General features: G+C 40.0%; 1 protein-coding gene, 1 long non-coding RNA gene and 1 other non-coding gene across 3 annotated transcripts; 2 read left to right on the plus strand and 1 right to left on the minus strand.

Annotated features, from left to right (window-relative positions):
* The first annotated feature begins 16,434 nt into the window (after positions 1–16,434).
* LOC140737864 (zeta-sarcoglycan) lies at positions 16,435–936,889 on the plus strand. The gene is made up of 8 exons (XM_073064601.1): positions 16,435–17,100; positions 473,978–474,172; positions 697,339–697,440; positions 755,051–755,138; positions 813,490–813,612; positions 858,998–859,070; positions 925,380–925,503; positions 933,134–936,889. Exons 2-8 carry the CDS (start codon positions 473,978–473,980, stop codon positions 933,326–933,328), a joined length of 900 nt encoding a protein of 299 aa, XP_072920702.1. The 5' UTR covers positions 16,435–17,100; the 3' UTR covers positions 933,329–936,889.
* On the minus strand, positions 819,866–819,972 carry LOC140738170 (U6 spliceosomal RNA). The gene has a single exon (XR_012101332.1). It is a non-coding gene; the product is annotated as a U6 spliceosomal RNA (small nuclear RNA).
* A 28,995-nt stretch (positions 936,890–965,884) lies between the features above and the next one.
* Positions 965,885–1,043,665, plus strand: LOC140737496 (uncharacterized). The gene is made up of 3 exons (XR_012101173.1): positions 965,885–965,966; positions 1,014,564–1,014,691; positions 1,043,553–1,043,665. It is a non-coding gene; the product is annotated as an uncharacterized lncRNA (long non-coding RNA).
* Positions 1,043,666–1,153,433: the final 109,768 nt, after the last annotated feature.

Genomic DNA, 1,153,433 nt, shown 5'->3' on the forward strand with positions numbered 1-1,153,433 from the left:
CTGCCATTCTGAAAAGGTCCCGTTTACTCCCACTCTTTGCTTCCTGTCTGCCAACCAATTCTCTATCCACATCAATACCATACCCCCAATACCATACCCTCTCTTGTCACTGCTGCCATCAGGAAGGTGGTACAGCAGCCTCAAGACTCACACTACAAGGAATAGTTCTTACCCCTGAACTATCAGGCTTTTGAACCAGAGGGGATAGCTCTACTCACCCAATCACTGAACTATTCCCACAACCTATGGTCTGACTTAAGGACTCTTCATCTCATGTTCTTAATATTTATTGTTTTTTCTTTGTTTATATTTGCAGAGATTGTTGTATTTTACACATTGGTTGTTTGTCTGTCCTGTTGGTGCAGTTTTTCATTGATTGTATTCTATTCCTTGTATTTACTGTGATTGCCTGCAAGAAAATGAATCTCAGGGTTGCACATGGTGACAATTATGTACTTTGATAATAAATTTTCTTTGAATTTTAATTGCTTTAAATTCCAACACTCGCATTGGTTCTAGTGGCATCAAGGCATACATTTTTGTAATATGGTTGAGAGGTGATAATATGCTGTAATTTTAAATATGAATTTGCATTACAGTCATATTTTCCAAAAATAAATTGTTTCAGGAAGAGTAATAGATCGATTGTTAAAATCCAGAGAAACTACATAGATTCAGCTAGTGTTTCTGTGCAGCCAATCTCAGAGAAGTTTGCAAGTGAGAACATGCACTGTGGAGGGCAATAGTGTGCTTTTTTTTAAGGCAACCACATTGACATTTGCTGAAGGATCAGCTCATGGGCAAAACAAATAACTGTATAACATATGGAAGACTTGATTTCAATGATTTTGTGTGAGATTTCCCAAAAAATGCTTAAGAGTGGAGAGCATTCTAACTGGTTGCAAAACCATCTGGTATGGAAGGGCCACTGCACTGGAATGGAAAAAGCTGCAGAATCTTGTGAACTCAGCCAGCTCCATTGTGGACACTAATCTCTGAGCATTGAAAGCACTTTCAAAAGGCGATGCCTGAAGAAGGTAGCATTCACTGTTTAGGACTCCCGTCACCCAGGGAATGCCCTCTTCTCATCAAAGAAGATATACAGGAGCCTGAAGACGCACACTCAATGTTTCAGCAACAACTTCTGTTGTGTATTTAATACTGTAATAATATTTGAGTAATCTGTATATAGTTTGATTAAGCATTTTTATTTAAATAATTAATTATGGGTTATATGTAGAAATAGGTGAATTGCATATGTCACCTCACTATCACATGACACGTCCATGCCTCACTTAAAGTAAACACAAAGTTAGACATGCATTCCTGGATTCCCATCTTCCTTTGAATTACTTAATGTTTTGAAGCTACAAAACATAATAACTTCTTCCCCTCAACCATCAGATTTCCAGGAACATGACAGTGTATTTTTCCTCTCTTTTTGCATTACTTGCTTAATTTAATTTTATATATAGCTATGTATATAAGTTGTCTTAAATGTTTATATTTATTGTGTTTTTTTGTTGTGCTGCATCAGACCCAGACTAACAAATATTTTGTTCCCCTTTACATTTGTGTACTGGAAATTCACATTAAAATAATCTTGAATCTAGTGCTGAAAAAATGGACCTTGGCTATTTCTGTACCTACATTGGAGTATGTCTTAAATTTCCAGACAGTTTTGCCAAGTTATAATGCAGTATTTGTAGTTCCATTTAATACCACAGAATGTATACAATATACAACTGAAATTCCTACTCTCCACAGACATCCTCGAAACAAAAGAGAACCCCAAAAGAATGAGTAAGAAAAAGAAGTAAGAACCCTAAAGCCTCGTGGCCCCTTCCCATGCACAAGCTGCAGCAAGCAGCCTCAACTCTTCCCCTCTCCCACTTATTTTAACATAAAGCATCAGCATTTGCCTCCACCCACCATGTAAGCAAAGAGCAAAGCTGCCAAAGAGAGATCATGGTCTACAGAACATCAAGGTAACTATTCACTCCAACATTTTTGATATCCCACAGGCATTCGCTGTTACACACAAGGGAGAGACAGGTATCGCTCTTTCCACAGCGAGAGGGGAGATAACAGTCACGATTTCGATGTTACAGTCAGTCTGAAGCATTGCATTTTATTTCAAGTACCCCGACTGAGAATCAGCAGCAAACTCTCCTTTACAATCGAGAGACAGAGAGTGCAATTGAGCACCAAGTGCAGAGCCCTCTAACAACCACTCTTACTGTTTTTGATAGTCCAGCTCCCACTATGCTTCAGTTCATTACACTGGTGAGAATTCGTGTCTACATGACTGCACAAGGCCCCAAAGTTGCCTGACTTCAGGCTGAACCTGGACATACTGAAATGCAGCCAATCCGTGAGCTCGAAGAACAGGAACATGCTGCCATACAAAACTGCAGCTCTAAGAACTAGTGTAGATCAAAGATCCCAATAGGACCCCAGTAAATGAGAATAGAGATATTACATTTTCCTTTATTGACACTTGGGGATGAAAGACTAAACTGGATTGAAACTAACTCAGATTTTTTTAAAAAATCTACAGCTTTTGGAATATGTAAAATTATAATGTTATAAGACATGTTGTAATATTTTAGTAATAAAAGGATGATGAAAGTAATGCATTGTATTCCATAGCATTGAAAATGTAGTAAACGAGCTGCTCATCAGAAGCATGATCAAATTAATTAAATAAATGTAACCAAAGACTTAATTTTTATCATCATTTAAAGGACTTGAACTGAAATAAATGGGAAAATATGCTTGAAGTTTTATCTTTATAATCTATAGAAATATTTATTCTTGAAAGTTACAGACCTTCATGAAGAATTATTCAGTTCTGTTTGTTAGCTTCAATTAGTATGCTGCCATCTGAGGTAAAATATCAGCCATGAGTGTCTATTCCTATTCTGTGTTATTTCAGATTGCTGAAGGTATAAAATTGTAAATTTTTGGGGGGAGGGGTTAGAAAAATGGCAGATTTCTCATTTGTTTTCATTCTGCTCATTAAAAGTTCTTCTTGATCTTAATACAGGCCACATGCAGTATATGGATAAAAAAGATGTCAGTTACATCAATCCATTCCCATGAGCTGGAAAACAGATAGGAATATTTCTAGAAATAGGTTGAAAACAAATAATGCACAATACATGCACTGTATTCCATCTTGAGTATGTAAAAGTTAAGCATATGCTGAAAGTAACCTTCTTGAGCAAAATGACTGCATTCTACCTATTTTGCCTTGAACATAAACTGCACACAAACCCTATGGGGTCAACTGGAGGAGATGTGTGCATAGATGTTATCAAATTGGCAAACACAAGCTACCATCAATGGCAGTGTGCTGGATATCAGTGACTGGTCTTGAATATCATATGGATCAAAAGTAACTCTACTTAATTACCAGTAGGACACTGGAGTGTGATGTCACTGTTAATGTAATCTTCGAGCTTAACCCTCCTAACTCATCCAATAGTTTCAGTACCCAGAACCACTGAAAACTTCATAATTTAAGGATATCTAACATTACCCATGCATAAGAGCCTCCACAGCATTCCTCATTATTTTAATTTGTGGACAATAGCATAATGGTTAGTATAATGCTTTAATCCGCTGGCTCTAATATCGGAGTTCAATTGCCGCCACTGTCTGGAAGGAGTGTGAATGTTCTCCTTGTGACCGCATGGGCTTCCAGTCTCTCCTCACATTTCAAAGATGTGCACTTTAGTGTTAATAGGTTGTGTGCATCCAATGTTGACACTAGTAGGCTGTCCCCTTGTAGGCTATGTTGGTCATTGATTCAAAACAACACATTTCACTATGTTACAATATACATAGGACAAATAAAGCTCATTTTTAAAGAGCTTTAATTCTTATAAGTTAGTTTGTGCACCAATTTAAATTCTGATATTAAATCTCTTGAAGGCTTGGAAAGCTGAATAGAATCTGTGATGTAACATATGTCGTATTTGGAAGATTCCTGGAATGAATCACCTACAAACTTAAAAGTGTATCTGTAATAACCAAGCCAGGTACATGTGCTTCACGTAGGGAAAAAAAATAATTGAGTTAATGTTTTGTGAACTGTGCACAATGTTTGATTCACAAAAATGAAAGTCACATGACAAGAAATAACTCTCCATCTGGTGCTACTATTGAGCTTAACCTCCACCTGAATTTGACATAATCATTGCTTTTTTACATCAACAATTACATATATAATAAAACAGTCATGTGGCAGAGAGAAAGATAAACATTGAGATAATAACACAGTAGGGTAATGTTGTATTGCTAGGAAATGTGACTTAGAGATTGATTAATGCTTATCTAATCAAAATGGAGTACTGCCTGTTTTTCTTTAGCAATTTGTCTCAAACTTGTATTTTTAGAATTATGTCTCTATGATATACGTCCGTTGTCATGAGTGAAAGTTGATGCAGCCCAAATCATTTAATGAACCACAAAAATATGAGAATATATGAACTTTGACAGATTTTCATCATTACAATCTAGTTTGTATACTAACTTCCAAAACTTAACTCATCTTGAATCCCAATAAAATAATCATTCCTGTGATTATATGCTTTGTTAAATATTTTGAATACTCACACAAGTATTCCATTCTAATCATGTGCTAAACATTTAATATTTGTAATTGAAGATAAATTTTACAAACCATCTACTGGCAAGAAAATAGAATGTTTGAAATAGTTGTACATGTAAAACTTCCAACATTTAAAAACATCTTTGGCATTTGCTGTGCCACAAGACTATTAACCTGGAGCCAGAATATAGACTTAGTCCAGATATAGAGCCGTGAAAAACTATTCAACTATCTTCACATTTCACTGTCTCAGTTTCTAAATGTAAAATATATTGAAGTAGGATTTTTGAGCTAATCTACAAAATATTATACATCATGTCAAATCAAAAGAAAAATTCCAAAACTTGTCAACAATTTATTAAAAATTAAAAACCAAAACTGTGAGGCTGAAGAAGTATTCATCCCCTTTGTAATTACTATGTTAACTTTCCTCAAGTGCAATATACTGAATTATGTTACAAATACACCCAATTTGTTGATGTAAGAAATTGGAGAATCACCTGAATTAGTACCAAACTGCCCCCCACCCCCTTTGTAAGGTCCTGCAGTCTGGTAGATGTTCAACAGAGCAAACCAAAATGAAGACAAAAGAGCATTCAAGACAACTCAGAAAAATGGGGAAGGGCACAAGACCATCTCAAAGGCACTGAATATAACTCTGAGCTCAGTGCAGTTCATTTGTGAAAAAGTAGAAAAAAAAATGAAACCACAACCACACTGCCACAGGCCACCCCTCAGAAAGTAGTTGCCAGAGAAGGAAAGCAGTTGTAAGAGGCTACTGTGATGCCAACAGCCACTCTGAGTGAGTTGTAAAAGTCATTTCCTGCAACTGGAGATGTAATTCTTGGCTCCACAATCTCTAAAGCCTTGAAGGGTATATTTTGAAAGAGTGGCAAGAAGGAAGCTCTGGCTAAAAAGAAAGCATATCTTTGCCTGTAAAAACTTTGCAAAGCATCACTTAGATGATACTGTAAAGACGTGGAATAAGGTCTTGTGGTCAGATGAGACTGTAGTGGCTAAAATCAGTATGCTTGGCTAAAATCTAGTACTACACATTAGCCAGGTAACTCCATCCTACTGTAAAGTATGTTGGACATTGCATCATGTCATGGAGATGCTTTTCAGCAGCAGGGACTGAAATTCTAGTCAGGACTGATAGGAAGATAAATGCTGCTAAGTACAGAGAGCTCCTGGAAACAAACCTGCTAACCTCAGCCAGAAAGCTTGAAGTGGGGAGGAAGTTTGTCTTTCAGCAGTTCAACAACCGAAAGCATACTGCCAGAGCAACCATGGAGTGGTGTCAAATGAAGAAAGTTGATATGCTTGAGTGTCTCAGTCAGAATCCTGACCTTAACCCAGTGAACATTGCTGGCAAGACCTTAAGATTGCTGTCCACTGTCACTCTCCAACTAACCTGGCGCAGCTTGAGCAAATTTGCAAGGAGGAATGGGCAAATCCTACTCCATCACGTTGTGCAATGTTAACAGGGACTTATCCAAAAATTCCACTAGCTGTAATAGCTGCAAGAGGTCTTTCAACTAAGTACAGGGCAAAAGGGGATGAATACTTTTGAACTGCTGACATTCCGTATTTGAAATTTTAGTTCTTTGTGCTTTACAATTTTGCCTGATTTTGGGTTCTACTGTGATATAAAAAAAGGAGCATGTGAACCACAAATAAAAATTCTCAGTTAAATTGATCAAATTCTATGGTTGTCATACTCATTTATGTGAACAAAGGGTTGGGGATTGAATACTTTTACAAGGCACTGTAACTTTATCAGTCAGGATGTACAGAATACTCTTTCTATGACATGAGTGTCTGTGCTATGAATTAGTGACTGTTGGGTAAAGTGAGATTACTTCTGATCTATCTCTTATGTATGGTCAAATGATGCTTTCAGAATGACTATCTGCCAGATTAAATTATTTATGTATTTTTATACATGCATACCACTATAAATTTCTCTGCATGTAACATGAAATTTATCCTTGATAGGGAAAAATTGCTAAGAGGCATGTGACATGGATTGGACATGGAATAAACAATCTTAGATCTAGTTGACAGCCATGAAAATAATGAAAAAACTTGAGGTGTATAAAAAAAAGCTATAAATGAGGGCTGTAGATGAGATGAATGCACCAGCTTTTCTCCCCCGGGAAAGGGTATAAAAACTTGAGGCCATAGATTCAAGATGAATGGGGAAAGATTTAAAAGGGGGTCTAAGGGGTAACTTCTTCCTGCAGAGGGTGGTACGTATATGGAGTAAGCTGCCAGAGGAAGTGGTTAAGGATGTACAATAACAATATATTAAGGACATTTAGGCAGGTACAGAGATAGGAAATGTTTAAGAGATAAGAGTCAAATGGGACTAGCTTAGATGGGCATACTGGATGTGTAGGGGTGAAGGGCCTGCTTCCATGGTAAATTTCTCTATGGTTCTATGAATAATATATCATTAATATAAAGAGAAGGATAGGATGACAACAAGGAAATAAGTTCATGCCTGGTGAATCCCAGGTACCTAAAATACCTAAAAAACACAGTTACACTCTGAAACATGGTGATGATGATACTGGAATACAATCAGCCTCTATAGTGGCTTTGTGTGCTTATTGCAAGACTGTTGCTCACAGCCAGCACGAGATGATTAAGAAGAATAGAGTGGACAGCCTGCACCTCTTCCCCAGGGCACCACTGCTCAATACAAGAGGACATGGCTTTAAGGTAAGGGGTGGGAAGTTCAAGGGGGAATATTAGAGGAAGGTTTTTCACTCAGAGAGTGGTTGGTGCGTGGAATGCACTGCCTGAGTCTGTGGTGGAGGCAGTTACACTAGTGAAATTTACTACTACTACTAGAAAATTTACTAGTAAATTTACTACTACACAGGTATATGGAGGGATTTGAGGTGGGGAGTTATATGGGAGGCAGGGTTTAAGGGTGGGCACAACATTGTGGGCCAAAGGGCCTGTACTGTGCTGTACTATTGTATGATCTATGATTACTTAATCAAATCACTTGCTTGAAGTTGCCCCTGTATTATGGAAAGGGAAAGTTTTATTTCAGGTATTAATAATTACTCCATGTACCAGCTATTATTACTAGCCTCTACTTAATTTTATATAATAGTATACTAAGACTAATGATACTTGTTTGACCTTGATCAAATTAATTACTTTCAATGTGCCTTTGATTATTCAGATTAAGTGTGCCTAGAATTCCTTCCCTGTTTTTTTCTATTTTAAGAATCTCTCAAAGCCCACTTGTTGACCAAGCATTTGTAATCTATCCTAACGTATACGTGCTTCAATGTTAAAATCTGTAAGAGACTTCAGCCAGGTACCTTGGAACATTTAACCACAAGAATGGCATTATAGAAATGCAAATATATGTCATTAAGATTCAAAAGAGAACTATGGTTGTATGCCACAGGTTCTCTTATACTTTTCTATCTATTGTACATTTTGAAAGGAGTTTGCAGAGCTCTGAATGTTACTTACAATCAGATTATAAGAGTTTGAGGGCATCTGGAAGATTTTCAGAATTTTATGTATTTTCATTGAAAGATTATACTCCAGTGTCATGCATTTCTACCCATGAGAATCATTTGATTTGTATGCAAATCCAGAAGGTAGATTAAACTATACAAATTTATACGGTATCAGAATAATTTTGTTGTAAAGCTTGCTGGAATAATATTTTTCAACAAGGCATTTATTTTAAAGTTAATTGTTAGATCTGGGCTGTGCTAAGTTACAAAGGCAGAAAATAACAGATGCTGGATTCAGTCATTCTTTTCATAAATATTTGCCAAGTTCATATCAAAAATAGTGTTAATATAACTAGAACAGGAGGTGATACTTACATCTTCTCGTTAATCCACTCATGTAAGGGTGTAGCATATTAATTTTGCTATCAGAAGGGGTGCTGGCTACATTACACTCAATTATACAGTTGACTGAGCCATGACAATTATGACCAAAAATACACTTGGTTACTATAATAACAGTCAAACTTGAATGACTTGTCTTATGATTATCTAAAGATTAGATCTTTTTTGCTAGTTTCCAATCCAATTTTAATGATCCTAATTCCATTAATTATGGTGGATCACTGAGTATACTGTACATGATTTAGAAAGTTGGACAAGTGCCCTACTTTGAACCAGAATGCAGAAAACATGGGGCCAGATTTTGTACTTGGTGGTGAATGTACTCAGATATTCATTATGCTTTTTCCCCAATAGTCATTCCACATGAAACTAATAATGTACAGTTCTGTAAAATCTAACAATTCCTATGGCAACTGTAAAAGCAGGAAATGCACCATTTCTGCACATGCTAAATGACTTGGATATTTCTAGCTTTTATAATTTTATTTTAGATTACCTATTGTCATGGTATTTTGCTTTTTGATGGTAGTTAAAAGTGAAGAGGAAATTGCCAATGTGCAATTGTAGGAAGTTAAAGCACAATTTCACTTTAATAGTAAGCATTGTTATTTAAGTATTTCCACTCAAAATGTATCCCAAGATGTAGGCAAAACATATGTAACAATATATACAATGAAAATTAAAAATAGTAAGAACAGGTAAGTAGCCTTAAAAATCTTAATTAATATAAAACAAAGCTGATCCCGATACAGGAGTTTGTCAGCAAGTGGGATCGGTTATAAAATGGTGCCTGAAGTATTGCTGAAATATCTAATGATATCAATTGTGCAATATCTGTGTTAAAGTATTTACAAACTGGAAATACATTTTTTGTCAATTATATTGTAAATGACATTGTGCACTCAATGAATCCACATTCCCTTCCTGTGAACAGCTTTCTTATGGATATGATGACAAGTGCCAAGCAGATGGCCCATGTACCTAATAGCCCCTTTTTTTGGTAGATACTGTAGATAAAATGAACTACTATATTATGAAGTTCTTCTGAATCCTTCCAGGTTTTGGGGATAAATCATTATCTTCCTGCAATACCTTTGGTGAGCTGTACACAGAAGAACTAATGTATTTTGATTTCTGGAACATGTCTTGAAAATCATTGCCATGACCTACCAGTGTTATGTTACAAACATGTTTCCAGCACCACCCTGGAAATAATGTGTGAGATGGTTGCATAATTGTTATACACTGTATGATTATAAGTACAGCTATAGCAAGTAGCAGATCTGTGAGAGGATATTCTTGGAGTGGCTTAAGCATTATTTCAACTTCACAAATCAACTTAAGCATTATTTCTCTGGGCATTTAATCTGTATTAATTCAGCAATGAATAGTCAAGTTGGAAGGACCTTATAGTCATATACACTTACACTTCTCCACCTCCTTCCTTTGACTGGAATGTCACTACTTTTCAGGCTGTGCCCTCCTAATCTATCATACCGAAAGCCTAGAGACGTTACCACCAAAGATTCTCAACTTAATGAATTAGTTTAACATTACTCTGACATTGACACTTCGGTAGTTCCCAATAAAAAAAAACTATGAAATGATCCAATGAACTTTCCTTCTATTTTATTAGGGAATTATTGAAAGTTCCTTTGAAAAATGTGGCTAATAGCAGGACCCTAACTTCATTTATTGGCTGCTCTTAATTAGTTAATTAATCAATCAAACATTAAGTAGCAATTTCCAAATATGCCTGTTAAGTAAGACCCATGAAGTCCGACCTCTTTTAAACTCTGTTGACATCCCTGCTCCTGTTCATTGAAACTCACCAGCAAGGTGAGTGTATCTAAGATCATTAACCTAAAGCTTCTTATCTGTTGTTCATTCTACAAATGTTGTTTAGCCAGTTGATTATTCCTGGATTTAGAGTCATAGAAAGCATAGAAACAGGCCCTTCAGCCCATCTGGTTCATGCTGAACCATTTAAACTGCCTACTCCCATTGACCTACACCGGGACACTAGCTCACCATTCACCTACCAAACAGTACCTATCCAAACTTGTCTTAAGTGTTGAAATCGACTCACATGCACCGCTTGAACTAGCAGCTCATTCCACACTTGCACCACACTCTGAGTGAAGAAGTTTCCCCTCATGTTCCCTTTAAGCTTTTCACCTTTCAACCTTAACCCATGACCTCTAGTTGTAATCCCACCCAACCTTAGTGGAAAACGTCTGCTTGCATTTATCCTATTTATACCCCTCATAATTCTGCATACCTCTATGAAATCTCCCCTCAATCTTTTACGTTCCAAGGAATAAAATACTAATCTATTCAATCTTTCCTTATAATTCAGGTCCTCCTGTCCCTGCAACATCCTTGTAAATTTTATTTGTAATTTTTGAACTTTATTTACATCCTTCCTTTTATTAGGCGAAACTGTACACAATACTCCAAATTAGGCCTCATCAGCATCTTGTACAACTTCAAAATAACATCCCATCATTTGTATTTAATACTTTGATTTATGAAAGTCAACATACCATATGCGTTCTTTTCAACCCTATCTAGCTGTGATGCCACTTTCAGTTATGGACCTGTATTCCCAGATCCCTTTGTTCTATAATGCTCCTCAGTACCCTACCGTTTACTGTGTAAGATTTGCTCTGTTTGGTCCTACATAATAATTTCTCCACTATTATTTCAATCTTGGAACATTTTGTTTTATTTTTGTGTGAGATTAGGTGAAATATTCTAAAATTCAGTTCTTTTATTCATAGCAGCAGAGTACTACGCATCTTCAAAGGTATAATACACAAAATGTTGGAGGAACTTAAGGACTGATGAAAGATCTTGGCTCAAAGTGTTGACAGTTGATTGCCCTCCATGGATGCTGCCTGGCCTGCTGAGCTCCTCTTTCATTTTGTGGTGTATTGGTCAAGATTTCTATCATCTGCAAAATCTTTTGTGTTTAATAGTACTATTTGTTTGCACAGACAATATGAGAGTACTGAGATGAATGCACCAATGTGCATTATTTCTGTAGATTTCAACCTCTTTCCACTGGGTCCCTGTGGGTGCGAGCATTGCTTCTCAAGCATCCTTCAGAAGACAGGAAATTGTGAGCTGTTTGAGAACCAACTGTGATGAAAGTCGTTTACTGGCTGGCATCTTCTGTCATAGCACATTCTGTAGAGCAGCCAACCAGACTGAAATACATGTTTAGACACTATTGCAAACAAGGAATGGGAGACAATGGAAGAGAAGATCAATTCCTTGTGACTATTCCTATGTTGCCTCTCTGGTTGTTCAGGTGCCCTTTACATTGTTGGAGAAGGTTATGTTGTTAGCATGGGTGTTCAAATCAGCTCATAAGTTACTATCTCCTAAAAGATGTTTAGTAAGTGCTGTTAGCAACATCCAGGTACTGGGAAGAGAGGTCAAGTAGAAAGTTTCAGATATAATGCATGCTATTGTATTCAGTTGGATGACTTTGTGTTGTTTGTGAGGATGAGATTGATATGGTGATGCTGCAGGTGTTAAATATCAGATTAGTAACCCAGATTTTTGGTCCAGAGAAACACATTCAAGTTCTGCTTGTATGAATCTGAATTTTTATCACAAAACCATCAGTTTGTCATTAACACCCATCTGGGAAAGAATTCTTCTGTCCCAACTGTGCAGGCTGCATGTGGCGCCAGATGTGCAATAATATTATTGACTCCTAAAATGTTTAACAAACCATTCATTTTAATCAAATAACCATGTTCAACTTTGAGGTAAAACCAGATAATAGATCATATGGTACTTACCAAAGCACTAAAAGTAGATAGAACAAATTTACTCTCAGCCCAGTTAATGCTGAAAGTCCATATTTCCTTAAAATATATAAGGTAGCCATTTCAGCATAGTGTCAAAATGGATGTTGTGAATCTTCTAGTGTGGTAGTGCAGTAGCTAGAGCTTGTTGCTCTCACTTTCAGCTTCCACCGCTGGCTAGCAGTCTCGCGAAAAGGAGAGCTGAATGTGCTAGTTTCTCCCTGCCAGTACATAGCCTCTCCAACAGCAAACCTCACGTAGTGCCTCCTTGCTGGTGACACACAGAAACTGAGTCAAAAACTGACTCAAGCTGATCTATACAGGACGGGGAGGACATCTGGCCTCTGCACACGTAGTATGCAGACCCACCGGAGTGCGGACACACCTTGGTGCTCATGAACCAGATCTCTAGTTATGGGTAAATAGCCCCACTATCTTGTAAGCAGTCTCGGGACAGACAAAGAGTATGGGAGTAAACTCAGACAGCAAATTCAGAGTGAAGCCCCTATAAGGTGGCTGGACTTCGCCGAAGATCCTTCCGGCAGCCCCGGAGTCAAGCTGGTACCAAACGTATTGCTTCATAAGCTTTTCTTTGGACTACACTGGTGAGACCGAGAGGGGGAGCTTGACAACTGGGCATCTCAGGATCTCCATACCTTCTACGTAGGCTTGTGATGATTATCGCCCATTGTCCTTTGAGACAGACTAACGCCATCCACCACATTTTAGCATATGGACTGGCGACTGGTGTACAGAAGAATCCTATTTTTCTCCACTAGTTTTCCCTGTATTTTCTGTTTGTTTTCCAATCAACTTATTGCAAACACTCTACCCACAACTTGCCAACAAACTAGAAGCAATTCATAGTGATCAATTAACCTAGCAAACCACCAAGCTAGTACCAAAATTAAGAAAGATATTGTCAGGCAACAACTGGACGTAAACATAGGATCAATGTGTCTGATTTCTTTCAATGTAATCACTATGTATTTCTAGCCCATCAGGATTCACAGTATGTGCATGGGAGTAGTTCTGGGGTTCATCAGTTTTGGTTCCATACATCATGAAGTAAGAAAACCTCAATTAGCACCTTCTGTCAGCTGATGATTTGGTGCTCCTCCATGTTAAACAATATTTGTAAGAAGTGCTTAAAGTTGCAAGGGCACAGAATCTAATTTGAGTCAGGGGGTTGATTTTTAGTGCTGAGAGTAGCTTGTTAGAACCACAGTTGAGGCACATGCCTGGCTGCTACACTGGGTGTGTAGCAGGTAATGAGTAAGCAAATATGATAAGTACTTGACTTTATCCTCATCATTAGGCCTCCAACAGATGCAGCTGGCCAGTACAGCACTGACAGGAGTGTCCACTATACAGATCTTGTGGAAACAAATTCCTTCCACTAGATAGACAATAGACAGTAGGTGCAGAAGTAGGCCATTCGGCCCTTCTAGCCAGCACCGCCATTCACTGTGATCATGGCTGATCATACACAATCAGTACCCCGTTCCTGCCCTCTTCCCATATCCCTTGACCCCACTATCTATAAGAGCTCTATCTAACTCTCTCTTGAATGCATCCAGAGACTTGGCCTCCACTGCCTTCACCAGATCACCCACCATTGGATAGTGCAGTCCTGTTATTGTGTTAAATAGGATAGAGGCAAACAGATCTGGCAGCTCAAATATGGACACTCATGAGGCATCATCATCAGTAGCATAACTGTGTGACAAATGCATGATAAGCCTCAACTCGGATTTCCATGGTCACACAAAATAGCAGAAGACATATCAATTCATTTCACATGATATCAAGAAATAGCTGAGAGTACTGCAAACCACAATGGCAATGGGATCAAGCAACATCCTGGCTGTAGTGCTGAAGACGAATGTTCTAAACCTACCCAAACTCTTCCAACAGAGTTACAACACTGGCCTCTATCGGCAATGTGGAAAATTACCTGGGTATATTGCATCTCTTCCACACAAGTAGGACAATCCAGTCCAGCTAATTATTGTCCAGTCGATGCATTCTCAATTATCAAGAAAAGATGGGGAGTGTTATTGATAGTGCTATCAAGCAGTACTTGCAGTCCAGAAACCTGTTCGCTAATATTCAGTTTACTGGGGCTCCACACTCAAGACCTCATTGCAGTGGGTCAATGAGCTAAATCGCAGAAGTGAGGTGAGAGTGACTTCTCTTGGTATCAAAGCAACACTTAATTACTTCAGATTTACCAAGTCTTCTTAATAACCGGAATCTTAGTTTGCACAGAGGAAGATGATTGTGGTTATTGGAGGAAGTCATCATCTCAGCCCCAGGATAACACTGCAGAGGTCCCTCAGGGAAGCAACCTAGGCTTAACCATCTTCCTTTCATTAATAGCATTAGCAGTGAGAATATTTTCTCAGTGCTCAACTCCATTCACAATTCCCTGACAAATGAAGTAGCCCGTATTCATGCACAGCATGACCTAGCCAACAGCGGAGCGTGAGCTGCTGGGTGACAAGGAATGGTAATGCCAGGTGAGACCATCTGCAATATGGAAGTATCTAGCCATCTACCCTTATGTTTAGTGACATTACTGTTATGAGAATCTCTACAAGCAATATCTTGCAAGTTTTCCATTGACCAGAAATGCAAGTGGACCAGCTGAATATGTATTACAAGTAGCTGTAAGAACATATCAAGGATTGGGCTTCCTGTGGTGAGAGACTCACGTCCTGACACCTCGAAGGCACCATCTACAAAGTGCAAGTCAGCAATATATGGAATGTTCTCCAATCGTCCAAATGAATGTCTCCAATTACAATGGAGTACAGAGCATTCTATTCAGTTTGCACACACTCTGCACTATACCAAACAAGTACAATAAAGTGTGTTCCGCTATCTCAACAGACCTTTCACACCCATGGCATCCATTTTTAGATGATGCTTTATTACTGTCACCTGGAACTCCCTACTCAATAGCATTGCAATATAAATATATTTCAGAGTAAAACGCCCTTCAGCAATTAGCCACCCATTTACACTAATCTAACATGAACCCTATTCTTTATGGGTGTATCTTTACTGAAAGGACTGCAACTGTTTAAGAAGGTGGCACAGCTCCACCTTTCTGATGAGGGTAATTCGTGATGGACAATAAATGTAGTACGTTTGGGAGTTCATGACCGGGTGCAGGTGAATTTAATTATCTGTTTGTTCACTATGTTGATTATTTTGCTCAACCAAGGTAGGAAAAGTCTAACTGGCTGAATTGTTCAAAAAGCTCTGGTGTTCTTGTATTTATTATATATATTTGGATGATATCTTGTGACCACCTTTTTTTCCTCATTGGTAATGATAGATTTAATTCACATTTACTACATACTCAGTGGTATTTCCATTCCCATTATGATTTGTTGCTGATTGGCCAAATCTTATCAGGTGCCAGCGTGAAAACAGCAATATGAACATTTGACACCTCAAAGGCCATGAGCATAACTTGCATGAAAGATTAGATCTTAAATCTGCTCGGTTCGACCATGGTGAAGATGAGTTAATGAACAGATTAAACTCATCTCGTTTAAAATAACATGGAAATTTGATTTTAGCTTAAATCTTCCTTATTTTGAAAAACATTGTAATGAAATCTGGATTTAAAGACTTTATATTTGGCAACATTTGACATGTGTTTGTATTTTGTTATTATTTGTTATCGGCATTAGAGTCTTTTAAACTGAAATCCCAAGCTGAAATCTGTTTTTCCGACTTTTCATTACTTGCGTTTAAATTAATAGGTCTACCAGGACCGTGGTTTTTAAGTTTATTTGGATAAAGCTCAACTTTTCAGTAAATAACCGATTAAATTCACATTGCACCATACGGTACGCGATATTTATGCGATAATGCAAACTCGAGCGTTATGACCAAATGCTACTTCAGCCATTAATTCCTAATTGCCGACACTGAGAATCGACGGGCATTAAGACCAGTCGGAGTACTGACTGCTGAAGGATATTAACGTTGTCGACTTACAAGAAACCCCTCAGTGTCTTAAAAAAAAGACAGGAGTGTAGTCACCTGGTGGTCAAGGGCAGTAAAACACAAGTGAATCAGCCCTTGTCTGTTACAGATGCTTCTTTCTGCCTACGCTTCCTGCTCTATCCGTTTGCTGAGAATGTTAAAATGAGAGCATTTCCTCCGTATCCTTGGTATTATCTTGTGAATATTATCAGCTGTCAGCAGTTTCAGTTCGAAGTCAGCTCTTGGTACTGTTTTTAACCGCAATCGGTGAAATTGATCATGCTAATGGCTTACAGCTGATCAGATATGAAATTAGATACTACATCAGCATAATGGAGAAAGGCTATCTCGAACTACTGCACTCGCCAGTTTAAGTATTTGTGTTCCTGTAAATTGCCGCATGATGCCATACAAGGGAAACGGTTGTTAATGATGCAACGATTTTCTGGCATTTAGTTCTTCACTAGAGAAAACCTTTTTCTTCCCGAAAGGATTTTCCTTTATTAAGTGTACAAGAGGTGATCTGCTGGTTTGGAGAATAATTTGCGTTTGCAAAAGAAATCCCGAGGAGGAAAAGTGGTTTAAAAAAAAAATCACCAGAGGCGTGATCTATGGGAATAAGACTGAGAGAGACCCGAACTCAACGGAGGACGATGCCGAGTTTGAGCTGGGAATTACAAGTCTAGATTTTGCAACTTTCTACTTCTCCCTGCTGCCTCTCCTGCAATTTGTTACAACAGCCGTGGACCCTAAAGAGTTAAAGGTATGTGACATCAGTGACTAGAAAAGACTAGTTACTCTTCATCATCGACTTCTAGGTAGGTTGCGATATTGTGTGGAACTACAATTTATGTTTAAGAAGAATGTGTAAGAGAAGGAAGTTAATGACTACGGGTATATTTGTTGACACTGGAACAAACCATATCCCGCGCAACTAATTTCTGATGCTTCCGATCTTTTACTATCTCACTCTCCGGTGAATGTTTTTTCTCTCTCTCTCGCTCTCTACTGCTCCTCGCTACTCAATGATTCCGTTTCATTTACGAAGCTGAGATTTCTGCTTCCTCGTCATCAACATTTTATGCAATCGCACGCAGTTTTGATCAATGGGAGATTTTTTTAATATTAATGTATAATTAAAGTTATTTTTCCTCCTAGTCTAACCTATCATAACGGTCTCTATACTGGATGTGTTATACCATCTCGAGAAGCTTCTGTATGTGGCTGATGCGTGTCTTATGAGGTTTACAGTAGTTGTGGGAAATACTAGCGGTTAGCAACATGCAGCAGTCTAATGAATTGATTTTTTTTGTTTTAAATGATCAATTTCCGGTTTATATGGGATGATTGAAGGAGTCAATCTCTTCAAGGAATTCAGTACATGAATTTATCATATTGTAGAATCAATCCATCTTTGAAAGAGCACCGGCAAAATTGAAGAGATCAGTAGATGGTGTAAACTGCTTTGTACTGGGTGGCTGGTGAGTGGTGTGATGATAGTTCCTTCTCTTTTCAAGTTCTTCTCCTCTTTTCCCCCACCCCCCACCCCCGGTACGTAATCTCAAAGTTGTGGAAATGCAATGCGATTTTAAACCTGCTTCATTTGATTCTGTGCACGAAGACACGATGAAACCTGTTTGTGCTCTAAGAGTTTATTCCGGGCTTTGACCGGAGCTGCTTTCGTTTTAATGTACTGCATTCCTCTATAAACTGGTAGTACAGTTTTTTTTGGCTCCAAGTTCTTTTTAACTGCAGCCCTTCAGGACTCTATATGCTCTTTATTAGCTACGTAACCGTAGATCTCAATTTTAACCGAATTAGCTTTTTAAAAAAAACATTCGTGGCCTTCATGCACTGGCACAGCCGAACCACAACTTTTGTTTACTTGGCATTGATGAGCTTTATAAAATATGAGAACAAAGGTGAGGCATAAATGAACGTGTTAGAGCTTTTAACAGCGGGCACCATGGATTTAATCCCGATCAGTACTACTGTACTGAATTTCCAAGGCTGATATTTCTTTAGGAACCTCTTAAATTGTTTTGCTTTTTTGGATTTGCTGCTGCAAACATTGTAATTTTATTCAATGTAGCATGTTATTATTGAGTCCATAGCCCAATAAACCATCCAGTATTCTTTGATTGTATTTTAGTTACTGTTATTGGTAGACTTCAGCCCAGTTTAGTTTTGATTTACTATAAATCTGTTATTAAAGTGTTTAACCCTTTGTTTATTATATTCAGCCTCTCAAAGTCTTCCTGAGGATTTCTAAGTCTTGGCAGTTGTAATATAGATTTGGAGAGAGATGACTCAATAAGTCATTAAGTAGGGACAATGTGGTTTTTTGTTGTGTAACAAGCAATATATGTTTAAAACATAAATATAAATAAACATAAATATGTTTATTTCCTATTATATATGTAAAATTAAGTTTTTACATGGCAAGAAGTTTTGATTCATAAGGATGCATTCGAATAGATAAATTATAGTGGTAAACTAAGTTTGACTTTGTGCTACATTCTCACCATAATTAGTCAGTTTAATACTGAAATGAAAAAATGACATAAATGTGAGATTACTGATTCCAGTGCCTGTGCTTCTACTCTAAATTCCCTTTTTCTTTCTTTCCATAATCTCTCCTCTCCCCTTGTTCTTGCTTTTTGTTCATCTTTTTAAACTACTTGTCTTATAAGACAGCTCCTTGGAGCAGGCACTAGAAAATATTTTATGGTATAATCTGTTGCATTTAAAAACATTTTCACATCTTTCTAAGCTTGTGTTTGAAATTTTCCATGGGCTAAGTTCTCATTCATAATCAGAGTTGTGGTAATTCATAGGATGTTCTTCAATTACAACCCTGAGATTCATTTTCTTGTGGACGTACTCAATAAACCCATAATGCAGTCATTGAAAGACCACACCAACTAGAGCGTTCAATCAGTGTGCAAAAAAAAAACAAATGGTAAACCAAATGGCAAATACAAACAGAAAGAAATAATAATAGTAAATGAGTAATAAATATTAAGAATATGATTAAAAAGTCATTGAAAGTGAGTCCATAGGTTGTGGGAACATTTCAATGATGGGGTAAATGAAGTTGAGAGAAATTATCTCTTTTGGTCAAGAGCCTGATGGTTGAGGGGTAATAATTGCTCCTGAACCTGGTGGTATGAGTCCCAGGGCTCCTGTATCTTCTTCCTGAGGGCAGCAACAAGAAGAGAGCATGACCTGGGTGGTGGGGATCCCTGATGATAGATGCTGCTTTCCTACTGCAATGTTTCTTGTAGATGTGCCCAAGAGTAGGGAGGGCATATCCACTACTTTTTCTAGGATTTTTAATTCAAGGGCATTGATGTTTTTATAGCAGGCTGTGATAGAACCACTCAATATACTCTCCATTACTCATTCCATAGAAGTTTGACAAAGTTTTACATCTCATGCCAAATCTTCACAAACTCTTAAGGAGGTAGAGGTACTGCCACTGTTTCTTCATAGTTACCCTTGCATGCTGGTCCCTAAACAGGTCCTCCGAAATGATAACACCAAGGAATTTAAATTTGCTGATCTTCTTCACCTCTGATTGTCCCATAAGGACTGGCTTATGGACCTTCTGGCTTCTTCCTCCTGAAGTCAATAGTCAGCTCCTTTGTCTTCCTGACATTGTGTGAAAGGCTGTTGTTGTGGCACCACTCAATCAGATTTTCAGTCTCCCTCCTATATGCTGATTCATCACCTTTGTTTTGGCCTACAACAGAGATGCCATCAGCAAACTTGAATGATTGCAAATCGTCATATGGCAAACACTGAGTTTGATGCAGTATTGATTGCTTCCAGTAATTAACCTGGTAAATGTTGACTGATTTTATTTGCAGAAACCTATCTGTCAATGCCAGAATGGTAATGACATTTATTTTCTGTTGGTCCTATGTTAATCAATTTTCTTTCAAAGAACACTTTTCCATGCAGAACATCTAAGTCTTTGATCATGCAGTTGTCAAAAGTTTTATACCTTCAATAAAAGTCAAAAGGTTACAGATGCTGGAAATCTAAAGTAATAGCAGGAATTACTGGAAGCTCTTAGTGGGTCAGGTAGCACCTGTGGAAAGAGGAATAAAATTAAAATTTCATGCCAAAGACCCTTCTCTGCTCTGATGCATTAAATCTCTTTCTCCTTTCAATCTGCATCTTGCCCTTCAGAATCAGTACATACTAGAAAAATGAATTGATTTTCAAATCTACTGAATGTAGGTGTTTAACAGATAAGTTGCTTTCTTGTGTAAGTTCTTGAAATCTGGCAGAGTTCAGTAGCTTGAAGGCATTTTGGTGGTCTGTCATTGAAGAAATTATCTTAGGCTTCATGTGTTTACATGTTAGAGATGAATGTAGTAAAAAGGACAAAGTTTACTATTAAATCTTGGGAAATTCAAGAATTTCAAGAATGTTTTAAGAATCTAAAAGCTAGCCATCTTATAATGTTCATTTCATTGTTGCCTTTGCAAGTTATCTATTTGGTCATGGCACTCTGCATGGGGGTGGAAATACTTGTCTATATTTCTTTTATGATGAGTTCAAGAAGCTGGGGTGATGGACTACTTTGTTGGCTAAGGAATGATAATGTAGCTTTGAACGTACTAAATAAAATAGGAGAGAGAAAATAAGGAAGGTAAATAAAATCCTTAATGGATTATTAGGATGAGCAATTAACAGTCTAGCAAGGTAGAGCTGAAATGATGATTTTAGGAAACAATTTACAGAAAGTATTACACTTGGTACAACTTAGAATGCTTTTGGAAGATACTGTGTTTGTACTTTATCTTGAAAATTTTTCAGCATGTTCTCCTGCATTTTGCATGAAGTAATTCTCACTTTATGTTGCTGTGAGTTTTAATATGCCTCTAATATTGAGTCAGCATGTGCATTTGAAATTGTAAAAGTAGGTTTCGTAAGCAATTGTGTCCTGGACATTGATGTATTAATGTAGGTATTCATTGCAAATTATTTCAGCTGTCAGCATTTTGTATATTCAAAACTAGTTTTCTTGCAATGAAGACTGGAATTGGATACAAATTACAAGTAGTTTTAATCACTAATGTTTAGTATTCCTCAGACAATACTGCAAAAAGAAATGTATGGCAAAGTTGCCATTCATTTACAATTTTGCTGATAATTGCAATTTAACATTTGCCAGAAAGTTCCCAGTCAGATTTGGATGTCAGAATGTTTGGTTGTTGGTTAACCTTAAAACAGTCCATTGTTAGAAAGTTGTTTTCCTTTCTATATATCAGAATTGCATATTCCAGTGAGACTTCTAGAATTTACTGTACCTTTTAAAATGTTTTTTAAAAAAAACAATTTCAATAAATTAATAAACTTTGACTAAGTGTCTCTTTTAACTCATGGAAAGAGTAGGTGATTTTTGAAAACTCTGCATGTGAACTTTAGTTTTACTTAGAGATGAGTATCAAATATATATTAAACCTTTGCAAATAATTTTAGGTACCGCAGATTTATTTATCATATGTACAGTACCTCAAGACATTACAGTGAAATGTGGCACTTCCATTAACAACCAATACACCTTGTACTGTGTTGAGGGCAGCCTACAAGCATCACCACAGATTCCAGCACCCACAATGTTCAACCAAACAACAGCAGCAAAACCAGCCACTTCCCTATTTTCCCACACAAATAGGCTACCTCTGATTTCCAGTGCTTGACTCTGGACTCGTAGACTCCTAGAAAGTGAGCCCTTAACCTCCGGACGAACTGATCTGGGGGCTTTGACCTTTGGGCTCTACCCCCCAACTCACTGACTGGTCTTTGACCTTTGACTTCCAGACTTAAGCTACGTTTTTTTTACCAGTAACCAAGATGGCTGCAGATTAGAATGCGATTTTGGTGCTGAGAATGGGGTAATTTAATAGAAATATTGATAATTACCAAGGTTTTGATAGAGAAACTTTTTCTACCAATAGGAGAATTAGTAATTAGATATGAGGTAATTTGCCAGTAGAAGGTAACGGGTGTGATGCAAGGTGGTTTAATATTGTAAGTTACAAGTATCTGGAATGTACCAGCCTTTCAAATAGTCTTCCAAGACATATTGGATTGAACAGACTCTTTCCGCGTTCAATGATGAAAAAGGAAAATATTGTTTTGGTGGCAGGCAACTCAGCAATGCAATGCCTGTTACTTTGACCAGTAACCTGAACACCAAATTCTGGATGAGGTGGTGGAAATGTTGATCTGCATTTCTGGGCAAGAAGTACTTATTGCAGCGATGCAAATTGTATGATGTGCAGAATCTCTAAGTAATTCCAATTTTTTATTAAATAACATGCTGTGTATACTAATATTCTATGTGAAGTAATCTGGAAAAGAGGGTTATTTAAAAAATTTAAACATTCCCAGCTTTAGCCATTTTATTTTTGCCTTTTTTTGGTACAAAATATATGGATGAATTTACTGTCTCCTGTATGGTTTACTGGCTGTCAATTGCATTCCATTGTGCCCGATGCTATAAGTGAGCTTGGACAAGGTCCCACACAGGAGATTAGTGTGCAAACTTAAAGCACACGGTATTGGGGGTATGGTATTGATGTGGATAGAGAATTGGTTGGCAGACAGGAAGCAAAGAGTGGGAGTAAACGGGACCTTTTCAGAATGGCAGGCAGTGACTAGTGAGGTACCGTAAGGCTCAGTGCTGGGACCCCAGTTGTTTACAATATATATTAATGATTTAGACGAGGGAATTAAATGCAGCATTTCCAAGCTTGCGGATGACACAAAGCTAGGCGGCGGTGTTAGCTGTGAAGAGGATGCTAAGAGGATGCAGGGTGACTTGGATAGGTTAGGTGAGTGGGCAAATTCATGGCAGATGCAATTTAATGTGGATAAATGTGAGGTTATGCACTTTGGTTGCAAGAACCGGAAAACAGATTATTATCTGAACGGTGGTGGATTAGGAAAAGGGGAGATGCAACGAGACCTGGGTGTCATTGTACACCAGTCATTGAAGGTGGGCGTGCAGGTACAGCAGGCGGTGAAAAAGGCAAATGGTATGTTGGCATTCATAGCAAAAGGATTTGAGTACAGGAGCAGGGTTCTACTGCAGTTGAACCACAGTTGGCCTTTCTACCAAGGCCTTGGTGAGACCGCACCTAGAGTATTGTGTGCAGTTTTTGTCCCCTAATCTGAGGAAAGACATTCTTGCCATAGAGGGAGTACAAAAAAGGTTCACCAGATTGATTCCTGGGATGGCAGGACTTTCATATGAAGAAAGACTGGATTGACTAGGCTTATACTCACTGGAATTTAGAAGATTGAGGGGGGATCTTATTGAAACGTATAAAATTCTAAAGGGATTTGACAAGCTAGATGCAGGAAGATTGTTTCCGATGTTGGGGAAGTCCAGAACGAGGGGTCGCAGTTTAAGGATAAAGGGGAAGCCTTTTAGGACTGAGATGAGGAAAAACTTCTTCACACAGAGAGTGGTGAATCTGGAATTCTCTGCCACAGGAAACAGTTGAGGCCGGTTCATTGGTTATATTTAAGAGGAAGTTAGATATGGCCCTTGTGGCTAAAGGGATCGGGGGTATGGAGAGAAAGCGGGTGCAGGGTTCTTAGTTGGATGATCAGCCATGATTATACTGAATGGTGGTGCAGGCTTGAAGGGTCGAATGGCCTACTCCTGCACCTATTTTCTATGTTTCTATGTCTATCTGTATGAGAAAACTATTTCAGTATTGACAGTATAACAGCAGGGGCAAATTTTGTTCTTCCTTGTCTCCAAACAAACTGCCTTTAGTGGGAATAAATTGTTGATGGTCTTTGTTGTGTACTATGGTGAATCTTTCCTCTTTCTAGCTCAAAAAGATAATGAAATTAGCTAAGCATCCCAATTGTCAGCATGGCTATGATCAGGAAATTCATTAAGGAACCTGGGTTCTGACAGCCTGTATGATATAGTGCTAAACAGGACCTAGTGCTTTGGAAGAAAATTATTATATATGTATTGTTTCAATAAAAACTGAAAATGAAACATTTTTTAAAGTTAAGCTATAAAATAAGGCATCAAGCCATTCATGAAACTAAACTTCCCTTGAATCATGCTTAATATAAACTGGAATGTAGCTTTTAATATTGATGCAATCAAATGTGCAAAGGCTGATGTTTTGTAGCAGGCTGAACACTTGCATAAAGATCTTTGCCGTTACTTTAGAATATTGACATTGTTGAATAACTGAATGTCATGATTTAGATTGCAGTTGTCAAAGAATGTGGATACAGTGGTGTTAGCAAATTTGAAGTTCAATTATAAGTTATTTCCATGACAGTATGTGGCGCTATAGTATCTCACTTTAAGACTGTAGTTGGCACCGTGCTAATCAGGAGGATTTTTATTTCCACAGCTAATAACATATGTTAATAGGTGATTAGTAAGAAAATCTTTATGAAAGTAAGAGTCAAAGATTCTTGATTGAAAAACTAAGAATATGAAAATCAGTTCATAAATATTATACATTTTTTGCCTTCCAATACAATTTTTCTTTCATCATTCATGATTTAGCAAAAATTTGACTGTATTAGAGTAGTGGTTTATTTCATGATTTGACATTAAAATTCCTTAAGTAACTGGAGATTTAAAAAAAAATACATCTAATCCAGCCTTTTAAAAAAAAAAATGCAGTATTTAATTCTTTCCTATCTACTTAATCACGTGTAGGCTTTTTTCCATTCTGTCTATATGCCTGAGATGAATTCTAGTTTTCTTTTAAACCCTGTGATAATTTATTGGTAATTTATTCAGTGCACATTACCTTCCAATCTGGAAAAAAACTATATTTCTTTGTTATTTCTAATTTTAGATTTTTAAATAATGTTCTCTGCTTGTGAATAACCTTAGTAAGCAGTCTGCATCAACGACATTTTTGCTGTTCTACCTCTAAGCTCTCAACTTTGCTACATTCCAATAGCATTACCTCAAGTGGAAATTTTCCAAAAACGGGAAATGAAACCGAGAGAGATAACTGTACTGGGCAATTTAACAGCAGCTCCAAGCAGTGCTTCCATGGAGGTGTCTTTTCTCAGCTCCAATAAACAATCATTCAGAAGGATTTTTTAATGCACTGTTTAAACAAGCTCTCGGAAGTACAGTGTAGAACAAAATTCCAGTGTTTTAAAGGTTTTGGCATTCATCAAGACTACTTAGTTCTGATTTTAAAACATATTTGTGTTTGCCTCTTAAAGCTGTTTTCAAATATTGCCTACAATGCCATTATTTTGCATGTGGTGTATAATTACAAAGTGTGAGTTTTCTCACCTCAAATGTTAACAAAATGGTAAATTTATTTAAGTTTTTGTAGTATCAATTGTTAAATTTTTGTAGATTTGTCTTGATTTAGATCATTTTATGCTTTAAAGTAAACATTTTATGTTTATTAGTTTAATTCTATTGGCTACAATGTACTAGTCTATTTAAATGTGTGTATTTGTAATCTTTAATGAAGTTTGTTGCAGGGGCAATGTAAGACGAACTAAAAATGTCTGTGGTTTATGTAAGAGTTCATTATAGAGTGTTTTTGCAGCTGTCTATAAATGTTGCAGCCTAGAGAATATGACATTATACTTAAAAGGGGTGACTGTCTTAAGGCAACAGTTATTGTTCACAAGCAATATTACAGTACTACAATTTAAATTGTAAATGGCTCCACAATTCTACTTAACTTAAAAAAAAACTGATAGCAATTTGGACTGGTTGCTACCTAAGTGCCCACGTATGTCTTAAAATGGGAAAAAAACAATAAAAACATGTATAAATTGCAGGGCCTAATGTGATTTCTCTGTTTATACAATCATTTTCACATAATGTTCTGTATGTGTTACCCATTGATTAATAGGAAACACTATCATTTTTGAGCTAGTGTAGGTAGAAGCATTTTAGGCACACAGGCTGAAGTTTGATTGAAGTACAAGAGAGTGCTGCAGTGTCTCATACTCTAGACTGAGATTCAGGCTTTGGAATGAAATTAATGATAAGACCATTTTAGGTCCTTATAATTGTTCTGTGAGATCATGGCTGATGTAGCTGTGTTTTCCCCAAATATCTTAGTACTTTTGGTTATTTGAATTTTATGGCCCAGAAGTTATTCTGTCCTCTGAAAGGTATTTGATATGACTGTTGCATAGCATTAAATTATGAGACAGGGGATGATACCTACCCCTCAATCAGATGATCTGGAAATTTGGCCTAACTCAGAGATTGGGAAAGGGGTGGTTGGGGTAGGTGGGGGTCAGGTTCGTGGTGCTCTGAAGCGTATGAGTCGAGGAACAGGGTTTACTTGAGTGGGGCCTCTATTTTTTGGATATGCTTAATAATAACTCTTTCAGAGCAACATAGTCTATGGCTCCAGGCAAAAGGAGTGATTCCCAAGTAACAATGCCATCCCATTGAAAATGTTGAATCAAATATCTAAAGTCGAACCACTAGTGGATCAAACATAATCTGTGCTGGGTAAAAAAAAAAAATCAGACATAGAACATTGAAAAGAACTCTGCTACCCATCAGAATTTCAAGGCTTAATGATGTTGTGTTTACATTAAAAATTAATGTAATACTTATTGCTGTTTTAGGAAGAGAGAATCAAACTTGCACTAACCTTTACTTGGAAGCATAACTCCTGACTTCCATCCTGCAAGGATTAGCTCTAATTTTTGCACTTTATCACCCCAAGTGTTAGATAATTGCAGTTTCTCTTGGCCCACGTTACCATTTCCCCATAATCTCTTTGAAGTTTCAAAGGAATAATTTAGGGAATACTGCAGTATTTTGTGCCACCTTTTCTCATAATTTAACCCAGTCTAAGTCTCATTCTGTTAAATCTATACTACACTCCATCGAAGGCAAATCTGTCCCAAGGCAATGTTACATTAAAAATTGTCCTTTATCTCTTAATTGTGCATTGTATATTACCTCAAATCAGTTATGGAATAATTTGCAGAGGCCGAGTATAAATCTTTGGCTCTAGTATGCAGTATATATCTGTGCTACAGATAGATTATTATTTTTAAGCATCTTTATTTCCCAAAGGACTTTGCATAGTTGTTATAAAACTTTTACATTTAATCCTGCTCTCCAGTCAACTTATTGATTACTTTCTGCATTCATGGACCTGCAAGACTTTTCGTATATGCACTGCTTAAAGCATTTCTGCCCACTTTAGGCCCAAATTGATTATTGTCACCTCTCAATATTTGTCATAATTTTCCCCATTTGCTTTGCCATAGATTGGTAGTCATGGAGTTGTATAGCACAGAAATGGACCCTGCATCCCATTGCATCCATTTTTGCACACTTACACTACACTAATCACATTTGTCTGATTTAGCTCCATTTCCTTTTATGCCTTGCCTATTTAAATGTCTATAAATATCTATTAAATATAATGATTGCATCTGATTCCACCAACTCCTCTGGTACAGTATAAATTCTAGATATCAATCACTGTTTTAATACAAATAAAAGGGGGAATTTCTTCACTCAGAGGTTGGTGCCTATGGATTCGATTACAATGTAAGAGAATTTTGGATTAATACTTGGATGGGAGAGGTATGGAGGTTATCCAGGTGCAGGTCAGTGGGACTAGGCAGACTACCAGATTGCCACAGACTAGATGGGCTGAGGAGCCCCATCTCATCCCTAATTAATATTCAAAAATGAAGAGTTATAAGCAGATAAAATGACCTTGTATCATCTTCCAAGATACTTGGTAACCGTCGTTGGTCTGATCGTCACTCAGTCCCACTCTGCTTGCTCTTTGACCTACGTGGTCACATCCTTTTGAAAAGTATGAGCCACAAAACATTCAGCCTCACAGACGGAGGACAGTGATATCAGCTATTGCACTGTGAAAACAGAGGCTTGAGGTACTCTAGCCAACAAAACTTTGAACGTTCATGTTTCCACAAGATGTAGGAAACTTCCTAGAATCCCACAATTTTGCATTTCCCACATTTATAACATTGACTTGCACAGCAGAAACGCAAAGAGAACAACACTTCCTCCTCTGAATATACCAAGTTCTCCCATCACCAAAATCCCATGTTTCATATTTTGTGGAAGCAGTTCTCCACCTTCTGTCATTCCTTTAAATAGCTCAGGAAACTGCAGAATCCGTACTCAAATTCTGTGGTTATCAAAAGATGTAGGGTTGAAATGGAACAGGAAAGGATTAGTTTAATTAACTAATGGCGAACAAGCGTTCAGAAATGATGTGGAAGCATATTTCCAAATTTCATAATGGTTTAATGAACAATGTATGTCAATGTCACTTGTAAATCAAATGAAGAGAAAGCAGAACCAGTAATATAATGTGCTCTATAAGATCTTGGTTTCAAATCTTGTGGCTGCGCTTCATGTGGAGCCAGCTGCTATTGGCTAAGTTATGCAGCATACAGGATAACATGATGAATTTTTCCCACTGGTTGGTGTTAATGGCAGGGTGCTCCTGGACGAATCGGCAATGGAATTTTCCGTAACGATTTTGGAGCTGATGGCTCTCATTGTGTCAGAGTTAATTTGCTGTGATTTGAGAATTAGAGGACAGATCTTTACTCATGGGACCCTTCCTTACTGTAAGTACTGGCTTCTGAAAATGCCTACCAACATGGGCTTCCGGAGGAGAAAAGTGACATGTTCTCTCCAGGAGACTTGTCAGTTATCTTGAAGTTCTTATGATAATACACAATCACCTGTACACGAAGGAGTTAGAAACCTTTCCTGTTGATGAAAAGATCTGGGTACTCAATGGGAGTTTCCGCTTACAGAAGTGGGAAGCCAGAGATGGTGGCAAATCCCAGTGTCTAGATTTCACATTTTTGTTGCTGAAATCAGTTTCCTGTGATTGTGGTGCCTGTGTGGTCTCCTTGATTTTGTGATGAACAGCATATTCAGGAGACATGATAGAGATTTGTTGTGGTGGCTTGGAAAGATATCGAGCTGAGAAAGTTGAGAATAAATGTGACATTAACATTCACAAAAAGAGCAAATTATAGAAGAGTGCATGGCCAAAGTCTTCCTGCAGCATTTTATGACATAAAATCTGACCCGTGAATACATTTTCATCTGGAGATGCCCAGGTAGGATGTGGTGCCATTGAAGACTCCTTGTGAATAGGCTGTTTGCTGAAGTCACATTCTAAAATGTGAAAAAGCAACACATCAATATGTGCTTTGGTTTTGTGACTGAGACTGTTGCATTATAGTTGTAAGTTGCAATTTTGAGCTCTAATTTATGACAAAAGTTTGGACATAGGTGTTGCATAAATGGTAACCTCATCATGTGCACTTCTGCTGGCAGAAAGTAGTCAGATGTGCGGATGTAAACCATGTAGTGAGGTACCTTGTCCAACTTTGCCCTGATTGTAATTACGACAAGACTTATTGTATTACAGGTAAATACCATTTATGTTGTATGATTTGTGCTTCAAAATGAGAGGTAATGTTTATACATTTTGGGCTACATTCATTGGCTAACAGATTCATTCATCTGGTTACATCGATTATGTATAGTCATTTTAAGTAAAAGAAATGCAGTGGATTCCAGTTAATTGGGCTATCGTTAATTGGGACAGCCGTTTATTTGGGATATTTCTTAAAGAACAAAAACTGAGAATATAACAGAGACTCCTTTCATGTATTTGGGACACTATGCCACTTAAATGGAGCAGGAGACAGTTGAACAGTTTCTCACTAGTGTCAGTCACACACTTGTTGTGTGGCCATGAGACATGCCATTCTGCTTAGTGAACAGTTCTAAATTGCATCACTTGCATATTTGTGTTCAAAAAGCAGTGATTTTTGTCACTATTAGTTAGTGAGTAATGAACTTTAAGACAATTCAGAACTGTTTTGCTCACTGCAGTTTCAAGCATCCAGGCTTGGAGATGCTAGAAATGGCCGGGACTGAAAATGAAATGATTTCGCTACTTCGTCTGAAACTATGAAGAATCTGATGATATCAACAGTCATCTTGACTGTTACAATTAAAATGAAGATTTGGAGGGTGCAACCATCAAAAGCACTTATTAAGGTAGTCCACTAACTGCACGGAGCGTGTGTGCTGAGTTTGTTCATTTACAGTCAATCAAAAATGAACAATGAATGGATTCCTCCGTTGATAACTATTAGGAATTACAACATAGTTTTGTAGTGAATTTAAAAACGCCAACATGAGGAAATCTGCAGATGCTGGAAATTCAGACAACACACACAAAATGCTGGTGGAACACAGCAAGCCAAGCAGCATCTATTGGAAGAAGTAGAGTCGACGTTTCAAGCCGAGACCCTTTGTCAGTCAGTCAGTAGTACTGTAGTAGTTTTGATAATATTCTAATTCTATATTCGATTTAAAAATACATGTTAATCAGAAAAACAGTGGTTTGATTTTATTTTAATACCTTTTAAACTATTTCCATGGAACTTCAGATAATTGGGGCAGCTATTTAATTGGGCCAAAATGTGCTGGTCCTGATGTGTCTCAATTAACTGGAATCCACTGGAACTAATAATGTCTAATGATTTATTAGACTTACACTATTTAATGAATATATTTCTTGGGAAGATATTTCAGAAAAGTACTATTGTTTTTGTCCATTGTTCAATGGATCTTTTATAGGATAATGATGACAATGGTGTTCCTGGGTGGCAATAAAATCTGTTTTATAATCAGCATTTTCACTTCCAGGTGATTGGGACGTGTATAGAGAGGAAAAAAGGTGTGCCTTTTTTGGGGGGTGGGGCACTGATGACCGAATGCACTTTAGTCATTATTTAGTATATCATTTGCATAGTGCATTAAAGAACAGGAACTAATTTCCTTCTGCATTCAGTCCTAGAGAAGCCTCAGTTAATGCAGAGAGAGCAGGACATGTTTTAATAATTCTTCTGGTGGAATAAATTTGTATATCCGTGACTCATTGGCACTGTAACTATAAATATATTTTAAAATCAGCTGCATATGAAAGAGCTGAAGTTGGGAGAATCATGCTTTTCTCAGTAAAGCTACAATTGCATGCTGGTCCTGATCTTTATTTATTTATATTATTAATTGGACAGTGAAGTAGCAGGAATAAAGAAAGCTGAAAGCTAGATCATATAATTTCTGTTTGAGGTGTTATTTTAATCAAAGTTTTCTCAATGAATATTCTAATATACTCATAGTATTTTCAAATTTTATGTTCAGAATCAAAAAAGGAACATAAGCAATTCACAGAAATGAAAGAGGTTAAAACATACCACATGATACTTTTGTCTTTTATTTCATAGGAAAACTACTTTTTGTTTATACATGGTAGAAAGACGTAAAAATTATAAGAAAAGTTTAAACCCATCATGTACTGCTGAAACAGGGATGGTTTATAAAAGGCTCCTAGTAGGGATATTTTCTAAACAGCAAACTTCAATGAAAGAGATTCTATTGAAGTGATCTACTCAACCATTAGGTTAAAAATTATATGCTTTTTTGTAACAGCTCTTTTGAGATAATTGGTAAAATTTCATAAGAGTAATTGTGTCATGTCATTTGAATTTGACATACCTTTTAGTCAATTTTTAGTAGTCAGTTTCATATTATTAGCTAATATTTATTTATGAAAAGTGCAAAATATCACATAATTTGAAGTTATTTTTTCCTTATGGTGTGAAGTATTATGATGCTAATAAGAGAGACAAGGAGGGGTGGACAAATGCTTGGCCGAAGAATGCTTTTTCTCACAAGATGGGTGAAATGATGGGGTAGTTTGAGGAGGAAATTCTGGAGAACCTGCTCAATTGTGGAAAAAGATTTGGACAAACTCCAAAGGAATTTGGTGTCAAAGGCAAAGAAGTGGGGAAATGATGGGCAGAAATAAAAATGATCTTTAGTGATATAAGAGTGAAGTTAGTGATGGTGGGATGGAGATGGGAAGATGGTTAGTGTTTCTAAGACTGAGGAAATTGCCTTGGATAAGACTTAACTTCACCTTAGTTATAAGCAGGATATCAAGGTGACAACTATCTTGCTCAAGCTATGGAAGTGTATGAATACGTGATTAAACCCAGAAGTGATTGGTCAAGCTTGTGACAGGCACAGAAGACAATTACTTAAGTGTTGCTGAAAATTTGATCGAGTTATCACATTATTGGACGTAGCTCAAGTTTTCAGTAGAGAAGCAAGAACCAGAATATTTAGGATGAGCTGGACCTTCTTGGTCAGTTTTTTAAAAATATATGAGATATACATTTTTCAAAAACTCTGCAAAAATGTTTTAACTTAGTCTATCTGTTGTATAGAGGTAAGGCAGCAATCTGAAGATCTTGAAACTTTGAAGACAATGAATTTATGAAGCCAAAGTGGCTGAAAATTTTGATTAGAACACCAAACTAGTTATAAAACTTTAAATTTGATAGTTGAGAACTGAATGATGCACAAGTTTCTAAGCTTAATTTAAAGCTCTATGCAGTGTCTACAAGTAGACTACACAAACACTGCTCTTCCACTTGAATACTCCTCTATCTATCTATTTGTCCATGAAACATAAATCTTAAAGTTTGTGAATATATAACTAAACATTAAAATTACCTGGATCTCTATAGCTTGTCAATTCTGAAAATTATGTTTTGCAAAGCTCTTATCCTGACTTTAGTTAACGTCTGTGTGTCTGTATTTGTGCATGAATCAATAATTTGGAATAAAAAAATTTCTTGTGTTACTTAAGATAATTGCTTATTAAATTCAAAATTTACATAGTTTGTTCACTCGCACTTTTCCCACCACTGTCAGTTTCAACATGTGCAACATGGAAGATTTAGTTGAATAATGGATGCAGTGAAATTATTACTATCGGTTCCCACCACAAGTTCTATTCCTCCACTACTATCCAGCTTTAACCTTCTTCCTGAAGAAGAATAAGATTATTGATAATCACGATGTTTGGTTTGACTGAATAAAAACTCGTATCACGCTCCTCAAAGTCACCAGGAGCCTACTGCTTCCTCTGTAACATCACTGAATGACACATCTAAACCTTATTACCTCTAGATCAGCATCGCTTTAATATAGCCACATAAACCAAGATAAAGAGAAAAGCTTGTCTTGTATAGTGTTCAAGCAGATCAAATCAATACAGGGTACAGTAAGGCAGAACCAGGTAAAACGATATCAATAACAAAGCAGAGTAAACTGTAAAAGCTACAAAGTGCAGTGCAGGTAAACAACAAAGCATAAAGTCTTAATGAGCTAGACTGAGAGGCCAGGAGTCCATCTTATTATTCAAGAGTCTGATAACAGTGGGATAGAAGGTGTCCTTGAACCTGCTGATGCATGCTTTCAGGATTTTGTGCCTTCTGCCCGAAGAGAGAATATCCAGAGTGGGTGATGTTTCTGATTATGTAATGAGTACAAGCTAGAAAGTGATAGATGAAGTGAGGTGGGTTAGGGAGGGGTGATGAAGTAAGAAGCTGGGAGGTGATGGCTGGAAAAGGTAAAAGACTGGGAAAGAAGGAATCTGATAGGAGAATCTGTAAGTGAAGAATTGAAGAAGATGGAAGAGTGTGGGGGAAAAAAATATGACCAGAAGATGGAGGAATCAATGTTCATGCATTGAGGTTGGAGGCTACGAATATGAGGTTTTGCTCACCCAACCTGAGTCACCACATTGTGGCAGTAGAGGAGGCCATTGATTGTCATGTTGAAATGGGAATGGGGATTGGAATTTAAATGGTTTTATGGTTTTAAAATGGTATGCTCATGGTGACTGTGTGGATCTGTGATTCAAAGTTCCTCTTAGGTCAAATTATCATGGTTGTCAGCAATCTTATTTTTAAGATAATTCACAGCCATTTCAATCCCATATAATCCTATTTACCTGCCCTTGGTTGTACCGTGTTGTGCCTTGGTGACCAGGTTATAGAATTGCACACCATTGAAATGGTCTCTTCAACTTTCATGCTAATATTTTTCTCACCTACAGTAATCCCGGTTATAGATAGATAGATAGATAGATAGATACTTTATTCATCCCCATGGGGAAATTCAACATTTTTTCCAATGTCCCATACACTTGTTGTAGCAAAAACTCATTACATACAATACTTAACTCAGTAATAATATGATATGCATCTAAATCACTAATTCAAAAGCATTAATAATAGCTTTAAAAAGAAAAAAAAGTTCTTAAGTCCTGGCAGTTGAATTGTAAAGCCTAATGGCATTGGGGAGTATTGACCTCTTCATCCTGTCTGAGGAGCATTGCATCGACAGTAACCTGTCGCTGAAACTGCTTCTCTGTCTCTGGATGGTGCTATGTAGAGGATGTTCAGGGTTTTCCATAATTGACCGTAGCCTACTCAGCGCCCTTCGCTCAGCTACCGATGTTAAACTCTCCAGTACTTTGCCCACTACAGAGCCCGCCTTCCTTATCAGCTTATTAAGACGTGAGGCGTCCTTCTTCTTAATGCTTCCTCCCCAACACGCCACCACAAAGAAGAGGGCGCTCTCAACAACTGACCTATAGAACATCATCAGCATCTCACTGCAGACATTGAATGACGCCAACCTTCTAAGGAAGTACAGTCGACTCTGTGCCTTCCTGCACAAGGCATCTGTGTTGGCAGTCCAGTCTAGCTTCTCGTCCAACTGTACTCCCAGATACTTGTAGGTCTTAACCTGCTCCACACATTCTCCATTAATGATCACTGGCTCCATATGAGGCCTAGATCTCCTAAAGTCCACCACCATCTCCTTGGTCTTGGTGACATTGAGACGCAGGTAGTTTGAGTTGCACCATATCACAAAGTCCTGTATCAGTTTCCTATACTCCTCCTCCTGTCCATTCCTGACACTTTGCTTTCTCCACTAAGTGCTCAGACCAATACTTCTACATCACAAGTACCACAGATAAATACTACTCAGACCTCATTTCCTACTTCTCACCTTAAACTCAATACCTCTGAAGTCAACTCATTCCCGGTAGTTTCTCATCATTCTGGTTAAGATGGCTCCAAGCTGTGATGCCCATCAATATCATGGCTCAGACTTACATCAAGGATCAGGTTTATGGGCAGGGATGAGGTGGTGTTGGAGGTCAGGGGTAGTAAATGAGGAGTCTGTCAGGAGTTGGAGACTAGCTGGAATTGTTCCGTGGTTGAATGTCGATGCTTCGAAGGTCAGGTCGACATGCACTGAGGAGACCAGTGATCCCCATGTTGGTGAGTCGTGTGCTGGTGGACCGACCTCCCCCAAGTTACTGGAGTCGGAGTCCATGTGAGTACGGAACTGGAGGGCAAACACAGAGGCCAAAATTCCAACCACAGTGAGTCTGGAGTTAGAAACCTGAGTGTCGAAGGCAGAAGGTAGAGGCCTGAAGGAAGAATGAGGGCCCAGGCTACTGGGTTGGAGGTCTATGTGAGTTCTGAAGCTGAGGCCTGAAAGTCAGGCCCACAATCAGCAAGTCATGGGGTCTAAGCCCAGAAGTCAAACCCAAGTTCGGCTTGTCCTGGGGCAAAGTCCAAAGTTGGAGGCCAGATATCTACGAGTCTGAGAATCTAGGGTGGGATGGGAGGTCAGGACATGGCTTGTCCTGGGGTTTGTTTGTTTGTGTGTGTGTGCGAGAGAGAGAGAAAAAGGGGCTTCTTTTGCTGCTCATTATCTTGTTGCTGCTGCTTCTGTTGTTTTACTGAACATTGCAGCATGCTACATACAGTGGCCACTTTATTAGATACACCTTTACACCTCATTACTGCAAATATCTAATCAGCCAATCATGTGGCCGCAACTCAATACATAAAAGCAGACGTGGTTATACAGCTGTATAACAGCTGTTATACAAACTAAATATCAGAATGGGGAAGAAATGTGAGTTTGACCAAAGTCACAGATGAACCAGTTGGTGCCAGATAGGGTGGTTTGATTATCTCAGAAGCTGCTGATTGTCTGGGATTTTCACACACTACATTCTCCAGAGTTTACAGAGAATGATGGGGAAAAACAAAAAAAAAAACAGCTAGTGCATGGCAGTTCTGTGGGCGACAATGCCATGTTAATGAGAGGGGTTAGAGGAGAATGACAAGACTGGCTCAAGCTGACAGGAAGGTGACCGTAATTCAACTAACTAGGTGTTACAACAGTGGTGTGCAGAAGAGCATAGCGGTTTGTACACCATGTCGAACCTTGAAGTAGATGGGCTACAGCAATAGAAGGTCACTCTATTAAGTACAGGAGATACCTATTAAGTGGCTACTGAGCGTATGTTGATACCAGAATGTGTGATAACACTCATGAGGAAATCTGCAGATGCTGTAAATTCAAACAACAACACATACAAAATGCTGGTGGAACACAGCAGGCCAGGCAGCATCTATGGGAGAAGCACTGTCGATGTTTCGGGCCGAGACCCTTCGTCAGCACTAACCAAAAGGAAAGATAGTAAGAGATTTGAAAGTAGTGGGGGGAGGGGAAAATGCGAAATGATAGGAGAAGACCTGCTGAGTTCCTCCAGCATTGCCATCTCTCTTATTGGGTACTAAGAATGTCGAATCCATGTTTAATGTTAGACATTTTCCATATTCAAACTGCTAATGTATACACCACTGGCAGTGCCTATCCCTAATTGCTTTTGAAAAAGTAGCAGTGAACAATAGTTCATTAAATATTAATTCAAAGACATCTAATTCCAAATTTAAAAATTCGTTTTCAACACTGCGGTCAAATACATTACTTTTATCTAAGTGACAATGTTATTGAAGTATGCTAAATACCAACTTAGTCATTCTCAAATCTGTGCTTGAAGAAGACGGGAGTGATTATGTGTTTATTTCAATCTGCTGAGCCACCAGTTCTTCTTGGACTTCAGTCACTTCTGTGAACTGCTATGGGATTTGCCTGAAGAGACCAGTCTACTTTCTTTGAAGCATTTTATTTCTTTAACAATGTGTGCCTGACTTATCGATGTTTATTAGTGATGCTGGGAATAACACAGATAAATATAGTGAGATAGTGTACATGGGTCCATTGTCTATTCAGAAATCTGGTGGAGAGGGAAAAGCTCTTCATAAAATGCTGAGTGTGTATCTTCACACACCTGTATCGATGGTAGCGATAAGAAGAGGGCATGTCCAGGATGATGAGGGTCCTTAATGATGGATGCTGCCTTTTTATGGTTTTTGAAGGTAATGATCATGATGGAAGTGGCTGAGTTTGGAACTTTCTGCAGCTTTTTTCCATCCTGTCCAGTGGCCCCTGCATAACAGACAGTGATACAACCAGTTAAAGTATTCTGCATGGTACTACTATGACTACGTCGGCTCAGGCCTCGGGGGCAGGCGTCGGACACGATGATGGACTCTCCACTCATCCCTCTCCCTCATCAGTGTGTTCAGTTCATCTACTTTAGTCGCACCGCTATCTTCTAGGAGCGTGTTGACCATAGTCTTAGGAGGGCACCCAGGGTTCATCCTCCCATGCTTGGGCTCCCATGTGAGGACTAGGCTGGCAGGTAGCCCAGGGTGGCGTATACAGTGCCCTGCTAGTTGCAGTCTACTTGCCTCGATTTTAGTAGTGAACATTGGTAGGTCATCATAGAGCTCGACATTCATCATGTGCTGTTGCCAACTCATGTCAAGAGCCATCTGGAGCATTCGTGTATAGCAACCATCTAGTGACTTTCTCATGGTCTTGGTGAGTGTCCACGTGAGAATGGAATCTGACTGCTGTGAAGATCCTCTTTTTGAGCCCTCTGTTCAGGTTCGACCTCCAGATTTCTTTCATGTTGTTCATAGCCCTCCACGCCAGCGCCTTCCGTATCTTTATGTCCTTCTCTGAACTCATCATTCTTAACCCGAGGTACTTGAAGTCTAAGACTTTCTTAATGGTATCATTCTTTATGGTCTTGAGAGTACCTTTGTCGTAGTTGAACGCCATGTACTCTGTCTTTTTAGCGTTTAGGTGAAGTCCAACTTTTTTCATGGTACATCTGTATAAATTTGCAAGTAACATACCAAATCTTCTTAAACACCTAATGAAATATGGTCGCTCTTGTGCTTTCTTTGTAATTGCATCAATATTTTGGGCCCAGGATAGAATTTTTAATAATTTTATGCATAAAACAATTATGTGCGCATTGAACCATCAGAAAGGTAAGCTATCACTACCTTGGTTACTCAGGTGAACAGTCAATGGCTTGTTTGGCATTGCCATCATTCCTGATTCTGAATTTGTGTGTTACCAGTAAGCATTCTTTGCCCTATGCTTGTTCAGCACATAAACATACTGATGGAGCTGTTCGGTGTATTAGATTGTCATCAATGACAATATTGGAAAACTCATCAATGAGTTTCCTTGCTGCTTGGTGATCAACAAATCTTTATCACTGCAAATCTTAAAAAAATTAATGCTATGCCTTTTCTTAAAATTCAAAACCAGTTTGTTGAATGTTCATGATTGCCTTCAATTTTCAGTTTGTCGTAAAAGACCTTGTTTCATGATCAGCACACTGCTAAGTGGCATATGTTCACTCCAGCACTGATGAAGACACTCTTTAAGTGCACAATTGAGAACTTTATTTATTGTTCTTTTCAGTGGTTTACTATTTTTCATTAACTTCTGTTCATTACACATCTGAGGTGACTTAGACCATAAGATATAGGAGCAGAATTAGACCATTTGGCCCATCGAGTCTGCTCTGCTATTCAATCATGGCTGATCCTTTTTTTTTATCCCTCCTCTTCAGCCCCAGTTCTCTACCTTCCCCCTGTAACCTTTGATGCCATGTCCAATCAAGAAACTATCAATTTCTGCCTTAAGTACACCCAACAACCTGGTCTCCATAGCTGCACATGGCAACAAATTCCACAAATTCACCACCCTCTGACTAAAGAAATTTCTTCGCATCTCTGTTTTGAATGGACTCCCCTCTATCATGAGGCTATTACCATTTGTCCTAGACTGTCCCACCATGGGGAAACATCCTTTCCATATCTACTCTGTCTAGTGCTTTCAACCTTCAAAAGGTTTCAATGAGATCCCCCATCATCTTTCTAAGTTTCAGCGAGTACAGACCCAGAGCCATGAGATGTTCCTCGTATGATAACACTTTCATTCCTGGAGTCATAGAAACATAGAAAACCTTCAGCACAATACAGGCCCTTCAGCCCACAAAGCTGTGCCGAACATGTCCTTGCCTTAGAAATCACCTAGGGTTACCCATAGCCTTCTATTTTTCTAAGCACAATGTACCTCTCTAGGAGTCTCTTAAAAGACCCTATCATATCTGGCTCCACCACCGTTGCCAGCAGCCCATTCCACGCACTCACCACTCTCTGCATTTTTTTTTTTAAAAGAAACAACTTACCCCTGACATCTCCTTTGTACCTACTTCCAAGCACCTTAAAACTGTGCCCTCTCATGCTAGTCATTTCAACCCTGGGAAAAAGCCTCTTACTATCCACATGATCAGTGCCTCTCATCATCTTATACACCTCTATCAGGTCACCTCTCATCCTCCATCGCTCCAAGGAGAAAAGCCCGAGTTCACTCAACCTATTGTCATAAAGCATGCTCCCCAATCCAGGCAACATCCTTGTCAATCTCCTCTGCACCCTTTCTATGGCTTCCACATCCTTCCTGAAGTGAGGCAACCAAAACTGAGCACAGTACCGACCAGGGTCCTATATAGCTACAACATTACCTCTCTGCTCCTAAACTCAATTTGCTGATTGAGGAAGGCCAATGCGTCATATGCCTTCTTAACCACAGTCAACCTGCGCAGCAGCTTTGAGTGTCCTATGGACTCGGACCCCAAGATCCCTCTGATCCTCCACAATGCCAAGAGTCTTACCATTAATACTATATTCTCTCATAATATTTGGCCTAACAAAATGATCACCTCACACTTACCTGGGTTGAACTCCATCTGCCACTTCTCAGTCCAGTTTTGCATCCTATCAATGTCCCGCTGTAACCTGTGACAGCTCTTCACACTATCCACAACACCTTTCCCTCCACTTCCTCATCCAGGTCATTTATAAAACTCACAAAGAGTAGGGGTGTCAGAACAGATCCCTGAGGCACCCCATCGGTCACCGACCTCCATGCAGAATATGAGCTGTCTACAACCCCTCTTTGCTTTCTGTGGGCAAGCCAATTCTGTATTGTTACGAAGGTGGAGCAAATCTGATGGGCAGAAGGGTCCCGAATCGCCAATGCCCGCCCCCCCCCCTTCTTTTTGAGAATCGCAAGATTGCTATTATTTCGGGTCTGAGACCCAGGAAATGAGAGAGATACACATCATGAGAGAGAGAGCCGCAGAATACACAAGGTTTGGAATGTCTCCTGACATAAGCGGAATGGAACCACTGATTACTGCGATTGTGTCTTGGAGAAGGAATTGTGTATTGAGTACTGTACCATTCATTAAAACCCCTCGGGGGACAACCAGAGTGGTCTGGTTGAGGGATTGCATCATCCCAACCTGATTGACATCTGGGACCCCGTGAGTGAGGATAAAAGAGGGGTCTGGGGAACAACCCCTTTAGACGCACCAGGAGAAACGCTAGAAATCCCGTGACAACGTTTTATAGCGAAAGCCAGTGGGAGCTTGTGTGCGTCCTCTCTTGCCTGGGTGGCGGGCTCACCACAGAAGAACGGTTTAGCTAAAGGAGAGGTCACAATTGAACGGCCACGACAACGAGACACCTGATGGATCGAAATCATAAAGGAAGGTTGGCAAAACCCGTAGCGGTAGATGTTCCCATTCTCTTTCTCTCTCTCTCTCTCTCTCTCTCTCTCCAACAATTGCAACACAGCGACAACCATAAGACGGCAGCTTGTGTGAACTGCAGCGAACTTTATATTTCCATCGGACAATTCATTATCCCCTAGACAACGACAGAGCTTATTTCTTATTGATTATTATTATACTCTCACTTTTAGGTTTAGTATTGACGACGTATATTATCTGTATATTTGCATTGATATTTTTGTGTATTTTTGCTAATAAATACTGTTAAAAATAGTATCATCAGACTTCAACGGACGTCTCTATCTTTGCTGGTAAGTAACTCAGTTACGGGGTTCGTAACAGTATCCACAAAGCAATGTCCCTTTGGATCCCATGCCTCCTTACTTTCCAAATATGCCTTGCATGGGGTATCTTGTCATGCCTTGCTGAAATCCATATACACTACATCTACTGTTTTACTTTCATCAATGTGTTTAGTCACATCCTCAAAAAATTCAATTAGGCTCATAAGGCACGACCTGTCTTTCACAAACCCATGCTGACTATTCCTAATCATATTATGCCTCTCCAGATGTTCATAAATCCGGCCTCTCAGGATCTTCTCCATCAACTTCCCAACCACTGAAGTAAGTCCCACTGGTAAATAATTTCCTGGGCTATCTCTGCTCACTTTCTTGTATAAGGGAACAATATCCGCAACCCTCCAATCTTCTGGAACCTCTCTCATCCCCATTGATGATGCAAAGATCATCCCCAGAGGATCAGCAATCTCCTCCCTCACCTCCCAAAGTAGACTGGGGTACATCCCGTCCAGTCACAGTGACTTATCCAACTTGATGCTTTCCAAAAACTCTTGCACATCCTCCTCCTTAATATCCACCTGCTCAGGCTTTTCAGTCCACTGCAAGTCATCCCTACAAATCACCAAGATCCTTTTCTGTAGTGAATACTGAATCAAAATATTCATGAAGTATCCCTGCTATCTCCTCCAATTCCATACACAGTTTTTCACTGTCACCCTTGATTGATCCTATTCTCTCACGTCTTACTCTCTTGCTCTTCACATACTTGGAGAATGCCTTAGCGGTTTTCCTTAATCCTGTCTGCCAAGGCCTTCTCATGGTTCCTTCTGGTCTAAATTTCATTCCTAAACTCCTTCCTGCTAGCCATATAATTGTCTAGATCTCTATCATTACCTAGTTTTTTGAACCTTTTGTATGCTCTTCTTCTTGACTAGATTTACAATAGCCTTTGTACACCACGGTTCCTGTACCCTACCATCCTTTCCCTGTTTCATTGGGATGTACCTATGCAGAACTCAATGCAAATATCCCCTGAACATTTGCCACATTTCTTTGGTATGTTTCCCTGAGAACATCTGCTTCTAATTTATGCTTCCAAGTTCCTACCTGATAGCCTCATATTTCCCCTTACTCCAATTAAATGTTATCCTAATTTGTCTGTTCCTATCCCTCTCCAAATTCCTCCCTATCATCCTTGTGAAACTCCTTTGGACCCTCTGCAATGCCAGCACATCTCTTCTTTGATGAGGAGCCCAAAACTGTACACAATACTCAAGGTGAAGCCTCACCAATGCCTTATGAAGCCTCAGCATCACATCCCTGCTCTAGACCTTTTGAAATGAATGCTAACATTGCATTTGCCTTCCTCACCACTGACTCAACCTGCAAGTTAACCTTTAGGGTGTTCTGCACAAGGACTCCCAAGTCCCTCTGCATCTCAGATTTTTGGATTTTCTCCCTGTTTAGAAAATAGTCTGCACATTTATTTCCACTACTAAAGTGTATGACCACGCATTTTCCAACATTATATTTTATTTGCCACTTTCTTGCCCATTCTCCTAATGTGTCTTGGTCCTTCTGCATCCTACCTGTTTTCTCAACACTACTTGCCCCTCCACCAATCTGCAAATGTGGCAACAATGCCATCTATTTCAAGATCTAAGTCATTTATGTACAGCATAAAATCAAGTGGTCCCAACACTGACCCCTGGAAAACACCGCTAGTCACTGGCAGCCAAATAGACAAAGATCATTTTATTCCCACTCACTGCCTTCTTCCAATTAACTAATGCTCTAACCATCTTAGTAACTTTACTATAATACACAGGCTCTTAATTTGGTAAGCAGCTTCATGTGTGGCACCTTGTCAAAGGCCTTCTGAAAGTCCAAACACACAACACCCACTACATCCCCTTTATCTATCCTGCCTGTAATCTCCTCAAATAATTCCAACAGGTTCGTCAGGCAGGACTTTCATTTAAGGAAACCATGTTGACTTTGTAATATCTTGTCCTGTATGACCAAGTACTCCATCACTTTGTCCTGAACAACTGTCTCTAACATCTTCCCAACCACTGAGGTCAGGCTAACTGGTCTATAATTTGCTTTCTGCTACCTTCCTCCTTTCTTAAAGAGTGGAGTGACATTTGCAATTTTCTAGTCCTCTGGCACCATGCCAGAGTCCAATGATTTTTGAAAGATCATTTCTGATGCTGCCACAATCTCTAATGATACCTCTTTCAGAACCCTATGGTGTAGTTCATCTGGTCCGGGTGACTTATGTATTTTTAGGTCTTTTAGCTTTTTGAGCACCTTCTCCCTTGTAATAGTAACTGCACATCAGGCACACTTCTCAGAACTGCCTGCGGTGCCCAGAGACCTGCGCATTACCTGTGAACTTTCCCAGAACGATGCGGAATTTTCCATTTGTGGTGTCATCTCAGCACTCAAAAATAATTTTGGAATTTGGAATTTCAGATAAGGGGTACTCAACCTGTATTTTTAAACATAACCTATATATCTTATCAAACCATAACACTGATATAATTTAGAGTAAAATCTTGTACTTTGAACAATGTGTTCTCTGTTTTAGGATGATGGCTTTAAAAAATCTCATGCAGAGTTGCATATTTTTCCAGACAAAATTATACCATTCTGAAAATTCAATAGATAACTTCCAAATGAAATTGATCTTTTTGTATCTAGCTGCAATATTTATAACAGATCTACACCAAATGTAATTGGTTAGCTGCAGGATTTTCCTTTGAATGCTCTGCAGCATGTAAGGAGAAGTATGCAACATTTATTCATGAAAGCAGCACGAGTTTATACTTGCAGACTCATTAACAAAACAGTGATTGACAAATCTCACATGTAGTGACAATATATTGCAGCCATTAGGAGTACCTAATAGGTACAACGAAGTTCACCTTAATCCACAATCACTCCTCTTTATGTCATGAAACTTCCATTGGACTACTTTGATACTTTGCAACAAAATTAAATCTCATCATATGCAAATACTTTGAAAGTTTATTTTGAAATTTTCTGTGGCTTGGTCCCAATTTCTGAAACTTTACATTAGCCTTTTATTTTGGAAAATCAACGTTAAACATTATCATTTAGAACTTTCTGTGTACTTTGATAATATCAAAGCTAAACTTGTTTGATAATTGCAGTAACAAATACTTTTTTTTAAAAGAAATGCATCTTAATAATTCAAGTCCAACACCAATGATTTACCCAAACTTATTTTGCTGAAAATGCCTATAAAAAAACTTTTTGGACAACTTATTAATTATATTCTTGTATAATCTCTGGTTTCTTCATTTTTTAAACTTGGCTTTTACGGTATGCTTATAACCATATAACCATATAACAATTACAGCACGGAAACAGGCCATCTCGGCCCTTCTAGTCCATGCCGAATGCTTGCTCTCACCTAATCCCACTGACCTGCACTCAGCCCCTAACCCTCCATTCCTTTCCTGTCCATATACCTATCCAAATTTGCTTTAAATGACAATACCGAACCTGCCTCTATCACTTCTACTGGAAGCTCATTCCACACAGCTACCACTCTCTGAGTAAAGAAATTCCCCCTCATGTTACCCTTAAACTTTTACCCCCTAAGTCTCAACTCACGTCCTCTTGTTTGAACCTCCCCTACTCTCAATGGAAAAAGCCTATCCACGTCAACTCTATCTATCCCCCTCATAATTTTAAATACCTCTATCAAGTCCCCGCTCAACCTTCTACACTCCAAAGAATAAAGACCTAACTTGTTCAATCTTTCCCTGTAACTTAGGTGCTGAATCCCAGGTAACATTCTAGTAAATCTTCTCTGTACTCTCTCTATTTTGTTGACATCTTTCCTATAATTCGGTGACCAGAACTGTACACAATACTCCAAATTTGGCCTTACCAATGTAAATGAAAATTTGATTTTCAGAAGACATTTTTAAAAAATGCTGCATTGAAGATTATTGCAGAAAATTTTAAAAGTATGGTGTAGGGGATGATGTTAACATAGAAAAAATGTTGAATAACAAAATGGGCTTTTTTTCTGGTTAGCAAGATGTAATGAGTAATCTGCCACAGATTTTGTTGTGGTACAGTACTGTTCAAAAATATTTTTTGAGCAATCATTTGATTAAGTGGACATTGTGTAGCAGAAGTGATTAATTCAGTTAGGCATTTAATTACCAGCTTAATTAGTTCAGCATATCATAGGCCTAGAGCCCATTCTGTGCTGTATTGTTCTGTGTTCTGTTTTCTAGGGCATAGAACATGAAACAGTGCAGTTAAGGACAAGCTCTTTGGTACACAAAGGCACCTAATTAACCTAAATGTAGTCAATTCTCGTTGGTGCACAGACATTGGGGTTATGTCAGCTTCTTGTTCCCAAACTTAGAACAACTAATGATCAAATGTAGACCATTCTATTTGCCTTGGAAGTCCTTGTCCATGATCCTGACTGCAGTTTACATACCACTAGCAGCTGAGTACAAGCAAGTACTCGCAAAACTGTTTAATATTGTTTGTATGGAAGAAACAGCTCATTCCGACGCATTTCAAGTTATAACTGGTGACTCTGACCAGGCTTGTTTTGAAGAAAGCCCTGCCCGATTATCACCAGAATGTAACCTGTTGCACCCAGAGGTCCCGAGATCAAGACAACCAAGAGGTGGTCGCAGGAGGCAGAGGAAAGGTTACAGGATTGCCTTGAGTCTGTAGACTGGGCCATGTTCAAAAACTCATTTGAGGACCTGAATAACTATGCCATGATTGCTACAGACTTCATTACAACAGCCGTGGATAAGTGTGTCCCCATGGAATCATTCAGGATTTTCCTGAATGAACAATGAAATCTGGAATCTACTGAGAGCCAGATCAGAGGCATTCAAGTCTGGAGATCAATAATGCCACAAGAGTTACAGGTATGATCTCCAGAAAGCCATCTCTCAGGCTAAGTGGAGATTCCGGACTAGGCTGGAATTAACGAGGGATGTTCGACAGCTGTGGTAGGGTTTGAATGCCGTAACCTCCTACAAAGTTAAATCTTGTGACATAGGGGACACCAGAGCTTCGCTTCCAGATGAGGTGATTGCCACCTATGCTTCCTTTGATCACTAGAACAGAGAGGAACCATTGTGCACCCCCATCTCTCCTGATGACCATGTTCTCAGTATCTGAAGATGACATGTAGTCTAGTTTTAAGAGAGTGAATCCAAGGAAACCATCCAGTCCAGACAGAGTACCTGGCTGAGTACTGAAATCCTGTGCTAACCATCTGGCTGGAGTATTCATGGATATCTTTAACTTCTGCAGTGTGTACTACCCACCTGCTTCAAGCAGGCTTCAATCATACCAGTGCCCAAGAATAGGCACTGTCGCCCAATGGCACTTGCATCCACAGTGATGAAGTGTTTTGAGAGGCTGTTGTTGAAGCATATCAGCTCCTGGCTGAATAATGACTTGGATCTGCTCCAATTCACCTACCAAAGCAATAGGTCTACAGCAGAAGCTACCTTGTTGGCTCTTCACACAACTCTGGAACATCTGGATGATAAGGGTGCACACATCAGGATGCTTTTTATTGTTTACACTTGGCATTTAACACCATTATCCCCTCAAAAGTAATCATTGAACTTCAAGACCTAGGCCTCAATACCTCCTTGTGCAAATAGATCATGGATTTCCTCACATGTATAGCCCAGTCAGTTCAGATTAGCTAGAAACATCTCCTCCACTGTCTTCATCAGCACAGGAGCACCATAGGGATGTGTACTTAGCCCCCTGTTCTACTCACTTTACACCTATGACTGTGTGGCTAAATACAGCTCCAACACCATTCATAAGTTTGCTGATGACACCACTGTTGTGGGCTGTACACAGGTGGTGATGAATCAGCATACAGGAGGGAGACTGAAAACTTGGCTGAGTGTAGTAACAACAACAACCTCTCATTCAATGTCAATAAATCTGAGCAACTTACGGGCTTCAGTAGAGGAAAAAACAGGTCCACAATCCACTACTCATCAGAGGTGGAGAGGATCAGTAATTTTAAATTCCTGGGTGTCATTATCTCAGATGACCTATCGTGGAACCATCATATAAATATAATTGAAAAGAAAAACATGACAGTGCCTCTACTTCCTCAGGAGTCTGGGGAGATTCGACATGTTATCCAAGACCTTGGCTAACTTCTATAGGTGTGTGGTGGAAAGTGTACTGACTGGCTACATTTTGTCCTGGTATGGGAACACCAATGCCTTTGAGCAGAAAATCCTACAAAAGATAGTAGATTCAGTCCTGTACATCACAGGTAAAACCCTCCCAACAATTGAGTACATCTACATGAAACATTGCTGTAGAAAAGCAGCATCCATCATCAAGGATCCTCACCACCCAGGCCTTGCTCTTCTCTCATGACTGCCATCAGGTAGAAGGTACAGGTGTCTCAGGACTTGCATCACCAGGTTCAAGAACAATTACTAACCTTCAACCATCAGGCTTTTGAACATAAGGTGTTGTTCCTCCAACCTGAGTGTGGCTTCATCTAGACAGTAGAGGAGGCCATGGGTAGACCTATCAGAATGGGAATGGGATGTGGAATTAAAATGTGTGGCCACTGGGAGATCCTGCTTTCTCTGGCGGACCGAGCGTAGGTGTTCAGCGAAACGGTCTCCCAGTCTGCGTCAGGTCTCACCAATATATAAAGGGCCACACTGGGAGCACCAGACGCAGTATAGCACACCAGCTGACTCACAGGTGAAGTGTTGCCTCACCTGGAAGGACAATTTGGGGCCCTGAATGGTGGTGAGGGAGGCAGTGTAAGGGTAGGTGTAGCACTTATTCCGCTTACAAGGGTAAGTGCCAGGAGGGCGATCGGTGGGAAAGGATGAGGGGACGAATGGACAATGGAGTCGCATAGGGAGCAATCCCTGCGGAAAGCAGAAAGAGGGGAGAGGGAAAGATGTTCTTGGTAGTGGGATCCCATTGGAGGTGGCGGAAGTTACGAAGAATTATATGTTGGTCCCGGAGGCTGGTGGAGTGGTAGGTGAGGACAAGGGGAATCCTATCCCAAGTGGGGTGGCAGGAGGATGGGGTGAGAGCAGATGTGCGGGAAATGGGAGAGATGCGTTTGAGAGCAGAGTTGATGGTGGAGGAAGGGAAGCCCCTTTAAAAAAGGAAGACATCTCCTTCGTCCTGGAATGAAAAGCCTCATCCTGAGAGCAGATGCAGCAGAGATGGAGGAATTGCGAGAAGGGGATGGCATTTTTGCAAGAGACAGGGTGGGAAGAGGAATAGTCCAGGTAGCTGTGAGAGTCAGTAGGCTTACAGTAGATATCCGTAGATAAGCTGTCTCCAGAGATGGAGACAGAAAGATCAAGAAAGGGGAGGGAGGTGTCGGAAATAGACCAGGGAAATTTGAGGGTATGGTGAAATTTGGAGACAAAATTAACAAAGTCATTGGAAAAAATTCAAAGTGTGAGAAATGTCATGAACATAGACGGGAAGAAATTGAACAAGAGGGGATAAGACAGTGTCAAGGTATGCAGAAATGAGTTCGGTGGGGCAGGAGCAAGCTGAGACAATAGGTCTACCTGGACAGGCAGGTTTGTGGATCTTGGGTAGGAGGTAGAAACGGGAAGTGCAGGGTGTGTGAAATATGAGGTTGGTGGCAGTGGATGGGAGATCCTCAGAGCTGATAAGGTTGGTGATGGTGTGAGAGACAGTGACCTGGTTCTCCTTAGTGGGGTCATGATCAAGGGGTAAATAAGAGGAGGTATCAGAGAGTTGTTGCTGTGCCTCAGCAAGGTAGGGGTCAGTACGCCAGACTACAGCAGTGCCCTCCCTTATCAGTGGGTTTTATAGTAAGGTTGGGATTGGTGCGGAGGGAGTGGAGAACAGAGTGTTCGGAAGGAGTGAGGTTGGAATTGGAACAATGTGTGGTAAAGTCGAGACAGTTGATGTCCCATCGGTAGTTAACATCCTGGTGGACCCTCTTTGCACTCTCTTTAAAGCAACCAGTCAAACTTCCTGATGTAGGAGATATCTTTAATATAGATAGAGAGTTTATGCTGATTAGGCATATATATGAATATATAAAAATAATACTAATATAGAGAATTGGCATAATTGAGGCATTTTCTGATTGGTAAGATGTAACAAGTGCCTGGCCCTTCAAGTTTTTAATTTTTTTTAGAAGTAACCATAACTAGAGTGAAGGTTCTTGGGAAACTGAAAGGTCTGAAGGTGGATAAGTCACCTGGACTAGATGGTATATCTCCCAGAGTTCTGAATGAAGTAGCTGAAGAGATTGTGAGGCATTAGTAATGATCTTTCAAGAATCACAAGATCCTGGAATGGTTCCAGAAGACTAGAAAATTGCAAATGTCACTCCACTCTTCAAGAAGATGGAGAGGCAGAAGAAAGGAACCTATAGGCCAGTTAGACTGACTGTAATGGTTGGGAAGATGTTGGAGTTGATCATTAAGGATGAGGTCTCAGGGTGTTTGGAATCACATGGGTGAAGTCAGCATGGTTTCTTCAAAGGAAAGTCTTGCCTGACAAATATGTTAGAATTCTTTGAGGAAATAACAAGCAGGATAGACAATGGATTAGTCGTCGGTGGATGTTGGATCTTCAGGTGGCCTTTGACAAGGTGGCCACACATGAGTCTATTTAACCAGTTAAGTGCCCATGATATTACAGGAAAGACACTAGCATGGATAAAGCTTTGGCTGATTGGCAGGAGGCAAAGATTAGCAATAAAAGGAGCATTTTCTGGTTGGCTGACAGTGACTAATGGTGTTCCAAGGGGATCTGTGATGGGACTGACTCTTTATACGTTATATGTCAATAATTTCTATAATGGAATTGATGGCTTTGTTGCAAAGTTTGCAGATGATATGAAGATAGGTGGAGGTACAGGTAGGTTTCAGGAATTACAGAGGCTACAGAAGGATTTGGACAGATTAGGAGCATGGTCAATGAAATGGCAGATGGTATATGTTGTCAGGAATTGTATGGTCATGAACTTTGGTAGAAGAAGTGAAAGAGTTGACTATTTTCTAAATGGAGAGAATATACAAAAAAACAGGTGCAAAGGGAATTGGGAGTCCTTGTGCATGATTTACTTAAGGTTCATTTGCAGATTAGGTCTGTGGTGAGGAAGACAAATGCGATGTTAGCATTCATTTCAAGGGGAATAGAATATAAAAACAAGGATGTAATGTTGAGACTTTATAAAGCAGTGGTGAGGCCACACTTGGAGTATTGTGAGCAGTTTTGGGCTCCTTATCTTCAAAAGTATGTGCTGAAACTGGAGACGGTTCAAAGGAGGTTCATGAAAATGACTCCAGGATTGAATAGCTTGTCGTAGGAAGAGCGTTTAATCACTCAGTCCTATATTCACTGAAATTCAGAAGAATAAGGTGTGACCTCATTGAATCCTATTGAATGGGGAAAGGCCTTGATAGAATGTTTCCTATGGTGGGAGAGTCTAAAACCAGAGGATAGAAACCTCAGACTAGATGGGTGCCCTTCTAGAACAGACATGGGGAGATATTTCTTCGGACAGAGAATGGTGACTCTGTTGAATTCTTTGCCACAGGCAGCTGTGGAGATCAAGTCTTTATGTATATTTAAGGCAGAGGTTGATAGATTCTTTATTGGTCAGGACATGAAGGGATATGAGGAGAAGGCAGGAAATTGGGGCTGAGAGGAAAGTTGCATCAGCCATGATGAAATGGCAGAGCGGACTCGATTGGCCAAATGGCCTAATTCTGCTCCTATGTCTTATGGTCTAATATGGATAAAGTGACCAAGTGATGTTATGTTGAATTGTTTCAGGTATTGGTGAGACCAAATTTGTAGTATTTTGTGCAGCTCTGTTTACCTGCCTACAGGAAAGATATCAATAAGATTGAAAGAGGACAGAGAAAATTTACAAGAATGTTGCCAGAGCTCTGTAACTTGAGTTACAGAGCAAAGTTGACTAGGTTAGGACTTTATCCCCTGCAGCATAGGAGAATGAGAAGAAATTTGACAGAGGTATGCAAAATTATGAGGGGTATCAATGTTGTTAATGGAAACAGGTTTTTTTCCTCTGAGGTTGGGTGAAACTAGAACTAGGGGTCATAGGTAAAGGGTGAAAATTGAAATATTTAGTATCTTTAATCAGAGGGTGGTGTAAGCGCGGAATGAGCATCCAGCAGAAATTGTTGATGCCGCTTCAATTTCAGCATTTAAGAGAGGTTTGGATGTACATGGTGGCCAGGGGTATGGAGGGCTGAAAGTTCTGGGTTTTAGTGCTGTTTGACTTGCAAATATAATTATGGTATGATTGCAAATGTAATTATGATGTGAATGTAAGTAGGAAAGTAACTTGTGAAGAAGAGATTACAAGACGTATAGTTACTGTAAGTGAAAGCAGGCCTGGTAAATGGAATATGATGTAGCAATATATGAAATAGTCCATATTGGCAGGAAAATTGAAAAATAAATCAAGCTCTTTCTAAGAAATGAGAGATTGCAGAGTCCTGTGATGTAATCAGATCTGGCTGTCCTAGTGCATGATTTGTCCAAAGCAAGGATGCAGGTGTTTCAGATTGGAAATTCTAACAGTGCTTATGATTGATTGCCAAGAACTATGAAAGTAAAAATAAGTGGGTTATGCTACATTTGCAGGACATTGACAGTGTGTACAGTATTAATCTCCTTATTTAAGGAAGCACAATATTGCATCAGAAGCTATTCAACAGATGGTTAACAAAATTATCACCAGGCATTGGCAGGCTTTATTCCCGGTATTAAGATTGAACACGCTTAGTTCATGTCTACTGGAGTTTAGAAGAATGAGAAGGGACTTGATCGAAACCTGTAAGATTCTGAGGCATCTTGACACTGTGGTCATAGCGAAGATGTTTGCTATTTGGGAGAATGTAAAGTAGGGGCTATTGTTTAAAAATAAGGGTTCCCCCATCAAAGACAAAGATTTAACAAATGATCTTCTGTTTGAGTGTCATAAATCCTTGAAGCTCTCTTCCACAAAGGAAAGTGGAGAAGAGACTTTGATAAGATGGAAGTGAATAGATTCTTGATAAATAAAGGGCCAAAGAGTAATTAGGTGTGACAGGATTGTAGTTAATTTGGAATCTAATTAAATAGTGGAGCAGACCTGAACAGTTGTGACCAACTCTTACCAGTAATTTTAATGTTTCTGCTTTCCTTCTGCCTATTCCTGTTTTACAGAAAAAGGATGACAATGTTTTCATCTTATTTCAGTATTCCTAGCTTCCATCGGATGTACGGTATTTTAGCAAATGCAGCACTTGTTTTTGTTTAAGTGTATTGAAATAACTGAACATATTCAGAGAGATTATGTGGTCTGGCTGATTTGAAGTTCTATCAAACAGCTTCCAATCTGTCTCCATGTGTGAATGGAATTCTACACAAATATAATCCTTTATTCTCCACAAAATTTATCCGGTGTTCAGTTTTTCTTGATTTGATGGTTGGTTGATTCTTTCTTGAACCAGCTGTGAGAAACTTGAGTTGTTTGTTATCACTTGGGAGACATCACCATTATGCTCATCATGATCAGATATTAGGTGCTGTGGTGTTGAATTCTGCTCATCTAAAATATTCCTAGTCAGGAATACCACAGTCAGAAACACAGCTGTTTTCAAGGACTACTCTGGGATCAAGTACAAAGAACGGGAATGAATTCATCCTAAACAACTCTTCCATGTACTGTCTCACCTAACGCAGAGTATACAATACCCACAAAGGACTTCAGACTCCACAAAACATGAGTGGAAGCATGCTATCCAAGTGACCGCATAAGAGGAGGAAATTTCCATCTATTCTGCTCTGTTAAAGGATGTTATTCTCAACTTCTAATAAGGTGGGATTTTCTGATGTTTTGTTGCCCATTCTGTGTCCGTGCTGTAAACTCTCTGCAGGAAACTTCCAACTAAATTATAATTGGGGACTGCTTTAAGCTTGGTACTCAAGTCACCAACACGTGGATTGTGATTTAATTTGACCATATCCTTGAACTTCTCATCATGCATTACAACTTTTGTATATCTGTTCCAAAACAACAGCATTAGCAAATTATGTAATTTTTTTCCTCCAGTTAAAGAGAATACATAAATGAAATACGTCGATTTTCAACACAGGATATTTATAGGTAATAGGATGACTAGGTGGACCAAGAGGACCTGCTTTTGTGCAGTGTGATTCTGTAATTCAATGACAAGGAGAAGTAGTCTTTTCCTGGTTATCTGATAATAGGGCTTTGTAAAGATAAACCCATTTGCTAAATCTTTTTTCTGGTCCAGACTTCTCCATTTTCTCGGGTATTTCTTCCTAATTATGATTTCACAGTTCTTTCATTCAAGTAAATTTATGATATGTAATTGCTATTACTTTTCTATCATTTCTATAACAGGATGTGATGGATAGTCATTGTCTGGGGCCAGGGAGCCCTTTTGCCAAGCTCTGCTTTCTAACATAATGGCAGACACTCGTAAAGATCAAAGAGTTGTTTATCAGCAAGTTAAACTTCCAACCTATGTTCTTTCTTCAGCTTCTTGTCGTAAATGGGAACCAATCTTCAGTTCTTAATGTAAATGGCAAGCAACAATCAATCTGAAGTTTTGCAAGCAAGCAGCACTGTCTATAGAATTCAGGATGTTTGCCCACAGAACTTGGCTGATTACTTAAGAGATACAGTGCAAGACAATGGGGTTATGTTGATTAGCTTGTATCAGATCAGATGATACTGGCTAAGTTATTCAAGGAAGTTTGCAGATCACATTAATTCCTTCACTTGGCACATCAGGTAGTTGATCTGCTCAGAGTCAGCTTTTGACAAAGTTGATTCTGTCCCTGGAAACTCTTAGACCACCTGTCTAAAAAGGTATCTGGAAAGAAATGTGTGTGAAGTCACCCAAGTAGCCAAACAAAAAATGAAAGAGAGCAGTCCAGCTTGTTAGAAATTGTCACGAAACAGCAAGAAGAATGACAGAAAGATGGGGCACTAAAATCTATTCCTTTGCCTTCAATTTCTGCTACGGATGATTCATTTGTCTGCAGCTCATTGGTTTGTCTTTTTAGCTTAAAGAAATTGTATCTGTGTTTTGGAAATCCTTGGTATCATAGAAATGGTTTGTAATTTGAAAATCTTTATAAGAGAAATCCTCTTGTGCGTTTTAAATGTGTTTTAAGAATTTTGTTCAAATTTAAATATGTTTCACTAAAAATAAATGAACTGTAATCTACTTTAACTGGAAGCATCTCCCTTTGGTAGGGAATGGGGACATACCACTCATATAGTGGGTAGTGGAAGCTAAACTCACTCTGGAGAATAAACAGGGAAGTGAACTAGTCTTTGAAGAGTAGGTAGCTAGAGTATAACCTTCTCTTTTTGAGTGTACACATAGCTATCAATTATGGATAACTCTGAACATCCTCTACATAGCACCATCCAGAGACAGAGAAGCAGTTTCAGTGACAGGTTACTATCGATGCAATGCTCCTCAGACAGGATGAAGAGGTCAATACTCCCCAATGCCATTAGGCTTTACAATTCTACCGCCAGGACTTAAGAACTTTTTAAAAGCTATTATTAATGCTTTTTGAGATGGTGATTTAGATGCATATCATATTTTTTTACTGAGTTAAGTATTGTATGTAATTAGTTTTGCTACAACAAGTGTATGGGACATTGGAAAAAAAGTTGAATTTCCCCATGGGGATGAATAAAGTATCTATCTATCTATCTATCTATCTATCTCTAACAGATCTTTATTTAACTTTATTTAAGATCTTTATTTAACTTTAGAACCTCACAGTAAGCAAACAGAATACCATCACAAGGATTCACAAAGCTCCACAGAGAACTCCAAATGTGGATTCGTAATGTATACTTACTTAGAAGCAAAGTAATTCATTAAATATTTTATAAAATGGTATATTTGAGCAACAATGGGGTGGGAGCAGTTTTTAATAATAGTTCTTTATCCAGAAATCAATCACTGAAAATGAACAGCAGCCTTTACTGTATATCCTTAGCACAATTCTACTGAGGTAAGAAGGGGAGGAAGGGCATTAACGGAAGTTAGAGAAGTCAATATTCATACAATCAGGTTGGAGGCTACCCAGACAGAATATAAGGTGTTGTTCCTCCAACCTGAGTGTGGCTTCATCTTGCCAGTAGAGGAGACCATGGATAGACATATCAGAATGGGAATGGGATGTGGAATTAAAATTTGTGGCCACTGGGAGGTCCTGCTTTCTCTGGAGGACAGCGTAGGTGTTCAGCAAAACGATCTCTCAGTCTGGCGGAACAACAACTTATATTCTGTCTGGGCAGCCTCCAACCTGATAGCATGAACATTGATTTCTCTAACTTCCGTTAATGCCCCTCCTCCTCTTCTTACCCCATCCCTTATTTATTTATTCCCCCCTTTTTTCTCTCCCTTTTTTTTCTCTCACAATCATTCCTTGCTTTTTCTCCATCTCCCTCTGGTGCTCCCCTCCCCCTTTCTTTCTCCCTAGGCCTCCTGTCCCATGATCCTTCCCCTTCTCCAGCTGTGTATCCGTTTTGCCAATCACCTTTCCAGCTCTTAGCTCTATCCCTTCCCCTCCTGTCTTCTCCTATCATTTTGGATTTCCCCTTCACCCTCCTACTTTCAAATCTCTTACTATCTTTTCTTTCAGTTAGTCCTGACGAAGAGTCTCGGCCCGAAACGTCAACTTTACTTCTTCCTATAGATGCTGCCTGGCCTGCGGCGTTCCACCAGCATTTTGTGGGTGTTGCTACCATGCAGAACCTGGTCAAAGTCCTTGCTAAAGTCCATCCAGACCATATTTACTGCTTTGATCTCATCTTCGTTAGCTCTTCAAAAGTCTCAGTCATATTTGTGAAACATGATTTCCCATGCACAAAGTCACGTTGAATACCCCTTATCAGACCTTGAACATGCAAATAAAATTTGTTTTGCAGAATACCAATAAATGTAAGGCTCACTGGCTTGTAATTCCTTCACTTATTTCTGATGCCTTCTTAAATAAAGGCAAAATATTAGCTATTCTCCAATGATTTGGTACCTTACAGGTGGCTAACAAGGATTCGACAATCTCTGCCAAGGCCCCAGAAGGACAGAGGTCTCAGGTGATCTATGCCTTGGTAGGGATGATGGGCTTAAGCAGAAGAACAAGGACATGTAATTGAGGGAGGTCCAATAACAACATTTAAAATTTTAAAAAAATCAAAACTAAAGTAAATGTTTTATCAAAGTACATACACTCAATGGCCACTTTATTAGGTACCTCCTGTAGTAGTAGTAGTGGCCAGTCAGTATGTTTGTGGTCTTCTGTAATGAGTGGTTGGTTTTGTTACTGTCACCTTCCTGTCACTTGAACCAATCTAGCTATTCTCCTCTGACCTCTCTCATTAGCAAGTCATTTTCAGGAACAGAACTGCCGCTCACTGGACTCTGTAAGCACTGGAGACTGGAGGGGTGTGTGTGTGTGTGTACAAATATATTTATTTATTTATTCCAGGTGTATTGTGAGCAGTTTTGTGCCCCTTATCTAAGAAGAGATGTGCTGGCATTGGAGAAAGTCCAGAGGAGGTTCATGAGAATGATTCCGGGAATGAAATGATTATCATACTGTATGAGGAGTGTTTGATGGCTCTGGGGCTGGTCTCTCTGCAGTCTAAAAGAATGAGGGGGATCGGATTGAAACATATCAAATATTGAAAGGCCTATTGAAGTATAGAATAATATTGAAGTGGATGTGGAGAGGATGTTTCTGATAGTGGGTGAGTCTAGGACAACGGGCACAGACTCAGAATAGAGGGACGTCCATTAGAACAGGGATGAGAAGGAATTCTTTTAGCCAGAGGGTGATGAATCTGGAACTCATTGCCACAGGTGACTGAGGAGGGCAAATCATTGAGTATATTTAAAGCAGAGGTTGATAGGTTCTTGAATAATCAGCATCAAAGAATATGGGGAGAAAGAAGGAGGAAGGGATTTAGAGGGATAATAAATCAGTCAGGATGGAATGGCAGCGCAGATTTCGTAGGCTAAATCTGCTTCCATGTCACAGAAAGCAGAGCAGCGTTTCCAGTTCCAGAGGAGATTGTGGTGAGTGAGGCCCACACCCTCAATTCTAACCAATTTTTATAGGATTACCATTGAGAGTGTCTTGAATGGTACAAGAATTGCAAGGCGTTTGACCACAAGACCCCACAAAGAATTGCAAGGACTGTTGTGAGGGGTCTCTCTTCCACCCATCCAAGATATTGATCAGAAGTGCTACATATTCAGGGCCATTACCTCTTTCATCCTTCCCACAATCTCTTTGATCACCCCCACTACTATCACACAGGAAGTACATTAGGACAAGGACTGTTTGGATGGGAGCAGCTTCTTCGCCCAGGCTGTTAGATGATTGAACACCCTGTCACACCAGGTCTCATCACTCATGATGTGCCAATAGCATTATACTGCTTACTTTTTGGCTTGTTTCATAAATGCACCTTATGCTAAATGTTAAACTTCTGAAATATGTCTTATTGTTTCCTAATTTATTTGGGCCAATATTATCTTGTATGTTGCGTGTGAGTTATATGTACTGTGTTGTGCACTTCAGGAGTATCTAAAGTAGAATTCGATAGGTTCTTGATTAGTAAGAAAATCAAAGGTTACAGGGAGAAGGCAGGGGTTGAGAGGGAAAATACATCAGCTATTATCAAATGGCAGAGCAGATATGATAGGCTGAAATGTTTAATACCACTCCTATGTTTTATGGCCTCATGAAAATTGAATTAATCTATTTGGGAAATTACTTTTCCAGTTAGGAATAATTTGAAATTGCTTTTCAAACCTTGACTTTCTATCCATTGTAGTGTATTCTGTAGGAAAAAAATGTAATGGTGAACAGCAAACATTTACATGCTTTTAAGAAGATTTTGCTTGTGTTATGTCATAATTATTTCAGGGGACCAATAAATATTCTGCAAGTTTTAGACTACCAGTGTATAATGTAAATGGATCTCAGTTGATTATTATCTGTATTTTATGGCATAAAGCCATTGCTCAGTTAGGAAATAATTTTAAAAAAATTAGTAAGCTATGAAATAATCATCAATGTCTCTCAAAACTTAATGAAACTGTTGAAGATAGAAATTAAGTGGTGAGTAACAATAGAGTTGTAAGTTTGGATGTAAGTGAGTACTTTCTCACAATGTCGGTGCTGGGGCAAAACTGAGATGGATTAATGGCATATAGGATTGGATGTTGAAGTATGCACACAAGGCAATGATTGCTGGTAAAGAAATCAGAGTTGTATTCTTACATGGTAGACATTGACAGGTTAAGTCAGAGAGTAAAAATTGTCATGGAGATATTTCAACATGAAGGTGTATGAGTCCGTACATATGAATCAAAAAGGATAAATTAATCAATGTTTCAATTCATGAAAATGTAGGGAATATATAGTAGATCAATAAACTTGTACAACAGAAAAACAGCCTTTTGGCCAAGGTCATCCATTCCAGACAAGATGCCTATCTAATCTAAACTAATCTAATCCCATATCCTTCTAAAACTTTCTTGTCCATGTGCCTGTCCAAATGATTTTTTAAAAATATTGTAATTTTACCTTTTACCACCTCCCCAGATAATTTGTTCCATTTACCCACTATCCTATGTGTAAACAAAAAGAAAAACAATTACCCTTCAGGTTTTCTTTAAACTTATACCATCTCAACATAAACCAATGGCCTCCTGTTCTATGCTGTCCTTTACTGGGAAATGCACTGTGACTATCTGTCCTATCTATTCCTTGTTAAATCCTAAACATTTATAAAGTTATTTCTCAGTCTTCTTCATGTCAGAGAAATTTCAGCTTCTCTGTTTTCTCCTTCTACCTCAAGGCTACCAGTCCAAACAGTATCTTTGTGTAACTTTTTTGCACCCTTTCTGGCTTCATTATATCCTTCATATACCGTGGTGACCAGAACCTCATAGAATGCTACAAGACATTCCAACAATGATGGCAAGTATTTTGTACATCATCTTCACACCTACTCAACCTCTGTTCACACTTTCAGAGAACTACTGCATGTACTTGTACCCATAAGTATTGCTTAACAACAATCCCCAGGACCCTGTCATTCACTGTGTATGCCTTGCCCTGATTTAACTTACACTTGCCCTTTTCTTCACCTCATAATCTGAGAGCTAAAAAGAGTGGAAGCTTTGTGGATGAAGCTGTTGAATAGAAACTGATTTAAATGTATGCTCAGAACTGTGTGAGCTTGATCAAGTTTGAAGTATAATGGACAGTTATGCAATTTCTCTGATTTCCTTCCCCTTCAAAGTTACAGGAGCAGATCACAAGGGGGCCTGAGGAAATTGATTTCTTGATGCTCTTGCCTTCATTCTTTTTCAAGTAGCCCAAATAGAATGTAAAGGAAATAGTCAAATAATTCATTAATCTATCTTAAGTTAACCTTTAGAGTGGTTGCACATTGATACTTAAACAATATCGTGATAGTCACCTTTTGAAGCTATGATGTAGGTTGAGTAAATGGTCCAGTGGTGAATGCATTGGGGTTCAAATGGGGTAATGTTGAAGTTCTGAAGAAAAGACAAGAGGTTTCACTGGAGAGTCTTGGATTCAGATAATATGTGCTTGAGAACTGAGGGCAAAGTATTAGGATTCCTGGGATAAGAGTGGTGGGTGCGATAATCTTTGAGTATAAAAACATAGCAGTCAGTTTTGGGGTGATGAGTTCTATCAATTTTCCATTGACTGAATAATTTGATCAACAGGATTAATGGAATCGTTATTCTAAGATTTTAAGTATAAAACTGCATAATAAGCTAGTTTTGATGAGAATGAATCAGTCAAGTTCTTGGGCAGTTATGTCAATTATAAGATCTGTCTATTGTTTAAACAGTAAATAATAAGTAAAGACTTTCGAATGCTCGTAGGTTTAAGAACACAAATATTGATTGCAGCATATCATCCCTTTGATGCAGGACAACAAATGGGAGTATTTAATAATTTATGAATTGATTCAGAATTATATCATTCTGAATAATGTATAATATAATTATTCATTTATTTGCCAACGTATCCAGTAAATGTTCAAGATTTGCTGAAAATGAAGCATTATATAAGGGCTGAGATTCACTTCATGCTTTAAATAACAATGGATGATTCCCAGTATTACAGAAATAGCTCATGAGCCAAGGACTGGAGTATGATCAGTCATCTCGGAGTTTGGTTGAGGGGAAAATATCCCAAGTAATATTGATGAGGAAGGTTGCAGGATGTGGGAGGGGGAGTATTGTTTGGAAATACCATTAAATTGGGAAGTAGGTAAAACCTTAAGTAGGATACCTTACAGAAATCTGCAGGTATGTGATCAACTTGCTTGTTGGCTGTTTGTTTTAATTTGCAATGCCAGTTATGAATAATTTCTAAAGAGTTTCCTGAAGTTGGTGTTAATCTCTTCTTGCATGAACAATAGCCCAAAGAACCAAATGTCAGTTTCTAGAAAGTTCTTGGTTGGGTCTTGATCGGGTGGGCCCTAATTTTATGTGACATATTTACACATTGGGATACCAAATATTGTTCTTTCCCTCAATTCAGGTTTTGAGCAAATTTCTCAGCTGCAAGATGTATTAAAGGATAGTTTTTCAAATCAAGTTGAATACAGGAATATTAATTTAGATTTTAATTTTAAAATCTAATTGTATCATCATAAACATACTTATCAAGGGTATAAATGTCTTCAAAGTTATCTTTGCATCTGCTAATTTTACATAAATGATTCATATTGTCAAGCAGTATTCCTGCTTTTTATTTGAATTACTACTGAAATTTGTAATAATTCACTTTTAGCATCAATGGTGCTAAAATTGGATGATTGCAATCTAAATAATGAAAAAGTGCAAGACTACGCTGGGAATGAGCAAAGCAGAAATGGGATTATAATTTAAATTGTTGCATGGTGAAGAGAATGCTGGAAACACCATGCTGTAATAATGGGTTTCACAGACATCAAGTGTATTAGTGCCAAGACGAAGAGTAATTGTTGTAATTGGATAGAGTCATACTTGAAGTGATGAATTTTTTAAAACGGAAAACTTTGCAAAATAAGTGAGCATTTAAACATTACCGAATGTTAAACTGAAATATTTGAGATAAGAAATGTCCATCAACCCTTCCACCATTTCATATTCATCCATTGCTCTTCACGTAATGACCATTCTTCTGATTCTTAAAGGCCCAGAATCCCCTTGCTCTCTCACTTTAGTTTAACTTTTCCTGATAGAGCCTTACCAACACTTGGATGATAGTTAATCTTTAATTTATTTATATGATTGAGTTAACTTTTATATACAGCACAGTGATTCAAATTGGTATACCTGGGAATACCTGGACAGCAAATAGTTCCGTTGTGCCAAAAGGATTGTTCTTGAATTGATCACCAGATCAATGAAAGGCTGTTTTCAGGTCAGGAGTGCTTCAGTTCTTTCTTCACATTCCCTTTGCCTACAATGCAAAATGGTAATCATCCCGTGCAGCAAGTATTTATTTTTAATTTAAGTTTTGGGCTGAAAAATAAAATGGAAAACACTGAATGTTTGCAGCAGATCTCTTAGCAATTTAAATGAGAAAAATACTCGGGCTTTATTTATCAGAACGTGCAAGATTCCCAAAACACTTTATCATCTTTTCTCAGATGTTGCTATACCAGTTGTATCTTACTAGTATCCTATTTTTTCCATTATTAAGAATCCATTGCATTTCCTCTGAAGGACAATGGAACATGTTTTTCTTATTCGTAACACATTCCTTTTGTTGAAGCAGCTTGCCTGATTTCATCCACTCGTTTTTGAAATATTCCTGACTTGTTTCATGCATTATGTATTTTAGCTGTTAAAACTGTATGAAAACGAAAGCAAGAAGTACACTGACAAATAGTTATTTCAACACAATGCTTCTATTTTTTTGTTAAGTGAAAAGCAGAATAATTGCCATGTGTGGACAGATACAACATCTTCCAGCTTCCACTTGCCAATTTTGTATGAATCAATAAAAGAGATTATAAGTATATTCTATGTACAAAGATAAAGGATAATTAAAGCAGAGGAGTGGAATAAGAAATGTATAACTGACACATGAGAGCTGAAGGACAAATTAACCAAATAAGTATTCTCTGTAAGGAATCAGAATATGTATAAATATATATTTATTATCACAAAGATGTCATGAAATTAGTTGTTTTCTAGTAGCAGGTTAGTGCAAGACCTATTAATTACAGAAAATTATAAAATAAATAGTGCAAAAGAGGAATACCAAACTATTGTTCTTGGATCGTTCAAGAATCATGGACGGAGAAGCTATTCTTAAATTGTCCATGGGTCTTCAGGCTCCCGTATCTTCCTCCTGATGTTAGTGGGGGTTGGGGAGCCTTGCACACCTCAATCTTCTCAGAAAGTATAGATGCTGTTGTGCCTTCTTGACAGGTGAGGAGGTGTTGTGGGTCCAGGCTAGATCATCTGTTATATACACACTAAGGAACTTCTGTGCTCTTTACTCTCTCATTGGCAGAACCATTGATATTCAATGGAGAGTGGTTGACTTATTCCTTCCTGAAAATCCACAATCATCTCTTTTGACTCGTCCACTTTGAGCTTCAGGTTATTCTTGCACCGTTTGACAAGCCTCCTTTCTGTATGCAGACTCATTGCTGCTGATGAGGCAAATCACTATAGTATCATCAGTGAACTTGTTGATGAGGTTTGAGTTGAATCCGGCAGAGCAGATGTGAGTCAGCAGCGTGATCAGCAATGGACTGAGCACACAGCACTGGGCGGCACTGGTGCTCAGTGTGATGGAGCTTGAGATGATGCTGCCATCTTGCACTGACTGGGGTCTTTCCATCAGCAAGTCCAAGATCCAGATACAGAAAGGGGTGTTGATCCCAATGAGGACAATTTACTCACCAGCCTCTGAGGGGCGATCATTTTAAAACAGTGAGCTAACATCGATGAACTTTATGCAATCCATTTACAGCCACTCTGAGCTCTTCATGATTGTTGAAGTCAGTGCCACGGGGCAGTGATTACTTATACCAGTTACTGTTGCTCTCTTGGGATCTGGAATGATGGAGACGGGCTTGAAGCCTGCAGGGACAGTGGACTGCTTCGGGGGATATTCAAGATTTCGAATACGACCTCGGTTGGCTGGATTGCACAGTCCCTCAGCACCTGACCAGGTATATTGTCCAGCCCTGCAGCTTTGCGTGGGTTTACTTGGTTAAGCTCCTCCTCACCTCAGCTACAGCAGGCAGGGATCCTGTTCCTCAGGAAGAGAAGGGACTTTCCTCAATGTCACATTCAATTCATCAATGCTGCATTGAAAGCATTCAGCCTAACAGAAATAGAGGTGTTGCTGTAGTACAGGGTGGACTTGTAATCTGTTATGGCTTGTATACCTTGCCACGTGTGTGTCACAGAGGTGGCTGTGGATTTTCTGTGAACTTTCTAGTAGAACTTTGGCAGGACTGGCTTTAAATTTAAATCACCAGCAACCATTGGGGTGAGTGGCTTTGAGGTTGCAGAGTATGCCATTCAGCTCCTGCAGTGCTTCCCCAGTACTGGCACAAAAACAACAAATGAGAAGGTCACTTTAGAATTAGTATTGAATAACAAGATTGAGAGCATAATGACAGCAAGGAAGAACATTGCACACTACAGTGAAGTACAAGCCCTATGGCCCACGATATTGTGTGAACCTCGTGAAATTCAAGCAAACTTTTTTCACTGAGGTTGTGTGAGACTAGAATTATAGGCCATGGGTTACAGGTGAAAGACTATCAAAGCTTGCAGCAAGATCTACACCAGCTGGAAAAATGTCAGGTCCAGTTTAATGCAGACAAGTGTGAGGTGTTGCGCTTTTGGAAGACGAACCAGTTGGACTTGCCGAGGGACCAGTAGAGCACTCAGGAATGCAGTAGAACAAAAGGATCTGGGAATAAAGATCTATAGTGCTTTGTAATTGGCACCACAGGCAGATAGCATCATAAAGAAAGCCTTTGGCACAGTTGCCTTCATAAATCAGAGTACTGAGTACAGGAGTTGGGATATTATGTCAAAGTTTTTGAGGCCATATTTGGAGTATTGTGTGTGTATTGGCCACTGAGAAAGTACCAATAAGACTGAAAGAACACAGGAAACAAATACAATGATCCTGCCAGGCCTTTAGGACCTGAGTTGTAGGAGAAGATTGAATGGGTAGGGGCTTTTTTCCTTGGAATGTAGGATATAAGGGGAGACTTGATAGAGTATATGTGGGGTATAGATAGGGTAAATCCAGCAGGCTTTTTCCACTGAGGTTCAGTGAGATTAAAACTAGAGTTTGTAGGTTAAAGGTGAAAGATGAAGTATTTATGGGGCACCTGGGGAGGAAATACTTCACTCAGGGGGTGGAGCAAGTGTGGAACAAGCTGCCAGTGGAAGTTGTGGATGATGTTTGATTGCAACATTTAAGAGAAATTTGGATAAATAATTTGGGAGGAGTATGGAAATGCTATGGTCCAGGTGCATGTTGTTGGGACTAGGTAGTATAACAGTTTGGTATGGACCAGAAGGGTCAAAGGGCCTGTTTCTGTGCTGAAGTACTCAATGACTATAATTCAATTGGTTAAGTCTGCAGTGTATAGACATTTATCTGATACAGTAATGCAACTTGGTTGTCTGTATTTTCTTAAAAACAAAAAAAGGGAAATGACAACTAAAATTCTTGATTCAGAGAGGGTTGACCTCCGTAGGATGAATATAAAATTATCCAAAGTAAGCATGCATATTTGTGAATGGTTGAGTGAAAGTAAGATCATTTAAAGGTACTTAAAATAATTTAATTTGATGCACAGCTAACTATTCTTCCTTACGAAAAAGAGCTCCACTGCCAAAATAAATCAGCCGTGGATGATTAAGGTGGAGACAACATGCAAATGAAAGAAAAAGCATGTAAATGGCGAAAAATAATACCAGTCTTGGTGGTTGAACGAAATACCATGAGTGATAAAAGATGAAAGATAAAAGATTTGGTCATCGAATTACAGGAAGGATATTAATAAAGTTGAAAGAGTGCAGAGAAGGTTTACAAGGATGTTGCCAGGACTTGAGAAACTGAGTTACAGAGAAAGGTTGAATAGGTTAGGACTTTATTCCCTGGAGCATAGAAGAATGAGCGGAGATTTGATAGAGCTATATAAAATTATGATGGGTATAGATAGAGTGAATGCAAGCAGGCTTTTTCCACTGAGGCTAGAGGAGAAAAAAGTCAGAGGACATGGGTTAAGGGTGAAGGGGGAAAAGTTTAAAGGGAACATTGGAGGGGCTTCTTCACACAGAGAGTGGTGGGAGTGTGGAATGAGCTGCCAGATGAAGTTGTAAATGCAGGCTCACTTTTAACATTTAAGAAAAACTTGGACAGGTACATGGATGAGAGGTGTGTGGAAGGATATGGGCTAGGTGCAGATCAGTGGAACTAGGCAGAAAAATGGTTCAGTACAGCCAAGAAGGGCCAAAAGGCTTGTTTCTGTGCTGTAATGTTCTATGACTAAACAAGCTGCAAGATCTGTAAAAAAGGAAAATGACAGGACATTTGTAAGGATCAATATCAAGAAAAAAAAATGGGGGGAACGTGTTATAGAGTTCTACAGCATAGAAACAGACCATTTGGACCAACTCATCCATGCCAACTGTGTTGCCTAATGAGCTAATCCCATTTGTCCTCAGATTTGAAAGTTGATCTTTGATTTGGTCAGACCTCTAAAGCTCTGAGATTGGAAATTTACAATGAAGGAAAGAGCAATAAAGCATGCTATCCATTTCCATCCCAAGGAGACTAACACTGAATCAAGAATAGGGACAGCAGAACATGTGTAAAACATGTGTAATGTAATGAAGAAAATCAGGAACTACAGTTACAAAACCCAGGGAAAGATTGTGTTCATCCTAATAAATTAATGAAAATAGTACAAACTATTACAGATGCCCTAACCACAATCGTTCAAATTTCTCTGGCTTGGTGAGCTTTGCTTAGACTTGGAAGAAAAATCGAGATTGAAACTATCAATCATTTATCCTATGGTGGGATATACAAGAGTCCATAACTGAAGGAGGTGTGAATGACTACATGAAAGAGAGCATAGTTAGTTGACATGTGATAAACATTGAACCTTTTAAGAGGTCTCTAAAGTATTAAAGAGTGGCACACATATAGATGTTCCTTGTGTGGACCTTCGGAAAATTAGAAATTATTAGGTGAAGTGAAAGATTGTGGAATTAAAGGCAAATTTGAGTGGGTGAATAGAAATTAACTGAAATGAAAACACGTGACACTGAAGATACTAAGCTGTTCATGTAACATATGTTGAGCGAGAAACAGTTACTCAGCAGGTACTCATTTGGAAGATTGGCAAGTCTTGACCCAAAGAGATTTGTGCTGACATTGTAACTATGTATTGTATTTGTAAATCTCTGACAGTGTAGGTATTAAATAATAAAGGTATTAATTTTTGATTTGGAATAGTGGATAGTATGTGTGATGAATGAAAAGTTATTCATATTGAGTTGAAAAAGAATAGAACAAGGTACTTACTAATAGCTCAAAGCTAGAAGCAGCAAAGGTGCATTGAAACTCAGAGCTGATGCACATTGATGAATGAAGTGGTGTGGAAAGATGTAGAAGAAACTTGGAGGGTTAATGGATTGCTGTTCTAAATGAATCAATTGTGCATACATCCCCACAATGGAAAATGTAGGACAGAGCTTAGGCTTATGGTGTGAGAAGAACTATTGTGAAGGAATATATCTTTAGGGGCGGATAATTGACATTATGATTTTTTTTAATATATACTTACCCAAGATATTCCCTATGCCACTAACCTACATTAGTTCTTTATTCCCAGAAGTATTTTTTAACCTTGTTTTCAAATTATTCAAAAGCTTCACTTTGTCTCCATCAGGCTTCACTCTGCTTCCATTCTCTTGGGTCATCTGAAACTGGGCTTTTGTGTTCTTCTCCTCTTTTCATCTTTTCAGTCCTGATAAAGCCTTTATATTGCATAATTTTCTGGGAGCCATATCATCAAATATAACTAAGGATTGTCAGAGGATTCATTTCTCTGGCCATTTTTAGTCTTACTTTTTGTTCCCCTCTGTACTTCTGTTTCATTTACCCTACATATTTCACATTGGGTCACCATGCAAATCGGATGCAATGTTTTTGTTTACTGATTAATTAATTTATTTATTTTTTTAAAATTAATTAGTTTTTCAAAACATTTTACAAAATTAAAAGCCCCAAATCCCAGTGGGGAGCATTAATACAGTGCAAGATTAAGCATACAATAACAATATGCTACAAACGAAGAAAATTTAACAAAAAAGCACCTAAATTAAAGACAAGTGAGCTTAGTGTCCTCCCCAATCCCCACAACACAAGAAAAAACAACAACAACTCCAGACCAACCACCACACAATATAGAGAGTATAAGTCAGGACAGTCAAACGCCCAGACTGTGAATACACTTAGTAACAGAGGATAATAATGCCTACTACCAGAAAAAAAAGAAAAAGGGAGCTGAAAGTAAGGGACCGAAAAGAAGGAAAAAAAAAGAAAAAAAAACCCTAGTCAAGAGGAAGGTTATGAAAGTACTCGATAAAAGACTGATTAATTTCTTAGTTCCATGTTAACTGATAGGACTTGATGAGTTTTAAATAGAATGTAAATATGAATTTAGTTAATATGTTCTCAATACGTTAGGAAAATACTAGGCAGTAAATATGCATCATTTTATTAATGTCATACTGAGGTCTTTTCTATAAGTGTATATCTCAGATCAATATTATGTGCAGATTTGTGGCAAATATGACTATATGATATATATGTACAATATCTGAAATACATCTTATGGAAATGTTTGAACTTCAATAAAAAATAAATTACAAAAAAGATCTGTAACACGATGCTTTCTGGGATAAAATAAAATCTGACATGATTAATCTATAATTTAATTTTGCAGTTGTAAAGCACTACCACATGAGCTACATTGGAAGTGCCAGTGAATTGTTGGGATGGACCTTCTGTTAGTCCCAAATAACTGGCCAATTGCCCTGTCTCCTGTTTGTTCCAGAAAAATAAACAGCGCATTTGTTCTGGGAACATGTCTCCTAGCACTTCAGCTTGACCTCACACAGCATATCCACACTCTCAGCACAGGCAGTTGACTGGATTCATAGAACTGTGGTGTGATGAAGAGGCCCCATGCCATTACTCATCTTCTGTGAAAACAGTTGGTATAAAATCAGGGTCAGTGAATGTTTTTAAAAAAATCTTGTTATTTTTATCAGGCTATGAAGCAACAATCAACTAAGCTAATTGAAACAACTAATATAAGGATACATATTTTTAAAAAATATATATATAACCACTTACATTTATCCCAGGAGCCATTACCTCCAATTTATTTGAATGGGAATTCCTTTGTTTGTGACAGCTTTAACTTGACATACTCAAGCAGATTTCCCAGTCTGAGAGCAATGACACCTATGGACAATCACGTTGCCTTGTTGGACTCCATGGTTGCTGGTTGGAAGATTTCACTACTGAAGCCAATGTTGTTGCTGGAAAGCAGAACGTCCAAGTGGATATTTGGCTAGTCTCAGTATTATTATGGTCAATAGGACAGAACATCTCCCCCCTTATCAATACAAGTGCACCACAATTACTGAAAAGGTAGTTTTCCACTGATGAAATGAATGACCATTTTATCTTTTTTATGGACCTGCTTTGAAGGAGAACATCTTCTCAGAAGATTTCAGAAGAACTTTGATTTTCTTAAGATGGTGCCACAGAATCTATTTCATTTCTATTTAAGTGAGTTTTGGGAGCCATTGGTTTGATTTCTTACCTGAAATACAGTACTTACAGAAAACAGCTTCCCTTAATTAAAGAAAATAGTTGTTATTATAGTTCCAGTAATTCAGCAACAGCTCCCACACATTAATTTCAGAGAGAGGTCCTCTAGTTTTAAGCTGACAAAAAAGTGGCATCAAAGTTTTTAAAAAGGTACTGCTGAAGGCAGATGTTTATTTTCTCTTTCAGACATTCACCTAAGTTATTGAATTATGGAAGAAACTAATGTGTCCTATTATGTCTGCGCTGACTTTTGACATGAATCTCCAACTAATTTCATTGGAATACCTAACATGCTTGTCTTCCAAATCTTAGTGTGAAGAATTGGTTTGTGTCTTGTTCTCTGCTTCTGAGTCTGAAAGATTCAAGTGCCATGACTTGAGTACACAATCTTGACTTGTACTTTAGAGTATTGCCATGGGAATCATGAAGAATCCAAGTGCTCTCAAAAAGTTCTGCCTGTTTAGGTTAATGATCTAAAGAAGAAGCAATAGCAAGGGAAAGCTGACATTAAGGACACATGGGTGGTGAAAGGAGAATCTGGGAGGTGGAGACTGTTATTGGATAAAATGAGGAAGGTTCAGATAAGAGGGTGGTAGGATGGATCAAGAATCAACTTTATTCACCAAGTACATTCACATGTATTAGAAATCCCCTGTGTTGTGTTAGTCAGGGTGTGACATGCAACAACAGCAGCAGCATTCAACAATTATAAGGAATAAAGCGTTATATGAAAATGAAGTTAGATGTTAAAGCACATATAGAATAAAATAAGCATAATACATAAATGGCAACATGTATTTACAATGTAAGCAGCATTATAAAAGTGGTTTAAAGTGCTCACAGTGCAGAGCAGTGAGAGCAGTAATAATAATAGATAAATGATGGTGGGGTGTCAAAGTATACATTCTGAAGCTTAGGCAACATTAACTGTAAAGTGGATATGCGTGGAGATTGTAGTAGGGGTTGGTCTGTACTGTCAAAATAACAAACCTGTGCTCTTTCTAGTAGTAGACAAGGTTAGTTTGTTTTCTTTGTCAATTGGGAGAGCAGCCTCTCTGCTCAACTCAGTGACTGATCTATGTTATTTTTGGATATTTTATACATAGATTAATTTTGTATTAGTGACATTAAAACATCACTCATGTCACATCCAGAGCAAAGCAAACTGCCTGATGGGGAACCCATTACTCATGTCCCATCCAGAGCAAAGCAAACTGCCTGATGGGGAACCCACTGAGCACCCAGAAGATTTGCTTCCATCACCATCAACAACCTTTAATTGCAGTGTAACATAAAGTGGTGATCTTAACATGTACTAGAACAGTTTGTTGTGCAATTCTTCAAACTTGCCATCTAGTACATGTAAAATATAACAGCAGGAATTGCATTACATCACCACACGCAGGCCCCTCTTCAAGTCAAAGCTCCTGGTTTGGAATCGTGTTATTGTTCCTTCATTACATTTTAGGTCAAAATCATGAAACTCTTTCCCTAGGCATTTTGTGTTCATAACTTTGTTACATCACTGCTGATCTTCAGGGTAGTTCTCTGTACCTTCCAGAGGGTAATTGGATGGGAATTTGTTGCTGAACTTGTGAGCGATACCCACATAAAATTAATTACTTTGTTAACTTAATTAAAATCTCTGAAAAGGGGAAAACTAACACTAGTAGATCTGAAAACTGAAATTAAAATAAAGCAAAAGATGGCAGATATGTTCAGAAGGTCAGGCAGCATTTATTGTAGGAGAAACAAAGTTATTGATTCAGGCCAATGACTTTTCATCAGAACTGGATGATTAGCTGATCTGGCAGCATTCTGTTTCTGAGTACTTAATCATTGAAATATGCTTCATGTTTCTTGATTTTAAACTAAATGTGTGTTTTTTAATGTTTCAACATTATTTTTTTCATTTCAATCTATTTCCACTCTTTTTACAAGAGACCTTAAGAAATTCTTTTTAAAAAGTCTTTGTCATCTCTGATTTGTGAAAAGACAACTGTGGCAGATCAAGGCTAGATCTCCAACATGCACCACCTGTAGTCAGAAGACGCAAGAGCAGAATTAGGCCATTCGGCCCATTGAGACTGCTCCACCATTCCATGATGGCTAACCTATCCCTCCCAAGCCCATTCTCCTGCCTACTTTCTGTAACCTTTGTTGCCCTGACTAATCAAGAACCTATCAATCTCTGCTTTAAATATACTCAAATACTTGGCTTCCACAGGTATCCATTGCAATGAATTTCACAGATTCACCACCTTTTAGCTATCAAATTCCTCCTCACCTCTGTTCTAAATTGACATCCTTCTATTTTGAGCCCGTGCCCTTGAGTTTTAGATTCACCTACTATAGGAAACATTCTCTCCACATCCACTCTGTCTAGGCCTTTCAATATATGATAGGTTTCAATGAGATTCCCCCCCTCCCCCCATTCTACTAAATTCAGCATATACAGGTCTAGAGCCATCAAACTCTCCTCATATACTAAACTTTTCATTCCTGGAATCGTTCTTATGGACTTCCTCTGGACCCTTTCCAACACCAGCACATCTTTTCTTAGATAAAGGCCCCAAAACTACTCCCAATATTCGAAGTGCAGTTTGGCCCATGTTTTCAGAAGCTACAGCATTAATCCTTGCTTTTATATTCTAGTCCTCCTGAAACTGATGCTAACATTGCATTTGTCATCCTTACCATTGACTCAACCTGGAAGTTAACATTGGGGAATCCTGCACAAGGATTCCTGAGCCCTTTTGCACCTCAGATTTTTTGAATTTTCTCCCTGTCCAGTCTCCTAGTCTGTCTATGACCATCTGCAGGCTCCCTACTTCCTCAGCACTTCTCTCCCCACCAGCAGTCATTGCATCATTCACAAGCTTGGCCACAAATCCAACAATCCTGTCATCTGAATCATTGATATATAACATTAAATGAAGTGCTTCAAATACTAACCCCCTGCGGAACACCACTAGTAACCGTCAGCCCCCTTTATTCTTACTCCATGTCTCCTGCCAGTCAGCCAATCTTCTGTCTTTACTGAAAAAACTTGGGTTTTTACTTTGTTAAATAGACTCGTATATGCCACCATGTCAAAGGTATTCTGAAAAACCAACTAAACAACATCCGCTGATTCTCGTTTTCATCAAACATCTGCTTTTAGCATTTTCCTCTCAAACTGCAAGGTGAATCCTATCACATTATGATAATAAAGGTTCCATTGACTTAAACCACTTAATCAAATCTGGTTCATTACACAGCACCCAATCTAGAATTGTCTTACCCCAACGCGCTCAAGCACAAGCTACTCTAAAAAGCCATCTCATAAGGATTCCACAAATTCCATCTTTGGGATCCAAGATCAACCTAAAATTCACCATTACTATCATAACAATGCCCTGTTGGTGTACCCCACATGCTGGCTACTCTTTAGTGACCTGTATATAACATGCATCGGGGTTTTTTAACCCTTAAATTTTCTTAAATCTATTTACAAGAATTCTACATTTTCTGATCGTTTGTCACTTCTCTCTAAGGACTCAAATTCATTTTTTTAACAAAAAAGGCACCCCATCCCCACTGGCTATCTGCCTGAACTTTCAGTTTAAAAAGCATACTTCTCATAGTTCACAGATCTAACACTTGGATTGGCTCAAAATCCACATATCTAAGGATAAGGAGAAACTGGCTGAGCACAACAGAGAAAGGACTTTTTAAAAAGTGTCATTGAAGAGTGTTGGGGAGGTCATGTGGAGGTTAAACACTGAAATGAATCTGTTAAGCCAAATGATAAGCTTCTGCAGCACTGAATCTGGATACTTGGTTCATTGTTTTCAATGACATCCTTGCTTCCAACTATTTACTCTGCAGTCTTTCTGCCCTGCTCCACCCACTTCATCCCGTCCATATCTCAAGTCAGCTATTTAACTGGCAATCCCTCAATTTATATGTTAAGAATGGAAGTAGAAACAAAACTCCTACCCAGAAGTTTTCTGAAGTATAGCATTCAAATACATCAATATTTAACTTTAGATTCTGTCTGTATGCAAAGCTCATTGTGGAATCCATCAAATGTCTCTGAAAATACTGTAATTGTTATCATCAAAAGTTCACTGCAAACTTGTTTGAAGTATTGAGGGAGAAAGCAGCATTTTACAGGGCAAGAGCCATTTGAAAACAGCAAATATCTTTAGGAATGCGTCACTGTTTGAAGTAGCGAGTGAGAGAGGTGACATCTTGGAGGGCAGGAGCCATTTGAAAACAGTAAACCTCATCGAGAGTGAGTCTTATTTGAGCCAATAAAAAGAAGGGAGGTGTAAGTGGAGAAGCTATTGTTGGATTAGGCCAGTGTTAGATTTTAGCACAACTGTTTCCATGATGACTACATCTACAGGAAGTGCACCCAACTTCAGTTCCTGATTGACAAGGTCAAGAAACTGGAGTTCGAACTGGATGAACTCACGACTATCTGGAGGGGCCAAGATCCTCATAGATGAGATCTTTATTGAGGTGGTCACACCCAGAGTGCAGGCTTCAGATAGTAGATGGGTGACCACCAGGTGTGAAGTAAGGTGAGTAAGCAGTTAGTCAGGGATCACATTAGCCATTCCTCTCAGCAACATATATATCCATTTGGAGAGCGCTGGAGGGATGCCCACAGGGCACAACAGCAGCAACCAGGACAGTGGCACTGTAGCTGGCTCTGAGGCGCAACAGAAAAGGGTAAAATCAGTTCCAGCAATGGTGATAAGAGACTCGAGAGTTAGGGGGATGGACAGGAGATTCTGTGGCTGCAAAATAAAAACAAACACCGAGATAATGTGTTGCCTCCCAGATACGAGGATTAAGGATGTGTTAGAGTGGCTGCAGAAGGGAGGGTGAGCAGCCAGAGGTTGTGCTGCCCATTGGCACCAGTGACATAGGTCGAAAGGGGGAAGAGATACTGCACAGTGAATGAAGGGAGTTGAAGAAGAAGCAGAAGAACAGGATCTCCCAATGCCATGTGCTAGTCAGGGCAGGAATAGGATAATAGTACAGATGAATGAGCAGGCAAGAAACTGGTGCAGATAGCAACGTTTCAGATTTTCAGAAGGTATGCCCTGTACAAAAAGGACATGTTACACCTGAACCCAAGAGGTTCTTTTGGACAGGTTTGCTGGAGCTGTTGGAAAACATTTCAACTGTTTGGAAAGGTGATGGAAACTAGAGTGATAGGGCTGAAGATGGGGCAGTTGTTATGTAAATCAATGCAGTGTGTAGTGAGACTATGAAGAAGGACAGGTCGATGATTGGACAGAATTGCAGTCGGTAGGACAAGTTGAAGTGTAACATGGGAGCAAAATCAAAAAAGGTGATGAATACAGGGCTGAAAGTTTTATATTTGAATGTACACAATATACAGAATAAGTTAGATGCTCTTGTGCAGTTTGGAGATTGGAGTTCAATCCCGGCATCCCCCATAGCAAGCTTAGACATCTTCCCTGTGGAATGTATGGGTTTTCCCCAGGTGCTCCAGTTTCCTCCCAATGTCCAAAGACATACTGTAGGTTAATAGGTTAATTGGTCATTGTAAATTGTCCCGTGATTAGTCTAAGGTTAAATCGGGGTTGCTAGGTGGTGTGGCTCGAATGGCTAGAAGGGCCTACTCCACGTTGTATCTCTAAATAAACAAATATACTAGAAGTGTATACTACACTTTAGTGAGTATGATTATACAGTTCTAATTGCCATATTACGCGAAGGGTACTGGTTAAATTTGCAACAGTGTCACTAAGACTTCAAATATTAGCAATAAATAAAAATTGGATAGACTGGATTGTTATTTTGAAAAAGCAGTTACTAATCGATGACTTGAAGTGAACAAATTTATGATGGGCCCAAATAGGAAAAATAGGGAAGACATATTTCTCTTGGCTCACAATCAAAAATGAAGTTTGGGATGGATGGAGTTCACAAATTTGGATATAAAAGATTTATTACAACTGATGCATTTCCCATAGGTTGATGTATGAATGTTTGTTACCATGAGACCAACCAAGAGCAATAGCTCAGAAATTTGCAAATCAGCCTTTAACATCCCTTCAAGGGAGTAAATCACAATAACAATTTCTGAAATGGGGATATATCAACTTTATTGTTTTATTTGTGATAGTACACATTTTACAATTTTAAAAAATGATGCCCAGACATTGTGCAGTCATTGGACTTGTGGCCATAAGTTCAATATCTGGGTATACATTTTAAATTGTCAAGCTTAATTTCAAAATTTTTCTGTCCCATTGCTTGGGATTCATATAACTGTCAGCCTTGGGAAAGGAAATCAAGTTGTTCAGTTTACCTTCTGGAATTTTTTAATTTTTTGTTCCCATTTGCCTGACCGAATCAGTTCACAACACTTTGTCTTGCATATTTCTATAGATTCTCCCATGGACGTGTTAAAATGATTTAAAATGGATATGAAAATGAGCAGTTTAAACATATAGGTATAATCCCTCATACCTCGAAGGAAATATAGATAATATTGCTAATCTGTTCCAATCATCATTGTCACTGCCCCAAAAGGTGTTAGATAATGAAAGGCTTGAAGATGGTTCCTGAACAATGCCAAGAAGACCTCTGTTCATTTTGAAATTTGCCTCTTACAACCTGTCATGCTTTTGTTCTCTCCAACTGTTGATTTCCTTCCCCTGTCATTGCTGACAAATGAAATAACTGGGCCCAAAACACACAAATGCTTACAACTCAAACCTACTTTATTTTCCTTGTACTCAAGGAGAACAGCATGGCCCCTGTCACAGTACCGTTCTGAAGTCTGAACAGAACAAAAAATGCTATTTTTTATACAGAACTGGCTTATCAGTTATGGATATTGACTATTTGGTAAATTGAGTATGTTGGAACTCCTTGCTTGCATGGTCAATCACCATTAACAACAGAAGTGCTAAACTCAATAGAAACTACAAACTGACAACCGATGATACTTTGAAGTTAGTTGAAGCAATTGTCCCTTTGTTTGTTTTGTGTACTTTGGATTGTTTAGCTCACCTCCAGACCTCTCATATGCAAAGGGAAGCTATGCTATTCAAAGACCTTTCTTGCTTGGGCTGTCTGCACTCCATTTTCATTCTATCCTTGCCTGGATAATAAGTTAACCCTTGCTTTACTGCAACGTGCACACTCCCTTTTTGTCCTATAGAGGACAACACAAATTCTATTGAACTGCAATAGCACAGAGTGTCTGAAACTTTGTGATGGTTTTGTCAGGGACAGTTGGCTGTTTGATCATGATGAAGACAACTGTTCTCTGGGCCGCTGCTCCAGAGAGATCTCAGGCAAGAGAATAAAATGAATATTACAGCTACTAATAAAGAGTGAAATCAACTAAATGGTCCCCATGGTGAAGATGGAAACACATGTAACTCCTGTCCAGTCTTCCTAAACTTAAGAGCTTCCAGCTGGGTATGCACAGCTAAATCAGTAATGTTCTTCAGTGTTTTGGGGATGTACGTGCAACACACTTTTGAATAATGGCCTAAGTACCATCTTTTAGACAACAAAAAGTCTGTTGCTAGTTGATTTTTGTAGGGCCATAGAGCAGATTGCCAACATTTTGACAGTAATATCACTGATGGACTGGCTTACCTCACCTCTGTTCTGCCACTTCAAATGAACTCCAAGTCTCTCCAGCAATAGCCAAGCATTGGCTCACTCCTCACTATCGGGCCTTGGCCCTGACACCTTGATATGGCCTGTACAAGCCATGCCACAACCATCCTGCGTCTTTGAAACTTCAGTTCACTCCGCAAAAATGTCAGGTCATACAGGTGATTCAAAATCTCAACTCCAAAAGGGAAGTTACAGGCTATTAATTGCAGTGATCTTTTTCCAGAAAAAGTGTGATTAATAGCCTAATTAGTAGTCGGTTTCTCCAGTGGTGCTGAGGCCATGTTAATGCTTTCACTAGCCAGCCTGGGAGGTTCCTAGAAGAGAACACTACAATCTTGAAAAGTGCAATCTCTATAGTCCTTTGATAGCAGCCCCATGCAGTAGGATTCAGAGAGAGAGTAAGCAGGTGGTACATCTATGGCCTTACATAGGCCAAATGGGATTTGATCCCATTTTAGAAAGTGTACCCCTGGCAGCCACATACCCCCAGTAAATATTGTTTACAGGATTCAGAGGGTCACCACTGGTATAGGCACTGTACATACTACAGTTACCTAAGTCTGGTCCCATCTCTTGATGGTTACAATAACATACTTCACCCCTATCCTCACAAATCAGCTTCAGAGCAGGGGGATTATGCAATAATTGTAGCTCGGTTGATACCATTCCTCAAAACAGTTGCATTGCCATTTCATTCCTATGGGCAATGCACTTCCCTGCTCCCCTTACAGTTCCGGTTTCATTTTTCAAATTAAAAAAACAAATCAAACTCACCACCTTTCAGGGGTAGAAATGCTTTGGCAAGCCTCCTTCTCTAGGCCCCCTAGGACTCGAAAGGTTAGAACACAACACATATTCATAACTAAAATAAAGTGTTAGGAGTGTTGGTGCCATGAAGTAGTTCTGTACTTAGCCAAAAAGCAGAAGCACCAAATTTCTGAAGCATAATGCATAGTGATCACTTAAGGTCAAAGTAACAATGATCAAATTCAGCTAATTAGTCCCTATCATCAAGGTTGTTTGGGCCACCTGTTCCCTAGTCCGGTAGCATCTCTGGCTTAACAGAGCAATGTGTCTATCTACGATGGCTTTCTTTAGACCTTCAAAGCAGTATATGTGATCAGCAGCACTTGGAATAGACCTTCCCAGTGGGACTCCATGAAATTCTTTTGACCATAGGCTTTTATCAGTGCCTAATCTCCTCGATGGTATGTGTGCACTCTGCAGCCAGCACGATCTTCTGGGCTTCAAGTTTCTGTCCATGGGAACATTTAAGAGCTTGTGTTAGTGTTGTACAGTACTGCAACATGCATTCACTCGTATAGATGTCCAACTGTTTAATTAAAAAGGGGAGTGACTGGTAAATGTACGGGAAGTCCCAAAAACATCGCATGCGGAGATAGATCTGTTATGCAGTTTGGAGGGCAGTGAATTGTTATGAGGGCCAGTGGAAGCACCTCTGGCCACTTCAGCTTGGTTTCATTGCTCAATTTAGCTAACCTGCATTTCAGGGACCCATTCTGTCTTTCAGCTGCTCTGCAAGATTGAGGGTAATAAGGGCAGGTGAAATGGTGTTTACACTGTAAGGCTTTTGCCAACTTTACCTGTAAAGTGAAGCCCGATATCACTGGAGATTTTCTCCAGGATCCTAAACTGAGGAATAAATTTTCATAGTAAAAAAATTATGAAGTTACAGCATCATTTCTCTGAGTTGGATAATCTTTTGCCCATGGAGATAACAAACACAATAACAAATGCATAATCATAACCCATACATCTAGGTAACTGCAGAAAGTCGAATTGGGGATGTAACTACTAGCCTCCTGGCGGAGGGGCCTCAAGGCAGCAGATACCAGCAGTATTCTTTGCTCTGGTGTCTCTAACAAATCATATTGTTCATTGCTACTTTTCGTTCTATGGTCAAGAGCCCGTCATTTTAATTTTATCCATGATCCTTTGTAACCTTGCACAGTGTGTGCTTTAGTCCATAAAGTATTTTCAGCCAGTGGAAATTGTACCAGTTCATCAAAGAATTTGGAAAGTATTGCCAGCCTGATCACACTGGAGTGCTACATGGTCATAAAGTTCTGCTGTTGCTGCCTTAGCAAAGGAGTCAGCTTGTTTGTTTGCCCTAGTTATTTCATCCTTTCCATTACTATGAGTTGTATAGTTTATAACAATTGCAGTAATTGAAAAGCAGAGAAGGTTCATACTTAATTCACCGTAGTTTATTGGAACTCTGAAGAGATGAGAAACCCATGTAGTTTCCATAATAATCCTTTATCATGTGCTGTAACAAGAATCAGTTTATATGTGTTGCTTGGATTTCCAGCATCTGCAGTTTTTCTCTTGTTTGGGAAGGTAGTTGTGCCTCAACTACTAAATGAGTACCACATATTCTGTAGGATGTTTCCCAGTATCTGTTCAGGAGAAAAGGCCAAAGAACATAATGTATAGGCTTACATCAGGTGCCGTGGGCAAAATTAAAATTGTACAAGTTCTTAAGTACACTCTGGGAACGGATTATTTAAAGTAAATTGCGTAATCTATGGCGCTGGTGTTAGTGGAGGTGGAAACTGTTATTAAAGTTGCCTTGGTCTGAGGGCATCTTCAAGCCCAGTGGCCAGGCTGCCCACAAACAAAAACATACCCTTTGTAGATATCCCTATGTTTTATTCTACCGTGTCCACCATCACATTTCCATGTGTTGATGACGTGAATCAAAGAACTATAAAATTGTGCACTTAGAATAGCAGTATCTAAAATGTGTCTATGCTGTTCAAAATAAAACTACCAGTCAGAAGTGGGTCACATGATCCACATGTGTGAAAAGCAGGTCATGGTAAAACCAAAGTTTACAGTGAAATTTTAAGGAGAAGCTAATCTGGTAATGATTAGCCAAAAATAGCCCTTGTCAGTTTGGTTAAATACAAAACGAAGCTATAAGTAAAAATAATATTAAAATTGTTTAGTGCAGATATCCCAATACTTATAGAGCATAGCACAAATTGCCCCCTGTCTATAATTGAGTAGCCTGGGATATCATGTCCTCATTCCCCTTTCATCCTTTTAATCCTTTGATGTTGTAATTGCTTTTGGCAATATTGTAAACTACTCTCAATTTTACTTAACTCTCTCATCTCACAAAAGTAACAGTATGTTTTTGCTTTAACCTAAGTTGCAACTTATTTACAAGAGCATTTATTAAGACATCATTGTTTCTTGTCCAAATGCCAATCAACAGTGCAAGGGAAACATTTTCTGAGAGCCCCTACTAGATCAGTTCAAGGTACATTTAAATCAACATTTCACTCATTCCCTCTGCACTTTCAGCCTCTCATCTCTCGTAGTGTTATTGGGAACCCGCTACCTGTGGCAGGGTGTTAGCTGATGTCGGCCTTACCAAGTACTCAAGAAGCACTACTTGCTGTGGGCTTTTTTGAAGCTGTGTTTGGGGAAGGCAGGGGTACAGCATCTAGTTCATCTTCAGACTTCAGTGCTAATTGTTTCTTTTTAGAAGACAGGTGTAGACACTATTATCCTTTGCTTGTTCTTTGTATCTTGTAAATTTTACACACTTTCTGCTTTTTTTTAAAAGAATTCATCCAACTATTTTTACATTTAACGTCTACATTGAACAATCACAGGCTACCCAACAGTCTTCTCATACTTTCCTTTCTCTAACAATGTCTGCAGGCACTCATGTAGTCAATTACACCCGTACAATATACGTCTCAGCATAGTGTTTTCTAGTGCATAATATAGAAACATGCATGCCACCTCAGAGTTCTTTAGAGGCCTAAGACAGGGGACTTCTATGCTGGGGGTGGAGGAGAGGAGAGAGAGAGAGAGAGAGAGAGAGACTCTCCCCCTCCCTCACTTTTTAATGCTGTAGCTTTCTATGTCTGCAACTAAGGTGTTGGTGAACCTTGACCTCTCTACACAAAAGGACATTTGTGTTCCAGCACCAGACTTGGTCCCCTGCTCAAATATGTGCAGCCTAGGATTTTGGACTGATCAGCTACCAGGGCTGAATTCCTTTCTCCTGTATAATGAAGTGAAGGTTTAGCCATTTTAGTAGAACCTCCAAGTAACTCCAAGACATTTTCAGTCTCTCACTTCTACATTCAGAAGTTTCCACCTGCTTCAAATGGACAAAAATCATACCGGTGCCCAAGAAGAAGAAGGTGGGTGACTGTCGTCCATTAGCACTCACATCTATGGTGATGAAATGCTTTGAGGCTAGAATCAACTCCTGCCTAAGTAAGGACCTAGACCCACTGCAATTTGCCTATCACCACAATAGGTGTACAGCTGATGTGATCTCATTGGCTCTTAACATGGCCTTGGATCATCTGGACATTACCAATATTTGTGCCAGGCTGCCATTCATTAACTACAACTCAGTGTTTAACACAATCATTTCTATGATTCTCATCAAAAAGTTCCAAAACTTGGGCCTCTGTAATGGCTTCTGCATCTGGATCCTCACTGAAAGGCCACAGTCTGTGCAGATTGGAAATAACAACTTCACCTCACTGATAATTAACACTAGCACACCTCAGGGATGTGTGCTTAGCCCTCTGCTCTACTCTCTCTACACCCATAGCTGTGTGGTTAGGCATAGCTCAAATGCCATAAACAAATTTGCTGATGACACAACTGTTATTGATGGCACAAATTGTTGGCAGAATTTCAGATGGTGACGAGAAGGAATACAGGAGAGAGAGAGAGATCTGCTGGTTGAGTGGTGTCACAACACCAACTTTGCTCTCAATGGCAGTAAGACTAATAAATTGATTGTGGAATTCAAGAAGGGTAAGATGAGGGCACACACACACCAGTCCTCATCAAGAGATCAGTAGTGGAAAGAGCGAGGAATTTCATGTTCCTGGGTGTCAGCATCTCTGAGGATCTATCCTGGGCCCAGCAGCTTGATGCAGTTTCAAAGCAGTTATACGTCATTAGGAATTTGTAGAGGTTTGGCATGTCAGCAGTGACACTCTCAAATTTCTACAGGTGTACTGTGGAGGAGCATTCTAACCAGCTGCATCACATTCTGGTGGGAGGGGCACTCCACAGAATTGAAAGTGGTGAACAGAATCAGCTTCATTATGAGCACTAGCCTTCCCAGCGTCCAGTACATCCAGAAGGAGCAGTGCCTCAAAAAGGTGGTATCCATCGTTAAGGATCCCCATTATGCAGGACATGCTCTTTTCTCTTTTCTGCCATCAGTGAGGAGGTACAAGAGCCTGAAGGCACACACTCAATGGTTCTTTACTGATACTTCAATGATAATTTACTGTAAATTACAGTTTTTAAAGTTATTATGTATTGCAATTGTACTGCTGCTCCAAAATGATTTTCACAACATATACTGGTGATATTCAATCTGATTCTGATTCTGAGTCCTGATAATAAAATAAGCTAAATGGACCCAGAACACATGCACATTTACTACTCACACATACTTTACTTTGTGCACAAGGACAGCAATATGGCCTCTGTCTGCACGCTCTTCTGAAGTTTGAACAAAACAACGTGATTATTATCATCAGTAATGATGTTGACCTTTTGGTAAATTTGATATATTTGTATTCCTTATTTGTAAGATAAATCACCATTCACAGAAGTGTTAAAAGTAATGGAAACTGCAAGATGACAATGAATGATGCTTTAAAGTTAGTAAAACAGTTGTCCCTCAGTTGCCTGTGTTTTGGATTGCTGATCTTGTCTTCAGACCATGCAAAGAGAAGCTATACTCTTCAAAGATGTTTCTTGCCTGGGTTGTCTGAACTCAATCTTGGCATATATATTATATTAATCCTTGCCTTAGTGCAACTAACACACCCCATTCCAAATTCACCAGTGATAGTTGCCACTATTAAAATCATCCTTTTCTAATTATACCAATGCAGAGAATCCTATTTAGTTTTAATTTTAATATAGTTAATTTGGACATATTGGGACTAGTACAGTTTGGCCCAATTAAGCAGCTGCCCAATTAGACAAAATTTCATAGAAATAGTTTAAAAGGTATCAAAAAGACAAAACCCCATTTAACTAAGCAACATGTTATGCATTTAAATGAAATATAGAACACATTAGAACACTTCCAATGTTACTAGAGTACCACAAAGCTGTGTATTATTTCCTAATAGTTATTCATGGAAGAATTTGTGCAGTGTATGCTACCAAGTTCTTTTGAATGAACAAAATTAACAAAATCAGCACAGACACTTAGTGCAAATAATGTGCCTTCATACAATGCTTCCATCCTACAAATCTTCATTTTCATTGTAACATTCAAGATGACTGTCAATAGCTTCAAATACTTTGTAATTCTTAAGTTGTTGGAGTAGTGAAATCATTACTCCTAGCTCCTGGTTGTTTCTGCCATCTGCAAGCCTGAATGTTTGAAACCACAGTGAGCAGAAGTTTTAACATTTTCCAATGCTTATTTCTCATCAACTGTCAGTGATAAAAATCAGTTTCTTTGAATGCAAACACACACCTGGCACTATTTTAGTACTGTATTATGTCTAATGGCCACATAAGTCCATATGGCTGATACTAATTAGAAAATGTTCAGCAACAGTCTCTTGTCCTGATTAAGTGGCATAGTGCTCCAAATGAACGAAGAGAATCCTTGCTATATTCTCAATTAGTTTTTGTTCTTTAAGTGTTGTCCCAAATAAAAGGCTGCCCCAATTAACTGCTGAACCAATTAACCAGAATCTTCTGTAATAAATACACACTTGCAATGTGTGTATAGATGCCATCATTTTGAAAAAGAGAGTTAGATATTATGACAAGTTCTACAGCATAAAATAAACAGGAAAAATAACAGATTTAGTATATTTGAGCTACCAAACATTGTTGGGAATCTATATTTTAAAATATTGAATATGGTATTACAGGTGTGCTATGCCACACAGTCATAAACATAGAAACATAGAAAACCTACAGCACAATACAGACCCTTCAGCCCACAAAGCTGTGCCAAACATGACCTTACCTTAGAACTACCTAGGCTTATCCATAACCTTCTATTTTTCTAAGCTCCATGTATCTATCCAGGAGTCTCTTAAAAGACCCTATCATTTCTACCTCCACCACCGCCGCTGGCAGCCCATTCCACACACTCACCACTCTCTGAGCAAAAAACTTACCCCTCACATCTCCTCTGTACCTACTTACAAGCACCTTAAAACTATGCCCTCTCATGCTAGCCATTTCAGCCCCAGGGAAAAAGCTTCTGCCTATCCACACAATCAATGCCTCTCATCATCTTGTACACTTCTATCAGGTCACCTCTCATCCCCTGTCGCTCCAAGGAGGAAAGGCCGAGTTCACTCAACCTATTTTCATAAGGCATGCTTCCTAATCCAGGCAACATCCTTGTAAATCTCCTCTGCACCCTTGCTATGGTTTCCACATCCTTCCTGTAGTGAGGCGACCTGAATTGAGCACAGCACTTCAAGTGGGGTCTGACCAGGGTCCTATATAGCTGCAACCTTATCTCTTAGCTCTTAAACTCAGTCCCATGATTGATGAAGGCCAGTGCACTGTATGTCTTCATAACCACAGAGTCAACCTGCGTAGCAGCTTTGGGTGTCCTATGGACTCTGACCCCAAGATCCCTCTGATCTTCTACACTGCCAAGAATCTTACCATTAATGCTATATTCTGCCATTATATTTGACCTTCCAAAATGAACCACCTCACACTTATCTGGATTGAACTCCATCTGCCACTTCTCAGCCCAGTTTTGCATCCTATCAATGTCCCGTTGTAACCTCTGATAGTCCTCCACACTATCCACAGCACCCCCAACCTTCGTGTCATCAGCATATTTACTAACCCAGCTATCCATTTCCTTACCCAGGTCATTTCTAAAAATCATGAAGAGTAGGGTCCCTACCAGAGGCACACCACTGGTCACTGGCTTCCATGCAGAATATGAGATGTCTGTAACTACTGTTTGCCTTCTGTGGGCAAGCCAGCTCTAGATCCACAAAGCAATGTCCCCTTGGATCCCATGTCTCCTTACTTTCTCGATAAGCCTTGCATGCGGTACCTTATCAAATGCCTTGCTAAAGTCCATATACACTACATCTATGGTTCTACCTTCATCAATGTATCCAGTCACATCCTCAAAGAAATCAATCAAGCTCGTAAGGCAAGACCTGCCTTTGACAAAGCCATGCTGACTATTCCTAATTGTAAGCAAGACTCACTGGTCCATAATTTCCTGGGCTATCCCTACACCCTTTCTTGAATAAGGGAACAACATCCGCAACCCTCCAATCCTCTGGAACCCCTCCGATGCAAAGATCATTGCCGGAGGCTCAGCAATCTCTTCCCTTGCTTTCCACAGTAGCATGGGGTATATCCTGTCCGGTCCCCAAGTATAAAGTAAGGAGAGCAGGGGGCCAAGCACACAGCCTTGTGGTGTGCCTGTACTAATGGAGATGTTGTTGCTAATCTAAACTGACTGGGATCTTCGTGAGGAAGTCGAAGATCCAATTGCACAAGTAGTTATTAAGGCCAAGGTCTCAGAGCTTATTGATTAGTTTTGAGGTGAAGATGGTATTGAATGATGAGCTGTACTTGATAAAGGGCATTCTGATGAATGCATCTTTGCTGACAGGATGCTCCAGGGTTGAGTGAAGAGCCAGTGTGGTGGCATCTGCTGTGAACCTGTTGCTCAGGTAGGCAAATTGGAGTGAATCTAAGTAGCTTCAGAGGCAGCAGTTCAGATGTTTCATCACTAACCTCGCAAAACACTTCAAAGATTCAAAGTACATTTCTTATGCAGTATACAACCCAGAGAGGTTGTATACTGCATAATACCAGGGCAGCTATACAAAGGAAACATTAAATATGCAACTTGCAAAAAAAAAAGGACAGATCATGCAAACAGCAAAAAAACAAGAAATGCAGAATATCCAACATCAAGCAACAGAGTCATTGAAACAATCTGGAAGTGTTCAGTTCAGTTTAGCACTGTATCATTTGTTGATTGCAGGTCGTAGAGCCAGTCCGCTCCAATCAAAATCATATAAAATAGCAATTAAAAAAAGGAGCAACCAGAAACACATAACATGAACTGCGGAGTCCAATCCACAAACTGCGTTGGTTAAGTGTTCCCCAAGACCCAAGACTCTGGCAGCAGCAAGTGTGAGGGAGAGAGAGAGACACCGGTCGAATGCAAGCAGACGGCGCTGGACACCCACTCATCTTCTGCTCTTGTCCTCATTGATTTCAATCTTGCTCAACGTCTTAGTCAGCAAGAAATGGGGTCAATTGTGGCCTTGTGCCTCCAGGCCACACACTCCACTCAAAACCTCACCAACTTCCTCAGAGACAGCAAAATGCCAGATCACTCAATTGGCCTGAAAACACACCATCTAAACGTAAACTGTAAGTTCCAATTGCATACAGATTAGTAGCAGAATCATATTTGAAAGAAGTAGTAGTTCCGTGAACTGACTGAAAGATTTCGTCTTTGGTCGCGATGTTAATCAGCACCATCTTCTTCATAACTAAAGACTTCATCACTATGGATGTAAGTGCAAATGGATGATAGTCATTGTGGCAGGCCTTCACGTTCTTAGCCACCTGTACCTCAGGCTGCTAAAGTGAGAGGCTAAAGATCTCAATGAACACTCCAGCAAGTTGTTCAGCACAGGAGTGGAAAGGAAGGAGGAAGATGCCAAAATAAAAAGGGGAGGGAAGGTGAAGGAGGACTAGATAGGTGATTGGTGAGTGGGAAAGATAGTGGACTGCTGAAGAAGGAACCTAATAGGAGAGGAGGGGAACCAGGAGGTGTTGATAGGCAAGCAGAGTGGGGAACAGAAGAGGGAAGGGGGAGGAAGAAAATAATAATTACCGGAAGGAGAAATTGATGTTCATTCCTTCAGACTGGAGGCTACCTCGGCTATTATTGTTACTTCAAATATATTGGCAATGTTACAAGCCTACATATCCTCTGATTCACCATGAGTGACTTGAAACTGAAATTTCACCGTGCTTTGCATTTTTTCGCTGATGCAAAATTGGCTTTAAAGTAATTAAAGAAGAAAAAGCAGTTATTTCCTTTTAGATTCATCTGATCTTGGCAAAGATCCAATCCATTGAAAGTACCCAATGTGCTTAAAATAATCTCTAATTGATTTTCTAATTTAACAGCATTGATTTTGGGCTGTTACTGTACAAAAATTACACATTGAAATTGAAAAAGATATATCTGTCATGCACAGGTACACCTTGTTATCAGAATACTGCATTATACATTACATAGGGTATATTTGCAAGGATGAAAACACTAAACTATCTGCTGATTATTAGCAACACTTTTTGTGGAATTTTTATTTAATATGTTTGATACCCTTTTTCTGTACACCGAAATGGAATATTGCAATCTAAAATAATACCTGCTATGACATAGTTACTGAAAAGTATTGCTCTTTGTAATGAATGTGCATTGCATTATTTTCTTCTCTTTGTTTCTGGGGCACTGTGGTAGTGTGGCGGTTAGCACAACACTGTTGCAGCTTGGGGCGGTAGAGTTTAAAGTTCAGTTCTGGGGTCCTCTGTAATAAGTGCGTTCTTTGCATGTGCACATCGGTTTCCTATGGCTGCTCCAGTTTCCTCCCACAGTCCAGAGGCCTACCAGCTAGTAGGTTATTTGGTCATTGTATATTGTCCTGTGATTTAAATTGGTGGGTTGCTGGGCAGAGAGGTGGGGAGTGCACCAGAAGGGCCTGTTCTGTGCTGCATCTCTAAAATAAATCTCCCTGTTCATTTAGAAGTACTGCTTCTTTATTGTGAGCTGATTTCTTCAGTCGTGCTTTTTCACTGAAGTTCTGAAAATTGTTATGAAAACTGATGAAAATTGTTACACAGATCTAATTAAACCTTTTTCAAGATGATCTTCCTGGTTAAATAAAATCAAACCACCAGATATATTTCTGTCTTTCATAGTGTTATATACAAGTATACAATAACAATAACATTCAATTCCAGATCAAATAAAACCAAAGCAGTAAAACATTCATTACAGGATCTGAATTGCTAAATACCATCAAAATTGGTGAGCGTTGAGTGGAATGGTGAGGGAGGTTTGTGGATGATGGTAAGTAAATGCAGATTTGAGTTATTAGAGTTTAGTATTGTGATCACAATGTGGCTCCAAGAAACCTACATTTGACTGCAGCAGAGATGTACCTGTGAGCATCTGACTTGACCAAAGTGGACATTAATTTAGATGGCTTAGTGCTTCAAATATCATTCAGTTAGGAGCCTTTGAATTAAATTTAATGTTGTTTTAAATTTATCATCTAACACTGCTTCCTGGAGATTGGGTAGGTGACCAATGAAATGGAGGAAAGATTAAGCTACAATTGTATTGGATGAAGTATATCTCCCTTCTCTGAATTAAAGCACAATTATTCCTGCTGAACTCTTGATTGTTTCTGATAAACATTGATCAAAGCTCTTCTCTTGAAATAGATCTAACTAAACATACATGATCTTTCAGTTGAAAATGTCAGGTTTTGGAAGTACATGGTTCTATGCATTTGACAGAACACCATGAGAGAAACGCCATCCCTGTCAATGATAAGGGCAGGGGTACAAAATAGAGAAGTCTACAGAGAAGGAAAAACTGTAACTGTTTAGATTGTCACCTCTGGTGTTGACAGCCTGATAGGCTAACTACATCTTGCACAAACAATGATTGTGAGAGATCCCCGGCCCTCATCAATTTCCCATACAAGTCCTTTTCCAGCGTGCTACCTGACATCTTCATATCTTCACAAACCACTGAAGTTAAATGCATAATGCGGCAGATTGATAGGTTCTTTGTTGATACTGGATATTACCAAGCTTCACTCATGATGGCAATCACAAGAATGAGTCTGTGTTTATATTCACTTGTCTAACTGGGTGCATTTGAGAGTATGTACGTGTTTTAATCTGAGCATCTCTATATCAGCTTAAAGAGATATTGCTCATTATTGATTCTGTATAACAGTAGAAATAGTTCATGAATATTTGTGAGACATTCCTGGGAACTATTGGGATCATTAAACTCTAGAAAGAAGATCTAAATAGTTCTTGAAAGACTGGATATCAAAATACTTCGCTCATGACATCAGTGAGAAGCTCCATCAATGAGGTCCAGAAGTGCTATAATGTGAGTGACATAATCACCAGGTGTGACTTGGATCAATCTAATAGTATAGTCATATACAGTGATCTGAATAACAATGTACACCAGGACTGCATTCAGGGGGCTGTCAATGGACACTAGACCTGTACTTGATAATGAGCAAACACAGAAAGTGAATGAAAATATGGCATGATTCATATTTCATATTTCAATAATATTTGAATGGTCTTTTGTGTGTGTGTGTGTGTGTGTATATATATATATTTACACACACACATATATATACATACATACACATACATATACAAGGGGTGATTGATAAGTTCGTGGCCTAAGGTAGAAGGAGATGAGTTATTAACTTCAAACTTTCTGCATAATTACTCAAAGAGTTGACCTGCATGTGCATGTAACAAGAGCTGTACAACTCATCTCCTTCTACCATAGGCCACAAAATTATCAATCACCCAGCTGTGGACACTTTCTGGAGTTCCAAGATCCGTATGCTCCACGACTGCTGGACTAAGTGTGTAAATGTAGGAGGGGACTATGTTGAAAAATAAATGTGCTAGGTTTTCTAAAATTGACTCCTTCTACCTTAGGCCATGAACTTATCAATCACCCCTCGTATATATGTGTGTGTATATGTGTGTAAAAATACATTACTTACATATGTCATCACACTATCATGTGATATGTGCACACCTTGTTTAGACTAAAGTCAATCTACACCCATATTTTGGAATCCCCACATCTTTCTTTAATTAGTTTAATATATTGAAGTTATAAGACATGCATTGGCACTGAGTTATTTTTAAAATGAACCGGAGACAGCTGCCAATGTGTTAGAGCATAGTGAGACTTTCAGACTAAAAAATCTTTGTGAGGAATGGCGAAGCAGAGTAGCACATGTTCCTCAGGAGGGAAGACGTGATCGAGTTGGTAAAAAAAATTATGGAAATGGAAGAATTCACTGGTTTAAAAGGAATGAATACTGGGTGATAGTAAAAAAAGCAGAAATGGCTGCCTACAGTGGAAAAATTGATGAGTTGGATTTTGTTACACAATGGCTCATGTATACTGAGCTATTGGAACAGTATTTTGAAGCAAATGAAATAGCCAATGAAAAGCAAGTGCCAGTTTTGCTATATTGATTGAGAATAAAGGCATACAGTTTGTTTCGAAGTTTAACTACTCCAATCAAACCATCAGAAATGAGCTTTGCTGACGAAGTAACTGTGATGCAGGAACATTTAGAATCAGAGCCATTGTTGATTTCAGGACACTTTAGGTTTCACAAGTGAAATAAAAAGATAAGGGGAATCCATTTCAGCGTATGTGGCTGAATTGAAGGTATTATCTGAGCATGGTCAGTTTGGTAATGGACTTAATGATACACTGAAAGAGCATTTAGTTTGTGTAATCTTACGAGAAAGCATTCAAAGAGCAGTTGAAATTGCTGTATCAATGGAAGTAACAGCCAGAGATGCAACTAAGTTGCAATTGGGAATGTAAGTGGACAGGAGCAAAATTGCAACCTCTAAACTGAAACCAGCCTGGTCTCACTATGTAGGATACGAGCAACAAGCATGTTCCAGACAAAAGTAAATGGACAGTACAGGGAAGAGATGAAGATAAAAAGTCAAGTTACAGTTTCAAAAAGAGCACTAATCTGCATGCTATTGATGAGAAATCTGATAATGATGAGAGTGATACAGGATTGTGTAGCCTTGAGAGTTACAGTGTGAAAATTAAAATAGACAAGCAACATGGCTTATGCCAGATGTGAACAGCAACTTAAATAAAATGGAATTGGACACTGGTTCAGCTGTTTCAGTCATTCCACAAAATGATTTTGAATGGCGTTTCAAAGATACTAAACTGAAGCCTGCAGATATCCAACTAAGAACTTATACTGGAGGAAAGAAGGCTCCTGTGGGAATGACATTCGTGATACTGGAATACAACAACCAATAAGCCACATTGAGTTTGTATGTGGTTTAAAAACACAAGGACCTGCACTGTGGGGACGTGATTGGCTGAGACAACTACAACTTAATTGGAGATCCATCCACAATTTGTAGCCACATCTCCTGCAATAAAGTTTACTGAATGTGAATTAAGAAAAGTACTGGATGATGCCACAATTCTCTCCATGCTGAACACATTGAACCATTGCCCAAAAGAGAATAAACGGGTGTTGGTGTCAATATCTGTGCCTCTGGTTGGAAAGCATCATGGACCAAGGAAGGACCATGCTGCTCAAGAGTATTCATGAAAGTGATGGAAGCATTGTTCTGACTACAACTGTGTTTGTAGGCATCGTAGCTGAGAAGCTTCTGATAAGTTGATCAGGCAGTTACTTATAAAATGTGGCTTTGTTTTAAGCTGGAAGAGAGTTCGAGGAGCTTCAGGAAAGTTGAAAGCATTCAGTTTTTGTGAGAATAAAGAACCAGAATCTACTCTGCGTGCATTAAGTTGTTACAGGAACTTTAAGTAAGAGACAAACAGCTACTTGTAAAAGTAGATGCAAAACCAGACCCCAACTGGATGAATGGAAGGCCATAAAGAAGGAATCAATGGAGATACGAAAACAGAGGATTCATCAAATGAGGGTGTGAAAGAGAGAAGGGAGGTGAGAAAAAAAGAGAAGGATCGCAATAGATCCAGAGAGAGAGAAAGAGAAGAAAGGTGTCCGGAGCTGCCAGAGCCACATCCTGCAGTCTCAGAGTCAACTCATTCAGTCACCACAGAGGAGGTCTCAGAACCTGCGATTGTTTCACAGCCACAAGCCTCACCTGCCAAGCAGAGTGATCCCCCTTATCAGGAAGGACGTTATCCCACAAGAGTAAGAAATCCTCCACAGGGATGGAATCTTTCAGCCTGAATGGGACAATTTATAATGTACTATGCTGTGGGTGTCTATATATAGTAGTTGTATTATATGATATATTGTGTTTATACTGTAATTAAGATGCATTCTATATTGAGTTGGAGTTTATAGCTAAGGACAGAGGAGTGTTGCACATTTAACATTTCAATAATATTTTGATAATATTTTATATACATGGTTTGATTAAACATTCTTCATTTAAATGACTAATTATGGGTTATTTGTAAAAATACATGACTTGCATACTTCATCATGCGTCCACGTGATATATGCACGTCTCACTTAAAGCAAACACAGACTACACCCATATTTTGGGCTCCCCGCGTTTTCCTTTAATTAGTTTAATATTTTGAAGTTACAAAATATAACATGGCACTTACAGAGCTGGGATCCTATTGAGTATGTTCTGAGCTTCACAGTGTAAATGATAAGAAATGAAATTCTCTATTCCATCCTTCCTTTACCATCTTTGAGTTATTCATCTATACATACGATTATGGTGTCTGTCATGTATCAGTATTCATTTTGAAGCAAGGGAAAGCTGATGCCTGTTTGGTGGGAAGCAGATGTCGAGGGTTGATGTGCAATAATGGACAAGGTATACAAGTTGTGTTTATCACTATCTTCATACTGCATTTTAAAATAAGAAAACTGAACTACATAACAATTTTGCCAGATACCAGCTAGATAAAGTATGCTTTTTCTCAAATTGTATTCCCTACCATTTCCTCAGTGCATCATTCCTAGCTACAGCAGTGGTGGTGACAGGTTATTCATACCCTTGTTATGTCAAGATTGTTTTGTCTTTTAATTTGAATGCTTTATGGATCAAAGTCTTTTTAACTTGTAGGTTTACGGGAAAGACATAGGCACTTGATTTTCATTGGAACACAATGACTTGGCCAAGAATATAATGAAGTTATAATTCATATGACTGAAAAGACAGTTGTTTGGCTGTGGCATAATTTTTCAAAAAATATAGCTTTGCTTTGACATGAATAAGCTATTCCAGCATTGCAACAATTCAGAAAAGAGTTTTAAGTAGAATAAAAACTAATTCTCCTAGTTATTAATAAAAATTAGGCAAATGTGGCAGTATATGGTAGATGGAGTTGAATGTGATGCAGTAACTAACCAGCTTGCCTATGTAGTGGAAGCAATTTTCGATTGTCACTTGTTTTATCATTGAAAAATGGGTGCAAGCATTAGAAAATTGAGGTGAGAGTACGTGAAATGCCACTGGAATGCTTGTTTCAAGCAAAACTGTAAATGATGCATAGCGAGCCTTTCTAAATTGGGTGGGAGGATACCTACATAGTGGAGTCAAGATACTACGATGGTTGTGAGACCCAATTTTCAGATATAAATAGGAAGAGCAAAAACTGTGTACTTTGAAATACCACATCAGTCATGATATGATGGGGAATCACTTAGCACATTGCAGAGCAATTTATCTTCTTAATATGAGAGTGGTTTTCCTCTGATGCACCAATCACAGAGCTCAGCTAAGCAGAAAATGTAGTTGTAAACTCTCATACAGTGGTAGATATTATTCAAGCTAGTAATTTCAGCAGGCAGCTCTACGGACATCCTCATTAGACAGAGTTAAGGGAGAGATCAAGAGGCCAGATTTTCTCTGTCCACAAGTCTACATCTCTGCCTGACTTAGCCAATATGAACAACTAGGCAGTTGGAGAGAGGGAGAGGTTTTGCTTTAAGTCATTGAGAGAGTTGTGAGCACAGGCTGAATGAGATATTAATATTTATGACTTTTAATAGAAAAAAGTTAGATCAATTATTTCCATAAATTCTCGTTTTTAAGTGTTTACCCCATGTCGGTGTAGTGAGATAATTTATTATCATGTATTTGAATCTTTTTAGAAAACTTTGTATTGACTCACTGAATCAAAATATCAAAAGGGAACTCTCTTGTTCTCTTAGGACTATCTTAACTCATTGCACAAACAGAGCTAAACAATTTTCACCACTTGGGCAATATAAAACAACAGCCCTATCATAACAGCAGTGTTGAATGTATGAAAACATCTCATTATTCAACAGTAAAATTAGATGGAATTCTATGTATGAATTGGTTTCTACTTTGCAGCTCTCATTCAAGAAAGAACATTGCACTGTACTGTTGCCCCAAAATAAGAAATTTCATGTCATATAAAACAGGAACAATAAATCTGATTCTGATTGATAACTGCAGTTTCTTAAAATCTACCCTTGTTATCATGATTGTCAGCTTAACTTAGATGAAGATAATTATAAATTACTGCAGATAATATATAATCAAAAAGGTGTAATATTAACAACAAAATTGTCCAATTAACACTTCCCTTTTTCCAAGCTATATGTGTGTGTCAGTTTGCTTTTTTTTTTATGATTGTCTGGCACTGTATTATAACCAGAGGATGGTAGTATCTCATTTTGAGGTGCATCCTGCTTCAGTACACTAGTTTCAGTCAAATATAAGGACACTTCTGGTTCTGAGAAGTATTCTTTTGGTTTAGCTTCTTCTTGGAATTAAACATGACTTATTCTACTTTAGTTCTTTGAATTCCAAAGTGACCAATAAGATTAATATTTGAAAAAACAACTTTTCCCCAGCCAGGTAGGTGGTAACTGATGGATTGGTAAATGGACTATTGAGATGTTGTGTTCCTCCTACCACTTCTGTGTGATTGATGCATTGACTTAAGGTTCTCGCTGCCATTTTGAGTACTCCTTCCCTTTGAATGGCCATGAGCCTGAAGTCAACGGAGTCAGTGGGAATGTTCCTTGAGCACATCCTTGCTTTTTTTCCCATTTCCTACTAATCTTTACGCGTGACAGAGGTCATAATAGAGCATCTGATGTTGGTTGGGCTTGTGAATGAAATGGACTGCCCAGTAGAGCTAACTGAGTGCTTTGAGGATTTCGGTGCTCACTTGCTTGTTTGGAAGAGGATATTGTTGAATGTTCACTTACACTTCCCATAAATTTGGAGGATTTTAGGGGTAACTTTCAAGTAACCAAACTTCCTGATGTAGATGGCCAAAGAGTCAGAAGTGTACGGGAAAGCTGTGACTACATGTCCTGTAATTGTATATGCTATAAGATATGCAGATTGTGGCCACGTTTAATTTCTTTTCAACTTTGTCTAAAATGCCTCTTTCCATTAAGACCATAAGGTATGAAGTTATGTACAACTGCTTGACTTCCTGTCTTCTGAGATGGAGAGCTATCTAATAAGAGTTGTTTTTATCCATGTAGAATATTTATCCATTATTATTCTTTTTATTAAGAATCATTATTTTACCATAAAATAAACTATAAAATAAGCATGTATTTTCCATCAAGGTTTATTCACCCAAATCAAGGATTGAGAGTTGCTGCTGGTGGATTCTTATGATAATTCTTTCGCAATGCCCTGTTTATACAAAATCACAAAATGAAACTCCTGGCAATTCTTTTAGAATATCTTCTGCTGTTCCTCATGGTGGAAGAAGAACTCTGGATCTTCAAAGAACCACTTTTTCTGGATGCTTAGATTGCACCATCTTTAATAAATTGGTTAAATATCATTTTCACACATCTATGCCTAACGTCTGTGCATTACAGCAGTGATATAGTTGTGGAAAAGCATCAACTGTCCATCAGCTCAGTGCATCTACCTGTTGATCATATCAGTCACACTTCAATTCTGAACTATAATAATTTGCAGATTATGTTAAAGTCCAGCTCTAAGCTATCAGATGTATCCTTTTTGAATTTACAAAAAAAGATACCCAGCAGAGATGTCTGACCTGTGAAAGTTCAGGGAACATTTCATTTTATAGCTAAGCGTTTTTTCCCTAGCTATATGTAACATTGATGGTTCTGGGAACGAGAGCTGGATGCAATTGGCAACTCATCTTCATTCTCTGTGGAGTGTGACAAAACTATATCAATGTCCTACGGTGTTGCATCACAGAAGAACAGCAGTGGGCCTACTAAATCACAGTGAACAAGAACAAGAATCGGCAGAAACTGATTCAATATCCAGAACAAAAGTTATTTTTTCCTTGTCCAGTTCCAGTTTGTGATTCAGCAACTTGTTAGAAGTCCTGGCATAAAATTGACAAGAAAGCTGTGTAATAGCTAGGTTCTGAATTAACTTCAACTCTGTCGGATTGGTCCAACAAAGTTCATTAAACATTACTTGGACCTTGTCCTTACCTGGATTGTCCCAAGGCTTAAATTTAATTGATAAACAATACACTCTGCTTCTGAGGCAGAAAAGGTGCTTGTCTTTCCTTAATCATACTTCACGGAATTTTTGGCGCATACATTCTAAATTTTCCATGTGCTCCTGATCCGTTTTTCCAGATATAAGTGTATCATTGCTGTAGGTTACAACACATGGTTGGCCTTGGAGCAAGCTGTCCTTTGTCCTCTGGAAAATGCTAGCAGCTGTGCTATGCCAAGGATAATTCTGATGTATTGGTGACACCAGAGTATATATTGGTGAATAAACCTTTGTCTGGCTTGATCAATTGTTGAGCAAGAAATATGTGGCCTCTTGCTCGATTATATTTCCTGCAATAATTTTAGTGAAATTGCTGCATTAATGTTAATTTGAATAGTTTATTTTCTACGAAGTATATTAAAGTATAGAAAGGCTCATTTAAATTCCAATAGTGTGAACAGCTTATTTATTCCCGCCTACCTTATTTGTCTGTACAATACTGAACTATTCATCTTTTGAACTAGCATTGTGCTTTTGGCTATTTGAATTTGCCGTGGTCTAGCTTACTTTTCAAGCAAACTATTGACAGGTGTTTCTTTATATCACATTTATGGCAAACAGATTTGTTATGTATGTACTCAATAACTCAGTGTGTGTGCTGTCATTTCCATGTCAAGTTGTGCCTCACTTGTCCCAAAAATGTTGTGGAGCTGCACATTATTGGGTTTGCATTCTAAGCCTTCTCTGGATGGTGAAACGAATCTCATTAGCTGTCTCCTTCACCTGGATGCAGTCTAATGCTTATCCTTGAAATTTAATATTTTCCTTTGAGGATCCCCATTTGGACATGCACAGTGAGGATTCCACTATGAGATTCCACAACATTCACAAATGTGAGTTGAATTGAATTGACTTTATTTCTTACATCTTTCACGTACATGAGAAGTAAAAATCTTTGTTATATCTCTGTCTAAATGTGCAATGTGCAGTCATAGTAATTTATAATAAATAGAACATTCAATATAACATAGAATACACTCAAATCAGCGTGAGTTCATCAGTCTGATGGCCTGGTGGAAGAAGCTGTCCCGGAGCCTGTTGGTCCTGGCTTTTATGCTGCAATATTGTTTCCCAGATGGTAGTAGCTGGAATAGATTGTGGTTGGGGTGACTCGGGTCCTGAATGATCCTTCGGGCCATTTTTACACACCTGTCTTTGTAAATGTCCTGAATCATGGGAAGTTTACATCTACAGATGCGCTGGGCTATCTACACCACTCTCTGCAGAGTCCTGTGATTGAGGAAGTACGGATACCAGGCAGTGATGCAGCCAGTCAGGATGTTCTCAATTGTGCCCCTGTAGAAAGTTCTTAGGATTTGGGAGCCCATACCAAACTTCCTCAACCGTCTGAGGTGAAAGGGGCACTGTTGTGCCTTTTTCACCACACACCTGGTGTGTACAGACTACATGAGGTCCTCGATGATGTGGATGCTAATCCACTGATGTCAATAGAGGTTAGCCCGTCTCCATTCCTCCTGTAATCCACAACCAGCTCCTTTGTTTTTGTGGCATTGAGGGAGAGGTTGTTTTCTTGACACCACTCTGTCAGAGAGATGACTTCTTCCCTGTAGGCCACCTCGTTATTGTTTGAGATAAGGCCAATCAATGTAGTGTCATCAGCAAATTTAATTAGCAGATTAGAGTTGTGGGTGGCGACACAGTGGTGGCTATACAGGGAGTAAAGGAGTGGACAGTACACAGCCCTGAGGGGCTCCTGTGTTGAGAGTCAGAGGAGTGCAGGTGAGAGAGCCCACTCTTACAATCTGCCAGCAACCTGACAGGATGTCCAGGATCCAGCTGCACAAGGCAGGGTCAAGTCCGAGGTCTCTGAGCTTCTTGTTTAGCCTGGATGGAATTATGGTGTTGAGTGCTGAACTGTAGGCCGAGAACAGCATTCTCACATAAGCACCCTTCTTCTCAAGATGTGTAAGGACGGTATGTAGAGCAGTGGATATTGTGTCGTCTGTCAATCGGTTGTGTCCGTAGGCGAATTGTAAGGGGTCCAGTTTGGGGGGTAGCACGCTGCAGATGTAGTTCTTGACCAGCCTCTCAGAGCATTTGCTTATTATTGAGGTGAGTGTGAAGGACGCCAGTCGTTCAGGCATGTTACCTTGTTTTTTTTTGGTACAGGGACAATGGTGGATAATTTGAAGCAGGAGGGCACTCTACATTGGGGGAGAGAGAGATTAAAAATGTCTGTAAACACACCAGCCAGTTGTGCTATGCACATCCTGAGTACTTGCCCTGGGATGCCCTCTGGTCCTGTAGCCTTGCAAACGTCCACTCATTGGAAACATCTGCATACCTCAGCCTCAGAGATGACCAGGTTTCAGGTTGTGGCTGTGGCTTTCCTTGGAGGCTCAGAATTAGCAACATCCAACCGAGCGTAAAAGTGATCGAGCTCATCTGGGAGAGGGGCCCCGATGTTGGCACCATTATGTTTGGCTTTGAAGTCTGCGATGGTATGCAGCCCTCGCCACAAGTCACGTGTGCTGTTTGTGCTAATTGCTGTTTCACCAGGAAAGACCATGAGTCCCTTCAAATGTCCTGTCTCCATGTTTTATTGCAGCTGAAAACTATCAATTTGAAGATCATAATAGCAAAGCAGAGTGCAGAAGAAGGGATAACTTTTTCTGTGATATATTTTGCAGCAAAACATGTTCCCATTCTTTCCACATACTCAGTTGAGGATTTATTATTGGAATGCAAGCAGCTCAATTATGTCATGGTCTAACTGATGCAAGCATAAAAAAACCTAAATCAATGATATCCAACTCCATTTCAGTGAACATTGCTACACCAATTGTTTCAGAGAAATAACCCCAAGAATCACCGAAGTGCGTGTAACGCAATATTCAGTTGAGTCTTTACTCATCCTTGTTGACTTCTATCAAAACAGTACCATTCACATAACATATTGAACCAACACACACAATTCCACAAGAGTAGAGGCCTAGGTAGGAAGCCTTTTTTTTCATTTTATATCACTCATTTACAAACGGATGTTATTATTGACTGGTAAGTTAAATTGATTTATTATTGTCACACATACCAGGGTACAATGCCACCTCCAACGGGATCCCACTACCAAACACATTTTTCCCTCCCCCCCCTTCTGCTTTTCACAGGGATCGCTCCCTACGCGACTCCCTTATCCACTCGTCCCCCCCCATCCCTTCCCACCTATCTCCCTCCTGGCACTTATCCTTGTAAATGGAACAAGTGCTACACCTGCCCTTACACTTCCTCCCTCACCACCATTCAGGGCCCCAGACAGTCCTTCCAGGTGAGGCGACACTTCACCTGTGAGTCGGCTGGTGTGGTATACTGCGTCCGGTGCTCCCGGTGTGGCCTTTTATATATGGGTGAGACCCGACGCAGACTGGGAGACCGTTTCGCTGAACACCTACGCTCGGTCTGCCAGAAAAAGCAGGATCTCCCAGTGGCCACACATTTTAATTCCACGTCCCATTCCCATTCTGATATGTCTATCCATGGCCTCCTCTATTGGCAAAATGAATCCAAACTCAGGTTGGAGGAACAACACCTTATATACCGGCTGGGTAGCCTCCAACCTGATGGCACGAACACTAGCTTCTCTAACTTCCGTTAATGCCCCTCCTCCCCTTCTTACCCCATCCCTGACATATTTAGTTGTTTGCCTGCTCTTCATCTCCCTCTGGTGCTCCCCCCCACTTCTTTCTCCTGAGACCTCCCGTCCCATGATCCTTTCCCTTCTCCAGCTCTGTATCACTTTCGCCAATCACCTTTCCAGCTCTTAGCTTCCCACCCCCTCCGGTCTTCTCCTATCATTTCGCATTTCCCCTCCCCCCACTACTTTCAAATCTCTTACTATCTTTACTTTCGTTTAGTCCTGATGAAGGGTCTCGGCCCAAAATGTCGACAGCGCTTCTCCCTATAGATGCTGCCTGGCCTGCTGTGTTCCACCAGCATTTTGTGTGTGTTGTTTGAATTTCCAGCATCTGCAGATTTCCTTGTGTTTGTACAATGAAAAATGCTGTTTTCCATGCCATTCACACAGCTTGTTTCATTACAACAGTGCATTCAGGAAGGACAAGGGAAAACGGCAGGATGCAGAATAAAGTATTATAGTTACAGAGAAGGTGCAAGGCCTTACCAAGGTAGATGATGAGGTCAAGAATCCATCTTATTGTACAAGGAAACTGTTCAATAGATTTATAAACAGACTTGAACCTGGTTTTAGGCATTTGTATGTTCTGTGAATGGAAAAGGAGAGAAAATAGAATGGGGAATATATGGGTTGTTTGATTACTGACTGCTTTACTGAGGCAGCAAGAAGTATTGACAGAATCCATGGATGGAAAGCAACACAAGTGAATCTGCAGATGCTGGAAATAAATAAAAACACAAAATGCTGGCAGAACTCAGCAGGCCAGACAGCATCTATGAGAGGACGTAGTGATGATGTTTTGGGCCGAAACCCTTCATCATGAGTGCACTCCTGAACAAGACACATTTTTTTAAAAAAAAAAGCTTCACAGAATAAATACAGTTATCATGTTTATTTCAAAAAATCATAAATTACCTGCAACCTGATGATCTTCGTAAGACAAGAAATAGTATGCAGATTTCCTCATATAAGTGATGTGAAATTATGTGGTCGTTGTTTCACCACTGGCTGCTGTGGCCAGTCTAATGTCAAAGCATGTTTTAAATGATAGAGAAAAGGACCTCTCCAAATGATCAGAATTTCTGCAATCACTTAAGTAGAGTTTCTAAATAATGCAGATTGTTATTCTGGCCCTCTTCACAAAACGTTATGTGAATATTTACAGAACTTGCACCATCATTTTTCAGGTGTAGATGTAGTGACTTCTATTACAATTCTATTACAATTAAGTGGAAAACAATTATTACTTTTGAGTCTCAACATTTTACCAACAAAAGTAATACAAGGTGTTCCTGGGGGCAAGTGCAGAGGGCCCCTAGCAGAGACATTTACACCATCCTTAGCGATAGGTAAAGTACCAGAGAATTGAAGGATAGCTATTGTTGTTCTGCTGTTTAAGAAAGACTCTAAAAATACATGAGGAAATTATAGGCCAGTGAGCCTGACATCAGTAGTGGGAAAGTTATTAGAATGTATTCTAAGGGACCCGGATATATGAGTATTTGGAATAAAGTGGACTGATTTGTGATAGTCAGCATGGCTTCATGTGTGGTAGGTCATGGTTAACCAAACTTCAAGTTTTTTGAGTAAGTTAGCAGGAAAGCTGATGAAGGCAAGGCAGTGGCTGTACTCTACCTAGACCTTAGCAAGGCATTTGACAAAGTCCTGCATGGGAAGTTGGTCAAGAAGGTTCATTTGCTAGGCATTCAAGATGAGGTAGTAAATTGAATTCAACATTGGCTTTGTGGGAGAAGCCAGTGAGTCGTAGTGGAAGCTTGCCTCTCTGACTAGAGGCCTGTGACTAGCAGAGTGCCGCGGGGACTGGTGCAGAGTCTATTGTTCTTTATCATCTATTTCAGTAATCTGGATGAACAATTCTGTGATAACACTAGGATTGGGAGTGTAGTGGACTGTGAGGAAGGCTATCAAAACTTGCAGCAGAATCTGGACCAGCTGTAGAAGTGGGTTGAAAAATGACAGTTAGAATTTAATGCCAGACAAGTGCAAGGTGTTGTACTTCAGTAGGACCAACCCACGTAGATCTCGCACACTGAACAGTATGGCAGTGAAGAGTGCTGTAGAACAAAGGGATCTGGTGTCAGAGGTAGAAAGGGTTGTAAAGAAGCTTTTGACACAATGGCCTTCGTAAATCAAAGTAGTGAGTACAGGAGATAGAATGGTGAAGATGTATAAGACATTAATGGGGCCTAATTTAGAGTATTGTGTGCAATTTTGGTCATCTACCTACAGGAAGAATGTAAACAAGGTAGAAAGAGTACAAAGTAAAATTTCTAGGATGTGGCTGGGTCTGGAGGACCTGAGAAATAAAGAAAGATTGAATAGGTTAAAACTGTATACTTTAGAACGTAGAAGATTGAGAGGAGATTTGAGAGACATATACAAAATTATGAGGGAGATAGATAGGGTAAATGCAAGCAGATGTTTTCCACTGAGTCTGGGTGGCTCAATGACTAGAGCTCATTGGTTGAGAGTGAAAGGTGAAAAATTTAAGGGAGACATGAATATTTTTGTATGTATTACATCAAAGTATCCAGTTTGATGTCACTATGTGATGCACCATCAATAATTCTCTGAGACGTGAGGGGAGATATCGGCTTTTATTGACTGGAAGAAAGAACAAGCAGTAATTGAACACCATACTACATCCTGGAGACTGAGAGCCGGGCTCAGGCCTCAATCACCTTTATACCGGGGTCTGTGGGAGGAGCCACGGTCAGTGGGAGGGGCCACAGGAGCAGTCAGCAGGGGGCGTGTCCAGACAGGTATATGTAGTTCACCACACTATGCAAACATGGAAATTGGTAATTCACAATTGTTTTATTATTATCACATGTGCCAAGATGTTAAAAAGTTTTATTTTGCATACCATGCAGATCATAGATCATAGATCATTGCAAGCATAAGTACAAGCCTGTCATGAAGGAGCTGCGTCAAAGCATTGGGAAAGAAGGACCATGTCAAACTGCATGACTGCAATTAATGACTGAGCTTCAGACAAGATTATTTGTGCAACACACTGACAGATTGGGTCCCATTAAAAGAACATCCAACTCAGAGATACATAGTGTGTAATTTTGTCTTTTTCTCTCAATGTATAGTTGAGGGATTACTCAGTTCCAGAAGTAGAGATATCTGTTGAGTTGGCTGAGCGGTCAAATAAGTCTTCATAAAATTTAGAAGCCAATTACTTTTTAAATTGGTATGTAAACACTTAACAGTTTATAACACCCTGTTTGGAACCTGTGATATGTTAGAATTGAAGATGGGTTGCCATAAACTTTTTAAACAAAAAAAAGAAAATTTCATTATCCTAATTTCTATTAAATTTTGAAACAGTTATCAATGCAAATTAGATCTATGCAAATAGAGTTAACATTTTAAGTGAAATAGTGTTTGTTACAGAGCAATTATAACTTAATGCCTCAAAGCTCTCACATCTTATGCAGCATTGAGACATCTTTGAGGCCCTTGATAACAGGAACCACTGATAAGCGTCTTATCGCTGGGCAAGGCTACAAAGGAACAGCTCAGGGAAAAGCAGAATCACTGAGTATATCTGTTGGACTGCAGCATCTAAATGCACACTCTGGAACTTGTTAATAGTTTTACACAATATTGCTGGTAAAAACTAATTGTTTTGCTTTCAGCCATGATGCATGTTGTTACTCAGTCGATGCCTTCTACAATGATAGAGTATCAGTGTGCTTCCAGCGCCTCAGAGAGAGGTAGAGACATTGTTGAAGAACAGAGCTTGCATGACTCATATGGAAGTGGGCCATGAAAATCTTTCAGGACTACATGCCAGGTACTTATGGCAGGCGGTTGCCAGTGAAACCCCTTGAGTATAGATGAGCGCACTTCATCAAAGACAGCATTACAGGCAAATCCCTACCTCTATACTATCGTTAAGTGAGAAAGAGATGAAGTCATCTCTCCTTGATTATGAAATTTGAGTATTAGTCTAATGCAGAGAGCACTGGGCAGTGAGATTTGTCAAAGATTGGGAACAGTATTTTGAAATCATCCTGAGGCTAGGAAGCTAAAAGTGAATGTGACTGGTCCTGATATGAAGCTGTGTTTGAAGTTAGAGGAAGTCATATCTGTTAGTGAAGGCAAAGGAGGCGGTTTTGTCAGTTACTGGGGAAATGGATCCATTAAACCTGATTGATCAGTGATCAGAGCTGCTGTTCTTTATTCAGATCAGTGTGGTGCTTGGTCATACTGAATTCCTATATAAGGCTAATGTTGATATCATTTAAGTGAATTGTATACCTGAGAAATGATTCTGGAACAAATAAATAATTACTGAAAAATCCTGCAACCGTTTTTGAACAGTACCCTTTAGACAATGTTACTCCTTTTCAATATCCTGCCCAAAATGCATCACCTCACATTTCTACTCAGTAGACTGTCCCACACCTGTCTATTCTACTAGTCTATTTGTTTCCTGCTACAATTTATCATTGTACTCTTTATAGTTCATAGTACCATCAAGTATTGTGTCAGCTGCAAATTCAGAAATTGTGGCTTATATCCTGAAATCTAGATCATAATATGGATTTTAAAAATGCAATGGCTTTATTATTGATCTACAGGGAAAGCTTTCATTCACCATCTTCAAGTCTAAAAGCAGCCCTTCACCACAATCCTCGCCTGCTACTTAGCCAATTATCCATGCTATCAATATCCCTTTTATGTTATGTTCTTCATTTTTGCTGATAAGCTACATTTGTCTAAATGCATCTGGAAATCCTTGTGCACCAATTAAATCGCATTACCATCATTAACGCCAAAATGCTGGAGGAACGCAGTAGATTGGTCAGCATCTAAATAAGGAAATGGGCAATCAGTGTTTCAGTCAAGAACCATTGGTGGTTCAGTGATGGAATTCTTTTCTGGCATGAAGGAGACCTGGGCGTGTGCACCACAATAGCTTAGACATTGGTGTGACACTACTACAGCTAGAGACATCAGAATTTGAAGTTCAATTCCAGCGTCCTCTCTAAGAAGTTTGTATGTCCTCACCGTGAGTGCGCATGTTTCTTCCAGGTGCACTGGTTTCCTCTCACAAATCAAAGACGCGCCTGTTAGCAGGTTGATTGCTCATTTTAATTTGTCCTGTGATGAGGCTGAGGTTAAGTAGGTGGGTTGCTGGGTGGTGTGGCTTGCTGCAGTAGATGGACCAATTCCACGCTGTATCTCGAAATAAAATAAACCTTCATTTGAACTTGATGACTGACCTGCCGAGTCCCTTCAGCATTTGGGTACTGCTGCAGGTTCCAGGATCTGTAGTTTCTTGACTCACCCTCATTAACTCTATTGTTACTTCGTCAGAAAATGGTATCAAATTGCATAAACATAATTTTCCCTTGACGAATGTAGGCTGGATTGCCTTAATTCATTTCCCTCCAGGTGACTATGAATTCTGTCCCAGATTAATGTTTCTATATCAGTTGCATCAATGAGATGAAACTGATTGGCTTGTAGTTGCTGAACATGTTCCCATTATTGAACAAGAGCAAACGGTTGCTAGTCTGCTGCCCTCAGTCACCAGCCCTGAATACAAAAAGCTTTGCAAATTTATGGTAAGTGTCCTCACAATTTCCTCCTGTGCTTTTTGAAAAATCCTAGGATGTACCCCATCTGTTCCTGGTGACTTACCTACTTTATATTCAACAACCCTTTTAATGTCCTCCGTACCATCATATTTCAAGTCTCACCGGTTAATACCTGCAACAATATTTTGGAAATCTCCTCCAAAAACAGATACAAACTACTCAGTTGGTATATTGACACTGCCTTAGCAAGTAATTTCCCATTTTTGTCTTAATGCCACCCAACTGTATATATCCATTTCACTCTTTATATACCTATTGAGCATTTGGACTCCCAATTATGTTGGCACCTAATATTGTTCTGCTACAACTTTGCCTGTCAATTTTTAGTTCCAATTTATTTGGGTCTATTTATTCTCACTCATTAAAACTTACTGACTAATTATTTTTCCTTGGAATTACAGCTTTTTTTTCCTAAAACTAGTCTAACTCTAAATGCTATGATCACGAACTTCTAAATTTTCATCTGCTGAAATTTGAGTCATTTGATTCAGTTCATTCCCTAAAAACACATCAAACAATGCCTCTTTCCTTGTTAGACCAGAAACAAAGTCCAACAAATGATGTACATTTTTTATGGACATACTTAAGAAATTCTTCACTCTCTCAGCCCTTTACATTGTTACCATCTCAAATTTCATTGGTACAATTAAGGTCTCCCATTATAATGGCCTTTGTAATATCTTTACATATTTATTCTTCCATCTCCTTCAATTGGAAACCTACAGAATACACCCAACTGTACTGGCTTTAAGCAAAATAGCTGTCATTGTCTTTCTCCCTATTCAGCAACACTCCTCGTTTATTTTGATGTCCCTCCTGATGACTTTATATCCAAGAATGTTTATTGCTCAATCCTGTTCCTATTTGAGCAACGTTTCTACTTTTGCGACTGTAGCATATTTCTTCGTGACCGCATGTGCATATGGTTCATTAACCTTATTTACCACATTCTATATATTGACTTCCTGAGTGGTAAAGCAAACCTGGTTATTTTATTTACAGTTTCACTGACCCCATTAAAATCCTTATAATGACCTAATCAAGTCTGTAATATTTCCTGTTCCTTGTTGCTTTTTGGCCTTCAATGTAATCTGATCAGTTTTCCTGACTCTGACACTATTTGCAGGTTCAGTGATATGGTTTACACTCTGCCCCTTCCCCATCAACTCTGGACATGTATTTGTTTTCCTTTCTGAATACCTCCTTATCTGAATCCTTACCTTTAGTTTCCAGCTCATCTTTTCTCCCTTTGTTTTCTACCTTCAGGCTTCCAACTCTCTTCCAAAACAGAGTATATCTTCTCCTACAGCACCAGCAAACTCCCCTGTGAGCTTATTGGTCCTGTTCCTGTCCTGGAATATCGTTGTGAAGGCAAAATTATGGATGCTTACTTAGCCATTCCTCAGTCTCTCACAAATTGAACGGTGCATCGATGCATCACATAGACATCAATATACAAATTATTTCTAGATGGCAGGATTTCTATATTCAGGCATGAAATTTTGCACTTAAAATAAAACTGTAAATTAAATAATAGTGATTTGTTTTATGTTGTTTGTTGCAATTATGTTTATGGCTAATGATTTGGAAGGACATATTGTTGCAGTTTTACTGTAAGACAATTTGTATTCGTATAAATGGTTGTTGAACTCCCAGCTTGTACTGGTTCTAGACCTGTGAGATTGAATGTGCAGAAACCACTCTGAAACTAGATGTGACAGCCAACCTTTTTGAACCAAATCATATTAAGAGGATGTGTACTGCAACAGTATAATGAGCCAAATTGTGTTGGGCTTGGTCTCCAAGTCACTGTCAGGTCTAGTCCTACACTGACATTTTGTGGCATGAAGAGCAAATAGGTCTTGGGTGTACAGAGCCACAAATGACCCTGTTGGCCTTCTGACAGCTTATGCTATTTTACATTGTTTAAATGAAGATGAATGGAAATTGAAAAATTTTCAAGAATTAAGTATGACTAAAATACTTAAAATATTGTAAACACATGATTAATTATTTAAAATATATATGCTGAAATAAAGTGTAATAAAACAAAAGAAAAACAAAAAAAAGTTTCATTGAGAATGCATATTCAAAGTACTAGATGGAATTAAATAAAACATGCCAATGGAGTACTCCAAAATTAAGCTTAAGTATTCCTTTTCTGTGGGCATTATTACAGTATAACTTACAATTTAGTATCAAGGTATTTGCATTAACAGTTTGCGTGTCACAGGATAATACTTCAGAAATTGAGTCCATTCTACAAGTGCCAGCTGAATAGCAGAGAAGGGCTCAGAAGGCATTTTCTGATTATGCAAGAGAAGTCTGCTCCTTATGACACCGAACCAGCTTGCTGCAGACATCAATAGATCTGCACCAACACCTCGAAGCTGCAAATCGGGAATAATCTCGACTCCTGCACTGAAAATATCCTGGTCCTTATCCCAATGGGTATAAAATTAAACCTTTTGAGAGACTTCAATGACAGGGTGGGAAGCAATGATTGTTAAAGAAAACTAATTCTATTAATCATTTTTTGGATAAAATGTTTGAAATCATCTTGGTAAGGGCAGATAGACATGTTGAAATATACTGCCACTTATCTGTCAAATAGTTTTGTTTGAATGAAAAATATTGTATTTCAAGATCAGGAGCTCAGACCTGGCAAAATATCCACTATTTGCTAAGCAGCAATGATTTCATCCCTCTTGTATGTTTCTGAAACCCAGGCAACAAAAATTAATTAACACATAGAACTTCAAAAACACTACCATAACTGTTCCTACAGAATCCTCCAAATTAACTGGAAGGATAAGTGTGTGAGCTTTAAGGATATATTTGAAAAACATGAGGCCATGCACCTGAGCTTATACAGATCCCTAAGTGAGCAACAGAAGAATCAGACCATCTCACCACTATGAAACATCTGCACATCAGCCTCTCAGGCTCATCTTATTCTCTTCATTAGCCACCCAAATACTCAGAAAATCGGCGTGGAAACAAGATGTTCTCAGTCCTGAGGGACTGCCTGGGAAGGAAAGGGAAAGCTGATCGCAGGCACTTCCCTTTCCCTCATAACCCTGCAACTTATCTTACTTCAGGCATTTAATATAGATACACTACCCTTTGAGGTAGTTCATAGGTAGACAGCAATATCTTGCTTGATTCAAAGATTCAAACCAAGTTATTCTCAAAGACTGTATCAATTATATACCTTGAAATTTGGTCTGCTTGCAGACAGCACAAAGCAAGAAACATGAATAACCTAATTTAAAAGAATGACAGAGCAAAAACCACTGCAGAGAAAGAGAGGGGAGAAAACACACACACCATGCAAACAATAGAAGCAAGCCAAAAGCATTCAGAACCAGGCTGAGTCCCAGATCAACTCTTGAAGCCACCAGAGTAAGCCTCAGTCCTAGTTCATCACACTAGTGGGGCAAAAACTCAGAGCAGCCATATCAGTTCACAGCCTTGGCATCATGAACAATCACATGAGAGTGAGCAAAATCAGCTCGATCCTTGCCTCCGTTCCGAACACTTGGGCTGCCAGGCTATCTGTGCCAGTGTCCAAGCACCAGGTAGTACCTCACTGTTGGACCTGGACCTCAGTGCTACAGTACACTTGGGCCACCCAGCCTGAAGTCATTCTCAATCTCAACATATCACCACAGCATCTGGTATAATCCAACCTTGCACCCAGGTTAGGTGGATGGGCATCAAAACTCTTCCTCATCAACTCCAAATCCCTCAATCCATTTCTAACCGCAATATGAACTCTGTCTTCTACCCTGACTCAAACATGTTGTGCCTCACAATGTCCCAGCACAGGTCATCCTCCGAACTAGCCTCTCTTTTGGCTGTCACCTCATTGTCTGTGGTGATAGTTCACCACATTTTGCTTCAGAAAAGATTTTATAAGTAATGTTTTTAGTCAAATCTCTTGCCTTACGATTTACCAGTAAGCTGTTGCATGCCTTTGGTAGTGCCATCTTAAACTGGAAGAAAAGCAGTCCTTACGTTGTCCTTGGTTTATTTAATCCTTCCCCGGTTATTGATCCTTCTGCTGTTGTGAATAACATTACCTTGCTCACATGTCCAAATCTTCTGCTAGCTTTCACAGATGAGGAAAGCAACCACTGCTATTCTGGCCCTTCTATATAGTCAAAGTACTTCATCCCTTCTACCTTTCTATCGTATTTTTTTGACCTTCTTGTAAACCTTGACATCATCCCTGAAGTCTGATCCCAGGAATTGAATGAAATGGTCCACCTAAGGCCTAAACCTTTGTGGTGAACTACATATTCCTGTCTGGACACTCCCCTCTGCTGACTGCTCCTGTGGTTCCTCCCACAGACCCCTGTATAAAGGCAATTGGAGGCACTGCTCCTCCCTCAGTCTCCAGGATGTTGTGTGGTGGTCTCTTGCAGCTAATAAAAGCCTATTGTTCGCCTCCCGTCTCTGAGAGTTATTGATGGTGCATCAACCTTGTCTTCCAAAATTTTAGCACAGCTCTTTGTTTCTGCATGTTAACAAAGCCAATGAACTGTATTCACTTTTTAGCAGTATTCTCCTCATTTAATTTAGGATCTGTGTACAAACTTGCCTTTTTAAACTGTATTTTTTAGTTTATATTTTCATTTCTCTTTCTTCCTACTAAATGTCTCAATTTTGACTTCTCTGGTAGTTAATCTCTGTGCATTTTCTTTACTTGTCAATAATTCTCTATTATCCTTATTGCAGGTGATACATGAGATGGAGAAATGCAATAAACAAAGTTTAAAATTATGCCCTTTATATCCACATCCATGTCAATAAGTATCAAAGAGAGCACTGGTCCTGCAGGAGAACTGTGAATACCATAATTTATTTCCCCTTCTGTATTGAAATGTAGCAGTTCACCACTCCTGTCTGGATTCCATGACTTCCTTGATTTACAATCTACACTGCCACAGTGTCTATAATGCCTTCTTCACATTTGCTTATGAGCCTATCATTTGATTAAAATAGGTTAATTGATCAGCCCTCGATGAGCTGCAATGAGCAAACTTTTTGTTAACTGTGGAATTTGTTTTAAAAATTTGTCATTTACAACATCATGATCATTGACATGTATCATAGAATTGTTCCTTTATAGGCAACTGCCACATTATTGTTTTTTTTAAATAAGGATTTCATGGAAGATATTTTATTCTACATCTCGTTATTGGGTAGTGATTTGTGAATTCTGTAAGAGCAAGTTTCCATTACCAGAATAGCAATCGTGCATGGGTTCCCTGTACCAATTTTTAGCTACAGAAAATAAAAATTTCTTAAGGAAATTAACAATATTAATAGAATATTAATTCCATTTTATACAATAGTCTTTTTTTATCATTTTATTATCTTCAGAAATTAAAGTTCTATTTGCTGCCTCTGCAGTGCATTAAAGCAGTGGCATTTAGTTCTTTTACTACATACATAATACAGTTTGATTCTGGCTATTACTGGAAACATATTTTCTGATTCACCATGAGTAGCTGCTGTAAACTTGCTAGAATTATGAAATCTGCTAATGACAGCAACTCATGTGGCCCATTTGATACATTTGAGGGATTGATAATATTCTAAGGGACTTGAATCAATTGAAGTAGCAGAGGAAAAAATAATTAATAGAAAGCATTTTTTGCAATTGTTTATGTTTCATATCTATTGAAAATAAACATTACTTTGTGCAAATGTGTGTATTTGTTTTGGCCAATGTTTGAAACTTTTTATTTATTTTATGTCATGAAGTTAGTGTTACAAAAAGGTTTTTTTTCTAATCACCCATTGTGCTTTTTTTTTTGTAAATTTTTGCTTTATCATGCTGTAATTTAGCTATTTTGAATCAGAAGATCCAAGTTGACAACGGGAGTTTTAGAAAAGGAGAATCAAATAATCAAGATATTTTTGCCTTTGTTATTTTCTCATTTTTTTTAGATTTTGTATCAGGGTATGATTACGGAGATGATAGAAATCTTTCAATAAGTTGATTATTTAATTACTAGGCAGCATAACTTGGTCTCCTGACAACAATGCAGGTTTCTGCTGAGCAATTGGATCTCTTCTTTCTGCCTCACTTCACAATTTGAAGGCGTCACGGTAGTGTAGCTGTTGAGAGTAGGGGAGATTCAAACAAGAGGACATGAGTTGAGAGTTAAGGGGCAAAATTTTGGGGGTAACACGAGGGGGAACTTCTTTACTCAGAGTGGTAGCTGTGTGGAACGAGCTTCCAGTGGAAGTGGTAGAGGCAGGTTCGATGTTGTCATTTTAAAAAAAATTGGATAGGTTATATGGACAGGAAAGGAATGGAGGGTTATGGGCTGAGTGCAGGTAGGTGGGACTAGGTGAGAGTAAGCATTCAGCATGGACTAGAAGGGCTGAGATGGCCTGTTTCCATGCTATAATTGTTATATGGTTATATGGTTAGCATGCTGTTACAGCTAAGAGTGTTCCAGAGTTCAGAGTTCGATTCTGGTGCCATTCTGTAAAAAGACTCTACATCCTCGCTGTGGAATGCATGGGTTTTCTCTGCATCCAATCCAAAGACATACCAGGTAGATTAATTGGTAATTACAAACTGTCCCATGATTAGGTTAAGGTTAATTGTGTTTGTCGGGGGGTGAAGGATCAGAAGGCCTACACTGTGCTGCATCATTAATATTTTTTCAATTACGCTAAACCATGTGGACAACTGAACTGGACAGCTAAGACCATCTTGATGGGCAAACATTGACAATTAGGGGTAGAAAATTATCTTGAACTGTCACAAAATGAAGATATTGGCAACTTCGCTAGTATATATCTTTGTCACATATGAAAGAACAGAAATGAGTTGAAATGTATACTTTATTGGAATGACATTTATCGGTATTATCCACATTTTCCTGAGAAATGTCAGCAGTTCCTCGTGGAATTATTGGCATTTCCTCATAAAACCAACTTGAAGATTCTTGCACAGGTATGTGTGTACAGAGAAGTCCTGAAATTCCTAAGAGGTGCTTGGAGCTGATTTCCACACAGAATTGCTGGCCTTTTGACCAACACATTGGTTATGGGTTTATTCAAGTAAAAGCTGCTCCAGGAAAATGCAAGTCCAGTGAGTGACGGAGAGCCATGTCTCTGCAGTTCATTAATCTCAGTAAAATCCATGTCAATATAAAATAGAATATACGAAAAAGCTAGTTTGAGTAGTTTTTGCAGGATTTTCTTAAAGATCGGGAATCATACTGGGATTATTTTGAATTTTTCTTCAAACTGAAATGATGATAAATACCTCCTTTGGAAATTATCTCCCTTTTGTTCCTTCGGACCTTCTGGGAGACTAGTGCAGAAATTACAGGGGCTCCAGCAAAGATATTTAAAATGTCCTTAGCAATGGGTGAGGTGTCAGTAGAAAGGAGGATAGCTAATGTAGTTGTGTTGTTTAAAAAAAGCTCCAAAGATAAGTCGGGAAATTATTGGCCAGTGAGCCCGACGTCAGCAGTGGGTAAGTTATTGCAAGATATTCTAAAGGACTGGATCTGTAAGTATTTGGATAGAAAGGGACTGATTAGAGATCATCTTCAGAGACAGAATACCATTGCAAAAACAAAGTCTATTTTTATTTTAATTGTAGTAATGTAAGCTAACTTGGTATACGTTAAGAATATTTGGTTTCCAAAATAAGTATACTTCTATTCTCAGCCACAAATATAAATTTTGTTCAAGAGAGATTTTTGCTTTAATGTGAATTTTATTGCTTCCATGCTTAATTGTCAGAAAGTTTCTGTTGCATTGGAGTGTTATTTTTAATAGCAGAATGCTAATGTACAATTGAGATTGAAACTGAGTATTCGAGTATATTTCCCAAATTTCGCATGTTTGAGTTGCTCATGTATTTTCTGTAAGTTCCTCTCTGCTTCATAGAGTTACTCAATACTTGCTCCATATTTCTCTGGTTCTTCGTGAGCTCTTTGATGATGCTAGTAAGCACAGCATTTATTGTACATCCCTAATTATTAATTTGGTTTTGATGAGCTAAAATAAAATAATTTTTCTGAACATGGGGAGAGAAAGCAATAATACTACTTGGATCGCAACCATATAGACTCAGTATGTTGAATGGCTTTGACTGTGCTATAACCACTGTCAGTCGGTGATATTGTTATATTATAACTCAATTTATCAATTTCAACTTTTATGAATTGTTCAACATATCCATATAGATTCTTCTGATACTATAGACTGCAAAATTCAGATTGCAAAATTCAATCTGCTTTTCCTGTTCATTATTTCTGACATGAATTGCTGCAGTACATGCATTCCTTTCTTAACCTTCAGACCGACCAGACAATATTCTTTTAGAAAATGCATATTTTTATGGAAATGTATATTTTCCGTCATGTGTGAAACAGAAATCAGAAATTACATTTCTCTTTCTAAACTACTCATGAACAGTAATCGTGAGCAGTAACTACTTGTGAATCCCTTGTGGTATTAAGAAATATAGGAATACACTTAAAAGGAAATTCAAGTGGGCAAAAGAGGATGTGAGATAGCTCTGGCGGATAAGCTAAAGTAGAATCTGAAGAGGTTATGCAAGTATATTAAGAATAAAATGGTAACCAGGGACCCTTAAGAATAAATGTGGTCACTTAGGTTTGGAGCCACGGCAGATAGGTAAGATCTTAAATGAATATGTCTCATCTGTACATACCATAGGGAAGGTCAATGAAACTAAGGAGATAAGAGAACTGAAGTTTTGGATCATTGCCTTGCTGCTGTTTGTATGTGGGGGGAGGCGAGGGGGGTGTTTTGGGGTTCTGACATTTTTACTCTCATTCTTTGGGACACTCTTCTGTTTTGTGGATGTCTGTGAAGAACAAGAATTTCAGATTGTATATTGTAGACATTTCACTGATATCAAATAGAACTATTGAACTATCCACATTACAAAAGCAGAGATGTTGGTGGTCTTAAAGTATATGAAGGTGCATAAATCCCCAGGTTTTGACCAAATACTGTATATCTGAGAATGTGCACATGGGGAAGAAATAGGGCGATTCACAGGAATATTTGGATAAACATTTATCCACAGGTGAAGTGCTGGAAGGCTGGAGGATGGCAATTGGTGTGCCTTTATTTAGAAAGGACAAGCCAGAAAACTACAAGTGAGTAAGCCGGACATCAGTGTTGGGAAGGATGTTGGAGAGGATTCATTGAGACAGGGTCTACCAGCGTTTGAAAGATGGGCACTGATGAAAGATTATCAACATGGCTTTAGAAAAACAGGCACTGATTAGAGAGTCATCATGGCTTTGTGCATGGGAAATTGCACCTCACAAATCTGATTGAGTCTTTTGAAGAGGTGATAAAAAGGATGGATGACAGCAGAGAGGTAGATGTTGTCTATATGGAGTTTGGTGGCCTGTGGCCAGTTGCGTGGCACAGGATTGCTCTCAGTTCACTTTGTCATCTCTGATAACAGTTTGGATGATAATGTAGTTGATAAAGTGAGTAGGTTTGTGGATAACACCGAAGTTGGTGATATACTGCATATTAAGGAGAGTTACCTAAATTACAATGGGATACAGAACAGCTAGGGAAGTGGACCAAAGAATGGCTGATGGAATTTAACTTGGGCAAGTGCAGGGTGTTGAACTCTCAGAAGTTAAACCACGGCAGGACTTGCATTGTTAGTGGTAGGATGCTGGAGATTGTTGTAGGATAAAGGGACCAAAGGTTTCAGGTACATACATCCCTGAAAGTGAAGACATGGGTAGACAGTGTGGTGGAGAAGACATTTATCATGCTTGCTTTCATTGGGCAGCACATTGAGTACAAGTTGGAATGTCATGTTACAAATTTAAAAGTTTTTGGTGACAACACACTTGAAGTATTGTGTTGGCCTCCCAACTATAGGAAGGATGTGATTATGCTAGAAAGAGTGGATGCGGAAAGGATCAACATGGATGTTACTGGGACTGAAGACTGGGATCTTTTCCCCCTGGTGCATAGGAGGGGGAAATACCTTACAGAAGTTGATGGACATAAATAGGTGGATGGTTGCCATCGTTTTCCCACAATATTGGAGCTTAAGATTAGAGGTCATATCTTGAAGGTGTGAAGGGCAACATTTTCACATAGAGGGTGGTAGATACATGGAACCACTTGCCAAAGGTAATTGTAGAAGTCAGTACAATTACAATGTTTAAAAGACAGTTATACTGGTACATGGACTGGAAAGATTTAGAGGGATATGGGTTATATGCTGTAAAAAGGGACTGCCTCAAATAGATGACGTGGTCAACAAGGATGAGTAGGGTTGAAGAGCCTGTTTTTGTATTGTACAATTCTCAGAAAGCTATTTACTTCGTTGCCTCTTGTGTAAGAACTGAGAGGCACCTCTTGAGATGTGGTAAGTGGTCTGTATTTTCCATGATCTCACTATGGACTTCATTGTCAGAGCATGGTGTTGAAGACAAATTGGTCTTTGTTTTGTGAATATGTAGTCTAAGGTCATTTTCTTGACCATTTTATTGAATGAGCCATTGAGATTAGGAATTTGTTTCTAGCTGTGTATATGTGTAGATATCACCTGCATATGCTACAGCTTGAGTTGGAAGTGATCTTGATTCTGAAGTGCAGGAGAAATATGTTGAATGTAATCCTATGTATATATTAACTCTTTTCAACTTGAAGATTATTGACTTTCTGTTCCAGTTTCAGAAAGATTGCCTTGCTGACATTGGGGCAGAAAGGCAGCCTTTCCTGACATTATTCCATACTGACATTGGGTTTGTTGTCATCATGTGGTTGCCGCAAAATTTGATAGCTCTAGGTCTGTTACTCACTGGAAGTTAGAAGGATGGAGGGATCCCATTGAAACATTTTCAGTGTTGAAGGGCCTAGACAGAGTAGATGTGGAAAGGATGTTTCCCATGGTGGGGGAGTCTTGGCCAAGAGGGTAGAGAGGTGTCCATTTAAAACAGATGAGGAGAAATTTCTTTAGCCAGAGAGTGGAGAATTTGTGGAACTTGGTGCCGCATGCAGCTGTGCAGACCAGGTTGTTGGGTGTATTTAAGGCAGAGCTTGGTAGCTACTTGATTAGGACATGACATCAAAGGTTATGGGGAGAAGGCTGAGGAGGGGAGAAAAAGATCAGCCATAATTGAATGGCAGGGCAGATTCGATGGGCTAAATGGCCTAATTCTGCATCTATGTCTCATGGTCAAACAAATTCGACACTCTATAGTCCCCCTTGTAGTACCCTACTGACAGAGATAAAGATTTCTGAAAAGAAGACATTGTATGCTGTGCCTCACCTCCTCCCCTGCCCCCCACCTTGCATTTTCCTTGGAGTAGTTGGACGATAAAGGTTATGTCTATATTGCCTCAAAGCATGGAATCAACTTATTTTTACCATTACAACTGTTGAGAAGAAATCTTGCAATATCATCCGAGGTTTACAGGATCTAGAAAAGGCCATGAGATCATCATCGGTGAGTATGGGGTTTGAGGGCTGGTGTTTGGGTCCTCGTCTAGGGCCCTCATTCACTGTCATTGGTGACTCCTGGGTCAGTACTGAGGATCGAAACCCAAAGTTCGATCGGAAGTCCAGACTGAAGCCCAAATTTCAATTGGAGGTCCAGAAGTTGAAGCCGGATAGATGGAGCCATGAGTCTACAAATCTCTGCGCGTGTGCTGGGAAAGTTGAAGGCCCAAAGTTTGTGAATCTACGAGACTGCTGGAGGCTGAAGAAAGCCTGCCCTGGGGTTCGAGGACTGTGTATCTGCATAAATGGGTAGGTGAGTGGGATGGAGGAACAGGGCTTGTTCTGCTGTTGTTGTGATCTCATGTGGTATATTCTGTTTTGTTGTATTCTGTATTGTTCTGCTGATCATGAACTACGTTGCTGCCAGAATGTGTGGCGACACATGGGCTGTCCCCAGTACATCCTTGGGAGCAAACTATATGCACTTCACTATATATTTCACAGTACTTATGATAAATAGCTCTGAATCTGAAATCTGATGATAGCCCTGCTATCTGCTATTGTCTGTTTAAGGTTTTCTGTTTAGTATGTCTTTAGTCAAGCATGCAAACGATGTGACCAGCTCAACACAGCTGACTGAATTCAACAAGAGACTCACTGCTTGGAGAATTGACCTAGGAGCTGGCACTATTATTATTTTGCTTTTCCTTCAGTAAATATGCAGGGTTGGGGTTCCAGTGCTTTGCGGTAGCTTCTATAAGTACTTCGGGTGTCAGAATCACAGGTTTCAGAAAAACTGAGTTCACAGCTGCCCACTAGAGTATGAGGTTGAAGCCTTTTCTTATTCTCAAACACCCTTTTCTTTGTTTAGCCAGGGACATTTAAAGCTATGGTAAATTTTATCTCTGTCCTTACTGGTGTGTTTCAGCATTGTGGCAAGACAGATGGATTAAACTGTAGAGGCAGTAGCACAGCCTTGTTTGATGCCTGTCTTTGCTGAGATTGGTTCTGTTGTAGATCAGAATAATGATTTGCAAGCTATCAGAAAGCAATTGTAAGACTGTCAGTCTGGCTTCCAGAGGGCTGTAAAACAGAGGCAAGAAAAAATTAAAAGACATTGTGCTATTAAGTTCAATGGACTACAGTATATGGGCAGCTATTATAGTCATAAATGTTGGGAGCAATTATCAGTTCACTTCTATTACTGCCCCTCACAGCACACCCCTTTAAAGCATATAATTCTGCATAATGTAGAAACAGTTGTCATTGTTTGCATAATTTGGTCTCTTGAGAATCCTAAAAGTCAATGAACATATTTTTCTCAGCCATCTCTTGGGAGAGCGTGCATGATTTATATAATTACTCTTCACAATCCAATCCTCCCAGCCCCTTAATTTATTTTGTTGCTTGCTTTTGCGTTCTTTTGCTGTGGTGGAGAGATCTGTGCATATTCAAAAGCAAAATGTAAAAAATGGCCCGACTGTCTTGATGGTTGTGTGCAACATTGATGCTTCAGTACAACTCTGAATTTAATTCCTTTTTCAACTATTATTTAGCATTTCTTTAATGTTTTCAGGACATTTCAATTGGATTATTTATATTTTACTTGGATGTTAACTTCCTTTTTCCATTTAAACATTTGCATCCACTTGTATGTTTTGCTATATACTTAACTTGATCTACAAAATCAACAGAAGGTAACTAAAAAGCCATGGGTGGAATTGAGGGGGAGGGGCTAGAAGGGGAAATATTAAGGTAAGCTAGCCATAATATCAAAGAGGATACCAAAAACTTTTTCAGGTATTTAAAGAGTAAAAGAGAGATGAGACTAGATATTGGACCACCGGAAAATGGTGCTGGAAAGGTAGTATTGCGGGACAAGGAAATGACAGATGAACTGAATATGTATTCTCCATCAGTCTTCACTGTAAAAGACACTAGCAGTATGCTAGATGTTTGAGAGTGTCAGGGGCCAGAAGTGAGTGCAGTTGCCATTACTAGGGAGAATTTGCTTGGGAAGCTGGAAGGTCTGAAGGTAGATAAGTCAGCTGGACCAGACAGACAGGCATACTTTATTGATCCCGAGGCAAACTGGGTTTTGTTACAGCCGCACCAACCAAGAATAGTGAAGAAATATAGCAATATAAAACCATAAATAATTAAATAATAATAAGTTAATCATGCCAAGTGGAAATAAGTCCAGGACCAGCCTATTGGCTCAGGGTGTCTGACACTCCGAGGGAGGAGTTGTAAAGTTTGATGGCCACGGCAGGAGTGACTTCCTATGACGCTCAGTGTTACACCTCGGTGGAATGAGTCTCTGGCTGAATATACTCCTGTGCCTAACCAGTACATTATGGAGTGCATGGGAGTCATTGTCCAAGATGGCATGCAACTTGGACAGCATCCTCTTTTCAGACACCACCGTCAGAGAGATCAGTTTCACCCCCATACCATCACTGGCCTTACAAATGAGTTTGTTGATTCTGTTGGTGTCTGCTACCCTCAGCCTGCTGCCCCAGCACACAACAGCAAACATGATAGCACTGGCCACCACAGACTCATAGAACATCCTCAGCATCGTCCAACAGATGTTAAAGGACCTCAGTCTCCTCAGGAAATAGAGACGGCTCTGACCCTTCTTGTAGACAGCCTCTGTCTTCTCTGGTTCTTTGACCAGTCCAGTTTATTGTCCATTCGTATCCCCAGGTATTTGTAATCCTCCACTATGTCCACACTGACCCCTTGGATGGAAACAGGGGTCACCGGTGCCTTAGCCCTCCTCAGGTCCACCACCAGCTCCTTAGTCTTTTTCACATTAAGCTGCAGGTGATTCTGCTTGCACCATGTGACAAAGTTTCTCACTGTAGCCCTGTATTCAGCCTCATCTCCCTTGCTGATGCATCCAACTATGACAGAGTCATCAGAAAACTTCTGAAGATGGCAAGACTCTGTGCAGTAGTTGAAGTCTGAGGTGTAGATGGTGAAGAGAAAGGGAGACAGGACAGTCCCCTGTGGAGCCCCAGTGCTGCTGGCCACTCTCTCTGTCACACAGTGTTGCAAGCGCATGTACTGTGGTTTGCCAGTCAGGTAATCAATAATCCATGACACCAGGGAAGCATCCACCTGCATCACTGTCAGCTTCTCACCCAGCAGAGCAGGGTGGATGGTGTTGAACGCGCTGGAGAAGTCAAAAAACATGACCAGATGGACTACACCCCAGGGTTCTGACAAAGGTAGCTGAAGAGACTGTGGAGGAATTAGTAATGATCTTTAAAGAATCTCTAGATCTTGGCATGATTCCATAGGACAGAAAAATTGCAAATCTCATTCCACTCTTCAAGAAGGGAGAGTGGCAGATAAAGGAAATTATAGGCCAGTTAGCCTGGCTTTAGTGGTTGGGAAGATGTTGGAGTCAATTGTTAAGGATGTGGTTTCAGGGTAATTGGAGGTACATGATAAAATAGGCAAAAGTCAGCATGTTTTCCTTAAATGAAAATCTTGCCTGAGAAATCATTAGAATTCTTTGAGGAGATATTAAGCAGGATAGATAAAGGAGAATCGGTGGATATTGTGTACTTGGTTTTTCAGAAGGTCTTTGACAAGGTGCCACATATGAGGCTGCTAAACAAGATAAAAGCCTATGATAATTGCATGTATAGAGCATTGGCTGTTTGGCAAGAGACAGAGTTAGGAATAAAGGGAGCCTGACTAATGGTATTCTGGAGCAGTCAATGTTGGGACTGCTTGATGGTTTTGTGGCCAGGTTTGCAGACAATATGAAGATAGGTGGAGGGAACAGTTAGTGTTGAGGAAGCAGTGAGTCTGCATAAGGACTTACATAGGTTAGGAGAATGAGCAAAAGAAATGGCAGATAGAATACAGTGTTAGGAATTCATGCATTTTGTTAGAAGGAATAAAGCATAAATTATTTTCTGAATGGAGAGATAATTCAAAAACTCAAGGTGCAAAGGGACTTAGGAGTCCTCGTGCAGGATTCTCTAAAGGTTAATTTGCAGGGTCATTCAGTGGCGAGGAAGACAAATGCAATGTTAGCATTCATTTCAAGAGGACTAGAATATAAAAGAAAGGATGAAATGCTGAGCCTTTATATGGGACTGGTGAGGCCAAAGGTTTTTGCACAGCGCTGTAGGTTGTTGATTATTCAGGACATAAAAGGTTATGGGGAGAAAGCAGGAGAATGGAGTTGAGGGGGAAATGGGTCAGCCATCATGAAATGGTGGAGCAGACTCAAAGTGCCAAATGGCCTAATTCTGCTCCTATACCTTATGATCTTAAAGCCTTTCTCCCCAATTTCCTAGTGTATTGAAATGCTCACATTCCGCTTTTCATGGTTTGCTGTTCTCTATAGAAGTGTAAAGATCTGAAGACAACATTGATTCAGCTGCTGATCGCACTTCTAATCAAGAACATAAGCTTGAAATTCTCAGTTCAAACATTCTATAAATAAACGCAGAGCATGAGATGTAATCTTTTTTGGTTTTCTTTCTCATTTTTATTGTTTTATATAATTTTATGAAGATAATTTTCCAACCTAGCTGAAAATACTTTTTCTAATTTACAGCTCTCAGAGCAGCCAGGAGAAATCTTAGGCATCAAGAGGCCAATAATGATGCCATTAAAGGCATTACTGCCTAGGCAAGGAAAAACAGCATTGAATGTATCAGTGAGCCTCCTTCCCTGACACTCAAAACAACTTTTATGCGCACTTTGTGGCATGCGACACAATGTCAGCCTGAAATGCTACCTCCCTCCCAGGTGAGCTGCCACTTTGTCTGTAACAGCAGCAGGCATGTGAAGGACTCTGCAGAGAGTCAACCTCCATAAGACAGCCAGGTCAGACAAGATCCCAGGCCAAGCTCTCTGACGTCTTCACGGACATCATCAACACTTCACTCATCCTGGCTGCTGTCCCCACAGGCTTCAAATCAGCCACCATCAACCCTGTACCAAAGAACTCTACACCTTCAAAACTAAACGACTACCACCTGGTGGCACTGATGCCCATCATCATGAGGGGCTTTGAACAGCTGGTAATGACACACATTAAAAACTGCATTCCTGCCACACTGGTCACTGACAAACATGCTTACTGACAGAACCACTCTACAACAGATGCCATAACATTTCTCATGCACCTGGGCCTGACACACTGAGAAAACAAGGACACATATCAGAATGTTGTTTCTGGATTGCACTTCAGCATTCAACATGATTATCCCTGAGACCACTGGTGATCAAACTTCTATTCCTCTGTCCACGTACACAACTGGATGTTGGACTTCCCAGCCAGCAGACCTCAGTAAGTCAAGATGCCCAACTGTGCCTCCCTCGCCATCATCCTCAACATGGGTGTCCTCCAGGGGTGTGTGGTGAACACATTGCTGTACACTTTGCTCACACATGACTGCACAGCCAAATACTTGAGTAATCATATTGTCAAGTTCTCAGCTGACAGGACAATGGTGGGGTCATCACCAACAATGATGAGATGGCCTTCAGGGAGGAGGTGATACAGCTGGAGACCTAATACCAGGCAAATAACCTCTTTGTCAATGTCAACAAGACAAAGCAGATGGTTATCAACTTCATGAGAACTTGCACCACTCACGCCCCTTGTTACATCAATGGCACAGCAGTGGGAACTGCAAACAGTTTCAAGCTCTAGGGAGTGGTCCTCTTGTACAAACTCTCATGGTCTCAGAGCACATCTTACACAATCAGGAAAGCTCACCAATGCCTCTACATTCCGAGGAGGCTGAGGCGAGCTTGACTATCCTCATAGAACTTTGACCAGCGACCAATCCAGACATTGGTAGTTTGAGAGGAGATGATTTCACCCAGGTCCACTGCCTGAGTAGAAAAAGGGAGCTGTTGGACATGACAGTTTAACAGAGCTTTGACCAGTGACCAATCAGGCATGAAGTTGCTCCAGCAGTCAAGGTGAAAGAGAATCCAAGGGACTCTACAGGTATGTAAAGAGCAAAGGGATTGCTAGCGCCAGTATTTGTCCTCTGGAAGACCAGTATGGTAATCCACGTGTGGAGATAAAATAGGTAGGGGTATTGCTAAATGCATTCTTTTTGTCTATATTTGCTCGGGAGACAGATGCAGAGTCTGTAGAAGTGAGGCGAAGTAGCATCAACTTCATAGATCCTGTACAGATTACAGAAGAGCAGGGTTTTGTTACCCTGAAACAAAACAGGATGGATAAATACCCAGGGCCTTACAAGGTACTCCATTGGACCTTATGGGAGGAAAGTGTAGAAATTGACAGGGCCCAAGCAAAGATATTTAAAATATCCTTAGCAACAGGACAGGTACCAGAGGATTGGAGGACGGCCAATGTTGCTCCACTGTTTAAAAAGGCTCTAAACAAAAACCAGGAAATTATAGGTCAGTGAGTCTGACATTAGTTGTGGGAAAGTTGTTGGAAGGTATTCTAAGGGGCCAGATATATAAGTATTTGGACAGGCATGGACTGATTAAGGATAGTCAGCATGGCTTCATGCGTGGTCGATCGTGTCTAACCAATCTTATAGAGTTTTTCAAGGAAGTTACCAGGGAAGTGAATGTTTCCTACATGGACTTTAGCAAGGCACTTGACAAGGTCCCACATGGGAGGCTGGTCAAGAAGGTTCAGTCGCTCAGCATTCAGGATGAGATAGTAAATTGGAATAAACATTAGTTTTGTGTGAGAAACCAGAGAATGGTTACCTGTCTGACTAAAGGCCTGTGACAAGTGGTGTGCTGCGGAGATTGGTGCTGGGTCCTTGGTTGTTTGTCATCTATATCAATGATCTGGATGATAATGTGGTTAACTGGATCAGCAAGTTTGCAGATGGCACTAAGAATGGGGTGTAGTGGACACTGAGGAAGTCTATGATGGCTTGCAGAGGGATCTGCATCAGCTGGAAAAATGGACTGTAAAATGGCAGGTGAAATTTAATGCAGACAAGTACGAGGTTTCGCACTTTGGTAGGACCAGCCAGGGTAGTTCTTGCACAGTGAATGGTAGGGCACTGAGAAGTGTGTTAGAACAAAATGATCTGGGAATTCAGGTACATAGTTCATTGAAAGTGGTGTCACGAGTAGATAGGGTTATAAGGAAAGCTTTTAGCACATTGCCCTTCAGAAATCAATATATTGAGAACAGAAGATAGAATGTATGTTTAAGTTGGAAAATACATTGTTGAAGCCTAATTTTTGGAGTATTGTGTGCAGTTTTGGTCACTGACTTACAGGAAAGATATAAACAAGGTTGAAAGAGTACAGAGAATGTTTACAAGGACACTGGCAGGTCTGGAGGACCTGAGTTATAAGGAAAGATTGAATAGGTTAGGACTGTATTTGTAAGAATATAGAAGATTGAGAGGAGATTTGATAGAGGTATACAAAATTATGAGGGATATAGATAAGATAAATGCAAGCAGGCTTTTTCCACTGAGGTTGGGTGGGTCTGCAACCAGAGGTCATGGCTTAGGGGTGAAAGGTGAAAAGTTTAAGAGGAACATGAAGGGAAACTTCTTCAGTCAGAGGGTGGTGAGAGTGTGGAATAAGCCGCCAACAAAAGTGCTGCATGCCAGTTTGATTTCAATGTTTTAGAGAAGTTTGGATAGGTAATGATATGGAGCGCTGTGGTCCAGGTGCATGTCATTGGGAGCAGGCAGTTTAAATGGTTTTGGCATGGACCAGATGGACCAAAGGGCCAGATTCTGTGCTGTACTTCTCTATGACACTATCTATTCTTATGCCCTTCTACTATTGTGCAGTAGAGAGTATCCAAACAAGGTGCCTCACTGCATGGTATGGAAACTGCACTGTGGCATACAGGAAGGGTCTACAACGGGTAATCACCTGCCTGGTGCCAGCCTACCTGCCATCAAGGACATGTGTACAGAAAGGTGCCAGAAATGGGCCAAGAACATCATGAAACATCCCATCCAAACTGCTCATGAACTATTCCGTAGCTTCCACGCCAGGACCACTAGACTCAAAAACAGTTACTTTTCCCAAGCAGTAAAACTGAACACCTCCACCCACTAACCTACCACCACCATTTTATCATTTCCTGCACCACACCTTATGTACAGACACTCGTGTGCCTAACATAACTTTATGGACATTCAAGCAACCTATGTATATAATCTATCTTATTTATTTATATTTATTATGTTCTTTACCTTATTGTGTTTCATTGTGCCACATCAGATCCAGAGTAACAATTATTCCGACCATTGCAGGATCTGTACTGACAGTGCTACTGAAGGAAGAAAACTGGTGTGATCTTCAATGGCATCATGAATTTGTGTAATGAACACGGGGAAGAACAGTGATAACAATTTAAATACAAATTTCAGGTTGCTCACAACTATATTTTAGCAGGAAAGAAAATATTGCTCATCATGTGGTGAATATATGCCCTTATTCTTAAAGATGGGCTTTCTGTGGTTTCTCATGGACTACACCTTCAGAGATTTTACACTCATTCCTGAACCCAGGAATCATGATTTGTCCTATAAGTAAATTTACACATTACAATTTGCTTTCTTATTAAATATTGAAATATATTTTAATGTAGTGCCTATTAAAAAAAAAAGTACTCACCCCCTTGGAAGTTTTCATGTTTTACAGCATTGAATCACAGTGGACTTAATTTGGCTTTTTTGATGTTGATCAACAGAAAAATACTCTTTCATATCAAAGTGAATACAGATCTCTGCAAAGTGATCTAAATTAATTACAGACACAAAATAATTGATTGCGTAAGTATTCACTCCCTTTAATATGACATACCAAATCATCACTGGTGCAAGCAGTTGATTTTAGAGATCATCTGTGTGCATTCAAAGTGTTTCAATTGATTGTAGTAAAAATACACCTGCATCTGGAAGGTCCAACTGCTGGTGAGTCAGTATCCTGGCAAAAATTACACCATGAAGACAAAAGAAACACTTCAAGCAAGTCTGCAAAAAAGGTTATTGAGAAGCACAAGTCAGGAGATGGATACAAGAAAATTTCCAAGTCACTGAATATATCTTGGAGTACAGCTAAGTCAGTCGTCAATAAATGCCAAGACTATGGCACAGCTGTAAGTCTGCCTAGAGCAGGCCAACCTCAAAAACTGAGTGTCCGTGCAAGAAGGGGACTGCTGAAGGAAGGCACCAAGAGATCTCTGACAACTCTGGAGGAGTTACAAGCATCAGTGGCTGAGATGGGAGAGACTGCGCATTCAGTAACTGTTGCCCGGGTGCTTCACTAGTCACAGCTTTATCAGAGAGTGGCAAAGTGAAAGCTGCTGTTTGAAAAAGAACTCATATGAAATCTCAGCTAGAGATTGCCAGAAGGCATGTGAGAGATTCTGAAACCAGCTGAAAGAAGGTACTCTGGTCCAATGAAACCAAAATTAAGCATTTTGGCCATCAGACTAAATGCAATGTCCACTCATCATGAAAAACACACCATCCCTACCTGCAATGTGGTGATGGCTGCATCGTGCTGTGGGGATGCTTCACTACAGCAGGCCCCTGCAAGGCTTGTGAAGGTGGAGGGTAAAATGAATGTGGCAAAATACAGGGAAATCCTGGAGGAAAACTTGATGCAGTCTGCAAGAGAACTGCAACTTGGGAGAAGGTTTGCTTTCCAGCAAGACAATGACCCGAAGCATAAAGCTAAAGCTACACAGGAATGGCTTAAAAACAACAATGTTAATGTCCTGGAAAGGCTAAGTCAGAGTCCAGAATTCAATCCAGTTGAGAATTTGCGGCTGGATTTGAAAAGACTGTTCACTCACGATCCCCGTGCAATCTGACAGAGCTTGAGCAGTTTTGAAAAGAATGGGGAAAAATTGTGGTGTCCAGATGTGCAAATCTGATAGAGACCTGTCCACACAGACTCAAAGCTGTAATTGCTGCTAAAGGCACATCCAATTATTACTGACTTGAAGGGGATGAGTAATTATGCAATCAATTACATTGTGTTAAATAATTATAATAAATTTAGACCAATTTGTAGAAATTTGTTTTCCCTTTGATATGAAAGAATCTTTTCTGTTTATCAGTGTCAAAAAAGCCAAATTTACAACATTGAATCATAGTGGTTTTAAACAATAAAGCATGAAAACTTAAAAAGTGGGGGGGAGAATATTTTTATAGGTACTGTTCATATAGCAAAGAGAGATAGTAATTTTCTTGTTTCATTTGATGTTGAAAAAGAATTGAATTCACAAGCAGATTTAAAATGAAAAAGAACATGCAATTTCACCTAAATGCTGAATGACAAGGCCAGACATTAGAGAAATGCTGTGTATTTCAATAATTACTCATCTTTCAAAATAAAGTTTGATTTTATTACTGTAGTTTCTTTCCCCCCCTTCTGTATGGTCTTGGCATCATACCATGAAGGTGATAAATTTATTTCTCTGACTCATTGAGTATTTTAAAAACAAACTTCGAAGTGCATGTATGTTACCAGATACTACCTCACGATTCATTTTCTTGCAGGCATTTACAGGAAAAAAGAAATACCAAAGAATTTTAAAGAAAAATATACATAAATAGACAAAGACTAGCAAGCAACCAATGTGTATAAAAACCAAGTTGTACAAATAAAAATAATATTGAGACTATAAATTATAAGATGTCTTTGAAAGTGAGTCTGCAGGTCATAGAATTAGTTCAGAGTCACAGTGAATGAATTTATCTATGACAGTTCAGGAACCTGATGGTGTGGGGACTTAGAGCTATCATACTTCCTGCTTGATGTAGTTAGTGTAATGGCCTGGATTATGATGGAGACTGCTTCCTGTGGCAGCACTCCATGTACATGTACCCTATGGTAGGAAGGGCTTTGCTGTGATGGAGTGGGCTGTAACCACCACTTTCTACTGCCTTTCCATTCCAGGGCATTGGTGTTTTCAATATCAAGTCGTGATGCAATTAGTAAGTATACATTACACTGTGAATCTATAGAAGTTTGCCAAAGTTTTTGGTAACATGACAAATCTATGCAAACTTCTAAGAAGGTAGAGGCAGTGCCACGCCTTTTATGTGATGATGCTAATGTTCTGCTTCCAGGACACACACCCTCTGATATGTTAACACCAAGGAATTTAAAGCTCCTGATCCTTTCCACCTCCATTCTCTTAACGAGGATTGGCTCATGGACCTCCTGTAGTTGATAGTCTGCTGTTTGGTTTTGCTGATGTTGAGTGAGAGGTTATTCTTGTGGCATCACTCAGCTAAGTTTTCAGTCTTCCTCCTATATGCCATTTTAATAGTTCCATTTAATATCAGAGAATGTATACAATATACAACCTGAAATTCTTACTCTCCACAGACATCCTCAAAATAGAAGAAAGACCCCAAAGAATGAACGACAGGAAGAACATAAGAAACCCAGAGCCCCCTGCACCCCCACACAAGCAGCAGCTTCGACCTCCCCCCCACTTATTCTAGCTTAAAGCATCAGCATTCCCACCAGCTACCATGCAAGCAAAAGCAGTCCCCAAAGAGACACCACAGTCTACAGTCCATCAAACACTAACTGTTCACTCCAACATTTCGACATCCTGCATGCTCTCTGTCTCATTGACAAGGGAGAGACAGATACCACTCCTTCCACAGCACCAGGGGAGACAACAATCACTGTTTCGATGTTGCAGTCAGTCTGAAGAATTGCTCTTTTTAATTCAAGTTCCCCGACTCAAAGATTGGCAAATTGATTACTGGGTATAGAGCCCTCCAACAGCCACTCTCACTGTCTTCGATGTTCTAGCTCCAGTATGCGACACCAGTGAAAATTCATGTGCAAGGCCCTGAAGGTATCGACTCCAGGTTGAACCTACACATGCTGAAACGTGGCCTAAGGCGAGCTCCAAGAATGGCAATACACCGTCGTGCAGAACCACACTCTGGGTGCTGCTATGTAGCAAAGATCCTGATCGGACCCAGCAACCCTGAAAGGAAAAGAGAGACATTAGAATGGAAAGAACTTAACTGCTTCACTGATGGCTCGGAGAAGTCAGCCTTTGGCTTCATCTTTAGCTCTGTCCACTTTTGATCAGGTTAACAACAGTCGTGTCATCAACTAAATTAAATATGACATTGGAGCTGTGCTTAGCTGCACAATCATAAGCATAAAGTAAATCGAAGAGGGATTTAAGCATATAGCCCCATGTTTTATCTGTGTTGATGATGAGTGTGGAAGAGAAGTTGTTGCCAATCTGGTCCTAATTGTGATTTGCCAGTGAGGAAATTGAGGATCCAGTTGCACAAGGGGTACTGAGTTTTAAGGGAATGATAGTGTTAAATGCTGAGCTGTAGAAGACCATCCTGACAATGCATCTTCAATGTTCAAGTATTTCAGAGCTGAATGAAGAGCCCTGTTGTGACAGTAGGCAAATTGGAGTGATTCAGGACTCTACTCAGACAGACGTTGATAAGCTTCCTGACTTCAGCTTACGGAGAGAAGCTGAAGCGGCTAACGGACTGGTGCAGAGCCAACAACCTGTCTCTGAATGTGAACTAAACAAAAGGGATGGCTGTTGACTTCAGGAGGGCACGGAGCGACCACTCCCCGCTGAACATCAACGGCTCCTCAGTAGAGATCATTAAGAGCACCAAATTCTTGGTGTTCACCTGGTCGCTCAACACCAGCTCCATAGCAAAGAAAGCCCAGCAGCATCTCTACTTTCTGCGAAGGCTGAGGAAAGTCCATCTCCCACCCCCCATCCTCATCACATTCTACAGGGGTTGTACTGAGAGCATCCTGAGCAGCTGCATCACTGCCTGGTTCGGAAATTGCACCATCTCGGATTGCAAGACCCTGCAGCGGATATTGAGGTCATCTGAGAAGATCATCAAGGATGATCATCATCATCCTTCTGTCTTCCCGCCATCACGGACATTTACACTACATGCTGCATCTGCAAAGCAAACAGCATTATGAAGGACCCCACGCACCCCTCATACAAACTCTTCTCCCTCCTGCTGTTCCAAATTACAACTACCTGAATTTAGTAAATTCAGTCTTCAATCTGGGCCTGAATTGTCTTATTATTCACATAGCCTGTTCCAAGGCTCTTGTATTAAATATTATCCAGCTGCAATTCATTTCATACTAATGGACATCTTGTGGAATGCCAAAAATGTTTTCTATATATTGGCTTATGAGAATGTCGCCTTACCACCATGATCTTCTCCTGTAATCCCAAGAAGCACTTCAGAGAAGAGTTCTATAGTTCTCACCAATATTACTTAACAAAGACATATTATACTGTTGGCAAAACAGGAAAACAGGCCTTTCTAACGTAGAAGCCTTGCTGTTAAGATGGATATGGTCATTCTCAAGATTGCTAACTGATTATAATGTCTAATGCTTTGAAAATACAACAAAAGAAAGAATTTCCATTGTTATGAAAAGTCCAATGTGTTAGGTAATTGTAATGAAAGTGTCAATGAGTATGTGAAAAGACTTGTTTGGCTGATAAGCATGGCTAAAATTTGAAAGATACCAGTCAGATACAGAGTGAATGGACATTACAGGATACAGTTTTCATGGCAAAATAACCCTCAATACTTTGAGCACCTCAAAAAAGTTTCACAGTATTTGCTTAAGCATCTTACTCCTTAAAAATGTTTTTCTTAAACTTGCATTATCTTTGCCCTTTTCATCACCTTTGCACATTCCAAAGGGTAATTCTGTCCATAAAGTGTTCTTGAAGCCAAGCTGCTGTTGTATTAAAAGAAATGTGGCCGTCAATTTGAAAGTTGCAGACCTTTTCATTCTTTGTTCCTTTACTGCAAGTGGCTGTGGTCAGCATTTTCAACATTTAATGTAAATTCCAAACTCTACTTGATAACGTAGTGGTGAGCTATCTTCTTAAGATAGTGCAGTCTGCACAGTCACCAATATCCTTGCAGGAAAGTTTGCTCGTGCTACACAAGAGGGTGTGAACTAATTTGGCAGAGGGTTGGGATTCTGAGCAGAGTAAGTCATGGGATAAAGCAGTGGTGAGCGAGAAGAAATTTAGTAATGGGAGGTGCACAGTAAAGGGAGGGGAAAATAATACTCAGTTAACCTGAACTTAAATTCACTGCACAAGTTTTAATAGATAAGGCAGATGAACTCGGAGTGTAGATTAGATCTGAGAACTGGGCCGTTATAGCCATAAGCTACAGGCATGACACTCATTTTCCCTCTCCCTCCACATTCCGGTTTCTGCAGGGATCACTCCCTATACAACTCCTTCGTCCATTCATCCCTCCCTACTGGCCTTCCTCATTGCAAATGGAACAAATGCCCTACCTATCCTTACATCTTCTCCCTTACTACCATTCAGGGCCTCAAACAGTCCTTCCAGGTGAGGCGACACTTCACCTATGAGTGTGTTGGGGTCATTTACTGTATCCAGTGATACCATTGTGACCTTCTGAGACCCCCCATTGATTGGGAGACCACTTCACCGAGCCCCTATGCTCTGTCCAGCAGAAAAAGTGTGTCTCCCAGTGGCCACCCATTTCAATTCTACTTCCCATTCCTATTCCAACATGTCAGTCCATGGCCTCCTCTACTGCCACAATGAGGCCACATTCAATTTGGAGGAGCATCTATTTCTCAAATTTCCGATAATAATTCCCCCCTTCACATTTCCTATTCCTGTTTCCCTCTCTCGCCTCATATCTCTTTATCTGCCTGTTACCCTTCCCTTTCTTCTATGATCTTGTACCCTCTCCTATCAGATTCCCCCTTCTCCAGCCCTCTATCTCTGTCTCCAATCGACTTCCAGCTCTTTACTTCAACGCTCCAGCTCCCCCAGTTTCACCTTTCACCTTGTACTTCTTCCTCCCCTCCCCCACCTTCTTGCTCTAACTTCTCATTTTTTTAATCAGTGCTGATGAAGGGTCTTGGCTCAAAGCATTGACTGTTTATTTTTCCATAGATGGTGCCTAGCCTGCTGAGTTCCTCCAGCATTTTGTGTGTGTTGCTTGGATTTCCAGCATCTACAGATTTTCTCATCTCCCCTTAGAGATCAGCTGCAGGGGACTGACTGGTGGAATATTTAATGAGAGAAAGCAATCATGGTTGTTTAAGAGGAAAGGGAAACAACTAGATATCTTTGAATGACATTCATGTTACCAGGGAGGAGGTATTTTCTGCTTTTTATTGATTCATCCTGACGAAGTGTAACCACAAACTTTGTGGGAGACTAGAGATTAAAATATTTGAGGATTTTGCCAAGACTAGAGGTGCTGAGTTATTGGAAAGATTGGCCATTCTCTGTGTTTATTCCTTGGGCAGTAGGAGAATGAGGGGAAAACTTGTAAAAATGTTTAAAATTATAAGAGGTATAGATAAGATGGATAATACAGTCTTTTCTCCAGGGTAGAGGAGTCCAAATCAAGGGGTTATAGGTTTAGGACAAAAGGAGGAAACATTTAAAAGGGACCTAAGGGGCAACTTTTTCACATAGAATGTGGTGAGTATTTGGAATGAGCTGCCAGAGGAAATAGTTGAGACAATATAATAATATAATTTAAGATGCACATGGCTGGATAGATGGGGGTGCAGGACTTAGAAGGATATAGGCAAAGTTTAGGAAATTTGGACTAGCTATGTGTGTACCATGGGTGGTGTGACTTGTTTGACCAAAAGGCTTGTATCCATACTTTGTTCTGCTATGACCCCATGAACTTGTGCAGACATTTGGGCGGAGTTCTTCTCAACTGCTGTTAGATTTTAACTTGACATTGAAGTGATGGTGTACTTCCATGTCAGTGTGATCTGTGACTTGAAGAAGAACATGCATGAGGAAAGGTTTACATGAGTCCGCTGCCTTTCTCTAGATGAGAAACTTTGTGTTGTGAGGATCCGTTGGATAAACCATGATAAGTTGCTGTGGTATATAATGAGAGCACATGAGAGGATTTCTCTTGTGATTGGCATTGAGCATTGAAAAGCAGGCATGGTCATTGCTCTAAGGCAGGGGTTCCCAACCTTTTTTTATGCCATGGCCCAATACCATAAAGCAAGTGGACTGTGGACCCCAGGTTGAGAAACCATGTTCTAAAGAAAGAAGGAAAGGGACTGTGCAGTGAAATTGTGCAGTAAAGTGAAATTATCCACTTATTTGTTGATCCTGTGAGCTAATTAATCCACATTGTGCACTGCATCTAGGTACTTCAGAACAAGGAGCTTTTTAAGATGCTGAAAATCTTAATGCTCTGCATTGACAGCACACAAAAAATCTTCTATAAATTGCAAGGAGCACAGCTTCCTACTCTTCTTAGGTTTTCCCTTACAATCAAGGATGAGTTGATTCCACTCTGGTTTTATGGGTTCTCTTCTAACACATCGCATGAATGGACATTGCATGCTCCATTTTTAATGGTCATTGGCCACAAGCTCCCAAGGCAGTTGAGGTGTTGCAATTTTCAAGGAGGCTTTGAGCACATTCTTCAGCCTTTAACTTTGTTATCTGATAATCTCTTTCTATGACAGAGTTCAAATAGAATGTTTTGGTAGTCTGGTGTTTGGTGTATGAATAACATGGCCTGTCTAATAGAACCAACTGAGACTATGCTAATCCACTGCCTAACTATTTGGAGATCCCAATGGTTTAGCATCTGGTTCAGCAAATGCTAATTCCTATGCTACCTCTCATATACAGGTTTCCCCCGCTATCCGAAGGTAGGGAGTTCCTATGAAACCGTTTGTAAGCTGAAATGTCGTAAAGCAAAGAAGCAATTACCATTAATTTATATGGAAACACTTTTGAGCGTTCCCAGACCCAAAAAATAACCTACCGAATCATACCAAGTAACACATAAAACCTTAAATAACACAAACATGTAGAAAAAGCAGGAATGGTATGAAAAATATACAGCCTATATAAAATAGAAATATTATATGTACAGTGTAGTTTTACTTATCAGAATCGGGAAGACAGTGAGCCAAAATCGATTTAGAGGAAAAAAAAATCAGCACGTACACACGTATGTACGTATATGCATGAGCACAACTGCCCGCACAAAGCTTCATGGTCATGGTAGTCTTTCTCAGGGTAAACACATGTATAAAGAGGGTGTCTTTTTCTTTCTTTCGTAAAAGCAAAAATCCTCTTTGGTTAGCAAAAACAGGTACTAATGTAGGCCTTTCTTAACAGCGAGCTGTCGTAAAGTGAATGTTTGAAAAATGGGGGCCGCCTGTACTCTGACCCCAATTTTCAGATGGATTGCTGCGATGCAACTCCCATCCTCCCTTTTACTCTCCCATTCTGGTTCTGTTTCCTCTGCTCCCTTGAAACTTACTTCTGCTGCCCACATTCCCTTGAGAATATTTGCCTCATTTGAAAATATATTATTCCACTGTGTAGCATCTAAATACAAAGTTGCTTCAGGATTATAATGGTGTATTAATAGGAATAACACCCAGTAGTCTTGGAAATCTGATTGACTGGCACCACCAGGACCTTGAGCATTCTGCAGGAATGGAGTGTTACTGTACAACCAGGGCCTTGGCGCTGGAGTTTTTTGCCTGCAAGAGCACCCTGACATTGGTTTATTTAGTATTCAATTGGATTAGAAGAATTTGTCCAGGTGCTACATTTCCAGCTTGGAAATGTATAGAAGTGTGGAAGTGACAGCTCTCTGACGATAATATTTGTGCTAGGTCTGATGTTTTCTGATCTTTGTAATGGCCTGGGTTAATCAGTCCCAACAATTCATGTGTCCACGAGATGTGGCAATAAGCATACAAGCAAACAAAGTAACTTAAGCCTTGTTGTCATAAAATAGAGAGCACAAATAAATCATGACTGTCATCAGAATCAGGTTTAATATAAGTAGTGCAAAAGTAGAAATTAAAAAAAAGTAATGAGATAGTGTTTATAGGTTCAGAGTCCATTCAGAAATCAGGTGGTGGAGGGGAAGAAGCTGTTGCTGAGTATCTGCCTTCATGCTTTTGTACCTCCTTCCTGTTGGTGGCAATAACAACCAGGCATGACCTGCATTGATCAAAGTATTAAGGGCTTTGGAAATGTTCTGTTCAGGGGACCCCCACAATGGCACGTCATCTATATATTGAGCTACTTTAATGCTGGGGTTAGGACACATTGATGCAAATCTGGGACACCACATTATGGAAAATAGTCGGACTATGGCCATATCTCTGTGGAACCTATGTAACAGTGTATTGAAACCTTCTCCATGTGAAAGCAAACTGATCTTGGAACTGCTCAGCAATAGGAATAAAGCAGAAAGCATAAGCCAACACATTATCAGTATAATTACCATCAGTCCCACTAGCAAGTCCTTAGTCAGGGTCACACTGACTGGAGTGGCTGTGGCCAACATAAGGTCAAGCCTGTTGTGTATTTTATATTTCAGCAATATTAGAGAAATCTTGTAAATATATTGCTTGATTAAGCATGTGTTCATATTTTTCTTTATGGTTACAGATTATGTATATATGTCTAAATTGTATATGAGATTATGATACCTTGTGATATGTACAAGCCTTGCTTAAAGAACGAAGTTAGACTCATTTTTTTAATCTTCCTTTGAATTAGTTTAATGTTTTGAAGTTCTGAAACAACAGTGGTGATGAAGTATTATTAAGGATGACCACAGACCTGTTAAAGTGCAGCGAGGTACAGCAATTTAAAAAAAAAACAGCTCATGCAGAGAGAGTTGAGTTTGAAAAATAGCAGTAAACTGAAGAATTCATGGGTTCATAAACAGTGAGTTCCCGGTGACAATAATTACAAATAAAAGGAGCAGAAATGTCTGGCTACTTCAGAAATATTGATATTTGATTACACAATAGATAACTGGCTCATGTATGCTGAGCTAATTGAACAGTATTTTAGAAGGAAATAAAATAACCAGTGAGAAATGAGTACCAATTTTGCTGAGTGTATTTGGCTTAAAGACTTGACTTCTCCAACCAACCCAGCAGAAATGGGCTTTGCTGATATTGTGAAAGTAATGCAGGAATATTTAGAACTGAAGCCTTTGTTGAGTGCAAAATGCTTTAGATTTCATAAGTGGAATGTAAAGGAAGGGTGTCCATTTCAGTATACAAGATTGAATTGAAGAGAATATCTACAGATTGTTAGTTTAGTAATGGGCTTAATAAAGTACTGAGAGATAGCTCAGTTTGTGGAATATTAAAAGAAAGCATTCAAAAATGGCTCCTAACTGAAACAGAACTTAAATTTAAAAGAGCATTGGAAACTGCAGAGTTTGAGTTGCAGTCAGAAATAAAAGTAAACATGAACAAAATTACAATGTCTAAAGAGAAACCATTGTGTCAGGGGGTCACATACAGTAGATCAATAGAGGTTTAAAGGCAAAATTTGCCCAGTGTTACGTAACCCCGTAACCAGGTAACTTACCAGCAAAGATAGATGGATCAGCTGAGTCGGATGCTACTATTTTCAAACTTTTTATTCAAAAAGGGCACAAACGTATGGTTAATACAAAACATTCAGATCATATACATCGTCAAAATGCAATCTAAAACACCGGTGTAACAATAATCAATCAGAAATAAGCTCTATAGTTGTCTAGGGGTAATACTGAGTCCAATTGAAATATAAAGAGTCACTCAGAAGTTCGCAGGCTTTTCCCTTTTGGGAAACGCTGGGGTTTTCACGTTGGAGAGAGAGAGATGGTTTAGAAAAGATAAACACTTGCCCGTTGTCTTTGCAGAGCAAAGCCTTGGAATCAGGGGAGCAGGCTTCCCCGTTGTTAGTTAAAAGCAGTCTTCCATTGGTCCTAGCCACAGATTCAACATTTGGAATCTAACGCACGTGGCTTCCTTCAAAATGGCTTCCCGCTCCCACGGGAATCGGTATCGTGCTTCCTTGGTGCGTCCTGGGTGCGTCTGAGGGTTTCCCCCCCTCAGACCCTCCTTTGTACTTCTTCACGGGATCGCAGGTGTCAATCAGGTTGTAGGTAATGCGATCTCTCTCTCAACCAGCCCACTTTGCCCGAGGGCTTTTCACGTGGTTTCCATGAGACAATAGTCAATGTCGCCTTTATTCTGCTTCTTGGGAGAACGTGGTCTTCCGCACATCTCCCTCTCTCTCTCCCATTTTCCTGTGTCTATTCAGTACGTCTCTTTCTCTCTTGGGTCAGTTGACCCCCCCTCGACTAGGGCTCTTGCGATTCTCACAAAGGAGGGGGCCGAGGGCATAACACCTCCCCCCATAGCAGGTTTTTAACCAGCGGTTAAAAACAGGTTGGTACAGGACTTTTTTTTTGAATCTACATACTACACAAGCTTTTCTCTTCACAGAGTAGTACTGTTATACATTGAAGTCAGTATCTAAACAGGTAACAAGTACAGTGCCCCTTTTCTTTAATACCTTAACCTCACGTGCCATACTAAAGTCTGGTAGCATCAAACTTCAGCTCAATAACCACCTTATTTATTTGCTTTCTTCAGCAACATAACTAAAGAGTTGTGATCTTAGCTTATGTGTGTACTACAAAAGTTCATGCAAAATACTAATTTTTATGTTACTTTCAAACTTAACAGTCAAGCTTCCATGGGTGTTGTCTTTATTATTCACATCTTTGTCAAAATCCCTTAAAACTGGCTTCGGCTATTTAAAAATGGCGTCCCCATTAACCCTCGCCTCTTTTCCGGTTAATTCCCTCGTGGTGATCTTGGGCACCCTGGCGAAATAGGCTTTCGCCCGCTCCTTTCATAGGAGTTATTTTATCAATGTGTTCCAAACTTAGACCATCTTCCGAATTTCCACCCAATTCTTTAATTTTATGCAATTTGTTATTTTTCTCTTCAGGACCCGTCATGCTATTAGTTTTCAGTTCAAGATCTGCAAGCGATCCCGCTTTGTTCAGAAAGCATGTCAAGTGCTGCCTGTTCACACCACACTCTGGAATAACAATAGCGTGTGGGGCCCCTTTACCTTCCAACTCAACCTGTAATTGATTCACAGGCTTTGTGGTACCAAGCCATTGTCTCTGTAGCCTGGTTGCTGCTTCTGATATCAGTCCAGCCTTTAAATTTTCTTCATTCAATTTGGGAACTACACATTTCCCTTTTCCTTCAATAATAATATTCGCCTCACCAACTTGTAACCCACTTTCGAGCACAAACACCTGGGAACTCTTGCTTCCCAAGGTTAACCCTTTTTTTCCCGAACCAAATCTATCTGCTCCAAAAGGACGGCCGTCTCGTCCAGCTGAGTCAAATACCTCCACTTTTTCCTGAGCTCCATGACTAGGTTCAGCACCATGTGCATCCCCATCTTGGACACACTCAAACGGGACATTGGCCTCTTCCAGGCTTTCAACACCCGTACCCTTTTCAAATTCTAACATCCCCCGATCCTTCCAGCTACTCTCTAGGCAGCCCCCCGTTGGGGAAGGCGCAACCCTGCGAGCTGAAACAACCTCCTCGGCCATTTCAGCTGACTTCTCCACAGCAAGGATACCCTTCCTCTCTAAGACTGCCCTCATTTCACTCTCGGGACCATCGAGAACACCTTTAGAACTCTCAACTTCTCCAAACAATTCTGCCAAACCAGACAGATCAACTACGTCCAACTCTGGACGTTTTAACAGCGTTATCCGTTTCTCATCTTGATTTCCTACCTCTAGGACCTTTCTCTTCACTAAGGGGGGGGGCTATCTCCTCACCCCCTTTCCCTTTACTCCTTTCTGTTTTACCACCCTCTGAACCCTCGTGGTATAGGGTCGGTAAAAATGTCTTGGCCAATTCACTACTGGCCCAGTTTAAACTGCTCTGGTTCTCAGCTGCTTTTCTCGACAGGCTGCGAGTGACCGCGCATGCGCGATAGCTTTGGGACTCTAGGGGCGGGGAGACCGTACTCGCCGGTCGGTGGGTCGGCATCCTGGCTGCCGAAATCCTACCTCTGGCTAAATCGTCCCCCTCCCCTCTCTCTCCCCCTTGAGCTCTTCGCTTGTCCAGCTCCAATTCATGGCTCCTTTGTTTCTCTTTCTCTTCTGCTTCTAGCTGCTTTAGCTGGAGATCACGACCAAATTTCATCTCTAATTCCCTTAGTTTGAACACATGCTCTATTTCCGCAGCCTCTTCCCTTGCAGCTCTTTCTGTTGCCCTTTCACTGGCAGCTCTTTCCGCAGCCTTTTCAGCTGCTTCTACTTCTAGCTGCTTTACTTTAAGCTCATGGTCCAACCTTGCTTTCTCCAACTCTACCTGATCTGTCCCACTCGCTAATCTCTTTTCGGGGATATTTTCCAAATCCTCAGCTGCAAACACCTTCTTCCCAACGTAATGCTGTTGTATGACCCTTCGCACTTCCTGCTTTTTCATTGCTGGCTTCACCGCTGTGAGGTCTAACGCCTGCGCCAAATTTACCAAGTCTGATTTTGTAGCCTTCCCTAGCGCCTCTACCGTCGGGTTTCTCATAAATTCATCCACATCCATCTTTGCTGGTTTCCCGTCTGGCTACCTGCGTAACCAGATTTAAGTTTGGACTTACAGCCCGATTCACTGACCCTCCTGTTTGGTTTCAAATCCGGGACGAGAACCCCACTTGTTACGTAACCCCGTAACCAGGTAACTTACCAGCAAAGATAGCGGGATCAGCTGAGTCGGATGCTACTATTTTCAAACGTTTTATTCAAAAAGGGCACAAACGTATGGTTAATACAAAACATTCAGATCATATACATCATCAAAACTCAATCTAAAACACCGGTGTAACAATAATCAATCAGAAATAAGCTCTATAGTTGTCTAGGGATAATACTGAGTCCAATTGAAATATAAAGAGTCACTCAGAAGTTTGCAGGCTTTTCCCTTGTGGGAACCGCTGGGGTTTTCACGTTGGAGAGAGAGAGATGGTTTAGAAAAGATAAACACTTGCCCGTTGTCTTTGCAGAGCAAAACCTTGGAATCAGGGGAGCAGGTTTCCCCGTTGTTAGTTAAAAGCAGTCTTCCATTGGTCCTAGCCACAGATTCAACATTTGGAATCTAACGCACGTGGCTTCCTTCAAAATGGCTTCCCGCTCCCACGGGAATCGGTATCGTGCTTCCTTGGTGCGTCCTGGGTGCGTCTGAGGGCCCCCCCCCCCTCAGACCCTCCTTTGTACTTCTTCACGGGATCGCAGGTGTCAATCAGGTTGTAGGTAATGCGATCTCTCTCTCAACCAGCCCACTTTGCCCGAGGGCTTTTCACGTGGTCTCCATGAGACAATAGTCAATGTCGCCTTTATTCTGCTTCTTGGGAGAACGTGGTCTTCCGCACGTCTCCCTCTCTCTCTCCCATTTTCTTGTGTCTATTCAGCACGTCTCTTTCTCTCTTGGGTCAGTTGACCCCCCCCTCGACTAGGGCTCTTGCGATTCTCACAAAGGAGGGGGCCGAGGGCATAACACCTCCCCCCATAGCAGGTTTTTAACCAGCGGTTAAAAACAGGTTGGTACAGGACTTTTTTTTTTGAATCTACATACTACACAAGCTTTTCTCTTCACAGAGTAGTACTGTTATACATTGAAGTCAGTATCTAAACAGGTAACAAGTACAGTGCCCCTTTTCTTTAATACCTTAACCTCACGTGCCATACTAAAGTCTGGTAGCATCAAACTTCAGCTCAATAACCACCTTATTTATTTGCTTTCTTCAGCAACATAACTAAAGAGTTGTGATCTTAGCTTATGTGTGTACTACAAAAGTTCATGCAAAATACTAATTTTTATGTTACTTTCAAACTTAACAGTCAAGCTTCCATGGGTGTTGTCTTTATTATTCACATCTTTGTCAAAATCCCTTAAAACTGGCTTCGGCTATTTAAAAATGGCGTCCCCATTAACCCTCGCCTCTTTTCCGGTTAATTCCCTCGTGGTGATCTTGGGCACCCTGGCGAAATAGGCTTTCGCCCGCTCCTTTCATAGGAGTTATTTTATCAATGTGTTCCAAACTTAGACCATCTTCCGAATTTCCACCCAATTCTTTAATTTTATGCAATTTGTTATTTTTCTCTTCAGGACCCGTCATGCTATTAGTTTTCAGTTCAAGATCTGCAAGCGATCCCGCTTTGTTCAGAAAGCATGTCAAGTGCTGCCTGTTCACACCACACTCTGGAATAACAATAGCGTGTGGGGCCCCTTTACCTTCCAACTCAACCTGTAATTGATTCACAGGCTTTGTGGTACCAAGCCATTGTCTCTGTAGCCTGGTTGCTGCTTCTGATATCAGTCCAGCCTTTAAATTTTCTTCATTCAATTTGGGAACTACACATTTCCCTTTTCCTTCAATAATAATATTCGCCTCACCAACTTGTAACCCACTTTCGAGCACAAACACCTGGGAACTCTTGCTTCCCAAGGTTAACCCTTTTTTTCCCGAACCAAATCTATCTGCTCCAAAAGGACGGCCGTCTCGTCCAGCTGAGTCAAATACCTCCACTTTTTCCTGAGCTCCGTGACTAGGTTCAGCACCATGTGCATCCCCATCTTGGACACACTCAAACGGGACATTGGCCTCTTCCAGGCTTTCAACACCCGTACCCTTTTCAAATTCTAACGTCCCCCGATCCTTCCAGCTACTCTCTAGGCAGCCCCCCATTGGGGAAGGCGCAACCCTGCGAGCTGAAACAACCTCCTCGGCCATTTCAGCTGACTTCTCCACAGCAAGGATACCCTTCCTCTCTAAGACTGCCCTCATTTCACTCTCGGGACCATCGAGAACACCTTTAGAACTCTCAACTTCTCCAAACAATTCTGCCAAACCAGACAGATCAACTACGTCCAACTCTGGACGTTTTAACAGCGTTATCCGTTTCTCATCTTGATTTCCTACCTCTAGGACCTTTCTCTTCACTAAGGGGGGGGGGGGCTATCTCCTCACCCCCTTTCCCTTTACTCCTTTCTGTTTTACCACCCTCTGAACCCTCGTGGTATAGGGTCGGTAAAAACGTCTTGGCCAATTCACTACTGGCCCGGTTTAAACTGCTCTGGTTCTCAGCTGCTTTTCTCGACAGGCTGCGAGTGACCGCGCATGCGCGATAGCTTTGGGACTCTAGGGGCGGGGAGACCGTACTCGCCGGTCGGTGGGTCGGCATCCTGGCTGCCGAAATCCTACCTCTGGCTAAATCGTCCCCCTCCCCTCTCTCTCCCCCTTGAGCTCTTCGCTTGTCCAGCTCCAATTCATGGCTCCTTTGTTTCTCTTTCTCTTCTGCTTCTAGCTGCTTTAGCTGGAGCTCACGACCCCATTTCATCTCTAATTCCCTTAGTTTGAACACATGCTCTATTTCCGCAGCCTCTTCCCTTGCAGCTCTTTCTGTTGCCCTTTCACTGGCAGCTCTTTCCGCAGCCTTTTCAGCTGCTTCTACTTCTAGCTGCTTTACTTTAAGCTCATGGTCCAACCTTGCTTTCTCCAACTCTACCTGATCTGTCCCACTCGCTAATCTCTTTTCGGGGATATTTTCCAAATCCTCAGCTGCAAACACCTTCTTCCCAACGTAATGCTGTTGTATGACCCTTCGCACTTCCTGCTTTTTCATTGCTGGCTTCACCGCTGTGAGGTCTAACGCCTGCGCCAAATTTACCAAGTCTGATTTTGTAGCCTTCCCTAGCGCCTCTACCGTCGGGTTTCTCATAAATTCATCCACATCCATCTTTGCTGGTTTCCCGTCTGGCTACCTGCGTAACCAGATTTAAGTTTGGACTTACAGCCCGATTCACTGACCCTCCTGTTTGGTTTCAAATCCGGGACGAGAACCCCACTTGTTACGTAACCCCGTAACCAGGTAACTTACCAGCAAAGATAGCGGGATCAGCTGAGTCGGATGCTACTATTTTCAAACGTTTTATTCAAAAAGGGCACAAACGTATGGTTAATACAAAACATTCAGATCATATACATCATCAAAACTCAATCTAAAACACCGGTGTAACAATAATCAATCAGAAATAAGCTCTATAGTTGTCTAGGGGTAATACTGAGTCCAATTGAAATATAAAGAGTCACTCAGAAGTTCGCAGGCTTTTCCCTTTTGGGAACCGCTGGGGTTTTCACGTTGGAGAGAGACAGATGGTTTAGAAAAGATAAACACTTGCCCGTTGTCTTTGCAGAGCAAAGCCTTGGAATCAGGGGAGCAGGTTTCCCCGTTGTTAGTTAAAAGCAGTCTTCCATTGGTCCTAGCCACAGATTCAACATTTGGAATCTAACGCACGTGGCTTCCTTCAAAATGGCTTCCCGCTCCCACGGGAATCGGTATCGTGCTTCCTTGGTGCGTCCTGGGTGCGTCTGAGGGTTCCCCCCCCCCAGACCCTCCTTTGTACTTCTTCATGGGATCGCAGGTGTCAATCAGGTTGTAGGTAATGCGATCTCTCTCTCAACCAGCCCACTTTGCCCGAGGGCTTTTCACGTGGTCTCCATGAGACAATAGTCAATGTCGCCTTTATTCTGCTTCTTGGGAGAACGTGGTCTTCCGCACGTCTCCCTCTCTCTCTCCCATTTTCCTGTGTCTATTCAGCACGTCTCTTTCTCTCTTGGGTCAGTTGACCCCCCCCTCGATAGGGCTCTTGCGATTCTCACAAAGGAGGGGGCCGAGGGCATAACACCAGGAAATGCAACAGAGTAGGACTACAAAGAGCATGTTGGGCAGACAAAAGTAAGTGGACTGCACAGTGAAGAGAAAAAAAAAAGTCCAGATGCAGTTTCAGAAAGATAACTAATCTGCATGCTTTTGAGGAAAAATATGATAACGATGAGAGTGACAAAGGACTGTGTAGCCTTGAGATTTACAATGTGAAAACTAGCAATAGACTAGCAATATGGCTTACACCAGAAGTGAATGGCAAATTAATTTAAATGGAATTGGACACAGGTTCAGCTGTTTCAGTCACTATGCAAATTATTTTGAACAGCATTCAAAGATGGTAAACTGAAGTCTGCAGATATACTGGAGAAAAGATAATTCCTGTGAGAATGACATTCATATCAGTGAAATACAACAACCAATAAGCCACATTGGGCTTATGTGGTAAAACAGGAGGACCAGCATTGTAGGTACATGATTGGCTGAGACAACTGCAATTTGATTGGAGATCCATCCACAATTTGCATGCCATCTCATCTGCAGTGAAACAATCTGAAAGCAAATTAAGAAACGTACTGGATGATGCCAAAACTTTCTCCATGCTAAACACCATGAACCAAGGGTACCAGAAGGTAAGTGGGTGTTGGTTCTAACCTCCGTGCCTCTGGTTGGAAAGCATATTGGACCAAGAAAGGACCTTGCTTCTCAGCAGAAACATGAAAGTGTTGAAAGCAGTGGTCCAGCTACAACAGTTTTTGAGGACAATAAATCTGGGAAAGCTTCCGATATATTAATCGTGCAGTTACTTGTGAAATGTGGCTGGAAGAGAGTTCAAAGCACTTCAGCTTGTAAATGGTAGATGCAAAAACTAAAAGCCCAGCTGGATGAATGAAAGGCCAAATAGAAAGGAGTCAATGGAGATAGAAAAACAGAGAATTCATCAGATGATGTTGTGGATGAGGAAACCAAGAGGAGAGATTAGATTTGTAAAGGGAACAGTGGAAGGATTAGTAAGACAACAGTCCAGTGAACTAAATGGACCTTCCCTAGATCAAGATGCACAAACTAGAATAAAGAAGAGAAGAGATAGAGAGAAATAATATGAACAAAAAGAGAAGAAGAGAATAAACATGAGAAAACAAAAGGAAGGGATTGAAGTAGACCCAGGGAGATAAAAGCTGAGAAAAGAAGAAGGAAGCTGATCAAAGCTGTCAGAACCACTTCCTGCAGTCTCCCAATGCCTCCAGATTCCCGTGTAATAAGGCAATCTCGATCCCATTATCCACCAGAATGATTCATCACTGCTTACTGCCAAAGGGTAAAATCAGCAGGCGATGTCCTACATTTTGGAATTAACACTACATTCCAGTGTAGGGCCTGAAGGGTGACTGGCCCTTTTGTTTGGGCTATATAATGCAACCGAGCTGGGTCACAATGCTCATGGTATAACACATAAAGAATGCCATTAGGTACACCATCAATTTTTTCCTTATTCTGCTCTGCATTCAGCAGAAACAGAAACATTTCTTTTCTACGAAGAAGGGAGGAGGGGTGCTTTCATATCGACTGCTGGGGCACAATATTCAGCTACTTTGGGGCATTCCTAGTTCCATTCATCATGCTCTCAGAGTACCCCTGATGCTGCTGCCAGGATTTGAAAACAGCCTTGACCTGCATCAGTTCCTGATCTACATCTGACCCTTGAAGATGGGCCAATAATAAACTGCTTGTCCCTGCAATCGTCTGACCCTCAGCTGGCCCTAAAGCCGATTGAATGCCCCTGCACCACAGAAGTCCCTATTTCATCAATCAGGTTTGCATACTAAGGGAATGATGGACAGCCTCAGGGCCGTAAAGGTATAGTTACTCTAAATGACAAATCAGGTTGCCATATCATGGAGACATGAAATAGCCTCCAGGGGAGTTTTCCAGGGGTGAGGAGGCATATCCCAATCCAAAGGGGCAGGATAGTGGGAACAGACAGCTTATCTGACCACTGCCCATAGGGAGCATTCAGTTCTGTCAGTCTGACCAGCTAGGACAAATGGATCTGTCATTAATGACTTTATGTATGTTTAATAAAAACAGTCAGGAGACTCCTAAATTATAATGGCACATGAACCAGCTGGACAAGGATTCTGTGGCTGCCTACGCAGCTGCCGAGTTAAATCCTGTAACTTGGTGGTAGTATAGTTAAGACTGCGGTAGTAGGGACAGCCACTGGATCTTGATTTTGTTCATCAGCATTTTGGCATTCCTCTTTGACATTCACAAGACTGAGGGGCCAGCCATGACTTGATTACATTGTTTTCATCCCCATCTCAATCATCTCCAGTAGCAAATATGTGGGTCCAGTCCTCTTGCAGGACCATAGATTGGACCTTTGCAGGACCCACTATCATGCATCTTGCAGCATATGGCACTTTTGCATTATCGTAGCCAATCTACATGCCACGACAATCTGTTGAACTTCAGAGCATTCACCATGTTCCTGTGCTACCTGTGCTGTTTCACTTAAAATAGTGTTCTGAGAACTCAAAGAGGCTAACTCATGCTGCAGTAGCTTATTTTCCTCACAGAGTTCTACTTCTTCAGTAACCAACTGCTGCAATGTAGTCATAAAGTCATAAATTCCGGCCAACCTAATTGAGACAGAGAATCCCACAGAGGGAAAAGCTATCTCCTTAACCCATTGTGATACTGCACGTAGAAGCTTAGCATCAGACAACCGAGCAAATTCTTCCCCATCTACTCAGAACATTAGTGAGCAAACCAAAGTGCTCAGAAATATCCAGCCATCCAAGGACCTGGTAAGTCTTTGGTATGGTATTAGTTGACTTGCTTGGCCACATTTTCCTGAACCCTGCTCACAACACTAAAGTGTAACAGGCTGGGTTAATTTTGCCAACATCTCCAATGCCAGCAGATGTGGTAATACCTGTATAAGCACAACAAAGCCTAACGTAAGCCTAACTTGTTATCATAAGATGGATACCACAAATAAACCACACAAAATACTATATAGCAAGTCACAGAAATTTCTGGACTGGCAATTGTTGCTGTCAGAGCAACTTCAATCTCCAACTGTCTTGTGAAACAACTCCTGGGTCACAGACACCAATTGCGATTTCCAGCCCTGGCTGAAGTCCAAAGAAAAAAATCTGGAAATCACAGGTTAACATATACACAAGCATAGTTATTGACAGACACACAAATGCTTTGATCTTTTGTTTTCGCTCCATGTCCAGGCACAACATTCCTTGGGATTATAGAGTACATTAAAGTTTACACATATAAGCATTAAGACCAAATCCAGACAGACATTAACATTTTAATGTTTTCATCTTGTTATTTCATTCACTCATGTCCAAACACACTGTTCTTTGGGCTTTCAAAGTACACTGACATTTATATATAAAAATGAGCCCAAATTAAGGAAGGATCCAGCTATCGACAGACATTCTACAGACATCAACAGACTTCACATGCTACGAGTTTCAGAAAGAGTTAAGTTGTCATTAACCTGACAGACATTCATTCAATGTTTTACAAAATCTAATAGAAAAACATAGAAACACAGAAAAGCTTCAGCACAATAAGGCCCTTCGGCCCACAAGATTGTGCCAAACATGTCCCTATCCTAGAAATTACTAGGCTTACTTATAGCCCTCTATTTTTCTAAGCTCTATGTACCTATCCAAAAGTCTCTTAAAAGACCCTATCATATCCCCCTCCACCACCTTTGCCAGCAGCCCATTCCACGCACTCACCACTCTCTGAGTAAAAAACTTACCCCTGACATCTCTGTACCTATTCCCCAGCAAACTTAGACCTGTGTCCTCTTGTGGCAACCATTTCAGCCCTGGGAAAAAGCCTCTGACTACCCACACAATCAATGCCTCTCAACATCTGATACACCTCTATCAGGTCATCTCTCATCCTAGCCAAGTTCACTCATCCTATCCTCATAAGACATGCTCCCCAATCCAGGCAACATCCTTGCAAATCTCCTCTGCACCCTTTCTATGGTTTCCACATCCTACCTGTAGTGAGGCGACCAGAACTGAACACAGTACTCCAAGTGGGGTATGACCAGGGTCCTATATAACTGCGACATTACCTCTCAGCTCCTAAATTCAATTCCACGCTTGATGAAGGCCAATACACCATACTCCTTCTTAACCACTGAGTCAACCTGAGCAGCTGCTTTGAGTGTCCCATGGACTCGGACCCCAAGATCCCTCTGATCCTCTACACTGCCAAGAGTCTTACCATTAATACTATATTCTGCCATCATATTTGACCTACCAAAATTAACCATTTCACACTTATTTGGGTTGAACTCCATCTGCCACTTCTCAGCCTAGTTTTGCATCCTATCAATGTCCCGCTGTAACCTCTGACAGCCCTCCACACTATCCACAACACCTCCAACCTTAGTGTCATCAGCAGACTTACTAACCCATTCCTCCACTTCCTCATCCAGGTCATTTATAAAAATCACGAAGAGTAAGGGTCTCAGAACAGATGCCTAAGGCACTCCACTGGTGACTGACCTCCATGCAGAATATGAGATGTCTACAACCACTCTTTGCCTTCTGTGGGCAAGCCAGTTCTGGATCCACAAAGCAATCTCTCCTTGGATTCCATGTCTCCTTACTTTCTCAATAAGCCTTATCAAATGCCTTGCTGAAATCCATATACCCTATATCTACAGCTCTTCCTTCATCAATGTGTTTATGTCATATCCTCAAAAAATTCAATCAGGCTGGTAAGGCACGACCTGCCCTTGACAAAGCCATGCTGACTATTCCTTAGCATATTATACCTCACCAAATGTTCATAAATCCTACCATTCAGGATCTTCTCCATCAATTTACCAACCACTGAGGTAAGACTCACTGCTCCATAATTTCCTGGTCTATCTCTACTCCCTTTCTTGAATAAAGGAACAACATTCGCAACCCTCCAATCTTCTGGAACCTCTCCCGTCCCCATTAATGATGCAAAGATCATTGCCAGAGGTTCAGCAATCTCCTCCCTCGCCTCCCACAGTAGCCTGGGGTACATTTCATCCGGTCCCAGTGACTTACCCAACTTGATACTTTCCAAAAGCTCCAGCACAACCTCTTTCTTAATATCTACGTGCTCAAGCTTTTCAGTCTGCTGCAAGTCATCACTATAATCACCAAGAGCCTTTTCCATAGTGAATACTGAAGTAAAGTATTCATTAAGTATCTCTGCTATTTCCTCCAGTTCCATACACGCTTTCCCACTGTCACATCTGATAGGTCCTATTCTTTCACGTCTTATCCTTCTGCTCTTGACATAGTTTTATAATGCCTTGGGGTTTTCCTTATTCCCGCCCGCCAAGGCCTTCTCATGGCTCCTACTGGCTCTCCTAATTTCTTTCTTTAGCTCCTTCCTGCCAGCCTTGTAATCTTCTAGATCTCTAACACTACCTAGCTCTCTGAACCTTCTGTAAGCTTTTCTTCTTGACCAGATTTATTACAGCCTTTGTACACCAGGGTCCCTGCACCCTACCATAACTTCCCTGTCTCATTGGAACTTACCTATGCAGAACTCCACACAAATATTCCCTGAACATTTGCCATATTTCTTCTGTACTTTTCCCTGAGAACATCTGTTTCCAATTTAGGCTTCCAATTTCCTGCCTGATAGCCTCATAATTCCCCATACTCCAACTAAACGCTTTTCTAACTTGTCTGTTCCTATCTCTTTCTGCATACTGCATACTATAATCTGCATACTATAATCTTCAAACATACTTTTCCAGAATTGATCAGACACTGTGCAGTGTATTATAGGTGATAGTTAGCAAAGTTCACTGATGGATGAAGGACCTAGTGCTTTTCCTGCATATATGACACATACACTCTTCTCAGGTTTCCAGCAGGTCCAGGTGACACCTGGATCCAGCAGGAAGCCAGAGAAAAGTTTATGTATCACTGATGGATGTCTTTGCTGAGAGGTGATTCCTAAGATGGAAGTGATTTGTATTTTTTGGCTCGTTTATTATCAGAGGGACAGTGCTGTAAATGAGGCAGGTTTGCTGAGAACCTTTACCTCATGGTTCTTGAGTGTGAAGTATATCCTGTTGCATTAACAATCAAGTCAGCTATAGGTTGCCCTCCAAATACATCAACATGTAAGCATGGTCTACATGCTGCGACAGAGTACTTCTGTGATCATGAATCAAACCTCAAGGAGCTTTGGTCATCTTCATTCCATATTTTGGAAATGTCAAATTTTTGCTGGCTTGACCACTGCCACTAGAGGAGCTTATGAAAGTTATTTACCTCCTTCAGTGTAAGCCACAGTCAGTTTATATGGCTAATTTTCTGTGATATTCAATCCCACCTCTTAAAATTACAATGCATCTTTTTTTCCTCTTTAGATTTGGTCTAATACAGTCTGGTTTTAATTAGTGCTAGTTACTGACAAACGTTCAGCCCTTCCCTCCCGTCTCCACCCTTCAACCATTCCAGATTCAGGGGTATATTTCAACAGAAGTGCATTATAGCTCAGCTATATTGATCTGCAAGCAGAACAAAGGATTGCACCTTTATTCAAGTTCAGCAGGAGTACCTTGCAGCCAGCTGTGTGCCCATTTTTGCAGTGATGTTCACTAAGTTCCCAGAGTTTATGTTCCCTCTACCTTCCCTCTCCCTCCACCTTTCCCCTCCCTCCCACTTGAGTTTTGACTTCTCTGAAAAACTAAGTTGTGAATTTACCTTGAGGTTGAACTCTGATCCAAATAAGTATAACAGCTTCAATTTATCATGTTTTTCCTCTGCCTGTATGTATTTTTTTTATCTTTGTGAATAGATTGATATGTTTTAAATAAATGAATTTGTCCTGCTATAAAATATACTTCATTGCATTCAAGCTCCTTTGATGACCTGGATGAAGTGAAGCAATGTGTAGAAATGCTCAGCTGCTTACCTGTGAATAAGAAAGTCAATTTCTCTACTTTTTCTACATTAGAGGAAAAAGCATTACTGGCAGCAGACAGTGCATACTACAGATAAATAAACCTGACAAAAATTACAATCAATCTGCCTTCATTATATATTTATTTAGAAATGTTAATAGAATTTGGAGACAAGCATTTGCATTTTTATATTGCCTTTTACAATCCTATCGTATATCATGCAGCTGGCAACATTCTTTTAAACCAGAGTTAATATTTCAGATCAGTGGCCTTAATTCATAACAACTTTTGAAGGAGGTAATTAACTGAGCTGTTAACTGTATTTCTCACTCCATAGATGCCACCTTACTGGCTGAGTTTTTCCAATATTTTTTCTGCTTTTTATTTCAGATTTACAGTATCTGCAGTTTTTGCTTTTTGATAATGCAGTGGTTGCCTGTTTCCAAGGAGACTGAAAGGTATTGAGTTATTTCAGTGGTTCCAAATACTGAAATGCTGTCAAAAGCTCAGTCATAAAAACCTGCTATGAATGACATCACATGACAATTTCAGCTTTTATTGTAATAACGGCCATCTCTGTAAGATAATTATCCAACAAAAGCTTTTGTGAAAGGTTACCCTAAAAGCTTATTCTTGCATATTGGCTGGAAGGCAATTTTCACCAGGGAGTTCAAAATGGCATCATACTTGTTAAAACTGTTTAGTGCATTTTGCTACTTTGATATATAATCCCATGCCTCCAAAATACTTTTAGCATATGCTGCTCAGCCTCATTGTTAAATATCTTTGTTTTTCAGAAAAGCTTCTGTCTAATGTAAATTAGAAATGGAGGATTTGTGTATTGTGTTGCTTTATGCTGTACAGGAATAAAATAACCCCTTAATTAAAGGTGATTCAACATTCTTTTTGTGCTTATTTTAATAAACAACTAGTCGCAATAAAACATACTAGCTGTGCTAGAGAGAAATAATACATTTCTCATTTAGATTTTTTTCACTAGTTAATGTTCTCCATTCTCTCTTTACATGAGTATAATTCCTCAGGGTAACAATCTTGTCATTCTTCATCATAGTGTCAATTCAGCATGTTCATGTAGACAGCGAGCATTGGCAGGTTATTCAGCTGTATAGAGCTTCCCAAAATAGTGGAACACTTGCATGAGAAAGCTTCTGAGTATTTTGTGTTTGTTTGTTACTTGCATCGGAGGTACTGAGATTTTGTATCTACTCTGCCTACGGTGAATGTTAGTGAACCTTATTGTCCCCTGATTATCATTTTGTTGATTTCACAATACCACTAAAGTACTGAAGAAAATAATCCTTCCACTTCGCAACCATTCTGTTGCCACTTGCTGTACACATACTAGAGTAAACCAAACTTTACAAGCTCACAGTATTTATGGATTTTATAATTTCCCCTTGTTTCCTCTCCTTTTTTTGAAGGAACTAGCAACTTGCTGCAATATGACATTTATAGTGCTTGGCTGCTAGTCTGTACGTGAAACCAAACCAAACATCAACAAACTATATGAACATCTTCTCAGCAAGTTCTTTGAGGGCATTTCCCATGTTAATCTCTGCTTCTCACATGTAACTTGATTCTTTTAAAATGTAAGTGAAATAAGATTATCTTAAAAAATGGAAAACAAAGGAAGTCTGTGGAATACAACTGCGGATTTCCAAGCGCTATAGGTCTTTTAACATTGAGATTCCTTGGGTGCAGATGTGACATAGTAATTCAGCTTTCAAACCGGAACACTGTGGAACACTTAATGGTGGTGCAATCATGCCAAAGTCATCAACCATATTGCCAACACGACTGAGTGAAAGCCACTTCCAGTACGTTAAGTAAAGAAGCTTTTCTTTTAACAATCTGAATCCATTATTGAATAGATGATCAGAATAGATCACAGTTGGTTTACAATGTGAAGGAAATGTTTAAACAGTAGATAAAGAGAGAAACTGAAATACATAACCAGAGAGAACATGTTATTATTTTCTGATATATCTAGTCTATAAAAAAGACAAATGCATCTCTGACTAAAGGATAATACAGTAATATATTTCCAATATATTTATATGCAAAAATAATCTAATGGAAGTGTAGAAATTTATATTTCTGTTTTTGTACATTTAGGTGGTTCTCTGTTTCATCAAATATTTTATCAGTCTTCATTCAATGAAACATTCTTTTACTTTTTGTATCAGAAGCCAAACACATGGCCTTCATCTGTGAATTAAGATTTCATTTTCTCTAACAGTTCAGCCAATATTGAAGGATTGCTGCATTGTGGTGAGTGCTGTCTGGAAAATAGATGTTAAAACTGTAGTTACATCTAATCTCTTTAATAGATGTACTGTAAAAGATCTTGTGTACCGTATGATGAAGAGCAGGGGTCTCTCCTGGTATGAGAACCAACAACAGCTTACTTATTAAATATCTTAATATTCACCTGCCTGGATTCCACCCTCACATCACCGGTGGGCTTTTTCCAGACTGGGTTCAGAGAAGCTTGCAAAATTAGCACTGTTGGACTGCCCAAGATAACGAAATGACGGTATATATTCAACAGGTCTCTGAACTCTGGTAACAAACAATGTCCCAATTATAACATTGACATGGCTCTTCACTCAGCAGCAAACTGTTCACATGTAACCTGAAGTTTAGTACAATGCTACTAGCTAGAATCACCGTAGAAAACAAGAACATATCCTTGTCAATAATAGGACAAATAAAATGTGTAGAGCACTGAAATGTGTAAAAGACAGGGCTTCTGATTATTGTGGCTGATTATATCATCAGAGCAATACTTCCAGGGAAAGTCTGGTTGAAAGAAATAGAGAGTGGAAAAAATGTCATCATGGTGTTCAAGTAAGCTTTGAAACAGTATGAAGAAATGGTTAAGGATTCATATAAATGCATCTAGGGACTCAAAATTCAAATCCCCCAAAATATCAAATGCTAGGCCAATCTACAGAAAACTATAGGCAATAGACAGACAAAGCAAATTTGAGTGGCCTTGAGTATTAGTGGAGCCATCACAGAGTGATCGGCGATATCTATAGTTATACTGCCAATAGTTTAGCCCAGTTCTGTGAAGATTATTATAAAGTGAAACTTAAAAGAGAAATAATAATAACTTATTTATAAAGCACATTTCACACAGATAATGTAGTTCAAAATGTTTTACAATGGAATAAAGTGAAAACATAAAAATAAAAGACAATGATGTTGATTGAAAGCAAGGTTAAATAAATAGGTTTTGGGCTGATGTTTAAGAGTTTCAACTCAGTCTGCAGCCCTTATAGTTTTTGGTATTGAGTTCCATAGTTGAGGAGTGTAGTTTAAAAGCAGCTGACATGCCAATTCTCTTGTGAGGGGAATTGTTTATTTTAAGAGACAGGCAGAAGAAGACTGGAGAGCTTCAGCTGGATTATAAAATAAAAATGATTCTAGGATGTATTCCAATCCCAGATCACTGAGAGCTTCAAAAACAAATAAGAGAACTTTAAAATCAATTCTAACAGGTACAGGAAGCCAATGCCAAGTACTTAGGATGGGAATGATATGCTCCCTCATCCTGCTTTTAGTTAAAAGTCTAGTAGTAGCGTTCTGAATGAGTTGACGTTTGTCAATAGATTTGAAATGGATGTCAGAAGATACCCACTGCCCACATCTCATAGCCTGAGATATCAGGAGCAGAAGTTTTTATTAAACTCAGTCTGCCTTCTCTATACACTGATCAATATTGATTAATAGACTGCAGGTCGTTATGGGCAGGTGAAAATTGTATTGGAGGAGTACTGTATTGTGATGGGTGCTACTCATCAGACAAAATAATAAACTCTAGTACATATATATAACCTCTCTAATAGATTTTAGAGACCCAATGTACAATGTGATTGAAGGACTGATGTTTCTCTTAGGATCATTATTAACAACGTATTGATTACTAATGGTTAATACTTGACTAATTTGATATTCACCTGCCTGGGTTCCACCTGCCACATCACTGGACCCATTTCAACAGTGCTTGTGCGAATTATTGATGCCAATAAGATAGGGGAAAAAGGTGAGGTGAATATGGGGAGGCAGAAGTTAAACTGAAAAGCAGGACTTCAAAGATGATAATCACAGGATTACTCCCAATTCCATGTGGTAGCGTAAACAAAAATAGAAGGATCAATAAGATGAATGTGTGGCTCAAAGGGTGGTATAGAGAGATGAGATTTAGATCCTTGAGGATTTGGAGCCAGTCTTGGGGAAGCTGAGACTCATGCCAGCCTGAAGAGTTACTGCTGAACGGGACCTGGAATGATATCTTTGGATATTTGCCAGTGCTGTTGAGAATGGTTTAATTGATTCAGCATTGTGATAGGTATCTGAGCAAGGATAACAAAATAGAAATACAGCAAATTAGAAAGCAATGTTGAAATGTACGGAAAAAAGGGGAAAAGCAGATAGAGCCACAATAAATCCACCAAATGAGGCTAATGTAAGGAAGGATAGTAGGAAGACAAAATTAAGAGAGGAAAATCTAACTGTATATAGTATTCAGAACAAAAGTACTAATAGAGATGAACAAGTATAATCTGAAAACAGTGAGACAAACTGGTTATAAGGGGGTCAAAAATGGTGACTCAATATTCAGGGATATTTGACTTTTAGGAAGGCCACACTGAAGGAAAAGGTAGTCAGAGGTTAAATACCTGTAAGTACTGCTGTGAAAGGTGATACAGGATGAGGCATTGTGAAGTCCATTTGGTTAGAGGTTATTAATGCAGTCAAGCCTTAATAGAAGGGAATACAAGGGAATTGAGACAGTTAGTAGAGTTTAGTCAATATATAGGAGAGACACAGTAGAAAATAAGTATAAATCAAAAGTAATGAGTGAGAGCTTACAGAAGTGAATGAAAGGAAATGGTAATGATGAAAATGTTTCTGATTGTTTTCTTGAGTTATTAGATATCAATAAACTGGCTATTTTGGATCAGATACTGTGGATTGACATAATCTTGGCAAAATCCTATCAGAAACTTTGCAGTTAGCTTAAGAATTAAATAAAAAGCCTTAAACAAATGTGTATTTGCTTCCAGCATATACACATTTTCTCATGCATTCACTTGTGGGCTCAGGTACGGGAGTTGTTGCCCACTTCTTCCTTCTTGGTTTTTCACCCTCCTCTTGCCCACATTCCAAACTACATTGCATTGCTCGTTCGCAGATGCAGTTGGATACTGAGCACCATTTCTATCCTTTGCTCTGGCCACACACCAAATCCTACAGCTTCTGGATGTGGCAGCACATCCAACCATGTTATTAGTTTCTGACACAAGCCACACACCCAATGAAATGGTACACAAAATGCTGGACGAACTCAGCAGATCAGGCAGCATCTGTGCAATGAAATGGAGAAGGTCATATTTTGGACCATACATCTGAACTGAAAGATGGGTATAATATGGCGGAAGGAAGGAATGGAGCAGGAGGTAGCAGGTTAGAGGTAGTTCAATGGGGGTGATGTGATAGGCTGAAGAGGAAGGGAGGAGAGTGTGAATAGTGTCAGAAGCTGGGAGGTGATATGTGGAAGTGACAGAGAGCTAAGGATGATGGAATCTAATAAAAGATGAAGGTAGAATCTTAGAATAAGAGGCACCCTTTGAAAAGGATTGTGCTTTTCTGTAAGTTATTTCCCCGGAAAACCTGTGAAGGTTGAATAATTGAAAATATTCAAAGCAGAAGTAGATTTTTAATCAGTAAGATAATCAAGGGTTATGGGGAGTGTAGGAAAGTGAGTGATCTTATTGCACACTGGATCAGACACAAGGGGCCAAATGACCTAATTCTATTTGTTATGTTCTTTTGAAAACCTAAAGTCACTCCAAGAAGGCAACCCCATGAGTGGTTATTGACCACAAGCAGCTCTTGGCCCTTTTAGGGCTGAAATTTGCATTTTCCAACAATGATGGCCTCATACATGTGGAAATGGATCATAATATTGTCTCTTTACAACTATGTTGAGTACATAACATCCAAGCATTTTTGATGCCTTCTTGAGACTATCCAACGAAGAAGCCACAAAAGGAAATAAATTTGTGCTCTAAGGCAGTGAAAGTAACTAGAGGAAGGAGTAACGTTTAGTAGATTGACGGCTGAAGGCACTAGCCAGAATGAGAACATTCTTTTCCCATGAAGATGATGCAATTTGTAATCATGTGGTGAATTTGAACATATGCTCAATCATTTTTTTTGAAAGACGAGGAATCAGTAAAATCTATTTGTTATTAGTTATAAACAATGTATTTGAAGACTGCAGTTTTAAAGATTGTAGCATGCTTTGTTGAGGTGCTGCATGGTTGCAGAAAATAAAGCGCCTCTGAATCAAGACAATACATTTAGTTTGTATTCCTCAGATCTATATCTGTGCATTCTGCAGTGGAGGTTAAGAAGCCATTGAACTCAAGTACTTTGTCCAAGATTTCATGAGGCCATTAGAGTTCATGGCAACATACTTTACTACTCAAAATTACTGAAGAAGAAATCATTTTAATGGATTGACACATCTTGTTCTATGACATCCTAGTTTGGTTTTATTCTATGAAAATAAGAAAGAAAGTAATAAATGGTGAATGGTACATGACCATAATATATAATCAACCTGCTCAGTACTGTTACTGATTTATTGACTATTATTGCTCCCCCATCATATTTATTACTAGAAAAGAACTCCAGTTAAAATCAGATTAATGCACCACTATTATATATCATAAGGGTTTAAAGGTTTTTATTCTGATTATAAAATAAATGTTTATCTTGTTTTGGCCTTGAATTCCCTTGAAATCTGTGATTAAGATTAGTATCATTTAATTACTTATCAATCAAAATATGTTATTGTCTGTGTATCTATTCATTGAAATAATGAAGCAATTTAATTATTTTACATTTTGTTGGATATGTATATATCCACAAAAAGTACAGGAGTTGCCTACAAAATATACATATTTGCAGTGTATGGATATCTTATGAGGATCAGCATGCGTTGTATTTAAGTTAATTACTGTTAACTGCAAGCAAATTTCTGGTTGTTTCTGCACTAAATTTCTACACTAACAAAAATGTCTTGCTTTGGAACTTTGCCCTTCCAAATGTTGAGTTAATTGAAAAAAATGTTCACATCCTACATACAAACCACAGTTTTTCATTCAAAAATGAGCAATTATAAACATTAGCATTTTACTTGGGCAATGCCTTCTGTTGAATTTAACTTGCTTACATTACCATTCTATACATTTTGAGGTGTGTAGTCATTATTGAACAAGAAAATCGCAAAGAGTAATAAAAAAAAGAAAATTATAAAAATTTTGGCACAGATATTGTCTTCATGCATTTATCGCTGCAATAGATCACACCTTGAACCTCCTGGGCTAATTTCACAGTGGTTGGTAACTGATTTGTAAATTATCTGACTGGCACAAATGGCTTTCTTTTGTGTGTAAATTTAGCATATGTTGTGCCAATATGGTCCTTTCTGAGTCAATTATCAACCATCAGGAAATTGGTCCAAGGGATGTCCAGGTGTTTTTGCTTTAACACGGCGAAGTTTGCCTAATGTTAGACTTACAAATATCAATGGCATCTAGTGCACAGAGATTAATTCTGCTTTTTTTCCTGATATTGATTTGCTATTAGCAGCAGTTTGTGGCTGGTATTTTTACTATAATCGAAACCATGGAGTGAATTCATTGGCTGATTGACAAGTAGATGTGACTTAAAGGTCCCTATTGGTTTTTCTATGTATTGCTTTCGTGCTCATGATCTTATGGTGAGGATTTTATTACCTTATTAATATGTGTGAACCTAATCACTGGATGTGCTGCGGGCGCTAACAAAACATGTGTTTAGTGCACAAAGAAAAGTGAACAATTTCTTGGCATAATTTTAAGTTACAGCACTAGGCAGCATCAAGTTTTTTGTATCAGTCAAGATATATTTTTCTCAGTAGTTTAGCCTTTTGTGTAAAGCAGTTCAATATTTCACCAAGAAGTAGTCCTGAATGTTTGAAGCAAGTTCCCTTATCAGTGTACTCAAGTGGAACTTGGCCACTCATGGAATGGCCATTTTCCACTTGAGTTACACTGATAAGGACACTTTGTTGCTCCCTGATGGAAGCATCATGCACCTATACATTAGGGTAACAAAACCTTTGACCCAATTTGTCCATGCTGACCAAAGTGTCTTCTCGAGCTAGTCCTGTTTGCCTGCATTTGGCCCATATTCCTCCAAATGTTTTCTATCCATGAAGCCATATGTCTTTTAAGTATTGTAATTGTATCTACCTTGAATGCTTCTTCTGGCAACTCATTCTGTGTACCCACCACCTTTTGTGTAGAAAAAAATGTCTCTCAGGTCTCATTTAGATCTTTCTCCTCCATTTTAATTCTATAATCCTCTCTTATTAGACTACTCTAACCCAGAGAAAAGACTGTGACCATCCATCTTATCTTTGCCCCTAATGATTTTATACACCTGTGCAAGGTCACCCCTCAGCCTCTTTTCCTGCAAGGAGAATAGTCCCCCGCCTGTTCACTCTTGCAAGTCTTGGTAACATCCTTGAAAATCATTTCTTCACCCCCCTCTAACTTAATCTAATCCTTTTACTTTCTATTATTTCTTCTTCTCCAACCCATTGGTAAAATGTAAAAATCCATCTCTGTTTGTCACTGAAGATTGATGAGAACCATCTCACTCATGGAATAGCCATGTTCCACTTGAGTTACACCGATAAGGAGACTTTCTTTTGTCAATTCTAGCTCTTGTGATCCATCTTTCTAACAGCTGACATCATTGAGTTAAATGGTGTGGAAAGGTGAGCTTCTGGCCATAGCAAGGAAATTTGATCAGGAAACTCTCTGATCACATTTGCTCGGCATGCTTTGGAGAAGTGGTTTTGTCATAAACTGTTCTTCTGCAACTCTTTTACTCTGAATGCAATACATTTATGCCTAATTGTACATGTTTTGTGTGGTTTTGTATATTTTTACAACTTGCATCAACGTCTTTCACATTTTCAGTTTGCTGCCCAGAAACCCTGCTGAGAGTTATTTTTTTGGAACTGGTGACTTCATGGATGAGTAACCCTCCAATACTTGTGCTGAAATACACTTCAAAGAATACCCATACTAGATGCTAGGGGCAGGTAGCACCTTTCGAACTTTGCAAAATCAGATTTACCCTTTGTGATAAAGAAATAAGAAAAAGAAAAGAAGTACAATATTTGAGCTTGATGCATTCAAAACAGCTGGCACAGATTTACATATAAAATACCAGTTAATTTAGTGCAGAAATAACTATTTTTGGGTAAGTAGTCCATAATATTTGGCAAAGCTGTAAGAAACATTAAATGCATCACAAATTATTGCTCTTTAGCTTTATAAAAATGATAGTTTGCCATCAACATTCAGTAAGTTTTCATGGGTGAATTTCAAGTTGTTGATTTGTATTTGACAATCAAACTTGCAGAGTTAGAGTTGGTCTTCAAGATGAGGACACTTCGAGTGAGTCATACTCTTACTATGTTAGTCAATTTGTTTGACTGTGGAGGAGAAAAAAATAAAGCAGTAAAATATTATTCCTATAAGTTATAAATCACTTGTAGAACTTATTAAAATGCTTTTTCTGTTTTTTTATTTTCTCTGTGCTTTTTTTATTTTCTCTAATTCTTTTCCTGTACCCAGTTTCACACTAACTTATTTTGTTGATTACTGCCCTGCTTCTCTCTCAAGCATTAAACTATACCCTATGTAGAGAGCAATACACAAAAAAGATGGAGGAATTGGAAGGATTTTAAGGGACAGGTTATGTATGTATTTGGATAAATGAAGCCTGAATAGGGATGGTCAACATGGTGTTGTAGATAGTAAGTAATTTATAACCAGTCTTATTGAGTTTTTCAAGGAGATTACCAGGAAAGCTGATGAAGAAAAGAGGGTGGGTATTGTCTTTATGGACTTTAGCAAGGTTTTTGACAAAGTCCTGCATGGGAGGTTGGTCAAGAAGATTCAGTCGCTCGGCATTCAGGAGGAAGTAGTAAATTGGACTCAAGATTAGCTTAGCGGGAGAAGCTAGAGGTGATAGTAGATGGTTGTCTCTCTGACTGGTATCCTTTGACTAGTGGTGTGTTGTATCCATTATTGTTTGTCATCTATATCATTGATCTGGATGATAATGTAAACTGGATCAGCAAAATTGCAGGTGACACTAGGATTGTGTGGTGTAGTGGACAGCAAGGAATGCTATCAAAGCTGTTGCAGTGAGATCTGTACCAGCTAAAAATAGCCGTGGATTAACTTCTAGGCCAGGGACCACTATTTAGGGTACATATCACTTCTTTGTCACCATGCAGCTGCAATGGATATGGTTTACGTGGACTTTAGAAAGGTTTCTGACAAAATCCTAGGCTGTTCCAGAAGGTTAAAGCAATAGGGATCCAAAGTACGTTGCTTAACTGCACACAAAAGCTGCTGTGTATCTGGCAGCAGGGGGTAGATCTGTACTTTTTTTCCAACTGGGAGTCTGGAATAAGTAGTGCACTGCAAGGATTAGTGCTTGAAACTTTGTGGTTTGTAATATATACAAATGAATTAGATGAGAATGTATGTTTAGGAAGTTTGGGGAAGAGCATCAGCACCTGATGAGTCATCTGTAGGATCAGCATGTAGTGATACCTAACAAATGTGGCCAACAGGCTAGAGAAAGATGAAAGGTGCAGTTCCCTGTATGAACCACTTGCTGCAAAAAACCGAATTTCTGCCCTATTTCCCATGGTAGGGGAGTCTAGGACAAGAGGGCACAACTTCAGGATTGAAGGACGTCCTTTTAGAACTGAGATGTGGAGAAATTGCTTTAGTCAGGGGGTGGTAAATCTGTGGAATTTGTTGCCACAAGCGGCTGTGGAGGCCAGGTCATTGGGTGTACTTAAGGCAGAGATAGATAGGTTCTTGATTAGCCAGGGCATCAAAGGGTATGGGGTGAAACCCTGAGTGGGAATGACTGGAAGAATTGGATCAGCCCACGATTGAATGGTGGAACAGACTCGATGTGCCGAATGGCCAACTTCTGCTCCTATGGTCTTATGGTCTATTCTTGTAGCCACAGTACTTATGAAGCTGATCCAGTTGAGTATCTGGTCAATGGTCATCCCAGAAATTCGATTACAGAGAGCTCACAGATGCTAATACCACTGGTGGTTAGATTCTCTCTTGCTGGAAGTGGCCATTACTTGGCACATCTGTAGATGGAAGACCGTCATTGCTGGCCTAAATGCCAGTGGTGTAATGGTCAGTTAATTAATTTTCATGATTAACTGAACTGGGAGTGACTTCATCATGTTCGATTATTATGTCTAGGTTGCTTTTATGCCTTCTCAGTTTAAATGCACTGGTAATTGTATACAGTAGTTGGATAGTTTGCTAAGTGAGTTCAAATTGGACAAGAGTTAAACACATGAGGTGAATTCAAAGTCAGAGGTAGGCCAGAACAGATAAGCATGGCAGATTTCCGCCCCCAAGTGCCTTCACAAACTTAATGTTTTTTCATATATATGATGGTTCTCCAGGGCCATCTTTAAAAGGACATGCGCTTTTTTAAAAATCTTCCCCCAAACACCCTAATTGTTAACTGAATTGAATTTATCCATTTGCTATGGTGGGATTAAAATCTGAGTCTCTGGATTGTTTGTCCAGGTTTCTGGAATGCCGGTCCGGTAATTTAACCTCTGCAGTAACAATTGAACCTAATTCATCCAGACAGATTCATCATGAATGCTAAGTCACGGTGGGTAGTGGAAGTGAAAATGTTCAGGGATCCATCAGAACCTATCCTGGGATATATTTGTTTAAAAAAAACTGAGTAATCTCAGTGTCAGTGGAAAGTAGTCATTGTCAATTTTTTCATCTTCATGTGCTTTCAAAGCTATATTCACTTTCAGCATTTCCGTCATCTGTAAACAATCAGCAACCTCAGTCACATAGTCCCTCACTTATTTTATCCAAATGCAGATGGTCTATACCACCGGCTTGAAGTATCCTGAATTTATCAGTTAGGTCACTGAGCAACACTAGAACTTCAAAAGTACTCAGTAGAGAAGTTGCAACCAAATAATTGCCCCATGGGTGTATTAGAAAATAGGAATTCGGCACCCTACACCACCATTCAATAGAGACATGACTGATCTTTGCCTGTGCTTTACCATTTCCTGACTTTTCACAAATGTATCTAATGATCTAACCTGTACAACCCCCTGAGGCCGAGGATTCCACAGGTTTACCACTTTCTGCAAGAAGAATGTTCTTGACACCTCTGTTTTAAATGACTGCTTCTTATTGTAAATATGTGCCTTCATTCAAGGTTCTCCCAATAGTGAATACATCTTGACCTCTACCCTCTATGGCCCCTCAGGATTTTGTGCTTTTCAATAAGATTACGTCTCATTCTTTTAAGTTCAAAAGAATGTAGATCTATTTTTTACTTTTTATTATAGGAAATGTTGTTTATCTGGACTGCCTCGAAAGCCAGTATATCATTTCTTGAATAAAGCAAAAACTGTGCACAATACCAAAGGTGTAACCTTAACACTATCCCGTACAATTGTAACAAAATTTCCCTATTTCTAAACTCCAACCCTCTTATAATTAAGGCCAATATCCAATATTTCATAACTACGTTGTACTTACCTGTTAACCGCTTGCAGTTTGTGCACCAGAAGGCTTAGACTTCTCTGTATTTTGTTCATCTGCAATCATTCTGCATTTAGATAATAGTTTGCTTTTAAATTTCTGTTATCAAAGTGCATGGCTTCACAGTTTCCAATTTACTAATTTTTTTTGCCCACTCACTTAACATATCTATATCACACTGTAGAATTTAAATATCCTCATCATAACATAAAGCATTTCACTAGCTATCAGCCTGACAAAAAAATGGTTATATCAACTCTGTCTTCTCACCAGTCTTCAATCCGTATTAACATACGACTCCAATGCCACGAGTTTTATCTTATGCATCAGCCTCTCATGTGCGCCTTGACAAACGCCTTCTAAAGATCCAAGTGCACTACATCTACATGAAAACAAACACAGAAAATGGACCTGAAGCAAAAGCATAGACGTGGAAGAGCTCAGTTAGTCCAGCAATTTCTGTGGAAAGAGAAACCAGTTAATGCTTCAGGTCACTTTTGAAGAAGGGTCAGTGACGCACATTGTTAACAATTTCCTTTTCCACTGATGCTACTTAATTGTCTGGCTAAGGTTTTGCAGCGTTTCTCTTTTTGTTACACTTCTGTTTATGGATTCCCCTCTATTAATTGTTCTTGATGTATCTTCAATGAACTTGAGTCAATTATCTTTCATAAATGATGATGATTTAGTTTGATTAAATTTACCTTTTCTAAATGATTAGCTTTTTCTTCCTTGATTATAGAGCCAGCCCAAGCTCTGTCTGCTGTTAAGGCATTAATTGATTCTGAATATTACTAAAAGCACATTTAAATAATTTTAAAAAAAACACATAATAGAATCTGCAGATGCAGGAAATCCCGAGTAAGCCACACAAAATGCTGGAAGAACTCAGCAGGTCAGGTGCATTTGTGGAGAAGAGTATGCTGTCAATATTTCAGGCTGAGACCCTTTATCAGGACAGGATGTAAGTACTAAACATTAAAATGTAACTGCTATAATTACTTTCTACCTGCAGCCCAAAAATCCCCTTTGAAGTAAATTGAAGCTCTAACCCTGAACCAGAGCCTTCCAGTTCAAGTTCTAAGAGCTTATTCTTCACCATAAATCCTGTCAAATCTCAACAAATTGGATTCCATACAGAACCCAGTGAAAGAGCCGACTGAAAAACAATGCCAAAAATCAGTACCTTCAGTTCATCCATTTTTAACTACACGTGCAGGATGGACTTGCTGTCATTTAGAAAGATAAATGCCTACGGTTCTGCTGGTGCTCTCAGCAATTACCAGCAAAATCCTGAACCGCAGGAGCCTGAAAATCTATAAAATGTTTATAGGAACTTGACAATTGTGTAAGCAGGTAATAACTAGGGAGGCATAGTACAAAAAATTATGCCAGAATAGATTTTTAAGCAAAAGGTGGCAGAGTACAAGAGTTTATATCTGGAAAAAGAATGTATTCTCTAAGTATTAATGTTCACAATTATTGAGATGGGATTTTTCTGCTATAAGTGATATTAGATTTTGAAACTTAATGAAAAATAACCACAATTATTCCAAAAATATTGCCCGAGATGGGCTGTGAAGTTTGTGGCATCTGTTGCATAAAATGTGACAGCAGCATTGCTTTTAACATTGATTTTAGTTACACTAATAGTCCAAGAAATTATATTAGTTGTATTTTTGATAAAATATAATCTTATGCTGAAGCAGTTAAAAAGCAGTGTTGGTAATCTGATAAGTAATTTGAAAACCTATGGGTGTCTTTAGTATATTTAGTTCTAAATACTGACCTTTAAAACAGAAAAAGGGTCAGTTGCAAAACATCACAGTTCCTAAAAGGCAGAACTGACCTAATTTACAAAATAACTGGAAATTCCTGTTGTGCTCTCACAAGAGCTGAAAATGATATTAATTCTAAATGACATTGCAAAACTTGCCACCTCTTCTAAGGCTATATTGCTTTATTTATTACAAGATAATAAAATATGTTAATATTTTAAACAATTATGATTGAAGGGAGCTGAAATTGAATGCGTGTTGTAATTTAAAATATCTTTCCATTTCCATTTATTCCATGACCACTTGGTTTTATTGATGCTAACATTGCATGTATTTCTTGGAGAAATTGAACTCATTATTTGCTATTAACTTTATTGAGAATTCATATATATTTGTTGACAAAATCGGATAGTAACATGATTCCTTTTCACAACAGGCAAAGAAGAATACCTAGAAATTGGATTTCATATTTTTTGGTGAGCTAAACATGTACAGCTAAAAGGTTTGTGAAATTGTGTGCAATAGCATTAGTATGGTTTCCACCCAGAAAGATGTATTAAATCGTGACCTGCATTGATACCATTAGAGTACTCCCATTTCATTACAGCTGCCTCCACTTTAGCTGCCTCCACTTTTTTCTTAATAAGCCTTTAAAGACATGCACCCTGTGGCAGCAAATAATCTTCTAATCCTAAATTTATCATCTAAATGATGGTTAACATAGAGGGGAGGGTCTGCTGCTTATTGGGAAGTAGTGGCAATGATGCATATGTGTATGTGTGTGTATAGTGACACATTACAGCTATAATTGTGGTAAAAGGGCATTGAAGTTGCAGCTATGTGCTCGGAGAGGGACATTGAAATGCTAATAAGTGAGACGATCCAGGAGGAAAACTAGTAGGTGATACATGGGCTTGGGAGGTGTGGGGGGGAACGAAAGAGGAAACAGCATGGTGGCACTATATATGTAACAGTGGTCTCCTTAATCATGACACACACCCCCCCCCCCCAGAACAACACCAGGTATAACTCAATATGAGGCATCACCCTGGTGAAGCCACGATGCAGGACTACTTGCATGCCAAACACCATAAGCAACAATTGATTGATAGAGCTCAGTGTTCCCACAACTTATGGATCAGGTCTAAGCTCTGTAGTCCTGCCATATCCAGCCGTGAATGGTGGTGGACAATCAAACAAGTCACTGGAGGAGGAGGCTCCACAAATATTCCCATCCTCAATGGTAGAGGAGACAGTATACCTGTGTAAAAGATAAGACTGAGGCATTTGCAACAATCTTCTGTCAGAAGTGCCGTGTAGATGATTCAGCTTGGCCTCCTCCAGAAGTTCCCAGTATCCCACATGTGAGTATACAGCCAATCCAATTCACTCCACGTGATATGAAGAAATGGCTGAAAGCCCTGGATACTGCAAAGGCTATGGGCAGAGACAAAATCCTGGCATTAGTCCTGAAGACTTGTGCTCCAAAACATGCTGCGCCACTAGCCAAGCTGTCCCAGTACAGCTACAACACCTGTATCTACCTGGCAATGTGGAAAATTGCCCAGGTGTGTCCTGTACACAAGAAACAGGACCAGTCCAACCATGGATAAAAGAGCTAAATAGCAGAGGTGAGGTGAGAGCAATAGCCCTCAGCATCGAGGCAGCATTTGACCGAGTAAGTTATCAAGGTGCCCTAACTAAAATGAATCAATAGGAATTGGGGGACAGCCTTCCGCTGGTTGGGATCACACCTGACACAAAGGAAGGTGGTTGTGGTGGTTGGAGGTCAGTCATCTCATCCTCAGGATATCACTGCAGGAGTTCTTCAGGGAAGTGTCCTAGGACCAACCATCTTCAGCTGCTTTGTTAATGACCTTCCTTCTGTCATAAGGTCAGAAGTGGGGATGTTTGCAGATGACTGCATAATATTCTGCACTATTCGTGACTCATCAGATAGTGAAGCAGTTCATACTCATATGCAGCAGGATCAGGACAATATCCCGACTTGGGCTGACAAGTGGCAGATAACATTCGAGCCACGCAAGTGCCAGGTAATGACCATCTCCAACAAGCGAGACTCTAACCATCATCCCTTGACATTCAGTGGCATCACCATCACTGAATCCCCTACTATCAATGTTGTGGGAGTTACCATTAACAGGAAACTGAACAGTGTGTATTATCTACAAGATGCACTGCAACAACACAGCAAAGTACCGAAGGCAGCACCTTCCAGACACAAGACCACTACCATCTAAAAGGACAAGAACAGCTGATACCTGGGAACACCACCGCTTGGAAATCCTCCTCCAAGACACTCACCATCCTGATTTGGAAACATATCACCGTTCCTTCATTGTTGCTGGGTCAAATTCATGGAATTCCCTCCCTGACGGCACTGTGGGTGTACCTACACCTCAGGGAATGCAGCAGTTCAAGAAGGCCGCCACCACCTTCTCCAGGGCAACTAGGGATGGACAATAAATGCTGGCTTAGTTGGTGATGCTGACATCTCATAAATGAATACATTTTAAAAAATGATCATGACTTCCCAATAACTAGCTGCCCCTCCCCTCTATGTTAACCATCTTTTATATTATAAATTTAGAATTAAAAGATTATTTGCTTCATACCCTTTATTCAGGCAAAATATGCTCAGATTGAAGAGTGGTGCGAAGTAGTGGGCAAACTAGAAAGTAGGTGGACCACTTGGGCACTGAACCTCTAAAGCAAACTACATTCTTCAAGAGTACTGTCTTAGCTGTTCAGGGGGGATGCGAGCACTCTCCAGTGAGTTTAGCAGTTGCCTGGTGTATTGTCTTGTTGCCAAATAAGTGGCCTTTTAATGCATTTAACTATAATTATGAATGCTTTATTAGAGAATGCTAAATGACAGTCATTTTCTTAATCTGGAAACCTTATTATGTTGATAGGACTTTCAACATATGTACGGCACTTAACATCATCACTTGATACTCGGATAATTTGTTAGCCTGGTTGACAACTGTAAATGGCTGGTCTAAATCTGCAATTGTTTCAATTTCACTTGGTACAATTGCCAACACAATTTACTCTGGGGTACATTGACCTTGGCGTGCACGTTTAGCATATGCAATAAAGCTGAGATTCATCTATTTTCTTGGATGCACACAATAGATTCCATGGAATCAATCTTAAACAAACAAGAGAATTCTCCCTGTGTTCAAACCAAAGTCCATTCCTCTGTTAATATCAACTAAGTTGGTTATCTGGTTATTTATGTCTTTACTCTTAGTGCAACCTGACTGTTCATTTGCCTGCATGTTGCTGAAAACTGTAGTAATGATTGAGTTGTATTGTCCCATAGAATGTACAATTACTACTGTTATTGAATGATACCAAGTTTCAGTGCCATGCACTGTGGTCATAAGGCAGGATGAGAATATATATAAAATTGTTTATACAATTGCCATAAATCTGCAATTTTGAGTCTGGCTAAGCTTGATTTTATTTGTTGGCAAATTCACAACACGTTGAAAACTTCATGAATGTAGAGTATTCACCTTCTCTGTATTTTCTATGAGGAAAGTTTAAGGAAAGGTTTCAATGAATAAATACAAAAGATTAAGAAAGCACAGACATAGCAAAAGGTTATAGGATGTTAAATACTTACAGGACCTCAAAATTCTTTGTACTGAAAATGTAACGTTTATACTATTATTTTGTTAGGAGCTTCAGATTATTTTGGGTAATTCAAATGTATGTTAGTTAATATCTGTGGGTGGATATATCTATTATGGTAGGATCCCATGAATTACAATTGTCTCTTTAATGATCTTTAAAACGTCAACTTGATTTGTAACTATGTCATTATTGGATACATAATTTACCTAACAACCAAGAAATTTGTCCTCTTCCCTACCCTCTCTCCCCTCCCTCCCCCTCTCCCAACCCCTACCACTTCCCTTCGCCCTCTCCCACTCCCTTACCCCTCTCCCCTCCACCCATACATCTCCCCTCCATCCATACCTCTCCCCTTCCTTCTCCCCCTCCCCTCTCCTCCTTCCCTGTTAGTTTTTCTTGTTTTCCTAATGTGTGTCCCACACCTGCACTTGTTGCTGTTTAGAAAACTTAACTTTGGTGACATATTATTTTCTTCTATATAATTGCATGCACATAAGCTTGACATGGGTCATTAACATTGAATATAATTTTACCAATGTGTGTTTCTTCTTTCTGGTACTTCTGTCAATTGGATGCCCAGTTTGCTTTAGCCAGGAATACTCAGCTCCAGATCTACTTGACAAAGAAGTCAAGTCAAGTTAGGTTTATTATCATTTGACTACTGTATTACCATATAATGTATACAGAAGCATGGCAGTGTTTCTTCAAACCAGGGTGTAAAGCACAGTAGTACACATAGCATCTGGTATCTTTTGAAGAAGTTAATTCCAGAATTGAGGTGAGAGGGACAGCCCCAAAATTCAGATAGAATTTGATGGAGTATGGCATCAGAGCCCTGTTAAAATTAATGTAAATGAAAATCATCAGAAAGTCTGTGCCAGTTGGAGTTACATCTGGTACAAAGGAAGTCAGTTGCAGTTGTTCAACTCTGGAATGTTTGTTGAGAATTATGTTCAGTTCTATTTACAATGCTTTGGGTATATCTTTAGAGCATTCCGATAAGGGCATTTCAATATCAAATGATATTTCAATTTTAAAGTGCCATGTAATAATAGTTTACGAAACATCACTCCCTCCCCTTAACATTCAGTGATTTTATTCTTGGCAAGACCCCTGCCATCTATTTTCCAAAAGTAAATATTGACCATAATTTCTGAATTTGATGCTGTGTAATGAAGCAAATTTGATTAGGAATTTAAGGTAAAGGAACCCTTAGAAGCAGTGATCATAATATGACACAATTCACCCTGCAGTTAGAGAGGGCGATGATAAAATCAGCTCTATTGTTATTACCATGAAGTAAAGAGAACTACAGAGACATGAAAAGAGGAGCTGGTCAAAGTTGATTGGATGATGGCAGAGCAGCAATGGCTGGAGTTTCTGGAAATAATTCGGAAGATGTGGGATCAGTTCATCCCAAAGTAGAAGCATCCTTAAAGGGAGAATGAGGCAACTGTGACTGACAAGAAATGTCAAAGACTGCATAAAAGCAAAGGAGAGGACATACAATCAAGAAAAGAAGTGGGAAGGCACCAGCACCATACCAGAAATTTGAGAGTGACAGGGGACAGGAGTGGATGTAATTGGTATTGCTAAGGAGGTGTGAAAGCTGGAGGTAGCTGGACCAGGTGGGCCAGATCCCAGTATCTTGAAAGAGGAGCTGAAGAAATGGTGGAGGCTTCAGCAGTGAATTTTTAAGAATCACTAGATTCTGGAATGGTTCTATAGCACCAGAAACTAGAAAACCTCACTCCACTCTTTAAGAAGGGAATGAAGCAAATGACGGGAAATTATAGGCCAGTTAGCCTGACTTCAGTGGTTAGTAAGATGTTAGAATGTATTATTAAGGATGAGATTTTGTGGTGCTTGGAAGCACTTGGAGACAGCATGGTTTCCTTAAGGGGATATCTTGCCTGACAAATCTGTTGGAATCCTTTGAGGAAGTAACAGGCAAGACAGACAAAGGAGAATCAGTGTTTACTAGGACTTCAAGAATTCAGAGTTTGACAAGGTGACAGACATGAGGCTGCTAAACAAGATAAGAGGCCATGATATTACAGGAAAGATACTAACATGGCCAGAAGATTGGCTGACTGACAGGAGGCAAAGACTGGGATCAAAGGGAGTCTATTCTGGCTGGCTGCCAGTGACTAGTAGTGTTCCGCAGGGATCGGTGTTGGGTCTGCTACTTCTCATATTATATGTCAATGAATTGAATGCTATCTGTTGAGATCAAACTTAAGTTTTAGTTGTTTTCTAGAGATTTTTGAGCTTGTGGAGATGTTTTTGAGGATATAAAAGGGAACTTAAGGATAGGGTTTTAGGGACAGGAATGTGGGGGGAATTTTAAAATAGGCTGGAATCTCAAATCTGAGGTCTCCACTTCATGGTTGAAAGGCAGCAACGTGGATTGTGGGACATCTATGTTCTAGACCAGGATGTCAGGCTGGCAGACCAGCATTGATGAAGTCTGGTGACACCCCTAGGATCAGCGAGTTGTCGACGGGTTCTGGAGTCAGAGTTCCATGTGGGTAGGAGGAATGAGGTCCGTTGAGACCAGAGTTTGAGGTCTAGTATTTAGGGTCCCATCATCACTGAGTCCAGAGTTCAAGACCTGATTTCTGTGATCAGCAGGCCCTGTGGTCAAAGCCGAGGGTTAGGGCCTGAGGACCATTGGCCAGAGTCCTGGGTCTCCGAAATGCAGAGAGTCATCCGGAGAAGTAAAATGCCTAATGTTTGTGTGACGGCATCTGAATCCGAGTCCACTGGTGGCCAAAGAATACAGATAGTCCTGAGGATAGAGGAATGTGTATATGTATGCATGTTTGGGATGGCGGAACACGACTTTCTTTGCTGTTGTTGTATTGTTACATGTTGTGTTCTGTTTTTTTCTGTCGAGCATTATGGGCATGCTATGCTGGCACCAGAATGATGGCAACACTTCAGGTTGCAGTCGGCATACTCTTGAATGTGTTCATTGTTAATGCAAATGGTGCATTTCACTGCATGAACTGATATACATATGATAATTGTACAAATCTTGAATTTTGATGGAATTAGTGGCTTTATGGCCAAGATTGTGGATGATTCAAAGATAGATGGATGGGCAGGTAGAGTTAAGGATGTGAGAAGTCCACAGAAGGACTTGGAGAGATTAGGGGAGTGGGAAAAAACGGCAAATAGAATGCTATGTAGGGTAGTGTCTGGTCATGCCTTTTGGTAAAAGGAATAAAACTTTATGCTATTTTCTAACAGGAAGTGAAATCAGAGATTGGAGGTTCAAAGGGAGTTGGGAGTTCTAGTGGATTCGCTAATGGTCAACTTGCAGATTGATTTGGTAGTAAGCAAGGCAAATAAAATGTTAGCATTAATTTCCTCAGGACTAGTATATAAAACCAAGGGTGAAATGCTGAGGCTTTATAAGGCATTGGTCAGATTGCACTTGGAGTATTGTGAGCAGTTTTGGGCCCTATTTCTAAGAGATGTTCAAGCACTGGAGATGGTCCAGAGGTTTACGAGAATAATTCCATGAATATAAAGTTTAAGATACGAGGAGCAATTGTTAGCGCTGGGCCTGTACTCACGGGACTTTGTTAAAATGTGGAGGTGGGATGGTGATCACATTGAATATTTAACTGAGTGGATGTGAAGAGCATGTTTCCTCTCGTGGGAGAGTCTCGGACCAGAAGGTGCAGCTTTGGAATACAAGACAACTCTTTAGAACAGAGATGAGGAGGAATTTCTTTAGCCAGAGAGTCATAAATCTGTGGAATTTTTTTGCCACAGATGGTTATGGACACCAAGCCATTGGGTATATTTAAAGCAGAGGTATGTGGACTTTTTGATAAGTAAGGATGTCAAAGGTTATAGGGAGAAGGCAGAATGGGCTTAAGAGGAAAAATTAAATCTGGTGTGATTGAATGACAAAGCAGACTCAATGTGCCAAATGGATTAATTCTTCTCCTATATCTTATGCCCTTATACCTAATTGAACTTGCCACTCAACTGCAAGAGCAAACTGTAGCTTGAACTAAAAGACTATCTACCACTCATAAGGCCCAAGTCAGAAGTGTTATGGGATTCTCTCAACTTCTCTAAATGAGCAGCTCTCCAATGCACTTATGCAGCGCCAAGTGTTCCAAGTGCATACATTTAATTAATACCCAATCTTCTGTCCAAAATGATCCATTCCGGACACCACTGGCAATATCTACTGCAAGGACTCCATGAATTTTACGCCATTGAAGATCAAGGACAGCTGCTGCATGGGAGCACTGCAAGAGACCTCTGAGTCGCACGTGACCCTGACTTAGAAATACATTGCAATTGGTTTAGTGTTACTGGTCTACATTCTACTCTCCAATGGGTTTATTCAGAGTAAATTATAGTGGCTCATATCAGTCTTTATGAGAACTATTTCAGGCAGGTAAAACATCCTGAGTTTTATAGTAATACTTACATCAAATAATTGAATAAGATAAAACTCCTGCTTGCCAAACTAGGATCTTTATGACCTGTGTGACAGAATTTCTAGGTCAGTATGTCTCATTTAATTCCTTTCAGCTAGCTCCCATTCATCCTAATTTAAAAAGTCATCATTGTAGAAATGTGGTGTTCATCTTCAGCACAAGTAGAAATTCCTTTTGCAATACAAATCAAGATTTCTGATGGATAATTGTATTGATTTTCCAAAATAGCCTAAAACCTAATTACATAGAAGATATGTTGATTAAAATTGAGGAAATTAATCAATTTTCCTTTTCAAGCTTTCCTTTGTTGCAAACCATATTTTGCATGTTTAATTGATGCTGCAATTCCTATATGATATTTCCCACAAAACATGAAAAAGGTATAATATCTGTTTCTTCCAACACCCATGCTTTTTAAATGTAACAAATGACAGTACTTTCATATGCTAATGGACAACAAGGGTAATGGTAGCTATTTAAATATTGACAGCACCAGGCAGAAAATAGAAGACATGGATTTCCATAGTACGGGTATAACACAATATTAAGTGATTACTACTAATGGACCTATAAACGCCAACTGTGCCAATTTTAAAAGACAGGTTCAGCAGTGTTTCCTGAAATTACTGAAGCTATCAGCCATTTGTGGAATATGTTGTAATGAATGATACTTTGGTCTTAGACGATAGGTTTACAATGTAAGTGCCAATACACTTTGTATTTATAACTGTCTGAGTGAGAATTAATAGAAGAGAAAAGGGCCCAGTTCTTGACCCAGTCTGGGAAAGATAATGCTTACATTTTCCTTAATATATCAAATAATTGATTTTTAAAGATACGCAACAAACAAAGTGTTGCTTAACGGTAGCTCCTAAATTTTAATTGAATCTATTGCATTGAGCATAGAAGAACATTGTGAAAAAAAACAGCTTAATCAACATTCTATAGACATTACAAAAATACTCTTGCAGTGATATTATGAAGTAGCTTCTATGTTCTTGAAATCCCTTTTATGCATATCTTGGAAGGGTATATAACGAAAAAATGATGCAAGTTATATTTGTGTTACATTAGCACTTGACAAATCAACAGTTTACACTGCAGCCTTAATAAGGCTCAAGCATAAAAGAAAGAACCATGAAAATACAGGCTAGGTGGAAACTGGCACATTATGCATTTTTCCAGTTTAGTGTTCCATCTGCAGTAGGCACACACTGTCTGGGAGGGAAGGGTTCGACTGATGTCAGAGTAGGTTAAGAGGTCGGCACAACGTAATGGGCTGAAAGGCCTATACTGTGCTGTACTGCTCACTGTTCTACAAACACAACAGCTTTTGCATTTACTATTAAGGAGCAAAGAATGTTTTCTAATATCACATACTCCATTACAGATGAGTTTTGTTTTCCTTACCAGTTAAAAATAGAGTAAAATATTTATTAATCAATCCATCAAACCATCAATATCACTTAACGCAAAGAGAAAACAACTTCTAATCTCCTTCAGTAGATGTAATTCTTCTTTGCTTTAATACACTGCAAATGGATCAACAATATAAGAATATAGAGTGCTCATATATAGTTCCCCAAAGTGTTACCCCTAACCAGACAGCAGTGTGCTAGTACTTGTTCCACTGTCTGTGTAGTCTCAGACATTAATTTCCTGCCTGCTTAAGGTGTTTGGACCCATTCCCATGGTCAGTCTAAGGAAAGCACTACAAGGAACACAACGTGTTAAGGATGGGTGCAAGAGTAAGAAATCAGTAGCTATTGTAAACCATTGCTAAGGCATGAGATGCTCTAAGTAAGTAAAGTTGGAATCAGAGATCTAGGGACTGCTGTTGAACAAAGAATTGTATTAAATTTGCTAGAGGAAAATCTACTTTTGACATCTCTGGAAACCTATATAAGGCACATTTTTTGAAAACTATATACAATTGCTTCAAACGGTACTGGAAAACATAAGTTGTCATAAAAATTCAGTTGAAATTCATCAAATGTAACACAGTTAAGGACTATTTCATTTGTAGTTGGCATGCTGGAAATGTTAGTGTTCCTGATATCTTCTTTCTCAGGCAAACACTGCAATTTTCTATTGCCCTTGCGACAGCTTGGCCCTTGGTTCTTTGACCATTTCCAGGAGCTTTCAGGAAATGTGGAGCAAAGAGGTTGGGCCTCTGGAAAGTATGTGGTAGGAATGTGTAGGTGATGGAGAGGACTGTAATGTGTGGATCTATTTCTTTTAGAGCAGTGACTCCCCCTAGCACTGTGTATGGACTGATAACTTATCTATGCTCATTGACCTGTTATTTATGCATGTGCATTGATCGTTCGCTCACTCTCTCTCTCTCTCGCTCTGCAATGTGAATACACCAGTTAAAGCCATCTCCTGAATACGTAGTTTTATTTCACTGTTACATGGTTGCACAGACACAACAATTCGGTGACAAGTACAAACCTGAATGTCAGAGAATAGCAATGACTGCATTGCAATTATGGGATGAGACAGTGAGAGGAAATTGTTAAACAGTATGGAGAAAGCTGTGACAGTTGCTGGTATAGGGACACATGAGTAACTGCATAGTACACAGTGAAAGACGCACAACTAGCAAAGTTAAAATGAAAATAATATGGTGTTGGCTTTAGTCGGGAAAGTTGATGAATTTAGTGGTACTAATGAAAGCTGGGAGTCGTATATCAAGAGGGTTGAACAGTATTGTAAGGCGAACAACTTGGATGAGGAAAAGAAACTATGCACTGTTCTTAGCTTAATGGGTCCTAGAATGTACAGTCTCTTACTCAACCTAATAACTCTTGAGAAGTCAGCAAGCAGGACTTTCGACAAAATTGTTAACAATTTTACAAAATCACTTGAGCCCTAATTGCTGATAATAGCTGAGAGATTTACATTTTACAAAACAGAACAGTCAAAAGGATGAATGCATTTCTGAATACATTGCAGAGCTGTGCAAACTTTCCCAGTACTGTGACTTCAAAGATAGACTTTCTGATGTTTTAAGGGACAGGCTTATATGTGACATGCATAGTCAAAGCACTCAAAAGAGGTCACTGTCAGAAAGAGACTTAATATTAGAATGGGCATTGACCATTGCAATATCATTAGAGGCTCCAGCAAAGGATGAAGCAGAACTACAGAAAAAAGAGGTTAGAATATGAAATGCATAAAATATCCCTGAATGAAGCAAAAAGCCAAAAATATCATGATGCAGATGACAGGTTGTTCAAAGTAAGAGTTTGCAGAAAGTGTCTTAGACAAGGTCACATAGAGAGAGTGCACAAGGCAGACAAAAAGCACAAGCAAAGAGAGAAAAACAGACCAAGCGAAAAGTTTCAAACACAAAACTAAACAAATGTATAAAGTGATTGAATGTGAAACAGAATCAGATAACACAGAGTCTGACAAAGGAGAGCTGTCATGTCTAGAACTGCATAGTAGCACTGAAGCAGTTCACAAAATTATCTGGATGACAATAGATGTGTTCGGTGTAAGGCTGAAAATGGAGCTGGGTACAGGGTCAGGTTTGTCTATAATAGACTACAACAGACTGTTTTCTAAACTACCATTAGAAAAGACTTAAGTTATGCCAAAGACCTACACATGCGAAAATGTGTCTCCCAAAAGGCAAACTGAAACTGAATATGATGTACGGAGATCAAACACAGCAATTAGAGATTTATGTGTTGAAAAGTGGAGGGCCAGTATTTTCCAGACGTGAATGGTTGAGAAAAATCCAACTAGACTGCTATACGATCAAAGCTCTCAATGTGTCATCAACAGGCAACAGCAGCCCAAATGGAAGCACTAACCAGAGACTGTCACAGCTACCTAATTCTAATGAGATGGTGTTTGAAAAGTGTATTGGTAAACTCAAAGGCATGAGAGCCCAAATTGAGTTGAATGAAGCAGCAACACCAAGATTCCATAAAGTGGGTCCAGTGCCTTACGCGCTGCATCCTAAGATAGAAGCTGAACTTCAGAATTTGGAGGCATCTGGAATTCTCTCCAAGGTTGAGTTGAGTAATTGGGCCACACACATTGTCCCAGTGATCAAGAAAGGGTAGGCCAGAGCCATTCGCATATGTGGAGATTTCAAAGTGAGCATCAACCCCATGCTGCGAACTGTGCAGTATCCCTTGCCACGAAAAGAAGACATTTTTGCTTCTTTGGCAGATTAACTCATCACAAGCCCATCTGCAAATGGAGACCGAGGAGTAAAGCAGAAGTTCCTCACCATTAACAGTCACAAGGGACTGTTCTAGTATAATTGTCTCGCCCTTAGCTTCACATCAACTCCAGCAAGTTGGCAAAAAGTACTGGACCAAGTACTCCAAGATATCCGCGGAACACAATGTTACCCAGATGACATCATCATAACTAACAAGAATGATGAAGAATGCCTCCAGAACTTTGGTAGAGTGCTCACCAGGCTGAGTGAGTATGGTCTGCACACAAGGAGAGAGAAATGTGAGTTTTTCAAGAATGAAATCTCATATTGTGGATATGTCTTTGACAAGCATGGCTTACTTAGGTCACAAGAGAGGACTGAAGCAGTGCTACAGGCACCCAAACTGGAAAATGTGTCGTGGCATAGGTTATACTTCGGCCTTTGTAAACTACTATCATCGGTTTCTCCCAAATGTTGCTACAGTGCTGCATCCATTGAACACACTGTTTCAGACAGGAACAAAGTGAGAATGGTCAGAAAGATTGAAAAAAGCATTCAAGGAAACCAAGAGACTAATAACATCGGATGAACTGCTCACCCATTATGACCCATCCCTGCCCAACAGGCTGGTGTGCAGTGCATTCCCTTATGACATTGGTGCTGTTTTGTCACACATTATGAAAGCTGGTTCTGAACGTCCAATTGTGTTTGCTTCAAGATCACTGAGGAGAATAGAATGCATCTACACCCAGATCAACCGAGAGGCCCTTAGTCTAGTAGGAAGAATTAAGAATTTCCACTACCTTTGTGAACAAATGTTTATGCTAGTAACAGATCACCTCCCCTTGTGTCCATCTTCAATCCCAGGAAGGGAATTCCAGTGATGTCTGCTACCTGGCTACAATGTTGGGTGCTGTTCCTAGGAGCCCACTCTTCTGAAATAGTGCTCAAGGGTACCTAGCAACGCTGATGTCTTATTACGTCTTTCACTGTTAGCAACTGAAGAAGAAAAGTGATGCACCATCAATAACTCTCAGAGACGGGAGGTGAATGATAGGCTTTTATTAGCAGCAAAAGGGAGCACGGCATCTCTGAGACTGAGGGAGGAGCAGTGCCTCCAATCACCTTTATACAGGGGTCTGTGGGAGGAGCCACAGGAGCAGTCCGCAGAGGGGCGTGTCCAGACAGGTATACATAGTTTACCACAAAAAGTCTTCATATAGTGACCCAGCAGATGTGTTTCACACAGTATTGGTGGACCTGTCGCTGCTAACAAATTGTGAAATACAAGGAGAAACAAGGAATGACTCAACATTGTCAAAAGTCTGTGACAGCACTATGCAAGGATGACCAGGTCACTGTAGCCCTTTGTTTCCAGAGTTCTCAGTGCGACGACAGCAACCGTTAGTAGGTTAAAGAATACTGATGTGTGGATCTCATGTTGTGGTTTCCTCTCAGCTGTTGCCTGGGATGTTAGAGAACCTGCATGAAAGGCAGCTGGGTACAGTCAAGATCATGGCCATGAATAGATAGACTGATTGAAGACTTAACAAATAGCTGTTTGGGATGCCAGAAATTTCAAAATGCACCCCTACAGGTACCGATACACCTGAGAGAGTGGCCGTCATCACTATGGCAAAGAGTACATATGGAATTTGCTGGGCTATTCATGGACTCCATGTTTCTGATTGCTGTGGATGCTCATTCGAAGTGGCCAAAGGTCCTACCAATGATGTCAACCACATCAGAAAAGACTATTCCACCCTGAGGACTATCTTCACCAGAGAAGACTTACCGGAACAAATTTTGAGTGACAACAGACCACAATACATGTTAGAAGAATTCAGACTAGTCATGAAGAAAAATAGCATTAGACATTTCAAGTTAGCTCCTCATCTCCCAGCAATGAATGGGTTAGTGGAAAGGTTTATCCAAACATTCAAGAAGTCCATTAAAATTATAGCCAGGTAGGACATTTCTCTACAGCACAAGGTGACAGTTTCCCTTTTGTGTATCGGAAATCTGTTCACGTGACAACAAACCAGACAGCTGCCAAATCTGAAGCCACTCCACTGGTCCGGAAGCAAGATGAGAACATTGTCTTTGACAAGACACCTGCCAAACCTGATGCCACTCCACTGGTCCAGGGATGCTATCCTGAAAGAAACAGAGTGCTCTCCAAAAGACTGAATCTTTAGTGAAGTTATAGACCATTATATTGAAAGCATTTATTCAAATGCGGTTTATGAAAGGGAAATTAAATGTTTTGTACATATATAGTTTTATGCTACAGTGATCTAAAGGGGGAGGAAATGTAATGTATAGATTTATTTCTTTTAGAGCAATGACTCCCTATAGCACTATGTATGGACTGATAACTTACCTACACGGATTGATCTGTTGTTTACGCTTGTGCTTTGATCTCCCTCTCCCATGTGAATACACTGGTTAAAGCCATCTTCCTCATGCATGCTTCTACTTCTTTGATATGTAGTTGCACAGCCACAACAAGGATGTTGATGAATGTTTGAAGTCTGAAGTCAGGAGCCTGGAGAAGAGTTTATATAGATGATCAAAATCTGGTATTGGGCCATGGAAAATGGTCTTATGCAAGGTTTTGCCTGAGCTTTGGGAAAACTTCAGCAAGGATGAAGGGCTAGGGTTAACAGTGGGTTGAAGATTAATCTACATCTGGTTCTTGGTGGATCTGGAATAATCAGAGCTTCAGGATATTGGATGGCCTTGGAGGATTGCGGCTGACCTCAGAGGGCTGAGTTTAAGGACACTGAGTTGATAAGGTGTGGTGAACTACATATACCTGACTGGACACGCCCCCTGCTGACTGCTCCTGTGGCTCCTCCCACAGACCCCTGTATAAAGGTGATGGAGGTCTGAGCCCAGCCTCTCAGTCTCCAGGATGTAGTATGGTGGTCACTCACTGCTTGTTCCTTCTTCCAGTCAATAAAAGCTGATACCTCGCTTTTACATCTCAGAGTGAGTTATGGATGGTGCATCATAAGGGATGGGTGGTTTTGAAAAAATCGGCCTTAAATGCACTTACTTTATAGCATTCCCAATTCACGAATGCATTCGGTAAAGTTAGTTGCTGCAGGACTACTCAATAATGACTGCTCCTGGAACAGTTGGATCCAAGTCCCATAGATCTCATTTGCCTGGAAAATTAGTTCACCCTGTGTGTGAATGTTAAGAAAATCACATCAATTGAGGAGAAGTGGCCCATGCTGGTCAAAAATCATGCTTGCCACAAAATAATCCTGACATAGTCATTATCAGGTTTCACTCTTAAGTCATTTTTGTTGCATAAAATTGAAAACAGGAGAGTTATTAGATTGAATTTCTGGACCAAACTGATTTATAGTTCAGTACACATTCTGTATGGACAGCCTGTAATATCAGGCAGGGATTGGCTGAGTTTCATCTGATATCATTTGCTATTTCCTCTACACTTTATTTCAGGATAATGAGAATTAATTTACTAAAAGCATTGGCTCTGTAGCAGATATATTTATTCATTGTCCTTGAATTGTCAAACTGATTATTACAGTTCCAGTAAATGTCAACCTCTCTTTAGCATTAAAAAAATGTTTTAAACTGAGTGACAAACATGCAAAGGTACTCAAATAAATTTGCTACAAATGGCCTACACATATTTAGTAATGACCAGATTCTAAGTGTTATACAAAAAATATTTAATATCCTTTGATCATTTAATACCTACAGTTTTCAGTTGCCAGTGACTCACTGTTACTGATATAATTACACAGAATTAAAAATTACATTATAGGTATTTCTTTTCACAATTTACTAATGTATAAAAAAGAACATTATGTGGTTTAAAATACATTTCCAAATGTTAATTGGTCCATTTAGCAAATATAAAACCTACTTTAGGAATCTGTCACTGAATAATGAAAGGTAAAGGTTGTTACTGTCACTGCTAATGGTCAATCCAGTTTCCTAGGATATCATACAATTTGACAAAAAGGGGAAGGGAATTGAAGACTGGTTTTCTGTATACTCGCTCATTGACAGGTTAGCTGTGTGTCAGGTGGAAAGGACTACAGTTCCAGGCTATATTGGTAGAACAGTGGTGGTGGGGAGGAGTATATGGAAAGAGAAGAATATCAGACAAATGTACTGGAGGAAATGTCCTTTATTTTCCTTGTCCACCAGGCAATTACCTTATGGATTTCTACTATACTGAATTCACCTCATCATCAAAAATTAAAGGAATAATTTAACTCTATGATAGAATACAAACTAGATTTGTGTTGATAACTATTACTTAAAACCCAGTATTCAATAGACAGAAGAACAAAGAAAGGAATTAAATGAAAAGAGGCAGATATAATCATACCTGGAGCAACAGAGAGGAAAAGAAGTGGGGATATGTCCAAATGGAAAATTGAAGACAAAGATTGAAAATGTTAGCCGACTGAAAGTTCAGGATCACTCTTGCAGTCTAAAATCGAGGTGTTTTTCTAAGTAGTCACACAAGCTGCTTTTGCTTTTTCTGTTGTAGAGAAGACAAAAGGACACTGCATGCTATGCACTGAATTGGAAGTAGTGGAAGTGAATTACTGCTTTATCCAGAAGGACTGTTTGGGAACCTGAATGGTAGGAAAGGAAGAGGTCAAAAAGCAGATGGTACATGTCCTGCAAGGCGAGGACAAAGCGATTCTGGCTAGAAAAGGGGAAAGAATACTTTATTCTCAAATTCCAAGACTCCATTATGGCTATCAAGCTCAAGTATAAGTGCCCAATCAGAAACACAACTAACATAATGCAGGAAAGGAAAGAAAAAGAAAACATCATTGATTTTAGTAAACTTAAGATGTTAGAACCATTCCATATGCAAACATGAAGCCTCTATTGCATTTTAGTTTGTCTGAGCTGTGCAGCACTTACATCAGATATACTTAGCCAAAAGCTTGCAACAAGTTGCTTTCAGAGTTTTCAAATATATCTGAAGAGGATATGCCTAAAATTATCCCTCCACTCATTATCTAGACTCTACGTCATTCCACTTCTCCAACTTATTAGCTAAATTCCCCTTCCTTTTACTTTCTCTCAAAAATGATTCAGCAAGTTAGAGTTGGTACCAACAGCCTGATGTAACTTTCTGAATGCTAACTGGCTATTAGCGCCAAGCCAGGTTTCTAGGAGCGTACACTGAAGTTCAAAGTCAGGACTGCTTTAGGTTTCTGAATCAGCCATATCCTGCATTTGAGAAGGTTGGTCGTGTTATGGATGATGTAAGAGGTTGGCATAGGTTACAGCTGGTAATTGATGGGATGTAGAACTGGGTTGAGAAGGGGCAAATGAAGTTCAATCTGTAAAAATGTGATGTGATATACATGAAGGTAGAGTACAGGGTTATTTTCAGGACTCTTAGAACAGATTGTTAGGGGAGTCTATGTCCATAGATCCCTTAAAGTTGCTGCTTAATAGGGTGGCTAAGAAGGTGTTGGTCTTTTCACCTTCATTAGTCAGGAGAATAAGTTCAAGATCTACAAAATAATGTTGCAACTCTTAAAAAAAACTCTGGTCAGACTACACTGGGAGTACTGTTTTCAGTTCTGGTCACCCCATTATAGGAAGGTTGTGCAAGACAGCATGTCTTCTGAAGAATGGTTGAGGCATGGTTTTTCTCTTTGGAGCAAAGAAGAATGAGAGTTTCAAAGGTTCATTTATCAAAGCATGCATGCAGTATAAAACTCAAAGATTCTTCTTCTCCAGTTAGCCACAAAACAAAGAAAACCAGGGAAATCAGTTCAAAGAGAAACAGCAATCCACTCCCCCACACTCAAAAAAGAGCGACAACGTGATCATCAATCACCCTCCCAATCCCCCTCCACCTGCACAAAAATCAATGAGAAAGTGCAGGTGAGGACACAGAATATAAAAACCATAAGACTGAAAAACTCTTTGAGATGACTTGATAGATATGATAAGATGGTGAGAAGCATTGATAGAGTGCACATTCAGCACTCTTTTCCCAGGGTAGAAATGACTCATACAAGAGGACATCATTTTAATGTGATTGAAGGAAAGTAAGGGGGTATCAAAGGTAGTGGTGGGTGCATGGAACGTGCTGCCAGGGATGGTGGTAGAGGCGATTTAAAAGAGGGTTAAATCGGCAAATGGATGAATGAAAAAAAAGGAGGGAAGCGTTAGATTGATCTTGAAGTAGGTTAAAAGGTCAGCACATCATCATGGGCCAAAGGGCCTGTATTGTGCTGCACTGTTCTATATTCGATTAGTCACACCTGTTGATGTCAGCCCACTGTAAAAGGACTCAGTCCTAGTGGAATAAAATTGTATAACCTAGTTGAAAATAATGCATAAACATATTATTATATTTGTGAAATATCTATGACGGACCCGAATTCTTAACATTTTTACAGAGTTTTATGTACTTATGCAGAAATTGTACCTCAGTCAGCTCCTCCCTCACTGGGTTCATTTTTTGAATTGAGCCTCTTGTATTTGCAGGATATTTAAAAATCAGTTGATCCAAATTTGATTTCAGGCTACTTTGTGGAGATACAGTCACATAAAACTGGTGTTTAGTACTTTGCATGTGTTACTGAGGGATCCAGCATCTGTTATTTAATCTCAGTGCCAAGTCAAGGAATCACAGAGCTGGAGAAAGGTCAGGAATGCTTCTCTGGCATTGTGCCTTCAGCAGTCTTTCCTGCTCCCAAAGCCCTACCTGGCAGCAGCTGCTGATGAAAGCCTTGAGTCGAAGCTGTATTTGTCATTTGGGCAGGCACCTGTTGAGGTTGCACAGTCTCTGCCACTTCACTGCAGCAACGTAGAATATAGGTGAGGACAGATTTGTCACCATTTAATTGTGTTTGGGTAAACCCCAGTTTCTTTTGTCAAGTCTGTAGGACACATAAAGTCCCTAATTTCTGAATAATTGCTAATAATTATTTTAATATTTGTAGCTTCCTCAGCAGTAATTCAAAAGATTGAAGTGATGCGTATATTCAATTGCTTCTTCTTCCCCCTCTCCCTCCAGTATTCCTTATTGCTCCTCTTGCCCCATGCTTTCCTCTAATCACGTGGAGGCATCTGATTGGCTATCTTGATAAATATGAATGTGTTGCACTCATGATTTATGATCTGAACACCTTTATGGAAGCACAGCACCACAGATGGTAATGATAGTGTCAACTTTTGATCTAACGGAGATGATGCAATAACCACAATGAAACATGATCTGTTAGTACGCCTAAGACTCCACTGGCACTCAACATGATTCAGAGAGCAAGATGTATTATGTTTTGTTGTGTTCTGTGTTCTGTCAAGCATTGTGAGCATGTTATATTGGCACTGGAGTATGTGGTGAGACTTGTGGGCTTCCCTCAGCACACCTTTAGGTTGAGTGGGTTGTCAACACAAACAACACATTTCACTGCAGGGTATATCCATAAAATTTGGCATAATTACAGCCTAAGCCTTTACTTTCATGGTATGTTTCAATGTACACTAGATAAATATGTAAATCTGAATCTAATGTACTTGTAGAAGTGCTGTGCAAGAAATTATCCAGAACTGTACTAATTTGAGTGTAACCCATTTTAGCACATTCCTAGCACCATTCTAAGATGTCTTAAATGTCTTTTTGGTTAATTTTAATTTTATCTGCAGGAGATCTGAATCAGCTCTGATGCAAAACACACCAGGAAGGCATCACATTTAGTTTCTAGGTTTATGTTCTTGAATGATTTATTTGAAAGCAGATATATAATACATTGAAAATGTTTGAGATATTTCAACAATAACCAATGGATTGGCTATTTGTTTTTCTTATACACATCATTGAAATGCATTTAGCCATGAAAGCCTTGAGTCGAAGCTGTATTTGTCATTTGGGCAGGCACCTGTTGAGGTTGCACAGTCTCTGCCACTTCACTGCAACAACATAGAATATAGATGAGGACAAATTTTTCATCAAATTTGTTGTTATTAATTACTACTTTATCTGTAATCATCTATTTTAGTAAATGATCAGAGACAAATGAATGGTTTGAGGATATTGAATTATAAGAAGAAATTTTTTGCTGCCAAAGTGAGTATACTTGCTAAGATAAAAATTAAAAAGCGTTCTATTTTGCAATTTAATTCGTTTTAAATCAAAACATGTTATTTGGTTTTGCTTACTTATTATAGTTTTGAAGTCCTTGTCTAGAAATTTGCAGAGTATCACTTCTGTTTATCATTTACAAAATACATTTTGAAAGCAGAAACATCCCTTTCTGCTCCCAAGAGATAAGCTGCTGCAGAGTGTAACTATACAATTTGGCATAATTACAGTCTTAGACTTCAGTGTCATAAAGATGCCAGATGGTGTTTTTAGTAGAACTCTGCAGAATGTTTGCTTTGCTCTGTGCCCCAACAAAGATGGTGCACAGAAAATATTGAATTGCATGGGTTAGGTATATACACAGATTGAATGACTCTACTGGGTCTGCTCCTGCTGAAAAGGAAATTAAAGTATCTGGAAAAGCTGGAACGAGAAGGAAATGGATTAAATCTGAAATATCAGAAGAGGATAGATGAAAAGAAAGAATGGATGTTGGAAATGCTAGGACATACAGGGAGGTAGTTATATACAAGGTGCAGGACACAGATAGCTGGTTGACTGTCAGGAAAAGTGAAAGGGGAGAAGCAGCCAGTGCAAAGAACCCCTGTGGCCGCTCCCATCAACAACAGGTAACACTTTGTATACTGTTGGGGAGTGACGTAGCAGAGGAAAGCCACAGCTCCCGGGTCTCTGGCATTGAGTCTGGATTTGTGGCTCAGAAAGGAGGGGGGAAAAGAGGTGAGCTGTAGTGACAGGGGATTCATTGGTCAGGGAAGCAGAAAGAAGGTTCTGCAAATCAGAATGAGATGATCAGATGGTTTGTTGCCTCCCCGATGCCAGGGTTGGGGACACCTCAGATCAAGTCCACAGTATTCTTAAGTGGCAGGGTAAGTAGCAAGAGGTCGTAGTCCACATCGGTACCAATGACATGGAGAGGAAGGGCGATGAGTTCCTGCAGAGTGAGTTCAGGGGGTTAGGAACTATGTTAAAGGGCAGGGCTTCAGGGTTGTGATCTCAGGTTTGCTACCTGTGCCACGTGCTAGTGAGTCCAGAAATAGAAAGATCATGCAGTTTAAATTGAATCAACGTATGTCTAGCACACATAGAAGAAAAAATAACTAATTGAAAAATGTTTTCCCATTTCTGTAAAGGTAAATAAAGTTGAACTTCCTTCTCCTTTTCATTTTTAATTTTATCAGATATATCTGGCTGTATATTCATAATCATATCATAGATGATTGCAATTAAACCCTTTTGATAGGGGTTTAAGCCTAAAATTTTTTCCATGATATCAGTTGGATATGAAATCGGAAAAGAAGCTAACATTGTATTTTAAAAATCTCTGATCTGTAAGTATCTGAAAAAATGGGATCTGGGCAAATTATATTTATTAGACAATTGTTCAAAAGACATAAAACAGTTATCCAAAAATAAATCACAAAAACATATTATACCCTTTGTTTTCCAAATCAAAAAGGCTTGATCCATGGAGAGGATTGAAAGAAAAAATTAGATATAATAGGACTCGTATGTCTAAAGATAAATTAGCTCATTTTTACTCAATATAAATCCAATATAGATGTCACTCTGAGGTAACCTCTCTGACTCATATGCTTTGGTCTTGTCCTCTTTTGGAAAAATTTTGGAAAGATATTTTTGATACATTCTCTACAGTTTTTCACATTGATTTAGAACCTCACCCTGTCACTGGCTTACCAATGATTGATCTGCCCTCTTCAGCTTGGCAGATGATTGCATTTGCTGCTATAATGGCTAGAAGATCTATTTTATTGAATTGGAAAGAGGTAAATCCTCCAACTACATCTCAATAGTTTTCTCAGACCATATCCTGTTTAAATTTAGAAAAAATTAGAAGTGGTACCTTTGATTCCTCAGTTAAATTTGAAGAAACTTGGAGGCCTTTTATTCAATACTTTCACAGAATGTAATTTGACCTTTTCCAATTCCTTTATATTATTCATTAATTTCAGTAGAGGGGCAGAGTTGATGACACTAATAATTTTTTTAATGTAATACAATAGCCCAGCTTGCTTTTTTTTAGTTTAGGTTTAGTTGTGTTTAGTTTAGTTTATTTTGTCTTTTCAATTTTGGGTTTTTTTCCATCTTTTTATTTTTTTTCTGGTATCCTGTTTATATCCAGGGTTTGGGAGGTCTATTATATGCTGTTATCTATTGTTTTTACTCATGTGTTAACTGCCAACAATGTAATCTCACTCCCTTTGTACTATTATGACTGTTATGTATCTGTTTTTTGAAAAATTCAATAAAAAGATTCAAAAAGAAAGAAAGAAAAATCATGCAGTTTAGCATGTGGCTGAGCGGTTGGTGCAGGAGGGAGTGCTTCAGATTTTTGGATCATTGAGCTCCCTTCCAGGGAAGGTGTGACTTGTATACAAGGGATGGTTTGCACCTAAATTAGAGGGGGACTAATATCCTACTGGGAAGGTTTACTAGTGCTTCATGACGATGGGGGGAGGGTGTTGTTAAACAAGAGTTGCAGGGGGATGGAAACCAGAGTGCCAGAACAGATAATGGAGTAGTTGTGGAGAAGGATGTTGTTAATTACATACGATGTCAGGAATTGGAAGCTTAAGCAAGGTGGGACTAATGTTCTGAAATGCATATATTTCAATGGAAAGAGTACTTACTGTAGGAAAGGCAGTTGACCTTAGGGCATGGATCAGCATGTGGAATTATGGCGTTGTAGCCATTTATGAGACTTGCTTGCAGGAGGGGTAGGGCTGGCAGCTCTATGTTCCAGAGATCTGTTGTTTTAGATGTGACAGAGCAGGAGAGATTAAAGGGAAATGGTAACATTGCTAGTCAGGAAAAATGTCACGGCAGTGCTCAGTCTGGACAGACCGGAGAGCTCATCTAGTGAGGCTTTATGGGTAAAAATGAGGAATAAGAAAAGTTTGACCACATTAATGGGATTATATTGTAGACCTCCTAACAGTTCAATGGATTTAGAGGAGCAAATTTGTAAAGGGATCACAGACTGCTGCAAAAAACATAAGGTTGTGATATTAGGTGACTTTTAACTTTCCACATCTTGTCTGAGACTCCCACACACTAAAACTGCTGGATAGGAAAGTGTTTGTCAAGTGTGTTCAAGAAAGTTTATTTAATCAATACATAGAAGTCCCAGGTCTCCAATTAAGGAATAATTCAGGGCAAATGACAAATACTTGAGCGGGGGAACACTTTGCATCTAGTAATCATAATACCATTAGTTTCAAGGTAATTATGGTCCTTGGGTTGAGGTTCTAAATTGGAGAAATGACAGTTTTGATGGTATCGGAAAGGTTCTTGCAAGCACAGGCTGTTTTCAGGCAAAGGTGTACTTGGTAAGGAGGAGGCCATCAAAAGTGAAATTTTGAGAGGACAGAGTTTGTAGATTCCTGTCAGAATAAAAACCAAGGTTTACAGGTCTATTGAACCTTGGTTTTCGAGAGCTATAAGTCCCTGATTACAAAATGAAGCAAGTACATAACAGCTATAGGTGGCCATGAACAAATGAGGTACTTCAAGAGTATAAGAAATGCAAGAGATCACATTAACAAGAGAACACGGAGGGCTAAAAGAAGGCATGAGGTTGCTCCAGCAGACAAGGGGAAGGAGAATCCCAAGGGCTTCTATAGATATATTAAGAGCAAAAGGATAGCAAGGGACAAAATTGGTCTTCTGAAAAAGGCTCTGAGAATAAGCCAGAAAATTATATGCCAGTCAGCCTGACATCAGTAGTGGGAAAGCTACTGGAAGTTATTCTAAGGGACCAGATGTATAAGTATTTGGATAGACAGAGAGTGATTGCAGATAGTCAACATGGCTTTCTGTGTGTTAAATCATGTCTAAACAACCTTAAAGAGTTTTTGAGGAAATTCCCAGGAAAGTTGATGAAAGCATGGTAGTCGATGTTGTCTACATGGACTTCAGTAAGGCCTTTGACAAAGCCCCACATGGGAGATAGTCAAAACAGTTCAGTCACTTGGCATTCAAGATGAGGTAATAAATTGGATTAGACATTGGCTTCACAGGAGAAGGCAGAGACTGGTTGTAGATGTTTGCTTCTTTGACTAGTAGTGTGCTGCAGGGATCGGTGCTGGGTCCAGTGCTGTTTGTCATCTATGTCAACAATCTGGATGATAATGTGGTAAGCAGATTAGCAAATTTGTAAATGACACCAAGATTGGTTGTGTTGTGGACAGCAAGGAAGACTATTGAAGCTTGCAGCAGGATCTGGACCAGCTAGTCAAATAGGCTGAAAAATGGCAGATGGAATTTAATGCAGACAAGTGTGAGGTGTTGCACTTTGGGAGGACCAACCATGGTAGGATTTACATGGTGAGTGGTAAGGCACTGAGGATTGCAGTAGAAAGTTGTAGAGGTATCTGGTGATACACAGCCATAATTCCATAGAAGTGGTGTCACAGGTAGAATGGGTCAAGAGGAAAGTTTTTGGCACATTGGCATTCTTAAATCAATATATTGAGTACAGGAGTTGGGATGTTATGTTGAAATTGTATAAGACTTTGGTGAGGCCTAATTTGGAGTATAGAGTCCAATTTTGGTCACCTACCTACAGGAAAGAGGTATGTAAGATTGAAAGAGTGCAGAGAAAACTTACAAAGATGTTGCTGTGTCTTAAGGACATGAATTATAGAGAAAGGTTAATTAGGTTAGGACTCTAGAATGTAGAAGATTGAGGGGTGATTTGATAGACGTATATAAATGATGAGGATTATATATAGGGTAAATGCAAACAAGCTTTTTTTCCACTGAGGTTGGGTGAGGCTAGAACTAGAGGTCAGGGGTTGAAGGTGAAAGATGGAATGTTTAAGGGGAATTTGAAGGGGAACTTATTCACTTAGAGAATGGTGAGAGTGTGGAATAAGGTGCCTGAGCAGGTGGTGGATGCAGAGCCAATTTCAACACTTAAGAGAAATTTAGATAGGTATATTAATGTGAGGGGTATGGAGAGCTATGGTCCAGGTGCAGGTTGATGGGACTAGACAGATTAATAGCTCAGAATGGACTAGATTAGCCAAAGGGTCTGTTTCTGCGCTGTACTGTTCAATGATTTTAAGTATTCAATCCTAAAAAGTGTGAAGTAGTTTCCTTAGGAAGGTTGAACGTGAAGACAGGATACAGGGTTATTAACAGTGGGAAGTAGCAGAAGGATCATGGGGTCCAAATCCATAGATCCCTCAAAGCTGCAATGCAAATTGATAGGATGGTTAAGAAGGCATATGGTATCTTGTCCTTAATTAGTTGGGGAATTGAGCTCAAGAGCCACGAGATAATGTTGCAGCTCTGGTCCGCCCTCATTATAGGAAGCATGTGGAAGCTTTAAAGATGATGCAGAGGAAATTCACCAGGATGCTGCCTAGATTGGAAAGCAAGTCATATGATAGGTTGAACGAGCTGGAGTTTTGTGCGAGTTTGATCGGGGTGGACTGATTCTGTGGCCTGCAGTCAACAAATGATACAGCACTGAACTGAACTGACACAGAGTTGAACCGAACTGAACTACACTGAACATTCTCTGTTTCAATAACTTTGTGGTTTTGATGTTTTGGATTCTGTGTTTTTCACCATTTGTGCGATTTGTCCTTTTTTTGTACGTTAGGTGTTTGATGTTTTCTTTTAACAGGTTTCACGGTGTTTCTTTATTTTGTGGTTGCCTGTGGGAAGATGAATCTCAGGGTTGTACACTGCATGTATCATTTGATAATAAATGTACATTGAGAAATCACTTTGTTAATGAGAGAAGTCAGAGGAGAATGACCAGACTGGTTCAAGCTGACAGGAGGGTGACAGTAACTCAAGTAACCACATGGTACAATAGTGGTGTGTGCAGAGGAGCATCTCTGAATGCAAGTGGATGGACTACAGCAGCAGAAGACCATACCGGGTTCCACTGCTGTACCTGATAAGGTGGCCACCGAGTGTATGTTGCTGATACTATAGAGTTCAATGTACAGCCTCATATTAACATATTCAGATTTTGGGGAAAAAAAGGACTTTCTTTCGAAAAATTGTTTTTAATTCAGTTGCTGTATTCGGTTAATTGCAGCAAGTCACCTTCTTCACCAATATATTAAGAAAACTTAATATAATAATAATAATAAGGTAAGGATGGAGCCTGTGCTGAACATGAATCTCCTGGTTACCTGGAATCTTATAATACACCGACATTATGGTGCTTGTTTCAAGTTGTGACTTTACTCCTTGTTGCAGTTTTCCGAACTTTAGTATTGCTTTAACCTGCCTAAACCAACACTGAAGTTACTTTTCAATGCACAACCCTCAACTAAAATCAATGTTGACTTTGATTTTCCCGATGTAACACAATTTCATAGTTGTTGCCAACTACCTTGTTGAATTGTGCTGGTTGGCCCTCAGTGACCCAGGAGCAATGTGATTTATGGATTTAAAGGATCTGTGAGTAGATCAGTTTCTATGTTTCAAGTAAAGCTGCAAGAAATTATTTCAGCTGCTTGCTAGCAGATTTTAAAAGAATTAATTACCTTGGTAAATTAGTAACTGTTACAAGAAACAGAGAAATAAAGTAAAGTAATATTTGGATTGAAGACATTGGAAGGAGCATGCCTTTGGGAATATTTTGGGTCAATTTATTTCTTCTTGAGACCTTGATATAAGGAACAAAATCTCTGTGGTGTAAATATTTGTTGAATAAGCAGAAGTAGGTGAATAGGGGGTAAATCTATGGAGATTAATGTATTATGGCTGGAACAGAATAAAGCAATTTAACATTTGGGTTGCACAGGAGAACTATTATAGTGTGTAGTCCATAGCAAAGCAGTGCAGAGGATGGAGATAGAAACCCTGAGATCAAACAAACTATTCCCCTGGAAGGCAATTACAACTGTTAACACCATTATACAGGTTTTTGAAATATGGGTGTCATCATCATTATGTACCATGTCGTTTGATATGGGTGATCATGGTCTTCCAGCTGGCTTTAATCTGGGAAGTTCTAATAAGCTCTTCAAAACTTTTGCCTGACCATCCCTTGATGAAGCATTGATATAGGTATTTCCCTATGTTGCACTGGCATACACATTACCAAGGATCTTACATGGTCTGAACATATTGTCTGTGTAGTGAAAAAGGCTCAAGAGCGCCTCTTTCACCTCAGACAGATGAAGAAGTTTGGTATGGGCCCAAAAATCCTAAGAACTTTCTACAGGAGCACGATTGAGAGCATCCTGACTGGCTGCATCACTGCCTGGTATGGGAACTGTACTTCCCTCAATCACAGGTCTCTGCAGAGAAGTGGTTCGGACAGCCCAGCGCATCTGTAGATGTGAATTTCCCACTATTCAGGACATTTACAAAGACAAGTATGTAAAAAGGGCCTGATGGATCACTGGGGACCTGACTCACCCCAATCACAAACTGTTCCAGTTGCTACCATCTGGGAAATGGTACCACAACATAAAAACCAGGACCAACAAGCTCCGGGACAGCTTCTTCCACCAGGACATCAGACTGGTTAGTTCATGCTGATACAATTGTACTTTTATGTTATATTGATTGTCCTGTTGTACATACTATTTATTACAAATTACTATAATTGCACATTGCACATTTAGACAGAGACATAACGTAAAGATTTTTACTCATATATGTGAAGGATGTAAATAATAAAATCAATTGAATTCAATTATACCAAAGCTTTTAAAAAGATGAGACATGCAGAGCTTATAAAAGTTCTTCAGCACTTGGGCATTGATGGGAATGATATCAGAATCATCAGAAATTTGGGTGTAGAGAGCAAGAATAAAGTAGTAATGATTACTTAATACAAAGTGTTGGTTAGATCTTAGCTGGGGTATTATTTGGAGCTTTCATTGACTTATATAGAAGAAGTATTAAAGTGACAATGGTCATGTTCAACATATAAAAATGCTAGAGAGACTCAGCAGCTCAGGCAGCACCTATTGTATGGAAATGAATAAACAGTCACCTTCTTAGGCTGAGACGTGTTTGGATTTCCAAAATCTGTAGAATCTCTTGTCTTAATGACCCTGTTCACATTGATTCATCAGAATTAATCTAGGGCAGGGAAACACTAGACTTAAAGAGGAACTAAGAGAGTGTTACCATTTCAACTGAACCAGAGATGGTAAAAAGGAAGCATACCAGAACTATGACGAGTTTTGTTAAGGAAAAAATCTTGTTTTGTCACGGAAATTAAGGTTAATCAGGCAGTCTTAATTTTTCAAGCAAGTTCTGTAATTTTATTATTATTATGAAGTATTGTGTTGGGAGGGAGCGTCATGCATGGAGGATGTTTGGGTTTTGGACGTAGGTAACAGCATTAGTGCTACTGCTTCACAATTTCAGGGACACAGGCTCAGTCCTGACCTTGGATGCTCTCTGTGCAAATTCTCCATGATAGTGTTCACCTACATCTCAAAAGACATACTGGAAGCTTTGTTGGTCACTCTGTAAGTTGCCCTTTAATGCAGATGTAATGCAAAAATTAGGGAAGGCATACTGCAGGGATATAGGTAAATAAGGAGAGGGCAGAGAGAACTGATGGGATTGCTCCTTTGTGAGCTCACCAACCCCTTGACTGAATGCTTTCCTTCTCTGTCATTATGAATATCACTTAGATAACAACTCTTCTGCATCTCCATCATATACTAGTGTTCCTTTGAATAAAATTTAATGTAAAATTGCTACTTATATAAAATTGCTTTCTGTTGTTGTGGTTGTGTGGGTGGTACTGTTGTAGTCCACATATTATAGATACTAGAGGTGATTTTGAGGGTGAACTTCCTCAAGGAAAAAAAAACAAATTAGGTAATGTTTGAATTGTCAACTCCTTACCTGCCATTCAAAATAAAGATTATGTGCAGAGTAAAACACGCTGTTAATGCACCAGCAGCCCTTTTTGCATTACTGTCTTTGCCTGATTTGTCTCCCTGGGTCAAGATATTAATATTTGTTTTACAAGCGTATTCAAAATTATGAACGCTGAAAACATAAAATAGGAAGAGAGAGCTAAATTCAATAGCCTCAAAAGTGGAGATCGCAGTACAGTTTGTGCTTCCTGCTAATTAACATGATTGCAGAGTGCTGACGAGTGCCTGCCTGACTCATCTTAGAGTAGACTGTATTCACTGTAAAACCTGTGTGCATTCATTAAAACCAGACATGTCTCTTCAGTATTGCTCCATTGCCATTTGAGATTTCATTAAAGACATCTTCACATACTGTTCTCCTTCAAAGTTCAGTTTACAGAGCTATTTCTTGGGCAGGTGTGGGGTTTCTGTGAGCTTCTCCTGAATTCCTCCACCTCCTCATACTTGAGGAAAATTTACTAAACTGTGATCCAATATGAAATCATTAGTATTAAATCTACGTTGCACAAGAATTTCAGACTGTAAGCCCCATCCATCTGGACTTAACTGGGCCAATCCTGCTGAATCTTCACATTCAGGCATTGGATGTTGAAATCTGAGCAATACTTTAAGCAGAGCAATTCAGAGTTTCACTCCTCTGAACACTGCACTAACCTTTGATGTGGTAAAGGCAGTATGGAACCTCTCCTTCTGTTGAGGCATGCAGAGCAAGGTTCCACACTTTGATCCCTGTGTACCCAAGAAAGATCACATTATTCCCATTCTTGCTTTTTGTCCAATTGACACTCAACTCAATGTATGTCTGATGCATCAACCCCACTGTACATTATTTATACGTGTTAATGTAGATAAACATTATTTATCAACCCCTGGTTCATAAGGGATCTAACTGAAAGCCCTCCAAAAATCCAAGCATAGCATATCCACTGGTTCCTCATATCCGTTCAACAAGTCACATTCATTTTACATTCTAACAAGTCATCCTTAATTGGTGTTTCCAACAGTTAGCTTACTGGTAACACAGTTTCCTCTCTCCTCTTTTCTTAAACATTTGGGTTACATTGCTGACATCCAGTTTACAAGAAAAGTTTAAGAATCTATAGAAGATAATAACCAGAGTATCCAATATCTCTAACAACTTTTCGTTTAAAATTCTGGAGCTTTCTTTCCTTAGGATTTATCAGCTTTCAAGTTCAATAACTTCTTTACTATAAATTTTTGATTAATACATTTCCTTTGGTTGTTTATTTTCTCTGGATCCTTTGTTGCATTTGTTCTTTGATATTTTTGGAAAGTTTTTTGTGTTTTCTTCCATGAAGAGAGATGCACAGTGGCTTATACAAATTTGATTTGAAACTTTATTAAAAACAGCAAGTGTAGTTCTTTAAATAATAATAGACTTGAAATTCTATCTGCTAAAATGACATAAAATGAACCATAGAACCATAGAACATTACAGCACAGAAACAGGCCTTTTGGCCCTTCTTGGCTGTGCTGAACCATTTTTCTGCCTAGTCCCACTGACCTGCACCTGGGCCATATCCCTCCAAACCCCTCTCATCCATATATCTTTCCAAGTTTTTCTTAAATGTCAAAAGTGAGCCCACATTCACCACTTCATCAAGCAGCTCACTCCACACTCCCACCAGTCTCTGCATGAAGAAGCCCCCCCCCCATGTTCCCTTTAAACTTTTCCCCCTTCACCCTTAACCCATGGCGTCTGTTTTTTTTTTCTCCCTTAGCCTCAGTGGAAAAAGCCTGCTTGCATTCACTCTATCTATACCCATCATAATTTTATACACCTCTATTAAATCACCCCTCATTCACCTACGCTCCAGGGAATAAAGTCCTAACCTATTCAACCTTTCTCTGTAACTCATTTTCTCAAGTCCCGGCAACATCCTTGTAAACCTTCTCTGCACTCTTTTATCCTTATTAATATCCTTCCTGTAATTTGGTGACCAAAACTGCACACAATATTCCAAATTCAGCCTTACCAATGCCTTATACAACCTCACCATTACATTCCAACTCTTATACTTAATACTTTGATTTATAAAGGCCAATGTACCAAAAGCTCTCTTTACAACCCTATCTACTTTTGACGCCACTTTTAGGGAATTACGTATCTGTACTCCCAGATCCCTCTGTTCTACTGCACTCCTCAGTGTCCTACCATTTACCTTGGATGTTCTACCTTGGTTTGACCTTCCGAAGTGCAATACCTCACACTTGTCCGCATTAAACTCCATCTGCCATTTTTCAACCCATTCCTCCAAATGGTCCAAATCCCTCTGCAAGCTTTGAAAACCTTCCTCACTGTCCACTACACCTCCAATCTTTGTATCATTAGCAAATTTGCTGATCCAATTTGCCACATTATCATCCAGATCATTGATATAGATGACAAATAACAATGGACCCAGCACTGATCCCTGTGGCACACCACTAGTCACAGGCCTCCACTCAGAGTAGCAATCCTCCATTAACACTCTCTGGCTTCTCCCATTGAGCCAATGTCTAATCCAATTTACTACCTCTCCATGTATACCTAGTGACTGAATCTTCCTAACTAACCTCCCATGCGGGACCTTGTCAAAGGCCTTACTGAAGTCCATGTATACAACATCCACTGACTTCCCTTCATCCACTTTCCTGGTAACTTCCTCAAAAAACTGTAATGGATTGGTTAAACATGACCTACCATGCACAAAGCCATGCTGACTTTTTCTAATAAATCCCTGTCTATCTAAATGCTTGTAGATCCTATCTCTTAGTATTCCTTCCAATAATTTACCTAAATCAGTCTGCTGCAAGGATTTTTAATTTGAAAATCATAGCAGCAACATCAAATGCATATCAGCAACACTAATAGTAATCAGGCCTGCAGAGACAAACACCTCCCAGTCTCCACCCAGCAAACAGGAGTCACCTGCCACATGTTTTCAACTCATCAACTGCTGCCTATTTAAACTCAGCTCTCAGCCAGAGTCCTTTAATGATTAAATCAAAAGTGAGAGGAAGGCTATATGAATTTTTTCTGTGTTTTTCATTTGGGCAATTAGGTAAGGTATATTTGGGTTTCTATGAGAAACAGAATGGAACCCCACAAGACAGTATTTCTAGTCCTTTATTGTTTAATATCATGATTACTGATATTTTCTTTGAGAAAAGTACTGAGCTGGGTAAATTACTTTTTTGCAGATGATGGACCTTTATAGATTAGAGGCAGAAATTTTAATTTAATTGTATATAGGATACAATTAGTGATGAGTAAGGTTGAGCAGCAGGCAAATAGCTGGGGTCTTAAGCTTTCAGTAGCTTCAGTAGTTGTGTTTTACAAAGGGGATCAATAGACCTGCACTTCATTTGAAATTATATGGTCAAAGCTCTTGAAAATGTGTCAGTGGTAAGATTTCTTGACATATGGTAAGATAAGCTGATGTAGAAACACAATATCAGTAATTTCATTTGATAAATGTAAAGGGGCATTAAATATCCTTGGATGTCTATTTGGGTATTCTTGGGGTGCTACACAAAAATCTCTGACCATTTGTATTTGCTTAATTTGATCTGTACCTGATTATGTCTGTGTGGCTTGTTGATCAACTTGGTCTTCAAATTTAAAATGTCTGGATGTGGTACAGGCACACATTTTAAGAATGTGTTGTGGTGCAGTAATGTTGTCCTCAGTTTCGGCTTCAGTGGATGAAATGGGGCAATTACCCTTTGCGGAGATTGAAGCTAATGTTAACATTCTGGATTAATTTGAGGGGATAGAGAAATGATCGCCCTGTTAAAAGATTGTTAAGAATATCACAAGAAGTGTGTGTTTAATTTTGAGTGGCTGGGTTCTTACAACGCTACGACTATTGGTTTGCTGGATTATGCAGTATGTCCCACTGTAGCTTCCTTGGTAACCCACCTTGGTTTTTTTCAATGACTTTAGTTAATTTTAGGTTACACGATTTAATGAAATCCAAGGATACTGATATGCTTGAGAGTATGTTGGTTCATCAGTATGTTAAGGAAAATTATTGTGATATGTTAACCATTTTTACTGATGGGTCAAAAGATAGTTTAACTGGCGTTGTTGGTATGGCTGTTTTGTGCCTGGGTTATCAGTGCATATATAGCAGAATTTTTGGTCTTACAGTGGGTTGAGGAAATTTGTCCTTGCAAAGTCAGAATCACGTTTATTATCACTGGCATGTGATGTGAAATTTGTTAACTTAGCAGCAGCAGTTCAATGCAATACATAATCTAGCAGAGAGAAAACAATAAAATTAATAATAAATAAATAAGTAAATCGTTACCTATTTTGAATAGATTAAAAAAGAGTATGCGAAAACAGAAATACTATATATTTTAAAAAAGGTAAGTAATGTCCAAAGATTCAATGTCTATTTAGAAATCGGATGGCAGAGGGGAAGAAGCTGTTCCTGAATTGTTGAGTGTGTGCCTTCAGGCTTCTGTACCTCCTTCCTGATGGTAACAGTGAGAAAAGGTCACGCCCCTGGGTGCTGGAGGTCTTTAATAATGGACGCTGCCTTTCTGAGACACCGCTCCCTGAAGATGTCCTGGGTACTTTATAGGCTAGTACCTAAGATGGGGCTGACTAGATTTACAACCTTTTTCAGCTTCTTTCGGTCCTGTGCAGTAGCCCCTCCATACCAGACAGTGATGCAGCCTGTCAGAATGCTCTCCACGGTACAACTATAGAAGTTTTTGAGTGTATTTGTTGACATACCAAATCTCTTCAAACTCCTAATGAAGTATAGCTGCTGTCTTGCCTTCTTTATAACTACATTGATATGTTGGGACCAGGTTAGATCCTCAGAGATCTTGACACCCAGGAACTTGAAGCTGCTCACTCTCTCCACTTCTGATCCCTCTATCAGGATTGGTATGTGTTCCTTCATCTTACCGTTCCTGAGTCATAATTTGTTCAGATTGTTTTTTGGTTTTGATTAGCTTTGAGACAGGTCATTCTAGCAGTAGGTCAGACTTACTGCTGGAAGCTCTTCAAACTTTATTTCATATTCAAAGTATTGGTTTACATTTCTCTTCTTGTGGGTCCCTGCACATAGAGCTGTTGAGGGGAATAAGCAGGTGATTGTTTGCCCAAAAAATAGCTATTAAAAGTTCAACTGTGGATATAGACCTTCCAGTTAACAAATCAGAAGCTAAGGGGTTGGTGGGGCTAAGAATTGGAGAATTATGGCAAGACGTGGGATGATGGGCATAAGGGGAGACACCTTTACAGAATACATAAAACTGTTGGGGTGCTGGGAGAAGGGGTAAAACAAGAAGGGAAGGAATTATGTAGACTCAACTTAGAATTGGGCATACTATGCTTAATTATTCCTTGTATCTTGTAGGAAAAAATCACTCTGGTATGTGTAGGTTTTGTCATTATGAAACAGTTGAACACATTCTATTACAATGTGAAACATACAAGGTTGAACGAAATCAAATGCAGGCTACACTGTCTTTGGGGATTGATGGTTTTTAGTTTATTAAGTTATGGAAGTGACTTTAATTTAATTCACAATATTATCTTTCATTATTTACAATCTATAGGGCTTTTTGGGGTAACTTAGATTTCCTTTGATAAAAAACTAGTCGGGGTTTGTATGTCCCAGTTCTCTACATCACACTCCAGTCCAGTTGCTCCTGTCCTTCAGTTACCTTGTCATCTTGTTGTGTTAAATATCTGTTCTCTCTTGGCTTCTTATTTTGTAGTTCACTTGTAAAATAACACTTACTGCTAAATAACCTCGGCTGCTCTGTTTTTGAGTCAAGCCACCTCTACATTTACTGACAGGATGGGTGAACCCATGATTTACTCAGTGGAGTGCGCTTGCTTGAAGGAAGTCATCGTGAACAGGAGCACACAAAACTGCAGCGCCAGGAAACTATTGACCATCTGCTTGCTACTCTCAACCAACTCTCCGTCTCAATACAGCAACCCCTTGCCAGCGAATTGCCTCCCTTGGAACCCCAGCTTCCCATTCCTGAATACTTTGACAGATCCCAATCCAAAGCTGCAACTTCCTGACCCAGTGCGTCAAGCTCCAGCAATCTCTGTTTTCTACAGAGTGAGTCAAGGCTGTCTTCATCGTCTCTCTCCTGAATGGGTGAGCTCTGACCTGGGCCGTGGCTATCTGGGACAACAAAGCTACTATTTGCAGTAAATGTGAGGAATTCACAGTTGGATGCACCTGGTTTTTAACCATCTGATCCACTACCACTTTTCTACTTCACAGATGGTCAAACACCAGGTGCATCCAACAGTGAATTCCTCACATTTACTGCAAATAGTAGCTTTGTTGTCCCAGATAGCCATAGCCCAGGTCAGAGCTCACCCATTCAGAAGGTTTCCCCAACCTTCATTAATGCAATCCTCTGAGACTTGCCATACAGATGTGTTTGTCTACTTCAGTGACATCCTCATCTTCTCCAAGGACCCCCAAGAACACATCTCTTACATCTGTTCAGTCCTTCAGTGTCTTCTGGAGAATCAGCTGCACAGCAAGTTGGAGAAATACCAGTTCCGTACCCCAGTCATTTCCTTCCTGGGTTATGGCCTTTCACTCCAAGGCATAACCGTGGACCCAGAAAATATTCGCACATTTGTTGAATGTCACCAACAACAGTGCTTCTTGGGCTTCTACACGTTCTCCAGCTATTTCATTAGGAACTACAGCCACATCACTGCTCCTCTCATCTCCCTCACCAAATCACCTACCTCGTGGATAATCTGGTATGCTGCCACAGACCACACTTTCAAGGAGCTCAAGAGGTACACTACCACTGCTTCCATTCTCCACCATATGATCTCCTCTGGACTTGTGGTAGAGGTGGATGCATCTGAAGTGGGCAGCAGGAGCATCCTTTCCCAGAGAGGACTGGACGGGAAGGCACATCCACCTCGTATTAAATGGGACTTGGAGGAATAGATGTATTGTCTAATGGGAAACACCAAGCCTTTCTGATCTAGAATGACCATCAGAACCTCATATCCATTCAACAGATCCACCAACTCAACCCACGTCAGGCTAATTGGGCCCTCTTCGAGCAATTCAAGTTCATTTCCTGTTACGTGGCTCCAAGTACACCATGGCGGATACCCGAACATGACAGTTTGACCCAGTTGAAACGGACATCAGCCCATTAATGCAGCCTTGCAGGTCCTCTCCTTGGCCATCAGGGATCTTGAGAACCTGATTCGCCAGGCCCTACAGAATGAACCTCCTCTGGTTGACACACCTGACAAATGCATGTACGTGCTGGTTCCGAGGCACTTCAGTGGGTCCGTTCCTTAACACCTTTCCAGCCATCCAGGCACATGACTGACTCTAGATTTTCGTCAACGTCGGTTCTGGTGGCCCAACATGATTACTGTCTGCCCTGAATGTGCCCAATCCAATTCCTCCAACTAGTGGTCTTCTGTGCTACCCTGATACCCATGGTCCCACATCACCGTAGATTTCATCACTGATTTACCACTTATCGATGGGGTCACAGTGATTGTGACAGTAGTGGACCCACTTCCTGACGGCCCACTTTACTACTCTTCTCAAATTTCTACAGCTTGTGAGACAGCAGACCTGGTTCTCCAACATGTAAAAGTGTGGAAAAGTGTGTATGGAACCAGAGGAGATAGCAGAGGTACTTAGTGAATACTTTGCTTCAGTATTCACTACAGAAAAGGATTTTGGTGATTGTATGGATGACTTACAGTGGATTGAAAAGCTTAAGCATGTAGATATTAAGAAAGAGGATGTGCTGGAGGATTTGGAAAACATCAAGTTGAATAAGTCACCGGGACTGGGCGAAATGTACCCCAGGCTACTGTGGGAGGCAAGGGAGGAGATTGCTGAGCCTCTGGTGATAACCTTTGCATCATCAATGGGGACGGGACAGGTTTCAGAGGATTGGAGGGTTGTGGATGTTGCTCCCTTATTCAAGAATGGAAGTAGAGATAGCCCAGAAATTAATAAACCAGTGAGTCTTACTTCAGTGGTTGGTAAGTTGATGGAGAAGATCCTGAGAGGCAGGATTTATGAACATTTGGAAAGGAATAATATGATTAGGAATAGTCAGCATGGCTTTGTGAAAGGCAGGTCATGCCTTACAAGCCTGATTGAATTTTTTGAGGATGTGACTAAACACATTAATGAAAGTAGATCAGTAGATGTAGTGTATATGGGTTTCAGCAAGGCGTTTGACAAGGTACCCCATGCAAGGCTTTTTGAGAAAGTAAGGAGGCATGGGATCCAAGGGGACCTTGCTTTGTGGATCGAGAACTGGCTTGCGCACAGAAGACAAAGAGTGATTGTAGACAGGTCATATTCTGCATGGAGGTCGGTGACCAGTGGTGTGCCTCAGGGATCTGTTCTGGGATACCCACACTTTGTGATTTTTATAAATGACCTGGATGAGGAAGTGGAGGGATAGGTTGATAAATTTGCTGATAACACAAAGGTTGGAAGTGTTGTGGATAGTGTGGAGGGCTTACAGAGGTTACAGCGGAACATTGATATGATGCAAAATTGAGCTGAGAAGTGGCAGATGGAGTTCAACCCAGATAAGTGTGAGGTGGTTCATCTTGGTAGGTCAGATATGATGGCAGAATATAATATTAATAGTAAGACTCTTGGCAGTGTGGGGGATCAGAGGGATCTTGGGACCTGAGTACATGGGACACTCAAAGCAGCTGCAGAGGTTGACTCTGTGGTTAAGAAGGCATATGGTGCATTGGCCTTCATCGATCATGGGATTGAGTTTAGGAGCCAAGAGGTAATGTTACAGCTATGTTGGACCCTGTTCAGAGCCTACTTGTAGTGCTGTGATCAGTTCTTGTCACCTCACTACAGGAAGGATGTGGAAACCATAGGAAGGGTGCAGAGGAGATTTACAAGGACGTTGCCTGGATTGGGGAGCATGCCTTATGAGAGTAGGTTGCGTGAACTCGGTCTTGTCTCCTTGGAGAAATGGAAGATGAGAGGTGACCTGATTGGGGTGTACAAGATGATGAGAGGCATTGATTGTGTGGATAGTTAGAGGCTTTTTCCCAGGCTAAAATGGCTAGCACAAGAAGACACCGGTTTAAGGTGCTGGGGAGTAGGTACAGAGGAGATGTCAGGGGTAAGTTTTTTATGCAGAGTGGTGAGTGAATGGAATGGGCTGCCAGTGACGGTGGTGGAGGCAGATACGATAGGGTCTTTTTAGAGACTCCTGGATAGGTACATGGACCTTAGAAAAATAGAAGGCTATGGGTAACCCTGGTAATTTCTAAAGTAAGGACATGTTCGGCACAGCTTTGTGGGCCAAAGGGCTTGTATTGTGCTGTAGGTTTTCTGTTTCTATGTATTTCTCCTCCACAGTTTCCCTCAGGATGCTGTGCCAGACCAGGACCCACAATCCGTCTCCCACCTGGCGATCTTTTTCCTCTCTCCTCTGCTCCTCACTGAGTTTGTTGTCTGGCTGTGGTCCACAGAGCAAAGGACCAGAGCCAATTGCACCACACCTCTAACCCTTCCACATGGAAAAAGTATCTGCTCTGGGCAAAACTGTCCCACAATCTATACACCACTTCTGATACAGGTATCTCTCCCTTTGAAATGCTTTATGGCTACCAACCCTGATGTTCCCCTCGAAGGTTCACTGGTTCACTGATGCCGGAATGCTTAGAGGACGTGGAGTCCATCCTATTTGCTAACTGCACCTACTGCCACCAGACTAACTGCCGTTGGCACCCATCCAGACTATTCCAGACTGGGGAATATGTCTGACTATCCACCCGTGATCAATCCTATGCACCAACTCCCACTCTCGCCCCTGTTCAATGGTCTTTAAGATTACCTGTTGCATCAATCCAGTTACTTAACATCTCCAGCTGCTCCCATCCTTCAGGATTACACCCACCTTTCACACGTCCTGCCTCAAGCCCATTGTTCGTGGACAACTTAATCCACCTGAGCCTGCCCCTCTGGACTCAAGAATGTGGAAGATAGTTCAGTGTACAGTGTTGACCAACTAATAGATTTAAATAGTTGTGGATGGGGTGTGCAGCAGCTGGTAGACTGAGAAGGGTACAACTCAGAGTAGAGGTCTTGGGTATCATCCAGTTTCATCTTGGATCCATTGCTGTTCACAGCATTCCACTGGACCCATCCAGATCATGCTTGGTCATCGAGTGCAGGCAGGCTCCTCCCAATCACCATCCACCTGACAGGAGTCTCCTGCCACTTCCAACTCATCACTTGCAGCCAATTTAAACCCAACTCTCATCCACTATCCTTCATTCACCGATCGAACCAGCCAACCTCATCGAGTTTCTCCTAGCCTTCAGTTATCTTGTTGACTTGTTGTGTTAGGTATCGCTTTTCTCTTGCTTTGTGGCCCCTCATGGCTTATTTTGCAGTTTATTTGTAAAATATCACTGACTGTTAAATCCTCTCTGTTCTTCTTTGGGTTAAGCCTTCTTTACATTTCCTAACAATGGTAATATTTGTAATCGTTCACCCAAAATTTTATTTCTACCCACCTCTTCAAATTGTCACTACCTAGATACCGACGTTCACTCTTTTACACATGCTAAACAATAGTTGAAAATGGAGAGAATATGTTTGATCGCATACATACATACTCTGATGCATGCATATATTGCCCTGAATGGTTGGACATGAGGGTTTTTAATGGTACAAGTGCAGTTCGTTGAAAGCAGCGTCACAAGTTGACAGGGTAGTGAAAAGGGCATTTAGCATAATTGTCTTCATTAGTTAAGACATTGAGTGTAAGATGGTGGACATTATGTTGCATTGCGGAGGCTGCCCCTTGAAGTACTGTTTTGGTTGTCCTGTTATACAAATGATGGGGCTAAACTGGTAAAAGTGCAGAAGAGGCACTTTCAGCCCAATATGCCTGCACTGCCCAATTACACCCATGTGATCATCCTGCAAGATGGTAGTGCAGAGAGACGCAGTGGCTTCTGCAGCTCCCAATAATGGTGCTAGTTTTAAATTCCTGGTGTTTCAAAGTTACTAGTCTGGGATTTCAGTCAACTAAACCTCTATGAATACAACACCATTAAACTCTTAGACAAAATTACTTTTAATCCAGCACCAGCAGATTTAGTTGTGGTGCTCAATGGACTAGTGACTCTACAGACACCAAATGTGGCCATAGCAACCTGGCTAGGTGGCTCACCTGCAGACACAGGTGGGGCAAGAGGAAGCAGAAAAATATCTATGAAGGTTCTCAGTCACCCTGGTCATTGTATATCAAGCAGTAGTAAATCAAAATGGCTTCTAGACAGCACAGCAAGTCCAGTTGCCTTGATTTACTACTGCTTGATATAAGACGCAAAAAAGTGACAAGAGAACGAAGGCACTAGCCAGGCTGAAAACTAACCTGACCAGGCTGGCAACACCATTACTCTTCCAGGCTAACATTTGCAAGCTTGAAAATAAAATGGGCTCACTAAGGCTGAGAATTAACACACAGACAGAGATGAGAAACTGCTGCATTATGGTTTTCATTAAAATAAGGCTAAGCAACAACATGCCCGACTTGCAGTTTCAACTCTGCACTAATAGAAACTCCCTATCGTGGAAATTTAAAGGAGATGGAACCTGTGTAGATATGAACAAAGATATGTACATATTCATCTACAGTAGGCAGTCACTGTTCTGGGGCTATAGAACATCTTACAATTAAATGGCAGCCACATTACCTCCTCAGGGAGTTCACTGTTGTATTCTTCACCGCTGTGTACGTTCCCTCGTGTGTGAACACCAAGGATGCACTGGAGAAGTATACAGTTTCATCACGCTACTACAAAACAAGCACCTGGATGGTGATTTCATAATTGCAGAGCACTTCATGTTTCCCTGCAGGATATTTCCCCAAATTCCGCCAATACAACACCATGGCCACAAGGGGAACAAGCAGTCTGGACCATGTTTATATATACAAATGCAGAACTTGCAATGCGATCTGACATCCTCATCTTGGCATATTGTTAATCGCAGCAGACCGACCACTGCTGACAATAGAGAATCCAGTCGAGAGGATCATAACTGTATGGCTTAATGAGGCAGTCTCTATGCTTTGGGACTGTTTTGTTCAGACTGACTGGCAGATGTTCAAGGAGGCTGTCACAAACGGAGAAGACACGGACCTTGAGTAATATGTCTCATCTGTCACTGGCTACATCAGTAAGTGTATTAATGATGTTGGTATTTCAAGAACTGTCATCTCAGTGCTCATCCAGAAGACCTGGCTGAACGCAGAGGTGCACTCCCCACTAAAAGCCTGGGACGGTGCCACTCACTCACCAATGTGCTTACTGACAGAACCACTCTTCTACAGATGCCATAACATCTGTCATGCACCCTGGAATGCAAGGACCCTTGTGTTTTTCAACTCCAGAAGCTAATCAAAAGGAAAATGCAGGAGCCAGGAAATGCATATCTGCTTGGAGTTTTCCTTAGTGAAAAGCACATGAGAGGTAATGTTGTAATGACGTCTGCTATTCATGTACTTGTAAACTGTATAATACATAATGAATTACGTAAACAAAGTATTTAATCAACAATATATTTACAATGTTCTTCAAATATTAATGAAATACTAGATGCACTACAACTTGTGTCAGAATGCTGTTTTGGGATTTCAGTTTGACATTCAACATTATTGGCCCACAGAACTTGGAGAACAAACTCCTGCTCCTTGGTCTACCCACACTATTGTGCAACTCAGTCTTGGACTTCTTAACAAACAGACTTCAGATAGTCAGAATACACAACTGCTCCTCCTTCCCCATCTTCCTCAAGTAGGGTGCTTTCCCCCCCCTCCCCACTCCCAAGTGTGTACTGAGCCCGTTGCTGTACACTTTGCTCACATAAGACTACATGGCCAAACACCTGAGCAATCACAGTTTGGCAACGACACAGCAGAAGTGGGGTTAATCACTGACAATGATCAGATGGTCTCCACAAAGGAGTTTGAGGCCCGGTGCCAGGCAACTAAACTCTGTCAGTATCAACAAGACAAATGAGATGGTTACCAACTTCAGGAAAATTTGTGCCACTCATGCCTTTCTTTCCATTGGCAGCACAGCAGTGGAAACTGCTGGGGGTTTCAAACTCCTGGATGTGCACACCTACCACAACCTCTCACGGTGCCAGAATACATCCTACACAATCAAGAATGCTCACAAATGCCTCTACTTTGAGGAGGCTGTAGAGAGCTGGACTGTGCACGTCTATGCTCATGTCAATCTACAAATGCATGCAACTGACAACATTTTACATGCTGCGTGGCTGCATGGTGTGGAAACTGCAGTGCATCAGTCAGGAAGGCTCTACAATGGGTAGTCAAAACTGTCTAACATAGCACCGACACCAGCCTACTCACCATCTAGGACATGTATACAGAAAGGTGCTGGAAAGGGGCCAGTAAAATCATGAAGGATCCCACCCGCCCTGCACATGAAGCAAACATTAAACAGTTCACCATTTGAACACTATCTGAGCACTTGTTGGGGTGGTGTTGTGTATGGCGGGGTGGGGGGGGGGGGGTGGACAGGGGAGGTTGTGCCTGCAATCTCCAGTGAGTTTTGGAACTCCCCAATAATGTGCTATTATCAACCAAGTAGTCCTTTCAATGACAATAAAATTAGAATTCGCTGAGTTCTGTTCCCTGTTTCCTTGGCAATTGCCTAAAAACAATTGTGTCTGATCGTAAAGCTCTATTACTGTCAAAAGTTGATTGTACAATTTTTTTTATCATTATTCGCTGTGTGACTGAAACTGGGAAAGCGTCGGATGTAATCGCTGAATTCCAACTGGAATTGAAAGTCAAATTGCAGTTCGTATGATGACATCCAGAAATGATGACCAATGTGAATTGCTTACAGCAGCATCACGCAGCTGGAAAAAGGGAGTGCTATTCCATCCCTTAATCTCCATCAATCTGAGACCTAGACAATTAATTATAAGAGAGAATGCATGGTTCTTTAGGAATTCTTAAGTTCCTAAGCATTCTTGATTCTTCAATTAGTCACTCTTAACACTTCCCTGCCTGATTGCTTATGAAATAATTGGGTGAAAATCAGAGAGTTGAGTAGGGAGTTGGGATTGTGGCTGATTTTCCCACTATTGGAAGGGCTAGGTCAGTGTTAATAAAAGTTCAGCAAAGTGGGTTTCAAAAATGTTTGTCTACTGTCTAGGAGACAACCTAACACCCCCCCCCCAAAAAAAAAAAGTCCTCAGAACTTGATCTTGCAATCCCTCCAATGGAATTCCTTTACTGGAACGTGAATCAAAAGCCAATAGGCATTCCCTCTGAGGCCATTCAGTTGGTCAACTTTTAATAACTGGGATCTACTTCCTTTAACATCCAGTGTTCTGTGAATTCTCTTCCATATTCTGATGTATGGAAGCTCATCAACCCCTAAGTGCCACATCCTGATCTTGTAATTGGAAGGTAACATGAGCTCAAAACTCAGTTGGGTAAGTGAATTCTCTCACTAAAGATCCAATTTATGAATATCAAAGGTTTAAAATATAATCTGGAAAAAAAAACACATCACACTAAACCTGCACTCATTGAGACTGCTACATACTCATTACATGCTTACTCTGCCCACTGCCCACTTACAGTACTGAAACTTCTCTGTTACTAAATTGATGCCAAAATTTCCTCAAAAATTCCTCTTCAAAGTTAACATGAACTGTAACAGATAGCTCCCAGGTAACACAGCTTCCCTTTACGGCCACATCACAGGACACAGACAAGGGATAAACATTTAGTACGTTATTCAGCAAGCTATAGAGGGAGCCATGCTTGAATCTGCACTTTTCAGGTGTTTTTTTAAATGTGAAATTTCAGTCTTTTTTCAGAGTTTTAAAAAATGGAATTAAGGAGAGCTGCAATCTTTTTCCAACCCAAAAGAAACTGTGCATAAGGTTTAATACACCCAGACTACTTTTTTTTTTACCACAAGCCATTGTTCTTTTGAGTGCAATTAAGTTGAAAATTGTTTGTTATGATCTAAATTAATTGGATAGAACTATCTCATCAGTAAACAAAAACAGATAATTTTGGTGAGTTTCGAATTTTGATCCATCTGTATAATAATGGACCTAAACATATAATTTTCTTACAATCAGTTCTTCATAATAGTGAGCTAGATGCAACCTGGAAGCAATGCATTCAGTGTAATTCTAGTCATCCAAGAGATTATTCCTTCAGCCGTGGAAAACCATTTTTATATATCTTTTTATGAAGAGTACATTTGCCTACTTTCTTTAGTATACAATGATACCCTTTATGAGTGTCCAATTTGCACTAGCAATAACAAAGAATGTTTATCTTTCTGTATTGATGAAAGTACAGATAATGCAAACAATTAAACACAGGCATGAGAAAGACACTAACTTAAAACCTATTGGTAGTAATATAATTGGACAATTCAAAGTAGAATATACATCGTTTTAAAGGACAGTAGTAAAACTTCTGATCTTTCCTTCCTTTATCTCAGATATTCAAATTTGGTGGGGAAAAAAAGTACATGGGACATGACTGGTGATCATGGGGGAACAATAAACACAGTACTTTTCTGTCATGCTCCTTATTCTTACAATAAATGCCAAAGGAGGAACAACATTCCAGAATACTCCCAAGTTTAGCTCTAAGCATCAAACTTGTACTGTTTCCAATTCATTAACATAAATAGGTTTTATGCTTTAAAATAAGATGTATATAAAGATGAGTCTTTCTGATCATGTGGTGACCTTTACTTCAGGCTTCTCATGTGGATTTCTTCTGGAATGACAGAAATAATGTGCTTTTGGGGATTTGGGTTAGAATATCCATTTTGTTTACGGAACAGTTTCTTAACAACCTGTTAAAAGAGAAGCCTTTTTGCCTAAGCTAATCGTTGATATAAAAAAGAAGCTGGTAGCTTCTTTGATCTGAGGATAAGACACATAAGCAATATTAGAAATGTAGAAATGCTGTGCGGAACATGTACTTACTTTAGAAATTACCCAGGGTTACCCATAGCCCTTTTTTTAAGCTCCTTGTACCTATCCAGGAGACTCTTAAAAGACCCTATCATATCTGCCTTCACTACCGTTCCACGGACTCACCACTCTCTGCGTCTTTTTTTTAAAAAAAAAATCTTACCCCTGACATCTCCTCTGTACCTACTTCCAAGCACCTTAAAACAGGAAATCAAATGACAATGAATGAAGTAAATATCGAAGTACAAGCCCTGATTCGCTCCTCTGTCACTTTGAATAAAAATGGCAAGTGCATACCAGTGGCTGCCAGTCCTTTTCTTTAGCATGTTATGTAACATGTCGACGATGGCTCATTTTGCTTATAGAAGAGCTTTCAGTTTCTTTCATGAACATCAAGTTGTACATCAGAGACTGTACAACAAATATTTAAAGCAAAGTTTGAAGTTGATCATTGTTTTAAAGTATTAGTATTATCTCACAATGTATGCTTTTATTAGGCAGTGGCTGCCGAGAGCAGATAATTATGAAGTTGTGTCTTTTCATCAAAGCATATCATTTTAATTCCCTGCTTCACATTGTCTGTATGTAGTAGAAAGCTCTGCATAATTTTTCTCCCAAATAACATACATTCACAGGTTCAGCTCTACTTTCTTTTACTGCAATTGATTTAATTTATAAAATGAATATTAAAAGCTGGAAATATTCAACAGAAAAATATAATACTTAGTAAGTGAAAACTGGAATAAATTTGAAATTGAGTTTGTCATAGATCTGGAAAACCAACATTTTAAAATATGGAACAAAAGGGAAAGAAGAGACCACAGATGTTCTGCAGTAGGTCCAATTGCAAGATAAATTTAATTGACAAAACCAAATGGTAGAAGCTAAGCAGAGTGGTAAAACAGGACAAATGAAGAACCAAAAGTTCAGTTTAATGAGGGTGTAAAAGTGAGAAGCAGAATCATTATCTGATCTTAGAAGAAAATACTATAGATGTTAGAAATCTGTAATAAAAATATGAGCTGCTAGAAATGCAGTTTGTTGGAAATCATTGAACTCGGCCTCCAGTCTGAACTACTATAATTAGCTGTTTAAAATATTAGGTGATGTTCTTCAAGTTACTTTGGAACAGTGTAGGATGTAAAGGCCAGAAGTAAGAATAGGAACTGAATTCAGAATTAAGAGGGAAGTGATTGAAAGCTGAGAATCATTCTTGCAAACTGAAACATGGAGGTCTGCATGCTGGTTATAGTTTATGTTTGATATGATACTGCATGTGTGAATAGTAGGTACAGTGTGCCAAAATGGAAAAGCCTGAGTTCACTCTAACTTTGAAACACATTGGAGGAAGTAAAAGGTAATTGAACACTACACTGTATTCTTCAAGATATTGGTGATATTGGAGAAGTGACCAGGGTGTCCCAGAAAAAGATACCCTTCAGATTGGTGATTGTGAGTTAAGAGGAGATAGATATGGTAGTGGCACCATAGTGGAGTTGCTGGAGAAGATAGAATATCATCCAGTGAATGTAATCAACAGTGAGATAAAAGACAGTGACAAGAATAATCCTGTTGAGGCTCTTGGAAGACGTGGGAGAGATGAAAGTAAAAGTATGGGAGCTGGAGTGTTCATGGTCAAAGATCTTCAATTATGGGAAGTAGAGTCAGTGATTGAGGAAGAATTAAAGCACATCTACTCTGCTGGTATGGAAGGTGATATCACCATGCAGGTGACCGAGAAATTGGATGAAAGGATTTGATCTCTTACAGAATTTACAGGGACCATAAGTGTAGTCACCCTACACCACCCTTCCATTTTGATAGACTGATGCCTTCCAGACTCAAATGCGAATTCGCAGTTTCAGATTTTTCAACAGTTTCATCACTTTTACTTCAGAATTTTAGTTACTGAATTCTTTTATTTTTGTGATTTCAAGTGATGATTCTGGTTCTCCCGTTTATACCTGCTCTAGTCTGATCTTTTGTTTCTTTACGCCTCCTATTGTCATTCTCTAGTGTCATCCTTTTTGTCACTTCATACTGTTGTGCTCCAATTTACAGAAGTTAAATCTCATCTTATCGCTAATTAATGCCTTCCCTTTCATTGTGTAGAATTTCAATCAAGCTGGTTTGAACAAGTGTCTGAACAATGACTATCAATATAACATCTGTGGAACCAACACACTCGACCACTGTTATACCACCATCAAGAACACTTCCTCTGCCATCCCATGATAACACATTGGAAAGTCTGATCACCTAGCTGTACTTCTACTTGCAGTGTATAGGCAGAGGATTGTTTTGAGTTGGTGGACTGGACAATATTTAGGAATTCATCTTTGAATTGGGATGAATACACCACAGTTGTCACTGACTTCATCAAGACCTATGTAGATGAGTGTGTGCCAGAGATACCCAAACCAAAAAGTCATGAATGAAACAAGAGGTTCATGGTTGCTGAGAGCTAGGTCAGTGGCATTCAAGACCTGTGATTCAGGACCATACAAGAAGTAAGGATATGACCTACAGAAGGCTATTTTAAGAGCAAAAAAATCCCAATTACAGTTGAAATTGAGACAGAATCGGATACATGTCAATTCTGGTGGGTTTGCAGGCCATTACTTCCTAGAATTCGAAACCTAAAATCATGAATGGCTGTGATGCTTCACTCCCAGATCAGATCAATGGCTTTTTGCACTTTTTGAAGGGGAGAATAAAACTACACTAAGCAAATTCCTGCAATATCTGATGACCCTGTGATCTCTGTCATGGAAGCTGAAGTCAACATATTTCAAGAGGGTGAACCCTCACAAGGCCTTTGGGCCTGGTAGGGCACTGAAAACCTGTACCCACCCCTTGGCAGGAGGATTCAAGGAGGTCTCTCACTGCTGCAGTCAGAAGATCCCACTTGCTTCAAAACGGTGAGGATCATACCAGCACCCAAGAAGAGCAGGGTGAACTTTCTCAATGACTATTGTACAGCTGCACTCAGACTTACTCTGATGAAGTGCTTTGAGAATTTGGTCATGGCAGAATCACCCCTTATCTAAGAAAGGACCTGGGCCCACTGCAATTTGCTTATCACCGCAACAGGTCTGTGGATGCAGTCTTATTGGTCTTGGATCACCTGGACAATAGTAATACTTGCCTCAGGCTTCAGTTTATTAATTGAAGCTCAGCATTCCACAGAATTATACCCTCTGTGCTAATCAACAAGCTCCGAAACCTGGGCCTTGACTTAATCGCTGGGAGACCAGAGTTGGTGTGGATCGGAAATAGCATCTCCTCCTCACTGATAATTAACACCAGCACACCTCAAGGATGAGGGCTTAGCTGCTGCTCTACTCTCTTTGTTCATGATTGTATGGCTAGGCACAGCTCAAATGCCATCTATAAATTTGTCAGTATTGCAACAATTGTTGGCAGAATTTCAGATGATGATGAGGAAGCATACAGGAAAAAGATTGGTCAGCTGACTGAGTGGTGTCACAACAACAACAACCTTGCACTCAATGTTAATAAGACCAAGGAATTCATTGTGGTCTTCAGGAAGGGGAAGTCGAGGGATCAGCAGGGATAGGGTGAGCAGGTTTAAGTTCCTGGATGTCAACATCTCTGAAGATCTATCCTGGGCCCAACATGTGGATGCAATTACAATGAAGATGCAAGGGTGAAAGTGAGCAGCCAGAAGTCTTGGTACAGTTTGGCACCAATGTCATAGATAAGGTGAGGAAGACCTGAAGAGAGAGTTAGGGAGCTCAGTAGAAAGCTGACAAAAGGACCTCTATAGTAGTGATCTCTGAATTACTGCTGTGCCACTTGACAGTGTGGGTAGGAATAAGATGGTTTGGCGGGTGAAAACGTGACTGAGAAATTGATTTAAGAGGCAGGGGTTCAGATTTATGGAGCATTGGGATCATTTCTGGGGAAGGTATGACCTGTGCAAAAGGGACAAGTTACACCTGAACCGGAGTCAGACCAATATTCTTGCAGGCAGGTTGGCTAGAGTTGTTTGGGAGGATTTAAAGTAATTTGTCAGGGGGGTGGGAACCTGACTAATAGTGCTGAAGATGAGATAGCTGGTTTACAAATAGAGGCAATATGTAGGGCGGAGAGGCTGTTGACAGGGAAAAATTGCAGTCAACAGGATGAGTTGCAATATAAAGGTGGACCAAATCAAAAAGGGTGAATACAGGACTTGAAGGTGTTGTATTTGAATGCACACAGTATGCGGAATAAGGTAGATGAACTTGTAGCACAGATACAGATTGGCAAGCATGATGTAGTAGGCATCACTGAATCATGGCTGGGAGCTTAATGTACAAGAATACACATAGTTTCAAAAGGACAGGTAGGAAAGTGGAGGGGTGATATTACTCTGGTAGAACATGAAACCAAACCATTAGAAACCAGTGATATAGGGTCAGAAGGTGTTGAATTATTGCGGATAGAACAAAGAAACTGCAAAGGTAAAAGCACCCTGATGGGAGTTGTGTAGAGGTCTCCAAAGAGTAGTAAAGATGTGGTCTACAAATTACAACAGGAGACAGAAAATGCTTGCCTAAAGGACAATGTTAGAATAGTCATATGGGATTTCAATATGTATGTAGATTGGGGAAATCTGGTTGGTGCTGGATTACCAGAGGGGGAATTTCTAGAATGGCTATGAGGTGGCTTTTTAGAGTAGCTCACAGTTGAGCCCATGAGGGAATCAGGTATTCTGGATTGGGTAGTGTGCAATGAACCAGAATTGATTAGAGAGCTTAAGGTAAAATAACCCTCAGGAGAAAGTGATCACATTTTCAGGAATTCACCTGACTTTACCGGCTCCTTCTCAGATTTTAGAGTGAATTCCTGATAATGGCTGAACAGTGACTGATTGGCAGGAGGCGAAAGAGTGGGAATAAAGGGACCATTTTCTGGTTGGCTGGCAGAGACTATTAGTGTTCCAGAGGGGTCTGTATTGGAACCAATTCTTTTTGTTATATGTCAGTGATTTGGATGATGGCTTTGATCCAAAGTTTGCGGACGATATGCAGATAGGTTGAGGGGCAGGTAGTCTTGAGGAAGTGGAGAGATTGTAGAAGGACTTGGACAGATTTGGGCAAAGGGCAAAGCAGTGGCGGATGAAATAGTGTTGAGAATTGTATGGTAATAGACTTTGGTAGAAGAAATTAGAGTTGACTATTTTCTAAATAGAGATAAAATTTTAAAAAACTGAGGTGCAAAGGACTTGGGAGTCCTTGTGGAGAATTCCCTGAACGTTAATTTGGAGTTGATTCTTTGGTGAGGAAGCCAGCTGCTATGTTAGCATTTTTCAAAAGGACTGGAATATAAAATCAAGGATGAAATGTTGAGATTTTATAAAGCTCTGGAGAGGATCACTTGGAGTTTTGTAAGCAGTTTTGAGCCCCTTATCTTACAAAGCATGTGCTGAAACTGGAAAGCATTCAAAAGAGGTTCATGAAAATGATTCCAGGATGATAGGCTTCTCATATGAAGAGCATTTGATGGCTCTTGGGTCTATATTAACTAGAATTCAGAAGAATGAGGACCTCATTGCAACCTATTGAATGGTGAAAGGGCTTGATAGGCTGGATGTAGAGAGGATGTCTCCTATGGTGAGGGAGTCTATTACCAGAGGACACGGCCTCAGAATAGAACGGCATCCTTTTAGAATAGAGATGAGCAGGAATTTCATTAGCCAATGAGTGGTGAAACTGTGGAATTATTTGCTGCGGGCAGCTGTGGAGACGAGTCTTTATGTATATTTAAGGTAGAGGTTGATAGATTCTTGATTGGTCAGTGCATAAAGGGATATGGCAAGAAGCCATAAGACTGAGGCTGTGAAGGGAATAGGATTAGCCATGATGAAATGGGAGAGCAGACTCAATAGGCCAAATGACCGATTTCTGCTCCTGTATCTTATGGTTTAATATTGAAGTGGTATATCACCAAAGACTTGTAAGTTTATACAGATGTACTGTGGAGAATATTCAAACTGGTTACATCACCATCTGACAGGATTGCACAGGATTGGAAAAGCTACAGTAAGAAAGCTCCATCATGAGCAACAGCCTCCCCAGCATCACAGACACCTTCAAAAGGCAAAGCCTCAAAGACGTCATCTCATCCATCATTAAGGATCCCTATCTCCCAGGGTATGCCCTCTTCACATTGCTACCATCAAGGAAGAGGTACAGGAGCCTAAAGAGGCACACTCACACTTCAGGAACAGCTTCTTCCCCACCACCATCAGATTTGTGAAAGGACAGCAAACTTGTGTACACTACCTCACTATATGTTTTTCTTTTTTTTGCTCTTTTTGCGCTACTTATTTAATTTATATGTGTATGTATATATATAATAGTAATTTATGCATGTTTTTATTGCTGCCACAAAACAACATATGTAAGTGATATTAATTCTAAATCTGGTTCTGATTCATCTTATTAATCTCCAACTTTGGTCAAGTTCTGTGAAAAATCAATACTTGAAATGTGAAGTTTTTCTGTCTTTGCTGCTACTGCCTGACCTGTGAAGCTTTCCAAGCATTTTATGTTCTTATTTTGGATTTACAGTATTTACAGTTTCAAGTGATGTCTATAAATCCAAGTATTATACTTAATTTTGTCACATGCCATCTATCTTTGTATTATTTTACTTGTAAATAACATAAATAAACTTGGTCATCTACTTGTAAATTTGGGCTTTAGTTTTAAGTAGAATGTAGCTGCCTTAGTACAGCACACTTTAGTCCTGTTAATAAGCAAAATGGACCATATAGAAACGGAATAATTGTGTCTGCTCCCCCATTCCATCATAACTGATTTATTATCCCTCTCAATCTTGTTCTCCCACCTTCTCCCTGCAACCTTTTATACTTCCTTTTCAAGAATCTATCAACCTCTTTAAATACACCCAATAACTTGGCCTCCACAGTTGTCTATGGCAATGAATTCCACTGATTCATCACCTCTGGCTAAAGAAATAACTCCTTATCTCTGTTGTAAAGGGATGCTGTTGTGTTCTGAGGCTGTGCCCTCTAATCCTAGACTTCCCTTACTATAGTGGCTAACAGACTGGTGCAGAGCCACAACCTATCTATGAATGTGAGCAAAACAGAAGAAATGGTTGTTGACTTCAGGAGAGCAACACCACTCTCCACTGAACATTGACGGCTCCTCCGTTGAGATCGTTAAGAGCGCCAAATTTCTTGGTGTTCACTTGGCAGAGAATCTCACCTGGCCCCTCAATACCAGCTCCATAGCAAAGAAAGCCCAGCAGCATAACTACTTTCTGCGAAGGCTGAGGAAAGTCCATCTCCCACCCCCCATCCTCACCACTTTCTACAGAGGATGTATCGAGAGCATCCTGAGCAGCTGCATCACTGCCTGGTTCGGGAATTGCACCGTCTCGGAATGCAAGACCCTGCAGCGGATAGTGAGGTCAGCTGAGAAGATCATTAGGGTCTCTCTTCCCGCTATTGCAGACGCTGCACTGGCAAAGCTAACAGTATTATGAAGGACCCTACACACCCTTCATACAAACTCTTCTCCCTCCTGTCATCTGGCAAAAGGTACTGAAGTATTCAGGCTCTCAGGACCAGACTATGTAACAGTTTCTTCCCCCAAGCCATCAGACTCCTCAATACTCAGTCTAGACTGTCATCTACATTATTTATTATTATTATTATTATTATTATTATTATATCATAATTTGTCCTCTACTGCGCCTATTGTCTTGTTTATATAATTATTGTACTGCCCAGCACTGTTTTGTGCTCTTTATGTAGTCCTGTGCAGGTCTGTAGTCTAGTGCAGTTTTTATGTTGTTTTACGTAGTCTAGTGTAGCCTTGTGCTGTCTCACATAGTCTAGTGTAGTTTTGTGTTTCATGTAGCACCAGGATCCTGTTGGAACATTGTTTTGTTTTTACTATGTACTGTACCAGCCGTTTATGGTCGAAATGACAATAGACTTGACTATAGGAAACATCCACTCTGTCACCAGTTGCCCCAAGTGATTCCTGGGACAACATACCCTGGTAAAGGGTAATTGATGTTTCTTGGTATGCTATCCATGCCATTGTAGCCAACAATAGTTCTTGGTTAGCAGTTTACCGATGGAACTGACTTTCTTCTGTCAATGCAAATTAATCGTGCTGTGCATGAAGAATATCAAATGCAACAGCGGGCTGTGATGTGTTTCAACCGATGGCATTTCATAAGCGCATCTGATTTATCTTTGCTGCTCAATCATGCCCAAAGGACAATCTTGTTTTGATAAAAATTATCATGCTTATTGATCATCTTTACTACTTTGTGCATCTTTAAAAATCATGGTTAAAAACATTATTTGGAAACTTTTAATTGCATCTTACATAAAGCAGTTCTCGAATAATTGTATGTAAATTAATTATTTTAAAGTTTTATGGAAATTCTCTTATATACTTGTCTTAATTGTATGCAACAGCAACCAGCTGAGACAATAACTTATTAGAACCATAAAAGCATTGCCTATAATTATCATGATTCTGTCTTTTCAGTGCAATCAGCATGACTTTACCAGGTGCCTGAACACCAGATAACTGCAGTGGCTTGTCAAATTGAATATATTTGCTGCACTTCGCAAATGTTTACAATGAAGCAAGTCCTGAAAACCACATTGCTACTGTTATTTTGGAATTGGAGCTGTCGTTCAGTTAGAAGGGCGATTAGGAACCTGGTCAAACAGAACAAAACACACAATGCTATATAGAAGCCCACGTTTAGATCTAACAAGCAAAACCGCCTAGAAACTCTAGTGAATCCTTAAATGTGCAGTTCTTGAGTGGCAACAATTGTCTTGGATGTTGGGTCTTGAGATAAAATTTCACTCATGTTCAAGGTTTTACATTTTCATAGCTATATCATCCATTGTTTCATTCCCAAGCCTAGGTTCTAGAGGGCATTTGGTTCTGGTGGGGCAGTGGGGGGGGGGGGGGGGAGAGAAGGGAATACATTGGAACACAATATTCAGAATCAGCAGGATACTGTTGGGGTTTTGATTTAAGGGGCAGACTGAATTATAATTTTCCACTTTTCTATTTTGAGTTGAAATGCCAATGGACTTCTCAGCTTAACACACATTTGAAAGCTTTCCAAGTCTCCTAGTACTTTGAATGTCTTCTTTTAGCATAGATTCAACTAAATAATAAAAAAATGTCAATTAAGCAAAAAAAAGTCTGATGATGTGATTACCTTTTGAAATGTCATCCTGTTTATGTAACAGTAAATAACAAAGTCACAGAATATAATAGCAGAATTGGATATAATTAGGACCAGGAAGAAAAACATTTTTTTTGACTCTTACTCTGAGGGAAGTGTGCAGTTTTGCAAAAAGTAGGAGAAACTGTGTCCCAACTTTGCCCACACTTCCTTCTTGCTATATTGCAAGGTAAGTAGATCGTAGAGCAAGTTGAGAAAGAGACCACTCTGTTACTTTATGTACAGACTAGATTGGCTGAAGAACCTGCTTCTGTTCTGTACTTTTCTATGACTCTATGATATTAATTACCTCTCGCAAGACCCCTAGCCTCCTCCTATTTCATTTCTCCATTTACAGGTATTAGCAGAATAGGAATATGCTAGTCACTTTTGTCCTCTGGATACTTGTAGGGCTGGAAAGGCAGTTGCCCAGCCAAATGGAATGCAGATCATGCAGTGTTTAGATAGGGGATTCCTAGGGGTACCCATTGATTAATGTGTGTGGGGGAAAAATATGGATTTAAGCTCTATGACAAATGTGAATCTCAAATGTTGTAATCCACCGATGAATTAACCTAGGAAAATCCTTCCCATCTTTAATGCCTGCAGAATTTTGAAGTCATGGGACTTTCTGACAAGCTATTTTGCCATTATAATTATATGGAAGAAAATATTTTTCACCATTTGATGAACTTCAAAAAGGGTCCTCCTGTGAAAAATTCACTTAGCTGTTCCTCTAATGAGATTATAGTAATGAAACTTCAGGTACTTAAGTCCTTCCATGTGAAATTGTAGTCGATTAAAGTCAGGTTGTTTTGTTTGGTGATGCATGGATCCATATCTTCAATAAAAATGTTCTGTAAATTAGTGCAGATAAAACACTTATCCTATTATCTTCATTTATTCCATTAGCTTGGCATGAAACCTGTTTTTCTCTGTGTTGAATTTAGTGCAAGATCATTAGTCGCCACATACAATAAGTATGATCTAGTTTACTTGTTGATCCAGATTTTGTGGTTAATTTTACTTTAAATGAGAATGTCTGAGCAGTCTATTGTTTTGCTTTTTAATAACTTCAGCTCATGTAGCAACTTGAACATTGGATCTACTACATGGGATTCTTTGTATTGAACTGCAATGGACTATAATGAAAGAATTCTTTTCATTCTAATGTGTGTATTCAGACCATTCTGGCTGTTCAGCAAATGAATGTGGAAGGAAGGTAGATTTCAGTTTAATGCTGACTAACGCTAAACATATTTGCAATTCATATATTTAAGGAGGAGGTTAGCTTTTGGTATAATGTTTCATTAGGTAGTTTACCATATTAAAAGGATAATACAATTATAAATAGAAACAGAAAATGCTAGGTGCAGGATATTTTACTTTTTTCACTTAATAATGTCAAACTATGATCATACAACATCAGAGTCATAGAAAAGTACAGCACAGTAATGGCCCAGGTCTCGGTCTGAAACATTGACTGTTTATTCTTTTCCATAGACGCTGCCTGGCCTGCTGAATTCCTACAGCATTTTCTGTGTGTTCTGTTGGCCCACCTAGTTTGTTTCCAATCATTTAAACAGCCTACTCCCACTGACCTGCACAGGGACCATATCCCTCTGTACCCTTGCCATCCATGTACCTATTCAAATTTCTCTTAAATGTCGAAATTGAGCTTGCATGCCACTTGCGATGGCAGCTTGTTTCATGCTTTCATGATCCCTGAGTGAAAACATTTCCTCTCATGTTCACCTTAAACATTTCACCTTTCACCCTTGATACATGACCTCTAGTTGTAGTCCAACACAACCCCAGTGGAAAAAGCCTGCTTGCATTTAGCCAATCTGCACCCCTCATAAATCAATCTTTTGAGTTCCAAGGAATAAAGTCCTAACCTATTTAATTTTTCCTTTTAATGCAGGTTCTCCAGTCCTGGCAACATCCTTGTAAATTTTCTCTGTACTCTTTCAAACTTATTTACATCTTTCCTGTAGATAGGTGACCAAAACTGCACGCAACACTCCAAGTCTTACAGTCCTGATCAACAGTTACAATATGAATAACTGTCAGGATGTGCCTCGTCACCTCCTCCCTCACTACCATTCAGGGCCCCAAGCAGTCTTTCCAAGTGAGGCGACATTTCACCTGTGAGTCTGTTGGGGTCATCTACTATGTTCAAAACTCATGGCGTGGCCTCCTGTATATTGATGAGACCCAACGTTAGATTGCGAGACCACTTCACTGTGCATCTGTGGTCTGTCTGCCAGAACAAGTGCGATCTCCCAGTGGTCACCCTTTTTAATTCCGCTTCCCACTCCCATTCTGATATCTAGGGTCTTCTCCACTGTCGGAATGAGGTCACTCTTAGGTTGGAGGAACAACACCTTGTATTCTGTTTGGGTAGTCTCCAACCTGAAGGCATGACAATCAATTTCTCAAACTTCCAGTAGTACTAACCCCCACCCCCCACCCTTTACCATTTCCCATCCCCTTGTCCCTCTCTCATGTTATCTCCTTGCCTTCTCCCATCGCCTCCCTCTAGTGCTCCTCACCCCCCTTTTTTCTTTCTATTTCTGTGTCTTTCACCAATAAACTTCCTAGCTCTTTGCTTCATCCCACCCCCTCCAAGTTTCACCTGTTGTCCGGCGTTTCTCCCTCCCCTGCCCCCACCTTTCAAATCTACTCCTCAGCTTTTTCTCACCAGGCCTGCCAAAGGGTTTCGGCCCGAAACATCGACTGTATTTTTTTCCATAGATGCTGCATGGCCTGCTGAATTCCTCCAGCATTTTGTCTGTGTTGCTAAGCTGATTCTAAATTCCTTCTCATTATCAGAAACCTTTAAGCAGAGTAAAACAAATCTTTCGTAGCAGGGATATCGTAGAACATTGAGAGGGAGCTGCGGGCAGAGCCTTAGAATGGCCTGGTTAGAGATGTTGTTGCCTCTTTTAACCCAATTCATTCAAACCAGCCAACTGGAATGGAGCCCTCTATAGAATATCCATGGAGATATATGCTGAAAGGAAGTTTATATCAATTATGTTATATGGTATTTTATGCATCTCAAATTCAATCTCTTAATGTTTCTCCAGCTATCACATGGATATGTGTCAAAGTTTTAATGGTAATGGTCATTTTAAGCATCTAGAAGCCTGTCAGTAAGTAATGTGCGCTGTATAACTACAATTAATATATAATATAATTAGCACTATTTGAATGAGAAATTTGAATACAAATTATTGTTGTCATCATGCCTCTAAGTTGTCACGTTTTATCTTTATTCAAAGCAATGTAATTTTCATTTTCTCTATTACAATATCCTGCTCCTCTGTACAAAATTGAAATATGACCTCCATCATATTTGATACTCTTAAATCACCATGCGCTATATTAATCTACCATGAATGAGGTTCTTTAATCCCTATCAGCAGCTGTAACTGAAAAATGTAGCCCTTAACTCTTCTGAGTTATTACGAACTCCCGGCTGACACTGATACATTCCCATAACTAGGTACTTCTTGCAACTGGAATCAATTTAAAATTCTCCATTCCTTTCTCGCCTCCTTTGATTGTGAAGAATTTGTTTAAGAAGCTTTAAAATAGATTCTCCATTCAGTTTTAAATTGATTAGAAAGTAGAAGACCACAGCAATTGTTTGCTAGCACTGGATGTGCCTGCAGAAATAACCACCTTTCAAAACCGAGTCGTATAACAAAACAGAGGAAGAATGGAAAAGGAAAATATTTTAAAGAAAAGGGGCAAGGGAAATATTTTATCTGATTATTGTGCATTGTGCATAATGAAAGGATAACATTCCTAAGATCAGTCATTTTGTATACTGTACATGAACTCCATCATCTTTGGAGAAATGGATTTCTTTTAATCACACGGAGATTGCTGATGTTATTCGTAAGACTTCTTCAGGTAATCACATTTTGTCCTTTGTAAGCAACCGGCATATAGTTGACAGATCTGTGTTCCATATCTTCTTTTTGAAGCCATTGTAAAGGGCTTTACAATGGTTTCAAAAGTAGCTCTTTAATGTTTGGTCTTTAAAATCTGGTTAGTCAAGGCATTTGGTTAAGTGGTAATCCACATAGTGGGGTAGATTGTGAGAAAGTTTCCATCTTTCACTACAATGTGATTTTAAGTTAAAAGAACCAATTGTAGCAGGAACAAGAATCAATGAGCAGAAAGCCAATTAGTCGATTGTGCTCCTTGGAAGTGTACATTGTTGTTCCACATATCAGCATTAGATCTATGGTTCTGCAGATCACATCCAAGTATTTTTAAATTTGATGTGTCATTCTTTCAAGTAGCAAGTTGCAGACCTTCACCACCCTCAGGGTGAAAATGCTTCCAGTGTATCAGACGCTTAAAAACTAAATCTTCTGAAGAAAATCAGAAATACTCCAGATGCTTGAAATCTAAAATAAAAATAAAACGTACTGGAAATATTCAGTGGAATAGGCCTCATCTGTAGAAAGAAGAAACCGCATTAATTCATTCTGATGAAGGGTCTTTGAAGTGAATCTCTTACCCTAGTTGTAGCCTAACCCTGCTGTATGTTTCAGCATTTTTAAAAATGTTAAGTCCTTGCTGTTCTTGATCCCTTTTCAAAAGCCTTGCTAAAATTCCAGTAGACTATATCAAATACATTCTCCTTGTTGACCCTCTGTTAACTCCTCAACTTAATTAGAAACAACCTTCTTTTAACAAACCCATGCTGACTCTTCACGATTAAGCTATGCAGTCCTAAATTATGTCCAAGTGTCTCAAGTCCGGTTGGTCTTGTAGAAGGAATCAGAATGAAGAATAACACAATTTGTATCCCAATCCTTATTTTTCATTCCAAATCAGGTGAAATGTAAATGGTCTACACATTTTCCATTGTTCATTTTGCACAGATACCAAAGGACATCTTCACACCAATGATGAATAACTCATTTCCATTATGTGATAATGTTAGGTGTGAGAGCTGGATGTTTCAAAATGCAAAACTGCATTTGATGCTATGTCAGTCCTGTGCTGTTTGTCCTCGTGCCTACTGTATGTTCTTATTTTAACATATCCATTAATTTAATACCATTTTGTGAGTAGTAGAGTTTGCACGCTTTGACAGGTAAACCATGTGAGCAAGAACCACTAAAGCAAAGATTGATCCTCGTTATAAATGCACATGATAAATTAAAAAAACAAAAATGTTTAATGAAAGTAAAGAAAAACAATACTAGATATATAAAAGAATATTGATCATTGCTGAAGAGACTATTTTCCAATACAAAAATGGAACATTTAAAATTCAGATGACAGTTACCCTTTCATCTCCATGCTTTATATTATAATATTTTGAATTCCTGAAAAAGATCGATGACAAAGAAACCTTGAAATTTTCAGTGGCCCTATTTAAATAGATTTGGTTCTTTTAATGTTGTAGCGGATTGTTCCCTAGCTGTTTTATAGTTTGATAGATATTTTTTAGTTTGTTTTTGTTTGCAGTGGATTGAAATATATCAAAAGTGAAAGGGCAAATTATCTGACACATTAAAGCTAAATTGTACATTAATTTATTTAATACAGGATTGTTTTCTAATTGGTAATAAAGTAATGCAGAAAATTCTTCTCATGGGGTGCATAATGATTCAAGTTATCACTTTGCAGAATAATAAGCAGATTGGGAAATCTTATTGCTACTGTTCCACAGTACATGATTTAGGGAGGTAAATATAAAGCATAACAGATTCTATGTAGCATTTATGTATGTCACCAAGTATTTTAGCTTTTATGTTGTGCTTTTTGTGGAGTACTACAAATACAAGTTATTATTATTATGTTTAAGTAACTTCAACGCACAATGCATGACATTTTTCAACCCCACTTCAACTGGCAGGAGTGAACCACATCCTCTTCAATCTTGGTGCCTACAGAAAGTAATTTTTTTTGGTATGATCCTAACTAAAGGTTCTAGAATTGAACCATTCTCAGTAAAACAGTGTTAAACAAGGAGTCGGCCCTTTCTTAATCTTCTTGGAACAATATTACTATCCTATAGAAGCAGAATTGATCTTAAGGAACTGATAGGAAACTCCTCGACATACAGTGACAATGCAACACGACAAAGGTCACTGAAAATTTGCCAGCCCAGCTACAATATGTAGACAATGCATGTTTCTGCTAGTACTTCGAGTTCGAGTACAAGTCATTAGGAACTGCCTAAGCAAAAGAAGTAAATGTATCCTCCTATATATTTTTGTAATTTTAATTGATTACATTATTGGACAATGTTAATAACAAGCATTAAAACACACACCACCAAGTTCAAGGGTACCAAAACTCCCACTGTTATCAGGCTCTCAAACTCTTGACTTCACAGTCTACCTTGCATCTTATCGTCTATCTGCATTGTTTTTCCTCCATAAATGTAACCATGGTATTCGATTCTTTATTCTGTTTTGGCTTTTGCCTTTGTATGACTTCAAAGTATTTGTGCTTTGAAATGAACTTTATGGATGGCCTGCAAAACTGTATGTTGGTAAATTGTGCTGTATAATGTGACAGTAATAAACCAATCCCAATACCAGCATGAACAGCTAAAGAATTTCGCAATGGCTAGGCAGGGGATAATACCTGAAATGAAGTGGGAATGAAATCCCTGGAAAGGGATTGTCCAGATCATGCAACTTGTCTTTGACAGCTCCATCCGTCAAACAGGTGTTACATACTAAAATTCAAATCAAAACATTGCAACTTGTATTTCTCCAAAAAATCAAATATAAAAAATGAAATCTGTAAAAATTATTTTACCTTCTGATATCTCTAAAATATAATTTCAAGTGCTTGTGAAAGCACATTCTTTAATCTTGCATATGCAAGAAGTGCTTCATGGGAATACAAGAACGAATGAAAATTGGATCAGGAATAGGCAAACTGGCCCCTTAAGCCTGCCCCATCATTCATTATTATCATGGCAGATCTATCGCGGGCGTTGGCAGCTGCCCAGTATCAAAACTTAATGTACCTCCTCTTCGATATATCCTCAGTTTAACCTTACTCAACACTCAAAGGTTCATTTTATTATCAAAGTATGCATGTACAATAAACTCTGATATTATTTGTCTCTGGATAGGCATGAGATACAGGAAAAATCATGGGATTTGTTGAAAGAAAAGACATCAACCCCTTCCCCATACAAAAGGTAAAAAGAAACAGAACTGGCAAATCCCGCTGGGGCAGAGAATTCCAAAGATTCATCATCCTTTGCAACAAGAAATTCTTAGACATTTCATTTTTAAATGACTACCTTATTTTATAAACACACCCCTTCATTTGTAACTATTCTACTCATAGAATCATGTCAACTTTCATTCCCTCTTGAAATTTTTTCACGATGGAAAGATAATGTTTAGAGAGGTTGACTTAGTGAAATAGACATTTGCTCCACTCATCCAGGAAAGTGAGGTACACTCTATCACCTATCTGAGTTGTGATAGTCCTGCACCACAGGGTATTATCTGTGTGTTGATGTAATGGACTGAGAAATGGCAGATAAAATCTTGATAAATGTATGATGTTGCATTTTTGGAATACCAGTGAGGTGAGGACCCTACAGTATACCTGAGATGCAGTAACTTAATGAATCAGGAGGAAAGCAATTTGCTACAGAATTCCCAGCCTTTAATTTGTGCTGGTCAGTTGAAATAATTAAGTGTCAGTCCTACTATTTACCAGTCTGTAGCTGAATACTGCCCAGATCAAAATGCAAACCAGTGTCAGCTCCTTCATTAACTGCAAAGTCTGAAGGAGAGCAGATATATATGTGTCTGACATGTTCATGAATGAAGGCCACTGTTGAAGGAGAGAGGTAAAACTGGTTGAGTTCCAGATATTTTGACGTTCCCAACAGTACCCCCCCCCCCAAAATGTCATTTTGTTTGATCCAGAAGCTGTTGGTGCCTCAGAAAAGATTATAGGAATCTTGTGTTTGGGTGAAACTTTTTATTGCCTTTAGTTAAAACATTGTTCTCACACTTGTTACTTAAGAGTTCTATTTCTATAATTTAATTAGTGTTTCATAGAACTGAACAAGTTTTATTTTAAAGAGGATAGATATGCTTAACCCGTAGATTTTATTTGACTGGTAAATCCCAGTTGCCTGTTTATTTTTTCAGTTTGATCTGAATGGATAGAAAGACAGTAATGAAATTCTAATACATTGCAGTTTTATCACACAGATATTTTTGTTGTGAAATTAATTCAATGTTTACATGCAAAAACTATCAGCCATACTTCAGCTAGTAGTGACATCCCCTGTGAGTCAGATGACTGTTGGTTCAAGTCCCATTAAACACATTAAACTTCAATGACCTTCCATGGAAATGCTGCATAGTCAGATGTACCAGGAGATATCAAGTCCCATGATAAATATTCATTGCTATTTTTGGGATTTTGCTTCATTTGGAAATTGGGGTGATAAAAAATGTATAAATCATTTTATTCTTTCTTGAATGCAACTTACTACCAACAGGAAAAAAAATGGGAATACATTAAAAAGAATGATTTCAATTTGCTGTAGGTTTATTGGAGAACGCCTAACAGTCGAGAGATGAGAAAGAAACAGATATGTACTAAATAGCAGAGAGATTTAATAACATTGGGTTATAGTACTGAAGAGATTTATCCCAGGAGTTAAGGAAAGCGAATGCTTCGATTTTTTTTCCACTGAGATTTCTTAATTCGTTCCTGGTCACAAATGGTGTACCAGATATCTGGAAGACAGCAAATGTGGTCTCTCTCTTCAAGAAGATTCTGGTAAGTATAGACCTGTGAACTTGATATCAGTAGTTGGAAATTATTTGAGAAAAAAATACCTGAGGGACTGGATTGATGATTACTTGGAGAAACGGAGACTAATCAGAGGTATTCATTATGGTTTTGCCAAGGAAAAATCCTATCCTAATCAATATAATTGACATTTTTGAGAAAGTTCTAATGTGTATTGACAAATATAGTGCAGGAGGTGTGTTTTACAAGGCCTTCAGTAAGTCCTTTGATATGGTCTCACATGAGAGATTGAATCCAAGGCAAGTTGGAAAACCAAATCAAAATTGGTTTGACAATGAGCAAAATATGGTGATCATAGTTGGCTACTTTTGTGATTGGTTGACCATACCCAGTGGAGTTCAATAGAGATCTGTGCTGGGACTCTTGGTGTTATAATGTAGGTAAATCTTGTGGATGTGGTTATAGGAGGTAGCATCATTAATTCAGAGATGAGACAAAAATTGGGAGAATTATTGGTAGACTAGAGGATCATCCTGGGCTATCTGTATGTTGAAGTAATGGACTGACAAATGGCAGTTAGAGTTTAATCCTGATAAATTTAAGATGGTGTATTTTTGGAATACCCATGAGGTGCGGACCTACAGTACACCATAAAAAGTGAGGTTCTAAGGAATATTGAGGAACCTTGCTTTGCAAGTCCAAAGGTTCCTGAAGGTGCCAGCACAGGTGTATAACAAGGTTGAGAAATTTGGGATGGTAGTCTGAGCATGAGTGCCAAGCAGGGCAATTATGCTCTTTGTAAAACATTGGTGAGACAGCTGAAGTAATGCATGAAGTGCTGGTCGCATTAATAAAAGCATTTGGTAAGGATGCAGAAGAGAAACACTGGGGGAAATTGCTTGGGATGATTGCGCATTGTGGTTTCATGAAAGTGCAGTGATTGGCATGGGAAAAAAAATTATTCTGTATATAGTACAGAGGACTCATTTTGGCTACTCTTGTAATACCAGGTCTTTTCTAGAGCAATCCACAATACACTGCCCTCTCCCTATGTTTCAGTGTAATCTTGATCGTTGGGTTACTCTCCATTGTTAACCTTGTGACTGCTTGTATAGGAATGGAAACTCATCTAAAAGAAATGGCTTCTGTTATGCCTCAGAAGCAATAATTCTGGTGTAAGCAAAGCCTGTAATGTTGGATAGTCATGCCACTAACCTACTATTCACCTTTGCATAGCTCATCTAATCCAAACAGAATAGTCAGCTTTGGGAATGAAACATTTCAATGATTGAACAAACACAAGGAAATCTGCAGATGCTGGAAATTCAAACAACACACACAAGCATTTTGTGTGTGTTATTTCAATGATTGTGCATTTTTTGGAGTTGTCGACAATACTGGAAGTGATAAGGAATGCATTCTGCATTGAAAGTAGAGCAGATACAACAGTACCAGCCGTGTAATTCTAGGTATTGATTTGTTTTTAATATTAACACAACACTTGTTTTTGAAAATGATTTTTTCCTTTAGTAAGAAGTCTATATCACAAATGCTGCTCAGTTATTAGTTTCAAAATTCATTAAATCTATTTTTGATTGGATGGTGGCTCAAATATTAAATTGAACCAGATTATTTCTCAATGCCAGAAGTATAATTAACTTTGATAAAATTTGCTCAAGAAATCTTTTGCTAAAACAGTAGGATTGCTAGAAAAAGATATAATTTTGAACTCTTACTAGTACAATTCTTCATGGTTTGCAAACCATGAACTGAGATTACATTTTCCTTTTGACACTCTGCCAATTTCATGCAACTGAATTTTCATTTCACAGTGACCACTACAAAATAAATGCTTACTTGTCAGGATACCTTATACTGCCTTCTTGACAAATTTCTGATGAGGTGAAAAAAGACGTGAACAAGAATCTCTGCATAATTCCAGCCTGGATGCTTCATTTTCAGATACTGCCATAAGGTCATGAAGTGCAAAAGCATTATTACAACTTTCTTCTGTTTACATTTAGTAGCAGAGAAACTACAAGCATTGTCAATATGTCGGTCATACCTAGTCTATTATTCTGTGAATGGCATCACATAACTTGCAAACTAATTGCAGATATATGAATGCTAGAAGATTCCACAAACTGGAATTCCAGATGTACATGGAGGGTTTTTAAATTGGTGAATGTCACTGAGTGCTGTTATTTGTTACCCATTACGAACTAAACCTAAATCACTTCAGAATCCATGTAAGAGTTATCTACATTGCTAAGGGTCCTAAAGCATATAAAGTCAGAGAAGGATAGCAGTTTTCTCACTTTGAAGGACAGTCTGACAATAGCCTCAAGATGCACTAATACTAGCTGTCTCATTTTATTTATTTGAATTTAAATTATCTTACTCTTACAGTGAGATTTTATGTTTATTGGAATCAATAGCCCAGAACTTTGGACTAATCAGGTAGCGTAGCCACTGTGCTGCGGTACGTACTGCATCAAGTATCAGTCAGAATGTTGAACAAAGATCCGTCATACTGATTAAGTAGGATCTAGCAAGGTTGATTGCTGTTTGCAATGAAAGGAATGAACAGGAAGTGGGAGGCTTTTAAGGGTGTGATAGCAAGTGTCCAGGGTACAATGGGAGTGCCAACCTGCATTGATTGGAGCTTTCCCCCCAGCAATAGGGGCTGTATGGTATTGAAGACACTTGAAAATCAAAAAAACATGATCCTCGCAGTGATGCCCTGCTTATCCAAAATGGAGTAGTCTCTGTTCAGCAGGTAGATGACAGCCAAAGGGTAGTGAATCCGTGGAATTCATTACTACAGATGGCTGTGGAGGCCAAGTCATTGGGTTTATTTAAAGCAGAGGTTTATAGGTTCTTGATTAGTCAGGGCATCAAAGATTATGGGGAAAAGGCAGGAGAATGTGGTTGAGAGAGATAATAAATTAGCCATGATGGAACGGTGGAGCAGACTCAATAGCCTAATTCTTCTCCGATGTCTTGAGGTCTATCGGCCAGTTAGTGGTAGGGAAAGTATTGGAGGGCATTCTGGTGGCAGGATCTACTAGCATTTAAATAACGAGGAGCCAGCATGGCTTTGTGTACAGGAAGTCATGCTTGAAGACCATTCTTAGAGTTTTTTCCAAAGTAATTGAAAAATTAAATGAGCTGAGCAGTGGACGTTGTCCATTTGGACTTTAACAAAAACTTCAACATTGTCGGCTCCTCAGGAAGGTTGGGTCCCATTAAGCCTAGAGAGAGCTGTTTAAGTAGATTCAAAATTGGCTTGGAGGTTGGAAGTAAAAGGTGATGTTTGAAAATTGTTCCTTGCAATGGAGGCTACTGACTAATGTTGTGCCGTAGGGGTCAGGAATCTTGATATTTATTATTTATATCAATGATTTGGATGTGAATGCACAAGGTTTCATCAGTATGTCTGTGGATAACACAAACTTAGTAACTGTTGTTGATAGTGAAGAAGGTTAGCATAGCTTACGAGAGAATCTTGATCATTTAGGGAGGTGGGCCAAGAGATGGCAAATCGATTTCAACACAAGTAAGTATGAGGTATGGTATTTTGGAAAGTTAACCACTGGCAGTATGAGTGGGGTGTAATGGAACAGAGAGACTTCGATCGAGGAGTATAGATGTATTGTTCATTGAAAGCAGCATCACAAGTTGCCATAATGATGAAAAAGGGGTTTAGTGTCCTGGCCTTCATCAATCAGGGCACTGTGCAGAGTAGTTGCAACATAATGTTGCATTTGTACAAGTCATTCTTGAAGCCATGACTTGTACAAGAGTGAGTGCAGAAAAGATTTATGAGGATGTTGTCAGGACTAGAGGCCCTGAGTGATAGGAAGAGGTTGGCCAGGCTAGGTTTTTATTCCTTGAAATGTTGCAGAATGAGGAGCGACCTTAAATGCTTAATCATGAAAGCACAGATAAATTGGATGTTACCAGTCTTTTCCCTAGTACAGAGACCAGAACTAGGGGCATAGATTTAGCAAGAGAATGCAAAGATTTAAATGTAACCTGAGTAACAACTTTTTCCTTGCAGAGAATTGTGATTATATGGAATGAGCTGTCAGAAGAAGTGGTTTTGGCAGGCATGATAGTAACATTTAAAAAGTACTTTTGTAGGTAGATGGAGTAGTGGGATTTAGAGTGATATGGCCTAGCTAGATGGGCACTGTGGATGGCATAGACTGTATCCAAGCTGTATTGCTCTATGGTTCAATAACTTTCATGAAGGTATGAGCTTCTATTTTCAAAATTCAGAGAGCCAAAGGCTTAAGGATGAAAAAGTAAATATTTTATTTAAGAAGCATAAATTACAGAAAAGCTTATGTTTCAAATCCAGTACAGAGGTCTGTGTTCTTTTGATTGCTGGAAAGTCTAGATTCCAGACTGTATAAATCATTCTGCTTTAAGTTTAGTATCTATTTGCATGCCTCAGATGTTGAACGGCTATTTCTTCAACAAGCTTCCCCCCCTCTCTCTCTCTCTCTCTCTCTCTCTCTCCCTCTCTCGCAGTTTTATTGTCCCTTTTGCTACACCTCATTTATCACCTGAAAAGGTGACAGTGCAAAACCTATTTGCTGCTCTCTGCCAAAAATGGCTTAATCACTGTGAGCAGCTGACTGGCAATAATTAGGGGGACACTTCCTTCTCCTCGCATTCATTTCCAGTTGTTGAGCTGATCGGTACTTTCACTCGAACACCATGCAAAGAATTTTAGTGAAAAATATGTAAATAAAATTGGCCATGCTAAACAGAAATATTGAAAGTGGCATTATCTTGGACCGCTTTGTGTTTGCAGCCAGGTCTAAACAGGAGTGTATAGATTCATGATTTGTTAGAATTTAAAATCAAGTTTTATTTTTAGCTACTTATTATTGAGGGAGTGGCATGAGGTGCAGGAAGACAATATCAAGTGGTTGCTGAAATGGAAGTCATAGAAAGCAATGCCTTCTGTTCCTTGGAATAATGTGTATGACATTCATCTGCAAGTATAACACTGCTGTCAGATATTTTATCAGTTTCTTTTGTAAATAATCAACAGAAATCCTTAGTATGGAGGCAGGAAATATCCAAATGAATTTCACTGACTATTTTAACAAGGCACCATTTTTACAAATTCTATTTATTTTTACAGAAGAAACTAATGGAAAGTTACATTTTTTTAAGACTGACTCCTTAAGATACTTGGGGCCACTGTAGGTAGACAGTTGACCTAATTACAGTTGGCATCTACTGTTTGTTCGGACGAGAGCACAGCTGGATAATCTATTTTTAAATTGTATTTGACCCTAAGGGAAGTTTTGTTGAGCTGATTGTTACCCATATATTATCATCATTATGTGCCATGTCATATGACGTGCGTGATCATGGTTGTCGTGACTATGATTGTAGTTGGCAAATGTTTCTACAGAAGTGGTTTTTCATTACCTGCTTCTGGGCATGTCTTTACAAAGCGGGTGACCCTAGGCATTATCAATACTCTTCAGGGATTGTCTGCCTCGTGTCAGTGGTCACATAACCAGAACTTGTGATATGGACCAGCTGCTCATATGACCATCGTCATATGACCGGCTCCCATGGCTTCTTGTTACCCTGATTGGTGTGTGGTGGGGGTGGGTAAACATCTACTTTACCTTTCCCAAGGGTGACCTGCAAATGAGCGGCAGGAAGGAGTACCTTGCACCTCCTTTGGTAGAGACATGTCTCCACCCTGCCACCCATATATATAAACAGGATTAAGTTCTAGATTCCATGCCAGTGAGCTATCAACCTGGTGCAGAATTGTTATTGACCTATTGTACATGGCTAAAGTAGGTACATGAAGGGTTACTCTGGCAAATTATGGCAGGTGTATAGGTATGTCAAAATAGGACATACATGGTAAATGGTAAGGCATTGAAGAATGCAGTAGAACAGAGTAATCTAGGAATAATGGTGCATAGTTCCCTGAAGGTGGAATCTCATGTGGATAGGGTGGTGAAGAAAGCTTTTGGTATGCTGGCCTTTATAAATCAGAGCATTGAGTATAGGAGTTGGGATGAAATGTTAAAATTGTACAAGGCATTGGTGAGGCCGAATTTGGAGTATTGTGTACAATTCTGGTCACCGAATTATAGGAAATATCTCAACAAAATAGAAAGAGTACAAAGAAGATTTACTAAAATATTACCTGGGTTTCAGCACCTAAGTTACAGAGGAAGGTTGAGCAAGTTAGGTCTTTATTCTTTGGAGCATAGAAGGTTGAGGGGGGACTTGATAGAGGTATTTAAAATTACGAGGGGAATAGATAGAGTTGACGTGGATAGGCTTTTTCCATTGAGAGAAGGGGAGATTCAAACAAGAGGACGTGAGTTGAGACTTAGGGGGTAAAAGTTTAAGGGTAACATGAGGGGGAACTTCTTTACTCAGAGAGTGGTAGCTGTGTGGAATGAGCTTCCAGTAGAAGTGGTAGAGGCAGGTTCGGTATTGTCATTTAAAGTAAAATTGGATAGGTATATGGATAGGAAAGGAATGGAGGGTTATGGGCTGAGTGCAGGTCGGTGGGACTAGGTGAGAGTAAGCGTTCGGCATGAAGTAGAAGGGCCAAGATGACCTGTTTCCGTGCTGTTATTGTTATGTGGTTATATAAGTGCTTGTTCTGCATTGTATGTGGAGTCTTCAAAGCATTGCAATAGATTGTTCTGTATGAATCCAATGTACATACATAGCCTTGCATAAGGTCTGTTGCATTTACAAAATTCAGACCTCTGTTGCCTCGCTATGAAATATTAAGCAAATAACTGTGACATATTCTTTGCAACATAGGATCAAGCATTTTTTAAAACTATATTACTATCTGACCAATCAAACTGAAGCCAGAGGAACAATATTCTGAGCTTACACAATAAAAATCCAGGCTCTTTTTTTCTAGATTTTGCTGTTAGCCTCCATTGCTGAGTGCATCACATGCTACACTGGATTTACACTTCAGTTTTGGTTCAGTCAAATTTCTAAACCTATAAGCTTTCAGCTAAGGTGATAAGCTATGTAGTGAGACCTTAATGATGCAGTCATACCATTTTTTACCAATACCCTCCAGTGTAGGAGCTCTGAACCTTTTTACAGCCGTGGAGCCTTGTCATTAACCGGGGGGGTCCATGGACTCCTGGTTGGGAACCCTTGTGCCAGTGGAAGAGATTTTTTTTAAATGGCTCACTCTATTTAATTGCTGATTTATGTCAATATAACTATAAGATTTTGGAGTAGAATTAAACCATTTGGCCCATTGAATCTGCTCCGCCATTTCATCATGGCTGATCCATTTTTCCTCTCGACACCACTCTCCTGTCTTCTCTCCGTATCCCTTCATGCTCTGACCAATCAAGAATCTATCATCCTCTGCCACAGGCACCTGTCGAGGCAAAGTCTGTATGTATATTTAAGGCAAAGAATTCCACCTTGGACTCTCCAGTCAAGGAAACATTCTCTCCACATCCACTCTATCAAGGCCTTTCACCATCTGATAGGTTTCAATGAGATCTCTCCTCATTCTTCTGAATTCCAGTGAATACAGGCTTGGACCCATTAAATGTTCTTGTGTTTGAATACTCCATGTTTAAGTAGTGATTATATTGATGGTCATATTTAATATAATACACTGATTTAGAATACACACTGGGTAAGTTTGAGAAATGTATTTTGATTGTCTTAAGCATATGATGGATGTTTATTTTTTTTATTCCTTTATGGCATAAGGAGCTCAACTGAAGGAGCAAATCAGCACCTTTTGGTATAATTGCAACAAATCTGACAATTAGTTTTCTAGCATAATTGTTTAGTTACCACAATTGCTGCAGAAGCCATTGTCAAACAATGATAATCCTAGCCCTTGTTGGTAATATCAACTTTTTTTTCTAATGGCGTCATCTGTTGTACAGCTTTTGTTAAGACTGTAAATGCGAATCTTTTAGAACATGTATAGAGGCAAATGCCTTACACAGACTGAAATATAGCAGGTGTTTTCAGAGAGGGCCATCAACAGCGGCAGAATATAGGTCAACACATTCCTGATCTCTGTGCCTGTGCATTGGAAAGTGTAAGCTAGAAGTACGCACGAATAATCCTGGAACTGAAAGCCTCAATGTATAAATGGCAGCTGACTGCTCTGGCCTGTTCTTAATGGAGCTCAGAATGATGAAGGTGTAAGCGTACTGAATACTGAAACCCCTGGATAGAATACACATGGGGAAGATGTGTCCATCATAAGGAGACTCTACGATCTCAGGGCACAGCCTCAGAATAAAGGGATGTCCCTTTAAAACTGAGGTGAAGAGGTGTTGGAAAGTGGTGACTCTGTTGGAGCTGTTTTCAGGGAGGGCTGTGGAGGCAAAGTCTGTGGGTGTATTTGAGGCAGAGATTGATCAGATCTTGATTGGTTAATGATTACAGGAGGAAAGCAGGAGAATGGTGTTGAATAAGTCATCCATGGTGGAATGGCACAGATGGGCTAAATGCTGCTGTATTTTATGCTCTCACTGGAGATCAAATACTACTGCATTTGACCTCTCACTCCACCACTGCAGTTGGGCCAAAGTCCAGGGGTAGAACTCAATCACATAGAGTGGAGACCTGATATACATTATATCTGGACTGGCATGCAATATGCCTTTCACTTGAATAGAATAATTCTCCTGGATTGAAAAGTAGTACATTTTTCCCCACTATTCCACTTAATTTAAGAGTCCATACTATTACAGGAATGATACTAGCATAGATAGAGGACTGGTGATTGGCTGAAGGCACAGAGTAGGAATAAAGGAGCCCTTTCTGGTTGGCTGGCAGTAATTAGTGGTGTTCCACAGGGGTCTACGTTGAGACCGATTTTTTTAAATATATGTCAATAATTTTTATGGTGCAATTGATGGCTTTGTGGCCAAGTTTGTGGAAGTTACGAAAGTAGGTGAAGGGGCAGGAAGTGTTGAGGAAGCAGGGAGTCTGCAGAAGGACTTACACAGATTAGGAAAACGGGCAAATAAATAGCAGATGGAATACAGTGTCAGGACATATATAGTCATATACATTAGTAACAGGAACAAATGTGTAGATTATTTTCTAAATGGGCAGAAAAATTAAAAAACTGAAGTGCAAAGGTTCTTGGAAGTCCTCTTGTAGGATTCCCTAAAGGTTAACTTGCAGGTTGAATCAGTGGTGAGGAAAGCAAATGCAATGTTAACATTCATTTTGAGAGAACTAGAATATAAAAGTAAGGCTGTAATGCTGAGACTTTGTAGGGCACTGGTAAGGTTTTGCTTGGAGTATTGTGAGCACTTTTAGGAACCTCGTCTACAAAGAATGTGCTTATGTTGGAGAGAGTTCAGAGGAGGCTCACAAGAACGATTCCATGAATGAAAGGAATAAGATATGAGGAGTGCTTGATGGTTCTTGGCTTATACTCACTGGATTTTAGAAGAATGAGGGGATCTCATTGAAACTTTTCAAATGTTGAAAGAACCTAGGATGAGTGGATGGGGCAAGGATGTTTCCTTTGATGGGGGAGTCTAGCACCAGAGGGCTCAGAATCAGAATAGAGGGACGTCCATTTAGAACAGAGATGAAGGTGAATTTCTTCAGCTAGTCTGTGGTGAATCTGTGGAATTCTTTGCCACAGGCAGCTGTGGAAGCTAGGTCATTGGGTATTTTTAAAGCAGGGCTTTTGATAAGTTCTTGATGAGTCAGTGCATGAAAGGTTACAGGGAGAAGGCAGGAGAATGGGATTGAGAAAGAAGATGGATTAGCCATGATGAAATGGTGGAACATACTCGACGGGTCGAATGGCCTAATCCTGCTCCTATATCTTGTGGTCTTAATTTACTAAAATTAATTTCTATCAGTTTTCAGAGTAAATTTATTATTTTAATTTATGAACTTTTAAAACATTTTAATTGTTGAAGACTTTTAAAGCTATTTTGAATAGTCCAAAAGGTGATCAGGATGGACAGGGAGTGGACCTCCAATCCATCGCTATTGACCTTGTCACTGTTCATGAACTACTCTGGTTCATCAGATCACTGTTGTAGTAAGGCCCAATCTGGTCACCACTCTATAGGGAAAAAATGATGATGCTCGAGAGGCTGCAGAGCAGATTGGAGTGTTTTACAAGGAGAGAAAAGAGAGGCTGGGTTATTTGTCTCTGGGAAAGAAAAGGTTAAGAGGAGACAGAATTGATGTATATCAGATTGAGATGTACAGATAGGATGGATTACAGGAAACTTTTCCCCATATCAGAGGAAGATTGAACTATAGGACATAGATTTTGAGTAGGAGGGAAGAGATTGAGTGAATGAGGGGGACTGTTTTCACTCAGAGTTGGTAAGAATCTGGAATAGAGTGAATGAAGTAGAGTCACTGACAACATTTAACAAGTCTCTAGAAGATCATTTGTATTGCATAGGCATAGTAGGCTATGCACTAAGTACCAGGCAAAGACATTAATGTAGAAGGGTGGATGATCTGGGCTCAATGGCTTGTTTCCATGCTGTACGACTGTCCATTTTCCTGACTCTATACAAGGAATGCCCAGGCATATGTGTGAAGAAGCTTGCAGAGTCATTAAATTTGCAAGACATGGATAACCAAATTGGAGTTGTTTGAAGGGGACAAGGAAGTTGTTCAAAACATAGCCCCAGCTTAAAATCTTTAACAAACTTCTATAGATACACAATGGAGAGTATTCTGATTGGTTACTCCCAGGAATGGAAAAGACTACAGAGTGATGAATTCAGTACAGTCCTACAGTTAAAGCCTTCCTCACCACTGAGTACATCACATGGAACACTACCACAAGAAAGCAGCATGCATCATCCTCGACCCCCATCCTCCAGGCCAGGCCCTCTTCTCACTACTAATTTTGGGCAGGCAATTCAGAACCCATAGGTTCCATATCACCAGGTTCGGAACTCGACAACCATCAACCTCCTGAACTGGCGAGGATAACTTCATTCACCAGTACCCTGAATTCATTCTATGGCCTACAGACTGACTTTTAAGAACATTTTACAACTCATGTTCTCAGTATTATTTTTATTGACACAGTTTTGATTGTTTGCCAGTGTCTGACTATCTTTGTAGAGTTTGTCGAATTTCTGTTGTTTTTCTTTTACTTTTCTGTAAATGCCTCCAAGGAAATGAATTTCAGAGTAGTATATGGTAAGATATTCACAATTTGGTAATATATTTACATTGAACTTTGATAGCAGCTACCCATACTCAATCCCCTTTAAAGATAATGTGGGATGAAAGGGACCGTGCAAAAGAAAATTTCAAGTTTAATGTCACCTGACTACACGTATACAACCAAGTGAATCAATGTTCCTGCAGATCATAGTGCACCCACATAATGTGTATCACACACCGCACATAAACAAGTATATTATACTACAATAGGTCAATAAAATATAATTCAAGATACATGGAGTAAAGCACAGCACAGGTAAATACAGTAAACAGCTCACTGTCGTTCTGTGTGGCAGGTACTCATTAATCTCACAGCCTGAGGGAAGAAGCTGTTACCCAGTCTGTTGTTCCTAGTCCTGATATTTCTGTACCCCATTCCAGATGGCAGTGGATCAAAGAGATTGTGGAATGGTGGTATGGATCCTCAGCAATGATTTGGGGGCTTCATCTGCAATACTGCTGGTACATGTCACAGATAGGGAAGATTTGAGACCCTGATGATCTGCTTGATGGTTTTTTTTTCTCTATCCTCTGTAGGGTCTTGTGGTCCAATGCCTTGTGGCTTCTGTACCACACAATGATGCGACCAGATATAACACTCTCGATGATGTGCCTGTAGAAAGTTGTTAGAAAGGGGGCAGGAAGCCTTGTACACCTCAATCTCCTCAGAATGTAAAATTGCTGCTGTACCTTCTTTTCTTTAAGACCTTTGGTAACTGGGCTGCACAGTCCTTCAGCACCAGTATGTTGTCTGGACCTGCAGTGTTGTGTGGGTTTACCCTGGACAGGCTTCTCCTCACCTTGACCTTGGCCAGACAGGTTCCCTGTTCCTCAGGAAGAGAGGGGACTTTCCCACAATATCATATCATTCAATTAGTTAAATTGTACATAGAAAGCATTCAGCTTATCAGGAAGGGAGGCAGTACTGTCATTGACTTGCAGGGTAGACTTGAAATCATTTATGGTTTGTATACCTCGCCACATGTCCCTGGTGTCACAAAGGTGTCTGAGGATTTTCTGTGTATACCCACGCTTTGTCTTCCTGATGACAAGGGAAAGTGTGGCTCTTGCTGACCTTAGAGTTGTCCTGTCTCCTGATCTGAAGGCACTGTCTCAATTCCTAAACCGTTCATGAACTTCTGCAGTCAGCCATGGTTTCTGGTTTGCCCTGGCAGTGTAGTGTTTAATCAGGGTAACATCCTCAAAGCATTTTCCTATGCAGCCAGTCACTGATCCCACATATTCATCAATGTTGACCTGATGATCATAGGTTGCCGACTCCCTGAATATGCTCCAGTCTGTGATTTCCAAGCAGTCCTGCAGCACTCTGATCTCCCTGTAAATTTGTTTGGCTCATTTCACCAGTGATCTGTATGCAGGGGTTAGCAAAATGAGTATGTGGTCTGAATATTGAAGGTGAGGGTAGTGGGTAACCTTGTGGGCTCTGTGAACATTTGTATAAACCAGGTCCGGTATATTCTTTCCTCTGCTTTTGAAGTTGTCATGCTGGTAGAACTTTGGCAGGACTACTTGTAAGTTGGCATGATTGAAGTCACCAGCAAAAATTAAGACAACATTGGCTGAATGACTTTGAGGTTGCAGATTTTGCCATAGAGTTCCTGTAGTGCTTCCCCACTACTAGCTTGGGGGAAACAACAATAATCACAATGGCTATAAACCCTCTCTAACTAGAAGGGTCTGCACTTCACCATTTAAAAATTACCTTCAGTTGCAGTGGGCCATTACTACCAAGGCGTTCATATGCATTCGTATTGATGTAGGCACACAGACCTCCTCCATGGGTCATGCCAAAGGTTGCAGCATTTTTGTCCATCCAACAGGAGAGTAGACCTTCTAACTGGATGGCAGAGTCTGGAATGGTGTATTGAAGCCATGTTTCTATCAGACAGGTGTGCAACAGTCCCTCATCTCCCTCTAGTCCAGACACAGTTTATTTTCCAGCGATTGATGGGAGCACAGACCTGCAGGGATCTGTTTTAAGTCTCACTTTAATACCAGTGTGTTTACTGTGCTTCTGCATTCAAGCACACCACTTCCCGAAGCAGCTGTAGTAGACTGCAGTGCAGAGTGCTCCCTACCTTATCAATAACTACAAAGTCTTTGTATTTCCGCTCACTAGCAAGGTAGACTTACAGATTTTAGTCTTAATGTTCAGCAGTGTTTTTTGGTCATATAAAAGAAGAACGAGAGAAGAAATTTCACTGCTAGTTGGAGTCAGTGGCCACTGCATCCATGCTTGCCACCATTTTGTTGAGAAAAGATTGTAAAGATCAGGAGTAAGAATCATCAAATAAAATGTCAACAGTTAGACTCACTGAATAAACCTAGAAAGCGAACAGGATTAATATTTGTGCAAATGAAGCTTGAATTCTACAGGTGAAGATTTGCAATGAAAGTGTGAATGATGAACACTTAGTTGGCTCTTGTATTGTGCTTCCAAGGCTCCAGTGAAGCCCAATTTGATAAGCTCAGATCCACACAAAAGAGTAGTCTCAGGCGAATTCCCCCATTCCATTTTCTCTTTGACTTTGTTCTATCATTCATCGTTACATTTGCAGTTTAACTACCCTTTGTTTCCCCAGTGAAACTACCAACATTAGCATTTCAACCGGCACTAAATGTAAAGAGACTCTGGTGATTTCTGCTCATTGTTGCACAGCAATGGGGATTTTATTTTGCTCATGACACCATCCTTACTTCTCAAAATTCCAATAATTTAAAATGCTTGGAACTCTTCACTGGAATATCAGACCACATTATTTCCCTAAATATACAGTGGAACTGACAGTGCAAGATCTGAAGAGCCTGCAAACCTGAAAGTGGCTGGATTCATAATCAGAGGATGCTTGTCAGTTCCTCGAGCTTGGACTCCAAGCAGTCCTTTTTTTAAATCTGATCTCCTACCTCAAATTAGCTTCTCTGAACAACACCTTACACATTTCTCAGCTCCAAAAAAGTATCAAGTTCCATCTCCCATGTATATAATGGGTGGTTATTCACAACTTTCCATAGTAGAAAACTCCAAATAACTGAATGAAAGAACTTGTTGTCATGTCATAACGGGTGCCATGTGGGAGACTTTTATTTCTAAATTTCCCAGCCAGATATTACTCTCCCAAGATCTGCCTTCTGAAGTTAGAGTTATACAACATGGAAATAGGTGCTTTCACCCAATTGGTCCATGCAACCCAAGATACATATCCAAGATAGCCCCATTTGGCTACATTAAGCCCATATCCCTGTAGACTTTTTCTATCCAAATACCTTTTCAAATGTACCTGCCTCCATATCTTCTTTTGATAGCTTGTTCTAAATATCATCACCCTTTATATAGAAGAAGTTGCCTCTCGGGTCCCTCACATTTCACTTCTATCATGTCTCATTCTTATAAACTCTGGAAATTATTGGTCACATCTACTCAAAGCCTAATGCAATCCCCGTTTCAGAAACCTTGATTGTACTTCCTCTACGACAAGTATATCATCCTTAAAATTAAGAGGCCAGAACTATACAAAGCATTACAAATAGGATTTCTCACTCCTTAACTACAGTTCCTTTTACAATGAAAGTTAATGTACCATTTATTTTTCCAATTGTTTGTTATGCCTGGAAGGTAATTTTCTGTGATTCATGAACAATGAAATACCCATGTTTATCTAGATTCTCACCTTTACCAATCAATTTTATAAAATCTACTCTGATTGTTTTCCTGTCAAAATGAATGCCTGTACAATCCTTTATGTTATATTCCATCTGCCACATCTTGACTATTCATGAACCAATCCAAAACCCTTTGCAGGACTCTGTACTTTATCATTGGCAAGGCTCCTAACCATCCACCCACTTGAAATTGGCAAACTTGATGCTCTACCCCCTGCTCATCCTGCCAACACCACAAGACAGATGAGTCTGGAACCACCAACCATCTTGGACCTGATCTCCGAGGAGTACCAGGCAACATATTTAACTGCTTAAAAAGTACTCGGGTGCAAATAAAATCTTGAGCCAAGTGGTCATTGGTGCCTCCATTTCTGAAAGGCAGCACTGCCACTTCTCAGCATGTATGTCTTGCTCTATGTTTCAATATGTCCAGTCAATGTATTTCCCTTTAAGCATAGATTCCGAAAATTATTTCTTCCCACTCACATTGAATTCAGTTAAGCTGTTCCATGGCCAAAATAAATATTGAAAGTACAAATTTGACAATCAGAATAGGCAGCTTGCAGCATTTTGAACTTGTAATGTATTGAATTGTCTGGTATTTTAGTGATGTTCTTTCCCAACAATGAGTAACAGGAAGGTTGATGTCAGAGGTGTCAGAAAGGTGACACCACTCCATCTTCAGGTGAAACTTGGATTAAAATTTGAAGCAGGGGAAATGCAAGGCTACTGGCACAGAGCGGTGCAGTGAAATTAGATTTATATTTGTGTGGGATACATCAAGCCCAGTCAGCATGTACTGAATTTAATAATTGTTAACTTTTACCTTTCTTTCAACGTAGTGACCAATATTTAACTTGCTAGTCTGGTGCACCTCTTACCAAACAGTTTAATTAACTTAGTTTTGTCAACTTTTCAGGTCATTTTGACCTTCACCTCAAATAAGGAAATTGCCTTTTTAAGTATTGAGGAAATAAAATAAATGCCATTAATCTGCTTTAAAAACATAATCATGCCTTTGACATTTGCAAACGGTTTTTGAATGAGATTGCAAGGATGGAGGAAGTAGACATGGACTTCTAGGAATGATTTTTAGCGTTATAGGTGTTTTAAAACTGACAAAACTTTCCAACAGGAAGCTTCTTCTGTCTCAGACAAGAAAATACAGAGCTCTGTGTTTTGAGAATCGTGTGCAGATTTGCAATCACCTTCTGAATTCTGTACCATGCTTGTTACTATAAAATTACAAGTTCAGTTTCTGGTTGCATTTTGAGGTAATGTAAGCCAGATTCTGTTATACAGAGGTCATCAGTCACCGGGCCACGAGGAAACGATATGATTTGTCGATATGAAAGGATATGAGTCAGCTGCACTTTTCCTCATTCCCTGTCACGCCCACTGTTGACCTTGAACACATGCAAGGTCATTGTGCACGTGAAGTCATTACCCACGTGAGGTCATCAGTCGCCTTAACGCAGTGACACCCTTGCGCCAGGGATCACTGGTTGGCCTTGGGTAACTGGCCGCCTCGTGCGGCCGGTGAGAAGTACCAATGTTACTGGCCTGGAGTGTGGACAGACGGGCGCCGCCTCTGAACCTGTTTAGCACACCAAATGTTCGTGGGGAATCCAGTGCTAAAATATTCGCAGGTGACCTCATTTGGGCTCAGGGTTTCGTAAGTAGCAGAGCAGCTACCTCGCTGTGATCTACTGTAGGTGATCCCTCGAGCGAAGCTTTTGTTGGTCGATAGATCCTACCGGCCTACAAGGGGGCGGGCGCGCACCCTGTTGCACTCCTCGTTCGGTCGGTCGATCGCTCTCTCTGGACTGCGACCGCTGTGGCCCCGGTACGGGGACCTCCGTCCCTTACCTTGTCCTCTCACTGGTGTGTTGCAATGATTTTATATGTTCATACAAGGAAAATATGCGCTGTGTATTTAATATCCAAATGTTACTTAAAATGTTATGATGCTATTGACTTATAAGTGAGTTATAATTGACTTATCACTATGTTCATGTGAGGAAAATATACGCTGTGTGTTTAATATTAAATTCGTTTGATACACTCAATTTCATTTCTAAATGGGTTTATTAGCCATTTATAAGTGACTTATACTTGACTTAACACCTATATTCCGGTTGTGATTAACACCCACATGGTCCCCCCCCACCCCCCGTCGGCTGATCCACAAAAATATTGTCGATATTAAACCGGTCCGTGGTGCAAAAAGGGTTGGCGACCCCTGCTGTTATATGTTAAAATAAAATTATGATTTGGGATGTTAGCAGATAGTCAATGCACCTCAATAACTGGAAGAATTATAGTGTAGATCATAGATGTGGGATGAGGTGTAGCAGTGGGAGGGTGGAAGTGGTAACATGAACCGATGTTTCACCTCAGCTGTCAGTCAATATTGTGTAATGACTGATCTATGTATAACAGATCAATATATCACCTTTATTACAAAACTGAATGTACATGTTCTCAAAAAGTAACTGTACTTTTCAAACCTGGAGGAAAAACTCAAAAATGTAATGTTTCTTCCAATTCTGTTTCTAAAAATTGTTGTGTTTAAAATTACTCTCGAGAGATTTGAAAACAAAAGAATTAATGCTATACACGTTCTTAGTTATTTTCAGTTTAGCTAAGGTCAAGTCATATAGAGAATAATGGATGCTTGAAGTACCTTATAATGACTGTTTTGAATATGTCAATTTTATAATGAAAAGAATTATGTTTATTTTTTTCTGAGCAAATGCCTTGGCAGATATTTATACGATTAGGGTGGCACATCAATCATTTATGCAAATACTCTTCTAAAATATTAATGACTTCAAAGTAATTACTATACATTTGTTAAGATGATTTGGAATGACCAGAAACATGATTGATTTATATCATAGCAGTGCAGGGTTCTTCAGCTTATGGGGTACTGGTCTACTTATTTTATGGAGATTGGGCCCTTAAGTGTACAATGGGAATAGATCTAGACTAATATTACCATAGCAGGATATGAAGATAGACTTAATAAATTGTATACATTCCAGTTAAGCAAATAGCTATCAAAATTGTAGAACTGTTGCAAGAACTCTGCTGTTTCAGTGATAACAATAGAACCATGCTACTAACAAACCTGAATGCTTTTGCTCTTGATTATAGTGCAAAAATGAGCCAGTCCTCTCAAATATATGTATATATATTTTTTTGCTCAAATCCCTTCCATTTTCCTTTATTTATTTAGAGATGCAGCACAGTAATAGGGTCTTCCAGCCCAATAAGCATGCAATGTCCAATTACACCCGTGACCAATTAACCTAATAATTTGTGCATCTTTGGAATGTGGAAGAAACTGGAACACCCATTGGAAATCCACACTGACGTTGGGAGAACATTCAAAGCCTTAATAGGCAGTGGCACTGGTGCTGTTACAACGCTGCGCAAACTGTTATGCTACTACATCATCACACTTTTTACTTTACTGAAATCAACGATTCAAATCTTCATCTGATTCCCTTTTGAAACATTCTCATTCTAACCCACCTTTTAGCAAAGATATATTTAAATTTGTGTTAATTAATAAATGAATAGTATTTATGTCTGTAAGTTTGGATTCTTCCACAGGTGATAATCCTTAAAGATTTCAAAGGTACACTTAATGTCAGAGAAATGTGTACAATATACATCCTGAAATCTTTTTTGCATGTTTATTCAGTTCACCTGTTCACAGTGGTAAGAATCTTTTTTATGTCAGTTCTAAATTTTACCTTTTCTGACCTTTCAGTATTTTCTGAGTTGTAGTCCAATCTTTGAAAATCCAAAAAGTAACCTTGAAATTAATTTTACGTTGAGCAGAAATATCAATAATGTGTATATGAAAATGTGCCTTTCCTAATGTTTAGATACTGATTTAAAGAGTCAGCTCAGAACAGGTTTTTTGAGTGTTATGGCTGGTGCCTTAGAGTGATACAGCACGGAATCACCATATCCATGCCAATCATTACATTCATACTAATCCCATTTACCTGATGACTGTTGTGATCAAGGCTACATGCCCATGCCACACTTCAGCTGCTGGAACTAAGATATAGAAAGCTTTCTTCAAGATATTTGAATCATTTAGTGGAAAAGATGATGCAATCAATTGCTGAATTTCAGTTCAAGACATTTTACTTGCTTCTAGTGGCTCAACAAACTAATCCCGTTAGAGGCTTGGATCGGGAATATCCATCATCTGTTTCTAAGTATCTGCTCAGTTATTTGACTTAAAGTATCTAAATCAGGCTTAAGTTATGGAGTAAAAAGAATACGTGGTGTTATTACTCATGCCTAACCAATCAACAAAGCCTATAGGTGAAAGCATCTATGTGAATGTTTGGAAAGCTCTGAATCAGGCTTGGCATTGAGTACCACCATTCTCTGTTAAGGTACACTACAGAACGATGGTTAGTATTCACATCTAAGGCACAAGATGCAAATCTGCTTAATTAGCCAAGAGAGTGGGTTGAGGCAAATCAAAATACTCTGATGACCATTACCTTCTAAGTGGTATTCATTTAATGATATTAATAAAATTGCAGAAGAATAGATTGCAAATTAAAAAACAATTACTTCTACCAAGTGTTTTCTGCTAAGTGCTTACTGGTATTGCGCAGACATGACTTGGAGACTTTGTGTACTACCAACATTTTTTGTGAAACATTAAATTATATTTTTCGTTTTACTGACAAAAATACTTTTGTACTTAGAGACTTGGATGTCAGTACACATACTTAAAATCATCACCAAATATGTAGCTCCAATTTCTACTTACTGGATTATTGGAGTAGTAAAGACCTACATTTTCACAATAATTTTTTTGAATATTTCTATGAAATTAATTTTAGTAAAAATAGATTTATTGGGATTAATGACAGAATCAAATATAATTAGATACTTAGAGTTTTAATTGTCTAATTTAATGCATCAAATAACTGAAAATGTTTCCATTGGTGATTAAGATTAACAGCAGACGTGCCAATTAATGTACATATACTATCACTCTGAATTCACTTATTCCTCATTGAATCTCAATGACCCCAAGTTATATTCAATGTAAATATAATATACAGTTAATTGGTTTTTCAAGTCTTTACAATGATGCTGCATAATCAAAGCTGGAATTTTCTTATCTGTATGCTTAGATGTGAAAATAAGTAACCATGCCAGTTCTTTAGCTTCGCCAGCTGCATTTGTGACATGATCTCACAAATATCTATTAGTTTGGCGGAGCTGTCTTTATTTCAGAGCTTGATCAATTTTCATTTTGATTCTGGTTCCAGGAGAAAAATTGCGCATTGTTACAGATACTGAAATACTGCTCAATATTTCAGTATTACCCTTGCAATAGAACTGACCAATTCTGTTATGAAGAGGAAAAAAAATTGCCCGAAGTTGTTGAATTTCTGATTGAATCTGTATGGCTGCTACATGCCTAGACAGAAGATGATATGCTGTTCATCAAGGCTACTTTGTGCCATGTTATAACCGTGCATGAGGTCAGAGAGTGAGAATGGGAGAGGGTGAAAGACAGCAGTAGGCAACCAGAAGCCCTGGGCTATCTCTGTAGTTTGAATGGAGAAACTCCAGAAAGTGGTTAACTAATCTATATTTGGTTTCTTCATTACAGACGAGCTCTGTCATGAGGACCAAGTGCAAAACACTAAATTGAAGGATGGAGAAATAAGCTGCTTGCTTCACTTGAAAAGAGTATTTGGGGTGCCAGATGGAGGGAAGGAGGCGGAAGGTCAGGTGTTGAATTATAATATGCCGTGTTACAGGGAGTGGAGTGTTGATAATATTAGAAGAGTGAAGTAGAACTTTGCAGAAGGAATGTGCCTTCAGAATACTGAAAGGGGAAGGAAGGGTATTACTATGAAGCCTTTTGAAATTATGCAGTTAAATCTGGAGGCTAGTGAAGACAGTGGTGAAAACAGGGGACAGCCTATCTATATCCTGAGTGAGAGGTGAGTGTGGTAGATCATCAGAAGAGCAGGAGATGAACCAGAGCTGTTTCAGAGCCGTGTCACTATGATAGTGGAATCCATTGAATAAAGGAAGGCAGCAATAGACGTGATGTGTAAGTGGTGTCACAGGAGACTGCAGTTGCAGAATCTGAAGCACAAAATAACTGCTGGAGGATCTCAGTTGGCTGAGCAACATCTGTGAGGGATAATTAAATTAATGATGTTTTGGATTGAGACCCTGCACCAGGAAATGGTGTTCATCATATAAACCTAATCCATCTTGATGAACTAAGGTTTTTACAGCTGCTAATGTGTCCATTGTGTAGCACCCAATTGCATCCCTTTTGTATATGTGGCAATTGCATCCTGTACAAACTGTTTTTACTGCATGCCCCTGTTGGAGTGAGTGACTGATTGTTCATGGGTCTCCTATCAGAAGGTTGTTTTGTCCAATATGGTGCTGAGTTTCTTGAGTGTCGGGAAAGCTGCATGCATCCAGACGAGCAGCGAGCATTCTGTCAGATGTCTGACTTGACTCTTGTAAGTGATGGGCTGGCTTCAGGGAGCTGGCGGGTAAGTTATTCACCACAAGATTCTTATCCCCTAACCTGTTCTCGCAGCCACATTATCTATATCAGTTCAGTTTCTGGTTTCAGAGCTAGCTTTCTTTCAGAATTGTTTTAGCTCTACGCAGTTGCATCTTCCTTTTTATTATAACTATTTTTATTCAACTGTGTTGCTGCTGAAAATCTTCAGCAGATTAGACAGCATCAGTGGAAAGTGAATCAGAGGGGGAAAAAAGTTCAGTGATCTTTCCTAGCATTTTCACTGCTGCTGCTACATCTGATCAAACCCTGTCTGTATCTCGTTCATTTCCTGTGGAAAGAATTCTCCTATGTATTCCATTCAAAATAGCTTATTTTGAAACTTCGTTTTAAAATAAGGTTGATTTCTTGACTTAATATTTAATTTAATTGTGGACTCATTGTACATCTGGCACCAACATTAAGTGGTTTATAGACAAAATCACTATGTTAATAACAAAGACATTTGGACAGCTGACTGTTAATGGAAATACAATTACTGTGGATTCCAGTTAATTGAGACGCACCGAGATGAGGGCATTCTGACCCAATCAAGTGGCTGCCCCAGTTAGTCAAAGTTTCATGGAAATAGTAAAAAAGATACAGAAAAGGCACACTATGATTTAACTGAATAAAAATGTATTTAAATGAAATAGAACAAATTAGAACAGTACCCAATACTACTACAGTAGCATAAAACTGTATTAGTTCCTGGTGTTGGCGGAGGAATTGATACAGTGTACACTGCCATGTTCTTTTGACTGTAATCAAATTAAATCAGCACAGACTCTAGTACAGATAATGAGCTGCCTTCATACAATGCTATTGACGATTGCTATCTCCAAATCTTCATTTTCATTGTAACATTCAAAATTACTGTTAATGCCTTCAAATTCTTGTAGTTCCTGTCTTGTTTAAGTAGTAAAATAGTTTAATTTTCACTCCCAACTATTTCCAGGATCTCTTATTGCTTGAAACCACAGTCAGCAAAACACTTCTGAATTCTTATTGCTTATTTTTTGCCAGCTATCAATGACAAAATTCACGGATTTTTGGAACTCAAACATATGGAACTGATGCTATTTAAAAACAGTTTGCTCAAACACAGTGTAGTGTCCAAAGGCCACAGAAGAACACCTGACTGCCACTAGTTTAAAAAAATGTTCATCAACAATCTCATGTTCTAATTAAGCAGTATAGTGACCTAAATAAATAAAATGAATCCTGGCTTTTTTCTCAATTGTTTTTTCTTCTTTAAGAGTTGTCACAAATAAGTGGCTCTCCTAATTAGCCCATGGCCCAATTAACAGGAAATCCACTGTAGCTGGAATTGAAGAAGGATAGTAGAACAGAAGGATTGTAGGATTGGAGTTAGCAGATGGGAGGAATAAGGCAAGAGAATGTTTTGCAAACAAATATAAAAATTTTATTATGATGCACTGTTAGTCCGAAGTCCAACATGTGTGATTGGATAAAAGGACATGAGGTGAATAGAGTGAGTTCAGATAACCAGCAGAGTTTCTAACGGCTCAGGAATGGAGAAGACTACAGAAAGTGGTGGATATAACCCAATCCATCACAGGAAAAGCACTCCCCACCATTGAACCATTTACATAGAACACTGCCACAAGAAAGAAGCATCAATCATCAAGCACCTCCACCATCCAGGCCATGCTCTCGTCTCACTACTACTGTCAGACAGGAGGTGAGGAAGCCATAGGTTCCATACCACCATGTTCAGGAACAGTCGTTACCCTACAAACATCAGGCTCCTGAATTTGCATGGATAGCTTCACTCGCCATATCTCTGAACTGATTTTATGATCCTATAGACTGACTTTCAAGCACCCTTTACAATTTGTTCTCAAGAATTATTTTTTATTTGCAGTTTGTCTACTAATGCACAGTTTTGTTTGTTTTTCAATTATTATTTGTTCATGGCTTTTCATAAGTTTTATTGTATTTCTTTGAGTAAATGCCTGAAAGAAAATTAATCTCAAAGTAGTATATAGTAATATTTATGTATGTACTTTGTTAATCAGTTTACTTGGAAATTTGAACTTTGAACATGTTCAGGTTGAAGGCAGCCTAGTCAAGAGTAATCATGTCCTGAGTAACTAAGGCTAGGATAAGGTTTTCATTAACAGATTGAAGCCAAAATGTGGTCTGAAATGCATCTTGGGACCAATTCTGACAGGAGGGTTATGAATAGTTTGGTTTGCAGCTAGATTCAAACTGATTATACTGGTAATTTCATATGTTATGAACAACTCTCTGCCATAAAAGATAACACAGGCCATAACATATCTTTATTCTATCATTAATCATCTTCTTAAAACTCTGCCCCTGCCACCACTGTTTTTAAAGGCAGTAAGCTCAGGATTTTGTCATCCAGACAGAAAACGCACATTTGGCTGCTTTTGCTGCGAATCTGTATTCTGCCTTTGCCAAACAAGTCAAACATCCTCAGTTCACTGAATGCTTGACATCACTATTTTCTTTCTTATCTCATCCCATGTATATTGTCATCTATGACATCTTCCTGATGATCTCTCAGTCTTGCTCCCTAAGTGCACACCACTTAGCCACATTTCATGGTGCCATGTAGGCTGACTTTGTCCTTTCCAAACAGCTGACAGCACTTTGTTATAGAAACTTTCCTTTGATTTCCTGTGGTCCTGAATTAACGACTGATCTTAAAAGCCCTTTTCTTCCTCAAGGTGCTTAACTGTTACCTCCTTGATTCATAACTAACTTTCCCAAGCTGATTGGCTTGAATCCCTCCCACCAAATCAGCAAAAAAGACCATGTTTTTGCTGAGCTAGCATCTTTTGTCTAATAATTGACCAAAGGAAAGGGATATTTTTAGGAGCCATTTTCACACTCAAGTTACTGCCAGGTACACAAGTTCATGTATGCACAGGGGAAACAAAAAACCATATTTGCAGCAGCATCACCAGCAGAGTATTATATAAGCAGCTTTCACAAGAATTAGACATAAATTATGTACAGGTTTTAGAAGAAAACACAAATAGAACAAGAATAGAATGTCCATTTTAGGACAAAGTGATTAAAGTGGTCACGTTGCTAAACTGTAATGATTTGTGCTTTGCTGGTTGGTTCAAGACTCAAATGGTTGAAGGAAGGTACCTGTTCTTGAACCTGGTGTTGTGGCACTTCAAGCTTCTCTACTTCCTGCCCATCCTATGCTCTATGTGATGCAAATCCCTGTCACCAACCTTGGTTTAGTTTTGTGGTCAATTGGCAGTCTTGAGATAGAGTGAATGTGTTATTCATCTTCTAGTTTCAAATGAGATAGCAGGAAAAAATGTCTTCCAAAGTGCCACTTGTGGAAATAAACAGTGGAAGATCATTGCTTGCAAGAACCAGAAAGTACCAACACTCCTGAGCCAGTAGATATTTATTAGCAGCAAAAATAAAACAACATAATTTTTACTAAAACAACCTGATGAGTGTTCATTTCTCATGCAATATCATCACAATGTAAAACAATATGTCATTGTTTGAGAAATCTAATCAAGTTATAGTCTTATCAGTGATCACCAAAAGCACACTTATTTTCTCAGTAAGTACATCTGCGGTGAATGCAGTTAAATAAATCAAGAAAGTTAGCTGGGACTTCGTCCTTGAGTTCTCTTTGGTGCTTTCTATTGACTGACTTGAGGACCATTGAGATGCCATTTAAATCCACATTGTGTTTCACATCTGAAAGGCTAGAATGGCCCTCTCCCCTCCAGTGTAAGTCTTGTTTCATCAGTATATTTGTGTTTCTTTGCTGTTTTTCTTAACATTATAAGGGTTAGCATGCTTTTTAACATTATAAGTGGGTTTGGGGGTCAATGTTTTTGTTTTGTGTGGGAGTGGGGTGGATTGGGGTCAACATTCTTGTTGAGTTTTGTGTGGAAATGGGGTAGCTTGGGGCTTGATGATTGCGATGCCGTTCTTTTTTGTGCAGGGTGTGGGTTTGATGTTTCTCTCTGAGCATGTTCTTTATTTTGTGGCTAACTGGAGAAGATGAATCTCAGAGATGCATATGGAAACATACTTTGATAATAAGTGAACCTTTCAACTTTTGAACTTTATGTTGTTAATTTAATCAGGTAATTCCATCCTCTCTCATTGTTCTCCTGACAATCTACATGAATGCATTGATTAAAAGAAGTTGCACCAAGTCTGCAGAATGGCAAGAGAGATGTTTTCAAGTCCCACAATATTCGGTCTCCATATGGTTATTTCCTTTCTCTCTAAATATGCTGCAAAACTTGTACACCAGTACACTTCCAAAAAATTAAACAGAGACACTCAACCTCATCCATTGAACCATAGAACATTACCGCACAGAAGCAGGCCTTTTGGCCCTTCTTGGCTGTGCCCAACCATTTTTCTGCCTAGTCCCAACAGACCTGCCCCTGGCCCATATCCCTCCATATACCTCTCATCCATGTACCTGTCCAAGTTTTTCTTAAATGTCAAAAGTGAGCCCGCATTTACCACTTCATCTGGCAGCTCATTCCACACTCCCACCACTCTCTGTGTGAAGAAGCCCACCCCCATGTTTCCTTTAAACTTTTCCCCCTTCACCCTTAACCCATTGGAGGAATTTCTGTGTGAAATGTCCATGTGCTTAATTCTTGAAATACTGTAACCCAATTCTGTATAAATGTGATAAGGAACAATTCTCATTCAGATGGACATGGCACATTGACAAGAATCTATAAAGGCATAGTTTGCTTGTAGTTCTCCCCGAAGAGAGGTATGGAAATAGGAAAGTAATTTGGATTGTTGTGGTAGCTCTGATAAAAGCAGAATATACACCGTGAATTTTTATTCATGAATATTTTGTAAGCCAGCAAGTTTTTTGATTGCTCTCCGTTCCAGTTGAAGAAATTCCAAGGATATGCAGTAGTTAGTTGAAATGTTATTGTAAAACTACTGGAATCTATAGTAAGGGCAGTATAATCCTTCATTTAGAGCGGCGGAGATAAATCAGGAGTGCCACCAGCATTGATTTGTTGAGGGAATCACTTGTGTTCAAAATATAGTTTAAATCTTTGAAGAAATAACAAATCAGAGTCAGTAAAGTTAGTGCATTTGATGTAGACTTCATGGATTTTGGATGAACTTTTGACCAGTTCCCACAGAGCAGGTCGGTCAAAAAAAAAGAAAACTGATGGCATCCAAGGGAGAAGGACAAATTGGATCCAAAGTTGATTCTGTGGCAGAAAGCAAAGAGTAATGATTGGTGTACTTTTGTGTCTGGAAGGCTGTTACCAGCATAGTTCCACAGTGCTCATTACTCTATCCTGTGCTTATCACAATGGAACCTAATGACTGAAGCCTTTATACAGGGTCCATGATAAAGAAATATGCAGTGGTTTCAAATATTACATGTGCAGTGGACAAAGAGGTGAATATACTTCACATTCAGCATTTTAAAGGAGACCATTCATAAATTTCTAATGGTCCCTTCGTTTTGCCATTGATGAAAAAATAGCATTGCTGCAACTTTTCCTGGAAAAATATAATAAAGTATGTAATCTTTGATTTGTATTTCTTTAGCTATTTGAATCTTCCTTGAAGAGTGCAGACGTGTATAATAAAAGTAGTCAATGTTTTGGGCTGAAACACTTCAGCAGGGTTTCGGTATGAAACATCGACTGTACTCTTTTCCTAGATGCAACCTGGCTTGCTGAGTTCCTCCAGAATTGTGTGTGTGTGTTGCTCAGATTTCCAGAATCTGCAGATTTTCTCTTGTTTGTGTATAATAAAAGCTATCACTTCAGTCTGTAAAAAGCATCATCAGTTCTTTCACTTTCCACTGCTTAATCTTTGGCCTTTCCTTCAAGGTCAGAAATTGCAGATTTTATAATGTTTTGTTGTATTTTAACTAATCTCATATTGATGTAACACTTACTCAACAGGTTGGTATATGTCTAGGGGAAAAGGAGATCCAGCCACTCACCAACCCCACCTCCATACACGCAGGTGCTGTGAGAATCAAGTTTATGCCGTGCGTACACACACAATATCAAACTCACACCAGATACCGTTATGGAATACACTTTAAAGATTTTACTAAAACTAAAAGAGTATTATGCAATACAGTATATATGAAGGAAAAGAAAATAAAGCAAAAGGCGCCAACTTATCAAAGTTCAGTCAGTTTAGTGCACATCGTTGGAGCTCAACCATCGAACCATTCGACCCCTCGTCACTTTCCTCCGACCTCCATGTCCTCCCACTTGGGACCACCCCCGGTGGTCAACCGAGCAGTGCAGCGCACGTCCACCTTCCTCGGCATCTCCTTCCCGCCTCCCCTGAAAAGACCGCGAAACCCCCAAGCTCCCAGCCTCACAAGACAAAATAACATTCCCCATTGGTTAAAAAAATGAATACAATCCCCATATCAGCAAGTCCAAAGCTAAACAACTGCGAGAGAAAACACTTATCAAACATAAAAGCATTCCTACTCTAGCAAACCAAAGAAGCCATTTTGATTAACATACACAGTACATTGTACATTGATATGATACATTCTTAATGCAACTCAATTATCCAATCTTATACTTTTTATAAATCCTTGAAAATGACCATCTACTTAAATATCAGATGTGGAGTGCAGGTATCATTGAGCTTGAATACAATCACTTCTAAAATTGATTTAGCAGAGTAATTTCAAATAGTAATTCAGGTTTTGGGTACATCTGATTCTTTAAAAATATATCTACAATTTTGACATCCTTTTGAGTAGATTCAACACACACTTCACTTTTTTTGACCCACCTTTAGCAGAGTGATAACTGCGTCTTCATGAGCTTTAATACAATGCAGATATACTGTTCACTTACTGACAAAAAGCTGTTCTAGGGTTGAGGGTCAGGGGCAAAAAGGTGAGTAGAGCACCACAGAAAACATCAATCTACCTAAATAACTTCCCTTGCGATTACTGGATAGTGATGAGAGGCAAGGCCACGATCTCTAAGTGTGGCTGTTCCATTTCTAGGGGCACATGTTTTCACCTACTCGTCCCTAATTTGAAGAAATTAACTTGGTAAAGAATAAGCATAAAGTAGTGGAATCCAAACTGAGACTTTGGTACTATATTTCATTAACATGACACTTGGAAACATACATACTGTGCCACCAAGTCTAGCTACTTGCTGTAAATGAATTCTTCATTCATGTGATGTATTATTATGGAATAAATAAAATAAATTGTGCTATAAATGGCACTAGTCATATAAATTAGAAATCTCCAGGAAGAAACTATCCAACACATAGACCTAGTAATTGCTCCATTTTGCTTTATTGGCATTGAAATAACACTTGTAAGTCATTACGCTGTTTGTGAAAGTCATAAACAGAGTGTGATTTTTCAGTTGAGAAATTCATAGAACAGTGTTGTCAAACTTATTTGAGCGTTCTGTGCTGAAACTGATGTCAGTTTTATATTAATGACCTGGAGAATCAGGCAGAGTCTGACTTTGCCAGGAAAACACAGAGAAGGGAAGAGAGTGTGGTGATGAGTATTCTTGGAATAAGTAAGCTGACTCCCAACTACACTCTACCCTCTGCTCCAGATTCTAGCATCTGCTGTTTCCTGTGCCATCTTTCTTTATGGCTACTTCTAGCCTGTTTTCCCCAAAGTTTTAATCCTGCATTGTATTTCAAATTCATAACTGAGTAATACTGAGTCAGAAATTCAGTCAGAAAACAATTTTTAGTTATGTTCCAGGTAACTCAGTAATGTAATTTTGGGTGCAATGTGCCTTTTGGAATATTATGCAAGAAACTGATTCACACTGTTGTGCAGGTGTCCATTAATTCATGATCAGTGATTACTCTCAGAAAATCATGCTTTATAAATTTTTATGTCATGTAGGGAAATCTCAAGTTTATGTTTCTTTTCATATTTACATCCAACTTTTCATGGATCTGAGGTGTTATTAATCCCACCCCCTGCCCAACAACTTTGTTGTGACAAACTGCCCCCCCCAACCCCCATCCAGATTCCACACTAATGTCCAAACTCCGCTGACTACCAGCCACACTTCCTAACTCCTCCAATATCCTATCCTGAATACCCAATCCTCCATTCCCAAGATACTAATTGTAACCTTTCATTCTTTGATTAATCGTCCCTGTCCCCGGCTCGCAATCTCACCATTTGAAGTCTCCATTGCTCATGCTAATCCATCCACAACCCTGGCCAAACATCACCAAACAATTTCTGCCTAGCTACTCTTCGATGCCTTCCAGGGTTGCTGACTGGCATGCTAAGCTGTCCTTTACCGATACTGATATCCTTGGCAGCTCATTTCATGTTCTCCACTATCCAGACCTACAAAGTTTCCGGTGAAAAGCTGAACATAAACAAATTTGCACTTTCTCTTTGCTCTGTAGTATGCTCAGAACATCAAATTATTTTGGGCAGTTTAGCGTGTTTCCACAATATGATAAAGTGTCCAATGTGCTTTACAGTTCATTAAGTTTGAACTAACCATTAGTTTGAAAGAATCATTCGAGAGTTTGTGAATACTAAATAGTGGAGAGGTTTATGCACATCATTGCACCACTTCATATACATCTTTCAAGGAATGATTAACCTTCACCTTCAAATGTATTTCCTTTAGAAATAGATGAGCAGAAATGTTCTTGCAAGGATGCAAATTGATGTTGTAGTTAACCAAGGTTACAACAAAATATTTGACCAGTTACTGATGAATAACACCAGATACTTAAATTATGTACCTAAGTTAATAGAAAGATAAGAATCATTAATTTCATTAAACCCTATTAGCAGTTGTTACCATTAAGTGTATTTCCTTTTAGTGGAAATGTGGAGGAGATGGCAAAGGGTATAGTTCACACTTGTGAACTATAGATGATGGAAAATGCAGATGTGGATTCAGTAGCCTAAACTGTGCTGCAGTGGCGTAATTATTACTGGTTGGAACTGTTCATTCAGTAAGAGGCTTATAATTGTTAGAGTTAGTGGTCTATGTTGTCCTGAGCCTGCCTTTAGGCAAATGTCAGATGTCTGCTTGATGCCTGAGAGATGCAGAATAGAGGTTCTGAATTAATACAGAGCCAGTGAGGTGTATTTAATGTAGGATTCACTAGATGTTTCCAATTTACTTCTTCACTGGAATGAATACAAAGGGATAGCTTTTCATCTTCACCGCCAGAGAGATAATCTGGGGAAGCAAATTGCCTGCTCTTCATAAAGTCCATTTTATTTACATTCTATTGAAATAATTCAGATTCTGTAATAAGCAGGAAACACCTTTGTGTGATGAAGACAAATATCTACACCAATATTGTCATGTTTCTGCCTAAGTAATGGGCTTTTCATTAGTTTTGCCAATGAGGTTTGGAAGAAAATGCGTGTTTTGTTTTAATAGGATTAATCAAACCAAGGGATAGCAATTGAACAAAGACAAATACATATCGTGTACAACAGTGAAAATGCACATTCCTATTTCCAGTCAGTGCAATTTTATTAGACTTGTGCTCTCTTTCTGAAGACCTCATCACTGAACATGAGAGACAAAATTTCTACATCAATTATTTTCCCCTAACCAAATTCTTTCATCTCTTGGTGAGACTCTCGAAGTAGTAATTGCTTGTTATTGACTCCACAGTCAGAGTAATTCCAATTAATCTACTCACCCCACCAAACCTGCATTGTGTTAGAAGTGAAAGCATCATTAATTATAAATTTAACCACCTTCTCCCCCTCCCCCATTAGAAATAATACCAGTTTTTCATGCGGTATGTTTCTCATCTGCGGCATCATATTGGGAATCAACATTCCACGCTTGCTCCATATGGCTTAAATATACTTTGGATATGACTTCACTCTTGAATTTTTTCCCTGATTTATAATCTAAAATGTCATTGACCTATTTTGGAGTTCTCTGCCTGCATTTTGCACTTAAGGAAAATGTCAAATTGGACTGCAGTGATTCATCTGGTGCCTGGTGTGAGCAGCACAGGGAAACATGGCATTTAGAAGTAGAGCAAACTTGCTCTACCACTACCCCAAGCAACCTGGACTAAATAAAAGTATTCTCTGTAATTTAGAAGTGTTTTGATAGACTGAGGTTAAAAAGAAAAGTGAAATTTAAATTCCCTGAAGGGAACTGCAAACATTCATTTGCCTAAGGAGGCCTGTGGTTAAGGTAAGGTTGCATTCTCTGATTATACACATAGCCGTATGTTTGCTGGCAGAAAGTCATTGGTAGGCTTTTTTCTGAGATTGCTAAGTGCTTAATGTGAAGGGAGGACTGAAGAGATAGGCAACCTGTCAGAAGTGATGGGAAGAACAGGAAAGAAAGCTTCTAGCCAGAGCCACATACTTAACAAGGGAGTCAGGGAACAGTTTTCATATCAGAACCCAACTGAAGAGCAGGGCTTCTGGAGACTTCACTTACCCAAGGAAGTGGTGATTATGATTTGCTAATTCTGTAACAATGCATGCTGTGACAGAGCCTCCTGTGGGCTGTAAAGCAGGCAATTACTGTCAGTTTTATTTTATCCTAAGGTTCAAATATACAAGTGTTTGCCCTCTCTCTCTCTCTCTCTCTCTCTCTCTCTCTCTCTCTCTCTCTCTCTCTCTCTCTCTCTCTCTCTCTCTCTCTCTCTCTCTCTCTCTCTCCTCTCTCTCTCTCTCTCTCTCTCTCTCTCTCTCTCTCTCTCTCTCTCACGTCTCTCTCTCTCTCGTCTCTCTCTCTCTCTCTACTCTCTCTCTCTCTCTCTCTCTTCTCTCTCTCTCTCTCTCTCTCTTATATGTGTGTGTGTATATATATAATATAAATATAAACAAAACTGAAAACAACTTTGCTAGTTAGGTGCAACACTTACAACGATTCTCTAATTTGCATTGCTTTCTAAAATTAATCAGCAGTCAGTTGTTGGTTTAAAAATTCCAATGTCTATTTCAACACAAGTTTGTCATTAATAAGTACATACAGGGTTTCTCTTGATTAAATATGGATTTGATGAGTTTGCAAGGAATTGATGGTATACTGTACTATATGTACTGGTTTATAGTGTATCAATTCATCATTCCTGTTTTCAAACAAAGTAGTAACTTTGATCATATGTCTGAATGCAAAATTTACACATTTTAAGAGTGGAAAGTTGTGTACTCTGTTCTATTTCATCGTCCTTCATCCACTGATGAGCAAATTGGTTTTCTGGTTCATATTCCACTTGGTCCCTTCTGCTTCAAGGCATCAGAATCAAAATGTTAACAAACTGTTTATATAATATTTTAGAGCATTTACAAGGAGGTTGTGAAATTGATAACCTGATTCATAAGGAAAGATTGAATAGATAGTACTTTGTTCCCTAAAATGTTGGAGAATGAGTCAAGATCAAGGTAGAAAGTGATGAGATGGGGTAAATACATGCCTGTTTTTTTTTGCCCTGCAGTTGCAGGTGACCAGAAATAGAAGTTATGGGTTGAGCGCAAAAGGTGAAATACTTAAGGGGAAGGTAAGGGGAAATTGTTCATGCAGGGCGATGTAAGTGTGGAACAAGCTGCTAGCTGAAATGGTGGTTGCAGGTTCAAATTGGGATAGGTACATGGGCGGGAGGAGTATACAGCACTATGGTAGAGGAGCAGGTAGATAGAACGAGGCATTAAAACATGTTAATGCAGATAAGATGGACTGAAGGTCCTGGTTTCTATGCTTTAGTGCTTTATGACTCCATTTAGCTCATTTAGATGGCACCATTCAGCCATGGGCAATTCTATCTTTAGCTATTTGATTTTATATTTCATTATTAAAGTCTGTTTGATTGCCTTCTGAATTTCTGCCAGCAGTTTCTCATTTCCCCTTTTGCCTTGTCTTAACTATTCACCTCAACTTGACACTTTATACATTTTTAATAGTTGTATTCAGAACTGCAAATGCTGATTTTACAAAATTCCTGTCTTTTAATGTCTCAGTTAATCCCTCTGGTTATCAATAGGTTTCTCAATGTTGCTCAATCAACCTATTTGTTATCTTGTATCCAGTTTGGTTAAACCACATGATTGATGATAGTTCAGTTGTTAATAGTTAGTAAAACATTCCTGCCCATTGTGGGTTTTTTTTGCTTTGTGGCACAGGATTTTATGATTACATTTCCCGATCTTTGATGAATAGCATCTGTTATTAGTACAGTTGCAAAATGGAGATCTTTTCTTCTTTGAATATTATTTATGAACTCACATTTTTATGATGGCATTTTCAATAATTTGTTAAGAGGAAAATAATGAATGAATCTGAAATAAGAAAACAATTTCTTAACTGTTATGGAATATGCACCAACAGTTTCTTGATATTCACTCCCAACAGGTAAGATGTCCAGGGAGATTCTTCCATAAAGTAATTCTCCAATGTTTTTTTTTAGTTCAGTTGATGCAGAATAAACAAATTTTACCTTGGGGCAGAACTTCTTGCTGATAGCAAGGACCCTTTGCTTACAGGTAATGTATCACTAAAGTATGGACTTTAATGTGTGCATTCCTCCAGTGTCAATCACTGATAAGTTCTCCTCCTGATCTAAGTGGTAAGTTCACAAAGAGCTGCTCCTCAATAGGACTAAGTAGAAGATGGAGAAATTCCAATGACAAATAAGAGAGGATGATTTTAATCTGATTGGTCTAATCAAAATGGCACAGGTACTATGGAAGAGCAATTTGTGGAGAGTGTCAAGTATTCTTCCTTAGAGCAATATATTACAGAACCTACCAGGAGCAATCTGCTTTAGACTTGATTGTGTGTAATGAGAAAGGATTAAAAAGAGGATGTTGTAATTAAGGATTCCTTTGGAAGCAGAGATCACAATATGGCAGGACTCTAGATAAAGCTTGAGGGTAAACACGGGTTTCAGAACCATTTTTCTCAATTTAAGTAAGGGCAATTACAATATTGGTAGATTAGTCCTGAGTGGATGAGGTAACTAGGTCAGGTCAGTGAATGAGCAATGGCTGTTATTCAAACAGATAGTTCATTGTGTTTAAAATAAATTTACCCCAATAAAAAAGACACCAGGGAAAAAATAAACATCAGTGGTTTAAAAAAAGACCAAGGAAAATATTAAGTTATTCAATCCTGGTGCCCAATTATCTATATGAATGACCTTGAGGAGGGGTCAGAATGTAACGTTACCAGTGATAGGTGAAAGGAAATGTAGCAATGAGGATATATGGACTCTGAAATAGGATATACATGTTTTGAGTGACAAGGCAAACCTAGTAAGTGGAATTTAATTTGGGAAAGTGTGAAGTCCTACTCAGCAACAAGAAGAATTTAAAAGTGAACTATTATCAAAATAGACCTTTGTTTCGGGACTTGCAAGTGCATGAAATGAAAAAAAAATTGGCATCTAGTTAGGAAAGTAAATGGCATTTTTCCCTTTATTATATGAGGTTTGAAGCTTTGACAAAGAGAAATATGATTCCAATTGAACAGAGTACTGGCCAGCCTATTTTAAGAAATGATACAATGACATTGGAGCAGTTCAAACATGATTCACTGTGCTAATTTTTGAAAGACTCTGTCTTATCATGAGCAGCTAAAGAAATTATGCTGCTTGGAGTTGAAAAGAATGAGGCATTTTACTAGAGAAACATACGACAGAGGAGGCATGGCGCAAAAGTTTCAACTAGAGTTTTGAATGAGGAAGCATGGTTGGGAGATTGGGGGCTGCCATTTAAAACTGAGCTGAATAGAATTTTTTGGCAGATTTCTCTGCTTCAAGAGGTCAGTTATGGCCATATTGGGTACCCTACTTCTGTTCTTATTATGTCCTAAATTACTTAACAATAATCAAATAAAAGGATTAAAGTAAACATATATAGTTTATAAACAATCACAAGACCTTCTGCATTTATCCCTTTGTGATGGTATTGGGTTTGCTGATCATGAAGTTCTAAACTCCAACAAAGACTTTGGGCCCTAACTGATGTAAATAGCCTATCACCTAAGGTTTCATAATCCCAAAATATGGTTCTTGATCGCACATATGGAGCAAGGTGGCTTTGAACACCTTAAGAGAAATCCTCAGGGTTGTTGGCTCTATTTCACCGCTTGTTTCTGGCCAGTGCTGTATCACTGTACGACCTGTTTTCCATAGATCTGTGAAGAAAGTTGAGAGGGTGGACTTGACTTATCAACTATTAAATTTCATGAACTTTCTGCAAGTCAAGGGGAACTGTTGGGCACCCTGGCTGCTGGTTTATGCATCCCAGTAATGTCTGTTTGGTAAAGTCAGATGCGATTGCTGAGTTTCAGACATACTGTGATGACAAGTGCTCACTTTGTGTTCCAGAGACTCATCCTTTTTTATTTCTTGGAAGTGCCTGCTCCACTAACGGTTGGTGAGCTCTCATGCCTCAAGGTACGTTGCCACTTACCCACCCCCAAGAATCTTGAACACCCCCTCCCTGACAACTTCTATTTCCCCTAATGACCCCTTAGGACACATATCACCCCTGCTGGGAATCACTGCTGTAAGCTAAAAAGACACATCCACGAGCTGCAGATGAATCGGTTATCTATTACAGAAACCAAAGGTAGAGGAATTGATTCAAGTTCACCCATGTTTATTTCATTCTTGATGTTCTCAGACCATATCAAATAAGTATAAATTGTTGCCTAAATTTATACTATTTCTGTGCCACTTGGGTGACTTCACACACATGTGATTTATTTTCAGATACCTTTTAACACACTATGTCTAAAAGCTTCTGGAGACAGAGTTCACAGGCACCTACAGTTAATGCTGTGAAGCTGATTCCATGAGTTTGCAAACCTTCTAACTTATTAATAGGTCAGCTATTGATATGCTGAGTGATATTATACATCTGGTCTGCAAGCTTCCTTGAACTAAGTAGCTTAGCCAGTGTTGTCTAGTTTGGAACAAGCCAAATAAATAACCCAAGAGATTCTGCAGGTGCTGGAAATCCAGAGCCACACACACACAATGCTGGAGGAACTCAGCAGGTCAGACAGCATATATGGAAATGAATAAACAGGTGGCATTTTGGACTGATACACTTCAAAATTAAATAACCTATTGTCTTGTACTGCACCTCTTCTGCAGTTAGTCTAGCAGTCTGTTCTATAAAGAGTGTTTGTTTGCAAAGCTGCTTTATACATAGTACTTTGTTTTAACTTCAGAATGATTACTGCTTTCATTTACATTAAGAACTGAGTGCTAGCTCCTGTTTATTGACCACCAGCTTAAAAACAATATTGGTTGGGTACTTACTCAAAATCAACTGTGCAATCTTTACAAGTGGCACCTGCTGTGATTAGAAAGCTGAGCTTGGCAAAAAAAAAAAGACTCCCTGGACCAGAGACAGTGAATATCCATCACATTTTGCAGACTTCCCTGTTAATTTAAATTAATTGAATTGCATTCCCATACTTGCTGCCGATTCAGGTATGAAGCCCCCTAAAATAAGTACAGGGTAACTCGGTTGATTTGAAACTCTGCATCTGCATTCCATGTGGAGCATATAATTTGATGACCCACAGCAACTGCAGGAGCTGCTGCTTGCCCAGTAAGTGCAGGATTATGCATTCATGTGTGTATGTCCAAACACCACAGTTTTGGTTAGCTGCTGGGGCATGCCTGTGGTAGTGTATTCACCCATGAACAGTAACCAGACAAGGCTACCTCCATGTTATATTTACATATTTCTTTAAACCATAGAAGGAACCAATTCTGTCCCTTGAGCCCATGCCAGCTCATAGAGGCATCCAATACAACCACTAATTTTCCCTTTAATTTGTTTTCAGTACCAGGGTATATTTTATATATGCCCAAGAGTCAGTGTAACTCTGTCACTAATGTGCTTTCATTTTAGCCTAGGCTTTGTTTTAGCTAATACAATAGCACTGGAAAAAATAAGAGGTATTGATTAATGAATGTGGATTTTTTATAGTAGCATTCTGAAAAGATATAATTTTTGTATTATGCAAAGGAAAATGTTTCAGTCAACACTATAATTGTACAAATGCATAAAGGACTTTGCTTCCCCCCTGCTACTTTGATGAAAGTTCTAAGTATAAAATGAATAACTTATGCTGTGATTAAAGTTGATTAAAGCAACATGAAAATGATATTGTATCTGTCAGTCATTCTTACCCTTTGAGTTAAATACCAGTATAAACCCACGTGAAATGACATTTTTTCCCAGGAATCTTGGTTTTTAAAAAAAAACCTACAGAGACTGACGTAAAATGATTTCAGATGCTCCTAAGTGTGCAAATGCATTTCAAATCTATAACAATACTTGGGATTCTAAAGCATTCCAATAGGCAAAGTAATCTTAATGTTGAAACTTCGATATCCTTTTGAGCTTATGTTGTTAACCCAACTATAAATAAATATTTTCTCTTTCAATATTTTTATTAGTTTCTACATAGAGGAATACAGAGTGCAAGAAGATATATAAATCAAAAGAAAAAATAAAATAGTACCAAATATGTTGTGATAAAAATACAGTTACAATCACAAAACCTTGTATACATACAAATTAAATTTAATCATAATATTGTAATATAATAATTTTGTTATACAGAAAAATGTCTAAACCCACTACCAAAATCAGAGCTGTTAGGAAAAGCAAGAAAAAAGGGGGAAAACCCTTATCATATAATAAAATATATTATTAGCACCATCTGTACTTTTACAGCAAATCAAAGGTTTTGAAAATAAAAAGTGGTCTCCGCAATGTATAAAAGTCTTGGCTAGATTCAAAAGCTGAACATCGGATCTTCTCTAAATTTAAGCATGGCATAACATCCCATAACCATTGAGCATGAGTAGGCAGAACAGCATCCTTTCATTTAAGCAAGAGTGCCCTCCTAGCTATAAGAGAAGTAAAAGCCAAAATATGCAAATCAGGTGTCTCCAAAATAAAGTCTTTTCCTCCAACAATATCAAATAATGCGGTCAAAGGATTAGGCTTAAAATTTACCCTGAAAAGTACAGAGAAAGTTTGGAATACTTCCTTCCAGTATCTTTCAAGGCTTGGACATGTTCAAAACATGTGAATTAATGAAGCTTCTCCATTATTACATCTATCACAGAAAGAAGATAAATCCAAATAAAAACAAGTTATCTTTAGACATGTGAGCCCTATGAACCGCTTTAAATTATAAGAGGGAATGACGGGCACATAACAATGAAGTGTTAACCAATTTAAAATTTCATTCCAAGTTTCCTCAGAAATTGAAGTCTGTAAACTTTGTTCCCAAAGCCTTTTAATTTTGTCTATAGGAGTGTTTCTCATTCCTAGCAACATACCATAAATATTGGATATTGAACCATTATAAAAAGGTTTCAAATTAAAAATTTAATCTAAGAATTCCTTAATCAGAATTTATAGGAAATGTATATGATTGAGAATGTAGAAAGTCTCTCATTTTTTGTTATTTACAAATTAGTTTGGGTAAACTATAGTTAGCTGATATTTGCTCAAACGAAAGAAGACTTCCTCCAACGAACAAATCCTGGAAGCATTTAATACCCAATCTATCCCATTCTTTAAAAACTGAATCGGTCATCGAAGGTTTAAAAAAATAGTTAAAACAAATGGGACAAACTAGACAAAGAACATCTCAATAGACCAAAGAATTTCCTAAATTGTACCCAGATCCTCAAAGTATGTTTAACTACCAAATTTCCAGTTAGTTTACTAAAAGATAAAGGAAGTGAGGACCTGAGAAGAGAAATAATAGACAATTTATTAACAGAGTTAGTTTCTAAAGAAACCCATACCAGACAGTCTACATGATTAATATAATATGTCCAAAATGTAAGATTGTGTATATTGACTGCCCAATATTAAAACCTAAAATTTGGCAAAGCAATATTTTCTAAATATATTTAATTATTTAACAATGAGCCAGAACTTCCTGGTAGCTAATTAACAGGCCAGCATAAAAATCAGTAATGTCTACTGATGGATTCAACTATTGACCTGATAATCATTCATGAAACTGATGAACATAACACAGCTGAATCTCCAGTCATGCCAGTTTTCAAGGAATAAATTATCTGGAGATGGATTGACTAGAAATTAGAGTACATCAGTTCAAGAATGGAAAGTTCCTTACTCAATACAAACCCCAGTGCTTCCTACAGGTGGTTATTTTGCTCTTGATCTTACTGTTTGCTTCAGAAACTTTCTGTGTTAGGGTTAGAGAGATATATAGTACAGTATTAGGCCTGTCAGCTCACTAAGTTTTCATTGATTTTCAACCATCCATTTACACCAATCCTACATTAATCCCATTTTATATTCTCTACACATTTATTATGTACAGTAGCCAGTTAACCTACTATGTATTTGGGATATAGAGAGAAACTGGAACATGTTCAAACAAAGGAAGAATGTTCAGACTCCACACAGACAGTATGTAAAATCAGAATTTTGCCTTGGTCTTTGGCACTGTGAGACAGCAGCTCCACTAACTGGTCTGCTGTAGCATCTCAAAGTTACTGAGCCAAACAGCCAGATATACTTTATGTCTGGCTTTTAAGTTTTGCACATCCAGTTATCTAAACAGAGTTGTGAGCCTTCCTATAGAACATAGAACAATACAGCACAGTACAGGCCCTTCAGCCCACAATGTTGTGCTGACCCTTAAACCCTGCCTCCCATATAAACCCCAACCTTAAATTCCTCCATATACCTGTCCATAGTCTCTTAAATTTCACTAATTTATCTGCCTCCACCACTGACTCAGGCAGTGCATTCCACGCGCCAACCACTCTCTGAGTAAAAAAACCTTTATCTAATACCCCCTTGAAATTTCCTCCCCTTACCTTAAAGCCATGTCCTCTTGTATTGAGCAGTGGTGCCCTGGTGAAGAGGCGCTGACTGTCCACTCTATCTATTCTTCTTAATATCTTGTATACCTCTATCATGTCTCCTCTCATCCTCCTTCTCTCCAGAGAGTAAAGCCCTAGCTCCCTTAATCTTTGATCATAATGCATACTCTAAAAGCCAGGCAGCATCCTGGTAAATCTCCTCTGTACCATTTCCAATGCTTGCACATCCTTCCTATAGTGAGGAGGCCAGAACTGGACACAGTACTCCAAGTGTGGCCTAACCAGAGTTTTATAGAGCTACATCATTACCCTGCAACTCTTAAACTCTGTCCCTCGACTTATGAAAGCTAACACTCCATAAGCTTTCTTAACTACCCTATCTACCTGTGAGGCAACTTTCAGGGATCTGTGGACCTGTACCCCCAGATCCCTCTGCTCCTCCACACTACCAAGTATCCTGCCGCTTACTTTGTACTCTGCCTTGGAGTTTGTCCCTCCAAAGTGTACCACCTCATACTTTTCCGGGTTGAACTCCATCTGCCACTTCTCAGCCCACTTCTGTATCCTATCAATGTCTCTCTGCAATCTATGACAATCCTCTACACTATCCACAACACCACCAACCTTTGTGTTGTCTGCAAACTTGCCAACCCACCCTTCTACCCCCACATCCAGGTTGTTAATAAAAATCACGAAAAGTAGAGGTCCCAGAACAGATCCTTGTGGGACACCACTAGTCACAACCTTCCAATCTGAATGTACTCCCTCCACCACGACCCTCTGCTTTCTGCAGTCAAGCCAATTCTGAATCCACCTGGCCAATCTTCCCTGGATCCCATGCCTTCTGACTTTCTGAATAAGCCTACTGTGTGGAACCTTGTCAAATGCCTTACTAAAATCCATGTAGATCACATCCACAACACTACCCTGATCTATATGCCTGGTCACCTCCTCAGAGAACTCTATCAGGCTTGTTAGACATGAACTGCCCTTCAGAAAGCAATGCTGACTGTCCTTGATCAGACCATGATTCTCTAAATGCCCATAGATTCTATCTCTAAGAATCTTTTCCAACAGCTTTCCCACCACAGACGTAAGGCTCACTGGTCTATAACTACCTGGACTATCCCTACTAACTTTTTTGAACAAGGGGACAACATTCACCTCCCTCCAATCCTCCGGTACCATTTGCGTGGACAACGAGGACATAAAGATCCTAGCCAGAGGCTCAGCGATCTCTTCCCTCGCCTCATGGAGCAGCCTGGGGAATATTCCATCATAACATAAAATAGAATGGCACAGAAAGAGGCCCTCAACACGTGAAGTTGTGCTGATGTAATTAAGTCATGCTACTAAGTAATTTGTTTCCATTGCAGAGCTAGTGCCAGCAGTATCTAAGTCACTGGGCAAGATTAGCACTATCTGACCTAATCATTATATTTCAGGTTTTTAACCTGTGAAAATCATAGTCCATAATAAAAAAAAATATTATTTAAGACCAGTGAGCAGGATGAGCAGTGATCGTGACTTTGGAAATGCAACAAAAATGGATATGTCTCGTGCAGTAAGGTTTGATATTTTACATCAAGATTAATTATAAATACAGTTTACTAGCTTCTGCTTGAAGTACGTACGTAACATTGCAAAATGGACTGCTTATGAAGGAACAGGGAATTTCTGCGAGCCACTATAGGATTTTTGTAAACTACATATACACATGACTGGCATAAAGTTCAGAGATAAGATTTTAAATATATTTGGTATTTTAACTCAGTATAGTCAGTTACACCATCTGGTCCATGACTGTGTCAGGTGATGGAGTGGGAGGACAGTTAGGCAAAACATAGAGACACTCTTAGTGGTCATGTATAAATGGGCAGGGAACTCCTGCCCATATTAGAGCAGGATCTGTAATAATTTATTAGTTCTTCTAAAAGAAGATTGTGAACTGCTTCCAACTGAAAACATCACATTAGAATAACAATTTTGATCTTTGGGATAAAAGTCCAGTTGTATCACTGCAGGAACCAGCATGTTGTTAAAGATCACAATTATACAAAGTTCTAAAAGAGGAACATTACTTAAAAAGTTGTCCATGAACTTTATACTGGATCTCCACCAAACACAGCTGCTTTAAACTATTGAAAGCCTCAATTAGAGAAGAGATCAAACTGCAGAGATTCATTAAGGTAGTAAAGAGAAGATAACATTTGTCGGAATACTCTGTTGGAATAAATCACTTCAATAATTTGGAGCTGCACTAATGATTCTGTAAAAGAATCCTGCATCATAATGCCAAGTTTCAGGACAGCAAGTTAATCTGAGAAAGAAAGTTTAAATCTTTTAAAGAAAGGAATGAACATAATTACCTTTTTGCAAAATGTGTTTGTTTTAAACATTTTACTAAAGTTAATATATGTAATTAATTTTCTACATTAACATAAACTCATTTTAGTATCATTGGGCTCTGTTAGGCTGCTAACTGAGGAACATATATCGCCAATACAGCAGCATGCATTAATTATAATTCTGTGTGCATTTCCACTTCACTTGAGGTTTTCATATAAACACAAGCAAAAGATTAGGTCAGGAATCATCAGAGCAAAGTTAGAATTAGAGAACTAAATATGATAGCATCCAAAAATTATTTGATCATTGAGCAAAAACAAAATTCTGCCTGTTGATTGATTACATGCAGGCAACTTGTCATCTTGTGAGAAGCACAAAAGATATACAAGAGATACAATGTAATTTGGATGGGAATCTTCAATGCCTATCAACATGAGTGACATAATAGAGTAGGGTAATGTAATTGGTGGAAATGTACAAAATTCAAAGTCACCAACATTGAGTTAGGGTTCACTTTAAGAGGTGGTTCTTACATGATGACCTAATTTCATAAAGTACATTTACTGCACTTTTGCGTTCAGTGTTTGGAGTACAATAAATGGGTTGTTATGGTTTTTCTTAAACATGAAATATCTCCGCCGTTTGTATTTGTGTAAATCTACTTTGGTGATCCCAATGCTCTTGAACAATTCCAGAGTTATTGAATGTGTCAGCCCATACAGTTGTTTTGAAACTGCCATAGTTTTGGGAGCAAAATGTTGTTACTTGGTTTGTACAAGCCGAGGCCTAGTTCGTGCTGTGAGAAATCACCACCAACAACACCTAATATATCTATGTGATAGTGTCATTCACCAACTCCACGACTATGACACTAATGAGTCTACTAGAACTCCCACCTGAACACGATTGCTGAAAACTCACCTTTTCCAGAATTTTGGACTATCGGGGTCTGAGCACCAAACAGTTGTTCTCCTTACCCAGATGTAAGGAGAAATAGATCTTCTTTCTGCTTACCTGGATGACAGCCGCTCAACTTCTTCAGTCAGCAGCTCCGTCCCCCGAAAGGAAGTACAGTGTGTTTGACTGTGAGCTTCGTGGTCTCTATCTAGCTATCTCCAATTTTCATTTTCTTCTAGAGGGTCTATATTTCACAATGTTTGTTGACCACAAACCCCTTGTGCACACAACACCTAAAATATCTAACCCCTGGTCCGCATGGCAGCAACACCTAGTGGCCTACATATGATATGCACAAATGATATACAATATATCAAGCAGAAAAATAATGCCATAGTTGATTGCTTCTCACAGCCAGCCAGCCATTGAAGCCATACAGACAGAGGGCGATTATTCTGGCATGGCAGCTGGCCAAGGTACTGAGCCAGAGCTCCAGACTTAGTGAAGAGCAGTCAAGGGCCTGTGGTTGGCTGGCATTAAGTTCAGGAAAGCTGGATTTTTTCTCTTGTGCGCTGTCTCAACCTGTCCCTCTCGCCCTATCATGCCAGCAAAATGGAGTTGGACTGTTTCTGACTCCACACATGGCATCTCGCTTCCAGGCCGGAAGCCTCACAGAAACTGGCTGCACTGAAGTTTGTATGGCACTGGCTTAGAAAGGACGTGCGTGATTCGACTGCAGCATGTTTGGAGTGCCAGTGGGCAAAGATTAACCATCACATCCTGGCACCATTGGCACCTCCTAAGATCCCTCAGAGATGGTTTGACCACATCAATGTGGAACTTGTTGGTCCTTCTCCACCGCGGTTTCATGCAGCTTCTTACCATAGTGGGCCATACCACCAGGTGGCCAGAGCTCATCCCTCTGGCATAATTGACGGCTGCGGACGTGGCGCGGGCGTTCATCAGCACCTGCATTGTCCGGCTTGGCTCCCTGTCTGATGTTTCTTCTGACTGTAGTCCCCAATCATATCAGATCTCTGAGCTGTGATGGTACAGATCTTTGGTATTAGGCTACATCATACCGAGACGTATCGTCAACCACAGTTCAGTGGCCTATGCGAGTGGTTTCACTGCTCCTTAAAGGCTGCTCTGAGGGCTGCTTCCTTGATGGATGAGTGTTGGCATGATTGTCTCCCGTGGGCCCTACTGGGTCTCGGAACAGCTCCAAAAGAGGAACTACAGTCATCCATGGCTGAGCTGGTATGTGAGCGACCATCACGAGTGCCAAGCAATTTTATTCCTGATACCACAACTGTCTGGTTGGCCTCTCAACAGCATTCCATCCTCCTCAGTAAATTCAATTCCTTTGCATGTACTCCAACCTCTCATCATGATATACAACTCTCTTTTTTCCTGTTGACCTACATTCCACCTTGTTTGCTTTCATCCCCTTAGGCTCCCTTACGTTGGCCTGTTGCGCATTTTGGAATGGAGAGTAAAGTAGTTTATCATAGATAAGAGGGGTAAACCTAAATGTATTTTGGTAGATCACCTTAAACTGACCCACCAAGATTTGGAGGATTGCACTACCATGCCCCTAGTGTCATGACATGATCGTGAGTGTGTCAACACACCTCTGGATGAGCCTGAGGCCTTTACTGTTTCTCCACCCATGGAACATAGGCCCTGATCCGGGCGGCTCATCCGAGCTCTGGCCAGGCTCACAATGCTGACTTTAGTGAATTCTGGGGGGCCTGTGTAGGGTAATGCAATTGGTGGAAACATACATAATACAGAGCCACTGACATTGAGTCGGTGTTCATTTTAAGAGGCTGGTCTCACGTGATAACGTAAAGTATTTTTACCATGCTTTTGTGTTCAGTGTTTGGAGTACAATAAATGAGTTGATTCAGCTTTTCTTAAACATAAAATGTCTCTGCCATTTTTATTTGGAAAAATCTAAAATAGCAGCATCACTGTGTTGAGAAATGAGTCTAGCAAGTGCTAAAGACAAGGTTGAAAAACATTTGCAAATGTGTTTAACCAGAAGTATGAAGCAGATGTCCTATCTTGATTTCCTGCCTGCCATCAAAGCAACTTGTCCTCAGCCAATTCGATTTTCTTTGCATGCAATCAAGTAATGGCTGTGTCCATTGGATTTAGTGAACTTTACAGGATTAGGTAACGTACAGGTTGCAGTACTGATGAACTGTGCTCTCGAACCTGCCTCTAGCCAAGCTCTTTCAATGACAGCATGGCAATCTATTTGACAATGTGGAAAACTGCCCAGATATGTCCTGTTCATGGCATGGAAGTTAAATCCGATTTGGCTAATTTGTTACCCAGTCAATCTATTCTTAATCATCAGTTAAGAAATGAAAGATGTCATTGACAATGCCGTTAAGTTACCCATCCTCATAAATAACTTGCTCTGTAATGCCAGGCTGGAGTTTGTCAGGAATTTGTGGCTTTCCTCCTCAACTTTCCTCAGTTCAAACATAGAGCATTCCAACAGCAAGAGTGGCATCAAGGAGTTTTTGTAAAAACTGGCCGGTAGACAGCAAGGGAAAAGACTCCAGTGATTGGAGACGTACTTTGCACAAAGATGATGGTTTTTGATGGCTCCTGGACGTCTCCACAGAGATTTCTCAGGGCAGTGTCCTGGGTCTAAAATACTCCAAGCATTTATCAATGATCTTCCCTCCATTATAAAGTTTGAAGTAGGGATGTCTGTTGATGATTGATTTTATCTACATTTGCAAATCCTCAGCGAATGGATTAGTGAATGTCTGCATGCAGCAAGAATACAGCAATGGTCTGTGGTGTCACCATTGCTGAAACCTTCTCCATCAACATCCGTTGACCAGAGGCTCCACCAGACCAGCTGCATAAATATTGTGGCCTCCACATCAGGTCAGAATCTGGAGGTTCTGCAGTGAGTGACTCATCTCCCGATAACGCAAAGCCTTCAATCCATCGACAGATCAGGTGCACACTCTGTCCAGTTGCATTATAGGTGTATCTTCATCAGAACATCTGCAGCAGTTTGAGAAGTTTTCTTACCAATAGCTTCCCAAGAAGTAAAGATGGGGAATTAATGCAAAAAAAAAACTGTGTTGTTCTGCAATTATCTGCATGAAACCAAACTCTGAGCTACAATATATATTGATCTAAATTATTTCAGCATCCTGGCAGAACTAACTGCAATGTTAATTGCTGAATGTAAAAACGGGTCCAATGTCATGCATAGTTAGCACTAGTTAAAGATAAACCATGCTGCTTAAAAGGAAGATGGAATGTGGCTGAATGAGATAGTTGGTGGTGCTAATATAATCGAAAATCATCTGGGGAATGTAAAGGTATGGCAGAATGTGAATGCTAGCAGGCTGTGAGGTTTTTGGATGCTGCCCTGGAACCTTTTGTGGAGAAGATGCAAAGTAGGAAAGATATGCTGTAAACACTGGGAGGGCAAGGAAGCCCTCTAGTCACATGCTCAAAAGACAGTTGAAGCAAATAACCATGAAGTTTGATGCTGAGATTTAGGCCCTATGGTCCTAGATGCAGTTATGCAAGAAGATCAATCATCTCACATGAGTGGTCAAGGTCAGTGAATGCATCTTCAAATGCCATGTCACATCAACTGCACCACTAGCCGCAAACATTGCTCAAATTCACCATGTTCCCATCACTCACCTTCCAACAGTCTGTCAGGATTCATACCGACTACTTATATACCCTCACACTCCCTCATAAGCTCAGTGCCGTTGTAAGTTTCTCATGCATCTCTCAGCTTGCAGACATTGCCAGCAATTAACCTTAAAAGGCCCATCGTCCAAGAGGTATGTGCTGCGTTCATCTCTACTTTAGCCGAACAGGGTGGTGTACAGCCAAAAAATAGAAAAAACCGGCGCGTGCGGAAAACAATGCTTTTTAAACCCCTCTGCTGGAGATAGTTCTGGTCTGTTTAGGGATGGCCATTGTTAAGGTCAAGCATGACAAATGGACTGAAAGAATCTATGTTAATTATCCTCACAATCCTTTCTATGGTACAACTGCAATCCAATGCTCACATCTGATATACAAGCTGAAAATGGTGTAAGTGTGTACTTTCTACTTTATATGCGTCCCCACACCACAACTACTTGCTTCGGCTTTACCTCAATACCCACAAACCGGCCACACCAAGAGAAAAACAGATCAACATCTCTACCCAGCGATTCCTCAGTATTAAGTCAGACTTGTTTCCGCTCCCTTCATGGCTTCTGTGGTAGCTGATGAGGCCAATGTGGACCTACAGATCATGCGTCAGCTGAGGTAGGAGGTGCTCAGTGGGCTAGGTGGATAATCCTGCCACTTGCCCTAGGGATTTGAACTTATTAATCAAGTCACACATTTTCCTTCCTTATTTTAATCAGTCATGGTACTGGAATACCCTTGAGGTAGTGGGAATGTTAGACTTCTTCAAGCAATCTTTGAGTACATCATTGAAACATTTTGGCTGTTCACTGGTTAATCTGTGCCATAATGGAGTTAAGTATTCAGTGCCTCTTTCAGGATGTGCAAGTTTTATACTTTATACGTATATGAATATCTGTAAGGCTAAGCATAGCTCTAATACCATATTTACGTTTGCGGATGACACCACTGTCACTCTTCAAATCAAAGGTGGTGACAAATCAGCACAAAGGAGGGAGATTGAAAATCCGGCTCACTCAATGTCAGTAGGATCAAGGCGCTGATTATTGACTTAAGGAGGAGGAAATTGGGAGTCCATGAACCAGTCCTCATTGGGGGATCAGAATTGGAGAGGGTCAGCAACATAAATTCCTCAGAGGATCATTACACACAAAGCACAGCAGCACCTCTACTTCCTTAGATATTTGCAAAGATGCGGCATTTCATCTAAAACTTCAACAAACTTCTATAGAAGTGCAGTGGAGTGTATATTCACCAGTTGGATCATGGCCTGGTATGGAAACACCAATGCCCTTGAACAGAAAAGCCTACTTAAAACCCTCACCACTACTGAGCATATCTACATGGAGTGCTGTTGCAGGAAAGAAGCATCCATCATCAGAGACCGCACCATCCTGACCATACTCTCTTCTTGCTTCTTTCATAAGGAAGGAGGTGCAGGAGCCTCAGGACCCACACTACCAGGTTCAGGAACATTTATTAACTCTCAGCCATCAGGCTCTTGAACCAGAGGGGATAACTTTACTCAACTTTACTCACTGAACTCACCCAACACTGAACTGCTTCTTACTTCTTGATGGGATTGAATAGAGCTTTGATCACTGGCCAATCCAGACATCAGAAGTTTGGAGAGAAGGGGACTTCAAATGGGTCCACTACCTGAGGATGAAAGGCAGGAGTGGTTTGTAGCAGTGCACTAGAGCTCTGACCAGTGGCCGATCAACATTTGGGATTGATTAGTAAGAGCAAATTAAAGGAAGGTGGAGACAAGCACAGTGGCCATCATTGGAGTGGACATAGTCAGAGTGGTGACCTTAACACTTTAGCTCTTCGAGACTTCTGCAAAGAGAGGCTTCACTTAGAGAAAACAACAGAAAGAAAAGCTCAAGTTTTTTTCTTCTCTTTATATCTGCTCAGCTAGGTAGAGATGACAATCAGAATAGTTCAATGCTTCTCTTGCAGGATGTGGGAAGACAGGGAGACCTCCAGTTGATTACAAATGTGAGAAGTGCATCTATCTGCAGCTTCTAACAAATCATGTTAAGGAATTGGAGCTGGAGGTGAATGAAATCCAGATTATTCAGGAGGCTGAAGGGGTGATAAATAGGACATATAGAGAGGTAGTTACATCAAAGGTGCAGGACCTAGGAGACTGGGTGACAGTCAGGAAGGGAAATGGGTTAAGGAGCCAGTGCAGAGTACCCCTGTGGCCATTCCCCTCAACAACAGGTATATCACTTTGTATACTGTTGATCTAATAGAGGAAAGTCACAGTGGTTTGGTCTCTGGCAGTAAGTCTGCCTCTTTGACTTAAAAGGAAGAGGCATGCTATGGTGATAGGGGATCGTTAGTTAGGGGAATGAATATGAGGTTCTGTGGACAAGAACGAGATTCCCGGATGGTATGTTATCTTCTGGGAGCCAGAGTCTGGGATATCTCAATTGAGTCCTCAGCATTCCTAAGTGAGAGGGTGAACAGCCAGAAGTCATGGTCCATGTAAGTACCAACAACATGGGTAGGATGGGTGATGAGATTCTGCATTAGGAGTTCAGGGAGTTAATCCGTTAGTCTCGTGAGACCATGGATTTGCACCTTGGAAGGTTTCCAGGATGCAGGCCTAGGCAGGGTTGTATGGGAGACCGGCAGTTCTCCTAACCTGCAAACCTTCCCCTCTCCACACCACCAATGTTGTCCAAGGGAAGGGCACTAGCATCCAAGCAGCTTGGCACTGGTGTCGTCGCAGAGCAATGTGTTGTTAAGTGCATTGCTCAAGGACACAACACACTGCCTCGGCTGAGGCTCGAACCAGTGACCTTCAGATCACTAGACTGATGCCTTATCCATGTGCCATGTGCTAGATGCTAAGTTAAATGCAGGAACTCCAGGGTTGTGATCTCAGGATTGCTACCATACCATGTGCTAGTGAGACTAGAACTAGAAACATTATACAGTTTAATACATGGTTAATATGTTGGTGTAGGAGGGAGGGCATAAGGTTTTTAGATCATTGAGCTCACTTCTAGGGAAGGTGGGATCTGTATAGCAGAGACAGTTTGTGCCTGAACTGGAGGGGAACTAATGTCCAAGCTGGAAGGTTTATTTATGCTGCATGGTGGGGTTAAAGCTAGAGTTGCAGGGGGATGGGAACAAGCGTGCCAGAACAGTTAGTAGAGAAGTTGTGGAGACAGATGTTGGTAAGACTTCAGATAAAATTAAGAATCAATAGGTTGAGCATGGTGTGACAAAATCAAAAGGGTGAATACAGGACTGAAGGTGTTGTAGCTGAATGCGCACAGTATACAGAATAAGGTAGATGAACTTCCAGAACAGTGGCAGATTGGCAGGTATAATGTTGCAGGTATCACAAAATCATAGCTGAAAGGTTATAGCTGGGAGCTTAATGTCCAAGAATACACATTGTGCCAAAAGGATAGGCTGGAAGGCAGAGGGGGTGGTGTTGCTCTGTTGGTAAAAAATAAAATCAAATAATTGGAAAGAGGTGACGTAGACTCAGAAGGTGTTGAATCATTATGGATTGAGCTAAATGCTAAAAAGACCCTGAAGGGAGTTGTATACAGACCCCCAAACACAGTAAGGATATGGTCCACAAATTACAGTGGGAGATAGAAAATGCATACCAATAGGACAATACTAGAACAGGTCATGGGGGACTTCAGTAAGCAGGGAGATTGGGAAAATCAGGTTGGTGCTGGAATCCAAGAGGGGAAATTCCTAGAGTGACTATGAAATGGCTCTTTTGAGCAGCTTGCATTTGAGCCCACTAGAGGATAATCTATTCTCAATTGGGGTGTTGTGCAATGAACCTGAATTTATTAGAAAGCTTAAGGTAAAAAAAACCCTTAAGGGAAATTATCATAATATGATTGTATTCACCCAGAAATATGAGAAGGAGAAACTAAAGTCAGATGTATCAGAATTACAGTGAAGTAAATGGAATTCCAGAGGCATGAGAGATGAGGTGACTGGAATTAATTGGAAAAGAACAATGGCAGGAATGATGGAGAGCAGCAATGGCTGGAATTTCTGGAAACAATTCGTAAGATACAGGACATATACATTCAAAAGAGGAAGAAGTATTTGAAAGGAAAGGTGACACAACCATGGCTGACAAGAGAAGTTAAAACCAACATAAAAGCTAAAGAGAGTGCTTATAATAAATCAAAAATTAGTGGGAAAATAGAGAATTGGGAAGGTTTTAAAAACCATCAGAAGGCAATTAAAAAGTCATTAAGAAGGTAAAGATGGGACAGAGAAATGAGTTCGCCAATAATACTAAAGAGGATAGCAAGCATTTTTTCAAATACGTAAAAGAGAGTTGAGTCAACAGGAAAGCGATGCTGGAGAAGTCATAATGGGAGACAAGGAAATGGTGAACAAACTGAATAAGTACTTACTATCAGTCTTCACTGTGGAAGAGCCCTGGAAGTATAGTGGAAGTTCACCATGTCAGAAGGCATGATGTGTGTGAAGTTACTGTAACTATAGAGAAGCTTCTTGGGAAACTGAAAGGTCTGAAGGTAGACAACTCGCCTGAACCAGTTGGTGTACAGTCCAGAGTTCTGGAAGAGGTGGCTGAAGAAGTCATGGAGTAACGATCTTTCAACAATTACTAGATTCTGTAATGGCTCTGGAAGGCTGGAAAAATGCAAATGTCACTCCACTCTTGAAGAAGGGAAAGAGGCAGAAGAAAGAAAACTATAGACCAGTTAGCCTGACCTCAGAGGTTGCAAAGATGTTGCCGTTGATTATTAAGAAAGAGGTCTCAGGGTACTTGGAGGCACATAATAAAATAGACCATAGTCAGCATGGTTTCCTCAAGGGAAAATCTTGCCTGAAAATCTGTTCAAATCCTTTGAAGAAATAACAAGCAATATAGAAATAAAATGAGAATTGGTTGAAGTTGTGTACTTGGATTTTCAGAGGTCTTTGACAAGGTGCCACACATGAGGCTGCTAACAAGCTATGAGCCCATGGTATTACAGGAAAGATACAAGCATAGATAAATCAGTGACTAATAGGCAGGAGGCAAAGAGTGGGAATAGAGAAAGCCTTTACTGGCCGGTAGCCAATGACTAGTGGTGTTCCACAGGGGACTGTGTTGGGACTGATTATTTTTACGTTACATGTCAATGATTTTGAATATGGAATTAATGGCTTTATTGCAAAGTTTGCAGATGATATGAAGATAGGTGGAGGGACAGGTAATTTTGAGGAAGTAGAGAGGCTACAGAAGGTCTTAGATTCAGAGAATAGGCAAATAAATGGCAGATGGAATACAGTGTTGGAAAATGTATGGTCATGCACTTTGGTAGAAATAATGGAAGGATTGACTATTTTCTAAATGGAGATAAAATACAAATACGGAGGTGCAAAGAGACTTGAGAGTCCTTGTATAGGATTCCTTAAAGGTTAATTTGCAGATTGAGTCTTTGGAGAGGAAGGCAAATGCAATGTTAGCATTCATTTCAAGAGGACTAGAATATAAAAGCAAGGATGTAACGTTGAAATTTTATAAAGCACTTGTGAGACCTCACATGGAGTATTTGTGAGCAGATTTGACCTGCTTATCTTAGAAAGGATGTGCTGAAACTGGATAGGGTTCAAAGGAGAATCACAAAGATGATTCCAGGATTGAATGGCTTGTCATGTGAAGAGCGTTTGATGGCTCTGGGCCTGCATTCACTAGAATTCAGAAGAATGAGGGGTGATCTCATTGAAAAATATCAAATGGTGAAAGGCCTTGACAGAGTGGATGTGGAGAGGGTGTTTCCTATGGTGTGAGATTCTAACACCAGAAGTCACAGCCTCAGAATAAAACAGCATCCTTTTAGAATGGAAATGATGAGGAATTTCTTTAGCTAGAAAGTGGTGAATCTGTGAAAAAATTGCCACAGACATCTGTGGAGGCCAAGTCTTTATGTATGTTTAAGGTAGAGGTTGATAGATTCTTGTTTGGTCAGTCAAGGCATGAAGGATATGGGGAGAAGGCATAAGATTAGCGCTGAGAGGAAAATTGGATTCAGCCGTGATGAAATAGTGGAGCAGATGCGATGGACCAAATGGCTTACTAGTGCTCCTATATCTTATAGTCTTATGGTCCTTGCAATACCACTCCTACATTAGTTTTTTCTATAACATTTTTTTCCAATTACCTTACCACTCACATCCACTAGGAATACCTTACAGTGGCAGATTAGCCCACTAACAAGACTTCAAGATGTGGGGAGCCCAGACTACATGGAGGAAACACACACATTCACAGGGAGGATGTGCAAACTCCACACACAGGCAGCATCAGTGGTCAAGATTGAACCAAGTCACTAGAGACCTGAGAACAACACTGAGTTTTACTGTAGTCATGAATTAAAAACATTAAAATTGACAAATATTAAGAGGAAAAAATAAATCATTAACCAGTACTTCTCTTTCCATTCCAGGTTAGCAACCACTTTCAAATCAATAGGCACATGCTACATATTCCAGCCGAGGGTGGTGGACAGCTCAAAGACTGGGTATGATGAATATTTGACCCTACAGCTCAGCAAATCTAACTCTGCCTCTGAACCTCAGCAGAAGTGCTGGACATCAGGCACCATGAATACCAATTTCCTCATTACTGTGTGCAGGCACAGGAGTCAGGGGCAACACACATGGAATGCTGGAGAGCCAGGCTGCATCTATGGAAGTGAATGAACAGCCATTGTTTCAGCCCGAGACCCTTTATTAGGACTGGAAAGGAAGAGGGTAGATGCCAGTATAAGAAGGTGGGGAAGGTGAAGGAGTACAAGGTGATAGGTGAAGCTGTGTGGGTGATAAGTGACAAATGAGGTTTATTGTCATTTAACTACATATAGGTTTACAATAAGTATAATGTATGTAGAAATGAGACAAAGTTTCTTTGAACCAGGGCATAAAACACATAACACACGATAACTTATGAAGTTAAGGATAAAATCTACAGATGACTCACACATAAATAACAAACTAAAGTGCATTAATATTAAATATCTAAGGTACAGAACAGATTAACCAGTGACACTTCAAATACAATGCGACTGGGAGATCAGAAGCCTAATGGCCTGCAGGAAGAAACTCTTTCTCATCCTGACCACTCTTGTTTTTATGCATCGTAGTCTCCTGTCTGATGGTAGAAAGTCAGGGAAGATGCTGGATGGATGGGTGGGATCCTTAATAATACTAAGGGCTCTGTGTATGCAGCACTCTTGTTAAATATCCCTGATGGATGGTAGGGAGACCCCGATGATCCTCTCAGCTATAATCACAGTCCTTTGCAGAGACGCGAGGTCCGATACTCGACATACAAGATGGAGATGCAACTTGTCAGGATGCTTTCAATGGTGATCCCGGAAAATGCAGTGGAAAGGGGTGGGGGGGTAGGATCCTTGCTTGCCTCAGTCTTCTTAGGAATTGGAGGCACTGCAGTGCCTCCTTGTTCAGGGAGGTGATATTAAGGGACCAGGTGAGGTGATCTGTGAAGTGAACTCCCAGGAACTTGGTGCACTTAACTCTCTCCATGGAGGAGCCATATACTCACAGAGGAGGATGGTTTATCTGCACCTTCCTGAAGTTCACAATGGGAGTGGGGATGAAATATGAAGCTGGGCGGTGATAGGTGGAAAAGGTACAGGGCTGGAGAAGAAACAGTCTGATAGGAGAGAAGAGCAGACCATGTCATCCTGTGCACCATTAAATTAACAGTAATTTCTTTTGGGATATCAGCAAACTTACATGGCCGCTATAGAGGATCAAAGTAATTCCCAGCTAAATTCTAAGCCATAGTAACATTACTGAAGTGAGAACTTTATCTTGCCACAAACTTATTGTATCTGTTGGTAGAATGTAATGTTAGCACCAAGTACAATGCAATCCTTTATCCAGAAATTGGTAATTCTCACTTTGATGAACAGACAAAATCAGGGGAAAAAATAGGTTTTTCAATAGAATAGAACCGATAATCCTGGCCAGATGCTATTTTTCATCAGCTGATAGATTTCATGATTTGGAACATTGGATATGAGTGATCTAAAATATTATTAACAACTTCTGGAGAGCAGCAGATAATCTTTCTGAAGTCTTGAAATTTTGAAATTGAGTTACGTGATGCTTTCAATGTTCTGCTAGTTCATTTTTTCATGCTTAAAATATCTCACAAAATAACCCTAATGCCTTATGTTTTGCATTTACCATCTGATGCTCTCTGTATATCAATGAAATATATCATGCATTTGAGGGAATATTTTGAAAATAACTAAAGAATAATTAAGCCATTCAGTTTTGCACTTAGAATCAAACTGTTTCTATTGTTTATCTTCATGTTCAAATTGTAATGAGCCTACTTTGGAGGGAATACATAATATTGTTAGCTGCATTGGCAACCAAGACACTCAAGTTCAAATTCCATGTTGTGAGATTGGGAATTTAAATTCAGTTAATTAAATAATCTAGAAAGAAAACTGGTGTTAATAATAAAAACTAACTGACCGTTTTCCATGTGGATGATCTGTTCATTTTTTGTGCGAGGGAGGGGTGGGGTTTCTTTTCAGGGTTTGCGAGTTTTGTTTCTTTTTCTTTTTCATGCTGTGGGGTAGGGGTGGAGTTGAAGCCTTTTCATTCAACAATGCAAATGGATTTTCTGTATTTCATGGCTATCTGGAGAAGACGACTATCAGAGTTGTACATGCATAGTTTAACAATAAAATGAACCCTTCGATCTTTGATTCTTTTAGTGAAACACAAGGGTTGTTAGAAAAAAAATGCCAAGTTTATTACGCTCTAATATTCTAAATGGGGGATCTCACCTGATTTTACCATTGTTAATGTCTTAATGACTATCGCCTGGTAGCAAGCACATCTACAGTGATGACACACACAAAATGCTGGTAGAACACAGCAGGCTAGGCAGCATCTATAGGGAGAAGCGCTGTCGACGTTTCAGGCCGAGACCCTTCGTCAGGACTAACCGAAAGGAAAGATAGTAAGAGATTTGAAAGTAGAGGGGGGAGGGGGAAATGCAAAATGATAGGAGTAGACCAGAGGGGGTGGGATGAAGCTAAGAGCTGGTAAGGTGATTGGCGAAAGTGATACAGTGCTGGAGAAGGGAAAGGATCATGGGACGGGAGGCCTCAGGAGAAAGAAAAGGAGGGGGGAGCACCAGAGGGAGATGGAGAACAGGCAAACAAATAAATATGTCAGGGATGGGGTAAGAAGGGGAGGAGGGGCAGCGACAGGTTACTGTCGATGCAATGCTCCTCAGACAGGATGAAGAGGTCAATACTCCCCAATGCCATTAGGCTTTACAATTCAACTGCCAGGACTTAAGAACTTTTTTTTAAAGCTATTATTAATGCTTTTTGAGTTAGTGATTTAGATGCATATCATATTATTACTGAGTTAAGTATTGTATGTAATGAGTTTTTGCTACAACAAGTGTATGGGACATTGGAAAAAATGTTGAATTTCCCCATGGGGATGAATAAAGTATCTATCTATCTATCTATCTATCTATCTATCTATCTAACGGAAGTTAGAGAAGTCAATGTTCATGCCATCAGGTTGGAGGCTACCCAGCCGGTATATAAGGTGTTGTTCCTCCAACCTGAGTTTGGATTCATTTTGACAATAGAGGAGGCCATGGATAGATATATCAGAATGGGAATGGGACGTGGAACTAAAATGTGTTGCCACTGGGAGATCCTGCTTTTTCTGGCGGACCAAGCGTAGATGTTCAGCGAAACGGTCTCCCAGTCTGCGTCAGGTCTCACCAATATATAAAAGGCCACACCGGGAGCACCGGATGCAGTATACTACACCAGCCGACTCACAGGTGAAATGTCGCCTCACCTGGAAGGACTGTCTGGGGCCCTGAATGGTGGTGAGGGAGGAGGTGTAAGGGCAGGTGTAGCACTTGTTCCATTTACAAGGATAAGTGCCAGGAGGGAGATCGGTGGGAAGGGATGGGGGGGGGGGACGAGTGGACAAGGAAGTTGCATACTGCTTTTTGCAGGGATCGCTCCCTACGCGACTCCCTTGTCCACTCATCCCCCCCATGTGCTGCCGAAGCGAGCACCTACCATTAGTATTTAAATTAAAATTGATGGACTTAAAGAAATTACAAGAACATATAACATTGAGCAGTACAGCACAATCTAGCCCTTTTCCCCACAATTTAGAAGATTGAGGGGGGATCTTATTGAAACGTATAAAATTCTAAAGGGATTGGACAGGCTAGATGTAGGAAGATAGTTTCCGATGTTGGGGAAGTCCAGAACGAGGGGTCACAGTTTAAGGATAAAGGGGAAGCCTTTTAGGACAAGATGAGGAAAAACTTCTTCACACAGAGAGTGGTGAATCTGTGGAATTCTCTGCCACAGGAAACAGTTGAGGCTGGTTCATTGGCTATATTTAAGAGGAAGTTAGATATGGCCCTTGTGGCTAAAGGGATCAGTGGGTATGGAGAGAAAGCAGGTACAGGGTTCTGAGTTGGATGATCAGCCATGATCATACTGAATGGCAGTGCAGGCTCGAAGGGCTGAATGGCCTACTCCTGCACCTATTTTCTATGTTTCTATGTTTCTACAATGTTTTGCTGACCTATATAAATGCCTTCCATAATCAATCTAACCCTTCCCACCTACTCAACATGTAGCCCTCCATTTTTCTTTCATGTGTGTGTCTATTGAAGAGTCTCTGTTGTAGCAGCATCTACTACCATCCTCAGCAATGCATTCCAGGTCTCCACCAGTCTGTGTAAAGATGACCCTTCCTCTGACATGTTCCATTAACTTGCCTCCTCTCATCTTAAGGATATGTCCTCTGGTACTCTGTACTGTGGCACAATATTGTCATGCTCTATTTCATTAAGAGTAAAGGAATCAGATTTTAGATGTATGGTACAATGTGCAATTGTCTTGCAATTAGGAAAAGTAAGTGAGAATAAATTGCTGTTCCAGTCTATTTTGTAACTACCCTGACAGGATGAAATAATGCCAGACAACTCCCCAAAGCTATTTGTATGGAACAGATCAGGTTCATTTTATATACAGCATGATATTTTCCATTTCTGAACTGTTACACAAATATTGCTAATGGCCACAAATTCCTCAAACACTCCCAATTTAGAATTGTGCTCCTTAGGTAAAGCTGCACCTCCTTGAGCATTGAATGTGTTCTATAGGTTTGCTATATATTCACAAGAGATTCTGCAAGTGCTGGAATTCTTGAATGACACACACAAAATGGTGGAGGAGCTCAGCAAGTCATCTATGGAAGGAAATAAACAGTTGACCTTTCGGGCCTAGACTGAAATGGAAGAAGACAAAAGCCAGAATAACAATAATTTTGTTCTCCTTTACACTTGTATACTGACAATTACATTAATTAAAGACTCCTGAACCTCTGGAATTTATTGAATAAATAAACTTGAATCTTGAATCCTCCAACTTTGGTGTCAACAGTAAGTCGTGAAATTTTACCTGCATAGGCATATCCAAGGCAATAGCATCAATCAGTGAAGGTTGTGCTCCCAGAATTCTGTCTTAAATCAGTGACTTCTTATTTTCAAACAGCTGTCCCAAGTCTGGATTCTCCCACAAGAAGAAACATTCTCTTCATGTTCACCCTGTCATACCCTTCAGGTCTCCACATATTTAATCACAAACCAAGCATCCTTTTTCTTCTAAACTTCAGTGTTTACTTGGCCAGATTGTCCAACCAGTCCACAAAAGACAACTTGTCCTTTCTAGATATCAATTCTGTAAGCTTTCTCTGCATCTGAAACTAAACTGCATCTAATGCATTGACATTCTGCCTTAAGTGAAAAGACTTCTTTCTACACTCTATTCTAGATGTGGACTCACCAAATCCCTATATAACTGTAACATATCTTTCCAAGTTTTGTAGTCAATTGCATTTACAATAAACAGCTTACTAGATTGGATTCGTAACCTTTATTTAATGAATCATGCACCAGGACACCAAGTTCCTTCTGTATTTCAAAGCACTGCCGTCTCTTATCATTTTGATAATGTGCTTCTTTTCTTCTTTTTTTTCCTGCCAAATATTATTCTCCCACAATTAATATTTGCAAATGTAATTGAACGCAACAATCAGCAGCAAACATCCCCAATTCTAAGCCAGTGGTAGAAGATGGGTCATTGATGAAGGAGTTAATGATGGATGGACTTTGAACATTACCCGGAGGAACACCACAGTAATGTCCTGAGGCTGGATTGATGGACTCAAAAACACACAACCACCTTCCTTCGTAAAAATTAGGACTGTGACAATTGGAGTGCTTCCCTCTTGATGCTTTTTGATTTCAGCTATATAAGGGCTCATTGATGTAACAATCAATCAAATGCTACTTTGATGTCAAGACTTGGTACTAGTGCCAGGATATTGCCTGGACCCGTCATCCTTGCTGTCTCCAGTACTGTCAGCTGCTTATTGATATGAAGTGGAATGAATTGAATTAAGTAACTTCGCTGATGGAGAGGATCTCAGGAGGAAATCAAGATCAAATATTGTTGTCCTTAGCATGATGACACAAGTATGTCATTGTTGATGGTGGGTTTGTTCTCAGAGCCTCTTCCTCCCTTCAACTGTTTTATTAACCATACAAGATGCTGGAGGTTGCAGGATTGCAGGGGTATCGATCTGATCATTTGCTTGTAAGGTCACAAAAGCCTTTGTCTCCATCAGTCATGAGGGAACTGTGGAAGACCCGTCTCAATCTGAGCTGCCTACAGAAATGTATTAGTATTTATGCTTGCTTCACAAAGGCATACAAACTGTGATACTAACCAATCTCTGTGACGGCTTTTGTCAAAAAAGGCAGCATTATTATCCCAGTGCCTTTCTCCAGCTGTCTTGTTGCAATGTTGCAATCTCACTAATGCTGCCCCTCTTCAGAATTAAGAGAATCAGCAACCATATTCCAGACCAAAGGTCACTGAACAGAGAGAAACAGGTTTTATGTGTTATGGGAAGACTACAGCACAAACTTGTGTACCCCTTTATCACAAACTATAGGAAGAAAATGATTCATTGTCAAAGTGTCACAACCACAGGTTCGGCAGCGCAGTAGATACGGCAATTGCGCTTGTGAATTTGCACGTGTCAGCTAATTATTATTTAATTGTGATAGTATTTAATTCCATACTTGTTGAGACTTGGACAGAGCACAGCAATGCTTCACTGCCTGTTTGCATTCAGCCTTCCCTGAGAAATTGGACTTTTGAGTCACCTGACTCTGAAGACTAGCAGTATTCGTTGAATGTTTAGATTTTATTTTCAGCCGCAGTGTAGGCTTCATTTCCCATTTGAGAGTTTTAGTTAATGGCCCTATTTGGCCTAGTGTTTGTTGTTTATTTTCTCTTTAACACTATTCATATTAAAGTTTGTGAACTATCGACCTGCTTCAGTGTCTCTCACTCCGCATTTGGGCCATATCTGAACCTGGTAACACAAAGTCCAATCTTGAAGGAAAGATGTAACAGGAAGTTTAAAAATAATAGTATCTGCTTTATACAAAATCTAAAATACTCTTGAAGTTGATTAAATAAACTTCAATTATATTATCAAAATCAGATTTATTATCAAGGACATATATGTCATAAAATTTCTTGTTTTGCGGCAGCAGTGCAGTGCAAAGATGTAAAATTACTGTAAATTACAAAAAAAGTGGGAAAAAGAAATAATGTGGTAGTGTTCATGGACCATTCAGAAATACCATGGAGTAGAAGTTGATCCTGACTTACGGAGTGTGAGACTTCAAGCTCCTGACCTCTTCTCCAGTGGCAGAAATGAAAGGGGACTTGTCCCAGATGGTGAGTCTCCTTTGCGATAGATGCCACCTTCTTGAATTGCCACCTTTTGAAAATGTCGTCAGTGATAGGGAGGGTTGTATCTGTGATAGAGCTAGCTGAGTTTATAACCTTCTGTACCCTCCAGCGATCCTGTGCATTGGAGCTGCCATACCAGGCTGCAATGCAGCCAGTCGGAATGCTCTGCACCGTACCTCTATAGACATTTACAAGAGTCTTTGCTGACAATGCATATCCTCTCAAACACCGAACAGTGAACAGCCTCTGTCACTTCCTTCTTTGTAATAGAATGAACATATTGAACCCAGAGTGGGTCCCCTAATATTCTGACACGAAGGAACTTGAAGCTGCTTACTCAAATAACCCGTACTTTCAAGCAAATGAAGTGGGCTGCTAGATTTTAAGGACTGCTGACCAGGAGTGGTGCATAATCTGAAAAATGAAATTCAGCAGGAACATTTCAGGTGACTCTCAGTTCACTAAAGACACAATGGAATCCTACCTTTTGTCATTATTGATGCAAGTGGAATCCATAGTATTTAGATAGTTACTTCCCTTACTTGCGGGAGGTATTTCAAAGTACAGTTTTAAGCTGCATTTCATTTAAACATGAAGTTGTTATTGCTGAAGGTGGTAGTGGGAAGTTCCCACTAGCTATTTAATGCTCCCAATGGCATGCATCTCAATAGCCTCTGGCAACCAAGTCTAGCTCCTGGCTTTCACGTGTGGCTTAGCTACAATGTCGGTGAACTGTTTCTACTGAGAAGAGAAGAAGCAAAGGTGGGTTACTGGTGTCTTAAATCCTCTCACTTTGGGCAGATGGGGCTCATTGGCCATGGTTAGCAGCTTACATAGGAGAAGGAAAACTCTGAACTCAAACCTGAAATTCTGCTCTAAATGTTCCTATACATCTATAGTTAATGTATTTTTCTATTTAATTTTGAGGAGCAGGAGCAGTTACTTGCAGCAAGAAGCAGCAGATTTAAAAAGTGGAGCTTGTCAGGACTTTCTGTTTCGTTTTAAATCAATGGGTTAATCAGGCAAATGGCAGAGGTTTAAGTGGAGCGCATTTTGTGGGAGTGGACAGGTTTAGAGTGGGAAACTGAGCCTTTTGTTCAAGAGGCTTAGGCAAGAGGAGGCAGAGGCTAGGCTAAGATTTCTGACAAGTTACTCTTTCTTTCTATCTATCAGATATGCTGAGCAGCGAGAATGGATACCAGGTCAGTGGTGTGTTCCTCTTGCACAGTATGGGAATTCTGGGAAGAACACAAGGGTCTCTAATGATTACCCCTGCAAGAAATGCATCTGGCTGCAAATCCTTATAGACTGTGTCATGGAACTGGAGCTGGATGATCTATGGATTATTCCGGAAAATGAAGATAGATAGGACCTACAGCGAGTAAATCAGACCTAAGTTGTAGGAAGCTGGTTGACTGTCAGGAGAAGGAAAGACAATGAAGAGTACTATGTGGCTGTTTCCCATAAAAATACTTCGGATGTTGCTGGGGGGGCAGGGGGATGACCAACTGGGGGAAGTAACAGCAACATGGTGTCTCTACTGGGTATGGCTCTGTGGCTTTGAAGGGCAGGGGGAGAGAGGAGAATGGGACTGATAGGATATTCAATAGTTAGGGAAATAGATTCTGTGAATCTGAAAGAGCCCAAGGATGTTATGTTACCTCAAAGTGTCAGGATCAGGGACATCTCAGATCATTCTTAATGGGGAGGCTGAGTAGCCAGAAGCTGAAAAAGGGGATGATGTCCTGAGAGTGAATATAGGGAGCTAGGTAGCAAGCAAAAAGGCGAGACTTCAAGGGCAGTAATATCTGGAATGCTGCCTGTGCCACGCACCGGTGAGGGTAAGAATAGGAAGAATTTTGCAGATAAATGTGAATGTGTGGATGAAGTTTTGGTGCAGGGTTTCAGATTTCTGGATCTTCGGGATCTTTTCTGGGGAAGGTATGACCTGTACAAAAGCAACTAATTTGATTGGGACCAATTTCCTTGTGGGCAGTTTTCTAGACCTGTTGTGGAGGGTTTAAAGTAGTTTGGCAAGGGGATAGGAATCTGTGATAGGCCAAATGATGGAACAGTTAGTGTAAAGTTGGGCCAAAGGGCCTGTATTGTGCTGTAGGTTTTCTATGTTTCTAAGGTAGATCCAACATGCAAAGGGTCTCTGAGGGAGGATAGGCAATTACGTGATTAGAAGATTAGGAAAAGACAGGAAATTCACTGGGATGATGAATGGTTTAGAGAGTGCGTCTTAAGAGGAAAGCTTAAGTGAGCTAGGGTATTTCTCTTTGGAGGGAAGGAGGATGAGAGGTGATTTGGTAGAGATGTATAACGTAATAAGAGGCATAGAAAGAGTGGATAGCCAGAGACTTCCTCCCAGCATGGCAATGGGTAATACAAAAGGACATAATTTTATGGTGAGTGGAGCAAAGGAAAGGGTGGAGTGAAAGGTGGGAATTTACCATAGACGTTGATTGGTAGGTGCATGGAGCACACTGTTAGGGGTATGGTAAAGGTAAGTACAATTGGGACATTTGACTCTTAAATAGAGAGGGACGAGTTAGATTGTTCTTGGGGTAGGTTAAAAAGTAGCTACAATATGGTGAGTTGAAGGGCCTGTACTGTTTTATGTTCTAGGTTCTATGTATCATCAAACCTTATGAATGAATTGCTGCCTTACTATATTGTGCTGTATATTGAAAAAGAATCCTAATATGAACATCCAAAAATTATGTCCAATTCCATTTGTTTCTGAAATATGTCACAGGAATTGGGTGCTCTAATGCATTTCACATTCCACTTGAATTCTTTGCCCAAATTTTAATTCTCGGTTTCATGGTCTTTGAACCATCAGCTAACAGGAAGAGCTTCATGCCATCCACAATATCTAATCTATCATGATCTATCAAATTCCCACTCAGTCATGAAAATGACATAAAAACATCAGAAAATGCTGGAACGGGCAGCAAGTAAGGCTGCATCAGTGGAAGGAGGATCAGAGGTAACGTTCATTCACTTGACCTGAATTGTCAATTCTTTCTATAAAAGCTGCCTTAAATGCTCAGTGCTTCCAGCACATTGTTTTTTTGTTTTTTTATTTTCTCAAGTATTTGTCATTCTCTTCCTTACAAAAATGTTGTGACCAGAATTACATGCAGTATTCAGTTGTGGCCTAATGAGTGTTTGCTGCAGGTTTGATATATCTTCCCTTACGTTATTCTGTGTTATTGTTTATGATCCCCTGGATCCCATATGATACCACTTCTTTCAGCTTTCTGCCTTTAAGCCATTTTGTTCTTCCTTCCGCCATTAATAATTAATTATTTGACCTGCTGATACCTTTTACCAAATGTTTTTTTCTCCAGTGGCCCACTTTCCAAATGACATATTGTCCATTTGGCCCACCTCATTCACTTGAAACTGATCCTGCAAGATCTCCTTTTTTGTTTGACCAGAAACACATCTCAGGAAGTCCTCACAATTGTTGTCCTCTATTACAGCATTCTTTCATTCAACATTAAGGTAACGGCAATTTCTCTAATCACCACGTTCTTCCAGTGGATTGGCCCTTCAATCAAGCTCCTTCCTCACTTTTTCTCATCTACAGGATAGCACAAGTAGTTCTTTCTTGCTCTATAACTCTAGCTAAAGTAATGTACAGCCTTGCAAGTACACTTTTTATCGCCCCAGCAGATGAATATTTTAACCAGAATGATCACCCCCATTGCTCCCCATTCCTAACTTTTTTCAACACCAGAGCATTTTAAATTCAGAATATTAAGTTTTAGTTATCACATCATAATGGAAAAGTTGGTTCCAGGCCAAACTGGGACACTAGCCAGAGAGCACATCGAAGTGGTGAGGCCAGGGTCCAAGAGCAAGGAATGACCTGAGGTTTGAATGATTTAAGCGCTGGGCCAGATTGAAAAAGGTCAGGATATCCGGGACAGAGGCAAGATACGGTCCTGTTCAATCACTGCTCCATGAGTTTTACTCGACTTTGCACTGAACTTCAGCGCACTGCTCTGCGAGGTTTACTGATCTCCGCACAGAACTGTGGCCTGCAACTATCATAGTGCGGAATCACTTCTGTGAACTTCAATTCTGAAAGCTATGGGCATACTTTAATTGTTTACGTGGTTTGTTTCCGTACATTGAGTGTTTGAAGGTCTTTTTTTTAATGGGTCCTATTGGGTTTCTTTGTACAAACAAGCTGGAGTAACTCAGCAGGTCGGGCAGCATCTGTTGAAACGAGCAGTCAACGTTTCAGGCCAAGACTCTTCATCAGGACCCTTCATCCTGATGAAGGGTCTCGGCCTGAAATGTAGACTGCTCATTTCGATGGATGCTGCCCGACCTGCTGAGTTCCTCCAGCTTGTTTGTACGTGTTGATTTGACCAAAGCATCTGCAGTGTACTTTGTGTTTCTTTGTAGTTGCCTGTAAGAAAACAAATCTCAAGGTTGTATAAAGCATACACACTTTGATAATAAATGTACTTTGAAGTTGAATTTTGATCATCTGAATGGCTATTTAAAGCAGACCCAACAATTTATCCACTGAAGTATTACATTTCCAGTTCCCTTGCGAGTATGTAAGATTTCCAACTGTATTTTGTGACAAGTTATTCTGAATTCATGATTTGGATGAAAATATAGGTGGTCAAATTAGTAATTCCATAAGACCATAAGATATAGGAGCAGAAGTAGGCTGTTCAGCCCATCGAGTCTGCTCTGCCATTTAGTCATGGGCTGATTTAATTCTTCCAGTCATCCCCACTTCCCTGCCTTCTTCCCATACCCTTTGATGACCTGGCTAATCAAGAACCTATGTATCTCTACCTTAAATACACCCAATGACTTGGGTTTCACAGCCGCTCGTGGCAACATATTCCACAGATTTACCACCCTATGACTAGAGTAATTTCTCTGTATCTCTTTTCTAAACGAATGTCCTTCAATCCTGAAGTCTTGTCCTAGACTCCCCTACCAATAACTTTGCCATATCTAATCTGTTCAGGCCTTTTAACATTCAGAACATTTCATGAGATTCCCCACCCACCCCTCATGCTCCTGAACTCCAGGGAATACAGCCCAAGAGCTGCCAGACGCTTCTCTTACGGTAATCCTTTCATTCCTGGAATCATTCTCATGAATCTTCTCTCAACTCTCTCCAATGTCAGTATATCCTTTCATAAATAAGGAGCCCAAAACTGCACACAACACTCCAAATTTGGACTCACAAGTGCCTTATACAGCCTCAACATCACATCCCTGCTCTTATATTCTAAGTGTGTACACCACAGGAAAATTGATGGAGTTATGGATTATGAGGAATATTCTGAAATTTGGATGGAGAAATGACAGGTGAAGTTTATTCTGGCCAAGTGTGAGCTGATGCATCTTGGGAGATCAAATGTGAAAAAAGGAAGAGTATAGTAAAAGGCACTACAGTACCTTTTGGAATATCGATGCAAAAGGGAACTTTGAAGTGTAAGTCCACAGCTCCCAGAAAGTAGCAACACAAGTGGATAGGGTGGTGAAGAAGGCATACAACATGCTTGCCTTCATGAGTCAGGGCATTGATATAAGGGCTTACAAGTTGTGTTACAGCTGTATAAAATGTTGATTGGACCATATGTGGATTATTGCAAGCTGTTCTGGTTGACATGTTATAAGACCATAAGTTCATGAGACATAGGAGCAGAATTAAGCCATTCAGCCCATCAAGTCTGCTCCCCCATTCCATCATGGCTGATGCCACTCAACCCCATACATCTGCCTTCTTGCCATATCCTTCGATGCACTAAATGATCAGGAAATGATTAACTTCCACCTTAAATATATACACGGACTTGCCCTCCACCACAGTCTGTGGCAGAACATCCCACAGATTTACTACAATTTGACTAAAGAAATTCCTCTGTACCCCTGTTCTAAAGGGTTGCCTCTCCGCATCCACCCTATCTAGTCCTTTCAACATTTTGTAGGTTTCAATGAGATTCGCACCCCCCCCCCCCACATTCATCTAAATTCCAGTGGGTACAGACATAAAGCTACCAAACGCTCCTCATATGTTAACCCCTTCATTCCTAGAATCATCCTCGTGAACCTCCTCTGGACTCTCTCCAATAACAGAACATCCTTTCTGAGATATGGGGCCCAAAACTCTTGACAGTACTCGAAGTTTGGTCTGACTAGCGCCTTAAAAAGGCTCAACATTATCTCCTTGCTTTTATATTGTATTCCCCTTGAAATAAATGCCAACATTGCATTTGCCTTCTTTAGCACAGACTCAACCTTTAAATTGACCTTCTGGATGTCTTCCACAAGGATTCCTAAGTCCATCTGCTCCTCTGATATTTGAACCTTCTCCCTATTTAGTTAATAGTCTGCACTATTGTTCCTTTTATCAACATGCATTATCATACATTTCCCAACACTGTGTTTCATCTTCCACTTATTTGCCTATTCCAATTTGTGTAAGTTCTGCTGCAATCACATTGCTTCCCCTCCACAACACAACATACCCCTCCACCTATCTTCGTACAGACAGAAAACTTTGCCACCAAGCCATTAATTTAATTACCTAAATCAATGACAAATAATGTGGAAGGTAGCGGTCCCAATAGTGACCCCTGAGGAACACCATTAGTCACTGGCAGCCAACTAGAAAAGGCCCCTTTTATTCCTACTCTCTGCCTCCTGCCTGCCAGCCATTCCGCTATCCAAGCCAGTATCTTTCCTGTAACACCACAGGATTTTATCTTGTTAAGCAGCCTCATGTGTGGCATCTTATCAAACACCTTCTGAAAATCCAAGTAAATGACATCCAGTGCTTCCCTTTTGTCCACCCTGCTTGTTACTAACTTGAAAAACTCTTATGGATTTGTCAGGCAAGATTTCCTTTTATAGAAACCATTGCTGACTTTGACTTACTTTATCATTAGTCTCCAAGTACTTTGAAACCTCATCCTTAATAATATATTAACAATATCACTTCCCCAACCACTGAGATTAGGCTAATTAGCATACAATTTCCTTTCTTTTTCCTTCCTCTCTTCTTAAAGAGCGGAGTGACGTTTGCAATCCTCCCATCCTCCACAACCATGCAAGGGTCAAAGGATTCTTGAAAGAGCATGACCAATGCATGCCTTCATCTTCTGCAACCTCTCTCAGGACTCTGGGATGTAGTCCAACCGGTCCAGGTGACTTATCCACCTTAAGACCTTTGAGTTTGCCAAGCACTTTTTCCTTTGCAATAGTAATGGCACTCACTCCTGCTCCCTGACATTCACGGACCTCCGGCACACTGCTAGTATCTTCCACATTGAAGACAGATGCAAAGTACCCATTAAGTTCATCTGCCATTTCTTTACCCTCCATGGCTACTTCACCAGCATCATTTTCAGTGGTCCAATGTCAACTCTCAACTCTCTTTAACTCCTTATATAACTAAAAAAAACTCTTGGTATCCTGCTTTATATTATTAGCTAGTCTGTCCTCATAGTTCATCTTTTCCCTTCTTACAGCTTCTTTAGTTTCCGTTTGTTGGATTTTAAAAGCTTTCCAATCATTCAACTTCCCACTCACTTTTGCTACCTTCTATGCCCTTTCCTTGACTTTTATGCAGTCCTTAACTTCCTTTGTCAGCAATGGTTGCCTACCCTGCCATTAGAGAACTTCTTTCTCTGTGGGAAATATCTATCCTGCACCTAGTGAACTATTTCGAAAACTTCAGCCTGAATTGGAGTGTGTTCCCTCTAAGGAAATGGTGAGTAAACTTGGATTGCATTCTCTGGAATGTCAAAGGCTGAGGAGTGATTTGATAGAAGTATACAAAATTATGAGAAGCATAAATAGGTTAGGTAGTGAGAGACGTTTTCCATGGTTGAAATGTCATTTATTTAATGGCATATATTTAATATAAGAGGAAGAGAGCTTAAAGGATTTATGTAAACATGCTATTTTACACAGGAATTAGTGGGTGCTTGGAAGTGGTGGTAGAAGCAGATACGATAGAAATGTTTGAGGGATTTAGACAGATATATAAACAGGCAGGGAATGGAGGGATTTCCAGACAGGTGGGGTTTGTTAGATTGGCATGGTGGTCGGCACAGTTCCTGAGCTGTACTGCACAGTTCATCCAATTCAGGATATTTTGACTGAGGTAGCATTGAAATTTTCTTCTACTGGAGTCTGTGTTTCATCTGATATTTTAACATTTATTATGTGTAGACGTAAAGAGGCCACTGCTGAAATGATGAAGGGAATGATAAGTCATTTTTGCCAGTTCTATGATTTCTCTGGGACCATTAAATGGAAATGTGCACTTTTCTTGAATGAAGTCACTTATCAAATTGATAAGGAATATTACACAGTGAATATGCAGGTAGTGGGTAATAGTATAAATCAAAAATTTCAATATCTGATGTCTATTACTTTGAGGAATAATTTGACCAAATGCATTTGATCAATTATAGGATTGTAATGGCATTCAGAACATCTATTGCATTAAAAAGAATGCTCTGAAGCACCGGCATACAATGTTTGGTCCTTATGTTTGTATCACATTATTTTCTTTTGTGTATCTAAAAGGTAGGCCATCTTTTTGTAGGCAGCAAGATAAATAATACATACATGAGATGACTGAAAAACCATACAAAGCAACACTGATCTTGCAAGGTTACATTGGCTCTGCCAAATTCATTTGTAGAATTGCTGTTGCATGGGAAAGGTAAAATACTGTGAGTGTTGAAAATCTGAATTAAAAAAAAGAAATCATTGTAAATAATTGGAGGTTCAGGCACCATCTCGGAAGAGAGCTATAGGGTTAATGACAACCTTTCATTAGAACTGGATAAAGTTCAACATAAAAAGGGTTTTTTCAGATGCAGAAACAATGATCTGGATAATAGTGGTGTTGAAAATTAACTTATAATAGGATGATTCTTCAAAACAACAGAAGGTGGTAATGGGACGCAAAGAAAGAAAGAAATTGAGCTGAGAGGATATGAAAATAAGAGCATCATAATCACTGCAACAGGACTTACAATTAACAGAGACCTTACACACACTCATACACCAATCATACATATCAATACTCATACATCAATGATCTTAATTGATGAGATCATACCAATGGGAGTGTATGGAGGAAACCAGGTCAGATCTCTTTCAAGGAAGCCTCCACTTTTCGGGAGTTCAAGATAAAAAAGAAATACTCTCAATGGTTTCCAGAGCAAGCCCAATTCACCAAAAACTGAGAAATAAAATTGTTAGCTGGCTAATGCAAAATAAGAGTCCAAGAAAAAAGGTCAAAATGTAGGTGGTGGAGTGGATTAAGTGGCAGGTAACCAGAAGTTAGGGGAAAAGATCTGCAGTGTTTTTGTATTTTGGAAGTTGCTGGCTTGACATTAGAAAGATATTAATGGATATTGTAGTAATTTTTTTTTAACCAGTATACAAAGAAAACTAGGCTGTTGGATAAATCTGTGGAACATTTTTTTTCAATGCATACCTTATTTTGGATGTACCTTATGCTGGTATCATTGCATGCTGAGAAAGGATGAAAGTTTAAAGTTGCCACTATGGATTAGGAAGGTCTGAATAGCATGCTAGATTGATGATGGGCAAGCAGCTGGGAAAGATAAATGAGAGTACGATACTGAGGTATTTTGGTTGATAGGCAGTCTGAATGTAACACTGCTCACTGTAATAAGTGTCAATTTCTTGTCCTATTCTTCAAACTTACGTGACATTTCTATTAGAGAACATAAACCAAGCGCAACACATACTAATGAGATCTATATTCTTCAAAAAAATGTCCCTGTCCCCATTATCAGTCTCCTAGACCACAGATGTAATATATTCTATCTCAAGATCTATCTTGTGTAGTAAGATACAATAGAATTGAGAGGGTAAATAGAGACTGACTTTATAAACATCTTAACAGGTAAACAAAAGGCTACCTGTTGGAAGTGCACTTTCAAAACTACATATCTGTGATTCCAGCCACAAGAAAAGGAGAAAAAAATTTGAAAGAAATTGGACCAGGTTTTTAAGCTATTGATCCTATTCTGGCAGGCATTAAGACCGTAAGACCTTAAGCTGTAGGAGCAGAACTAGGCCAATCAGCCATTGAGATGGCTCCGCCTTTCCATCATGGCTGATCCCAGATCCCACTCAACTCCATACTCCTGCCTTCTCGCCATATCCTTTGATACCCTGACCGATAAACTTCCACCTTAAATATACGCATAGGCTTGGCCTTCACCGCAGTCCGTGACAGAGCATTCCACAGACTTACTACTCTCTGGCTAAAAGCATTCCTCCTTACCTCTGCTCTAAAGGGTCACCCCTCAAGTTCGAGGCTGTGCCCTTAGTTCTGGACATCACGACTATAGGAAACGTCCTTTCTACATCCACCCTATCTAGCCCTTTCAACATTCGATAGGTTTCAATGAAATCCCCATGCAGTCTTTTAAATTCTGGTGAGTACTGGCCCAAAGCTGCCAAATGCTCCTCATATGTTAACCCCATCATTCCCAAAATCATCCTCATGAACCTCCTCTGGAAGCTCCCCAATGACAACACATTCTTTCTGAGATATGGGGCACAAAAGTGTTGACAATACTCCAAGTGTGGCTTGACTAGTGTTTTCTAAAGGCGCAGCATTATCTCCTTACTTTTATATTCCATTCCCCTTGAAATAAATGCCAACATTGCAGTTGCCTTCTTTACCACAAACTCAACCTGTAAATTAACCTTCTAGGAATCCAAGTCCCTTTGCTCCCCTGATGTTTGAGCCTTCTCCCCATTTAGATAATAGTCTGCACTATTGTTCCTTTTACCAAAATGCATTATCACACATTTCCTAACACTGTATTCCATCTGCCACTTTTCTACCAATTTTTCCAATTTGTCTAAGTCCTGCTACAATCGCATTGTTTCCTCAGCACTACCTACCCCTCCACCTATCTTTGTATCATCTGAAAACTTTGTCACAAAGCCATCAATTTCATTTTCTAAATCATTGACAAACAATTTGAAAAGTAGTGGTCCCAATACTGACCCCTGAGGAACACCACCAGCAGTCAACCAGAAAATGCCCCTTTTAGATTAGATTAAATTAGATTCAACTTTATTGTCATTGTGCCGAGTACAGATACAAAGCCAAATGAAATGCAGTTAGCATCTAATGAGAAATGCAAAGAATGGTGTTATTTACAAAATAACTGTGAATAAAAAGTAAGTGCTACAGCACACAAATATAAAAGTACTGAGACAGTACAATATGGGTGCAATACTGCTCAGTGCTGTGATGTGAGGTTCAGCAGGGTCACACCCTCAGGGAAGAAGCTCTTCCTGTGCCTGCTGGTGCGGGAGCAGAGGCTCCTGTAGTGCCTACTGGATGGGAGGAGAGTAAAAAGTCCATGATTAGGGTGAGATGCATCCTTGATAATGCTTTTTGCCCTGCCCAGGCAGCATTTATGGTAGATGTTCTCAATGGTGGACAATTGGATGCCGATAATCCGCTGGGCAGTTTTCACGCTGGAGTGCTTTGTGGTCCAATACAGGACAATTGCCATACCACACTGAGATGCAGTTGGTGAGTATGCTCTCAATGGTACAGCAGTAAAAGTCCGTCAGTATCCTGGGACAGAGGTGAGCTTTCTTGATACTCCTCAGGAAATAAAGGTGCTGTTGCACCTTTTTGATCAGGATGGAGGAGTTCAGGGACCAGGTGAGATCCTTGGAAATGTGGACACCAAGGAATTTGAAGCTTGATACACGCTCCACTACAGCTCCATTGATGTAGATGGGGACATGAGTGTGGCTCCTAGCATGCCTGAAGTCCACAATGATCTCCTTGGTCTTCTGAGTGTTAAGGGCCAGGTTGTTGTCGGCACACCACGCGGCCTGGTGCTAGACCTCATCCCTGTAGGCCATCTCGTCATCCCCTCTGATCAGGCCAATCACCATAGTGTCGCCTGCAAACTTGATTATGGAGCTAGAACCATGTACAGGAATGCAGTCATAGTTGAAAAGGGAGTACAGAAGAGGTCTCTGCACAGAGCCTTGAGGCACGCCAGTGTTCAGGGTGAGAGTGGAGGAGGAGAGGTTGTCTCACTTAACGGATTGGGGTTTGTTAATCAGAAAGTGCAAGGTCCAATTGCAGAGGAATGAGCTGATACCAAGCTGGTGAAGTTTGGTCACATTATTGAATGCTGAACTGAAGTCAATGAACAGCATTCTGGTGTAAGAGTTGGGGCTGTCCAGGTGGGTCAGGGCAGAGCGAAGTGCCATGGAGATGGCGTCCTCTGTTGACCTGTTGGCGTTGACCTGTTCTCACTGTCAGCCATTCATCTATGCCAGTATCTTTCCTATAATACCATAGGATTTTATCTTGTTAAGCAACCTCATGTGCGGCACCTTATCAAACACCTTCTGAAAATCCAAGTAAATGACATCTACCACCTCTCCTTTGCCCACCCTGCCTGTTGCTTCCTCGAAGAACTCTAACAGATTTGTCAGGCAAGAAGGTCTCGGCTAATCTGTGACATGCCTCCACATACCTCATACCTTCATACGTCTGACTAACTGAATTTATTAGTTCCAAATTTAAAATTAAAAATTGAAACGTGAGGAAGTTTTTGACAAGGACAGTTTTTTCAACCCAACAAGGCTTATCAAATTCCTATTCACATAGCGTGTTGAAATAACTATCGAGTTTAGGTTTGAAAGTCTCTAAGGTACTATTCTCAACTACACAATTAGGTAGTTTGTTCCATGTGTCCACAACTCACTCTGTATAGTTATGCTTCCTGATGTTCATCTGAAATCTCCTCTTAACCAGTCTCCACCTATGGCCCCGGGTCCTTGATGATGGATTCATTCTGAAGTAGCTGCTGGCATCTACTTTACTTGTCAGGGGTGATTGATAAGTCTGTGGCCTAAGGTGGATGGAGTGAATTTTAGAAAACAGCACATTTATTTTTCAACATTGTCCCCTCCTACATTTACACACTTAGCCCAGTAGTCGTGGAGCATACAGATCTTGGTCCTCCAGAAAGTGTCCACAGCAGGGGATAAGTTTGTGGCCTAAGGTAGAAGAAGATAAGTTACTAACTTCAAACTTTCTGCATAATCACTCAAAGAGTTACCTGCATGTGCATGTAACGAGAGCTGTATAACTCATCGCCTTCTGCCTTAGGTCACGAACTTATCAATCACCCTTCTGTGGACACTTTCTGGAGGTCCAAGATCTGTATGCTCCATGACCACTGGTCTATGTGTGTAAATGTAGAAAGGGACTATGCTGAAAAATAAATGAGCTAGGTTTTCTAAAATTGACTCCTTCTACCTCAGGCCACAAACTAATCAACCACCCCTCGTATACCCTTAATTATTTGGAGAACTTCTATCAAGTTTGTTCTCATTCTGCATCTACTTATGCTAAAAAGATTAAATTCTTTAAATCTTTCTTCATAGCTCATATCTTACAGACTTGGAACAAGTCTAGTCACCATTCTCTGGACTCTTTCCAATACCTTTACATCCCTCACATAATATGGAGTCCACTATATTCAAGGTGTGGTCTCACACGCACATTATACTGTTTAAGGAGAACACCACTGAGTGTATTATATAGCCCAACATTCTATTATCCTTCCTAATCTCTTCTGTGAATTGTCCAGACATTGATAGTGATGAATCTACTAGGATGCCCAAATCCTTCTCATACAGTGCAATTTCTAACTCATGACCCCCAAATGCATATTTCTATCTACTATTTCTACTCCTTGTATGTAATACTTTATATTTACTTAAATTTCATCTGCCATTTATCTGCCCAAATTTGGATGTTGTTTAGATTTAACTGTATTGATTCTGCAGTCTGAATGTTATCAGCCTGTCCCCCTAATTTTGTATCATCAGCAAACTTTACTAATTTATTTGTTATGTGCTTATACAAATCACTAATGTAAATTGAATATAGCAGTGGCCCCAAAACCGATTCCTGCGGAACCCTGCTTTTAACATCTTCTAGGTGTGAAAATGATCCTCTCACCATAACTCAAAATGCTGGCAGAACTCAGCAGGCCAGACAGCATCTATGGGAGGAGATGGATGCTGTCTGGCCTGCTGAGTTCTGCCAGCATTTTGTGTTTTTTATTTATTTCCAGCATCTGCAGATTCACTCGTGTTGCCACTCACCATAACTCATTGTTTTCTGTTTTTGAACCAATTCTGTACTCATTCACACACCTTACCCTGACCCTCTACTTCCTGTAATTTGATTATTAACCTCTTGTGGGGTACCTTGTCAAAAGCCTTCTGAAAGTCCAAGTAAATGATATCAACCACTCTATTGGTATCATAACTTTTGGTTGTCTGTTCAGAGAACTCCAGCAGATTAGTAAAACATGTTTTCCCCTTTTTGAACCCATGCTAACATGCCTGTTTTTATCAGCTGCTTTTCCATCTCATTTTTTAATTGTTTCCATTATCTTGCCTCTGATACACATTAAGCTTACTGGTCTATAGTTACCAGGCTCAGTGCGGTCACCTTTCTTTGATACAGGGACAACATTAGCCCATTTTCAGTCGTTAGGGATTTTGCCAGTCTTCAATAACTTCTGAAAAATACATACAAGGGTTTTGCATATATAATCACAGACCACTTTAAGTATCCTTGAATATATGTTATATGGCCTGGAGATTTATTATTTTAGCCTATTTAGACCTCACTTTCTAAGATCTCTAAGTCAGTTAACACAACTTTATTTTTCTCTACACTTATTGGCATTTTGCTATCATCTTCGCAGGTGAATACTTGAGCAATCTATGTGTTAAGAGTACCCACTAGGTCCTTCTCAGCATAATTTAACTCCCTGCTATTATATTCCTAATACACTTAATTATTGAAGAAAACATAGCTATATTAGGAATACAGAAAAAAAGAGTAATGATATTATCTGTAGGGCAGATGAAAATATGAGAGCTATAGTCAAGAGTGGAATTTGGCCAAAGGCAGGTTGAGAAGGATATTGATGATAATGCCAAGATTGACCCTAAGAGATTTTTTAAATACTTTAGTAATGAAAGATACATATTGAGCCACCAGTTTCCAGCTGGCCAATGCCTATTCTCCCATCAAACCCAAACAGTTGATTGCAACTCCAAACACACAAAATATATGCCTATCCTCCCATTAGACACACAAAAAATACTGATTTATGTAGATGCAGTGAAAGTGGTGCATGCAAGCTCAATTTTAATGTTTAAGAGAAGTTTGGATAGATAAATGAAAGGTAGAGGTGTGGAGGACTATGGTACCGGCTGAAGGTTGATAGGAGTCAACAATTTAAATGGTTTAGCATGGGCTAACTGGGCCAAAGGTCCTGTTTCTATGCTATACTTTTCTATGACTCTATGACTTTTATTGCATTAGGACATGAAATTCACTATATTAATTAGTTAATTTTCAAGGATTTATAATTCATTAAAAGTGAATTTTAAAATATTTTATCTTAGTCTTTTAAAATATTGAATACAAATTATTTTAAAATGTTTGATCTTTACCTGAAAGTGGTTTAAAATGTTGCTTCACTGGGTGGTGATACTGACAGTAGATTGAAATAGATTTTCAACATATGAGAAGACAATTTGAGGAAAACATAATGCTTCACATTAATGCATAATGTTTTTTTCATAAATACAGAAAACCCAATGAATGAACCCATCAAATATTGTTTTTGACAAAGGGCATTATTATTGGCCAACAGGTCCATTATGTAGCACTCTGGTCAAGGATAAAATAGAAATTGTTCCTGGAAATTTAATGCTTGAACTCGAGTGTAGAGTACTCATTGATAATGGAGGTGGTTAGAACAGTTTTTATTCTCAAGTTTCAACTGTTCATAGAAATTGAAGTCTATTTCTTTGAGACTTCACTGATCTGGAGATGTTACTGTTTGGCTCAGAAAGAAATGACTGGCTCAGCAAAGTGGGGAGTTGCAGAGTCAGCAAGCAGGGATATATCCCTTGCCAGTGTAGTGAACTGAGGGGAGGCTCAGTCAAAAGTGTTCTTGAGTCAAATCAAAATGCTGGAAGAACACAAACTCTAAATGCTGAGACATCTTTTGGTGTCAAAGTTGAAGGCACTATGAAGGAATGTTTACTGTCACTTGGAACAGCTTCCATACTGTCATAATGGAGATAATTGTTGGTTCTAGAGTAGAGTTAATGAGACTTCAGAGAATCTTACTTTGCTTCAATGTAAGATCAGAATTTGATATTGGCTTTGAGTTGCAGTACTGACATTTCAGCAGTATAGCTGGTTTACAATCAAATTTTTAATTATAAAATGAACCATATGTTTCTTAGTAACAGTAACAATCAATAAAATGATTCAGTTATTTTCAGGTTGTGAGCATAGTTAATATGGTATTTAATCGATTCTGTAAGCCATAGAAAATTAATATACTGAACCAAAAGCATAAAATGCAAGTACTCATGATATCAAGCAATAGTCATAACTATTGAGTATTTCCATCATTTATTTTCTTTATTTTAAATTTCAAGCATATGCCCTTCTTTCTTTTTCTTTTCAATTTTTCTGGACCAGATGATAATTTTGCTATTTTATGTTTTCAGATTTAGTTAGATTAGATTAGATTCAACTTTATTGTCATTGTGCCAAGTACAGATACAAAGCCAATGAAATGCAGTTAGCATCTAACCAGAAATGCAAAGAATAATGTTATGTACAAAATAACTGCAAATAAGAAGTAACTGTTACAGCACACAAATATAAAAGTACTGAGACTGTACAATATGGGTACAATACTGCCTAGCACTGTGATGTGAGGTTCAGCAGGGTCACAGCCTCAGGGAAGAAGCTCTTCCTGTGCCTGCTGGTGCGGGGGCGGAGGCTCCTGTAGTGCCTACTGGATGGGAGGAGAGTAAAAAGTCCATGGTTAGGATGAGATGCATCCTTGATAATGCTTTCTGCTCTGCCCAGGCAGCAGCGTTTATGGTAGGTGTTCTCAATGGTGGGCAATTGGGTGCCGATAATCTGCTGGGCAGTTTTCACCACACGCTGGAGTGTGATTAACATGGTAATTTTAACATGGTATTATTTAACATGGTAGAATTTAACATTCTTAACATGGTAATTAATATGTTCTGTAGGGAAGTCACAGTAAATTCACATCCTTAACCAGACTGATGATAATTTCACATCCTTAACTTCAGGAAAGTGAGTGTATGGTTTAGTGTCCTTTTCATCACCACCTCCATCCAAACATGTAACACTATTATCTCTGCTAAAGCTCATTTGTCACTGAAACCTTCACATACATCTTTGTCAATTTGTTTGATTACTCCAGTACCCTCTAAGTCAACCTTCATCATTCAGTTCCATCAACTCAAGCTCATTTAAAACTGATTCTCTTTTTCCACGGCTGGGTATATTTTCACAATTGTCCTCCGATACATGATATAAACCATGATATTAACTATAAGAAGATTATGATAAAATGGGTATGGTCTCACTTGAATCCTCATTCTAGCAAATGCATTTTGGCCTAGAAATTTAGCTGCTTGCAAGAACATGTACTAAAGGAGCACTATGCAGGGTGGATAGTTTAGGCGAGGATCCCAGGCCAGGATATTCAACTGTGTACAAAGCCCAAGATATTGTGCATTTTGGAATAGAGATTACATATGCAAGCAAACACAAGAGACTTTTCTTAGCCATTTCTGTGGTTGTAGAAAGTGAACTTCTCCCGGTATGGATCTTAGAAAGTAAACAGTGGTGGAGGCAGGGTAGTATATGGTGGTAAAGACTAAAAGAGTGAGAGAAAGAGGCTCCAAGTGAGAAAGATCATCGGTGTTAGACTATAAGACTTAGGAGCAGAATTAGGCCATTCAGCCCATTGAGTCTGCTTGGCCATTCCATCATGGCTACTTTATTATCCCTCTCCACTCCATTCTCCTGCCTTCTCCCTGTAAGCTTTGGCACCCTGGCTAGTCAACAGCCTATCAACCTCCACTTAAAATACACTCAATGACTTGGCCTCCTTTTCTGTCTGTGGTAATGAATTCTACAGATTCACTACCCTCTGACTAAAGAAATTCCTCTCATCTCTGTTCCAAATGGATGGCCCTATATTCTGAGGATATGCCCTCTGGTTCTAGACTCAGCCACTGTCAGAAGTATCCTCCCCACATCCACACTTACCAGGCCTTTCAATCAAAAATGGACTCTACATTTTCCTAACCACTAAAGTCAGGTTAACTGGCCTATAATTTCCTTTCTTCTGCCTCCCTCCCTTAAAGAGTGAAGTGACATTTGTAACTTCCCTGTTCTTTTGAAACATTCCAGAATCTAGTGATTCTTGAAGGATCATTGCTAATGCTTCCACAATTTCTTCAACTACCTCTTTCAGAATACCAGGGTGTAATCCATCTGGTTTAGGTGATTTATCTACCTTCAGACCTTTAGCTTCACAAGCACCTTCTCCTTAGGAATAGCAACTGCACTCACTTCTGCTCCCTGATACTCTTGAATTTCTGGTATACTGCAAGTCTTCCACTGTGAACACTGGCACAATATACTTGTAAAGTTCATCTGCCATTTCTTTGTCCCCCATTGCTACCTTTCCGGAGTCATTTTCCAACAGTCTGATATCTACTCTCACCTCTCATTTACTCTTTACATATTTCAATAAAACTTTTGTATCCTCATTTATATTATTGACTATCTTACTTTCATATTTCATATTTTCTCTCCTTATGGCTTTTATAGTTGCCTTCTAATGGTTTTTAAAAGCTTCCCAATCCTCTAACTTCCCACTGACTTTTGCTATATTTTATGCCCTTTCTTTTCCTTTTAAACTGTCTTTGACTTCCCATATCAGACATGGTTGCATCATCCTCCCTTTAGAATACTTCCTCATCTTTGGGATGTATCTATCCTATGCCTTCCATATTGCCTCCAGAAACTCCAGCAATTAGGACTGCTGTTTTGCCATCAACCCTGCTAATGTCCCCCACCAATCAACTTTGATCAGCTCCTCTCTCATACCTTAGTAATTTCCTTTAATGCTATAATACTGATACATCCAGTCTGAGCTTCCCCCTCTCAAACTGCAGGGTGAATTCTATCATATTATGATCATTGCATCCTAAGTCTTCCCTTACTATTATCTCTCTAATCAAATTTGGTTCATTACACAACAGCCAATCCAGAATTTCCTTTCCCCAAGTGGGCTCAACCACAAGCTGTTCTAGAAAGCCATCTCATAGGCATTCTAGAAATTCCTTCTCTTGGGATCCAGCACCAAGCTGATTTTCCCAATCTACCTGAATTTTGAAATCCCACATCACTGTTGTAGCTTTGTCCTTTTTACATGCCGTTTTTTGTTAAATCTCCCTCTGTAATTTGTATCCCTTATCCTGGCTACTATTTGGAAGTATGTATATAAAACCCATCAGGGTCTTTTTATCCTTGCAGTTTCTTAACTCTACCCACAAGGATTCTACTTCTTCTGATCTTATGCCACCACTTTCTCAGGATTTGTTTTCATTTTTTAGCAACAGAACCACCCCACCCTCTACCTCCCTGCCTGCTCTTTAGAATCAATATGTATCCTTGGATGTTAAGCTCCCAACAATGATCTTCTTTCAGCTGCAGCTCAGTGATGGTTACAATGTCAAATCTTCCAATTTCACTGCACTGCAAGATCATCTACCTTGTTCCGTATACTGTGTGCATTCAACTATAACACCTTCAGTCCTGTATTCATCACCCTTTTTTATTTTGCCCCCATGTTACACTTCAACTCATCCCACTGACTGCAATTTTGCCCTGTCTTCAGCTCTCTGTTGGGGAGAGCATTGACTAGGAAGGTGATTGTGACTGATGTTTTGATCAAGAATGTGGGGATATGTTGAAGAGAAATCAGGAGCCTGGCAGGTAAAGGAATTATGGGGAATATCACCAACAATGAAAAGTCAAAGAATAAGAACAGCTGGAGGAAAATTTGTGTCATAGATGCCTTGTCAGTGGTCAAGAAAGGATCATGCCTTTTAATTAACCGTGAATTAGAGCTCAAACCTTCTTCAGTCTGTGTCTCTCACATACTTTGTATGCATGACATGACTGATATCAATCAAGTCTTCTATACCACAGTTTATTCTCAGCAGCCCCTATGCTTCTGTGTAACAATTGCACAAAGGACCCAGATCAATATTCTCAATAGGTGTCTTTTATAAAGCTACTTACATATTACAGTCATCAGAGACCATACCTTTTCCCTAACGCTCTCTCCCCACACCCATCACTTGTAAAAAAGCTATTCCCTTCTCTCAGTGCATGTCTGTGGTGAACTACATATACCTGTCCGGACACGCCCCCACCTGCTGACTGCTCCTGTGGCTCCTCCCACGGACCCCGGTATAAAAGTGATTGGAGACTCCGCCCCGGCCTCAGTCTCCAGGATGCAGTGTGGTGGTCAATTGCTGCTTGTTCTTTCTTCCAGCCAATAAAAGCCTATATCTCGCCTCACGTCTCCGAGAGTTATTGATGGTGCATCAATGTCTCCACCACAGATGTTTTCAGGATGTTTTCCATTCTAGAACATCTGAGATGTCCTCCTTTATCAAACAGCTGGATTTCCCTTCCACCACCATGAATGCCACCCTCACCTGCAATTCTTCCATTTCCCATGCTTCTTGCATTACTCCATTCACCTACCATGATAACTGGGTTAGGATTCCCCTTATCCTTACCTACCAGCCCACAAGCCTCAGTATCTAGCACATCATTCTCCGTAACCTTCGTCACTTCCTTTTGGATTCAACCACAAGGCACATCTTTCCATCCCCACCCCTTGCCTCTCCATTCTCTACATGAATCCTTGTCAACTTGTTCCCTCCCGACACATATCCCTGTAAGTGTTTGTTCTGCCTGCAGCAAAAGGGATGATTTCCCAGTGGCTACCCATTTCAATTCATCTTCCATTTCGCTTTGTGATATGACTGTTTATAGCTTCCTCTATTGCTGTGATGAGACCAAACTCAAGATAGAGGTGCAACAATTCATTTTCCATCTGGTTTGTCTCCAACCTGATGGCAGGAACATTGATTTCTCGAACTTTTGGTACTTTTTGAACCCTCCTTCCTTCTCTGTTTTTCCATTCCTTTCTCAGCCCTTTCCTTCCCCTCACCTGACCATCACCTCCCTCTGGATTCCCTGCCTCCTCCCTTTTTTCCATGGTGCATGGTTCTCTCATATCAGATTCTTTCTTCTTCAGCCCTTTATCTCTCCATCTATCCCCTCCCATTTTCTTACTTCATCTCCCTCCCCCACTCCACCACCCATCCACCTAACCCTATCACCTGGTCTCACCTATCACCTATCAGCTTGTATTCTTTCCCCAACTCCACCCTGTCCAGCACTGATGAAGAGTTTTGGCCCAAATTCTCAACTGTTTATTTCCCTTCCATAGATACTGCCTGACCTGTCGAGTTCCTCCAGCATCTTGTGTGTGTTACCCAGAAATGACCAAAAGTCTGCTACAGTTATACAATGTATCTGATCACAATTTGTGATCAGTTTTGATGAAGTTCATTCGCATAGGCCATAAAAATGATCTTAACTGAACAGAATTTCAAGACAATAGAATTGCAGTTAGAAAGACACCAAGACCATTTTAGCTTTCCTCGTACATTTTTAATGTTGTTGTCCAATTAAAAGCTTCCAGTTATGCAAATAGCATTACACATAATTTGATGTTATATATTGTGCGATGGAACGCTGAAGGGAAAATATCATTGTGTTTACAAAGTTTATGGCTTTTGTCTTCTTGTTATTTTGATTAGAAATCTTTTTAATATATTTAAAATTTTATTACCATAATGCAATTGAACATGTTTGGAGGGCTTTATCATTTATCTAGATTAAAATATCTTGAAATAATCTCACATTACTATTTTCCCAGACATTGAAAATTAAACTTCATTGAATCAGAATGTATGATAAAACAGATACAGAACATGAAATTTCCTTCAAATATTATTACAGGAGCTCAACATGCCACCAGCAATTTAGTAATAAGCTACAGAGGTGTGTTATAGACAGTTAGCGGATGTAAACTTTATGAAGGTGCATAAATAACTTGGATGTGCATCGACAAACTGGGTCTATAACAATATCACAAAGCAGACAATAATGACACAGTTGCTTTGATTTTACTGAGCGGCTAACTTAACAGCACCTTATCTCTCAGCTAGGCAAATTACAGTTTTCCAGACCCTGAACTAAATTCAATCATTTTAGATAATGATTTTGTTATTCCCATTTACACCCATTTTAGACCCATCTATTGCTTTTTTTTTTCCCGCACTGTTGTCAATTTTGTAATTTAATCTGTCATGCTTTCTGTCATACACCATCCAATTTGTTCTTTACTCTATCTCCCCCTCCCTAGGTTTTTGCCATAACTTAAAACTTATAAAACATCATTACCCTGCCATTAACTCTGTTTCTCTTTCCAATTGACTGACCAGCTCTTAGTTCTTCTAGCATTTCTTTTTTATTTCTGAAACTGAGGTATGTTTTCTACCCCACAACAAACTGGGTGAATATAAATGGGCTGCTGTTTTATACCACTGTCAAACACTAATTGCACACACAGTCTTTCTTTGTAAGCCTTTTCCAAAATGCTGTGCTGTTAATTTAATCATGCATGATTGATCACACAAAACTTTGGCATCTTTGGATCTGCAGAAGTATTGTGCTAAATCCGATACTAAGCATTGTCACTTGTTTCCTATTGCTAAATATCAGCCCAGGAACCCAAATCTTATGATGCTCAAAATCATACTTGCTGAACTGATCAAGCCTCCCGTTCACAGAAAATTAATACACAGATATTGTTCTTTCTAATTATGCATGATCAGTTGCTGGGGCTAGGGCGATAGTGGCTGAGTTGTGATCATATGAGGGAAGATTTCCTTAAGGTTAGAATTACGATTAGTCAGGGTGGTTGAGAGAGCCTTGGCAAAGAGAACTTTTCCAAGTCAAGGGCCAATGATGCACAGCTGTTTTCCAGCATCGGATTCCGTACGCTAGGGCTACCTTAGATTCCCTTTAAGATTTATCATTGACTTCTTCTGGATGAATGGATCCTGTCATTCACAGCAATATTTCTGAATAAATTTTTCAGAAGTACCCAGAACCAGATCAAAGTCACATTCCAAGGTGAAAAGTCTTTAAAACTTTTGTTTTCTGAACAGACAATATTAGCTATTGTGCTATATGACAGCATTTCTAAATTGTTGTATTTGTTTTGCATTACAGCAGCTGAGTTGGTTGTATGGGTCCACCCCAGATTATGTGAGGGTTTGTACCAAGACAGTTCACAATTTGTACATGCAGCAATGAACCAAGTTCCCAGACAGCAGAATTACAGTCAGCTGATTTCCCAAATGCTTGTTTGCATGTATGGGCTTTACATAAGTTCATGTAAAAGAGGAGGGGCTGTATAATTAGCTGTCAAGAACTTTGGCACTCCTGAAAAGGGTATGAAAAATCTATAAATTAAAACACGTTTTTCTTTTTTACAAAGCACATGTCATGTGTTCTGGTCAGTGTTTTCCTTTTACCTGTTCTAATCCTGTGCTTAACATCTTGGCCAGTTCACCGATGTTGAAGTGTGATTAACATTAGAATGCGGTGTCCAGCAGTTACTGTCCAACAACAAAATCTGCAGGGGTGAAATTTCCATCATGGTTCTCCTGATCAACCATCAAAACACTATTTATGGGAATTTTGCAGATAATGTATGCTGACATAATTCATCTTTGAATCTGGATGAGTTTGGTGCATTTGTTACCAACTTCATTAAAACCTGGATGGGCGAGTGTGTGCCTACGAAGATTTGCTGTACATTCCCAAACCAAAATCTGTGGATTTGAATTTGACTTTATTTAAATCTTACATCCATCCCAAAATGTGAGGGAGCAAAAATCTTTGTGTTATGACTCCGTCATAATGTATAGCCATATGAATTATTAAGTCTAATGGCTTGGAGAAAGAAGCTCTACTGTAGCTTGTTGGTCTTGTCCTTAATGCTGTGGTACCATTTGCCAGACGGAAGGAGCTAGAACAGTTTATGGTTGGGGTGACTGGTGTCCCTGATGATCTTCCAGGCCTTCTTTCAGCACCTGCTGCTATAGAAGTCTCAATAGAGGGCAGATTATATGCACAGGTGGGCTGGGCTGTCCGTACCACTTTCTGCAGTGCCCAGCAATTCAGGTTGGTGCAGTTCCTGTACCAGGAGGTGATACAGCCAATCAGGATGCTTTCAATAGTGCCCCTATAGAAGGTCTGGAGGATTTGGGGGCTGATGCTGAACTTCTTCAGTTGCCTGAGGTGGAAGAGATGCTGTTATGCTTTTTTTTTTGCCGCACAGCCGGTGTGTGCAGTCCATGTGAGATCTTCGGTGATGTGTATACCGAGGACTTGAAACTACTCACCCTCTCAACTGCAGACCCATTGATGTTGACTGGGGCGAGCCTTCCTCCGTTCTACCTGTTATCCATGATCTGTGGTATTCAAGTCTGGTGACCCAGGTCTGCACAAGAAAACCAGGTATGTCTTGCAAAGAGCAAGAGCGAAGAGATAATTCTGAGTGAGGCTGGGGATAACATCAGATGCACATCAACTTTGGCAAGGTTTGCAAGGGAATACTTCCTACAGTGTGAAACACAATAGTATGAATGGCAAAGATGCTTCACTACTAGGCGATCTGAATGCCTTCAATGCCCGCTTTGAAGAGAATATAACGACAGCTGTATTTTGCTGCACCCAGCGACCCTTTGATCTCGATCTTGGAGGCTAATGTTAGACTGTCTTTAAGGAAGGTGAACCCTTGCAAGGCAGCAGGCCCTGATAAAATACCTGGTAAGGCTCTAAAAACCTGTGCCAAACAACTGGCAGGAGTATTCAAGGACATTATCAACCACTCACTGCTACAGTCAGAAATTCCTAACTGCTTCAGAAAGGCAACAATTATACAGTGCCTAAGAAGTGTAGTGAGAGCCGCCTTAGTAACTTACATGCAGAGGTATTCCCATCTATGATGAAGAATTGCTTTGAGAGGATGATCATGGTTAGAATAACCTCCTGCCTCAGGAAGGACCTGGACCCATTGCAACTTGCCTATCGCCACAATAGGTGTAGAGCAAACGCAATCTCAATGGCTTTTCACATGACCTTTGATCGCCTGTACAATACAAACACCTCTGTCAGGATGCTGTTTATTGCCATTGTTGTTATAGCTCAGTGTTTAACAGTATCATTCCCATAATCCTGATTGGAAAGCAGCAGAACCTGGGCCTCTGTACCTCCCTCTGCAATTGAATCCTCGACTTTCTAATCAGAAAGCCACAATCTATGCAGAGTGGTGATAATATCTCCTCCTCGCTGACGATCAACACTGGTGCACCTCAGGGGTGTATGCTCAGCCCACTGATCTACTCCTGTAGCCACTACTGTGTGGCTAGGTATACCTCAAAAGCTATATCTATAAATTTGCTGATTATACAACCTTTGTTAGTAGTATCTCAAATGAAGATGAGACGGTGTATAGGAGTGATAAAAATTAGCTAGTTCAGTGGTGTAGTAACAACAACCTTGCACTTAATGTCAGGAAGAGTTAAAGGTTTGAAGAGATTTGGTTTGTCAATTAAAACACTTGAAAACTTCAATAGATGCACCATGGAGGGCACTCTAACAGACTACATGACTGTCTGGTTTGGGGGTGGAGGGCTATTGGATAGGATCAAAAGAAGCTACAGAAGGTTAGCTCCAGCTTGGGCACTAGCCTCTGTGGTACCCAAGATATTTTCAAGGCGATCTCCATTATTAAGGACACCCCATCATCCAGGGCATGCCCTCTTCTCATTATTACCCTAAGGAAGGAAGTACAGAATCATGAAAGCACACAATCAGCAATTCAGGAACAGCTTCTTCCTCTCTGCCTTATGGTTCCTAAACGGAGATTGAACTCATGAACACTACCTCACTTTTTTAATATACAGTATGTCTGGTTTTGCACTACTGTATTTTTAATCTATTCAATATACATATATATACTTACTGTAATTGATTACATGTTTATTTTTCTTTCTATATTATCATGTATTGCATTGTACTGCTGCTGCTAATTTTTTTAAAAAATCACAACACATGCTGGTGATAATAAACCTGATTCTGATATGTAATCAAATGACCCTTTACAGAAATTATGGGCTCAGTATGTTGTGATTTTGTGATTTTCTTTGACTTTTTGGGGGGAATAATCTGAAGTAGAACAAGTTAAAAGGACTGTTAGGAAGTGAAGGAAACTTTAAATAAACATCTTCTGCCCGTTTGGTGTACTTTGAGACAAAGTTAATCAGCACAACTGTTGAGGAAAATTTTGTGAGACTTTTTAGAATATGCAATCCCACCCTTGCCTAAAATACTGTTTTATTTTGTGGCCATGGATTTAGTCCATTACATTTGCAATTTCCAAAATACTTTAATAACTATAAGGTTTTTTTGGAATGTGTTGGGTTCAGGAAAGGCATAATATAAATGTAGTCTTAATAATGTTAAATGTTTAAATGAAGTCCAATCTTCTTGATGTGTTGCAAACAATGAGGAGACAATGCACAGAGGTATGCTGCTAGCTACCTTATTGTGTCAGGTTACTGTACTTTTGTATGTAAAACCTTGGTAGAAGCGAATGAGCTAAATCAGCCATTATAAATGATTCATCAGCATACGTAATCAAAGAAAAAGCTATTATACTGTGTGAAGTTAGGTCATCTGCTAGCAGAAAATGTGAAATTGATCTCCTATGTAACTGCTGTTGTAAATTAATGGGTTTTGTGGTTCATAAATGAAACTAAAGCAGAAAAAAATTGGAAACGCTCAGCTAGTCAAACAGCATCAGTGAAGAGAGAAAGTTATCATTCAATAATTTTTCATAAGATTTCAGGTCAATGATGTTAAGTCAGTCAGAAGAAGTTTTCATCAGAACTGCATCCAACTGAAGGTCATCAACCTGAAGCACTTTGATGCAAGATCATTGACTTGAAATTTTCTGAGAGAAGGCCAGCAACCTGAAATGTAAAATTTATATCTTCCTCTCTCCAACAGCATTGTTTCATCTATCATTTGTTAACAGCATAGTGCATTTATTTCATGTTCTCAGTATCAACAGTGTTTTGCTTTGTGTGAATGGATCTGTAAAATTGGAAGCAACACACACAAAATGCTGGAGGAACTCAGCAGGTCAGACAACATCCGTGAAAATCAATAAGCAATCGATATTTCAGGCCGAGACCTGTCTTCAGGTCCGAAAGGAAAGGGGGAAGACTGCAAAATAAAAAGTGGGGTGGGTAAAGGGGGGGATGGAAGGAGAATATAGGTGAACCTAGGTGGGTTGGAAAGATAAAATGCTGGAGAAGAAATAACCTGGTAGAGAGGAGAGTAAACCATTAGAGAAAGGAATGGAGGAGGGGACCCAGCGGGATGTGATAGGCAGGTGAGAAGAGTTAAGAGGCCAGAGTAGGGAATAGAAGAAGAGGGGTGGGGGAGGGAATAATACTTTTATTGGAAGGTGAAATCAATATTCATGCCTTCAGATAGGAGGCTACCCAGATGGAATATAAGGTATTGCTCCTCCACCCAGAGGGTGGCTGATGCACCATCAATAACTCACGCCGAGACTTAGGAAGTGAGATATCGGCTTTTATTGACTGAAGAACAACACTACATCCTGGGGAAAATGAGGGAGAGCAGCAGGCCACAGTCGCCTTTATACAGGGGTCTGTGGGAGGAGCCACAGGGGCAGTCAGCAGGGTCTTGGGAGGAGCCACAGGAGCAGTCAGACAGGTATATCTAGTTCACCACAGTGGCCTCCTCTTGGCACAAAAGGAGGCCATGGAGCAATACATCAGAACAAGAATGGGAATCGGAATTGAAATATTTGGCCAACAGGAAGTCCTGCTTTTGGTGATGATGCGAAAGTGCTTGACAAAGTCCTCCAATTTATGACAGGTCTCACCAATGTAGGGAAGGCTGCATTTGTAAAATTGGGTTATCTTGGATGTTTGTAAAGTGTGACTATTTACCATATATCTCTCCCCCCTCTCCCACTTCCTGCATATGTCACATGGGTGGTCATGCTGAGTTGCCATTTTGCTAGGTTAGGAGTTATCCCTGAAAATAACAGCCTTAGTCTTAGCTAACTCATACAGCAACACATGTACTTTGCAAGGAATTAGCTCATGGTTTTGTTTTGAGTGATGTACCATTTCCCCTCCAGCCCACAAACTATATTTACAGTGCCATTATTATGCTAGACATTCATTTGGCAGTCATTACTTAGTAGATAAAAGAAACTTTGTCAGGGTTTAATCTCTTGAAAAATATTTACTCTTCCCAAAGATTAATATAATTTTCTCTTGTATTCCCTCAGTTTGATTTGCCGGGTATATTTAGACCTAGAAATTTTATTGTGCGATGGAGTGCTTTGCAATAGAGTGAATTGGAAATCTAATTACTAAACACATTTGTGCACCCTGTGCTTGCAAAGTGCACTTATATAAATTGTAGTATGATGGTCCCTGTATTTGCATAGAGGTCACTGAACATGCTCATGAATGACATCATTCAACAGACATTGCAGGATTAAAGGTCCTTGTTTATTTTTTCCCCAGACAAATGGTACATGCCTTAAATGCAGAATAGAAGTTATCCACAGGATAAAGGTTTGCTTCTGCATTATACATTGGCTATCATTCTTCCTTAGGATAAATTCTAATTTTAATTTATCATCCTCTGTTACACTTGAACTGACACTCAGTGGCCATATTATTAGAAAAAGGAGTGGAACCCATTGTGGTCCTCTGCTGTTCTGACCCATCCACTTCATGGTTTGACGTGTTGTGCATTTGCAGATGCTCTTCTGCACATTACTGTTGTAATGTGTTTGAATTATTCACCTTCCTGTCAACTTGAACCAGTCTGGCCATTGTCCTCTGATGTCTGATTGTTGAGGCCCTAGCAGAGATATTTAAAATCATCCTTTGTGACAGGTTAGATACTGGAGGATTGGACAATTGCCAGTGCTGTTCCGCTGTTCAAAAATGGCTCTGAAAATAAACCAGGAAATTTTAGGCCAGAGTGCCTGGCATCAGTAGTGGGAAAGTTTTTAGAAGGTATTACAAGGGACCGGATATATGTGTAATTGGATTGACATGTACTGATTAGAAGTAGTCAACATGACTTCATACACAGTAGGTCATGTCTAACCAATCTTATACAGTTTTTAAGGAAATTACCAGGATAGTTAATGAAGGCAAGGCAATGGATGTTGTCTATATGGACTTTAGCAAACATTTGACAAGGTCCTGCATGAGAGGTTGGTCAAGAAGGTTCAATCACTTGGTATTGAGATGAACTAGTAAATTAGATTAGACATTGGCTTTGTGAGAGAAGCCAGACAGTGGTAGCAGATGGTTACCTCCTTGACTGGAAGCCTGTGACTTGCGTTGTGCAGCAGAGGTCAGTGCTGGGTCCTTGGTTGTTTGCCATCTATATCTATGAACTGGATGATAATGTGGTTAACTGGATCAGCAAATTTGAAGATGATACCAAGATTGAAGGTGTAGTGGACAGCGAGGAAAACTGTCAGAGCTTGCAGCAGGATCTGGACCAGCTTGAAAAATGGCAGATGGAATTTAATGCAGACAAGTGTGAGGTGTTGCACTTCAGTAGGACCAACCAGGGCAGGTCTTGCACAGTGAAAGGTCGGGCATTGAGCAGTGCTGTAGAACAAAGGGTTACAGGAATACAGATCCATAATTCATCAAAAATGGGGTCACAGGTAGAGAAAGTTGTAAACAAAACTTTTGGCACATGACCCTTCATAAATCAAACTATTGAGTACAGGTGATGGGATGTTATGTTGAAGTTGTACAAGGTGATGGTGAGATCTAATTTGCAATATTGTGTGTAGTTTTGGTCACCTACCTACAGGAAAGATGTAAATAAGTATAAAAAATTCAGAGAAAATTTACAAGGATGTTGCCAGGACTGGAGGACCTGAGTTACAAGGGAAGATTAAATAGGTTAGGACTTTATTCCTTGGAATGTAGAAGACTGAGAGATTTGATAGACCTGATCATAATTATGAGGGGTATAGATAGGGTAAATGCAAGCAAGCTTTTTCCACTGAGGTTAGGTGGGACTGCAACTAGAGGTGATGTGTTAATGGTGAAAGGTGAAATATTTAACAGGTACAAGAGGAGAAACTTCTTCACTCAGAGGGTTGTTAGAGCGTGTAAAGAGCTGCAAGTGCAAGTGGTGCATGCGAGCTTGATTTCCATGTGTAAGAGAAGTTTATAGGGACATGGGTGGTAGTGGTATGGAGGGCTTTGGTCCCAGTGCATGTCAATGGGAGTAGGCAGTTTAAATGGCTCAGCAAGGACTAGATGGGGTGAAGGGCCTGTTTCTGTGTTGTACTTTTCTATGACTCCTCAACTCTCTCATTAACAAGGCATTTTCTCCCTTTGGACTCATTGTATGTTTTAAGTTTTTTTGCACCTTTTTCTGAACCAGAAGGGATAACTTCAATGGCCCATCACTGAACTACTCCCACAACCTATTCTCACGTTCAAGGACTCTTCTTCTCATGTCCCCAGTATTTGTTGGTTACTTATTATTATTATTGTTTTTATTTTTTCTGGGTTCAAGTTGGTAAAAGATAAGGACGTAGGCAAGCACACTCATTTCTCAATTGCTAGGAACTTCCTGTCTATTCTAGTGGTGTTTAGTATTGTGCCTTTCTGAAGATTTACATAAATATTTCTGTGTGGGGCTAATTGTTTCATGCTATTGTGCAGTGCCTTTGTGATAATACCAGTTGTAGATACTAAAGGGGCAATGTATATCCTGTTCATGGGCCATAGTCCTTCAATTTCCTCTTTTAATTTAGCATATTTCTGGTAATTTTCACATTGATTTCTGTATGCTGTGTGGTGCTTGGAATGGCTATATCTGTTATGAAAGTTGTTCTTGCTTGTTCATCCTGTACTATTATATCCAGACTGTTATTATGGATTGACCTATCTGTAATAACTGATCGGTCATACTATAATTTGTGATTCTAAAACTGGATCGAGCTTGTATATATAGTAAGGTATGGTGTCTTTTATAAGTTTGTATGTTAAAGCAAGACTTTGGCAAATGATGATTACCACTTGGTTGTGCCTGTGTAAGTAATCAGATTGTGTTAAACTGCAGCAGGATCCTGTAATGTGTTTGAATTTTTGTTTATCTTAGCATTTTCTTCATTTATCATCTAGAATTTGTTGGTCTTTAATGATATATTTTTGATTATTTTTGTGTTAACCACCTGGTCCAGTGTTGCCACAAGGACCCCCTGTATTTCTGGGAAGAGGTGTGAGTCAGGCATTTGACACTTTCTTGTCGACATCTATTCTGCTCAGATCATGGGGATGTCTTCCGTGGAGGGTCGTGCTCTTCCAGTGGTTAACTTTTCCTTCTGTAGTGATAATTTCTTAATCTTTTTTAGGTTGTGCTTTCATTTCAGTTTAGTGGTGTGTACTTCTTATCAGAATGGCATATGCTCGCGTGGAGTGCTGAATCCTGTTGTTGTTGAGGAAAATATATCCTTAGAAGTTTTATCTGGTTGTTGTGTAAGTTATTTTATGTCTGTTATTTCTTCTCCTCTTTCTGTCCTTTGTAGTGTTAATCTAAGCGTATTCAAGTGTACAGCGATTTCTAAAGTTTGTTATTTCAGTTCTTATTTTTCTTTGTCAGTTTTCCAGATCAGTGTCGGACCAAGGTAACAAAAGGATCAAAAGAACGCACTAGTATTCTGAGTATAGCAAAAGCATTTATTACCTTTTACATATTGTTACAATTGGGCTCTGTTTGCAGATTTTCTTAAACCTTGAAGTAAATTCTGTTGAAAGTTTTCTCTTTATTGCAACTATGATTTATTTTCTTTGCTTGTTGGTATCCCAGATACTGATATATTTCACATTCATCCATTGCTTGTGTTGTATCCTGCTGCTCTGTTTTATGTTGTACTAGCTCTCTTGTACTTTTCTTTATGTTTATTGCTATAGACTAATCTAGTCCAAATTATTATTTTAATTACTCTTTACTATATTCTTTTTCACAAATTTAAGTGGTTGTTGTCGTTTCCATATTGGTTGTTTGTCTGCCCTGTTTGTCCTTCATTGATGCTACTGTGTTGCTTGGATTTTCTGAGCATGCCCACAAGAAAATGAATCTCAGGTTTGTATATGGTGACATATGTACTTTGATAATAAATTTATTTTGAACTTTGAAATCCTGTAAATTCTAGAGACTGTTATGCATGAAAATCCCAGGAAATCAGCAGTTTCTGACATACTTAAACCATCCATCTGGCACAAACAATCATTCCATGGTCAAAGTCACTTAGATTACATTTCTTTCCCATTCTGATGTTTGGTTTGAACAACACCTGAACTTCAAGTTAAGTCGCTTTATTGTCATTTCAACCATAACTGCTGGTACAGTACACAATAAAAATGAATCAACGTTCTCCAGGACCAAGGTGCTACCTGAAACAACACAAAACTACATTAGATTTCAGACCTACACAGGACTACATTATGTGCACTAAACAGTGCAAGACAGTACAATAATTAATAAACAAGATAATAGACACAGTAAAGGGCAAATTACAATATAATAATAAATGAAGTATATGTAAATGTAAACAATGTTTTAGCAGGAATTGAGGAAGAAATGAGCAAAATTTGCAAAGGGAGTGGAGGTGTGTGTGTGTGTGTGTGTGTGTGTGTGTGTGTGTGTGTGTGTGTGTGTGTGTGTGTGTGTGTGTGTGTGTGTGTGTGTGTGTGTGTGTGTGTGTGTGTGTGTGTGTGTGTGGCTTAGGGGAAGAAACTGTTGCACAGTCTGGCTGTGAGAGCCCGAATGCTTCGGTACCTTTTGCCAGATGGCAGGAGGGAGAAGAGTTTGTATGAGGGTGCGTGGGGTCCTTCACAGTGCTGTTAGCTTTGAAGATGCAGCGTGTGGTGTAAATGTCCATAATGGTGGGAAGAGAAACCCCAATGATGCCTTCAGCTGACCTCACTATCCGCTGCAGCGACTTACGATCCGAGACGTTGCAATTTCCGAACCAGGTAGTAATGCAGCTGCTCAGGATGCTCTCGATACATCCTCTGTAGAATGTGGTGAGGATGGCGGGAGTGGGGGTGGGAGATGGACTTTTCTCAACCTTCACAGAAAGTAGAGACCAGGTGACCAGGTCTTGACTTCTTGACCAGGTCTGCATTAAGTTCCTGTCAAATGAACATATGCAGTGCCAGCAGAGATAAGCGATTTATGAACATAAGAAAGTCTGCGGATGCTGTAAATCCAAAGCAACGCACACAAAATGCTGGAGGAGCTAGGCAGCTCAGGCAGCATCTGTGGAGATGAATAAACAGTAGACATTTCTGCCGAATTTCTTCTTCGGAACGGGAAAGGTAGGGGGGATACGCTGAAATACAAAGGTGGGGGCAGGGGAAGGATGACAGCTAGAAGGAGATAGGTGAAGCCAGTGGGTTGGAAAGGGCTGGAGAGGAAGGAATCTGATAGGAGAGAAGAGTGGAACAGAGAAAGGGAAGGAGGAGTGGACCCGGGGGAAGTGATAGGCAAATGAGATTAGGTAAAAGGCCAGAGTGAGGAATAGAAGAAAAAGGAAGGGCAAGGCAATTTTTTTTTACCAGAAGGAGAAATTGATATTCATACCATCAGGTTGGAGGCTATCCAGACAGAATATAAGGTGTTGCCCCATCACCTTGAGGGTAGCCTCATCTTGGAGCAAGAGGAGCCCATGGGCTGACATATCAGAACAAGAACGGGAATCAGAATTAAAATATTTGGCCACTGGAAAATGTCGCTTTTGGCAGATAGACCAGGGGTACTCGATGAAGCAGACCCCAGTTTGAGACCCCACAAATATAGAGGAGGCTGCATTGGGAGCACCGGATACAATAGACATCCCCAACAGATTCACAGTTGAAGTTTTTGCCTCACCCAGAAGAACTGTTTGGGGCCCTGAATGGAGGTGAGGGAGGAGGTGACTGGGCAGGTGTTCCACTTTGACCGCTTGCAGGGATAAGTGCTGGGAGGGAGATTAGTGAGGAGGGATGAATGGGCAAGGGAATCACCCAGGGAGTGATCCTTGGGGAAAATGGAGAGAGAAGGGTGAGGTAAAGATACGCTCAGTGTGAGATGTCTTTGGAGATGGCAGAGGTTGCAGAGGATAGTGTATTAGATGCAGGAGCTGATGGGGTGGTAGGTAAGGACTACAGGAACTCAGTCACTGTTAAGGCAGCAGGAAGATGTGGTGAACATGGATATGTGGGAGATGGAGGAAATGTGGGTGAGGGTAGCAACAATAGTGGAGGAAGTGAAACATTTTTGTTTGAAGAAGGAGAACATCTCTAATGTCCTAGAGAGGAAAGCCACATGTTGGGAACAGATGTGCCGGGGACAAAGGAACTGAGGAAAGTGAATAACATTTTTACAGGAGACAGGGTAAGAAGAGATATAGTCAAGATAACCATGGGAATTGGTAGGTTTATAAATGATGTCAGTTGACAATTTGTCTCCAGAGATGGAGACAGAGAGATAGAGAAAGGAGAGGGAAGCGTCAGAAATGGACCAAGTAAATTTAAGGGTAGTTTGGATGTTAGTTGACTTAATCGTTTCTTAATTTTAAAAATATGAATGCTGCCTTTTAGATAACATCTGTAAAAATTAGGTCAGAATTCAGCAGGATTTCAACCCACCAAGGTAGATTTTAAGCCTGTCTCCCATGTGTGAAACTAATGTTGTGCTCCAGCTTTCACTACCAAAGAAACCATGTGATTCTGATCTCCACTGAAGTAACAGAGAAAAGTAAAATGCAGCAGTTCATGGCAATCTGAAGTAAAAATGTAAAATGCTGCAAGTACTTAATGGGCCAGGTATAACATAGGAGAAAGAAACAGGATTAATATTTCTAGTCAATTTCTTTATTCAGTACCATAAAATATTAGAATTTGGTTCTAAATTTTAAAGAAAATGAAGGAGGGACAAAACAGAAGGAATCAGAAAGTCCATAATTGGACTATTACCAGAGGAGATGGAGAAACACAGACGCAGTGTGCCAACTTGAAGACATGAAGGAGGAAACAGAAATGAGATCTGAAATACCTAAGATAAAGGAGTCAAAAAATAAGAATATTGAAAATGCAGGGCTGCAGACCAAGTGCCGGTAAACAGGATTAGTTCAGGCAGCATGTGGTGGGATGAAGGGCTCATTTCTGTGCTTTATGGCTGTAGGCCAGTTTGAACTACAAGACAAATGGCTGGGTACTTTGAATTGTTGAATTCATCATTAAGTCTCCAAAGCTGTCATTTGGAAGATTGTCTGCTCTTCCTGAGCTTTGTAAGTCAAGGATAGAGATCTCTTGTGTGGGATGGAGAATTGCTTTAACCTGTATCTAGAAATACTCTTGAAGAGAGATGTTCTGTATAACCATCAATTATAGGTGTACTTGATATTTATTTATGAGGCATTCAAATGCACTTGTTCCACGTTAGCATTTCTGCTCCTGCTCCTCTTCTCCCTTATATAGAATGGGAGGATATCCTTGTTCTAATCCTTCATGCCATGAGCCTCCACACTGAGCAAATCATTGTCCATAATTCCTGCCACATCTAACACAATTTACTACTGTACACATCTTCCTCTCTCCTCCATTTTAAAAATTCAAGAAGTGCTGTAATCTCTGCTATATTTTGCAATTATTCTGCCGTCTCTATCGGTGCATATTCTCATTTTCACAGCATCTTCCCATGGAACACCTGACCTTTTTTCCCTTCCCTTCCGCCATTCAAGGGCTTAGTTTTTACAGGTGAAACACCAATCTACTGCACATTTCTCAGTTTAGTGTATTACATTCTTTGTTTATGATTCAATCTCTCCAAAGTTAGGGAAATGAAATGCATTTCAGTGTCAGAAACAGGATCTTATTTATTATTTCTGACTTAAAGTATATGTTATGAAATCTGCTACTTTGCAGCAACAGTACATAGTAAAGACTTCAGATGACAATCTTTAGAATTTTGCCATTTATCTCAGATTTCCAGTATCTGGGTTTTCTCTCCTTCCCTTCTTTTTGTTCTGCAGATTTGCTACTTCTCCAGTCCTGCGTGTGACACCTTCTCTTTGCCTGCACAGCCATTGCTGCTGTCATTCTGTGTCTCCTGTCCTCTCCACTGCTGCAAAACTCCCCTTTTATTCTCTTCAAACTTCCCTCTGCTTAGAACTTATTTCAATTCTTACTTTCTTGTCTTCTCAATATTTATTGACTCAAGTATTTGTTCACGTGTTTTTCCTGCATCGAAGGTGCCTAACCCATTGAGTATATATGGAATGCTCTGTTTTTAAAATAAATGAAATGACCATCTAGTGATACCCATTGCTACTATGAGTCGACAAAACATGTTCTATATTTACTGATCTATTCAAAAGTCTAACAATGGAGAAAGCCTGTTGAAAAAAATATTAAGATGAGAAAATAATGTCAATCTTACATTGTAATGATACAGACATTGGCCACTGATAATAAAATAACAGACATTTATCCTTTCCCTCAAACTCACTAGAGGCAAAAAATAAATACCCTCTGGTTTTGTACCTCGGACAGTGTTCATCCGGGGTCAAGGTACAAAACACAGTACCAACAGTCGTACACAGCACAAGGCACAAATAGCACATTTGAATAGCAATAAATGTACATCACACAAAAAATGAGTGAAATGTCCTGAGAATTGATGGTGCATGGATGTTGTCAGCAAGAACAAGCAGTTGTTAGCAGTCTGCAGATGAATACATACACGCACCCATGCATGCAATCCAGCTTGTCTTCCGCTGAGCAAACACTAATGGATAAAAACTATGAATGAGGGGATATCTAAGCTGATGAAATCTTGGATCCATATTTTGATTTATTCGGCAATTGTACATCAAAACAGTGAAATGCATCATTTGCACTAACAACCAACACACTTCTTTTGGATTCCAGACCTAACCAGTTCCCCTCTACCACCACTCTCCTCCGTCTAGCGGAATTAGTCTTTATTCTTAATGATTTCTCCATTGGCTCCTCCCACTTCCTCCAAACTAAAGGTGTAGCTATGGACACACGTATGGGTCCCAGTTATGCCTGCCTTTTTGTTGGCTTTGTGGAACAGTCCACGTTCCAAGCCTATACAGGTATCCATCCCCTACATTTCCTTTGCTACTTTGACGCTGCCTCCTGCACGCATGCTGAGCTCGTTGACATCATTTACTTTGCCTCCAACTTTCACCCTGCCCTCAAATTTACCTGGTTCATTTCCGACACCTCCCTCCCCTTTCTTGATCTTTCTGTCTCTATCTCTGAAGACAGCGTATCTACTGATATTTACTATAAGCCTACAGACTCTCACAGCTACCTGAACTATTCCTCTTCCCACCCTGTCTCTTGCAAAACTGCCATCCCCTTCTCGCAATTCCTCCATCTCCACTGCATCTGCTCTCAGGATGAGGCTTTTCATTCCAGGACAAAGGAGATGTCTTCCTTTTTTAAACAAAGGGGCTTCCCTTCTTCCACCATCAACTCTGCTCTCAAATGCATCTCTCCCATTTCACGTACATCTGCTCTCACCCCATTCTCTCGCCACCCCAGTCGGGATAGGGTTCCCCTTCTCCTCACCTACCACCCCACCAGCCCCGGGTCCATCATATAATTCTCCGTAACTTCCGCTACCTCCAACGGGATCCCACTACCAAGCAAGTTTCCCTCACCCCCTTTTCCTTTCCGCAGGGATTGTTCCCTATGCAACTCCCTTGTCCATTTGTTCCCCCCCCCCCCCATCCCTTCCCACAGATCTTCCTCCTGGCACTTATCAATGTAAGCAGAACAAGTGCTACACCTGCTCACCTGCCCTGACATTTCCTCCCTCACCACCATTCAGGGCCCCAGACAGACCTTCCAGGTGAGGCGATACTTCACCTGTGAGTCGGCCGGTGTGACACTGCGTCCGGTGCTCCTGGTGTGGCCTTCTATATATTGGTGAGACCTGACGCAGACTGGGAGACCGTTTCGCTGAACACCTAAGCTCTGTCTGCCAGAGAAAGCAGGATCACCCAGTGGCCACACATTTTAATTCCACATCCCATTCCCATTCTGATATGTCAATCCATGGCCTCTTATACTGTCAAGATGAAGCCACGCTCAAGTTGAAGGAACAACACCTTGTATTCCGGCTGGGTAGCCTCCAACCTGATGGCATGAACATTGATTTCTCTAACTTCCATTAATGCCCCTCCTCCCCCTTTTTACCCCACCCCTTAGCTATCTATTTATTTATTATTTTTCCCCTTTTTTTTCTCTCTCTGCCCCTCTCACAATAACTCCTTGCCTGTTCTCCATCTTCCTCTGGTGCTTCCCTCCCCCTTTCTTTCTCTCTAGACCTCGTGTCCCATGATCCTCTCCCTTCTCCAGCTCTGTATCCCTTTTACCAATCAACTTTACAGCTCTTAGCTTCATCCCTCCCCCTCCTGTCTTCTCCTATCATTTTGGATCATCCCCTCCCCCTCCCACTTTCAAATCTCTTACTATCTCTTCTCTCAGTTAGTCCTGACGAAGGATCTCGGCTCAAAATGTCAACTGTACTTCTTCCTATAGATGCTGCCTGGCCTGCTGCGTTCCACCGGCATCTTGTGTGTGTTGCTTAAACAGATGTTATTTGGATATTGCAAGTCTTTTTTCTTGCAGCTCTGCAGATCTCTTGTTCAAATAGCATGCGCAATGCATTGATCTCAACCTTGAATGTACTTAGGGTTTGGGGTTTGTCTTTTTCTTTGATTCCAGTTGTTTTTGAGGGAGTATTTTATTAATGCTTAGCAAAATCAATTAAGATCAGTTATTGAAAACGGCTATAGATAAGATGTGCATCAACTTTCAGACTCTATGAATACATGTACTGAGAATGCTTCCAAGCAGTGATATCAGGGAGAAGGAAATGCAAAATTAGAAAACAGCGTACTCTTATTTTTATTCTCATTATGAATAAGATGCTTACAGTTCAATTGTCATTTATCTTAAGCCTTCCAAGAAGAGTATTTCTTTTATTACTATCCATGCTAGGAATACATCACTATTTATTTAAAAAATACAGTATCTGCCAAATACTTAGTGTAAAACCAAGGGAGAGATTATGCTGTGGTGCTCCTTTGTGTAACAGTTTCGAAGGTTTCACTCAGTGTATTTCCCAACTGCATTACTGCTCAAACTTATGAATTATATCTATCCATTTTAGTAACAGCTTCTGCAGTACTCTGCACACTGCCTCAGAAGTTGAGAATGTATTTTCTAATTTTATGTGTTGATACACTGTAGATTTGTTCTAAAACCTGACAGGCCATTTTATTACAAAAGCTGCAACTGCAGAATTTATAACAGGTCAGGATTTCCCTTAGTTGTTTCTTGGGCAAAATATTGTTTTCATACAGTATAGTTGCACATGATCTGTTTTTGTTTCTTTCCTCATTTCCACCCACTTTTCTACCACCATCAGTTCACTGACTAGTCCATTCTACAAATAAGTACAATTGGTAAGCAGTCTGTATGTACATTCTGAAAGATGCATACAGCAATTTCAAAGTAAAGTATAAATTCTGCTCCATTGACATTTATTGCTTTATCGGTATATGTATGCTTCCCAAGTAGGCCTTTGGGGGCTTTTTGTTGGTTAAACCTAAAATCTCAAGCATTAAGTATACTTAACAACTATATATCCACATCAGTCCAAGGCAGGGCATTTTGATCTGAGTGAAAACGTACCTACTTATCTCAAACTCAGCTGCAATAAATTAATCCTATAATTATACTCCTTATTTGTTGATTCTCCAGCAAAGATAAATAAACTTTCAGTGTCTAACCTGTCAAGCCTTCCTAGATCTCAGAACCTTTTTTATATGTTATAAAGAGTTCTTCTTCTAAGCTCCAATGAGTATCAGCCTATCATACTGAATCTTTCATCGGGGATTACAATCTCATGCCCAGAAATCAATAGTGGCTATATCTCATTCTCATCTCTGATGGATTTAATCAGAGTCTAATGACAATTATTTATCAGTTGATTTACATGACAGAAATTCATGTTGTCTGCATCTGGAGTGACATTCATATGTCTGTAATGATGTTAACATTTGATAACTGAGGATCCATTTATTGTCTGTTGTGTCCACTTAGCATCAATCATTTAAATGCTGCTTTTTACTTAAAAAATCAAATTTGATGTTCTTACATTATGTTGGCTATGGATAATTTGGTTGATTTAAATTATCACGAGGCCTCCAACAATTAGATCTATCACCAAATCCATTCGTCATCTCAGAAGATGTACTCTCTTTGTATGTTTTTTTTTCCAACCAGAACCACTTCAGTATGAAGTATAAACTGCTAATTTTGATGATTAATCTAAAGACTTGAGTGGACTTTTGTATTGTCAATGTGAAACAGTGGAGTTTTAGCTGCCTCCATATCGATAAGACCTATCAGGCAAGCACAATGATGTCAAAAGCCATACGTTGCACACCTTAGCATCACGTGTGCAAGAGACCTATATGCATTTAAGGTCCGTGAATAGTATTGGCCAGCCACACCAAGATAGGAGTAACCGGAGAGTTGAGACCAGCTTCGGTTTGACAAGTTTACCTGTTTTACTGCCTGAAGTCCAACATGTCTGCCATTTTGCAGGTAAATGAGTTATTTAATTGCACCTACAATTTTTTCTCATTCATTATCACTCATAAGTAGCATTCCTTGGCACCTGATCATGTTGTACTACTCAACCAACAGCTGATTTCAACTCTAACTTCACATACACCTGCACACATAGATGAAATGCATAGTAGTGTGTATAGAATATAGTATATCCATGGTATACCATATATATGCCATATAATATAGTATCAATATGTTATATACTTACAGTGGCATGCAAAAGTTTGGGCACCCCTGGTCAAAACTTCTGTTACTGTGAATAGCTAAATGAGTAAAAGATTACCTGATTTCCAAAAGGCACAAATTTAAAGGTGACACGTTTCTTTAATATTTTAAGCAAGATTACTTGTTTATTTCCATCTTTTACAGTTTCAATATAACAGAAAAGGAAAAGGCCCGAAGCAAAAGTTTGGGCACCCTGCATGGTCAATACTTAGTAACACCCCCTTTGGCAAGTACCACAGCTTGTAAATGCTTTCTGTAGCCAGCTAAAAGTCTTTCAGTTCTTGTTCGGGGGATTTTCGCCCATTCTTCCTTGCAAAAAGCTTCTAGTTCTGTGAGATTCTTGTGCTGTCTGGCATGCACTGCTCTTTTGAGGTCTATCCACAGATTTTCGATGATGTTTAGGTCGGGGGACTGTGAGGGCCATGGCTTGCGCCTCTTGAGTTAGTCCATTGTGGATTTTAAGGTGTGTTTGGGATCATTATCCTGTTGTAGAAGCCATCCTCTTTTCATCTTCAACTTTTTTATAGATGGTGTGATGTTTGCTTCCAGAATTTGCTGGTATTTAATTGAATTCATTCTTCCTTCTACAGTGAAATGTTCCCCGTGCCACTGGCTGCAACACAAGCCCAAACCATGATCGATCCACCCCTGTGCTTAACAGTTGGAGAGGTGTTCTTTTCATGAAATCCTGCACCCTTTTTTCTTCAAACATAGCTTTGCTCATTGCGGCCAAAAAGTTCTATTTTAACTTCATCAGTCGACAGGACTTGTTTCCAAAATGCATCAGGCCTGTTTACGTGTTCCTTTGCAGACTTTTGATGCTGAATTTTGTGGAGAGGACGTAAGAAAGATTTTCTTCTGATAACTCTTCCATGAAGGTCATATTTGTGCAGGTGTCGCTGCACAGTAGAACTGTGCACCACCACTCCAGAGTCTGCTAAATCTTCCTGAAGGTCTTTTGCAGTCAAACGGGGGTTTTGATTTGCCTTTCTAGCAATCCTACAAACAGTTCTCTCAGAAAGTTTTCTTGGTCTTCCTGACATCAAATTGACCTCCACCATTCCTGTTAACTGCCATTTCTTAATTACATTACGAACTGAGGAAACGGCTACCTGAAAACACTTTGCCATCTTCTTATAGCCTTCTCCTACTTTGCGGGCATCACTTATTTTAATTTTCAGAGTGCTAGGCAGCTGCTTAGAGGAGCCCATGGCTGCTGATTGTTGGGACAAGGTTTGAAATTTGCATCACCTGTCCTTTCCTAATGATGATTATGAACAAGCCATAGCCATAACAAACTAATTAAGGTCTGAGACTTTGGTAAAAGTTATCTGAGAGCTCAAATCTCTTGGGGTGCCCAGACTTTTGCATGGTGCTCCTTTCCTTTATTTCATTCTAAAATTGTACAAAACAAAAATAATACACTAATCTTGCTTAAAATGTTGAAAAGAATGTTTCATCTTTAACTTTATGACTTTTGGAGATCAGTTCATCTCCTACTCACTTAACTATTCACAGTAACAGAAATTTTGACCAGGGGTGCCCAAGCCTTTGCATGCCACTGTGTATTATGGCAATATATAGCAGTACAGTGCACACATAGCTGCAATAGATATGTAATCTTCCAGTGGCTTCCCGTCAAGGTAGCGCTGAGCTGCAATGTCTGTCAATGTCATGGCTCAGATTTAGTTGTTTTTTCAGGTTCGTAGGGATGGTTTTGGAGACAGTGCGGGGAGTTAGGGGTCCGGTTAGGGTTTAGGGAGAGGGATGACGGAGAGGTAGAAATCAGGGGCAGTAAATGAAGAGACAGGGTAGGAGTGAGTGTTTGGGGATCAGGTCAGAGTGCTCTGCAGTCGAAGGCCAGATATCCCAAAGGTCGGGTTGGCAGACACTGAGGAGACCAATGATCCCCAACAAATCCCTGGTTGGAAGTCATAAGGGCCAGTGACCCCATCTTCCCAAATCTATGAGAGTCTGGAAGTCAAGGTCCAAAGGTCAAGCCCATACTGGTGAGCCCTAGGGTCAATACCCAGATATTAGCAATGTACAGAGGTAGAAGCACAAAGGTTGAAGACTGAAATCAGCCAGTCCGCAAGTATAGGCCCGGAGGTCAAAGACCAAAGTTGTCAAGCCCAAAGGTCGAATCCTCTCATTTTGCTTATCCTTGGGTCAGAGACCTGATGGCTCAAAGTCTGCAAGACCAGGCCTGGGACTCATTGGAGGCCCATTACTATGACCGATACAGTTTGGTACTAATGACATCACAGAAGTTGCCAGTCAGAGTTGAACTCAGCATAGGACTGCCTTACGGACTCCAGCTCTGGATTTTTCCTTGGGATTTACTCCCGAAGCCTTCCCCTTAAGTGGGTATAGCAACTAGGCAGTGGAGGATTGAGATCAGTTTTCCTTCCTCTAGGTGAACAGCCAACTATGGCTGAGGAACCCCATATGTCCGAAGTGACTGGTCCTAAGGTGCCAGTAACCTTTGCTCCTTCTCCTTTCAATGGAAATGGTTCCACTGGGCCTAGTAGCTGAGCCCACCACGCAAAAGCCAGGAGGCAGACTAGTCAGATGCTATTTGAGATGCATGCCATTTGGAACATTTAATAGGTAGTGGGAGCTAATCTCTACTAGCACCCCTAGCTATAACAACCTTAAGGAATTTAATTTCTACTTACTTTTCACAAATATAAGGAAAGACAAAAACAACAGCAAATGTCTTCTCTACTGAATAGTACCTTAAAGAAGTAAATGCCATTGGTTTGAACCACTCTTATGACTAGAAATTATACTCTTAACACTTGCTTTCCACACATAAAAAACATCTAATGCAGCATTTCAAGGGACTGGAATCAAGAAATAGAGGAGATAAGTTTAAGGTAAGAAGGCAGAGATTTAAAAGGGACCTAAAGGGCAACTATTCCACACAAAGTGTTCTATGCATGTGGAATGGAATACCAGTGCATATTGTTGAGGCAGGTACTTTAACACATTTTAAAAAGACCATTAGACAAGTGCGTGGACAGGGAAGTTTTAAAAGTTTATGTGCCAAATGCTGGAAACCAGGATTAGCTTGGATGGGGCATCTTTGTCAGCATGGACCAATTGAGCCAACAAGCCTGTTTCTGTGTAGTATAAATCTATAAATTCTATACAATAAGGGAGGTCTTTGGTATGCTCGGTAGAAGCTGTGTACTTGTCTCATGCTTTCATTTTAATTCTTGAGCTGCAAATGTTATGGAACGTATATGGTGGTGGTGCCAGTAAGATGTGACGCACTCGCACACAGTATCCGCTCTGGGTCCAATCAGAGGTACAGTTGTTCATCGTTAATGTCTTTCTCATGACTGAAAGACACTGATGGATACTGACTACATCAAGTACTGCAGGTCTACCCCATCAGCGAGTCGCTTAATAGTGATGGAGCTGAACTTATTGCATACCGCTGTTGTGTTTTCAGCTAGACTTGTTGCGTACCATTGTTGAGCCAAAGCAATGCACGGTGATTGTCTCGGACATTTTTCCTGTGACCCTGTTAGACATTGATCATGTAGAATACAGCAAGACTGATTCACTGTACGTTGGCGAAACTGATGGTGGGGGAGCCGCATTGTCTTAGTTTAGGCAGGGGGTTGCCCGTTGCAGTGTCCCCATGAAGGAGGTGGTGCAGGAGAGAGCAGGGGCCTTGGTGAGTGCACTGGAAACTAAACTGAGTTGGGAGGCTGGCCTCTCCTATCAATGATGCTCTCTAGTGTTCACTCAGTGCTGCCCTCAGATGTTCACTTGGTAGAAGAACAAGGTGGACCAAGACAACATCCCATGTACCATCAATCTACAGGCCATGCCACCCTGGGTCTTGGATTATGACTTCATGTTTTCTGCTATCATAACTATATGTGCTGTGTGCTATGTGATGTTGATAATGTGCTTTGCATCCTGGGCCCATAGGAATGCTTTTTCCATTTGTTATCTTCACCTACAATTGAATGATAATTAATCTTGAACTTGAACTTGAGGGTAGGGTATGAGATGAGGGAGAGATGTGTGGTTTCCAGTATCACCTCTCATACTCATCAGATTGGTTTGTGACTCTGCTTATCATCTTCCGGTCTCTGTCTGCACCTCTTCACCCCCTCATCACCTCTCCCACCCCATCACTCCAACTACATTTCATTTCCTTGTTTACCCACCTGCCTCTGTCTGCCAACTCCACACCTATCCCCTCCTCTGTCTCCTTCTGCCCAGCATCCTTTGCCCCTCCAATTCATTTATCACCTACCACCTCCTCTCACCCCTCCACCTCTCCTCTTTATACTGGCTACGTTCCCTCTCCACTTTCAGTCTTGATGCAAGATCTCAACCTGAAGCAGCAACAGCTCCCTCCCCCCAGAGATGCTGCTTGACTTGCTGAGTTCTCTGTAGTCTTGTTTTGCTCCAGATTCCAGCATCTGCAGTGTCTTGTGTTTCCCACTGAATCATTTGGATAGCTTTTACAAAGAGCTGGGACATGGCTTGATACGAGCAATTCTGAAACATGACTTCTTGGAAGTTGTTTCTTCACAATTTCCTTGCTGTCCTGCTTGGTAATTGGAGCAATTGTACATTGTGAAAAGGCAAGGTCTCTCAAGGAACTGCACGTATTTATAATCTCTTAGTTGCTCCATAATCTTTGAGTGATGTTGCTTTTAAAAAATGTGCAGAGGACAGACTCTATTAACATTACACTCTTTCTTGTGTTTTGTAATGTTGCTCTTTTATAATGATTTGGATTAACACTTTTAAGAGTTACTAATGTTCTTATTTCAGAGACAGTGCAGTATGTCTTTTCACAAGATCAGTTCTAATGACTTCAATATGCATACCCCAGACACAGTTACCATCTACTTCTGACTTAAGCTGTCAACAGTAATGAAATTTATTAACCAGAGAGAATGTGTGGTTGACCTTTCTAATAGAATATTTGACATTCACTTGTAAATGTCATATACTATTATGTTTATGATTTGGAAGCCCTTCCAGAATTACTTTTGGCTTGTACACTATATTAAATATAAAAATCTTGAAAGTTAATTAACAAAGTTAACATTTGGAAAACTGCCATTTATTATGTCATTCTCGGAAGTCAAAAAATCATTTGAATGTGCAATATAACAGTCCCAGATAGTGTAACATTAAAATAGTTCCTGAACAGGAGAACTAGATTAAATGACAACAGCCAATATATCAGTTACCAGCCATGTACTCTGATGTCACTCTCATTTGGTATTTGTCAGAGTGAGATTGTTGATCTTACATTGATGCAGAACTGAAAGAACTAAAATGCAAGAAATATGAGATTGAAATGATATTGTGAATTTATACACTATGTTAATCACCATTCAGTATCGGTGGAAATTTACCCTTGACACAGTTTACTTCTCCCTTTGGGATGCTGATTGTTTTACATTGTAGTGGAAATGTAAAGTATTCCAGGGGAAAAAAATCTATTCATTTGGCCCAGCAGTCTATTGCCATTGAGAGTACCTTTTTTGGGTTGGATTCAAGATTGTTCTCAATTCCTATTTCCTGCCTGAGAAACTAATTCACTTAGGGGTTTTGTATGTGGTCCTAGCAGTGTACTGGTGATGAAATAAAAAGTTACTGCAGAGCCAGTCGATTCATCTTCTTTGGCTTCTCAAATCCTGCGCAGTCATTCCAGGCTTCATCCTTCCTTTGCCAAGTAGTTTTTTATTTCTGAACTGCAAGTCAGCTGTGCTGCTGGCCGATTCAGCTTCATGTATTACATAATGAAAATAGTTTAAAAAGGGCCACACAAACAAGAAAGTAATGTGTTTTACAAGACTGGGGAATACAGTCCGGGGTAATCTTGATTGGCCCTGAATGCAATAGACCTTGAACACACACCAAGGCAGCACTTGAAGCATAAATATTGGGCAACATGCCAAACTGAGTGTTATTGGACACATTTAAAGTTCCTGTCTCAGAGGGGATGTCTTTTGTGCAATAAAGTATGCAGCCTGTACAATTTGTAGGTCCGTGTATATCATACCTGCCTGTTGTTCATCTGTCAACCAGCTCCAGGGTATACTTTTGACTACTTATTGAGCAGCAACCATAAACACAGTTTTGATCCAGGCTCTGCCACCATCTCAGTCATATTGTGCTACCTGTTGCTGATGAATGTCTTCTCAAAATGTATATCATAAAACAATAGTTGGCATCACTTGTTTCTTGTACCATCAAATAACAGTATAGTGTACAGCAATTAGAAAGCCTCACTTCATATACCAATTAATAATTGTTACAAGGACCACTTCATTAATATGGAAAATAACTATCTGATCCTAGCCCCTTATTTATCAGACAGTTTGAATTGTCCAAATGAAGACTCTTAATCTGAAATGTCGCTTGTTTATTCTTCTCCAAGGATGGCACCTGATCTGCTGAGTTCCTCCAGCATTTTGTGAGTGTTTTCATAATAATGTATCCTGTTTGGGAATCTTCTTCAGTCATATGCCCTAAGGTTATAGCTTGATTTAATTCCATCCCATCAATTTATTCTTCTGCCATTATCCTTCGGAAGTCTCTTTTAGTTGGAATCTTTTAAAATTCTTTTGAAACAACTTTATGACCATATGTTTGAAATCATGCTTTTCATTAACTCAGTTTCTTGTCCAATCTACACATCGGTAAGCAGCTTAGGATGGCACAGAGATGCCATTGGTACAGCAGCTGCCTCACATTGCCAGCGACCCGGTTTCATTTCTACCCTCAGGTGCTGCCAGTGTGGAGATTTCCTGTGACTGCATAGGTTTCCTCCACGAGTTAATTAGACACTGTAAATGACCCCATAGTGCATAGGCAAGTGGTAGAACCTGGGGGAATTAATGGAAATATAAAAAGAATGAAGAAAAATGGGTTTTATGCAGGATTAGTGTAAATGGATGGTTGATATTCCCATGCCGGATGTCTCTATGACACCTTGGTTAATTAAGTGTTGTGAAGTTAGCTTAGAAATTAATTTACAATTGATATCACTAAACGTGCTAAGGTAGTGTCAGCATATTTCACACTAGCTTCAAAATGCATGCCATTGACCTAAGTAGAATGAATCTTAGTGGGGAAAGGTAATGTGTTGAATCACCGGCATAGCATGCTTAGCACTGTGAACCAGGGTTAACATTTTCCTGTCCAATTTACTCGAACAGTTTAAAACAAGTCAAAAGCAAAGGCAGCTTCTATTTGTATAGCACCTTTAACGTGGTAAAATTATGCCCAGACACACTGTCAGCCTGGAAAAAAAAACTGACCCTGAGTCACATAATAAAATATCAATAAAGATGTCCAGGAGCACAGTCTGAGAGAGGTTTCTGAGACTTCATAACAGAAACCCATCCTATAATGATTAGATTCAGCGGAGCACAAAAGCCAAGAATTTCTAAAGCAAAAGGAACTCTTCTGGGCTGGAGAAAGTAAAAGAATCAAGGAAGGGTTTGAAATCCAGAGAGATTGGAATTAGGTTATTACTTTACATTATAGGTTAATAAGCAGACAGGGTTATGTGATCTGAGATTGGTGTGAATTAGGACATAGGCATTAGAGGTTTTAATGACCTCAGGCATTCAATGATTAAACTGAAGCAGACTAGTCAGGAGTGCATGGGCACAGCCAATTGCTGCTATGGTAAAGTTGAAAACTTGGACTTCAAGTCCAGGACAAAAGCATTTTGGATTAAATTGCACTGCATTGCAATTTAATCCAATATAATAAAATCTAAATAAAACAATCTAATATAAGGCAACATAGGATCTGTCTCACCATGAATAACCATGATGAAGTATCAGGGCTGCAGGTTATGCCACAAACGCAAGATCTGGGCAGGGTTGAAATAGACGGAACATGAACAAGGCCAGCATCAATTACATGATGCTCAGAAGAAGGTCGGACTTGCTAAAGCTTGCATCCCAACTTCACAATGCAACCAAATTTCCTTTGCATTTCTTTCCACAGGGGACAGCAGCATCACATGCCCTCAGTTCACCTTCCTCCTCTCATTTTGGGTGTTTTGGTAGTCGAGCAGCGCGATGGTATTACAGCTTGAGGTGTTAGAGTTTAGAGTTCAATTCTGGCATCCTCTGCAGGAAGTTTGTATGTCATTCCCGTAAGCATGTGGGTTTCCTCCGGGAGCTCTAGTTTCCTCCCGCAGTCCAAAAGTTTACAGGTTAGTAGGTTAATTGATCATTGTAAATTGTCCTGTGATTAGGCTGGGATTAAATAGGTCGATTTCTGGCTGGTGTGGCTTGTTAGGTCAGAAGGGTCTGTTCTAACTCTTATCTCTTAATAGAATAAACAAAATAAAATTAGAATTAAACCTTTCTGAACTGATTTATTGATTAAATCTGGTGCCTTATGATGTGGGTGACTTGGGTTTCATTTAATGCTGGAAACATTGTATGATCAATAGTTACAACCTGAATGGAAGAAGAAGTAAAGACACTGAGAGGTTGCAGTAAAAGACATCTGTCATTGCAAAATAAATCAATTTAGGTCATAAATCAATGTTAAAATTGAAGACAAAGAAATGAAATATAATAATTTGATAAGTGATTAAGAAGATAATTTATACCTTAGCCTAGAAAAGGAATAGTTCAATTTTTCATAAAAAAGGGCTACAGTGTACAAAGCGATTATGACTGCATGATAGAAAAAAGAGATCAATCAGAAATTAGATGAAAGGAGGGAATTGACCAGAGGCTAGCCATTGAGCCAAATATGAAATATATTATCAGAAAAGAGACATTAGGAATCACACGGCAGTAGTGTGATACATCAGGAGAGTTTGTTCAAGCGATTTTGATCACAGGAGTAAGAATGCAAAGAAAGCAGGAGTTTGAGCAAGGGGAATTAATAACACTTTGACAGGTCGCCACATTAAACTTTCAAGACATTGGAAGGTTGGCGGCACTCTAATTAAATGCAGGAAATAGATCAAAAACTCTACATACTGCAAAGTTATAGATCCAAAGGATATTTCAGCCAAAGTCACTGGCATTACTAAATGGTAGAACACTTTCTAAATGCATATACAGCTTTGAAGAATTAGGTCAGTCAGAGGTAGGAATCAGGCAGATGGAAGAAGTTAGCCATTTTGTCTCTGTGGTGTCTGATTTGCTTGAATCATGAGTCTGCTTTAACATGAGTACAGTAGAATTGACAAGATAAGACATGGACTATTGCTGAAACTTCTTCTTGTGAAATGGCTTTCCTTGGATATCATTTGAAGATCTAACAACTCCCCACAACCCACTCCCTCTCAACAGAGCAGCAACGATTAAATTTATGACCTCTGAATGAGGATGGCATTTTTGTAGGTTCCTTCTGGATTCTGGATGTAGTCTAATACAGAATGCACATATGAAGTCTTGGCTGTTGGTAAATCAGGCCTTAGGGAAAAAAAATTATTTTGGCCAAATCACTATCATATACTTTCTGCAACAATTAACCCCACAGTTGTTATATTGGTGTAAAGCTAAAATTACTGTGTAGTGAAATTATACAGTATATGTTGTGATTATGTGAAATAGCAATAGTAGCATGAAGAAAGACAGCACTGGAGCTAAATACATTTTTGAAATGGATATTCCCTGGCTCTGGGCCCATGCTTGCTGGAGTTTAGAAGAGTGTGGGGGGGATCTGATTGAAATCAATCAAATATTAATAGGCCGAGAGAGAGCCGACATGGAGAGGATGTTTCCTATAGAGGCGGAGTCTAGAACCAGAGGGCACAGCCTCAGAATAGAAGGACATCCCTTTAGAGCAGAGATGAGGAGGAATTTCTTTAGGCAGAGCATGGTGAATCTGTGGAATGCATTGCTCCAGACAGTCGTGGATGCCAAGTTACTGAGTATATTTAAAGCCGAGCTTGATATATTCTTAGTTTGAAATGGTATCAAAGGCGATGGGGAGAAGGCAGGAGAATGAGTTGAAAGGAATAATAGATCAGGCAAGGTGGAATGGCAGAGCAGGCTCAATGGGCCAATAGCCAAATTCTGCTTCTAAGTCTTATGGTCTTACGCTGGGACTGAACACCAGACATCGACTAGACCAGTGATTCCCAATCTTCTTTATGCCATTAAGTATGGTGTCTGTAGACCCCGGGTTGGGAACTACTGAAATAGGCAAAACTCAAAATATGAAATAAAAACAGATATTGTTGGACAACTATGCAGGTCAAGCAGCATCTATCAAGAGAGAAAGAGGATTAATGTTTCATATTAATAATCTTTCTTGAAGCTGGTTCTGATTCAAATATTTTCCATTTCATTCTATAGAGGAGGTCTGATCTTAGTATTATTGCTCTACTCTTGCAATGTTTTCAACCACTTTATGTTTGGAAACTCCTTGTTACCACTCCTTGGCTACCTTCCATACTCTGTGACCTTCTCATATTATCCTGCTTCCATCAGTTAATTATTTTCTCTACAGAAGGTGACTGACTACTAGGTGATGACATTACAGCGATATAGTTGATAACTGACTATGCTTCCAACTTTTCATCTCTGTTATTTTTTTTCTCTCCGTTAACTTGCAGGGGGAAAAACATTTAGGGCAGGTGATAAAACAGACTGATGGAAACCAAATCAGTATGAAATTTAACCGACCCCATTGACTCAAATTTAACTCCTTAAAAAAGTAATTTAATATCTCAAACAAAGAGAATATCTGCAGATGCAGAGCAACGCACACAACTAGGTATTTGTTAATATCCCTTTGCTGTTGCATAGGTAAACATTTTACTTAGAAAATAAGAAATGAAACTATTAGCAATTGTTAGCATTTTGATCTTGATAGAAATAGCATTGCATAGAAACAACAGAATATTCTAGAATGTTGGGAGAGAGAATAGCACCATAACCAACTGATTTACTTAATAATTTTGGATCATGAGCTTAACTTCGTTTAAGTTATTTTTAATATAGACTTCAGTAAAAATAGTAAACAAAAATTTAGGTATGCTTCATTTTTAATGGATAGGAAAGGTTTTGATAAATATGAGTAAAATGCAGGTAAATGTGAGCTGCTCAGCAGGGCAGCTTTGTTGACATGGGCCTATTTCTTTGCTGCTTTGATTAAAATCAAGCATTGTATTTGTAATTATATTATTATTTACTTAGCAACATGAAAAGAAATTACTTTAGAACAGGAAAGAGGCTCTAATCTTAAATCAGTGCAGTATAAAATTAATGCACCGAATTTATGGTGATTGTGTTACTGTTTCTATGAATGCACATGTGTTTGATAACATGAATACAAAGTAACCCGGCATCCAGTGTGGTCTCCCCTGCATTTTATCCTGGATATTTTATCACACTCATGTTATTTGTTGCTGTTATTTTCTTATTTTTGTCCTATTAAGGACCCAGTATCCAAAATATTTCAATAATTACAGAGCTGATTTTTCTGAGACATTGTGATTTAAAAGAAAAAACTCATTCTGCTAGTGACCTTGTAAAAGTTTTGTACCCTGAGGTGTAGCAAGTATTTCATAATATGACTAGAATGAGCATTAATTTATTATTATGCTTCTTCTCACAGCTGTATAGCCTTCAGATATGCAATGAATCCTTGATAGGACCTTGCTTCCATAAAAAGAACATCTATAAAGCCTATATTTTCCGTACGCAGTGCTGCATGACTGAATGGTGACCCACTGGCCTATTTAAAACTAAGAGTTTTTTTAAGCCCAAAAAAATCAACCAAAAATGTGCCAGACTTGTATTACAATTGAGATGACATGGGGAATTTAGATGTTTAAGGTTGCTATGTGAGAAGGATTTGGGATATGTCTTGTATTGCTGTGTGCACACTGATGGTATGACACGCAAGAGTTCTGAATCTAATTAAGCGACTGAAATTAAAAGTTGCACATTTGCTATAAATGTTTGACCATGTGTCAATCAGTGTGATTGTTCATCATGGGAAGAGAAGTATAAGGAGAGAATTAATAAAGCATTAAATTTTTTGAAGTATTTTGACACCTAAAGAATGCAGACTCAAAATTCAGAAGAAGATGAACAATTTATTTCAGCAAAGAATATTGTTAAAATCGGATGTCTACTTCTTAAAAGAGTAATTTAACAATACACTTGAAAAGCAAATGGATATAAACTTGAAGAATTGGAAAGCAACACTTTATGGTACCAGTGGATATTATTATCAAAGAGCTAGTTCATTATTGATGGACACACACACACACACACACACACACACACACACACACACACACACACACACACACACACACACACACACACACACACACACACACACACACACACACACACACACACACACACACACACACACACACACACACACTCTTCTCCATTCAGATGAGTATATTTGTGGCACCAGGAAGATACCCAGTGGAAGTATTCACATTAGGAAGTGTTTAAATTTAGTTAGCATGGACTGCTGATTTCATTGAAGTGCTGTTTTTGGAGCTCGATGGTAATAACCTCACACATCAGAATAAGCATACTGCAGCAGCAAGGATACCCCATTAGCACAATTCATGGGAATTAACAGCTACTTGAGTGTTAATTACTGATTTTTTTCTGCAGTGTGTTGCTTCTTTGGTACAATCATTTCTCACTTGGTATTTTTAAAATGGTTAACTCCTGGGGAATGGTGATATGGTAGTGGAGATGGTTGTCCTGTCATAAATGCTTTTGCACACACTATTATATAGGTATAGTCGTAGTGATTCTGCTTGGAATGGATATAACTGGTAGAATTAACAAAGGGCGTTTTTGGTAAACTGCTGAAAGAAGGAGGGAGGAGTGGGGAATAAAGTGTTTCGGATGGGAAGCCCAGCTCTCTTTGGGTGTTGAGGAAACAATTTTCCTAATGCAGGAGGCAGTGAGTGAACTGTCTGTTACTCAGTAAGGATATATCCTCAGCAATCCACCTTTTGGTCTTGGAGTCTGAACAACATTACGAGATGAAGGGCCTGTACTGTGCTGCACAGTTTAACATTCTATGTGCTTGCTACAAATCAACCACAGTGCAGGACAAGAACCACATTGCCAGTGACTATCAGAACTTTGTATTAGTGTTTGTTCATTTAGTTGCCTCCATGCAGCAGAGGTAGCCATTCCAAATGTAACTATGCCATGTTACTGTGCATTACAAAAAGATTACTCATTTGATACCTGCTTATTTTCAGAGAGCCCCCCGCATTTTATTCACATTTGACAGAGAGCAGCAGACCTGAGGGATCCAGGCTTTGCTGTTATGTAAGGCATGTTGATTTATGGGCTTTGTTGTCAGCTCTGTCCATACTAGGAATGAAAACTGTTCTATTCCCTCAATGTCCAGTTTGTTTCTGACTACAGGCAGGGAGTTAAGCCAAGTTAATGCTTGGTTACATCCAGAAAGCTTTCATTCTAAGACAGAGCCTTATTCCTGCTGCTTTTGAACCACCACACAAGATACAGGAGTGACCACTGGATTATCTCTGATGATACAACAGCTGAATTTGAACAAACCAAGTTCATGCATAAACTAAAACTGGTGCTGCCACATAGAATATAAAGGAGCTGACAGACTGCTTGCTGCCTTGCTCTGGTTTGGAAGTGCCATGCTGTGCTCCAGAAAGCAACTGTCAAGACTTGATTTGATGCACATAGGATAATGTCATCATCCTGGGGATGTGGCACTCACCTTCAGGCATTGCAAAGAGCAGCTGGATGAGGACCGAGCAAAGAGCAACCTCTTCTATCCAACATTTCGCTTGAAGTTCAAAGTAAAACTTACTAACAGACCATATATACCTGTACATGTCACCACTACAACCCTGAGATTCTTTTTCTGTGGACATACTTAGCAAATCTATCGAACAGATACTATAAACCGTAAACATCAGGAACTATAAACAGCAAACAAACTGTGCAAATGCAGAGATAAATAAATAGCAATAAATAACGAGCATGAAGTAACAATATAACAGAGTCCTTAAATGAATGTAGCTATCCCCTTTTGTTCAAGAGATTGATGGTTGAGGGGTAGTAATTGTTCTTGAACCTGGTGGTACGAGTTCTGAGGCTCCTGTACCTTCTACCTGATGGCAGCAGCAAGATAAGTGCATAGCCTGGGTGGTGAGGATCTTTCATGATTAATGCTGCTTTTGTATAGCATTGTTTCATTTAGATGTGCTCAATGGTTGGGAGGGTTTTACCCATGGTGTACTGGGCCAAATCCGCTATTTTTGTTGTATTTTCTACTGAAAGTCATTAGTGTTCCCATGCACTAATGCAACCAGTCAGCACACTTTCTAACACATCAAAAGAAGTTTGTCAAGATTTTTGATGACATGCCAAACCTCTGCATACTCCTGAGAAAGAAGAGGTGCTGTTGTGCTTTCCAGGACAGGTCCTCTGAGATGGTGACAGCCAGGAATTTAAAGTTGCTGACCCTCTTTATCTCTGTCTCCGATGATTACTGGATTGTGGACCTTTGGTTTCCTTCTCCTGAAGTCTACAATCAGTTCCTTGGTCTTATTGATATTGAGTGAGAGGTTGTTGTTATTACACTACTCAGCCGAGTTTTTAAACTCCCTCCTGCATGCTGATTCATCACCCCTTTTGATACAGCTCACAGTGGTGCCATCAGCAAACTTATATTTGGTGTTGGAGCTGTACTTAGCCACACAGTCATCGGTGTAAAGTAAGTAGACGGGGTCTCAGTACACATCCCCACAGTGCTCCTGTGCTGATGGAGTTTGTGGAAGAGATGTATTTGCCAATCCGAACTGACTGGGTTCTACAAATGAGGAAATCCAGGATCCAATTCCATAAGTGGGTATTAAGGCCCAGGTTTTGGAGTTTTCTAATGAGCTTTGAGGGGATGATAGCATTAAACACCAAGCAGTAATTGATAGAGCATCCTGATGTAAGCATCTTTGCTGTGAGTTTACTAGACTCAGTCGCAATTCCCAAATTCACCAACGATCCCAAATCCTACCTTCTGTCTGTAGCTGGTAGTAACAATGTTGGCTTGGCCACAACTGGAGGATGAAGGAGAGCACAAAATGGAAATGTCAAAACCAATGTACACCAAAAAAAAAATTCAAATATCAAATCATCAAAATGTTATCCTCTGTAAGTGTCTCACCTTCATCCCCCTGCACCTACACCTCAGCGAGTTCCATGCCCACCATGACACTGAGCTTTTCTTCCACCACCTCCATTTCCGGGCTTACTTTTCAGGCAAGGACTTTTCACCCCACACCAATGACCTCTTCTTCCATCATCAACCCCACTCCTCATCCTGTTCTCTCTGCCCTGGTCTTCTGCCTGCTGTGGACCTTTTCATTGCCAACTGCTGACAGCACTTGACTTCTACACTCCTCTCTCCAATTCCAACTTCACCCCTCCCAAATGTTCTGCTCTCCATTCCCTATGCACTATTCCTAACTTCACCTTCAAACCCAGAGATAAAGGGGTGCTGTGGTAGTCCGGAGGAGTGGAGTGACCTCTAGCTTGCTGAGGCCCAGCGACAATCCTCAGACACCCCCTTTTACTTACCCCTCGAACAGAATCCAACTGAGAAGCACCAGGCCATTGTCTCCCATACCATCACTGACCTTATTAGCTCTGAGGATCTCCCATTCACTGCCACCAACTTTATAGTTCTCACACCCTGAACCTCTCGTTTCTACCTCCTACCCAAGATCCATAAACCCGCTTGTCCAGGTAGACCCATTATTTCAGCTTGTTCCTGCCCAACTGAACTCATATCTACATGCCTCAGCTCCTAGTTTTATCCCTCCTAGTTCAGTCCCTTCCTACCTACATCTGTGACATTTCACACGCTCTGGATCTTCTCAATGATTTCAAGTTTCCTCACCCCCATCACCTTATTTTCACTATCAATATCCAGTCCCTATACACCTCCATCCCCTACCAGGAAGGTCTCAAAGCTCTCAGTTTCTTTCTGGACAACATACCAAACCAGTTCCCTTCCATTATCACACTCCTCCATCTAGCGGAACTCATCCTTACTCTTAATGATTTCTCCTTTCGCTCCTCCCACTTCTCCTTTGGCCCCTCCCTCACTACCATTCAGGGCCCCAAACAGTCCTTCCAGGTGAGGTGACACTGTTGTCTGTTGGGATCAAATACTGTGTCTGGTGATTCCAGTGTGGCCTCCTGTATATCGGTGAGACCCAATGTAAATTGGGAGACCGCTTTGCTGGGCACTTATGCTCCGTCTACCAGAAGAAGCGGGATCTCTTAGTGGCCACCCATTTTATTTCCACTTCCCATTATCATTCTGAAAGAAAAATAGAGGGTTACAGGGTAGTGTGGGTTTAGTACTTTTTTTTAAGGAATATATGGGTCGGCACGACATCGAGGACCGAAGAGCCTGTACTGTGCTGTAGTGTTCTAGTGTCTAGTGTCTAGTGATATGTCAATCCATGGCCTCCTCCACTCCCGTGATGAGGCCACACTTAGGTTGGAGGAACAACACCTTTTATTCCCTCTAAGTAGCCTCCAACCTGATGGCATGAACATCAATTTCTTGAACTTTTGCTAATGTCCCCCCATTCATCATTCCCCATCCTCTTTTCCCTCTCTCACCTTAACTCCTTGCCTGCCCATCACCTCCCTCTGGTGCTCCTCCAAACTTTTCTTCCTTCTATGGTCTTCTGTCCTCTTCTATTAGATTCCCCCTTCTACAGCCCTGTATCTCTTTCATCAATCAACTTCCCGGCCCTTTACTTCATCCCTCCCTGTCCTGGTTTCACCTATCACCTTTTGTTTCTCTCTTCCCTCTGCCCACCTTTTAAACCTACTTGACTCTTTTCCTCTATTCCTGCTGAAGGGTCTGGGGTGAAACGTCGACTGTACTTTTTCCACCAATGCTGCCTGGCCTGCTGAGTTCCTCCAGCTTTTTGTGTTTGTTGCTTGGATTTCCAGCATTTGCAGATTTTCCCTTGTTTGTGATCAAATCAGTACCCTTGTTTATTTCTATAGTGCTGTCTTCCATATTTCTGTCTTTTAACAAAGTTCATCATAGAATTGAGAAATTCCTCAGATGCTGGAAATCCAAAGCAACATGCACAAAATGGTGGAGGATCTCAGCAGTTTAGGCAGCGTCCATGGAACTGAATAAACAGTTGATGTTTTAGGCCAAGATCCTTATTCAGGACTGAAAAGGAAGGGGGAAGATGCCAGAGTAAAAAGGTGAGGAAAGAGAAGGAGTATCGCAAGAAGGTGATTGGTGAAACCAAGAGGATAGGAAAGGGAAAGGGCTGGAGAGGAAGGAATCTGATAGGAGAGGAGAGTGAACCATAGAAGAAAGGGAAGGACAAGGGGTCTCAAAGGGAGGTGATAGGCAGATGAGAAGAGGTAAGAGGCCAGAGTGAGGAATAGGAGGGGGAGAATTTTTTTAACTAGAAGGAGAAATCGATGTTCATGCCTTCAGGTTGGAGGCTGCCCAGATGGAATATAAAGTATGCTCCTGCACCTCGAGGGTGACCTCATCATGGCATAAGAGGAGGCCAAGGACCAACATGTCAGAACACGAATGGGCAATGGAATTCAAATATTTAGTCACCGGGAAGTTCTGTTTTTCGCAGATGGAGCAGAGGTGCTCGACGAAGAGGTCCCCCTATATACAACTGGTCTCACCAGACTCAAAAGACGACCCCAGCAAGTTCCTTACCTTACCTCGAAGGATGGTTTGGGCCCTTAATAGAGGTGAGGGAGGAGCTGAATGGACAGGTGTAGTGGCTACGCCGCTTGAAGGGTTAAGTCCATCGAGGGTGATTAGTAGGGAGGGATGAATGTACGAGGGAATCTCAGGTGGAGTGATCCCAGCTGAAAGCATAGAGAGGCAGGGAGGTAAAGATATGTTTGGTGGTAGGATCCTTTTGGATATGGTAGAAGTTGCGGAGATTGATGGGTTTGATGTGGAGGTTTATGGGGTGGTAGGCAAAGACAAGAGGAACTCTATCACTGTTAACAAGATGGGAAGATGAGGTGACTGCAGATATTTGGGAGATGGAGGAGATGTGGGTGAGGGCAGCATCAATGGTGGAGGAAGGGAAACCTCATCTTTGAAGGAGGAGGACATCTCTGATGTCCTGGAAAGAAAAACCTGTATCCTGGGAACAGATGCAGTGGAGATGAAGGAACTGAAAAGAGGGATTAGCACTTTTACAGGAGGTAGGGTGGCTTGAGGTATTTTCAAGATACTGTAGGAATTGGTATGTTTATGAAAGCTGTTGGTCAACAGTCTGTTTCCACAGATGGAGACAGAGGGATCAAAAAAGGGGAGGGGGTGCCAGAAATGGACCAAGTGCATTAAGGGCAGGGTGGAAGTTAAAGACAAAGATTATTGAAATTAGTGTTGAAATTGCAGGGGCCCTGGCATAGTGTTGAAATTAAAATGTCAGTATCGACGGGTGAGGAAATTATAGACCAGTAAGTTTGACGTCATTAGTAGGTAAGTTATTGGAAGGAATACAAAGAGATAGAATCTACAAGTATTTAGATAGACAGGGACTTATTAGGGAGAGTCAACATGGCTTTGTGTGTGGTAGGTCATGTTTAACAAATCTATTCGAGACTTTTGAAGAGGTTACAAGGAAAGTGGATGAAGGGAAGGCAGTGGATATTGTCTACATGGACTTCAGTAAGGTCTTTGACAAGGTCCTGCATAGAAGGCTTGTTAAGAAGATTCTGTCGCTAGGTATACATGGTGAGGTAGTAAATTGGATCAGATATTGGCTCAATGGAGAAGCCAGAGAGTGGTAATGGAGGATTGCTTCTCTGAGTGGAGGCCTGTGGCTGGTGGTGTACCACAGGGATCAGTACTAGGTCCATTGTTATTTGTCATCTCTATCAATGATCTGGATGATAATGTGGTAAACTGGATCAGCAAATTTGCTGATGATACAAAGATTGGAAGTGTAGTGGACAGTGAGGAAGGTTTTCAAAGCTTGCAGAGGGATCTGAACCAGCTGGGAAAAATGGGCTGAAAAATGGCAGATGGATTTTAATACGGACAAGTGTGAGATATTGTACTTTGGAAGGAAAAACCAAGGTAGAACACACAAGATAAATGGTAGGTCACTGAGGAGTGCAGAAGAACAGAGGGATCTAGGAATACAGATACAAAATTCCCTAAAAGTGGCGTCACAGATAGATAGGGTAGGAAAGAGAGCTTTTGGTACATTGGCCTTTATAAATCAAAATATTGAGTATAAGAGCTGGAATGTTATGGTGAGGTTGTATAAGGCATTGGTGAGGCTGAATTTGGAGTATTGTGTGCAGTTTTAGTCACCGAATTACAGGAAGGATATTAATAAGAGTAAAAGAGTGCAGAGAAGGTTTACAAGGATGTTACCGGGACTTGAAAAACTGAGTTACAGAGAAAGGTTGAATAGGTTAGGACTTTATTCCCTGGAACATAGCAGACTGAGGGGAGACTTGATAGGGGTATATAAAATTATGATGGGTATAGATAGAGTGAATGCAAGCAGGCTTTTTCCACTGAGGCTAGGGGAGAAAAAAAAACAGAGGACATGGGTTAAGGGTGAAGGGGGAAAAGTTTAAAGGGAACATTAGGGGGGCTTCTTCACACAGAGAGTGGTGGGAGTGTGGAATGAGCTGCCAGATGAAGTGGTAAATGCGGGCTCACTTTTAACATTTAAGAAAAACTTGGACAGGTACATGGATGAGAGGGGTATGGAGGGATATGGTCCAGGTGCAGGTCAGTGGGACTAGGCAGAAGAATGGTTCGGCACAGCCAAGAAGGGCCATAAGGACTATTTCTGTGCTGTAATGTTCTGTGGTTCTATGATGAAATTGACAAGCTCAGCATGGGTGCATAAAGCAGCATCAATGCAGTCATCAACGTAGCGATGGAAGAGTTGAGGAGTTTTACCAGGAAAGGTTTGGAACATGGACTGTTCTACACAGTCAATAAAAAGACAGGCATAGCTGGGCCCACGGCAACCTCTCAATTCTGGAGAAAATGAGAGGAGCGAAAAGGCAAATTGCTGAGGGTAAGGACCAGTTCTGCCAGACTGGTAGTATATTTTATTGAGAAAGAAGCAGAGAGTTTGAAAGCTTCCTTGGTGGGGGATACAAGTATATAGAGACTGGACATCAGTGGTCACTGCTGACCCAAAAGCTGCTGTATGTTTGAGGAATGGCTGCTATTATTTCAGTGAAGAGACTGCAGAGAGCTTTGGAGCACATTCCTTCTTAGCTTAGAGCATTTCTCAGTGTGGGTACCTGGAGAAGGAATGAGCAGGTTGTAGTTATTTTGTTTACTTTACAGGACTAGTCATCCAGAGGTTAGTGATCCAATTGTGAGATCAAATTACAGTATCTGAGAAGTTTAATTAAATAATTTGGATTAAAAATAAAAACTAGTGTCAGCAATACTGATCATCAGAACAATGGATTACTCACACCTGATTAATTTGGTTTCTTCAGGAAAAGAAATCTGCCGTCCTTTCCTGGTCTGGTTTGCGTGTTTTTTTACGATTTCATACCAAACAGGTTAACTGCTAACAGATCTTTCATTAAGCTATTTGTATCAAAACTGCTGCTTTGAAATGTAGTAAGAATAAAATTTTTAATGAGTTTTTTTGTCACTACATAATCCTTTCATAAGGTTCCATACCTTTGGTAAAGTTCCATGCGGTAAGCTGCTCTGCATGGAATCCAAAGAGACTTGGCCTTCTGGGTACAGAATTGGCTTGATGGTAAGTAAAGGGTAAAGATGGATGGTTATTTTATGGACCTGAGACCATAACTAGAGATGTACGTCAGGGGTCAGTGCTGGGCCACTGTTGTTTGTGATTTATATCAATGACTTGTTTGAGAATGTATAAGACACAGTTAGTAAGTTTGCATGTGACACTAACATAGGTGGTATCATAGACAGTGACAGGTTATCAAGATTAAAATGAGATCTTGATCATCTGGGAAAGTAAGCTGATGAATAGTAAACGGAGCTAAATTTAGATGTGTGAATTGTTGCACGTTGGGAACCAAAACAGGGTAGACCTTTCAAACTTCAAAGATCAAAGCGCAAAGTAAAATTTATTATCAGAGTACATACATGTCACCACATACAACCCTGAGATTCTTTTTCTGCAGACATACTGAGCAAATCTATAGAACAGTAACTGTAAACATCAGGGACTATAAACTGCAAACTGTGCAAACGCAGATAAAAATAAATAGCATTAAATAACAACGTAACAGAGTCCTTAAATGAGTCCTTAAAGGTAGCTTTTTTTTATTAAACAAAATATACTTTATTCAAAAATAAAACTATATATAATAATGGATGGATGTTGCTTTTCTACAGCAACATTTCATGTAGATATGCTCAATGGTTGGGATGGTTTTACCTGTGATGCACTGGGCCAAATCCATTACCTTTTGTCAGATTTTCCACTCAGTAGCATTGGTGTTCCTATACCAAATTCAAAGCACATCTGTAATCAAAGAATATATAAATTACGCACCTTGAAAATTTTCTGCTTACGGGTAGCCACAAAGCAAGAAATCATAATAACACCATAAAAACACCCAAAAACCACAATGCAGAGAAAGAGAAAAAAAATGCTTCAGTAAAGATGTTATAAGTAATGTTTTTAGTTGAATCTCTTGCCTTATAATTTACCAGAAAGCTGTCGCACATTTCTGTTGTCACCCTCTTAAACCAAAAGTTTCCTTTCTTTACTAGGCTGTAATGCATCCAGTCAGCACACTTTCCAATACACATCTATAGAAGTTTGCCAAAGTTTTCGATGACAAGCTGAATCACCGCGGACTCTGAAGGAAGCAGAGGCGCTATCATTCTTTCTTCACAACTACATTTATATGATAGGTCCAGGACACATCCTCTGAGATAGTGACATCCAGGAATTTAATGTTACTAATCCTCTCCATTTCCGATCATCTGGTGATTACTAGCTCATGAACCTCTGGTTTCCCTCTCCTGATGTCTACAATCAGTTCATTGGTCTTACTTACACTGAGTGAGAGGTTGTTGTTATTGCACCACTCAGCCAAGTTTTCAATCTCATAGAAACATAGAAAACCTACAGCACAATACAGGCCCTTTGGCCCACAATGCTCTGCCGAACATGTCCTTACTTTAGAAATTACCTATGGTTACCCATAGCCATCTATTTTTCTAAGCTCCATTTACCCATCCCGGAGTCTCTTAAAAGACCCTATTGTATCTGCCTCCATCACCGTCGCCAGCAGCCCATTCCACACACTCACCACTCTCTGCGTAAAAAACATTACACCTGACATCTGTACCTCTTCCAAGCACCTTAAAGCTGTGCCCTCTCATGTTAGCCATTTCAGCCCTGGGAAAAAGCCTCTGACTATCCATGTGATCAATGACTCTCATCATCTTGTACACCTCTAGCAGGTCACCTCTCATTCTCCGTCGCTCCAAGGAGGAAAGGCCGAGTTCACTCAACCTATTCTCATAAGGCATGCTCCCCAATCCAGGCAACATCCTTGTAAATCTCCTCTGCACCCTTTCTATGGTTTCCACATCCTTCCTGTAGTGAGGCAACCAGAACTGAGCACAGTACTCTAAGTGGGGTCTGACCAGGGTCCTATATAGCTGCAACATTACCTGTCAGCTCCGAAACTCAATCCCATAGTTGATGAAGGCCAATACACCGTATGCCTTCTTAACCACAGAGTCAACATGTGTAGCAGCTTTGAGTGTCCTATGGATTCGGACCCCGAGATCCCTCTGATCCTCCACACTGCCAAGAGTCTTACTATTAATACTATATTCTGCCATCATATTTGACCTGCCACCTCACACTTATCTGGGTTGAACTCCATCTGCCACTTCTCAGCCCAGTTTTGCATTCTATCAAAGTCCCGCTGTAACCTCTGATAGACCTCTACACCATCCACAACACCTCCAACCTTTGTGTCATCAGCAAATTTACTAACCCATCCCTCTTTATAAAAATCACGAAGAGTAGGGGTCCCAAAACAGATCCCTGAGGCACACCAATGGTCACCGACCTCCATGCAGAATATGACCCATCTACAACCACTCTTTGCCTTCTGTGGGCAAACCAATCCACAAGCAATGTCCCCTTGGATGCCATACCTCCTTACTTTCTCAATAAACCTTGCAAGGGGTACCTGATCAAATGCCTTGCTGAAATCCATATACACTATGTCTATTGCTCTACCTTCATCAATGTGTTTAGTCACCTCCTCAAAAAATTCAATCAGGCTCGTAAGGCACGACCTGCCTTTCACAAAGCCTTGCTGACTATTCCTAATCATATTATATCTCTCTAAATGTTCATAAATCCTACCTCTCAGGATCTTCTCCATCAACTTACCAACTACTGAAGTAAGACTCACTGGTCTATAATTTCCTGGGCTATCTCTACTCCCTTTCTTGAATAAGGGAACAACATCCACAGCCCTCCAATCCTCTGGAACCTCTCCCATCCGCATTGATAATGCAAAGATCATCGCTAGAGGCTCAGCAATCTCCTCCCTCACTTCCCACTGTAGCCTGGGGTACATCTCGTTCAGTCCCAATGACTTATCCAACTTGATGCTTTTCGGTCGCTGTAAGTCATCCCTACAATCAGCAAGTTCCTTTTCCTTAGTGAATACTGAAGCAAAGTATTCATTAAGTACCTCTGCTATCTCCTCCAGTTCCATAAACACTTTTCCATGGTCACACTTGATTAGTCCTATTCTCTCACGTCTTATCCTCTTGCTCTTCACATAATTGTAGACTCCCTTGGGGTTTTCCTTAATCCTGCTTGTCAAGGCCTTCTTATGGCTTCTTCTGGCTTTCCTAATTTCATTCTTAAGCTTCTTCCTGTTAGCCTTATAATCTTCTCGATCACTGTCATTATTCAGTTTTTTTATTAACCTTTCATCAGCTTTTCTTCTTGACTAGATTTACAACAGCCTTTGTACACCACAGTTCCTGTACCCTACCAAACTTTCCTTGTCTCATTGAACATACCTCTGTAAAACTCCATGCAAGTATCCCCTGAACATTTGCCACGTTTCTACCGTACATTTCCCTGAGAACATCTGTTCCTAATTTATGCTTCTATGCAGGTTAAGACCTACAAGTATCTGGGAGTACAGTTAGACGAGAAGCTAGACTGGACTGCCAACACAGATGCCTTGTGCAGGAAGGCACAGAGTCGACTGTACTTCCTTAGAAGGTTGGCGTCATTCAATGTCTGTAGTGAGATGCTGAAGATGTTCTATAGGTCAGTTGTGGAGAGCGCCCTCTTCTTTGTGGTGGCGTGTTGGGGAGGAAGCATTAAGAAGAGGGACGCCTCACGTCTTAATAAGCTGGTAAGGAAGGCGGGCTCTGTCGTGGGCAAAGTACTGGAGAGTTTAACATCGGTAGCTGAGCGAAGGGTGCTGAGTAGGCTACGGTCAATTATGGAAAACTCTGAACATCCTCTACATAGCACCATCCAGAGACAGAGAAGCAGTTTCAGCGACAGGTTACTATCGATGCAATGCTCCTCAGACAGGATGAAGAGGTCAATACTCCCCAATGCTATTAGGCTTTACAATTCAACCGCCAGGACTTAAGAACTTTTTAAAAGCTATTATTAATGCTTTTTGAGATAGTGATTTAGATGCATATCATATTTTTTTACTGAGTTAAGTATTGTATGTAATTAGTTTTGCTACAACAAGTGTATGGGACATAGGAAAATTTGAATTTCCCCATGGGGATGAATAAAGTATCTATCTATCTATCTATCTCTATCTTCTAAGTTCCTGCTTGATAGCCTCATATTTCTCCTTACTCCAATGAAACACTTTCCTAACTTGTCTGTTCCTATCCCTGTCCAATGCTGTGGTAAAGGAGATAGAATTGTGATCACTATCTCCAAAATGCTCTCCCACTGAGAGATCTGACACCTGACCAGGTTCATTTCCCAATACCAAATCAAGTACAGCCTCTTCTCTTGTTGGATTATCTACATATTGTGTCAGGAAACCTTCCTGAACACACCTAACAAACTCCACCCCATCTAACCCCTTGCTTTAGGGAGATGCCAATCAATATTTGGAAAATTAAAATCTCCTGTCACGACAGCCCTGTTATTATTAGACCTCCTGTATGATGAATGGTAAGGTCACTGTGGAGTGTTGCTTTTAGTATGCTGGGTTTTATCAGTCAGGGCACTGAGTATAGAATTTTTTTATGTTATTTTGCATTTTCACAAGATGTTGTTGAAGCTGCATTGGAGTATGGTGTTCAGTTTTGGTCACCCTGCTACAGAAAAGATGCCAGTAAGATAGAAAGAGTGCAGAAAAGATCTACAAGGATGTTGTGAGGACTCAAATTGTACTACTGCCGCAAAGAAAACAAATTACATAACGTAGGCTGGTGATGTTAAACCTGATTCTGATTCTGATTCTGAAGCATTGGGTTGTAGGGAGAGATTGAGCAGATTCATTCTTTATTCTTTGGAGAGTAGGAGACAGAGGTGTGACATTTTAGAGGTGCTAAGAATAATGTGGTCAAATACACAGGATGAATGGTTCAGTAAGATTTGGAGGGATCTGGTCAAATACGATTGGCATGGATGAGATGGGCCAAAGAGTCTGTTTTTGTGTTGTATGACTATGATTTTAAAACCCTACGATTCATACCTTGTGAATGATTTCAAACACAGTTCACAGGCCAGCTTACTTTGCAAAGTTCACATTAATATTTGAAACTGAGTGTGCAATTGGGGTAAACTGTCCCAAAGAGTGATGTAGTTGCTTTCATGTTTTCATACCTAATATTGAGCGTGCCAAACTATCTATCACAATCTCAAGGTGCATTCCACAATATCTACAGGTTGGATCCAGTACAGGTATTGGCACTCTGCACAAGGAATGGCTTTGGGTATCAACGTTGATATTGAGCCAAGAATTATCATTGTATCTGGTCAAACATGGGTTAGATGAAGGTTGTGTAATCCTGGAAAAAACACTGAAATTTGCAATGGCATTGAACTTTGTCTGAAATGAAGCTTCAACTTCATGAGTGAATATACACAAAGCATGGATCAATTTGATGTAACCCAAACAACCTCCCTATTGTAAATGTAAGTGTGCATGAGAGCATTAGTAGGACTGATCAGTCACATCACAGATAGCAATTTCTTTAAACACAAAACATTCTGCATCATTTTGTGTGACATTGTCATTGTGCAGAGGTTCGAAACAAACCGACCTCCATCTCAAAACCAGGCATCCATGAGGGCCTCTGTCCCCTCAGCAGCAGAAGTGTTCCACCATAACAGATGACATATCACCATTCTGTTATTACTCGTATGTTTCAGTGATCACTCTTCAAAAAGTACTTTGTTGGATGGAGCCTACTTTGGGGTGTTTTAGAAGGAAATGCTATGTAAATTATAAGTCTTACCTTTGTCTTCAGCCACAACCCCTGCCTTTCACATTCAAAATTGCATTAACTACCAAGAGTTCTCCCTGCTGGGTACCCCAGGGAAAGTCGCTGCAATGATCCTGCTCAGCCACTGCTCACCATGGCCGAAGAGTTGCTCTCTAATTACCATGTGAAATTTGTCCAACCAGAGACACAGTGGGCCTGACTTCCACCACGTAACTTTCAAAGAGAAACATGGGGAGAAGCAACAGCTTCTGTACCTAGCTATCACTGATGTTTGCAGGAAATCATTAAGTCTGTCAATCCAGAACAGGGGTTCCCAATCTGGGGCCAACTGACCCTTCGGTTAATGGTAAGGGTCCATGGGATAAAAGGAGTCGGGGAGCCCTGATGTGGAGATTCTGTAGCAAATCCTTCTCAAATTTGGCTGCCCTTAGAAATTCATATCCACGCCATGTCTTCTAAATAACATGCAAGTCATGATGTTAACTAATGTGTCCACTAATAGTGCTACGAAATAGAGATGAGTAAGGCTGCCATGTTCCTCACTACAATAATATATTCCATATCCACCAAACTGTTCAGAAGGCCTTAAATGACAGTTCCATGAAATAAAAGTCTTCTAACAAACTGCCACCACAGCAGAACATTGTACACCAGTGATAAAGCTCTGTGGAAGACTTTGTTCACATAGCATACCCTCTCAATTCCTTCTCTCATCAAGGCCAGTCATCAATTATGAAATTCACCACCACCTCCAGTGTGCCAACATTGATCCTAGCTGCATAGGAAAGAGTACTCAAAGGTAAGACCTCAATCCCAGTTCACAACTCATGGTCCATCAAGCACCAGTGAATCCTGGCTTGTGGTCAGAGATCTGAACTACCTACAGCACACACTTCTAAAACTGGAGGGTTGTGACTGATATATAATATCTGACCAATCCTCAAAATCCGGAGTAAGGATTTAGGACAAATATCTGACTTCCCCAGGCCAACACCCCCAGCACTGAAACTCCAATTACACCAACCATTTCCAATGGGCTGGTGGCATAATTCGTGTGCCAATACCAGACGAATGGAACAATCACATCCAGCCTCTGACATGGCAAGAGAATATCAGAAGGCTTGAGGAAACAGCTCCAAGAATATAATTAAAGTCTCCTCCCATCAGAATCCCTCACCTTCGACCAGTTTTGATGGGAAAGAACTATCTTGGATGGCATTGAAAATCTCACCTATCTTCTTCAGGAACATCCAACTAAAATGGTGGAAGGAGCACACCAATCTCTGGTACCCCCTGGTCCACTTGTGGCCAAGCTAGTGGGATCATCAGCCACCTTGATACAAATAGAACTAGGATGGAAGCAAGTCATCCTCCAACAAAAGAGAATGCCAAGAAGGAAGAGGAAAAATGCTTTTGAGGTGCAGGTTGACTTCAAGGGAAGTGAACTCCTCACAATATTGGATCTCCTGCTGAGATATGTGATTGCTCAACAGCTGGTACTTGTTACATGCCAAAATTAAATTATTCATTGAATCAACGGATATGCATTATGAACCCCATGTTCTTTTCAGGAATGATCAAATTTGGCTCCATAACTTTATTACTCTCAGGCCCAGCCTAATGTGGATGATTATGAACATTTGGACCACAAAGTTCATGTATCTTCATGGACTACAACTCAGCATTCAATACCATCTTCCCCTCAAAACTAATTAATGAGCTTCAAGACCTAGGCCTTAATACCTCCTTGTGCAACTGGGCCCTCAATGTCCTCATTTTCAGATCGCAGTCAGTCTGTATTGACTACAGCATCTCCTCCACCATCTCCATAAGCACAGGTTTACTACATGGCTGTGTGCTTAGCCCTCTGCTTTACATGCTCTGTGTGGCTAAGCACAGCTCCAATGCCATATTTAAGTTTGTTGATGACACCACTGTCACTGGCTGAATCAAAGGTGAATCAGCATGTAGGAGCAAGATTAAAAATCTGGCTGAGTGGTGTCACAACAACCTCTCGTTCAATGTCAGTAAGACAAATGAACTGGATGTTGACTTCAGGAGGAGAAAACTGAAGGTCCATAAGCCAGTCTTCATCAGGTGATCAGAAGTCAACAACTTTAAATTTGTCAGTGTTATCATTTCAGAGGATCTGTACTGAGTCCAGCAAATAAATGCCATTACAAAGAAAGCATGACAGTGCCTTTATTTCCTTAGAAGTTTGCTTCTGTTACATATCCTCTATAAGTGTAAGCTATTGACGGCCAGGAAGATATTCAGCTCTTCATTCCATCACTTTAATCCAAATCTTTGCATCAAAGATATTTACCTGTGCTTGCTTCTTTGATATTCACCTCAACAAAAAAAATATATAGATATATTGATTTGGGTTTTGACTCAGCATATGTGGGTGGAGATGCCTTAAAGGTTCGTGAGATGTGCTTTTCGCACACAAGCCTTGCCATACTAGAGCCCAGCATTAGTGGCTTCAGGCAGAAATACAAATTTCCACAAGCCTTTGTCTGAAAAAAATCTGAGTTCTCTGCTAATCTATTTAGTTTTAATTTTAGGATCAAATCCCCGGTCCTTTATTTGTGACCAAGGATCAAATAGGATTTCTTCTGTTCCAATCCTATGGAATCTTAATCACTTTAAAGACCTTTCTTCTAGCACAATCTAAACCTCAGGAAATTCACACCAAGTTTATTCAACCTGTCATTTGCATTTAATTTAAGCTCTTGCATAATGCTGGTGAATCATGTTCGCATTTAAATACATTCGTCACAATGCTATAGAATTAAAGCTGAAGATTTGTTTTGCACTGCAGTGTAATGACTATTTCAATTGCTTGTACATATTTCAACTGCAAAAGCTGACCTCCACCCTTCTCTTTAACTCCTGGTTATGATCTGCAATGTTTGCACTAATCAGGTTCAGCCTGGAGCTCTGCATATCAAAGAAAATGGTATTAATAAACAAATTTTGAGCCAATTTTTAGAGAGTAAATACGTTTGGTAGATCATCCTATCACAGTGTGCCAGGTTTATCAGCTCTACTTAATTTAATTTTTGGAAAAGAAAGTCATTGACCAGCTGCTTGGATTATGAAGTCTGCAAGTTTGCTATTAGGTATTTATAGATCTGACATAAAGTTGTTGGACAAATACAGTTTTAGCATTCATTTTGAGAGGACTGGAATATAAAAGCAAGGATGTAATGTTGAAGCTTTATAAAACATTGTTAAGGCCTCACTTGGAGTATTGTGAGCAGTTTTGGGCCCCTTATCTAAGAACGGGTGTGCTGACATTGGAGAGGGTTCAGAGGAGCTTTGCAAGAATGATTCTGTGGATGAAATGGTTACCAAATGAGGACCAATTGCTGACCTGTACTCACTGGAATTCAGAAGAATGGGGTGGGGGAATCTCATTTAAATCTATAAAATGTTGAAAGGCCTCATGAGAGTGGATGTGGGGAGGATGCTTCCTATGGTGGAGCAGTTTAGGACTATTTTGCACAGCCTCAGAATAGAGGGACATCCATTTAGAATGTAGATGAGGAGGAACTTCTTTAGCCAGATAGTAGTGAATTTGTGGAATTCATTGCCACAGGTGGCTGTGGAAGCCAAGTCATTGTAAGGCAAAGTTTGATTATTAAGGGCATGAAGGGATTCAGGTTGAAGGTAGGAGATATGATTTGATAGCCATCAATGTCTAAGGCATATCTGGACACCTTTCTTATGATTATTGATGCAGTCATTTCTGGGTAGTGACAATGAAACATCACCTGACCTACTGAGTTCCTCCAGCGTTTTGTGCATGTTGCCTATATCATCAGCTATTTTACATGGTCTCGTAACAGAAACAAAAATCGCGGAAGATACACCTCATACCTTAAATGAAATTTCTCTATTACATATATGTACATTTTAAATTATATTTGGCACACAAATTTCAATCTTATAAACTTCAAAAGAGGCTTTTCATTATGTGTTATTGACAGTCAATCTCTTATAAAGTGTCAATTAAAAGCAGGAAGATTCAAGCCTTCATTCTGCAGATTGTTGTTGAAATAATTTAAAATACTCTTGTTACAATTTTTTAGCTGTTTTCCTTTTTTCTTCTCTCCTTATTACTCATTTTGTACTTGTTTTGACATTGAATTTGCCTATTTTAGTTTTTGATTTTTATCTCTCAGTTCTTCAGTTTCATTTGGTAAGGAAATGAATTGTGTATTCCATTGTTTAAGGTCCCGACTACCCAATTGTCTTCCTCACATTTTCCAGCAATATTTTAGGCAAAGCTTTTAGAAATTCAAAAACCTTATGTACAAGCTGTATCAGAAGAGTCCCTGCTCCAGCAAAAGGCCCATATTAATCAGCATACATCACAATAAGTCAGAAATGTTTTGAAAATTGCACAGTGTTATTGTTGTTTGAATTACTTACATCTGCTAGTTGCAATTATAGTTCCATTGCAGTACTGGCTATGAATGACTTCTTTATTGAAATTAACCAAATTAAAGTAACAAATGTTCTAAATTATTACGAGAATCAACTAGTTTTCAATTCAAATAAAAAGAAGAAAAACAAAGGCAGACTAGGGATATGTCCCATTAAGCACAGAAATAGCTTTCCAAAGTATTTAGGTTTATTCAAAATGCAGATTTGGTTTCAAAGTTAGGAAATGCGCAATAGTAAAGATCATTTCTGGTAGACTGCTCATTCTGCATTTCTATATGTTGCCAGAGTCCGGAAACATCACTTATTCCTCCCATGTGGCATTTTCCCAATGTATTTTCCAAATATTAAAAGGAATGCAATTCAGCCATGATTTATTTTGAGAACGAAAATGTACAGTCTTAAACAGGTCATAGAAGTGCAGAGAGTCATCACTAAAGCTTTCATTATTGAACATGTCTAACTGCTTATTAATTGAAACATCTGCTTTGAAAGTCTAAGAGCCAACAGTTTGGTGGTAGTACTGTAATCTGAATATGAAGGTCATAAATGCAAATATAATACCAGTGACTTGAACATGCTCTCTGAATTGACATGATTGAGGGAGTGTTACACAACTGAACTTCCATGATGTACTTAAAAGATTCTGTGCTGTTGTTTTTAAGATTAACCTCACAATCAATATCAAACCAATTAAGGTATCTAGTTATTTGCTTCATTCTTGTTTGTGGGATCTTTCCTATAAATTGTCTATAGGTTTCTTGACTTTACAAACAGAACCACACATTAAAAATATATTTAATGCATTGTGAACTCCTTTGGAGTGCTCTTTTAAAGTGAAAGCTGCAATTTCTCTACAAACCCTCTGAAGGTATTTTTGCTACAATTAGTAAGTATTTGCTGACCCAGCCAAGGAAAAAAAGTTGTTAGGGTATTCTATACCAAAGTGAACTCTGTTATTTATCAAAAGGACAAGGCAAGAGAGCCTGAAGGTGGATTTATTAAATTTGGATGAAGTTTGGGTTTTTATAAAGTAATGTGGACTGGCATGACTTTGAGCTAAACTCCATACCCTTTAGTTACAAAACTGACCCATTGAAGCTTCCCACACTGTCTAATGATATTGAAGGTGTCCCAACAATGAAGTATCTTTGAGCAGAGTTATATTTAGAATTTAAACAGAATATTTTTGCAATGCATTTCCTCTTAGTTTATGATGCTCAATTAAAATACAGTTCTAGTGTGAAAAATTAAAAAGAAAACATACGCCAGTGCCAATAAAAAAAAACTTGCCCAAGCCAACAAATTGTAATTCATTGCAAAACTGCTCAGAATAGAAAAGTACCTCAGGCAAGCCGTTTTGATCATGGTGTCAGTAGTACAGTATGTCGCTGCTTCTCACCGAGGGGCTAATTATCACATCAAAAATATAAGAAAAATGCAATGAGAAGCAAAATAAAAATAACACAGTAGCAAACATATTTTACAGAGTTTATTCTGTGTATGAAACAAGCTAAAAATAAACCGATAATTCTAATTGAAGGAAAGCAGCAGTGGTAAAAGCCCAGAAAAACAGTTGGAATAAAAGGACATGCAGCAGTCAGCAAAGCAATGAAAATAGTAAGAGGAAACAACAAATGAATGATGGGAAAATAAAGACGGAAACAACAAATGAATGATGGGAAAATAAAGACGTACACAGTTACTGTTTTTCAAACAAATTGCTTATCGTGTAGAAAGAATCTAAGAATTGTTGTGTATATGGACTGGCAAAAATCACCTGATGAAATGCCAAAAAAAAAACAAATCTCATAAGATTTAGGGTAGAATTGAAACATGAATGTATAGATAGCTAAGGAACAAAAATCATTGATTAGAGCAGAACATGTACCGGTAGTTTGTTTTGAGTGTATTTGTTCTACCTTGGCCTCTAGCATTCTGCTAAATCCATTCAATATATGTTGATGAGTTAGATTTGGGTTCAAAGACGATTTAATTTCAAAGACAAAAGTAACTTTAAAGTCTTCAGGAGGTAAACAAAACTGAAATGTTTTAACTACGAGGAGGATTATAGTTGAGTCGAGGAGGGCTGAGAAAGGCTGATGAAATTCTGGGCACCATATACAAAATGCTGATGGCACGCAGCAGTCTTGACAAAGGGTCTTGGCCCGAAACGTTGACAGTGCTTCTTCCTATAGATGCTGCCTGGCCTGCTGCGTTCCACCAGCATTTTGTGTGTGTTGCTTGAATTTCCAGCATCTGCAGATTTCCTCGTGTTCTGGGCACCATGCTTAGTAAAGATGTAAAAACTGTGGAAAAAAAGGTGCAGAAGAGATTTAATATTTTATTTTAACGAAAGTGTGGCACTTTGATCATGTGTTGAGATGCGTTAAGATACAGGCATTGTTCAACATTGCTTTTGTTATGTCAGGAAATCTAAGCAGAGAATTAATTAAGATGTTTAAGATGACGGAGGTATTGGAAAGAGTAAATAAAAAGAAATTGATTCCAATGACAGGAAGTGTGGTGACCAGGATTACAGATTAGAAAAAACAGCCAGAGGTGAGAAGAGGAAAATATTTTGCTTTGTTCTAGAGAGCACTACTTATGGTGAAATATGTTCAACAATTTTCAGAAGAAAAGACAGAAATATTTGAGCAGAAAAAAATATGCCTAGGAAAAGACACAAAATCAAGACAAATTGGGTAGCTTTACAACAAGCGATCAGGCGCAATGGGATCATCTGGATCATCTTCACAGTGTCTTACCCTCCTCATTTCCTAACTCGCTCTGTGATTTGACTGGATAAAATACTGTTAGTTGAACCATACAATGTGAGCAGCAATTTTACAACAGCTTTAGTATTTTTTCTGCTTCAATACATCTGTTTAAGGTGAGTGGGCAATCATTTAGGGGAGATGTAAATTTTTTTTTACACAGAGAATTGTATGTGCCATTTTGTACCATGGCGTGAAAGAGATTCCCATGATGGAATGATGGCAGTGTTTTGTTTAACAATGATTGTATTTTGCTAACCGTCCTACTATCATCATGTATGACAAGTTGAAAGGCTTGCCTCTATCTTCATACCATGAGACAGGGTATTTTATCGTGGTGTTTAAGCCAAGTTCCAATAATGCAGCACGGAGCCTAACTCAAATATTCATCAAGCTGGTCTGCTAGGCTGACAAGGGTTTGAGTGGTTAGTTAAGAAACGGGAGCTGTTGGATTATACAGGCTAGGAGGAACAAGATGGCTCCCTTCGTGGCTCCTCCAGCAAACATTTTGTTGTGATCTGCTCAATCCAATAAGTCAATGCATTCTGACAGTGATCTTTGCCAGACTTTTGTTTCAGTTCATGATCTTTGTTAAACTTTTTTCTCCCTGGTGATTTTGATCATCTTGACACCTTTTCGTGCACTGTAATCTTTACTCTGATATTCTACAATTTTTGACAATCTTTTTTTTATTCTCTGGTCTTTGTTAATCACATCTGTTGCTTGACTCCTTCACTCTGTGCCCTCAGATCTAGTTTTGTGGTCCACAGTAACTGTAAATTAACTCTACCATTCCCAACAATTCAAATGGGGAAAAAAAAGCTTTTAAAACTGACACAAGGTCCTTCTGTTGGTTTTACACTTCTCTGAGCACATCCATTTCTTTTTCCTATGAGGCTGTCAACGATGAAGCAGTTCTGTTTGTCCATGAAATGTTCTCCCCAATTTATATAAACACTTAGTTGTAAGTCTACTACTGATGAAAGAGATTCATTTGAAATGTCAAAGCAAGCATAGAGGGATGTGAAATATGCACACACATTGCTGAAGGCAACTCCTTCTTGATCCAATTGGGTGACAGATGTTCCAGCATCTTCCTTGTTCTGCTGCAGAACAAGTGGATTCTGCCTAGAAAACATCAATCAATAGTTCAATTGAGGTTCATCCACTGTAACAATAGAAAGAAACTCTAATTATCCAATCAACCAGAGCTAAGTCAGAGTAATTGGTTAAAATTTCACATTGCCCTGGCGTTTGTTGAGTGATACCTGCCTTTAATCATTTGGGTGCCAATCAATTAGATTGGTTTGACATAATTGTCTATGAGTTTTTTCAATGTACTTGCAATGATCCAGATGTGCAGAGAGTTTTTGCATCACGATCTTGACTTGTGCCTTAGAGATTTTAAAAAGATTTTGTGGGCAATCAGAAAATGAATCCTTCGTTGCAGGACACCAAGCCTCTGATCTTCTCACATATTCTAAGTATGTTCTGTTTCCAATCAATAGTGATTCCCAGGATGGTGATTATGGGGGAGGGGGAAATAACTTTGTTAATGCTATTGAATGTTAAGGGTAGGTGGTTTGTCCTTAATGCAACGGAATACCAATGCTTGGCACTTACTGAGGGGGAATATTATTTATAACTTGTTGCCTTGTGTTGGAATATTGTCCAGTTCTTGCTGCATGCATGCATTGCTTCATTTGTTAACATTTGGAAGTAGAATTGAACATTGTGCAACCATCGGTGAACGTTTCAATTTTTGAATAGATGATGGACACAGCTGAAGGCTGTTGGTCAGGTCCAGCCTGAATAGGCTGTTGTTCGTTCACCATGGTGTAGAGTTTATGTAGGCTGTGATTGAGCTCATTTTGGGCTCATATGAGAACTGGATGGGTCAGGTTTTGATAGGCATTGTTTAGTGCAGTTTCTTTTCAGGTTCAGATAGACCATGGGTGGACTGGGCTTGGGCCAATTTTACTTTAACTTCTGAGTAGACCTCTATTTACAGCATCATGTCATAAATTGGGATGATGCTGATAGTTCCATGTAGAATTGTTGGCAACTTCCAGTAGCTTCCTGAATCATTAAGTCTTCAAGGGAGTTTCATCATGGCACTATAATAAGATCAAGCTGAACTGCTGGAAGCCATCATGCGGCTCTTTGATTTCACTTTTACTTTCTAGATAATACCTTTATCATTACCAAAAACTTCCCCCGCTTAGTCTATTCTTAGCTGTCATGGTTTGTGACCCTATCATTATTCTAAAAGTTGTTTTTATCAGCCATGTTTATAGTTGAGGATGAGGTGGCAATCTATCACTGACTAATAGTCACTTAAATAAAGTAAAAAGATAGGCACACTGTGAGATTTCAGGAATCAGTCTTCTACTAATTTTCATTAGACTATCAGAAAGCCATTACAGGATGACAGATCGATTTTTCTCCTTAATTCTGTTGATTTAATGGATATTGGTTGCTGAAATCCAAGGTATTGATGGCACTTATACAATTTAATGCCATAAGTCAAAACATGTGGCTATAAATATTTCCTGCTTAACAACTGTACATAAATGTTATTACAGATGTCTATCGGGTAGGAAACTCACAAATCATAATAACCTGTTAGCTTATAAATCAGAGATAGAAATGTGAGTTGAAAAATATTATGTTGAGTTATTTACTTTTTTCAGCCTAAATTCCATGAAAGCAGATTTTACTCTGTTGCTCAAATTTATCCTTTTCCGAAATTGCTGTAATATGGGGGTTATCAGTATCCGGGACTATTACAGCTTTCTGTCACTGTTTTAAGAATAATTTCAGATACTAATAGAAGGAAGTTGTATGTACAGTATGTTCTTTTAGTTCCTGGACTTTAAGGAGAATCATTTTAATCAATTGAGTGGAATATATTGTGACACAGATCCTTCACTTAAAACACTAGTGTTTGACATGCAACAAACTTATAACATCAGCTATTTTACATGGTCTTGTAACAGAAATAAAAATCACGGAAGTTACACCTCACACCTTAAATGAAATTGCTCTATTACATGTATGTACATTTAAACCTGGAAAGAAAAAAGATCAGACCCACTGGATATCACTGATATTGTTATATGAATTCTTATGAGGTACAATAACATTTTGCTCCTCAGAATATTTCTGAACACAAAACACATTGTGCAACTGTTTGTCTATTTGAGCTAATTTGAAATTGAGTTTTCTTTCTACATCTGTCTACAAAAGTCAGAAAAAGCAACTCAATGCAGTGAAAGAGCAAAGCAAGTTCTTTTCCACAGCGTTAGAATTGTGTATTACAAGTGCTTTACTCAGTTTATACCCATGATTGTGTTGCTTATTTTCAATGTCATATTTAAGTTTGTTGTTTTTGGCTGAATCAAAGATGTGACAAGTTGGCAATAGGAGAGAGTTTGAAGATCTGGTTGAATGGTGCTACAACTACAACACCTCACTCAACATTAGCAAAAACAAAAGGCTGATTTTTGACTACAGGAGAAAGAAGCCAGAGGTCTGATCTGATTCTACAATCTACAAATTTATTTTCAAGGATTCTTTATAATTCATGTTTTCAGTATTTGTTTTGCAGAATTTTGACAAAATTCAAGGTTCAAAGTAAAATTTATTATCAAATTACATATATGTCACCATACGTGCAAAACACAGAAATTCATTTACTTGTGGGCATTCCCAGAAAATACAAGGAACACAACACAATGAGCGACCACACCAACAGGAAAAGACAAACGAAGAAGAAGAAGAAGAAGAAATAATAATAATAATAATAATAATAATAATAAAGAACAGGAGATGAAGTTACCTTGAAAGTAAGTCCATTGCTTGTGAAAAAGCTCAGTGATGGGGTCAGTGAAGTTCAGTAACGTTATTCCCTCTGGTCCAAGACCGTGATGGTTAAGGGGTAATAACTGTTACTGAACCTGGTGGTGTAGGTTCTGAGGCTCCTGTACCCTCTTCTTGACATCAGCAGTGAGAAGAGAGCATGGCCTGCATGGTGGATGTCCTTGATGATGGATGCTTCTTTCCTGGAACAGTACTCCCTGTAAATGTGCTTACTGGTAGGTAGGACTTTACCCATGATGGACTGGGTTGTATCCATTGCTATTTCTACATTTCTAGTCGAGGGCATTGGTGGTTCCATACCAGGCCATGATGCAACCAATCAATATACTCTCCACTGCACATATATAGATGTTTTATCAAAATTTTAGATAACATGTTGAATCTTCGCAAAATTCTAAGCAGGTAGAGATGCTGTCTTTGTAATACCTCTTATGTGCTGGACGCCAAACAGGTCCTCTGAAATGTTATTATCAAGGAAGCTGAAATTGCTGACCCTCTCCACCTTTGACATCCTGATGAGGATTGGCTCGTAGACCTTTGGTTCCCTCCTCCTGAAGTCAATAATCAGCTCAATGGTCTTGCTGACATTGAGTGAGAGGTTGTTGTTGTGGCACCACTCAGCCAGATTTTCAATCTCTCTTCTATAAGCTGATTTGTCACCACCTTTTATTTAGCCAATAACAGTGGTGTCATTGGCATTGGAGATGTTCTTAGCCTCACAGTTGTAAGTCTACAGCAGATAGAGCAGGGGGCTAAGCACACAGCCTTGTGGTGCACCTGTGCTGATGGAGATTGTGAAGGTGTTGTTGCGAATCTGACTGGGGTCTGCAAGTGTGGAAATTGAAGATACAATTGCACAAAGAGGTATTGAGGCCTTGGTCTTGAAGCTTATTGACCATTTTAGAGGGGATAAATGTATCGAATGCTGAGCAATGAAGAGCATCCTAGTGTATATATCTTTGCTGTCCAGATGTTCCAGGATTGAGTGAAGAGCAAATGAAGTGACATCTCTCGCTGATCTGTTGTGCCTGTGGGCAAATTGGAGCAGATCCAAGTCAGTTCACAGGCAGAAGTTTATATGTTTCATCACTAAGCTCTCAAAGCATGTCAACACGGGGGATGTAAGTGCTTCTGGAGAATAGTCATTGAGCAAGGTTAACATATTCTTCTTAGGAACTGGATTAATTGAAGCCTGCTTGAAGCAGGTGGGCACTTCATAATGCTGAAATGAGAGGTTAAAGATATCAGTGAATATTTCAGCCAGTTGAACAGCACAGGTCTTTCCTCCTTGGCCAGTTACCCCCTAGGTTCACCCTTCTGAAGGATGCTCTCACTTCGGCTTCAGAGACTGAAATCACAGGGTCACTGGGGTTCACGGAGATACCTCCATGTTTTCAGCATCAAAATATATGTCTTCTTTTTGCACATTGATTGTTTATCAGTCTTTGTTTATACATAATTTTCATAAATTCTGTTGTATATCTTTATTTTCTAATAAATTATTGCAAGAAAATGGATTGGAAATGGATTGTTTGTATCCAATCAAATCAGTGAAGATTATGCTGGGAAAATGTCACCATGGTTCCAGTGCCAATATAGTATGCTCACAACTAATCCTAACCATATGCCTTTGGAATGTGGGAGGAAACCAGAGCACCAGGAGGGAAATCCCGGAGGTCAAAGGGAGAAGGTACAAACTCCTTGCAGGCAGCGACAGGAATTGTCCCCTATTGTTGATTGCTGGCTAGCACTGTGAAGTAATGTACTAGCATGCCACCCTATATAAATACTTTGATAGGAAATTTACTTACTTACTTAGTTAAAGGTGGTCTTATTTAAACTGCAGTTTGAGAGGGAGAAGCTAAAATCAGATGCATCACTATTACAGTAAAGTAAAGGGAATTATAGAAGCATGTGAGAGGAGCAGGACAAAGTTTATTGGAAAGGACACTAGCAGGGATGATGGCAGAACAGCAATGGCTGCGGTTTCTGGGAGAAATTCAGAAGATTCAGAACAGACAGAAAGAAGAAGAAGTAGTATTCTAAAGATAAGATGACACAACTGTGGCTGACAAGGGAAGTCAAAAAACAAAATAAAAGCAAAAAGAGAGGGCATATAATATTGCAAAGATTAGTTGGAAATTAGAGGAATTGGAACCTTTTAGAAACCACCAGAAAGCTACTAAGAAGCCATAAGAAGAGAAAAGACGAAATTTGAAGATCTAGCCAATATCAAAGAAGATAGCAAAAGTTCTTTCAGATTTATAAACTCTCAGTAAAAAAGAGGTGAAAGTATATATAGAACATGCTGGAAAATAATGCTGGAGAAGTGATAATGTGATGAACTGAGTAAGTATTTTGAATCAGTCTTCACTGTGGAAGATACTAGCAGTATGTCGGAAGTTTGAGAGTGTCAGAGGACAGAAGTGAGTGCAGTTGCTATTTTAAGGAGAATTTGCTTGGGAAGCTGAAAGGTCTGAAGGTAGATAAGTCACCTGGACCAGATGGACTACACCCCAGGGTTATGAAGGAGGTAGATGAGGAAATCGTAGAAGCAGTGATTGTGATCTTTTGAGAATCACAAGATTCTGTAATGTTTCCAGAGAACGGGAAGATTGCTAGTGTCAATGCACTCTTTACAAAGGGAGGGAAGCAGAAACAAGGAAATTATAGACCAGTTAGCCTGACTTCAGTAACTGCGAAGTGTTGGATTCCATTATTCAGGTTGAGGATTCAGGGTATTTGTATGCACGTGATATAATAGGCCAGAGTCAGAATGGTTTCCTTGAGGAAAAATCTTCCCTGACAAATCTGTTGGAATTCTTTGAGGAAATAACAGGCAAGACAGACAAAGGAGAGTCAGTGGATGTTCTTTACTTGGATTTTTCAGAAGCTTTTAACATGGTGCCACACATCAGGCTGCTCAGCAAGGAAATAAGCCATGATATTACAGGAAAGATGCTAGCATAGATAGAAGATTGGCTGACTAGCAGGAGGCAAAGAGTGGGAATAAGGAGGGCTTGTTTTGGTTGGCTGCCAGTGAGTAATGGTGTCCTGCAGGTGTCTGTGTTGGGACCACTACTTTTCACATTATATGTTAATGCTATGGATGATGGATTTATTGGCTTTGAGGCTGACTTTGTGGATGATACAAAGATAGGTGGAGGAGCAGGTAGTTTTGAGGAATTGGGAGTCTGCAGAAGGACTTGGAGAGGTTGGGAGAATGACAAAGAAGTGTCCGATGGATTACAGTGTAGAGAAGTGTATGATCATCCACTTTGGTGGAAGGAATAAAGGGATAGACTTTTTAAAATGGAGAATAAATACAAAAATCAGAGGTGCACTTCCCTCATTTTTCTCAGAAACTTCAGCCATTGCTGCTCTGCTGTCCTTCCTGCTAATGTCCCTTTCCAGTCAACCTTGGCCAGTTCCCTTCTCATGCTATTGTAATTTCCTTTATTCCACTGAAATACTGACACATTGGAATTTAGTCTCTCTCATTTGATCACTGTTCCCCAAGGGTTCCTTAACCTTAAGCTCTCTTTACACCTCCCGATCATTACACAACACCCAATCCAGCACAGCCAATCCCCTAGTGGGCTCAACAACAAGTTGTTCCAAAATGCCATCCCTTAGACATTCTAAAAATTCTCTCTCTTGAGGTCCAGTACTGACCTGGTTTTCCCAATCCACCTTTATGTTCAAATCCCCAACGATTATCATGACATTGCCCTTCTGACACGTCTTTTCTACCTCCTGACGTAATTTGTAATCCACATCCTGGCTGTCTATAAATCTTTTGAAAATGATAACTCAAAATCCTCTTACGAAATGTGTGTAACTAGGCAGTATTTTCACCTTGACTATTCAGAATCTTAAATTTCTAAGTCTGGGATTGAAATTGTTGGCAGATGTTTTACTAAATATATAATATCTTTGGACATAAAATGCGTTTATCTTTTATTAGAAAGCATACATTATTATTTTAACTGTAAGTTGATAATTGGTCATCAAACAGCAGTAGAAAAAGAACCCTATACATCTAAAGAAACTTTGAGGCAATTGTACTTCAACATAAATCTGATCATGAAATATTTGAATATGCATGTCATTTCAGGTTCTTGTGCTGCAGTGCCCTCTAGCTGTGCAAAAATAATAATAACTATAATTAGACATGTTTTCCCCAAAGGAAGGATTGCAGATGTTCTGTAATTGTACTGTTTATAACAATATTGAAATTTCACCATCACAGTAGTGAAGAGAACATTAAGAACAAAAGAAACAGAGGAAGCAGAGATCCATCTGACCATTTTTTCTTCCTTTGTGACTCAGTAAGATTATGGCCAATCTAATTTAGTGACATCATATCTACTTTCCTGTATTCTGTAATATAATTGTTATTCAAAAATCTGTAAATGTTATTGAGTACTTTTAGTATTGAGTCCACAGGATTCTGGTTTAGGAAATTTTCAAAATTCTGTTGTCCCAAATAGCAACCTCTTCTCCCCAGTTTACAGATTCTGCAGATGGGTTGAAGAACCTCACAGCATCCACTCCATGAACTCCTAACAAAATAATGTCTGTCACATTGAAATCACCTCTCAGTCTACTGAATTCCAGTTAGACTAACACACACTTTACGCTATTTGGCCTGACAGAATAAACCCCTTATTTCAAAAAGCAGTTTGCTGACTGCACGGAACAGACTTCAAGGGAAGTATATACTTAACTAGTTATGCGATTTAAAACAATGTTCTCTGTGCTCCAGATCCAAGTGAAATTACAAGAAGTCTTCTTACCCTTGCACTCCAACCCACCTGCAAAAGCAGTCTGCTGCTCTTGCATGATTCTTTTCTGCATTTCATGAACTGACACTTCAAGATTGATCTGAACATCATTTCTCACTATTTAAAATATATTCTGTTTTTCCTGTTCTTTCTACCAAAGTAAATAAATTCACATATTTTACATCTCCATCTGCCACTTTGTTAACCATTGACTTAACCTGTTTGGAATTCAGTGCAGGAAGCACAATCTCAAAATGACACGTACAACAAGCTGGAGGAACTCAGCAGGTCGGGCAGCATCCATGGAAACGAGCAATCAACGTGTCGGGCCGAGACCCTTCGTCAGGACTGAAGAGGGAGGGGGCAGGGGCCCTATAAAGAAGGTGGGGCGAGGGTGGGAAGGAGAAGGCTGGTAGGTGCCAGGTGAAAAACCAATCAGAGGAAAAATCAAGGGTGGGGGAGGGGAAGCAGGGAGGGGATAGGCAGGAAAGGTGAAGAAGGAATGTAAGGGGAAAGCACTATACATAGTAGAAGAAGGCAGAATCATGAGATAGGAGATATGCCGCTGTAAGAGGAGGCAGAGTGAAACTGGGATGGGGTAAGGGAGAAGGAGGGAATTACCGGAAGTTGGAGAATTTGATTTTCATGCCAAGGGGCTGGAGACTACCCAGATGGTATGTGAGGTGTTGCTCCTCCAATCTGAGTTTGGCCTCTTCATGGCAGTAGAGGAGGCCATGTATGGACATATCCGAATGGGAATGTGAAGCAGAGTTGAAGTGGGTGGCAACCGGTAGATCCTGTCTGTTGTGGTGGATGGAGCAGAGGTGCTCGATGAAGCGGTCCCCCAGTCTGTGTTGGGTCTCGCCGATGTATTGCTTTGACCACAGCATCTGCAATGTACTTTGTGTTTACAATCTTAAAATATATTGACACCATATAAAGAGATTTGGTGAACAGCAAATGCCGTTTGTAAAATGGATTGGAAAAATCATGAGATACATCGAAATAACATAAATATGCAAAACTATCCCTGTGAGGAGAGGATTGATCATGCCTGAATAATCAAGGAGAAGTTTGGGAGGAGAGCAGCTGTGCTGGGAAGAAGATTAGAGCTATAGGAATGTGTGATGTAAGGGAGATTATCTGGAGCATGAGGACAAGAATCATGAGCATAGAAACAGGTCTTCCAGCCCATCTAGTTCACGCCACCTCATGTTGTGCTTAGTCCCATGTACCTCAAATTCAAATTCAAGTTCTAGTTTCTTATCATTAATCAGTGTGTGTAGAAATCAATGTTCCTCCACACCAAGGTGCACTACATGGTATGTATAACACACACAGCACATTAAGTAAAAATTACACAAATAAATTAAGAATTTAAAAAAAATCTGGTGCATATTCGTCACAAGTTAAAAAGTTAACAATGTAATGCTGCTGATGCTTCATACTTCAAACAAGAGAAAATGTGCAGGTGCTGGAAATCCAAGCAACACACACAATGCTGGAGGAACTCCACAGACCAGGCAGCATCTATGGTAAAAAAGTACAGCTGACGTTTCGGGCCGAAACCTTTCGGCAAGACCTGACCTGGCCTGGCCTGCTGAGCTCCTCCAGCATTTTGCGTGTGACACTTCATATATTTTGGGACCTGGGTTGTGGCAGGGAGTTCAGTACTCTCATGGCCTGGGAGAAGAAACTATTTCCCATCCTGACAGTCCTTGTCCTAATACTGCAGTACCTCCTGCTTGATGGGAGGGACCATTGATAACACTGGACAGCAAATTTTCTCAAAAGTGTTGTTTACTCAGAATTTTTTGTGGTTATGATAGGTGACTTGAAGGTGAACATAAATAATTTCAGCCTACTTGTATAATGTAAGAATTTGGACAAACAAGGAATTAACATTTATTGAATATAATGTGTTTAATTGCATAATGGTGCTGATGCTTTGCAATAGTTCAACTAAGCTAAAAATATTTTGTTGATGATTTTCATTTTTACTCAGTGTCTGAGGCTTTTTACATATGTATCCAACAATAATCAGCCAGCATGGATGGATTCCAGTTACCCTGATGCTGTTCCTCCATGACATTGAAGTCCTGGTGAAACCTTTCACCATGCTCATCATTGACAGTGCCAAGATTTGTAGGGAAAAAGTCTAAATGGGAATGCAGAAAATAGATCTTTAGTGACATGTTGCAATTCATTGCTTTGTATGCTTGAAGCATATTGTCAACCATCTGCATGTAATTTAATGCTCTGTCGTTGCCAAGAAAATTTTCAACAACATCTTTGAATGCCTCCTATGTGATTTTCTCCGGTCCCACTCGAAGTTCATCAAATTGCCTGTCAGAGATGACCTGTTTTACTTGAGGACCAACAAAAATGCCTTCCTTAATCTTGTCATCAGTTATTTTGGAAAACATCTGACTCTAATATTGAAATCCTTCGCCTTCCTTGTTCATCACTTTCACAATTTTTTTTTTCCCAGTTTTACATGTAGAGGAGGCAAAAAAAAACTTAGTTGGGTCTACACGTGGCTTATGTGCTACACTTTTCTGCCCTGGAGCTAACTGCTTATGGAGTGGCCAGTCCTTTTTAATGTAAGAAGATTCTTTAGCACAGCTGTCCTGTTTGCAAATGGGACAACAGTATTTGGTGTAGCCGAGCTGCAATCCTAGTTTTCTTTCATGCTTACTGCCTAGGCGATTGGTATTGAAGGGTAGACTTTGCCATTGGATAGCAGCACAGCTTTCATTAAAGAATCGGTAAAAAAAAGGGCACCATTGCTGTGGGTCATGCTGGCAATCCAATGCATGCTCAGGCATTCTTGGACGAGGTATATAAAACTTTTCAGTTTGCATTGTGGGGAATATATTAATTGACAAATTATGAATTGAAATAATAAATATAGTCAATTCCAAAGAAAAGTTGCATAAGAGAGAAATTTCATGGTGATTTTCATGATCAGCAGTCCAAAATCCTTAAGGTATGCCCAGAAGTATTCCGGAAGCAAAACCTTTGCTGTCCTGTGTAATGCTAAGGACTCTGCATATACATGCATCTCAGATGGGTGAAAGAGAGACCTTGATGATCCTTCCAGCAGTCCTCACAATCCTCTGTATGATCTTGCAATCAGATGCCCTGAAATTCCCGTTCCAGCCAGCGATGCAGCTCTCAATGTTACTCCTGTAAATGGGTTAAAATGGGTTGGAATGGGGCAATGGTGGGGGGAGGGGATGGTACGGAACCTCGCTCCCCTCCGTTTCCTCAGGAAGTGGAGATGCTGCTGTGCTTTCTTGATTAAAGAAGTGGTGTTGAGGTACCAGGTGAGATTGACGTTATGTGCATTCCCAGAATCTTGGTGCTCATAACCCTCTCCACTGATGAGCCATTTCCTTGCACTGAGGAATGATCAGCCTGCACCTTCCTAAAGTCCATAATCATGTTAGTATTGCCCACATTGAGGCTGAAGTTGTTCTGCTCACACCATTCTACCAGCTGCTTTCTGTATCATTATTGTTGTTGATGAAGCCAACCACTGTTGTGTCATCTGCAAACTCAATAATATTGTTGGAGCTGAATCTAGCAGCGTGAACAGCAGCACACTGAAAATGCAGCTCAGGGTTGGGGGGGGGGGGGGGTTTGCCTGTGTCCAGCAGGATGGAGCTAGGGGTGTTGCAGCCATCGTGGACAGACTATGGTCTTCCTGACAAGATCCAGTTACAGAGAGTAGGGCCGGACTTTAGGCAGGTCTAAGCTGGGCTGCAGCCCAGGGGCCAGAGCTGCAGAGGGGATCAAAATATGAGAGTGGAGCACAGAAACAAAAAAAGAAACAAGAAAAAGAGAATCGTGGGAAAGAAGCATGAAAAAAGGCATTGAAATTGACAGAATTTTTTAAACCTGTTCTGGATGATGCAGCAGTACCATCGCTCTTGTCACAGTCTGAGACCGGTGGACAGATGGTGACTTGTTCAACAGCTAGCACTAGCACCAGCATTAGCACAGGACCACCATCCTTGCCACAGTCAGCAGCTAACGCTGAAGAGGCAGAGAGCATGACTTTGAGATTCCCGACCACAGAGGCCTTCAAAAAATCAAGTTGGGCCGCCATTAATGTTAACGTTACCGCTACTGAGGATCCTTACAGCACTGATCCTGCTCGCTGGGGAAAGGAAACGTTAGACGATTCAGTCCGAGCATACTGGGCTAAGAAAGGGCCAGAGTCCTGCCAGAATGAGGATGTGGATATCAATGCTTCGGAACAAGCATACAAACAGCAGAGACGTTCTTTCTCCAAATTTCACTTCAAACACAAACTTGTAAATGGTGAGTACATATCAGGGCAATGGCTCTTATATTCCCCTCCCACCGGCTGTGTGTTTTGCCGTATCTTCAGTGATGGTAACTGTCAGTCCGTCTTCGAAACCGGCTTTAGAGGCTGGAAACATGCCACTGAGCGGATAGGAGAGCATGAAAATAGTGAGCACCACAGGAAAACGATACTGACCTACGTTACACTAGCGTCTGAAAGCAGAAGAATAGATACAGAACTGCAAAAACAGTTTGAGTCAGAGTGTGTCTACTGGACCGACGTATTGAGAAGCGTGGTGGCGGTTGTGAAGTTTTTGGTCGAGAGGGGACTGGTTATCAGAGGCTCCAGTGACATATTTGACAGGCGCAGGCCTGATGACATTCTAAAGGTATTCTAAAGGTAATAAGTGAGCTTGACCCATTTTTGAAGATGCTGTCCTTCAAGCTAAGAATCTGCGTTACTTTCTGTCCTGCCTCTTAAGGCATGTAAGTGTACAGCCTACGTATTGTACTAAACCAATGTCTTGGTCCACAGCTTTGATATTTAGACCTCTGCTCTTGTTCTTGCCTTTTTTTGCTTGGTACGGCAGCATTTTATGGTGTCGGCGGGGGCCCATCAGGGCCTGCAGCCCAGGGGCCCCGGCCCCACTAAATCCGGCCCTGACAGAGAGAGGTGCTCAGATCCAGTGAGCACGGTTTACCCAGCAGCTTGTGAGAGATTATCATATTTAATGCCAGTCTGAAGTAGATAAACCACATCCTGGCGTATGAGGCACCATTTTCTGGATGGGACGGGACAGAGTGCAGGATAGAGACCATGGCATCATCATTGTGATAAGTGAACTGAAAAGTGTTCAATATAACAGGAAGGTGGGATCTAGTGTGATCCACATCCAGATGCTGAAAGCTTGTAATTATTGCAGAGGTCGGTACTTGCATATTGACCATAGCTCCCCAGACCTCTCTCCTCCATGTACTTATCCAAACTTCCCTTAAATTTTACAATCGAACCCACTTCTATCATTTCAATTGGTAGCTTGTTCCACACTCACGACCTCAGAGTGAAAAAATCCCCCTCAGATGCCCCTTAAATAATTTATCTTTTACCCTAAACTTCTAATTTTAGTCTCACCAGACTTGAGGGAAGAAAAACCTGCATGCGTTCACCTTATATATATCCCCTCATAATTTGATATGCTTCGTTAAGATCTCTCCTCATTCTCTTGCACGCGAGATAGTTTTATATGAAATTTAAGGATTTCATATAAAATGAATATGGATTATTGATAAATGAACTACATTCAGTGGCAACTTTATTGCATATATCTATTCAGCCAATTATGAGGCAACAACTCAATACATAAAAGCATGCAGACATGGTCAAGAAATTCAGTTGTTGTTTAAACCAAACATCAGAATGGGGAAGGAATGTGATCTAAGTGAGTTTGACCTTGGAATGATTGTTGGTGCCGTTTGGGGTGGTTTAAATATCTCAGAGGCTGATGATCTCTTGGGATTTTTGTGCAAAACAGTCTCAGCGTTTACAGAGAATGGCATGAAGAACAAAAAACATCCAGTGAGCATCAGCTCTGTGGGTGAAAATGCCTTGTTAATGAGAGAGGTCAGAGGAGAATGACCAGACTGGTTCAAACTGACAGGAAGGTGACAGTAATTCAAGTAAACATGTGTTAGAACAGTGGTGTGCAGGAGAGCATCTCTGAATGCAGAACACATCAAATCTTGAAGTGGATGAGCTGCAGCAGCAGTAGAACGTGGATATACACTCAATGGCCAATTTATTAGGTACAAGAGGTACTGCAAGTGGCCACTGAATCTGTATGTGCAGCTTGGCATCCAGTAAAAGAAAGGATATTAAAACAATAACGTGTATACAGTATTAATTTACCAGGTTAGGATTAAAAGGTGAAGAACATAATTATGTGAAAAGAGAAACTGCAATAATGTTCGTTAAAGAGGGAAAGAGGAGATCTGTGCTTTTAACTCTGGATCTTTTTGCAATGTATTTGGAATGAGGCAAGAGGGTATATCTTGGACAGATCTGACCTTGCTTTAACATTTGCAATGTAACTGCACCATGTCATATTTTTCATTTTAGGACAAAATTCTCATTCAAGTTGCTTCTAAATTTGCGTGTTATACTTGCAGTGGGCCACAGATGGATCAGACTGATCTTTGTTCTATTAATTCAAGGTCCAAAATACTCTCTATTATGTTTCAGATGGATCTGAGAGAACTATTACAGTTATGGTACAATATGAGGAAGATCAGTGATTTTTTTTTCTGGTGTGCAGGCAAACAATACTATTTCAGCTGAGCGCTTTAACTAGCGTTTCTTTCATTCATTCTCTATCCGTTCTGGATACCATGAATACGATGGTTCTCTTTGTTTCAACTGTACTTCAAATTAATTCATGGCACATTGCTGTGAGATTTTTAAATGACACGATGAGGGTTTTTATTCATTCACTTCTGCAATATTGCAGTAAGCTAAAGAGAATGATTGTTGCCAAACAGGGGTGTTATGGTAACACGCTCATGTCTTATATTCAATTTCACACTTACATAATGGATGCAGTGAACCATCTCAATTGGAAGAGATTTATTTTAGTATTAAAATTTTTACAATCTATGCTCTATAATTAATATATCCTTCTGTTAGCTCTACTATCACCATCATCTTTATTAACTTTGTGGAAACAAGAATATTTCACAACTGTGCAACATTTTGTCAGTTGTAATTGAATTTCAGCAGAAGTTGTGATTCTCTGTAATTAATAGAGTTAATAGCCAAAGACAATTTCATCACAATATTCTTGGAGCTCCAGCACAGTCAAAACTAATAAAGAAGTTAATCATGAAGACAGAAACTTATGGTGGTTCAGCAGGACAGTTGCATTCACTGCACTGAGCAGTTTGGCCTCTCATTGACTGCCTCTGTTTTAATAATTTACACAAATCAAGGCAAGGAATAAGTCATGCCTTGACACTACTTCAAGGTCAGATGGTAAATTCTAATCTCAAACATGTTGCCGTTGGCCCATATCACTGCACACACCTTAAAAATTATTTCCACTTGCTGGAGGGGAAAGGATTCTAGAGTGCTTTGATACAACATTTCAGACAGCCAAAAATGTTGTAAGCAATTCATACTAACTTGAGCACAGGAGGTCCATTGATACCATAAAACATGATATAGAAACAAAAAGAAAGAAGTAAATACATAATCACTTGGGAATTTGTTTTCTAGTTGAGAATGGGTACTGCGGTATGTTTACTTTGTCAGTGGGTGCCAATTGACGCCACATTAGAGCAGGGTTCAGTGAGGTGGGGAATGATGAGGGTGGATGGAAGGTAAAATTGGATAACAATCAGCTTCCATATGGTTATTGTCACTGCTCAGGGGAAAGCTGCTTATTCAATTATGTGCAAGCTTTGAATTTATTCAGTGAGACATAAATCAACGGATTGTTCCTTGGAAGTGGTCAGGCTTCAGAATTATTTTCAAAAGGGAGAATTCTTCCCCAATGTATTGTTTGATATTTGCTTATCTGCTTTTCGTTTAATGTCTTCCTGTTTCAGCATTAGGTTTTTTATTCATCTTTTGGTTGAATAACCTTCTTACATATTTTCACCAATCTTGACTTTTAGTTGTCTTTGAATTCAAATGCTCAGTTATTGTAGTATCTGTATGAATTCAAGGAGGGATGTGACCTAGAATTTAAGCAGCATGGTGCTGTTTCTTTCAGCGCTACAGGATTGAAAAACATTGTTTCTGGAATAGAATATGATTGCAATAATTTCTGCATTGAATCTCTGAAATTTTAGGCATACATATTCTAATGCTTGCGTCTCATGCAGATAGAGTTTCCAATGCAATACAGAGTTTGCCTTGGAAATTGGGTCACATTGATCCACAATAGGCCTATCTGTTCAAAACATCCAGAACAAGCAGAAGTAAGCTTAATCTAATTGAAAGTGGACCTCCCCGAGCAAGTTTTAAGAGAGTTATGGGAATCCAACCTGGATAGATCCCATTCAGTTTAGTAATTTACCATCTTCCCTCACAATACCAGACACACTCCCCTCTCATTTTACTGATCCTTACTACTGTCAACCCAAAGGTGAGAATTTTTGGCCAACAATCCTACCCACTCACTCAGTGCTTCTTTCCCATGGTTTACTGCTTTTCATCAAGTTCCACTCCATGATCCATTTTCTCCTCCCAGGTCCAAAAGGAAACCACTCTCCACAATCCCTGGTCTCAATCAAAATTCTGACCCTCAAAGGCCAACTCATTTCACACTCAAATTGCCAGAAAGAGAAACAGGCCGATAGTTCACAGACTTTAATGTGAACTAGATTTTAAGGAAAAGGAAATCAATAAACAATAGGCCAAACAGGACCATTAAAACTCTCAAATGGAAAACTAGATGCCAACACCATGGCTGAAAAGGAATACCTAAATATAAAGTGAAGACCACTAGGCTTCAGTGTCAGTCGACTCGACAGTCCACTTTCTCAGGCAAGGCCAAATGCAAGCAGGCAGTGTAACATTGCTGTGCTTTGCTCAAGTCTTAACAAGTGCTACAACGAAAAGAAGGGACTTAAATACTGTCATAATGAAATAATAATTGGCTGAAACTTGCATATTCATAAGCATAATTGCCAAATCTGCTGTGCTCTTGAATTAATCAATACACAGGTGCCCCTCAGGGCTGTGAAATAAGCCCCTTCCTTTAGGCTACATCCACACTACACCAGATAAATCCATAACCAAAGCTTTTTCTCTTCGTTTTTACCCTCCGTCCACACTAAAACAGTGTTTTTGTCCCCCGAAAACGGAGCTTTTCAGAAACGCTTTCCAGGGTGGGTTAATTTTGAAAATGCTGCTCGGGCAGAACAGTGTGAACAGCGTAACCGGAGACTTCTGAAAACGCTGTCAGACGGCAGCGCGCTATTTCATTGTTTTCTTGAATGCAACCTAACAATTTCAGAACAGACGGCAAAGAGACTGAAGTTAGAAGAGTTAGAAATGTACTCACCAAATACTTTGACCCATAACTTACTGAGTAAATAAGTATACTGTACTCACATTGCCCTGTTTTCTGTCTTTGCTCGTATGATAGTGGTTTACCTATTTATGCAAGTACTTCTCTGACAATAGATGTGTAACAGCCTAATGTAACATTGTATGGAAATACAGGATAACACTGATGCAGACATGTTTTATACACTTAACAAGGTGCTTTATTAATGCAACAGTTAGTCCAGTTTTTCAATGTTCGTCATCAGCCGGGTCAATCTGTCCGTGAACTCCCTGTCGGTTGCTGCCATACGCTCCAGTATTTGTTTTTTTATAGTTTTAAGTTCTCCTGTGCGAGAGCCAACAACTGTCTGTCGTTTTAAGTTTTTCTAGTCTGTAACTACACAAACGCACACTTTTACGGCAAGATTCGACACCAAACATGTCGCTTGTTTTTGGTAGATGTGTCCTGCGCATGCGCAGGAGGAGGAGATTCGCCGAAATCTCCGTTTCAGTGTGGATAGAGATATTTTCAAAAATGCTGAGTGTGGACACCTATTGTTTTTACTCAAAACCGGCGTTTTCAAAATTATCCAGTCTAGTGTGGATGTAGCCTTACTCTCTGTATACCCATGACTGTGTTGCCACCCACAGCATCAATCTGCTAATTAAGTTTGCTGACGACACTAAAGTGAATGACCTAATCTCAAATAATAATAAGGCAGCCTACAGAGAAGAAATCATCACCCTAACACAGTGGTGTCAAGAAAACAACCTCTCCCACAATCTCGCAAAAACAAAGGAGCTGTTTGTGGACTACAGGAGGAATGGAGGCAGGCTAACTGCTATTGACATCAATGGATCTGGGGTTGAGGGGGTCAACAGCCTTAAGTTCCTCAGCATAAACATCACCAAGAATCTCACATGGTCTGTACATACCGGCTGTGTAGTGAAATAGGCACAACAATGCCCCTTTCATCACAGACAGCTGAAGAAGTTTGGTACGGGCCCCCAAATCCTAAGAGCTTTCTAAAGCGGCATAATTGAGAGCATCCTGACTGGCTGCGTCACTGCCTGGTATGGGAACTGTACTTCCCTCAATCGCAGGACTCTGCAGAGAATGGTGCGGACAGCCCAGCACATCTGTAGATGTGAACTTCCAACTATTCAGGACATTTACAAATACAGGTGTGTAAAAAGGGCCCGAAGGATCATTGAGGACCTGAGACACCCCAACCACAAATTGTTCCAGCTGCTACCATCAGGAAAATGGTACCACAGCATACAAGCCAAGACCAACAGGGTACGGGACAGCTACTTCCACCGGGCCATCAGACTGATTAGCTCGTGCTGACACAACTGTATTTCTATGTTATATTGGCTATCCTGTTGTACGTACTACTTATCATAAATTACTAGAAATTGCACGTTGCACATTTAGACGGAGACGTAACATAAAGATTTTTACTCCTCATGTATATGAAGGATATAAGTAATAAAGTCAATTCAATTCACTGCTTAATTATTTGCTACATACCTCCAAAGGTTATTTTTAATTGTTAGGCTGGTTATCAGGAACAACTTTACCACAAGTGACCATCTATGTTCAATAAGCCCTGTCACATTGCATTATCATAATCAGGTTTATTATCACTGGTATTTGTCATGAAATTCATTAAATTAGCAGCAGCAGTTCTATATAATACATAATCTAGAAGAGAAAATAAATAAATAAACAAATAAATAAATCAATTACACTATGTTTATATTGAATAGACTGATATTGTGCAAAAACAGAAATATATTTTTAAAAATGAGGTGGTGTTCACGGGTTCAATATCCAGTGACTAGTGGGGTACCGCAAGGCTCAGTGCTGGGACCCCAGTTGTTTACAATATATATTAATGATTTAGATGAGGGAATTAAATGCAGCATCTCCAAGTTTGCAGATGACACGAAGCTGGGCGGCGGTGTTAACTGTGAGGAGGATGCTAAGGGGATGCAGGGTGACTTGGATAGGTTAGGTGAGTGGGCAAATTCATGGCAGATGCAATTTAATGTGGATAAATGTGAGGTTATCCACTTTGGTTGCAAGAACAGGAAAACAGATTATTATCTGAATGGTGGCCGATTAGGAAAAGGGGAGGTGCAACGAGATCTGGGTGTCATTGTTCACCAGTCATTGAAGGTGGGCATGCAGGTACAGCAGGTGGTGAAAAAGGCAAATGGTATGTTGGCATTCATAACAAAAGGATTTGAGTACAGGAGCAGGGAGGTTCTACTGCAGTTGTACAAGGCCTTGGCGAGACCGCACCTAGAGTATTGTGTGCAGTTTTGGTCCCCTAATCTGAGGAAAGACATTCTTGCCATAGAGGGTGTACAAAGAAGGTTCACCAGATTGATTCCTGGGATGGCAGGACCTTCATATGAAGAAAGACTGGATCGAGTAGGCTTATACTCACTGGAATTTAGAAGATTGAAGGGGGATCTTATTGAAACGTATAAAATTCTAAAGGGATTGGACAGGCTAGATGCAGGAAGATTGTTTCCGATGTTGGGGAAGTCCAGAACGAGGGGTCACAGTTTAAGGATAAAGGGGAAGCCTTTTAGGACCGAGATGAGAAAAAACTTCTTCACACAGAGAGTGGTGAATCTGCGGAATTCTCTGCCACAGGAAACAGTTGAGACCAGTTCATTGGCTATATTTAAGAAGAAGTTAGATATGGCCCTTGTGGCTAAAGGGATCAGGGGGTATGGAGAGAAAGCAGGTACAGGGTTCTGAGTTGGATGATCAGCCATGATCATACTGAATGGCGGTGCAGGCTCGAAGGGCTGAATGGCCTACTCCTGCACCTATTTTCTATGTTTCTATGTCCATTTAGGAACTGGAAGGCAGAGGGAAGGAAACTGCTACTGAATTGCTGAGTGTGTATCTTCAGGTTTCTGTACCTCCTTCCTGATGGTAACAGTGAGAAAAGAGCATGCCCTGGGTGCTGGGGGTCCTTAATAATGGACACTGCCTTTCTGAGACACTGCACCTTGAAGATGTCCTGGGTACTTTGTAGGCTAGTACCCAAGATGGAGCTGAATAAATTTACAACCCACTGCAGCTTCTTTCAGTCCGTTGCAGTAGTTCCCCCAAACCAGATGTCAGAATGCTCTCCATGGTACAACTGTAGAAGTTTTTGAGTGTTGTTGTTGAAGAATCAAATCTCTTCAAACTCCTAATGAAGTATAGTCGCTGAATTTCCTTCTTTATTGCTGCATTGATATGTTGGGACCAGGTTAGGTCCTCAGAGATCTTGCCACCTAAGAACTTGAAACTGCTCACTCTCTCCACATCTGATCCCTAGATGAGAACTGGTATGTGTTCCTTCATCTTACCCTTCCTGGAGTCCACAAACAGCTCATTTGTTGAGTGTAAGGTTGTTGCTGTGACACCACTCCACAAGTTGGCATATCTCACTCCTGTATGCCCTCTCATCTCCATCTGAGATTCTATAAACAATAGTTGTATCGTCAGCAAATTATAGATGGTATTTGAGCTATGTCTAGCCACATAGTCATGGGTATAGAGAGAGTAGAGCAGTGAGCCAAGCACACACACCTGAGGTGCACCAGTGTTGATCGTCAGCAAGGAGGAGATATTATTACCAATCCACACAGATTGTGGTCTTCCGGTTAGGAAGTTTGAGGATCCAGTTGCAGAGGGAGGTACAAAGGCCTGGGTTCTGTAACTTTTCAATCAGGATTATGGGAATATTGGTATTAAATGCTGAGCTATAGTCGATGAACAGCATCCTGACGTAGGTGTTTGTGTTGTCCAAGTGGTCTAAAGCCGTGTGAAGAGCCATTGAGATTGCGTCTGCTGTTGACCTAATGTGGTGATAGGCAAATTGCAGTGTGTCCAGGTCTTTGCTGAGGCAAGAGTTCAGTCTAGTCACAACCAATCTCTCAAAGCATTTCATCACTGTCGATGTGAGTGCTCCTGGGTGATAGTCATTAAGGCAGCTCACATTATTCTTCTTCGGCACTGGTATAACTGTTGCCTTCTTGAAGCAAGTGGAAACTTCCGCCCGTTGCAGCGAGAGGTTGAAAATGCCCCTGAATACTCCCGCCAGCTGATTGACACAAGTTTTCAGAGCCTTACCAGGTCCATCTTCACAGCAGCAGCGTGGGCATAGAAGATATTGAGTTTCATCTGGTAGTGAAGCATTGCTGCCATTCATGCTATTGGGTTTCGCTTTGTAGGAAGTAATGTCTTACAAACCCTGCCAGAGTCCAACCTCTTTCGAAATTGTCAAAATTGTCCCTTCGCCCTTGAAATAGCCCTCTGCAAGTCGTACCTGGTTTTCTGGTACAGACTTGAGTCACCCGAGTTGAATGCTACAGATCTAGTCTTCAGCAGACATTGTATCTCCTGGTTCATCCGCTGAAATTGTTTTATCATTTTTCTATCTGCACTTCTGATTTGGCTGTCTTAGCCTAGCAATTTTAAACTAACAGGTCAAGTGAGTACTTCTTACATCTCCCAATCTGTATTACTCTGCTTGAATATCCCTTTATGTTGACCAAGTCCCTAATTGCCATGGATAGCAGACACAAGGGTTTCATCCTGAAACCTCTGATGAAGAAAGGTTATCTTAAAGTGGATGATTTGCTATATTATTGACCTATTGCATAAAAGAGTAAAAAAAAATTATACTGAATATTTATCAGACACTGAGTAGGCCTCAAATAGAGGACAATGAAACATGACAAATGAACTCTTCTTGGAGTTCCTGCCGGGTACAAGTATCGATTATAACCAACATTTCGATGACAAACTCCATCTTCTTCTGGGATGATGCCTGGGCAAGTCTAGTCCGGTCATATTTATACCTCTGTATTCCATCTCTCCTGATTGGTTAGTCCTCATTCAATCAGGTTTTTGCTCTCACACCTTGTTTACAGTTGAATTCCAGTTCTTATTTAGAGCAAAACTTTTCGTTTTCTCTAAAATTCTTTTCCTCTAGTTTTATTTCAATAGCTTCCTTTACCAGGTGGTTGCAAAAGCCATTGGCGCAGTACAGTAGTTTTGTGCCGTCAAAGTCATTGCGAATGCGAGGTTCCGCTACCTCTGATTTCTCTTACTAACCCAAATCGATACACTTCCTGGGCTCCTTGATGCAGGTTTCCACCATGCATCCTGTCTCGCTGATATAGACTGCTCCACATTCACAAGGAATCCTGTAAACGCCAGCCTATCTGTGTCCCAGGTCATCTTTGACCCACATAAGCTGTGACGTGAGCTTCCTTGCAGGTTTGTGAATTAATCTGGTATTTTTCCAGGATCCTGGTCATCCTCCCAGAATTAGGATCTACTCATCAACAGTTCCTTTCCTCCCCCGTTTGCCACATTGAGTTCCTCCAGTAGATTGTTTGTTGCTATGGTAGACTATTCCAAATTATTTGATATTTCGGACTTATGCACTTTTAGAAAGAGAGATGTTTTGGGAAGTTGCAAATGGTATTTGTTTAGATGGTACCATGTTGAAGGATTTCACCGGAGTAGCTGCATATATGGTTACTTCGAGGAATAAAGGTTAAGGGGAATTTAGCAAGATGTTCAAAATTCGGCATGGTTTTGATGCAGTAAGTAAGGAGAAAAATAATCCAACTGGAGGTATGTCAGCAATCACAAGACACAGGTTTAAGGAAAATAGCAGCAGAAACATAAATGATTTGAGGAAACATCTCTCTACATGTATGACTGTTGTGATCAGAATTGTACTGCCTGAAAGGCAGGCAAAAACAAATTCAAATAGTAATTGGATACCTGCTGGAAAGAATGAAGTGTGGGAAAGTGTGGAATGGTGAGATTAAATTGATGATTGTAACAATGAGCTGGCAGGAATAAGATGAGATGGCTGGTGTTGTTCTGTGCTGCATAATTCAATGATACTGTGTCATAGTTTTAGTGACAGAACATGAAAGAGGCAAGTCAAGTTAAAGATCAAGTCCTGATTATTACTCCTGCTAAAATACTGTACTTCCAACTGCTGGTTCGCTCATGTGTCAATAACTGTATGGAACTGTCTTCAGCAATTCTATGTTATTTCAAGATTAAAATCAAGATCAAGATTCAAGTTCATTTGTCATGTGTACTTTGAAACATGCAGTGAAGTAGACTGTTGGCATTAACCAGCCCCGAAGTTTCGCCACTCATTCTGGCGCCAACATAACATGCGCCCAATGCTCGGCAAAACAACACAAGACACAGCAAAACAGGACACAACAGGCAGAGTACAATGACAACAAAATAAGCCCCCATTCGGCCCTCTGACGCAGAGTGCTCTCCCCAAAGACAGTCCGTATTATTTAGCCTCCAGCCTCCAGGCAGCTCAGATTCAGACTTGGATTTGCATACAGACATGCAGATATTGGGTCCTTGACTGCACCAGTGGACTTGCAGACTACATTAGCAACAAAAGAATTGATAATAGATCAGCTATAATGAGACCACGAGACAAAGGAGCAGAATTAGACCAATCACCCCATTAATTCTGCTCTGCCATTCCATCATGGGTGATGTTTTTCCTTCTCAATCATATTCTCCAGCTTTCTCCCCATAACCTTTGATACCCTTACTTTGAACACACATCAACCTCCTCTTTAACTGTACCAAGTGGCATGGCCTCCAAGCTATCTGTGGCAATGAATTCCACAGATTTACCACCCTCTAGCTAAAGAAATTCATCCTCATTTCTGTTCTAAAAGAATGCCCTTCCATTCTGAGGCTCTACCTTGTGGTCCTAGACTCTGCCACTGTTGGAAATATTGTCTTCACATCCACTCTATTGAGGCCTTTTATTATTTGGTAGGTTTCAATGACATCCACCTTCATTCTTCTGAAGTCTAGTGAGTACAGGCCCAGAACCATCAAACGCTCCTTGTATTTTGGCCCTTTTATTCCCAGAATCATTACTATAAAGCCTTCTTGACACTCCAATCCTAGCACATCCTTTCTTAGAAATGGGGTCCAGAACTGCTCACAATATACCAAAGTGTCATCTGACCAATGCTTTATTGCACCTCAGTATTATGCCTCAGAATGAATTCTAACATTGCTTTTGCCTTCCTTACTACAACCTCAAATTCAAGTTAACCTTTAGGGATACCTGCATTAGGATTCCCAATTCTCTTTGCACCTCCAATTTCTGAATTTGCTCCTCTTTGTTGGATTCTAATGTTTTAATCCAAGGTTCTTTCAGAAGTCAGAAAAGAAGCACAGAACTTGCTGCTTCATAGTTGCTTAATTAAGTGTTGATAGAACAAAGGAAAATTGAAATGGACAGTGATAGAGATTTGTTAAGAAAAGGGAGATAGAAGCAAAAGATGGTGCTAGCCTAGTCGTCAGCTCTTTTATACTACATAGGCAAGAAAAATTCCATTCAAATAAGAGTCAACAATTAACATACCTCTTATTTGAATAACACAGCACAAAGCACATTTAATTTTATTATCAAAGAACGTATAAATTATACACCTTGAAATTTGTCTACTTATTGGCAGCCACAAAGCAAGAAATTTGAATAACTCAATTTTTAAAAAAAGACCAGAAACCACTGCACAGGGAAAGAGAGAGAAGGTAAAAAATCACCATTGAAAACAATTGAAGCAAGCCGACAGCATCCCAAACTGGACTGAGTCCCAGGCTTCCAGAAGTTTCCAGAAATATACCAATATAACCAGTAGGCAACAATTGGACAATTGTGTGTGTGTATACATATGTATATACTGTGGCCACTAGGAAACATCATAAATTGTTACATGTATGTAAGTACTACAGGTAATCCCCGAGTTACAATCGTCTGACTTAAGGACAATTCATACTTATGAACCGAGGAAGGAGAATGCCATCAGCCATTTTAAGTCAGATTGCAACGTCATCCGCCATTTTAAGTTGTTGCCATTGACACTGTGTTGAGTGTTTAACTTTGTATTTGGCTTATATTTTTCTCAGTAAGATTCACCCTGACCCTGCCCCCCTTTTCTGGTCAGCTGGTGGCGCAGTGAGATCAGCGCCGGGTTCGAGGTTCCCGAGTTCGATTTAGTGACAGACCGCTTCTGTGTCGGGTTGATGTCGATCCAGTGACTCCCGTATCATCTGTGCTGGGTTGATGTCGAGCTCGCAACTATACCTCGTAAAAAAAAACTGCCACCTCCAGTTTAAATTCCCACGTGGAATATTGTGGAGGATCAAATACCCAAACCCAGCACAGCCCACACTTGTCCCATTTAACCTGTTTCAATGTGGTGGAGTTTAGGACTCAGGGAATTCAGAGCGGTGTCCTTAGGACCCAGTGGACCTCAGGAGCCGGCAGAGCTCAGGACCTGCCGCCCTCAGTGTTTCTGTTCCATCGACGGGAAGCAATCGCGATTGAAAATAAAGTGGAAATAATAAAGCATTTGGAAAGAGGGGAAGCCCCATCAGTCATTGGAAAAGGGTTAGGCTACAGTCGGTCAATGATCGGAACAATGTTAAAGTATAACGGATAAAGTGAGAATAATGGAGCATGTGAAAGGCCCTGCCCCAATGAAAGCTACAATTACTACTAAGCAACGCAGTGGTTTAATTATTGGTTTTATATGCATGGAAAGGTAAAATATATACTATATACTAAGACAAACGTTTGACTAACTGACACCAAATAATACCGAATGTACTTGTTCCAACTTACGTACAAATCCGACTTAAAGACGGACTCAGGAACGGAACTCGTACGTAACCAGGGGACTGCCTGTACTTAAAATACAAATAAACAGTTCATTGTTAAACTACAAAGAAAGTAACAATTAAACACTCAGATCTGACACATTTTAGAAAATAGTCTATTCTTTTGCTGTATTCATTCTATCAAAGTGCATAACCTGAATCTTTCCTTCATTTGCTATGTCTTTGTCCTTTCTCCTAATCTGTCAGTCTTTCTGCAGAATCCCTATTTTCTTAACACTATCTGCCCCTCCACCAATCTTTGTGAGACTTAGCTCTATTTCTGTGCAGACTTGGTGGTAGGCTGACTAAAGCACTTTCTTGTCAAATCAGATATAACAAAAAATATTTTAGCTTTCAACGTCACCTTCTATCAATGACGGAGGAAGTACAGAGCTGCTCCACTGTAGATTTACACCTATGATTCGTTTTGTCTGTCACATTTCTCTGTCATTTAATTATTCCTTCTTCCACCAATTTTGTCAGCAGGTTCTACCAGATTTAGATATCATTTCAGCATGTGCATAAACGTCCTGGTCTTTTTGTCATACTATTTTGACAATCCACAAGTAATTGTAACATTTTACTTACACACCTATATCTATATTCATTGTTATTATGCTCCTGCACAGGCCCTATGTTCAGTTGTGAGCTCAGGTACATGGGTGAAACTGTCAGTTTTGCCAGTGCTAAAGGTCAAAGTGGATGAAATGCTCTGAACAGTTTGAGGTGACAGAGGACGCTGGTCAGCAAGTCTCAAAGGCTGTTGCAGATGGGGGTCTGAAGTTTAGTGCTGAGCTTATTAGGTTTACGGGGTTGAAGGTTGAGTGTAGTCAATGAATCCAATCTTGATATTTTTACTGTTGAGCTGATCGAGAGCTATATGCAGTGCAAGAGAAACTGCATCTTCTGAAGATCTATTTTACTTGTATGCCAATCACAGGAGTCTATATTATTTGGGAGACTGGGGCTGATGTGGGACATTACTGATCTCACAAATCTCTTCATTACAATCACTTTAGCTTTCACTGTAAACCTCAGAGCCAAGGGCAAAACTGAGGAGAACATAAAATAGTTCAGCACAGTACAGGCCCTTTGACCCACAATATTGTGCCAACTTTAAAACCTACTCCAAGGTCAACCTAACCTTTCCTCACACTTTTTTTCTTTCATTCATGTACCTGTCTCTTAAATGTCCTAAATGTATCTGAATCTAAAATCACCCCAATCAGTGTGATCCATGCAAAATCAAACTATCTCTGACACCTCCCTATACTTTCCTCAGATCACCTTAAAAGTTTGCCTCCTCAGATTAGCCATTGCATCCTGGGGAAAAGGCACTGATTATCCACTCAATCTATGCCTCTTATCATCTTATATCCCTCTATCACGTCATCAGTCAACCTCCCTCACTCCAAAGAGAAAACCCCTAGCTTCCTCAGCCTTTCCTCATGCTCTTTAATCTAGGTAGCATCCTGGTAAAGGTCCACTACATCCTCACCCTGAGGTGAGAACTGAACATAATACTCCAAGTCTAACCAGAGTTTTATAGAGCTGCAACATTACTTCATAGCTCTTGAACTCAATCTCCCAACTAATGATCGGCAAAACACCATATACCTTCTTGACCACCTTATCAACTTGAACAGTAACTTTAAGGGGTCTATGGGTGTGGGCCCCAAGATTTCTCTGTTTGTCCACATTCCTAAGAATCCTTCCATTAACTTTGTACTTTGCCTTCAACTTTGACCTTCCAAAGTGTATAATATCACAATTTTCTCAGCTGAATTCCATCAGCCACTTCTCAGGCCAGCTCTGCACCATATCAGTGTCCCATCCTAACCAACGACTTTCTATGCTGTTTTCAACACCCGGAAGCCTTCATGTCATCTACAGACTTACTAACTCCCCCTTCCACATGCTCATGTAAGTCATTTAAAAATCACAAAGGTCATGAGTCACAAAATAGATCTTTGCAGAAATCACTAGTTATGGACCTCCAGGGTATCTGCTACCATGCTCTGCCTTTGGTAAGCAAGTCAATTCTAAATCCACGCAGCCAAGTTTCCCTGGATCTTATGCCTCATGACTTTTTTCATGAGCCTACCATGGGGAGCCTTGTGGAATGCCTCACTAAAACCCATATACATCATATCCACTGCTCTATCTTCATCAATTTGCTTTGTCATTACCTCAGAAAAGTTAATCAGGGTCATGGGGCACAATCTGCCCCTTACAAAGCCATGCTGATGATCCCTAATCACACTATGCTTTTCTAAATGCTCATAAATCTAAAATCCCTCTCCACTGACCACTGATGTAACATCGGTCTATAATTCCCAAGGTTATTCCTATTCTATTTCTTGAACAAAAGAATATTTACCATCCGCTATTCATCTGATACTACTCCTATGACCAGTGAAACTACAAAGATCATTGCCAGCAATGCAGCAATCTTTTCCCTCGCTTATTGTAGTAACCAGAAATATATGCCATCCAACCCAGTAACTTATCTGTCCTAATGTTTTTCAAAATTTCCAGCACACCATCTTTCTTGACCTGTTCCTGCAAATTAACCTGTTCTACACTGACCTTGCATTTCATCAATGGCTTCTATCTGGTGAATACTGAAGTAAAGTATTCATAAAGGACCTCCCCTACCTCGTCTTTTTCCAGCCACATGATTGTTTTTTATCTATGGTTGGTCCTACATTCACTCTAGTCATTCTTCTGTTCTTTATGTATATGCAGAATACCTTGGGATATCCTCAAATCTACTTGCCAAGGTTTTCTTGCCCTTCTTATACTCCTTCCTGGCTAATTTATAACTGTCAAGAGCCTGTCTGATCTTTGCTTCCTAAACTTTATGTTTGCTTCCTTCTTCCTCTTGACTAAATGTTCCACTTAACTCATTGAACATGTTTCCTTCATTCCCACCATCCTTTCCCTGCCTTAATGGGACAAACCTATTCAGAACCCTATGCAAGCCCTTCCCCATTTGACTTTCCCATACTGTCTGCACCTATCCTTGACCAAGGCTGTGCTAAATGTCAGGGAGTTGTAAACAATATCTCAGAAATGCTCACCCACCAGGAGATCTGTCACCTGATCAGGTTGATTGCATAGTACTAGATCCAGTATGACCTCTCCTCTTGTCATCTTGCCCATATATTGTGTTTGGAATCCTTCCTGGACACACCTAACAAATTCTTCTCCATCTAAATCTCTTGTACTAAGGAGGTGCCACTCAATATTAGGTAAGTTGAAGTCACCATGACAACAAGCCTGTTATTTTTGCATCTTTCCAAAATCTGCTGACCTATCTGCTCCTCGGTGTCCTGGCTGCTATTGGAATGTAGAATACTCAATAGCCTGACTCCATTGTGTCTCCCTTGGCTCAGTCTTTCCAACTATATCCATGACATTTTACATGCTCTTGATCTCCGCAACAACTTTCAGTTCTCTGGCCCTGATTGCCTCATTTTCATCATGGATGTCCAGGTCCTACACATCCCCCCCCCCCCCCCCATCAAGAATGCCTTAAAGCTCTCCATTTCTTTCTTGACAATAGACCTAACCCGTTCCACTCCAGCGCCACTGTCTTCAGTTTGGTTGATCTGGTACTCCCCCTCAACAATTTCTTTCAACTCCTCCCACATTCTCTAAACTCAGGGTGTAGCCTCGGGTATCCACATGGGCCCCAGCTATGCCTGGCTTTTTCATTGGCACTGTAGGACAGTCCATGTTCCAAGCCTTCCCTGGTAATAGTTCCCAATGCTTTCTACCCTACATTGACGACTATATTGGTGCTGCTTGGTGCTCCCATGCTGAGCACATCAATTTCATCAACTTTGCTTCAGCTTTCACCATGCCCTTAATTTCTCTTGGTCCACTTGTGACATCTGCCTACCCTTTCTCGACCTCCCTGTCTCCATCACTAGACAAACTGTCTACCGACATCTTTGATAAAAACACAGATTCTCACAACTATCTTGATTATACCTCTTTTATACGGTGATGATAGAAAGTTTGTGAACCCTGTAGAATTTTCTCTATTTTTGCATAAATATGACCTAATCATCCCATCTTTCTGCCACCTTAATCGGGATAGAGTTCCTCTTGTTCTCACCTGCTACCCCATGAGCCTCCACATCCAGCACATCATTCTCTACAATTTCTGCCATCTTCAATGGGACCCTACCACCAAATACATCTTTACTTCTCCCTCACTCTTTGCTTTCTTCAGGGGTTGCTCCCTGCGCAACTCCCTTGTGTATTTGTCCATCCACACTAATAGCCCTCATGGCACTTATTCCTGCAAGGGATAGAAGTGCTACGCCTTTCCACTTACCTCCTCCCTCACCTCTTTCAGGGCTCTAAATAGTCCCACCAGGTGAAGCAGCACTTCACATGCAAATCTGTTGGAAGTTGTTTACTCTATCTGGTGATCCCGGTGTAGCCTCCTCTACACTGGTGAGGAAAGGTGTTGATCGTGGGATTGCTTTGTCAAACACCTTAGCTCCATCCACAAAAAAGCCGAATGTCCTGGTGGTCAGCCATTTCATTTCATATCCCCATTCCCATTCCAATATGTTAGTCCGTGGTCATCCTCTTCTTCCACTATGAGACCAATGTCATGCAAGAAGAACAACAGTTCATATTCCATTTGGGTAGCCTCAAACATGTTGGCATGAACATTGATTTCTCCAATTTCTTATTTCCCCTCTCCCTTCCCTCTTGTTTATTTCCCTACTCTGATCTCTAACCTCTTCTCCTCATTTGCCTATCACCTCTCCCCGGTGCCCCTCCTGTTCTTCTTTTTCCCATGATTCACTCTCTTCTAATATCAGATTCCTTCTTCCCCAGCCCTTTGCCTTATCCACTCATCACCTCCACTTCTTAGTCCTTCACCCCTCCCACCCACCCGGCTTCATTCATTACCTTCTAGTTTGTCCTCCTCCCACTCCCCCCACCTTCTTTTCTACCTTCTTCCACCTTCCTTTCTAGTCCTGTTGAAGTGTCTCAGCTCGAAATGTCGACTGTTTTATTCATTTCCATAGATGTTGCCTGACCTGTTGTGTTCCGGCAACATTTCCAGCATCTGCAGAATCTTTTGTGTTTACTCAGTAGATCGATTGGTCCTTTCCTGTTTCTGATATTCGTCCACACTTACTCAGAGGACAGTCCCTCCACAATGTGCTCCCTTCCTGCAGCTGTGATACTATCCCTAACCAGCAATGCCACTCCTCCACCTCTTTTACCTCCTTTTTGTCCTTTTTGAAACATCTAATTTGCTGAACATCCAGTGACCATTCCTGCCCTTGAGATAGCCAAACCTCTTAATGGTCACAATTTTGTAGTTCATTGTACTGATCCGTGCTCTAAGTTCATCACCACTGTTCCTGATACTTGAAATAAAGTAGACATATTTCATGCTATCCATCGGATCTGCAGTTATGCCCTATTCCCTGTCTGTCCTTCCTCATGGTCTCCCTAAATATTGCACCTTCCTTTACACTAACTATTCCATCATCTAACATACCACTATAGTTTCCATACCCCTGTCAACCCATTTTGAGCCCTCTCTAACAACTTTAGCAAACCTGCCCCAAGGACATTGGTCCCCCTCGAGTTCACATGTATTCTTTCCAGAAGAGATGATCCACAATCCACAAATCTAGAACTCTGCCCCCTACACCAAATTTCTAACCACACATTCATCCTATACTTAGCCTCACTGGCGCATGGCACAGGCAGCAATCCCGATATTATTACCCTTGAAGCCCTGCTTTTTAGCTTTGTTCTTAGCTCCTGATCTTTGCTCTTTAGGACCTCAACACTTTCCTTTGATCAGCTGATGGTACCAATATGTGCCATAACTTCTAGCTGTTTACCCTCATCCCTTAAGAATGCTGTGGACTCAAATGTTCTGGGTAGCAACATAATATTTGAGATGTTCTTTCATGACAACAGGATCTCCTGTCTGTTTGCTGAATCCCCTAACTCTATTTTTCTTCCTGTTCTGAGCCACTGAGCCAGTCTCAGTAGCAGAGACCTGGTCACCGAGGTTTCTCTCTTGTAGTTCTTCTGCCCCAGGAATATCCCAAACATTGACTATTTACTCTTTTCCCTAGATGCTGCTTGGCCTGCTGAGCTCCTCTAGCACTTTGTGTGTGTTGCTTTGGATTCACAGCATCTGCAGATCTCCTCGTGTTTGTGGTCCAAAGCAATATACTTTTTATTGAGGGCAAAGGCCACATGGATACTTTGCACTGTCCGCCTGTTCCCTCCCTTGTCACCCAGAATCAGTGCCAGAGACCTGTTAAGTCACCCTGCTACCAGCCTCCTGCAACTCAAGTGTGAATACCTCTTTCAGCTCCTCACGCTGCAGGATAATCCATAGGTCATCCAGCTCCAGCTCCAGCTCCCTAACACATCTGTATGGAGCTGCAGCCAAATGCATTTTTTTTTCAGGTGATTTTTGTAGCCATCACTGTAGATGGTTACAAAACTGTAGGAATCCCTGATTTCCTACATCGTGCAAGAGGATCCATTCTCACTGCTCTACCTATGCAATAATAAATAAAGAAAATCTTGACAGAAACCTCAACCTACCCTTTGCCTCCTCTCACTGATGCCTCCTAAGTGAATGCCTCAATTCCCCACTCTAACCCTGTCCACTAACACTATGGCTGCTCCCTCAGTGGCCACTTTGCTTATATCTAACTTCTTTTACTTGGCTGTTACCAGTTGCCTAGTTACCCGATCAGTTTAAAACTGAATGGAAAGTTCCGACACCCTCTGCTTTTTAAATCTCCCACTCCTTGCAACAAGTAAATGAATACTTCGATGCTTTAAAATATTTGTGTTAAAATACATTCAGGAAGAAACAATTACATCTATTTTGATAAATTCAGTTCACTAATATGAATAAATGAATATATACTATCCTCAGAAAATAATTTTGTTGATTTTTCTATCCTGCTGGAATCAGTAAGAATTGTAAGCCACTTAATGTTGGATTAGAATCATTTGTTATATTCAATATTAAATTATATAAAATACACACTTTCAAAAGTCACTGTATGAGGACAATATATATTTTTAAATCAATCTCTATTTAGTGTCTATCACAAATATTATAAGGACTTTTCCATCATGTTTAAAAACAAAACAGAGATTGATATGTGCTTTGGTATTCTAGTAAGGTTTGAATCCATTTCTTCCTCCAGTCATTCTGAACTATCATGATGTACAGTATTTATGTATGTATTTATATTTATTTATGTATATATATATATATGTGTGTATATATATATATAGCACCATGTGAAATTCCTTTCAAGTGAGGTAATACCATGGGTAATTTTGCTTCCATATTGGTTTACTTTCAAATTCTTATAAGTTTATGCATTGTGTTCATCTGTATCATTTATTTTTTATGCCTTCTTATTCAGTATGCAGCTTTCAAGTTGATGCTAGAATAATGGGTCAGAAAAATCTACTTGCCACAGTGGTCATTCAGTAAAGCATTACAATTAATCTCACCCCCTTGCTGCATTTTCAGGTTCAATCACTTATTCATTTCTCTTTTGATTGTTATTATCAAATCTGCTTCCAGCATTCTTTTGGAAAATACAATACATTCCATATTTCTACAACTTCCTAAACTAATCAATCTCTACTGAGCAAAATGTACTGTATGTTACCTTTACAGATAGAAGAAATCTCTTCTTTCTTTTTCGATATTTTTATTAATTTCTACATAGAAGAATAAACAGCACAAGAAGATATATATAATAAGTCAAAAAAAGATAAAATGATACCAGATACATTATATTTGAATCACGCTTGCAATCTCATTACCCTATATTCATGTAAATTAAATTAAATAATAATATTGAAATGTGATCATTTTATTATACAAAGAAAAAGAATCTAAGCCCACTACCAAGATTGAAGCTGTTTGGTAAAGAAAGAAAAAAGGAGAAAGAATCCTTATCATATAGTGAAATACCGGTATGTTATTGGCCAGCATCTGTACTTTAACAGAAAGAAATCTCTTCTAATATTCTATTATGGATACAACTTAAATGGACTTCCAGAAGCTTTAGGACTAAAATTCGAAATTGTGAGATCTGTGAGAACCTATTAACCCTAGCAGATGAATAGTGCTAAGAGACTGAACAATGGAAAATGATTATGTCTTAGAGATGAAAGAGAGTGGCTAGTTGTACTCTACAGCAACATGGGCTGAGCTTGGCATCTTGTTTTTTTAAATTGCTAACAATATGTGCTCCAGAAAACTGAGCTTTTTTTTTTACTAAGCATTCACTTTGGACCAAAAGAGAATAAATCTCTGTTTTATTCTTAGTGGTAGGTATAGTGAGGGTCCAAGCAGGTGCATTAATCATAGAAGCGAAAAAAGGTTAATTGAACATTAGGTCTTAAGGAATATAACAGGGACAAAATGTTCCTACAATTCCTAGCTGGAGCAAATCTGGAATTGGCTTAAGAAGTTCAGTAAAAATGCTCTAAACTGTGACTTGGATTCCAAGATTTTGGTAATTATGAAATGTTACATTAACTATTTCTTGAAACATGAAAGATGAAAGGATGATTTATTGATTACTTTAGGCTGTTCAGTAGGACTAATCATTTTGATAGAAATAAACTTTTTGCCACAGGATTTGTGCATTTTGAAACCTTAGGCTTTTGAATAGAACAGAAGCCTTTCTTCACATGTATTGGGTCAGTCATCACCACAAGAAGGAATCATACTGGGCAGTCCAACTGGATTGAAAGGCTGAATGGCCTATTCCAGTCCCTATATTTCTTTGAATTTAGCAAAAAAACACCATTTTGAGATCGTTTTACACCATGTCACTCTGTCTTCGCGTCAAATTACTTCACTCATACAGTACCTGGTTAGACGTTCCCCATTGATGGTTGCTCACTTTATTTATTAGTTTTCTCTGTGAAAATAAGACTCCCTGAATTCTCTGATTACTCATACATTATCATATTTTGAATGTTGCCTTGTAGTTTTTGGTGTTCTTTTTTATTTGCTATTTATTGCAATCACTTTATTTTTCTGATTTTTATTCTGTTACAACATCACCATAAAGTGGGAAAAAAAACTTTCCAGCAACATATTGGGCTTGTTAAAGTGCATTTGAAGCACTTGTTTTTGTATTGCACATGAATGGCTTTACATTTGCCTCTGAGAATACAGAAATGTTATGTCTAGCCACAGTGATTCTGAGTACTTGTGTGCTGATTTCGAAATTATCACATTTTTCTTTACAATGATAAGTAGATGGGAAAGAAGCAGAATGTGAAGAATGCAGAATGCTCTGTGATGCTATTGGGTTTGCTGACCACAAACAATGACCTTAAGTTCTATCCGATATAAATAGTCATGGGGACCCTCGCTAAAAGGAAATTATACTGTAACTACTCAATCTTCAAGGATTTGTTCACTTCCCTGTTTATTCTCCATGATGACTTTGGCTTGCTGTACCCATTATTTAAGTGGTGGATCCCTCCTCCCTAAGGAGATACTTCCAGCTAACAAAGTAGTTTAAACACAGTTCATTTATTTTCAGTGATACACTTCTAAATCCAAACAGCATTCTTAAAATACATTTAGCACTCACAGAGGATTTTTGTCTTATAAAGATTTCCAAGTTAAAAGTTATTTCAGGGTTTTCAAAACACAGATACAATTCATATAAGCTAAAAAGACATAGCCATGAGCTGCAGCCGAACCAGTCATCAGTCACAGAAAATGAAGGCAGAGGAACGTGCTCTAGTTTGCCATGTGTTTCTTTCATGTTTCTTGATGTTAGAACATAGAACATAGAAAACCTACAGCACAATACAGGCCCTTTGGCCCACAATGCTGTGTCGAACATGTCCTTACCTTAGAAATTACCTATGGTCACCTATAGCCCTCTATTTTTCTGAGCTCCATGTACCTGTCCAGGAGTCTCTTAAAAGACCCTATTGATTCCGTCTCTACCACCGTCATCAGCAGCCCATTCCACACACTCACCACTCTCTGTGTAAAAAAAAAACTTACCCCTGACATCTCCTCTGTACCTACTTCCAAGCACCTTAAAACTGTGCCCTCTAGTGCTAGCCATTTCAACCCTGTGGAAAAGGCTCTGACTATCCACACAATCAATGCCTCTCATCAACTTGTACACCCCTATCAGGTCACCTCTCACCCTCCGTCTCTCCAAGGTGAAAAGGCCGAGTTCACTCAACCTATTCTCGTAAGGGATGCTCCCCAATCCAGGTAACATCCTTGTAAATCTCCTCTGCACCCTTTCTATGGTTTCCACATCCTTCCTGAGTGAGGTGACCAGAACTGATCACAGCACTCCAAGTGGGGTCTGCACAGGGTTCTATATAGCTGTAACATTACCTTTCGGCTCCTAAACTCAATCCCATGATCGATGAAGGCCAATGTACCATATGCCTTCTTAACCACAGAGTCTTTGCTACTTTGGTGACTTCAAATACATGTGATGTTTTTCTCAAATATGTTTTGAGACAAGAGGTCTAAAAGCTTCTGGAGACAGAGTTCACAGGTACCCACAATTAATGCTGTGAAGCTGACGCTGTGAGTATACAAATCTTCCAACTATTGACACATCAGCTATTGATATGCAAAGTGATATTATCCATCTGGTCTGCAAGCTTCCTTGAACTAAACAATTTAAGCAGAGCTGCCTGCTTTGAAACAAGCCCAATTAAGTAATCCAATCCATTGCCTTATTCTACAACTCATCAGTAGTTAGACCAGGAGCTATGGGGCCATCATATCTGCTATAGACAGTATTCTGTTTTCAAAGTTGTCTTTTTAACTTTAAACTGAATATTATTTTCCATTTACTTTTAGGATTTGAAGACAGGTTTCCATTTATGACCAGAAGCTAAACATAAGTTCAAGTTTAACTTATTCAAAAACAACTGTTTGTTCTTTAGAAGCTTACAGTACGTCCCAATGTAGATGTCTCTCTGCATTTTCTCTTTAGAGTATTCACTTCTTTAATCTCAGCTGCACACATTTTCAAATCCTCAGTGGGTTGTCACCAGTATAATTTCTCATAAACACATGAGAATGACTCATCAATGTCCATATTAGTCCATCTTTAAGTTTTTTTTTCCTCACAAATAGCTCTTGCCATTTCCTTGATGTAAGTTTGGATCACTGTCTTTTCACTGTTAATTCATTGGGTTAGCTGGTACCGTCTTTCACTAAGCTGAAGGCAGTTCATTTTTTCACAGGGGTCCTTTCAAGTAATGGCTCCCCTTAGCACTATATATGGACTGATAACTTACCTATGTACATTGATCTGCTGTCTACACATGCGTAACGATCTGCTCTGTCTCTCGCACGGCAATGTGAATACACCAGTTAAAACCATCTCCCGCATGTGTGCTTTTTTATTTAATTGATATGTAGTTGCACAGACATAAGATCAATCTGATTGGTAATTATCATGCCAAGAAAATTTATTCTGTATGACAGAGTTAAGTTTTTTTAATGTTAACTGCCTCTGTCTGTTAGCATTTTAATGACAGTCTCAATCTGTATTAAAGACTCGTCCAGTATATTGGCTGTGCAGTATGAATTATCAACATAAGCATAAACATTTGATATTCCTTGTAGAATCTGAATGACTCCTGAAAAATTGGCTTGTAGGCTATTCTGAAAAGCTTGTGGGAGTCTGGCAAACTGATATTGTGAGCTATTGGAGCTGTAAAGACTGTGTAATGTCTGTCACTTTCAAGAATTGGGTGTGACCAGAAGCCATTGGCCAGATCTACAGTATGCAAGAATTATAGATTTTACTAGTCAATTCTTGCAGCATTTGTTGTAATGACTGTTGCTAGGCCAAATTAGGTTCTATGTGTTTATTCAGGCAATGCAGTCAATGACCGATCGCCACCATCCACTGTCAGTCTTTGCTATGCCAAACAAGAGTGAGTTAAATCAAGAAGGTTATTTTATCAATCGTTATAAAAGTAACCTAGAGTTGCCTCTAGGGATTGCTTTCTTCTATGGTATGGGAAAGGACTGCAACCTACTTAGTCGATTCAATATCAACTACCTCTCAGTGTTTTGGATGTTGTTGTAAGTGTTACAATATTTGAACAAGGTATGTTTCATTTTCACTGATTGTTTTATCCTGATGATGGTCTAGTTGGTTTTGAATATGTTTGTCTCATTCTTCTGGTGCAGTTGCATCGGTTGTTTGTTTGATTATTGTGCAAATCCAACAGGAAGCCTCTGATGTTCCTACTATAGATGCTAGTTTATTACAGCCTGGGGCAAGCTAGTGTATAAACTTTATGGGTTCTTCTATTGTTCGTATAATCCCATATATCTGTATGGGAACTCTATAAATTGGACACTCGACCTCGTTTCCATGTATGTCTACAATTTCAATTTTCCCTGTAGTTGTAGTTCATCGGCTTGAATATCATCAGAATTTAGCATTGAAATGTCTGCACCTGGATCAAAATGGTGGGGTCATACAGCAGAGTTTAGTCCAATCTGCATCCTTTTCTGTATTCTTTCATTATTCCAGTCTCTGACTTAAAAAAGATTTTATTGTGCTTAATTTGAGGAACAGCTGTGGCTTTATCCCACATTCCTGATATACTATTAACGCATTCATAATATCGACTTGCATTGCCTGCATAACTACTGGAAACTAGGATGTTGATCATTTTACAGTACTAGGTGTGGTGCAGAAGATGACCTAGTTGTTGTTGCAGAAAGCAAGGACAGCAGAATGGATTCTAATTCATCCCATGTTTCTTTCTTGTTTCTTGATATTCCTGGACTATTCCTAAAAAGTCTCAACTGCTTTCTACATTTATACTATATCTGTGCCACTTGGGTGTCTCCATACACATGTGATTTTTTTAAAAAAATAGTCTGAAGGCTTTTGGAGACAGAATTCCCAGTTACCTGCAGTTAATGCAGTGAAACTGACTCCCTGAGCATACAAATCTTCCATCTATGAACACATCAGCTAGTAATGTGCTAAATGATATCATCTATCTGGTCTGCATGCTTTCCTAAACTAAACAACTTAGCCAGCACTTTCTGCTTTTAAGCAAGTGCAATTAAAAGCCCATTGTCTTATACGGCAACTCTTCAGTAGTTGGACCATGTGCTGTGGGGTTAGCAAGTCTGCTACAGACAGTGCTTTGGTTTGCAAAGCTGTCTTTAACTTCAAACTAAATGCTTACTATTTACATTTTAAGAATTGAAGACATTTTCCCATTTTTGTCTTAACTTATGGACTCCTTGTTTAGTTGCCTGTTTTTGAATCAAATTATACATACAAGATATAATTTTTTTAATATTTCCTTTTTGAATTAAAATTTCTATTTCTTTAGATTTCGGCAATAACATTGTTTGACCTAGTTTTTCTCTTATATAAGCCCTTAATTGAAAGTAACAAAATAAAGTGTTATTTGATACTTTATATTTATTCTTTAATTGATCGAATGACATTAATATACCTCCTTCAAAACAATCTCCTATGTATTTAATCCCTTGTTGAAACCAATTATATAAAAGTTGATTGTCCATTGTAAAAGGAATAAGTCTATTTTGAATTAAAGATCTCTTTGCTAATAAAGATTTTTTTGTCTCATCATCAACACTTATCTTATTCCATAAATCAATCAAATGTTTTAATATAGGAGATTCTTTCTTTTCCCGTATCCATTTAGATTCCCATTTATATATAAAATCTTCTGGTACGTTTTCTCCTATTTTGTCTAGTTCTATTCTAATCCATGCCGGTTTATCTTTCTCAAAAAAAGATGCAATAAATCTAAGTTGATTTGCTTTATAATAATTCTTGAAATTTGGAAGTTGTAACCCTCCTAGATCAAATTTCCATGTCAATTTTTCCAACGATATTCTTGACATCTTACCTTTCTTAATGGGAAAGTGATTTGAATATTAAAATTGAAGAAACAAATTGGTCAAGACTGTGTCTTGATAGTATGACAAATACAATAAATGTTCGGTTAAGATTAGTGCAATATAACTTTTTACATCAATTATATATTACACCACAAAAAATAAATAAATTAAATCCAAGTTTATCTGATCAGTGTTTCCGATGTAAACAAGAAACTGGTACATTTTTACATTCTACATGGTCTTGTTCTAAAATTCAACCTTTTTGGACAAATTTAAGACTTTTATTGGAACAAATTACGGGAATAAAACTTCCTCATAATCCAATATTACTTTTACTAGGTGATATTGAAGGGACAAAACCGAAACTCAAACTTAATAAATATCAGAAAGAATTTATAAAAATTGCGCTGGCTGTAGCCAAAAAGGCTATTGCAATTACTTGGAAATCAGATACATATTTAAGTATAGATTGTTGGAAAAAAGAAATCTATGGCTGTATTCCATTAGAAAAAATTACTTATAACTTAAGAGATAAATATGAAACATTTTTGAAAATCTGGGGCCCTTATTTACAAAAGACAGGACTAAATATATAGGTGCTCTGAAGAGAAAATTAATGGTTACTTGGGGAAAGAAATAAATATATATACTAAAGTTATTAAGAACTCCATGGAGCATGTGGAGACCCTCCAACAACCAGGCACTCTTTCTTTCTTTCTTTTCTTTCTTTCTTAATTTTTTTTATATAGGGAAGTTAGGGGGGAGGGATTAAGGGGAGGGGGGAAGGGTCACATATTTTTTTTCTACACTTGTAATCATTTAAAAATGCAATTAAATAAAATTTAAAAAAAAATATTGAAGACAGGCCCCTGTTTATGACTGGAAGCTGAACAAAAGATATTAATTGGAAGATTAACACATACAAGCAGGCTGGATGAACTCAGCAGGTCGGGCAGCATCTGTTGAAAATAGTTGGAAGATTTACTTATTCAAAAACAACATCTGTAGGAGAATGGCCAGACTGCTTCAAGCTGACAGTAAGGTGACAGTAACTCAAATAACCACACACTACAACAGTGGTGCCCAGAAGAGCATCTCTGACTGCACAAGACATCAAACCTTTAAGTGGATGGGCTACAGCAGCAGGAGACCACGAGCAATCACTCTGAAGCCACTTTATCAGGCACAGAAGATACCTAATAAAGTGGCCACTGAGTGCATGTTTTACCATATCATTTAACCATTTACGGACACGTGGCTATATATATCAGATGTTCACTTGTAAATTCTCAGTGAATTTAATGGTTCTACAGGATTAATAAAATTGGAACTTCTGCAATTGTTTTCAAGGCAAAAAAGTTTTTCTTACTGCCATGATGCCCACTTCAGACATCCTTATTTCCAGTGAATTATTTCCTTTCAGGTATATAGTATTTCTGGAAGAGAAATTGTGTTTGACAAACCTACTGGAGTTTATTTCAGATATATCTGAGAAATTGAATCAGGGATAAGTAATGAACTAAAGACAAAATATGGTAATTTTTCAGGTCTTCAACACCCAGCTGATACTGCCTGACGAGCTGTGTGCTTTTCATTTTTATTTCATATTTCCCACATCTAATGACTTTTCTTTTCTTACCAGTAGATATATTATACTTGGATTTTCACAAAGCCTTTGATGAAGTCCCACATAAATGGTTATTGCATATAATTAAAGTACATGCTATTTCAAGCAATGTGTTGCCATGAATTAAAAACTGGTTAACAATTAAGAGGCAGAAGTATAAGAGCAGGAACAAAAGTATGGGCTATTTCTGGAGTTGTAGGCAGGTAGTACTTGTGTGAAGAAACTGAATGTATTAATTGTCCTGAAGTATGTAACACAAAAGTGGGTGGGAATTATGTTGTGGATACAAAGGGGCTTCAGTTGAATTAAAAAGGCAAAGCTAATGCACAAACATGTGGCAGATGGCGTATAACATGCGGTGCAGCAAGCTTTTAGGAAATTAAGTACTGTAGTATGTAGGATATCATACCAAAAGGATTTGAGTTCAGGAATAAAGCTATACTTCTACAAACTTGCTCTTTTGGTCTCCTTGATATGCTTATCATAGAGGAAGAACAAATAGATTTACAGGCAGATTCCTGTCATGACAGGACCATTTTATGAAGTATAATTAACTATTTACTTTAGATTGGAAGAATGAGAAGGGGCCTGACTGAAACTTACAATTTTCTAAAAGGGCTAGATAGACTGAATAAGAAGAGATTGTTATCCCTGGCTGTGATGTCTAATACAAGATATCAAAATCCTCAAGTTATAAAACAAGATTTAGGAATGACCTGATTGCCTGGTGGCATTTCAAAGTTAAAAGTTCAATGTAAATTTTCTATTGATTGACAAACAACCAAAGTGCAAAAGAAGACAAACTGTGCAAATAAAAAATAGTATTGCGAACATGAGCTGTAAAGAGTCCTTGAAAGTAAGTCTGTAGGCCATAGAATCGGTTTAGAGTGTTGGTGTTTGATATTATTCATGCTGGTTCAGAAGTTTGATAGTCGTAGGGTAATAACTGTTCCTACATCTGGTGGTGTGGAACCTAATGCTTCTGTGCCTCCTGTCGGACAGTAGTAGCAAGAAGAGAGCATGGCCTGGATGCTGGGGCCTTTGATGATGGATGCTGCTTTCTTGTGGCTATTGTACCTGCAATTAAATATATACACTACTGCTCGGCAAAGTGGAATCTATCATGCTGCCCTTTGACTTGCTATCTACTGCATGTGTTCACAAGTAGATACAACGTTTAAAAGGGAATTTCACAGAGTCACTGTAACACCACGGAATCCTATAGGGTTTCTTTACATATCGCTGTTACTCTCATTCCACATCCTTTTCGCCTGTAGTGGGAGAATAGGAATGTCAGGAATGAAAATCCAGGATCAAGGAGGCAGTGAAGTTTTGATTGCGTGCTCCTTTATAGTACAGTTACAAAGTTTGTACACAGCCATTAACTGGGATCCTACACTATGCCACCAGTCCTTCCAACTGAGATGATTGCAGACCATTTGTTTATGCGGAGGGTGGTGAGTGCGCGAAATGGGCTGCTGGCGGAGGTGGTGGAGGCGGAAATGATAGGGTCTTTTAAGAGACTCCTGGATAGGTACATGGAGCTTAGAAAAATAGAGGGCTATGGGTAAGCCTAGGTAGTTCTAAGGTAAGGACATATTTGGCACAGCTTTGTGGGCCAAAGGGCCTGTATTGTGCTGTAGGTTTCTATGTTTCTATGTTCTTGTCTTCTAAAATGGGAAGCCCACTCCATTTCTTTGTGTTTCTTTGCCACTGAGCGCATGTTTTCTTACAAGTAGTCTGAGGGCCAAGTTTGAATGCTTCTTCCTGAGAGTAGCATTGTTAAAATGGGAAAAATAAATTTAGAAACTTGATTTGCAGGAAATTGCCAGGGGAAAGTGACTCTGATATCAAATAGTGGATAAGTGCAGCCAGCCAATTTGTAAGGATATTGAATCTGCTGAACACTAAACACTGGAGTGACTCTCACTGTTACAGGACTACACATATAAGAAGATCTTTAGTCAATCACTGTACAATTAGTGGATATTTTTGAAAGATCAGACAATTGCTGAATTTATGTATGTTTGATGTACAACTAGGCCTCCGCACATAATTCATTCTTCATATAATCATATAGACATTTTCATATACATTCAATTATTTTGCAATGAAAACAAACTGAAAGTTTTGTTCCTTTACTTGTCTAACTTTAGCTAATTTCAATTACCATTAATTGCTGCTGGCACCAGTTCTCTTTCCAGGACAATACTGCAATCATTCTCTTTATTGTTACAATTCTGTGTGTTCTCTGCCTTCTTTTATGATCTGATCCCTTTTAGTATTTTCTAACACTTTCTTCCCCACTTGTAGATTTACTTTAAGAGAGCCCTCAATGAATGCATGAGCCGTTGTTTCCCACTTTCTGATAGCTGTTACATTGAGCCAAACATTAACCTATTTGCTTCTACAACTTATAGGCACTATTGGCAGTTTAAGGACAAAGAAGAGAAAATCTGCAAATGCTGGAAATCCAAGCAAGGCACACAAAATGCTGGAGGAACTCAACAGGCCAGGCAGCATCTAGGGAAAGGAGTATGGTCGATGTTATGGACCGAGACCCTTCACCAGGACTGATCAGGACATGACTTCCTCCAGTCCTGATGAAGTGTCTCAGCCTGAAACGTAGACAGCACTTCTTCCTATAGATGCTGCCTGGCCTGCTGCATTCCACCAGCATTTTGTGTGTGTTGCTTGAATTTACAGCATCTGCAGATTTTCTAGTGTTTGCCTGATCAACAAGTTGCTGTCTCACCATTGAATGTGACATCAACCTAAATTTGCCATGGATTTTTCATAGCTGTTGTTTCCTTGGTCACATCATGTGTGAATCTAGAGCCTTGATCTTAGTGGCCATTATGTAACAGCAATAATTTATTTTCTCTAGACAAGATACTGTCTTTAATTTGAATAATTTATTCTTAATTAAAGCTATATTGCTCTTTAATGGTGCCAGCAGCACTTAGTCTTAATTGAAATTCAGTTAAAGCACAGATAAGTGAACAAAAACTGTTTTCAGTTTGTCTTCATTGCAAGGTCATTGAATGGCTTGAGCAGTTATGATAATGTTTATAGAATCCTGTAACTACTGAATTATGGACAGAACTCTAATTGTACATCAACAGCAGTTAAATTCTGTGTTTGTTTCATCTTGAAAAAGTCCATTAATAGTGGATTGATTGTCTATAAATCTCTGAATACATGGATAACTAAATAATCAAAACAAAAATTGAAATCTGTTTTGGTACAATGGCTAATATCTGATTATTAACCACCTGCTGTTGAAAATATGTGTGGTTTGTACAGACCACAGGAAATCTTCAAACTTCTTTTGAATTTTCCTCTGCAGTAAAAGGTAAACAAATTGAATGCTAGTTGCCTTTTAAGACTTACTAGCAAAGAACCATGTTGAAATACTTTATCAGCCTGGGTGGACCTTCAATTAAATATGTCTCATAAATTTGTAGGCCTTATAACTATCTTTCCAGTAGGGCCTTACAAGCTCAATGGACCAAGCATTCAGGTCACTTTTCCAGTTAGTTGCTGCAAATGTCTGTTTCTTCAGAAGTGAGAGAGGAGTCCTATTGATAACAATGAAGTAACCAATTATTCAACAGGAGATGCAAGGCCAATATTGTCAACAGGAATATAAAATAAATGAGATTATTTGGCAGTGCTGTGCCAAGAAATTAAAACAGCTGGATCTCATGTACTACTAATGTAAGAGGGAAATGCTGGGTCCTTAAATTGTTACTGTGTTTTCAATTGTCTCTATAACCTTTTCTCTGCCCTATCTCTTTGATTTTTTCCCCAGGCCTAACACTAATATCTTCAATGCAAACAGCAGCACAGCCTAAATTTTCTATGTTCCTTCATTTAATATTTAACATTGGTGGTTGTATATTCAACAGCCAACGCACCAAGGTGTTCAATTCATTTTCTAAATCTCTGCAGCTATACTTCAGAGATTGCTGTTTTCACTGTTCCTTAAAATCTTCCTCCTTAGTGGCTTCAATGTTGTTTGAAGAAGCTCCATTCTTTGAGCAATAAATGCCTTTCTATAACCCATTGTCTCTTAATGAGCAGAGAATTTTGGGCAAGCCTGCAATGTAGACAAGAGTCCATACAGTCTTTGTTTACTCCTCTGAGCTGAGGCAAAAGCATTTGATGTTTTTGATTCTTGAGTATGGGCCTTGGGTGACCTTTCATGCCTTTGAGCAGAGTGTTTCGCCTGGACTGACTCCGACGTGAACACCCATGGACAGGTAAGTCTTCAACCATGTGACTTTGGACAAGACACTACCTGCTTTCTCCCAGTACGTGGATTGCTACACCAGGGGTAATAGGACTATTGACCCACTGTATGCAAACGTAGAGGAGGCATATAGTGCATCCCCACTGCCTTCATTGGGGAAAGCTGATCACAACCTGGTTTTGTTACAGCCCAGATATAAATCAATTGTGATGAGGCATCCCACTACCACACGCTCTTTTAGGAAGTGGACTCCTGAAGCTGAACAGGCCCTGAGAGACTGCTTCGGTACTACTAACTGGGATGTACTGCAAGGGGGGCTCTGTGGGGGCGTTGAGGAGGTCACTGAATGCACAACGGACTATATTAACTTTTGTGTGGATGCCGTTGTCCCTGTTAGAACTGTTTGCTGCTATCCCAATAATAAGCCCTGGATCACTAGTCACATCAAAGGCCTCCTAAACCAGAAGAAGAGGGCCTTTAAAGATGGTGATCGGTTGGAGCTTAAAAGAGTTCAGAAGGAACTCAGAGTACAGATAAGGGGGGCAACGGAGCAGTATAGGAGGAAGCTAGAACAAAAGCTGCAGAAAAAAAGCATGAAGGAGGTGTGGGATGGGATGAAGATCATCACCGGATGCGGTGCAAAGAGGGGGGCAAACATAAGTGGAGATGTGGAGAAAGCGAACCAGCTGAACAACTTCTTCAATAGGTTCGACAGCACAATCTCATCCTCACCGCAGAAATCCACACCAGGCTTACTTCCCTCACAGGAAAATAGCCACTCACAGGAGACCTTGCCCACGCCCAGGATTACGGCTGCACAGGTGGAAGGTCAACTGAGGAAGATCTGTACCAGCAAGGCGGCGGGACCGGATGGAGTTTCCCCACGATTACTGAGGGCCTGTGCGACTGAGCTGGGAGAACCACTACAGCGCATCTTCAACATGAGCCTGGAGCAGAGAAGAGTACCCAGACAGTGGAAAACATCCTGTATTGTCCCGGTACCGAAGAAACCACAACCAAAGGAGTTGAATGACTTCAGACCTGTTGCCTTGACGTCGCACGTGATGAAGACCATGGAGCGGCTGATAATACAGAATCTGAGGCCACAAACCAGGCACGCCCAGGATCCTCTTCAGTTTGCGTATAAGGAGAAGGTGGGAGTGGAGGATGCTATCACGTATTTGCTGCACAAATCCCTCTCTCACCTAGATGGGGTCAGTGGTGCTGTGAGGATTACATTCCTGGACTTCTCTAGTGCCTTTAACACCATCCAGCCCAAGATCTTAAGGCACAAACTAACGGAGATGGGAGTAGACTCTCACATGGTGGATTGGATAGTGGACTACTTGACAGATAGACCTCAGTATGTGCGGTTGGGAGGCTGTAGGTCTGACACGGTGGTCAGCAGCACAGGAGCGCCGCAGGGGACCGTGCTCTCTCCGGTCCTGTTCACCCTGTACACATCAGACTTCCAATATAACTCGGAGTCCTGCCATGTGCAGAAGTTCGCTGATGACACGGCCATAGTGGGGTGTGTCAGGAATGGACAGGAGGAGGAGTATAGGAAACTGATACAGGACTTTGTGATATGGTGCAACTCAAACTACCTGCGTCTCAATATCACCAAGACCAAGGAGATGGTGGTGGACTTTAGGAGATCTAGGCCTCATATGGAGCCAGTGATCATTAATGGAGAATGTGTGGAGCAGGTTAAGACCTACAAGTATCTGGGAGTACAGTTAGACGAGAAGCTAGACTGGACTGCCAACACAGATGCCTTGTGCAGGAAGGCACAGAGTCGACTGTACTTCCTTAGAAGGTTGGCGTCATTCAATGTCTGTAGTGAGATGCTGAAGATGTTCTATAGGTCAGTTGTGGAGAGCGCCCTCTTCTTTGTGGTGGCGTGTTGGGGAGGAAGCATTAAGAAGAGGGACGCCTCACGTCTTAATAAGCTGGTAAGGAAGGCGGGCTCTGTCGTGGGCAAAGTACTGGAGAGTTTAACATCGGTAGCTGAGCGAAGGGCGCTGAGTAGGCTACGGTCAATTATGGAAAACTCTGAACATCCTCTACATAGCACTATCCAGAGACAGAGAAGCAGTTTCAGCGACAGGTTACTATCGATGCAATGCTCCTCAGACAGGATGAAGAGGTCAATACTCCCCAATGCCATTAGGCTTTACAATTCAACCGCCAGGACTTAAGAACTTTTTAAAGGCTATTATTAATGCTTTTTGAGATAGTGATTTAGATGCATATCATATTTTTTACTGAGTTAAGTATTGTATGTAATTAGTTTTGCTACAACAAGTGTATGGGACATTGGAAAAAAAGTTGAATTTCCCCATGGGGATGAATAAAGTATCTATCTATCTATCTATCTATCTATCTATCTCATATGTGAGCGATCATGTCTGTTCTCAAGATTTTATAATCATTAATCTGCCTTGGGGAGGGCAATCTGCAGGTGGCAGTGTTTGCATTGATGTGGAGGCTGGCAAAATGAATATTCATGTTCAAGTTTGAATTAGCCCCTACTTAAATCACAAAATAAAGAACAAATGCTTATACATGACACAACTGAATATCCTTATTCCCATAAACAGGAAAGGATTAGGCAGAAGAATGTTCATTTTATTGCAAATATGCTTGATACTAACTTTCATACCAATTTATTATGGGTTAACTCAGCAGTCCAGACAATTTAATCACATAAAGCATCCTCTGCAGGTAATAGAAGTGAAAATTGCCCAATTGAATGTGAGATGAATCAATTCCCTATTCAGTCTTACAGTGAGAGGAACTTAGACCCAATTGTTTGGGAAGTGATCAAGTGATCACTACCAAGATAATCACTTTATCAGTGCTGTGCACCACTGGAAATCCATTAGGTTATTTATTATGATCCCCTGAGAGCCATTTCTTCCCAACCACATATCACATCAATCCTCTCCCTGACCCCCAGTTCAGTCCTGATCCCACAAATCTGATAACTTTCAGGGTCCTGATTTGAGCTTCTATGGTCACTATGAAACCCCAACCCTCTGACCTCGTGAGATGGCAATGAAGAATTAGTATTGGAATCGGGTTTAATATCACTGGCATATGTTGTGAAATATGTTCTTTTGTGGCAGCAGTACAGTGCAATACATGTGTGTGGTTAAGGCATTCATCTAGTGATCTGAAGGTCACAAGTTCGAGCCTTGGCTGAGGCTACGAGTGTGTCCTTGAGCAAGGCACTTAACCACACATTGCTCTGCAATGACACCAGTGCCAAGCTGTATGGGTCCTAATGCCCTTCCCTTGGACAATATTGGTGGCGTGGAGAGGGGAGACTTGCAGCTTGGGCAACTGCCAGTCTTCCATAAAAAAACTTTCCAAGGCGCAAATCCATGGTCTATCGAGACTAACGGAGGCCTACTATCATTTTGCATTTCCCCCTGCCCCCCCCCACTACTTTCAAATCTCTTAGTATCTTTCAGTTAGTACTGACGAAGGGTCTCGGCCTGAAACGTTGACAGTGCTTCTCCTTATAGATGCTGCCTGGCCTGCTGTGTTCACCCAGCATTTTGTGTGTGTTGTTTGAATTTCCAGCATCTGCAGATTTCCTCGTGGAGGCCTACCTACCTACCTACATTGCAATACATAATATTAATAAAACTATAAATTACAATAAGAAGTACATACAGTATAAAAATGGAAGTTAAATTAAATAAGTGCTGCAAAAAGAGAGGGAAAAAGTACTGAAGTAGTGTTCATGGTTTCATTGTTCATTCAGGAATCTGCTGGTGGAAGAGAAGAAGCTGTTCCTGAAACATTGAGTGTGTGTCTTCAGGCTTTTGTACTTCCTCCTTGAAGGTAGCAATGAAAAGAGGGCATATTCTTGGTGATTGGAGTGCTTAATGAGGGATACTGCCTTTCTGAGGCATCGCATTTTGAAGGTGGGGAGGCTAGTGCCTATGATAGAGCTGGCAGAGTTTACAACTTTCTACAGCTTTTTCTGAGCCTGTGCAGTGATGCGATCAGTTAGAATACTCTCCACAGGACATCTCAAAATTTGTGAGTGTCTTTGGTAGCATACCAATTTTCCTCAAACTCCTAATGAAATATAGCTGCTGTTGTGCCTTCTTTGCAATTGCATCAATATGTTGGATCCAGGATAGATCCTCAGAGATGTTGATTTCCAGGAAATTGAAACTGCTCACTCTTTCCACTTCTGGATGAGCACTAGTGTGTGTTCCCTCGACTTTCCCTTCCTGAAGTACACATTCAACTCCTTGGTCTTACTGATGTTGAGTGCAAGGTTGTTGCTGTGATTCCATTCAACTAGCTAATCTGTCTTACTCCTGTACTCTTCTTGATCAACATCTGAAACTCTACCAACGATAGTTGTATCTTCGGCAAAGTTACAGATGGCATTTGAGTTGTGCCTAGCCACACAGTCATGGGTGTAGAGAGAGTAGAGCAGTGTTGATTGTCAGCTTGGAGGAGATGTTATTTCTGATTTGCACGGACTGTAAACTCCTGGTGAGGAAGTCAGGATCCATTTACAGTGTGAGATACAGAGGCCCAGGTTTTGGAGCCTGTTGAGTAGAACTGAGGGTATGATTGTGTTGAACGCTGAGCTGTAGTCAATAAACAGCAGCCTGACATAGACATTGCAATTGTCCAGGTGATCCAATGCTGAGTGGTGAGCCAGTGGGAAAGCATACTGTAGACCTTTCGTAGCAATAGGCAAATTGCAACAAACCCTGGTCCTTGCTTAGGCAGGAGTTGATTCTAGTGATGATCAACTTCTCAAAGCACTTCATCACAGTAAATGTGAGTGCTACTCGGTGTTAGACATTGAGGAAGCTCACCTTGCTCTTCTTGGGCACCGGTATGATTGTCTCCCTCCATCAGCTATTTTTCTCTCTATTGACAATGTAATTAACCCAAGCTCTGACCTGGAATTGTCACCTTGTGCCCAATGTGAAGTCATGATCACCTTGATTTTAGCCTCTTCCTTGCCAGCCCACTGCCATCTCAACTTGCATTCACTAGCTACAAGCCCACTTACCCCACCATCAGTCCACTTCACTAGACCTAGCCACGGGGCTGGAAATGAAAACTGAACCCAGAACACAAATGAATATGCAGTTGAAAGCCTACTATCAAAGCAATTGTTAATAGTCCTTTAACTGTCTAACCAGTGCACCTATTCTGTTGCACAATAATTAATTGAGAAATATTTGGTGACTAAAAGGGGATTGCTTTTTCACTGTGACGGCAGAATATACTTAGAAACATAGAAACATAGAAAACTTACAGCATAATACAGGCCCTTCGGCCCACAAAACTGTGCTGAATATGTCCTTACCTGAGAAATTACCTAGGGTTACACATAGCCCTCTATTTTTCTGAGCATAAACCTGTCCAGGAGTCCCTTAAAAGACCCTATCATATCCGCCTCCACCACCATCGCCAGCAGCCCATTCCATGCACACACCACTCTCTGCGTAAAAAACTTACCCCTGATATATCATCTGTACCTATTTCCAAGCACCTTAAAACTGCGCCCATCATGCTAGCCAGTTCCACCCTGGGAAAAAGCCTCTGACTTTCCAAACGATCAATTCTCTCATCATCTTATACACCTCTATCAGGTCACCTCTCATCCTCCATCGCTCTAAGAAAAATAGGCCAAGTTCACTCAACCGATTCTCATAAGGTATGTTCCCCAATCCAGGCAACATCCTTGTAAATCTCCTCTCCACCTTTTCTATGGCTTCCACATCCTTCCTGTAGTGAGGCGACCAGAATTGAGCACAGTACTCCAAATGGGGTCTGACCAGCGTCCTATATAGCTGCAACATTACCTCTCGGCTCCTAAACTCAATCCCACAATTGATGAAGGCCAATATACCATATGCCTTCTTAACCACTGCGTCAATCTGCGCAGCTGCCTTGAGCGTCCTATGGACTCGGACCCCAAGATCTCTCTGATCCTGCACGCTGCCAAGAGTCTTACCATCAATAATATATTCTGTCATCATATTTGACCTACCAAAATGAACCACCTCACATTTATCTGGATTGAACTCCATCTGCCACTTCTCAGCCCAGTTTTCCATCCTACCAATATTCCGCTGTAACCTCTAACAGCCCTCCATACTATCCACAACACCTCCAACCTTTGTGTCATCGGCAAATTTACTAACCCATCCCTCCACTTCTTCATCGAGGTCATTTATAAAAATCAAGAAGAGCAGGGGTCCCAGAACAGATCCCTGTGGCACACCACTGGTGACCAACTTCCATTCAGAATATGACCCATCTACAACCACTCTTTGCCTTCTGTGGGCAAGCCTGTTCTAGATCCACAAAGCAATGGCCCCTTGGATCCCATGCCTCCTTACTTTCTCAATAAGCCTTGCATGGGGAACCTTATCAAATGCCTTGCTGAAATCCATATACACTACATCTACTGCTCTTCCTTCATCAATGTGTTTAGTCACATCCTCAAAAAATTCATTCAGGTTTATAAGGCATGACCTGCCTTTCACAAAGCCATGCTGAATATTCCTATTCATATTATGCCTCTCCAAATGTTCATAAATAATGCCTCTCAGGATCTTCTCCATCAACTTACCAACCACTGAAGTAAGACTCATTGGTCTATAATTTCCTGGGCTACCTCTACTCCCTTTCTTGAATATCAACCACTGCAACCCTCCAAACTTCAGGAACTTCTGCCATCCCCATTGAAGATGCAAAGATCATCGCCAGAGGATCAGCAATCGCCTTCCTTGCCTCCCACTGTAGCCTGGGGTATTCCTCATCTGGTCTCGGCAACTTACCCAACTTGATGCTTTCCAAAAGCTCCAGCACATCCTATATAACCAAGATCCTTTTCTGTGGTGAACACTGAAGCAAAGTACTCATTAAGTACCTCTGCTATCTCCTCCCGTTCCATACACACTTTTCCATTGTCACACTTGATTGGTCCTATTCTCTCATGTCTTATCCTCTTGCTCTTATCATACTTGTAGAATGCCTTGGGGTTTTCCTTAATCCTGTCTGCTAAGGCCTTCTCATGGCCCCTTCTGGCTCTTCTAATTTTTTCCTTGATTTCCTTCCTGCTAGCCTTATAATCTTCTGGCTCTCTATCATTACCTAGCTTTTTGAACCTTTTGTAAGCTCTTCTTTTGTCTTGACCAGATTTACAACAGCCTTTTTTACACCACCGTTCCTGTACCCTACCATCTTTTCCATGTCTCAGAGGAACATATGTATGCAGAACTCCACACAAATATCTACTGAACATTTGCCACTTTTCTTCAGTACATTTCCCTGAGAACATGTGTTTCCAATTTGTGCCTCCAAGTTCCTGCCTGATAGCCTCATATTTCCCCATACTCCAATTAAACACTTTAACCTGTCTGTTCCTATCCCTCTCAATACTAAAGTAAAGGAGATACAGTTGTGATCAGTATCTCCAAAATGCTCTCCCACTGAGAGATCTGACACCTAACCAGGTTCGTTTCCCAATACCAGATCAAGGTCAGCCTCTCCTTTTGTAGGCTTATCTACATATTGTGTCAAGAAGCCTTCTTGCACACAGCTAACAAACTCCACCCCATCTAAACCCCTCACTCTAGGGAGATGCCGATTGATATTTGGGAAATTAAAATCTCCCATCATGACAACCCTGTTATTATTACTCCTTTCCAGGATCTGTCTCCCTATCTGCTCCTCGATGTCCCTGTTACTATTGAGTGGTCTATAAAAAACACCCAGTAGAGTTATTGACCCCTTCCTATTCCTAACTTTCACCCACAGAGACTCCATAAACAACCCCTCCATGTCTTACTCCTTTTCTACAGCCGTGACACTATCTCTGATCAACAGTGCCATGCCCCCACCTCTTTTGCCTCCCTCCCTGTCCTTTCTGAAACATCTAAGGCCTGGCACTCGAAGTAACCATTCCTGCCCCTGAACCATCCAAATCTCTGTAATGGCCGCAACATCATAGCTCCAAGTACTGATCCACGCTCTAAGCTCATCCGCTTTGTTCACAATACTCCTTGTATTAAAATAGACATATCTCAAACCATTGGTCTGAGCGTGTCCCTTCTCGATCACCTGCCTATCTTCCCTCTCGCACTGTCTTCAAGCTTTCTCGATTTGTGAGCCAACTGCCTCTCCCTCCATCTCTTCAGTTTGGTTCCCAACCCCCAGCAATCCTAGTTTAAACTCTCCCCAGTAGCCCTAGCAAACCTCCCTGCCAGGATATTGGTCCCCCTGAGATTCAAGTGCAATGCCTCCTTTTTGTACAGGTCACACCTGCCCCAAAAGAGGTCCCAATGATCCAGAAATCTGAATTCCTGCCCCCTGCTCCAATCCCTCAGCCACGCATTTATCCTCCACCTCACTCTGCTCCTATTCTCACTGTCACGTGGCACAGGGAGTAATCCTGAGATGACTACCTTTGTAGTCCTACTTTGCAACTTCCTTCCTAACTCCTCATTGTCTGCTTTCAAGATCTCCTCCCTTTTCTCACCTATGTGATTGGTACCAATAAGTACCCCGACCTGTGGCTGTTCTCCTTCCCACTTCAGGATATCTTGGACGCGATCAGAAACATCCTGGACCCTGGCAGCTGGGAGGCAAACTACCATCTGAGTTTCTTTCCTGCATCCACAGAATCACCTGTCTGACCCCCTAACTATAGAGTCACCTATCACTACTGCCTTCTTCCTTTCCCTTCCCTTCTGAGCCACAGGGTCAGACTCTGTACCAGAGGCACAGCTACTGTTGCTTCCCCCAGGTAGGCCACCCCCCCCCCACCCAACAGTACTCAGGCAGGAGTACTTATTGTCAAGGGGTACAGCCACTGAGGTGCTCTCTAGCCTCTGACTCCTGCTCTTCCCTCTCCTGACTAGTGAAAGACAGTCAGTAAAAGATATTTAGTGAAAGATATCTCCGTGTCGGTGTGATTCAGCACCAGCTGCAGTACTGTAAATCAATGTATTATTGATGGTGTACTTGAATATCTTCAGTTTGTCCCCGATTGCCTGGTGGATGGTATGGAAGCTCTTAACATGGCTTCATATCCTTTGATGATTGCAGTTATTATATTCTTCTTTAAGCAGGTGATAAGACACCCACCACAAGGAAACAGGGCCAACTGCAGAATTTTGCTACAGCTTGGAAATTTTGGAGAGGGAAGACTGCTAACTCTTCCCTGGGTATCCATCCCAGCTGCAGATAGATCCAGGGTTATCATAGACACTATAAAAGTAAACTATTTTATCATTATATTTTATCTGTTGCCTGTATGATCAGATCACAGGTTCTATTAGCTTGTGCTTTCCTGCGTTAGATTTTCCTAACCAAACTATGATGGTTTCTCAATCTTCATATCTAGACTTAGACCAGCTAAATCCCATTCTCAACCAATAGCACAGACTGCACAGCTCAAGTTGTATATTGGGAGAGCTGATAACTTTCTTTGACTTCTATGCACATAGTTTCAGTTGGGAGGTAAAATCGGAGTTTTCGGCTTATTTTTTTCTACTGAATATACTACACATAAGTAGATTTGCTATGATTGTAAAAGTTATATTATGTAAAGTTCATTGATTGTAATTTGAAAACTTATGCACTTGATGTTGCTTTTAATATAAAGAAATTAGTTTAGCAGTATACTGTTAATATTGCAGGTTTATAAAGAGCTCCTATTGGCCTCTCCTGACAATAAAGCACATTTCTTTTTATTGAATTAATTTCTCAACATTCAAAGTGAATTATTTTCCTTGCGATAAATCATTTTTGTCTGAAAAGTTAACTGCAGTAGGGTAGAAGAACTTCCTTCATATTTGGTGTTAAACATATTAGCACCAATGTAAAGTATTTTTAGACCAGAATACATGTTGAGCCTGGCAATTGAGGATAAATTTGAATGTCCATGCTTTAGATAGTCCAGTAAATTTGGCTGGTTGGTTAATACGCTGTCAGTTGATGTTTATCTTTTTTTAAATTCTATGAATAATTCCTGAGATTATTGATTTACAAATCAATGTGTTTATTCAGCTATAATATTGTGACCATTTAGCCATGGATGTAATGACAATGACTTAATCCTTTTAAGCATTGTTAAATTAAAAAATATTATTAGTAATATCATCAGTTCTTTCCCAATCAACCACCATAGATAGATGAGGAGCAAATAAACTCCGCAGGAAATCATCCAGGTAAATTTAATTTACTTAGTTTAAAACATGCAGGAAATCCAGACATTCAATAGCTGGAACTTGTACTCGTAGAAGCCACTAGGTAAGATCTGAGACACAGATTTTGTAGATTGGATATACAGGAATGTCAATAGTTTTTGGTTGTTTACTAGATGTAAGCACAACACCTTAAGGGATTATATAATTACCTTTACTCATCATTTCCCAAAGCAAGTGAAACCCCTCTTGGCTAAGAAATATTAACTTAATTTGCAAACTCTATGCTGTCAGCTCTTATGAGTACAAGTCAATGAGCTTATTAAAGAAATGTCGATAAGATAAATATCTACTGCTTACCATAAATGCTGTACATGAACCAAACACTGAATAATTTGGTGATTTTATTCATTAAAGTTTAACAGCTGATTCACCATGCATTATTTTCTCTGTGGTCTGAAGAAATGTATTTACCTGAACATAAGGCTAGATCTGCGGCATTCAAGTCCGGCAACCCAGGCCTGCACCAGAAAACCAGGTATGATTTGCGGAGGGCTATTTCAAGGGCAAAGGGACTGTTTTGAACGAGGTTGGAGGCAATATCAGATGCACGCAAGACATTACTTCCTACAAAACAAGACCCAATAGTATGAATGGCAGCGATGCTTCACTACCAGATGAACTCAATGCCTTCTATGCACCCTTTGAAAGGGAGAACACAACTACAGCTGTGAAGATCCCTCCTGCATCTGATGACCCTGTGATCTCTGTCTCAGAGGCAGATGTTAGGCTGTCTTTAAAGAGAGTGAGCCCTCGCAAGGCAGAAGGTCCGGATAGAGTACCTGGTAAGGCTCTGAAAACCTGTGCCAACCAACTAGTGGGAGTATTCAAAGACATTTTCAACCTCTCAGTGCTGTGGGCAGAAGTTCCTACTTGCTTTAAAAAGGCAACAATTATACCAGTGCCAAAGAAGAATAATTGGACTGCCTTAATGACTATCACCTGGTAGCCCTCACATCGAGAGTGATGAAAAGCTTTTAGAGGCTGGTTATGACTAGACTGAACTCCTGCCTCATCAAGGTCCTGGACCCATTGCAGTTTGCCTATTGTCACAATAGGTCAATGGCAGACACAATCTCCATGGCTCTTCACATGGCCTTAGACCACCTAGACAACACAAACACCTACGTCAGGATGCTGTTCATCGACTATAACTCAGCATTCAATACCATCATTCCCACAATCCTAATTGAGAAGTTGCAGAACCTGGGCCCTGTACCTTCCTCTGCAATTGGATCCTCGACTTTCTAACCAGAGGTCCACAATCTGTGCGGATTGGTGGTAACATCTCCTCCTTGCTGACGATCAACACTGGCACACCTCTGGAATGTATGCTTAGCCCACTGTTCTACTCTCTGTATACACATAACTGTGTGGCTAGGCATAGCTCAAATACCATCTACAAATTTGCTGATGATACAACCATTGTTGGTAGAATCTCAGGTGGTGACGGGAGGGCCTACAGGAGTGAGATATGCCAACTAGTGGAATGGTGCTGCAGCAACAACCTGGCACTCAACATCAGTAAGATGAAAGAGTTGATTGTGGACTTCATGAAGGGTAAGAAAAAGGAACACATACCAATCCTCATAGAGAGAACAGTAGTGGAGAGAGTGAGCAGCTTCAAGTTCCTGAGTGTCATGATCTCTGAGGATCTAATCTGGTCCCAGCATATTGATGTAGTCATAAAGAAGGCAAAACAGCGGCTATACCTTATTAGGAGTTTGAAGAGATTTGGCATGTCAACAAATACACTCAAAAATTTCTATATTTGCACCGTGGAGAGCATTCTGACAGGTTGCATCACTGTCTGGTATGGAGGGGCTACTACACAGGACTGAAAGAAGCTGAAAAAGGTTGTAATTCTAGTCAACTCCATCTTGGGTACAAGCCTACAAAGTATCCAGGACATCTTTAAGAAGCAGTGCTCCGAAAGGCAGGGTCCATTATTAAGGACCTCCAGCACCCAGGGCATGCCCTTTTCCCACTGTTACCATCAGGTAGGAGATACAGAAGCCTGAAGACACACACTCAGCGATTCAGGAACAGCTTCTTCCCCTCTGCCATCCAATTCCTGAATGGACTTAGAAGCTTTGGACACTACCTCACTTTTTTAATATACAGTATTTCTGTTTCTGCACATTTTTCCAATAATCTGTTCAATATACTTAATTGTTTTACTTGTTTATTTATTATGTTTTATTTATTATTATTTATTTTTCTCTCTCTTTGCTAGATTATGTATTGCATTGAACTGCTGCAGCTAAGTTAACAAATTTCACGTTACATGCCAGTGATAATAAATCTTATTCTGATTCTGATTCTAAATGTGCTTTAATAAAATGCAAATTTATTTTTAACAGTAGAGATTTGAGTGCCCTAAATTAAAACATGTCACTGTTATGTGTTATGAATTTTTCACAACTGTTTCTGGGAGAAATTTAGGTTGCAACATTTTCCTTAAATCTTTAATTCCCTTCTGGCAATGGCAAGATTCAGGTTCAGGAACAGTTTTACCATACAATCATCAAGCTCCTGAACCAGCCTGGATAACTTCACTCACCTCAACCCCGAACTGATGCCACATCATATGGACTCACTTTCAAGGACTCTAGAACTTGGTTCTCAATATTATTAATTATTTATGTATTTATAATTATTAAGTTATTCTTTTGGTTTTGCACATTGCTTGTTTGCCCATCTTTGTGTTTAGTTTTTTTTTCCATTGTATTTAATTGTATCTATTGTAAATGTCCACAAGAAAACAATCTCAGGGTTGTATATATAGGTACTTTGAGAACAGATTTACTTTGAACTTTGAATTTTAGTGTGCACCATTGCTTGAACTTCAGCAGTACACGTGGTGTGTTGTTGGATTTTTAACAGCACTGACAATATCCTGTTCAGGATGTGGTGTAAATTAGAGATGATGGTATTCCTTTGCTCCTCACTTTGTCCTCCTCGAGACTTAAGAAACTGGGAAGTGCTTTTGAAGACTCATTGTTGAGTTGCAGCAGTGCAACCTGTAGACACTTAACAATGAACCACAGCAAGCTGCTATGTAGAGGCAGCGAATGCTTAAGCCTGTGAGTAGAATATTTCTCAGTTTTCAAAAGCAGGATGAATACTCTTACTCCAAAGCCACAAGTCAAGAATGAACTACCAGTGTAGAACCCTGGAGAGAGTGATGAACATCAATGCCAACGTCTATTTCTCTTATTTTAGATGATTATATGAACCAACAGAAATGAGTCTAATCAAGGTGATTGTGCACATGTGGTATGTTTGCTGTGGCATATGTCTCTTGTGTCCTGTTGTGTGTATATGCCTCCTAATGGTCTTCTTCAAGTTAGAACGTGACATTGACAGATGGATTCAGACCGCTGCAAGGCAATCTCTGTCATGGATATCTTTTCTTGTAGCACTTGCATTTTAATACAGGAACAATTGCTATATTTTATTTGGGATAAAAAGAAGAGGAAAGCGATATCATGGAAAGAAACATCTGCTTTAAAACTTGTCTTATTAAATTTAGTATTACATTTACATTACGGTAAGTTTGTGAGGAACTGTTGATTGATATACAATTTGTTAGTTATACTATACATAGAGTGGAATTGGTTAGAAAGTTGTTTTCTCCAGTGCTGTAGGGAAAACACCTCAAGCTTGTTAAACCTTTCCTTATAGCTTATATGCTCTAATCCAGGCAGAATCCTGAAAATTTTTTTCTGTACCCTGAGCACAGTCTCTACATCCTTCCTGTAATGGTACAATCTGAGGTTTTATATAGTTGCCGCATGATTTCCTTGCTCTTATACTCAACACCCCAACCAAAGAAGACAAGCATGCCATACGCCTTCTTTACTACCTTATCCACTATATAGCCAGTTTGGATGAAGTATGGACCTGTACCCCAAGATTCTTCTGTACCTCAATTCTATTAAGGTGTCTCACGTCAAGTGTATACTTTCTCTTTTCATTTGACTCCTTAAAGTGCAATGCTATATTCTTATCCAGACTAAACTCCATCTACCACTTTTCTGCCCATATCTGTAACTGATCTATATCCTGCTCTATTCTTTGAAAGTCCTTTACACTGACCGCAACTCCACAAATCTTGTTGTCATTTACAAATTTGCTTTTCCACCCATCTAGTTTAATCCAAATTACGTACATACTGAGCTCCCAGCACCAATCCTTCTGGAACATCACTTGTTATGGGCCTCCAGCCAGAATATCAGCCTTCTATCTCTGCACTCTATTTTCTTTGGGTAAGGCAGTTCTGAATTGAAACTTGCAATTCACCCTGAAACTCAGTTATCTTTATCTTCAGAATCAACCTACATGAGGGACCTTGTCAAATGCCTTACCAATGCTCGTGTAATTAGCATCCTCTGTCTTGCCCCCATCAGGCTCCTTTGTCACCTCCTCAGAAAGTTCAATCCAGTTAGTAAGGCATGATATGCCCCGCACAAAGCCACACAAACAGTCCTTAAGAAGTCAAATCTGCATTAGTTCTATGCCTCAGTGCCCTCTCCAGTAGCGTCCCTACCACTGATGTGAGGCTTACTGGTCTTTTCATCAAGGCAATGTCAAAGTCACAGCGAAAGTAAATATATTATCGAAGTACCTATAGATCACCATGTACTACAATACATAAACATAGACTGACCAACAACCAATGTGTAAAAGAAGACAAATTGTGCAAATAATAAAAAATGAGAATAAATAGGTTATTACATAATACTGAGCTGTAGAGTCCCTGAAAGTGAGTCCATTGGTGTGGAGTCTTTTCAGCATTGAATTGAGTGAAGTTATCTACATTTGTTCAGGAGCCTGATGAAGAGTACTAGCTGTTCCTGAACCTGTTGAGTGAGAGCTAAAGTTACTGTATTTCCTGCCTGATGGTAGCAGCGAGAAGAGATCATAGTCTGGCTGATGAGCATCCTTGATGATGGATGCAGGCTTCTTGGGGCAGTGCTTCTTGTAAATATGTTCAATGATGGGGAGAGCTTTGCATGTGATGGACTGAGCTCTGTTTACCACATTTTGTAAACTTTTCCATCTCTGGACATTACTGGGCATGATCGGGTAGATGAAGCTCATCAGCCTGGGAAGGCAGTCCATCTAAAAGAGGGAAAACTCTGATTTCAAACCTCTGCTGCCTTTGCGGCCATGCACACTTATGGGAAAGGCTTTGAGAGTAAACCCGGAGCTGGAGTCCCTAAGGCAGTCCAACGTTGTCTTCAGCCCCGTTCTGGCAACTCCTGCGACAACACTGGTGCCAAGCTGTATCGGCCCTTGCCCTTCCTTTGGACAACATCGGTGGCTTGGAGAGGGGAGACTTGCTGCTTGGGCAACTGCTGGTCTCCCAATTAACCTTGCCCAGGCCTGCACCCTGGAGAAGACTTTCCAGGCACAGATCCATGGTCTCGTGAGACTAACGGATGCTATACATACCAGGCCATGATACAACCTGGCAGGATGTTCTCCACTGTGCATCTATAGAAGTTTGTCAAAGTTTTGGATGACATACCAAATCTATGCTGACCTCTAAGAAAGTTGATTTGCTGTTGTGCCATCTTTGTGATGACACTTACTTGCTGGTCCCAGGACAGATCCCCTGATATGGTAATGCCAAAGAATTTAGAGTTACTGACCATCTCCACCTCTAATCCCCTAATGAGGAATGGCTTTTGGACCTCTAGCTTCTTTCGCCTGTAGTCTTTGTAATCTTTCGCCTGTAGTCAGATCTTTGTTTTTGCTGATGTTGAGCGAGAGGTTGTTGACAACATTCAACCAGGTTTTCAATATTTCTCCTATATGCTGATTCGTCACCACCTTTGATTTGGCCAACAGCAACGGCGTTGTCAGCAAATATAATTATGACATTGAGCACTACTTAGCCATGAAGTGAGTAGAGCAGGGGGCTAAGCACAGCTACGTGGTGCACTTGTGCTGATGGTAATTGTGGAAGCAATCTTGCTGCCAATCTGTACTGACTGCGGTCTGTAAGTGAGGAAATTGACTGTAAGTGAGAGAATCCACTTGCACAAGGAGGTATTGAGGCTTATTTAGGGTCTTGGAGCTTCATGTTTAGTTCTGAAGGGATGATAAGATTGAATGCTGAGCTGTAGCAAATGAAGAGCATCCTGATGTATGTACCTTCATTGTCCAGATATTCCAGAGCTGAGTGAAGAATGAATGAAATGGCACCTGCTTTTGATCTGTTGTGATGGTAGGTAAATTGACATGGAACCACGTCACTCCTCAGGCAGGAGTTCATATGCTTCATGACCAACCTCTCAAAGCATTTCATCACAGTGGGTGTAAGTGTTACTGGACAATAGTAATTGAGGCAGTTTTCCAGGTTCTTCCTGGCAATCAGTATGATTGAAGCCTGCTTGAAGCAGGTGCTGAAGCGAGAGGATAAAGATGTCAATAAACACTCCAACCAGTTGATTAGCACAGGTCTTCCGTACTCACCCGGCAACACCATCTGAGTCAGATATTTTCCATGGGTTCACCCTCCTGAAATGTGCTCTCACATCAGCCTCAGAGACTGAGATCATTCGGCTGTTAGGGGCTGTGTGGGCTTGTGAAGGTGCCTTCATGTTCTGTCAGTCAAAGTGAGCACAAAAGCATTGAGCTTACCTGGCAGCAAAACCTGATTGTCATTCATGTGGTTTGGTTTGTTTTGTAAGAGGTGATGGCATTCAAGCCCTGAAACAGCCATCAAGCATTCTTCTCTGATTCAAGTTTTATCCGGAATTGCCACGGTGCGCTTGAGATGGCTTTCTGGAGGTCATACCTGGACCTCATGTGCTGCCCTGGATTGCCACTCCTGAGTGCCATCGATCTAAGTCTGAATTACCTGGATTAACCCCCTTTCCCTCCATGTAAGTATTACTTTATACCATCTCAAATGCTTGGTGTACACTGAATCCTTTACTTTGTAAGTCGGTGGGACTTTCAGCTGCACCTGTTACTCTTCACTCAGTTTGTTTGTGAGTTTAAAGAGTTTCTTAGCATGCAAATTGTGAATCAGCAGACACTTACCCTGCTGTAAATATTTGAGCATTTGTTTTCCCAAAACTTGAAAATCATCTTATAAAGTCCTTCATAATTATTAGTTTTCTTTAATCAACAAAGGTGATATATTTTTGCTAAGCAGTAGCATCAGTTATAGTTTATTTAGAAAAAATGCAGTCAATTTCATTTTCAAAAATGGATATTATTTTTTGTCATTCATCCCTCACAGAAAACTCAGTTACAAAATTGTCTGGAATTAATTTCATGCTGATCAAATTTCCTCTGTGCAAAAAGTTGATAAATTTAAAACTTTTACCTTTGACCGTATTATTACATTTCTCATTCACAGACTTCAGCATTGCAATTCTTCCAAAACAACACCAGAGTTTCCTGCTTGTCTGTGTTAGCTGGATATCAGAAGAACATAATGGAAAATTTTTCAGTTCTATAACCCGATTTTCCATCTAATTGAATAGTGGAATTTTCTTACACAGCCAGTGCTTCTGTGATGTGCCAGGAATGCAAGAGCAGGAATATATGGGATAATGATGATGAAAACAATGAATAGCTCTGGAAGATCTGAGTTGCTGTGACATAGGTTGGGAAAGGAGACTGATGTTGGAAGATAGATGGGGTTGCTACCAAATCTCCCTTAAGAAACCAAGAATGGTTTGTATTGCAACAGTTTGTGTTCTTCCCTGCAGAGCTTTTAGATGCAGCAAATAAAAACCTTCAAGTTTTGATAAGTACAGTCACCCCTCAGTATCCATGGGGGATTGGATCCAGGACCCCCGCGGATACCAAAATCCGCAGATGCTCAAGTCCCTTGTATAAAATGGCGTAGTATTTGCATATAACCTACGCCCATCCTCCCGTATACTTTGAATCATCTCTATATTACTTATAATACCTAATCCAATGTAAATGCTATGTAAATAGTTGTTATACTGTATTATTTAGGGAATAATGACAAGAAAAAATGTCTGTATGTGTTCAGTACAGACGCAACCATCGTAGCTCTTCTGGGAATACTGATGCTGCCTTGGCATCAGCCGATGTCGATGCTCCCATGATCGTTAAGTTCTTAAGGCTGTAGCGCTTTACATTGCTAGCCAGCCATCCCTTACTAGCCTTAAATTCCTTCCTCTCGCTCACAACATAAGTAGCGAACGAACGAGACGCGAGGCGGACAATGCTCAAACAACGAGTGCTGGAGAGAGACTGAGGACCTGTGAAATGGCAGGAGGCTACAGCAGGATATGCCTACATGTCACATCCTTCACGTGAATTCAGTGTAGTGCTTGGCGCATGACAAATTCAAGTTTTGCTTTTTGGAACTTTCTGGAACTTTTTTTAAAAATGTTTTCAATCCGTGGTAGGTTGACTCCGCGAATGCGGAAACCGCGGATACGGAGGGCCGACTGTACCGTGTTTTATACCATTGTGACATATTCATATCTCATAATTAAAGCACAGATCATCATTGCAGAAATTTCCATTGGAATCACAGTTTTGGAATGGTAGCCTTCTCAAACTCCAAAATTACATATCCACTTCGCCCTGTTTGCATGTCTTCCCATAATGCCTCCGGATTCTGAGATGTCCCTCTTTGAGTTTTTACAACCTAGATCCAAGAAAAAAGAACATAAGTTAGCATTTATATATTCTTTTCTGCTTCTTACAGAAAGATCCAAAGCTATTTGAAGGTGCAGTAACAACAAGAGCTAGTTTGCTCCCAAAAGGCTCGCACAAATCTGTCATGATGTTCCTAGGATATTCTAGAAGCGAATCTGATAAAGGAAGCAGTAAAATGATGCATCACAGGAAAAATCAGCAGTCTAGATTTTTGCAAATTATTTTGGTTGCCTTTCCAAGATGGTGAAGAATATTAGATTGGGCTGGTGTACAAGAACTCAGAAGGTCTTCAGATACCCACTCAGAAGGCAGAAATTACAACTTGGCTCTGCAGTAACCATTGTCATGAATTGTCCATGATTAGTTTTGATAGAAAGGGACTGTTTACATTCCTTCCATCTCCCTCCCCTTTTTAAATCTTCCTTCAACCCGGTCCTCTGTATATGCTGTAGACAGGGTGAGAACGTAACATGAGAAATAGAAACAGGAGTAACCATTCAGCTCTTCATAACTGCTCAACCATTCTTTTGCCACAGCTCTACTTTATTGCATGTTTCTTGATCCCCTTGATATCCTAAATGCAATGGATCACTGTATTGAATGTACCTTGGAAAAGAGCCTCCATCACCCAGGCTGCATTCACAACTTCTGCCGCTACAGGGTGAGCTCTCAGCACAGACAAGAGAAATTCTGCAGATGCTGGAAATCCAAGCATTTGGATGCTGAAACTGCCTGGCCTGCTGAGTTTCTCCAGCATTTTGTGTGTGTTGCTTGGATGAGCTTTCATGATGGTTTTGCAGTACACACCACACCTCCAGGGTAGTACTCTCTGGATTGCTGCCCGTGCCACACAACATTGAGGGTAGTAAGAACAGGATGATATGGGAGATGAATGTGTAGCTGAAGAATTGGTGTAGGGGGCAGGTGTTCAGGTTTCTGGATCTCTTCTGGGTAAGGTACGACCTGTACAAAGAGGACAGGTTACACCTGAACCCAAAGGGGACCGATATCCTTGTGATCAGGATTGCTGGAGCTGTTGGGGAGGGTTTAAACTTTTTGGTGAGGGTGATAGGGCTGAGAATGGGTCAGTTGGTATACAACTAGATATATTATGTGGTGAGACTGTGAGGAAGGACAGATGAAATTGCAGTCAGTGGGACAAGTTACAGTGTAACATGAGGCCAAAATCAAACAGGGTGATGAACACAGGACTGAAGGTGTTATACTTGAATGGCTAGTAGTATGCACAATAAGGTAGATGATCCTGTGGTGTGGACATCGCAGAGTCATGGCTGAAGGAAGGTCATAGTTGGGAACTTAAACATCCAAGGATACATATTGTATTGAGAGGACAAACAGGTAGGCAGAAGTGGGGGGGGGGGGGATGTCTCCGTTGGTAAAAAAAAATTATAGCTAATTCTTAGAAAGAGGTGACATATGACCAGAAGATGTAGAATCTTTGTCAGTAGAGTTAAGAAACTGCAAGGGTGGGTAAATAGTGGGCAGGATGTAGTCTTCAGATTACAAAGGGTGACTGAAATTGCAATAGTTATAGGGGATTTCAATATGTATGTAGATTGGGAAAATTGGGTTGGTGCTGCATGCCAAAAGAGAGAATTTAATAAATGCCTACAATATGGCTTTTTAGAACAGCTAATGGTCGAGCCTATTAGGGAAGTGCCAATTCAAGATTGGATGTTATGTAACAACCCAAATTTGATTTGATTTGGGAGTTTAAGGTAAAGGAACCCTTAGGAGCCAATGATCATAATATGATATAATTTATTCTGCAGTTTGAGAAGGAAAAGCTAAAATCAGGTATATAAATATAATAGTGGAGTACAGGGAATGACAAGGCATGAAAGAGTTGCTGGCCAAAATTGATTGGAAGGGGACAATAGCAGGGTGATACACCTTCAGGGCACAATACAGAAGGTACAGGATAGATATATCCCAATGATGAAGAAGTATTCTAAAGGGAGGATGAGGCAACCATGGCATACAAAAGAAATCAAAGACAGCATAAAAACAAAAGTGAGGGATTATAATACAGAAATTAGTGGGAAGGTAGAGGATTAGAAAGCTTTTACAAATAAACAGAAGGCAACTCTCAAAGCCATAAAGAGAGAAAAGTTGAAATATGAAGGTAAGCTAGCCAATAATATAAAAGAGGATACAATTTTTTTTCAGATATGTAAAGAGCAAAAGAGAGTAGATATCGGACTGCTAGAAAATTACACTGGAGAAATAGTAATGGCAGACAAAGAAATACAGTAGCGGACAAACTTAAGTATCCATTAACATAAGGAATTCTACAGATGCTGGAAACACAAAATATTGGAGGAATCAACAGATAAGGTAGCATCTATGGAAATGAAAAAAACTGTTGTTTCAGGCTGAGACCCTTCTTCAGGACTGGAAAGAAACAGGGAAGATTCCAGAATAAAAAGGTGGGGAGGGGAAAGAAGATAGCTAGAAGGTGATAGGTGAAGCCAGGTGAGTAGGGAAGGACAAGGGTTGGAGAGGCAGGAATCTGATAGGAGAGGAGAGAGGATCATTGGAGAAAGGGAACAGAAGGAAATCCAGGGGGAGGTGATAAGCAGGTGAGAAGAAGTAAAGGGCCAGTGTGGGGAATTGAAGAAGAGTGGTGGGAGAGGGACTTTTTTTTATCGGAAAGAGAAATTGATATTCATGCCATTAGGTTGGAGGCTACCTGGCGGGAATAGCAGGCATTGCTCCTCCACTCTGAGATTGGCCTCATCAAGGCACAAGAGGAAGCCATGGGGCTACATGTCAGAATGGGAATTGGAATTTTGCATCAGTCTTTGCTGTGGAAGCCACTAACAGAATGCCTGATATGCGCCAGTGTCAGGGGAAGAAATGAGTGCTGCTGCAATTACTAAGGAGAAGGTGATTGGGAAGCTGAACGATCTGAAGGCAGATACATCACCTGGTCCAGGTGGACTACACCCATGGGTTCTGAAGGAGATAGCTGAAGAGAACTTGGAGGTATTAGTAACAATAATTCAGGAATCACTAGGTTCTGGAATGGTTCAAGAAGACTGGAAAATTGTAAATGTCACTCCATTCCTAAAGAGGGGTGGGAGGCAAAGGAAAGGAAATTCTAGGCCAGTTACCCTGACTTCAGTTGTTGGAAAAATGTTGAAGGATTATTAAAGATGAGGATTTAGGGTACTTGGAGGCACATGACAAAATATGCCAAAGTCAGTATGGCTTCCTAAGGAAAATATCTTGCCTGACAAACCTGTTGGAATTCTTTGAAGAAATAGCAGGCAGGATAGTCAAAGGAGAGTCAATAGATGTTGTTTAGTTGGATTTTCAGAAGGCCTTTGACAAGGTGCTGCACATGAAGCTGCTTAACAAGATAAGAGCATATGGTAACACAAGAACAATACTAGCGTGGATAGAAAACTGGCTGACTAGCAGGAGGCAGAGAGTAGGAATAAAGGGGGCCTTTTCTGGTTGGCAGCCACTGACTGGTGGTACTCTGAATCTGTGGAATTCATTGCCATGGAAAGCTGTGCAGGCCAAGTCATTGGGTATATTTAAGGCAGTGGTTGATAGGTTCTTGATTAATCAGGGTGTCAAAGGTTACAGGGCAAAGGCAGGGGAATGGGATTGAGAGGAATAATAAATCAGCTATGATGGAATGGCTGGGGAGGCTTGATGGGCCGAATGGACTAATTCTGTTCCTATGTCTTAGGTCTTCTGGTTAATTGGTCACATGGGCATAATTGGGTGACATGGGCTTATTGGGCTGGAAAGACCTTTTACTGTTCTGTACTTCTGAAAAGAAAACAGTAATGAATAGGTTGTGTATGTTATTGACATAATCCCTAATGCAAAAATAAGATGGTGAAAAATACATCAGTATTAGAAGGAATTCTCACAGGAAATGCCCATTCCAATTTATTGATGGGCAGGCCAAGAACTTTTGTGCCATTTATAAACAAAAATCTGGTGTAATTATTTATTCTAATCTATTTTCTGGGCTAGATTTGTAAAATAGTGATTTCCTCTCCATTTTTATTTAAATTTCATTAGTTAAAAGGCAGCTTCCAGAAACAAACTGGTTTTCCAACAATTAAAAACTCCTGTCTTTGTGTGAGTGTGGCTTGAATATCATGTTTAGGATTAGCACACTTCCCAGCTGCATTGTTAGAATTCATTTGGGGTGCCTAGTAGCTCAGATACCTTTTTTTAAAGGAGATTTCTTCAGATTAAAATCTGTGCAGGTGTAATTCAAAATCTTATTTTGGAATATCAAAAGTGGTACAGAGTGAGATTGATACAAGGAGGAAAATGAGGCCATAACTTTGCATACCCAAATTTCATAATGTTTCATTTTCTGGCAATTATAAGCCTATTTAGAAAATAAATACAGCCAAAAAGAATCTCTTATTAAAATAATATTTTTGGCATGTACTAGGTACTTCTTCTGTTTTGATCATGATTTGAATTGGTCAGTGTAGAGTAAGGACTTCTTTTCTCTAATTGTATGTGGCTTAAATAATGATGATAAATTTGAATGTTGTTGCAGAGGTATTGGAGAATGGGATGTTTGCCTATGTCTACAGCTGCTCTGGTTGATCAATAAACCTGTAACAATAACAATGGGAGAGTATCTTGGACTGGACCCCTGGATTTAATTGCTGATTTTCTTTTATTTCCAGCATTGTCTTCAGGGGAAAAGTGGTTTAGTCCAATGTAAAATGGCCTCATTTCAGTATATTGACCCAAAAATAATTGCTGGGTACTTTACATCCAAGTTAAGCAGATGCAGTACATGCTCAGCAATATGAAAATTATAGCACAATGAATAGGGCTGCCCACTTCTTTCTTGCAGAAGGGAGCAATATGGAAGAAGAAGAATCCAACTTTTTCCGTGAGACAACTGCAAATTTAGTGTTGCACATTTGGGTGAAGGTAACTCAAAAGGATGCTGTATTAAATTTATATTTAAATGTCTGAGGCAATTTTTGACTTTCAGTAGCATTGGTTCAGAGGGAGGAAAGTATTTATTTTAACTCTTTAATAATTTATACCATGTCTTGATAAAATATCTGTTTTTATCCTGTTTATCCTGTTTATCCTGTTTATCCTGTTTTTATCCTGTTTATCCTGTTTATCCTGTTTATCCTGTTTTTGAGAATTGCTTTAGTCAATGCAATTATAGACAAATTTGAGTTAATTAATGAAAGTTAACCTTAGCTTTAGTTATTAAAACGTGCTGAAAAATGGCAGAAAAATGTTGATCATTAGACATGTTCTAAATTAATATATTCAGGAACTACAAGGCTTGAAAATTCATATAGATTAACTGAATTTCTGCATTTTATTGAGTTTAGTGAAATCCTCCGGACTATTGAGACTGATGAACTTCATCTACAAAACACTTCACAGTCATCAGAGTACATAAAGAGCTGCCTCTAACAGATAATAGGATCTGTTCACTCAATATTTATGATTTGTCATTAGAATTATTCTTACATCTGTTTTAAATAAAAGTTGGAGAATTTCTTCTATATGTATTCTTAGAATGAAATAATTTGTCATACTTTGGTAATGGTGTTAATTAATACTACACAGAAATGTTTTTGTTTTAAGTAAATTCGGTGTTGATTATAATTGCTCATTTTGTGTCCTGTGGGCTGTATATTTCCTATGTTAACAAAGAAGCCCCATAAAATCAAAAGCAATTTAACTAAGGCTCCATTATGTAAGGGTTAAGGGATGGCATTGAAGCTGCATTGGCTTTATAAAGACTAATTTAACAATGCCACTGAGATTTGTAATGAGCAAGTCTCCTCATGCACATTCACTTTGTAGCATTGTTTTTAGCAGAATAGGAAAATGTAATGTTACAGATGCTCAGGGGAATAGTTTTAATAAGAACTCTTTTGATTCATCAAAAGGGAATTTCAATCAATTCTGAAGAAAAAATGAGTCACATGACAGAATCTTCACAGATATCCATAATAAAATATTCTAAAGATTCACCACACACTGAGTAAAGCGCTACCTCCTATGATCAGTTATAAATGGCCTAACCCTTACTCTGAGTCTGTGGCCCAATTTATAAATGTCACTGTCAGAAAGAACATTGTCCCCAGGCTATCAAGCCCCAGAAGTTTTGAAAGTTCGGATTCATCACAACTTTTAGAATTTGGGTCTTATCTGCTCAATCTCACCTTATATGGCAAACCTGTTGTCCCAGGAACCAATCCAGTATGCATTTTCTGCATCCCTGCATAGTGTACATTTAAATAATACCAAGTTCAACACTACAGCTTAGGTGCTGTTTTACCAAGGCCATGATTAACACTAAGAGTTATATCCAATTCCCTATGAATTAAGAAGAACATGCAATTTGGCCTTCTAGCTGCCTGCTACATGTATGTTCAGTATTTATATAGACTGTAGTCCAGTGCCATGTGTTTGTTTTATGACTAAGAACATAGGATATAAGGACACAAAGGAGTGTCAGTGGATATTCTTTACTTGGATTTTCAGAAGGGCTTTGACAAGGTGCCGCACAGGAGGCTGCTTAACAAGATAAGGGGCCATAGAATAACAGGAAAGAGACTAGCGTAGTTAGAAGATTGCCTGATTGGCAGAGGCAAAGACTGAGAATAAAGGGGCCATTTTCTGGTTGGCTGCCAGTGACTGTTAGCTTTCTGCAGGAATTGGTATTGGGACCACTTCTTTTCATGCAATATAAGACCATAAGATATAGGAGCAGAACTAGGCAATTTTATCTTTCGAGTCTGCTCTCATTTCATCATGGCTGATCCAATTTTCCTCTCAGTTCCAATTTCTTGCCTCCTCCCCGTACCCCTTCATGCCCTGACCAATCAAGAATCTAAACACCTCTGCCTTAAATATACATAAAGACTTGGTCTCCACAACAGCCTGTGGTAAAGAATTCCACAGATTCACTACTCTCTAGCTAAAGAAATTTCTCCTCATCTCCGTTTTAAATGCCCCTCTGTTCTGAGGCTGTGCCTTCTGATCTTAGACTCTTCCACAGTAGGAAATATCCTCTCCAGATCCACTCTATTAAGGTCTTTCATCATTGGTAGGATTCAATGAGATCACCCCTCATTCTTCTAAATTCTAATGAATATAGTCCCAGAGCCATCAAATGTCCCTCATGTGACAAGCCATTCAAACTAAGAATCTTTTTTGTGAACCTCCTTTGAACCCTCTCGAATGTCAGCACATCCTTTCAAAGATGTGCTCAAGCCTGCTCACAATACCCTGCGAGGTCTCACTAATGCTTTATAAAGCCTCAACATAACATCCTTTCTTTTATGTTCTCGTCCCCTTGAAATGAATGCTAACATCACATTTGCCTTCCTCACCACAAACTCAACCTACAAATTCACAAGTCCCTTTGCACCTCAGATTGTTGTAACAGATCTGTCAGGCAAGATTTTCCCTTGATGAAACCATGCTGACTACTGCTTATTTTATCATGTGCCTCCAAGTACACTGAGACTTTATCCTTAATAATCGACTCCAACATCCTCCCCATCACTGGCATTTCTTTTCTTCTACTTCTCTCCCTTCTTGAAGAGTGGAGTGACATTTGCAATTTTCCAGTCTTCCAGAACCATTCCAGAATCCAGTAATTCTTGAAAGACCATTAATAATGTATCCACAATCTCTTCACCCACTTCTTTCAGACCCCTGGCATGTATACTGTCTAGTCCAGGTGACTTATCTACTTTCAAACTTTTCAGTTTCCCACAAACCTCCCTAGTAATGGTAACTTCACACACTACATGACCACTGACACTTGGAACTTCCATGATACTGCTAGTGTCTTCCACAGTGAAACTGATGCGAAATACTTCTTCAGTTCATCTGCCATCTCCTTTTCCCCATTACTACCTTTCCAACATTGTTTTCTAGTGGTCTGATAACCACTCTCACATCTCTTTTATACTTCATTTATCTCAAGTCAAGTCAACTTTTATTGTCATTTCAACCATAACTGCTGGTACAGTGCATAGTAAAAATGAGACAACGTTTTTCAGGACCATGGTTTACATACACAGTACAAAAAACTAGACTGAACTACGTAATAAAAAAAAACACAGAGAAAACTATACTAGACTACAGACCTACACTGGACTGCATAAAGTGCACAAAAACAGTGCCAGCATTAAATAAATAATAAACAGGACAGTAGGGCAAGGTGTCAGTCCAGGCTTTGGGTATTGAGGAGTCTGATAGCTTGGGGGAAGAAACTGTTATATAGTCTGGTCGTAAGAGCCCGAATGCTTCGGAGCCTTTTCCCAGATGGCAGGAGGGAGAAGAGATTGTATGAGGGGTGCATGGGGTCCTTCATAATGCTGTTTCCTTTGCGGATGCAGCGTGTAGTGTAAATGTCTGTGATGGCGGGAAGAGTGACCCCGATGATCTTCTCAGCTGACCTCACTATCTGCTGCAGGGTCTTGCGATCCGAGACGGTGCAATTTCCGAACCAGGCAGTGATGCAGCTGCTCAGGATGCTCTCAATGCAACCCCTGTAGAATGTGATGAGGATGGGGGGGTGGGAGATGGACTTTCCTCAGCCTTCGCAAAAAGTAGAGATGCTGCTGGGCTTTCTTTGCTATGGAGCTGGTGTTTAGGGACCAGGTGAGATTCTCTGCCAGGTGATCACCAAGAAATTTGGTGCTCTTAACGATCTCTACCGAGGAGCCGTCGATGTTCAGCGGGGAGTGGTCACTCCGTCCCCTCCTGAAGTCAACAACCATCTCTTTTGTTTTGTTCACATTCAGAGACAGGTTGTTGGCTCTGCACCAGTCCGTTAGCCGCTGCACCTCCTCTCTGTAAGCTGACTCGTCATTCTTACTGATGAGACCCACCACGGTGGTGTCATCGGCGAACTTGATGATGTGGTTCGAGCTGTGTGTTGCAGCACAGTCGTGGGTCAGCAGAGTGAACAGCAGTGAACTGAGCACGCAACCCTGGGGAGCCCCCGTGTTCAGTGTGATGGTGTTGGAGATGCTGCTCCCGATCCGGACTGACTGAGATCTCCCAGTCAGGAAGTCTAGGATCCAGTTGCAGAGTGAGGTGTTCAGGCCCAATAGGCTCAGCTTTCCAATCAGTTTCTGAGGGATGATTGTGTTGAATGCTGAACTAAAGTCTATGAACAGCATCCGAACATATGTGTCTTTTTTGTCCAGGTGGGTTAAGGCCAGGTGGAGGGTGGTGGCAATGGCGTCATCTGTTGAGTGGTTGGGATGGTACGCAAACTGCAGGGGGTCCAGTGAGGGGGGAGCAGGGTCTTGATATACCTCATGATGAGCCTCTCGAAACACTTCATGATGATGGATGTAAGTGCAACAAGATGGTAGTCATTTAGGCAGGACACTGAAGACTTCTTTGTCACAGGGAAGAAACTTCTAGTATCCTCTTTAATATTATTGACTAGCTTACTTCTTTGTTGCATCTCTACTTTATTAATTACTTTTTTAGTTGCCTTTTGTTTTTAAAAGCTTCCCAGTCCTCTAACATCCCACTAATTTTTGCGCTATCCTATGCCCTCTCATTGGCTTTTATGTTATCTTTGACTTCTTGTTAGCCATGTTTGTGTCATCTTTCCTTTAGAATTCTTCCTCATTGGGATGAATATATCCCGTGCCTTCCAAATTGCTTTGGGAAATTCCAGCCATTGCTGCTCTGCCAGTAGCCCTGGCAGTGTTCTTTGCCAATCAATTCTGGTCTACTCCTCTCTCATGCCTCTGTAATTCCCACTGTAATTCCACTGTGATACTGATACATCTGACTTTCACTTCTCCTTCTCAAATTTCAGGGTGAACTTGATTATATTATGATCACTTGTCCCTACAGAGTCTTTTACCTTAAGCCCTCTAATCAATTCTGCTTCATTACACAACACCCAGTCCAGAAGAACTGATCCTCGAGTGGATTCAATCATGAGCTGCTCTAAAAAGCCATCTTGTCGGCGCACTAGAAGTTCCACATCTTGGAATCCAGCACCATCTGATTTTCCCAATATACCTGCATATTGAAGTCCCCCATGACTATTGTAACATTTGTAGCATTGTGCTACACGCAGCGCTGCAATAACAACACGGAGTCGGTGAGCTGCAGTTACAAAAGAGGTTTATTCAAACTTCGCAGCCTCGCTTTAAAGCCTTCCTGATCCCGCCCTCCCCGGGCGGGAATGCTGTAGGGGGCGTGTATTCGCAGTCCCGTCCCGCGAGTGGGCTTTTCCCCTTGCTGGTGAAGCAGGCTTGGCGCCCTCAATGCCAGCACGCACCGCTTTGTGTGCCGGTTCGAGTGCGCTGGGAAGTGGGTCACCACACATTGACCTTTTGGCATGCATTTTCCATCTCCTTTTGTAATTTGTAGACCACATCCTTACTACTGTTTGGGGGTTCTGTATATAATTCCTGTCAGGGTCTTTTTACCTTTGCAGTTCCCTAGCTCAATCCACAATAAATCAACACCTTTCTAATGATTTGATTTCATTTTTTACCAACAGGGCAAAGCCGCCCCTCTGCCTTTCCTGTCTATCCTTTCAATACAATTTATGTCCTTGGACATTAAGCTCCCAGCTATAATCTTTTTTTCAGCCATGATTCAGTGATGCCTATGGCATCATACCTGCTAATCTGCAACTGTGCTAGAAGTTCATCTACCTTATTCTGTATACTGCACGCGTTCACATATAACACCTTGTCCTGTATTCACCCGTTTACATTGCAACTTATCCTTTAGACTATAATTTGGCCCAATCAACAGCCTCTCGTCTCTACACGTTGTCTCTTTGTAAGCCAGCTACTCACCTTCAGCACCATCCTCTGCCTTGCATGCGATACTTCTTGCATTGATTTACGTACCACTCAAGACACTAGTCGCATGATGTTCAACCTTTTGATTCCTAACTTTGTCTGAAATCTTACCAACATCTGCCTCCACACCTCTCCACTAACTATTTTGGCACTCTGGTTCCCATCCCCTGTAACTCTAGTTTAAAATCCCAACGTGGAGCATTAACAAACCTTCCTGCCAGCATATAGTCCTCCTCCAGTTCTGGTGCAAACCATCCCTTCTGTACAGCTCCCACCTTCCCTGGAAGAGAGCTCAATGATCCAAAACTGTTATGCCCTCTCTCCTACACCAACTCCTTAGCCATGTACTAAAACTGTATAATTTTCCTAGTTCTAACCTCACTTGCACTTGGCACAGGTAGCAACCTTGGAGGTCCTGCCTAACTTAGCCTCTAACTCCCAGAACTCCCTTCGCAGAACCTCATCATTCATCCTATCCGTGTCAATGGTACCTACATGGACCACAACTTCAGGCTGTTCACCCTCTCACTTAAGAACGCTGAAGACTCAATTCTGGACCCTGGCTCCCGGGAGCTAACATACCATCCGTGAATCTCGTTATCACCCACAGAATCTCCTGTCTATTCCTCTAACAAATCCATCATCACCACAGTGTTCCTCTTCTCCCCTCCACCTTCCCTTCTGAGGCACAGAGGCAAACTCAGTGCCAGAAACCTGACAATTGTGACCTTCCTCTGTTAGGTCAACCCCCAACAGTATCCGGCAGTTTACCTGTTGTTGAGGGGGATTGCCACACGGGTACTCTGCACTGGCTGTTTAATCCTGACTGTCACCCAGTTTCCTGTTACCTGTACCTTGGTTGTTGTTACCTTTGTATATGTCCTCTCTATCACACCTCCGAATGATCCGGACTTCATCCATTTCCAGCTTCAGCTCCTGAGGGTGTATTGTTAAAAGCTACAGCTGAAGCCCCGAGGGCTAAAGCCTCAAGATCACCACCCTGACTCTGTCCATTCAGGTGACAGCTGCTGCAATGGTGGCCACTGCACTTGCCCCTGTGTTCCTTTAATTTGCTCTCGCTAATCAATGGCAAATATTGATTAGTTGCTGATCAAATTTCTTTTTCACTGCAGCGATCTGCTGTTGGCTTTTCTACTCAGGGGGTGGACCTAATTGACTCTACCCCCCCCCCCCCCCCCGCAAAGCTTCCAATGTCTGGATTGGTCACTGGTCAAAGCTTTTTTTCAATGCTGTAGTGCCCCTCTACTGCCGTTTCTGCTTCGGCAGTGGACCTGATTAAAATCCCCTCCTCTCAAAACTTCCAATGTCCAGATTGGTCGCAGGTCAAAGCTCTTTGTCAGTGATTTGGATGTTAGAATTGATGGCTTTGTGCTCAAATTTGGGGGTAAAATGAAGATAATTGGAAGGGCAGGCAGTATTGAGGAAGCAGGGAATCTACAGAAGAACTTAGACAGATTGGGAGAATGGGCAAAGTGGCAGATGAAACATAGTGTAGGTGAGTGTATAGTGATGCACTTTCGTAGAAGGAATAAAAAGTATTTTCAAAATGGAGAGAAAACTCAAAAATCATAAGTGCAAAGGGACTTCGGAGTTCTTGTGCAGGATTCCCTAAAGGTTAACTTGCGGGTTGAGCCAGTGGTAAGGAAGGTAAATGCAATGAAAGCATTGTTCTTGGGAGGACTAAAATATAAGAGCAAGGATATAATGCCGAGGCTTTATAAGGCATTGGTCAGAACGCACTTGGAATATTGTGAGTAATTTTGTCCTCTTATCTAAGAAAAAATGTACTGCCATTCGAGAGCATCCAGATGAGGTTCACAAGAATGATTCCAAGAATGGAACAGTTTTATGTATGAGGAGTATTTGACATCTCTGGGCCTGTACTCACTGGGCTTTAGAAGAATTGGGGGGAATCTCATTGAAACCTATTGAAATGCCTAGATAAAGCAGATATGGAGAGGGCGTTTCCTATAGTGGGTGAGTCTAGGACTTGAGGGTGGGGTGTCTGTAGAATTCATTGTTATGGACAGCTGTGGAGGCCAAGTCATTGAGTATATTTAAAGCAGAGGTTGATAGTTTCTTGATGAGTCAGGGCATCAAAGGGTACGTGGAGAAGACAGGAGAATAGGGTTGAGAGTGTTAGTAAATCATCCATGATAGAATGAGTTACCAGATGGGCCCAATGGCCTAACTCTACCCCTATGCCTTATAGTCTTATGGTTTTATATTTTTTGAAAGACGCTGTCCAATGTAAATATGTTTTCAGAAGAAGAAGAGTTTACACAATCTAATCTATCTATATTAGTGTGCATGCATGTGTCATGCTTCTTCCCATCTCATCTAATTCCACAGTATCAACTGGTTATTACCACAATGTGTACCTTCCTTAAGTGTCAGCATAAAAAGAAAGTGCAGAAGCTGTAAATCTAAATAGCAAAAAAAATTAAAAGCAATCTGAACTTTTCTCTCCATATAGATTCCAAGTGAGCTATTGAGTATTTCCAGTGTTTTCATTTCTTTCACTTTTCCAGCTGTTGTAATGACTGTATCTCACAGTTCAAGCATTGATGTCTGTTACTTATAATTCTTACAGGCAAATCAGCCATGGTTAATAACACTTCACCAGCTTCTCCCAGCTAGCACCAGAAGTATTTCTGCCTTTCCATCATTCTTGGTCTCCACACTACGATGATTATTCCCTTTGTTTCCACTATCCCACTACGTTCTCTGTAAATTAAAATTCTAGCTCTACCTTCTTCTGTTGAAAGGTCATCAACTTGAAATTCTAACTCTGTTCCTCTCTCCATAGATTCTGCCTGATTATTGTGTTTTTCTCCTTTAGTCCCCCTATTCCCATGTTGAATATGTACATGTTGCAGTGACAATTAAAGTAACTACATTAAGTTTGTTATTCCAACCCCTGTATGTTTGAGACAAAAAAATGTAAATATCTTGAAATCAACTTTAAGAGAGCTCTTGTTGAAATATGTGATGTGGCCTTTACAATAAACAACAATTTCTATCATAAATAATACATTTAGATTTATAATGCACTTATATTATAAGTACATTATGTCATCGATATAAAGTTTTAAAATTTATATGTCTGGTCCATCAACAACAGGATTATGAGCAAATGTAAAATTGTTTCTGGGCAAAAAAGATAATTACTTCAGATTTCACATTCATTATAAGGAACCAACTGTGAGTTCATAAAATGCACTTGGCTCTCTGTCAAAAAAATCCCTCTGGAAAAAATATAAGAATCAGTCACATCCATTAATTTTTTTTCAGTAGTCTTCAGGGCAGGTGTCCAGTTAGCTTGTGCATTCTACTTATTATTGGCTGAATCAAAGGTGGTGACAAGTTGGCATATAAGAGGGAAATTAAAAATCTAGTTGAGTGGTTCCACAACAACAATCTTTCACACAACGTCAGGAAAACCAGAGATCTGATTATTTATGTTCTATGTTCTGTGCTCCCAGTTACACCACCTCCAGACATGTGTTTTGTTGTTCACCAACCTCTGGTACTCTCTCTTGTGTGCCATCACCTGTCACATTCAATGTCATTGTACTTCCTTACCTTTTGCTCTCTATATCCTTCTTCCACTTTGTGACTTCAAACTACTCTGTAAATAAGAGTGACACAACGGTTGGTGCTGGGCTCACAACTTGTCAAGATGCACATTAATAACTTGGAAGAGGAGACCAAGTGTTCTAAATTCAAGTTAAAAGTTCAAAGTGAATGTATTATTGAAGTGTCTGGTTGTTACCATATTCTACCTTTTGACTCATTTTCTTTTAGCCATTTACAAAAAAGATACAATAAAATTCATGAAAAACTATGCATAAACAAAGAGGAACAATGGTCAATGTGCCAAAGAAGATGAATTATGCAAAAAGAATGTACTGAGAACGTGAGTTGTAAAACAATTGAAAGTGAAGAATCAGTTCAGAGTTGTGGTGAATGAAGTAATCGGTTCAGGAGCCTGATGGCTGGAAGGTAATAACTGTTCTTGAATCTAAGCCTCCTATACAATGGTTGTAGTAAGAAAAGAGCATGGCCTGGATGAAAAAGGCCTTTGATGATGAATGCTACTTAATTGTGGCAGGGCACAGGAGAGTCAGTGGATGTTGTTTACTTGGATTTTCAGAAAGCCTTTGACAAAGTGCCAGCTAAATGAGATAAGAACCCATGAAATATACAGAAGATTGGCTGATAGGCAGAAGGCAGAGAGTGGGAATAAAAGGGGGCATAATTAGGTTGGCTGCCAGTGACTCACAGTATTCTGCAGGGGTCGGTGTTGGTTGTGCTAAGGTTCACATTTTATGTGAATAATGTTTGGGCATGATACAAAGATAGATGGAGGGGCAGGTAGTGTTGAGGAAACAGGGAAGTGTATGGCCATGTATTTTGGGGGGACGAATTAAAGCATATGTATTTTCTAAGTAGGATGAATTCAGAAATCAGAAGTGAAAAGGATCTTGGGAATCCTAGAACAAGATTCCCTAAAGGTTAACTTGCTGGTTGTGTCAGCAGTAAGGAAGGCATATGCAATGTTAGCATTCAATTTGAGAGGACTAAAATATAAAAGCAAGGATATAATGCTGAGGATTTAGAAATCATTAGGTAGACTGTATTTGGAATATTGAGAGAAGTTCAGGGTCCCATATTTAAGAAAGTATGCTCTGGCGTTGGGGAGAGTCCAGAGGTGGTTTACAAAAAATAATCCCGGAAATGAAAGGCTTAATGTAGGAGGAGTGTTTGATGGCTCTGGATCTGTACTCACGGGAGATTAGAAAAATGAGGTGATCTCACTGAAACATACTCGATACTGAAAGGCTTAGATAGAGTGCATTTGTAGAGGGAGGCCTAGGATGTGAGGGCAGAGACTCACAATAGAAGGATGTCCCTTTAGAACATAGATGATGAAGAATTACATTAACTAGAGGATGGTGAATCTGTGGAATTTATTGTTACAGATGACCATGGATGTCTAGTGATTTGGTGAATTTAAAGCAGAACTTGATAGGTTGTTGATTATTAAGGGCATCACTGGTTATGGGGAAAAGGCAGGAAAATGAGGTTGAAATGGAGAATAAATCAACCATGATCGTATAGCAGAGAGACTTGATGGGGCTAATGGCCTAATTCTGATTCTATGTCTTATCTGAGTAATTGCTGCCCGGTGGCATGGTTGATACTCCAAGCAACACACACAAAATGCTTGAGGAACTCAGAGTGCCTCCAGCATTTTGTGTTTGTTGCTTGGATTTCCAGTTTCTGCAGATTTTCTCTTGTTTGTGAACAGTTTATACACCTATCACTTTGTTAATATTTGGGAGTAGGCTGAAAGGATGGTAATTGCTGGATTGAATTTGTCATGCTTCTTTATGGCCAGTTGTATATGTGTAATTTTCAGCTTGTCCCGTAAGTATCAGTTTTGGAGCTCTGCTTGAATAGCTAGTCTGCAGCCACAGCTAATTCTAAAGCACATTCTTCACTGTATTACTGGCAAGATGTTAGAGACCCACTGTGGCCTCTGCCATGCCCTGAAATCACAGAGTGTGAATTGAATTGGCTGGTCAGGAGGACCTGAAGAATTTGCATGGATAGACTATACAGTATATAGTGTATTTCTTTGTGTGAAGATCGTTGCAAATTCTTCAACCCTGTCCTTCTCATTTACATGCTGGGCTTTGCCTTCGTTGAGGCTGGGAATATCTATTGAACGTTCTTAACTGCTGAATTGTCCATCACTGTTTACATCTGCAGAACTTTGTACAGGCCTTATTTATTGTATGAAATAACCTAACATTATTTTTAGAATGCCACCTTTGCTATTCTGTGCACAGATAGTCCTATATTTTAGGCTTATATTACCAGTAAATATTACCCGCAATATTACCAGACCTATATTACTAGGTCAACGCCCCGTTTTCAAATGCCTCAGATGTTGCTCCTGCTCTCCTCATTAAACTAGGTTTTGTCTCTGGTTATTCGATCTTGGTTATGAAACTGACCTACCAAGATTGCATACTGCTACTTAAAGTCAGTGTTGAGCTGCAATAGGTATCACCTAGCATGGTGTGGTTGCAACATAGCAAATTATATTGCAGCTTGAGAATATTCCATCAGTTTCAATGGGCCCAGTTGACTTCAGGTTGGGAGTTAATATGGATGGAAGTGTTTGCACCTCTGGAGAACATGAATGTAGAATTTGTCACTTAATTTCCCAATATGTTCAAATATGTCACACCCTATTTGGAACACAAAAGCTAAGGTTAAAATTGATATTGTATGCTCTTGCTTCCTAGTTTGTACTTTTTCATCACATTTAATGAAATTGAACCTGTTGCACTCTGTTGTAATAATGCAGCTAATGAAGATACTAAGTAAATTATAAAAGTTAAGGTATCCGAATAGTTTTATGGTCAAAGCTTCATTGCACTGTACAGAATGAATAGCCAAGCTTTTTTTTAATCTGGTAAAGTACCTATTTAGTTTATGATCTGTACATGCAACTAATTTTGCGCTGCAATGATTTTATTTGTCCAGCCTCACAGAAGTAGCGTTCAATAAAGTGATTGACATTTAGCCTGATGTTAGCTTTTAACTAAAAAACAGTTATGAAATTAATATTGTTGCAAGTGTTTCATTTTGTCAGCTGCTTGGGAACACACAGCATCAATAAAGCGAGTAGCTTTGCTATTGCTATTTTTGTCATCATAGACCACAAAATTTTTAAATTGTAACAGTAAATAAGACATACAATAAATGTATAAATAATAACTTTAAATTTGATATGTTAGATATTCTTTATGATAGACTTAGTAAAGTTCTTTCAGCCTCATCATTTTCAACAAAAACAATGTTGTTTAGATCCATGGACATTCTACCTTGATCCTTGCTCAATACAAAGAGGAATTTACATAAATTGCGGACTGCATTTTTAATTTTCATCAAATTATGAATATTAATAACCTATTGTAATGTTAAGTAGCTTTTTACTTGACCCCAGAGGAAAGGTCATGCAGTTCTGTCGGCAGAAGTGGTTCTAATCTCATGTACTTTTGTTCGGCACACCAGATGTGCTGCACCATCAATAACTCTCGGAGACGTGAGGCGAGAGATAGGCTTTTATTAGCTGGGAGAAAGCACTGTCAGCAGCAAGAGACCATCACACAACATCCTGGCAACTGGGGGAGGAGCAGTGCCTCCAATCACCTTTATACAGTGGTCTGTGGGAGTAGCCATAGGAGCAGTCAGCAGGGGGTGCGTGTCTAGACAGGTATATGTAGTTCACCACAAGATGACATCAAGAAATGGCTGAGTGCACTGGATAGGGAGAAGAGCTTTAGGAACAGACAATGTCATAGCAGTAGTGCTGAAGACTTGCACTCCAGAACTAACTGCCTCAAGCCAAGTTCTCCCACCATCAACATTAGCCACATTTTCTGAATATAAATATATAAATCCCCCTGCTATTTCAGCAAGAGGACATAGTACTTTTCAAAAAGGTGTCTATAGTTATTCTACCTGTGAATGTACCCAAGATTAGGGAAAGTGTCAGTGATAGAGCAAGATAACAGTGATGAATCCCTCTGATGCTCAGTTTAAAAAGGTGTTGAATATCTAGTTGAATTCTGACTATGTGTTGGTGAGTACTTGTTCCAAATTGGCTCATATGAAACATAGTGCAAAACAAGTGAAGATGGAACACATGCATTTGCTTTGCTAATTACTTGGATCATTTGGGCCGACATTTCAGAAAAAGGTCGAATTTTCTGTTTATATTGTGTCAGGTTGGGTGCTAATCACCCACTCAAAGGCAGAGGTGAAGAGTTGGTTTTAATCCAAGGTGCTTGTGAGAATTGACATGAATCTCCACATAACCGAGAAATTTACCCTTTCTCTGAAACAGGAAATTGGTCTGGTTCAAAACAAACTAGCTTAAATGACATTAAAACTTTTATTTATTGCTCTGCTTGTTTATAGCTTACAAAATTTTGAAATATAATAGTCATAAAATTGTACAACATAGAAATAGACCCTTTTATTTGCCACGTCCATGTAGAGCATTGTATTTGTGTGTATGTGAAAACAAATGCTATGGATACGAGGAATCGGAAGTGAAAGCAGAAAGAGTTGAGAATACACAGAATGTCAGCCAGCACCTTTAGAGAGAACATTAGGATTGACATTCCAAGTTGTTATGTTTTATAACTCTAAAACATGAAATTATTTAAAAGGAAAAGATGTGAGTCTGAAATATGAATCTAATTTAGTTTTACTTTAAACGTGACGCTCACATATCATATGGTTGCATTCTGACATATGCAATTCACGTATTTTTACAATAACCATAATGAATTATATAAGCAACAAAGAATGCTTCAATCAATCAATATATATTTACAACATATATTACTCAAATATTACTGATATATTAAACACACAACACTCCCCCTGCTTAGCTATAAACTCCAACTCAATATATCTCAACTTACACACAATATACTATAGAATGCAGTTACTATACAGACATCCATAGCATACTAAATTTTAAATCATCAATTCAGGCAGGCCTATAGATCTAATTGCTGTAGAGGCTTTCTTACTCTACTTTTTCCTGACAAGGGGGATTACTGGGCTTGGCAGGTGAGAATCGTGGCTGTGATACGATCTCAGGACCTGGAGCTTCCTCCACTGTAGTTGTGGGAGTTGACACCGAGACTGTGGGAAGTGGTTCTGACAATGGTGGCCACTTTTCTTCCTAACACCTGACTCTGCTCTCCTCAGCTGTTTGACGTGTTGTCTCCAGATGAAATCGGATGCAATCTCCTCTGTGTAGGAGACTGGTCCAGTTCTATTCTTAATCTTTTTGAGTACCTACTTTTGATCATCTCTGTAGTCCCACCCCAGAACTGCTTGTCCAGGAGTGAACCATTGAACCTTCTTTTTTAAGAAGATTGAAATGTGAATGCAAGGGATAACCCAGGAACAGCACAGCTGGTGAAGTTGTAATTTGTGCAGTGTGTGTTACATTGCGTTATGTAAAGAGGAAATTGGTGAGCTTCTGATTCAGTGCTAGTGTAGTGTGTTGCTTGGGTTTCCAGCATCTGCATTACTGTGATGATATCAACAAAGCTTATTTCTGCTGGTTTGGTTGAAGCAGTCAAACTCCTAAACAAATTGTATGCCTCAGTAAAACTGGCAGTTGCTTCTCATTGGCTATTTCATTTAATTTAAAATACCCCTCAATCCATTCAGCACACAAAAACCAGTTACCTGTTGTGTAATCCAACACATCAAACTTTCTGATGTAGTCAGCCATTTCTGCTCTTTTCTTTATGATTATTATCACTATTTATGACTCTGTGAATTCTTTAATTTTTGTCCCTTTTTTAACTCGATCGTCTTCTCTTTTATGAAGAAAATGTATTGCTCCAAAGAAAAAAAAGTGCTGCATTTTTTTTAACTTAACCATTTCTTGCTGCACTTTTTTTCACTTGAACATCTCGCTGAACTTCAACAGGTAGTTAGTCATCTTGGATTTGTTTTAAAAATACCTCGTCACCACTGTTATGTTTTATAATGATGCATGAAATTCATGTATTTTTATATATAACCATAATGAATTATATAAACAACAAAGAATACTTAATTAAACAATATATTTACAACATTATTCAATTATTACTGAAATGTTAAATACACCATATACATGGATAACCTTCTGTCGGAAAACATACCCGTAAACAGATTATGAATCATCCAATATATATACCCATTTTCAATCCTCATTTTAAAACTCTGTGTTTACAATAAAAATGTTGCCTTGTAATGAACATCCCTTAAGACAATATTTTATGATCAATGTTTACAATTTAAATTGTAATTACAATTGAAATTCATTGCCTTGGCTTTCTTTGGAAAACCCTGACCTGGAGTTACATGCTTACTTCAGTTCTTTGCGGAAGTGGGACCCGCTCTTGGGATCTCACGGCCGGCCACTTTTTGATATGCCAAGGACACGGCCTGGAAGACTAGTGTGCCTTCAGGGTGCCGGATTTCCGTGGCTCTGGAGGCAGGCGGGCTCGAGGCCAATGCTGCCACCTGGTGTGTCGTGGGAGATGGAAGATTGTAAGCAGCAAGCTGGCTTCTGGCTGTGTGCCCAGAGACCCAAGCTCTTTGGGCACAGATCTTGGAAAAAGTGACACAACAGACTTTTAACACCATAAATTGGTGAGGTGTTTTGTTATGTCTCCCCTCTCACTGTGAAATGGGGACATCCCTTTTTCCTTTATTAGGGAGAGAGAGAAAGGGAGAGCCTGTAGTATGTCGAATTAATGGGTGAACAAGCAGTCTTTGGGGTACTGCAAGTCTGTGTCTTTATTGCTACAAGCTTGAGTGCTCGGTGGGGGGTGCCAATGCTTTTCTGCTGGTGGGGCTGGGGGGTCATTGCTTTGCTGCTGCTTGTGTATGGGAGGGGGAGCTGGGGAGCTTTGACATTCTAGCATTTAACTGTCGTTCATTTTTGGGGCACTCCTCTGTTTACGTGGATGTTTGCGAAGTAAAAGAATTTCAGGATGTATATTGTATACATTTCTCTGACATTAAGTGTACCTATTGAAGTGGAAATTCTAATCAGATATTGCATCTAACTGTCAATGAGTGTGTACAATTAAATATTGGGTGGGTAAAATTGATCTATATTTACAAGAATTTAGAAGAGCAAGAGATTATTGCATTTGATATTATAAGGTTCTGAAAGAGATTGAACGAGTGAATTGTTGTTCAGGTAGAGGCATTTTCAGTGAGGCTGTATCATCTGGCTGGAGATGCTAAAACTCGTGAGACATAGAAGATAGAGCAACGCATCAAAATACAGGGCCTTCAGTTTGCAGTATCTCTGCTGATCATAATTCAAGTCCACACTAATCCCACCTACGCAGTGTGGTCTATATCTCTCCTTTTCTTGTCCAAGTTCCTCCAAAATGTTTCTATCGTATATGCTGTTTCAAGGAGCGAGTTAACCACACTGGAATGAGGTGCTTTATTGTTCAGAGACATAAAATTTTTTGAAATTTTAATTTGGTATGTACAGGCCTGTACATAACCAATATTTGTGTGGATTCAAGACTAAATTTGATCGTTTTCTGAAGTGAATTAGAAAATCTGAGGATCGGGTCAAAGAAAAGTTTTTAGGATTATGATCGTCAGGATGGGAGTAAAGCCATAGGAACCATGTTTCTGGTGTTGTTTTCATTCGTTATATATTTTTTATTTCTTATAAAATACAAAGCACCTATACTTGTGGAACATTTATTTTATGTGATTACACATTGCCCATGGTGCACCTCCTATCGTATGGAATGCAGGATCTAACAAGTGTAAATTTGAAAATCATCCATCTAGCCGCCAACATTTCCACATGAAGAAAGCTGCAAGGTAAATGAAGATGAAGAAGATAGCTCTTCTTCCCAGCAGTGTTCCATCCTTACCTCTTCAAAAAAAACAATCACACTAACTTGTTAACAGTCTTATTGCAAATCAAGTTCAAACAAGGCAGTAGGATTGTTGCTGGAGGCTCCCTGACAGCTCCAGGTATAGGCTGGCGTGTCCTCAGGAGTCCAATGCCACTAGAAGCCATCATGTTGCCCTTAGTTACCACACTCCTTACTTTCTTACTGCAGGCTTATTTGCACCTCTGCTTTGAAAATAAAACCCCATTACTAATATTGAAATGTCATTTTCTTTATGAATAACAATCTGTAATATTATAAATGGGCTATTTTTGAGAATTTGAGAGGTTTGGAACATAAAATAATGTTCCTGACTGAATCCTTTTTTTAAATGTTCAACTTGTCCACAAATTCATGAAAATGGCCCATATAACCATTTTTGCTGGTTGAGCAATTAGTGCTTAAAGCATTGATTACCCAATTCTTGGAAGGAGAGTGGAAGGCAATGATTATAGCTGACAGAAGTGCTTCAGTGCTTTTTACTATGCAAATCTTGAGTTTTTCAATGATGGCTGCATTGTTATGAAAGAAATATGATAGGGATAATGCTGGTCACTCAATGTCACTCAAGGTTGTAAAAGAAGATTCATCATAAGTAAGAGTCCTTACAGTCACTTTCAACTTATTAGAAAATTATAGCTCAAGATACCAAAGCTGTGATTAGAGTAGCAGAACCAAAAGAAGGCACTGAATTTGAAAACACAGGCAAGGATCAAGGCATGTCCACTACGCCAAAGGCTGAACTGCGCCCATATAGCGCAAGAATGTACAGTTCTGTTCAAGTGGCAGTAAATTTGGGTAAGGCTAAAATATTGAATTTGGTTATAATTGTCCCAGGTACTGTGAAACAATGAAAAGCTTGCCTTGCATACAGTTCAGACAGGTCAAATGATTACACAGTACATTGGACTAGAACAAGGTGAAACAACAACAACAGAAAATAACAGCTGCAGAGAGTGTGCAGTGCAGGTAACCAATAAGGTGCTTGATTATATGAAGTAGACTTAACGCACTAGGGAATTATTTAATAGTCTTATGGTAGCAGAGAAGAAGTTGTCCTTCAGCTACATGCTTTTACATTTTCTCCTTGATGGAAGAGGTGAGAAGGTTCAGATTGGGTTAGATCTTTGATTATGCTGACTGCTTTACTGAAGCAGTGCAAATATCGACAGGGTCTGTATGGGGAAGGCTGGTTTCTAGGATGTGCTGAGCTGTGTCCACAATTCTCTGCAGTTTCTTGCAGGAATGTGTAGACCAGTTACCATATCAAACCATCATGCATTCAGATAGGTGTACTGATAAAAATTGGTAAGAGTCAATGGAGATATGCCACACTTCTGTAGCCTCCTGAAGTATTAGAGGCATTGGTGAGCCTTCTCGGTCATGGTGTCCACATGGTTAGACCACAAAAGGGTATTGGTGATATTCACTCCTAGGAACTTGAAGTTCTCAACCTTCTCAATCTCAACACCATTGATGTCAATGACAAGGAATTTTTTTATGCTGACATTGCAGGGAAGATCGTTGTCATGACATCATGTTATTAGCTCTCTATCTGCTTCCTATTCTCCACAACTCATGGAAGTAGCGTTTAATCGGTCCATGCAGTCATGAATGTACAAGGAGTAGAGTAAGAGGTTGAGGATGCAACCTTCAGGAGGCCATCAAAGTTCAGAATAATTATGCCTATCCTTACTGATTGTTTTCTATTGGTCAGTAAATCAATGATCCATTTGCAGAAGGAATGTTGACTCCCAGGTTCAGGAAGTTGGTGATGAATTTGTTTGGAATTATAGTATTGAAGGCAAATTGGAAGAAGTATTGGAATTGTAATATTGAACATGCAGGTTGAGAATGCAATAAGACTGAAAGAATGAAGGATCTTTTTGTGCCTTGCTTTTGAATTATTTTTGGAAAATAAGAAAGAGTATTTGCATTTTGATAATATTGCATTTTATCCATTGATATTTCAAATATTTTGTTTTTAATGAATTCTTTCGGAGAAAGAAAATGAAATAATTGTCAGTGTGTCTTGTCAAAATCAGACTGTTGTGATGTCACATGGGGCAAATATAAGCCGCTTAGCTCCTTGAACCTGATCCATAATCAATAAGGCTGTGGGATTTAACTTTCCGATTGATTCCAATAACTCTTGATTTACCAAGTATTCCAGAATCATGCTATTGCAGCTTTGAGTAGAATTAAAAACTCAACCACCACAGCTTTCTAAATTGGAAACTGACAAATATTCAATATCCTCTGGGAGAAGATATTTCATCCACATTTCTGTCTTAAATGATGTTTCTTTATCCTGAACTTATATCATCTTTGTCTTAATTCGTTCAGCAAAGGAAAAAAGTATTTTTGATCTACCCTATAAAGCTCTCTAGAACCTTGGATAATTCAAGTTATTCAGTAATTTACGGAGAATGAAACATTATTTATGAAGACCAGCACACATATTATAGAAGCACGTAGGACCAATCTATAAATCTTACCTCTAAGAAGGAAACATGAAACTGCAGATGCAAATAAGTCTGGTATATGAATAGAAAACTTTGGAAACCTGAGAAGGTTAGCAACATCTCTTTTGCTCTGTTAGTCTTTTATTGATTGTATTATGGTTACTGGATTTATTGAATATGCCTGCAAGTTGAATCTCAGGGTTATACATAGTGACATATATGTACTTGATAATAAATTTACTTTGAACTCTGAACATCTGTGGAGAGAACAGAACTGAGGAAATAATTTTGACCCGAAAAATGGAATTGGTTTCTCATTCTGCAGATACTGCCGAATTAGTGATTCCACTATTCTTTGATGAACTTAGTTTATTTCATTTGAATATTATATTATATGCAAACAGCAGATATCTTGATTTAACCCAGGACTCCATGTGTGATTAATTTTAAATAGTTAGCATGGTGTGATGTTTCTGTGAGTTAATTACATGACATTCCTTAGGAAATACGATGGATAAACAGTCCACTCTGCTCATTTTATATATTTATTTGTTTGTTTGGTTGGTTGTTTATTTATTTATATTTAGAGATACAGTGCAGAACAAACCCTTCCCGCCCAATGAGCCACACCACCCAGCAAACCATCTATTTGATTCTATCCTAATCACAGGACTGTTTACAGTACAGTGACCAATTACCCTACAAACTGGTACCTCTTTGGGCTGGGAGGAAAACAGAGCACCCAAGGAAAACCCATGCAGTTTATGGGAAGAACTTTACAGACAGTGCTGGAATTGAACTCCATTCTCCAAGCACCCTGAGCTATAATAGCATCGCACTAACTGCTACGCTACTGTGGTGCCCATCTCGATCAAACTATTGTTATGATCCTTTCAAGTGTACTTCCATCTTTTCACATTTAAATCAATCAGTGCAATCCACTGTTCCCTACCTTACATTTTTGTTTAACTACCCCTTCAATGTGAACTCATGTCAACTACTCCCTTTGTGGTAAATCTCAACTCATTCTGGGTAAAGAGATCTCATCTCAGTTCCATGATAATCTTAAAATACATATGTTTAAGATTTCCCTGCAAGCAGAAATATTTTCTCCAAATCCATTCATTCAGAACCTTTTAAAATTTTAAAGACCATATTAGATTATCCTTTTGCCAACTTTTCTGAGGAAAAATGTGACCCAAACTCTTAATACTTTCCAGATATTTATGCCTTCAAGTTATGGTATCAACTTAGTAAATCATCTTAGCCTCTTATCCTGTGCTTGCATATCTTTTTTTATGATATATTGGCCAGAAATACACACTTAAGTACAAACACAAACGATTCTATATGCTGGAAATCCAGAGCAACATACACAAAATGCTGTAGGAACTCAGCAGGTCAGGCAGCATCTATGGAAACCTTTTGAGCTGAGATCCTTCATCATGGCAGAAAGGAAGGGGGAGATACCAGAGTAAAAACGTGGGGGGAGAGGAAGGATAACAAGCTAGAATGTGATCGGTAACACTAGGTGGGTGTGGGCAAGGACAAGAAGTAAGAAGCTGGGAAATGCAAAGGGCTGGAGAAGCTGTTTGGTAGGTGAGGCGAAGTGTAGGCTACAGGCGGAGCTGAGGGACCACAGTGAAACTGGGGATTTTTGCAGACCAATAATTGCAGTTGGAGCAAAGTACTGAGTCTGCTGTTGGGAAGTAAAGGGGGTAGAGATGGCAGGAAGTGATGAAGAAGACAGAGGCAGTGAATGGTTGGGTGGCAGGCATTGTATGGAGGAAGGTGAAGGACAGGGTTTCCAGGAAACAGAAAAATCAGCTGCCAGTGGAGGATTGTAGTGGCTTATCATCCAGTTTAAGGTTTAAGGTTTTGTTGAGCTTTGAACCTGGACCTGTTTCTGATATCAATCCAATTAAACTAACTAAACAAGAGAAAATCCATTGTTCCTGGAAATCCATGCAACACACACAAAATACTGGAGTACTCAGTGAGCCAGGTAGCATCTATGGGAAAGAGTACAGTCAATGTTTTGGGCCAAGACACTTCAACAGTACTGGAGAGAAAAAAAAAAAGATGTGGAGTAGCTTTAAAAGGCCAACATTTAAAATGTTGAATGCACTCTTTTCCATAGATGCTGCCTGACCTGCTGAGTTCCTCCAGCATTTTGTGTGTGTTATAGGGAGTTGAAAAAAGCATTGTGGGCTCAAAACCTTTAAGAGATCGGACACATAGAATTTTGTAAAGGTTGTAAGTAATGTGAGAAAGCTTTGAGGTTACAAGCTGTGCGAAGAAAGAAATGAACACCAAGGAATTATATTAATGGACAGTAACTTTGAGATGTAATCTCTGGAGTGCCTTTATGGACCAAGTTAAAAATAATTCAGTCAAGGGAGTTGTTGTAGACTCTAAAAGTTTAAAAAGGTTTTTGTGGTCGAGTAGATACAGATAGCTTATTGGTGTTGATTAAATTTGTTGGAAATATGTTGTCAAATAGGGTTTATTAATTTATATGAGTTATATGGTTCGAGTCTATGTGGTACCCCCTCTAAAATGTTTTCAATGCCAGAAGTTTGGCTGTGTAGAAGTAAAATGCATAGATGTGGTAGATGTAGTAGAGAACATGATTATGGTAATTGTAGAGAAGGATTTAGGCTAAAATGTAGCAACTGTAAAAGGGAACATAGCTTTCTTATGCAGGGTGTCCTGTCTATAAGAATGCTATGGAAATGCCATGCGTTTGGGTGGAAATGAGCATATCATATGCAAAAGCTCTGTAGAAACTACAGAAGACAATGCCAACGAGACCTATTATTATCCAGAAAGCAAATAGAGGGAAGACAGTGTGTAAAGTGCTTGATTGTATAACAAAGGATTCGTTGATAAACTAAAATTTGTCACTTTCATGGCAGATGTGGTAAATTGTACAGCACAAACTAAAAGTAGGACAGAAAAATTAAGAATATATTAAAAGCTGCAGGAAAAAAAGCAACTAGAGATAAAAGACTTAATTCTAGAATGTATTAATGATGCTTACAAGGAAGAGTAATTAATGTTAAGACTGCAAAGAAGGGTTGTTGATGGAACATCATACAATGAAATGCTAGAAGCCAGTCAAGCATTTAAGAAAATTATCGAAGGTTTACCAGATAAACCTGACGTTATGTGTTCAGGAAACCTTGTTGAAATCTTGTCTAAGTTTTAAGATACAAGGTTATGTTGATATAAGACACGACAGGAAAATAGGCAGTAGAGGAATGGTGGCTATCTTTGTCAGAAATGGGATAGCACAGAGAGTCATGAAAATCGGTTGCTCGTGGGTCAACTGTGGTTGAAATTTGGAGAAAGAATGGTAAAGCACAGACAGTAAATTTTTATAACCCTTAAATGGAAAAAGTAAGTTTATATGGTCTGCAGATTTTAATGCTCATAGTACTCCATGGGATTATCATGACAAATATAAATGTGATGGAGGTGGAAAACTTTCTGGAAGAAAAATGTTTGGTGTACTTGAATGATGGTAGGAGTACAAGGATAAATCTATTTAGCAACATTGTTTCTGTTATAGATCTTATACTGGTAATTGAGAATATAGCAAAGGTGTGTAACTGGGAATTGTATAATAATTCAATAGTGGGGAGTGATTATTTCCGCAATATTTATACCATGGGAATGGTTTGTGTATCAGAGGAAAGGTTCTCATATTCCCAGATGGAATTGAGGATTTCCCTAAAGGCAAATTGGGATGTATTTAATGACTTATGTGAAAATTGATTTCCTGATCATTTGGTTTTGGAGGATGTTGAGTTGAGTAATAATAACTTGCGCTCTGTACTCAACTCAATAGCTAAGGAATCAATTCCCAGACTGTTTGGAGATAATAAAGGGAGAGCTGTTCCCTGGTGGACAGACAAATATAAAAGAGCTGTGACAGAGCAGAGTAAAGCTTTTAGTAAAGTTAGGCAGTGTTACTCCTATTTGTCTTTCATACAATATAAAAGAGCTCAAGCTATAGTTAGAAAAATAGTTAGAAGGGCAAGTAAAATGTATTAGAGAATGTAGTGTGTTAGCATTGGGAAAGAGATCCAGGTAGGTGAGTTTTGGAGTATGATACGGAAATAGGAGGAGTTAGGAAACTTGATGCATTACCAGTTGCATTTACAACTCTGAAAAAGCACAATTATTAGCAAAACTATATGCCAGTTTACATAGTTCAGCCAATTTATGTAAAGAAGAGAGGTCTTATAGAGAAACAGTTTTGGTGAGCAACCCACAGATTCCCACAGAAAAAATGTCCCAATTCCTGCTCAATTATTGAATTTACATTGTCTGAACTTAACAGGGCTATTAATAGTGCTGGTTAGACATCAGCTGGGAAAGACTTCCATTATAATATGTTCAGACAGTTATCAGATGCAAAACTAATGCCACAATATGGGTTGATTAGCAACTTCCTGCTTGCTGGAAATTAGCGGCTATTATTCCAATGTTGAAACTTGTTAAGGATCAATTACATCCTTGTAGTTATAGACCTATTTCTCTAATTCCACATGTATATAAGAAACTGGAATGAATGGTTATAGCACAGCTTTCTTATTTTGTGGAAAGTAGTGGAAAATTAGCTGTACACCAATCTAGATTTCATAAAGGAAGGATTACCATAGGCTTGATGTTAAGTTTGGAATCTGATATTCACAAGGCACACGTTAATAAAAGAATCAGTTGTAGTAGTTTTCTTTGATGTACAGAAAGCTTATGATATGTAATTGCAACAAGGGTTGCTGCTTAAACTAGTAAAGATGGGATAGGTGGTAATTTTTTTTGTGACAGGAAGATACAAGTTATGGTAGGAACAACAGTCTCTAAGGCGTATGAGATAGAGATTTCGGACTCCACAGGGGAGTGTGTATAGCCCACTCCTTTTTAATATTATGCTTAAATGTTTTCTTAAACGTTTGGCCTCTGTACCTCCCTCTGCAATTGGATTCTTGACTTTCTAACCAAAAGACCACAAGCTGTGTAGATTGGTGATAATATCTCCTCCTTGCTGACGATCAACACTGGTGCATCTCAGGGGTGTGTGCTTAGCTCACTGCTCTACTCCTTCTGTACCTTAACCATGTTGCTAGGTATAACTCCAATTCCATCTATAAATATACTCTTGATACAACATTTGTTGGCTGAATCTTCGATGGAGATGACTCGTCATACAGGACCAAGATATACCAGCTAGTTGAGTGGTGTTGCAGCAACAACCTTGCATTAAGTGTTAATAAGACAAAAGAGCTGACTGTGGACTTCAAGAAGATAAGATGAGGGAACATCAATCAGAAGTGGAGAGAGTGAGCAGTTTCAAGTTTCTGTGAGTCATGATCTCTGAGGATCTAAACTGGTCCCAACATATTGATGCAGCTATAAAGAAGGGAAGACAGTGGCTATATTTCATTAGACATTTGAAGAGATTTGGTTTGTGACCTAAAATACTCAAAAACTTCTATAGATGTACCACATAGAGCAATCTGACAGGTTGCAACACCATCTAGTATGGGGGTGGGGGGTTGGGAGGCTATTGCACAGGACTGAAAGAAGCTACAGAAAGTTATAAAATTACTCGGCTCAATTTTGGGTACTAGCTTCTGTAGTATCCAAGATATCTTCAAAGACTGGTGCCTCAGAAAGGTGGGGTCCATTATTAAGGACCTCCAATGCCTTCTTCTCATTGTTACAGAGGTATGGAACTCTGAAGTCCCACACTCTGTGATTCAGGAACAGCTTCTTCCCCTCTGCTATATGATTCGTAAATTGACATTGAACCCATGAACACGATCTCACTATTTTTTAATATGTACCTTTTCTGTTTTGCACTATTTTTAATCTACCTATTTAATATACATATATATACAATCAGTAATAGATCAACTTCTTTTTCTTTTCTATATTATCATACATTGCATCGTACTGCAACTGCCAAGTTAATGAATTTCACGACAAATGCCGGTGATAAAAAACCTCATTCTGATTCAGATTCAGGTTCAGATATTTCCAAATCATTATATACTGGTGATGGCACAGTGTGGGAGAGAGGCAGGAATATAAAATTTATAGTTAGGAAAATGCAGGCAACTATTACTGAACTAGAGGAATGAGGACATCAGTGTGGGTTTAAATTTCCTGTTGCAAAGACTCAAGTTTGAATTTTTCTGAAAGGACCATTACACCCACAATTGATCTCAAGGTACAGTATATGGTAAATCTCTTACACAAGAGTCAGTGATAAAGTTACTAGGTAAGAGGATGGACACAAGGCTAACGTGGAAGATGCATGCGAATGGAATTCTAGAGAGGTGTAAAAAAGCCCATAATGTGCTCGGGTACATAGTTGGGTGCAATTGGGGTGCAAGTAAGAGGTCACTTAAAAATGTATATTGCTTTAATCTGATCAGTCCTTGAATATGAATGTGTTGCTTATCGATCATCCTCTCTAGTGGCTTTACAGCTCCTGGATGAAGTTCAAGCTCAAGCATTGTGATAATGTTATGATGCTATTACATCATCCCCGATTTCAGTATTTCTGGTAGAAATGGTGGAAACACATTTACATCTATTCAGCTTACAGTTACCAGTGGTTTATAGGGTTAACGTATGAAGACATAATGTTGGTCACCCAATATTGGCAACATTAGTAGAGTGCTGCATTTGTAGTCTACAGTTTTGAGTGGATGGGGAATAGACAGGCACACAATCTTGGGTTGTTTAAAGTAGAATATGGTCCCAATGTATCCCTTTCTGTCACTCCTCCATGGTTTTTCCCTTTGCCTGTGGTTGATTTAAGCCTTCAAAAAACGCTCAAGATGAACAATGATTGTCAATTAGTGGCATTGGTAGTTCAACAGTCTATGCAAGGCAGACATAATGATTCTTATGTATCTACACCAATGGTTCAAAAGGTCTAGTGAGAGGTTATACAGGTATTTCTGCTTATGTTCCAAGGTTGCAGGTGAATAATAAGAAAAGATTAACCGATAGTTGCTATTATTTTAGCCTTGGAATGGATTGAAGCAGTATGCCCTGATTTTGTCTGTCTGTGCTTTGATTCTTTCTCAGTTTTGACATCTATTCAAACAAGCGTTTCAAATTGTAGGCCAGACATTCCTCTTGAGATTGGACAACATCTGCTGAGGCTTCAGGGTCTAGGCTTGTGTATCCAATTCTTATGGATCCATGCCCATGTTGTGCTTAAAGGAAACGAGGAGGCAGGCATGCTAGTTAATCAATCACTTAAAATTAAAAATGTAAATGAAAGGGTGCCTTTGCATAAAGAGAAGGTGAAAGCCATAATTAAAAAGTCTATTCAATCACTATGGTAAAAAAGTTGGGACATACATACACACACACACACACACACACCACACACACACTCACACACACACACACACACACACACACACACACACACACACACACACACACACACACACACTCACACACACACACACACACACACACACACACACACACACACTCACACACACAATAATTGAGGATAGTGGGAATTCAACTAGTGTAAAAAGTGGGAAGAAGTTATATTTAAATATTTATGTATTTGGCATACTAGTTTGAATAATTCTTTGTTCAGAATTAATGTACGTGATGTCAACATTTGCTGGAAGTCCACTTATCAAGAAACAATGCAGCTCCTATGAGGTGCAAAGGAAATATGTACTTGCTAAATCTAAATCAAGATCTTTGGGACCGACATAGCTTAGCAAGGAATTTTTTTTTAGGATATCGCTGCCATCATAATGTATATAAGTGCGTATTTGATTTTCTGAAAAGCGTTAAATCTTTTTGATATTATTTGAGGGTTTTTTTGGGGGGGAGGGGTGCAATTTAATCAGTGCACTTCCTGTCTGTTTGTTTCACACTCCAGATCAGTAGGTGGCAGTGATGCATCTTATGCTGGTCTGACAAACACCATTAAACTTTACACGAAGGAGAAGAAGGTGGTAAGAAATCAGAGTGGGATATAGAGAAGGGAAAGAGAAGGGAACTTCTCAAGTACAGTCTAACTGGATCAATAACAACTTACAATGTATTCCCTCTGAACCTTTCCAATGTATGCACTAGCAGCTTGCTCCATATATCTACCACACTCTGTGTAAGAATCTTGCCCCTTAATTCCCTTTAAATCTTTTCCTGTCACCATAAGCTATTCCCTCTAGTTTTGGACCATAACTATTCACCCAATCTGTATGCCCACATGCAGTTGGTTGTAAAGTTAACTTTCAGCTCCTTTGCTCCAGGGGAAATAGTCTCAGACTATCCAATTTCTCAGTAAACTCAAGCCCTCCAATCCATTTCTGCTCCTCTGGAAATAAATACATTCTTCATCGCCCCCATCTTTCTTTGATTTATATTTCAGTTCTTTACTAACTTATATTATTGTATTGAGATTGTCTTGTTCCTCAACTTCACCATAACTCACATTGATCAAGTATTAAGTGGCCTCTATGTTCTCCCTTCCAAAATGTATCACCTTGTACTCTGTGTTGAACCATAATTACTGACTATTTGCCAATTGTGTGAATTTGTTAATGTCCATCTGGAATTTGTTATTGCCCCAGCTGGGCATCATCCACACGTTTAGAAATTTAACATGAAAGGGATTAGGGGTTACTTTTTATATTTGTAACATTTTGAAGGTGTCATACCTTTTGCTTTTATCCCTTTTTAGGTAGGGACACAACATTCTTTTCTGAGGCTTATGATCTGTAGTTGCAGTCCAACATAAACAACATAGGTCTAATATCTTCTGTTACGGGTATAGCTGTCTAAAAACAGCCATTCTGTAGGAAGTCTAATCATATTTATGCACTGAATGTTGTTGATTTAGAGGTGAGAATGGCAAATGAAAACTTGCTTTTAGAATTTACAAGAAACCACAGCAGAATAACAGAAATAAATGAGTATTGTTGTTTTTAAAACTCTTAAAGATTACTGGTTTATATAGCTCTGGCAATTTACTCTTGTGAAATGTCAGGCTTGGACAGTTTTTTAAAATGCACCAGAGTATAAATTACTTTGCTCCTACTGCTGTATTTCCTGAAAGCATTGCCGTACTTGGTCAGGAGATTAACTTCATGTCATGCATTTATTTTTCAACCCACTGTAATTTGGTTCCTATCACTTCACAAATCATCAAACACACATTTCAGATAATGTGAAGTGCAATCGTGTGAACTTTAGAGCCTATTAGTTATTTCACTCCCTACTCCTTATTTAAAAGTCTTAGGCCTCCCTCTTGTAATGCAGCATCTGGTAGTTACTTCTTAAAATTACTAAAACATTATGAAAGAGACCATTTGGGCCATCCTCCTGATACTTGTCAAAAAATAGACAAGTCACATAATCCAATAGTTCTGTAGAATCTTTAACATACATTTTAAATGTGACATGGACCACAAAGTACTGGAGGGATACCATCTAAGATCTCCAAATTCATTGACAGGATAGAGAAATTGATATCCGGTTCTTCCCCCAGGCTTGACACTGACACTGTAATTGCACTCAATCAATTTTTAATGGGTGGGCCTGACACCAAGCTCTGAAAACAGTTGCTGTATTCTGAAGTCTGGCACAGTACGAGTCTGGAAGTGGATAGAAGTAAAGATTCCTGGATGTTTTCAGAGCCGTTTTGGAAAGAAGTGGAATTTCCGGACTATCTTGTCAGAATCTCTGGTTGATGGCAGGACATGGAGAAGAAGCATTTTGGCATGGCAATGTGAGAGTCAATGCCATTTATTGGAAGCTCAGCATAAATACTATGAGTAGTACATCTCCCAAACTAGTCATCGTTCTGTCTGATCAGCTAATATAATTACACAATATGTAAATAATACATTTTGTAAATATTGATTTAAATAATTTAGTACTGAGGTAATATTTTGTACACAGCAAAAACTAAATGAACATTTTATTCAGAGATGTTGCAGTATTAAATAAGCAACACAAATTGGGTATCTCAAATGCATTTACTGAGGATATGAAATACGGGAAAGTGCTTGAAATTTACAGACAGTTAGCCAGCATCTGACCCAGAAAGAGTGCTCTCTACCATTCAATACTATTCAAATAGATTAACAAGCTGTTATGGAATATGAATAATCCAACTACATGTCATTTTGAAATGTGCCTTCTTTCACTGCCTCTTTGTAAATTATATTTCATTGATAAAAATGAACTGCTTTTCAAGACATGCTTGATTTCCTGAGGTGATCAAGCAAGACAGTTGTCCATTGTGCTTGTGTCTCTAGCTGATGATGAGGCCTTTTGATCATGTGGCCAGTGGCCTTTTTAAGGTAGCAGACTGGTCCGGGAGGGTGAATGATGTATTGGCTCTTGCAGTGATTCAGCAGGGAATCAGTCCAGTTCATCAGCACAATATTTTACTGCTTTTTATGAAAGAAAATAAGGACATTCTTGGAAACTATAGACAAGTGAGTCTCATATCAGTGGTTGGGAAGCTATTCTAGGGTATTTGTAGGGTCAGGAATTATGAGCATTTAGGAAGCCATTATGGACAGTCAGCATGGTTTTGTGCAGGGCATGTCAGATTTCACTATTTCAACTGAGTTTGACAAGGAGATAACAAAGGTGATTGATGAAAGTAGAGCAGTGGATGTTGTCCATGTCAATTTTAGTAAGGTTTTTGACAGGGTCCCTCATGGTAGGTTTATTGTACAAAAGAGACAAGTTACAGTTAAACTCGAAAGGCATCAATATCCTCAATGGGGTGATTTTCCAGAGCTGTTGTGGGCAGTTTAGCAGGGGGATGGACACCAGCGTAGATGATGGAGCAGTTGCTGTGTAAGAAAGTACACTGTCTGCAGAACTTGTGGGGAAGGATATGTAGTAGATAGGACAAAATTGCTGTCAATGCGATAGGTTCAAGTGTGTTTACTTTAATGCAAGAAGTATCAGGAATAAGGGTGGTGCTCTATGCTTCAAATTCATCAGGAGCAAGGGTGAGAATTTGGAGCATAGATCAGTTCATGGGGCTACAACATAGTGGCCATTACAGAGACTTGACTATCACAAGGCTGCTGGATGTTCTAAGAATTAGATGGCGAAAAGAGAAAGGGAGAGAGGTAAAGGAAGTGGTGTGGCATTGCTAATCAAGGTTGGTATTATAGCTGAAAGGGAGGACGTCATGAAGGGATTGTCTACTGAGTCAGTGTGATTGGAAGTCAAATACAGGAAGGGAGCAATCACACTCTTTTGGGAGTATTCTATAGCCCTCTCCGCACTATCAACAGGGACACTAAGAAACAGATTAGTAGGTAAAAATAGTAGTGTTGTTGTCATGGGTGACTTCAACTTCCCTAATATTTTTTCGCATCTCCATAGTGCAGGCGGTTTAGATAGGGCAGATTTTGTTAGATATGTCCAAGAAGGATTCTTGATACAATATATGGACAGGCCGACTAGAGGAGAGGACATACTGGATCCAGTGACAGGGAATGAACCTAGACAGCTGACAGATCTCTTAGTTGTTGAGCATTTCAGAGACAGTGACCTCAACACCCTGACCTTTACCATACCGTTGGACAAGGATAGGACCAGATGGTATTGGGAAATATTTAATTGGCAATGGGCTAACTTTGATGATCTTAGGCAGGGACTTGGATGCATAAATTGGGAGCAGATGGACAATGAAAATATAGAGATCTTTAAAGGACCACTTGTATGAAGCTCTGGATTAGTTTGTCCCTTTGAGGCAGAGACAAGATGATAGAGTGATTGAACCATGGTTGGCAAGAGAGGTGAACCATTTAATCAAGAGGAAGAAGGAAGCATAATTAATGTTTTGAAGCAAAGATCAAACAGGATCTTGAGAGTTATAGGATAGCCAGGAAGGAGCTTAAGAATGGACTTAGGAGAGCTAGAAGGAAACATGAGAAGGCCTCGGTAAATAAGATTAAGACAACCTGAAAGGTGTTCTGCATTTACATGAAGAACAAAGGATGACTAGAGTGAAGGTAGTGTTGATCAAGGATAAAGAGGAAATGTGCCTGGAATCTGGGAGGTCCTTTAAAGTGAAAGTGTGGATTAATGTATGTAGATGACAGAAAGATTGATGGACTGTGAAGAAGGTTGTCGTAGGTTACAGTGGAACATTGACAGTATGCAAAGCTGGGCTGAGAAGTTGCAGAAGTTGTATTTCAATCAAGGAAAGTGTGAAATGATACACTTTTGAATGTTGTACCTGAGGGCAGAGTACAAGATTAATGGCACAATTTATAGCAATGTGGAGGCACAAAGGGATCTGGAATTCCAATTCGATTGATCCCTCAGAGTTTTGCACAATTTAATAAGGTGGTTAAGACAGTACAGTATATGATACCTTTGCACTCATTAGTTGGATTGAGTTCAAGAGCATTGAGGTAATATTGCAGCTCTATAAAACTCTAGTTAGACCGGATTTGGATTATTGAATAGTGAATTCTAGTTAACTGGGACACATCAGGACCAGTATATATTAGCCCTATTAAGTGGCTGCCCCAATTAGATGAGGTTTCATGGAAATAGTTAAAACGCATATGAAAAAACAAAGTATCATTTAACTATATTGAAATGAAACACAATTAGAACATTACTAATACTACTGTAGTTCTATAAAACAATATATTAGTTCCTAATATTTATTAATAGTGAAATTGATCCAGTGTACACAGTGTGATCTTTTGATTGTAAATGAACAAAAACAGTGCAAGCACCTAGTGCAGATATTACACTGCCTTCAGACAATGCATCCTCCAAATTTTCATTTTCATTGTAACATTCAAGATGGTTGTTGATACCTTCAAATTCTTCGTGGATTCAAATTTGTTGAAGTAGTAAAATCATTTCATTTTCACTCCAGCCATTTCTGGCATTTCCAAACCTGAATTCTTGAAATCACAGTGGGCAAAAGAGTTCTCAATTGTCTTGTGCCTATTTCTCACAAATTATCAGTGATAAAAATCACTGTGTTCTGAACATAAGACAGATAGGTAGATACTTTATTGATCCCAAAGGAAGTTAATGTCACAGTAGCATTACAAGTGCATGGATATAAATATTAGAAGGGAAGTAAGAAGAATAAAAATGAAGTTACCTTGAACAGTCTAACAGGAGGGAATCATCACTTCCCCAGTTACAGGTTGACTCATTATATAGCCTAATGGCTGAGGGTAAGAGTTACCTTATATAGTGCTCTTTGGAGCAGCGCAGTTGTATTAGTCTATTATGAAATTGCTCATCTGTTCAACCAAGGTGGCATGCAGAGGGTGAGAAACATTGTCCAGAATTGCCAGGATTTTCCATATGGTCCTTTGTTCTACCACAGCCTCCAGTGTGTCCAGTTTGACCCCATAACAAAGCCAGCCTTTCTAATCAGTTTATTGAACCTGTTGGCATCACCTTGTTGATGCCATTGCCCCAGCACACCACCGCATAGAAGACTTTACTGGCAACAACAGATTGCTAGAACATGAGAAGGAGAGGCCTGCATACTCCAAAGGGTCTGTCTCCTCAGGAAGTAGAAGCAGCTCTGACCCTACTTGTACACAGCCTTGGTGTTGGTGCTCCACTGTTATCCACAAATACATACAATCATCATTATTTGAAAACTGTTCATTCTAAGCATGGTATATCTAAGAGAATTGATGCAGTTTTAAAGGCAAAGGGTGTTTAATAGTCACACGTGCAGGCAACAGATGCTAGTTAGAAACTATTCGGCAACAGTCTCCTGCCCCAATTAAACGACATAGTGTCCCAAATAACCATAGGGGATCCTACCTATTTTCTCAATTAGTTTTTGTTCTTTAAATGCTGTCCAAGATAAGCAGCTGCCCCAATTAACTGATGAACCAACTAACCACAATCCACTGTATTCAGTTCTGATCATCTTGTTATAAGAAGGATGTAGAAGCTTATAGAGGATGCCAAGGAGATTTACCAGGATGCTGCCTCGTTTACAGAATATGTCTTATGAGGAATGCTTGGGCATGCTAGGTATTTTTCTCTTTGGAGAGGAGGATGATGAGAAGTTTCTTGACAGAGGTGCTTAAGATAATTGGAGGCATAGCTGGAATAAACATCCAACAGCATTTTCCCATGGCAGCTATTGCTCATAGAGAAGTCATACTTTTAAGGTTATTGGAGGAAATTATAAGGGGTGGGGGCAATGTGAGAGGTAGGATTTTTACAGTGAGAGGTGGAAATGTATGCCGGGGCAGGTGGTAGTGTCAGATACATTAGGCAAATGGGTGAAATTTTTAAAAAGATCTATGTAGGAGGGAAGGGTTAGACTAGTTTTGGAGTAGGTTAAAAGGTCAGCACAACATTGTAGGCCAAAGGGCCTGTATTTGTGCTGCACTATTCTGTATTCTAAGTTTAAGATGCGTGGAATCCACGGTGACTTAGCCATTTACATTCAGAATTGCCTTGCCCATAGAATGCTGAAATTAGTGGTCAATGGGTCTTATTCTTACTGGAATTCTCTGATTAATGGGGTCTTCCGCACAGGTAAAAAAATTCTGCAAAGCAAAGGCACTTTCAAACATAATGGAGATGATAAGTTTCTAAATATCAAAAAAAAGTATAAAGAGCAATAAACAGTCAAAAATCAAATCAAATCAACATGTAATGTGACCACCCTCTGCCTTTAAAAGTGCATCATTTCTCTGAGGTCCACAGCTATGCAGTTTTATAAGAAAATTGGCTGGTAGGTTGTTCTAAGCATCTTGGAGAAATTGCCTCAGTTCTTCTGCAGCTTGCTACTGTCTCTCCAGGTAATCTCAGACAGCCTTGAAGATATTTATATACATTATATACCTTTGTGTTTGCGTGTGTGTGTGTCTATATATAATGTGTGTGTACTTTATTAATAGATGCACTGCGATACTTTGGAAATGCATCTAAAATGGATTTTAAAATGAAACATAACATATAGCCATTACAAAGTTAAACAATTAGAATTGACAACAATCTTCTCAAAATCTTATTATTCAGTTGTGAATTTTGCACTAATATTTAACACTGAAACTGTATATTGTTTGACTGTTTCATTTTTTATATATTGTTTATTACCACATCCATCGCTTCATTTAATTTGATTCCTACAATTTGCTGCTTGTGGCAATTGCAGTTGATACATTCAGCATGATTATTCTATATTGTTAACCATTCTATAAGGGTTGATGTGATTTGGTTTGATAGATGCTCTGAAAGGGTTTATTTTGGTTATCAGAAATCTGAGCTTTCAGCTTTTAAAAAAAGAATGTTCCCACTTTTAATGGTAAATTTAACCTCATTCATCCAGTGGAAAACTAATATGATCAGATTGTTCAATTTTACTTTTCATTGACTGAGTAATTATCCCTGAACTCGGAAGATGTATTGGGATCATGAAGGGAGGACAAAGGTGCAGGCAGCAGTGTGTATGATTTGACAGGAGTTCTGGTTAAAGAGACCTGGAAGAGAACCTGTGGTTATGACACAGGCAGGGAATCAATTATATATGAAAGGCAGTGTGAGAAGGCAATCTGGAGATGTGCCATATGCTCACGTGAAATCTGAAGCCTGGGCTACAAAATGCTCTTGCCGATGCTATCAAGAAAAGATGAAATGCTGTTTAGGGATAATTGAATTCTATGCCTGGGTGGAAAGCATTGTAAGAAGAACCAAATTGAGTGCATAGTAAATTAGGATGAGTTTTTAAAAAGATTTGAAATGATCACAGGAGTGCAATAAATAGACATAGCACTGCTAAAATAAATAAAACCTCAAAATAGAAGAAAAAAGTAAGCCTTTGATGCTTACTATGACTGCTGGTTACACTTAGCTACAGCTAATAAACAATAGGCAATGAGGGAACCTGCTACCTAACTTCCTTTCAGCAGTCCACCTTAAGATGAATGTTTTTGATCATCAGGACTGAAAGACACTGTGCAGTCTTCTTGGAGACCGAGTCTCCTCTTCATGCTTTGGTTAACATGGGGCTCAACCACTCTGCAGGCTAGGACGGATTGGGAAACAATTAACAGCTTTAAAATTGAGAATCTTTGTGGGGAAATTACAGGGCAAATTCCTGGGATTCAAGGGTCTCCAATCCCTAGAGTCATCTAGTTATCAGGCTTCCATCGACTGTTGGGGTAGAGAATTCCAAGGAGATGCTATCCTCTTAGAAAAATACAGTTTTCTGAACTTCAGTTATAAATAACTTCTCCCTTATTTAGTAGATATGTTCACTTGTCTGTGACTCTTCCAGAAGTGAAAGCATCTCACACCAACTCTGCAAAATCCTTTAGGATCTTGTATGTTTTAATAAGATCACTTCTCATTCTACCAAGCTCTGAAGAATACAAGTTCAACCTCTTTTGAGTGAACACCCTTGAATCCCAGGAACTTGCCCTGTAATCCCCTTTGGACTGTGTCCAACGCTACTATCTACTTTCTATGTTAGGGAACTGAACCATGTACAGCATACCAGGTGTGACCTCAGCAATACTGTGTACATCTGTAAAATGTACTGTTACGGATTCAGGCAACAATAAATATATGAGTTAGGCAGGGGTTTTTATAACAAATAACACATTTATTAAACACTGAAAACAAACCCCCCAAAAGTAAACAAAACACTAACGTAACTGGAAATCAGCTGCTGTGTGGCAGCTTAAACAGTTCTTAAAGCAATGAAGCTTAGACAGTTCTTAAAGCGATGTTGCAAAAACAGTTCTTCAAAGTAGTATTGCAAAAGTTCAAAATGCTCACAGTCCATTTAAGGGAGAGACTTTTTAAGACGATTTAAATTCTCTTTTCCGTCGTGTTGCTTCGGTTCCCAAGATCGAACTTTTCCCACGAAGAATTTACGAAACAAAACGACTTAAAGGCACTGACCTTTCCTTCACAACACCATTCTCAATCCTTTCTGGTATTTCCCAGGGATTAACACGAGAACAGTCAACGAAATCCTTCCGAATGAGGATCAAACAAGGTCGAACCTGTTTCACCGTCGAAATTGATTTTCCTCGATCTTTAACTCCCCACTCCGATCTTCACTCTCCACTGATTCTCAACTAGCAGTATTGTAAAGAAACTGCTGGCAATGACCTTTTAAACTTTAGGCATTAGATAGAACTTCATCTTTCAACTAAACTGCGTCATAACATTAAATCACGCAGCGGCATGAAGTCAACATGGCAAATCCAGCCACGAACTGCCCCTCCTCACAGGGAGGGGTCCTCCTTTTATACCCTGTAAAAAAAACCTGTCACATGACTTCTACTGGCGGGAAAATGACGTCACTCCACCATCACAAGACCATTACCTCAAGTCCAGTATAGCTTCAACCCCAGTCACGTGACAATCATGTGTCACGGGTACGTAACAGTACTTAAGTTCCAATTCCCTCCCAGTAATAGCCAATGTTGTTGCTGTTATTCCTTCCCATGCTTTGTGTTTGCTTCAGGTGGCAGCCTTGCTGTTCCTTTGGCATTTTTGTCTGCTGTTTATGAGGCCAAGTTGCTAGCTTGTCTCTCGACCCAGCACAGAGCGAAAGTGTGCAAGGAGCTGGCTGATTCGAATCCGGGACCACTCACCTCGAAGTCCGATATGGTTGCCACAACACCACTGGCCAATTCCTAAAGGCCAATGTACCAATTACCAATTTAATTACTTTTTGGACCTGCCTGTTAACTTTTTATGATCAAGCACTAAACCATTGTTGTGCCGCCCCATCCCTCTAATGGTCACTCATTTGAAGGTATAACCCTCTCAAGTCTGTGTTAACCTTCAATAAGATCATGGTTGATCAGATTGGCATCTTAACCACATTCCTGACTCACCATGATAACCTTTTGTCTCTATTGCTTGTCATCCTCTCCAGATCCAAGCTGTCTCAAATGCTTAGCAACACAAACAAGATGCTGGAGGAACTCAGCAGGCCAGGCAGCATCTAGCAAAAGAGTACAGTTGACGTTTTGAGCCAAAACATTGGCTGTACTTTTTTCCTAGATACTGCCTGACCTGCTGCATTCCTCTAGCATTTTGTGTGTGTTCCTCAGATTTACAGCATCTGTATATTTTCTCTTACTTGCCCTCACAAACTTAAATGTTTTGAAAACAAGATATGTTAGAAATTGATGAGTGGTTGTGTTTAAATACTACCGAGGCAAATGACCAGTACTCACTATTCATGAAGATGCTCGTTAATACACATCACACAAACTTAAGCTGGATTCATATTTGAGATAGTGAAAAAGGATTTGATAAGGATGTGAACTGAGATGTACCAGTGAATTATTCAATCAAGTTTTCTGAAATTATTCCTCATTACTTTTCCATAAATTTGTAAATACTTATCCGTTATTGTGGATTCCCGGGATCAGTTCTAAATTATATGTGTTTTATTCTAATTGTTCTTTAAATTTAGAACATATTGTGCCAAATTATTGATTACTCAAAAATAAATTCCACAATTCTTTTTCTTTGCTTTGAATTTGCAAATCTGCACTCATAGTACATCCTCACTTTAATTAATAACCCCAAAGCTATTTAAAATTCAGCTGTAAATTATCCTGAACCTGACATTGTTATTTAGCAATAATCTGAATTAAAGCCATTGCTAATAAGTAAATAAACATTGGTAAATTTTATTTTATTTTGTTTGCAGATGACAAGGGAACAGTATATCTTGGCAACACAACACAATAACCTGCAGAGACCTGAAAATCAACAAGTCTATCAAGTAGGAATTTATGGATGGCGGAAGCGGTGTCTATACTTTTTTGTGCTTCTTCTGATGGTGACAATGATTGTCAATCTTGCATTGACAATATGGATATTGAAAGTCATGAAATTCTCAGTGGTAAGTTCTTGTCTCACCAAGATTACAGAAATACTTTTATTTTTGGTACACCAGACATTGAAATTGTAACGCATACAGTGAAAAGCTTTCAAGTGCATGCATTGATCTTAAACAGTTTAAGACAATTGAAATTGCTCCTTTGTGTAGATTGCCTCTAACTTAGGAGCATGTAAGAGAAGAAGGTAAAGTTAGTGCTCTTCTTGCTGATTGCCTTTAAACAGCAGACAAAATGATTGGTATACAAAGGTGAGTGTTTCTATAATAATGTATGTTGTGATTTATGTCTTCTGTCTACTGCCTGTCTGATCTTAAAGCAACACCCGAGAAGACCAAACCAATCCCCTGTTTGTGGACCACTTATATGGCCTTCTGATAATTATGTGTGCTGTTGGAGGCCTTGCAGATTATTCTGATGGTCCATGGTGTTTGTAAATAGTTTTATTAGAAGTTAATAATTACATATTTGTATTACATTTTTTAAAAAATTGAGCATTATAAATTTATCAGTAGAATATTTGAAAGCTCATGACACTGTTTAATTACGTGTATTTTAATTAATGTATACAAGATGCAGTGAAATAAAGAGATAAAGCATGTCTTAACCTTCCTTATCAAGGTAATTTGGTGAATAAATGAATGGATGGGAGCTGTGCATGATGCTCCAGCTGTAACTAGTCCAAAGCTTAGGGGCTAGCTGTGAGGTGAATCTGGTACTTTGGTTCAGAAACTGACAGGACACATATGGATTCCATGGTAATACAGGAGCAGAGCTGGAGATCAGATGCATGTAAATCAGATTTTGAATGCATTCGTCCTCCCTCTCTACGTCAGTGGTTTACTATGAACCATTTGTCAGCTCTGGTCCAATATAATTTAGCAGTTCAAATGTTGCCTCGAATCATCTGAGTTACTTCATATACGTCAAAAAGTAGTTAAACAGAATATAAACTGCTAAAAAGTGACCAATACTCTGATCTTATTGGGCCTGGGATCTTTTGCTGCATTCTTGGAGGTGCATGGTGTCAGTGTGCTATAGCAAAAGGATATGAAGAAATTATATGAATTAGAATGGGCCATTTGAAGGCCATTCAGTTTCAGAAGAAGCAATAAGATGTGAAGAAAACAACAGGAATTACAAATGTAAGAAAAAGTGAAAGAAGATAAAAAGATTATTTAAGAACTTGAAGGTTGGATTTACTTAATGTTGCAATAGGATCATAGGATCAACATTATTTTAATTCTTCCAGAGTGGTTGCTAGGCATTGAATTAACAATTAACAAATCATTAAATAAACACACATGATGATAAATGCCAACTCTGAAATTCTGCAGCAATTATGGTCTTGTTTTAATGTGAAAACTGAGTTAATAAAGTAAATATGAAGGTTGGAGGCATGAGTCAGATAGTAGCTCACATTGTTCTTCCTCTCTTCCACTAATCATCACAAAATTACTTGTAATTTAAAGCAAGGTCTTAGCATTCTCAGAATGAAAATTTCATGAATATTTGAAATCCTTCAAAAACCCAAGTATAGACCTAAAGAAAATGTGCTGATGAGGAAATATTAAATAACTTACTTAACAATAAATGCTGCGTGTTGGTGTTCTCTGTAGTGGCAGAGGCAACAGAAAAAAATTATTGGAAATGAATGCACCATTAGCAAGATACTCTTGGAGCAGTGGAGTGATTTCCAGCATTATTTTACTTTATTTATTTTAGAATTCCTGTATCTGCAGATTTAATACTTTCGACTGAAATGTTCTTTCTCAAACATTTTGAATAAAGTTAACAATGCATATGAGTTCCTGGGCTTTGTAAGTCAAATCAAGTTTAGGTTTGTCATAGTCATACATGCATAGGGTATAAATGCTATGAAGATTAGCATTTGCAGCAACAACATTAGTATTTTACAAATATGACAGATATAAATTAACATAAGCTTAAACTTATGTGCATTACATAAACTTTCATGTCCACAAATGTAGCAAAAATAAAAAAGACACTAGTACAAGATTGTGAGAGTGAAAATGAAGTGCAGTCAAAGTGGTTCAGGTAATTTCAAGAACCTGATTGCAGTGGGGAAGAAGCAGTTATTGAACATTAAGGTGTGGACGTTCATGCTCCTGTACCTCATGTCTGATGGCAGCGCTGAGAAGTAGAATCTCCCAGTAGAAGAACATTAAATGTTAAATTGTGGAGAAACTGGGGTTGTCGTCTTCAGAGCAAAGGTTGAAAGGAGACTTGATAGAGGCTATGATAAGTTGAAATATGTAAGCCTTGAGTAAAGCTCTTTCAGTTGGGACAAAAGATATACAGATTTAAAGTGATGTGCGTAAGATACAAGTTTGTAAGGAAATACTTTTATATAGAAAATTGTTGTGATCTGATGTTTAATACATTCAGGCTCTAAAGAAGCAGGCTCAATCATAGTTTAAGGCAGAATTAAACAGACATTTAAGACAAACAATTGTGCATGAAATTAAGAAAGAACGGGGAAAGAGTCTGACAGACCTTTTCTCCAGATAATTGACATGGATTTGGTGGGCTGAATGGCCTTCTATTCATTGTTGCTTCTTGATTCAATGTACCATTTCCTAAATCTTAAACTAAATTTGTCTTAATGAAATTAAATTTATTTTATCTTGAAAATGGGACCAACAATAATCAATTTAGCATGACAGTAGGTTATTAAAGCATCTTGTTAGGTAGATCAATGCCTTTTTTAGAGGTACAAGGTCAATTCATTCTCCTTAGAGCCCTTAAGAAGATGTATCATCACATTCATTAGAGAAAATATAAGGAAGCTATAAAACTTATTCCATCTGTTTTTATGATATTGAGGCATAAATATTCTAAGCACTGAAAGAATTAATAATACTTCCTGTAATGCTCAGTAAGAAAATGCAGTGCACGGTGTTTTTTTGAAGAATGCAGAATCATTTCTCTGCTGCGTAGAAATTCCAGTGACACTTTTCAAGGGGATTTAAAACTAGTTCTCCATGCAGAATGCAGTAATGAAAGAATATGCCAGTTTTGAGACATGTTAAATAATAATTCATTCCCAACTCAAAAATTCAAAGAAAATGGATGAATACTATGGCAACGTAATGATATTATACAGTCATTTTTAACGGAGCTAAAGGCGTTGCTTGATACATTTTTCCATCAGATCATGTAGGAGTTGGCTCATCGTTTACATCCTTACCAGGTAACACAGTGAAATGACACAAACTGAATAACTAAAAAAAGTCTGCATAAAACTGTGGTCAGTCAATTCAAAGGTATAATGCAATTGTGGTATAAAAAAGTTTGAATGAATTAACTGCAGTGTGTTAGGCATGCATTTATTCTGTGAGATATTTGCAGTAATTAATAAAGAAATCTAAATATATAATGGAAATAATTCATGAAAAAAAGCAAATACGTAGGAAATAAAACACATTCTTCAGTTTTCCTCAGGCTGAGCTTAATGCTTTGTAATTTTTGGCTACATCACAGAAATTAAACCCTGGTCTCAAAGGACTGAAGTGACTACAGCAGTGAGAAGGTATTATAGTATTAAAGCTAGTTTGTCATCATGACTACTCACCTCATTGCTGTGTTCAATTACAGTTTGATATTTTCTGCTTGAAAGACAAATAGAGGCTCAGATCTATTCCATATGTTTTGATTGACAATGCTCAATTACCTAACTTTCTTTATAAATTCATCCACCACGTTACCACAGTCTTCAATGCTGCACTATCAGTAAATGAGTAGGACAGTGAAAAACTACTCATTGGGAAAAAAAGATGCAATATGCTTTGTGTCTGATTGATAGTTCTAGGTAGCTGTAGTTAAGTCATTATTTTTCATTCCAAAATGGTCTTTTTATTTTCTTAATTCAATTAATTCATAAGACTGCATTGCCAAAAAATTCATCGATGCTATGCTTGAGGGAGTGAGAGTTTAAAAGAAGCGAAAGGGGATAGCTGGCATATTTCAAGCACCTCTGTCTTAAAGAGACACCAGATTGCTTGGAGGGAAGGAAGAGTTTAAATGAAGTAAGTGCAGTCAGTTGGCGCATTTTAAGCACTGCAGTCTCGAGGAGACATTGGATTGCTCATAATTAGGCACTTGGCAAGGACCAGTTAAAAATACAGTTAGTTTTAAGTAGAGCAGCCATTGTGTGAGTAGGCCAGTATTGGATTGGGGAGCTGAGGATTTGGCAAGGAGAAGCATAGGCCATAAGTAGATTTTTTTTCCATAATTTATTCTTTCTTTATTTCTTATTGCATATTTATGTCAGAGAGGATACCAGAATGGTCCTCTTGCAGGATGTAGGAAGGTAAGGAGACTTCCAGTGTCCCTGATGAGTACACTAGCAAGAAGTGCATTCAGCTGCAGCTCCTATGGGACCATGTTAAGGAGTTGGAGCTGGAACTGGAATAACTCAAGATCATTTGGGATGCTGAGGGGTTAATAGAGAGGACATGCAGTTAATAGAGGTACTTACACCCAAGAGAATTGTAGGAAAGGCAGATGAGTTTAGGGCATGGATCATTGCGTGGAATTATGACATTGTAGCTATTAGTGAGACTTGGTTGCAGGAAGGGCAGGACTGGCAGCTCAGTGTTCTGGGGTTCCAATCTTTTAGACGTGATAGAGAGGGAGAGATTAAAGGGGGAGGGATGGCATTACTAGTCAGGGAAATTATAAATGCCCTTGCTTAGTCTGGACAGTTTGCAGAGTTCATCTAGTGAGGCTCTGTTGGTAGAACTGAGAAATAAGGTATCACCATGTTAATGGGATTATATTATAGATCGCCTAACAGTCCAAGGGATTTAGAGGAAGAAATTTGTGGAGAGATTGTAAACTGTTGAAAGAAACATAAGGTTGTGATAGTAGGTGATTTTTAACTTTATGCATATTGACCATACTGTAAAAGAACTGGATGAGAGAAAGCTTGTCAAATATTTTTCAGGGAAGTTTCCTTAATCAGTACATAGATATTCTAATTAGAGAGAGTGCAATACTAGATCTCCTAAGATGAGAAACATTTGTGTAGGGAAATACTTTTCATCTTGCAATCATTCTTTCTCTTTCCATCTTTTTATTATCATTATTAATAACAACAAAATAAAATTGGTACATAGATAATGGGATTACAAACATACATATTTCAACTAACTATAAAAGATTACAAGAACAATGATTACAGTATAAATGAGTATTCCCACATCGTAAATGATACAATATACAAACAGACAAGGCAAACCTAGGTGTATCATAATATAAAATAAAAAGAAATAAGAAAAAGGAAAAAAGAAAAAAATCATTATGCAAAAAAAACTAATCTAAAAATCTAATAACTAATAGAAGAAAAAAAGAAAAAAGAGAAAAAAAGAAAAAAGAACAAAGAGAAAAAAAAGGGCTGTTTATAATATCTCACAAAAATACAAAATCATCAGTGTCGTCAACTCCGATCCTCTTGACATATATGAAATCAAAACTGGAAAATCAAATAGGCCTGGAACAGGGTCCTATTACATCATATGAAAATATTGAATAAATGGTCTCCATATCGTATCAAATTTAGTAGAAGTGTCAAATACACCACTTCTAATTTTTTCTAAATTTAAACATAACATAGTTTGAGAAAACCAATGAAATACAGTAGGAGGATTAATTTCCTTCCAATTCAACAAAATAGATCTTCTAGCCATTAGTGTAAGAAATGCAATCATTCGACAAGCGGAAGATAAATAAAGTGAGTCCATCATCCGGTAATAAGATGGGGTTGTAAATCAATGTTCAATACCGCAGAGATAATATCAAAAATATCTTTCCAATATTTTTTCAAAAGCGGACACGACCAGAACATATGAGTTAAAGACGCTATTTCAGATTGACATCTATCACAAATAGGATTTATATAGGAATAAAAATGAGCCAATTTATCCTTGGACATATGAGCCCTGTGTACAACCTTAAACTGTATTAATGAATGTTTAGCACATATAGATGATGTATTAACTAATTGAAGAATTTTATCCCAATTCTCAATAGGAATAATAAGGTTGAGCTCTCTTTCCCAATCATTTTTTGTCTTATAAAGGGGCTCTGAACATATCTTCATAATTATATTATAAAGTTTTGATATAAGCCCTTTCTGAAAGGGGTTTAATTCAAACAAATTCTCCAAAATGCCTGAAGACACAAAGTTTGGAAAAGTAGGAAGTACAGTATTTAAAAAATTCCTAATCTGTAAATATCTAAAAAAATGAAATCTAGGCAAATTATATTTATTAGATAATTGCTCAAAAGACATAAAGCAATTATCCAAAAATAAATCAGAAAATCATAGTAATCCTTTAGTCTTCCAAGCCAAATAAGCTTGGCCTGTAATTGAAGGGTGGAAAAAACAATTGGATACAATAGGAAAATTTAAAACAAACTGAGTCAACCCAAAAAATTTCCGAAATTGAAACCATATACGTAGAGTATGTTTAACTATCGGGTTGTCAATTCGTTTTGGCAATTTAGAAAGAGCAAAAGGGAGAGAAGTCCCCAAAATAGAACCCAGTGCAAAACCTGGTACCGATTTAATTTCCAGACTCACCCAATGAGGGCCAGAAGATCCATCCCAATCTTTCAACCAACATATCAAATATCTGATATTAACTGTCCAATAATAAAATCTAAAATTAGGCAATGCTAATCCACCTTCCTTCTTTGCCTTCTGTAAGTATATTTTACCTAACCTAGGATTTTTATTCTGCCAAATATATGAGGAAATTTTTGAATCAACATTAGTAAAAAAAGATTTCGGAATAAAAATTGGTACCGCTTGAAAAATATATAAGAATTTAGGTAAAATAACCATCTTAATAGTGTTAATCTGACCTATCAGAGATAAAGATAATGGTGACCACTTAGTAAACAAGCATTTAATCTGATCAATTAAGAGTACAAAATTAACCTTAAAAAAAATCTTTATGTTTTTTTTGTGATTTTAATCCCTAAGTAAATAAAAGAGTCATTAACTAATTTAAAAGGTAAGTTTCCATAAATTGGGACCTGTCTATTTAAAGGAAACATTTCACTGTTATTAAGATTTAACTTATACCCAGAAAAATCACTAAATTGAGCCAGCAATGATAAAACTACAGGAATGGATTTCTCAGGATTGGAAATAAATAATAATAAATCATCTGCATACAAAGATAACTTATGAATATCTGTCCCACGATTAATACCAAGAATATCCTGTGATTCTCTGATACAAATTGCCAAGGGTTCTAAAGCAATATCAAATAATAGTGGACTAAGAGGACAGCCTTGTCTAGTGCCCCGAAATAAACGAGAAAAGGGAGATCTTTGATTATTAGTAAACACCGAGGCTACTGGGGTATGATAAATCAATTTAATCCAGGAAATGAATGTCGGACTAAAATTAAACTTCTCCAACACATTAAATAAGTATGGCCATTCAACTCTATCAAATGCTTTCTCCGCATCTAATGAAATAACACATTCTGAAATATTATGTGAAGGAGTATACACAATATTCAATAACCTCCTAACATTAAAAAAAGAATAACGATTCTTAATAAAACCGGTTTGATCCTCCGAAATAATTTGGGGTAATACCTTCTCCAACCTGGATGCAAGTAACTTGGAAAAAATCTTGGAATCTACATTCAGTAAGGATATTGGTCTATAGGATGCACAATCAGTAGGGTCTTTATCTTTCTTCAATATTAAAGAAATAGAAGCTCTATAAAAAGATTGTGGCAAATTGCCCAATCTAATTGCTTCTTCAAAAACCCTGTATAACCAAGGAGAGAGAGTAGCGGAAAAACATTTTAAAAATTCTGCTGTATACCCATCCGGACCAGGTGCTTTCCCTGAATTCATGGAGGAAATAACCCCTTTGATTTCTGCATCAGTCATAGGAGTTTCCAATATTGAAAGATCATCTGGTGATAATCTTGGGAAATTCAATTTCCCAAGAAAATCACACATGGTACTACAATCCTGAGGAAATTCAGAATGATACAGGGAAGTATAAAAATCTTGAAATGATTTATTTATCTCATCATGGTTAATTGTCAAATCCCCATTTTGCTGACGGATCTTAGTAATTTGACGTTTAACCAAAGCGTTCTTCAATTGACTAGCTAGCAGTTTACCCGATTTATCACTATGTATATAAAAATCAGATCTGGACTTCATCAGTTGATTTTCAATCAAAGATGTAAGTAATAAGCTATATTCTGTTTGAAGTTCAACCCTTTATTTGTAAAGCTCCTTACTAGGAGTAATCAAATATTTCTTGTCAATCTCTTTAATTTTATCAACCAATAAAAGAGCTTCCTTCTTTATGCGTTTTCTCAGACCAACAGAGTAAGAAATAATCTGTCCACGTATATATGCTTTAAAAGTGTCCCAAAGTGTTCCGTAAGAAATATCTTCCGTGGAGTTGGTTGAGAAGAAGAAATCGATCTGTTCATTCATAAATTTAATAAAGTCCGGATCTTGCAATAAGGTAGAATCAAATCGCCATTGTCTAGCATTAGGAACTGTGTCCGTAAATTTAATAGAAAGTTTTAATGGAGCATAGTCAGAAATAGCTATAATATCATAATAACAACCATTTACCGAAGGAATCAAACAAGAGTCAATACAAAAATAATCAATTCTCGAATAAGAATGATAAACATGTGAGAAAAAAGAAAACTCTTTGTCCTTAGGATGCTGAAATCTCCAAATATCAAAAATTCCATATCAGTCAAGAAAGAGTTGATACAAGTGGCCGACTTATTGGGTACAGTCTGAGTAGATATAGATTTGTCCATCAAAGGATTTAAACAACAATTAAAATCACCACCCATTATTAACTTATATTCATTTAGATTAGGTAAAGAAGTAAATAAGGACTTAAAAAATGCAGGACAATCCACATTTGGAGCATAAACATTTACCATAGCAACCTTTTTATTAAAAAGTAAGCCCGTAATTAACAAAAATCTACCATTCGGATCCGAAAAGATATCATGTTGGACAAATGCAATAGAGGAGTCAATAAACACTGAAACTCCCTTTACTTTGGCATTCGAATTCGAATGATACTGTTGACCCCGCCAAAACCTAAAAAAGCAATATTTGTCCTCCTTCCTCACATGAGTTTCTTGTACAAAAATGATATGAGCATTAAGTCTTTGGAATACTTTGAAAATCTTCTTACATTTAATCGGATGGTTTAAACCATTAGTATTCTAAGAAACAAAATTAATGGTCTGAGCCATATTTCTAAAATCAACCCTTTGGTATAAAAAGGGTTAACCAAATTATAAACTCATGCACCCGGAAGAGGAACAAAAATAAAAAGCGGATCCGGAAGTGACGATATCGCAGACATATTTGTAGTTCAAAATCAGCCCAAATGAAAAAACTAAAAAAAACTGGTAAAAGAAATATAGAATTAGAAAAAAGACCACCCACCTCCCACTCAAGAAAGAGAAAAAAAACCAGAGCCAAAAAAAGGCTGGGAAAAGGAAAGAACGAAACTAACACTACCCCCATATCAGCGGAAGACCACTCTGTATATAAAGGATATATATTAAAAAAATCCACCCAAACTTTAAAAATTATAATCACTATACTAAAACCAAACTTCTTAATATAATTGGTAGTAGAAAAAAAAACGAAGAAAATATAATCACTAAAAACTTATAAATCGTGTTAAAACCCAGACAAACCAAAAAATATTTAAACTGTGATAAGCGATGCATTGTAGGAAGAAGACAAGAGAAAAAAATAGCGCCATCTTAAAAAAACACCAAAAATGTTTTTCAAAAAACCACCATCTTAGTAAAAAAGTATTCACATTCGAAGGGTTAAAAATACACCTTCGAAGGAACAGAAAATAGCCAGTGATACAGTATAATAGTTAAAGTGTGTAAAACAAAACGATTAATATGTCGAAAGAACACTTTAACTTGAATATAAAGTGTAGAGTAAACCTACACCAACAACCAGAAACAAAATCTGGTTTGGAGGATCAAAAACCATCTTATACGATCAAAATCACTCATTCATTCGGCATGAGAGTCCGTCACAGTAGGGAAGTTCTCGTTCAGAAAACTTCTCGCTTCAAACGTAGAAAGAAAAACCCGGCGAGGAGCGTTCGGCGGGGAGATTCTGAGCTTCGCAGGGTATAAGAGCGCTGGTTTTAAATTTTTCTCATAACGTTCAGACATCAGCGGTTTAAAAAGAAGCCTTGCCTTCATTACCTCAGGACTAAAATCTTCTACTAAACGGAAATTGTAATCTTGAAATTTAACCATTCCTGCACGCTGAGCCACACAAATAAGTTGCTCTTTAACATGTACATAATGAAACCAGACAATTACAACCGAGGGTTTAGCTGAAGCACTCGGTGATCGACGCATAATTCTATGAGCGCGATCAAGTAACGGCGGGCTGTCTGGAAAAACAGACGGGAACGCATCCTTTAAAAGTTGAGCAAAATACTTCATGGGGTCGCCTTGTTCGATACCTTCTGGAAGACCAAGTATACGTAGGTTCTGTTTTCTGGACCGATTCTCAAAGTCGACACTCTTGGCTTTAAGTGTTTTCACCAGTTTAGTGGTCGAAAGTAAGTCCTGTTGCAATTTTTCAATTATCAAATCTCGTTTCCGAGTGTCTTCTTGCAGAGATGCGATAAGAACTTGCTGCTGGTTAATTACTGAATCCGTTTTATCCATATAATCTTGAAAAGCCTTTATATCTTGTTTAAAAATTTGTTGTTGTTCATCAATTTTTTTATCCAAAACCTCCAATAACAATTCATAAGTTAATTCAGTGCATTGCGGATGAGCTTGCTTCTTTCCATTACCATTCGGGTTCCGCCTGGGTTCTCGTCCTTTAGATCTAAGAGCCATTTCTGAGTACATATCTTCAAAAATTCACAATAAACTCTTAACGATAAGTCCAAAAAAATAGCAAGAATCTTTTGGTGTAGGTAAAAATAAGTTGAATAAGGGTGATCAAAGGTTAAAAAAAGTAAAGGTTATGGAGCGAATCTAAAACAGTACTCACTCCATGAGCGTCTCCTGCTGACTCCATCTTGCAATCATAATGCCATTACTTTCAAGGTAATTATGGGGAAAAAAAGATAGGTCTGGTCCTTGGGTTGAGATTGTAAATTAGATAAAGGTTAATTTTGATGTTATTGGAATGAATCAGGCAAATGTAGATTGGGATAGGTTGTTTTCTGGTAAAGGTTTAAGTGGGAGACCCTCAAAAATGAAATTTTGAAAGTGCAGAGTTTTTTTTGTTCCTGTCAGAGTAAAGGGCAAAGACAACAGGTTTAGGGAACCTTGGCTTTCAATATTAAGGCCCAGTTTAAGGAAAATAAGGAGGTGCATAGTAGGTAAGCAGGAATAAATGAGGTACTTGAGTAGTATAAGAAATGCAAGAACACACTGAAGGAGGAAAGCTGAAGAAGACATTAGATTGCTCTAGCAGACAAGGTGAAGGAGAATCCTAAGGGCTTCTACACATATATTAAGAGCAAAAGGATAACAAGGGACAAAATTAGTCCTCTGGATTATCAGAATAGTATTCCATACGTGGAGCTGAAAGAGATGGGGGAGGTCTGAAATGGATTTTTTATATCTGTATTTACTCAGGAGATGGACACAGAATCTAGAGAGGCAATGCAGCAGAAAGGTCATGGACACCATACAGATGACAGAGGAAGAATGGCTTGCTCTCTTGGGGTAAATTTGGGTAGATAAATCCCCAGGGCCTGACAGTGTTTTCCTTCAAATGCTGTGGAAGGCAACTGCAGAAATTGCAGATGTCCTATTAGAGATAGTTCAAACATTGTTAGCCATGGGTGAGGTGCCTGAAGATTGAATGTTAGTTAATGTTGTTCATGTCTTTGTGCATGGTAAATCATGTCTAACCAAACTTAGAGTTTTTTGAGAAAGTTACTAGGAAAGTTGATGAAGGCATTGCAGTGGATGTTATCTACATGGACTTTAACAAGACCTTTAACAAGGTCCCACATGGGAGATTGGTCAAAAAGGTTCAAATTCTTGGCATCCAAGATGAGCTATTAAATTAAATCAGACATTGGCTTCACAGAGGAAGCCAGAGAGTAGCTGTTGATGGTTGCATCTCTGACTGGAGACCTGCGACTAGTGGTGTGCCACAGGGATCCATGCTGGGTCCATTGCTGTTTTTTATCTACATCACTAATCTGGATGAGAATATGGTAAACTAAATCAGCAAATTTATGGATGACAGCAAGATTGGGGGTGTAGTAGACAGCAAGGAAGACAATCAAATCTTGCAGTGGGATTTGCACCAGCAGGTGAAATGAACTGAACAATTGAAGATGCAACTTAATGCAGAGAACAGTGAGGTGTTGCACTTTGGGAGGACTAACCAGGGTAGGTCTTACACAATGAGTGGCAGGTTATTAGAGAGTGCTGCAGAACACAGGGATCTGGGAATACAGGTCTATAATTCCTTGAAAGTGGCACCATAGGTAGTAGATAGGGTTGTAAAGAATGTTTTTGGTGCATTGACCTTCATAAATCAATGTATTAGGTACAGGAGTAGGGATATTGTGTCGAAATTTTTTACGATGCTGGTGAAGCCTAATTTATAAAACCACAAGATATAAGAAATGAATTCGGGCATTTGGCCCATTGAGTCTGCTCCACAATTTCATCATGGCTGATCTATTTCCCTCTCAACCCCAATCTCCTGCCTTCTCCCCATATTCCTTAATGTCCTAACTAATCAAGAATCTATCAAACTCTGCTTTAAATATACCCAATGACTTGACCTCCACAGCTGCCTGTGGCAATGAATTCCCCAGACTCACTGCTCTCTGGCTAACAAAATTCCTCTTTATCTCTGTTCAAAAAAGACGTCCCTCTATTCTAAGGTGCTGTCCTCTGGTCCTATACTTCCTCACCATAGGAAACACCCTCTCCATATCTACTCTATTGAGGCCTTTTTTTGGAGTAGTGTGTCCTGTTTTGGTCATCTATCTATGGGAAAGATGTAAATAAGTTTGAACGGGTACAGAGAAAGTTTACAAGGATGTTGCTGGGACTTGAAGACCTGAGTTATAGGGAAAGGTTGAATAGAATATGACTTTATTCCCTAGAATGTAGAATATTAAGGGGAGATTTGATAGAGGTACATAAAATTATGAGGGGTTTAGATAGTATAGGTTATGCTTTGTAATTCCAAAAGCTAATTGAAAGAAAAACACGGGAACCGGGGATACAGGTCTACTTGCTTTCCTTTAAGTGAGATGCTCAGATATGATATGGTGGCATGATGACTTATGCTATTCATGTACTTATTACATATAACCCGTAATGAATTATGTAAACAAACAAAAATGCTTAATCAAACAATATGTTTGCAATTTTACTCAAATTTTAGTGAAATATTAAATACACTGCAGGGTTAATGCAAGCAAGCTTTTTCCACTGAGATTAGGTAAGACTGGAACTACAAATGTAGAAGTCTTGGGTTGAGGGTGAAAGGAAGTAAGTTTAAGGGGAACATGAATGGAGACTCTTCACTCAGAGGGTATGGAGGATGTGAAATGAACTGCCACTGCAAATGGTGGATGCGAGGTCGATTTCACCATTTAAGAGAAATTTCTATCGGTACATGGGTAAAATGGCTACGGTCTGGGGTACAGGTTGATGGGACTCGGCAGATTAAAGGTTTGACATAGATGAGATGGGCTGAAACACCTGTTTCTGTGCTGTACTATTCTATGAGTCTATGACTATTTTATAATTTAACTGAGTGTTTAACTGAATAATGGGAGGGAACTGGCAATTGGTTTCGGGAAGACTAATTGTAAGAGTGGAGGATAATCCAAGGGTAAATCTGGATGCACTTTATCATACAAAGGAGACATGATGTGTCCTCCCTAGATCAATTGGGATTGTCAGAACTGAGGCTGGGATTTTGTCAGATTAGGACATCAAGGGTAACGGAGGATGAATGAACAAAGGGGCTGGAGTATATAGATCAGTCATGATTTGATTGAAATGTAGAAAATACTATTTTGTATTATTCTTGATTCAATTTATGTTGCCACTGTTCTGATATGGGAAACAAATGTTGTATAGGTGTTTATCCTACTTAATAAATTGAAAGGGCATAAAATAGGATAATGAATACCAGTACAATTAACATTATAATCAGCATTTGCAAATTAAAATTGAATTTACTATGCTACGTATAAATAAAAGAAGAATTTTCTTTTAGTAACAGCTTGCACCAGTCTAAACTACATATATGTACAATTGCATTTTACACACTTCAAATGTGTGCATGCACATGTAAGGAAATACAAACATCTAAATCTGCTGAGAGTCATTTCTTCTTAACTCTGAAGAACAATGGTTCCTATCAAAGGCTGTTGGAACTAGACTGCAAAGGTGAAAATTAACATATGGAGAACCAAAGATGGCAGATGGTTGAGTCCAGTGGAAGTGTGATAAGCATTCCAGTGTAACTCCCAGTGAAGCCATTTTTTTTTCATTCACATTGACTCTGCAAAAATCATGGGCCAAAACAGATTTTAGATACTAAATATAATGAAACCATTAATTTCAATCATATTGGTTTTTGTTTAGAATTTGTTATTATAAGTACCTAAACACAATATATTCTTTAATGCTGGAAATCTTGAGAAACAAACACAAAATCCTGGAGGTACTCTATAACTCAAGCAACATCTGTTGAGGGGAATTAACAATCAGTGTTTTGGGCTGAGACTCTTTATTTAAAGTGGAGCCAAGTCTAATTTTAGATTCCCTTGTGCTGGGAAAAAGACAGTGACCATCCATCTTCTCAATGACCCTCATAATTTTATACATCTCTAAGGTTATCCTCAGCCTTTTTGGTAAAATAGTCCCAGCCCGTCCAGGCTCTCCTCTTAAAAAAAGCCCTCCTGTGCCAACAACATCTCAATGAATCTTTTCTGCATCCTCCCAAAGTTAGTCACATTCTTCTTATAAGATGGCAACTAGAAGACAATCAGAGTCAGATTAGCCAATATGAAATTCTAGAAAAAGATTTTTTAAATAATGTGATATGATAATGTAAATTACAAGCAGGATTAAACCAATAAGCTTTGCGACAGACACACAGACATACTTTATTGATCCCGAGGGAAATTGGGTTTCGTTACAGTCGCACCAACCAAGAATAGTGTAGAAATATAGCAATATAAAACCATAAATAATTAAATAATAGTAGGTAAATTGTGCCAAATAGAAATAAGTCCAGGACCAGCCTATTGGCTCAGGGTGTCTGACACTCCGAGGGAAGAGTTGTAAAGTTTGATGGCTACAGGCAGGAATGACTTCCTATGACGCTCAGTGTTGCATCTCGGTGGAATGAGTCTCTGGCTGAATGTACTCCTGTGTCTAACCAGTACATTATGGAGTGGGTGGGGACATTGTCCAAGATGGCATGCAACTTGGACAGCATCCTCTTTTCAGACCCCACCGTCAGAGAGTCCAATTCCACTCCCACAACATCACTGGCCTTACCAATAAGTTTGTTGACTCTGTTGGTGCCTGCTAGCCTCAGCCTGCTGCCCCAGCACACAACAGCAAACATGATAGCACTGGCCACCACAGCCTCGTAGAACATCCTCAGCATCGTCTGGCAGATGTTAAAGGACCTCAGTCTCCTCAGGAAGTAGAGACGGCTCTGACCCTTCTTGTAGACAGCCTCAGTGTTCTTTGACCAGTCTAGTTTATTGTTTATTCATATCCCCAGTTATTTGTAATCCTCCACCATGTCCACACTGACCCTTTGGATGGAAACAGGGGTCACCGGTGCCTTAGCCCTCCTCAGGTCCACCACCAGCTCCTTAGTCTATTTTGCATTAAGCAGCAGATGATTCTGCTCACACCATGTGACAAAGTTTCCCACCATAGCCCTGTACTCCACCTCATCTCCATTACTGATGCATCCAACTATGGCAGAGTCATCAGAAAACTTCTGAAGATGGCAAGACTCTGTGCAGTAGTTGAAGTCCAGGGTGTAGATGGTGAAGAGAAAGGGAGACAGGACAGTTCCCTGTGGAGCCCCAGTGCTGCTGGCCACTCTGTCTGACACACAGTGTTGCAAGCGCATGTACTGTGATCTGCCAGTCAGGTAGCCTGCTCCAGTACCAAGTATGAACAAGCCTGAACTGTTTTTGTAACATCTGATCTGCATTAACATAAACCTAACCTGTTCAGCAGTTGATATTCGCGAGAGTTTGAAAGGGGAAAATGTGAGATTATTGAAGCACTTAACATTTTGAGAGTGCTTGATAGGGTGTATAGAGAGATGATTATCTTTACTGTTATGGGAAAATCTAGAATTAAGGAATCATTAAGATGGAGTCACAAAGATAAGGCAAAAATTGTTCTCAGAGAATCATGAGAATTGCATATGGTAATCTTTCTTAAAGGGTGGTGGAAGCAGAGACTTTAAATATTTTAAGGCAGATATAGATTGATTCCTGATAACTAATGGGGTGAAAAGTTGCCATGGACAGATGGTAATGCAAATTTATTGTTACAAACAGGTCAACCATGATTGTACTAAATGCTGAATAATTGCCTTCAGAGGAAATCCTATTAATTCCATGTTTTAGTTGGGAAAGTAGTCCGTGAGCTGTTTCCAATGCATTAGCATGCTTCATAAGGAGACCAAAATTATATGCAGTACTCCTAATGTGTATTGTGAGTTTCCTTTGTAACCAGATGCATTACTCCCATTAGTATTACATTTAGCTGCTCCAGCATTAAGTAAGATTCCCTCAGCTTTACCAAAGCAAATACGAGGGGCGATTGCAAAAAGTCATTAGCAAATATGAGGGGTGATTGATAAGTTTGTGGCCTAAGGTAGAAGGAGTCAATTTTAGAAAACTTAGCACATTTATTTTTCAACATAGTCCCTTCCTACATATACACACTTAGTCCAGCAGTCATGAAGCATACGGATCCCTTCTTTGTAGAAGTGGTCCATAGCAGGGGTGATTGATAAGTTTGTGACCTAAGGTAAAAGGAGATGAGTTATTAACTTCAAACCTTATGCATTATCACTCAAAGAGTTGAGTTGCATGTGCATGTAACAAGAGCATCTTGGACCTCCAGGTGGTCCACAGCAGGGGTGATTGATAAGTTTGTGTCCTACAGTAGAAGGAGATGAGTTATACAGCTCTCGTTACATGCACGTGCAGTTCAACTCTTTGAGTGATTATGCAGAATGTTTGAAGTTAATAACTCATCTCCTTCTATCACTCCATGCTGTGGACCATTTCTGGAGGTCCAAGATGCTGACTTCTACAAAGAAGGGATCCGTATGCTCCACAATCACTGGACTAAGTGTGTAAATGTAGGAAAAATAAATGTGCTAGGTTTTCTAAAATTGACTTAGGCTACGAACTTATCAATCACCCCTCGTAGTACACTAGAACACTGAGATGTCACAGAGCTCCACAGTACCTCGCCAATTTTCCTGCCATGATAGACAATTTTGTGTTTTCCAACATGATTCTCCATTTGCCCAGTCACTCAATTAACCTACTAAATTTCCTTTGTACCTTCCTTACTTCTTGTGCACAATTTCATACCAAAATCTTTCATAGGAGAGGGACTAGAGAATGAAAGGAAATGGTTGTGCTGTGGCTGCCAGCATAACTTTTATGACACCAAAGACATACAGTCAGTGAAGAAGATAAATAACTAGGTGGATGAGTAATTGGTGTTTGTTGTCTGATGGCATTGCTCTTGGAGAATTGCTGAGCATGCCCACTGAAAATAAGTGACCTGTTAGAACCACTAAACACTTCAGCACAGAAAACAGCCCATTCGGCCCTTCTAGTCTGTGCCAAAACTTTATTTTGCTAGCCCCATTGACCTGCACCCAGTCCATAACCCTCCAGACCTCTCCCATCCATGTATCTATCCAATTTATTCTTAAAACTTAAGAGTGAGCCCGCATTTACCACATCAGATGACAGCTCATTCCACACTGCCACCACTCTCTGAGTGAAGTTCCCCCTAATGTTCCCCCTAAACCTTTCCCCTTTCACCCTAAAGCCATGTCCGCTCGTATTTATCTCTCCTAATCTAAGAAGAAGGAGACTACTCATATTTATTCTGTCTATACCCCTCATAATTTTGTAAACCTCTGTCAAATTCCCCCTCGTTCTTCTACGGTCCAAGGAATAAAGTCCTAACCTGTTCAATCTTTCCCTGTAAATCAACTCCTGAAGACCCGGCAACACCCTGGTAAAACTTCTCTGCACTCTTTCAGTCTTACTCATACCCTTCCTATAGTTAGGTGACCAGAACTGCACACAATTTTGGAGTGTTATTAAGTGTCCGTCATGTTGGTGTAGCCTGGAGCATGTATATTAGCCAGGATGAAAATAAACCAGTTGTATCTTTATAGAAATCTTATACTTAACATTAAAATATTTCTGGATTCATTGAAACTCAAACTCCCATTCTACTTCAAACTCCTTTCTACTCAGGTTCTCCAATTTATTTATTCAGTAAGATAACCATTCAACTCTTAGATCTTGTTAGCTGGTTTCCGCTGCTCCTGTCATCTATTCCATGGAAACTTTCTGGGTGTGGCTGCGGGACCTAGGCCAATCATTAGAAATTAAAGTAGCTTGGCTGCATGGTCCCTTGAGCCAGCTTTGCCATTTAACAAGATCATAGGTGATCTTCCTAAAATGCATATCCCCACCTGTTTCCCTTTTCCCTTGCTTTCCCCAAATTACAAAAATCTATCTAGCTCAATGGTAGAAAAGTAATGAGTACTCTGGCATTCTTCATTTTCTGAGCAATGGCCCAGGCAGTATCTTGATAAGGTTATAAGAGTGTTGATCCTTTCATGATAAATATCCCTGTGTTCATTCAATTCAGCACCCATCAACTTCCTCATAAGTAACCTAGCAAGTAGAAAAGAATAGAATTTTATTGTCATTGCTCAAGACAATGAAATTGTGGTACTGCTCCAGTCCGTGCAAAAGAGATGTGGTACGGCTTAATTAAAAAAATATATCCATTATTTACATGCAACAGGTGACTTCAGTTATCCATAACATTCAAAGGCCATTGGCAAGCCAGGATGTAGCATTATTCAGCTGTACAACAGCCCTCGGGAAGAAGCTGCTTTTCTTACTTACTGCCTTGGCTAAGGTGTTCCTGTATCTCCTACCAGATGGCAGGAGATTGAACAGACAGTGTCCAGGATGGGACAGGTCTTTAATGATGCTATGAGTGTGCTGTAGGCATCGAGAGTTGTAGATTGTTTCCAGGTCCGGTGATGAGCTGTCTTAATCACCCATCGGAGTGCTTTGTGATTTTTCGTGTTGCAGCTCGAGTACGGCACTGTCATTCTGTATGTCAGTATGCTCTCTGTCACACATCAATCAAAGTTGGGCAATAATTTTTGAGGCAGATTAGCTGCCCTTAAGTACCTCAGGTAGTATAGTCACTGTTGTGCTATCCCTGTGATCAAGGTTGTGTTGTTTGAGGCAGACTTCTATAAAGAGAAATGTGTTATTTTTGTTACAGATTTTGCAAACCAAACGCGCCCTGGAGAACATTAGTGAGATTATAGCTGCGCAGTTGCCTCCACTGCTACCAGCACAGGGAAAATCTCACTCATGCCATCATTTACACTTTCCTTCATGACAATGAAATCAGAGTGATCTAGTTAGATAGTGTGGATGAGGAATTGACACTTGAAAGGTCACAGTGTGTGTGTATATATATATATGGAAATTGGTTCTGATTAAGTTGAGAAGAAGTGTCTGAGGTATCAGCCCCATTGCTGGAGAATAAGCTGATGAGATGCTCAGAGTTTCAACGTATGGCATCAGTGATGCCTCAGGCTCGCGGAGTCTTTGAATGTGCACTCCCAATGGAGAAACTTTTGAATTAAAAGTAGATTCACTGCCTTGCTGTGTACATCATCAGAGAGGGTTTTGCATTGCAGGAGTGCTTAGAAAAAATGGCTGCTGAAGGAAGATATGCTAAATCTTCCTCGACTTGTGAGAGATCCATGCAAATCGCTCAGTTGAATGGGCTGACACTCTCCTGCAGTGTTTCTCTTTGTGTGCCTTGCAGTTTGAATCAGGCCATGGGTATCTAGGGTCCTGCCTATCTCAGGAAGCCCAGCCATTCACAAGCAGTAACCAGGAAGTCACAGCTTGCTGATCTCGAGGTGCCTGAGATATCTTAAAGGCAGTTCAAATTATGTGAATAATTTGAAAAAATAATCAAAAGTAAATTAATTTAACTTTTAAAATCAGGTAAAATAAATAAAAGGATACATCCCATTTACTGTGTGTTTAAAAAAAAATCCACCAACTTTGAGAATTTAATGGTTTGGACTAGAAAATCTTCCTGATGCTTGGATGTCTCCCAATAGTATATCAACGATTTATAGATAGTACAAAGTGATATAATAAACTTTGCAGTGAAACTGGTGAGTGTAGAGAAACTGCAGGAAACAAGCTCCAACTGGGATTAAAGTGAGCCCAGTACATCATTTGCCAAATTTTACCTTTTTTAACCAAGGTTGGTGACCCTGTTCATAGACTCATCGTGGCATTAAGCTAAGTGGCAGGCTGGAAAATGTACAACATTGCTGACCTCCAGCCCTGTGGTCTGTGCTGAATGCAGCAATGGAGCAGGAAGTCAGGTTCTTCAACTTATATCCTTGCTATCTTGTTACAATACGTAGAGGCAAATGTCATGAAAAAGCTGTCCACACTTAATGTACCACTAACCTCATGAATCTCAAGGTAGGATATGGTGATATACTGTACCGTACTTGTACTTTGATAATAGGTTTACCTATTTGAACTTTTAACTGGCAAATTAGTGATTGGCATGATCTGGCCTAACAGAAAAAGCTGTTGAATGGAGGGCTATATGTGAATGAAAGCCAACAACGGAGATCATTGTACAGTGTGAAGTATCCATCTTGCTGGTGCAAAAGAATTTCTGGCTGGATCTCTTACTGTTTCTGATTCTATGAGATAGTTTATTTCAATGATCACTTGTAATCAGAATCCTTTTTCCTGTGCCAGTAAAGACCATGATGAGTTCATGGGAATCTGCCTGACTTTGTGGCAGCATCGGTGAGTTCTTCCAGGATCTTTTAATGTAGATGGGCCAGACAGACCAAGAGCCTGCATACCCATTCCAGAATTTGAAGATGCTGCGAGCAGGGCCTTAATCTACCCTATTTAATCTCTTTTAGATACTTAAGAGGATTATAATATTTGGCAACCACCAACTTAATCTCAGACCTTAGGGAGTCTGTGGTCAGAAAGAAGTGCAAAAATAGAGTGAGCAAAAACTGTGCTCGCAGATAATTACAGTGGTATCAAAGCCAAGCAATGTGTATATAATGGTGATTTTTCATGAGGATATTTTCCCTAGTTCTTCACTATGGTAAAAAAAAATAACCAAAGAAGGGCTACTTCTTCTTTAGTTTTTTTTTTACCACAATGGAACACTGGGAAAACATTGATTCTAAGATTCAAGATTGGGGCGTGATTGCTTTCTGTGGGGAGCAATTAATTTGGTAATTCCCTCAATGATCTATTGACAGGGGAGGTCTCCTGGGTGGAGCTAGTCACAGTCTCTCCACAGGTGGAGGATACTGAAATGAATCTGTCTCACAGGTGATGACAGCAATTGGCTGAACTGCCTGCATGTACATGCCAGGTTTGTATCCTTCGTTTCATGTGTGTTTCATTGACAAATTCTCAAAGTGGTGCCATTAATGGCACAGCACTCACTTCCCTCTTAATCATTTATATGAATCCCAGAATAGTATGAAAAAAAAAGAAAAAACTGTGACACTTTATAGTACTCCATAAAATGCTCACCATAAAATGCTCATCACAAACTGATATTTTTGGAAACTTATCTCTGTGTCTCAATACATTTGTGCAATGAGTTCTGTAGAAGCTGTGCTTTGTATTACTTTTGGTGATTTATGCAAAAATCCCAACTACTTTGATTAATTTTACTAATGATTTCCAAGAGTACTTTAGGCTAAAGGATTTTATTCACAAAGTGGGAATAAACAGGAAGTGAAACATCAGCAGTAGAACCCAATAAAGTCCATGAAGAGAAAATGTTGTCAGTTGAAAGAAATATCCATTTGTGGGCACAAAAGTGATGTTATTAGGAATCTGCAATCTGATTAATCTATTTAGCTGAGTGTGTGATGGCTTTGCCAACTGTCAACAAATCAAACATGAGGCATCGAACAGAGGTAATGAGCTACAATACATTGTTGCAAACACTGAAATACATGCTTGAATTTAATAATTCCCTCTCAACTCTAATGTCTCAATTTTGAAATTATATATTGAACAATAGATCAAATAGATCATAAGCTTAGTGGAAATCTATCCAAAAGAAAGTAATTTGTATAGAGCAAAAGATATCATGAATATGAACAAGAACTACAACTGCCCCTGTACCTCCCCCCACACCATCATTCTGGACCCTAAATAGACTTTCCACTCTGACTCAGTTGGGATTGTCTACTGCATCCAGCCCTCCCAGTGTAGCCTCCTCTTCATTGGTGAGACCCGACATAGATTGGGGGATCATTTTGTTGAGCACCTTCGTTCTGTCTGTCACAAAATGAGAGCTTTTCAGGTGGCCATGCATTTTAATTCTATTTCTCATTCCTGTTCTGACTTTCTTTCTGCCTTCTCTACTGCCATGATGAGGCCACTCTCAGGTTGAAGGAGCAACACCTCATATTTCATTAAGGTAGCTTCCAACCTGATGGCATGAACAAAGTTTCTCTAACTTTGATAAATTACACTCCCTCACCCCCTCCCTCTTCTCTCTTTTTCCATTCTTCATTCTGGTTCCCCTTTCACCTCATTCTCTTCTCCTCAGCTGCCCATCACCTCCCTCTCGTGCCCCTCCTCTTTCCCTTTTTCCCATAGTTCATTCTTCTCTCCAATCAGACTCCTCCTTCTTCAGACTTTTACATTTTCCACCTACCACCTCTCAGCTTCTCACTTCATCCCCTCTCCCACACACCTGCATTCCCCCTCACTTGATTTCACCTATCACATGTCAGCTTGCACTCCTTCCCCTCCCCTACCTTCTTATTCTGGCTTCCCCCCACCTTTCTTTCCAGTGCCCATGAAGGATCTCTGCCTGTAATGTTGACTGTTCATTCCTGACCATAGATGCTGTCTGACTTGTTGAGTTCCTCCAGTATGTTGTGTCTGTTGCTCTAGAATCTCAGCATCTGCAGAATCTTTTTCGTTCTTGAAATTGCGAAGAGTTTTCTACTTTTTGTTACATATAGCTGTTATGAAGTGAACAATTTTAATTAATTTCTGAACTTCATAATTATTATATTTTCTCTTTTGCTGCCTATAAGGTGATTGGTACCAATCCAACCTGCACTAATGGGATATAAATGTGTTGTGTGTTTTTTTTTAAGTAATGCCTTTCTAGTCCTTTCCTTGGTAACAGAAATGCAGTGAACACATAGACCAAGAAGTTAGTTTGCACCTCAATTTGGGTGCAACCCTACTGCAGCAATGACAGTCAATGCTGAGGATAATGCATGAAAATTGTGCAGAAGTGATTGTCCTGCTTCATTAGGATATGACCAATCACCCCACAAGAGGCATTAAACTACTGATGAAGAGGAAGAAAGTTTTTAAACTGGTTTCCAGTCAATTTCAGGGGAGAGAAATTCAAAATGGAAATGTGAAATACAGATGCAAACATTGAACAGTAATGGCACACAGCTTCACTCTGAACTGAGAACAAATAACTTTGCATCTCACGTTTCTCATTCAGTTAAATTTATTTTGCCTGCCATCTGGATGATAGTAGAGAGACAAGAAGAGGAAGATGAGGTGATACACAACTATGGTTACCTGACATTTGCACAACTGATGACATTGGCCCTTTACAGATTTGGTTTGAAGCATTTATTTTGTGGGTTTATTAGTTTTTGCAGTGTGGACCAGCTGATGTTATGCTGGTCAGTAACAGTGAGGTGGTGAGGTTTGTATTCGCTGGTGATCGAACAAATTGTCTTGTGGAGATTATGATGAATTAGTGTGAGCTCATCTACGTCTGCCTGGTAGAAAAGGGGTGCTCAGACTCCATCTACCCTTCCTCATTCACCTTCTCTTCCTTCTCCTTCTCTGCTTGTTATATTGTAGGAGACATGGGCTGAGCCTGGGCAGCAACTTACCACCTCACTTGCTTTGCTGTGTATTCCAGACCTTTCCAGCAGAAACCTGGGTGAGAGAAATGCCAGGAGTTTATTTCCGTGTGTTTGGCTGGATGAATTTCATCTTGTACTCATGTATGCACATTGTGAACCAAAGTTTTTGGGTATGTCATTAGAAGATTTCCCTTGTTACCATTTACCACATCAGCTTCCTGCGTGTGGCTGAAATGCCCCTGGCATAGCAGAGTAAAAGCATTATACCAATACCCAGAAATATTGTAAATGACCTGCACAATCCTCTGCCTTGGGTTTGATTCCAGCTAGATATTGTGGCTTAGGTTGAGCAGTGTGCTTGTGGTCAATGTCACCTTGTACCAAAGGGAAATTTCACATTGCTATCTGTTCTTTCTGCCTGGCTGTCTTCCCCAAAGAGTCATAAAGAACTTCGAAGACTATCGGACAATAAAGTCAGGGGAGCAGAATTAAGGCTAGTGATTCCCCACAGGATCAGCTGGATTGGAAGTCCGTGAGATCAGGAGGTAGGAAAGCCAGCGACCCACTAAGTAAGTGAATTAGCAAGCTTGGAGTTCAAAACCTGGAGCTCAGGTTTCTGTCATCGGCAATCCGGAACTCGAGGCCTGGTCCAATCATCGGCATGTCCTGAGGTCAATACTAAAGATCGAAGCCCAAAGGTTAATCAGAAGTCCAGGGGTCGAGCCCTGATAGCCAAAGCCCTACAACTGTAAATCCACTGAGGAAGTTGGAGGTTAGTGCCTGTGAGACCGTGAGTCCAACTGAAGCTAGAGGCCTGGCTTGTCCTGGGCTTAGGGTTGGCTGTCTATGTGTGTGAGTGGGTGAGTGGGTGGAATGGAGGGAGGAATGGTGTTTGTTTTGTCAGTGTTGTTCTGCTGAATATTGTGGACATGCTATGTTGGTGCTAGAATGTATGACAACACTTGGGGGCTGCCCACAGCACATCTGGGGTTGGGTTGGTTGTTAATCCAAATGACAAATTTCACTATATGCTTTCATGTATTTTGGTTAAATAAATGAATCTGAATCTTTTTCATAGATTGTCCTTGTACATTTTAAGATCTTTGCTTAGCACAGAGTAATGATTTTTAAAAAATCATTTGGCATTTGCAGGTGAATTCCACATTTCAATTACAGTACCATGATTCTGAATGCAGATGTCTTTGAACAGAATACTTTCCATATGCAACACTAGACAACTGTCTCTGAAATGTGGTACATACTTACATTTTCAGTAGGAAACAGACGCACAAAAGCTTGTTGTCATGTATATCTTGATATTGACAAGCAACGCATCTCATATTCTAACCTGAGGATAGAGTTGGAAGCAGCAGAAGTTAGCTGATTTTACTGAAGGTACAATCATGGCAGTTTACCTCTCTCACACATTGTTCTTTGCTAAGTTCTAAGTAGTTGCTTTGATACCTTAACACCTAGGTAAATATGTCCTCCCTTCTAGCAGATTTCTCATTTCTACATACAGTTCTAGTCAAACTGTATTGCATTTAGGAAGTTTGAAGTTGTTCAATCCTTGTCTTGCCAGTAGATATCTGCCTCTTATAACAACCTAGTTGCCTACCCTACTCTTTTATAACAAAGGAGCGAAGTGGTGGAGATTTTCTGAAACCAGGTGTGGTATACTATGTACACCTGTCTGGACACGCCCCTCTGCTGACTGCTCCTGTGGCTCCTCCCACAGACCCCTGTATAAAGGCGATTGGGGCACTGTTCCTCCCTCAGTCTTCGAGACGTCGTGCTCCCTTTTTGCTGCTATTAAAAGCCTATCGTTCACTTCCTGTCTCCGAAAGTTATTGATGGTGCATCAATTTTATTAGCAGCAATTTTAAAACATGGAGAGCATTTTACGACCAGAGAGATTGGATCTCGACCCTCAATCCCAGGAAGCCGGCGACGCTTTCGAACTCTGGCTAGCATGCTTCAAATCATACCTGGAGGAGATTCATGTGACCGATCCTGCCACGATATGCAGGGTTCTCCTCTCCAGAATCAGTGCAAGGGTCTACTCCATGATCAGAGACCAAACGGACTACCAGGGTGCGATGGATGCCCTCAAAAGGCAATACCAGCGGCCGGTGAACACCGTCTATGCAAGACATTGTTTAGCGACATGGCAGCAGCGGGCTGGAGAGTCGAGCGCTGAGTTTGTCCGGGCCCTACAGACACTTGTGGGGGCCTGTGACTGCAGGGGACTGACAGCAGAACAGCATGCGGAGCTGCTAGTAAGAGACGCCTTCGTTACGGGGATCAGGTCAGTGTACGTGTGCCAGCGGCTGCTGGAACACACCGATCTTACCTTACATTCGGCGATCGAGCTGGCCGACGCCGCCAACCCGCCAACGAATCGACCTCGGCTGCTGCCAGTCGCGAGTCCATGAAGTCCCCGCAACCCGCCGGCGAGTTGACCTCGGCTGCTGCCAGTCGCAAGTCTGTGCAGTGTTACTTCTGCGGACTCGAAAAGCACCCCCGAAAACGCTGCCCGGCCCGAAAAGTGACCTGCTCCAGCTGCGGGAAGAAGGGCCATTTCACCAAGGTCTGTAAGTCTGAACCATGAGCGGGGTCGAGCAGCGCTGCATGCGAGGCATGAGGTTCACCATCTTGGTTGCCGTCATCTTGCCTGCCCGCCGCGTGCGAGGCATGGGGACGGCCATCTTTGTTGGCGCCACCTCGCTCCGCCTCCGACCCCCGGGTGCTTACCGAGCACCAAGACGGCGATGTAACTCTGGCCTCCGTGACCCTCGACCAAAGCGCTCCACACCAGCTCGCAAGGTCAATGATGGACATCCTGGTGGAGGGGCACAGGACTAGCTGCCTGTTTGACACAGGCAGCACTGAGAGTTTTATCCACGCGGACACAGTGCAACGCTGCGGACTCGTGACACAGCCGGTAAGCCAGAGGGTCACCATGGCTTCTGGGTCGCATTCCACAGACATCCGGGTGGGTTGTGTAGCGACATTGGTGGTGCAGGGCGCAGAATATCGGGACTTTGCGCTACTGGTCATGCCTCAACTGTGTGCCCCTATGCTATTGGGGCTCAACTTCCAGAGCCACCTGAAAAGTGTGACAATGGAGTATGACGGGCCCCTCCCACCAATCACTGTCAGAAATCCTCAGTTCTATGGGACTTCGTCAGATACCCCGCTACTGACCACACACACAAACCGACCCGCACATCCCACCCAACGTCATGCCAACAGCCGCGCTGTTCGCCAACCTGACCCCCGACTGTAAACCTGTGGCAACTAAAAGCAGGAGGTACAGCGCGGGGGACAGGGCCTTCATTCAGTCGGAGGTGCAGCGGCTGCTCAAGGAGGGGATCATTGAGCCAAGCACAAGTCCTTGGAGGGCCCAGGTGGTCATTGTTTGGACCAGGCAGAAAAATATGATGGTTGTGGACTATTGCCAGACCATCAATAGGTTCACGCAGCTTGACGCGTACCCCCTACCCCGCATCGTGGATATGGTCAATCAGATAGCTCAGTACAAGGTGTACTCGATCATAAACCTAAAATCCGCTTACCATCAGCTTCCCATCCGCCCGGAGGACCACCCCTACACCGCCTTCGAGGCAGGCGGCAGGCTCTATCACTTCCTGCGCGTCCCCTTCGGTGTCACGAATGGTGTCTCTGTCTTCCAGAGGGAAATGGACCGGATAGTGGAGCAGTGCCAACTGAAGGCCATGTTCCCATATCTGGATAACATCACCATCTGCGGTCACGACTGGCAGGATCATGACACCAACCTCCAACGATTTTTCCAAGCAGTCAAAGCTCTTAACCTTACCTATAACAGGGACAAGTGTGTGTTCGGAACAACCCGACTTGCTATCCTTGGGTATGTCATGGAGAACGGGGTCTTTGGCCCTGACCCCGACCGTATGCGCCCCCTATTGGAACTCCCTCTTCCCACCACCCTCAGGGCCCTCAAACGGTGCCTGGACTTCTTTTCCTATTACGCCCAATGGGTCCCCCACTATGCAGACAAGGCCCGCCCCCTGGTCAAGTCCAGCACATTTCCCCTCTCAGCCGAGGCCCGCGCGGCCTTCAGCCACATAAAAGGGGACATTGCCAAAGCAATGATGCATGCAGTGGACGAGACCATTCCCTTCCAAGTAGAGAGTGACGCCTCCGACTTTGTGCTGGCTGCTACCCTCAATCAGGCAGGAAGGCCGGTAGCATTCTTCTCTCGTACCCTTCAAGGCCCTGAAATTCGGCACTCCGCGGTGGAGAAAGAAGCCCAGGCCATAGTGGAAGCTATTAGGCACCAGAGGCACTATCTTGCCGGCAAAAGGTTCACCTTGCTGACCGACCAGCGCTCAGTTGCGTTCATGTTCAGAACCAACAGCGGGGCAAAATCAAAAATGATAAAGTTTTGAGGTGGAGAATAGAACTCTCCACCTACAACTATGATATCCTGTACCGGCCTGGAAGGCTCAATGAGCCCCCTGATGCCCTATCCCGGGGAGCGTGTGCCTGCGCACAGCTCGACCGGCTATACACCCTCCATGCAGATCTTTGCCACCCGGGGGTCACCCAGCTTTACCATTTCGTGAAAGCCCAGAACCTGCCTTACTCCCTTGAGGAAATCAGAACGATGACCAGGGACTGCCAAGTCTGCGCTGAGTGCAAACCGCACTTCTACCATCCTGAAAAGGCACAACTTATCAAGGCCACCCACCCCTTTGAGTGACTGAGTGTTGACTTTAAGGGCCCCCTTCCCTCCACCAACTGCAATGTGTACTTCCTTAACATAATCGATGAGTACTTGCAGTTCCCCTTTGCCATCCCCTGCTCTGATACTACTGCCACGTCCGTCATAAAAGCCCTGCACCAGCTCTTCACTCTGTTCGGATATCCCTGCTATATCCACAGTGATAGAGGGTCCTCGTTTATGAGTGACGAGTTGCGCCAGTACCTGTTGGCTAGGGGTATTGCTACTAGTAGGACCACGAGCTATGATCCCCGGGGGAATGGACAGGTGGAGCGGGAGAATGCCACAGTGTGGAAGGCCACACTCTTAGCCCTTAGGTCAAAGGGATTGCCGGTCTCTCGCTGGCAGGAGGTCCTCCCCGAGGCACTCCACTCCATCCGCTCCCTGTTATGTACGTCCACCAATGCCACCCCTCATGAGCGACTCTTTTCTTTTCCCAGGAAGTCTGCCACTGGGACCACCCTACCGGTTTGGATGACATCCCCAGGGCCGGTGCTGCTCCGGAAACATGCGAGGAGCAATAAATACTCCCCGCTGGTCAAGAGGGTTCTCCTACTTCGTGCGAACCCCCAGTATGCCTACGTGGTCTTACCTGATGGGTGGGAGGACACGGTCTCCATCCGCGACCTGGCGCCCGCAGGAGGACCAGACCCCTACCCCGAACACTACACGGTGACTATGAACCCCGTACCCACCGATGTATATACCCACGAGACACCACGCATGCCAAGCCCTGCACAGACTCCTCACGACACTCCCATACCGGGCGCCTCGCACACGCATGAGGGATTACTGATGCCTAACGGACTGGCACCTCAAGTCAGGCCGGAGCCAGCACAACCACCGTCACCGGTGCAATCACCACCGGTGCTATGTAGATCGCAGCGACAGACTCGACCGCCTGATAGACTTAACCTGTAGATATACTTGTAAGAAACTTTGCCCCGTGGGGACTCTCTTTTAAAACAAAGGCGGGGTGAATGTGGTAAACTATGTATACGTGTCTGGACATGCCCCTCTGCTGACTGCTCCTGTGGCTCCTCCCACAGACCCCTGGATAAAAGTGATTGGGGCACTGCTCCTCACTCAATCTCTGAGATGTCGTGCTCCCTTTTTGCTGCTAATAAAAGCCTATCATTCACTTCCTGTCTCCGAAAGTTATTGATGGTGCATCATCAGGGAAAACTGATACTGAACGGAACATCTGTCCGGAGTTTAGCATATCAGCAGATTTTTGTTACTTGTTAATTTTGTTTGTCAGTTGCCTGTAACATAATTGGAATGAATGGTATCCGGGGCTTTCAATGTAAATTCCAATTTTAGTCATGCTGGTAGAGGTTTTAAAATGAATTTTGTCGGAGCCTGGCCAATGCAATTTTGTTGCTTGCGATTTATAATTTCATTGACTATAAAATGCCTGAGCAAGTCAAGTTCAGAAATGACCAACAGGACGCAGCTCCCTCTGCATGGTAGTAAAGCTATGTTACACATCCAATGTAATGTCCAGTGATTAAAAAGGCAGCTGTTAAATTTGGAAGAGAAGAACATCGCCTTGTTGTATTTTTCGGTCTTTTCACCTCCAAGGATTTTGAACTATGAGACTTTCAGTGTGTTGTGAGCCACACATCGTAGTTCAGTTGGACTCCTACCATTTTCAGTTAACTGCACGTCTCAGCTGCTTTGCAACGTTTGACATCTCTGGTGTCGTAGCTTCAGTCTGAAACAGTAAGTTCCAGTGCACATGGCATGTGTTAGTCATTGTTGTTGGTAAAGAAAGCACTGGTGGAACTGATTCTTGCTCATGCGGGACTGGACTGAAGGTATGGGGTTTACATGCATGCATGAACACAAGCCCTGTGTGTGTCCTGTTGGAATTCTAAACGTACCTGCATCCTATTTATAGAGATGTGTCACACCAAAATGGGCCCTTTCATCCACCATGTCCATGCTGAGCTTTCTGTCCATTTATACTCATCCCTTTTGCCTACATTAAGACTGCATATTCCTACGCCTCGCCTATCTGAGAGGCTGAATAAAAGCATTCTAAAATGTCTATCTTAAATATCTCTTAGTGTGTTTGTTATTTCTGGAAACCACTGTTGGGAACAAAAATGCAATTTGATTTACAAGTAATCAGACATCATTGGTAAGTTTAGCGATTAGCCCTAGGGTGAGCATTGGAAAGGCTGGGGTGATCTCAAGGAAATTAGAAAATATTGTTAGTAAAACACTAAATAATCTGTTTCATTTTTACCTCTGCAAATAATCTATTGTTGTTTCCGATGCAGAAATTTAAGACATGCTCAATGAAACCTTCTTCATTTTAAGACCTTGTTTGCCAGTCAGTTGCTAGTTTATTCATGAATACTATTAGATGTGTAGAGTACAATCGGGTTCATTGTGGTTTTCAGTGGCCTCTATGTGTTCCATGCACAGAAGCACATGATTCAATTATTCATTCCGCATTCAACCACATATCCAAAGCCTTTCATCATCATGATTTCATAATACATTCTGAAATTTTCTTTCCAAACCTCTTCAATGTGTTAGAAACCTTTTCAATGTCAAAATGTCTCTTAATATTTTACTCTTTGACTGCTATTGGCTGTGTCCTTTACTTCCCTATCCTGATTGTACAACCCACTCTCAAATTTGCCACAGTTTACGAAAAGGTGGTTTTTAAAAAAGAGAATAAGCTTCTAAAACTCTCTCCATGTAGCTTCCAAACATTGACAACTTTACCTTTCATAGACAATGGCACACTATCATTTATAGTCTCTTCTGCCAAAAGAGAATTTCTCCCTGTGGTGGAGAGTCCTGAATTTGTTATATCATTTGTATTTTACTGGAATAATGTGAATTGCAGTTTAGTCTGAACGTTTTTCTAAAGCTTTATGTCCATGCATTAGGTTTTTTAAAAATATATAAAAGGCCAAAATTAGGGGATCTGAATCGTGGATGCAGCCGATAAACGTGTACAGACCCACGAGTCTTATCTGCAGTCTCCATTACACAATCAGGAAGAGAGTCTCTCATTTGTTTAATGATTACAGAAACAATCAAAGCAAACTTGACTTGCTTGGCATGTGATTGCTCACCTTTCCTCACTGGTTCCTTGCCTTCACCACTGAACATTATTGTTAGATTGGCTTAGCATGCAAAAGCTTATGAAAATGTTACTAGTATTTTCAGTACTTTTTATGAAGTTGTTTATTTAATCATCAATTTATCTTAATACATTAATTAAATTTGCTATATGTCCTGATGTTTGCAATGCAATAGTTTATTCCTGATTACTTCTACACTGCAATCTGGTTGACAGTTAGAATAAGAGGAGGAGCTATGGAATTAAGTTTAATATTCTTTTAATATGCATTCCATTGAAAACAAATAACTTCTGAGAAATCTTTTAACTCAGTAATAAGTTGTTTTCTTTTTTTTACAATGAATAGGTTAAGGCTTTTGTAATAAGCACAGTCCTTCTATTTGATAATTAATGCAACCTTTTAGTTGTAGGAGCTCCCTGGTACATACTGTACACTGAAAAAGGTATGTTTTAAACCATTGCCTTAAATACATGGGTTTGACGTCCTGACGAAGGGTCACAGCCCGAAACGTCGACAGTGCTTCTCCTTATAGATGCTGCTGGCCTGCTGTGTTCCACCAGCATTTTGTGTGTGTTGCTTGAATTTCCGGCATCTTCAGATTTCCTCGTGTTTGGTATTGTATTTAGTTCTGTATTTAACTACACCCCTAAGTCATCATTTTTCAAACTCTAATTGATGTACTCAGCTTCATGAAATCATGCTATACATTTTATACGTAGTATGGAATTGTTTGGAAACTTGCAGTTGTTGAATATAATACTTCAGTATATTTTAATGATTATTTTTTCTCAGTATAGAGCTCGACCAAATTCTGTTCCAGTCAGTAGAATTCACTTACCATTAACTCCCGTACCAACGCTTAGCAATTTCTTTTATTTTGCTTTATTGCCTTGAAATGGATGCTTGATCCATGAATGATCTGTTTTTTTAATAGTGTGTCATTCTTCTAATGTAATTTTGGAAAACAATCTTTGCTTTTTTTCAGCAGTAATCCAGAAAATCTCATTCATTATTTGGTGCTTTAGTAGTTAAAAGCACAGTACTTAAATATGAAGTGCATCAAGAAAATTGCACCACAAGAAGCTTAAGAATAAAAGAAACATCAAAAGGATTTTGAGATGTGAAGCTGAATGAGCATTCTTAGATTCGATTTGACATCTTAAGCACCTTTATTGGACTGACAGTAACTCTTACATTTATTAATCCCTTGCCATCTGCTGATGGTAGTTTAAAAGACTGGTTGATCAAATAAAAGCAGATGGCATTTTAATACAAAAGTGGAGTCAGGTTGGCCTTTTTCATCATAGCTCACTAAAAATAAGGAGATTTTTTGACATTGTGTCAGAATGTGGACACAGAGACAATGAGAAAATTTATTTAGAGTAGTAACCTTAAGATGACCTGTGCAAAATAAAATGTGAGGGAAGAGGAGATTGAAAATACTTAATACAGGAATTTCAGGATCGTAGGATGTCAGGAGACACGGCCCTCTTGGGTTATTCATATTAGTCACAGTTTTCAAAGGACTGAAGGAATTTATAGGTGTAACATTTCTGGATGGATACTGTTCTTCATGTTTCATTGGGGTTAAGATCTTGGCAAATGTTGGGCTTTTGAGAGGGAGACATTTTGGAAGAATCAGACTTGGAGCCCTGATGACAGACTTAGATGTAGGAAGGAGTAATTAAAGTTGAGTGAGGACAAAAAAGGAACTGAAAATGGAGGAAACTTACTTAATGCCAGAATTGAATAACCAAGAGGGTCTGAAACTGGATCCAGCAAAAGTCAAGACAATAACTGAGGTGCCAAATCCAAAGGATGTTGCAAAAATACAAAACTTGTTGGGGTTTATTAATTATCAGTGCAACTTCTTACCTGACTTCTACAGTATGTGTGAAATAGTAGCTTAGTGGTTAGCATGATGCTAGTAAGAGCAGAGAATGCTTGTGAGAGTGAAGGCATACAACTTAGAAATATTAGGTAACAACTGGTTAAAGATGCCAACTCAATTGGTTAAGCTTTTCTACAGGATAAAAGTGACATCAACGATTTTCCCTACGAAAATCTCAACATGCATACATATATTCTAATCCCACAATTACTTGCTAAGATATTGAGGAAGCCACCAGACAATGGGATGTAAACCTTTCCAGAAGTGAAAGGTTCAGAGAAGCTGGATAAAAGATGCCAAATGAAGTTCAGCCTGTTCTTGGACATATCCAACTGGGCAGTTTGAGTGATTCATCTCCAGAACTTTTCCCAAGATATAAACATTTCTTTGTGTTACCATTTCAGTGGACCTGTCTTAGGTCCAGAACTTGCAATCAGGTAGAAAGCATAGCAGCACTTCTATTTCCTAAGAAGTTTGCGAAGATTTGGCATGACATCTAAAACTTTGACAAACTTCAATACATAAGTGGTGGAGAGTGTATTAACTGGTACCATCATGCCCTGCTATGGAAACAATGATGCTCTTGAATAGAAAATCTATAAAAAGTTATGAATACAGCCCAGTCCATCATGGGTAAAGGCCTCCCCACAACTGAGCACATCTACATGGAGCACCTTCACTGGAAAGCAACATCCATCATCAGTGACCCCCAATCCCAGGTCATGCTCTCAGCCCTGCTGCCATCAGAAACCAGGATCAGGAGCCTCAGGATTCACACCACTAGGTTCAGGAATATTTATTACCCCTCATTAATCAAGCTCTTCAATCAGTGGGACAACTTAACATGCCCCATTACTGAACTGTTCCTACAAACCATGGACTCACTTTCAAGGACTCTACATTTCATGGTCTCGATATTTATTGTTTATTTGTTTATTATTATTGTTATTTCTTTTTTCTTACTTTTTGCATTTACAGTTTATTGCTTTTTGCACATTTGTTGCTTGTCCATCATGTTGGCTGTGGTCATGTATGTCATAGAACCATGGAAAAGTAAAGGACAGAAACAGGCCCTTTGACCCATTTAGTCTGTAGCAAACCATTTAAATTATCTAATCCCATTGACCTGCACACGGACTATTGCCCTTCATACCCACCCAAACATTGAAATCAAACTCACATGCATCACTTGCACTGGAAGTTCATTCCTTTCAACTCCAGACCAGCAACATCCTTGTAAATTTTCAAGGTACTCTTTCAACTATATTTACATCCTTCCTGTAGGCCAGTGACCAAAGCTGTACACCACACTCCAATTTAGGCCTCTCCAACATCTTATACAACTTTAAAATAACATCTCATTCACTACACTCATTACTTAGATTTGTGAAGGCCAATGTACCAAAAGCTTTCTTCATGACCTTATCTACCTGTGCCACCACTTTCAATGAATTATAGACCTGTATTCCCAGATCTCTTTGCTCTGCCACACTCATCAGTGCCCTCCCATTCACTGTATAAGACCTGCCCTGGTTGGTCCTACTGAACTTCTACACCTCACACTTGTCTATATTAATATCCATGTACCATTTTTAGCCCACTTTTCCAGCTGGTCCAGACCTTGCTGAAAGCTTTGACTGTCTTCCTTGCTGCCACTACACCCTCAATCTTGGTGTCATTCTCAAATTTGCTGATCCACTTAGCCAAATTATCACGCAGATTATCGATATTTATGACAAACAACAACAGACCATGCACCACACACGAAATGATGGAGGAAGTCAGCAGGCCAGGCAGCATCAATGGAAAAAAGTATAGTCGACATTTCAGGCCGAAAGCCTTCGGCAGGACTGGAGACCAAGCACTGATCCCTACAGCACTCCACTCATCATAGGCCTCCACTCAGCGAGGCAACCATCTCCTACCACTCTCTGGCTTCTTCCATAAAGCCAATGTCTAATCCTATTTACTACCTCATCTTGAATGCCTAGCAAATGAACCTTCATGACCAACCTCCCATACACACTTGACAAACTCTATCCCATCTACTCTATTTACAGTATGGGAGACCCAGTCAATATGTGGAAAGTTAAAAACATTGTGTTTAACAACCTTATATTTCTTGCAACAGTCTGTGATCTCTGAACATATTTGTTCCTTTAAATCCAGCAGACGGTTGGGTGGTCTAAAGTATAGCCCCATTAACTTGCTCACTAGACTTCTCCAGTCTTCCTTTCATTGATTCTATTGAGGTTCTTAGATTCACTGAGTATGCCCACAAGAAAATGAATCTCAGGATTGCATATGGTGAGATATATGTACTTTGACAATAAATTTACTTTGAACTTTGAATTTTGATCTTCGAAAATCCACAATGATCTACCATGTTCTCACCTCATGTATGGAAATTCATGGCTTCCTCTGCAGAGTAAGAGGAACTGTCTATTGGATAAGAGTGAATTGGGGGAGGATTCTGTTCACATATGCAGAAATGGGGTACCTGCAGATCTCAGGATAGGAACCACCTAAAGGCTCGCTTCACTCTTATCAAGTCCCAGACAGGTCAGTGCTAGGTTGGATCGGTTTCAGATTGATGGGAAAATGTATATGGTGTGTTACGAACGTGCCACAACTCTGAGGGGCCGAAGGGTACAAAGTAGCCCCCTCCTTCTTGAGAATCGCAAGATCGCTATTAATTCGGGTCTGGGACCCAGGAAATGAGAGAGAATCCTCAAGGTTTTGGAATGTCCTGGCCCCTCAGCGATACAAAGCCACGGATAACGGCCATTGTCTCTTGGAGACGGAATTGTGTATTGAGTACTGTACTATTCATTGAAGCCCTCAGGGAATGACCAGAGTGGGCTGGTTGAGGGATTGCATCATCCCAACCTGATTGACATCTGAGACCCCGTGAGTAAGGATAAAATAGGGTCTGGGGAACAACCCCTTTAGACGCACCAGGAGAAACGCTAGAAATCCTGTGACAGCGTTTAATAGCGACAGCTGGTGGGGGCCCGCGTGCGTCCTTTTCCATTTGCCTCGGAATTGGCGGGACCGACCACGGAAGAACGGCTTAGCTAAAAAGAAGAGGTCACCAATGAAATTTCGAAGGATTGACATCATAAAAAAGGAAAATCTGGCAAGTTCCAAAATCTCTCTCTCTGTCTCCAACAATTGAAAACCCAGCGGTCCCCAAAGGCGGAAGCCTGCCTGAACTGAATGACTTTTATATTTCCATTGGACAATACATTATCCCCTAGACAACGATAGAACTATTTCTTATTGATTGTTATTATACCCGCGCTTTTAGATTTAGTATTGATGACGTATATTATCTGTATGTTTGCATTGATATTATTTTTGTGTATTTTTATCAATAAATACTGTTAAAAATAGTACCATCAGACTTCAACGGACCTCTCTATCTTTGCTGGTAAGTGACCCAGTTACGGGGTACCTGACAGGTGACAGTTGATTTGATTTCAAACTTCTGACAGATTAGTTTCAGAGAAAACATTTATTCACCACCTTGGAGTCATAAAGCATGAAAGCAGACTTTTTGGTCCAACTCATCCATGCTGACTGTGTTGCCCAGTTAGATAGTGCAATGCATCCATGCTGACTGTGTTGCCCAGTTAGATAGTGCAATGCATCCATGCTGACTGTGTTGCTCTGTGAGACTGTGCTGTCTGTCTATGTTTGGACTAGCTCTCTAAACACTTCCTATTCATCTGCTTATGTTAAATGGGTAGGTGGCCAATCTGCCTGTTGCAATCATTATTGCTGACAGCTCATTCCAAATATACACCACCCTTTGCATGAAGAGGCCGCCCTGATGTCCCTTTTAAAAGTCTCACCTCTGATTTTAAACGTATACCCTATTATTTTTTTAACAGCTCCTCCCTGGGAAAAAGTCTAGGTTCTTTGACCAGAACAGTCTTTTATCATCTGAGGAAAAGGGTGTTTGAAAGACGAAAACCTGGCAAAAAACTCATGACCTACCAGGCAACAGTGAAGCCTGTGCTCCAATTCATGGTGAGGCTTGAACTACCTACAGCAAGCGTCTCAAAACTTTGGAGAGATGCCAGCAATGATTTTTTTAACAGTTGAACTACAATGGCAGGAGAAACTTATCAATACCAATGCCCTTCTCAAAGCAACACCTTCACTTTTGAAATGTTAATTATACCCATTCAATAGGATCCAGTGCTTTTCTGGCATATATGATGAATAAACTGCTCTTGGGCTTCTAACCAGGTACAAGTATTGATTATAACTGGTGTTTTGATGCCAAACTCTGCCATCTTCACCAGGGATGATGCTGGGTCCAGTCTGGTAGTCTTTATGCCCCTTTTGTCCATCGCTGCTGATTGGTTAGTCATCATCCAATGAGGTTTCCATAGTCCCACTTTGCTTATAATCAAATTTCAGTTCTTACATAGAGAAAGACCTTCATTGTTGTTAAAATTCTTTTCCTCTGGTTTTATTTCAATGGCTGCCTTCAGCAGGCAGTCCCAAAAGCCATTGGTGAAGCACAATAGCTTTGTGTGGCAAAGTCAATAATCCTATGGCCATTGCGACAATTGGTGGGACAGCAGAAACTTAATTGGATGGGGACAAACCAATCAGAAGGGATGGATGAAGAGAGTATAAATACCACCAGGCTAGACATGCCCAACCATCATCCCTGATGAAGATGGCAGAGTTTTCATCAAAACGTTGGTTAAAATTAATATCTGATGGAAGCTCGAGAAGAGTTTATTCCTCCAATCAATAGTTCATATGATCAAAACCAAATGACTGAAACAAGCATTCTTTTTGGTGCTCCATTGTGGTGGACAAAAGAATTGGTTAAAGGATATTCTCAAATCCTCGCAGCATCACCACCAGCTCCTGAAGCCCCTCGTCTGTGACTACACAAAATGGAGAAAGGGTTTTTGGGATGAGCTCAAAACCTTGAGTACATGTATCAGGTGCACATAGAACCCATCATAGATGGGTAAAAGAATAACCAAACACTTAACCAATCCACCCAGCCAGTTAGCAACTCCTGCCCCATCAGTGAAATAAGATAAAATGGGCATATTGGCTTGATTAGTTAACTCAGAACACGCACAACTGCTTGCATATTCATACATGTTAATCTCTTACAGCTCCAGGAAAGTATTCATTTAAATTCATTTATAATGCCTTCCCTAATAATTTATTTTGCACTAATAACTTCTAGATTAACTAAAAACATGTGCTTGATATCCCTTCTGGTTTCTACCACTCTTTTTCCATACTTTGGCTCAGTGTTTGATCCTGTCATTTTTGGAGGCAATTATTTCAGATCAATCCAGTGAATTTCCATGCTCTTAAAACCTCCTTGTTATGACTACAGTGTTTTGCTTAGGAGTGAAGACTTCTTTATAACATGAATGACTGGAACCTGGTAGATCTTAAGAAGTTTGCTTCTGAAGACAAATAATATTACTTCTATAGCCAGAACTGTACAGCTTTCCAGATGGGGTCAGAATTATGCTTATGCAGTAACAGTAGAAACTTCATAGGCATAGTTGTTAGATTAGCATTGTTTCCTTCTGCAATAAAATGAACAATATTCTCAATCTTTACTGAAGATTGATATTCTGCTGATGGTTTTGAAGCCGTTCACCTTTCAGTACATTGCGTTACTAATCACAGTCCTTACTTGCCCTCATGTTAATATCTACTTCACATTTCTTCTGTTAGTTATTATCCCAGTTATATTTAAGTTTTCTGAGTTGAATAACCTAAACAGATTGTCATTATTTAAAATTAATTTGTAATGTTTGTTTATCTGTTCTTGACCAAGGCAGCAATATAAAAATAGCCAAGGCCTCAAGAATGACTAGAAGGCTATTTTGCTGCTGTCAATAACCAGGCTCAATAGTTTTGCATTGTTGTTGGTCTAAAATCAATTGTGAGCTGTGAAGCATAGGTCCCATAAGACCATAAAACACATCAGCAGATTTAGGCCATTTGACCCATTGAGTCTGCTCCATCATTCCATCATGGCTGATTACAGATCTCACTCGACCCCATACACCTGCCTTCTTGCCATATCCTTTGATGCCCTGACCTATCAGGAAATGATCAACTTATATGCACATACTTAGTCTCCACTGCAGCCCGTGGCAGAGCATTCCACAAATTCAGTACTCTCTGGCTAAAAAAAATTCCTACTTACCTCTGTCCTAAAAATTCATCCCTCAATTTTGAGGCTGTGCTCCCTGGTTTTGGATATCTCCACCATAGGAAACATCCTCTCCACATTCACCTTACCTAGTCCTTTCAACATTTGGTAGGTTTCAATGAGATTCCCTCCCACCATATTCTTCTAAATTCCACTGAGTACAGGCACAAAGCTGCCAAAATGTTCCTCATATGTTAGCCCCTTCATTTCTGGAATCATCCTCGTGAACCTCCTCTGGACTGTCTCCAATGATAACGCATCCTTTCTGAGATTTGGGGTCTAAAACCACTGACAATACAAGTGTGGCCTGACTAGTGTCTAATAAAGGCTTAGCATTATCTCCTTGCTTTGATAGTCTATTCCCCTTGAAATAAACAGCAACATTGCATTTGCCTTCTTTACCAAAGACTCAACCTGTAAATTACCTTCTGGGAGTCTTGCTCGAGGACTCCTAAGTCCCTCTGCACTTCTGATATTTAAACCTTTTTTCCATTTAGATAGTAGTCTGCACTATTGTTCCTTTTGCTAAAATGTATTATCATACATTTCCCAACACTGTATTCCATATGCCTCTTTTCTACCCAGTCTTCCAATTTGTCTAAGTCCTGTTGCAATCACGTTTCTTCCTCAGCATTACCTACCCCTCCACCTATTTTTCGCAAACTTTGTCACAAATCCAATCATTGAGTTGTCCTTCCTTACATTCATGTTACACCCATCATCTACTTGTAACCTTGTTGGCTCATCCTTGGCTCTATCATATTGCTTCCCTTCCCCCTGCCATATTAGTTTAAACCACTCTCAACAGCTCTAGGAAACCTGCCTACAAGAATATTGATCCCCCTCAGAGTCACGTACAACCTGTCCCTTTTGTACAGGTCCCACCCACCCCAGAAGAGGTCCCAATGATCCAGAAATCTGAATCTCTGCTCCCTGCTCCAGTTCTTCAGCCATGCATTTATCCACCACCTCATTCTATTCCTATCCTCATTGTTGCATGAAAATTACTAACTTTGAGGTCCACTTCTCAGCATTCTACCAAACTCCCTGAATTCTTTTTTCAGGACCTCCTCACTTTTTCTACCTATGTTATTGGTCCCAATATGTACTATGACTTCAGGCTGCTCACCCTCCCATTTAAGAATATTGTGGACACGTTCAGAAACATCACGGACTCTGGCACCTGGGAGCCAAGCTACCCATCCGTGTTTCCTTTTCGTGTCCACAGGTTTGTCTATCTGCCTCCCTAAATGTAGAGTCCCCTATTACTGCTGCCATCTTCTTCAGTTCCCTACCCTTCTGAGCCATAGTGCCAGACTCCGTTCCAGAGGCATAGCTGTTGCTAATTTCCCCAGGTAGATCATTCCCCCCCAGCAGTACACAAAATGGAGTACTTATTGTTGAGTGGGATGGTCACAGGGGTGCTCTCCACTATCTGATGTTCTCCCTTCATTCTCCTGACAGTCAGTCATTTATCCCAAATGCTTCTCACTGCTTCTTTTTAAAGGAGACCACAGTAGATTATTTTGGTAACATGGACAGCAATTGTGTAGTTTTATCACAGTTTTTTGCTACTCAGTGGAAATTTTCTTTGCATAGCGTGACCACTATGTTGCCAACACAACAAAAGTAATTGCACTTCAGTAGTACAGTATAAGCTGAGTAAAAAAAAATAAAATTGCAGGATGTCCTGAGCTTATGAAAGATTTACCGTAAATGTATGCCTTTTTTCTGAAACGTTTTAGTTGGTCTCCAACTCCTTTCTGACTGCTGGGTGCAAGCTGTTCTATTCAAGTAACAAAAGTATTAAACTTTCTTCCTGGTAAATGGGGGAGTGTGTGCAGTTTCCAATAAAATGATAGATGTGCTATTTATGCATCCTTTATTATCTGCTTATTATTTGCCTCCTGCTATGCTGTTTCTGGAATATAAATCTACTTAAGCACTTTTTCATCATCTTCCAAGATAACAGCAGATCTGCAATAACTATTTAATAATGCTATTATTTCTTTGCCCTCTGACAGAAAAGAGTGAGATTTTTTTCAGAATATTTCAGAAAACTAATTTTAGTTTTCATCTTGTAGTCATTGACATTTAAATACCTTGCCATACCTCTGAAAGACAACTTCAAGAAAATCCTCTAACTTAGTTATCATTCTATCATTTCTTCCAATAAATCTAGTAAAATTACCAATTAAGTGATTGGGGTGGAATAATGTTATCTTCACATACAGCTTCAACCCTACACAATTTCTGCCCGAGATTAGTGACTTTTATTCCTTTATACAATTGGGCCTCATAAAAGCTGACTTCTGAAGACGTCATCAGTTACCACAGCAATTCTTTTGATTTTATACAGCCATTTTCAACTCTGCTTTTTCAAGATTTACTTCAGTTTTATTTTGATTGAACTTTAATTAAATAAGGTCGGACTTGTAAATTTATACAAGTTTTATCAATTGCTGACAATATTTGACATGTAGGGCTATATAGTCCAGATTCTACACTATAAAAACTAGGACCTGAATAATGAATAAAAAATTAGTTAACTCCATTTGATATCTTTGTCTGAAAGTTTTTGTTCAGCATTTTGCATTTGAAAATTACTTTATTATTAGAAGTGAAATGCATTTTTGAGAATTTTTGTCTCTGCATTTCAACACTTGTCATCTTTGTAACCTTGACATGATTTCCTCATCAGGAACACCAGGTGATGTTATTCTTTATGCAATAATTATATTTGATTCCAGTGGGGAAATAAAAACAAGCAATGAGTTTGATTTACAAATATAAGAGTAAGATAATGTGGAATTCTTGTATTTTTTTCAATTCATTTTAGAATATGGAGATTGTTAATATGGCCTTTATTGCTCTGAAACCAAATCTTCATAAACATGGCAGTTACGTGGTGAAGATACTCCAAAATTCTCCTCTGAGTTGAATTCCAGAATATTAACTTAGCAGCAATGAGAGGACATCATAGATAAGATAATCCCATCCATCTGTTGCTTTCATTGTTCTTTGTAATAGACTTCATTTGTTGAAAACTCCAATAAACCAAAATGGGCTGCTGCAATGGATCAAACATAATTGTCTTGAAGGAATAGATACCTAGGCCATTGTATTAAATGTTGATCAAGTTGATTGCTTTGTCTGGTTTATGCTTAGTTGCCTGAATGCTTTTTGAGCTACACCATTGTAAAATTGGTGCACAATTATGGAAAGTTATTATTAACACTAATCTTTATATTATACTTCATGAATATGATTATACCCCAATGGAATTGTTGCAGGGAGAAAGCATGTGAAATTGGATTCTCTTTCCCCATAGTGTTTTGCTGTTTCATAATTGAAAATGAAGTTGTCATCAAGTTATGCAGCATACTACAGCAATAATGCAAAACCTTTCTTTTGAATTCACTGTAACTGCATTGTGGAGCGAACGCATTAAACATGGTGCAAGTAGGAGGATAGAAACTCAGAGGCTGAGACAAATTCCAAATACACGAGTCAAATTCAAGTCTTCTTTACTTAACTTGTGAGGAAAAATAAATCTATGAAGTCTTGTCTTCTCAATTGCTTTGTAGATTCCAACTTTTGAGTAGGCTTTGTAAGATGCGAGTTATGTAATCACACAGAATGTTCTCAGGATTGGCTAGACTGCAGTCTTTAGTTAGAAATCCTTGTTTTACTTTTTGGAAGAAGTGTCTTTATCAGGGGGGTATTGACAAAAAGGCAGCATCAAAGAGGCAGGTGAGAACTCAGTGAAAATCCATATGCCAGTCAGTGTACTTCGTCTCACAAGACACATTTTACTCAGGAAAAGTAATTTTTCTTGGTAGAGTCCTCTACTGTGCAGCACAGTATCAGAACTACCTCCAGGTATTTCTTTAAAAATATGAAGTATGTATTCAGGCAAATAACTGGTACTAGTTGAAAAAGAGGTCTGGTGTCACCTTTTTTCTTTAGTTACTAATAAGAATAATAATGGAAGAATCACAGGAGGAGGCTACCTTGCAGACCGTGATCTAAGTAAAATGCATTAATTCAGAAGGTGCAGATATCATTGACAATGCTGGAAGTTGTTGTCCACAGTGCAGGAGAGAAGGGCCTCTATCTTTCCTTGCCTTAATTACATTTTGTTTTCCTTGAGTAAGGCGAGCAGAATTTCACAGAATACTCAAAGTGCAGCCTAACCAGCAGATGACACACTGAGTCTTCCAAACTTCTACGAAAGTAGAGGTGCTGCCATGCTTTCTTTGTAATGGCAGTTAAATGCTTGACCCAGGACTGATCTCCTTAAATGAATTTAAAGTTTCTGAGCCTTTGAGGGCTGACTCATGGACCTCCATATTCCTCCTCCTGTAGTCAATAACCTCCTCATTAGTTTTGCTGACATTGAGTGAGAACTTATTGAATAGTTTTGAGGGTATGATAGTATTGAATGCATGTCAATGAGGGACATCCTGATTTATGCATCATTACTGTCCAGATGTTCCATGGTTGAGTGAAGAGCCAATAAAATGGCATCTGCTATTTACCTGTTGTGTTGGTAGTCAAATTATGTCAATCCAAACCACTCCTCAGGCAGGAGTTGATAAGTTTCATTACCTACCTGTCAAAGCACTTCATCACAATTGATGTAAGTGCTACTGGACGATAGTCATTGAGACAGGTTACCATGTTCTTCTTGAGTATGACTATGCTTGAAGCCTGCATAAAGCAGGTGGGTATCTCAGACTGTCATAATGAGAGGTTAAAGATATAAGTGGACATTCCATCCAGTTGATTAGTACAGATCTTCAGTACTTGGCCAAGTATCCCATCTGGGCCACATGCTTTCTGTGAGCTTATTGTCCTGAAAGATGCTCTTACATTGGCCTTGAATACTGAAGTAACAGAGTCATTGTGGGCTGTCAAATGTAGCTCAAAGCATACAGTGAAATGCGCCATTTGTGTCACATCAAATCAGTGAGGATTATACTGGGCAGCCTGCAGTTTTGCCTCACTTCCAGTGCCAACCTAGCATGCCCACACCCTCTAACCCTAACCTTACTCGTTTGTAATGTAGGAGGAAACCGGAGCACCTGAAGGAAGCCCACACAGCCATAGAGAGAACAAGCAGACTCCTTACGGGCAGCATCGGGAATTGAACCCTGATCATTGATCTCTGGCTGGCCCTGTAAAGCAATGCACTAACCACTATGCTAATGTTCCACCCCAGGTAATGCAATGCTACATTTATACTTTACAGGCTTATCAATAAACACTTCTGGCAGTTCCTCAGAAATTTGTCTTCCTCCTTGTATGTATGCTTAGTGGCCACTTTATTAGGTACCTCCTGTACCTAATAAGCATATATTTAATAGCAGGTAACTGCCATTGCAAAGAAATCACAACAGTATCAATAGTTTCTTAAAAGTTTGCACCAATTCGCCATGCCATCTAAAACTTTGACAGCCTTCTATAGGATGAACGATGGAGATTGGTTGTATCACAGTCTGCACCAATGCCCTTAAGCAGAAAATATCACAAAAAGTAATGGATATAGCCCAGTCCATCATGGGTAAAGTCTTTCCCACTCTCGAACACTTTTACAAGGAGCATTGTTGCAGGAAAGCAGTATCCACAAACAAGAGCCCCACCATTCAGGCCATGCTCTCTTCTCACTGCTGCCTTCAAGAAGGAGGTAAAGGAGCCTCAAGTAATGCAACACCAGGTTCAGGAACATTTAATATCCCTCAACCATCAGGCTCTTAAACCAGAGGGAATAACTTCACTCACACAAGCACTGAATTGATTCCACAACATATGGACATAAGGACTTTACAACTTGTGTTCTCAATAGTTATTGTTTATTTATTTATTATTTTTGTTATTTTTCTGTTTTCTTTTTGTACTTGCACAGTTTGTTCTCTTTTGCACATTGGTTATTTGCCTGTGTCTGTAGTGTGAGAGTTTACATTGATTCTGTTGTGTTTATTTCCATTTACTTTGAATTACCACAAGAAAATGAATCTCAGAGTAGTATATGGTGAAATATATGTACTTTGATAAATTTAGTTTGAAATTTTGACCTTTTGAGTTTATGTTTGTGAGCTTCTGCTGCTGTAGCCCATCCACTTCAAGGTTTGATGTGTTGTGTTCGGAGATGCTCTTTTGCACACCACGGTATTGTAATGCATGGTTGTTGGAGATACTGTCATCTTCCTGTCAGTTTGAACCAGTCTGGGAATTCTGCTCTAACCTCTCTTTTCTTACTGGTAGATTGCAGCTGCATTGTGCAACAGTTGTAGCATTAAGCTTTCTTCAACATTATCTCCCGAACCTGTAGTCTCGGCCTTATAGGTAAACAGGGAAAGAATCAGAATCAGTATCAGGTTTATCATCATCATGTGAAATTTGTTAACTTCGCAGCAGCAGTTCAATGCAATACATAATCTAACAGAGACAGAAAATATAGTAATAATAAATAAAATAGAGTCGCATTTTTACAGCAAACTGAGCAATAAATGCTCTCCTTTGCACTGGTGACCTTATCCAATTAATAAATTAACCATTTATCTCATTGCATATCATCATAGGATCTGATAGATATATTGTTAGGAGTGTGTTATGAAGTATGAAACTGTAGTATTCGGTTTGGAAAATGCATCTCATATGAATTTTTGAAAGAAAGATAATAAGTAATGATGGATTTTTTTCCAAAATCTACTGAAGTATTGTACAGGAAAAGATGAATTTCCATGAGACTACAAGACCATTATCTCTATCATTTAATTGTGGCTGATTTATTTTCCCTCTCAACCCCCTTCTCCAGCATTCTCCTCAGTACATTTGATACCCTTACCAATCAAGAACCAGTCTACCTCTGCTTTAAGTATACCCAGCAACCTGGCCTTCACAGCCGTCTGTGTTGATGTATTGCACTGATTCACCACCCTCTGGTTAAAGTATTCCTCCTCTTATCAGGTCAGAGTTATTTAGTAATTTTCTCACTGCAGGTATATAGCAAGCGGAACATATCAAAGACGACAGCTTTTTCTGTTTGCAGTGAAAATTTATAACACATCATTAGGCAGATGTCGAACATTGTAGTTCAGTTACTTTATTGCTCTTGTACACAGGAAAAAGAGCATGTTCTTCTTTGTCACAAGTTCAGGTAATTTACTCATCAAACCTCAGGTTATTAATCAGGCTGGCTGAGATAACTATGAAAGCAGTGAGTTAGGTTAATATCTGCCTGTAGTATACATTAGCACTATAAACACAACCTGCTGCTTCTGTGTGTGTTACATTAACCAACATGTTATCCCTAAAGCATGTTTGGGTCCATTTTGGCCACCCCATGTTCATCTTTTCAGAATCTGAAGGGAGAACAGGAGGGGATTTAATTTATTTGAATCACGTGGCTGCATCTAATCACTCTCATCTTCAACATGTACATGCCTGTCAGGACCCTTGGAATCTACCTGCCTGGGAAATATTTCAACCTACTTCAGAGCTCCTCTAACATTCTTCATAGAATGAAGGACTAATCTTCAACATTCTTTTTTGAAGCACACTTTTTATCTTGATCAAGAAGTTGATGGCACACTTTCTAATATTGTGCACAAGCTCTTTCTAGCTCTAGGGGAGTAATCACAGTTACAGGGTCCCATCCTTTGTCTTCACTCATTAGTCATCATATGCCTTTAGTGGAACTTCACCCATTTAAAAAAAAGACTATTGCACATCTCTGACACCTATCACAACCTCAAAATGACCCAAAGTGCTATCAGCCAATGAAGAATATCTGAGGTGTAGTGATGCACCATCAATAACTCTCTGAGACGTGAGGCGAGATATCGGCTTTTATTGACTGGAAGAAAGAACAAGCAGCAATTGACCACCATGCTACATCCTGGAGACTGAGGGCAGGGCTCAGGCCTCAATCGCCTTTATACCGGGGTCTGTGGGAGGAGCCACGGTCTGTGGGAGGAACCACAGGAGCAGTCAGCAGGGGGGCGTGTCCAGACAGGTATATGTAGTTCACCACATGTAGTCAATGTTGTATTGTTGGAAATGTGCCAGGCATTTCACACACATTAAGCTTTGACTGACACAATGACCTGATAATATTTTTCATTGTGTTGTTTAAAGATGTTGGACAAAAGGTTGTGAGTAACCCCTTTGCTTTTTAACTTGATCACTGGGATCTTTCTCAACCAATGAAAAAGCAGAGGGAGATTCAGTTTCACAGTTTAGTTGACAAATAATGTACCTGTCAATGAAACATTTCATCAGGATTGCCATTAAGTGTCAACTAAAAGCTTCTGTGCTTGACCTTCTGGAGTAGGACTTGGAAATGCTGAACTATACATGCTGCCCACTTAGACCCAATGATGAAAAGGAAAGTTGAAACCCCAGAAATAGACTTGATCCTAAGTGATCCATTGGTTTCATATTGGTATTTAAAGGATCATGGAATTGAGGTCCATGGAGGACTGGCACAGAAGTTGAGAAGAAGACTGGAGCAGATCAGTCATGATCATATTGAATGGTGGGGCAGGCTTGAGGGACCAAATGGTCTATTCTGGCTCCTATTTTCATATATTTTCAAGTTCTCATTACATCGGAATGCAATCCCTACTTTAGTATTTATATTTCTATTTGATTTGTTCCTCAATATCTTTTTATGATTTTGCTCTCTTTTATATTTTGGTTTAATGAAAAAAATGTGCTTAACAGAGATGATAAAGACTTTGATTTTACAATTTCTGTGCAAATGGGAATTTCCCTGAAGTAAATTTTTTTTTAATATATTCTGGACTTTATAACAGTCTCATTGGCCAAGTACAATTTAAATGTTGAAAGCTGTAGGAGTTGGCACTGGGGTTTAAGGTAATGGGGAGAAGGCAGGAAAACTAAATTTATTTTTATTATACAGTACCAATGCCCAAGAAGAGCATGGTCACTGGCCAGAACAGGTCAATACAGATTCAATTTCTCTTGCTTATCATTTTGTTGTGCACCTTTTTCACAACAGGAGCACATGTCAGGCTGCTGTTTATTGATTACAGCTTGGCATTCAATACAATCATCCCATCCAAATTCATCATCAGGCTTCACAACCTGAGCTTCTGTACCTCCCTCTGCAGTTGGATCCTCAACTTCCTCATTGACAGTCAGTGAGAATTGGTAACAACGTCACCTCCTCGTTGAGGATCAGCACAGGTGCACTTTGAGACTGTGTGTTTAACTCCCTGCTCAGCTCTCTATGCAGACATGACTGTGTGGTTAACTACTGTAATGATGCCATATGCAAATTTCCATTCCTTTACAGTTCTCAGACAAAGCAGGCGTGGTGATGAGTCAGCATACAGGAGGAGCAAGATAGGACACCAGGTTGAATAGTGCAACAAAAATTTCTTGCTCAGCATCAGAGCTGATTGTTGTCTTCAGCAGGGGATGGAGGACAAATATGCAACAGGCTACATTGAGTGATATGTGGTGGGGAAAGATATAAATTCATGGACACTAACCTATCCAGAATTTTGCGGCACAAGTTTCAAGAACAGTTATTTCCTTTCAAGCAACACACACAAAATCCTGGAGGAATGAAGCAGGCCAGGCTTGGATATCCAGCATCTGCAGATTTTCTATTGTTTGTGATTTCCCTTCAAGCATTCAGTTCATGAGCCAACTGGCGAAACCCCAATTGTGAATCTAGCAACGCTATGATCATTTTGATTCCTTTGCACTGGGCTCCATTTTACTTGTGTTCTTTCTTGTACAAACCATGTGTAATTTACATTTAATTTATGTTTTCCTTGTGTGTTCTGTTTATCTAATGCCATGTGCCTATGATACTGCTGCAAATTGGTTTTTCAATGCACATGTGCATATGACAATAAACTTAACTTTTACTTTGACTTTGAAAAACAAATGATCCATAACTAAATGGCGGAGAAGACTTGATGGACCAAATTCCACAATTCTGATCCTATATCTTATGGACTTATTGAGCTTCCTGTCATGTTCCTCATCTCATATTATCTTAACATGAATAGAACAGAAAGGGTAAACTGAAATATAGATCAGTTGGGGAAGAGGGTCAAAGATAACTGATGGAATTTCACTCAGACAAGCACGAGTGGAATTCCACCTGCCACCAACCTGACGTACTTTGTTCAGGCAGGTAAACCAGAGCAGGATTTACACAGTAAATGGTAGGACCCAGGAGAAAGTAGAGATACTGGTAGACATAGTGGTGAAGAATGCACTTGGCATGCTGGTCTTCCTTGATCAGGGCATTAGCTGCATGAATTGGAATATTTTGTGCAATTCTAATTGCCTAGCTATAGGAAGGATATCATTAATCTCTAAAGGGGACAGTAAAGATTCACACAGAAGTTACCAGACTGGAAGGCATGAATTAGAAGTGATTGGCTAGGCTGGGACTGTTTTCCCTGGAGTGTAGGAGTTGTAGGAGACTGAAACGGATCTTAGAAGTTTATAAAACTATGATAGCAAAGATAAGGAGATGGCCACATTTTTTGTTTCTCCAGTGAAGAGAAGTATAAAATTGGAAGGCAACGTTTAAGGTGAAAGGAGACAAATTTAAAGGGAACTTGAGGAACAACTTTTCACAACGTTACAGTATATGTAAAGAGGTATATGTAAGAGGTTCACCTTTCTTTGTTGTGGCACCATTCAACCAGGTGTCCTATCTCACTCCCCTATGCTAATTCATCACCCCTTCTGTAGTTGGACAAACCAGAAGTATACAGCAAATTTGTATATGGCAGCATTGCTGTACTTAGCCACACAGTCATGCGTGTAAAGAGAATAGTTCAGAGGGCTAAGCACATAGTCTTGAAGGGCACATGTGTCGATGCTCAGTGAGGAGGTGATATTGTCACCAATCCTCACTGACTGTGGTCTGCTGATGGAGTTAGCTGTAAAAAGCTGCTGATGGAGTTAGCTGTAAAAAGCTGCTGAAGGTGTCTTTAGAAGTGGATACAATTACAACATTTATAAGGCATTGGAACAGGTATGTGACGAGGGAAGATTTAGGAGGATATGGTTTAAACCAAGGCAAATGGGACTAGTTCAGGTAGGTAACTTGATTAGCTCTATATTAGAAGCTTAAAGTCTTCTAGTTGTGCAAAAGTCACTGCCTAATGACAGTAAGTTGAACTTGCTAATGTGGGATGGTGGTCCAACCTAAAGCCAGCTGGACTCCCCACAAAAAGCATCCTATCAGACGATCTGATGCCTTCCCACCTGGGCAAGGAATTTCCTCTTTCATTGGTTCAATATGTGTTTTTTCATTGCTTGCATAAGTTATTTATTCAGTCATTTTGAGGCTTCTCTTCAATTAGTTAAATTTGCACAATTTGCACAATAAGGTGTTACGCCTGTGCCCCCTCCTTTTTGAGGATCGCAAGATCGCTATTACGTCAGGTCAGGAGACCCAGGAAATGAGAGAGAGACACAGAATCCACAGGGGGTTTGGAATGTCCTGGCCCCTCAATGATACAAAGCTACAGGAAACGGCCATTGTCTCTTGGAGACGGAATTGTGTATTGAGCACTGTGCTATTCATCGACGCCCTCAAGGAATGAGCAACGTGGGCTGATTGGGGGGATGGCATCCTCCCCAACCTGATTGACATCTGAGACCCCGTGAGTAAGGATAAAAGAGGGTCTGGGGAACAACCCCTTTCAGACGCACCAGGAGACATGCTAGAAATCCCGTGACAGCGTAATAGCGGCAGCCGGTGGAAAGCCCACGTGCATCCTTTTCCATTTGCCTCGGAATTGGTGGGACTGACCACGGAAGACGGCTTAGCTAAAAGGAAAAGGACACCGATGACATTTCGAAGGATCGGCATCATAGGAAGGAAAACGGGCAAGTTCTAAACTCCGCCTCTCTCTCCAACCAAAAGCTGCAGCCTGAATGAACTTGAGTGACTTTTATATTTCCATCGGACAATACATTATCCCCTAGACAATGATAGAGTTATTTCTTATTGATTATTATTATACCCGCACTTTTAGATTTAGTATTGATGACGTATATTATCTGTATGTTTGCATTGATATTATTTTTGTGTATTTTTATCAATAAATACTGTTAAAAATAGTCCCATCAGACTTCAATGGACCTCTCTATCTTTGCTGGTAAGTGACCCACTTACGGGGTACGTAACAAAGGCAACGTTAAATGTTATATAAATCAGTGAAAAGAAAAGGATTATTTCACAAATTCTTAAATGACAAAAAAACATTAAATAAAGAGTGAGCCCCATTCAAATTGAAAATCTGAATGGAGGTGAAACATTTCTGGTTCAAAATTAATATTTTGTGTCTGTCTTTATGTGAGAGGAGATGAATCAGACATTGTTATCAATGAGGAAAAATATGGAATATTGGACATAGCTCTGAACTAACATCCATAAAATTAAACAAACTACCAGTTCTGAATAACATGTAGCAGTCTCTTTAAGAAATGAGAGAAAGTAGAAGGCTTGAACTCGATTATCTGCCCTCCCTCCTTGTGTGCAGGCATAGTGTCAAGATTGGAATGGAATAAAGGGTGGAGCACGTTATTGGAGAATATTCTGAGAAGCAGGACAAATCTCATTGAGAGAGTCAGTGGTTAAACCTCAAAACAAGAACTTGATGAAGGAAATTGCGCTGGACTAATTTGATTGGGACTACTGTGCTGACTGAAGTAAACGTTTTTGATCAAGTTGTCAACTATCAACCTGTTAAATTCCTCTGAGCCTTCTATTTCTGCACTTGCTGCCGGATACGGAGGCCTGAGTCTTACTGAGTGACAGACGGCACAGCATCTGTCCCCACTTTCCACCACATGGAGCTCAGAGACGGGACACTGCCCTGCTGACTTCTTCCTGCATGATAATGTGGAAACTCCACACAGATCCCACACCAGGTCATTGTTTTAGTTAAATGGTCTTATCTACTTCAATCACATGCTTTTAACTAATTATGTTTGTTGACCCCAGTTCTGACTGAAAAACAAATAAAATCTTCTGAAATACAAGAGTAACTGGCCAGTTGGATTAACAATTAGTTGGGTGGCCGACAGCAAAGAATATGACTGGCAGGAGTTTAGTGAATGTTTGGTTGCACACAGTTGGGTTCTGATGTGTTCAGATCTTGGGCCTGTGTTTATGTAATATATAAAAACAATATAAATTCATATACTTTGCTGATTGTAGCTTAATTTAATGGACTGATCAGTTAATGGACTGACAAATAACAACTGTAATTCAATTTGGAGATGTGCATAGTGATATATTTCCAGAGGCCAAGCAAGTCATGGGGAAATAATGGAGAATGAACAAAGGGTCATGGTGTATATGTCCAAGGATACTAAAAGAAAACAATTCATAAGACCATGAGACATAGGGGCACAATTAGGCCATTTGGCCCATTGAATCTGTTTCACCATTTCATCATGGCTGATCGTTTTCCCTCTCGACTCCATTCTCTTATCTTCTCCCTGTAACCTTTCATGCCCTGACGAATCAAGAACCTATCAACCTCTGCGTTAAATGCACCCAGTGACCTAGCATCCACAGCCGCCTATGGCAACAGATTTCACAGATTCACCACCATCTGGCTAACGAAATTCCTCCTCTTCTCCGTTCTAAATAGATGTCCCTCAGTTTTGAGGCTGTGCCCTCTGGTCCTGGACACCTGCACCAAAGGAAACTCCCTCATCATATCAACCTTATCTCAGCTTTTAAAACCTCTCTGTGCCTTCAATTTCTGCAGGGGCTGCTAAATACAGAGGTCTGAATCTAATAGTGTTCAAAAAGATAAAAAGTTTAAGAAGGCACTTGGGATACATAATTTTAGTGACAGGCTTACAAAACAAGCACAGTGAGGTCTAGAAACTTGTAGGTTATAAAGCCAGTTAAGCTACCAGTTAAACATAGAGTACTGCATACAGTTCTGATACCTATTCTACTGAAGGATGTGATGCTATGAGAGAAGTGGCAGATGAGATTCTATACTGAGAGATCATGGGAGCTAGATTATGGGAGTCATTTTAAGGTGGAGGGAGGTAGATTTTGAAGGATCATGGAATTGAGGGTTATGTAGAACTGCTAAAGGAGTAGAGGCCTTGGCAATTATGCATGCCTTATTTCTCTGAGATAGGTAACCTACTACTGCATTATTTTTATGTTTTCATGAGGTCGTTGCCAGGATTGGAGAACTTTGGTTATTGATCATCATTTTGTTTTGAACAAAAATGTTGGAGGACCACTTTTGCTGAGGTGCTGAAGATCCTGAGAGGGCTATTTGGAAGGAACAGCTAGGACCTTTTCTTTTAATTAGCTATCGATATCTAGAAGAATGACTTAATTGGTAAAAGGACTTGAGGAGTGTTGAGAAAATGTTTTTCAACCCAACATTGGTAGTAGTCTGAACTCACTGAAAAGCTGATGGAGGCAGAAACTTGCAACACACTTAAGAATAGATAAGTAACTTCAGGAGCCGTTAATTACAAAACAATGGTCCAGGAGGTGGCATTTTTTGGATGTCAGCCTTTATTTTTGACTAGCCTGAGCACATTGGGCCTGACATAAAAATATCAGAGGCAGGAATGGAACAAAATGCTCCTCCAACCTCATTGGATGTTCAGTGTGATAACAGATGATTTGATTATTGGCTTTGCCCCTAATTTCCTGAATTATCTCCTTGTATATCAATTCATGAGTGGTGCAAAATACTATCTCAGCTCCAAATATATTTTACGACTCAGCATTCACAGCTCTCCGGGCAGAGAATTCTAAAGCTTTGTAGCCCTCCACCAGAAGACATTTTTCCTCCTTTTGATCTTAACGGGTTGTAATGAAAATGCATCGACTAGTTCCAGGTTACCCCATCGAGGAAGCATCTTTATCACAATCGTACATGCTTCAGTTTGGTTACCTCTCATTTGCTGCCATCCCTTCTCAGAGTAAATCTCTATGGTTCAGTAATACATTCAAGTGATGAAGGTACAATCTCTGTAAGTAGTGATGATAGGAATCTCATAAGGCACATAGGAGCAGAATTAGACTCATTGAGTCTGCTCCACCATTTCATCATAACTGATCCATTTCCCTCTTAACCCCATTCTTGTGACTTCTTCCCATAGCCTTTCAAACTGTGACTAATCAAGAACCTATAAATCTCTGCCTTAAACACATCCAAAGGCCTGGCCTGCATAGCTGCCTATGGCAATGAATTCTATACATTCCTCAATACTGAGTCTGTGCCCTTTGGTCCTAAACCCTCACACAATGAGAAATATTCATTCCACATCCACTCTATCTAGGGTTTTCAACATTCGATAAGTTTCAATGAACCCCCCACCCCCATTCTACTAAATTCCAGTGAATACAGGCCCAAAGCCATCAAACATTCCTCATATGATAACACTTTCATTCCCAGAATCATTCCTGTGAACTCCTCTGAACCCTCAGCATATCCCTTCTTAGATAAGGGGCCCAAAACTACTCACAATACGCTAGGTGAGGCCTTACCAGTAGTTTATAAAGCTTCGGCATTACATCTTTCTCTCAAAATGAATCGTGGGCAAAGTACTGGAGAGTATAACATCGGTAGCTGAGCGAAGGGCGCTGAGTAGGCTACGGTCAATTATGGAAAACCCTGAACATCCTCTACATAGCACCATCCAGAGACAGAGAAGCAGTTTCAGCGACAGGTTGCTATCGATGCAATGCTCCTCAGACAGGATGAAGAGATCAATACTCCCCAATGCCATTTGGCTTTACAATTCAACCGCCAGGAGTAAGATATGTTAAAGTGCCGGGGTTAGGACTCAATGTATTTAAGTAAACTACTTAAGAACTTTTTAAAAGCTATTATTAATGCTTTTTGAGAGGGTGATTTTAGATGCATATCATATTTTTACTGAGTTAAGTATTGTATGTAATTAGTTTTGCTACAATAAGTGTATGGGACATTGGAAAAAAAGGTCGAATTTCCCCATGGGGATGAATAAAGTATCTATCTATCTATCTATCTATCTATCTATCTATCTATCTATCTATCTATCTATCTATCTATCTATCTATCTATCTATCTATCAGATTGCATTTGCCTTCCACACCACTGACTCAACCTGCAAGTTAACCATTAAGAAATCCTGCACAAGGATTCCTAAGTCCCTTTGTGTCTTGGATTTCTGAATTTTCTCCTTTTTAGAAAATAATGTATACTTTTGTTTCTTCTATTAATCTGTGTTCCATCTGCCATTTCTTTGCCCATTCTCCTAATCTGTCTAAGTCTTCAAGTCAAGTCACTTTTTATTGTCATTTCGACCATGACTGCTGGTACAGTACACAGTAAAAATGAGACAATGTTTTTCAGGACCATGGTGCTACATGAAACAGTACAAAAACTAGACTGAACTACGTGAAAACAACACAGAAAAAAAAAACTACACTAGACTACAGACCTACCCAGGACTACATAAAGTGCACCAAACAGTGCAGGCATTACAATAAATAATAAACATGACAATAGGCACAGTAGAGGGCAGTAAGTTGGTGTCAGTCCAGGCTCTGGGTATTGAGGAGTGGTTTGGGGGAAGAAACTGTGATATAGTCTGGTTGTGAGAGCCCGAATGCTTTGGTGTCTTTTCCCAGATGGCAGGAGGGAGAAGAGTTTGTATGAGGAGTGTGTGGGGTCCTTCATAAAGCTGTTTGGCTTGCGGATACAGTGTGTAGTGTAAATGTCTGTAATGGCGGGAAGAGAGACCCCAATGATCTTCTCAGCTGACCTCACTATCCGCTGCAGGGTCTTGCAATCCGAGATGGTGCAATTTTCGAACCAGGCAGTGATGCAGCTGCTCAGGATGCTCTCAATAGAATGTGATGAAGATGGGGAGTGGGAGATGTGTTTTCCTCAGCCTTCGCAGAAAGTAGTGACGCTGCTGGGCTTTCTTTGCAATGGAGTTGGTTTTGAGGGACCAGGTGAGATTCTCCGCCAGGTGAACACCAAAAAATTTGGTGCTCTTAACAATTTCTACTGAGGAGCCATTGATGTTCAGCAGAAAGTGGTCGTTCCCTGCCCTCCTGAAGTCAACAACCATCTGTTTTGTTTGGTTCACATCAAGAGTCAGGTTGTTGGCTCTGCACCAGTCCGTTAGCCGCTGCACCTCCTCTCTGTATGCTGACTCGTCGTTCTTGCTGATGAGACCCACCACGGTCGTGTCATCGGTGAACTTGATGATATGGTTCGAGCTGTGTGTTGCAGCACAGTCGTGGGTCAGCAGATTGAACAGCAGTGGACTGAGCACACAACCCTGGGGAGCCCCCGTGCTCAGTGTGATGGTGTTGGAGATGCTGCTCCCGATCCGGACTGACTGAGATCTCCCAGTCGGGAAGTCTAGGATCCAGTTGCAGAGGGAGGTGTTCAGGCCCAGTAGGCTCAGCTTTCCAATCAGTTTCTGAGGGATGATTGTGTTGAATGCTGAACTGAAGTCTATGAACAGCATCCGAACGTATGTGTCTTTTTTGTCCAGGTGGGTTAGGGCCAAGTGGAGGGTGATGGCAATGGCGTTGTCCATTGAACGGTTGTGACTGTTTGCAAACTGCAGGGGGTCCAGTGAGGGGGGCAGCAGGGTCTTGATGTGCCTCATGACGAGCCTCTCGAAACACTTCATGATGACGGATGTGAGTGCAACGGGACGGTAGTCATTGAGGCAGGACACTGAAGACTTCTTCGGCACGGGGACGATAGTGGTGGCCTTGAAGCATGTTGGAATGGTGGCGCTGCTCAGAGAGATGTTTAAGATGTCAGTGAGAACATCTACTAGCTGGTCTGCACATCCTCTGAGCACTCTACCAGTGATGTTGTCTGGTCCAGCAGCCTTCTGGTCCTGCACAGGGTTCTTCTCACATCGGCCATGGTGAGACACAGCACCCGGTCATTTGGAGGAGGGGTGGACTTCCTCACCGTCACGTCATTTTCCGGCACAAAACAAGCATAGAAGTTGTTCAGCACATCTGGGAGGGAGGCATCACCTGCACAGTCAGGTGATGATGTCCTGGGTGCCCTTCCACATGCGCCCCATGTCTCCGCTGTCCTGGAAGTGACTGTGGATTCACAGGGCATGTGCACGCTTTGCCCCTCTGATGGCTCGGGACAGTTTGGCCCTTGCTGTTGTTAGGGCTGCCTTGTCGCCTGCTCTGAAGGCGGAGATGTGGGACCTCAGCAGCGCACACACCTCTGCGGTCATCCATGGCTTCTGGTTAGCGCGTATAGTGATGGTCTTGGACAGAGTAACATCATCAGTGCACTTGCTGATGTAGCTGGTCACTGATGCTGTGTACTCCTCTAAGTTGGTAGAGTCGCCATCGGTTGCAGCCTCCCTGAACATGTGCCAGTCAGTGTGCTCAAAGCAGTCTTGAAGAGCAGAGATGGCTCCTGGTGGCCAGCTTCACACCTGCTTCTGAACTGGTCTGGAGCGCCTGACGAGCGGTCTGTATGCTGGGATTAGCATAACAGAAATGTGGTCTGAGTATCCGAGGTGGGGGCGGGGCTCAGCCCAGTACGTGTCAGGGATGTTTGTATAAACCAGGTCCAAAGCATTCTCCCCCCTCGTTGCAAAGTCCACATACTGATGGAATTTGGGGAGCACTGACTTAAGGTTTGCGTGGTTAAAATCTCCGGCGATAATAAACAGTCCATCAGGGTGTGCGTTCTGCAGTTCACTAACAGCCCCTTACAGTTCACAGACGCCTCCTTAGTATTAGTGCTGGGGGGAATGTAGTCACCGACTATGAGGACAGTGGTGAATTCCCGTGGTAAATAAAATGGTATGCATCTAACAGTCACAAACTCCACTAGCGATGAGCAGTTTCTGGAAACGAGCACAGAGTTCTTGCACCATTCTGTATTGATGTAAACACACAAGCCACCACCGTGAGTCTTACTGGAAAGCGCTGCATCCCTGTCCGCTCGAAACAAGGGGAAGAAGAGAGTGCAGTTGCTATTACTAAGGAGAAGGTGTTTGGGAAGCTCAAAGGTCAGGAGGCTTTCTATAGCCTCCCTGCTTTTTCAACACTACTTACCTCTCCATCTGGCTTTGTATTGTCTCCAAACTTGGTGAAAAAACCATTAATTCCATCATCCAGATCATTGACATACAACGTAAGAAGAAGCAGTCACTGAAGTAGAACTCGTCACTGGCTGCCAATCAGAAAAGGGTCCCTTTATTCCCAAACTTTGCCTCCTGCCATCAGCCAATGCTCTATCTATGTTAGTATCTTTCCTATAATACCAATGGGCTCTTATCATGTTAGGCAGCCTCATCTGCAGCACCTTGTCAAAGGTCTTCTGAAAATCCAAGTCCACAATATCCACCAATTCTCCTGTCCACTTTGCTTGTTATTTCCTCAAAGAATATCAACAGATTTGCCAGGCATTATCTTCCCTCAACAAAACCTTACCGACTTTTGCCTATTTTATCATGTGCCTCCAAGTACCCTGAAATCTCAACCTTAACAATCGACTCCAGCATCTTCAGAGGATAAGATAACTGGCCCATAGTTTCCTTTCTTCTGCCTTCCTCCCTTCTTAAAGAGTGGAGTGACATTTGCAATTTTTCCATCCTCTGGAAACATCCCAAAATGTATTGATTTTTGGAAGATTATTACTCCGCAATCTCCTCAGGTACCTTTTCCTGATGGTGCAGTCCATCTGATCCAGGTAACTTATTACCTTCTGACCTTTTAGCTTCCCAAACACCTTCTCCCTAGTAATAGCAACTGCGCTCACTTCTGCCCCTTGACACTCTGAAACTTCTGGCAAACTGTTGGTATCTTCAACAGTGAAGTCAGATGCAAAATACTTATTCAGTTCATCTTCCATTTTCTTGTGCCCCATTACTATCTCTCTAGCATAATTTTCCAGCAGTCTGATATCTACTCTTGCCTCTCTTTTACTCTTTATATATCTGAAAAAAAAACTTTTGGTATTTTCTTTGATATTATTGGCTAATATACCTTCATGTTTCTTTTTTTACTTCCTTTATGGCTTTTTTATTTGTCTTATGTTGGTTTTTAAAAGCTTTCCAACCTCTAACTTCCAACAGAAGTAAGATCATATAATATAAAACTATAGAAGACCATTCAGCTAATCACACTTGCTGCAAGACTAAGCACTATTTTCTAAATGGATGAACCAAGAGATTAGTATTCTAGAACCTGGGTCTTGGTATCTCCCCATACAACTGGATCCTTGATTTCTTCCATGGCAGATCTCCAGTTAGCAGAGATTGGCAACCGCTTGTCTTCCACACTCACCATTAGCATAAGTGCACCACAGATGTATGTGCTTAGCCCTCTACTCTAATCACTATGGCTATAATTGTGTGACCAAGAAAAGCTACAATGCCATATACAAGTTTGCTGATGACACGACTGATGCTGGATGAATTAGAGGTGATGAGTCAGCATATAGGAGGGAGATTGAAAATCTCATTGAGTGGTGCCAAAACAACGACCTCCACTAAAAGTCAGCCAACTCAAAGAACTAATTATCGACCACAGGAGGAAGCTGAGCAGAGGATTAGAGGATCAGAGGTAGGGAGGGTCAGTAACTTTAAATTCCTTGGAGTCAACCTAGCAGCACATAATTGTCATTGCAAATAAGGTACAATAATGCCTCCACTTTCTTAGAAGTTTGCATAGATTTAGCACTGGTTTCATTATGCGTGATAGGGAAATACCAATTCCCAGGGACAATAAAAGCTTCAGAAAATGGGGGATATAGCCCAGTCCATCACAAGAAAAACACTCTCCACCACCACAAGAAAGCAGCATCTATCATTAAAGACCTCCACCATTTAGGCCATGCCTCCTCCTCATTACTGCCATCAGGCAAAAGATACAGAGCCTTGAGTGACACACTGCCAGGTTCACGAACAGTTATCTCCCTACAACATACATGCTTCTGAACTGATGTGGATAACTTTAATCAGCATTCATCTGAACTGATTCAAAAACCTACAGACTCACTTTCAAGGACTCTTTATAACTCATGTTCTCAGTTTTATTTTTATTTGAACAGTTTATCTTCTTTTATAGATTGGCTGTTTGTCAGTCTTTGTTAGTTTTTATTCATAAAATTCTATTTCTTTTAGATAGCCACATGACTGTGCAGAGAACAGAATCCCTCCATTCTCTGTACATTCATGTGGTTATCTTAAGAGCCTTTTATACATTTCTATCTCATTACACCTCTCTCAGGCACTCACTGCTCTCTGTGTAAAATAAAACAACTTGACCTGCACATCTTTTGAACTTACTTGAACAATGTAAGTACAAAACTCATCAGAGCAGTTTTTAACTTTAAGGTACAAAATTTAAAATGATATCATGAACCTGCTGCTGAAATTTATGGGTCTACTTATATGGTATAGGAATGGAAGTTTCCCATTAATCCTCAACCTGATCTATAGATGTTTCCAATTCCAATGTGGATGACGCCCAACTGCCATGCAAGGTGTGAAAAGCAAAATAACTGCAGATGCTGAAAATCCAAAACTAAAACAGAAAATGCTGGAAATATTCATCAGGTTGGGCCATATCTGTGAGAAGGATAGCAGTCAACAGAGCCCTTTCATCAGAGCTGGAAAGGAGATAAAAGGCAGATGAAGAGCTGTGGGGAGGGTGATTCCTATGATAGGATATATCAGGTGTGACCACGGAGATAAATAGTAAGTTATTTTACCTGGTCAGTGGGTGAATGGCAATAGAGTGTGAGAACATAGACAAAAGAAGGTGGGAGTTGCAAAATGCAGAGCAGGAGGATTTGTCCATCTGGTCAGGCTGGGCATATTGTCCACTCTGAAAGAGGGCAAAAGGAAAGGCAAGCAAGCTGAAATCCACCTTGCAGAGGCAAACCAGACACCTCCTTGTAACTCACTTTGGACCATAACTCCACCACTGAACATCAGGTCATAACCATCTTGACTTCATTTCCTCAGATGATCATCCCTCCACCACTTCCAGTCTTATAATAACCCAGCCCCGCAGAACCTGTTCTGCATTTACAACTCCCATTTTCTTTTGTCTCCCAGTGAGTCACTAACCAGACAACCTTGCTTTATAACTCATCCCCATTGTCATCCCAGTTTTACCTGATCTGAGAACCCCCACTGCTTCCTGCTCCTGATTCTGCAGCTTTATACTTCTGTTTGTCTCCTTTAAATTCTGAAACATTAACTCTTTCTCCTCCCATAGATGCAGTCTAACCTGCTGAGTATTTCTAGCATTTTTTGTTTTTGCCCTGTACGTTGATCTAGTCGGCTACTTTAATGCATTAAACTGATATTTATCTTTCAAAGCCATCTTCACAGAGTGAGCAAAGATAAACAACGTGTCTATTTTTCCATTACACCTCTCATCATGAGAAAGTTTTAGAGTGCTTTCTTTTCCCAACATTTATCCTTACCATAATTTTTAGCTTGACTTCCCTTAAGCTGTTGGTTTTGAAACAATTATCCTTCCTTCACACAGAATGCCATTTCATTCACCAATCTGATTGACTCTACTGAAAATGCAATGTGCTTGTTAAAGAAGACAACAAACTTCTCAATTAGATTTGAGCTTTCTTGTTTCCTTTGTGCTTTTTTCAAATCTGATTTATTTGATTCATGGCCAGTGACTGTAAAACCACAGTGTAATGCTGATACCATTTCTCAATACCCCCGGCATGAAAGAAAATGCGTCATTGACCTGTTGAAGTATGTCATCCAGCTCAGTGTCTGCCCAGGAGCATAGCATGAAAAGGTCTTCGAGGATCCCATTCGTGCTGAAAAAAGCATTTCAAGCCTTAAGTAAAGTGATAACCTTGTATGCGCTCACACGGTTTCTGATCGTGCTGTTAGTATAAGTTCCTAGGGAATGCAGCTCCACAATGTTTAACTGCTTTGTCACTTGTAACTGCAGGTTGTCAGTAAAATATCAATCAAAGGGGTCTTGACAATTGACCTTGGTTAAGCTAAAAATACCATAACGGATTTTGGAGATGTGCCGATACTCAGTAATTCTATTTAACCAAGTGCAATCCTGAGAGCATTTTTCCTCAGCATAAGTGCATATCCCTTTTCAGCGATGGCAAACAGCTGGTTACATTTTCAGACTCCATGAAAAACCACACCAAGTAGATTAAAATTACAGATGGTAAGTTTCCAGATGAAGTGAGATATTAAAATTTATTTTGTACCTATTACAGGAGAATTGAAATAAAGTGACATAAAGTACTCGCTTCAGTCATCACATTTAACTCTGGGATCCAATCCAAAGGCTTCAATCCATGATCCAGTGCAGTCTTTACTCATGCAAAGCTAAAAAGTACTTTACATCATTGTAAAGCAATAGTGCAACTGAGGTGTTCTATATGGTACAATGAGATGAGGTGTAGTGTGCACAGATCATTGTACGTACTCTGTAATTGATTAAAACTTGAGCCTTTGGTTTGTGATAAGAAGGAGTAATTAGTTATGTGAGAGTGTGTATCATGCACTGTTGCTGAAGTTAAATTGTATTAACGTGTAGATTGGCTCAGGCCTATGTCATGTTGAAAATGCAGATTACAGTTTACAGTACATATTGTACATGATTAAATAAAGGGCAATGGTTTATCTTGATAAAATTGTTATACTTGAAAAGACTGACATACTATGAAGTGACATTTCTGTATCTTTCATTTCAATGGGTTATTTTCATATCTAGCAAGAAAATATATTAAGCCCTTGAAGTCCTGACGGTTTATAAATTATGCATAATTAGAATGAGAAAAGAGCTTCTAAAGCTCATCTCTTTGAGCATTTACGCTTCTGACATTGCAATTGATTCTAGTTTAAGTAGTCTAAATAGTTCTGTCTCTTTATCATTGCCTATTACATTAGTCCAAACATTAGTCTTTATTTTTAAAATAAAAAAACATGTGTTTCTTTATAAGATTAGTAGGAAGGAGCCCGCTGAGTATACCTAAAGTGGTTGGTGCAATCCTTACTCATCCTGGAGTGTTCTGGTCAGCTTGTAGGGAAAGAATACACTATCCATTCTTGTAATATGATATTGCTATTTTTGGCAATCTGGGTGCAGAATTTCCAAATGTATTCACTATTTTACAAGGGGTGATTGATAAGTTCGTGGCCTAAGATAGACAGAGATGAGTTATTAACTTCAAACTTTCTGCATAATCACACAAAGAGTTGACCTGCATGTGCATGTAACAAGAACTGTATAACTCACCTCCTTCTACCTTACGCCACAAACTTATCAGTCATCTATCTGTGGTCATTTTCTGGTAGCCCAAGATCTGAATGCTCCATGACCGCTGGACTAAGTGTGTAAATGTAAGAGGGGACTACGTTGAAAAATAAAAATGCTAGATTTTCTAAAATTGAATCTTTCCACCTTAGGCCACGAACATATTGATCACCCCTCGTAATGTAGGAAATACATTTCAGATGTGCTCAGATGACTGTAAAACACTTAATGACACCTTGAAAGATATTGGCTGGATAAAAGTCCAATTTATTGCATACCTATTAATGTTGAAGAGTAGAAATTGGATTGAGATAAGGTTCCCAATTCCAATAAGAGTATTAAAGGGTAAATTATATTTGAATTTGGTTTATAATTGGAAAGCACAAATACTTATTAGCATGTGTATATGAAATGGTCGTGGTATCCTGCTTCTCCCACCTCCCTCTATTCTAATTCCTTTGGGTTCTGGCCTAGGAGTGGAGATGTTGCAATGTCCATCTGGGTCTCTGGACTCCACCAAATTCTGCAAGCCAAAAGAGCCTAAACCCAGAGGTGAAGCAAGTACCTAGAAACTGGAAAGCATAGCAACCTTCTTTAATATACAAAATGTACATGGAAGTAATATTTTACTTGTTACAAGATGATGGTACTCCTTTTGCATAGAGGCACATGGCCAACAATCTCTCTGCATGCAAATCCATATTAACACAGCTGATATTTTCCCAACCTCTTTCCCACACATAATGAACTCATCAAAAAACTGCCACATTTATCTCTGCCCTAATGACAGAAATTAATCCTTGAAGTGCACCTCTGCTGATTGTTGGCAAGGAGGACATGTTCTCTACTGTGGTTTCCTGATAAGAAATTTAAGGTCCAGTTGCAGAACAAGGTAGAGGGGCGTTTGTGATTATATATTGTTATTAAACACTGAGCTGTAATCAATAAATAGCAACATGGCATATGGTATGTTGTTGTCTAGTGAAATTGTATCCACTGTAGACCTTTTATGGCTGTAGGAGTATTGCAGCAGGCCAGATCCTCAACCAGCTGGGAGTTAAAGGGAGTTCTAGCCATGAACAACCTTCTGAAGCACTTTATCACTTCATTAGATTTGAAACCCAGCTAATATTTGTGCAAATAAATATTACAAAGTGAATATAACCCACTCAGCACCTCTTTAGCAACAGCATCTAAAGATTGATATGTGCATGAACTTTCTTTCATTGTTTACTACTTGTAAATCCAGTGGTCAACAATTCGTGATCATTAGCCCCTCAGTTATTCTTTTGTTCACTTAACTTCTCCATTATCCTCACCTCTGCTTAGATACTCTGTTCAAATTTATAGTTTATTTTCTCAGTGTCTGCGGGTTCCTTCCCGATTAGCTTAATGCATTCCATGCACGATTTGGACACGAGGAGATTGGTATGTCCCCACCCACCTCGAAAGCCTCCATTTTGTCTCAAACCTCAGTCACCATAGTGAACATAAGATCAGTCTCCCAGAAAGTGAACCCATGGAAAGCATCTGACCTGGATGGTGCCACTGGAGGTGTCCTTAGATCTTGGAGTGGCACAGTAGCCTAGCAGATAGCTAATGCTATTCTAGTGCCAGCAACCTAGATTCACTTCCATGCTGTCTCTAAGGGGTTTGTACATTTTCCTGTGATGATATGGCTTTCCTCCAAGTATTCCTATTTCCTCCCACATTTCAAAGACTTACTGGTTAGATGATTAATTAGTCACATTGGTGTAATTGGGTGGTGCACACTTGTTGGACTGGAAGGACTTGTTACCAGGCTGTATCTCTAAATTAAAAAAAACCAATAAAATAATCAGCTGGCAGCTGTATTTGCAGACATTTTAAACCTCTCCTTCCTTCATTCTGGGGTTCTCACCTACTTGAAGAAGTCTACTATCATCCCAGTACCTAAGAAAAAACAAGTTAACTTGCCTTAATGAGCTACTGCCTAGTGTCTTTTATATCACCCATCATGAAGCACTTAAGAGCCTGGTCATGGCACCTATTAACTCTAACACCCCAGACAACCACAATCCACTGCAATTTACCTACCACCAAAAAGGTTCTATGGCAGATTCCATCTCACTGACCACACACTCATCTCTGGATATCCTGATCTGTACAGTAAAGACACCTATATTAAACTCCTGTTTAGTGACTTCAGATCCACCTTCAATGCTGTAATTCCAAGCAAACGCATCACCAAACTCTGAGACAGGGAAGTCAATAACTCACTCTGCAAATGGATCCTTGACTGCCTGACCAACAGCCTGCAATCAGTAAGGATTGGCAAGAATACCACTACCACACTTATTCTCAATACTAGTTCCTCACAGGCTGTGTCCTCAGTCCCCTACTCTACTCATTATATGCCTATGATTGTGTGACCAGATTCAGTTGTAATCCCATCTACAAATCTGTAGATGATACCATTGTAGTGGGCCGTATGTCAAATAATGATGAGTCCAAGTACAGGAAGGAGATAGAGAGCTTATATGTCCCTCTATTCTTAGGTGGTGCTTTCTTGTCCTGGCCTCAACAACTATCGGAAACATCTTCTCCACATCCACTCTGTCTAGGCCTTTCAATATTAGATAGGTTTCAATGAGATTCCTGCTCATTCTTCTAAACTCCAGCAAGTACATGCCCAGCACCATCAAACAGTCCTCATATAAAAATCCCTTTTGGTCCCAGAATCATTCTTGCGAATCTCTTCTGGACCCTCTTCAACGCCAACACTCCTTTTCTTAGATAAGGGCTCCAAAACTGCTCACAATACTCCAAATGAAGTTTGACCAATGCCGTATAAACCTCAGCATTACATTTTGCTCTTATATTCTCATCCTCTCAAAATGACTGTTAGCTTTGCATTTGCCTTTCTTACTACTGACTCAACCTCCAAGTTGTTCGTTATGGAATCTTGCACAAGTCCCTTTGCATCTCTGATTTTTCTATTTTCTCCCCATTTTGAAAATAGTCTATGTCTTTATTCCTTCTACCACTGTGCATGATCATACACTTCCCTGCACTATAGCCCATAAGAAATTTTGTAAGCTATAGGAGCAGAATTAGGCTATTTGGCCCAACAATTGTGATCTGACATTTCATCGTGGCTGAACCAATTTTCCTCTCAGCCCCAGTCTCCTGCCTTCATCCCATATCCCTTCATGCCCTGATCCATCAAGAATCTAGCAACTTCTGCCTTAAATATGCCTGTGACAAAGAATTCCATGGGTGCATTTCCATCTGCCACTTTGCCCATTCTCCTAATCTGCCTAAGTCCTTCTGTAGGCTCTCTACTTCCTCAACACTACCTGCTCTTCCACCTATCTTTGTATCATCCACAAACCTGGATCCCATCATCCAAATTATGATGGAAGATGTGAGAAAAGCAGTCCCAGGACCAACCCCAGCAGAATGCCACTCATTGACAGCAGCCAACCAGAAAAGGCCTCCTTTATTCCCAATCTTTGCCTCCTGCCGGTCAACTAATCTTCCATCCATGCCGGTATCTTTCCTATAATACTCTTAAGGCTCTTATCTTGAAAAGCAGCCTCGTGTGCAGCAACTTGTTAAATGCCTTCTGAAAGTCCAAGAAACCAACATCCTCAGACTCTCCGTTGTTTATCTTGCTTGTCATTTCTTCAAAGAATTCCTACAGATTTTTTTAGGCAAAATTTCCCCTTAAGGAAACCATGCTGACTCTGGCCTATTTTATCATGTGCCTCAAGTACCCTGAAACCTCATCCTTAATAATGGCCTGTAGCAATATGGGCTCCTAGGTAGCATCCCTCCAAGAATGCTCTAATTGATAAACACCTCTTTTTGAGGGTCTCCCATATAACCATATAACAATTACAGCACGGAAACAGGCCATCTTGGCCCTTCTAGTCTGTGCCAAATGCTTATTCTCACCTAGTCCCACCGACTTGCACTCAGGCCATAACCCTCCATTCCTTTCCTGTCAATATACCTATCCAATTTTTTTTTTAATGACAAAATCGAACCTGCCTCTACCACTTCTACTGGAAGCTCGTTCCACATAGCTACCACTCTCTGAGTAAAGAAATTCCCCCTCATGTTACCCCTAAACTTTTGCTCCTTAACTCTCAACTCGTGTCCTCTTGTTTGAATCTCCCCTACTCTCAATGGGAAAAGTCTATCCATGTCAACTCTATCTATCTCCCCCCCCTCATAATTTTAAATACCTCTATCAAGTCCCCCCTCAACCTTCTACGCTCCGAAGAATAAAGACCTAACTTGTTCAACTTTTCTCTGTAACTTAGGTGCTGAAACCCAGGTAAAATTCTAGTAAATCTCCTCTGTACTCTTTCTATTTTGTTGACATCTTTCTTATAATTCAGTGACCAGAACTGTACACAATACTCCAAATTTGGCCTCACCAATGCCTTGTACAATTGTACAATATATTTTGCCTGGCAGGCATTTTTATGATGCTACCTTAATGTAATTATCATTATTACTTTGAACAACAGTACGCAGTGCACAAGTGTTCCATGTGCCTTAATATAGGCATTTAACAGCTTTATTAGTGAAAACAATGTATGTCGACATACAATCTATCTGGCATACTTCACCTTTCCTTCTCCTATATCAGTTCCCTAATTCGGCTTCACTTGTTTTCCTTCTTCCTCCTTTAACCGTTGCTTTCAATCTGCTTGTTGTACTTCCTTTTGAGGCATATATCTTGGCCTCTCCCAAAACTGGAAGATCCCCAGAATTCATCTGTGCTGAGATTCCATGCACAAGGGAAACCCAAGATCTTCAAGGCTGCCTTGGACTTGGTCTTCCCTTGTCCAACATTCTGAATGAAGTGGTTTAGCCTTAATTTCACATGTCACCTCATTACATTCTTACTATTCTCACTCTGATGTTCCTAAGTCTGACATGTAGGAGTATTCTGTATGTTGGAATCAAAGTTTTTGTTTACTTTAAACATTATTTAATTGCTTTCACTACTCTTTGTCACCAAAGTTGTTTTCATTTTCTATGCAGTTCAATCTCCTGGAGTCCAAGCTGGTTTCAGGCCATATTTGGCATGTTTCTCACCAGCAGTTCTGATTTTTTTTCTTCTAAGATCTAAGCTCATGCATCCATCTGGACATTCTCATACTGGGGCGTTACTCGATCTGTGTCACCTCTGGTGGTGCCTTTGTCAAGAATGCTCCATTAGAACCATGTTCAAACATTGCACTTGGGTCAGAGTGCACTGTTCATTTGTTATTAGCCTCTCAACTCTTGTTGTATCTATGTTTCATTCATGTTTAATGCCCTGTGCTAAATATAGTTAATTATGGACTGACGCATCACTTCCATAATTGTACTCAGTTACAACTTAGCTGTAGTAACTTCATTCTCAAATTTAATAGGAGCAACACTCCAATATTCTTGGCATGCTCAACAGCCAGAAATTCTAATACTCTTGAATATTTTCTTGAGGCAAGCCAAAATAATCTTTGTGCAGTGATTATCATTATTACTTTGAACAACAGTACGCAATGCACAAGTGTTCCATAAGCCTGAAAATAGACATTTAACAGCTTTATTAAAGAAAACAGTGTATGCGGACATACAATCCATTTGGCATATTTCACTTTTCCTTCTCTATCAGTTCCCTTAGCAAACAACACTCTGCAAGCAATCGATTGTCTTCACAGCTTTGCACCTTCATCTATTTCTTTTGGGTTAGTCATACAGATTGAAGCTTATTCTTAAGCAGTTTCTTCACCTCCACTTCCAACTCCAAGGATTTCAGTTTCACTCACTACTATGAAGCATTGCTTTGCTTTTGTAGCACCTCACAATGTGGGAGACTGACTTGAAACCTTCCGCTTAGTTGATGACTGATTCGGTGTCTGACATTGTGAACCAATAAACAAAATGCTGCTATGAATCTGAAAAAAGGAACAAAAATGGCAAAAACAACGAATAGATCAGGCAAAACCTGTGGAAACAGAAACAGAGTTAATGCTTTGGGTTGTAATTATTTTGCAGAATTCAAATCTCTGATCTGCAATAATAACCTTATTTCTCTTTCAGCAGACACAACAATCCTCAGGGTGTCCCTACCCAAAATGCTGACCATTTCTTTACCTTCATAAATGTTGCTTAACCTGCTAAACAAAGAATTTCACTTTTGTTTTACCTGATAGCTTGATGATTTAGTTTGTGTGAGTGCTTTTTATGCTTAAAAGATTTATTTCTTGCAGGTATTAAATTGTTTACCTTATCTCACGTCACCTCTGAAATACATCTTCTTGAGATACAACTTCAACTGACTGTTTACAGCAGCCTCTAACTGTTACCTTCAAGTGTCTGCTAACTTTTGACCACGACACTCCCAAGCACCCAGGGAGTACTTGCTTTTCTTGGCTAGGCCAATGAATCCAGAAATATGAGTAGATTTAACCTCCTTTCACTACTCCAGGCCTTTTGATCCATCTGACCCATGATTCAAAAGGTATCTCCTGAGTAGATGCACAATAGCTGTTCCAATGCAAATGATCGAAATATCCCAAATATAATTTGTTTACAGCCCGCGCATTATTCAATGTGAAAGTCATTCAGTTATTGTGTATCACTTCACCTCTTTCTTCAGACATGCAATAAACACCACTGAGTATTCTGATTTCCACTGTTTTATCTTTGGACCTTACCATATAAATAATGCCTCACTGGATTCATTCCATTGCCTCCTTGTTTCAGGATCTCACAGGAATTAACCTCTGTCAACTTCTAGCTTTTGGAAACTGTTGCACTTTTGTGCAATTTGCTTCAGCCTCTGGCAAATGTAACATCTTGGATGAGCCTTGTGAACCTGGAATTCCTATCTTATTTGATCCATAGCCCTCTCTCCTCTGCCACTTGCCCTGCTGAAGCAACTTGCAGTGTTCATGTGACTTATCTTTGGAGTAGAAGTCCAAGTCACCATTACATTTTGAAAGTTTGCATCCTATCTTTACCTCAAAATCTTGGCTGGAGCATAATTTACAAATAATTTACTCACCAGGGATCGAATATTCACCAAGATTACTCTGATACTAGTCCAGATATACTCGCAGAGTTTACACAGAATATGCTCAATCCAATTTGTAATGTTACGAATGTGGAGCAACTCTGAGGGGCCGAAGGGTGCAAAGTAGCCCCCTCCTTTTTGAGAATCGCAAGATCGCTGTTATTTCGTGTCTGAGACCCAGGAGATGAGAGAGATACACAGCATGTCAGGAAATGAGAGAGAGAGACGCAGAATACACAACCAGGTGGAATGTCTCCTGACATAAGCGGAACAGAACCACTGATTACTGCCATTGTCTCTTGGAGAAGGAATTGTGTATTGAGTACTGTACTATTCATTGAAACCCCTCAGGGGACAACCAGAGTGTTCTGGTTGAGGGATTGCATCATCCCAACCTGATTGACATCTGAGACCCTGTGAGTGAGGATAAAAGAGGGGTCTGGGGAACACCCCTTTAGATGCACCAGGAGAAACGCTAGAAATCCAGTGACAGCGTTTTATAGCGAAAGACGGTGGGAGCTCGTGTGCGTCCTCCCTTGTCTGGGTGGCGGGCTCATCATGGAAGAATGGTTTAGCTAAAGGAGAGGTCACAATTGAACGGCCACGACAACGAGACACCTGACGGATCGAAATCATAAAGGAAAGTTGGCAAGTTTTTCTCTTTCTCTCTCTCTCTCCAACAATTGCAACCCAGTGACACCCAAATGACGGCAGCCTGTATGAACTGAAATGAACTTTAGATTTCCATCGGACAATTCATTATCCCCTAGACAACGATAGAGCTTATTTCTTATTGATTATTATTATACCCGTACTTTTATGTTTAGTATTGATGACGTATATTATCTGTATATTTGCATTGATATTATTTTTGTGTATTTTTACTAATATATACTGTTAAAAATAGTATCACCAGACTCCAACAGATGCCTCTATTTTTGCTGGTAAGTAACCCAGTTACGGGGTTCGTAATAGTATTGTATTCTGCAGCTCAATCCTCAGTTTCATATCGGAATCCAGGTTAGTTTATTCAAATGCCTTTTATGAATTTGCACTGTGCTCAAGGCGCAAAGATGCCGGAATGGTAACTGGTACAATTTCAGTGAATGCTGACTAGACATGACACTAGAGATCAGTACTTGATGATTTGTGTCATGGGATTAGTTACCAAATATCAACCTTATGATTTAGAAAATTAAATCCAGAAGCTGAGATAATTGATTACTAACTAACTCCCAGTCAGTAGCTCAAACACACTGAATAGTAGCTTGCAAAATACTGTTCAAGTGAACAAAACAAAATATATTACTGCAAAATAGGTTTGAGCAAAGCTCTGTATAACTGAAGCATCACTTCCTTGTTTTAAAATTTTGTCCCTATGGAGATAAAGGTTAACGCTATATTGGCTTTTTTGATTACTTTTTGTACCAGTGCACCAGCTTCCAGTGATCTGTGTACGTACTTGGACCAAAATGCCTTTGCTCACTTAATCTGTCACTGTTCTTTTCTGAATTGATGTGTCCATCTGCAGAAATTACTGTTCCTCTTGATTGAACTCTGTAGACTGGGCATCAAATAATGCATGTATTAAAGGGAGCAAACTTTGGAAGAAACCATCTTGAGAATAAGGAACAATAGAGAGAAATTCACTTGTTGCATTCATTCAGTGTGCATTTTATCTGGTACAACTGTTAAGTTGCTTGTTAATGCAAATAGCACATCAGCCAATCATGAAGCAACAACTCAATGCATAAAAGCATGCCGACATGATCAAGAGGCTCATTTGTTGTTCAGGCAAGATATCAGAATGGGGAAGATTTGTGATCTAAGTGAATATGACAGTGGAAAGATTGTTGGTGTCAGATGGGGTGGTTTGAGTATCTCAGAAACTGCTGATATTCTGGGATTTTCGCACACAACTGCCCCAGAATTTACAGAGTATGGTGCAAGAAACAAAAAAAAAATCCAGTGAGTGGCAGTTCTTTGGGCAAAAGTGACCTGTTAATGAGAGAGGACAGAGAATGGCCCGTGTCATTCAAGCTGAGGGAAAGGTGACAGTAACTCAAATAACCACCAGTTACAACAAAAGAGCATCTCTGAACGCACAACACATTGAACCTAGAATTGGATGGGCTACAGCAGCAAAATTCCACAGTGGGTTCCACTCCTGTACCTAATAAAGTGGCCACTGTGTGCATGTCAATATAACCTATCTAATGGGGAAAAATTCAGACAAATACGCAATAAAAAGATAATGATGCCTTTATTATAAAAACAGCTAGCATATTAAGTTGTATTTACTGTAACAACAAATCAAATAAATATGTTTATATATTTTACCAACTTGTATAAATTATTGTAAATGAATTGAGTTATTTTATTCAGCTACAGTTTTTAGTCATTTCATATGAAATCAGTTAACTTCACAGCACATAGCTTTTTAGATATTAGTGGGTACACTAGTACACTGTTTAGCACTACCCTGAAGAGTGCAGACTTATTAGACCACAATTGGTCTTGGACTAGAAACACACAAGGTTATGTACCTCGTACTTAAAAGGAAGATCTGCACAAGCCAACTGATCTGAGTCCAGCCCTCCTGGGAAACCTCGTCACTTGTCTGCGCGAGTGCCAGTGGTGGGTAAGGATTTGAACCAGGCTCCTAATACCAAAGGAACAGCACAATTGGTAAACCAGAGTCTTATATACAGTGCAATGACCGTTTCTTGTTTTGATTGTATTGGTATTCTCATTCCAGCGAATGCGTCCTAATAACTAGGTGAGATACTGGTGTAAACGATTTACTCAGTTCTTCGGTTCTGAAGTGAAGGTTAAGACATAGCAAAACTAAGTGTTTATCTCCACTAAAGTGGAGAAGAAATGAAAAGATTGTTGTATTGACTTTACAATCACAATATTATTACACATTGCTTCACACACAGAATAGTCAGTTTATCAGCAAAGTGCCTGAGTATTCCCAATTTTCTGACTATTAAAATCAATGGCCATAAAATTGAAATTGTGCTTGGTTCAGACTTCTACATGACTGTGACACTCTCATCTGTTCATAAGCTTGAGTATTATCCCAAAAAAATGCCCCCATCTAACAGACTTTAAAAAAATCACAGCAAAAGAATTGTTGAGGTAAAACAAATATATCACCTAGGCCATTGTTTATTTTAAGAATAATATATATTTTGGAATCAATTGAAAGCCAATGCCTATTATTTCCAGATCATTATGTGCTACTCAGAAAATTTGAAAGGGTATTTGTGGTGCAAATCACAAGGTTTCAGCAACATATATATATATTTATATATCAGTGGCATCCCTCCCTTCTCCCTTTTCAGTGCTTTTTGTGTGATATTGCTTGGGAAAAATGTACACTATATTCGATCACTCCTTGGGCAGCATGATGGTGTGCCAGACTGGGAAACAGCCCCATACTAATTTTTTTTATCTTATCCAGTAGTGATTTTACCCATTTTACACCTCCCCCCATGTGTACTTATCTAACCAATCAGTACCAGCAGCAACCTCTGTATGTAAAGGAGACTGCAGCTACGAGAATCTGTGGCAACAAGGTGCTTGAGGAACTCCCAACAGGTCAAACAGCAGCTGTAGAGGGAAGTGGAGTGTTTGCATTTTGGTTTGAGGTCCTTCATCTGGACTAAAAGATAGAGGGAGTTAGCTCATAGAAGCGGGTGAGGTAAAGGGCTGAAGCAAGAGCTGACAGGTAATCCAAGGAGGCAGGGCGATAAGTAGTCTTGAAATAGTGACAGAAATCAGGAGCTGCGATGTGAAAGGTGAAGGCAGCACAGGGCTGATGGTGCTGAGATCTAATAGGAGATGAAGGTGGAGCAAAGTATCGTCAGGGAGGTTGAAAGATTAGATGGGAAAAGTGGTGGGAGATGAGCCAGTGTATGGTTGAAAAATGGATGGAGTGAGAGGTGGAAGACAAAGAAAGGAGGTGATAGGAGGGACCTGGGTGACTGTAGGAAGAACTGGGTGGATTAGGAGGTGAGAGCAAAGGGACAGAGGGGGTCCGCTTGATTGAAATTGGTGAATTCAATGTTCATGCCTTCAGGCTGCAGAACATTCTGGCGGAATATGTGATGCTGTTTTGTAGGTTTTCATTTAACCTTATCTTGGCAGTGGAGGAATCTGAAGATTGACATATTGGAGTTGCACAAAAGAAGAAAATTAAAATGGCTCCCCTTGACATCATTAATGGGGCCAGATTACATCTCATTTTCAAATGGAGAATTGCAGATTTGAGAGCCCTCTGAGGAAAACAGTGCTCCACTGTATCATTTAGTTTCTTTTTTGCCAACAAATTTAAGCACCCTCTGCACAACCTCCATATTTTTCCTGTAATGTATAGTCATTTTTATTACTTTACATTGCACTGCTGTTGCAGAACAACACATTTCACATCATATAAGACAGTGAAAATAGACCTGATTCTGATTCTGAAATGTTTGTAAATACCAGACGTTCAGAAACCTTCAGGCCATTTAATAGATTTGCGTCTGGTTCAGCTGAGATGGGGTGGTCTTCACTGACTGCTGAGCATTTTTGCTCAGTTTAGAATTTACATTCCTGGGGTACCTAGTGTAGGTAAGGGTATATTTAACTGATATATAAGAGGCAAACACAGCTGGTGAGCCAATTCAAGAAAACTCTCACCCAAGGACCATTTTAGTCCCTTCAAATACCATCTGAATATTTCTCGCATTCTCTGTTCCTAAAGTATACAGACTTCATATATTTAGATAGTGGTTTTATGCAGAGGGGTAAATGAGAGTATTAATGACATTTTCTGATACAAATTATCTGTGTGTAAATGCAGCATTGTTGTGGCTTCTTAATAAAAACACACTTATAAGTGGATGGTTAATTTTTAGATCATTAATACTTGGTGGACAATGCTCTATTTCAATTAAGCACTTTTAAAAACCTATTGATTTATTGTATCATTCATTGAAAGCGATGTGTGTGAGCACTAATGGTCCAGCGTAAAGATAGACAAAGTAATTTCCTGTTGTGATGCTCTGCGACACTCTGCAATATAAAAGTGGTGTCTTTTTCAAACAACATAGCGTAAGTTAAAGTACAGTGCAGTAAATTTCAAAGGTTGTAATTGCATTAGTGATATCAGTAGTAAAATAAGTGATGAAAAAGCAGGAAATTCTTTTGTGGAAAATCTCAATGGCGAAATAAAAGAGAGAGGAGTTCAATCCAGTACTAGTACCAACAGTACATTTTTAATTTCCAATTTTGTCGTTTGAAACTGAATGCTGTGTAGAAATTGGTCTTTAACCATTGTCTAGTAGCGCTGCAGACTTGAGGCCTCATTGAAGCATAATTATTGAAATATTTGTTAGATTTACAAAACTGAATATTCAAATTACCTATATTTCTGAACTCTAATGATTTAAAAAAAAATCTGTCATCATAAAGAAGCAGCCCAGTCACAAAGAAATTATTGAGTGATATTATTGCAAAAACAATTCCTTTCTTAGGTACAGAGGAAATGTCAGGGGTAAGCTTTTTACGCTGAGAGTGATGAGTGTGTGGAATGGGCTGCCGGTGACGGTGGTGGAGGTGGATACGATAGGGTCTTTTAGGAGACTCCTGGACAGGTACATGGAGCTCAGAGAAATAGAGAGCTATGGGTAACCATAGGTAATTTATAAGGTAAAGACATGTTCAGCACAACTTTGTGGGCCGAAGGGCTTGTATTGTGCCGTAGGGTTTCCATGTTTCTATGTTTCATTTTTCCCATTATTTCAGTTCAGCATTAATAGCATGGTTCTGAAAGTATTTCATACTCCAAATACTTTTTGAGAGATGTGTGTTTTAGGCCACCTCCACTGGTGAAAGTTCACTTTTATCATCCAAGCTCTGCTATTACCATTCAGCATTTCATAAATTGGTAGTAACCCTTGGATTGAATAGAAAATCTGTTTCAATAAGTCTTAACTATCATATCAGATGGAGTCACATTAACCTTACTTGACTTTTGTAGACAGCAGAACTGACATCTAGAGTGAGATGGAAAAGAATACCTCCTGGTTTTCAAATTTCACGAAAAATCAATACATTTTTGGACTGTTGTATTTCAGTGAATAATAGTCTAGAGTGAGCTCTATCACTGTTTATTTTATGATAAATCTGCACTCATTATTTTCGGCAGTGTATGAAAAATTCAGTCCTGAGATTTTATGTGGATATCCTTAATCTCCCACAGTAACTCTGCCACTTTTCTGGGATTTTTTGCTCATTTCCCACTCAGGAATGGACAGGAGGAGGAGTATAGGAAACTGATACAGGACTTTGTGATATGGTGCAACTCAAACTACCTGCGTCTCAATGTCACCAAGACCAAGGAGATGGTGGTGGACTTTAGGAGATCTAGGCCTCATATGGAGCCAGTGATCATTAATGGAGAATGTGTGGAGCAGGTTAAGACCTACAAGTATCTGGGAGTACAGTTGGACGAGAAGCTAGACTGGACTGCCAACACAGATGCCTCGTGCAGGAAGGCACAGAGTCGACTGTACTTCCTTAGAAGGTTGGCGTCATTCAATGTCTGCAGTGAGATGCTGAAGATGTTCTATAGGTCAGTTGTTGAGAGCGCCCTCTTCTTTGTGGTGGCGTGTTGGGGAGGAAGCATTAAGAAGAAGGACGCCTCACGTCTTAATAAGCTGATAAGGAAGGCGGGCTCTGTCGTGGGCAAAGTACTGGAGAGTTTAACATCGGTAGCTGAGCGAAGGGCGCTGAGTAGGCTACGGTCAATTATGGAAAACCCTGAACATCCTCTACATAGCACCATCCAGAGACAGAGAAGCAGTTTCAGCGACAGGTTACTGTCGATGCAATGCTCCTCAGACAGGATGAAGAGGTCAATACTCCCCAATGCCATTAGGCTTTACAATTCAACTGCCAGGACTTAAGAACTTTTTTTTAAAGCTATTATTAATGCTTTTTGAGTTAGTAATTTAGATGCATATCATATTATTACTGAGTTAAGTATTGTATGTAATGAGTTTTTGCTACAACAAGTGTATGGGACATTGGAAAAAATGTTGAATTTCCCCATGGGGATGAATAAAGTATCTATCTATCTATCTATCTATCTATCTATCTATCTATCTATCTATCAAGTTATGATAGAACGTAGGAGGTCACCTCGGGAATTCCAGTTTCTATTTTAATGAAAGGTCACTGATTTGCAATCAATAATATGTGTGTCCCTCTGCATTGATTTTGGTTGTTCTGGTAAATATTTCAAAGAATTTCTGTTCTTACTTATGCATGAGACTGAAAAGTCAAGTGGGCCAGGCATAATCTGTGGAAAGTGAAACACTTACCGTTTCAGGTTCCTTCATTATAGCTGAGAAAGAGATAAACTAATTAGTCTAGGTAGTAGAGAAGGTGAGACAAAGGTGATACATCAAAAATTTCTCTAAAGAAATTAAAGAAGTTAAATTTCTTTTGTAATGTGTTGCTAATTCCATTAAACAGTGTAGTGTGTGTGTGTGTGTGTGTGTGCGTGCGTGCGTGCGTGCGTGCGTGCGTGTGTGTGTGTGTAGGCTACTTTACTGGGACATGCCCAAGAGGTCAGAATATGCGAAGGAAAGATCTTTTTTTATTAGTTTTTCAAAACATTTTACAAGTTAAAAACCCCAAATCCCAATAAGGAGCATTAATACAGTGCAAAATTAACCATACAATGACAATATGCTACAAAAGGAAGAGAATTTAACAAAAAAAGCACCTAAATTAAAGACAAGTAAGCTTAGTGTCTTCCCCAAGCCCCACAACACAAGAAAAAAAACAACAACAACTCCAGACCGACCACAACACAGTATAAAGAGTATAGGTCAGGACAGTCAAACTCCCAGACTGTGAATACACTTGGCAACAGAGGATAATAATGCCTCCTACCAGAAAAAAAAAGGGAGCTGAAAGCAAGGGACCAAAAAGAAGAAAAAAAAAGAAAAAAAAACCCTAGTCAAGAGGAAGGTTGTGAAAGTACTCGATAAAAGGTCCCCAGACCTTATGGAACTTTAGATCCGAATTAAGAACTGAATAATGAATTTTTTCGAGGTCCAAGCAGGCCATAATGTCATTAAGCCATTGCGCATGGGTGGGCGGGGCAACATCTCTCCATCTAAGGAGGATCAAGCGTCTAGCCAGGAGAGAGGCAAAGGATAGTATTCGGCATTTGGTCGGACCCAGACATAAATCTGTCTCGCCCCAAAAACCGAACAGAGCAATTAAGGGGTTTGGTTCTAGGTGCTGATTCAGAATACCTGATAATGTAGTGAAGACATCTTTCCAGAATTTCTCCAAGCTAGGACAGAGCCAGTACATATGGATGAGAGAGGCCACGCCACTCTTGCATTTATCACAGAGCGGACTAATGCCAGGGTAGAATCGAGATAGTTTAGATTTAGACATATGGGCTCTATGAACAATCTTAAACTGTAAAAGGCAATGGCGAGCACAAAGAGAGGTTGAGTTAACCGATTTGAGAACCGAGTCCCAGCTCTCCTCGGATAAGGAGATATTTAAATCCTGCTCCCAGGCCAATTTAATTTTATCCACAGGGGCCCGTCGTAAGGCTGCTAGACTATCTCGGATAATTGATATTAAACCTTTACCTAGTGGATTAATGGAAAGAAATAGGTCCATAGCATTTTTCGCAGGCATTTCAGGAAAGTTAGGAATTAAAGGAGCAATAAAGTGTCGGATTTGGAGATATCTGAAAAAGTGAGCATTAGGCAGGTTGAACTTAACAGAGAGCTGCTGAAAAGAAGCGAAGCGATTATCAATGAAGAGATCTTCAAAATGTCTAATGCCCTTCCTATACCAAACATGGAATGCTGAATCATACGTAGTAGGTAAAAAAAAAGGTGATTATGTGCGACAGGGCTAGAAACGGAAAACCCCTGGAAACCATAGCATTTCCTGAACTGAGCCCATATACGCAAAGTGTGTCTAACAAGAGGATTAGCTATTGATCTGGGCAGACTACTAGGGAGTGCAAAGCCAAGAAGTGCAGATATAGATAATTCTTTAGTGGAGCTCAACTCCATTGCCACCCAGTTAGGGCACTCGGGTTGGCCGTGGAAGAAAGACCAGAAGGTAGCACAACGTATATTAGCTGCCCAATAATATAAGCGAAAGTTAGGTAAAGCCATGCCACCCTCTTTTTTAGATTTTTGGAGGTGGATTTTATTAATTCTAGAGCGCTTATTCTGCCACAGATATGACAAAATAATAGAGTCTAAGGAATCAAAAAAGGATTTAGGAATAAAAATTGGGATAGATTGAAATAAGTATAAAAATTTGGGGAGAACATACATTTTAACAACATTAATACGACCTACCAAAGACATAGACAGAGGTGACCATTGTACCAGACTCTGTTTTATAGCATATGAAAGATTGACAAAGTTTTCACGAAAGAGATCTTTAAACTTCCTTGTGACTGTAATTCCAAGATAAGTAAATTGATTATGGACTACTTTAAAAGGGAGATCACGAAATATTAGTTCTTGTGCTTCTTTATTAATTGGGAAAAGTTCACTCTTATGTAAATTAAGTTTATAGCCAGAGATCTGGCTAAACTGGTCAAGAAGTGAAAACATTAGAGGTAAGGATGTAGATGGATTTGAGAGAAAGAGTAATAAGTCATCAGCATAGTGAGAAACTTTATGCTCAACACCGCCCCTCCAAATCCCGGTCAATTCAGGACAGTTTTGAAATGCTATCGCCAGAGGTTCTATAGCCAAATCAAAGAGAAAGGGACTTAAGGGGCATCCCAGACGGGTGCCACGTTTGAGATTAAATACTTGGGATTTCTGAAAATTAGTTAAAACAGAAGCAGTAGGACACAGGTACAGCAATTGGATCCAAGAGATGAAACTTTGGCCGAGGTCAAATTTTTCTAAGACTGCAAAAAGGTAGTTCCACTCTATGCGATCAAATGCTTTCTCCGCATCGAGGGAAATAACACATTCAGGGGTCCCAGTTGGAGCTGAGTATAAAATATTAAATAGACGCCGAATGTTAAAAAAAGGGAGACGGTTTTTAATAAAGCCTGTTTGGTCATCAGAGATAATGGAGGGAATAACGGTTTCTAATCTATGAGCCAACACTTTAGCTAAGACCTTTACATCAACATTGAGCAGAGAGATCGGCCTGTACGAGGAACACTCTGTTGGGTCTTTGCCCTTTTTTAAAAGAAGAATAATAGATGCCTCATTGAAAGAGGGTGGCAATTTGCCGTAATTAAACGAGTCAGATAATACTGAAAGTAACTGAGTAGAAAGAAGTGAGGAGAATGATTTATAAAATTCTACAGGGAACCCATCAGGTCCAGGAGATTTCCCTGAGGACAGTGCAGAAATTGCAAAAGATATTTCTTCTGATGATATAGGGGCATTGAGTTTGGCTTTGAAATCAGATGAAAGTGAGGGGATATTCAGATTCTGTAAAAATTGATCAATAGAGATATTGTCATTCAGAGATTCAGAGGAATAAAGCCGAGAATAAAATTTTTTAAATGCGTCATTAATTTCTAAATGATCCGATGTAAAGTCTCCGTTCTCCTTCCGGATCTTTGTAATATGTTGTTTGGCTTTAGAACGCCTCAGCTGATTGGCTAGGAATTTACCAGACTTATCCCCATGAATGTAAAAGCGGCTCTTGCTTTCGAGAAGTTGGCGTTCGATAGGTTGAGTGGACAGAAGATTAAATTTAGTTTGGAGTTCAACGCGCTTCTTGTATAATTCAGGGTTCTTAGTTTGGGCATATATTTGATACAAATCTTTAATCTGGTTAATGAGGTCTGATCGATCTGCACGGGATCTTCTGTTGAGATTTGTTGTGTAAGAGATTATTTGACCCCTCAGATATGCTTTCATGGCATCCCAGACAATCTGCGATGGCACTTCATGTGATGTATTAGTGTTAAAATAGAAGGTTATCTGATCCTTAATAAATTTTACAAAATCGTCATCCGATAATAAAGTTGAATCAAACGCCAGTGTTTATTCCTCTGAGGGAGACCAGGAAAGTTCAGAGAGAGGGTAATTGGGGCATGGTCAGAAATCAGTATACTCTGATAGTCACAAGAGTGGGCAAATGGGATAAGTTGGTTATCGAGTAAGAAATAGTCAATTCTAGTGAAGGTATGGTGAACATGTGAGAAAAAAGAATAATCTCTCTCCGTAGGATGGAGGAAACGCCATATATCAGAGATACCAAAATTAGAGAGAAACGACTGGATAGCTAAGGCAGATTTAGTAGATGATCTGGTAACAGAGGACGATTGATCCAGTTTAGGATCCAACCAACAGTTGAAGTCACCACCCAGTATAAGAGAGTATGAGTTTAAGTCTGGTAGTGAGGAAAAAAACCATTCAAAAAAGTTAACATCATCAAAGTTGGGGGCATACAGGTTTGCTAGTGCAACTTTAGTGTTATATAGTTTACCAGAAACAATAATAAAATGGCCATTTGTATCAGATATTTATTATGGAGTTCAAAAGGAATATTTGAGTTAATAAGGATGGAGACTCCCCTAGCTTTAGCGGCAAAGGATGAATGAAAATGCTGACCAGCCCACTTTGACAGAAGCCGGGAGTTATCAAAACAACAAATGAGTTTCTTAAAGGAAAACAATGTCAGCTTTGAGTTGTTTGATATGTGAGAATACCTTCCTCCTTTTAACAGGGTGATTCAATCCCTTTACATTCCAGCTCACGAATTTAAGTGCACTAGCCATTATCAATTACTAATGCATAAAAGGCAGCAGGCATATAAAAAGTCAAGCAGTACAATAGCAGTCTGGGAGCAGAGATGTAAACATAGATTCGTAAAATCAAAACATATACATGTCCTGAGCAATAAAGACAAACAATAAATACAGTAAGTGATGTTGGAACTGGAAAACCCACCCCAGCCACACAACCCAAAACTAGACGGCTACCGAAACAAGTAGCTAGCTCTACCAAAAAAATTAACCCAAATACAACTTCCAGATCTGTGTCATTAACAACAGTTCCGTAAAAATGCTATAGCAAATGGTAACTAGTTTATGCACTAGAAAACGTAACTACAGATTAGAACACCTTCTGCAGAAATATAAAACTTAATACAGAGAAAATCGGAAGAAAACCAAAACTAACCTACCCGTGAAAAATTGTAGAAGAATAAAGTAAGAGAAAGGGAAAAAAAAGGTAAAAAAAAAGGAGAGGAAGGGGAAAATTATAAATTCAAGACGAGTATTTATCAACCATTTACAGAGAGGAGAGAAAAAAATTCAGAGATTAGAAAAAAAGGGGTGAAGAAAAGAAAAATAAGATAAAATAAATAAATATAAAAAAAGGAAAAATAAATCAGCAATTAAACTGTGAACCAACAAACAGGGAGGCCTTCACTAAAGACTTTGAACCTCCAAAACAAGTTAGAGTCAGTTGTAGAACTCTGTAGATAAAGTTATACAAGAATAAAAATAGATTACACACACACCAAATCCCAGGAGAGATTGTCAACAGCCCTTAGAGTTTCAATGAATAATGTCTGAGTGATTCAAGTGAAGTCTGAGTCCAGAAAAAGTAATTTTACTATGAGGAGTACTTATCCACCATTTTAGGAGGTCCGATCAGATTCCGAAGATGACTGGATAGCCGGAAGACTTGCCACAAACGCTTCAGCTTCCTTCACTGATTTGAACCACTTGTATTTTCCGGTATTAAGCTTGATTCGTAGATCGGCAGGATTGCAAAGAGAGGGTTTAAAACCACGATCAAAAAGCACTTTCATTGCACCTTTAAACTCAGCGCGCATCTTTAAGGTCTGGGGTGCAAAATCTTCCACAAAGCGAATGGTTGTATCCTGGAAAGGAAAAGACCCCCTGCGACGTGCCTCTACAATCAGACTGTGTTTTACCTGGTATTGATGGAAACACAAGATTACTGGTCACGGACGGGAGCCCAGAATTCTGGGGGGAACGTAGACTTTGTGTGCCCGTTCGAGCTCGGGCGGGTTCGGAAGCAAATCTTTCCCGAATATCTCACAGAGAAACTTGGCGAAAAACTTCACGGTTGATCCCTGTTCGGTCGCCTCTGGCAATCCAAGAATTCTGAGATTGCAGCGTCTGCTGCGATTTTCGAGATCCACCATTTTGGAAAGAAGTTTGTTAGATTTTTCCTCTAAGCTGGAACAGAGAGTCTCCAAGTATCGAACACGACTTTCTAAATCTTCAGAAGTCGAATCGATGCGAGATAGGTGTTCGGCATGCTTGTCCACTTTATCGTTGATCCGATCCAGTTTGTCTTCCAACTGTTTGAAAGCGGTTTTAAATTCCTTTAAAATTTCGTCTCGGAGCTTTCCGAGCGCAACCAGGGTCTCGTCTGAGGGAGCGATAGCTTCCTTTCTCCCGGATTTAGAATTCTTGCTAGATATTGTAAGTTAGATATGTTCACAGGCAAGTAAGAGATACCGAAAAATTCCTAACTAAGGTTTAAAAAATGGAGACATTTAGTGCAAAGATAGCGACAATAACGGAACAAAAGTTCGGAGCAGCTAAACAATCGCCATCTTACCGGAAGTTCATGCGAAGGAAAGATAAAGGAATGGCAGGCAATAAAGTCCAACCTAATACAAACATAAAAAGTACTCGAAGTTGGAGAATTCTTCATTGAGTTCTGCAGGCTGTGATGTTCTCAGATAAAAAATGAGATATTGTTCGTGAAGCTTATGTTTGGCCTAGTTGTAACACTGCAAGAGGCCACCAGCAGAGAGACCAAGGTTGGAATGGATTGGTGAATTAAGGTAACAGGCAATTGAAAAGTACAGGACAATCCTGTGTGTGAACTGAGCACAAGTGTTCCGCAAAGTGATCACCCAATCGGAATATGGTTTCTCTAGTGTAGAGGAGATCATGGTGTACACACTCAATACAATAGACTAGATTGGAAAAAGTACAAACACATTTCTCCATCTGGGAGGACTGTTTGGGACCATGGATGGTGAGAAAGGGCCGAATGGCCTACTCCTGCACCTATTTTCTATGTTTCTATGTTTAGGAAGAGGGGAAAGGACAAATATTGTACCTCCTCTAGTTGCATGTGGAAATCAAATCTGATGGGGAGTGTCGGCTACTCCCAGCTCTTCCTCCACTCTCAACTTCCATGGTAGCATTTCAGCCCTTGAGGGAATGCAGCGGCATAGTGATAGAAATATAAATGTTGCAAAATTGTTGAGAAAGATGGTAATCATTAATATTTCTACTTATAGCATATTTAATGTTTGCTTACTGATCATAATAATATGTTAATATTTTAAGTAAAAGGAAGGCAAACCAAATTCCTTTCACACATTTTTAGAGACACTTGATATCATGGTTTCCTTCCCAACAGAATAAAAAGAACCCCATAGGTGGCTTTGTTGTCAGGCTTGCAAATGATATGGAGATTGGTGGAAGGGTAGGCAGTGTTGAGGAAACAGGAGGGCAGCAAAAGGACTCAGACAGATTAGGAAAGTGGGCAAGAAAGTGGCAAATGAAATACAATGTTAGAAAATGCATGGTCTGGTAGAAAAAATAAATGTGTAGACTATTTTCTAAATGGGGAGAAAATCCAAAAATCTGAGATACAAAGGTACTTTGGAGTCCTTGTTCAGAACACCCTAAAGGTTAAATTGTAGGTAGAGTTGGTGGTGAGGAAGGCAAATGCAATGTTAGCATTCATTTCAAAACGTCTAGAATACAAGAGCAGGGATGTGATGCTGAGGCTTTATAAGGCACTGGTGAGAGCTCACCTTGATTATTGTGAACAGTTTTGGGCTCCTCATCTTAGAAAAGATGTGTTGGCATTGGAGAGGGTCCATAGGCAATTCACAAAGATGATTCCAAGAATAAAAAGGGTATCATATGAGGAACATTTGGTGGCTCTGGGTCTGGACTCGCTGGAATTTATAAGTCTGAGAAGGTATCTCATTGAAACCTTTTGGATGTTGAAAGGCCTAGACAGAGTAGATGTGGAAAAGGATGTTTTCCATGGTGGGTGAGACCTTGTTAAAAGGGCATAGCCTTAGGATAGGGGGGTGTCCATTTAAAACAGAGATGCAGAGAAACTTCTTTAGCCAGAGGGTGCTGAATTTGTGGAATTTGTTACCACAGGCAGCTGTGGAGGCCAGGCCGTTGGGTGTATTTAAAACGGAGATCGATAGGTTTTTGATTGGAAGTGGCATCAAAGGTTACGGGATGAAGGCTGGGCAGTGGAGCTGAGGAGGGGATAAAAGGATCAGCCATGATTGAATGGTGGAGCAAACTCAATGGGCCAATGCCCTAATTCTGCTCCTATGTCTAATGGTCTTATGAAGAATAGATTTCATGAAGTAATATAACAACATTAAATAGAATATTGAAAGTATGCTGTTATTATTATTTTTATTTCTAGAAAGATTAATGATTTATATCACTGTAAAGCGTACTTGTTTAAAGAAGCAATAAGGTAAAGCAATATTTACAGTATGTTTGTCTTCAATTATTCAGGTAACAATCAGGGGGCATTAAATTTTGGAGGCAAGCCAGAAGGAAAAGAATAGGCAAACAGATTCCTTACACAGTGTAAAAAATAATTTTGTTATTTTCAAAGTTTCAGTCCTATTTGGCAAAACAGAATTGCTTTTTGTGGAGTGTGGATCTGTTTAGTGCCGATTTGCTTTGTTAAACTGGCATGACATAGCATCATCTCAGTGAAGAATAAACAGATAACATTCTCAGTATTACTGGATCATTAGAAAATCAATTATATCATGGGCAGCCACCTACTATATATAGTTTTTTTTTTGATGGATTGCTATTCTTGGTAAATGGGGAAGCCTTGCACTCAGATTTAACTGTGGAAGGAATTAGTGAAACATCTGAAATAAGTCAGACAAATGAGCAAAGCACGAAGGAGAAAACTAGATTAACCTGAGGAATGAAGTTGAGAATTCACAAGGACCACCTGATTATTAAAGCTGTGAGAAAGAGAATGAAAAATATAATGAAATAGAGGGAAATTGAAAAAGTTGAAGAAATGTTCATTTTGAAATGGTATAGAAGTATCTTTCCTTTGAGTACTGAATCTTTTCTAGATATTATTTAATTCATTAACTATGATCAGCTAATTTTAAATATCACTGGGAAATAAAAATGTAGCAGTTGCAGGTTAAAATCCAACTGGATTTCCCTTCCAATTGAAGTTAGTTTAGCTCAGTTGCAGGACTCTCACATGGTGGATTGGATAGTGGACTACTTGACAGATAGACCTCAGTATGTGCGGTTGGGAGACTGTAGGTCTGACACAGTGGTCAGCAGCACAGGAGCGCCACAGGGAACCGTACTCTCTCCGGTCCTGTTCACCCTGTACACATCTGACTTCCAATATAACTCGGAGTCCTGCCATGTGCAGAAGTTCGCTGATGACACGGCCATAGTGGGGTGTGTCAGGAATGGACAGGAGGAGGAGTATAGGAAACTGATACAGGACTTTGTGATATGGTGCAACTCAAACTACCTGCGTCTCAATGTCACCAAGACCAAGGAGATGGTGGTGGACTTTAGGAGATCTAGGCCTCATATGGAGCCAGTGATCATTAATGGAGAATGTGTGGAGCAGGTTAAGACCTACAAGTATCTGGGAGTACAGTTGGACGAGAAGCTAGACTGGACTGCCAACACAGATGCCTTGTGCAGGAAGGCACAGAGTCGACTGTACTTCCTTAGAAGGTTGGCGTCATTCAATGTCTGCAGTGAGATGCTGAAGATGTTCTATAGGTCAGTTGTTGAGAGCGCCCTCTTCTTTGTGGTGGCGTGTTGGGGAGGAAGCATTAAGAAGAAGGACGCCTCACGTCTTAATAAGCTGATAAGGAAGGCGGGCTCTGTCGTGGGCAAAGTACTGGAGAGTTTAACATCGGTAGCTGAGCGAAGGGCACTGAGTAGGCTACGGTCAATTATGGAAAACCCTGAACATCCTCTACATAGCACCATCCAGAGACAGAGAAGCAGTTTCAGTGACAGGTTACTGTCGATGCAATGCTCCTCAGACAGGATGAAGAGGTCAATACTCCCCAATGCCATTAGGCTTTACAATTCAACTGCCAGGACTTAAGAACTTTTTTTTTTAAAGCTATTATTAATGCTTTTTGAGTTAGTGATTTAGATGCATATCATATTATTACTGAGTTAAGTATTGTATGTAATGAGTTTTTGCTACAACAAGTGTATGGGACATTGGAAAAAATGTTGAATTTCCCCATGGGGATGAATAAAGTATCTATCTATCTATCTATCTATCTATCTACCCTTCCTTTTGTCCCAAAAGATGCACTTCATTTTAAACCTTCCTGCATTGTCATGAATACATTGTTGGAAAAAATAATAGAGAAAGTGTACACAGAATAATGATGATAGAACTGTTAAGATCAAATAATTGGATGAACCAAAAATCTGAAACAGTGTTGAAATATTTGTTCTAACTGAAACAGAAAGTCCACTGAAATTTCACTTCCAAGCTAAATAAAATTTTCTGATTTTGGCCCCAGTCATCAGTAAAGAGAAACCCTGAAAAACATAATATTAAAGCCTACAAAACAGAATAGCAAGTACTAAAAGATGATCATCAGTTTTCACTATTCTCTATTGTAGCAAATTAAAATTTTCAAAACTATTCTCATCTACTGTTTCAACAAAAAAGTTGTAGTTAATCTTATTACCCATGACAAATGCAGGAATTATCCAAAGTGTTATGAAGTTGCAATATGCCCAGGGTATTTGTTCACATCTTCTTTGTTCTTGTTCATCCACAGTGCTATCACACTTCTTTGTAAAATTATTGGACAATTACATCCAAGCAAACATATGGAAGAGTAACTTCAGTCAGTTACCTTTTGAAAAGAAGTAAGATAGAATCAAAATTAGAAGCTGTGGGGTTCTACCTGTCTGCTGCCGAAGTTATAGTGGGAGGCAAGCTGAATACCCATGTCTGCTTCAGTCCAGATTATTTTTATAATTTTGTTTCATACGGATCTGCTCAGTCTGCTTTCAGATGCTCAGTGGCCAACTGTGCATATGGAGCTTGTGCAGGTTCAATAAATATCATGCTGATAAATTCAGTTATTCTTCAAGATGGCAACTTAAACATACTTATTCATAACATTAATGTGTAAAAACAGTGGAACTTCCACCTTGAAGTGAGAGCTATGTTTTGCAAGGATAATTGAAATGATTTTAATTTTAACCGTTCCATCCTTCATCCAGCAGTCTCTCAAAGGCAACCATTCTGGTTAATTCTGTTGATTGATTTGTTCCTTCATCAGTTCTTCCTCCAATTAAATTAAATCTTTTGAGGTGATGAATTCATTGTATAAAATAAGGTTAGTTTAAACTTTCCTTAGATACATTTTCAGTGTTTTAATGAATTGTCACAATGAGTATTTTCTTTTTAATTGGGAAATAAAGAGAAACTACGTGAATCATTAATTCAATTTGAGCTGCATTTATTGATGTTATTTATATCATTAATTCAGTTTTCATAGAACCAAAACTGTAAATTAACTTTATGACCTAGAAAATGGATGGCATGAGGTCACTTATTTCAGAACTGTAAGTCTTAACTTAATGAGAGTTTTGTTTGTAAATGGTGATAATATTCACAGGATGGTTACATTTTGTCCATTGAGTCTTTATCAGCTGTATATTAGATCAATTCAGATAGAATCACCCCAGTCCTCTTTCTGACAGCCCTGCAAATGCATTCTTTTTAACTACATCACCTTGTCTACTTTGATAGCTACATTTACTGCTGCACTTACCGCTACTGCTTTCCTTGTCTGTGTTTCCCTGCTCCTAACCTTTCACCATATAGAAAAGATTTCCCTGTGTCCTTTTTTGATTTTCTGCTCATCACATTCACTCCATCACTCTTCCATCAATGGGAACAGTATTTTTATTTTGCCTACTAGGTCCCCAGCTTCATGATTTTAAATTCAGATTTTTCTTTTATTCTTCATCCAAAGGATGTGAGAGGTTTGGGCCAAGCCAGCAGTTAATTGTCTATTTGTCCTTGAACTGCTGCCTTTCTTGTGGTATGGGCATACCCATAATTCTGTCCGGGAGGGAATTTTGACCCAGTGCTGGGAAAGGAACAGTTGTATGGTGAGCAGCTTCCAGGTGGTGGTGATACTCCTGTGCTTTTGCTGCCCTTGTCCTTTTAGCTGGTAAAGGTTGTGGGTTTCTAGGAGCTGTCTGAGGAGTCTTAATGAGCAGCTACAATAGATAGAATAAACAGTTGCTGTTGCAAATCAGTGGTGCAGTGAATGAATGGTTGTGGATGGGATGTGTATCAAGAGGGCTTCTAAAATAAATTAGTAATTAAATGGCCAACCAAACTAATCCCTTATGCTTGCACAAAGTCCATATCCTTTCATTTGCCTCACATGTGGCAATCTACGCATCTCTTAGAAATCCCTACGATATCTGCCTCTACAAATTGGTAAGGGTGCTGAGGAAGAGGATTTCTTGGAATGTATGCGGGATGGTTTTCTGAACCAACACGTCGAGGAACTAGAGAGCAGGCCACTCTAGACTGGGTATTGAGCAATGAGGAAGGGTTAGTTAGTAATCTTGTCGTGCGAGGCCCCTTGGTTAAGAGTGACCATAATATGGTGGAATTCTTCATCAAGATGGAGAGTGACATAGTTAATTCAGAAACAAAGGTTCTGAACTTAAAGAAGGGTAACTTTGAAGGTATGAGACGTGAATTAACTAAGATAGACTGGTAAATGATACTTAAAGGGTTGACGGTGGATATGCAATGGCAAGCATTTAAAGATCGCATGGATGAACTACAACAATTGTTCATCCCAGTTTGGCAAAAGAATAAACCAGGGAAGGTAGTGCACCCGTGGCTGACAAGGGAAATTAGGGATAGTATCAAGTCCAAAGAAGAAACATACAAATTAGCCAGAAAAAGCAGCATACCTGAGGACTGGGAGAAATTCAGAGTCCAGCAGAGGAGGACAAAGGGCTTAATTAGGAAAGGGAAAAAAGATTATGAGAGAAAGCTGGCAGGGAACATAAAAACTGACTGTAAAAGCTTTTATAGATATGTGAAAAGAAAAAGATTGGTTAAGACAAATGTAAGTCCCTTACATTCAGAAACAGGTGAATTGATCATGGGGAACAAGGACATGGCACCCTGAAAGTGATTACACAGATTGATAAGGTGGTTAAGAAGTCAGATGGCATGCTTGCTTTTTTAGTGGGGACATTGAGATCAAAAGTCAGTAAGTTATGTCACAGCTTTATAAAATTCTAGTTAGGCCGCATCTGGAGTATTGCATAAATTTCTAGTCACAACATTACAGGAAATATGTCGAGGGTTTGGAGAGGGTGTAGAAGAGGTTCATCAGGATTAGAGGGCATGTGTGGAGGTTGGACAACCTTGTGATGTTTTCCAAGGATCCCTCTGCTCATCAGTACTGTTAAGGATCTTGCCCTAAACTGTATACTGTCTCTTTCCATTTGGCATACCAAGATGCAACACTTCACCTTTGGCTGGGTTAATCTCTATCTGCCTTTTCTCCGCCCATATCTGCAACTGATCTATATCCTGCTGTATTCTTTGCCAGTCATCTACACCATCCAAAACACCTCCAATGCATGTGTAATCTGCAAACTTAATAATCCACCCATCTACATTTTCATCAAGGTCATTTAGAGTTACACGTACAGATGTGCCTAAGACTTTTACAGAGTACTGTAGTTTATCTTTCCTTTTATTTAGTGACACACTCATATATGCCATGGTGGAGTAATAACGTATGCCATTCACATACTTCTTATATATAATCTGTAATGAGTTATGTAAACAACCAATGAATGCCTAATTTTTATACTTACAATATTCTTCCAATACTACCATGGATCCCATGCATCTTAATCTTCTGAATGAGTTTTCCATGAGGGGCCTTGTCAAATGTTTTAGTAAAATCCATGTAGACAAATTCACAAGAAGTTACTAAGACAGGGCTTGCCCTGCACAAAGCCATGCGGGCTGTCTTCAGTTAGGCCGAATGTTTACAAATCCCATTACTAAGTATTTTCTCCAGTAACTCATTGGTCTCTAAGTCTAGGATTATCCGTGGTTCCCTTCTTAGTCATTGCACAGTCTGTCAATATCTAGTAATTACTGTCTTCTTTAGAATTAATTTTGCCTCCAAGTTAGACGCCACCTGCAATAAACTCACCTTAAGTTCCTTAGCAAATGAATTGGCTTTGTTCAACATGTAACACACATATACACTAGTACAGAGTCTGATGGATATTCACTTTCCAAGGCTCACTAGGCCTCAGTATTCTAGCATAGCAACATGGTCTTCCAAAAGGTCAGGGTTGCTTGTGACAAAATTAAACTTCAAACAAATATTTCTTGCTCAACTTCAAACAAATATTTCTTGCTCAACTTCATGTTGTGAACAAGGATTTGTACATTAAGTTTTCAATTCTTAATGTAAATTGAAAGCAATAATCTGAAGTTAAAAGAACACCCGAGCTGGCTGCTTAGAGAATTTTGTCATTTTTCTGCAGGTGTACCATGGAGAGCATTCTAGTTGTTTCACTGTCTGCACAGAAGTGGAAAAAGCAACAGAATGTTGCAAACTCAGCCAGCTTCATCATGGGAACTAGCCTCCCCAGCATCGAGGACATCCTCAAAAGGTGTTGCCTCAAAAAAGCCACATCCATTACCCAGGACATGCCCTTTTCTCATTGCTACCTTCAAGCAGGAGGTACAGGAGCCTGAAAGCACATACGCAATGTCTTAGGAACAGCTTCTTTCCCTCCATCATCAAAATTAGGAATGGACAATGAGCCCATGAACTTAGTATTTTTCCCTCTCTTTTTACACTACTTATTTAATTTTTTTTAATATATATTTCTTATTGTCATTTATTGTTTACTTATGTATCACAATGTACAGCTGCCACAATACATAAAATTTCATAATAGATAGATAGATAGATAGATAGATAGATAGATAGATAGATAGATACTTTATTCATCCCCATGGGGAAATTCAACATTTTTTCCAATGTCCCATACACTTGTTGTAGCAAAAACTCATTACATACAATACTTAACTCAGTAATAATATGATATGCATCTAAATCACTAACTCAAAAAGCATTAATAATAGCTTTAAAAAAGTTCTTAAGTCCTGGCAGTTGAATTGTAAAGCCTAATGGCATTGGGGAGTATTGACCTCTTCATCCTGTCTGAGGAGCATTGCATCGACAGTAACCTGTCGCTGAAACTGCTTCTCTGTCTCTGGATGGTGCTATGTAGAGGATGTTCAGGGTTTTCCATAATTGACCGTAGCCTACTCAGCGCCCTTCGCTCAGCTACCGATGTTAAACTCTCCAGTACTTTGCCCACGACAGAGCCCGCCTTCCTTATCAGCTTATTAAGACGTGAGGCGTCCTTCTTCTTAATGCTTCCTCCCCAACACGCCACCACAAAGAAGAGGGCGCTCTCAACAACTGACCTATAGAACATCTTCAGCATCTCACTGCAGACATTGAATGAATGAATATATCAGTGATAAGGCTTAAAATCTTCTTTTGATTTGGTGGAGAGTGAACCCAAGACCATCACAGTAGTAGGGACCTGGTAGCATGACACATCATAAAGAGCTAATTGAATGCTTGCACCGATGGAGGTAATGTGCATGCTCCTACAGCTGTGTCTGAACCATGCATGGCTTGTACAGAAGGAAGAAAAGGGTTATTTAATTGGCTACCTTGAACTGCTACTTATTGTAGGTCGATAAAACAGCATCTAAGAGAGAATGATGATCTTGTGAGAGAATAAGTTACAGGAGCATGAAATTGAGAGGGGTGGGAAATGGGAAGGAGAACTTGCTGCTTTGGGAGCCAACAGACTTAATGGCTGAAAGGCTTCCTTCTTTGTCACAATGACTAAGTAAAAAGAATTTGTTCGTTACTGCTTTTTAAAAGAATCTTTCATTATTTGGTAAACTATTATGTGTGGAGTTGGGTAAAATTCATTATGTTTAAATGGGGTTAAACAATGATTGATCTGTGCTGTAAGCTTATATGGTTCTGTTTCACAAATGTACAGTAGCCTTAGATGTGGTACTACTTGCCTGCAGCTTAGCTGAGAGCAGAAGGAGGTGTACAGAAGCCCAATACATTGCATTCTATTTTTGGAATTTGGTATTACAGGAATGGATGTATCCTGGAGCAAAAATCAAGAAATCAGTCCATTTAGTTAGTAATATGGTACTTGAGTTGGAATTTCCCCCCGTCAATTGTTAATAGTACTTTAATAATATAGAAAATTAAAAGAAATGTTAAGTTACTTTTTAATCATCATAAGGGTGTGAATGTTAATTAACCTGTGGCTAGCAGGCATAGGCTCATGACCTTCTGTTCACCTTTGACTTTCCTTTAGATTCTGTAGAACCGGGTACATCATTCAGTGCAGTAAATAAATACAAATTACCTGCGATTATTCTGAATATTCTCCAGTCAATTGTGAGAAGGATACTGTAGCAGAGATGTAGATAGTTTTTACCACAGAATGGAATTACTAGCTACCATTGATAGGTCAAACTCTAAAGAAGCCCTCATTATTCATTCACCTATTATCTGCGCTAATCTGAAAAACATTTCATTTGACACAAAGTGAACAATATTAGCGCAACAAAAGCCCAGTGCTGCATCTCAAAAGGGCCTGCATTTTAGTTTATACAGATTAAGTGAGCTGTTCTAAACGCTTCCTTCCTACTGTTGTCAGTAACTCTCCACTCTTCCATCACAGCCTTGTGCATAGTATTTCAAATACAGTCTGCAAAATGACAAAGAAGCTATCTCAAAAGAATTGGATTAATTACAACAAATAGCGCATATTTCAGCATTCTTCAGAGATCCAATCCAACAAGTGAACAAAGCAATAACTAATATTCCAACTTAGTTCTTGATTGGAGACCAAGCTTCTAAAATCCAATTTCCTTATCACAACAGGCCCAGTTGCTCAATCTAGATAAAAATGTAGAAATGCTTCACAAAATCTCTTTTTTTTTAATATAGCAACACTAAACAAGTGGTTGGTGGTTTTCTGGATCAATAGTAAGATTTAAATACTGATATCAATTTTACTTTAAATAGGTTTATGTTTTCAATCAAACTGACAGTAAGTTTTATGGTTAATGATTAAGATCCCGCAGATCAATTTTGTGAAAGCTTTTGTAATCGGTTTATTGTTTTCACATGTGCTGACACAGAATGAAAATATTTATTTGCATGCCATCCAGACAGATCATTTCAAAATTTCAGGCAATGCAAAAGCCATAATAGCATTAACACATTGCAGAATATAGTGTTAGAATTTAGAAGAAATACTGCAGTGAAGTTTGGCAGATAAGGTACAAGAGCCATGTCAAGGTAGTCTGAGAAATCAAGAGTTCAATTATCATAAAAGAGTTCTATTCATGGGTTTGTTTTTACAAAAGGTGTACTTGAATATAGTGGTATGAGATTTCAAGGTTAGTTTTCTGCACAGTAATTCTCTAGAAAGCATCAATAAGACAATGAGATTATAAGATTTAGGAGCAAAATTAGGTCATTTGACCCACCAAGTCTGCTTTGTCATTTCATCATGGCTGATCTACTTTTCCTCTCTGCCCCATTCTTCTGACTTCTCCCCACATCACTTCGTGCCCTGACTGATCAAGAATCTATCAACCTCTGCTTTAAATATACATGAGGACATCCTCCCCAGTTGCCTGTGGCAACATATTCTACAGATTCACTACCCTTTAGCTAAAGAAATTCCTCTTCATCTAAAAGGACACCCTTCTATTTTATGGCTGTGTCCTCTGGCCTTGGCCACTTCTGTCATATGAAACATCCTCTCCACATCCACTCTGAAGCCTTTCACCATTCAATAGGTTTCAATTAGATCAGCCCTCATTCTGCTGAACTCCAGTGAATACCGACCTAGAGCCATCAAACACTCTTCATATGACCAACTGTTTAATCCTGAAATCATTTTTGTGAACCTCCTTTGAACCCTCTCCAGTTTCAGAGCATCCTTTCTATGATAAGAGGCTCAAAACAGAAAGTGAGGCCTCGCCAGTGCTTTAAAAAGTCTCAATGTCACCTCCTTGTTTTTATATTCTAGTTCTCTTGAAATGAATGCTAACATTACATTGCATTTGCATTCCTCACCTCAATCTGCAAATAACCTTTAGAGTTCTGCACAAGGACTCTCAAATCCTGTTGTAGTTCAATATTTTGTATTTTCTCTCCATTTAGAAAATAGTCAACCCTTTCATTTCTTCTGACAAAGTACTTGACCATATAATTCCCAACACTATATTCCATCTGCCATTTCTAAACTGTCTCAGTCATTCTGTAGCCTCTCTATTTCCTCAAGACTACCTGCCCCTCCACCTATCTTTGTATCAGCTACAAATTTGCTACAAAATCATCAATTCTATCATCCAAATCGTTGACATATAATGCAAAAGAATTTGTCCTAACACAGACCAATGCGGAACACCACTAGTCACTGGCAGCAACCAGAAGAGGTTCCCTTTATTCCCACTCTTTAACTCCTGCCAATCAGCCACTGCTTTATCCATGCTAGAATCTTTCCTCTAATACCATGGGCTCATAGCTTGTTAAGCACCTTGTCAAAAGCGTTTTGTAAATCCAAGTACACAAATCAACCATTTTTGTCTATCCTGTTTATTATTTCATCAAAGAATTCCAACAGATTTGTCAGGCAAGATTTTCCCTTGAGGAAACCATGCTGACTACAGCCTATTTATCATCTGCCTCCAAGTATCCTGAGACCTTAATGCACCATCAATAACTCTCGGAGACGGGAGTTGAACGATAGGCTTTTATTAGCAGCAAAAGGGAGCATGGCATCTCAGAGACTGAGGGAGGAGCAGTGCCTCCAATCGCCTTTATACAGGGGTCTGTGGGAGGAGCCACAGGAGCAGTCAGCAGAGGGGCGTGTCCAGACAGGTATACATAGATTACCACAGACCTCTTCCTTAACAATCAACTCCAACATCTTCCCAACACTGAGGTTAGACTAACTGGCCTATAGTTCCCTTTCTTCTGCCTCTCTCCTTTCTTGAAGAGTGGAGTGACATTTACAAATTTTGTAGTCTTCTGGAACCATTCTGAAATCTAGTGATTCTTGAAAGATCATTACTAATCCCTTCACAATCTTGTCAACCACCTCACTCAGAACTCTGGGGTGTACAACGTCTGATCCAGGTGATGTACCTACCTTTAGATCTTTCAATTTCCCAAGAACCTTCTCCCTAGTAATAGTAACTTCACACACTTCATAACCCCTGTCTCCTGGAACTTCCACCATATGGCTAGTGTCCTCCACAATGAAGACTGATGCAAAATACTTATTCAGTACATCCGCTATTTTCTTGCCCCCCTTTACTACCTCTCCAACATCAGTTTTCAGTGGTCCGATATCCACTCTTGCCTCTCTTTTACACTTTTTATCTGAAGAAACTTTTGGTATCTTATTTAATACTACTGGCTAGCTTACTTTCATATTCTATCTGCACCTTTTTAATGGTTTTTCAGTTGCTTTCTGTTGGTATTTAACAGCCTCCCAATCCTCTAGATTCCCACTAATTTTTGCTCTATTATATGCCCTCTCTTTTCCTTTTTGTGTTGGCTTTTACTTCCCTTGTTAGCCATGGTTATGTCATCTTAACTTTAGAATACATCTTTCTCTTTGGGGAGTATATATCCTGTGCCTTCTAAATTGCTTCCAGAAATTCCAGCCATTGTGGCACTGTTATCATCCCTGCCAATGCTTTTTTCCAATCATTTCTGGCTAATACCTCTCTCATTGCTCTGTAATTTCCTTTACTCTACTGTAATAATGATACATCTGACTTAAGCTTTTCCTTCTCAAATTTCAAGATGAATTCAATCATATTATGATTACTTTCTTCTAAAGATTCTTTTACCTTAAGCTCTCTAATCAATTCTGGTTCATTGCACAACACCCAATCAAGTATAGCTGATCCCCTAGTGGGCTTGACCATGAGCTGCTCTATAAAGCCATCTTGTAGTCAGTCTAGAAATTTCCCCTGCTGGAATCCCACACCAACCTGATTTTCCCAATCTACCTGCATATTCAAATCCCCCATGACTTTGTAACATTGCCCTTTTGCCATGCATTTTCTGTCTCCCATTATCACTTGTAGACCACATCCTTACTACTTTGGAGGTCTGTATACAATTTCCATCAGGGTGTTTTTACCTTTACAGTTCCTTAACTCTATCCGCGATGACTCAACACCTTCTAACCCTATGTCACCTCTTTCTAATGATTTAATTAATTTTGTTACCAACAGAGTCACGCCACCCCTTCTGCCTTCCTGCCTGTCTTTTCAATACAATGGACATTAAGCTCCCAGCTATAATCTCCTTTCAGTCATGACTTAGTGATGCCTACAACATCATACTTGCCGATCTGTAACTGTGCTGCAAGTTCATTGACCTTATTCCATATAGTGCATGCATTCAAAAATAACACCTTTAGTCCTGTATTCACCCTTTTTGATTTTGTCCATCTTTTGCATTGCAACTCATCCTGTTGACTGTAATTTTGTTTAATCACTAGGCTCTCTTTGCTAGAAGTCTCACTACACATTGCCTCTTTTTGTAACCCAACCACTTCATCTTCAGCACTGTCTTTCTGGTTCCCATCCCCCCTGCCAAATGAGTTTAAACCCACCCGAACAACTCTAACCAACCTGCCCACAAGGATATTGGACCCCCTCCAGTTCAGGTGTAACCCGTCCCTTTTTGTATAGGTCATAACTTCGCAGAAGAGATTCCAATGATCGGTAATTCTGAATCCCTGCCCCTGTAGCAGTTCCTCAGTCATGCATTCACCTGCCAAATCATCTGTTCTTACCCTCACTGTCACATGACATGTGACACTGGCAGCAATCCAGAGATTGCTACCCTATAGGGGTCCTGTTTCTCAGCTTTCTACCTAGCTCCGAAAAATCTTTCTTTAGGGCTTCTTCACCTTTTCTACCTATGTCATTGGTGCCAATATGTTCCAAGATTTTTGCCTGCTCACCTTGCCTTGAGAATCCCATGGACACGATCCAAGATGTCTGTGCTTTTGGCACCAGGGAGGCAACATAGCGTCCGCGAGTCTCTTTTGCACCCACAGAACCTTATCTCTGTTCCTCTGACTAAACAATCTTCTATCAACACTGCAGACCTCTTCACCTCTCTGTTCTTCTGAGCCACAGCACCAGAGTCAGTGCCAAAACCTGGTCACTGGTAGCTCATCGCCCTCAATAATATCTAAAGTTATATACTTATTATTAAGGGGAACGGGCAGAGGTGTGCATTTCCCCTCCTCCTCCTCACAGTCACCCAGTTACCTATCTCCTGTAATAAAGGGGTGACTACCTCCCTGTAGCAACTGTCTATTTTGCCTAAATAATGTTCCTAGCTATGTCCTTTAGATCCTGTACAGATCAGCTGGCAGAGGTAATTGCGGATATTTTTTAACTTCTTTCTTCTTCAGTTGAGATTCCCACCTGCTTTAAGAAGGCTATATACAACACAGTACCTAAGAAGAGCAAGGCAGCATGTGTTAATGATCTCTGCTCAGTGGCTCTGACATGTACTATTGAGAGGCTGGTTATACCATTAACTCCAGCCTCCCAGAAATCCTTGACCACTGCAATTGGCCTACCACTAAAACAGGTCTACAATGGACGTCATCTCCTTGACCCTACATACATCTCTGGAGCATCTGGACAGTTGAGACACTTATACTAGACTGTTGTTTATTGACTACATCACCATCTTCAATACTACAATTCCAAGGCAACTCATCTCCAGACTGCTAGACCTGGATCTAAATACTGGATTCTTGCCTTCCTGACCAGCAGACTATAATCAGTAGGGACAGGCAGCAACACCTTCACCATGATTATTCTCAGCACAGATTTCCACAAGGCTGTGGCCTCAGCCCCCTACTCTGTTCCTATATCCTCACAACTGCATGGCCAGAAACTGCTCCTCATCCATCTACAAGTCTATAAATGATGCTACCATTGTTGGCTGTGTCTCAGGTAATGATGAGTTTGAACACAGGAAAGAGATAAAGAGGAAGCTGGTGCACATTCCCCTGTTTACATCAACAGTGCTGAGGTTGGGAGGATTAAGATTTTCAAGTTCCTTGGCATGAATATCATCAATAGCCTGTCCTAGTCCAACCACATTGACACAACAGCCAATGAAGCTCACCTTCACTTCCTCAGGAGGCTAAAGAAATTTGGTACGTCCCCTTTGACCCTCACTAACTTTGATTTTGCACAGAAAGCATTCTATTTGGATGCATCATGACTTGTTTTAACAACTGCTTTGTGTGTACAACTACCAGGAACTGCAGAGCATTGTGGGCACCTCCCAGAAACAAGCCTCTTCTATGTGGACTCAGTCTGTACTTCTCTCCGCCTCAGTAAAGCAGCCAGCATAATTATAAATCCGAACCACCCCAGACATTCTCTCTTCTACCCCCTCTTATTGGGAAGAAGAGATAAAATCCTGAGAGCAAGTACCACCAGGTTCAAGGACAGCTTCCACCACACTGCTTTTAAGTCTATTGAACAACTCCCCTGTATAACTCAGCCAGTCAGGGAGCATTTATGGAGGGAAATGGACAGTCAATGTGTTGAGACCTCTCATCTGAAAGCTCGAGGGGAAGTCGCCAGAAGAGAAAGGTGGAAGGAAGGGGTGGAGAAAGTGCTAGCGTACAATACATGGGTCTGGATGATGAGGGGTAGTAGTTGTATCGAGAAGGGGAGAGTAGTAATACTGACAGAAGCTGGGATGTGATTGGTGGAGGTGACAAAGAACTGCAGATGATGGAACCTAATAGGAAAAGACGGTGACATACAGAACCGAGTAAAGGAGGCAAGGTTGGTGGATAGTACTAGGAGTGGGAGGGGACCCAGTGACTTTTCATCACACGGTTGCCCAGTCAAATTTTGTGTGAAATTAAATGATTCAGAAATGGTCTTCTTCAAATTTCAATCCTGGTAAGGTCAATTTTGAATTACACCATCAGACAAAAATAGACGTGCAATTGTCTTTCTTGTTCACTCTGTGTTAGTGATACCAGATGAGTCCTACATAACGGCAATTCACCCAAACTGTGCCATAAAATGTTTAAATGGGCCTCAGGAGACAGTCAGTGCCTAGTTATCCATCTCATCTGAAAGACGTTACCTGGATTATATAACAAGCTTTTAGTGAAGTGTCAATGTAGATTACATGCTCAACTCCCTAGAGTGACACATGAACATACACCCTTCATGCTCTCAGGTGAAAATGTTGATATTAATTGATGGACTGTTGATGGATTAGCTAGCCTTAAGAATGTTCATTTCATTCCATTTGCACGAGAGAAGCACAATCCATTTTTATTAGGACAGAAAGAAACTGCAAAGAAAATCTTCCATTATTAACCAGAAGAAAATATATCCTTGGAACATAAGCCCTAAATAAGTGATGAGAATGGTCAAAACAGCCTGTGGTGAGATTGCTTACAATTAGCAGTTTAAAGCTGCAGAAAAAGTGACTATTTCACAGTAATGCTAACAGATTGCAGCATTAGTTTCAAAGCAATAGGTTGCAAAAGCTTGCATTTCGAGTTTTTACAAGATCATTATCCTTTTGCTTTGCCTCAAAATGTTTAGAAAAGCAGATGATGATGTTTAAATGACACATATACTTGAAGCGAACCAATTGCCATTAAGTATGAATCTTTCTCTCCTAGCTCTGAAGATCTGGGAACTAAATATACCCGAGGCATTAATGGCCTAAAAGAGACTTTGGAATACTTTCCACTCCTTTCTCATCGTTGTTCCGGCTGCCATATGAACCTGTAAAAGTATACTGTTATTGGCTGAAAGCCAGGACACCTATCTTGTTTTATTCTCCCTTTTCTGCCTCCTCAGAGCGACCCTTCTACCATTGGTTTCACCGTCAATCCAGATGCAATTCCACCACAAATTGACTGAGATTTTTTTCACTTTTTCCTGCTTCTTATTTTAGATTTTAATCACTTACCAGATTAATTAAAGTATATTATGTGGTAGATATGCATATTGCCCTTTGCCACAGAAATCTAGGATGTCAGTGCTGAGAAATGGAGCCGCACCACATTAAGCTCAAAAAGTCTGCATCAAACACAGCCTGATAACAACAATGAAAGGAGAGTAAATATAAATGGATCAATTAAGACCATAAGACATAAGAGCAGAATTAGGCCACTTGGTCCATCGAGTCTGTGCCAGTATTCCTTCATGGCTGATTTATTATCGCTCTCAACCCTATTCTCCTGCCTTCTCCCAATGAACTTTGATCCCTGACTAACCAACTGACTTAGCCATCCGTGGCAATAAATTCCAATAATTCATCAACCTTTGGCTAAGGAAATTCCTTCTTATTTCTGTTCTGGTTTGGAAATTGCACCATCTCAGATCACAAGACCCTGCAGCGGATAGTGAGGTCAGCTGAGAAGATCATTGGGTTCCCTCTTCCTGCCATTACGGACATTTACACTACACGCTGCATCCACAAAGCAAACAGCATTATGAAGGAACCCACACACCCCTCATACAAACTCTTCTCCCTCCTTGCCATCTGGGAAAGGGCAATGAAGCATTCAGGCTCTTACAACCAGACTATGTAACAGTTTCTTCCCCCAAGCCATCAGACTCCTCAATACCCAGAGTCTGGACTGACACCAACTTACTGCCCTCTACTGTGCCTATTGTCTTGTTTATTATTTATTGTAATGCCTGCACTGTTTTGTGCACTTTATGCAGTCCTGGGTAGGTCTGTAGTCTAGTGTAGTTTTTTTTGGTGTTGTTTTTATGCAGTTCAGTGTAGTTTTTGCATTGTTTCATGTAGCACCATGGTCCTGAAAAACATTGTCTCATTTTTACTGTGTACTGTACCAGCAGTTATGGTCAAAATGATAATAAAAAATGACTTGACTTGACTTCTAAATGAAAGTCCCTTTATTCATAGGCTGTGCGCTCAGGTACTAAACTCACAAACTATAGGAAACATCCACTCTGTTGAGGCCTTTCAGTATTTGATTGGCATCAATGAGATCCCCCCACATTCTCCTGAACTCCAGCAAACACAGGCTTGGAGCTATCAACTGCTTCACATACGTCAACCCTTTCATTCCTGGAGTGATTCATGTGAACCTCCTCTGGACCCTCTGCAATACCAGTACATCTTTTCTTAGGTAAAAGGCCCAAAACAGCTCACGATAGCCCAGGTGCAGTCTAATCAATGCCTTGTAAAGCCTCAGTAACACATCTCTGTGCTTATATTCTAGTCCACTCGAAATGAATGCTAAAGTTGTATTTGCATTCCTTACCACCAACTCAACCTGCAAGTTAACCTTTAGGGAATTCTGCACCCTATTTTATCCCCATTTAGAAAATAGTCTACACTTTTATTTCTTCTACCAAAGTGCATGGCCATACATTTTCCTGCACTATCTTCTATCTGTCACTTCTTTGCCCATTCTCCCAGTCTTTCCAAGTCCTTCTGCAGATTCCCAGCTTCTTCAACACTACCTGCCCCTCTACCTATCTTTGTGTCATCTGCAAACTTGGCCACAAAGCCATCAAATCCGTCATTCAAATCATTGATACATAACATGAAAAGAAGGTGTGCTAATACTGACCCCTGCGGTACAGCACTTATTACATGACAACCTGAATAGGCACCCTTTATTTTGATTATTTTCCTCCTGCCAATGAGCCAAATAGCCAATCGTCTATCTATGCCAGTATCTTTCCTGTAATACCACAGGTTCTTATCTTGTTAAGCAGCCTCATGTGCAGCACCATGTCAAAGACCTTCTGGAAATCCTAGTACACAACATCTACTGACTCTACCTGCCTGCTATTTACTCCAAGAATTCCAACAGATTAGTCTAGCAGGACTTCCCCTTAGGGACACCATGCAAACTGTGCCCTACTTCATCATGCACCTCCAAGTACCCTGAAACGTTATCCTTAATAATGGACTTCAACACCTTTCCAGCCACTGAAGTCAGGCTAACTGGTCTATAATTTCATTTCTTCCACCTTCCTCCCTTTTTAAAGATTGGAGTGACATTTACAATTTTCTAGTTCTCTGGATCCATTCCAAAATCTAGTGAATCTTGAAAGGGTTGGACAGTCGTGTTGGTGACGTGGAATGATTTGAAGAATGTCCAAATAATTAGCAGATAGTATACAGTGCAGGGAAGTAGATGGTCATGAACTTTGGTAGAAAAAATAAAGGTACAGGCTATTTTTTAAACACAAAGTAAATTCAGAAATGGGATATACAAAAGGACTTGTGGGTTCTTGTGAAGGATTCTGTAAAGGTCAACTTGCGGTTTGAATTGGTGGTGAGGAAAGCAAATACAATGTTAACCTTTTTCACATCAGACGAAGTTTAGTATGGGCCCCCAAATACTAAGAACTTTCTAAAGGTGCACAATTGAGAGCATCCTGACTGGCTGAATAACTGCCTGTTATGGAAACTGTACTCTCCTCAATCACTGGTCTCTGCAGAGGGTGGTGCGGACAGCCCAGCACATCTGTGGATGCAAACTTCCCACTATTCAGGACTTTTACAAAGACAGGTGTATAAAAAGGGGTTGAGGTTCATTGGGGACCTGAGTCAACACAACCACAAACTGTTCTACCTGCTACCATCTGGGAAATGGTACTACAGTATAAAAGTCAGGACCAACAGGCTCTGGGACAGCTTCTTCCACCAGGCCATCAGAATGATTGATTCATGCTGATGCAACTGTATTTCTATGTTATATTGATTATCCTGTCATACATACTATTTATTATAAATTACTATAAATTGCACATTGCCCATTTAGTCAAGTCAAGTCAACTTTTATTGTCATTTTGACCATAACTGCTGGTACAGTCCATAGTAAAAATGAGACAATGTTTTTCAGGACCGTGGTTTACATGACACAATATAAAAAACTAGATTGAACTATGTAATAAAAAAAACATAGAGAAAGCTATACTAGACTACAGACCTACACTGGACTGCATAAAGTGCACAAAAACAGTGCAGTCATTACAATAAATAATAAACAGGACAGTAGGGCAAGGTGTCAGTCCAGGATTCAGGTATTGAGGAGATTTATTTGGAGTCGTAACGTAAAGAGTTTTACTCCTCGTGTATATGAAGGATGTACGTAAAAAGTCAATCCCATTCAATTCAATTCATTCCTTTCACAAGGACTAGAATATAAAAGCAATGTTATAATGCTGAAACTTTATTTGGCATTGGTCAAAGCACATTTGGATTATTGTGAACAGTTTAGGCCTCATATCTAAGAAAGGATGTGCTGTCTTTGAGATGATGTAGAGAAGATTTATGTGAATGATAATGAGAATGAAAGAATTAACATTTGAGGAGTGTTTAATGGCACCAGGTTTGTACTTGCTGGAGTTTAGAAAAATGAGGGGAACTCTCATTGAATCATATTGACTATTGATAGTCCTGGATTGAGTAGATGTGGAAGGAATGTCTCCAATAGTGGAAGAATCTAGCACTAGAGGGCACAACCTCAGAATAGAAGGATATCACTTTAGAAAAGAGTTGATGAGGAATTTCTTTAGGTTGCAGGGAGTTAACCTCTGGAACTCAATGCCACGGACAGCTGTGGAGACCGTGTTATTGAGTATATTTAAATTGAATGTTGATAAGTTCTGATTAGTAGGACATCATCAAAGATTATGGGGAGAAGGCAGGAGCATGGGTTGAGATGAAAAAGAAATTAACTATAATTGAATGGCAGAGCAGACATGATGGGTTGAATGGCTTAATTCTGTTCCAAGGTCTAATGGTGTTATGAAATATCTGGTAATGAAGTGTGGTGATTAGAGATTTTACTGAGCTGATATACTTTCCTGCTGTGTATTCAGCACCCTTTCACATATACTAGCGGTGCCTTACAAATCCTATTCCAACATCTACTACTGCTAGCAATAAACAGAATTCCAATACTTGACAGGAACACACAGTCCTTCATTGGGTACTGCTATTAAAATGGCGAATTTTCACTCTCCTTCCCCATCACGAGTGGAAATGGACTGGATTTGAATACTCTGGCATATTTAGACACTGGAGTAAAAACAGTTCTTGCTCCAGAGCTGCTGAACCAGGATTCAAATATTGACTAACCTCCATCCTTTTCTCTTTTTCCATTCCCCATTCTCAGCCCTTCTCTTCTACTCACCTGCCCATCACCTCCAACTGGCTCCTCTCTTCCTTCCTTTTTTCCATGGTCTACTGTCCCCTCCTATCTGGTTCCTTTTTCAGCCCTTTACCTTTTCTATCTACCTCCTCCCAGCTTCTTATTTCAAACTTCTTTCCCTCCCACACACCCTTTATTCCCTACCTTTTCAGTCCGATGAAGAGTCTTGGCCCAATTGTTTACTCCTGACTCCCCTCCCCACCACCACATAGATGACACCTGACTTGCTGAGTGTCGCCGGCATCTTGAGTGTGTTGCTATAATATTGGCTGACTTCTGCATGATATTTTTAAAGCAAAAGTTTCGATGGCAACGGGTACTTGCTGAGGAAAGGACAATCTCATGGAGATTAACAAGAAAAGCACTGAGACATTATTTATTCCTTCCAACTGGTGCTCAGGTTATTTGCAGAATTCCTGAAGATAATTTGAAGAGGATTAAAGAGTGATTAGGAATTTATGCAGCAGCTACTGAAGTCAACAATAACTTTCGGAAGAAAGCAGTTCTTCCTTTGTCCTTGGTTGAAGTAATACAAGCTTTGAGCCAGTTTCAGCATTGAGAAAGCAAAGAATGTGTATTTGATAAGAAGTTTAAGAAGCATAGGATTCCTCAACAAAAAAAAAACATCTGAATATTAAAGTGGACAACATTTTTGTATGTAGTACTTGGCCAAAACAGATATTACAGAACAAATAACTTGCATTAAAAGCTTCAGAACTCTATGAATCATGAGAAAACTACAGCAGTTTGTGAACATCCGGATAACTCTGCTGAGGGAGTAAGTTTAGCCTTTGGATAAAGTAATACATGCAATGTGGCAGCTAAACCAGCTAAAGAATACATGGGAATCAGTCAGTCATCAAGTTAAAATGAAGAAACAATTATGAGAAAACCCAATATGGTTTGCTGAAAGCTATGAGAGGTAGGAAGAAACAAAATACGTGTGACGTTGTGGAATGAAGCATAGAACCTAAGGTTGTCTTAATGTTGAGAAGCAGATATAAAGTCCAAAATGTTAACCTCAATACACATTATATCACAAGTTACATGACAGACAAAATCATCTGTACATTTAGGCAAAGGTAGTAATAGTAGTTAAATAGACAAATTCCTTTGACTAACTATAGCTATTGGTAATTAGTAAAATAATTTTACAAGTTAAGTGAGATACAGAAGTGGAACGAAATGCCATGTTGAAGATGACGAGATGGATCCAAATGCTAGAGGCTAAAATAAAAAGCAGAAAAGACTACAGTACCCAAAACCATTTTTTGACAGGAACATCAGTGTCACTGGGGTCCAGCAGTGATATCTTAAATGTGAAGTTATCAGAGCAGAAGAACATACTAGGTCCACACTGGTACATTGTTTGAATTGGAGGCCAAAAAGGAGAAAATGTGATCCTCCAGGAAATCTCAGTTATCCTGCAATGTGGAATCTTGCCATCTTAAACCCTCAACTATCCTCTGAGTTGGCTTCTGAAATGGGTAAGTACTTAGAGACATAGAGTTACAGAGTCATAGACGACTACAACACAGAAATAGGCCCTTCAGCCCATCTATTTTGTGCAACCTGTGTATGCTGCCTTCTATTGATTGTGAATGAACACTGGATATTCTGTGATAATAAAGATAAATACTGTCTGCCATTTCACGCTTCCATGCATATACATGTGAATCCATTGTTGTTAGTGAACTTTTCAGGTCTAATTATAGGAGTAGACTTACCGATGAAACTAGTGTTATGTGCATAACTCTCTGAACAACCAAATACAAGCTGGATATAAAATATTCTGCATTGTTAGTGCAGCAACAGAAGTCTCATTGTGTGTAAAATTGTGTTTATTTCTTTTACTTGATCTCTTATGAACATGCACCAAAACTTACATTCACATTCTTATGTTATATACTGTATAACATACACCAGTACTACTATTAAGAAATCGTGTTAGTTTTCAGTTGTCCTTTTAAAAGATTAATATTAATGATTTTTGAGCCGGTTTTCTTGAATACTTCATTTATTTCAATTTGTCTCTGTTACACTCTTATTAATAGTGAAACAATGAATACAAGTAAGCAACAGGACTTATCCTTTTTCATTAAAAAAAAAATCCATAATTATTGTACTAATTCATTAATCAATGATAATTTCTACTCAAAATTACCAGGGCACTGAAGAAAATTTTCAGAAGATTATCACTAATTTCAGCACATGCTTTCAAAAGTATTCGCCATTCTTGTGTTCGAGGAAGTTTAGGATTGTCTTTGTGATATATTTTGTGAGAAATTACTTCTGTGCTGAAGTTAAATACATGAAAGAATCAATTACACTCACCACAAAACATTAAGTTCTTTCTGAAACCAACTGTACATTGGTGAACTCAGATACCATGCCCACACCCATTTAGTTCCTATGACCAGCTGTGAATTTCTGACTTTCAATATGGAATACATCTGGATTGCTTGTACGACATGTTGGATGTGGAATTATAAAGCTAGTTAAGGTATTTGTCCATGTACAAACCACACTGCAAAAAGGAGGAAATAAAATTGCTCTTTGACATACTGCTGCTTGAAGACATCATAAAGCAAATAGATGAACTGATGGAGTGGGGAAGTTCATTATTGGTCATTGACAGACTGGTTTGTCTGGCAGAAAAGGCTTACAATTTTGGATTAAAAATAGAGATTGTGATGAATCAGAGCTTTGTTACAGAACAGACAGTGAGATCGGTTACAATCATTACATCTATGACTTGGACATGATTCAGGCAGTGGAAGGTCCTATTTGGAGTTGGAACTGAATCTACCAGATCTTTACTATGTTAAAGAACTGATAAACTGCTGCTGCCATATACAGGGGTGTATTGTATAATCTAGATTACAAGATCATTGACCAGGAAGTCACCTTTGCATCAAGGAACACAATGAAGTATGCATTACTCAATGCTTGGTTTATTTGCATGTTCAAGTGGCTTATTTCATAGAAGAACACAAGATTACTGGTTCCTGGAACAGAAGTTCATTTACCTGGGTGGAGCCGCATTGCTGTTGCAGTGGAAAGGATGGTAGATTTCACATGGTATTGACATGGCTTCATATAGGATTCTCAGTTCACCTTCCTCTGCATTCATCCAAGTGACACCCAACTTGTTTCAAACTGATCCTTATGGCCGTTTGATAACAGAAGGGTTTCTGAGAGCATCCAAAATTCAAGCATTTTTATTTCCTGAATTTAAATGAATCTTGGGAATAAGAATATAGTTCATCAATTGCCCTTGCATATTCTGAATCCAATGCTAAATTAGAACTTGGGCCGATAGAATAACTCACGGCCAGAATAGTTGATCATACAACTCGCCCAGTAACTGCAGAGGACCTCCGGCTCCCTGCATTAATTAGATAGCTGCCAAGTTATGTAAAAGGTAAATTTATGTTGTGTTGGTAAAGATGCGATGGAGAACCAAAGGAAATATAAATAATGACAGTAATGTAGCGGACGTTTGCTTTGTGTTTTTTTAACCTGTCATTTGTCATAAGCTACACTTTTCTATTCTAACTGTAAATTAGTTTAAATAAACCATCTACAAAATGACTCGAGCTGCTGTTGTCCATTAAATAAGATACCTGGGGCAAATTGAACGGGCATGTGCTCTTCCATATCTATGACATATTTAGCTGACTTGGTCTAAATTATATAGAGGTCACTTATTTGCATTACAGAAGCGATTGACATCAGGATTTGTACTATTGTTTGAACTGGAGAAATCGATGATCCTTCCATTGCCACTGTGCAGAAAGAGTCAAATCAAGATTAAGCAATCCACCTAGTCACTCCCTGTGACACTGTTATCAGTGTCAGTTCAAACATTATTTGAACAGATGAATTGCTTTCCATTGATCTTTCTTGATGTGACAGCCAAAATTGATAGAACTTAGGGAAAAGATAATTTAGTGATCAAATAGAATCTTTCTTTTAAGTTCGAATGTGAATGGATATTGTTAATTTACACATATCAATTAGATAAGATAGAATTCCCTGGAAATTACAATACAGAAAGAGGCAATTTACCTGACTAAATGTTGGTGATAATTTTGCACATGAACAGAAGGCCTAATCTTATGCAATGTGTTTTCAAGTCTAATTATCCCTCTTCTTTAATTGTCTATATAACCTACTTGTTAATTTTAAATTGTATCTGTTTAATCATATAGTCTGACTGTGTCATCCATGGTGCCTCAATCTCCTAGATAAATCCTCTGCTTTGCAAATTCCTCATCTTTGCTAAACTTCTTCCAATTAGGGCAGTCACTTTTGAAGCTTGGCAGTGTGTTTCAAAACCAAGCTATTGATTCTGATAGTAGGTGGCTGAGCTAATAATTGCCTTCTCACTGCAGAGTTTGATTTCAGACCTTTCATTTAGTAGTTTCCCATGCTCCTGAAATGTTTTCCTCATTTACTCTGAATTGAGTAGGAAAGACAGATGTCATTTTAACTATTAGTAGTATGGTTCTTTATAAAACACAAACATTTCTTGAATATATTAATTACAGATTTTGAATCAGGTTTATTGTTGCTGTCTTATATGATGTGAAACTTGTTTGGTAGCAGAGACATAAAATTACCATGAATTACAAAATAAATAACTAGAGCCAATGAAAAGAATCGTGAGGTAGTGTTAGTGGGTTCATGGATTGTTCAGAATTCTGCAAATTCTGAAGTTACTCCTGAATCACTGAGTCTTTAGGCCCCTGTACCTTCTTTTTGATGGTAGTAATGAAAATGGGCCATATCCCAGATGGTGAGAGTCCTTAGTGACAGCTGCCAACCTTTCGAGGTACTGCCTCTTGTAGATATCTTGATGGTGGGGAGGATTGTGCCTGTCATGGAGCTGTTTGAGTCTACAACCCTATGTGGCCTCTTGTGATGCTGTCCATTGGAGATTCTATACAAGGCTGTGATGCAACCAGTCAGAAATTCTAGCCTAAACCAGACTCTTGATGTACTTTATTATGGTAAATGTGAGTGCTACTGGGTGATAGACATTGAGGTAGCTCGCTTTGCTCTTCTTGGACGCCTGCATGACTGCAGCCCTTTTGAAGCATGTGGGAGCATCAGACTACAGCAGTAAGTGATTGAAGATGTTCTTGAACACTCTAGCCAGGTACTCTGTAATGGCCTGATGCCTTTCAGGGGTTCACCCCCTCAAAAGATGTTCTGATATCAGCATCTGAGATTCAGATCACAGGGTTGCCTGATGTTGTGGGGATTTACAGATGCGCAGTGTTATTCTCCCTTTCAAAGTGTGCATAAAAGGCATTCAGCTCGTCAGGATGTGAAGCATCACTGCCTTTATCATGTTTCCTTTTAGCCTGAGGAGTCTGGATTATTTCCAAAGCTTAGCCCCCTTACTAGAGGTCATTACAACAGTTCTTTTGGAAAATGGGGTCAAACATGATCCAGTTTGTTGATCCAGCCTATAAAGAAGAAGACCTTTACAACATTTGCAAAAGTCTCTGTTCCTTAAAAAAGACTGGGGACTTTTTGATTGCTGAAAACTCTGGAAGTTCAGTCATGGGGATTGATAGATATAAATAAAGATGACACTTCTAAAGTTTTGCTTTCATACATTGATATCAAGATATCCCTGATAACATCCAAAAACTAATGATGTTTTTAGTTGTTTTGTTTGGTGTTCACTGGCTGGTCTCGTGTAAACTTTGATTGTTCAACAGCCTATGATCCATGTGTATTACTTCCTCATTGTAAAATGGTTCTAGAAATATCAAATAATGGATATTTTAACATAGATGTATTTGGTGTTACCTCCTTTTGTAACCAAAGGTGATGTTAGCAGTAATAAAGAGGATAAATAAAAGTAAACAACAGGCACCACGGCTAAAGCTGTGTTTCATTCTGCAATTTTTTCTCAGCAGAAGATATGAATCTTATAGAAATGTTTGTTTGATGATGAACTTCAATAACAAAAAATACAAAAAAAAGAAATCTCATCACACTGCATCACAGTTTTAGTGGAAGTGGTATCAAACCACCTTGCTTGAAAGAAGTCTAGAGTATCTATCATGTCAGAAGTAATCACGTTATAACCCTCCCACCTCACCCTCAAACATTTTGTGCCAAATAAACTCTCTATGAGTGCCTTTGCAATTGTTGAAAAGAATTTTGTTTTCTTCCTGTTTTCTCATGTTGAATTCAAGGAAAGTGAGAATAGATTGAAATCAATGACGTTAAAACATCTTCATTAACTGTAATCTCATGTTTATCCAATGAATTTTCATGATTAGCTGAAGTAACCTATTATTCTAATATTTTAGTCCATTTGCCTGCTTATATTTTGACATGGACATATCATTTTTCTAAAATCACATTTTTGCTTCATGGCACAATGTTATAACAGGTAGTTGTGTAAGAAATTCGTTTCCATCTGTATGGTTTGGGGAAAGATAAATGCCCATACATGATTTGACAAAAACAGAGGGAGGAATGGTGGTCTTTTTCAATGTGGGAGAGCTTTGATTCAAACCTGAGATCAGATTGAGAGAGAGGTCGAAGACTTCCTACAAAGCTGCAAACATCACATTGGGTTGAATTTAGTGGGGAGGTACAGATGCTTAATTATTATTCTCTTAATAGAGAATAAACTATTGGATTTTCCTCACAGATCCAGAATTACTGTGAAAGTGTACCTCTTATGCAGCAGCGCACTGATAATTTTACAGCCATGCTCTGTTCTTTGACTTCCTAGTTGTTCAACTTTTTGGCAGTTCCCAGCACTGAGAAATTTCTTACTGCAACGTGCACTCAGGGGGACCTGCCACAGGAGGCTGTTCTCAATTTGGTTCAATAAAGATGATTTACTTTAAAGGATTAATGTATGCAAAACATTTTTGTACTTTTTGATTTGGGGGGGCTTCTACACAGGACCAAAAAAAGCTACATAATGTTATAAAATTCGTCAGTTCTATTAGTCAGTACTAGCCACCTCAGTATCCAAGACTTCTTCAAGGAGCAGTACCTCAGAAAGGCGGCATCCATTGTTAAGAAACCCCACTACCCAGGGCAGGCCCTCTTCTCATTGTTACCATCAGGAAGGAGGTACAGAAGCCTGAAGGCACACACTCAGAGATTCAGGAACAGTTTCTTCCCCTCTGCCATCCATTTCCTAAATGGACACTGAACCCGTGAACACTAATTCACTTTTTTTATGTTATTTCTGTTTTGCACTATTTTTAATCTAACTATTTAACATACATATATGCACTTACTGTAACTGATTTACCTTTTTTTCTTTTTATACTATCATGTATTGCACTGTACTGTTGCCGCCGTTAACAAATTTCACGACACATGCTGGTGATAATAAACCTGATTCTGGTTCTGATTCAAGTATATATCAGTATTTTAGAATAAACAGCATAGAATAGTACAGTCTAGGAACAGGCCCTTTAGCCCACAAAACTGGGACAGAATAATTTGGTAATAAAATGGCCAATAAACTAATCCTTTCTTACCACTTTGGCCCTATCGTTCCATTTCCTTCAGATTAATGTGTCTATCTAAATGTCCCTAATGTGTCTGCCTCCACCACCAACTCAGACTGTGCATTCTACATACCCACCACTCTCTGTGTAAAAAAAAATACCTGCCCCACAGATCTCCATTCTTGAATAACAGTAGCTGTTCACCAGAGTACTGGGACTTCACCTAGGGCTAGAGAGGACACAAGGATGTTAGTCAAGTCTCCAGCAATCTTATCTCTTGTCTTGCTCAATAACCATATTCATACACTTGGGATGATGAGAAGTCTTAGCCCAAAACATTGACAGTTTGTTCCTTTCCATAGATGCTCCCTGACCTGCTGAGTTTCTCCAGCATTCTGTATGTGTATGTGTTAAGTGTGAATTTAGCCAAGAGATTTGCAGTGAGTGCAATTGGTTAGTCGTTAACCTCAAAATTCTCGCCAATAAATTAATTTGTTTCAGTCTTAGTAATTTTCAGCCCATGTTACAAAACTAGTCTTGCAAGCAGCAATCACAATGAGTTTCTCACTGGAGTTCTCCCAAATCGCTCACAATTACAATTTCATCAGCGGCTTGGTTGAATCCTCACAGAAAGAGTCTAAACATTCATCCCCTTCCCAAGCTTTTCTGCCAAGATTACTATGGTAATTCGGAAAGCTCCTATAAAAATTACACTTAATTGAACATCACAGTCATGGAAAGTGGCCAATTAAAAAAAACATTGCTTTGACAAAGGCAGGGTGATCTTCCAAAATAGGTATAGAGATTTAATGTTGAGGTATTTTTGTTCCAGGAATTATTTTTGTTTCTAAGTTCATCCTTGGAGAGCAGTGCTCGTGTCACAAGTGACAAGTAAAACTAAATCTAATCCTCAAATCTAGACTTCTCTCATTCAGAATTTCAGAGGCAGAATACAATGAGTTGAGGATCATTTATAGTAAGTTTAGCTCTACTGATTGTGGATGAATTTCTACGCATCAGAATTGTGGTATATAATCTATTATGCTGATGAAGATCAGACAAGTAGTATTTAGCAGAGAAGCAGACTGGAAAGGTTTCATTAATGTCAACAGCAAGGAAAATTTGCTGGAATGCAAAAATGAGTTTCCCATTTTACATGAACACCTGAATGAATTGAGACTTTAAGATTCTGAATTGTCATGAACCCTCTTGTCAGCACCTGCTGTCTCATTTATGGATCAAATTTAGACACAAATACAAAAGGGGACTGTTAAAAATGCTAATGTAAAAGATGTGTGTCACATAAGTGCACAGTATATTTCCCACTTTTTGTGAATGTGTGAGCAACTAGCATTAAAGAACTGCATCCTTACATCATGCTTGCTATATTTAATGGGCCATATGGTCAACACTTCAATGTGGCAAATTTGCATGAGTGTTGCAAAATAACATAAGTATTCTTGTGCACTTAGAATGAGGAAAAAGCTGGCAGTGAACACTCTCTTCTCCTGTTGTGAGGATAAATTCAAGAGTAATCAAGATGTTTTGCTAGCACTATATTAAAATTTTGACTTAGGCTTCCATCTTTAAAATGGCAACGTTATGTAACCCAACAAATCCCTTCTTCCTTTGTATTCAGACCAAGAAAACAAGGTGATTGTATTTATATGTTTTTGCCACCAGCAAGCAGTGAAACACCTTAACTTTGATTAATAGCAACTAGGACATAACTGATAATGAACTATGCATTAAGGTTTCATGCTATCCACTCGACCCATTTAGGCAACAAACAATCTGCTGGAGAAACTTAGTGTTTCGAGCATCATCTGTGAAGGTGGGGATGTTTCAGGTCAAAAACCTGCATCGGGATATTGTTGGCAATATGTTTGAATGCAAGCAAGAACTATATGATTTAGAAGTGTCTCTCTTTAAAAGTCACAGTTTACATTTAACAAACGTCAGTTTATAAAAATGGTATGGAAACTAAATGAACAAGGAGCATGTGTTGGCTATCATGTTTTCCTTTTGGAGTGTCAGGTTTATATTTGATATCATCCATAACAAGGCTTTGTTTTTCATTTTGAATATTAATCTTCTAGAAGTCGGAGGCCATAGGTTAAAGAACTGCCCATCTGCCAGTGAACACAATCTCAATAACTCTACAGCTTGAATTTGAAACAAATTGCTGTCGCTCTTGTGGGATTCCTTGCTTTCATGCATCTACCCATTCTACTATAGTTTTAAGGATTTTCAAACACAATATTTCTATTACCCAATCTCCATTCTCTGATTTTTATCCTCTTTCCTTCTTTTTAATCTTATTTTATGCTGACCAATAGCAAGAAGTCAGCTTGTTTCCATAATTAGGGAGTGTTTATTTCCAGAGGTAGTGCTTAAAGTTGGGGGGAGGGATTTGGAGGGCATATATTGAAGAGCAGCACAAGTTGAGCAGTTCGTAGAGCTGTTACCTGACAATACCAGAGACCTGGGTTCAATATCAACCTCTGGTATTGCCTGTGTGGAGTCTGAGCATTCCCCCTGTGACTGCCTGGATTTCCTCTGGGTGATTAAGTTTCCTTCCATATCTCAAAGTTATGGGTGTTAGGTTGACCAGTGTAAAATTTTCCATAGTGTTTAGTTGAGTGGTAGTATGGGGGTGGAGGTAATTGATCAGAATATGCAGAAAATAAAAATGAGATTAATGTAAGATTAATACAAATGGGTGATTGAAGTTTGGTGCAGACTTGATGGGCCAAATGGCCTGTTCTCTAAATGCCTGAATTTAGAATCACACCTTCCACATAAAAGGGTTGGAGAAATCTGGATCATAACTATTATTACTTCCTCAGGGCACTTGTAATCAAGTTGTGGTCAGTAAATTTTGTCATTGATCTGCCATGTAGAACTCAAAGCACAGAAGTTAAAAATCAATTTGAAGAAACATGAACAAATTAGAAAAGAAAAGACGGGAAGTGTATGGTATATAAGAAGTTGTTTTCAAGAAGGAATCCAGTAGGATAACTCTGTAAAATAATTTCAGACTTTTTCTATGTTCAGATTAGACCGGTCAAGTACTGGAACAGAGCCCAATTATAACAAATCAACTGAAGTAAAAATTTCCAGAAGTTCTTGGGGTTTTTGTCTAAAAACATTTGCCAAGAACACACAGCACAGAACTACTTGTCTGATTGGATTAATCTAAAAGTGTAATAAAGGCAAACATTTTAAGGTAATCAAAAGGAGTAAGTCTTTGTCTCAGAAGGGTGACTTTTTGTATCACCTTTCTCAAATTACAGTGTTTCATAGCATTTTATGGTCTCATACACTGTCAGTAAATGTGGGCAATACAACCTTCCGTGACGTTGAGAGAACATGCTAGTGTCTAAACTTGCTATAAAAAGGAAATTTTATTTGACAAATGGCAAGATGATATTCTATAGAATTGCTAGAAGAATCACCCCCTGTAATAATGATCTGGGAGGCACAGAGAGAATCTGTAATCACTGATACGTACTTCTACTGTCTCAGTGGAAGAACACGTGAACTTACACAACCAAATACCCGTGTGCACTCCCACGAAGTTTCCTCACCTTCCAGCAACAGTCAGAGAACGGAAAATACAATACCAGTTAAAAAGGAGTTTCTGCTGCTGCCCGTAAGTTTGCCATAGTCCTATTTCAAATCTCCATATCTGTAGGGTCCTCCTCATCAACCACAGTTGTTTCTTGGTTGCCGAAGAGTCATTACTGCGTTCCATGCAAAAACCTTTGTTTTTATACTACTTCTTACCAATTCAAATATTGCATTCTAGAGTAATTGGCTATTGGTTGTGTGTCCAACCTTTAACACCTTTCTATTGGCTCTGCACCAGGTCCGCATGCATTTATTGCGCTCTTCCCAGCAAGTAACAATAGGTAATTTATTGCTGTTTGTTCTCAATGAGCGACCAGCTTGAATCATGCAGAACAGATAGAGACCCCAACAGTGACAAACCTGTATGTTATATCTAACCAAAGAACACCTCCCAAATAACTTAGTATTTGGAAATGATCCCCAGTTCAAAAGATTACCCGAGACAACATTGTGCCTACTTTAAAATACTGATGAAACCAAGCAACTTAAACTCACAACATGAAGAATCATAAATGGCAACCTCCATCTCCACCCTCAATGCAAGAAAAAAGGCAATTTGTCTGTCTGCTTCTACTGTCCTTGATCCTTTCAAATTCACTGATTTGTAGTTCTTTCTGGCCAACAGAATTTAATGATCATATTTTTCAAGCCATGGAAAATATTAATATTCATCATAATTTTGCCAAGTAGTGTTTCCTAGCAGCACCTTGCATCCCCACTTCCCTTTATTTTCAGTCTATCACTTTAAATAGAAAATATTTTGTGCCCAAAATCCTGATACATCCTCGAGCAGTTGAGGTTCAGTGTGGAAAATGCAGTTCTGCAAATTTACCTCCAATTGTGCAAGGTCTTCAGAATTATTTGGAGTTCAATCTTCAATATATTGAACCTGTCCTGTGGTCTTCTCATGGATAATAATCAAATTCTGCACCACATCACGGGAGGAAAAATGGAAGTAACAAGCAACATGCATCAAGTAAAGCCTACTGTCAAATTAAGCAGCTTGATATCATTGTGTTTGCTGAAATTGAAAAAATATATATCAAACATAGGCTGTAGGCTGATATTGTTTAAAAATGGCCTTCAATCATAATTATATTTAAAACTGTTAATGGTTAAATTATGAATTACTTGCATAAATTAAATAGATCTTGACATTTTTCTTTCATTTAGCATGTGTGCCCGTTTTTCCTGTTGAGATACATTTTGCATGAGTAAGTAATGTTGCAATATTTCACCAAGGTAACCTTTTGTTCTTCAGTAAATGCAAGTGATCAAGCCAATGACATGCTGAAATTCTGCAATGGTACAACAGTGAAAAATCTAGACTTGAGTGCTGCTAGGATATAAACTTCGGCCTGATGCTGCCATTCCCTCAACACCTCTGCTGGTAATCCAGTAATCATTGCTGGACAATATGTGTAGGGGCCTCTGAGTGATTTTGCTGCTGCAAACCAGAATTGCTAACGCTGTTTATAACAGATTTCCGTCGATAGCTCAATGCTGCCTTTACCTTCTGAATGTAGGGAAGCACAAACTTTAAACTCAACCACAAGGCAGCACGGTATCATAGCAGCACCAGTTGTAAGATTGGGGTTCAATTCCTGCCACTGTCTGTAAAGAGACTACATTCTCCCTGAGACCACGTGGGTTTCCTCCGGGTGCTCAGGTTTCCTCCCACCTTCCAGAAAGACATATGGTTAATGTTAGAGAGTTGTGGACATGCTATGTTGGTGCCAGAAGCGTGGCGACACTAATGGGCTGCCCAGCACAATGCTCACTAATTTGATACAAATAACGCATTTCATCATATGTTTCAGTGTACACCTGACAAATTAAGCTAACTTGTTTTTGTTAGAACTGGAATTCTGATCTTTCAATCCAAAGACCACAGATTAATTTTGACCAACATAATAAGACTTACTGATTATGGTTGATAACCATTTTCACTACTCAAAGATGTGTTAAATTCTCAAATTTGCCTTTTATAAAAAAAAGCTTTAAATTTTGGCAGCTGAGGAGAATCTACAGTGAAGCAGCTGCCATACTTCTAATTTAGTTTGTCAGACATGCAAATGACAATCTCTTACAGAAGGATTTAATTTGCCTGGAAATCCATAGAAAACATCTCTTTTTAAAAGTAGTATTGTCTTAGTGGGATGAGTATTAAACTGAGAAAGAAAAATAATTGAATCGTCGATATATTCTCCATACATCTATGCCCTATTCTTGTAATGATAAGAGACATATTAGATTTATCAATATCTTTAAAATTGAAAATATTTCAAACCAGAGAGGTCTCCATAGCTGATAATTGTTATTGCTTTGGAGCCACTGTAATCTGCCCACATACATTTTGCAGGTCGGAATGAAATTACACTTTGATATGTAAAAGATGTGCTGAAGTTACAATATGGACTGGGAGAAACTGATGGAAATTGTTGTAAAATCTACAATATATTGCAATGCTAATCAACCAAATTAATGAAAGGTAATTAATGCCATTTTTTGCAAATGTTGTAATGTTGCATCCAAGATCAGATGTGAAATTTTATGCATTTGATTAGTTTGGTTGAATTTCCTTATTAATTTCAATTGCAACAAACTTACCTCATATGAAGTTACCATGGTTGCATTACCATTTGCAGGATCTGGAAACAATATACTGGTTGACACTACTGATTGTTAGTGCAAACTTTGCAGATCTGAATGATATACGAGCACATTGGTTTAAAGTGACTCTGTAATTGTTGCTTTATTTCATGCTTACATCTGCCAGTATCTCTTTTGATTCTTCAAAGCACTAAATTACTTGCACATTATACCGTGGAGGCGGCCCGGAAGCTTAACGGTTAGCATTAACGCTATTGCAGTGCCATCGGCTTCGGCTCAATTCCAACTTACTGTCCGTAAGGAGTTTATACGTTCTGCCTGTGTGTACATGTGTTTCTTCCAGGTGCTCTGGTTTCCTCCCACATTCCAAAGATTTACGGGCTCATTAGTCACATGGGTGTAATTGGGCAGCATGGCTCATTGGATACATGGGCCTGGTACTGCACTATATCTTTAAGTGAAAATTAAAAACATAAGATAATCACATGCTGACAATGTGCGACAAATAGTCCAATAGTCTACCAATTGGTGGATCTTTGTTGGCTTATAAATTTTAAGGCTTCTGTTTCAGTTGGTGATTTAAGTTGACCTGATGTGGCAGTAAAGGAGTTGCATTTCATTATGATACCAAAGTTCATGGTTTATTTTTATACACAGTGTGTAAAAGAACCAGGGAATTGATGTCAGGTGCTTCAAATATGGCTCAAGTGTGGAGAGAGAGTGAGAGACACTGAAGCAGGTCAACAGTTCACTGACTTTAATGAGAGCTGTTGCAGAGTTTGAAGGAAAAGAAAAACAATAAATGCTGGGCCAACAGTGCCGTTAACTAAAACTCTCAAACTGAAAGTTAATGCCAATGTGACTGGAAGCAATATCTAAATACTAAATGAATACTGCTCCTTTGTAGCATCAAATGAAACAGTAGCCTTCATTCCTGGACAAGGATGAGGGTAATGCTTTTAGTCAAATCTTGACAAGGCCGGAACAAAAAGGGATTTAAATACTACCAGAATGAAACATTAATTAGTTGGAACATGCATACTCACGAGTGTGATTGTGGAACCTGTTCCACAGCCCAATGCTTAGACCCCATGGCAGAGTCTGTGGTTGTGAAAATTCAGCATTCATTGTATGTACAATAATACAAGACCATCGCAAGGTAATGTTTATTGTCACTCTCAACAGAGAGGCTTCTTGTACTTAAGTACAATAGATCCAGACAAATCTTCTGTGAACTTTAATTCCCCCAAATGATTTATTATGTGAAGATTTGCAGGGAAACTTATTTAATTGAACTTGTATTCTTTTGTTGTTAATTTTACACAACATTACATTTTAGCAGTTGTTGCTTATTCATTAATGCAAAATTCAAATAGAGAGAACAGAAGCATTTCAACTTCATCTTCAATTACAAACACTTAGTGGTATTAATTCTATTTATAAAGGAAGACCTTTTCGGATTTGATCTTATTGAATCCCTCTCCAAACATTGAGCTTGCTCATTCACTTCAGAATTGAAAAGTCATAGTTTCAAGCACCACTTGAGCCAATATCTAGTGGCAGTATAATAGTGACAGAGTGGTTCATTATTGCAGATGTTGACCGTCAGGTGAAACAGTGAAACATGTGAAATTCTCAGAATGCCACATGGAACTGCAGGAGTTTCTCAGTGTGGGCACCAACATATTCAGGGCTCCTGTGCAAATGTGAAAGTAATGTATTTATAAGCTGAGCTCAGCCAAACACTTTCCTAACTTTGTTCTGCCACAGGTCTCAGCATTGTGTCCAATTATAGAGTATTAAATTAGTTGAAATCTTAACATTAAATTGACAAACCTGGCTGTGATCAAACATCACTCAAGATTGGTAAATTTGAATGGAGACTTTAAGGCAATGGGGAAAGTAAGATTATAATGTTCCTTTTAAGTGTGTACTACAATCTGCATTTTAATATATTTTATTGTACTTTAAAAAAAAATTTCTGATCTTTTAAAAAAGTATTTATTTTTATATTTATGATTAACTTGAGCATGTCTAAACCTTATGGCTTTAACAGATGGCAAAGACGGGGCATGGCTTTGCCATGTGTCCAGAGGTTTCCACAAAGGCTTTATGAAAGATGACTGCTCTTGGTGGGCAAGTGACTAAAATATTTGCACAAAGTCTAGCACAGTGCAAGACCTCATTGAATGGGATATTGATATTCTTGACCGGCAAGTTATTTCTCATAGACATAGATAAACTTGGAGAAGTTACACATTTAAGTGCAGTTGTGAATGAAGACAAACTTGCAGCAGGTTGTGGGCCATTAAACAGCAGCCCCAACTTGGGAATGTTAATGTTCTGATCTTACTATTCCGTGAAGGGCATTGAGTCTTACCAGTGCCCTATCCAATATGCATTAATCAACCATCATAGATTAACTGGTCATTAATCTCTTGGTTCTTCGTTGGAAGTCTCTGTGGACATTATAGTTGATGCATTTGTCTACGTAACAAGAATTACCACTGTCAAGGGATTCATCATATGCAAAATCTTTTAAGATGATTCTGGGAATTCTGATTAGAAACATTGCCAATACAAGTCAAATTAAACTCGATGGCTACTTTGGATGCAAAATTAACTGAACAAATGAAAGCATACTATTAATGAGACACATTTCAAATTTATATTTTTCCTCTGCAAGTAACAAGTTCCCACAATTTATTATTAGTATGGGCATTTGCTATTCTTTTTGCTTAGGAATATTAAAAAAAAACTTAAGAAATAGTTTTTAGTGAAGAATATCACCCTTCTTGTGCTAGCATCATTATTCATTAATATCATGTCAGATCTTTTATCTTGAGGCCAATTTATTGCTCGAATTGTGGGGTCCATTAATATCAATAAATCTATTCATTCCCAAAATGTGTATTATGGGCATGGCTAACTGAGATGGAACCATGGATTACCTAGGTCAGCATTCTTCAACAAAGTCATTTTTTAATTGTTTACATATGTTCAGGACAACATACGTCATTAAGAATCTCTCATCTCCTATCACATTATGGATGGCTATCTAGCTTTTAAACTACTTTTCATCTTCAAAAAACATGTTTGCCGAACTGACAGTATGCACTTAACATAATTAAGATGCCTCTGACATAATTTTCAAATTTTATTAGTTTAGATGGCTGACAAGAATTATTCTGGAATAGCAAAACTCACTGCCTCTTTCCTGGATCATGCACATTAGAAATGAAAAAAAAACTATTGAGTTATTTTGCAAATCATAAGCACAAGGGATTCTGCAGATGCTAGCAATCTAGAGCGACATACAGAAAATGTAAGAGAAACCTAGCAAATCAGGCAACATCTACAGATATATCCATTAACATTTCTGGCCACAATGTCATGTTTATTCCACTCCATAGATGCTGCCTGACCTACTAAGTTGCTCCAGCAATATGTATGAGTTGTGTGTAAAGCCTGGATTATTACACCATCTGGCCTTTCATCTATTAAAATAGAATAGAGTAGAACTTCATTGTCATAGCAAAACACATATTTACAATGCATATGGTACAGCTTAAAAAAATCCCATATTTACATGCAACAAGTGACTTTGACAGACCATAACACTCAAAGGCAATTGGTAAACCAGGGTCTAGCGTTATTCAGATGCACAACAAGCCTCAGGAAGAAACTGTTTTATGGTCCTACTATCTTGGCTAAGATATTTCTGTATCTCCTACCAAATGACAGGAGATTGAACAAACAGTGCCCGGGATGGGATGGGTCTTTAATGATGTTATGAGTGTGCTATAGGCATCAGAGTTGTAGATTTTCTCCAGGGCCAGTAGTTGAATCCAATGATGTGCTGATCTGTCCTAATCACCTGTTGGAGTGCCTTGTGATTTGTCTTGTTACAGCTAGAGTATTGCACCGTCAATCTGTATATCAGTATGCTCTCAATCACACATCAATTAAAGTTGACCAACAATTTTTGGTGCAGATTAACACCTCTCCTTAAGCACCTTAAGCATTGTGCCTTCCCTACAATTGAGGTTGTGTCAACAGATCAAGAAAGTTCCTTGGTGATGTTCACCCTCAAAAACTTGAAACTGGAGACACTTTCCACTACCTTGTATGAATAGTGAGGATTGTTCATGATCTGCTGCCTTCCTGAAGTCAACTATCATTTCTTCTGTCATTGAGTGATAAGTGTGGTTCCTGCAACAATTGCACAGATTTAGCACCTCCTCTGCCCACTGAATCCCATTGCCTTAGGAAAGTAGCCAACATAATCGAGGAATCTCTCCCACCCCTGTCATTTTCTTTTCTCTCCTCTTCTATTGAGCAGAAGGTACAAAATCTTGAAAGCATGTACCATTGAATTCAAGGCCAGTTCTATCCCACTGTTATCAGACTCTTCAATGGGAGGACTCTCATTCACTATAGATGAATTCAATCTTACAATCTTATGCATTGAGGATCTTCCTCTTGATCTGTCTACCTGTACTGCACAATCTCTGATCCTGTGGCACTATATTCTGTATTCTGTTTTTCATTTTAATAAATCGGTGTACTTATCTATGGCATGATTTGAGTGGATGGCACGTCAATGAAAGCTTTTTACTGTGACTCAGAAGATATGACTATTATATGCCAATACCAAGATGGCTGTCAATTCATTGTGTCTAGTTTGCACAACTGCCCATTTCATCAATTAGAATATGACACAGTTTCATATATGCCACCTGTATCATTCACAGTGTGGTTTGCTTATCCAGTTCAATCTAAGTTACCAATTGCTGTACCCCATGTTGGGGAGTGATCTTGAAGCTTTTCAACCAGAATGAAAGGAAAAAAATGATGACATATTGGGGAGCTATTAAATTAGATTTGTATGGGGTGGGAACTGAAGTGAAGAGGCAGAGAATGGGGTGTTGTCGCAAAAGTAGAGACAGATTGTAAGGAGTTTGAGAGGAAGGATAGGCAGATGATAGAGCAAAGATGCACTCAGATAATTTGAGATGTGTCTATTTTAAAGCAAGGATATCATGAACAAGGCAGATGGACTTCGAGCGTGGATTAATACGTGGAACTATGGCATTGTGGCCATTACAGAGACTTGGATGTCCAAGGGGCAGGAATGGCTGCTGAGTGTGCTGGGCTTTAGATGTTTCAAAAAGTTCAGGAGAGAGGCAGAAGAGGTGAGGGCTTGGCATTGCTAATCAGTGATAGTATCATGACTGCAGAAAAGGAGGAAGTAATGGAGGGATTTTCTACTGAGTCAGTGTGGGTGGAAGTTAGAAACAAGAAGGGGGCAATCACCCTACTGGGTGTTTTTCTAAAACCCCGAATAGTAACAGAGACATTGACGAACAGATAGGGAGGCAGATTCTGGGATGATGCAATAATGATAGGGTTGTTGTGATGGGTGATTTTAACTTTCCTAACATTTACTGGCATCTCCTAGAGCAAGGGGTTTGGATGAAGTGGAATTTGTTAAGTGTGTTTAGGAAGGTTTCCTAACGCAATATATAGATAAGCCAACTAGAAGAGAGACTGTATTGATCTGGTATTGGGAAATGAACCTGGTCAGGTGTCAGATCTCTTGGTGGGAGAGCATTTTGGGGGAAGTGAACACTACTCTATCTACTTTACTATAGCATTGGAGAGGGATAGGAGCAGAAAATTTGGGAAAAGATTTAATTGGGGTAGGGGGAAATATGATGCTATTAGGCAGTAACTTGGGAGCATAAATTGGGAGCAGATGTTCTCAGGGAATTGCACAGCAAAAATGTGGCAAATGTTCAGGAATTATTTGCATGGAGTTCTGCATAGATATGTTACATTGAGGCAGAGGAGGAATGATAAGGTAAAAGAACTGTGGTGTACAAAGGATATAGAAAATCTATTTAAGAAGAAAAGAAAAGCTTACGACAAGTTCAAGAAACTAGGTACTGTTAGAGCTCTAGAAAATTACAAGGTTGCCAGGAAGGAGCTAGAAGGGGCCATGAGAAAGCCTTGGCGAGTATGGTTAAGGCATTTTACAAGTATGTGAAGAGCAAGAGGATGAGTCATGCGAGAATAGGACCAATCAGGTGTGGTAGTGGAAACGTGCATAAAATCAGAAGAGGCAGTGGAGGTGTTTAATGAATATTTTGTTTCAGTATTCACCAAGGAAAAGGACCTTGGCAGTTGTGGGGATGACTTACAGCAGACTGAAATGCTTGAGAATATAGGCATTAAGAAAGAGGATGTGCTGGAGCTTTAGAAAATCATTAGATAAGATAAGTCGCCAGGTCTGGACAAGATATATACCAAGCCACAGTGGGAAGCAATGGAAGAGGTTGCTGAGCCTCTGGCAAAGTTCTTTGCATCTTCAATAGGGACAGGAGAAGTACCAGATGTTTGGAGCATTGTAAATGTTGTTCCCTTGTTCAAGAAAGGGAGTAGAGATAACCCAGGAAGTTATGGACCAGTGAGTCTTACTTCACTAGTGGGCAAGTTCAGATTCAGATTCAGATTTATTGTCATTTAGAAACCACAATGCAATGCAGTTAAAAAAATGAGACAACATTCCTCCAGAATGATATCACAAAAGCACATGGCAAAACAGACTACACCAGAAAATCCACATAACATTTGGCAATCCCCAATCCAGAGTCCAAAGAGGCTGCCGTGTATTAATATTGTGCTACCATCTTAGCACGTTCCCCAGAAAGGAGCTCCAATTTCACCAGGAAAAACAAGACCAAAAACTAAAGCTACAAGACCTGCACAAAACCACATAGTTACAACATATAGTTACAACAGTGCAAACAATAGCATAATTGATAAAAAAAAAACAGACTATGGGCACAGTAAAAATAGTCCAAATATGTTAAAAGACTATCAGTTCAAACAAAACCACCACACAGTTTCCACAAGTCCTCAGGGTCCCGATAGACTCATCATCCCACGCCGGTGGCAGAAGGGAATACCCCCGCTGTGGACTTCCACAGCGCCGCCTGACTCAGCACACAATGAAAGCTCTGTCAAACCCAGCCTCGCAGACACAGCACACTGTGAAAGCGCTCCGACCGCAGCAGACTCCGAGTCCATCAAACCTCCGAGCCTCTGACCATCCCCTCCGGCACAGCTTCTCTGAGCACCATCCTCTGCCGAGCGTATTAAGATGCCCCCGCCAACGGCCATTGGCAACGTGACCCCGAGGACTGGGGGCCTGTTCTTCCCAGCAGAGACCCGGACCTCACAGCAGCAGCAGCAATGAAGAAGGTCTTCCTGGCGATTTCCAAATGTTCCTCCATGCTCCCACGTCCGTTTTCCATCCGATTATGATTGTGATCACAAATAACATAATCAGCTCTGGAGTGGCCGCTGCAAGCTGCATTATGCCGCCATCTTGGATCTTTTATGATCCAAGTTGTTGGAGAAGCTCCTGAGAGGCATGATTTATGAGAATTTTGAGAGACGTAATCTGATTAGGGATAGTCAGCATGGCCTTGTGTAGGGAAGGCCTGATGAGCCTGATTGAATTCTTTGAGGATGTAACAAAACACATTAATAAAGGTAGAGCAGTGGATGCAGTATATATGGATCTCAGTAAGGCATTTGATAAGGTTCCCCATGTAAGGCTCATTCAGAAAGTGAGGAGGCATGGGATCCAAGGAGACATTGCTTTGTGGATCTAAAATTGGATTTCCCTCAGAAGGCAAAAGTTAGTAGTATTTAGTTTGTATTCTGCATGGAGGTCTTAGTGATTTTTACAAATGACCTGGATGAAGAAGTAGTAGGATGGGTTAGTACATTTGCTGATGACACAAAAGTTGGACGTGTTGTGGATAGTCTGGAGAGTTGTCAGTGGCTACAGTGGGACATCAATAGGATGCAGAACTGTGCTGAGAAGTGGCAGATGAAGATCTACCCAGGTAAGTGTGAAGTGGTTTATTTGGAAGGTCAAATTTTGAAGGCAGAATATAGTATTAATGGTAAGACTCTTGGCAGTGTGGGGGATCAGAGAGATCTTGTCATCCAGGTCCATAGGACACTTAAAGCTGCTGCACAGGGTGACAGTGTTGCTAAGAAGGCATATGGTGTGTTGGCCTTCGCTAACCATAGGTTTGAGTTCATGAGTCATGAAGTAATGTTATAGGTTGAGTTAGCTTGTCCTTTTCTCCTTGGAGTGATGGAGGATGAGAGGTGACCTGGTAGAAGTGTGCAAGATAATGAGAGGCACTGATCGCATGGATAGCCAGAAGCTTTTTCCCAGGGCTGAAATAGCTAACATAAGGGGGCATAGTTTTCAGGTGCTTGGAAATAGGTACCGAGGGGGATTTCAGGGGTAAATTTTTCACGCAGAGAATGGTGTGTGCGTGAAATACACTGCCAGCGATGGTGGAAGAGGCGGATACAATAGGGTCTTTTAAGAGACTCTTAGATCGGTACATGGAGCTTAGTAAATAGAGGGCTATGCAGTAGGGTAACATTAGGCAGTTTCTAGAGTAGGTTACATGGTTGACACAACATTGTGGGCCGAAGGGCCTGTAATGTGCTGTAGATTTCTGTTTTATGTTCTAGCAAATGTTTATCTATCTCCACTTTAAATAATTCTACTCATCTAGCTTTCACCATAGACTGTAGCAAATAATCCCAGAAAATCACCACCCTCTATGAGAAGACATTTCTACATACAGTACATCAGTTTTAAATGACCAGCTCCTTATCTTGTCATTATGCCTCTTGTTTGAGACTCTCCCTCTGCTGAGATGTATGACTTGTGGAGGGCTATTTCAAGGGTGAAGAGTCAATTTTGAATGAGGTTGACGGCGAGATCGGATGTACGAAAACTCTGGCAGGGTTTGCAAGACATTACTTCCTACAAAGTGATGCCTCACTACCAGATGAACTCAACACCTTCTATGCCCACTTTAAAAAGGAGAATATAACTGCAGCTGTGAAGATCCCTGCTGCGCCCAGTGACCCTGTGATCGAAGGCCGATGTTAGGTGTCTTTTAAGAGGGTGAACCCCTGCAAGTCAGAAGGCACCAACGGAGTACCTGGTAAGGTTCTGAAAACTTGTGCCAACCAATTGTTTGGAGTATTAAAGGACATTTTCAAACTCTCAAAAAGGCAACGATTATACCAGTACCTAAGAAGAATAATGGGAGCTGCCTTAATGACTATCGCCCAGTAGCACTCATGTCTACTGTGATGAAATGCTTTGAGAGGTTAGTTGTGACTAAACTGAACTCCTGCTTCTGAAAGGACCAGGACCCATTGCAATTTGCCTGTCACCACAATAGGTCAACGGCAGATGCTCTTCACCTGGCCTGAGACCACTTAGACAACACAAACACCTATGTCGGGATGCTGTTCATCGACTAGCTCAGCATTTAACAACATCATTCCAACAATCCTCTATGAGGATTGGTATGTGTTCCTTCATCTTACCCGTTTCAAAGTCCATAATCAGCTCTTTCGTCTTACTGACAATAAGTGCAAGATTGTTGCTGCACTCCACTAGTTGGCATATCTCACTCCTGTATGCCCTCTGGACTCCATCTGAGATTCTACCAGCATTTGTTGTATCATCACCAAATTTATAGATGGTATTTGAACTATGCCTAGCCACACAGTCATGGGTATAGAGAGCATAGATCTGTGTGCTAAGCAGACCCCCCTGAGATGCACCGCTGAGATAGTCAGCAAGAAGCAGGTATTATCACCAATTCGCACAGATTGTGGTCTTCTGGTTAGGAAGTCGAGGATCCACTTGCAGAGGAAAGTACAGAGGCCCAGGTTCTGCAACTTCTCAATCAGGATTGTGGGAATTGATGGTATTAAATGCTGCATTCTAGTTAATTAACAGCATCCTGATAATAGGTGTTCGTGTTGTTCAGGTGGTCAAATGCGGTGTGAAGAGCCGTTGAGATTGCCTTTGCCATTGACCTATTGTGACAATAGGCAAATTGCAGTGGATCCAGATCCTTCTAGGCACGACCAACCTCTCAAAGCATTTCATCACTGTAGCCATGAATGCTACCGGGCGATAGTCCAGCTCACATTATTCTTCTTAGGCACTGGTATATTTGTTGCCTTTTTGAAGCATGTTGGAACTTCCCCGCTGCACCAGGTTGGCCATTCAGTACAGACATAAGAGAAAATTTCCTCACCCAGAAGGTTCTGAATATTTGGATTCTATGCCCAAGAGAATTGTGAAGGCTCATATACTGAGCTTATACAAGACAGAGGTTGATAGAATTTTGTTTATTGAGAGAGTCAGGGGATTCACAGTTAGTAAAGCAATGACATCTTCTAATTTTGCTAGCTAAAAAATCAGTAGCAAGTTCTTGAATGGTAAACTAGCTGTGAGGGCTGAATAACCTATTCCTACTTCTAATATTTTATTATGTTCTTGTATTGGGCAATTACTGAAAAAAAGCAAATATCTAGTAGCTCCCACCGCTGACTAGACCAACATTCAAGCACCCACTAACCCCACCACCAATTACACTGTAGTAGTTGAAAATGAAGCTGGTTCACTTAGTTTGTAAAATCTAAATTAAACTGGAGAAGCATTTCCCCACCCTAATCCAAATGGTCAGGGGCTGCTTGCTGATTTTCCTTGCCCAAGTCAAAGGACTATAAATGGAATGGTTGACCCACTTCTTCAGGGTCACCTGAAGTCCAACACATCCACATTTACAGACAAACTCTGGAACTTTGAAGACCTCTCTCATCTCAGAAACTTTCTCTTACTCTGTGTATCATTATAATTCAAGTTCAGTTTATTGTCATTCAGCTGTACACAGGTATACAGCCAAATGAAACAAAGTTCCTCCACAAAAAGCACGATTTCCCAGTGGTCAATCATTTCAATTCCTATCCTCATTCCCATTTTGATATGTCAGTCCGTGGCCGCCTCTTCTGTCACAATGTGGACATCCTCAGACTGTAGGAGCAACACTTTATATTCTGTCAAGATAGCCTCCAACCTGATGGTATGAACATCAGTTTCTACTTACAGTAACTTTTCTCCTTGCCCTTCCCAATACTTCGATTCTCCACTCTGTCACCCCTCTTACCTCTTTTCCTCACCTCCCCTTGATGCACCTCCTCCTCTCCCATTATCCCATGGTCCACTCTCCTCTTCCTTTTTCCCATGGTCCACTCTCCTCTTCTATCAGATTTCATCTTCTCCAGTCCTATACCTTTTCCAGCTATCACCTTCAAGCTTCTCATCCTCCCTCCCCTACTTTCTTATTCTGGCATTGCTATCCCTTCCTCTCCAGCCCTGATGAAGGCTCTAAGCCTGAAACATAAACTGTTTATTCATTTCCATGGATGCTGCTTGACCTGCTGATTTCCCACAACATAGTGTAAATGACTTACACACGCAGCACATAGAATAATAATACCACAAATAAATTAGCAAATAATGAGGCGCATTTATGTCACATGTTGAAAAAAGTAAACAGTATAACACAATACGTGGTGAGACCTGGGTAGTGGCAGGATGTTTGGTAGTCTTAGGACTTGGGAGTAGAAGCTACTTCCCTTCCTAACAGTTGTTGTCCTAAATCTATGGTGGTTTGGGGGTCAGAGAGAGTGTTGGATGTATGGAAAGGATAATTGACAATGCTAAGGGCCCCTGTAAATATAACACTCCAGATAATCCCTGATGATCCTCTCAGCTGTTTGCTCAGTCCTTTGTAGGGACTTGTGGTCAGATGCCTTGCAGTTCCCGTACCAGACAGTCACAAAGCTGGTCAGGACACTCTTGATGGGGTGCTCCAATAATAATTGGTTTGAATGAAGGTGGGTGGGGTGGGTGGAGACTCGTTCACCTCAATCTCCCCAGAAAGTGGTGATCCTGCTCTGCTTTCTGGACCACAGAGGTGGTGTTGAGGGAGCAGCTGAGATCATCCGTTAGGTGCACTCCCAGAAACTTGATGCTCCTAACTCTCTCCAGAGAGGAGCCGTTTATGTGCAGTGAAGGCTAGTCACCCTGCACCTTCCTAAAGTCCACAATCATCTCTTTGGTCTCCACTAAGAGCTTAGCTCTTCAATAAATAGTCAGAGGAGTTAAATTAACAAAATTATCTTACATATACAGTGTATTTATAGATAATTTCTACTTGATTAGAAAATGAAGTTAGCTGCCTATTTGGACTAGAAGTTACAGTTATGGAATATTTTTGGCTAAGTGCCTAAAGTGGGATATTTTTAGAGTAAAGAAATGAATGCAGTGTTACACTCTGATAAGCTATCGATTTATTTTGCAGACGTTCACTGCAGACCTCCATATCCACATGCTCACAGCTGAATTTTGCTCATAACCTCTGCAATACCTAATATAGGAAGAGAAACCTCTTCAGTGAAAATGGAAAATCTGTGTATCTTGTGCCTCTACTGTGATCTATTCCTTTTGTTCTGAATTCAATTCGTGATTATATAACAAACCCACATTTTTTGTGAAGGGGATATGCCACTTAAGATCATGTGACATGCCCCTGAAAATCTTACTCAAGCATTTGCCATTTTAACTGCAAACGTGGCCTAAATCTTCTTTATAATGAACATTGTTTACCTAAATTCTGATGGTTCTGCCCATTAAAACTTTTCCCATTTGACGTTACTATATGACTGAATGTAAGGGCTAGTTGCAGATGTTATTCTCTATATTTCTGACTCAGAGATGTGGTCCTTGCATACGATTATAGAGCCATACAGTTATACCACTTCCCTCAAGCTAGTCTATGCCAAACAAGTTGGCTAACTGAACTTGTTCTATTTGACTGCATTTGGCCAATACACTTCTCAAACATTCCTATCCATGAAACTGTCTAAATGCCTTTGAACATTTTATTTTTACCTGCTTTTACCTCAGACAGTTCATTCCATATATACCTCACCATCTGTGTGAAAAATTTGTCCTACCAGTTGCCCTTTAAATTCCTCTCAACTTAAACCTATCTCCTGTAATGTAAGATCCAGAAAAAAAACTGTTACCTTTTCTGTGTCCCTCATGATTTTATAAATCTTTACAGCTCACCCCTCATACTCCTGCACTCCAGAAAAAATCTATCCGTATTCAAGCCCGTTCATGCTGGAAATGTTCTTATATTGATAATCATACTGTGAAAGGTATAAAAGCCTGTTTTTAAAAAATGGTTGCATTGTAGTAAAGAAACATCCAGGTCAGCATTTTCTTCCATGACAGAATAGTGTAAGTTTAGTCCATGAAATCTGATAGTGAGGGAAAAATTTTCAAATGTGATTGAATTCCGAGTCTTGGAGTCCAGCACTCTGTTATCTTTTGTCATTTTGGACACCCAGCAATGATAGCAACAAGTACAAAACCTGTAATCAGTCCAGTACAGGCAGAGCCACTTGCACATTCAGCAGTGGAACATAACTGAGTCTTATCTTCGCTTCTAACCCAAGGGACTGGAAAATGCTGAAGTAAAAATGGTAGAGAGAACTGCTGAGAATGCTGTGTGGAGCAAAGTTGTAAACAATTTTTTTTAACACATTCACAACGTTGCAACAGAGCTCCCCCTATGTGTTGCAGAGATTAGGTTAATTCAATGGTTTGTTATTTCAGACATCAGTTTTAAATGCAGCAAGGATGAAAATCTTTTTAATCCATTGAGGAAGCTTTTATTTGAATTTAGCTTGGATATTGAGTTATCATTACCATGAATTTTGGGGGAAAATTGTATTGGTGCAGATTCAAGGATGTTTATTCAAGGTAATTATTCCAGTATGGTGTTTATTCAAGATGTTTATTTAATGCATTTATTGAGCAGATAGAGGAAGGAATACAATTACACTGAAGCGAAAAGAACTAAATATCAAAAGAGAAGAAGAAGAAGCAGTACTCCAGCTTGTTTTCCCCCTACTTACTCCACAATAGCAGCACCAATGGAAAACCATTTCTAAAGTTGATCACCATTTACTAAGATCTAGAGTTCTGGGACATTTTATTTTCCCTTGATGGAATGGCAGCCATCTGGGGAGACATTAATCTCAGCATAAGAGTTGAGAATAAGTAAGGGTCAGTTTATTTGATCTCAAATGGACTTCTAGGCAAGGAAAGGAGATCTATTTCTCAGCATTATTTCTTGGTATGTATAAATTATTAAAAACATGTAAAATATTCCTTAGAGCATTCCTTTGAGGGACTGTATACAAGTAAATCACAAAACTACATAACTGCGTGTATTTTTATGGGAAAACCATTATGTGCTGTGAAGTGCCTGCAGCAAAAACTGAAGAACTATATAACCAGGATTTAGTTCAGACAGATTTGCTCCAAATTAAATTGTTTCTCTCTGATATGCGCTCTGCAAGATATCATAAGGTGTTTTGTTTCTGCATTGAGGTTTCAAAATTTCATAACTCATTTGAGACTTGAGAATGTGCCTGTTTGCAATGTAGCTTTCAATGTTCATTTGCTTTGAAGCTGGAAGTTTTTGTCAATAAAATTATTAACAGGAATATTAGCTCCTGAGTAGAAAAGTTTAAAGTAAATTTATTATCAAAGTACATATGTCTCCATATACAACCCTTAGATTAATTTTCTTGAGGCCATACATAATAAATCTATTGAATAATAATCATTACAGAATCAATGAAAGACCGACCAATTTGGGTATTCATCCAGAGTACAGAAAACAAGAAATTGTGCAAAAACATAAAAAAGAAATAATAATGGTAAATAAATAAGCAGTAAATATTGGGAACATGTGATGAAGAGTCCTTGAAGGTGAGCCATTGGTTATGGGAACATTTCAATGATGGGCAAATAAAGTTCAGCAAAGATTTCCCCATTGATTCAAGAGCCTGATGGTTGAGGGACAGTTACTGTTCCTGAAACTGGTGGTGTAAGTCCTAAGGCTCCTGCACCACCTTCTTGATGGCAGCAGTGAGAAGAGAACATGTCCTGGGAGGTGGGGGGTCTGTGATGGTGGATGCTGCCTTCTTGTGAAAGCATTTCATGTAGGCGTTTTGAATGAAAAATCTAAATGAGGGATTTACCCATGATTGATTGGGCCATACTATTTGTAAGATTTTCTGTTCAAGGGTAGTGGGGTTTCCATACCAGGCTGTGATGCAGCCAGCTAATATAATCTCCTCTACACATCTATTGAAGTTTTAGATGTCATGCCAAATCTCCATAAACTCCTAAGGAAGTAGAGGCGCTGCTATGTTTTCTTTGTAGTTGTGTTTACGTGCTGGGTCCAGGACAGTTCCTCTGAAGTACGAATAGAAGCAGAAGTAGCAGAGATTGTTTGAAGAGAGTTTATCTGTGTCTTGTTATAGAAGATAATCCTGGTTGATGTTCCAGCAGACTATCATTCAGCCAAATTATTCATGCTATATTATGGGTAGGAAGATGGAAACTTGATTAAAGAACATCATCAAACTTCTCAAACTGCTGGCAGTCCAAAGCATGAGAACTCAGGACATAAAATGGACAGAAGCATTTCTGTCAATGCTCAAGATTTAACTAGTGTTATGTTCCCCGTAACTGGGTCACTTACCAGCAAAGATAGAGAGGTCCGTTGAAGTCTGATGGTACTATTTTTAACAGTATCTATTGATAAAAATACACAAAAATAACATCGATGCAAACATACAGATAATATACGTCGTCAATACTAAATCTAAAAGCGCAGGTATAATAATAATCAATAAGAAATAACTCTATCGTTGTCTAGGGGATAATGTATTGTCCGATGGAAATATAAAAGTCACTCAAGTTCATTCAAGCTGCAGGCTGCAGCCTTTGGTTGGAGTCAAGAGAGAGAGATTAAAACTTGCCCATTCCTTTTATGATGTCAATCCTTCGAGAGTCGTTGGGGCTGATTTCTCCTTTGTGTTAGCTAAAGCCATTCTTCCGTGGCAAGGCCCACCAATTCCGAGGCAAATGGAAAAGGACGCACGTGGACTTTCCACCGGCTTGCGCTATTACGCTGTTACAGGATTTCTTGTGTGTCTTCTGGTGCGTCTCAAGGGGCAGTTCCCCAGACCCTCTTTTATCCCCACTCATGGGGTCTCAGATGTCAATCAGGGTGGAATGATGCCATCCCCCAACCAGCCCACGTTGCCTGAGGGCTTCCACGAAGCACAGTACTCAATACACAGTTCTGTCTCCAAGAGACAATGGCCGCTTCCCGTTGCTTTGTATCGCTGAGGGCCAGGACATTTCAAACCCCTTTGTGGATTCTGCATGTCTCTCTCTCATTTCCTGGGTCTCCTGACCCGAATCAATAGCGATCTTGTGATTCTCACAAAGGAGGGGGCTACTTTCAACCCTTCGGCCCCTCAGAGTTGGGGCGCAGGCGTAACGCTAGCTAACATTTAGATTTAAAATCCTAGTCAAAGTCCCTGTATTTACCTGCTATTCTGACTAATGCTAAGCATTGGAAGATTCCCATGTTAGTCTTTGAGCCAGCCATCTGAGTTAGTCTCTGCTGGAGGTCTGGTTCACTTTAAGACAGGTTAGAAGTAAAATGACCCAGGGCAGCATGCATGCTTCAATATCAGATGAACAATAAACCTCGGAATCAGAAATGTATAGACCTATTGCTGAAAGCCTGGTCATTTAGTACCTTATCTCCATTTATAGACATTATTTCTTACTGTGGCACCTTCTGAAAATCCAAGTAAATTACATCTGTCACCTCTCTTTTGTCCATGCTGCTTGTTATTTCCTTGAACAACTCTAACAGATCTGTCAGGCAAGAAGGTCCAGGCTAATCTCTAACATACCTCCACATGGATTTCAATACTTCATACCTTCAGATGTCTGATTAACTGAATTTATTAGATCCAGATCTAAAATTAAAAATTGACACATTCGAAAGATTTTGGCATGGACAGACTATTGTAAAAACATGATACTTGGCAACAAGGCTTGCCAAATTCCTATTCACATAGTGTGTTTAAGTAACTGTCAAGTTTAGATTTGGAAGTCTAAAGTACTACTCTCAACTACGCAGCTAGGTAGTTTGTTTCATGTGTCCACAACTCGCTGTGTAAAGAAACGCTTCCTGATGTCAGCCTGAAATCTTCCCTTAATCAGTACACACCTATGACCCCGTGTCTTTGTTGATGGATTAATCTTGAAGTAGCAGCTGGCATCCACCAGAATCCATGGGGTGAGTGGCCTAATTCTGCTCCTATGTTTTATGTTCTTATCTCTGGCCCGCAGATGAGTCTCCTGGCAGTTTTACTTGAGATTATAATGAATAAGCCAGGAAAGTGATAAAATCTGATATTAACCCCTTCCCATCTGACTGTTGCCAGAGAAGGGTGAGTGAGGAGAGGCACTGAGAGAGCTACCAGGCTATTCTATAGACTGAAGTATGAGGAGCATAAAAATCGAGCCTTTTTTTTAAATTCAGTAATAGCACAAGAGTATATCCCTGATGGCTGTGATAATCAGAGTTTATATCAAAGCAGAATTTATATTTGCCTCAATCTAAAGGTGATTTGGCACTCTCAGGTTCCAAATGCCCATTGTATATGCATTTTGAAAACCGCTGGGATGGATTTTCCATCTGCTGCAGTGCAAGCTTGGTTGGCAGCCACATTTCTAACTTGCAAACTGTCCAGATAACAAACAATTCATAGAAACGGAACCCTGTTGTGACCTGGAGAGAACCTGTAGCGCCAACACATTAAAGAATGGCTTGTATTTATATTGCACCATTTGTGACCTATGGACATTCCAATGCACTGATGAACTTCAGAATTAAAATCACTAACCTGATGTAGGAAACAGTGCAAATTAGCATAGAGCACATTTCCACAGAAAGCAATATGTTAATGAGTAGATAATCTGCATTAGAAATGTTAATTATGGCATAAACAATGGACAGGTCACCAAGAATAAAGCATCTGATTTTTAAAATTCATCAGTGGGATTTTTTACAACTGAGAGATAAGACAAGCCTCAAATTTAGTGGCACATCTGATGGAACCTTTAATAATCTAGCACTCTTCCTGAACTATGTTAGAGTGTCAGTCTAGATTTCTGTGCTGAAGATTCTTGAGTGCTTATTCAATGCACAGCTTTCGAACTCTGAGGTAAGAGAGCTGCCAACTGGAGCACAGCTGGTCCTTTTGAAAGGGTGCACTCTGCAGCACTAATGCTCTTCAGCTTCAATACACAAATCTAGCTCAGAATGCAATAGAATGAAGAGTATATTTTCTGCCTATGAGCTAAAGCTGTTGAGAAGTTTTATCTTTTATAATTAAAATGACCACATTTTACTATTCACTTATTTTTAGGTTGCATTGACGATTCATTCATGGCACTGATCATCATTATTCTCCATTAACTTAATGGAGAGAATATGATTTTTTTTATTTTCTGCAATTATTGTAAAATTATAATTCTTTGAGGTTAAAATGTTTCAAGGAAGGTTAATTACATGCTGCCAGCTGGATGAAGCAGGAAGCAAAATCAAATGGAGAGGAAGCTGGGAGCTCAAGAGCAATCTCTGCAAGCAGGGCACCTACCCTGCTCAGTAACTATAAAACACAATTATTCATCCTCAAACAGCATGAAGCTAATTACAATGCCTCTTGAACAAACATTTGAAATGGAAAAGGGAAGAAATGGACCACAAAGAACTGACAGTATCACTGTCTTCAAATAACTTAGGGAACACCAGGGTTTATCTAATGTCTGCACCCCTTTTAATCTCTATTAAAGCCTGGCATATTCTTGGCCTATAGCTTATATTACAATAGTTCCATGCAGGAAAATAAATCGATTGCAAAATGAGTGCACAGATTTTAAACAAACACTTTATTACAATAGGTCCATGCAGGAAAATAAATCGATTGCAAAATGAGTGCACAGATTTTAGACAAGTACTTTCAGCCCATTAAAATTCAAATCTTAATATTTCAATCTAGATGTTGGCATAATACTTCAGTAGATTGTTTTTGAGTTCTAAACCTTTCCAATTATGCATTTTATGTTGTTACATCATGCATGTTTGTCTGGGGGAGTATGAGCTCTGAATGATCTTGCAAAATTGCTCATTATCTTGCCATTTGAGGCGAAGGGTTGGTCTCATTCATGAGAGTGTCCAAAATTACTGTATGAATTCAATCTCCAATGCCAGTCTAACAATCAGTTGAACAGTTATTCCTGTTTTGAGCATCATTACTTCTGATGAATGAACTCTTCTTGGGCTTTCAGCTGGATATGGGGATCAATTATATCTGATGTTTTGATGCCAAACTCTGCCATCTTCATCAGGAATTTCTATTTCAACCCAAAATTTGTTCCCTGGTGAAGATGGCAGAGTTTGTCATCGAACTGTCAATTGTAATTGATATCTGTACCCGGCTGAAAGCCCGAGAAGATTTCATTCATCACATACACTGGGAAAGCACTAGACCCTTTATTATCATTACTTCTGTATGATCAATCCTATAGTGAAGATCAGTGGAAGTACAATAATTTTTGTCAGGTGACTTACTGACCGGAGATTTGTGCACACATTTTAGGCCCAAAATGTCATCCTCGTCATAGATACTGCCTGACCTGCTAAGTTCCTCCAGCATTTTGTGCTTGTTCCTCATCTGAGAAGGAATTGGTTATAATTAGTGACAGAGAAAAGCTTTTAGTTTGTTTCCCATTGTAGAATTTACATGATAGTTTTATTTGACTTTCCTTGAGTTTCACATCTTGTTTTTTTGTGCCCTTGCAAAATTTTAATCAATAATAAATACAATATTTCAGAGCTTTGCTTTAAATGTCAGCTTCATTGATTTCTATTTCAACACTAAATTTGTTCCCTTATTAATATTTACCCACTGTTACATTTTGCTTGTAACTTTAGGATATTGTCATCAGTGATGAATACCACTCACAGGCAACACAAACTGAAAAAGAAGTTTTGGACTTCACACTGCTTGGGCTAACTCAATATGTTAGTGCTGCCCCAAAGAAGGGCAAACTTTCGTATAGTATTGTCTTTGCCAGGGCCTACCTGTACTGCTAATGCGTTAAATTGAACCAAAGATCTGTCCTCTCTCCCTTCAGCACAGCTCAACACACAAAACGGTGCATCAAAGCAGCCGGGTGTTGCAAGTGGAAATCTTCAAAGAAAAGGTTTATCTATAAACAGTATACCCACAGAAGAATGCCCTTTATAAGGGTTGTTAGTCGTCTTCAGAGGAGAGATTGACTGTCCAGTTTGCTTCACGGCAGACAAGATGCATGCAGAAGAAGTGTTTGAAGATGCAGGGAAAAGAAGGAATAAGGGTAAAAGTTGTGAAATAAATCTGGGAACAGGTAGGAATAAAAGGGGAAAGAAATGGAGATTTAAAATGAACAGTATGAGCCAATGGGACAGTGAAGCTGTGAAATAATACAGTGCCAGTGTTACCTGATCTTTAGGTGGTGAAATGTGTGAGGAAAGCAGCATGGGAGTTTGAGTGGGAAGTGGAAGTATTAGGTTGATTTGAGAAGGGAGGTGGTAAGGGATGCCCATGCAATGGTGAGAACCAAAGTAAAGCATCACTATGCACTTGTCTTACAACAGTAGAGACATCCTGTGAATCAGGAGTGGTGAATCAATGGAGAAGAGTGTTTCTGCTGTTTTGAGGTGGATTGGGGGTGGTGGGGGGTGTTCTGTTCCAAATTGAGATTTTGCAGATTTTTTCATCAAAAGGAGAAGTAAGGTAATGGAAGTATATCAGGATGCATAATATTTCATTGGAATTTGAAGTGCTCTTAGAATGCATTCTGTTAGATCTGTTTGTTCCTTGATAATTATGTTCTTTGCGGAAGGAATATATGTTGTGAAATCTTTGTTCCATTATACATGAAGGAATGTTTGATATGTCTACAATTGTTTCCACGACCCTCTAACTAGTTGTTTTCACAAAATTCAACATCAAAGGTACTTTTAAATTCTCAGATTTTTGTGCAAAGCTCTTAGTTCCAGAATATTAAATCAACAAATAAAAAAAACTTACTAACTCTGCTGAAGATTAGACCTGAGTTAAAATTCTGATACAAAGAGTTAAATAGCTGTGGGTATCATACAGCTAAAGATATTTGCAAAAATAATCTTTAGAAATCAGGTCAATTAAGCAATGATGCAGGACCAGGTGATGTGCAGTAGTTAGTTTCATGGTGACCATATCTGCAGCCTGTGTTGCTTGCTCGAAGGTTAAAGTTATCTGAGCTACAAACACTGCAATGCAGGAGCGGGAGGGTTACCTAAAAACTGTGTTTCAGAAGGCAGTCATGCACATGAGATTAGCTGCTTCAAATTCTGTCTGTGATCAGAGACAAGCAGGCGTGACTGTGAGTGAGGCAGATAGGGAAAATCCAACAGCTACTGCTGGAGGAGACTTAGTCCTTGTATGGACAAGTTTGGTGTTTATGGAAAAATGAGGAACCTGCCTGTGGCAAGGATCCACTTTTTGACGGGGGGGGGGGGGGGGAACAGAGAATAGAAATGTAATGGAAAGTAGGGATAGAATAGACAACTATAAATATAGACAAATATAGAATGGACAATTCTCTGTTGCAAGATGTGAGAGTTCTAAAGGCGGTAGTGCCTGGGTTTCGGACATCTCATCTAACCTGCAGAGGAATTTCGAGTGGAATGGTGAAGATCCAAGTCTTGTGATCCATGTAGCTATTAACAATATACTGTAGGTAGAAAAAGGAAAAAAGTTCTGCTGAGGGATTTTGAGTACCCACAGACTAAATCAAAAAGCAGAAGCAGAAAGGTGCTAATCTTCAAATTGGTACCTGAGCCATGTGTAAATTGAAGTGGGCTCAATAAGTTTAAAGAGATGAAAATGTGGCTCGAAGATTGTTGTGGGAGAAGTGGGTTTGATTTTCTGGGACATTGGCACCTTCCCTCCACTGGAGAAGGAGAGAGCTGTTCCAAGAGTAAGCATTCACTGAAATCATGCTGAGAACAGGATCCCGGTGAATATCCTGGGCTGTGAATAGGGCTTTAAACTAAATAGTAGGAGGTGGGTTAAACAGCCTGGAAAAATATGAATAAAGCATAAAGGAAGGAAAGTGTGGGAGAGGAGGTTATGGAATTCTCCAGAATAAAGAATGCGGTGGAAAGTTCAGAAATACAGTGGATAAGAATTTAACTTCTGTCAAGATGCAGAAAATTTTCAGAAGTGGGGTGGTGAATCCAAGACTAAGGTTTTATATCTGAATGCACACAGTATACAAAGCAAGGTAAATGAGCATAAAGTGCAGTTAGAAATTGGCAGGTGTAATGTTATGGTTACCACTGAAAAATCACAGCTGGGAATTAAATACTGAAGGATACACAGCCAGGTGGCAGAAACGATGGGGTGCTCCGTGGGTAAAACATATATATATATATATATATATATATCAAATCCTTAGCAAGAAGTAACATAGAATGAGAAGCTGTAGAATATTTGTGGGTAGAGTTAAGAATCTGCAGGGGTACAAAGATACTGATGGAAGTTATATACAGACCTCCTAAAAGTAGCCAGGATGACTACTTACAACGAGATCTAGGTGTTCTTATAACGAGATCTAGGTGTTCTTGTACATCAGTCAATGAAAGCAAGCATGCAGGTACAGCAGGCAGTGAAGAAAGTTAATGGCATGCTGGCCTTTATAACAAGAGGAATTGAGTATAGGAGTAAAGAGGTCCTTCTGCAGCTGTACAGGGCCCTGGTGAGACCCCACCTGGAGTATTGTGTGCAGTTTTGGTCTCCAAATTTAAGGAAGGACATTCTTGCTATTGAGGGAATGCAGCGTAGTTACACAACGTTAGTTCCCGGAATGGCGGGACTGTCATATGTTGAAAGATTGGAGCGACTGGGCTTGTATACACTGGAATTTAGAAGGATGAGAGGGGATCTGATTGAAACATATAAGATTATTAAGGGATTGGACACACTGGAGGCAGGAAGCATGTTCCCGCTGATTGGTGAGTCCAGAACTAGAGGCCACAATTTAAGAATAAGGGGTAGGCCATTTAGAACAGCGATGTGGAAAAACTTTTTCACCCAGAGAGTGGTGGATATGTGGAATGCTCTGCCCCAGAAGGCAGTGGAGGCCAAGTCTCTGGATGCATTCAAGAGAGAGTTAGATAGAGCTCTTATAGATAGCGGGGTCAAGGGATATGGGGAGAGGGCAGGAATGGGGTACTGATTGTGTATGATTAGCCATGATGACAGTGAATGGCGGTGCTGGCTAGAAGGGCCAAATGGCCTACTCCTGCACCTACTGTCTATTGTCTATTGATCTAAAGTACAAGTTACAACTGGACAGAGAAAAGACATATAAGAAGAGAGATGTTAATGGTAAAAAGGACAACAGAAAGGACAAAGGGTGGATGAGGCAACCGTGGCTGACAAGGGAAGTTAAAGACATCATAAAAGCAAAAGTCAGGGCAGACGATATTGCAAAATCTAACTGGAATCTAGGGGATTGGAAAGCTTTTAAAAACCAATACAAAGCAACTTAAAAAGCAATAAAAGGAGAAAAGATGAAATGGGAAGGTAAGCTAGCCGATAATATAAAAGAGGATACCAACAGATTTTCAGACATATATAGAGTAAAAGTGAGGCAAAAGTGGATATCAGACCAGTGGAAAATGACTTTGCAGAGATAATAATGTGGAAAAAAGAAATATCTGAAGAACTGAATGTGTTCTGAATATAAGTCTTTACTGTGGAAGGCACCAGCGACATGCCAGAAATTCGAGAGTGTCAAGGGGCGTAAGTGAGTATAGTCACTTTTACTAAGGAGAAGATGCTTGGGAAGCTGAAAGTTCTGAAGGTCAATAAGAAACCAGGACCAGACGGACTACATCCCATAATTCTGGAAGAGATAGCTGAAGAGATTGTGAAGGCATTTGTTGTGATCTTTTCAGAATCATGGGATTTTGCAATGATTCTAGAATCCTGCAAATCTATTCTTTCTTTAAGAAAGGGAGGGAGACAAGAGCAGGACATCATAGGTCAGTTAGCCTGACTTCAGTGATTGGTAAAATTTTAGAGTCCATTATTAAAGAAGAAGTTTAGGGGTATTTGGGAATACAAAATAGGCTAAAGTCAGCATAGTTTTCTTAAGGGGAGACCTTATCTGAAAATTCTTGGAATTGAATTGGTATATTACTATTGGTTTGCTATACCTCTATGTTGAGATGAGAAGACCCCAACACCTTATTACATGATGGTCCTAGATCTGTATTTCTATCTTCAAATTGTTGCATTGTGACCAAGAACCTAAACAATAATTCCTTTGTCTGGCAGATACATAGAAACATAGAAAACCTACAGCACAATACAGGCCCACAAAGTTGTGTCAAACATGTCCCTACCTTAGAAATTACTAGGCTTACCTATAGCCCTCTATTTTACTAAGCTCTATGTATCTATCCAAAAGCATCTTAAAAGACCCTATCGTATCCGCCTTCACCACCGTTGCTGGCAGCCCATGTCGAGTGAAGGGCCCAGTCTCTCATCCACTTCAGTGAAGTCATCTACTATCACTTGGAGCTAACTCTCTGAGGATATACAAACAAAAATATCATTGGCAAACGCTAGAACAACAATTGAGGTTTGGCTAGCCTTGACTCTGGAGTGTAAGCATCGCAGGTTGAACAGATTCCCATTAGTTCTGAAGAACAGGGCCTCTCTTGCAGGAAGTTGGTTTAAGGTAATATGCAACATTATAGAAAGAAAGAATGAGGAAAGTGTTGGGACAATAATACAGTTCCAGTTTGATAGCCATCTTTACTGAGGGTGATTCTGTGGTTGTAGAACCAATAGAGAGGGTCCATGAAATAATCTGCATAGAAAGTTGATATATTTTCATAGGAAGATTGAGGAATGGTAACACATAAAAGCTAGAAAGTTACCAAAGATGGTGTTGAGCTATGACCTCCACTGAATCGTGGTTCAGATTTAGTAAATTGTTAGTTGTGCTGTATATCAGTAAGGATGGTTTTGTGGACAGAGGAAAGTTTGTGGTTAGATTTAGGGTTTAAGGACAAGGATGTGAGGGGATTAGAAGTCAGGTCGAAGTTTAAACCTTCTCGCAATGTTCAATGGACAGTGACGTGGACATAGGACATCTGTGATCTGATGTGGGAGGCAGAAAGTGGACAAGTGTTCCCCCAGGTCAGTGAGTTGTTGGCAGGTTCTGGAGTTGGAGTTCCACGCATGCAAGAGGAATGAATTCCAATGACTCCCTGGGGTTGTGGATCAACGACACCAGAGATCGAGGCCTAGTATTTGGGGTCTCATCATCAGCGAGTTTGGAGGTTGAGGCCTAGTGTTCAGTAATTGGCATGTCCTGGATTTGATGCCAAGGATTGAGGCCCAAAGGTTGAATCACAAATTGAGGACCATTGGCTGGAGCCGAGACTGCAAGCTCTGCTAGCCTGCTGGGGAAGTTGAAACCCAATGTCTACAAGCCCAGATCTTCTGGAGGCTGGAGACCTGTCCTGAGGTTAAAAGACTGTGTATGTGTGTGGATAGGAGAGAGAAATGGGGTTGTAGTGCAGTTGTTGTTTTGTTGCTTGTTATGTTCTATATTGTTCTGCCAAGCATTGTGGCCATGTTGGCACTAGAATGTGCAACAACATTTGCAGGATGTCTCCAGCACATCCTTGGGTGAGTTGGTTGTAACACAAACTATTCATTTCACTCTTTGTTTTGATATACACATGATAGATGAACTTGAATCTTGACCTTGAACATTTATAAGATATAGGTCTGGCCTCAACTGGAGTATTGGTTTCAACTATTGTCACTTAACTAAGAAAAGATGTGAGGGCATTTGAGAGTATTGAGAAAAGATTTATGAGAATTGTTTCTGGGATCAGGGATTATAATTATAAGGGTAGAAAGCCAGGATTGTGTTTTTTGGAGAGGAGAAGGTTGAGAGGAGATATGATTTTGTGTAAAAGGTTATGAGTGATCTTCCAGGCAGTAGTGAGAGGCTGTATCCATTCATACAGTGGAGTTCATAGATATAATATGAAGAGGAAGAGAATTAAGAGTGACATGAGGAAAATATTCTTTCAAGTAGAATGTGTTTAGAATCTGGAATGTACTATTTATAGATGTGGTGGAAATGAAGTCATGTATGGCCTTCAAAATGGAACTGGATAAATATAACATGGATAAATATTAACACTATTGGTCTAAATACAGGTTGATGGGACTTGATAAGTTAATAGTTCAGCATAGACTAGATGGGGTGAATGGCCTGTTTCTGTGCTCCAGTGTTCTATGATTACAGAATAAAATTTGCAAGGCTATGGAAAAAATGGTTATTGGATGGAAATACTAAGAGACACTTAATACTAAGTTCTGCTTAAGAGACACCATTGACATGAGTGAGATAGATTTCATCGGGCAGCTGAATTTGAGGAGGATGTTGTAGAGTCTCTCTCAGTTGATAAACTCAACCATGCTGATATTGAAGAAGTCTGGTGCTACTTCCTGCCATTTTCCAGCAATATGCTGCATATCTTAGATCTGCGTAGTGAGACTTGGAATTGTGATTGAAGGTTTTAGGTTTGTGGGTTTGCCATCTGCTCCGTAGGCCTCATTATCTGTCAGTCTGTTATGAGACCTTAAGACCATAAGATATAGGAGAGGAACAAGGTAATCTGGTCCACCAAGTCTGCTCTGCCATTTCACTATGGATGATCCAATTTACCTCTCAGCCCCAATCTCCTGATTTCTCCCCGTATCCTTTCATGCCCTGACCAATCAAGAATCTATCAATCTCTGTGTTAAATATACATAAAGATGTGGCCTCCACAGCTGCCTATGGCAAAGAATTCCACAGCCTCACTACTCTCTGACTGAAGAAATTCCTCCTCATTTCCATTGTAAAAAAGATGCTCCTCTGTTCTGTGGCTCTGTTCTCTCAACAGTCACTCTATCAACTCCTTTCACTGTTCAATAGGTGACCAATGGCAAGTGAATGCGTGTGGACTAAATCAGGTTGTATGATCATAGATAGATAGATACTTTATTCATCCCCATGGGGAAATTCAACTTTTTTCCAATGTCCCATACACTTGTTGTAGCAAAACTAATTACATACAATACTTAACTCAGTAAAAAAAAATATGATATGCATCTAAGTCACTATCTCAAAAAGCATTAATAATAGCTTTTAAAAAGTTCTTAAGTCCTGGCGGTAGAATTGTAAAGCCTAATGGCATTGGGGAGTATTGACCTCTTCATCCTGTCTGAGGAGCATTGCATCGATAGTAACCTGTCGCTGAAACTGCTTCTCTGTCTCTGGATGGTGCTATGTAGAGGATGTTCAGAGTTATCCATAATTGACCGTAGCCTACTCAGCGCCCTTCGCTCAGCTACCGATGTTAAACTCTCCAGTACTTTGCCCACGACAGAGCCCGCCTTCCTTACCAGCTTATTAAGACGTGAGGCGTCCCTCTTCTTAATGCTTCCTCCCCAACATGCCACCACAAAGAAGAGGGCGCTCTCCACAACTGACCTATAGAACATCTTCAGCATCTCACTACAGACATTGAATGACGCCAACCTTCTTAGGAAGTACAGTCTACTCTGTGCCTTCCTGCACAAGGCATCTGTGTTGGCAGTCCAGTCTAGCTTCTCGTCTAACTGTACTCCCAGATACTTGTAGGTCTTAACCTGCTCCACACATTCTCCATTGATGATCACTGGCTCCATATGAGGCCTAGATCTCCTAAAGTCCACCACCATCTCCTTGGTCTTGGTGATATTGAGACGCAGGTAGTTTGAGTTGCAGCATATCACAAAGTCCTGTATCAGTTTCCTATACTCCTCCTCCTGTCCATTCCTGACACACCCCACTATGGCCGTGTCATCAGCGAACTTTTGCACATGGCAGGACTCCGAGTTATATTGGAAGTCTGATGTGTACAGGGTGAACAGGACCGGAGAGAGTACGGTTCCCTGCGGCGCCCCTGTGCTGCTTACCACCGTGTCAGACCTACAGTCTCCCAACCGCACATACTGAGGTCTATCTGTCAAGTAGTCCACTATCCAATCCACCATGTGAGAGTCTACTCCCATCTCCGTTAGTTTGTGCCTTAAGATCTTGGGCTGGATGGTGTTAAAGGCACTAGAGAAGTCAAGGAATGTAATCCTCACAGCACAACTGACCCCATCTAGGTGAGAGAGTGATTTGTGCAGCAAATACGTGATAGCATCCTCCACTCCCACCTTCTCCATACCTCACCTCAACTACAATTCTCATGAGTGGGACTGGAAAATGGAGTGGATTTGTTATAAGTGATATTCATCTGTATCAGCACAACATAATGGGATATATTCTCATATCATCTTAAAACACCAAACAATAGCTCTCAATGTTTAATCTATTTATACTTGACATATTTAAGGGATGTAGCAAGGGCTAAACAAAGAAATGAATCATTCACTGCCTGGAGTTAACTAATATACTTTCATATTTAAATAAGTGTACTAGAATAGGGAATTGCACATTTTGTATAATCAAATCCAATTTCTGCAAATAAAGAAGTTGACAGAATGGAAATGATTAAATTTAAATTTTTTGGAAAAATAGTGTTGAAGTCTATATAAGGAAGTTTCTTTTTTATGGAAAAACACTCATTTAGCTGTATTTATCATCCTTATTACAATCAGGGGAATAATGCAAAGACATTTTGTGTCTGTGGTGATATTGTAATGGACTGGTAGTGAGGAACCTGGACTTATCTTGACTTTGCTCAGTAACTGCTGCAAATACCGTGTATTTTTGTTTATCTGGTATTAATTCACTCAAAACTCTCTTGCAGCTGGCAAAAAGTTGTTTTTTTATACATAAAAATAAGCTCATACAGCTTATTTTTAATAATAAAACTTACCCAAAATATGTGTGAAAATGCATTTTTAGTTTATTCGTGGTTTTACACAAGGGCAGTGCAGTTGTAAGCTGATTATCCGCAACATACTCTTTGAAGATTCGGCACTTCATGTAACATTGAGTGCAGTCATTTATATGATATATTTTTTGCTTTTATTTTACATTAATATGTAAAATACAGCAAAAATATAGAAAAGTGTATTAAAGAACTCTTGCTTAAAGTGATAAGCTGATGGCATATAGGTCAATAATTTATTAAAAGTTTGATGCATAGAATACTGGAATGTGATGTACAGTACTATTTTTAGAGCTATTTTCATCCAACCCACCCCTTCCTCACCCCATTCCTCATGCATACCAGATTCCTGAGAAAATAATGTAGCCTTATTTTGTTAATCATTAACAAAGTAGTGCAGGGTGTTATTAAAGGCACTTACTGTTCACGTGTGATCATCTTGGGATTTACCAGGGCCATATTGCTGTGGATCACGTGGCACTCTTGATTGAAATATGGACAGAAGAATTAAATTTTAGAGTGTAGGCAATTGTGATTTTATCTGATATTAAAGTTGAATTTGACTACAAAGACTTACTGTGCATTCCCAAACTAAAAGCTGTAGTTGAACCAGGAGGTACGTCGTCTGCTGAACGCTAGATATGTACCAGAAAGCCTGGTATGATTTGCGGATGGCTATTTCAAGGATGAAGAGATAGTTTCAAATGAGGTTGGAGGCGATTTTGGATGCATGGCAACTCTGGCAGGGTTTGCAAAACATTACTTTCTACAAAGCAAAAGCCAATAGTATGAATGGCAACAATGCTTCACTACCAGATGAACTCAATGCCTTCTATGCACCCTTTGAAAGGGAGAATACAACAACAGCTGTGAAGATCCCTGCTGTACCTGATGACCCTGTGATCTCTGTCTCAGAGGCTGATGTTAGGCCATCTTTAAAGAGAGTAAACCTTCGCAAGGCGGAAGGTCCTGATGGAATACCTGGTAAGGCTCTGAAAACCTGTGCCAACCAACTAGTGAGAGTATTCAAGGACAATTTCAAACTCTCACTGCTATGGGTGGAAGTTCCCACTTGCTTTAAGAGGCAACAATTATACCAGTGCGTAAGAAGAATAATGTGAGCTGCCTTAATGACTGTCGCCCATTAGCACTCACATCGACAATGATGAAATGCTTTGAGGGGTTGGTTACAACTAGACTGAACTCCTGCCTCAGCAAGGACCTGGACCCATTGCAATTTGCCTATCACCACAATAGGTCAATGGCAGACACAATCTCAATGGCTCTCCGCATGGCTTTAGGCCACCTAGACAACACAAACACTTACGCCAGGATGCTGTTCATTGACTATGGCTCAGCATTTAATACCATCATTCCCACAACCCTGATTCAGAAGTTGCAGAACCTGGGCCTCTGTACCTCCCTCTGTAACTGGATCCTCGACTTCCTAACCAGAAGACCACAGTCTGTGCAGATTGGTGATAACATATCCTGCTCACTGACGATCAACTCTGGCGCACCTCAGGGGTGTGTGCTTAGCCCATTGCTCTACTCTTTATACTCACATGACTCAAATACCATCTATAAATTTGCTTAGATACAAAGGTTGGTAGAATCTCAGGTGGTGACAAGAGGATGTACAGGAGTGAGATATGCCATCTAGTGGAATGGTGCCGCAGCAACAACCTGGCTCTCAACGTCAGTAAGACAAAGGAGCTGACTGTGGACTTAAGGAAGGGTAAGACGAGGAACACATACCAATCCTGATAGAGGGATCAGAAGTGGAGAGAGTGAACAGTTTCAAGTTCCTGTTTTTCAAGATCTCTGGGGATCTAACCTGGTCCCAACATTTCAATGTTGTTATAAAGAAGGCAAGACATTGGCTATACTTCATTAGGTGTTTGAAGTGATTTGGCATTTCAACAAATACACTAAAAAACTTTGATAGATGTACCATGGAGAGCATTCTGACCAACTGCATCACTGTCTGGTATGGGAGGGAGGGTGCTACTGCACAGGACCGAAAGAAGCTACAGAGGTTTGTGAATCTATTCAGTTCCATCTTGGGTACTAGCCTACAAAGTACCCAGGACATCTTCAGGGAGCGGTGTCTGAGAAAGGCAACTTCCATTGTTAAGGACCCCCAGCACCCAGGGCATGACCTTTTCTTACTGTTACTGTCAGCTAGGAGATACAGAAGCCTGAAGGAACACACTCAGCGACCCAGGAACAGCTTCTTCCCCCTGCCATCTGATTCCTAAATGGACATTGAAGCATTGGACACTACCTCACTTTTAAAAATATACATTATTTCTGTTTTATACACATTTTTAAATCTATTCAATATACATATACCGTAATTGATTTACTTACTTACTTATAGTTTAGGTTTTTTTTCTCTCTCTCTCTGCTAGATTATGTATTACATTGAACTGCTGCTGCTAAGATAACAAATTTCACGTCACATGCTGGTGATAATAAACCTGATTCTGATTCGGATTGTGTAACCCTACTAAAAGCAAAGCCAAGGAAGAGGTGTGGAAACCACCGCAGCCCCCTCTCCTCCCCAGTTAGAACCAGAAAGATTCCAGAGGAGACTAATCTGCTTCAACCTTTGGAGATCATTACACAATTGTCATCAGTATCTTTTTGTGTATTTAATATTTCAGTAATATTTGAGTCATATTGTAGATACGTTGTTTAAGTATTCTTCGTGTTTACATCATTCATTATGGGTTGTATGTAGAAGTTTGTGAAAGGAGTATTTCATTGTGCCACCTCATCATATGTGATGCCTCGCTTCCTTGCTTTTGTTCAAGTAGTTTTATGTTTTGTAGTTACAAAACTGAACAACCTCCCATCATTAAGTCAAAGGTGTGGATAGTCATTGATGATTGCACAAGGTTCAATTAGAGAGATACGCTGATATGGGTATACCAAATGTCAGACAATGACCATTTCTAACAAAACAAATTTCCTATTCTAGGGATTCAATGGTATTACCATTGACAATTCCCTTACAGACAGACAGACAGACAGACAGACAGACAGACAGACAGACATACTGTGGTGACCCACTTCCCAGCGCACCGGCATTGAGGACGGTCCCAAAGAGGGTGCCAGGCCTTCTTCACCAGCAAGGGGAAAAGCCTGCGCGCGGGACGGGACTGTGAATATGCGCCCCCTACAGCATTCCCGCCCGGGGAGGGCGGGAACAGGAAGGCTTTAAAGCGAGGCCGTGAAGTTTGAATAAACCTCTTTTGCAACTGTAGCTCACCGACTATGTGTCATTATTTCAGTGCTGTGTGTAGCACACCGCTACAATTGGTGACCCCAACAGCCCAAACGATATTTGGACCAGAGATGAACGACGCTGCATCTGTTCCTGCAGTTTCGTTAAAACTGCCAAGCTTCTGGACGCTGCGACCTCACCTATGGTTCCAGCAAGCAGAAGCCCAATTCCATATTCGGCAGATAACCTCAGAGGACACACGTTACTAATACGTGGTGAGCTCCCTCGACCAGGAGATAGCCGCCTAGGTTCAGGAGTTCATACAGTCGCCCCTGGAGGACAGCAAATACACAGAATTCAAAGCCCTGCTCATAAGGACTTTCGGACTCTCACGGCGCGAGCGAGCTGCCCGCTTACTGCACCTGGATGGTTTGGGGGACAGGCTACCGTTGGCTTTGATGAACGAGATGCTGTCCCTGGCCGGAGGACACAAGCCCTGCCTCATGTTCGAGCAGTCATTCTTGGAGCAGCTGCCCGAGGACATACGCTTGTGCTGTCCAACGTGGATTTCAGTGACCCCCGGAAGGTGGCGGCCCGGGCAGACGTGCTGTGGAAAGCCAAGAAGGAGAGTGGGGCGTCTGTCACACAGATCACCAGGCCATGCTCCTAGCAGCAGACCAGACCAGGCCCGGCCACAGAGCCCACTAACCCCAGAGGCAGGGGTGAGGAGACCAACGAAGAATGGTGCTTCTACCACCAGCGGTGGGGCGCAGAAGCCCACCGCTGTAGCCCGCCCTGCAAGTTCCCGGGAAACGTCAGGGCCAGCCGCCGCTGATGGCTACAGCAGCTGGCCATCGAGATAGCCTCCTGTATGTCTGGGACAAGCAGTCGGGATGCCGTTTTTTGGTCGACACCGGAGCCGAGATCAGCGTCTTACCTCCGACGAGTTACGACACCCGCAACAGAGAACCGGGTCCCACCCTGAGGGCTGCGAACAGCAGCACAGTAAGGACCTACGGCACCCGTACGGTGCGTCTACAGTTCGGCTCCAGCCGGTTCACGTGGGACTTCACACTGGCTGCCGTAGCCCAACCGCTCCTGGGAGTGGATTTTTTGCAAGCTCACAGCCTACTGGTCGACCTGCCAAGGAAGAGACTGGTCCACGCCGAGATCTTTCAGACGTTCTTCCTGGGTGAAGCCCAGTTGCCAGCCCCACACCTGGACTCCATCACGCTGTCCGACAACGACTTCACCAGGGTCCTGGTGGATTTCCCATCGGTTCTGGCACTGCAGTTCAAGGCAGCCATGCCCAGCACCACATCCCGGCACAAGGACCACTCCTCCACGCCCGTGCTCGAAGGCTTCCCCTGGACAAGCTCCGACTGGCGAAGGAGGAGTTCAAGAAGATGGAGGATCATATGGCGGTCCGACAGCCCGTGGGCCTCCCCCCTGCACATGGTGCCCAAAGCGACAGGGGGCTGGAGACCATGCGGTGACTACCGCAGGCTGAACGAGGCTACAACACCAGACCGCTACCCTGTGCCGCACATTCAGGACTTTGCAGCAAACCTGCACGGTGCACAGATCTTCTCCAAGGTAGACCTCATCCGGGGATACCGTCAAATCCCGATGCATCCGGACGACGTCCCCAAAACGGCACTCATCACCCCTTTCGGCCTTTTCGAGTTCCTCCGCATGCCATTCGGCCTAAAGAATGCCGCACAGATGTTTCAGCGGTTAATGGACACGGTGGGACGCGACCTGGACTTCGCTTTCATCTATTTGGATGACATCCTCATAGCCAGCAGTAGTCGTCAGGAGCATCTGTCCCACCTCCGTCAACTCTACGCCCGACTGAGTGAATTCGGCCTAACAATCAACCCGGCCAAATGCCAGTTTGGGCTCGACACCATCAACTTCCTGGGCCACAGGATTACTAAAGATGGGGCAACCCCTCTGCCCGCCAAGGTAGACGCGGTCCGCCATTTCCCCCGACCCAACACAATCAAAGGCTTTCAGGAATTTGTGGGTATGGTGAATTTCTACCACCGCTTCCTCCCTTCAGCAGCCCGAATAATGCGCCCTCTGTTTGCCCTGATGTCGGGTAAGGGCAAGGACATTACCTGGGATGAGGAGTCCGCCGCCGCTTTCATTAAACCAAAAGAAGCCTTGGCAAACGCCTCGATGCTAGTGCACCCCAGAATGGACGTCCCTACCGCCCTCACAGTGGACGCATCCAACACAGCAGTCGGTGGAGTGCTGGAACAACTCATCGAGGGTCGCTGGCAACCCCTGGTGTTTTTCAGCAAACACCTACGACCACCCGAGCTCAAATACAGTGCTTTCGACCGGGAACTGTTGGCACTATACCTGGCAATCCGGCATTTCAGGTACTTCTTAGAAGGTAGGCCCTTCACTGCGTTCACGGACCACAAACTGCTTACCTTTGCATTCACGGAAGCATCGGACCCCTGGTCGTCCCGCCAGCAGCGGCATCTGTCCTACATCTCCGAATACACGACGGCTGTCCGGCATGTCTCGGGAAAGGACAATGTCGTGGCGAACGCTCTCTCCAGACCTAACATCCAAGCCCTGTTCCAGGAGGTAGACTATGAAGCGCTGGCAGAGGCGCAGCAGGCAGACGAGGAGATCCCTAGTTACAGAACCGCAGTCTCTGGTTTGCAGCTCCAGGACCTCCCCGTAGGCCCAGGTGAGAGGACCCTACTCTGTGACGTCACCACCGGCCAACCCCGCCCCGTCGTCCCGGCAGCCTGGCGGTGGCGCATTTTCAACTCCATTCATAACTTAGCGCACCCCTCCATCAGGACAACCGTCCAGATGGTAGCCAACAGGTTCGTTTGGCATGGACTCCGCAAGCAGGTCAGTGAATGGGCCAAAACGTGCATGCACTGCCAAACAGCCAAGGTGCAGCGGCACACCAAAGCCCTGCCGCAGCAGTTCCACCCCACCCACCGGCGTTTCGACCACATTCATTTGGATATTGTGGGCCCCCTGCCAGTGTCGCGAGGAGCTCGGCACATCCTGACTATTGTGGACCAGTTCACAAGATGGCCAGAGGTGGTCCCGCTCACCGACACCACCTCCGAATCTTGCGCCCAAGCACCAATTGCAACCTGGGTATCTCGCTTTGGTGTATCGGCCCACATTACCTCCGACAGAGGCGCCCAGTTCACCTCCAGCCTGTGGTCAGCTATGGCCAGCCTTTTGGGGACACAGCTGCACCACACAACTGCCTACCACCCACAGTCGCACGGACTAGTGGAGCGTTTCCACCGACAGCTCTCATGGCCCGCCTCAAAGGGCCTAACTGGGTGGACGAGCTCCCCTGGGTCCTGATCGGAATCTGCACGGTGCCCAAAGAGGATCTGCACACCTCGTCGGCCGAGTTGGTGTACGGCGCACCCCTGGTTGTCCCAGGAGAGTTCATACCAGCCCCAAAGGGGCACGAGGAAGAACCCGCAGCAGTCCTGGGCAGACTACACGAGAGGCTCGGTAACCTGGCCCCCATACCTACTTCGCAGCATGGGCAGAACCCGACCTGCGTACCCAAAGACCTACAGAACTGTAAGTTCATTTTTGTATGGCGGGGTGGACATCGGGCACCGCTACAGCGGCCTTACGAGGGGCCGTTTACAGTGATCAACAACAACGGGTCCATGTACGTTCTGGACATTGGGAGGAAAGAGAAGGTTTTCACAGTGGACTGCCTCAAACCGGCCCATGTGGACTTGGCACAGCCGGTCGAGATTCAGGCACCGTGGCGCAGAGGCAGACCTCCCAAACAGAGTCCAACCCAGACTGAGGACATTTGGGGGTGTATCGCCAGTTCTGGGGGTGGGGGGGGGTTATGTAGCGATCCACTTCCCAGTGCACTGGAACCGGCTCACAAAGTGGCACACGCCGGCATTGAGGCTGGTCCCAAAGAGGGCACCAAGCCTGCTTCACCAGCAAGGGGAAAAGCCCGCTCGCGGGACGGGACTGTGAATAGGTGCCCCCTACAGCATTCCTGCCTGGGGAGGGCGGGAACAGGAAGGCTTTAAAGCGAGGCCGTGAAGTTTGAATGAACCACTTTTGCAACTGCAGCTAACCGACTATGTGTCGTTATTTCAGCGCTGCGTGTAGCCCGCTGCTACAATACTTTATTGATCCCGAGGGAAATTGGGTTTCATTACAGTCACGCCAACCAAGAATAGTGTAGAAATATAGCAATATAAAACCATAAATAATTAAATAATAATATGATAATCACGCCAAGTGGAAATAAGTCCAGGACCAGCCTATTAGCTCAGGGTGTCTGACACTCCGAGGGAGGAGTTGTAAAGTTTGATGGCCACAGGCAGGAATGACTTCCTATGACACTCAGTGTTACATCTCGGTGGAATGAGCCTCTGGCTGAATGTACTCCTGTGCCTAACCAGTACATTATGGAGTGGGTGGGAGACATTGTCCAAGATGGCATGCAACTTGGACAGCATCCTCTTTTCCGACACCACCGTCAGAGAGTCCAGTTCCACCCCCACAACATCACTGGCCTTACGAATGAGTTTGTTGATTCTGTTGCTCACTCAACATTAGTGGTCATTGTTTACCATAAACTCATCCACCCCAGGCAGAGATATTCCGCAGCTACGAGTGCAGTATGGAAGCTTAGTATCCAATGGTAAGTGACTCAACATTTGATTCCCCAGAACCTTTCCACCATCTTATGTCAAGAATGTGATGGAACACTGCTACTTGCCTCGTTGAATGCAGTTCCACTTATTCAAGAAACTTGACACCATACAGCATAAAGCATCCCATTTAACTGGTACCCTGTATGTTCACTGTTTTTATCAGTTATAATGTAACTGTGATGTATATCATCCACAAAGTATACTACAGTTATTTCAATTCAACAGTCTAGCATCAGGGAACCACCAGTTGCCTCTTTGTCTCTGAGCAACACCTGCTCCCATCTCAGAAATAAATCACCACTCTTTCATTGTCACTGCATCAACGTCATGGTACTCACGATCCCAGAATATTTTAAGTGTATTTTCATGACAAACAGTCCATGGGTCATAGATGACAGTGCAACAACACTTTCTCAAGGGTTGAGCAGTAAATTCTGATGAAAGTAATAAATTAGTAGTAAGAAATATGAGCATTTCATATGCGGTACTAACTTAATGTCAACTTTATGAAAAACTATAATTGTTTTTTCTTAAAAACGTTCACCGCTCATCTTGGTTAAATTGATAAATTATGTATCTTACTGTTAAAATATAAAGTATTCTGTTTCTCTGGATTCTTGTTGTAACTCTGAGTATCTGAGGGTGCATGATTGTTAGTGTGGATCAGATGGATTAAAGAGTCTTTTCTGTGCTATTTTGTTCCATCTTAATATCTGCAGGCTAGTATCATTCCATCGCTCTCTCTTTTCTTGCATACTGACTGCAAGTTGTTGGCTGTTTCTTTTAGCCTCTCTCTCTGTCCTGCCTTTATTCAGTTGGTCTTTGAACTGGACATAAAATATTTTCGACCATAAGACTATGATACCATAAGATATAGGAGCCGAAGTAGGCCATTTGGCCCATCGAGTCTGCTCCACCATTTTCTGGAGATTCTTCCTTTGTTCAATAGTATGGAAAAGCCAAAGTGTCCTGGTTGGTTTTCTGTCCTCAGCACATTGATGGTTCTTAGCACTTAGGGATATAAGTATCACAATTGCATCCAGGATGCTGTGGTTGAGTGTCACAACTACAACAGAATTGTTAATTCAACCAGAATATCAGAATACAAGATGACACTTTGTAGTCGTTAATAAGCAGTGCTTGACAAGTTGGAAAATATTTCTGTGCAGTCTCTCCTCTGAACTGGTCCTAAAATTCTAAGGATTTTAGCTCCAGAATTTCACATGAATCTGCTAGTAGTATAATGGATAATTTTTATTATTGTTGTCATGCCTTTATAAAATAAGTAATTCTAGAGTTGGTTCCTCAGTTTGAATGGTTTTCATCTTTGGTGGTTTCAGTAGCAATATTGTTGATTCAGTCTGCTTCAATGAAAAAGGTATCCCATTGCTCTTCTCATACAAGCTTTCAAAACTACATGTTGAGAGATGTAGGAATTCAGACTAAGATATTTCCATGGTTGAATAATCATTGTTAAAGAAAAGTTCAAAGTGCAAAGTAAATTTATTATCAAAGTACACAGCACAGCATCACTAGAATGTAGAACAGGGTTGAAAAGTGGCAGATGGAGTTCAACCCAGATAAGTGTAAAGTGGTTCATTTTGGAAGGTCAAATTTGAATGTTATATTAATGATAAGACTCTTGGCAGTGCAGAGAATCAGCAAGATCTTGAGATCCGTGTCCTTAGGACACTCAAAGCTGCTGCACAGGTTGACGGTGTTGTTAAGAAGACGTATGGTGTGAAGGCCTTCATCAACCATAGGATTGAGTTCATGAGCCGAGGTAATGTTAAAGCTATATAAAACTTTAGTTAGACCCTACTTGGAGTGTTGTGTTCAGTTCTGGTCACCTCACTACAAGAAGGATGTGGATACTATAGAGAGAGTCCAGAGGAGATTTACAAGGATGTTGCCTTGAACAGAGAGCATGCCTAATGAGAATAGGTTATGTGAACTTGGCCTCTTCTCCTTGGAGCGATGGAGGATGAAAGGTGACCATATAGAGGTGTATAAAATGATGAAAGGCATTGATCATGTGGATAGCCAGAGGATTTTTCCCAAGGCTGAAATGGCTAACACAAGGGGGCACAGTTTTAAGTTGCTTAGAAGTAGGTACAAGGGGGATGTCAGAGGTAAGTTTTTTTACACAGAGAGTGATAGGCATGTGGAATGCACTATCAGCAACAGTGCTAGAGACGGATATAATAGGGTCTTTTAAGAGACTCTTAGATAGGTGCATGGAGTTTAAAAAAATAGAGGGCTGTGCAGTAGGGAAATTCTGGGCAGTTTCTAGGGCCTGTAATGTGCTGTAGAACACAGCCCAGTCCACTGACTTGAAGCATTCACATAACTGCACATCTGTCTCCGGCAACCACATCTTTGTTGTCCAAATCTCTGGAGTTTTGCTTTTTAACCTCTACCTGTATGCAGGCTGGAGACAGACAAACAGATGATCCAATTTAGGACAGCCAAGTGTTCACTTATTTTGCAGAATGGATATTTTGAGAGTCAATGAAGAGATTTGATTGGATTACAAATACATGATAGTGACCATGGGGAAGCCCAGCATTAGTCAGCATCTTTGTAAGGGAAAGAAAAGACCAAAGCTGGTATTCCATGTTGGCTTACAATCCTGCACTACCATTAATGAGGGCAACTGATTCAAAGATGCACTGATGTTATGATGAAATATTAAATTTTATTTCATCACCCAGCATCAAAATAGCATTCTTTTTTCTTCCTCTGCACAAGAAATAAAATATTATCCTTCTTGCACTTTAAATATGCAATGAACATTACTTCATTCTACCTGCTGTGCTGTTGATGCGGCACTCTAGATACCAGATCAACCAGATTGTGTAAATGGCCCATTGAATGAAATTTATGTAATTATGCTAGATTAAAGCTCAGATTAGTGTTCTCTGATTATATTTTCTATATTTTAACATCAGCAGTTGTTTATTAACATGGTAGAGATAATGCCATATTTCTTACAAAACATTTCATCTGAACATAGAAGATGTTCATGTGGTGAATATGCAGTTGTTGTGTGATTCACATAAACCACACTAATAATCTCTGATATTTTTAACAGAATATGGAGCCTTGCCCTTAAGAATAATTTAGAGCACAGGAAGTCAGATCATAACTCAAGGACAATTCTGATGCAAAATGCTCTCCTTATTGTAATAAATAATTCATATACCTCTGTCTTTCAGTTGAAGCTTAGAGCATGGTTCCTACTGTTAGAAGGCTGACTCTCTTTTAAAGTCTGCCTTAAAGGCTGAATTTTATAACATAAGATTAATGAGCTGTAAAACACAAAAGCAAATTTTTGCTAGTAACATTTTAATTCAAAATGTAATAGGTACAATATGTGACTAGAACTACTTTGAACATATGGCTGGTTTAGTATTAAAGCTTGACAGTATGTATACACTGGCAGAAAAGCACAGTGACAAGACTGTTACTATTTATGTTTTGCACCAATCAAATGGAGTCTAGAGATAAGGTCTCAATTGGTTTGCCCTCACAAGTATTAAAAACAAATCAGTCAGATTTTCTTTGCAGGGAGAAGGATCACCCTGTCTTAAAAAGGCATTTAACATACATTCATAAACTTTGAAAATCAAGCTACAATATTTAAGTATCCTGAACTCATTTTTTATATGGTAATAGAAAAAGACATTTAGTCCCTTGAGCTCTCAGCACCATTCTGTTCAATTGTAGTTGTCTCATGTCTGCATTTACCTGTCTTTATCTGTTTAATAGTTATCGTGAGCCAGTAACCATTTTATTGGCTGAGTGGAAGTACTGAAACAGATGGGATGAAGAAACATTTAAGATTAGTAAAACTATAGTCATTAACCTGGGATGTTTCAACTTTAACAGTGTATGCTAATTTGTTTAATTCTCCCTTCTGCTCAGTATTTCATCTGCCAGTTTCTTCTGTCTTTCCATCAACACTTATTACTCAAATAAACATATTAAAAATCTATGACAAGGACAAAATAAGCAGTGATAATTATTTGCAACCGTTTGAATAAAGAAAATCTTACCTCAGTAGCAAGTAATCATGTAGCTTGGGAATCATATTTTGTATTTTAATTCTGTTTGTATTTTGACATGATGTTGTATAGTTTGTTATACTTCTGTATTACAGAGGACACATCATGGTCTGGCAACTCAATTTCATTTAGCCATTAAAAAGACTGGTCTATATTTTTTCATTACTGGGATCTAGGACTTGTACAATTGCTGACAGTACTGTGTTTGTTTGCTAGGTTGCAGTGATATAATAGAATGACTACCAGTAGGTGGTCTTTTCTCATTGCATTCCAAGTGCTTAGCTAGATACTCTGGGAGTCATGATACTGAGTGGATTGCTAGCTGTAAGAATTATTTTCTGTAGTGTAATAACAGAAGGCTCTGAATTTTCAAAATTTGATTCTCCCTTGTCAGAAAAAAATCCAGTCTATTCCTCTAATATCAATCAATTGTGTTGTTTCAACAAAATACATATTTTACAAACTTACTGCTTGTAAAATATAATTTCCTCAATTTCTTCTTGCCAATCAGCCACTATCTCCTGACAAAGCAGACTGCAGATATAAGTACTTTCTTCCAAATTTTCAACCCCCCACAGTTCTTGAAACAGCTGGTAAAGGGTAAGTGAATATGACAAAACTTGACTCGTCCTCCAATTTTTCTGCTATGATCTCTGTTGAAGATTTTTCCCATCTGTTTGCTGTTCCCCTTCGTCAATATTTTCTTTGGAATGAGGAGACTAATTGAAAGGCTTTGAGGAGTACACAGCACCAAATGCTGCAAAACACAAGAAAGCAAACAAAATAAATCATGAAGTGCTGACTGAAAGACACCAACCTAGGCTTATAGTAGTTGATAGAACTTAGTAAGAAATGAAGTGATTGTACAAGTTTCAGTAGTTCCACAGAATAAATTTGAATGGATCTCACAACAAAGAAACTTGAGCACAATGAGGATGGATTTAAAGGTCTGCATTTGTCAAGGACTGCATAGATAGAGCATAGAAATATAGAAACAATATAATAGAGAACAGAAACAAGAATCGATCATTTGTTCCTACAAGCCTACTCCATCATTCAATGTGGATAATCATTCGAGTTCAGTATTATGCTCCAGCTTTCTCCCCATATGCCCTGATCCTTCCAGCCCTAAGAACAATGTCTAACTCTTTCCCAAATATATTGAATGATTTGGCTCAGATTTTTTCTGTAATAGAAAATTCCATAGGTTCCCCAATCTGGGATAAGAAATTTCTGCTGATCTCTGTCTTAATTGGTTTACCACACATCCTCAGACTGAGACCCTGGGTGCTGGACTTCCTGCCATAAAGAATGTCCTTCCAGCATCTAATCAGTCCAGTCTATTAGAATCCTGTAAGCTTCAATGGGATGTTCTCTCATTCTTCTAAATTATAGTGAATACAAGGCTAATTGATCCAATCTTCCATTACATGTTAGTCCTGTCAACCCAGGAATTGGCCTGGTGTACCTTTGCTGGAACAAAAATGTCCTTCTTTAGATAGTGAGACCAAAATTGCACACATTTTTGTGTCCTCACCCAATCTTTGTACAACCACAGTGAGACATCCCTGGTCCTATACTTGAAACCTTTTACTATGAAAGCCAGCATACCAATCGTCTAATTTGTCACCTGAGGCATCTGCTTGCTTAGCTTCAGAGACTGGTGCACACCCAGGTCTCATTGGACCTTCCATTTTCCCAATCTATCACTATTCAGATAAAAATTAGATTCTGGATTAGTTCCTGAGGATTGCAGGGTGGCTAATGTAACCCCACTTTTTAAAAAAGGAGGGAGAGAGAAACCGGGGAATTATAGACCGGTTAGTCTGACATCGGTGGTGGGGAAAATGCTAGAGTCGGTTATCAAAGATGTGATAACAGCACATTTGGAAAGAGGTGAAATCATCGGACAAAGTCAGCATGGATTTGTGAAGAATGTGTGGAAAATCATGTCTGACGAATCTTATACAATTTTTTGAAGATGTAACTAGAAGAGTGGATAGGGGAGAGCCAGTGGATGTGGTATATTTAGATTTTCAAAAGACTTTTGACAAGGTCCCACACAGGAGATTAGTGTGCAAACTTAAAGCACACAGTGCTGGGACCCCAGTTGTTTACAATATATATTAATGATTTAGACGAGGGAATTAAATGCAGCATCTCCAAGTTTGCGGATGACACGAAGCTGGGCGGCGGTGTTAGCTGTGAGGAGGATGCTAAGAGGGTGACTTGGATAGGTTAGGTGAGTGGGCAAATTCATGGCAGACACAATTTAATGTGGATAAATGTGAGGTTATCCACTTTGGTTGCAAGAACAGGAAAACAGATTATTATCTGAACGGTGGCCGATTAGGAAAAGGGGAGATGCAACGAGACCTGGGTGTCATTGTACACCAGTCATTGAAGGTGGGCATGCAGGTACAGCAGGTGGTGAAAAAGGCAAATGGTATGTTGGCATTCATAGCAAAAGGATTTGAGTACAGGAGCAGGGAGGTTCTATTGCAGTTGTACAAGGCCTTGGTGAGACTGCACCTAGAATATTGTGTGCAGTTTTGGTCCCCTAATCTGAGGAAAGACATTCTTGCCATAGAGGGAGTACAGAGAAGGTTCACCAGATTGATTCCTGGGATGGCAGGACTTTCATATGAAGAAAGACTGGATCGACTAGGCTTATACTCACTGGAATTTAGAAGATTGAGGGGGGATCTTATTGAAACGTATAAAATTCTAAAGGGATTGGACAGGCTAGATGCAGGAAGATTGTTTCCGATGTTGGGGAAGTCCAGAACGAGGGGTCAAAGTTTAAGGATAAAAGGGAAGCCTTTTAGGACCGAGATGAGGAAAAATTCACACAGAGAGTGGTAAATCTGTGGAATTCTCTGCCACAGGAAACAGTTGAGGCTGGTTCATTGGCTATATTTAAGAGGAAGTTAGATATGGCCCTTGTGGCTAAAGGGATCGGGGGTATAGAGAGAAAGCAGTGACAGGGTTCTGAGTTGGATGATCAGCCATGATCATATTGAATGGCGGTGCAGGCTCGAAGGGCCGAATGACCTACTCCTGCACCTATTTTCTATGTTTCTATGTTTCCTGTTATTCTGAGCAAAGGGACTATTCTCATATTTATCCATATTCCACAGCTTCTGCCATCTATCTGTCCATTCCATCAACCTGTATGAATCAATGTGAAACTCTTGGCATACTTCTCAAGGCTCACCCTCTGAACATATCCAATGTTTCTCGGGCCACTTCCTGTGTATTCTGGGATGCAGAATATTGGACTCTGGAAATTTATTGGCCTTAATTACTTCAGATACGCTCCCACCATTTCCTACTTGTAATCATTTCATTTATCCTTCCATCTGAATAGAACATATGAGGTTATTTGTGTCTTCATTTGTGAAGGCAGAACCAAAGTACGTATTTAATTTATTTGCCGTTTCTTCAGTTCCCCATTATAAATTCCCTTTCTTCCGAATATAAGGAAACTTCACTAATCATTTTTTTGCTCTTCACATTAAAAGCTTTCACACTCATTTTTTGCACTTTCAGCAAAATTGCTCGCATGCTCTGTTTTCCTCTTTGGTATTAATTCCTTGCTTTCATTTATGGAACTGCTTCCAACCTGGTCTTCTGCTCTTTCTAGCCATTTTATATTTATCCTTGGATCTCATACTATCTCTTGAAATCCATAGCTGATTCACCTTTTTCTTTTCCCCTTTGTGCAAGATAGGAATGAATAGTTGTAATTCATCCATCCACTCTTTAAGCTTGTCATTCCCTATCCACTGTCAAACCTTTAAGTAATGTTCTTCAATCTATCATAGACAACTGGTAACTCAGACCTACATAGTTTTTTTTTAATAAAGCTGCAGAACCATTGTCTCAGAAACATCTCCCTCACTCTCTAAGTTAATGAAGAGTACCATTGTGTTAGAATCAGTCTTCCTGTGGGAACATCACAGATTACAAGGAATGGTTGAATAGGTTTGGACTTTATTCCTTTTGGGATGTAAGAAAATGAGGAGGGATCTTATAGAGAGGTAATTATAAATTATGAGAGATAGAGATGTGTTAAATATATGCAAACTTTTTTCCCCTGAGGTTCAGTGAGACTAGAACTTGAGGTCGTAGGTATTGCGTTTGCAGGATTGCAAAGGAATGGCCGGCCCTCTCTGCCACAGTAGTTGCTGGCACCAATCCAACCCTGGTGCAGTGTACGGCAGCCTCGTTCATGGGGAGGGCTGACAACGACTCACCTGCAGGAGTAGAGGACTGCACATTCCCCATGAAAAGATGGAACCAAGAGGTTTGACACAGCAATGCAAACAGAGCATTGGAGGAATGACTGAGCGACACTGCAAGACAAATCATTCTCTCCAACACAATGACTCCGCTAAGGCACTAAACAAGAGTCCTCTAAGAAATCATAGAATGTGGGAAGCAAGTGCCAGTCACAATTAACTTGACAAGAATAACCCAAAAACACAAAGGCTTAGCAGCTCTAGTTAAGATAACAGTTAGCAAGTCGAGGTGCTTGAGAAACATGGAAGGTCAAGTTTCTTGGCAAGCCACAGAGGCTGACAAGGCTTACAACAATAGGTTTCAGGTGAAATATTGACGGGGAAACTGAGAGGGATCTTCTTCACTCAGAGGATGCTATGAGTATGGAATGAGCTGCCAACAGAAATAGTGGATGAAGGTTCAATTGCATCATTTAAGAGAAATTTGGATCAGAACATAGATAAGAGGGGTACAAAGGGTTATAGACCAGGTGTGGGTAGATGGGACTAGGGAGAAAAATAAGTTGTCATAGACTTAATTGGCTGTAGGGTGTGTTTCTATACTGTAGTGCTCTATGACTGTAAAACAAAATCATTTATTATCTCAATTTCATTATGCAGTATTCAATCTAGGATTGGTGATTCACTAGGTATTGGTGCAAAATAAATGCACTCCAGAAATCCCTCCTCTACAGTAACTTTTATGCTCAATCTACATCTAGATGAAATCACCTATAATTGCAGTTGTATAGGTATTTATTTAGTGCCATTCCATGCTTCACTATGACAGTCTGGGTGTCTATTTCAATCATCTAGTAATATCAAGTCAAGTCAACTTTTATTGTCATTTCGACCATAACTGCTGGTACAGTGCATAGTAAAAATGAGACAACTTTTTTCAGGACCATGGTTTTACATGACACAGTACAAAAATCTAGACTGAACTACGTAATAAAAAAAGCACAGAGAAAGCTACACTAGACTACAGACCTACACTAGACTGCATAAAATGCCCAAAAACAGTGCAGGCATTACAATAGATAATAAACAGGACTGTAGGGTAAGGTGTCAGTCCAGGATTCGGGTATTGAGGAGTCTGATAGCTCAATATCCTATTTTCTACCCTTTGTGTTCTTTACTCCACTTCATCATTCCACATGAAATTTCTCAGGGCCTATTCTCACCATTGCTTTCTTCTTTCAGTATTAACATGACTCTAATCGCCTTTCCTCAGGTCTGTGTAACCACAACTATCATACAGCAGTACAACAAAGTTAAGTGGTTGTTTGGCCCGAACAGTGCATATTGACCATATTGCCCATCTGGGTAATCCCAACTTCCTGTGTATGGCTCATATTCCTTCGAGACACATCTCTCTATGTACCTATTCAAGTGCTTCTTAAATTATACCACTGTACCTTCCTTATCGATTGCCTCTGCCAGCTCAGAATCAGAATCATGTTTATTATCACCGACATGTGACGTGAAATTTGTTAACTTAGCAACAGCAGTTCAATGCAATACATAATCTAGCAGAGAGAGAAAAAAACAAGTAAATCAATTACGTATATTAAATAGATTTTTAAAAAAGTGCAAAAACAGAAATACTGTACATTAAAAAAAAGTGAGGTAGTGTCCAGAGATTCAATGTCCATTCAGGAATCAGATGGCAGAGGTGAAGAAGCTATTCCTGAATTGCTCAGTGTGTGCCGTCAGGCTTCTGTACCTCCTACATTCCAGACACTTGACACCCATCTGTTTGTGGAGTTCATTCATCAACTTTAATTTGAATACGTTGTACATTGAGGCTCAGCGCGTTCAGGCTTGCCTCTTTAACATCCCTAGTCATCTTAGCAGAATGTTGCCCTGCTGGGATTTTTCCTCTGTTCTCTCTATCCTCCATCATTGCCCTTGAGTTTACTGTGTTTTGTCTCTATCTTTCCCTCCAGCTCTTCAGTTTGGCTCTAACATATCTACTTCTTTTCTAACTTTCTCGTATTCCTTACTATTAAATAGACTACTTGTCGTTACCAGTAAAATTAGTTCTATGAAACCTATGTTAAAGTTTCCTGATTTAAATCACTGAGCTGAAATGCTGCTGTTCAGTTTCCTGACCTCTAGAATAAACACAAATGTGCTTGATCGTGCTCATTCAGTCTGCAACCTGCTTGGGCACATGACCTCCAGCTCATCTCTGGACCCCAAGTTTCAATGTACAGGCACTAAAGTCTAAGATGAATATTCTCTAAGAAGGACATCACCAGTGGCCAAAAGTAAGTTTTGTTTATCCCTTGTCTTTCCTTGGTCTTAAAAGCTCTCAAAGCAGAAGTTTTCCAGTGCCAGTAGTGACCACATAGAATATCAATGTCTTGGTTCCGAATTCAGAATTAGCGATGTAGTGAATATTAATTTGACTCAGTATTTTGGTAAGGGACATCCTAAACAAATTAAGTACATCACTTCTTGTTTGTGCAATATTGTTCATCAGAATATCTGATTAACTTTATGCCACGAGAGTCCCAAGGTCATTCTTTTTTTACAAATAACTTGTACCAATATTTGATGAGCTAAATAACCCATAGTACTTTTTGAAGAAAAGGAACAGTGATTTGCTTAAGTATCTCAGGTACTTGTTAAACAGTCCATGATACTAATTCAAGAAGATTCATAACTGTTGGTTTAAGTTCCTTCATATCTTTTGAAAAGTTGTTTTGTTCTTTATTGAGAATGTCATTTCCCCATTAATAAATGCAAATATGCCAAATAACCACCATGTTAGCTACAGGAGAATAACAGAGCTTTCAAAATCTTGATCACAATAGATAGAAAACTTTCTCATCTCTACTCAGATGTTCTTTGTACTTTTTATCCTGAAGTTTTAATCTTTAGAAACTAAACAACAACCATTTCACATTGCTTAATATACAAAAGTGTATTTATGAGATTGAAGCCATTATTTTGTTAACGATGCTTTCACAAAGCCTGAGGCTCTTTTTATTTTTCCTGAGCCTTTAAAAATCAAAATCACTTTATTATGCATGACATGTTATTATACATTTAGAATATTACAGGCTAGTAACTGTTTTTTTACATAAAATATACAACAGCATAAATGTTGTGGGAAGAGGGAAAAAAAGGGAAAGGAGCATTAGAATCATCACTTATTGTAGATTTACAGGTACAAATAACTTGCATTATCCGAGAAGCAAATGTGAACAGTAATATCCTGGAAGTGGGGAATACATCAATATCCTGTAATAATGGGACAATATAACAGTATAGGTACTGGCACTCAGGGCTAATGGTCTACCTCGGTGCCATTTTTCTGCACTCTCTCACTTACCCCTTGATTTCCTCAATATCCATCAATCTACTGTTGTGAATTATCTCAATGATTGAATCTTCTCAGCCCCTAGTGGTTGATGATTCCAAAAGAATTTATATCCTTTGAGTAAAGAAATATTTTCTCATCTCACTGCTAAATGCCCTCCCCCAATTTTAAGATTCTGACCTCTGGCTACACAGCACATCTCTTTTCCTAAACTCAGCTCCTTGATAATGGTGCAGATTATAGATCTGCATCTGGAAACTGAGATCAGCAAGGACATGTCACAGAGTAATATTTTCATTTTCCATCTCCTTTACATGAATATGCAGGATCGGGTGAGATACTAAATTGCATGAGTTAGCTGGGAAACTAACTGCCCCAATCTACTATGAAATAAGGTCATAAATAAATTCTGTGATTTAATATACATATATTTCAAACCATTTCTGCTGGAGTTAGCCAATACAGGTAAGTATCGACTACCTTTGGCCATGCAACCACAAGTACAGAATCACAAAAGACAATTGTAGCTTTCATGGAAATTCTTATTTGGAGCTTTTAAAATCTGTGGCATTTTTATATTAAGGGGAATGTCAAATGGGAAGCTGAAATAAAGAAGACCAAGCTTCTCTTATATAGTCATAGTTTTTAATGGCAGTCTTCACCACTGTTAGCACCAATAACATTCTGGTGCAGCAGAGTTAGTACAACAGGCAGAAGTATCAGACAGCTTGAAATGACCTTAATATGTTCGGTCAGTTTAGATGCCAGATGACAGTGCAACTTCCTTAAGATCTGTAGAATTGCCTTCTGCAATGTGCTTGGTAACTCTGTGCTGAGAAGAATGAACAAATGAATGGTGGGGCCCTGGAAAGTGTTGTAGAACCAAGGGGCCTAAAAGTTAAAGTACATGGTTCCATGAAAGTGACCTAGCAGGTGATCAGGATGGTAAAGAAGGCTTTTGGTATACTGGCTTTCATTGAGTATAAAATCTAAGATGTTATATTGTAGTTGTATTAGATGTTGGTGAGGAAAAAAAGAAGGGATTGCTTAGAACACATATAAAAACTTTGGTAACACTATCATTTTAATAGCATTAATTCGACCAATTAATGATAATGTCATAGGAGACCATTTAGAAAGAACTTGTTGCGCGTACTCAATTAATGGAAGAAAGTTATATTTATACAGGTCCTTAAAACTTTTGGTAATTATAATACCAAGATAAGTAAAGTTATTTTTAACAATGCTAAAAGGAATTTGCTCATATTGATCCAAGTAGTTATTAATAGGAAATGACTCACTTTTGTGCAAATTTAATTTATATCCAGAAAAACTACTAAATTCAGAAAATATAGATAACATATAAGGAATAGATTTCTTGGGATCTGAAATATAAACTAACAAGTCATCTGCATACAACAAAACTCTATGCACTTTATCTCCTCTCTTAATACCTTGAACCTTGTTGGAGTCCCAAAGAGCAATAGCAAGAGGTTCTGAAGCCAGATTGAATAACAGCGGACTAAGAGGACAACCCTGCTGGGTACCTCTGTATAACCTAAAATAAGGAGATTTTTGATCAATATAATAGATACTCTTTTTCAGTTTAAACCATTTCAAAAAGGACTGATAGCTATAATTTATAAATGGTTATTGAATTTGCAAATGTTACCTAACAATAAAATTAAAGCTGCGTGAGAATTGGAATTTCGAGAGTCACTCTCAGATAATCAATGGGATAAAATTTTTCATTTGGTAAATACTTCATCTATTTGTGCCCATCATTCCTTGATGCAGTTCAAGGTAGTACATCGGGCGCATATATCAAAAGATAAATTAGCCCGTATCTTTCCCAATATTAATCCTATTTGCGACAGATGTAATATTGAGGTGGCCACTTTAACACATATGTATCAAGATAGATAATTTTTGGAAAGAAGTCTTTAAAACTTTATCAAAAGTCTTGAATTTGGATCTACAACCAAATTTACTTACAGCAATTTTTGTGATCATTCCATCGGAAGCAGGATATATTCCTACTTCCGCTCAACAGGTGATAGCTTTTACAACTTTATTGGCTCGGAGAGCCATTTTGCTTAAATTATTAGGTGGACTTAGGTGGTATTAGGTGGACTCAAATCCACCTACTGTTTTTTATTGGCTTACCTCCATTATTCCTGTTTAAGTTTAGAGAAAATAAAAAGGCGGACATTTGATACATCCTTTAAAGTTGAAGAAACTTAGCGACATTTTATTCAGTATTTTCATATGGTTTGCTTTATGGCTCTTCCAGTTACCTTCTCGAAATGCTGGATTTGATCAGAAAGTTTCTCTTTTTTCTTGCTTTCACTCTCAGTATGAGCTGCCCCGTTCCTTTTCTTCTTTCTTTTTCTTTTTTTTCTGTTTTTTTTTTGTTTAGTGGGTTTATTTTAATGTATATAAAAATTATAGAGGTTTCTTTATCTTTTTTCTTCTTTTAATGGAATGATAAGGAGAGAATCGATTATCTTTTTTTATTATGTACTACTAGATTAATACTATGTATGATCTTGATAATGTTTATTTTACCTTGTATATGAGTTGTTATCGATATAAATATTTGAGATAATTCTCCTCTTGTTTATATATATACTTTTAAAATTAATAATAAGATTGATAAAGAAGATGTTGGTGAGGTGGCACTTGGAATATTGTGTTCACTTTTGGTCACTCCGCTGTAGGACATATGCCATTTAGCAGGAAAGAGTACAGAAGAGGTTTAGGAGGATGTTGCCGTGACTTGAGGGATTGAGTTATGGAGAGAGGTTGAGCAGTTTGGGACTTTTCATTGGCATGTAGGAGAATTGAATGTGATCACATGGAGGTATATAAAAAGTATGAGGGGCATAGGGTGAATGCACACTATCCTTTTACAAGGATTGATGAATCAAGAACTACAGAACATGGGTTTAAAGTGAGAGGAGAAGGTTTAATAGGAACCCAAGAGGCAACTTTTTCAGTATATAGAATAAGCTGCCAGAGCAAGTGGATAAGACAAGTGCTTTAATGATTAGACAGGTACAGGGATTAAAAAAAATTATAGTGATTAGGTCAATCAAGGGCAAATGGGACTAGCTTGGATGGGTCTTGGTCTTGAATCTTGGTCTGCATGAACAAACTGGGATGAAGAACCTGTTACCATGCTAAATACTATAATATAACCATATAACAATTACAGCACGGAAACAGGCCATCTGGGCCCTTCTAGTCCGTGCCGAATGCTTACTCTCACCTAATCCCACTGACCCACACTCAGCCTATAGCCCTGCATTCCTTTCCTGTCCATATACCTATCCAATTTTACTTTAAATGACAATACCGAACCTGTCTCTACCACTTCTACTTGAAGCTCATTCCACACAGCTACCACTCTCTGAGTAAAAAAATTCCCCCTCGTGTTACCCTTAAACTTTTGCCCCCTAACTCTCAACTCATGTCCTCTTGTTTGAATCTCCCCTACTCTCAATGGAAAAAGCCTATCCACGTCAACTCTATCTATCCCCCTCATAATTTTAAATACCTCTATCAAGTCCCCCCTCAACCTTCTACGCTCCAAAGAATAAAGACCTAACTTGTTCAACCTTTCCCTGTAACTTAGGAGCTGAAACCCAGGTAACATTCTAATAAATCTACCCTGTACTCTCTCTATTTTGTTGACATCTTTCCTATAATTCAGTGACCAGAACTGTACACAATACTCCAAATTCAGCCTTACCAATGCCTTGTACAATTTTAACATTACATCCCAACTCCTATACTCAATGCTCTGACTTATAAAGGCCAACATACCAAAAGCTTTCTTCACCACCCTATCCACATGAGATTCTACCTTCAGGGAACTATGCACCATTATTCCTAGATCACTCTGTTCTACTGCATTCTTCAATGCCCCTGCCATTTACCATGTATGTCCTATTTGGATTATTCTTACCAAAGTGTAGCACCTCACACTTATCAGCTTTAAACTCCATCTGCCATCGCTCAGCCCACCTTCTAACTGGCCTAAATCTCTCTGCAAACTTTGAAAACCTACTTCATTATCCACAACGTCACCTACCTTAGTATCATCTGCATACTTACTAATCCAATTTACCACTCCATCATCCAGATCATTAATGTATATGACAAACAACATTGAACCCAGTACAGATCCCTGAGGCATACCACTAGTCACCGGCCTCCAACCTGACAAACAGTTATCCACCACTGCTCTCTGGCATCTCCCATCCAGCCACAGTTGAATCCATTTTAATACTTAAATATTAATACCTAATGATTGAACCTTCCTAACTAACCTTCCGTGCAAAGCCTTGTCAGAGGCCTTACTGAAGTCCATATAGACAACATCCACTGCTTTACCCTCATCAACTTTCCTAGTAACCTCTTCAAAAAATTCAATAAGATTTGTCAAACATGACCTTCCACACACAAATCCATGTTGACTGTTCCTAATCAGACCCTGTCTATCCAGATAATTATATATACCATCTCTAAAAATACTTTACATTAATTTACCCACCACTGACATCAAACTGACAGGCCTATAATTGCTAGGTTTACTCTTAGAACCCTTTTTAAACAATGGAACCACATGAGCAATACGCCAGTCCTCTGGCACCATCCCTGTTTCTAATGACATTTGAAATATTTCTGTCAGAGCCCCTGGGATCAGGGGGTATGGAGAGAAGGCAGGTACAGGGTTCTGAATTGGATGATCAGCCATGATCATACTGAATGGTGGTGCAGGCTCAAAGGGCCAAATGGCCTACTCCTGCACCTATTTTCTATGCTTGTATGTTTCTATGGTTCTATGCTATTTCTACACTAACCTCCATCAAGGTCCTAGGGAATATCCTGTCAGGACCTGGAGATTTATCCACTTTTATATTCCTTAAAAGCTCCAGTACTTCCTCCTCTTTAATTGTCATAGTTTCCATAACTTCCCTACTTGTTTCCCTTACCTTACACAATTCAATATCCTTCTCCTTAGTGAATACCGAAGAAAAGAAATTGTTCAAAATCTCCCCCATCTCTTTTGGCTCCACACATAGCTGTCCACTCTGATTCTCTAAGGGACCAATTTTATCCCTCACTATCCTTTTGCTATTAATATAACTGTAGAAACCCTTTGGATTTATTTTCACCTTACTTGCCAAAGCAACCTCATATCTTCTTTTAGCTTTTCTAATTTCTTTCTTAAGATTCTTCTTACATTCTTTATATTCCTCGAGCACCTCATTTACTCCATGCTGCCTGTACTTATTGTAGATATCTCTCTTTTTCCTAACCAAGTTTCCAATATCCCTTGAAAACCATGGCTCAGTCAAACTTTTAACCTTTCCTTTCAACCTAACAGGAACATAAAGTTTCTGTACCCTCAAAATCTCACCTCTAAATGACCGCCATTTCTCTATTACATCCTTCCCATAAAACAAATTGTCCCAATCTACTCCTTCTAAATCCTTTCACATTGCCTCAAAGTTAACCTTTCTCCAATCAAAAATCTCAAATCTGGGTCCAATCCTATCCTTCTCCATAATTATATTGAAACTAATGGCATTGTGATCACTGGACCTGAAGTGCTCCCCAACACATACCTCCGTCACCTGACCTATTTCATTCCCTAACAGAAGATCCAACACTGCCCCTTTTCTAGTTGGTACCTCTATGTATTGCTGCAAAAAACTATCCTGCACACATTTTACAAACTCCAAACCATCCATCCCTTTTACAGTATGGGCTTCCCAGTCTATGTGTGGAAAATTAAAATCTCCCACAATCACAACCCTGTGCTTACTAAAAATATCTGCTATCTCCTTGCAAATTTGCTCCTCCAATTCTCGCTCCCCATTAGGTGGTCTATAATACACCCCTATAAGTGTTACTACACCTTTTCCATTCCTCAATTCCACCCAAATAGCCTCCCTGGATGAGGTCTCTAATCTATCCTGCCAGAGCACCGCTGTAATATTTTCTCTGACAAGCAATGCAACACCTCCCCCTCTTGTCCCTCTGATTCTACCACACCTGTAGCAACGAAATCCAGGAATATTTAGTTGCCAATCACACCCCTCCTGCAACCATGTTTCACTAATAGCTACAACATCATATTTCCAAGTATCAATCCATGCTCTAAGCTTATTCACCTTTCTTACAATGCTCCTAGCATTAAAATAAATGCATTTAAGAAATTCTCCACCTCTTCCTCTCTGTTTATCTCTAACAGTACAAAGAACTTTACTGTCTTCTTTTTCTTCCTTCTCCCATACATCTGTTCCTACACACTGGTTCCCCTCCCCCCTCATATCTAGTTTAAATCCACTGGAGCCTCTCTAGCAAACCTACCTGTAAGAATATTTGTCCCTCTCCAGTTCAGATGTAAACAATCCCGCTGGAACAGGTCCCACCTTCCCGGGAAAACTGCCTAATTATCTATAAATCTGAAGCCCTCCCTCCTGCACCATGTCTTCAGCCACGTGTTGATCTGCACTATCTTACTATTTCTAAACCCACCTGCACGTGGCACTGGTAGCAATCCTGAGATTGCTATCCTGGAGGTCCTGTCCTTTAACTTGGCACCTAGTTCCCTGAACTCACCTTTCAGGACCTCTTCACTCTTCCTACCCACGTCATTGGTCCCTACATGGACCACGACATCTGGCTGCTCACCCTCCCTCTTGAGAATACTGAGAACTCAATCCGAGATATCGTGGACCCTGGCACCAGGGAGGCAACAGACCATCCGGCATTCTGGATTTCTTCCACAGAACCTCCTATCTGTCCCCCTAACTATCGAATCCCCTATCACTACTGCTCTTCTCTTTTCCCTCCTTCCCTTTTGAACTGAGAGTCCAGTCTTGATGCCAGAGACGCAACCACTGCAACTTGTCCCTGGTAGGTTGTCCCCACCAACAGTATCCCAAATGGTATACTTATTGTTGATGGGAACTGCCACAGGGGTGCTCCGCTCTTCCTGTCTATTCCCCTTCCCTCTCCTGACAGCCACCCAACTACCTGTCTCCTGACTCCTAGGGGTGACTATCTCCCTGAAACTCCTGTCTCTTTCTGCCTCTGCCTCCGAATGATCTGAAGTGCATCCAGCTCCAGCTCCAGTTCCCAAACACAGTTTGTCAGAGGCTGCAGCTGGATGCACCTTTTGCAGGTGTAGTCATCAGGGACAGCTGTGCTCGCCCTGACTTCCCACATACTGCAAACGGAGCACTGGACTGCCCTAACTGCTACCTCCATTACCTACTCCTAAGCTAATTAGATTAATTAAAAGAGCTTACCCGGCCTTACCTCACCTGGAGTGAAGCTCGTACTCAGCCTCAGCTCGCTATTTAAATTCTCCCGCTGATTCAGAGGCCGACTTTCACGCGCTTGCACAGTTGTGCCCCATTCAAACCTCGCTTCTGCCTGTTCTCGCCGAAGCCTGATTGAGCCAAAGCCGAACCACTCTGCCTCAGTCCACTCTGACCATGGCCACTGTATATGGCGGTCTTTCTTTTTAAACCTTTGGCATGCTACGTCACGCACCTGCACAGTCTAGCCTCTTTGCTGCGATCTGTTAAAAAAAAGCTTCTCTCTGAGCTTCTTTTAACTCTTCCCTCTCCGCCTCTTGCTGTGATTTAAATAATGGTCAATATGAGACTATGTTGCTGGCAACTCAAAATAGGGTATTGTGGGTGTGATAAGATAACAACCAATTCAATCATTAAAATCGTTTTAATGAGGTCATTAGCATAAATTTTATGTGTATCCTTCCTAGGGTCAAACAGGTGTGTTTGAATTATGCATCGTGATCTGAGTGCCTTTTCTTCAGCACTATCTAGTTTAGTCCCATTGTACGTGTACATCATCATATAGTGCTACATAACTAGGTTCTACAGTATTTTCTTCTTGCTTCGTAATATCTACAGTTTGATTTGGATCCAATCTGGATGATGGTACACTCGCAGATGTGAAACACCATCGGCCATTGTTGTATCCATATACCTGGTCTGACAGTGGTACTTTTATTAAATGGAATTAGAATTAGTTCATTGTTGTCATGTGTACTGAGATACAGCAAAAAGGTTGCCTTCCATACTGTTCATATGCAATACACAGTGCAATCAAGTAGAACAAGGTAAAGCAACAAAATCCAGAATAATATTCAACAGCTACTAAGAAAGTACAGGTGAATATTAAGGTGCATGGTCACAATAAAATAGCTTGTGATGTCAAGAATCAAGAATCTGCTCTCTTATTATACTAATGCTTCATTCAAAAGTCTTCTAACAGTGGGCTAGAAGCTTGTCTTGATCCTGGTGGTACATGCTTTTGGGCTTTCGGATCTTCTGCCTGATGGAAGAGGATGCTTTTTATGGTGTATTTTTTAAAAAATGGTGAGGCTGGGCAGAGGTATGCCGAAGTTTATCACATCCTGAGGAGGCAAAGGGGCTGGTGTGCTTGCTTGGCCATTGTGTTTACCTAGCTGGAACAGGACAGGATATTATTTGGAACTCGATGCTCTCAGTCCTCTCAAGATAATTTACTATCTTCAAGTTCTAAGTGGTTTTGATAAAGCATTGTTAAATCTTGTTTTCTTCCTTCTAGGATGAACAATTCTAATTCTACACCACTTAGTCCTCAATCGAAGTATCTAAATTATGCCCTTTCCTGGCACCATCTCATGGATTTGAATATCTTTTTGGATGACTTGTTTGTGCACTATAAATGTTATTTGATCAGTGCAAACTTTGAATAAGATTCTTAGTGTTTACTCAGCAAATATACCAATTTTGTTGAGTATTTTGCTTCCTTTAATCAGTAACTAGACATTATTCCAATTCGTTTAGATTTGTGTACATTTTGTGTTCAATGTATCTTAAAAGCTTAGGGCTGCAGTTCATAAATAATGAACAGTTCATTCTTAATTGTACAGCAGTTCCATTATGCAGGTTTTGCCAAAGTACTAATTATATCACAGTATATTGTGTGCAGCCAAGTGGGGAATTCCATTGGGAATCTAATAATGACTAACTTTATTTCATTATACATTATAATACATTTTAAAAGACTAAAATAGAGTTATCTTACTTGGATAATATATCATCTGTGGATTTAAGATTTCCTCTAATTCAGAATAGTCATACCACGAATGATGCTCTTAAATTTTCAGTTAATCAACAACTCTATCTCAGGCCTTGCTTGTGATGTATAATCTATGGCCTGTTTCCGTGCTGTGATTGTTATATGATATCTCCTACCTCAGTTTGAAGGTAGCATTGCTAAGAAGCTGAGATATAATTGAATTTCCAAAAAACGTGAATCAGTTTTTGGGACTAATAGCATGAGGCATCAGAGAAAGGAATGGAGTTTGTGGAATGAAGGCAACTTGAAGGAGAAAGTTACTGGAAGGGAAGCAATCAGTGGAATGTTGAGATGGTGAACGTTACATGAGATTTTTAAATTAATATCTAACAACGTTTCTAAGCACAATATCAAATGCGGATAGCTGATTTAATAGTCTGTTTAATCAAATAAAATTCAACATAATTTGCAATGATTAGAGTGATAGAGGTTCTGTCCTGCTTTTTTCAAAGTCTTGTATTAAATGTACTGCTTAACAGATTGTGGTAAAGTGACAATTGAATGCTGGAATTGGTCAGAATATATGTGGATGAGGAAAGTAACCTTTGTGAATGATATATGACTTTTGCCTACAATATACAGTATTCAACACTTTATACCAAACACATTTATCATAGAAGACCAGGATAAGTACATTCACTTCGGTGGTACAATGCTGAAAATAACTGCAATTGCTATTGTTCTATCAACTTTTACACAAGTAGTCCATAGAAACATACAAAATTCTTTTAGGTTTGTTAACCTGTTGGATGGGGGATCCCTCCTCTGAGAGGTCATTTCGCCCCTGTCTGAGGACTCTACAAGAAAGTTTCCCAGGTAGGATCCCTGACCCAAAGGGTTTACACAGATGCTGCTTGACCTTGTGAGTTCTTACAGCATTTCTGTTTTCTTTCTGGAAGCAAAGGAATGCAGCCTTAGAATAATTGTAGACGACTTAGCTTTGAAATGAGGAGAAAGGTTTTCACTGAGAGGTGTTTAATCTACCTTGGAGTGCTATGGAGACTCAGTGGCTGAGATCATTAAAATTAATGAATAGATTTCAGGATATTAAGGGAATTGTGGGATAATGGAATATACATAGATAGATTGTGCTATGTGCTTTATATATACTGATTGTTTTTTGTGTGTGAGAAGCATTTTTTAATTTTGGTTCTACATTTGCCATTAGAATGAGTTAATTATATATAAAATAAAAACACACAATGAGAATTTAGTCCCAGACTTCCCAAATTTTCTGCTCATGCTGTGTAGTGATACTTTGTCATGATAGTTCTGTTCATTTGGTTACAATGCCTTTAGCTTCATGTATAGGTGAATTTTAGTATGAGACACATGAAAAAAATATGTAGCTTGCCATGAATGGACCACATATATAGGCACATCTCACTTTCTCAGGTCATTGTTTCAAGATGGGATTAAGGTTAAATAGAAAATAAATAGAGGTGCTTGTATTCGTGAGAGATTATGGTGGAATAAATAAGGAAAAATTGTTTTCTCCAATGCCTAGTTTGATAATTGGAGGTACAGATTTGAGATAATTAGCAAAACATCTCGAGGGAAGTTGAACATATTTTCTTATACTTAACACATTTCTATGAGGTGGATCACCCTGTGTAAATAGGCAAGGTGATAGATCATAATAGTATCCATTAAAGGGGGCTGGAAATGGATATCAATAGGAAAAAGCAATTACTGTTTTCTGAAAGAATGGGAAAGTGCAGTTATTGAAAAGTCTTTTCAAAGCGTTAACAGATATTTAAAGGACACCTGTAAGAAAACAGATTGTGTCTTGAAATGAGACTTAGTCCTCTTTGATAGATTTGAATTAAGAGAATTGCTGAGGGCTTTAAGGTACAAGGCGTACTCAGGGTATAGGCCCATGACAAAGTGTTACTCAATAGCACCCCTCCAAAAACAGGGATCATAAGTGATATAATCCACTGAAAATCAAAAGCAAGAAAGCAAATTCTAGATTGGGTATTGAGCAATGAGGAAGGGTTAGTTAGCAATCTTGTCGTGCGAGGCCCCTTGGGTAAGAGTGACCATAGTATGGTGGAATTCTTCATTAAGATGGAGAGTGACATAGTTAATTCAGAAACAAAGGCTCTGAACTTAAAGAAGGGTAACTTTGAAGGTATGAGACGTGAATTAGCTAAGATAGACTGGCAAATGATACTTAAAGGGTTGATGGTGAATATGCAATGACAAGCATTTAAAGATCGCATGGATGAACTACAACAATTGTTCATCCCAGTTTGGCAAAAGAATAAACCAGGGAAGGTAGTGCACCCGTGGCTGACAAGGGAAATTAGGGATAGTATCAAGTCCAAAGAAGAAACATGTAAATTAGCAAAAAAAGCGGCACACCTGAGGACTGGGAGAAATTCAGAGTCCAGCAGAGGAGGACAAAGGGCTTAATTAGGAAAGGGAAAAAAGATTATGAGAGACAGCTGGCAGGGGTCATAAAAACTGACTGTAAAAGCTTTTATAGATATGTGAAATGAAAAAGATTGGTCAAGACAAATGTAGGTCCTTTACAGTCAGAAACAGGTGAATTGATCATAGGGAACAAAGACATGGCAGACCAATTGAATAACTACTTTGGTTCAGTCTTCACTAAGGAGGACATAAATAATCTTCTGGAAATAGTAAGGGACCGAGGGTCTAGTGAGATGGAGGAACTGAGGGAAATACATGTTAGTAGGGAAGTGGTGTTAGGTAAATTGAAGGGATTAAAGGCAGATAAATCCCTAGGGCCAGATGGTCTGCATCCCAGAATGCTTAAGGAAGTAGCCCAAGAAATAGTGGATGCATTAGTGATAATTTTTCAAAACTCCTTAGATTCTGGATTAGTTCCTGAGGATTGGAGAGTGGCTAATGTAACCCCACTTTTTAAAAAAAAGAGGGAGAGAGAACCAGGGAATTATAGACTGGTTAGTCTGACATCGGTGGTGGGGAAAATGCTAGAGTCGGTTATCAAACATTTGGAAAGAGGTGAAATCATCGGACAAAGTCAGCATGGATTTGTGAAAGGAAAATCATGTCTGACGAATCTTATAGAATTTTTTGAAGATGTAACTAGTAGAGTGGATAGGGGAGAGCCAGTGGATGTGGTATATTTAGATTTTCAAAAGGCTTTTGACAAGGTCCCACCCAGGAGATTAGTGTGCAAACTTAAAGCACACGGTATTGGGGGTATGGTATTGATGTGGATAGAGAATTGGTTGGCAGACAGGAAGCAAAGAGTGGGAGTAAATGGGACCTTTTCAGAATGGCAGGCAGTGACTAGTGGGGTACCGCAAGGCTCAGTGCTGGGACCCCAGTTGTTTACAATATATATTCATGATTTAGACGAGGGAATTAAATGCAGCATCTCCAAGTTTGCATGATGACACGAAGCTGGGCAGCGGTGTTAGCTGTGAGGAGGATGCTAAGAGGATGCAGGGTGACTTGGATAGGTTAGGTGAGTGGGCAAATTCATGGCAGATGCAATTTAATGTGGATAAATGTGAGGTTATCCACTTTGGTTGCAAGAACAGGAAAACAGATTATTATCTGAACGGTGGCCAATTAGGAAAAAGGTAGATGCAATGAAACCTGGGTATCATTGTACACCGGTCATTGAAAGTGGGCATGCAGGTACAGCAGGTGGTGAAAAAGGCAAATGGTATGTTGGCATTCATAGCAAAAGGATTTGAGTACAGGAGCAGGGAGGTTCTACTGCAGTTGTACAAGGCCTTGGTGAGACTGCACCTAGAGTATTGTGTGCAGTTTTGGTCCCCTAATCTGAGTAAAGACATTCTTGTCATAGAGGGAGTACAGAGAAGGTTCACCAGATTGATTCCTGGGATGGCAGGACTTTCATATGAAGAAAGACTGGATCGACTAGGCTTATACTCACTGGAATTTAGAAGATTGAAGGGGGATCTTATTGAATCGTATAAAATTCTAAAGGGATTGGACAGGCTAGGTGCAGGAAGATTGTTTCCAATGTTGGGGAAGTCCAGAACGAGGGGTCACCGTTTAAGGATAAAGGGGAAGCCTTTTAGGACCGAGATGAGGAAAAACTTCTTCACACAGAGAGTGGTGAATCTGTGGAATTCTCTGCCACAGGAAACAGTTGAGACCAGTTCATTGGCTATATTTAAGAGGAAGTTAGATATGGCCCTTGTGGCTAAAGGGATCGGGGGTATGGAGAGAAAGCAGGTACAGGGTTCTGAGTTGGATGATCAGCCATGATCATACTGAATGGCGGTGCAGGCTCGAAGGGCCGAATGGCCTACTCCTGCACCTATTTTCTATGTTTCTATGTTTCTAAATTGCAGTCAATCGGCACTTTATTATTTATGCCTGTACATTTGCTCATTAATGCAAGTATCTATTCAGACAATCATGTGGCAGCAACTCAATGCATAAAAGCATGCAGACATAGTAAAGAGGTTCAGTTGTTGTTCAGACCAAACATCAGAATAGGAAAGAAATGTGATCTAAGTGACCTTAACCATGGACTGATTGTTGGTGCCAGACAGAATAGTTCGAGTATCTCCAAAACTGCTGATCTCCTGAGATTTTCACACACAGCAGTGCCTAGAGTTTACAGAAAATGGGTACAAAACACAAAAATCATCCGGTGAGTGGCAGTTCTGTGGGCAAAAATGCATTGTTAATGAGAGGGGTCATAGGAGAAAGGCTAGACTGGTTCAAGCTGACAGGAAGGTGACAGTAACTCAAATAACCACACATTGCAACAGTGGTATGCAGAAGAGCATCTCTGAGTGAACATGTTGGCCCACGGCAGCAGAAGACCATGAACATACACTCAGTGGCCACTTTATTAGATATAGGAGGTAGCAAATAAAGTGCCCACTGAGTGTAAATTTCACATTGGATGAAAGTGAATTACCTCACATTTTTACATTTGATATTTTATCTCAAAGTTCAAAAGTTCAATGTAAATTTATTATCAAAGAGCATATTTCACTGTATGCAACTCTGAGATTCATTTTCATTTTCCAGCAGGCATTTACAGTAAGTAAAAGAAACGCAATAGAATTAATGAAAGCCCTCAACAGGATGGACAGTCAATGTGCAAAAGACAAATAACTATGCAAATACGAAAAGAAATAATAATAAAGTAATACATAAGCAATACATATTGAAAACATGAGATGAAGTGTCCTTGAAGGTGAGTTCATAGTTTGTGGGAACATTTCAGTGATGGGGTGAGTGAATTTATTCCCTCTGGTTCAAGAGCCTGTTGGTTGAAGGGTTATAACTGTTGTGAACTTGGTGCTGTGGGATCTGAGGCTCCTGTACCTTCTTCCTAATGGCAACAATGAGAAGAGAGCTTGGTCTGGATGGTGGAGGTCCTTGATGATAGATGTAGCTCTCCTGCAACAGCATTTCGTACAGAGGCATTCAATGGTGGGGAGAGCTTTACCTGTGATGGACTGGGCCATATCAACTACTTCTTGTAGTTTTTCTTCTGTTCAAGGGCATTGGCGTTTCCATTCCAGGCCATGATGCAACCAGCAAATATACTCTCCACCACATATCTGTAGAAGTTTGACTTCTAAGTCAAAAGTGCTGCTACACTTTCTTCATAATGGCACTTACATGCTGGATGCAGGACAGTTCCTCTGAAATCATAACACTGAGGAAATTAAAGTTGCTGACCCTCTTCACCTCTGACTCCTTGATGAGATCTGGCTCATGGACCTCCAGTTTTGTCTCCTGAAATCAATAATCAGCTCCTTGGTCTTGCTGACATTGAGTGAGAGGTTTTCGTGGCACCACTCAGCCAGATTTCCAATCTCCCATCTATCTTCTCACCACCTTTGATTCAGCCAATAACAGTGGCATTGTCAATAAATTTAAATATCTATCTGCCATGTCTTTAGCCATTCAATTAATTGGGCTATATCTCCTTTTAGCTTCTCTGTGTCTTCCTTTCAATTCACTTTGGGACCCAGCTTTATATCATCAATGAACTTAAATATCTTACACTTAGCACTCTCATTCAAGTTATTGAAATAGATTGTGACTTGGTGAGACCACAACACCTATCATGCAGCACCCACTAGTTACATCTCACACACTGAAAATGACCAGTTTATTTACTGTGTATGCTATGTTTTCTGTTCATTAACCAATTCTCATTCAACACCAGCATATTTCATGTACTCTATATTTCCTTAATAAACTCTGGTGTGCCACCTGATCAACAGCCTTCTGAAAGTCCAAATACATCACATCAACTAGATACCCTTATTTATTTTCAATCTTCCATTTATAAATCCATGTTGACTGCCCAAATCTGTAACAATTTTCTCAGTATTCTGTTACCATATAATGATAGAGTCTAGTATTCTCCTGAATACTGATGGTCTGTAATTCCACACTCTCCGGTGACAACCAGTGAATTCACTTTCTCCAAAGTCAGCTCTAACGAAACCTTGGGATAAAGATTGTATTAGAAAGAATGAGGCAGCAAAACAAAAGGGGTCAATAATAAGAATGAAGGAACTACTAAATGTTCTATCTCATATGAGAAAAGCAACAAAACTGCTACCAAATGATTTTGATTTATTTTTAGGAGTAAGCTTTTCAAGTTGCTGAAGTTGTATTAAATACATAGTATCCTGGTCTAACTATGAGTACCGTACACACTTTTGGTTTCCATATGATAGAAATAAGAAGGAGAAGAGGGCAATATAAGTTCCCAAGGATGGTAACAGTATTGAGCCACTATTGCTACCAGGCAGGTTTTAACTGCTTGAGGCATTTTTAATCATAGAAGTGACATAATAGAGGTCTTTAAAACATTGCATTGCTTGTACAGGATAAACATGGAGGAAAAGTTTCTGCTCATGAGAGAATCCAAAATCAGTGCTCATGAATGTATTAATACAGTAATCCTCTGATAATCCTCTGTTACGTTGTTCAGAAATCCTAATCGTTATGCTTTTGAATTACTAGGTGCTGTTTCCCTCTCTTCCTTTCAAGTCACTGGGGCTCTGTTTCTGAAGCTTCTTCTATACCCACGGGAGTTTGCTTCCTACAGTTTCTTTAAACTCAGTTAACTGGAAAATTTATTACACTGCTGTGCAAGATCTTATAAAATATGAATTAAGATTTGATAGGAGTATCATATGCATAACATTCAATAGTGTGGAAAATCTGCCAATCCAGTATTTCCAGTCTTACCCAATCCTATGAATGCCAGACTATTGGAGTTTTACAGCAAATCAAGAAGCAATTTCTGTTTGCAGAAAGTGTTTAGTTAGGACTCACCATCACATCCAATTCTTGCCAGAGATGAGGGATTGCAGAGTTATACTAGAAGGCTGAGAGAGTTTAAAAAATTGAATTTGTATTAAAACACCAATACAGCTCTGTTCAGCTGATAACTTATTTCTTTGCTCCATGTTCACCAACATTTTATGGTTCAAGAAGCGGACACATTTCTTTTTAAGAATGGTTTATTTATGGGAGCAGCATTCTTTGAGCTTTAGTTATGAGAACAGTAATTGTGGAATTGTAGAATCGTGCAGTGCAGAGGAAAGCTGCAATGTCCATATCTGCTCTCTGAGTAGGATTAGTGCCACATCTCCACTACTTCCTTGTATCCTCACCTTCATGTATTTATCTACAGTGTATCCTTTTTGATGCCTGCTGTTGACCAGTCTATCCTGATTTCCATTCCAAAGTGAAAGTGAACTTATGATCGAAGTATGTATAAGTTATAATATGAGAGCCATTTTCTTGCAGTCATTTACAGGAAAAATTTAAAAAACTGTAAAATTGATGTAAAAAGCATAAACAAACTGCAAAATACTTTTCATAATCAAGCAACAAACAATCTGCTGGAGGATCTCAAAGGGTTGAGCCACACCTGTAGGGTGAATGGGATTGCCAATATTTCAGGTTGAAATCCAGCATCAGGATCTGATTCCAATGCTGATTTTCATCCCTAAACATTGACATTTCCCCAGGTGTTCTTCAATTTGGGGCATTTAGAGGTGTACAAGATGATCCAGTGGATAGCCAGAGACTTTGACCCAGAGTAGAAATTGCTAATGTGAGGGGACATAATTTCAAGGTGATTGGAGAAAAGTGCAAGTGTGATGTCAGAGGTAGTTTGTGTTTACATCGAGAGTGGCAGTGCATGGAGCTTGCTGCCGGGGTTGGTAGAAGAGGAAGATTAATTAGGGAAATTTAAGAAACTCGTAAATAGGCATATGGATGATAGGAAAATGGAGGGCTCTGTGGGAGGAAAGGGTTAGATTGATCTTAGAATAGGTTTAGTTGGTTGAAGGGCATGTACTGCTCTATGTTCTATTAGCTCCTCAGAGTTTTCCTGCTTTAGATGTTATGCAGTTGATGATCAATTTCCCAGTGAACACTTCAAGTTTAGAGTGATCTGGACCCCTCTGTGTCAGAAGGGAGCACACGAAATATCAGGTGGTGAGCCAGGTGCCAAACCATTGGCATTCAGAACACATGGAGTGTGGATTATGAAAGGCTTACTGTAGCTGGTATACGGTAAAACATTGAACCTCAAACTATGGTTTTGTATTCTGATTGAAAATAATATAATGTTATAGTTACACAGAAAATATTAAGGCATTTTATAATAAGTGAAACAAAAGAGCACTGCCTCAAGAAAACATCCATCATTAAGGATCCCCACCATCCAGGCCATACTTTCTTCTCACTGCTGCCATCAGGAAGGAGGTATAGGTCCCACTCTATAGGTTCAGGAACATTTATTACCTTACAACAATCAGGCTCCTGAACCAACACAGATAAGTTCTCTCACATCAACTCTGAAATTATTCCAAAACCTATGGACTTACTTTCAAGGACTCTTCATCTCATGCTCTTGACATTTATTGCTTCTTCTTCTTCTTCTTCTTCTTCTTCTTCTTCTTCTTCTTCTTCTTCTTCTTCTTCTTCTTCTTCTTCTTCTTCTTCTTCTTCTTCTTCTTCTTCTTCTTCTTATTATTATTATTATTATTATTATTATTATTTTATTTTTTAATTTTTTTTCCCACTGTTGTATTTGCACAGTTTGTTGTCTTTTGCATACTGGTTGTTCGTCTACCCTGTTGGTTGCAGTCTTTCATTGATTCTATTATGTTTCTTGGATTTACTGAGCATGCCTGCAAGAAAACAAATCTCAGGGTTGTATATGGTGACATTTATGCACTTTGATAATAAGTTTACTTTGAAATTTGAATATTTCCTCTCCCCTGTGGATGCTATTGTCCCGTCAATTTCCTCAAGTAGGTTATATGCTGTTCCAAATTCTAGCATTTGTAGTCTCTTCTGTCTCTGTTTCTTTCTTAATTTTCCTTTTGTTTATTTTGCAAATCACCTTAAATCTATAAATTCTTGGAATTGACTTATAATCTATCAGAAAGGATGTTTTGTTTACACTGGCAGATATTTCCTCGAAGTGAATATTGCAAAGACCACATCCATCACATACAGTCCATATAACAGATCACAAAAACTAATTTTCTCCAGTCCACTGCAAACTGCGCTCTTTGCAACCTAGGTATTATATTCAGCTCTATTGGTATTTGGACCATATAGCCACTGTAATGATGCTCCTGCCTCTGTGCATCTGCTGCTGAAACTCAGATCTATATCATTGTTATCTCTCACTTGAAATTCCAATAGACTCCTGGATGGCCTCCATAATCACCTGTTCATAATCTTAAAGCCATTCTTTGTCCCATGCCCAACTCACATTGATTCCCTGCATGTATTAACTGGTGTTGGTGCCTGGTTAAGCAAATATTAAAATTTTCAGCAGAAAACAAACTGCTAGAAGAATCAGTGTATCAGGCAGCTTTCATCAATGCAGAAGGGTTCCAGCATTTCAGGTCAATATTCGCACATTACTCTACAATCTCACTCCTCCCTTTTGTAGTAATCTCATAGTATAAAGTTCAAAGTAAATTTATTACCAACATATGTATAGGTCACCGTATACAACAAGTAATAGGACAATATTTTGATGGATCTTTTATGATTTCTACTTTAGGTAAAAGATATTAAAAAAATACCCACAACTGGAGATTTATTTCCTTGTGGGCATTCACAGAAAATACAAGAAACACAATAGAGTCAATGAAAGATCGCTCCCGACAGGACGGGCAAATGGTTAATGTGTAAAGAACAACAAACTGTGCAAATACAAAATAATAATAACAATAGTAATAATAATAATAAGGCACTCATTAATAGAAATTCAAAATGAGTAATGAAATGAGAACACTGAAACGGCAAAGAAATTGAAAAAACATTGAAACTTTAAGAGCAGAAACAGCCTACCTATTGGAGTATATTAAAAAAAACCCAAGCAAGAAAGTTAAGAGAAAAGCTAAGGAAATATAAGGTCCATACAAGATATGACCAGCCTAACAAAAGCACTGTAGAGTTTATAGAAACATTAAAACAGAAGTTTGGTGCACACAAAGCCTGACTAAATAGAGACGTAAAATGTACCTGATCAAGAAAACAGAATTATCAGTTTAGAAACAATGAGAAAGGTTTGTGTAGGAGACTGAAACTAAATCTGATGCACCAAAATGTCACCAACCCTAGCACAGAATTACCAATAGTGAAGTTTTGGTCTAATAACTGGTCAAACAGGGTGACACACAATCAAGCAGCAAGCTGGATTAGGGAGGGAAAAGAACACACATACACATTTGAAGACCCAATGAAGTAACCTGAAGTTACAATGGATATGCTGATAGAGGATTTAAAAATACTTACAACTGGAAATGTACTGGAAGTGATAATATTCATAATTATTGGTACAGTATAACAATTTACTTGCCTTCATCTGTACCTATTAATACATATCAACAATTTTCTTAAAAATCCTGAAAATGTTCTTGAATTTTTGAGAGAGGGTAAAACATATCTTTTACCTAAAGGGAAAAAAACAAAAGATCCATCAAAATATCATCTTGTTTGAAAACTATATATAAAATTGTAAGATCATGTATCTTGCAACAAATCACGATTCACTTTGATAATCACAATATACTTAAAAAGAGAGCAGAAAGGATATGCCATAAGGGTGTGAAAGGACTTTATCCTGCACATAGATAGATAGATAGATACTTTATTCATCCCCATGGGGAAATTCAACATTTTTTTACATTTTAACAGATGGTTAATAGAAGTTCTTAATATGTATAAGCTACACCCAATGCTAGTGAAATTCCTGCAACATCTGATGAAGCATTGGCTTACTGTAATCACCCTTTTAACAGTCAAAAATGAACAACCACTGTTCTCAAAATAAACCGAGACATTTTTCAAGTCCACTATAGTTCTGTCGAGCTCTAATTTACTGAATTGGATGAAAATTGGGTATCAAATCAGAAACAATGAAATGAGCTATACCTTAACATACCCTTTCTACGTGGATGATTTGAAATTATATGCTCCTTCATCAGTTAAGCTAGAGCAATTAATTCAAATAGTAGAACTATTTTTGAAAGATATAAGCATGAATTTTGGATTGGATAAATGCAGAACATTAAACATAAAAAAGGTGCAATAGAGCTAATAGAATACAAAACTGAGAAGCAGAATAGAATACAACTGATGGATGACTATGAAACACATAAGTATCTGGGGTATTAACATGGAAAGAAAATAGATAAATAGAAAATAGAAACATTTTTGACAGAATTTGCTTCAAGGCTTAAGAAAATCTGCCAAACAGAGCTCAACAGTAAAAACATAACAAAGGCAATAAACACTTTCACAATACCTATGTTAATGTATTCTTTCGGCATAATATCTTGGTCTGAAACTAATCTGGAATATTTACAAAGAAAAATAAGAGCTGAAATGACACAGAAAACGTTCTGTACATTTGAATGCGCTTTGATTAACACTACCTAGGACAGAAGGGGGAGAGGAATAACTGACATTAAAGATCTAAACAAGAGTCAGATAAAACTTCTAAGGATATACTTTCATCAACGAAAACAGGAATCAACACTCCAGGCAAGCGTATGCAATTTTGATAAGAAGTAATAAAGAAAAAGTTTGTCAATTAAAGGGCCAGACCCTCCATGGAAGATAGTCCCATGATCTGAGCAGACTAGATATCAACAAGGAAGTGAAAAATCCCTGGCTCAGAGTTGGAGACCTCTTCCCAGAAACAGAGGGACAATAAAGGACCGGGTGATTAACACAAAAAAGTATCAAAAGTACACAATGGAAGACCAACAAATTCAAGATGATAAATGTAGAAAGTGCCAAGAAAAACCAGAAACAATCCAACACATAACAGGATCCTGTAGCAGTTTAACAGTACTTACGCAGGCGCAATCAAGTAGCAAACATCATTCACCAAAATCTTGGTTTAAAATACAAACTCATAAATGGAATCACACGTGACTAGAAATAGAAACCTGATCCAGTTTTAGAGTCAGAATACCATAAATTATGTTATGACAGATCAGTTATTACAGATAAGACCATACATAATCACTGTTTGGATATCATAATACAGGACAAACAAGCAGGAACAGCTTATTTAATACATATAGCCATTCCAAACACACATAACTTACAGAAACCAATAAGTGAAAAATACCAGAAACATGCTAAATTAAAAGAACATGAACAAGGTATACATTGTCCCTATAGTAAATATCTACAACTGATGTCATCTCAAAAGCACTCCACAATAGCATTAAACAATTAGGGCTACACAGTAATATCAGCATAAATCTTCAGAAAACACTATCATAAACACCAGTAGAACAGTCCAAAAGTTCCTAGCAACTGACAAATGAGCGTGCTTGGCTATGCCTGTACCACATTGAGCTGAAAAAAAACCCAATAATAATAATATATGGTTTTGTCTAGTTTTAAACCTGCTCTCCAATTTACTGGATCAAATGAAAATTGGTTAGAAACAACTAAGCGAATTATACCTTGACACATCTTTTGTACACAGACTGTTTCAAATTATACATTCCATCAATAAAGCTAAAACAATTAATTCAAATAGTGGAACTATTTTCTAAAGGGATAAGCATGAACTTTAGACTAGATATGTGCAGAGCATTAAACATAAAGAAAGGTGCAATAGAACTGGTAGAATATAAAAGAGAGCAGCTGGATACAATACATCTGATGGGTGAACATGAAACATAAGTATCTGGGATGTCAAGGAAAGAAAAGAAATCAGAGTGCGACAATGGGAAAACCTTCAACAGAATTACTTCAAAGCTTTAGAAACTCTGCCAAACAGAGCTCAACAGTAAAAATATAACAAAGATAATAAACACTTTTGCTATACCTACATTATCGTGTTTTTTGGCATAATATCTTAGTATGAAACTGATCTTGGAGTATTTACAAAGAAAATTAAGAACTGAAATGAGAAACTTTAGAAAACACTATGTCCATTCTAATGCACTTAGATTTACTCTATCCAGCACAGAAGAAGGAACAGGAATAATAGACATAAAATATTTACACAATAGTCAGATAAAACTTCTAAGAATATATTTTCATCAATGAAAACAGGATTTAGCATGCCATGGAAGCATATGCAATTCTGATAAGAAGTACTCACCACTACATTTAAATTAAAACATAACCTAGAAAATGAAGGAATTAAAACTATAGAGGAAAAAGTTAACCAATGGAAGACATGACTCTCCATGGAAGATATCTCCACATTTTGAGCAGACTAGATGTTGAAAGCATTGAACACCTGGCTCAGAGTTGGAGGCCTCTTCCCAGAAACGGAGGGGTTCCTTGTGGCAATAGAGGACCAGGTGGTTAACACAAAAAAAATCAAAATGATATAATAAAAGACCGTCAAATTCAAGATGATAAATCCCAAGAGAAACCAGAGACAATTCAACACATTACAGAATCCTACAGCAGTTTAACACAATCTGATTACTTACACAGCCATAATCAAGTGGCAAACATCATTCAGCAAAATCTTGTTTTAAAATATAAATTCATTAAATACACCAAACCTTACTGTAAATACAAGTCTGAACCAGTTTTAGAGACAGAGTCCTACAGGTTATCAAATTATATTACAACTGATTGATCAGTACAGATAGGAGAATTCATAATGAGTGTCTGGATATAATATTACAGGATAAATAAGCAAGAACAACTTACTTAATAGATACAGCTGTTCCGAACACACACAGCATATATAAATCAATAAGTGAAAACACCAGGAATGTGCTGAAATAAAAGAAAAAATTGAAAGACTATGCAACTTGAACAGTGCATATATTGTTCCAATAGTAATGTCTACAGCTGGTATCATCCCAAAGTCACCACACTCATAACATCAGACAATTAGGCCTACATGGCAGTAATTATGTAAATCTCCAGAAATTCACAATACAAAACACCACTAGAATAGTCAGAAAGTTCCCAGCAATTAGGAAATGAGTGTGCTTGGCTATGCCCATACCTTAGGTTTTACCACGTTGAATTTAGAAGAAAATAAAAATGCAACAATAATAATAAATAGATAGAAATAAATATTGAAAACTTAAGATGAAAAGTCCTTGCAAGTGAGTCCATAGATTGTGGGAATAGTTCAGTAATGTACTTAACACATTTTTGCTCTAAATTCCCTGTGTTTTGTTTCCTTCACACTCCATACTCTTTTTATCTGTCTTTCCATATCTCAAAAAGTCTCTCACTATCTTACTCACTGCTTACACTTTCAAGTTTCATGCCATATCCTGACTTCAAATTTGTACTCAGCATTTACAGGTGTGTTTTTAGTTTAATGATCCAGTGTTACAATGTGATACCATTGTTCCACAGTGATGGCAACTTTTACTCACTAAATTTTCAGTGACAAATTTCACACTACCAATGGGATTTATGAAGTATTCTCCAGCTAATATTCTAGAGAATAGAAGATTGTTTGCTGGATAATATTTTACAAATAGAAGCATAATAGTCTGTCAATGTTGTGAGATTTTTGATTCATCTTCAGAGTCCTCATTATATTCTTTCCATTCTGAGTTGTCTTTGTAGATTGTTCTTAGTCTTCAGGGAACTCTTTGATCCATATTTTCCTTTGTGTTGGTAGTTGCTATTTGGTGTTCTTGCATTCTTTATAATTTAGTTGAAATAAACTATTAATCTACTCTTGCTTTCCTCTACCTGAGATTCCTAGAGTCCATTTATTGCTATGTGTCAATAACTAACTCATTTAATTTCACATCAAATCCACCAAGATAAATTGTGATTTCTCTGCTTACATTATGAAATATAAATAATTACACATAAATCTATTGATAAATATCATTTGGCATGTAAATAATTTAGCTGTTAATATTTTTACAAAAGTGTACATACTTAAATGACTATTAATGTAATGCTTAATTACTGTACTGTTTTAAATATTTAGTTCTATTAAGCATGCACTCCTAAAAAGAGCTGCAGAGATTGTTGACTTGAAAGTTGTTAAACTATATATTACCAAAGGGTTTAAGCCATTTTTTATTGATCCACCAGGTAAACAACCTTAGTGTACTTTTCACTAAATTGCAAGGAATTGAATAAAACCCAATGGAATAACAAGCTAAGAGGGGAGGAACAGAACAGAGCAGGCCGCTCCGGAACAATTGGTCAAAATCTATCTATGCTGCCCCTTACTTTTATTTATCTGTAAATTACTCTTATTGCATGCTTTTCCATTGTTATTACAAGCCTTTGTTGTATTTGTGATTTAAATTTGGTACTGTTTCAACATAGTTTTAACCTGAAAATCTCATCCAACATGTGCAAGCATATGGCAGAAAATTCTGATGATTATAAGCAATAATCTTTATTTAAAAAATAAGTTTCTAAATTCAAACACTCAATTTTGTTCTTAATCCCCATCTTCTGATATCATTCTAAGAGTCACAGCCAGTTGTGGATTTGTTCTGCCCATCCTTCATCTTGTCTGAAAGAACAATCAAGCTGAAATGTTTGTTCCTGACATTATTTATTCTTTTACTGATTCTGATACTGTTCAGCAATATTGGAATGAAACAGGTGGAAAATGCAAGAATTAATGCTCAAATTAAATGATCCCTTATACAAGGAATTAAATAAACAATAAGCTACCATTTGACTTAACACAGTATCACTGGTATCTGTTGAATAATATTAGCAATCTATTGTAAGGCATTCATTTTGTTAATGTGCCACTCTTAATTCTTCTCTCCCTTTGGATATCAAAGGTTAAAATATCCCAATACTTATCATTTGCTCATTTCTTCCATTACTGGAACACAACTGGAATTAAACTGTGTTTAATATCTCATCCAGGGAGCATACAAGCAGTAAGTCCCATTGCTTTTAAATCACTAACATTTCTGTGTTGCAAAATCTTGCAAAGTGCTGAAATGTACATTTCATTTTCTTTTCAGCATTTTTGTTATGTACTTTGGATTGTGACCAGTGTTTCCTTTAAGTGGGAGCCACGTTTTTTCTTATACATCTCTAACCTTCATCTTAAGTTACAAGCACAATACACATACAAGAGTATAGGCTACCAGTTGGGTTCCAATAATGGAAGAAATGAGCAGACGTGGAAGCTCTGCCATACTCTTGCATGAAATTAGTTCAATAATCAACATTGCATTTCTTTTGTGTTTCCTCTCTACCTCCTGTCTGATCTCTCATCTTTAAAAATAGCATATACTTTATGAACTTCAATGCTTGATAGATGGCTGCCATTCTTTCTTTGTTGCACCCAAATATTTTCCACCGAGGTATCTACCCAGTACTCCTGTTGTAAACCGTTTGTCCCTGGAATTGCTGAGAGTATTGTGACGACCACTTTACCTCTGAGATGATATAGTGCTATATTATTTCATGAAAGGCTGTCACTTCATGAATTTTATTTTCACTCATGAATTGTTATTTTGGCTTCAGCAAACTGCATTTTATTCAGTTCAGATTTACAGTAGAGTTCCTTTGACTCTAGCTCCAGACTGAATCTTTCCACTAAAACTCTTCACTGAGCACCAACACAAGTTGAAAAATTCAACAAATGCCCATGTTCTTTGTAAAATATAGAATGCTTATACATATATATCAAAAAAGTACAACTTCTAAAAGGAATTATTCAGGAAATAAGTAATTGTAAGATTTTTGGGGATAAATGTACTTGACCTTGTCATCTCCAGCTAAAATGTTGAGGATTGATAGAGATCCAATCACAAACAAGAGGAAATCTGCAGAAGCTGGAAATCTAAGCAACACACACAAAGTGCTTGAGGAACTCAGCAGGCTAAGCAGCATTTATGGCAAAGAGTGCAGCCGAGACCCTTCATCAGGACACCATCAGGATTGATAGAGATCTTATAGGAGACTGCAGAGAAGCATGAAGTGATGCATTGTAATGAAAAGGAGGAGAGACAACATAAAGAATGTTAAAGGGAGTGCTGAAGGAGAAAGACATGCACTCATGTTCGCAAATCTTTGAAGGTAGCAGGTTCAGGTTGAGAAATGATGTTAAAAAAAAAGATAAATCATTGTTAGCAGACATGTGTAAAATTAAATTTTCCTTATTCTGAGTGCTAATTGCTTCTGAGATAAACAGAACTGACAGCAGGCTCTTCAAGGCCCTGGAGAAGTGCTATCAATGTTATTCTTGCAAAATTCTCCAAAATCACTTGAAGATGAAACAAAACAACATTAGTGTTCTCTCCCATATCAACCTCTCTAGCTTTGAGATGCTAGTTACCCTTAGGACTGCTACATTGGCCAGGTTGTTTGCACACCAGGCTTCAGACACCTGCAATGGACTGACTGTTGTATTAGACCATAAGGCATAGAGGCAGAATTAGGCCACCTCACCATTTGAGTTTGCTCCGCTGTTCGATCATGTCTCATTTATATTCCCTGTCAACCCCAATGACTTTACTTTGATCAGCCTCTGCTTTAAATATATCCAATGACTTGGCCTCTGCAGCTGTCTCTGAAAACAAATTCCACAGATCGGCCACCCTCTGGCAAAAGAAATTCCTCCTCACCTCTGTCCTAATGTTCTATTCTGAGAGTCTCCCCTATTGGAAACATACTCTCCATGTCCACTTTATCTAGGCTTTTCAATATTCAATAGGTTTCAGACCGAGCTTTGTAATGGGAGGGGGTTGTCTGGCAGACAGAAGTGTGGGTGCAGACCTTGGGAGAAATGTAACATCCTCACTGGGAAAGTCTAGCCCTTCACTGCAAAAATGGAGAAGAACAGGGATAGCAATGCAAGGCCATGCACTGCAAAGACAAAGAAGCCCTACATAAGTGGCAGAATGAGTGTTCCAGCTCACAAATGTAAACATTTACCAAAAAGATTTGGTTAACCAACACAGCATGCTTGCCCTAGATTTCTCTTCCTTTTGAAAATTGTTGGAAGGAGAGTCATGAGATTAATAGGCCACGGCTATGACACTTACACATCAACTCATACAAACCAGTCAGAACTATTAAGACATTCTGTATTAGCCTCAGGTAATTGGGAAGGGTGTGCGGGCAAGAGCGCAGGTCAACAATGTACTTTTTAGTCACCTATAAACGATACGGCTGCTGGATGGTTTAAATGAGCCCCTCAGTGCAGATCTCAACTTTGGTTAATAATGGAAGAAAGACTGCTAAGTTGTCATCCAATTTACATGCAAACACAATTCAATATTTATCCCTTTGAAACAGAATAGCATTTGATTCTAGCAGTATCTTACATCACCTTACTCGTCATTGAAGGTTTTCTGGCTGATTAATTATTTACAGTACCTAAGCAAATAAGCCAGTAGAATGGTTTAATATCAACTACAAATATCCTGTTAAACTACTATGAATGTAGATTTTTTGAAGGAAAATTGGGCTTATAGTAATGAAAAATTCTTAGACATGAAATGAGATTTATTCTGTATTTCATAGTTTTGTCAGACCTGGCTGAACATGATTTAGCAATGCAACAATATCCTTGTTCATTCTTAACAAGCTATTGGTCTTTCAAGTTTTAGACTGCTTTATCCATGTGATCAACATACAGGATTTCCATGCTATTGTTGTGTCGGGAATTGCAGGATTTTAATCTTGCTTGGATGAAGGATTGGCACCATTTTTCCAAGCTAGGATGGTGTGGAACTTGTAGTTTTGAGATTTGCATGAGTCTGCCTTATTTGCTCATTAAAAGGCAAATGTTAAGCATTTGGGAAATGCTGTTCTTCTCCCAGGCTCTGAGACTAATGAATACCCTGCCATCACCGATGTCTCATCACTAGGACAGTGAGCTGTTTACTGTCAAACTGTTTACCTGTGCAGCATGCTTCACATCCATTTTGAATTACATTTTATCAACTCATTTGTGGCAATAATTTGTTTTATGTGCTCTGTGTGATATATATATCGTGGGTGCACTGGGGTCCGGAGGAATGTTGTTTCATTTAGTTGTACATGTATACAGTCAGATGACAATAAACTTGGTCTTGAACCATCTAAGAAGCCTTCAGCATGTAAGTGATCTGCTGGAGGAACTCATCAGCATCCGTGGGAGGAAAGGAATTGTTGACGTTTCAGGTCAAAGGTTCAGGAGCAGGGCTTCAACACAAAACACTGACAATTCCTTGTTGCTTCTGTTGCATCTGAAGTCAAGCCTTCAAAATGTGCCTGTTTTTAGTGCCTAATGCAGCCATGGAGCCTGCTTCTTTCTGAATCATGCTGAGCATCCTGAGTATTCTTGGAGCTTTACTCATAAAGGCAAATTGAATCCTGAATTGTGTCTCATAGATGATGAATAAAATTATTTTTGGGGATTTAGGAGTTGTTTCACTTGCTGACAACTATATTTTCATGTTTGGTCCAGCTGAGTTTCCATTTCCTTAGGGTGTTAAAGTGGAGATTTTGCTGCGATAATGCCAGTGAATATCATGGGTAAGCAGTTCGATTCTCTGTTAGGGGATTATTTGAATTGCATTAGCAGGCAAGATACAGAATATATATGTGCAATATTGGTCCAATGGAAGATAAGTAATTGTTATTACTGCACACAGACAGAATAAAATTCATGTCAAAAGGTTTGTGATCTCTGAGTCAACATTCTATTCTTTTTTTCTGGCAAATGTAATTCAAACTTCGTACTCACAATGTGACTTGCAGTGGAATCACCATTGGAAATGATCCTAAGGATATCTTCAGCATAATCAGAACAATTGTATCTAAAGATGATTGTGAAAGGATACCTTGTTTACTCTTGCATGGAGCAGAATTAATATTTATTTATTTCAGATACTGAAATGTCTTGCTACCTTTACCTACAGTAAAAAAAACAGCAATGTGAAGGTTAAAAGTAAGTTGTATTAAAAATAACCAAGCTGCTATACAAGTAAACATCCCTACATTATAAGTGCCATTTCATCAGAAATAATTTCCATTAATTTACCAACCCACATTTAGCAACTAATTTTATGTTAAGCACTGGTGTCTAACAGGCTGACAGCAGGTGGCATACTTAAAAGTGAATTATAGAATGACAGTGATATGTGCACTTGTACTCTTGCACACTCGTCATTATCTGCAATCTGCTCGAGTTCCAAAATGCATTAAGAATTGATGGTGATGTTGTTAGTTTTGTATGTCTATACTTCAAACTATTCTTGATGCTGTCTTGCCATTTAAAAACAGGAACTCTCATTGGGACTGAGCCATTGAAATAGCGAGTCTTAGAGTGAACATCTCGCAGGGCGAGACCAATTTGAAAACAGCAAGTTTGCCATGAGTGAGTCATTGTTTGAATTAGCGAATGAGGGAATGGTATCTTGCAGGGCAGGAGCCATTTGAAAGCGCAAGTCTAATCAGGAGAAAGTTTTATTTGAACCAATAAAAAGAAAGGAGGAGTAAGTGGAGCGGCCATTGTGTGAGTGGGCCAGTATTAGGTTGTTCAGGCTATGGCTCAACAAGCTTCAGTGAGAATAGGCAGAGGTGAGAGGTGCTGAATCTTTTAGAGTAATTTAGCTGATTGTAGAACTTAAGCAAGAGAGTTAGAGTTGAAGGTATAACAAGTGTCAGCACTATGGTAGTTATGGCAGTGGAATGCTCCTCCTGTGAGATTAATGGAACTTAATGGTCTCCCAGATGACTACATCTACAGGTAGTGCACCCAGATTTAGCTCCTGACTGACAAGGTCAAGAAAATGCAGCTGGAGGTGGATGTATCAGGATGACCTGGGAGGCTGAAAACCGCAGAGATATTTTTAATGAGGTAGTCACATCCAGAGTGCAGGCATCAGACAGTAGATGGGTGACCACCAAGAGCAGTAAGGAAGTAAGCAGTCAATGCATGGATTCCCTTCATCAAAAGTATACCCCTTTGGATACTGCTGGGGTATGGTCTATATGTAGGTAGATTAGGAAAAACAGGTTGGTGCAGGATCCCAAGAGAGGGAAATTGTAGAATGCCTACAAGATGGCTTTTTAGAGCAGTTGTGGTTGAGGCCACTGGGGGAAAGGCAATTATGGATTGGGTGTTGTGTGATGAATCAGATGTGATTAGGAAGCTGAAGGTAAAGGAACGCTTGGGAAGCAGTGATCCCTTGGGAAGAAGATGAGGGAATTAACCCTGAAGTTTGAGAGGGAGAAGGTAAAGTTAGGTGTATCAGTATTACAGTGGAGTAAAAGGAACCACAGATGCATGAGAGAGAAACTGGCCAAAGATGACTGGAAGGAGACACTAGCAGGGATGACAGCAGAAGATCAATGGCTGAAGTTTCTGGGGACAATTTGGAAAGCACAGGATAGATAATCCCAAAGTTGAAAAGCACTCTAAAGGGAGGAAGAGGCAACCCTGGCTGACAAGCGAACTCAAAGACAGCATAAAAGGAAAAAGAGAGCATATAATATAGCAAAAATTAATGGGAAGTTAGAGGATTGGGATGCTTTTAAAATCCAACAGAAGGCAGTGAAAGAAACGGTAAGGGAAGAGATGAAATATGAGGATAAGCTATCCAATGATATCAGAGGGTACCAAAAGTCTTTTCAAATATGTAATGAGTAAAAGAGAGGTGAGAGTGGATATCAGACTGCTGCAAAATGATGTTGGAGAGGTAGTAATGGGGGAGAAATTTAAAAGTATTTTACGTCAGTTTTCATTGTGGAAGACACCAGCACTATGCCAGACATTCAAGTGTGTCACGGGGCAGAAATTAGCGTAGCTGCATTTACTAAGGAGAAGGTGCTTGGGAAACTGAAAGGTATAAAGGTAAATATGTCACATGGACGACACCCCAAATTTCTGAATGAGGTAGCTGAAGGAATTGTGGAGACATTACTAATGATCTTTCAAGAATTACTAGATTCTGGAATGGTTCAGGAAGACTGGAACTATGCAAATGTCACTCCATTCTTTAAGAAGTGAGTGAGGCAGAGAAAGGAAATTATAGGCAGTTAGCCTGACTTCAGTGGTTGCGAAGATGTTGAAGTCCACCATTAGGAATGAGGTTTCGGGCTACTTGGTGGCACATGATAAAATAGTCCAAACTCAACATGGTTTCCTTCAGGGGAAATCTTCCCTGATATATATGACAGAGTTATTTGAGGATATAACAGGCAGGATAGACAAAGCAGAGTCAGTGAATCTTGTATACATACGTTGTCAGACGGATTTTGACAAGATGCTACACATGAGGCTGCTTAACAAGATAAGAGTCCATTGTAGTACTTGACAGATTCTAGCATGGATAGAAGTTTGGCTGACTGGCAGGGAACAACTGGAGCAAAGAGTGGGAATAAAGGGGGCCTATTCTGGTTGGCTGCTCAAGACTAGTGGTGTTCCACAGGGGTTGGTATTGAGACTGCTTCTTTTCATGTTATATGTCAGTAATTTGGATGATAGAATTGATGGCTTTGTGCCCAAGTTTACAGACAATACAAAAATAGGCGGAGGGGCAGGTAGTGTGAGGAAGCAGGGAGTCTGCAGAAGCACTTAGACTGACTGGGAGAATGGGCAAAGTATTGGCAGATGGAATATAATGTAGGGAAGTGTATGTACATGCACTTTTAGATGAAGAAATAAAGGCATAGACTATTTTCTAAATGGAGAGAAAATTCAAGCATCAGAGGTGCAGATGGACTTGGATTCCTTGTGCAGAATTACCTACAGTTTAACTTGTAATTTGAGTCAGTGGTAAGGAAGATAAAAGCAATGATAGCATTCATTTCTAAAGGACCATAAGTACAAGAATATAACTCGGAGACTTTATAAGGCATGGTTTAGACCACTTGGAGTAAGTAGCATCAACAGTTTTTGGCCCTTTATCTATGAACAGGAGTGCTGGCACTGGCGAGGATCCAGAGGAGGTTCATGAGATTGATTGCTGGAGTTGAAGGGTTAGCGCTTGAGAAGCGTTTAATGGCTCTGGACCTGTATTCACTGAATCTTAGGAGAATGAATGGTGGTGGGGGGGGGGTGGAATCTCATTATAACATATCAAATACTGAAACGCCTAGATAGAGTGGATGTGGTGAGGATATTAGTGGGTGAGTTTAGGATAAGAGAGCTCAACCTAAGAAGAGATGACATCCATTTGGCACAGAGAAGAGGAAGGATATCTTCAGCCAAGACTGGTAAATCTGCGGATTTCAGTTGTGGAAGCCAGGTCATTGAGTATATTTAAAGTGGAGGTCGATAGATTCTTGATTAGTCAGGGCGTCACAGGTTGAGAGGAATAATAAACCAGTCTTGATGAAGGGTCTTGGCCCGAAACAGCGACTGTTTACTCTTCTTTAATAGATGCTGCCTGGCCTGCTGAGTTCCTTTAGCATTTTCTGTGTGTTGTTTTGATTTCCAGCATCTGCTGATTCTCTGGTATTTATAAATTAATCACGATAGAATGGCGGAGCAGACTCGATGGGCTGAATGACCGAATTCTGCTCCTGTGTCTCATGGTCTTATATGAACCACTATTTATTTACTGGAGATTTATTGCTAGTTTACTTGAAATTTACTGGCATTCAGGTGCACTGTGGATTCAATTTTGCATTGAGATTGTGATAATGGAGCTCATGTTTTCACAGTTTTGTGTATTTAATTTTAAGAACATGATACAGCTGCTGATGCCTCCAGTAATGCCATCCACTGTCCATGAATGATACTCACCACTGTGAGCTACTGGCATTGATCTCTAGCATTTAAGAAACCTCCCCTTTAATTATGAGGAACAATTTCAAAGGGTATTCTTTGAAAGGTATCATGAGGTTTTATTTTCTTCCGTGAAGGAATTGAAAATCATTAACCTTGATCAAACTGAAAAATATTTTGATATATTTTCCTTGAAGGGAGAATGAGTTTGAGTTTTTCAATATATTTAAGGCAGGGAGAGATAAATTCTTGATAAGCAAGAGGATGAAAGAACAGTGCAAGTAGGTGGGAATGCAGAAATAAGGTTAAAATTAGATTAGCCATGGTTTTATTAAATAGGAGAAGCTTGAAGTGTCGAGTGGTTTTCACCTATTCCTAAAGTGAATATGTTTACATATTCACATGATCAGCAGTCTTCCAACTGGGTGAGTGACACATTGATTCTAAATGCTTGACTATTTATAAAAATTAGCATTCCAACTATATTTATCAAACTTTCCCAAAAAGACCCACTCTTAAATAAATCAAGAAATAGTTTTGTTTTTGTTTTAAAAACATATATTTTGAACCATAAACTGATGGTGCTGGTTCTTAAATTTATCCGCATACAAATGAACTGAGTCACGCAGAAGAAAATACTTTATACTTTATTACTTTATTGTCACCAAACAATTGATACTAGAGCGTACAATCATCACAGCGATATTTGATTCTGCGCTTCGCGCTCCCTGGAATACAAATCAATAGTAAATATAATAAAAACTTTAAATTATAAATCATATATAAAAAATAGAAAAGGGAAAGTAAGGTAGTTCAAGTCAGGTCTGGATATTTGGAAGGTACGACCCAGATCCAGGTCAGGATCCATTCAGCAGTCTTATCATAGTTGGAAAGAAGCTGTTCCCAAATCTGGCCGAACGAATCTTCAAGCTCCTGAACCTTCTCCCGGAGGGAAGTGGGACAAAAAGTGTGTTGGTTGGATGGGTCGTGTCCTTGATTATCCTGGCAGCACTGCTCCGACAGCATGCGGTGTAAAGTGAGTCCAAGGATGGAAGATTGGTTTGTGTAATGTGCTGGGCTGTGTTCACAATCTTCTGCAGCTTCTTCCGATCTTGGACAGGACAACTTCCATACCAGGTTGTGATGCACCCTAGAAGAATGCTTTCTACGGTGCAGCTATAAAAATTAGTGAGGGTTTTAGGGGACAGGCCAAATTTCTTCAGCTTTCTCAGGAAGTAAAGGCACTGGTGGGCCTTCTTGTCAGTGGACTCTGCTTGGTTAGACCAAGTCGGGTCATTTGTCAAATTGACTCCAAGGAACTTAAAGCTTTTGACCTGTTCCACCTGCGCACCACCTATGTAGATGGGGTTGTGCGGTCCGTTACTCCTTCTGAATTAAATAGCCAATTCCTTCGTCTTGCTGATGTTGAGGGATAGGTTATTGTCTTCGCACCATGCTACCAGGTTCTTAATTTCCTCTCTGTACTCAAACTCATCATTACCCGAGATACAGCCTACAATTGTGGTGTCATCAGCAAACTTATATATTGAGTTTGGTGGAAACTTGGCTACACAATTATGGGTGTACAGTGAGTACAGCAGGGGGCTGAGTACACAGCCTTGTGGGGCACCGGTGCTCAGAGTGATTGTAGAAGAGAGCTTGTCCCCTATCTTTACAGCCTGGGTCCTGTCTGTGAGGAAGTTGAAGATCCAGCTACAGATCTGAGTGTTGAGACCCAGGTTCCGGAGCTTAGGAATCAGTTTATTTGGAATGATGGTATTAAAGGCAGAGCTGTAGTCGATGAAAAAGAGCCTTACATATGTGTCTTTATTCTCCAGGTGTTCTAAGGAGGAATGTAGTGCCAGAGAGGTGGCATCTGATGTTGACCTGTTGCTCTGGTAGGCGAATTGCAAAGCGTCGAGGTTGACCGGTAGGTTATGGTTGATGTGTGCCATAACCAATCGCTCGAAGCACTTCATAGCAATTGATGTCAGAGCCACAGGTCGGTAGTCATTCAGGCATGCCACCTTACTTTTCTTCGGCACCGGGATTATCGTTGCCTTCTTAAAAAACGAGGGGATCTTAGACTGAAGCAGGGAGCAGTTGAAGATGTCAGCAAACACTCCAGCTAGCTTGCTTGCACCGGCCCGGAGAACCCGTCCCGGGACGCCGTCTGGGCCCATCACCTTCCTTGGATTTATTTTCAGCAAGGCCCTTCTAACGTCCTCCTCGGTTAAATAGTTCATTGTCGTAATATTAGAACTTGTTCCACAGTGGGCCAAATAAACATCCTGCTTTGTTGCCCATCACAACTAAATCTTATGAGGTAGAGGGTTTCCAGTCAGGGATGACATCTGACATACAAGATTCAAGATTGTTTAATGCCATTTCCAATACAGAAGTGCAAAGGAGAAAGAAATATTTTATTTCTCTGGCTCTGATGCAGCACAAAAGAACACGCAATAAGATAAAGAATGCAATAACACAGTGAATTCTGGTGAACTGAGTGGGATACATTGGTTAGCTGAAGTTTCATGGAAATAGTTAAAATGGTATAAAAAGATAAACCACCATTGAACTGATGTCTCTTGATCGGTACCCCTTCACAGATGCTCTCTCTACCCATCCCCCATGGTAAAACAAGTTTGATTTTGAAACTTCTTGTTGTTGAGATAAAAGGCTATCAATCTGAAACATGAACACCATTTCTATATTCATGTACCGAGTATTTTCAATTTTCTGTTTATATTTAAGATTTTACAAATTTTTGTGGGCTAATTATTCAGAGAACCGGCCTTTTATATCTTTAGCATGCTTTTTATTGACAACTAGTTTTAGGCTTTAGTAACGACTGTGATTGAAGAGAGAGATGTATAACATGTATAGGCAACAGGGAGGAAATAAGATGCTTGAGTATAAAAAGAGTAAGAAAATACTTAAGAAAGAAATCAGGAGGGCTAAAAGAAGACGTGAGGTTGCTTTGGCAGTCAAGGTGAAGGGTAATCCTAAGAGCTTCTACAGGTATGTCATGAGCAAAAGGATAGTAAGGGATAAAATTGGTCCTCTTGAAGATCAGGATGGTCGGCTATGTATGGAACCAAAAGAAATGGGAGAGATATTAGCAAACACGAGGAAATCTGCAGATGCTGGAAATTCAAACAACAGCACACACAAAATGCTGACGAAGGGTCTCGGCCCGAAACGTCGACATCGCTTCTCCCTATAGATGCTGCCCAGCCTGCTGTGTTCTACCAGCATTTTGTGTGTGTTGTTGGGAGAGATATTAAATGGGTTTACAGCAGGCGGTGAAAAAGACAAATGGTATGTTGGCATTCATAGCAAAAGGGTTTGAGGACAGGAAAGGGAGGTTCTACTGCAGTTGTACAAGGCCTTGGTGAGACCGCACCTAGAGTATTGTGTGCAGTTTTGGCCCCCTAATCTTAGGAGAGACATTCTTGCCATATAGGGAGTACAAAGAAGGTTCACCAGATTGATTCCTGGGATGGCAGGACTTTCATATGAAGAAAGACTGGATCGACTAGGCTTATACACTGGAATTTAGAAGATTGAGGGGGGGGGATCTTATTGAAACGTATAAAATTCTAAAGGGATTGGACAGGCTAGATGCAGGAAGATTGTTTCCGATGTTGGGGAAGTCCAGAACGAGGGGTCACAGTTTAAGGATAAAGGGGAAGCCTTTTAGGACCGAGATGAGGAAAAACTTCTTCACACAGAGAGTGGTGAATCTGTGGAATTCTCTGCCACAGGAAACAGTTGAGGCCGGTTCATTGGCTATATTTAAGAGGAAGTTAGATATGGCCCTTGTGGCTAAAGGGATCAGGGAGTATGGAGAGAAAGCAGGTACAGGGTTCTGAGTTGGATGATCAGCCATGATCATACTGAATGGCGGTGCAGGCTCGAAGGGCTGAATGGCCTACTCCTGCACCTATTTTCTATGTTTCTATGTTTCTATGCATCTGTATTTACTAAGGAAACTGGAATGGAGTCTATGGAAACAAGGCAAACAAGTAGGGAGGTCATGGAACTTATACAGATTAAAGAGGAGGAGGTGCTTGTTGTCTTGAGGCAAATCAGAGTAGATAAATCCCCAGGACCTGATAGGGTATTCCCTCGGACCTTGAGGGAGACTAGTGCTGAAATTGTAGGGGCCCTGGCAGAAATATTTAAAATGTCGATACCCACGGGTCAGGTGCCGGAGGATTGGAGGATAGCTCATGTAGTTCCGTTGTTTAAAAAAGGCTCAAAAAGTAAGCTGGGAAATTATAGACCGGTAAGTTTGACATTGGTAGTAAGTAAATTATTGGAAGGAATACTAAGAGATAGGATCTACAAGTATTTGGATAGACAGGGACTTATTAGAAACAGTCAGCATGGCTTTGTACGTGGTAGGTCATGTTTAACCAATCTATTAGAGTTTTTCGAGGAAGTTACCAGGAAAGTGGATGAAGGGAAGGCAGTGGATGTTGTATACATGGACTTCAGTAAGGCTTTTGACAAGGTCCCGCATGGGAAGTTAGTTAGGAAGATTCAGTCGCTAGGTATACATGGAGAGGTAGTAAATTGGATTAGACATTGGCTCAATGGGAGAAGCCAGGGAGTGGTAGTGGAGGATTGCTACTCTGAGTGGAGGCCTGTGACTAGTGGTGTGCCACAGGGATCAGTGCTGGGTCCATTGTTATTTGTCATCTATATCAATGATCTGGATGATAATGTGGCAAATTGGATCAGCAAGCTTGCTGAAGATACAAAAATTGGAAGTGTAGTGGACAGTGAGGAAGGTTTTCAAAGCTTGCAGAGGGATTTGGACCAGTTGGAGGAATGGGCTGAAAAATGGCAGATGGAGTTTAATGCGGACAAGTGTGAGGTATTGCACTTGGGAAGGTCAAACCAAGGTAGAACATACAAGGTAAATGGTAGGACACTGAGGAGTGCAGTAGAACAAAGGGATCTGGGAGTACAGATACATAATTCCCTAAAAGTGGCGTCATAGGTGGATAGGGTTGTAAAGAGAGCTTTTGGTACATTGGCCTTTATAAATCAAAGTATTGAGTATAAGAGTTGGAATGTAATGGTGAGGTTGTATAAGACATTGGTGAGACCGAATTTGGAGTATTGTGTGCAGTTTTGGTCACCTAATTACAGGAAGGATATTAATAAGGTTGAAAGAGTGCAGAGAAAGTTTACAAGGATGTTGCCGGGACTTGAGAAAGTGAGTTACAGAGAAAGGTTGAATAGGTTAGGACTTTATTCCCTGGAGCGTAGGAGAATGAAGGGTGATTTGATAGAGGTGTATAAAATTATGATGGGTATAGATAGAGTGAATGCAAGCAGGCTTTTTCCACTGATGCCAGGGGAGAAAAAAAAACAGAGGTCATGGGTTAAGGGTGTCACGGGGTGGGGACAAGGGTGCTGGGAGAGGACCCATAAGCAGGACACAAACACGTCTTTCTTAGGTACAATAAAATAGCGTTTATTACTCGCTACACAGAAGATCGGGAAATCGAGGAGGACAAAGAAACACGGACCTTGGACTAGGGGACATCAGGAACATGGACAGCCACGGACTTTGGACTAGGAGACTGGGACCTTGATTCACCGCTGCTAGACACTTGGATACCATGGATCGCTGCAGCCAGAAACGTGGACACCAAAACGCAGGACAAGGAATCTTGAACCAGGATTCCTCCTTCAGATCAGGCACTGAGCCGAGACTCTTCTTCAGGGGGTAGACACAGACACTGGGCATGACATCGAGCCAGGACTCCGCCTTCAGCTCAGGCATCGAGCCGGGACTCTTCAAGGGGGTAGACACGGTCAATAGGCAGGAACGTCGAGCCAGGACTCCGCCTCCAGATCAGGCATCGAGCCGGGACTCTTCAAGGGGTAGACACGGACACTGCGCATGACATCGAGCCGGAACTCCGCCTCCAGATCAGGCATCGAGCCGGGACTCTTCGAGGGGTAGACACGGTCAATAGGCAGGAACGTCGAGCCAGGACTCCGCCTCCAGATCAGGCATCGAGCCGGGACTCTTCGAGGGGGTAGACACAGACACTGCGCATGACATCGAGCCGGAACTCCGCCTCCAGATCAGGCATCGAGCCGGGACTCTTCGAGGGGTAAACATGGACAAGGGGCATGAGCGTCGAGTCAGGACTCCGTCTGTCTTTTATGAAACCACACCTGATGTGGTAACCGCAGGAAGGTTAAATATCTCAGTCCCAGGTTGAGCATTAACAATGTCAGGCTCCCCGCCGCCAGAGGAATTCAACTTACAAAATATTTCCTGTTTCTTTGACTTCACCATTGGGGAAGTATTTTCCAGTTTAGTGAAGAACACTGGTCAATAGCCTGGTGATCTTGAGTCGCTCCTTGCAGCAGAATCTGGGGCACGGCCTCTTCGCGCAAGCAACGGCATCGGAAGCCATTCATTACTTGGGGGCAGCCTCTGTTCAATAGGCTCTGCTTCCCTTTCCCTTCGCTGAGGAGCCTGGACTACACTGTGGCGCAGGAAGGCGAATTGCTGGTACTCCGATGCGGGCTGGATCACTCTGGCTTGTCGTAGCAGCGGTGGTGACTTGCGAAGGCTCCTTAACACTCTCGCCCCGAACAGCTAAAGCCAGGGGCTTATAAACTGCCGGTTCAGGTCGAGGGTAGATTACCTTGATCGCCAAGCTCAAGGGACTCGTGAAACGGAATTAGAAGGGAACAAGGAGTCAATGGTCCGGATCACAACCTAACTAAATTTAAAGGGGAACCGATCTGGACCATGACAAAGGATGAAGGGGGAAAAGTTTAAAGGGAACATTGGGGGGGGGGGGTTCTTCACGCAGAGAGTGGTGGGAGTGTGGAGAGAGCTGCCAGATGAAGTGGTGAATGCGGGCTCACTTTTCACATTTAAGAAAAACTTGGACAGATAGATGGATGAGAGGGGTTTGGAGGGATATGGCCCAGGTGCAGGTCAGTGGGACTAGGCAGAAAAATGGTTTGGCACAGCCAAGAAGGACCCAAAGGCCTGTTTTTGTGCTGTAATGTTCTATGGTTCTATGGTTCTAAACGTGGCGGCGATTTGCATACAACAAAATTTCACAAATATTGATTGGAGAACAAATAAAGGTTAGAATAGCACTGAAGTTCTGAGAGAATATCAGTAATATAATGGGGGTTCACTTGGGGGTTCATTTACTTAATAATGGTAAGAGTGGTCTCCCTCACCTCCACCCCTCTGACTCTCAACACAGGAGCCCCTCAGGGCTGTGTACTAAGTCCCCTCTCCTTTACTCCCTGTATACCCATGTCTGTGTCACCACCCACAGTTCTAATCTGCTAATTAAATTTACCAATGACACAACATCGATTGGTCTAATCTCAAACAATAATGAGGTGGCCTACAGGAAATAAGTCATCTCTCTGACACAGTGGTGTCAAGAAACAACGTTTCCCTCAATGTTGCAAAAACAAAGGAGCTGGTTGTGGAATGGAGGAATGGAGACTGGCTACCCCTATTGTCATCAATAGATCTAGGATTGAGAGGGTAAACAGCTTTAAATTCCTCGGCATCCACATCACTGACAACCTCATGTGATATGAACACACAAGCTGTGTGGTGCAAAAGACACAACAGTTCCTCTTTCACCTCAGATGGTTCAGGAAGTTTGGTATGGGCCCCCAAATCCTAAGAACTTTCTACAGGGGCACAATTGAGAGCATCCTGACTGGCTGCATCTCTGGCTGTATGGGAAATGTACTTCTCTCAATTGCAGGACTCTGCAGAGAGTGGTGTGGACAGCCCAGCACATCTGTAGATGTGAACTTCCTATGATTCAGGACATTTACAAAGACAGCTGTGAAAAAGGGCCCAAAGGATCATTGGGGACCCGAGTCACCCCAACCATCTATTCCAGCTGCTACCATCCAGGAACCAATACTGCAGCATAAAAGCCAGAACCAACAGGCTCTGGGTCAGCTTCTTCCACCAGGCCGTCAGACTGATTAACTCACGCTGATCTGAGTGTATTTCTATGTTACATTGACTGTTCTATTTATTATAAATTATTATAAGTTACTATGATTGCACATTGCACAATTAGACGGAGACATAACAAACATTTTTACTCCTCATGGATGTGAAGGATGTAAGAAATAAAGTCAATTCAATTCAATTTTCCTTAAATACAGTGTATTCTAGTTGATTAGGACACATTGGAACCAGTACATTTTGGCCTAATTAATCAGCTGTCCCAATTAGTTGAAGTTTTATGGAAGTAGCTAAAAAGGTAGAAACAAACTATTGTTGAACTGAATACATATTATGTATTTAAATGAAATACAGAACAAATTAGTACACTATCAGTACAACTCTGTACTATAAAACTATTAGTTCCGAATAGTTATTGATGGAGAAGTCCATCCAGTGTACACTGGCACATTCCTTTCAGTGATTGTAAATGAACAAAACCAGCACAAACACCTTGTGTAGATATTGGACTGTCTTCGTTCAATTCTTCCGACAATTGCATCCTCCAAATCATCATTTTTGTAAAGATAATTGTTGATATCTTCAAATTCTCCATAGTTCTTAACTTGATGATGTAGTAGGATTGTTGCATTTTCAGTCCTGGGTGTTTCTGGCAACTCCAAGCCTGAATGCTTGAAACCGCAGTGAGCAAAACAATGTTGAATTATCTTACTATTTGTTTCTCACCATCTATCAGAGACACCAGTCGCTGCTTTTTGAACACAAACATATCCAACTATTTAAAAGCTGTTTGCTCTGAACACAGTGTAGTGTCTAACAGTCACACAAGTGGATGTGTTGACTTTAGTTAGAAACTGTTCAGCAATACTCTCCTGTCCAATTAAATAGCACAGTGTCCCAAATACACAATGGGAATACCAGTTACTTTTTTGATTCATTTATGTCCTTTCAGAGCAGTCCCAAAAATGCACTGTCCCAATTAACCAATGGCCTAAATAACCAAATTCAACTGTAATAAAAAGAAACACAATGAATATAAATGTATATGGTAGCTTATTTGCATACATTGATTGTAAGTCCATAAAGTGACACTAGACACAGGAGTGTTTGTACATAAGGTGACTGACAGGAAATAATAATGTAATAGTGTGGGGGGTGTGGAGGGGTGGATTAGTGGGTGGAGGTGTTGATCAGACTTACTGCTTGGGGAAAGTAACTGTTTTTGAGTCTGGTAGTCCTGGCATGGATGCTATGTAGCATCCTTTCTGTACCTTAGAATGATATGAGTATAGTTGTGTATCTAGTCTAGCCCTCTTCAGCCTCCTCAGGAAGTAAAGGTTTTGCTGAGCTTTCCTCATTGTGTTCCTCATAGGAAGTTGTGTGAGATGTACACTTCTATGAGTTTAAAACTGCTCACAGTTTCCACCGCCGTGCTGCTGATGTAAAGAGGCTATGGAGTGCTGGAGAAGATGGCTGGAAGATTGATGGGGTTGGACCAAAGTTTTGTAGAGGGAGCCGAATGAATGACAAGGGATAAAAGAAGAAATGAGAGAGTCTCTGCGGGTAGCAGGAAAGAACAGACACAGCTGAATGTTGGAAGGAGTTTCAGGCCAGCATGTTTTGTGTTTGCATGAGTGTCTGCTGCTTGGCATGGTGGGTGAGAGCACAGGTGGAGGAGTTTCATGTCAGAATAGAGTCATGGAAGTATTAAATTAATGAGCTGGAAATATTATAGGTATGCATTCAGTTCAAAGTTCAAAGTGAATTATTATCCTAGTGCATATATGTCACCCTGAGATTAATTTTCTTGCAGGCATTCATAGAACAAAGAAATACAGTAGAATCAATGAAAAACTACATACAAACAAGGACTGACAAACAACCAATGTGCAAAAGAAAGCAAACTGTGCAAATAAAAATATATAATATTGCTAATAATAATAATAAATAAGACTGAGAAGGTGAGTTGTAGAGTCCTTGAAAGTTATGGAAAGTTCATAAATGGAAAATTAAGGAAAGTTGAAAGTTATGAAAGAATCAGCAAAGTTTGTGGAATCAGTTTAGTTAATTGATTATAAAGGTGTGATTACTATGAGATGTTCAGATACTTTTGTATTGATATAAGGTTGTTCGATTTCTTTTGTAGCCACTCCTTGAATTGTTGCATCTGCCCTCTCCATCAGGTAGAAGAAACAAAAATTACCAGAAACTAACCTCCCTCTGTAGATTCTGTCTAAACTTCTCACTGCCTCAGTTAGACCACCAGCATAGTCGAAGAGCCCACCCACCCCATGTATTCTTTCTTCTCCCTTCTTTCATCAGGCAGAAGATACAAATGCCTGAATGTATATGCAAAAAGGCTCAAGAACAGACTCTACTCTCCTATTGTAAGACCATTGAATGGTTCCCTAATATGAAAAGGTGATCTCTTGACATCACAATATACCTAGTTACGATCTTGCACTTTGTTATCTGCCAGCGCTGAATTTTCTTTGTAGTTGTTACACTTTATTCTGCATTCAGTTATTGTTTTATCCTGTACTACCTCGATGCAGTATATAATGAATTGCTTTGCACAAACAGCATGTAAGGCAATCTTTTCTGTCTACTTTGGTACATGTGGCAATAATAAACCAATTCCAGCTCAATTTCTCTTTAGTTTCTCTTGACTACGTGCAGAATCTGAATCAGAATCTGGTTTAATATCACCAGCGTATGTTGTGAAATTTGTTGCGTTTGTGGCAACAGTACAATATAATACACAATAATACAAATAAGTAGTGCAAAAATAGAAAAAATATAGTAGTGAAGTAGTGTTTGTGGGTTTAATATCCATTGAGAAATCAGATAGCAGAGAGGAAGAAGCTGTTCCTGAATCGTTGAGTGTGTTCCTACCAGCTTTGGAGACTCCTTCCTTCCTGATGGTAACAATGAGAGCAAGGCATGACCTGAGTGATGGGAGACCTTAATGATAGATGCCATCATTTTGTGGCATTGCTCTTTGAAGATGGCCTGGATACTACGGGGGCTAGTACCCATGACAGAGCTGACTAAGCTTACACTTACCTTATTTTGATACTGTGCAGTAACACCACCCCCCCCCCCCCCCCCCACATACCAGACAGTGATGTAGCCAGTTAGAATGCTTTCCATGGTACATCTGTAGAAATTTGTACCTGTCTTTCATAACATACCGAATCTCCTCAAGCTCCAAATGAAATATAGCCACTGATGTGCCTTCTTTATAGTTCCATTGATCTGTTGAGTCCAGGAATTTTCCTCAGAGATACAGACACCCAAGAACTTGAAATTACTCACTCTTTCCACTTCTGATCCCTCTATGAGGACTAGTGTATGTTCCCTTGTCTTATCCTTTCTGAAGTCCACAGTCAGTTCTTTGGTCTTTCTGATAATGAGTGCAAGGTTGTTGCTGCATCACCACTCAACCAGCTGCTCAATGGGTAGAGGACCTACCTTGTCCTCTGTATTTCATCGATGACTCCCGTTCTATGTGTGTGTTTCTGGTGTTGACAGACGCAGCACTCTGCATCAGTGGAAAGGCTTTCACTCTTATCTGCAACTGCAACGTGTGGCTTTGTGATAAAGCCAGCACAATTATTGTTGGCTGATCCTAGAGCCATAGATACAGAAACATTTACAGTCACAAAGCCATTCACCCATTTCACTAGGAGCAGGCAATGATAAACCTTCTGCTTCCCAGCACTTGGTCTTGCCCTGACACAAAGAGTTACGACACAAAGAGCTTCAATGTCATTGCTCTCATGCTATTGAGGTTGCTGTAAAAATGCTGTGTGTCACCAGCAGCAGGACAAATAGCCCTGGCTTAAATGTAAATGTTGATTTTGCACACATTGTATGCCAGTTTTAGTCCCCAATTATCATTTGAACAGACACCATTTGGGAGTATCTAGAAAATAATGGATAAAGCATAAGTTTAGGTTCAAGGGCGGGTAGATACTTAAAAGGGGAAATGATAAAAATATTAGATTTCTTCTGTTTAAAAATTAGGTCAGATGGTTACCTTTCATCATCTTATGATGCAGTACAAAAATTTCCAGATTAATGGCTCCTTAAGATATCGAGTGCACAAATGCACATCCTGTGAGTCTGAGCAACCTCAGCAAAGGTCAGTGAAGAGCTGGAAGTTTTAAAAGCACAGATGATAAACACTTTATTGTTTGAGATTGTCCTTGCAGCTTTAGATCACATGGATATATAAAGGTGATATTATCTTGGAAACAAATGTTAGCTCATAACCTCCAAAAGCTTTTATAATCAAGAACACTGAAATATTAAACCTCCCATGTGTTTAGATGCAGATGCTTTGCACCTTGCTTCTTGTTTCCAATGTGTAAAATTTCTAAAATAAACTATTCCAAGACTACCTGGCCTGGGTTGTATTTACCTATTTATGACAATTACAAAGAGACTATGCACTCTTCATTATCTGGAATATTGATGATGTAGCTGAGCAATTGGTATGTTTGTTTGTTGTCCCACCACGTTAAATTAAAATAATCTGTCAATATGAGAGAGTTGGATTATCAACGTTTAGTATTGAAGGGTCAAGCTTCTTAACATGGAGACTTGTTGCCATGGGGAGCTCAATCTTCATCAATAATTAATCATGGGTTTTCATCTTCAGCATCTGGAAGTAGGAGCATTGACCTTCTGTGTCAGTGGTTAGGTGTTTCTACATTCAATATCAAGGGCTTGGGGATGTTGAGCTTTCGCTTAAGGAGGTCTTGACTTTCAGCATCAGTGTATTGATGACGTTAACATTTGGTCAAGGAGGATCAGACGTTTTAACTTGCAGTATTAGAGAGGTTGGGTATCTCAACCTTCAGTATCGGGGAGGGGTTTGGTGAAGGCGGTCTCATGTCTTGATCTTCACTTACAGGGGGTTGATGATGCTGGCTGTCGGTAGTGGGGGTGTGGACAGCTTGGCCTGAATATCTGAGTTACACAGGTGCTGGTGTGTATCCAGTTTCTACCCATGTTTCTTAATCGTTTGCTTTATATTGAATTTAGAATCACAGAACTCAGGCCCTAGACCTAGGATCTAAACTTCCAAATGGCTCATCTAGTGCTATGAGTAATATGGGAATAGCAATAAATTATGAAGAGCACAGCGGCAGTTCTCTGGTATTCAAAGTTTTTCAAAGCTGTTTTCGAAGGGTTATTATATCTTTTTAAAATATTTCTGCAATGCATATATCCATAACTTTATTAGAACACATACCCATCCTCAACAAGAGGTAAATATCTTTTCATGCACAGGATGTAAAACGGGCATTAAAGAAATGGAGATCTTTCCCAATGTGGAGTTTCATTTTAAATGTGCTTATCTTCAGTCGTCTATAAAATACAGATGGATTACACTAGGAACAGAGATACTTTTGCCCAGACACTGAAGCAAAGTTTTACAGTTGCTGGAGATCTGAAATAAGTTCCTGATAAAGCTTAGACTTCTCAGCAAACCGGGAAAACACTGTTAATGTTTTGGATCTGTGACTCTTCATTCTTGCAGCACCTGGTGACCCTGAGATCCAGCTGACATCAGAACATCTTTCATGAGTGGGATTGCTTGCAAAGTGTCGGACCCTGATGGAGTACCTGGTAGGGCACTGAAAACCTGTGCCAACCAACTGGCGGGAGTGTTCAAGGACATCTTCAAACTCTCACTGCTGCAGTCAGAGGTTTCCACCTGCTTCAAAAGGGCAGCAATCATACCAGTGCCCAAGAAGAACAGTGCGAGCTGCCTCAATGATTATTGCCGAGTTGCCCTCATATCTATTGTGAAGAAGTACTTTGAGAGTTTGGATATGGTCAGAATTCACTCCTGCCTAAGCAAGGACTGGAACCTGCTGCAACTTGCCTACCACAACAATAGGTCTTCAGCAGAGGCAATCTCACTGACTGTCCACTTTGCCTTGGATGACCAGGAAAACAGTAATACCAGAGCAACACACACAAAATGCTGGAGGGACTCAGCAGGTCAGACAGCATCTATGGAACAGAGTAAATAGCAATACCAAAGCCAGGCTGCGGGTTTATTAATTACAGCTCAGCGTTCGGCACCATCATACCCTCAGTACTGTACCAACAACAAGCTGCAAAACCCGGGCCTCTGTATCTCCCTCAGCAACAGGATTCTTGACTTCCTCTTTGGGAGAACACAGTGCAGATCAGAAATAAAATCTCCTCCTCACTGGCAATCAACACTGGCCCACCTCAAGGATATGTGCTTAGCCCCCGCTCTCCTCACTCTACACCCACGACTGTATGGCTATATATGCCAGCTCAAACACCATTTATAAATTTGCTGATGACACAGCTATTGTTGGCAAAATGTCAGATGGCGACAAGCAGGTATACAAATGTGAGGTAAATCAGCTAGTTAAGTGGTATCACAACAACCTTGCATTCAATGTCAGCAAGACCAAGGAATTGATTGTGCATTTCAAAAAGGAGAAGTTGAGAGAATACACACCATTCCTCATCAAGTGATCAGCAGTGGAAAGGGTGCATAATTTCAAGTTCCTGGGTGTCAACATCTCTGAAGATCTGTCCTCGGCCCAACATCTTGATGCAATTACAACAAAGCTGCGACAATGGCTAGGTTTCATTCAGAGTCTGAGGAGATATGACATGTCACCAAAGACTCACAAATTTCTAATGATGTACTATGGAGAGCATTCTAAATGGCTGCTTCACTCTCTGGTATAGAGGGACTACTGCATAGGATTGGAAAAAGCTGCAAAACATTGTAAACTCAGCCAACTCCATCATGGGTACAAAGACATCAAAGACATCTTCAAAAGACGATTCTTCAAGAAGGTGGCATCCATCATTAAGGACACCCATCACCCAAGACCTGTCATCTTCCCATTGCTACTACTTTCAAGGAGGAGGTACAGAAGCCTGAAGACATGCACTCAAGAACAGTTTCTTTCCCTCTGCCATCAGATTTCTGAATGGACAATGAACTCAAGTACAGTAGCTTATTTTTGTACTCTTAATGCACTACTGTACTTATTTAATTTATAATATATATATTTCTTATTTATAGTTTTTATTATTTGTTACTGCTGGAGCAAAATAACAAATTTCATGACATATGCCAGTGATATTAAACCTGATTCTGATCTTGCTGATGAAAGGTGATCAATATAATTGTTACCTTTATTAACAGTGATCTGGCCCAATGAGCGTTCCCATTGTTCTTATTAATGTCACCATCAGCCACTGGAAAGTAGAGCTTATAAGTGCAGCACCTTGCATTTGCTGCAAATCTGCTAGGAGTCTGAGATATGTCTTTCAACGGAGCCCAGACAATAGTGGGTTGATTGAAGGACAGCCAAAGTTATTGTTAGCTACTTACTGTCCACACACATTGCAAAGTGAAAGTCTGAAGGTCGCTACATAACAGGTGAACACAGTTGATAATGAATTGTTACATAACCACCTCATCTGATAGGTTACCATTATTATTTGTTATTTACCTAGCTTTGAAACAGTGATTAATATTTAAGAAATGAGTACTCCTACTATGGCAGAAAGCTGAGAATTCACTCAGCATTCAACCCAGTGCTTATTTCATTCTGTTATGTCCTTCAAGTCGATCGTGTTAATACAGTACAGTCAGTTTTGTGCCTTGGATTCTATTCTCTCATTTCATTGAGAGATTGTGTATCTATTGTGTCAACCAAATTTGTGCCCTTGGGGTTAAAAAATGGAAAAAAAAAGTCATCTCTTGATGCATTTGAAATTTAGATATTTGTGAAATAAATGAGTGCATCTTTAGTCGAGTAGTTTACTCAAACTATCACACAAATAATTGATCTCAAGTGTGTTCAATATAGTGGTGCAAATAACGTAATAAAATAAAGAATTATGCAAGAGAAATAATTAAGGAATTGATAAAAATAAAGGAATTCTGGACTGGCAGGTTCCAAGTGGACATTTCTTTCTTTCCTTCTATCTCTCTTGCCATCATTGAAGTTTCACAAATCTGTTTATTTGTCTTAAGGCCATTTTTGCAATTTTCCTGATCCCGTGACCAATGTTATGGAGAACGAACAGTGGATTGACCTTGGTTGTTAGCCTCCATATTCTGCCTGGATGTGACCAGAGGAAACATTAGAAACACTGGAGCATCCAGATAGATGCCAGTGATTTAATACTCAAGTCTCTTCCATTTTACTTGAATAATGATCAAGTTTTACATACTTGCATTGGCTAATATTTGTAATACCACTGGTTAATTAAAAAGTACCAGTCTCAGAGTGAAAAGTAAAACTTACCTAGTGTCAGTTGCTGTTTCAGGGGAGAATGTTCCAAACTTACACCAACTTCTGACTCTAGAAGTGTTTTTTTTTTCACATTTATCCCTGAAAACATTGAGCGTAAATGATTTTCCAGTCCCAATTACAATCTGCATAAATAATTTCCTTCCATCTACACTGACCTGTATCCACATTCACATCCTTGTGCCGTCACTTTAAGCATTGACTCTGAATATGAATTACTCACAATGCTGCTTACTTAATTAACTGGGTATTGTTTTTGTGTTTCAGACCTTATCCTTTATGATAGGGGAAGCTCAAGAACCTATTAATAAAGTACTGTTAGCAGAGCAGAATCAACATGAAGTTATGAAATGCAAATCATATTTGACAAGTGTTAAGAGTTCTCTAATGTTTTAACCAGATATGAGAGAAAGCTGGTAGCTGTGGTAATTTAAACACTCAGAAGTGCTTCCATAAGGTGCAATGTGAGAGGTTATTAAACCAAATTTGGGTTAATATAACTGGTGTCGATTGAAAATTGGTTCACAGGCAGAAAACAGAGTAGGGATAGATAGATTATACATCCCTTTCATTGCAGTGTTGAAGGATGACTCCATGAATATATAAACAACTAAAAGGTTAAGTGACAAATCAGATTTGTGCTGAATTGTACTTTAAGTGGTGGGGGTACACCTTGAACAATATGCTAGTAGTGAGAACATGCATCTACTGTTTCTCTCTATGTAGTTTCAATGGGACAGAATCAGAATGTACCACACCCAATGATTAAATTCACTCGCCACAAAGTATCAGTTAGAAGTTAAATTGTGTATGAGATTTAGTTCTTGAAGTCTATTTCTCATTTTAGTTCATCTATAATTATGTTATGCATAATTTCATTACTCCAGAACAGGAATAGCAAACAATTAGGAAAGCAAATAACATGTTTGCCTTTATTTCAAGAGAAATAGCATACAGGAAAAAAGGCATCTTAATGCAATGATGCAGGGACCCATGTAAAATGCATAACTATGGAGACACAAGAGACTGCAGCTGCTGGAATATGAGGCAACAACCAATCAGCTGAAGGACTCAGCAGGTTTTGCAGCACCTGTGGGATGAAAACAAATATTGTGATTCATCAAGTTGAAACTGATCAGAACTGATTAGGCTTGAGAGACCTCCAAAATAAAACACTTCTCACTCATGAATGCTCCATGAAACCCTTTTGTACTGCACCCCATTTGTGGTTTCTACTGCTTTCCAGCTCTTTAACCACAGCCACATATCCTTCCTGAGCACTTGCCAAAATCCCCCTCTATCTGTTCCTCCTGTCACTCACCTCTGTTCTAACGTTTCTCTTTCTCACCTCCTTTACTTACCAGAATCCTGCTCTAGGAGTGCTTTGTGCTCCTGCTTATCTCCCTCCAGCAGCTATCTCCTATCTTCACACTCTCCTCCCTGATGCACCATCAATAACTCACGCTGAGACGTAGGAAGTGAAGTATCGGCTTTTATTGACTGGAAGAATGAACAACACTACATCCTGGGGAATGAGGCTGGGCAACAGGACTCAGTCGCCTTTATACAGGGGTCTGTGGGAGGAGCCACAGGAGCAGTCAGCAGGGGTCTGTGGGAGGAGCCACAGGAGCAGTCAGCAGGGGTCTGTGGAAGGAGCCACAGGAGCAGTCCAGACAGGTATATGTAGTTCACCACACTCCCCTCACCTGCTCCATCTGTTTTTTCCCCCTTTTATTTCCTTTCTCTGTCTCTATCTATCATTTACCTGCCACCATCTTCGAACTCCATCTCTGCTCTCCTCCCCTAACTGGCTCTGCCTGCTTTTCATTTTACACCCCACTTCAGTCCTCCAATCACCTCAGATCCTTTCTTGCCACTCTTTTTTTTATATAGTAGCCAACTTTCCTCTTCACTCTCGGTCCTGGTGCAGCGCTTCAGCCTGAAACATTGACACCCATTTCCCTTCCTCCCATTGCTGCTGCTCGAACCGCTGAGTTCCTCCAAAAAAAAACTGTTTCCAGTTCTGGTCTAGAGGTCTAATCTCGCTGCGTGTAATGCAGTGATACGGTGAGTAGAGCTGCTGCCACACATTCTCCAGTGACCCAGATTTGATCCTGATTCCAGTGGCTGCCTGGGTTTCCTGCAACGCCCTAAAGTTGTCCAGTTTGGTGGATTGATAGCTCCAGTGTGGCTGAGTGGTAGAATCTGAGGGGAGGTAATGGGAATGTGGTGAGACCATGTTTCTTATATGAATCTATGGTTGACTTGCAGTAGTGGGTGTTCGTGCCTGACGCCGGCCCCCTAGGCCCGAGTCGACATAGTAGTAGTAGTAGTAGTAGTACTGGGAGTTCAATAAACCTGATTTGTCATATGAGGAGAGGTTAAAAAGACTGGGCCTATGCATACACGCATTTTGAAGAATGAGAGCCAACTTCATTGCAAAATGCTTATCAGTCTTCACAGATCAGCTGATGTATCTAGAACCAGTGATAGCAATTTCAAAGATTCAGTACCCTCAGTGTGAAGAAGTTACTTCTCATCAGTTTTCTGAATGCTCAAGAGACAGCCCATTCAGAAAACTGATGAAAATTAATTTCTTCACACTGAGGATAGTGAATCTTGGAAATTCACTGTCCAAGAGAGCTGTCTAGGCCCAGTCACTGAGCACAGTCCATGCAGAAGTCAATGAACCCATGGTTATTAGAGGATTCAAAGGATATATGGAGTTGTGCAGGAATGGTGTCACTGAGGTAAAAGCTCACCTTACTGAATAGCAAGTTAGATATCAGTGTCAAAATGGATTCCTCTTTCTGTTTTTTCAGCTATAATTGCAAATACAGAAGGTTTTTACAGTATTATGTGGGAGGAAGAGTAACAGCAAGAAATACTGTATGTTATTAGAATCAAAGAAACTGGCAGAAATGCAATGCAGTTCTAATAACATTTTGAAGAGTTTGATATGCAAGCTTTCTATTGGCATTGCATTGTTAAATTGCCTTGAAAAGTCTTGAAATTGCAAAGGAATTTAATATCACACATTCACTCCAATCGTTTAAGCTCTAATTTGGCAGTTCATTTAAGAGGAAGGATTTCTTGGTGGGAAGAAATCAGATCCACTCCACATGTGGCTTATAGTTACTGACCTCGTGCAGCCGGCAGAAAATACTTTAAAAAATCATGGTGTTTTATCAACTTCAATGCTCAAACTTTAAAGTAAATTTATTATCAAGGTACATATATGTTACCATATACAACCCTCAGATTATTTTTGTGGGTGTATTCAATAAATTCATAGAATAATAACCATAACAGAATCAATGAAAGACTACAACAACCTGGGCATTCAACCGGTGTGCAAAAGACAACAAACCGAGCAAATGCAAAAAGAAAGCAATACAAATAAAAACATAAATAAATAAATATTGAGAAAATGAGTTGAAGAGTCCTTGTAAGTAAGTCCATAGGCTGTGGGAACAATCCAGTGATAGGGCAAGTGAAGTTGAATGAAGTTATCCCCTTTGGTTCCAGAGCCTGATGGTTGTGGATAATAACTATTTCTGAACCTGGTGGTGTGAGTCTTGAGGCACCTGTACCTTCTTCCTGATGGCAGCAGTGAGAAGAGAGCATGTCCTGGGTGGTGGGGGTTCCTGATGATGGACGCTGCTTTACTGCAAAAGCATTTTGTGTAGATGTGCTCAGTGGTGGGGATGGCTTTACCCCTGATGGACTGGATGGTATCACCACTCTTTGTAGGATTTTCCATGCAAGGGCATTGGTGTTTCTATACCAGGCTGTGATTTAGCCTGTCAATATACTCTCCACTACACGTTGATAGAATTTTGTCAAAGTTTTAGATGAGTATATCTTATATATAAGGTCATAAATATGGTTGACAAACTCAGATAAAACATTGCTAAATCAGAAATAAACAGAGGTATCTATAAACTTTCAATCAGAGGGACCTATGAAACTTCCTTAAGATGGGTATTGCTGTCATGCTTATATTAGGCAGCTTATTCTAATTTATACTTCACCTATTGAATTAAAGTTTTCTTTTTGCTGATTGCAGAATGGAATGGGAAACCTAAAAATCACAAATAAAGGCATGCGGCTAGAAGGCAAATCAGAATTTCTTCTTCCATTATATGTCAAAGAAATTCATTCACGAAAGGTAAGTAGGAAAAGTCCCGGCAATGATAAATGAAACAGACTTTATTGATTAAAACTGTTAGAACTTGTAATCTTTTTCCCCAAACGTGCTCCAAGTTAGCTGATTTAATACAAGTCCCATGTTTTATTGGATGTGAAATACTCTACTGGTTTTATAACCAAATTTAAAACAAACTGACACTACACATTTTTGCTTTTCCTCGAACTTTAATGTTAAGCATGTGTATACATAATGCAGCCTGTAACCTTGACATGGCATACCCTATTATATCAAAGGTTTTGACATATCATAACTATTATCATGTCCTGAAGATGGAAATTAGGTAAATGTTATAACATAGATAGCTTATAATGTTGCCAATGATGCCAGCGATATACCAAAGTTGCACTGTTTTTTCTCTTTTTCATTATCAAATTGCTCTTCCTTTTTGATCATCATTATTTGTGAGTAACAGAAACAGAATCAGATTTCAGTAACAGCATGGCTTTTGGTTGGACTTTGGGGAATTACTGCACAGAACAATCCTGCTTTTTTTTACTTCGCCATTAGACACAGCAGCATCAATTTTGGTCATTTAGATTCAGAATCAGCTTTATTATCACTGACATAAGTTGTGATTTTTTTTTGTATTGTGGCAGCACTATAGTGCAATGCATAAAAATACTATAAGTTTCAGTAAGAAATATACTTAAAAATAAATTGTGTTAAAAATAGAAAGTAGTGAGGGTAGTGTTTATGTGTCCATGGGTTTGTAGATTGTTCGGTGTAGAATGATACAGATGAAATAATTGCTTTTGAGAAATTGTTTGCAATGCTTATAAGAGCCCAAAGTAATTGTTAGGAATAAACATTGAATATCATTTTTCAAAAAATCATTAAATTTGACAGCTTTCTATTTTCTCAGGAGTGTGGAACTAGAGTTAATGATTTTGCTCAGTTGTTGACCATTAGAAAATGCAAACATTTGAATTGTGAGCAGCTGTCACAGGGGCTCTGGAAAGTGCATCTCCTCCATTAATTTGATTTTTCCCATTAAAAGCAAATACGTTTTGAAAGCTGACATTTCCACCTGAAATGTCATGGAAGTTAGAATTAGAATGTTTGCATAGTCTTATATTTGAGAAATACAAACACATGAATATAGAGAGGGTGAAATGGACATGAATGGATTTGTAGACAGAGAGATGCATAATCATGAACTGATTATTAAGCACTGAACAGTGTTAGTTCAGTGTTTGAAGTAATCCCTTAAAAGGCCAAAGCAGGCTACAATGTACCTGTCGTTTGCTTCCTTCCAATAGCAGTGACTTCATAAAAATGGACTTTGTCTCAATGCCACAAATACAAAAGGGTTAATTTTAACTTTTCTCACCAGATGTCAAAAATAGGTAATACTCTCATGGAAAAGGAAAAAAAATCTGGTATATAATAGACCACTTAACTAATGGTCACTATAATCTAGAAATTTAAAAAAAAACACTAAAACCTGAATAAATTTAGGTCATAGCATTCCCCTGAGATCAAAAGGGATAAAGTTTAAAGAGAATTGTTTAAAATGCAGGTCATTAAGCTTGAAAATCAATAAACTGTAGATGCTGAAAATCTGAACTAAAAACAAAGTGCTGGATGTATTCAGCAGGTAAACTTGAAATATGAAGTCTGTATTACTAAATGTCTGAATTTCTAAATGTGGCCAGGATTTTCTGAATTCATAGCTTTTTTAATTAAAAAGTGTCATACCATACACTGACAAACAACTGAACCCAGATACGGAGGAATAACAGACTCTCATGTAGTAAGCGAAACAAGAGTTTATTCAAAGAAATTCCAACAGAACATCGGTGGCTTGATCGGGTGACATCATGAGGTGAGTCATTCTTCAAAGACAAGAACCTTATGAGAAGCGCTAATCGGGAGTCTGCTTTAAATAATCATAGTAAACGGAAAGCCTGTGCCTGTCAAAATAAACTTGATAAGATTAAACAGAACCACAAGGGCTTAATCACTCTAGATAAGGCAACAATTAACAAATGCAGATGCACAAGGCCACAGGGCTTGTGACAAAATAAATATTATTCATTAAAACTTATAAGTACAAAAACAGTACATTGTTCTCTATATATTCGTATTTTATTTTTGGTTAAATTGCAAGAGGATAATTTGGATGACAGCTGGAAGTGGACGAGTGGTCGTTCTGCTTATTCAACAGCAGACTAGGTTTGTGCTGACTGCTCCTTTAAACTACTACTGTGTGTAGAGAATGCTACCCAAGCTAGACATTGGATGCAGGTTTCAACAAGAGTTAAAGTCTAGGCTAACAAGGCAGCCTGTACGTATCATTCAAAGTAATCATCAAAAGATAGTAGATGTTTGTGAAATGTAATTTCAGCCTTGGATATCTTTAGCCAATAATTGAAGATGTAAGAGGTGTGAAAACTCTTTTCTCATTTCCTTCATCTCTGCCGTATCTATTCCCAGGATGAGGTTTTCCTTTCCTGAACATCAGAGATGTCCTTCTTCTTCAAAGAATAAGGTTACCCTTCCTCACCGTTGATGCTGCCTTCACCCACATCTCCTCTATTTCCCAGACACTCAAGCTCACTCCATCTTTTTGCTGCCTTAACAGGGGTAGATTTCCTCTTGTGTTCACCTAATACCTCTGCATTCAGCACATCAATTGTCCACAAATTTCACCATCTTCAACAGGACCCTACCACTTAATACATCTTTACCTCACCTAACCCTCTGCTTTCTGCATGAATCTGTGATTCCCTTGTGCATTTGTCCCTCCCCACTAATCTCCAATCTGGCACTTACCTCTTCAAATGCAAGAAGAACTACATCTGCACGTTCACCTTCTTTCTCACCTCCATTTAGGGCCACAAGCAGTCATTCCAGATGTGGGAACAATTCACCTGTGAATCTGTCTATTGATTCTGGTGGTCCCGATGGGACTTTCTCTACAATGGTGAGAGCCGATGTACAAAGTGTTTGTAGATTGGTGGATCATTTAATTGAGTATCTTCACTCCATCTGCAGAAAGCAGGATTTCCAGGTGGCCAACCATTTTAAGTCCAATTCCCATTCCCATTCGAACATGTTGGTCTATGACCTCCTCTTCTGCCACAGTGAGGATACTGTCAGGTTGGAAGAGAAGCGCCTCATTTTCCATCTAGGTAGCCTCCAATCTGATGGCATGAACATCCAATTCTCCAGCTTGTGGTAATTCTCCCCCCCCCTCACCATTTCCTCTTCTTCAATTATCCACCCTGGCACCCCTCCTAACTCTTCTCTTCACCTGCCTATCACATGTCACAGGTATCCCTCCTGCTTCCCTTTCTCCCTTAGTCCACTCTCCTCTCCTATCAGATTCCTTCTTCTCCAACACTTTACCTTTTCCACCTATCACTCCCCAGCTTCTTACTTCATCCTCATCCCACAACCACCTGGTTTCACTTCTCACTTTCTTGCTTGTAATTCTTCCCTTCCCCCACCTTCTTATTCTACCATCTTCCCCCTTCCTCTCCTGTCCTGATGAAGGGCCTCCGCTCAAAAGTTCAACTGTTTATTCCTCTCCGTAAATGCTGCCTTGACCGGCTGAGTTCCTCCAGCATTTTGTGTGTGTTGCTCTGGATTTCCATCATCTGCAGAATCTCTTGTCTTTAAAACCAAGCAAGAGCAGGTATCAATGCTTGGAATATTGTGAAGCTAATATGTAGTGCAGAGAGAATTTTAATTCCTTGTCAGCCTACCCAACTGCATAACCAATCTGAGACACCTCTATACTGCCATCTCTTATCTATCAATTACAATTCAGAATTTTATCTCATCTTGTAACAGTTTGTATTATTACAAACTGCAACTCTAATTTTACTTGAAAACACACTTCTCTCTTTTCTGCAGAGGATGGCGCATGTAAAAAAGAAACAGGAAAATGGTGGAGAAAAATGTGCCAGTACAAAGCAATCCTACAGAAGGGCATTAAAGGCTACCTTTCCTTGTGGCACTTTTGAGATCTTAGCCTTTTGTAGCGTTGGTGGAATTGTATTATATTTTTAATTCTCCCAACATTCCCATCAACTACCCCAAGATTCCCTTACTTACCCACATACTGAGGGCAATCTACAACAGCCAGTTCATCGACTAATCAACACAATTTTAAATTGTGGGAAGAAACGAGCAACTGGAGGAAGCCCACTCGATCACAGGGATCATGCAAACTCTAACACTGGATGACTAGTTTGAGCACATGTCATGAGAGATGTGAGGCAACAGCTCTGCTAACTACAGTATTATGCTTCTCCACTCCACGCTGAGATTATCTGGATACCGTTCTTTCTTTCCTCACCTAACGCCTCTATTACTGCACAATCTTATTCAATCTACATACTGCAGATTGCATTAGAATTCACTTATTTTCCCTCTCTCCTATTTCCAATTCAATTTTTGTCTCCTTTTTCATTTAATATTCCAAATCAGAGAAGGAAGTGGTAGGGAAAAATAAAATTAGAAAGACACCACTAATCCACTTCACATTTACATACACCAATACAAGCACCTGTACCAAAATTAGAAGAAGACTTGCTTCATGCAAAAGCCACTGTATGAAATAATAATTTTCCACAGCTATTGATTTGACTTGCAGTCATAATGTTCGTCGTTTTTTAAGCTTAGCTGTTATTTTAGAAAGTTATCTTGAAAAACCTTTGATGGAATTTCCTCTTCAATGTAAGCAAAAAGCTGAATTGCCAATATCTAGAAATAAGCAATTACAACATGAAACATCTGTGTGCAGTGCTGTTCCTTTCTAGATATTTCCATTTTGTAATGTGTCCAAATACTTCTATTAACAACAGTGTACTTTCATGCAGTAAATCTTCTCATTAACCATAAAACATTTTATAGTCAGTAAATCATAACATTAATCCTGTCATGAAGAGCTGAGAGAATTCTGAATGTCATGAACAGATTCTTAATCTGCTTTGATTAAATCATTTATTAGACAGTCATAGTTCAATGCAGTAATGGTTTTGCTTGTTTATAAGATAGTTATTTTGTTTAACTATTGTACTTATCCTTAGTGGGCATGGTGTATTCTTGCTGTTACCATTGGGCAGGAGATACAGAAACCTTAGATCCAACACCATCAGGTTCAGCAACATTTATTACCCTACAACCATCAAGCTCCTGAACTGGAGCATGATGGCTGTAAGATAATAATTTCAATCACCACTACAGTGAACTGACCTACAGATTCACTTTCAAGGATTCCTTTCAACTCATATTCTCAATAATATTTTTTTATTTGCACATTTTTCTTCCTTTGCGCATGGATTATTTGTCAGTCTTTGTTTATGCATGGTTTTTCATAAATTCTATTGCACTTCTTTTATTCCTGTGAATGTCAGCATTTAGGCACCACAGTAGCATAGTGATTAGCACAATGATATTATAGATCGGGTGTCAGAGTTCAGAGTTCAATTCCAGCATCCTCTGTGAGCAACTTTGTACAATCATTCCTGTGTGTGCATGTGTTTCCTCCCACAGTCCAAAGATGTACCGGTTAGTAGACTAATTGTTCATTGTGAATTGTCTGACGATTAGAAATCAGTGGGTTGCTGGGCTGCATGGCTCGAGGGACCAGAAGGGCCTATTCCATACTGCATCTTAACAAGCAAAAAATAAACTAAAATGAATATCAAGGTGGGAACATATATGCACTTTGATAATATATTTTGTTTTGAAATTTGAACTTTATGTAGTTTCTATTAACTGCTATGAATAGAAAAATAGGGCACAAAGGTAGCGCGATACTATTACAGCTCAGAGTCATGAAGACTCAGAATCAGAATCAGGTTTAATATCACCAGCATATGTTGTGAGATTTGTTAACTTTACAGCAGCAGTACAATGCAAGACATGATAAATATTTTTAAAAACTGAAATACAGTAAGTATATATATATGTCTATTCAATAGTGAAATTAACTTAAGTAGTGCAAAAACAGAAATTAAAAAATAGTGAGGTGGTGTTCATGGGTTCAATGTCCATTTAGAAATCGGATGGCAGAGGGGAAGAAGCTGTTCTGAATCACCGAGTGTGTGCCTTCAGACTTCGGTACCTCCTTCCCGATGGTAACAATAAGAAAAGGGCATGTCCTGGGTGATGGGAGTCCATGATGTTGGAAGCCACTTTTCTGAAGCACTGCTCCTTGACGATGTCTTGGATACTACAGAGGCTAGTACCCATGATAGAGCTGACTAATATTATGACTCTCTGCAGCGTACGTCAATCCTGTGCAGTAGCTCTGCCCGCACCCCCATATCAGACAATGATGCAGCCTGTCAGAATACTATCCATGGTACATCTGTAGAAGTTTTTGAGTGTTTAGATGACAAATAAAATTTCCTCAAATATCTAATGAAATATAGTCACTGTCTTGCCTTCTTTATAGCTGCATTGATATGTTGGGACCAGGATAGATGCTCAGATATTATGCACCCAGGAACTTTTAATTGCTTACTCTCTCCATTTCTGATCCCTCCATGAATATTGGTTTGTGTTCCCTTGTCTTACCCTTCTAAAGTTCACAATCAGCTCTTTGGTCTTACTGACATTGAATGCAAGGTTTTTGCAGTGACATCATTCAACTAGCTGGTATATCTCACTCCTGTATGCCCTCGTCACCATCTGAAATTCTGCCAACAGTAGTTATATCATCAGCGAGCTTATAGGTGGCTTTTAATGGTCATGGGTATAGAGAAAATAGAACAGCAGTCTAAGTACATATCCCTGAAGTGCTCCAGTATTGATTGTTAGCAAAGTGGAAATGTTATCACCAATCTGCTCAGGATTTGGGGGAGTAGATTTAGGATGGAGATGAGGAGGAACTGCTTTTCCCAGAGAATGGTGAATCTGTGGGATTCTCTGCCCAATGAAGCAGTGGAGGCTACCTCAGTAAATATATTTAAGACTAGGTTAGATAAATTTTTGCATAGTAGGGGAGTTAAGGGTTATGGAGAAAAGGCAGGTAGGTGGAGATGAGTCCATAGCCAGATGAGCCATGATCTTATTGAATGGCAGAGCAGGCTCGATGGGCCAGATGGCTTAATCATGCTCCTATTTCTTATGTTCTTGTGTAAAGCAGTCTTGCAAGCACACCTGCACCTCCCTTGTCCATGCCTTTTTGGTCCTTACTACTGGTGCTGCAGTCTTAAGTATGGAAGTTGGCCCAAATGATTATGCTATATGACTCTTGTCTTCAGAAAAAAGATTACTTCTGTGCACATGACTACATAGTTTCTTAAATATCACAAAAAATTATCCAAGTAACATCAAAGCCTGTTTAGCAAGCCCTTTTACCTAACTCATGGGCCAGTTTCCATGTTAATGGCTCTTGGCTCTAAGTCTCCCTTCGGCCCATCTGATCTACGCCAACCAAGATTTCCCATTTGCCGGCATTTGAGCATACCCTTCTAAACCTTTTCCCATCTCTGTACTTGTCCAAATGCCTTTTTAAAATTGTTATCCTGCCTCAGCAACTTCATCTGGCAGAGATATCACCTATTGTGTAAACACATCTGCCCTTCAAGCACCTTTTAAATCTTTCCCCTCTCTCTTTAAACCTATGTCCTCTAGTTCTTGATACTCCAACTCTGGAGGGAAAAGAATGAATGCATTCACCCTCTGCCATTTATCTTTTAAACATCTCTATAAGATCTCCTCTTGGTCTCATGTGCTCGAAGGAATAAAGCCCTAGACTGTCCAATCTTTCTCTATAGCTCAGTCCATTGAGTCCTGGCAGCATCCATAGTAAACCTTTTTTTAAAACTATTTGCAGTTTAATAGCATATGTGACCTAAACTGAACACAATACTCAAAATGAGGCTTCACCAGCCTCCTGTACAATTGCACCAAGACCTCCCAATTATTAAACTCATGTCCCTGACTTATGAAGGCCAGCATGCCAAAAAGCTTCCTCAGCATCCTCTCTATCTGTGACTTTATTTTCAGTGAACTATGTACTTGTACTTTGAGGTCCCTCTGTTATATAACTTTCCTCAGAGCCCTACCATTCACTATGCATATAATTTCTTGGTTTGACTTCTCAAAATGCAACACCTTGCACTTATTCAAATTAAACTCCATCTGCCTTTCTCAACCAAGGCTTTCATGATTTTTGTCTACCTTCATAATTTTTAAGACATCTAGCACTCCTCTACTATAATGCAAACTATTTTAAAGTCCTCCCCATTTTCATTTTCTAGTTATAAAGTCTTACCTTTTTTACCTCATGGTAAAGACAGAAGAGAAATATTCATTAAGAACCTTACCCATCTTCCGCACCTCCACACAAAGGTTGGGTCTACTTTGGTCTTTAAGGGTCCTATTCTCTCTCTAATTACTTTCCCCCTTAATATACTTAAGAAATCTCACTGGATTCTCCTTAATCTTCTCTGCCATACTTATCTCATTTATCCTTTTGGCCCTTCTGATTTCCTTCTTGAATACACTTCTGTATCTTTTATACAACTCAAGGGATTCATTTGATCCCAGGTTCCTGTATCAGACCCTTGCCTCCTTTATCCTGCTCAGGGCCTCAATTTCATTCATCATGTAGGGTTCCCTACTCCAGTTAGCTTTGTCCTTCAGTCTAACAGGAACATGCAGACTCTTTGAGTTATCATTATCCCACATCTAAGAACATCCCACTTGCTAGATGTCCCTTTGCAGATATCCTACTCAAATTAACCTTTGCAAACTCCTCTGTCATATGTTTGAAATTTGCCTTCGCCTATTTTGGAACTTAAACCTATGGATCAGTTCTGCCCCTTTCTGTAACTATTTTTGAACTAACTGAACTATGATCACTGCTCCTAAAGTGGTGTTCCATTGTCACATCCATTCTTTACTCCACTGTATTACCAAAGTGTAGGTTGAGTTTTGCCCTCTCCCTAGTAGGGCTCTTTATATATGCCCAAGGAATATTGTTAAATGCACTTAACAAATTTCACCCTATCTAAGCCCTTAACAGTATGACCATCTTAGTTTATACCACTTCAAATATCTTACTATCTCTTCTTTCAGTTAGTCCTGACAAAGGGTCTTGGCCCAAAACGTCGACAGTACTTCTCCCTATAGATGCTGCCTGGCCTGCTGCGTTCCACCAGCATTTTGTGTGTGTTGCTTGAATTTCCAGCATCTGCAGATTTCCTCATGTTTTAGTCTATGCCAATAGAGTTTAAAACCCATACAATAATAACACTTTTATTCTTACAACCCTGCACAATCTCCTGTCATATTTGTTCTTCTGATTCCTGTTGACTATCTGAGAGAGCATGGTACAATGCCAACAATGTGATTATCCCCTTCTTATTGCTTAGCTTCACCTATAAAATCTCACTGGATGATCTCCAGCAATTTAATCTCCAACTAATGTGACATTGTCTTTAATCAAAAATGAAACTCCCTTCATATTTCCTCTGTCTCTACGCCACCTAAAGCATTTGTACTCCAAAACACTAAGCTGCCAGTCCTGTCCCTCCTTTACTCATATTCCTATAATGTCGATTATATCCCAGTTCCACGTAAATATCCAAACCATATGTTCATCCATTCTATATGTCAGATCTCTTACATTGAAATAAATACAATTTAATCCAATAGACCTTCCTTGCTCCTGGCCGTTTTCCTGCCTGTCATGCCTGTTGAACTTCCTATGCCTGACTCCTGCATCGATTCTGCATCACTTTCCAGCCTCTCATTTGTCTTTGGGATGTTTAGGATCCCACCCCTTGCTGTTTGAGTTCAAAGCCACCCTAGTAGCACCAGCAAATCTGCCTTCTAGAACAGATTCTTTATTATTTCTAGGGAGTGTGATGCTCTCTTTGATGTTGATGAAAAAGGTTCAAACTTACTTCAGCCTCTGCTTGGGATCTGATATCATATTATGATCAGTAAAAATGTACATTATAATTGGATCTGATATCTGATATTCAAGCATCATAGAATGTTGTTTGTCATGTTAATTTTATATATATATATATATATATCTTCTAAAGTTGCTTTTAAGAAATCAATAGTATGCCAATTCTTGCTACCGGATGCACTGGGATTTGGCAAAATTTAATGTAAAAAAATGCTGGAAATAGTCAACTGGTTAAAAACAAAGCCCCAGTGGGGAGAGAGAGAGTAAATATTTCAGATTGAGGAGCTTTCATCAAAGTATATGTTTCCTTTCTGTCTTACTTGAAGGAATAAAAATATCTTAGGCATGATTATGCCCCGGACTTCACTTGATTTGAATTAACTCTGTTTCTTTCTCCAGTGATATTTTCTGATGCTGAGTGATTTCCAGCATTTCCTGTTTTATCTTAGATTTCCAGCAACTAGAGTTTACTACTTTTGCTTTGCTTAGTAATATATTTGGTTGACCAACAGATCAACAGAGGACGCCATCTCCACGGCACTTCACTCTGCCCTGACCCACCTGTACAGCCCCAACTCTTACGTCAGAATGCTGTTCATTGACTTTAGTTCGGCATTCAATACTGTGACCCCCCCTCCAAGCTGATCGCCAAACTTTGCCAGCTTGGCATCAGCTCACCCCTCTGCAATTGGACCTTGGATTTTCTGACAAACAGACCCCAATGTGTTAAGTTAGACAACCTCTCCTCCTCCACTCTCACCCCGAACACTGGCATGCCTCAAGGCTGTGTGCTGATCCCTCTTCTGTACTCCCTTTTCATCTATGACTGCATTCCTGTATATGGTTCTAGCTCCATAATCAATTTTGCAGACGACCCTATGGTGATTGGCCTGATCAGAGGGATGACGAGATGGCCTACAGGGACAAGGTCCAGCACCTGGCCACGTGGTGTGCCGACAACAACCTGGCCCTTAACACCCAGAAGACCAATGAGATTATTGTGGACTTCAGGCATGCTAGGAGCCACACTGATGTCCCCATCTACATCAGTGGAGCTGTAGTGGAGCGTGTACCAAGCTTAAAATTCCTTGGTGTCCACATTTCCGAGGATCTCACCTGGTCCCTGAACTCCTCCATCCTGATCAAAAAGGCGCAACAGCACCTTTATTTCCTGAGGAGCATCAAGAAAGCTCACCTCTGTCCCAGGATACTGACGGACTTTTACTGCTGTACCATTGAGAGCATACTCACCAATTACATTTCAGTGTGGTATGGCAGTTGTCCCGTATTGGACCGCAAAGCATTCCAGCGTGTGATGAAAACTGCCCAGCGGATTATTGGCACCCAATTGCCTACCATTGAGAACATAAATGCTGCCTGGGCAGGGCGAAAAGCATTATCAAGGATGCATCTCACCCTAACCATGGACTTTTTACTCTCCTCCCATCCAGTAGGCACTACAGGAGCCTCCGCTCATGCACCAGCAGGCTCAGGAAGAGCTTCTTCTCTGAGGCTGTGACCCTGCTGAACCTCACATCACAGTGCTAGGCAGTTTGCACCCATATTGTACTGTCTCAGTACTTTTATATTTGTGTGCTGTAGCACTTACTTTTTATTCACAGTTATTTTGTAAATAACACTATTCTTTGCATTTCTGGTAAGATGCTAACTGCATTTCATTTGGCTTTGTATCTGTACTCGGCACAATGACAATAAAGTTGAATCTAATCTAATCTAATCTTATTGAACTTTTTCGAATTAAAGGATTTTGGAGAGAAGCTCTAAAGATGTTTACTTATTTACCAGTGTGGACATTTTCACTGACCCATTGTAATCAAGATTGAATTAACTTTACATAACTAGCTCTTCAAAACAAATATCTCAGTGAAGTTATTCCTCATAATAAGGGTGATCAGTGGAGTATTTTTACATGGGATATTTATTTGCAGTTTCCCTATTAACTCATTACCTACCATATCAAATAAGTAAGCAGAAAAAGCTGTTTACACAAAGAAATAGAGAAGTGAGTTTTACTAAATGAACAATGCATGTTGGCATCTTGCAACAGACCTTTTGTACTTCTCTGTTTGAACATCTTTATTCTTTATATAGTCGGTGATACTAATCTGACTAGAAAGACAACATTACAGTAGCACAGTGAGGAAAATTTTATTGCTTTTGCGTTATATTTCTTGTTGAATCATTTAAATGGAAGAGGATAAAGATAGCCTGGTATGTTATTACACCAAGTAAGTTACTTATGATAATATGCTATTTTCGTCATGTTCAAATGAACAGTTTGATTAAAATTGACACTTCAAAAGGAGATCATATTAATCACCACATATGAATCAAAAAGCAAGAGTTCTTTACTATCAAGTGACAATCCACTTTTGCAGAATAATGTTTATTATTAGCCTTAATAATATTAGTTCGCCATCACTGCGTCAAGTATCATGTTATTAACTGCTTCTCCTCTGTCAGGAATTGACTTTCGTTTAACAAAAGAATATCGTCATAACAGGCGATTAAATTAAGCTAACATATTCATGAATAAAGAAGCACTGTTGGTTTTTTACTAACATAAAGGGAGAAATATGGGCTCTTTAAGATGAAAAGAAGGAATTATTTGCAGAAGCACAGATTGAAAATTAATACAATTTTACTGAAAAGTGGGTGTTAATAATGGTAACAGGTGTAAATGACCCCAATCCTATTACAAATTTTACTCTATCCATATAATTAATTTAAAAGAACATTGAATTCTAATTGGGATTGTGTCTTCCTGCGGTTAGGTTATTGCTAGGTAATAGCCATTGGGAATTTTGAATGCTACACTTGAGGTCCTTATGTTACCTCATTCTTATGCTCACAGCTTCCTTCATGTGCATTGCACAGCATTAATACTTGCAATCATTCCTGAAAAATGTCATCTGGTATCTTATCTCAAGGTATAGGACCTTTGTTTGATAAAACTGAAATTAGTAACAAATTCTTCTAAAGCATTATCAGAATATTCAGTCACGTTTGTTTTCTTAAATTAGGAACACTATGAAGCACAGGTTAAGTGAAGTCTTTTCACAAAGGCCAATTAGTTTTCAAGCCGACAGCTGTGGTTGCTCAGGAGAAATGAACTCTCTAAGAGGTCTAACAACTTCAACACTCTCTTTTTTGTTCCTTTCAACTGTCAGTGCCAGTGTAGCCTCAGGATTTGACCGTCTTATTGCTATTTATGAGCATGATCCTAGACAATGCTTTACGTGGAATATCAATTTTATGTAAACATGATTTATTCTGTATTAAAATGCATCAAGTGTCTCCAAGAAAGTTTCTCCATTTTGGATTTATTTAATAAAGTAATAGAAAAAAAAACTTGTGCAAAAGACAATCTGGTGTGGTAACAATGCTTCCTCCTATTCTAACTGCATTCCAGGCAGTCTTCACCATCCTTCTACTATGTCTCAGTGATTCTCCTGTGGCTGTGGAGGGTCATTTGGATGGCTGTCTCCTTTATATGCCAGTGGATGTAAATATCTGTGCTGAACATCCATGTTGAGTTCTTTCCCTGAATGTGTTGGTTTCTGACTGCTGTATTCCACCAGATGTATCTACAACTGGGACACCTGGCTGTAGCGAGGCAATCAAGAGTATTGTCTGAGAGCTAATGATGAGAGGAGTAAGTTGAGAGGGTGTGCAGGCCTTACGTACTTAACAATGCTACTGCAGCTCTCATAGAATGAGACAGGGAATGGATCTGTATCACCATTTACTCACTATGTCATAATAGGCTCTCAGTCCCTGCCAAATGAAGTCCATCCGAGTATAAACTGTAGTTTTTGACTAGCTATCACCGTAAATATAAAGATCTCAAATGCGCTAATGACCTGTTTGTGGTGAAGTAGTAATTGTTGATCAAGAGTAGAGGACATGCATGTCAGTGTGAAGCAGATGGACATGACCTGCTGAAAGCACAGTGAAGAGCTGGCCCAAATGTGTAATCACCTGACCCAGTTCAACCCCAACACCTGTAGCACTGAAGGTGGTTGGCACAGAAATTCTTCCCCAGCTTTGCAAAACATCCTCTGAGGTGTGAGGGATTATGCTTCCAGGGATTGTGGTATCATATTAAGAGGTACAAGATCAGCCACTACCTTATTGAATAGACCAGTTGGCATAAGGCCTGTTATCTCCATTTCCATTTCCTATGTCCTACTTTCTTTGGCCTGACAAACTGGACAATGTGTCAAACAGTTTACCACCTCCCCCCACAGTTCCCTATTATGTTATTTGATGACCTTGTCTGATTCTATCTGATCTTATTGACCATCTTAACCCAAGATGTCCACTGTCCATTTTTCTTCACGGAGACTGCCTGACCTGCTGAGTTCTTCTAGTGTCTTGTGTGTTCCTCCAGATTTTGCAGTCTTTTGTGTCTCAGTTGAGTGGAATCCCTGGCCAGCTGGCACTGTGGATCCTTTCCCTCCTGCTTGACCACAGATCATTAGCGTCAGCTGTATCCTCTTGTGAAGCTCACATTTCTCACCTAATATTCTGCCCTGAAATTACCTGTATATGCATTTTAGCAGAGAAAGGTGCAATGATGCATTGCGCTTTTTCAAAACTAAATCACCCACTGTTTCTTCATCTTAAGATGACTTTTCCTCCTCTGTATCTGGATCTACATGTTGGTGATTGTCCTGATCCTATTCTGTATGAACCTGCAATGATAAGGACACAGCAGCATTACCACAGTATGTTCAGTCTTCCTTAGCAGAAAATGTCCAGCATATAGGCAAGATCTTATCAGCAGTGGGATTATTTCAATGAGAGTGAAACTAAGGTGGGAGAAGCATACGATGTTTGTCCGCCTTAGAAATTGTGTGACTGCTTTACAGTCTTTGGGGCATTGGGGAGAGACTGCCCTATAATGCCTGTTGGTGTTTGAGCTCAATTGGGCAACACCCCTTTATTACACATCCAGTGTGGAGTGACAAGCAGCAAGGCCTGGCCAATGTGCCCAGTAAAGCAAAGAGTCAATTTGTCAAAGTTTATTTAGTTGGTGAAAGTACAATACTGTGCAAAAGCCTTAGGCACCCTAGAATTTTATATGGTTTTGTATGGTATGACGTCCACAGAGCCCTGATCACAACATCATCAAGACTGGTTGGGATAACTTGGAGCAAAACAGCCAAAGTCTGTGTGGCTAATTCTCCAATATAATTGGAACAACCTAGTTAGTACACTGTCACGAAGATTTTCTTACAAAACCTAAGAGAAATGATGCAGTTTTAAAGGCAAGTGTGGTCACACCAAATATTGATTTGATTTAATTTTTACTGTTTACTACTCTTTATAGTTTTTTTTAATAGTTAGAAAATTTGCATTTCATTATTTTGAAATCATCTTCACTTTACAGAATATTTTTAACTGTGCTATGCCTTTTTGATAGTACTGTATGTCACTGCCTGCCAGTCTGTAAGTGAAGGGAGGGTTGGAGGAAGCTGGGTTTGGCTATCAGCCAGTGCTGAGTGACCTTTGCAATGTAGAGCAATAAATGCCATTATCAATTGTGACTTGCAAGGACCTCAGTTTCATGTTGTTGCATACAGTCTGCTCCACCACCTTTTCTTTTGATCATGTTTGGCTGGCCTAGATTCTTGACTTCACAATCTACCTTGATATGATCTTGCAACTTATTGTCTACCTGCACTGCACTTTCTCTATAATTGTTACACTTTATCTCATACTCTATTATTCTATTACATTCAAATGCTTCAACACACAGTGTAATTACCTGATCTGCATGAATAATATGCAAGACTTATTTTCACTGTATGTTGGCACATGTGACAATAATAAACCAATTTTCATTCCAATATCTTCAGCACCTCTTATACAAGAACATTACAGTCATGTGGATCTATATTCCTGATGTATTCCTTACTACTTCGTGCAGAATGAAACTAAAAAAATTAAAATAATTTATTTATAAAGTTCCAGTATTTACACTTAATATTGTGTATAGCTGAGATTAGAAAATAGGGAAGAATGCAAGGTTGATTAAAAAGTATCAAAATATGCTTCAGGAAGTTTATGTGACTTCCTTGACCCAAAAAACATGAATAATTCAGAAAGAATCCAAAAGCTCAAATTTTTGTTTGCATAAGGGTTGCAATTGATATTTCTTTCACAATTAGGGCTTTTAATATTTAATTATTATATCTTCTTATTCACAGAGATATGCTCTGACTGAAACCTTATCTACTTTAAATTTGCATTGCTATTATTCTAGCTTGAAAGTAGTGTAATAAAAATTGCATCTCTACCTTTTCAAAACAAACTTTTTTTCAAAAGAATGAATGCCAGAATTTGGATCTAGTAGGGACAATTTATCATGCACAGTTGTGCATGAAAACAATTTAACTCAGCTTAGATTGTGCTCATGATCATTTCATTTCAAGATGAAATTGTGCCCATTGGGAAATTTGCCCAAGCACATTTGTGTGCAGTTCACCTCGTGCAAGTGATGGTTTCTAGCATTAGCCAGGCAGCTAATGAAGTAACACACCTTACATTTTCTCCCTTGCTGGCATAAATTGGACTGCATCTGATAACTCTTCAACAGTTTGAGAAAAAAATAATCAGATCACGTTGCACTTAGATGGCCAACGAAGTGTGAATTTAGGTGCCTCCATTCTAACATAGTAACATAGTATGGCCTCAATTTTTGGTGTTCAGGATATGTAAGAACTCATTACTGGTTATTCCCTCAAAGACTGAAGCAGTTCTGTGCTATGTATATTAAAGATGCAAAAAAAGCTATCTATGTCAATGTTGATTCCACACAAACACTGGCATGGGTGCATTTAATGATACTTGATCAGGGATTATGGCAAATAATGCTGTACCTGCATATATACACACTAATGTAAACACATAAGCACAGACACATATTGACAATATTACTGTCCTTCGCAACACCCCCACACCTACATTTAACCTTGGCTTTGTGACATTTTCTGTATCTGCCATGCAGAACTTCCTTTAAAGTTTGACACATTTTAAAGGCATCAGCACGGCAGTTGAATGCTTTTTTCTGCCCAGAGTGCAAATTAAATAGCTCCTGATTTAGCACATGACTCTGCATATAAACCACAGTAGCATAATTTGAATGAAATTTTGGCCAGTCTTATGATTTGTCTGACTAGGCATTAGAGCCACACTGTAGCATATATTTAGCACAATAATATAGAAGGAACTCCAGACAACTACACTAAAATACATTTTTATATTGAACTAATGTTGAATCAAAAGATATATTATTCATGCAATATCAAATTATAGAATGATATATAATTTTGGGCAACAATCAACGAGCCCTGCAGAAACATGAATATATAAAGTTACAATGGTCTTTTACTTATGGTGCCTGACATTTCAAAGAAATATTCATTTAAAAAAAAAATCCTGGGGAAGTAATGTTTTATTCACAAGTGACTTAATAATGTGTTAACATTTATAGGAACATTAGAATTGCTAGATGGAGTAAGACTCAAGATTTATCTGGATCACCTTACACCATCCTCCTTTTTGCTGTGACAAGGATATTGTAGCTGACCTATCACTGTAACCAACCCCTAATAATTTTTTTACATCGTGGGAAACAGAAGCATTGCAAAGGACAACTCATTTTCATTGAACGTAATGAATCAGTAAGGAAAACACCTAAGGTGAAAAATTTGTGAATCATTGGTCTAAAACTGCCTATTTCTCCCTAGCATGGAATAATGACCATGTACAGTATCCTAAAATATTACTTTCTGTAGCAAATCTATTGAATTTGCATTTGAATGCATGGATACTTTCTGCTTCCTCCTTCTCCCTAGGGAGGCTTCTACATAAATTTATCATTTACTCACCGAAATATTCACTCAGATTTAGCTGTCAAACTAACTGTGAGGCTAATGGTGCTTGCCATTATTTCTGCATAAATGGTTACAGCAACTTCAGGCAAGGAGGGTGTGTGGTTAATCTCAAATATCTCTGTGGTGAACTACATATCCCTGTCTGGACACGCCCCCTGATGACTGCTCCTGTGGCTCCTCCCACAGACCCCTGTATAAAGGTGATGGAGGTCTGAGCCCGGCCTCTCAGTCTCCAGGATGTAGTATGGTGGTCACTCACTGCTCGTTCCTTCTTCCAGTCAATAAAAGCCAATATCTCGCATCTTACGTCTCAGAGTGAGTTATTGATGGTGCATCAATCTCAAAGTTGTTATCCAAGTTGTGCAGCTCCATCATTAGCTTTACCTTTGAAATGCTACAAATCATGTGTAAGTGCTGTACTGTGCACTGGATGCAATTTAGGTACCACAGGAAATTATGGTATATCTATTCATGTAATAACAATGTGATAAATGTTAAGTAATAAATGGTAATGCTCCCCAACTCTTCTTGTGCTGCATTGGTGTTGCTTTATCCACCCATGTTGAGCTCATCAATTTCATCTAATTTGCCTCTCTCTCCCCTTTCTCAACCTCTCTGTCTCCATCTCTGGAAGCAGACTGTCTAGCAACAATTTTATAAACCTGCCAACTGACATGGCGATGTTGACTATACCACTCCCCACCCTGTCTCCTGTAAAAATGCTGTTCCATTTTCTCAGTTTCTTTGTTTCCACCCATCTGTTCCCAGGATGAGGTTTTCCTTTCCAGGTAATCAAAGTTGGCTTCCTTTTTCAAAGAACCGGGTTTCCCTTCCCCTAACTTTGATGCTGCCCTCATTTGCAAATCCTCCATTTCCTGGACAGCCATACTCAACTCATATTCCCGCTGTCTTAACAGGGTTAGAATTCCTCTTGTCCTCACCTGTCACTACATAAGCATTCAACACATCATTCTCTGCAACTTCTGCCATCTTCAACAGGATCCTACCATCAAGCAAACCTTACCTCCAACCACCCTCCACTTTCTGCAGGGGTTGCTCCCTCCATGTTTCACTTGTCTATTTATCCCTCCCCACTAATCTCCTTGCTGGCTCATATCCCTGCAAGTGACTGAAATGCTACACCTCCCCCTTTATCTCCTCCCTTACCTTCATCCAGTGCCCCAAATGGTCCTCCCTGGTGAGGCAACACTCCACCTGCAAATCTGTTGAGTCGTATACTGTATCCAGTGCTCCTGATGCGACTTCCCCTGCATTGGTGAAACCCAACATAAATTTGGGGATGGATTTATAGAGCACCACCACTCTGTCTGCCAAGAGCAGAATTTCCTGGCGGCCAACCATCTTAATTCCTATTCCAACATGTTAGTCCATGGCCTCCTCTTTTGCTACGATGTAGCCACTCTCAGAGAGCCGAAGCAACACCTCATATTCCATCTTGGTAGCCTCCAACCTGATGGTATGAATATCAATTTCTCCTTCGAGTAAAAATTTTCCTCCCCTTCCCTCTTCTTCTGTTCCCCAATCTGACCTCTTACCTCTTCTTCTCACCTGTGTGTCACCTCCCACTGGTGCACCTCCTTCTTCCCTTTCTCCAATGGTCCACTCTCCTTTCCTATCAGATTCCTTCTTCACCAGCCCTTTACCTTTCTTGTCCTCCTGACTTCATCTCTCATGTTCTAGCTAATCCTCCTTCCAATCCCCCCACTGTTTTATTCTGGTGTCTTCCCACTTCTGGTGTCCTGAAAAAGGGTCTCAACCTGAAATTCCATAGATGCTACTAGACCTGCTGAGTTCCTCCAGCATTTTGTGTGTATTGCACTGGATTTCCAGCACCTGCAGAATCTCTTGTGTTTATGATAAACATTAATTGTTAATTGTTAGCCTCTCTGATACCAATATTAACTATTACAATTACAAGTGTGAAGCCTTACTTTAGTGTATAGTATTTTAAAATAAACAATATATAAAACATTTACTCTTTCTATTTCCTTTTCTCCTCTATCTCTTAATCCAGTCCCTTGCACTTGTAAAATTTATGAGAAGATCAGATATTAAAATTCTCATGTGGATGGATAAATCAAGTAGGAAAGATAATGATCATCAGCATACTTTTCCTTTAATTCTCAATTGCTATTCATTATGCAAAAATTCAATGTGCTTTCACTGTCCTCCATTGCCACTCACTATATATCAATATTAAGTGTTGTAGTAAAGCTTTTGGGCAGGTCCAACGTGCTGTGTTGTCCGTAAACTTAAGTGTTTAGTTTCTCCAAATAGAAAAACACCCAATGTGTGACGCAATGAGTTTTAATACTGGCTCTTTATTTAATTGATTAGTGGAAAATACTGAGCTGAGGGCTCTTTCCAAGCCAGCAGTGTAGCTCACATCTAGAAAAGACAGCGTTTTGTAGTTACATCTTCCTTGCTAAGCCAACTATCTCGAGAAGCCAGGCAACTCATTAAATTCAGTCAATTACAGTCAAGAATGATCCAAATGTAACACCTTATTCCCTCTGTTGTATTATTATGGGTCTACATTTCAGCAACTTGTAGTCAATGTCATGTGAGTCAATTCAATAGCCGAAGTATTCACACTGATGTCCCACAAATCATAGTACATTGTCTCTTTTGACAATACTGGTAGGGTAGTTGCAAATCAGAGACTCATTTGCCATGGGAGGCTCATGTTTGTTATAAGTTATGGAGTCATAGAGTAATCCAGCATGGAAAAAGGCCCTTTGGCCCAAGTAGTCCATGCCAGCCACAATATACTCCCTGATAGTCCCAGTTACTTATGTTCAGCTCATAACCCTCAAATCCCTTTCCCTTCAAGTGCATATCTAAATGCCTCTTCAGTGTTGTAATTGTACCCACGCAACCAGCTCCTCTGCCAATTCATTCCATACACCCATTAGTCTCTGTGTAACGAAGTTACCTTTCAGGTCTCTTTTAAATCTCTCTACACTTAATCCGTATGCATGCCTTTTAGTTTTAGATGCCAGCCTGGGGAAAAGACTATGACCTTAGCCATACCTCTCATGATTTTATAAACTAATTTGAGGTCACCCCTTGTTCTCCTGTGCTACAGGGAATAAAGGTTCAGCATGGCCAGTGTTAGATTTGACCGTAACAAATTTCATACATTGAAGTCATAATTTCTTTCATGAGTGTGAAGATCTAACCAGAAGCCTTCCTAAATTCAGAACCTAGAGGGGGTTCAAAACAATAATCACGGAAACGAAAGGATTACCATATGAAGAGTATTTGGTGGCTCTGGGCCTGTATTTGTTGGAGTTTAGGGTGATCTCATTAAAGCCTATCGAATATTGAAAAGCCAAGCTAGAATGAGGGGAGTCTAGGAGCAAAGGGCACAGCTTCAGAATAAAGGGACATCCCTTTGAAACAGAGATGAGGAGTTCCTTTAGCCAGACGGTTATGAATCTGTGGAATTCATTGCCATAGATGGCTGTGGAGGCTAAGTCTTCGGGCATATTTAAAATGTGGGTCTTTATTAGTAAGGGCATCAAAGGTTACAGGGAGAAGACAAGACAATGGGATTGAGAAGGACAATAAATCAGCCATGATGGAATGATGGAGCAGACTCAATGGGCCAAATGGCCTAATTCTGCCCCAAGTACAGTGGTATTATTGTCTAAATTGGTGCAGAATAAGATCTGCGCAGAAGTGGCATTCCTTCAAGCCAGCTTCCTCAATACGAAATAATTGGGATTTAAGTGAGATGCTCTGCCTGGATTTAAGAACCATATTTGAAATTTACCACATAATAAAGCCAAAGTATAAACCATTGTCCACTGTATCAAACTACTGGAGCACTGTGTACCGGCCATATGTATGGTCATTTCTGTTATTTAGTTATCTTTCCAGTTAATGTCCATACTTCTAAAATCACACATTTGTGTGGCCCTTTGGAATGTTTATCCTAAGGATAAAGCTAAGTGTTTGTTAGTAGTCAAATTTTGAACAAATCAACAGAGACGTAATTGCTGTGAAGAAATTCAGTTTAATGGCTGACTGAGAAACGTTGCTATCTTCAATATTTCTTTGTCTCTTCTTTGTCACATTCTTGAAGAGGTTCTAGGAAAAAGATTGTTATTTGATTGTCCCCTTTTTGTTCAATAAACTTTTCTCTCCTTCATGTATTTTTTTCATATTTATTTGATTATTCTACATTGCAAGACTCAATATCCCTCTCTCTGCAGCCACACTGTCCTTTATTGTAATTTAAACTTATACCTTCCTTCGAATGGACACAATCAAGTTTCATGCTGCCTCGTGATCTGCCCTGGACCACTTTTTCTCGTGTTCACTGACAGGGGATAGAGTTCCAGACAGCCATGGCCCAGATTATTCTTAAGGAGCAATGCTGCAGATTGAAGTCTGCAACAACTGTGACTTAAAATAATAATCAGTTGTCCTTGAACCTCAACTTGAATCTGAAAAAAGCACTCAAGACAGGTGAACATTTTGGAAGCCCATTGGTAAGCTGTTATCTGGTGTTTCCACTCTCTTAGACTACCAAAACTGTTTTGTGTTCATTCTACCCCTTAGTGCCTATACCAAAATGTTTCTTGAACCTCGATAGTACTGATTGGATAAAGATTAAGGTTAGCTTTATTTGTCATCTGTACATTGAAACACATAGTGAACTGCAATGTTTTGCATCAATAACCAATACAGTATGAAGAGTGTGCTGGGTCAACCCACAAGTGTCAATATTTTTCTGGCACTAACATTAAGTGCCTTGAACTCGCTAACCTGAACCGTATGTCTTTGGAATGTGGGAGTAAACCAGAGCACCTTTTAGCAACCCTGGCAGTCACAGGGTGAATGTACAAACAGTGACAGGAATTACACTCTGATTGATGATCGATGGTGCTATAAATTGATTCTGTTAACCATGATGCTACTGTGCCACTGAAGTACAGAGGCCTTGATTCCTTAATGTTAGTTTCTGCATTAAGTAGTATGGTAAAATGGATTTTCTTTTGTGTTTTATTTCTGCATATACAGTAGGTGTTAACATGTAGGCAACTGCAGAAGCAACTGTTTCCTTTAGGATAGACTGGTACTCACTAGCCACATTGAGGCAGTTGATGAACAAACAAATTTTATACAAATGGTTAAATTAATCATCCCCAACTCCTCCCCAAACTGTACTTATAATCCATGAAGGTAAATGGGAAATTTGAGATAATATGCAAACATGTACATAGATATGTATGTAAATATATCTTAACCCCTTTTAATAAAGCTACATGTGAGTCTTGGTGTACTGTATGTGTAAGTGGCCTTGGTTGATCAGTTTTTCTCTCAGACTAGTCTGTCATTTTGGTACAAAAGTGTTCTGTGCTAAACAAAGGTTAAAACTCTTCCCACACAGTGCTGCCTTAGCTCCAGTCTGAGATGGACAAATGAACCGCCTCACTATGACATTTTAATTTTTCACATCTGTGGGTTTTTTGTAGAATGAGAATGCTAATTGATGCCAGATTATGGAAAATATTCTTCCGTGACACATATTAAATAGATTAGAACTGCTTAAATTCATTCCACTTAAGATCACTACAGCTGGCATTGACAAAAAATTTATATCTCATCAGTCTGGGCAAGATTGAATTTCAGACCATCTGTCATTAATGAATCTGGTTAAAAGCACTCCTGGCAGAATGATAAAATTGCTCATTTTTCATCTCACCATTGTGAATAGGGATATTGATGAGTAATTGAATGTTTTGTTCAGAAGGACTAAAAGTCTCTACGTCTTGATTAATGAGGGTGAAGTTCCTGATGACTCAGGTAATAAGAGGGTGCAATATTGTTTGACAGTGAAAGTTATCATCTTCCAAATGCACTTTTGAAGGCCAGTGAGTGGCAAATGGCGGAAAACCTACATTTCTCCAGTTGTTGAGATAATGGATTGGCTTTGCTGTGGCATATTTAAGCAACAAAAATCTGTCTTACAGTCAAATACCTATGTCCAATGTCAAGTGCATTGAGGTTTGCAAAACAATGAACAATAAGGAACTTGCTTTGTCTCTGAAACACAGTGAAACAAAAGGGTCTATCAACAGCATCTTAATAGATCACAGGACCTTTGCTCTACATATAATGGTTCCAGTTTTGCTACTTACTTTTGAGTGTCAGATCTGTAACAGGTTCTACAATTACTATCACAAGTAAATGAGCATCTTCAAATGCTCACTCACAGGAGCACCTTTGCTGTGTGTTGACTTCACCTGTTGTGATTCACCTTTCTGGATATGTCAGAGGAGCAGTGCAGGATTGTTGCAAAACTTTGTGGATTTCTGGGGAAAAAAGATCATGCTCACCCTTTCTCCATACATTAACCTCTTCATCCAGGAGTCAACCTAGGGAACGTTCTTATATATACAAGTATTTTATTTCTTGATTAGAGACCAAACTATGCACAGTACTCTAGTGCAATCTCCCCATCACCTTGCAGATACATTTAAGCTCCCCTACATTTATATTCCATTACTCTTGAAATAAAGGCCTACATTCCATTAGCCTTCCTAATTACTTGCATGACCTTCATGCTAACTTTTGTGCTTCATGCCTTGGAGTCTCCAGTTCTCTTTATAATCATGTCATTTTGTCAACTTACTTTGTTTACAAATCACATTGCTTTTTCATTCTTCTTACAAGAGTGAAAACCTTACATTTTCCTGCGTTATATTCCATCTTCATCTGCCAACTTCTTAGCCATTTATGTAACCTATCTATATTGCTCACAAACCCACATATTTGGAAACATCAACAAGCATTGCTACAGTATACTTGGTGGATGCTAGCACTGCTCACTGTGGTCTCCCACTAGTTAATGCCAATCCCAAAATGACAAATTTATCCTGATTCCATTTTCAGATAATTAGTTAATCCTATTTTAATGCCTCTATATTACTCCAGTCCTTGCATTCTCTGATCCTGTCGAGTAATTTTTTACATTGCAACTTAAAGATTAGCTTTATGTCACAGTTACATTGAAACATCAAAACATATCATACAATGAAATGTGTTGTTTTGCACCAACAACCAATGCAGTCTGAGGATTGTAGTGGGGCAGGCCACAAATGTTGCCATGCTTCCAGCACCGACATAGTAGGCCCACAACTCACTAGCCCTAATCTGCTAAGCAGATAATGTGTCTGGACTACAGTGCGTTTAGGTTTGTGTGCAGGAAGATTATCATGATGAGCCCAACGGCGGTAACTGCTTTCAATTACAATCTCTCATGCTGACACTCACTGAAAAGAAATTACTATTAAGTATGTTGTGTATTAGGCACCACCGAGGAAGGGATAAATAAAAACTGTGAAGTGGTGAACATCAGATAGAATAGTAGATGATGTAAGCAAAGCATCATAAGATCAGATCAGGATTTGTGTGATGCTTTAACCCATTCCGCTGCCTTCAGCTCCTGCTAATAGTTCTACCACTGATACTTCTGGTAATGACACCCTTCACCATTTCCCATTTTCCATTTCCTTTTCCCACTCTCACCTTATCTCTTTACCCGCCCATCAGCCCCCTCTGGTGCTCCTCCCCCTTTACTTTCTTCCACGGCCTTTTCCTCTCCTATCAGATTCCCTCTTCTCCAGCCCTGTATCTCTTTCACTAATCAACTCCTAATTTTTTACTTCACCCTCTTCCCCTCCCCGTTTCACCAATCATCCACCACCATCCACATCCAGGCCATGCTCTCTTCTCACTACTACTCACAGGCAGGAGCTACAGAAGCCTGAGGTCAACTCATGATCTCATTATTATTTATTTTTAAGTTGCAAAATTTGTCTTCTTTTGCACATTGGTTGTTTGTCACTTTGTTTATGTATAGATTTTTCCATAAATTATATTGTATTACATTATTTTCCTGTAAAAGCCTGCAAGAAAATGAAACTCAAAGTAGTGTATGGTGACACATATATACTTTGAAAATAAATTTTCTTTTATGTTGATACTTGGATAAGCTCACATGTCACCGTCCTATTTGCTTATGTCACTCTCTTCCAACATCTAGTCACTGGCAGGAGAGCAGACCAGAAAATGATTGATCTTTTGTTCAGCACCACTGGAGTACCAAGGCCACATCCTTCAATTTAATTATTCAATAACATTCCTGAAGCCAGAAATCATTGCTTTCTATTTTTTGCCTGGATTATTATCCAAGCACAACTTCAAAGAATCATTGTTCTAGAATCACAGAGCAACGTGGCATAAATACAAGGGCTTCAGACCAACAAATCCATGCCAGACATGGTGCCTACCCATGTGGTCCCCATTTACTGCATTTAGCCAATATTCCCGGAAGCCCCTTGAATGTAACTGTAATGTATGGATCTATTTCTTTTAGAGCAGTGACTCCCCTTAGCACTATGTTTGGACTGATAACTTGCCTATGTGCATTGATCTGTTGTCTACACATGTGGATCGATCATTCACTCATGCTCTCTCTCCCTCACTACAGTGTAAGTACACCAGGTAAAGCCATCTCCCACTTGTGTGTTTTTATTTAATTGCTATGTAGTTGCACAGACACAACAAATTGAGAAGTACAAACCTGAATATTGGAGAATAGCATCAACTGCACCAACAGATATGGGACAAGACAGTGAGAAGAACGAGTTAAACAGCACGGAGAATGCCCTCACAGACACTAACAAAGGCATGCCTGAGTGACTGCATGGCACACAACTAGCAGATTTGAAGTGAAAATTAAGTGGCAATGGCTTCAGTCAGCAAAGTTAATGGTGCTAATGAAGGCTGTGAGTCATATATTGTGAGGGTTGAAATGTATTGTAATGTGAACAATGTGGATGAGGAAAAGACAAGCCCCCATGGTTCTAAGGTTAATGGGCGTGAGAACGTACTGTCTCTTATGCAACTTAGTAACCACTGAAAAGCCAGCAAGCAAGATGTTCAGCAAAATTGTTACAATTTTACAAAATCACTTTGAGCCTTTAACTGCTGGTAATAGCTGAGACTTAAATTTTACAAAAGGAACAAGGCAAATGATGAAAGCATTTCTGAGTATATTGCAGAACTGGGCAAATGCCCTCAGTACTGTGACTTTAGAGATGGACTTCCTGATGCAGTAAGAGACAAGCTTGCATGTGGCATTGTTACATACCCCGTGGGTATCTCATGACTGTCTTAGGACCATAATATACGTGAGTATCTGGTGAGCATGATATAATGGTCTTGTGATGGTGGGGTGATGTAATTTCCCGCCAGTGTAAGGTCACGTGATGACATGTTCCAACAGGTATAAAATGGGAAAGCCTGCTGTGACACAGGAGTTTTTTGTGTTGAGTCGTTGTTTAATTTGTCAGTTACTCCGTTATGCTGCGTATTTGGTCTCATGATGCAGTTTTGTTTTAAAGTGGAATTTTATTTTCTACTGTAAGGTACAGAATCGTTGTGCCAGCAGTTTTGCAAATTGCTGCCAGTTTGTTTGATGTATGTTTGATTTAATTTTAAAGTCTAAGTATTGGAGAGTGAAGATTTTACCAAAGTACAGAAACCTGAAAGATCGAGTAAAGTTGGTGTCGTCAGCGGTAATACAGGGTTGACTTTATTGGATCTTCGTTCCAGAAATAGTGATCTGCATCTGAGATAACCCCTACTTGTAAGAGTAGAAAGGGTTGTGCAGTGTTCATTTGCCAAGGAAAAGGTCAGTTCCTTTAAGCCGTATTTATTTTCTTCATTGTGAATCCTTCGGACAAGGCATATTTCTGCTGGGATCAGCAGTAACGTCATGTTGTCGAGGAATTCGTTATTTCAAGAAAGTCTCTCCTAATTGACAGTATAAATCATTTGGACTTTTGTATTTACCACGTTTAAGATTGTGTTCACTTTTACTACTTTAAGGCTGTGTTCCAGATTTGCCGTATAGCAGTTAACATCCGGTTAAGTTAGTTGTTTGTTTACTTTTCATTTTTATTGAGCAGAGTTTAATAAATGTTTACTTGTTTATAAAAAAACCTGACCCAATTCTATATTTATTGTTGCCGGAGATGTACCATAACAGCATGCATAGTCAAAGCACTCAAAAGAAGCTACTGTCAGAATGAGACCTTAGAATGGGCATTGACCATTATAATATCATAAGAGACTGCAGCAAAGGATGCAGCAGAACTACAGAAAAAGTGTTTAGAATGTGAAATGCACAAAATGTCTCTCAATAATGCAAAATGCCAAAATGCCAGCAATGTGGCAAATCCTCCCATGATGCAAATGACTGTTGGTTCAAAGAAAAAGTTTGCTGAAGGTATCACAGACAAAATTACATACAGTGAGTGTGCAAGGCGACAAAGAGCAAAACTGAGTAAAATGTTTCAAACACAAAACTAAGGAAATGCATAAAGTGGCCAAATGTGAAACAGAATCTGACAACACAGAGTCTAACAAAGGTGAGCTGTCATGTCCAGTATTGCACTGTATTACTGAAGCAGGTCACAAAATCATATGGATCACAATGGATGTATCTGGTGTAAAACTGAGCTGGATACAGAGTCCGCATTGTCTATAATTTCAGAGGCTGACTACAACAGGCTGTTTTCTAAGCTGCCATTAGAGAAAACCTCACTGATGCTAAAGACCTACATAGACAATGAAGTGTCTCCCAATGGCAAACTGAAAGTGAGTGTGAGGCCAAACACAGCAGTAAAAGCTTTATGTATTGAAAAGTGGAAGGCCAGAACTTTTCAAACATGAATGGTTGAGAAAAAACCAATTAGACTGGCGCAAAATCGAAGTTCTCAAAGTGTCACCAATAAGCAATTGCAGCCCAAATAATAGCATTAGCCAGGAATTGTCACAGCAGTTTAATACTAATGAGAAGGTGATTGAGAAGGGGATTGGTAAACTCAAAGGCATGAAGGCCAGAATTGAAGAGCATGTAGCAGCAATACCAAGATTCCATAGAATATGTCCAGTGGCTTATGCACTACCTCCTAAAACGGATGCTGAACTCAAGAGCTTGGAGGCATCTGGAATTCTCTCCAGGTTGAGTGGAGTGATTGGGTTAAGCCATTGTCCCTGTGATCAAGAAAGGGAAGGCTGGAGCTGTTTGCATATGTGGGGATTTCAAAGTGAGCATCAACCGAGTGCTGCATATTGTGCAGATTCCCATGCCACAAATAGAAAGCATTTCAGAATCAGAATCAGGATCAAGTTTATTATCAACTGATATGTGAAATTTGCTAACTTAGCAGCAGCAGTTCAATGCAATACATAATATAGAAGATAAATAAAAATAATAAATAAATAATTTGAAGTATATGTATATTGAATAGATTTTTTAAAATCTGCAAAGAACAGAAATAGTGTATATTAAAAAAATGAGGTAGTGTCCAAGGGTTCAATGTCCATTTAGGAATCGGATGGCAGAGGGGAAGAAGCTGTTCCTGAATCACTGAGTGTGTGCCTTCAGGCTTCTGTACCTCCTACCTGATGGTAACAGTGAGAAAAGGGCATGCCCTGGGTGCTGGAGGTCCTTAATAATGGACACTACCTTTCTGACACACCACTCCCTGAAGATGTCCTGGGTATTTTGTAGGCTAGTACCCAAGATGGAGCTGACTAGATTTACAACCCTCTGCAGCTTCTTTCAGTCCTGTGCAGTAGCCCCTCCATACCAGACAGTGATGCAGCCTGTCAGAATGCTCTCCATGGTACAACTATAGAAGATTTTGAGTGTATTTGTTGACATGTCAAATCTCTTCAAATTCCTAATGAAGAATAACTGCTTTCTTGCCTTCTTGGCAAAGAGCAATGGAACAAGTGCTCCAAGATATTCCAGGATCACAATATTACCTTGCTGACATCATCAAGACTGGCAGGAATGATGAAGAACACCTCCAGAACCTTGGTGAAGTGCTTACCAGGTTGACTGAGTATGGTCTGCATGCAAAGGGAGAGAAATTTGAGTTTTTCAAGAGTGAAATCTCATACTGTGGACATGTCATTGACGAGCATGCCTTACACCAGTCACAAGAGAAGATTGAAGCAGTGCTACAGGCACCCAAACCAGAAAATGTGTCACAAGTCAGGTCATACTTGGGCCCTGGTAAACTGCTACCACTGATTTCTCCCAAACATCGCTACAGTACTGCATCCATTGAATTCACTGCTGCAAACAGGGGCAAAATGCATATGGTGAGAAAGATGTGAAAGAGGATTCAAGGAAGCAAAGAAACTTACAACATCAGATGAATTGCTCACCCATTATGATCCATCCCTGTCCATCAGATTGGTGTGCAATATGTCCTGTTATGGCATTGGTGCTGTTTTATTATACACTATGAAAGATGGATCTGAATGTCTGATTGCATTTGCTTCAAGATCACTGACAAGTGCAGAACACAACCAGGCTCAGATCGACTGTGGAGCCCATAGTCTAGAATGGGGAATAACATAGTTCCACAACTACCTCTATGGACTTATGTTTATGCCAGTGACAGATCATCTATCCCTTGTGTCCATTTTCAATTCCAGGAAGGGAATTCCAGTGCTGACTGCTACCTGGTTACAACATTGGGCACTTTTCCTAGGAGCCCACTCTTATGATATAATATTCAAGAGTACCAGACAGCAATGCTGATGGATTGTCATGTCTTCCACTAATGGCAACTGAAGAAGAAAAGTTTTCTTTCTGTGACCCAGCAGAAGTGTTCCACACCACATTGGTGGACTAGTTGCTGGCAACAAATTCTGAAATACAAAGGGAAACAAGGAATGACCCAACATTGTCAAGAGACTATGAAATCACCATGCAAGGATGACCAGCTCATGGTAACCCTACGTTTCTGGATTTCTCTGAGAGGAGACCAACTGTCAGTATGCCAATGGATGCTGATGTGTGGATCTCATGTTGTGGTTCCCTCTATACTGCATACCAGAGTGTTAGAGAAGCTGCATGATGAAAAGCAAGATGAAGAATACCACATGGAAGTGCGTGATGTGGCCAGGAATAAACAAATTGAAGACTTGACTACAAGCTGTTTGGGATGCGAAAAGGTTCAGAATGCACCCACAGGTACCGTCATTCCTGTGGGAGTGGCCGTCATCACTATGGCAAAGTGTACACAGGGATTTTGCTGGGACATCCATGGACTCCGTGTTTCTGATTGCTTTGGATGCTCATTCAAAGTGGCCAGAGGTCATACCAATGAAGTCAACCACATCAGTAAAGACTGCTTCTACCCAGGGGACTATCTTCACGAGAAATGGCTTACCTGTCAAATTATGAGTGACTACGGGGCACAATACATATCAGAAGAAGTCAGACTATTCATGAAGAAAAAAGGCATCAGACATGTCAAGTCGGCTCCTTACCACCCTGCAATGAGTGGGTTAGTTGAAAGGTTTGTCCAAACCTTGAAGGAGTCCATTAAAGCTATGGACAAGGAGGACATTTCTCTACAGCACAAGGTAGACAATTTCCTTTAGGTGTATTGGAAGTCTATTTATGCAATGATGGATCAAGCACCTGCAATACTGCTTTTTATAGCAGTTTCCCATTGAGACTACTTGGGGATCAGCTATACTGAATATTATGTAATGAACTAGAGGTGATTAGGGAGCTTAAGGCAAAATAACCCTTAGGAGGAAGTAATCACAATATGATTGTGTTTAACTTGATATTTGATAGGGAAAAAGTAAAGACTGGTGTAGCAGTATTTCAGTAGAGTAATGGAAATTACAGTGGTATGAGAGAAGAGTTGGTCAAAGAAAATAGGAAGGAAATGCTGGCAGGGATAACAGCAGAGCATCAATGGTTTGAGATTCTGGGAAAAATGAGGAAAGTGCAGGATATATGTATTCCAAAAATTAAAAAATGCTCAAATGACAAAATAGTACAACTGTGGCTGACAAGGGAAGTCAAAGCTAAGAGAGGGCATACAACGAAGCAAAAATTAGTGGGAAGATAGAGGGTTGGGAAGCTTTTAAAAACCTACAGAGAGCAACTAAAGGAATCATTAGGAGGAAAAAGATGAAATATGAAAGCAAGCTAGCAAACAATATCATGCTGTATAGAAAAAGCCTTTTTGAGTATATAAATAAATAAAGGAGAGATGTGAGTGGATATAGGATTATTAGAAAATGAGGCCTGAGAAATAATAATGGGGGACAAAGAGATGGCAAATTAAGTAAGTGAGTATTTTTCATGCGTCTTCACTGTGGAAGACACTAGCAGTGTGCCAGAAGTTGAAGGGTGTGACAGAAGAGAAGTGGGTGCAGTTACTATTACAAGGGAGAAGTTGCTCAAAATGCTGAAAGACCTAAAGATGCATAAGTCACTCAGACCAGATGAACTGCACCCTAAGTTTTGAAAGGGGTTGCTGTATAGATTGTGGAGGCATTAGTAATGATCTTTCAAGAATTATTGGACTCTGGCATGGTGCCAGAGGACTGGAAAATTGCAAATGTCACTCCACTCTTTAAGAAGGGTGGGAGGCAGCAGAAAGGAAATTATAGACCAGTTAGCCTGACCTCAGTCATTGGGAAGATGTTGGAGTCAGTTGTTAAGGATGAGGATCTGGAGTGTTTGGTGACACAGGACAAGATAACACAAAGTCAGCATGGTTACCTTAGCGAAAATCTTGCCTAATGAACCTGTTGGAATTCTTTGAGGAGATTACAAGTAGGATAGATAAAGAGGATGCAATGGATGGTGTATATTGGGATCTTCAGAAGATATTTGACAAGGTGCTACAAATGAGGCTGCTTACCAAGTTAAGAGCCCATGGTGTTGCAGGAAAGTTAATAGCATGATTAGCGCATTAGCTGATTGGTAGGAGGAAGTGAGTAGGAATAAAAGGATCCTTTTCTGATTGACTGTCAGTGTCTAGTGGTGTTCTGCAGAGATCAGTTGTTGGGAAAACTTTTTATGCTGTATATCAAAGATTTTGATGATGGAATAGATGGTTTTATTGCCATGTTTGCAGATGATACAAAGATTGTTGGAGGGGCAGATAGTGTTGAGGAAATAGGAAGTCTCCAGAAGGAAATAGACAGATTAGGAGAATGGGCATGAAAGTGACCAATTAAATACAAAGTTGTAAAATGCATAGTCATGCACTTTGGTAGTAGAAATAAATGTGCAGACTATTTTCTAAATGGGGAGAAAATCCAAAAATCTGAGATGCAAAGGAGCTTGGGAGTCTTTGTGCAGAACACCCAAAAGGTTAACTTGCAGGTTGAATTGATGGTGAGGGAGGCAAATACAATGCTAGCATTCATTTCAAGAGATCTAGTATATCAGAGCAGGGATGTGATGCTGAGGTATTATAAGGCACTGGTGAGGCCTCACCTTGAGTATTGTGAAGAATTCTGGGCTCCTTTCGAAGAAAAGATGTGCTGGCTTTGGAGAAAGAGGAGTTTCACAAGGTTGATTCTGGAAATGAAAGGGTTATTTTATGAGGAACATTTGATGACTCTGGATCTATACTTGCTGAAATTTAAAAGGATGAAGCGGGATCTTATTGAAACCTTTTGAATGTTGAAAGGTCTAGCAAGAGTTCATGAGGAAATGATGTTCCACTTGGGCAAGAGGGTACAGCTTCAGGATAGAAGGGTGTCCATTTAAAACAGAGATGTAGAGAAATTCCTTTAGCCAGAACATGGGGAGTTTGTGGAATTTGTTACCACAGGCAGCTGTGGAGGTTAGGTTACTGGGTGCATTTAAGGCAGAGATTGATAAGGTCTTGATTGGACATGGCATCAAAGGTTACGGGGAGAAGGCCGGGGAGTGGGGTTGGAGATGGGAGGAAAAAGGATCAGCCATGATTGAATGGTAGAGCAGATTTAATGGGCCAAATGGCCTAATTATGGTCCTCTATCTTAAGGTCTTACAGACTATATCTATAAAATCCCACTCACAACAAGCCTTCACAATAACTGAGGTCCTTTAATTCAAGTCTCGAGTATATCCGTATTTCCGTTATTCCACTAGGAGTAGTTGTGTTTTCAGCTGCCAAACACTTCATCTCCTAAAACTTCCCCTTTAATCTCATCAAGTTTTCTTAAACTTCTCCTCCACATGTGAGTTAATGTCAAGTTTTGTTTGATAATGTTCATGTGAATCATTGAATTAAAGCTGCTACATAAATACAAGTTAATGCTCTTGTGCTTTGTTTTAATATTAAAGAATTTTAGCTCTGTTTTATTGTATGTCTGTTTAAAAAAATACTTCAAGAATGGAATGAAGATAAAAGTTATTTATTCAGGGTCCTGATGATTTGATTGGACAAGCCATTGGCATTTAAGCTTCAAATATGTATTAGTCATTTTGTTGCATGTCAGTCTACAATTAGCTGCCAAGAGTTTGCTCTGTAATCCTACAAACTAAATAGGTAATACCAAAATAATTTTTTCTTGCAGAGTGCAAAAACTCTGAAATACCCAATGTAGTTCTGTTTGCATGGATTCAATTTTTTTTAAGATTTTAACAAAATTTGTTGGATTTCCAACAATTCTCTACAGTAATGGTCTATTTTTATGCTAATGTGTTAAACATGACCTTGTCAATGCTCTAATTTACAGACTGGTGACCGATTGACACTTTAAAATTGGCCAGAAAGAAAGCAAATTGACCTCAATGGTTGCAGTGTACATTTCACATCAGCTAATAGTCTCATCAATAATATCAGTTCCCAGTTGAAGACAATGCCTATTACTAATGCCTGGACTAATTTGGCATGCTCAAACATTACTTGCTGTCTATCCAAAGAATTTTGCAATGTAGTCAAGAAGTTTGCACCTAGGAATTTATATGCCAACAGCTGGTTAAATCAAGTCAAGGAAATTCAACCATCGACGCTGAAATATTTGGATTCATTCACAAAGTTTTAAAAAAGTAAACTTCATGGCTAGAGCAGTTAAAGGCCTGGTTTAGATAATGTCACAAATGAAAGCTGGCTTTGTTTCTTTCAAAATGTAAAAATTTTGAAAATCAGTTTTGAGAAAAGATCTAGAACATGGAACTTAGAACACAGGATGTAGAAGAGTCCCTTCAATCCACCGTGACTGCACGCACCATGATTCCAATGTAAATAATACCATCTACCTGGATAATATCCCGCTATTCCTGTATGTTCATGTGTCTATTTAAACACTTCCTAAATGATGCCATCATATCTGTTCCTACCACTTCCACTGACAATGTGTTCCAGGCAGTTATCACTATTACTGTGTAGGACATGGCCCGTGTGGAGTGAGTGACATTGAAGCAGGTCGATAGTTCACAGACTTTAATACGTACAGTGTTAAAGGGAAAATAAAACAATAAATGCTAGGCCAAACTGGGCCGTTAACTAAAAGTCTCAAAAGGAAAGCAAAGCCTACACTGTGGCTGAAAAGAGCATCTAACCATGAAACGAATACCGCTAGCTTTCAGAGTCAGTTGATTTGAAAGTCCAATAGCTTAAGGAAGGCCGAATACAAAACAGCAGCGAAGCGTTGCTATGCTCTGTCCAAGTCTCGACAAGCACTACGACGACAAGTATGGAGTTAAATTCTATCACAATTAAATAATAATGATCTGACATGTGCAAGTTCACACGCGCAGTTGTCGTATCTACAGCACTGCTAAATCTGTGGTTTTGACAATCACTCTCTACATAAAGAGCTTGCCTTCCCAAATCTCCATTATTCACCCCCACCCAGCTTAAACTGGAGTATTTAAGTGTCAAATGCCCTGAAGTATTTGACATTTTCACCCTGAGAAAGAGACACTGTCTCCATGCCTCTCTTAATATAATAAATTTCTCTCAGATCGCTCTTCGGTCACCTCCACTGTAGAGAATACCTTCCAGGTTTGTACAGCTTCTCTTTGTAGCGGATACCCTCAAATCCAGGCAATATTCTGGTGAACTTATTCAACACCTTTGTAATTCTCTCAATATTATGTATACTGTATATATTACATTTGGGTTTTTTTTTCAACGTTTAAATCCTTAGTTCTTTTCTATTGCCTGATTTTCTCTCCCCATTCTTCCTCATTCATACTTTCTCTTGGGTGGTGAATCAGTTTTCTGTATGTCTATTTTTAAAATTGATTTTTTTCTCTATTAATGGAAACAGAAATAAAGCAATATGTATCTCCTGCTCTTTTTCTGGATGGTTACCTTGTGTTACTTTTGTCATTGGCTTATTGACTTGTCAACATTGATCACACTATTTATTGATAAAAGACTAAAAGATTTTCAGAAAACTTAAGTGTTTTATATTTCCACTGTTTTTTTTTACTGATGATGAAGGTGACTTGCTGATTTAATTTATATCCAGTCCTTGTGTTTTTAAGCCTCTTATCCACAAATACCTGTATGTCAGAAGTGCAGCTTTTAAAATCAGATCAAATATTCCTTTGAATCTAAATCTAATTATCAGAATTTACATAAAATGAATATTCACAAGCAAACCGGAATTTGTTTCAGCATATATTGCCTCTGAAATTTCACCCCAAATTGTAGAATCTAAGTATGGTCCAGCATTGAAAGATCTTTGTATTTAGTCTGTCAGAACCTATCAGGAGAAGGTGGGAGTGGAGGATGCTATCACGTATTTGCTGCACAAATCCCTCTCTCACCTGGATGGGGTCAGTGGTGCTGTGAGGATTACATTCCTGGACTTCTCTAGTGCCTTTAACACCATCCAGCCCAGGATCTTAAGGCACAAACTAACGGAGATGGGAGTAGACTCTCACATGGTGGCTTGGATAGTGGACTACTTGACAGATAGACCTCAGTATGTGTGATTGGGAGACTGTAGGTCTGACATGGTGGTCAGCAGCACAGGAGCGCCGCAGGGGACTGTGCTCTCTCCGGTCCTGTTCACCCTGTATACATCAGACTTCCAATATAACTCGGAGTCCTGCCATGTGCAGAAGTTCGCTGATGACACGGCCATAGTGAGGAGTGTCAGGAATGGACAGGAGGAAGAGTATAGGAAACTGATACAGGACTTTGTGATATGGTGCAACTCAAACTACCTGCGTCTCAATATCACCAAGACCAAGGAGATGGTGGTGGACTTTAGGAGATCTAGGTCTCATATGGAACCAGTGATCATTAATGGAGAATGTGTGGAGCAGGTTAAGACCTACAAATATCTGGGAGTGCAGTTAGACTAGAAGCTAGACTGGACTGCCAACACAGATGTCTTATGCAGAAAGGCACAGAGTCGAATGTACTTCCTTAGAAGGTTGGCGTCATTTAATGTTTGTAGTGAGATGCTGAAGATGTTCTATAGGTCAGTTGTGGAGAGCGCCCTCTTCTTTGTGGTGGCGTGTTGGGGAGGCAGCATTAAGAAGAGGGATGCCTCACGTCTTAATAAGCTGGTAAGGAAGGCAGGCTCTGTCGTGGGCACAGAACTGGAGAGTATGACATCGGTAGCAGAGCGAAGGGCGCTGAGTAGGCTACGGTCAATCATGGAAAACCCTGAACATCCTCTACATAGCACCATCCAGAGACAGAGAAGCAGTTTCAGCGACAGGTTACTATCGATGCAATGCTCCTCAGACAGGATGAAGAGGTCAATACTCCCCAATGCCATTAGGCTTTACAATTCAACCGCCAGGGGAAAGATATGTTAAAGTGCCGGAGTTATGACTGAGCTTAAGTTACCATTCAATGTATTTTAGTAAACTATTTAAGAACTTTTTAAAAGCTATTTATTAATGTTTTTTTTTTGAGAGGGTGAGTTTAGATGCATATCATATTTATACTGAGTTAAGTATTGTATGTAATTAGTTTTTGATATAATAAGTGTATGGGACATTGGAAAAATGCTGAATTTCCCCATGGGGATGAATTAAAGTATCTATCTATCTATCTATCTATCTATCTATGACCCATAAGTGTCTTTTCCAGTTAAAAGAGTAGAAACTCAGCTTCTGTAGTCTATCTTGCAACTCTAGACTTATCCTTTGAATGATTCTTTTCTGGGCACTTACAAAATGGCACTGTGGTACAGGAAGTAGATCGGGGTACAATCCTCACCTTGGGCTCTGTCCTGTGTGGAGATATGCATTCTCCCTCAGACTGCATAGGTTTTCCTCAGGGTGCTCTAGTTTCCTCTCATATCCTAAAGATGTGCATAGTTAGATTAATTGCCCTCGACAAATTTCCTCCAGTGTATAGGCGAGTGGTAGAATCTCCGAAGAGTTGATGAAAATACAGTGAGAATAAAGTGGTACTAGTTTACAATTATGTGCAAATAGGTGGTTAATGGTCAGTATTGATCTGGTGGGATGAACAGACTGTTACCCTCTGGTATCTGTCTAACTCTGTGACTTGAAATACTGCAGGACAGGCATTCTAGTTGGACTTCCTTTTTGTATCTGCGTTGTTCCCTGTGCATGTTATGTTCTTTCTGCAGTGAGGAGCAGTCACAAGTGGTGACTGGGTCACAGATTTTATGGGCTTAGGAAGTGTTTTCTTTGTGCGATCGGGAGGCAATTTCACTATTTCCAATTGTCTCAAGTATGTTAAATAGTTTTAAAGTTATCTCTTTTTTGAAGAGGTAACAATATTTAGTGATGGGTGTAATGCAGTCTTTTGTGAACTTTCACTAAAGCTTACCAAGACCCATATGAGAGACTGGTCCAACAGGATACCGCCCATGGGAAGCTAGACAAGTTGGCAAATTGAATCCAAAATTGGCTTGCCAATAAGGGATACCAAAAGATGGTGGATGTTTTTTTTTGTGATTTAGAGCCGAAGAGCATGATGTCACAGCGATCAATCATGAGACTGCTATCTTGGTTATATACATTTATGATTTGGATACAACTGCAAGAGGTATGATTAAGAAGTTTGTAGTTGACATGAAAACCAGCAGTATTGTTGATAGTGAGTATAACACGACAGTAGACCAGGCACCTTACCACTGGCCTTAGTGGAAATTATGCCCTAATCACATGAGCAAATCAGCTGGCATTTATATTGACACCCAATAAAAGCTGACAAGGTGCTTGGAGTCAGTATTATGACTACTTTTCTTGCTGATATATGATTAAGAGGATCTGGCATCCTGACTGAAGGTGTGTCTGGGGAAACTGAGGGTCATTCTGGGTTCTGAAAGAGACTACTAGGGCCATGAAATTGGAGAGGGGAAAGATCTAGTAATGGAGATCAAGGGTCTGCTGGGTCTCAGCATAAGCATCCAATACATTTTAGGAAGTTGTGTCTAACTGATTTCAACAACTTGCAGAAGGAGAAGGAAAGAAGAGCAGATCAAATCTCCATTTGATCCTTTACAGATATTTAAATCCTCACCCTACACTTTTCCACTCTGTTAGTTTGCTTTATTTGGCCTTTTATGTAACCCCCACTTCATCATCCTCACATCATGTTATCGCTACATTACAGACAAAGGGTACTTCAGGATGGTTACTGGCCAAATGATCAAGGACTTGATGACTAGAACAACTAGGTATGCACTACAGCTGGGAAAATTTGCCCTTCAGAATATTGCTAATGAGCTTATTGCTTTAGAAATATTTTAATAGCTATCATTTTCCACAAGAAAAATCTTGTTAGTTTATTTTCTTTCACTTCAAAGTTTATTTTCAACACTGAATATATAATCACTGTGATGAAGTATTCATCTTTCCCAACATTTTTGAGCAATTCTGTAGTTCATCAGCAAATTTGATGACATAGTATAGTGTATTCAATATTTCAGTAATATTTGAGTAATATTGAAAATATACTTCTTTGATTAAGCATTCTTTGTTTTTACATCATTTGTTGTGGAATTTGTTATGGAATATATAAGAATTACATTAATGGCATATGTCATTATGCCACCACATCATATATGAGTACCTCACTAAAAAAAAGGGTAACTAAGTTGAGAAGTATCCTGGCTCCTGAGTTTTTCTTTCAATTGGAGTTGCAAAACATAACAGTGGTGATGAGGAAGTTTTAAAAAAGAACCCAAGATGACTTTCTACCTGTTAAAGCTCAGCACATTTTTCTTTGGAAGGGGAGGGAGACGTTTGAGTTAAAAACAAAGCCAGATAATGGACAAAATTAACAAGCAACAATTATGACCATGGTTCATAAGCAGTAAGTAGAGGTGACAATAATAAATAAAAAAACAGAAATGCTGGCTACATCAGAAAGATAGACGTGCTTGATTGCACAGCGGATAACTGGATGATGGATTGCATTCGACTGCGGCTGCACTGTGCGACATAAAGATCTGCTGTGGGCTTGTTCTTGCAGAAATATGGCTCCAGGACAATATCCATGCACTGTTCATCTACAGGCCAGAACACTCAGGAACTTGGGCTATACCATGTTTAATTCTCTTTGTAACTGTATGCTTTTCAGCTATCATAATTATATGTGCTTTATGTGCTGTGTGCTGTGTGTGACTGTTTGTTCCATATTTTGCACCTTGGCCCCCAGAGGAATGCTGTTTCATTTGACTCTATTTATATGTATGGTTGAACGACAATTAAACTTGAACTTGAATGTAGAATTCCCCTGGATGGTTTAATATTCATCAACATCGCATGGACATGAGGGTTGGTTAATTAATAGCCACTGTAAGTTTGCTTTAGTATGTAGATGAGTGGTGGAATCAGGGACAATTGATGGAATGTGGAGAGAATATTATGGACTAGAATTGGATTGATTTAAAATTAGGAGATCGTAGTTGAATCTGACTTGGTTGGATAAAGAGCATATTTCTATGTTGTATCTCTCATTGACTCTAATTCATGAAGTTTCATTGGCTAGAATACAGTGAATTCTCTGATCATGCTGAGAAGATGGGAAACATACACCTGAGTTGTATTGAAAGAATTTAATAATCTAACATAGCATATGCAATTTCTACAATAAAATTGTTACATGTTACTATATAATAGAAAATGTAAGACTGGGCTGAAATAAGATAATAAGAAATATTGACCTGGATTTATCTAAAATTCCACATGAGTTTCCCACTATAATCACCAGGAATAATTGAGATCCCAGGAGAATGAGGAATTGCTGATTTTATTGGCTAGGTTTGCTGATGATTTTGCAGCTGTGTCCTTGTCACTGGATTCCTCATGGACTCAAGAAGGCAAGGAGATTTATGAGACTCCTCTGCACTTACACTGTGTAAGCTGCTCTTTGATTCTGCACCAGTTTAGACTCAAGTGGCATCAGAATGTGGATTGTAGGCTTTAGAGAGAATAAGGTGTAGGAAGTTTCTCATGTAGGGTAATGTAATTGGTGGAAATGAACATAATTCACAGCCACTGACATTGAGTTGGAGTTCACTTTAAAAGGCTGGTCTGATGTGATGACGCAATTATATGAATAATTTTTACTGCACATCATGTTCAGTGTTTGGAGTCAATAAATGAGTTGTTATGGTTTTCCTAAGTATAAAATGCCTCACCATTCTGATTTGCGAAAACCTTACATTGGTGACTCCAATGTTCTGGCACAATTCCAGACTTATTGAATATGTCGGACAACACAGTCGCTTTGAAACTGCCAGAATTTTGGGAGCAAAATGCCATTGCTTGGTTTGTACAAACCAAAGCCCAATTGATGCTGCAAGAAATTTCCACCAACAACACCAAAATTTCTGTGTGGTTGCATTGTTCAGCAACTCCACGGCTGCAACAGTGGTGAGTCTACTAGAACACCAGCCTGAAAATGATAAATATCAATCTCTGAAAACTGTCCTTTTACAGATTTTTGGACTATCAGAGACTGAGTGCTTCAAACAGTAGCTCTAGCCCTCAGATCCAAAGGACCACATGCTGTCTCTCCAGGGTAATCCCCATCCTTATTTTAATTTAAAAAAGCTCTTCGTGCAGCAAATGCCTGATCAAGTTCGTACAGACATCACTAATGCTCCTGTGAAGGACTATAAGTAGCTTGCCGAAATGGCTGACAGTCTACACTAGGCTAGGTAGTGGTGCATCATTCTTCTCTCCTTGTCTACCTCAGTAGGCCTGGTCAGCATAACATAAGGACGCCCAAGGCTGTAAAACAGACAACGCCGGGCAGGTGTTTTTTCCACACTTGCTTTGGTATGAACCCTAGGACGTGTCAACCATCTTGCAGCTTCGACAGTAGCAGCTAATTGAGACATCAGAGGTTTGTGAACACCGTGGGTTCCAGCTGCCAGGGCCGTCTACTGTTCATGATGGACACCCTTTCAAGCAGATGTTTGCTGAGTTCAAACCCAGCCAGGTCCCAGCCTTGGAAGCAGCAGTATCTGTGCGGAAGAAAAGCCTGGCAATCTACTTTTGTATCTTGCCATGAAAACCCTATGGACCCTATGGTCCATGAGGTCACGAAGAGTTGGACTCAACTGAACAACTGAACCATAAAGAATTTAATATGACCTCTTTGATCCTTAAATATAATTCTTTTTATCCACAAAAATAGTCAACCCTTTTACAGTTCTCTTGTAAGCTGCCTTTAACTCTAAATATTACTTATCCTTTGACTCTGCATGATCTTAGATGAAGCTCACTATGGCTACCTGCTTATGACTCCTTACAAGACCTTTCCTCTCTCTCTGATCTCAGTGCTTATACTCAGAAATACACATCAGTGACAATTAGGTTGCCATGATCCTCCATCTTCTTTGCAAACATTACTGCTGGAAAGGAAGCAGTGAAAGGTCAAATGTTGCTTCACCTCCTGCTGCATAGCATGGAGAAGTATCATCTGATTCTAACTATTTAATTAAGTTGTTCACACCTTATACAGAGGTATTTGTTCTATCCATCCCTTGCAACCTTTTCTGCTACAAACTTGTTTTCACTCTTTCCAAGCTCTACTAAATAGCTTGGACTTTAACATTATTTGTTTCTCTTTCCATGGGTAATAGATTATGCATTATGTGTCTCTCGCTATTACACTTACTAAATTTCAGAATTCTATCATCTGTAGTTTTTATTTTCATTTTCAATTTCATTAGATGCTTGTAGACCATTAATGCCCAAAGATATATCAGTCTCAGTCATGAATGTTTTGAATGCTGACACGTGCATAGCATTCTGTTTAAAAGAGTTAGAAAGACAAGAATCAGAAATCGAGTTTATTATCACTCGCATGTGACGTGAAATTTGTTAACTTAGCAGCAGCAGTTCAATGCAATACATAATATAGCAGAGAGAGAGTAAAAAGTAATAATGAATAAACAAGTAAATCAATTATAGTATATGTGTATTGAATAGATTTTAAAATGTGCAAAAACAGAAATACTGTGTATTAAAAAAGATGAGGTAGTGTCCAAGGATTCAATGTCCATTTAGGAATCAGATGGCAGAGGGAAAGAAGTTGTTCGTGAATCACTGAGTGTGTGCCTTCAGGCTCCTGTATCTCCTACCTGATGGTAACAGTGAGAAAAGGGCATGCCCTGGGTGCTTGAGGTCCTCATTAAAGGATGCTGCCTTTCTGAGACACCACTCCCTGAAGGTGTCCTGGGTACTTTGTAGGCTAGTACCCAAGATGGAGCTGACTAGATTTACAACCCTCTGCAGCTTCTTTCGGTCCTGTGCAGTAGCCTCACGATACCAGACAGTGATGCAGCCTGTCAGAATGCTCTCCACGGTACTACCGTAGAAGTTTTTGAGTGTATTTGTTGACATGGCAAATCTCTTCAAACTCCTAATGAAGTATAGCTGCGGTCTTGCCTTCTTTATAAGTACATTGATTTTGTTGGGACCAGGTTAGATCCTTAGAGATCTTGACACCCAGGAACTTGAAACTGCTCACTCTCTCCACTTCTGATCCCTCTGTGAGGATTGGTATGTGTTCCTTCATCTTTCCCTTCCTAAAGTCCACAATCAGCTCTTTCATCTTACTGATTTACATCTGTCTGGATTAGGGAACCTTTATTATCACAGTCTGAAGTAGTAAGATCTTTATTTTTTATGGTCAGGATTTTACAGGGTATTGCAGACAGTTCTATGGTGAACTTTTGGCATTTAACCACAAAAAAATAGCATTTTTGAGATTTTCATACATATGTATTCAAAGGGTGGTCAAGGATCATGGAATAACTTTATACACATATATATTAGCATGTATTAGGAATTTGCCATGTTGTGTTTGTCAAGGCGTGACATGCAACAACAATATTCAATGATTGTAAAGAATAAAGAATTATATGAAAAATTAATTTAGGGGTTAAACTATGGATATAGCGTAAAATGTGCATAAATACAAAAATACCAGCATACATTTACAATGTAAACAGCATTATAAATAGTGATTTAAAGTGTTAAGTGTGCAGTGCACTGACAAGTATAATAGGTAGTGGAAGCTGGGGGGGGGGTGATTATCTGGGGGCAGCTAACTAATGTGTTTGATCAGATTAACCGCTGAGGGGTAAAAGAGATGTTTAAAATGGTATGAAGCTTTTGTTTTAATAGACTGATGGTGCTTTCTTTCCAGAAGGAAACTTTTGGAAAAGGCAGTTTGCAGGGTGGGTAGTGTTCACAATGATTTCTCCTGCATGCTTCTCTGTCCTGGACAGAAACAAGTCCTGCAGTGATGGTAGGCTGCAGCCAATGACCTTTTCTGCTGAGCTGACAGTTCTCTGTAGTTTTTGTGTATTGTGAGAAGATGCTGCACCAAATACATATGTCAAGTCAAGAGTTTATTGTCATTTAACTACATACATGTATATAATCATATAATGTATACAGAAACAAGACAATTTATCTTCGAACCAGGGTGTAAAGGACATAAAACGTAACACACAATACTTACGAAGTTAAGGATAAAATCTACAGATGAATCACGCATAAGTAACAAACTAAAGTGCATTGATATTAAATATTGTAAGGTACAGAACAAATTAACCAGTGACACTTCAAATACAAAGCATTTGGGAGTTCAGAAGCCTAATGGCCTGATAATGGCCCAATGAGCCTAATGGCTCATCCTGAGCGTTCCTATTTTTATACATCAGAGTCTTCTGCCTGATAGTAGAAAGTCAAAGAGGATGCTGGGTGAATGGGTGGAATCTTTAATAATACTAAGGGCCCTGCATGTGCAGCACTCCTGATAAATGTCCCCAATGGATGGTAGGGAGACCCCTATGATCCTCTCAGCTGTTCTCACAGTCCTTTGTAGGGACTTCAGGTCCCCACTATGTCCTAAGCTCACTGAAAGATTTCTGTTACCACACTTGCAATTAATCACACACTGCACTTTATTTGCAGTCCATTGACATGCCAGAATGAAAGGGATCTGCTCAGGGTTCCTGTATTGAGGCTTTGGATCTATAAATACATTAATTTCAATAGACATTTTATAGCTGCAAGGAAAGAAGTAAATTACTTTATTATTTAAAAATAGTTGAGTTTTCAGCAATGTTTTAAAGCATCTTAAGCATTCCTTAAAGTAGTTCAAGAACGCTTAATTGCTAATTTCATGTTTAATAGTTTTGGAAGTTTCTGAATGCAGAGTTAATACCAATGAAAGAGCCTGACAACTTTAACAAATGACAAAGTTGGGAAGGTTCTTTGTTGGCAAGAGTGGGCATTGATCACAATTTGAGCCATTATATGACCTATCAAAAGTTTTTTTAAAGGAAGTTAAATATATTCTATATAAAATTGCAAAGAAGGATTTTCACATCAGGCTCAGTATTTGTTCTATTTTCCTGTTCATTCTTAATTACAGAGCCTGTGCTTAAAATAATTAATGACATGTGGAACATTTTGGCTTAATTTGAGGAGTGCAATAAGGTGCCAAATAAATCCAGGTTGGTTATTTTAAAAACAATCTGCAATGCACATATTGTATGTCTAAATTGCTTTCTTTTTTAACCTCTTGCAGCCTCAGTATTTGTCAACTGACATGTAGAAAACAATGTCTTCAAGTTATTGGTAGAAATGCATATTTATTACACTATTTTCTTAACAATCTACTGGAATGTTGTCATTCTAATTAACACTGTTGAACAATTGCAAGCACTTTCACATTACTGGTATATGAGATGAAAAAGGATGGAACGAGCAGTTAGAAAATCAGGCACCAAAGCCTCACACTGTGCTGAAGCAAATGTACATAGGTATGACACTGCACGGGGTATTTGATCATGTGTGCACCGTATGTGTGTAATTCACGAAGAATCTTAAGTAAACGGGATGTACTAGAGTAATGTTGTTGAATTCATCTAGTGGACCATGTACTTACACTGGTAGGGAGAGTCTGCAAACTCATGATTCGTCACACTAACTTTACTGTGCAGACTTAAAATGATAGGACTCACCCAAGTTTAGGCTTATAGATAAGAGGAATAGATGTGAGTGCATGTTGATCATCAAGTATAAATTCTGTGATTCGTAAAGAGAGAACATTCCAAACAGGTAGATCAGAATCAATCCAGCCAGACTTGTCATTCTGGACAAAGTGCATGAACTCTTTTAAGCAAACTGATTAGAAATATTCTTATGGGGATGCAACTTTGCTGAAGCTGAAGATAAGATAGAAAATGTGCCTGCTCAAAACAATGCTATCTCAACAGAAGAATACAATCTTACTAATACCTGGAGGCAGATGACAAGATAGGCCAAAGCCAGCATGGTTTCCTGAAAGGAAAATCCTGCCTGACTAACCTTCTGCAATTTTTTGAGGTAATTACAAGCAGGGTATACAAAGGAGATGCAGTAGATGTGGTGTACTTGGATTTTCAGAAGGCCTTTGACAAGGTGCCACACCTGAGGCTGCTTAGCAAGATAAGAGCCCATGGAATTAGAAGGGAGTTACTAGCATGGGTGGAGCATTGGCTGATTGGCAGGAAACAGGGAGTGGGAATAAAGGGATCCTATACTGGCTGGCTGCCAGTTACCAGTGGATTTCCACAGGGGTAGGTGTTGGGACCGCTGCTTTTTATGATGTACATCAATGAATTGGACTTTGGGATTAATGGATTTATGGCTGAATTTGACGATGATACAAAGATGGGTGGATGAGCGGGTAGTGTTGAGGAAACAGAGAGCCTGCAGAGAGACTTAGGTCATTTAGGGGAATGGGCAAAGAAGTGGCAAATGAAGTACAATGTTGGAAAGTGTATGGTCATGCACATTGGTGGAAGAAATAAATGGGCAGACTATTATTTAGATGGGGAGAGAATTCAAAATGCAGAGATGCAAAGTTACTTGGGAGTCCTTGCGCACAGTACCTGAAAGGTTAGCCTCCAGGCTGAATCAATGGTGAAGAAAGCAAATGCAATGGTAGCATTCATTTCTAGAGGTATAGGATATAAGAGTAGGGTTGTGATACTGAGCCTCTATAAGACATTTGTGAGAACACACTTGGAGTATTGTGTCCAGTTTTAGGCTCCTTATTTTAGAAAGGGTATACTGACATTGAAGAGGGTTCAGAGAAAATTCATGAGAATGATTCCAGGAATGAAAGGGTTACCAAATGAGGAACTTCTTGCAGCTCTTGGGCTGTATTCCCTGAGTTCAGGAGAATGAGGGGGGGGGGGGGGGAACTCATTGAAACATTCTGAATGTTAAAAGGCCTGAACAGATTAAATGTAGCAAAGTTGTTTCCCATGGTAGGGGATTCTAGGATAAGAGGACACAACTTCAGGATTGAAGGACATCCATTTAGAACAGAGATGCAGAGAAATTTCAGAGGGTGGCAAATCTAAGGAATTTGTTGCCACAAGCAGCTGTGGAGGCCAAGTCATTGGGTGCATTTAAGGAAGATATAGATATGCTCTTGATTATCCAGGGCATCAAAGGGTATGGGGAGGAGACAGGGGAGTGGGGATGACTGGAAGAATTGGATCAGCGCTTAATTGAATGGTGGAACAGATCTGATGGGCTGAATGGCCTACTTCTGCTCCTATATCTTATGGTCTTAACAATAACAAAGTCAGATCCAATTGTAGCATGACAAAAGGGAATTGGATAAATAGACAGAAACAACATAGTTTCAAGAGACCAAATTTGTTTCTTGAATTCAGAAGGGCGAGAGGAGATCTTATAACATAGAACATAGAAAACCTACGCGCAATACAGGCCCTTCAGCACACAAAGCTGTGCCGAACATGTCTTTACCTTAGAACTACCTAGGCTTACCGATAGCCCTCTATTTTTCTAAGCTCCATGTACTTATCCAGGAGCCTCTTAAAAGACCTTATCGTTTCTGCCTCCACCACCGCTGCCGGCACTCTCTGCATAAAAAACTTACTCCTGATATCTCCTCTGTACCTCCTTCCAAGCACTTTAGAACTATGCCCTCTCGTGCTAGCCACTTCAACCCTGGGAAAAAGCCTCTGACTATCCATATGATCAATACCTCTCATTATCTTGTACACCTCTATCAGGTCACTTCTTATCCTCTGTCACTCCAAGGAGAAAATGCCAGGTTCACTCAACCTATTCTCATAAGGCATGCTCCCCAATCCAAGCAACATCCTTGTAAATCTCTTCTGCACTCTTTCTATGATTTCCACATCCTTCCTGTAGTGAGGCGACCAGAAATGAACACAGTTCTCCAAGTGGGGTCTGACCAGGGTCCTATGTATCTGCAACATTACCTCTCGGTTCTTAAACTCAATCCCACGGTTGATAAAGGCCAATGTACCGTATTCCTTCTTAACCACAGAGTCAACCTGCATAGCAGCTTTGGGTGTCCTATGGACTTGGACCCCAGGATCCCTCTGATCCTCCACATTGCCAGGAGTCTTACCAATAATGCTATATTCTGCCATCATATTTGACCTACCAAAATGAACCACCTCACACTTATCTGGGTTGAACTCCATCTGCCACTTCTCAGCCCAGTTTTGCATCTTATCAATGTCCCACTGTAATCTCTAACATCCCTCCACACACTATCCACAGCACTCCCAACCTTTGTGTCATCAGCAAGTTTACTAACCGGTCCCTCCACTTCCTCATCCAGGTCATTTATAAAAATCATGAAGAGTAGGGGTCCCAGAACAGATCCCTGAGGCACACCACTGGTCACTGACCTCCATGCAGAATATGACCCATCTACAGCCACTCTTACAGAATCATATAAAATTATGAAAGGGATAGGTAAGATAGAGGCAACAAAGTTGTTTCCATTGGTAGGAGAGACTAGAACCAAGGGACATAGCTTCAAATTTCAACAGAGTAAGTTTAGTACTCAGATAAGAAGGAATTGCATTTACCAAAGACTGGTGAATCTGTGGAATTCTCTGCCCAATGAAATAGTGGAGGCTACCTCAGTAAATATATTTAAAACATTTCGATAGATTTTTGCGTAGTAGTGGAATTAAGGGTTATGGAGAAAAGACAGGTAGGTGAAGATGAATTCATGGTCAGATCAGCCATGATCTTATTGAATGGCAGAACAGGCTTGACGGGTCAGATGATGCTCTCCTGCTCCTATTTCTAACGTTCTTATGTAATAGGGATATATAATGTTGGCAAACCATTGCACACTACACTGAGCAAAAGATATTCCATTAATTGAAGTCATAGATACTCCTGCAACCTTGGATTCAATAGAGAGTTACAGATTTAGAATAAGAGGCTAAGTATCAGGTAAGATCATTAATAATTATATAGCTATTGAAGAAATCATCATGGCACTATAATCTTGATGATTTCTTGAAAGATCTGCTTTAGAGTTAAAAAATGAAAAAAGTCAATCCATGTTACGAAATGTACAGCTTCAGCTTTTGAGCATGAGTGCACATTTAATAAACGTGTCTTCCAAAGCATGTTAAGAAATTTCAGCCAATGCAATAATGTCTGTGTTAATGCTGTAAAAGCTGAGAAAACAAAAACAGGAGCCCAACGCAAATATGAAAAGAACAGTGAAAGCAGAGTGGGTCAAGCAGTAGCTGTGCAGAGAGTGAAAGTTAATCTTTAAGGTCTACGACCTGGATCATTAACTCATTTTCTCCCTACAAATGCTGCCTGACCTACAGATTATGTTAGGCATTATTGTTTTTTTTATTTCAGATTTCCAGCATCTATACTCTTTTTTTACCTAAATCTAATAACAAATGTGAGTCACATAAGAATGTTTGGTGCTAAAACCAATTATGCCAGAAAGAGTTGCTACTGTGAGATTGAGATCTTCCATCGCAAGAGCCAGTTTAGAACTGTGTGGTATTTGAGCTACATAAACAAAAGACACCCTTAGTGTATAAGACTATACAAAGGATGACATTCCAGAACAAATACGGTTAAATAGGTTCTTGATGTAAAGCTAATATTTATAACAGAAAGTCACAAAGGCAGAGTTTGTGCAATACCATATCTGATGAGAAGCACGAGGAGCAATGCTTAAACATCTATGCCACTGGCAACAATGATAATAATAGCAGTTATTTTAAAATTAGAGTGAAAGCTAATGATCAGTATATCAATATGAACACCGATGTAGCTGCTGGCTACTTAATTATGAGCTTCATCAAAAAGTTTGGTGAAGTGCCATTAACAAATAGAACACAAGATTTGAAGAATATTGTGTCAAGGCACTGAAGCCATTAAGGTTAATTTATTATAATAGTCAAAAACTGAATTTACCAGTTATAGTGGTTGCTTCTACAAACTGACCAACTTTATGAAGAAAATAAGGCTCTAAGAACTCAAATCTGATTGTCAGTGAGCAACTAGCCTTAATTCTGTGTAGTCATGGGTACATAAGCTTCAGGAACCATATGTTGATATGTTCAAAGGCACATAAGTTGGCATTATGGAGCACAAACATAATAACTTCACTGAAACTCCAAGGCAATGCACTGCAGTTCTAGGCTTGTCTTTTATATGACAAGGACAAGATGGCGGCGCGACGCAGCGCACAGCGGCCACTCCAGGATGAATATCTGTTATCTGTCAAGTAGGATGCCGTGTACAATCCTGATTTGATGGAGACGGACGTGAGAAGCACAGAGGAACATCTGGTGAAACTTTTGAAATGCCTGTTTTGCTGCCGCTGCTACTGTGCGATCGGAAAATCTCTGGAGAGGAAGGCCCTGAATCCTCAGCTTTACCTGGCTGCCGGGGCCGGAGTCAAAGCGCTCGGCAGAGATGGTGCTCGGTGCTCGGTGTCAGAGGGCTGGTTGGAGGCTTGAAGTTTTCGGACGGACTCAGAGTTGGCTGTGGTCGGGAGCTTCCAGAGGCTGCATCGGGAAGTTTGCAGCGCTGGAGGTTCATGGCAGGAAGAGTTTTTCTTCCTTCTACCATCTGCGTGAGATGATGGGCTGTCAGGAATTTGAGACTTTTTTACCGTGCCCATGGTCTGCTCTTTATCAGATTACGGTATTGCTTTGCACTGTTGTAACTATATGTTATAATTATGTGTTTTTTGTCAGTTAGTCTTGGTCTGTCTTGTGTTTCTGTGATATCATAGTGGAGGAACATCGTATCATTTCTTAATGCATGCATTACTAAATGACAATAAATGAGGACTGAGTGTCCTCATAATCTAACCTATATGGTGAAGTCTCTATTCAAGAAAGAGATGAACAATCTCAAATATTGCTGAGGTAGGAAATGTAGAGGAGGGTTAAAGAAGGGAAGAAAGAATGGAAGTAGAGAGGGAAGAAGGAAATGGATAAAAGGTATTGAAGACAGGAAAGAAAGAATGATTGGATAGCATCCATTGCTGGGGTGTCCAAATCAAACAAACTGTCCAGTTTATCAGAAATTATAAAGAAACCTCAGCTGAGATGTGGGCAATTAATAAAATGGAATATTAACTGGATCTGTGTGCTGAATTGAAAGGGCCAAGGTCTTTACCAAAATTAAACTTTCACCTGCAAACATATTTCCAGAAGGCGTTCGAGAAGCTGCCGCATAAAAGTCTTATCATAAGGATGCATAGAACTGGGTGTGATGTATTAGCATGGATAGAGAATTGGTTAGCAGAGAGTTGTTGGGATACATGGGTATTACTCTGATTGTCAATCAGTGGTGAGCAGTGTGCTGCAGGGGTCGGTGCTGGACCCACAACTGTTCACGATATACATTAACGATCTGGAAGAAGGGACCGAGTGTAGTGTACCTAAGTTTGATTAATGATACTAAATTGAGTGGACAAGCAAATTGTGCAGAAGATACGGAGAGCCTGCAGAGAAATCTAGATAGGTTAAGTGAGTGGGCAAGGGTCTGGCAGATTGAGTACAATGTTGGTAAATGCGAGGTCATCCACTTTGGAAGGGTCCTCCCTTTCTATAGCCGTGATACTATCCCTGACCAGCAATGCCACTCCCCCCCCCTTTTCTACCTCCCATCCTATTCCTTTTAAAACACCTGAACCCCGGGACCTGCATCATCCAATCCTGCCCTTCCTCCAACCAAGTTTCAGTAACAGCCTTAACATCGTAGTTCCATGTACTAATGCATGCTCTAAGTTCATCCTCCTTGGTCCTAATACTACTAGCATTGAAACAGACACATTTCAACCCCTTTAACTGGCTACAATTATGTTCCATCCCCTGCCTGTCCTTCCTCATCAACTCAGAACTCTTAGCATCATGCCCTTGTCCTTCTACCTTAATCCCTGCACTCACATTCTGATTCCCAACCCCTGCCAAACCAGTTTAAACCCTCCCCAACAGCTCTATCAAACCTGCCTGCCAGGATATTGGTCCCCCTGGGATTCAAGTGCAACCTGTCCTTTTTGTACAGGTCATGTCTGCCCCAAAAGAGGTCCCAATGATCCAGAAATCTGAATCCCTGCCCCCTGCTCCAATCCCTCAGCCACGCATTTATCCTCCACCTCATTCAATTCCTATTCTCACTGTCGCGTGGCACAGGGATTAATCCCGAGATTACTACCTTTGAGGTCCTGCTTTTCAACTTCCTTCCTAACTTACTGTAGTCTTCTTTCAGGACCTCTTCCCTTTTCCTACCTATGTCATTGGTACCAATATGTAACACGACCTCTGGCTGTTCTCCCTCCCACCACAGGATATCTTGGATGCGATCAGAAACATCCCGGACCCTGGCACCTGGGAGGCAAACTACCATCCGAGTTTCTTTCCTGCATCTGCAGAATCGCCTGTCTGACCCCCTGACTATAGAATGTTGGCCTTCATTGCAAGAGGGATTGAATTTAAGGGGTTAAGAGGGTATGCTGCAGCTGTACAGGGTACCGGTGAGGCCGCACCTGGAGTACTGTATGAAGAAGGATATACTGGCTTTGGAGGTGTTGCAGAGGAGGTTCACCAGGTTGATTCCATAGATGAGGGGGTTAGACTTTGAGGAGAGGTTGAGTCACCTGGGACAATACTTGCTGGAATTCAGAAGGATGAGAGGAGATTTGATAGAAATGTGTAAAATAATGAAAGGGTTAGATAAGATAGAGGCAGGAAAGTTGTTTCTACTGATAGGTGAGGCTAAAACTAGGGGACATAGCCTCAAGATTCAGGGGAGTAAATTTAGGACAGAGATCAGGAGGAACTGCTTTTCCCAGAGAGTGGTGAATCTGTAGAATTCTCTGCCCAATGAAGCAGTGGAGGCTACCTCAGTAAATACATTTAAGACAAGGTTGGATAGATTTTTGCATAGTAGGGGAATTAGGGGTTAAGGGGAAAAGGCAGGTAGGTGGAGATACGTCCATGGCCAGATCAGCCATGATCTTATTGAATGGTGCAACAGGCTCGATGACCTACTCCTGCTCCTATTTCTTATGTTCTTATGTAACTAATGTAATAGTTACAATGTAATGTATAGTAAAACAATTTGGTCTAAGAAACAAGATTCATAAGAGGCTGCATTCAGGCCACTATGGAGAAAATGTTAAAGGGAGCCCAACATACTACACTATTCAGTTGCTGCTTGTAGAGGAGGAAAATATCTGAACACCTGACTGGGGATTCTGAAGACTTTGTGAACATGACATCGACCTTCAGAAGCACAACCTTGCCTCTTAGTAGAAAGAAGTACTTTATTTGAGCGTGAAGGTGAATAGAACTATTAGAAACAGATATGGATGTCATTGTCAAGGCTAAGAAGTCTGCGAATATCATCACAATTAAAATTTTTCTCAGGTTTGACCTAACATTATATCAGCTTGCTCGTCATGATACTGATATCTCCACAGCTGCTGAAGAAGGATGAACTGACGTCATTAGAGAAAGAAAAAGCAGAAGATGAATTGCCTCTGTGAGTGGAGCTTTCTGGTGCAGAACAGCACTATATGCACATTAAAGTTTGCCAGTGATGGCTTCAGTTAAGGAACAGAGCAGCTATGGTCAGGAAGAGCCTGCTGCCTTTGTGTTCTGGAAAATGCGAAAGAAAAATCACAGATAAATTTAAAAAGAGGCATAGAGAATCATATTTGAAATCACAAGGTTCTTCCAATCTTGCTAATTTGACCATTCACATTGGTTTACAACCTCTAAGAGTTCCAGTGAAGATACTAATGTAAGCATGGAGATTGCACAATCCACCTTAATATGGTAGAACATGATTATCTGGAACTGTGGCAGTGTTAATGAAAATGATGCGGAAATACCCAGTATAAAAGCAAAACTATTAATCTATCTTGAGTAGCTGTTCTGGATGATAATATTAAGCATTTTCATCACAGGTATTATGAGCCACCGATAAACCAGGACTGTGTCAAATGGAACTACAGAGAATTAATAAAAAACTGGGCAGAATAACTGAGGAGCTACATTCATGAAAACAGTAGCCCATTACTTACAGTGCAGCAATATCAAGCTCGAAAAAGCAGTAAGCAAATACATAATCTGTGTAGATTGCCAACAACAGCCCCCATAGCACCTCTCCAAATGTGAAGTGACTCATAAAATCACTCCAGTATGTCCTTATAGATGAGCATACAAAACTGATTGAGGTAATGTATATGGGGTCATGCACTACTACTGGACCCACTATTAACGAACTTGGTTCAATTTTAGAGACATATGGCCTTCCTAAGGAGACTATATCAGATAATAGTATGCAAATTCAATCATTTATGTAAATAGTTTTGTAACAAAATGAGATTAATGATCATTTTTTATCATCCGGTCTCAAACAGAGAAGCTGAGGAATCAATACTAACAGTGAGAAAAGCAAATGGTGATGGGGCGATCAAGTGTTACTATGGAATATCAATTCCCAGTTTGTTTTTATTTCATCAATCACAGAACCGCTGCCACACTTAAGACTCAGGAAAAATCTGAGTTTGATCGGGCCAGATCTGTATAGGAAGGTGAAAGAAAGGCAGCTGAAACAAAGCAAATTTTATCACGTTACAAAGGGAAAAGGTTTGGGCTGCTTGACAAGGTCCGAATAGAGTTAGCTGGCTGGAATGAGAAGATGGTATACTTAATGTGGTATCCTCCTGGTGGCCTCCCTTGTGTGTAGCTGTATCAAGCTTTGTACAGGCCTGGGCATACAGACATCAAGTGTTGCCATGTGCTGAAGTTCTATCTGTCAGAATGCTCGTTCAGATGACATCCTACCTATCCCTGGTTGAAAAATTCCTGCAGAGGGGCATCGCTGATCATGTCAGTCAGGCAGTGGTCCTTATAGAATTTTCCAGAGGACTCAAGAGTGAAAAAGGCAGTGTAGTCTGTCACAACGTTTCCCCAAAAATTGTCCGGTTACCATGAGAAATCTCAACTAAGCACCAAAATCTTGTTTGGTTCGGCCTTATTACTCCCTCATGTGCAGCCCAATCCCATCACAAGGTTTGCAGTGAATAAAATGGTCACCCACCTCCTTTGGGAGTGTGTACTTGTCATGACGATTTTAGGGTTGTGTACTAAGAAGAATAGTCACTGCTGTTGGAAGGTCATCAGTTCTGAGAATACATAGTTTATGTGCCTAAAACTTGCTGGTTTTCCAGTTCAAGGAGGTGTCTGTCTATGATTGATTGTGGCAAACTGACACATTTCAAGGTGCGGTATTACTTACTCAGAGAAGCACTGAACACTGGTTCATCAACCATGGAAGCTTTATGGGTAAAACATAGAAACATAGAAAACCTATAGCACAATACAGGTCCTTCGGCCCACAAAGCTCTGCCAAACATGTCCTTACCTTAGAAATTACCTCTAAGGTTACCCATAGCCCTCTATTTTTCAGAATAAAGTCCTACCACTGTTGTGTGGTGTGCATAGAGTTTAGGTCATGTGTAAAAATAATTCAAGATCATTGCTAGTGGAATGCTTGAGAATGGAAAAATGATGCCACTTTGCCATAATCTATACATTGGAAGTGAAAATGACAATCTGTAAGGTGCAGTGAATGTACTGTCTTGTCTTGCGTAACTCTATGAATAAAATGTATTTCATGTAAAAATGGTCTTTCTATTTATATTTTTATGATTTTTTAATTTGTTTTTCAACGCTATCATCTTTTAATGTATTTTTACTTACAGTATAGTTCCTTCAAGACAGTTGTTCAGGTGGATATGAGGTGAAAAGTAACTGTTCTGACTGTGACTAACATATCAATTAGATAGCAATGACTGACATACTTGAACAAGATCTAATGCAAGAGTCAGTGCCTAAGTGAGAGAAAGGAAGGGATATATTGAAAAAGAAAGAAAAAATTAAAATGAAATAATTTCTGATTTATTTACTTTGTCAGTTGCTTTCAAGAACTGTCATTCACTGTATGCCAATTTATCCTTTCTACCTTTAAAGCTATTCTTGTATGTGAAATAGATAGCTATATCTTACCGTTTTTTTGGTTCTAGTATGTTCATGTCACTACCTGGATGTATAATTTGAATTCTGAATGAAAGCTTATTAGTGAATACTGTAGCCCAGATGTTCCACAGAGATTCTCATCATCTTCTTTTGAAGTGTTTCTTGAGAAGCTGACATATTTCTTGAGAAACAGCATAGCACCATTGCAAACATCTATTACCCTTTGCATTATTGTGTGAGATTCTGTCATTCTGTGGTTAAAAGTGGGGTAGGAGAGCCCTATGAAATTCAGAACATGCAAGTCTCCAAAACACCATTTCTTAAAGTTAGGATGGAATCAGGAAATAAGTGATATTTGCATTTAAAAACAGCCAGTCTGGACATTGGTAGGTGTCATTCCTGGTAAGATGATATCTGAAATTCTGGCCATATAATGCGTAGGTCAGTCAATACTACGAGGTTTCTACAAACTCATTGGCGTTAGAATCAGAATTAACATCACTGACATATATCATGATGTTTTTTGTTTTGCAGCAGCGGTACAGTGCGATACTAAAAAAATATATAAGAAATACGTATATCTAAATTAAATAAGTACTTCAAATAGAGAGCAAAACTAGTGAGGTAGTGTTCACTGGTTGGTTCATTATCCGTTCAATAATCTGATGGTGGAGCAGAAGAAGCTTTTCCTACTTTTTCCATTCTCCAGTTCTCCACCTGTGTAACTTGCCTTTCGCGATTTTACCCATAGCAGAGTTTGATTTAGATATAGAATGGGTTTTTTACATATTGCTACAGTTTACTCTTGATAATTTAGTTATCTGTTTCATTTTTAAAACAATGAATTATCTAATAATTTAAATTGAGTGATATAAATAGCATTGCAATTCCACAAGAATATGTGAAGTTAATGCTTACAAAATGAAGGTGTCTGATGATTTGAATGAAATAACTTTGAGTTACAAGGGGTAGATTGGAAACCCTCTCTGGTAATTTTATATTGCATTTTTCAAGCTCACCTCAGAATCATTTTTATCCTTCCCCACCCCATCTTTCCTTTCTTGTCATTATTTCTCAGGACAGCCCACTGATGTTGCAGTCCGACAGGAATGTAACCGTGAATGCTCGCAATAACCTTGGACAGATTACTGGACAGCTGACAGTTGGTGAGTTTGCTATTCTGTGATTATATTTTTCACTTAGAGTCACTCTATCTGTAAGCTAATTGGGTTATAGGCTTCTTAGATCAAGTGTCTGCAGATTATTGCCAGCACTTACTTCAGTCTCTCAAGTCTCATCACATTTATATTAAAGCATATCAAAGGGTTCAGATCTAATATGTACTTTTTTTTCAAAATAACCAAATGATTTCTTTCAATTTGAGTTATTTCAGCTTTTGATAATTTCTTTCACTAGTCTTACTATTGACTTCATTTCAAATAATTTCTGCTATTTAATTAAAATATATCTTTTTATCAGTCTGCACTTCATAGCCACCAATGTAATAGCTTTCACAGCATGTTTATCCACTAGATGTATAAAGTGATACTCGGTTTATCTTTAAATTCCTTTCTGTACAATGATATTAAATGCACTATTAAGCAATTTGTAGTTATCTGAAGTGTTATGAAACCAGTAACTGGTTTCACTTACCAGCAAAGATAGATATGTCAGTTGAAGTCCAATGGTACTATTTTCAAAAGTTTTATTAATAAAGGGGCACAAAAATTAAGGTTAATACAAACATTCAGATAACATGCGTCAATACTCAATCTAAAACGCAGGTACATTAATAATCACTCAGAAATAAGCTCTTTCGTTGTCTAGGGTATAATACTGAGTCCAATTGGAAATATAAAGAGTCACTCTGAAGTCTGCAGGCTTTTCCCTTTTGGTTTCACGTGTTGGAGAGAGAGAGAGAGAGATAAAACGGAAAAACTTGCCGTTTACATCCGTGGAATCAGGGGAGCGATCTTCCCCGTTGTTAGTTAAAAGCGATCTTCCGTTGGTTCCAGCCACAAACCCCGCATTCGGAATTTAACGCACGTGGCTTATTTCAAAATGGCTTCCCGTTCCCACGGGAAGCGTTATCGTGCTTCTTGGTGTCTCCTCGGTGCGTCTGAGGGTCGTCCTCTTTCAGACCCTTCTTTATACTGCCTCACGGGATCTCAGGTGTCAATCAGGTTGCAGGTGATGCAATCTCTCTCTCAACCAGCCCACTTTGCCCGAGGGCTTTACAATGTCCCTGCGAGTTGGCACGTCTGCAGTTCCCAGGTGTCTCCTGAGAACAATGCCACAGTCACCAGCTTTTGTCCCAGTGGAATGTCTTTCCATTTCCTGTGTCCATTCAGCCTGTCTCTCTCTCTCTCTTTTGGGTCATTGACCCCCCTTTTCTAGGGCTCTTGCAATTCTCACAAAGGAGGGGGCTGGTATCATAACAGAAGGAAAATCGAGATTTCATTTTGCATACTTTGCTGATAAATTTATAAATTTATAAATCATTAATTACTTTCTTAAAGTAATCTTCCTCGGGCTTACATCTCAGTGATAAAATACACAGTATCTTCTTTCTTCAGTGTGAATACATAATTGTGAGCAAAACAAGGTGAAATTTTCAGCACATTGTACGCTTATTGATGGAGGTTTGCAAAGCTCTCATCATTACGGATAAATTTATTTAAGATTTTACCCTACATACAAGATGGTGTTCAGAGAAAAGCACAGTACATCTTCGTAAAAGCACATATTCTCAACCTAAAGCATTGCATTGAACTCCCTGGATGGCTCAGTTGCTAAATCAAAAAAGCCAAAAGGCCTTAGGCTTGATTCTTGGTTAATACAAGTCAGATGATCTCTGCCTGGTGACGGAATACAAGAATTGACCTTGAAGCTCCTTGGCTGAGGAGAAGAAAATCTGCTGGAGTACTGACAGCTCATCTCTATCAGGTGGTTCATTGTAAAGTACACATTAGGAAAATCTCACGTGAGATAGAGAAGTGTTCAGCTGCAGTTTGATTGCATAGCCAAAAGAAACAACAGATCAGCTAAAGAACAAAACAACTGGGCTTTTTATTCATTCTCACATTTTCATAGGAAGAGGACACTGGCAAGCGTTTCCTGAAACAACTTCAAATGCCTGTTTTTAATGTTATTAGCGATCGTTAATGTCACCAATTAATCATGTTACACAAGTAAAATTGAAAGTGTGCCATAAATATTTGAGTTCTTACATGACATGAAATGTTTTTTCTTTTGCAACAGTAGTACATTAAATTACTATAAAATATGAGTTGAGTAGATAGTGCAAAAATAACATGAATACATGTCATTTAAATCATGAACCATTCAGAAATCTGATGGTGGAGGCGAAAAAGACGTGTCTCAAATTTTTTGGGCTCCAGAACCCTGAGTGTGGGTATCACCCCACTGATTAAAGAGAAAAAGGCATGTCCTTGATGGTGAGGATAGTTAGTCATGGATGGTACTCCAGAGGAGAGGCTGTACTTGATTTGGTATTGGGAAATGAACCTGGTCAGGTGTCAGATCTCTCAGTGGGAGAGCATTTTGGAGATGGTGATCATAATTCTATCTCCTTTACAATAGCATTGGAGAGAGATAGGAACAGACAAGTTAGAAAAGTGTTTAATTGGAGTAATGGGAATTTATGAGGCTGTCAGGCAGGAAATTGCAGGCTTAAATTGGAAACAGATGTTCTTAGGGAAAAGTATGGAAGAAATATGGCAAATATTCAAGGGATATTTGTGTAGAGTTCTGTATAGGTGTGTTCCAATGAAACAGGGAAGTTATGGTAGGGTACTGGAACCGTGATGTACAAAGGCTGTAATAAATCTGATCAATCAAGAAGAAAAGAAAAGCTTACAAAAGGTTCAGAGAGCTTGGTAACGTTAGAGATCTAGAAGATTATAAGGCTACAAGGAAGGAGCTTAAGAAGGAAATTAGGAGTGCCAGAAGGGGCCATGAAAAGGCCTTGGTGAGCAAAATTAAGGAAAACCCCAAGTCATTCTACAAGTATGTGAAGAGCAAGAGGATAAGACATGAAAGAACAGGACCTATCAAGTGTGACAGTGGGCAAGTGTGTATGGAACTGGAGGAAATAGCAGAGGTACTTAATAAATACTTACTTCAGTATTCACTATGGAAAAGGACCTTAGTGATTGTAGTGATGACTTGCAGCAGACTGAAAAGCTTGAGCATGTAGATATTAAGAAAGAGGATGTGCTGGAGCTTTTGGAAAGTATCAAGTTGGATAAGTCGCCGGGACCAGATGAAATGTACCCCGGGCTACTGTGAGAGGTAAGAGAGGAGATTGCTGAGCCCCTAGCGATGATCTTTGCATCATCAATGGAGACGGGAGAGGTTCCCGAGGATTGGAGGGTCATGGATGTTGTTCCTTTATTCAGGAAAGGGAGCAGAGATAGCCCAAGAAAGTATAGACCAGTGAGTCTTACCTCAGTGGTTGGTAAGTTGATGGAGAAAATCCTGAGAGGCAGTATTTATGAACATTTGGAGAGGTATAATATAATTAGGAATAGTCAGCATGGCTTTGTCAAGGGCAGGTCGTGCCTTATGAGTCTGATTGAATTTTTTGAGGATGTGACTAAACACATTGATGAAGGAAGAGTAGTAGATGCAGTGTATATGGATTTCAGCATGGCATTTGATAAGGTACCCCATGCAAGGCTTATTGAGAAAGTAAGGAGGCATGGGATCCAAGGGGACCTTGGTTTGTGGATCCATAACTGGCTTGCCCACAGAAGGCAACGAGTTGTTGTAGATGGGTCATATTCTGCATGGAGGTCGGTCAGCAGTGGAGTGCCTCAGGGATCTGTTCTGGGACCCTTACTCTTTGTGATTCTTATAAATGACCTGGATGAGTAAGTGGAGGGATGGGTTAGTAAGTTGGCTGATGACACAAAGGTTGGAGGTGTTGTGGATAGTGTGGAGGGCTGTCAGAAGTTACAGCAGGACATTGATAGGATGCAAAATTGGGCTGAGAAGTGGCAGATGGAGTTCAACCCAGATAAGTGTGAAGTGGTTCATTTTGGTAAGTCAAATATAATATGGCAGAAAATAGTATTAATGGTAAGACTCGTGGCAGTGTGGAGGATCAGAGGGACCTAGGGGTCTGAGTCCATAGGACGCTCAAAGTAGCTGTGCAGGTTGACTCTGTGGTTAAGAAGGTGTATAGTGTATTGGCCTTCATCAATCGTGGAATTGAATTTAGGAGCCAAGAGGTAATATTGCATCTATATAGGACCCTGGTCAGACCCCACTTGAGGTACTGTGCTCAGTTCTGGTTGCCTCACTACAGGAAGGATCTGGAAGCCATAAAAAGGGTGCAGAGGAGATTTACAAGGATGTTGCCTGGATTGGGGAGAATGCCTTATGAGAATGGGTTGAGTGAACTCGGCCTTTTCTCCTTGGAGCGAAGGAGGATGAGAGGTGACCTGATAGAGGTGTACAAGATGATGAGAGGCATTGATCATGTGGATAGTCAGAGGCTTTTTCCCAGGGCTGAAATGGTTGCCACCAGAGGACACAGGTTTAAGGTGCTGGGGAGTAGATACAGAGGAGATGTCAGGGGTAAGTTTTTTACTCAGAGAGTGGTGAGTGCGTGGAATGGGCTGCCGGCAACGGTGCTGGAGGCGGATACGATAGGGTCTTTTAAGAGGCTTTTAGATAGTTACATGGAGCTTAGTAAAGTAGAGGGCTTATAGGTAAGCCTAGTAATTTCTGAGGTAGGGACATGTTCGGCACAACTTCGTGATCCGAAGGGCTTGTATTGTGCTGTAGGTTTTCTATGTTTCTATGAAGCATTACCACTTTGAGATGTCCTCAGTAGTGGAGAGGGTTATGCCTGTGAAGATCTGGCTGTGTCTACAACTGTATGCAGCCTCTTGCAATCCTGTGGATTGGAGACTCAATGTCAGACTATAATGCAATCAGTTGCTCTCCACCATACATCTATAGAAATTTGCATGAGCCTTTGGTTTATGAAGTCTATTGAGTCCATAAAGTAGCAGAGGTTTTTCAGTCATGTTTTCATATATGCTAATGAATAAATCAAGGTTCCAGTGGAATATAGTAACTGAATTAAATGTCTGATCAAGCTTTGATCAGATAACCATGATTAAATTATAGCCTGTCATAGATATGTCTGTTCAATTCATTTCTTTGTCTAGAGGTCAGAAAGCTATATAATCATCCAATCACACAGCATGATACACCACTGAGCTTTGAGCCAGGAAATTCCCCAAATCTGCTCATCTCAGCCAAAGGCATGGAGGAACATTTTAAACCACTTTATTTTCCTGGAGTAAGGAGGAGATAAATAACTAACCCACTTAACCATCAACTCCTGTGCAGTTGTTATTTAAGTCAAACAAATACACTGTGGAAAGTGGCCTACCAAACCATACAGACTCAACTGGTAGATAAAACTGGTTATTCTAAATGAGCAGCCAGGAAGTAGACAGGGAGGAAAAGTGAAGAATTAAGAAACTAATTACAACTGGGATTACATAAATTTGTAAGTATAGAGAAAGCACATTATTAAAGTGTATCTTATTTTAAATGTGCAAAGTCATCATTAGCTTGTGATTCAGAAAGATATTAAATAATAAGTATCTTATTATAAATGTCCTGTGTTACTAATTTTTAGGATGGAAACAAGATCTTTGCTTAGCCATCTACAATCATGCACTCATTTACATTAATCCTAAACCGTTAGTATTTTTCCTGCCATTCCTGGATTTCAACGCTTAATTACACACAATGGGCAATTAACAGTGACCAATTAACCTACCAAACTGAATGTTTTTTGAATGTGGGAAGAAACCAGAGCATCTGGAAGAAGATCACAGGACCAGAAAGAGAACATGCAAATTCCACATAATTAGCACCAGAAGGTAGAATTAAACCTGGTCAGAAGAGCTGCAAAGCACCACAGGGCTGCTCTCCACCCTCAGTGATAATGACTCCTGAACAGAAACCTTTTTTATTGAACCCATATCAATCTGAAAAAATAGCAACTATTATCAACTGGAGGTGGACTATGGAAAACAGAATCTTTTAATTAAAGCAAAATAAATGCTGAAGTTTTGTAAAGTGTGACATTTCAAGGTGAAGAGCTTAAAGAAGTCATTTGTAGATTCCTATTTAGAGTTTTGTAGTGCTTTTGAATTACTAAGGGGTAGGTAATGAAAGATTTTGGGATGCAGGATTAATTCTAACTACAGGCAAATTATCTTATGATTATGTTAATCACCTCCCAGTAGAAAATGTAACTGAAAAAGGCAGATATCCGAAGAAATAATTACAGATTCTCTATCCATTGTCTCAGGGAAAGCTTAGGGCAAGGTCAATGGAAGTTTTGAAAACAAATTGTACGTGATCTGGATCTAGATCTGGCAGAGCTTAATTGAAAATTGCTGGTCTACCTGACAATGCTTTCAAATTGAGACATAAGGCCAAGGAAGGACTTTCTTATCGAGTCCAGCTCTAACCTTTGATTTTAGTTAGGGGCAAAACACATTCCCAACCTTAGCTGAAGTGCTAGTCACATACAATATTGTGTTACTTCGTGAAGTAAACCCTTAGATAAAAGTAGATCTGAGATTGTGTGAATCAGTCAAGTGGTAGACTTCAGCATAGCACCCTGAGGGTATTTGTTCTTGAAGTTCTCTGGCATTAAAAGACTTGTGAAATGAAGCTGCACCAGGTATTCACGCTTCTTTCCTGAAATACAGGGGAGTGATTTCTTTCTACACACAGCAGACAAAGTCATCACATACATAAATGCCTTGAAATCTGGGCCTTCAACATGGTTTCACACAGTAATTTCAGGAGTTATTGTGATTTAGGTGGGCTATTTTATATGTAATAAAATGGAATTCCTGACAGCTTTATTTACGTTTTCATCTGGATACCCTCCAACCTGATAAATTGAGCATGTCTCTAAATTCTGGTCATTACTTCCTCCCACCCCTTCTCTCTATTTTCATTCCCCATTCAGGCTCCCTTTGTACCCCTTCTCTTCTCCTCACCTGCCTATCACCTCCCTCTTGTGCTTCTTCTCCTTCATTTCCTCCCATGATGCACTCTTCTCTCCTGTCAGATTGCTTCTTCTTCAGCCCTTTATTTTTCCACCTATCACATCCCAACTTCTCACTTCGTCCTCCCCCTCCCTCACCACGGACCTTCCCCCTGACTTGGCTTGGCCTATCACCTTCCAGTGTGTACTCCTTCCCCTCCCTCTACCTTCTTATTCTGGCTACTTCCACTTCACTTTCCAGTCCTGATGGGCCTCGGCCCAAAACATCAACTGTTTTATCTGCTGCATAGGTTCTGCCTGACCTGTTGGATTCTTCCAGTACTTTGTGTGTGTTACTTCTGGCCTCTCGGTTCTGTTTGTGTAGATTTCCTGGTGGGCATCAATGAACCTGTCTAATGAACATGTGAAAAAGGAATTTGTTATGGAAGCAGCTTAGAATAGGATTGATCGGATGTAAAACAGAATTAATTGGTTGTCCCATGTGCTGAAAGGCATACAAGAGAAAAATTAAAAACCACTTGATGTCCATTCTTGTGCTACTTAGAGGATGAAATAAAATCTCAAATCTTTCTTACAGCATTTCAATAGATAGATAGATAGATAGATAGATACTTTATTCATCCCCATGGGGAAATTCAACTTTTTTTCCAATGTCCCATACACTTGTTGTAGCAAAACTAATTACATACAATACTTAACTCAGTAAAAAAATATGATATGCATCTAAATCACCAACTCAAAAAGCATTAATAATAGCTTTTAAAAAGTTCTTAAGTCCTGGCGGTAGAATTGTAAAGCCTAATGGCTTTAATATTATGCATGTGTCCTTTGGCTCTGCTCTTGGGGAGCAAAATAATTTAGATCCTTGGAATTGCATTGACCAATCCTCTTAGCATTTTGAAACTTTAACTTAACCTAACAAAACTAACTTGGAATGGTTTAAACAACTCATTGTAATAATCAAATTGCGATGCTGCAACCAGAATTAATTCAGATGGCTGTTTTGCTGTGGATTGATGGGATCATTAATTTCACAAATTTCATGACATATGCTGGTGATATTAAACCTGATTCTGATTCTGAATATTATCTGATAATCAGCACAGACTCAAAGGGCTGAATGGCCTCCTTCTACATTGCAGGAAAATATGTGAAGTATGAGATAATATGATAAGGTTAACACCTTGCCACTGGAATAGCATCCTCATTTCCTTCTGTGATTGCCCCATTGAGAATTTTTGGAGAGTAGACATTGCTTTCTTCAGTAGATGTTCTATCAGGTTGGTTCGATGTGCCCTGGTAGACTGAAGCAAAATACATCCTGCAAATGTAACAGCTGAAATATCTCGGACACCCAACTAAGCCACATAACTGGGTAGGCTGGCTTTGTCAGAGCAAAGACAAACTATGCATGCTTCTGAGCATTTTTGGCATTCAAAACTTAATGTTCAACATCTAATGTTTTGAAAATTAGAATAATACAAAAATATTCACTTGCGGTTCCTTGCATTCACATCCCCGATAGAAATAAGTGGGACAATAGTAATTGAATCATGTCCATGTTCCTGATCTGACCCAGAGTAAACTGTTTGAGTGGATTCCCCATTTTAGATTGTAGGGAATTGCACCAAGTTTTTGTTTTTTTCACTGGTGTCTGTAAACAGCAGATGGAGATTTCAGGATATTGGTTCAGGATAATAATTTTCATTAGTGGATATGTGAAGGACCTGGAATCATAGAGTACAACAGCAGAGAAACAGGCCCCTCGGTACATCTAATCCATGCTAACCTGATCTCCTGCCAAGTTTCATCTACCTGCATTCAGATTATACCCCTGCAAGTGCCTTTCATCCATGTACCTATCCAAACTTCTCTTAAATGTTACAATTGAACTCGCATCTACCACTTCCGCTGGAAGCTTATTCCACACTCTCACCACCCACTGAGTTAAAAGTTCCCCCTCAGACTTCCCTTAAATACTTCACCTTTCACTCTCTAGATCTATGACCGCTAGTTCTAGTTTCAACCATCCTGAATGGAAAATGCCAACACGCATTCACCTCTATACCCCTCATAATGTCTTAATGACCTGACAATGTTTTCCCAACCAGTTAGGGCCTAAAGGGTGTTGGAATGAATTTTGGTGACTCTAGCCAGTGATTCCAAAGGGAAATCAGTAGTTATTTCTACATAAACCATATTGTAAATTCAGGACATGCTGAGTGGCACCAGCTAATGATGCTGGTCGCTACGTGAACTCGGTTCATGGAGCCCAATCACACTGGGATTCTGCAGCATTGTGCCAGGCCTGGCATCAGATTGGAGTAATTCAATTTGCAAGTTTAATTAATTGAAGCAATTTTAATGGGTTTTTAACTGTCTTGTATATTACAATGAATTACAGTTTCAAACATTATTTATTAGCATTTTGGGATATGGACATTGTTGGGAAGGCCACCACTTATTGGTGTATATAAACACCTTTCAGAAGGTGGAGGTGAGCCATTTTCTCAAACCTCTGTCTTCCCTCTGATGGAGGTATTCCAATAATATCATGATGGAATTCCATGAAGTCAATCCGAATGATGGTGTAATTCCAAGTTAACATTGTATGTGACTTCTGAAGAGAGCTAGCAGTGGTGTTATTCCCATTTGCTGATTAATTGTCACCTCAGTGGGTAAAGGCTGTGAATTGTCTGAGTTGCTCTAAAGCAGATGCATGAGCAACTGCAGTGCATTTTGAACATGTTGTACACTTCAGCCACAGGAATAAATGTTTAACAAAGGGATGAGGTGTATTTTTCTATAAGAGTTGAGCTTTTGAGTATTGTTGGAACTGTACTTTTTAGACAGCCCTGACTTTTGAATGTCAGAAGAGGAGTCACATGCTTCAAGGCTTAGGGAACTCATTGATAGTAATCTCATGGATTTCCAGGTTGTTTCATGTCGGAGATGTTCTTTGCCTGGATGAAATGTTATCTGCCACTTGTCTGCCGTTACAGAATGGTTTGGCGGTCTTTCAACTGATCCATTTGTTGCTGAGTTGTGAATGAAATAGAAAATCATGCTACCTTCAGCAAATGTTCCAACTTCTGCCCTTGTGATAGAAAGAAGGTCGCTGAAGAAACAGCAGAGAATGTTTGGACCTAAGATACTGCCCTGCTGAACTTCAATAGCACTGCTCTGGGGCTAGGATGACTGATCTCCAGCAATCACAACCATTGTCCTGTGTTGTGTGGCTCTGCGTTCCATGTTGACACACTTGATCAAATGATACTATAATGTTCAGGGCAGTCACTCTCAGTTTATCTCCAGAATCCAGCTCTTCAGTCCATAACTGGATCAAGGATATGACAAATTCTGGAGCCAAACACTTGTGAACAGATTTTATTTTATGCATTTGTGAGATCTGAGTGTTTCTAGCAAAGCCTTTATTTATTACCAGTCTCTAATTGTTCTTGAGGAAATGGTGGTGTTGGATAAGAAGTTGAGCTATTGCATAGTGAATTACCGGATTTACTTCCAGCACTGATGAAGGAACAATGATTGATTTTCAAATCAGGATGATGAGTAACTTGGAGGAATACTTGCCATTGGTTATGTTCCCCTTTATCTGCTATCTCTAGGCTTTCTTAGGGTTAGTGGCCAAGAATTTGGGAGATGCAATTGGACTTAGGAATGAATAATTAAGAATGAGTGTTTAGAAGGATGATGCATAGGATGCCAATTAAACATTTTGCTTCAACCTGGATGAGAAAGCGCAGTGCTACAGATGCTGTCTATCTGAAATGAAAACATAAAATTACAATAAATTCTCATTACTTTAAATTGAGGTGTACCAACAATAGAGAGGGAGCAATGAAAATTTATCAGACTGATAGTTAGGATGGTTAAATCAAGAAAGATTGAATAGGTCAGGCCTAGTTTCTCTTGCTTTTAGACTGATGAGTGCCCAACAGCAAATTTATGTGGAGAATGGTTCCTAAGGCTATGAAGCCTGGTCCCAGTCAAAAAATAAGGAGTAGACCATCTGGACTGAAATGAAGGGAAATTTCTTAACGCTATTGGTGGTGAATCTTTAAAATTCTGTACCTCTGATGGTTGTGGAGCATCAGTCATTGTGTTCAGAGCAGAGATTGATAGACTTCTGGATATTAAGGAGGGTTACAGAGGTTTACAGGGTAGAAAAATGTTTAAGATAGAAGATCAGCTATGATCTTACTGAATGATGGAGCAGCTCAAGGAGTCAAATAACCTCCTCTTGCTTCTGTTTCCCATTCTCATTCCCAGAATTGGGAAAATTAACATACTGTGGATTTGGGTTAATTGGGACACATCAGTACCAGTACAGTTTGGCCCAAATAACTGGCTGCCCCAATTAGTCAAAGCTTCATGGAAATAGTTAAAAGGTCTAAAAATAACAAATTACCATTTAACTGAGTAACAATTTGCGTATTTAATTGAAATACAGAACAAGTCAGAGCTGTACCAATACCTCTACGGTATTATAAAACTGCATTAGTTCCTAATAGATACAACAGAGGAATTCATGCACCGTGTTCTTTTGGTTGACTGTAAATGAACAAAACCTGCACAGATACCTACCGCAAGTAATGGACTGACTTTATACAATACTTTAGATGATTGCATCCTCCAAATCTTAATTTTCATTGTAACACTCAAGATGGTTGTCGATACTTCATAATTCCTAACTTGTTGAAGTTGTGAAATCACTCCATTTGCATTCCAAACCACTTCTGTCATCTCCAAGCCTCAATGCTTGAATCAGCGGTGAGCAAAATGGTTCTGAATTGTCTTCCTGCTTATTTCTCGCCAACTATCAGCGACAAAAGTACCATAGATTCCGGACTACAGAGTGCACCTGATTAAAAGCCGCTGGCTCTAATTTTAGAAATAAAATCAATTTTTTACTTGTAAAGGCCGCACCGGATTTTAGGCCGCACCGGATTTTCGGCCGCAGGTGTCCCACGTTGTAATATGAGATATTTACACAGAAAGATATTACACGTGAGGATTTTTTAACTTTTAATTAAATCCATATGGTAACAAAAACAAATACATATTGCAAATGCTTTTTTTCGAACCGTGCCCGTAACGCGGCTACTTTTAAATATACGTTGCGTATACTTCTTTACTGAACAACATTCCAATATTTCCTAACGACTGGTAAAAAATATATATACTGCAGCCTACCAGGAAAAGTTATTGATCGCCTTTAACTTAAAAGCAGCGTTTTCGCTCCGCCGCTCCGCCGCTCCCCCCCCCCCGCCATCCCGTTTATCGCAAACGGCATTTAAAAGCAGCATTTTGCTCGGGTCTAATGCCCCCTCCTTCCCGTTTATCGCAAACCGGTATCCCACAAGACGCGGCGAAACCGGGTGTGACATCATAGCATCCCGCGATGTAGTACAGAAAACAAATATAGTTAAAACTCTTCTAACTTTAACTAGAAAATGAATTACTAAGCGAAAATATTATAAACTAAATAACTGCCATAAAGGCAGCACAATGCTTTTCTTCGAGTGTTTTCCATATTGATGAGGGTGAGTACAAATGACTGATTTACAATAATTTAATTGTGAAAGTGCACTTGATTTATTGTACAATTTCATTGGACCTCTGTGAACTACTCATCAATTTTATTGGTCTACTGTTACGAGGCAAAATGTTTTCGGCGGCATGAAAAAAAATAATGTATTAGCCGCTCCATTTTAAAGGCCGCAGAGTTCAAAGCTGTTCAAAATGTGGGAAAAAAGTAGCGGCTTAAAATCCGGAATCTACGGTAATTGATTTTTGAACACTAACATACACAACTGGTTCTATTTAAAATAAGATCACTCTCAGCACAGTGTAATGTCTATCAGCCATGCAAGTGCATGTGACTGATGCTAGTTAGAAACTGTTCAGCAATAGTATCCTGCCCCTGTTATGTGTGACATAGCATCCCAAATAAATGAAGGGGATCCCAAATGTTTTCTGAATTTAGTTTTTGTTCTCTAAGAGTTCTCCCAAATGGAAGGCTGTCCCAATTTAACCAGAATCCACTGTGTATGCTGCTGACCTATTATAAAATCCCAACTGGTCTTTTAGAAGATGAAGCTGCTGGGTATAGCATTTATTTGATTTCATATCTTCATAATATGATTCTTTCCTTGTACTATTAGGACATCTTGGGATAGGAAATAAGCCCTGCATTGCATGATTGCTGAGATTTCAATGGCAAAGTAGAATTCTGAGGTTGGTTGAAATAGTGCTTGCATTTTACCAGTGCCTACTGTACATGCCCTCTTGCCGTGCAAAGTAGTATTGTAGACCACATTAAATGATACTGCAGCCTAAAAGGCCAGGTGCTGCAGAAAACCTCACCCAAGTGCTTAATGTTTGGATCAAGCTAATTGACAGCAAAAGAAACAAGAGGACAAAGCAAGTTACATGAATGACATTTCCTTTACTTCAAGATTCAGGATTCAAGAGTGTTTATTGCAATCCTTCTGTACACTTGTGTAAAGGAGAATTAAATGATTGCCCATGAAATAACACAATAAGCAGAAATAGCACAATAAAAACAATATAAAGGCAATCAAATAAAGCACATTGTATGTACAAGTAACTGTTTGAGTGCGGCCCTGTATATAAAATTAGCTTATATACTGTACATAGACAGCATGTATATAAGATGATGTAAGGTGCAGGGGTATCTGTACATAAGGTGACTGACTGGAGATAGCACAGTGACAAAGTGATTCTCGGCCAGAGGAGCTCTTCTAGGTAGCAGCAGGACATATGAACACACAGCAGGGCAGTGACTGTCAGTGTAGGTATGAGGTGAGAAGTGTAAGGGTAAAGTGGCACTGCATTGGGGTGATGAAGGATGCTGAGGGGCTGATGTGTAAGTAGGGGTGGTTAATGGGCGGAGGTGTTGATCAGCTGGATGGCTTGAGGGAAGTAACTGTTTTTGAATCTAGTGGTCCTGGTGTGATCCCTCTGATTTCATCCTCAAATCTATTGAATATACTGCAGTAGAAATCTGTTGTGTATACAGAACAGCATATACAATTGGCAGACAAAAGGAGAAAAGAGCAGAGAAAAAATGATATTAAGGTGATGATTTACTGATATATGTATATTCTTATCATTTTAACTGTGCTGTCATTTCCATGCCCAAAGTGGCTGCCATAATGATGTGGGTGTTTCATAAATGTATGTCAGATAGAGTTCTCTGATGTCATTGAGTTCTCCTGCTATTTTGTCTCAAAAATTGGAAATCCTATCAAACATCAAATTTGTCAATTAAAACCCTTAGCCCGAAGCGACTGGCTTCTGCCACAGTTTTAAAATATAATTAAAGTGTGGTTTGCCTGTAAGCAATTTGATCATAAGATCTGTGTGACATTGTGATTTTTGGATTTCCAAGGTATAATGAGATTGTTTTCTGCTGATTTAATTTGCTTATGCACCCTGAACGATCAGCAAGACTTGACAACCATACATTCCTGCTTCTTCGTATGTGTTGCCCAAAGAACGAACTGCAGAGCACTAGTAATCACTGCATGGAGCTAGGTGAATTTGAAGGCTAGGCAGAAATAAGTGGCAAAGGAGATAGAAATCTGTGAATTCCACGCAAACATAGGAGGCAACACCAATCTGGTCATTGTTATTTCAGAGGAAGAGTTGAGGAGTGGTGCCAGAATAGTAAAACGGAGATGCAAGAAGCTGCAGCTGCTGCAGTCTGTGAGACAATCAATCTGCTGCAGGAACTTTGTGGGAGAAGCCCCATCTACTGGAGTATTTAGGGAGGGGTGAGCAATGTTAACTCTTTGATTCCCCCCCCCCTACAGACACTGCTTAATCCACTGATTCCTCCCAGCAACGTGTTTGTTAGAGTCGGTCTGGAACAAGGCTATTCCATGTAGCAAGCAAAAAAGTAGGTATACTGCAGCCAAGGTCCAAGCAAGTGTCCATGTCTACATCTTTGACTTGCAGTGAGTGAGAGGAATCAAAAGAAAAGTTGTTGAGGGTAAGAACATATTTTCCAGGTGGATGTAAGTGTTAGTGAATGAGGATTGTTTAGGTCTTTATTCCAGAAAGAAGCAGGGGTCATGTGAGATGGAGGTATATAGAGACTGTTGTCTATTTTGGATACAACACTTCCTTTTCTAGGTTTCTTTGGCTCCATCTTGGGAGACAAATTATAACCCAGTATCTAGCATAAAACCACAGACTCCCATATCTCACTGCTCTGTGGGTTTACTCGTCTCTGCGCTGAACTGCGGCTGTAGCCTGCAACTAACCGGCTCCTAGACCAGCTGCAGCAATGAACTGGCTTCGTGCCTGTGGACTCACTTAGGTCTGAGTATTATTTATATATTTTTATTGTTTGCACACGCACAGTTGTTCTTTTTTTGCATATTGTGTGTTTGACGGTCTTAATGTGTTTGAATGTGTTTCTTTGTTTTTATAGCTGCTGTAAGAAGGTGAATTTCAGGGTTGTATATAGTATGCATGCCTTGATAATAAATGTACTTTGAACTTTCAAATTTGGGCTGCCTTGATTACATTTCTTCCCTCCCTAGCCTCTGTAAGACATCATTCCCATTTCTCATTTTTTGACTCTATTACATTTGTTTCCAAGCTAAGGAATTCCACTCCAGGAATCACAATCAGAATCAGAACCAGCTTTAGTATCACTGGCATTTGTCATGAATTTTGTTGTTATGTGGCAGCAGTGCATTGCAATACATAGCAATGAAAAACTGTACCTCCTCCCTGATTGTAGCAATGTGAACAGGACATGTCCTAGGTGATGAGGGTCCTTAATGATTGATGCTGCCTTTTTGAGGCAGTTCTCCTTGAAGATGCTTTGGATGCTGGGGAGGCTAGTGTCCATGATGGAGCTGACTGAGTTCACAACTTTCTGCAGCTTATTCTGATCCTATGCAGTGTCTATCCCCCATACCAGACAGTGATACAGGCAGTTCAAATGTTCTCCACAGTACATTTGTAGGAATTTGCGAGTGTCTTTGGTGACATACCAAATCTTATTAATCTATTCATGAAATATAGCTACTGCCGTGTGTTCTTTGTAACTCTGTAACTATGTAGGGCAACAGGATACATCCTGAGACATGTTGACAACCAGGAACTCGAAATTGCTCACGTTTTGCACTTCTAATTCTTTGATGAGGACTGGTGTGTGTGCCTTCGGTTTACCCTTTCTAAAGTCCAAAATCAAACCATTGGTCTTACTGATGTTGAGTGCAAGGTTGTTGTTGAGATAGCTCTCAACCAGCTGATCAATCTCACTCCTATACGTCTCTTTGTCTTCGTCAGAAATTCAGCTAGCAATAGTTGCATCATTAGCAAATTTATAGATGACATTTGACCTGTGCTTAGCCACACTGTCATTGGTGTAGACAGAGTAGAGCAACGGGCTAAGCACACATCCTTGAGTTGTGCCAGTGCTGATTATCAGTGAGATGGACATGGAGGACTTTCAAAATACCCATGTTCTTCTGGAAATAAGGATGGTCCTCTTCCATAGTTGACCAGCACCTCCTGCTCATGTCCTCCATTACCCAAACATCTTCTCCCCATTTCCATCCAGTCCTCTGCTTTCACACTGGGGGTGGGATCTCTTTAAAATGTATCAAATATTGAAAGGCCTTGATAGAATGGATGTGGAGAGAATGTTAGTATGGTGGGAGAGTATAATTTAGAGATGTCCTTTTAAAAGTCTACAGATGAAAGGAGCAATTCTCAGAAAGCCTTACTCATGAATAGGGTCGATAGGCCCAGAATAGAGTTCCAAGATTCTAGTTCCTAGTATGACTACAATGTATAACATTGCACATTTCCAATGGGGATTAGCTAGTTCTTTGCAATATTGAAGCAAAGTCGATCAATGGAACTAGCAGAAGTGTGGTTTGTCATGTAAGAATAATACCACAATATCAATGTGTGACATTGGTCTGGGAACACCTCCAAAAATATTTATTGGCAGTTGGAGCAGGTGGTCATATTCAGCCAGAGGCTATCAAAGGCAACATTTCCATATGCTGCAGTCCGAAGTTTATGTATGAAAAGTGCAGGTTACTAATAATCCTACCACAAGTTTTATGAGCATATTCCCGTTCTAATGGATTCAAGCCCTGAAAAAAGAAAGGGACTGGACACACCCCGGACTCCAGCAACATCAACGCGTGTTCCAACGACCATGGGCAGCTTCAAAGCGATTGCGCAACCACCGACTGCGACTCCAGCCTTGAACTCCAGGCCGGGTCTTCACATGCTGCGATTGTGACTCTCGTCTCCCCTACCCCCACCACCACTCTGCAATCCCCTCTCCCTCAGAACCCATCGTCAGCTCCTGGGCCCTCAGAGGCTCCATCTTCCTCTCACCCTAACCCTTCTCTCTCCACCGACACCAGCAGCCTCCCTCCCCTTTCTGATCCCATCTCTCATCTGTGCCGGGTCTTTACCATTCCCTCCAACCTTCAACTCTCTGAGGCAGAGCACTGTGTCCTCAGTAAGGGCCTCACCTTTGTCCAACTTCGCCCACACCTCGACAAGTTCCGCGTACACCATGATGCCGATCTCTTCTTTCGCTGTCTCCCGTCTCCGAGCTTACTTCTTTGGCAAGGATTCTCCTACCCCCACCGATGACCCCTTCTCCCATCTTCAACCCTCCTCCTCTTCATGGGCACCCCGCTCTGGTCTTCTGCCTGCTCTGGATCTCTTTATTGCTATTTGCCAAAGGGACATCAACCGTCTCGACTTCACCACGCCGTGTTCCAATTCCAACCTAACTCCTTCCGAACGCTCTGCTCTCCACCCCCTCCTCACCAATCCCAACCTCACTATAAAACCCGCTGATAAGGGGGGAGCTGTTGCAGTCTGGTGGACTGACCTCTACCTGGCCGAGGCACAGCGACAACTCTCTGATACCTCCTCTAATTTACCCCTTGATCATGACCCCATTAAGAAGCACCAGGCCACTGTCTCCTATACCATCACCAACCTTATCAGCTCTGGGGATCTCCCATCCACTGCCACCAATCTCAGAGTTCTCACACCCCGCACTTCCCATTTCTACCTCCTACCCAAGATCAACAAACCTGCCTCTCCAGGTAGACCTATTGTCTCAGCTTGCTCCTGCCCCACCAAACTCATTTCTGCATACCTTGACACTGTTTTATCCCCCCTTGTTCAATCTCTTCCCACCTATGTTCGTGACACTTCTCATGCTTTGAATTTTTTCAATGATTTTAAGTTCCCTGGCCCCCACCACCTTATTTTCACCATGGACGTCCAGTCCCTATATACCACCATCCCCCACCAGGACGGTATCAAAGCTCTTCGCTTCTTTTTGGATTCCAGACCTAACCAATTCCCCTCTACCACCGCTCTCCTCCGTCTAGCAGAATTAGTTCTTACTCTCAATAATTTCTCCTCTGGCTCCTCCCACTTCCTCCAAACCAAGGGTGTAGCCATGGGCACCCGCATGGGTCCCAGTTATGCCTGCCTTTTTGTTGGCTTTGTGGAACAGTCCATGTTCCAAGTCTATATGGGTATCCGTCCCCCTCTTTTCCTTCGCTACATCAACGACTGTATTGGTGCTGCCTCTTGCACGCATGCTGAGCTCGTCGACTTCATTAACTTTGCCTCCAACTTTCACCCTGCTCTCAAATTTATCTGGTCCATTTCCGACACCTCCCTCCCCTTTCTTGATCTTTCTGTCTCCATCTCTGGAGACGGCTTATCCACTGATATCTACTATAAGCCTACAAACTCTCACAGCTACCTGGACTATTCCTCTTTGTCTCTTGCAAAAATGCTATCCCCTTCTCACAATCCCTCTGCTTTAAGGATGAGGCTTTTCACTCCAGGACGAAGGAGATGTCTTCCTTTTTTAAAGAAAGGGGCTTCCCTGCTTCCACCATCAACTCTGCTCTCAAATGCATCTCTCCCTTTTTTTGCACATCTGCCCTCACCCCATCTGCCCAACACCTCACTCGGGATAGGGTCCCCCTTGTCCTCACCTACCACCCCACCAGCCTCCGGATCCAATGTATAATTCTCCGTAACTTCCACCACTTCCAACGGGATCCCACTACCAAGCACATCCTTCTCTCCCCCCCCCCCCCTTTTTGCTTTCCGCAGGGATCGCTCCCTAAGCGACTCCCTTGTCCGTTCATCCCCCCCATCCCTTCACACCGATCTCCCTCCTGGCACTTATCCTTGCAAGTGGAACAAGTGCTACACCTGCCCTTACACTTCCTCCCTCACCACCATTCAGGGCCCCAGACAGTCCTTCCAGGTGAGGCGACACTTCACCTGTGAGTCGGCTGGTGTGGTATACTGCGTTCAGTGCTCCTGGTGTGGCCTTTTATATATTGTTGAGACCCGACGCAGACTGGGAGACCATTTCGCTGAACACCTACACTCTGTCCGCTAGAGAAAGCAGGATCTCCCAGTGGCCACAGATTTTAATTCCACGTCCCATTCCCATTCTGATATGTCTATCCATGGCCTCCTCTACTGTCAAGATGAAGCCACACTCAGGTTGGAGGAACAACACCTTATATACCGGCTGGGTAGCCTTCAACCTGATGGCATGAACATTGACTTCTCTAACTTCTGTTAATGCCCCTCCTCCCCTTCTTACCCCATCCCTGATGTATTTAGGTTTTTTTTGTTTTGTTTCCCCCTCCCCTTTTTTTTCTTTCTCTCTCTGCCCATCACTCTGCCTGTTCTCCATCTCCCTCTGGTGCTCCCCTCCCCCTTTCTTTCTCCCTAGGCCTCCTGTCCCATGATCCTTTCCCTTCTCCAGCTCTGTATCCCTTTTTGCCGATCACCTTCCTGGCTCTCAGCTTCACCCCACCCCCTCCGGTCTTCTCCTAACTTTTCGCATTTTCCCCTCCCCCCACTTTCAAATCTCTTGCTATCTTTCCTTTCAGTTAGTCCTGATGAAGGGTCTCGGCCCGAAACGTCGACAGCTTCTCCCTATAGATGCTGCCTGGCCTGCTGCATTCCACCAGCATTTTGTGTGTGGGACTGGAGTTTGCTAGAGTTGCTGGCATCATCTGTTGTAGCAGACCGTAGAGTGTACACGTGCAACCAACATGCCAGGAATATTGGTTGATAGATAAAGAATTCATTCCAGTAAAGTTCAATTGATCTGTAGCCACTGCAAGGGGACTGTGTAAGTCAGCATGTGATTGTAATACTTTTATCATCCATCAAACAACCTATCTAGTCTTCAATTTTATGAACGTAAATTTCCCACATTCCCACATTCCTACTGGTTCCAAGTTTATCGTCACCTGACTTTCTAACATCGTGGGGATCTTTTTTCAATTAATTTCAAAATCTTTGATTTGTCATCAAGTACAGATTTTGGCTAATAACATGTTTTACTAATTGATAAGGATTTTTTTTTCCTTTTTCTTTCTTTACCAAACAGCTTTTCTCTGTAGTGGGTTTAGATTTTTCTTGTATAATAAAATTATTACTTTTCAATATTATGATTCAAGGTAATTTACATGAATATGGGATAATGAGACTATAAGGTGTGATTCACATATATTGTAATTGATATATAATATACATCCTCCTGTACTCTGTATTTTTTTTGTAAAAAAATCAATAAAAATATTGAAAAAGAAAGATCTGCTCCATCAGGAAGGAGGTACAAGCACATCAGGACCAGGACTGGCAGACTGGGTAACAGCTTCTTCCCCAAGGCAAGGACCCCAATGAGATTAACAAATTAATAAATACCCTCCAGTCTTTTTAGCTTTTTGAAGATGAACTTTATTTAGTTAAGAGAGTTTATTTTTCCATATATAAGAAGATACAATAGAATCAAAAGAATCGAAAAAGGATTTAGGAATAGAAACGGGTAAGGCCTGAAAAAAGTATAAAAATTTAGGGAAAATATTCATTTTAATAGAATTAATTTGGCCAATCAATGATAATGACCATTTTGATAGTGCCCTTTTAACATAATTCAGCAAGGTAAAAACATTTTCTTTAAATAAGTATTTATAATTCTTAGTAATTGTGACACCTAAACAAGTAAACTTATTTCTTACAATTTTAAAAGGAAGGTTAGTATTAATTGATAGCAAATTATTCAAAGGAAAAAGTTCACTCTTATGAAAATTTAGTTTATATCCTGAAAACTGACTAAAACAGGAGAGTAAAGAAAGTACGAAAGGTAATGAAGTCTCAACATTAGAAATATAAAGTACAAGTTCATCAGCATAAAGCGAAACTTTGTGAGTAATACCTCTCCTTAATATACCAGTGATGTCATTAGATTCCCGGAAAGCAATAGCTAAGAGTTCTAAAGCCAGATCAAAAATCAAAGGGCTCAAGGGACAACCTTGTCTAGTTCCACGTTGAAGTTTAAATGGTTTGGAGTTCTGAGAGTTAGTAAGAACCTGAACAGAGGGTGATAAATAAAGTAATTTAATCCATTGAAAAAAATCCGGCCCAAAATTAAATTTTTCTAAGGTTTTAAATAAGTAATTCCATTCAACCCGATCGAAGGCTTTCTCAGCATCTAAGGATATCACACATTCTGATATCTCTTCAGAAGGAGAATAAATAACATTTAATAAACAACAAATATTAAAATGGGAATATCGATTTTTAATAAATCCAGTCTGATAGTCAGAAATAATAGATGGTGAAATATTTTCAATACTATGAGCCAAAACTTTGGATAGAATTTTGGAGTCAACATTAAGTAAGGTCTATGAGATGAACATTTAGTTGGGTTCTTATTCTTTTTAAGAATAAGCAAAATAGAAGCTTCATAAAAAGATTGTGACAACCTACACAACTTAAAGGAGTCCCAAAGGACTAAATATAAATGAGGTATAAGCAAAGAGAAAAAAGCCTTATAAAATTCTCCAGAAAAACTGTCAGGACCGGGAGCTTTCCCCGAGAACAATGAGTATTATCTTGGTAATTTCCTCATAAGAAATAGGTTGATCCAACTGTTTTTGATTATCATCAGAAAGAGTAGGGATGTTTAATTGATCTAAGAAATTATTCATTACGGTTATCTTTAGGAGAATCAGAACTATAAAGTTGAGAGTAAAATTCTCTAAAGGTATCATTTATTTCTAAATAGTCAGATGTCATATCACCATTAGCTTTACAGATTTCTTTAATTTGCTGTTTATCTATAAAGGTTTTAACTGGTTAGCCAATAATTTACCTGTTTTGCCTCCATGAATATAAAATTGACTTTTATCTTTTAGGAGTTGAGTTTCAATTGGATATGTTAAAAGAAGATCATATTTAGTTTTAATTTTAATACACCCCTTATATAAAGCAGGTTCTGGAGTCAAGGCATATTTTTGATCTAGTTATTTCAACTGATTAGCTAGTTAAATTCTCTTTTTGTTAGCTTTTTTCTTAATATTTGCAATATAAGAAATAACTTGACCTCTAATATAAGCCTTAAAGGCATCCCATATAATAAGACTGGAAGTCTCTTGCCACATTCTCTTCAAAAAAAAAGAATAATTTGTCTCTCCAAAATTTTTTTTAAATCTTTATCTAATAGCAAAGATGGGTTAAAACGCCAAAATCTGTTTACTTGAAGGAAAACGGAGATTTAAAGATAAAAACACAGGAGCATGATCTGAAACAGCAATCTCTTCATATTCACAGGATCGAACTAATGGAATAAATTGGCTGGCAATAAAAAAATAATCAATCCTGGAATATGTATGATGGACATGGGGAAAAAACATGAAAGAAACACCACACATCAATAATAGCACATTTCATTAGAAAAGATTGAATAAACATGGCTGATTAACTAAATATTGCTGGCTTAGAAGATGATTGATCTAAAACTGGGTCTAGCCAACAGTTAAAATCTTCACCAAGGCCAATGAGTAAAGACTCAAATCAGGTAAAAGTGAAAAAAAAGCTCAAAAAACTCTGGATCATCTATATTCGGGCATACAAATTGGCAAATACAATTAATTTATTATCTAGTTTTCCTGATACTATAACAAAACGCCCATTGGTATCAAACACTATGTTGAACAAAAGAAACAGTATTATTCATAAAATTGATACACCCCTCGACTTAGCCTGAAAGGAGGAATGAAATTTTAGTTCTTTCCAACGACTGAAGAGCCATAAATTATCACATTTATAAACATGAGTTTCTTGTAAAAAAACAATTGGGACCTTAAGTTTTTTTAATATAGGTAAATATCTTATCCTGCTTCACGGGGTGGTTTAAACCTTTACTGTTAAAACTAAGTAAATAAATGGTATGATCCAGTTTTAATACTACTTAAAAGAAATGTTAGAATAGTAACCACTGAAATATATATTAAATCCAAACAATGAACTCCGAGATAAAGTAACCAGGCAACGGACATGGTGAAGAGACCAAACCAGTTCCCAGAAAAGAAACCCAACCCCCCCACCCACCTACCAAAGTCAGAAGTCGACCAATAGACAGTCGACAGCTAAACCTACTGACATTATCCTCCTAAAAAAAAGCCTACTGGTTTAGCTCCAAATAAATTTTCAAGATTAGCTGCGTTCCAATAAGACTAAATCAAAGAAAAAGCCAACTAGATCCTATTGAAAGAAAAAAAAGCCTCACAAAATAAGTATAATATAAAATATTTAAATAAACCTATCAAATTTCAAAACATATTAACACGCAAGGTATTAACTCACTGAAATCTTATTTTCTAAGTAAAGCATTAAAGAGTTCAAGAAGAGAGTTAGCTACAAAGGCATATCAAAAGTAAAAGAATCAATTATTCATGTAGGAAGATATTAAACAGTCAAACTTCTGCATATAAAAATTCTTGGTCGTCCTGTGTCGAATGAAACAATTTCTGAGAAACATCCCTCAAAATAATTCTGCGCTGAGTAGGATAACGGACAGACAGCTTAAAATCTTTGTTATACAGTTCTGACATACCCTTTTTAAACTTGAAGCGCTCATTCATCACCTCAGGTGAATAATCATCGACAATTCTGATCTTCTGACCATTGTAATCAATCATACCTCTTCGGCGGGATTCATGAATTAAAAGTTCCTATGTTCGAAAATCATGAAAACAGATTATCACAGATTGTGGTCTCTCTCCTACAGCAGGTCTGGGCACGAGCGATCTATGCACTCGGTCTATCTTAGGTGGAGCTTTTAAAATTTTACAGAATAATTTTAGCAGGACGTTTGCAGAGAATTCCATAAACTAATTACCTTCCATTAACTCCTCAAGACCCAGAATTCGTAGATTCTTTCTTCTATTTCTGTTTTCCAAGTCAATAATCTTCTGCCTTAATTTTTCATTAGACTGACTGTTTTTCACAAAGCTTTTGCAGGTCTTCAATTTTTGCATCCAAAATCGTCAGAGTATCTTCATTCTCCTGTGATTGTTTGTTATGTTCATTTAAGGTTTTTTGAATAGAATCAAATTTTATATCGATTTGTTTAATTTCAGAGCTGAGTTGGTGGAACTTCTGCTGGAATTCCTCAGAGAATTATTTTTTATGTTTCTGAAGCGTCTCCATAATAGATTCCAATGTTACAGGAGGATCATCTTCTTTCTTAGTACCTTTGGCAGCCCTCATAATAAAACAATATTATGATTAAAAGCAAGATTTAAAAGCAGGTTAGAAACAGTAAAGTAGGTGGTATAGGAGCAACTACAAAAAGCTGTTATTCAATCAACAACCAGTAGGCATCTCCGGTAGTGGATCAATCAGATTGTGAGAAAGATGATGGGAATCTTCAACAATGCTTTAGGCTCTTTGTACATAACACTCTCAGTAAGTTGCTCAGTTGGAGGTATAATCAAGGATCACGCAACACAAAGACAATACAGAGTCAAAACTGCCAAGGAATTTATTGAAGACAGAGATAACAAATAATAAATTGTTTCAAAGCAAATGCAGTAATTGTCCTGAATTTTTTTCACACCCAAAAATAATTATACTGAAACTTTCTGAAATGATGTTCCATTGACTGCACTGTTCATATGAGGTATTCTGCACTGACTAAGCACAGATGGTTTCCTTTTGTGTGAGGACTTCCTAGGTAGTAATAATTGGCAATAAATAGAACTTTCAGTGTGAAAGGGGAAGAATACAGACTCGACATGCCAATATACTGCAAAATGGTAGCAGTTGTCAGTCCTATAATGCCACTACTAACAGCTCATCACATGATACCACAGCTCATCACTCCCATTCAATTTTAACGAAATGATGAGATGATTGAATTACTACCCATGCGGTCCATTAATCTCCAAAAGATGCACAAAATTTTGAACCCATTTTCAGACTGATGACAGCTGTTTGAGATCTAGCAGAGTTGTATCAACTGCTGATTGAAATTACTGAAGCATTCTAGCTTTGAAAACTAGAAGGAAGCTAATACAATGTATAGTATATTGGAGTTTTTTGCATAATGCCACAAAAATGATACATATGTATAGTTCTGGCAAGATAGTGCTAGTGACCAATAGTGACATCTTGCAGACAGTCTACAAAAGTACTGAATACTCTCCTTCTGGATATACTACTTCTTCTTCTGAACTGTGATCAATTGCAGCCTTTTAAGAATATATGTTTTAGCTGAGTGAACAATATGTCCTGGGGATTCAGCATGAAGTGCAACTACAGCCGTCCTTGGAAGTGGCTGCATTGATTTCTAATGGTGGAACATGAGCTTGTGGTTGGTTCCATTACCCTGTGCTGATAGAAGCTTTGAACAAGATTAAAATTGACGAGGACAAGAATGGAAAACGAAATGGTGTTCAGTACCGTCTGCATTCATTTGATGGGTTTCCCTCTTGCTGCTGCCAGTGGAAGGTGCAGGAGTCTTGGGTCCCATGTTTAATTGCCTCGGCAGATCCTGGCTGTGGACTCACTTCAGCTGCAGTTTGATGTTTACTGTCCTCAGCAATCAGCGCACTTTACCATTTGCGCAATTTAATTGAGGCGCTTCGGCATAGAACTGCACCTGCAGCCATCAACTCAGTACTGAATGTCTGACTGAGCCAGTGACTGAGGCCACAGCCACTGCCTCTTAGACTGGCTTAACTCACTTTGATGGCTTGATTCACTTTTTAGGACATCTGCAGTTTGATGTTTAGTGTGCTGTGTGTTATTTGTTCACTTTCTGTTGTTTGCATGATTTGTTTTTTTTGTGCATGTTTGATGATTGTTATATGGGGTTTTCTTTAAATCAGTTCTAGGGTGTTTCTTTGTTTTGTGGTTGCCTGCAAGAAGATAAATTTCAAGGATGTATACTGTACAAACTTTGAAAAGATATGTACTTTCAACTTTGGACTTTAATAAACCACTAACACTCAATAGATATCCTTATTTTTATGAAGTCTTCTAAATTGCAATTATAGAGTGCTTCAGTTCAATCAAAATGATACCCTGAATCTTCAGTGAACTTTACTGGCTCTTTGAGTTGGATCTGTTATGTTTCAATTAATTAGCAAAATGCTGAGAGTTTTATCTGATCCTAAGAAACATTTGTCAAATTAAAGCACCACATTGTTCCACCACTCTGGGAAAGGTAAATTCATCCAGAAATTAGTTAAGTGCTGGAGTGAATTATGAAACCATCTCTTGAGTGTTGCCTCCAAAACTGCATTGTCATAAAGTAGAACTGAATAAGTTTCTAGATCTTATGTTCTCTTCCTTTAGAATTCTTTTTGTTCTTTTTAGCTGCTTTGGTTCAGCTGTTTTTAATGTATGATATGCTGCCTCTATTGAAGTGCTGAATTCATGAATGCTTTGCAAATGATAAACTTCAAAATTAAAAGTTTTTCTCAGCAATGCAAGCTAGTTTTACCCTCTCATTTTTAAGAGGAAATGCAGCACCATAACAATTGAAGTGAATCAAGCAGTCTTTGGAAAATCATAGCACATGCTGACTGGAATTTTACCATTCCTAACAAATAATTGGATAAGAAACCAGTGAGAAAGGTTGGAGTTCTGTAAGAAACAAAATTCCTGGTCTTGGTTCATCTGTTTAATTTTTAATTTTGGTATATTACCAAACACTCATTCACTGCAATTGTTATTCATGACACAAGGATTGCATAGAACCCGCAGGAAATATTGATATTAGAGTATTGCAACATATCATTTCAACTAAGATAGTTAGTGCTGGTACTCGATTCCTGTCTGATTCAAAAAAACTAATGTATGAGAGTAAAGAGCCAGGTATATGTAGCAAGTGCTAAATGACTATTAATGTTTTTAATATTTACACAGGAATTGTTATCTAGCAAAAATTAATTCGTAAATCAAGCAATTACGGGAAAATCATAGATAGCGACATGACCTTGTGGACTTTTCAGAAAGTGGAGGTCATCATTGGTCTTTGCTTTTACATTATGACAGGGCACAGTAGGATGAAAGATAATACAAGTGAGCTGCTTTGTTAAGTAAAACTTTTTATTTCATTGTCAAATACTTTAAAATGTCTTAAAAATGCGAGTTGCAATTTGTAAATGAAAGCCATTTTTCGCTGTTATTTCAACATGGGGTGATCTTCATATATATGCAGTTATTTTTACACCCAGTGGCCACCTCCTGTACCTAATAAAGTGGACACTGAGTCTACAGTATGTTTATGGTCTTTCACTTCAAGCTTTGACTTGTGCATTCAGAGATGCAATTCTGCACTCCACTGTTGTAATGTGGTTATTTGAGTTACAGTTACTTTTCTGTCAGTTTGTACCAGTCTGGCCATTTTGCTCTGACCTATCCCATTAACAAGGCATTTTTGCACACAGAACTCCCACTCACTGAATTTTTTTTTGTTTCCTATTCCATTCCCTGTAAATTCCCTGTGTGTGTCTGTAAATTACAGGAGAAAAGCATTTCCTGGGATACTCAAACTACCTCATCTGCACAAACAATTACTCCATGGTCAAAATCACACAGATCACATTTCTTTCCAATTTTGATGTTCCAAATGAACCTCTTGGTAATGTCTGCATGCTTTTATGCATTGAGTAACTGCCACATGATTGGCTAATTTGACTTTTGCATTAATGAACAGGTATACATTTGTACCTAATAAATAGGCCTCTGAGTGTAAAGTTAAAAAATATTATCAGAGTACATACATGTCACCACATACAACTCTAAGATTGTTTTTCTGTGTGCATGCTTAGCAAATCTCTAGAACAGTAAGAATAAACAGGATCATTGGAAAACAAACTGTGCAAATGCAAGTATAAATAAATAGCAATAAATAATGAGGGCATGAAATAACAAGATAAAAAGTCCTTAAAGTGAGACCATCGGTTGTGGAAACACCAGAAGTAGAATGAGTGTAGATATCCCCTTTTGTTCAAGAGCCTGATGGTTGAGAGCAGTAGTAAACAATGACATTTATACAGCACTTCACAGATTCACATAAAATTATTACCACAAGACACAGTGATTTTTTGGGAAATAGTGACATGTGGTGTGATTTTTCCATTGGAAAGAGAGGAATATGTTTTGCCCTAAATAGCCTAAATAAATTTTAATGAACTTTCCGTTGGGGGCTTCATGTTATTAAAATGTGCTTGATAATGATCTGAGCACAGCTATTGTTTATCAGTACATTTTTATAATGGATCATTAGCATGGTGCCTGTCAGATAATTTTGGAAAGCAGGCAAAAGTCAACCACGTTGCTGCATTTTCTGAAGTTGTGTGTAGACCACATTGGGATTGGACGCTTAGCTTCTTTCCTTGGAGATCAGTAAACCAGCACATTTTTACAACAATCCAATAGGTTATAGATAACTACTGTACATCAGGAACAGAATTACAGTAGTTCATCGTCCACGCACACCTGCTTCACCATCTACTAAAATTATGGTAGATCTGATTGTAACTTGAAGTCTATATTCCTGCCTACTTATGTAAACCATTCACTTTCTTGCCTATCTATTTACCTCTGCCTAAAAAATTCAAAGAATCTGCTTCCACTGTCCTTTGACCTCCCTCTCACTCGTCTGTACTCCAATAGCTGTGAGCTTAACCTATCTACTCTTTCCTAATAATATAACCCACACTTGTCAACCTTAATGCACTGACACACTTCCTTAAGTAGGGAGAACAAAATAGTACACAGTACTGATTGTATACTCACTAGAGCTCTACATAACTGCAGAAAATCCTCCCTGCTTTTGAATTCAATTCTTCTATTAATAAATGATCACATTCTATTATTTTTCAATGAATTGATCTAATTTCAGCATACACCACCTCTTTATAAATCATGGATGAGGACATTGGAAATGTTTGTACATCTCTGAGCTCCATAACCTCTTAGTGTTTTGATACTAAGCAGTTCTTCCTGCCAAAAAAAGATACTTTTACAATTACACGTTATACTCCCATCACCATATCCTTTCTCACTCATTTAACCTATCTAAATAACATCCTTAAGAACTCTTCATGACTTGATTTTCAAGTTATCCATGCTCCTTCGTCAAATTTAACAACCATTTGATTGATCCCTTTATTCTGGTCATTTACTTAAACTGTAAGTAAACTGCCCTACAGTTACAGTAAGTAACTGTAAGTAATCTGCCAAGTAACCTATGGCATATTACCTGTTGCATTTTGTTAACCAAAAGGAGGTCTAGTTAGCCATCTAGCTGTTCCATCCATGTGAATATGTTACCTTCCATGCCATGATATCTTACATTTTGCAATAATCTTTAATGCCTTATGACAACCTACAGTAAGTTCAATATATCCACTGATTCTCCTATATCCACAAAGCAAATTACTTCTTCAGAGAGTTCCAATAAGTTGGTCAAAAAAGCCATCCTTTTAACAAACCATGTTGCCTATTTTTGATTTCCTGAAATGCGTACTACAATAACTTTATCAATAGCTTCTCATGACAAATGTTAAAACACTAGCTGGCCTGTAGTTTATTACTTTCTGTCTCCATTCCTTTTTTGAATAAAGGAAATACTTTTGACAAGCAATGGAATTTTCCCAAATTCAAGGGAATTTTGGAAAAGTAAATCATATCCATCAATTCCTACATTAGCCACTTCTTTTAAAGTACTAAGGTAAAATTCAACAAGACTTAGAAACATGTCAGTCATGTAGGATTATGCCTCTCTTTGCCCTCATGGATTAAAGGCTGATAACTGAATTAACATCAGCTGTGCAGATATCCTGGCTGAGGATTTTTTAGTAAATGACAAAATACTCTTCATTCTGTGATGAAATATTGGTTAAGAGATTGCAGTCATCGCAATGTAACAGTTGATATTACGATATACTTTCCTTTTTCTCCTCCCCTCTAACCTCCAAGTTGACTCTGCATTCATTCACAACCATTGGAGGGTCGAACCATCCCCAGTTAGGAAGAGTGAACTTGTTATTCAATTGAACCAACCTGGGGATATCCACTGAAGTAAAATACCACTTGCAATAATCAATAGATATCACAGATTCCCTTTTTATCCAACACTGAACTGTGTACAGTCCCTTTACTTTAGGGTCTGAACATAAAGCATTTCAGCAATCTTCCCATTTCCTATTTGGTATCTGCATCAGCTAATTGATTTGATGTTATTGTTGCAAAGTCAAAATTTTGAATTATATTTCAGATGAGTGAACACAATTTCAATAGTTGAAACATGATTACTTCATTAATAAATCACATGTGAAAAACATTTAACAGAATTTTTCTTTTACAATTGGATGGATTTTATGTGAGGAAAAATATCATTTTAAACCCCTTCCACCAACAAACAAAAAATTCTACTTAAATCATAAGACTGATAGAACAATTACTAAAACTGCAGGCTGAGAGACAGCTAAAGGAGTGAATATATGTATATACATCAGATGGAATTTAATAATAATATGGGAACTCATTCATACATACTGATTTACATAAGTTGGGAATTTGTAAGCCATGGACATCCTGTAATATTTAAAGTATCTGTATAATTGTAGGTCATAACCATAGAACTCTGTGATAAAAAAATGGTTATACAGATGAATATAAACAAGTTCAAACTAGAATCTGTGAGCATTTTGATTTTACTGTATATTTTTGTTAAACTAATTTTTACATTAATGTGTCTACAAGCCTCCTGAAAATGTGTAATTAGAGGAGTGACTGCAGGATCATATTGGGAGGAAAACAGGAAGAAATTACATTCTAAGAAGATAGGGGAGAAATTGACTTTAACAATCTCCTCAGTTCCTCAAATAATAATTCACTTCACGGAGTTGTAGAACAGTTTGGGCTTCTTGATCATAGGATTTCATGTCTGCAAGACTTAGGTGATAATATGTATTGCTGGAAATATCAATAATAATAATAATAATAATGTTTCTATTCATTGGAAATTGAAATTATATCTTATTCCAAAATTGTCCAATGTACACTGAATTAGAGTGTGATTTTCTTTATATTAACATTCTGTTAAAAATTGAAACCATTCCAAAGAGAAATTTCATATATTGGATTTGGTAAAAATCAGAAACACTGCTGGTTTAAGGGGAAATTTTTCTATTTCTTGATGATAGCATTTATTAACCTTCTTATCAGATAGATGTGGTTACTCTGAAGCTGAGGAATCTAAGTGATTACATTGAATATTGACAATAGTTGTGTCATACCATCTTTGAATTCTGACGAGGCAGGCTTGCTTCATTTGAAACCATATGCTCCTTGCAAGAGCAGAATTGATGTTACAATGCTATCTGAAATAATCATTTTATAATGCATCCTCTATTCCGTTGTTCCAGATTGTAAACCATTATTAAGCAGCATTTCATTTCCTGGTTTTCAGTAAATGGTGATTTACATTTTCATTCCACCACTGTGAACAGAATTGTGTCTAATAAAACAGTTATTCCAGTAAGCTATTACTTATGGATTTCCTGTGAGAAATCATTTAAGAGAAACTCAAAAAAATGAATTATTAATTCAATTTTACACAAAGAATCAACAAAAAGACAGCTCACAAGCTGTAGACCATTTCATTTTGCCATTTAATGAAGATCAAAAGTGTCTCCGTTTTGTGCAGCTCAATTTAATAAAGTGAAAGCTGAATTATAAGAAAAAGAAGACAACTTCAACCAGCTGGTGGAGAAATCAATTTTGAAACAGCAAAGTGGCACAGTTAAATGACTCAGTTCTAACCCAGATTATTATGACAAGAATGGACAAGGAAGAATAGTAACATCTAAATGATCTCCTGTTGCATTATTTCTTTGTAGTCACAAAAGATTAACAAATGGCAAAACTAAAACTGATCTTCTCTTCAAACTTCATATGCAATAAAATAACAAAGTGTTTCATTAAGTAAATGAGACAATAGTTTGAAGGGCTTCAGTAAGTGAATCTTTCAGATCTTTAATTGATGGCTTAATGGGAAATAAGAACCATAATATAGCCAAATAACTTTAGAAGTCATGAATTTACATTACATACTTGAAAAAACAAACTTCGATATATGTGTGGTGGAGAGTATATTGATTGGCTCCATCACAGCCTTGAATGGAAACACCAATGCCCTTGAATGGAAAATCCTACCAAAAGTTACAGCCCTACAATACATTTGTAAAGCTCGACCCACCATTGAGCACATCTACATGAATTGTTGTCGCAGGAAAGCAGCATCCCATTATCAGGGATCCCCATCACCTCTCTTCTCACTGCTGCCATTAAGAAGGAGGTACAGGAGCCTCAGGACTCACACCAACAGGTTCAGGAACAGTGATTACCCCTCAACCATCAGGCTCTTGAACCAGAGGGGATAACTTTACTCAACATCACTTACCAATCAATGAAATGTTCCTATAACCTATGGACTCACTTTCAAGGACTCTATATCTTACGTTCTCAGTATTAATTGCTTGTTTATTTATTATTGTTTCTTTCTGTTTGTATTTGCACAGTTTGCTGGCTTTTGCACACTGCTTGAACACCCAAGTTGGTGCAGTCTTTCATTTACTATATTATGGGCTTATTGAGTAAATGAATCTCAGGGTTGTATATGGTGACTGTATGTACTTTTGATCATAAATTTACTTTGACCTTTGATGCCTATCCTACAGTATTTGTTTTGATTCTGAATGCATTGTCAATTAATGGCATTTTTCTTCCCCATGGATTAAAAAATCCTAATATCTTTCTAATTAGTTATTAGGATGTTGCTTTCCAGGTTCCTGCCTCCTTCTTAACTCATTCCACCAGAAAAAGTACATATAATGAATATAAATAGAATCCCATAATCCCTGAATAAACAACAAAAATGACTGGCAGCCTCCAACCTGATAGCATGAATATCGATTTCTCCTTCTGGTGAACAAATTCCACCCTCCCTTCCACTAATCCACAATCTGACCTTTTGCCTCTTCTTACCTGCCTATTACTTCCTTTGGTCCTCTCTTCCTTCCCTTTCTCCTATGGTCTACTCTCTTTTCCTATCAGATTCCTTTTCCTCCAACCCTTGACTTTTCCCACCCACCTGCCTTCTCTTACCACTTTCCAGCTAGCCTCCTTCTCCTCCCCCCACCTTGTTATTTGGGCATCTTCCCCCTTCCTTCTCAGTCCTGAAGAAGGACGTTTTGGCTTGAAACGTTGACCATCTATTCATTTCCAGCGTTGCTGCCTGGCCTGCTGAGTTCCTCCAGAAATTTGTGTGTGTTGCTTTGGATTTTCAGCATCAGCTGACTTCCTCATGTTTATGTTTGGGATGTTGCTGTGATTGTGGTGACTCTACTATAAAGGATTATAATTCCCTGAAAACTCCACTGTATTTTCAATTGGTCTTCCTTATAGAGCTTGCACATTCTTTGCCTATTTTTGTGATATGATCTTCTTCCTGCTTCTCATTACAAATACAATAACTTCCCTATGATGAACAAACATAATTTATTAATTTCAAATATACTGCATTTCCGACATCACAGAGAAGGGCCTCAGCCTGAATTGCCAACTATTCTGCAGTCCCTTGTGCTGAGGTAAATAAGGTGCTTTCAGAAGGTGAAGGTGAAAGTAAACCCCCTAATGGACCAGGGAAAATTTCCCTCTTTGGTTCTGATTAAGGAGCTACCAGGAGGCACTTCGCTGTGATATTGAGGGCAATAGGCAGAACCCGCGACAACAGAACACAAAACGTTACTCCATGTGTTGTGTGTGTAAGTTATACGTGCTATGCTATGCACCTGGGTTTGAAGGAACACACACAAAATGCTGGAGGAACTCAGCAGATCACTGGAAATGAGTAAACGGTCAGCATTTCAGACATTTCTTCAGGACTGGAAAGGAGGAGGGAAGATGCCAGAATAAAATGTGGGGAGAGAGGAAGGAGGACAAGCTTGGAGGTGAGAAGTGGAGTCAAGTGGATGGGAAAGATAAAGGGCTTGAGAAGAAGGGGTGGACCATGGGAGAGAAGAGAGAAGAGTGGACCATGGGAGAAAGGTAAGGAGGAGGGATGCCAAGGGGAGGTGGTAGGCAGATGCGAAAAAGAGTGGGGAATAGAAGAAGAAAGAAGAGAGAGGGGGGAAAGTTACCAGAAGGTGAAATCAATGTTCTTGCCATCAGGTAGGAGGCTACCTAGATGGAAAATGAGGTGCTGCTCCTTCATCCTGAGTCTGGTCTCATCATGGCAAAGGAGGAGGTCATGCACTGACATCTCAGTATGACAACTGGATAAGAATTACAATGATTGGCTACCAAGAAATTCCACTTTTGGTGGATGGAGCAGAGATGCTTGACAAACTGGTCCCTCAGTTTACATTGGGTCGCACCAATGTAGAGGGGGCCGCATCAGGAGCACTGGATACAATATTGAAGCCCTAGAGGTTCAGAGGTGAAGTGTTGTCTCACCTGGAAAAAGTGTAAGGGAGGAAGGGAATGATCAGGTGTAGCATTTCTGTCACTTGCAGGAATATGTGCCAGGAGGGAGACTAGTGGGGAGAAATGAAGGGACAAAGGAATCACAGAGGGAGTGATTTTTATGGAAAGCAGAGCGTGGGTGGGGTTCGAGGGCAGAGGTGAAGGTACAGAGGTAACCTTGATTAATTGCTTTAGCTTATGTTATTGAATACACACACTGCTGCCAGCACATGCTGATGATGGAAGTAGATATTGAGATCAGTCACAGAGATAGCAGTAACTCAAACTACTGCTTATTGAGATTGCAGTTTCTTGTGACTGCATGCATAAATGCAAATTATAGGTGCTTCTTATCCAACAGATTTCACAGATGTATGTGTTGCAAAGACTATGAGGCTATGTAGTTTAAAGAATACCTCTCCTATGAAGCACAGATCTCCCTTGATATTGCAGCCATAAAGTTACTGGTCCTTTCTTGATTTTAGTCGGTAGGGACCTCCAACATTGTAAAAGAATTTGTGTCCGCAGTGTTACTGGAGTTTAGATTAAAACAGTTGGATTTCTTGTGATATTGATTATATTATTTGACATGTGGGAGAAACTTAATTCTTCATGTTATGCAGATTCTGTTCCATTATATAAAAATAAGAGATGTCAACAAAGCTGAATCTTGTGAAATATCTCATAAAATATTGATGGAGAGAAGGTTACTGAAAATTCATGTTGATTGTAGGCATGGGGTTGCTTCCCTAATAAAAAATGGCTTGTAGATGCATTGCTTAACATCCATTTGTGTGGGCAGAGAATGATTTATGACAGGAAGGTTGATTTGCATTTCTCCTAATCAATAATTTTTTTCTCCATTTTTGCATTTATTGTTCAGAAAATTTGCTTAACCCTACTTCATCTTGACCTTTGGGATTCATTGTAATGGTAGCATTTATTGCCTGTTTCTAGCTGCCCTTGAGAGAAGGTTGTGGCTTTCACTTTTTATGGTCAATGTGCTCCCATAATGATTTTACACAGCTACCTCTTTAATCATCCATTTTAGCCTCTTCTCCTTTGATAGTTTTCCATCTGTAGAGTGCCTTGACATTCCCTTTCAACCTAAACAGTTCTATATATATGCAAACTGCTGTTGAGATAAAAAGAAACAGTATTATTTTTATCACATGTACATAATCATGTTACTTTAACATGTAATTATTATGCTATAGGAATCTATTCAACCTATATGCTAGCTTCTACCACAGCAACGTTATCTGTCCTATATGTCCCACATTGTCCAAAAATTATCAGACATTCAAGGGTTTTCCTGACAGAAGTGTAACAGAGAAAGACCTCCTGTTTTAGGTTACAAAAAGTGGTTTATTGACATGTTAGATGGGGTCCAAGTGTGACTGAGGTCCTCCTCCATTTCCAATGGAAATAAATAGAATGCTTGCTGCATCTGCTTGTGGATGGCAAACAGATTTCAGTTCACTATAGTGCAATGCAAAGGCTTCTGGGGTAGTAATAGCATGTGACTACATGATAAGTATTATGAATGTAGAACAATAGCAAATTTTGGATCACAAATCATTGAAGTTATCAGGTAGTAGGTAAGGCAATGAAGGAGACATGAGAGCTGTTTATCTTTAAGTGACAAAGCACAGAATGTAATGGTGAGGAAGCATGCTGGATTTGTAGGAAGGATATGCTAAGAGGGTGAAGGAGTGGACAGAGAGAGAGAGTAATGAGGAACTTGCTACATTTGGGACTGCTTGGGAGGTGGGCTTTTATTTGAAACACAGGATATTGAAGAATAGTTAATTGAGACTCTGAATGTTAAATATGGTCTAGGCATGAAAACAGTAAAAACTTATTGTCCCTAGCAGCTGAGAAAAATTATTGGTAGAATTATTTTCTTCAGACTAATGGTGGTGACTGTCTAACGTTATTTACCTGAAATGGTGGAGGCTTTGATTATTATCAAATTTAATTCTTCTCAATTCAAAAATATTTATAGTAAGTATATTGTATACATGAAGCACAATACTAATGGTATACCTCACATTGAAAAAAAACAATATGTAGGTAGGTACTTGACAACCCATAATTTAGAAAATTGTAGATTGAACGTTGAGAAGTAGATTAACCCTAATAAGCTCCTTTTGTTGTTTCTACGGATGCACTGCACCAAATAGCCTCTGTTTTGAACATAGATTCCTACTATTCTGTGAATCCACTGATCTATTTGGAGTCTTTAGGGTCAGCCTTCATAAAATATTTTGACAAACTTCTGGGAAGTGAGAAATCAATATGATTGAGAGACGCTTGCACTTCCAGAAGAGATAAACAGGCTGGTTGCCATACAGACACAGAACTGCGTGGGTGGCTTTGGGAGGCAACACCACTGAAGCTGGTGGAAATGCGATGATGGGATACAACAAAAATAGTCCCCAAACCAATTGTCAACCAGTGAATTGCACGAGGAAAACTGTTAGCAGATTGAGTGCAAATTATAAATAACTTTTTATAACTAATGAGTTGAAGGTGTCTGTACCACAGAAGGAAACACTTCTACTGCATTGAGCAGACCTCATTCAGTTACCTGTATACACAGCAATGCCTACTATCTCCTAACAATGTACCTCAAAACTAACATTAGATTTAGTTTTTATTTTCTGTATTTCATTTATAAATGACAATTTTAAGTGCTTGTTAAGTTTGCTGAAGTTCAGAAAATTACTGTAAATTAAAATATATAGATGCCACCCCCAGCAGAAATGGCCTCCTCATTTTAGATGTGACTGGTGCTTATCAATCTTTGTTGTTATCAATTGCACCTTCCAGAGATGAAATGACATTGTTCTTGCTCACTGCAGCATCAAGCTCAAATTTACAATATACAGCTTAATCTGTGACAAAATTTTATGCACCTTTTAAAATAATTTAAGTTAATTGCATGAACAAAGACTGCATTACATGTACTTGAAGAGTTATTGCAATGATTTCAGCAGTGATGAAATGGGACAAGAAGCACATTAAATGTGGAAGTAAACTAGGTCTGAGTTTATTTCAGCCAGTTAAATAAGTAAACTGCAAGTAAGGCCTAACAGGTAAAACAAAAAAATGAGGAATGGCAAGCTGTCAAAGAGAGTTGTGTAATGATTCCAGCACATACTGCAATGTTTTACTTTTTGTGCTGGTAGTATTTTTCCGGAAGTTAGATGCAAACAGTCAGCGATCACTATGCATGAAGCCAAACACTGTGTGAATCTTGCCCAAAGTTGTTTTGTGCACAAGTCCCACATTGTACTTATGGAGGGCTGGGGGTTTGAGTCCTACTGTGGTCCCAGTCCTACTTGGACAATTCTTTTTATAGTTTAATGCCTACCTATTAATATCCTCAGATATTCCACCAAATCTTCTGCGTTACCAGAGTATCTCCCTTGTTGCCCTTTCCATATGTCTTCACCCACAGTGGCACCTTTTCCATGCATCATTTACAATCTGCTCCCCATATGATATTTTATTGCTCGTGAATCCCACCACCACAGTTTCTTCCTGCAGGCCTTATCCTATTTTACACAATGCCTTGGACCTCATACACAATGAAGTGTCTCTGACTGGGAGCATTGCACAGTACTGCTGGTACAGGCCTCCCACCTGGCATCATAGATTCACGCAGCAAAGAGGCAGACCTTTCTGTCCTCCCTGCCCGTGTCATCCATTGAGTAGCCAACACTTAAACCATTTACCAGCACATGGTCTGTAGAGCACCATGCCTTTTAATTTGTATTCATCCAGATGATTTCATAAACATTGTGAAAATATCTGCCACCAGCATCTTCTCAGGCTCATGGTGGCAACTTAACTAGTGTTTCGAGTGAGTAACAATTTCTAGAGTTTAGGTTCAAATACACAGTTATGCTTGAAAGTGAAAGATAGAAGTTCCCTTCTGAGAGATTGTTTTTACACTTTAATCTGCATTGTTATTGTTTTACCTTATTTTACTTCAATGTGAACACAGCATAAGCTTTTTACTGTATCTTAGTAATGTGTGAATAATAAATTAAAATCAATGATATATTAGTAATGAAAATAAAGTTTATGAAGGAGAACTGACAGAGGAACTAAAAGGTAGAAAGTCAATGTATGAAAAAAATAAGATATTATTTATTAATGGGAACACCAAAAAGCTACAGCGGACAGAAGAAATATAATGCTGAGGCACCAAAAGAGTAATTTGCATCATGTTCATGAAGAAGAATGATAAAATGTTATAACAGAGAAGAAAAGGGTGGCAGTCTACAGCAGGATAATAAAAAAGATTACAATGTAGTTGGCCGTGCTTAAACTGGCAAAACAAAGTAATACAGAATAGGTGGGTCCTAGTTTAATAAAAAAAAATTGAAAGTGTGAAGCCTCTGAAAACTAACTTTCATATCTTTGTGGAGACAAAGCTGGTATCAGTGAAGAGAAAACCTGCAGATGCTGGAAATCCAAGCACCACACACAGAATGCTGGAGGAACTCAGCAGGCCAGGCAGCATCTATGGAAACAAGTACAGTCAACATTTCAGGCCGAGACCCTTCGGCAGAGAAGTTAGAATCAGGTTTAATATCACCGGCATATGTCGTGAAATTTCTTAACTTCGTGGCAGCAGTACAAGGCAATACATGATAATATAGGTAAATAAATAAATAAATAAATAAATCACAATATGTATATATATGTACATTAAATAGTTAAGTTAAATATAGTGCAAAAACAGAAATAATAAAAGTGAAGTAGTGTTCATGGGTTCAATGTCCCTTTAGGAATTGGATGAAAGAGGGGAAGTAACTGTTCCTGAATCACTGAGTGTGTGCTTTCAGGCTTCTGTACCTCCTTCCTGATGGTAGCAATGAGAAGAGGGCATGGCCTGGGTGATAGGGTCCTTAATGACGGACACTGCCTTTCGGAGACGTAGCTCTTTGAAAATGTCTTGGATACTACAGAAATTAGTACCCAAGATGGAGCTGACTAATTTTACATCTTTCTGTAGCTTCTTTCAATCTTGTGCAGTAGCCCCCTCCATACCAGACAGTGATGCAGCCTGTCAGAATGCTCTCCATGGTATATCTGTAAGTTTTTGAAGGGCTTAGGTGAAAAACCAAATCTCCTCAAACTCCTAATGAAATATAGCCGCTGCCTTGCCTTCTTTATAGCTGCATTAATATGTTGGGACCAGGTTAGATCCTCAGAGATTTGACACCCAGTAACTTGAAATTGCTCACTCTCTCCACTTCTGATCGCTCTATGAGGATTGGTTTGTGTTTCCTTGTCATATCCTTCCTGAAGTTCATATTCAGCTCTTTGGTCTTACTGATGTTAAGTACAAGGTTGTTGTCTCAACACCACTCAACCAGCCGGTATATCTCACTCCTGTACACCCCCTCGTCTCCAACTGAGATTCTGTCAACAATAGTTGTATCATCAGAAAATTTATAGATGGCATTTGAGCTGTACCTAGCCACACAGTCAAGGGTATAGAGTGAGTAGGGCAATGGGCTAAGCATACAGTTCTGAGATGCACCAGCGTTGATTGTCAGCAAGAAAATATTAATACCCATCTGCACAGATTGTGGTCTTCCGGTTAGGAAGTCAAGGATCCAGTTGCAGAGGGAGGTACAGAGGCCCGGGTTCTGTAGGATTGATAGTGTTACACACTGAGCTAGACATAGGTGTTTGTATTTAGGAGTTTGTATTGTACTGAGGAATTATTTATGATATATTATGTCCTCTGAAAAAGCTGCAAAAAGGTTATACCAAATAATTACTGGTCAGCCTGTGTACTGTTAGCATTTGGGTAAATCTCTAGAGACAATGATCCAAGGTAAAATTAATTATCATTTGGAAGAACAGTGATTAATATCTGACAGCCAGTGGGGATTTATTAAAGTCAAATTGTGTCTGGCTAATTTTATTGAGTTCTTAGATGAAGTAACAGAGATTAATGAAGCCAGATGTGTTGAATATAAGTAGAATTTTAAAGGGGTGTGATAAAGCACCAATTAATAGCCTTTTAGGAAAACTGAAGCTTTAGATTTACTTAGAATTTCATAGATTCAGGACACAATGAGATGTGTGAAATTGGCAGGCACATGGAAGTTTATTGCTGAGATGGATGAAGTAATGTTCTTTGGAGAGAAAGTGCAAACAAAGCACAGAGAGATCTAAATATGCTCTGTACATGTCTACCATGGTTTCATTCACATTTAGTAGAAGTGTCTGGCAAAATTTAGAAGATTGCTTCCATGTCAGCCACAAATAAATTTTGTGAGATCCAGGAGTAGACACTTGTCCATATACCCAATGGCTAAATAGTTGATATAGTAGTGTACGCATATTGTGCTATACTTCTGAAATACAGGCTGGTGGAGGCCAGTGGAACAGAACTTAGAATTCAGGATTTGATTGATATAAAACTTCAGCACACACTTCCAAGATTTTTTTTCTGTCCCTCTAGTGTACAGGAATGCGCGACATTCACACACTTCTATGCTCCAAAACTTAAATCTTCTAAATGACCCTATTAAAGAATAAGTACTGCTTTTGAAAGAATAAGTGCATCATTTAAAGAGGGCAAAGTGTATCTGAAGGGTTTCAGAATAAGTATCTTCCCTTTTAAAATGAAAAAAGGAGTTTCTTCCTTGGCGTCTCATGAATTTTTTCGATTTCTTTCCTCTGCAACCTATGATAGCTGAATAAGTGAATATACCCAAGTATGAAATAAACAGATTTTTGCTCTCCAGGGGACTACAGAGTTAGGGAGAACAGACAGGAAAATAGAGCGGAAACCAAGATCAAATCAACTATAATCTTATTGAAAAGCAAAGCAGACTGCAAGGGTCACATGATCCATTCCTGATCCCATTTTTTATGTAGACTGTTTTCTTTTCATACATATTAATTAACTGTTTTATTATGAATTTTTTCTACATGTGTTGGTACTATATGGAGAGTTTGTTTTTATTTGTGATTCAAGTGTGTACACAGCAAGTTAAATATTTTCATCCAGGAATGACAGCAGTACAGTATATCACTTTTCTGGTTGATTACTGATAAATGTACTCAATCAGTAATTACTTTTAGAGCAGCACATTCAAATAAAATTCACTAATCAAGTACATTTGATTGAGCTATTTAGCTTCACTGATTTGTGCACAGGTAATGTTCTCTGAGCTGAATTTAGAGTAATTAAATATATAAAAAAGAAAGTGATACATCGTATACAAGAATTATAGGCAATCATGTGCTTTAGTCTTGCTGTCCTTGGTGAATGCTTTGAAACTATTCAACTGTGTTTTCATTTTGACTATATCAATCTTTCTTTAATCTTATTTGAAGGTTGAATTCAGGACATGAAATGAACTATTCATGATTATTACATAAGCAAATACTCTATTTTGTAATTTAAGATATCAATATTCTCCTAATATACTGTGAATTTGTAGACTTCAACTAGATTCTTTTTTCATTCTTAATAACATTTTTAGATAATTAAAATGTTATTAATTTTTTCAACTTACATCAGACATGAAATCATATTTTGGTTAAAAGCACTATCCTTATCATCAGTATTTAATCATCTCTTTGAAAGGAAACTTTAAAGATGGTACTTTAGAAGATTGCCTTCATCAAAGTTTAACTTGAAGGAGGCTTCAATGTTCAATATTTTGCATCTCCAATGTGCTGTATACTTGTATGAGTTTTAAAGCAATTAATTGGATCCTATCTTAATTAGTAGTGACATTCATTGGCACAGATGATACTGCAAGGTCAGACTGCTGCATGCTGCTCAGAATAAAGATTTAGCTTTTATATAGTGCTTCACTGAGAGCTGAAATTGTGCGGCAATTCTCTGTCATGAGTTGCAGTATGTTGAAGACTGAATAGAGGCTTGCCAATGTCTATAGAGTAGGGCCTAGAAATTCAGTCCTACAATGGTGAGAAATGGTGCTGTGCAGTTAAAAATGGACCTTATGCGGATCACAGCCAAACTGAACCCATGTCTATGGTTCATAGTTTCTGGTAGGAAATTTCACCCCAAACTTTTCTACAGGAAGTCCCTCAAGTGATGGCAGCAATAGTTGAATATTCAATATTCATCTCTGGTGTGATTCTCAGTCTCATTAATCAGAAAAATGACTGCTTGATTTATTTCTTTTTTGCAGAACAACTAGTTTTTTTTTTGCAAATAAACTCCAAGATTGTTCTAGTTAAAGGGCCTTTGATCAAATCCCATTCCTTGCCTGCCTTCTCTACACCATCTCACGGTTTATCCTGAATCTGAGTCTTCCTCACTTCTACAGACAGTTCTGTGCTTGATGCAGACATCCAATGGGGAGTCTAGACCGAACATTTCTCATGCAACTAGACCATTTTAGCAGATAAATCGCAGGCAACTTTTGAGACCATTTGTGAAGGTGCATTGGAAGACTCACTACCAATGCCAAATTTCACAGTTTGCCTTGTATACTCTTTCAGTGAGTTTACCAAGCTCTGCACTCAAGGACGGAAAACTTCTCTTTGTATTTCTCCTTCAGCCCACAGGGGCAGGCAGAGTAGCATGGGGACTTGCTGCATTTTCAGGCCTCCACAAAGTACAGGCACTTGTAGACTATACTCATTTAATGTTATTCCTTACAATAGCCTTTCAGTCCTGCCAGGCACACTTTTTGATAGGACAAGAGAATGTATTTCCTCCCTCAGAGTAAAGAACATGTTTCCTGTGGGTAATGTTATTAACCTGCTTGAAGAGAACATCTGAAGTCACTGTCTCTTATTTCATCAGTTCAATATCCATTCTTAAACTGGCAACACGCTTCACTGGTTTGAAGAAGGTGATGCTTATGTTACTAATATATTACTTTAAAGATTAGTGCTCAAGGTGTCATCTGCAGGACTAAGTATTGACAGATGGGAGTCTAGGCAAAATGAAAGAAGTGATGCTACATAAGGAAAACTGATAATGTTGTTTTGGGAAGCTTTTGCTAGCAGATTACAGTCTTCATTGAACTTTTGAATGTCAGTACTCTGGTGACTGCAGTATGATTTTACTCCCATTTAAAATAAGAAAGGTATTTCTAGCTTTCTTCCCAATTGTTAAATTACTCAGGTTAATTCTGGACTTGAGATATATCCTTGTCATATAAGCTAATTTTAGTTGATTACAGATAGATATGTGTACAATTACAAATAAAATTAGGTATTAAATTGATTTTCCTGTATTGACCTTGCAAGGTTGAATTATCTTGCTCTGACTGCAAATTATAAACCCCAGAAAGTAATGGTGAGAACTGAATAATTATAAAATATCATTGACAGAAGTAATATACAATGTGTAATCAAAACCACTGGAATTTAACTTGTAGGAACACCATCTGCACAAGGTTGCCACAGCTTGAGGACTTGGCAAAGCATGAGGTTCTCGAGGTAATTGTGAACATGGAATAAACATGACATTGCCAACAACCATTTCCCTCCCATTCCCCAGGAGAAAATAAATGCTAAAAAATTAATTGAACAGTAAAAGGAATAGAGGCTTTCAGAGTTGTTATTTCAGGGAAAGGAAAAGGAAAATAAAGAACGTATGATGAACAAACATGGAACAATCATAAAATTTAACACTACATTTTGATTTCAGGTTTAAGTAATCTAGCAAATCTAGCACTTAACTGTGATCAAGATACCAAACAATGTTCACCTTCATCTACCAATTTAAAGTAGAAGGAAGGTACTTTAACATGTTGAATCCATGCCCATTATTCGTCACGCAGTATTACTGCACTGACAACTGTGAACTGCACTATTCTTGATTGCAATCATATCCCAGCTGGGAATTTGAAATCGAGGCTAGATAATCCAAACATACATTTAGAAAGGCTTATGCAAGCCATGTTGATGATAAATTTCAGTGCCTGTGAAGGAAAAGAAGCAATCTTGAGCCATGTGTCCTGCAATCCACCAATTATTTCCTTTACAAGTGAGCTCTCTGTGGTTAGGGTTACTTTGTGTATTATGAGGCTTGCTTTGCAAAAAAAAAATCATTTACAGTAGTCAGTATCCACATCCTTCCTGTAGTGAGGAGACCAGAACTGAACACAACACTCCAAGTGGGGTCTGCCCAAGGTCTTATGTAGCTGTAACATTACCTCATGGCTCTGGAACTCAGTTGCATGGTTGATGAATGTCAACACACCATACGCCTTCCTAACAACACGGTCAACCTGCGCAGCAGCGTTGAGTGTCCTATCGACACTCGGAGCAAGAAGGCTGTGAGTGAATGGCTGATTTCCAGAGCAAAGGCAGTTTTACTACTCAGGGTAAAAGAGAGGCAAGACTGAGTAGGCGCGTGACGTCAGCCAGGAGAGCGCGAAAGGTTTTAAAAGCAGACCGCCCTATCCAGCGGGCAGTGTTCGGAGCGGGCAGCGGAGTGAGAGGTAGCAGAGTGATAGGGTTTTGGCTCAACGAGCTTAGCTGGTAACAGGACAAGGCAAGATAAGTTTACCTGTGTTATTTGCGGAAAGGAAGAAGTATGTGTGTGAGGCCGGTGTCAGATGTGGGAGGTCCTGGAGTCTCCCAGCCTCCCGGACGGCCACATCTGCACCAGGTGTGTCGAGCTACAACTCCTAAGGGACCGAGTTAGGGAACTGGAGCTGCAGCTTGATGACCTTCGCCTGGTCAGGGAGAGCGAGGAGGTGATAGAGAGGAGTTATGGGCAGGTGGTCACACTGGGGCCATGGGAGACAGACAAGTGGGTCACAGTCAGGAGGGGGAAAGGGAAGAGTCAGGTGCTAGAGAGTACCCCTGTGGCTGTACCCCTTGACAATAAGTTCTCCTGTTTGAGTACCGTTGGGGGGGCGAACAGCCTACATGGGGGAAGTGACAGTGGCCGTGCCTCTGGCACAGAGTCTGGCCCTGTGGCTCTGAAGCATAAGGAAAGGAAGAGGAAGGCAGTAGTGACAGGGGACTCTATAGTTAGGGGGTCAGGAAAGAAGTCTGTGGACACAGGAAAGAAACTCGTATGGTAGTTTGCCTCCCAGGTGCCAGGGTCTGGGATGTTTCAGATCGGGTCCAAGATATCCTGCAGTGGGAGTTAGAACAGCCAGAGATCGTGGTACATATTGGTACCATTGACATAGGTAGGAAAAGGGAAGAGGTCCTGAAAGAAGACTGCAGGGAGTTAGAAAGGAAGTTCAGAAGCAGGACCGCAAAGGTAATAATCTCGGGATTACTTCCTGTGCCATGCGACAGTGATAATAGGAATACAATGAGGTGGAGGATAAATGCGTGGCTGAGGGATTGGAGCAGGAGGCAGGGATTCAGATTTCTGGATCATTGGGACCTCTTTTGGGGCAGGTGTGACCGGGACAAAAAGGACAAGTTGCACTTGAATCTCAAGGGGACCAATATCCTGGTGGGAAGGTTTGCTGAGGCTGCTGGGGAGAGTATAAACCAGAATTGTTGGGGGGGTTGGAACAGAACTGAAGAGACTGGGAAAGAGGACATTAGCTCACAAATAGAGAAAGCTTGTAGACAGTGTAAGAGGGAGGATAGGCAGGTGATAGAGAAGGGACACACTCAGACCGAAAGTTTGAGATGTGTCTATTTTAACGCAAGAAGTGTTGTGAACAAAGCAGATGAGCTTAGAACATGGATCAGTACTTGGGGCTATGGTGTGGTGGCCATTTCAGAGACTTGGATGGCTCAAGGACAGGAATGGTTACTTACAGTGCCAGGTTTCAGATGTTTCAGAAAGGACAGGGAGGGAGGCAAAAGAGGTGGGGGCGTGGCACTGTTGATCAGAGATAGTATCACGGCTGCAGAAAAGGTGGGCACCATGGAGGGGTTGTCTACGGAATCTCAGTGGGTGGAAGCTAGGAACAGGAAGGGGTCAACAACTCTACTGGGTGCTTTTTATAGGCTGCCCAATAGTAACAGGGATATTGAGGAGCAGAGAGGGAAACAGATCCTGGAAAGGTGTAATAATAACAGAGTTGTCATGGTGGGAGATTTTAACTTCCCAAATATCGATTGGCATCTCCCTGGAGGAAAGGGTTTAGATGGGGTGGTGTTTGTTAGGTGTGTGCAGAAAGCTTTCTTGACACAATATGTAGATAAGCCTACAAGAGGAGAGGTTGTACTTGATCTGGTATTGGGAAATGAACCTAGTCAGAAGTCAGATCTCTCAGTAGGAGAGCATTGTGGAGATAGTGATCATAATTCTATCTCCTTTACAATAGCATTGGGGAGAGATAGGAACAGACAAGTTAGAAAAGCATTTAATTGGAGTAAGGAGAATTATGGGGCTATCAGGCAGGAAATTGGAAGCTTATATTGGAAACAGATGTTCTCAGGGAAAGGTACGAAAGAAATGTGGCAAACGTTCAGGGGATATTTGTGTGGAGTTCTGCATAGGTACGTTTCAATGAGACGGTAAAGTTATGATAGGGTACAGGAACTGTGGTGTACAAAGGCTGTAATACATCTAGTCAAGAAGAAAAGAAAAGCTTACAAAAGGTTCAGAGAGCTAGGTAATGTTAGAGATCTAGAAGATTATAAGGCTAATAGGAAGGAGCTTAAGAAGGAAATTAGGAGAGGCAGAAGGAGCCATGAGAAGGCCTTGGCAGGCAGGATTAAGAAAAACCCCAAGGCATTCTGTAAGTATGTGAAGAGCAAGAGGATAAGACGTGAAAGAACAGGACCTATCAAGTGTGCAATGGGAAAGTGTGTATGGAACTGGAGGAAATAGGAAATACTTAATGAATACTTTACTTCAGTATTCACTATGGAAAAGGATTGTAGTGATGACTTGCAGCAGACTGAAAAACTTGAGCATGTAGATATTAGGAAAGAGCATGTGCTGGAGTTTTTGGAAAGCAGCAAGTCGGATAAGTGGCCGGGACCGGATGAGATGTACCCCAGGCTACTGTGGGAAGCGAGGGAGGAGATTGCTGAGCCTCTGGCGACGATCTTTGCATCATTAATGGGGACAGGAGAGCTCTGAAGGATTGTAAGGTCATTGATGTTGTTCCTTTATTCAAGAAAGGGAGTAGAAATAGCCCAGGAAAATATAGACCAGTGAGTCTTACCTCAGTGGTTGGTAAGTTGATGGAGAAGATCGTGAGGAGCAGAATTTATGAACATTTCAGAGGTATAATAGGATTAGGAATAGTCAGCATGGCTTTGTCAATGGCAGGTCATGCCTTATGAGCCTGATTGAATTTTTTGAGGATGTGACTAAACACATTGATGAAGGAAGAGTAGTAGGTGCAGTGTATATGGATTTCAGCAAGACATTTGATAAGGTACCCCATGCAAGGCTTATTGAGAAAGTACAGAGGCATGGGATCCAAGGGGACATTGCTTTGTGGATCCAGAACTGGCTTGCCTATAGAAGGCAAAGAGTGGTTGTAGACAGGTTAAATTCTGCATGGAGGTTGGTCACCAGTGGAATGCCTGAGCGATCTGTTCTGGGACCCTTACTCTTCATGATTTTTATAAACGACCTGGATGAGGAAGTGGAGGGATGGGTTAGTAAGTTTGCTGATGACACAAAGGTTAGAGGTGTTGTGGATGGTGTGGAGGGCTGTCAGAGGTTACAGTGGGACATTGATAAGATGCAAAACTAGGTTGAGAATTGGTAGATGGAGTCCAACCCAGATAAGTGTGAAGTGGTTCATTTTGGAAGGTCAGATATGATGGGGCAGAATATAGTATTAATGGTAAGACTCTTGGCAGTGTGGAGGATCAGAGGGATCTTGGGGCCCGAGTCCATGGGACACTCAAAGCAGCTGCGCAGGTTGACTCTGTGGTTAAGAAGGCGTACGGTGTATTGCCTTCATCAATCATGGAATTGAACTTAGGAGTTGAGAGGTAATGTTGCAGCTATATAGGACCCTGGTCAGACCCCACTTGAGGTACTGTGCTCAGTTCTGGTCGCCTCTTTACAGGAAGGATGTGGAAGCCATAGAAAGGGTGCAGAGGAGATTTCCAAGATGTTGCCTGGATTGGGGAGCATGCCTTATGAGAATAGGTTAAGTGAACTCAGCCTTTTCTCTTTGGAGCGACGGAGGATGAGAGGTGACCTGATAGAGGTGTATAAGTTGATGAGAGGCATTGATCATGTGGATAGTCAGAGGCTTTTTCCCAGGGCTGAAATGGTTGCCACACGAGGACACAGGTTTAAGGTGCTGGGGAGTAGGTACAGAGTTGATGTCAGGGGTAAGTTTTTTACTCAGAGAGTGGTGAGTGCATGGAATGGGCTGCCAGCAACAGTGGTGAAGGTGGATATGATAGGGTCTTTTAAGAGACTTTTAGACAGGTACATGGAGCTTAGAAAAATAGAGGGCTATAGGTAAGCCTAGTAATTTTTAAGGTAGGGAGATGTTCGGCATAACTGTGGGCCGAAGGGCCTGTATTGTGCTGTAGGTTTTCTATGTTTCTATGACATGGACCCCAAGATCTCCCAGATCCTCCACACTGCCAAGAATCTTACCATTTATATTATATTCTATCTTCAAATTGGACCTACCAAAATGAACCACTTTCGCACTTATCTGAGTTGAAGACCATCTGCCAGTCTCTCAGCCCAGTTTTGCATCCTATTGATGTCCCGCTGTAACCTCTGACAACCCGCCAGACTATCCACAACACCCCCAACCTTTGTTTCACCAACAAACTTACTAACCCACCCCTCTTCTTCTTCATCCAGGTCATTTATAAAAAAGAGGAGGGGTCCCAAAAAAGATCCCTGCAGAACACCACTGGTCACGGACCTCCATGCAGAATATGAACATTCTACATCCTCCTTTGCCTTCTGTGGGCAAGCCAATTCTGGATCCACAAAGCAAGGTCTCCTTGGATCCCATGCCTCCTTACTTTCTGAAGGAGCCTTGAATGAGGAACCTTATCAAATGCTTTACTGAAATCCATATACACTACATCCACTGCTCTACATTCACCAGTGTGCTTTGTTACTTCCTCAAGGAGTTCAATCTGGTTCGTAAGGCAGTACGTGTCTTTGACTATTCCTAATCAGATTATATCTCTCCAAATGCTCATAAATCCTGCCTCTCAGGGTCTTCTCCAACAACTTGCCCACCACTGAATTCAGACCCACTGGTCTACAATTTCCTGGGTTATCTCTACTCCATTTGCAATCCTTCAATCCTCCAATCCTCCAGTACTTCTCCTGTCCCTCGTGATGATGCCAAGATCATCGCAAGAGGCTCAGCAATCTCCTCCCCACTGTAGCCTGGTGTATATCTCATCCGGTCCCTGTGACTTATCTAACTTAATGCTTTTCAAAAGCTCCAGCAGATCCTCTTTTTTAATGTCTATATACTCAAGCATTTCAGTCTGCTGTAAGTCATCCTCACAATTGCCAAGGTCTTTCTCCCTGGTGAATAATGAAGCAAAGTATTCATTAAGTACCTCCGCCACCTTCTCCAACTCTATGACACGTTTCCACTATCACACCTGTTACGTATTCAGGCAACAATAAATATATGTGAGTTAGGCAAGGATTTTTATAACAAATAACACTTTTATTAAACACTGATAACAAACCCCCCAAAAGTAAACAAACACTAACGTAACCGGAAATCAGCTGCTGTGTGGCAGCTTAAACAGTTCTTAAAGCAATGCAGCTCAAACAGTTCTTAAAGTGATGTTGCAAAAACAGTTCTTTAAAGTAGTATTGCCAAAAGTTCAAAATGCTCACAGTCCATTTAAAAGGAGAGACTTTTTAAGACGATTTAAATTCTCTTTCACGTCGTTTTTCTTCAGTTTCCAAAGTCGAACTCTTACCACGAAGAATTTTATGAAACGTAACGGCTTAAAGTCACTGACCTTTCCTTTATCACCATTCTCAAATCCTTTCTGGTCATCCCAGGGATTAACACGAGAATAGTCAACGAAATCCATCCGAATAAGGATCAAACAAGGTCGAACCTGTTTCACCATCGAAAATCGATTCTCCTCGATCTTTAACTCCCGAACTCCGATCTTCACTCTCCACTGATTCTTAACTAGCAGCATTGTAAAGAAACTGCTGGCAATGACCTTTTAAACTTTAGGCATTAGATAAAACTTCATCTTTCAACTAAACTGCGTCATCACATTAAATCATGCAGTGACATGAAGTCAACATGGCAAATCCAGCCACGAACTGCCCCACCTCACAGGGAGGGGTCCTCCTTTTATACCTTGTAAAAAAAAACTGTCACATGATCTCTACTGGCGGGAAAATGATGCCACTCCACCATCACAAGACCATTACCTCAAGTCCAGTATAGCTTCAACCCCAGTCACGTGACAAGGGTACCACTGTCACATGTCACGAGTACGTAACACACCTGATTGGTCCTATTCTCACATGACTCATCCTCTTGCTCATCACATACTTGTAGAATGCCTGGAGGTTTTCTTTAATCCTGCTCACCAAGGACTCCTCTTGGCCCCTTCTGGCTCTCCTAATTCTTTTCTTAAGCTCCTTCCTAGCAACCTTGTAATTTTCTAGAGCTCTAATAGCAACTAGTTTCTTGAACATTTCATAAACTTTTCTTTTCTTCTTAACCGGATTTTCTACATCCTTTGCACACCATGGTTAACTCTACCATTCTTTCCCTGCCACAATGGAACATACCTATGCAGAACTCCATGCAAATGTTCCCTGAATATTTGCCAAATTACTACCATGCATTTCCCTGAGAACATCTGCTCCCAATTTATGCTTCCAAATTCCTGCCTAATAGCATCATATTTCCCCCTACCCCAATTAAATCTTTTCCCAATTTGTCTGCTCCTATCCCTGTCCAGCACTATGGTGAAGGAGATAGAGTTGTGGCACTACCTCCAAAATGCTCTCCCACTGAGAAATCTGACAGCTGACCAGATTCATTTCCCAATACCAGATCAAGAGCATCCTCTCCTCTAGTCGGTTTATCTACATATTGTGTCAGGAAACCTTCCTGAACACACCTAACAATCTCCACCCCATCTAAACCCCTTGCGCTAAGGAGATGCCAAACAATATTAGGAAAGTTAAAACCTTACATCGGAACAGCCCTATCATTATTACACAGTTCCAGAATCTGGCTCCCTGTCTGTTTCTTGATATCCCTGTTACTATTGGGGGGTCTATAAAAACACCCAGTAGGGGTATTGCCCCTTTCCTGTTTCTGACTTCCACCCACACTGACGCAATAGACAATCCCTCCTTGACTTCCTTTTTTTCTGCAGTCGTGGCACTATCCCTAGTTAGCAATGCTACACTCCCACCTCTTTTGCCTCCCTCTCTGTTCTTTTTGAAACATCTAAAGCCTGGCACACTCAGCAGCCATTCCTGCCCCTGAGACATCCAAGTCTCTGTAATGGCAACAACATCACAGTTCCACGTATTGATCCACGCTCTAAGTTCATCTACCTTGTTTATGATACTCCTTGCATTAAAATAGACACATCTTAAACCATCAGGCTGAGTGCATCTTTGCTCTAACACCTGCCTATCCTTCCTCACAAACTCCCTACAAACTGTCTCTATTTGTGCTCCAACCTCTCTATCCTCCACCTCTTCACTTCACTTCAGTTCCCACCCCTCTGCAAATCTAGCTTAAACCCTCCGCAACAGCATTAGCAAACCTCCCCACCAGAACATTGATCCCCCTCTGATTCAAGGGTAACCTGTCCTTTTCGTACAGGTCACACCTGCCCAAAATAGGTCCCAATGATCCAAAAATCTGAATCCCTGCTCCCTGCTGCAATCCTTAAGCCATGCATTTATCCTTCACCTCATTCTATTCCTATACCCACTGTCATGTGGCACAGGCAGCAATCCAAAGATTGCTAACTTTGAGGTCCTGCTTCTTAGCTTCCTCCCTAACTCCCTGTATTCTGCTTTCAGGACCTCCACCCTTTTTATACCTACGTCGTTGGTAGCAATATGTACCATGACCTCTGGCTGCTTGCCCTCCCATTTCAGGATATTGTGGACGCTGTCAGAAACATTATGGACCCTGGTACCTGGGAGGCAAGCTACTATCCATGTTTCTTTTTCACGTCCACAGAATCACCTACCTGTTCCCCCTAACTCTAGAGTCCATATTACCGCTGCCGTCTTCTTCCATTCCCTACCCTTCTGAGCCATGGTGCCAGAGACATGGCCACTGCAGCTTCCCCCAGGTATGTTCCCCCTCCCAAACAGCACTCAAAATGGAGTACTTATTGTTAAGGGGGACAGCCACTACCAGGTGTTCTCCACTATCTGATGCCTTCCCTTCCCTCTCCTGACGATCACCCACTTACCTGCCTCCTGTGGCCCCGGGGTGATTCCCTGCCTATCGGTCCTATCTATTACCTCCTCACTCTCCTTAACGTCCGAAGCTCATCGAGCTGCAGTTCCAGTTTCCTAACTGGGTCTCTAAGGAGCAGCAGCTTGGTGCACCTGGCGCAGATGTGGCCATCTGGGAGGCTGGAAGTCTCCTGGACAACCCACATCTGACACCCAGAACAGAAAACTGGCCTTGCAATCTTGTGGAAAGCTCGCTCTCTCTACGAATTGCTTGGTCTGCTGCTAATGAGCTAAGCCCCGTGAAACCCTCTTTTTTAAAACTTTTCTCCCCGACCTGTGGGAAGCTCTCTCTCACTTTGAAAAAAGAGAATTGACAAGAAACAGGAAGTTAAAACATAAATGAAACATATTTATGGATATGAAAGTTAAGAAATCATAGAATGACATGGTCTATAAGAAGAGTTTGGATATTCTCAAGAAATTCTATTTACAAGAATACGATTATGTCAAGTCTTTATAACAGCGTTTGGAATGTGAAATCGATTGTTGAAATGTAGTTCTAACGATTTATCCGGGAAGCATATGATCTCTGTCAAGTATATTGAGCACTGGCAAAGTTAAAGTGATCTGATATTGTTCTAGCAACATAAACAAGATGGTTATCTGTTGTGAGTGAGATGTACAGAACAGAGTCTAAAATGATTGTAAATAATGGACTACACCTGAACTAGAGGGGTACAAATATCCTTGCAGGCAGGTTTCCTAAAGCTGTTGGGGTTGGTTTAAATAATTTGGTAGAGGGATGGGAAATGGAATAATAGAGCTGAGGATAGAGCTGTTTGGGTACTCATAGATGTCGTATATAGTGAGACTGTGAGTAAGCACACATAGATGACTGGGTAAAATTGCAGTCAGGGAATGGGTTGTAACATGGCGTAAAATCAAGCAGGGTGATGAACACAGAACTGAAGGTGTTATATATGAATGCATGCAATATATGGAATAAAGTAGATAATCTTGTACTACAGGTTAGAGATTGTCATGATAGATATTGTGTGCATCCTGAGTCGTGGCTGAAAGAAGATTGTAGTTGGGAGCTTAACATTGTATCTAAAGGACAAGCAGGTAGGCAGAAGGGGTGGATTGGTTCTGTTGGTAAAAAGTGAAATCACATCCTTAAAAAGAGGTGACGGAGTGGCGATACAGAGAGGGAATTTGTAGAGTGCCTATGAGATGTTTTTTCAGAGTATCTTGTGGGCGAGCCTACCTGGGAAAAGACAATACTGGGCTGGGTGTTGTATAATGGACAGATTTGATTAGGGAGCTTAAGGTAACAGATCCCTTAGCAGGCAGTATTCATAATATGATAGAATTCTCCATCCAATTTGAGAGGGAGAAGAAAAAGTCATTTGTATAGTATTGCAGTAGATCAAAGGGAATTAAAGAGGCATGGGAGAGGAGCCAGCCAAAGTTGATTAAAAGAGGACATTAACCAGGATGACAGCAGAACAGCAACGACTGGACTTTCTAGGAGCAATTCAGAATGTGCAGGATAGATACATCCCAAAGATGAAGTGTTCTGAAGGGCAAATGATGCAGCTGTGGCTGACCAGGGAAGACAAAGACAGCAAAAAATCAAGAGAGAGGGTATATATTAGAGCAAAAATCAGTATGAAGTGGATTGGGAAGCTTTTAAAAGAGGATACAAAATGTTTATTCAGATACTGTACATAAAAGAGTAAAAGAGATGTAAGAGTGGATATCGGTCCGCTGGAAAATGACGTTAGAGAGGTAGTAATGGGGGATAAAGAATTGGGAGAAGAACTTAATAAATATCTTGTGTCAGTCTTCACTGTAGAAATTTGAGTGTTCATAGACAGAAGTGAGTATGGCTGCTATTAGTAGAAGGTGCTTGGGAAGCTAAAAGGTCTGAAGGTAAATAAGTCACCTGGACCAGATGGACTGCACCCCTGGTTTCTGGTTTCTGAAGGAGGTAGCTGAAGAGATTGTGGAGGCATTAGTAATGATCTTCCATCTTAAATATACCCATGGACTTAGCCTCCACCACAGTCTGTAGTAGAGCATTCCACAGATTCACTACCTTCTGGTTAAAAAAAAATTGCACCTTACCTCTGTTCTAAAAGGTCATCTCTCAGTTTTCACGCTGTGGCCTCTAGTTCTGGACACCTCCACTATAGGAAACATCCTCTCCACATCCAGCCTATCTATTCCTTTCAACATTCAGTAGGTTACAATGAAGTCACCTTTCATTCTTCTGAATTCCAGTGGATAGAGGCCCAGAGCCATCAAATGCTCTTCATAAGACAAGCCATTCAATCCTGGAATCATTTTTGTCAACCTTCTTTGAACCAGTTTCAGAAAATTCTTTCTAAGATAATGGACTCAGAACTGCTCAAAATACTACGCATGAAGATCACCAGTGCTTTGTAAAGTTCAAACTTTATATTGTAGTCCTCTTGAAATAAAAGCTAACATTGCATTTGCACTCACAGGAAATCTGCAGATGCTGGAAATTCAAGCAACACACACAAAATGCTGGTGGAACGCAGCTGGCCAGGCAGTATCAATAGGGAGAAGCACTGTCGACGTTTCGGGTCTCGGCCGATTACATTTGCCCTCCTCACCAGAGACTCAAACTGCAAATTAACTTATAGGATTCCTGCACAAGGACTCCCAAGTCCTTTTGTGCCTCAGTTTTTGTATTTTCCGTCCATTTAGAAAATAGTCAGCCCTTTCATTTCTTCTACCAAAGTGCATGACCATACAATTCCCAGCACTGAATTCCATCTGCTGTTTCTTTGTCCATTCTCCTAATATGTCTAAGTCCTTTTGTAGCCTTTCTACTTCCTCAAAACTACCTGCCCTGCACCTATCTTCATACTGTCTGTAAACTTTGCAATAATGCCATCAATTCCGTCATCCAAATCATTGGCACATAATGTAAAAAGAATCAGTCCTAACTCAGATCTCTATGGAATACCACTAGTCACCAGCAACCAATCAAATAAGGCTCCCTTTATTCCCACTCTTAGTCTCCTAACAACCAGCCACTGCTTTCTTCATGCTAGAATCTTTCCTGTAATACATGGTCTCATAGCTTGTTAAGCAGCCTCATGTATGACACCTTGTCAAAGGCCTTCTGAAAATGCAACTACACAACATCAACCGATTATCCTTTGTGTATCCTTCTTGTTATTTCTTCAAAGAATTCCAACAGAATTCAGAATTATGAAAGATGAAGTGTCAAGGTGATAAAATAGCCCAAAGTCAGCAGGGGAAATTTTGCCTAACATATCTGTTGAAATTTCTTGAGGAAATAACAGGTAATATAGACAAAGGAGAGTCAATTTCCTTGGGTTTTCAGGAGGCCTTTGACAAGGTGCTGCAAATGAGGCTGCATAACAAGACAAGAGCCCATGGTATTGCAGTTAGCATACTAGCATGGGTAGAACCTTGGCTGACTGGAGGAGGTAAACAGTGGGAATAAAAGGAGCCTGTTTTGGTTTGCTGCCGGTGACTAGTGGTGTTCTGCAGTGGTCAGTGTTGGAACTACTGCTTTGCATGTTAAATGTTAGTAATTTAGATGACAGAATTCATGGCATTTTAGTCAAAGTTGCAAATGATGCCAAAATAAGTGGAGGGATAGATGGTGTTGAGGAAGCAGGGAATCTCCAGAAGGACTTTGGAAGATTGAATAAAGGTGTAGGCTATTTTCTAAATTGGGAAAAACATATTCAAAAATCAGAGGTGCAAAGGTACTTTGGAAGTCCTCATGCAGGATTCCCTAAAGCTTAACTTGCAGGTTGAGCCAGTGGTAAATAAGGCAAATGCAATGTTAGACTTCCTTTCAAGAGGACTAGAATATAAAAGCAGGGATGGACAGTAATGCTGAGGTTTTCTAAGTCATTGGTCATAGCACCCTTGGATTATTGTGAACAGTATTGAGCCCCTTATCTAAGAAAGATTGTGCTGGCATTGGTGAGAGTCCAGAGAAGGTTCCCAAGAATGATTCTATGAATGAATGGGTTAATGTACGAGAAGTGTTTGATGGCTCTGGGCCTGTTCTTTCGGAAGTTTAGAGGAATGGGAGAGGGGAGGAATCTCATTGAACCCTATTGAATAGTGAATAGCCAAGGTGGAGTGGAGCGGGTATTTCTATAATGGGGGAGTTTAGGATCAGGGGCCACAGCCTCATAATAGAAGGAAATCCATTTAAAACAGAGATAATTCCTTTAGCCAGAGGGTAGTGAATTTGTGGAATTCATTGGCACAAATGGCTGTGGAGGCCAAGTCACTGGATATATTTAAAGTGGATGTTGATATTCAGGGCATCAAAAGTTATAGGGAGAAGGCAAGAGAATGGGGTTGAGAAATCAGCCATGATGGAATAGGCTTGATGGGCCAAATGGTCTAATGCTGCTCCTATGTCTTATCATCTATAAAACACTGTAAGAGTTTTAGAAAACCCCATTCATTCTGAAGATTTCCCAAATAAAACCCACGATAATGTTGATTTAGCCCTACTTTATCCTAAGAAAAATCAACAGAAGATTAACAAGCCAGTCAAGGAGCAGTTGGATGAAATTACATGTTTCTAAATTGTATCATCACTTTGTAATTAATGTGTTGTAACTGAAAAGCAAAATCACCATATGTGCTAGAACTTCAGTCTTAAAAGAGATTTGCTTTCTGACTTGTCCAGTTCTAATGAAAGCCTTTGATCGAAGATTATTTATTCTTTATTGTAATTGATTTTTCAATAGAATTCTTTGTTTGGTAATTTGCTTCACCAATATCATTTCAATATTTAGAAAGTTTAAGTTAGTTAATCGAGACTATTATCTTTATAATAATAGTTTATTGATGTTCTCTATCAACACCTCATAATAAGATTTTTGAGAGGTTTATACAATAAATTTATCATTGCATTTATGTTGAAAACATGGAATGCTGATAGATGGCTGACCTTATATATTTGATGATAAGTCAAACAACAGTGTTCAAAAGACATCATAAATTCAAACTCAGCTTTTCAGCAGTTTTAATATTCCACAGGTATAAACAAAACATCCAGTAAAATATTTCAAGATGTACTTAATTAATTTTGTCATTTTGGCTAAAGGAGCATCTAAATCATTAAATGTGCTTTCTGTACATGATCTTATTTCAGGGTCTAATGCTGTAGAGGCCCAGTGCCGAAGATTTGAAGTAAAAGCAGAAGATGGCAAGAAGTTGTTATTTTCTGCAGATGAAAATGAAATTGCTATTGGAGTTGACAAACTGCGGGTAACAGGTAACACTCATTAAAACATAACTAACGTCTTCCACAATTCACCCTGTTATCTTTCATGAATTCTGTTTTATAAGATCGAAGAACAGTGCAGTTCAGTTATGCAATGTGAGATGTGGGAATTAATTCCATGCCAAAAATGATGAAAGTGGTTAAGAACACTGAAATTGATAAGAAGAGCATACAAACTCCAAGCAAAAATAAACAACATTTGGTGAAGGATTGGTCCTGGCAGGGATTATATATCATCTATTTTTTAAATGAAATTACTCTGAAGTGAATTTCACTCTACTTTCTTGTTGAAGCAGTGAGCCATATGATTTAAATTTAATCAGATGTTCCTGGAATAAACATTGGAGTCAATTTTATATTGACTTTGCATCATTATTATTGTAAGAAATGTAGAAAAGATTCTTCAAGCATCAAATTGCTAATAACGTGCTCCCAAAATATGATACAATATCTTTGTCACTTATCGCAGCAGAGTTTGTCTGATCAAGCTTTGGGGTAATTTGTTTATCTTCCTTAAATGTTAACAGGAAAGGCTGAAAGTGTTCAGCAGAACAACCACTATATGAGGAAATGAAACAGAGATCATGTTTATGGTCAATGACCTTTCATCAGAAGAGTACTGATAAAAGGCCATCAACCTGTTTCTCTCGCAATAGATGCTGCCCAACCTGCAGAGGATTTCTAGACTTTTCTGTTTTTCTATCAGATTTGCAGCATTTGCAAATATATGGTTTTAGTTTTTTTGTATAGTTTAGAGAATAAATAGAGGAACTGAGCTACACTATAAACACAAGAGATTCAGCAACTGCTGGAAATCCAGTGCAACCCACAGAAAATGCTGGAAAAACTCAGTAAGTCAGGCAGTATCTCTGGAAATAAATAAACAGTTAGAGTTTCCGACCTTTCTTCAGGACTAGAAAGGAAGGGGAGATAAAGGGGAGATGCCTGGATAAAATTGTAGGGGGGAGCGGGAGGAAACTAGCTAGGTGGTGATAGGTGAAGACAGGTGGGTGGGAAAGGTAAAGGTCTAGAGAAGATGGAATCTGATAAGAAAGTAGAGTGGGCCATGGGAGAAAGGGAAGAAGGAGGGCACCAGGAGGAGTTGTTAGCAGGTGAGGAGAGGTGGTAAGAGACCAGAGTAAGGGATAGAAAAAGACGGAAAAGGGAGGAGGGAAATTTCGGGAAGAAAAATCAATGTTAATGCCATCAGGTAGGAGGCAATCTAGATTGAATATGAGGTGTTGATCCTCCACCCTGACAATGGCCTGATATTGTCAAAAGAGGAGGGCATTGACCAACATGTTGAAACAGGAATGGGAATAAGAATTAAAATGGTTGACCACCAGGAAATTCCTCTTTTAGCAGATAGAACTGATTATTGAGTTCAGGAGGAGGAAAGCAGAGGTCTATGAGCCAGTCCTCATCCAAGGATCAGAGGTAGAGAGTGTCAAAAAATTTAAATCACTCACTGTTATAATTTCAGAGGATACCTGTCCTGGGCCCAGGATGCAAACTTAATTATGAAGAAAGCACGGCAGTGCCTCTACTTTCTTAAGAGTTTGCAAAGATTCAGCATGATGTCTATAATTTTGACTAACTTCTACAGATGTATGGTGGAGAGTATATTGATTGGCTGCATCACAGCCTAGTATAAAAACACCACAAGTAGTGAATACAGCCCAGTCAATTGTGGTAAAGCCCTCCCCACCACTGAGCATTCTCGCAGGAAAGCAGCATCCATCATCAGGGACCCCCCATCACCCTGGTCCTTCTTCTCGCTGCTGTAATCAGGAAGAAGGTAGAGGAGCCTCAAAACTTTTACCACGAGGCTCAGGAACAGTTATTACCCCTCAACCATCAGTTTCTCAAACTAGAGAGGATAACTTCACTCAACTTTACTTTACTTCACTTCCCCGTCACTGAACTGTTCCCACAGCTTATGGACTCACTTTCAAGAACTTTTCATTTCATATTCTCGTCCACCCTGTGATGGGATCTTTCATTGTTTCTATTATTGTTTTTGGATTTATTGAGTATGCCTGCAAGAAAATGAATCTCAGGTTTGTATGTACATTGATAATAATTTTATTTTGAACTTTGAGCTCAGGAGTTTGATAAAGCCGTCCCCCGATTTACGTCGGGTCTCACCAATGTAGAAGACTCCGCAACACACACAAATGCTGGAGGAACTCAGCAGGCCAGGCAGCATCAATGTAAAAGAGTGCAGTTGATGTTTCAAGCTGAGACTCTTTGGCAGGACTGAAGAAAAAAAGATGAGTAGTCAGAGTTTGAAGGGAGGCGTTTCACCTATCAACTTGTGTTTCTTTCTCCCCTACCCCTACCTTCTAACTCTAACTCCTCATCTCTTTTTCTTCATCCGGGCCAAAGGTCTCAGCCTGAATCGTCCACTGTACTCTTTTCCATAGATGCTGCTTGAACTGCTAAGTTCCTCCAGCATTTTGTGTGCGTTGCTTGGATTTCCAGCATCTGCAGATTTTTTTTTGTTTTAGAAGAGACCGTACACTGGATAAAATTGACAAGCCCAGCAGATTTGCAGGTGAAGTGTTGTCTCACCTAGAAGGACTGGAAGTAAGGGAGGAGGTAAATGTTGGTGTAATGTTTCTCTTCTGAAGGGAGATTAGAAGGAGGGATGAATAGACAATAAAATCATGGAGGGAGTGAAAGCAGTGAGTGGCGGGGGATGGAAAGATGTGTTTGATGGTAGGATGTTATTGAAGATGAGCCACACAGTCGAGTTTAGTTCGCCCATGTGATCACAGGGAGAATGTGCAAACTCCATTGGAGGTTCGGATTGAAGCCCGCTCCCTGGGACTGTGAGACATCAGGCCTACTGGCAGTACCACAGTGTTTCCCTCTGCTGTGTCTGATTTCTTAAAGTTCAAAGCAAGTTTATTATCAAAATAAGTCCATTATGATGATGATAGCTGGTCCTTTGCTTGCGAAGATCAGGAGGGAAGAAGAGTCCTCAGGAGCGATGGCACAATTGCTGGTGACTGTAGAGACTATTTCTGGATCTGCAGACTCTGGAACAACAGGGACACAGGAACAGATGGGATGTAGGCACTTGGGGAGTAGGATCCTTCCTGCATCTCCTCTTCTCTTCATTAGTTGCTCTTCTGGATTCCTCAAAATTCTTGACTACTCGGTGGATCAGCGTTCTCCTGTGGTCTCTGTCACAAGCCAGCAGCTGCCACTTGCTGCCTGAGTAAACTGCTGCTTTGTGCCTCGTGCGCAGGGCACCACGATCTCTCTTGCCCTGAGGATACTACTCAGGTCAGTAACCTGGACTTGTCCATGCAAGTTGTGGCCTGACCAGTGAAGCTGCTTGAGTAGCGAAGTAGCTCCAATGCTGGGAAGTTGAGCCTTCTCGAGGACCTCATTGTTGGAGACACGATCCTGTTAACTGATCCAATGATGGAGCGGTGGCAGCGCTCGAGTGGCCAGATTTGCTTGTGGTAGACGCAGGCTTCAGAGCCGTATAGCAGTGCTGTGACAATGGCAGCCTTGTACAACTGGACTTCTGTGGACAGATGTAGCTAGTGGTTCTTTCACATGTGTTTCAGGAGGAGCACGAAGGCACTGCTGGCTCTGATGAGTCGATTGTCAACGTCTCTTACTAACGTAGCATCGTTGGAGACGACACTGCCCAGGTAGGTGAACTGCTCAACCGTGGTGAGAGGGTGGTCTTCAGTGATGATCTGAGGTGGGTTGTAAGCGCCACGAGAGAGCTTCTGATGCAGGATCATTGTTTTCTTCAGACTGACCGTTAACCCAAAAACCCTTTCAACCATGGTGAACTGTGACTGCAACCTGCAGCACGTCCTCTGTGTGCGCAAGAAGAGCATAGTCATCTGCATATAGTACCTCAAGAATGGGCTCCTGCATGTTTTTGTTTGGATGAGAAGGCAGCAGAGAATGAGGATATTTCCGTTAGTGCAGAACAGAATGTAGATGCTCTCCAAGATGGTCTTTTTCACTTTCAGTAGCATCGTGCTGAAAGAGATGGCAAAGAGCGTTGATACCAAAGCACAGCCTTGTTTCACACTAGTACCAATGGGGAGTGGGTTAGACAGGTCACTGTTATGGTTAATCTGACTGCTTTGGTCTTCACGGAGCCGCTGCAGGATGGTGAGGGATATTGAAGGACAGTTGAGCTTCCAGGGACCATCACAGCTGACTGTATCAAAGGCCTTGGTCAGGTCAATGAATGCCACATTCAGTCTCAAGTCTGTTCACTAAACTTTTCCTGCATCTGGCGCAGGACGAAGATCATGTCGGATGTGCCTCTGTTCGCTTGCAATCCGCACTAACTCTCTGCGAGGTTGCCTTTGGCAATGGTAGGCCCAAGAGAATTCTGGTGAGGATCCTCCTGGCAGTGGACATGAGGGTAATGCCTCTTTTGCTTGAGCAATCCAATTTCTCCGCTTTGTTCTTGTACTGGGAGATAACTACTGTGTTGCGTAGGTCATTTGGGACTGAACAGATTTGTGAGTTCGCTCAGGAGAATGTCTCTGCCCATTTTGTACACTTTTGCTGGGATCCTATCAATGCCTGGGGTTTTATGGCACTACAGCTTGGAAATAGCATCTTTGACCTCATCCAGAGTTGGCGGGCCATCAGGCTTAAGCCTTACTTCATGCTGGGGATCATTTCAATGGATGCTTCTTGTACTTAACAATTATCCCTGAAAAGGCTCTTGTAGTGCTCTGTCCATTGCCTCATGGTGACTTCCTTGTCTGTCAGCTGGCTGGAGTCATCAGATGGACATGGGAGGGGGCTTGAATCCAACAGAGTCAAGGATGTTTCCTGGATTGGGAGCATGCCTATGAGAACAGGTTGAGTGGACTTGGCCTTTTCTCCTTGGAGCGACGGAGGATGAGAGGCGACCTGATAGAGGAGTATAAGATGATGAGAGGCATTGATCGTGTGGATAGTCAGAGGCTTTTTCCCCAGGGCTGAAATGGTTGCCATAAGAGGACACAGTTTTAAGGTGCTGGAGAGTAGGTACAGAGGAGATGTCAGGGTAAGATTTTTTTACTCAGAGAGTGATGAGTGCGTGGAATGGGCTGCCAGCAATGGTGGTGAAGGCGGATACAATAGGGTCTTTTAAGAGACTTTTGGATAGGTACGTGGAGCTTAGAAAAATAGAGAGCTATGGGTAACCCTAGTAATTTCTAAGGTAGGGACATGTTTGGCATAACTTTGTGGGCTGAAGGATGCTGCAGGTTTTCTATGTTCTGTGGTAGCCCTCTGTGTGACATACATTATGTATCACCATATACTACATTGAGATTCATTTCTTCTTGTAGGCATTCACATTGAACAAAGAAATACAAAGAATCAGTAAAAAGCTGTACACAAAGACTGACAAAAAAACCAATGTGCAGAAAATGCCACACAGGGCAGGTGAAAAAATAATAAATTAACTAACAAGTAAATAAATACTGAGAATATGATTTGTAGTGTCCTTGAAAGTGAGTCCATGATTAGTGGAATCAGTTCAGAGTTGAAGTGAGTGAAGTTATCCATATTGGTTCAGATCGGGTAATAACTGTTCCTGAATCTGGTGGTTTAAGACCTAAGGCTCCTTTGTCTATATGGCAGCAAGAAGAGAGCAAGGCCTGGATGGTGCGGGTCCTTCATGATGGATGTTGCTTTCCTGTGACAGCACTCCTGGTAGATGTGCTCAATGGTGGGGGGAGGGGGGGGGGTTGCCTGTGATGAACTAGGCTGTATACAATATGTTTTGTAGGCTTTTCCGTTCTTGGGCATTGGTATTTGCATACCAGGCCATGATGCAACCAGGCAGGATGCTCTTCACTGTGCATACAGAAGGTTGTCACAGTTCTTGATGACATGCTGAATCTGTGCAGACTTCTAAGAAAGTAGAGGTGTTGCTATGCAACTTACGTGCTAGTCCCAGGACAGAACCTCTGAAATGATAATACCCAGGAACTCTGTTCTGTGCTTCTACATTGACATCGTATCAGGGCCCTCTCTCATCAGTGCTTTGTATTGAAGCACTAATAATGGAAGTTCCATAATTAGAGAGACATCTGACTTCTGGGAATTGTGAGTTAGGCAGAGCCTTGGTGGTCATCTGGAACTCTGTGATCTGTAAATTGCTGGGTCTTGCTGTCTAATTTTCTGTCAAACCACCAATGAGCTGTCAGTGTCATGCATTAAATGATCCCAGGGATATAGATTTCTTCAGAGGCAACACAAAAATATGGAACGCTTCACGAATTTGCGTGTCATCCTTGCGCAGGGGCCATGCTAATCTTCTCTGTATCGTTCCAGTTTTAGTATATGTGCTGCCGAAGCAAGCACAAAACCCCACTCCGACATGTCTGTCCATGGCCTCCTCTACCGTCAAGATGAGGCAGGTCGATGGAGCAATACCTTATATCCCGCCTGGGTAGCCTCCTACTTGCCAGCATGAACATCCAACTCACAGACCTCCATTGATACCCCTGCCCCCCCTTACCCCCATCGCTATCTATTATTTCAGTCTGGTTCTCTTTCTCTCTCTTTTCCCCCTGTGGTGAACTAGATATACCTGTCTGACTGCTCCTGTGGCTCCTCCCACAGACCCTGCTGACTGCTCCTGTGGCTCCTCCCACAGACCCCTGTATAAAGGCGACTGTGGTCTGCTGCTCTCCCTCATTTTCCCAGGATGTAGTGTTGTTCTTCAGTCAATTAAAGCCGATATCTCACTTCCTAAGTCTCAGCGTGAGTTATTGATGGTGCATCACCCCCCTCACTATAATCTCCCCCCAGCCCTACCTTTCTTTCTCTTTTATTTCCCATAATTCTCCACCTTCCCCCGAGCCCATTTCCCTCCAGCCTATCACTTCCTAGCTCTCTACTTTATCCCTCCCCCCACTTCTTATCCCCCCCTCGACCATCCCATGTTACTTCACTCCTGATGAAGGGTTTCAGCCCAAAACATCGTCACTGCCTCCTCCCATAGATGCTGTCTGGCCTGCTGAGTTCTGTCAGCATTTTGTGTTTTTATAGATTTCTTCAGAATTGGTTGAGTTTGTCCTCTGACTTACTGGTTTGAGCCCAACCTCCCGTATTGCCCAGATTTGATGCCCAAGTATCCACCCATCCAGGCATAGTTTTTCTGGATGCAGAAGGCTAACTGAGATGGCAGTTTGAAGCTGAGCGAGACACCTCAAGAAGCCAAGAGGAAAGTGAGAGTGGCTCCTGGTTCCATATCGTGAGACAGGTCCTCAGGGCCATTGCCTGTTGACAGCTGTTGTCAAATGATTTTGATCCCTCTTTGATGTTTGTGAACATATAAGTTACTTTTAGAAGTGGGAAGAAAAATAATTAAGCAATACCTGAAAATACAAGTATATTATTAAAACTATTCAATTAACTCAAACATAGATCCTTTTCTGGATGTGTTGTGAAGGTGATGGATTGGATGCAAAGTGACTCCACTTTCTCTTCGGCATAGCAGTGATGTTTACTGGGCTTAATGATGAATCCAGCAGTAGGATAGGAAGTCCGACTCACTGGCATTTGACCTCCAGCTTGCTTTGAACTTCTATGTCTGCACGAGCCTGCACAGACATCAGAGGCTAGCCAAACCAAACTGTGCTCAGCAGAAGGCAGGCTGATTCTCTATGCAGCAACCAGCCATCAGTTGGCTCAGTTTGCCAAACCAAACTGTGCTCAGTGGAGGGCAGGCAGATTCACTATGCAGCAACCAGCCATCAGTCTGCTCTATTGACCCGATAAATATCAATGGAACAAACAACTCGTTTTATTTGTCCAAATCAGAATTATTATCACTGACATGTGTATTGTGAAATTTGTTGTTTAGTGGCAGCAAGAAATGAAAACTTACTAAATAAATAGAGAAACAAACAAACAAATAAATAAATTGTGTGAAAGAGGAATAGCAAGACAGTGTTCAGGTGTTTGTGCACTCTTCAGAAGTCTGATTAAGAGGAGTAGGACTTGTTCCTAAAATGTTGAATATGTGTCTTCAGCCTTCTGTGTGTTCTCCCTGATAGCAGTTATAAGAAGAGGGCATGTCCTGATTGTGAGAGTCCCTAATAATGAATGCCACCTTCTCATGGACTCTCATGAGATTTTCATGGACAAAGGGATGGTCACAAAATCTGCCTGGGGCTAGAAACACTGCTCTGGATTCCAGACATATTGGAGGAATCAGATTCACAGACAGCTAGCAGGATAGCAACGTTTTAAAAGCCTCCTCAGTGGTGGGGCAGGCTTGTACCAGTGAAGGACCTGGCAGAGTCCACAACCACTTTCAGTCACAAACAAGGGAAAATTCGCAGATGCTAGAAATCCGAGCAGCACACACAGAATGCTGGAGGAACTCAGCAGGCCAAGCAGCATCTAGGGAAACAAGTACAGTCGACATCTCACCCGGAAATGTCAACTGTAGTTTTTTCCATAGATGTTGCCTGACCTGCTGAGTTCCTCCAGCAATTTGTGTGTGTTGCTTGCAGCTTCTTTCAATACTGTGCATTGTCAAAAAAATTAATGATATTTCTAAAAATGTTTATCAAATACATCTTTCTAATTGTTTAACAAAAAGGTACCTGGCTGTGTAATGAAATCCAGCATCATTTTATTGTACTTTTTGTATTTGTTCATTTTTACTTAGAGATGCTTGTGGGTGATAGATTATTTGAATACAGATCTGATGCGGTAACTGTGCAACTCCAGGGTTTATTTTACAGGTTCTTCTATCTCATTCATTTCAATAGTATTATAATCTCACTTGTTACATCCTTAGTTCACTTAGTACAATTGCACTAAGAGCGCCACCTGGTGTCATCTCAGTTATTTTTAAAGTTATCATAGCTTTTTTTTGTAATCAATGGCATGAATCTCCATCTGAGAGCCTCCAACTTAGCTTCTATCATGCCCACAATCAGATATTTTTCAGTAGCACTTGAGATTCTCATGGACAAAGGGATGGTCACAAAATCTGCCTGGGGCTAGAAACACTGCTCTGGATTCCAGACATATTGGAGGAATCAGATTCACAGACAGCTAGCAGGATAGCAACTTTGAGAAGAAAATAAAGCCATGATCATAGCCAGGACATCATGAAGCATTTAAAGTCTTTTTTTCTCTATTTCATTTCCTTTGTACGTTAAAAGTGAAAGGACATTACATTTTCCTATTGCAAGAGAGGAAGGGTTGGGAGAAATGAATTGGGACAGCCTCCACCTTGGAAACAACAATAGTCCCCAAATGTTCTTATGTGCTAAGTCTGATAAGAAGCTTTTTATGATGGTGTAAACCCCAACAGCTCCTACAATAATCAAGGGACCTTATGAGATCTTCAGAAATGTTAGCAATGTTGGAGGGTCACCTATTGAAATGTGCTCCATGTGGGTTTCTTTTAAGTGGAATACTCACAAAAGCAATCATGATTTGGAAGGAAGAATATAAGACAAGAATGAAAATGAAAGGAAATAAGCCAGAACAGTGGCTTAAGTACCAAAGCTATTGCCTGATGGCCCTAGTGACTTCAGTCCCTACCCCCAATGCTGTTTGTGTGGAGTTTACATATACTGCCCATTAATAAATGAGTATCTTTTGTCTGTTTCAGCTTCCTCTCATATATCAAAGGTATATGGATTAGTAGGTTAATTGTAAATTGCTACTCTCACATAGATGAGTGGCGGGAACTGGAAGGGAGAAGAGAGGATATAGGCAAATACAGAGAATAGTATCAGCTTAGTGAAGGATTCACATGGGTTTAATGGGCCAAAGAGCCTGTGTTCAATAGTTCAATAATTCCATTTAATATCAGAGAATGTATACAATATACAACCTGGAATTCATAGATACCCACAGATACCCTCAAAACAAAAGAAAAACACACAAGAATGAATGACAAAATAAAATAAAATCCAAAGCCCCCTGCCCCCCCATGCACAAGCAACATCAACACTCCCCTTCCCCCCACTTATTCTAGTGTAAAGCATCAGCATTCCCACCACCCACCATGCAAGCAAAAGCAAAGCCCTCAAACAGAGACCATGGTCTACAGTCCATCAAAAACCAACTGTTCACTCCAACATTTAGACATCCCACAGGCTCTCCTTTCACACTGATGGGAGACAAGAGTCACTATTTCGATGTTACAGTCATTCTGAAAAGATGTTTTTTTTTATTTCAAGCTCCCTGACTTGAGAATCAGCAAATCAATTAACAAGTGCAGAGCCCTCTGATAACCACTCATGCTGTCTTCAATGTCCCAACTCCCACTACGCTTCAGTACGTGGTGCTGGTGAGAATTCATGTCCATAGGGCTGTGCAGGCCCCGAAGGTGCCCGACTTTGGGCTGAAATTGGACATGTTGAACTGCATCTGATCGGCAAGTTGCAAAGAATGGCAGCCTTTGATTGCTGCTTTAGATACTGACATGACCCAGCAACACTGAAAGGAAAATAGAGACATTAGAATAGGAAGAAATTACGTTTCACTGATAAGCTGGGAGAAGTCACCCTCAGTCACCATCTTTAGCTCCACCTCTTTCATGCTATGTGACCCCATAGATAGTTGAAGTCTTAAAGTTAACTCATTGGCTTAGATCCAGGGTGTAGACTACTTCAGTTTTGAAGCTGTTTCCATTCTATATGGAATCTCCATTGTAAATTCTGAAGGGATCATTGATGAAACTCATTGTCCGCCACAATAATGATTTAATAGTATCCAGTTTAATAGTAAGGTGAACCTAAATCTTTGATTAAAAGCAGAAAGAAAAATAAATGATCAACAATGAACTTTATTATTAACAATGAACTGTGTAAACAAGAATTTTCTTAGATGATAAATCCAATTCACCCACTGTTCTTTCACACAAGACAATGTTGGGTTATCAAACTAAAAAAAAGTTTGAAGAATTGATAAGAACAAGATTCATGCAATACCATGTTTGCATGTTGTCTTACATTGCCCATGCTGTGTCCCTCAGCTTATACAAGTTTTTTTTATCTGGGAAAAAGATGGTATTAGAGGCAGAAAGCATTTCTACCATCGCTAAAGTTTAGAGAGATGAATTTGAAGGTGGAAATATTGCACTTCCTCTGTCCAATATGCTTTTGGCTTAGAGCAACACATCTTTGAATTGATCTCCTAAGAATCTGTCCATGGCCACTTTCCATTTCTCTTCTCAGCAACATCATTGAACTCCACATGAGCAGTGGTGATACATCATTCTAACAGATGATTACTGCTCTGAACAAGCTAGCTCTCTCAGGAGAGCCACTGTGTTTATTTGAGTGAGCCAGAATTCTCCATGCTAAAAAGAAGGAAGACCAAAACCATTGTAGAAGTCCAGCTGCAGGCTTGGCTACTGACCATCTTTCCAATCCATGAAGTTGTCTGTGGCTGCAGGCAACTGTGACCTGTACTTCTAAACACTCATGCAATTCCTCACTGACACTACGTTCAATAAAAGCAAAAAAATAAGAAAACAGCTGATGATGCAGGTTTGATATAAAATGCTGGAAATACTCATCAAGTCGGACAACATCTACAAAGAGAGAAGCAGTAAATATTTGAGTTGATAATTTTTCATCAACGCTGGGAAATGTTGATAATCAAACATGTCCCGCTGCTGCAGTCTTTAGCGTGTGCTGTGAAGGTCTGCCTCTACCCTTGGCATTGATAAGCCATACGTTGAATCAGATTTTCAAGGTGCCATCTAGGCATGTTCTACATGCATTTTGGACACTTATCTGGTCACCTTCATACATCAGCCATCAAACTCAATGAGGATCTGGAAAAAAAAAAAATTCCATAGAGACATTACAATAAGCACCTGACTTTTCTCTTCATGTTAATTTTATCATAGAAAATGATAAATTTTGCAATAAACATCCAAACCTTTAGCATTAAGTTCAGACCTTTATTCCTATAAGGCTGTGTTCAGTGTCAATCATCAGCAATTCCTGCCACAGAATGTCGAGTAACTTCAAGTAAATTGAGGAGACCAGTGTCTGTGCTTCTTCATTTATTGATGATGATACAGGGACCAGATCTACCTCATACTGCAGCTTGCTCCATGGTACTTGCACCTATCTGGAGCTGACCAATAACACAGCTTAAATTGCTACCTCACAGTGTCATGGTTCCAGTTGGCCCGTCCCCTTTAACACTTCTTTCTCCCTGATCATGCCCCAATTTTAGTCAATTGCTGCTAGTTACCCAATAATCGTACTTCTGGCTTTCATCAGAGACTGGGAAATAAATACGAGGATGACGCTATCACAGTTCGTTGGTCAATTCTTGTGTGATACTTCGTTCCCTGTTCCGATTAGAACCGTTAGTTCTAAGTTCCGCTCTAGTTTCTAGAAAGTCCCTGTGAATCCCATCTCCTTGTCAAGATCCCTCTGGTTTCCTGCTCTACGTTCAGGTCTACGCCAGCCTCCCCAACTGAGTCGACGTGCCAGTGTCCTGCACTTGGGTTCTCCTCCGTCACCCCCGTGTAACACACAATCCAGTTTAATCCTGACCTCCGGTGATCTCTGTGTGGAATTTACACATTCTCCTCATAATGATCTCCCTGGAGTTCAGACCATAAGACACAGGAACAGAATTAGTCCATTCAGCACATCGAGTTTGTTCTGCCATTCCATTATGACTGATATATTACCCCTCTCAAACTTGTCTTCCTGCCTTCTCCCCATAATCTTTGACACCCTTAGCTGATCAAAAACTTATCCTCCTCTGCCTTAACTATACCAAATAATTTTGCCTCTGTAGCCATCTGTGACAATGACTTCCACAGATTCACCACCTCTGGCTAAAGAAATCCCTCCTCATCTCTGTTTTAAATTGATATTCCTCTATTCATCTGGGCCTAGATTCCCACACTATAGGAAACATCCTCTCCATACTTTATCTAAGCCTTCCAATATTCAATAGGTTTCTATGAGATCCACCCCCCCCCCCGCCATTCTTCTAAACTCCAGCAAGTACAGGAGTACAGACCCAGAGCCATCAAGTACTCTTCATTTGTTAATCCTTTCATTCCCTGAATAATTCTCGTGAATGACCGTCTCCAATGCCAACAAGTCATTCCTTAGATAAAGGGCCGAAAATCTTCTCACAATACTCTGTGTGGTTTGATCAATATCTTATAAAACCTGAGCATTACATCCTTGCCTTTATATTCAAATACTCTCAAAGAAAATGCAAGCATTGCATTTGCCTTCCTCACCACTGACATAGCCTGCAAATTAACCTTCAGAGAATCCTGCACAAGGACTCTCAAGTCTGATTTTTGAATTTTCTCTGTTTAGAAAATAGTCTATGCCTTTATTCCCTCCACCAAGCTCCATAACCATACACTTCCCTACGCTATAGTATATCTGTCACTCTTTGCCCATTCTCCCAATCAAAGTCTTCTGCAGTCTGCCTGCTTCCTCAACACTACCTTCCCCTCCAGCTATCTGGAAACTTGTATCGTCTGCAAACCTGGCCACAAAGCATCAATTCTGTTATCTAAATAATTGATATTTAATGTGAAAAGGAGCAGTCCTAACACCAACCCCTGTGGAACACCACTTGTCACCAGAAGCCAACCAGAAAAGGCTCCCTTTATTCACAATCTTTGCCTCCTGCCAGTTAGCCAATATTCTATTCAGGCTGTTATCATTCACATAATACCATGGGATCTTATCTTGTTAAGGAGCTTCATGTCAGACCTTGTCAAAAGCCTTCTGAAAATTTAAGTAAACAACGTCTACCAATTCTCCTTTCTCTATCCTGCTTGTTATTTTCTCAAAGAATTCCGACAGATTTGTCATGCAAGGTTTCCCCTAAAGGAAGCCATACAGATTTTGGCCTATCTTATCATGTGCCTCCAATTACCCTGAAATTTCATACTTAATAATGAACTCCAACAACTTCCCAACCACAGAGGTCTGGCTAACTGGTCTATAATTTTCCTTCTTCTGTCTACTTCTTAAATTTTCCAGTCCTCTGGAACCATTCCAGAATCTATTTATTCTTGAAATATCATAACTAATGTTTCCACAGTCTCTTCAGCTACCTCTTCCAGAATGCTGAGGTGTAGTTCATCTAGTCCAGGTGACTTATCTACCTTCAGACCTCTCAGTTTCACAAGCACCTTCTCCTTGGTAATAGTAACTACACTTACTTCTGCCTCCTGACACTTTGTCATCCTACTGGTGTCTTTCAAAGTGAAGAATGACACTAAATATTTATTAAGTTTGTCTGCTATTTCTTGTCCCCCATTACTGCCTCTCCCGCATCACTTTCGAGTGGTCCGATATCTACTCTCTTCTCCTCATTATACCTGTAAATCTGAAAAACAACCTTTTGGTATCCGCTCTGATATTATTGACTAGCTAACTTTCACGTTTAATCTTTTCTCTCCTTATAGCTTTTTAATTGCATTCTGTTGGTTTTTAAAAGCTTGCCAATCTTCTAACTCCCCACTAATTATATGCCTTCTCTTTTGCTTTTATGCTGTCATTAACTTCCCTTGTCAGCCACGGTTGCATCATCCTCCCTTTAGAATTCCTCTTCAACTTTAGGATGTTTCTAACCTGCATGTCTGAATTGCTCCCAGAAACTCCAGCTATTGCTGTTGTGCTATTATTCCTGCTAGTATCCCATTCCAGTTAACTTTGGCTAGATCCTCTCTTATGCCTCTGTAATTTCCTAAACTCCACTTTCATACTGATGCATCTAAGTTTAGCTTCTCCCTCTCAAACTGCATGGTGAATTCTATCATATTATGATCACTACTTTCTAAGGGTTCCTTTAACATAAGCTCCCTAGTCAAATTGGTTTCATTAAACAGCATCCAATGTAGAATTGCCTTTTTCCCTAGAGGACTGAACCACAATCTTCTCTGAAAAGCTATCTCGTAAGCATTCTACAAATGTCCCTCTTGGGATCCAACACCAACCTGATTTTCCAAATCTACCTGTCGTGACTATCCCCCATGACAATTGTAACACTGCTCTTTTCACGTGCCTTTTCCATCTCCCATTGTAATTTGTAACACATGTCCTGGCTACTGTTTGGAGGCCTGTAGAGAACTCCCATCTGGGTTTTGTACCCTTGCAGTTTTTTTATCTCTACCTATAGTGATTCCACATTCTCCAATCCTATGTCACCTCTTTCTTTGAATATTTTATATTTAATATTTTACAAACAGAGCCATACCAACCCCTCTGCCTATTTGTTCGTGCTTTCAATAAATGTATATTCTTGGACGTTAAGCTCCCAGCCATGATCTACTTTCAGCCATGACTCGGTGATACTCACAACGTCACACCTGCGAATCTCTAACTGCATTATAAATTCACCTACCTTATTCTGTACACTATGTACCTTCAAGTATAACATTTTCAGTCCTGTATTCATCACCTTTTTCAATTTTTTCCCAATGTTAGAGGTCAACTCATCCCACTGACTGCAATTTTGCCCTATGATTATAGCTGCCTGTTCTTCCTCTCAGTCTCACTACACACTATATCTACTAATATAACAACGACTACTTATATATCCTCTGGCCTATCAGTCCAGTTCCCATCCTGCCAAATTCATTTACACACTCTCCAACAGCTCTAGCAAACCTGTGTGCAAAGTTATTGATCCCACTCGGGTTCAGGTGTAACCTGTCCCTATTGGAACAGTTCACAGCTTCCACAGGGGAATGATCCAGAATGTTCCAGAAATCTGAACCCCTGCCTCATGCTCCAATTCCTCCACCACACGTTCACAGGGAGGGTGGTTAGTGATCAATTGCACAGAGTGCAGAAGAGGTATGTTCCTGTTGGAAGGGAGGACAAGGATGGAAAGATTAGAGAACCTTGGATATCCAGAGAGGTGACGAATTTAGTCAAGAAGAAAAAGGAAAACTATGTAAAGCTTTGGAAGTTATGATCAAATTGAGTACATGAGAATTATAAAGAAGTCAGAAAACAACTAAAAAAAGGGAATTAGCAAAAGCCAGGAGGGCCATGGAAAGTCTTTGGCCAGTAGGATTAAGGCGAATCTTAAGGCATTCTGTATATATATCAAGAACAAGGGGATGACAAGGGAGAGAGTAGGACCACTCAAGAATAAAGAGGGGAACATTTGCTCAATGTGGAGAATAGAGTGAGGTGCTTAATGAGTACTTTGCTTCACTACTTATCAAGGAAAAGGACACAGAGGACCAGGAGAGATCAGTGATGTGTGTATAAATATGTTAGGGCATTTAAAGGTCAAGGAGGAGGAAGTGTTGGGCCTGCTAATGAGTATTAAGGTGGATATATCCCCAGGGCCTGATGGGATTTATCCCAGGTTATTGAAGGAGGCAGAAGATAACATTGCTGGGACCTTGACCATTACCTTCATGTCCTTTCTAGGCACAGGTGAGGTCCCAAAGGACTGGTAAGTGGCTAATGCTGTACCTCTATTTGAGAAGGGAACAAGGGAAAATCCTAGGAACTATAGACTGGTGAATCTCACAACAGTTGTTGGGAAATTGCTGGAGAGAATGCATAGGAATAATATAGATGTGCATATGGAAATTCATGATCTAATTAAGGAGAGCCAGCAAGGCTTTGTGTGGGGCAATTCATGGCTTACCAACTTGAAATGGTCTCTAAGGAGCTGCAGTTCATTGCACTTCATGGAGATAAGGTTATCAGGGAGACTACAGATCTCCCAGAATTCCCACATCTCACACAAAGATCACACCACTAATCCTGGACCCATTCTTCTTATACTAGTATGCACTAAGAGAAAGAAAGAGGAAAAAAAACTTCATAGAAACTTACTTAGAGCCTCCGCTGTTCTTGCCAAAGCCTGACCGCTCTAACACTGTTCAACTCCTATAACCACTGCTCTATTTACACCTGGCTTCTTTTTATTGGCCTTTGCCAAGTGCCTAATAGATGGCTGTGACTGCAGCCCACCAAAAAGTTCTGAATGTCTCAAGCCCTTTTTCAATTTTGTACTGTCTCAGCCAAACAAGCGACTGCTCACAACGATTGCAGCCCGCTGAAATGTTTGAAAAAGCCCTGGGCTCTTTTTAAACCTCGCACTGCCTCAAGCTAACAGATGGAGTGCTTGTGATGATTGCAGCCCACCAGAAAGTTCCGCTGGGTGCACTGATTTCCTCCCACATCCAACGACGTGGGGTTTGGAATGTTAATCAACCATTGCAAGTTGCCCCTCATAGGAGAATCTAAGGAGAGTTCATGGGAAGGTGGGGAGGGTAAAATAAGATTGGTGTGAAATGGTGCCTGATGGACAGCATGGATTCAATGGGCAAAATGGCCTGATTTTGTGCTGCAAAATAAGAACCCTCTTTTTCTTCCCTAAGTAAAACTTGATAATACCACAAGTGAGTCATTCCTTTAATTTGAAAATTATAGCATCAATCACTCTTACATTCTGGCATAATTACCAGTGCAATGTTTGCTAAGTGCAGTTCACAGGAACTTGACCACACAGCCCTTGGGGTACCTTCAATGGGCACTGCCAAATTAGCAACATCTTTCTGGCATCATCTTTGTGGAAGGGCTGTGGAGTAATTATAGCCTCACTGACCACTCACTGTGCTGAAAGGATAATGCCCAATCATACCCAGCCTACACCTGTTACTCCAAGCCCTACACTCACAGTAACCTCCTCCTTTCCCCACACCAGTCATCATGCCCTCAATCTCTGCCCCGAATTATGTCCTCCTGCTCCCAATACCCTGCCTCTGCACTGATTCATGTGGACCTTGCATAATTAAATACAACTCACCTTCCCCAACACCTCCACCAGCTACATTACGCTTAGCAGATAACATCCTGAGTTTAACACGATGAAAGTAGATCCAGACTACAGATTTTCACCAGCCTTCAGCTGTTGCAGAAATTTTAATCTGAGGAGCAACAAGCAAAACCACACCATTCTATCACGTCCTGAAGTATGCACAAGAAACTCTAGATAATAAATTGCTTTGTTTGGAATAAAAATATAATCATTACTTGCCCATGTTGCCAAAGATCAAAGTGAAAAAAATGTTCTTTGTTCAGTGCATAATGAAGTCAAATAGATAATGAGCTAATTAACTACAGCGCAATAATTTTTTAAAAAAAGAGGCTTGAGGTTTCAGATGCAAACTATTGCTGTAGTTTGTACCCACACATTAGTATCCAAAAGCAAGACAGCTGTGAATATAGTTAGAATCTGGCATACCATATACAAATATAAATATATATAAAAAAACACAGCAGGTATCCATTTCTGCTGCTATACCAAGTGACTGTTGTTGCAGGTTTTGCTCATGTAAGACCATAAAGCAGGATTTTTCCAAAACCAGGAGGAGTCTGGATATAGGAAGTGATGGCACGAAAACTCAGAAATTAAGAATTTGAAGTATAAAAATAGATGTAGTCTATGAATAATAAAAGATATAATGTTGGATTCAATTACATTTATATTGAACATATATTTTTAATTTTAAAGACATACTATCATGTCCCACCCTGTTACCAACAAAAGAAAATAAATGCATTTCATTTTTGTCTATAGATCTCATAAATTGCAGCTTATTTTCTTCTTAAGTAAATAGCCTTGGGCTTTCTAAATTTGCTTCTCTCATGATGATGACTTTGGAATGTGTCTGCAGTTTGTGACTAGCGCTAAGCTGCTGATAGTTTGATTTTCACTATTTAAAGAAATTCCTTTCAGTCTAATCCACATTGGTTGGTGCACTGTAATAACTGCAGCTGCTGATAAGACCATGATTTTAACTATATTTTTATTTTCTCTACAAAGTTTTGCTCAATTAATTCTGCAGCCAATCACATGCATTTTAAAAAGTTGACTTATTTGAAATTTTTTAAAAATGTTTAGAAGTCAGGATACATCCTAACCCCAGCTTCTTTCTGAGGAAAAACTACTGCAGGAGGTCATTGTAATTCAAACAACTGTGGAATCTTAACAGGATTTTGAAGGTAGCCCTTCCTTTATGAAAATACCCACTGATAGAATTGTTCTTCTGAATTGAGAAAATCAGCGCCATCAGGCTGTGTAAGATTGATCTAGCTGGGAGTTACAGTGTTTAAATGACCATTAGCTTCATGTATCTATACTTCAGAGATTCCAGCAAGCAGCATATGCAGCCGGGAAGATACATTTGTGACTCCAGAGGTGAGATTTCCTACTTGGAGTGAACCAATCTGCTCTGAATTTCACAAAGGTCAAGCAATTTTCATTAGTTGCCATGACAAACTCAGGGAGATCCCACATAAATCTGGATGGTCATTGGCAGCCTAGTCAACTGCAGGCTGCATTTCTGGAAGGGTCTATTTTTCAAAGAGTTTGAAAATCATACAGCATAGCACTGGGCCCCTTGCACATCTCCCTCCCTATTCATGCCAAACATTAAGTAGTTAACTATACATATTCTATTTATCAGTCAATGTCTGTCTGTGCCTTGGTGATTCAATTTCTCAAGTTCTTTTTATTCTGTGAGAGTCTCTGCTTCCACCATCTTCTCAGGCAATGGTTCCTAATTCCAATCAACTTCTGGTGAAAGAATGCTTCCTTTTAACCCCTCATCAAATCCAAATGTGCAAAAATAGAACACATCCTGCAAATGGCAAACAGAGCGAAAAACACAGCATGTGAAATATCAAACGACAAAGTCATTGAAACAGTCTAGCAATGTTCAGTTCAGTTCAGATCAGTTCAATTTGGTGCTGTGTCGTTCATTAACTGCAGGCCGCAGAGCCAATCCACCCCAATCAAAATTGCACAAAATGGCAATAAAAAAGGAATAACACTTCATAATATGAACTACGGACTTCAATCCTCAAACCGCATTGTTTGAACCTTGCCCAAGACCCAAGACTCTGGTACCATCCTCCAGCAGCGTTGAACGAGAGAGATAAAGAGACCAGTTGAATCCAGGAACCTTCCTCCAGAAGCAGTGAATCAGAGAGAGAGACCAGTCATATGTAGGTACCTTCCTCTGGCAGCAGAAAGAGAGACCGGTCGAATGTAGGTTCCTTCCTCTGGCAGCAGAAAGAGAGACCGGTCATATGTAGGCACCTTCCTCTGGCAGCAGAAAGAGAGACCGGTCATATGTAGGCACCTTCCTCTGGCAGCAGAAAGAGAGACCAGTCAAATGTAGGCACCTTCCTCTGGCAGCAGAAAGAGAGACCGGTCGAATGTAGGTTCCTTCCTCTGGCAGCAGAAAGAGAGACCGGTCGAATGTAGGTTCCTTCTCTGGCAGCAGAAAGAGAGACCGGTCATATGTAGGCACCTTCCTCTGGCAGCAGAAAGAGAGACCGGTCGAATGTAGGTTCCTTCCTCTGGCAGCAGAAAGAGAGACCGGTCGAATGTAGGTTCCTTCCTCTGGCAGCAGAAAGAGAGACCGGTCATATGTAGGCACCTTCCTCTGGCAGCAGAAAGAGAGACCAGTCAAATGTAGGCACCTTCCTCTGGCAGCAGAAAGAGAGACCGGTCGAATGTAGGTTCCTTCCTCTGGCAGCAGAAAGAGAGACCGGTCGAATGTAGGTTCCTTCTCTGGCAGCAGAAAGAGAGACCGGTCATATGTAGGCACCTTCCTCTGGCAGCAGAAAGAGAGACCGGTCGAATGTAGGTTCCTTCCTCTGGCAGCAGAAAGAGAGACCGGTCGAATGTAGGTTCCTTCCTCTGGCAGCAGAAAGAGAGACCGGTCATATGTAGGCACCTTCCTCTGGCAGCAGAAAGAGAGACCGGTCATATGTAGGCACCTTCCTCTGGCAGCTGCGAGTGTGAGGGAGAGATAGACAGGTCAAGTGCAGGCAGACGGCGCTGAACACCTACTTGTCTTCCTTTCTTGTCCTCGCTGATTTCAATCTTTCTCAAGACTTTAATCAACTAGGTCACTGAGAAATGGAGTTGATCATAGATTCGTGCCAGTCTCCAGGCTTCTTGGCCTCATGGCCACACATGTTGCTTGAAACCTCACCAAGTTCTGCAGAAGACAGCAATGTGCCAGATCGCAAAGTAAGTGACCATCAAAATGTAAATCATAGGTTCCATTACTATCAGAATCATACTTGAAAGAAGAAGTGAAAGTAAGAAGTAGTTTTGTAAATTGTCTGAAGGAAGTTGCCTTTGGTGCATTGTTCACTGGTGCCATCATTTTAATCCATATATACAGTACGTATATGTATAGGATGGTGTTAAGAATACTTATACAAGAAGGAAAATGGTGCATTTTAAATAAATATTATGAAGTGAAATTTGGAAACAGTCATTGAAAAGAACTGAAATTTTCTTTGCACCTCTCAGAAAATAGTTGACATTTTGTAGGAATAGTTTTATTCCATGGGGATGGAATAATTACGGGAGCTGTTGCTTTAAATTTAAAAACCTTCTGTGATTTGCTTTGATCTCAGGCTTCACTGAATCCATTTGACATATCTAAGCCAGCAATGTGAGACAAGTCTAACCAATCTCAGACTCAGAGTTCCATGATCAGTATGAGGGAGTCCATCCCCCAACTAAATTCCAGCTATGTTATTATCATTAGAAGTGCAGGAAAAGACAATTTTCAGAGAGCACTAATGATCAAGAGATGAGATTATTATCACCAGTTGAGAACGGGCCGCATTCAGCACAGTTAATGATCACAATGCAGCATCCCTTTTGCATTAAATTTCCGATTGCGTGTGGAGATAGTCTTAACCCCTGTGTAGAACAAGCTGTCAGCAATTATTCCACTCTTCATGTGTATTTGTCATTACATTTTATTATGAGTATGCTAAAAGTTGATATTACTTTTAATATCTCTCTTCTTAAGCAGATTCTCATAGAAATCTCTTGTAAAATGTTGACTGTCATTCACCCCGTTATTCATTATCACTGTGCTGTCCTGCAGTAATTTCCTCAGTGATAATGTGACTTTGGCAATAGTGAGCTAACTATAAGACACAGTAACCTTGTTTGCTGAAAGCCTGCAACTTTGCTTGAATACACTGTAAGAATTTGTATCAGACTTGTAATATTTATTACAGCTCAGTTGACTCAGTAGAAATTACATTGGATTGCATGATTGGGCAGTCAATTATAACTGTCATAGCAAGTGTATACAAGGGAAAATCTGGTACACCTATATAAGGTGCTAGTTAAGTCAACACAATAACCACCTTAAAATGAGATAAAAAGGATGAGTGTTTCTAGCAATTTCAATTTTTATTTCATATTTCCTGAGAAATCTGAAAAAAATGTAGTTTGCCTTGTGTTCTTGAAAAAAGTAAAATTGACTCTACATGATTATGGTTTTTTTTGCCTTAAGTGCAACCAAAAGCCAGAGTTTGTTTATGTTTGGTTTCAACGGTGATAATTTGCATTACCAACAATACAGAACCTTGATATATACTTATAGAAATTGCCTTGGAGGAACTGTTCTTGATTTCCCCCCAAAAAATGCAAAACAAGGTTACAAAACTTAAATTGTATGTCACAGCTTTGAACTTCAAGCTAGTGCTTATATTTCTTTAATGGAAGTTCATGACTTAACTGCATATTATAAATGTCACCTGCTTCCAACAAGGGATACAGTTGCTTTTGCTGGCTTTTTTTCTTATTTGCCAAGCAGAATGTAATCAGATTGCACCTGTCATATTGCTAGCTTGATCAACCAAATAAACTGTTTGGACTTCCTGTGAAGTGAAGAATTATTAGACAAGCAGGAAAAGCCAATGAAACTGGAGGCTAAACCAATACTAGCAGGGTATCCTCTTGCATTCCGGTTTATTGCCAGGTGTACTGACACTCTCCTTTATGATTGAGGTCCATGTAACCAATGCCTGTTGCCAGCTATTGGGGACTAGGATGGACCTTTACAGCACTTCGTAGTGTAGTTTGTTTGTGGTTTATGGAACAAAAAAGAATTTCCATCTTTAATATTGTAACTGGCACAGCAATTTTTTTTGAGTTCGGATACAGCTAACTTCTGTATGAAAAGTTTCTCTCCGATGATTTCTGAACAGCTGGGTCTGATACAAAAGCCTGAAAGCACATACAACCAGGGTCAAGAATGGCTTTTACCCTGCTGTTATAAGACTATTGAATGGTCTACTAGTACGATAAGATGAACTGTTGTACCATATTGTCTACCTGCACTGCACTTTCTCTGGAACTGTACATGTATACATTATGTTATTCTATTATTTGTACTAAAATGATTGAAATACTTGTATGGATTGCATGCAAAACAAAGGTTTTCATTGTACATAAGTGCCACAGGCAATGATAAACAAATTTATTGATTTAATATCAGACTGAAGTTAGGATTCTAGTGAGGGGATTTTTCTGCATTTTTAGATATAATTTGCAGAATTTAGACTCTGGTTAAAAAATGAATGGTGATATATTTTGGTCTTGATATAGTGTTCAAGTTGGATGGCTTCCTGCAGATATGCCTGCTGCCCTGGTCCATCTTTGTGGAAGGAATCATCACAAGACTGGTATAGAACTTATTGGATGCTTTTAGAAAGTATTCACCAGTCTCCTGACTTGATTGTTAGAGATGGTGAAAAAGCTTTGTGAGTCAGGAGGTGATACACTTCCCTCAGGACACCCATTACTGCACGTATATGGAAGGATTAGTGACCATTCCCCACCTGCCACATCCACCCCAGTACCTTGATGGAGGGGTTCATAGTGATGGCAATGCCAGCAAATAATGAGCATAGCTGGTTGCCACACTTTTGTTGATGTCAACTGAATGGCAATTATGTGACAAAAATGTTACTTGCCACTTATTAGCCCAAGCCTGAATACCGTCTAAATCTTACTGCCTACAGCCATGGATACCCACATTTTCTGTGAAGTGAACTTGAACATTATGTAATCTTTAACAAGCATTCCTGCTCTGACTTTATGACAAAAAAACATTTGTAGTGAAGTAGCTGAAGATAGTTGGGCTAAGGATACTGCCTGAAAGGATTCTTGCAGTGATAACCTGAAACTAAAATGATGGAGCTCCAACCGCAACAGCCATACTTTATGCCAAGTATTGCTCCAAATATTGAAGGGTTTTCTTCTGGATTCTTGTAAATTAATTCACTTTTACCTGAGCTATCTTTAGGTACACTCATCCAGATGCTGACTTAATGCAAAGGTCATCTCCTTGATCATGTTTGAATTAAGGCTAATGAGGTCTAAAGCTCCACAAGTGAAACTCAGACTGAGCATCAACAAGCAGATTATTTGTCAGTAAGTTGTTGACAGTGCCTTTCAACATTTTTCCATTGATTGGCGATAGAATAATTGCATCAAGTATACAGATTGGAAGAGCTTTGTTTTTGTTTCTGGACAGGATCTAACTGGGCAATTTTCCAAATTGTTGGGTACAGACTAGTGTTGTACTTTTCGATAAACAGCTTGGCTAGACCCACTACAAGTGGAATGCTGTCAGGGCCCATATGATTTGCTGTATCTAATGCTCTCAGCAGTTTCCTGATACACTTTGGAGTGAATTCAATTGGCTGAAGACTGACTTTACTGAAGCCGGGAGGAGACCAAGATGAATTATTCAGTCAACATTTCAGGTTGATGATGGTTACAAATATTTAAATCTTTTTCATTAACACCCCCACACTATGTTCCACTGCAGCTGTGGACGGGACTGTTTCTGGAACTTCTTGTTCAAATTGTCTACCACAATTCACAACCGTATCTGCCAGGCCTGTAGAGTTTTAATAAATTTTTGGTCTGAGATTTGAATCTGACAAACACTCTAACCAACTAAAATATAAAATTTCTGTCATTCACATTCTAGCCTCCTTGCAATAAAGGAATAATTTCATTTTAATGATATCTTACACCAGACTACTATTTTTAATGAGTTATATACATGGTATATTAAATCTCTTTATAGTTCCTTGTTCCACACAATAAGGAAATGCTCAGGTGTACCTTTTATTTTACCAAAATTAATGATGTCCTACTTACCACTTTGAATTACATTGGTCAGAGCTTTGCCTATGTACATATCCTGTCTCTTCCTTCTTTTAAATTTCTTACTGCTAAAGGCAGGACACACTACCCCTCCAGCTAGCCTCCACTGCAAAGCATCCAACTACTTTATTATGAAAATTTATTCAAATTTAAAGCCACTTTGATTATGTATGCCATCTAATAACATGCATATCTAAAAAAGATTTTAAAACAATTAAAATCAAATCTTGCTTCAGAATGTAAATAAAATAATATCTTTTTCTATTTTTCTTTCCAGTGGAAAAGACTTTCTCAAAGTAATATTTTATACTTCAACTTGGCTTTGTTTAAAGGGAATGTAGTCCTAGATTTTGTGCATTTCAGTAATAGAATGGTTTTTGAAGGGAACATAATGTTACTTATCCTACTGCCCCGACAAACAAGGGTGAAGATTTAACTTTTATTTTTGCAAATACACTTTCACCCAAAAATATTGCCCTGTTATGCTTCAAATGTATTGCCGAAGCTCAAAATACAAAACAAGGCTTTCACTACTTGATCATTGTTTATACAGACATGATACAATTCTAAAAATCTGAAATAAAGACAGCAAAAGATTGACTACTCAGCAGGTCAGACAGCATCTGTGAAGTGAGAAACAGAGTTAAGACTGTCAGAACTTAGCTGTTTCCAGCAGTTTTTGTTTTTTTAAAATATTTTAGGGTCATTAGAACCATCTCAGGATAAAGATAGACACAAGAGATTCTGCAGATGCTGGAAATCTTGAGCAATGTGCACAAAATCCTGGAGGAACTTAGCAAGTTAGGCTGTGGCTATGGAGGGGAATAAACAATCGACATTCTGGGTTGAGACCCTTCATTAGGGCTGGAAAGGAAGGGAGCAGAAGCCAAAATTTAAAGATAAATTTTGTTTTGAAGAAACAGAGAAAGAGGGAAGTAAGAAAAGAATACAATGGATGATCTGCCAGAGGGTGGAGAGGCAGCGATTGAATGATTAAACACATGAGTATATAAGTCTTTAAAGGAAGTGAACAACAAAAGATTGGTCTAGAGAAAGTGTAAATGGGGGAAGCAGGAAAATTAACCACAATTATTAGAAGGCAAAAGCTGTATTTGCCAGAAATGTGTAACGTAATGTTGAAAAGGATAATTACCTGAAATTGTAGGAGTCAGTGTTGAGTCATGTTGGTTGTAATGTGCCTAATCAGGCCGCTAGCTGTTCCTTAAGCTTACATTGCATTTCATGGAGGCCGTGTGGGTGGCCAAAGAAAGAGTAGTCAGAGTGGGTGTGAAATGGAAAATTAAAATGACAAAGCTTAGGGCCACAGTTTTTCATAAAATGCAAGTATGACGCATGGCATTCTCCCACTCTGCGACTGACAAGCAATAAGCTGTGGATACTGAAAATTTGAAACAGCAGAAAACGTTCGAAATCTCAGCAAGGCAGGCAGCATCTGTAGAGATGAACCAGTTATCATTTGAGATACTTTGAGATACACCTTTCAGCAGAGTTGGGAGAATGTAGAGAACAAGTTGCAGAAAAGACAGATAAATGGAGGGTGATACAAGCGAAACCTATCACAAACAATCCGTTTATCCTCTCCAACCCTCACCCTTCTCTGCAATGTTAAATATGCTTGATTTCCAAATTTTTACCAAAAAGTGATCCGAGCTCAGACATTGAACATTATCCTTGTGTCTCTCACCACAGGTGGTCTCTGATTTGTTGAGTATTTTCAGCATTTTCTGCTTTGAGCTCACCCACTGTCTGTTTGGCTTTCCCCAAACAGTGGGCTACCAATTAGTCAACAGGAGTTCTCGTAGATTGCTGTTTCCTTTGTAAGGAGTGCTGTAAAAAGGAAGATGTTGTGAGAAGATGTACAGGGATGAGGGGAGACATAGAAGTGAACTAGAGTACTCCAAACCAGAACAGTACTTTGTTGTGGCAAAATGAGTGGGTCCCTGTCTGGCTGTCCGATAAGTGATGCTATGTCTGGAAGTGGCATCACCTTTAGGATTAAGACATTTTGAAGGAATATAGAAGCTACTAGGATGGAAGAAGCTACCCGGGCTCTGGAAGAGAGACGAAGAGTAGCTGAGAACAGCTGAGCAGAAAATGGAACAGATAGCTTGAGAGTCCTTACATCTGTGATGGAGGAGAACCCATACTTCAGAGAGATGAAAGATATTTCAGGAGTGTTAGTGTGGAGGGTGCATTGTTAGGGCAGGTGCAATGGAAATGGAGAAAATGGGAGAAACAGAGTCTCAGCAGGCAATGAGAGGGGCAAAGTGCAGTCAATATATCTTCAGGAATCTTTGGAGTTGGTCACTTCCATATCTTGAGAAATGGGCAAGGACAAATTAAATTAAGGTAGAAATGGCATGAGAAAATGACTGCAAAGATGATGAACTTTCTACTTCAGCACAAGAGGAAGAAACAATAAATATTTAGTCTTCAAATTAGTCTGAAACAACATTGAGATAATCTTGGACTCAAAAGCAACACTTTTCATTCAGACAGAGGGAAGGTAAAGGGGAAATCCTTAAAAATAATAACACTCAGTTGTGTGGAGTAGAGTCCTGCTGGAGCCAGATTGGACTTGTGTTTAAGAAAGTATTATTTGGATGTCCAGATGAAGTGTATGGATATTGGAAATGTATGGCTAAAGTAAACACAAAATACACTGCAGATGCTGTGGTCAAATCAACACGTACAAACAAGCTGGAGGAACTCAGCAGGTCGGGCAGCATCTGTGGAAATGAGCAGTCAACGTTTAGGGCCAAGACGCTTCGTCAGACTGAAGAAGGAGGGGGCAGGGGCCCTATAAAGAAGGTGGGGGGAGGGTGGGAAGGAGACGGCTTGTAGGTGCCAGGTGAAAAACCAATCAGAGGAAAGATCAGGGGTGGGGGAGGGGAAGCAGGGAAGGGATAGGCAGGAAAGGTGAAGAAGGAATTTAAGGGGAAAGCACTATGGGTAGTAGAAGAAGGCAGAATCATGAGAGAGGTGATAGGCAGCTGGTAGAGGAGGCAATGTGAAAATGGGATGGGGGAAGGGAGAGGGATAATTCAATGTTCATACCAAGGGGCTAGAGATTAACAGTAGAACGTTAAAAAGCAAGACTTCCAGGGTGTAATTGCAGGATTAGTGCTTGTACCATGTGCTGGTGAAGGGAGAAATAGATCAATAGAGCAGTTCAAAACGTGGCCAAGGAGCTGGTGCAGAAAGAAGGGCTTCAGCTTTATGGATTGTTGGTTGCTTTTCCAGGGCAGGTGAGACTTGTACAAGCAAGATATTTTTCATCTGAACTGGAGGGGAACCAATCCTCACTAGGAGGGTTGCTAGTACTATTCAGGAGTGTTCAAACTGGAGAGATGGGGGAAGGGAAACAGGGTAGCAGGGTAACTGGTGGTTGGGATGAGAGCAAGAAAGATGGGATGATAAGTAAGACTGAAAGGAAGGACAGCGAAGGGCAGGTTAGTAAGTGCAGTGGGTCTGATGGTCTATTTTTATTTATTTTGTTTAGAGATATAGTGCGGAACAAGCCCTTCCGGCATCAGCAAACCATGTCGCCCAACAACCCACCAATTTAACCCTAGCCTGATCACAAGATGATTTATACTGACCAATTAACCTTCTAACCACTGCCTACATATTTGCACTATGGGAGAAAGCTGGAGCACCCAGGGAAAAGCAACACACACACACGGGAAGAATGTACAAAGTTTCTTATAGTGGACGCCAGTATGGACTCCAAACTCTGACACCCCAAGCTGGAATGGCATTGAACTAACCACTACACTACCCTAGCACCCCACATGATCTGAAATGCATTTATAGCAACACTCGGAATATTATAGGCAAGGAGGATAAACTCAGTACATGGAATTATGATGACTTTAGAGACACTTAGTTGCATGAGCGATGGGGCTGGCAACTCAGTGTTCCTGGGTTTTGTTGTTTTAGACATGCTGGAAGGATCTGTGGGAGAAAAAAAAGCAGAACGGTAGCAGAGGGAGAATGCCACAGCAGTACTCAGAATTACACTGAAGTGATCATACTCTGATTCTGAGAGGTGTTAGAACAAATATGCAGATAGAAATGGCAAAGTGCAGAAACAACAGGGGTGTCATAATGGGGACTTTAACTTTCCCAATATGGACCGTAACTTCCTTAACACAAGATACTTAGATGGGAGGGATTTCTTCAGTGCATCCCAGAAGAATTCATGAAACAATGTGTGAAGAGTCCAAATAAAGGAAGAAACATTCATGTGTTGGTTTTGACAGAGCGGATAGTGGGTGAATATTTTGGGAATAGTGACTGCATCTCATTGTGTTTAAAGATAGTTATGAGCAGTGTTATAATGAGATATTGCATAAAGATACTAAGGAAATAGGCATATTATGACAGGATGAGATGGGAGCTAAAGGCCATTGATTGGGATCAGCTGCTGTTGTTTAAAACCAGCTGATCAGAGTTCAGTGGCAACATGAGTGAATCTGCAGATGCTGGAAATAAATAAAAACACAAAATGCTGGCAGAACTCAGCAGGCCAGACAGCATCTATGAGAGGACGTAGTGACGACGTTTCGGGCCGAAACCCTTCATCATGAATGCACTCCTGATGAAGGGTTTTGGCCCGAAACGTTGTCACTACCTCCTCTCATAGATGCTGTCTGGCCTGCTGAGTTCTGCCAGCATTTTGTGTTTTTATTGATCAGAGTTCAGTATCCACATGTCCCAGTAAGGAGTACAGTAAGGTAAGCTAAGGGAGCCTTGATGACTTGAGAAATCCTAAATTCTGTTAGGATGAAAAAGGAGGCAAATGCAAGATTTAAGAAGCTAAATTGAGACTAAACTCTTGGAAAATATAAAGATAGCAGGAAGTGCTCATGCAGAAGATTAGGAAGGCCAGAAGGGGCTATGAAATGTCCTTGGTAAGTAGGCTCAAGGGGAATCCCAAGGCATTTTATACTAATATTAATAAAAGGAGGATAACTAAAGAGAGAGTGTTCATTCAAGGATAAAGGAGGGATTTTGTGCTTGAGGTGAAAGCAAGTGGCTGAGGTACTAATGAGTACTTTATGTCAATATTTATCAAGGAGAAGAATCTGAAGAACAGTGAAGGCTGAGAGGAGCTTACTAATGAGCTGGGAAAATTTGAGTCTTCTGAAATGCATTTAGGTGGACAAATCCACAGACCCTGGTGGAATATGTCCCATTATATTGAATAAAAGTAGGTCAGTAGATTGCTGGGGCCTTGTTAAAGATCTTTGTGTCCTCACTTGCAATGGTTTGGAGAATAACAAATGGTTGTGCTTTTTTTTTCAGGAAAGAAAATAGGGATAATCCGGGTAATGTTAGGCCAGTAAGCCTCATGCCAGCAGTAGGGAAACTATTGGAAAAGATACTAGTGCATAGGATTTATGTGCACTCAGAAAAGTAAGCCGGCTTAGGGACAGTCAGCATGGATTTGTGTGGGGCATATCATGCCTTACAAACTTGATTGAGTTTTCTGAGGAGGTGACAAAGGAGCTTGATGAGGGAAAGGCAGTTGGTGCTATCTACATGGATTTCAGTAAAGCATTGGATAAAATTACTCATGGTAGGTTGATTCAGAAGGTAAAGATCCATGGGGTCCAGGGTGAATTGCAGGTTTGGATTCAGAAATACCTTGGCCATAGAAGACAGAGAGTAAGGGTTATTATTCTGGTTGGAGGTCTATGACCAGTGGTGTTCCTCAAAGTTCTGTGCTGGGACTTCTGTTGTTTGTGAAATATATCAATGCTTTCGATGAAAATGTAAATCAGAATATAAATCAGATACATACTTGGGCTGAGAATTGGCAGATTGAGTTTTATCTGGACAAGTATGAGCTATTTCACTTCGGGAGGTCAAATTATGGCTAACACAAGGGGGCATAGTTTTAAGGTGCTTGGAGGTAGGTACAGAGGGGATGTCAAGGGTAAGTTTTCACTCAGAGTGGTGGATGTGTGGAATGCACTGCCGGAAACGCTGGTGGAGGATGATACAATACAGTCTTTTAAGAGACTCTTAGATAGGTATTGTTACGTAACCCCGTAACCAGGTAACTTACCAGCAAAGATAGATGGATCAGCTGAGTCGGATGCTACTATTTTCAAACGTTTTATTCAAAAAAGGTCACAAACGTATGGTTAATACAAAACATTCAGATCATATACATCGTCAAACTCAATCTAAAACACCGGTGTAATAATAATCAATCAGAAATAAGCTCTATAGTTGTCTAGGGGTAATACTGAGTCCAATTGAAATATAAAGAGTCACTCAGAAGTTTGCAGGCTTTTCCCTTTTGGGAACCGCTGGGGTTTTCACGTTGTGGAGAGAAAGAGATGATTTAGAAAAGATAAACACTTGCCCGTCGTCTTGGCAGAGCCAATCCTTGGAATCAGGGGAACAGACTTCCCCGTTGTTATTTAAAAGCAGTCTTTCGTTGGTTCTAGCCACAGATTCAAATTCGGAATCTAACGCACGTGGCTTCCTTCAAAATGGCATCCCGCTCCCACGGGAATCGATATAGTGTTTCCTTGGTGTCTCCTGGGTGCGTCTGAGGGTTCCCCCCCTCAGACCCGCCTTTATACTTCTTCACGGGATCGCAGGTGTCAATCAAGTTGCAGGTAATGCGATCTCTCTCTCAACCAGCCCACTTTGCCCGAGGGCTTTTCACGTGGTCTCCATGAGACAATAGTCAAGGTCACCTTTATTCTGCTTCTTGGGAGAACGTGGTCTCTCTCTCTCTCTCCCATTTTTCTGTGTCCATTCTGCACGTCTCTTCCTCTTTTGGGTCAGTTGACCCCCCCTTAACTAGGGTTCTTGCGATTCTCACAAAGGAGGGGGCCAACGGCATAACAGTATATGAAGCTTAGAAAAATAGAGGCTATGCGGTAGGGGGATTCTAGACAGTTTCTAGAGTAGGTTACATGTCGGCACAACATTGTAGGCCAAAGGGCGTGTAATGTACTGCAGATTTCTATGTTCGACGTTCTGTGCTCTAGGAACTATAGAGCTAATGGTAAACCCCTTAATAGCATGAGGCATAGAGGAATAGTTTGCTGAAAGAAGCTACACGTGGATAAGGTAGTAAATAAGATATGCTTCCCTTCATTGGTAGGGGTATTGAGTATAATCGTAAGGAAGTCTTTTTGTAGTTATATAAAACTTGTATCAGACTGCACAAAGTTCTAGTCAACCATTTATAGGAAGGATGTGGAGACTTTGGAGAGGGTGCAAATGAGGTTTACCAGGATGATGTCGGATTAGAGCTATAAAGCAAGGTTGGACAAACTTGAGCTGCTCTCCCTAGAGTGTTGGAATCTGAATGCAGACCTGATAGAGGTTCTTTAAATAGTGAAAGGCATGGATAGGGTAGACAGTCAGAAAATCTTTTTCACAGAGGATGTGATTCTAAGTTTATCTGGAGTGGGGGAGAGTTTTAGGCAGCATGAGAGCCATATGGTTTCATGCAAAGGTAGGTACATGCCAGAAACAAATTGCCGGGGTTGTAGTGGAATCAGTTTGGTGGGCTTTAACAGCCTTTTAGATAAACACATGAACATGAGGGTAATGGATGGATATGGATGATACACAGCAGCAGAACATTTCACATCAAGATTGGCTCAACATCGTGGAGTGAATGGACTGTCCATTTCTGTGCTGTTCAATATTATATGTTCTATTGAACAATCAATAAATTCGAGATGTGAAGAGAGGAGTGTTGTAGTGGGGAATAAAGGAACAGGCAGAAGCAGTGGGTTTATCAGCAGTACCTACCTTCTGGATCATAGAAAGAAGGCTAAAACAGATTGTCAGTCAATTTTACATTAGTCCACATGCATCCTGGCTAACTTGATCCACTCTATAAGGTATTTACACAAGAAATGTGTCCTATTAACTTTTGACAAGGTTAACAGAAATCTTCCAAAGTTAGTCAGAAGTTCTACAGAAATGCCTGGACACCTGGAATTAAATTAGGGTCTGGTTGCTTTACTGTCTTCAATGGAGAATCACATTGAAACCCACCTGATACTGAAGAGTGTGGATAGAGTGTACATGGAGATGATGCTTCAATTAGTAAGGGAGTCTAGGATCTTAGAATTAAAACAGGTCCCTTTAAAACAGTTGATGAGGAATTTCTTCAGCTCCAGGATGGTGAATTGATGGAATTTGTTGTCACAGAGGACTATTGAAACTAAATCATTGGGTGTATTTAAGGCAGAGATTAATAGGTTTTAATTGGCAAGGAGGTTAAGGATAATGGGTAGGAGGCAGGAGAATGGGGTTGAAAAGAAAATTAGTCATGATTGAAATTTGAAACAGATTCTATGGGCTGAATGGACTAATTTTGCTTCTGCATCTGTCAATCCTATGGACATTAACATCTACTTTGCTTGAAATTCCTTGAAAATAAGGAATTGCTGTTCCTCCTAGTACTCTGTGTTGAGTACAAAAGCTTGCAATCTTATGATGGGACTACTGATCTTAAGGAGTGATCTCCATTGGGTGTCTTCTTTGTATAATATGTATTTTTGTCTGAGAATGTACAACTTGCTCTAGAGCGTATATGTCAAACTCAAGGCCCGCGGGCCAAATCCGGCCCGCGGTGGAATTATCTTTGGCCCGCGAGATAATAGCTAATTACTATTAAAGCTGGCCCCAGTAATCAAAGCGCCTATGGCGTATGATATGGCTAATGCTGAGTTTATTCAGGTACCAGGTTTTCAGGGTTTTTAGTGTTTATTCAGCAGTCTTGCTCGGCAGTCTTCTTCATAAGAAACGGAATTTGTAAAGTGAAACACATTGTAGTTATAGCAGAGACTGAGACACATGAGAGCAGGCTGAAAAAACGGAGGCAACGAAAGCTGCGTTCGCACGCGTCCGACTGATCCGGCCCGCATGAAGCTGCATTTTGCTCAATCCGGCCCGTGACCTAAAATGAGTTTGACACCCCTGCTCTAGAGGGAGTGAACAGGTTATATTTTTATTCTGTGAGCCAAAGTTTTAGATCATTGCTTTCTTTAGCATTATATGGGGAGAAATTAATTAAATTAGTTTTGCTGTATGCATATACTCTTTCATCCTCTGTCTAGTTACTTTTAAACAAAATCTTGGTTATTTCAGATGAATTGAGCCAGATTCAGTTCAGAATCAATGGTTCCTGGCTGCATATACTTGAATAATTTTCAAAGTTGAGCAGATTTTAGTGGAGCTGAATTGTGGTATCTGATTCTCCACACACTCACCCTTATCGACTGGTTGAGAAGGGTTCAATGGAATTTCTGCTTTTAATCATGTTGTTCTGAGGTTCTGTCCACCTGAGTACCTGAGAAAGCTTTGGTAGAAGGCAAATCTGTCAAGGTTTTGGGCATTTTTAATAATCTCCTTAATATAGGCATCCATTAGTCTTGCGAGTCCATGGATTTGTGCCTTGGAAAGTTTCCAGGGCACAGGCCTGGGCAGGGTTGTATGGGAGAACGGCAGTTGCTCATGCTGCGAGTCTCCCCTCTCCACGCCACCGATGTTGTTCAAGGGAAGGGCAAGGGCCGATACAGCTTGGCACTGGTGTCATCGCAGAGCAATGTGTAGTTAACCCCCTTGCTCAAGGACACTTAATCTCTTTAAAGGTCTCTGACAATTAGGGGATTTTGGAGAATAATAAAATTGAAGTAAATCGTAAAAAAAATAAAATTATGAAAAACGAAAAGGAAAATAAAGTTTATTTAAATATATAAAACTACTTAGAAATAATACAAATCACTTAAGTCATTTAAATATACAGTGAAATTTGCCCACTCTTATTGTTCCTTATAATTGTGATTGAAAAAATTTTTAGGACAAAGGTCAGCATAATGAGCTCTTCCCCCCCCCCCCCCCCTTTTCCACACTTCTTTTTGTATGTTTTTATTCTTGGTTAGAAGCTTTCAAACTGTCTTTGTTTATTTATGAAAATGATTAGTTGCGAATTAAATGCAATCATTGCTACAGGCTTGCAATGTGGTTTGTCTTCAGACATGGTACCTGTGGTTGTTGGATCATTTCCATTGCTCAGGCCTCCTTACCAAGAAGCGTAGAGGGCCACTGGTGGCAATTGGCATCATCATTTAGCTGTACTACAGTGTCAAGCCTGAAGGCAATAATTAGAGTTGTCTTGCTGACAAGTGGCCTTCACAGGGAATCTCTATATTTATCACACAATGTAAGCTCAAGTGGCTTCAGCTGAAGGGTGTAAACAGCAGACACTTAAGTTTCTCTTCATTCTTTTTTATTGTTGGCCCAATCACTCTTGTGATGGATAAAATGCTTCTCAAGAGGGAGGATTCGTACCTTGAAATTCTTAGAACGAAAATGTCAGTATTTGTTGTTCACGTCTGATTAAGCTGTGGTTGGCAGATTATAAATTGGTTTGGCAGATGTTCAAATATTTCAGATATGTTGAAAATTGCACACTCATCATTTGTATATCAAGAACATGCTTCAAAAGGCAGGGAAATAGCAATGCAGAAGGTGAAAAATTAGCCTTTTCAGTCCATGCCAGCTCCCGGGGGAGCAATATCATCTATTCTATTTCCCCTTCATTATTTCCCTGCATTTTTCCAACTTATTCTCTTTCACATATGCCCATTATCTCCCACTTAATTTCTTCACCTTTACTAAAGTATAACTTACATTGGTCAGTTAACCTGCCAGCGCATTATTCTCATGTTAGCTGAAGCAGGAGTACTCAGAGGATGTCAGTACGGTCACAGAGAAAATGAGCAAATTCTACAAAAGCAGCACTCGAGGTCAGGATCAAATCAATAGCTGTAAGTGGCAGTAGATCCTCTGCCACCCACTTGGGTGGCACTTTTCTTGGCACCCACTTCTCAGTGAAAGCAATGATAGCAGCTGAAGAGGGGATCTGTGAGGTAGGACAAGTGGACAAGGGAATTACAGAGAGTGATTCCTGTGGAAAACAGCAAGGGGGAAGAGAGGAAGGCGTGCCTGGTGCTGGAATCCTGTTGAAGATGGTGAAAGCTGTGGGGAGTGGTATGGTGGAATGTGGAATGGTAGGTGAAGATATGGGGAGCTCTATCTCCATTTTGTTTGAGGGCGATGGGGCTAGGGCCGACATATGGGAAAGGCATAAGCTGTGACAACAGCTCTCTGCAATTTACTTGCGATCTTGGTTAGAGAAGTTGCCACACCAAGTTGAGGTGCATCAGGATCAGATGCCTTCAAAGCTGCATGGGTAAAAGTTGGTATGGGCGGACAGGGAATTCAGTTATTTGTTTATCTAGTGAAACAATGCAGAGTAGGCCCTTCTGGCCTTCCGAGCTATGCCGCCCCAGCAACCCCACAACCCTGATTAACCCTAACCTAGTCACGGTACAATTTACAAGGACCAATTAACCTACTCTTTGGACTGTGGGAGGAAACTCGAGCACCCAGGGAAAACCCAAACCTTCCACAGGAAGGACATACAGAGTCTCCTTACGGAGTGGCGGTGGAACTGAACTCTGGAACAGCCCATACTGTAATAGCATTGCACTAACCTCTACGCTACCATGGTGACATGCCAAATTTCCTGAAGAACTGGAGGTGCTGCTGTGCTCTCTTGTCCATAGTGTATAAGTGGTTGCACCCGGAAAATTGTTGGTAATATTTATGCCTAGGAAATTAAAGCTCTCAATTGTCTTCACCTCAGCATCATTGATACATATACGGGCATGCATTCCTGAAGTCAATAACCAGCTCTTCTGTTTTGTTAACGTTGAGCGACACATCATTGTCTTGACACCATGTCATTAGGCTCTTTATCACCATCCTGTAGCCCATCTTGTCATTATTTGAGATGCTACCCACTACGATGGTGTCATCTGCGAACTTGTAAGTGATGTTCTGGCAGAATCAGGCTACACAGTTTCGAGGGTACAGAGAGAAAAGCAGGAAGTTGAGGACGCAGATTGGGAGCACCAGTTCTGAGGATAATCTTGGCGGAAAAATTGCCGACTATTATAGCAACACACACAAAATGCTGGAGGAATTCAGCAGGCCAGGCAGGTCTATGGAAATGATTAAACAGTCGACGTTTCAGGCCAAGACCCTTCATCAGGACTGGAAAAAAGAGATGAGAAGTTATGGCAAGAAGGTGGGTGGAGGGAGTGAAGAAGTACTCGGTGATAAGTGAAACCAGGAGAGGGGGAGGGATGAAGTAATGAATGGGGGGTGGGGTGATAAAGCAGAGTTGAGGTATGCAGATATAAGTTTGGTGGGGCAGGAGCAAGCAGAAACAATGGGTATACCTGGAGAGGTTTGTGGATATTGGCTAGGGGGTAGAGATGGAAGGTGCAGAGTAAGGGAAGTGTGGGTTGTTGGCAGTGACTGGGTAATCTCTAATAAGGTCAATGATGGTGCGGATGACAATGGCCTGGTGCTCCTTAGTGGGGTCCTGTTTCTCCCATTGCTGTCTATTACTACTGAGTGCATTCTGTAGTTCAGGAAATTAAGAGTCCAGTTGCAGAAGGAGTTGCTGAGTCCTTGGCTCAGTCCAGAATTGGAAATGAACTTGTTTGGAATTATGAGATTGAATGTGTGGTGACTTTTCCAGGGGAATATGTGGCAATACTCGTAGGTGGTCCACAGCCCAATCCTAGTTACTTAAGTTGTTAGAACAAAGGACAAATTTCACTGTATGTACATGTGATAAATAAATGTGAATCTGAATGGGAATTTGAATCTGATCTGAATCTGACTGAAGACAGTTCAAGTTTAAATTCAATTTATTGTCATTCAACCATACACAGGTATACCTCCAAACAAAACAGCATTGCTCTGGACCAAAATGCACAATACAGTACATATAACTCACACACACAACAAATAAAGTAAAATTGCTACAAAGAAGTTAACAAATAATAAGGTGCATTTACGACGTTAAAAAGTAAACGGTAAAATGCTACTAACACTGCATACATGATGAGACCTAGGTTGTGGCAAGAAGTTCAATAGACTTGCAGGCATGGGAAAGAAGCTGTTTTCCATCTTAACAGTTTTTGTCTAAATGCTACAGTACCTCCTGCCTGATGGTAAGGGGTCAAAGAGATTGCTGGGTGGCTGGGGAGGATTATCGACAATTTGAAGGGCCCTACGTGCATAGTGCACATGATGAATATTCTCTGATGTGTGGAAGAGAGTCCTTGATGATCCCTTCAGCCATCCTTACAATCCTTTGTAAGGACTCGCGGTCAGGTGTCTTACAAAGGGCAAGCTCTGTTATTTTTCTTTTGGTCTCACTATTGAGTTGGAAGAGAAGAAGAATGTCTACAAACACTCCCACAAGCTGATCCTTGCAGGATATGAAGATCTAAGCCAAATGCTTTCCACAAGTTTACACCTCCAGGAGACTGATTTGACATCTGCAGTGGTGACTGTTGGTATAGATGCACCAGCAGCAGTCAGAATAGATGGTGTCATGTCATTGCCCTCTGTTCAACAAGTGTATTGTGCTCATTTAGGAGGGATGTATTGCTGTCTGCTCACTGACCTTGTTTTGTAGTCCATTTAGACAAGTAAACCCTGTCACAACTGATGGCTGGTCTGAGGCTTGGCTTTGTCTTTTGGCAATCCTGATACCTTTCTGAAAGTTATTTCTTGAATTCCTCTTCAAGTCAGAGTTTCCTAATTTGAATGCTGTGGACCAAGACTTCATTAGGGAGTGAATCTCTTGTTGCAGCCATAAGACCATAAGATATAGGAGCAGAAGTAGGCCATTTGGCCCATCAAGTCTGCATTTTTTTGGTTGGGGAATACCCAGATTGATTTCTTTGGTATGCGGTCCTTTATACGCTTAGGGAAGAAGTCTTTGACAGTGGTGACATGCTCATTTTGAGTGGCTGTTGATTTTGACCAATCTACCAACTCAAAGTAGTTGCATAATTCAAATTCAAGTTCTTTGGTATTCAACCACACACATGTATACAGCTAAGTGAAACATTTCTCTGAGACCAAGGTGCAAAATACAGTACATATATATGAAATCCAGCATATAAAATAATATAATATTAACACAATAATAACAAATAATGAAAAATATTCTGTAGATGTACAAGTCGATATAAAGTGCATATATGACATATAGTTAAATGTGCAACAGTATAATACCACTGGTCCTGTGTTAAATAGTATGTACTGGGTGGTAGCTGGGTGTTCAAAAGTCTCATAGCTTGGGGACAGAAGCTGTTACCCAGCCTAATAGTCCTTTTTCTTATACTGCAGTAGCTTCTGCTTGATGGTAGGAGTTCAAAGAAATTGTGGGATGGATAGGAGGGGTCCTTGACAATACTGAGGGCTCTCCAAATGTAGTGCTTCAGGAATATGTTCTGGATTTTGAGGGAGAGGACTAGAGAGAGACACCGATCATTCTCTCAGCAGTGGTCACAAACCATTGCAGGGTCTTGCTGTCAGATGCTTTCCAATTCCCGGAGCAGGCAGTAATACAGCAGTTCTTGGCTCTCATAAAAAGATGCATAGAAGTGTGTCTTCAGAAAAGCACCATACAAATTTCAGTGCTAGACCCTTATGTTTTAGATTTTGTTTGAATGCAGGGTGAAGGAACTCAGTCTTGTGATCTGATTTACCAACATACAGTAAGTGCAAGGCAGGCAAATTCTAGTGACTGTGTAACAATGTTCAAAGGTCTGTGATGAGCAGGGCCTCTGGGTACACTATTGATTTCAGAGTATAGTTCATTGAGCGCAGGTTTCATATCTATTTGTGGTGGGATGTAGACAGTCATCAGGATAGCTGAAGTCAGTTCCCACTGCAGGCATATGAGTGGCAGAAGATGCACTAAAATGTGTAGAATATAATAGGAAAGATTCAATGTGTTTTTACTCTGTCTATAACAAATACAAACATCTATACATTATTTAGACAAAATGGGTGAATGGGAAAATAAAATCAGAAGAAAATGAATCATATTTCACTTTAGCTTACAACCCAACTTATACAATTTTAGGTAACACATAACATTTGTCTTCCTTTCCTATTCTTATTGGTTCACCTCTCCCTTTGTGCAGTTTTTCATTTCCCACCTGCATTCAGAAATTCATTACTTTCCCCCACTTGGTTTCATCGGCCCATCACCAACACACCTCTCCATCTGGATTTCTTCTCCACTGACCTATTCAGCCTGTCCCCTCCCCTACCTGGTTCCAGCTGCATGCCATCTTTCCCTTATCCGGTTCCATATCACTTTTATGCATCTGCCTCAAGCTTTGACCTCCCCTTCCCTCTCTGTGCCCCCTTTTCATCGTCTCTTGTTTTTCATTTGTTTCTCCCTATCATCCACTATCCTCTGCCTCTTACCTCCTCCTCCTCCCCCCCCCCCCCCCCACCTGGTTCCACCTTTCACCTACCAGTCCCTGTCTCACGCCTCTGTACCGGCTATGTTCCTAGTACAACCTCAGCCCTTTCCAGTCTCTTGATCCCTTTGCCTCCAGAACTGAACTGAATTCCTCCAGTAAGAATTTTGCTCCCCATTCAATTATCAATAGTCTTTTGTGTCTCCAAATAGAATTATATCATGAACTTGAGCAAATAAAACAAATATTTTTGCTGATATTCCTGCACTTTGATTTTATATAAAGCTCTCTAAAGACTATATAAATATATAGCACATTCAGAAAATAATGAATGTAATAAATGGCATACATATTAAGCATAAAGAAAGCATCAATCTTATGAAAAATTGGTTTCATGCAAACTGAATGATGATTTATTACACCACCTATCTTAATAGATACTTATGGAATATTTAATGCTAGTTTACTTGAGTTTAGCAAATAATAGGAAGAAGTTGTTTGATACAATCAGTGTCTCATATCCATGACTAATGCTCACATTTGCTTTTGTAACAAAACACTGAAACTTGTGACTAAATCTTAGTATCTTAGAATAATGATTCTACAGTTAAATATGAGTGCGTCCTTTACTTACATACTGGAAAATAAACCATGAGGATTAAATAAATATGCATTATTCTTTAAAAGTCAGACGATGGTTTATATTATAAATTGGGATTTTCTCTATCTAAATATATCAATATAAGTTTCTTGGGAATAGACTAGCAATGAAGAAGGAATTTTGTACTGAAATGTTAACTAGTAATTACAATAAAGGTTTTCCAGATTATCCCCATACTTTTATGCAATGCAAATATCTTCATTTTGAATGTGGACATTTGACATGAGCCTTAATCTGATTATTGAGAAAGAGCTGCATAAAATCATTCTGACACTTTATTGTGAAGTTCAATTATGAAAATGCATATGAGAAGGAGTGAATTGAACCAACAAAGTGATATAAAAAAAACAAAATTATTTCTAAAGATATTTGTCTGGATTCTTAATTTAAAAATAAGCTAAATATCAGGTTTACACTTCAGTGGTTACTATTTCAGTGTGTCCTAAAATAGTGGTTAACAATCTTCCACGTATGAACGAAGATAACAAAGGATAATACAAATAGATGAAGGTCATTCATGCCATTATCTCTCTATCGACCCAAGATGATTTTACTTTACAGTTTCTTTCTTACATCTCTGCACTTTTTCTTCAGTCATGTATACATTCTGAAGGCTTCTACTGAATATCTATCCAAACAGGCTGTGTATCCCATTATAACTATTTGCATTAAAATCCTTACGGTAGTTTGCACCCTTTCTCACTGTAGGAGCCCATTTTATTCAAAGAGTTACCTATAGATTGCAGAGCCACAGGTTAAGGGGCCAAATATTTCTAATAAAGATGTTTAGCTGATGAAGGAGTAACACTGGTAAGCACCCTGCTGTTTTTTTTAATAGATTGGAATAGGGGCTTTCCAGCTTAAGAGGTAAAGTCAGAAAAAGTTGTGATCCATCATAATCTCTGACAACCTCCCCATTTAGGGGCCATTAAGAGAAAACATTCTAAATAAATGTAAGGGAACTATTTCCATACCAGGAGTTGATTTGGTTCCCATCTTCCATCACTGGATGATTTATGTTGGACTCAATGCAATCCAAAAGGGATATCACTTATTGCTGTTTTGAAAGAAATTGCCTCAAGTTAGACATTGCACACTAAAAAGTGAAAGAATTTTGCATAGTAGGGGAATTAAGAGTTATGGGGAAAAGGCAGGTATGTAGAAATGTGTCCATGGTCAGAGCAGACATTGTCTTAATGAATGGCGGAGCAGGCTCGACTGGCCAGATGCCCTACTGCTTATGTTCTTCTGAACATTCAGAGATAGATCTTAATTTCTGCTTCCCCCGAGAAGTGCACTGCTAAATGTGGAAGAAATACTCACATTATCTTCCCAACCACACTACTCAGCCAGGAAATTAGGGACATATTTTCTTCTTCCGGATGATGTTGAAATATCTGGAGAATTACGTCAAAGCAAAGGAACAAGGCAGAATAAAAATATGTGAAGTTGTTTTGACAATTTATCACATTCAAAGTCTCTGGATTTCTGGCAAATTAGATTAAGTTACTGTTTAATAGCAGTGGTAGCAAGTGCAAAATGACAGAGAATAAATTGTTGAGATTACAACTTAGAAGATATTTATTTTGTTATTATTTCACTGCATGTAATATTGCTTATATTTTTATGCATTGCATTCATACAGATAAAATTAATACAGAATAAATTTAGAATATATGTTTACTAAATACTTTGGGACATTTGTGTTTTGTGCTCTGGTGGTTTGCTTTATGGAATTGAAAGCATCAAAATCAAGTGTGCAGCTAATACTAGATAAGATCATATGGGATCTGGCCTATTTCCCAAACTTACTACCCAGAGTGTCTTCCCAGCCCCCTGCACCAACCTGTCCCAGATGCAGCAGGCCATCCAAGCTGATCCTCCATGTGCCAAAGGCATTCCAGGGGGCAGCAAACCCAGTACTGTAAAAAGCTCTCAGGGCCTACATCCCAGAGCAGTCTTATTTCAAAACCCACTGGAACTGCTTTTAAATGTCTCTACCAGTCAGGCATTTTTAAATACTATTCAAAATGGATTAAAAAATTTGAAAGCATACATATTAGTAAAAAAGTCAAAACACTTTAAATAGATACAAAATAATCAAAATAAGTACACCAATTATATTTACTTACCATTATCACAGGGTCAACAACACATAAAAATGAGTGAATTGATATTTCTTTGGACAACTGTAGTGAAAGGCTGAAGATTCTGATGCAAGATGCCTCAGGCCACACTTTTCAGTATGTTCATGTTCTGCCATTGGACTTAATGTGATGGTACTTAACTCCTTGCCTCTGTCTTTCTTCCATGCTTCAATGAAAAGTTCCTTGTGGAACCAACCACAGATCTAATCGGATCTAATTTATTGAATGTCATTCAATAATCAAAGAGATCCAATGGATTTCAGTCTCTTTTTCTTGTTTCCATATTCATAAATACTTTAGTTAATATCCTGTTAACAATTGAGTGAACTTATCTAAACCATTACATTTATATTATTTTTGTTTATTGTTCAATTTGTAAACTGCAATATAATTACAACTGTATGTAATCTGATTTTTCTTTTCTGCACTATATTTTCTGTCAACCAAAGAGAGTTGCTGACATTTACACCATTTGGGATAAGATACTTCATTGATTTATCATTGAGTGAGTTGTTTGGTTCATGTGTACTTCTTGTCAGTTTACTTGTCTCGAATTTGTGCAAGGATTTCAAGATAGATCACTTTATATTTCATTCAAACAAAAAGTTCAGTCAGTACTCTGTGGAAATCTATCATTTGTTAATCCTAATATTTTTACAGAGAAACTGCAGTATCTAATTACTATATTATGAATTTTTATGAGAGATGTATTGACTTCATTAGTATTGAGCATCAAATATGCATTTGAACATATCTTGAAGTAATATTACTTTAAATATTTTGCTTAGAATTTAGTCTGCTTTGAAATTAAAAAAAATATGTTGCAATAATAAATACTGATTAAGTTCTGATTAAGAAAACTTTGGTGTCTGCATTTATAAAATTTCACATTGGTCATCCCTGCAACAAAAGGTATAACAATACCGTTGTACATTTTGGTTTATAATTAGCTATTAAAAATGCAAGACTCTGCTCCTGAGTCTGAACTCAACAAATAATTTGTATATATTGATGATTCTTAAATTGAACTTGTGTATAAATAACTTGTGTGTAGTGATGACTGTACATCTATTTTGCACCTTGGTTAAATAGCAATTTTCAATTGTTAATTTCAATACATTCATACAAATGGAAGTTTTAGTAAATCTGAAGTAGTGGATAATGTGAATGCCTCAAAAAATTTACCAGTGGCTAAATTGAGATTGGATCCCTTAATCTTTTGGTAATGGAACTATTTATATTATACATCACTGGCATGTTGAACAGAGTCTGCTTCCTTTCAGTATCTATCAGTAGTCCCATGTAAAATGCCAATGGCCACATGATACCAGAGTACCATCTGCTGACATCATTTTTAAAGAAGTAGACATGGTCATTAACGTTGATCTTGACAAGTGAAATTCTGTGGCAAATTATCTCACAGCCCCTTCTTGTAAAAAAAATAATTTTTAAGTTACTGAAGGAAAAACTTTTGTTCAGGATTTTCCAGTGAGGATTCTAGTGACTGCAGTGCATTATAGAAACAAAGCTGGGCCCTGATAATAAACCTAGCATTAGTGACTGACACATACTCTGCCAGTCCCAAAAGCTCCAGTTCTCACCCATTTACATCTAGTCATTTCAAGACAGCAGGATGTTTATCTGTCTGTAGTTCTGAAGCTCATTTTCTTCCACTTAGTATTTTGAAGAACAACAAAAATAATTATATACTTTCACCAGGAGCAGAAAAATTAAGTGGCAAGCTAAGGAAATCTGTCACTTTTGAAAATTGATTACTTTTCTTGGATTTAATGCTATTATATCACTTCATCTTTGCTCAGGAGCCAATTGACAATGTCCATCTAATTATACTTTCAAAGCCAGCGCATTTAACACCCATCAGTGGCTTGTCTAGATACTTGATGACCATCAAGTGATGGAGTTCAGGTTCAACAGTTTGCAAATAAAAAAATGAAAGATGATGTTGATTCAATCTTTTTAAGTATTTAAATGTGACATTTCAGCATGGAATAGGTATACTGTTTGTGCATTTGTCTGGTTACCAGCCCAGCAATTCAGGGGCCTAGGGCAATTTAAGTGATGTTCACATAGATTGGTTGTTGCAAATGCAAATATTTCCAGTTTAAGTTATATTGGATGCTGCATGAGTTATAGCTTCCCCTGCATTTCTCCCACAGGTCCGGAAGGTGCAGTGTTTGAACAATCAGTGGAAACACCTCATGTCAGAGCTGAATCCTCAGAAGAGCTCAAGTAAGTGAATAACTTGTATATGTTTAATCATTTTCGTTAGACATAAAATCTTCTGGTCCTTCTTTGCAAAACTCAACAGATCACATGCCTGTGGCAGTCCATGCTTATACTCTTGGATTTATATCAATCTCCCTTCAATTACTTATTGGATGCAGATTGCAAAGAACATTTTTAAGATCTAATGGTAGTGTCACTAGATAGTAGCCTATACATTGCTTATTTTGAATATGTAAAAAAAAATCCCAATGAACTGAATGTGGTTCAATCAAACCAATGATAAGTAAATCGACCCCAGCATGCTGTTCCAAAAGAAACATTGACTGGACAGTTTTTGTGGGATCTGATTCTTTATTGAAGTGTTGGCATATCAGTGGCAATATCATTGAACAGCTGATGTCATGTTAAACAAAGTGGGTAGAGTGCAGGAAACACACTTGAGGGGTGAAAACACCTACTCTTATCCTACTTTTAATATTGTTCACCATTCTACTACATTCACATTTCCTGCAATTGTCAGGATTGGTTCTAATTTAATTCTACAGCTTGCTCGGTAGCAAAATGGACTCCCCCATATTTTACGCATTTATCTAAAGCTATTTGATTTGTTTCTGTATGATATTTCTATAATCTTGGTTGAGGATCTTGTTACAGTTAAAACATTTATTTAAAGAATAATACAGATCTTCTCCAGGTTAAAAACATTGGATTTAGGGACATATGAATGAGCTCCCATGATATTATTCAATTCCAAAGTCCAACATATGTACATGTGTTCACTCATCCAAAGGGCAGATCTGGTTTCCTCTCATTCTCACTTCTAACAATTGTTTGTTCTTATCAATATTATGTGTGTTTGATGCCATTCATGACATTATTAAATGACTGTGTACTTTGCAAATGAGGGACAAAATCAATTTCTGTTTTTCAGTAAAAAGAGAACCTCTTCAGTACCTAAGGACAACCAGTACTCAGTGTTGCATTAGGCATGTAGCAAGCCAGATAGAAGACAGAAGATAGAGTGTTACAGCCCCTTAGTGCATGCCCATATACTTTCCTACACTATATTCTATCTGCCACTTCATTGCTCATTCTCCTAATCTGTCTAAATCAATCTACAGAATCCCTGCTTCCTCAACACCACCTGCTCTTCCACCTATCATCATATCGAGCACAAGTGATGACAAAGCCATCAATTCCATCATTCAAATCATTGACATTTAATGCGAAAAGAAGTGGTCCCAACACAGCCCCTGCAGAACACCACTAGTCACTGGCAGCCAACCAGAAAAGGCCCCACTTTATTCCCACTCTTTGTTTTCAGACAGACTGCCAATCCTCTATCCATGTTGATATTTTTCCTGTAACATCATGGGTTCTTATCTTGTTTAGCAGCCTCATGTGCATCATCTTGTCAAAGGCCTTCTGAAATCTAAGTAAGCAACACTCATTGACTCTCCTTTGTCTCATGCTTCCTATTTCCTCAAAGAATTTCAGCAGATTTTTCATGCAAGATTTCCCTTGAAGTAAACCATGCTGACTTCTGCCTATTTAATCATGTGCCTCCAAGTACCCCAAAAACTCATCTTTAATAACGGATGCTAATATCTTCCCAACCACTGAAGACAGGATCTCTGAATGATGAGAAGGGAAGATGAGAATAAACTGATGTTGTATCTTTCCATTTGTTTGGGAAGGTTCCAAGCGATGCTGAATGTTTGGTGGAAATGGAAAAGTTAATAACAATATTGTTCTCTTTTAAAATCACCAAATAAAGTAAGATTTTTTGTCAGTATTCCAGAAACTGTTAAGGGAATCCTCAGTGGTGTGAGATATACGATGTTCTGAATTTCCACTTGTATTAACAGTCAGTTATCAGGGCCCTTGGAGTCTGTAACGTTTGAAAGGTCTCCTGTTTCTGTCTTAATGAAAAGGGAATTCACAGAACAGATGTTGGAAATTGCAGGTGATGTTCCAAAACCATTGCTGTTTGTTTTGAGAATTACTACTCTTTGCTTGGTGTGGTTTCCTTTCTTCCAAAGGGCACTCTTATCTGGTACAGCTAATTTCATTTTCAGTTTAACTAACTTCATTGAGACTTTTGTAGAGTTTTTAATTAAGCCCAAAAACTTGTTTAACTGGCAAAGTATGTAGGACACGGAATCTGAAGTCAATGGGTATTAGTCAATGTAGACTTTACACAATTTGTTTTCAATTAAGAGTTCAAAATTTTATGGCTCACTCTTTTGAATAGAATCACTTTTTTTATTCATCAGCATAGTGACTGACCATGTAGAGTACCAAAGAAATTTCTATCATTTGAGCAACTACATTAAACCAGTCAAGAGATTTCTTTATTTGGGACTACTAACTTCAAGCAATGGTGAACCATCTATTGCTAATGGTTCTGATTGGCACTACCAGCAGTCAAACATTCTGCATCTTTGTGTTGACTCTGTAAAACACATGTGATGTGGCATTTTCAGAATGCTAAATCTGTCAGTTCACTCTGTTCCAGGGTACCATATTAATTCAATGACAGAACCCTCACTTGCTGGGATTCTTCAGTTTTGAGCTGGGAATTGTTCCTTGGATCCTGTACAAGGCCAGATCTTGTGCAGTATCTGAGAACGCAATGATCTCAAAGGGGATTGTAAAGCTAATACTGAGCAGGAAAGGGGAAACATTAAAACATTTGTTTTATAAAACCGTAAGATATAAGAGCAGAATTAGGTAATCTGGCCCACCAAGTCTGCTCTGCCATTTCATCATGGATGATCCAATTTTCCTCTCATTTCCAGTCTCCTGTCTTCTCCCCATATCCCTTCATGCCATGAGGAACCAAGAGTCTATCAACGTCTGCCTTAAATATACATAATTATTTGGCCTCCTCATCTTCATTCTAAAAGGATGCCATGCTATTGTGAAGCGGTGTCCTCTGTTCTTAGACCCTCCCACCATAAAAAGTAACCTTTCCACATCCAGTCTAACAAGGCCTTTCACCATTCGATAGGTTTCAATAAGGTCATCCCTCATTCTTCTGAATTCTACTGAATGCAGGCCCAGAGTCATCAAAAGCTCATCTTATGACAGGACATTCAATCCTACAATCAATTTTTTGAAACCCTCTCCAATTTCAGCACATCCTTTCAAAGATAAGGGGTCCAAAACTGCTCACAATACTCCGTTAGGCCTCACCAGTGCTTTATAAAGTCTTTCTTCTGTGCTTTCACATTCCAGACCTCTTGAAATAAATGCCAACATTGCATTTGCCTTCCTTACCACAGACTCAGCTCGTGAACTAACTTTTAGGGAACCCTGCTCAAGGACTTCAAGTTTTTTGTTTTTTGTATTTTCCCTCCATTTAGAAAGTAGTCAACCCTTTCATTTCTTCTACAAAGTGCATGACTATACATCTCCCAACACTATATTCCATCTGCCACTTCTTTTCCCATTCTTCTAATTTGTCCCTAAGTCCTTCAACTTCCACAAAACTACATACCTGCCTCTCAACCCATCTTCATATAATCTGCAAACTTTGCAACAAAGCCACCAATTCCATCATCCAAATCATTGGCATATAACATAAAAAGAATCGGTCTCAACACAGACGCCTGTGGAACACCACTAGTCACCAGCAGCCTGCCACAAAAGACTCCCTTTATTCCCACTCTTTGCTTCCTTATATCAGACACTGCTTTATCCATGCTAGAATCTTTCCTGGAAGACCATGGGCTTATAGCTTGTTAAGCTACCTTATGTGTGGCATCTTGTCAAAGATCTTCTGAAAATCCAGGTACATAACATCGACTGATTCTCCTTTGTCCATCCTGCTTGTTATTTCTTCAAAGAATTCCAACAGATTTGTCAGGCAAGATTTTCCCTTGAGGAAACCATGCTGACTGCAGCCTATTTTATCATGTGCCTCCAAGTAGCCTGAGACCTCATCCTTAATAATCGACTCCAACATCTTCCCAATCACTGAGGTCAGACCAGTTGGCCTAAACTTTCCTTTCTTCTGCCTCTCTCCCTTCTTGAAGAGTGGGGTGACATTTGCAATCTTCCAGTCTTTTGGAACCATTTCAGAATCTAGTGATTCTTGAAAGATCATTGCCTATGGCCCACAATCTCTTCAGCCACCTCTTTCAGAACCCTGGGATGTACACCATCTGGTCCAGGAGACTTAACTACCTCCAAGCCTTTCAGTTTCCCAAGAAACTTCTCGGTAGTAATGGTAACTTCACACACTTCATGAGTCCTGACACCTGGAACATCCACCATACTGTTAGTGTCTTGCAATGTGAAGGCTGATACAGATACTTATTCAGTTTGCCATTTCCTTGTCCCCATTACTACATCTCCATCATCATTTTCCAGCAATCTGATATCCATTCTTGCCTCTCTTTTACACGTTGTTTATCTGAAGAAACTTTTGGTATCTTCTTAAATACTACTGGCTAGCTTACTTTCATATTTCATCTTTACCTTTTTACTGGTTTCTTAGTTGCCATCTGTTGGTTTTTAAAAGCTTCCCAATCCTCTAACTTCCCACTATTATCTTCTGTATTATATGCCCTCTATTTGAATTTTATGCTAACTTTGACTTCTCTTGTTGGCCACCGTTGTGTTGTCTTTCCTTTATAATACTACTTATTCTTTGTGATATATATCTTGTGCCTTCCGGATTGTTTCCAGAAATTCCAGCCTTTACTGCACTATCATCATCCCTACCAGTGTTCTTTTCCAATCAATTCTGGCCAACTCCTCTGTCAAGGCTCAGTAATTCCTTTTGCTCCACTGTAATACTGATACATTTGACTTTAGCTTCTCCTTCTCAAATTTCAGGGTGAATTTGTTCATATTGTGATCACTTGCCTTTAAAGGTTATTTTATCTTAAGCTCTCTATTTAATTCCGGTTCATTGCACAACACCCAATCCAGAATAGCTGATCTCCTAGTGGGCTCAACCATGAGCTTCTCTAAAAAGCCATCTCGTAAGCATTCTAGAAATTCCCCCATTGGAACCCAGCACCAACCTGATTTTCGCAATCTACCAGCATATTGAAATTCCCCATGATTATTGCAACATTGCACTTTTGGGAAGCATTTTTTATCTTCCATTGTAATTTGTAGACAACATCCTTATTACTGTTTGGTGGTTTATTTACGACTCCCATCAGGGTCTTTTTACCCTTGCAGTTCCTCAGCTCTATCCAAAACCTTTCGACCCTATGTCTCCTCTTTCTATGATTTAACTTCATTTTTTTTTACCAACAGAGCAATGCTGCCCCCTCTGCCTTCCTGCCTGTCCTTTCAATGTAATGTGTATCCTTGGACATTAAGCTCCCAGCTATGATCTTCTTTCAGCCATGATTCAGTTATGCCTACAGCATCATACATACCAATCTGCAACTGTGCTACGAGTTAATCTACCTTATTCCGTATACTACATGCATTCAAATATAACACCTTCAGTCTTGTATTTACCCTTTTCCATTTTGTCCACCTTTTATATTGCAACTCATCCTGTTGACTGCAATTTTACTCAATCAACAGCCTCTCCTCATTACACATTGCCTCTGTTTGTAAACCAGTTACCTCATCTACAACAATATCATTCATCTTTCCGACAATCCTTTTGCATTGAAATATATGCAGCTCAGTACACTCATCACACCATGTTCAACCTTTTGATTCCTAACTTTGAGGGCTTATCAACATCTGCCTCCACAACCTCGCCATTAACTGTTCTGACATGTTGATTCCCATCCCCTGCAACTCCAGTTTAAACCCCACCATGCAGCATTAACAAACCTTACCGCAAGAATATTAGTTCCCCTCCAGTTCTGAGGCAAACCATCCCATCTGTACGGGTTCCACCTTTCCTAGAAGAGACCCCAATGACCCAAACATTTTATGCCCTCTCCCCAAACCAACTCCTTAGCCACTTACCCTCCTAGTTCTGGCCTCACATGGCACAGGTAGCAATCCTGAGATCACAACTCTGGAGGCCCTGCCCTTTAACTTAGCACCTAACTCCCTGAACTCCCTCTGCAGAACCTCATCACTCATCCTACACATGTCATTGGTACCTACATGGACCACAACCTCAGGCTGTTCACCCTCCCACTTAAGAATGTTGAAGACTTGATCCAGGATGTCCCAGGTCCTGGCACCCTGGAGGCAACATCCCATCCCGGGACTCTCATTCTCATACACAGAACCTCTTGTCCATTCCTATAAGTAACAAATCCCCTATCGTGCCAGCATGCCTTTCCTCCCCACTTCCCTTCTGAGTCACAGAGCCGGACTCAGTGCCAGAAGCCCGACTATTCAGAATCAGGTTTATTATCACCAGCATGTGACGTGAAATTTGTTAACTTAGCAGCAGCAGTTCAATGCAATACATAATCTAGCAGAGAGAGAAAAATAAATAATAATAAATAAACAAGTAAATCAATTACATATATTGTTGAATAGATTATTAAAATGTGCAAAAACAGAAATAATGTATATTTTTAAAAGTGAGGTAGTGTCCAATGCTTCAATGTCCATTTAGGAATCGGATGGCAGAGGGGAAGAAGCTGTTCCTGGGTCGCTGAGTGTGTGCCTTCAGGCTTCTGTATCTCCTACCTGATGGTAACAGTGAGAAAAGGGCATGCCCTGGGTGCTGGAGGTCCTGAATAATGGACACTGCCTTTCTGAGATACTGCTCTCTGAAGATGTCCTGGGTACTTTGTAGTCTAGTACCCAAGATGGAGCTGACTAGATTTACAACCTTCTGTAGCTTCTTCCGGTCCTGTACAGTAACCCCTCCATACCAGACAGTGATGCAGCCTGTCAGAATGCTCTCCATGGTACAACTGTAGAGTTTTTGAGTATATTTGTTGACATGCTCAATCTCTTCAAACTCCTAATAAACTGTAGTCGCTGTCTTGTCTTCTTTATAACTACATTGATATATTGGGACCAGGTTAGATCCTCAGAGATCTTGACACCGAGGAACTTGAAGCTGCTCACTCTCTCCACTTATGATCCCTCTATGAGGATTGGTATATGCTCAGTTCTGGTTGCGTCACTACAGGAAGGATGTGAAAAACATAGAAATGGTGCAGAGGAGATTTACAAGGATGGATTGGGGAGCATGCCTTATGAGAATAGGTTGAGTGAACTTGGTCTTTTCTCCTTGGAGCAACAGTGGATGAGAGGTGACCTGATAGAGGTGTATAAGATGATGAGAGGCATTGATTGTGTGGATAGTCAGAGACTTTCTCCCAGGGCTGAAATAGTTGCCACAAGAGGACACAGGTTTAAGGTGCTGGGGAGTAGATACAGAGGCGATGTCAGGGGTAATTTTTTATTCAGAGAGTGGTGAGTGCGTGGAATGGGCTGCCAGCAACAGTGGTAGAGGCGGATACGATAGGGTCTTTTAAAAGACTTTTGGATAGGTACATGGAGCTTATAAAAATAGAGGGCTATGGATAAGCCTAGTAAATTGTAAGGTGGGGACGTGTTTGGCACAACTTTGTTGGCCGAAGGGCCTATATTGTGCTATAGCTTTTCTATGTTTCTGTCTTCCTTCATCTTACCTTTCCTGAAGTCCACAATCAGCTCTTTCGTCTTACTGACGTTGAGTGCCAGGTTATTGCTGTGGCACCATTCCACTGGTTGGCATATCTCACTCCTGTACACCCTCTCGTCACCACCTGAGATTCTACCAACAATCGTTGTATCATCAGCAAATTTGTAGATGGTATTTGAGCTATGCCTAGCCACACAGTCATGTGTATATAGAGAGTAGAGCAGTGGGCTAAGCACACACCCTTGAGGTGCGCCAGTGTTGGTCGTCAGCGAGAAGGATATCTCATCACCAATCCGCACAGACTGTGGTCTTCCAGTTAGAAAGTTGAGGATCCAATTGCAGAAAGAAGTACAGAGGCCCAGATTCTGCAACTTCTCAATCAGGATTGTGGGAATGATGGTATTAAATGCTGAGATATAGTCAATGAACAGCATCCTGACGTAGGTGTTTGTGTTGTCCAGGTGGTCTAAAGCCATGTGAAGAGCCATTGAGATTGCATCTGCCATTGACCTATTGTGGTGATAGGCAAATTGCAATGAGTCCAGGCCCTTGCTGAGGCAGGAGTTCAGTCTAGTCATGACCAACCTCACAAAGCATTTCATCACTGTTGATGTGAGTGCTACCAGGTGATAGTCATTAAGGCAGCTCACATTATTCTTCCTTGGCACTGGTATAATTGTTGCCTTTTTGAAGCAAGTGGGAACTTCTGTTCATAGCAGTAAGAGGTTGAAAATGTCCTTGAACACTCCTGCTAGTTGTTTGGCACAGGTTTTCAGAGCCTTACCAGGTACTCCATCGGGACCTTCTGCCTTGCGAGGGTTCACTCTCTTTAAAGACAGTCTAACATCAGCCTCTGAGACGGAGATCACAGGGTCATCAGGTGCAGCAGGGATCTTCACAGCTGTAGTTGTGTTCTCCCTTTCAAAATGTGCATAGAAGGCATTGAGTTCATCTGGTAGTGAAGCATTGCTGCCATTCATACTATTGGGTTTTGCTTTGTAGGAAGTAATGTCTTGCAGTCCCTGCCAGAGTTGCTGTGTATCTGATATTACCTCCAACCTCATTCAAAATTGTCCCTGCACCCTTGAAATAGTCCTCCGCAAATCATACTTGGTTTTCTGGTGCAGGCCTGGGTTGCCAGACTTGAATGCCGCAGATCTAGCCTTCAGCAGGCGACGTACCTCCCGGTTCATTCATGGCTTTTGGCTTGGGAGTGTACAGTAAGTCTTTGTAGGCACACACTCATCCACATCGGTTTTAATGACTACAGTGACGTTCCTCTGTTAGATCGATGGCCCCCCAACCCCAGCAGTATCCAAGGTGATATACTTGTTGTTGAGGGGGATAGCCACATAGCTGTTTTGCACTGGCTCCTTAATGCCTTTCCCCTTCTTGACTGTCACCCATTTTCCTGTGCCCTGCACCCTGGGTGTAACTACCACCCCTTCAGACTCCCAAGTAATCCTGAGTTCATCCAGTTCCAGCTCCAACTCCGTAACACGTTTTGTTGGAAGCTGAAGCTGGATGCACTTCCCACAGTTGTACTGGTCAGGGATACTGGAGGTCTGATGCACCACATGGTGTGAAAATAAATGACAACAACAGCAATAGTTATCAGAAAAGCTTCAGGGTCTAGTACTCTGCTGGTAACCCTGTGATCACATAAGTTGTGTATCTATACTTTGGAGCTCTGCACCTGCATATGTGTCAGGATGAGTGGGTAATGCAGATGATGACAAGTCTATACTATTCAAATTTCATATTTAGAGTTTTAAATTATTTATGTATTGTACAGTTCATATTAACAAATGGATACAATTGAAATTTCCTGAAGCTGAGGATTGTACCCTTTTTAAACCAGAATATTACTATTCTTATCAAGTGGCTCAGTGCCATCCTGTTAGTTAGCAATTTTTTGAAGTGTATAAGAAATGGCTGACTTGTTTGATGAATACAAAGCAATAGGTGTCAGGATAGGGAACCTAATCAAAGGATGACAGTGACAGTAACATTACAATCTGCACAATCTCTCTCTTTCAATTCAGGATACCATCAGATAGATCTTTTTTACTTACTACAGCATTGCTGTTAGTATTCATTCAAATGTCAGTTCATAAAAATGTGTATTGTATAGCAAGATTCCTATTGCTGACACTGCCAACAGCTTCTGGAATCTCTTTTGTCTGCACTGTATTTGAAAATTCTACCCTAGCTGTGAAGGCAGAATACTCCAGTATCGCAATTTTAAAGTTAGATTTTTGACAACAAGCAAGCTCATTGAACTGATAATAAATACAAACTCCTCTGATAAAACCATACCTATTTCTCAAGAACTCAAGGGTGAAATGAATAGGCTTCCAGAAGAAGTAGTAGAGGCAGGCATAATTACAATTTTCAAAGGACATTTGAACAGGCACAAGGAAAGGAAACATTTAGAGGGATATGGCCAATAACAGACAAATATGGACAACCCAGCAAGATTCCTATTGCGGACACTGTCAATAGCTTTCAGAGGAAGTAACAGAGGTGCGTACAACTGCAATGTTGATTTGAGGAAAGAACATCCTTGAAATGCTTGGAGGGAAATGGACCAATCAAGAGCCAATGGGACGAGCTCAGTCAGGCACCTTATTTAACATGGGTTAATTGAAATAAAGAGCCTGTTCCTGTGTTTCGTTACTCAGTAACTCTGTGACCCTAAATTATTATTTTGAGAATAATCTAGAAGTTCTGCATTGGTTTTATGACATTTTTGATTTTTGTTGTTGTTAATGTATTTTTTCCACTGAAAACATTATTTACTAAGTTTCACGCTGATATTGGCAATGGTTTCAGTTTGTATGTATGCTAGCAGTAAAATGACATATTGGAGCTATTAAAATATAGATCCATATGTTGTAATTTCTTTTGAATATAACAGCATGTTTGGTTACATCAGAACTGCAATGCAGCATGTAATTTTATTTGATAACATGCTAAAGATTTTATCATTATCACACATAGTGTCAATCAGTTACAAGAGATGTAAATTGCAGCAAAGTGTCTCAAGATCTTTTGCTGGCTGTATCATTAAGTTAGCTGTTTCATTTGAGATCAGCACAATTGATCAGTATTATATTAGGTGTAATGCAACAACTTTGTGAATGAAGCCACTCATCATTAATCATGCTCAAGTTATGCAAAAACGTTCAGCAGGTGGTTAAACTGAAATATCCAAAGGTGCCCCCCTCCCCCCCGCAGAAAGTAAGACAGCATCAGAATCAGGTTTATTATCACTGGCATGGGTCATGAAATTTGTTAACTAAGCAACAGCAGTTCAATGCAGTAGATGTTAATATTGAAAGAGTAAATCAATCACGGTAAGTATATATATATGTATATTATAGAAAAGTAAGGCTGTGTTCATGGATTCAATCTCCATTTAGGAATCTTATGGCAGAGGGAAGAAGCTGTTCCTGAGTCACTGAGTATGTGCCTTCAGGCTTCTGTACCTCCTTCCTGATGGTAACAATGAGAAGAGGGCATGCGCTGGTTGATGGGGGTCCCTAATGCTGGATGCTGCCTTTCTGAGGCACCACTCTTTAAAGATGTTTTGTATACTATGGAGGTGATTATCCAAAATGGACCAGTAGCACCCCCATAACAGCCATCATCAGTGAAAAGAGAAACTGAAAATTATTATTTGGATGAAAAGCTATGGATCTGCAATGATATTTCTGATTCCTCTCCATGGATAGTGCATGGAATCCTTAGCACCTGCAACTATTTTGCTCATGCAATGTGTTAATTTACTAGGTTACACCATGCTGACTTGTTCTGACAGTTGTGATCAATGCCAACCATATTCATGCATTGAAACTGGTGTGACCCAGGTTTTTGTGCTCCTATGGCATTGCAGCTGATGGAATCCAGTTCCTTGCTGGGTTGCCGTAACATCACAATGGGGAATATGCTGTCTGGCTTGAGCCAGGACAGGTGTGGTACTGATGCAGGAACACATTAATTTCCATGAGATTTGTAGAAAAGGGAAAAAGTAGACAAAGGAACGTGTATGTATGTGTGTATGTGTGTGTGTGGTGTGTGTGTGTGTGTGTTTGTGTGTGTGTGTGTGTGGTGTGTGTGTGTGTGTGTGTGTGGTGTGTGTGTGTGTGTGGTGTGTGTGTGTGTGTATATGTGTGTGTGTGTGTGTGTGTGGTGTGTGTGTGTGTGTGTGTGTATATGTGTGTGTGTGTGTGTGTGTGGTGTGTGTGTGGTGTGTGTGTGTGTGTGTGTGTGTGTGTGTGTGTGTGTGTATATGTGTGTGTGTGTGTGTGGTGTGTGTGTGTGTGTATATGTGTGTGTGTGTGTGTGTGTGTGTGTGTGTGTGTGTGTGCGTTAGTAGACAAAGGCAAAGTTTTTTTATGAATAGAATGCTAGTCACTATTAAACCTGATGACAGCTTTCACAGCTAACAAAGCTACTTTCCGGTTTTGCCAGCTATCAAAAACTGTTAAGGAGTTTCAGGGTAAGTCCTCCTCACTGTGCCAGTTGCCTTCGGGCCTATGCTACTGGATTTCAGACCAATAAAATGGGCTCTCTGAATTTTGCTTAGGTAAATCCAGACGTGGGTGGACCAAAGCTGTCAATTCTGGGTAGGGAACTGGCCAGCTCAAAATTGTCCACTAAGTAGCAATTGCATATGAGTTTCAATTTTGTCATTTTGGGTTTATTTGCTATTTTAATGTATAATGTCATTATTGCTGTTAATCAGCTCCATTGCCACTGTAGAACTTCATTTCTTCAGGTTTTTGAACAGATTTTAACAACGTAATATTCCTTTTTTGTCTCCTTTATCTAACCATTCTAACACTCTTTATTTTTCTCTTTTTTTCCCTCTACATATAACTTATTCGAAAGTTAACCACATTAATTGACACTTCCTTCTCTTATTGCCTTGTTAATTTGATCTGATTGTCTAAGGAGTCTAATAATTGTTGGAACCTGTTCAACAAATTCCCTATAAAGAGATAAAATCTTAACATGCAATCCAGTCCATTAACATCCAGTCCGATATGCAAAAATACAGTTCAAAACTCTGCAGCTACAACTTGTGGATTACTTTACAGATTCAAAATTAGAATCAAATTCTAGTTTATTACTGTCTTATATGACATGAAATGCATATTTTTTTTCACTAGCAGCACAGTGGAAAGACAACATTTTTATTAATTACGGTTGATATGATACAGCAACAATGAATAATGAATTGAGACAGGTTTTTTATAAACAAAGAAACATTTAAACTCAGCTCAACAACAAATGAAAAGTAAACAAACGACTAACTTAACTGGAAGTTAACTGCTATACAGCAAGTCAAACAGTTCTTAAAGTGATAAATGCAAACACAATTCTTAAAAATGGTGAATGTGACAGTCTAAATGATTTACACAGTCAATTAGGAGACTTCCCTGAAGTAACGAATTCCTCGACGACGTGACGTTACTGCTGAGCCTAGCCGAAATATGCCTTGCCCGAAGGATTTACGACGAAGGAAATAAAAACAGCTTAAAGGAACTGACCTTTCCCTTGGTGAATAATGCTGCGTCCAGCCCTTTCTGCTTTCACAATGCAGGGGCTATCTCGGATGCAGATTACTACTTCCTGAGCGAAGATCCAACAAGGTCAACCCTGTATTACCGCTGACGACACCAACTTTACTCGATCCTTTGGGTTCCCGCACTTTGGTAAATCTTCACTCTCCAATACTTAGACTTTAAAATTAAATAGAAGATACATCAGACATAACTGGCAGTGATTTTAAAAACTGCTGCCACAACTTACAATAGAAAGTAAAACTCCGCTTTAAAACAAAGCTGTGTTATGAGACAAATACGCGGCATAACGGAGTAACTGACAAATTAAACAACAAACTAACCTGCATCACAGCAAGGCTTTCCTCTTTTATACCTGTTGGAACAGACCATCACATGACTTCTCACTAGTGGGAAAATTACATCATGTGACCTCACACTGGCGGGAAATTACATCACCCCACCATCACAAGACCATTACATCATGCTCACCAGATACTCAATTACATCATGGTCATAAGACAATCACAAGATACCCACAGGGTATGTAACAAAGTAAATAAATGGTGCAATTCTGCAAAGCCAGTGTTGAGAGCTTCCTCACATCAGCCATTCTTCTCTGGTTTGGGGCAGCATCCTCTCACAATATAAGAAAACTGAAGTGAACTATCAGGACAGCATGAAAGGTAATGGGCTTCAGTCTACCATCACTGCAGGACTTGTATGTGTCCAGGACAAAAAGCAGTCAGGAAAAATTATTGCAGACATGATCCACCCAGCAAATTGCTTTTTCCAGAAGTTCCATTCTGAAAGCACTGTAGGGCTATTAAAATGAAAACTTCATACCATCTTAAAAGTTTCTTCCTGTAGGCCTTTAATCTGATCAATTATTCTAGTTAACCCTCTCCCCAGCCCTCTCTAAATATGACCTCAGTCATTGCACTGTAAATACTTTAAAATTTTTATAATGCTGTTTACATTTTAAATACATGCTGGTATTTATACAAATTTTATTCCATATCTGCATTTCTATCTTTATTTTAATTAATTCTTTCTTTCTGATAACTGTTGACTATTTTGTTGAATGTTGCGTCAACACACCACAGGAAATTCTGAGTACATCTATTATGGCGAACTAATTGGATCCTTGATGCTTTTTGGTCCAAGTGCAAAATTAAGAAAAAGAAGGATGGTAGTTAAACATGTAGGTCTTTTTGTCTACCTCAATTGCAATGATGAAGAAATCACAAATTCTAAAAGAGATGATTATTAACAGGAAATTATATCAATCCATTGAAAATCAATACATTTGAATCTACTTAGCTAGGAACAAAAAAAAATCCTATTTATTCAGCAACTTCCACAACTTCACAATATCCAAAAATTCCTTCTTGCCAAAACCTTTGAAGTGCTGTTTTGTAGGCAAACACAGTGGATAATTTGAACATAGTAAGACTCCACAAGTGGCATTAAAATGTGAAGATCCTTTGATTTATGGGTGGTCAAGATTAACATTTCTATAGAGAATATATTTCTTCTTGCTTAAATTGGATTTAATCATTTTGCAAGTAGCTGTCAAAGTGACATGGACAATTACAAAAATAATTTAATAATTGATAAATATTATTTGAAAAATCTAACTGACTAGTTGTATGCTATAGCTATTCTGAAATGAAAATTTCAGAAAACCAGTTTTAAGTGCCCAAGAGCACAAATTTCATTATGTGCTCTTTTCATTCCACTTGGCCGTTTCTAATGGCATGGCTTTTCTACAGAGTGAAGACAGTCAAGCAAACTAATTTGTTTTGGCGACATAGCAACTCTCTGATTGCCCAGTGCTCCTGCTTCCTGAGATCAGTATGCCAATCCTTCAATCTGCCAAGGCTGTAACATACCTCCAACAACTGTTCTGGTTTCCTTCAACCTTTGTGAATCATTAGCGGGAGGTTATTTGGGACTCTCTCAGTTCACTTAAATAATCCCTTGTAGTTCCATTTCAAGAACATTGTTCAAATGCAAGTTTAATTAGTAAGTCACCAATCATATTAAAATAGTACATTAACAATTATGTTTATACAGCAGGTTCATTCAACCTACTTTTCCTAGATCCAAGCAATGTGAATTTGATTTTGATAGGTGTTGAATTTCCTTGACATCTTCCTCAAGTTGACGGTGACTCTATTATTTTCAATCCTTCTTTATGGCAGTAGCAATGAAAGAACAGGCTCTATGACAGGTGCCATAGCATCTGGCCTTGATACATCTAGAAAATAAGGACACTTATGTCAGAATGCTGTTTCTGGATTTCAGTATGGCATTCAGCACTATTGTCCCACAGGTATTGGAAAACAAAATCCTAGTTCTCAGTCTAAGTACACCACTATGCAACTGAGTGCTGGACGTCCTAATCAACAGACCTCAGATAGTCAGGATGCACAAACGCTTCTCCCTTCCCATCATTGTCAACACAGGTGACCTCCAGGGCTGCATGCTGAGCAAAGTGCTGTACACCCTGCTCGCATGTGACAGCACGGCCAAACGCCTGAGTAATCATATTGTCAAGTTCACCGATGACAGGACAGTGGTGGGGCCATCGTGAACAACGAAGAGGCGGCCTACAGAGAGGAGGTGGAAGAATTTGAGACCTGATCCCTTCCTCAATATCAACAAGACAAAGGAGATGGCTATTGACTTCAGGAGAATTCATTCCACTCACACCCCTCTTTACATTGGTGGCACAGCAGTTTCGAACTCCTGGGAGTGTGCATCTAGCACAAGCTCTCAAGGTTTCAGAACACATTCTACCCAATGCCTGTACTTCCTGAGAAGGCTGAAGACAGCTGGACTATACACACCAATGCTCACAACCTACAGATGTCCAGTAGAGAGAATCCTAACCTGCTGCATCACTGGTACGGAAACTGTATGTGGTGCGCAGGAAGGCTCTATGTCAGGTAGTCAACAGTCCCCAGTGCATCACTGGCAACAACCTACCCACCATAAAGGATATATATATGGAAAGGTACTGGAGAAAGGCCAACAATACCATGAAGGATCCCATCACTCTGCTCATGGACTGTTTGTCCCACTCCCATCAGAAAGGTGGCATCCACGCCAGGGCCACCAGATTACCAAACTCAAAGACAGTTACAATCCCAAGTAAGGCTGAGCAGCACCTCCACCTACTAACCCACCAGCATTACTTTATTATTTCCTGTCAGAATCAATTTATGTATAGACCCTCCTGTACCTAGCATCACTTTATGTACATACTATCAATCTATGTCCGTATCTAAACCTTCTTGCATATTTATATAGAATATGTTTTTATTAATAATGTGTTTTTTGTGTGCTACTTCAGATCCAGAGTAACAATTATTTTGTTCTTCTTTACATTTGTGTACTGAAAATGATGTTGAACAATTGTGAATCTTTAAAAAAGTGGAATGCCTCTATTTGAGGATGATCTCTGCAACCATGTTTTCTAAATAAGAAATAAGATATAGAAACGGAAGTAGGCCATTTGGCTCATCGAGTCTGCTCCGCTATTCAATCATGGGCTGATCCATTTCTTCCAGTCATCCACACTCCCCTGCGTTTACTCCATACCATTTGATGCCCTGGCTACTCAAGAAACTATCTCTGCCTTAAATACACCCAATGACTTGGCCTTCACAGCTGCTCATGGCAACAAATTCCACAGATTTACCACCCTCTGACTAATTTCTCCGCATCTCTGTTCTAAATGGACATCCTTCCATCATGAAGTTGTGCCCTTTTGTCCTAGGCTCCCCTACCATGGGAAATAACTTTGCTATAGCTAATCTGTTCAGGCCTTTTAACATTCAGAATCTTTCTATGAGATCCCCCCTCATTCTCCTGAACTCCAAGGAATACAGCCCAAGAGCTGCCAGACATTTGTCATATGGTAACCTTTTCATTCCTGGAATCATTCTCGTGAATCTTCTCTGAATCCTCTTCAATGTCAGTATATCTTTTCTACAATAAGGAGCCTGAAACTGCACATAATACTCCAAGTGTGGTCTCACAACTGCCTTATAGAGCCTCAACATCACATCCCTGCTCTGTATTCTATTTCTGTAGAAATGAATGCCAACATTGCATTCGCCTTCTGCACCACCAACTCAACCTGGAGGTTAACCTTTAGGAAATCTTGCACAAGGACTCCCAAGTCCTTTTGCATCTCTGCATTTTGCATTCTCTTCCTATCTGAATAATGGTCTGCCCATTTATTTCTTCCACCAAAGTGCATGACCGTACACTTTCCACCATTGTATTTCATTTGCCACTTCTTTGTCCTTTCCCCTAAATGATCTAAGTCTCTCTGCAGGCTCTCTGTTTCCTCAACACTACCTGTTCATCTATCTATCTTTGTATTATCCACAAATTTAGCCACAAATCCATTAATCCCATAGTCCAAATCATTGACATACATCATGAAAAACAGCGGTCCCAACACCAACCCCTGTGGAACTCAGCTGGTAACCGGCGGCCAGCCAGAATAGGATACCTTTATTCCCACTCTGTTTTCTGCTAATCAGCCAATGCTCCACCCATGCTAGTAAATTCTCTGCAATTCCATGGGCTCTTATCTTGCTAAATAGCCTCATGACTGGCACCTTGTCAAAGGCCTTCTGAAAATCCAAGTACACCACATCTACTACATCTCCTTTGTCTACCCTCCTTGCAATTTCCTCAAAAATTGCAGTAGGTTAGCCAGGCGGGATTTTCCTTTCAGGAAACCATGTGGGCTTTGGCCTATCTTGTCATGTATTTCCAGGTACTTCGTAATCTCATCCCTAACAATTGATTCCAGCAACCTCCTACCACTGATGTCAGGCTAACAGGTCTATAGTTCCCTTTCTGCTACTTTCCACCCTTCTTAGATAGCGGAATAACATTTGCAATTTTCCGGTCATCTGGTACAATGCCAGAATCTATCAATTCTTGAAAGATCATTGTTAACGCCTCCCCATTGTCTTCAGCTTCTTCCTTAAGAACCCGAGGGTGCATTCCATCAGGTCCAGGAGATTTATCCACCCTCAAACCTTTAAGCTTCCTAAGCACCTTCTCAGTTGTAATTTTCACTGCACGTACTGCACTTCCCTGATACTCTTGAATGTCCAGTATACTGCAGATGTCTTCCACTGTGAAGATTGATGCAAAATTTGCATTCAGTTCCTCTGCCATCTCTGCATCTTTCATTACAATATCTCCAGCACCATTTTCTGTTGGTCCTATATCTACCCTCAACTCTCTTTTACCCTTTATATACCTAAAAAAAGCTTTGGGTATCTACTTTGATATTAATCACCAGCTTCCTCTAATAATTCATCTTTTCCTTCTGAATGACCTTCTAAGTTTCCTTCTGCAAGTTTATAAAAACTCCCCAATCTTTTATCTTCCTATTAGCTTTGGCTTTCTTGTATGCCCTTTCTTTTGCTTTTACTTTGGCTCTGACTTGACTTGTCAGCCACAGCAGTGTCCTTCTTCCATTTGAAAATTTCTCCTTATTTGAAATGTATCTGTCTTGGACCTCCCTCATTTTTCCCAGAAGCACCAACCATTTCTGCTGTTCTGTCCTTCCTGCCAGTGTCCCTTTCCAGTCAACTTCGGTCAGTTCCCCTCTCACGCCAATGTAATTTCCTTTATTCCACTGAAATACCAACACATTGGAATTTAGTTTCTCCTTCTCAAAGTGAACTTGATCATATTGTGATCACTGTTCCCTAAGTGTTCCTTAACCTTAATCTGTCTTATCACCTCCGGATCATTGCACAACACCCAAACCAGCACAGCCGTTCCCCTAGTGAGCTCAACAAGTTATTCTAAAATGCCATCACTTAGACATTCTAAAAATTCTCTCTCTTGAGGTCCAGTACTGGCCTGGCTTTCCCAATCCACTTTCTTGTTAAAATCCCTAACCATCATCATAGCATTGCTCTTCTGACTTACCTTTTCTATCTCCTGTTGTAATATGTAATCCACATCCCGGTTGCTCTTTGGAAGCCTGTATACAACTGCCATTGGGGTCCTTTTACCCTTGCCATTTCATAACTCAACTCATAGAGACTCCACACCTTCTGATCCTATGTCATCCCTTTCTATTGATGTAATATTATTTCTTATACACAGGGCCACATCACCCCCTCTGCCTACTAACCTATCTTTTGGATACACCGTATATCCTTGGATATTCAGCTCCCAATGGCAGCCATCCTTTAGCCAAGTTTCAGAGATGGCCACAACGTCATACTTGCCAATCTGTAGCTGAATTTCAAGATCATCCATTTTATTTCTTATGCTGCGTGCATTCAAATATAACACTTTCAGTCCAGTATTTGTTGCTTTCTGTTTTGACTGCACAACACCTCTATTGCCCTGTAAATCATCTCACTGGCTGTGATTATGCCTCATCTTCTGCCTGTCCTTTCTAACATCTCTGTTGCATGCTATCTTTGATTTATTTCTGTTTTCCCTTCCTCAGCCCTATCACTCTAGTTCCCATCTCCCTGCCAAATTAGTTTAAACCCTCCCTAACAGCTCTATTAAACCTGTCTGCTAGGATATTGGACCCCATTGGGTTCAGGTGTAACCCATCCTTTTTGTACAGGTCGTACCTCCCCAAAAAGAGGCCCCAATGATCCAGGAACCCAAAGCCCTGTCCCCTACACCAGTCTCTCAGCCACGCATTAATATGACTGCTCATGCTATTCTTGTGCTTGTTAGCACGTGGCACAGGCAGCAATCCTGAGATTACTACCCTGGATCAACAGTGAATTGATTCAGTAAACCAGCGTGGAGCCATAGTGCTCTTCATGGAAACTGCAAATGTTTGCATGTGTACGAGTTGCCTTCTTGCCAGGAATACTGGCCCTACCTCACCATAACTCAGCCATGTCACATGATTTCCAGACTGCAGGTTCCTTCTGGGCATGTCGTCAAGCCCTGGCAAAATAGTTATCTTGATAGTTTAACTGCTGATCAATTCACTCTGAAACATCTAGCCTGGAATTACAATGGGAAAGGAGATGGGAGACTCCCTCAGGGAGTAAAATGTCATGACAGATACATGACCTGAAATGTTAACTGTTTTTACTGGCCACAGATGCAGCTTGCTCTGTTGAATATTTTCAATGTTTTTTTTAAATTTATATTTTTAGCATTCACTATATGTTGATTACCAGATGGTCTGTTTGTTAGTATTCTGTCCACCTTTGTCACAGTTAACCTCTGATGTTTACACATATTTTTATTTGGAGATGACTTTGAGAAGTGAATAACTTTTTTACAAGGCCTGATACCATATAAATTATCTAATTGCAGTAAGTTGTAATAATATAATTATAAAATGATAGCTTAGTGATGATGTATAAAAGCAGGACACAAAACTCAAATTGAAAAATTCTTGGACAGATACAGTAATTCGATAATGAAAGAGATTTAAACTAAACTCATTGCCAATGAAGGATTTTCTATGCACAATATCATTCTGTATTAATCCACAATAGTATTTAATCATCAAAATCTCAAAGGCATCTTCTCAAATACCTTGAAATTTCACAGACCAATTAATATTCAGTCTCTAAACAATAAGTGTAAAATTACACATTAGTACTCCAAAGAAAAGATTAACACAGCCGGAATGCATATCAATGGCTTGGATGCAAAGATTTAATTCCAGATATCCAGTCATATTGGTTTTCTTCATACTTTGTATGATGGAAAATTGATAGCCTCTGGAATGAGGTAGAGCATACTGCTTTTTTGAATTATTCTGGAAATTCAACTGAACAAGTGTGAATGATTTACCTGTGCATGACTGACACCTTTTCCATGTCAGTCATCACCATATCAATGCAATTTACCAAACATCACTCTGTTTGGATGTTGCAGGAAAAGTTAAACAAAGCTGTCTCAAAGGTTTGGACACTAGAGGGATATGCGACACTTGTAAGAGAGGTCCCTTGATCTTTTGAAATTCTCCTCCTTATCACTTCTCTCTGTTTTCCATTATGATCGATCAGGATCAAGAACCTGACTTCTTGCTGTCCCCTGATGGTCTCAAGCTAGCAACTTTCTAATTCTTCAGTGCTCCTGATTCCTGAGACCAGGAGGCCAATCCTTCAATGTGCCAAGGCCATAAACCACTTCCAACAACTGTTCATGGCTTCTTTGATTTAATTGGCTCAACCCTTTGACCCTGGTGAATCACCGTAGGATAAAAGCTAGAGGGTCTAATCTCTAGTCTCCTACCCCAGTTCCAGCCTTTACCACAGGCACATTTGGGTACCACTCCTGACTTCAGCAATCCCTTCCAGCTTCAACATCATTGCAGAGTTCACTCTTGGCTCCTTGTAGGTCAATCCCCTTATGCTAAGTTACTTGCCTTGATTGCTGACCGGACCCTGAGTCCTCATCCTCAGCTTGAGCTAACGGTACTACTAGAATTTGCAATGGAGGATTCATAACGCAGTCCTTTCACCCATCAGCAAAGGCCTCCCTGTTCTTCTGTTTGGCTGGGATAAAATTTCTAGATAAGTATTACTTGCTTTTATTTTTCAATCTAAACACTGGAAAAGCTATGTGGTTGACTCTGCTGATCCTGACTGCCTACTTTATGATCATGATGTGCAAGGCATTATGCCGGGATGTGTGTTGAGATGGAAATCTGATGGGGAGACTTTAAGCATGGAGTTGTGGGAAGGCTTTGAAAAGTGGAGCTTGTAGCTGCAGATAAATGAGAGTAAATCCAAAATGCTCCTGCAAAAATACTAGATCAAATGTTTAGAAGAAAGCAAGTGAGAATGAGATAGCTTAGCACAAAGAATCCAGGAGTAACAGGATTTCCTTTATGGAAGGATGCAGTGAAAGTGTAATGAATCTGTGAATGCTTTCACAGCTGCCTGCAGCCTCCTCACTGAAACCTATTGCAGGAGCGTGCAGGCAAGAAAAGGTACTGTATACAGAAAACAAGCAGTGGGGTAAGCAACTAATATTACTATTGTTATTTGTTTTCGTAATGATGAATGGAATAAACATGGTATAGACAGCAGTATGATGTGGCTTTTTGTGTTCATGGCTGAAGGGCATTGAGGATAAAATGAGGTATGTAGAGGGAGATTAATAGCAAAGTAACCTCTCTCTCTGCCTGTCCCCAAAGGCGCAGTGCCAACGTTACCTCTCTTCTTCCTCTTATGCCTTCCCATCGTCAGAAATTTCCAGAGGCAATCCAAAGAGATTCCCAGAATACATTAAGTGTCCTGGCTGTAGCTGCCATCTACTGGGATGTTTTATGAACTCCACAACCCAGTTTTCTCTGAATTAGTTTCAAATGTCAAGGTAACCTCTATTATTTTTTTAACATTTCTTTATCTATGATGTTCATTGCCCATCTCTTATTACCCCTGAGAAGGCAGTGGAGGCACTTGAGTTGGGAAGTGAAGTGCAATGGCCTCACAGCTGCAGTGACCAGCTTTGATTCTAATCTCTGGTACTATCTATGTGGAGGTCACATATTCTCCAAATGGTAGTGTATATTTTCCTGGGCTCCTCTGGTTTCCTTTCACCTCCCGTGGATATGTTGCTTTCAGTCAATTGGCTACTATAAACTTGCCCTAGTGGAGGTGGCCTGGGCGACGATCATGGGTGTTAAAAGGGCATGTGAAAGAGAACAGGTCACTGAAAAACAAGTGGGGCAATGTGATTGCTCGGAGAACCTGACAAATGGTCCCCTTGTAAATTATAAAGGAGCATGAATGAGACAAAATTAACTTAAAATCATTTTATTATGAGAAATCTGCAAGCTTTACTGCAGAGATAATCTGAATTGAAAATACACATGAATGAAGATGTTAACTGTCCTGTGCTATTATCAGTGGGATCATCAGTTGATCTGCCACCTGTCCTCAGGAGTTCCGGCCCGCTTATGATCAAGACTCCCTCGAGGTGGTGGGCCAGCAGTGCTAAAGCACTACCTCCCACTGATGAGCTTAACAACTTGGCATCGGCCTCTATCAGAGTTGTTGGTTGCTTCCATCCAACAGATAGTCTACTCTTCAGGTATCTATGCAGCTACCGAAGAGTTTACAAAAGATGGATACACTATCCGACTATCTGTCCCTCGGGACGTACTTGGTCCACACCCATGATGATCCTGCCTCTGCTGCCTCAGCTACAGCCCTGCTGGTTGACTTGATCTCTCTTCTAGTAAAGCCAAGGTCACACAGCCACTTCTGGAAAGTGAACGCAATAAAGCCATGGCAACCTACTTCGAATGGATAGCATGAGACCTTCCACCCTCTGTCTCTGCACTCTGATCTTAATTCTGCATACTTGGTTAACTTGTGCTCATGGGCTTCATCGATGTTGTGTTCCCAGGGTACTGTGAGTTCACTAATAACTACTTCTCTACTGGTGTCAGACCAGACGATTATATCTGGACGCAATGTGGTGAAAACTATTTGCTCCGGTAAACTGCCTTTCTCATCCAGGTCGGCCTTGACACATCAATCATTGGCGGAAGAAAGTATGCTTGATCGTGGGCCTGCGCTGTACACCCTTGACTTGGAGCCTTCTTTCACAAATGATATGCGATGTTCTGTGCAGCGTGGGGCATGAGATAAGTTGTGCTGCAGTACCCTCTGCTCAACCGCTTCTGTTACAACTTTGAGAACGTGTGTCTCCAAGTGTACATGCCGCTGGAAAGATTGACTCTGCATGCACTCAAAATATGTTGAAGTGTTCCCTTCTTGCCACAAGCAGCACACCCGTCTGTCTTATCCTCATACCAGGTGCTGAGGTTGGCAGGTGTTGGGAACAGGTCATACACTGCTCTGTATAGAAAAGAAATGTGGAGCGGTTCCATCTGCCACAGGACATTCCAAGATAGATGTCATTGTTCAACACTTTCCCACCAGGTCCAAGCCCCTTGTTTGGTCAGGCCAGCTGCTTTAGCTAACCTCTTCTCCTCTTCTACCTCTCGTATTTCATGAGTTACAAGCTCACGATGCTCCTTACCTGTAGAAGATGACCACCACTTGTGGGTTGTCCATCCAAGTCCCTGGCGGCCTAGCTGGGTAGCCCCAACCGTCTCCTTGTGCTTCAATCTAGACTCTGCCTCATCAACTGCTGCCCGGGCTGACCACTTCCTGCCTGATCTCACATCCGGCTAGATGTTCTTGATGACAGGATCTTTTGAGTCTCGAAGCATCAAGAATGATCCTACCTCGGCTATCTTGACCTCTTCAACAAGGGATTGCACTGGGATGGTAAGCTTTGTCTGGCTACTTTGGATTGCAACATTGGTGAGGCTGCTCGGTGCTCCAAGCCATTTCTTCACATACTTGTTGATCTTCCGTTCCATTGCCTCAACGTGGGACATTGCCACTTCATAGACAGTTAGTGGCCACATTATCCATGGCATCAGTCCGTACTGCAAGCACCACAACTTTAACTTGCCAGGCAAGCCACACTTGTCGACAGACATCAGACCTCTGCTGATCTGTTCCCCTGTCTCTTGAACCCTCTTGGTGTCTCTCCGCTCCTCTGTGTTCCATTGCCCGAGGCTCTTAACTGGTTGGTCCTGAATGGATGCAATCTCCTCTCCACAAAGGGTGAAATGAAAGTCAACTAGCTTTCCTCTCCTAAGAACAAGGCTCCTTGACTTCTTGGACTTGAATTTCATTCTTCCCCAATCCATTAGCTCCTCGAGTCTAGATAGTACATTTTCCACTGCCTCCATGCTAGGGCCCAAAAGCGTGAGATCGTCCATGAACGCACGTATTGGTGGCAACTCCGTCTGCCATCAAGTGTGACACCTGGTCCCACTGATTCTGCAGCCTCCGTGGCTAACACAAAAAGGATGGGTGAAATCGCACATCCCATTGAGATACCAATGTCCAAGCTCTGCCATCTAGTTGTAAACTGCTGAGTGGAAAACCTCATCCGGAAATCATTGTAGTACTGCATAACGAAGTTCCTCACCTTAGCAGGAATCCACAGGAATTCCATCACAAACTCAATCAAGACATGGGGAACAGAACCATACGCATTTGCAAGATCAAGCCAAACTACAGCCAGATTTCTTCTCAACCTTTTCGACTACTGGATGGTATGTCATATCATACTGGTATGTTCAAAGCATCCTGGGAAGCCTGGTATTCCTGCCTTCTGCACAGATGTATTTACCACTCCATTCTCTATCACATATGAAGATAATCCTGCTAGAATGCCAAACATAATCTTCCCCTCTACATTCAGGAGTGAAACTGGTCAGAATTGATTCAATGTAACAGAAATCTCTTCCTTCGGGATGTATACTCCTTCAGCCTCACTCCATGACAAAGGAACAACACCTTGTCTCCACAGAACCTTTAACAATCTCCAGAAGTATTTCCTCAGCTCTTCACACTTCTTGAACACCTTATATGGCACTCCATTAGGTCCTGGCACTGAACCTGACCTTGTCTTTTTGCTGAACCGCCCGACTTCTGCCAGTTTGGGTTCTGACAGATCGAACTTCACTCCTGGCTCGGTAGGCTTCACAAGCCCAGAAATGTCAAGCAAAGGAGCCTCCCGCTGTTCGTTACAGTAAGAGCTTGCCAGGTGATCCTCCAGTTCTTGTTGAGATTTGTTAAGCTGCCCGCTCTTATTTTGTTCAAACAATCTCTTTGTGAACTGGTGAGGGTTCTCAAAGAACACCTTTCTTGCCTTCTCTCTCTTCTTTCTCTTTTTACATTGTGACTCTACACGACGGAGTGATGCTAACTTTATTCGAAACTGCTCTCAGAGATCAGCAAGCCCTGGCTTGTCACCCTCACTTGCTACCTTCCACCTCTGTCTCAATGATCTAAGCTCTCTCCTCAACCTACTAATCTCCTTCTGGTGCCTGCTTGGTTGCTGTGTAGGCTTTGCTTTCTTCAACTCAGCTAAACCAAACCTGTACTTTCCAACATTATAAATCATATCACCCATCACTTCCAACTTTCTCTTTGATGTTCCCCTAAGAGTGTTCTCCAATTTCACATTGATATACTCATCAAACATACGCCAAGCCTTCTCATCTGCCAATGCTGGCCACTTGACCTTCCTCTTCTTCTCTACCACCTCACCACCGCCAGCATGCGAAGGATCTACCTGGGTACTGTGGTCTGCAACCTGACCTGGGTTATCTCTCATCTGACCTGGAGTATGATGACTCTCTCCAGAGCAAATCACTGTGGCTTGTGTATCAGTGGTTGAAAAGACCACATCTTCTGTGCTTGGTGAAGTAATTTCATCTTCATCCACTGGGATGGAATAGCACTTCAACTTTGCTTGGTGGACTCATAAACCTTTAATGCTGGAAAACGCTCTCCCACACCAACACATTGGACGCTCAGAGCCTCTTATCCTAGCTCTTGGTCATAGTCATTCTCTGTAATTAACTGTATCTGTCCAGTTGGGTCCGTCATTCTCCCTCCCTCTCGGAGGACCCTGAGGGTATATTTCTCCACGTAAACTAGAAGCTTCAAGAAATGTATCTCAAATCATTGTGAAAATGAGGGTGAGGAATAAACCTTGTAAGAGCAGCAAAAATCTTTCCCCATCTTAAATATCTGAACTTGCCCCTACAAAAATTTTTATTCTTATTGCGATTCTGGTGAAGTCACAGAGATTTTGTTTTGACATTTTTAATACTTAATTGGTATCTTATGATGTTCCATGTTACATGAAATGATAATCCATGTAAGACATCAATGGATGTTCAGATAATTCCTTTATCCTTTAGCCTTGAAATTCAAACTAAATATGAGAAATGCATCTTGCAAAAGGAAGGGTAAGGAACTACATGATGATTATGGGATCTAAGAATATTTTCTAATCCTCAAATAATTCCTTAAATGTGTGTATTTAATTACTGCAGATTAACTACAGCCCTTAGAAACGTTAGTGTTTTCACACACAAATTTGACAATTTTCAAGTATTGCAGGGTTAAAATAAATAAGGAAGCTGCTCAAACTGATATTTAACTTTTCTATTCATCATTACAGATGGTTCCCCATTACAGAATCCTAATGTTTCTTAAATCATTCTAAGGCTCCATACTGAACCTTTGCATTCTGATCATACTGCAGCTTTTAGATTTAATTTGTCCTTATTTGATGTAAATCTGTATCCCTTTTTCCTTCCTTATGAGCTTTCATTTGAATTTTCACTTTGGCTCAATTATTTAATGTTGCATGCCATCTTATACAGTATTTTTCCTTTAGAGCAACTTCTTCCAATATTTCTTCTTCTGTAATTTCCATAGTTACAATTACATTGAATGTGTACTTACCACAGTTCGAGTAATCACCCACTATTTATCTTCCATGTGCTCCATAATGAACGGAAATCACTCCTGCAACAGTGCTGTTCCCATTAGGAGCATGCATTACAGAACCTACTACAGAGATCAGTGGAGCAGATTTGCAGGATTCCCATTTCTGGAGCTGTGGTTTGTCTTTGCTTTGCTGAATGCTGTTCCACTGCAATCCATCATTTGTACCCTTTTGAAAACCTTTAATGCTATCCAAACTCCATCAATTTTCTTGTCATCCCTAAATTTAGTAATCAGATAACCCACAACTTCATCGAAGTCCCTAATATCTTACAATCTTACAAACAGCAGATTCTAGGACTGTTCCTTGAAAAACAGCATTGGTGACAGACTTAACAGTCAGAAAAACATCCCTCTACTACAATCTCCAGAGTGCCCTGCCACCTCACTCATTCTCAACACAAACCAATCAATATTCTCAAACAATAACATTGAATGAGTATTAACTCATTAATGTAAGTAATGAGCTTTGATTCACAAGTAGTTGTAAAAGTCCTGCTTGTTACCAGTTGTCTTTCTACAATGGTCAAATAATTGTGATGTGCTGACTTAACTATTGTATGGCTATAGCAAGATGTTTCCCTGTGGATGCAGTTTGGAAGTTGGGAGTTCTGCTGGCATTCTGTTCTGGATCCTTGAGATTCCCATACTGAGCAAACCTAAGGAGCTGATACTGTTAAAGATACAGGTGCTACAGATGGTGACAGCTGGGACTCAGCTTCTGTCAAGTAGTCAACTGAGATGGCAACCTGTTTCCAATAAGGTTTCTTACTGATTGAAAGGCAGTTGGGATGGCAAGCTCACTTTTCCCATGCGACAACAAAACATGCTCCTCATATATTAACCTCTTCATTCCCGGAATCATTCTCATGAACCTCCTCAGGACTCTCTCCAATGACAACATATACTTTCAGAGATATGGGGCCCAAAACTATTGACAATACTCCAAGTGCAGCCTGACTAGTGTCTTATAAAGCCTCAGCATAATCTCCTTGTTTTTATATTCTATTCCCCTTGAAATAAATGCCAACATTGCATTTGTCTTCTTTACCACAGATACAACCTGTAAATTAATCTTCTGGGAGTCTTGCATCAGGACTCCTAAGCCCCTCTGCACCTCTGATGTTTGAATTTGTCCCCATTTAGATAATAGTCTGCACTTTTGTTCCATTTACCAAAATGCATCATCATACATTTCCCCAACGCTGTATTCCATTTGCCACATTTTTGCCCATTCGTCCAATTTGCCTAAGTCCTTCTGCAATCACATTGCCTCCTCAGCACTACCTATCTTTGTATCATCTGCAAACTTTGCCACAAAACCATCAATCCAATTATCTAAAGTATTGACAAACAATATGAAAAGCAGTCGTCCCAATACTGACCTCTGAGGAACACCACTAGTCACTGGCAGCCAACCAGAAAATGGCCCCTTTTATTCCCACTCACTGCCTCCTGGCTGTCAGTCATTCCTCTATCCATGCCAGTATCTTTCCTGTAATGTCGTGGGATTTTATCTTGGTAGTCTCATGTGTGCCACCTTATCAAATGCCTTCTGAAAATCCAAGTAAATGACACCCACTGCCTCTCCTTTGTCCACCATACTTGTTACTTCTTTGAAGAACTCTAACAGATTTGTCAGGCAAGATTTCCTTTTCCAGAAACAATGCTGACTTTGATTTATTTTATCAATAATCTCCTAGTATCCCAAAACCTCATCCTTAATAATGGACTCCATCACTTCCCCAACCACTGAGCTTAGGCTAACTGGCCTATAATTTCCTTTCTTTTGCCTTCCTCATTTCTTAAAGAGTGGAGTGACATTTGGAAATTTTCATTCCTCTGGAACCATGCCAGACTCGAGATTCTTGAAAGATTACAACCAATGCATCTGTAATCTCTTCAACAACCTCTCTCCGGAGTCGGGGATGCAGTCCAGGTGACTCATCCACCTTAAGACCTTTCAGTCTGCCTAACACTTTTCCCTTTGTAATAGCAATAGCACTCCCTCCTGCTCCAGGACACTCACGGACCTCTGGCACACTGCTAGTGTCTTCCACAGTGAAGCTGATGCAAAGTACTTATTCAGTTCATCTGCCATTTCTTTCTTCCCCATTACTACCTCACCAGCATCATTTTCCAATGGTCTAATATTAACTCTCAGCTCCCTTTTACTCTTTAAATAACTGAAAAAACTTTTAGTATCCTGCTTTATATTGTTGGCTAGTTTTCCCTCCTATTTCATCTTTTCTCCTCTTGGCTTTTTAATAACCTTCTGTTGGATTTTAAAGACTTCCCAATCATCTAACTTCTCATTCACTTTTGCTACATTATAAGTCTTCTCCTTGGCTTTTATGCAGTCCTTAACTTCCTGTGTCAGCAATGGTTGGCTACCCCTGCTATTTAAGAACTACTACTTCTGTGGGAGATATCTAACCTGTGCCTTGTGAACTATTCCCAGAAACTACAGCCACCTCTGTTCTGCCATCTTCCCCGCCAGTATCCCTCTCCAATCCACTTGGGCAAGCTCCTCGCTCATGCCTCTGTAATTCCCTTTATTCCATTGTGATACTGACATAAGCTTCTCCCTCTTAAATTGCAGTATGAATTCAATCATATTATGATCACTGACTCCTAAGGGTCCCTTTATGTTAAGCTCCCTGATAAAATCTGAATTATTACACAATACTCAACCTAGGAATGCCTTTCCCTGAGTCAACTCAAGCACAAGCTGTGCTAAAAAGTTATCCCATAGGCATTCAACAAATCCCCTCCTTGTGATCCAACACCAACCTGATTTTCCCAATCCCCTTGCATATTGAAGCCCCCCAGTGCAATTGCCCTTTCCAGCTCCCTTTGCCACCTCAACCCCACATCTTGGCTACTATTTGCAGGCCTATGTATGATTCCCATGATGTTTTTCCACGCTTGTTGTTTCTTAACACCACCTACAAAGATTCGACATTCTCTGATCATATGTCACCTCTTTCTAATAATTCCATCTCTTATCAACAGAACCATACCACTGTAAAAGCAAAGATGGAATGCTGAGACTATAAAGCACTGGTGAGGCCTTTATTTGGAGTATTGTGTGCAGTTTTGTGCCCCTTATCTTAGAAAGGATGTGCTGAAACTGTAGATGGTTCACACGAGTTTCATGAAAGTACTGTAATTCCAGAATTAACTGGCTTGTCATATGAAGACCGTTTGATGGCTGTGGATTTGTATTCACTGGATTTTATAAGGTTGGGAGTGCCCTAATTGAAACCTATTGAATGGTGAGAGGCCTTGATAGAATGGATGTGGAGGGATGCTTCCTGTGGTGGGATTGTCAAAGATCAGAGGACACAGCCTCAGAATAGAGGGGTATCCTTTTAGAATGGAGATGAGGATTTTCTTTAGCCAGAGAGTAGTGAATTTGTGGAATTTGTTGCCCCAGGTAGCTGTGGAGGACACGTCTTTATATTTAAGGCAGAAGTTTATAGATTCTTGATTGGTCAGGGCATGAATGATATGGGGGGAAGGCAGGGGATTATGGTTGAGAGGAAAAATGGATTAGCCATGATGAAATGACGAAGCAGACTCGATGGGCCAAATGGCCTAATTCTGCTCCTATGTCTTTTGGTCTTATAATCAATTGTTTTCTATTATCATCAGTCTCTTAACTTTGATTTTATTCCTATTTTTCATTTTATTAATTTAGGTTTAATAAAGTGATTTTTTAGAATTAATTTTATTATTGCAATTAATAATTTTGGAGAAAAGTTAAATTATTCAGAATCACAATTTATTTAACCAAATATTTTTAATAATAAGCAGTCTGATTAGTTCATTATTTTTATTACATGTTCCTTGAAGCATTCAATTGTATAGTTGGAGAACTCTGAATTTATTTTAACTGAGAAGCCTATAAATTTGTAAAAGACTTCTACAATTATGGTGTCACGGTAGCGCAGCAGTTAGCGCAGTGCTATTACAGCTCACAGTGTTCTGGAGTCTGGATTGTCTATAAGGAATCTATACATCCTTCCCATGTAATGCAGGTTCTCTGGTTTCTTCCCACAGTTCAAAGATGTACTAGGTAGGTTAATTGGTCATCGTAAATTGTCTCATAGTTAGGTTAGGGTTATTAATTGGGTTTGTCAGGAGTTACAGGGCAGTGTTGCTCGAAAATCCAGTAGAGACTATAACCGTGCTGTATTACTGAATAAAATCATTTTAAAAATAACTAAATAAGATTACCAAATTTCTCAAGACAATGAAAATGTCATATCATTTCAGCGGAATATATTCAATACTGTGTGCATACATCTACTGATGCTTCTGGACACATCTTCAGTGATGTTCCTGGAATCATTGGGTGTTTCGCTTCTTTCAACATCATACACCCTCCTCCAGGTGACCCAGCGGGGCTGATCAGACCCCAGCTTGTGTCCAGATGGCTAGCTAGACATGACTCCATGGCTCCCCTCTCTTGAGCCATGGCCACCTTGAAGCCATCTCTGCCACATCGGATGGTACTGCGGATGGCTCTCCTTTTCCTCTCTCCCACGATGTCCATATTGCTGTAGGCTCTGGCCAAGGAACAGGCTGCGAATCCCCTACAACCAACTTCCACTGGGAGACGCCTCGCTCACCATCCAGCCTGCTGGCAGTTGCTGACCAGTCCTGCATACTTAGATAGCTTCCTTTCAAAGGCCTCTTCCAAGTGATCTTCCCATGGGACTGTCAGCTCCAACATCACCACCTGCTTCGTAGACTCAGACACAAGGACAATGTCTGGTCGCAGGGTGGTGGCTGTGATATGGTTGGGGAACTGCCAGTCCCTTGCAGAGGTCAGGATACCTGCCGATGTTCTTTTGGCGGGTATTGGCTGCTCCCCAGCTCTGACAAAGGCAATAGCCTGCTTGGAGGGTCAGGACCACTTCGCCCACTCAACTCCTGCGCTGATGGCTTCAGCGATGGTCTTCAGGACCTGATCATGCCTCCATCGGTACTGTCCCTCACCAAGTGCCCTTGTACAGCTGCTGAGGATGTGCTCCAGGGTTCCTCACTTGGAGCACAGTGGGCACGCTGATGACTCTGCTTTGCCCCATGAGTACAGGGTTGATGGGCTTGGAAGCACATCGTACACTGCCTGGATGAGAAATTGGATGCGGTGTGGCTCGGCTTTCCAAAGCTCAGCCCAGGTCGCTCTCCTCTCAACCGCATTCTCCCATCTTGTCCAAGCTCCCTGTTGCTTCATTCCCACCGCCTTGCAGGTTCTCCTCTCCTCCACTGCCACTCTCACCTCTCCTGAACTCGGCAGTGACTTTCCTTCCCTCTGATGGTGTCCATTTGGGGAGTTGGAAAGGATCCTAGCCCAGCTCGGCCTCGTGTGACCACTCCCACCAGCCTCCTGTGACACAGCCTTGCCTCTGCTTCCTGAACAGCTTCCTCTGCCCTCCACTTCCTGCCAGTCCTCACTTGGATCCCTGCTCTAGCCACCTTCAGATCACTTGAGTCCCTGTACTGTACCACTTCTCCGGCTCTTGTTACCTTGAATTCCTCCTCCAGGGATTACTATCATGAACAATCATGTCTGAATAATTATCATTTTAATCTTTTTAAACCATCTTTTACTTGCTGCAAAAACAAGAAACATAATGTCATTTCCATACAAAATGTCAGAATTTTTTTTAGCAGTCATCTTCATTATATATCTCCCTTCCCTTTTAGTTTCTTAATTCTTTCTTCATTGTGACCACAAAGTGAAATGTCTTTGAAATCTGTAATGATTGACAAGCTTATTTTAATAAGAATTCATGAATTGGACATTAAACTAATCCTTGGATCACTGATGGAAAAATAAAGAAATGAATTTTGCTGCACCACTTCTTCCAACCTCAGTACTTTATTGTCATTGTGCAATTGCCCACCAGTTTCATTCATAGGATAAAATTTTCAAAGCAGCTCTTCCAATATTAGAGTAAAAGATTTATTGGTAGGGATGACATTAATCTAGAAAACACACTCCTTTAATAACTAATATCTATTCAAAGATGGTACATCACTGCTGGAGTTCACAGCACGGTTAGTTGATCATATTACACTTGGCCATCCATTTCTTAAGGGGTAAATTATTCTAGTGGGTTCTTTTCTTTCTAAACCCTTATGGAGGGCCAGAATATCCCTTTTAATAGTTCCTTTCACTTCAGAAAGGAAGATCGCATTTTGTTGGTCTCTGACTAATCTTCTGCTATCCAGTACTGAGAATAATGACATGGAAATTGGTCCAGATGCGAGAAGCTAAGACAAACAGGTGCAGTTCCCACCTTGCCAGTACATGTACTCTTCAACAAAGATTTGCTAATACATGATCACAATAATTCACCTTCAGATAGGCCTCTAGTTAAGTTACATTGTGCTGTGTCTAATTTATTGTTATACTGTACCAAGGTCTAAATAACCCATGGGATTTATTTATAAAATGACAAGATACATCATTGTTCGCATAGCTGTCTGTAATCTTTCTCTTCTACAGCATATATCCTAATTGACTGCATACTCAGGAAGTATGATTCATTTGATTTCTTATTTTCTTTCTTACAATCTCAAAATGTAATCTAGATTTATAAAGTAAGGGTTAGTAAAATACTGCAGTTGCTGGAAATCTGAAATACTGAAATAACAAGAGGGATCTTGTAAAATTTAACAAATCACATAATAACTACAGAGAAGTATCTTTCTCTGAAAATCGATTATCTAGCTTCAATGTCATTTCTATCTTTCCTCCCCCCCCCCCCCCGCCCCGGACACTGTCTAGCCTATCGAATATTTCAAGCATTTTCTGATTCAATTTTTTTGTATTGTCATTGTAGCTACTTGCCTTTTTTTAAACAAGAATTCCTTACAACGGATTAAAATTATAACTTAGTCTATTTAAAGATAAGAAATTAAAACAACACAATTCTATTTAACACTCACATTCATATTTTATAATGAAATGAACTGCTCTTTCCTTATTTTAAAATACGATGAATCACAGAAAAAAAATGGGATCTAATATTAATGTAAGGTTAAGAAGCTGCTCAATAGTTTGTACTTGACTAAAACAAAGATTAGGATGTTGTCTACTGAATATAGAACATTACAGCATAGGAACCAGACCTTCAATAGATGCCATCGTGCTGAATTAGTGACACCTAATTCCTTCTGTTGGCAGACAGTTGAGACATCGCTTTTGAACATACCCCCTCTCATCTTAACTGCATGCCTTCTAGTATTAGACATTTCAATCCTGGGGGAAAAAAAAGATACTGGCTGACAACTCTCCCCATGCCTCTCTTAATTTTATAAACTTGTAAGAGCTGTGCTGAACTTGTGGAATTATTTTATGTTGTAGAACTGGTGAACATGCTAAATTTAAAAAAATGTGGAAAAATTTTGTATTGAAATTTCTATCTGAATTCTGCGCTGTCAGTTTGACATTTGTTAATGCATCCTGTAATAATGCTCCTTTCTTTGTTGTTTGAATCTCAATGCCAATGATCAATTAAGCAGCAATTAATGGAAACCACCTTAGTACATATTCCTGTTTATTGTCAAGTTCACCACTTGGTAATAATGCCCAAGAGAATGTAAAGTTTACTTAGGGAGAGATGTGACAGAATATCAGCTCATACCAGAACAAGAGGTGCTGGAAGAAGTGCCCCGAACGCCACAATGCCATACACATTAATTGAAAGTGGTGTATGAAGAAAGGCCAAATTGTAACAACGGTGAGTATTTAAACTGGATTAAATGACATTTCCAGCTCTGATAGGCACATTAATGTTTAAATTACTATAACAAGCAGCAATTATTGTAAGTACAAGAGCATATAAATATGTGAGCAGAATGCTATGAATTTTTCTCAGGCACCAGTACTACGTAGTCTCTGAATTATGCAGATTGTTAACAGAGAGGAGATAAAAGCGGTGTAGGCACTCAGACTGTGGCACAAGTGCAGATGGGAAGAAAGGAGCCAAAGTCACTAGCAGCGAAGGATACCTGAGGCACATTCTTCAGCAAAGATAAGGCTGAGGATTGAGGGGAGGCCCGACTTTGTAAGGTATATTTTAATAAGGTTACAGAAGACTATAGATAGGTTAAATGAGTAGACAAAGGACGTTTCTCCTGTCTTCTTAGCCTAATTTAATCATGGCAATCTATGTTTATGACACGTGTTTCTCATATACGTGGAAACATTTGCTCTATGAATAAATTCTGAAATCTTTTCCTCCTTCCAAAAGCCTCTGTTGGGTTACTTATCTACTTGTTCTTACAACCTTTTCAATATCTGCTGAAAAGTATATCATCTTAAATTTGGTCTTACCTTAATAATTTTTTTAAATGTGTCTCACTCAAATAAGGAACTTCCTAAATGTAAGTTTCTCCGTTGTTGTTACTAGTAGATGGGAGAATGACACTAAGTTTCAAAGCAAAATTAGATCGCTACTATCTAAAGAAAATCATTGCATTAGGGTGACCCTCTTCTTTACAGTGGATTTAACAAGAGCATTACTAATCTTACTGGAGGAAAATTAATTGAACACAGTTATACTTTAAATGTTATCTTTATAATGTGCCTCAGAAGTAGTGATAAATGATGGACGAAGTAATTTACTGCACTGTAAGGGCATACAATGTGAACTCCATAGTATTCTACTGAACTGTAGTGGTATAGGAGGATTTTAGTATAAAATTAAATAGGAAAGAGAGAATCTAATGAAATGTAACATCTAACCAGAAGCAATTTATTGCATCCTCAGCATATTTAATGCCGTTATAGAAATGTACAACTTTACAATTATATATCTTCTCCACCTATATTTCTTTAATGGCATTACATCAGGACAGTGTAATACAACTTGATTCTTGCACGTTGGTTCATTCCATCAAATTCTTTCTTCATCGTTTGATTGAAAATAGAACTGAATAGTAAAATAAATGTCCATGGTACTTGTTCCTTTTAATAACTTACCCACAAGTATTAGAGAAGCTAGATTCATTCCTATCCTGCATTATAGAAGTAAAATCTGAAATATAATTGTGTTCAGTTTTTCCTCCAGCCAGAATTAGTAATGTTCTTACAAGATCAATTGTAAAAGATGAAGCAGCCTACGGTAATGGCTTCCAGGATTATACCTCAGTCCACCCAATTTAATTAATTGAAAGAAAATAAGATTGTTTCTTTCCTTCAGGTTGTATTCTGATATGAAAGAAAATGTTTTTATTTTAATCAAATAATCAACAGACACTTCAAATAAAAATTTTTAAAAATGCAGAATGTATTTTCCCCACAGACATGGCAGTGATTTCAACTTTGGATATCTGTGTAAAATGATCCTCAATTAGACCTTTCTCATTTTTATTTCTGAAGGTAATGTGAAGGTCATAAGTTCATGACAAAGGTGGTTTGCCACTTGATGCTTTCTGCACCTTTGCAAGTTTGGGTTTTCAAAAGATACAATTGAATCTCAATTCTCCCTTCAGGTGGAAGTAAAAAAACTATTGCCTTATTCAAAAAAAATTCAAGGTCATTTAAAAAGCTGTCTGGCAACTTACAGCACAAGGCAGATGATCTAATCATTTATTTGATTGTTGTTTACATGTTCCTTCAACACAGCTAGAGTCAATATCTTGCAAGTCATCAGCTTGTCGACAATCATTGTTACTCATTTTACAGAAAGCACCATGAAATCTACCGTCTCATGATGATTCCTTTTTATCTGTTAAAACTACACTGATTTTATTTCAAAGCAACAACATTTCCATTATTGCATTTATAATACTATATTTGATTGCACTTGAACTGCTTTTCTGTTCTGAATGAATAGACACCATCTCATTAGCTCTGCTGATTACTGAGTCTGATGAATGGTTCAACTATTGAACACAGTGGGCTCTCTGGTTTTCATCTAACATCTGTCTCTCTGACATTTGTGAGAACATTTTCTGCAGAATAATTTCTATGGGCACCATTTATCTCTGCTTCCGAGCTACTTTGTGGAACAGATCGAGTCAACCACGGTTTCTTTGCTTCCCTACCTTCCTCATGGGTGAGACATACATAAAATTCTCAGTCATCAATATTCCATTGCTAGGCTAGGATTTATCACAGTTCCTAGTTGCCCCAAAATTGAGTGACTTGTGAGGCTGCTTCAGCAAAACCCCTTGGAGTCACAAGCCTTTTTGCTCAGGAATGGACAGTAAGTCTCCTCCCACAAAGAAATTTAGTAAAGCAGATAAAGTTTATGATTACCTAGGAATTTTAAAGCCACCATTACTGAGACAAACTGTCTATTCCAATATTATTTAATTAAAGTTCGGAGACAGAACCGTCACTCTGTTATACCAGCTAATCAACAATTCACAGATTAGCTCTTTCTATTTCCCTTTCTAGCAACCATAGCGTCATAGAGGCATAGAAAAGTACAGCACAGAAAACAGGCCCTTCAACCCATCTAGTCTGTGCTGAAACATTTAACCTGCCTACTCCCATAGACATGCATCCGGATCATAGCCCTACAAGCCCCTGCCATCCATGTACCAAGCTAAACTTCTGTTAAACTTCTCCTAAATCAAGCTCATGTGCACCACTTGCACTGGCAGCTCATTCCACACTCTCATGACCCTCTGAGTGAAGAAGTTTCCCCTCATGTTTCACTTACATCTTTCACCATTAATCCATGACCTCTAGTTGTAATCCCACTCAACCTCAGTGGAAAAATGCCTGTCTGCATTTACTCTGCACCCCTCATAATTCTGATTACATCTATCAAAACCTTCCCTTAGTCTTCTACATTCCAAGAAAGTCCTATCCTACTCAATCTTTCCTTATAACTTGGGTTCTCCAGTCCCAGCAAAATCCTTGTAATTGTTTTCTGTACTCTCCAAACCTTATTCACATCTTTCCTGAAGGTAGGTGACTAAAACTTCACACGATCATCCATATTAGGCCTCACCAATGTCCTATACAACTTCAGTGTAACATCCCACCTCCTGTACTCAGTGATTTATGAAGGACACTGTGCCAAAACCTTTCTTAATGACCCTATCTATCTGTTTCACCTCTTTCAATGAATTATAGACCTATATTCTCAGATCTCTTTGTTCTATCATGCTCCTTAGTACCTTACCAAATTTGTTGACTCAGTTAACCACATTATCATCCAGATTTTTGATATAGATTACAAACAACAATGGACCCAACACTAAACCCTGTGCAATCCACTAGCCACAGGCCTCCAGTCAGAGAGGGAACCATCTACTACCACTTCTCCCAAAAAGCCAATGTCTAATCCAATTAATACCTCATCTTGAATGCCAAGCAACTGAATTGTCTTGACCAACACCCCATGCGGGACCTTGACAAATGCCTTGCTAAAGTTGATGTAGACAACATCCACTGTCTTGCTTTCATCAACTTTACTGGTAACCTCTTTGGAAAAACTCTAAGACTCGTTAGACATGACCTACTGTTCACAAAGTCATGCTGACTATCCTTAATTGGTTCCTGTCTAACCAAATACTCATATTTGGTCCCTTAGAATACTTTCCAATAAATTTCCCTCTGTTGATGTCAGGCACACTGCTCTATAATTTCTTTTTTAAACAGCAGAACTACTTTAGCTATCCTCCAACCCTCTGGTACCTCACAAGTCGCAAAGTATGATTTAAATATTATCCACCCTAATTTACCTCAAGACAGGAAACCCCTCCTGCTCTGTAATCTGTATAGGGTCCATGACCTCGCTGTTTCTTTGCTCACTTCTATAGATTCTGTGTCCTTCTTCTGAGTAAATACAGGTTCAAAAAATTCAGTTAAGATCTCCCCCATCTCTTTTGGCTCCATGTATAGATAATCGTTCTCATCTTCCAGAGGACCAATTTTGTCCCGTTCAATCCTTTTGACCTTAACATATCTGTAGAATTATTTCAGATCCTCCTTTACCCTGACTGCTAGGGCAACCTCATGCCTTCTTTTAGACCTCCTGATTTCTTTCTGAAGCATTCCCTTCCATTTCTTATACTCCATAAGTACCTCATTTGTTCCTGCCTGTATATGCTATGCACCTCCTTTTCTTTTCCTTAACCAGGTCCTCAGTATCTCTTGAAAACTAAGATTCTCTAAACCTGTTATCTTTACCTTTTATTCTGACAGGCACATACAGCATTGTACTCTCAAACTTCTACTTTTCAGGCCTCCCACTTACCAAGTACAAATAGTCTGTCCCAATCCACACTTGCCCGATCCTTTCTGATACCATCAAAATTGGCCTTTCTCCAATCTAAAAACTCAACCCACAAACCAGACCTATCTTTTTCTATATTTACTTTGAAACTAATGGTATATTGGTCACGAGATGCAAAGTTTTACCATACATGAACTTCTGTCATCTGTCCTGCCTGACTCCCTGATAGCAGATCTAGTACTGCACACTCTCTCAATGAGACTTCTATGACCTCATTAAGAAAACATCTTTGAACACATCTGAGAAACTTCATCCCGTCTAGTCCCTTTATGATATGGGAGTCCCATTCAATATGTAGAAAATTAAAAACATCTACCATATCAACTTTATGTTTCTTGCTACAGTCTGCGATCTTGCTGCAAGTTTGTTCCTATAAATCCCCTGAACTGTTGGGTGGTTTCTAATATAGCTCCATTAATGTGGTCATACATTTGTTATTCCTAAATTCCACCCATTAAGCCTCACTAGATGAGACTGTCCTGACAGAGCACTGCTGTGATAATGCACCCCTCCCCCTTTAATCCCTCCCTCTCTGTTGCGTGTAAAACAACCCTGTCACTTGAGAGTGTTGATGATTCAATCTGAGATGTCCTGCATGCTGGAACTCAGGAGGCACCATACCATCCAGTAAGCTCGTTTTTGTCCACAGAGCATCCTATCTGTTCCCCTAACTAATGAATCCACTATCACTACAGCTTACAACTTCTGCCCCCTTCCTGACCACTGTGACTTTTCTCTGCTGGGCCATTCTGCCCATCAGTATCCAAAAATGGTATACCTGTTGTTGAGGGGGATGGCCACAGGGGTATTTTACACTGGCTTCTTAACCCCTATCCACTTTCTGACTGTCACCCAGTCTCCTGTGCCCTGCAACTTGGATATAACTGCTTCTCTATATGTGCTGCCTATCACCCCCTCTGCCTCCTGAATGATCTGGAGTTCATCCAGTTTCAGCTCCAACTCCTTAACTTGGAGTGTTACAAGCTGCAGCTGGATGCACTTCTTGCAGGTGAAGTTGACAGGGACACTGGAGGTCTTCCTATCTCCTCACATCCTACAAGAGGAGCATTCAACTATCCTGCCTAGTACCTCTTCTGTTCTAACTGTGAAAATGTAAAGAAGGAAAAGAATAAATACACTGGGGGGGAAAAATCTAGCTACAGTTTTTTGCCTTCTCTCGCTGAAACTGCTCTGCGTTGAAGCCGTGAAGAACTAAAGCCACAAATAACTGCTCTAACACTGTCCACTCCCGCTCTACTTGCCCCTGTCTTATTTTCATTTGTTCTTGCCAATCGCTTCTGACCACTGATTGGCCACTGCTCAAAGCGCCAAATTGCCACAAGTCAATGTCATGTGTACTCAATTGGTGAACCTGAGTGGGCTACTTCTTCCCATGCTTCCTATCGCAGACTTGCTGCTGCTTGAAACATTTCAATACATCTTCAATTCAGTTACCAGTTCACTGTAAGTGATATCCTGAGGTGTCCACGACACTCTTAATACTCTAGTTAAATATTTCTGGCATCGGGCACAAACAATGTAAATCACTGAGGCCAAAAGTGATAAGGAAACAGCAGCCATCTTAACGACACACGCAAAATGCTGGAGGAACTCAGCAAGCTAGGCAGCATCTATGGAAAAAAGTACAGTCAACGTTTCGGGCCACACCTGATTTCTCACACATATAGAATCTTGCTAGGAAACTTATCCTTAAAATCTAGTGGTAAAGTTTCAGTACCTTCCATTTTAGTTCTATTTTGACCCATGTTCCCCTATATTCTCAATCTTCTGCCCATTCCAAATCAGGGTAATTTTTTATTTTGGATTATCAATTGAATGCTCAACAAGTGTGATTCAAGTAAACAATAGACATCATTGCTATTTGAATTCTGACAGACACTACGGACCCTGGTTTAAGGGTGCCTGGGAGAAAGAGGAAATCTGTAGGAAGCTGCATGGCATAGAACTGTCTGTATTCACATCCATGTCGGGGTACATCAGCAGCCACTTAGTAGAGAGAAGAAACAAGGTTTTATGGACACACTTGTGCAAACGATACATGGAGCCTCCATGTATCATTAACTATAGCTCAGCATTTAGTACCATCATTCCCACAATCTTGATTGAGAAGATGTAGAATCTGGGCCTCTGTACCTCCCTGTACAATTGGATCCTTGACTTCCTAACTGGAAGATCACAATCCATATCCACCTCACTGACGATCAACGCCAGCGCACCTCGGGTGTGTGCTTAGCCCACTGCTCTACTCTCTATATACACATAATTGTGTGGCTAGGAATAGCTCAAATACCATATATAAATTTGCTAATGATACAATCATTGTTGGTGGAATCTTAGGTGGTGATGAGAGGGCGTATGGGATGTGCCAACTAGTGGAGTGGTGCCACCTGGCACTCAATGTCAGTAAGACGAAAGAGCTGATTGTGGACTTCAGGAAGGGTAAGATAAAGGAACACATACCAATCCTCACAGAGGGATCAGAAATGGAGAGAGTGAGCAGTTTTAAATTGCTGGGTGTCAAGATCTCTGAGGATCTAACCAGGTCTCAACATATCGATGTAGTTATAAAGAAGGCAAGACAGTGGCTGTACATCATTAGGAGTTTGAAGAGATTTGGCGTGTCAACAAATACACCCAAAAACTTCTATAGATGTACCGTGGAGAGCATTCTGACAGGCTGCATCACTGTTTGGTAGAGAGGGGCTACTGCACAGGACTGGAAGAAGCTGCAGAGGGTTGTAAATCTAGTCAGCTCCATCTTGGGTACTAGCCTACAAAGTATCCAGGACATCTTCAGGGAGCAGTGTCTCAGAAAGGCAGCGTTCAATATTAAGGACATCCAGCACCCAGGGCATGCCCTTTTCTGACTGTTACCATCAGGTAGAAGGTACAGAAGCCTGAAAGCACACACTCAGTGATTCAGGAACAGCTTCCTCCCCTCTGCCATCCGATTCCTAACTGAACTTTGAACCCTTGGACACTAACTCCCTTTTTTAATATACAGTATTTCTGTTTTTACACTTTTAAAAATCTATTCAATATATGTAAACTGTAATTGATTTACTAATTTATTTATTATTGTTGTTATTTTTTTCTTCTATATTATGTATTGCATTGAACTGCTTCTGCTAAGTTAACAAATTTCACGTCACATGTCGGTGATAATAAACCTGATTCTGATTCTGATTCTAAAACGGTTTGCTTGGAAGCATGAAGAAGAGATTCACTGAGCTCAGCTTTTCACAGAGTGGAACGTTGATGTAAGTGGGATGGAAAAGGTAATATCGTATTTAGTAATTTTTGTCTCATTACTTACTTTATCTTATTGGAAAAGGAGATGACAACTTAGTCAGGCAACGGTTAGCCTGTCATGTGCAGTAATTAAAAAGTAAAGGCCAGAAACGTTAATTCTGTTTCTCCCTCTGCAGATAGTGCTGGATCTGTCTGAGTATTTCCAGCTTTCACTGTTGTTATTTTCAATGTATGGCTCTGACTTTTTCTATAACCAGCATTTGGTTAGATGAGATACAAATCAGAAGTAGGAGCAGGGCATGTCCCATCAAGGCCAATCCCCCATTTAAACCAATTACAGCGGTCCTGATTGTAATCTCTACTCCATTTTGTAAATTTTTAAGGATCAATCCAATTCTACTTTAAAAATCCTCAAAGGTTCTGCCTCCATTGACTTTTGGGTATGAAAACTACAAAGACTCATGACCTTTGAGAGAAAACAAAATTACTTCTTCAAAATGGGTAAACCCTCATTTATAAACAGCAACCTCCAATTCTAAATTCTCCCACAAGAAGTAACACCTTCTCTATTTTCCACCCTGTCAAGGCCAGTTGGGTTCATATGTTTCAGTCCAGCCTTCCTCAACTTTGCAATCTACAGCTGATACAAACTTAACCTGTCTAACCTTGGCTCATGACATAATCCATAATTTCCAAGTATTAATCAAGTAAACCTTCTTAAAATGCTTCCATCAAATTAAAACTCTTCCTTAAATAAGTTTGATACAGCAATTAACTGTCCATTTCTCATCAATATCCAAAATACAAAAGCATAAATAATATTGTGTTTTTTAAAAAAAAGTGCTGGAGGAACTCAACAAGCCAGGCAGCATCTTTGGAGAGAAATGGACAATCAAACTTTAGGGTCATGGCCCTTTATCTGGACTGAAAGAGTAATGGGGAGATAGCCAGTACAAGGCGGTGAAGGGGAGAGATGAGGTAAGAACTGGTAAACAGTTGGTGGATCCAAATAAGGAGGGATTATTAGACAGATGGGGTCACATGGGAGATGGAAGAGTAGAAATAAGGACAGAGGTTGTGAGATCATTAGGTAAAGACAACAAAAGGCTGCAAATTATTAAAAAGAGTAGTGAAAAGTATAACTAAATAACGGACGTTGCTTCACACCTCTCCTTCACCTCTTCATGCTGGCCGTCTCCCCTTGATTATTTTAGTTCGGATAAATGGTCTCGATGCAAAACATTGACTTTGATTTTGTTCCACAGATGCCACCTGGCTTGCTGCCTTTCACCAACAGTTTTGTTTTGTTTTTGCTCCAAAGTCCAGGTCTCTTGTGTCTCCATAATTCTGTGTTCATTTCTCCTTGTACTTGATCATAATATTTTTTAACTTTCCTAATTACTTTATGTGCCAGCTGCAAAATTTAGTGAATCATGTACTAGGACACTCCAAGATCTCTGTATTTCTAAACACTTCCATCATTCACCACCTACATATAATATGATTTTTATTTCATTTGCCATAATTTTCCACATAACAACCATTGCCAGAGACCTGCTGGAATGTGAAATTCTCCGCAGTGAGGGTAAGTTGAGGTGGATACTGAAGTAAATGTAAGTACATGATGGGAAAGAACAATAGGATTATAGAAACATTGAAAACCTACAGCACAATACAGGCCTTTCAGCCCACAATGCTGTGCCGAACATGTCCTTACCTTAGAAATTACCTAGGGTTACCCATAGCCCTCTATTTTTCTAAACTCCACGTACCTATCCAGAAGTCACTTAAAAGACCCTATCGTATCTGTCTCTACCACTGTCGCCATCAGCCCATTCCACACACTCAATATGTTGATTGGTTTGGGTGTAGAACAAGAAAAAGTTCAGGTAGAAAGTAAATACCAACGCAGATCTATTCAATCAAATAGCTTGATTCTGCATTGCAAATACTTTGTGATGCTCATGATTTGCTTTAAGTATCTTAAAAAGAATTCATCCAATTAGCCACTTAGTTAATTCAAAATATTGTTCCCTTATGCCTTCTTATGTCTTACAGCATGTAGCATCAATCTACAGACTATGCCACTCAAGGAGTTGGGCTATATTATTTTATTGTGACTATGATTTTCTACTGTCATAACTATATGTGCTGTGTGCTGTCGGTACTGTGTTTTGCACCTTTCTCCGGAGGAACACTGTCTCATTTGGCTGTATTCGTGTATGGTTGAATGACAATTAAACTTGAATTTCTTCCTCCATTTTTTTTCTTGCTTTGGTAATCCCTTCTTTTGCTCATATCCTAATATCCCTGACAACAAGGCTTTGCCTATCGACTAATTCCATTACCATCAGCAGCAACACTGACGTTCTCCCACATTGATTCCTTTCATTTCTCAGGTTTGTTGTCAGCCAGTCCACTCACTCAAAACTTTCAGCTCATTGTGGTATGGACCAAAAATACTCCCCAAAAATATATGCTGGAAAAGTACAGATCCTCTCTGAGCAATGATTTCCACCAGACATGCCAATGCAATGCTGCAGACCACCTCAGCTAAATTCACTACTTCAAGCTTGGAGATCAACAAATTAACAAACGCAATCACGTTCCATCACTTTTTCTTAATGTGCTCACAAGTATAGCCTGCTGGGCAACTCTCATCACTTACAACTCATTATATGGACCAAAAACAGGTTTCTGAGGGATAAGATTAATTAACATGCATCTGGAAAGACAGGTGTTGATTAGGGAGAGGCTTTGTATGTGGAAGATCATGTCTTACAAACTCAATTGATTATTTTGGTGATGTGATCAGGAAGATCAGCGAGGGAAGGGTGGTAGGTATGGTTTAGGTGGTCATCAGTGAGGCTTTTGATAAGGTTTCACATGGCAAGCTGCTCTGGAATGTGATACCCAATGGAATCCAGGGAGAGCTACCTAATAGCATACACAGTTGGATTGATGGAGGAAAGGAGATGGTGAAAGGTTGTTCCATGGACTGATTAGTGACATTATTGTTTTCAATCTAGCTCAGTGATTTGGATAAGAATGCACAGGGCATGAACAGTAAGTTTGCAGTTGACACTACAATATGTGGCATAATGGGCAGTGAATGAATTTATAATATTACAGGGGGAATCTTGAACTGTTCACTAGATGGGCCAAGGAATGCCAAAGGGAGTTTAATTTGGACAAATCTGAGGTGTTATATCTTAGAAGTTAAATCTAGATAAGATTTTCATAGTGAATGACAGAGCCTTGGAGTGTGATGCAGAATAGAAGGACCTTGGACTGTAAGACCTGTACACAGTTCTCTGAAAGTGCAGTTAGACATAGATAAGGTGATGAATAAAGCTTTTGGCATGCTGGCCTTCATCAGTTAGGGTTTGAGGAATCAAAGAAAGGGCACCTGTTTAAATGTGATAGGTAAAAGATTTAATATGAGCTTGAGAGGTGACTTTTTCACACAAAGGGCGGTATATATGTGGAATGAGCTGACAGAGGGCATAGGTGAGGCAGGTACAATAACAACATTTAAAAGACAGTGGGACAGGTACATGGATTGAAAAGGTTTGGAAGGTTATAGGCCAAATCTTGGCAAATGGGACTAGCTTGGACGGGACATCTGATGGACCAGTAGACCTGAAGAGCCAGATTCCGTGCTATATACTGTAACTGTACACATGTAATGTGCTCTAAGTACTACCATTTAGACTCTTTTTATCACTGTCATTTCCCTTTCTTCAAAATACCCACCCCCACCTTCTCCCCTATTCAATACTACTGGACATCTCTCTTCTCCTAGTACTGATGGAGGACTACAAACTCAGAATGCTGATTTTTATTTTTTCACAGATGTTGCCTGACCGGATGAGCTTTTCCAATATCTTGTGTTCATGTTTCAGATTTCCAGTACCTACATTTTTAAAAAAATTTTCAACTTACATGGGTGCTTTTTATGGCTCCTATAAATATACCCACAAGCCTATATTGTATGTGAGACTCCATGTAATGTCTCCTTTTATTATTTTCCACTTCACATGCTCGTATTTAGCATATGTAGCTGAAAACAAATAAAATAATAAATATGTGGCTTATGGAAAATATTTTATTATCAAAATAAATTACTGAGAGATAGAAGGAAGTACTAGACAGATTGCAGAATCATCAAACATTGTTATTTGCCTGTAGCAGTTTAGCAATTATGGCTCTCTTCACAATGAAAGTGAAATAAATTCATCAGAGAAAATCCCCTCTCCAGCTTTCTGTCATTGTCTCTTTTCCTCATGCACTGATATAGCAAAATGGATTAACTTGTGCTGGGATAGTTTCACATGTGTATTACAGTTACTTACCAACAATATTCTGACAGCACCTTGCAAAACTTTTAACTTCTATTGTCAAGAAAAACAAGAATAGCAGGTACATGGTACCATCACCGGCAGGATCCCCTCCAAATCTCAAACTATTCTATTTTGAAAATGCATTCCTGGTCTTTCATCATTGCTGAACTGAAAACCACTAATTCCCCAGTAACCTTGTGGGAGTACCTTCACTGGAGGGTCTGAAGAAGTTCAAGGCAGACAGTTGGCCATCACGTTTGCCTAAGGAACACTGGCACCTTGCTTAATTGTGTGCAACTCAAATGAAGCCAGTCGTGCTGTGACTCACAAGATGGTGTAGTTCTGGAAGGCAATAATGGATAAAAAAGAAAGTGCTTACATTTTAATGCGGTGGCTTTTCCAAAGCATTTTACAACCATTTTCAGTAAACAGCAAAATGTAGGTACTAGCCATTTACTGGAACATTTCTCATTTATTCCGTGAAAGAGAAAACAGAAAATTCTTTAAAATGCAGATCAGCCAGTATCTGGGGAGAAAACAAAAGAGTTAATTGCATTGATGTACCATGCATTTACATAATACTGTATGTAAGCAGAAATTTTACAAAAATTGCATTCTGTGCCTGTTTAGAAGCAAATTGCTCTATTCATTTCTTAACGCAAGGTTTTCCTATTTTCTAGTGAGGTTCTGATCATCAAGAAATTGGACCAACATCTCCTTTCACAATTTTCCCTGAAGCAGAATGCATTTCCTTCTCATATTTTGCACACACAATGATGCCATCAACTTGTTCAAACTACTACATAATAGAAATTAGCTTAATGTGTTACAGTCCATGGTCTTTGTATATTACTGCTTTGTGCAGTGATCAGTATGTTCAACTCATGGGATAGTGCTGCTGCTGATCTAGAAGGCTTAGGGTCCCATGACCCATGTGTCATTGCCCCATTTATACCTCATGCTTTTCCCTTTGCAATTTCCTCCTGCACACTTCTCCCTCAGCCATTGACAAACTTATTTAAAAGCATTGATCTTTTCCAGTGGGTCAGTGTGCAAATGACTCTGCACTGGGTTGTCAAAGTTCTAAATAAATTTTTTATCAAAGTACTCATATGTCACCATATACAGCCTCGAGATTCATTTTATTGCAGGCATACTCAATAAATCCATATTAGAATAACAACTGTTACATAATCAATGAAAGACCAAAGCAACTTAGGCATTAAACTTGTGTACAAAAGGCAGAGTGTACAAATACAAAATAATAAATAAACAAGGAATAAATATCAATAAAATGGAATGGTGTGCTTGAAAGTGAGTCCACAGGTTGTAGGAACATTTCAATGATGAAGTGAAGTAAAGTTATCTGCTTTGGTTCAACAGCCTGATGGTTGAAGGGTAATGATTATTCCTAAACCTGGTGGTGTGAGTCCTGAGGCTCCTGTACCTTCTTCCTGATGAAAGCAGAGACCTGGTGGTGAGGGCTCATAATGACAAATGCTGCTTTCCTGCAGCAATGTTTCATGTAGGTGTTCTTAATGATCAGGAGGGCTTTGCCTCTGGTGGATTGAGTAACTGCCATCTGCAGAACATGCGTATTAAGTTGTAAGGCTCTTAAGTGAAGTAAACTATTATATTCACTTTCTCAAGTAAGGGGATTCCTATATTTGCAGTATTTAGGAAACATTGCATTTGGTTAGCAGAAGCAAAAGTACCTAAAATATCATTCCTAGGCAAAAGTTTTAAATGTGGGGACTTCATCAAAAAGAGATTTTTCTTCTCTGAGATTCCTCATTAATTTCCCAGCTGAGATAAATAAATTCAACAAAAACCAGAAAATGAACCTTGGTTCTTTCCAGTCCGCAGGGTTTAGGAGCATAGGCAATGATGCTAATATTCACTGGCATCTCAGTCACCTGCATACTTCCATTATTTATTTTATCATGGCATTTTATTATAGAAACATAGAAAACCTACAGCACAATACAGGCCCTTCAGCCCACAATGCTGTGCCGAACATGTACCTACTTTAGAAATTACCTAGGACTACCCACAGCCCTCTATTTTTCTAAACTCCATGTACCTTTTCAGGAGTCTCTTATGTCCTCATTTCTCTTTAATTTCATAATCATTGATCATGTTATCAAATAATACAGACTATTTCAGTGCCAGATTATCCCTCTGGATAAACTGGCGTGCTCCACATTTTCCTGCAGCTGCTTTGTACTAAGATAGCAAAAGACTCAAGAGTATTGTTCTCATCCTTACTTCTGTTTCAGGTGGCTCACTTGACCAACCAACTTGTACAGTGAAGGTACATTCTTAGAATGAGATTCAGCATTTAAAATAACACGTTATTTTACAGTATTTGAAGAGTCAAAGGAGCCCCATCAGTTTGCTGCTTTACTGCAATAAATACACACACAAATCATCTTTCCTTCCATTGCCCTTGACTATTCCTTCATGATAACTCATTTCTCCACATATGTGAAGCAAAAACCAAAATGCCAATTAACAAATTATTTGCTCTCCAACCGTTTCAGAGTATAATAAAGATACACTTTTTAAAAAAAGAACTCTGAAATATAGCTGAAAGAACCACACAATCAGAAACAGGCACTAAAAATAATTCCTCATTTAACTGAGGTTACTGATTGGTTTAATTGAGTTTGACCATAGGTTGTAATTTCTTATATTGAACATTTTGGACAATTTAGGAGATCATGAGACATTTGCTTTTATGAAGGCTTCTTAAGTTCTGTTCATCAACAGAAATCAATTGACTTTGACTCTCGCAGGAAGGTTGATCTCCAATTTGCTCATTGTAATTTCAAGAACCCAGAGCCATCAACAACTTCTCAGCACTCCGAGGACATTGAAAATTGAGTTTCATTTGCATCTGATCAACAGTGGCCATTTCCTGATATAGCATAAGTAATCTATTGATTACCATTTAGTTTATGTTGCATTACACTTACCAGTATGTCCCTTACTCTACCAAGTATCTAGAGTAAAAGAGGGTTACCGATATACACTTACACTTGCTACCTGTTGTTTACTTTGCAGGATTTGTACCTGCATATTCAATTAGTGTGCTGTACTTTCTGATTGTTTATTTTATTTTATGGAAGTCCATACATTAAGTACCATACATTTGTGACACCATTCTTGATTTTCCATTGAAATACACAAATATCTGTTTCAAAGCTCCTGTCTCGTCAACTGCTACAACTTTTACAGGCACAAACTGAAATGTTGACTATCAACAGATGGTCCAAACCTTGAAGATTTCTGTTAAGTTTCAACGAACACAATGCACATATAACACAAGTGAAGCTGACTGTGTTGATAGTTTCTATAACGCTTACATGTTATACTCAGGGAGTACCTTTTGGACAGAGGTCGTCAGGGGTTATTGGTCTAGTCTTGCAGGAATGTCTAAACGTAACCATAAGTGGTGGAAGTTCAGAAGTTAGTGCATGTGATTACTCTTGAGACTAACGTAGCATTGACTGTGTCATCAAGTGGTTCCAGTAAAGCTGAAGTCAATATTGAAGTGGAGAAAACAGGGCTATGACCCAGAGTCAAAATCAACAGGAATTAGAATAAGAATCAGATTGATCATCACTGATCTATGACATGGAATTTGTTGTTTTCTGATAGTACTACAGTGGTACACAGACATAAAACTCATTCGATTACAGAAATAAATATTGTAAAAAGGAGGGAATAATGAGATAGTGCTTATGAATTCATGGACCATTCAATAATCTGATGATGGAGTGGACAAAGCTGTTTCTAAATCGTTGAGTGTTGATCTTTGTCTCCTGTACCCAGAAAACATCTGTAGTTCAGGTGGTGTTTTCAATATTTTGCCTTTGGCCAAATACAAAGAACGTTAGTTCTGGTGTTGGAGACCAATTATTTTAGCCGGGGATGTATCAACAGTGAAGCAATATTTTTTGTCATATACAGAAATAATATTTTCAAGATATGTGATTGAGACTACGTGTACCAACACTTTATGCTATATGTTAAGAAAGAAAAAACTGAAGCCTGAGATTTGACCTTCAGGGAGCTTATTTATTTTTCTTAAGCCTGCTGTGTGCATATATATGCAAACATGTCTTTTGCAGAAATTAGTCAAAATGGGCATTTCTTAATGATCAAAACAGACACAAAACAGAAGGAAACCAGTGGTCTATGGGCCAGTCCTTTCTCATCAGGGGATCAGAGGTGGAGAGGGTCAAAAACTTTATATTTCTTAGCATTATCATTTAGAAGGATTTGTCCTCACATTACAAAGAAAGCAGGACAGTGCCTCTACTTTCATAAGTGTTTACAGAGATTCGGCATATCATCTAAAACTTTGACAAAATCCATGGACGCGTGGTGCAGAGTGTACTGAATGGTATGGAACCACCCATGCCTTTGAACGGAAAAACCTGCAAAATGTTGTGTACACAGTGTAGTCTATCATGACTAAAGCCCTCCCCACTATTGAATACATCTACATCGAGCACTATCACAGGAAATCAGTACCCATCATCAAGGACCCCACCATCCAGGCCTTGTTCTCTTCTTGCTGTTGCGATCAGAAATGAGGTGCCACACCAGCAGGTTCAGGAACAGTTATTATCCCTCAACCATCATGCTCTTGAACCAGAGTGGATAATTTCACTCACCCCGACACTAAAATGATTCCACAGCCTATCAATTCACTTTCAAGGACTCTACAACTTATGTTCCCAATATTTATTGCGTACTTACTTATTATTCTGTTTTTCTTTCTTTTTTTTGTATTTGCACAATTTGTTGTCTTCTGCACATTTGATGTTCATCCATCCTTATTGTGTACAGTTTTTCATTTACTCTATTGTGTTCCTTCGTATTTACTGAGAATGCCTACAAAAATGAATCTCAAGGTAATATATGATGACGTATATCTACTTTAATAGTAAATTTGCTTTGAACTTTGAATTTTGAATCCGCTTCCACCACCATTGCCAGCAGCCCATTCCATGCACTCACCACTCTCTGAGTAAAAAAACTTACCCCTGACATCTCCTCTACCTACTCCCCAGTATGTTAAACCTGTTTCTTCTTGTGGCAACCATTTCAGCCCTGGGAAAAAGCCTCTGATTATCCACACGATCAATGCCTCTCATCATCCTATATACCTCTATCAGGTCACCTCTCATCCTCTATTGCTCCAAGGAAAAAAGGCTGAGTTCACTCAACCTTTTCTCATAAGGCATGCTCCCCAGTTCAGGCAACATCCTTGTAAATCTCCTCTGCACCCTTTCTATGATTTCTAGTGAGGCGACCAAAACTGAGCACAGTACTCCAAGTGGGGTCTGACCACGGTCCTATATAGCTGCAACATTACCTCTCGGCTCCTAAACTCAATCCCACGAGTGATGAAGACCAATGCACCGTATGCTTTCTTAACCACAGACTCAACCTGTGCAGCAGCTTTGAGTGTCCAATGGACTCGGACCCCAAGAGCCCTCTGATCCTCCACACTGCCAAGAGTCTTACCATTAATACTATATTCTAACATCATATTTGAACTACTAGAGCAACTGTCAACATGATTCTGTACTTTGACAGTTTATTGAAAGCACTATGAAATATTGGGCATCTGTCTTCCAAAATTAAATCTATTAAGAAAGGAAGTAACCAAAATTATTAATTAATTTATCATACTTGCAGCTAGATCAGAATAAGTCCAAAATGGATGCTCCTGTAGTTTCAATCTCAACTTTCCCGAATGACATTCAATCATTCTTAAGTAGGCTACTCTCTTGGGTGCATATGTGTGGTTATGTAGCTAGAAAATATAAGATCATTTTTGGATAAAATCTTTTGTTAGAAGTCAAACTGAAAACATCCCTTTTCAAATGAAAACATTAATCTGAAATAATATTCTGCCTTATTTAGATGTGGACTTACACTGAATCCCATTTCAACCACCTGACTGTTTTACTGTGTAATCTTTCCATGGTGCTACTACAGTGAAAAGCAGAATTTTTTCCCCCCAGTGTCCTGGCAAGTACTTGGTCTTCAATTGAATTATAAGAAGAGGTTGTCTGTTGTTTGCCTGATGTTGCTGATACCTTGCTTACAGAACAATAATGACTGCGTTTTAAAGTGTTTCATCATCTATAAAGTGGTTCACTACATCTTAAGGTTGCAAAAGATGTTATAAAATAAATAGCTTGTTTCTAATTTATTTAGCAATGCAGCACAGAGTAGGCCATTCCAACCCTTCAAGGCATACTGCCCCGGAAAGCCCTTAACCCCAATTAACCCGAATTTGATCATGGGGCAATTTACAATGACAAATTAACCTACACAGTATATCTTTGGACTGTGGGAGGAAACGGAGCACCTGGAGAAAACCCATGTATTCCATAGGGAGAACGTATAGAGACTCCTTATGGAATGGCACTGGTATTGAATTCTGGTATGGCTGAGTTGTAATAGTGTTGTGCCAACCACTATGCTAACCGTAACAGTTTTTTTACTGCAGAATTACCACTAAATTACTATATTTCACTTCGAGGTCAATTTCCTGACCATTCAAATATACAGGGATGCTGCATCTACTAAGTCATTCAGGAGTTCTATTGGAAATCCTTCTAAATAGCTGGAAGCATCAAGACCTCAGAAACATCCCAAACCCTAGAACTTATCCGTGAATCTCCAGTGCATTTATTTGTGGGCAGAGCTATTGTCCTGCCCAAGCATGTTCTGGCATAGAAGTCTAATGAAAAATAAAAACTAAAATGGGTATCTTCTGATGAAAAAACTTCTTTAGTATTTCTTAAACATGACAAATTCTGCAAATGCTAGAAATCCAGAGCTTCACACACAAAATGCTGGAGGAACTCAGCAGGTCAGGCAGCACTTATGGACAGCTTTCCTGAAGAAGGGTCTCGGCCCAAAACATCAACTGTCTGTTCCTTTTGTTTTTCTGAACATTGCACACTCAAATTGACAGAAACACGGGTTCAGGAAACCATTCAGACTTGGCCATCCAACTGGAAGACTTAACCTCCTTAGGGGAAGACAGAAATGCTGCGACCTCCAGCAAGGCCCGTGAAGGAATATTGTTTGTCTACATCAATAAGAACTGGTGTGTGAACATCTCGGGAGTAAAAGCACACTGCCGAGTGCAGATAGAGTTTTTAATGGCAAAGTGCAAACTCTTCCACTTTGTTTACATCCCCCTCTGTGCTAATGATGGAAAAGCACTACAGGAGCTCTATGGAGCAATCTGCAATCTCGGAGCCACTCATCCTGATGGTGTCTTCATTGTTGCTGGTGTCTTCAATTATACCAACTTAAAATCAGTTTTGCCAAAGTTCTACCAGCAGGTCAACTTCGATACCAGAGGAGAGAATTTATTTGACCTCATTTGTACCAACGTTTATAGAGCTTACAAGGCTCTCCCCCACCCTCACCTTGGATTTTCAGACCACACATCCATTTTGCTAATCTCTGCATACTGACAACAGGTTAAACAAATCAAACAAGTTCATTGGGAGATCAGGTCTTGGCCAAGGATGAATATGTGGGGTTGGTGACTGGCTACATAGGAAAATGCATGAGGATGTTACCCTGATTAAATATTACACTGCCAGGGCAAACCAGAAACCATGGCTGACTGCAGAGGCTCATGAACTGTTTAGGAATCGAGCCACTGCCTTCAGATCGGGGGACAGCACGATTCTAAGGTCAGTAGGAGCTACACTTTCCCATGTCATCAAGTAGGCAAAGTATCAGTATGCACAGAAAATCCACAAACACCTTTGTGACACCAGGGACACGTAGCAAAGTATACAAACCATAAACGATTACAAGTCCACCCTGCACATCAACAACAGCCATACCTCCCTTCCTGATAGACTGAATGCTTCCATGCACAATTTGACCAATTGATTAATGTGATATTGAGGAAAGCCCCCTATCTCCCTGAGGAACAGGAGTCCTGTGTGGCTGCAGCCGAGGCGAGGAGGATTCGAGCCAGAGTAAACCCACGCAAAGCTGCAGGGCCAGACAACATACCTAGTCAGGTGCTGAGGGACTGTGCACTCCAGCTAACAGAGGCCGTAACAGACATTTTTAGTCTCTCTCTGAAACAGTCCATGGTCTCTATAGGCTTCAAGGCAGCCAGCATCTTTCCAGAGAACAATAGTTACTGGTCTAAACAATTACTGCCCAGTGTCACTGACTTTAACAATAATGAGGTGCTTTGAGTGGCTGTTAATAGATCATTTAAAATCCCACCTGCCAGCTATATTGGATCCTTTCCTGTTCACTTACTGTTCATACCGGTCCACTGATGATACCATTGCCTTAGCCCTCCACTCCTTCCTGTTCCACCTAGAAAACAATGCCTCATACGCTAGGATATTGTTCATCGACTTCAGCTAGGTATATAACACAATCATCCCTCAGAGGCTGGTGAATAAACTGCCCTCATTAGGGCTCAACACCCTTCTCTGTAACTGGATCTTTGACTTCATGATGGAAAGACCCCATCAGTCTGAGTTGGCAGCAACATCTCAAGCTCCATTTCACTGAGCGCTGGTGACCCCCAGAGTTGTATGATCATTCTGCTGCTGACTCATGACTATTTCAGTTCAAACTGCATCAGCAAGTTCTCTGATGGTACAACTGTGGTCGGCTTCATCCACGACAATGAGGAGTTGGCATACAGAGAGCAGGTAGAGAGGCTCGTAAAATGGTGTGAGCACAACCACCTAAGTCTCATAATGGAAAAGACAAAAGAGATGATTGTGGACCTCAGGAAGGCCCAGGTTGATTACTCTCCATTGCTCATCAATAGCTCTGCCGTGAAGAGAGTAACGAGCACAACGTTCCTTGGTGTGCACATAATGAATGATCTAACATGAACCCTCAACACCTCCTCACTAGTCAAGAAAGCGCAGCAGAGTCTACACTTTCTGAGGAGACTGGAGCGTGCAAGACTCCCCACGCCATTCTAACAACGTTCTATGGAAGCACCATTGTGTGGTACATCAGACTGCAAGACCCCACAAATGACAGTAAAAAAAATGCCGATTGGATCATCAGGCTTCCCTCCCCCACTTGTGACATTTACTTCGACCATTACAGACATAGAATCCAAAGCATTGGCAAGAATCGCTACCAAAATCTCTTCGACTCCTGACCATCAGGAAAGAACAACGACTGCCAGACAGGGTGACTGCTTCTTTCCTCAGGCTGTGAATAAACCCTGCCACTACCGAGGTTTCATCATTGGGACAGCGAGATTTTTTCTGTACTGCTTATTGTTTACTTGTGCTGGTCTTTACTACATTATGAATTAAATTTTATTAACTTGTTTATTATATAATATTTTGGTTGGTGTACAGTGTGTGATGTACATTGTGTTCTGCACTGTGGTCCAGAGGAACATAGTTTGTTTGGTTGTAACAGTGTATAGTCAGATGACAATAAATTTTAATTTAAACTTCTAAGAAGTTTAATGGACTTCTATGAACTCCACTACCACACCAAACAAATATTTAATTGAATGGGACACCACTGATTTTTTAAGAAGGTACTGAATCTTCATCATGTTTGAGAAACAGATCTGAATGATTGCAGTAGCATAGAGCTGATAGCTGTCCGTCCAACGTGAATTAAGCACTCAAGAACCTCTCACAGACACACACCTTTCATTCTTAATCTGCACACTGCACCAGGGTCATTGTTGCATGGGGTGGCATTAACGATTTGAATTGGTGAGTGAATTCACTGAGTGAATTTTATGAGGTAACTACAGTGGTAACTGGCAGATTATGCTAAATGTTTATACATCAGGGGTCAGGTCTCAGCTGATTCTGTTCAGTTCAAGGTGCTATACATTTGTGTGTCAGTCATGCCAAATTGAAAGATTGTGAGTCTAAATTCCACTCTAGAGAATTGGCCTGACACTCCAAAGGACTTCAGAAAAGATTCTCCAATGTCAGAGGTGCTGTTTTTTGGATGAGATATTAAACAGAGTCCTTCTGCATTCTATGAAGTGAATGTAAAATATCTCCTTGGACTAACTAGAACAGCCGAGGGGTATCCTTATGTCCCAAGGTATAGTGATCTGCCAATCAGCATTACCAAAGCAAATTATGCTGACGATCTTTAATAAATGTGTGCAGGAACATGCCTTGCACAAGTCGCATTGCCATGATTCCTACATCACATGGGTCATTTCAATTCAGAAAGTACTTCTGGCAGTAAAGTACTTTGGGATGTAATGAAATAGATGTGAAAAGATCTATACAAACCCAGGTGCCCCTTGTTATCACCAATGAAAGACCGTGGTTATGTCAAGTGTCATAGAGTAATAAACCAGGCATTTTCACCTTATAGAAGATTAGGTTAGGGGGAAATTTGATGGAGGTGTTCAAATACATCAGAAGCTTTGATGGAATAAATGAAGAATAATTGTATCCAGTGCAAATGAATGGGTAGCTAGAGGACAAGTATTTAAGGCAAATAAGTAAAAAGCAAGAGGAAAAATGGTGAGTTATTTTTTATGTGGCAATTAAGATTTAGTTTGACTGAAGCAGCAATGGGAGCAGATTCATTAGTAACTTTAAATATATATTTTTGCAGACTGTACAGAAAAGGAAGAGGAACCAAAAAATGCTTACAGTTCTTTCAAAGAGCCAGATTAGCGTCAATGCATGAAGTAGCCTATTTCCATACTATATCGTTCTGTGTTTGAGTCCTGATGTAACTGCTAAGATTGAGATCTCATATTTTCCAGGCTATTGCATTGCTGTCGTTCTGCTTGTGTTTCTCCGTTAGCAGTTTCACTTTCAATAATTGCCATCAAGAATACAGTTTGTCAAATAATCATTTGTATCCATTTGGAGTTCCACCTGTTTTAATTCTGGGAAAGTTTGAATGTGATCAGCATAAATGAGAAAAATAATATGAATTAGCTTGGTCTAATCCCTCATCAGAATTAATCTCCAATGATGTTAACACATTTTCCCACCTGAGCAATTTAAAAATAAAAATGCTTAATTAAAAAAAATGTAATGCATTTGGGGCGGCGTGACAGTGTAGTGTTAGCATAATGTGGCCTGCCGCTATCTGTAAGGAATTTGTACATTCTGTGACGTGGGATTCCTCTGACTGCTTCATTTCCTCCCACATTCCAAAGACTTACGGATTAGTAGGGTAATTAGTCCAAAGGGAATAATTGGGTGGCTCAGGCTCATTGGGCTGGAAGGACCCGTTACCATGTTGTATCTCTAAATAAATGAAATAAATGATAATTGTGTCAGCTTCAGACAATCATTAGTTCTTTCACCTCATGTGAGCTTGAAGTTTTGCATATTTCCAAGGCCAATACTTCGATATATAACTGAGGGACTGATGCATTGTCATGGAGTTCTGTCTTTCAGTCCGTCTCTGGCTTAAATGGTAGTAAAAGGGTCTAAAGTGCTTGACACAGAGGGTATGTGTAGAGCTGTAACCAAGCAGTTGGATAGATGCATAATGTGTTGACTGAAGGTGGGAGTTGACATATGGGACAGTTGAATGGAGGAATTGAGAGGTGAGTCAATAGTTATGTTGTAGCTCAGCCTTCAGTCACTGAACTTCTATCAAGACCATTATAGCTAGATATTGATTAATTTAATAGATAAGAATGTTAAACAGAATTATACTTATTGCAATAGAAATTCATCATTAAGATATACTGCAGATCAACAGAACTGAATTTTGATTTTTGTTTGCTCTACCTTCAAGATAAATTAAGTGGAAGGCTTGTTACTGAATTGTACTTTAAGACATCCAGTAATCAAATTAAAATGTCACTGACCAAATGCTGACATAAGGGCACTCCTGTGTTTGCAAGCTGTGAATTCCTAGAAGTAAATTGATTTATGAGCTGATATTGGGGAATTGACATCTGTAAGACAGGTTGACATTAAAAGAAGGAATCTTTAGTAGTGTATCTGAATCTTGAGACTTGCTCTGTAATCCCAAATTTAAATAAACTACAACTGGTCCAAAATGTCTTCACTAGTCTCATTCGACATGTGTACAAAACCCACTGATCACAGGTCACGCATTTTGTAAGAGGGAGTTTTAGCAGTGGCCTTCGCAAATTACTGTATATTGACATATCAGGGCAGTCCCAAACACTGCAGATTTCCCAACATTCGGGTTAGGAAATCCACTGGTAAATCCACATCAACCTTATATATTTCAAGCCCCTTGGAATAAATTGGTGAGATTAGCTGCTCTGCAAAAAGTAATTGAAACTTTTAAATTTAATTTAGTTATGTTAGTTGAATTTTTTAAAATTATTTTTATTAATTTTGATTTTTTTTGAACACCCAAGTATTTTATTGCAGTTCCTCCCCAAGTCATGAATACCAGACTTGTCCACAGCCCATACATATGAACAAGTATTTAGGAGATGACTGGGATGGATTTGAGCTGAATTCAATTGACTTTATTACTGACATCCTTCGTATATATGAGTAAAAATCTTTACATTACATCTCCGTCTAAATGTGCAATGTGCAATTTATAGTAATTTGTAATAAAGATTATGTACAACAGGATAGTCAATATAACATAGAAATACAGTTGCCTTAACATGAACTAAGCAGTCTGTTGGCCTGGTGGAAGAAGCTGTCACGGAGCCTGTTGGTCCTGACTTTTATTCTGCAGTACTGTTTCCCGGATGGCAGCAGCTGGAATAGATTGTGGTTGGGGTGACTCAGGTCTCCAATGATCCTTTGGGCCCTTTCTACACAAGTGTCTTTGTAAATGTCCCGAATATTGGGAAGCTCACAACTACAGATGTGCTGGGCTGCCCGCACCTCTCTGCAGAATCCTGCGATTGAGGGAAGTACAGATACCAGGCAGTGATGCAGCCGGTCAGGATGCCCTCAATCATGCCCCTGTAGAAATTTCTTAGAATTTGGGGGGCCATACCAAACTTCTTCAACTATCTGAGGTGAAAGAGGCACTGTTGTGCCTTTTTCACCACACAGCCAGTATGTACAGACCACGTGATATCCTCAGTGATGTTTATGCAAGGATCTTAAAGCTGCTCACCCTCTCAACCCCAGATCCATTGATGTCAATAGGGGTTAGCCTGTCTCCATTCCTCCTGTAGTCCACAACCAGCTCCTTCGTTTTTGCGACATTGAGGAAGAGGTTGTTTTCTTGACACCACTGTATCAGGGTGATTACTTCTTCTCTGTAGGCTGCCTCATTATTATTTGAGATTAGGCTAATCAATGTAGTGTCTTCAGCAAATTTAATTAGCAAACTATGTACCCACCCACAGATTAAAGCTGTGGGTGGGTATACAGAGAGTAAAGGAGGGGGCTTAGGACACTGCCTGAGGGGCACGCGTGTTGAGGGTCAGAGGGACAGAGGTGAGGGAGCCCACTCATGCCACCTTCTGGTGATCTGACAGAAAGTCCAGGATCCAGCTACACAAGGCTGGGTGAAGGCCGAGGTCTGTGAGCTTCTTGTTGAGCCTGGAAGGAATTATGATGTTGAATATTGAACTGTAGTCCAAGGACAACTTTCTCACATAAATATCCTTCTTCTCCAGTTGTGTAAGGACGGGGTGTAGAGCTGTGGCTATTGTGTCATCTGTCAATCTGTTGTGTCAGTAGGCTAATTGTGGGGGGTCCAGTGTGGGTGGTAGCATGCTGCAGATGTAGTCCTTGGCCAGCCACTCAATGCATTTGCTTATTATTGAGGTGAGTGTGACAGGACACCAGTCGTTCAGACATGTTACCTTGGTCATTTTAGGTACAGGGACAATGGTGAATGTTTTGAAGCAGGAGGGCACTCTGCACTGGAAGAGGGAGAGATTAAAAATGTCTGTAAACACACCTGAGTACTCACTCTGGGATACCTTCTGGTCCCGTGGCCTTGCGACTGTCACCCATTGGAAACACCAGTGTACCTCAGCCTCAGAGATGACCAAGCTGCCAGTGGCATCATCTGCAGATCTCCTCAGGGGCTCAGTATTGGCAACATCAAATCAAGTGTAAAAAAGACTTAGCTCATCTGGGAGAGAGGTATCGATGCTGGAAACTCCTGTGCGATTAGCTTCAAAGTCTGTGCAGACATTGCTGTATGTGTTGTTGGTGGAAGGTTGAGTTTGAATCTTGTCTCTGTATTGTTGTTTTGCTGCCTTGATGTCCAGTTACTGTGGGATAACAGACCTCTTTCTCCATGTGGCAACTCAGATTGCAACAATATCTGACTTGTTGAGTTAAACATCTCATTTAACTAAACATTGGTTAAAGATATTGCTGGGCAGCTGCATTATGACTTGTAAACTCTACAAATTACACAACCTTATCATAGTCTGGAGAGAACCTGCAACAGTTGCTTAGAAATTTAATTGAAACCTAGTGAATATTGGAAGGCCTAAATAGAGTCTACATAGAGAGGATCTTTTCAATAGTGGGAGAGGCTATGACCGGAGGGTACAGCCTCAGAATGGAAGGATGTAAACTCAGAAAAGTGATGAGGTGGAATTTCTTTTGCCGGAGGGTGGTGAATTTGTGGAATTCATTGCCACAGTTGGCTATAGTAGCCAAATCACTGGGTACATTTAAAACAGAGGTTGATAGGTTCTTTATTAGTCAGGGCATCAAGAGTTAAGAGAAAAGACAGGAGAAAGGAGTTGAGAGGGATAATACATCAGATGGAATGGTGGAGCAGACCTAATGGGCTGAATGGTCTAATTCTGCTCCTATATCTTATGGTCTTATGAATAGCTTTGCATGTTTTTGAGTCAAAAGTACTCACATTTAACTTTAGCATTTGTTTTGATAGCTGTGCACCTGTGATGAGGTAACACCAGCTCTCAAAGCCATTTGCTGGCATGCCCAGTTATGTGATGGCCCTCACAGATGAGGTGGAGTTCATTCTCTCAATGGAAACCTCTGTTGGGTCTTCATGGGAAGAAATGGCATTGGTCATGGTCACAGGGCAGTGGATCTTTCCTAATCTGCTAGGTTGTGCTGAGAATCCCCAGATATTTTAGTCAACAACTCTTGTATTCAGCCGTTGGAAAGGAAAGAAGTCCAGGACATGCCCATTGAAATTCAGAAGTTCAAGGCTTTATGAATTTGGTAGGCCAAATCTGTCAGTTTGGTCCACCATGGAGGTGAATATTCAAATGTTGAAAGGCATGGACAGAGTGGATGTGGCAAAGTTGTTTCCCATGGTGGGGGAGTCTAGTACGAGAGGGAATGACTTAAGGATTGAAGGGCGCCCATTCAGAACAGAGATGCGAAGAAATTTTTTTAGCCAGAGGGTGGTGAATCTGTGGAATTTGTTGCCACAGGCGGCAGTGGAGGCCAAGTCATTGGGTGTATTTAAGGCAGAGATTGTTAGGTAGCTGACTAGCCAGGGCATCAAAGGTTATGGTGAGAAGGCGGGGGAATGGGACTAAATGGGGAAATGGATCAGCTCATGATAAAATGGCGGAACAGACTTGATGGGCTGAATGGCTGACTTCTGCTCCTTTGTCTTATGGTCTTGTCTTATGGAATAGTGGAGCTCATGTCTTGCTGGTGTTACCTACATTTGAGAAAATCACATCTTGGTCTCTACACAAATAGCCTTGTCTCTGGAGATGGAAGTAACACTTCAAGTGCCAACATTGTGGATTTAACCCATTGCACTGTGTGTGTCAGACACTTTCTTAACAGTATCTCAGAACAGCCTGTAGTGGCTTACTTGTAAAGGATCCAAGACACCAGTGCCATAGGTTATGAAAACAAGTTTTCAATTACAATAGGGTGTTGGTCTCACAGTATCAAATACAGTCAGCCCTCCGTATCCATGGGTTCTGCATCCGTGGATTCAACCAACCGCGTATCGAAAATATTCCAAAAAAAAATTCCAGGAAGTTCCAAAAAGCCAAACTTGAATTTGCTGCGCGCCGAGCACTACGCTGAATCCACGCGAATGAAGTGATGTGTAGGCATAGCCTGCTGTAGCCTCCCGCCATTTCACAGATTCTCAGTCTCTCTCCAGCACTCGTTGTTTGAGCATTGTTCACCTCGCGTCTCGTTCGTTCACTACTTGTGTTGTGAGTGAGAGGAAGGAATTTAAAGCTAGTAAGGGATGGCTGGCTAGCTATGTAAAGTGCTACAGCCTCAGAACTTAAAGATCACGGGAGAATCATCGGCTGATACCGAGGCAGCATCAGCATTCCCAGAACAGCTATGATGGTTGCGTATGTACTGAACACGTACAGACTTTTTTTTTGTGTTGTTATTCCTAAACAATACAGAAGAACAACAATTTACATAGCATTTACATTGTATTAGGTATTATAAGTAATCTAGAGATGATTTAAAGTATACGGGAGGATGTACGTAGGTTATATGCAAATACTATGCCATTTTATATAAGGGACTTGAGCATCCGCGGATTTTGGTATCCGCAGGGGGGTCCTGGAACCAATCCCTCGTGGATGCCAAGGGACGACTGTAATCTTCTCTAACTGACTGAAGAAACACAGTGCTATGTGTACAGAGCATTATGTTTCACTTTCTGAATATTTATGTATGTTTTCCATTGTTAGATAAGGGAATGCAAATGTAGTTTATGGCTTTAAAGGACATTCAATCATCAGAAATTATTGAATTGTGCAGCAATATTTTATGTCACCATATTTAACAAGTAGAATTACTAATCAGACATTAATAAAGTACATTAATGGATAACCAATGTTCATTTAAAGATCCACTCTCCCCCAAAAATATGCTTACTATTTTAACTAAATTACAATTCTGCCTGATCATTTACACATAAGACCTGTCCCATGAATGATGTTTGAGGCTTGTGAGTTAAATTTATTTGTTACTTTGTTCTTAGCATACCTGAGTTCATGGTACCTTATTGTCATTTCACATCTTAGGGATTTATGTTTAAATATCCATTCTCTTCACGTGATGTGATGTGATGAATGGCATTTTTATGTTTCATGCTAATACTTACAGCAACTTAAAATGAATAGTTAAATTATTCTGAGCTTTATTATTCAGTCCACTATTAAATTACTATGAAGTAATTTTATCTTCTATTTGATCCTTAATATTCCCATTAAAGTAGCAGCAAGATCCTTAGTATAAATTTAAGATATGTGTAAAATTGCAGTTGAAACTTTTTCTGTATGTCCCATTTACAAAGACTTGAATAATCTTACCCAATTAAAATAAAGTTGTAATTTTCGATATTCTGCATGGGAGTTTTCCCTCTGAAATACATCTACAATCCATTTGACCTCTGAAGGATCAATTTCAGATGCTGATTATCCGCATCCTTCTCACTGATGAAGCTGATTCAATGCTCGGTTCATGTTTACCAGGAATTTCTAATAAAGGTTCTGCCATATGCTAATTTGGCTGTATATTTTTTTACCAACTGTTTTGCTTTAATTCCTTATCGTCAGGAGCAACACCTTCCACTGTGGCAGTCACTAATATTTTATTTAGGTGTTCATTCTTCATACATGCCCATGGACATTAAATAGTTTCTACCCACAAAGCTTGGCAGAGCCAAAACTGACAGTCACTTTATCCTCTCAATGCAACCTCTGCAAGCTTTGCTGCACTGTGAATCCCAACACTCACCCTGAAGTTCTGAGAAAAGTGGCATTGATTATTGCTCTGGCTGAGACTGTTCAGGTCAATGTAAGATCAGAAAACTTTCTAATGCAAATTACTCAGCACCATTCCTGTGCTTTTATTTACTGAGATACTGGAGCATTTGGCACCATTTTGTTTTAGTTAACTGTCTTTCCAGCATGGGATCTACCAGGAATACAGGTGCCGATGAAAAGGCATTGACATTAATCACTAACTCCAATTTTCCCTCAGCACATATCCTCTGACTCGCCCAATATTTCTTTCTATTTCATGCTTTCCTTACAGCTGAAACAGTAGAAGTCAACCGTATGGAGTAATATAAGCCTCAACACCTCTTGCTTGCATTTAGTTTTTCATTGGTTGATAACAAAGGAAAATGGAAAACAAGAATATTTGTGAAGATGGAAAAACACTGATGACCGTTTTAATTGGTAGTGACAGTAAATCCAAAGCAATGTGCTTTCAATTTTACCACCTAAGCTTTTCATTTACTCAGCTGATGTTGTGTCATTCTGAATGCAGTGCATTCTTTAGGTTGTGGACGGGGAGTTTCCAGTTCTATTACATGACTCTTTCAAAGTAGAAACAAAAGCTGTTGCCGTATTTGCCAAATACAGCAGTTAAGAATTAATTTCACAGTAAGAACAACATTCAGTGGAATTGAAAGTTATGGCGAACACGTGCGGTAAATGAGTGGAGCTCAGACCAAGTCAGAGCAGATGTGGCTGTATTGAATCGGAGATAGACTCCATGGACTATGCAGCTTCCTTCTGCTCCCGTTTCTTATATTCTTGTTTATTCTTAGTTTGAAAGAAAATCTCCTAAAATCAAACTGTACGACTTACTTTTTTTTCAAAGCTGTTTATTTATCAGTTGCCTGAATCAGCTCTGATGTACTCTGAATATAAATAACAAAAATGAGCTTCTTGAAACACTTCTTCTGTAGGAAATGCACTTGACACTGACCAAAATAAACCCTGGTGATACTTTGATTTACAGCTTGATTAAAATGTGCTCAGCTTCCTGAAATAATGTGTTGCCATTCCTCTTTCAGCGGTTTCAGTAATCAACTGTATAATTTGACAATTCAATCCATTTTCCACAGTTCTGGAGATGTGAAGGGAAAGCCTTGATATCAGCAGGCATTTTGTTCCTCACAATTTTGTCTTCCAAATGGAATTTGCAGGTTGGAATCGCCAACCCGAACTCTGACAATGGAGGCCCCAAAGGGAGTGCATATCACTGCAGCCGAAGGGGAGCTTAAGGCAAGCTGTCGAAGAGAACTAGAGCTCCAGTCTACAGATGGGGAGGTAAGCTCTTCAGAGGCAGACTTCAATTTGTGTGATTTGCTATTGATTCTGTTCCCTTTTATCAGGATAATGATTGGCCAAGAGCTGGGCACAAAATGCTGTAATACAGTTGATCTACAGAGGGCTAGAAAACAAAACCAAGTGGCAAATTATTTGTGTGCATGTGGTTAGATTGCATAGAAAAGATAGGGCAGCACTGGAGAAAGTGCAGGAGTAATAATAAGGTTGATAGTAGCTCACACGAAATGCCGGAGGAACTCAGCATATTAAGTCAGCATCAATGGCAAGAAATGAACAGTAGACTTCGCAGATTCAGACCCCTCATCAGGAGGACTCAAGTACTAATAAAGGGTCTCAACCTGATTCATCGACTGTTCATTTCCCTCCACAGATGCTGCCTGACTTGATGAGTTCCTCTTGCACTGTGTGTGTGTGTGTGTGTGTGTGTGTGTGTGTGTGTGTGTGTGTGTGTGTGTAGTTCAAAATCTAAAGAATCTCTTCTGTCTACCAAGAAAGATTCTTCACTGGAGAATATAAAGCTAAGTAGAAAACTGTAAGATAGATTCCACGTAATTGTAAAAAATATTATATCCTGTCATAAGAGAGCTGACTTACATTCTGCTGAGGTTGAAATCTCAGCTTGTGCTCCAGGAGTTGGGAGGGGTTTGAGGGATGTTATTTTGTGTCGGCATCAGAGATAGGAGCAGGGTTGGTTTGCTGAAGTGATGTTTGTCTGCTGGGGGAAGGCTATCTAGTTTGCAGCCATCTTTGGTCAGCAATCAGACAACCAATGGATGGTCACCAAGGCTTTATATTGTGTTACTAGTGTGCATTAACCTCCAGATGTACTTGTTGGATTCCAAATCATGCTTCTCATCTTAACCTCCTTTCCTAAACTCCTTCTTATGTCCCAGAGGGATCTCCAATGGAATGCCCACTTCATGGCTGACTTCTGGTCTTGAAAATATAGGAGAAAGTTTAACATTCAGCTTTATTCCTAATTGTGTCATTAACTGTATTGGGACCGTTCCAAACATAATAAACCATTAGCAAAAGCATTCTTTACTGTCAGGTGTTAAATAATTGAACTTACAGAAAAGACCAGATACAAATACCACCTCCTAGCCCATTGTTAGGAGCAGTCCTGAGATTATGCCTCTATGTGGAAAGCCCCAGGGAAATTACATTGGAGGTGGAAGAGAGAGAAAATAGATATTGGACCACTGGAAAATGACACTGGAGATATCATTATGGGGGACAAAGAACTGTACCCTCTCAACCTTCTGTGTAAAGAAGTTTCCTGTCAGGCTGCTTCATTTACAGCACTGTTGAATGCCCATAGAAAGGGGAAAATGCTGCTTGATCATGAGGGCCACCTTGTGTATGGCTCCCTCAAGAGGTGCAGAGAGGGCATTCAAATACCAGATTTTACTACAAATTGAACTCCTAGCAATCTTCAGTGTGAGATAGCTAAGCTGGTCAAGCAAATGCAAGGCAACCCTAGTAAGCTGGGTGGCATCCCTTTGTCTTTACTCAGTGAAGAAGCTTCCTTTGACTATAAAGGTCATCCTGAATGAGGAGAGAGAAAAGATTGGTCCAATTGGATATTTGACAGGCTATTGACAAGGCTTCCCTTGCATTCCTTCCAACACGCTCAGCTCAGCTGCCTTAAAATTGGAGTGGGGATAAGATTATCATCCACCTCTTGCTGGGCTACCCATTTGAGTGAAAGATATGGGAAGGAATGTGATGATGTATTTCCTAGTTCAACTCTAACAGTTTGAAAATATAGGACACTGTCTTATAAGGGCTGTTCCAAGCATGCAATTTGAGAAAGACATTAGTTACTGCTGGGAAACCCTATTACTATTGGAAATGTTTGAACAAAAGTAATTATTAGAACCAGGTCTGCCAACTATTTTACAATCCCAGGTGTAGGGTTGTGTGTTGTGAGTTGTACAGAAGCGAAATATGACCTATGTAAAAAAAAACTCAGGAGAACATCCTCTGTGTAATGCCACTCCCCACCTAATCTCTTTTCCACAAAATGTACATGAGACTTCAGACTTTGTGATGAGCTTTTATAAATAATAAAAATCAATTGTTCTGTATACAACTAAAAGGGTATTGATTGTCAAAATGTAAAGGTTTAGCTTCCATTAAAGTAATCATCCATGCACATTTTCTATGAAATAAATTAGTTAATTGCTTTAAAACACAAAGCAATAAAGGGAAAATTTACAACTTGAATCAGATTTCGAATCAGGTTATCACTGATATACATGGTGAAATTTGTTGAATTGCATTGCAATACATAAAATACTATTAATTGCAACAAGAACATACAAAAAAAATTGCAAAAATGGAGAGGTAATTTTCATTGGTTCATGGACCATTCAGATATCTGATGGCCAAGGCGAGGAAGCTGTTCCTAAAACTTTGAGTGTGATTTGATTGTAGTAATGAGAAGAGGGCATGTCGTGGGTAGTGAGGCTCCTTAGTAATGGGTGCTGCCCTCTTGAGGCATCACCTTTTGAAGAAGTTCTCAGTAGTGGAGAGGCTAGTGCCCATGTTGGAGCTGGCTGACTTTACAACCTCATGCATCTTTTTCAGATCCTGTGCATTAGTGCCTCCGTCCCAGATGCAACCAGTTGGAATGCTCTCCACAGTACATATGTAGAAATTTGGTAGATTCTTTGATGACATACCAAATACCTCCCCTCATGACTTCACCTCCAATAACATTCCAGAAGTCCCAGAACAAATCAGCCCTTTTTATTGGCACTCAATCTACATAGATTCTCTCATCATCTTGACCACCTGCAAATCTGGACTCCTGACAGCTACTTGCAAGTTTGTGTCTATTATCAACAAAGATAAGAACACTCGGTACATGCTAATATCACTCCAAGCAGATTCTCCTCCAAGTTCATACTATACTGACTTGGAAATAAATTACCGTTCATTTATCACCACCAGATTTAAATCCTGAAACCCACCTTCTCAACAAACTATGGGAGTTCTATCATGCAAAGGACTCTAAGAGTTCAAGATAGTGGCCCAGCACAGCCTTACAAAAGCAATTTGATATGCACAAGGTATGTCAGTTTTAACAGTATTCCTTACACTCCATAGTTAAATAAAGATATTTTCTGAGAATAAAGTTATAAAAGTGTTAACTATCTTATGTAAGATAGGAAATTGTCATTAGTTGAGAGTGAACAATAGGATCGAGTATTGTTTGGAGTCACTAAACCAAAATCTGAATTATTTATGGATATTTTCTGAGATTAAATTAGCTGGTTTGCAGCCTTTCCTTAGCTTGATTTCAGTATTGGTCTTCACAGCTGTGACAGTCATTATTTCATACTAAGTGGAATCATTTTGATTGACAATTAAAGCTCCAGAATAAGTGAAGAGCACAGCATATCTAAGGAGTGCTTGTTTGGAATGATACTGGGGCAGTAGCAAGGATTGTGTCATGAGTATATGGAGAAAGGTAGTGATCTTTAAAAGACTTTGGCCTGATTATGAACTCACTTTAAACCAGGGGTTCCCAAACTTTTTTGTGCCATAAACCAATACCATTAAGCAAGGGGTTAATGGGCACCACGTTAGGAACCCCTGCTTCAGATTTCCATGAACATTGGAGCTTGTTAGATCAGAGTTCAGTCTTCCATTCACATTCTGCATTATTATCCAAAAGATGTGTCAATTTGTATTGACTCTTATACCACCAGCAAGCAAATTCCAGACTGTTGCATTTCTGATATGACACATATTCCCATTCGTGGCAATTATGCAGTCAAGATATCTTCCACAACAAATTATTAGGATGTTGTGGCTTTGAAGGAACCACAGAGAGAATGGAGCTGTAAATATAATTAAATTTTATTCAGCACAGGCAGCATTCTGGAGAAATCTCTTTTGGATGAACCCTGAATGAATCTCACTGAACTTAGAGCACATTTCAGTTTTATATTCTTGGGCACACATTCCCTCTTTTATACCTGATCAGTCATAATCTTGCTCTAGTTATCCTCCTGTTCTTCACATAGCTTTTCTAAGTCAATTCTTAAGCTCCTTCCTTTCTAACCTGTAACTCTCCAGAGCCCAGGCTGATGTTTGCTTCCTGAACCTTAACTATGCCTCTTCTTCCTCTTTCTACATTGCTTGTCAGCTACTGGTCCTTCACCTCACACTTGCACTAAGGAGATGCAGTGCCTCTGTTACTGCCTAACCGTTTCTGACCTCTACCCACACTGACCCAGCAGACAGTCCCTCCAGGATGTTCTCCTTTTCTGCAGTTGTGAGACTATCTCTGATTACCAATGCCACTGCCCCACCTCTTTCACCTCCCTCCCTGTCCCTTTTGAAACATCTGAATCTTGGAACATCCCACCGTCCTTCCTGCCCTCATGGGAGATAAATCTCTGTAATGGCCACAGCATCATAGTTCTATATACTGAACTATGCTCTAAGCTTATCACCTTTGTCCCTGATACTTCTACTACTAAAGTAAAGACATTTTAACCCCTCCAACTGTTTGCATCAGCACTCTATCCGCTGCCTGTCATTCCTTATAATCTCGCTAACTATTGCATCTACTTTTACACCAACTACTCCACTACCTGACCTATCATGTCCTCCTCTCTGTCAATCAACACTGGTTCACCTCAAGGACGTTGCTTAGTCCACTGCTGTTCTCTCCCTGCATGCATAACTGTGCGGCTAGGCACAGCTCAAATGCCATTAATAAATTTGCCGATGGCGCAGCTATTGGCAGAATTTCAGATTATGTTGAGGCATTCAGGAGTGAGATAGATAGCCTGGTTGAGTGGTGTCACAAAAACAACTTGCACTCAACATCAGTAGGACCAAATGATTGATTGTGGACTTGAGGAAGGGGAAGTCAGGGGAACACACATCAGTCCCCATTGAGGGTGAGCAGCTTTAAGTTCCTGGTAGTCAACATCTTTGAAAATTTATCTTGGGCCCAACATATTGATGCAATGACAAAGAAGAAAATTTGGTGTGTCACCAAAGGCCCGAGCAAATTTCTACAGATGTACTGTAGGGAGCATTCTGACTGGTTGCATCATCGAATGGGATAGAGAGGCCACTGCACAGGATCGAAAAAAAGCATAAAGTTGTAAACTCAGACAGCTCCATCATGAGGACAAAACACCCCAGCAATGCCTTAGAAGGGCGGTATCTATCGTTAAGGATACCCATCAAAGAGAAGGTCCAGGAGCCTGAAGACACACACTCAGTAATTCAGGAACAGCTTCTTCCGCTCTGCAATCAGATTTCTTAACAGACAATGAACCTAGGTACACTGCCTCACATTTTTTGCTTTCTTATTACACTACTTATTTAATTACTGTATATATTCCCTATTATAAAACAATAAATTTCACAACATTTGCCAGTGATATGAAATCGGATTCTGATTCAGGAACTTTATCATTTGATCATTTAAATTACAATCCCTCTTCCAAACTAGTTTAAACCTTCCACCACAGCTCCAGCAGACTGACACACAAGGATTTTGGTCCCCCTCAAGTTCAGGTGTAACCTATTCCTTTTGTACAGGTCGTAACTTCCTCAGACGATATCTCAATGATGCACAAATCTGAAATTCTGTGCCCTACAGAATCTCTTCATTTTTGCCATATCATTCCTATTGTTACCTTCATTGGTGTGGACTTGGGCAGCAACCTGGACATTTCTATCCCTGAGGTTCTGCTTTGTAGTTTCCTCCCTAGCTCCCTGGGAGCTATTAGAACAATCCCACAATGTTGGGATAGTTGAAATGCCCCACTATTATAACCTTGCTACTCTTATGCCTCTTTGTGATCTGCATATGCAACTTAGTTACTTTCTGCAGACGTTGGCACAGTAGGGTAGTGGTTAGTATAATGCTGTAACAGCACCAGGGATGAGCAGACCAGGGAGTCACAGAGGGAGTGTTTCCTGCAAAAGACTATTACAGCACCAGAGAGTTGCAGAGGGAGTATGCCCTGCAGAAAGCAGAAAAGGGTGGAGAGAAGATGTGGCTGATACTCGGATATTGTTTCAGCTGGCAGAAATGAGGAAGGAGGTGGAGGCCCATGGGGTGAAAAGTCAGGACCAGAGGAACTCTATCACCGTTCTGTCTCAGAGAAGTCGGAAACAGAGGAACTCTATCACCGTTCTGTCTCAGAGAAGTCAGGACCAGAGGAACTCTATCACTGTTCTGTCTCAGAGAAGTCAGGACCAGAGGAACTCTATCACCGTTCTGTCTCAGAGAAGTCACAGTGAGAACAGTACAAGAAACAGAGGAGATCATTGAATTCCTCCAGCATGTTGCTGCTCCAAATTTCAACATCTATGTCTCTATGAAGGTTTCAGCGTAAAATCTGAACTCTGGCAAAAATCATCTAATCTAAGGCTTAGTCCTACCCCTCCACCTCGCTGACACCTTCCCCTTGCCTTCTAGCCTTGGCACGAGCTTTGCCTATTGATGACTCAGTCTACAGAAAATGTGTTAAATGTGAATGCAGCCTTGTTCAAAGTCACAAATTTTCCAAATTTTAACAAAAAAAAGAAAAATAATTGTCTAACAAGCTACATCTGGTCAAGACTAATAATGAAAAAATGTGTAAATTACACTTTTTTTTAGCAAATAATAAGAAACCTTAGTTTGCCTTCCCATAGCTAGAAAGGGACATAGAGCATTGTGATGCAGAAAGCTTACTCTTCTTCCCTCTTTCATTTTGCAATAATCATTTGTCATTGTGCACCTGCAGGCAGTTAGGCCAAAAACAGTTTAATTTCATGGAACAACTATTCCAGCCATTGCTACAGTCCCTTAACTCTTTCAAACCTATTTTCTTTAAGCATCCCCTACAGATGTTAATAGTGGTCGGATTTAAAAGTCAGGCCATTAGTTGAACCATGCTTTATCCTTTTGAGCAGGTATATTACTCCGGTCAAACTGAGAGAGCCCTGGACTAAGAAAGTTGGTTCATTGTTTACCCAGTCTTGCTCTCCTGGTGTGTTGTAATAAAAAGGCCACCATCCACCCCACTGTGGAAATCCTTTCCTCTAACTCCACTTGTTTTAAAAGCATGGTCATGTTTCTGATTAAGGGCCATCATACACTGACCACCTGGACCTGAAAACTATGCTACGTTCTGGGAGAAACAAGCCAAGGAGTCTATCATTTGCCCCTGAGAAATTCAGGGCTGCATGTTTTATGAGAGACCACAACACAGGAAAAAGTACGGTACTTAGTGAGAGAATAGGATTTAGTCAGCAAAATATGGGAAGGAAATGAAACCTATTTGGTGTTATGTATAAAATAAATTTGATTTATCAGCTTTTCTGAAATGTTTCATAAAAGACCCCTGAAGATAAGTTATGCCATTATGAAATTGCATGTGTTAATTCAGTGTTGTCAGTAGTTCTACACTGGGGCTGCCTGGTAAACCAGCATGAACTAAATGGAACAAAATGTTCATGATGTTTAATTGCAGTATTTAGTACACATCAGAATATAGCCAGTCTACACTGCTGGGGCTATGTCAGCATCACAAAATATACACTCTAACCAATAGATAAAATGTCTTTTGTTTTACATCTTCAGATATTTTTAAATGCAAAAACAATCCGTTTGGGAAACATCCCGCAGGGCTCAGCGAGTTCATCGTCAGCCAGTTCTTCAAACCTGCGTCAGACTGTTTATGAAGTATGTGTATGTCCCAATGGCAAACTCTTTCTCTCACCGGCGTCAGTGGGTTCCACCTGCCAATCCAGCAGCAGCATCTGTTTGCGGATTTAAACCTATTAACGCTGTTGAAATTTTACCACCGTAAAAGCCTTTTTGGTACTGTCCCTTGGCTCTGTTTGACTCTAACGGTGAAATGGGAACCACTAAGAAGCTACAAAGCCTTTGCCGGGACAGAACAGGAGGACATGGCTGCCTTTCTATGGTAATTGGCCAGTCAGTGTATTAACTGTCAATGAAGAAATGTCTGCCCCAAGACAGACTGGATATCACCCTTATTCCCAGAAAGGGGTGAAATACACAGGTGCCTTTGCTAATTCAAGTAAAGCACATAGTTATTTTTTATTGTTAGCAGGACCTGGTTATGAAAGGAATGATCATTTAATACCACAAATACAATAATGTCTTTTCTCAAAACTTCAGTTTCTTTTTTAACATTTAACTAGATTTTGGTTTTGTCATGTCGTAAAAAACTGGAATTTATGGGATTCCTGAATAGTATTGACTGAACATTTAAATGAAGTGTAGAATTTGCATGTCAGTCATCTGTAAAGGAATGAACAAATCATTCATTCGTTTTTTGTTTTGTTTTCCAATGTGTAAGGAAATCATTTTCAGCTGCATTCCAGATTTTTCTGTAAACATGTTGGTGAAACTATAGCTTTGTGATATTGATTTTTTTTTGTGATGTGATATAAACCAAAGAATGGAACATGTGATGTAAATTCCAAACACTGCACAGTGCAGCTGGTACTACCCAGCACAATAGCATTAAGAGCATTACAGAGATGTGTGTGTGGGGGCGAGAAAGGGGGTTGGGGGCTGGTGAGAAAACATCCATTTCCTACAATTGGTTAAAAAAAACTCCCAGAATTGGCAGTTTGGTCATACCCTATTGAATAAACCACTGACTATTGATAACAAATCTTAAATCTTTGATTCAAGAACAAATTGAAAAACATGGTGCTCCGTCTACCTAACAAAGCTTGCTTTTGTCTTTGGTTCTCCCAAACCACTTAATTTAAATTTGTACTCATCCCTAAAGGACAACACATCTCATCATTTATATGTTACACCAGGCCTGCTAGTTATTTTCTTTCTTTACTAATCTCATTAAAGTACATTTTCTTTATGTATGAACAATTTAATCTGAATGATAAAGGAAACTATTTTCTTACATATTCTATGCAAATGTTTGTAAAATTACAATATTGCCAAAATGACAAAAGCTGTGCTTTTGTACTCTTTACGTCTCTTGCTTTATGTAAACTGAAAACATTTTTTCTACTTATAAGAGCGGAGCTGTATGTCTTGTTAACTGTAGCTAAAGGTTATTAGACCTCTTGTCAGACTCACCATACCTTCATGGATTAAAAACCAGGTTTGAAAAGTTGTCAGCTAAATTACGTTTAACTTCCAAAGCAAACTTGACTGTAGAGGCTTGGCCATCGTTTGCTCCCAGCAAAAGCAGTTGGCTTCAAACAAAGCTGTTGCCAGTTGGTTGAGAGGAAGGTTTTACAGGAACTGTTCATAGAAGACTATGTAAATGGTCTTGAATATTGGCAACTCTTTAAATGGTTAATGTTTTATTCATTTTATTCTCCTTTGTTAAGAATGGATAAATTTATGGGAATAAGTCTATTACATAGAGCTGTGATAATATGTTTCATATGAACACAGAGATTATTTAATATGGATATATTTAATACTCTTTCCATCAAAAGTAAAATAAGGAAAATCAAAAATACTAGTTCAGGAAATATTTAAGTTACAATATCAATGAATGCAAATAGGTTGGCTGATAGATATAAATGGATTTTCAAAGAAAGTGAGTTTCAAAATCAACTGGAATTTCTGACCCTAGTTTTGTAAAGTCAGTTCATTAGAACAAATCCGGATATCAATAAGGTGATATAACAGGGACCAATTGTAAATTCGGGCAGCTGATGATTAATCAGGCTGAGTCATCTTAGTTTTCTGGTAGCACCTGATCAAAATATCTTGTCAAATTCAGTATGACAAACCAAACTGGTAGCATGCTATTGGTTTTCAATGCAGCCTTTGTAATTACCTGACTATATTGTCAGCTTTTAGTCTTTAAAAATTCAATTAGATATTGGAGTCCAGAAACCACAATTATAATTACATCTTTATATCATCAGACTAACCTTGGCAAGTCATGCATTGCCCATCTAAGCATTTAACTCTTATGAAATAAAAGCAATGGATTGCAGATAAAAATTTGTTTGGAATATGTACAAAACAACTTTTCAAACTTAGTGTTTAATATGGTTCTTATGTCACTATTTTGCAATTTTACTTTATGACTGTGCATACGTTTCATTTTAGTGAACTTAATGAAATAGTTGAAAGGAAGGAAGCATTGTTTGAAGATGTTGGCTGCTATAGACCTGTAATTATTCTGTTGGTCTCCAGTTGTGTCTGACGGGAAAGGTGCACAGGGCCTTCTGGAGCGTGGCAAGGTACCTGTTACACCAGACCACTTTGGCTTTCAGATTTTTCCGTGCTTGCTGCATAAGTGATGAGAACTCCACCTGAACCTTTCAGGACCAATCTCATTGGGAAGGGTAATGACTGGATTGGAACAAGGACATGGAACTGGGCTTAGGAGATCTTCAGGAAAACAGTGTCTGCTTCCTTGCCAGTTAGACGAGGTGACTGACATAAAATTAACCACTTTATGGCAAATCCAATTGGGTAGGAGAAACAAAATCTGGTTTTCAAACAAATGGGAGATTGACTGTGATTATAATGGAGTAAAGAATGGGGATCAGGTATCAGGTTAGGGCAGGAGTTCCCAGCCTGGGGTTCATGGACCCTACGGTTAAGAGTAAGGGTCCATGGCATAAAAAAGGTTGGGAACCCCTGGTTTAGGATGTGGGGGATATGGTTGCTTGTCCTCCCTCCCATTTATAAAAAGGCAGCACTTACTGTATATGCCTCCTGATTCCATGGGGCATATGAGTGCTTAAGGCAACACTTGCACCTTGCTCATCAGTCCCATATAAGTGACAAGTCCTCTAGGTAGCACTGCAAACTGATAAAGATCAGTGCCAAATGTGGTCAACAAGTGTGACCACCAGGAGTTCTACTGAAAATTCCCTCTGAATATGAGAGTAGAATAAAGAATCTTTGCACAGCTGGTAAAAATACTCTGATAAGGGCATAAGAATATTTATGAGAATTAAGGAGTGTTTGATTTGGTTGATGGAAAACTATTTCAGTTTAGTCATTACTCTGCTATTTAATTAATGCAACAACTGTATATATTAACTCTTTTTTAGCTACTCCTGTAAATTTGTAACATTTTGTATAAAAACTACAGTAAAATTTTCAAAAATATATGTACAGTATACATGTATCTAATAGGAATACCATTGTCTGCTGGCAATAACAAACAAAAAGGTATATGGCTATCATATTATAAATATGCGCACTTTCTGAGAAGTAAGTGGAGCCTGTATAGAGAGCAACCGGAGAAAATAAGATGGAAGACTATAGAAATGCACAAAAGCCTCATACTTTTTTTTGTTTGTCACTGCATTTAGATTCAGTCTACCTGGTTAATTAATTACAGAAAAAATAAAAACAATTATTGTGTTTGAACATTTTGATTTAAAATGTAGATTTTATGAAATTCTATTTCTTTCTACCTGTTTCACATCCACACCTGCTGCATATCTTGAAAAAGTTTGCAAATAAACCAGGAACTTATTAGAAAAACAAGAACCTAAATAAAATACTGTCTCTATCCAGGAATGTTCCAACCATATCTTACAGGAACTGTGGCCAGCACAAGAAATAAGTAAATACTCATAAGCAGAACCTTCCAAAGGCCATGTATAGCAGATGCTGGAAATACTCAACAAGTAAGGCACTATCATGGTGAGAGAAAAAGAGCGGACATTTTATGTTAATGATCCTTTATAATTTTCTGGAACTTTTAGAGTATTTTCTATTTTAGTAAAATCTCCTTTGACTTTCTCCTTCCGAGTGAGTTCCTCAAAGTTGCTTCCACTCCATTTCTGGGAGATGGTTTAAGAGCCCCATTCTGGACCTGCAGACTCTGCCATAGGTGTGGCAAGAGGTGTTTGATGGGGTGGCAAGACGGTGTGTGGGTTGTACACTCCAATCACGGCCTGTTCATAGATTCTCTGTGTCACTTTTTGGTGAGACACATGGTGCTCTGTGACTTTATCAATGCTCTATATTCACTGTGAGTGGTCACATGAATGATTCCTTTCAACTGATAAGAATGTTTCTTTTTATCAAAGAGACTTTGAAAATGCCCTTGATGAAATTTCCATGAAATCTCTCTCAACAGTGGAATTCAAACAAGCTGCTTTCCAGATCCTATTAGCAGGCAGAGTTGTTTGAGAGTGATAAGGGTCATGGTGTTTAGAGTGTAGGCCTGGGAATGGGCACCAGCATTGCTTCAGCAATCATGCATGGGTAGAGCAATCTGTGAAGACAGCACAGGTAATGCTTTTTTCAATGATTTGAAATGTCTTCTGTAGATTTGGCAAGGACTGTTCCACTAAAGAACATGAGAAGGTGGGTCGCACACTAACTTTCACAAAACGGAAGTCCTCCACACAACATCAACCTCATTAAAACAAATACACAAAAAGACTGCAGAAAGTGTGGAGAACCTTCTATGTAAGAGCCACCTCTCAGTGAAATTCACCACCATTTCCAGTGTAGCAGCACAGGCTTCAGACAAATGAAGAAATTATTTCTAAAGGATCAAGATCTTAAACCTGGCAACAAACACACGGTTTATTGAACAACTCTCCTGTATGCATCGGAGACATGGACGACACATGGTAAGCACATAAAAGTGTTAATAAAGAATGCATAGAGAGTCTGTGGTAAGATGCAAATAATAATTCTTGTGCCAGTACCAGTGTTTTGTTGAGAATCTTAGGGCAACAATGAATACTGAATAAAACTGAAAAACTCAGTGAATTGAAGTAATGATAAGATGGAAAAACAAATCTTCCTAGGTACCTACATAACAAAAAAGTTAAAATAAGTCTACATCAGAAGAGCTTGATTAATAATCACAGCTATAGTATATGTGTTTGCTTCTTTTTCCTATTGACTTATAAGCTACAATAACAGAAAATGTTGTAAATTCTCAGCGAATCAGGCAACATCCATGGAAAGAAAAAGAGTTAACATTTCAGGTTAAAAACCCCTTGTCAGAACAGTTTTTAACCTGAAACTTTAACTGTGCTTCTCTTTCCACACACACTACTTGATCTCCTCAGTATTTCCAACACTTTATGATTATTATACTAAATATAAAATATAATGCACTCAGCATTGTTACTCACAGGGATTCAATTTCTGAGCAGTCTAATGCCTGTCACCATGCCTAATGGGCTGGATGTAATACTTTAAGGGATCGCCATCACTGAGCAACCTTGTTCTCTCCACAAACCTAATAATCATAATCCGAACAAGGTCAGTGAACCAAATTGGTTAGCAGTCAGTTTGCTTTGCAGAGTCAGAATTATTATCACAGACTTATGTGAAATTTCTGAAAAAATGTGAAACCTCCTACCCAAGATCCACAAACCTGCCTGTCCAGGTAGACCTATTGTCTCAGCTTGCTCCTGCCCCATTGAACTCATTTCTGCATACCTTGACACTGTCTTATCCCCCCTTGTTCAATCTCTCCCCAACTATGTTCGTGACACTTCTCATGCTTTGAATTTTTTCAATGATTTTAAGTTCCCTGGCCCCCACCGTCTTATTTTCACCATGGACGTCCAGTCCCTATATACCTCCATCCCCCACTGAGATGGTCTTGAAGCTCTTCGCTTTTTTTTGGATTCCAGAACTAACCAATTCCCCTCTACCACCACTCTCCTCCGTCTAGCGGAATTAGTTCTTACTCTCAATAATTTCTCCTTTGGCTCCTCCCACTTCCTCCAAACCAAGGGTGTAGCCATGGGCACCCGTATGGGTCCCAGTTATGCCTGCCTTTTTGTTGGCTTTGTGGAACAGTCCATGTTCCAAGTCTATACCCGATATCCATCCCCCTCTTTTCCTTCGCTACATCGACGACTGCATTGGCGCTGCCTCCTGCACGCATGCTGAGCTCGTTGACTTCATTAACTTTGCCTCCAACTTTCACCCTGCCCTCAAATTTACTTGGTCCATTTCCGACACCTCCCTCCCCTTTCTTGATCTTTCTGTCTCCATCTCTGGAGACGGCCTATCTACTAATATCTACTATAAGCCTACAGACTCTCACAGCTACCTGGACTATTCGTCTTCCCACCCTGTCTCTTGCAAAAAGGCTATCCCCTTCTCACAATTCCTCCGTCTCTGCCGCATCTGCTCTCAGGATGAGGCTTTTTATTCCAGGACGAAGGAGATGTCTTCCTTTTTTTAAACAAAGGGGCTTCCCTTCGTCCACCATCAACTCTGCTCTCAAATGCATCTCTCCCATTTCCCACACATCTGCCCTCACCCCATCCACCCACCACCCCACTCAGTATAGGGTTCCCTTTGTCCTTACCTACCACCCCACCAGCTTCCAGGTCCAACGTATAATTCTCTGTAACTTCCGCCACCTCCAACGGGATCCCACTACCAAACACATTTTTCCCTCCCCCCCCCCCTTTCTGCTTTTCGCAGGGATCGCTCCCTACGCGACTTCCTTGTCCACTCGTCCCCCCATCCCTTCCCACCGATCTCCCTCCTGGCACTTATCCTTGTAAATGGAACAAGTGCTACACCTGCCCTTACACTTCCTCCCTCATCACCATTCAGGGCCCCAGACAGTCCTTCCAGGTGAAGCGACATTTCACCTGTGAGTCGGCTGGTGTGGTATACTGCATCCGGTGCTCCCAGTGTGGCCTTTTATATATTGGTGAGACCCGACGCAGACTGGGAGACCGTTTCGCTGAACATCTACGCTTGGTCCGCCAGAAAAAGCAGGATCTCCCAGTGGCCACACATTTTAGTTCCACGTCCCATTCCCATTCTGATATATCTATCCATGGCCTCCTCTATTGTCAAAATGAATCCAAACTCAGGTTGGAGGAACACCTTATATACCAGCTGGGTAGCCTCGAACCTGATGGCATGAACATTGACTTCTCTAACTTCCGTTAATGCCCCTCCTCCCCTTCTTACCCCATCCCTGACATATTTTGTTGTTTGCCTGTTCTCCATCTCCCTCTGGTGCTCCCCCGCCCCTTTCTTTCTCCTGAGGCCTCCCATCCCATGATCCTTTCCCTTCTCCAGCTCTGTATCACTTTCGCCAATCACCTTTCCAGCTCTTAGCTTCATCCCACCCCCTCCGGTCTTCTCCTATCATTTCGCATTTCCCCCTCCCCCCACTACTTTCAAATCTCTAACTATCTTTCCTTTCGGTTAGTCCTGACGAAGGGTCTCGGCCCGAAACGTCGACAGCGCTTCTCCCTATAGATACTGCCTGGCCTGCTGTGTTCCACCAGCATTTTGTGTGTGTTGTTTGAATTTCCAGCATCTGCAGATTTCCTCATGTTATGTGAAATTTGTTATTTTGTGACAACAGCACAATGCAAAGGCATAGCACTACCATACGTTACAAAATAAATACACAATGCAGGGAAGGAATAACAAAGTAGTGTATATCAGTTCAAGGACTGCTCTGAAATCTGACAGCAATGAGATAGAAGCTGCTTCTAAATCGTTGAGTATAGGTTTTCAGATTCCTATACTTCCACACCTATGGTAATAAAAAGAAGAGGGCATGTCCCAAAGAACTTGTTAATGTATAAATTTATTTCCAACAAGTTCATTGCATAAGTTTAGTTTTGTTAAGTTTTCTATTTCAGGAAAATAAATTCCTGGGGCACCTTCATCGCAGATTATAAATTCTTGGGGCATTCTGAATTACAATACAGAATCTACAATTTCCCCATTTCTCCAGCCATACTCTTCCCAAAACTATTGGGTTGTATTTTCATTGGCTAACAAGCTTCAGCTATCCCTTCTGTGCATATATTTGAAAATGTTGCTTGGGCAATGCAAACACAAATCAAAATGTTTAAATTTGAATAGATTGCATTTATTGGTGAGCAAGATAGAGTGAGTTACAGATTTAGAGAGTCAGGAAAATCTCATACCTACCTTAATTCATTAGGCGATTTTTACCTTAGAGCAAAAGTCCAGAAATTAATTCAGTTAACTGTGTTATGTTCAATTAATGACACATCTAAGGATATTCTAACAAGATTAGTGAACCAAATCATTTAGCAGCCGATTCTTTACTGTACAGCTGGAAGCAACCTCGCTTGTGTTCGTCTCAGCCAACATTCCGTCTTTATGAAATACATTTACAAAGCTACAAGAGGATATTTGAGGACATTTTCTAATCCTTGATATCTTTGTAAATCAGTTCGATATTTCCAGGTCCCAAAGTCTGTATATCTGTACTGACAGAGGAAAGTCAATGGCTGGTGGGCAATGTGTAGCAGGGATATGTTTTACACTAATCACTCCCACTGCAATATTTGTGCATTGCAGTGTCCATAGGGAAGAACGCTCTGCAGAAGAATGCTTATCCATTTGAAGATGGTTCTGGGCATTGCTGTAATGAATGGTAATCTTTATAAAAAGCTGAAGCCTTGAATCACAGATCTGTTTACGCTCTAGGTGACAAAATGTGAACTGATCTTGCTTCGCAATTACTCCATATATTTGATAACTTGCACACAATAAGGTGCTGGAACATTACTTTGAAATACACCATAGACCTTAGTTATTCTTAACAGATCTCCCATTCTTACTCGTCCACATATGTAGACATTATTATGAGCTATTCTTTATATTACAGCCACTTCTCATATATACTCAGAATCAGAAGCAGATTTATTATCAACGGCGTGTGACATGGAATTTGTTAACTTAGCAGTAGCAGTTCAATGCAATACAAAATATAGAAGAGAAAAAATATGTAATAATAAAGAAAATAAAAATATAATAAATAAATAAATTGCAGTATATGTATATTGAATAGATTTTTAAAAATACAAAACCAGAAATACTGTATTATAAAAAAGTGAGGTCGTGTCCAAGGGTTCAATGTCCATTTAGGAATTGGATGACAGAGGGGAAGAAGCTGTTCCTGAATCACTGAGTGTGTGCCTTCAGGCTTCTGTACCTCCTCCCTGATGGGTAACAGTGAGAAAAGGGCATGTCCTTCATGACACCAGTAATAGAATAAAATCTACAGTAAGGAAAAAAATGAACTTAACAGAAGGTTGGGATGGAAGTTACTTGGAGTGGAGCTGATCAATACCTACAGAGCTACAATGTCAATCATATGGTGACATCCTGGTGGTGGTAAGAACTGGATGATCTGATTCTATTACTTCTGACCTGAAAACAATCTCTTAATGCTCACGAAAAAAAAATGCTGTTTCAAAGACCTAGAATTCTAGAATCTTACTGAGATGAAAACAACATAGACATTTTCACAAACACATTTGGATTCCCGATAATAATCAACGTCAGTGTTAAAAGTGACATCAATTAATACCCCACATAACCGTCTGGGCAATTTCTTTCCACAGCAATTGTCATTAGCTGCATCAGCGGTCTTCAGGCAAGGGCTCTGCAGAATCTGTTCCATAGTCTCCTCATTAAATGAATACAAGAACTTCCTGGACATCTTAAATGGCTGCGGATTCAAGACCAAGATGCGATACAGGCAGGCATTAATATAAGTGGAATTCCATGAACTACCAGAATGGCTATTGTGTTTATTTACTCTCTGGAATAGAAATCAAAGAAGAAGAAGAATGCTTTAAACTAAACACATCACTCCAGATATTACACTAGAAGCTCAGTTTTACTTATGTTTGAAGCATGAAACCTTTGATGCGCCCTTTCAAAACATAATTGCGGAGAAATTTTTTTAGCCAAAGAGTGGTGAATTTGTGGAATTTATTGCCACATGCAGCTGTGGAGGCCAGGTCGTTGGGTGTATTTAAGGCAGAGATTGATAGGTTCTTGACTGGAGATGGCATCAAAGGTTATGGGGAGAAGGCTGGAAACTGGGGCTGAGGAGGAAATAGAAAAAAGGATCAGCCATGATTGAATGGCGGAGCAGACTCAATGGGCCAGATGGCCTAATTCTGCTCTTATGTCTTATGGTCTTATTCATTGCTAATGCTCATTCTCAAGGTTGCCAGAGACAACTGTAGTCTAAGACAAGAAGCTGGGCAAAAAAGATTCATGTGCCTATCTAAAGATCTCTTAAATGTCCCTAATGTATCTGCCTCTACACGATCCCAGGCAGTGCATTCAGGGCACCCACCGCTCTGTGTAAGAAAAACTGCCCCTCACATCTCTCTTGAAATTCCTCCTCTCGCCTTCAATGCATGCTGTTGGGTTTTAGACTTCTCAACCTCGGGGAAAACATACCATCTGTCTGCTCTATCTGCGCATCTCATAATCTTATAAACCTCTGTCAGATCTCCCTCAGCCTCCACTGCTCCAGAGAAAACAACCCAAGTTTGTCCAGCTTCTTGTTATAGCACATGTCCTCTAATCTAGGTAGCATCCTGGTAAACCTCTTCCACACACTCTCCAAAACCTCAACTCCTTCCTATAGTGGGGCAACCAGAACTGTATGTAATATTCCAGATGTGGCCTAAATTGAGTTTTACAAAGATGCAATATAACTTCCTGACTTCTGAACTCAATGTCTTGATTAATAACGGCAAGCATGCCATAAGCTTTCCTGACCATGCTATCAACCTGTGTAGCTACTTTCAGGGACACACATTATGGCCAAAGTACAGGGAAGCAACAAGGGAAGGGGAAAAGTCCTGAGATTTTGTGAACGAGACCTGCAGTGTCTCATCAGTCAGGTAATTGTGAGAAGAATGGTTTTGTATACAGTACAGATGTTGCTGGGGTAGGGATGGGGTGGATGTGGAAGATAGATTAGAAAGCAATAGCCTGAGATCAGGGACAGACATAAGAAGAGTTTAACAGGGAGTGAATGCAGTTGCTTCCACCAACATTGAGAATCCCTATTCTGTCTACTGGTATAAAAATACATGAGCTCACAGAAATGAAGGAGAGATGCAGACTACTGTATTATTGAAGTTATCAATACAGATGGAGCAGCAAAGCAGCACATAGTGACTATTTTGTGTTATTAAATGTTTTTGGTTATGTTTAGAGCAATGGAGCATGAAGTAAGTCACCAGATTTGATTTTGGATACAATGATATCACAGGTTCCTTGTTCCTTATGTGCAGTCTATTCAAACTGGGAGATGAGTTTGTGAATGCCGATGAGAGGCATCCCTTTCTCATACTCCTGTCCTCTGGATGGCAGTGTCAACCAGGAAGGACCCTCACTATCCAGGACATGACCTCCTCTCATTAGTATCACCACGGAGGAGGTACATGAGTCTGAAGATGCACACTCAACATTTTGCAAACAGCTTCTTCCCCTCCACCATCAGATTTTTGAATAGTCTGTGAATCCACAAACAATACTCTACTATTTTTTTCACTTTCTGCACTATTCATTCATTTCTTATATATTCTTATTGTCACATAGATTTTTTCAAGTATTGTGTTGCATTGCTGCTGCAAAGCAACAAATTACATAACGTATGTCAGTGACAAAAAATTATTTTGTTTCTGTAACTATGATCCCCCCTCCCCCATTCAACTTTCTTCCACTAGAAAGAACTCAATTCAATCCCGTCCCCTTCATTGCCTCTCAGGATTTATCTGATTCATTAAGCTCGTTGACCATCGGCTCATATGGGGAACTGAGGAGGTGACAGATGGGAACTACTTGGTCACTTTTAGTTGCAGGAGGCAGGTGCCCAGGTGACAGTCAAGAGAGGGTAAATAAATGGGTAGCCAGTGTAGAGTACCCCTGTGGCTGTGCCCCTCAGTAATAAGTATACCGCTTTGGATACTGTTGGGGGGAGCCACAGTCTGGCGCTGTAGCTCAGAATGGAAGGGGGAAGAAGAGAACTGCAGTAGTGACAAGGGATTCTGTAGAGGAGCTGAAACAAGAATTGTTGACATGAAAGAGACACGCAGATGGTATTTTGCCTCCTGCGTGCCAGGATCAGGGATATCTCAGACAGGGTGCATGGCATTCGAAAGGGGGAGGGTGAGCAAGCAAGAGCTCTTAGTACATACTGGCACCAATGACATAGCTGGGAAAAGGGAGGAGGCCCTGAAGAGGAAATTTAGCGAGTTAAGAAGAAAGCTGAAAAGCAGGACCTCCAGGGAATTTACCTCTGGACTGCTGCATGTGCCATGTACCAGTGAGGGTAAGAATAGGATGATTTGGCAGGTGAATGCGTGGCTGGGGAACTGGTGCAGGGGGGCAGGGCTTCAGATTTCTGGATCATTGGGATCTCTTCTGAGGAAGGTATGACCTGTAAAAAAAAGGATGGGTTGCACCTGAACCCAAGGGTGACCAATGCCAATGTGGGTAGGTTATCTAGAGCAGTTGGAGCAGTTTTAAATTAACTTGCAGGGGGTTGGGAACCAGAGTGATAGGGCTGAGGATGGGGCAGTTGATATACGAGTAGATGCAGTATGCATTGAGCCTGCCAAAAAAGTTCAGGCAGATGAAAATTGCAGTCAGTGGGATGAGTTGCAGTGTAACATGAGGGCAAAATTGAAATGAGTGACTCATAGAGAACTGAAGGTGTTACATTTGAATGTACAAAGTATACAGAATAATATAGATGATCTTGTAGCACAGTTAGAGATTAGTAGGTGTGACATGGTGGGCATCACTGAGTTGTGGCTGAATAAAAATCTTGGTTGGGAGAACATCCAAGGATAGACATTGCATCAAAAGGACTGGCTGATAGGCTTGGTGGTGGGGTGGCTCTTTTGGTAAAAAACCAAATTGAATGAGGAGGTAACAAAGGGTCAGAAGATGTAGAATACTTGTGGGTAGCATTAAAAAACTACAAGGGTAAAAAATATAGGAGCTATATACAGATCTGTGAACCATATCCAGGATCTGGGCATAAATAGAGTAAAGCAGAGTAAAAATTAGTGGGAAGATTGAAGATCAGGACCTTTTAAAACCCAACAGAAGACAACTAAAATGCTATAAGGAGGGAAAAGATGAAATATGAAGGTAAGCTATTTAATAATATCAAAAAGAATACCGAAGGATTTTTCAGGTATATAAAGAGTGAAAGAGGGGCAAGAGTTGATATTGGACCATTGGAAAATGATGTCAACTCTGAAGGGAGTGATGGGTGAAAAAGAAATGGGGGAGCAAATTAAATAAGCCTTTTGCATCTTTCTTTACTGTGGAAGATGCTAGCAGTATGCCAGAAGTTCAAGAGTGTCAGGGGCCAGAAGTCAGTGCACTTACTATTACATGAGAGAAGTTTCTTGGGAAGCTGAAAGGTCTGAAAGCAGATAAGTCACCTGGACTAGATGGACAATGCCCCAGGATTATGAAAGAGGTAACTGAAGAGGCTGTGGAAGCATTATTGGTGATCTTTCAAGAGTCACTAGATTCTGCATGATTCCAGAGGACTGGGAAATGGAAAATGTCACTACTCTCTCAACAAGTGAGGGAGGCAAAAGAAAGATAATTATAGGCTAGTTATCCCAACCTCAGTGGTTAGGAAGATGTCGGAGTCGATTGTTAAAGATGCAGTCTCAAGGTACTTGGAGGCACATGATAAAATAGGCCAAAGTCAGCATGGTTTCCATTAGGGAAAATTTTGCTTAACAAATCTGTTGGAATACTTGGAGGAAATAACTATCAGGATAGACAAAGGAGTATTGGTCGTTGTTTACCTGGATTTTCAGAAGTCCTTTGACAAGGTGCCACACATGAGGCTTTTTTACAAGTTAAGAGCCCATGTTATTACAAGAGGGATACTAGCATGGATAAAGCAGTGGCTGATTGGCAGGAGACAAAGAGTGGAAATAAAGGGAGTCTTTTCTGGTTGGCTGCCTGGGACTAGTGTTGTTCCACAGGGGTCAGTGTTGGGACCGATTCTTTTTACATTATATGTCAATGACTTGGATGATGGAATTGATGGCTTTGTGGTGAGGTTTACAGACGATATGAAGATCAATAGAGGAGCAGGTAGTGTTAAGGAAGCAGGGAGGCTGCAAAAGGATTAGGAGAATGGGCAAAGAAGTGGCAAATGGAATACAGTCTCAGGAAGTGTATGCTCATGCACTTTGGCCAAAGGAACAAAAGCATAAACTATTTACTAAACATTCAAAATTCCAAGGTGCAAAGGGGCTTTGGAGGCTTCGTGCAGGAATCCCTAAAGGTTAACTTGAAGGTTGAGTCAGTCCTGAGGAAGGCAAATGCAATGTCAGCAGTTATTTTATGAGGGCTAGAATGTAAATGCAAGGATGTAATGCTGAGGCTTTATTGGGCTCTGGTGAGGCCTCAACTGGAGTATTGTAAGAAGTTTCAGGTCCTTATCTAAGAAATGATGTGCTGACATTGGAATGGGTGCAGAGGAGGTTCATGAGAATAATTACAGGAATGGAAGGTTTATTGTATGAGGAGCGTTTTTGATGTTTGTGGGCCTACACTCACTGTAATTTAGAATAATGAGGGAGATCTCTGTGAAACATATCAAATGTTGGAAGTCCTAGATAGAGTGGATGCGGAGGGAATGTATCCTATAATGGGGGAGCCTAGGACCAAAGGACACAGCCTCAGAATAGAGGGATGTCCATTTAGAATGGAGGTGAGGAGAAATTACTTTAGCTAGAGCATGGCGAATCTATGGAATTTGTTGCCACAGGTGGATATGAAGGCCAGGTCATTGGGTATAATTCATGCAGAGGTTAATAGGTCCTTGATTACTCAGGGTGTGAAAGGTTACAGGGAGAAGATAGGAGAATGCCGGAGCAGACTCGATGGGCTAAATGATTTAATTCTGCTCCTATCTCTTATGGTTTTATAGTCTCCAAAGAATACTTATTTAATCTGGTTTTCTAAAGAAGTTAAGTCATTTTCAAAATGACTGAGGTACCTGTATGACTCTCACTGTAAAAATGCTCAGAGTGACATAGAATTGATGTGAGGAGTCAGGAAAGTAGAAGATTGCCTTTTCCCATAGGATCCATCTCTATGGGCCATGCTTGCCAAGGGAATATCTGAGGATTAAGATGCCATCTGTGCTTCCTGAAAACATGGTATTCATCACGAGGGAAACTATCTGATGATCCACAACCAAATGAAATGAAAGAGAGGTACTGCACTTGAGGAAAAGGGCTGTGATATTAATGGAATCAGAAGCATAGATGCATTCAATTACTCCCTGCACTTATATGAACCTGTAATGATGGCAAATTCCAGTGTTCACGATGCTAAATCAGAACCGATCAAACAATTGATCTGTAAATATAGTGTTCGGATAAAGTCCCTACTGACCAAGTGAAGTGGATGAATGGGAATGAATGAACGTTGTTTATTTGGAAATGGATGTAATATGTTAGCTTAGATTAGATTTTGTTGATGAATAGTAGAGAAAGAGTAGGAATAAGTTGTTCTTCTCAGTTGAGTGTTATTAGTGGAATTACAGGGATCAACTATTCTCAGATTTGAGTTTATTGTTTTAAGCATATGGATGTACAAGTGCAAGGAAAAGCTTGTTTGCAGCAGAATCACAGGCACATAGCATTAGAAATACAACATTCACAAGAAAAACATAAATTAAACAAAAAATATACACAATTTGTACAAGAAAGAACAAAAATTAACTTTTGTTGAGCATGAACTTGAAGCTGTTCACACTCGATGAGTGATTGATCTGGGTAACTCTCTTGCAGATCAAACCTCTGCGGGTTCACTGCTCTTGCAGTCTGGTAGATAGAATACAACCTGTAGTGATGCCATTTTTTTCCTGCTGATCCTCATATCCCCTTTGATCTCAGAACATAAATGGTAACCTAGAATACAGGAGAGAAGAAACAAACTAATCAGTTGCTAACAGATTCCTTTAAATCCATTTATATCAAAGTAGCCTTTCAATATTTATCCACTTGGTCTAGTTTCCTTTTCAAAGCCAAGAAATAGAAAGCTATGGACATCATAAAGGTAGATGGATTAGTTCAGTTGAGTGCAATGGTTAGCATGGGCAATGTAGATTGAAGGGCCAACTTATATGCTGTAGAAATCTGTGAGTATTGACACAGAGATATTCAATGGATCAAGCAAAATCTATAAAGGCAAATGGACATTTTAATTTGTGACCCTTCACCCGAACTGAAAGATAGGTGTATTCCAGATGAAGGGTCTCAAACTAAAATATTGATTGTCTGTTTCCTCTATATATACTGCCTGACCCACTGAATTCCTCCAGCATTTTGTGTGTTGCCCCAGATTCCAGCAACTGCAGTCTCTTCTGTCTTTATGAGCATTTAAACTGCATAAATCAACCACTTTCTGTAGTGGGTTAGATTCATATTCTAATCTAAACAGAACTTAACTAAAAAGGCAATACGGGGAGAAAAAATTAGGTATGAACGCAAGCTAGCCAGGAATATAAAGGAAGATAGCAAAAGCTTTTTTAGTTATGTGAAGAGAAAGAAGATAGTTAAGAACAATGTTGGGCCCTTGAAGAATGAATTGGGTGAAATTGTTATGGGAAATAGAGAAATGGCAGAAGAATTTAATGAGTACTTTAGATCTGTCTTCACTAAGGAGGACACAATCAATCTCCCAGATGTATGGATGGGCCAAGGACATAGGGTAACAGAGGAAATGAAACAGATTGACATTAGGAAGGAAACGGTGATGAGTAGACTGATGGGACTGAAGGCTGACAAATCCCCAGGTCCAGATGGTCTGCATCCTAGGGTACTAAAGGAGGTGGCCCTGGAAATTGCGGATGCATTGGCAATCATTTTCCAATGTTCCTTAGATTCAGGATCAGTTCCTGAGGATTGGAGAATGGCTAATGTTATCCCACTTTTTAAGAAAGGAGGGAGGGAGAAAACAGAGAACTATCAACCTGTCAGCCTGACATCGGTGGTGGGGAAGATGCTAGAGTCCATTATTAAGGATGAAATAGTGGCATATCTAGATAGCAGTGATAGGATTGGGCCGAGCCAGCATGGATTTACCAAGGGTAAATCATGCTTGACTAATCTGTTGGAGTTTTTCGAGGATGTAACCAGGAAGTTAGACGGGGCAGATCCAGTGGATGTAGTGTACCTCGATTTTCAGAAGGCATTTGATAAAGTCCCACATAGGAGATTGGTGGGTAAAATCAAAGCTCAGGGCATTGGGGGGAAGACATTGACATGGATAGAAAACTGGTTGGCAGATAGAAAGCAAAGGGTAGCGGTGAATGGATGGTTCTCGGAATGGCAGGTGGTGACTAGTGGGGTGCCACGGGGCTCGGTATTGGGACCACAGCTGTTTACAATTTATGTCAACGATTTAGACGAAGGCATTGAGAATAACATCAGCAAATATGCTGATGATACTAAGCTGGGTGGCAGTGTGACATGTGATGAGGATGTTAGGAGAATTCAGGGTGACTTGGATAGGCTGGGTGAGTGGGCAGATACTTGGCAGATGATGTTTAATGTGAATAAGTGTGAGGTTATCCACTTTGGGAGTAAGAACAGGAAGGCAGATTATTATCTGAATGGTGTAGAGTTAGGTAAGGGAGAAATACAAAGAGATCTAGGAGTCCTTGTTCATCAGTCACTGAAGGTGAATGAGCAAGTGCAGCAGGCAGTGAAGAAGGCTAATGGAATGTTGGCCTTTATTACAAAGGGAATTGAGTACAAGAGCAAGGATATTCTTTTGCATTTGTACAGGGCCCTGGTGAGACCACACCTGGAGTATTGTGTACAGTTTTGGTCTCCAGGGTTAAGGAAGGACATCCTGGCTATAGAGGAAGTGCAGCATAGATTCACGAGGTTAATTCCTGGGATGTCTGGACTGTCTTACGCAGAGAGGTTAGAGAGACTGGGCTTGTACATGCTGGAATTAAGGAGATTGAGAGGGGATCTGATTGAAACATATAAGATTGTTAAGGGATTGGAGAAGACAGAGGCCGGAAATATGTTCCAGATGCTGGGAGAGTCCAGTACCAGAGGGCATGGTTTGAGAATAAGGGGTAGGTCATTTAGGACAGAGTTAACGAAAAACTTCTTCTCCCAGAGAGTTGTGGGGGTCTGGAATGCACTGCCTCAGAAGGTAGTGGAGGCCAATTCTCTGGATGCTTTCAAGAAGGAGCTAGATAGGTATCTTATGGATAGGGGAATCAAGGGATATGGGGACAAGGCAGGAACTGGGTATTGATAGTAGACGATCAGCCATGATCTCAAAATGGCGGTGCAGGCTCGAAGGACCGAATGGTCTACTTCTGCACCTATTGTCTTTTGTCTATAATCCGACTCTGAGGTAAAGGAATTCCTCCTATTTTTCAAATTGCTGATAGTCTTGTATGCATGACCACAGGGGTAGAAATTTTCCTCTGGCTATGTATAATATACCTCAAGGATCAAACCTGTGCACTATAATCCAATTACATTAAGGCCAAGTACAACGCAAGTTTAACCAGCTTTCCATACTTTTGACATCTATTGCTCTAAAAATAAATCCTAGTTTTCTGTTAGCAGTTCATTAATTTTGATGAGCTACAATTTTGCTTTGACTTATTTGTTCATACGTGTTTCTAGTTCCCTTATTTCTTCTATCTCATTCAGTTTCTTATTTGTTTAGGTGTTTGTGATCTTCCTGCTTTTCTTAGCATGAATTGTGATATGCTTATAAAAAAGATTAATTCATCAATGCAGGATATATTCTAAATTAAGAAATTAGAGAAATGATAGATATTTCAGTGTGAATAGAAACAATAACAGTTTGAACTCATGTTTCAATACCTGAATAGCAAACTCAGCCTTATCATGCTACTGTGACTGGTAACGTGTCTCTGATGCCATCAATCTAGTAATTTTGCTGCATCAGCTCTGGATGTGATGACAAATATTTCTGGCTTGTTGAGTAGTAGATTAGAAATGCATTAGAGATACCATCTGCTCTTGAACTAACTTTGCAGTTCCCTGAAGAACGATCACATTTGGCCATGAGCATTGGTGATGCCATCACTTGTACATTGTTAAACATTCACTGTGTTGAATCAATGCATGACATTCCAAGAATAGCAATTTGGAAAATCTGGATTTTCCTCTATACTGTCTCAAAGTTCCTTGCAACAGCCTGGCAAGGAAGGATAGCAAAAGGAGTAGGATCTCTTACACTGGAGTTTGACCTAGGAATTGTATCATTAAACATCAATGTAGCACTTTTTCACTTTGGACAGAAATGTGAGCTTTAAGAAAAGATGAGTTTATTTAATAATCATAATGTAATATGTCACATTTTTACAAGTTGTATCATTTTTGATATCACAGGGAGACTCAGCCTAGATCTTTGTGAGCAGTTGTCTATATTTAGACCCTCTGATTCAAGGGAGAGGTTGATAATAAATGTTTAAAATATTTCAAGGAATATCTAAAGGAGGAAGGAGAGAAAGAATTCAGAGTTGTTTATGCAGGTCATTAATGTTAAGGACATGATTGTCAACAATCACATGTCTAAAAGAAAAATCAACAGTCACAATGCTATCGATAGTCCAAGGCTAAATATGACATAAAGTTACGAAGAACATTGTTCACCCATTCACTGTTAACAGAGTGCAGTAAAACTGATGGCCAAAGAGTGGATTGTTTCAGGGAGCTGGAAGACAAGGATGTAAACAGTATCATCTCATGAAATCTATAATCTCACCCTAAATCCATCACAACCACAATGAGAGAACAGCATGCGTGGCAACATTGCTTGTAATTCCTGTATCCCATGAAAGATTAAGAACAAAATTTGTGTAGTTGCAATTTAGCTTGGATGCACCCATCTTACATGCTCTCTCCATCTTACATGCTCTCTCAACTTCAATAGGACTTAGTGGCATGTAAAAGAGCCAAACTAATCTTGTGGAAGTCCTTAATGGACGGACTTAAAATTTGTCTGATGAAGTCGCAACCCACGGGACTTGCTGAAACTCATGTTGGTAGTAGATTCTGTTATTGCAAAGGGTCAGAGGACAGGTGTAGGGAAATCTTGCTGCAGCTATACTAGACATTTGTGAGACCACACCTGAGATACTGGGTATAGTTTTGGCAACCTTATTAAAGGAAAATTGTGCTTGCTTCAGAGGCTTTATGGATCAAGAGATTTATTCCAGAGTGAAATAAATAGTTTTGGATGAAAGATTAAGCAAGTTGGATCTACGCAGTTTTGAAAAATGAGAGGTAATGTCTTTGAAGTGTATAAAGCTCTGAAGGGTCATGACAAGGAAGGAACAGTGAGGATGTCTCCCCAAAGTCAGGAGTATAGAACAAGAAGACATGGTTTCAGGATAATGGGCCAACCAGTCAAAATTGAGATGAGAAGTTATTTCTCAGAAATGATTGCAAATCTTTGGAATGTTCTGTCCAGAAGGCATCATCATTTGGTATATTCAAGACTGAAGTAAATTTTTGGAGAATTACTTTGGGCATGAAGATCTTCAGGTTTTACCATTCATATGCACACTTGGAGGCAATTTAAAGCTGTTAATTATCCGACCAATAGGCACAACTTTGGGATAATGGACAAAACCAGAGCACTTAAGGAAAACCCACACTGAGGAAATATGCAAAACTCCGCAAGCACCGGAGGTCAGGATCAAACCCAAGGCTGTTGGGGCTCTGAGGCAGAAGCTCTATTAGAAGCACTGTTCCACCTTTAATGGACTCCGCAACTGGGGCAACACCCTCAAAAAGGTTTGGCTACATATGAGAGGGTGGTTCTTCATCACTGTTTTGAGGTAGTTTCTTAATACTGTTATTAAAGCATACTGATATTGGCTTCCAGAGTTGGAGCACAAATTGGTTCAGCCCACATTTGGAATTCTATGCACAGTTCTGATCACCTTGCTCTTCGAAAAATGTCATTAAACTTGAAAGAGTGTGAAAAAATTGGAAGAACACTACCTGGACTAGAGGGTTTAGACACTAAGGGAAGGTTTGATAGCTAAGGCTTTTTTACTGTGGAGTGGAGGAAGCTGTGGGTGATCTTGCAGAGGCTTTTAAAATCATGAGGCAAATAGCCCAACGCTTTTCCTCAGGGTAGGGGGTTCCACCTAAGAAGACACAGTTTAAAGTGAGAGGAGAAAAAATTAAAAGGAACCCGAGAGGCAACTCCGTCACATAGAGGGTGTGTATAGTCTGTATGGAATGAGCTGCTAGAGGAAGTGGTAGGGGGCTGCAGTATGACATTTAAGTAATTTGGACAAGGACATGAATAGGCAATGTTTAGAGGGATATGGACCAAATGTGGGAAGATGAGTCTAGTTCATTTAGGCAGCTTCATCAACATGGAGGAGTTGGGCCTGTTTATAAGCAGTACTGCTCTATTACTCCATTCATCACATTGAGTTCTTCAGTTAGCCACTTTCATTAAGGGACTACCTCAATTCAAAGTCTCATGAGCAATTCACCTGATAATTGATAATTCAACTTTACAAAAGTTAATTAAATAAATGTCAATGATATGATAATAAAGGACATACTGATGCTTGACTGTATTTGAACATACAGTAGATCAACATTATGTGCACTCATGGTTATATGCATAATTTTCAGGGGTTAATTGTTTTTCTGTTAAGAAAGCTATAATTTTAAGTATTAGTGAGATTGTTAATGTATATTGGTCCTGGAGTAAAATACAATATATCGACAAATTTGTTTGGAATATAACCATTCCATTCCAACTTGGTAAATCATAGTAGGGTTAGGGTAAAATCAGGTTAAAGAGGTGCTTGTTGGTCAGTGTGAACTCAGTGAGCTGAACACCTGTTTTTGTGCTGCATCTCTCTGAATCTATGACTCCTTGAGCACATGATCGATTGAAGTAGAAACAAGAATAGGCCATTTAACACGTCATACCTGCATCACCTTTCAATAAGAGCACAGTTGATCCTTTACTTCAGTGCCATTTTCCATTACTAATTCCAGACTTGGCCATCCAGTGAGAAGGCCTATTCTCCTTTCAGGTGGACAGAAATGCTATCACCTCTGGCAAGGCCTGTGAAGGAGGTCTGGGTATCTACATCAATAAGAACTGATATATGACCGTCGTGGTAGTAATAACTCACTGCTCACTACAGCTAGAGATTTTAATGGTGAAATGCAGGCCGTTCTACCTAACGAGGGAGCTCTCTGCCTTCATGATTACATCCCCCTCTGTGCTAGTGCTGGGGAAGCGTTGCAGGGGCTCTATGGAGCAATCTGCAATCTCGGAGCCACTCATCCCGATGGTGTCTTCATTGTTGCTGGTGATTTCAATCATGCCAACTTCACTACCAGAGGACAGAGTTTGTTAGACCTGTTTTATACCAATGTTTGTGGAACCTACAAGGCTATCACCCACCATCACCTCGATACTCAGACCACACATCTATTTTTCTAATCCCTGCATTCAGAACACTGGTTAAACGAGTCAAACCATTTCACAGGGAGATCAGGACCTGTCCAGAAGGTGCCATCTCAAAGCTACAGGACTGCTTTGAAAGCACAAACTGGTGCATATTCAGGAAGATGATCATCATGTCAACATTAATAAATATGCAAGATTGGTGACAGGCTACATAGGACACTGAATTGAACATGACACTGCCAGAACAAGCCAGGAAACTTGGCTGACTGCAGAGGTTCGTGCACTGCTTTGGGATCCGGATCAAGGTATTGCCTGCAGATCAGGGTCAGGACAACTCTAATGTCAGAAAGGGCCACACTTTCCCATGCCATCATGAAGTCAAAATGTGAAGACCCACAGAAAATTCACAGACACCTCTGACACCTGGGTCACACTGCACATGTGGCAAGGTATACAAACTATAACTGATTACAAATCCACTCTGTGCGTTAACAACAGGGATGCATAACCGATAGGTTGAATGTTTTCTATGCACAATTTGATCAATTGAATGATGTCATATTGAGGAAAGCCACCTCTCTTCCTGAGGAACAGGCACACAAAGCTGTCTAACCACATCACAGGTGAGGAGGACCCTAGCCAGGGTAAACTATGCAATGTTGCAGAGCTGGACAACATACCCGGTCAGGTAAGGTTAGGGATCTTTGCACCCCAGCTAACACAGGTCTTAAAAGACATTGTTAATATCTCTCTGAAATAGTCCACTGTCCCTGAAGGCTTCAAGGTAGCCATCGTGATTACAATGCCCTAGAGAGATACAGTGACTGGTCTAAACAATTACTGCCCAGTGGCACTGACTTCAACAATCATGAAGTACTTTGAGTGGCTGGTAATGGATCATATAAAATCCCATCTTTCAGCTACATTGGACTCTATCCAGTTCACCTACTTCGTAAACCAATCCACTGATGATGCCATCGCCTTGGCCCTCCACTCTGTTTTGTACCACCTAGAAAACAGTGCTTCATATATCAGGATGTTGTTCATTGACTTCAGCTCAGCATTTAACACAATCATCCCTCAGAGATTGGTGGGTAAACTGTCCTTTCGATACTTAACACCCCTACACCTCTTTCTATAACTGGATCATTAGGGAAAGATACCAGTCACTCAAATTTGGTAGCAATATCTCAAGCTCCATCACACTGAGCACTGGTGTCCCCTAGGGTCGTGTGCTCAGTCCGCTGCTGATTCACAACAGCACTGCCAGATTCAGCTCAGACTGTGTCATCAAATTCGCTGATGATACCACGGTGGTTGGCCTCATCAGCAACCAAGATGAGTCAGCATACAGAGAGGAGGTAGAGGGGTAGAGAGGCTTGTCAAACGGTGTAAGGCTAACAGCTTGAGTCTCAGCATGGACAAGACAAAAGAAGTGATTATGACCTTCAGAAAGGCACAGGCACCTGGCTGTGCCATGGAGAGCTTGAAGTGCACAAAGTTGCTTGGTGTGCACATAACGGATGATCAAACCTCGACGCACAACATATCCTCACTAGTCAAGAAGGCCCAGCAACACCTACACCAAAGTTTCCCAACTTTTATTAGTCCAACATCTTGCTAAAGCACTTGCCAATGCCCCCTAAAACACCTTCATACTTGCCAATGCTCCTCTTAGGCACAATATACTAGCTGGCACTCCCATTGTGTAAAAACACGTCAACCACATGCTAAATGATTCTGCTTTAAATTTTTATTTGTCTTTAGACCTCATTTACACAGTACCTGTATGCTGTACAGCAGCTTCGATATCAACGTGATCCTTGAGCTTGATGATTTTTAGCAAGAGTTGAAATATCTGGTACAAGTTGTGACAGCAAAAGCCTTAAGTCCCCATGCGTAGCAATGTCCAAGTGGTTTCTGTTTTTTGAAAGAATGTGGTTCACTGCACTGAAACATCTTTCAACAAGGTAGGAGGATTGAAATGCAACGAAGAGCAGTCTGGCGCTTCTCCAAAAACCAGGATAATTTGTATGACAGTATAGCCACATACTATAAAAGCTGACATTTTTGAAAAGCATTTTTGCTTCTTCATCATTCTGAATTTCAGTTCTTCTTGTAAACTCTCTTCCTGTTCTTCCACCTTACAAAGAAATGGGTTAATTACCCAATCTGGAATTTCCAGATCTGTGAAAGAGAGTGCCATATTTTCCATGCTAGGAAACTGTGAGAACTTTCTTCTCCCAATGTTTTGCTTATATATTTTACATTTTATGATAAAAGTGAACACTTCACTTTTTCCTGGATTAAATTGAAATTTTCACCATGCAACTTCATATTTATAATGTTCATTTTGTCATACAGTTTGGCTAGGTATGTCACATCTCCACATAGAAGTTCAATCCTGTTTCCAAGCTCTTGTTGACTTTGAGCAAAAATTCAACCATATTGTCAAAAAGATCAAAGAAATGTTTTAAGCAACAGTCTTTTTACAGCCAATGCACTTCAGTGTGAAGAAGCAAGTGTTCAAACTCTTCATTGTTATCTTAGCATAACTGGCAAAATATTCTGCTATTTAATGGATGAGCTTTGATTTTGTTGGTAACAGATATTACAAGAGTCATCATTGAAAGAAGTTGCTGGCAGAGGCTGTGAGATGTTGATGATGAATTACACAACGAGTTGCAAACACCGCAAGAGAAATCCTTGGGATCAGCAGGGTCACTGATTGATTCTATTCCACCATTTGGTTCTGGCCATCGCTGTATTCTTGTGCAACGTGTTTTCTGCAGATCTGTGCAGGAAGTTGAGAGGTGTACTCGCTTTACCATCTGTTAAATTGCATGAACTTGTTCCATGCTGTAAGTCAAGAGGAGGTGTTGGGCACCCTGTTTGCTAATTTATGTATCCCCAATAACATCTGTTTGGTTGATAAGGTCGGATGTGGTTGCCAAGTTTTAGACATGTTGTGATGACGAGTGCTCGCAGCCTACAGAGCTATGGTTCTTCCTGTGTTCCAGTGCCTCATCCTTTTTTTTTGGAAGTGCCTTCTCTATCAGTCAGTCAGGTCTCGTGCCTCAAGTTGGGGTGTTGCTTACAATGACCCCCCCAAAAGAATTTTGACCACCCACCGACAACTTCTATTTCCCCTAACACCCCCTTAGGACACATAACCGTCCCCAATGGAAATTATTGGTTTATACTTATTGAGGAGATTGTTGTGTGCAAAACTCCCTGCCACCATTCTAACAACTTTCTACAGGAGCACCATCGAGAGTGTCTCATCTTGTGTGGTATGGAACCTGCAAGGTAGCAGACAGCAAGACCCTACAGAGGATAGTAAAAATGGTGATTTGGATCATTGGGGTCTCCCTCTCACCAACAGCATTTGTGATGTTTACTGGGAGCATTGTAGACAAAAGTGCCAAAGCACTGTTGATGATCCCTACCACCCATTCCCCAATCCCTTTGACCCACTACTATCAGGAAGGAGGTACAAAAGCATCATGACTAAGACTGCCAGACTGGGTAACAGCTTCTTCCCTCAGGCTGAGAGACCTGCCACCACTGAGGTCTTGTCACTAGGGCAGCGAGCTGTTTATTGTATTATTTATTGTTTACCTGTGCTACATTAATTTTGAATTATATTTTATTAACTTATTTATAGTATGATATTTTGGTTTATGTGCTGTGTGTAATATACATATGTTGTGTGGGTGCACTGTGGTCCAGAGGAATGTTGTTTCATTTGGTTGTATATACGTACAATCATATGACAACAAACTTGAAGTTGAACTAGAAAAAAAGATGATCTTTGCAACAGTTTTAGAGAAAACATTGAAATTCAAAACACTTACTGAATCTTTTGCTTGTATTTTCAATTTAGCAAGGTAGTCAAGAAGTATAATTTTTAGAGACTTGCCGGGTTGTTTTGTAATTCAAAATTCCAACATGTTTGATTTTACTTTCAATATGATTCAGAAAACAGAAACTGAAAAAATAGTAGTTTTAAAATATGGAAATAAATAAAACAGCTTTAATATTCTCTATGCTTAGGGAATGTAGATCAACGAGTAATGAAAAATATAAAAGTATCGTGTTTCCCTAGGTTTAGACCTACTAAATGCACAACAAAAGTAGGGAAAGATACTAAAATATATGTAATAACTTTCTACGGTACATATAATAAGGTCCAAACAGATGAAATATTCCATATTTGGATTTAACAAAGAGACTCGAAAGGTCAGTGATGTTCTGTCATTTCATTAAAATGAATAATTGGAATCTACTTTGCTGCAACTTAATTTCAGTTGTACATACATTCTTATATCCTCTTATCCAGTAATTCGTTTTAAGATGACTGAAGATGAGTGAATTCATGTTTAAGACATTTGCTCACAGCTGAAGTGTTTTATTCACATCTGCCATTATTTAGAGTGTCACGTCTTCAAATCATGGCTCTGGGCTGAATTTCATCAAGAAACTAATGCAGAGCTGTTCAGTCTGTTTCATCTTGAACTTCATATAACCCCAAAATAAGATGGGACTGCAACTGACACTCAAAGTCAATATCTCTCTCAACTCATCCTTCTGGCTCCTTCAGGTTACTACATGCATGGATGTTTGAAGAAGGTTAATAATTTGTGTAGGAGAGCAAACACCTTTATCCATTTTCCTCTGGAGAAGCAACAGCAGAAAAGATTCATAGTAATTCCTCCACATCGCCAGATTTCCATTATTTTCATTGCCTTGAGGACACTTGGATACTTTGGCATTCATAACTAAAAATGGGTAGAACCAAACAGATAACCTGAAACACTTCTATGGGCCATTCAGAGGAATAGTTTTAACTTTACCGTATATGTATATCTAGATGCTGACATTTATAGTCTTGCTTAATAAATAAACAAATGGAATAGTTTGTTAAAAGTTAGAGTTCAGTGGTTTAACTTTAAAATATTCACTGCTTTACCTTTTTGCAAAGGTAAACTGTACAATAATTCCTAAAACTCTAAAGAAATGACAAAGAATGCTTTATCAGGCCTAATGTAATATGCTCTATTGCTTCTGGGAAGTCAATTTGGAAAATTTGATATTATTTTCAATGTAGATAAACACATTAACTGTTTGAAATATTTTATCTGTTTTCTGTTTATACAGTATGGACATTCTGAGATTCAGCTGAAATAAGGTGTACTCACAAATGAACGTCCTGTGAAAAAAACACAAGTAAAGGTCATGGCTCATGGTTGTCATCATGAAATTGCTCTGAATCAATAAACTGTAGAAGAGACGCAACTTGATCAATTCTCCTTCCTGATATTGGCTGCCAAGGGAAGCAAGCATTGCAGGTCAATGAGTTCAATAAGAATCTCCAATTCCACTACTGAAGATGGATCAGCAAATAACTTCACTGCTTTGGCATCTCAATCGAAGTCTGAAAAGCAGCACTTAAGTGAATACTAAAGTTTCATTGGACTTCTGGTTAGATATGAGACTCCACCTTATTTTTCTAGGGGATCATTCATTAGTAGTAACTGTCCTTGAGGCTGGTGATGTGTGGCTTCAGGCATTTGTATCTTCTGCTCTGTGGGAGAGAGGAAAAGAAAGAATATCCAGGATGGGTGAGATCCTTAATTGTGGCTGCTTTACCAAGCAAGTGAGAAGTGCGGACATTGAAGGGAGGTTGTTGTCTGTGGTATACTCGGATGTGTCCACATCATCCACAGTTTCTCCTGGTCTCCACAACAGCAGTTGCCGTACTAAGCTTCAATGCATCCGTATAGGATGCTTTCTATCATGCCCAGACAGATGTGACGTGTATTTCCTTGAGTTTGGTTTTGTCCTCATTATAATAGTGCAGAAGGCCCTGGAGAGTGGTCAGAGTGAGTGACAACCAGGATCACGAGGTCACTCTTGCGGATTGAGAACCAGTGTTCCACAAAGCAGTCACTGGCTCTACCTTTGGTTTCTCCACTGTGGAGGAGACCACATGTGAATGAAGTACATTAGATTGAACCAGGAAATAACTTTGGCCAATTGCACCTGTAAATAGGGAACTAAATATTTATGTCCCTTTTCCAAAATTTGGTGGTGCATTTGTAGCCAAAAGTCTAAACCAGTTGGAGTCAAAATATAGACTGCTTAAAGGAACTGTTGTTTATTGCCTCCCAGGAAGTTTGCAGATATATTTAAGGGAAAACGGGAGGGTGTGGGCAAGGCCAGCTATGATTGGAGAATGTATAAGTCCTGCCAAGCACAACAGAATAAACCCACTAAAATTTGCTCGGTAGACAATCTGACTGGTAACCAGGAAAATAATGGTGGATAATGTCTAGGACAATTGTGGACCATCCTCAACAAATGGGAAGAAGAAAAAAGTCTCTTATCAAGGTGGCTGATTGATGAAGACTGCTGTAAAGGTCGATCACAGTTTCTAGAGGTGAAACGGGTCTAGCGAGAAAGAGCAAAGTCCTTGTGAAGGGACTTGTGGGTCATTCCCAGTACAATGTCTAACGAAGGCTGAAAATGGCATACTCATGGTGCACCCAGCAAATTCCTCTGTTTTGCTTTCAGGTTCCTGATCTTTGGGAAGCTCATGGAGCATTCATAATTTTCCAACTTGCTCTTTTGCACAATTCTTTCTACAGATTTTTGTTTTCACTTGGGCCTGTTAGAGCCAAATCCAGATATGCTGATTATATACTTCAGTACTTCAGTGCCAGATACTCATGATGATAAAACAAGCTGCCCCGGCACAAGTCTGGTGTGTTCAGCTGTATTCCTGGATCTAAATCTTTAACCTCTCCCCTCACTTCCATTTTATCCAAGTTACAATTGGTAATATTTTGATGTCCAATGTATTTTCTCTTACTCTAAAACTGTGAGAAGCATCTGTCTATGCAGATGACCACGGGGTGGGGAGCGAAAGTCTTAGGTCTCAGGTCATAGACAGACGAAACAAGCTGGACAAATTTGGTTGATCTTTGTAGGGTCCGCATTGAGCACTAATTCAGTGAAACTTGGATGGTACCTTATTTCAGGTGTGATCCAGCCTCCAGGACAGACTCTCTGGGAATTAAACCACATAAGTACAAGAACCAAGTTTCTGATCAATGAATATTTTAAAATTATAAACATAACTCATAAAATCATGCACTTCATCATTAGTGAATTGGATTCAGTAAAAGGAACAATTCTGTCTGATGCTAGGGCAAACTCAGCTGAAATTCCAGGTGGCGTGTTTCAGAGTGATTTGTGCTTTCTATATTAATAACTTGGACCTATAAAGAAAGCCTTTTTTGGCATTAATATCTGAAGATAATAGCTGTGGAAATATTAAATAAAATAGATTGAGAATAACAGGTGTACTTATTCTGCTGATTTTAGAAAGCAGTATTGAATAACACATTGACTATCCTCTTTAACTAAAAGTAGCTGTTGACATTTTTGCCCTTATGTTATGTAGCCTTTCTTTAATTGGACTGAATTTGTTTCTCAGCAAATTAGCAGTAAATAATAAGTTTCATAAGCAAGTGCTGAACTTTTGCAGTCTTTGCATTGTGTCACATTAGTTGTTGTTTGAAGAAGCCTATTAAAAACATCCAGCAGAGCATGGAAGATTTATACATAATTTGTGGGGATCTGTAATGAAGCAATCACAGAATAATGTTTCCAGTGGATATTAAAGGACATCGTAATAAAGGAAATTTAAATCTGTGGAAGAAAGATGAATCAAAAAAAAAATAAAGAGGAAAAGTAATCAAAGAAACTTAGAGCACAGAAGGTAGCTAATTTATCCATTGTTGTACTGTTTGTCACCTCATCGAAAGAAATTTTCCTGCTGGATTCACACCCTATTCTTTTCATCTGGTCTGTAATTGTGTCCTGTTCATGTACTTATCCTCTTAAGGTTCTTATTAAATTTTCCTTTTATCGTTATTTGTAGAATTTTCCAGCTCATAAAAACTCACTGTGTTGAAGTCCTCGTGTTGTTTCTTTTTTAAATCTATTAACTCAAATTTGTATTCACCCATTGGCAAAATTTGATTGTCTGCTCATTCACAGTCCGACAAATACATTTCATTTTATTGGCTGTAATGTATTTTAAAGTTCCTAAGGTCAGGAAAGATGTACAAGTGCAATTTCCTTATTTCATGTCCTTAGTCCCATGAAAACTTTTCTTAACTCTAAATATCACAATTAAATTTCTTGTTAACCTTCAGTGAAGAATTTAGAACTCTATACCACCCTGGTAGACCATTCTTGGAGGATGAGAGGTAGCTTGATAAAGTTGTACAAGATGATAAGAGACATAGATCAAGCAGATAGCCAGAGACTTTTTCCCAGGGCAGAACTACCTAATATGAGGGGGCATCATTTTAAGGTAAATGGAGAAAAGTATGGAAGGGATGTCTGAGATAGTTTTTTTTTTAAAAGAGAATGGTGGGTGTGGCAGGTAGTGTGGATGCAGATATATTCGGAACATTTAAGGAAGTCTTAGAGACACGAATGATAGAAACATGAAGGGCTATGTAGGAGGGAAGGGATTGATTTGAGAGATTGGACAAACTTTCATTGTTTTCCGTGGAAGATTGGAGGTTGAGGTGGCATCTGATTGGAAGTTTACACTTGCTTGCATCATACATCGGCTGTTCTCATCAGTTACCTGATGAGGCAACTGTAGTCTTTGGCCAGGAGCAGATGTTGTCAGGTGGTGCCCAACCTTCATAGAGTGTTTTGACCTTTAACCACTCCACTGTCCAGTCAGCAGGAAAGCACTGCCCACCAGCTCAACTCCTCTCAGCTGCTCTTCCCCCATCCTGCGAGCTGCTTGGTTCTTGCTCTTTTCATCAAGGCCCAGTGCAGATAGCAACCTCCATGCCGTACATGCCGGGAATCATCTACGGCCAATCTCCACAGAGAATAGCCATGTCTGCGATCCTTTGTCCCTGCACTCCTGGACTAAGGACTGGTTCAGGGACTTCCTCTCATGAGTTCCTCACATCCGTCCTCTCATGCATGGTACTATGTGCTATACCAAGATGATTTTCTTGTCTTTGGTAGACCACAGTACTACAACTGGTCGGTGTGATATGCACCATCTCCATGAACTGCAGCTTCCTCCCCACATTGACCCCCATCTGCCATGATTTGGCAGTTTGCAGCAGATTGGATTGAGGCTCTTTGATATGACTAGCGTGGCCCTCTCCTTGATGTAAATGACTGCCTTTTGCCTCTCTGCCAGCTGTGGACCAAAGGGTCTGTAGTGTGCTATAATGTTCTGTGTTCTATGAAACAAGAACAGAAAATGCCAGGCCAGAAATGATCAGATAGGTGCCAACATTTGAGATTACCTATTTTTGAAGGAAAAATGAAAAGAAAACAAATTATTGCTTAAATGTTCGAAGTCAGAGTCACACAGTGCAGAAAATAGCCCTTTAGTACCACACACACACCAAGTCTGTGCTGATCATTAAACACCTATTGACCCCAATTGTCAATCATCAAACATCTATTGACTCTAACTGTCAATCATCAAACACCTATTGACCCTAGTTGTCAATCATCAAACATCTATTGACCCTAATTGTCAATCATCAAACATCTATTAACCCTAATTTACAATAATCAAACAACTATTGACCTTAATTGTCAATCATCAAACACCTATTGCCTCTGAAAAAGAATCTGGTGTTTCCCAGTATATATGATGAATAAACTCTTCTCGGGCTTCCAGCTGGTTACAGGTGTTGATTATAACCAACATTTCGATGACAAACTCTGCCATCTTCATCAGGGACACTGTTTGGGCATGTCAAGTCCAGTGGTTTTTATACCCCCCGTAGTCTATCTCTCCTGGTTGGTTAGTCCTCATCCCATTATGTTTCCACTCTCCCACCTTGTTTACAATCGAATTCAAGCCTGAGAAGGGTTTATTTACCTATTGACCCCTAACTGTCAATTATCAAACACCAATTAACCCTAACTATTGATCATAAAATACCGATTGACACTAATTGTCCAGTAATCCCATTTTATTCTCCCATATTCCATTCAGCTCACCACAGATTCTACCACATAGAAGCAATTTATGGAGACCAATCAGCCTAGTAATCCTGGAAGCAGCAGGAAACTGGAGCATGTGGAGAAATCTTGGAGAAAACCCATGCATTACAAGGTAAATAAGCAATCTTCACACAGATAATGCTGAAAGTCAGGATTAAACCTGGATTGCTGGAGGTCTGAGGATGCAATTCAGCTAGTTGCTCAACTGAAAAACCACAGGAACATTAAAATATAGATGGAGGATATTTAGTTCTTCATGTTCGTGCCAGATTAAAAAGAGCTGTTTGACCTATTCCGAGTTTCCAGCATCAGATCCATGGCACTGATTGAGGTCAGTATTGGCCAGTTTCTAATTCTATTCGGTAAGAGGTAGCCTACTGATATTCTTTGTCAAAGACCATATCAAAGGAAGGATAAATCTGTGCAGGACATGGTGACAAGTGAACAGCAAATGTTCTCCAGTCTGATATCTGAGATAACATGATCAAGCTAAACGTGGGCTCTCTTTAGAAGATGGAAACACTGTTGTTATAATATACAGAAGGTGCTTGTTTGGGTAGATGGAAATAGATGGGATCTCTTTTAGAAGTATGTCTTCCTGCCCAAAGAGATATCAAGAAAGGTAAAAATGGTCACCATTAATGGAACAATGATACTGTGATTAAATCAGAAGAAGAACTTGGCTATGTTTATGGATTGGACAGTTCTCCAAAACAATATCTTTTTCAATCTCTCTAGAGAAAAGACAGAGGAGACTCCATTTGTATTTAATGTCATTTGTGCTTGAAATTCTACAAATCGATTCTACAAAGTGTCTTAGCCAATTTTAAAGGCTAAGTTTGGAGAACTGCACCCAACATTAATGCAACTTAGCAGAAGCTGTAGTTTCAGATGTACAGCAGGTTTGTTGAGAAGGGTCTCCTAGCGGGTACAAGCTTGGCGACTGACATATCATGTATAGGATTGGTGATCATGAGTGTATTCATTTTCCAAGGACAAATTTGTAGTCAATGGTGGGGCTCATTGTTGGGAAGGGGTGGTCATTAGTGTGATATAAGGTTTGACTGGCTTCAGGAGTTTGGAGGTGGGAGTAGGTGTTTGGAAAAGGATGGCTCTTCTCGGGTCAGATGGTTTGGGTTTGCTGATGAAGATTTTAATCTTGGAGGAGGGGTTAAAACTTCCATGGAGAAGCTGGCAGTTTTTACAAAATTTAAAGGGTCCATATTGTACACAATGCCAGATTGGGATATACTCCCTCAAGGTAAACTGTAAGTCAGGCAGAAACAGAGCTCGTAGGTATTGGGAAGTCCTTCTCAAGCACATGGCAGTTGGATGACATGGCCATACGTGGTTATTTGCAAAGTACAAAAGTGGTATCTAGTTAGGTGTTGCATGTCATTAGATGTCATTGCACATGTGTATTAGGGTGCTAGATATCCCAGTAAAGCAGAAACAAAATCACAATATTTGTGCAGTTTGAATGAAGCACAAAGTTTTACTGCTCATTTAAGCTTGATCACTGAGTATACAAAATTGTTTTTTTTTATCCACTTTCTCAACATAAAGTATGATAATAACTCCTGAGCTGCACTTGTGGCTAGCCATGGGGAATTCACTAGTACTGTAATAGTTTTAAACTTTCTATTAATGGCACTAAGAAATATGTATATATTTTAATCTATTGAGAAAAAGTGCATTAAGATAATTTGTTAGCTAATCCTTTTTCCCTTCAAGGCAAATACTCATTGTCTAAAGCAATGTAGTGAAAATGTTATGCTTCATTTTTTATTAACTTTGAGGTTTGCATGAATTACATATGTTACTGGAATCTATAAAATTGTGCTGCATTTATCCTGATTTACAATTTAAAGAACCAGCCATTTACTAGAGAATAACTCTTTATGTTACACCTAACTGAACCAGAATATGTGATTTCATCATATACCGTAGGTGGTATCAAAAAGCTTTAAGCAATATCTCGATTATAGTCTAAAATGTAGAAATATATTAAAAAGTTAAATTTTCACTTAAAATGAAATAGACATTTGTATTTAAAAAAAAAAAAACAGCTGAAGCTGAATAACTCTAAATTTTATCCAATATAAGGTCCAATGTCCTTTCAGGCAGGTTTGCAAGAGATGTTCAGGAGGGTTTAAACTAATTTGGCAGGGGAATGGGAATCGGAGTGATAGTGCTGAAATTGGGGCAATTGGTTTACAAACAAAGGCAAGCTGTAGTAAGACTACCAGCTATGACAGGGCAAAACTGCAGTCAGCAGAGTAAATTGCAATGTAAAAGGCAGTCAAAATTAAAAAGGGTGAATACAGGACTGAAGGTGTTATATTGGAATGTGCACAGCATACAGAATAAGGTATATGAACTTGCAGCTCAGTTACAAATTGGCAGGTATGATGCTGTAGGCATCACTGAATCATGGCTGAAAGAAGATTATAGCTTGGTGCTTAATGTCCAAGGATACACATTGTACTGAGAGGAAAGGTAGGTAGGCAGAGAGGGTGGCGGGGCTCTGTTGGTAAAAACTGAAATCAAATTATTAGAAAGAGGTAACATGGGGTTGGAAGGTGCTGGATTGTTGTGGGTAGAGCTAAGGGTTTGCAAGGGTAAAAGACCTTGAAGGGAGTTATATACAGACCCCCCCACCCCAAACAGTAGTAAGAATGTGATCTACAAGTTACAATGAGAGACAGAAAATACATGTCAAAAAGACAATGTTACAATGGTAATGGGGGACTTCAATCTGCAGGTAGATTGGGAAAATTAGGTTGGTGCTGGATTCCAAGAGGGGAATTTTCTAGAATGCCTACGATATGGCTTTTTAAAGCAGCTTGTGGTTGAGCCCACTAGGGTACCAGCTATTCTGAATTGGGTGTTGTGCAATGAACAGAAAATAATTAGAAAGCTTGAGGTAAAAGAACCCTTGGGCCCAAGTGATTATTATATGATCGAACTCACTCTAAAATCTGATAAGGAGATGCTAAAATGGAGTAAAAGGAATTATAGAGTCATGAAAGAAGAGTACGCCTGAATTGACTAGAAAAGAACACTGGCAGGGATGACAGCAGAGCAGCAATGGCTAAAATTTCTGGAAGCAGCTCAGGAGATGTATACATCCCAAAAAGGAAGAAGTATTCTAAAAGCAAGTTGACACAACCGAAGCTAACAAGAGAAGTCAAAGCCAACATAAAAGCTAAAGTAAGGGCAAATAATAGAGCAAAAATTAGTGGGAAGTTAGAGGATTCAGAAGCTTTTAAAAATCAACAGAAGGGAACTGAAAAAGTATTTAAGAAGGAAATGATGAAATACAAAAGTAAGCTAGCCAATAATATTAAAGAGGACACCTAAAGCATGTTCAGATGCATGAAGTATAAAAGAGGTGAGAGTGGATATCAGACCCCTGGAAAAAGATAGAGATAGTAATGGGGAACAAGGAAATAGCTGATGGACTGAATAAGTATTTTGCATCAGTCTTTACCGTGGAAGACACTAGCAGTATGGTGGAAGTTCTAGTGCATCAGGGGTCAGAAGTGTGTGAAGTTGCCATTAGTAGGAAGAAAGTTATTGGGAAACTGAAAGGTCTGAATGTAAATAAATCACCTGGACCAGATGGTCTACACCCATGGGTTCTGAAAGAGGTGATTGAAGAAATATCTGTAGGCATTAGTAATGATCTTTCAAGAATCACTAGTTTTTGGAATAGTTCTGGGAGACTGGAAAATTGCAGATATCACTCCACTCTTCAAGATGGGAGAAAGGCAGAAGAGGGGAAATTTTACACCAGTTAGTTGACCTCTGTGGCTGGGACGATTATTAAGGATGTGTTTGCAGGGTACTTAGAGACTCTGATAAAATAGGCTGTAGTCAGCATGGTTTCTTCAAGGGTAACTCTTGCCCGCCAAATCTGTTGGAATTCTTTAAAGAAATACCAAGCACGATAGACAAAGGAGAATTAGTTAGTGTTGAGTACTTGAATTTTCAAAGATTGGCAGGAGGCAAAGAGTGGGAATAAAGGGATCCTTTTCTGGTTGGCTGCCCATGATTTGTGGAGTTCCACAGGGGTCTGTTGTCTTTTTAAGTTGTATGTCAATGACTTGGATAATGGAACTCATGGCTTTGTTGCAAAGGTTGTGGATGATACAAAGGTGGAGGGGCAGGTAGCTTTGAGGAAGTAGAGAGGCTACAGAAGGACTTGGGCAGATAAGGAGAATGTGCAAAGAAGTGGCAGATGAAATAGTGTCAGGAAGTGTATGGTCGTGCATTTTGGTAGAAGAAATAAAAGGGGGGACTATTTTCTAAATGAATAGAACATTTAAAAATCTGAGGCACAGTGGGACTTGGGAGTCCTTCTGCAGGATTCCCTGAAGGTTAATTTGCAGGTTGAGTCTATGGAGAGGAGGGCAAATGCGATGTTGGCATTCATTTCAAGAGGACTAGAATATAAAAGCAAGGATGTAATGTTGAGGCTTTATAAAGCACTGGTGAGCCCTCACTTTGAGTATTGTGAGCAGTTTTGGGCCCCTTAGACGGGATGTGGTGATACTAGAGAGGGTTCAAAGGAGGTTCTCAAAAATTATTTCAGGATTGAATGGCTTGTCATATGAAGAGCATTCATAAGAATTCAGAAGAATGAGGGGTGACCTCATTGAAACCTATTGAATGGTGAAAGACCTTGATAGAGTTGATGTGGAGAGGATGTTTCCTATGGTGGGTGAATGTAGAACCAGAGGGCACAGACTCAAAATAGAGGGGCATCCTTTTAGAATGGAGATGAGAAGGAATTTCTTTAGCCAGAATGGTGGACTTCATTGCCACAGGCAACTATAGAGGCCAAGACTTTACAAATATTTAAGGGGGAGATTGATTTATTTTTGATTGGTCAGGGCATGAAGGGATTCAGGAAGAAGACAGGAGACTGGCCTGAGTGGGATCATGGAAACACATCATGAAGTGGTGGAGCAGATACAATGGGCTAAATGGCCTAATTCTGCTCCTATATCTTATGGTCTAAATGATCCAATTATTATTTAACATGGAATATGCAAGAACAACCCTCCCAATTATAGCTGGTCAGTTTTATCTCAATGCTGGCATTCTTTGAAAAATGGAAAAATATTTTGAAAACTAGATGTTTAAATTAATAAAGATATGCAGCAGAGATGTATTAAAGTTTGAGTAACCTAAGGGATTTTTGTGATGAAGCAACAGAGGTTTGCACAGTAGGCTTGAAGACTGAAAGTCGAGTCATGATTAAAAAAAATCTTTTCTCCACTTAATAGAGATAGAATTATAGTATTCCCAGAGTTTTTTTGAAAGAACTATATCTACTTGATATTTGTTGCTAATTTCAACATGGATGTGCAGTGATGAATTTCAAAATTTGAAGTTAATACACAACATGAAAATGTTAAGAAGATCAAAGCAACTTCATAATGAAATAGATATGCCAGATGAATGGACAGACACTGGCAAATGGAATATCAGGCAGTGAATGGTGGTGTTCTATTTATGGCAGGAAGATTAAAGAAAGAATCGAGAAAGTGATTAATGAATCGTATCAAACTGTTCAACTTTTGGGAACTGTGTGTCACTGCCAAGATCAGCATTTTTTCCCATAGTGACAACTGTTATGCAGGTAGTCCCATGGTAATGCTGGGGTGTGATTCTAGATCTAAGGCACAGTGACAGTGAAGATCTCTATCTACAACAGTAGTGAGTGCAGTCTTTGTGGCTTCATGTTGAAGGAGCAGCATTACTGCTGGTGATGCAAAAACACTAAATACAGTAAGTTCATCAAAAAGGCTGTATCTGTCCTTGGCTACAACCCTGACTCTTGAGTTAGTGGTGGAGAGGAGGTCACTAAACAAACTGTTATTCATCATAGACAATCTGGCACATCCTCTCCATGACCGACTGAGTAAGCAACAGAGCACCCTTTCGAACAGACTCATTCAGCTCCACTGTTACAAGAAGCATTATAGGAATCTTTCATGCAAAATGCAATAAGCATATAACAACAGTTCATCTCTGTACGACAGGAGAACACACATCATAGTACAATAGTCTGTTTTATTATTTTGTACATGATTATTGCACATTGATAAATTGTTTATTATTCTGTACTTTATTGTTAGTTACATCTGTCCACTGCTAAGTCTGTTTTTAAATGTTGCTGCTGTAACAAAAGGATTGTCCATTTGGAATCAATAGAGTACTTATTATTATTCTATTTTGCAAGTAAAGGATGTGTGTGACTTGGAGGGGAACCTGTAGGCTGTGATGTTTCCATGTGCTCATGGCCCTGTTCTTGGTGATAGAGGCCTTGTTTTGGGAGCTTTTATCATGATATCCTGGATGACTAAAAGCAGTACCTTTTGCAGCTGGAATGCACAATTGCAAAGGTAGAAATGTTTAGGGTTGGGGACAGGGTCTCAGTCAAATGGGCTGCTTTATGCTACTTGACACTAAGTTTCTTGTGATACTCGAGCAGTGTGTCCTACTTTAGGGTCCTGATATCACTTTGTAGTTGGAGAAAAGACTTTGGGATATCAGGGGGGAAAGTCTTTCTTTCATCTAGCATCATCATAAATTTGGACATAGAGATCTTTCTAAAACCTTCCTTTCATCTTGCTGCATTCCTTCCCCTCAAGAACTAGGTTCTTTGATTGTTATTTGGCATCATCTCTGCTTGTCTGGCAGACTACAAGTCTTTTCTTTAATGTAAATTGCTGTTGGAAGTATACACATACTGGTTACTTTAGATCTGAAACACAACTTGAAATCAAAGTTTACATGAGCAAACACACTTTGTCCACTTTATTAGGTACAGGAGGTACCACTGAGGTACCAAAAGAGGCCTCTGAATGTATGTTCATGGTCTTTTGCTGCTGTTGCCTATCCACTTCAAGGATCGATGTGTTGTACATTTAGAAATGCTCTTTTGCATATTACTGCTGTAACGCATGGTTATTGAGTTACTATCACCTTCAGGTCACCTTGAATCAATGGCCATTCTCCTGCAACTTTCTCATTAACAAGGTGTTTTCGCACACGGAGCTGCCACTGATTGGATTTTTTGTTTTTTGTTTTCCACACCATTCGCTGTAAATTTCTGAGGCTATTCTGTACGAAAATCACAGGAGATCAGCATTTTCTGAGATACTCAAACTACCCCGTCTGGAACCAATTGTCATTCAACAGTCGAAGGTGCATGTATCACATTTCTTGCCCACTATGATATTTCTTCTGAACAACTGAACCTGGGAGGTGGTGGACAAGCAGTGAGATAAGGTGAGAGGAAAAGGGGATGGAGCTTGTGAGGGGGGGAACTAGTGAGGGGGGCTATTAATGGAAGTTCAAGAAATTGATATTCACGCCATTGGGTTGGAGGCTCTCCAGATGGAAAAAGAGGATGGAAAAAGAGCTATCCACCAGAGAAAGCAGTATCTCCCAGTGGTCATTCCCACTTCCCATTCTCATTCCGATATGTCAATCCATGGTGCCCTCTACACTTCGTGTTGAGGAACAACATCTTGTATTCTGTTTGTGTAGATAGATAGATAGATAGATAGATACTTTATTCATCCCCATGGGGAAATTCAACATTTTTTCCAATGTCCCATACACTTGTTGTAGCAAAAACTCATTACATACAATACTTAACTCAGTAATAATATGATATGCATCTCAATCACTAACTCAAAAAGCATTAATAATAGCTTTAAAAAAAAAAGTTCTTAGGTCCTGGCAGTTGAATTGTAAAGCCTAATGGCATTGGGGAGTATTGACCTCTTCATCCTGTCTGAGGAGCATTGCATCGACAGTAACCTGTCGCTGAAACTGCTTCTCTGTCTCTGGATGGTGCTATGTAGAGGATGTTCAGGGTTTTCCATAATTGACCGTAGCCTACTCAGCGCCCTTCGCTCAGCTACCGATGTTAAACTCTCCAGTACTTTGCCCACGACAGAGCCCGCCTTCCTTATCAGCTTATTAAGACGTGAGGCGTCCTTCTTCTTAATGCTTCCTCCCCAACACGCCACCACAAAGAAGAGGGCGCTCTCAACAACTGACCTATAGAACATCTTCAGCATCTCACTGCAGACATTGAATGACGCCAACCTTCTAAGGAAGTACAGTCGACTCTGTGCCTTCCTGCACAAGGCATCTGTGTTGGCAGTCCAGTCTAGCTTCTCGTCCAACTGTACTCCCAGTCTCCAACCTGATGGCATGAACATCAATTTCTCGAACTTCTGGTAATATCCCCACCCTCTCTCCTTCACCAGTCCCCGTCCCCTTTTCCCTCTCTCACCTCATCTCCTTACCAGCCCATTGCCTCCCTCAGGTGCTCCTCCCCCTTTTTCTTTCTTCCATGGCTTCCTGTCATCTCCTTCTCCAGCCCTGTATCTCTTTCACCAATAAACTTCCCAGATCTTTACTTCCCCCTCCTGGTTTCACCTATCACCTTGTGTTTCTCCCTTCCTATCATTTAACTCCTCATGGTTTTTTTTTTTACCAGTCCTGAAAAGTCTCGGCCCGAAATATCAACTACTCTTTTCCATAGATGCTGCCTGGTCTGCTGAATTCCTCCAGCATTTTGTCTGTTGCTTGGATTTCCAGCATATGCAGATTTTCTCATCTAGTAACTGAACCACTCGACCATGTCTGCATGCTTTTATGCTGCCACATGATCAGCATTAATGAGCAAATGTACTTAATAAAGTGACCATTGAGTGTGTATATATTTAATTTCCTCTTGCAAGTGCTCAACTTTAATTATTTTACATGTTTTTTCTTCCTTTTTTAATGTCAGGAAACAGAAGAAAGTTGTCCAAGCTGTACACAAACTCTGTAGGGAGGCTTCTAGGTAGATTTGATGGATGATCTCAATTCTTTGCAGACATCAGCTTTTCAAGTGAGAGATTGATTACATTGTCTTCGGATTCTTTTGTTTGCCATCTCTGAGAGAGAAGGTAATTGCAGTCAAAGAAGAATGATAATCTTACCTGCTTTGCTTGTTGCTTTTCAGTGCTGGAAATGGAGTGACTTTCTTTTTTAGGATTTTTCCTTAACATTGTTCCAAAATAACTGTCAGTCAGGATTCCATTTCCCTCTGTACCAACTTTGGTAAAAGACATCTGTACTATACCTGTATTGAACTTCATATATATTTTGAGCCTAATCCTTAAACCTACTAATATTACACATGAACTACCAGTAAACTTTGGTACATAAAGCTTTCTGGATGCCTGGTGCTTGATAGCTGCAAGTAACATCACAGAGAGCATTGCATTCAAAACATAGGATAAAATATTAATTCCTTACAGTATTTGAGTACTATAGCTGAGTGTATCATCTACAAACTGTACTGCATTTGCTCAGCAGACCATGCAATCTCGATTATCAAAACGAACATGGGCAGTAGATGAATGGGAACATCATCACTTGCAGTATCGTCTCCAGTTTGTATATTCTCCTAAGAGCTATCTGTTCCTTTGATTGTGGGTCTAAATCCTAAAGCTACCTTCCTTCAGCAGGAGTTCAGTGGTAGTTCAAGAAGATGGCTCATCACCATCTTCTCAAAGGTAATTGGGAATGGACAATGAACACAGGAATCACCAGCAATGCCCAGACTCCAAAACAAAAGAACAACTACAAATAAAACCCACTTCCACCATCGTTGTATGTACTCGCCCAAGAGTGGATTTGAGCTGAATTCCACAACTCTGTCATTTCTTAGAGGTAATTCTGAAAGTGAGCAGGCTCACTCAGTGCCTCTCTGGCTGATTTTTGCATTCCTGCAAAACCAATTATTAGCACAAAATAGATAAAGCAGAAAGTCAATCCACATCTGTTCTGCACAGCTCCAGAGAGAATCCTTTACATTTCTGTTGACCCAACAATTGCTTGAACAGCTTTTTTTTTGTTAAATCTTTAGCTTTTGTGGCTGTGAAGGTTAATTTTTATGACAGCTCCCTTCACACCAAAGGAATTTGCAAGAGCTTGAAAAGTGGAGTTTCTGCTGCAAAGCACTTTGCTGACTTTTCTACTTTTGAAGAAAGAATTGGAAATCGTCATATTGATTCCATCCAAATATTGCCTTTTGCAACAGCATGTTTGTTGCCCAATGTTCACTGCATTGCTCTAATTCTTTTGTATTTTAATCATAAATAAATATTTCAGTTATCCTGGACTAGAAAAGCTAGACTATGTAAAGTTCAAACTGAGTGTTAAAATGGTGCACATCTAACCAGAGTGTGGATTAAAATAAATAATTCACACCAGGAGCAAATGCAAATAAGCATGTGATTGCAGTGGCAAGACCTCCGAGGCAAAGAATAATATCTTGATAAGGTCCTAACGTGTTCTGGGTGACAAATAACCAGTGGAGTGATACTTACCCTGCTAGTATTCCCAATGCTTGTATCAACAGGGGAGAGTTGTGTGTACAGGGATTGATGATTGGAAGGACATTAAGTCTAGGGAGTCGCATGCTAGTAGAGCCGGTGAGATGTTGCACAACTCTTGCAAACGATAATTTATAAGACACTAATATTTGTCTGCATTAGCTCAAATGTGGGCCCTTCTGCCCACTGTATCCCGGTCAACCTTTTGCCCTTCCACGCTAATCCTATTGGCCGGAACTTTCTATGCCTCGCTTGTTTAAGTGCCTGCCTAAATCCCCACTAAATGTAATAGTTGAATCTGATCCCAACACATCCTCTGGCGAAGTATTCCTGATATCCCAAAATGTATTTTCACTACCTTTAAATACTGCCTGGTGTATACACGGATATCTTCAACCTCTCGCTCCAGCAGTGTATGGTACTCCCCTAATTCAAGCATGCTTAAATGATATCAATACCCAAGAAGAACATGGTAATCTGTCTAAATGACTATCACCCAATGGCAATTACATCCATCATTGAAGGATATCAGTTCCTGTCTAAGCGGTGACTTGGATCTGCTCTAATCCATCTACCGAAGCAACAGGTCTACAGCGGATGCTATCTCTTTGGCTCTTCACACAACCTTGGAACATCTGGATAGATAAGGTGCATACATCAGGATGTTCTTTATCAATTACAGCTCAGCATTTAACACCATCATCCCCTCAAAATGAATCAGTAAACACCAAATCCTGGGCCTCAATACTCTCTTGTGCAATTGGATCCTGGATTTCCTCACTTGTAGACCCCAGTTAGTTCAGATTGGCAAAAACATCTCCTCCACAATTTCCATCAGCACAGGAGCACCACGGGGAGGTGTACTGAACTCTGGTTACCTAATTATAAGAAAGATATCAACAAAATAGAGAGAGTACAGAGAAGATTTACTAGAATGTTACCTGGGTTTCAGCACCTAAGCTACAGGGAAAGATTGAACAAGTTAGGTCTTTATTCTTTGTAACATAGAAGGTTGAGGGGGGACTTGATAGAGGTATTTAAAATTGAGGTGGATAGATAGAGTTGACATGGATAGGCTTTTTCCATTGAGGGTAGGGGAGATTCAAACAAGAGGACATGAGTTGAGAGTTAGGGGGCAAAAGTTTAAGGGTAACACAAGGGGGAATTTCTTTACTCGGAGTGATAGCTGTGTGGAACGAGCTTCCAGTAGAAGTGGTAAAGGCAGGTTCGGTATTGTCATTTAAAGTAAAATTGGATAGGTATATGGACAGGAAAGGAATGAAGGATTATGGGCTGAGTGCAGGTCGGTGGGACTAGGTGAGAGTAAGTGTTCAGCACGGACTAGAAGGGCCGAGATGGCCTGTTTCCGTGCTGTAATTGTTACATGGTTACTTGGCCTCCTGCTCTGCTTGCTTTACACCAATGATTGTGTGGTTAAGTACAGCTTCAATACCATACACAAGTTTGCTTGACAATACCACAGTTGTAGGCTGTATGAAAGGGGGTGATGAGTCAGCATACAGGACGGATATTGAAAACTTGGCTGAGTGGTGTAATAACAACAACCCCTCACTCAATATCAATAAGACCAAAAAACTGATTGTAGACTTCAGGAGAGGGAAACCAGAGGTCTGTGAGTTGGTAATCATCGGAGGATCAGAGGTGGAGAGGGTCAGTAGCATTAAATCACTCAGTGTCACTATTTCTGAAGACCTGTCCTGGACCCATCATAGAAATATTATTGCAAAGAAAGCATGATAGTACCTCTACTTCCTCAGAAGTCTGAAAAGGTTTGGCATGTTATCGAAAACCTTGGCAGACTTCTATAGATGTGTGGTGGAAAGTGTGCTAACTGTCTGCATTATGGCCTGGTATGGGATCACCAATGCCTTTGAGTGGGAAATCCTACAAAAGGTAGTGGATTCAGCCCAGTACATCATGGGTAAAACCCTCCCAATAATTGAGCACATCTGCATGAAATGTTGCTGTAGAAAGGCAGCATCCATCATCAAAGATCCTCACCACCCAGGCCATGCTCTTTTCTCGCTGATGTCATCAGGTAGAGGGTACAGGTGCCTCAGGACTCACACCACCAGGTTCAAGAACTGTTACTACCCCTCAACTATCAGGCTCTTGAACAGAAGGGGATAGCTACTCTCATTTCAGCACTGTTATATTGTTACTTCATGCTCATTATTTACTGCTTTTTATTTATATCTGTGTTTAAACAGCTTGTTTACAGTTAACAGTTTCTGATATTTATGGTTACAGTACTATAGATTTGCTCAGTATACCAACAGAAAAAGAATCTCGGGGTTGTATGTGGTGACATGTATATAATCTGATAATAAATTTTACTTTGAACTTTAAATTACCCACCCATGAGTGGATTTTGGACTCTCTCTGCAGAAAAAATCTTATCCCAAGGAAAAAACCATTAATGAAGTGAACCAACAGAAAATATGCTTCTTAAGATAATGTCAGAATGATGTAAACTTGCATCTGTCTGCAGAGTATCAATGGGTCATATATGAGAATATGCGACAGATTTCAGCAAACTGACTTAGTGTCTCTGGGAAATAAGATAGTAAAGCATCTTGAGATACTGTCTATCCTGTTAATAATAGTAGAAGGGAAAAAATTAATCAGTTTATTCTATTGGGGAAAAAAAACACTGCGTTTTTGAACGCCAGGCCACAACAGAACTTTCCACATTTTGTCATAGTATTTCTTAGAGTTAAATAACATCTTTAAACCTCATCATGGTCTTTGTAGATTAAAATTCCTAATAGCTCTTGAAGAAAGATGGGCAATACAAATAAACAGGTCAGGAAGAGTAGTCCATGAGAGACTCAACATAATTCAATAGCTGCTGACAAACAATCTTTGTAAAAGTAGAACATACCTTTTGAACACTTACATAAGATTTGGTTTAGTGTTTTACAACAAAGTAATTAATTTCATGCTAACATGTTGTCACCTTGGTCATAGTCTACCAGAAGATCAATTAAAACCTGGAGTTATTTCAATTTAGTGAGATCGAGGTAATGGATAAAATTAACCTAAATTGGCCCCAATTAAAATCACTTCAGATTATTATAATTGCACCACTCTGAAGAAACATTTCTTTGGATGGAGAAGAATCCCTTTCACTGAATCTTATTAGACCTTCGTAAAATATCTTACACTTGGTATGCAATTTAGAAATAAGAATATTTCTGAAGAAACAGCAGTTCACAGCATTAATTTATCTCCACTTAATTTAAATCAGTTCATTCATGTTAAATGTTTTGATTGTTTACAAAAAAAATGACATTTGAACATCAGGCCACAGCACAACTTACCCTGCTGCGACATGGTAGGTAAACTATTTAGCTTTTTATTTGTTTTAAATGAAGTACTTTTGAACATTTTTGAATATTGTGAATCCCGAAGATGGTCACAAATTTTCAAGATAAGTTGGACTTTGAGTGTAGTGAGCCTAGGATATGACTTCACTGGCCATCAAAATAATTGATGGTGGTCTAAATCTGACACATGGACTTGGATATGCTTTGTGTTCTCTTTGAACTGTCAGAACAACTCCCTAGTGGTAACCTGCCCAGTGTTGGGCTGAAGCTAGGAACATGTTCAAGGACTGGTCATTGGCTGACATGGGCACCTGATTGATCAGCATAAGTTCCACTACACTTAATTCCTAGTTAGATTTTCAAGCAGAAGTCAGTGAACACTTTAAATATATTCATATGTTACTTTTATTTGTTTCTGTTCGTAGTCGCAATTGGTATAAAACAATACCTCTTTCAGACTGCACACCATCCTATTGTTCTTGCATTTTCAGAGAGTCAGAACATTTGAGATATCTTCCTTGTTCTTGGGGAACACCTTTAAGCTTCATCTTTACAGTACAATGTTTTTGAGGTTTGTCTGCATCTTATGGATTTTAGTCCATGTTGAAAAAATACTAATTTTGTATGTTTAATGAATTGTATTTGCATTTTAACAGTTTTTCACTGTTCTATGGTCTGGAAATGAATCATATTCTTGAATTACTTCAGGGTAAAAAATCAGCAATATCTTTCTCACAGATTTAGCCTTGATAGAAGGAAATGGGAAAACAAGTGTATAAATAACAGTAAATGATAGAAATCTGAAATAAAATGAAAATGGAAAAAACTCAGCTGGTCATGGAGTATCTGTAGAAAGGGAAATAATTTGGTTTTCTTTTCACAGATGTGGCCTGATTTTCTGAACTTCTCCCAGCATTTTTTTTATTTTTTATTGGAACCACCAAGCTTACTTACCTACCAAGGAAGAGAAGCAAAGTGATTAAATGTAGTATGAGCTCCAGGGAAGGATAAAAAATTTTGTTCTGCACTGAACTAATGAGAGGAGAGTATAATGAACAGAAATCCAACATAGGTTTAAAATTATACAATAATCTTTTCTATGGAGTTATAGAACACTACAGCACAGAAACAGGTTATTTGGCCCATCTTGTCTGTGTCAAACTATTAATTTGCCTATTCCCTTTGAACTGCTCTAGGGCTATAGCTCTCCATACCAGTCTCATCCACGTACTTATCCAAATGTCTCTTCAATGTTGAAATCAGCCCTGTATCCACCACTTGTGCTGTCAGCTCATTACACTCTCACCACCTGTAACCTCAGGTTCTTATTGAACATCTCACCTTTCACCCTTAACCCATGATCTCTAGTTGTTGTTTCAATCAACCTCAGTGGAAAAAAGCCTGCTTGCATTTGCCCTATCTATAACCCTCATAATTTTGTATACCTCTATCAAATCTCCTCTCAACCTTCTACTTTCTAAGGAATAAAGTCCTAACCTGTTTAAAGTTTCCCTGTAACTCAGGTCGTCAAGTCCTGGCAACATTCTTGTAAATTTTTTCTGCATTTTTTCAATCTTATTTACATCTTTCCTGTTGGTAGGTGACCAGAACTGTACATAATAATCCAAATTATGCCTCACCAACATCTTATTCAATTTCAACGTAACATCCCAACTGCTGTACTCAATACTTTGATTTATAAAGGCCAATGTGCCAAAAGCTTTCTTTATGACTCTATTTACCTGTGACACAACTTTCAAGGAATTATGGATCTGTATTCCCAGATCCCACTGTTCTATAGAACTTCTCGGTGTCCTACCGTTTACTGTGTAAGATCTACCCTGGTTGGTCCTCCCAAAGTGCAAATCTTCACACTTATCTGCATTATTTTCCAGCTAGTCCAGATCCCGCTGCGAGGTTCGATAGTCTTCTGCACTGTCCACTATATCCCCAATCTCAGAAACAGAATCAGGTTTATTATCACTGGCGTGTGTCATTAAATTTGTTAACTTAGCAGCAACAATTCAAGGCAATACATAATATAGAAGAAAAAACAAAGTATAATAAATAAATCAGTTACAGTGTACATTGAATAGACCAAAAATTGGCAAAAAAAACAGGAATAATATACATCCACAAATTTGCTGACCCAGTTTACCACATTATCATCCAGATCTTTGCAGATGACAAACAACAAAGGATGGAACACTGATCTCTGTGGCACACCACTAGTCACAGGCTTTCAGTCAAAGATGCAACCATCTACAACTACTCTCTAGCTTCTTCCCTGAAGCCAAAATCTAATCTAATTTGCTATCAGATATTAAATGCCAAGCAACTGAATCTTCTTAACCAACCTCTCATACAGGATGTTGTCCAAGGCCTTGCTAAACTCCATGTAGAGAACATCCACTGCCTTGCCTTTATCAACTCTCCTGGTAATTTCCTCAAAAAATTAAATGAGATTCGTTGGACGTGACCTACCATGTGGAAAGCAATGTTGACTATCCCTAATCTGGGCTGTCTATCCAAATACTTGTATATTCAGTCACTTAGAATACTGTTCAATAGCATTCTCACCAGTGATGTCAGGCTTACTCACATATAACTTCCTGGCTTTTTCTTAGAGCCTTTCTTAAACAACGGAACGGCACTGGATAACCTCCAATCCTCTGGCACCTTACCCATGGCAAGGGACATTTTAAATATCTCTGATAGGACCCCTGCAATTTCTGCACTTGCCTCCCACAGGGTCTGAGAACATATTGCCAGGCCTTCAGTATTTATCCACCCTAATTTGCCTCAAGCCAGAAAATGCCTCCCATGTGGGATCTTGTTGAAGTCCATCTAGACAACGTTTACTGTCTAGCCTTTTCATCAACTTTCCTAGTAACCTTCCTTTGAAAATTTCTCCGAAAACTCTATTAGATTTGTTAGACATCACCTGCCATATGCAAAGCCAAATTGAGTATACCTATTCAGTCCCTGAATCCAAATAATTATATATCTGATCCCTTCAAATATCATCCAATAACATTCCCACTACTGATGTCAGATTCACCAACCTATCATTTTCTGATTTATTCTTAAAGCCTTTCATAAGCAGCGTAACAGCATTAGTTATCCTCCAGCACCTCACCTGTTGCTAAGGATGATTTAAATATCTCTGCTAGTGCCCCTGAAATTTCTGCACTTGCCTCCCACAAGGTCAAGGAACTCCTTGTCAAGCCCTGGGGATTTCTCCACCCTAATTTGCATCAAGACAGCAAACACCTCTTCCTTTGTAATCTGTATAGCATCCGTGAAGTCAATGCTTCTTTGTCTCACTTCTATAGACTTTTGCCCATCTCCTGAGTAAATATAGGTGCAAAAAATTCCATTTAAGATCATTGTCATCTCTTTTGGCTCCAAGGGTGGATGACCACTCTGATCTTCTAGAGGACCAATTTTATCATTTGCTGTTCTTTTGGTCCTAATATATTTGTAGAAGCCCTCAGGATTATTTTACCTTGTCTGCTAGAGCAACCTCATGACTTCGTTTAGCCCATATGTCAAACTCAAGGCCCGCGGTGGAATTATCTTTGGCCCGCGAGATAATATCTAATTACTATTAAAGCTGGCCCCAGTAATCGAAGCGCCTATGGTGTATGATATGGCTAATGCTGAGTTTATTCAGGTACCAGGTTTTCAGGGTTTTTAGTGTTTAATCGGCAGTCTTGCTCAGCAGTCTTCTTCATAAGAAACGGAATTTGTAAAGTGAAACACTTTGTAGTTATAGCAGAGACTGAGACACATGAGAGCAGGCTGAAAAAACGGAGGCAACGAAAGCTGCGTTCGCACGTGTCCGACTGATCCGGCCCGCATGAAGCTGCATTTCGCTCAATCCGGCCCGTGACCTAAAATGAGTTTGACACCCCTGGCTTTAGCCCTTTTGATTTCCTTCTTAAGTGTTCTCTTGCATTCTTGTACTCCATGAGTACATCATTTGTTCCTGCCTGCCTACAACTGCTCTGCACTTCTTTTTCTTAACCAGGGTCTCAATATGTTTTGAAAATCAGAGTTCCATAAATCTGTTATCATTACCTTTTATTCTGGCAGGAACATACAAATTCTGTAACCTTAGTATTTTATTTTTGAAGGCCTCCCACTTACCAAGTACACCTTTTTCCCAGAAAACAATCTATCCCAAGCCACACTTGCCAGGTCCTTTTTGATACCATCAAAATTGGCCTTTCTCCAATTTTGAATCTCAACCTACTGACCAGACTCGTCCTCTTCCATAATTACTTTGAAACAAATGGCTTTCTGATCACTAGATGCAAAGTGTTCCCCTATAAAAACTTCTGTCACCTGCCCTGTCTCATTCCCTAATAGGAGGTCTAGTATCGCGCATCCTCTCGTTGGGACTCCGATGTACTGATTAAGGAAACTTTCCTGAACACATTTGACAAACTCCTTTCCATCTAGTCCTTTTACATTAAGGGAGTTCCAATCAATACATGGAAAGTTAAAATTACTTGCTATCACAACCTTGTGTTTCTTGCAACAGTCTGATCTTAGTACAAATTTACTCCTTTAAATCCCGCGGACTGTTGTGTGGTCTATAATATAATCCCATCGCCATGGTCGTACTGTACTTATTCTCAGTTCTACCCATAAAGGTTCACTAGACTATCTCTCCAGTCTGCCCTGTCTGAGCACTACTGTGACATTTTTCCTGACTGGTAATCCCAAGCCTCCACCTTTAATACCCCCTGCTCGATTACGTCTAAAACAACAGAAGCACAGTACTTTGACCATCAATCCTGCCCTTTCTGCAACCAAGTTTAACTAATGGCTACAATGTCATAATTTCACATGCTGATCCACACCCTAAGCTCAACTTCCTTTCCGACAATACTCCTTGCATTGACATTAGTCAGGACATTAGTCCCACCGTGCTCAACCTTTGATTTCTGAGCAAGTATGCAGGTTTAACAACTTTTCTCTACAACCACTACTGTTTGTTCTGGCACTTTGTTCTGGGGCAAACTACCTTCAGTACAGGTCTCAATTTCCTTAGAGTTCAATGATCCAAAAATCTGAAGCCCTCCCTCCTGCACTAACTCCTCAGCCACATTTTGAACTTTATGATCTTCCTATTTGGTAGCAATCCTGAAATCACTATCTTGGAGGTCCTGTCCTTTAATATAGCACCTAACTCCTTGAACTTATTTTGCAGGACCTAATTACCCATTGGGACTATTGTGCCCACAACCTCTGATTGCTCACCCTCCCACTTAAGAAGACTGAATCCGAGATATCCCTGGCTCTGGCACCTGGGAGGCAACAAACTCTCTGGGTTCTCATTCTTGCTCATGGAACCTCCTTTCTGTCCCACTAACCAACTATTCTGCTATCAGTATAGCTCGCCTCTTCTCTCACCTCCACCCCAAGTTACAGTGCCAGAGACCTGCTCCCTGTGGCTTTTTCTTGGTAGATGTACACTCCCAACCATATCCAAAGCAATATGCTTATTACTGAGGGGAACGGCCCAGGGCTACTCTGCATTGGCTGCCTTTTCCCTTTCTCTCTCCTGACAGTCACCCAGTTAAATACATCCTGTAATTTAGGGGTGTCTACCTCCCTAGCTCCTACCTATCACCTCCTCATTCTCCCATATGAGCTGCAGCTCCAGTTCCTGAGCATGGTCTCAATGGAGCTGCAGCTTGGTGCACCTTGTGTAGATGTGGTTATCAAGGACATTGGAGGTCTCCCAAATTTTCTACACCTTGCACAAGGAACATTACTCAGGATGTCACTCTTTCATTTGCAACTTCAATCAGTGAATCACTCCTGACGAGACTTGCTGTTTTCACTGTTATACTTGGAGTTACAAGTTCTCATTATTGCAAAAAAAAGCAAGCTGTTATTTGGAAGCAGATTAAATGATTTTAATCATCAGGGAGTTAACAGGAAAAGCACAAGGGATGACCTTCACCTCTACTCAGTGTCTCTCTTCCATAGGAGGCATGACCATAAAGTTATAAAATTGTAGCTGTGCCAAAGGAAATGTTTTGGCCTCTTGGAGCCCACACCACCTCTTTGCCTAAGCTATCAAAATGGTCCCATTTCTCGACTCCTTTCCCAGAATCCTACAATTCTGTGGCATCCTCTAATATCAATCCAATTCCAACCTGAAAACATTGATAGAACATGTTGTGGCTAGTTTTAGAAGAGAAATTTCAATGAAGTGAAAGTAATATTCTCATTATGTCTGGAATTTATTGCAAGAGAATTGGAATTTAGAAATGGATAGGTATTGCTATGATTGTACAAGATACGCATGAGGCCACACCAAGAGCACAGTACATAGTTTTGATCCTCTTATTTACTAGATTTGGATGAAGTTCAGGTGAGACCCATTAGATCTGGGCTTCCCAACATTTTTTTGATGCTAAGGACCAATATCATTAAACAAGGGGTCTGTGGACCCCAGGTTGGGAAACTCTGCATTAGATGAATTCCTGGTTTGATAAGGCTGTCTGTCGTAACCAGCTAAGGAAAGTTGATCTATGTTCTATGGAATTCAAAAGAATAGGGGTTGATCTTACTGAAGCATACAAAATCCTCAAGGGGAATGGCAGGGTAACTATCAGAGTAACACACACACACAATGCTGGAGGAACTCAGCAGGACAGGCAGCATTTATGGAAAAGAGCAAATAGTCGATGTTTGGGGCCGAGACCCTTCATCAGTACTGAGAAAAAAGATGAGAAGTTAGAGCAAGAAGCTGGGAGGAGGAGAGGCAGAGGTACAAGGTGGCAGGTGATAGGTGAAATTGGGGAGGGAGGGGTGAAGTAAAGAGCTGGGAAGTCGATTGGTAAAAGAGATGAAGGGAGATTCCAAAAGGAGATGGTAAAAGAACATGGAAGATAGAGAAGGAGGAGGAGCACCAGAGGGAGGTGATGGGCAGTTAAGGAGACAAGGTGAGAGAGGGAAATGGGAAGGTGGTTGTGGGGGAGGGTAATTACCAGAAGTTCGAAAGATCAATGATTATGCCATCAAGTTGGAGGCTACCCAGACGAAATATATGGTATCCCTCCTCCAACCTGCGTGTGGCCTCAATGCTGCAGTAGAGGAGGCCACGGACTGACACGTTGGAATGGGAATGCGAAGAAGGGTTCAAATGGGTGGCCACTGGAAGATCACGCTTTTTTTCTGGTAGGTGCTCGGCAAAGTGGTCTCCAATCTTCAATAAGTTGGGTCTCAGTGATATACAGGTGGCCACACTGGGAGCACTGGATACAGTAGATGACCCCAATAGACTCACTTGTGAAGTGTTGCCTCACCTGGAAAAACTGTTTGGGGCCCTGAATGGTTGTGAGGCAGGAGGTGCAGGGGCAGGTGTGGCACTTATTCCACTTGCAAGGTTAAGTACCAGGAGGGAAATCAGTGGGGAGGGATGAATGGACAAAGGGAATTGCATAGGGTGTGCTCAGTAGTGGGATCCCGCTGGAGGTGGTGAAAGTTACGGAGTATTATATGCTAGACACGGAGGCTGGTGGTAGGTGAGGACAAGAGGAACCCTATCCCTGTTGAGGTGGTGGGTGTATGGGGTGATGGCAGATGTGTGTGAAATGGAAGTGATACGGTTCAGGTCAGTGTTGGTGGTAGAGGAAGGAAAACCCCTTTCTTTGGAGAAGGATGTCATCTCATTGGTTCTGGAATGAAAAGCCTCATCCTGAGGCAAGATGCTGTGAAGATGGAGGAATTGAGAATAGGTGGTGCCATTTTTTAAAATTTTTTTTTTTACAAGTGACAGGGTGGGAAGAGGTAGCTGTGAGAATCAGTGGGTTTATAAATTATATCAGAGAGAGAGAGAGAGAGAGATCAAAAAATGGGAGGGAGTTGTCAAAAATGTTCCAGCACAAACGACAGCTAGGATCGGAGGGGGGTGAGTACAGGGTTGGTAACGATTCGGTAGGGTGAATATAAAGATGTTTCTGTACATGATTAGGGGCAGACATTTAATATTGAGATACATGAGAGTGGTGAATCTCTGGTATTCTCTGCCCCAGAGTGTTGAGGCTGGATCCTTGGGGCTATTAAGGAGGATGGAGATAATTTTGTAATAGATCAGGGAATTGATACTAAAGAGGAAATTTGTGTAGATCAACCTTGTTCACATTGAATGGTGGACAGGCTTGAGGATTTGAGTTGTCGACTGCCCATTTCCTTGTGTTCCATGTATTTCAGTTGTTTGGTCTAATCCTCCAAATAATGTGACTTGGAAAGACAGTCAGATCTATAATCTTTTTTCATTATTGCTTTCTGAGCTAGAGATTACCAATCTAAATATCCTTATACAGCATGTAACCATCTCTTTAAAATACAAGATGTAAATATAAAATTATACTGTTAATTTCCTTGGGTATGCTGACATCTCAAAATGCTATTTCTCTTTACTTATCTTCCTCATTTAGGTCAGGAGGTCCACTCCATTAAGTCCAACATAGTGGCACATGGTACGAAAATATATATCCTCTTCGAAAGTGGACAAGATAAGGTGTTTATCTACAATTGAAGCCAGGTTTTATATACCAGGAAGGAAAGCAAAAGTATGACATGGTGATCTTTGTAAAGAAATTTCAAACCCTATACTAACCATGCTTCCTAATATGTGCTGTTCTAATAGACCCTGAAAATCACTTAATTAATTTCATATTAATGAGACCTGGGTGTTGGGCATGGAGTTCCTTGGGCTAGTCAGCTAGTGGAAAGGGGCTGAAATACCAACAATCCAAAATTTAACAATCACACCATTTTGGCCAGATAAATGGAAAAGAAAAAGGTTCCCAACATTTATTTCAACATTAAATCATCATCATCATCTTTCAAATGTTTCTTTTGCAGTTCTTGTTTGTACAGAAGATGGATTTTCCTTTCTTTTGTTTCCAAGGGTTATTTTTTTCTGAGTGTATTTTATGCTTGATATTGTTTTGAGTCAGTCCTGTGGAGTAGGTGGAGAACTGCTAATCTTATGTGGGCCTGCTTGTTCTCCAGGCTTTTTCTCTTGGTATCTAGATAGATTTTCCTGCTGGCTGTTATTTTCCTCATTGGCAGAATATCTGAAATGTGAAGTAGATTGTAGTCCAATGCAGCATTAAAAAGGGTTCTGAAGTTCCTCTGGTTGAATTATTAATCCCTGTGACATGAGCATCCAAATCTATGCCCTGAAAAGTAGAACTCCGTTTAAACAAAAATGAAAGTTTGCTTTGTTTTTGCTTTCCTTGTGTATATTAAAGAAAAGAATGGTTTAGCAATATACTTCATAGGAAAATATGGGGAAATGTATAGTTTTATTAATTACCACTAATCTGTCAGGTAAACGGGACCCATCCTATTTTAATTTAATTGAAATTCCTCCTCCTAATGTGGTCCTCACTCATGTATGAACGGGCATAATCGTGTTTATGGTTGTCAATTGTGATCCATCAGCAGTGACAGCACGCCTGCTTGACATCTTTCTGTTCTTTCTCCTCCACTTCATATTTAATCAGAACACGATTCCCGTTGAGATGTAGTGCTGGTGGGGTGGGAAGTAGAGCACTAGGTCAGAAAATGGCGAGATGGAGAGGAAGACAGTTGTCAGGGCCTGTAAAAACAGACAAGAGAAAAGTAATAAATATGATGGAATGAATAGTTTGAAGTGTGTGTATTTTAATGAGGAAGTATTCTGGGTAAAGGCGATGAACTTAAGAGTATTGATCAGTACACGGAACTATGATGTTGTAGGCATTACAGAGACTTGATTGAGAGAGGGGTAGTGGAAAAAGCTTGCTTGCATTTACCCTATCTAGTCTTCATAGTTTTGTATACCTCTATCAAGTCTCCTCTCAATCTTCTATATTCCAAGGAATAAAGTCCGAACCTATTCAACCTTATTTATAACTCAGGTCTTCCAGTCCTGGCAAAATCCTTGTAAATTTTCTTTGTATTCTTTCAACCTTATTTACTTTCCTGTAGGTAGGTGACCAAAACTACACACAATACTCCAAGTTTTGCCTCACCAACATCTTATACAAATTCAATATACCATCCCATCTCCTGTATTTAGTACTTTGATTTATGAAGGCCAATGTGCGAAAACTTTTCTTAATGACCCTATACACCTGTGCCACTGTACTCTGGGATCCCTATGTTCTACTGCATTCCTCGGTGCCCCACCGTTCACTGTGTAAGATCTACCCTGGTTCTACTGAAGAGCAATTTTTGCGCTTGTCTGCATTAAATTCTATCAGCCGCTTTCTGGCCTATATTTCCAGCTGCCCAGATCCCAGAGCAAGCTCTGATAGTCTTCCTCACTGTCCACTGCACCCCCAGTCTTGGTGTCATCCACAGATCTGCGGATCCAGTTAACCACATTATCATCCAGATCATTGATATAGATGACAAACAGCAACGGACCCAGCACTGATCGCCGTGGTACACCACTAGTTACAGGCATACAGACAGAGAGAAAACTATTTACAACAACTATCTAGCTTCTCCCACAAAACCGATGTCTAATCCAATTTTATACTTAATCTTGAATGCCTAGCGGCTGAACCTCACTCCCATGCGGGACCTTGTCAAATGCCTTGCTAAAATCCATGTAGGCAACATCCACTGTTTACCTTCATTAACTTGCCTGAATGCCTTCTCAAAATACACTATAACATTGGTTAGTTACAACCTAGTATGCACAAAGACATGCTGACTATCCCTGCCTATCCAAATATTCATATATCTGGTCCCTTAGAACTGTTTCCAATAATTTTCCTATTGCCCATGTCAAGCTCACCAGCTTGTAATTTCCTGGTTTGTATTTAGAGCCTTTCTTAAGCATTAGGTATCCCCCAATCCTCTGCTGCCTCACCTCTCGAAGGATGATTTAAATATCTCTACTGGGGCCTCTGCAATTTCTGCACTTGCCTCCCACTTGGTTCAAGGCAGCAACTTGTCAGTCCCTGGGGAGGAGCCCCATAAGCACCTCATTTGTTCCTGCTTGCCTATACCTGCAATGCACCACCATTTTTTCTCCTTAACCAGGGCCTCCACATCTCTTGAAAACCAAGGTCCCCTAAGTCTGTTATCTTTACTTTGTATTTGCCTGTCAGAATATAAGCTTTTTACACTCAAAATTTCACTTTTGAAATCCTCCCACTTAACAAGTACACATTTGCCAAAAAACAGCCTGTCCCAATCCATATTTTTAGATAACATCAAAATTGGCCTTTCTCCAATTTAGAATATCAACCTGTGGGCCAGACCTATATTTTTCAATATTCATTTTGAAACTAATGGTTTCATGATCACTGGATGCAATGTTCCCGACACAAACTTCTGTCACCTGACCTGTCTCATTCCCTAATAGGCAATTAATTATCACACACTCTGCTTATGACTTCTATGTACTGATTAAGGAAATTTTCCTGAACAACTTTGACAAGTCCTATCCCATCTAGTCTTCTTACAATATGGGAGTCCCAGTCAATATGTGGAAGGTTATAATCACATACTACAACAACCTTGTGTTTCTTGCTATATTCTGTAACTTCCCTACAAATTTGTCCCTCTAAATCCCATGAATTTCTGGGTGGTCAATAATATAGCCCCAGTAATGTGTGCATACCTTTCTAAAGCCTCCAGTCTGTCCTGACCAAGCACTGCTGTGACATTTTCCCTGAATGGTAATGCCACGCCTCCCCCTTTAATTCCTCCTGCTCTGTCACATCTAAAACAACAGAACCTCAGAATATTAAGCTGCTAGTCCAGCCCCTCCTGCAACCAAGTCTCACTAATGGCTACAATATTGTAATTCCATGTGTTCATCCATGCCAAGAGCTCAGCTGCCTTTCCCACAATATTCTTGATTGAAAGAATGAATATTCTTACATCCAGGACCAGATGAGATGTACCCTAGGCTACTGTAGGAGTCAAGGGAGGAGATTGCTGAGCCTCTGATGATGATCTTTGCATCATCAATGGAGACGGGAGAGGTTCTGGAGGATTGGACAGTTGTGGATGTTGTTCATTTATTCGAGAAAGGGAGTAGAGATAGCCTAGGAAATTATAGACCAGCGAGTCTTAACTCAGTGGTTGTTAATTTGATAGAGAAGATACTGAGAGGCAGGATTTATGAACATTTGGAGAGGTATAATATGATTAGGATTAGTCAGCATGGCTTTGTCAAGGGCATGGTGTGCCTTACGAGCCTGATTGAATTTTTTGAGGATGTGACTAAACACATTGATGAAGGAAGAGTAGTAGATGTAGTGTATATGGATTTCAGCAAGGCTTTTGATAAGGTACCCCATGCAAGACTTATAGTGAAAGTAAGGAGGCATGGAATCCAAGGGGACATTACTTTGGATCCGGAACTGGCTTGTACACAGAAGGCAAAGAGTGGTTGTAGACACGTCATATTCTGCATGGAGGTCAGTCACCAGTGGAGTGCCTCAAGGATCTGTTCTGGGACCCTGACTCTTTGATTTTTATAGATGACCTGGATGGGGAAGTGGATGGATGGGTTCATAAGTTTGTTGATGACACAAATGTTGGTGGTATTGTGGATAGCATGGAGCGCTGTCAGAGGTTACAGCGGGACATTGATAGGATGCAAAACTGGGCTGAGAAGTGGCAGATGGAGTTCAACCCAGATAAGTGTGAAGTGGTTCATTTTGGTAGGTCAACTATGATGACAGATTATAGTATTAACGGTAAGACTCTGGGCAGTGTGGAGGATCAGAGGGATCTTGGGGTCCGAGTCCATAGGACACTCAAAGCAGCTGCACAGGTTGACTCTGTGGTTAAGAAGGCAAACGACGTATTGGCCTTCATCAATCATGGAATTGAATTTTGGAGCTGAGAGGTAATGTTGCAGCAATATAGGATCCTGGTCAGACACCACTTGGAGTACTGTGCTCAGTTCTGTTCGTCTCACTACAGGAAGGATGTGGAAGCCATAGAAAGGGTGCAGAGGAGATTTACAAGGATGTTGCCTGGATCGGGGAGCGTGCCTTATGAGAAAAGGTTGAGTGAACTTAGCCTTTTCTCCTTGGAGTGACGGAGGATGAGAGGTGACCTGATAGAGGAGTATAAGATGATGAGAGGCATTGATCATGTGGATAGTCAGAGGCTTTTTCCCAGGGCTGAAATTGTTGCCACAAGAGGACACAGGTTTAAGTTGCTGGAGAGTAGGTACAGAGATGTCAGGGGTAAGTTTTTTTTACTCTGACTGGTGAGTGCGTGGAATGGGCTGCTGGCAACGGTGGTGGAGGCGGATACGATTGGATCTTTTAAGAGACTTTTGGATAGGTATATGGAGCTTAGAAAAATAGAGGGCTATAGGTAAGCCTAGTAATTTCTAAGGTAGGAACATGTTTGGCACAACTTCGTGGGCCAAAGGGCCTGTATTGTGCTGTAGGTTTTCTATGTTTCTATGAAATATACACAGCTCAGGACATTAGTCCCACCATGCTCAGTATTTTGATTCTTGACTTTGTGAGGTCTTATCAACATCTGTGTCCACGAAGTCCCCACGATCTGTTCTAGCACATTGGTACTCATCTCCCTGCAAGACTAGTTTAACCTCCACACCCTGCTCCACCCTGTACACACTGGCAAACCTTCCTGCTAGGATATTACTGCCCCCTCCAGTTCAGGTGCAAGCCATCTTTTGTATAAAAGTCCCACTTTTCCTGCAAGAGAGATCAATGATCCAAAATATCTGATGCATTCCCCCATGCATCAACTCCTTAGCCACATGTTAATCTGTACGATCTTCATATTTCTTGCCCTCTAGTGTGTGGTATGTATAGCAATCCTGGCATCACAACCCTGGAGGTCTTGTCCTTTAACTTGGCACCCAACTCCCTAAACTTAATTTGCAGAACCTCATCGCTCTTCCTATCTATGTCATTGAATATCCACATGGATCACAACCTTGGGCTGCTCACTCTCCCACATAAGTACTCAATCCGAGATGTCCCGGACCCTGTCATCTAGAAGGCAACATATAATCTTGGAATTCCATTCTCTTCCACTGAATCTCCTTTCTGCTCCCCTAACTAACAAATTTCCTAGCATGACAGCACACCTCTCCTCCTCCCTTCCCTTCTGAGTCACAGAGTCATTCTCTGCCAGAGACCAGACTACTATGACTTTCCTCTACTTGGTCATTTTCCCTCTCCGAACAGTATCAAAAGTGTTATATAGTTGTTGAGTGGGAGGGTCACAGGGGTATTCTGCACTGGCTGTTTAACCCCTTTCCCCTTCCTGACTGTCACCCGGTCTCCTATGTCTAACACTAGAGGGTATACATTTAAGGTGAGGGGGATGCAAGATTGCTACACAGAAAGTAGTGAGTGCCTGGGATGGTCATAGAGGTAGAAACATTAGGGACTTTTAAGAGACTTTTAGATGGGCATATGAATAAGAGGAAAATGAAAGGATATGGATGTTGTCTATGCAGAAGAGATTAGCTTAGTTAGAATTTGATTATTAATTTAATTGTTTCAACGTATTTTGGGCTGAATGGCTGTTCCTGTGCTATACTGTTCTATGTTCTTTGATACCCATTTTCTGAGTCACTAAGTAAACATTAGCTGAATACAATATAAAAATACTGAGAAATTGATTCATATTACCAGATGTGTTTCCATTAAAACAAGACTAAATACCAGACTGGGTCCTATCAACTGTAGGAGTTAATTTTACACTTGCAATCTGGTGAAACAGTGCAGCTTTAGTGTTACTCTAAGAAGTTCCCAAAGAATTTAGAAGTTCTCTAAGAGCTTCCAAAGTGCTGTATCGGCAAGCTGCGGCGCTGGAGGTTCATGGTAGGAAGAGTTTTTCTTCCTTCTACCGTCTGCGTGAGATGATAGGCTGTTGGGACTTTGAGACTTTCTTTTAAACTGTGCCATCGACTGCTCGTTATCAGATTACGGTATCGCTTTGCACTGTTGAAACTATGTGTTATAATTATGTGGTCTTCATCAGTTAGTCTTTTATCAATTATGGTATTGTCTGCACTGTTGAAACTATATGTTAACTATAACTATATGTAACTATGTGGTTTTGTGTAGGTCTTGTAGCTTTAGGTTTGTCTGATGGGTTTGTAGTTCCTTTCCGGGGAACGTGCTAAGACGGTAGCGCGATATCGATACGCAGCAGCCTCTCCGGACTCTGGATTGGGGATTACCAAACGTTATGTGGTTTTTCTTGTGTGGTCTGTTTTGTGCTTTTTTGTGATATCATTCCGGAGAACATTGTCTCATTTTTAACTGCATTGTATTTGTGGTTTATAAATGACAATAAACTGAATCTGAAGTTGTATTAGCATCCAAATACAACTATTGTATTAAAATGCAGCTTCAGCTCTATTCTGAAGGAAACTTCCTTTCAATTTCACTGCTTGGATTGTGCACCATTGAATAAATTACATTCTTCACATTTATTTTCCAAATGTTACTTCACTCTTTAAGAGAGGATGAAGGTAGCAGAAATGAAATTATAGACCAGTTAGCCTGACTTCAGTGGTTGGTAAGATGTTAGATTCAATTGCTAAAGTTGAGGTGATGGAGTACTTGGTGACACAAGACAAGATAGGACAAAGTCAGTATGGTTTCCTTCTGGGGAAATCCTGCCTGATGAACCTGTTGGAATTCTTTGAGAAGATTTCAAGTAGGATAAATAAAGAGGATGCAGTGGATGTGGTATATTTGGACTTACAGAAGATCTTTGACAAGGTACCACACATAAGGCTACTTGCCAAGTTAAGAGCCCATGGTATTACAGGAAAGTTACTAACATGGTTAGAGCATTGGCTGATTGTTAGGTGGCAGCAAGTGGGAATAAAAAGATCCTTTTCTGGTTGGCTGCCAGTGACTAGTGGTGTGCCGCAGAGGTCAGTGTTGGACCACTTCTTTTTATTAATGATTTAGATGATGGAATAGATGCCTTTGTTGCTGGGTTTGCAGATGATATGAAGATTGGTGGAGGGGCACGTAGTGTTGAGGAAATGGGTAGGATGCAGAAGGACTTAGACAGATTAGGAGAATGGGCAAGAAGGTGGCAAATGAAATACAATGTTGGGAAATGCATGGCAATGCACTTTGGTAGTAGAAATAAATGTGCAGACCACTTTCTAAACGGGAAGAAAATCCAGGAATTCAGGATACAGAGGGACTTGTGTAGAACACCCTGAAGGTTAACTCGGAGGTTGAGTCGGTGGTAAGGAAGGCAAATGCCATATTAGCAGTCTTTTCAAGAGGTCTAGAATACGAAGACAGGATGTGATGCTGAGGCTTTGTAAGGCACTGGTGAGGTCTCACCTTGAGTATTGTGAACAGTTTTGGGCTCTTCAGCTTAGAAAAGGTGTGCTTGCATTGGAGAGCGTCCAGAGGAGGTTCACAAGGATAATTCCAGGAATGAAAGGGTTATCATACGAGGAACCTTTGATGGCTCTGGATCTGTACTTGCTGGAATTCAGAAAAATGAGGGGGGAATCTCATTGAAACCTTTTGAATGTTGAAAGGCCTAGACAAAGTAGATGCGGAAAGGGTGTTTCCCATGGTGGAAGAGTCTAGGACAAGAAGGCACAGACTCAGAATAGAGGGGAGCCCTTTCAAAACAGATGCGGAGAAATTTCTTTAGCTAAAGGATGGTGAATTTGTGGAATTTGTTGCTCCTTGCAACTGTGGAGGCCAGGTCATTGGGTGTATTTAAGGCAGAGATTGACAGTTTCTTAATTGGACATGGTGTCAAAGGTTATGGGGAGAAAGCTGGGAAATGGGGTTGAAGAAGAGAAAAATAAAAGGATCAGCCATGATTGAATGATGGAGCAGACTCGACGGCCAGATGGCCTAATTCTGATCCTATGTCTTACTGCCTAACAAGAAGAACATTGACACCAACATCTTTCAGTTTGTTCTGACTTCAAAACTGCTTTACTCCCCAGCCTTTACCATTTCATTACACCAACAGAATTCCCTGAAGTGGAACGCCACCCCACCTGCTTTAACCCCTCCCGTTCTATCACATCTAAAACAATGGAATCCTGGAATATCGGGTTGCCAGTCCTCCCCCACCTGTAACCAAGTCTCACTAATGGCTACAATATCATAATTCCATGTATTGATCCATGTCCTGAAATCCTCTACCTTTCCTACAATACTTCTTGCATTGAAATATATGCAGCTCAGGACATTAGTCCCACCATGCTCAACCTTTTGATTCCTGACCTTGTCCGAGGTCTTAACAACATCTACCTCCACAAACTCTCCACTATCTGTTGTGGCACTCTGGTTCCCATCATCCTGCAACTCGAGTTTAAACTGTTGCATGCAGCAATAGTAAACCTTCCCACTAGGATATTAGTCTCCCTCTAGTTCAGGTGCAAACTGTCTCTTCTGTACAGGTCCCACCTTCCATGGAAAAGTGTCCAGTGATCCAAAAATCTGACACCCTCCCTTCTGTACTGACTCCTTAGCCGCATGTTAAACTGTATGATTATTCTATTTCTGGCCTCACTAGCACGTGGCATGAGTAACAATACTGAGATCACAACCATGGAGGTCCTGCCCTTTAACTTAACACCTAACTCCGTGAACTCACTTTGCAGAACCTCACCACTCTTCCTACCTATGTCATTGTTCACTGCCCCCTCCCCATTTAACAATGCTGAGGACTCAATTGGACATGTCCTGACCCTGGCACCTTGATTGCTCAGATCAAGATATAATATCTTTAGTCCTGTATTCATCACCTTTTTCAATTCTCTCCACATGTTACACTGCCAGTCATCCCACTAACTGCGATTTCGCCCCATCATCTGCCCGTCCTTCATGACAAACTCACTACACACTGCCTCTGCTTGTATATTAACTGCCCTAACTCTGTTTCCCATTCCCCTGTCAAGTGAGCTTAAACCCTCCCCAACAGTACTGCCAAACCAGCCTGCAAGGATATTGCTCCCCCTTGGGTTCAAGTATAACATATCCCTTTTGTTCAGGTCTGACCTGCCCCAGAAGAGGTCTCAATGATCCAGAAATCTGAAATCCTGCCCCTGCACAGGCTGCTGAGTCATAGATTCATTTGCCAAATCATCCTATTCTTACCTTAACTGCTATATGGCACAGGCAGAAATTCAGAGATCACTACCCTGGATTTTCAGCTTTCTACCTAGCTTCCTAAGTTCTCTCTTCAGGACCTCCTCTCTTTCCCTAACTATGTCATTGGTGTCAATATGTACCAAGACTTCTGGCAGCTCACCCTCCCCTTTTAGAATGCAGTAGACACAATCTGAGGTGTCCATGATCTTGGTACTTGTCAGGCTACGTACCATCTGGTTGTCTCTATCATGTCTACTTCTCGAACTATGAAATCTCCTATCACTACTACATTCCTCTTCTCTCACCTTCCCTTCCAAGTCACAGCACCAGTCTCAGTGCCAGAGACCCAATCGCTGCTGCCTCCCCCAGGAGATTATCTCCCTCTCCTCCCACCAAGAGTATCCAAAGCATTGTACTTGTTATTGTGGGAAATGGCCACAAGGGTACTCTGCACTGGCTGTCAATTTCCTTTCCTCCTGACAGTCACCCACGTACCTGGGTGACCACCTCCCCTTATCTCCTGTCTGTCACCTCCTCAGTTTCCTGGATGAGCTATATGTCATTAAGCTGCAGCTCCAGCTCTTTAACATGTTCTCTGAGGGGCTGCAGGTCAGTGTGCCTGGCACAGATGTTGTTATGCGGGTGGCGGAGGTCTCCCAGAATCTCCCCATTCCACACAAAGAACACAACACAGCCCCTGGAGCCATCCTCACTGTTCTATGTACAAATAGAGGAAGAATGACGAATGAAGAAGAAGAAACTTACCAGATATATACCTTGCCCAAGCCTGGTCTCGCTGAAGCCTGATGAACTAGACTCCCCACTCTAACACTGGTCCACTCACACAAAGGTCACTCCATTTGGCCCTGCCTTATTTTTATTTGCCCTTACTAATGAATTACAATTTGATTTGGACCACCAGAAAAATGCCAAAAGCCTGCGAACGCTCCATTTATATATAAATAAATAAATAAACAAATCTCACTCACAGACCTGTGATTCGCTTCCTCTCTCAAAATATATCTATATCTGAGACTTCTGCCCAGTACTGCATTTGTCAATGTGAAGTGGAGGGTAGTTTGTAAATCTAGCATGAGCAAAGGATGTTGATAATGGTGAGAGTGGAGCACTGTGGGAGGGATCGGGGACAGGTAGCAGAGAAGTGCCAGGATTTTGGGTTTTACAGGTTTAAAATCACTTCCAGCTCTGAGACACCAGACAAGGTAATATGATTTCAAACAATTAGTTTATTCATAATTACTGATTGTCTCTCTTGTATTTCCCGCTCCTTCCCTTCCCCTTTTCCCAACCATGATTCCCCTTTTCCTGTCCCTTCCCACTCTCAGTCCACAACAGAGACCCATATCAGAGTCAGGCTTATCATCACTCATCTATGTCATGGTTTTTTTTTTGTAGCACTGGTACAGTACATAAAATTACTATAGTACTGTGCAAAAGTCATTGGCACCCTAGCTCTGTATAAATATATGACATGGATGAAAATGTAGATGGGTGGGTTAGTAAGTTCACAGATAATTCCAACATTGATGCTATCGTGTAGAAGATTGTCAAGTGATACTGTGGGACATCGAACTGCTGCAGATATTGCCAGAGAAATTGCAGATAGGCCAACAAACTCTCCTCGTATGTTAATCCTTTCCTCCCCAGTATCATTCTTGTAAACTTCCTCTGGACTCTCTCCAATGCCAGCACAACATTTCGTAGGTAAGGGGCCCAAAACAGCCCACAATATTCCAAGTGTGATCTGACCAATGCCTTACAAAGCATCAGCATTACCTACTTGCTCTTATATCTAGTCCTCTCGAAATGAATGCCAACATTTCATTTGCCTTCCTTGCCACCCATTCATACGTCAAAATGCAAGTTTGAGGAATCCTACACGAGAACTCCAAAGTCCCTTTGCATCTCTGATATTTGAATTTTCTCTCCATTTAGAAAATAGTTTCTGCCTTTATTCCTTCTACTGAAGTGTATGACCAATCACTTCCATCTGCCACTTCTATGCCCATTTCCCCAATCTGTCTAAGCCTATCTGCAGACTCCCTTCTTTAACACTACCTGCACCTCCATCTATCTTTGTATTGTCTGTAAACTTGGTATCAAAGCCATTAAATCTATCACCAAAATCACTGATATCTACAGTAACGTGGTTGGCAATCCCAACAATGACATTGGTCACTGGCAGCCAACCAGAAAAGATGCCCTTTATTCCTCCTCTTTTCCTGCTGCAAGTCTGTCCATCTTCAATCCATGCTAGTATTTTTCCTGTACTACGCCGGGTTCTTGACTTTTTTAGCAGCCTGGCACCTTGTCAAAGGTCTTCAGAAAATCCAAGTAAACAACATCCATGGACTCTCCTTTGTCTATGCTGCCTGCTACTTCCTCTAAGAATTCCAATAGATTTGTCAGGCGAGATTTCTCCTTAAGGAAACCATGCTGAACTTGATTTATTTTATCATGTGCTTCCAACATTTTGCAATTGCAGTCAGGCTAACTAGCCTATAATTTCCTATCTTATACCTCCCTCTCTTGTTAAGGAATGGAGTTACATTTTTAATTTTCCAGTCCTCTGCAATCACTCTGGAATCTAATGATTCTTGAAAGATCACTACTAATGCCTCAAACTCTTTAGTTACCTCATTCAAAACCCTGGGGTCTAGTCAACCTGGTCCAGGTTACTTAGCTACCTTCAAACCTTGTAGCTTCGCAAGCACATCTTCCTTAATAATGACAACTATAGTCACTTCTCTCTCCTGACACTTGAATTTCTGACATGGTATTGGTGTCTTCCGTAGTGCAGACTGATACAAAATATTTGAGTTCAGCTGCCATTTTTTGTAATCTATTACTATGACTAGTAGGCATTCCAGAAATCCTCTCTGGGATCCAGCACCAACCTGATTTTCCCAATCTCCCTGCATATTAAAATTCCTCATGACTATCATAAAAATTGCCTTTTATTGCATGCTTTTTCTAGCTTTCATTGTAATTTGTAACCCACATTCTGGCTACTGTTTGGAGGCTGTATATAACTCTCATCAGGAACCTTTTACACTTGCAGTTTCGTAACACTACCCACAAGGATTCTACATCTTTGCATTCTAGGTCACTTCTTTCTTCCTCTCTGCCTACCTGCCTGTCCTTTCGATACAATATGTATCCTTCGATGTTAAGCTTTCAACTGTGATCTTCTTTCAGCTACAACTCACTGATGCCCACAATTTTTAACTGCGCTACAAGGTCTTATACTGTGTATCGTGTGCATTCAAGTATAACACCTTCAATCCTGTATTCATCTCCCTTTTCAATTTTGCTTCCATCTTACCAGAAATTGATTTATTGTCCCTTTCCAAACCTCTCCTGCACCCAGCATCCATTTTACTTTATCATCACTTTTCTAAACTGTTGAACTTACAAATGTGTTCAAAAACACATTTCAACCCTCCCACTGACTGCAATATTGTCCTGTCAGCTGCCTATCCTTTTTCATGGTCTCCTGAGATGCTGCATCTGTTTGTATACGAACTCCTCCACCCTCTGCCCTGTCTCTCTGGTTCCCATCCCCTTGCCAAATTAGTTAAACCCTCTCATGCCCACAGAAACTCATCATTTCTCCTCTAACTATGGAATGCTCTATCACAACTGCACTTCACTTCTTCCTCTTCCTTTCTAAACTACAGAGCCAGACTTTTTCTGCTGGGTGGTTGTACCCTAGCAGTATCCAAAGCATTATGCTTATTATTGAGGCCAACAGCCACAAGGGTACTCTGCACTGACTGCCTATTCCCTATCTCTCTCACCCAGCTACCTATCTCCTGCAACTTAGGGGTGACTGCCTTCCTGTTTCTCCTATCTATCACCTTTTCACTCTCCGGTATGAACCAAAAGTCATCCAGCTATACCTCCAGTTCCCCAACATGGTTTTTAAGAAGCCAGGGCTGGATGTCATTATCAGAGAGAACTGAGAAATTGAGGTTGCCCAGAGTTCCCACATCTCACATGAACACACTACTGACCCTGGATCCATCCTCGGTGCACTCATTATTTATTTTGTACTTAGCAATACTGCATGGTATCAATTCCTCCAACTCTGCGAGTCCGTGCTACCTAATTACACCCATTTCACCAATTAACCTACTAACTCATTTGTCTTTTGTATATGGGAGGAAACCAGAATACTTGGAGGAAACCCACACGTCCACAAAGAGATTGGTCAAACTCCTTACAGCCAGCAGTGGGAAATGAACCCAGGTTACTGGTGCTGTAAAGTGCTATGCTAACCACTACACTACTGGGTCATCCAATGGACAAAGAAAAGAAAACTTACCTAAAGCCTTTGCCTCTTCTCACCCAAGTCTCTTGAGCTGATACCTCAAACTAACTACTCCAACAGTGTCCACACCCAAACAATGACCACTCTGCTTAAACCTAGCTTCATTGACCTTTGCAAATTGCCTAATAAATCACAATGACTGAAGCCCACCAAAAAATTCTGAAAGGCTCCAATCTGTTTATAAATCTAGCTCTGCCTCACCAAAACAAGCCACCACTCACGAGGAAATCAAACACCTAAATACTTTAGGACTGGTGGATTGGTGGTGTTCTTTTTGCTAATAAAGGCTGGGTTTCTCATGTGAATTGAACACATGGGATTAACTGGTTCTCCCAACTGTGGGGTTCAATCAGTACTAAATTGAAATAAATGGCATGATCTGCTCTTTCTGCCTTTCTGAACATAGTGTACAGCACAGGAACACTCAAATTTTGTGTCCTTGCAGAATTTCAGCAAAATAGGTATTCAGAAGACCTAAAACAGGTTTCTCGGAACTCAATTTTGAAATCTAATAATTTAAAGTAATGTTTTGTAACTAATCAGTTAGTTTTCTATCAAAAGGACTAATAGTCTTCACATGATCTGAACATATGTTTTGTCTAAGTGCTTAAAATGTTCATCTTAAATGTCAAGTATTTATGAGTGCCAATTCTGGGATAGTGGCCAATACAGCTGTGTGAAAAGAATTAACTAGTGGGTTAACAAGAAATAGAACAGGTGCAGGCTTGTCGTGTTATATGCATTATGCAGGAACTTCGTGCCATTTTATTTTAATGAAAATGTTTAGTATTACATGCTGGCAAACTCATCATGAATCAAATTTGGTGTGTGATTGTCTATGTAATCTAAATTTCACTCAAATGTGAACAGCAATGAATAACTGAACAAGAAAAGAAATTAAGCATTGCTCTTAAGCCATAGCATAAATATTTGTCCAGTAAGACCTTGATACAACAATATTTGTGCCAGCAGTTCAAATCAAACAATGAGCAGAAAGTTAATGATCACAATTTCATTATACATTAACATTTGGAATTTTCTGTGATCATTGTGTCAATTTTACACATTAGATTGAGTTCTGTAAAACACTGCAAACACAAGTTGATACACAGTCCTTGATACGAGGGGGGGAACATTTTCAGCTGTTCATCAGCAGTACAGATTTTGTAAAATGTACAGTTTAAGCAGAGTAAAAGACTCTCTATGATGTAAAATTAAGAAATAAGAAACCCATTGATTTTTGTATCTCAATTTCCAAAAAGGACAAAAGAGTTATTTAGAAATTTAGGAAGATCCCTATCAATGAAGTGCTGCATGTGTACCTGAAATGAAAATTTCGTGGAATGAACTTTAGGTTTCAAATACAAATGAATTGATTAAACATGTGTTTCTTTTTTCTATTAATCATACCTTTTCATTTTTTCCATCCTGTTTTGTTATGGATCAAAAAAAGCTAGAGGGTTTTTGATTCAGTTAGCTCGATCATGAGCCTTCCAACCAAAGAAGACATTTTCAAAAGGCAATGCCTAAGGGAGGAGGCGTCCATCATTAAGGACCCTCACCATCCAGGACATGCCCTCTTCTCATTACTACCAGTAGGAAGGTGGTACAGAAGCCTGAAAGCACAGACTCAACATTCCAGGAACTGCTTCTCCCTCTTTCATTTTGAATGGTCCATGAACCTATGAACACCACCTGACTATTTTGCACTATTTATTTCTTTTTATATTTCTTGTTGTAACGCAGTAATTTTTGTCTTGCACTGTACTGCCACCACAAAACAACAAATTGTACACTAATATAAAATGCTTGGCATCATAAGAAGCCTTTTTCATATCGGTAGTTGTAAAGTTACCGGAGTGAATCCTCAAAAACGAGGTTATGAAATACCTCGAGGTGCGTGACAAGATTAGGCCCAAGCCAGCATGGTTTCATGAAGGGAAGATCCTGCCTCACCAACCTATTGGAATATTTTGAGGAAATCTTAAATAAGTTTGACAAGGGAGAGGCTGTGGATGTTGTGTATTTGGATTTTCAAAAGGCCTTTGATAAGATGCCGCATAAGAGGCTGCTTAATAAGATGAGAACCCATGGAATTACAGGAAAGATATTGGAATGGGTGGAGCATTGGCTGATAGGCAGAAAGCAAAGGTTGGGAATAAAGGGATCCTATTCTGGTTGGTTGCCGGTTACTAGTGGTGTTCTGCAGGGGTCGGTGTTGGGGCCGCTTCTTTTTACACTGTATATCAATGATTTAGATTATGGATTAAATGGTTTTGTGGCTAAGTTTGCAGACAACACCAAGATAGGTGGAGGAGCAGGAAGTGTTGAAGAAACAGAAAGGTTGCAGAGAAACTTGTTCAGTTTAAGAGAGTGGGCAAAGTGGGCAGATGAGATACAATATTGAGAAATGTATGGTTGTACATTTTGGAAGAAGAAATAATCAGGCAGATCATTATTTAGATGGGGAGAAAATACAAAAATCGGAAGTTTAAAGGGACTTGGGGGTCCTCGTGCAGGATACCCTAAAGGTTAACCACCAGGTTGGATCGGCAGTAAGAAAAGCGAATGCTATGTTGGCATTCATTTCAAGAGGAATAGTGTATAAGAGTAAGGAGGTGTTGATGAGGCTCTATGGGGCACTGGTGAGACCTCATTTGGAATACTGTGTGCAGTTTTGGGCCCCCTATCTTAGAAGGGATGTACTGATGTTGGAGAGAGTTCAGAAGATTTACAAGGATGATTCCTGGAATGCAAGGGCTAACACGAGGAGTATTTGTTGGCTCTTGGACTGTATTCATTACAGTATAGAAGAATGAGAGGGGATCTTATAGAAACATTTTGAACATTGAAAAGGTTGGTCAGAGTAGATGTGGAAAGGCTGCTTCCCTTGGTGGGTGAGTCCAGGACAAGAGGCCACAGTCTTAGAATTGGAGGGTACCCATTTAAAACTGAGATGAGGAGAATTTTTTTTAGCTAGAGCATCGTGGATTTATAGAATTTGTTGCCACATACAGCTGTGGAGGCCCAATCATTGAGGGTGTTTAAGGAGGAGATTGATAGGTATCTAATTAGTCAGGGTATCAAGGGATATGGAGAAAAAGCTGGAAATTGGAACTAGATGGGAGAATACTTTAGCTCATGGTAGAGTGGCGGAGCAGACTCGATGGGCCAAATGGCCAACTTCTGCTCCTTTGTCTTGTAATCTTGTGATGTGTCAGTGATAATAAACCTGATTCTGAGTTTGTTATTTTTAATGAGTATTTTTAGACAGTATAAAACGTATGACTGTACCTGTATATTAGAAGCCTGGTCAGCTTTGTAGCCTGATGATCAGGTGTTTGGACAAACTGCCTCAAACAAGCAGAACATTGAAGAAGTCAGGATCAATCATTCATCATGTGGCATGTCAACTAAAAGATCATAGAGGGGTGAAGAAATTATATTCAGTACAACTGAATGACATTCACATCTAGCACTAGTGAGTGCTTGATTAGTAGTAGTAGTACTAGTGTGATCACTCGAGTTGAGTATGATGTCCTCCTAAGGGATTGTCTATTGGTGGGTCCTCAAGAGACTGTAGAGCCAATCCAGCATCCATATATTTGGTAGAGTGTGGGAGAGAGTAAATGGTGGCTGTGGTTAGTACTTGTTCAGCCTCTCCTCTTGCCACTGTCACTGGGGCACAGCAGAGGGCACTCTCATGTTGTATAGATCCCCTTTGAACAGATTTCCTCCAGGTGTTTCTATTGAGTGCAAGGTCTTTGCAGTTTTTAGAGGTCGCGTTGAATTTCTTCAGGCTGATTTTGATGTTATCTTTGAAGCGTTTCTTTACCCACCAGGGGCTTGATGATCTTCCCTCAACTGGGAGTGAATGTTCTCTTTGGGGAGATGTGAGTTAGGCTTCCAGATGACATCACTTATTGGAGTTGGTGATGCTTTATCATGGTGGAAATGTTGTTCATGTTGGCCTCCTCCAGTATGTTGGTGTTAGTGTGTCTGTCCTTCCAGCCGATCCTCAACATCTTTCATCAAGATCTTTGGTGGTATTGTTTCAGTGCTTGATTACTGTCAAATATAGAAGTGCTTGTTGCACATAAATTTCAAGGACATAGAGCTAGGTCAGATGTCTTAATTTAATCATGGTTAACAGGGTATAACCAAATCTGGTACTCTGGTGATAGTGTAGAAAACATGTGATTCCTTAATGCAAGTATAATAGGGTGCACGATACAATCAAGTTTAGAATATCTTTCTTGCTTAGATGCAAAGCAAAACAAGATGAAATAAATGCTGAAGAAGCAGTATACTTTACAGAAGAAAGGATTTTTCTTAAAAATATATGCTTTTGTACTGCAATTATCAGTTGAAGTCCAGTCCATTAACAGGGCTGTTGACTTCATTACAAAATTGCAAAAAGAAACTACTAGATTGTTATTTATATCTAAACAGCCTAGGGAACAAAGACAGTATTGGATGAGGCTCAATAATCTAATGTTACAAAAGCAATCATCCATGGATTTCACTGGTTTCACAATACAGTCAGATGTTAAAAACTCATTTGTTTCCCAAGAGCATGCCATCACTTTGTTAGGGCAATCATAACAGTTCTTCATTTTAAGTTGTTTGTGATGACTTGACCTTTTATTGCCTTCCTTATGTGAAGTAACGTAATTGGCACATTAGACTCCGAAGTGGATCCATCTGTTTCAATGATGCTGTTCAGCCAGTGTTTGTGCAACAGCCAGAAGTGATAATGAGGACAGCATCCTTGTACCAGTTGGATGGATGATAAAGGTGTTATTTCGTCCAATGCATTCACCAAAGTGCAGTCCTAGGCAGATTGCTAAATGTTCTATCGTGTCCATGAATCATCTAATTGATAAAGGAATGGTAGTTTCAGTTCCAGCCACCTAGGTAACTGGAACATAAAGTCCATGTTCCCAGAGCAATCTGTCAAGGTGGAAACGTATTACAAGAGATGCCAAAATCCAAGGTAAATTTATTATCAAAGTACACATATGTCACTATATACTACCTCAAGATTCATTTTTCTTTGCAGATATTCACAATAGAACAGAGAAATACAGTAGAATCAATGAAAAGCTACACACAAAGAACCAATCAAAGAACAAAGAACCCATCTGCAAAAGAAGACACTGTAAATACAAGCAAAAGCACAAATAATAATGATAATAAATAAATAATATTGAGAACAGGAGTTGTAGAATCCTTGAAAGAGAGCTCAGAGATATGGAACCAGTTCAGTACTGAGGTGAGTGAAGTTACCTGTTACAGTTTGTAACTTCAAAACAATAAACTAATTCAAAGGAAGTCACAGGAGTCCAGAAATGCAGGTCTAACTTTGAGCTTACTTGAAGTAGGGAATGCCTGTGCATGATGTATGCAATTAAAGTATATTTATATATAACCCATAAATAATTATTTAAATGAACAAGAATATTTAACCAAACAATATACATATATATATATATACACAAGATTACTCAAATATTATTGAAATATTAAACACACAGCACTCTTCCCTGCTTTGCTATCAACTCAACTCACTATAGAATGCATCTTAACTATATACACGATATACAATACAACTACAATATACGAATATCCATAGCATAGTATTTGCAAGCAGATTTTGTCTCCCACTTGAAATTCATGCAATAACTTTAATGCTTGCAGAGTAGATTCTGATTCCTTATACTTGCAAAAGCCGAATGCTTACAACTTTCCTGAAGCTCCTTGAACTCTCTTCCAGCTTGAAAACAAGTCACATTTTGCAAGTAACTGTCTGATTAACATGTCAGAAGCTTTCTCTGAAATGTTACCAACAAAAACTGTTGTAGTCAGACTACAGCTTTCACAGTTCCTCTGAGCATTGTGGTCCTTCCTTGGTCCAATATGCGATCTAACCAGAGGCATAGAGGTTGACCGCAACGCCGTTTGCACTCTATTGTGCAATGGTTCATGGTGTACAGCATGTAGACAGTTGTGGCATTGTCCAGTGCCTTTCTTAATTTCCTTTCAATTGGTTTTATTGCAGGTGACGTGGCATGCAAATTGTAGATGGCTCTCTAATCAAGTTGTCATTATTTCAGCCTATTATGCCCCCACATTGCTGGTCCTGCTGTTTTCACCACATACAATCTCAGTGGCTTGTTGGTTGTTGTATTTCACAGTTATGAATGTCATTCCCACAGGAGTTACCTTTTCTCCAGAATAACTTCTTCACTGGATATCTGCAGGCTTCAGCTTGGTATCCTTAAATGCCATTCAAAGTAATTTTGTGGAATAAGTGAAACAGCCAAACCAGCATCCAATTCCATTTTAATTAATTTGCTGTTCACTTCTGGTATAAGCCAATTCACTTGCCTATTGTTCGTTTTCAAATTGTGAACAAGAGTCTTGCCAGTCCTGTGGCACTCTCATCATTGTCAGAGTTTTCATCAACAGTATGCAGATGAGTGCCTTGTCTTTGAAACTAAAACATGACTTTTTATCTTTATCTCTTCTCTTTCTCCATTTATTTCTGACTTCCTAATGTACACTTTGTATATATAACTCTTTCACTTTAGGCTTATAACAGGTTAGCTGTTATTGTGAATACAAACTAAGAGCAACATAACTCTCCAGTGCATGGAAATAACAATGAAAAGGCTGTTTCCAAGAAATAAACAGGTCTGTTGTAAATATGATTTGGATAAACGCAAAACATAAAAGTTTGAATGTTTCTTCTAGGGGAAAATAAGACTATTACCTGTATGAATACTGATACAGCCATGCAAATTATTTTATATATATATATCATGCATGTAATCATTGGAGCATGTTTGCATAATCAATCCAGATGCTTCACTTTGTCTACTCATGGTACCAAAATAGTTCTGCGCTGAAAATCCAGTCCAAGCAAAACATAAATAAAAATCAATGCAATGTCCAAGGGAAAAAATGTTGAACTTTCTCCAATGTCATGTGCTAGCTAACTAACTAAAAGTTATCTGCACGTTCTCCTTGAACCCATAGTCTGTACAAGGATTTTCTGACATCAGTATCTGTTCTTCCAGCTGTGTTCTGTGAGCATTTCATCATGTTCTTCTGCTATATTTGTTGTCCAGTTACATTCTTCTCCTATCTCTTTCTTTGAAAATGGCTACCTGTTCTTTTCCCGTGCTCTCTCTAGAAAAGTTAGGAAGACATAACCTATTGGCTAATTCAACAAGCCTAACTTATTAATCAGCTGAGTTTTTATTTTAAACAGCAAATATGAAAGGCTCCATTGTATAATGTAAATAAAGGAACACTTTTTATATAGATTTGCATGTTGAGGTAAATCTGGAAAAAAAAAGCCCAACAACATAACTGTATTAGTAAATAAAGCATGGTCTTAAAACAGTGTAGTACATATGTGAACTATTTTGTTGCATTTTCTACAAGTTTTGCCCTTAAACCTGCACTTGTCTAGTGTATGTGAACCTCTGCCACAATAGGAACACAAATTAGCCAGGCTAGTTTCTGTTTGGACTTTGTAATTTTGTTTATGCTCACTTTTATATCTGACTGCAACTCAATTGTGTTTTTGTCTGCTGTTTCATTTGAATATAAGTTCCATTTAAATATAAGTCGTGCTTCGGTTAGAAGCCATTTTGAATGTTTTCTTTTAAAAATTCCACAAACTAAACAATTTCTTGGTGCATCATTAAGCATATAACTGAATTGACAATGCTCAGATAATCTCTTCAATTCATCCATGTACACTGAAATAGTCTTCCCTTCCTTTTAATTCCATTTACAAAACTTAAAGATTTCTGCAATCAACAGTGGCTTCAGTTCTAAATGTTCCTGCATTACTTTGATGTGATCAGCCAAGCTAATTTCTGCTGGTCTAGTTGGAATAGTCAAACTTCAAAGCAAACTGTCTGCCCTTAAAGCCAATGAACACAGCAAGATTGGTACTCATTTCTCATTGGCCTTTATATTTGCTTCAAAATATTGTTGAATTAGCTCAGTATACATATTGCAGTTATCTTTTATGTAATCATGTCAACCTTTCTGATGTAGCCAGCCTTTTTTATGAATATTATCACTCTTTAGGAACCCATGAATTTCTCCCCTTTCTGCCTTTTTTTTTAACTTGGCAGTCTGCAAGTAATATACTGTTTTTCATTTAGTTTGAACACCTCACTGCAATGTGTCTATAGTCATCTCAAGTTCATTTTAAAACATAGCTCATCACTAATGTTATATTTTGTTTCTTCAGAACATTAAATTATTTCAGAGGAACACACAGGAGTCTGAAATCTGCCTCCAGTTGCGAGTTTACTTTAGAGGAGGCATGCCCATAGCATGCTGACATACAACCCATAATTAATTACTTAATTATACAAGAATGGTTAATCAAACAATAAATATACAAGATTACTCATATTATTGAAATATTATATACACAACATTATCCATGCTGGTTCAGGAGCCTAATGGTTGAGGAGTTCCTGAACTATTCCTGAGCCTGGTGATGTGGGACCCAAGGCTCCTCTCCTTCCTGATGGAAGCAGAGAGAAGAGAGCATGGCCTGGATGGTGGGTGTCTTCAATGATGGATGTTGCTTTCTTGTGTCAGTGCTCTTTATAAATGTGCTCAGTGGTGGAGAGGGCATTTCCTGTGATGGACTGGGCTTCATCCATTAGTTTTGAAAGCTTATCCATTACTGGGTATTGGTGTTTCCATACCAGGCTATTATGTAATCAGCCAGGATTACACTGTGAATCTATAAAAGTTTGTCTATGTTTTAGATGACATGCAAAATCTGCGCAAATTTCTAAAACAGCTGAGGTGTTGTTGTGCCTTTGTTGGAATGACAATTACATGCTGGTCATAGGACAGATCCTGTGAGATCATAATGCCAATTAATTTAAAGATATTGAAACCCGCCACCTCCAATGCCCTAATGAGGACTGGTTCAGGGTTCTCTGCCACCTTCTTCCTGTAGTTAATAATCATCTCTTTAGTTTTGCTGACATTGAGTGAGAGATTGTTATTGTAGCACCATTCAACCAGATTTTCAATATCCCTCCTATATGCTGATTCATCACCCCCTTTGATTTGTTGGTAATATTCAGGTCCTGATGAAGGGTCTCTGCCTAAAATGTCAACTGTTCATTCATTTCCTGAGATTCTGGCTGACATGATGAGTTCCTCCAGCATTTTATGTGTTATTCTGGATTTCCAGCACCTGCAGAATCTCTTGTGTTTGTAATGTGAACAAAAACTACTCTTATGATCTGTGGTTGTTTTAAGAATTTATTTTTACAAATAACACTATCCAATATATTTAATATGATGGATCATATTAATGAAAAATTCAAATTCAATTATAATTATATTACATGGTCCTATATCACATCTTAAATTAATAAATTAAATTCAACATCTTCCTCCTAACCTTCAAAAAAATTAAAGATTAAAGAGGTTAGCATGATGTTGATTCCACCAAATTTAAATTTAAAAAAGGACTTGATCTATCCGAGAAAATAACGTGACAAACAGACTATGAAATTACTTAGGTCTTAATCAACTCAACAGACACCATCCAATTAACCAGAATACAAATGACTATTCCCATAGTTGAATCTGCATGTGTAAGAGACAATGCATCAGACCAATCATCTGAAAAATATTAGAGAAAAATACACTTTGTTAAATTAGGCCCATGAAATTGCCTAATAGTCATCCAATTACACCTAAAGAGTATCTTGTATGGTAATTTATAAATATTGCTTCAGGATGATTTAATATTGCGTTGTGACATTGCTTAAAGATCAGCAATGTGGAAAAATACTACTTCTACAATGAACAAGGTACTTACTTATGAGGTGTCACAGTTTATTTGAAAAATTGTCACTGAACATAAAATGGGTATGAACAGTGCTCATTCCTGTGAGAAATGAATTTAAAGCAGATTCTCCATGCACCTAGCTCAGATGCTTTCATTGATTTGAGGCAAGAACAAGTAACTTGGGAAAGTGAATGGTTGAAAGGAGCCTTGACTCTGTTAAATTCACATTTTGTGTAGTCTCAATAAGGACCTTTGAAGGATTGATTCATGAATTTGGGAACACTGACAGCTGTCAGTTTGAAATAATATCTCAGTTTTTGATCAGTGTTATATGTAAAAGGAATGTAGATCAGAACAATACTCGTGAAGTGTGTGAAGAAAGTGGTGGAAAGATGATAGTTACACATTCATGTAGCACTGCAGAAGGTTTAATTTACATTTCAGTTCCATAGGGGTAATATTTATAGCATGCTATTTCTAGGGAAATGAATCACAAACATAATCTTTATCCTCATGTTATCATTCCAGTATCGCAATTGAAAAGGATACTTTCTCAATACTAAGCTTTAAAAAGATGAGCAAAACATGAAGTGTAATAGTTTATAATGTGATGAAATTCCTCACCCCAGAAAATGCACATATTGGTGGTGCAATTTATGTCTTTGATAGCTATATGAAATTTTATCTGTCCAATTCGCCTCAGTACCCTAATTCGAATTAAATCACTTGTTGAATGTGAGGTCAAGATGGATGATAATATAAAACCTGGTAATTATCATCTCAGTGTTCATGTGCAAACGTCATTTAATTAGTATGCTCACAATTCTTTCCACCTTCCTATCTGTAGGCCATCAAATTATCCTCCCTTACCTCAAAAAAATATTGTGCAACTCAAAAATATTATCTGCCATTCAGTCATAGAAATAAATGTTGTTGATGTCAACATTTTTATTTGTTAAAGGATACTTTGGCATGTAACCACCTTGTTAATAAAATTGCACAAAAAATGCTAACGGGTACGTTAGTTTTCTTTAAAGGGCAATCTTTTTAATTGGCAAGTTAAATGGTATGGAATAAAGAAAATGTAAAAAAAAATTTGTTGCATCTTACACACCACATTTACTTTAATTTGAATAGCTGGAGTACGGTTAGTTAACATTTAGCAGAGATGAAAAAAACAACAATTCTATAGCTAAATTTTCACTTGAAATGCCCTTGTCCTTTATTATAAAATCAGGAAAACATGGTGTATCTACCTGTAAATAAGTGTACAATGTGTTTTTCTCCCAATTTAAACCTAATCAGAAATGCAATTATGTAAAATGATAAGCTAGTGTTTTAAGTCTTGGCTGTTTCAAGTTAGTTCCCAGATCTGACATTATGATTTGGCATTAATCTTCAATTATAATGTATTATGAACTATAAATCATACTATGGATATTCGTTTCAGTACAATGCTATCAGGGTGCCTTACTAAAATAAATGGCACCAGTTAGAAAAAAGAAACAAATTAAATTCTCTCTGACAGATGTAAAAACATTTCTTTTCTCATTCAAAGAAAAGGAGAGAAGTTCCATTTTATCCCAAATTAATTTGTCACTAGAAATGATTGCTGGGTAACTTAATTATTTTCTGATTGTTGGGCTATACCTTGTGTAAATTGGCTGCTTTCATTTTCCCCTTCACAACTTGGATCATATTTCATGAAATATTTGTCATGATTGAGATGATGAACAATGTTATATAATTACAAGTTCTTTCTTTACCATTGTAGTTCTAACATTGAATGGCATTGTTTAGGAACTGACTGCATTTATCTTTGGTATGTTGAAATATAGCAGCATTTGGTGCTAATAACCAATCAGTTAATCTACAAACAACAAAATTGATACTAGACAAAATCCAGTTTGAAACAGCTCTTCAGGGATCCAAGTATCTGGAAATGCAGAGTGTATCGAATTCCATATCATTCCCCCATATGGCACATAAAAATACTGAACAAGACAGAATTTCTAGGCTTATTTGTATAAAGAGTAAGGTAAACATTAGATTCTTGGTTACTTGAGGGAGAAAAAGAATTGGGTTTGTATCTCAAAATTTGATGTACTTCCATAAAAATAGAAAATTGGCTAAATGAAAATTATTTCCTTCACACCTGGCTAATGAGGTAGCTGGAGACTTTGCTGTCACATAATAGGAGTTAAATTTAATAATGTAAATTAAGACCAACTGAGCAGTCACTGGGAAATATGCATTGGTGTTCCCACTCTGAGCTAGCATGCCATGTTACAAGTCCAAAGCTATCACATTTGTTAAAAGTGAGTTCTTACAATGAGCCTGAACATTCTCATGTCAAACCACTAGAGAACAATTAGTTTGATGAGTTTTCTCCTGGTACTGCAATGTTTCTCAAAGATAATAGTAAATGTTAAGATCCTTCGATATAAATAAAATGTTCACTGAGAGATTATTAACTCAGTGTTGCATGATTAATACTAATTTCAGAGTATTTTTAATGTAAATGATAATGTTCTTTTCCTGCTGTATATTATTTCTATTTTGTTCTTTAATACTCCTTTCTGGTATTATTTTTAATTTAGCTTAACTTCCTTTGAATGCCAAATGTGGAACTCACACCTCTGAGTCAGAAGATGAGAACATCATGCACCAGTCCTGTAGGTGGGGCCTAATCTAAAGAGACAGTTCTATGGAAGGTGAAGGAGTGGAGGTACGTAATTACATATGAAGACATAACTCTACCAATACCGAGAGAATGGAGACCAAAAAGGAGTTGAACGTTTACGATAGGTTATGCTGAGAAGCCTCATTTAACACAGTGAATTAAACATAAAATCCTTCATGTAACCTTGAACTTATTGCCTGCAAGTCAGTGCAATGGATGAACATAATTAATTCAAAGAGAAAGCACAAGTAAATTTACAGCAAAAAAAACCAATGCTGAACCAAAGAAGCAGATATTGAGAAGTAAAGGGATGGGTGATAAAGAAAAGCCAAAAGGTCAGGAAGTGGAATAAAGAATTTTAGGGAACAATCTTTAGATGGTGTGCTCAAGGAGGAATGGAGGAGGCAGGGAAATTGATAAGGTGATGAATTTGGCGGAGAATTTGATAGTGGAGTGGTGGTTATTGGTTATGGGAGCAAGTTCAAAAGGGATCTAAAGGAATGAGATCTATGAATTAAGCAACAAGGCAATATGAGGCCATCTTCAGATAGAACTAAACCTTCCCTGTCAACTCAAAGTTGTAAGCAGTCTAACTGCCATATTTTTTTCAAAGTCTTCCAGCTTGAAAACTGGTCCAGAGAAGCAGAAAGTTTAACAAGGCCTGTCAATGGAAGTGATCTCCATGAGCTGCTGTTTGATAGAGAGAGCCACCATTAGCTTTTACTGTTTTGAAAGATAAATAGGTATGATTTACCTCTTTAGTCTAGATAACACATTTAAATTTATATTATAATGACTGCTAATCTATAATTGTCCACAGGGCAAAATATACTTGAGTAATTTTGAAAAAATAGATTTATTTTTTTCAGAAAACTGATTAACTACCATACACCATTGTGTTCTTCCTGTACTTCTCCATTAACTTATTTATGTTTAATTAATATTAAAAACCTAGAATCACAACAACTGTATAAAATACATTCCCTACTAAAAGAGTGACGCTTTTTTTTCTTGAGAAAATCTTGATAATGAATGGGTCCCTATTTTAGAATAAATCAGCAGTACTTGGGAACAAACAAGAAAAAATCTGCAGATGCTAGAAATGCAAGCAATACACACAAAATGCTAGAGGAACTTAGAAGGCCAGGCAGCATCTAAGGAAAAAAGGTTCGGGCTGAGTCGCTGCCAAAGACCCATATCGACAGCTGTAGAAGTGGATAGAATTACAACATTGATAAGACATTTGGACAGGTACATGGCTAGGGAGAAATAATAGAGAGAAAAAAATCTGGGACATAGATATGTATGTATTAGTTAAATCAAATAAGTAGATAAAATAAGATAGCTGAAAAACATCCCGTGCAAATAATGTCAACTATTAGCAAAACAGCATATATGTTAGAAAGCTCTGGAGATCATAAGAATTAACAAGGAAAATGACAGAAAGGTGGCTCGACAGAAGAACTAGAACTCAAATGTGTAGCAATCTGGTTAGTACGGTAAAGTAAATATTTGAAAGTTATTTTTGTTTTGCAGTGTTTGTAAATTGTTTAGCTACACTCATTTTACAGGTAGACTTCAAAGGTTTAAAGGTTCAAAGACTTCGACAGAGCTAACGAGATGCTGAAGTAGAAATTTTAAAGTAGAAAATTCAAGATTAAAAGAAACAAATGCTTCCTGCAAACAAAAATGAGAACACTGATGAGAAATTTGAAATACTGTAATTGCAGCAAGAGTCAATAGGAGGAAAATAAGTGATGGTTTCAACCAAGTAGTAATCCTGTCTGATGTAAAATACTGATCTCCCTCCTGGCACTTACCCTTGTAAACGGAACAAGTGCTACACCTGCCCTTACACTTCCTCCCTCACCACCATTCCGGGCCCCAGACAGTCCTTCCAGGTGAGGCGACACTTCACCTGTGAGTTGGCTGGTGTGGTACACTACATCCAGTGCTCCCGGTGTGGCCTTTTATATATATTGGTGAGACCCGACGCAGACTGGGAGACTGTTTCGCTGAACACCTATGCTCGGTCCGCCAGCGAAAGCAGGACCTCCCCGTGGCCACACGTTTTAATTCCACATCCCATTCCCATTCTGATATGTCTATCCATGGCCTCCTCTACTGTCAAGATGAAGCCACACTCAGGTTGGAGGAATGACACCTTATATACTGGCTGGGTAGCCTCCAACCTGATGGCATGAACATTGACTTCTCTAACTTCCGTTAATGCCCCTCCTCCCCTTCTTACCCCATCCCCGACATATTTAGTTGTTTGGTTTTTTTCTCTCTCTCTGCCCATCACTCTGCCTGTTCTCCATCTCCCTTTGGTACTCCCCTCCCCCTTTCTTTCTCCCTAGGCCTTCTGTCCCATGATCCTTTCCCTTCTCCAGCTCTGTATCACTTTTGCCAATCACCTTTCCAGCTCTTAGCTTCATCCCACCCCCTCCGGTCTTCTCCTATCACTTTGCATTTCCCCTCCCCCTCCTACTTTCAAATCTCTTAGTATCTTTCCTTTCAGTTAATCCTGACAAAGGGTCTTGGCCCGAAACATCAACAGTGCTTCTCCCTATAGATGCTGCCTGGCCTGCTGTGTTCCACCAGCATTTTGTGTGTGTTGCTTGAATTTCCAGTTTCTGCAGATTTTCTCGTGTTTGGGGTAAAATACTGTATGTTATTTTGTAGTCGAGAAGCTAAATAACCAAATTACCCAAGAGTCTCTGAAAGCACTTGAAGCCCAAGGTAAGATCATTACAGATAATCTAAATAATATACAAGTTAAGCAAAAAGCTAATTTCAGATTAATCCCAATTATTTGAAGAACACAAAGCCAGAAAGGAGTAACATACTGTGTGTCAAACATGAAAATAAACAGAAAGTGACGTAGAGAGTTGGGTGGCAGCAAGAATTTGTAGTTCCTGTGCATTTTATTTATTCTTTTACTGGCTGTTCTATAAATGGTGTCAAATCATGCCTGACTGCATATTTTATTAATATTTCAAATATATTAATGTTAAAACATAGGACTAGATTACTTGTCCACCTTTTCAAGAGTCCATGGTGTAATATGTGACTGAAGTGGTAAACACACTGCTGAATGTAAGACTGAGTATCACCAGGCAGATAATCCTAACTTGGTCCTCAATTCCTATTGATCTTTGTGGCAATAGGAGTAATACAAGTAAACTAATGGTAAAAACATTTTTCAATTGGAAAGCATGCCTAGCTGGATAATGATTAACTCTGATGAATCTGATCTTGTGGCTGACCGTGGTGTCTGCTATAAACAATGGCCTGATGATTCTAATGAACCAGTACAAGATATGGTGGGAAGATAAAATAAAATGGGGTAACCAAGAAACATGATATCAGACTTAAGTGTTGCAGGTCCAGAAATTCAATCAGAAATAGATTTTTCAGCTCTGTGAAATCAATTTATAGCTACACCTTCACCAGAACATGCAATCATGACACTAAAGTAGGCACACCAGGCAGCATAACTTTTGTTTATAGTTTTCCAATTGTTCCTGCACAAAGCACATGGAATGCATCAAAACAAATGCAATAGCCTATTGACATTGACTCTGACATTGATTCATGGATATGCAATTGGTACTAAATGTGGACCCATTACAGTAAAGCAAACCCTGAAGCAATGTTTTAAAAAGGATCAAAAATTACCCATTGATTAGTTTGAGCCATAGTTGGACCAGAACTCATTGCAGTTACTGAAACCACTGAATGTAGTTGAGGATCCAATTTAGATAAGCATAGTGCTCAGGCAAAGCTTTACTTGCAAGTGAACCTGCTTAGTACAGAGCAGGCTTTCCCAAATCTGGGGTCCACAGACCTCTTGCTTAATGGTGTTGGTTCATGACATGAAAAAGGTTGGGAACCCCTCGTGTAGAGCATGACCAGGATCAGGAGGGAAAATCAAATGGCATGTCTCCTCAGGTAATGTACTAAAGGAGACAGAGGGAGCAGCAGAAGGGGGAGCTTTTGTAGGATGATCCATTCTGCAACAATCTCAGTGTATGAGGAGCTTTGCAGCCAGAGGCTAATGTCTTCTAAGTCATCAGTGATCGAGCTCCATCATTGAAGAAAGGCAGAACTCCAGTCATACGTTGCTGCCTTGTCTGTTTGTAGAGATGAAGGTCACTATCACTCTATGCTTTTGGGCAACTCTAGGCTGCAGTTGTTTACAAATGTCACAGATGCATCTTGCTCAGGGAGAAGGGATTTCATCGCCTTATTCATGCTTAAAAACCAGCAGGAGAAATGTAGATTTTCTAGGATTGATAGCTTCCTAAAGGTTCAGGGAATGATAAATAGCACCCCCTGTGGCATTCCAAGTACCACATTCCCAGATGGCACATATCGTGAACCACATGGTCATTAATCTTTGGATATACTCATTGTGCATGAGCAGGAACAACAACAAAATCCTCTTAATCACTGCAATGCACCTGGGATGATCAGGTGACACATTCATCCTGAGGCAGTTCACCCTCTCCATTGCATTTCAGTCATTCTGCCAAATGGACCATTGGCTCCTGGGTATCAACAGCTTCCCTCTCTAACATTGGCTACTCACTATTATGCATGCCCTTGGTAGTGACAGAAAATACAATTACAGCCACAGCCGTAGGACGAGGGAGATGCTTGCTATTTAGATTTGGACAGTTTAGCAGTGCCCTAAAGTGCCCCAGATAGGGTCTCATTCTTTATCAGCATCTGCTGGATGCTTCTTAATCTATTCAAAGTTCAAAGTAATTTTATTATCAAAGAAAATACGTTATCACCTAGTGCCTTGAAATTTATTTTCTTGCAGGCATTTACAGGAAAAAAGTACAACAGAATTTTACAAACAATACATAAACAGATGAAAACTGACATGCATCAATCTGTGATAGAACTGACTGACTGTGCATGAGATGTAGAGGGGCATTGAAAATGAGCCTGTTAGTCATAGAATCAGTTCAGAGTAGTGGTGAAAATTCAAAGTAAATTTATTGTCAGAGTACATGTATGTCACCATATACATGTCTGAGATTCATTTTCATGAAGACATATTAAATACTAAGAAACTCAAGGTATCATTGAAAGATGACATACAAGCTGGACAAACAACCAATGTGCAAAAGACAACAAACTGTACAAATACAAACAAAAGACCAATTATAAATACATAAGCAATAAACATCAAGAACATGAGATGAAGAGTCCTTGAAAGTGAGTCCACAGGTTGATGGACCAGTTCAGTGTTGGGGTGAATGAAATTGAGTGAAGTTATCCACTCTGGTTAAAGAGCCTGATGGCTGAATGTTCCCGAACCTGGTGGAGTGGATCCTGAGGCTCTTTTACCTCCTTGCTGATTGCAGCAGCTAGAAGAGAGAATGTTCTGGACGGTGGGGGTCCTTGATGATGGATGCTGCTTCCCTGTGACAACACTCCTTGTAGATGTGCTCATTGCTAGGAGGCCTTTACCAAAGAAGGACTGGACTATATCCACTAATTTTTGTACGCATTTCTAGTCAAGGGCATCTGGATGCCGCTTTCCAGCAATGGTGCTTCATGTAGATATGCTCAATAGTGAGGAGGGTTTATCCTTGATTGACTGGAGTGTATCCACTACTTCTGTGTTGTCATTTCCATTCAAGGGCATTGGTGTTTCCATACGAGGCTATGATACAACCAATAAATATACTCTCCACCGCAGATCTATAGAAGTCTGTCAAAATTTTATATGACATGCCAAACCTTTGTAAATTTCTAAGTAAGTAGAGGTGCTGCAGTGCTTTAGTTGTAATGACACTTGTGCCCTGGACTCAGGACAAATCCTCTGAAATGATAACAATGAGCAATTTGAGTTGATGAGCATCTCCACCTCTGATGACCTGATGAGGAGTAACTCATAGACCTGTGGTTTCCTCTTCCTGTAGTCAATGAGCAGCTTCTTGGTCTTGCTGACAATTCTGAGTGAGATATTTTTTCAGTCGCACCACTGAACTAGATTTTCAATCTCCCTCCTTTTTTGTCACCACCTTTGACTCGGCAAACAACCGTGGTTTCATCAGGAAACTTAAGTATGGCATTGGAGTTGTCCTTAGCCACACAATTATATATTGTGAGTCGAGCTGGATACCAATGTGGTGCAGCTGTGCTGACTGTGACAGTGGAGATTGTGTTGCCTATCTGTACTTACTGTGGTATGCCAGTGAGGAAATCAAGAATCCATTTGCACTAGGGGTCATTGAGGTTGAGGTTTTGAGGCTTGATGATGACTCATCATGGATACGGCTTTCAAATGTAGTAAAACGCTGTCTTCTTGTTGCTCTCTGACTCTTGTGATGATAGGGAATTATGCACGGATGGCACTGGGATGAAATACATCGCTTGAAGCATTGTAGTCAGAAACAGGTAGCAAGAATGTATAATTCATGGTGAAATCAAATTGGCCAAGGGTTGACTGCGATACATATCCCAGGGTGGTGTGGGCCCAGTGTGGAGATGAACCTTTCAGATAGTCTTTAAGGTGAAGGGAAATGCCTAAAATATTTGTTTATTTAAAAGACAATGTTTTCACCTGGACACCATTGCATCACAAACAAGCTAACTCCAAATAACTAACAAGATAACCCTCATAACCTTGGATCATATCAAAAATCAAATCAAATCAAACATGAGAAAGTCTGCAGATGATGGAAATTCAAACAACACACACAAAATGCTAGTGGAATGCACGACTGTACTTCTTCCTATAGATGATTCCTGGCCTGCTGCGTTGCACCAGCATTTTGTGTGTGTTCTTCAAATCAAATCAAGTTTAGTTTTAATTCAAGCCATACTTGGATACAGCCAAATGAGACACTGTTCCTCTGGGGCCAAGGTGCAAAGACATATACATGCATTCAAAAATAACAAGAATGGGGAAGAAAAGAACATAGTCACATGAGAAAACACATTTTTAGTAAAGACCCTGAGCGACATGTCCCGCAAATCGATGGTTCTTTGCAAAGCAGCCTGAAATTCTTCCAAAATTACACTGGAGGACAGCATCAACAGGAGAGGCAACCCCTAAGCAAGTGCGGATGTCATGCTAGAACACAAGCTTGAGGACTGGGGCTTAGTCCTCACTAGAACCAAGGTGACACTGCTGCCTCGCTGCCTGTCTCCCCACCAAACAAGGGAAGCAGACCTGCGGCATTCAACGCCCGAGAGAGGCTTGCAATTGCCAACGAACCATCCAAGAAAGTCACTCATGGTTTCACTACACGCCGCCTTCACGCCATCTCAAAGGCTAGAGCTTTATAAATCTGCAGCATAACTTCCTGACTTTTGAATGCAGCGCCTCAACTAATAAAGGCAAGCATGCCATATGTCTTCTTAACCATCCTATCAACCTGTGTAACAACTTTCAGGGAGCTATGAACTTGGACACTAAGACCTTCTGTTCATCTACACTGTTAAATATCTTGCCCTTTACAACGTATTGTCTCTTTGCATTTGACCTACCAAGGTGCAACACTTCATATTATGCTTAGAGATAATAGATTAACTTCAAAGTCAACTGCAGAAAGGACTGATTACTTGCAGAGAAAGAGAGGCCAGGAGATGTATTTAAGGTTAACACATTGTTGGCCAGAAGAAACTACAGGCTACAATTAGTGGATTTGATGACTCAAGGACAGGGGAAGCAGACAAAGCAGTTGCATTTGTTTCTGCCCATTTTGTGGACTTTGGGATAATCTAATCGGAGCAATTGAATGTGGACACAATTCAGGTAATGACCTGCTAAACCCGAGACCATTCTCAGATGAGTAGTTACTTATTATGTAAAATACTAGATTTACCAAAGAAGCAATCTGTAATCTCGTTAGACTATGTCTGGGTCACCTCATTTAACTGGTTTGGACCAGTCAAAGCTGAAAGACCCAAATACACAAGGCTGGAGTGGGAAGAACCATGAAACAAAATTGGATGTAGCTCTGGACTAGAACCAGTACAGGCGGCCCTCCTTATCCGCAGGGGATTGGTTCCAGGACCCCCCCGTGGATAGCAAAAAACGTGGATGCACAAGTTGGTGGACATTAGGACCCAGCAGAGCTCGGGACCCGCAGCCCACAGTGTTTCTGTTCTGGAAAATGATCACAACTGAAAATAAAGTGGAAATAATAAAGGAATTGGAAAGACATGAAACCCCATCAGTAATTGGAAAATTGTTAGGCTACAGTTGGTCAATGATCGGAACAATTTTAAAGGATAAAGTGAGAATAATGGAGCATGTGGAGGCCCTGCCCCGATGAAAGCTACAATTATTACTAAGCAACGTAGTGGTTTAATTATTGAAATACATACATTTCTTAAGTGTTTTATATGCATAGAAAGGTAAAATATATACTAAGACAAACGTTTGACTAACTGATGCTAAATAATACCGGATGTACCTGTTCCGACTTAGAGAACTTGCGGTTTTTCTCGATTCCCGATCCATGGTAACCTATGCACATCCTCCTGTATACTTTAAAACATCTCTAGATTACTTATAATACCTAATATAATGCAAATGCTATGTAAATAGTTGTTATGCTATATTGTTTAGGGAATAATGACAAGAAAAAACATCGGTACATGCTGAAACAATAAGTGCTGGAGCGAGAACTTCTGGGTTTTCCCGATCTGCAGTTGGTTGAATTTGTGCATGCGGAACCCATGGATAAGGAGGGCTGACTGTAATAAGGTGACCTAGGTAGGTCAGGTGACCTTGAGCCAAAGGGATGGAGATCCACCGGTTCAACTGATGAGGAACACTATAAGAGTCAGGAGCTCCAAATACATAGGGACAATAACTCTCCAACAACCAGAGACCAACCATCATGGATAAGGGGAACCCCACATATACATGGGGATCAGGACCATGAGGAATGCCTGGCCAGTGTAGACACCTTTCCCGGGTAATACCTTTTCTCTTCATTGACTGTTCATAGAGGGTCAGGGATTCTAGTGTGGGGCACAGGTAGTTAGTTTGTGAACCCATGTGCTTTTAGTGGAGACAATAGAAGTTACTTGTCGGTAAATACAGATTCTCTGTGCCTCACTGGTCATTATTACAAGGGTGATTCTTGTTACAACATGCAGAGTTCCTAACAGCATGCAATATTTATATAATATACATTTTATAATATACCTTCAATAATTTCAAGAAATGTAATGTACATTATCATGAGTAGTGCTTGTAATTACCACTCAGTAGCCATTAACTAGGTACCTTCTGTAACTAATAAAGTGGCCTCTGAGTGTATGATTGTGGTACTGTAGCCCATCCACTTCAAGACTCAACATGCCGCATGTTCAGAAATGCCCTTTTGCACATGACTGTTGCTGCACATGGTTATTTGAGTTACGGTCACCTTCTTGTCAGCTTTAATCAGTCTGACAATTCTCTAATGACTTCTTTCATTAACAAGATAGTTTTGGCCACAGAACTGCCACTCACTGGATGTTTTTGCTTTATTCTTTTGACCTTTCTCTGTAAATTCTAGAGACTGTTAGAAAAGATAGAAAACCTACAGCACAATACAGGCCTTCGGCCCACAATGTTGTGCCGAACATGTCCCTACCTTAGAAATTACTAGACATACCCATAGCCCTCTATTTTTCTAAGCTCTATGTACCTTTCCAAAAGTCACTTAAAAGACCCTATCGTATCCGCCTCCACCGTCATTGCTGGCAGCCCATTCCACACACTCACCACTCTCTGGGTAAAAAACTTACCCCTGACATCTCCTCTGTACCTACTCCCCAGCACCCTAAACCTGTGTCTTCTTGTGGCAACCATTTCAGCCATGGGGAAAAAGCCTCTGACTATCCACACGATCAATGCCTGTCATCATCTTATACACATCTATCAGGTCACCTCCCATCCTCAGTCACTCCAAGGAGGAAAAGCTGAGTTCACTCAACCTATTCTCATAAGGCATGCTTCCTAATCCAGGCAACATCCTTGTAAATCTCCTCTGCATCCTTTCTATAGTTTCCACATCCTTCCTGTAGTGAGGTGACCAGAACTGAGCACAGTACTCCAAGTGGTGTCTGACCAGGGTCCTATATAGCTGCAACATTACCTCTCAGCTCCTAAATTCAATTCCACGATTGATGAAGGTCAATGCACCGTATGCCTTCTTAACCACAGAATCAACCTGCACAGTTGCTTTGAGCGTCCTATGGACTCGGACCCCAAGATCCCTCTGATCCTCCATGTTACCAAGAGTCTTACCATTAATACTATATTCTGCCATCATATTTCACCTACCAAACTGAACCACTTCACACTTATCTGGGTTGAACTCCATCTGCCACTTCTCAGCCCAGACTGTTGTGCATGAAAAACCCAGATCAGCAGTTTCTGAGATAATCAAGCCACACTGCCTGGCACCAATTATCATTCTACAGTCAAAGTCACATTTCTTCACTACTCTCATGTTTGGTTTGAAGAACAACTGAACCTCTTGAGCATGACTGCATGCTTCAGTCAATCATCCTGCCACATGATTGGCTGATGAGATGTTTGCATTAATGAGCAAGTATGCAGCTGCACCTTATAAAATGGCCACTGAGTGTATGTTATTTCATGTGTGGTTTGGATGGGTTTTAGTAAACTATACTTGTTCAGATTTGCATTGCTCTGGAGGCTTTATCTGATTTTGCATATCCTGTCAGTTTCAGACCAAACTCAGAAATTAAAATAGCAGCCGGATAATCTACTCTCATTTCAAATTATTAAGTACTGTAGCAGTCATCTTTGGTATAGGATAAAAGTACAGTGCAAATTTTTCTTTAAAATTTTGTTTTTCTCTCCTGTTAAGGGTAATAGTCAATGTTTCTATTTTAATGTGTGTAGGAGTCATGTGCTCAGCTGTGCATTTATTATGTGTATTATGGTAACTGGTTACATCAGTGGGAGTGTGATAAAAGCGAAGGAGATAAGTTACGTATTCAGGCTTACTTCATGGCAGTTTGTAGCTTTGGACTGTAGAGATCATAACTAATACTTCATTGTATGTTTGCTAATTACTAATGAAGGAATAAAATAGGGAATTTGACCCTTTGGAACAACCATTGGAGTTGTGGGCATGTCATGCAAATATAACAACTTCGTGGGCAGCAATTGTTGTGTTTGGATCAATTTCGATCAATTTTGCCACTACATTTTATCAGCAAATCTTTCAACAGTTATACCAAGTGAACAGCAGTTAGTGGCAAGTGTGGCCTGGTTTGTTGTTCACGCTGTGTGTTTGAAATTGAAACACAGTTTTGAACTGGTCAAACATTGCTGTGCCCAGTTTGGTGGACGTGAAAGCTGTAATGGTGGCTGCCTGAAGTGTTCAACCCGTAGTTCTGTTTGAAGTGCTGAAGAATTGAGATAATTGACTTGCTTCTATTGTTGAAGAGCTGAATTGAAAATGTCATTGTTTTGGCTTGTTTGCGCATTTGGAAGACAAAATGATTTCAGCTAGAAGCAGTGACCTTGAAGCTAAGAGAGAAATTAAACAAACGTGCACTATTGAACAAACACGAGGAAATCTGCAGATGCTGGAAATTCAAACAACAAGACACATAAAATGTTGGTAGAACACAGCAGGCTAGGCAGCATCTATAGGGAGAAGCGCTGTCGACGTTTCGGCCCGAGACTTTGACAGCGCTTCTTCCTATAGATGCTGCCTAGCCTGCTGTGTTCTACCAGCATTTTGTGTGTGTTGTTGTGTGCACTATTGAAGATCAATTCCTTGGGGGAAATGAAAATATTTACGAATCCAAAGAACAAGCTGTGACAACTGATAAGTTACAAGATGGGCTATGTGCAGAGGACAGAATGTCTAACATGTATGGAGCACGTTCTGTTGTTAGCAAGACGTCCCGTGTGTCACATCGGCATGTATTAGTATGGAAGCTGATTTAGCTGAGTTATACGCAAGTCAACAGATGTTGAGGGATAAGCATGCCTTGGAGGAAAAGGCAGAAAAGCTTCCCAGAAGCCAGGAGGAGCAGCTTCAAAGAAATCAAGAACAGGCGAAGCAACTTCAAAGGAAGAAGTTGCAAGGGGATATCGCAGCCAAAATGGCTAGAGTTAAAGTGCTAAGGGCCTCAGGTGCTAAACATGCTCCAGCAGAGCAGTTCTTCGGTGAGAGTCCCTATGTTGACATGGAACAGAGCAAGTCCAGCATACTCAATGTCAAGGTGGATACATTTGAGAATCACAAGTTTATGAATCATGAGTTTAAACCCCAAGCGGTAGTTCATTGTCAGCCTGCACTAAGGAGGTCCACGGAACCCATGCCACATCCAATAGCACAAGGCACTTCTGAAAACATTGATTTATGGTAAGATGACACTCGTGTTTCAGATGCTATCTATCTATCTATCTATGAGCCAAGTGTTTGAATCCCACGAAAGGAAATAATAAGCATAGTGCTGCAACAACAATGCATTGCATCTCTGCCTAAAAGTGAGATTCAAATCTTCGATGGTAATCTATTGCAGTATTATTCATTTCTGACAGCTTTCAAGAATAGTATTGAAAGTAAGACTGATAATTATCATGACTATCTTTATTTTCCCGAACAGTACACTGGACGTTACCCTAGAGAGCTTGTCAAAAGTTGCCAGTAGGCCAGACTGGAGCAAAGATATCTAAAGGCCAAAGCTTTCTACAGGAAAGTTTTGGTGATAAGCAGATAATCGCTGTGGTCTACCTGGAAAAGGCTCTTTCTTGGTGGCATATCAAATCAGAAGATGCAAAATCTCTTCAAGACTGCAGTCTTTTTCTTAGAAATTGTTGCAATGCCATGGAAGATGTGCAGGCATGCATGGCGAACATGTCTGCAAATACAAAGATTGTCATACAGAATTTGACCAATGGTCTTAGAAAAGAAAGGAGATTGGTGGTGTATGAACTGCAATGGAGATTGCCACACACCCAGTGTCTGGGAAAATATACAAAGCTACATTGCCAGCAGTAAGTAAAGGTGTGAATGAAACTGGATCATGAACTCATTCTCAAACTAAAGGAAGGAGCTTTGCCACTCCTGTGGCTACCATGGAAAGTGAAGCTACAAGTGAGCCCACAGCTGATGAAATGAGTGCAGATTCAGAACAATCCATGAATGAAGTTAGTATCTAATGGTCTTATGGGAGTTGGTGATCATGGTTGTAAACTTCCTATAATTCCAGTTCAGGTAAAGTCTAAGAAGAGTAACAAGACGGTTTTCCTAGATCATTATTCTGCACAGACGACCTCATGAACAAGCTCAACTTGACAGGAAAAGTAACACGCATTCTCTAATGCACCATGGATCAAGAGAATGTTGTGAAGAGCTATGTTGTTTCAGGATTGGAAGTGGCTAGCTTGGATGGTGAAAATTACTGTGAAGTGCCTAACATCTATACACAGGAACTTAATGGCTGTACACAAAGAGTACACTCTTTGTCAGAGAAATCTTCAGGAATAGTCTCACTTGAAGCATGTTTACTTGCCAGAAATTGATTCAGAAATTAAGCTGCTGATAGGGATGAATATGTCTAAGGTGCAAATGATTTGCAGTGTTAATGATGGACCCTATGCAATCAGAACAATGCTAGTTTAGACTGTTAATTGACTATTGAAAGGAAGCAATGATGGTGGAAGAGACTACACTCTTGACTGCCACAAAATAAGCATTTCTCCTGTATCTTAGCAGTATGCAGTTGTAATTATTATAGTATAATAATTAGGGGGCTGGAATTAGGAGCCATTATCATGTGTATTATAGTAACTAGTCACATTAGTGGGGGTGTGCTAAAAGCTTATTTTCTGGCAGTTTGTAGCTTGGTACTGTGGAGGTCATATCTGCTGATCACTAAGATAACACTCAAAAATGCTTAATTGTATGTTTGTTAATTGCTAATAAAGGATCGGAATAGGGAATTCAACTTCTTGGAGCAATCATTGGAGCAATGGGCACGTCACACAAATATAACAGCTCAGTGGGGTCACAGGCTGGAGGAAATTGTTTTGTTTATATCAATTTGACTCAATTTTGCCACTACAATGTGTTCAATCATATTGGGAATTCTGCTTTTTTATGAAATGTATCTTGAGTTTAAATGTTGTTCCATACATCACATGCAGATTTTTGAGTTGTCCTCGATCTCTCACAGCTTCTATATAGTTATATCATTAGAAATAGTCACAAATTCAATTAGTAATACTTTTTTTTAAACTTTTGAATGGATAGAGCTTCAGATGATTTCAGAGTCAAATTGGGAGCAAGGTGCATGCATTGCTTCACCGTTTTGGAAGCATTCTCTATGACTGCTCAACTGTGAAGCTTAAATCATTCGGAAATATTCTCAAAAACTATATTCTTGAAAAGTACTCCACTATAATATTTATAAACCTGGGTATCTAGAAACAGTAGTATATTGAAAAATAAGGGATGCAGTTATTCATAGGAACATTCCAATCTCAGTATTGCAATCGACTGATGAAATCTCCAGCTAATATCAAATTCAAGTCAAGTTTATTGTCATATGCACAAGTATTGACATGCAATGAACAACCTACTTGCACAGCAGCATCACAGGCAGACAGCATCTTAAGAAATAAATGCTCTGGACAGTATGGCAATTATCATGTAAGATTTACATATTCCCAAAATGCTGCTCAAACAGTACCCAGGGACCTGTTTTAAAGACACTTTACCATTATTATATAGTAGCTTTCACTTTGCAAAGGTGCAAAAATTGTGGTATTGCATTGTACTGTCTGGAAATCTACATTTTGGCTATAGAAGTTTTGAAAAAACACTCAGCAGGTAATTTTACAAGTCTTAAACCTTTCATCAGAGCTGTTTACTAGATTTGGACCATGACTTCATTGTAGAAAGCAATATTTGAGAACACCCAGGTAAAATACTTTCTTGCTTACCTTGAGTAGAGTGTCTGCTTAAAATGTTTCAGAGTTGTCAAGAGATTTACTTTCTGGAGGTTATTTAAATTCAGTTCTTCCTGCAGTTAAATAAACTCAGCATTTCCTCAGTATATTTAGTTTCTCTCAACTGAGAATGAAAATTAACTCATTTCCTATCTTAGAAAAAACTACTCTTCAGAAGTACTTAATCGGTTATAAATTGTTTGGGAACGCAGTGATGCTGTGAAAGATGCTATATAAATGCAAATATAGAAGAGCTCTGTATGGTGGCAAAAATCTAATAAGTGAACCAAAAAGCTCTAAACAATAACCATGCTATTTTAGAACAGTATGAAGCTGATTGTTTTACAACTATGTAGGGTTGACTTGGGTAGTTCTGTTATCACTCAACAGTGAGTGTATTACTGTGACTGAGATTGTATCGATGTGCATAATTTCTAAGGAAATATCTCCCACTCACTGCAATTTACTGGTGATGTTACCCTGCATATGCTAGTAGAGACAGAATACTTTTCTCAGATAGAATCGACCTTACTGTGAGAACAGTAAGGAGCACTCAGTTCCTCTGATTCCAATATCTGATTATCCGATTAATTTGCTTAGCAGACATTAGGAAACCAATTTTCAATTTCCAAATTTTCAAAGATGTAAATAAAAGTTTTCAGCTTGACTTAATTACATTTGAATGATCATCCTCGAGAGGTCTAGAACTTCTGGGTTATTCTTTATCTAGGTTACTCTTTAAGCACAACAGCTCCTTTTTCACCTCAAACGATTGAAGAAGTTTGGTATGGGCCCTCAAATCCTAAATACTTCCTACAGGAACACAATTGAGAGCATCCTGACTGGCTGCGTCACTGCCTGGTATGGGAACTGTACCTCCCTTAATCATAGGATTCTGCAGAGAGTGGTGCAGACAGCCCAGCACATCTGTAGATATGAACTTTCCACTATTCAGGACATTTGCAAAGACAAGTGTGTAAAAAAGGCCCAAAGGATCATTGGGGACATGAGTCACCCCAACCACAAACTGTTCCAGCTGCTACATCTGGGAAATGGTACCACAGCATAAAAGCCAGGACCAGCAGGCTCCAGGACAGCTTCTTCCATCAGATCATCTTATGAGTCCAATATTGGCTTTGAAAGTTCTTCCGCATTCAGCACAGGTAGTTCCAGATGGCAGATCGGGCTTTGGTTGTTGCTGCCTCTCTTTCCATTTTCTTCTCTTTTCTTCTAATTCTGCACATCTGTTGGCTTCGAAAGTTGCTGTTCCTTCTCGAATGATGGCTTGCCAGAGTCTCCTGTCCTTGGCTTTGGTTTCCCAATGGTTGATGTCAATGTTACATTTCTTCATGTTGGCTTTTAAGACGTCTTTGAATCTCTTATGTTGTCCGCCTCATTTACGTTTGCCTTTCTTAAGCTGGGAGTAGAAGATTTGTTTCCGCCGATGTTCGTCTTTCATCTGAACAACGTGACTGCTCAATCTTAGTTGGTTCTTGATGACGTAGGCTTCAATACTTGTTGTTTTTGCTTCATTTAGCATGCTGACGTTGGTTCTTCTATCTTCCCAGCTGATATGTAAGATGTTTCAAAGATAGTGTTGATGGAACTTTTCAAGTGCCTTCAGATGTCGTCGGTATGTTGTCCAAGTTTCTGATGCATACAGGAGTGTTGGGATCACCACTACTTTGTACACTAACATTTTGGTGTCTGTTCGGATGTCATGATCGTGAAAGACTCTTGTTCGGAGATGTCCAAATGCTGTTCTAGTGCATTTAAGACAATGTTGGATTTCATCATTAAGGTCGACATTGGAGGAGAGGTGACTTCCAAGATACGGAAAGTGGTCCACGTTTTCCAGGGTCATTTCGCCAAGTTGAATTGTTGGTTCTATCCAATTTGTCTCAGTTGGTGATGGTTGGTAGATGATCTGAGTCTTCTTGGAATTGATGGTAAGTCCAAGTTTTGTGTATGCACGGTTGAAGGCAGTCAGAATCTGTTGTAGGTGGTTTTCTGAAAGAGCTGCAACACTGTTGTCATCTGCGTATTGGAACTCGATGAGGGAACTCATGGATGTCTTGTTTTTCGACTTGAGACGGGCAAGATTGAAAAGTCTGCCATCTGTTCTGTAGACAATTTTGATTCCTGGGGGTAGGTCATCCTTGATAATGTGGATGGTTGTCGCAATGAAGATGGTGAACAAAGTTGGGGCAATCATGCATCCCTGTTTTACTCCTGATCTAACTTGAAGAGGCTCACAGTTACTATTGCTGACCATGACAGTGGCAAGCATGCCATTGTGGAGGAGTCTCAGGATACTTTTCAAGGCATCCATAGGTGTATAGGACATCCCATAGGAGTTCCCTTGATACTGAGTTAAAGGCTTTGGTGAGGTTGATGAATGCCATGTACAAAGGTTGAAGTTGTTCACGACATTTTTCTTGTAGTTGTCGCATTGTGAAGATCATGTTGATTGCTCCACGTGATGGTCTAAAACCGGCTTGTGTCTCCGGAAGGATCTTCTTGGCTAAAGGCTTGAGCCAGTTGTTCATGATGCAGGTGAGGATCTTTCCAGCTGTTACTAAAAGGGATATTCCACGATAGTTTCCTCATTCGGATCAATCGTCTTTCCTTTTGTAGATGGTAACAATTGCTGAGTCTCTAAGGTCTGCTTGCACGTCTTCATTTATCCAGATCTTGATGAGAATTTGATGCAGTTGTTAATGAAGCAGGTTATCTCCAATTTTGTAGACCTCAGCTGGTATTCTATTGATTCCAGTGGCCTGGTTGTTTTTCAAGGTTTTGATGGCTTCCTTGACTTCTTTGAGTTTAGGTATTTTGCTTAGGGAGTCATCAACGGGCTGTTTTCGAATGTTGCTAATCACATTCCTGTCAAATGAGAGGGTTTGATTTAGAAGATCTTCAAAGTGCTCCCTCCATCTAGAATTGATGTCAACATTGTTTTCAGGATGGTTGAAGCATCTTTGCTTTTAAGAGGGGCTTGACCATGAGTGGATGGGCCAAAAATAGCTTTAGTTGCATTGAAAAAGCCTCGAGTGTCGTTGGTGTGTGCTAGTTGTTGGATTTCCTGAGCTTTCTTCCTCCAAGATTGGTATTTTAGGTGTTCTTTTGGGCTGCAGCCTTGCATTCCTGAAAGACTTCCCTTTTGGTAGCTGATTGTGTCCAAAAGTTGAGCGACTGAATCAAGTATTCACCACCTTCATGCCAGTTCTTGACTAGGAACTTCCAGCTATCACATTGCCTGCTCCCGTCACCCTCCCCCGATTGCCGAAAGACTTGAAGAAGTGGCCCACAGTGCGAAGATGCCTGTATGTGTATTTGTTTAATGTGTACTTGATGTTGCGCTCCAAGAAGCACACGATACTTCACAAATCAACCGATTCCAATGGCATGGAAACGACAATGATTGGAGCTGATGGATTTGTTGCCGCTTTTATCCGCCTTCACAATTAACTTCGTCCGCCTGTTCCACCGTTGAGTATAGTAGTGGGCTAAGCACACACCCCTGAGGTGTGCCAGTGTTGATCGTCAGCGAGGAGGAGATATTATTACCAATCTGTACAGATTGTAGTCTTCTGGTTAGGAAGTCAAGGATTCATTTCCAGAGGGAGGTACAGAGGCCCAGGTTCTGTAGCTTATTGATCAGTACTGTGGGAATGATAGTGTTAAATGCTGAGCTATAGTCAACAAACAGCATCCTGACATAGGTGTTTGTATTGTCTAAGTGATCTAAGGCCGTGTGAAGAGCCATTGAAATTGCATCTGCTGTATACCTATTGTGGTGATGGGCAAATTGCAGTGGGTCCAGGTCCATACTGAGGCAGGAGGTGACTAGCCATGACCAACCCCTCAAACCATTTCATCACTGTAGATGTGAGTGCTACCGGCCGATAGACATTCAGGCAGCTCACACTATTCTTCTTAGCCACTGGTATAATTGTTGCCTTTTTGAAGTAGGTGGGAACTTCTGACCATAGCAATGAGAGGTTGAAAATGTCCTTGAATATTTTGCCAGTTGGTTGACACAAGTTTTCAGAGCCTTACAGTGTATTCCATCTGGGTCTGCCATCTTGTGAGTGTTCACTCTCCTTAAAGACAGCCTGATATCGGCCTCTGAGACAGAGATCACAGGGTCACTGGGTGCAGCAGGGATCTTCACAGCTGTAGTTGTGTTCTCCCTTTCAAAGCAATCATAGAATGCGTTGAGCTCATTTGGTAGTGAAGCATCGCTGCCATTCATGCTATTAGGTTTCGCTTTGTAGGAAGAAATGCCCCGCCAACCCTCTGTCGTACACCTGATGTCACCTCTAACCTTGCTCAGAATTGTTTCTTCTCGCTTGAAATAACCCTCTGCAAATCATACCTGGTTTTCTTGTACAGACCTGGGTCACCAGACCTGTCACCGATGCCACAGATCTAGCCCTTAGCAAATGACAAACCTCCTGGTTCATCCACAGCTTCTGGTTTGTGAATATACAGCAAGTTTTTGTAGGCACACACTCATCCACACAAGTTTTAATGAAGTCGGTAACAACTGCGGCGTACACATCCTGATTCAAAGACGAATCCCTGGAAACAGTCTAGTCCACTGATTCAAAGCAGTCCTGTAAGCGCTCCTGTGCTTCCCTTGTCCATACCTTCTTGGTCCTCCCTGCTGGTGCTGCAGTCTTCAGCCTCTGTCTATGCTCAGGGAGTAGAAGTACAGCCAGGTGATCAGACTTTTGAAGCATATAAAGGACAAGCATTCGGATGACACACCACAATCAGCAGCACACTAATGATATCTCCTCGTATGGTGACAATACACTTGCAAGTAAGTTGCCAAAATTGGAGAACAACTCAACCCAAACATCAACCACCTGAGCTACACATCTTCTGAATAATGTATATAATATGCAACCTTGAGATCTGTCTCCTTACAGGCAGCCACAAAACAAAGAAACCAAAAAGAACACATTTTTTAAAAAGACCATCGAACACCCAATGTGCAGAGAAAGGAAAAAAACTATGTAAACAGTCAAAGTAAGCATGTAGTACACAGAATGAAAATGAGTCCGTGGACCCAAAGCCAGACATTACAGCAGCTGGAGCAGGCCACAGCCTCATTTTGATGCAGAGCCAAGTAAAAGTCACAGAGCAGCGGGCAGAATCGACTGACCCTCGCCTCTGGTCCTGACACCCTGCCTTTACAATCTGGCCCGGCATTTAAATCATCCACACTTTGGGTCATTCCTCGCTCTAAGACCCAAGCCCAGATGCTTTGACACGCTCTGGGCCTGGACCCTCCCACAAAGTTTCGGCCCGTACCTGACCTTTTCAAATTGGCCTGGCACGGCACTTAGATCGATCAAACCTCGGGTCTTTCCTTTCCTTCAGCTTTGATGGATGGGCCTTGCCTTTGCATGTCACGACTCTGAGTCACCTCCACTTGTCTCAACTGTACATCGCCTCGCTTCACCGCAACCCTGCTTCGATTCCACCTCACCTCTCCATTGTTTGCCATGATCGGTTACCAAAAAATTTTCCAGAAAAAGTGTTATTAATAAAGAATTTAATAAAGAATAAACAATTCTGTTTTGTTTGCTGCTGATAAATAGTCGCAGGGCTTCACCAGCTCCATTTTAAACCAGAACCGCCATCCTAAATCAGAAGCTGCCATCTTAAGTCTTTGTCTTCTTCCATTGGAAGTGGACTGTTCAGCTTGCAGTCACTGTCAAGTGTGAGAAGTTTATCTTCCGGTAAGGTGGCAGTACGTTCGATCGCAATGGCTTCTACGGGGTCAACAAAGGGTACTACTGTCCTCTTTCAATGTATTTGGTTTGAAATTTGGAAAAGGCATTTTCTCAGAGGAAACATATTTGTATTGAAAACACCTCCATTTGAATTTTTTTTTAAACGCTTTGCTTTGGAAGATGGAATTAAAAGTTTTACTTGATTGGTGAAGCCATCAAAGTTGTGTCCCACCTATTATTATTCCAATATACTTCCTTTTGGGCCTTTGATAGGCAGCCATCTTTGCAAACAGCAAAGTGACTATCTTCATATGCTGTAGAATTAACTAACGTTAGGATTATCTATTAACTGAAAAAGACAGGTTGGTTGTTAGGAAGTAAAATGAAGATCAAACTGTATTTGAGCAACAAACAATCTGCTGGAAGAATCTGGTGGGAGGAAAGGCTTTTCTGGTCACAACCCTGTTTGAGCAATTGGCCGAGGATTTCCAATTTCCTTTTTCCGTGGTACTATTCAATTATTGAATATTTATTGAAGCCTCCTTTAACTGATGAGCATTTGATTTTATGATTTCTAGATTTTGCTCCCTGACACTTGCTTTACAGCTGTCTTTCTGTCCCACACTTTTGTGTTTCCTTCATTCATCCAAGTCTGAATGTAAAGCTATGTATAATAAAAAACAATGACTGCCCATGAGAATTATTCTCAACCTGCCTTTCCAAACTGTTAAACCTGTTTTGTAAACTAAAAAAGGAATATATAATGCAGCATCTATGGAAAGGAATAAACTGTCAACAATTCAGTCTGAGGCCCTTCATCTGGACTGAAGAAGGCTCTCAGACTGAAATATTGACTGTTTTTTCCTTTCCATAGATGCTGCTGGATCTGCTGAGTTCCTCCAGCATTTTGTGTTTGTTACTCTGGGTTTCCAGCATCTGTAGAATCTGTGTTTAATGAATATGTCATGCGATGTGAGCGGTAAATATGGGTTAGATGATGGCAGTGCTCATATAAAATCTAGGAAAATATGCTTTACCCTTGGTATTAGACCGACACTTCACTTAATTTGCCTGAAGCATTACAATGGCAATTAAAACACTCAATCTTTTAAATACATGTATACCATTAATGTTTAAAAGTAAGAAAGATAAACCAACTGAGAAAAGGCCAATGAAGGTGAGTGTAAACTCCAAGAAAGTCTGCTTAATCAGCTCAATTACTAAAGGCACAAAATGTTGTTTTATCATGTCTTTTTAAATGCTCAATTTAAAACTGAGGTTTAGCGGAATTTTCCATCTTTATTCATGCAGTCTACTTTCTGCTTACCTAAGCAGCAATCTCCAGCTGTCATTTCATATTAATCATATTGATCCCTTTGAATTTACTTACATCTCCTGCTTAAGATTAATTAAGATAGTCTTCTAGTCAGCAGGGTATATTACAGTGATGTAATGACAAATCCGATCATAAAGGTATCAAGAAGTATTCCATAGAATACATTATAAAGTCTATTTAGTAATTGGAATAGAGAGATACAAACTCATGATAGGATGAGACAGTTTGAAGTGGGGTTAGAACCGTAGAAGGGAAAAGACATCTTACAGGCAGAGGATGAAAGCCAGCATCTCAATATAACATCCAAGCAGTACGAGGGGTGATTGATAAGTTTGGGGCCTAAGGTAGAAGGAGTCAATTTTAGAAAACCTAGCACATTTATTTTTCAACATCGTCCCATCCTACATTTACACACTTAGTCCAGCGGTCATAGAGCATACGGATCTTGGACCTCCAGAAAGTGTCCACAGCAGGGGTGATTGATAAGTTCGTGGCCTAGGGTAGAAGGGGATGAATTATACAGTTCTCATTACATGCACATGCAGTTCAACTCTTTCAGTGATTATGCAGAAAGTTTGAAGTTAATAGCTCATCGGGGTGATTGATAAGTTCGTGACTTAAGGTAGATGGAGATGAGTTATTAACTTCAAACTTTCTGCATAATCACTCAAAGAGTTGAACTGTGTGTGCATGTAATGAGAGCTGTATAACTCATTTCCTTCTACCTTAGGCCACAAACGAATCAATCACCCAGCTGTGGACACTTTCTGGAAGTCCAAGATCCGTATGCTCCGTGACCGCTGGACTAAGTGTGTAAATGTAGGATGGGACTATGTTGAAAAATAAATGGGCTAGGTTTTCTAAAATTGACTCCTTCTACCTTAGGCCACAAACTTATCAATCACCCCTCATATATAGTAACGATTCTTATTCTTTTATGTGTAATAGTACATTCCTGCCTTCAGCAAGATTTACACAAATACTAAGGCATGGGTAGGTTAAATAATGTGTAACCTTCACATCATCTAGTTGCCAGTCAAAGACTATCTCCAACAAAAGAGACACTAACTATTTACCTTGGCATTCAATTCAAATATCCTCGCCATCAATATTCCAGGTGTTAAATTTAACTGGAAGCTCAACTGCACCAGCCATAAAACTACTATGTCTACAAGACCATATCAGATATTCGGTGCCCAACCTGCTGACACCCCCAAGACCATCTGATCATTTGTAAGGCACAAATCAGTAGTGTGATAGAATACTTCCCATTTGCTTAGCTGAACACAGGTCAAAAAACTCTCAAGAAGCTCCAACCATCAAAGACAAATCAATCCATCAATTGATATGCCATTATCCATCATAATCTTTCATTCCTTCCACTATCAGTGCACAATGATGTAGTGGGCACTATCTACAAAACTCAGTGGAATTACACACAAAGACTTCAATAACAACACCCACCCCCAAACCTGTGACCTCTGCCATCAAGTAGGTCAAAGTTCAGGATTACAAGGGGCTGCAGACTTGGCCAGCTCCATCACGGTCATGTACAAATTCACCTCTAGGTCAAGATGGAGCTGAGCAGCCAGTCTCTGTTGAGGTCATGGCTCAGACTTGTATGTTTTCTATGTTCGTAGAAATGGTTTGGGGGACAGAGAGGGGAGAGAGGGCTCAGGTTAGGGCTTAGGGGCAGGAATGAGGAGAGTTTGTGGGTGGGTAGGTGAATGGGAGGGATTTCTTGTAATTCTTTTGTGCTGTTGTTCTGCTGAACATTGTGGACATGCTGTGTTGGTGCTGGAACGTATGACTACACTTGTGGCCTGTCCTTAATTTGTGCTGGATGTTAACGCAGGTGACACATTTTACACTGTGCTTTGAAGTACGTGTGATGCATAAATTTATCTGAATCAGAATCGAAATCTGAAGTGGCACACCAGCTGAATACGGCAATAAATATTGATTTTATCAATGATGGTCAGATCCCTGAAAATGGATACATTTGCAGAAAACAGTGCTTTATGCTTTAGGAGGGATCAAAAGAGTTGGTTGAGACACAGAGGCATAAAGAAGCTGATTCCATACCTGCCAATGATGTTGTGAACTGGCAGGTAAACAGTGAAATGGGAGGAGCTAAGGGAAGCATTTAGAGTACTCTGGAGATAACATTCTGAGATCCAATATGGATTTATTTTAGGAATGATGGGACATTTGAGAGAGAACTAAAATACCAAACAAAATCTTGGAAAAGAGGCATTGGTTGGGTTAAAATGTGAGAGAAGTTTGGTTGGTGGAGGTTAAAAGTAGAAGAATGAGGAGCTCTTCTGTAATTCGTAGTATCAGTTTTGTAGCATAGAGGACAATACACTTCATTAACAAAGTACCATGCAGTTCTCGGCACAATTTAAATGTTTCAGTGATCAGAAAGCGAGCAGTTAAAGGTGGATGGGAATGGGGTGGGTGGTTGTTGGTGGATTGCATCTGCATTCTATAGAATGTGTAGTTCTGTACATTCCTGTAAATACTGTGTGACAAGAGGAACAGGAGTGCTCATTGTATTTACATATGAGAACCTATCATAATCAGTATCAGCCGACTCTGGTAACTCTTTACTCTTCCATCTCACACAGTGCCATCTTTCCTCTTTTAACCCCAGAATGTCAAGCAGGCACTCTGCAGTTGGACAATTTCCCCTCCCTTCTCTTGATATTTTGACCTTTTCCACTCCACTGGATGAGGTTCCACAATTGTCTCTGGCCGTGTTTCTATTTGCCTGGCTGCCAGGGGAAAAATGTTTTAAAAAGTTCATAAAAACAAGAGCAGAATTATGCATTTGGCCCATTGAGTCTGCTCCACTATTTCATTGTGGCTGATCCAATTTTCCTCTCAGCCCCAAACTCCTGCCTTCTCCCTGTATTCCTTTGTGCCCTGACCAATCAAGAATTTATCAACATCTGTCTTAAATATACACATAGGCCGGGCACCACAGCTGTCTGTGGCAAAGAATTCTGCAGATTAACCACTCCCTAGCCACAGAAATTCCTCCTCATCTCCATTCCTAAAGGATCGCCTCTTTTCTGAGGCTGTGTTTCCCACCATAGGGAACACCTCTCCACATCCACACTATCAATACCTTTCACTATTTGATAGTTTTCAATGAGGTCACCCCTCATTCTTCTGGATTCCAGTGAATACAGGCCCCGAGCCATGAAATGCTCCTCAACTGACAAGCCGTTCAAACCTGGAATCGTTTTCATGAACCTCCTTTGAATCCTCTCCTGTTTCAGCATATCCGTTCTGAGAAAAGGGGATCAAATCTGCTCACAATACTCCAAGTGATCCTCACCAGTGTTATATAAAGCCTCAACATTACATTCTTGCTTTTAAATTTCAGTCCTCTAGAGATGAATGCTAAAAATGCATTTGTCTTTTCACCACAGACTCAACCTGCTAATTAACCTTTAGGGAATCCTGCACAAGCATTCCCAAATCTCTGCACTTCAGGTTTTTGTATTTCCTCTCTATTTATAAAATAGTCAATCCTTTCATTTCTTCTAGCAAAATGCATGACCATACACTTGCAGACACTGTATTCCACCTTGCCACTACTTTGCCCATTCTCCTAATCTGTCTAAGTCCTTCTGTGACCTTTCTCCTGTCCTTCCACCTATCTTTGTATTGTCTGCAAATTTTGCAACAAAGCCATCCAAATTATTGACGTATAATGTAAAAAGAATTTGGAACACCACTAGTCACCGGCAGCCAACCAGAAAATGTTCCCTTTATTCCCTCTCTTTGCCTCCTGCCAGTCAGTCACAGCTTTATCTGTGCTAGAATCTTCCCTGTTATACCATATGCTTGTAGCTTGTTAAGCAGCCTCACGCCTGGCACCTTGTCAATGGCCTTCCGAAAATCCAAGTACATATTTGCCAATTTTTCTTTGTCTATACTGCTTGTAATTTCTTCAAAGAATTCCAACAGATTTGTCAAGCAAGACTTTTCCTTGAGGAAACCATGCTGACGATGGCTTATTTTATCATGTCCCTCCAAGTATCCCAAAATCACATCCTCAAAAATCGACTCCAACATCTTCCCAACCACTGAGTTTAGACTAACTGGCCTATAGTTTCCTTTCTTCTGTCTTGCTCTCCTTTCTTGAAGAGTGGAGTGACATTTGCAATATTTCAGTCTTTCAGAACCATTCCAGAATCTAGCGTTTCTTGAAAGATCAGTATTAATGCTTCCACAATCTCTTCAGCCTCCTCTTTCAGAAACCTGGGATGTACAATAGGTAGGTACATTGTGACTTAACTACTTTCACCTTTCTCCAGGTGACTTATCTACTTTCAGGCCTTTCAGTTTCCCAAGAACCTTTTTCTTATTTATGGTAACTTTACACAATTCATGACCCCGACACCTGGAACTTCTACCCTACTGCTAGTGTCTTCTACAGTGAAGACCAATGCAAAATACTTATTTCACTTCGTCCGCCATTTCCTTGTCCCCCATTATTACCTCTCCAGTATCCTTTTCCAGCAGTCCAATATCCACTCTCACCTCTTTTGTACTTTGTCTCTGAAGAAACTTATGGTATTTTCTTTAATATTATTGGCTAGCTTAGTTTTATTTTTAATCTTTAGCTTCTTAATGGCCTTTTATTAGTTGCTTTCTGTTGCTGCCTGAGCTTTTTCACGTTTGTTCCCCCATACTCTCTGTGAGACTTAAACAATCCAGTCAATCAACAAAGAAGTGATAGTTCATGTATTATCATAATAATTCCTTAATTATATTTTTTCATTTTTATAAGTAATTTTCTTTAATTCCAGTACACTGAAGAAGTGTAATCACATGTCATATATACTTTAACATAACACAATTACTTCTTCTGTTCACTGAAAAATCATTTAATGCTTGAACATCCTCCAATTTCTTCATATTACAGGAAAATCACACTGCTGATGAGAGTCCAACAATGGAAAAGAAGCATGTACTATCACATAAATTCCATGCAAATTTATTCATCATTCTTATGTTATTATTTACTTTAGTTTATTTACAGCATGTAGAATTGTCTTTGCAGCATGATTGCAGATGCAAAGATGCATACATCAAGATGCTCTTTATTGACTACAACTCAGCATTTAATACTATCATCCTCTCAAAACTAATCAATAAGTTTCAAGTCCTGAGCTTCACGATTTTTGCAATTGGATCCTTGATTTCCTCACTTGCAGACCTCAGTCAATTCAGATTGGCAACAACATCTCCTTCTCAATCTCCACCAGCACTGGTGCACCACAAGGCTGTGTGCTTAGCCCTCTGCTCTACTCGCTTTATACTTATAACTGTGAGTCTAAGCACAGGCCCAACATCATATACATGTTTGCTGATGATACCGCTGTTGTTGACCAAATCCAATGTGGTGATTTATCAGCATATAAGAGTAAGATTGAACATCTGGCTGAGTGGTGCCAGAACATCAACCTCTCACTCAATGTCAGCAAGACCAGGGAGATGATTATTGACTTCAGGAGGAGGAAACAATAGGTCAATGAGCCAGTCCTCATTTGAGGTTCAGAAGTGGAGAGGGATAGCAACTTTCAATTCCATGGTGTTACCATTTCAGAGGATATGTACGGGGCCCAGCACATCAAAGTAATTATGAAGAAAGCCCAGTAGCACCTGATCTTCCTGAGAAGTTTGTGAAGATTCGGCATGGCATCTAATACTTTGACCAACATTTATAGAAATGTGGTGGAGAGTATGTTGACTGGTTGCATCGCAACCTGGTATGGAAACACCAATGCCTTTGAACAGAAAATCCTACAAAAAATAATAGATACAGCCTAGTCCATCACGGGTAAAGCCCTCCCACCACCGAACATCTCCACATGGAGTGCTATCCCAGGAAAAATGCATGCATCATCAAGGACCTCAACCACCAAGACCATGCTCTCTTCTCACTGCTGCCATCAGGAAGACCCCTCAGCCATCAGCTTCTTGAACCAGAGTGGATAACTTTACTTAACCCATCACTGAACTGCTCCCACAACCTATGGAGTCACTTTCAAGGATTATTCATCTCATGTACTTGTTATTTATTGGGTTTTTTTCTCTTTTGTATTTGCACAATTTGTTGTCTATTGCATAGTTTGTCTGTCCGTCCTTTTGGGTGTGGTCTTTCATTGTGTTTCTTGGATTTACTGTGCATGCCTGCAAGAAAAAAATCTTAGATATGTATATGGTGACATATATATACTTTGATAGTAACTTTACTTTGAACTCTGAACATGAGTTATGAACCTGGCCACCAATAAACATACTGATGCCTCATTTGTCCTGTTGCGTCAGCAAAGACATGCTCTGGAAAATAATGCTAGGTTTTTTGAAAAAACAATTTAATCAGCTTTTTAGCCTTGACATATAAATTTTCTTTCTGTTACCAAAGTTTCTTTCAATGAACGTTAAAAATTGCATCAGTCATTATTTTCATCTCATTTATCACAATTTTATGTCAATGACTGTACCTTTCATTTCAGATGAAGATGCCAGACTAATATGTTACCAGTTCCAAAACTAAAGCTGAAAATAGAATGAGATAGAACAGATAAGATAAAAATTCCAGATCAAATATCTAAAATGATTTAATATTTATGTCTCCCAAAGCAGTATGTTAACATATTGAGATTTTGAAATGCCTCAGGAAGTTGAAATCATATACAATTCTGTCAGTCAATAGCAGTGTTAAACTCTTATGGGTCTTATTTCCTTACGTTGTATGTATGTATGTAAAAAATGTTTATTTACTGCAGATTAAATTTAACCACAAAGATATCTTGTCAATTTCAGAGGACTGAAGAAGAATGTTATGCTTCTTCCAACTTGAATTAAGATGATGACATGCAAAGTTGATGCTGCAGTTGCAACAGAACAAATTTGCTTGCACTTCCCTGATAGTTCAGTGACCTTATCCAGTAGGTATATGCGTAAACTACAGAGAAAAGGAAAGAATTAATTCTAGTGTCCTTAGGTGACAGCAAGGAAAATTGTTGTCTGGCTCTTTATGACAATCCAATATCCCCTGCTGGCAATGTAGATATATGGTTCCCCATTACTGTAACTATCATATTTCTGTGTTCTCCAACACTATTAAATGTGTTACCGATGTATATTGCTAAAGCCCACACAAAAGGAATGGCAATTTCGATAAAATAGTAGCAGGTAGTTGGAATCAAGAGAAATGCTTCTTCTGCATAGCTTGTAAAAACTCACACAAATTAGATCCAAAACTAGACAGCTGAAACTTGTAGTCGTAGAGAACGAGTAAATGCCAGATTCTGGCAACAAGAGGACGCTCAGAGATAATATTCATATGTCTGTGTTGGTGGCTAAAATTACACAGAGATATCTCTCTGATTCTTCATTTCAAGCAGGTTTCGCAACCTTTCCTAAGAAAAGTTCTGTAGCAGTTTGGTCTGTACCAATCTTTCCAAAGCACAGTAGGTCAAACGTGGTAATTGCATGACAAGGACAAAAGTAACTGTTTTTAGTGACCAAAACACTCCATAAAACTTCTATTATGATTCAAGAATTAAAAAAACAAGGTGTAGGCTCTTAATTCTATGTAGAAGAGCAAGATTTCAGTCATGAATTCAAGAGGGGGAGTGTGTGCGATAGGAGTGAAAAACAGCAATGATGTTCATTTACTCATGTACAATTGTACAACCATGTCTTCATGTTTGTGTGATATGGCTGAGAAAATGTGTTGCTGGGTGGCTCTTCCAATTTCAGCAAGCTAGATGTATGAGAGGACTGGGAGATGCATGATATGAATCACAGCACTTCGTTCATCTCTAAAAATGGAAATTATGAAGATCTGTAATAATGTGAAGATTGTTGTGAAGTTCTGTGTCGAGGTAGTACTACAAGTTTGAGACAACGCTGGCACACAGTCTTCAGTCTCAGAATATACCAAGGATTTTCTTCACTCAGCGGGCCCATAAATAAGATTCATATGATGTATCAAATCACTTCTTGCTTGGCATGACCCAAGTTTTATCACACTATTTTCTCTGTCACTGTAGTTCCATATAATCTTGAGATATTTAGGATTAGCTTAATGGCTTTTATCTTATGTACAGAAATTTAGCTCAAGTCTGGTATTCATGATGGCCACTGTTCAGTTTAACCCAAATTTTCATGGCTAGAACAGTGGTGAATGTGACTTAATGAAACATAATGTGTAAATTAGCTGTAGCAATTTTACCCACAAAATAAATGCCCCAAACAACATTGCTAGCATATCCACGGGGTCTAAATCAAAACTGTCAGAAGCATGATAAAGCAATCAGAAATCCTTGGATTAAGATTTCTGTGAGTTCTGTTCAAGTCGTTAAGGGACCTATTAATGTGCAAAGTAACAGTCATTGGTCATTGGCGGTAAGAGACAAAATGCTTATCAACAGTGAATTACAAGAGAGAGCTTGAGGAAATCATTGTCTAGAAATTCTTCCCTGTTTGTCAGTGACTGCAAATTGTTGTCTGCATCTAAAATTCAGTTTCATTTGGAGGAAGAACAGTATATGAACTTGCAAATACATGGTTCATTTAGCAATATCAATGAGGGTTGAATTTCTGGGCAATAGCTTTCTACTCAAGCACTAAGTTTAAACAATACTTTTCACAATCCTTTGCAAATTCCAGAATTAATGGTGCAGAAAGGGGAATGAAAGTTGTTGAAGATTTTCTGGGGGGGTGCGAATCAAACCAGTCATGTTTAGTCTAATTCAAGTGGTCAAGTGAGATGTGCAGATGATTGGTCTAGCCCATTGAGTCAAATGCTGCAGTGTAATCAAAAGAAATGAGAAGGTGCAGTGTGCTTTGATTTTAAACTGAAATAAATCAATGGAAAATCAGTATAAGTGATTTATGATTTTCAGATCAGAAGTCACTGGATGCCTGAAGGTGCAGATTGTATAAAGAACCATTGTATAATTAACTACAGATAATGGCCAAGTGGGTATTCTTTTTGTGAGGTAACTTCTAAAACTCAATGTTTAATTATAAATTCAAATCTTAATAAAATGCTTAATTACTGTAAGTTTATGCAAGTACTAAACGCTTTCTTCATATTTATATGCTGACAAGTGGCTATTAGAATCATTGTGAGATCGGTGGTATTATAGGTGCATTTTGCTGAATATATGTAGTTATATGTAAGTATAATACAGAGTAGCAGTAACTTGTACAGTATAATTCCCATGAGTTGTACTTGAAGTCAATTAATTTTCTATTGCAGCAATAAAGAAGATGTGATGTCAGCTAAAAATGTATTTACAACCCTTTTGTGCAGCATTTTAGTAACATTGTTTTGTATATGATATGACAAAGTACAATTAAATCTGATCTTTTATGGTTTGCATTTGCTTTTCACAACTAATTTTGAACATAAGGTGATAAAAGAGTTTTAATTAAACTGATTTTTTACAATAGTGCACTTGCTGGTGCTAATAAGTGCTTTGCAGGGATTAGGACAGAATCAAATTGTCAAGTTTGCACCACTGTTCCACATGAGCCACTAGGGTGAAGTTTGCCTTGGCAGTGCTTCAAAGCAGGTGATAGTGAAGTTCCATCCTGTTGTACACCCTGTCTGACTTCTTTTCCTGATGATCCTGTAGCTCTTCCTCCAGACCCACCCGGAGAGCTGCACCTATCAGATGGTTCCAAATCAGACGGGGTGCTGTTGGGTAAAAGGAAGTAACGTAAATAAGCAACAGGAAAAATAATTCCACTCAAGCAAATCCACTTGCATCTTTGAGTTCTGGAATTGGTGCAGGATAATACTCCTGCACCCATTCCTTTTGTTGTCCTGAAAAGCATCATAGATCACTGATTCACTTCTCCTCCACTGAGTTGGGAGCCTTCTCTACATGCACTATTAAAATTGCACAAGGCACAAACTGTACTCCAATGAAAAAGGAAGTAAACCATGCTGATTTTTACACATAATTTGCTTCCAAATTTACTAGATTGATGGTGAATCAACATCAGTATACTCTCTCTGTCACAAATGCAGACTTGCCACAGAGTCTGGGCGTTCTTTCATGTGGGCTAGTAATAGGGGTCAGAAATCACGCTCATGACTCTGTCCGTTCCAACCAATTGGTGCTTCATTGTGGTTGGATTTAACTCTGTTCCTTTTGCTTTGACGTTATCAACTCTTGACCAAAGTGCAACAACATCACTGCTCTCTGCTTACCATTGTCATTGCTCTGGGAAAGAAAGCTTCAATTTAGACTGACACTGTAAAGGAGCAGTATTTATTTAGTATTAAGTTACTGCCTCAGCTGCAGGGTCAGCGTTAGCTTTTAGTTTGAGAATTTTAGGCAACAGTCCTGTTGGCCTAGTGTTTATTGTTTTCCCTTTAACTCAGCATAGTTTCTATTAAAATTCAGTGAACTGTTCATTCACTTTAGTGTCTCTCTTCTGCACTTAGGCCATAACGTAGCATGTGACTGACGGCAAGATTGAACCAACTAAAATGGACCAGGAAGAGAGAAAACAGCTGATCCCTGGCCTGAATTTCAATGGGTAGGTAGGAAGAGAAGCTGAAGTCAGTGGAGGCTAGGTTGGCAGATGTAGATCATGCATTGTGACAGCTACTCACAGAGCAGCAAGCCCAGTCCAAACCCAAGCTCACTGGTCAGGTGGAGAAGTTGAAGTCAAAGGAGTTTGCATTGGCAGAAATGGCTCGCATGCACTGTGTTATGATTGCTTTCACAGCGGCAGGCTCAGTCCAAACAAGGACAGGGTGTCAGTACTCGTAATGAAGCACAGACAGCAGCCATTGCTGCTCCCACTGCTGTGGTTCAGCAGCTCACTACTGGCAGCCAGAATCAGGGTGTAGTCATTACTACTGTTGCTGCCGCAATTCAGCAGCAGCAGCCTTCTGTCAGGACAGACCCCCTCCCAGCATCAAGCACATCGTTCCCTATGACAGTCTCTAATGCATGATCTCCTCAGCAGTTTCCAGGTCAGAACAGAATATTCCTCCACCAGGCAGATACTCCAGTGACTATGACAGCTGCTGGAACTTTATTAGCCAGTGAGACTGGCTTTCTAAGCCCAGCCAGATCAATTCATGATGATGTGTGTAAACTGGCTTACATGGTGAATCTCTTAGATAGATCCTCACTCAACCTGTTCAATAATCTATGAGAACAAGGCTCTCCCACAGACCATTTTTTCCAACAATTCAAGGCTGAGTTCAAGAGAGTGTTTGATCTTCCAGTACAGGCTCAGGAGGCAGCCTACCCACTCCTGCACTGCCCCAAGGGAAAGAGACAGTGAGGGACTTGCACAGTAAAGTTCCTTATGCTTGTGGTTAAGGTGGGTTGGAATGAGAGATCCCTCATCACTACTTTCCAGCCTGGGGTTTGGCATGAAATCACAGTATGTGACGAGGAGGACACCCATAATGGTCTGGTAAAGCTAGCCATTCGAATCAACAACAGGACAACTGGGTGGCAGAGTGGAAGAATGCTCCGAGCTTCCTGCCCTTCAGATCACTCTGTCTACACCCTCTCCTGCATCACCCTGTACACAGTCTGAAGAGGAGCCTGTGCAGGCAAAGGAGAACAGGTTCCTGCCTCAACTTTGCAATCCTAGGACTCTTCTGAGCATCATACTCCAAATGCCCAAGTAAAGGAGGATACCCATCAGCAGGAAAGGGAACTCTGACGGGTTGGTTCACCCTGCAAGCATCTTCCCCTAATCATGTAATGCTCCCAGCTTCCTTGTCCTGGCCAGGACCCATGAACTTCAGGCATTTATTGACTCCAGGATAGCCAGGAACCTCATGGATATCTCTCTGAGTCAGCAATTGAGAGAAAATATTGATGTCAAGCTTCTAGATGGTCAGCTGCTATGCACCCAAAAGATCCATCTTTCCACAGAACCCCTCCAAAGTGCTAAAGAGAACAGCTCTCCTATCTTGTTGATTCACCTTCACTACCATTGATACTTGGCCTTCACTGGCAATCTTGACACAACCTATGGATCAATAGGTTCCTAAAAGGTGCTCCTAGAGTGGGGGTTGGCATGTCTGTTTACCTATAGGGTCCAGCTCAAGCCCTGTGAGTGTATCCTCTGCTGTGCCAATAGCTAGTGTGAACCTGTCTGGCATTTGATCTGAATATGCTGAAGTTCTTGAGGTCTTCAGTAAAGAGAAGAAGGCCACTCCTTGCCTGCACATCAGCCATGTCACTGCATCATTAACCTCTTAACCGGTATTAGTCCTCACTGGCGTTGGCCCTTTTCTCTCTTTCTTCCTGAAATGGTGGCCATGGAAGAATTCATCAAGGAAGCATTGGCCTTAGGATTTATCCATCTTTCAACCTCACCATCAGGGATGAGCTTAACTATCTCCCACCATTTTGACATAGCATTGACCAAGTCCTTTTTTAATCCAGGATAAGTTAAATCAATTTGTCTTCATGTATTTGGATGACTTTCTTATCTGTCCTGCACTCACCAGGAACCTGTCCAGCATATCTGAAGGATTCTCGAGCGGCTCTTCGGGAACAGCCTTTGTGCTCTCAGTAGATTTTGTTACTGGTCTTCCCCTGTCAGACGGAAAAACTACCATTTTGATGGATGTGTACTGGTTGTCCAAAGCTGCCAACTTTATTGTTCTCCCCAACCTTCCGTCAGCTTACAAGACTGCCACCTCATGGTTCAACACAAGTTCAGGCAGCACAGTTTCCCTCAGGACATAGCGTCTGCTCAGGGACACAATTTAGAAACCTGTCTGTTCTCCTTTGTGTTCTAATGGCCATACTGAAAAAGTGAGCTGGAGACAACTCTGTGGTGCCTTGTCTCATACAACTCTATAACCTGGAGCTCCCAAATGGTTTGGGTAAAGATTGCCCTCAATAACCTCCAATCATTCTCCACTTTGAATGTCTCAAGGGGCTCCAGCCACCACTCTTCCTGGACCAAGGGTTTGACGGAGGAGCCCCAGCTGTGGAACAGCTGGCCCAACGCTACACAAGCATGTGGAGATGAGCCAGGGCTTCTCTGCTGCGCACTCAGAAACAATATGCCCTGCAGGCTGATCGGATCTGCAGTTAGGTGAGGCCTCTCAAGCCAGGAGAGTAAGTTTGGTTAGCGTCTAGCGATCAATCTCCCTTTGAAAGTTCAGAGTCGCAGAATGCCCCCACGCTATGTGGGTCCATTCATAGTGGAGAAGGCTATCAGCAGAGCCTCATTAAGACAGCACCTACCATCATCATTGAAGATCCATCCAGCGTTTCATGTTTCCCAGCTCAATCTAGTGACTTCTTCTCCCCTTGCTCTAGTCATCCCCCACCCCATCAGGCCTGCACAGACAGCCACCTCCCAGTCTCCACCCAGTTAACAGGAGTCACCTGTTACTCGGTTCCAACTCTTCATCTAAGAACATAAGAACATAAGAAATAGGAGCAGGAGTAGGCCATCTGGCCCGTCAAGCCTGCTCCACCATTTAATAAGATCATGATTGACCTGGCCATGGATTCATCTCCATCTGCCTGACTTTTCCCCATAACCTTTAATTCCCCTACTATGCAAAAATCTATCCAACCTGGCCTTAAATATATTTATCTGAACTTTACTTAAACCCAGCTTGCTTCCACAGTCCATGTTCACCCATTGAATCAGTCAGCCTTAATCAGTTGCTCCTAGCCTTCAGTTAACTTCTTGCCTTGTCATATTAAGTATTCATTCTCTCTTCCTTTCTGGCCCCTCAAGGCTTCTTATTTTTCAGTTTATTTTTAAAGTGATCGCACACCACTGAATCGCCTCTGCTGCTCTGTGTTTTGATCAAGCTTCCTCTACATTTCCTGACAGGATGGGTGAAACAGCGATTGACCCAGCAGGGATTGCTTGGCTGAAAGAGTTTTTCCGCTGACACAAATACATAATTTAGAAGAAGCAGGAAACCATTGGCCCTCTGCTCGCCATTCTCCACCAGCAGCCCTGTGACATTCATCCTCCTCACTCAGAGTGCTGGACGCTTCAACAGGTCCCAACCCAATGCCGCAACTTCCTGTCCCTCTGTGTCTTGCACTTTGAGATTCAGCCATCTCTATTTTTTCTCTTAACTGGGCAAGCTCTGAACTGAGCCGCTGCTAATTAGGACAATAAAACCACCATCTGCAATAAACATGAGGAGTTAACCACTGAGATGCGTCATGTTTTCAACCATCTGGGAAGTGGATTGGACACTTGGCCTGGATCAAAGCTCACACTGGATTTCACCACGGAATGCTGGACCCTTGCGGCAGAGTATGGCTCAAATTCAGAAGTGCTTCTGGCCCATTACCATCACAGGCTCTTGGAGTATTTGAAAGATGAGCTGTTTTCCCTGGGGATGCCACTGACCTCGAAAGCCTCATTACTTTGGTCCTCTATATTGATAAGCATCTTATGGAATGACTTTCTAGTTCACCAGCCAGAACCCCAGTTCTATTCCCAGAATCATTTCAGGCTGCAGGACCCTCATCAGCAATGTTTCCAGAACCCATGCGGTTAAGTTACTCCTTACTAAGGTCAGTAGCGTGGTGGATAATGAAGTAGGTTTTCAAAGCTTGCAGAGAGATTTAGGCCATTTAGAAGAGTGGGCTGAAAGATGGCAGCTGGAGTTTAATGCTGATAAGTATGAGGTGCTACATTTTGGTAGGACTAATCAAAATAGGACATACATGGTAAATGGTAGGGCATTGAGGAATGCAGTAGAACAGAGTGATCTAGGAATAATGGTGCATAGTTCCCTGAAGGTGGAACCTCACGTGGATAGGGTGGTGAAGAAAGCTTTTGGTATGCTGACTTTTATAAATCAGAGCATTGAGTATAGGAGTTGGGATGTAAAGTTAAAATTGTACAAGGCATTGGTGAGGCCAAATTTGGAGTATTGTGTACAGTTCTGGTCACCGAATTATAAGAAAGATGTCAACAAAATAGAAAGAGTACAGAGGAGATTTACTAGAATTTTACCTGGGTTTCAGCACCCAAGTTACAGAGAAAGGTTGAACAAGTTAGGTCTTTATTCTTTGGAGCGTGGAAGGTTGAGGGGGGACTTGATAGAGGTATTTAAAATTATGAGGGGGATAAATAGAGCTGACGTGGATAGGCTTTTTCCATTGAGAATAGGGGAGATTCAAACAAGAGGACATGAGTTGAGAGTTAAGGGGCAAAAGTTTAGGGGTAACATGAGGGGGAACTTCTTTACTCGGAGAGTGGTAGCTGTGTGGAACAAGCTTCCAGTTGAAGTGGTAGAGGCAGGTTCGATTTTGTCATTTAAAAAAAATTGGATAGGTATATGGACTGGAAAGGAATGGAGGGTTATGGGCTGAGTGCAGGTCGGTGGGACTAGGTGAGAGTAAGCGTTCGGCACGGACTAGAAGGGATGAGATGGCCTGTTTCCGTGCTGTAATTGTTATATGGTTTTATATGGTTAACCCCCAGCAGCATGATTCTTGATGGAGAAACAACTAGTGTGCTAACTGCAGAGCAGCCCATCACCCAAGCATGAAATGACCACTGTATTCAGGAAATTAGCACAACCATATAGGGGCAAGGGATTCTCTATCTGTTATGCCCCCACCCCAGCATCTTGTAGCATAGCCTGACTCCTCACACCCCGATGGTTCTACGCAGACAGAGGGCTCTGGTAGATTCCATTGCAGGAAGCAGCTTTCTGGACTTGACTCCCTGTGTACAGTTTGGACATCCTTCTAAGCCTATCGCATATCCCTTCTGCTTTTTCGCCATTGGCGGATATCTTTTGGGGTCTGGGATGGTCAGAGCACGCACACGACCCTTGCACATCACTGAAGAGCACTGTGTGTCCTCCAATTCCTCCTTGTCAACTCACCCAAAACTCCTCTCATTTTGGGCTACCCCTGCATCTCCACTCATGACCCTCACCCCCTGGTCATCTGGTCCACTGCTGAGTTCAGGGTCCCACATGCTGGACCACCAGCCTGCAAACTCAGTGGAGATTGGCAGAACACAGCAATTGGGTTCATTCAAAAGGAAGCTAGCACCTTGTCATCTCACAGACTAGACAATTCTGTGATCAACCTCCTCCCAGATACCACCCATCCCCAAATTAGCCCTCTCCCCTCTTGAGACACAAGCCGTGAATGACTACATCACCAAAGCACTACAGCATTGCTTCAAAAACCATAATTGGGGTCTCCATCCCTGCATTGACAAATGTGGGCACAATAAAATCACCATTAAGAATTGCTTACCCTTGACGAATAAGGCATCCAAAACACTCTGCAGGGCCCAGATCTTCAACAAACTGGATCTACAGAGCATGTACAATATGATCCATGTCCACTGGGGTTGAGTGGAAGACGGTGTACAGAATACCCACTGGCCACTATGAATATTTAGTGATGCCTTTCTAATAGTCCAGCCATTTTTTCAGCCAAGATTAATTCCAAGATGGCGGTGCGACGCAGCTTGCAGCGGCCACTCCGGAGCTGATTATCTGTTATATGTGAAGTGGGGTGCCGTGCACAATCATAATCGATTGAAAACAGATGTGGGAGCACCGAGGATCATCGGGAAATCTCCAGGAAGACCTTCTTTGTTGCTTCTGCTGCTGTGAGGTCCGGGTCTCTGCTGGGAAGAACAGGCCCCCAGTCCTCGGGGTCACGTTGCCAATGGCCGTTGGTGGGGCCATCTTTATACGCTCAGCAGAGGATGGTGCTTGGAGAAGCTGTGCGGGAGGGGATGGTCGTCGGCTCGGAGGTTCGACGGACTCAGAGTCCACTGCGGTCAGGTCGCTTTCAGTGTGTGCTGCGTCTGTGAGGCTGGGATCGACGGAGCTTTCGTTGTGTGCTGCGTCTGCGAGGCTGAGTCGGGCGGCGCCATGGAAGTCCATAGCGGGGGTATTCCCTTCTGCCGCCGGTGTGGGATGGCGAGTCTGTCGGGACCCTGGGGACTTGTGGAAACTGTGTGGTGATTTCTTTTGAACTTATAGTCTTTTAACATCTTTAGACTATTTTTACTGTGCCCCTGGTCTGTATTTTATCAATTTTGCTATTGTTTGCACTGTTGTAACTATATGTTGTAACTATGTGGTTTTGTGCAGGTCTTGTAGCTTTAGTTTTTGGTCTTGTTTTGTCTGGTGGATTTGGAGCTCCTTTCCCGGGAACGTGCTAAGACGGTAGCGTGATATTAATACGCAGCAGCCTCTCCGGACTCTGGATTGGGGATTGCCAAATGTTATGTGGATTTTCTGGTGTAGTCTGTTTTGTCATATGCTTTTGTGATATCATTCTGGAGGAATGTTGTCTCATTTTTTAACTGCATTGCATTTGTGGTTTCTAAATGACAAATAAACAGAATCTGTATCCGAATCTGAATTTTTCAAGCCATCATTCATAAGATCCTCTGAGACATTCTACCACAGGCTTGTGTTTGTCTACCTTGATGACCTTTTCATCTTCACCAAGGTTCCCAACACCATGCCTGTCATGTCTACCGTGTCTCCTCGAAAACAAACTGTACTGCAAGTTAGAGAAACCCCAGTGACACCCCTGGGTGACTACTTTCACCCCAAGACATAACCATGGTTCCAGAGAAATTGTGGTCATCATTGAATGGCCCTGACTACTCACCCTCATATGACTACAGCATTACTTGGTCTTCTTCAACTTCTGCAGCCATTTCGTCAGAAGTTACAGCCAAATCTTTGATCCTTGCATCTCCCTCACCAAATCACCTATCTCACAGATAACCTCGTCTGCTGTGGCAGACCATTCTCTCGAGGAGCTCAAGAGATGTTTCCTCACTGCTCCCATTCTCTGCCATCTGAACCCCTCCAGACCTTTGTGGTGGAGGTGGACACATTTTACAGGGGTGCTGGGGCCATCCCCTCCCAGTGAGGCCCGGATAGGATACACTTGTTCCTTCTTTTTGCACAAGTTCAACCCTAACCAGCATCATTATGGAGCAGGACATAGAGAACTACTTTCCATTAAATAGGCTTTGGAGGAATGGAGACATTGACTAATGAAGAAAATCAAGCCCTTCCTGATCTGGACTGGCCATCAGAACCTCATATCTATTCAGCAGACAACTCAAACCAGGTCATGGTTGCTGGGCTCTCTTCTTCAAACAATTCAAATTCACCATCTCCTACCAACCCAGCTCCAAGAACACTGAGGCAGATGCTTTGTCAAGATAGCCAGACCCAGCTGAAACAGAGATCAACTCTTATCCCATTGTTGCATCCTCGCAGATCCTCGCTCTGATCACCTGAGATCTTGAGAACTAGATTTGCCAGACCCAACAGCATGACCCTGCTCCAGCCAACACACTTAACAATCACACGTGTTTGCCGACAGTCATAAGCTCTGAAGCACTCCAGTAAGCCCACTCCCCACCCCTCTCCCAGCCATGCAGGCCTACAATGGACACTACAGTTGTTGCGATGCCAGTTCTGGTTTCCCACCATGATTGCAGATGTACATCAGTTTGTCTCAGCTTGCCCTCAAACTGCCCAGTCCAATTCTGCCAACCTGCGGCCCACTGGGCTTTTGTGGCCTATACAGGTCCCTTGACGACTGTGGTTCCACATCTCCATGGATTTCATCGCAGGTTTGCCACCTTCCAATGGAGCCATGGTGATCATAAATGTGGTGAACAAATTCTCCAAAGCAACCCACTTCATTGCCCTCCCCAAATTTCTGTTAGCCACTGAGGCGCCGAATCTGGTTTTGCAACATGTTCAGTAGTTCACCTCCACAGTTTCCCTCAGGATGTTGTGTTGGACCAGGGCACAAATTCATCTCCTGTTTCAGGAGAGCCTTCAGTTCCCTCCTCTGCACCTCAGTGAACTTGTACATCTGACTATCATCCACAGAACATTGGTCAGTCAGAAACAGCCAGTTAGCAAGTGGAGAATTTTCTGTGATGCTTTGCCGCCTCTAACCCTTCCACATGGAAGAAGTATCAGCTCTTGGGCGAACTATCCCACAACAGCACAGCAACTCTGCCATAGGTATTTTAGCCTTTGAGGTGCTTCAATGCAAACAAATGTGTTGTATTAGATTTTGTAAAGCATTGGATGAATGTCTGAACAGTTAAAATTTAACTCTTTCTGAGCTTATAGCATGTAGAAGATAAACAGCGTAGCTCTGTTAATGCCTAATAAGTGTTGATAGCAGCTGCATTCCTTCTTGGTTTCAGGCACCATTAACAGGATGATGTCTATTAATGACTAACTGTCCGTTGGTCACTTTGAGAACTACAGTATGGATTTTTTCTTCATGTCTGCCAAATTGGCTTGTTGGATTCTTTTTTGGATTTGGGCTTATCACCTATATTTAATATTAACGTTCTTTGTAAATCAAAGGAATGTTAAATCCAAGACATTGGTGTACTGGGGGAATAAGGAGAGACCATTGAGGTGTCTAATCGATTTATAAGGAACACTGTGTTAGTGAACACACGTGTTGTTTCAATGAAAGAAACTAGACTTAACTAATGCAAGGACAAAGAGTTTGTCTGTCTCTGTGTATCTCTCTATGCTCGTGGAACTCATATATATTTGGGTACATTCCCTGGGTTCATTAGTCTTCACCTAGACTGGAAATCATGATCGATGCCTAGGACCCAGGAGTGGTTTCACTAGTGACTCAGAATTAATAGTTCTCCCGACAACAGAAACAATCAAGTTGTGACCAAGAATCATGAGCCTTGAAACTTACTACATTGTATTTTGTGTGGTTTATTTGTGCTTTCTATTTTTATGATAAACATATTGTTAAGTTAATTTGTGGTGCTTGTACACTTACTACCACATCTCCTGGACACTCAAACAGTTTGGTTCTGGTCAACTCAGCCCAGTGCACCAACCCCAATTGTTTCCTGCAAAGGAACCAATGGTGGATGTCACATCTGCCAGGTTCACTGCTCCCGGATTGATTGGAAGTAGACACAGAGCTGCTGAATGTTCCTACTGCTGCCAAGCCAACCAGCGGCAGCTCCCAGCTGGACTACTCTGGCCTGGGGACTGTCGAAGAGCTGCTGAATGTTCCTACTGCTGCTAGACCAACCAGCTGGTCGACTGGAAAGGGTATGGGAAGGGTTCATGCCTCGCAGTTTCATCTTGGATCTATTGCTCATTGAGGAGTTCCATCAGATCCATCCGGATCAATCTGGGCCATCATGTAGGAGAGGAGGGTCCTGTCAGGCCTGCATCGGCAGGCACCTTCCAGTCTCCACCCAGCTAACAGGAGTCACCTGCCACTCATTTCCAACTCATCACCTGCAGCCTATTTAAGACCAGCTCTCAACCACAGTTCTTGTTCACTCATCAAACCAGCCAGTTTCAACCAGGTGCTCCTGGCCTTTAGTTACCATGCTGTGTTAAGCATCTGTTCCTTCTTGTTTGGTAGCCCTTCTGGTTTGTTATTTTGCAGTTTATAATTAAGGTGATTGCTCACCGCTGAATCATCTCTACTGCTCTGCATTTGGGTCAAGCCTTCTCTACATTGTCTGACATTCTGCCTCCTCACTGCTTGGTGGATGCGTCTCCGCTCTATCCTGTGTGGCAGGGTCCAGTATATCGTGGATTGGGAGGCGTATGGCCCTGAGGAATATTATTCAGTTCTGGCCCATGATATCCTGGGAAAGTCTGTCATCCAGTGGTTCCAGGTTTCTAGTGCCTCAGGAGCTGTGGTGAGGTGGATGTGCTCTTGCAGGCGAGCTGCTAAGAAGGGTTGGTAATCACACTCATGAGTATGCACATTCCAGCCAATCAGTGTTCCATTGTGTTTGTATTTAAATCCCTTCCTCTCGTTTCAGCCTTGCTGAATCTTGACCAAAGCACAGCAGCATTAATAGTCCCTGCTTACCTTTGTCCTTGTTTTGGGAGAGAAGACTACTGTTTAACTCGATGCTGTAAAAGAGCAGTATTTACTGTATTTAGTATTAAATTATTGCCTCAGAGGCACGGTTTCAGCATCAGCTTTCACTTTGAGAGTCTTAGTTAATGGCCCTGTTGGCCTAGCATTTGTTCTTTTTCCTTCCATTCTTCTCAGTGCTAATTAATATTCAATGAACTGTTCATCCACTTTAGTGTCTCTCCCTCTGCACTTGGGCCATAACCACACACACCTGTCACTTCAAGGCAGCATCCTCAGTAGTTTAGTGTTATTTATACTAAATTGGCTTCTTTGGATAGGCCATGTTATTTGGAGGCTTCATGCCAAACTGTTGAAACAGATATTCTATTCTGAGCTCTAATGATTGGAAAGAGATAACAAGGCAGATGGAAGGAAAGATTTAAGGAGGTTGTCAAAGTCTCCTTCGAAAAAATGCAACTGACTTCTAAGAATTCCTAGTCCGTGACTATTAAAAATGGGGGAGGAGTGTTCAGAGGGGAGTATTGAGAATCTCATGTCCCTGTATTGACAGCAAATGGATGCTCTGATTAAAGAGCAGTCTGACCTGACAAATCACAGTTCTCAATCACAAATCAAGGGCCTCCTGCCCCATCTGTGGAAGACTCTTTGATTCCCATGTTGGTCTCATCAGTCATTTCACAATACCAAAGTGAAACCAAGTTATCCTCCATACCTAGCGACTGCCAAAGCAGAAGGTAAATTATCCTGTTCTAACCACTGGCAGGAGATAAAATCACTCACAATATGCCACCTGATGTGTTACGAATATGTGTATCATATTCTGTGGGTTCTAATGGAAAAATTCTATCCATTAAAATGAATTATCACTCCTGGAAGACAAAGTTCTTCCTCACTGATTGTCAATTTGTAAAACTTGTGTACCTACTCTTACTGAATATATTGTTTTATTACTTCAGAATTTTAAAAAATACTCAAGTTATATTATAAGAAAACTTTTACCTGTGCTTCCGTTGCTGAAGTGTTATTTCATGCTTCAAACATAATTTCTTGGTAGTAACAACACACATAAAATGCTGGTGGAACACAGCAGGCCAGGCAGCATCTATAGGAGAAGCGCTGTCGACGTTTCGGGCCGAGACCCTTCGAAGTGTTGTTGTTTGAATTTCCAGCATCTGCAGATTTCCTTGTGTTTGTTCTTGGTAGTAAAGTGCTTTCTCGGTCTATTTTCTTCAATCAATGACAAAAGATCCAACTCCTTACTGACCCAGGTTCCGAGGAAATTACTGCCTACAGTCATTGGGGCACAGGTACGAGGTCAGGTGCTGCTTGTTCCCCAGAGCTGCCCGATCTTGTTAGCATGCCTCCTTTAACTTTATTTCTTGTGGAATATGCAATGGCTTATTTGGGACACATCTAAACCAACTGGGTATGCTGTTGTCATACTCCTCAGTATTCATGTCTGGGTTAGAAACTGTATAACATCTTTAAACATATGCTACAATGACACCATGTAGAGGCTTATGCCAGCTAGTTTGCAGGTATAGTGAAATTACTTCTTTTAAGTTGTCTTAAGAGCATTAAGTTGTCAGTGTCGTGCTGAAAATCTTGCATCTTCTGCGTAATTTCACACACTAATTTATTTCAAAGAGAGCATTTCACTTTATTAGTTAAGTCATTGAATTCCAAGATTCATGAAGTTATGTTGTAGCTTTATAAAACTCTGGTTGTGCCACATCTGGATTACTGCATTCAGTTCTGATCACCCCAATATACAAACATTTGTAGCAAGGGTATGGAGACTGGAGAAAACGTTCAGAAATTATTAACCAGGATGCTGCCTGGATTAGAGGGCATGTGCTAAGGGGGAGATTGGACAAGCCTATGTTGTTTTCTCTGAGCAGTAGAGACTGAGTAAAGACCTAAGGGAAGTTTGTAAGATTATTAACCCCAACGGGTCAAATCGAGGTGTCATTTCTCTGGTTTGTCACTGATCTGGCCCATCTGGACAACTGATGTCAGTCTGCTAGTAACTGACAACAGCTGGGCATTGAACATGGTCATCCCATCTAAACTTATCAACAAACTTCCAGACCTGGGCATCTGTACCTCTCTTCATAATTAAATACTTGACTTCTTCATCAACAGACCTTGATAAGTGAGGATTGGTAACAACATCTCCTCCTCGCTGACATCAAAACAAGAGCACCTCAAGGCTGCATACTGAACCCCCGCTCTAATCTCTATACAAGCATGACTCTATGCACAGCTCCAATGTTATCTTCAAATTTGCTGATGATAGTACTGCCTGATGAGTCATCCTACTGGGCCACCTGGTTGAATGGTGCCATCCAACAACCTCTCATTTGACATTAGTAAAATTAATGAACTTATTGTTGACTTTAGATGGGGAAGAAATGAAAACATGCACCAATCTATTTTGGGAGATAGACAGTTGAGAGAGTCAGCAGCTTTAAATCCTCCGATGACCTGTCCAGGGCCCAGCAAATATATGTAACCATAAGGAAAGCACACCAGAGTCTTTACTTTCTTGGGACGTTAAGGGAGTTTGGTTTATCACTGAACTCTAATAAACCTACTGTATATAGATGTACCATTGAACGTATTCTCACTGGTCATTTCATGGTCTGTTACAACAATTCAATTGCACAGGAATGAAAGAAACTGTCAACTCTACCCAATACATCATGGGACAACTGTTTCACCAGGAGAATGATCAGTATTTGGAATAAGCTGACAGAGGTAGATGCATGAACAAAGTTAAAAGTACTTGGGCATTGGATAAGAAATGTAAAGAGCGCTATGGGCCAAATGCAGGCAAAAAGGTCTAGCTTACTTGGGAATCTTGTTTGGCATGGACCAGTCTGGCTAAAGGACCTATTTCCATATTGTATGACTCTGATTTTTGGATTAATTATCCAGAACAACCCATTTTGAATTCCAAGGCTACAGTTGCCTCTCAAAGAACTTGCACTTACGGTAGCTGCTTGGAAATCTCTCAGCTCAGCTAATGCATAACGCTATAAAACATAGGAGTGGTATTAGGCCATTCAGCCCATTAAGTCTGCTCCACCATTTCATCATGGCCGTTCCTGGATCCCACTCAATAAGGATGTAGAAACCATAGAAAAGGTGCAGAAGAGGTTTACAAGGATGTTGCCTGGATTGGGGAGCATGCTTTATGAGAATAGGTTGAGTGAACTTGGCCTTTTCGCCTTGGAGTGACAGAGGATGAGAGGTGACTTGATAGAGGTGTATAAGGTGATGAGAGGCTTGATCGTGTGAATAGTCAGAGGCTTTTTCCCAGGTCTGAAATGGCTAACACAAGAAGGCCCAGTTTTAAGGTGCTTGGAAGTAGGTACAGAGGAGATGTCAGGGGTAAGTTTTCTATGCAGAGAGTAGTCAGTGTGCGGAATGGGCTGCCGGTGACGGTGGTGGAGGCAGATATGATAGGGTCTTTTAAGACACTCCTGGATAGGTATATGGAGCTTAGAAAAATAGAGGGCTACGTGTAACCCTAGGTAATTTCTAAACTAAGTACATGTTTGGCACAGCATTGTGGGCCGAAGGGCCTGTATTGTGCTGTAGGTTTTTTATGTTTCTATGTAACCCCATACACCTGTATCTTAACTTGAAGTAACCACTGCTCTATAAACAGTGTGAACCATAACAAAGATTACACAGTTGGCTACCATATAATGAAGGCACTAGGAACAGTTTAATGATAGGTGAGTGAATCAAGGTTCAAGATTGTTTAATGTCATTTCCAGTGCACAAGTGTTAAGACAACAAAATAATTGTTACTCCAGATCTGATGAAGCACAAAAAAATGCAATAAATAAAGAAAACAATAAATATAAATATACAGATAGCTTATATACATGGATTTTATGTCCATAAAGTGACACTAGACACAGGAGAGTCTGTACATAAGGTGACTAATAGGATGTGATAAAGTAGTGATGTTGGGGGGTGTGGAGGGGTAAGTTAGTGGGTGGAGGTGTTAATCAGCATTACTGTTTATATATAAATAAATATATATGATATTATGAAGTATATAATATATAATCATTATATAATATTATATATATCTTCCAAAATTGAGTCCACTGAATTCAATGTGTTAGAAAACAGTCATAACAGATTTTGACAGATATATACAATTCCAATGTGCCCTTCCTGCCTATATGCTCTCTCATGAATGCCTCATAATTCAAAGCAGGATACTGTATGTATCACCAATGTATTGATTGTTTCCTTTGGGGGGGGTGGGTAACTTTTAATAAAGATGTAAATGATCATGTGGGATTAGGAAGAGCAAAAGGAGACATGTTGCAAAGGACAAAAACATAAATTTACTATGATGTGCAAAAGATAATGAGGTAGGCTTGCAGAGAGCTACGATAATCTTGTGATTATTACATAGGCACAACTGTTGTGAAATCAGAGTGATGTCTCAAGAAGTTAGCATCCATCATTCAGAACCCTCATCAATCATGACATGCCCTCTTCTCATTGCTACCATCAAGACGGAGGTATAGGAGCCTGAAGACACACACCAAACATTACAGGAATGGCTTACAATCATTGAGTCATAGAAAAATACAGCATAGAAACAGTCCCTTCAGCCCACCTTCTGTGCCAAACCATTCAAATTACCTACTCAGATCGACCTGCACCCGATCGATACCCCTCCATATACCTGCCATCGATGTACCTATCCAAACTTCTCTAAAATTGGTGGAGCATACAGCAACAGGACATGGCTTTAAGGTAAGAGGAGGGAATTTCAAGGGGGATATTAGGGGAAGGTTTTTTACTCAGAGAGTGGTTGGTGTGTGGAATGCTGCCTGAGTCAGTGGTGGAGGCAGATACACTAGTGAAGTTGAATATATACTTATTGTAAGTTGTAGATTTTGTTATTATGTATTGCAATTTACTGCTGACACAAATAACAAATTTCACAACATATGCCAGTGATATTTAACCTAATTCTGATTCTGAAATTGGATGAAAACTTGAAGAAAAGTAATTTTCAGGGTGTTCAGAAAAATAGGGAGAAAGAATTGACTAGATTGTTCTCTAAAGAGATGGAATAGTTCATTGGATTGTATGGTCTCCTGCTCTATCATAATGGTTACATAGCCTCATACTTCCAAAGATAAGTAAGTTAAACCTGACAGAATAAAACATTGAAAGAATTTGAATTCCATCGTCATTCTTAACCTTGGATTATTTGTCTTCTTTCATGTAAATTCTTCAAGAGAGATTATTTCCAAAGTGTGATTATAATCAATTTGCTTCTGGTCATATAACTTCCTAAGCATCATTGCTTCAGTAATTTCTGAATTGGAGACTAACTGATTATGTAAAGTTGCATTTGTGCCTAATTAATCTTTCCCAGAATACGAGCAATTGCTTCAAGTGATAATATAGGAGGAGTACACAATAAAGTTCATGGAATCATTTGGTGGAAAGGAAATCTGTTCATTACATTAAAGAACAGTGGGAGACAAATTATTAGGTACAGACAGTGTGTCTTTCAGTCAGTATATAAGTTGAATTCTATGATCTTATACTAACAACATGATAGAAACAGGGATATGAAGTTATTTCTCCCATTTTACTGTATTTATACCAGTCATTGAATGATCATTTACACCTCTAAATAAAAGGAAATGCATTTAAGTTTGCAACAGTGACCTCTATGTAAAATTACTACCACTATTATTGTTGATTTATCACCTTAAATAAGTGGATATTTGTTTTAAATACTAACATTCAAAGCAACCAATGACTGTAGATGACAACTTATTAGTCACAGTGAATATGTATTGTTACATCAAAATTTCCATTGTTGTACAACACCATTATAAAACTGACATTTTAATTGTTATACTTTATCAGAATGGATGCTGATCATGGTATTTACTCAGAGGCAGCTTCAAAGGCTTTTTTAAAAATAGGCTCTGTGATTTTTCAGAAGTTGAATCAAATAAAGCATGGAAGTTTAATTTAAAGAACAGGTGGCATAGTATTTTATTTGCAGCATCAGATTTGCACTTGGCCCCCAAGTATTTGACTATAGTCAGGGTGACACACTTTTGTTTTAAGTATGCTATGGTACTGTTGAACGATTTTGAGAAAATTGTCAACAATTTCTAATTATTATTAATTTGTTTATGGTCTTAGATATGTTTGGGTAAGTTCATGGTAAGCATTGACAATTGATATCATGGCACTCTTAGTTAGGCCACTGCTGCAACCCCATTCCCAAGTGAATAAAGACAAAACATTTCAAGAACTAAAGCTGTCAGATTGCATCCTAAAAGCTGTCCTTCTCTGCACAATAGTGATATAAATATTGCAAAAGAAAATAATTAGCATTATTAGACCATAGTTTTCAAGTATTCTGAAAGGTATATTTCATGTCAATTGCAATTTATTTCTGGAAAGATTTTTGCTTGGGTGGCAGTGTGGAGTTAAGTCTGTACCAAAGGAAATGTAATATGCTCCTTCCCTCCACTAGCCTACAGGCCACCATTGAGCAAGGTGTAGCACCTGCTTAGACCCAAAATCAGAACCACGTGAAGCCATGAGATCAGATGGTGAATGTCTGTATGAGCGGCTGATGCATATCAGAAGTCATGGTTATACGGCCACTGATGAGACTTATAGTCTCCGGAGAGTATTGATAGTGGCTGGGATCACCTGTCTTGTAAAGACACTTCCCAGAAGAAAGCAATTGCAAACTACTGCTGTAGAAACATCAGCCAAGAACAATCATGGTCATGGAAAGACCATGACTGCCCATGTCATACGATGCAGCATCTGATGAATGAATGAAAGATTTTTGCTAAAATACAAAGGTCTATCCTGTACTGCAACAAACATCTCTGCTTTGCATGAAATAATAATGTTATGAGGAAAGAAGGATAATAACAAAGTATCACGTTTCCTACAAATAATGTAGCTGAATAGCTGATCTAACTGGAGGTTGGCAACATTTAAATATTTCATTTGCAATATGATATTGATAGTGCAAATCAATGTACTTTTCAACAAAACTAGCTTTATATATCACGGCACTAACTATGATCAAAGTTATACAGCTGTGATTGATGACAGCTTGCAGATAATATCCAGTAAGTATAACCATACTTTTAACAAATGGAATCAATAATTCCAAGAACAGAGCCTGGATACCATTCTTTTGTTGTCATTGGCCTTCAAGACTCAGTGACGCTAAGAATGGTGTCTTTGGTGTCTCAAAAGATGGTTCAGTGGATTTTATAAACAGACACAAAGTTAACCAAACAGAACTTTAACTACTTTACAAACAGTGTGTGTTTCCTGTTACTGCTTGGGGTGGAAGCTTCTGCCAAATAAAATTCATGATCTTTATAATATTTAATTCACATGGGAATAACATCATTAAGTTTTCCAGTGCAGCACCAGATTGTGATGAAATATTTGTAGATCTCAAGGTGCTGAACTCTGCAGCGACTTTGTGAACCTTTGTGGTAATTTGCTGCCTTTTGCTCTTCCAATGATTTTAGTGATGTTAATATTTCCTCCAGAGGGAATCCTGCTGCTTAGCTAATCTCAGGATGGGCAATAAATACCTTGTCTCTGTCGACCATATCCTGTCAGTGAGTTTAAAAAATACTTCCAGATGAATTACAGGGTCTAAGGTCATCAAGATACCTCTTCCACATGCTTTTCATGAATTCCAATCAATGAAAAACAGGGCCTCGTTGATCACAGTCAGATCACCTATGGCACTTGTCTAGCACCCATTGAAAAAAGTCATCAACAACCCGACTGCCCTCTTACTTTAAGTTCTTACCGACTTGTTGCATTTTCTTTCCCCTACCGATATTTACTCTTTATCCTCTTGTCGTATTGTCTTGGCAAAGAGCCAATGTACTTTTTGAGAGATCCCAAAGGCAGTAACAATTTAAAAACTCACTCTTCTACCAGCTCTGTTTAATTAGAGACTGCATGGAAACAGGTCCTACAGCCAACTTTGCTATGTTCACCAAAATTACTGACCAAGACAGTCCCATTTGGATTTAGCCCATATCCCTTTAAATATTGTCCATTGAAACACATACCCAAGAACCTTTTAAATGTTATTAATGTGCCTGCCACCTCACTCCATACGCTAACCACAGTCTAGGTTAAAAAGTTATCCATCAATTTCCTATTAAATTGCTCCTCTCTTACCTTCAACAACAATAAATTTCATATAATTTAAGAAAGAATAATAATTCTCATTCTGATGAATTACAAATGGTTTATTATTGTGGCATGCACCAAGATATAGTAAAATCTTGTCTGACATGCTGTTCACACAGATCAAATCATTTCATTATGCATTGAGGGAGAAGAAGATAAAACATTACTAATGCAGAATAAAGTGTAACAGCTGCAGAGAAAGTGCAATCTATAAGCTGAAAGACCATAATGAGTACCCATCTTAGTATACAAGGGAACCATTTAATAGCCTTATGACAGTGGGGTACAAGATGTTCTTAAGCATGGTGGTATGTGCTCATAGGCTTTTGTATCTTCTGCCTGATGGAAGAAGGGAGAAGAAAGAACATCAGGGGTGGATGGACTCTTTGATTATGCTACTTTACTGAAAACTATAGAGAGAGTCCATAGAGGGGAGGCTGATTTCTGTGATATGTCCACAACTCTGCAGGTTCTTGCAATCTCATGGAGAGTAGCTGCCATATTCCATAGATAGGATGCTTCTATTGTGTGTCGATAAAAATTGGTAAGAGTTGATGGGGACATACTAAATTTCTTTAGCCTTCTGAGGAAGGAATGGCATTGGTGAGCTTTCTTGGCTGTAGTGTTTATCTAATTGCAGTCCCTTGGTCAGGAAGTGAAGAATCTAGTTGCAGAGGGAGGTGTTGATTCTAGAGCCAGGAGTTTGGTGATGAGTTTCCTTGGAATTAAAGTACTGAAGGTAGAGCTGTAATCAACAAGCAATAGGTGATGTAAGTGTCTTTAGTTTCCAGATGCTCCAGAGTTGAGTATAAGGCCAGGGAGGTTGTGTCTGCCATTGATAAGCAGCCTCATGTGTGGCCTTGTCAAAGGCTTTCTCAAAATCAAAGTGTGCAACATTAACCGATTCTCCATTGTCTAACCTGCTTGTGATTTCTTAAAAGAATTCCAACAGATTTGTCAGGCAAAATCTTCCCTTGAGGAAATCATTCTGACTATTGCCTACTTTATCATGTGCTTCCAAGTACCCTGAGACCTCATCCTTAATAATCGACTCCAGCATCTTCCCAACCACAGAAGTGAGACTAACTGTCCTATAGTTTCCTTTCTTCTGTCTACCTCCCTTTTTGAAGAGTGCAGCAACATTTGGAATTTTCTAGTCTTCTGGAACCATTCCAGAATCTAGTAATCCTTGAAAGATCATTACTATTGCCTCCGCAATCTCTTCAGCCACCTCTTTCAGAACCCTGGTTGAAAACCAACTGGTTCAGGAAACTTATCTACATTCAGACCTTTCAGTTTCCCAAGAACCTTCTCTCTGGTAATGGTAATTTCATACACTTGATGACCCATAACACCTGGAACTTCCACCATACTGCAAGCACGTTCTAAGTGCAGACTGATGTGAAATACTTATTCAGTTATAATTCAGTCACTGATAATTTTAAAAACCAGTGCCCAATAGCCATCAAGCCGAAGGCAAGACTAAAATGCATGCACTAAGCCAGCCGAAGAGAAGGAACACCTGTCACAGCCAGCATCTGTCCCAGGATATATGTCAGCAAGCTTGGCTTTACTTAAATGTACCCTGTGTAAAACTTTAAATTGTATGAGCCCCAGTCTAGCACATGATGATGAGGAAGGAACTCTATTCAATGCTTTTGCCCAATATTCCTCAGCCTGATCCATACCAAGGTCATCCTCCCACCTGGTCTTAGTTTTGTTTAAATCTTGAACTTCCAAAGACATCAGCTGAGAGTATAGTATAGAGATCAGCCCTTTATTATTAAAGCTAAGAGTGAGTTTTTCCCACAACATAGCAGGTGGTGGATAGGAAAAAATGGAAATTTTTCCATGACAAAGTGGCGAATCTGCAGGTATTTTTAAAAATTATTATGTGGAAGGCCATATGTACTGCACAGGTCATCAAAACTATCAGATATATTATCAGTATACAAATCCTTAATGCGCATAAGACCATTCAAACCCCATTGTCTAAAAACTGAATCGAGTGTGGAGGGAAGAAATAGATGGTTTCTATGAATGGGACCCAAAACTGAAGCTGACGTGAACTTACAGTGGCAGCGAAATTGATTAAAAATTTTGAGGGTGGAGAGCACAACCGGATTAGATGTAAATGGAGAGGGTTTCAATGGCAAGGAAGAATACACTAAAGCTGGAAGAGACGAGGAGTGACAAGACCGTGTCTCAAGCAGGCACCAGTTTATATCTGGCCGGTGGAGCCAAAATAATACCTTTTGAATGTTCGATGCCCAGTAATAATGAATAAAGCTAGGAAGGCCCATTCCACCTACGTCATGACCTCTTTGGAGAGTGAGCTTAGTAACCCTTGAGACCTTATTTTCCCAAATAATGGAGGTTATAGCTTGGTCGACAGACTTGAAAAATAACTTAGATAAGAAAACTGGCAAGCACTGGAACAAGTAAAGAAATCTGGGAAGTTTAGTCATTTTCACTGATTGAATTCTCCCAGCTATAGTAAGGGGTAAGCTGTGCCATCTCTCAAAACCAGCCTTCATTTGGCTAACCTGAGGCCTGTAGCTAGCTTCAAACAGAGATGTAAAAGAGCGAGTAATGTGTATTCCTAGGTGTACAAAACCATCTCGAGATAAAGGAAAAGGCAAAGATTCCTGTCGGATCTGTAGGGCCAAGTTATTAATGGGAAAGCATTTGTTTTTTTGAAGGTTCAGTTTATTGCCAGAGAAGGCTCCAAATTGACCTAATAATGGCATGATAGCAGGACTGCTACCTACAGGGTCGTTAACATAAAGTAGGAAGTCATCAGCATATAGGGATACACGGTGTTCCATGTCCCCTTTCCTAACGCCTTGAAATAATGTAGTTGACTTAAGTGCAATAGAAAGAGGCTCAATTGCAATTCCAAAGAGGACAATGGGCAGCCTTGGCGAGTGCCATGGGTTAATGGGAAATAGATTGAGAATAATTTGTCTGTATACACGCTAAAGACAAGTGATATAATAGCTTAACCCAGGCTACAAATATCTTGCCAAATCCAAATTTCTCCAAAACACTAAAAAAGTATACCCACTCCACTCTATCAAGTGCCTTCTCAACTCCAAGGAGATAACTATCTCCTGACTCGGAGAATCACTGGGTGAATAAACCATATCAGCTAGTCGATGGATATTTAAAAAAGTGGTGATTTTTAATAAAACCTGTTTGATCATCTGAGATTATCTTGGGAAGGGGGCATTCTAAACGGCACCCAAGCACTTTAGCCAAAATTTTCACATCCACAGTCAAAAGTGAGATGGGACGATATGATCCACATTGAGTCAGGTCCTTGTCCTTTTTAAGAAGAAGTGAAATAGCAGGCGGTAAGGAACCATTCTCCAAAGATTCCTGAAACACTTCTAGAAGCACCGATATAAGCTTATCCTTAAATTCCTTATAAATTTCTATCAGAACACCATCAGGACCTGGGGACTTACCACTCTGCATAGCCATAATGGCATTATTAATCTCTTCCTGCCTAAGAGCACGATCTAAATTCTCCACCTCCTCTGGTTCAAGAGTTGGTATTTCCAAATTATCTAAAAAAACGTTCCATACTTGTTATATCTGAGGGAAACTCTGAGGTATACAGAGAGGAATAAAAAGCTGCAAAGATGTTATTAATCTCTTTTGGATTGCTTGTCAAGTTTTGGTGCGTGTCTCTTATCTGGGGAATAAGTTATGATGCAGCTTGACGCTTCAACTGATGAGCCACAAGCCAGCTTGCCTTGTCACCATATTCATAATAGAGGCCATGTGTCTTAAGAATTAATTGTTCTGATAGGTTTGTAATAGAATATTAAACTTAGCTTGCAAATCAGCCCGGCTTTTATATAATTCCACAGTGGGTGCCTCAGAATATTGCCTATCCAGGTCCAAAATAGATTGTGATAATACTTGCATTCCCTTCTTACGCTCTTTATTGGCATGTGAAGTATAAGATATTATTTGACCCCTCAAGTAAGCTTTTAAAGTTTCCCGAAGTAAAGAGTACGATACCGACTCAGTTTTGTTAGTCTTGAAGAATGTGTCAATGTTAGCCGTATATAACTACAAAATTTCTCATTGGAAAGCAAAAGGGGGTTAAGTCTCCATAGAGGCTGTTCTCAAATGTTTAAAGGAAAACATAGGTCTAGTTTCACGGGTGAGTGATCAGATATAACTATAGCAGTATACTCAATTTGTCTAATCATTGGTATCAAGGAGCTATCTATAAAGAAATAGTCTCGACTAGAATAGGAGTGGTGAACATGAGAAAAGAAAGAGAATTGCCTAACTGAAGGATTCAAAAATCTCCAAGGATCCATATCAACACAAACAAAATGCTGGTGGAACACAGCAGGCCAGGCAGCATCTATAGGAAGAAGCGCTGTCGACGTTTTGGGCTGAGACCTTTCGTCAGGACTAACTGAAAGGAAAGATAGTAAGAGATTTGAAAGTAGGAGGAGGAGGGGGAAATGTGAAATGATAGGAGAAGACCGGAGGGGGTGAGATGGAGCTAAGAGCTGGAAAGGTGATTGGCAAAAGGGATACAGAGCTGGAGAAGGGAAAGGATCATGGGACAGGAGACCTAGAGAGAAAGAAAGGGGGAAGGGAGCACCAGAGAGAGATGGAGAACAGGCAGAGTGATGGGCAGAGAGAGAGAAAAAGAAAAGAAAAAAAAAGGGGAGGGGAAAATCTAAATATATCAGGGATGGGGTAAGAAGGGGAGGAGGGGCATAAACAGAAGTTAGAGAAGTCAATGTTCAGTATAACCATTTTGTTGCATTAATATTGAGAAGGCCTTTGCCATACCAGAAGAAGTTCCCCTAGAGCTAGACCTATCAAGCAGTGGGTCAATAGCACAGTTCAAATCTCCTGAAAAGATTAGCTGGTGTGTATTCAGGTTAGGTATTAATGACAAAACCTAATTTGCAAATTGGACGTCGTCCCAATTAGGGGCATAAACATTTACCAAAATGGCCGGTATCTGAAAAAGAGTTCCAGAGCCTATAATAAAGCGACCATTCTTCGCTTCGGTATTCACCACTGAGAGGGAACTTGATGATGGTGAGGACAGTATTAGTGAGTTTGATGTTCTGGAGCATGTTGATATTAAGGGAGAGGAGGGGTTGGAGTTGGAGTTAAGATGGATAAGTCCCCAGGGCCTGACGGAATATTCCCCAGGCTGCTCCACAAGGCGAGGGAAGAGATTGCTGAGCCTCTGGCTAGGATCTTTATGTCCTCATTGTCCACGGGAATGGTACCGGTGGATTGGAGGGAGGCGAATGTTGTCCCCTTGTTCAAAAAAGGTAGTAGGGATAGTCCAGGTAATTATAGACCAGTGAGCCGTATGTCTGTGGTGGGAAAGCTGATGGAGAAGATTCTTAGAGATAGAATCTATGGGCATTTAGAGAATCATGGTCTGATCAGGGACAGTCAGTATGGCTTTGTGAAGGGCAGATCATGTCTAACAAGCCTGATAGAGTTCTTTAAGGAGGTGACCAGGCATATAGATCAGGGTAGTGTACTGGATGTGATCTACATAGATTTTAGTAAGGCATTTGACAAGGTGCTACACGGTACGCTTATTCAGAAAGTCAGAAGGCATGAGATCCAGGGAAGTTTGGTCAGGTGGATTCAGAATTGGCTTGCCTGCAGAAAGCAGAGGGTCGTGGTGGAGGGAGTACATTCAGATTGGAGGGTTGTGACTAGTGGTGTCCCACAGGATCGGTTCTGGGACCTCTACTTTTCATGATTTTTATTAACGACGTGGTTGTGGGGGTAGAAGAGTGGGTTGGCAAGTTTGCAGATGACACAAGGGTTGGTGGTGTTGTGGATAGTGTAGAGGATTGTCGAAGATTGCAGAGAGACATTGATAGGATGCAGAAGTGGGCTGAGAAATGGCAGATGGAGTTCAACCCAGAGAAGAATGAGGTGGTACACTTTGGAAGGACAAACTCCAAGGCAGAGTACAAAGTAAATGGCAGGATACTTGGTAGTGTGGAGGAGCAGAGGGATCTGGGGGTACATGTCCACAGATCCCTGAAAGTTGCCTCACAGATAGATAGGGTAGTTAAGAAAGCTTATGGGGTGTTAGCTTTCATAAGTCGAGGGATAGAGTTTAAGAGTCGCGGGGTAATGATGCAGCTCTATAAAACTCTGGTTAGGCCACACTTGGAGTACTGTGTCCAGTTCTGGCCGCCTCACTATAGGAAGGATGTGGAAGCATTGGAAAGGGTACAGAGGAGATTTACCAGGATGCTGCCTGGTTTAGAGAGTATGCATTATGATCAGAGATTAAAGGAGCTAGGGCTTTACTCTCTGGAGAGAAGAAGGATGAGAGGAGACATGATAGAGGTATACAAGATATTAAGAGGAATAGACAGAGTAGACAGCCAGCGCCTCTTCCCCAGGACACCACTGCTCAATACAAGAGGACATGGCTTTAAGGTAAGGGGTGGGAAGTTCAAGGGGGATATTAGAGGAAGGTTTCTCACTCAGAGAGTGGTTGATGTGTGGAATGCACTGCCTCAGTCAGTGGTGGAGACAGTTACACTAGTGAAATTTAAGAGACTACTAGACAGGTATATGGAGGAATTTAAAGTGGAGGGTTATATGGGATGCAGGGTTTAAGGGTTGGCACAACATTGTGGGCCAAATGGCCTGTATGTGCTGTATTGTTCTATGTTCTATTAGGGTTACCGATTACAAACATTTGTACATCAGATGATGTAAACTGCATTTTTTTTTGTAATTAGTATTGCCACCCCCCTGGATCTACTATTAAATCTGGAATGAAAAACCTGACTAATCTATGCTTTACGGAGTTTATTATGGTCTTCCACTCTTAAATGTGTCTCTTGTAGAAATAATATATCTGCTTTTAATTGTTTCAGATGAGAGAAAACTTAAGCTCTTTTAACAGGACCATTGAGCCCCATTACATTCCAAGAAATAAACCTCACAGGGTGGCCTCCATCAGCAGACCTCATGTTAACCATATCAGTAGATACACAAGGCTCACAATCCAAAACAATGTGAGGGCACAAGCTGCACACAATAACGCACAATGAAAAAAAATGTCTGGTCAATCTGTAACACGCAAAAGAATAAGCTGCCATGGTGATCCCCCAAAACACTCCCCCCAGCCCTTTACACAAACAAGAAAAAACAATTAACCCTCGAAAGCTAGATCTATCTCCCCAACTGAGGATGATCGCGGGCATTACCAAACAAAAAACCTCCAAAGTGCTCCCCATATAACCAGACCTTCAATCTAATCTAGGGTGGCTCCCCTCCTTAAAATTTGTACACTCACTTAATATATATATAGGCTAAAGATAACACAGGTCAAGCAAAGCATTAAAAACAAAAAAAATTAAATGGCAGAGATGCAAATCTCAAATATTTACATTTTGCTGGTTGAAAGTTTTTGCTAATCAGATTCTGCAGCATAGCAGTTCAACCGAATCGCGTTCCACAAATTAAACTGGAAAAAATGAACAAAGAAGTGGATTGCAAAATTTAACAGTTTGCCTCGGCAGGAGGCCCCTTCAATGCTGCATGACTAACCTAAAAAAAAAGTCATTGCTCTTCTCATTCTTCTTCTCCCCAGCGCGAATGGTAAAACTCTTTGACCGTCTCTGGTGTATCGAAATAATGCTTTTTACTTTCATAGATGACCCGGAGCCGGGCAGGATACAAGAGGCCCAACCTGACCCCTTTCCCGTAAAGCAGGGATTTCACCTCTTGAACGCTGCTCATTTTCTCCCCAGCTCCGCACTAAAATCCTCATGAGAAAACCTGGTGCCCATGGAAATACAGCTCCTTCTTCCGTCTGCTGATGATGCGTTGCATATCTTGAAAGAAGTGAAAGAGAACCAGGTCTCATTTGCTTGGCTTCAGGGACGCCGGATGGTTTAGGCCCAACTCGGTGAGCGCGCAAAAGCACGAGAGGCCTCGGGAAGAAATTTGTCCCCAGCGCTTCGTCAAAGAACTCAGTCATAAATTTAACAGGGTCCGAACCTTTCAAATTTTCAGGAATGCCGACCACCCTCAAATTGGATCTCCACGGCCGATTTTTGAGGTAATCTAGCTTTCCCTTCGGAAACGCGTTTTCACCCTGCAACACTGCAATGGCGGCTTCGGCGCTCACCAGTCGGTCACTGTAATCATTCAGGCCATCTTCAACCTCACGAATGCGTTCATTGTGCGACTCGTAATAAGACATAATTTGTTCCGTGGTAGCATTCACTGGTTACAAAGCATCTTCAAGTTCTCTTTTCAGGGCAGAGTACACCGCTTGTGTCACATCAGTAAGAAGTACTAAGCGAAGCCTCTCGAGGTCATGAGGTAGCGCAGGCCCAGCACCGTGCAACGACACCTTAACTGTAACATTAGCTTTCTTGCTCGAGGCTTCGCTATCTTTTTCCCCAGTTTTACTTCAAAGGTGCATTTTATTTGCCATTTCAGTGTCCAGCAACGTCCTGGGTTGTTCACAATGTTAAATATTCAGTTATCTCGAGCATACGGCAAAGATAAACAGGTAGATTTTCAGTAAAAATCTGGAGCCACACTCACACACACCTACTCACTCCATGCTCAGCCCGGAAGTCCCAGTGTCCCATTCTGAAGGTCCTTTTCCAATAAATTCTGGCCAATTCCTCATTCATGCCTCTGTAATTCTCTTTAATCTACTGTGATACTGATACACCTGACTTCAGTTTCTCCTTCTCAAATTTCAGTGTGAATTTGATCATATTATTATCATTTTGCCCTCAGGGTTCTTTTACCTTAAGCACTCTAGTCAATTCTGGCTCATTACACTACGCCCAATCCAGAATAGCTGATCCCCTAGTTAGCTCAACCATGAGCTGTTCTAAAAAGCTATCTCTTTGGCACTCGAAAAACTCCCCCTCTTGGAATTCAGCACTAATCTGATTTTTCCAATCTACTTGCATATTGAAATCCCCCATGACATCCCCCTTTTGGGCATGCATTTTCTATCTTCCATTGTAATTTGTAGACCACATCCTTACTACTGGTTGGCGGTCTGTATTCAACTCCCACCAATGTCTTTTCACTTTTGCAGTTCCTTAGCTCTATCCACAATGATTCAACACCTTCCAGTCTTAAGTCTCCTCTTCCAATGAGTTGATTTAATTTTTTACCAGCAGATCAATGCCCCCCCAACCTTCCTGCCTGTCCTTCTGATACAATGTCTATCCTTAGACATCAAGCTCCCAGCTATAATCCTCTTTCAGCCATGATTCAGTGATGCCTACAACATCATACCTGCCAACCTTCAATTGTGCTGCAATCTTATTGACCTTATGCAGCAAACTGTGCACATTCAAATGTCGCACCTTCAGTATTCATTTGCCCTTTCCAATATGAACCCCTTTTACATTGCAACTCATTCTGTTGCCTGCAATTTTGCCTTATCACCTGTCTCTCCTCACTACACATTGCTTCAGTTTGTAAAACAGCTACCTCATCTTCAGCACTATCATTCACCTTTCCTACGATACTTCTTACATTGAAATATATGCAGCTCAGGACACTAGTCACAGCAAGCTCAACCTTTAGATTCCTGACTTTGTCTGAGGTCTTACCAACATCTGCCCCCACAACCTCTGCACTAACTGTTCTGGTACTTTGGTTCCCATCCTCCTGCAACTCTAGTTTAAACCCCACCGTGCAGCATTAATAAACCTTCCCACTCGGATATTAGTCCTACTCCAATTCAGGTGCAAACCTGCTCTTCTGAACAGAACCCACATTTTCTGGAGGACAGCCCAATGATACAAAAATCATATGCCCTCCCTCCTACACCAATTCATTGGCTACATATTAAACTGTATGATCTTCCTAGTTTTCGCCTCACTAGCACGTAGCATGGGTAGCAATCCTGAGATCATAATCCTGGAGGCCTGCCCTTTAACTTAATACTTAACTCCCTGAACTCTCTATGCAGAGCCTCATCACTTATCCTAGCCATGTCATTGGCTGGTGCAGGAATCCATTTTACACTAGTATTGTCTCTTGGCATCTCCATTAGCTTTATGGAGGCTGTATTTTGATTTCCTCTAAAAGTCGATGTATTTCTTGTCAAGGTTGATAAATTTATGCCCTTTAGTTCTGAAAAAGACTGCATGTACTTACCCTGTCTATGCCCAACTATCTGCATTCTGAAGAAAATTAATTTACAGTAATTTTATTTCCCCACTGGGGTGCTCCTTGACACCATCCAAATCTTCATGTGGAGTTACTGATAATGTAATAGACGTAAAATCTTTTGATTTATGGCATTAAATATCTGGTGCACTTGTGATAAATTCACACACTTCATCAACAGATTTGTGCTCACACTGAAAGATATTTTTAATATTCTCAGAAATTGATTTCTTCACCTTTACCAGATGTTCAATAGGACCAAGTGGACTATTTGAATAACAGCTTGTGTCTAGAGAAAATAGAAAGGAAGGGACTCAGGAGTAATAACAGAGTTAATGAATCTGTTTCCATACATTAGAACTGGGAAAAGACAGAGGTGCACAATACGTAGGATGCAGAAAAAAGAGAGGAATGAAGAAAATATAAAGAAGGTTCTTTGATAGTTTGGAGGACAATAGAGATTGATCAAGAGGGTAGTTGTAGCATTCTCATGGCTGCCTTATGGCAACCCCTTTTCATACCCGAGAGGGGTGAATAAGTGTCATTGACACAACACAACTAGCGTCGACAACTGCAGCAAAATGTGTCCTCTCTGACCGAGCAGAGATGCACACTTCCTTTATTCCGTCAACCGATGGTCATCAGTTCTGCTTGTCCTTGTTGTGAGACTGATCTGGCTGGAGAGCTCAGAGACCATCAGGAACCTCACCTGCTATTGGCAATCTGGCCGGTAAAAGCGAGAGTCGTAACTAGACAGCTCAGGTCAACATAATCCTTTTATTAACCACTTCTATTCCTCAGCGTTTTATTAAACTATAAAGAGGTACGTGACCTGAGGGTTAATTAAAAACCCATTGAGTTATTGGTCTAAAGTAATGCCTGCTTTTAACATGCATTTTGAGGTTGGGTGTAAGTTGTAGATCAGTTTTCAGTCATGTGTTTCAGTGGAGAATAAAAGCACTTGGAACGTTACAAGTAGCCTACTGATATTTCAATCATCTTGTGCACAGTGTGAAGGATTGGCAGCTTTACACTAATCAGAACGAAACTGTTGCAAGCAAGCATTTGTAGATTGTACTAAAACTTAAATCAACTGCACACATTTTAGCCCTTGATCTCTTTTTAGTGGCTTCATTTTTTAGGGAATGTGAATGTCAGAAAGCATTTTCATAGACACCTGCTGCACACAAACCCCTTCCCCCATCTTCTTTCCAGGAAACAGAAACACATCTTAGAATATCCAAGGGAGATCATTATTTAAAACATATTTTCATCAAAGGCTAATTCCTTCATTTCTGAGATAAATGCTGCAAACGAGGTAAATGACTAATCTCCATTCCATGCTGACCAGACATTCTCCAAACTCTCTATTGCTTTGCTATATCTAAGAATTATACAAGAAAGACCAAGGCAATTCTAACATTGGAGAGAGTCAAGCGGGTTCCTATGATCAAAATACTGATACTCATTGGAACCAGTGTCAAGGGATTTGAATGGAAGAATGCCACCTACAATCCACGGAAGAACATCAAGCAGCTTTCTCATACAAGAGCTGGTGTGGATATCGAAGGAGCTGGTTTGGGTTTGGAGGACCTCGTTGGGATATCTGAGGAATAATAGGCATCTGTTAGTCTCGAGAGACCATGAATTTTTGCTTTGGAAAGTTTCCAGGGTGCAGGCCTGGGCAAGGTTTTATGGGTAACCCACAGTTGCCCATGCTGCTAGTCTCCCCTCTCCACGCCACCGATGTTGTCCAAGGGAAGGGCAAGGGCCGATACAGCTTGGCACCAGTGTCGTCGCAGAGCAATGTGTGGTTAAGTGCCTTGCTCAAGGACACAACACATTGCCTTAGCTGAGGCTCGAACTAGTGACCTTCAGATCACTAGACCACTTGGCCAGGCCATCAAATGGATATCTGAGGAGGCGGTTAAGATATTAGAGAAGCCTGTCGGGATTTCAGAGGAGCCAGTTTGGGTACGGAATAGTTGGTCAGGATATTGGAGGAGACAATCGGGATAGGAGAGGAATCCCTCGAGATATAGGAAGAGTGGTCGGGATATCGGAGGAGCTGGTTTGGGTACGGAAGATCCCATCGGCATATTAGAGGAGCCCGTCGGGATATTGGAGGAGCTGGTTTGGGTATAGAGGAGCCCATCACAAAATTGGAGGAGCCAGTTTCAGTTCAGAAGAGCTCATCACAATATTGGAGGAGCTGGTCAGGATATCAGAGGACCTGTCGGGATGTTACAGGAGCCGGTTTGGGCTCGGAGGAGCCAGTCAGGATATTGGAGGAGCTTCCTGGCTGCATACCGTGTTGCTGCCCGCTACTTAGAGGCATTGGAATTGGTGCGGTATAACTGCGGGAGATTGTCTCAGACATTTCACTTGTAATCACGAGACTCTGTTGGAGATTGATCATGTAAGTTGCTGCAGGCCTGTTGCCCTTGTCTGGTGGAGGGATAGACAACATGGAAGCTGTGTAGCCTCCATTGTAGTGAGAACTAGGCCTCAAGCCTTGGGCTTGCTGACTGCTGCAGACCAGGTGAGAGACATGGAATCGCTAAGGTGTGGTTGAGCTCATCTGGGGCCTGACCTCGCCTGTCAGTGATGCCCTCTTGTGTTCGAACAGTAGAATGACAGACTGGATTGCACGTGTCCGTACATTGTCAGGAGACTGTACCATCAATTGCTGCACATTGTCGCTCAAGGCGTTAGACTACGTATATATTTTTTTGAGTGAATATGCTTCTTTGCTTGACTATTTGAATTATGTTATTCACTATTTTTAGATGTTTACTTGCTATTTTGAATGTTTTACACCTTGACCCCAGAGAAATGCTGTCTCATTCAGCTGTATCTATGCACAGTATGGTTTGAATGATAATTAAACTTGATTTGGTTTTGATTTTGATCATTTTTCAGCCTTTCCCCTTCAAGTTACTGGCTATATCTACTGCCACTGACATCCCCAAGGGGGCTGCCATGCCTAGTCTGTGATCAGTTTAGTTTGGTAAAGATAGGTGAAGAGTGGCCTCACCTGGAAGGAGATTTTGTGGTCCTGAATGGTGGTAAGAGAGGACGTGTAGTGGCAGGTATAGCACTGGCCATGCTTGCAGGTGTAAGTGCTAGGAGGGAGATCTGTGGGGAGGGAAGCACGGACAAGGGAATCATGTGGAGAGCGATCCCTGTGGAAAGTGGTGTATGCGGGAAGGGAAAGATGTACTTAGTTGTAGATCCCGTTGAAGATGCCAAAAGTTATAAAGAATGATGTGCTGGATACGAGGCTCATCAGGTAGTATCCCTGTTACAAGTAGGCTAGACAAGAGAGATGAAGTGGATGTTGTGTATTTGGATTTTCAGAAGGCCTTTGACAAGGTACCACTCGTGAGGCTGCTAAACAAGATAAGAGCCCATGGAATTATGAGAAAGTTACGTACATGGATAGAGCGTTGGCTGATTGGCAGGAAACAGAGAGTGGGAATAAAGGGACCCATTCTGTTTGGCTGCCGGTTACCGGTGGTGTTCCACAGGGGTCCGTGTTGGGGCCGCTTCTTTTAACGTTGTATATCAACGATTTGGATTATGGAATAGATGGCTTTGAGGCTAAGTTTCCTGAGGATACAAAGATAGGTGGAGGGGCTGGTAGTGCTGAGGAAACAGAGAGTCTGAAGAGAGACTTGGATAGATTGAGAGAATGGGCAAAGAAGTGACAAATGAATTACAATGTCGGAAAGTGTATGGTCATGCACTTTGGTAGAAGAAATAAATGGACAGGCTATCATTTAAATAGGGAGAGAATTCAAAGTTCTGAGATGCAATGGGACTTGGGAGTCCTCGTGCAGGATACCCTTAAGGTTAACCTCCAGGTTGAGTCGGTGGTGAAGAAGGCGAATGCAATGTTGGCATTCATTTCTACAGGAATAGATTATAGGAGCAAGGATGTAATGTTGAGGCTCTATAAGGCACTGGTAAGACCTCACTTGGAGTACTGTGTGCAGTTTTGGGCTCCTTATTTAAGAAAGGATGTGCTGACGTTGGAGAGGGTTCAGAGAAGATTCACTAGAATGATTCCAGGAATGAGAGGGTTAACATATGAGGAACGTTTGACCACTCTTGGACTGTATTCCTTGGAGTTTAAAAGAATGAGGGGGGACCTCATAGAAACATTTAGAATGTTGAAAGGCATGGACAGAGTGGATGTGGCAAAGTTGTTTCCCATGGTGGGGGAGTCTAGTACAAGAGGGCATGACTTAAGGATTGAAGGGCGCCCATTCAGAACTGAGATGTGAAGAAATTTTTTTGCCAGAGGGTGGTGAATCTGTGGAATTTGTTGCCACGGGCGGCAGTGGAGGCCAAGTCATTGGGTGTATTTAAGGCAGAGATTGATAGGTATCTGAGTAGCCTGGGCTTCAAAGGATATGGTGAGAAGGTGGGGGAGTGGGACTAAAGGGGAGATGGATCAGCTCATGATAAAATGGCGGAGCAGACTCGATGGGCCGAATGGCCAACTTCTGCTCCTTTGCCTTATGGTCTTATATTCGCAGGAAGGTGGGCTGAGGGTGGCTATGCAGGAAACGGAGGATATGTAGATGAGGACAGCATTGATGATAGTGGAAGGGAAGCCCACTCTTTGACAAAGGAGGACATTTCAGATGTTCTGAAATGGAAAGCCTCATCTTAAGTATCTCAACACAAAATATTAACTGTCCATTTCCCTCCACAGATTATGCCAGATGAACTAAGTTCCTCTAGCAGCTTGCTATTTTCTTTGCATTAGAATAAATATAATGCAGAAAATTACCCTATTTTCATATTTTTATTTGCTAAGGTATTATGATAGGTTCATGTTATCCGTAAAGAAACACAGATACCACATATTCCTCAATTGTTTCAATGGATATGTCAAAGACAGCCAATCAAGGTTTAAAAGGAAACACTTTCAGTTATTGCTCCATAACATTTGTAATCATGTTATATTGAGCACCTTGATGTAGGACACTTTCAAATCAGTTAAAACAAGCAAATGGCAAAGCTCATGCATTAACTAAATTGCAGAACGCTTGTATCTATGAAGCCAGATAAGAAGGTAAATTTGAACTAAATAGCTGTGATAAAGTGTGTAGAAACCTGTTATGAATTCATTGCTAACCTCAGCTTCTTAATAGCAGTATTAACAATGAGCTTCCAAAAGCACAAAAAGATGACTTTAGGTTAATCTGAAATCCCCAAGCCTGACCCTGCTAATTATGCCACAGAACACATCTTAACCTGGAAAGCATAAATTTCCAATGCATTTAGCTGGGTTTTTTTTAGAATATTCAGGAAATTTCAAATGATGTATATGCTCTAATTATATATTTGTGCAGGGCAGTGGTGCTACTGTCTCACAGCTCCAGCCAGTCATGTCTCATCCTGACCTCCAGTGCTGCCAGTGTGGAGTTAGCATGCTCTTCCTAAAGTCTTGTGAGTTTCCTCTCAGATACTCAGTTGCCTCCTGCAGCTCAATAACAGTTGGTTGGTTTCTGTAAATTTCCTGTTGTGCAGGTGGGTGGTACAAGAAACAGGTAACATTAAAAAGGTTTGTGAGTGAGAATAAGTTACAGGGTAATAAATAGGGGAATGAAATCAATCAGATTGGTTAAAGAACAACACAGTGTGGAAGAATTTAAGACTCTTTGGACATGTAGGGGGTTAATCTAATTGCTTATGAATGCTCTTAGAATTTAGCTAACGTCCTTCCTAAAGTCTAAATAAAAACATTGTGGCGCTGTACTTACGTCATGCTCCTGTTTGTCAGAAATCTAGGGTTAGGTTCAAAGTCACGTTGTTTGTCAAAATTTAGTGCTAAGTTCACAGTCAAGCAATGTTATTGTTAAGTGCTTTTAGTCATGTACGCTGTACCTATATAATGAAGCGGGTCTGCAAGATAAACAGAGCCCCTAAGTGCTGCTTTTAGGTACAGAGGCTCTCCATGTTATCATGAAATAAAGTTCTATAGTCTGAAACAGTTCTCTGAGTCGGTCTTATCTATTCTGTCTGCTGCTCCTGAGATTTTATCCGCAACACCAGACTTGATTGGCCAAATGACATCCTTACCTGCTGTGCAGATAATATAATTTGCCAATATTGAGCCTTATTATAGAAAACTTATTTCAGGAATTCAGGGATAACTGTTATTTAAAGGATAAAAATGGGATAAAAGTTATCCCATTGAGGGATAACTTTTTATGTGCACATTTCCATGTGGGTAGCTACTTTTGGCAAATTTGTGCTGGGTTTTATTTAAGTCTATTTACACATTTTCGTAATTCTAAACAAACTAGTTTTAAACTCCTAGAACTATGATTCAGCAACTGCTCTCTGCAAGTGGATGGCATGCTGAACAAAAGACCTCAAACAGTAAGAATAGGCAGCAACACTTTCACCATGATTGTCCTCAACACTGGTGCCTCACCAAACTGTGTCCTCAGCCCCTTATGTTGCCCGTTATACACTCGTGAGTGTGTGACTAGAATCTGCCTTAACTCCAGCCACAGCTTTTGGTTGATACCACCTTAGAGAGCTGGATCTCAAAAAAAAAGTAACGAAACAGAGTACAGGAAGGAGGTAGGGAGCATAGTGGCATGGTGTCAGCAAAAATAAAAGTTGTTTTCTAATGAGTTCAGGAACTGGAACAGACTACACACCCCTGTATGTATCAATGGTGCTACAGTTGATTGAAAGACACATGTTCACCAAGAGCTTATGGTGGTCCAAGTCATGTAGATGCAATGGCCAAGAACGTACACTGATACCTGTACTTCAGAAGGCTAAGGAAATTCAGCATGTCCTCATTGACCCTCACAAACTTTTATCAATGCATCACAGAAAGTATTCCATTCAGATGTATCACACCCTGGTATGGCAACTGATCTATTAAGCCCGCAAGAAATTGCAGAGTTGTGATCACAGCTTAGTCCATCACAAAATCCAACCTCCCCTCCACTGATTTCATCTACACTTCCTGTCTCAGGAAAGTAGCCAACGTAATCAAGAAGCCCCACCAATTTTGTCATGCCTGTTCTGCCCCTTTCCATCAGGCAGAAGATACAAAAACCTGAAAGCTCCTACCACAAGCTTGATGTGCATGTCAATGTGATGTTTCTATAAAAGAAATAACCTATCTAGTTACAAGAGAAGGATACAAACATTATCAAGATAAAAAAGTGTGTAGCATGTGAATGGACAATCCTGGAATTTTTGCTTTTAAACACAGAACGGTATATAGCGTGAAAAATAATTGTTCAACAGTGATCAAAAATCATTTAACAAAAGAAAATTTATAAAATATGGGATGCATAATTGAAAATAATAAACACAATTATTATTTCAATTAGATGAACTGCATCCAATGAAAATTATATATTTTGTCATTAATGTTAAATGTGTGTGAAAATGCTTGCGGCTGTTTGTACTCACCCTTCACATTGGATTCCTCCATTATCTGGAGGTAAGCACAACTAGAAGCCAACGCTCTTGCATGAGTCTGTTGCTCGTGACCAATGGATATTATTTTGATTTGTAACAAGCATTTCTTTTTCTACTCCTTTAAGAACTAACTTATACAGTGAAGCAAACCAAAACAATGTTCACCACAGTCTGAGGTAGAAACCTTGAAGAAAATTATCAAATGTCACGCCAGACAATTGTAATGGCAGCACCGCTGTGGTTCACTCCACACTGCACTTAAAAATTGAAGAAGTGTAATGTTTTATCAACAGGAAGACATCTTCTTCAACATCATGTCAAAATGTTTCCAAGCAATCAACTAGCATGGGAACATTGGGACATACTCTGTCTGATGGAGCTAAATAGCAGGGTGTAGGCAATACAGTCTCAACTAACTTGACAAATGAAGAACCCATTCCTGTTTTGTTGAACCCCTAGCCCCAGAGATACTGCTTTCCGACTGAATCCCTCTTCACCTTATGAACATAGAATATAGAAGAGTACAGGATAGGAACATGTTCCTTAGCTCTGTGTCAACCATGAGGCAACTTTTAACTAATGGTATCTACCTGCACAGGGTCATATCCTGCCTGTTTATGTGCCTGTCCAAATGCTTCTTAAACTTTGCAATTGTTCCTGCTTCTACCATTTCCCCTGGCAGTGTGTTCCAGGCATCTACCACTTGCTTGGTAAGTCACTACTAAACTTCCTCCCTCTCACTTCAAAACTATGGTCTCCAGAATTTGTCACTTCCAGCCTGGAAAAGGAACTCCAGCTATCTCAATATCTATGTCCATCATAATCTGATAAACTTCTATCAGGTCGCCTCTCAGCTTCTGACTCTCCAGAGAAAACAATCCTAATGTGTCCAACCTCTAGTAATAAATAATACACTCTAATCCAGGCAACATCCTGTTGAACTACTTCTGCACCCTTTCCAAAGCCTCCACACTCATTCTATCATTTGACCTTTTAATATAAGCTACTTTACCATGTCTATCTGTACAATGATTTTGAATTATGATTGAACTGTCATATCCTGATCAAAGTTGATAGAGAAGAGGACTGCAAAATAGGTGGCTCATTCACTCTCACAAATTTATACTATTATATTATTACATCTATTCAATTTATACTCAAGGAATGAAATAGAAACACAACTTGTTTCTGCTGTACACCAAAAATCGCTACTCTAAAATCTTGGCATTTATTGCACATGGGTACTAAGTTAGAGCATTTAATAAATGTATCATTGCTAAATTGCCTTAATGGCTGTCAGCCAGGAAATCTTCCCCATTGAAACACCAAGCAACATTTTTATTTGGCTTAATTATGACAATAAACTCCCAAGCTAAATGCCTGCAACAGTCACATTGATGCTCCAATTAAAACTTGAAAAAGAGTATAATACATCTTTGAAATGTTGGAGGTACGTAAGGTTGGTGATCAGAATTTTGTTTTATATACCCCTACTTTACTTTTTCAACAAGGCTAATGTTCCCAAGTGCTTCTTGCCAGCACTTGGCAGATATTTATTCTGGTGTATGTCAACTAAAAGCTAAGAAAAACTACACCTTTAAGTCTGGCAGATTGCTGCTACTTTAAAAGGGCATGTCTCAAAGTTACCTCATATAAACATATAAACTTGTTTGTATCATACTTTCAATTGCAATTGTCACAATAAACAAATACACTTACTTGATGAAACATAGCAGACTGCAGATGCTACAGAATAACAAACTACTGGAGGAATTCTGTGAGACACAAGAGACTCTGCAGATGTAGGAAATTCAAAGCAACACACACAAAGTGCTGGAGGAACTCAACAGTCAGGCAGCATCTATGGAAATGAATTAACAGTTGATATTTTGGTCCAAGACCCTTCTTCAGGACTGGAAAGGAAGGGGAAAGAGGCCAGAGTATAAAAGTTGGGGAGGGGAAGGAGAATTAGCTAAAAGATGATAGGTGAAGCCAGGTGGGTAGGAAAGGTAAAAGGCTGGAAAAGGAGAAATGTGATAGGAGAGAAGAGTGGATCAAGGGAGAAAGGGAAGAAGAGACACCAAATGGAGGTGATAGTTATGTAGGGAGAATAGATAAAAGGTTAGAGTGGGGACAACAGTGTATCTTCTTTAAATAGATCCAAAAAAGAAATAATACCTTTATTTTCCCAAAATAAAAAAACTTGGATCACTCAAAGAAGGCTTAAAAATAGTTTTGATAAATTAAACTACAAAGTTTAAATGACTTTTAAAAGACTGATGTATTTTGAACAATTAGTTGATAAAAACTCTCTTTCATATTCACACTTCTTACAATACCTTCCAAGTTAGACATTTCTTACAAAAATATTTAAGTCATTTTCCTTGCATATTAGAGGCCAACCTGTTAGATACTATTATGAGTATGAACCCTTTGATGAAGGGATCCATTGGAAGAATTTATAATTTATTATTACAATGGGATAAGCGCCCTTTAAGATTAAACAAGATTGGGAAAAGGAACTTAATTTGACTTTTATAATGGAGGACTGGATGCGGATCTTGAAATTGGTTAACTCTTTCTCGATTTGTGCTAGCCATTCATTGATTCAATTTAAAATTGTACATCGTTACTATTTAACAAAGGAGAGATTGTCTAAAATCTTTCCTAATGTTGATAGATGTAAAACTGAGACAGCTACACTGACACATATGTTTTGGTCTTGTTCTATACTGGAACAGTTTTGGAAGTCAGTTTTTTCTACAATTTCTAAAGCATCTAAGATTAATTTACAACTTAACAAATTAACTGTGCTCTTTGGAATAATATCTCAAAATATTTGTGGTATTTCTTTGTCTGGCTAACATATTATTGCGTTTGTTACATTGATAGCTAGGAGAGCCATTCTGTTGAAGTGTAAGGATATGTTGGCTCCCACTCTGTCACAATGGTTCTCTCAAATGATGTTTTGTCTTAGTTTGGAGAAAATTAGAAGTTGAACCTTCGAAACTATGTTTGATTTTGAGAAAAGATGGAGTTCATTTGCTCGTTACTACCATTTGAGTTAATTGATAGATTTTCTCCATGAGCTAATTGTAAATTTTGGTATAATTTTTTTTTGCTGGCGGTTTGATGTTTATCTTTAGAAGCTTTTTGCATGACGCATGGCTCCGGGGTTGAACACCTAATGGGTTCTTCTTTTTCTCAACTTTTTCTTGCTTTAGTAGGGTTTTTTTTCTTCTCTTTTTTTGTGTCACCATGCTTTTCAATCCTTAATATTGGTTTTCTTTTCTCTTTTGAGACATTGTAAGTGTTACTTCCTTTGATGTACTCTTGTATTTTGGATAATAATAATAATAAAAAGATTTGAAAAGAAAGAAGGTTAGAGTGGGGAACAGAAGAAGAGGAAAGTGGGTGGGAACATTTTACCTGAAAGTACAATTGATGTTCATGCCACCAGGTTGGAGACTAGTCGACACAGAATATGAGGCTTGTTCCTCCATCATGGCAACATAGGAGACTGGACTGATATGTCGGAATGGGAATGAGGAAAGGAATTAAAATGGTTGGCCACCAGGAAAATACACTCTTGGCAGATGGAGCAGAAGTGTTTGACTCTATAGAGAGAAATAGACAGTTGGTGTTTTGCATTGAGTCTCTTCATCTGTATGGGGTATCTCGACTTGAACTAGCAATTGCCCCTTTCCCTCCACAGATTCTGCCTGACCCGTTGAGCTCCTTCAGCAGGTTTTTATTTACATTTACAGTATTTGATGTTCTGTGTCTTTGAGAGACAATGACAAAATGTATTGATTTAGAGAAACAGCATGGAGTATGCCCTTCCACCTCTTTGATCCACACATCTTCAGTAATCCCCGACAACTCTGGTTTAATCTTATCCTAATTATGGGACAATTTACAATGACCAATTAATCTATCTGATACGTCTTTTATTAAAGCACATCTCAGAGGGAAAATCTACGCATACCACAGTGAGGATGTACAGAAATTTCTTAAAGACTGTGCCAGAAATGAACTCCGAACTCTGATGCCCTTAGCTGTAATGGCACTGAGCTATCCGCTCTGCTACTGTAAACATCTAAAGACCAGTCCAGGAGATCTCACAGTATTCCACCTTTCCCCAGCTATTATCCAGTTACTTGGAGAGTAGGCCAGGATACTTGACTAATGAGCTTTCTTCTTCTTGAAGGGAACTCCCTCCTATAAAATACTTCCTCTGTTTTTGGGGACATTAATCAAGGCCACACTGTCAAAATATCAGTTATACTTTTGCCACAATTATCTGGTAATTTATTTTCAGGATGTTAATGTTGCTGAACAAGACAAACATTATTATTCACCTTTATTAGCTCTGAGAAGGTGGTGGTGACCCATCTTCCAGTATCGCCTCATTCCTCCTGGTTTAGGTATACCCATGATGATCAATGAGATATTACGGGACTTTAAATCAAAAACAATGAAGGATTTGGAATATATTTCCAGATGAGGATAACATGTGTTTTGTAGATGGCCGTATTCCAATATTCCTGTTGTTGCTGTTATTTGTCCTTCTTGACAGTAGTCAGAACGGAGAAAATATTTCATCCTTTTCCTTCAGAACACAAACTCAATTTAATTAGTTTCTGGTAAATTAGGCTGAGATCTGGAGTTAGCCTTATAAGGGTTTACAGATGGCTACCTTCTACCTCTTGCTATCATATTCTCTTATGAGCTGAACCGTAGAATCTACTTGGTTGATTGTGTTTATCCAGGTGAAGATGCAGAAAATATCTTTGCAGCGATTAACAGCACTGATAGGAGAGCAAGTTTGGGCTGAGCTGCTCTTTTAAGTAGTCTCAATTGTTCAAAGTCTGTGTTATGCTTTGCTTTGATTATGTTTTGATGATATCACTACTTAAAAGAAAGCAAAAATTAGTTGTTTCTAAATTTTCCCAAGTACTTTTCTTAAGCTTCAATGTACTCAAATGAGAAATTACTTCATTAGTGTTATCAATAACTTCATATAGATACATCCATGCACGGAAGATTATTGTTGAAAAATTATTCAATGTCAGTAGCTTCTCTTTGCCTAGATCAATGAGAAACTTAGTAGGCTATTATGTAGAAAAGAGACAAATATTGGTTTTGAGCAACATGAATGTATATTTAAGTGCTGCTGAAATGATAAGATGGCCAGAAGTATTTTGGAAACAGAAAGTATAATGATTGTCAAAGAATATGTGTTAGAGCAAAAAAATGTGTTTTTATTCCCTCCTGAAAACATATTTTAGTCTTTGATTCATTCTTGCCTTTTGCTGCAAAACCATACTTTCAAATTCAGATGTAGAATTTACTTTAACCCATTTCTTTCCTCCCCAATGTACCTTAACCTTAACCTAAATTCGTGCTTCAGTCACTTTATCAACTGATTATTATCCACGTCGTGCGGGTCCCATGGCACCATACTAATCTTCATTTTGGAAGCCAATAAGTGACCTAGCTGGCTTAATACATGTCCTCATTAAATGTATCAATAGTGAAACAGCTTTTCTAGGATATAACTCCATTGCTGCTCACAGTTAATTGCTGGATTTTAATCAGTTGAATTAAAAACACACAGTATTGTCTTCCATAAAAAGAGAAAAAGAATTGCCTGCAGCCAAGGTAATTACAGGGGAATGACTTGGGTGTTACCTTTAGTATTTTAATTTCCAACTATTCTTACTGATGATGAAGAAATCAACTAAAGTAGCAGAAGGCAAACGATATAAGGAATTGTTTTTTCCTTTTCACAGTCTGGATGCTAATCTGATGGAGAGATCACCTTATTTAATGTGCAACCAATTAGATATTCAAATGTTGATCCTATCAATGTACACTGCTAGATTACCAGCTTGGTAGCGATTATAATTTCCCAAGTTGCTCAGATCCTTCCCCATTGGCATTAGATCGAGCTTTAACAATATAAACTTTCCCATACTCTTCCAGTGGTATGAAAATATAGTCTAAGGACAGTATGTCAGTCAAAATAACTAGCTTGCAGAATAATTTGTGCTTCTGATGTTCAAATATTATTCCTAAAACTCCTGAGCTGACCTCAAATATTCTGGAAAATCAGAGACTTTTTTTTTGCCTAACTTCTACCAACAATATTTTATTATTTCTTGGGGGTGAAATGCATCATGAAAACAAGAAGCATTGCAGCAGGCTGCTGAGTTTTTTCCCTCAAAGTCTCTCAAATCTGTGGATGGTAGAGCCCAGAAGGAAAGCTAAGTAGTGGATGCCTGGAATGGCTCTGCCTGCCAATTGTGTCCAAAGCATTCTGCAGATGTAAAAATATTTTATCAGTCCTCCACTGCCATTGGGTCAAATTTGTGAAAGTCTTAATGGACAGGCCTGTGAAAATACCTTTGCCATGAGAAATGTTGTGCTTCAAAAAGACAGCTCACTGTGAACTTTCCAGTGGCATGAGGGATGGCCAATAAACTAGAGTCTTGTCAGCAATGTCTAAATAAATGCTCACAGCTGCAATGGAATTTTTTGACAAACCTCTTCTGATTTGGCCAGAATTTAACCTTTAGTTTATACTTAGGCAGACATGACTGCATGTTTATTACTTCCATTTCACACTATTTTCCACTCAAAATTATAATTGGCATTGAGAGTAATGTATTTAATTAACTTTGTTACGTTGATGATAAGGTATCTAGAGATGAGAAATCAAGGAAGTCTGGTTATAGAACATGAAACAATACAGCAAAGGAACAGGTGTTTGGCCCACAATGCCTGTTCTGACCATGATGCCAATTTTAACTAATCCAGCCTAACTATTCATGGTCTATATCTCTCCATGCCTTGCTTATTTTTGTGCCTGTCTAAACAGTTCTTAAAAATTGCATTATATCTACTTCCACCATTTCCCCTGGCAGTACTTTCCAAACACCTATCACTACAAGTGTAAATAAATTGCATCATGCTTCCCCCTCTAACCTTAAAGCTATGCCCACTATATTTAATACTTTCTCGCTCAGAAAAAAAAAGTCTGATTTTCTAACCTATTTATGCCTCTATCAGGTCTCCCCTCAGCCTCTGGCATGGCAGGAAAAAATCCAAGTTTGTCCAACCTCTCTTGATAACTAAATCTTTCTTATCCAGGTAACCTACTGGTGAACTTCTTCCACATTGTCATCTAAGTTCCCACATCTTTCTTGTATTGCAGTGACGAGAAATACAAACAGTTATTGAACAATATTAACTGTGTAAGTGAACTTCATTCAGCTGAAGACTGGCATTACTTTGGTGGAATTGCTTCATTTGTTTTTCTGTTCAGTTACAGAAACATTTGCACAAAGTAAGAACCCACTTTCATCTGTGTAGTCATCAAGATAATTAAAAGCTGAGTGCAAAAGTATGTTATGAAAACACTGTCAGATTCTTTTTGACAAGAAATACAAGGTCTGCCCAATTACCTTGAAAAACTTAAGTCATTACGTTTGTAAACAATTGTAGAATGGGTATTGTGTGATAGCATAACGTTATATTCAACGGACAACGGACCTTTTAAAATTTTAATCAGTAAAATACAGTAGATTTGTAAACTTGGTTTTGCAGTGGATATGTTGCTGCTATAATATGAGTTTCCCCTTGAGCCTAATATTGATGAGTTTTGGTAAAACACTGTGAGTGGGTTGGACCAGACATTTGTGCTGCTGGAAATCTCTGCAATGCAGCAACAACTTCATTTTTAAAGACACCTACAGCACAATGCTGATATTGAACAATTCAGTATTCAGGATTCCAGCAATAATACAATCTAGTCTGCTAGAAATTCTTTAGAGTATTTATAAAATACCTGCTGGAGCAATGTTAAATATACTTTTTTTTCTCTTCAGAAAAAAATATTACATTAAATAATTAGGTATCTAATTGTGAGTGTGATTTTTTAAAAATATATAGCAAGATACAGTTTAGCTAACACCTTGGAATTTTTCAAGGACCTGTCATTCCAAGCTGCTGAGAGAGAATTCAATCTAGCAGTACACTTAAGCTTCCAGTAAGTTTTTAATCAGATTCTGCATGTAACATTACTGAACATGGTTCAGGAGGTGCATGCCTCTGAGAAAACCTGGGTGAGAATAAGAGAATAGATCTCAAAGAATGGAAAAATACTGCTTATGAAAGAAATAATTGCACTGAGAAAAAGCATTAGTTTTTGCAGGGTTTGATGCATACGTCACAATTCAGAAATAACGAATAAGTTAGTCAAATTTGCAGATAATATTAATGTATGGTAGGGTATCAGCAAGAATTTTGTGATGATTAAGGGATGAAGTACTTATGTCTTTCTAATGGACAGAATGAATGGGTGATAAAATTTGAAACAAAGAGGATAAGAACATGATCACAGTGACATTGCGGGAGTTTCCAGAGTATCGACAAAATAAAAATAGGAATAAGAGGAGGCTATTTACCTCCTTGATTTTTCATTCCTACTCACCTGAGACATTACTCTTTGTATTTGCTCCATGTCCCTTTTTGAATTAACAATAATCTATCTTTGTACACATGTTTAAATGATGTGGAACAGTAGAATCAAAAAGAAATGGAATTCACATTGACCTATCACTGCATTGATATCTCTGATTGTCCAGATTCCAGATTAGAAAGATTTCCTTTAGAAGCTAAATAAAATTAAAAATGTAGTGCCCTCTTTAACTTGCCTGGCTAACCACCTCCAGCCTGCACTCAACTGCAGGATGATATCTGTTAGAAAGAGGCCATCTCTTATGATTATGGGAAGGATCTTCAACTGGTGATGATGAACATCTCAAATAGTTCTTGAAAGTAATATATTACTTGTGGGATATTGCACCTTCATAAAATTCGTAGCACTTTTTAGGAATGCAACACCATATTTTCCAACATTGCTTTCACTTACAGTAGATCCCATTAGTAATCATTTCCTGATGAAATGTTACCAATCATGCCTAAATTAGACTGGGCATTCTAATCATGATCCACGTTATGCCATCTGATATTTACCCTGTGCCAGACATGTATCTGATGATGTCAGTCATGCTGCAACACACATGTCACATCTACCAATGTAGAATTACTATTTCAATATATTGATATTAGGACATCTCACAGGGAAGTTTCGGAAATGATTACAAAAGCATCTCATAAAATTCACAGTGTGTGCTAAATCTATCAAGGGCTGCATCTTGCAGAACTTAAATGCTGGTCTGCTAAGTCCGTGGCAGGATTTGATTGCCCAAAGCTTCAGTTTTGACTAGGGGATGTCTCAGGAAGATTTGAGCATGTGAGAGCATGAAACAAAAATATCCACTTAAGGAGGCTTTGTGCACACAGATTCTTCAGAAGCACGTAGGCCTCTCCAATGACTATTGTCTTTACAGGCTCAAGTTTCTAAATCTGTAATATGACATTCTGAGGAAGAGCCTTCAGGCACAATCTGTTCCTAGATGCACACTCTGCAGCCGCTTTATTAGGTTCTTCCTTGACAGAAGAACCAACCAATTCCCCTCCACCTGGCAGAACTGGTCCTCACCCTCAACAATTTTTCCTTTGGCTCTTCACACTTTCTCCACACTCAAGGGGTAGCCAAGTGCACACACATGCGCCCCAGCTATGCCTGCCTCTTTGTTGGCTACATCAAATAGTGCACATTTGAAGCCTTCCCCAGTTATACTCCCCAACTCTTCCTCCGCTACATTGACGACTGTATTAGCATAGCTTCATGCACCCATGCAAACTCATCAATTTTATCAACTGTGCCTCTAACTTCCACCTTGCTCTTATATTCTCTTTATCCATCTGTAACACCTCCCTCACCCTTCTTGAACACTCTGTCTCCATCCCTGGTGACAAAATGTCAACCAGCATCTTTTATAAACTCACTAATTTGGACGGTTATCTTGACTATACCTCTCTCCTGTAAAGATGCTATTCTCTTTTCTCAAGTTCCTTCGCCTCCATCACATCTGTTCCCAGGATGTGGCCTCCCATTCCAGGTCATCGGAGGGATCCTTCTTCTTCACTGGATGGGCTTTCCCTCCCTCCTCTATTTATGCTACTCTCACCCGTGAATCTGTGCTTACACCATCTTCCTAGCTCCTTAATAGTGATAGAGTTCCTCTTGTGTCCTTACCTACCATCATCCTCCACATCCTACATATTATCCTCCACAACTTCCACCATCTCCCAAGGAATCCTGCCTCTTCCCCCCTCCACTTTCTGCAGGGATTGCTCCTTCTGCAATTAACTTGTCCACTCATCTCTCCCCACTAATGTTCCTCCTGGCACTTGTCCTTGCAAGTGGCTTAAGTGCTACACCTGCTCCAATACCTCCTCCCTCACCTCGAGTCAGGGCCCCGGGCAGTGCTTCTAGGTGAGGCAACACTTCACCTGTGAATCTGCTGGGGTCGTCTATTGTATCTGGTGCTCTCAATGTGGCATCCTCTACATTTATGAGACCCATAGTAAATTGGAGGACCACTTCATCGAGCAATTCTGCTCCATCTGCCACAAGTGGAACTTCCCAGTGGCCAAACATTTTAGTTCTAATTTCCATTCCCGTTCCAACCTATCGGTCTATGGCCTTCTCTTATGCCAAGATAAGGCCACCTTCAGGGTGGAGAAATAACACCTTACATTCCACATGGGTAGCCTCTAACCTGATGGTATATAAATTTCTCCTTCCAGTACAGTAAACAAATTCCACCTCCACCCCCACCTCCATTCCCCACTGTAAAAATTTACCTCTTCTCACGTGCCTATTATTTACTCCTGAGTACCCTCCTCCTTCTCTTTCTTCTATGGCTCAGTTTCCTGTCCTATCAGATTACTTCTTCTTTAGGCCTTGACCTTTTCACCCACCTGGCTTTGCCTATCACCTTCCAGCTAGCCTACTTCCCTTCTTCCCACCTTTTTATTCTGGCACCTTCCCCCTTCATTCTCAGTTTTGAAGAAGGGGCTTGGCCTGAAATTCATTTTCATAGATGCTGCCTGACCTGTTGAGTTCCTCCAGTATTTTCAGAATCAGAATCATTTATTATCGACAAGTATGAGGACACATACAGGGAATTTGATGCCGGTTTCCCTGAGCTCTCTCTGTACAGAATTAAAAGCAAACAAAAACAATAGTGCAAATAATCATAAACAATGTACAATGAGGTCCACCTCATTGAACGTACAGGTGGACTTGCATGTGTTACTTTATTAGGAATGTCCTGTACCTAATAAAGTGGCCACTGAGTGTATTTTCATGGTCTTCTGCTCCATTAGCTTTACTGTTCAACATGTTGTTCAATCAGACATGCTCTTCTGTGCACCACTATTGCGTGGTACTTTGAGTTACTGTCACCTTCCTGTCAGCTTGAACCAGTCTGGCCATTCTCCTCTCACCTCTCTCATTAATAAGGGATTTTTACTCAGGGAACACGGCTTACTGGACATATTTTATTTTGGATTTCTTTATCATCCTCCCTAAACTCTAGCGACATGTTGTGCCAGAAAATGCAGCAGTTTCTGAGATACTCAAACCACCCTATCTGGAACCAACAATTATTCCATGGTTAAAGTCACTTAGATCACATTTCTTGTCCATTTGGATGTTTGGTATGTACAGCAACTGAATCTTAGAGCATATCTGCATGCTTAAGTGTATTGAGTTGTAGCCACACATAAATGGCTGATTAGATGCTTGCATTAACATGGTGTACGGGTGTACCATCGAGTCAAGTAGCCGATGGATGTGTGTGGAACTGAAGGTCACAATAGCCTCCTGGCTGCTGTCGTATCAGTTAATTTGCTTCTCAGCCAGTCTCTCTACTCATGGAGGGAAAACATCATCTGCTTTGCGTTCAGTGAAGAGGAGGAGGCACTGGGCATTTGGCCACTATAATTGAAGTATATTGCTAGCTTCCCACTAGTGTGGACAATCATTTGAATAACCCAGATCTATTCACTAATACGAAGGGCTCTCACATGCTGAGGTTATCTGGACTCATCACTGGAAGTTTAAGGTGGCCAATTCCAGTGATAAGTTTCTACATTTTATATTATTCCATGTGGACAATCCTCTCTCCAGGATCATGCTGCTAGTATGTATCTCAATTTTGAGAAGTTTTCTGTATCTTTGATAAGTTGTGGAGCTTTTATCCTTTAGCTTACAGCCTCTTTCTCCTGCATGCCATTCTTAAACGTGCTGCTGGTGTCTCACTGCTAAAGGGAGTGCGATTTTAATAAATGGAGACAACTGCATTTATTTTACTCTGGTCCCATTGGACATTGCAAAGATTACATTGGAGTGCTTGTTTCTGCCTGTAAACATGCTAATAGTATTGTATGTTTTTTTCCCTCCAATTTCAAGGTATCGTTAGAGGGGAATCATAAGACTGTCTCAAGTGCTCAGGGTGTTCGAGGGTGTGGATACAATTTTCTGAGCATGCGACTCATGAGCAAGAGACTTTGAATTGGAAGTTCTTTTGAAGGGTTGAGGGATGGGAATCTACAGCAGCACCAAAAATATGAGGTTTATTTGGAATTAGGGGCATGTTACTTATATTACAGGCCAACAAGAAAGTCTACACTCCAGTTTCTAGGTATTGTAACATGATGGGTTATTTGCACTAGTGGGTCTTCTCATGATACCCATTCATATGCCCCTAAATGGTCCTCATCTTTTAGGTTCTTTCCCATGTCTTCTCTCCCAATTTCAAGCCTGTTGCTAATGAGCTACCCACCCTGAAGCTTGTGTCACCCCTGCCCTCCCTCTTCCCAGCCTCACTCATATTAAGGGCCTTAGAACAGAACTAATTAGCATAAAATGCTTCAACAGTAAACTCCCGATGAACATACAAAAACATCTCTCAAAAACAAAATTTATTAGAAAAGCAGATGGAGTTGCTACTGATAAGTATGCTCCTCTGAGTAAGGTGCTAGAGTTAAAATCCCTGGAATCATTCATAAAATATTTAGGTAGGGAACCAATAATCTCTAATAGATTTTGAACTGGTTGTTTCAAATGACCTCGCATTATTCATACTTATCTTAAGCAAGGCTTCATGTAATTAAGGGAAGATCTTTTATACTAGGCAATATTGTATTTTTTTTCTCTCATTGCACTCAGTGATTCAAATTGCTTCCTGTTTCAAGGTTTAATTGATTTGAGGCTGTCACAGGACATGTGGAGCATAAATCTACTACCTGATCCAAAGCCACATCAGAGTTTGGAGTGGGACGCAAGTAACTGTTCTTTTGTCATATTGGTGAGGATCCCAAAAGCAAATACCCCTGATGGTGAAAATCTGAAAGTCAAAAGGGAAAATGATGGCCAGGCAGCATCTTGGAAGGAGAAGCAGAGATGTTGTTTTAGGTCAATCATCCACCATCAATTCAGATTCAATGACCTCAGTGGAAGTACAAGATTGAAATGTACTCAAGTTTGTGAATGATACAAAGTCAGGTGGGAGAGAAGCATGCAAAGTATCTGTAATAGGATTATAGACCTATGAGGTGGGTGGCAGCTGTGGGAAGATGTAAGATTATTCGCATTGGTAGGAAGAATACGTGAACATGTTATAAGTGATGTGTGCTGAGGGATCTTGGTGTGCTGGTTGACATAAGCTAATTACAAAATACAAAATACAAAAGCTAAACTTGTTGTTTACTCTGGGTACAATAGACTAATAGGAAGACGAGCTGTATATTGGCCCTTGTTGCAAAGTGGGTTGGAAGACATCAGTCAAATATTACTGAATTTTACAAAGTTTTTCCAAAACTATGCTTGTGGTACCAAGTGCACTTTATGCCTCTGTAGTTAAAAATGGTTTTACTTGGTTTGAAGATGTAGCACTGCAGATTCAGGGAAGTGATTCGTTGGATAAAGGATTGTTTTGTGAAGAGAGAAAAAGTAACAGCTTACACTCACTGGAGTTTAAAAGAATAAATGATGATCTTGCTGAAGTATACTGGATTCTGAGAAAAATTGACAAGGTGGATGCCAAAAGATTGTTAGCCGCTGGGTTGCAAACTGCTCTCAGGATAAGATTTAAGACTGAGATGAGAAGACATTCCTTGAAGCAGATAGTTGTTAATCTTTAAATCCTTCACCTCAATTACTGTTAATTCAAAGCTGAGCTTTGTAGCAGTTTGAACATTCAAGGATATGGGGGTTTATGCAACAAAGTGTACAGGTCACAGGACCACCTATGATTCTAATGGCTGCTGAAATAGATGTGAGCTATACAAGGCCTACTTCTGCTTCGACTGCATATTTTTACGTAAGATTAAATCTTATTTTCTCTTCAGAGTTGAGATCCTTCTAAGTACTTCCAGCATTTTTTTTGTTTCAACAAATCAAAGTGTTTCAAAAATTCAATGATTTGATGTAAACAACACATTTCACCGTATGTTTCAATGTATATGTGACAAATAAAACTAATCTTTAATCTTTTAAAGTGTAAAATGCACACAAGTAACTTGAAGTATCTGGGACATCTATAAGCAGAACTGTGAATCATCTCCTTAGTTTGCAGAAGGAAATTAAAACATAGAAAATAGGTGCAGGAGTAGGCCATTCAGCCCTTCGAATCTGCACCGCCATTCAGTATGATCATGGCTGATCATCCAACTCAGAACCCTGTACCTGCCTTCTCTCCATACCCCTGATCCCTTTAACCACAAGGGCCATATCTGACTTCCTCTTAAATATAGCCAATGAACCGGCCTCAACTGTTTCCTGTGGCAGAGAATTCCACAGATTCACCACTCTGTGTGAAAAAGTTGTTCCTCATCTCGGTCCTAAAAGGCTTCCCCTTTATCCTTAAACTGTGACCCCTCGTTCTGGACTTCCCCAACATCGGAAACAATCTTCCTGCATCTAGCCTGTCCAATCCCTTTAGAATTTTATACGTTTCAATAAGATCCTCCCTCAATCTTCTAAATTCCAGTGAGTTTAAGCCTAGTCGATCCAGTCTTTCTTCATATGAAAGTCCTGCCATCCCAGGAATCAATCTGGTGAACCTTCTCTGTACTCCCTCTATGGCAAGAATGTCTTTCCTCAGATGAGGGGAACAAAACTAATTTCACTACCAAATTTAAACCAAAATTATCACTAATGCATCCACTATTTCTTGGGCTACTTCCTTAAGCACTCTGGGATGCAGATCATCTGGCCCTGGGGATTTATCTGCCCTTAATCCCTTCAATTTACCTAACACCACTTCCCTACTAACATGTATTTCCCTCAGTTCCTCCATCTCACTAGACCCTCGGTCCCTTACTATTTCCGGAAGATTATTTATGTCCTCCTTAGTGAGGACAGAACCAAAGTAATTATTCAATTGGTCTGCCATGTCTTTGTTCCCTATGATCAATTCACCTGTTTCTGACTGTAAAGGACCTACATTTGTCTTGACCAATTTTTTTCTTTTCATGTACCTATAAAAGCTTTTACAGTCAGTTTTTATGTTCCCTGCCAGCTTTCTCTCAAAATCTTTTTTCCCTTTCCTAATTAAGCCCTTTGTCCTCCTCTGCTGGTCTTGGAATTTCTCCCAATCCTCAGGTGTGCCGCTTTTTTTTGCTAATTTATATGTTTCTTCTTTGGACTTGATACTATCCCTAATTTCCCTTGTCAGCCACGGGTGCACTACCTTCCCTGGTTAATTCTTTTGCCAAACTGGGATGAACAATTGTTGTAGTTCATCCATGTGATCTTTAAATGCTTGCCATTGCATATCCACCATCATCCCTTTAAGTATCATTTGCCAGTTGTAGGAACTACTAATTAGTTGCATCCAAAGCTCTGAGGTCTTAATCTCAATGATCTTTGCAAATGAATCCAGATCACTCAATGAACATATAATCTTGCATAGTTTTTAAATTAAGATCAATATCTGAGCTTACTTTGATGCATCACTGCTGGCAGTTTGACCTTTATGCTTCTAAATATTTTCTTCAGATGTTGAAATTTCAATGAAGAACAATGAGCAATTGCATTTAATTCTCATAACTTAAAAACTCTAGAAGATGTATAAAATGAGAACTAAAATGCATTATTTTGCATTTACAAAAGCCATTAATCAAAACTGCAAAAGGACCTTTAAAATAAAAAAAAAAACAGAGTTAAGCAAGTTTGCTCATCAGCAAAAATAGAACTTACCATATTCATTGAGCGAGGCAGGCATAGCTAAACCTTTTAAAAAGGAAACAATTCAGCTGCTGGATTATGTCCTCCTGCAGATGCACAACCAAAAACAAATATCAGCTAAAAGAAGTGCAAGTACATTACCAAAAATAGCCATCCATTTGTTTCCATTGCTGGTGGTATACAAAATGCATATTTCATTCTCAAAATATAATCTTATTTCTTGAATCCATATTGCATTTTAGTGGCCCTCTTGTTGGTAAAGTTAGTAAATTTGTATTTGTGGATTTTGAAATTGAGCACACTGTACATCACAATACCTATATAGTATCAAGTTAGAAGGTATGAGGGGTATAGGTATGATAAGTAGTCTTTTCCTCCCAGGGAAGGGGAACTAAAAGCAAGAGAGCTTATGTTTAAGCTGAGAGATTTAAAAGGGAGGTAAGGGGAAGATTCTTCAAGCAAAGGCAGGTGCATATATGGAATCAGCTCTTAGTAAAAGTTATGGAGGCAAATACAGTAATAATATTTAAAAGGCATTTAGCTAGATTGTGGAGGAGTAGTGCATATATTGAAGGAATAGTGGATTAAAACCACAAGGTATAGCAGCAGAATTAGGACATTTGGCCAATTGAGTTTTCTCCACTTTTCATCACAGCTGATCCATTTTTCCTCTCGGCCCTAAACTTCTGCTTTCTCTCCATATTCCTTCATGCCCTGGCTAATCAAGAATCTATCAACCTCTGTTTTAAATATACTCAATGACTTGGCCTCCACAGCCACCGAGTCATGGCATTCTATGGCAAGGAGAACAATAAGAAGCACTACGATATGGGGAAGGTGAATTACAATTTACAGTTACACAGTTATGATCCCTAGACAATTTGGATACTCAATAACCATTTGAAAAGGAATTTATTTCTGGCTCAGCTTTACATTTCTATATGCAACTTAAAAAGTTAGGCCCACTGCCAATGTCTAATGGACATCACCTTGCTGTAATGTCTAATGTATCCAAGGCTAACATCCAGAGATGACCGTTAATGTTTTAGTGTCTCAATTCTTCAAAATTCATTTTGAGATTCACAGTTCTTTTAGATACAGTTTTACTTCTAAGTGAACAATTGGTGTTGCTTCACTGCAGTTGCTATGAGATTGATGGGTTCCTGTTATAAAGCTTGATTAGAAATGTTAGGATCATTCTTCTGGAAACAGAGAAGATTAAGAAGAGATGTTATGGATTTTTTTTAAAGAAGATGAGAAAGTCTGATGGGGGAAAATGACTCCCTGAAGCAGGCTGGACAAAACTATTGGCTGGAAAAAATGTAATGCCAAATAGATGAGGCTACTATGTCAGGACTACATGCATGCTTAATACTAAATGCACCAGACAGAGCTAAAAGATATGTATCCTACCACATCTAGATGTAAATGCTGCTGGAATGTTCAGTTAAAATATTGGAAGATGGTGCTCCAAAGTATTTCCAATCTCAATGATAGTATCAGAAACAAGGCATCTTTAGTCAGAAGTACCAAGTGATTTATCAAATTCAGCTTCCTTCTGAGGCCCCAGTGATCATGGCAGCAAGTCCAGCCAGTTCAATTCACTCCATGTGACACCACGAATGACATTGAACAAAGGAAATGGGTGTCAGGAAATGTAGAGGAGGTTTAATCCAAAAGCAGAGCAGCAGAGAAAAGACTGCCAAAATAGAAAGCCATGAGGGGTCACAAAACAAAAGAGAGCAGATTCTAAACACAACAGGCAAAAAAGATAACTGGGGTGGTTGGTTCAATAAATGAACAAGGACTGTGGATGCGAGCTGGGTTTAAATAGGCTGCAAGTGACGAGTTGGAAATGGGTGGCAGGTGACTCCTATTAGCTGAATGGAGACTGAGAGGAGCCAAAATGTGCAGGCTTGACTGGACTCCCACCTCCTACAGCCGGCCCCCGCTGGCCCAGGATGATCCAGATGGGTCCGGTGGAACTCTTCGAGGAGCAATGGATCCAAGATATAACTGGATAGCACCCATGATTTCTCCTCCAGATGGTATCATTCCCAGTCAACCAGGTACTGCACACACCAACTATGACAATGTGAATCAATCTACCCAGTGAACTGTGTGTACACTGGAACACCTTCCACCATTCTAGTTCCAGTGGTGTAGGCTCAGGTGGGTTGAGTGGTCCATGGGCAACAGGCTTGAGGAAGGATACGTGGAAGGAAGGTGTGACCCTGAGGGATGGTGGCAGCTGGAGATGATAAGTGACTGGGTTGATGTAATAGGTAACCCTGAAGGGACCAATGAACTGCGGTGAGAGCTTTTAGGAGGCGGTGTGCAGGGACAGATCTCGAGTGGACAGTCAGAAGCACTTCAAAGGGTGTGTGGATTGTGGGGCAGTTCGGTGTGGAGCCGATACTTCTTCCATGTGGAAGGATTAGAGGTGGTGAAGCACTGCAGGAACTTATCCATTTCCTATCTGGCTCTTTTGGTCTGCTAACGATACCCAGAGGACAAACTCGCTGAGGGAGGAGGAAGGGGCAGAAGGCTCACCAGAAGTGGGAGATGAATTGTGGTTGCCAGGTCCAAAACAATGCCCCGAGGGAAGCTGTGGAGGCAGACTACATGTTGGAGAACAAGAACCAGGTGGCTGTTCCCCTCAGTAATAAGTACACCATTTTGGATAATGCTGGGGAAGGGGTGGGTTGGTGGTGGTGAAGGGAGCCTTAGCATCTGGACCTCTAAGACCGAGTCTGGCACTGTGGTTCAGAAGGGAACAGGACAGAGGAGGAATACAGTGATGATAGGAGATCCCATAGTTAGAGGAGTAGATAGGAGAGTCTGTGGACCTGATAGAGAAACCAACATGGTATATTGCCTCCCAGGTGCCGAAGCCAGGGATGTCTTGAGCCGTGTCCACAAGATTATAAATTGGGAAGGTAAGTAGCCAGATGTCTTGGTACCTATTGGTATCAATGACATAGGAAGGAAATGAGAAGAGGTACTAAACAGGGAACTTAGAGTCAGTTAGAACACTGAAAAGCAGGACGTTGAGGGTAACAATCTCTGGATTGCTGCCTGGCCATGGACCAGTGAGGACAAGAATAAGATGATATGACAGATGAATGTGTGGCTGATGAACTGGTGTGGAGACAGGGTTTCAGATTTATGGACCAGTGGGATTTTTTCAGGGAAAGGTGTGCACTGTAATAAAACGATAGGCTACACCTGAACCTGAGGGGACCAATATCCTTGTGAGTAAGTTTGCTAGAGCTGTTGGGGGGTAGGATTAAACTAATTAGGCAAGGGGATGGGGACTGGAGTGATGGGTGCTGAGGATAGAGATGTTGCTTTACAAGCAGAGGTGATGTACAGTGACACTGTCAGGGAGGACAGGCAGATGACAGGGAAACATTGCAGTCTGTGGGATGAGTTGCAGTGAAAAAGGGAGACAAAACTGAAAATGGTGACAAATCCAGGACTGAAGATGATATGCTTGAATGCACACAATATACAAAATATGTAGATGATCTTGTAGCACAGTTAGAGTTTGGCACGTTCTGGGTATCACAGAGTCATAGCTGAAACATCATAGTTTGGAGCTTAATATACAAGGATACTCAATCTATCGAAAGGACAGGTGTGTATGCAGAGGAGGACGAGTGGTAAAAAAATAAAATCAAATTTTAGAAAGAGGTGACTTAGGATTGGAAGATGTAGAATCCTTGTGGGTAGAGTTAAGAAACTGCAAGGTTAAGAATATCCTGATAGGATTTATTTACAGGCCTACAAACTGTGGCCCAGATTTGGTCTACAAAATACAGTGGGAGATAGAAGAAGCACGTCAAAAAGGGAATGTTATGTTAGTCATGGGGATTTCAATGTGCAGATGGATAGGGAAAAACAAGTTGATGCTAGATACCAACAGGGACAATTTGTGGAATGCCTCCAAGATGACTTTTCCCACAAGGGGATCAGCAATACTGGACTGAGTGTTTTGCAATGAACCAGATATGATTAGGGAGCTTAAGGTAATGGAACCCTTAGCAAACAGTCATCATTATATGATTAAATTCACTCTACAATTTGAGAGGGCGATGCTAAAGTCAGATGTATCAGTATTACAGTGGAGAAAAGGGCATTAGAAAAGCATGAGAGAGGAAAGTTGATTGGAAGGGGACAGTAGCAGGGATGACAGCAGAGCTGCAAAGGCTGGAGTTTCTGGGAGCAATTCAGAAGACGCAAGATAGATATATCCCAAAGATGAAGGAGCATTCTAAAGAAGACGAATTATTCTAAAGGCAGGATGATGCAACCGTGGCTGACGAGAGAAGTCAATGCCAACATAAAAGCAAAAGAAACGGAATATAATAGAACAAAAATTAGTGAGAAGCTAAAAAAAGAGTGGAAATTTTTAAAAAGCAACAGAAGGCAATTAAAAAAATCTTTGAGGGAGGGAAAGTTAAAATATGAATGGAAGCTAGCCAACAATATCAAAAATGATACCAGAAGATGTAGAAAGAGGAAAAAAAGAGGTGAGAATAGATATTGGACTGCTGGAAAATGACACTGGAGAGATAGTAATGGGGTCAAGGAAATGTTGGATGAACTGAGTAAGTATTTTACATCAGTTTCCACTATATAAGACACTAGTAATATGCTGGAAGTTTGAGAGTGTCAAGGGGTAGAAGTGAGTGCAGTTACTAGGGAGATGGTGTCTGGGAAACTGTAAGGTTTGAAGGTAAGTAAGTCACCTGGACCTGATGGACTACACCTCAAAATTCTAAAAGAGGTAGCTGAAAATATTGTGGAGGCATTAATAATGATCTTTCAAGAATAAATGTATTTTGGCATGGTTCTGGAGGACTGCAAAATTGCAGTTGTCATTCCACTCGTCAAGAAGGGAGAGTGGCAGAAGAAAGGAAATTATAAACTAATCAGCCTGATCTCAGAGTTCCGGAAGATGTTGGACTTGATTCTTAAAGATGAGGCTTTGGGGCACTTGCAGGCATATGACAAAATAGGCCAAAGTCAACATGGTTACCTTAAAGGAAAATTTTGCCTGACAAATCTGTTGAAATTCTTTGAAGGCATTAGAAACAGGAGAGACAAAACAAAATTGGTGGATGTTGAATACTTGAATTGTCAGAAGGCCATTGACAAAATGCCACCATGAGGCTGCTAAACAAGATAAGAGCACAGGGCATTACATGATATATACTAGCATGGATAGAGTATTGGCTGAATAGCAGGAGTTAAAGAGTCGAAATAAAGGGAGTCTTTTCGGATAGACTGGTGACAAGTGATGTTCCGTGAATGTCTGTGCTGGGACTGCTTCTTTTTACATTGTCTGTCAAGAACTTGGATGACAAAATTGATGGCTTTGTGGCCATAGTCAAAGGTTCATTTATTATCAAATATGCATATCCATATGCAGCTCTGAAAATTGTATTTCCCCTGCTAGCCACGAAACAAAAAAAGAGCATGAAAGTTATACAGGTAGAAACATCAAATCCACCACCCTGTAAAAGAAAGAACGGCATCGTAATCATTAACTCCCCAAATCCCTTCCCTCTGCATGTCATGGAACAGGAACATTGACTTCCAAAAAGCAACCCTATTGCACACAAAATACTGGCAGAACACTAACAGAGCATCAACCCCCATAATACCCTCCCCTTACACAACAAAATGGAAAAGGAACGGGTATTAAAAAACATAAAATATAAAAACCATGTCTGAAAAAGTTCACAGTCCATAAACACCAAAGTCCAATCCCTACACACAGAACCACAATACCATTCTATGATATCGCTAACATTCATTGAAGAGAGGGGCACCACCTGAGGCAGAGAGGCCTACCTGCATACCACAGTGAGCCACACAGCAATGGGCCGCTCACAGACTCCTCTGCTGCAATCAAAAGACAAACAGTCAGTGCTGAAGCTCTTGCTTGCCTTCTGCATTCGCCTCAATGTCTCAGTCATCCTCTACACCTTAACTGGTGATTAATGGTCACTTTAAATGGTGAAATTGAGTCAATCATCAACTTGTGCCCCGTATGGAAGTTCCGTTGCATTGAGGCCATCTGCGTACATGCTCGCTTCCTGGAATCTTCTCGGAGCCGGGAAAGTGCCGGATCACTCAAATGATCTTCAAACCGTAAATCGCAGGCGCTAACAGTCCCAGAAATACACTTAAGGTGAAAAACAGGCGTAAAAGAAGTAAAAAAGCTGTTTTTGTTTGCTATCTGGCAAATGTTGGATGAGGGAGCATTGTACACTGGAACCATCTTAAAACCAGTTTGTGGGCAATATGAAGATGGTGGCAGGGCTGGTACTTTTGAAGAAGCAGAGACTGCATAAGGACTTAGACAAATTAGGTAAAGGCAAAGGGTGGCAGATGGAATAGAGTGTCTATTATCATGTACTTTGTAGAAGGAATAAAAGCACAAACTATTTTCTAAATGGGGAGAAAATTCAAAAATCCAAAGTGCAAAGAGATTTTGGAGTTCTCAAGCTGGATTCTCTAAAGATTAATTTACAGGTTGAATCGCTGGTGAGGAAGGTGAATGCAATTTAGTATTCATTTCAAGAGGGCTAGAATATAAAAAGCAAGGATGTAATTCTGAGTAAAAACACAAAATGCTGGCAGAATTCAGCAGGCCAGACAGCATCTATGGGAGGAGGTAGTGACGACGTTTCGGGCCAAAACCCTTCATCAGGAGTGAAGTAACATGGGATGGTCGAGGGGAGATAAGAAGTGGGGGGAGGGATAAAGTAGAGAGCTAGGAAGTGAAAGGCTGGAGGGAAATGGGCTGGGGGAAGGTGGAGAATTATGGGAAATAAAAGAGAAAGAAAGGTAGGGCTGGGGGGAGATTATAGTGAGGGGGGAAAAAAGGGAAAGAGAACCAGACTAAAATAATAGATAGGGATGGTGGTAAGGGGGGGGCAGGGGTATCAATGGAGGTATGTGAGTTGAATGTTCATGCCGGCAGGTAGGAGGCTACCTAGGCGGGAGATAAGGTATTGCTCCATCGACTTGCGTGTGGCCTCATCACCAGTGTTGCTCAATCCTCCAGCAATGGCAGGATCTCCCTGTGGCCACACACTTCAATTCCACAGACCACTCCCACTCCAACATGTCTGTCCATGGCCTCCTCTACCATCAAGATGAGGCCACATGCAGGTCGATGGAGCAATACCTTATCTCCCGCCTAGGTAGCCTCCTACCTGCCAGCATGAACATCCAACTCACAGACCTCCGTTGATACCCCTGCCCCCCCTTACCACCATCCCTATCTGTTATTTTAGTCTGGTCCTCTTTCTCTTTTTTCCCCCTCACTATAATCTCCCCCCCCCACCCTACCTTTCTTTCTCTTTCATTTCCCATAATTTTCCACCTTCCCCCAGCCCATTTCCCTCAAGCCTATCACTTGCCAGCTCTCTACTTTATCCCTCCCCCCACTTCTTATCCCCCCTCGACCATCCCATGTTACTTCACTCCTGATGAAGGGTTTTGGCCCGAAACGTTGTCACTACCTCCTCCCATAGATGCTGTCTGGCCTGCTGAATTCTGCCAACATTTTTTGTTTTTATTTATTTCCAGCATCTGCAGATTCACTCATGATGTAATTCTGAGGCTGTATAAGGCACTGGTGAGGCTTCACCTGAAGTATTGTGGACTCTGTTTATGAAAGGATGCGTTGACATTGAAGGGTGTTCAGAGTAGGTTTACATAAATGGTTCTGGGAATCACACGAGCAGCAAATGAAGGCTCTGAGCATGTACTCGCCAGAATTTAGAAGAATGAAAAAGGATCTCATGAAACCTATCAAATGTTGAAAAGGCTGGATTTAGTGGATGTGGACAGAATATTTTCTATGATGAGGAGTCTAGGACCAGAGGGCACAACCTCATAACGGAGGAATGTTTATTTAGAACAGAGATGTGGAGAAATGTCTCTAGCCAGAGAAGGTGGTGATTCTATGGAATTTGTTGCCACAGGTGGCTATGGAGGCCAGAACACTGGTTGAATTCATGGTGGAGGTTGATAGGTTCTTGATTAGTCAGGACATGAAAGGATATGGGGAGGAGAATGGGATTGATAGGGAAATGGATCAGCCATGATGAAATGGTGGAGAAGAATCAATGGGCTGAATGGCCTGATTCTACTCCTGTGTTTTATGTGTTACGGTATCAATGGTAGATGAAAGTTTGAAGAGGCAATGAAGTGGGCCACGTTGGACAGCTGGACCACCATGTTCATGAACACAGTGGCTCATCAGAAGTGGCAAACGTGATGAAATCCATGACAATGTGGAACCCCATGCATTGAGGGACTGTTAGGGATTACGGGAGCACGTAGAACCACTGCTTTAAGGAATTAGACTAGGCGCATTGAGGGCAGGCAGTGACAAACTTATATACATCGCTGATCATGGTCGGCTGCTGGAACGGGTGCCACAGAAAATCCAGAGACCGTCTTGCACCTGGATGCCTGAAGAGGGGTGAGGAGTGGCTGAGTACATGGCTGCTGGCATGTAAGTGTGGTTGTTAGGTGTGTCCGCTAGAGTAGGTTTGTGCTGTACAGCCAGGTGGATCTGATTCTCAATGTCCCCAGCGATCATGGCAAGGATCTGAGAGGATGGAATGATGGGCTGAAGGTCGATCGTCGCTTCCACTGGGTCGAACTGTCTTAATCTTGGAACCAAGTTGGTAGGAAATGAAGTTGAATTGCTCAAAGAAGAGGGCCGAACAGGCCTGACGTGGGTTCAGCTGGTTTTGGATATGAAGTTCTGGTAGTCAGTTCAGCTCAGGAAGTGATCAGTGTTTTCCATCAACCAATGTCTCCCACTCTACTAGGGCACTGTATAGAGTCAAACTTGCATGAGAAGGCAAGTCCTGTCCAGTCCTCGCTGGGAGGGCATGGACCTGATGACCAGTCAGATGCATCATCTCTACCATAAAAGCTATGGCAGAGAATGGGAGTGGTGGTGAAGCATCTTGAGCTCCTCGAAAGAGTGGTCCGTGGCAGCAGACCAGGTTATCAATGTGGCAGAGAACTTGGTGAGAGCAGCAGCAATTTGGCTATCACTTCTGATGAAATGGTGGTAGAAGTTGAAGAAGCCCAAGAAGTGTTGTAGCTGTTCAAGGGAGTGCAGTCAGGGCCATTAAATGATGGCACACACTTTCTCTGTGTCCCTGGTTATCCCTTGGCGTGAAATGATGAAACCCTGGAAAATATGACTGTTGTGTGGAAAAGGCATTTTTCTAACTTGCAATGGTACTGGTTTTCGAGGAGAAAATGCTGAAGGGCTTAATGAATGTAACCATGTCCTCAAGGATCTCTTAATGAATGCTTGGAAAATGGCTGGACTGTTGGAAAGTTCAAAAGGCATCTCCAGGTTTCTGTAGTGGTCAGTGGGAGCTATGAATGCCGACTTCCACTCATCACCCTGGAGGATGTGGATCAGGTTGTATGCGTTATGTAGATCCAGTTAGCTGAAGGTCTGTGCTCTGTGGAGCATTTTGAATACACTATCCATCAAGTGGAGACAGTAGAGGTTCTTATTGGTGATTCAAGTTGAGTCCCTGGTAGTCAATGCAGGGACGAAGACCCCCATCTTTCTTTTTGACAAAGAATAATCCTGCACCGGCTGGAGACTGGCATAGTTGAATGATGCTGTGCTGTAGAGCTTCTGTGATTGAATCATTCGTGACTTATGCCTCAGGCGGGAGGAGAAGAACCGATGACCTTGGGGATGGCTGGTGCTTGGGAGGATGTCAATCATGTAGACACTTGGTCTGTGAGGTGATGGTTGGTGACTTCCTTTTTACTGAAGACGCTGGCTAGGTCATGGTGGTCCTTCGAGGGTTTCCTCCATCTCCATGGATTTACAGGGTGAAGTCAACTGCAGTTGTAAGCAGGTGGACCAGCAGGTGGGTCCCCAACTTCACAGAGAACCGAATGAACAGGTGAAGTGAGTGCTGAGAGTGGAGACTAGGAGTAACACAAGATGAGAGGAATGTTGAGTGAGTCGATCAGGAGCAATTGGATGGACTCATGGGGCTCTCTGATGCTCATGTGCACAGGTGTGTATGTGTTCTGACCATCTCAGGCTCCAAGGGATATCTGACAATGGCTGTGATGCAGAAAAGGTGAGAGATTGGTTGGGTAGGGAGTCCAGCTTGTACACATAGAGTCCAGTCCAGAAACTTAGGCCTGCTGCGCCAGAATCCACCAGTTCCTCCTATGCGCCTAGAGCTGCCATGGAGGAGGACAGAGAGAGTGAGTCAAGCTATCGTGCTGGAACAAGGGGCTGGGCAAGCTTGCTAGCAAGGAGCCCCCTCGTCTCTGTCTGATGGTGCCGTCCCAGACAGAGTGCGCATTTGACACATTCGTGTTTGGCTGCTCTGCAGTGGGTGCACAACTTGTTACTCCCCCAACCTGCATGGGCTCTAGAGGCTTGATGATGAGGGTCCTGCAGCCTGAAATGGTTCTGAGAATGAAATTGGGGTTCTGGCTGATGATCCAGAAGGTCAATATAAAGGACTAGTATGACGAGGCTTTTGAGGTTGGTGGGCATTTCAAGCACTCTAAGAGGCCATGATCGTAATGGACCAACAGTGCTTCTGCATTCCAGCCACATTGTACTGCGAGGGCCCTGAATTCCATGGTGTAATCCAGCACAAAGTGCAGGTGAAGTATCTGATTGTGCTACCTCCTTTCCTCCTCCCAGATGATTGACAACCCCATGCATCTCAGCAGTGAAATCTTCATATTTGTTTCAAATGAGCATTTTATTGCCCCAGTCAGTGGTGGCTCAGATCAGAGATCACCCATCAAGAGAGAGATGATGAAAGAAATCTTTACGCAGTCCATTATATATAGAGAAGTATAAAATGTAAGATGAACCGGGACAGAAAGTTGCAGCATTGGGTTGAGGATCCTTCAAAGGACTTGGGCACCAGAATCTGTGCCCAAGAAGGAGGTTGACTGGCATTGAAATGAAGAGTTGGTTGAGACTCACGAGCAGATATTCAATGGTTTCCTGCTACTTCTGAATTGTGTGCTCATATTGATAGATGACTTCCTTCAGGCCGACAAACTTTGCTGGACCAAACGTGGTTCATTCGTTCTGGTAGGAAATGCAAATGAGGCTTGACCCAAACGCAGAGCAACAAAGATGATTCAGTGATGAACAATTAACTTTAAAAATAGATTGTCAAAATAAGAAACCATGGGGGACCATAAAACAAGACAGGACAAATACTAAACACAACAGGAAACAAGGTAACTGAAGGCCTGGGTGCCAAAAACTTTTGCACAGTACTGTATTTGTCAACGTGGAGCAGAGAATGAGTTTATAAATCTGGTGGGAGAAAAGGATGTTGTGATTGGCAAGGGTGGAGTGCCGCAGGAGGGCAGTGGGACAGGTGACAGGAAAAGTATGCTAGGCTGGGTGTGGTGGGGGGGGGGGGTGGGGAGGTGGCACAGGCGCGGACACACCCAGCCTTGAGACACCAGACAAGGTCATTTGATTCCACACAATTGGTTTATTGGTTATTACAGCACGTCTCTCCAGTGCTTCTCACTCCTTCCCCTTTTCCCTATACACTTCATCCCCCATCAAGAAGGCCTTAAAGCTTTCCACTTCTTTCTCAATAAAAAAATCCAACCATTTCCCCTCCACCACCACCCTCTGTCTGGCAGAAATGGTTCTCAACATCATTAATTTTTTTCTTCAGTTCATCCCATTTTCTCCAAACTCGGAGGGGTAGCCATGGGCACGCACATGGGACACAGCTTTGCCTGCCTTATCATTGGCTCATTAGAACAGACCATGTTCCAGCCTTCAACCAAAATACTCCCCACTCTTCCTCTGCTACATTGATGACTGCACTAGTACTGCTTCATACACCCATCCTAAGCTCGTCAATTTCATCACCTTTGCCTCTAAATTCACTTGGTCCATCTCGACACTTCCCTTCCCTTTCTTGATCTCTCCGTTGCCACCTCTAGAGACAAACTGTCGGCCGACATTCTTCTAGTTGAGGCAACACTTCACCTGCAAATCTTCTGGGTTTGTCCATTGTGTCCAGTGCACCTGCTGTGGCCTCTTCCACATTGGTGAAACCCATTGTAAATTGGGGGACCGCTTCATTGAGTACCTCCACTCCATCCACCAGAAGTGGAATTTTCCAGTGGCCCAGCATTTTAAATCCAATTCCCATTCCCATTCCGACATGTCAGTCTATGGCTTGTCTGTGCGACGATAAGGACACCCTCAGGGTGGAGGTGCAACACCTTATCTTCCATCTGGATAGCCTTCCAGAAGGCATGAATGTTGATTTCTCCTTGTGGTAAAAAAAATAATCCCTCCTCTTCCCTCTTTTACTTTTTCTTGCTTGCAATTATTTCCCTCTGGTCCCCTCCTCTTTCTCTATCTGCTATGGTCCACTCTCCTCTCCTGTCAGATCTTTTCATCTCCAGCCCATTATCTTTCCCATCCACCTGGCTTCACCTATCACCTGTGAGCTAGCATCCTCATTCCCCTCCCCCCAGTCATTTTATTGTGGCATCTTCCCACTTCCTCCTCAGTCCTGAAGGAGGGTCTCAGCCAAAGTGTCAACTGTTTATTCATTTCCTTAAGATACTGCCTGACCTACTGAGTTTCTCCAGCATTTTGAGTGTGTTCCTTTCGATTTCCAGCATTTGAAAACTTTCTAATGTCTATGACCTTCTTGCTATCCTCCTTCCCTCACCCCACCTTTTTATTCTGGCATCTTTCCCCTTACTTTCAATCCTGAAGAAGGGTCTCAGCTTAAAACATTGACAGTTTATTAATTTCCATAGATGCTGCCTGACCTGCTGAGTTCCTCCAGCATTTTGTGTGTGTTCCTCTCTCTCTGCCCCCTTCCCACTATAAATCCACAACTGAGACCAAGGTCAGAATCAAGTTTATCATCACTCACATATGTCATGATTTTTTTATGGCAGCGGTACAGTGCAATACATAAAATGACAGTGCAAAAGTCTTAGGCACCCGAGCAATATGTGTGCACCTAAGACATTTCCACAGTCCCATAACTGCATTTTGAAATTATGTGTATGGATAGAAAACATGTAAACTTTTTCACAGTATCTTGGTACATGTGAAAATAATCAACCAATTGCCATTTACCATTAATGTGGAAAATTGATCAGATCTGCCACGTCCACAAGAAACCAATAAGTTCTAACTATTCCTTGCACTATTTCATTCACAATTCATTGAGTAATTAAACAGTCCATGCTCACATGCAGCATGAGTTTTTGGTGTTCGGGGTTAAACTGAAAATTAGCATGTAAGTGGAAGTTGATGCAGAGGAAGGGTGGCCGAGTTGCTGGAAGAAAAAGGGAGTAAAAGTTTGGAAAATGGAGGGGAAAACCGAATTTGCCAGAATGAATCAAACAGAAGTCATGACTTCCATCTGCAGATGGGCACTCCTTTAGATGAACCTGCCCCTTCCCCTCCAAACCACATGCTATGCTGACTTGGAAATATATACAGGTTTATCCCTGGTTACGACAGGGTTCTGTTCCTGTGAATTGTTCGCATGTCAGAGCTGCCCCTGTGAGCCATGTTCCCGCGCAAACAAAGATGTCTGCAGCCCAATAACAGCCGACAAATCCATCCGACTGGCCTCCCGAACATTTGTGTGTACTGGTTATACATAAATCAGTTGTTCATAACCTGGTGAGGACTCGTATATTAGAAAAAAAACTACTGTAGATACTGGATGTTTGAATTATAAACAAAAATAAATGGAAACATTTGGTAGATTAGCCAGCACCTGCAGAAAGAGAAACAGAATTAACATTTCAAATTAATAGTACTTTGTCAGAACTGAGAAAGGGATGAAATGGGGTTTAAGTTGCAGAGGAGGAAGAGAAGGAAATATCTGTGATAAGTGTCTTTGAAGTCTGAGAAGGCTTTTTCTGAAATTAAAGGATCACTTGTTTGATTATTTCCCAATTCTGACAAAAGGTGTTCTATCCAGGAACGTTAACCATATTCCACTTTCTACCAATGCTGCCTGACCTGCTGAGTGTTTCCAGTATTTTTTAAATTTTTGTTTTAGAAAATGCTGTAACTACACAGCAGCTCAGGTAGCATCTGGCAGATTCTGTCAGAACACTTGGATATGGCCCAGGTACAGAGAGTGAGACACTGAAGCGGGTTGATAGTTTACTGACTTTAATGAGAACTGTTGCAGAATTTAAAGGAAAAGGAAAAGAATAAACGTTAGGCCAATAGAGCTGATAACTAAAACTCTCAAACTGAAGGTTAAATGCCAACATCGCAACTGAAGGCAATACCTAAGTACAGTTCCAGTGTCAATCAAAATGTTAGTCTTCTTTCCCGGAGAAGGACGATATAAGCTGGGAGCATAACGTTGCTGTGCTTTTGGTGAAGTCTTGACAAAGCTACAACAAAAAGAAAGGAGTTAAATACTGCCATAATGAAACAATAATTAGCTGCAGTGAAGTGCATGTTCAAGAGTGCATGTGCAATTGCTGAACCTGTTGTGCAGCCTGCCTCTGGGGCATGTAGACCCCACAGCATAGTCCGTAGTTGTGACACATTCACTCTATTAAAAGGTCATTGACCTAAAGTGTTAACTCTATTTGTTCCTCTACAATTGCTTCATGACCTGTTAAGTATTTCTACTACTTTCTCTCTTTATAGGTTATTTATTGACCTCACCATTGACTTCAAGTTGTCCTTGTTTTATTAATTTATGAAATATTGGCTTTGTTGTCAAGCTCAATGTTTATTCCCCTTGAAGTAAAGATCATGGTAAGTAATATCTGGAATATTGATCAGATGAGGTAAGCGCATCAGACTTCCTTTCTTGAAAAGCATTAGTGATCCATTGTATTTCCAATAGAATCATGCTAATTGGTACATTTCAGTTGCTGCCTCACATAAATGTTAATGCCTTTTGCACACAGATCTCATCATCATTTTCCAGACCACCAAAAACAAACCTTCAGAAAATAACTTATGAAGGATTTAAAGGTCTTGTTCAGATAAATTGGGCAGCAAGTTAAATATGTTCAAAGTTTATCATTTCATTTATCTTATTGTCATTAAGATAATAAATGAAAGACATCAAATGCAAATCATATTAAATGAAATTCTGTCAAAATGATTTGTTTTTGTTTTTACTTTTTAATCAATTTCAGTTATAGACTGTGAAGAAAATGTAATTGAATCTGACAAAATTATTTTTAAAGTTAAGCATTTTTGTTATTTCTGACTCTTAACAACAGCAACTACTTGCATTCCAAGGTGTTTGTGAGGACATTACCCAATGAAATTTGTCACCAAGTTATGAGAAGATAATGACCAGTTTGTTGATCAAAGGGGTGAATTTCAGGAGTATCTTAAAGGAGGTAGATAGATAGATACTTTATTCATCCCCATGGAGAAATTCAACTTTTTTTCCAATGTCCCATACACTTGTTGTAGCAAAACTAATTACATACAATACTTAACTCAGTAAAAAAATATGATATGCATCTAAATCACTATCTCAAAAAGCATTAATAATAGCTTTTAAAAAGTTCTTAAGTCCTGGCGGTTGAATTGTAAAGCCTAATGGCATTGGGGAGTATTGACCTCTTCATCCTGTCTGAGGAGCATTGCATCGATAGTAACCTGTCACTGAAACTGCTTCTCTGTCTCTGGATGGTGCTATGTAGAGGATGTTCATAGTTTTCCATAATTGACTAAGGTAGAGTGACTAAGGTAAGGTAACTAAGGTAGAGTGATTAAAAGGTTTTAATCCGAATTTCTAGAGTAGATAGCTTTTGGCAACTTGAGGCAAAGGCACTGGTAATGGGCCAACATCAATTTGAGAACAGAAAATTTAAATGCTAAACTAAAAGCCACTCCAACTATCTCTTTACAATATTCAATATAATTGTATCTTGCTTCTAATATTACTAGTGAGGTAAGTAATATAAATATCTGGATTCCATTGGATTTTTTTCTTAATTTTAGTAAATCTTTATCATAATGATCCACATTAATTTGTGTTAAAGGTTATACAACAATATAGTATTTCAGATCCCTGACACAAAAGTAATGCAATGTCTCAAATTCCAAGTGATCAGTGTATCCTGTATCTCTAAGAGCAAGCTCAGGATACGTTCTCAATTGGTCAGCCTAGGAGTAAATCAATCTCTTCATACATTGTGAATGAAAAACTAGAATGACAATCACCTCAAAGCCTTGTAGATTAAAAGAAGAGCTGTGAATTAAAGTTGTAACATTATTGGGTTTCCCCTTTAAAAGCAATTTACATCTTTACGAATCAAATCTGGTTAGTCATATTGACTTTGAGCAATTCTGCAAAATTTGCAATAATGAGTTAGCAGCCTCAATCAAATATCACATCCACTAATTTCCATTGGAGAGATGTAATATGGATTTTTAATTTGTTAGTGCCCATTTCACAACATTGCCTAAAGCCAAATTTATTCGAGTGAGCAGTTCTGGCCAGATTAGTAAAGATATTGCTTACATGATTTACATTAGAAAAGATCACCTACTCCCTATTTTGTTAACCTAAATATTGTTTTGAGGAATATATACATATATATCAGTAAGAAGTAGTTGTAAATCTCAGCAAGCATGTGAACATCTTTTACCTGGGTCAGTTGCAAGTGAACAAATGAAATTAGAAAAAAAGAAACTAAAACCAGACCATGATCTCAACTAGCAAATGTAATGTCACCACCAACTAAGCACACTCTGATGGACACCATAACCATGATTTATAGAGCCCCCAGACTACAATTTCTCCCCCAACCATACTGTAATTGTTGCTGTAGACATTATTTTTATTGTACCACAATTCATCACACTCAACCTTGAGTCAATAACCATGTTCTGTTGAATGGTTTCCTAATATGATAAGGTGGACTCAACCTCAAAATCTACCTTATGATCCCACACCTTATTGTCTAACTGTGCTGCACTCTCTTTGTAGCTATTGCACTTTATTCTGCATTCTGTTAATGTCTTAACTTGTACTATCTCAACACACTGTGTAATGATTTGATCTATACAAGAAGTATGCAAGAAGCTATTTTCATTGTACCTGTGACAATAAACCAATTTCAAAGCAATTCTTGCTTATGACACCCCTCCATTAACAATGAAGCACCATCAGATTACAATCCCTTCAATCCCAACTATTCGTTTCCTTAAACCCAATAAGTGTTTACATTTGTGTATGACATAAAGGAGGCTATTTGACACATCAAGTGTATACCAGCTCTTATATTATTCGTGTCAATCTCATTCCCCCTCTTAATTCCCTGCAAACTATTTTCTCATGCAAACCTCATAACAACTGCCAGGTTGTCCTCCTACCTACCTACACTGGGGACAGTTAATAATGGCCAATAAACCTAACAAACAGCATGCCTTTGAGATGTGGGAAGGAACTGGAACACCTGGGAGAAACCCATATTCACAGAGAAGGTACACACTCCAGATAGACAGCACTGGCATTCAGAATGGAATTTCCCCACCTCACTGAAAGTAATCCCTCCACCAATTGTAATAACCCGTCCCATTTATCAATACACATCCAGCAAAATTCCTACTGGAATTGTGTAAAAGCAGCCATACACTTAAAAAGGCATTAGAGAACCAATTTTTTTTTAACAAGATTACACTCCTCAGTAAACCATCAACATTACAAAAAGACCAGGCAATAGCCCTTCTGCAGGCTGAGCAAAGTCATCTGAGCAACTACCATGCACAGTATTTTCAAGTTTCAGGGAAGGGGAGTTCAGGCACGGAAAGCCTGTATAGAGGAATGGCCTCGGAGAAAGGAATTTGTGTTAAAGGTGAAAACCTACACCTCTGAGACTACTGTAGTTCTGTCAGCCTGGATTGGACAAACATTTGCTTCTTCCCTGGAATGCACTTGAACCCTGTACCTCCCGGCTCTGAATCCAGTGCATCCAAATAACCTGCAGCTGACACAGACTAGAATGTACCTGCACAGTCAGTTCTGTAGAAACCGTGCTATGGTGTTTCAGAATTGTTGCAAAATGACAGCATAAGTGATGAGGCCCTACAAGATATTTTCCCGGCTTCCAACAATATGTGTGGCACCGAACCAGAGAATTTATACCATTGCATAAAATGTCCTTTTTTGGTATTCTATAGATGTAAACAGCAATGAGCATACCACTAACTAATCCAGTGGGATCATGAAATTTCTTTCTGCAAAGCTCTTTAGTGTGAAGATTATCATTCTTGCATTCTGGCTAAAGAAATTTCTCTGCATTTCTGCCTTAAATGCCCCTCCATCCTGAGGCTCTGCCCTCTTGTCCTAGATTCCCCCACCATGGGAAACCTCCTTTCCACATCTACTCTGTCTAGTCCTTTCAGCAGTCGAAAGGTTTCAATGAGATTCCCCCACCATCACCCTGTTGCCAAGCTCTTCTAGCTGTGGTCCTGGTGGGTCTCCTGGACTCCCAGCTGCCAGGATATTTCACATGACATGAAAGTCATTGAGCGACATGCTCGTTTGAGTTACTATAGCGGCAGTTTCAATCTCCCTTATAGTTTCTTCCTTCCATGCCTGTTGCTGCCTGGGACTGTACCTTTAAGAGCAGACATCATGATTGTGTAACAAAAGTGTGAGGGATAAGCAAGATTATATGAAAACCTCTCAAGAAACAAGATTAGACTCAATACTTCCTTGTACAACTGGATCCTCTATTTCCTCACTTGCAGGCCCGTCAGTTTGGATTGACACCACTGTCACTGGCTGAATCAAAGATAGTGACGATTCAACATTTAGCAGGGAGGTTGAAAATCTGGCCGAATGATGCCACAACAGCAACCTCTCACTCAATTTCAGCAAGATCAAAGAGCTCATTATTGACAACAGGAGGAGGAAACCTGAGGACTATGAGCTAATCCTCATCAGGGGATCAGAGGTGGAGGTGTTCAGAAATTTCCAATTCCTTGGCATTGTCATTTCAGAGGATCTGTTGTGGTTCCAGCACGTAAGCCTTTACAAAGAAAGCATGGCATCACCCTTATCTCAGAAATATTAAGATTATTGCACATTTCTTTATGTTTAATGTTCTGGCCTTATCTAGTCTAAAGTTCATGTTTATATCTTTTGAAAATAGTTCTACTATTTGAATTAATTGCATTAGATCCACTGAACAATAACAATAATGATTATAATGCCAGGAGAAACCAGAAATAATCTAACACATTACATATTTGTTGAAAGACAACAGAAATATGTTGAACTAAAAGAGGAAATTAGACTATAAAACCATAAGACATAGGAGCAGAATTCAGCCGTTTGGCCTATCGAGTCCCTACACCGTTCAAACATGGCTGATCCTTTTCATCCCCCTCCTCAGCCCCACTCACCAGCCTTCTCCCCATACCTGAGATGCCATGGTCAATCAAGAGCCTATCAATCTCGACCTTAAATGCACCCAATGACCTGGCCTCCACAGCTGCCTTTAGTAACAAATCCCACAAATTCACTATCCTCTGGCTAAAGAAATTTCTCTGTATTTCTGCCTTAAATGCCCCTCCATCCTGAGGCTCTGCCCTCTTGTCCTAGACTCCACAACTATGGGAAACCTCCTTTCCACATCTACTCTGTCTAGTCCTTTCAACAGTCGAAAGGTTTCAATGAGATTCCCCCACCATCCTTCTAACTTCCAGCAAGTACAAGCCCAGAGCCATCGAATGTTCCCTTTCATTCTTGGAATCCTTGTGAACCTCCTCTGAACCCTCTCCAATGCCAGCATGCCTTTTCTTAGATAAAGAGCTCAAAACTGCTCACAATATTCAAATTGAAAGACTGTGGAACATGAGCAGGATATTGTCCCATTGGTAATATCTACAACTGGTACCATCCCAAAGTCACTACACAATAGCATTAAACAATTATGCCTACATAGCAATATTTATAAAACTCTTCAGAAAGTCACAATACTAAACACTACTAGAATAGTCTAAAAGTTCCTAGTAATTGAGGAATGAGTGTGCTTGGTTATGTCCTTATCTCAGAATTTACCCACTTGAGCTGAGAAATAATAATAATAATAATAACAACAACAACAACAACAACAACAATATTATTATAAAGAAAGACACACATGAAATAGTCATTAAACATAAATATATTCATAATATGCGTATATTATTGAGTAACAGAGCTTGAGACCATCATGACAGTGTACAGGGAAAAACTTCATCAACAGTTTAAAGCACAATATTTCTTCACGCAACTAAATGCATAATGAATAGCAGACAAAGGTGAAGTGATAATAAAAAAGTAACGTAATCCCTATAGACATGTTAAACCAAATAAAACATGAAGTTGCACAAGAGCTAGAAAGAAACCAACCTAAAGACCACTACATGGTATATAAGAAATAATGAAAATGACACCCCCCCCAAAGTGCTGATAAAAATAGAACTACTTCATCAACTGCTCCACAACATGACGGTAATAGCAACAACACAGATAAAGAGCCAGCACAGAATGCTAATGATGAAGCTAAGCTTACAGACAAAATTATCCCAACATTTAACATTTCACTAACAGAATACATGGCCACTGACCCAACAGAATGACCCTGCAAACCAAAACAAAACATGTCATCAAAATTTGCAAAAAAATTTTAATACTCACAACAATACTATATTACCACAATATTTAGGAAAACTTGAAACATTTGAAGAGCTACACACAATAACATATTGTGCAGAATTAATAGCAGTGCAGTGCAAAGTCTCCAAAGTAGAGGCAGTCATTAATAGAAACCCAAAACTGAGTAAGAAAAAGAGAACACTGAAATAGCAGGAGAGATTCAGAAACAAAATTGAAACCATAAATGCAGAAATAGCCTACCTAATGGAGTATACAATGAATAACCTGAGCAAGAAAGTTAAGAGAAAAGCTAAGGAAAAATGAAGGAAATATAAGTTCCATACAAGAGATGATCAACCTAACAAAATAATTGTAGAAATTATAGATAAACTAAAACAAATGTTTGTGGCATACAAAGGAATACAGGTGTTTCTAATTAAACGGCCACTGAGAGTATATGGTATATTATATTATATTGCATATTATATGATATATTGAGTAGGTCTGGACTTTTTAGCAGCTGTGATTTTGCCTGAAAATTCAATTTGTTGATCAATGTATTTTTCAGCAAAGTGTAGCTAGAAAATTGATCTTTAGTGAAATAAAATGTAAATTAATCATTTTTCAGGTCACTTGAGATAGTCAACCAGCTATTTCCTGGCATCAATCATCCTTGTGCTAAGATGCAGCTTCTGTCACTGGGCACTCCGGGGACATGCAAATTACTTACCTTTACCTATTGCCACCATGTTTCCCTTCTCTGCACTGAAAACCTCATTGACTTCCTTTCTGTACACACTTACTAGCATATCCTGATCTTCCCTTTCCCTTGTGATCAGCCATAGACTGGTTCTATTTCCCCAACTCTACACATCTGATCGTCACATTTTCCCTTCAAACTGTAATTTGATCTCTCCTTCAACAACAACCATTTGTATTTGAAGCCACTTTGCCAGAGTGTTTTCAGAAACTTTGACACCAAAACTCATTGCAAGATATTGGGAAAAATGTTAAGTTGCAAACAGCCATCTGAAGGAAGACAGAGACAGAGCAGTCGAGGGAGAGAATTACCGTAGATTCCGGACTACAGAGCGCACCTGATTAAAAGCCGCTGGCTCTAATTTTAGAAAGAAAATCAATTTTTTACTTGTACAGGCCGCACCGGATTTTAGGCCGCACCGGATTTTCGGCCGCAGGTGTCCCACGTTGTAATATGAGATATTTACACAGAAAGATATTACACGTGAGGATTTTTTAACTTTTAATTAAATCCATATGGTAACATAAACAAATACATATTGCAAATGCTTTTTTTCGAACCGTGCCTGTAACGCGGCTACTTTTAAATATACGTTGCGTATACTTCTTTACTGAACAACATTCCAATATCTCCTAACGACTGGTAAAAAATATATATACTGCAGCCTACCAGGAAAAGTTATTGATCGCCTTTAACTTAAAAGCAGCGTTTTCGCTCCGCCGCTCCCCCCCGCCGTCCCGTTTATCGCAAACGGCATTTAAAAGCAGCGTTTCGCTCGGGTCTAATGCCCCCTCCTTCCCGTTTATCGCAAACCGGTATCCCACAAGACGCGGCGAAACCGGGTGTGACGTCATAGCATCCCGCGATGTAGTACAGAAAACAAATATAGTTAAAACTCTTCTAACTTTAACTAGAAAATGAATTACTAAGCGAAAATATTATAAACTAAATAACTGCCATAAAGGCAGCACAATGCTTTTCTTCGAGTGTTTTCCATGTTGATGAGGGTGAGTACAAATGACTGATTTACAATAATTTAATTGTGAAAGTGCACTTGATTTATCGTACAATTTCATTGGACCTCTGTGAACTACTCATCAATTTTATTGGTCTACTGTTACGAGGCAAAATGTTTTCGGCGGCATGAAAAAAAATAATACATTAGCCGCACCGTATTAAAGGCCGCAGAGTTCAAAGCTGTTCAAAATGTGGGGAAAAAGTAGCGGCTTAAAATCCGGAATCTACGGTAGATTGTGCAAAATTTGGAAGCAAGCAGAGTAGTGTGCAACGGTGATTTGATGTTAACTCATATGATCTAGAACTCAGCACTCCAGTAATTACATGCATAATTACATGCAACTAACTGAACCTCAATTAATTAGCAGGAAGGAATTCTTATCTACGTTATCTAACTACTACATCAAATCCTTATAGGGTATCTACTGGTTGACTTCTCCAACTGTTGCTGTGATTGCACAGCTATATGGTGCTTTCTAACATTAAATGACGAGGCATGGAACAAAAGTGGAGGAAGAAGAAAAGGAACATCAGGAAGAGTGAAGGTCATGCACATATAGAATCATAGGGTCAAAGTGTCACAGAAAAGCACAGCACAGAAACAGGCTCTTTGGTCCATCTTGTCTGTGCTGAACCACTTAAAGTGTCTACTTCTATCGACCTGCATCTGGACCAAATTCCTCCATACCCCTGCCATTTATGTATCTATTGAAACTTCTCTTAAACATTGAAATTGAGCTTGCATGCACCACTTGTGCTGGCAGCTCGCTCTACACTTTCACAATTCTCTGAATGAAGAAATTTCCTCCCATATTCCCTTGAAATTTTCACCTTTGCACTTATGCCTCATAATTTTATATACCTCTATCAAATCTCCCCTCAATCTTCTATACTCCAAGGAGTAAAGTCCTAACCTATTCAATCTTTCCTTATAGCTCAGGTCCTCCAGCGCCGGCAACACCCTTGTAAATTGACTCTGTACTCTTTCAACCTTATTTACATCTTTCCTGTAGGTTAGTGGCCGAAACTGCATATGATACAACAAATTAGGCCTCACCAACATCTCATACAACTTCAACATAACATTCCATCTCCTGTACTCAGTACTTTGATTTATGAAGGCCAATATGTCATAATCTTTATTTATGACCTGTCTACTTTCAATGAATTATGGTTCTGAATTCCCAGATCCCTTTGTTCTACTGCAATCATTAGTGCCCTACCATTCAATGTGTAAGACCTACCCTGGTTGGTCCTACTGAAGTGCAGCACCTCCATCTGCCATTTTTCAGCCCATTTTTCCAGCTGATCCAGATCCCGCTGCTATCTCTAGTAGTCTTCCTCGCTGTCCTCTAAACCCCAATCTTGGTGCCATCTGAAAATTTGATGATCAGTTAACCACATTATCATCCAGGTCATTGATATAGATGAGAAACAACAATGAACTAAACACTGACCCCTGTGGAACTCCAGTAGTCACAGGTTTCCAGTCAGAGAAGCAACTATCTACTACTTCTCTCTGGCTTCTCCCACAAAGCTATACCTAATCCAATTGACTACTTCATCTTATATGCCAAGCAACTGAAGCTTCTTGACCAACCACCCATGTGGGAACTTATCAAATGCCTACCTAAAGTTTATGTAGACAATATCCATTACCTTGCCTTCATCAATTTTCCTGGTAACTTCCTCAAAAACACTCCATAAGAATGGTTAGACACAACGTACCATGCAGGAAGCCATGCTGACTGTCCCTTATCGGTCTATGTCCATCCAAACTCTGATATATCTGGCTCTAAGAATACCTTCCAATAACTTTCTCACAAATGATGTTAGGCTCACTCACCTATAATTTCCTGGTTTGTTTTTAGAGTCTTTCTTAAACAGCAGGACAACATTAGCTGTTCTCCAATTCCTCAGTTCCTCAACTGTCACTAAGAATGATTTAAATATCTCTGCTAGTGCCCCTGCAGTTTCTACACTTGGCTCCCACTGGGTCCAAGGGAACATCTTATCAGGCCCTGGGGATTTATACACCCTAATTTGCCCCAAGACCTCAAACACCTCTTCCTCTGTAATTTCTATAGGCTCCGTGACCTCATTACTGCTTTGCCTCACTTCTATAATCTCGGTGTCTTCCTGAGTAAATACAGATGCAAAATATTCATTTAAAATCTCCTCTATCTCTTTCAGCTCCATGCATAGATCATAATTCTGACCTTCCAGAGAAGCAATTTTGTCCCTTGCAATCCTTTTACTCTGAATGGATTTGTTGAATCCCTTAGGATTCTCTTTCACCTTGTCCGCTAAGGCAACCTCATGTCTTCTTTTAGCCTTCCTGATTCCATTCTTAAGTGTTCTCTTGCATTTCTTACACTCCTCAAGTACCTTTATTTTCCCTGCCTACCTATACCTCCTGTGCACCTCCTCTTTTCTTAACCAAGGCCTCAATATCTCTTGAAAACCAAAGTTCCCTAAATGACTTGTTCTCACCATTTATTCTGACAGGCACATACAAGCTTTGTACTCTCAAAATTACACTTTTAAAGGCCTCCCACTTACCAAGTACACCTTTGCCAGAAAACATCCAGTTCTAATCCACACTTGCCAGATCATTTCTGCTACCATCAAAATTGGCCTTTCTCCAAATTAGAATTTCAGTTTTAGAATTGTGGACCAAAATCTATCTTTTTGTATGTTTACTTTGAAACCAATGGCATTATGTTCACTAAATGCGAAGTATTCCTCTACACAAACTTTTGTCATCTGCCCTGTCTCATTCCCTAATAGCATTTCAAGTATTGCACACTCTCTCAAGGATCCTTCTATGTACTGAGTAAGGAAACTTTCCTGATCACATTTGACAAACTCTATCTCATCTTGTCCCTTTACAGTAAGAAAGTCCCAATCAATATGTGGAAAGTTAAAATCTCCTACTATCACAATGTTATATTTCACGCAACAAACTGCAATTGCTCTACAACTTCCTTCCTCTAAATTTTGTGGACTTTTGGATGGTCTATAATGTAGCCCCATTAATATGGCTATACCCGCTTGGCCCAGATCGTTGACTGTTTAGTCTTTTCCATAGATGCTGCCCAGCCTACTGAATTCCTTCAACATTTTGTGTGTTGCTTGAATTTCCAGCATCTTCAGATTTTCTCATGTTTGTGATATCTTTCTTATTCCTCAGTTCTACCCATAGAGCCTGACTAGATGAGTTCACCTGTCTGTCAGTCCTGTCTCTCCTGCAATCAGGTCTTACTAATGGCTACAATATCATAATTCCATGTGTTGATCCATGCCCTGAGCTCATCTGTTATTCTTTTCAACAATAATTCTTTTATTTAAATATATGCAGGTCAGAACTTCAGTCACAGCATGCTCAACCTTTTGATTCTGAACCCTGCCTGAGGTCTTAAAAACATCTGTCTCCACAACCTCTCCACTCTCTGTTCTGGCACTCTGGTTTCCATCTAATTTCAAACTCACCCCCACCCCCCCATGCAGCACTAGCAAGCCTTCCTGCTGGGATATTAGTCCCTCTCCAGTTCAGATGCAAACCAAATTTTCTGTACAGGTCATAGGAAAGAATAGGCAGAAGAAAGCTGGTATGCTGCAATATTTGAAAATTGCAGCATGACAGCTTCTGGAAGCTGCACAACAGGGCTCCCTCAAAGATGCAGCTCACCTCAAAAACAAAGTTGAGTTATCAACAGAGAGATTGAAAAAAAGGCCAAAACTGGAGGGAAAAAAATAGGGACAGACAATGGAGATTTGCAGGGATGGGGAAGAGTACAGCAATAAGGAAGGGAGAAGCTGTTCTAGAATTAGAAAGGAAGAAAAAATAAATTTCAAAACTGAGATCTCTTTAGACAATAAGCCAATATAGTTTAGTGAAAGATGGGTGAACAGGATTATGTATTAAGAAAATATATTGAAAAAAATTTAAAATAGCCAAAATGTCTTGAAAATGTTTGTGTCACTAATGTTCTTCAAGAGAGTAGATCTTTCATCCTTACCCATCCTGGTTATTTGGAATTGCCGATCTACCAATGTATATCCCTATTAAATAAAGTAGTAGAGACAAGTGTATTACACATTTGAAAGTTATTCGGACATTTCCATGATATGCAGGGGTTCCTAACCAGAGGACCATGGACCCTCAGTTAATTGTAGGGGTCTAAGCATAAAGTAAGGTTGGTAACCCCTGGTTTAGAAGGATATGGACCAAATGCAGATAAATGGTCAACAAATCTGAGTTTGTCCGAAGGGTCTTTTTTCATGCTGCATAGCTCTATGACGCCATAAACTCTGAACATGCCCAGCAAACTATTCAGTTTAAGGTGAATAAAGATGGGCAGATGACCTTGCTGGTGATACCTGGATCTGGAAAAACGTTAGTGCAAAGTGGAAGTCCAATCAGAAATTTGATGTTATGACATGCCTTAAGAGTATATAGGCATGGATGTGGGCCTCAGCAGCAGGTGAGCTGAACCAAAGGTTTAGTGGGAGGTATGCAGATGAAGGCAAGTGATGATATAACCATATAACAATTACATCACGGAAACGGGCCATCTCGGCCCTTCTAGTCCGCGCTGAACACTTACTCTCACCTAGTCCCACTGACCTGCATTCAGCCCATAACTCTCCATTCCTTTCCTGTCCATATACCTACCCAATTTTACTTTAAATGACAATATCGAACCTGCCTCTACCACTTCTACTGGAAGCTCATTCCACACAGCTACCACTCTCTGAGTAAAGAAATTCCCCCTCGTGTTACCCTTAAACTTTTGCCCCTTAACTCTCAACTCATGTCCTCTTGTTTGAATCTCCCCTACTCTCAATGGAAAAAGCCTATCCACATCAACTCTATCTATCCCCCTCATAATTTTAAATACCTCTATCAAGTCTCCCCTCAACCTTCTATGTTCCAAAGAATAAAGACCTAACTTGTTGAACCTTTCTCTGTAACTTAGGTGCTGAAACCCAGGTAACATTCTAGTTAATCTCCTCTGTACTCTCTCTATTTTGTTGACATCTTTCCTATAATTCAGTGGCCAGAACTGTACACAATACTCCAAATTTGGCCTTACCAATGCCTTGTACAATTTTAACATTACATCCCAACTCCTATACTCAATGCTCTAATTTATAAAGGCCAGCACAGCCAGAAGCTTTCTTCACCACCCTATCCACATGAGATTCCACCTTCAGGGAACTATGCACCATTATTCCTAGATCACTCTGTTCTACTGCATTCCCTACCATTTACCATGTATGTCCTATTTGGATTATTCCTACCAAAATGTAGCACCTCACACTTATCAGCATTAAACTCCATCTGTCATCTTTCAGCCCACTTTTCTAACTGACCTAAATCTCTCTGCAAACTTTGAAAACCTACTTCATTATGCACAACCCCACCTATCTTTGTATCATCTGCATACTTACTAATCCAATTTACCACCCCAGCATCCAGATCATTAATGTAAACGACAAACAACATTGGACCCAGTACAGATCCCTGAGGCACACCACTAGTCACCCGCCTCCAACCTGACAAACTGTTATCCACCACTACTCTCTGGCATCTCCCATCCAGCCACTGTTGAATTAATTGTACTACTTCAATATTAACATCTAAAGATTGAACCTTCCTAACTAACCTTACGTGCGGAACCTTGTCAAAGGCCTTACTGAAGTCCATATAGACAACATCCACTGCTTTACCCTCATCAGCTTTCCTAGTAACCTCTTAAAAAATTCAATAAGATTGGTCAAACATGACCTTCCATGCACAAATCCATGTTCACTGTTCGTAATCAGACCCTGTTTATCCAGATGATAATAAATACCATCTCTAAGAATACTTTCCATTAATCTCCCCACTACTGACATCAAATTTACAGGCCTATAATTGCTAGGTTTATTCTTAGAACCCTTTTTAAACAATGGAACAACATGAGCAATACGGCAATCCTCTGGCACCATTCCCGTTTCTAATGACATTTGAAATATTTCTGTCAGAGCCCCTGCTATTTCTACACTAACTTCCCTCAAGGTCCTAGGGAATATCCTGTCAGGATCCAGAGATTTATCCACTTTTATATTCCTTAAAAGCACCAACCCTTCCTCCTCTTTAATCGTCATAATTTCCATAACTTCCCTACTTGTTTTCCTTACCTTACACAATTCAATATCCTTCTCCTTAGTGAATACCGAAGAAATTGTTCAAAATCTCCCCCATCTCTCTTGGCTCCACACATAGCTGTCCACTCTGATTCTCTAAGGGACCAATTTTATCCCTCACTATCCTTTTGCTATTAATATAACTGTAGAAACCCTTTGGATTTATTTTCACCTTACTTGCCAAAGCAACCTCGTATCTCCTTTTAGCTTTTCTCATTTCTTTCTTAAGATTCATTTTACATTCTTTATATTCCTCGAGCACCTCATTTACTCCATGCTGCCTATATTTATTGTAGATCTCTCTCTTTTTCCGAATCAAGTTTCCAATATCCCTTGAAAACCATGGATCTCTCAAACTTTTAACCTTTCCTTTCAACCTAACAGGAACATAAAGACAAATGGACTTCAGTAAGGCCTTTGACAAGGTTCCGCACGTAAGGTTAGTTAGGAAGGTTCAATCGTTAGGTATTAATATTGAAGTAGTAAAATGGATTCAACAGTGGCTAGATGGGAGATGCCAGAGAGTAGTGGTGGATAACTGTTTGTCAGGTTGGAGGCCGGTGACTAGTGGTATGCCTCAGGGATCTGTACTGGGTCCAATGTTGTTTGTCATATACATTAATGATCTGGATGATGGAGTGGTAAATTGGATTAGTAAGTATGCAGATGATACTAAGGTAGGTGGCATTGTGGATAATGAAGTAGTTTTCAAAGTTTGCAGAGAGATTTAGGCCAGTTAGAAGAGTGGGCTGAGCGATGGCAGATGGAGTTTAATACTGATAAGTGTGAGGTGCTACATTTTGGTAGGAATAATCCAAATAGGACATACATGGTAAATGGTAGGGAATGCAGTAGAACAGAGTGATCTAGGAATAATGGTGCATAGTTCCCTGAAGGTGGAATCTCATGTGGATAGGGTGGTGAAGAAAGCTTCTGGTATGCTGGGCTTTATAAATCAGAGCATTGAGTATAGGAGTTGGGATGTAATGTTAAAATTGTACAAGGCATTTGTAAGGCCAAATTTGGAGTATTGTGTACAGTTCTGGTCATCGAATTATAGGAAAGATATGAACAAAATAGAGAGAGTACAGAGAAGATTTACTAGAATGTTACCTGGGTTTCAGCACCTAAGTTACAGGGAAAGGCTGAACAAGTTAGGTCTTTATTCTTTGTAACATAGAAGGTTGAGGGGGGACTTGATAGAGGTATTTAAAATTGAGGTGGATAGATAGAGTTGACATGGATAGGCTTTTTCCATTGAGGGTAGGGGAGATTCAAACAAGAGGACATGAGTTGAGAGTTAGGGGGCAAAAGTTTAAGGGTAACACGAGGGGGAATTTCTTTACTCAGAGAGTGGTAGCTGTGCGGAATGAGCTTCCAGTAGAAGTGGTAGAGGCAGGTTCGGTATTGTCATTTAAAGTAAAATTGGATAGGTATATGGACAGGATAGGAATGGAGGGTTATGGGCTGAGTGCGGGCCAGAGGGACGAGGTGAGAGTAAGCGTCTGCATGGACTAGAAGGGCTGAGATGGCCTGTTTCCATGCTGTAATTGTTATATGGTTATAAAGATTCTGTACCCTCAAAGTTTTACCTTTCATCTCCATCTCTCTATTACATCCTTCCCATAAAACAAATTGTCCCAATCCACTCCTTCTAAATCCTTTCACATCTCCTCAAAGTTAGCTTTTCTCCAATCAAAAATCTCAACCCTGGGTCCAGTCCTATCCTTCTCCAGAATTATATTGAAACTAATGGCATTGTGATCACTGGACCCGAAGTGCTCCCCAACACATACCTCTGTCACCTGACCTATCTCATTCCCTAACAGGAGATCCAACACTGCCCCCTCTATATCATCAACAAGCAAAGGGAAGTTTATTTTGAGGTCAAATACATCACCCAAATTGTATTCCTATGTGGAGGTATTTTAGGAAGCACTTATGGGATTCTGGACAGGATGGGGAAAGGATTGTTGACACGATTGATGGAACATTTAGCGAAGAGGAAGAAAGAAGCTTACTTAAGGTTTTGGTAGCAAAGCTCAGACAGTGCTCTTGAAAGTTATAAGGTAGTCAGGAAAGAGATTAATAGGGGACAGAGGAGAGCGAGAAGGGGATATGAGAAGGCCTTGATGTTTATGATTAAGGATAACCCCGAGGCACTTTCCACGTAAGTAAAGAACAAGAGGAGACTAAAGTGAAAATAAGACTGAAAAACCAGGAAATCTGTGCATGGAGGCAGACGAGGTAACATTAGGATTTCTGAGTATTTGGATAGGCTTAGTCTTCTTATGGATAGTCAGCGTGGTTTTGTGAGGAGCAGGTCATGCCTCATAAGGCTGATTGAGATCTTTAAGCATGTGACAAAGAAAATTAATGAAGGTAGAATGATGAATATGGGATATATGAATTTTAGTAAGGTGCTTCACAAGGTTCCCTAAGAAAGGCTGTTTGAGAAAGTCAGGAGTTATAGGATCCAAGGAAAATCGACTGCATGGATTCTGAATTGACTCCCCCACAAAAAACAGAGGGCTGCAGAAGATGGAAAGTATTCTGGAGGCCAGTGATTAGTACTGTTCCACAGAGATCTGTTCTGGGACCCCTGCTCTTTGTGCTTTTCATAAATGACTTGAATGAGAAAGTTGAAGGGTGGGTTATTAGGTTTGCAAATGATATGAAGTTTGGTGATTTGGAGATGAAAAGTCTTCACCCAGTCTGAGGAGGGAGCCTTACAAATCAACACTTTGTAGCCATGAAAAGCAGTCATACCAAGCTTGGGATTCATTAGCAAGGTCATTAAAAAGGCAGGGGAAGCAGAGTGGCGTTGTTGGTGTGGGACAGTATTAGAGTGGGGAGACTTTTGGCTTTGCTCAAAAGGCTAGGCAATAACAGGCATGGACAATGTAAGTATCTGGTAAGCTTTTTGTTGCTCATTCTTCATCTGTCAGTGTATAGTTAGAGCAGTAAGAATGGTTTTAGAGTTTGTGTTTTGTTCTGTGTATAGGATACGGGAATCCTGGGAGACCTCCTGCCTCCCTGATAGCCACATCTGCATCAGGAACACCAAGCTGAAACTCCTCAGAGAACGTGTCAAAGAACTCGGGCTGCATCTCGAAGAACTTCAGATCATAAGGGAAACTGAGGAGATGATAGATAGGAGCTACAGAGAGGTAGTCACTTCTAGAAAGCCAGAGGCATGTGACTGGGTGACTGAAAGGAGAGGGAAGGGAAATAGGCAGCCAATACAGAGTACCCTTTGTGGTCATTGCCCTCAATAACAAGTATAATGTTTTGGATGATGTTGGGGGAGGGAAAGCTGCAGTGACTGGGTCTCTGGCACAGAAGGAACAGAGCAGAGGAGGAAAGCAGTGGTGATAGGAGATTCCAATGTTAGAGGAGTAGGTAGGAGAGTCAGTGAATGTGATGAGAAGACCCAGATGGAATGTTGCCCCCAGGTGCAAGCGTCAGACATTTTAAAGGCGGAGGGAGAGCAGCCAGACATCTTGGTACATACTGGTACCAATGACATAGCAAGGAAAAGAGAGGAGCTCCTAAACAAAGAATTTAAAGAGCTATTTGAAAGCTGAAAAGCAGGACCTTCAGGGTAACCATCTCTGGATTGCTGCCTGTGCCACGCACCAGTGAGGGCAAGAATAGGATGATATGGCAGATGGATGTATGGCTGAAAAACTGGTGCGGGGAGAGGGTTTCAGATTTTTGGATCATTGGGATCTCTTTTGGGGAAGGTATGACCTGTACAAAAAGGGCAAGCTACACCTGAACCCAAGAAGGACAAATATCCTTGTGGGCAGGTTTGCTAGAACTGTTGGGGAGGGTTTAAACCAATATGGCAGGGAGATGGGAACCAGTATAATAGGGCTGAGGATAAGGATGTTGGTTTACAACCAGAGATAGTGTTTGTGAGACGGTCAGAAAGGACAAGCAGATGACATGGAAAAATTGCAGTCAGTGGGATGGGTACAGTGTACAACGGGGACAAAATTGAAAATGGCAACAAATACATGACTGAAGGTGCTATATTTGAATGCATGCAGTATACAGATACAGTAGATGATCTTGTAGTGCAGTTAGGAATTGGCAGGTATGACATTGGGGGTATCACAGAGTTATGGCTGAAAGAAAATTGTAGGTGGGAGCTTAATATCCAAAGATATACAATCTATTGAGAGGACAGGCAGGTAAACAAAGGAGGAGGAGTGGCTCTGCTAGTAAAAAATTAAATAAAATTGGTAGAAAGAAATGACATAGGATCAGAAGATGTAGAGTCCTCATGGGTAGAGTTAAGAAACTGCAAGGGTAAGACTATCCTAATGGGAGTTATTTACAGGCCTCTAAACAGTAGCCAGAATGTGGGCTACAAATTAAATCCCAAAGAAGAGTAAGTATTCTAAAGACAGGATGATGCAACTGTGGCTGACAAGGGAATTCAAACCACTATAACAGCAAAAGAGATGGCATTTAATAAAACAAAAATTAGTGGGAAGTTAGAGCATTGGGAAACTTAAAAAGCAACAGAAGACAACTAAAACAACCATAAGGGGGGAAATAAACTATGAAGGTGTTAGCCAATAATATCAAAAATGATACCAAAAGTTTCTTCAGATATAGAAAGAGTTAAAGAGAGGAGAGAGTAGATATTGGGCCACTGGACACTGGAGAGATAGTAATGGGGACAAAGAAATAATGTATGAACTGAATATGTATTTTGCATTAGTCTACACAGTGGAGGACACTCGTAGTGTGCCAGATGTTCAAGAGTGTCAAGGTGCAGATGTGAGTGCAGTTGCTATTACTAGTGAGATGATGCTTGGGAAACTGAAAGCTTTAAAATAGACCTGATGGACTATGTCCCAGGGTTCTAAAAAAGGTAGCTGAAGAGATTGTGGAGATATTAGTATGATCTTTCAAGAATCAATCAATTCTGGCATGGTTCTGGAGGACTGGAAAACTGCAACTGCCACTCCACTCTTTAAGAAGGGAGAGAGGCAGAAGAAAGGAAATTATAGGCCAGTTAGCTTGATCTCAGTGGTTGGGAAGATGTTGGTGTCACTTATTAAGGATGTGGTTCTGGGATACTTGGAGGTAAATGACAAAATAGGCCAGAGTCAGTATGGTTTTCTTAGGGGAAAATCTTGCGTGACAAATTTGTTAGAATTCTTGGAAGAAATAACAAGCAGGATAGACAAAGAAGAATCGGTGAATGTCGTGAACTTGGATTTTCAGAAGGTCTTTGACAAGGTGCGGCACATGGGGCTGCTAAACAAATTAAAAGGCCAGGGTATTGCAGGAAAGATATTAGCATGGATAGAGATTTGGCTGATTGGCAGGAGCTAAGGAAGGGGAATAAAGGAATTTGCTTAAGAGAATAGGCAAAGAGGTAGCACATGGAATAAAGTATTGGGAAGTGTATGGGCATGCATATTGGTAGGCAGAATAAAAGCATAGACTATTTTAAATGGGATAAAAATTTAAAAATCCGAGGTGCATAGGGATTTGGGAGTCCTTGTGCAGGATTCCCTAAAGATTAATTTGCAGATTGAATCAGTGACAGACAGACATACTTTATTGATCCTGAGGGAAATTGGGTAATATAACCTGTGAAAGTGGTGAGGAAGTTAAATGCTAACCTTCAAGAGGAATAGCATAGAAAAGTAAGGATGTGATGCTGATGTTGGATAAGGCTCTGGTGACGCCTCACTTGGAGTATTGTGAGTAATTTTGGCCCTTTATTTAAGAAAGGATGTGCTCACATTTGAGGTTTCAGAGGCGGTTCACAAGAATGATTCTGGGAATGAAAGGGTTATCATATGAGCAGTAATTTAAAGGTCTGGGCCTGTACTCACTGACATTTAGAAGAATGAGGGGGGAATTGCATTGAAACCTATTGAATGTTGAAACGACTAGATAGAGTGGACATGAAGAGGATGGGGGAGTCTATGACAAGAGGAGACAGTCTCAAAATAGAGGTTCTTCCATTCAGAACAGTGATGACAAGGAATTTCTTTAGGGTGGTTAATCTGTTAAATTCATTGCCATAGGCTGCTGTGAAGATCAGGTCACTGGATGTATTTAAGGCAGACGTTGATTGGTTCTTGATTAGTCAGGGCATGAAAGGCCATGGGGAGAAAGCAGGAGAATGGGGTTGAGAGGAAAATGGATCAGCCATGATGAAACGGCGGAGCAGACTCAATGAGCCAAATGGCCTGATTCTGTTTCTGTGTCTTATGGTCTCATGGTGTTGTGGATTGTGTAGGAGTTTGTTATAAGTTACAATAGGATATAGGCAAGATTGAATTTGGAATCAGAGTACAAGGTTAATGGCAGGATTCTTAGCAGATTGGAGGAAAAGAGGGGTCTTGGGATTCATATATCCCTGAAAATTGCCACACAAGTTGATAGGAAGATTAAAAAAGTGTATCTTTGTTTGCCTTCATTAGTCAGGGGACTGTGTTCAAGATTCCTGAGGTTATATAGTAAACCTATACACTTAGAATATTGTGTTCATTTTTATTCTCATTATAGGAAGGATGTGGAAGCTTTAGAGTGAGTGCATAAAAGATTTACAAGAATGCTGCCTGGAATAGAGAACATATCTCATGAGGAAAGGTTGAACGAGCTCTAACTTTTCTCCTTGGAATGGAGGAGGATGAGATATGACTTGGTAGCAGTGAGATGATGAGAGGCATTGACTGAGTGGACAGCCAGCACTTCCTTCCAGGATGTCAGTAGCCAATACCAGAGGATATCCTTTTAATGTGAGTGGAGATGTTAGAGGTAAGTTTTTACACAGAGAATGGTAAGACCCAGGATTGCAATGCTGGGTGTGGTGGTAGAGGCTGATACAATAGAGACATTGAAGAGACTCTTAGATAGGCACATGGAGGAAAGAAAACAGCAGACTGTCTAGGAGGGATTGGTTAGGTTAAAATACTGGCACAGTGTCATGGGCTAGGTGCCCATTATGGTACCATACTGTCCAATGTTCTATATTCTAAGTGGAAGAGTCTAATTCAGCCTCCATTTTGCCAAAGAGAAGACAGCAATTGGAATTGGAATTAAAATTACTTTATTATTATCAACTGCTTTGTATGCAACCATGCAGATTGTTGTACAGACATTACAACAATGATGTAGTAAAAGAGAAAATCAACTGACAGAATGCAGAATATATCACTATGGTTACAGAGGAAATACAGTGCAGTTAAGTAATCAGATTCAAGGCCGTGATGAGGTAAATTGTAAGGGCAAAAGTCCACCTTATCACACAACATGTCTGCTCTGTCGTCTTAATACAGCAGGATAGAGAGTGTCCTTGAGTCTGGTGGTGACTGGAAGCCAGCTAGCTCTCTTGAATAGCCATCATCCATAAAACATCACAAACCCTCTCACTCTGTGTTGACCTTATAAATTTGCAGTGAAACAAAGACTCAGACTGAAAAAGGTTTGTGAATGCAGTTAATATGTCAAAAGTCAAGATGGTTGCCTTACTAACACAATAGACTTCTGAAAGAGATGATGACACCTAGCAGGAAAACACAACTTAAGTTCAGCTGACTCACTTTTCAATGATGCTACCAACCGAGGGCGGCAAAATAGTATTGCAGTTAGTGGAATCAGTCAGCAACACCAGCAATCACCGAAGGGGGTTCAATTCCTGCCACGGTCTGTAAGAAATTTTTACATTCCCCGTGACTGTGTGGGTTTTCTTCAGGTGCTCCAGTTTCTTCCCATACTCCAAAGACATATGTTACGAACGTGCCACAACTCTGAGGGGCCAAAGGGTACAAAGTAGCCCCCTCCTTTTTGAGAATCGCAAGATCGCTATTAATTCAGGTCTGGGGACCCAGGAAATGAGAGAGAATCCTCACTGGTTTGGAATGTAGTCCTGCCCTCAGCGAAACAAAGCCACGGATACCGGCCATTGTCTCTTGGAGATGGAATTGTGTATTGAGTACTGTACTATTCATTGAAGCCCTCAGGGAATGACCAGAGGGGGCTGGTTGAGGGATTGCATCATCCCAACCTGGTTGACATCTGAGACCCCGTGAGTAAGGATAAAAGAGGGTCTGGGGAACAACCCCTTTAGACGCACCAGGAGAAACGCTAGAAATCCCATGACAGCATTTAATAGCGACAGCCAGTGGGGCCCGCCTGCGTCCTTTCTCATTGCCTGGGATTGGCGGGACTGACCACAGAAGAACGGCTTAGCTAAAAGGAAAAGGACACCAATGACATTTCAAAGGATCGACATCATAAAAAAGGAAAATCTGACAAGTTCCAAAATCTCTCTCTCTTGACTCCAACCAAAGGCTGCAGCCTGAATGAACTAAAGTGACTTTTATATTTCCATTGGACAAGCAGCTGAAAAAGAGAGGGAAAGAACTGAGAACCAAAGGGAGGCAGAGAAACAGAGGCAACATGACTTGGATATGGAGAAGTTAAGGCAAGAGCGAAGAGCTCAAGGGTCAGACCGAGAGGAGCGGTTTGATGTTAGTCGGGAGTTGAGGAGACTGATGTTGATAGTTATTTCTTGCTTTTTGAAAAGGTGGCAGTTAATCAGAAGTGGCCCAAAGAGCAGTGGGTGGCGCTGTTACAAAGTGTGTTAAAAGGGAAGGCACAACGGGCATATGCGGCGTTGTCCATGGAGGAGGAAGAGGCGGAGAATTATGACAAAGTAAAGGAGGCCATTCTCCGGACCTACGAATTGGTACCTGAAGCATATAGACAAAAGTTCAGAACTTTAAAGAAAGGATGGAATCAGACGTATACCGAGTTTGCCTATGAGAAGGGTGTGCTCTTGGATCGTTGGTGTACAGCAGAAATAGTGGAAGAGGATTTTTGGCGTCTCAGGGAGTTAATTCTGATTGAGGAATTTAAAGGTTGTGTTTCGGAGGATATCCGGATGTATTTGAATGAGAAGCCAAATGTCCATCTCCGAATTTGCTAGGTTCGCAGATGAATATGCCCTAACCCACAAGACAAAGTTTTCCTCGAATAAAAGTTACCAGAGAGACTGTGGGAACAGTAGAGAAAGCCCACCGGCTAAGGGAGAAACTCAGCCAGGAGCTAGTGGTAAAATTGAGGAGGAGAGGCAAGACGGCAGGAGATTTCTTGGCTTGACCTGTTTTAGTTGTGGAAAGGTGGGTCATATTGCATCTAAGTGCCCGGCTCTGAGGAAGGAGCCAGGAAAAGGGAGAGCAGCTATACCTATAGGCTGTATTGCGTCGATCAGAAAATCGACGAGAGAGCCCCAGGTAGATGGAGTACAGGAGGGGCGTGAGACGTTTCGTTCAGAAGGAACCGTGTCTGTGAGGGAGGGAGACCCACCAGTTCCAGTGCGGATCTGGAGAGACACGGGAGGGGAGCTGTCATTGATTTGCAGTAAGGTGCTAGATTTTGGTCCTCAGACGGGAGAGGTAGCTTTGAGAGGAATAGGAAAAGGGACCGAAGTGGTGCCCTTGCATAGGATCATTCTGAATTGTGAGCTGGTATCTGGACCAGTGGAATTGGGGGTACTGTCGGAATTATCGGGGGAAGGCATGGATGTCCTTCTTGGTAACGACTTAGCGGGTGGTAAAATGGGTGAAGCCGTGAAGCTGTCAAACAAGCCTGTGAGTGTTGAGGTCCCGCCCCTAGATTCCAAGATCTATCCCGCATGCGCGATCACTCGCAGCATGTCGAGAAAGGCAGCTGAGAAAGAGACCAGTTTAAATCTGGCCAGTATCGACTTGGCTGAGACGTTTTTACCGACCCTGTACCAACAAGGGTTAGAGGGGGGTAAAACGGAGAGTAGGGAGGGAAAAGAGAGTAAAAGGGAGGAGGTAGGCCTACCCTTAGCAAGAAGAGAGTTTGTACGAGAACAGGAATGTGACGAGGAGCTGGTAGCATTGAGAGAGTCAGTTCTTTCTGAGACCGAGATTGAGACAGAGCCAGAGGGTTACTACCTGAAAGAGGGTGTGTTGATGAGAAAATGGAGGCCCCCTGCAGTGCCGGTCGATGAGGATTGGGAGGTGGTACATCAGATAGTAGTTCCGAAAGTGTATTGGGACAGAATTTTGAACTTAGCTCATAAGGGACCCTTAGGTGGGCATTTGGGAGTAAAGAAGACAGTGGATCGGGTTATGAGAGATTTCTATTGGCCAAACCTGAGAAAAGATATTGCTAAGTATTGTAAAAGGTGCCATACATGTCAGGTGGTGGGTAAGCCGAACCAAGTTATCCCTAAGGCACCCCTCCGACCTATCCCCGCGTGTGAGGAGCCTTTCTCCCGAATCATTGTGGATTTTGTGGGTCCTTTACCTAAAACTGCAAGTGGGCGGCAGTACGTCATGACCCTGATGTGTGCCGCTACAGGACTTCCAGAGGCTGTGCCTCTGGGAAATATTAGGACCTCTGTGGTGGTAAAGGCCCTCATTAAATTCTTTACCACAGTGGGGCTGCCTAAGGAGATACAGTCGGATCAGGGGAGTACATTTACATCCAGAGCATTTCAGCAGATGATGACCCAACTGGGGGTCAAACAAATTTTAGCTTCTGCATACCATCCGGAATCCCAAGGAGCATTGGAAAGATTCCACACTACACTAAAGACCATGATTAAAACTTATTGTCAGGAAAACGTTCGAGACTGGGATGATGCTTTACCCCTTCTGTTATTTGCAGTAAGGGATACAGTTCAGGGATCTCTGGGGTTCAGTCCGTTTGAGCTCGTTTTTGGTCACAGGCCCAGGGGACCTCTAACCCTACTTAAAGAGAAGTGGTCTAGTCTGAACGTTCAAGTCAGTGTGATTGACTATGTTTTAAAATTCCGGGAAAGGCTGCATAAGGTATGCGCCTTGGCAAGAGAAAACCTAAAGACTCCCAGATCAAAATGAGCCAATGGTATAACAAACGAACGAGAGAGCAAGAGTTTCACGTGGGCGATAAAGGTTTTGGTCCTATTTCCTGTAGTTACCCACCCCCTACAGGCAAGGTTTCAAGGACCGTATAATGTGTGTAAGAAAATAGACTAGCTGAATTATGTGATTGAAACACCTGACAGGCGAAAGCCGACCCAGTTAGTTCACGTGAACATGATGAAAGAGTACCATGAAACCACCCCCGCGGTGGTCGGTGCGGTCCTGAAAACTGATGAGGCAGCGGAGGGTGGTAAGGAGGAACCAGAGTGGTTTGAAAAGCTAAGTATAGTACCCACCAGATTAGAGAACTCTGTTATTTTAGCAAGCCTTGTGGATAAAGTTAGTCACTTAGAGCCTGAACAGCGGGAGCAGGTAACACAGCTCATTAACCGGAATACAGACTTATGTCCAGATGTCCCAAGAAGGTGTAGTGGGACAAAACATGATGTGATAGTTACCTTGACGCCGCCTATTAAACAAGCCCCTTATCGGATGAATTCAGAAAAGAGCCAGCTAGTAGGAAAGGAGATTGAGCATATGTTAGCTGCTGGTATAATCCACAAATCCTCTTCTGCGTGGGCTTCTCCTTGCGTGGTTGTCCCAAAACCGGACGGTACCATAAGATTCTGTACTGATTACAGAAAGGTGAATGTTGTCATGCAGACAGAAGCTTACCCTATCCCTAGGGTGGACGATTGCATTGATAAAATGGGGAAGGCGAGGTACATCACTAAAATTGACTTGTTAAAGGGGTACTGGTGCATTCCTTTAATGGACAGGGCTCGGGAAATTTCAGCCTTCGTCACCCCATCCAGGTTGTATGAGTACAATGTTATGCTGTTCGGAATGAAAAATGCACCAGGGACATTCCAGAGGATGATAGACACAGTGATAAAGGGGTTAACCCACACCAAGGCTTATCTTGACGATGTGGTAGTTTGGAGTGACACCTGGGAGGAGCACATGGAGGCTGTAGAAAATCTGTTTAAGAGGATGTCGGCAGCCCAACTTACAGTAAACCTCGCAAAGAGTGAATTTGGTCATGCCACGATCACATACTTGGGGTATGTGGTAGGAGAGGGGCAGTTGACTCCTGTGCAAGCAAAGGCACAGGCTATTTCTGAGGTCCCTGTACCCTCCAATAAAAGGGCACTGAGGAGGTTTTTGGGCATGGTGGGATACTATCGGAAATTCTATAAAAATTTTGCGAATATTGCTCTCCCACTTACAAAACTCCTACGGAAGGAGGAAAAATTTGAATGGAGCCATTCTTGTCAGAATGCTTTTGAAAAGTTAAAAACCATATTGTGCCATCACCCTGTGTTGAAAGCACCCGATTTGTTAGCACCCTTCTCCCTGGCGACAGATGTGAGTGATGAGGCTGCAGGAGCAGTCCTATTACAGCAAGCAGGGGATGGAGTGGAGCACCCCGTAGCATATTTCTCTCGGAAGTTCAATGTACACCAGAGGAATTACTCTACCGTGGAAAAGGAATTGTTGGCCCTTGTTTTGGCGATACAACATTTTGAAGTGTACATTTGTCCAGCGCAAAAACCCATAGTTGTTTATACAGATCACAACCCATTGGTATTCCTGGCCAATATGAAAAATAAAAACAGGAGGTTATTGAGTTGGAGTCTGATGCTGCAAGAGTTCGATATTAAGATACAGCATATTAAAGGAAGTGATAATGTGCTCGCGGACTGTTTAGCTCGATGCTGAAGTGAATGTATAACTGTATTACTCTGTAGAAAAAAAAAACTTTTGTATTGTGTTAGATTCTAAAATTCTGTAAGACTTTGTATTACTTCGTTTTCACCGATGGTAAAAACGCTTTGAAGAAAGGGGGTGTTATGAACGTGCCACAACTCTGAGGGGCCAAAGGGTACAAAGTAGCCCCCTCCTTTTTGAGAATCGCAAGATCGCTATTAATTCAGGTCTGGGGACCCAGGAAATGAGAGAGAATCCTCACGAGTTTGGAATGTAGTCCTGCCCTCAGCGAGACAAAGCCACGGATACTGGCCATTGTCTCTTGGAGACGGAATTGTGTATTGAATACTGTACTATTCATTGAAGCCCTCAGGGAATGACCAGAGGGAGCTGGTTGAGGGATTGCATCATCCCAACCTGGTTGACATCTGAGACCCCGTGAGTAAGGATAAAAGAGGGTCTGGGGAACAACCCCTTTAGACGCACCAGGGGAAATGCTAGAAATCCCGTGACAGTGTTTAATAGCGACAGCCGGTGGGGCCCGCGTGCGTCCTTTCCCGTTGCCTGGGATTGGCGGGACTGACCATGGAAGAACGGCTTTGCTAAAAGGAAAAAGACACCAACGACATTTCGAAGGATCGACATCATAAAAAAGTAAAATCTGGCAAGTTCCAAAATCTCTCTCTCTTGACTCCAACCAAAGGCTGCAGCCTGAATGAACTAAAGTGACTTTTATATTTCCATCAGACAATACATTATCCCCTAGACAACGATAGAGCTATTTCTTACTGATTATTATTTTACCCGCGCTTTTATGTTTAGTATTGACGACGTATATTATCTGTATGTTTGCATTGATATTATTTTTGTGTATTTTTATCAATAAATACTGTTAAAAGTAGTACCATCAGACTTCAACGGACCTCTCTATCTTTGATGGTACGTGACCCAGTTACGGGGTACGTAACACATACAGCTTAGGGTTACTGTAATGAGGCCATTACAATTCCATAATAGGGTTCAGATAGACTGAGTGATTGGGTGAAAACCTGGCAAATTAATGTTGGGAAGTGTGAGTCATGAACATTATAAGAAGATTATTATCTAAATGGTGAGAGGTTGAAAATAAGGGTGCAAAGGGATCTGGGTGTTTTCATCCATATATCACAACAAAGTCACCAAGCATGTCCAACAAGCAATTAAGAAGGCAAAAGGCATGGTGCATTTTTATTGTGAAGGGGTTAAGAGCTTAAAAACAGGGGTTTGCTACCATTGTACAGAATATTGGTGAATCCACACCGGGGATACTGTACACAGGTTTATTCTCCTTACCTAATAAAATGGATCATCCAAAAGAGATTCACCAGGTTAATTCCTGGGCTAGAACATAATATACAGAACTGTACAGCACAGGAACAGGCCCTTAGGCCTTTATCGTCTGTTCTAACCATGATGCCAATCCAAATGGATTCATCTGCCTGTACGTGGTTTATATACCTTCATTCTCTGTCTCTTCATATGCCTGTCTAATAGTCTTTTAAATATTGCTGTTGTAGAGGAAAGTGTTGTCCATTTAAGTGTGCCTAGATAGTCTGGGTCTTTCAAATTTTGAAGGAAGTAGGGTGAGTTTTTGCATACACATAAGATTCTAAAAAGGCTTCACAGGCTGCAGATCGGCATGCTTTCTCCCCATAGAGAAGTCATAAATAAGAAGGTAGAGTTACAAAATGTGGGACTGGTGATTTAAAACTGAGGTACCATAAAAACTTCTTTCAAAGGATATTGAATCGCTGGACTTCTCTTGCCCTGAGAAGTGTAGAGGTCAGATCATTTTACGTACTTAAAGTGGAGATGATAATTACAGTGGTTTCTGATTCATTGGGGCACATCAGGACCAGTACATTTTGGCCCAATTAATCAGTTGCTGCAATTAGCCAAAGTTTCATGGAAATATTTAAAAAGATATAAAAAAGACAAATAACCGTTCAACTGAGTAAGAAAATTTAAATGAAATACAGAACATATTAGAAAAGTATCAACACTACTACAGAACTATAAAATTGAGTATAAGTTCCTATTAATTATCGTTGGAAGAATTCATCCAATGTACACTACCATGTTTTTTTGATTGTCTGAAAATAAACAAAATTAATGCAGATACCTAGTGTAGATAATTTAGTGCCTTATACAAACCTTTTGATGGTCAGGTGTCAGATCTCTCAGTGGGAGAGCATTTTGGAGATAATGATCATAATTCTATCTCCTTTACAATAGCATTGGAGAGAGATAGGAACAGAAAAGCATTTAATTGGAATAAGGGGAATTATGAGGCTATCAGGCAGAAATTGGAGGCTTAAAGTGGAAACAGATGTTCTCAGGGAAAAGTACGGAAGAAATGTGGCAAATGTTCAGGGGGTATTTGTGTGGAGTTCTGCATAGGTACGTTCCAATGAGACAGGGAAGTTGTGGTAGGGTACAGGAATCATGGTGTACAATGGCTGTAATAAATCTAGTCAAGAAGAAGAAAAGCTTACAAATGGTTCAGAGAGCAAGGTAATGTTAGAGATCTAGAAGATTATAAGGCTAACAGGAAGGAGCTTAAAAAGGAAATTAGGAGAGCCAGAAGGGGCCATGAGAAGGCCTTGGTGGGCAGGATTAAGGAAAACCCCAAGGCATTCTACAAGTATGTGAAGAGCGAGAAGATAAGACGTGAAAAAATATCAAGTGTGACAGTGGAAAAGTGTGTATAGAACTGGAGGAAATATCAGAGGTACTTAATGAATACTATACTTCAGTATTCACTATGGAAAAGGATCTTGGTGATTGTAGTGATGACTTGCAGCAGACTGAAAAGCTTGAGCATGTAGATAGTAAGAAAAAAGATGTGCTGGAGCTTTTGAAGAGCATCAAATTGGATAAGTTGCCGGGACTGGACAAAATGTACCCCAGGCTACTGTGGGAGGCGAGGGAGGAGATTGCTGAGCCTCTGGTGATGAACTTTGCATCATCAATGGGGACGGGAGAGGTTCTGGAGGATTGGAGGGTTGCGGATGTTGTTCATTTATTCAAGAAAGGGAGTAGAAATAGCCCAGGAAATTATAGACCAGTGAGTCTTACCACAGTGGTTTGTAAATTGATGAAGAAGATCCTGAGAGGCAGGATTTATGAACATTTGGAGAGGTATAATATGATTAGGAATAGTCAGCATGGCTTTGTCAAGGGCAGGTTGTGCCTTACGAGCCTAATTGAATATTTTGAGGATGTGACTAAACACATTGATGAAGGAAGAGCAGTAGATGTAGTGTATATGGATTTCAGCAAGGCATTTGATAAAGTACCTCATGCAAAGCTTATTGAGAAACTAAGAAGGCATGGGATCCAAGGAGAGATTGCTTTGCGGATCTAGAACTGGCTTGCCCACAGAAGACTAAGAGTGGTTGTAGACCGGTCATATTCTGCATGGAGGTTGATCACCAGTTGAATGCCTGAGCGATCTGTTCTGGGACCCTTACTCTTCATGATTGTTATAAATGACCTGGATGAGGAAGTGGAGGGTTAGGTTAGTAAGTTGGCTGATGACACAAAGGTTGGAGGTATTGTGGATAGTGTGGAGCGCTGTCAGAGGTTACAGCGGGACATTGATAGGTTGCAAAACTGTGCTGGGAAGTGGCAGATGGAGTTCAACCCAGATAAGTGTGAAGTGGTTCATTTTATTAGGTCAAATATGATGGCAGAATATAGTATTAATGGTAAGACTCTTGGCAGTGTGGAGGATCAGAGGGATCTTGGGGTCCGAGTCCATAGGAAGCTCAAAGCAGCTGCGCAGGTTGACTCTGTGGTTAAGAAAGTGTACGGTGTATTGGCCTTCATCAACCGTGGAATGGAATTTAGGAGCTGAGAGGTAATGTTGCAGCGACATAGGACCCTGGTCAGACCCCACTTGGAGTACTGTGCTCAGTTCTGATCGCCTCACTACAGGAAGGATGTGGAAACCATAGAAAGGGTGCAGAGGAGATTTACAAGGATGTTGCCTGGATTGGGGAGCATGCTTTATGAGAATAGGTTGAGTGAACTCGGCCTTTTCTCCTTGGAGCGATGGAGGATGAGAGGTGACCTGATAGAGGTGTATAAGTTGATGAGATGCGTTGATCATGTGGATAGTCAGAGGTTTTTTCCCAGGGCTGAAATGGTTGCCACAAGAGGACACAGGTTTAAGGTGCTGGGGAGTAGGTACAGAGGAGTCAGGGGTAAGTCAGAGATTGGTAAGTGTGTGGAATGGGCTGCGGGCAATAGTGGTGGAGGTGGATACGATAGGGTCTTTTAAGAGACTTTTGGATAGGTACATGGAGCTTAGAAAAATAGAGGGCTATAGGTAAGTCTAGTAATTTCTAAGGTAGAGACATGTTCGACACAACTTTGTGGGCCAAAGGGCCTGTATTGTGCTATAGGTTTTCTATGTTTCTTTGTTTCTATGATTGCATCCTCCAAATCTTCAATTTCATTGTAACATTCAAGATGATTATCGAAACCTTCAAATTCTTTGTAGTCCGTAATTTGTTGAAGTAGTGAAATAGCTTAATTTTCACCCCTGGCCATTTCAGGCATCTCCAGGCCTGACTGCTGAAACTGCAGTGAGCAAAACAGCTCTCTATTTTCTTACTGCTTATTTCTCACCAACTATCAGTGACTGTTTTTTGAATACAAACACACACAATTAATGCTATTTAAAATCTGGTCACTGGAAGCACGGTGTTCAATCGCCCACTGCTACGGGTGGAAGTTCCCACTTGCTTCAAAAAGGCAACAATTATGCCAGTGCCTAAGAAGAATAATGTGAGCTGCCTTAATGACTATCGCCTGGTAGCACTCACACCTACAGTGATGAAATACATTGAGAGGTTAGACAATAGACAATAGATAATAGGTGCAGAAGTAGACCATTCGGCCCTTCGAGCCTGCACCGCCATTTTGAGATCATGGCTGATGATCATGACTAGACTGAACTCCTGTCTCAGCAAGGAACTGGACCCATTGCAATTTGCCTATCATCACAATATGTCAACAATCTCAATGGCTCTTCACATGGCTTTAGACCACCTGGACAACACAAACACCTACGTCAGGATGCTGTTCATTGACTATAGCTCAGCATTTAATACCATCATTCCCACAATCCTGTTTGAGAGGTTGCAGAACCTGGGCCTCTGTACCTTCCTCTGCAAATGGATCCTTGACTTCCTAACCGGAAAACCACAATCTGTGCGGATTGGGGATAACATATCTTGCTCACTGGCGATCAACTCTGGCACACCTCAGGGGTGTGTGCTTAGCCCACTGCTCTACTCTATATATACACTTGATTTGTGGCTAGACATACCTCAAATACCATCTATAAATTTGCTGACGAATCAACCATTGTTGATAGAATCTCAGACGGTAGTGAAAGGGTGCACAGGAGTGAGATATACCAACTTGTGGAGTGGTGTCGCAGCAACAACCTGGCACTCAATATCAGTAAGACGAAAGAGCTGATTGTGGACTTCAGAAAAGGCAAGATGAAGGAACACATACCAATCCTCACAGAGGGATCAGAAGTAGAGAGAGGGAGAGCAGCTTCAAGTTCCTGGGTGTCAAAATCTCAGGTGACCTAACCTGATCCCAACCTATCAAAGCAGTTATAAAGAAGGCAAGACAGCAACTATACTTCGTTAGGACTTTGAAAAGATTTCTATGTCAACAAATACACTCAAAAACTTCTATAGATGTACGTGGAGAGTATCTGACAGGCTGCATCACTGTCTGGTATGGGGGATGGGTGAGGAGGGCTACTGCGCAGGACTGGAAGAAGCTGCAGAGGTTTGTAAATTTAGTCGGCTACAAAGTACCTAGGACATCTTCAAGGAGCGGTTTCTCAGAAAGGCAGCGTCCATTATTAAGGACCTCCAGCACCCAGGGCATGCCCTTTTCCCACTGTTACCAACAGGTAGGAGATACAGAAGCCTGAAGGCACACACTCAGCGGTTCAGGAACAGCTTCTTCCCCTTTGTCATTGGATTCCTAAATGGATATTGAACCCATGAACACTACCTCACTTTTTTTAATATATATTTTTTTTCTGTTTTTTGCATGATTTTTAATCTATTCTATATGTGTATACTATTATTTATTTATTATTTTATTATGTGTTCTTTCTTCTATATTATGTATTGCATTGAACTGCTGCTCCTAAGTTAACAAATTTCATGACACATGCCGGTGATAATAAACCTGATTCTGATTCTGATAGTGTCTAACAGCCACACAAGTGCACATGACTGACACTAGTTAGAATCTGTTTGGCAACAGTGTCCTGCCCCAATTAAGCAGCAAAGTGCTCCAAATAAATGAAGAAAATCCTGGCTGTTTTCTCAATTAGTTTTTGGTCAGATAAGCAGCTACCCCGATTAACTTATGACCCAATTAACTGGAATCGACTGCATTTGAAAGATTAAGGAACTGAAGGTTATGGGGAACTGGCATAGAAGAGGAATTGATTTCAGCATAGATTAATCATAATCATATCAAATAGTGGGGCAGATTTGAGGGTTTGGTGGCCTACTTCTGCCCCTGTTATCTAATGTTCTCATGTTCTTTGCAATGTATATTGGCCATCATCATTTTTTGATATCATTTGTTCTAAAAAATGATTTCATTTGTAATACTAGATTTAGCAAAACCAATCATAGATTTTAATATGTGACAAACTATTTCAGTGTCTAAAGTGTGTCATCAGAATCTTGAGCACAAGAAGATGTTAGATAAAACCACATGTGTGAAATGTAGATAAATTTGACAGGACATTCAAAAAGTAAGTGTGAAGCGATCAAGGCAGAAAATAAACTGATGTTAAAGCTTTTGGCACTGCATGAAGCCAACTGATTGTTACTTGTTTCAGAGTTTTACTCATCAAGTTTCAGGGAAACTGTGAAACTCTGCCTAGAGCACTGGGAACGGATTGGTTTCATACAAAGTTTTTTTCTAATTTTCTCAGTTGATTGCTCATCGGCAGAATCTATAAATGCTGCTGGCATACAATGAATTTCTCTAATGAAATGTTGTATAAATTGCTGATCCATTAACTACTGTATTATCTTCTCATTACCAACCTTATATTGCTACAGTCAACACTTGAACTCACCAGAATGGCAATAAAAGAACAACTGCCCAATGTTTTGGATACTCTGCTATAACTGAGATATTCCTCAATTCTTGAGGCAGAAAACAAGTTCAATTAATGAACTAGATATACTTGAAGCTTGACTGGATTACCTAAGTGAAAGGTGGTAACAGCCAGAATCAGAATTTTCCAAAATTTAACGGCCTCAGGCCTCAGATAGGTGAGGAGACGATACAATGCATAATACAATGCGTCCACTCATAATATCACTGAAATCATAGGAGCTGCAATGGGTGGTTTAACGCTTAATCTGTCAGCAGGAATTTTAGATCACAGTTGACCTATATAGTTCAAAGTTGTTTGCATTCCTATGCTGCATATCACTAATGACATTCCTAATAAAGTGGCAGCCCCTTACAATGTCCACATTCTGTACAAAAATCTTAACATTAGACTTGAGAGTAAAATTTGGCACTCTACACACTCCTACATTACTGATGTCACTTTACTTTTCCTCTTGGCGTATTCTTCACAGACATTAACTGGTTACAAAATCAGAGTGAATAAAAGATAGTCCGAGATTAGACAGGAAATGCAGGAGAAGTCCAATATAATAAGTTATATACTGGTGGTGATAATAGAATTGTCAAGGAAACAACTTTGGTCACATGTTTCATACACTGATTCTAGGCATTTCCCCGAAAGACTGATGTGTTATTGAGTAGATATAGATTGAACATGCTGCTGGGTGCACTTATGTAATCAAGAATCTTATTTAAAATGCTTGCATGAAGAAGATTAATCAACCCACAGAAAAAAAATCTTTTTGTAAATAGGGTAATGAACAAAGGAATAGAAGTACAATGATTCAAAACAAAAATACAGTCAGTCAAAAAAACCACCATAAAAGAAACAAACCCATTTTGTTTTATATTTTGACAAAAGGTTTATGATAATTTTCAATTACATTGCTCTGGCTATCTATACTTTATATGGTTTCAAGCAATTTAAATTAACTAAGGAAATGGTTAAATGTTAGTCTATAGATACCAGGCAGTTGCAACTTTAACAGGTTGCTCACGTAGTCTTGAGCCATGAATTTAAAGCAGGTAGGGTCAAAGATCTGTACTGAACTATCAGTCTCAGTTTTGATGTATTCATGCTTTCACTGGTCTTAGAACCTCTAATAGTGGTTCCTGCAGTGACCTCTGGTGGACTGCGTGTATATAGAAGAATGAGGACACGTTCTGGTTCACCTGTTAGACCCTCAGCGTGCAATGTTAAATAACAACATTCACTGTCAGGAGTGAAAAATCTGCAGGTGTTGAGAAGCTACTGTCACACAAGAAAAAATATCTCATCTTAAGCTGTGAATAAATGTCCTCTTGCAGTTGAAGTAAAACAATATTGAAGTTTAACCTCCATGTGTGGTCATTCTGAGAGTAGCCGTTTTACCATTTGATGAAATGGTTACAGGACTAAAATGTGTTTATGCTGGCTGTTGGTGCAATCCTCTCCATCCCAATTCTCCCTGCAACCTGTATATGCTCACTATCAATCCCCTCCACTACTAATTCTCCTACATTTGGGTCAAGTTACAATTGTCAGTTCACCCAATAACCAGCATATCTTCAGAATATTGAAGGAAACCAGGGCACCTAGAAGAAACCCATAGTCACAGGCAACCTCCACACAAAAAAAAACATCTGGGATCAAAATCAACAATGGATCACTAGAGCTGCAAGTTAGCTCCAATACTTGATATAACCATATAACAATTACAGCACAGAAACAGGCCATCTCGGCCCTTCTAGTCCGTGCCGAACGCTTACTCTCACCTAGTCCCACCTACCTGCACTCAGCTCATAACCCTCCATTCCTTTCCTGTCCATATACCTATCCAATTTATTTTAAATGACAAAATCAAACCTGCCTCTACAGCTTCTACTGGAAGCTCGTTCCACACAACTACCAATCTCTGAGTAAAGAAGTTCCCCCTCGTGTTACCCCTGAATATTTTCCCCTTAACTCTCAACTCATGTCCTCTTGATTGAATCTCCCCTACTCTCAATGGAAAAAGCTTATCCACATCAACTCTATCTAATCCCCTCATAATTTTAAATACCTCTATCAAGTCCCCCCTCAACCTTCTACCCTCCAAAGAATAAAGATCTAAATTGTTCAACCTCTGTAACTTAGGTGCTGAAACCCAGGTAACATTCAAGTAAATCTCCGCTGTACTCACTCTAATTTGTTGACATGTGGACATGTTGATGCCCCTTCTGGAGTGAAAAGCTAGCGCCTGTGAGGTTGATCATGAAGTTATGAGATAATTTTTAAAAAACTATAAGGTTCATTACCACACTTCAGGGAAGGGAATGTGGGAATGTGACCTACGCATGTTTTTAGGACAGCTCATGCAGTTGAGCCTTATCAGTCCTATGAACTAACTTAGGAAGGCATTCAGTTCTGGATGCATTTAGGGACAGGAAACACATGATTGTCATGGATGCAGAGTGCACATTCTACAGCTGAATAAATAAAGAGAATGGAATGGCAGTGATTTTATGTAGAAGAAAGACCAAATGTTTCAAGCCTGAAGGTGGAATTTAAGCCTGAAGGTAGATGGGGCTATACAATTGTCAGAAATATGTTGGAATAGAAGCCAATTAGAGCTGAGTCAGAAATAATTAAGCTGCCATATTTAGCCCTAAACTTCACATGTGATTTAGCATTGAATGCTCAACCTGTGTGGAAATATTTTATCTCAAATTAGTCACTGAGTCTCTTATCTAATTGTGTGATGATGATTAAACAGACCAGAGAAAAGAGACCAACTTTGCACTCAATGTCAGTAAGACCAAAGACTTGATTATGGGCTTCAGGGAGATGAAGTCAAGGGAACACACATCAGTCCATATTGAGGGGTTAACAGTAGACATGGTGAGCAATTTCAAGTTCCAATGTGTCAACATCTCTGAAGATTTATCCTGGGTCCACCACGTTTGTGCAATTTTGCAGAAGGTATGTCGGTGGTTATGTTTCATTAGGAGTTTGAGCAGATTTGGTACATCACTGAAGACTCTAACAAATTTATACGTATATTCTAAGAGGAGAATTTTAACTGGTTGCGTTATCATTTGGAATTAAGGGTCCACTACACAGGATCAGAAAAACCTGCAAAGTGTTACAAACTGAGCCAATTCCATCAGTATCCTTACCAGCATCAAAGACATCTTCAAAAGGCAATGCTTCAAAAAGGTGGAATCCGTCATTAAGGACATCACCTAGGACATTAGAGAGGAGCTACAGGAGCCTGAAGACACACACTCGACAGTTTAGGAACAGCTTCTTCCCCTTTGCCATCAGATTTCTGAAAGGGCAATGAACCAACCCATGAACACTACCTCAATATTTTTGTTTCTCTTGATGTACTATCTACTTAATTTACTTTTTAAATAAATACATTTCTCATTATAATGTATAGAATTTTTTTATGTATTGTACTGTACTGCTGCCACAGAACAACAAATTTCACGACATAAGTCAGTAATATTAAACCTAATTCTGATTCTGATTCTGATATCAGATGAAAGAAAAAGGAAATCACCAAAAAAAAATACTGATAACAGTTGTCAAGTAGTATTATATCATTATTAACGTAGAGCATTCAAAAATTAATTCCCAAATTGATTGCGAACTGAATCCACACAGAACTCAGTTTGAAAATTTACAACAGTGCTATCAGAAAAGATGTACTAACAGTCTTGAATCAAATGAGGTATTTCCTAGATTATATCAAATTACATGAAGTCAAAGTTTCACTTTGATACAGTATGATGAATTATAATCTGTAGAACATATTCAAACACAAAATGAATTACCACTGACCAGTTATAAATTATTTGGAAGTGAAAAGGTTTAATTCAGAATGCTGACAAATCTGGTTAATGTTGAACTAAACCTTGCATCAGGACATTCTGTCTTCATTCATAAAGAGAACAATTGGCATATTATAAAACAGATGTCCTTTACCATGTTCTATGTGATTCCTAATAAGTGGTTGGGCAGGCTAAGTCTTTATTCATTTTTTCCATTTTCAAATATGATGATTATGTTTGAATTACAGAGGGAACTATTCAGTTAGGAAAGTGGGCCAAGGAATGGCAAATGGATATCAATCTGAGGTGATGCATTTTGGGAAGTCAAACCAGCACAGGTTATTACAATAAATGGTAGGGCACTAGGGTGTATAATGAAAGAGTGCATAGCTTGTTGAAAGTTTCATCACAAGTAGGTGAAAAAGGCATTAAGCACATTTGCCTTCATTGGCCAGGGCATTAAGTACAGAGGGTGAGACATTATGTTGCAGTTGTACAAGTTATTGATGAGGGTGCTGTTGAAGTATTGTGTACAGTTTTGGTTGGCCTGTTATAGGGAAGATGTGGAAAGAATGCAGGAAAGATGCTATGAGGACAAGAGGGTATGAGTCATAAGAAGTGGTTGAGCAGGCTAAGTCTTTATTCCTGGGCACATGGGAGAATGAGGAGAGAACTTATCAAAACGCTTATAATTTTGAGGGACATAGATATGGTGGATGTTAACATACAGAAAATGCTGGGGGAATTCAAACAGCATCTATGGAGAGAAATAAGCAGTTGATGTTTTGGACTTAGACCCTTTATCAAGACGTGATCTCATTCTGAAATATTGACTATTTATTCATAGATGCTGCTTGACCTGGGGACTTACTCCAGCATTCTGTATGAATTCCAGCATATGCAGAATCCATTGTGTCTCTAAGGTAAATGGTAACAGTCTTTTCCTCATGGTAAATAAGTCAATCACCATAGGGCATAGGTTCAGGGTGAAAGGGGAGAGATTCATGAGGGACCTTGGGGACAACCTTTTCACGCAGAGAGTGGGTATATGGAATAATGAAGTGGTTGATTCAAGTACAATAGTAAAGAAGCATTTGAATAGGTACATGGTTAGAGGGACATGGATGAAATGCAGGAAATTGGGAATAGCTGGGTGAGCAATGTGATTGGCATGGACTGGTTGGGTAAAATGACCTGTATCCATTCTGTGCTGCTCTATGACTCTATATAAAGTTTCCTTTTCATATAGAAAATGGAAGTAAGAGGCTGCATGTCCTTAAATTTACATTCACCAGTAAAGAGAACATTCTTAAAATGTCCATCAGTCTTCAAGAGAAGCTATTTTATGAAAAGGTTTGCATATATA

The sequence above is a fragment of the Hemitrygon akajei genome, chromosome 13, assembly GCF_048418815.1.
Source record: "Hemitrygon akajei chromosome 13, sHemAka1.3, whole genome shotgun sequence".
NCBI classification, from domain to species: Eukaryota; Metazoa; Chordata; class Chondrichthyes; order Myliobatiformes; family Dasyatidae; genus Hemitrygon; species Hemitrygon akajei.

Bases quoted from the DNA above. Each gene is read 5' to 3' on its own strand.
- LOC140737864 (XM_073064601.1), top strand. From the start codon at position 473,978: ATGACAAGGGAACAGTATATCTTGGCAACACAACACAATAACCTGCAG. The intron at 697,441-755,050 runs GTAAGTAGGAAA...ATTATTTCTCAG, and splicing joins AAGAAATTCATTCACGAAAG to GACAGCCCACTGATGTTGCA. The intron at 859,071-925,379 runs GTAAGTGAATAA...TGGAATTTGCAG, and splicing joins GAATCCTCAGAAGAGCTCAA to GTTGGAATCGCCAACCCGAA.